At 32.5% G+C, this 1,153,433-nt stretch overlaps 30 protein-coding genes and 4 long non-coding RNA genes across 77 annotated transcripts; 15 read left to right on the forward strand and 19 right to left on the reverse strand.

Moving 5' to 3' along the window:
• Positions 1-4,109: 4,109 nt before the first annotated feature.
• Positions 4,110-72,461, reverse strand: bchs (WD repeat and FYVE domain containing 3 bchs). The gene is made up of 37 exons (XM_076396560.1): positions 72,323-72,461; positions 51,968-52,197; positions 38,901-39,305; positions 32,730-32,922; positions 32,481-32,667; positions 30,751-31,551; positions 30,493-30,676; positions 30,113-30,432; positions 27,366-27,522; positions 27,169-27,297; positions 24,616-24,857; positions 23,968-24,461; positions 20,733-21,263; positions 20,270-20,675; positions 19,983-20,211; positions 17,505-17,677; positions 16,808-17,447; positions 16,570-16,754; positions 16,323-16,512; positions 16,071-16,269; positions 15,438-15,600; positions 14,947-15,355; positions 13,821-14,244; positions 13,223-13,772; positions 11,605-11,835; positions 11,322-11,547; positions 10,545-10,845; positions 10,242-10,477; positions 9,969-10,176; positions 8,328-8,581; positions 7,839-8,264; positions 7,542-7,769; positions 7,320-7,479; positions 6,887-7,033; positions 6,718-6,829; positions 6,482-6,662; positions 4,110-5,279 (listed from the first exon to the last, which is right to left on the reverse strand). Exons 2-37 carry the CDS (start codon positions 52,172-52,174, stop codon positions 5,169-5,171), a joined length of 10,239 nt encoding a protein of 3,412 aa, XP_076252675.1. The 5' UTR covers positions 52,175-52,197; positions 72,323-72,461; the 3' UTR covers positions 4,110-5,168.
• Positions 57,458-57,996, forward strand: LOC143191487 (uncharacterized). The gene is made up of 2 exons (XR_013004521.1): positions 57,458-57,582; positions 57,649-57,996. It is a non-coding gene; the product is annotated as an uncharacterized LOC143191487 (long non-coding RNA).
• Positions 72,462-76,302: 3,841 nt separating the features above from the next.
• Positions 76,303-82,626, reverse strand: Parg (Poly(ADP-ribose) glycohydrolase). The gene is made up of 9 exons (XM_076396708.1): positions 82,157-82,626; positions 81,949-82,098; positions 81,647-81,885; positions 81,493-81,587; positions 79,175-79,337; positions 78,962-79,092; positions 78,723-78,910; positions 78,441-78,669; positions 76,303-76,980 (listed from the first exon to the last, which is right to left on the reverse strand). Exons 1-9 carry the CDS (start codon positions 82,403-82,405, stop codon positions 76,397-76,399), a joined length of 2,028 nt encoding a protein of 675 aa, XP_076252823.1. The 5' UTR covers positions 82,406-82,626; the 3' UTR covers positions 76,303-76,396.
• LOC143191540 (phenoloxidase-activating factor 2) lies at positions 80,136-82,522 on the forward strand. Its single transcript, XM_083059051.1, has one exon. It carries the CDS (start codon positions 80,261-80,263, stop codon positions 81,341-81,343), a length of 1,083 nt encoding a protein of 360 aa, XP_082915177.1. The 5' UTR covers positions 80,136-80,260; the 3' UTR covers positions 81,344-82,522.
• A 145-nt stretch (positions 82,627-82,771) lies between the features above and the next one.
• aralar1 (calcium-binding mitochondrial carrier protein aralar1) lies at positions 82,772-98,445 on the reverse strand. 3 transcript variants are annotated; one of them, XM_076396687.1, is made up of 12 exons: positions 97,948-98,445; positions 89,850-90,165; positions 86,892-87,178; positions 86,592-86,827; positions 86,268-86,358; positions 85,894-85,969; positions 84,328-84,536; positions 84,191-84,271; positions 83,817-84,034; positions 83,539-83,759; positions 83,377-83,467; positions 82,772-83,318 (listed from the first exon to the last, which is right to left on the reverse strand). In XM_076396687.1, exons 1-12 carry the CDS (start codon positions 97,984-97,986, stop codon positions 83,153-83,155), a joined length of 2,031 nt encoding a protein of 676 aa, XP_076252802.1. In that variant the 5' UTR covers positions 97,987-98,445; the 3' UTR covers positions 82,772-83,152. The 3 variants fall into 3 exon arrangements, with proteins under 3 accessions (XP_076252802.1, XP_076252818.1, XP_076252809.1); XM_076396703.1 differs by lacking the exon at positions 97,948-98,445 and adding an exon at positions 97,582-97,727; XM_076396694.1 differs by lacking the exon at positions 97,948-98,445 and adding an exon at positions 90,241-90,426.
• A 4,731-nt stretch (positions 98,446-103,176) lies between these two features.
• Positions 103,177-130,042, forward strand: LOC143191493 (nose resistant to fluoxetine protein 6). 3 transcript variants are annotated; one of them, XM_076396671.1, is made up of 11 exons: positions 103,178-103,569; positions 111,841-112,022; positions 114,448-114,617; positions 118,366-118,502; positions 120,093-120,357; positions 122,317-122,514; positions 124,779-124,961; positions 127,941-128,131; positions 128,247-128,332; positions 129,608-129,823; positions 129,886-130,042. In XM_076396671.1, exons 1-11 carry the CDS (start codon positions 103,296-103,298, stop codon positions 129,991-129,993), a joined length of 2,010 nt encoding a protein of 669 aa, XP_076252786.1. In that variant the 5' UTR covers positions 103,178-103,295; the 3' UTR covers positions 129,994-130,042. The 3 variants fall into 3 exon arrangements, with proteins under 3 accessions (XP_076252790.1, XP_076252786.1, XP_076252776.1); XM_076396661.1 differs by having other exon boundaries at positions 103,179-103,569; positions 128,187-128,332; XM_076396675.1 differs by lacking the exon at positions 129,886-130,042 and having other exon boundaries at positions 103,177-103,569; positions 127,941-128,127; positions 129,608-129,749.
• A 1,563-nt stretch (positions 130,043-131,605) lies between these two features.
• Positions 131,606-675,811, reverse strand: LOC143191543 (uncharacterized). 25 transcript variants are annotated; one of them, XM_076396739.1, is made up of 27 exons: positions 675,258-675,766; positions 185,192-185,280; positions 185,014-185,049; positions 182,440-182,475; positions 177,170-177,205; positions 169,498-169,569; positions 164,101-164,112; positions 162,027-162,095; positions 161,727-161,780; positions 156,702-156,881; positions 156,534-156,642; positions 156,288-156,367; positions 150,551-150,659; positions 150,361-150,449; positions 150,165-150,299; positions 147,730-147,756; positions 147,545-147,583; positions 147,335-147,439; positions 147,229-147,273; positions 144,510-144,572; positions 139,019-139,045; positions 138,793-138,846; positions 137,237-137,263; positions 137,074-137,109; positions 136,789-136,923; positions 135,181-135,405; positions 131,606-132,232 (listed from the first exon to the last, which is right to left on the reverse strand). In XM_076396739.1, exons 1-26 carry the CDS (start codon positions 675,613-675,615, stop codon positions 135,232-135,234), a joined length of 2,196 nt encoding a protein of 731 aa, XP_076252854.1. In that variant the 5' UTR covers positions 675,616-675,766; the 3' UTR covers positions 131,606-132,232; positions 135,181-135,231. The 25 variants fall into 25 exon arrangements, with proteins under 25 accessions (XP_076252854.1, XP_076252846.1, XP_076253026.1 ...); XM_076396731.1 differs by having other exon boundaries at positions 147,545-147,589; XM_076396911.1 differs by lacking the exon at positions 675,258-675,766 and adding an exon at positions 221,175-221,213 and having other exon boundaries at positions 147,545-147,589.
• On the forward strand, positions 197,322-210,893 carry LOC143191640 (uncharacterized). The gene is made up of 5 exons (XR_013004578.1): positions 197,322-197,737; positions 200,062-200,303; positions 200,361-200,727; positions 210,182-210,624; positions 210,674-210,893. It is a non-coding gene; the product is annotated as an uncharacterized LOC143191640 (long non-coding RNA).
• On the forward strand, positions 354,761-355,098 carry LOC143191646 (uncharacterized). Its single transcript, XR_013004579.1, has 2 exons — positions 354,761-354,850; positions 354,902-355,098. It is a non-coding gene; the product is annotated as an uncharacterized LOC143191646 (long non-coding RNA).
• Positions 675,812-746,109: 70,298 nt separating the features above from the next.
• LOC143200993 (sialin) lies at positions 746,110-754,105 on the reverse strand. 2 transcript variants are annotated; one of them, XM_076411836.1, is made up of 10 exons: positions 753,899-754,105; positions 750,956-751,206; positions 750,678-750,902; positions 749,589-749,673; positions 749,366-749,532; positions 748,480-748,632; positions 747,270-747,402; positions 747,058-747,213; positions 746,414-746,499; positions 746,110-746,357 (listed from the first exon to the last, which is right to left on the reverse strand). In XM_076411836.1, exons 1-10 carry the CDS (start codon positions 753,966-753,968, stop codon positions 746,292-746,294), a joined length of 1,392 nt encoding a protein of 463 aa, XP_076267951.1. In that variant the 5' UTR covers positions 753,969-754,105; the 3' UTR covers positions 746,110-746,291. The 2 variants fall into 2 exon arrangements, with proteins under 2 accessions (XP_076267951.1, XP_076267942.1); XM_076411827.1 differs by having other exon boundaries at positions 746,110-746,364.
• A 4,586-nt stretch (positions 754,106-758,691) lies between these two features.
• On the reverse strand, positions 758,692-774,482 carry LOC143191649 (uncharacterized). Its single transcript, XM_076396961.1, has 7 exons — positions 774,105-774,482; positions 765,631-765,835; positions 765,320-765,409; positions 763,036-763,146; positions 760,581-760,692; positions 760,394-760,528; positions 758,692-759,271 (listed from the first exon to the last, which is right to left on the reverse strand). Exons 1-7 carry the CDS (start codon positions 774,235-774,237, stop codon positions 759,200-759,202), a joined length of 858 nt encoding a protein of 285 aa, XP_076253076.1. The 5' UTR covers positions 774,238-774,482; the 3' UTR covers positions 758,692-759,199.
• Positions 774,483-793,126: 18,644 nt separating this feature from the next.
• LOC143201006 (uncharacterized) lies at positions 793,127-793,629 on the forward strand. Its single transcript, XM_076411847.1, has 2 exons — positions 793,127-793,287; positions 793,336-793,629. The coding sequence occupies exons 1-2, from the start codon at positions 793,155-793,157 to the stop codon at positions 793,545-793,547; spliced, it is 345 nt and encodes a 114-aa protein (XP_076267962.1). The 5' UTR covers positions 793,127-793,154; the 3' UTR covers positions 793,548-793,629.
• Positions 793,630-799,177: 5,548 nt separating this feature from the next.
• Positions 799,178-799,648, forward strand: LOC143201011 (uncharacterized). The gene is made up of 2 exons (XM_076411860.1): positions 799,178-799,349; positions 799,403-799,648. Exons 1-2 carry the CDS (start codon positions 799,240-799,242, stop codon positions 799,608-799,610), a joined length of 318 nt encoding a protein of 105 aa, XP_076267975.1. The 5' UTR covers positions 799,178-799,239; the 3' UTR covers positions 799,611-799,648.
• Positions 799,649-803,979: 4,331 nt separating this feature from the next.
• On the forward strand, positions 803,980-804,880 carry LOC143201020 (uncharacterized). Its single transcript, XM_076411870.1, has 2 exons — positions 803,980-804,170; positions 804,226-804,880. The coding sequence occupies exons 1-2, from the start codon at positions 804,055-804,057 to the stop codon at positions 804,851-804,853; spliced, it is 744 nt and encodes a 247-aa protein (XP_076267985.1). The 5' UTR covers positions 803,980-804,054; the 3' UTR covers positions 804,854-804,880.
• A 3,962-nt stretch (positions 804,881-808,842) lies between these two features.
• Positions 808,843-809,774, reverse strand: LOC143201031 (uncharacterized). The gene is made up of 2 exons (XM_076411881.1): positions 809,593-809,774; positions 808,843-809,210 (listed from the first exon to the last, which is right to left on the reverse strand). Exons 1-2 carry the CDS (start codon positions 809,720-809,722, stop codon positions 808,894-808,896), a joined length of 447 nt encoding a protein of 148 aa, XP_076267996.1. The 5' UTR covers positions 809,723-809,774; the 3' UTR covers positions 808,843-808,893.
• A 2,716-nt stretch (positions 809,775-812,490) lies between these two features.
• On the reverse strand, positions 812,491-815,021 carry LOC143191689 (uncharacterized). The gene is made up of 7 exons (XM_076397059.1): positions 814,947-815,021; positions 814,816-814,879; positions 814,082-814,143; positions 813,757-814,023; positions 813,532-813,706; positions 812,997-813,477; positions 812,491-812,938 (listed from the first exon to the last, which is right to left on the reverse strand). The coding sequence occupies exons 1-7, from the start codon at positions 814,985-814,987 to the stop codon at positions 812,523-812,525; spliced, it is 1,506 nt and encodes a 501-aa protein (XP_076253174.1). The 5' UTR covers positions 814,988-815,021; the 3' UTR covers positions 812,491-812,522.
• A 78-nt stretch (positions 815,022-815,099) lies between these two features.
• Positions 815,100-815,866, forward strand: mRpL43 (mitochondrial ribosomal protein L43). Its single transcript, XM_076397086.1, has 3 exons — positions 815,100-815,302; positions 815,357-815,463; positions 815,514-815,866. The coding sequence occupies exons 1-3, from the start codon at positions 815,166-815,168 to the stop codon at positions 815,825-815,827; spliced, it is 558 nt and encodes a 185-aa protein (XP_076253201.1). The 5' UTR covers positions 815,100-815,165; the 3' UTR covers positions 815,828-815,866.
• A 1,252-nt stretch (positions 815,867-817,118) lies between these two features.
• On the reverse strand, positions 817,119-854,128 carry Gpat4 (Glycerol-3-phosphate acyltransferase 4). Of its 7 annotated transcripts, none has more exons than XM_076397005.1 (10): positions 853,561-854,128; positions 833,135-833,334; positions 829,585-829,687; positions 829,278-829,523; positions 828,987-829,223; positions 824,881-825,117; positions 823,249-823,364; positions 823,047-823,199; positions 818,226-818,423; positions 817,119-818,167 (listed from the first exon to the last, which is right to left on the reverse strand). In XM_076397005.1, exons 1-10 carry the CDS (start codon positions 853,711-853,713, stop codon positions 818,080-818,082), a joined length of 1,731 nt encoding a protein of 576 aa, XP_076253120.1. In that variant the 5' UTR covers positions 853,714-854,128; the 3' UTR covers positions 817,119-818,079. The 7 variants fall into 7 exon arrangements, with proteins under 7 accessions (XP_076253120.1, XP_076253110.1, XP_076253150.1 ...); XM_076396995.1 differs by having other exon boundaries at positions 829,579-829,687; XM_076397035.1 differs by lacking the exon at positions 828,987-829,223.
• Positions 854,129-854,146: 18 nt separating this feature from the next.
• Positions 854,147-854,671, forward strand: ATPsynE (ATP synthase, subunit E). Its single transcript, XM_076397093.1, has 2 exons — positions 854,147-854,306; positions 854,407-854,671. The coding sequence occupies exons 1-2, from the start codon at positions 854,265-854,267 to the stop codon at positions 854,596-854,598; spliced, it is 234 nt and encodes a 77-aa protein (XP_076253208.1). The 5' UTR covers positions 854,147-854,264; the 3' UTR covers positions 854,599-854,671.
• Positions 854,672-855,711: 1,040 nt separating this feature from the next.
• On the reverse strand, positions 855,712-858,413 carry LOC143191701 (tubulin alpha-1 chain). Its single transcript, XM_076397065.1, has 2 exons — positions 857,610-858,413; positions 855,712-857,116 (listed from the first exon to the last, which is right to left on the reverse strand). Exons 1-2 carry the CDS (start codon positions 857,610-857,612, stop codon positions 855,767-855,769), a joined length of 1,353 nt encoding a protein of 450 aa, XP_076253180.1. The 5' UTR covers positions 857,613-858,413; the 3' UTR covers positions 855,712-855,766.
• A 925-nt stretch (positions 858,414-859,338) lies between these two features.
• On the reverse strand, positions 859,339-862,552 carry LOC143191653 (NHL repeat-containing protein 2). 2 transcript variants are annotated; one of them, XM_076396981.1, is made up of 8 exons: positions 862,204-862,552; positions 861,904-862,091; positions 861,683-861,849; positions 861,373-861,623; positions 860,954-861,321; positions 860,663-860,896; positions 860,395-860,606; positions 859,339-860,340 (listed from the first exon to the last, which is right to left on the reverse strand). In XM_076396981.1, the coding sequence occupies exons 2-8, from the start codon at positions 862,040-862,042 to the stop codon at positions 859,558-859,560; spliced, it is 2,154 nt and encodes a 717-aa protein (XP_076253096.1). In that variant the 5' UTR covers positions 862,043-862,091; positions 862,204-862,552; the 3' UTR covers positions 859,339-859,557. The 2 variants fall into 2 exon arrangements, with proteins under 2 accessions (XP_076253096.1, XP_076253088.1); XM_076396973.1 differs by lacking the exon at positions 862,204-862,552 and having other exon boundaries at positions 861,904-862,162.
• A 724-nt stretch (positions 862,553-863,276) lies between these two features.
• Positions 863,277-863,805, forward strand: LOC143191741 (uncharacterized). The gene is made up of 3 exons (XR_013004609.1): positions 863,277-863,416; positions 863,507-863,612; positions 863,667-863,805. It is a non-coding gene; the product is annotated as an uncharacterized LOC143191741 (long non-coding RNA).
• Positions 863,806-864,175: 370 nt separating this feature from the next.
• Positions 864,176-867,086, reverse strand: Ing3 (Inhibitor of growth family, member 3). The gene is made up of 8 exons (XM_076397075.1): positions 866,542-867,086; positions 866,394-866,465; positions 866,192-866,340; positions 865,944-866,143; positions 865,630-865,888; positions 865,121-865,275; positions 864,686-864,899; positions 864,176-864,632 (listed from the first exon to the last, which is right to left on the reverse strand). The coding sequence occupies exons 1-8, from the start codon at positions 866,567-866,569 to the stop codon at positions 864,516-864,518; spliced, it is 1,194 nt and encodes a 397-aa protein (XP_076253190.1). The 5' UTR covers positions 866,570-867,086; the 3' UTR covers positions 864,176-864,515.
• On the reverse strand, positions 866,629-868,283 carry LOC143206634 (uncharacterized). Its single transcript, XM_076419254.1, has 6 exons — positions 868,170-868,283; positions 867,957-868,118; positions 867,783-867,905; positions 867,583-867,728; positions 867,271-867,524; positions 866,629-866,987 (listed from the first exon to the last, which is right to left on the reverse strand). The coding sequence occupies exons 1-6, from the start codon at positions 868,281-868,283 to the stop codon at positions 866,773-866,775; spliced, it is 1,014 nt and encodes a 337-aa protein (XP_076275369.1). The 3' UTR covers positions 866,629-866,772.
• A 58-nt stretch (positions 868,284-868,341) lies between these two features.
• Positions 868,342-890,822, forward strand: LOC143191747 (uncharacterized). The gene is made up of 9 exons (XM_076397113.1): positions 868,342-868,489; positions 868,543-868,761; positions 870,745-870,827; positions 872,233-872,522; positions 872,584-872,747; positions 874,674-875,120; positions 886,195-886,691; positions 888,691-889,835; positions 890,332-890,822. The coding sequence occupies exons 1-9, from the start codon at positions 868,463-868,465 to the stop codon at positions 890,742-890,744; spliced, it is 3,285 nt and encodes a 1,094-aa protein (XP_076253228.1). The 5' UTR covers positions 868,342-868,462; the 3' UTR covers positions 890,745-890,822.
• On the reverse strand, positions 877,591-880,609 carry LOC143194295 (uncharacterized). Its single transcript, XM_076400978.1, has 2 exons — positions 880,188-880,609; positions 877,591-878,350 (listed from the first exon to the last, which is right to left on the reverse strand). Exons 1-2 carry the CDS (start codon positions 880,533-880,535, stop codon positions 877,772-877,774), a joined length of 927 nt encoding a protein of 308 aa, XP_076257093.1. The 5' UTR covers positions 880,536-880,609; the 3' UTR covers positions 877,591-877,771.
• On the reverse strand, positions 890,773-891,733 carry Blos3 (Biogenesis of lysosome-related organelles complex 1, subunit 3). 2 transcript variants are annotated; one of them, XM_076397126.1, is made up of 4 exons: positions 891,514-891,733; positions 891,358-891,421; positions 891,198-891,305; positions 890,773-891,136 (listed from the first exon to the last, which is right to left on the reverse strand). In XM_076397126.1, exons 1-4 carry the CDS (start codon positions 891,586-891,588, stop codon positions 890,874-890,876), a joined length of 510 nt encoding a protein of 169 aa, XP_076253241.1. In that variant the 5' UTR covers positions 891,589-891,733; the 3' UTR covers positions 890,773-890,873. The 2 variants fall into 2 exon arrangements, with proteins under 2 accessions (XP_076253241.1, XP_076253250.1); XM_076397135.1 differs by having other exon boundaries at positions 891,531-891,731.
• A 71-nt stretch (positions 891,734-891,804) lies between these two features.
• On the reverse strand, positions 891,805-897,662 carry LOC143201042 (uncharacterized). Of its 3 annotated transcripts, none has more exons than XM_076411891.1 (5): positions 897,353-897,662; positions 892,984-893,184; positions 892,532-892,753; positions 892,225-892,482; positions 891,805-892,169 (listed from the first exon to the last, which is right to left on the reverse strand). In XM_076411891.1, exons 1-5 carry the CDS (start codon positions 897,432-897,434, stop codon positions 891,868-891,870), a joined length of 1,065 nt encoding a protein of 354 aa, XP_076268006.1. In that variant the 5' UTR covers positions 897,435-897,662; the 3' UTR covers positions 891,805-891,867. The 3 variants fall into 3 exon arrangements, with proteins under 3 accessions (XP_076268006.1, XP_076268019.1, XP_076268014.1); XM_076411904.1 differs by having other exon boundaries at positions 892,984-893,221; positions 897,353-897,495; XM_076411899.1 differs by lacking the exon at positions 897,353-897,662 and adding an exon at positions 895,812-895,918.
• A 22,219-nt stretch (positions 897,663-919,881) lies between these two features.
• On the forward strand, positions 919,882-941,316 carry LOC143191768 (glucose dehydrogenase [FAD, quinone]). 2 transcript variants are annotated; one of them, XM_076397155.1, is made up of 7 exons: positions 919,882-920,132; positions 926,347-926,655; positions 929,241-929,447; positions 929,506-929,895; positions 929,949-930,161; positions 932,435-932,637; positions 933,194-933,329. In XM_076397155.1, exons 1-7 carry the CDS (start codon positions 919,967-919,969, stop codon positions 933,200-933,202), a joined length of 1,497 nt encoding a protein of 498 aa, XP_076253270.1. In that variant the 5' UTR covers positions 919,882-919,966; the 3' UTR covers positions 933,203-933,329. The 2 variants fall into 2 exon arrangements, with proteins under 2 accessions (XP_076253270.1, XP_076253261.1); XM_076397146.1 differs by lacking the exon at positions 933,194-933,329 and adding an exon at positions 940,825-941,316 and having other exon boundaries at positions 919,888-920,132.
• LOC143191781 (uncharacterized) lies at positions 934,665-936,102 on the reverse strand. Its single transcript, XM_076397164.1, has one exon. It carries the CDS (start codon positions 936,006-936,008, stop codon positions 934,806-934,808), a length of 1,203 nt encoding a protein of 400 aa, XP_076253279.1. The 5' UTR covers positions 936,009-936,102; the 3' UTR covers positions 934,665-934,805.
• A 6,360-nt stretch (positions 941,317-947,676) lies between the features above and the next one.
• LOC143191790 (prion-like-(Q/N-rich) domain-bearing protein 25) lies at positions 947,677-962,406 on the forward strand. Of its 2 annotated transcripts, none has more exons than XM_076397175.1 (6): positions 947,677-947,873; positions 950,106-950,258; positions 950,310-950,453; positions 957,573-957,830; positions 961,939-962,097; positions 962,163-962,406. In XM_076397175.1, the coding sequence occupies exons 1-6, from the start codon at positions 947,762-947,764 to the stop codon at positions 962,354-962,356; spliced, it is 1,020 nt and encodes a 339-aa protein (XP_076253290.1). In that variant the 5' UTR covers positions 947,677-947,761; the 3' UTR covers positions 962,357-962,406. The 2 variants fall into 2 exon arrangements, with proteins under 2 accessions (XP_076253290.1, XP_076253295.1); XM_076397180.1 differs by having other exon boundaries at positions 947,678-947,852.
• Positions 962,407-968,294: 5,888 nt separating this feature from the next.
• LOC143191812 (uncharacterized) lies at positions 968,295-1,024,367 on the reverse strand. Its single transcript, XM_076397226.1, has 5 exons — positions 1,023,976-1,024,367; positions 981,184-981,415; positions 978,701-978,826; positions 978,503-978,637; positions 968,295-968,798 (listed from the first exon to the last, which is right to left on the reverse strand). Exons 2-5 carry the CDS (start codon positions 981,260-981,262, stop codon positions 968,704-968,706), a joined length of 435 nt encoding a protein of 144 aa, XP_076253341.1. The 5' UTR covers positions 981,263-981,415; positions 1,023,976-1,024,367; the 3' UTR covers positions 968,295-968,703.
• Positions 1,024,368-1,035,349: 10,982 nt separating this feature from the next.
• LOC143191805 (prion-like-(Q/N-rich) domain-bearing protein 25) lies at positions 1,035,350-1,073,467 on the reverse strand. 3 transcript variants are annotated; one of them, XM_076397191.1, is made up of 6 exons: positions 1,073,300-1,073,464; positions 1,062,465-1,062,716; positions 1,052,732-1,052,869; positions 1,044,558-1,044,827; positions 1,035,647-1,035,775; positions 1,035,353-1,035,587 (listed from the first exon to the last, which is right to left on the reverse strand). In XM_076397191.1, the coding sequence occupies exons 1-6, from the start codon at positions 1,073,394-1,073,396 to the stop codon at positions 1,035,496-1,035,498; spliced, it is 978 nt and encodes a 325-aa protein (XP_076253306.1). In that variant the 5' UTR covers positions 1,073,397-1,073,464; the 3' UTR covers positions 1,035,353-1,035,495. The 3 variants fall into 3 exon arrangements, with proteins under 3 accessions (XP_076253316.1, XP_076253306.1, XP_076253327.1); XM_076397201.1 differs by lacking the exon at positions 1,052,732-1,052,869 and having other exon boundaries at positions 1,035,350-1,035,587; positions 1,073,300-1,073,466; XM_076397212.1 differs by lacking the exon at positions 1,035,353-1,035,587 and having other exon boundaries at positions 1,035,651-1,035,785; positions 1,073,300-1,073,467.
• A 60,243-nt stretch (positions 1,073,468-1,133,710) lies between these two features.
• Positions 1,133,711-1,140,709, forward strand: LOC143206642 (uncharacterized). The gene is made up of 3 exons (XM_076419266.1): positions 1,133,711-1,134,193; positions 1,134,296-1,134,821; positions 1,140,655-1,140,709. The coding sequence occupies exons 1-3, from the start codon at positions 1,133,779-1,133,781 to the stop codon at positions 1,140,707-1,140,709; spliced, it is 996 nt and encodes a 331-aa protein (XP_076275381.1). The 5' UTR covers positions 1,133,711-1,133,778.
• The last annotated feature ends 12,724 nt before the right edge of the window (positions 1,140,710-1,153,433 follow it).

The following is a 1,153,433-nucleotide window of genomic DNA, read 5'->3' on the forward strand; positions in this document are numbered from 1 at the left end:
CTTGCATTAATAGCCGAGCAAGGTGAGTACGGGATTAATACCTTGGTATATATTTATCAAATTAAAATTTATCAATTTATCAAATTAAACTATTTAAGCTAAAGTTAAGAAAAAAGTTACGTAGCCATAAATATTGGTAATTAATTGCAGACTTGGTTTTGGCTGCGTTGGATTACTAGTTGGTTTGATGGTTGAGTGCAACATCATATCTTCATCACCTTAATTCTAATTAATATGCTCTGCTTTCTATCTAACATGATGTTTACTATTTAACCTACCGTCGAGAAGATTTTTTTATTATTATTTATTTAATACATTGTTACTAGTCGTTTCCGTCAAACCTACAATTTGTCTTTATGATAACTTAAATCTAGGTACATAACTAAGAGGACCCAACACAACACCTCTCAGGACTTTGTTCTGAAAAATTTGTATTTTATTTATGTTACTCTTTGCAGAACATCCCCATAATTGAACTCCATATGTCCATGTAGGTTTCAGTATTTGTTATATAATAGCAATTTATTATATACTGATAATTATGATTTTCAGAATTATGATTTGTTCGGAATCCATGTTGAGCAATAGGCCCAAACCAGATAAACCTTAGTTGATAAAAACGGGACATCAAAATGTATATTAAAAAAAATGTAATTCGAAAGTAAAGCAGAAAGTTGTTCCTGCCAAATATTTGAATTTAAATTAAAATGTTCTTTGCAAACAAATACAGTTGTTTAAACATGGAGGATATTTACCTATAATCCCAGAACCAAATTAAAATTTAAATCTAGTTTAATTTAAATTAAATAGTTAAATTAAATAGTTAAATTAAATAATTAAAAGAATGTGCAGATAATATGGAACAAGAACAATTTTTAAAAATGATAATAAAAACATTATGTTTGATATCTTAAGGAATGTCATAGTACCTGAACTTGCCCTTTAACATGACAATTATCAGCATGGTGACCATAGAATATTTAAATCATATTGAAAATCTATCGGATCCGTTAAACAAAATAGAACTTATAATATTAATATTAATACATATTACAATTTGCGTCATTATTTCGAGCTTGAAATGAAATTGTACGTAATTTAACGATTCATTGTTTCAATCAATCAAATGATGAATTAATATATATAAAACCAGATGTACTGGAAAGTCATTACCGGTTTTTTTTTTCGAAAAGAAAAACATAATTTTCAAGAAAATTTTCACATAAAAAGAAAAAATTATTTATCAAAGTATTGCTCATTTGATTCTACACATCTTGCCCAAAAAGTTGCGATCCCAAAAGAACTATTTGTCCTTTGAATGAAACCATTCATAGAGCCCTTTTCTTCGAAATTAGCGAAGTGGTGCTCTGCAGGCGCGTGTTGCATTGATACGAAAAGTTGATAGTCAGACGGAGCAAGATCTGGAGAGTACGGCGGGTGCGATAAAAAGGCACATCCAAGTTCTTTCAAGGTTTCCTTGACCGGTTTTGCTTTATGAGATGGCGCATTATCGTGCTGTAAAATCAGTTTACCGAGTCTTCGGACCCATTCTGGGTCTATTTCGAACAATGCGTGATTCAAATTGATTATTTGTTGTCAGTAACGATCACTATTAACCGTTTCACCCGGTTTCAACAATTTGGTTGGCAACCAAAACGATTTGGCATTGGAGTCGATCGGCTGGAGGTGATAACTATGATTTTTTCGGCTTAAGGTTTTTAAAATAAATCGACTTTTCATCACCTGTCGCTATTCGATGCAGAAATTACTTCCGATCATACCGTTAAACCAACATTTCACGGACGATTTTTCGATTTTCCATTCAATTGATGTAGCAGCTGTTTTCCCATCTTTTGGATTTTCCCCATCGGACGTAATCGGTTGCTAATCGTTTCTTGAGCCACATTTAACGCTTCTGGTCTGTCGGATAAATTTCAGTCTACCAGAATGTTATTTGTCTTGCACATCAAAATCGGCACATATGAATTTTCGAAACCACGCCTCACATGCTCTTAAGATTAGAGCATACTCACTGTAAATTTCTACCGGCAAACGATGATTTTCAACGGCCTTTTCCTTTTGGCTAAATAAAAAAAGTAAAGCGTGCCGCTAATGTACTTTTAGAGGTATAAATCTATGACGGTGTTACTTTCGCAAAATATAACTCAGATAGTAGAGGTTTGAAGCTTGATGTCAGTAAAATAAAATGACATATGTGCCAAATCATAACATTGCATACTTAAACCTAGCGACATCTCTTAGAAAAACCGGTAATGTATTTCCGGTACACCTGATAAACACTGATTTCCCAACCAAATGTTAAACTATTAAATTATTTTAGTCGACGTCCTGCCACTGCAACAGTGACCAAGGCTACAGCACCGCCCCCTAAGAAACCTATAGAAACCTAAAACAAATGGATATGGCCTGGATAAGGACAGATATCTTCTAGAATGGTTTCTAAGTCTCTAGGAATCAAAATCCGCTTTAAATAGAGCACCTGGCGACAACATTGAAAAATGTTAAATATTTAGTTTGTGTATACCATTGATATTTGATGATTCCCCCTCGTATATGTTACTTTTTAAAAGTGAACTAATTTCATTACCTATTTTATATATGAAACATTTTCTATGAAGAATAATTAAGGTCTTTTTATATGTCACTTTACTTTATTCCTTTTCTGATAAGAAATAGTATTTGAAAATACATGGATTCATTAATTTTTCCTTCAATAGACCCTACAATTCCATTACGTTCGCAATATTTTAGCTATGGGTTTGATAGACTTGGTGCCACCTTATACAAGACACTTCATCGGGAAAGTTAAAGTAACAGTTCAATGGAAAAGTCCCCGGCCTGACACATAGATGGCGCTTAAATCCATATGTTTTTAGTTAGCCCTAACCCTCAAAAGATGCGTGTATAAATTTGACAGCTGTCGGATCATTAGTTTATGAATTATAGCATTTTGAATGAAGCAACTTTTGTTATTGTGAAAAAAATTGATAAATATTGCTTTTTGAAGGGAAAAATACAGTTGAAGCAAAAACTTGGCTTGAAGCTGAGTTTCTGGACACTGCCCCAGAAAAATTAACCATCAAGGATTGGTGTGCCAAGAGTAGACGTGGTGAAATGAGCACTGAAGACGGTAACGCAGTGGAAGACCAAAAGAGATTGTTACCTACGAAAACATTTAAAAAATCCACAAAATGATTTTGAATGACCGTAAATTGAAATGGAATAAAATAGCAGAAGATATCAACTGAACGTGTATATCATATCATTCACGAATATTTGGGCATGAGAAGGCTCTGTGCAAAGTGGGTGCCGCGCGAGCTCACTTTTGACCAAAAACAACGACAAGTTGATGATTCCGAACAGTGTTTGAAGATGATCCTAATAAACCCGATTTTTTGCGTCGATATGTGAAAATGTATGAAAAATGGCTCTCCATAATTTCACTCCGAAGTCCAATCGACAGTCATCCGAGTGGACTGCACACAATGAACCCGAATCCAAAGCGTGGGAAAACGCAACAGTCGGCTGGCAAGGTTATGGCGTCTGTATTTTGTGATGCGCATGGAATAATTTTCATTGACTACCTTGAAAAAGGAAGGACCATCAACAGCGACTATTACATAGCGTTCTTGGACCGTTTGAAGGCCGAAATCGCCGAAAAACGGCCGCATTTGAAGAAAAAGAAAGTGCTGCTTCACCAAGACAATGCATCGTGTCACAAGTCAGTGGAAACGATGGCAAAAATCCATGTATTGGGCTTCGAATTGCTTCCTCATCTCGTATTATTCCTTCCTATCTCGTATTCCACAGATCTTACCACCAGCAACTATTTCCTGTTCTCATATCTCAAAAGAATACTTGCTGGGAAGAACTTTTCGTCAAATGAAGATATGATTGTCGAAACTGAGGCCTATTTTGAAGCAAAGGACAAATCGTATTACAAAAATGGTATCGAAAATTCGGAGGGTCGCTATAATCAGGAATTATGTTGAATAAAAAAAAAATTTTGCCAAAATGTGTTTTACTATGGTAGGCCGGGGACTTTTCAATTGACCTGTTATATATGAATATATAATAAAAAATAGTTAGCAAATAAAAGATATATATTAAAAGAAATAAATAATCAACAATAAATAGGATAAAATGCTATATCACAAAAATATGTAAAAATAACACAAATAATGAATACCAACAGTAACCAACAACGTTGCGCTTAAAATAATCTATTAAAAATTGAATATAAAACTACAGGGTTTAAATAATACAACATACAAGCGATTTGTTATCATAAAATCAATAAAAAAATGAAACACACTTTTATTGTATATATAGTTAAGAGCATCTCAACAAAATTCGACATCTTCAAAAGTATTTTATCCGTAACACAATACTAATAATAATAAATCAGTCGTTAAAAATATATTTGTTCATATATAAATACTTTTCTCATATTTAAATATGGCTTTATCTAAGAAACTATTATTTTAGGGGAGGTGTGGAGGTTTATACTATTTTATTTCCAATACTGAATGTATTAATATATGCTTTAAAAGCATAATTCCAGAAATAACGGGATTTTATATACAAACTGACTTCAGACATATACATAACGTTTTAGGAGAGAATATTCATCAGCAATTTCCGCCAATATTACTCTCCTATAGCTTCACGAGGTCATTCACCAATTTGACATTAAAATACAATCTGTGGGAAATAATAGTAGGTTAGATTCTCGCCTATATATGTGTACTAAAACATCAAGCGAAATATTTTCTGTTAATATCAAATCCATTATTGTTCTGGGTTTTCCTTCATACACTAAGATATTAATGGCGGGGCCCCTTTGGGGACTTTGTATATTTTACATCATACCTCTAATCATTTTTTTACGAGTTACTAGAAAATTACTTTTTTTTTGTTTCTTGTTATACATCAGTTTGTACACCTAATATTGTTCTCTTATCTTACATATAGTTGTTTTATTATCTCTACATTGACGGGGAAGACGGGAATACCAAGTTCATTTTGATCCAATCGAATCGAGCAATGGGATCGAATGCAAACGGTATCAACATCATCCCCTAAGCTACGCATATTTATATGTATATAAATTATTGTACGGTAGGTAAGTGGTGTGGATCTACAGGTTATTTCTCGCCCTTCAGAGCGGCGTAACAGGTTTGGCAGACTCGTACCGGCTTCAATATCCTCAGTCTGGAGATCTCGCTCTCGAATCGAGAACAACGAGAACAGAATACCTGAAAATGTTAAACGAATCAACAATTAAGTCCAATATTGGGAGTGTTATCAATATTCGTTCATTGTAGAAACGGGACATTGAGATTTCTTGGAAGAAATTTATTTTTCAAATTATTTTTACATTCGAGGCATTCTAAAGTTAAATTTATATTACCAGTCATGAAAAAAATTATTTCTATATTTAATATTAACAAAATTGTTCGAATAAGTTTAAATTAAACGAAATTTTTTAATGAATTTTATAATGGATTTATAATTTGTTTATATGGTTTATTCACAGTTTGTATATGCGTCATCAAGATGTTTAATGTATTGTCTGTCGCAATTTGTAAATTCATTATAGAATCAGAAAACTTGGCTTGATGCCGAGTTTCCGGACATTGCTCCAGGAATATCAACCATCAAGGATGGGTATGCTAAGTTTAGACGTGGTGAAATGAGCATCGAAGACGGTAACGCAGTGGAAGCCCAAAAGAGATTGTTACCGACGAAAACATTTAAAGAATCCACAAAATGAGTTTCAATGACCGTAAATTGAAATTGAATGAAATAGCAGACATTCTAAAGATATCAACTGAACGCTTACATCATATCATTCAAAAATATTTTGGGATGCGGATTGAATAATTTTCATTGACTACCTTGAAAAAGGAAGAACTATCAACAGCGACTATTACATAGCGTTATTGGGCCGTTTAAAGGTCGAAAGCTCCGAAGAAACGGCCGCATTTGAAGAAAAAGAAAGTGCTGCTTCACCAAGACAATGTACCGTGTCACAAGTCAGTGAAATCGGTGGCAAAAATCAATGAACTGGGCTTCGAATTGCTTCCTCATCCACCGTATTCTCCAGATCTGGCCCTCAGCGACTATTTCCTGTTCTCAGATCTCAAAAGAATGCTCGCTGGGAAGAAATTTTCGTCGAATGAAGAGGTTATCGCCGAAACTAAGGCCTATTTGGAAGCAAATGATAAATCGTACTACAAAAATGGCATCGAAAAGTTGGAGGGTCGCTATAATCAGTGTATCACCCTTGAATAGAATTATATTGAATAAAAAAAAATAGTTTCGGCAAAAAAATGGGGTTTACTATGGTAGGATGGAGACTTCTCAACTGACCTGTTAACAACCACATATGTTTTAAGTATCAAAACAAAAATTAATAACACTTAATTAATTGAAAATGAATTTAAAAAATACTGACCTGTCCACAATTCCTGCAATGGTGTCTTCTTTCATAAAGCGTAAATTTCACTGCACAATTAGCGCAATTTTCTGCTCCTTCATCTTTCAACCAGTGATCTGCTGCACGTCCCACCGTATCCGATACTGACCAAGAGAATACGCGTCCTCTAGTATCGCCAACGTACACTACTCGATGATCCCTAAAAAATATATGTATCAACATCGAGCTAAGTGATGTTAATCAAAGAAACGTACTTTGAGACTGCTAAAGCAGTAATCGATGCCGGTTCAGTATTGTCTTTTCGGTCGTACGCCGTGTGCATAGTGAGTTTGCTGCGAAATACTAACTGACGTTGCCATTTAAAACCTATAACGAGATGAGAATCAAATAACTGTACATATGATCATGAAAAGTATCATTCACCTGGTTTGAGGGTATTTAGAGGATTAATGGCTTTCTTCTTTTTATCAATGATGATGAAGGAATCGGTAAGACTAGTGTCAGATTTGCTTGTTCTTAGTCCTGAGCTATCGTCCACATCCAAACTGCCACTTTCAGCACTATTACCCCCTAAAAATCAATTTGTTTATATCGCAACTCGATAAGTTTTCAACTCTCAAAATCTGGTAATATTCAGCAAAATGCCTTCACTTAAAAAGAGTTTTACAAATTTAATTTAAAAAAAAAACTTCATTCGTAGCAAAAAATGTTCTGTTATTATTCAAATTAAATAATTCATAAAAAATAATTAAATAATAAAATAAAACATAAATAAACGCCAATTTAAAAAATCTGTTCAGTTTTCAACCATAATTCAGAATCAATAGGATATATGAGGGCTTAAAAATTAAAATACCTTCACTTTTCCTGAATCCGGCATGTACCCGTGACCTTCTCCTTCTCGTTGGGGCAACTGGAGCCACAACTTCTTCACCATCACTGCAAGTTTCCTTTTCTTCTTGTTGTTCACTCTGCCATTCCTTGGAACTGCTCTCACCAGATTTCGTACGTTCCACCTTCAAAGCCCAACAACAATTTTCTCAAAAAATATAAATAAAAAATAACACTGTCGTCGTACCACATTTCTTTGTCCTAGGTCTTCAGATAAACTACTTTCCGAACCAGACTTCATTAAACTACCGCTACTGTCATGGGATACATGAATTTGTTTGACCAGGCGATGTTGGGAAGGTGATGGCCTCACTGGTTCGTTAGTGATGAGATCTTTGCTTTCTGATTTTATTTTTTCGGTTGGAGTATTTTGGTCAGTTTCAATTGGAACTTGAACATAATCAATAGACCACATCTATAAACAGAAATGGAGGAGAACTTCAGTATAATTGTTTGATAAACATTACCTAACATAGACACTTACCCTAGTTACACCATCTGTTGAACCAGTAATGACAACGTTAAGTGGATCCCAGTCATGGGCCTGTGAGAAAGCCACGCATAAAATTTGCTGCATCCTGTCCGCCCTGCCAACGCAAGTATTTACTGCAGCTAGCGGGCAACCATTAATGCTCCAAACATGTAACCAAGTGGCAGCGCATGTGGCGATATCTCCTGTTAGCTCATTAACAGCGACCGCAGCTACTGGACCAGCGTGACCACGTAGTTGCCTGACGAAAACGCCTCGAGACAGATCCCAAATAATCGCGGTGAAATCTCTAGAACCTGAGACGATCACATTGTAAGCTGGACTGGCTGCTAAACAGGTAACAGCTTCAGTATGAGCATATAAACTATGCTTTATGCTTGTAGATTTCTTTCTGGCTTCATATTCCCATACAGTAACCACCTAAATAATGAACATAGATTAATTTAATGGCATAGCTTCAATTTAGAAAGAAAGATCGCATACCGAACTAGTACCAGCTGTTACAATGAGTTTAGGGGAAGGACAAACGCAAGCCAATATTTCGCCATTGTTTTGTTCAACGTTCTCCGAAACAAACACGGCTTTGTCGCTGTCGTAGTTGCCTATTCTGATGGAATGATCGGCAAAACCCCAGGCTACGTATTTATTGAAAGCTGGTGGCATCAGGATTTTGTTTTGTTCCACGGCTAATACTGATTTATCCACTTGAAGTATTTGACCTACAGGACCTTTAACTTCTAAAATAAAAGAATTGATCATCAAAACCATTAAAATAATACAATTAGCTTTTATATATAAAAAAAATCGGTTTACGTATGTTTGGATCTGCAAAGCTGAAAGTAGTAAATAAATTGACTTGAAGTATTTATACAACATAACATTTTAACAGAAGAGTGTTTCTATATTGTTGGACATATAGTCCATTCAAATTTTTTTGTATATACGTCATCAAGATGTTTAATGTTTTGTTTAACGCAATTTGTAAATTCGTTTTAGAATGAGACAATATTTTGCTTCTCATTTTATTCTAGTTAAAAGGAGACACAATGCTGTCTGATTAGTTCGAACACGTAAACAAATGAGCCTGTCGAAGTCGTCCGGTTGTCAGACGTATGCAAAATTCTTGAAAGCATAGTGACAAGAGATTATAACACTAACCTATAAACTGTTGTGGCTGTATAATTAACTGTAGTTTTTAGATGTACTAAAATTTTAAAATAAATAATATTTGATAACATTTTTGTTCAATTATTTTATTTAGAATAGAGGTTTGTTGTATGTCAAAGCCAAACTGAACTAAAACTCACAGTTGATGCGGCAACATTGCGACGTTTTGGCGTCATAAATTTAGATGATGTATGTACAGAATAACTTTGAATAGACTATAAGTAATTGAGTGGCTCTTAATGCATTCTGTGTTACGGCTTTAACAGAGCTGTTTGTAAAATATAAACAGAAAGGGACTCAGTTGAATCCAGTTTTAATTGCCCAAACACTTTCACCAAATCGATTCTACAAAATCGTTTCTAACAGTATACTTTTTATAACAAAATTGCGGCAGCAATTGAAATAGTCAATTTCATATTACAACAAAAACGGAAAATTCTTGGCATTTTGGTTTGACATAATTGTTTGGTATTCATTACCATGCTATTTGTTTTTATGAAAGAAATTATAATTACGATTCTAATTTAGCCTTACTAAAATAAATCATACTTGCGTACATGTATGCCGCCAAAACTCGAAAAGTAGTCGACATGAACTTTGATATTCTGTGGCAGACCTGACATTATTACATTCTATTGTTATATCTGACAAATCTTTACATATTAAGTATATGTCATAGAGTATATAGTGTATGTCATTTCACTCATTTGTTTTTAAATATGTCAAATATTCAACGTCAAATTATAGTGATCTAATTATTTGTTTTTGAAGAAATAAGAGTTAAAATGATATAAAACCCTGTATTTAATTCATTTGTTTTATCTTATAGATAATTTGATTGCATAATTTTATTGTTTTTTCGGTAGACATATATTCGCTCGAATATTTACTTTCTAAATAATTAATACAAACAATAATAATAATACAGATTGTATAAAATATGCCACCTTAACTCACCCTTAATCGGTTGAAGTGAGGGCCGTAAATTATCCAAATGATGAAAGAATAATTTCTCTGGCTGAGGCAAGGAAAACGCTTGTACCAAAGATCCCGTATCGATGACAGAAGATCGATTATTACCACCCATCTTCTTGCAAGGATGGGGTTTTTTGAATAGCTGCTTGGGTATCTGTCCGAAGTTGTTTATAAAGCCAATTGTTGCGTTCTAAAAAAGAAACAGTTATTTATATCAACCTGGAAGTCATAAAATCATAAATATTAACTATATACCTTTTTAAGGGGATCATCAATATTATCGATATCAACGTTTCCTTCATAGAACAAGTGATGGAACACATTAACTGCATCAACTGCTGCCTGTCCATGTTGTTTGTAACCGAAAATTAGATCGATCCAATGGTTGAGATTCTGAGAAACGTAGTCGCACTCCAATGCCATTCTATGAGCTCTAATGAACTCTCTAGGGTCTTGCTTAGCCCATGGTGGAAGCACTACATCACCCAAAGCTAAACCAAATACAGTTCCAGTCAAAATAAACGCGTAAAATAATATTTAATATAATGGTCTCCTTACCAACCCCATTCTGTTTGACACCCAAGTCGAACTGATTAGAATTCTCCAGAAATTCGGGCAGATAGAAAAATTCGGGAATCAATTCTTTAACGTCAGCCATGTTGTGTTTGGATGCAGAAAGCCATGCTTCCTTCACAGAGTGGAACATCCTATCAGCCAAGTCGAAATGACTTCCTTGTAATCGCAGGAATGGTTGAGTGAATGGTTCCAAGCGCACCAAGTAGGAACACACTATCATGGCGCTGGAATAATGAGTGCCATAATGATATGGTGGAGTCTCTCCATGGGGATCATCCCATTCCTGAAGAAAACGACAAATTATTGCTGAAAATCTAATTATTTTCCCACACAGTTTTTCACTTCACAATTCATAAAATATTTTTTAACGTCGTAACCGAACTTTTATTCAACTTTTGTATGTTGTATGTGTTAGTAAAACTTAGAAAGCAGTCGATTTAGTAGATTAAAAACAAATGAGTTGGATTGAAAATTGAATTATCAAATCACAATATGTACACTATGTGTAAGAACTTTTTTTTCGCTATTATTTTCGCACGAAAAATAGGAGAGTCCCATTTTATACAGATTCTGTTTTCAATTAAGTTGTTTTATTTAGGAAACAATTTAATTGTATGTATTTTGCAACAAGCCTGTATTTTTGTTTGATTTTTCACCTCTTAATAATATACAACAAAACGATCTATAGCAAAAAGTGGCTGAGTTTAGCTACTAATCATATTATGTAAAGCACTTTTCAAATACTTCATTTTTACATACTTTATATCGTTTCCTAAACTGTTCGAGTCTTTCTGGACTTTGAGCACCCATTGGTTTGGTGAAGTCGCGGAATGTCGCTGGATCATTCAAATGAAGCTCTTCCGAATCATAATCGGCTAAAATCCACGGAAACACCGGGTACTGCATGAGATCGTTATAGGAACGACCAGCAAGAGTATTCAGATACATCAAATATTGGAAATTGGAGATTTCTCCTCTCACCCATCTAGAAAAGATCGGTATTGCTCACGTTGTCTATTGTTGGTTAAAAGAGTTTATTTACCTTTGAGTAACACTGGTCTCACCAATAAGATTACTCAAAAGGCTTGTAGCTTGTTCTACATTAGCTGTTCGCTTTTGCCCAGCAACTGACTGTTGAGCACTGTCAGCGATACCTGTTGCAGTCGCCATGAATCGTTGGTAAACTTTATTCCGTTGTTTCCGCGAGAAAGCCAACAGATAGTTACGTCCATCTCCAGAAAATACTTCCAACGCCATTGGTTGAAGCAAGTATCTAAAACAATATACCAATAACTGATACAATATAACAGGTTAATTGAAAAGTCCCCGGCCTACCATAGTAAAACACATTTTCTTTTGCATAATTAGTTTTTTTTATTCAACATAATTCCCTTCAAGAGTGATACACTGATTATAGCGACCCTCCAACTATTCGATTCCATTTCTGTAGTACGATTTGTCCTTTGCTTCAAAATAAACCTCAGTTTCGGCGATCACCCCTTCAAATGACGAAAATTTCTCCCCAGCGAGCATTCTTTTGAGATGATCTGAGAACAGGAAATAGTCGCTGGGGGCCAGATCTGAAGAATACAGTAGATAAGGAAGTAATTCGAAGCCCAATTCATGAATTTTTGTTATCGTTTTCACTGACTTCTGACACGGTGCATTGTCTTGGTGAAACAGTACTTTTTTTCTTCAAATGCGGCCGTTTTTGGGCGATTTCGTCCCTTAAACGGTCCAATAACGCTATGTAATAGTTGCTGTTGATGGTCCTTCCTTTTTCAAGGTAGTCAATGAAAATTATTCCATGCGCATCCCAAAATACAGACGCCAAAACCTTGCCAACCGACTATTGCGTTTTCCCACGCTTTGGAGCAAGTTTATCGTGTGCAGTCCACTCGAATGACTGTCGATTGGACTTCGGAGTGAAATGATGATTCGGAGCCATGTTTCATTCATTGTCAGATATCGACGCAAAAACCCAGGTTTATTACGCTAGATCATCTCCAAACACTGCTCCGAATTATCAACTTGTCGTTCGCGCGGCACCCACTTTGCACAGAGCTTTCTCATACCCAAATATTCGTGAATGACATGATGTACACGTTCAGTTGATATCTTTAAAGTGTTTGCTATTTCATTACATTTCAATTTACGACCATTCAAAATCATTTTGTGGATTTTTTAAATGCTTTCGTTGGTAACAACCTGTTTTGGACGTCCATTGCGTTCACAGTTTTCGGTGCTCATTTCACCACGTCTAAACTTAGCATACCTATCCTTGATGTTGATTTTCGTGGGGCAGTGTTCAGAAACAAAGAAAGAAATTTTTTGCTTCAATTGTATTTTTTGCCTTCAAAAAGCAATATTTTATCAACACGCGAAATTCCTTTTTATCCATTTTTTTCACAATAACAAAAGTTGCTTCACTAAAAATGTTATAATTCACAAAATAATGATCCGCCAGCTATCAAATTTATACAGGCATCTGTTGATGGTTAGGGCTAACTAAAAAAACAAATAGATTTAATTCTAGTAACGCCATCTATGTGTCAGGCCGGGGACTTTTGAATTGACCTGTTATAAATACTTTCATATATGCCAGAGTTTCTCTTGCTTCTTCTTTTTCTCTCTCTTTTAAAATTATACTGAATACCTACCTTCTTTTATGGACTTCCCTAATATCATCATAGGAAAATTTTGAACACTGTCTCATAGCTCGTGATCTTCTTGGCGAGCCAGGGTTGGGTAAAATGGGCTCGTATTCATTTGCATTTTCTGGAACACTATCGATGTCCCGTATTTCCCGATTCTTTAACAGTGTGAAACCATCCACAATATAGCAATGTTCTTGCCCAAAAAGCAGCAAACCCTCTGTAGCATCCAAACCCTGTATCCTAGCCACCCTAAAGGTGTGAGTAATTTTTTCATTGTGTTCCAATAATCTAAGCAAAGTCTGATTATCTGGAGGCGCTGATGGTTGTTCCTCCTCGGTATCGTTTTCTTCCTGTTGGTCGTCAATGTCCGAAGTAAGTCTAGCAAGTGGAGGTATAGAGGCTATTGGTAACGGTGATGGTTCTTCCGAGATACTATAAGTTCGTTCTGGGGGCTCCAGAGTTAGTCCACTGACACCATTGTGTTGCCTCAACTGTAAAACTTGGAAGTATTCTTTGCTGTGGTAACTGGTAGCAACTTTATGTTTCAAGAGACCTGGAAATTATGTTATAATATTTTGATAAAATATTAATAATTGTTTACCTTTTTCATGTTCAGGCCGATAAGGATAGTGAAGATAGAACAAATCGTTCCTCATAGTTTTCTTCCTCATCCTATGAGGGCCTTCGGTCATGTCCAACATCCATTTATCTAAATGGCATGGTTCTTTAGGACCCCACAGACCACGTTCCCTGGTCAGTTCATTTTCAGTTTGCAGCCATTCTTGGTGCACATATCTTTGAGTATGATTAGTTGTATTCAGGTGTTGCTGACGTCTCATTTCTACCAGTTCCCGAACCAGACCGATATGATTCGTCATCCATATTAAAGCTTGTTTACGTCCCATCCGTACTCTGACTCGAGATGTTTCTTCTTTACGGACTTTTGTTCTGCTCGCAAGACGCGTTAGTCCTCCAGTTACTTTGTGGATTTTTGACTGCAGCTGATTGTGTAATTCCCATGGAACCTGTAATCATTGATAAATAATCAATTAGATAAGATGTGCAAGATGAAATTCTTGTCTAGAATTTTTACAATAAATAATATATTTATACAATAATAATATATCTATACATTTTTATGCTCCAAGAAATAACGTACTTTTTGAAATATTTCCTAATACTATATGAAAAATAAAATGAGAGAATAATTATTAGGTGTTTGCGTGTAGTATCACTTTAAAAAGACACTTATTTATGAAAAACTGGTATAATGTATATGAAACAAAATATTTCCATCAATGTTGCAGACTAATAAAACTACAATTTATATAGTTCTTTTATATATATGTTCTTTTATAAGTATTTTTATTTCCACATCTTTTACCAATTTTAAATGTTTTCCAACAATGTTCTTGACACTGAATCTTACATACATTAGGTATGATTTTTCTTTAAAAAAAAATTGTAAATTTGTAAATTAGAATTAGTTTGAAAAATTGAAAATATTTTGCCTATTTTGAAAATCAATCAAGATGTATAATATGTTACTCTACATCACTATAACTGCTTGAAACATTGGAAACATTTTTCAGAAATATTAATAAGAATTAGCCAAATAAAATGTTTATATTTGTCTGTCATATACTATATTTGATTGTCATAGACACTCTATGTTAACCGCTTTACAAACGAGAATTAAACAAAGTCAATCATGCTACAAGCCTTACCCTATAAACAGCTTTTCTCTCAGCATCAATGTAATTCAACCAAAGTCTCAATGCGGCGTCATAAACTTGTTCACGAACCACAGTTAAATCGGGTGCCTTGGCATTAATATTCGGAGACTGTAGAGTAACCTTGAACACTTCCTCTATCGCTGGTTTCTTACACACGTACAATTCCTCCCATACTCTCGCTGCGGCCGTCGCCATTAAGTTACGGCCTTGGTGAGCGTTCAACAATTCATCGCGCGATTCAAGATCTTGACCTGGATTCACGTGCCAGGTGGTCTTGGGCGTCGAACTGCCTGCTCCAACCTCCATAGCTATCCTCATATCGGCGGTCAGTTGAAGAAGACAGTACGTAAGACAACCGATAAAATCTAGTTCGTGATTTCCAGCACCAAAAGCGATTAATCTAAAAACCACAGTGTTAAGAATTCCAGTTCAATTATACTCATATTAATTCAATTTAAAAAATTCTAAATTCAATTACAAACCTGTTAGTTGTCAATTTATGCAAAGCCTCTAAGACGGACATTTGATCAGCAATGGACTCAGTATTTCGCGATAGGAGATACAAAATACTTCGGTTCAGGCAATGGTATAGACTTTCAAGGGACAAATTTCCTGTTCTTCTTTTGGCTTGTCCAATTAATTTTACTAAAAAAAAACAACGAATCAACTACCATTTTTTTAAATTAAAACTTATATCAGTATCAGACTATCTTATCTTGTGTAGTGTTGTGTAGTAAGATGCATATAATAAAAAATACAGCAGTGACATGTATAAATATTATTTCACATAAATATTATTGACATGCATAAATTTATATACCTAGATTTAAGTTAACATAAAGACAAATTGTAGGTTAGACAGAAACGACTAGTAACAATGTAATAATTAAATAATAATAAAAAAAGTTTTAAAGACAGCGTCGATGTAGCTTCAACTGCAATGTCAATATAGCTGAGCATTCGTAGTAATTCCTTAATTCTTAAAACGTTGATTTTCTAACTTTTCAACGAAAGTGACTTCGGTGCATATAGGAAATATAAAGAAATTTTGCAGAAATCAAAATTAATGTTTGTGTCCTAGATCCAAATATTACTTGTTATAAGATATATCTTACCAATAAAATCAAAAACTTCGTGTGGATCCCTATTTAGAGCACCTTGCCACAGTTTGTCTACAATTCTCGATGTCAAATAGAAAACATTCGGCGCTACATGTTGAATGTGGGCATTAGTTAATGGAACTATAGGAATAGCCGCTTGATCACCGACTAACATATCAGCAGCCAACAAATGATCCATCAATGTCACTAAAACCTACAACAGAACTATATTATGCCAATCATCATTAATTATACCGTGTATAGTACTTCGGTTTGATATGCAACTTGTTGAGAATTGCTGGAATCTTCTGGAAAAGCGTCTAAAACCAAATCGATAACCGGAGAAGTTTTCAATGTTGTAGATAGGCTTAAGGAGTCAACGACGATCACTCGTATGAAATCAATAACGAATTGTCTCGCTGGATGATTAGTTAACGTTTCTTCTTCTGAAGGCGTCCTAAAAATATCCATCATTGGCCAATTATAAACCAAATTCGATTACACAGAAAATTACCTGGACACGACAACAATCATATCAGTTGCCTCTTCACCAGCAGGTGTGGATGCGCCACTGCTACCACCACTATCTTCATAATGATGAGTTGGAGGGAATAGGACACTAGCCAAGGCACTAAGAACTTCTGAAGACATGAAAATAGGCATGAATTCAGGCATATTGTGATATAATTGAAAAAGGACCTAAATTGAGAAATAATTAATTAAACAGTTTAAACAGCTTAAATAAAACATACCTGAATTATTGAAACTATGTGATCTTTTAACCACTCAGGTAAATTGGCTGGATCTGAATGTAGTAATGCTCTCATCATTCCTAGTAATACAACCACCGCTTCTGGGCTAAGTGTTATTCTTGGAGTAACACTGTTAATTGGCTGATTGTTAATTGAAGAACCCCAAAGAAAAGCCCACACTGTGTCCAAATCGAATTTCGTCTCAGCCGGTAATAATTTCGCTGGTTGTCCCATCATCAGAGCAGTGAGCAAGAAGTAGAGCTCAGGAATATCAAGATGAGACGGCAGTAACCAAGCCAACGACTGGAAGCCTGGTATGTGTAAAGCTTCCGATTTCATTTCGGGGTTAACCAAAGGCGAAGAATGAGACGGGCATCCCAGCATCACCGCCATCCTGTTGTGGGTTACCTGCTCGGTGTATCTTAACCAACCACCATTGCTGGTTCCTTCGCGGAACCTACAGATCAAGAATGGACTGGAACTGGCTGCTACTAGTATTCGGAAAGCCCACACGCAACTGGTCGAGTGTATGTTAGGTTGCATGAATAACAGGAGCCAGTCAAAGCCTAAAATTTTAGATATTTCCTCTCCAACTTGATTTCTACTCGAGAAGACCAACGAATGTAAAAGTGTCAAACACCTATAAAATGATCCAATGCCAAAATATGGTGATTCAATATACATTACGAATACTAACCTGTTTCGTAAAAGGATATTTTCGGCTTCAAGATCACCTTGTTTTAACGTAATAGTTTTTTCGTTTATGGTATTTACATGAGGAAGTGTTGATGCTATGAATTGTCCGAACAGTAATAGATCATTGGGTCTAGGTTGGCTACCCAACAATACTGTTAACAATGAAAAAAGTACCTGTAAAGAAAAGACAGTAAAAGATACAATACGTTTTAATTACGTTGATACTAAAAACGATATTAATTCTCCGAGTTGGATTTCTTACAAAATGAATTAGGATCAAGCCTATGGAGTCTAGGACCGGCTAATTGTTGATAAAATGTACTGATGCGAACATAGTACGATACTAAATAACAGTATACTACAACATACAGATGTAGCGACCGCTACAACACTTTAGGCCACCACTGTTACATCTACATTCATAAGTTCAAAGGTTGTTAACGCTGGTGGATTGGTACCATGAGGTTCCCGGCTATAAAAAACCACCAGGACCACGTCTCCCTCTCTGTATTTTCTATTTTTTCTCTACCCCTTGTAATAGTACCACTTCCATAGCGCTTCCGTACTTCCTTAACCTAACCTAATATCCTGTTCATCTTCTCATCGAACATATGTAATATTTAACACATGTAATAAACAAGTTCTTATTCAGCCCGTGTTTTCTATTCCCGTGAATTCCTTCTACAAAAATAGTAGTGGATGTTCCGATCAACAATCGCGTCGACAGCCACACATTCCGACCGACAAGATGAACATTCCTACACAGTGTTACTGGAAAGTATCAATTTGTGCTTTAAACTTTAACATCATAAAGCTTGTTCGTCATTTTTTATTTCCTTAAGACCTAACTTTTTAATAGATTTTGATAAAAATTGTCAAAATGTAAATTCATACCATATGCCTCAGTAGGCAGCTTCTTCCTTCACAGCTTACACACCCCAAAACTGTAATTCCCCCAATTTATAATATCCCAGCGTAAGTAAATAACAGCAGGAGAGTTTATTACTGTTATTACTGTACCACTTAGTGTTCTGGTTCTGATAAATAAAAATACAACCACAAGTGTTGTGTGAACTGATTATTTAATCGTGTTGAATATTATTAATTGATTGATATTAATTGAGATATTAACATGTTATGAGGTCTTGAGTAGTACTTTTACAAGATATTCTAGAATTTACATTTTTATTCATATGGTAAAGAGAAAGAAGCAGAAAGAGAGTAAGGAAAGGCTTAAGCATGGAGAGATATTAATAGAGCAACATTAAAACAAATATAAAAAATATTATTCCAGGTTTATAAAGCATGAAGATCCAGTCATAGTATGAATTAAGCTACAAACACACCAAAATCAAATAGAAATATGGCTGAAAACGTGGCGTATAAAAACCAACGAAACAAAATCCAGTCATATAACTTTTACGCTCCGAAGAAAAACATGTTCAGTCACCAGTCTATATCAATAATTATCCACTCCCGCAAGCAGAGGATACTAAATATCTTGGTATAGACTTAAACTCTACCAAATGTATTGGCTTATCAGGCGCAAATCTAAATTATCATCGGATAACAAGAAATTATTGTATAAATCAATATTCAAGCCTATTTGGTTATATGGAATCCAACTATGGGGAACCGCTAGCAACTCTTATATATCCATCACACAACGGTTCCAAAATAAAATGTTGCGTGCCATTGTCGATGCTTCGTATTATGTCTCAAATTAAGTGATACAACGTGATATTCCTCTAGAACCAATAACGAGTGTAACTCAACGTGTTTGTGTGAAGTACTTCGAAAGAGTGTAAGTGTATCTCAACGTACTCGCTAATCAGCTAAATATGCGAAGTGACAGTGAAGTGCGTAGACTAAAACGTCTAACACCATCCAATCTGATTATTGGACATATATAGATTTTAGAATAGGACTAATTAATTAAAGTAGTATTTTATACAGGAGAATATATTTATTAGTGGATAGCTGGGTTTGTTTTTATTTATAATTGCAACGTCAGTTAAGATTTGCTATAAAACTATTTAAGTTCAGTATGTGGGCGGGTATGAAACAACTACGAAGTATTTATAGCAAAGTTTAGTCTGACCTTGAAAATATTTTGTGGTAGATTTTTTAAACTGATATATGAATTCGTTTATTCCTTATTTTTCTAATATATTAACTACATTTCAATTTATAAATGTGGTATAATTAATAACAAGTTGAATACCTTCAAAATATTTGTAAAAATTACCCTGTTTTTGGATACACTATCGATAGGTTTTGCGGTTGTTTTGTTTACTATGTATTCACAATATTGTTTGTTTACATTATGTCGAAAATTATATTAATATCATGAAGTTGGTTTGGTTTTATGTATGCCATGTATATATAACCTCTGGAATATATGGGGATCTCTCGGCAGATTGTGGAACTACTAAGAGTAATAAAAAAAAAGGTTTATAAAGAGAGTAGTATATCTTACTTGTTTAGTTGATGAATTTTTAACATCTGGTGTGATGTGCAAAAGTTTCTCCACTAAACCTAAATCTCTCATCACCCAAGTGTTGTGTTTCTTTTCATTCGATTCGGAAACTAATTCGTATAAATGTTCGAGATGTGAACGCAGCAGATCTCCTGGAGCTTCGTGCCATACTTCGAGATCACATAGCAGATCTTGAAATGCAGTCCTGTTTGGTATTGCTGACGACTCTCTGTGATCAACAAGTAACGGTCAAGAATATGCAGGGCATAAGTGTCATAAAAACTTACCGACCACTGTCGACCGTTCCCACCAAGCCGAAAGCTAGATGAAGAATGTGAGAGTTAAGGAGATGTCGCTTCCGGCGTAGTAACATTGCCAATGTCTGATAACTTCTTCTCCTATCCATTTCGGCTTGAGCTACACGGTTACTCCTCACCACGCATACCAAAGCCTTTACGCCGGCGTACAGACTCTCTTGGTCTTGCGCCATGGCAATGAGCCCTAATAGAACGGAACAACCGCCTACGGTGTCTACAGTGATGGCCACAGGTCTTGGACAAAACACCCTCACTCCTAAATACCCAATAACCACTCCTCCTAAAGTCCGTGCTGAGCCCGCGAGATGACCGGCTGAATTATGAAGTATCCTTATGGGAGTGGCACTCTCGTGACTAGACATACCCAGCTGTTTAGCTGGAAAGAAACAATATAACTCAACAAAGGGCCAGAAACAAACTCAAAATAACTTACCAATCGATTTATTGTCTGCTTTGCTATAAACTTTTCGGATTTTATTCAGTGTCAATTGAGAAACAGCTTTGGCATTTAAACCAAACACCACCTTTTCTTCCGAAACCAGTTGCATTGAGTCACCGCAAGTTAAATTGGGCGCAAGAAACGATCCCATATAGTGGGGCCCCAGCTGATACATTTGAGAAACAGTGGTCGGCGTGAGAACCTCCTCAAATAAATGACAAGGTCCCTGTTTCCAACATAAACGGGAATATCTCCTCCACGCCGGTGGTGTACCGATATAACCGAAGACGGAGGTCGCTAGATTAAGATTAGCGGCAGGTCCACCAGGGTTTTGGGAGATATAGTGCATCTTTTGCGTGTGCACCTGTTGTCCGTCTATGTAAAGTGAAAATGATGAGTTCTTGAGTACCGCCCTATTGAGAACAACGACAATATGGTGCCATTGAGTTTCCTTGAGTAAATCGGGATACCAAACACGAGCTCCATATTCCCCGGTACCTTCAGGTTCCCAGTTACCAATAACTTCTAAAACAAAACAAAATTGGCTTTGAAATTAAGATATCAATAAAAGCACAGGACAATATAAAAAAGCAAACTACTTTTCTCTAGAGATTCAAATATGATGGAGACAAACGCTGTAGATGGTGCGCATGTATGTTTTGAAAGTCGTGACTTGAGTATATGATAGCTGGGTCCCTTACGAACAGTGTGGCATAGTTTTTGTCGGGAGCGCATGTTTTAAGCGCGTGCTTCGACCATAGGTGAAAATTAAGTGCTGAACGCCGTAGCTCAACGTATTGTCATTCGTTTTTTAGTGTGGGAAGGCGTTAAAAAGACGGAAATTGTTCTGCGTTTGAAAAATTAGTTCGGTAGTGAGTGCCTGAGTAGGGCTGTCGTGTTTAAATGGGCGACAGCATTCAAGGATAGCCACGAAACCGTCCAGAATGAGCCACATGATCGTCGACCGCGAACCAGCATCACACCAGACAACATTCGCCACGTAGAACAACTCATTTTGGAGGACCGTAGGATGAATGTTCGAGACATTTCGGCTGAACTCAACATCAGTATTGGTAGTGTAAATCCACGAACACCTTCAATATCGCAAAATAACGCCGCGATGGGTTTCTAAACTGTTGAACATCGAGCAAAAATTTACGCGGTTGAAAGTTTGTCGCCGCTTGCTTACGCGATACGAAGCGGAGGGGGGCGGATTTTTAACGCGAATCTTCACTACAGACGAGATATGGGTACACTATTACACTTCCGAAAGCAAGATGTCGTCTAAAGAGTGAAGAAAGAAGGAGGAAGGGGCGACAGTCAAAGCGGAGACAACCAGGTCCGCGGGTAAGGTTCTGTGTACGGTGTTCTGGGACCAGCGGGGCGTGCTGTACGTCGATTTCCTGCGCACCCAACCCACCACTAATGCTGCATCTACTCTACCCTTCTGAGTCTTCTGTCCGAGTAATACCGGCATCAAAAAACTTCCGGAAAGATGGACAAAATGCGTAACTAGTGAGCGGAAATACCCAGAAAAACTGTAATTTTTTTCAATAGTAAATAAACGTGTCAGAGTATTTGTCTCGATCAAATTTGAACCACCCTCGTACAAACTGTATCAAAAGAAAGTTTTTATACAGCGGATCGATTAAACAAAATAAACCGTCTATTCAAAAATATTCATTAATTATTCACATACATCACGTTAAGAAGATACTCTCAACTAGTCCTAAAATCAAAGAGTTGGTTTGTCAGCCTATTTGGACCCCATAGGGCACTAAAATATCAAACTAACTTATAATTCAACGATGCCAAAACAGAATTCTTCGATTAATTAATGCTTATGGCTAGGTAACTAGCAAAGAACTACACGATAAACTCGAAGTTAAACCGATTTACGAAGTTATCTAAGATTTTGCATTAAAACATGAAATAAAGCTGGGCTGAAATTCTAGACAATGCGCAGGAAATCAGAAGAGTTACGCCAATCAAACCATATGAACTTTTATAGTATATAAGTGTTGTATAATTTCAGCTTAAGTAGTCTAATTTAATTTTAACTTGGGAAATATAAATTATGTAATTGATATAAAAATGATTCAGATAAAAAATTTGGAAATTCGACCTCTTTCATTTTCAAAAAAATTCATTGAGCCAACATTGCAGCTTAAACTCGTATTTTAGGCGAATGAATATGTTTCTGGTGCGTTCGCTTCGGATTCGTTACAAGCCAATAGCGAGAGTTGTGCTTATTTATGTATCGATTAAGATTAAAATGAGCTTCATTCGATAATCAATTGAATTTTATACAAAATACTCATTGGATAAAACATTTAGGCATTGGCGAATTGAAAGGTTCAAATAATTATACACATATTAACGAACAGACAGTTCACATATAATCAGACGGCTGAACCACGAATAACAATACATAATAATATTCTTACAGTTAACAACAACGCTAAGTATTTCAAAATGAACTTTAATGCAAAAACTTCATTGGAAGGAACATGTAAAAAAGGAAAGGAAAGAACTGTAATTAAAATATAAGAAAATGTATTGGCTAATTGGAAGAAAATTACAACTATCAGTACCTAATAAAGTGTTATTATATAAGCAAATATTGATACCTATATATATGGACATATGGAATTTAATTTTGGGGATGTTCCGCGAAAACTAATATAAATATAATACAAGTTTTCTAAAACAAAGTGCTGAGAAGTATTGTAGGTGCACCGAGATACTGCAGGACTAATTACTTATATAGAGACCTTCAGATACCGAATGTCACCCAATAAATGAAGAGGAGACACGAGGACAGTCTCCGTTCTCATGTATATTAAAGTAATATAACTCTTGGATAGCACCAAAACAGGAAACAGAAAAAAAGAATCAATCCATTTGATCTTGTGTAGTGTATTCTAGTGAGATGCAACAATATTACATCAGAGTCTAAGATACTCCTAGATATATACCTAGATTTAAGTTAATGTAAAGACAAATTGTAAGTTAGTCGGCAACGTAATAAATAATGTAAAAAAATAATATTATAAACTGATTTTGGTTTTACCAACATTACTGGCATTTTCAACTTCCTTGATCCAATTTCGAATAAGATGAATGTTGGTAGATCAGTATATCAAACAAATATAAACTTTCTTTCGACATACCTTGTATAAAAAGTTCTAACATAAAAATATAAGAAAAAATACAGATACTGACTCACTTTCTGGTATTCTGGTTTCTTTGGTGGAAACGATAATGGCTTTATCTCGCGCCGAGAGCACGATGGACAGACAAACCACCTGATCGTCTTTGCTACCGTTGTACGTCCTCACCAACGTAAGCAGATGAACCGAATGGGGATCATTTCTCGGATCCGAAAACTTATCGACGCAGATCCACGTGGAATAACTGAGTCCGGTTTGAGGAGGAAACAGACGATCCCCTGATCCTATTCCGCCCAGAATACTGCTATCCACCGCCGATACTACGCTTGGAGTGGAGTAGGACTGGGGAGCGATGCTCGGCAGGTACAGGCAACCGAATCCCTCGGCCGACATGTCAAACTCCACGAAGGGAGGAAGCGTATAGGTGGACTGGGCGCGGAAATCCTTTGGCGTTGTCATGGAAACGATGGTTTTGATGCGCGTCAACGGTACTGGCCCACCACCAGATTCTGTTGATCCAAGAGGTAAGCAGCTCAACGGATTGCCTAATCTAAAATTAAAAACATAATCATGGAAGGATTAATATTAAACAGTTTATTAACACAATCCTAGAAATAGTCCTACATTTTTCTTAACTACGTTTCTAATTCATAACAAATTGACTACATTTATGAAAATGAAGAAATGTGATTAAAAACAGTTACCTCAAAAAGTTCCTCAAAGCAATTGGTTCTAATGCTTGAGCTGCCAGTCTCTCCAACATATATTGTAATGGAGAATGTAAAGGGTGGTTTTCGTTTTGTAATGGTGCTGATCCAATTTCTAACAAATAATTTACAAAACCTGTATCACACATAACTTGCTGATTTCGTTCACTTCTCACTAACGATTTGATAACTTCAGCCACGTACAGCTGAAGGCTCAGATATGTTTCAAAATTGTCATCCTAAAATCACATTAGAAAAAAATACGTTTTTTGCGCCTTGAAGAATCACTAGAGCTAAAAATAGTGCATCTATATTTCCGCAATTGTGAAATTATAAAATAGGTGTTGGGAACAATCGACTGAAATCGACTGTTTAGTAATTAACTACTTTTTACTATCGACTGTTTCAGTCGCTATTTTTGGTTCGACTGTTTTTACCAGTGACTATTTTCAGTCGCTATTTTCGGTCCGACTGATTTTATTACTATTTACTATCGATTGTTTCAGTCGTTTACTTTTAGTTACTATTTTCGGTTCTACATTCGACTGATTTTTAACAATATGGCTGTGTCGTCCTAGCCACGACCTTGAAATTAATGCGTCGAATTTATGCTTATATAGATTTATATTACATATATGATTTTATGTTTTTTCGTGGTTTGCTTGTAAATAACTACATATTGTAAATTAATATAGCAGCATTTTGGAACGCTAGTTTTCGAGGGGAAAAAATAAAATTGTAAATAATAAGTAGTAAGATACTTTTGACTGGCATAATAGGTAAAACTTTTTTGAAAAACTTTCATGATTTTTGTCCAAGCCTTTTGTTTGTCAAAACTTTTTTCCTAAAATCTTGAAAACCAAAATTAGGTTCCGAAGGTTTCAGAAATTGCATCGATTCCAAAAGATTTTTGATGAAGTTTGAAATGAAGTTTTTGAATTTGAAAATGAAGTTTTTGCAGTAGCAGTTCTTCTTTTAAACTTCTTTTAAAAATATTAACGGTAAGGAGATGAATAAAGTATATTAAATATTTGTAATAAATACATTTTCTGATAGGAAAACTCTACTTTAATATTCAACAATTTATTTTGGTGGCTATTAAGAAGAGTACCACAGTTTTTATTTTTTGACGAATGGACTATCTTAACAGAATGTGTTCAACTTTTAAAGCCTATTGAAATAATAACCACCGAATTATCTGATGAACTATATCCATTGGTACATTCCATCAAATCCAGGATTTTAACAAGTGAATGGGAAAAAATACAAAATTGTCTATTACATGTCATCAATAAAAGACTGGCAATTTTAGAAATGAACACGATATGCGGTAAATCCACATTTTTAGATCCTAGATTTAAAAAAGCAGGATTTGGTATTGCAAATAATGCTGAGGCGATACAAAAAGTTATCACAAAAGAGGTATCTTCCATTTTAACTTCAAAAAATACAAATATAGTTCCACATCTCGAAAAATTCGAGATACAACTACTGACCAGGAATGTATTGACATCTGGAGATATTTTGATTAAAAAAAGGCTAAAATGAAAGAAGTCATTACTCCAAGTATTACAGCAACTTTACAGATTAAACAGTATTTGGAATTGCCATTTATTGGACGTTTAGAAAACCCATTGGATTTTTGACACGTCAATAAAATGACACTACCTGAATTATATCAGTTACACGTAAAATATTCCTCTGTACCCGCAACATCTGTCCCCTCGGAACGAGTTTTTTCAAAATCTGGGCAAGTAATTAACGATCGAAGAAATCGCCTCACGGGAGAAAAGTTGAAAACATGATAATATTCCTGAACAGTAACTTTAAAATATTTCCGTCCAAAAATAAATAAAACTTTTATTTAAAAAGGATCTGGTAGTTATTGTACGATCATTTTTAGGTTCGTCAGGGATTAGATTTTTCAATGATTAGGTATACGGTTACATTTTATTTATGGTTATATCTTTAGTTTTTACGTTTTGTTTCAGTTATATTGTACTATTTATATTTATTATACTATGTTATTTAAAAATAGCAATTAATATATTAAGACACGATAAAACATTTATGGTGTTATTATTCCATTCCTTTTTACAAATCCACAGAAAATTCAGTATAAAAGTAATCCTACTTCCTTTAAAATTATATTATTTATTACATGTTAATAGAAATTACAGGAATTAGTAATATTTTTTCCTGTTTTTTTTTTTTTTAATTAGCACGTGAATGAATATATATACATCTGCCTCGCTTATACTACCCTTGGAAAATATAAACACATCTAAAATTAATTGCTCCAAGCAATTATCTCCGTCCTTTCCTATCTCACAATTTATATAGACAAGAATTCCTACATCTTCGTCTGACATGGAAAAAAACAGTCCAACCGCGCATTTCACTGAAAATAGTAATTACTATTTATCTGCCTATCGACAGTTTCGACTATTTTCAGTCGATAGTTCTCAGCGATAAAAATAACATTATCAAAGCCAACAATGATAATTGAGAAAAACAATTACTAAAGATGTTTTAAAAATTGTTACTTACTTTGATGCAAGGCAAAAGCTGGAACATGCAGATAACGACACCGGGATGGACCACGATGGGATCCGGAGCTGGTGGATTAAGGTTCAGACTATTCACAGTCGATCTTTTATCTTTCTGTGCAACATCAGCCTAAAAGCGTAAATCAAAGATTTAAAATTGAATTTTCTAAAATGTTATCAATGAACGAATTTTCTTACCTGAGATTCACTATTTTGTCTAGATAAAGGAGGTGACTTAATATTGAACATAACCGGGTTTACATTTGCTCTATCAAACAGATCTAACGCTAAATCATACAGTAGCCTATAAATTACAGTCGTATATCCTAATGATGGTGATATATCATCTGGAATGCTATAAAACAAACGTTATTAATATTATTGTTAACTACAGGAGATTAAATAAATATAAAAATGAGCACAATATATCCTTAGTGGCATAATATCTATTTGCATATCATTGGGTATTATTATACAATGGTGTTAGTGTGTACCAGGAATTCTATTGTGATATTGTCACGATTGTTTATATAGGATATGCGTTTAGAATCATTAAATACTACATTCTATAGACTTCAATCTTTTTAGGAGTTATACTTCAGTAACTATAGTTAGGTTAGTGACAATAAAATGCATATTAATATGGCATATTGGCTTAATAATGATTGATATAATTTGATTAATAATAACTGATAATTAATCAGATATATTGGAAGTATAAATAAAAGGAAAAGTCAATGAGGAAAAAAGGTAAAAGGAAAAAACAATGCTTTTTGTTCAAAGTAGTTCAGGCGTCCAATGTGTTTGAAGTTTATTTATGTTTATTAAATATCGCGCGAAAGGTGAATTATAAGAGTATTGGAAATCCCCCCCCCCTCCCCCCTATAAACTGTTACTAATAATACAGGCTGCGAGAAAATAATTAAGCCAGTCTACTTTAAGATTACAAGGTACCCAAGAGAGGAGTATCGAAAATAAATTGTAACGTATCCATCTAATTAAAGAGTTTTCAAAAATATTCCGAGGCGCACAGTTTGTGATTGTGATAGTGTAGAAGACTGTCGTTATTAGCCCATTTAGTAAAGTTTAGTTCGAGAGGAAGAAGTCGCGCAGCAATCAGTCAAAGCAAAGTTCTGATTTGCGATTCCAGAAGTCATTAGCCAAAACAAGTGGTAATCGAAAGAATCGATGTCTGGTGAGTACTTTGCCATTTTTTTGTATATTGGTGGTGTATGGACTTCAATACTCTGTTCAATAATTGTTAACTTTTCACAATGATGATTTGGCTCGACTGAAATATCTCAACTTAGCATCTAGAAATTCAGAGTCATCAAACCGCAATTTCCAAGACGTTCAAAACAGTACTCAAATGATGTTCATCAGGTGCACGTTTCTTCAAGTCAAAACAAAAAGGCAGTTCTTCCCGCCTGTTATGTTTTGAAGGTGCCAAAAGTTGACATGGTTGGATCACAAAGAAGTATATTTTTTTGGGTTTAGCGAAATAACAGACACTGATTTTTAGAAAGAAATGAGAATCGCAAAGAAAGAGATAATTCGCGAAAATCATTTGTAAATTCCGCAAATTTTATTTAAATATCTTACATTAATGTTTACGTCTTTTATTCATTTGTGATTATGAATTTAAATTGATTTTGATGGTTACTGCATATTGTCTACAATTTTTTTAAAGCCAATATTGCAATTATATTTTAACTTAAGCATATTTGATTAGTAATTCCTCAAATTAATGTTTTAAATAGCATTTCAATCATAGAATTTCACTATTTATTATGTTGAAATATCCTCACTGCATATTTTATAAATATAAGGGTAAAAGTCCTGCTACCATTTTGAGATGGCGCGCAATCTTGGTTAGGTGACATTTAGCTCAGTTTCACTTTAGCCATTATGTTGTATAGATACCGAAATTGTATTATGGATAAATATAAGCTACAAGAACGAGCAGAAACAGGGACAATACACACACAATAAAGACAGGTCTCGTTCTGGAAGGCAACAGACGTCTCGTAAAGCTAAAAATGTGGCTCTGGTGCGCGATAGTATTGTCTTCAGAAACATCAATTCGGAGACGTGGTTCCCAGTAACACATTTCCTTAGATATCCTGATCAAGGAATTGAGTACATTAATGCAATCCTAAGGCCGCCTGGTGAAATTTAAGATTTTTCGTCTAAATTGATAATGAGCGATGAAGCCCATTTTCTTCTCAGTGGCCACGTCAATAAACGGAACAATCGGTTTTGGCGATCACGGAATCCTCAATTAATTCATGAAACACTATTGCATCCACTAAAAACAACTGTATGGTGTATACTACATGCTGTAAACGATCAAGGTGTTGCAGTCAGTGTTACTGCTAAACAGTACCAAGACATGATTCGAAATTTTCTTGTGCCTGAAATGGAAGAGCAAGGACTAGAGGACATGTGGTGACAGCAAGATGGGGCCACAGCATACATAACTCAATTATTGAATGACTTTTTTCCACGAAAACTAATTTCGCGAAGTGGCGGTTTAGCATGGCCAGCCAGATCTCCGGATTTAACAGCACCAGACTATTTCTTATCGGTTGTTTTAAAATCAAAAGTTTATGTGAATAAGCCCCAAAGGATTCTTATCGATAATATTCTTAAAGATAATATTCGTCACGAAATTGAAGAAATTCACCCTCAGATGTTGCAGGGTTTCTTAAAAAATAAAATGGAAGGCTTTAAAAGGAGTCGAAAGTTGCATAGCGAATTGCGGTCACCATTTAGCCGATATAATTTTTCATTGATAACGAAAAATAAAATGTAAATACCAAATAAACTTATTATGAATACCAAACTTACTTATCTTTTCTTTGAACAAAGTTATAGGCAAGCAAAATGATAACGGGACTTTTGTCGCACGTTGTATATACTGAGTAATTTAAAGATTCACTTACTTGACATTAGTAACGGTACCAGTAAATAATTTATGATAAATATCATGATAACTATTTGTAGGAGTTTCGGATTCCATCTCACTAATAGCCGAGATCTTTTCCGTTGAAAAACATCCCAACAACTTAAGCGTATCACAGAGACTAGTTTTGCATATTTCATAATAAAAAAACTTTGCGTTAGCCGGTTCGAACCTCATGGCTGTGCAAATGGTCTGAAAGACCAAATGAATGAGACCCATCACTTGTGGATTGGTTTCCTTCTTAGAGAGCCGACCCTCCAGCGCCACCAAAACGCTCGTCACGTATATGAACCCATTGGCCTGAAATATGAGTTAATTATATTATTATATTAATTTCCTTAAAATATGTTTTTAATTTACCTTTCTGAAAATTGTACGAGTTTTATGGGACTCCTTTAAGCAAAGCTTCAAGGCTTCAAGTATGTCAATTTTTAAGTCCAGCTCAGTGGATGAAGCTGAATGCAGAGTATTCAGTAGGTGGTTCATGTCTTCATCTCCCCCGCCAGGTAAAACCAACTCTCTAATTATTCCTAATGCAGCATATCTGTAATCAGTGTTGTATTAAAATATATTTATAATGATCATGGAATTTGAAAAGGTTAAACGAATTCTACTTACCTACACTCTATATATTGAACTAATCGATGAACACATTTAGCTCCTCCACACTCTCTCAAAACTGTAGCATTCGCACTATTGCTATTCAACAAAAGTGTTATGGCCTCAATGACCAAACCTCCTAGTTTGTCTTGACCAGCAGGTATACTATAACTTTTCCCTTTGGTTTTAGCTGATTTTTTATTCTCCAGGAAACTGGCGTATCGACTAAGCAACGTGACGAAAACCTCCAACAAACCCACCTCTCTATACACGTCTTTGAATATAATGTTGTGCTTCAGTATATTCAAAAGCGTCTTCATGCACGTTATACCACACTCTACGTGGTTCAAACTATGCGACTTGAGAAAAATCGACATCGATATCAATTCCTTGCAAGGAACGAAATTCAGAGTGAACACAAGAAACTCGACGAGCTCGAAGAGTTTCTTCTGGATCTCCGGAGGTTTGTGGTGGATCCTCTCCGTGAACTGACTGAGAGTGTTCTCGTTCTCCAAGATGAAATAATTGGCGTTATCTGAATGGTAGATGCTAGAGATAGCATCCAGGATGGTACTGCACACTAGAGTTGATGTCGATTTGATGAAGGTGTTTTGGAGCACCTGGAAGGCCTGGATGTTCCTCACGCTGGTGCCACGTCCGGATGGTTGAGGCAGTATAAATCCGGTCATTTGAAACAGGGACCCGGTGGAGGCTTGGGATGGTTTCAGTTCAATATAGCCGCACATACACAATGAGGTGATCATTAATACCAAGTTTCTTATTGATTCTTGAGCTTCATTCGATTTTTCATTTTCAAGTCTGAAAATTAAATTAATATTGATGTAGTGTAAAAATATGAATAGATATATAATTTTTTAACTTATGAGCGGTTATTTCAATTATTTTATATAAAAGGTGTCCCAAAAGAAAGTTTATATCTGTTTAATTAACACGACAATTCAAAAGTCCCCAGTCTGACACATATATGGTGCATTTTGAGTGAAGCAACTTTTGTTATTGTGAAAAAAATGGATAAAAAGGAATTTCGCGTGTTGATAAAATATTGCTTTTTGAAGGGAAAAAATACATTGAAGTAAAAACTTAGCTTGATGCCGAGTTCCGAGGACACTGCCTGATGCATGATGCATTCAGCGAAACGTTCTATGGTTTGAGAATATTTTCAAAAAGAATTCTCAACTTCTGATATATAACTGGATATTTTTTTTAAACTATCGAAAATGATATATCGACTTTTTCTTAAATATCTATATTTTTTCCGGCGGCCAACACCACTAATTCAAACATAAAAGTATTTCTGCTTCTTTTAAAATGAAAGTACACATTGCATAGTAATTATTTCTTTCCTTTTCTTTAGTTTCTCCCTTATACTACCTTTGGAAAAAATAAGCACATTTAAAATAAACTGCTCCAAGCAATTATCTCTGTCTTTCCCTCTCTCACAATTTATACAGGAAAGAATTCGTATATTTTCGTCTGACATCACGAATGGGAAAAAGCAACCGAAATGTGCATTTTCCTGAAAATAATAATTACTATTTTCAGTCGCTCGTTTTTCAACTATCGACTGTTTCGACTGTATTATTCGATTATTATAATTGGCAACACTGTAAAAATTACATCAGAAATGAAAATTATCTCTATAAAGATTTCTATATAATAAATTGCAGATTATTAATATAAAAATTATTACGGTACATATATAATTAAGAATAAAAAAATCTACGTACTTAATAAGGAACTCTGACAAAAAAACATATCCTTGAGCTTGTCTGAAATCATCCAATAAAGTGGATGAGACCTCGCTGGAATCCTTCAGGAAACAAAATACTGTCACGAACATCTCGACTAATTCTAAGGGTGCTAGTTCAGGTACTTTTTTCATGTTGTCTATACACAGGGTAACACAAGATTTGGCTGGAATGGAAATATTCGAATTAGTTGTGTTTTAATGCGGTTTTTCGGACGGTACTGCTTACTGTGAATATAACCAACAACTGGAGGGGTAAGGCCGTGTCGAGATAAGGTCATTAGAACTTCGGCTGCGGATTTTCTCCACATGACGTTGTAGGATGGACACCAGGATGTTATCGCCGAGAAAAGCAGCGTTAAGTCATCTTTTTTTGCTAGTTCTTCGGCTGGTATCCGATGGCTACATAGTCGTACCAATAACTGAAAATAATTATAATTAGTAGAGTAAGAAATATAAATGGGAATAACATCTGTATTACGAGTTTGAGAGAAGAGAAAGAGTGTATAAACGTTTAGTAAATTACTCCTTGGGTTGGCAAGAAAATAATTTCATTTCCATAGTTAATATAAAATTTATTTATTTTACACAATAATCAATTACATGTTTTAAACGTTGGTCTCTTATAATCTAAATAATCTGTTTGCTTTCTTATAAACAGATGTAAGTCCTTATAAAATAGTTATAGGATGCCTAGTCAGTCTGTATTACTATAACTGATAAGTAAATCAATAGTTATATGTGTCATAAACCCTTTCATATTTCATATCTTGTGTGTAAATGAAGTAGCGTTTTAGAAGTTTGACGAATAGAAAACATTTTAAATATGGAGATAAATTTTCAGAATTTGATTACTGAATAGGTATGTCAAAACCAGATAGTTCTATTTTATATTGTAGGTGTAAATAAATTTAAACCTTTGAAAAAACCTAGGAAACTAGTAAAACTGATGTAGAATCCATGAAAAAGTTCAAAAATTGTAATTTTTAACTGTCAAATATATATCTGACCTAAGAGGAAAACAATCTCCATTCCAATAAAAGTCCAAGTATCCTATATTCCTGTTTAGTTTAATACATTTCTTCCGTGAAAATTAAATTTAGAAATAGTTAACCCAAACAAATTTCAGATAACAGACTGTATTTTTCAAGAAGTTTGCTGTGAACACTGGTTAGATATTAGGATTTATTCGCAAGCTTTTAGGACTTCTCAAGTTGTTGTAATATTTTACTTGGGATTTCATTGTAAAATAGTATTACACTTGGAAGAATTTAAGGAGTTTTCCCAGAAGATGGCGTCAATTGGAATCAAATCGAGAAATACAGATAGTGCTAATACCTGTACATGTTTAAGGTGCTTTCGCTTGAAAACGAAAAGAAAGGAAAAATATCTGGATCAAATCATGGCCTTGCATTTGTAAATGGATATAACTATTACGGATAAGGAATTGTGATAGTAAGATTAATAATATCTGTGAGAAAATTGAGAAGAGTACAAATGTATAGGAAGCAAAGATTGATGCAGAAAAAAGCAATGCTTTGTGTGTACTAAAATTGAAATGGAATCGTCCATCATGAGCTGGAAAGCTAATTAATTGCCAAACGCTAATAAATAACTGAAGTGATAATAGAAAATATATTACTTCCGTCAAACAATTCTTTAATAATCCCTAAAAATTTGCGAGAGCTTGGTTGTGAAATGTTGATGTAACGAGCGTATAGTTCACTTGTTTCAGTACATGCAAAACTCAAAGGCAAACCTACTACTAAGTTCTTTAGAGATGGCTTGATGATGCTACAGAAAGAATTACGAAACATTGTTGATAATAATGATATTTGGTTTAATAAATTCATTTTATATTATTAAAAAAACAGGTGGATTTTAAATAGCGAAAAAAAAACGCTACAAATGTTTTCTCACACCCATTATGCAGGAGATGAAGTAAATAATACGAAAACCTGACATATACACAATATTTATTCATTAATAAGATATTGAGCAACAATTTATTTTTAAAGCATAAAAAATTCATCGAGAAATACATACGTAGAATCTCTGAAAAACTTATAGCAGAATATTGACCAATTTTTGCACCAAAACTAATCTAAGAGAAATCTACTCCACACTCTCTGCTCCAAAAATCCCCATAACGGTTCAATTATGTTGAGGTCTGATGATTGTATTAGCAGAAAGGATGTTTGATGATATTATGATACTCCAAATCAAGACAGAACTTTTTTGGCAGTGTGTATAGGCGCCTTATCATCTGACAGGCAGAGAGAATCTGAGAAGCCAGGAAAGTGAGGAGAAAGACCAGAACCTGACCTAAGAGTATCCGAGATGAAAATATCGAGGAGATACCACAGAAAATAAGTAAAATCGAGACACTAACATAGCACATCACTTATTATAAGATTAAAATAATAGCAATATAAAGAAGTATTTTATCAACACGTAAAAACTAGCTCTCTGCATCATTTAATATTAAAATCATGTTTTTATAAAACTTTCATAGAATATGCTCACTATCGGGCATTTTCGAATCAAAAGATCTAGTGTTGGATCTCAGAAATATGATTTACGTATGTGATAATGCGGAATAGAAGAGGGAAAAAAGTCGGGAAATAAGTAAATCCTTATTTAAATTCAAGATTCTTGTGCTGTCGCTGAATTCAAAGTAGCCCAAGGAACCGACAAAAATATGAATGAAATGGAGACATCCACGAGTCAGTCTAAAAGCTTACCTATTGATTTTTCTTTTACGGACGTTTTCGGTAAACTCTAATATAACAATAATACAGGAATTAAGCATAAAATAATATGATACTCCATAATTATTTTGCCTTGTTTTTCTTATTCAAATTTCATGGAATTAAAGCTTTTCAAAACAAACAAAACACCGCGAAAATACTTCTATTTTATTAAACATCATTTAAGGCTCGAAGAAAATTTCTGTATATACCATACAATATATTGTTTTTTTTTTTAATTTTTAAAATAAACCCTACTGATTTTCAAGTCTCATTATTACTTACTTGAAAGATATATTTAATTAATATTTGATACTTATTAAACGACTGTTATTGACAACATATTAAAAGAAAGAAAAAATGAAACTGGTTCCCAAAATGTTGGTTATTTATAAACGAATTATGATACTATAAGATCGAGTATTTTGTATTATATTTTTTACATAATTTTTGCTTAAAAGCCGGCTTGGTTGGCTCAGTGGAAAGGCGACAGGACGGTCCACCTACTGTTGCGATAGTCGCAGGTTCGAATCCTGCTGGGGCATGGTCGTAAAATTTATAATTGGAGGTGATTTCAATGAAAAAATACAAGATGGGGATCTAGAATGACAACAACTAAAGGCAATGAACTGCATAAAGCAGCTGCTGAACTAAGATGCAGTTACATGTCAACTGGAAAACCAACTTATTGGCCGACTGATCAAAAGAAAACCCGAGATCTGTTAGATTTCTTCTTAATAACAAACATAACAGCCAACTATATAAAAGTCGAAGAAAATTTTAAGCTAAGTTCAGATCATACGCCAGTGATTATGACGTTGAGCGAAAATATAACAAGAAAAGAAAGAAACCAACGTTAACAAACAAGAGAACAGACTGGGAAGGATTTGCTGAAGAATTGAACAAACGAATTCAACTAAATGTACCCCTCAAGACAACTGAACAAATAAATCTTGAAGCAGAAAAATTCGTAGTATATATTTAACAATCTGCTTGGTATAATACTCCAGAAATTAATAGTACAACTAAAGGAATTAATTATTCAAAAGAAGTGAAGGAAATGGTAGCTGAAAAACGTAAATTACGAAAAAATGGGAACAAAACAGAACACTTGAAATAAAAATAGTTTAAACAATATAACCAAAAGACTGAAAAGAGAAATACTGGAAATTAAAAACAAAACCATAAATGACTATCTGAGAAATTTACTTTTAGATGGTAAAGAAACGAAATGATGATGAAAATAATCATGTTGAAAAGAATAAAACCGATCATAGAGAGAAAAAAACCTAATACCAACAGACCAGTTTGGGTTTATTAACAAGCACTCAACAAACCAAGACCAGGTCCACAGAATAACAGATGTTATTGAAAAAGCCTACAAAAGTAAAAAGTATGCTCAGCTATATTCTTAGATGTAGCACAAGCCTTCGACAGGTTTTGCATGAAGGCCTTGTTCATAAACTACAAAAAATGCTATCAAAAGAACACAATGAACTATTAAAATCATACATTACAACCAGAGTTTAGAGTTTAGATGTTTAGAGTCAAACAAAAAGAAGCTTACTTTACAATAAAAGAATCTAAAGCAGGTGTACCACAAAGAAGTGTACTGGGACCAATGCTTTACTGCTAATCTACTCTACACTTATGATATACCACATATGGCAAATATTACGATGGCTACATTTGCTGATGATACTGCGATTATAGCTGTCGGAGACAATAGTGAAGAAGCCTCACGAAAATTATACAGCGTAGTCATAATATAAACAATTGGACACAAAATTGGAAAATAACAATTAATGAAAGTAAATCTGTACATGTGCAGTTCACCTATAAAAAGATTGTACAAGTACCAATAACATTAAATAATGCTATCATTCCATATAGCATCAACGCTAAATATCTCGAAATGAATCTTGATGCAAAACTTCGCTGGAAGGAACATATAAAGAAGAAAAGAAAATAACTGGAATTAAAATATAGGAATATGTACTGGCTAATTGGAAGAAAATCACAATTATCAGTATATAATAAATTGCTATTATATAAGCAAATACTGAAACCTATATGGACATACGGAGTTCAATTATGGGGATGTTCTGCAAAGAGTAACATAAATAAAATATAAATTTTTCAGAACAAAGTCCTAAGAGATATTGTGGGTGCACCCAAATACTATAGGACTGATTAGTTACATCGAGACCTTCAGATACCCACAGTCAATCAAGAAATCAAGAGAATTGCACGGATCATGAGGAAAGACTCCGTTCTCATACTAATATTGAAATATTGCAACTTTTGGATACCACCAGAACAGGACACCGACTTAAAAGAATCAAACCATCTGATCTTATGTAGTGTTCTGTAGTGAGCTGCATATATTAAAAAAATCAGCAGTGACATGTATAAACATTATTTCACCAGGGACTGAGATAGGGCCGATGGGTCCTCCTAGTTACCGACTGGCGAGTGACCAACTTTAGATCCCAGAAGACAACCGGTCTTACCCAGCCTAGTTACTGGCGTGACTAGGATCATTTTCCTTATCGGATTTTACACTCTTGCCTAGAACATTCACACATTCACAATTTTTAAACAATCACAAACATAAATTTTCGACCATGCCCCAGCAGGATTCGAACCCGCAGCAGTAGGAGGACCGTCCCATCGTCCTTACCACTGCGCCACCAAACCGGCTATTTTTGTTATTCAAATTTCATGGATTTCATTAAAGCAACCAATTTCGAAACACAAAACATGGCGAAAATACTTCTATTTTGTTAAACATAATTTTGAGTCTGAAGAACATTTCTGAATGTGCCATATAATACATTGGTTTATAAAATTTTAAATTTAGAAACATTTAAAAAATCCACAAAATGATGTTGAATGACCGTAAATTGAAATTGAAAGAAACAGCAGACACTCTAAATATATCAACTGAACGTGTACATCATATCATTCACGAATATTTGGATATGAGAAAGCTCTGTGCAAAGTAGGTGCAGCGAACTGACTTTTGAATAAAAACAACGACGACTTGATGATTACGAGCAATGTTTGAAAATGATCAAGCGTAATAAACCCCAGTTTGTGCGTCTATATGTGACAATGGATGAAACATGGCTCCATCATTTCACTCCGAAGCCCAATCGACAGTCATCCGAGTGGACTGCACACGATGAACCCGCTCCAAAGCGTGGGAAAACGTAACAGTCGGCTGGCAAGGTTATGGCGTCTGTATTTTGGGATGCGCATGGAATAATTTTCATTGACTACCTTTAAAATGGAAGGACCATCAACAGCGACTATTACATAGCGTTATTGGGCCGTTTGAAGAACGAAATCGCCGAAAAAACGGCCGCATTTGAAGAAAAAGAAAGTGTTGCTTCACCAAGACCATGTCACAAGTCAGTGAAAACGATGTCAAATATTCTCCAGATCTGGCTCCCAGCGACTATTTTCTGTTCTCAGATCTCAAAAGAATGTTGGCTGGAAATAAATTTTCGTCGAATGAAGAGGTGTCATTTGTTTTTTGTCTATGTGTTTGTTTAAGGTGTAAATTATTTTATATTGTTTTATTTAGATATAATTATCACACGCCCGAGTTTAAATTTTACCCTACGATATTCCATTTTACGCACCTGTACAAATATTTTCTGTAAAAGGATTCGTCGTTCCAACGGCGTGAAATCGCTGCCCCCATCTTTGGCGTTGGATTCGGTTTCCGGGATCTCGGGTAGATCGAAGAAGAGGTAGAGACATTTGACTAAAGTCGACGGTACCGCCACCTCGGCCATGACCTGGACCAGCGTGGCATTACCAGCCGCCAAAAGATTCAATGTGGACAACAGCATCCATCCGTTGCTGGACTCTTCGCAGTTCTCGATCTCGAGGAATTTGGCGATGGCGGCGCTCGCCGACTCGGTGGACTGGTTGGACGCCCTCTTTCGTACCTCGGATACCATCAGCAGCGAAACTTGATGGCAGAACGCCAGTATATCCCAGAACTTCTCGTTCATGTCGCAGGTAGGACTTGCTCCAAATACCTGAAACAAAATTTCAAATATTATTTTTTCGGAAGAAAAAGTCTACATAATTTTAAAAAAATGGAAAAATTTATTTATTCAAAGTACTGGTTATTTGGTTCTGTTGCGACGCAGTTTTTAATTATTTATATTTGGGGCAGTGTAAATTTAAGTTAACGTCAGTCGTAGAATTTTTCTGTTGTATAGTCTAGGGGTCTAATTTATTAGACCTTTAAACTGATTTTTGCACTTTCCTAACTGGAAGTGTATTTCCCACCTCGACATTCTGAACGAATCTGAATACAGGAAAGGGTTTCTTCGACCAGCCTTGTCCACCACCACCAAGAACCCGAGGGAAGAGCTTCAGCAATAAAACATGGTGCATTGACAACGTGAGACATGATTGAAATAAGCATTAATGAAAGAATTGTTGAACAATGAAATAAGCATTATTAGAAGAATTGAGAAAAGTATGGTTAGAAGAATTAAAGAAAGTATTGTTAACCGTATCGAAAATAAATATTGAACAGAAGAAGTATCAATAATCAAACCCAGTAGAATTCCTGTTAATATTAATCAAAACCAGGTTTTAGTTCTTAGTAAGTACATTCGGTTTAAATCATAATCCTTTTTGCATAACGTATTAATTAAAATCTATAAATGTATATATGTATATTTTATTATTAATTTAAATAACACAACATGTCTTTGGGTATTAATTTACTCAAAGAAGAGAGAAAATAATTTGTACTTTATTTACAACATTGTTTTCTCTCCTATATACCAATTCATCGAGCCATTTTCTAAGTTCTTCGAAATTGGCGAAGTGCTGCTGAATTGACTTGTTATATCGGTCAAAACTGTAACTATATAGAAACAATATTTCATCATTATTATCTATTATTACAAGTATATTGTAATAATAGCTGTTGATTCCTTGCCTATATGATGTTACCTATCCTTGTGATATTTCATATGTATTTTTAATTCAACTATTGTCAGTGAAAACTGGTTGCTCAGGTACCTTTTTGTCTTAGTTTCAGAACTGCCGCACAATGACCGTGTTTGTAAGTAGCTGTTGTATCTTTTTTGTTCTTTTTCCGTAGCGACTAGCTAGAACCAATTGGTATTTTGCTGATGTCGCTTCGACTTCAAGAAAATGTAGTTTTGCGGGAGACAGAGACCCTGGCATACGACTGGGATTGCCGGATTTAGTTTAACTACCGAGATTTATGGATCGGTAAGGATTTGATCAGTTTATTTTCATGTTGTAAGGTGCCAAGGAAGAACCTCACACTGAGCGGTATAGAGTAACGCGCGCATTTTTTTGGATTGGTAAACTTAGTAGTGCAAGTTGTCTCTCGGAGAGGTACGACGGATTGATAAAAGGCTGTAAATAGTATGTGAACATTCAGAAACGACAGTGCTACTAGAAGTGAATAGTAATGTGGAAGGGACAAACAAACAACAACTTTGGTTGGGTTTGGCTTGTCTCGGAAGAGTCATCAGTCGATTTCTGTCTTTCGGGCTCTAAGACTTATATTCATAATTTGTCACTTGTGTTGATATACAGTTTTTGAGTATGAACATAATTAAAACTTTAACGAAATTCATCCTAAAGCAAGTGTAAACAACTATTCAATCTCCTATACTAGTTTTTACAGTATTTTTACAGTATCTTCAATAATTTTCAATATTTTCAAAAAGAAACGATAATCAGCGATAAATGTTCTGCGAATTCATGGTAATTGCGTTTTTAATCAAAAGGGGATCAAGCCAGTAAAGGAAAAACTTCCGTTTTGTGAAACGATATCTTCACCAAGACGATGCTACAATTCACGTTATGACCAAAATCAATAATTCGAATTGCTTTTTATTACCACGCATCGTATTTGTCAGATTATAAATAGCTCGTTATTAAAACATTTTCCATAGACTCAGCGGAGAGAATATTTTCAAAACGAATATGTTTTAATCAAATGATATATTTTGCATTTTTGTGATAAACTTTTGACATTCTTTTAATTATTTTTTATTTCTATAACATGTGATAATGTTTCTATAACTATGAATGTATCTTACAAGGGCAGTTTAGTAAGTTAGTGGCTTATTTAATATCCCGCGCAGTAACTTTAAATGCATCACTGATGCCCTCAGGTGTAATCTCTTAATAGACTACTGTGAGATTTTGAGCAAGACCTGAGTATTTAGTTTGGGTTTGACAGTCATTCACAGTAGACAACCTCTTAAGTTTTAACAAAAATAGAAAAAGTGATTTTCGTGTGCTGATTAAGCGTTATTCTTTGCACGTACATTACCGAAACCAAGGCTTTAACAAATACTATGGTGATTTTAACGGTTAAGAAGCGATTTTCTAAGTTCTATTATGACGCCAAACGTTCAGATCACCCAAATGAGATCGTCAAGGTTTTGAATAGATTTGACATTGAAGTGTAATCACCATCCAGAATATTCTCCAGATTTAGCTACATGTGACTGTTTCATATTTCCAAAATCAAAGAAAATGCCGGTGGTAACTGGTAAAATTTGGGTCGACTGAAGAAGTTATCACAAGAACAAAGGCTAGAAACGAAGGAGATAGAGGAAACAAAGGCCTATTTTGATGGCAATGAAAAAACCTATTATTTGGAGGTGATAATACAAAATAAAATCTAAGTTATATTGTGACGCCAAACGTTCAGGTCACCCAAAAGAGATCATCGAGGCTTTGAATATATTTGACATTAAATTGAAGCAAAAACGATCGCATTTGGCGAAGAAAAAAGTGTTGGTCCGTCAAGACAATGCAGGGGTGTAATCACCATAGCAAAACTCAATAAATAGGTCTACAATCTGCTACTCCATCCAGGATATTATCCAGGTCGACTGAAGAGGTTATAACGTGAACAAAGGCCAAGAGCGTAGGAGGTAGAGGAAACAAAGGCCTATTATGATGACAATGAAAAAAACGTATTATTCGGAGGCAATAATACGCGTTTTTAGCTAAAAAAAATTGCGGACTTATCAAACTGTTCTCATATTTTTTATATTCCAAACAAATAATAATCAAATGGCATGAATCAACTAAAACATCTAACTACAAAGTCGCTATACCCTATACCCAGTATATTTGCGTTAAATAATAATATATTTTTAACCATTACTACATCTAATACAATTACTCATCTTTGTTTTCTTCAAATTCTAATTTGATATATTCAGTGCATATATCCATATTTATCAACTTAAATTCTGAATAATGTAGGCAGATCGTCAGGAAAGCGCTATTTTTTAGAAAGTTTCTAAAATACTGAAATTAACACCAGCATATGTGTAAAAATAGAATATGATATCATTTACACAAAGTGCATTTAAAACTAGTACATAAAAAATGTTTCTCTTAATATGTAATTTTTCATTCAATAATAAAATCTAAATATAAGATTTTCCATTTATTTATCTCAAGAAAAAGCAAATAATGAAAATTGTAAAACCCTTTTTTCCAAAAAAAATTCTCATATCTCATTGACGAAAGTACCAAAGTTCATTTAAAAGAAGTTGTTGTACCAGAAAGTACTGATGCCAGTTTTTACACAACTGATAATGCAAAATTGTCCTAAAATATACATTGAATCTGAAGCAACCGTAAGTATTAGATCCATTAACGCAATGATTCCTAAAATGAATCATGAAGTTAGAATAAAACTAATCTATTTAAGCTAAACTGAAATATACACTTATACACTAAACTAGTTCGTGTGATTTGGTTCGCTTGAATCTTCTCATTTGCTGCATGTTGTCCAGTAGCTGTGTCCAGTAGCTTCCACGTTGCTGTGATTTAGCAAACTTTTTTCCTTTTTTTTAGCGCAAAATCTTGGAATACTTTGCACAAGAGTCGCAATTTGAATTGAATTGAACGACCAGCAATTAAAAAATCGACAAATCGTAATGGGTGATGAAAAATAGTTTTCGAAAATCACAAAAATAGCACATGTCGAAGCCCGCCCATCGAATGCAAAAATAATTTTAATTTTAAAACAAATTTATTCATATAAATTTCTAACTTACACTAAGCAATGGTATATGTGCGTTTTGATCGACGACTTTTTGCCACTTTTCTTGTAAAACAATAATTCCGCCATTAAAAAAATTAATCCAAGTGATGTTCACAAGACTTCTTTCACTGTTCATCATACAATTCATCGAAAGTTTGCCATCGAAAAATTCTGATTGATCTTTTTATCGCGTCGGTCGCTGACACTAGAGAATTGAACGAATGGTTTAGTTAGCTTCGGGAAGATAATGGTAAGCAATTCTTAATGCAATCTTAATATAAATGTTTTTTTAACTTTACGTGTAGTAATTCGTTTAAAAATGGCTCAAATTGAAAAAATGGAAACTTAAATTTTACACCATTAATTCATGTAAAACCCTCTCAAGCTCCTTTTGCTATCCAATATCTAGTCTTATGTAAATAAATTTAAAGTGTTGTATAAGAAGTCAACAATACCTAATATTTAGAATGTTAATATAATAAAATATAATAGAATGTTCTATATATCTTTCAAATGCGCTACAGTATGGCTTCTTTGAATAAGTATTGGTAGATATACGACTTTAAGGTAATCCATTATAAAAATTACTTTTCCCATTAATTCCTATTCTCCCTTTTCGTCAAATAAATGTTGCCATGTCATGTGGTTTAAAGAAGCTTCTAAGTGAAGTAAAAAATCGTCTCGTCCAGTTAAGATGGTCAAAAAAAGAAATTGGTTATCAACACGAATAACCCCTCTAAAATAATCAATAATGTGAATAATCGCTTTCTAACCAGGCAGTATGAGCATCATGAAGAGCTGAAGGGTTTCCAAAATGAGTCAAAACAAGTCTGTGGTTGTAACGACTTTCGATGGATTGAATGAAGATAAGTGTCGACATTTGTCGATGTCTACTTTTAAATCGTCGAAAAGAATGAATGTAAAAATGCAATATTGAGCGTTCCATGGTCAGCGTCTGTCTACACTGAATCACTCAATAACACTAAATGGAAAACTGTTATGTAGATAATTTCAAAAACCACCGATTTTAATAGATATAACTGTTAAAAGTTAAAAGATAGATATCGCTGATAAAAATACATGTATGTACGACCCGTTAGACAACCGTACATACACCAGCCACCCCAGTAATTGGCAGTGCGCGTGCGTTGCCAAGGGCATAAAACACCATATGTTTCTCTCTGTGTCTTCCTTTACTATTTCTGAAACCTTAACCTCAACCTAGAATATATCCAATAAGACAGCCAATGCACATCATTAAAATTCGCAATGTTAGCACATTAACCCGTAAAGTATTTTTGTTAATGTTTCAAATAATTTTGTAGACATTTGACAACAGGTTTGACTAGTACCAGCATAAATCTAATTTTATAAACTGATTCGGTTACATATTCCGATGCATCAGACAGCATTTTGTCTCTTTCCAACTAGAGCCAAATAAGAAGAAAAAATCCGGTCCGAATTTAAAAGGAATTTTTATATTTTTATAAATTGAATTTAATTATAATTATTCACATCAACCATGTGAAATAAGTAAGTAATAAAATTAAACAATATTTTCTGTTCCCGTGTAGGCTTCAAGATCAATAAGGTAGTGATTATGTACAAACAAGTAAATACTAAACCCATTGACCCATCGCAATATATGCAAACACCTAACATTTTCTACGATAACCCAATTCCAAGATGCTAAACAGCGAACTTCGCCAGTATGGTTTTATCTTCTATAAAATATGTGTTATTCAGAAAATATGATTGTATCTAAAATGGAAAAAGTAACCGTCGAAAACTAACAAAGTGTTTTTCAACTTTGTGCCAAAATTTAGCCGGTAAGACAAATGAATAATATTCTTTATCGATCGACCTACTTTTAATTTAGAATGATGCATTATGGCGTATCCAAAATACGATAGAACTTGGATAAGATAAATATATAATAATTTTATCTATAATACACTACTAATTGAAAACATACTCAAGAAAATATTAGTTTGAAATAATTTTAATTACCCCTTCAGATTACTTGGCGCACTTATTGAAAATCATTTATATAACTGATGCTAGCTTGTTCAAAAACGAAACATATTCAGTTAAACTGCTCGGGTCTATTTTTCAAGTAGAAAGGAACCTGATTACACGACTTCAATAGTCGCCTGCGTTTTTCACCTGCTCATATTTTATTCATAAATGAAAATATACTGTGTCAACAATTACAGTACTTCCAGGCTTTACATAATATTATTTATCAACATTAACTTTCTTCAGTTATATCATAAATAATAAATGAAAATTGGTCAATGGCCAAATGAAAATTGGTCAATTGAAAAGTCTCCAGCCTGGCACCGAAGACGGTGAATGCAGTGGACGCCCAAAAGAGTTTGTTACCGACGAAAACAATAAAAAAATCCACAAAATTATTTTGAATGACCGTAAATTGAAATTGAATAAAATAGCAGACACTCTAAACATATCAACTGAACGTGTACATCATATCACTCACGAATATTTGGGTATGAGAAAATTCTGTGCAAAGTGAGTGCCGCGTGAGCTCACTTTTGACTAAAAACAACGACGAGTTGATGATTCGGAGCAGTGTTTGAAGATGATAATGCGTAATAAACCAGAGTTTCCTTCGATTTCTTTCCGAACTTCAGTCGACAGTCATTCGAGTGGACTGCACACGATAAACCCGCTCCAAAGCGTGGGAAAACCCAACAGTCCAATTATGGCGTCTATATTTTTTTGGGATGCGCATGGAATAATTTTCATTGACTACCTTGAAAAAGGAAGGACCATCAACAGCGATTATTACATAGCGTTATTGGGCCGTTTGACAGACGAAATCGCCGAAAAACGGCCACATTTGAAAAAAAAATAAGGTGCTGCTTCACCAAGACAATGCACCTTGTCACAAGTCAGTGAAAACGATGGCAAAAATCCATGAATTGGGCTTCGAATTGCTTCCTTTTCCACCGTATTCTCCAGATCTGGCCTCCAGCGACTATTACCTGTTCTCAGATCTCAAGAGAATGCCCCCTGGTAAGAATTCGTCAAATGAAGAGGTGATCACCGAAACTGAGGCATATTTTGAAGCAAAGGTCAAATCGTACTACAAAAATGGTATTGAAAAGTTGGAGGGTCGCTATAATCGGTGTATCATCCTTGAAGGGAATTATGTAGACCGGGGACTTTTCAACTGACCTGTTACATTGGGAGCTTAAATTGAAGCGTAACGGTATTAAATAACTTAAAATATGTTAACTACCTAACTAAATGCTAATATTTATATAAGTTTGTAGCTAAAGTGGTTAAAATAATACTGAAAATGGATGAAATAAGATACAATTGATGTCAAGTGTAGTATAATTTAACAACGTAGTAACAGCATTGATGTATTTATTCAAGTATTATCGAAATATTTCCTTTATATTTAGTTTTGGCACTCCTAAATGTACCCTCTATGTACTTTGTGCTGGTTCAAACTCAGTATTATCTGCAGCAACTACATACATATATATTTTTTAACATCCAATATTGAAAAAATATCCACATATTGATATTACAAAAATAGCGATATATCGTTCTTGATATTTTTAAAAAAATAGTTATGTTACATTATTATCAGCATCTTTTAGATAACATGTGGCCACATGTCAATTGTTAGTTCAGCCTATAAATATTATAGAAAATGAAAATAAAACAATAAGTAGATTGTCTCGTTCCTATTTCTCTATGTTCTCTTTTATTATTGATAAATCTAATCTTTTTTTTTTAATTTCACCATATTTTCATTATCACAAACAACGAAGTAATAAAAACAACTTAAAATATAAACATAAAATGAACAAATAACAAACATAACCAAACTTATTTTATAAAAATGCAATAACCAATCATATGGCCAATTTAGAGTTTTTTTTGTACATACGTCAAGATGTTTAATGTATTGCCTACCGCAATTTGTAAATTAGTTTTAGAATCAGACAATATTTTCCTTCTCATTTTATTCTAGTTAACAAGAGACATAATGCGGTCTAATATGTTCGAATACGAAAACGAACGAGCCTGTCAAAGTCATCCGGTTCTCAGACGTATGCAAAATTCTTGAAGGCAATAAGAGGTTAGAACTCTAACCTATAAACTATTGTGGCTACTGTAGTTTTTAGATGTACTAAGATGCTAAAATAAAGTATATTTGATAACATTTTTGTTCAATTATTTTATTTAGATTAGAATTTTGTTGTATGTCAAAGCCAAACTTTACTTAAAATTCAGAGTTGATGTGGCAACATTACGGCGTTTTGACGTCACAAAATTAAATGGCGTATGTACAAAATCACTTTGAATAGACTATACACCACAGCTTGTCTCTTTAGTTGCACACTGAAACTAAATTCGATCCACAAAATTCAAACTTCGTTAGGCCTTTTACATTTTATCCTGACTTCTGTTTATTCGACTAAAATTATTGGTTATATTTTTTTAACTTAAACCAAGTAAATTGAGAGATTTCCTGTTGAATGTGTTGTTTTTACTTCGGGCAAACAGGAACCAAGCTCTTGAGTGTTGCATTTAATATTAAATAAACACCTAATATAACAGAACACAAAAATACACTTATAAGAAATCAGTTTTCAATTACAATTGTTACATTTTCAGTCATAGAAATTGTTAATCGAGGGTAACATTCAAATTCCAAGGCCCCTATAAAGTTTTCACATTTTTTTTTCTAAAATAATCAGATATTTGTGTATAATGTGTATATGAAAATCGGAAATAGTTTAGTGTAAAAACCATTGAGTTTGCCTTTTAATCACTAACCATATCATATAAGAAGCCGTAGGAAATACTGCAGGCAACTGCTTCTATGGCGTAATGGTTAGAGCGTTCAGCCCACACGCGGTGTCTCCTTTTACCAACTATGGGTTTATCTGGACTGGACCTACAGTTTAACGTGGGCTCCGAACCACGGTCCTCAACATTAAGCCTACCGACTGGCGAGTGACCAACTTTATAAATCATCCCATAAGGCATCCGGTCTTACCCAGCCTGGTTACTGGCGTGACTGGGATCATTTTCCTTGTCGGATTTTACACTCTTGCCTAGGACAATCACAAATTTTAACCAATCACAAACATAAATTTACAACCATGCCCCAGCAGGATTCGAACCCGCGAACAGTAGGAGGACCGTCCTATCGCCTTTACCACTGCGCCACTCACATCACTCAAATAGATGCTTACCTTGTGATTATACATATCTAATATTAAACCATTCATCTAAACGAATAATATTATTTAATGTCATCAATTATTATCTAGTATTACCTGATAACAAAATATAAATATATATATATATATATATATATATAACATTTTAGAAATTGCATCTTAGTAAAACTGCAACCACCATTTCATTCAAAACAAATATACCTAATATTGTTTTATTAGTAATATTTATTTATTGGTGACGTTTTATTTTATCGTTGTTCAAATACAGCTGTTATCACACAAAATTTGCAAAATTTTAAACCAAATATATCCTCCCAACTAAGACGCGCTAATAGGTGTGGATACTGCATCTTGTGTGGTACATATAGTTTATTCAAAGTTTTTTTAGTATTTTTTTATAACATCTTTATTAGATACGCTTAGTACAACCTTAATTTACAATTAATTTATTACTACTCTTCCTATGCACTTGGATTAATTCACAAGCAAGACGAGTGCGAGAAAATACATCAATATGTATTCCTCAGTTTTTAGTAACGCGTCACGGATATTTGTGAGGTCGAAAAATTGCAATGTTGCCGCATCAACTCTGAATTTTAATTCAGTTTGGCTTTGACATACAACAAAATTCTAATCTAAATAAAATAATTGAACAAAAATGTTGTCAAATATAATTTATTTTAACATTATAGTATATCTAAAAACTATAGTTAATTATACAGTCACAATAATTTATAGGTAAAAGTTAGGCTATTATCACTCTTATCACTACTGTTTTCAAGAATTTTGCATACTTCTGACAGCTGGTCGCCGCCCAGTTGTCAGATGTACGCTAAATTATTCAAAATATTACCTATAATTACTACATGTTATGGAAAATGCCAAAAACAATAGATAATCAGGGTCACAAATTGATTGCGGCTTTAATAGGTTATTTCGAAAAGGAACCAGATAATGGAGGCCCCCTTTTGTCGGTAAATTCCGTTAGAGAGGTTTGATGATATTAAATAATATAAGTCCCTACTATTTTATTGAAAACGTTTTAGCGGGTTGCTGCCGCGGCAATTTTTTGGCTCTATTCGAGACCAAATATATCCAAATATCGTCGATTAAACTTCCTTTGCGCTTATCAAATCATCAAGAATACGAAAATCTACCGCAGTAGGCCACAATTACTATTAAATTACGAAGAAAGTTTAATAAGTCAATGCCTTTTTCAATTTCCCGCGCAGTAACTTCTATTACTGTCTCTTACTAAGGGTGTCAACCGGCCAGAAACATTTCGATATTTTGAAAACCATTAATCCATCGCTGGGAAATTCAATATTTTTAAAAGTACCAAAATACACTAAAATGTTAAAATTAAGTACCAATTTTATAATATATTTTATGTTTAAGAAATATCTTTAATTTAAAAAAAAATCGAAAAATATCGATATATCAGTCAAAAAAATATTGACCCAATATTTTTCAATTTTTTTTTTAATATCGATATATCTATATTATACCAAATCATTATACTAAATGTCTATTATAACTTATAATGTCAGGATGTGGGTCGAGAACGTTCCTATATCCATGTTAGTCGATTATAAAATAACATCATATTGATACTTGATGACGCTCAATCTTAGATGAATTGGTCTAATAGACATATAGAAAAACATGTATGTCAATAAACATTAACAATATGCAACAAATATACTATCCCAAAACCCTATTAGTACCGAAGTGTTTATGTTTGCGATAAAAGTCGAAGGCACTATATAAGCCCTTAGTATGCAAGAAGTATCTTACAAGTAAAAGATCTAAGGGTCTAAGATCACTATCTTTCCGCGTCTTGTCGAAAGCATTTCGCCAGTTTCTAACGAAAAAATATTTCAAGAGAAGAATAACAAGTCACTGTAACGATTTTGAGGCATGTTGAATTTTACATCTCAGAAAAGCGTACAAAATACCCAGAAATATTATCTCAGATGTTAAGCACGTGCGGGGTGCCAGCAGAGACATCCACAAAGAGATAAGAAAAATCTGGCAACCCCGAGACGTTTATCTGGGATATCATACCACACAATACCAGACCAAATAACCCTAAATCACCATAAAATAAAAAAAAACAGCCCGGTATGCCGTAGAAACACGTAGTCTGGATGAATATTAACAATTATTCCGTATCATCAACTTTTGTTGCGTTTATGAAGACCAAAAGATCTGCACCCTTACAAAATCAATCTCTAGAGACAGTTAGACGCAGATTTTCCGATTACCGATAAAAAATCATATTCAGTCGATGTTCTGATTGATTTGTAAAAGAGCTTTTAATGAAAAACGCTATATAACAGGTTAATTGAAAAGTCACCGGTCTCATACATAGATGGGGTTACAAGAATTAAATCCATATGTTTTTTAGTTGGCCCTCAAAAGATGCGTGTCTAAATTTGACACCTGTCGGATCATTAGTTTGTGATGAAAAATGATTTTGAATGACCGTAAATTGAAATTGAATGAAATAGCAGACACTCTAAAGATATCAACTGAAAGTGTACATCATATCATTCACGAATATTTGGGTATGAGAAAGCTCTGTGCAAAGTGGGTGTCGCGCAAGCTCACTTTTGGCCAAAAACAACGACGAATTGATGATTCGGAGCAGTTTTTGAAAACGATCAAGCGTAACAAACCCTAGTTTTGCGTCGATATGTGACAATGGATGAAACATAACTCCATCATTTCACTCCGAAATTCAATCAACAGTCATCCGAGTGAACTACACACGATGACTCGCTCCAAAGCGTGGGAAAACGCAACAGTCTGCTGGCAAGGTTATGGCGTCTGTATTTTGGGATGCGCATAGAATAATTTTTATTGAATACCTTGAAAAAGGAAGAACCATCAACAGCGACTATTAGATATCGTTATTAGACCGTTTGAAGAACGAAATCGCCGAAAAACGGCCGTATTTGAAGAAAAAGAAAGTGCTGCTTCACCAAGACAATTCACCGTATCACAAGCCAGTGAAAACGATGGCAAAAATCTATGAATTGGGATTCGAATTGCTTTCTCATCCACTGTATTCTCCAGATCTGGTCACCAGCGACTATTTCATATTCTCAGATGTCAAAAGAATGTTCGCTGGAAATACATTTTCGTCGAATGAAAAGGTGATCGTCGAAACTGAGACTTATTTTGAAGCAAAGGACAAATCGTACTACAAAAATGGTATTGAAAAATTGGAGGGTCGCTATAATCAGTGTATCACACTTGAAGGGAATTATGTTGAATAAAAAAAACTAATTTTGCCAAAAAAATTTGTTTTACTATGGTAGGCCGGAGACTTTTCAATTGATCTGTTGGAAGTTCCAGAAAAGTATTAGGCTGGTCATTTCGGTTTACGTACCTTGCAAAACAGCGGCAGCATGTTGTACAGCTTATCATCTTTCTCTTTATCGGACAACGGATGAGGTGGATGCATGTATTCGAGAAAGAGTTTCTTCAGGTGCATCAAACCCAGCTGGGTATGCGGAGAAGAGGGGTCAGACATGTTCTCTGAACTGGAGGTGGTCGGTTGTACCCCGCCACCTCTCAGCTTACGCATTATATTCATTGCTGCGGATGTCTTATATATATCTGGAAATAAAAACGAGATTAATTAGTATGGTGGTTCGCTTCGCTTATCAGTTTATCGGTAAACACTAGCGTTGAGAACTATCGACTGAAAATAGTTTAAACGGTCAATAGTCGCAAAACGTTATAGTTTTTTGACTATCGACTGAAAATAGTAATTACCATTTTCAGTCAAATACACGGTTCCACTGTTTTTTTTTCCCATTTATGATGTAGGACGAAGATGTACGAAGTCTTTCCTTTATAAATTGTGAGAGAGGAAAGGACGGAGATAATTGCTTGGAGCAGTTTATTTTAAATATACTTATTTTTTTAACGGTAGTAAAAGCGAGACGGAGATGCATATATTCCTTCACGTAATAACTGAATGTTAAATAAAAAGGAAATAAATAATTGTTGAATAACTATTACCACACAATTTGATATTGGAATGGAATAATAATCCCACAAATGTTTTATCGTATTTTAATAATATGTTAATTGCTATTTTTAAATAATACTATAATATATATATAGGTAACACAATAGAATTTAAACAAAACAATAACCATAAATACTAAATAAAAATTAAACATATACTTAATCATAGAAAAAAACTAATCCATGATATAACTAAAAACGATGGCACAATAATTACCAGAGCCTTTTTAAATAAAATAAGTGTTTCATTTATTATTGAACGGAAATATTTTTTATTCAGTATTCAAAAATATAATATACATGTTCAGCTTTTCTCCCGTGATGCGATTTCTTCAATGGTTAATAATTTGGCCAGATTTTGAAAAGGGCATAGATATAGTTGCGGGTATAGCAGAATATTTTAAATGTAACTAATATAATTCAATATAATTTTATGAGCTAGCCAAAAATCTAATGGGTTTTGTTTTCAGTATTTGTATTTCGAATTTGGAGTTGTAGTACTGTATTTGTATTTTTTGAAGTTAGAATGGAAGATATCTCTTTTGTGATGATTTGTTCTATCACCTCAGCATTATTTGTAATTCCAAATACTGATTTTTTAAATCGAAGTTTGCACATAGCAGAAGTTGAGGGTTCTTGTTCAAAATATTCTCAAACCACAGAACGTTTCGCTGAATGCATTATTCTACTGAAAAGTTATAAAATAATAAAAATAGATTGTAAAAAATATTTCTCTGTCTTACTTGCTAATAAAATAAATCTTAACCAAAAAGTGTCCCCACCATCCTTATTTCCTTGTATTTTTTATAAAAAAATATTACCTATTATTGCTACAAAAACAGTCAAAAGTATTTCACTATTTACCATTCACAATTTTAATATTTTTGCCATATTATATTAATAATCTTGAAAAATAGCGTTCCAAAATGCTGCTATGTTAATATACGATATTTTGTTATTTACAATCAAACTACCTAAATTTATATAAGCCTAAGATCGCGGTTAGGACGACAGAGCCAGAATATTAAAAATCAGTCGAATGAAACTAGTAGAGTCGAAAATATCGACTGAAACAGTCACTGATAAAAAGTAGTAAAATTAGTCGAACCAAAAATAGCGACTGAAGCAGTCATTTACTAAACAGTCGATAGTCAATTTCATCTAGTACATAAAAAATCTCACGACACTGAAACATGTACTGAGCATTCAGCAGATGAAAATTCGCCAATTGGCGCTTTCTAAATCGTATGCTTCGTGTATAGGGTGAGACATATTTTAATTTACTTTTAAAATCCGTGTTATTTTAACGTTAGCAAGAAAAATCATCAGTAGATCGCAGGCAGATAACACTGAGTTAAAAATAAAAATAAGTACCCATTTCATGTTCAATGTTCCATAAACATGTTTCGATTATAAGAAAGTATCACAACAAAATTACTAATTGGATGGTATTGTGATAATCTTAAAAGTATTTGTTTTATTTTTGAAATAAATTATTCCATCGAAAAAAATCCAGTGTTCTTCAACCCAGAATTCTTTTTCCGTTGCCATTTTCAGGCTTCCTCCGCAATACAAGTCCATAATAATGAATTTTCCGCCTGTACAATCTCCATAACACTTCATCAAGCTATTGTTTCGCTCTAACTCAGCTAGTGAAATTTTGAAAAACGTTAGTAAATAATATAGCTCAATTATCTTATCAGCACTCTTATGGGATGTTCTAAATAAAACAGTATCCAATTTAATTTACTTTTTAGTTGTATTTTAAATGGTTCTCCATATGTAAATAACAATATATGACAATAACTTATATAAATATTTAAGATATATATATATATATATATATATATATATATCTTAATTAGCTATACATGAGCCCTAAAGTCGAAGTCGATCAACGAAACAACCAAGGATTTTCTTGATTTTATTAATGCTACATCAATGACCATAAATTAACAATGAGTTAAAAGCTGTATAAAAAATTATGAACATATAACTTTTGGAAAATAAGCAAATATGTCTTTCTAAATGCTTTTCTTATAGATAGGGTTAAAGCTTTTCCACCCTGTGATACTATGGAACTAAATGTAGACCGCGTTTTTTTTTTATTCCAGATTGACCAGCTAGAATCATGTTCATCATCATCGTGTTCTGAGGCGTCTAGGGAACGAGAGTCACGCGCGGACTTTTTTGGACTGGACCACTTGAAGTAGTGCAAGTTGTCTCTCAGAGACGTCTCTGTACCACACTTGTGCTTCGTAGAGACAAATTGCACGGACTAGCATCTTAGTCGCTTTCTGGGGAACTGGGAGTTTGCTTTCTCTATAGAGGAGTGGAAATAGCAGGCTGTATACACCATTGCCTTTGCTGACCATTGGAACCTACGGTCGAACTGGAGACCGAGGTATGACACCTTCTGGTGCCAGGGGATAGGGACTTTTTCGATTTGGAGGCAATAAGCGCGGAACGTCTTACGGTGGAACATAATATCCTGAGATTTACTCCGGTTAATCTGCAGCCGCCAGAATTTGTACCACGCAATCGCCTGGTTGGCGTCGGGACTGTAAACGGTGGTGAAGAAATCTGTGTTATTTGCATAAAATGATGTGTGTAAATCTTTATGAAGTGGGAAATCAACCATATAAAGGTTGAACAGGACTGAGACTAATGGAGCACCTTACAGGACAATGCGGAGATTTGGAGAGGAGACTGCGTCGCCGATCTTGACTTAAAAGGATCTACCGTCCAAGTATGAATGAATCAGGAAGATTAGGACATTCGGTAGTCCTAGCTGGTTCGCTTTAAAGACTAGACCGTTGTGCCATACTTAATCGAAAGCTTTGACAGGAAAACCGAATTGTTCGTTCGGGATTATGTGGTGTGCCTAAGTGAAATTATTTGAAGCGTGTAATATCGTTTTTTCGGTAGGTTTGGAGGGTGAAGAAATCAGGCTTATGAGCCTATAGTCAGATGGATTTGACTTGGCTTTCTTTTTTGGAAAAATAGCGAAGAGCGCATGTTTCCAATTCTTTGGGAAATGCTTTAACCTCAGGATGGAGTTGATGATGTTGGCAAGCTCTGAAAGTTGCTTGCTGGTAAGGTCTTTCAGATAGTTTACTGCGATACCATTTGGGCTTAGAGCTTTTTCGAAGACAGATGTTTTATGGAGAGCTAATGCTCTTTAGAAGATATTCTGACTGAAAGTGTTTCCTCTTCAAGGAGGGGATAGTGTCGTTGATAATGGTTAACGTCTGTTACGTTGGGCTAAGAGATGGATTGCATTTCATTTGATTCTCAAACGAGAAAGTCAGCTTTTTCGGGCCAGCTCCAACTCTTATACGGTAAATTATGCGTGGCTTCTGTTGTACATATATCAACTATGGATACGTAATTTTTAAAGGGAAAGTGGGTGTGTTAAAACATTATTAAAGGTTATTATTACATAAAAGTCGTTTAATTTTAAGTGTCATTTAAGATTTTGTGTAATTTTCGGCCATTTCCATATTGTTGGAGTTATTAAAGAGTTATGGCAAGTTTGGATCTAAAATGATCAATAGTACGACCACGTACAGATATATTTTACATTTTTGTGGAGAGAACAAAGTAATGTTCCGCTTTATCGGACGGTGTAAAAGAAAACCGAAAATTTCAGCCCAACGTAGATACAATATATAATAAAATTCGCAAATAACAAGAATCGTTTGTTCTCTTTGTTTAAAAGATATTTAGAATTTCTACATCAGCCTTTGATTTAATTTGATGCCTGGTGAACAGAGAATAGCCAAGAAAAATTGTTCGTATTTAAAAAGTGATAAAAATTTATATTCTTCTGTAGAGCAGATATTGCATTCCTATAGTATATTCAAAGTTTTTTTTAGCAATGCATCATGGATATTTGTGACGTCAAAATATTGCAATGTTGCCGAATTAACTCTGAATTTTAGTTCAGTTTGGCTTTGACATACAAAAAAAATCTAATCTAAATAAAATAATTGAACAAAAATATTATGAAATATAATTTATTTTAACATTATAGTAAATCTAAAAACTACAGTTAATTATACAGCCACAATAATTTATAGGTAAGAGTTAAAATCTCTTATCACTATTGCTTTCAAGAATTTTTCATACATCTGACAGCCAGTCGCCGTCTGGTTGTCAGATGTACGCTAAATTATTTAAAATATTGGTTATAATTACTACGGGTTATAAACCGGCAAACATTATTTTAGCCCTTTGATTATTTTGATAATTGAAGTCGCTGCGTAATATATCATATTACTTTGTTTGAAAATGCCGAAAACAATATATATTCAAGGTCACAAATTGATTGCGGCTTTAATAGGTTTTTTCGCAAAAGGAACCAGATAATGGAGGCCCCCTTTTGCTGGTAAATTCCGTTAGACAGGTAATTATTGATGATATTAAATAATATAAGTCAATACAATTTTATTGAAAATGTTTTTAGCGGGTTGCTGCCGGGCTAAATATTACTGTGAGTACTGGGAATAACGTGGATTGGGTGACGAATATTGACCATCCTGATATTGGCTCTATTCGAGACCAAATATACGAAATGTATAAGAACAGTAAATACACAAACTATTTCATCGATATAAACATAATTTAATATAATTATTTTATCGAAAATTGTCCGTCTGAAAAGTATACATAAAAGAATTAAGGACATGCAGCTTTTTGAGGGATGTAGGACATTCTTTTATACACTCTTACAGGGCATAGGGTTTAAATGGTGTAAAGATAACCCTCGGAGAGGTTTAATATAACTTCCAGACATTACCTTAAAAAGAAATACATTTTTAAAGGCATAAAATAAGACCAAGGAAAATAAACTATTTGAATTTGTGTATCCTGATGAAACTTGGATATTTCAAAATCGTTCATTGTGGCATTCTTGGCAAGACGGTAACAAAAAAATGTAAAGACAACAAAAATTGATGGAAAAAGGTAAAAGTTGCAATAGCATTCGATTAGGTTTTGTTGATCATTATATTTATTAATAATTAATTGCAGATATATTGCTGGTCGGGAAGGATATTCCATCAAAAACTGTATGGATAGGTGGAAGGACATTGTCAACCATAACACCTTGGGTTTGGATGGACTCGATTAGACATACAGAGGAAGTAATTGATAAATGGTGGAATTGTGAATATGTTTTAGGCAGATTAGAAATTAACAGTTTAGTGATTGAATTGGACAATGAGTGGGAAAGTCAAAGTGGTGTACACAGATAGTAGAAGAAGAAATAAAATATACAGTAATACCAAGATGACTTGACAAGTAAACACACCATTGAAGGAAACAAGAACTAAACGAAAAAAGTAATTAATTGTTAATTCGGTGGATTAGGCCTCCAGGGGGATACCACTGAATAAAAAAACGAGCCTAGAAACTCTACCTCATGGATGGCGAGGAAAAGAGTTAAATGCAAATAAAACAAATCAAACCTACAAACTATTTTAGCTGTATCTTAATTGTAGTTTTAAGTTCTTCGATAATATATGTAATCGATTTACTATAATGTTAAAATAAATTACATTTCATAATATTTTTGTTCAATTATTTTATTTAAATTAAAATTTTTTATAGACTATTATTATATAGACTAATTTTTTATAGATTAGACTATATAATAATTCTAACTTAATCTACACTAATATAGTCTGCACTAAGTATTGCATATAATAAAAACAATTAATTAAATATAATTAATTTGTGAATCGAGAGCTAAAATGAATGTTGCACAGAATTTTAACAATTATAGAATAGCTTCATAGAATTTCAGACTTCCTTTGTCGATCATTGAAACTCAATGGAAATTAGAGTTAATTAAATATCATTTAAAAAAGTGCTAGTTTTTGAGTGAGTGCTAGTTTTTGAAAAAGTTATTTTAATATGTTCTAATATGTATACATTTATTATATTAATTCATTTAATATATCAAATATATTGCTAATCATATATCGAAAATACTGTGAAAACAAGTTTTAGTAGCATATCATTTTTAAGTTATTTCCTTTACTCTCTTATGAGGTTAACACACGATTGACTTAATACATTGTGGTCGGATTTTGACCACAATGCGATTAGCATATATAAATGCATTCGCGTTGAAGAACATGAAAAAAATTAAGGATTATTTCGTGGATTGCTTGCAAACGGATAAAACAACAAACTCAATAAATCAATTACTGTAGTAGCCTTATGTATTAGTAAGACATACAAATAATATAGATAAGATAGTTTTCCAATAATCGAGACAACACACCCTCTCACAAACCTCAAAAAACTATCGCGGAAGCTATTGAATTCAAACAATAATTAGTGCAATATCCATCATATTTGGCAGATTCTGCTATTTAGATTTTGTACTGTTTTCACATCTTAACAATTATCATAAATTTGGTAATTTAAAGCATACATTTTGCAATACAATCTTAATTTACAAATTAATTTACTACTACTGTTCTGTTGTTCTGTTATATTAATACACAAGCAAGGCGAGTATGGGATTAGTAAGCTAAAATTAAGAATAGTAGTTTGGTTCGCTTCGATCTTCTATTTTCCTGCGTGTTATCCAGTTGCTGAATTACTTCCACGTTGCTCTGATTTATCAACCTTATATCACGTTTTAAGGCGAAATCTTGAATCACCTCGTGTATCCATTTGATTTCATCCATTGATCCATTGATAAGCATTGGTAATTAATCGTACAAGATTGTCTTGGGTGCGTTGGATTAGCAGTTGGTTTGATGTTTTACTGAAACCCCATATTTACACCCCATAGGTCCAAATTGGCTTTATGATTGACTGATAAACTAATCTCTTTGATTTTAGGTCAAGTTGAAACTATATTCCGACTAACCAGTAGAGTTGCTTGCCCTTGAGTCTAATCTGCTGTGCTTTTTGTCTAACATGATGTTTCCAATTTAACTCAACATCGAGATGTATTGCAAGATATTTAGCTGATTCTGCTTGAGCAACCGAACATCCGTCAAATGATATAATTAGGTTTTCGTCATTTCGACAAAACGCAAAATTAACATAGACAGATTTGGAGCTATTAAGCTTTATTTTTCAGTCTTTAATCCATATGTTGATATTGTTGACTGCTATTTGTAATATCTCTGAAGAATGGCTATATTGGCATACAGCAATAAGATATACAGCAATACCTTGGTTTTACGGAGAAATTACGCCCTAAAAACCAATACATTTAATTCAATTTAACCTCAAGTTGTTCATGCTTTATTAGTATGTTTTTCCTAAATTGTGCCTCCATCCATCATTCCTAGATAATTAACATTATCTGGTTGAGGGACTTATTTACCGGGCGACAAGACCTTCTACACATATACACAAAATTAAATTACGAACAAAATAAATCTAATTTGTTGGTCGTACCGACTTCAAAGTGAACAATTGGTGGTAGTTAAAATAATATAGTAAATAGATAAATAGGTTGAGGTAGGTATTAAGCTAAATTGTGTGTATATAGTAGAATATAAAAAACGTATTGTAGGTAACTACGATAGTAGATAATAAGATTTTGGTTTATTTTTATTTAGCTATTAAAATGATTATTATGTACAGATTTTATTATAAAACGTTTTTTTGTGTTAAAAATATTTGATTATTATTTACCTAGTACCCTATTTATTTTTTGAATTATTTTAAATAATTTTTAATAAATTATATTTAATTTTTTTCCTTTTAGTGTTAGGTATTTACTCAATAAATTACGCGGTTATTTTATTAAGCCACCGTCGGGCATCGAACCCGCAACCTCCGTGTGTGAGCTAAACGCTCTAAACGTTACACCTTAGAAGCAGTTGCCTACAATATTTCTACGATTTCTCATATGATATGGTTAGTGCTTAAAAAGTAAATAATGGCTTTTGCACTGAAACTCTTCCGATTTTCCATCATATCAGCTCAGCAATAAGATTATATACAAATATCTGATTATTTTAGATAAAAAAATATGTGAAAACTTTGGACGAGCCTTTGAAATTTGAGTGTTTCCCTCGATTTTCCCCCCTTCCCCACAACAGATTCTGATTTGGTTCCAACAGGACCACCTCGGAAACGCACTCTTTCGAATAAAAAAAGAATTTGGAAATCGGTCCATAATTGACGGAGATATCGGGGAACACAGATTTAAAGAAATATACAGACGAACATAGAACCTGCTCCTTTTTTGAAGCCGATTAAATATAGCATACTATGGTACATTTTCCTGCTTCTGTGACTCCTGATTACCTGCAAAATGTTTCTACTGCACCTATTATTACCATCGCAATAATTAGAAGATTATCCCATAATATGATTAGGTGCATTGCTATATGACGACTTATATGTTTCAACATTATTGTCTCCGTTTTTAATTAGAATAGACGGAGATAGATCGATCTTCAATTACAATGTATGGCGTATGTATAGCCATGATTTATTTCCCAAGTCTGTTATTCGGTATTATGAATATCATCAACCATCAAGTAAAATCTAAAACTTAACCTAACCTAAACCAGGTTATCTCAGATATGCTCTTGATTTTTTTTTAAACTTTCGAAGTCAGTGCATGGGTTTTCATCTCAAAATCACGTAACCTGCCACACCAACCGTAAAACAATAAATATTTTACGAATTACGGTCGGTAATAAAATTATCAATTGTTATCAGTGATAGTAATTGTTAAGCGTATAAATGCGAATGACTCCGTTAAACTATTTTGATTGAATTTTACACCAACAATTCAATAAGCTTAGTCGCGTAATGAACATTCATCACGTCATTCGTGGAATATCAGATTATTGCCACGCCATTTTATATATATATATATATATATATATATATATATATATATATATATATATATATATTAAAATCCCCTTTTGACCAACGAAGGTTTATCTAGACTGGACATACAGTTTAACGTGGGCTCCGAACCACGGTCCTTGGCATTAAGCCTACCGACCTGGCCAGAGACCACCTTGGAAGACATACGGGCTTACACAGCCTGGTTACTGAAGTCCCTGGGATGGTTATTCCTTGTTGAATTTTCCGCTGTTCCCTATAAAGACATTAACAAACATAAAGTACATCCATGCCAAGCAGGATTCGAACCCGCGACTATCCCAACTGTAGGACAAGACGGCCCTTGTCGCCTTAATTACTGCGCCACCAAGCCGTCTTTCTGATACATTGTATTGAAGGCTGTATTGAAGAAAAAATAAATTTGGAAAACTAAACAAACCGTTTACCCGTTTATTTCAACTTCATTTCTATAACAGTGGTATAAAAAATTTATTTTTACAAATTTTCAAAACCTTTAACTATTTATACATCCTACGTGTCTTTCACAATAATTATATTCATTTTATGTGCAGGTCCTCTAAATTATTATTTATTTAAGCCCTCCTACATATATATATAACTTCGTATGTCATAAAGGCTTTATAATTACATGTTTCCGTTTCTTTGTCAGCAATATTGCAATCCTCCATTATGCGACAACCTGATGCCCGAGTTTTTTATTACCTTATCTTGCCATTGTCGGTTTTCGTTGCTCTATTTATTCAATATCAATTACAATTTTATTAGTTAGTTAGAGGGCTATTGCATAAATTCTTGTCGGGTCACTTAGCGCACACAATGGATGAGCATATGAATTTAAAAAATAGTTAAAACTTTAATAATCAAATTAATGTATACGTTGTTATTCATGCTTGATGGCATTCAGGTGTTGGGAAGTCCATTAATGTTTCGGAGCTAGTTAGATCTGTGATTTCTCAACTCTACACCTATGCATACTCACAAATAAAAAATATATATCTACTGAGTGAAAGTTTATTTACACCTTAATCATTACTTAATCAAAGTATCGATAAAAATAATATGTATGGTTTAGTTAAATTCTTATATCAGTTATATGAGATCTATATCAAATACTTCTGTACTATGCACAAAGGGTAAATAGAGATTTAACTATAGGCAACTTTTTAGAAATGTTTCGCGACTTCCAATAGATAGCACTGCAATCGCCTTTTCCATCCATTTCATTTTTATGGAGCATTTGTTGTTTGTATTTTTGGGTGCCATTTTCTGCGTGATATATAGAAAAGTACTTTTAGCATTTCTCTACGTTTTTGTGAGTAAATTATAGTCAAAACTATCTCGTTATGGATGTATGTTCGATCTAAATTCTGTTGTGTAACCGGATGTATAGAAAGCAAAGAAATTAGAAATCGTCTTGCCCTTAAGAAGTTTCCGGATATATTTAAAAAATAGTTATAGTCTATTATAATAATTCCAAATTTTCTAGGTTAGCAATATGTGATGTATATACATTGATGGTACATACATGAGCGATGATTGTAAAATATTGGAGAAAGTATGAACCCAAAATATGTTCAATTGTTTCAAACAATAACAAAATTATGAAGGTAAATATGACTATACTATATTGATATTTGTTAAAGTAATATCAATTTTTTAAGGGCTTAATTTATTTGAAAAAATCTATTTTGGAAAAAGATCCAAACCAATATAATGTCTTAAAAATACTTATCTAAAATAGATCTCCTAGAAGGCATGAAGTGAAAAATATTAATTCGCTCAACAAGTATCAGGCCTATAAGTTAATTTTAAAGGATTACGTTCATTTATGATCAGGCACATTTGTAACCAACTTATTGAAGCCCCACTGATAGGTTTTACTGAAAGTATGTGTCATTTCGCCGAAGTATAAACAAAATATGTTTCCAGTGCGTTGAAAATGTCAGAATTTGTATCGAGTAAACCGCCTTTGTGGGAAGTTATATTTTTATCCTTAATTTGAAGAAAAAGAAGTCTGAACTTCATCGAATGCTATGTAACAACAATGCTCCATCAATTTCAAGATGTGAATACAGGTTTCGATGTTTTAAAAGTGGTGATATTAACATAGAAAACAAAGAGCGGACGGCCAAACAAATTTTAAACGAGAATGTGAAGGCATTACCTGACGAAACCATCAATAGGGATCGATATCGACTACAAATGACGCGTTTGGACCTAAAAACAAGCGGAATACGCGCAAAGATGCAACAATGTTACTTTCAGCATGACCGCTCGACGACATGTTGCAAAACCGATGAAAGCATACTTAGAAACATTAAAAAGAGGAAACGCTAGCTGCTCGCATTTTTGATCTTTCTGATTATTACTACTTGTTACGACATGAGTCGTGCCTTAGCAGCGCTTCACTTATGAAGATACCAAAAATGGATAGCCTCAAAAGATACATTATTTTTCTTTTGGGGTGGAATCCGTAAATTGCCTGAAAGATGAGAAAAAGTAACGGCTATTGATGGAAAACACATTGAATAAAGAACATTGTATATTATTTTTCAAAGCACCTAGTTGTGTGCTAAAGTTTTGTCGCGGATATGTATTTATTGTATTAAAATTAAATCTACGTATGAGAAAATAAAACCAATAGAAGCCGGTTTCGTTGGTGCAGTGGTCAAGGCGACAGGATGATCCTCCTACTGTTGCGAAGTTCGAATCCTGCTGAGGCATGGGTGTTTATGTTTGTGAGTGTAATTGTAATTGAAAATATTTTATAGACAACAGTGCAATATCCGACAAGGAATAACATCCAACCATCTGACTACAGGCCCATCAGCCTCCTCAGAACCATTTCGAACCTTGCCGAGAGGCAATACTCAACGCGCTAAACTCTTTCACAAAGGAAAACAACATCATTCCTGACAAACAGTTGGGCTTTCGCGCTCACTATCCATCACGCTCATGACCAACGTAAAAGGCTTCGAGCAGTCCTCCTGGATCTAAACAAAGCCTTCGACAAGATCTGGCACGACGGTTAGACCGCAATATGCGTGCGGTTAAGCCTCCCAGAAGACCCAACGGCTCTCATCAAGTCCTATTTATCGGACAAATCTTTCCAGGTCAAGATCAGGAAAACACTTTCCAGTCGAAAACAAATCGACGCTGGCCTACCTCAAGGTTCCCCACTGGCCCTAGCCTTATTTAATCTCTTTATTATAGATCTGCCGAGAAAAGAGCACATTGACGTTGCGTTTTACGATAACGACACTGCTTTCTTCACGGCCTCTAGGTTCGAGGTTACAATTCAAGAACGTTTACAGAAGCAGCTCGCCCTTAAGGTCAAGGGGTTCAAATTCTGGAGGTTGCAAATCAACCCCCTGAAAATCTAGGTCATTACTTTCCATAAGAAGCGTTACGCACTGCGCGTCTCACAACTTAAGATCGACACCGCAACAATTCCATAGCTGGATTACCTCATGTACCCAAGTCTCCACTTCGATCGACGGTTCGGTTGGCCTTCTCCAGTTCAGAAAGGTTCGGGGATAACAAACCTACTATCTTCTCTGATCTGCCCTTCTAGCAGACTTCCCATCTCCATCAAATGCTTATTTTACAAGATGTTAATTCGGCCCGTACTCCTCTACGGATCTAATGTCTACTTCAAGTTTGTTACACCCAACCAGGTCAAACGGCTTCAAGTTTTCCAAAATATGCTCCTCGGGAGAATATTAAACGCTCCATGGTTTGTCAGAAATAATCAAATTCATAGGGAAACTGACACTCCAGAAATCAAGCACATCATATCTCAATCATTCCAAAAACAACGCGCTTGTTCGCGAGCTGTTCGACATATTGGGAGCTTATCACCGCGAAACCTCCCCCCCCCCTTTCCAGGCTAACACGACCTCATCCGTCGCTGCAGTCATAACTTTTGCCACAATACGACAGTATCCAGTCGTGTGTTAACTCAAGTCCGCGAATCAATAGAATCGCCGGGTCCTCGTGCCCTATAACGGCTGCCCGATTAGCGGGTGCCATATTCCCAAATTTAATGCAGTAGCAGTAGCGATCCACAGGAGTTAACTGTGAGGCGGTTTCGGTTTAGTGTATTGGTAAGCCCAGAGGCAGTCCCACATAACCCGGTCCAACTTGTCACTCCAGGGCAAGTATCCGCGACTAGGTATGCGTCAGGCATTCTACCGCTTGGTTTTAGGTCAGAACAAGAAAAAAATTTTAGTGTCTGCTTGTATAACAAATGTTTATTATGTATGAATAATTTTTATTTTCTTCCAAATAACCAATTCTTCTTTCCAATGATATTTTGCGTCAAGATTCATCCCAAGATACTTAACCATTTTGGCATTGAAAATGTCATTTTGAAGCGCTTCGCAGTTTCACTGATTTGTACTGTCACTGTGAACTTTGACAGGTGGTTTTACAATTTTCGCCAACTACTGTTTTGATTTTTTTCATATCTAGGCCATGCAATATAAATCATGCTTCCCTCGTAATTATTTATCGATACAAAAACTCGTCACGATTACGTCAAAACAACGTGAGATAGTCGATAAATACAAACAATAAATATGAAACCATGTGATCCATACATAACTGAAGCTTTGACCGCCAATCCAATGAGTCACGAAGCTAGAAACACTTTTTGATTCTAAAAACTAATCACAAAATTCTCTATTGGATTTAAATACATTATCCCATTATAAAAATTAGTTTTATTTCGTTGAATTGAATGAGATTGATCTTATATATATTTTATAGCTATTTGTTACAATCAATGGTATTTTAGAGCTTAAAAGATAAATCCACCAACTGAACCATATTATATCATTTTCATCTCCGGTTATTTTATTTGTCTTTATCCTAATTTGCTACTGTTTTAAAATTAAAAAGTACTTATTTTACAATAGATACTTTCGGCTTAACATCTATGTCAGTAATAATGTGTTTTACTTATAATTTCACTGAGCTAGATCAAATGGTTTTACTCTCTTTAATCTTCTGACTAGGCCATCATTATCTATGAGCTGGAGAACCCAACACTGATGTGCTGATGGAGCCTAATGGATAACGTTATCGACAGTTCCTATCTTCAGGTCCTTTACAAATTGTCATTACGAATGTACCATTGAACATGAACAATATAATACCTCGCAGTACCTTACTTTGGAATCTTCGTATGATATTTATATTGATTTAGCTAGTACAACCCCAGAATTGAACACCATAAATCCACACTGGTTTCAAGGCTTGTTGGTAAAGCAAAAGCTTATTATATCTTGATAGTGGTGAATATCCACCCAATAACCAGTACATAAGTATTGTTTTTTGTAATTATCCTTTAGTTCTTCACATTTTTTCTTAATATGTGGCTTCCATCTGAGTTTAACATCAAGAACCATGCCCATATATTTGGCTATATATCCATACGAGACTACTTGCTGATTTATATATACTTGCTTGTGCTTGATTCTATTGTTGGTGAGATCAATATGCATTGATTTATTTTGATTCAGTTCGATGCGCCATTTTTCTATCCGACATTGTATTTCGGAAATAGCTGTTTGTAACAGTATTATCTGCAATGTAGCAACAACACTTTCATTGAATATAGGCAAGTCCCAAGTGTACAGCAGATAGTCCCAATACACTTACACCCCTGTGACTTAGAGTTAACTGACAGCGACCGACGAAAAATTACCGCACAAAAGTGACAGCAGAACCCAACAGTTACTTGAGTAACACTGTTTCGACAAAAAGAACATAGCGGGAGCTCCATAAAACTAACATTCATGGAATGGCTGCGATTGAGAAGTGATACAAGGGAATATTATGAACCATCTTCCCTAGCCAGCTCAATCACCCAGTTCTCAACATAATTGAACCGTTTTTCCCATCTTTTAAAACAGAGTCATGAACTACTAAAGTAATGGGTCAAATCGGCCAAGCTACAGGAATTTTTGCTTCTAGACAATAATTTAAACTAAAATTCGCTTCTTTCGAGCACTTATTTTACCAATACTAATGTAACTCCAAGACTTGGAAACTGTAACAGAGATCTGTAAGCTTGATGTCGATGCTTAATGCAAATTCTACATGTTTCTCTCCGAGATCGAAACAGAAATGAAGGCATTCGTTTAAAATGAGACCATTAGTGCATGGTTTAGGGACTAATTACTAATATAAATCAAGATACAATTTGAAGCTCTAGAACACCAGAAAAAAAAAAGATTATGATAGATAAACAACGTTCTCAATGTGATAAAACCCAAATAGCTATCCTATTATCGCAATGATACTCATAAATACACAAATTATGAAAAACTTGATTTCGGTCGTACAAAAATATATTAAGTTTATCTGAACTTCAACTTATATTTACCAAAACAAGTGATAGTTGGAAGGAATACTAACATAAAACGGCACAGATTCGACGGTTATGTTGTTATAGATCCAATATTACTATAACTTAGTCTATTGCTTAACTGGTACCGTCTTCTTTTATTGAATCTCATAGAGTTATTTATATACTTAATATTCCTATAAATATTTGTAAATGATTGTTTTCTTCAATAGAGTGCGAATAGACTGTCTTAAAGAGAATAAAGCGATCTTAAAGCGGAAGTAGCTCGAATAGAATGTTGTATTTTCCAAAGTATCCTGCTCCATGAGAGAAGGAGCTTAATAAGGTTAGTAGTTTGGATTTTAGAGAGGAATATTAAGTGGAATTTGAAAGAGCATTATTTAATTGCAGTGTTAGTAATAATTAAAATGTATTATACTGCATTTAAGTTTATTACGGAACAATAAGAAATCAATTTAACCCCCTAGAATTATTGTATCTATATTCGTATAAAATATTATTATTATAAAAATGAGACATTTTTTATCCATGTTCAATGAAAGCGAACTTATTTACATGTCAATTTATTTAACGTCATTAGAAATTTTTAAAAACCAATAAACACCTTTTTAAAATTATTAGTCTATTAATACTACAGGAAAAAAGGGGCTTCACTACTAAAGTAATGTAGAGAATAGGTCAAGCTACTGGAACTTTTGCTTTTATGAAATCATCAAAACTAAAATCCGCCTCTTGAACATCTATTTTACCAATACTTCTGTATGGCTACAAGACTTGGACACTGTTGAAGGGGCGATGTTGAGGGCGATGCTTCAGGCAAATTCTATATAATTCTCTCCGGTATCGAATCGGAAATGAAGTCATTCGTTTAAAATGAGACCATCAGCATATAGTTGAGGGACAAATTCAGGGACGCGGATTACAATGGTCTGGACTTGTCTCTCGAATGAAAGGTGAACAGCTCCGAAAAAAACATAAATTAAGATACGATTTGAAGATCTACGATATCGAAGAATTAAGATTGTGATAGATGACCAACGTTTTCAATAGACATAAATAGACAAATTATGAAAAACTTGACATTGAACTTGATTTCAGTCGTACAAAAATATAGGAAAAGTTCATCTGAAGAATCTTTATGTTGTAGATGATTTAACTCATATTAACAACCCAAATTTTATTAAGATAAAATGGCTTAATGTATTTTATTTAAAATATGAAGAAATCGATGGAGGACATACATTATCGACCAAAACAAGTGATAGGTGGAAGGACTATTAACATAAAACCGCCAAGATTTGAAGGTTATGTTGTTATAGATCCAATCTTACTATAACTTAATACATTAATAAACTGGTACCGTCTTTTATTGAACTTCATAGACTTATTTGTATACTTAATACTCCTATAAATATTTTGAAATAATTGTTTTCTTCAACAGAGTGTGAATAAACCATTCTTCGGGATACACTCATTTCAAAAATAATTTTTCAATATCAAAAATAATTATCAGAAAAGAAAATAATTAAAGAGAATAAAGCGATCTTAAAGCGAAAGTAGTTCTCATAGAATGTTTTATTTTCCAAGGTTCTGCTTTTATCAAGAACAGATTTGAAGCTCTAGAATATTAAAAAATTACGATTATGATAGATGAACAACGGTCTCCATTAATAAAACTCAGATAGTAAAAAATACACAAATACAAATACCCTCAAAAATACACAAATTATGAAAAACTTTATTTCCACCGTACAAAAATATATAAAAGGTTTATCTGAACATAAATTTATTTGTTAATTTGTCTGAAAGTATCTGAAATATCTTACAATTTTGAAAACCCTTTATGTGGTGAATGATTTAATTCATGTTATCAACCCAAGTTTTAGTATAAGAAATTGGCATAATGTATTTTATTTTCACTCGATGGGGACATGAATTATCGACCAAAACAAGTGATAGTTGAAAGGAGTACTAACATAAAACTGCCAAGATTCGGAAGTTATGTTGTTATAAACCCAATCTTACTATAATTTAGTACATTACTTAACTCGTACCGTCTTCTTTTATTGAACCTCATAGACTTATTTGTATACGTAATACCCCTATAAATATTTTTATCTTCTATTTTCTTCAGGATACAGATACAGATTAATATTAGACCATCAGTGCATGATTGAGGGACAAATTCAGAGACCCGGATTACAATGGTCTGAACTTGTATGTCCAATGAAACAGCTCCGAAAAAAAAAATCAAGACATGGTTTAAAGTCCTAGAATATGAAAAAATTCAGATTATGATAGATGAACAACATTCTCAATATGATAAAAACCAGACAGCTAATCTGATATTAATTATGAACCAAATAGTATTATCGCAGTGATACCCATAAATACACAAATTATGAAAAACTTGATTTCGATCGTAAATAATATATGAAAATTTCATTTAAACATAATGTATTTGAAATATTCTACAATTTTTATGAATCATTACGTACTATATTACTAAATTAATATCAACAACTCAATTTCTATTAAGAGAAACTGACATAATGTGTTTTATTTCAAATATGACGAAATTAAATGCTGCTGAATGATGACATGAACTGTCGATCAGAACAAGTAATAGTTAGAGTACTAATACAAAACCTCTAATAGTTGAAAGTTATGTTCGTAACAGATTATAACACAACTTGGATTAGTAAGGTAAATAATAAAATTGCAAATGGTAAAGGTTGAAAAAAAATATTAAAAATAAACGATCCTAAACCTTAATATACATTGCAATGTGTTGTGTACTTAAAGTCGTTATAATTTATAGGTTATTTGTTATCAAGTTAAGGCGAATTATATTTATGGCAATGGAGATATTTTCATATTTATTAAAAATAGACATTATAAGATTAGGTTAGTTTATATCTTCTGTATTATGTATATTTTGTATTTGATAGTATTGGGAAAGAGATTTAGGAAAATTAATTGATAGGAATATTAAGTAACTGAAATGTTAGTAACTGAAATGTAGTACACTGAAACCATAACAAATCAGTTATTTATTTACGTATAAAATATTATTATTGTTAAAATACGTTTTCATTCATGGGAAATGAAAGGAAACTTATTTTCATGCCAATATATTTAATGTTATTAAAAATAAAAAAATCTATAAATACCCATTTAAAATTATATTTGCTGTAATAATTTTATATTCATATTTGGAGAATATCATGGTGTCTAGTAGCAAAACAATTCTAAGCCTTTTCTCGATTAATACACGGCAATTTCTCCTCTCTGTACTCTATATTTTGACAGTAGTATATCTGTCAATGTTAAGCCAATGTCAAAATAACTCCTACTTTCAAAAATAAATCTAGGACATGGTCCACTCTATATCTGCATTTTTCGCCATAATATTTAATATTGTTTATAAATATTTCTGTACTTATTTAAGCATTCAAAATACATATATTTTGAGGAAATATAATTTTCTAGCATTTGAGTGTAAAACTTTTTACAAACAAATAGCAATAGCAATAACTTGTATATTTTTCTACTGGGATATAATTGGTACAACTTAATTATTAAAAAGTGTGATAACAAAAATTAATTATTGTTCAGTTTTGAAATATTGATTTTACTGTTAAAAACTACTACAAAAATGAAACCTAGGGTGGAAATTAAATCCGCCACTGAATGAAATTACATACTCTAAAACTAATTGCACGTTTACAAGTTATAGATCAACAAAATTATAATGTAAAATAATACAGTAACTATATTTACTAAGTTTACGAATACAATGTTCGTGTGGTTTTTGATGAATTCATTTCAAATAACCCGATACTAAACAAACCTGTTTAAGATGAACAAATTAACTTTATATTTATAGAGGCAAGACGTCGTATTAATCCCTATGTGTTTCAGAGATGGATTATTTCCTTCCAGAGCAAAATGCATGGAGATTCCAGCAGTTTTATTTATAGACACCAAACGAGCTGTTTATTTTTATAGTTAATACCATATTGTCAGGTATCCTGTAAATAGCTAAGCTAATTGATTACTAGTAGTTGTGTATTTAGTTACAGTTTAAATTCAAACTATCCAATAATATATATTAAAAAAGCATTCGCTATTATATCGAATAGTATATCTAGTTACCAAGGATTTTTGTGGTTTTTGTTTTCTATCTTTTTTTTTAGAATTTTAAACGAATCTATTGACCTACAAATGATTAAACGTTGTCCAAAGTAAATTATCTGTTTCGGCGCTATTTGTTAAAACTGATCGGGAATATTGTTGATGTGTCGACGAAGCCGCCCGTAAATGGGTGTATGACAACATTAGCCGTCAAAACAAAAATGAATAAACAAAATAGTTGTGGAAGAAGGAAGAACTAATAATCGATTATGTTATACATCGGGTTTTCTTTTACGGAATATGGTAAGGGACAAATAGTTTCGGGACGAGACTTACTTGATGCCGTACGCGAAATACGGCCCCTTCATCCTGCCGATCCACCACCATTTACATGGCAAAATTAAGAAAACTTTTTATTTTAACGAGAACACCAAACACAAAACTCACGGTAACACACGCATCTATCGACTGTCGGCGCAAAAGAATTGAACATTTCAAGCCCGATTGTCAGATCAGCCGCACAAGGAACTTCGTGCTTCGTTCATATCTAAACGACGTATTGACATTCCGTTAAATTTTCATCATAAATTTTATCTGTATAAACAACCAAGAATGTGGAAAAACCTCTTTCTAATTTAACCGCTTTCGTTTTTCGTTGTTAAATATACGTCTAATAATTGTGGAAAACGGCAACATTGATTTTCGAGCGACGTTGTCATATTTATGCGGCAGTACGAATTCTCCAGAATATTTTAAATGTCCTATTCATGGCATTACTTTTAAAGTTTTTGAAAAACTACGCAGAGTATATAAAACATTAATGTAATATTTTCGATTCAACATGATTAACGATAATGGTAAATATAACCATAATATATTCTCATCTTTAGTTGAAGATATAAAATGCAAATATAATGACTTGTTATGGCAACGCCGCACAACAGGGCAGGACTTGGTTAACGTGGCGATTATATTTACTAACCACTTTTTTCTTGGTTCAATGGGTCTTTAAGAAATAATGATTTGATTGATTTTAAGGAACGTATATGTATATATATATATATTATAACTTATATATATATATATATATATATATATATATATATATATATATATATATATATATTATAACGTGTATATATATATATATATATATATATATATATATATATATATATATATATATAATATAATATAATAATATATATAATATAATAATAATATATATAATAAATAATATTCAAAAAAATAAAAAATTCATCAAATCAATTTTTAAAAATCATGAAAAGCGAACTAAATATAAAATATTATTAATAAAAAAATTGAACCGACTGCAAAAAATAAATAAGGAACTCAGAGATTCAGACCTCAGAAAAATTAAACGGAATAATCGTTGTAATAACTATGTAAATAAACAAAAATTTTATTTAACCTATCTAGTACACGTATTTTATATTCTACTATATACAGAATTTAGCTTAATACCTACCTAAACATATTTATCTATTTACTATATTATTTTAACCACTATCAACAAACTACCGAACAACAAATTAGATTTGTTCTGTTCCTAATTTAATTTTAAGAACCCAACCGAACCCAATCAGTTATATTTAGATTTCGTTTTGTTGGTAATTTAATTTTTTGTATGTCACATAATTATATTATTATTTTTATATTGTTTGGACACGGTACCAACTTCAAAGTGATCTGTTGCTAGTAGTTAAAATAATATTGTAAATAGATTTAGGTAGGTTTAGGCTGGGATTAAGCTAAATTGTGTGTATATAGTAGAAAATAAAATACGTGTTGTAGATAGGTTAAATAAGGTTTTTGTTTATTTTTATTTAGTTATTACAACGATTATAGTGTACATATTTTATTTTAAAATGTTTTTTTTTTTTCTGTTAAAAATCTAAGTTTGATTATTTTTTAATTTTTAGTGAGTTCCTTATTTATTTTTTTGAAGCCGGTTCAATATTTTTCTTAAAAATATTTTAATTTTCACTTGTTAGTGTTAGATATTTATTCGTTAAATTACGCAGTTATTTTATTTAATATTACAACGGATAGGCCAAGTAAGGGTGCACCCGTATGAGGAAAAATAGGGATAAAGAAACAATGAATGAAACGGCTTTTGCACTGAACTACTTCCAATTTTCCGTCACATCAGCTCAGCAATAACATCACACCCAAATATCTGATTATTTTATATAAAAGAAATATGTGAAAACGTTGTTTCTTCGAAATTTGTGCGTGTCCTTCAATTTCTCCTCCTTCCTCCCAACAGATCCTGAATGGTTCCTATGGGACCACCTCAGAAGTACACTCTTTCGGATAAAAAAATAATTTTGAAAATCGGTCCAAAATAGACGAAGAAATCTGCGAACATACATTAAAAAAATAAACAAAGGAACATAGAACCTCCTCCTATTTCGAAGTCGGTTAATAATAGTGTCGGAATAAGCTTAAAATTGTAAGTGAATTTAGTGGTAATGGAAACTAGAAAGACGAATGCCGTGACTGATTGGGTGCTATGTAAAAGTATGTTCACAAACTTAACAAATGGGTACCAAGTTAATTTATCTGAAACCTCTTTGAAACTTTTATTGATTCAATTATTGCATTCGATGAAAAATAGATTGACTATGATAATTCCGGAAGGTATGAAACATGAACAGAGCATAAAAAATTTTTAACACCAAACAAGATTCGATATGAAAATGATTTTAATAACAAAATAAGGTGAAGCGGATTTTAATTTAGAGACCAAAAAATGGATGGAAGAAATTTCCCATCCACCATATTATTCAGATATTACTCAGTATGTATTTTATTAACGTTTGTCTTTGTCTATTTGCTGAAAAAGTAGCCAAAACAGATATTTTTTCTTTATCTTTAGGGACAAACATTTTTATTACCTTCTAATTTGAAATAATGACAAGAAGTCATCAATTGTCATAACTAGAATAAACACTATAAAAGATTTCAGATAAGGTTACGATAAAGGAACAGATGACAACAACACATTCCAAAACTCCCAGTAAACAGACCCTTTTTCAATACCAAAGAAAAAAAATAAAAGATAAAAGTGATCTTAAAGCGAAAAATTGACATTACTATATCTGTCAATATCAAGCCGATGTTATTTTAACATCTGTTTCAAAAATATATTCATTTTTAAAATTAATGAATAATGAAAAATTAACATTGTTTATAAGTATTTCTGTGATTCCTTATATGTATTGTAAGCACATATATTCTGAAGAAAGAACATTTTCTAGCATTAAACAAGTTTGTGTGATAAGATACAAAAATTTATTACCGTTCAATTTTATAACGTTGATTGACTATTGAAATTTACAACAAAAAAGAAATTGTTGTATTATAGAAGAGAATAGAAGAGAATTATAGTAAGTAACTAAAGTTTTATTTACTTATGACGAAATATTACAGTTTAGCTATTCTAAGAAACATAAATAATATTGAAATTATAAGAAAAAAATGAATTATAGAAACTGCTGAAACTGTATTATTGTTCTTAATAAAGATCAAATATGTGAAAATATTACTCAATAAATGGTGATATCAAATTCTTTTAGTTATATAAAGATATGTCAACGGATGATTTATATTCTAGACTATCAAATTGTTGAAGGCTCAGCTTACATTGTTGCTGGAATATTAAATGAAAGCATCACGTCTAATAACAAAACAGAAAGGGTACAGTATACAGTATTTCTGAAACAATAGCGAAACGAAGAAAACCAGATTTTCAATGAAATTAGATTTTAAAAACTAGAAAAATAAGTTGAAATTAGAAAGATTATTTATAATTATTATTCAAAAAGCAGGGCTGTGATTCAGAAAGTTATTTATTGGAAGAATTGGCTAAAATATCGGGAAATACTCGTCTATATTATTATCGGAAACGGTACACCTACAATTCAAAAGATTTCGTGGAAATAATTTTTTTAATTAATTACTAATTTTATACCAATTTCAGGATTTTATAGCTTTATTCCAGAAATTGTTCTTGTTTGTTTCAAGTTTCATATCAATAAAAATAAGTACAAATGCAGGACTTTTAAATAACATGACACAGACACCGGAAAAATTATTCTACAGAGACCATACATTTTATGTTACTCAATGGTCTAATGACGAAAACATTTTAAAATCGCATGATTGTTTCATCACTTAAAAAATATATTAAAACCAAAAAATTTGCGTCTTTAACGATTCTTCGGGTATTTTATATTTAGATATTGAGACATATATTTCTTATGCTTATCTGTTAATTAAAAAACGCTATATGTATAAGACATTCAGCACAACATTTTTATTAATTATTCTCTTTAATATCACAATGAACCCCCCATTAAAATATCTGGACCTACCACACGTAGATCATTTATTGCTTTTACTGAAGTAGTCTGTGATTTTTTTCTTTTGTGCCTTGAAATTGCTCTCCTGAACGTCATCCACTTCCATCGGTATAATTACGTCTTCGCTAGCAAGGACTGCTTCTTTCCTATTTGGTGTTGATAACGATCTATTAGCGTTACTATCAACCTCTTCTAGTATAGCGGATATATCAATATCCGGCAGTTTGTCTTTTATATCGTCTGCCGATTTCTTTGGCGTTTTAAGGTTATTGAGTCTAACAAATCTTCTCGGTTCTTGTGGACTAGATGGGATTACGTCATCGGATGATGATGACGAAAACGGAGAAGATGTCCCATTATCTGATTTAACGAGCTGGGAATGTCTCAATACACTTGACGATTCTACGGACTCAACAATGTTGGAACTACTGGGCGCGATAGTATCACTTTCAGTCTTCGATCGGGGAAATGTGTTGTTCCTCGAGAAAAATCGACTGATGGACGGTTGCCTCTTTTGTTCAAAATACTTATTCTTGATTAAGAGGTATAATCGTTGTTCTTCGATGGGAGATATCGAAAGTTGTCTTAGGACGTGCCAAAGTTGTTCTGAAACATAGTAAAAAAGTGTAATAAATGCAATAATAAAATTCGATATAATAAAAACAATAATATATGAGATATAAAAACGGATTTATAATTGTAAAAAAATTTGTATGAGAAAACAGCAAAATACTTGGTCGTAACGCTGGATGTCATGCTCAAAGTAAGATCATATGGCGCTCAAAAATATGGTTCCTTAAACGACATTCCTTACTGTACAATATATGGTTACTATATAAACAAATTTTGAAGCCAGTGTAGACCACCTTAAGTCTATTTGGGGTACTATGGGGTTACACAAATAAATCCTTATCAAATCAAAGGTCTTCAAAGCATTGTACTCCATGTTATATTATAAATCAGTCTATAGTCAGGACGTACCAGAGGCTTGATTAGTAATTGATTTGTAATACACAAAGCAAATACATAAAGTATTTTAAAAGAAAACATACAACTTGAAATTAATTAATAATACTAAAATAACAAAGAGGCATACAATAGAAATTTTAAATTTAAAAAAGAATCGTTAAGATATGCTGGAGATGAATGTTTTCTGGATATAAAAGTCTCTAAATAATCTAATTTTTTTAGTACAATAGTAGTATTTATATAAAAAAAAACAAATTGGAATATAAATCTTACTCTCCATTACTGTCAATTATCTATTATGTTTTGACAACTGATGAATTTGACTGTGACAAAAATTTAATAACCTTTGAAGCAATATATTTTTTCATTATATAACATATAAAAGGAGTGTATGCCGCAAATGTTAATCTGTTGGGATATAATTTGATATTCAGATATATGAGCAAGATAAAATCCAACGTATTCACCAAAATGTCATTAGCGCCATTTATTATTAATTGTTAGAACCGATTTTGTAGAATCGATTTCGTGAAGGTGTTTGGGCATTTAAAACACTGCATCCAACTGAGTTGCTCTCTATTTATTTCTTCAAACAACTTGGTCAAAGCCCCAACGCAGAATGCATCAAGATGGCGGGATCTTCATCCTGTCAGGATAGCTTTAACACGAGCATGCGCCGGAGCGTTCATTATAATTTACAGGAAACTACTTACAGGAAACTACTTTAATACCGACTTATGCAACCATGTATACATGAGGACGTTACTTGTAGGTGCACCCACCCTAACATAATACGTAATCTATGCGCATGATTAAATGCCAGACCTAACAAAATATCCTGTTAACCAGAATTTGGTTTTATTGTTCACTAATAGGTGGTAGTATTACTGTTTTAAAAATATTTCTGTTGGTATTAAGATTCAGTCATGTTTATATATTAGTTTGGGTTAATTAAATTTTAGAAATGTAATAAATATTAATAATTATTACATAATGGATAGAATACATAAAATGAGTGACAAGCGCAGGAATGAGGGTAGGAAGTGGGAGAAAAAGGTGGATAAATACAATACTTGAAGCAAGAAAAATAAACTTACTGACAGTTACCAAGTTTTCAGCCAGAAACAGATACATATCGTAAAATTTTTGTACTAATTCCACATCACCAAAAGAGTAGTAAACTAGATCCCGACCAGCAACTGCACAAGCCATTAACTGTATGAGAGACTTGAGCATTTTGCTTCCATTGAACGCTCCACAGCCCCAATTACCTGTAGCCACAGGCGCTAAGTTCTCTTTTTCTCTTGAACTGAATCCCACAAAAGCCTGCAACAATGTCCCTGATGTTGGTTTGTTTTCTTATAAAGATTCTGATATACCTTGTTGAGTTCTCTTAATATCATGGAGCTCTGGAATTGATATTGCGATTTGTCAAACATAACCGCATCAATGACGCACAAAGAGGTACGCCTTCTACCAAACAGATCATGGGGCGTCGTATCAATATGGTTTCCTGCATACTCGAATGTGTCTCCATACCCAGTATAATTATTAAATCTTTCCACACCTAAAATTTAGATAGCTATTAAAAAAATACTAAATGATTAACATTCATTACCTGTTATAATTACAGCTTCTCCTTGAGCAAGTTGTTCGACAAATAGTCGGCTTACGATCAATTCTGGACAAATAACAAAACGAATTTCCTCTTGGACACAGCCATATCTCAGTACTCCACCACCGATGTTTCTGATACAATTAAATTACTTGATCAACACAAGAAAATGTTACGAAACCATGAGTTAATTATGCTAAAAAGAATTTAACATACTTGTTGGCGAAATCTACTTGTAGAAAACCTGAAGCATCCTCTATTGTGCCAACACTGGATATGTGGACTTTAACACTGCCTAGGGATCTTTCCTCAGCATCCCATTTAGGCATTTTGTTCCTTGGGATGAATTTTCTTTCAAAAGTTACCGCTCCCAATGGTTCTAACAATTAAGGAAATTAATAATGTCAGATGTATTATAAGGTAAACATATTAATTAGATTTATAATTTAATTTATAAAAATTTTCTTCAAGGTTAAAATAATTTAATACTAGAAATATTTTCATGGTATTTTATGATCTACGTTAGTGTGTATTTGGCAAATCATGAAGATGGTGCTATGTTATGAACACCTGAAAACTGATCAGAGAGAATTCTATTGCTAACAATTAAACAAACTAAGTAAATAACTTGATTAGAAACACCCATTTACTATGATATGAAGCAAGTAACTAATACTGCATGACTACGTTTAACCTCATGTTGTCTGCGTTATTCAGAAGACCCTTTTAAACTTGAGACTTGGTTAAAATTTCAAATGTTGTGTTGTGTTTTCAAATGTTCAAACCTATGATGATGAATAACTAGCCAATTATATAGTTATTAATAAAATAATTCACTCAATTGATGTGGCATTTGGTCCAACAATAAATTTTATTTGCGTATAGTTTTATGAAAATTAATAGCCATATTTAAACATTTTCTTGCGGTAAATGCTGAAGCATTTAGATCTTACATTATTAAATTTATATCGTATCCGAAAATTAAAATCGATTTTCATGTTTTTAAAAATACCATAGCAAATTCAGTATTTATAACTAAATTGTATTGAAGGAAATTTGGAATTACCCAAGAATTGATTGTCCCTTTTATGATTATTGGTATAATTGATAGAAAACGTCCTTTATACCAATATTCAGTCAATCCTTCAGACGCAGGTAACAAATAAATGAAACAAGCGAAGAAATTTCGTAACGACCATTTCAGTTCGCATCTAGGTACATTTCCGGTACGATCTGCGGCCAGAAATTATAAACAAAACGGGAAAAATCAACCGATAAAAAAGAGCGCGATAGATAACGAACATGGATTCCGTAAATAATAAAAACTTTTTGTGTGTTGTGTACGTTCTGTTTGTGTTGTTCTCGACGATACATACTTTGAACAATTTTAGTATCTATTCTGAAGAATCTCACGTCCAATATTGTTTGTGCGTGCCGTTTTGGCAGTGTAAAGAAGATTTTAGCGGTTTAGACGATAATGGGCTTGGTGTGGATGTACGAGAGAAGAGTTCGAGACCACGGAGCTTCAGCAGCTGCACCGGTGACCTGGATGTGTGTTGTAATGTTGAATGTGGCAAGAAAGGAAACACCGTCGCTCCCATTGTGAACAAGAAGATCGATAAGAGAATACTTGGTGATGCAACAATTGCAGAATTCGCGGAGTTTCCTTGGATGTTGGGTATTTTGAAAGGACGTGTGTACAAGTGCGGAGCATCACTTATTCATCCTAAGGTATCTTTAACAGCCGCTCACTGCGTTTCTTCTCCTGGTGATTATGTGATAAGAGCAGGAGAATGGCACTGGGAACGTCAAACTGAACCATTACCCCATCAAGATAGAGATGTTGACAATATTATTATTCACGAGGATTTTCACCCGCGTTCCCTACAATACGACATCGCGCTGATAATTCTAAAAGAACCCTTCAAACTGACACGCAACGTTGGCATCATTTGTTTACCACAAGGAATTCCGAAAGTGAATTTGTCGCATTGTGTGGTGACCGGATGGGGAAAAAACTCATTTCGAAAAGGTACCTATCAGCCTGTGTTGAAAAAAGTTGTTTTACCTGTCATATCTAGATCGAAATGCACAGAAATACTGCAAAATGTGAGACTGGGCCCCATGTTTACACTACATGACAGTTTCATCTGCGCCGGTGGGGAAACGAACAAAGATGCTTGCAAAGGAGATGGTGGTGGGCCTTTAATATGTTCACTAGAAGGCAAGCCTCAAAGATACCAACAAGTGGGAATAGTATCCTGGGGTTTAACATGTGGCATGTCCTATGCTCCTGGAGTTTATGTGAACGTAGTAATGTTCAGTGAATGGATTGATAAGAAAATGATAGAACACAAACTTGACATTGACATTTATAAATATTAAAAACAATAAAATTACTTGATTATACCTGGTGGTAAAATAAAAATATTGACTGAGTGGAGATTCCAGCACTGAAGAAATACTAGCTTATATTAATGTTATTATGATTTACTTTAAATAATAGTAACATTAGTAAAAACTTTAGCTCTTACCCTGTTGTGTAACTCTATAAAAATAGTTTATTAAACACTTCAGTTTCCCATACATACTGTGATTCCTACTAGGTCTTTCAAACGATGAATATAAGCTAAAAAATTATTAAAAATTATCACCGCCACAGAACTTCATGATTTTTTAGCAACTTACGTTATGAAATTTACACCAGGGTATGAGGAAGCTATTGATTTCTTCCAAGGAAATGTGCATAGAAAAGCATTTGATAATAGGCTGGATATTTGTAATTGAGATAAACTTAATGACCTATTGTGATTCTGTTGTAACAATGGTATACCATCTGGTATCAATTCTGGTAGTCTTAACGCGAGTTTGATAATTTTTGGTAGGCAAGTTGTAAAAAAATTCAGAGATTCTTCGGGGTTTAGTACCTAAAATATATTTATTTTTTTATATTGTATTATTTCAATCTATCTTAAATATAAAGTATTTACCTTGTTAAAAAAATAATGAAATAGTTCAAATTTGGGTAAATTAATGTTATACTTGTTCAGGGCAGTCTCAAATTCATATGTGGACATTATATTAGTAGATAATGCTTCTTCAATAACCTGCCACCTCTTCTTGATTATATCGACGGAATTCTTTAATATAAAACACTCTTATTTAGTAGCGTATTGGATATATAATTAACACACTTGCCTCCTTAACAGGAAACAAATTTTCATCACTAAAGGGCATTCTGACATGGTCTGTGTCCCAAACCCTTAACTGTTTTGAACGGTGTGGTCTAGGTGGATCTTTCAAATTGACCGGCAATTCATATAAAACACAATGATATCTTGAGGGCACTACACAACCCACGTTAAAAGACCACGGACTCTTCCCTCTATACATATCTGTAATATTACTACCACACGACGATTTTGCTTCAACACTTGAACATTCCATTTTGGTTTTAATGTAATGTATAAATAAATGATAATATAACAATGAAATATTACAAAAAAACAGTGTTCTTTAAATAAATTATAATACAAAATCAACTTAACAATAAAGAATTTTATTTTTGTTTTTCCCTGAAATTTAGGGTTATGTTTTAAACATAGAGTTCATGTCATTTACTCTGTGGTTTTAAATGACAAATAAAAATAACCTATGTTCAGAAATATGTGTAATTCATGTTAAATTACTATTTTCAAATATATGTTACCTAATTAGAATTTGTATTTCTGACTATTGGTGTTTTTCTATAGATGAATCAATATTGTTACTTTTAAATATTTAGTTGTCTAGGTAATAAATAAATAAAAATTATTTTAAAATAATATTTTTATTCATACTGTGTTCTAACAACGGCTTGCAGAGTAGATTAAGTAAAAAGGGCAAATAAACTGTAAGTAAATTGGTAAAATACAATAAGTTGTGGATAAAAAAAATACACAAAATAAACTTAATATTGCGCAAGATGTCAAGAACTAGAACACATTTAGAATGTATCACAGTGTCTGGTTTTAACTGAACTCTCGTTTGTTCTTTGCTCGAACTTAAAACACAATTTCCTTTACGTTTAATCCCTTAGTTTTTATTTCCAATGTACGTATTTACAGAAAAACCTTGATTCTTGTTGAAGTCAACGTTAAAGCAGTTTTTGAAGATTCATATATCTATACGTTTCCGACTAACATGCGTTCAAGATTATGTTGCTTTAGCTACGCTAAATTTCGGTAAACATAGGCCGAATTTGGTTTCTATTCCTGAGAAGATGGGTACAGATACGGAGTAACCTCCTACGTGATCCGGATTTGGTGGTGCTCGGTCACCACCCAACGAAGTGACTTTCAATTCCGATCCGGATGGTCGGCTGGAAAAAAAGATAAGATATAAAATGATCTATTTACTATTAACTGTATCGGGCTTACGTTCCGCCAAAGTCTACATAGAGAACTCGTTGCAGGACTTCATAGGTTAATAAGGTGACACCAAATTGAGGGGAGGATCTGAATACACGAGCTGTAATTTATTGATAAGTAAGGAAATCAGTATATGATACGTTATTGCTTGTTCAGATTTGAAGATCTTACCAATGGATCCTTTCCAGAAGGCTCGGAAGCCCTCTTCTTTGTAAATCTTTCGAGTTGCATCCAACACGCCATTATAGGTAGTTTGCCCAGCTCTGGCTACCACTTGTAATCTTGTTTTAATGACATCAGCAGGCGTCACCAACGAAGCAGCAGGAATACCTGCAATGGCACCAGCCACCAACAGAGAAATAGGGGTGTTGTAACCGTTTTCATCAGCTAAACTGGAATAAATTGAAAATTATTGTTTTGCCGACCACCTGCCGACTGTACTGTTTTACCTAGCTTTGGTGTGAGCATAAGCTGGAAAGTAGATGGCACTGAATGGCACGTCACGTAATAAGCAGGCCTTAGCTCCTTTGTATAAACCGAACAATCCCAATTCTTTGACCACAGACCACGCTCGGACTTTCGCTCCTCCAGCAATTTCTCCAGCTACTTGAAGACGAATTTTCACAATTTCCAGTGGGTTGGTGAAGATTACTTGGGATCCTCCAGCCTAGATAAGTATGATATTAATTCCATTGTGAATACCTCTGTGTATATTTCTTGTTGTTTAACTTTTCAATAAGTCTGATAATGATTTTTTTATACTATTAGAATACAGTTTATTATTACAGTTATTTCACGAATTATAACATTTTTCTATACTTACACAAGCACCAGATATGATTTCACCATATAATTTAATATTTCCATTCTTGTCTGTGAATTTGTCTCTAACAAAATCATTCACCTAAAAATTAATTATCAGTTTAAAAGTCCACATTAAACGAAGTATTTAAATAACACCGTCAATTTAATAGCCTTTTCTGGAGCTACACCCATAAGCTGCGGCACCAAGCCTCTGTATAATCCGAAAACACCCTCATGTCTAATGACCTTCTTGAAACAATCGAAACTGTTCCTGTACATTAATTCACCGATGAAGGAGCCGGTTCGCTGGTTCTGCATGCGGGTCTTGACCAGATCGATGGGATAGACGGCAGTAGCACCGACAGCTATAAATTTAAATACATACCTTAGATAGGTCATTAGTTTTTTTGAATCATATAAACAAACCCAGGATTAATCAGCGGGATTTGATCGGATATTTGCATCGATTAAAGCAAAAGGGAACAAGGAATATTAGTATACCAATAGCTCCTAAAGGAATGTCGAGGTTAACATGATGTGGGATACTCACCCAACCCAACAAAAAGTACCAAAACTAAAGCCAAATTTGTTAGTAAACATTTACTATTGATTCAACAAAAGGGTGTTTCAGAACTGTTTGAAAGATTGTCTTTAATTTTAACATCGTTAAAAATTCGTAAAAAGTTTATGTGCAGCGTTTTACATACACGGTGTTTAATGGAAAAATTTGGAAAACTGTTAGTGTTTAGTAGCTAAACACTTTTGCAATCGAAAGATATTTTACAAATACTGATACGCACAATATTCGTTTACCATGAGCTGCATCCAATATTAATTTTCCGACAACTGAAGAAAGACCCCGTGTCTAGTGTTTCCATTTTTACAAAAGCAAAATTTATAGGAAATTAATATGATATTTAAAACATAACTTGCGCTGAAAGAATATCGGAAGTATTTACTATGCAACATACACTAAATCATGTCATTTTTAATGACAAAGCCTATGTTCATTATGTAATCAAGGGTAACTGCAAATATTGAATATTAACTAAAAGGAGAGACATCCTAAATTTTTACATAGTCCAAAGACAATGCTGTTTTTGCGCTTTTGGTTAGGGTAAAAGATGGGAAAAGTTTGTTATATGTAAAAAATAAAACTCTCTAAATATATGAACATTTTGATAAATAATGTTTTATAATTACTTTTGTTTTATTTATAGTTCGAACTTTCCCACTGAACACATTGTTTTACTTTACTACATTTTAGAAGGATTTGACATAATCCAGTGGAAATAAAAAATATTAAAGATTGGAAAACCTTTTTTTGTTGGTTGAACTGATCGTTTAAATATCAGTTCTATATAATAAATAGTGTTATAATCCCATTAGATACTCAGAAATATGTATTTCATATTACTTTGTTATATACGCCTTCTATTATATTTCTTTCATTTAATCTTTAAGTTATCATTAATGCATGAGATGTATTGATGATAAGCATTGATGTCCTCAATGATTAGATAATTACTTGATAATGGCTATATTCACTTAATGCACATGTAATGCTCAATTATATTTAACCAATAAATATATCGTTAGATATTACTAACTGTGGTAATAAAAATATAATTAAATAATTACAGGGTTTTGAGTCTCATTAAAGACAATGAAATGTTTGAAATACCCTTTTGTTACTTCATCAAGGGTTCTTTTTAAACCTACCTCCAGCAATGGAACCCAATGTGAATCTGTATGTACTTTCAAGGATTTGAATCATAATTCCTCTATCTTCTGGGCTCTAGGAAAAATAATAATTCATGATAAATCACTCCGAGATTTGGGTATAAAACATCAAGTAGAAGGTTTACTTTTACTTTTAGAAATGTTACATCAAAACAAAGATACAAAACTCTACTAACTAAACTACTACAAACTGAAGAAAGAGTTAATTAAAATAATCTATAAACTCTTAGAAATTTCAATATTTTAAGAGTTATTAAACTCAAAGATATAAGACTTTTTTGTCTATCAATTTTTAAAAGTGAATTTTATTACTAGCCACCCTGCATATTGTAAATTAGGGTTGTGTTACGTACGGAAACTGCATGAATCTCTGCCAATCTGTTGGTGATCTGTTTAAAGTATTGTTCAGGTGCGATGGCATACAGATCGTTGTAGACTATGCGCCTAAATAACAAAAGAAAAACTTGATTAAAACTTGAAATTTTAATCAGTTAAAATGGATCTAACAAACCCTTCCCAGCTGCCCTGCTCTTCCTTGATCAAATATCTATTGAAAAGATCCAGAGAGGCAGCAAATAAAGAAAAATAGGAAAATTACCGGAAGTATGGAGTTATCGGTTGATCCATTTTATGAGTGACGATGAGATGATTGTATGGAGAATAAATTAGATGTTTACCCTGTTTGATGAAGGACGTCTACCAAGTGGAACAGTATATCAATTTCCAAGGGCGTCATTTGTGACATAGCCTGTGCTGAATGCATGAATTCGTCCTTACTGACTTCCTGATTTCTGTGTCCGTTCGTTACGTTCAGATAGATCCGCTTTACCAGTTCCATGTTGTTGAGCAGGGTATTGAAAGCGATGAAATAAGCGAAACTGACCTTTCGGCTTTGAGTTTCACCTTGTACTGCCTGAAAGTAAAGCCAATCAGCACTTGAATAATATTTTTTACTAGAATTCAGTTCTAACACTAACCTCGATCAAATGTGACTGAACTTCTTTAGTTAAGAGATGGCTCTTAATACTGATCATGATGTCCTGAAAATCCAAAACAGAAATAAAACCAGTACCGTCTTTGTCCGCTCTTCTAAAACCTTCAATGGCATACTCTTCGTGGAAATCGTGCAAGAACTGGCTGAATTCGTTGTAAGTGACCAGCCGCTGCTTGTCCTTGCCGAAGTAGAGTTGCACGAATGGGGAGTTCATGTCGAACGGAATTCGACGATGGAGATCAGTTTTCTTCATCACCTCCACGAATTCATCTATAAATATTGATTTGTTAGATTAAATCGGCTATAAACAATATGATTCGGCGATGACAGATCTGGTTTATATCTGTTTAGATGTTTAATAGTGAGATATGTACAATAAAAATAGGTTAATTATTTTAATAATGTACATATATGTATATTATTAAAATAATTTATGTTTGTTTATATTAATTTATGTTTATATAATAAAATTCCTTAAAATTGCTTGAATTTAAAATAATAATATCCCCAAATGCTTCACTGGTATATCGATATAACTTTTAATGACCTCTAATGAATGCTAATACTGTAAAATATATGCTTTAATAGTTGATAACTCAGATGACAAATATAATACTAGTTCATCAGTTTTTACACCTGAAAAGGAAAATATTCGGAAAAATGTTGAATAAAATAAGTTGTATGAGTGATTAGAAGACTGAGTAAGCTGGAATGGATTGGAAAATTGTATAAAATAAGGTTTTATTTTTCTGAGCTGTTCAAGTGACTAAATCGTAAATTATATATGATAAAGCACTGTAAATTACGAAAGCTAGGTGATAGTACACCTAACATAGTCTTGACATTATTATGTGTGTAAAATATTTCACTATTTTAATTCGATACACTAGTCCAATATTTTTTGTTTTCTGCACTACTTTTAAAATAAGTTACCTTATGGTTAAAATTATTTTTTCGCATATTTAAATAGTTTAATCAAATTATTTAATGTAATCATTCTGATTTGCTTGTGTTTGTTGTAAATTGTTGTTTGGATAATCTGACCTCGTTTAAATAAGATCCAACTCTTCTTGCCATTGCTTGTTGTGGTGGAAATCCATCTATATTCTCTATACTTTCTTCTGTGGAGTTCTGTTTTATTGTTTTTTTTTTGTTCAAAAAAGCTCAAAAAGCATGTAAAATGATTTTCATTGGACATTAAATCCGCAACGACGTGGCAATTATTGTGATAATATTATCTGTTATCTGAAATCTTGTATGCTTTTCACTATATGAGTTCTACTGAGTTCTTGTATTTCATATGTATTTTAGTGATATGCTTATATTATAAAAAAAGAAGATGCCTGTGAATATCAAAGCCCAATATGAACAGACTATAAGAAATTGTCTTTGAATATGCTTTTTACAAATATATGTATCTAAAGGAGAATGGATTGCAATTGCAAAAAATTTTGGTTAATCAGTTTTATATACTTAAAAAACAAATTATAAAATTACACTTGGAAAACTCTGAAATTACGTGGACTAAAGAATCAAGATATTGTAATTAATTTAATTGTAAAAAAGTCTTGGCATTTCAGTCCTTCTAGGAAACGTTAGAGTATATAAAACGTTGTTTTAGAAAAATGTGTTTGAATTAAAATTTAGTTGGAAAAAAGTCACCTCAGGCTTCATTTCAAATATACAAAGTTAAAATTTAAAGTTGATCCCGAATGGCTCATGGTAGGTAAGCCGAATAAAATATAAATATGTTGATATTTTTTCAAAAAATATCAATATTTTTGTTGCTAACAATATATAACCGATATATTGATATTTTATAGCTTATTTTATATTGATATTCCTAGCGCATGGTATATTAGAATGAATTAACTCCTTCTGAATTCCTTCTATGTATACTTGTACTTCAAAATAAAAAAAAACTAAGAAAATGATCTTTAGTACTAATGATTGGTCAGTTCATTTCAGATTTGCTTTCAAAGCTGTTCCTCTTCATGACTAGTTCCATTAATGTCCCATCAGGTGACTAAAATAGCTAATAGACATTTTTGTAATATATAGTAACAGACTATTTGTATGTCCAAGATACATGGATAAATTATGCTACCCAAAACAGACGACTAAAAAAAAAAAAGAAACAAACCACCAAGTGATTTAGTTAGGAATATAAAAAAGCTTGGCGTGAGTTCAACTCAGAATTTATTTAATGACGTATAATATTACGGTTATACTGCGTCACTATCCACAAGGTTGCAAGTTCAATTCCATTGGGCATTGATTCCTTGTTATTGTTTATAGACAACACTGTTGGAGGAAGTTAATAAATGTTTTTGTCACACTTGTGTCCAAGCTGGAGCAAGGTGATCGCCATGCTAGCTACTCGACAGTGGGTAGATTTCACCAGTTATTAAAGATTTATACCCCATAGAGTATTGTTAACCTACACTTTCGTAAATTAAACCTCAATAACTTTAAATTAATCTACATTTTCGTAAATTAAAAAAACATTACACTTTACATCAACTTTCTTTTGTAATCCAAATTTACATAACAAATCAAATGTTTGTAATTAATCAAATGATGTAAAATAGTATTTAAATTAATTCACACCATCAGTTTTTGTTATATAGCCTGATAATCAATTATGCCGAAAATATGAAGCACAATATTCTGTTATTATAATAGAGGGTATTAGCAAAAGTAAATTAAAATCTTTCTTATCTCTTGATTTAATATCTCAATATACTTAAATGCTTCGGCACAGAAAATTTCAATTCGATTTTTATTTATTTTGTTTTCGTTTAAATTAAGTGTCATTGTAGAGATTTTCTTTGTCAGCTAGCACTTGACAATAGTTGTGAATCTCTAATTGTCACAGTGTAACAAAGAAACAGCGCTGTCGTCACAATAGGTTAGGTAATAGCGTGCGTCTTTTACTTACGGAAACTGACCATTCCATTTCCATTAGTGTCGAACAATTGAAATGCGGTTTTGTACAGGGCATCGGGAAAACATAACAGGCCTTCGAAGGCCTGAAATTCGGGGTAAGAAATGAGACCATCCTTGCTAGTGTCCACGATCGAAGCCAGCAGCTTCAGAGTGTTGGCGTTGTAGTTATCCGCGTCCAGCAGACCCAGGTACTTGATGATAAAATCCTCCGGGCTCATGAACCGTTCCCCATTCTTCTCGACGGTGGCGTACTTGTTGAAGATGTCTTGAAGTTGGACCGGCTGCGCCCGCTTCAGATAACCCCCACCCTGAAAGAGGATACAGTCTGATTAGCGTCGATCGAATGATGATGGCGAGGCCGGGTGGTCGTCGACGTCACGCACCTCCAAGAAAACAACCGATTTCGCGGTCATAGCGGACGGTACCTAGTTTGGCGGACGAAATGTCGAAATTCGCGATAAAACAATTCAGGAAAATAGGAAAGTCGACGGCGAACAAGTTACATCATACATAAAGCGGGTTAAAAATAGTCCTAAAACACCGTACGAAAAATAAACTCGGCAAATACTGAGTAGATGTCTCGCGAATAGTGCGCGTAAAACCATACCGGCATTATGTCATCGAGAGATCATCGAATTGTTGTGGTTAAAAGCGCGAATAGCCCGCCGAGAAAAATTCGCGAATTAAAAAGGAATAACGCGTCAATATGTCGACCGCTTTAGTTAACCTCGACCGAGAAAACCAACTGAGTAATTTTAGCATCGTCAGCTGGTATAAACACGAACTAGTTTCAGATTAAGGTAAAACAATTTTTATTGAATTCTTACCCTTAAGAGTCCCATCATTTTTTTTGTGCGTAAAAATTCAGTTTCTGTATTTTGTTGCGTTATATGTGATGGTATAATGTGTTCTTTATACATACTAATATTAACACTGTGTGACTATTTTTCTTGTTTATGCAAATTTTAAATCATATTCATTTATTTAGGTTATTAATCTTAATAAATATATATTCACAAATGAATGAATCAAAATTGCTAAAGTTTAAGTAATCAATAGAAACAATGAGCCATAAATTCTGAAAGAAAATGAATGACGAATTATTAACTTTTCCACTTGTGAACAGTAGAATCCTCTTTCATTACAAACCAGCAGTAATCTGCTAATATTATTAGCACTCTATCTTCCTTGACGCTCTTTTATCTGTTTTATATCCATATCATATTCTGCACCCCAACGTTTCATATTCTTGTAACAAGTCATTCACTAAAAAGCCGGAATTTTCAGCTTTCAGACTGCCTAAATATCTATGAATTACTTTCTTTAGATAACCAAGCCGCTAACTTCTTCGCAGTAAAATTTTCATCGGTTTCATAGTTTTTTATAATTTTTGTTGTTTATAAGCCAACAAACAAAATGCCTTCTCTTAATTTAGCATCACTTAATTTAGAGAAACAGTTTTCAAATACAAATATCCTTTACCATTTTTATCCATGGCCTTGACAAAATTATTGATTAAATCAAGTTTTATGAGTGCTGGCACAATAATCACATTTTCTTGTGGAACATGAGTTTCATATTTAACGTTTGATTTACCACAAAGTCAGTTCTTTTTGGCCAATCTTTAGCTTCATAGTGTGGTTCTTGGTGCCTCTACTGTCCTACTAACAGAGAAAACAACAATATTTCGTGAAACCGCCTTGTACTACTCCAAGCAATATAGCAACAACTTTTAATTTAGCACAAACTTTCCATTCATATTCTTTGTACTTGATTAAATTTAAAATTAGTTTATTGTTTTCAGACATTTCTTTTAAAATCACTCCATATGCAATATATATGGAATTGAATATATAAGGAAGAAGTCCCCGGCTTATCATAGTAAAACACATTTTTTGGCATTTTTTTTTATTCAACATAATTCTGTTCAATGGTGATACACTGATTATAGCGACCCTCCAACTTCTCGACACCATTTTTGTAGTACGATTTGTCCTTTGCTTCAAAATAGGCCTCAGTTTCGGCGATCACCTCTTCATTCAACGAACATTTCTTCCCAGCGAGATCTGAGAACAGGAAATAGTCGCTGGGGGCCAGATCTGGAGAATAAGGTGGATGAGGAAGCAATTCGAAGCCCAATTTATGGATTTTTGCCATCGTTTTCACTGACTTGCGACACGATGCATTGTTTTGGTGAAGCAGCACTTTCTTTTTCTTCAAATGCGTTTTCTTGGCCTTTTTCGGCGATTTCGTCCTTCAAACGATCCAATAACGCTATGTAATAGTCGCTGTTGATGGTCCTTCCTTTCTCAAGGTAGTCAATAAAAATTATTCCATGCGCATTCCAAAATACAGATGCTATAACTTTGCCAGCCGACTGTTGCATTTTCCTACGCTTTGGAGCTGGTTCATCGTGTGCAGTCCACTGGGATGACTGTCGATTGGACATATTGTCACATATCGACGCAAAAACTCGGGTTTATTACGCTTGATCATCTTCAAATACTACTCCGAATCATCAACTCGTCATTGTTTTTAGTCAAAAGTGAGCTCGCGAGGCACCCACTTTGTACAGAGCGTTCTCGTACCCAAATATTCGTGAATGACATGATGTACACGTTCACTTGATATCTTTAGAGTGTCCGCTATTTCATTCAATTTCAATTTACGGTCATTCAAAATCATTTTGTGAATTTTTTAATGTTTTCGTCGGTAACAACCTCTTTTGAGCATCCACTGCGTTCATCGTCTCATTTCACCACATCTAAATTTAGCATACCAATCCTTGATGGTTGATTTTACTGGGGCAGTGTCCCGAAAATCGGCATCAAGTCAACTTTTTGCTTCAACTGTATTTTTTCCCTTTAAAAAGCAATATTTTATCAACACGCGAAATTCCTTTTTATCTATTTTTGTTCACAATAACAAAAGTTGCTTCACTCAAAATGTTATAATTCTCAAAGTAATAATCCGACAGCTGTCAAATTTATACACGTTATGTTAGACAACCATATCAGTAGACAATATTTTTAACAATGGAATAAGGAATTCAGAACACGTAATCTTATTTATGTTAGAAAAATTGTGTCACACAGTGTAATCACTCTGTTGGTATATTTCCGGTGAAGAAAAATAATGTGTCTTAAAATATAAAAATACAGTCCAAAATAATACCTACCCTTGAGGGTCTTACAGTTTCAGTATAACTTAACTTGATAATTTATAATGTATACCTTAAAAGCTTCACAATTGCACTAAAACTTAACTAATTATAATACATTTAATGCATATATTAACTTGTTCTTTTTCGATGTAACTGATTAGAGAAGTAATGTGACTATCTATCTCTGACTATGACTGAATTCAGACAAAATTCACAACCTTAAGAGTTCAAAACGTCAACATTCAAAAGTTGTTGTAGATTTGCTTATTCCTGAATATAATTAATTGTTTTTGTAAGTCTAATTGGGAACAGTTGATTTTTTATTCATAAGATTGGGATGAGTAATTATACGCAATTTGTTTTCAGTTATGACAAAATAATTCAAATTTAATTTATCAATTAAGGGTCCAAAATTTCAGTACAACCTTCTCGATTATTTTGTCCGTTTTTTAAATCGAATTTATGATTTTACAAATTTTATATATTGCCATTCTTTCACAGATTTATTTGAAATAGATGTTAGTAAACGAACAGAATAATAAATAAACCTTATATATTTATTTATAATATTTAAGACAGAACTCCAATATTTAAGAGTCTGTATTTCATCACAAGTTTTATACTTCGAAAATTATTAGTGGTACATAAAGTTTGATTATGAATCATATGTATATAACTTAAATTAACAATTTTATAAAATGTTTACCTCTAAATATATCATATTTGTATTTAACAGACTGTTGGATTTTGTCATTTACGAAAATAAATACAACAAAGCTGTCCAAGTTCCATTATTTATATCTATTATAGATTAGATACATATATATCTATGAAATTAATTTTATATGGGCTTATAAATTGGTTTTGACCGTTATTTATAATTTTGAAATTTTATGTAGGAAAAATGATACACAATGTATTTTATTCAACAATTAACTTCAAGCATTCAAGCATTTCCATGTAGATGTTTATAGATTTTCTCAGAAGGTTATGTTATTGATGTTTGAAATCAGACAATTTTACATTGCTTGATTGGTTTTATTCCTTTTGTGGAATACTTAGTTTTGTTTTGCATATATTTTTTAAACATTTAATCTAAGAAGCTCTATTACAATACTTCAATAATCATTTATCAGTCAATCAACACAATATAAAATAGTTTTTTTTCGATTTGTTATCACTGTTATACAAGTAAGTCTCTTCTATTCAATAAAAGAAGACGATTTAATGCAGATGAGACATATCGAATGGCAGTACATGGCTTTAGTGAATGATAGTTATATTATCATTAATGATTTTTTTCATTTTCTATTCATTTTTATTCATGTATTGCTATCAATATACTTGCATCAATGATTGAATAATGGTATTAAGTGACTTTCGTGTCTAACAGGAGAAGTTTTTGCTAGTTTGTTATGAAAATTAATGACATATTTAAAAAAAATATAGAAAAGTATCACTGAAAGTTATTTATTCTCATTTTTGTGGCAATATTTTGAAGAACAAGCTGGAAAATCAATCTATTTCTTCGGGGCTCTAGAATTAAAATATTTTTGGGTACTTGTTAAAGAAGATGCAGCTATTTAACTCTAATTTTAGATAAATATTGCCCACTCTTTCTGAATTTTGATTCAGTTTACATCTTTTTTACACTTTTTAATATTCCTGACAGTTAAATATCAGATTTACAACTTGAAATAATATCTCCAGTTTCGCATAAAATATTTGATTTACTTATAATACAACTATTGCATGTATTTTTATCATTTCTCGCTTTATAAAGGCATTTATCAAATAATTTTCTATAACTTTTTTCCATCTCTCTGACAATATGACGATACCGTGCGGAAGGGAGCGATCTAGTCATCGATAATTTTTCGTACATTTTAAGCATTTTGAAACTCCATGCCAGTCAATCAAGCTATGCGGCATTGATGATTAAGAAATGGTAATCAAAACGGGCTATGTCTATGTTGTATTATATTAGGCGAGGAAGAGCTTCTCGTTCGATTTTCAAGAGACTGACTCTGAGAATGTGTCTTGAAACAATATGGCTTTCAATTTATTCAAATGACATCGGTATACGTTTGCAATAACAGCCTAATATTTGATTTTAGCAATACTCAATACAGTACATTTTCCTGATCCCACCATAAGCACTCCAAGACCACTTGGTCATAAATTATTCCGCTTCGTTGGTGATGTGGATGGCTATCCTGAACTGACCTCACGACATAAACCTCTTGCCCTTGGAATTGTCGTAGTAGATCTACTTTTTATCGTCAGTTACAACACGCCACAAAAAACTCTTGTATTTTTACCAATGAAGCTGTGATGTTACACGTCTAGAAACTAGGATTTCGCCCAATAAGTCTTGCAATTCGTTGTTAGGCCATTATTTGCAATAGATTTCTTCAAATCAATTAAAAAAAGTAATTAATATTGAAAATTAAATGTTGTTTGCCTTATTATTAGCGACTAATAAGGCCGGATGTCTTCTGGGATGATTTCTAAGTTGGTCACTCGCCAGTCTGTAGGCTTAATGCCGAAGACCGTGGTTTCGGGCTCCACATAAACCTTCGTTGGTAAAAAGGAGACTTAAATATATATATAGACTTAATATTAAGATAATAATTAATATAGACTAAATATAAAAAAGAACTACAAATAATAATATTTTTCTTAGTTTTATAAGTGTTATAAAGGAATTTATTACATCACATCAAATATTCATTAAAAATAACTTCAATATACTTAGATTTTTAATTTTGTATATTAAATAACAATAAAAAATAAATGATTATAGACATAATATAAATGTTTAATGTTAAATTTGAAATTCTTAGAAAAAATATATTTATTGTTGGCATAAAAGAGTATTTTTTATGTTGTTATTTAGTTGTCAAAGAACTAAACGTTTCTTCGTAAAATTATATTCCATGGATATGTGATCTATCCCTAAAATTATCTGTCTTAAAAAGCTTATTTTGCGGAGCCAAACAGGTCCAAACCTAATTCCTTAGAAAATTAATTCAGTTATATAAATAAAATACAACGATTCATCATGATCAATAAGGCCCAAAGGTTAAGTACAAACGGATAAACAAAAATAGATGGTTCCCTATAATGTATCTACAACACTTTCAGATTTGTGAGGTGGGAAAATAGATTGAGTGTTTCGAAGTTTATTTAATTTTTTGACCACCGAATCTTCTGACAAAAACTTAAAAAACTAAATCATCATTATAATATATTATAATTATTATAATAATATAAGGTCATGGAAACAAACCGGTAGCGAGAATATGTTAAAATCGGGACAAAAAATAATAAATCAGAGGAAAAGCAGTAAAAGAGAAGTAGGAACTACTTAAAAGTAACTACTATAAGAACTCATGTATAGGTGAGAAAAGAATCTGAAGAAATCATAAAATTGCTAAAACCATATCTAATAAAAGTAAGAGAATAACAAAATTCAGTAATAATTTTGGATAATAAATTAATCATAAATGGAAAGTGATGGAACAATTAGATACTGGGAGAAAAGAATGAAATTTAAGAAAATGTTGGAGAATACGAGGACGAAAATATAGGAGAAACCAAAAAAGAAAGTTCTACAGACGTAGAAGTGGAAGGAACAAAGAAAACAACAATTGCGAAACATACAGTAAATAGAATAAAAGGGTCAAGAGAATACTAGTAGTAAAAATTGTAGTGGAAAATCAAGAAATATCCAACAAAAATAAATTAAAAAATCAATGACTCCGAAGAATATAGAAAACTTCTCTGTAGCGGAGACGCCACTTCATAGGGTCTTAAACCGATCATTCATTGGGTAACACTTTGATTAATCTTACAATTATCAACAAGATTCAAATAACAAAGGTTTTTTAATTAGAAAATAGAGGGGAAGATAAAAGAGTGAAATCAGACGTATAAAATGCACATTCAAAAGAATTATTTTATTGCAACAACAGAACTTAGAAGACAGAGAATAAAAATTTATTTAAAATTAAATATCGTACGTAATAAACATTTTGTTATTACAAGCATCTATAAAGTGTAAATATGAGTAAACTCAAAACATAATAATACATATAAACTAATTTACATCAAATTATCATAGAAAAAAATAACACAAAACTCTATAGAATATGAAGATTAACCTAATTTAACTAAAATTAATTAAATGACTAATATTGAATATTACTGAAGTAAAAATTATAATTTATAAATATTTTATATTATAGGCAATATTTCGAACATCATTTTATACGTGCATTTCTTCGTTATGATTAATTTTTTTCAAGTTATTTAAGTTATTTATATACATGTATGAGATAAATGACATAATAGATGTAAAAGATATGCGAGTTTCAATCCATTTTTAGTAATATTTTAGATAAATTAATTAAATAAAGAAAACCAACGTTACTAATGACAATGCGTTATATAAATATTATTTTTCGCGCAATTAAAATGGCTGTTGAGTAATTAAATCAAATAAGATAATAAAAAATAAAAAACAGATTAAACAAAATAACCAAAAATGTAACATTACCTTTGTAGGCATGATTGGCACACGATGGTTTTAAGTTACATAATTAAATTCGATAAGAAAGAAATATTTCCCAACTTATATTGATGTCCGTTCTTTTCCCTTTAGCAGAGAAACGAGAGAGGAATACACTGTTATCATTATCCAATTAATTTTAAATTTCGAGATGTTGACTTCAAAAACATCACAGTGTTATTTTTCTGCGATACTGTAGAGTAAATTTCTTAAAATAAATAAAAGTCTTAACAGTTTCATCACATCGGTTTACGTCAATTTTAAGCCAATCTTTCCGGTCAATTGCTAATTTTTTCCTATACCGTTTATGGTTAGTAAGTAATTGATAATAATTGAGTAAAACAAATTACTTACTTCTTGGCAAAAGGCTTTGAACGAAAAAATACTGTCCATTTTACGTGAGTGATGTATGAAACCCTGTTTCGCTTGATGACTACCTCAATCTGATGGTGCTGTTAGGAAATGCGCCAATACATGGGTTAATATCACAGAAAGAGTATGAACCAAATGAAAACTGTAACGTACAGACGATAGTTCTATAGGTTCAAGATATCGCGGCCGTTATTTGAATGAATCGAACTAAATCTATTCACTTTTGCCACCGAAAAAGCAATTTGACGCGGTCGACCTTTTTAAGGTTAAGAATCGAACAGCTGACGTACGTTTATCGACTTCATGAAGATGTTCAAAAAATTCCTAACGATATGCGGCGACGAACATGTCATTTTAAATAGCAACGTGATATCGAGCCTTATCTTACTGATTTGTGACGCTCAAATTATTTTTTAATTCGTATATTTAGCAGAAATTCGAATATTCATTCGAAGCGGTTTCGAATCTCATTAAAATATTATAATATTATTATGAACTGATGTCGGATTGTTATTTAATTGTTAAACGGTGTAATTACTGAGTGATGATTTTTAAAAAATTGCGTAAGCTAATCGTACATCACAAAATTAGTGTTATCGCTGGAATTGTATAGTTGGTTGCCTGAGTTCGGATGCCATAAAAGGCCAAAATTATTTCCGTTTATTTACGGAACACTTAAAAAAAGTTCTGAAACAATGTAAAATAATTGTTTTCCCATGTATAAATAATAACATTATTAATTATACATTTTTTGATTTATACTATTACAACCAAAACTATTAAAACGGCTTGGCAAAAGAATCCTCAAAATTGTGAAATCCGATGTAAAATGAAGGAATTTTTTTTAAAAAAACCAGTTTTGCTTGTAAAATAACAGGAAATCATTTAAGAGTCCACATATGTATATGTGATTAAAAAGTATTAAAGTGAACATACGATCATATGATTTCGAAGGAAACAAACAGTAAAATTTTACAAATACATTTTCTGAATATCGGACTGTCAAAAAGCCTAACCTAACTGTCAATTTCGCTACTACAGTTTTATAAACTTATGGTGCAGCAGTCTTGATCAAATCCTTCCAATTATCGGTTCTAAATTCAATTACTTAGAAATGGTGATTTTGACGTCTATGTTAAAGGAGTGGTTGAAAGACAAAATAAGTCGAAAATAATTGCAAGACTTATTGGATGAAAACCTAGCACAGACGTTAAGAATGCTTAGCAGTTGATGAATTAACTATTTCATATTATCAAAATTTCCAATAATCATAAATCTGATATTTACATGCGATGAGAAAGGCCTAAAAGAAAAAAAATGAGAACCAGAAGTCTAAGTGTTCCTGAATGTTTCATGGTAGAGGCTGTCACAAAAAAATGAAAAAATAGTATAATCCTTTGAAGTAAATGAGTTACTAGACCCCTTCAACTTCAACAATCACTCAAATTAAATTATTTGTTGACAATTTGGCACAGCGTTTAGATCTTACTAGTTCTTGATCATATCAGTAAAGAGAAGATATATTTAAAAGATAAAATACTCTTTCACTCAGTAATAACGGAACCTAACCCTAATAGATATAAATTGAATGTCAGTCTTATCAAAAAGAATAGAAAGTAGAAGAAAGCGTTTAAGTGATTAGTTGCTTGAACCTGAAAACAACTTGAATATGCTGGTGCGAAATTTGACGGTATTTCATTGTTAATTATGTTTCGTTTCGAATTTATTTTACTGTCTTAGCTGAGGGTATGGGTATACTATATCATATATCATAGGGGATAGACAAAATAACATGAACACCATGCAAAATGTATCTTGTTAGGTATTGGTTTACGTCATTTAAATTTGTGGCATCAAAACGTCGCAATATTGCTGCATCAACTCTGAGTTTAGTTCAATGTGGCTTTGAAATTCAACAAAATTCTAATATAAATAAACTAGTTGAACAAAAATTTTATCAAATAAAAACTACAGTTAATTACACAGACATAATAGTTTATAGGTTAGAGTTATAACCTCTTATCACTATTAGTTTCAAGAATTTTGCATACGTCTGGCAACCGTACGACTTTGACAGGCTTATTCGTTTTATTCGATAATATTCGAACTAATCAGACAGCATTGTGTCTCTTTTTAACTAGAATAAAATGAAAAGCAAAATATTGTCTGATTCTGAAACGAACTTACAAATTGGGGCAGGCAATACATTAAACATCTTGATGACGTACGTACAAAAAACTTTGAATAGACTACATAACATTATTGAAGCACTTGGTGGATGTGTTGGTAATAGAATGGGCCAACTTTCAATTGTAAACCATTCAGACACTCTACAAGTCTATTCCGTAAATCTAAAATATACATCAAATGCATATTTATTGAAGGACTTAAACAGCTGCTGAACTGAGATGTAGTTATATGTCAACTGGAAAACCAACTTATTGGCCGACTGATCAAGAGAAAACCCCAGACCTGTTAACATCCAACTATATAAAAGTTGAAGAACATTTTGAGCTAAGTTCAGATCATACGCCAGTGATTCTGACGTTGAGCGGAAATATAATAAGAAAGAAAGAAACCCAAGGATAACAAACAAGAGAATAGACTGAGAAGGATTTGCTGAACAATTGAACAAACGAACTCAACTAAATGTACCCCTCAAGACAACTAACCAATTAAATTTTGAAGCAGAAAAATTCGTAGTGATATTCAACAAGTTGCTTGGAATAATACTCCAGAAATTAATAGTACAACTAAAGGAATTAATTATCCAAAAGAAGTGAAGGAAATTGTAGCTGAAAAAAATAGCAACAAAACAGAACACCTGAAAATTAAAATACTTATAATATAAGCGAATGATTGAAAAGCGAAATACTGGAAATTAAAAATAAGTCCATAAATGACTATCTGAGAAATTTAACCGATGATAAAGAAACTGATTATTCACTCTGGAAGTCACGAAATATCTAAAGCGTTCATGTCTACAGAGTCCACGTATAAGAGAACTATGTGGGAATTGGGCATATGACAACCATCAAAAAGCAGATGCATTTGCTGAATCTCTGGAAAAAACTTTTGAACCAAACGAATTAAAATTCAATGATTGTGTCTAGTCAGACCGAAAGTGTTAACCAAAGTTATTAAAACTGATATTAATTTCAGGAAATCACCAGGCTATGATTTAATAACAGGAGAATTACTGCAAAAACTCCCAAGAAAAGGAATTATAAAACTCACCAACTTGATCAATACAGAATTTAGATTAAAATATGTCCCAGGGATTTGGAAGATGGCGGAAATTATAATGAACCTAAAACCTGGAAAATCATGAAACGAAATAAAAGCCTATAGACCTATATCACTAATGCCAGTAATATCTAGGATTTTTGAAAAATTCCTGTTGAAAAGAATAAAACCGATCATAGAGAGAAAAAAACCTAATACCAACACACCAGTTTGGGTTTTTTAACAAGCATTTAACAATTGATTAGATTCACAGAATAACAGATATTATTGAAAAAGTCTATGAAAGTAAAAAAGTATGCTCAGCCATGTTGTTAGATATAGCACAAGCCTTTGATAAGGTTTGCCATGAAGGCCTTGTTCATAAACTATAGAAAATGTTACCAAAACAACACACCGAACTACTAAAATCGTACATTACAGCGAGAATGTTTAGAGTTAATCAAGAAGAAGCTTACTCTACAATAAAATAAGCTAAAGGCAGGTGTACCATAAGGAAGTGTAATGAGGCTAATGCTTTATCTACAATTGTAATATACCACAATTGGAGAATATTACGATGGCTATATTTGCTGATGATACTGCGATTATAGCTGTCTGATACAATTAAACACAAGCTTGTAAAATTAAATTAACAAAAGTAAATCTATGCATGTGCAGTTTACCTACACCGTACAGACCGTACAAGCACCAATAGCATTAAATAATACTACTATTCCATATTGCAAAAACACTAAATATCTCGGAATGAATCTTGATACAAAGCTTCACTGGAAGGTACATATAAAGAAGAAAAGAAAAGAACTTGAATTGATATATAGGAAAATGTATATTGGAAGAAAATAACAATTATCAGTACATAATAAATTGCTGTTATATATGTTATATATATAATAACCTATATGGACACATGGAGTTCAAATATGAGAATGTTCTGCAAATAGTCACAGACAAAATGCAAATTTTTCAGAACACGATCTTGAGAAGTATTGTGGGCGCACCCAAATACTACAGGACTGACTACCTACATCGAGACCTTCAGATGCCCACAGTCAGTCAAGAAATCAAGAGGATTGCAAGGGGGCATGAAGAAAGACTGAGAAGTATTGCAACTTTCGGATACCACTAGAGCAGGACACAGGCTCAAAAAAATCAAACCATCTTATCTTGTATAGTGTTGTGTCATGAGGTGTATATAATAAAAAATACAGCAGTAACATGTATAAACATTATTTCACCAGATGATGCACTGAGATAGGGCCGATGGGTCCTTCTAGTTATATATCTAGATTTAAGTTATCATAACGACAAATTGTAGGTTAGTAGGAAACGACTAGTAACAAAGTAATAATTAAATAATAAAAAAAAAATGAAGGACTTAGACTACTAATTAAACAGCCACAATATTTTATAGGTTAGGGTTGTTTTATTACATTTTTTGATGTATGAGAGTGGCGTCGACAAATACTAGTAAATCGAATTTTATAGATTAATTTCGTTACATGTTGGAACGCATGATATATTATTCTGTCTTTTTTGTTTAAACTAGAGTAATGCTAATTAGTAAAATGAGGAAGAAAAATGCTTCGATTTTAAAAGCGATTTGACGTCTTTATAAACGGAAAATTGACTGATTTATTGGAAGGACTATATCTGAAATTTCATAATACTTAATAATAAATATAGAACAATAAATCTAATAGCGTCGAATAACCTATTTCAATATACAGATATATCGTAATTACTTCACTCACATCAAGAAAAACGTTCCAGTATTTTTAGCAAGTTCAGACTGCTATTTCGCAACGAACCTTGAAAGTAAGGAACGGTAATCGCCTTGGAAGAATGGTCGAACGATTGACCAGCACCACAGAAAAACCACCAGCGAATGACTAATTGCACATGGGGAAAAATGAAACTGCACTGTACGGCCACGGTACCACGAAATGGAAAGTCGTTGCAGCGACCTGGTACTGCAGTTCCTCGACGTACCTAATAGACGACGTGCGAATTTTTCGGTTCTCTATCTTCGCTTCCTGATGAGAAAATGATAAAGTGAAACTAGCCGTACGAAAAAGCTACTCAAGATGATTATACGGGTGTGTATTGTGGCGTTTTTCGTCATTTCCTGCGAAGGAAGATCCCAAAATTCAACCGGTTCAACAATTGTCGAGAAACATCAGAATATCGTTGGAGAATATACAAAAAACAGCCTTCATGATGGATTAGATCCTGTTTGGAACTTGTTTAACCAGTATGAATGGAGAGGAAGATCATTAAAGCTTACGAATCAAAATTGTAAAGACGACATGGACATTTTCATTACTAATTTAAATGAGAGAAAACTGTGGGCCTTGAAAAGTAAGTTTAATTTTTGGTCAGAAAATATAATGAATTTAATATTTAAAATATATTTTTTTATATCTTTATTAGATACGCTTAGTACAATCATAATTTACAAATAATTTATTACTACTTTTTTAATTAAATTATGATAACTTATAGCTATAGTTTACACTAAAGCTATACACTTTATATAAGTTCGTATGGTTTTGTTCGCTTTAATCTCCTGACATCCTGCGCGCTGTCCAGCAGTTATACTGCTTCCACGTTAGTATGATTTAGTAATCTTCTTTCGTGTTTCTAGGCGAAATCTTGGATAACTTCGCAAATACATTTGATTTCCAGGTTATCGTGCAATTCTTCGTTGATTACGTAGCGATAAGCATTGGTAATCAATCGAAGAACCTTGTTTTGACAGCGTTGGATGACTAGTTGATTTGAATTTTTAGTGCAATTTGCACCCCATAGGTCCAAATTGGCTTTATAATTGTCTTACAAATCAATATTTTTGATTTTAGATCAAGTTGAGAGTATCTTCCAACTAACCAGTATAGTTCTTTTATTTTGGTTCTGCTTGTGTTTTGCTTTTTGTCTAACATGATGTTTACAATTATATTGAGGTCTGATGATTTTGTTGGCCAGGGAAGATGTTTGATGACATTCTTATGCTCCTCAAACCAAAACCTTTTTGGTTGTGCATTATCATTTTGTAATATGATAATGTTTGGTAGCAGTATATTAGTCATAGCAAACTTGATCATTGGGGATGTCGAGATATTGATTAGCAGTAATCCATCCAGTGATGTGAATCTACCCCATGTTTGATTGTAGGAAGCAGGTAGTTCCGATCGTAGTTTCTTTTGGGGATTTCCATATATAACCCTGGCTGTTTGTAAAAAATAACTTTTCCAGGTTTTATGATTGTTGCACTACTACTTCTTTCGCAACTTATCGTTGGCTTCCATTATAAAGGGTTCCGCAATCGCAGCTCTTCCATTAATGTTAGCTTTGTGCTTTAGAGCCTTGAATTTTGCTGTCACTTTTACCAGGGTTGTTTTATGCTGTGTAGTCACATTTTTTTTAATGTTCGTCGGTCTCTGTTAGTTAACCTTGGAAGAAGAAGCCCTTTCTAGCTTTTTCAAAGAAGTTTTACATCGAGATTCATCACAAGATAACTGGCCTTATTGATACATGGTTTCGTATTCTTATTAATTTTTATCGTTATAGTAGACGTCCATTCTAGTTTATAGGAAAATTGTTTTATATTATATATATATATATATATATATATATATATATATATATATATATATATATATAAGTATAGTCCAATGCCTGAACTGGTATCTTTTTGGCTGTATAGAGATATTTATTGAAAAATTCACCATTTACTTATTTTATGTTATTAGTTATATCTTTTCGATACAGATGTTGTTGTGCTTGTTAGTTTCCTGTTTGTGACCTTTCCCCCGACTATTCTTCTAAATTGTTCATGAGGCAGTTTTAACAGATTTTAATAAATTATACCATATATAAGTGTGTAATTGTAGATATTCCTTTATAGAAGCGATATGCATGTGGTGCAATTTGCACATGCAATATGCAATTTTTTCATTTTTATTTTATTTTATTCTTTTGTTTGGTGTACAAGGAAACCATAGTGTACCGATTTGCAATTTTATTTTGTATCAATTTGTGTGACGGGCGAAATTAAGCTGTGGAAGGACTACTTCCAATAAACAGCCAATGCACGTCATAGATGACATTGAATATGTTGCCAGTTGCAGTTTGTAAAAATGTAAAATTCATTTTAAACTCAGGGCGAATTTTTCGTTTTTATTTTTCTAGTTAAAGTCTAGTTAAAAATAGACAGGATGCTGTCTGATGCGTCGGAACATTCCACTGAATTATTTTGTAAAATTCGATTTGTGTTGGTGCTGGTCGACCCTGCCAAATGTCTATATTCTTCAAAGTATTAGTGATAATAATTGACACCAAATCACAATAACAAAACAATGTGGGTAGTTGTGGTATGATCATGGTAATATCAGTATAAGCCCCCTCAAGCACTTTATAGATCTTAAAGCGATCTTCTTCAAATCAAACATAAGCAATAATACATGTTGACAATTTAATCTTGATGAATCGAAAAATAGATGAAAATAGAACAGAAACTTTATCAACTGCTTATGAAACAGATGTCAATATCATCGATTTTGGCAATGTAACAATTAGTACTATAATCTGTTTTTAATGTTGTGCTATTTTTCTTACAAGATTCATCATTCGGTGTGGTCTAATATTTTAGATTAGGTTTTGTAGCGACCTTGAGGCATGTCAAATTTTACATCCTGGAATAACGGTCTACAAAATACCCAGAAACATAATCCCAGATGTTGAACACGGGCGCGGTGCCAGCAGCGCCAACTAGAACCCGACAACGAATAGCTGGCGGCAACCCCGAGACGTTTATCTGGGATGTTATTGAAGGGTATTTCGATTCATTCAGTGCTCAACCATCGTTTGGTTTAGATGTGCCACCATCGACTGCCCAATCAACTTTAAATATTTTACAAAGCAACATACTCTTCTGATTCCATTAAACTTATGTTACTTTTATATAGTGAATTCTTCATTTTGCTCACTCCTGTTAAATTACCCCTTTTTTGATATAATATAATCATACAGTCTTTGAATCAATATATCATAATACAATAATCATCTATTATATATCTCTGTCATTTTCTGCCATCAAGTTCATTTCAGTATTAATTATTTGATGGACTTTTGTCGTTTGGTTTTCGCTATAAAATGTTTATATAGGGAATTGGCGAGTGAACTAAGTTATCTATTTTGGTATGACAAGAGAATCAATCCAAATTCAAGTAACCTAAATTATTTTATTGTTATATTATTTAGATATATGAAACTATCGTATGTAGGTACTTTTCAGTGTTTTTACCTTTTAGTACACTTCGCTATGTTACTACACAAAATTCAAAATACAGTGTTCCAAGAGTTGCAGCATTTTGGTGTTATATGGTAATGGGGCCTTTCCCTATGTCTTGTTGGGAACCTCTGAAATTCCTCTGTGTCAGTTGGAATCCGAATATCTCGATGTAACTAATTCTTCCTATGGTATCTGGATGTATTCACAATACTTCTCAGGACTTTATTCGGAAATACTTGAATTAAGATTGACATTACTTCTCAGAGAACATCCCCATAACTACATTCTATAAAAAAAATATGATGATAAGGAATTGCTAGCGTAACTGGATGAGGTTTTACGTCAAACCAATAATTCTGAGCCATTTCAAAACTACTCCAATGAGACAATAGGGACGACATTTGTTCGAATTGTTCTGTCTTCAGAAGTCGATTGTGTTACCAGTAATGAAAGGTGGGATATACTGATAATCCACCGCCAAAAGTTTAATATTTGGTGTCTGATATACTAGTAAAATCAATATCAAAGGAAAATATAAATTCTGTTAAGGTAACACTCCGTATATGGTAGGATTAATATTAAACTAAGCGAAATCAATAATGGAGTATACTATCGACAAAAAAATTGCAATAATACGGGCATAAAATATATATGCCTGTCACTCAATGAAAACATGATTAAAATCGATCCAGTATTTTTGGTTCATTCATTACTGCCCTTCGCCTGCACGCATTAAATTTGGAGTAAAACAATTCCTCTTCCCCTATACTTACTATGAAGATTTCCTGCTATCTTTGGAATATCTAAATTCATACAATTTTTATTACATTACACATTTTTAAACGCAAATTTTAAATTTGTAATATCTCCGAAAATATTTGTTTAATTTACATGCTCTAAGGAACCATATTGATCTATATTAATTGCACACTGTATTTAAGGTACTTAATTCGATAAGGATTAATGCCGTATTGCTTAAAATAGCGTCGTAAATAAGCCATTTTCTCACGTAAAAAGTAAACAATAAAAATGGTTAATGTGGGTTATCCCTAAAAGATAAACATATACCATCGCGGACTTTTTTGTAGACCTTTTTATGGTGTACAATACTGTAGTACATTAATTTGATCTAACTCGTAGGGTTAGGCAGCGTTTTTGCTAATTGCTAAATAAGCCTAAAAAATAGGTTAATTTACTTACTTAATAGGTTAATTAGTTATTATTATTTAGAAACCTCTAAAATTAGCAATGTTGCCTTAGTATATTATGCATGTATTATACATATAAACCTTCCTCTTGAATCACTCTATCTACTGAAAAAAACCGCATCAAAATCCGTTGCGTAGTTTTAAAGATTTAAGCGCACATAGGGATATAGGGACAGAAAAGGCGACTTTGTTTTATACTATGTAGTGATAAAACTAGACTTTGTGTTGTACAACCAGTTGAAAATTGCTTGGTATATAGGTCTATCCACCATATAGGTCAGATCTAGCCTCTCCTGACTGTTACTTATTTCAATCGATCTAGAATGCTGTTATCAGAGCACGATTGTATTTATTTCAATAAATTATGAATTAGGTCTATGCATTTTTAGATTTAAAAAAGATATATTAGGAAAAATTATGGATCCTAGTTTAGGTTTTTGTTGAAATAAAGACACGTTTTCAACAATAAAAGTTCAAAGAGCAGTGAAAGCTCTTGCATACATCTAATATATTAAATAAATAATATAATTTGCATTGCTCTATGATTATATTGACGAAGATTTATTACGTAAGGATATTAGAGTCAATCTTAATGAACAAACATTTTATGCCACTTAATGCGAACGCTCTTAGTGCTCGTTGAATGTTTATAAATAATAAGATTTGCCGCTAAAAAAAGTTGAAGTATGGAATCAGGTTATTATTTCTGCGCTGGACGTATGCGTTTCACAGCTGCGTTAGGTAATAGAAACTGGTTTACTGTTTCGCCTCGGCTAGTAAGCGCTATTTTCACGATATAGAAATCGAAAGTGAATTCGGGCCTCTGTCGTCTATCGAACGGAAATGCTAATGAAATTGCACTTGTCTCGTTTTTCGCATCGCAAAATTCGCAATTATAATATTTCCCATTGATCCAACAATCGGACAAGTATTTTCTACTCTTATAACAGACGTTCATTCAAATAAACTAGACAATGATTCAACAATCAACATTTTCTAGTATTATAAAATATGTTTATTGAAATTAGAACCAAATAAATGGTATGTCGAAAGTGAATTCGGGCCTCTGTCGTCTATCGAACGGAAATGCTAATGAAATTGCACTTGTCTAGTTTTTCGCGCCGCAAAATTCGCAATTATAATATTTCCCGTTGATCCAACAATCGGACAAATATTTTCTATTCTTATAACAGACGTTCATTCAAATAAACTAGACAGTGATTCAACATTCAATTTTTTCTACTATTATAAGATATGTTTATTGAAATTAGAACCAAATAAAAGGTATGTAATAACCGATTCTGAGAAATAAATATAATTAATTAGCGTTAGGAACCATCGACCGAAAACAGTCGAAACAGTCGATAATCAAAAAAAATAGCGATTGAAAATAGTAATTACTATATAATTAGTAATTACTATTTTTATAGTAATTACTATTTTCAGTCAAATGAACGGTTCGACTGTTTTTTTCCATTCGTGATGTCAGACGAAGATGTAGATATTCTTATCTGTATAAATTGTGCGATAGGAAAGGACGGAGATAATTGCTTGGAACAGTTAATTTTAAATGCGTTTATATTTTCCAAGGGTAGTATAATGGAGACAGAGATGTATATAATGGAAATATAATGAAAAATAACACCAAACATGTTTTATCGTGTTTTATATATTAATTGCGATTTTTAAATAACATAGTATAATAAACATAAATAGTACAATACAACTTAAACCAAACCTAAAAACTAAAGCTGTTCATTAACCATAAATACTAAATAAAATGTAAATGTATACCTAATCATTGAAAATTCTAATCCATGATCTAAAAATGATTGTATAATAACTGCCAGACCCTTTTTAAATAAAATTTTTATTTATTTTTGAACGGAAATATTTTTAAATTACTTTTAGGGTAAATGATGTGGCTCGGTGAATGGAGGTAAAACTAAATGAAACAGTGGTGTTTACATTATGTGACCGTTATTTATTGGCTATATAAAAAATGTGAAAAATACAATTAGATAAAACGGATGGCAGCGGTGTTACCTGGAGATGAGGCTTGGGCAGTCGATGGTGGCACGTCTAAACCAAACGAGGGTGGTTCAGCACTGAATGACCGAAATACCCTTCAATAACATCCCAGATAAACATCTCGGGGTTGCCGCCAGCTATTCGTTGTCGGGTTCTGGTTGGCGCTGCTGGCACCCCGCCCGTGTTCAACATCTGGGATTATATTTCTGGGTATTTTGTAGACCGTTATTCCACGATGTAAATTTCGACATGCCTCAAGGTCGCTACATACTCTTCAGGGATATTTTCATGTTTAACTTTTCTCCCGTGAGGCGATTTCTTCGATCGTTAATTATTTGCCCAGATTTTGAAAAAATTCGTTCCGAGGGCACAGATGTTGCGGATATAGAGAAATATTTTACGTGTAACTGATATAATTCAGGTAGTGTCATTTTATGGGCTCGCCAAAAATACAATGGGTTTTCTAAACGCCCTATAAATGACATTTCCAAATATTGCTTAATCCGTAAAGTTGCTGCAGTACTTGGAGTAATTACTTCTTTCATTCTAGCCATTTTTTTATCAAAATATCGCCAGATATCAATACATTCTTGGTCAGTAGTTGTGTCTTGAATTTCGAGTTGTGGAACAATGTTGTACCTCTTTTGAGATAATTTTTTGTATCATCTCAACATTATTTGCAATACCAAATCCTGCTTTTTTAAATCTAGGATCTAAAAATGTGGATTTCCCACATATCGTGTTCATTTTTAAAATTGCCAGTCTTTTATTGATGACATCCAATAGACAATTTTGTAAATTTTTTCCCCATTCACTTGTTAAAATCCTGGAAATCATAGAAATCATAGAGAATATTAGAAAATGTATTTATTACAAATATTTAATATACTTTGTCCACCTCTTTACCGTTAATATTTTTAAAAGAAATTTAACAACTGCTACTGCTAAAACTTCTTCAAATATTTTGGAATCGATGCAATTTCTGAAACCTTTGGAACCTTATTTTAGTTTTCAAGATTTTAGGAAAAAAGTTTTAACAAACAAAAAGCTTGAAAAAACGTCTAGCTCCCAGCGAGTATTTCCTGTTCTCAGATCTCAAAAGAATGCTCGCTGGGAAGAACTGTTCGTTGAATGAAGAGGTGATCGCCGAAACTGAGACCTATTTTGAACCAAAGGACAAATCGTACTACCTCGTACTCGTATCTTACTAAAAATGGCATCGAAAAGTTGGAGGGTCGCTGTAATCAGTGTATCATTCTTGAGGAAAATTACGTTAAATAAAAAAAATTGCCAAAAAAATGTGTTTACTATACTAGGCCGGGGACTTATCAGTTGATTTGTTGTGTGTAGTAGGTAGGTTAAATAAGGTTTTTGTTTATTTTTATTCAATTATATACAAGGATTATTATGTAGATATTTTATTTTAAAATGTTTTTTTTTTGTTAAAAATCTAAGTTTAATTATTTTTTAATTTTTAATGAATTCCTTATTTATTTTTTGAAGTCGGATTTTAAATTTTTAGTATTTAATTTTAAAAGGAGACTTCAAAATATATTTTTAAAAAAATTGTTAAAATTATTTTATATACGTTCAGCTTTTTAGTGATTTACAGTGAGGACATAGTTACGATTGAGCCAGTTTAGCTTCCTATTCTATGTCCCTATGTTTTATGGATCTGTCAATTACCATATATAGGGTTGATAAAATTATTTCATTATCATTGATCTCGAAAGGTACACTTTACTCATGCTTGTTTTTAATGTAACAGTATCTTCAAGTTATATTAGTTACAGTTGGTAAAGAGGAGTTTTATATAATTTAAAAATAAATCATTTTTAAAGCATTGATTTAACATACTAATATCAGTGTCAGTGTTAAATAACACGCACACATACGCACAAAAATAAACCAACAGATGGCCCACACTCTTTATATCTCAATTTACGATATATTCGGTATTAAATTGAATGGAAATGATATTGTACTCTGTAACAATGATATTTCACATTAATTTTTAAACATTTTTTATCACATCCATCATTTTGTCGTCCAGTATTGTTCAACTATTTTTTAAAATTGTAATATTTATTTTATTTTCAGTGTATGACGCATCTGGTCATTATACGAGCCCGTATTATTTTGGAAACGTATTTTGGCAAGGATCTCTGTCATTGTGTGACGAGTTACGCGATAAAGATCCTAATAACCTGGTTCCTTCGCCATTTACAACCAATTTTTTCATCGCCAAGATTAGAATTAGCAATACAACGGATATACAAGGGGTAATAAGCTTTTTTATAACTTAAAACATTACGATAAATCTTACATATTAATTTTTATGTGAATTAAATTGAAAGGAAGGTGAAAATTGTCAGCGCTGAAGTATGGGCGCCAACAATAAAATAGTTTATTTAGTTACCATTAACATTATTTAATACACTAAGTTTTTTAGCAATGTTCTAGCAACATTTAACATTATTTTTTTAAATTGTTGTGAAAGGTTGTTTCTTTAAATCCACTGTAATATGTAAACAGTTGGGAATTATTACATTTTGATTTAATTTTAATGTATCGGGATCCCTATTTTCATTGCATCGAAAGATGTTGATATTTTTGTTAAATCAGATGTTAATAATTTTATGTATGTAGCTGTACGAATGCCGAAAATAGTTTTTCTTTTTTTTTTATGTAGGTTTTCTAACATATTTCAGTTTGAGATCAGGGTTGGCATAAAGTTGCTCAGTAGAATTTCTTTCTCTCTTACATTATATATTTTTATAATACATTTTTTTAAAAAAATATCCAAAAAATTGTTCGAATAATTTAAACTGTTCATTGATTCTGAACCATAATATATTTTTTTATTTATATATTATGTAGTTTAGAGTATATTTGGAAATTGGTAATTTACAGTGTGGTTAAAAATGGCATACACTTTTAAAACAAATTTCATATACACGATTAATATTTAATCTGTGGTGTCAACAATTATAAATGGGTTCTTCTTTTGACTTTACCTTTTACCAAACTAACACATTGACTGAAAAGTCCTGGCCGTTAACAAAGAAAACGCGTTATTTTTGTTCAAAATTGGTTTTATTTATCAACGTCATCTCCATCAAGATCCACACAGTTATTCCAGTGCTGCTCTAATATTTTAATACCACTTTTGTAGAACGACTTATCTTTTGCCGCAAAATAGGCCTCTCACCAGTTGCTGTCTACTGAAATAACGATCTTTTTGATTACGGAGTGAAGTGATGGATCCATGCTTTATTCATTGTCACATACCGACACAAGAATTCTGGTTTATTACGTTAAAATATGGTCAAATACTGCTCAGAATCATCAATACTTTTTTATTTTTGGTCAACACTTTCTTGTTTTGGTGATGAAACGCGGCACTAACTTTTAACGAAGCTTTCTCACTGTCAAATGCTCATGCGATATAAAACCAGAACGTTTGATATCCTTACAATGATATGTTTACGATACGTGAATTAACGTAACTTCACTTTTCGATCATTCAAAACGATTTTGTGGATTTTATTGATGTTTGGACGTCTGCTGCTGAACGGTTCTGCATCATCGGTGTCTACGACCACGTTTTAAGTCAGCAAATCAACGTTTTGTTGCTGTTTTGATGGAGTGGAATCCTTGTAACACTTTTCAAGCCACTGCTTCGTTTGAACGGTATTTTTTCCCCATCAAAAAGCAGTATAAAATTAAAACACGAAATTATTTTTCATTCATAACTTTTTTCTGAAGGTTAGTACTAACTAAAAAAAGTGGTGGATGTGTGGCGACCGCCACGACCGTTTAGGCCACCACGAATTAACCAACAACAAGTACAAAGGTTGGCAACGCCGGTGGATTGGTACCATGCAGTTTCAGGCTATAAAAGACGATCACGACGACGTTTCGTTCTCTTTTCTTTTCTCCAGTACCACTTCCACGGCGCTACCGTACTTCCTCTACCTAACCTAATATCCTGTCAATTCTCCCGTCGACCACATATATAATTTAGTATTAAAATAAACAGTATTTCATCAACCAGTGTTTTCAGTTTTCGTGCAAATTACATCCAAAAATAGTAGTGAGTGTTCGGCAAAGTAATCGCAGCGGTAGCCACACATTTCGACCAACTGACCGACCCGACGAACATTCCTACAAATGTAATTAAATTAGCGCCATCTATGTGTTAGGTCCGGGACTTTTTAGTCTATGTCTTACGTGTAAAACTGCAACCAGTATCTCAATCCAAGTTTTGGGATAGCTCTAATATGTCAGTAATTTTGTGTAATATTACTGTTCCTTTTTTTTAAACAACTTAAAACTTACAACTTACGAAATTATTTGTTTTTAGATTTTTTGGCCTTGACGCGAATGTTGCTTATTAGCTGACTAAAATAGATTTCAAATGAGATTAATATAAATCTACAGCATCTGTTTTCATTCTTATATTCTCTTGTTTACTATAATATCGTGGATTTTCAGTCATGTTTGTAATAGTTACCTCATTTGAATGATCTGAATTATTTCCGTTCAAAATGTCTGTACATCTACATTTCAATTCATTGAATAACTTCAGAGTAAATGAGAGTCCTCATAAAATGTTTAGATTTCTTTTTGCCAAATGTATACATATTTATTATCTTAATATCTAAAGCGGTTAATTAAATTATAATCTTTTTAACCCATTTTTAGGATAGAATACTTTTGCTGGGAGAATGTTTACCAAAGTCTTGCAAAGAAGCGGACGTAAAGATTTTATTAGATCAAGAAACTTACCATGGTGGTACCTTGAGTGTACTTAATGTTCGTTCCATACCGGGAGAATATTCGGTTTATAGTGATCGAAAATCTCACATAGTTGGGTAAGTAAAAAGTTTACAAACAGTTTTCTTCAATTCTGTTGATAAATTAACTTCTTTACATTCATATATCGGTCTACGTGTAGTTGATATGGATATTTTTGCAATACTGAACTTTATTCATGCAAATTGCTTTCGCTTCAGTTCATTATCAATACACAACGGCAGCTTAAAGGGGAATAAAATATCGGATACATTGTAACCTTGATCGATGTATAACAACTTTACAATAGTGTAATTATTGGCAATTAAATAAATCAATCTTTAGGTAGATAGGTACCTGAATGAAAATGTTCCCATATTTCTTGCATTTGCCGGTTATTTTCCTTATAAACATGTTTACTTTCGATTTAAGACGCGGTTCAACTGTTTCAGGCGTTTTATTCCATATAATTGGAGCAAAAGACACGATAAATATCTCGAAATGAAGGTCTGTTTTGTATTTAATTTAAACGATCTTTTAATAATCATTTTTAGTTATTTATTTTAAGGATTAACTGGTTAAAGATAAATTCTGATATGATTGCACTAAATTTGATTAATAATAAAACTTAACTAAGTTTTTTTTTGTGAGAATCATTTAAAATAAACTATTTATTTATTTATATATTTACAGATGTACAATATATTGTACACATTTACAGTATCAGTTATCCGTTAAATTATACAATGTTATTTCAAGTATAGAATGCAAAGAACAATATAAATACATGGTCGGAATATAAAGCCGGAGTTAAATGTGTAAGATAAATGGTACATATTGCAAGATGACAAGTAAAATATGTAATAATAAGTATACAGATGCATAAATACTACAGTATAATGATCGCAAAACCCATGACAGTGATAATGATTCAAGATACAAAAAATTCAAACGAACCTGCATGATATTACATAGATGCAGATGCACACTATTATATTTCTAGTAGTAGTTTTGTTGCAGTTAGGAAATTAGCTTGTCCAGGTTCCCCACCCTAAGACACTGGTCCATTGTTTCTCCCAGGTTAACCAATCGTCTTTGCGAGTTTTATCTTCGGCATTCCATTAGTATATGTTTTATAAGGATGAAGAACCACATTCCACATACAGCGGTGGATTTCTTCCCTTAATGAGAAACTCATGAGTTACTTTGCAGAGACTATTTCTGAGACGCGAGAATAAGCTTAAGTTGCGCCTGCTGATGTTAGTAACGTTACGGCCCTGATAATAATCTTTTTTCACCTCCCAAAGCTTGTTGTTTTCTGTTAGATCCCATCTGAGTTGGTCTGGATGTCTAAAAATTCTAGTAGAGTAAAATCCCTCCCTCTTTTTGGTTAAGTAATCCGCTCTTTCATTTTCAATGATCCCAGAGTGAGAATGGAGCCACATAACGGTGATAGTTTTGCCACTTCTTTCCAATTTAGAGGCTAGTTCACGGATAAGCGCTCCTAGCGGGTGTATAGGTAGATATGGTCGGAGGCACTTTAAGGCAAAATAAGCTATTTGATTCCCAAAATAAAATTTAAATTATTCAAAAATACAATTTTCATAAAACTTTCGAAAATAGTATTTTTTGTGTAAGAAAAAAGAGTGTGGAAGGTTAAAAAAAGTTAGAACAAATGATAATTGAAAACAGAAATGTTTGGTGAATACTGCGGCTAGCGTCTTCAGCTGATTGATTCCATTAAATAAAGATTAGAAGTTTGAACCAGTGTTCTTTCGTAAGATTCATATTATTATGGCGACTATTGATTTTACTATGAAAGATAAATTAATTATAATAGAAACCTACAGATTGTGCGCTCAAAATTCAATTTTCAATCCAGTTTCATTCTTTAGTTAAAATTTATTAAGCTATTAGGTCTTTGATTAAAGGATTTGTGAAATGTTTTGGAAAACGTTTAAATGTTTTTGATATTTTCATATTTAAAGGTGACTGTTAGTTTTTATGATTTTAAATTTAAAAAGGAATTGCGAGATGAAGCTATTAAAAACGAGAGATTCTGGTACAGAAGAAGTACTCAAATAACAGTTTGGCGTAAAGCCGTCTCCTTCGAGTACTAATTTCTTAGTGCAAAAGTCTTTAAATTTATTCTTATAAGTTTTTGTTGTACTTGCATCAACATGTCAGTCAGACGAGTGTAGAATAAATACATCACTATATATTAAGCTAAGAGTAACATTTATATAAAATACTGTACAAGCTCGTGTGGTTTGGTTAATGTCTTTGGTTAATCTTCTGTTACTCTACGTATTGACTTAGTAAACTTACGAAATCTTGGTTAATTTCGTAAATCTATTTAATTTGGAGGTCATTGTGCAATTCTTCGTTGGTTATGTAGCGATAAGTATTATTAATTAATCATAGCTTTGTTTTGGGTGCGTTGGATTATTTTTTTGGTTTGATGTTTTAGTACATGCTAATGCTAAATGGGGCTATGTATGCCCCATATTTGCACGCAAATAAAAATCCAAATAGGCTTTAAACTGGCTAATAAACCAATCCATTTGATATTAGGTCAAGTTGGTATAAATATATTTCTTTCCTGCTGGATTTTCACTACATTTTGTCTAAGATTATATTTGCTGAATGACTAACATACAATGAAGTTTGTAAGTTATGTTTGTTAAGAATTACATTACTTTTGTTATTTTCAAAACAATGGATCAAAAACAATTTTGTGTATTAATTTTATACTGCTTCTCATTGGGAAAACATACCGTTCAAACGAAACAATCGCTTGAAAAGTATCATAAAGACACCGCTCTATCAGACAAAACACTAAAATGTTGGTTTGTTGACTTCAAACGTGACCGTAGAGACATCTTCACGTCCAAATGAGGTGACAACACCAGAAAATATAAAAAAATCCACAAAATCGTTTTGAATGGTCGAAAAATGAAGTTGCGTGAGTTAGCTAACATCGTAAAGATATCAAAGATAAAGTAAAGATAGAAGCTTTGTTCGAAAAGGGTGCCGCGTTGGCTCACTGCTGATCAAAAACAACAACGTGTTGATTATTCCGCGTGTTTGGCAATGTTTAAACGTAACAAACTGGAATTCTTGCGTCGATATGTGACAATGGATGAAACATGGATCCATCACTTCACTCCGAAATCAAAAAGAAGATCTGAGTGGACAGCCACTGGTGACAGGCATGTTTTGAGGCAAAAAAATCGTTCTACAAAAGTGGTGTTGAAATATTAGAGAGCCACTGGAATGATTGTGTGGCTCTCGAGGGAGATTACGTTGATGAAAGTCAATTTTGAAAAAAATCGTTATTTTTTGCGCCCAGGACTTCCCAGCCCATGTGTTAATTAAATTTGTCGAAACATTTTTTTTCACTCTTGCATTATTATTTGTAAGGTTCATGAATTACATTCACATATTCACCTATTTAATATATATCGATATTGATGAAGATATATTTAAAAGTAAACATTGTTATGCAAATATTCAGTCAATATTAAACACAAAACGAAATACAGTACCAGGAAGTTTATGACCTGTACGTATATGGCTACAAAAGATTATTTTTGCTACGCCTATACTTTCTACTGAATTTTCATGGCAATCTTCGTTATGCGCATAAAATGATCCATAAACTATTCTAAATTAAATATTACCGAATATTAATTATAAAAATATACAGAGATTACTTTTGATCGTCGATATTTCTTAATCCTAATGACAATTTAGATATGGTCTGATGCGAAGACGACTGTACAATAAATTCTTGTTGTAACATCTTTATATATTTTTTTGTTTCAGTGGCTTCTGTTTGATTGTTTTGTTAATTATAACATTAGCGTCCGTTGTGGATTTAACAACAAAAAGAAATTTATGTTCGTCAGACCTAGAAGTGAATATGAGCGATGTTAAATCGTTGCACAACATCAGAAAACGCAGTAAGTCTCGATTTAATGACTATTTTACGATTTTGCAAAATATAGAGTTTTTATTATTGTGATTAGGTAATTATTTAAAAGATATAATGTGAATATGTGCTATATATATATTTTTTGCATAAGTCCAATAATAAGTTTATATTTTTGAATGTAATGTCTTTGACTTACTTTTATTTACAAAACCTATTATTTGTATGGTTCTTTGTTGTTATTGTTAGTTATGATTAATCTACAACTTATATTTCAGAATTTTTTTATATATAAAGAATCTGCATTTTCAAAGCATAGTAACTTTTGACTGAGTAAATGAATGACGTGGTTCTTATATCTAAAATAATTTATGGACTATTGCCCTTCAATGCGGTTTCATTGAATCAGTATTACTGGATATTTGTGACTTTAAAGCCGTTTACTGGGAAAACAAAAATTACGCTAAACCTGTTGCTTTGGTTGTTCTTTACACTGCAATCCTGCAATGATAATGTCAAGGGAATAATCATTATTTTGGCCTATAAATTAATTTTAAAGGATTTACATCATATGATGTTTCATGACGAAAAATGTTTTCAGTACGCCGAAAATGTCTGAGTTTGTAGCGAGTATATATCGCATTTGTGGGAAGTTCTACTATATTTTGAAAAAAGGCTGTTGAAGGTCATCGAATGCTGTGTGAAGCTTATGGCAACCATGCTTTATCGACTTAAACTTGTGGATTCTTGTTATTCATGGCACCCATACCGAAGTGGTTATTTAGTCAGTATCACTTAACTTAGCATAGGCTAGATTCTATGGATAAAATCGATTTCTAGTAAAAATCCGAGGAGGGTGTCTGTATTTTCTCCTATTAAGGTATTTTTAAAATTTTACAGACCATACATAGCTCTAATCTGCTTGAACCCTGGACAGTCGTTCAGTATGTGGTAGACTGAAGGGGCATGTTGACAAGTCAGTGTGTGTAAGTCATCAAGTGATCGTGCGAGAAACGACAGTGACCCAATCTCAGTCGATTCAGAGCTATGGCATGGTGAAGGGCCTGTTGTGGTTGGCCTCCTGAGCCCAACGACGTTGCACCTCGTTCTTTGTGAGACAAGAAACGAGTGGTATAAGACAAGTATGGATACAAATATTTCTGATGGGGAATGGAGAGGAGGCCGCCGATTTAGCCCCATTATTCGCGCGCTCATTTCCCGGTATACGAACGTGAGAAGGAATAGAGGGTACGGATAAATGAAAATAATGAATTCTTATAATAATGATCACATTTTGAGGAATTTTCTAAATTGTTCATATTATTATTTCTCTAGTGAGTAAAAAATTAGAAGAGAAATGCTCACCAGTGAGTCGCTTCGAGATATTCGACATTGAGGAAATAGTTTGCTCATATTTCAATAAAATGTCACATATAATACAATGGAAAGAAATTATAACCCATAAAGTCTTGAGATGAATGTGTTACTGATAAGTTACTCAATTTATTATTAAATACCCAATTTTTTTTACAAGCCCACTATAATTAATGGTTTGGTTTTAGGAGCTTTTATAAAATAAACGTTTTGGTCGATATTTTAGTAAACACTTTATCATTTTTAGAAACATGTATGAGAATAATATTGGCCTTTTCCGCCCTTCGTAATGGAAAAAGAATCTTGTCAGTTGATCGGATACCAGACGACTCTATCTCCTGTTTACATGGCTTGAGATTTTTATCCATAGTATGGATAATAATGGTCCATACGTTTCTAGCTGCGTTCGGAATTGGAATTAATCGTGGTCTAAGACGACAAACTGAAGAAAATTTTATGTTCCAAACCATCTCGAATGCCACATTTTCGGTTGATACATTTTTCTTTATCAGGTGAGTGAATAGATTATTTGAATAAATATCACCAAAGAAAGTTTAAGAGATACTCCTAGACTTGATGATAATTATAAAAAACAATAAATTATGGTGAAGTTAACCTTATAATATATTGCATGCTTGCATGTATTTTGATTAGTTATACTATTGATGAAAATGCGAAGTATCAATATAAACAAATGCAAAACAACCTAATCTAACTTTTAAATTATTTGGCATTAATATTTCCTTACATATAGTGTGTATTAGAGCTAGTCATCTACCAATAGCCGGTTTTCGTTTCATGATTTAAAAGTGGTGATTTTAAAATCAATAACAAAGGAAGGCCCGAAGAATCAAAAACATTTGAAGACAATTAATTCCAAGACTTATTGAACGAGAATCCAGCCCATGTTTTCAAAGAACTTTCAGGCAGCTTAGCAGTCGATGATTCAACTCTTTTGTAACGTTTATATGACATGGGAAAGATCCAAAAGAAGGAAATATAACTACACAGTTGACTGAATATACCATTTCGAACCGTTCTAATATTACAATTTCATTGTTTATCGGCCAAAAAGAAGAGTTTTCTGTGATGTATAGTGATCGGCAATGAAAAGTAAATCTGTTCTAAGTCCAAGTGCAAAAAGTCACGAGTTAGGCGAGAAGAGCCATCGATATCAACGGCGAAGCGGAATATTCATGATGATAAAGTCTTCCTGTCCATATAATGGGATCAGCAAGGTGTAGTGTACTGAACTTGCTAAACCAGAGAGAAACTGTTAATGCAGATAACTATCAACGTCAATTGAAAAAATTGAACAACGTACTGTTTCAATAAAGACCAGCGATTAATGACAATATGTGGTCAAGTGTTGTGAAGACCGCTGCCAAAGCTACGCTTCTGTCGACACAATGTTTTTTTTATATTGGTATGCTAATAGAAAGATGCCAAAATGTTGTAGAAAATTATGAAAGATATTTGATTAATATATATTGCACCAATTTTTGCCAATAAATGTATTCTTAAACTGAAAACAATCAAAATATATGCAAGCACCTAATAATTAAGCTGACTGAATTAGATAGCCCAAGTGAACTTAATTGTAGGAAAAAATGAGTTCTCTATATAATTATTACAATGCACAATTATTATTTCTATGTTTGCCACAGATATGACTTATTGAATAAAATAGATTTTTACAAACCTAGAGCTGCCCAATTATACATTGTTCTATAATTAATTATCTACAGCTCTGATTTCACATTAATTTTCTGAACTATTAACACAATTGTCCTTAGCCTTGTTGTCGTCTTTGTCAGATTCATTATATTGAATTCTTTCGTTACTACCTTGACTACTGATATATCTTCCTTGTTGCATTTCTTATACTATTTTTTAATAGTTTTAAATATTAGACTTTTTTTCTTTAATATTTATTCGTAGCTCCTTATTTTAATATAATATGGTTTTTCCATTCTTTCACTTAAATCTTAATGTGTTTATGAATCTAGAGGGGTTTTTAGGATTTTAGTAGAGTTAGTCACACCTCTAATTCAAAGAAATAGAATAATGTATAACAGAATACTACACAATCAACAACAACAACTAACAAATAATAATTATTTATCAAAAATACTATGAGCGCATCCTAAAATAAAATTGAAGAAAACAAATAAGGATTTTGCTAAATTTTTCTTACCAAAGTATTCTACAATATAAATATATTATACTATTGAGACTAAACACTCACATGATTTAATATATTTAATAATTATTATAGAAAATATTTGTTTATATCCTGTATCATTAAACTCTCTTTGACCGTCATCGTCAAAACAATCAAATTTTGTGATGTAAATCATTATTGAACTTCATAATATTAAAACCATGGCCAATTATGTTACGGCAATAATTAATTACTGGATCTAAACTGAAATATATAAAATTTCTAATAAATGTATATATAATTTCAGTGGATTGCTGATAACATTGCTGTTCCTTCGAAATAACGATAGAAGAAAGCTACCAATAAAGCAGTTGTTTTCCATAAAGATATTGTTTTTGGATATTCTGCGTCTCCTATCGATGATTGTTTATCGATTTCTCAGACTGACGCCGGCATATTTTCTGGTCTTAAATGTAAACGAAATTATTATGAAAAATATACATAGGTAAGTTGCAATCGCTATTATATTTAATTCATTTTAAGCCTGAATACGAGGGTTGCTATTTATTTTCCTGACAGTAACCTCAAGAAAATTGTCATTGTTGAAAGTAATATTCAACATACAATTTGTAGTTTGATTGCGATTTATGTTGTTTACAGTAAACTGAAAACATTTTCGTGATCATATTTCATAGCATTTGTGGGATGTCAAGACAATAGTGTGTCGATGAACTTAATTCTTCATATGGCGACAAAGCACTAAGAAGTTCTTCCCGGAAATTTATCATAGAATCAAATGGTTATCTGTTTCTTCGACATTACCGGTCATGTAACGACATTTGCTTTATAACATCGTAAGATGATCAATATCAAATGGTATATAACCATTTATTGCCAAAATACTTTGGAGCAACTTGAAGAAGTGACAAAACATAGAACCATTCATACATCAACTCTAACAATGAAATATAGAAAATATCGAATTCATGGTTAATCTACGATATAGCCATGATTTAATATCCAATGATTTTTTATTCCCTCAAATTCCTCAAAAAAGCACATTATGTGATCTCGGAAAAACAATTGATTATGCCAGAAATATAAAGAGCAACTCTAGTATCAGTTAATTACAATATACCTTTTTGAGTGATGTTCTCATGACTCATTACACCAACACATCATATATGTGTCATCACATGATCACAGTTACTGGATCTCTAATATCAAATCATGCCTGAACAAATAAAACCGTTTTTTATATATTAAATATTAATAAGTTTTTCATATTGCCAAGTAACATGTCCAATTATTAGTAATTTTATTGATTTCCTCGACATTTTGTGTTCACATTGGGGTATATTCGGTATTTGTCAGATATCAGGCCATATTTGTTCTCTTAAATGTATCTTTCCTTTGCAACTGTTCTAAAAATGTGAAGATTATTCTCAGCATTTCTGGCATATAAAATAGAGTTTCAATTGCACATAGTTCAGATTATTTCTTGAATTACTTTTTAAAATTGTATATTGATTATTTTATACTACAGTCTGTGGTAGTAAATTAATTAACTAGACGAAAAAACTAGTGTTGATTAATTTAAATAAGTGTTTAATTTTTTGATAATTACTGAAACATTGATAATTTGAAATATAAAATATTTTTTTGGGGAAATTAATTGTAGATATTTCATAATGGTAACTTATTATTATACTCATTATATATGTAACTTAATGAAATATTTCGTTGTTTTACACCATCATTCGCATATTACATTTATTTTAATTCTACAGCCCTTGCATCCAAACATTCTTTTTAAAAAAATATAATAAAGCGCCGAATTGGTTATTTATTCAATATAATGAATTAAATTTTGAAATACATACAAAGGTCAGACTATTATTTGTGAAAATCTAAAGAAACATCTAATTTACCAGGTAAAAAGCTGTTTATTACAGCAACTTTGGATGTACTGAGTGTTGAGGGTCTTTAGATATATTTATACACAATTTTTAATGTTCCTTCTTGCTAATGTTGATGGAAAACGGTGGTTAAAAAATGAAAATAAATTAACGAACCCTAAATTGTTTGTTTATTACAGAACAAACTTATAATATGCAAAGTGTTGAGAGTTGTGATATTTAACTACAGGGGACAAAATAATGTGAACACCATGCAACACTGTTTCTGTGTTAATAATGCGACGCGTATGTATTGCTCAGTTTACACGCCATTTAAATCTTGAAGGTTATATTTCAGTGTATTTCAATAGTACTTTGTTCTTCTACGGTTAAGACAAGCGATCTTAGTTCCTACCATGACAAGCATATCTTTGCCAAAGACCGCCATTTTCCAAGAGGATAATGAGCCCGTACACACAGTCAAAAAGGTTTAATCTTTGTTTGAGGAGTATCAGAAAATCATCATCTCAACATCTTATTAATAAATAAATATTATGTACTTATATGTCTAAGTTTAATGCTCTTGCTTGCGAAAAGTTTAGAAAAAAACCTAAGGTGGTGAAAATATAGAAAAGAATCAAGAAAGTTAGAAGAATATGTTGAAAACGTTTTGCCTAATATATTTAGTAAAATGCTGAGCAAGATCATTATTATATATCTCATATCACTGGTAACTCTTCAGCATCTAACTAAAATCAAAATATCATTTATAACATCATCGTTATTCAACTGATATATAGAGATATTAATAACAAAGCTTTATTGTTGTATCCCCAACATTTCATTATTAAATATTATTTAATTATTTCAGTAACTCCGTATTCAGTCCCGCCATATTTGACCACGTAACCTGCAAGAAATATTGGTGGCGGAACGTCCTGTACATCAACAATTTCTTTCCCCAACAGGAGTTTTGCATGCTGTGGTCCTGGTATTTGGCCAACGATTCACAATTTTACGTCATAGCCTCCATTTTACTAATCATTGCCGTTAAGTAAGTATCCAATATATAATTTTTAAAACCGCTATCGTTAATTTAATCAGCCAATTAATTTATCAACAATTATCTCTAAGTTGTAATCAAAAACCAATCAAACTAATGTATTCTGATGCAACGCGATGTTTTTCCTATTCAAACGAAATTTTTGTCTTTTTAAAATATCACAGGGTAATACTATTGATTTTATAAAATGAATTTTATTTGAAATAAATTTCATTTTATTAGCATTTTTAACGTCCACGTTTTTTAAATTAATGGGTAATTATTTTCCAATCCATTTAATTACCGCGTGTTTTAAATAAAATTAATAATGAAATGGTCATAGGCTAAAACGTTTATTAATTTCGTTTCATTAATTTTATTTATGTTTTAAATAAATATTATTGTTAATGCATGGTCTGGAATAATGTTATCGTTTCAAATATAGTTTGATCTGGATAATTCGGACTTAACTATAAATGGATTAGGCAAATCATTTGATTTTCCAGGATTGTTTTATTAAAAGTAACTATCGTTTAAAACAAAAAAAATTCTATCATTTTTTTTTATTTTAAGTTATTTTGGTAATGAGAATAGTGCGTTTGAGATGGAGAAGGATCATGTCAGTAACTTGATTTGTTTTCCACAATCACGTTTTGTTAATCAAAACAAATTAATTATTACGTTATTTTTGAACACTTTTAAGAAATTTCCCATATTGATATAAACTTAAAACTATTTGAGGTGATTACTTGTAGATCTATAAAGAGTACTTCTCTTAGGATTCATTAATGGAGTCTTAATGAAATGTTTAAATAAAATAATTACATCAGATAGTTATATTAGGTGCTTGCATGTATTTTGGTCATTTTCACTTTAAAATGTAGGCAAAATGTCATGCATACCGGAAAGTTATTCCGTTTTTTTTCTAAAAAAAAAACATAATTTTCATGAAGATGGAAAAATATATTTATTCAAAGAATAGGCCTTTTGGTTCTATACACCTTGGCCATCTGTCAGGCAAAAAAACTGTTTGTCTTTTGAACAAAAAATTCATCGAGCCATTTTTTTACTTCTACGAAATTGACAAAGTGCAGCTCTGTAAGCGCGTGTCCCATTGATGCGAAAAGTTGATAATTGGGCGGGGCAGGGTCTGGAGAGTACGACGAGTGCGATAATTTGTCCCATCCAAGTGTATCCTTTTAATGCTTCTTTGGCCGATTTTGCTTTATGAGACGGCACGTTATCGCACTGTAAAGTCACTTTACCGTGTCTTCGGGCCTATTCTGGACGTTTTTCTGTCAATGCATTGTTCAAGTTGGTTAATTGTTGTCGGTAGGGATCACTTGTAACCGTTTCACCAGGTTTCAACAGTTCGTAATACATCACACCACTCTGGTCTCACCAAACTCAGATCATTGTCTTGAGATTAAAATTATTTGGCCTTGGAACCGCCTTCGCCAGGTGGTTACCATGATCCAACTATTGGATTTTCCCCCATTTCTTGTAATCGGTCGCTAATCCTTTCTTGACCTGTATTTCACGCTTGTTGATTGTTTTTGGAGTTTGGGTTAGGGTAACGTTATTTGCCTTGCACATCGAAATCACTATTTTTGAATTTTCGAAACTGCGACTCGCATGTTCAGCAGCCTTTTTCTCTTACTTAAATAAGAAAAGTAATGCGTGCTGCAAATGCATGTTTCCAAGCACAAAACATGGTGTTACTTTCACAAAATATAACATGTGTAGCTTTGAAGATTGATGTCAGTAGAATAAAATGGTATATGTGTCAAATCATAACATTGCATACTTAAGCCTAGCTTCACCTGTTGGAAAAAACAGTAATGACTTTCAGGTACATGGTACATGGTTTCATGGTACATCAGGTATATTCCATCATTTCCTCCAGCATTTTCCTAAATATTTTTTTCTGGGAACGTGTATTTGGCAGCGATCAAATTTATCTCATTTTGTAACCCAAGCTATGCTGCATCAATTTAAACAGGTAGTAATTAGAAGACTACTGCACTGGTTGCAGCAGAACTTCCCTTTCAGGCTGTAACAGTGCAACAGAATCTTTTACAACTCTTGCAACATGTGACCGAGCGTTACCATGCAAGAGGATGGCCTTGCGTCTGTTACTACGCTATTCCTGGTCTTGCTATTAACAACACATAATACACTTTACCTTGCTAAGGCCACCATTTTAGCGCTATTTATTCCGGTATCGATGTGGATGGCTTTCTTGGATTTTCTGAGCTTGAGATGTCATAATAGATACACTTTTCATCACGAGTCACAATGAGCTACAGCAAACTCTTCCTTTTGCCTAGTAAGAAATGAAACCGAGATGTTGAAACGACTATTTCGAAGGCATTCTCAATCGCGTGGTAGCCATTTTCCCTTATTTAGGATCCTTTCCTTTTTTCAGCGTTTTCTGAAAGTTCTTTAAGAGTTTGAGAGGCGTTATTTCAATAAGTGTCGCAATTTATTATCTTTGAAATGTTTTGGCCCTCCAGATCGATCTTTGGCATTGAGATTAAAATCATCATTTTTAAATCGTTTAATGGATTGGATGTTGCGCCATGCAGCATCACATAAAAGTCCATTACCTGTTTAAAAGAATTTGATGAGCTTCGGTAATAGATCTATTCAAATCAACAAACGAAAGTAGTGACTGTTGAAAATGTAAATTTAGCATCTTATGGTAAGCCTAATCCATTAAATTTAACAATCAAAACACATGCAAGCACCATACTGAAAATGAAAATATATAAATCTCTTGAAATGTATTTATTGTTGCTGAACACAACGTTTTCAAATAGAGATCAGATTAATTTCTATATTTTTTTATAATTTGACTAAGATCATACAAAAAAAATACAGATACGCAACAGCAGAATTGTTAAAGAATCTTGTTTATTAAAATTCTGTTTTATCGAGATTGCACTTTAATTAGATCGTTTTAATTGTAAGTAATGTTTTAATTTATAGAAACGCCAAGTCATTCAAAGCTGTGTCAGTAACATTGGGGATTTTACTAATCTCATCTTGGATTGCTACATTTGTTATTGCAATGAAAAACAAATACGTGGCTACGGTTAAGGATCCCTTCGCTCTTTTTGATGAGCTTTATGATAAACCTTGGATGAGAATTGGTCCATATCTGATAGGAATGATTGTGGGTGAGTGGTTTCCATGTTCAGTATAGAAAAATAAAACAATCATTATGTTTTTTAGGTTATTATCTTTATAAGAACAATTGCAAAATCAACATCAATCCATTAATTGTTATTATAGGTTGGATATTGTCATTGTCTTGTCTCGCATCCCTGGTTTACGGTTTGGGAAAGGATGGTTTGGTTCCACCAGCTTCAGCGTTTTATGTATGATGCCCTCTTGTAGCCTTCTCAGTCTAAAGCTTCCGGTACTCTGGGAGGGTTTATTAAAAAAAAATTATGCCAGTTTTTTTAGACCGAGAATGGTTTCTAAGTTTTAATTTAATATGATTTTGAGTAAGTTCTCGCTGTTTTCTCATTATGCATATTTCGTGTTTCGATTACAAAAATCCTAAGAACTTAAAATTGAAGGTGTTGAATGTTGATAGCCACCCTATTATTATTTATAAATTTTTGTAGGTTTTTTTTGTTAATATTTTGAAGGCCCATTATCTGGACTGGATGTACAGTTTAACATGGACTCCGAACCACGGTCCTCGGCATTAAGCTTATCGACTGGCGAGTGACCAACTTAGAAATCATCCCAGAATACATTCGGTCTTACCCAGCCTGGTTACTGGCGTAACTGGGATCATTTTCTTTATCGGATTTTACACTCTTGCCTAGGACAATCACAAATATTAAACAATAACAAACATAAATTTACGACCATGACTCAGCAGGATTCGAAATCGCGACTATCGCCACTGCCTTTACCACTGCAACAACTAAGCCGGCTTTCTTAGTTTTAGTGGAGGTACTGCTCACCCATTAGTCCTGTTTTTTTTCTGTACTCTTATAAAGCTCGTCTGCTTTTCACATATTTGATACAAAAACACATACATGACACACGAAGAGATGTAATTTGATGTCACACGTTTGTGGTTTGTATGAATCATGAAATAATTCCTGATATCAAGTGCATCTAACATCTCACAGGAAGCATCATATGAAGTAGTGGCTCCAATTATTTGTCTATGGATTCTTCAGATTGACGTCGTATAACTCTAAACTCATCTCGACTGCTTCAACTCTAGATTATTTTAGTGTAAATTATACTTGTTCTATTCCATAGAAATGTTTCTTTCTTTAGATATTGATAGAGATTATAATAGGTGTTACTATCGTGAGGCAAATTATAAGTACCTGAAAACTGTTGATTTTTGGCACTCTAGGTCGTTCTTTGTTATGGACATCAAAATCACCTCATTTAAATCAGTAAAATGAAAATCGGCAATTGGGAAAAAACCGAGCAGCAACAACATACATTTATACATGTACATTCTTCTTCGTACACTTCATGTTTTTATTATCATATACTTCTGATGAAAATGCATACAAGCACCTTAATATTCTCCTAGTAAGGTATATTCTCCGTGTTGAAAACAGCGAGAACAAATGTTTCGATGAAATGTATTAATATGTAATTTAAAATCACTTTAGGTAGCCTTTGGACATACAGCTTGGGGCCTTTCAATAGCTTGGATAACGGTGGCTTGTTGTTCAGGATATGGAGGATGTCTGAACAGCATCTTTTCTTGGAAACTATTTTTACCAGTCAGCCGATTGACTTACTGCGCTTATTTGGTGCATCCCATGATGATGTGCTTCACTAATTTCGTCTTGGATGGACCGATACATATGCATACTTTCTTCATGGTAGGAAGAAACATGTCTACAGAAATAAAGAAGATTCATTGTTTTCTTTTTTACATTTTTAGATGGTGATGTTCTTTGGCAACTTGGTCATCACTTTTCTGGTTGCCTTCGTGATATCCATCGGATTTGAAGCCCCCATGATTAATATATTGAAACTCGCCTTTTCCTGATTTGTAAATATGCTTTTATTATGTGTAAATAAACTTGCTGTAAGTATAATACATTTTTATTGTTTTATATCAACCGTTATCTTACGTAATATTAGTACGAGATGAATAGTAGAAAAGCAGGTAGTGTTCCATGGGTTTTCGGGTATGGAACCTATGATGTAGGTCTATATATAGGTGATGGAAGAAAGGTAAGGATAATTGGGCTAAGCTCAAAGAGAGAGAGAGAAATTTAGACGTCTTGGTTTTTTATTTCCTCGGACTGTATGGTAGCAATAGTCATGAATTGCCAACAGTAGATTCATTTGTTGGTGTATATGGAGCCTGTGGAGCAATTGGTCGCTAAAAATATAATAACATAGATAACATTTTGCCAATTTTAAACTCGCTTTATATTTCCCCTTTACACTCGCTTTATACCTCTTTACTAAATATGTATTTACCAATATACTTGGAGTAGGTTCCTGTTAGCGTAGTTAATGTAGTTAGTATGTTTTTTACTTAGTCCTAACTCTTAAAATATGCGTGTATAAATTTGACACCTGCCGGATCATTAGTTTGTGAATTATAGCATTTTGAGTGAACCAACTTTTGTTATTGTGAAAAAAAATGGATAAAAACAAATTTCACGTGTTGATAAAATATTGTTTTTTGAAGGGAAAAAATACATTTGAAGCAAAAACTTGGCTTGATTCCGAGTTTCCGGATACTGCTCCAGGAAAATCAACTACCAAGGATTGGTATACTCAGTTTTGACGTGCTGAAATGAGCACCGATGAACGCAGTGGAGGAAAATCCACAAAATGATTTTGAATGACGGGAAATTGAAATTGAATGAAATAGCAGACACTATAAATATATCATTTGAAAGTGTACATCATATCGTTCCGAATATTTGGGTATAAGAAAGCTCTGTGCAAAGTGGGTGTCGCGCGAGCTCGCTTTTGGTCAAAAACAACGACGAGTTGATGATTCGAAGCAGTGTTTGAAGTTGATCAAGCGCAATAAACCCGAGTTTTTGCATCGATATGTGACAATGGATGAAACATAGGTCCATCATTTCACTGCGAACTCCAATCGACAGTCATCCGAGTGGACTGCATATGATAAACCCGCTCCAAAGCGTGGGAAAACGCAACAGTAGGCTGGCAAGGTTATAGTGTCTGCATTTTTGGGATGCGCACGGAATGATTTTCATTGACTACCTTGAAAAATGAAGGACCATCAACAGCGACCATTACATAGCGTTATTGAACCGTTTGAAGGATGAAATCGCCGGAAAAAGGCCACATTTTATATACGAAACCGCATGGTACCCACCCATTGCCAACATTAGAATTCGGCATGGATATATTTGGGATAGCCTAAAGAGTTGTAGTAGTCAAAAATTGTGGTATAATTCTTCAAAATTTACTTAATGAATCGTTAATGAATATCTATATATATATTTATAAATTAAACGCCCAAAACTATATACCATAAATAAGCTATTTTTCCTAACCTATTTAGAAACATACATATTACAAAGTACATTTTTGCGTTGCAATAACAATTAAAATAACAATTCTGAAAACTTGTATCATTTATTAATATTATAAATAAAACCACTTGCTTTTGTAAAACATTAATATATATATATATTTAGAACAATTGAGTATTATACAATTTGTACAACGTGGGAAGAATACTAATGGAAGATAATTGGATATGTCCAATACAGAATACGTCAATTTTTGTTAATATATTTAGCTACGACATTAGAACCATTTTTTTTTGTCACATTATTATTAGTATTAGAACATGGATTATTGAGGCGTATAACTATAGAATAATTTTCAAGTCCGATTTACAGTAAGACATTATTATTATTATTATTATTATCAACGTTATAACGATTAGATTACATTACTTATAAATTATCTCATTGTTTCCTACCAATTATCAGTTCTATATTATTATTATCATTATAGTTATTACTAAATATATCATTTAACTATAAAAATGTTATAATTATATATAAATATATATATGGAAATATGTACAACAATAACATTTCCTTTACAATAAGGATGAAATAAAATATCGGCTTAAATAAAACTACAATCTAATGTAATGAAAATTAGTCGGATCCAATGGAAAAAGGGGAAAATCGAATTATTTACAACGATGGTTCAGATCACTGTTACACTGTTCACGTCATAAGTACGTCATTGATTCACTGCACCAATTTCATTCATTAATTCTGAAAAGAGATAAAAGAGCAAAATTAATTAATGGGATAAAACTTTTTCAATTATATTGTCCTGAAAATATTGTCGGTTTTTCAATGGAGGTACTGTATAAAAATATTCGGTGGTTGTAGAGTAATAATAGTATAAGGTTGTGGCGAAATAATTTTAGTAATTAAAAATCATTCATTCACAAAGTCGCAGATAGTTGAGTGAAAGAAGTTGGGTATATCATATGTTGGACTTCTATAGATTCGGAAGGAAAGACGAGAGGAAAGTTAATTTTTGGGAATATTAATAGTATGAGTTACATTAAATTGGTCGAATAACATCAGTATCAGAACCCGATATTCAAATTTTAGAATAGTAAGCGCGATTCGTTGATTTGAATCCCCTTATTGAAAATTGTTGGGGTAAGTTAGCACATGTTATGTACTTAAATTTAACAACATTTTAACAAAAAATGCTATTCAAGATGAGTGGAAAAAGTTAGGTCGAAATTACATTAAAAATGATATGAAATATGATTGATTGAAGTTGTATAAACTAGAGGAGGATATACTCATTATTGAAATAAAAGTTAAAATATTGATTAGTTCTTAATTTTATCAAACTGTGCTACAGTTTTGTCGAGTCTTCCGAGCGCAAAATCTATTGTTTCCTTATAGATTGTAAATGATTGTTCTAATAGCTGTCTCATTGTAATGTCTACATGAATAGTAAAATCCAAAAGCTAAATATGAATTTGTATTTAGAGTTGAACTGAACAATATGCAATGTCCTAAAACTTTGTCGCAGTGTGTAGATCGATATAACCCAAACTTTTTTGCCAAATAAACTTGGCAATAAAAATTGATTTAATGTTCTCAGAATATTTTTATAAGTTAAAACCAAAATTGGCTTTATCATCACACGAGGAACCAACATCAGCCACAAGACACCTCCAACTTCATCTTAACAAGGTTAAATTGTGGTTGAAAACGTGGAGTATCAAGTAAATGAGACAAAATCTGTATGAATGTCAAAAATGAATGTTACATGGGTTGTGACATTCACGCTTTGTAGAAGAACATGTCCCTCAGTAAAATTGAGTAATCATGAACTTCCGCAAACAGACAACGTTAAATATCTGGGAATGCATTTTGATCGACGTTTGACATGGAGAACATATAGTGGCAAAACACAAATAGCTTGGGCTTAAATTAAACCAAATGTATAGGCGTAAATCTAAATTATCATTAGTAGTTTTGCTGTATAAGTCAATACTCCGGCCCATTTGGACATATGGTATTGAACTGTGGTGTACTACTAGCAAATCCAACATAGATATACTCCAGAGGTTCCAGAATAAAGTGCGGCGAGTCATCGTCGATGCCCCATATTACGTGTCCAACAAACTGATTCAGCGCGATATCCCCTTAGAACCCATAACGAGTATGATTCGAAGTGTTAGTGCGAAGTACTCTGTAAGACTGTTGGTGCAACCCAATACACCTGCCAACCAGTTAAATGTGCGCGATGGCAGTGTAGTGAATAGGTTCAAACGAACTGATTAATAGACACGTAGAGTGAGATTTAATGATGTCAAGAATAAGTTACAATAGTCTTTAGAATAAGTTCTAGTTAGAATAGTATCTAGAATAAGATTTAGACTATAAGTTGTACAGTAGATTACTACTGAAGTGACCATATACAGGTCAGGATAGTTATATTATATAACTGAAATCATTTAATAATACTTATTGCCCACGGGCAGACTATTGACGTTCTAAGAGATTAATAAAAAAAGACCAAAATTGTCAAGTAGAGTTTAATTTTTTTAAATATATTAATACTTAGGTAGCTTTATTCTCAGTTAAGAACTTATGGTTTATATCACAATATTATGATGACAAGAGCAGTGTGTTCTAAATCATTAGCCAAGTGATGAGTTCCTTAAAAATTCGATGTTAAATCAAAATAAATAAAATAAAATAATACGACACGTAGGCAACAAGTTGAGACAGATTTTATTAGAAATTATGACAAGGAGAAGACGACCTGACTTACGTTTAATGACATTGAAGTTTGACTGATTTCGTGAGTTACTTCACGTACTAATAGTATGTGTGTCACAATTATATTCGAGAGTCGCTGGAAATTAAGTGGTTAGGCCTGGAATGCAATGAGTTCGTGCAAATCAAACACAATAACATCGAGCAACACATAATGAATCCACCGATTTCGCAAATGCAGTGCTCCTGTGAATCAGGAATGAACAGCGTTCCACTGCGATCTAGAAATAGATTATGGTACCAACAAATCAGTTGCAATTGAGGAAAAATCGTGCGTAAACATTGTAAGGCATTAAAATACAGCGGTGAGTCTACTGGGGTTATATTCTGTTGATAGGAAAGTAAAATTGCCACAATTAGTCCCACCACTAGATCAATTACACACAATTTCTGATTAATTTTTGGTCAACATTTAAAAATACAATAGTTTTCTGCAAATGATGTCATTTGGTGTATTAAAATTTGTATTAAAAATGAGTTAACAAGCCTTAAACAATTGCAGAGGCAGCAACATGGAGATAGTTTAATTCGTACAAATTTAGGATAATAGGGATTCGGAATTGAATGTTCACAATCCAACGGTGAAACGAATTACTGTCTACAAACGTTTCTTCATCAAAACAACGATTTAGTCAAAGTGCTATTATGTCTGATTTCATTTGGCAGCCGTAATATCGTCATCAGACCTGATAAAACATCTATCGATGAGCGTGGAGGTTTTATTCGCCGAAAATCGATGAAATAGCTACTGTTATTGATGGAGAAAATTTACCAGATAAGTGAAATCCAGTAAATTGATAAAAATAAATCCAATACAAAATCGACAACATTTTCAGGACAATAAATAAAAAAATCCAATATTGTTGTTACGCATAATAGTTTGTTAAATATTAATGGTTAAAACCTACCACAAAACCCATTTGCACGCAAACAAAAATAACCAAAAATAAAAGCAAATGTTAAATGGCCGACGCTGATACCGGCAGGGCTTGGTTCTGCTCGGGGTAGTCTTCGTAGTCGTCCTCGCCCTCCGGGTCTTCATAGTCTTCCAGGCCGTCCTCTACCGGCTCCTCGGTGTCCAGCTCGGGACTGATGGGTACGGGCGATGGTGAAGGTATTGGTCGAGATAAGTCCTACGTTTGTTTTAGTAAAACGGTTAGTAAGTTATCAAACAACACACAGTGAGTAATAAATATATCATTAATTGTTTAAAAAGTTAATGTATTCAAATATTGGAGTCTTGAATAATATTTCGCTGTTTTTTAGAAGTTTATATTAATTTACGGTGATATTTATCTACAGAATGGATATTTTGTTGATTAGAACATTAAATTTTACACAAAGTAATGGTGAAGTTATATTCAAGGTTCTATGATGTTTTATATGAAAAAATATTAGCAATTTGCTGTATATTAAATAATGTGTTTATGCAGTTATTTGGAATTTCGTCAAATATTTGAATATTTATTAGTTTACATTATTAGTTTTCAAATATTTAACAAATTAACTAAAACATTTCCAGCCTAAGTAATGAAAACATTTTGGTGAACCTAGTTTTACATCAGAATAGTATTAGGTGCTTACATGTTTCTTGATCAGCGATATCTATTGGTGAAAATATGAAGTATTGATGTAAACAACTATTAAACAATATAATCTAACTGTAAAATGTAATGGCATAGTCAGATTTGAATAAGAAATAGTTATCTGAATAATTAGGAACTTTCACAAGAAGACAACGTTAAATATCTGGGAATACATTTTGTTTGACGTTTGACATGGAAAAACATATAGTGACAAAACGCAAACAGTTTGGCCTTAACCTAAACCAAATGTATTAGCTGCTAGGCCTAAATTTAAATTATCATTAGATAATAAAGTTTTGCTGTATAAGTCAATATTTAGGCCCATTTGGACCTATGGTATTGAACTGTGGGGTACTACTAGCAAATCTAACATAGCTATCTATATTAAGTCTCCAACAAACTGATTCAGTGTGATTTTAAGTACTCTGAAAGACTATTAATATAAACTAACGATGAGGTGTAGTGCGTAGGCTCAAACGCAAACTACTATACCAACTGAATAATAGACACCTAGAGTGAGATTTAATAATCTCTAGTTAATCTAATAAGTTAGAATAGTCTTCAGAATAAGTTAGGATATACTTTAGAATAAGAACAGTATCTAGAATAAGATTTGGATTATAAGTTGTACAGCAGATCACTTACTGAAGCGATCTTCTACATGTCAGGATAGTTATATAACGGAAATCATATAATAATGTCCATGGGTAGATTGTTGCAATTCTAAGAGATTAATAAAAAAAGTGCCTTTTAAATATGAAAAATGATCAAAATGCATACAAGCACCTATAGTATTTTTGTTTTCATAAAAATGTCACCTATAGTTTTCATACAGGTACAATTTATGTCTTGACTGGGAACATTTTAAACAATGTGTTATTTCGTTATTATTAATATTAAATACTTGTACATGTCAAATATTTTACATACTTTTGGTGGTCTCCATCCACATCCAGGTAAAGGTAATCCGTCAGCTCCCAGGGGACACGGTGCATCCAGACCAGGTACGCCTTGATCTCCTTTATCACCTTTATCCCCTTTTCTTCCTCTTTTCCCTATCGGACCCTAGATTAGAAGATGGAGATATTATTTTTTGGATGCAGACACTTCACAACTTTCATTAAAAATGAAATGAAGGTCTATTTATTATTTATTTTATCAGTTAACAACTCAAATATTTTAATTGATCCAAAGTACTACTTATGATATACTTACTGCATCGCCTTTATAGCCCTTGTCACCTTTGGGACCCTAAAATATCAAACGCAAAATTATAATAAAATATTACTATATAATATTAGATACGTAAGCATGCTTGATATTGCAGGAAGCTTTCTAAAGCGTAAGAATGCAAATGAGATGGTTATAATGTTAGTACCTCTTGACCAGGTATCCCATCGGTTCCCTAAAATAGAGCAAAAAACCAAATGTTAGTAGAGCATTAAATATATACAATAATTAATAATTAGTTATAAAAATGCATTTAGTATTTTGTTGAGTTGTCAAGAAAGTAATTGCGGTCTTATGATGTTTTGCTGATGTTCAGAAATAGTTTCAAACTTTTAAGATTAACTACCAGTATTAAAAGTTTAGTTAACATAATTAAAAAAAAATATGTTTAAGAAATATCTTTCTTTTGAAAAAAACAGAAAAATAGATATAAAATAAACTATCGAAAATATAGATATATCACTCAAAAAAATTTCGATATTTTTTTCAAAAATTATGGATATTTCCAAATTTTGATAGGAGATCTGGAGGAGAAGAAGAAAACAATGGTAATGTGTTACTAGCTACCCCTAGGTTAACTATTCTGGAGTATTAAGATAAGAAGTAGGTGGGTTTCGTTATATAATTCCGTTCAAATAAAATAGTTTTCGAGTAAATTAAAAGTTTTTGTTTTAAACCCTACACGTTTGACAATTGGAGCAATCATTTGAATTCTGAGGACATCATAAGTTATCAAGAAAAGAAGACATCGAATTGGCAATTCTTTAGCTGTTACTTGAAGTATTACTTAACACATTTTGGTGGAGTAGAGGCAAAAGCATCGCAGTTCAAAATCTAAGGTGGATTTAAGTTGTTCAAAGTTCTCTGGTTCTCTAAACTATTAGAATTAGGAAATATCCATGTCTTTGAAAATTATGTCTAGTCTGTGGATTCCTGGAATAAACATCGCAGTCCAGAGTGTAAGACTACCAAAGGCCTACTGAATTGTCAATTAACCTAGTCTTCTGTAATTTGACCAGAAGCTTGCAATTGAGGCCATTTTCTACAGGCTACATCTAAAATTTAGGCAAAAAAATCATCAAAGATCAACTGGTGGTCCAAGGTACCATTGATGCTCACAAATAATTTAACTACAACTCCAATCTGCCTAGATGGAACAACGATCACGTATATTCCTTTCATCGTTTCTTCAGTGGTTATATATACTTTTTTACTCTATACGTTTAATAAATTATTATTACAAAAGAAAAATAAATAGTAAAATATACTGAATATTTTAGTCCTTTTTAGTGAAACCTAATTAAAAATAATCGACAGTCTTCTGAAACTATACGTATAACACTGGAAATACTTTCTTGTCAACTCAACCTCTTGTTACCACAAAGTTACCATAAACTATGATTGTGAATTAATTTAGAGGGGCTTGAATTTTTGACGATTTTACTATACTACGAACATTTAGAAGATTTTATTTTTGGTATAGTTTTGTCATAGATATGAAAAAACTTGTGATGAGCCTCAGAAAAAGAATATTATTAAATGTTTATAAATATCCTTTATAATTAATTCACGATCCTTAATATTCTCAGAAAATTGGAATTAGCTTTTCTAATAATAAGTAGTTTAATAAAATTTACTGTGAGTATTCTCAAACTAAGAGAAATCGTCGTGTTAATTAATTTTTATTTAAATTAATACACTTACTGGTAATCCTGGATCCCCGCGTTCTCCCTTGCTTCCTGGCTCTCCTTGTGCTCCCTGATAGACCAGGTTTTCATTAGGACATTTATCGATATTTGCCAAAAATTATATATAAAGAATTTAGCTCAATGTTTTTTTTTCTTTTTAAATAATCCAAACAAAAAGTGTTTTCTACGTTATTGTTGTTACTGTTATATAATAGAGAGGAGAGATACTAAACAATACTTACTTTCATACCGTCAAGACCGGGAGGACCCTGTGAAGAAAAATATCTAAGAAATAGGATGTGAAACGTGAGCAAAATTTAAAACTAGATGAATGAAAATGATCCGGAAAATTATCTCACAAATCATAACGGTGACATGATGCTCACAATTTCAGTGTAAAAATCTGTCATGCTCTGGATCGGATCGTCTCTATCTAGCAAACTCGTATAGAACGTGTGTTGTATAAGTTGTGAGTATAAGGAATTGTTAGAGAGAGAAAGAGAGAAAGGGCGAGAAACAAATGCTGGTTATGTAGCAAACCATGCTGTGTTAAAATTGAGTGAGACAGATAGTGAAAGGGAGTTAATAGTGCTTAAGATTTTAAATAATAGAATCGATTTCTTATAAAGTTTTACATAAATCGTAAATTGATATAATAAGTTGACTTTACAAAATTACTATTTTATTTTTCAATTTTATAAATTACTTATAATAATATGTGATCTAGAATTTTCTGTTTGTTTACTTTTCTTAATCCGATTTTTTATCTTATCACTTCTGGTGTAAATTTTTTCAAAAATACTTTTCTGTAATTATAGTGAGATTCGTATATATTATCCATTATTTTAACACAGGTTATAGTAATGGATATAACAAGAGAACTATATTAATTTACGATTTCATTTCACTTCAGTGTTTCAATAAAACACTTTTAGTTTTGTGAGTTTTCGGAGAATTTTCAGTAAAATGCACAAAACCAAAATTATTGTTCTGCCAAACCTGAGGAACCAATATTGACGTAATTTACATCAATATAAAATAAAACATATAAGGAAAAGTATTTCAATAAGATAAGCTAAAATAAATGTTACATATATTAAAGTAATGGAAAGCAAGGAATAGTTCATAAATATGTAAAATTTAATATAATTTTGGTTTAAAAATTTAGTAGGAATTGAAATAATATATCCAACATAGTAAAAAATGGTGAAACATTATTAATAATAAATTTTGTTGTTAAATTGATAAAATGAATCAGATAATTGTCAATTGAAATGTTAGAGACAAAATAGTAACAAACTATAGTATTAAAAAAGCTGACTTTAGATAAATATTGCTACATAAAATAAACCTAGTTGGTCTAAACAAGAAACTAAAATGTAAGGAACAAAAATTAAATAGTAACAAGCCACGATTGATATTTTCTTCAGAATAGAACCGATTAAAAAGACAGCTAAATATAAATAATCAAGTCGAGAAATATCTGGACTATATGATACATTTCGATAAAATTTTTATCCAAATAACTGAAGTTCTATTCTCCACGCATTCTCTAGGATATCTGTACTTATCGTAATGGAAGTTAAGTGATGCTTACTTATCAAATTATTCAGTATTATAAGACTTACAGTTTGTTTTCTTTGGTTAATTGGTAACAGCAGCTTTTTATTGTCACTTTTACATGTACGAAATGAACGTCTAGTAGTAATATAAATACAGAACTGACAGTAACTTTTCTAAATTCAGTTCTATCTTTCTACTTATAGATTTTATTGTTTTTAACTCATTAGTAGCTGGTCCTTGTCAGATGGGTGATATAAAAATGTCTCAATTATTTATTACTTATACTGATCTATTGGTAAAAAATGTTACTAACTTATTAATTAAGATTACAGATGATAAAAATTTTTTTGTACTGCTGTATGCATAAAAGACATTAAAGCAAATGAAGATGGACAGCAACGATATTTATGTTTACGTAAATATTCTTTTCCAACGCATTATAAATTCTTCCACTGTATTTATGGTAACACATGATTTATTATCTCCCATAAATTACTAGAGATGTGGAAAGTGGCAAACATGTCGATATATGGCTTGCTTACCATTAATGCAACTTTTCGTTTAATTAACGTCGTATTAATCGATATGGCTTGTTACTATTATTCCAATCGGAATTTAATTAACCAACATTCAAATTTGTCTGCTTGGTTGGCGCAATGGTAAAGGTGACAGGACGGTTCACTTACTGTTGCGATAGTCGAGGGTTCGAGTCCTGCTGGGGCATGGTCGTAAATTTGTTAAAATTAATCAAATTTATTTGAATATATTTAAAGGAAAACATCGTGAAGTAAAATAATATTGTAAATTCGCTAACAAGATCGCAGATGATGATCTATTTTGAAAGAATCTTATTGAAATACTTTCAGTATAAAATGAGAAAAAATAAATAAATAGGAAAAATAGTTCCTAAGTACAAATATAAAGAAATAAAACCTGTTGATATTTCCACACATGCATAAACATTTATTTGATGTTTGTGGAGTTGGAATAATACAGCAGATTATTAAATATTAAAATAATAATAATTTACAATTATTTTTTATTGTTATTTTTACTTGGTTTTTTATCCTCTTGCTCACAACGTAACGGCCGAAGTTTAAATATTACATTCCTTCCGCATTTGACGTTACTCTAACTCAAAAGTAATACTTAAACGTTCGTCCTTTACTTGTAACCGATAACACTTCTATTATTTTATTAATTCTATAAAAATCAGTCACATTTAATAATTTGTATAAATAGTTATAACCTATTATTTAAAAAATGTTAATCTTTTACTTTACAATGTGTCACAAAACCCCACATTTGACGGAAACAAACGAAACAAAACATATGTTTAATTTTTACAAATACGATAATAAATTATACAAGTACAATAACGTCATTTCGTTTTATGTATATTCCTAAATAATAGCGTGTGTTCTTTTTAAGTAAACTTATTATATTTTATAGTTTTTGTCGATCTAACCTTCGCCCAGACGTTATTACAAAATATATTTATCTAATAAAACGAAAACGACGTAGTATGGCAGGGAAACAAAAACTTGTTTTTCCAAGCCTACTGGGTGTGATTTTGACGAATGCTACTTTTAATGGACACAGGGATATTTACAATGGATTATATTAGAGCGCGAAGGGTAGATCGTTATTTTTTGTTTTGGTTTCATCGTTGTTGATGACGAGTTATCAGTTTCTCTGGTGTCCGGGGATTCGAATTCGATGGATAATCAATAAAGGGTGAATCAATTAGGTTGAACATAATTTTGTTGTTGTTTATTGTTAAAGTGGTTGAGTAGTGGAGTCAGTGGAGTAACGGAACTACAGTTTCTCCATTACACAGTTTAATAATAGTGTATAATAAATTATAACAATAAAACGAATAAATAAATTAAACGAAATTGTGCGAATTTTTTGAAATAAAGTTCTCCAGCTCGGCTAAGTATTATTCGAATATATTCAGATACGAATTCGAATATAAGATACGTAATGATTGAAAATTGAAATGTAAGTAGTGGAATCTTTTATAGATTTCATTGGGACAAAAGACAAAACTGCCGAAGGAATTTCAAAGATGATTTTGAGCAAGTTTGAAGCTGATGGCCTCGATATAGCAACTGTAGAAGCCAAGCATATGATAATACTTCTTTTATAACTGGAAGGTATTCAGAAGTTCAGAAAAGTATTAAAGAAATAAATTCGAATCATACATGCTGTCTCACTTGAGACGAGTTTAGTAGATTTTTTCAGCGCATTAAAATGTGGTTTTCACTTTCTGCCATATCCACACATTGTTGACAGTCGCTACAGGCAAATGTTGAACCCTTTTTGGTTCAAGACGCGAAGTGGAGTGCAACAGGTGCACCAATAATACCTTGCTGACGGTACTATTAGAGAAACAAGAGGAGACAGCGTTCTAAGTTATAAAAAAATATGAGTGAAGAACTTAGCATTTCTATGAAACCGCAGAAGCGTATAACAAAAAGGAAGATTACTGTTGACTGGCTCAGAAATGCTAACTTATCTTGTAAAATGAGTTGAGATGGAAGCTCTTTTCCTCGTTAGATAGAATCATTATCGTGAACGTTTTCAGCAGATAACGTCTGCTATATTACTAGATTTGGATTACACTAAATATAATCTTCATTAGACGTCTGTTTATATTCAAGCTAGAACGATTTCGACGGTCGACTTGCATTTTTGCCACAGGCAACGAAAATAAATTCATTTGAATAATTAAAATTTACGACGAAATTCAAGCTGAAATACATTCTATCTTATATTATAATTTCCTGAGTATAATTAAAAAATGCAATAAGTAATGCTGTTAATGAGGTTTTTCAAAATTGAGATTATTCAAAAAATATTTAAGATCAATAATAAGTGCCTTAATATTAACCAATCTGGCGATCTTGTCTATTGAGCAAGAGTTGTGTGATGCTGTAGACAATGATAGTGCAACAAAAGGGTGCTAGAGCTTCAATTCACAAGATTTTAAAAGTGTTCTTAAATAATTGTTAACTATGCGAGAAAATCAAAAGCACAATGAACTAATATATTTAGAATAATGCCATGTATTTAACATATATGCGGGCAAAACTGATTACTTTTATGGAAGGTTCATGTTCTTCATATTGGAGGTCTTGATATAAAGATGAATGATGATTGAACGAAATTTATTAGTCTAATACTACAAATAATACTAAAAATGTACTCAAATAAGTCAAAATATTCGCAAGGATTTTCGAAATTGTTTTTTCTGATATGCACTCCGTATCATATCATCAATACTAAACAATTTTTATCCTATTTTTGAAAATGTTTTATCATTATTAAGGGCTGAATGAATGTTTAATGTAATATGCCGTAAAAAAGAACCAGGTCAACTATAAAGATAACAATGTGTTGATACAGGCAAGGATGAGATTATTTCATCATGTTTTAATCTTCTTACTTTTATGGAGGAAGTTTTCGTAATATTGTTATTAGAGAAACCAAAACAAAAAATGAACTGCTGCTAATCTTAAAATTGTAAGTACTAGAATGGACGTTTGTTTTGAAACTGTTTCTTCATCTGGCATAATATATAGGGGGTTTTTAGCTACAACGAACATCGAAACTATCGAAAACAAACAACGAAATTCAAAGGAAAATGCAACCGCTCGGTTCGTTGTACCTAAAAACTCGTCTTATACAATTTAAATATTTACCGCTAAAAAAATAAATAAAACAATAGCGAATACATACAGCGTTAGTTTGTTGTTGATGTTGTTTTTTTATTCTCTTAATAGATCTGTCGCATTTTTTATTTTTGTCGGATTATTAGAATACAAAAGTACATCTGTCCTTAATTTTATACAAAAGCTGCGGGTGTGCGTATCGGATCCGTCTCGTTTTCATTCGAAGATTCTGCGAGCAAACCCTTCACATCCGCACCCTCCAGCTACTACTTATTGTCCTCCTAAAATATCTCCGTTAGTTTCAATCGATAACAACTCAGAAACAAAGCCCAACGAACACTAGTACATCATTCGACCAATCACATAACAAACGGATATATTTTGCTGTCCAGGTAGTGTTTTTTGTGTTAAGTAAGACTGGTTAATTATTTGTTGTTAGGTGACTGAATATTTGGCAACGCCGCTTGGTCTAGTTATAGTATGTTTTCCTTACCATGGGACCTGGTTTTCCATATTCTCCCGGCCTACCGCTCTCTCCTCGAAGTCCCATGGGACCCTGTACGATTAAATTTAATTAATTACGACAATTCAAACACTTGCACTAATAAACTACTATTTGTTTTTATTAGAATTCAATTTTCTATAGAGGCTATGCATTTTTAGATAAGTATTCAGATATATTGGGTGATGAAAAAAGTTCGTGATGTTTTCCTTAATAGATGGCGTCAATTTCAAATTATTCAGAAAAGAGACTGAGTTTGAGAGTGTGGAGTGGCGCTTCAAAAGTTTAATGTTGAAAAATTATATAGCGAAAGAAATCATTCCCTATGTTGTTAATGCTATTGGTTGTTTGCATGTATTTTAATAATTTTTTTAAGTTATAAAGATATTTATTGCGAAAAAATTGTACAATATAAAGCGATCAAAATTTCAAATAACTTTCTACACATTTGTCCCCTCTTTTTGGTAACATGGCATTACTGTGTCGAAAGACTAATGGTTTGATAATGCACCATTCAATTAAAAAATAAATTTTTGCACTTTTTCGCTATTTCAAAATTGTGTTTCAGCGAAATCATGCTGTATTGATCTAAATAAGTGATAATATGTGCTATATTTGATGAATTGTTGGGCATGGTATTCCCCGTATAATTTTTGGAATATGTCTTCGAGAATTGTCATGAAGGAAGATGACCTTTCCTCTGTGCCACAACAATACAATTGCAATAAGTTGATTTAACAACTGTTAAGTAGCCTAACGTTTAATATGTGAAACTCGTTTTCTTCGAACTTCTTGTCCTTCCAGATAGATCTTTGTCATCACTTTAAATTGTTGAAACCAAATCGATTATTGGGATATGATCGAGTGGCTTCGGGAGTAGATTTTTTCAAATCAAACAATAAAAATAACGAAGTTCTTCATCTTCTTCTTTCATTATCATCTGTATACAGTGAATAACTCAATATTTATAAATGAAATTGATTATTTTATGTAGAGAAATATTAAAATCATCCAGTTTAACAATGTTTTCATTGATGTTTCGCATTTCCACAAATAAATATTACTGATCATACATGCAAGCAGCTAATACCAAGAAATAGGGAAGGAAAAAATAAAAATAACCACTATGCATAGTAATGGTATTTCTATACAAAATCTGCTGGGTGAACAGTATTTCGCTAGCTTTCTTTCTAGTAATTTTAGATGAAATTTGATTAAAAAAATCCAGCAATGTAAGTCGTCGACATGGATCTAGGATTGACCATAGATCTGTTTTAAACTATTTACAAAAATAAAATAAGTAAATTCAAAAAATTACTGAAATATGTCATACACAATAATGAAATTGGAGCCGACATTTAAAAATGTTAAGGACAAGCAAAGTATGGTGAATAGTCTTGAATAGAAGTGTTTTAGAAACAAAAATTGATACAGAAAATAGCGATGTTGTGTGTGTGGTCATGATTTACTTCTACTTAATCAGAAATTCAAAGTAGGCTATTCAAAGAAAACAGGTCGAATTCAATGCACCACGCACCACATATTTCTTTGATAGATTGTCGAACATTTGATGCTGAGGATACAAATTTTGTTGAAGAAGAAACCACAAATGTACGACAAATTTCAAAAATCCAGTAATTTCAGACATGTGCTTCTTGAATCTGAAGAATGGTTAAGGTTATTAAAGACTGATCTATTGGCTATGTAATTGACCTGAAAATTAATTGGAGAGATTGGTATTATAGATCAGTTTGATTGAGGGATCATTAAAAGTAACTAAGCCTTGAAGTCTGAAAATTAAAGAGATATACTGACTACTTGACAGATAGTTATAATAGAAGATTTCTACTAAAAAGCCTACTATATTTATATATTCTGAAATCTTCAACATAATATCTGATATTTGATGAATAAATTGAAAATATCAAAGCATTACCTATATAATGACATCTTATTATTTTAAAAACAAAGTCTTTTAATAGATAAAGGTAAAAAAGGTTTTATCAATTTCAAAAAGGTAAAAAGGAAATTGCCCATTCGCAGTACTGCATTTAAAAATAAAACTCGCCAGCTTGGTGGCGCAGTGGTAAAGGCGATGGGACAGTCCTCCTACTGTTGCGATAGCCGCGGGTTCGAATCCTGCTGGGGTATGATCGTAAATTTATGTTTGTGATTGTTTAAAATTTGTGAATGATCTAGGCAAGAATGTAAAATCCGACAAGGAAAATGATCCCAGTCACGCCAGTAACCAGGCTGTGTAAGACCGGATGTCTTCTGGGATGATTTCTAAAGTTGGTCATTCGCCAGTCGGTAGGCTTAATGTTGAGGACCGTGGTTCGGAGCCCACGTTAAACTTTAGGCCCAGTCCAGATAAATCCATAGTTGGTAAAAGGAGACTTTAAAATATATTAAAAAATAAATAAATAAATAAAAAATCTAGGTCGCATTTGAACAGAATATCGCATCTAACCAATTGATTTTAATTATAGAATATTCCGTATAGGAGCTTTGCGTTCTTTAAAGGAAAGCTCGAAATTATATAAACTGCAATTAAGAGCTAGATAATTTAACTGGTTAAAATGCGAATTTTTGATGTACTTCCGATCAGAAAATTATCCCTCTGATTTTATCAAAAATGAATGTGTTGTATGAAAATTTTACAGATATATCATAATTGCAAATAGTTATGTTTTGTTTTCGAATAACTTACAGGTAATCCCATTGGTCCTGGATCACCTTTACTGCCTTTCTCGCCCTGAAATCAAACGTTTATTTTAAAATACTTCTTCTACAATGATGTCTGTGGTGTTACTTACGGGTTCTCCCTTGATGCCGTCCATTCCTCGGTCACCTTTGATACCCGGAGGACCTTGCAACCCTGGTAATCCGGCTGGACCTGGTGGTCCTGGTGGACCTACGATCTAAAATTAATTGTTTGATTTATTTGATTTCGACCCATGTGTGATATTTTTTGCGATGGACTACAGCAAAATTTTGTCTAAACTCAGATCTGTAACGGTACTTACTACTTCTCCCGCTGATATTACTTCACCAGCGCTGTCTCCCTGGAACAGTAAAGAGAAAATACAAAAAAGGTACGGCCGTAAAAAGGAAACGCGTTATCATATAATGTCGGGAATTATCCTGAACCTTGGTCTTTATTATAATGATGAATTAGTTATATAGCGACCACCATCAAATTAATATTTACCTGTCTCCGTCTCAGCTTTTTATATTTCTGAAATAGAAGAAGAAAATATATTTAATAATGTTCATAATGACATCCGTACAAAAAAAAAGTGGTAATAAATATTGTCAAAAAAACTTTGGGTTTAAACATTAATTTGAGTAAATGCTATAAGTTTAAGGCCAATTTTATTAAGGAATTAAAAATAAATTAAACAATGGGAAATATTTGTGTGAATAATTTTTTTTAGTAAATCTTGTTAGAGCAAGCGAGGGAGTTTAAATACTTGGTATTAATATATCCGTATATCCTCTCCCTTCTCTGAGATGGTACCTGTGGCTTCTTTTGCCAATATATCTGTATGACTTTGATATTAGGGCTTGCTTGAAGTTTTCCATATGTGATGCTCTGCGCAAATTTTGTAAGTTTCTTTGAGAAATCGAATTAAAACGTAATTATTCGGTTCAGATACGACAATAGGTACAATAGAGGACCAAATCCAGTGAGGTAAAATGCAATGGTTGGGACATGTCTGCCAGATAAAAGGTGAATATCGACGAAGGTATTATCGTAGAGAGCGAACATTATCTCAGGCAAGAACGATTAAGCATATTCGAAATCTTGCCGCAGCGTTTTGCTTGAAAAGGTAGAGAGACTCTTGATTTAAATAAATTCGACTTATTTTGCTTGGTATTATTAACGTGATATTCTATGAAGAAGAAGTTAGATAATGAATTTAACTATTCATCACAAAAACCACTCAGCTAAATAGGTCGCAATACATCTCGATGGTAGGTTAAAATGAAAATATCATATTAGAGAAAAAGCAGAGCATATTAGACTCAAGTTAGTCGGAAGAGAGTCTCAACTTGACCTAAAATCAAAGAGATTAGTTTATAAGTCAATCATAAAACCAATTTCGATCTATGGTGTAACTAACTAGTAATCCAACGCGCCTAAAACAAAGTTCTAAGTTTAATTACCAATAATTATCGCTACATAACCAACGAGACCTGCACGATGACTTCGAAATCAAATGGATGTACGAAGTGATCCAAGATTTCGCCGTAAAACTTGAGATAAGGTTGCTAAATCATAGCAACGTGGAAGAAGCAATACAGCTACTAGACAACATGCAGGAAATCAGAAGATTGAAGCGAACGAAACCACATGAATTTGTTCAGTGTATTAGTGTATTTAGTGTTTAGTATTCTTAATTTTGTTTTATTTTAATTTGGGAAATATATACTGATGCACTAATCCCGTATATTGCTTGCGTATTAATGCAAGTACCACAGAAGAGCACTAATAAATTAAGTTGTAAATTAAAGTAATTATAACATACTTAGTATATCTAATGTAAGATGTAGTTAATAAAAAAACTATGAGAAGAGCATTACGCATTAATGCTCATCTCATAGCGTCTCAATTTCTTGCGTAATGCGAAACATTATGCAAGAAAAATGATATATTCGATTAAAGGTTTAGAAATGTTCTAGCGCATATTCCGTATTTATCAGATATTGTCTTTTGGGGATCATTTATTTCGATTGATACCAGACAGTTTCACACAGTAATATTTTTATAATAATGGAGTTAAGAAAACTCTTCCCAATATTCTCCTATTAGGTGCTTGTATGTATGTAAATATTAATATAAACAAGTCTTTAAATAATCTAACCTAAATATTAAATTTGATAGTTCTCTAAATAATATAATGGTTTCCTATTATGTATTATTGAGTTTTTCAGCGTTACAGAAGGTTAACCACGATATATTCAAATATGTTATGCATTTTCGATATTCGTTAATTTTATGGTTTGATTGGAGGAAATTTGACAAAAAGATTTGACAAAGCGAATTAAACATTTTTAGAAGCTTGTGGTGATTCTGCTTCATTATACCGTAATAGTCAGTTTTGAGTTCGAAGACACTAAATTTTAAGACCTATTGCAAGGAAACTGAGCTGAAATTTTCAAAAAAATTCCAAGCAGCTTAGCAAGTGATGAAATAACTTTTCTAGATAGTTACAAGTCATGGGAAAAATTCAAAAGGGGAAAAATAACTACCACACGAATTTACTGACCATGCTATTTCAAACTGTTTCAACAATGCGGTCGCATCGTTTGATAGAAAGAAAAGTTTTTTGTGATGTATTGTGACGTGATGGAAAATAGATCTACTACGACAGCTCCAAGGCCAAAAATTATGAGTTAATACAGAAGAGACATCTACATTAAGTACACTTAGTTTGTTACAAGCTGCTAAACCGAGTGAAACTGTTACTGTCGCACCCAGCGCACTTATCAGACGACATGGTGAAGAAATCCGGTATCGGCAAGATGGAACACATTTTATTTAATATGTATTGTACCAATTTTTCAAAAATGAATCAGATAATATGTAAACAGTTCATATTTTATATGAAAATATACATATAATTAAAAAAAAGTACATACCGATTCTCCCTTTTCGCCTTTCTCGCCCTTTTGACCAGGATAACCTGGTGGACCAGGTAAACCAGGTGGTCCCATCAGACCCGGAGGTCCGATATCACCGTACTCTCCTTTTTCTCCCTTGGGTCCTAGTGAACCCTGAAAGAAAATATGATATTTTAAGAACAAGCTCCTCCACAGCGGGATATTATCATCTTACAGGAAGTCCTGGAGGACCTTGTGGTCCAGGTTCTCCAGCCGCTCCCGGCAGTCCTGTGGGCCCCATCAAGCCCATGTCACCTTTCGGTCCTGAAATAAACGCAGACACGGTTAATTTTCTGAAAAGATCAGAGATAGCTCGACGACGCCGACAAATCAAAGCTGACTTCGATTTGGAACGAACGTAATACCTGGAAAACCTCTAAAACCATTATCGCCCTTTTCTCCTTTCCTTCCTGGTTCACCCATATCCCCCTTCAGGCCAGGCGGCCCCCTGGACAAGGCCCTCCCGTCTTGGCCCTATGCAAACCACAATTTCAGAACATAGCTTCATACCAGCTTACTCACGACGATCTATCAACATCTATTCCTATTTAGTTCTCCCTTAAGTTTATGTACAACAAACAATTAAATACATTACTAAACAAATAACTAAATTAAAACACAATTCATGCACATACAGTCTCATTAATCAAGTTTTTTGCTGTGTTCGCTTCAACAATGTACATTATTAATTTTCTTGTATTCGAATATAATTAAATAGTCGCCCATAAATTTTGTTGGTCCCGTCATTTATACAATTAAATAATTAAACCGTAAAACTAATTTCATTAATACTGAGTTTTTATGTTCGAAATAGATAATTGCATTTTATTACATATATCATTTTCGCCTGAAAAATTTCCATTTTATTATACATAGGTGATCTTTCTTGAAAAAAAAATACATTCATATACCTATTAATAGTTACTTAATTATCAGGGTATTTTAAGGTAATAGGTAGTAATTCTAAGGTTTATTTTAGTTGATGAATACAGCTGATAGGACATTAAAGGGCTTGTATAAGCATTGTGACTAGCTGTTTTGAATTGTGAAACATTAACATTTTGAATTTCAACAAAAAACTACTGAGGAAACCATTTATAGTTTAATAAAAACGACAATGCATAAAAACAACTTATAATGATATGATAGTTACTGATGATTTAGAAAAAAAAAAGTAAAATCTATTAAAGACCAAAACGAACTATTTTGTATATCTAGTTGATAACTTTAACAGTATCAAAATTCGAAAAGAGTTATGTGATGCTTTAATGGTATGAGAACAGTATATTCATTGATGTGCTCTTAAATCCTGTCATTGGAAATTAGGGTAAATATAATTCGGGTATATAGTTATAAACACTTGCTGGGATATATCTTATCGTATATAACTCTAAACACTCGACAAAACAAGACACTGAAAGGGTTAACGTATTTGTACCAATAATGATGATTCAACAGCTGTTTTGGATATCATGCGAATATGAAAGTAAAATGCTCACCATATTCGATACAAAAATTTTGCGTAAGAAGAATTTTTGCTCCAGAAGGATGCTTTGTTTTGGAGAAGAAAAATGGAGGGAAATCTCTTAGTGGCGATAATGTTGAAAAATAAGTTACAAGATGTTCCCATTATTTTCGTTCTACCATGTGTACATTATGTTTTAGGGTAATCTCTTAAAATAACAATTTAAATAGGTATATTTGATATGTTTATAGTTATTACTACATAGCTATTGCTTGTACTATTAAATATATTAGATGAGAATATTAAAAGGTGCTTAAAAAGGAAAATAGACTGCTCTGAAGTGAACAAAATAAAATAAATAAATTGACATGTCTCAATTAACACTGTTTTACTTAAACTGGACACTTTACAGGCGATTGGTTAAGATCATACATTCTTGATGTAAATGAAAAACAAATCTTTGGAAACACGCGAATAAATTAGAATGAATATACACAAGACAAACTGGCACTACTATTAAAACTAAATACAAAATAGATGTTGATATACATGAGGGATATCTGGGTATTATATCTAAGAAAAAAACTAAATAAATTAAATCAATATAACTAAAATATGGCGCTTGAGTGTAAAGATGGCGTTGGATATTATTTTAACAATGTTTTACAGCAATAATTTTTATTCCGGTCTATTCCATTACGGGCGACACAGTTAATTATCAAAATTATATTTTCCATTATCATTAGGCTTTATTTACATAACGTTAATTAATACGTATTATTATGACTATGTAATTATAGAGAATCGCAAATATTTTAATGAATATTTAGATTCGATTTCGTAACGTACTCACAATAAGAAGTAATTTGGATAAATGTAACTGGCGTTTTAACGTTTATGTATATAATATATAGTGATAAAAAATAATAATTTCTATTCCAATTTCAGACTTAATGAAGATCCTCAGACTTTAATTTTTAGGAAGGAATGCTGATGTTGGATAAACTATGAACCAAGTCGAGATATTTTATGTCGTAAAACTAAAATCACTTTCAACTGAAAATAATTCAATTATTGAATGACGTTTCTCCACGAAGACTAAATTCGCGAAGTGGCGATTTAGCATGGCCTGCCAGATCTCTGGATTTAACAGCACCAGACTTTTTATTATGGGTTTTTTAAAATAAAAAGTGTATGTGAATAAGCTCCAAACGATTCAAGATATTGAAGACAATATTCATCACGAAACTGAAGAAATTCAGCCTCAGATGTTGCAGGATGTCCTGAAAAATGCCTTAACCTCTTCTCTCTAAAAATGTTTAAAATCCTTTCAAACTAACAGCACCACATTTACAGTTTAATTTTTATGAAGGTACTTGAAAATGAGTTATCTCATGGTAAACATCAATAGATGTCGATTCCAAAGGTTATGACAAAATTTAGAGAAATAAAATCATTGATGAACAATGAAAAAAATGATATAGTTCGCAATATTTCATAATATTACTTAGAATTCATTAAAAAATTGTTCACAATTATTCCAATTAACAACGTTAACAAAATTGACAACGTGTTATAACAACAATATGTCAATGACATAATAAGTGAATCCCAATTAATAGTGGATAATTTAGATATCATTAAATTAAATGATAAGCTATTTTAACTCATTGTACAGCTAAAATAATATATCATTATAATAGCTTCGAACTATCTCCACCATCTTTACATCTATCGCCGAAACGAAATATACAAAACGGCTTTTCTAGCTTCCTAAAACTTTTCTTGTTTTTCAGTTGATTCGCCATCGTCATCCTTTGAAATTTTCCCGTTTTATTTAGTTTTCTAAAACAGACGGATACTCGCCGAAAACTTTTTAATTAAGACAGTCTAATTAATGCATCCCTGGACCGAGGAGATGGAATTTCCAGATTTCCCTGCGCGATTTTCGGTTCGATTTGATTCTGTTTCCCCCTTTTGGCTTTAAGTAAGTCAAGCAGAGTAAGGCAACAAGAGCAAATAAGTTTGGTTGTGCTGTTTGACTTGTTTGGTAATTGAGACACAAATAATTAATAATCAGGAAAAATATATACTAAATAATAGCTTTTATTGGTTTTATGTTTTTGGTATAGTCATAAAAAGGTCTGCGAAAATTCTATGAAAAAAAAAAGGAAAAGTGAGTTGAAAGTAAGTAAGAAACAATTGTAGCACCTATCAATAAAATAGTTGAGAAAATATGAGGAACTACTGGTGTAGGCGATCCAGGAAGGGTTCAAGGTTACCACGCCGGTATGGATATAAAGGTCCAACAGACTTTGAAACTCGGATACATTGATAAGCTTGATAGAAAGTCTTTATAATATCAATGTTAAAGGGCAGGCTATAAAAGAAAACATTTTTTCTTTGAGATATACTATCGGGAACATGTTGTTTGCTATAATTGGTATCAACAATTGATCAGAGCTGTTATACATATAAAATTGAATTGGGTGAATTGTAGATTATCAGCCAGATAAGAGTAGGTATGTTGACCACACTCAAATATGACCACAAAGGGGCAATACAAAAGGAAAAATGGATAATATTTTTTGAGTTGCGATGTGATTTTAGCTTAAATTATTGTTATCTGTTGACTATATGTAAATTCAGGTATTTCGGAAAAACAGCTGTATAAAAGTGATAACAGATATATTCTTATCTACATATCTGTCTATATTTACCAGTTGTATAATGTAAGTTACAGTTTTGGAATTGCAACTATTACTTGTTGAAGATTACTAACCAAAATAAAATCAGATTTAGCGATTATATCAACAATTTCAACAACATAGAAATAGAAACGTGAGTCCATAAGTAATGAACATAGAGAGCGATTCTTCAGGTTCAAAATACGTGTGAAGGTTCGATTTAAGAATGCTTTTGAATGTATGCTTAGTATTATAAACGTTAACACATCACTGAGAAAGGTCCGTGCTAATATTCCTAAACACAATCTAGTAGTCCGAACCTTAAAATGATTCAAGTAAAGATTTCATGACTTCGTGATGGTATTTTGTTGTTTTGACGATAAGTTTTCAATGATGGAACATTTGTTATTTTCAAAACAATGAAACAACCATGAAAACGATGGTCAAACTGAACAGTCTAGATCTAGTTCTCAGTGACTGCAAAAAAATGTTACCGGGAAGGAGGTTTGGTTTAAATGAAGAAGTTCAAGCTTGTTTTTGAATAAAATACCAGATACTCTATGTAAGAGTTATTTAAAAAATTAGTGCAGGTCTTGATGTATCACTCTTAAAAAAGATTATCTTAGAATCAAAGATATCCAAGAGAACCAGTGTAACTTATTTCTTAGAGCAAATGATCAAGTTAAAGGGTAATTGGGAAATATACTGGGCAGCTAAGGTGTAGCAATGGGAATAACTGGACAAAGAGATTGTTACTTTTGGACTGATAACATGAAAAGATGTTATTCAGAAACCATTATAAAGGAAAATCACAAGAGAGCATTGAAGAAAACCTGGTAATATAATTAAAAAGACGTCATATTAGTACGTCCTTTGCAAAATAAAATTGAAATATCGGAGAAGAATTTATGTCTTTTGAAGAAATACTAGATAGATTGATGAATAATTAAATATATGTCATGTTTTATATACGTGTATGTCTATTGTTTAAAATACGTTTTGAACGTCTGTATTTTTTAGAAAACCAAAAAAAAACGATCGGTTTCTCTAGATAGGATGGAACAAATACATTCAATATTGTTCAGATTTTCACGAAAAAGCCTACGATTAAAGAAATCTATTGTAATGATCGATGCTTTCGGGGAAATCTGAACGGCGTAGGGTAAATAAATAAAACTAAAAAAATAATAATATAATCATACTTACAAAATAAGGAAAAGCAAATAATACCAATATTAGGGATGATACAACTAAAATTATATATACACAATAAGTTGTTAGTCGAGGTGTATGTTATCTATAATAAACAAATAATTATAATACTCTACGTTTAAATTAAATGGTGATGTTATTTAATCTGCTATATTATCCTAATTAAAAAAGTTGTTAGTATATGCACTTTTATAAAAAAAAAACACAAAATGCAAAGTAACATAAAAAAAGAAAAGCCCCACTACACAGCTGAGCATAGAATATGTTGCATGCAAAACGTTTACTATTACAGTTCGAGTTTATTATGCAAATTGGAACAAAAACACACCAGAGATGGGAACATGCAATTTAGAAAATCCCCTTTCACTTTATTTCGTATGAAGCTATGCAATGAGATATGTGGTTAGGATGTAATTGAAGACAATTCCTCAAAGCTGTGACGATTATCTCGAACCAATTATTGTTGACACCGGTTTTAGGCATTGTAATATCGAAACACAATACAAGGCTCTTTATATGATAAGCGTGTTGGTGAACTGTAATGGTGATAATCACCCTTGCCAGAACCAGGATACCATTTCACTGATGTTTGGTTAGAGATGTTTGTTATTATATGTCTGGTTAGTGTTTAGATATTCGACCATTATAATCACCAAACACTTAAGGTCACAATAATGTCGCTGTAATTCAGTTTTGAGGAATTGTGGCCTTAGGGATAGAAATGTCAATATACTTTACCCTTTTACCCCTTTTGCCGCGCGGGCCCTTTTCGCCAGGGGCTCCCTTAGGTCCCACAGGTCCAGCTTCACCTTTTTCACCTTTTACATCAAAGAAGAATATCACTACGGAACTCATATAGCGCGATCGATGATACATTACACTTCCATTAGAGTTTTATATCATAATTAAATCGGATCAAATCATTAATATGCTCGCGCAATTATTATCGTTCCTGTTTTCTCGTATATCTATGAAGAAACTCACCTGGTTGTCCGGGTGGTCCAGGAGGTCCTTCGATGATGCCTGTCGGGAATTTAACATCTCCTGCTATTGTCGTCGTTAATCCTCGTTCGCCTTTATCTCCTCTATCGCCCTAAATCGCCAGAAACAATAAATTATTTTAGTATAACTGTAACAAAACTTTTATCATACCTTGGGTCCTGTCATACCGTCCATGCCAGGTGGTCCAGGTGGCCCTACTGGACCTGGTTCACCTTGTTCGCCTGGTGGTCCTTGATCTCCAGGCATTCCTTGCCTGCCATCCTGTCCCGGTGGTCCTTCTGAACCTGAAGGACCGGGTGGTCCTGGAGGTCCCGGTTCTCCCGGTTCACCCTAGTATTAAGAAAAATATTTAGTGATATGTTTTACTGGTTTATAGTGGTAGTAGTTGACAGGAAAGTATCTTAGAAATCTAAAAAATTATAGAATAAATACTAGTGTACTGGCAAACATTATTTTGAGACTTTTCAAAACTTTTTTATATCTATTAAAGTGTAAAATTAAAGTATTAAGGATGTATATACATTTTTATTGATATATGTTAATCTCAAAATTTTACAACTATTAGATTATTACTAGTTGAGTTATTATCTCTTAAGTGAAAGCGCGTTTGTTACTTAATTGCAAAAATACATACAGGATAAGATTTAATATTCTTTTTTGTTTTAAAAGTTATAAATATTTTTAATAGCATGTCTTCATGGGCAAGCTTGTGATAAACACAGATAACAAGAAAATTGTACTAAAATTAAAAAAATATATATTCAAATTATCAAAATATTCAAATATGCAAAGTCGGTAAATTATCGTAAAAACGTAAAAACTAGAAGGTAACTTCTTATACAATATTGGGTGTGAATCTAGTAATATTCAAAAATGTTGATATTTCCACACTTTCAAGGGAATAATTCTGTACTGTCTGAATGTTTTGATTCTTTAAAATTTTTCTTTGGGGTTTTTGTGATACTCATTTACAATATAGTATACTTCTTTAGCAAAAATAATATTTCAGATATTAATCAGTTATCATTTTAGTCTGATCATGTTCTGATCTAACATGTTTCTTGATAAAATAGATACTTCTTGGTAATTTCATTAAAAATTCTAACTAATAAATGTATTTGTTCTCATTTTTTTCATATGTTCTCATACGTTTGTTTTAAATTTGTGTGTACATTTATCAAAAATGTATTATGAATGAGTTAAAAAACATATATTTATTTAATTTTTGAATGTCGTTAAATATTATACACATTTAAACATAATTAAAAAGGATTTTGCCAATATAATATAATATATGAATGAAAATTAACTTACTAATGAATGGATATTTGTTTATGACAATAACAAATAAGGGTAACAGTTATCATGCAAATGAAAACAGAAAATACTTCTCCTTCTCCAAAACCTTATAAACCATACACTATTCTACATACATGCATTTTAAAATTAACTTATTATTCAGTAGGTCTCCCACAAGATTAAGAAAGACACTTTTTTAGAAATTCTTCTTTCTTCCTAAATATAATTTCATTTAAGAGTGATACATTCATTCATTTCGGAGCTCCTTCTAATACTTGATGCCATTTTTGTAAATTATTATGTTGTTTGAAAATAATTTTTATACATGCCCGTCTAAGTCGCACGTAAAATTGTAGATATACAGCTTTCTGATGTCTTAATGTGTCAGTAATCGTAGCAAAGTTTGTCGAGCTTAGTCACAATTCAATGATCACCAACTTTTAAGTATCTTGGTATTACTTCAGAGTAACGTGGACTGCTATTGGTTAATTAAGTTGCTGAATTTTATGGTTTGGAATATATTTGAAACAAAATAAAAAAATAGTTTACTGCAGTAATGTATCACATGGTAGGAATTACGGAGATATTGGTTAAACATATTTTAACCAATGTAAGTTGATTCTAATAGTTACGGCTGTCATTTTTGTTATGTTTGTAATATATAGATTTATTACCGATACAGAATATCGGTAACTTAGAACCAACTATTTAACCTAAGGGTCACTTGTAACAAACCTCGAACAGTAAGATCGGAGAAGTGGCCGAAAAAGTAGTGGTCAAAAATTTTCAAATGTTTTATTTCACTAGTTAGAGAAACAAAATTAAAAAATTATTTCCCCCCTGCGGCTTTGTACACTTCATCCGTCGATCTTTTGTGCACACAAATGTTAACTCTGAGTATCTTAACTAGATTGACAAAACCATGACAAATAGATAAACGTAAATTCACCAACTAGGAATTAGTGATTGACAATAATCCATCAAATAATCGATCATCAAATAAAGATCGGAAGCAGTAGTTACTATGGATGGACAAAACTTTGAATAAAATACAACGTAGACATTTTTCACAATAAAGCGAGAAAGTGATCAGAACACATGCAAGCCCCTAATATAATTCAAATAAGTATAGCTCAGTATTAAATTAAAAATATATTTATTTTGAAATATCATCAGTTTATAGACATTTTCCATTTCCGCATTCAAATGAACAAGAAACTCATTTTCTTACCTAAAATTAGTCATTTCAAAATGTTATCAAGTATCGTCGAAAAGTCCGCGAATTGCCGTCTGAAACTGAACAAGAAAACGAGCAAAACATAAATAGTTCGGCGATACGACCTGTTCCTCTTTTATTTTGCTCGATTCTCAACAACCACAATCAGGAGGAATAAAACTACGGGAATCTCAGCCGATGGCACAAAGGAAAATTAAAAACTTTCAACGGACTGAAACTTGGATCGTTCGGGCTTGTAGATCAAGAGTTCGTTCGATGTCTTTAACAGAATGTTCGTCCGAACGTTCGAGCTGAACTTTTAAATTTAGAGTTTCGTGAAGTTTGACGAAAAAAAAAAAGAAAGTCTCTATTGTTGTGTAATTAGAGGGAATTTCCGATAATGGACGGAATGATGTTTCGATTAATTCATATTTCGAAACACTTAATTAATAATCGATAGTTGGAGTGTTATGTCGCGTAACCCGCGTAGACGTAATAGGGTTTTTTTAAAAATATTCCTGAGGGTATATGTATTCAAAAACAATTAATTCGGTCTACCAATTATGTAGCCTTGGTTGTTTTTGCTTCAACTAAAATCGCTTTAGTAAACATGATTAATACGACTTTGTTTTGAATTGATACGTGATGAGGTAGAAGAAGCTGTTTCTTGCTTCTGAACAAAAATGTTGGATGGCTTAGCCTCTAAAAATGGATATAGATCGGTGGCATCAAATCTGTGAATAAAATAACTCAGTGTGTATTTTGGCACTGGGTTGACGTTTGCTGGCCACTTTACAAAGACAACTGCAAAAAAGTCAATGCTTTATCTCGCTTAATGCCAAAAACAGGGGGTGAAGAGTGAGCAAGCGAAGATTTCCTGTAGAAGGTTAATTGTAGAATACTCTAGAGGCGCGATAAAAATAGGTTCCTTATGGTAATGTCAGTTTGAATCAGCAGGACGTACACAACATGCACGGAGTGGGACTTGTTTCTTGAATTCCTACAACACACTTGTAAGGGCAACATCATCGTTACTCAGACATGGAAAAAGAAGGGAGCGAAACAAACAATAGAAACTAAGTCGGTAGACACAAAGAATTTTCTCGGATATAGCGATTGGTAAATAAATAATTTGGCACTAGCACCAGCATATACTAGGTTGAATAATTATTGCAATTCTCTTAAGTCCGAAAAAATCTATATTCAACGATATCTGGTGTACATACACTTTTTCAACAAATAAATAATTCCATTACCACAGAATATTAAATGTTTTTCTTTGTAAAAAAACCAAGATAGCATGTCAACGTAACAGTCAACTGCAACCAAGCAAGTGATGGGTAACTGTCGGATAGGGGTTATTAAAAACCCATGACACTTACATGTAGTTTATATTTAATTCCTTTCTCCTGTTTCCATTTCTTAACATTAATCTTAATTTCATTTTTATTATCTCGTTAAAAGTAACCAATAAAACAGAATAACTACATCGACGAACTTAATATAGCCATAATTTATTAAACGACATGAATATCATTTTTAAGCATGTTAGTAACACCAGTCCAGAATATCCTCATAAAATAACCCAATGTCATTAAAGAGCAAATGCGTCCATTTTATCAAAATAAAACATACTTTATATAGGAAAAAGTTTAAAGCTTATTAATTAAAACAATAAATAATAAATTAGAGAACACATTTTACAATATTATTTCTTGCCAACTTATGATGATATGTTATATGATACCATGCATATTACACTACATTTATTTTGCAATACTTACATTTTAACCTATACTAACATGCAATATTCCTTTATCTTAATAAAATATAGACTATAATAATAAAGCCACAGAAAATGTGAGTGAAATTATGATAAATTATAAATAATCAATATTACCTGATGTGCCTATTATCAATAAACTAATCAAATTAATCAATTAATCAATAAAATCAATTACCAAGAGCCACGATTACTCAACTGTTATAATTTAAAATATTTTAATTTCATTTTTATTACTGCTATTATTTCAGTCATTTATTATTATACTTTTAATTATTATTTAATGTTAATGCTAATTTTAAATAAATTATATTTAAATATCAACTTATACAAATTATTACTTTACATGATTTAATCGTTTGCTGATTATATGAGAGTTGTCTTTTAAATTTCGGGATGTGGTTCTGAAATTTATGTAGGAGTCTTTTGTTCTAAGTTTAAGTTAGTTTTTATGGTATATTTACTAAGTATAGTGTTATAAATGGATAGAACTTGTCATTTTTGGTAACTATTTTACAAATTTTGAATCTGAAAATTAACCACCGTCAGAAAAGCATTTTCATCGATTTGGTAGCTTTAATCACGACAAATCTTTGACGTCTGTGAATGAACTGATATTGTATTTTATTCTATTGTGGTAACTAATTATTTTTAAACTCAAATCCCAAATATAAAAAGACAACTTTCGTGTGTGACTTAAATGGTTAAAGCTCTTGGTGAAATATTTTGCTCAGTAAGCATCCATGCAACCGTGGCGTTATATTTTCAAGCTTTCTGAAATGGATTTGACGAACCCCCCTCCCATTCCCCAAGCGATGAAACTGAGAAGAAAAAGCGAAAAACAAGGCAACAGAAACTAAAAAAAATTAAGACTCACTTTCAAAGTAATAATAGTTTCCCCTGATATGTTATGGCCCCTATCCTGTAGCCCCTAAAAAAAACACAAAACTAATGGTAAACACAGAAACTAAAACCGTAAGCCAAACTAATCAACTAAAATAATAAACCGTAATGATAATAATAAAAAGATGACATTCAAATAATGCCTTCCGGTAACGACACACATGCTGGACAATAAGAAATACCTAATAGGTAATAGAAAAAGTCTAACGTCTAAACATAACCCTAAAATATTAATAAATGGTCTACTGGATACAAATATGGGACGCGTTGGTACCTTAACTGCAACGATCTCGGCATATCCAAGGGTCCCTCCACGTAAGGTCGTAACGGACCTTTTCAATCCCTAAATAAATAAACGGGTGTTAATTTATCGTTTGTGAACGATGGTGGCTGTCGAAAAAAAAATAAATGAAAATAAAACAACTGATTTATCTGAACAAAATAAATGCTTTCATTTAATGAGTGATAATTTTTAATTCATTTTAATGATGAATCTGTGTATGATTTTATTACAACGTTATATCCTAGTCACTTTGTAACGTCTGGGAACTAATAAGAATAATCATAAACGCACAAAGAACAGATATGGCTCTTCAGTCCTTACCGGGTTTTTGTACTATAACGAAATGATGTATTAATTATATATTATATAACGTATATATAAAATATGTACATTTATACAAATATATTTGGCCATTTGTTTTTTTTTGACTACCTGAATGATGAACGAGTGGGACAGTGGAGGTCAGAGTCAATTCTGTTAAATCAATTAAGTAAAACCATCTAGAAACCTAAGGGTAATAAATAACCCTTATTGTGATTACTTATCATGTTTTAATTTTAAAAGTATAGATGAAGCATACAGAAAATACATTGCCTATGATAACAATAGGCAACATAAAAATATTAGAAAATAATATAATCAGAACCAGACGAATTTGTTTATATCCTATTTATATTCGCCGACTGCTAATTTAAATATGTTAATATAGTGGCGGCTTTGGTACGATTTTAACACCAATGACTGCCTGGTCATTTGATTCTTTTTTTAAAGAAAACCCATGACAGCAAGCATCTCATATTTATACGACACATTTCATATCCTCTTCTATCAGAACAACTTATTTATTTTAATAGTAATTAATAGTAGTAACAATGACCAAAATACTTTGTATATATGTAATAGTTATGTGCCATACATAATCATCAGAATCCAAGTTAATGATGATATTTATCGTACATACATTTCAAAAAGATATATAAAATATCAAATGTTGTATGGGACAGTCTGCTCTAACCTCCGTATTCATCAAACTTTTAATGATAACACCTCATCAGCATAATCATCAATCCATAGCCGGTACTCGGTAAGATTGTCTACTTCTCAACCAATACGCCGCTGTTCGGTTAAACGAAACCTCGAATATTATTCATCAAATTGGATAATACCAATCTCCCATTTCTCTCTATGATCTTGATCCATCCTTTTCTTGGAACTGATTATTCTATCTGCTATCCGAAAGGTTGATTTCGCCACAGAAGCCACTGAGGAATTCGTTCAAATCGGCGCTATCAGACTTCGATATTGGATTGTTCATCAACTGTGCATTGATTGTGATATCTTAATCGAGCAATTTCGCTTTTAATACGATCTCAAAAGGAAACACTTTTGTCTTACTTTTTGAGAATTTGTCTTAAATATCGCATTTAAAAGACTTAGATAATGAGCAGTGTCCAAGTAACATTTCCTTTATTCCATGCTCGCCATTTTAGAGAAGTAAAAGCTAGTGTAGCTTGACACTTTCAACATCTTTACAATCTCCTTGAATGGCAGTTTATTTGGTATTTATTTATTAACATAATATTACTCACAATTGGTCTCTACAATGTTTTAAAGCTGTATAGTAATTTAAGAAGATCCGTTATTTAGTCTCTAAGAAAATAAAAGTTATGCAATGATATGCAGTGTTTTTGTTATTTAATGTATCTCATTACATAGCTACACAAGACCACACGGTTGAGTTGCAAGAGTTACAGCACTTTAGGTCTTAACATGGGAATGGAGCCTTTCTTCATGTTTTGTTGCGAACCTCTTAATTTCCTCCATGACAGTTGGAATTTATTAATAATAAGTTTAATAATAATCAAAAATACTGAAACATAGAAACCGAAATATTAAGTTACGACCCCAAAAAATCGCCGAAAGAATGTATTTAGTTCAGACAAATCTTAGCTGATCCGATCAGAAACTAATAGGACTAAAACTACTCAGACTAATTCAGAACTGGAAATAAGCGATGCAACCAAAACCAAAACTCAAGAAACGGACGAAGAGTTCGTGTACTTACCCGCCCTGGCTGCTAATAAAAACGAAATCAAATGAAAATAAGCTTAAGTTTATATTTATCGTTTTCGATTTGTGTGAGAAAAGAACAGTTCATCTATGCTACAGTATCACTAAAGCTAATGGTGCATTAAAAGGTATGGTGGGTAGGGCGGAATAAATGTTCTTATAAAAACATGGTTATATTCATTATTAACTAAGCAGTTGAAATTTCGAACACTATCTGTGAAATCGTCATGTTAAAGAAACACTGTATCTGTTCATTTAATTTGTTTAAAGTTAACTTAAGAATAACATAAATTACGACTTTTATATACCTAATAATTTTCTACAAACTTTAATATAAGTTGACACTAAATTTCGCCCAACAACAATTAATTTGCTTCATGTTTTTGTCATATTTTCTTTTTGTAGTATTTAACGTTAACAAAAATAAATTGAAAAGTCCCCGGCCTGACGCATAGATGGCGCAACTAGAATTAAATCCGTTTTTAGTTAGCCCCAACCCTCAAAAGATGCGTGTATAAATTTTACAGCTGTCGGAGCATTATATCGGACCTGTTATTTTTGACTGAACCCTTTTAACAGTGGAGAAAAAACTAAATACAGGGGATGGACAAAATAAAATGAGCACTTGACCAATACGCAATATATATTTATCAGCTGCAATTCCTTGCGAAATATATCCGTAGAGTGTGGTAGAGGGAATGTTTTCCTATTTTGTACCAAATAATCAGCCAATTGCTTCAGGGACGTTGTTGATGGAAATCTACTTCCCAATATCTATTCTAAAACTCCCCATAACAGTTTTGATGAGGTCTGGCGATTATGCTGACAAGGAAAAAAATGTTGATGATGTTCTGATGTTCCCCAAATCAAGACTGAACCTTTTTGGCTGTGTGTATATGCGCATTATCATTTTGGAATATAGCAATGTTTAGCAGCAATATTCTGTCATAGTAATAACTTTAGCAGTGAGGATGTCGATATATTGATGGCGTCGATGATGATATTGCAGTCCAAATTATGACCGAACTTTACACATGCTTGACTCTAGGAAGCAGGCAGTCTACATTGTAGGCATCTGTAGGGGCTCTGCATATGATTCTCAGACCACATCTCATTTTTCCAATCATCAAGTGTCTAGATTTTATGTTGACAATCTTTGTTTGTTGTCGTTGGTTGTTGGTCAAAGTCAGTTAACTTTGGGTTCCGATGATGTTTTACCATGTTTTTTTTATGCTATCATCAACGTGGATAACATCGCTTATGGAATGTTAAATAATTCATATGATTTCGTCACAGTCTGAGGGATCACATATTTCGCCGAGCGCTTATTCAATCATCGCAGAACAAATCATATAGTACACTGAAATATAAACTACAAGATTTGACATTTCTGACTGAGAAATGCTTTCGGGTCACATTATTTACACGGAAGCAGTATCGACAACATACAATAAGATGTACTATATTGCACGTCCATGTTATTTTGACTATCCCCTATATATATTTTTCTTAAAGAATTTATTCAAAGATATAATAAAACGATGAAAATGACTAAGAACAGATAGAAGAATCTCTTACAAAATTGAAAAGTTTCCGAACCAAAATGATCAAAAGATAATGCTTCAGAGACAATCATAGTGGAGAAAGGGAACCTTAATGAGAATCTAGGATAGACAGAGAGCACGACTGTACTTAAATTGCAAAAAGGAACATTTGATGAGAGATATATATAAAGGGGATAATACTGAAAGAGGAATGAGTAAGAAGTAAAAATGAGGAAGTAAGGGGAAAAAACTAGACGCGAAATAAAAAATATCAGAAAAAAGGTAATAATTAAGTCATTGAAAGGTTTAGACAAAAATGTCAAAAAAAACACTAAAAAGTGATCGAAATGGTTTTTAATTTACAAACATAGGTGGGAATAAATAATTTACTTTTAAAGATAAGTCAGTAGTTTATAGCTGATGATGTGAACAGGTTTACTTAATAGAGTAAATCATTGACTGTCTTTAAAAAAACTGCAGAGTAAGAGAATATTGTTGTACACTTGGAGGAGACAGAAATCATGGGTTCTGAATATCAACCTGTAATAATATTAAAACACAAAAACATTTCAAACAAATTTTCTTTTATTCAAGCCGTAAATAGTACAACATCTACAAATAACTGTTAATTATTCTTGAGCGATAAACGTGACTAGTTAATATAAACCATTTCATTTGAAACTTTGAATATTCGCGTTAGAATTGGCTGGTGTTGCTCCGGGGTTAGATGGCCGTTTTTATGACCGGCACCAATGTGCATTTCCCGAGAAACAATTTTCTTTAACATGTTATAGAGAATTTCAACTGAATTGAACGTTCGAACTTTAAACGCTTCAGATCATTTGTTATTCGGAGGGAATGGAAGCCGGTTCGTTTAGAGTTTTTGTTATTTGCATATTTCGTTGGTTTTATTTGGATTGTTATTGTTTAAAACCAGAGGAAATCAATGAATGAAATCAATGAATGATTATGTTTATAGTATATTTTAGATTGTATAGTTTACAACAATGCAGTCAACTGTTCTACAGAAATTATCTTAAAATAAAAAATATAGGCCTGAGAATTATTTGTAATAAATGATGAATAACTGAAGATTGTGAATTTGTTGTATAATGCATTAGAATCATAAAATATATTCATCTTGTCACTATGTATTTTAGTCACTAGAGGGCTGGAGGTATTATAACAGGTGAATTGAAGAGTCCCCAGCCTACCATAGTAAAACACATTTTTTTGCCAAAATTAGTTTTTTATTCAACATAATTCCCTTCAAGGGTAATACACTGATTATAGCGACACTCCAAGTTTTCGATACCATTTTTGTAGTACGATTTGTCATTCGCTCCAAAATAGGGCTCAGTTTCGTAGATCACCTCTTCATTCGACGAAAATTTCTTCACAACGAGCATACTTATGAGATCTGAGAACAGGAAATAATCGCTGGGGGCCAGATATCGAGAATACGGTGGATGAGGAAGCAATTTGAAGCCCAATTCATGGATTTTTGATACGGTGCATTATCTTTGTGAAGCAGCACTTTCTTTTTCTTCAAGTGTGCGATTTCGTCCTTTAAACAGACCAATAACGCTACGTAATAGTCGCTGTTCATAGTTTCTCCTTTTTCAAGGTAGTCAATAAAAATTATTCCATGCGCATCCCAAATGCACTCGGATGACCGTCGATTGGGCTTCATAGTAAAATGATGGAGCCTTGTTTCATCCATTGTCACATATCGACGCAAAAATTCGGGTTTATTACGCTTGCTCATCTTCAAACACTGCTCCGAATCATCAACTCGTCGTTGTTTTTGGTTAAAAATGAGCTTACGCGGCACCCTCTTTGCACAGAGCTTTCTCATACCCAAATTTTCGTGAATGATATGATGTACACGTTCAGTTGATATCTTTAGAGTGTTAGAGTGCTATTTCATTCAATTTCAATTTACACTCATTTAAAATTATTTTGTGGATTATTTAAATGTTTTCGTCGGTAGCAACCTCTTTTGGTCGTCCACTACGTTCACCGTCTTCGGTGCTGATTTCACCACGTCTAAACTTAGCATACCAATCCTTGATGGTTGATTTTCCTGGACAGTGTCCGGAAACTCGGCATCAAGACAAGTTTTTGCTTCAACTGTATTTTTCCCTTCAAAAAGCAATATTTCATCAACACGCGAAATTCCTTTTTATCAATTTTTTTTTCACAATAAGAAAAGTTGCTTCACTCAAAATGTTATAATTCACAAACTAATGATCCGACAGCTGTCAAATTTATACACGAATCTTTTGAGGGTTAGGGCTAACTAAAAACATATGGATTTAATTCTAGTAGCGTCATCTATGTGTCAGGCCGGGGACTTTTGTATTGACCTGTTAAAACTGACTGTAATTTTCTTTTTTTTCGATTTAAAATTATATAAAACGCAGCTTATATCTGTTCTTTTCTTGTTTTTTTTTGTATACAAATTTAAGGAAATTTGTCATTCTTTGGCCTTTTAAGGTAAACAAAATTTGTTTAAATGCGAAAACAGAATATACATGTTGTTTTCAGGATGTGAAGGTTCAAATAGAATTTTATGTTCGAATAAGTGATATTAGAGAAGAAGGTTTGTTCTTTGAATTTCAAACCGGATAATTATGGATCCAAATGTGGAAGAACAGAACTTAACCAACATACAATTCATCAAGTAAGTAGGTCTATCCTTAAGGTCTATATCGATAATTGAAATGAAATATAGAATACGTATATAGTCAAAGATTAATGATCGTGATTTAATCTATTAAAATGGAAAATATGACTAAGTTCAATATTAGAATCAGCAGTCGCTCAGGCCACATTAGAATCTTCAAAAAGAATTAGAAGTAACTACAATTATAATGTTTTTTTCAACTGAATAAATTGAAAGGTTTGAAAAAAGTTTCTTCGTAGTCCTTTTGAAACAGTACTACAACAAAGCACTAAGTATATATGTAGTAACAATGCAAGCAAGAATTTTAACATTTCTTTTTATTGTTCTGCTATTGTTATTATGTTATGTTACCAAATGTTACTTAACGTTTATCTATTTTAATTCACTACTAATTGATGCTATGTCCCAATTTTTTAAATTTAATTTAACTAAAATATTCAATAATGTTTTCATTCAGAACGATTTTTAGTATCTTATAGTGATGGTCTAAGTTTTTTACCAATGAAATTTGTATTGTTAAAAATATAAACACTTTGTTTTTTAATAAATTTTGAAGTATGTTTGGGAAATTCGAAAAAAAGGGTGTCGTGTTTCAGGAAAACAATGGACGTAGATTTGATAATTTTAATCCACTGTTGGCTGTTGGATCATTTCTTACTATACGAGAGCAAATATCTTTTAAGAGGATAGTGAAATAGAGTTTATCGGTAACGAATCATTTGTCATCGATCATGTATTGACTTCCATGTCCTGTAGAGACAGTAAACTCTAAATTGAGGATTTATATTTTGTTATACAATCGAATAAACTTCAAATGATGAAGAAACAGATGTTCTTAAGATATAAAATCTAGTGAAAGGTTATAAAATATCTATATTAAGACAACAGACAATAACAACAACAATTTGTATTTTTCTTCTAGACAAATAATCATTTTAAAGCACAGTTTATTTAATCAGAATTATTGTGATATTGTCTTAAGTGTATTTATTAAAAAAAAATGAATACATATTAACTGTTTCTGTAAGAAAATTTAAAGATAACCAGACGCGATATGCAAATAACAATTTCTTTTTCTTAACGCGCACCGCAGCAGTGGGGAACAAGTAAATAAACCTTTACAAACTGAATAAAAAACCTTTTCCGATGAGGTTATTACCTTAACTGCCTGGATAATGTCGATCCCTGCGCTGCCTGTTTGTCCTTTTTGGCCCTTTTCTCCCGGCATGCCCTGAAATAAGGATAATATAATGCGTCTTGTTACGTTATAAGCGCAAACATGTGTTGTTGTTGTTTTAGCAACAGCGACAAAGCAAAAGAGAGCAAGAGCGGCAGATAGACGAGCGCACACGGACTGATACGGATTTCGGTTCATTTCTTCTGAATATAAATGATGGCATTAAATTCAAAATAAGTTGGTATATGTGCGAGCGTGTGTCTGACAAAGTCCCGATTAATTTAACGTATTGGGGGAAAAATGGTAAAAGAAACACGGAAGGTAACAAAGTAAATTAATAAAAATAAGAGGTAATAGAGTAAATATTAGAAACTAATTCGTAGGCTTCAATAAATGATAATATAGATAATATAAGCCTATAAATTAATTTCAAAGGATTTACAACATGGTGTTGCTATGTATTAGATCGCCTCGATACATTTATAACGAATTTCACGTCGAAGCCTGACTGACGAGGCTTCACATATATGTATGTGTTATTTCATCAAAGTGTGAGCAAAAATATTTCAGTGCTTTGAAAACATGCGAATTTGTATTGAGTAAATCGTATTTAGTAGAAGTTTTTCGTTGTTATTACAATTTGAAGCTAAATGTGTCTGAAGGTCACCGAATAATATGGGAAACTTATGAAAATCATGCTCCATTGATTTCAACGTGTGAATACTAGTTCTGACGTTTTAAATGTTGTAATTTTGATAGTGAAAACCAAGGGCGTTCTCACCAGTTAAAAAAATTCAAGACGAGGATTTCAAAGCATTACTGGGTGAACTTCCATGTAAAACGCAAGAGGAACATGCAGGGCTGACGTGTGTAATACAAGAAACCATTTACAAACGCTTGAAGAACGCGAGGATGATCCAGTAGCTTGGATATTGCGTGCCATTTGAATTAATCTAAGGCGAAAAAGTATCCATGACTCTAAGCTGAGAATGCTCTGTATTTGATGATCAGGTTAGAGTGGTATACTATGAGCTGATAGAAATCTAATTTATCCATAAATGTTATCGACTACAATTGATGCGTTTGAGCCAAGCTCTGCGCAAAAACGACCAGAATACGAACAAAGACATAGTAAAGTTATTGTTCAGCATGACGACGTTCGACCATATGTTCCAAAACTGGTGAAAGGTGCTTGAAAACATTAAAATAGGAAATACTATTCTACCCTGCGTATTCTCCAGACCTTGCTCCTTATGACTACTATTTGTTCCGACATATGAGTCGAAACCTGTCTGTGCAGCGCTTTATTTCTTTATGTAAATGCCAAAAATGGGTATACGAATCGATAGCCTCTCAGTCGTTCTCTCGAGGTGGAATCCGTAAAATAAACAATGAATAAATAAAAGATTGAATTTGATAATACTAGCACCGATTTTTTACATTAAAGCTTCAAATCAAAAAAGAACGTTTAAAACCAATTTATAGACCAATGCTATGTGGAAAATTGTTTGTATTTTATAGTGAACTCCATCGTACTTTAATCGAAAATGGTTAGGCGAATTGTAAGATAGAAATTCATGTAAAAATACACATCTCAATGGCCTGGTACATCAACGATAACACGAAAACGAATTTAACAGGCGCTCGCATGAATTTTGATATATTTTTTTACTTAAAAAAGGTGTTTATTGAGAAAAATATAATTCTCTATAACTTTTTCCCATCTTTGTGGGTTTGTCATTTTTGATCTGAAGAAGTTGTGTTCCTATTTGAGCTAGAACAGTGTCTTTTACAACTTTTACAACGTGGGATATTTAATAATATCTTGATACACATTGATCAAAATACGTGCAAGCACCTAATGGCATCTGTTACAACAATCTAAAGCCTAGAACGCTATGAATTAAATCCAACGGTTAATCTTTCCTTCAAGAATTTTATTAAACCGTAATGTTATTAAACATATTAATCAAATTTAAATGCTAGGAACCATGAAATTTAAACACCGCCTTGCTCTCTAATTGCTTAATATAATATAATATTTATAATAAAAAGAGATATGATTTAACGAACAATATATGATTAGAGCGAGAATAATACTTTAGTACCTTAAATAAAAGTACCTTAAATAAATGAAGAACATGATAAAACAGACATAATTTTTGTCGTCCGTGTTTTTTTTTTCTATTTAGAAGAGCTTAAATGTTTGTCTCAAAGTTGTTATCAATTGTTGAAAAATATTAAAAGCTGTTCTATATAACAATTAATTAAAGATCGCAGTCCAAATCACACAATCGTTTAATAATTTTGCAAGAAGGTGAAGTTACAGTACCAAAACGTAACTTTTGTAAATTTAGTAGTATTTTATTGTACTGAAGTTACACGTATATTGAATTATAATTTAAAACTTAATTAAAAAGTGCACGATAAGCAGAAAGTATCAAAATATTTAAGGCTAACTCTGTAAGTGTTAAAAGTTGTTCTATATAACAATTGATGAAAGATCGCAATCCAAATCACACAATCGTTTAGTAACTTTGCAAGATGGAAAAATAAGAGTACCAGAACGTAAGTTTTGAAATTTGGTAGTATTTTATTGTATTGAATGTATATGTATATTGAATTAATTGAAAAACGTACGATGAGCAGAAATCATCAAAATATTTAATAGTGATATTTTAAGGCTGCTAAAATGAGTAAGTTCCTATAAAGGCAATGTGTAAATGGAGTACTCCTTATATCATATTCTGTTGGTAAAGCCAGTCAGACATCTTAAATTATAGAACTATATAATGATTATTGCCCATTGTTTTGTCTACGACGTGTGTTTTTTTTATTATATACATATTTTAATTTAATTTGCTGAAGATGTTGAAACTAATTAAGAAGTTGCCAATACATTGGTTGTATGCGACTGTGAAATGGTTTATCAAGTTCACTTGAGGTCCCAATTGGTGTTCGTTAAGAAGATATCGTCTCTCCACTGTTTTTCAACATGGTAGTGGATGATATTGTGAGAAAAGTTTTAAAAATCTATTTTGTTAGAGAAGAAGAACTCCTTCACTGATCTATGTTCTACTGATGATAGCCGATTCACTAATACAAATATTGGTCTTGATGATATGGCTCCCACTGCAAAGCCATATGGCTTGAGAATTAATGAAGACGATAACGCCTGCTATTGTAAATCTCAATGGGACCCAATTAACATAGAGCAAGTGTAGGAATTCATATATTTAGGGTCAGTAATACAGAAGAAGAAAGTGGCATTTATCACAAAAGGAATAAAAAATATCTCCGAAACTTAGATATTTTTATAGTCTGACATCCGTATGCTTGAGGTCTTTCAAATGCGATACCTAATATAAATCCTTCTCTCCATAGTCGTATTAGAAATGAAGTCATTCGTTTAAGATTTGATTATTGGGGTATAGTTGAGAAACAAATCCAGAGACGCAGATTACATGGTTTAGACGAGTCTGTAGAATGAAAAGTTAACGAATTTCTCATAGACTGTCGACCGCTTTTCTAGAATGATACTTATTTTCACCAATATAACAGGTCAATTGAAAAGTCCCCGGCCTTCAACATTCAACATAATTCCCATCATTCAATGGTGACACACTGATTATAGTGATCCTTCAACTTTCGATACCATTTTTGTAGTACGATTTGTCCTTTGCTTCAAAATAGGCCTCAGTTTTGGCGATCAATTCTTCATTCGACGAAAATTTCTTCCCAGCGAGCATTCTTTTGAGGTGGATGAGGAAGCAATTTGAAGCCCACTTCGTGGTTTTCTGTCATTGTGTTCACTGACTTGTGAGACGGTGCAGTCTTGGTGAAGCAGCACTTTTTCTTCAAATGTGGCCTTTTCAAACAACTTCAAACAGTCCAATAACGCTATGTAATAGTCGCTGTAGAGTGTCTGATATTTCATTCAATTTCAAGTTACGGTCATTCAAAATAATTTTGTCGATTTTTTAAATGTTTGTTCACTTTTGGGCGTCCACTGCGTTTACTGTCTTCGGTGCTCATTGCACCACGTCTAAACTTAGCATATCCTTGATGGTTGATTTTCTTGGGATAGTGTCCGAAAACTCGACATCAAGCCAAGTTTTTGCTTCAACTATATTTTTTCCTTTCAAAAAGCAATATTTTATCAACGGACGAAATTCCTTTTCATTATTTTTTTTTCACAATAACAAAAGTTGCTTCACTCAAAATGCTATAATTCACAAACTAATGCTCCGACAGATGGCAAATTTATACACGCATCTTTTGAGGGTTAGGGATAACGAAACAATATATGGATTTAATTCTAGTAGCGCCATTTGCCAGGCCGGAGACTTTTCAATTGACCTGTTATGACTAATGAAATTTAATCGTTTAATATAGGATTATGTAATACTAATTATACCATATACTTGTATTGATCAACTAGGAAATGTAGGCAAAACTGATAATACTTGTTTATATTATTTCAAACCTTCTGTTGTAACATCTATAGACATTAAGAAACTATTTGTATAAAGTTGATTGAGAGTTACTCGGCTTTTGTTTAGATGGCAAATTAATTGTTCTCTTTTGCAACGCGCACCATTTGTCACTTGGAGAAAAAAAAGTAAGCCCAAACCTAACTGATGACTTTTCGGATAAGGGCTGTTACGTTCATTTAGGGAAAGGTTTATCTTACTTAGTTCAATCTGTTTGCCGGGCCCCTTTTACATTTTCAATTTATCCTTATCCCAAATAGTTTCTGTTTAAGATTAGCTATTTGTCAAGGAAACAGGTTTAGCAAAAGAAATCGTCATTATCATCGTCTTGTTTCAATTGTTAGGCATTGTCTAGTAAATTGTATGATACTAATGAAGATAATTTGCCTTTTGTTAATAGATTAAGTGTGGTATTTAATCATAAATAAATTATACTATAAGACTACTAACATATTTGTTTAGTTAATTTTACAAGAAAGTAAAAATTATTGTTTTTTTGATTTGTGAGTTATGAGAAGAACTAGATGTCAAAGAGAACTATAGAAACCCAAGTTAGGTTAATAAGTGGGATATCGAAACAACTCATAATTTTGTTTACTGATTTTAGTGAAATATTTTAGAGCTGTGGGAGTAGGTGTGTTATTTCGATAGAACTGTTTCATTTCGTCTGCAAAATAGGTTTTTAATATGATTAAATTTGACCAAAATATTTGACCAAAGTTATTTAATTATTACATTGTTACTAGTCGTTTCCGTCTAACCTACTATTTGTCTTTATGATAAATGAAATCTTGGTATATATTTATGAGGATCCATCGGCCCTATCTCAGTCTCTGGTGAAATAATTTTCATACATGTCACTGCTGTATTTTTTATTATATGCACCTCACTACACAACACTGCACAAGATCAGATGGTTTGATTCTTTTGAGTCTGTCTCCTGTTCTGGTCGTATCCAAAAGCTGCAGTACTTCAATATTTTCATGAGAATGGAGTCTTTCCTAATGCGCCCTTGCAATTCTCTTGAATTCTTGACTGACTGTGGATATCTGAAGTTCTCGATGTAGGTAATCAGTCCTATAGTATTTGGGTGCGTTCACAATACCTCTCAGGACTTTGGTCTGAAAAATTTGTATTTTATTTACGTTACTCTTTGCAGAACATCTCCATAATTGAACTACGTATGTAGATATAGGTTTCACTATTTGCTTATATAATAGCAATTTATTATGTACTGATAATTATGATTTTCTTCCAATTAGCCAGTACATTTTCCTATATTTTAATTCCAGTTTTTTTCTTTTCCTCTTTATATGTTCCTTCCAGCGAAGTTTTGCATAAAAATTCATTCCGAGATATTTAGGGTTGTTGCTATATGGAATGATGATAGTATTATTTAATGTTATTAGTGCTTCTATGGTCTGTTGTGAACTGTGAACTGCACATGTACAAATTTACTTCCATTAAGTCTGATTTTCCAAGCTTGTGTCCAATTATTTATATTGTCACTTACCTGTTGTAATTTTCGTGAGGCTTCTTCACTATTGTCTCCGACAGCTATAATCGCGGTATCATCAGCAAATGTAACCATCGTAATATTCTCCTTTTGTGGCATATCACAAGTATAGAGTAGATGCACTTCCTTGTGGTACATCTTTTTAGCTTCTTTTATTGTAGAGTAAGCTTCTTCTCGTTTGACTCTAAACATTCTGATTATAATGTACGATTTTAATAGTTTGGTGTGTTGGTTTGGCAATATATTCTGTAGTTTATGAACAAGGCCTTCATGCCAAACCGTATCGAAGGCTTGTGCACATCTAACAATATAGCTGAGCATACTTTTTTACTCTCGTAGGCTTTTTCAATAATATCTGTTATTCTGTCGACCTGGTCAATTGTTGAATGCTTGTTAATAAACCCAAACTGGTGTTTTGGTATTAGGATTTTTCTCTCTATGATCGGTTTTATTTTTTTCAACAGGAGTTTTTCAAGAACCTTAGATATTACTGGTAGTAGTGATATAGGTCTATAGACTTTAATTTCGTTTGGTGGCTTCCCAGGTTTTGGGATCATTGTAATTTCCGCCCTCTTAAAAATGCCTGGGACATGTTTTAATCTAAATGCTGTATTGTCTCGAATACATGGTACCTGATTTTGGAACTCTGAAGACGTTTTGCTCCATAAAGTGACATGACAACTAGATTAAGCTCTAAAAACGTACTGAATAACTTAGCAATATATTGTAAGCTCGTAATAATAGATTTGAAGTTAAATCGCTCGTTAGAACTCGCTGTAGTTAAATTGTAATAAATTAGGTTTAATATTATCACGTAAAATTCAAAAAAAAAATCAATAAAGTTTTATTGATTTCAACGAAGCATCATTTTAGGAAAGGAAAGTTGCTTGGAAAGTTAATGTTTGCTTGTTGAAGCTCTTGACAAGAAACATATGGACATTTTATATCTGGAGTGACGGACAATTTTAATGAAAATATATTTGATTGTGAATAAATAATTCTAAAAATAAGAAGGATATTCAAATTATATACAGTAAAATTGTAAAAATAGGTACTAATACATTATTTTAATAATTAATTTTTTTTGTAATTATTTTAAATTAATTAATAGCCTCTATGTTTTGTTGATAAAAGAAAACATTTATCACCCGTTTCAGCGAATAGTACTTATTTATTCAGCACTCACGCGTCTTCAGCAAAATCAAATTGCATTCAAATAAGAGGATAAAATGGATAAAACAATAGTCCTTTGAAATTAATCTTCAAAATTGATAAATACGTATTACAAATATTATATAACAACAAATATATATTTTATTATGTAATTAATTTATTTTAGCTCAAAGTGAATTTGGATTTTTTGTGCGCCGATTTTAATGTTTGGATGCCATTTCAATCTTTGCTTAGAACAACATTTAATACTTATTGGTAAATTATAGAAATCAATGAAATTCAGGTTTTCAGTTAATATGTTCATATCTAGTAAAAAAATTCTGGTTTTAGATTGGCAAGAAAGTAATTTCTGTTTTGTGATATTAATTTTAAATAATTAAAAAATCAGCAAAATTATCAAAAGCAAAAACACTTTATTGCCAATCTATTGCAGTATGTAATATCACTTGTAGATGATATCACGTATACTTACTGGTTCTCCTTTAGGACCGTCCAACCCGATTGGACCCTATAACACAACAAAATATGAACCAAAACAATAATACAATATTTGACATTACCATAACCAATATTTATTCTACATCTACCATCTATATATTGAAATATTAGACCATTACCACAACTAAACATAAATATAATCTACTAACTCAATATAAAATAACACATTAATCTGGTTAATAACTAAAAAAAATTCTAATTTATGTCTAAAAACAACCGAATAGGCATCCCCAGGAAGACACCCCACCCCTTTGTATCGTAACATCAACAAGAAATAAGACACAGTTACGGAGAACAAAAAAGAAAACGATCTTTAACTCTCAACCATTTAGTTTTTTGGACCCTCTGCCACCGGAAGCAATAAAAACAAATGAAAAAAATTTCGAACAAACCGGAAATCCCGGATATCCGCGGATCCCTGTCGAACCCTGCAACAGAGATGTTAGAGTTCAGTTTCTTCAGTTCTTACTGTTTCTGGTTTGTTAGAATAGAAGAGATTTAAGGGAAATTTTGAAATGTATCAAAAGTAATTAACGGTTGTAATTGAATTGGGTTTAGTTAATGTTTGCTCTTTCCTTTTTTATATAAATTATTAGGTGTGGTACTTAATCGTTAAGTATTTCTAGGAGGTCACGTTAGTAATGCTTAGTAGTGAATAAAGTCGATGTCAAAGTCAAATACCGATTGTAAACTATAAATTGTGACTAATTATTTTGTATAGGAACAAAACCATAGTTTATCCAAAGTTTTCTTATACATATGTCATCAGGATGCTTAATGTATTGCCTGCTGCAATGTGTAAATTAGTTTTAGAATCAGATAATATTTGTTTCTCATTTTATTCTACTCAAAAAGAGATACAATGCCGTCTAGTAAGTTCGAACATGTAACCGAACTAGCATGTCAAAGTCGTCTGCTTGTTACGCAAAATTCTTCAAAACAATAGTGATAAGAGGTTATAAACCGGCAAGTTCATGGTCACTTAAATATCCCAAAAAATGAAAAATATGATCTTGAATTCACCAAAAAAAAAGTCCTCACATGAAACATGTGACAAAATTAAGATAAGCTTGATGTTGGCTCTATCATAGATTAAAAATATGAAATATATAGAAACAGTGAGTAGTTTGTCAATACAAACATATTTTTTTTAAATTTTTTCAAAGAAAACTGTTAGTCTGAAAAGTATCGAAGAGGTCCAATGGAATTTCCGGATATTGCTTTTAAATAATAAAAAATTTAAAACTTTCCGAATATGATGTAATTTAGTGCTGCAGTTTCTGAATAAGGGATAAGTAAAAGTGAGTGTATAAATAATATATGATAACTGTTAGGACAGAAAGAATAGTAATTGTTTTGCAGATATGGCAAATGCATTAAGGAGAATACAGTGATTAAATCTAGTTTTATCAAGAAAGATGTGTACAGGTTTTAACAGAACAAACGAAGGAGAATTACAGTGATATCAAAATGTCTCAACAAGGAAACACTGTACCGAAGGACACAAGAACTAAGCGTAAAAGTAAATATGTTTTCTAATGAAAGTAAAATATATTACTTGGATATTCATTTCTTAATTAGGTGGATTTGGCCTCCAGGGGATACAAACAACTACAAACGCACCTAGAACTCTAACTCATAGATGGTGTGGAAAAGAGTTCAATGGAAATATAATCAAACGCAACCCTAAGCTACAAACTATTTTATATAGTCCTTTGACATGTTAAATATATGTCAAAGCCAAACTGAACTAATACACAGACTTGCAAGCATTGCGACGGCAACATTGCGACGTTTTGAGGTCCCAAGTATGATGACGTATGTACAAAATATCTTTGGATAGACTATATATAAGTTTTTATTATACTAACATAAAAGTTCTGTGTAAAATTGGTCTAGTTCATATCTTAAAATATGTTGTTTGCAAATATCTACATTCTTTTTGTTTAACACAATTATTATAAAGGTTTGGAGATAAAGTAATTTTGATCCTTTCTTCATGGTTAAAGTAATTTTATTCAAATATATATGTGTTGTTTTGATATTTTGCTACTTTTTTGCCAATACCATAATTTTGTCACTATAGAACACTGAAAAAAGTGTTTCTATAAGCCTTATTTGTCGTCAGGTTTACATCATTAAAAGAGTTTTGCGGAGACTTGAACAAATGAACATCGCATGGGGCAGGCTCCGTGTTATATGGTTAATTCATCAAAACTTCTCACCCAATGTGTTTTAATTTTTGCTGAGCTACTATTAGATATGTGTGCAGTTCAGTGTTGCCGTGATGTCTTCCACCCTTTTTTATTTTTCTTTAATCGTATTAGTTATTGACAACAGATTAACTTAATCTCAACAGTTAAATTAAACACTTGGTTAGGTTCAGGTAACTTGTGATGAACAATTTATTTCCAACCCCATTAAACAGTAAGCCTCTCTAGTGTTAAAACGAGCTTTGAAACCGTTTGTTTTCACAAGCTGTCTTCTTCAGACTTTACCATAATATTTTTCATCGTCTGTAATAGTCAGTCTTAAAAGTGGTTCTTAGTTTTAGCAGCGATTCACAATTGAAAGTTCAATCTTAATTCATGTGGAAATCAAATATTGAGGTTATTTTGCTATCCAATCTTATTTAAATGGCCTAAAACTGTTCTAAGGTCGATGCTTAGTTTCGTAGTGATACCGTGAGATAAAATGTCTCGAAATGCTTAAGAATTTCATAGACCTTTTTAATAATTGGCCATGTCACGGTTAGGAACCCGTCACAATAAACACCACACCATTTTCGATGAATTTGAGCTGAATTTTTCCATTAAAAAAAAACAAAAATTATTTCTTCCCCAAACTTATATTTATTTGAGAATAACTGAATTATTTTGCTTTAAAATGTTTTTTTAATATTTAGCTGAATTCATTCAATGATATGTTTTAAAATAAAAAAAAAATCAAACATATCTTTTCTTTGGATATATATTTTCAGGTAGTAAATCTCACTACCCATATTGAGAATGACCCAGAATAAATAATATGACGTTCTCTCATATATTAATCGGTAACTATATGAATAATATCTGAACAGGGTAGACAAAAGGGATTAATAAACATTTAATCCGATATAGGTTAGGTTCATGCTCTACTTGTTATTGGAATACTGTTACTGGATTATTAGTTAATTAATAATTACTAGTACCATTTTAAACCCATCGATGAAACAAAAATTATGCAAAATCCTGTAATTTCCACTTCTCTCTGATTTTGTACTAATTTTCCGCATTATTATCATTTTGGAAGCATTATTTTTAACGCCTTTCTTCGTACTTCATCGGAAATTGCAACATTTAATTCAAAATTCGTATAAATATAAATCAAGACACTGAGATGTTTATACTTTAGTAGTATAGGGTGGTGCAAAAGTCCCGCTACCATTTTGATTGCACGCCCTCTTGGTAATGTGACCTCTAGCTCAGTTTCGCTTTAACCATGGTATTGTGGAGACGTCCAAAATTTATTCTGGTTAAATATACGCCACAAGAATGAGCAGAAATAGTGATAATATTTATTGAAAATAATCGTTCCATGATTGCCACTCCACTTCCACCACGTAAGTATTTTGAGCACATATTAAAAAAAGTGTAACCCACATCTTTACAAGAAGTGAATTTCTGAAAGGCCGTATACTATTATTCGGTATAAATGGTTGTGAGACGAAGTAAAATCTTGAAAATACAGGTGGGATACAACTTATTTTTGGAATGTTTTTAGTTGAATCATGATTGTAATGGTTTATTGTACATCACGTTTTTCAGATCTCTTTTTATCAGGTGCCCAAGTGCCGAAAATAGGTTTGGAACAGGTGCTTTTCAGGGTGACTTGACGTGACTTCCTCTGGATGAGATTATTGTAATAGATTCATTTTCCTACAAAGGTCGTAATTCAATGCAAGAATCACTATATGATCTGATAAATGCTTGTCACTTACCCTTCAGTTGAATAATTTTTCGGGTTATTTATCCCATCATTTGTAAAATATTACGAATTATTTCCATTCATTATTACTTTATTTTATTACTCTTTATTTCAAAATCGAGTCTTTGAATCTCTTAACTTCATTAACATCTTTATCGAAAGTATGAATCTCAATATAGGAAGGTAAAATTATCATACTTACAAAGAAGGTGGCGCTTCAATCAACAAAACTCTGTGTCCAGCCTGAGATCATGTGAATGACAAGTTTCAAATTGTTCATTTAGGTTGTACACATCAATTTTATGGTAAACTTTTTTTAAAAATATTTTTATATTATATTTAGGCTAGATTAACCTATAAGGAAACTTATAATCATCAGGCCTATAGAACAGGGACTTTATCGAATATATGTGGCTATGTGTCACCATGGACAAGACATGGATCGACCATTATGCTCTAGAAGTGAAACAACAATAAAAAAGTGAGGGATTTTTCGGAAGAGTAATGACTAGCGTCTTTTAGGATGCGAGAGATATTCTGTTAATTGATTATCTCGAAGAAGACAAAACAATTGCAGGTGAATATTACTCTAACATATTTTATCAGAATAGCGCACATGTACAGAAAGATGACTTGGCGATGAGTAATCTGCGCGATTTGGCATACGTTTTTCTCTTTATTTGACACCCTCAAATCCCCATCTCTTCCTAAACTTGAAAGATCTTTTGATTTAGATGTGTAACTTCAGGAAAAGGAAAATACTGATATTGAAGAAACGATGCGTCAAGCGTGTTAAAACCAAGGAAGATCATGTAGAAAAATATTTTTATTTTTACTGAAAACCTGTAAAAGCATTATCAGGTCGAGAACTTTTCATCTTGCCCTGATATATTAATTGGGTTTTAGTATTACATACATCATATTATTAAACTCTAAATAAATTAGGTTGGCACTCAAATACTTTTTGTTTGTTAAATATTTGCTTATTGAACAGATATATCAAAATAAAAAGACTTAAAATATATTAAATATTACTATTGCAAAATTGTAAACTTATATTTAATTTTGAAAAGCTTCTTTCATCTCCAGGTTTTCGAAGAAGGAATATCAGAGAAATGGAGGCCGCATTAATTAATATTGGCATATCGTACTTCGCAACCGAACTGGTAAAGTGGTATTAATATTCGACAACTGTTTCGCACAATTTCTCTTTCAGTGAGTTCTGGTGTTTTGTTGAAAAAGCCACAAACCAAAATCCACAACCAGCATTTGTCTTACCCGATGGCCATTCTCGCCTTTTTGACCCTTGTCACCCTGTAATATTAATTCAGAAGGATTTAAGGCCACGGCCACACTAATGGATCAACTTAAACTTCACCGAACTTAGCTGAGAGCTCACTCGAGACCTTTTCGTTCAGTTTTTTCCTTCTAAGGACTTCATTAAGAAACAACTAAATATTTTTTACCAGGAATAACACAATTTAAAACAAATAAAATGACAAACAATTGATGCGGGTCCATCAGAGCAATGAGAAATTCGTTAAATATTCGAATATTATATCGAATATCCTGGCAAAAAACGTTTGGCTGTTTTCCAAACGGAAAATTCGATAATCAAACAATGTCCTACTTTGTTTCGTAAAACATACATAAGAATATTTATTGTGTGGTTGCGTATCAGCAATTTTCATTGGTATCAAGTACTAACCCAATTTTCGATCAAAAATAATTTATTCGGGAATATTTAGCTTGTTTAAGCCCCATTTCGAGGGTCTTAACATTTGTTGGCACTTGATACTCTTCTTCATTAACAATATTTTCTCAAAAAAAAGACAGGGTGGTTTTATGAAATATTGAAAAGCAAGCATAAAGATATGTTAATAATTTATATATATATATATATACATATATATATATATATATATATATATATATATATATATATATATATATATATATATATATATATATATATAAATGACACATATCAAGTAAAAATATTCCTTATTGAGAATTTGGTCGTAAAAGAAAAAATAATAAAGGAGGATATTGTTATAGAAAAGCAAAAATTAGATGTACTAATGTGATCCAACCCTTTTCGTTTGTTCGAACAAATAAGCTTGTATACTCCACTTGATGCTATAACATATTCAATTTTAAAAGCAATTCACTACGATTTAAGGCAACGTAATAATAGGAGGGTACAATATCTGGTAAATACAGAAGGCGAGACATTATTTTACAGCCAGTATTTTTTCAAATCGTCAGAGTAATGTGAATCTTATGTATATATGTCTTTATATTCAGCCTTATTGATCAGACAAAAGAAGTTTTTCTTTTACTTTTTACTAAAAATAAATTTCAACACTTTTTCTTATTAATCTATTAAAAGGGCATTAGTTGTCTGGAGCTTTAACCTTTACTAGTTTTATAACTCATAACCATAACTGATGAATTCTAACATATATAACTATCAACTTATCTATTAACAATCCGTAATTTATTAATCGATTAGTTTTCTGATGTTGCTAATGCCAATAAGTTATAGTGTTACATCTATGTATTTTTTTTTTCGCCTTTGTTGCTTTATCCATTTTTTCATCACAAGTAACACTTCGAAGAGACCCTGTCTCTCCACGGAATAAGTTGCAAAATGTTCTTCAACTATTGAATAATTATTTTATTTAATTAATGTATTACACAGTTTTGCTGTAATTAAACCATTACAATGAATCTTAAATATCATGAAACATACAGTGAAATAATTTTATGAAGAAGATAAATTTAATTCTATTCGGAATAAATATTCATCAATGAATTAGGTTTGTTATCAAAATAATAGCATCAAAATCATTGGCATCATTTTTGCAATTTATTTGAAACGAAATAATTAAATTCAATATAAAATGATGCAATAAGACCTGTAGATAATGTTGGTAATACATTTTTAACCTCTTCTAAGTAATAAAAACTTTTTTATGTTTGCATTTATTTTAAAAAAGAAAACTAATATTTCTAGAACTAATATAGTCAACAATTTAAGATAAGTTGAAAATGAAAATTAGGAATTCTTATGAATTAGAGTAATTACTTAGTTTTAGCCGTACCTACTTGATAGATTATGAACATTAGTTAAGTAACTATAATTTTAATGGTCAATCAGTACTCTTCAAGATCGATTTAGTACAAAACAAATTGAATTTGATTACAGCTCAATAATATTTATTGCAGTTTGATGGTTGCCGATGCTTGAGGATGAAATCCAAAGGTTTTGAACCAAACACTACACCAAGTGGGAGAATCAGAAATAAGAAATAATGGAGTTGTTCAAAGACTGAAAGAACTGAATCTGAGGAAGAAAACACTGATGAAGATCTATAATGATAATGAAATTGTTTATACTGCAATATTTTTTGGATATAAATGAGCTAACCAATTATCTTGATATGAAATATATAATCTATATTATATTTAAAATTAATATTTTTGTTATTTCATATTCTTCATTTTTCTTCTTTCGTCTTTTCATCTTCGTTTTGAAGGTAATTTAAAAGGATTATCGTTATTTAATGTTTATGGACCTAGGTCATATTTAATTTTATTTTATATAAAATATATTTCCCAATATTTCCACATGAAAATTAATGATTAAGGACTAAATATTGGGGAAGTGAAAAACAGATCATATATTGTAGAGAACACTTGAAAGAAAGAAATTTATTAAAGGAATTTACTTGTTTATGTGCAGTTCATATCTTTCATAAAATACCCTGCGTAAGAATCAAGATAAGTTTACTGAGCGAATATTTTATATTTAAAATTTAAATATAAATAAATAAAAAATATATGTACCGGAAAACCATTTTTGCCTGGCGTGCCTGGAGTACCCTAAACAAAAAAAAAAAACAAAATCAAAAAACAACATAACGCAACTCAAATCATTCGGTTAGAACAAATTGAAATCACTAATGGGCATGCAACGACAAATAGCCTCATATCATTCATAAACGATTCCTTGTCTGTGTCTTACCGCTGGACCTTGCTCGCCCGGTTCCCCTTTCTTTCCCTTCTTCCCCCGCTTGCCGGGAGGACCTGGTGGACCTGGCGGACCTGGAGGACCTGAAACAAAACGAGCGGTGCGTTACGGCTGAGAACTGTCGCTGCGGATTAATTAAATCCGTACGGAAACCGAAAACCTCCGTTATATCTACGAATACAACCCTCGCGCGACCTTTAAACCACATAACAATACCCTGAATGACCTGACGGTTGTTAGGTCCTTTATCCAAAAATGAACCGTTCATCTAATATACTTCGACCTAATACACAATACTAATTTATGGTTTACGAGGGTAAAACGACAGTATGTTAAGTTTACACATTATTTTTGGAAATTTGAGTCCAAGTAAAAAAAAAACATTCTATAGTAATTTGTAGTAAGTTTTAGTAGTCTATCATTGGTAAGTATGTCGTAGTAAAGGAAAAACTCGTATAAAGATACTATATATTGTGATATGTTTCATATTAACATATCAGGTTTATATATATATATATATATATATATATATATATATATATCATCTTTATTAGATACGCTTAGTACAATCTTAATTATTATTATTATTATAATCAATTTATTACTACTTTTCCTATGTGCTTGGATTAATTAACAAGCAAGACGAGTGCGAGAAAATACATCAGTATGTATTCCTCAATTATAAAATTATAATATTAATTATAACTTATAGCTATAGTTTACACTAATAATACACACTAAATGTTCACACAAGTTCGTATGGTTTTGTTCGTTTCAATCTCCTGACATCCTGCGAGCTATCCAGCAGTTGTATTGCCTCCACGTTAGTATGATTTAGTAATCTTCTTTCGTGTTTCAAGGCGAAATGCTGCACAACTTCGCAAATGCATTTGATTTCCAGTTGTTATCAAAACATCAGTATCTTCCGACTAACCAGTATAGTTGTTTTATTTTAGTTCTAATGTGTTTTGCTTTTTGTCTAACATGATGCTATATATATATATATATATATATATATATATATATATATATATATATATATATATATATATATATATATATTTTTTTTTTTTTTTAAGATACTGATTTTGTTTAAAGATATATATTGTGATATGTTTCATATCAGGTTTATATTTTATGCTTGAAGAGAAAAAATATAGTTGAGGCAAAAACTTGGCTTGATGCAGACTTTACGGACACTGCCCAGGAAAATCAACCATCAAGAATTGTTATGCTAACTTTAGACGTAGTGAAATGAGCACCGAAGACAGTGAATGCCCAAAATAGGTTGTTACTGAAGAAAACATTTAAAAAATCCACAAAATGATTTTGAATGACCGTAAATTGAAATTGAATGAAATAGTAGATACTCTAGAGATATCAAGTGAACGTGTACATCATATCATTCATGAATATTTGGGTATGAGAAAGCTTTGTGCAAAATGGGTACCGCGCGAGCTTTTGACCAAAACAACGATGAGTTGATGATTCGAAGCAGTATTTGAAGATGGTCAAGCGTAATAAACCCGAGTTTTTGCGTCGATATGTGACAATGGATCAAACATGGTTCCATCATTTCACTCCGAAGTCCAATCGACAGTCATCCGAGTGGACTGCACAGGATGAACCCGCTCCAAAGCGTAGGAAATCGTAATAGTCGGCTGGCAAGGTTATGGCGTCTATATTTTGGGATGCGCATGGAATAATTTCCATTGACTACCTTGAAAAGGAAGGACCATCAACAGCAACTATTGCGTAGCGTTATTGGACCGCTTGAAGGACGAAATCGCCGAAAATGACCGCATTTGTAGAAAAAGAAAATACTGCTTCACCAAGACAATGCATCGTATCAAAAATCCATGAACTGGGCTTCGAATTGCTTCCTCATCCACCGTATTCTCCAGATCTGGCCTCTAATCTATTTAACTTCTAAGAAATAACGAATATGTATGAAAACTTGTAGATAATCTAGGAATCATATGTTAAAAAAACTGCAATTTTGCAGCTTGATTGTCGATTTCTCTATCATTAGTATTACAGGTTGCTTTGTTGAGATATATTCAATCTTATAATTTTTATCAGACAATTATCCATGTAACAATTTTAATTATATAGAACGTTAAAATATTTGTATTAAACCTGGTAGAAAGCCTTCTCCGCCCACTTTCCCGCAAAGCAATACCCGAAACAACAGTCGGTTGTTGGCCCTTTTGTTCGAAAATAGACCATCTAATACAGCGGGAGTCCTCGGAGGACGGGTCCTAACTCCGGGTCCATTTAACATACATTTTTGAATAAGTCGGACATTTTCGTAGCTCGCCCTTCCGGGGTAGGCCTTTGTGTTTAGATTTCTGCGGATGGTCAATGCGTAACAATTAAGTTAAAGGGCCGGTCCATTATTTTGGGGTTGTCGGATAACACGTCGAATTTTAAGCATTATTTAACCTTATATGTGAGTATGAATATGAGAAAAGCTCGAAATGGGCTTCGGGGTGATCTGTTTCAGTATTTAGTCGAAAATAATATCGCACTTAAAGAACATCCTTCCTAACTTTTTAATTTTTCAAACTCAAAAAATGTTATCGAAGAAAACAAAATCGTTTCTCATAATAGAGCAAAGGTGATAATTTAAAAAATTGTATGTTACTAAAACGTATTTTTGTACCTTTTTCAATATAAGATCAGAAATGTATTTGACATCTAAAGAATATAATGTCATATAGTCAATTATCTTATTGTATCAATCATTAAATACCTTAATATCAATGCTTTGAAAAGTTTACACACGTACTGCTAAAAATTCATAATTTCTTCTATTTGTCATATGTGTTCCATCTATGCTAATTATGTAGTTAGTTTCATTTCAACTTCTGCATATTTTCATTACTTTATTTATGCATTCAAATAGTTCTTATCATTTATACATATTTGTGTAATAAATACATCAGGGTAATTAAATGAAACATTTATTTACCTAATTGCTCTTTGATCATGTATTTCAATTATCAATCTCAACCTTAATGGTTTTTTATTGCATTTATCTATTGCTTTCTACTTTGTCTTATGTCCCACATGGGAAGTAACACATCATAAACTAATGAGGTATTAAAATTCTATGAAACTATTTTGAGCGTTAATATTCTATTTTACGTCCTATAAGTCTTCCTATTCATTGTCTTCGGGCTTCTCTGGGTTCTCTAGTCTGTTATTTGTCACTGACACTAAAATAACAATTTTTAAATCGCTAAAACCGAAAACATCATTTTAGATATGATAGAATAGAATCGTCATAAATTTCCAAAAATGCTAATAGACACTGCTATAATTTAATGCTAAATAGACACTGTTATTTTATGTACAAAAATGTATTACAGTTAATTTAGACCGTTTGAATTTGCATTTCCACCAATATAAATCGCTGATCAAAATACCTAATAAAACATTTTCTTTACTATCCACATTTGAAAATATGTAACTTATAATTCAGTTAAGCCCAATTAGGTTGAAAGTAAAAATGACGTTCAAAGCAGCTATTGATATAAGTGCTAAATTTGTAGTCTTGACAGTATTCCTAAAGAGAGTTGTACGAAGTTTACCGGAAAGTCATTACCGGTTTTTTTCGAAAAAAATAGGTATAATTTTCAAGAAATATAATTCTATATAGATACAATTCTATTCATCTTGCTCATCGTTCGAGAAATTTATGGATGCCGTTGAAAAAAAAACTTGGTTAGTCCTTTGAGCAAAACCATTCATAGAGGTATTTTTAAACTTCTTCGAAATTGGCGAAGAGTTGATAGTCGGACGAGACAAGGTCTGAATAGTACGGTAATGATTTTCCAGTACATCTGGTAAGAGTTTTTGAACAACAGAAATAAATAATTACTAAAAGGCAATTACGTATTTAAAATATAATCTTGTACCATTATTTCTAACGGCAATCATTTAAAAGCAGTAAAGTATAAACTTACTGAAAAAAACATAATTTTTATTAATCCGTCAATTTTCAATTCCAACACAATTGTATTAAACATTCTGAATGAACAAATAGGGAACACTATAGCGATTGTTTTTTATAAACACCCTCTCTCAACATTACCATCACAGAGAATAGTTGTGGTGTATACAAACATAGCAAAGATCGAAATTACTCTCTAATCAATTTATGGAGATTTCACAGTCGATGAATAAGGGGACGAGGACCACGTAGGGCGATGCTGTGGGATGGGAGTGTGAGAAGGAGGGTGTCGGCACAGCTTTGAGAATCAAGGAAATTGCTGGCTGTAACGATTTGAGAATCGGGTGACGATAAAAGACGAGTAATGTGTTTTGATGATGACCCTTTATGGTGCGGGAAATCAGGGTCGGGGGAGGGGGGTTCGTTCATGAATATGTATGAGGACGCTTAATGAGCTTTCTTATTGGACCTATAAATTTGGGACACTTTTTCGTGGCTGTAATCAGAGTGGGAGATAATGAGGCTCTTTGCTATTTTCTGGACGTTTAATTGCGTTTATATAATGGCTTAAATGAGGTTATTGAAGTCACAAATTAGTACTCAGTTTGAGGGAGTTATTAATAAAATTAATGAATAGAAATGGGCAAGATTCGTTATTTTAGCAGGACTCATTTAACTATCGTTAGCGCTTTTATTTAGACTTTTACGAACCTTATGTTGAATTCAATCGATTGTGCCATTAACTGGAAACTGTAAAGTTTCACGGAGAAATATATTATAACGACTGTCATTGTTAATGGTAATAGTTACGGTACATGAAAACTATTGAAGACATTAAAGTTCTATGGAATAAAAGAAAATGAAAAAGAAAATTTAATGACTGCCTGTCAATATGGTTTTACCAACAAATTTTCAACAATTCACTAGGTACATAGAACCACAGAAATTATTGGAAAAACTTTTAACATGTAGCTGAAACACGTGACAAGCAATACACTAATACATATCAGGCAGAATGTTTAGTTAAACAAGGCGAGTATATAAAAACAACTTAAAGATGAATAATAAAAGAAGCAAAATCAGGTATACCACACCTCAGAAAAGTGTATTGGCCCCAATACTTTACTTACTTTATACCATATATGCCACAACTAGAATTTGTTATTATCAGATTGATTTGGGGACAACAATTAAAAAGAAAACAGAAAATTATAACAGGCGAACAAAAGTATAAATAACTGGATGCAGCTTTATGGCATTTGAAACTAAAAAAAAAGTATTTGTCAACAAATTTTTCGTAGATAATAACCTACGGATTTAATTTATGGGATGGTCCGCGAAAAGTAATATTAATAAAGTAAAGATGTTTAAAAACAAATCCCCAAGATTATTACTGCCAGCCCGTTTTTATCCATTTTGTATTTTTCACATTTTATATTACATCAATAAATAACGGTCTCGTAATGTAAACACCACTACCCAAGCCCTAAAGTAATACATTAAATTGTAATTTAATATTTTATTAAACGTATCTAACGTAAAATAAAACTTTTAGATACGGCTGTCTAAATTTATCTATAATTACAAAATAGTAGAAGCCGGCTTGGCTATCTAAACTAAACTAAATAAACTAAACCCATAGTTGGTAAAAGGAGATTTTATAATATATTTAAAAAAAATAATAATATAAATAATAAATTAACAGCCTCTTATCTAGCACTTCCCCAAATCAATTATTATATGTTATACGAATCCCATCCATTAAAAAAAAAGCTTTAAAGGTTCTTAACCCGATATTTTCCTGACAGCCTTTAACCGAGGATTTCCCGACAACACTTCCGAACACAATCCCGTTAATTTTCCACCACTCGAGTCGAAAAATCCCCCACCATATCTCGCGCCGGCTTCCAGGCCGGAAGAAAATCTCGCAAAGACTCTGCGAAACCGTTTTTTTCCGATCTCCCCCGCCCTTCGTTCAACGGAAAAGTGGTCCTTGCAGACAGAGCACCTGACCGGGGTCTGGATCCGATGTATTTATCGCGAATTCGCCGACAGCTGTCGGTCCTCGCCGGCCTCTCCATCTCGCCGTGACGATGATTTAGGGTCGTCGGCAGTATAGTCGAGAGAGCGTTTTGTTTCCGTTGATAGGTAACGGCTGGTGACCGAACACGAGCCCGTCGAGAGATCCAGGAGTTTTGACCTGGAACCGGGAAGGGTTTTGTTTTCGGGAATTTTTGGTGTCGACCTTTGGCGGATGGTGCGCTAATTGAGTGAGTTGTGATCCTTCGGAGGGTGAGGAAAGTGGAGGGGGGTTGGCTGTTGTATTGTCAGTGTTATAAATGGGTCACGTAACTCATTAGATCATTGTACGTTATAATTATGTTGTTCCTAATCAATAAAAGGTCTTTATAAATATGGTTACTAATAAATAAGAATCAGTATTTAGTGATATATTAATACAAAATAATTACACTGTGTCACACAATTTTTCTAATATAAATAAGTGTTTCGAATTGCCTATTCCATTATTAATAACACTGTCCATTGGTATAGTGTCTAACAAGTCACGTTCCCTAGTAATAGTGTGAACAGACGCTTAAAATAATAGTACGCTTAAAAGTTGCACTATTCCACAATGGCAGCCGATATCCTTCCATACCTATTGTATACACAGTGATTTTAAAATACACGTATGAAAACCTGAAACAGGGACGTTTCACGAAATATTGTTGTTTTCTTTGTTTGTGAAAAAATAAAGAAAAAAACTTTGAAAGAAAAAGAACTGACTTTGTGGTAAACCAAAGGTTAAATATGAACCACTTATTCCGCAAGAAAATGTGATTCTTCCACTCTAACATATAAAACTTGGCTTAATGGAATCATTTTTCAAGGCCATGGATAAAAATAGTAGAGGATTTTTGTATTTGAAAACTGTTTCGTTTAAATCAGGTGATCCAACAAGGCGAATGCTTTCACCAGGATATAAAACAGTTGGAAGAGCGTTATCAATGAAGATGGAATGCTATAATGTTAGCAGATTGCTGCTGGTTTATAATGAAAGAGAATTCTACAGTTCACATGAGGAAAAGTTATTTTGTGATTTATTTTTTAGAATATATGCCTTTTTTTCTATTGACCACTTAAAGCTGAGTTATTTTGAATCATTGTCTATTTTGGTGATATCAGCTTCGTGTGATATACTATGAGCTGCTAAAACCTAATGAAACTATCAATGGGGATTGCTATCGGCTTGAATACGAGCCAGGATACAACAATATTGTTCTTCGGAAGCATCAACATTGGTAGTGCTACCATACCAGCTGTATTTTGAAGATTATTATAAGAAGATGATGAAGATAATTATAAGATATAAGATTATGAAGATTAAATAAATAATAAAAATAATTTGAAAAATAGAAGTGGGATATGGGAATTAGTAAATAGTTAGAGCGATTATAGTTTTAGATGACCCTTTTAACCCAGCAGAAGATGCTCATAATCTTTGGCTGAAACTGATAATATTAATCGAAGTAATAATTATAATTAATTTATTAATTATTTTGATATATCAGCAAAATATTAAACCTATACTGATTATATTATAATGGATTATTTAACGAACGAATTATAATTATTTAAATGAAGATAACCGGAATTTTATACAAATCGTCAGAATAATATAAAAAAAATTGCTCCTGCTAGGTAAATAAAAGTAAAATTATATATTAGAAAACTTCTGATACATGGTGTTGAAATATAGCCAATTATATTATTTTTGTTTACTTCAAGATTTGTCCAGTTTTCAAAAAGGATGTCCTTGAATACCTCAACATAGTTATGATAAACTAATTAAAACAAAAGTATCATTACACATCCATTATTCTGAGATTAACTAATAGTTATTTAGAAGATTATGTATTTATTTAATTCGCACTTAATCAAAGACATTAATTACAAAACTGATGCTTACCCCTTCATTTCAGTCATTGTGATTAACACATAATAAAATGAAAATATAGTTTTTAATTTTCACGCCCTTTAAAGCTTTTTTTCCCTTCAATGTCTGTGATATAGAGACCACCGCCTTAGCCGATGAGCACACAATTAAAAATGCTTTATAACCCAATTAACTTTCGGTCAGACTGTGGCTTTTCGATGCTAATAAAGAAAACAAGAACACAGGAGATGAAAAAAACAAACCCTAATCAACTAATCTCATAAAACATCCCTTTTACGACCAGTTTCCTTGTGTCTGTGTGTGTGTATATGGTGTACAGGTGTGGGCAACGGAAACCCACCCAGGACCGTCTTAAAATAAAGACATTAAACCGGGGTCCTCGTGGGCGTACGATCACCATAAAACCCCGATGGTATGGTTATCGATAGAGACAACTTGTAAGGGTATGGAATGCCACTAAAACGACTAATTGGGCGTCTCAGATTGCGCATCGTAAATTTCGAGAAGCTGGAGCCGACTGTCTCAGACATCCCGATACCGTGCTGGTTATGTTCGTTTTTTTCGTCGTCTTCTTATTCTTGTCGTTGGTGTCGGTAATACCGCGGTAATTAAAGGGTTTTCTTTATGTTCAAGTCGTGTTTTATTAAAAGCATCATTTGGTGTAGTTAATTTATTTCAGATTTTGTGTCAGCGAAAAAAGACTTAACTATAGAATTTATGACTTCTATTATTTGTTATTGTTACCGTATAATTTTTTTAAATTTTTGGTTATTTTTTAATATTATGCTTATAAATTAATTTTAAAGAATTTTCAACAGATGGTGATTATGAGTGTTCATAACCAACCTCACATTGAAGCCTTACTTTTCAGTATATATCATGTCATCGAAGCGTGAATAAAACATTTTTGCAGTGGATTGGATATTTTGTGCGTTTGAATTGAAGCGAAGAGTCATTGAAGGGCGTTTGGTCATGTATTAAATGATACTTTAGCGTTTACGGCTCGGTGAATGGAGTTATAACGAAATGAGACAGTTATTGTTTACATGATGTGACCGTTATTTATTGAAGTTATTAGAAAAAGCGGAAAATACAAATATATATAAAAAAGGGCTGGCGGCGATGTTATCTAAAGGCAAGGCTTGGGTAGTTGATGGTGAGACGTCTGAACTGGACCATAGTCAGACACTGAATGCTCGAAAGTAGCCTTCAATAATCTCTCAGATTGACGTCTCGCCTCAATAGTCTCGACATGCCTCAAGGTCACTACACTACCTCAGCGTCAAAATCGGAAAGGTTTTTTTTTGCATATTATTGTTGCTGGTGATGAAAAATAAATCTATTACGATAATCCAAAGCGAAAAAAAATCATGGGCCTCACCATCATGCATCAACGTCAATGGCAAAGCCGAATAGAGCTCTGTATTAGTTGAGATCAACTGGGTGTCGTATTCTATGAGCTGCTGAATGGAACCATCAATGGGACTGTCTATCAATTACAATTAATACGTTTGAGTTACTACACAAAAAACGGCTAAAATATAAGCAAATATATAATAATTATTGTTCAGTATGACAACTTTCGACCACTTGTTGCAAAACCGGCGAAAACACACTTTGAAACGTTAAATTGGGAAATGCTATCCCACCATATTCTCCAGACTTTGCTCCTTCTGATTACTACTTGTTCCAACTTATGAGTCGTGATTTGTATGGTCATCAGTTCACTTCTTATGAGTATATCAAAAAGTGAATAGGCTCAAAAGATACATAGTTTTTTCGAGATAGAATACGTAAATTGCCTGAAAAATGGGAAAAAGTAGCGACTATCGATGAGAAAAATACATAGTATCGATTTTTCAAATTAAAACTTTAAATTAATTAAAAAACCTTTGAAACTAATTTAGTAGTAGTCGTTGCCAACTAACTTAAAATTTGTGTCTATAGTGAGTTAAAACTAGTTACTTATGTCGGAAATCCCAATGGACTTGATCTTTAATGGAATAAAAGTTAGTATAATTATTTAATGTTTTTACCATTTACCATTTTACAAGGGTTGCAGCACTTTGATGTTTACATGTGAGTAGAGTTCTTCCTCATGCGTTTTTGCGAATGTCTTAATTTCTTTTATGACAATTGGAATCCAAAAGTCTCGGTGTAAGTAATATCGTACAAAGTGACGTGAAGAAAAGATCAAAATTTTATAAAAGTTTCGATATTTTTAAAGAACAAGTCCATTGAAAAGTCCCTGGCCTGACAACATAGATGGCGCTATTAGAATTAAATCCATACGTTTTTTCGTTAACCCTAACCGTCAGAAGATGCGTGCATAAATTTGACAGCTGTCGGATTATTAGTTTATGAATTATAGCATTTTGAGTGAATTTTTCTTATTCTGAAAAAAATGGTTAAAAAGGAATTTCGCGTGTTGATAAAGTATTGTTTTTTCAAGGAAAATATGTTGAAGCAAAAACTTGACTTGATGCCGATTTTCCGGACACTTCCCCAGAAAAATCAACCATCAAGGATTGGTATGCTCAGTATAGACGTGGCGAAATGAGCACCGAAAACGGTGAACGCCCAAAAGAGGTTGTTACCGATGAAAACATTAAAAAAATCCACAAAATGATTTTGAATGACAGTAAATTAAAATTGAATGAAATAGCAGACACTCTAAAGATATCAACTGAACGTGAACATCATATCAGTCACGAATATTTGGCTATGAGAAAGCTCTGTGCAAAGTGGGTGACGCGCGAGCTCACTTTTCACCAAAAACAACAATGAGTTAATGATTTGAAGCAGTGTTTGAAGATGACCAAGCGTAACAGTCCCGAGTTTTACGTCGGTATGTGACAATGGATGAAACATGGTTCCATTATTTCACTCCGAAGTCCAATAGACAGTCGTCCCAGCGGACTACACATGATGAACCCGTCCCAAAGCGTGGGAAAACGCAACAGTCGGCTGACAAGGTTAAGGCGTATGTATTTTGGGATGCACATGGAATAATTTTCATTGACTACCTTGAGAAAAGAAGGCCCATCAACAGCGACTATTACATGGCCTTATTGGATCGTTTGAAGGAAGAAATCGCCGAAAAACGGTCGAATTTGAAGAAAAGGTAAGTGCTGCTTCATCAAGACAATGCACCGTGTCACAAGTCAGTGAAAACAATGGCAAAAATCCATGAATTGGGCTTAGAATTGCTTCCTCATCCACCGTATTCGCCAAATCTGGCCCCAGTGACTATTTCCTGTTCTCAATTCAAAAATAATGCTCGCTGGGAAGAAAGTTTCGTCGAATGAAGAGGTGATCGCCGAAATTGAGGCCTATTTTGAAGCAAAGGACAAATCATACTACAAAAATGCTATCGAAAAGTTGGAGGGTCGCTATAATCAATATATCATCCTTGAAGGGAATTATGTTGAATAGAAAAAACTAATTTTGCCAAAAAAATGTGTTTTATTATGGTAGGCCAAGGACTTTTCAATTCACCTATTATAGTAAGTAATTATAATATAGTAACATTTGATTGGTATGTATGAAAGGAGAATGAACGCTACTTATTTTACAGATGATTTGCCAAATGCATAAGGGGTGGTTAAAGCAGAATATATAAAGGAAATCATAGAATATATAGGATTTGTCAACAAAATATAGACAACTGGTAACAGAACAAAATAAGAATAAATACACTGATACCAAAATAACTTGGTAAGAAAAACAAGAACTAATCGAGAATCTAAGAAACAAGAATTAATAGTAAAAAGGTGAATATGTTCCCCAATGAAAATAAGAAACATTACTTGGAAATAAAATTGTTAATTAGGTGAATTAGCCCTCAAAATAATACTACTATATAAAAACATAGTCCGTTGTGTATTAACAACTCGAATTTGAATATGAAATTCAATAGAATTTTTTTCTCTCTATCATTTGAAGTAATGCATATGCATTCTGCTACTTTTTAAAACAGGATAGTTTAAGTTCACGAAAGTAACATTGTAACAATTTCGAGAACGACAAAAATATTTAAAAACAAGACCAAAAGAAATTATCGTGATATATATGTTGGCATATATTTACGTCCGCTGCTGTACTCTCAAAAATTGACCACTATTTTAAATGATTAATGATAATCAGATTAACCGTATAAATTACGGTTTAGTTCTGCGGATATAAACAGCGTAAAAAAAAAGAACAATAACACCAGGCGCCTGGCTTTATCTTAATCCACTGTATTATTTTGGTTTTTTTTTGTTTCGGATATACCGGTTCGAATTATTTTTGCGTTCGGCGGCTTAAAATCTCCCGTCATTAAATGACGATTTATTTAATCGAGTCCCATTTTTGTTATTGGTCGTTCTGGGATTTTTCGGTTTAATTTGGTTGATTAAATGGCGCCGCGTGAATTAAACGCCGATTAGTGAACGGAAAATTGCCATCGAAATTATTAATTATATTCTGGTCGGACGGCTGATCGTTTTTTACATCGTAACTCATCGGTGGTCTTCATTGATATATTACACAGAAGGAAAGATGTTGTGAAATTGCTTTTTTTTGGTGTTATGGTTCCAGTCATGCGATGGTCTGCCCTTATCCACTGGTTTCAAACACTCAGGTATGGACATTTTTTTTCACATTATACGTGATTCATAATACTTGAATAAATGGTGATGCTATGCCATTACACCCCAGTTATAGAGTTTGATTTAGGAAGGTTATTTTTTCTTATTATTGAGAGATGAAAGAAATTTAAGATAAAGAGAAATTTCAAATAATATATCGATATTTCGATATATCGGAGAAAAAAAAATACATTTTTTGAACTACTTTTGAGTAACATTTTTGAAAACATTTTTTTACAAAAGTTTTGTAAATTTTTTAAGAAATATCTTACCCTTAATAACATACCTTCTACGAGAATCAACGGGTTCGAATCTTGCCGAAATATGTTTGTAAATTATGTCCAGATAAATATTTAGTTGATAAAAATGAAACTTTAAAATATAACAAAAAGACATTGAAAATACCATTGTAAATCAGTTCCAAATCGAGCTTTTCTTTTTCACCGGGTTTAAATAAAAGGCTTTTTGTAGTGTGATGAAGGTTGTGCAATTTTGCTTCACATAAACAATTTTATTTCAAGAATAAGAAGTGGTAACTTCCTGAATCCTCGGAGGCGCTAGCAATACCACCAATTTGCTGATAATTTAATCTAAATGACAACTTAACATATATGCACTTGCCACCATTTGAAAATCAACATCGTCTTATGAGTGTCATGGAATTACCAACAGCCTACCAACCTCAGGATGATGTTAAAGAGATTATAGTTAGACCACATTACTCACTTGAGCAATACTGTTTCCTACAAATGTCAAAAACTGGCATGTTCCAAGATGATCATGTGCTCATACACCCAATGAAAAAAAATTGTTTGAGGAGTATCAAAATACTATTAAATACCTTCCCTGACTAGCGCTACCCCCAGATTACAACATAATTGAACCTTTATATGGAGCAAGGAGTGGGATTTCCTTTTTCAACATCATTAATGTAATTGTCAGATGTTTTGGTACATGAATGGGATAACATTCCGTTAGAATCTATTCAGACACTATATGAACCTATTGGAATGCAGCCGTTTTAAAAGGAAATAATGGTTCGTCAACTTACTAATTGGTAAACATTGTTTATATATCAGATATTTTGTCCACCTCCTACACCTAAATTGCAAGAAGTAGTTTAAACAGTAAAAATTAGTTATGATTAACAGCTTTTAGGCTATTCAAAATAACAGTGAACTCACGTCATCATAATGTTTAATGTATTGCCTGCCGCAATTTGTAAATTGGTTTTAGAAATTACTATCTGAAAAATCCTTCAAAATATTAAATTACTTGTTATAAATCGGAAAACGTTGTTTAAAGCTTTGCTTGTTTCGATAAAATTCAAGTCGCTGCAGTTTTTATTTTTGCAGCTGCACTACATTTAGGATAGACCCTGAAATATAAGTATGAAAAATTGAAAATTATAATCTTGGATTCAAGATCAGTTTTTTGATTCATAATATATTAATAATCATTAATATATTATCATTAATATATATATATATATATATATATATATATATATATATATATATATATATATATATATATATATATATATATATATATATTAATTAGGAATATTCTAAATCAACTCCATAAACATCATAACACCATTTCTATCACCCTATAAACATTATCATCTCTATCCAGATTGGGAGGAACTGTCTTATAAGGAACAAAGTATATTTTAGCTCTAGTAAAATAAGAAGTATGATATGTTCTATTTCAAATTGTGAGTTGCAATACTTCAATACTCAATACCATTCATCCTCTCTCTTTATGTTTGATTCTTCTTCCTAAGACTTCAAAAAACCTTATGTTCTCTTATACATTATATGCATTTGGTTCTGTAGGTGCATAATAATTAATTATCGAACTCCTTGCTACTCAAATATCAATGCTGTTATTGCAACCTGCAAATAGTCAAAACAGAACTGGATATAGGCTATATAGGCTAAAATATTGGGAAAAGAAATAGAAAAATCGGTAGGAGCTTTAATATTAATAAAAAATTATAGAATAAAATATCTTAAACATATTGAATATTATACTAAAAAAATATGGAATCATAATGTATAAAAGCAAAACGAGTCATGGAGATGGAAGAGACAGAAGTAATAAATGTCCAAATTAAGGGTGTAACAAGTAAATACATTTAAATATCTGGGTATAAAAATTAAAATCAATTGAATATAGATGAAGGAAATGAATGTTCGAATTGGAAGAAATATAAATTTGTACCTTGCTATAAATTGTAGATTCATTCATTTGATTAAAAATGCCGAAGTCAGAGAGAACATTTTCCGTCTCATTTCGTCAATTATTTCAGAGGAAACTCTTGAAAGTCTGAAAAGTATCCATAGAAAGCTCAGATATATGTAGCTCTTTGAGGAATGTAGAACATCCTTTCATACACTCTTGGGTAATATAGGATTTAAATGGTGTTAAGATAACCTACAAAGAGATCTAATGGAAACTCTAGATATTATTTTTAAAATAATACAATTTTTAAAAGCATAGCAAGATGATCATGAAAATAGTGTTAAGACAAGAAAAGTTGATGGAAAAAAGGTAAACATCGGAATAAAAATTAATTAGGTCATAACATTTATTAATAATTCATTGCAGATATATTGCTCCTTATGCTGGAAACAGGAATGGTTGATAACACCTTCTGGCACATTGAAGAAATTGACATATAATGGAATCTTGAACAAATATTAGATACATCTGAAAATAGCAGCTTAGTTGTTCACTTGAATGAAACTTTCTGAATATGGGATTATGATTCAATGCTGACAATTTCCAAGACAGGGTGATGAGAGTGGAAACAACTATAGGTGAGTATATAATTAATATTCGATAACTGTAGGAAACAGGCAGTAACAAAAAAACTATGGAGAAATACAATAATATCGAAATGACTTTACAAGGTAACACTATACCAAAGAAAGTAAGAACTAAGCGTAAAAGGCAAAAATGATCTCTAATGAAAGTAAAATACATTACTTAATTATGTGAATTGTGCCTCTAAGGGATTTATTACTTGGATATACAACTGTTAATTAGGTGGATTAGGTCTCCAAGGGATATTACTAAATAAAAAAATGCGCCTGGAACTCTAACTCAAGGTGGTATGAAAAATATTAATTATGTTTTTAAGTTCTTCAATAATATATGCATTAAATGAACCATAATGTTAAAATGAATTTTGTTGTATGTCGAAGCCGAAATGAACTAAAACTTAGAGTTGATGTGGCAACATTGCAACATTTTGACGTCATCAATTCAGATAACGCGAGTACATTGTTTTATTTGTCGGTCTATGTATAGATTTAGATCAAGCATTAATCGAAAGAATAAAACAAACTATGACACGGAGATACAAAAACGCGCTCGTTCTTTAGTTTGGAAAAAGTCCCCGAAATCGGAAAAGCGCCACAACACCGAAATGTTCTGTGTTAATGTCCTATACAGGATCCCGCATTCACCCACCCACGACCCGTCGTAAATCTTCCTGTCGCGGCTCAAACAAACCGAACAAAAGGAAAAATTCAATCACTAACGACAAGTCCACCGAGTCTATCCTGCCGCCATAAAACGACACTTAGGTGAACTCCTGGGGGACGGAATCGAAAAAAGGCGTAGCAGGATTGTCGCATTATCGCCCCCATCAACCGAAGATTGAACGATCGCCGTGAGTCCGAACTTTTTTTTCGCTTCTTCCCCCTCCGCTACAATCCCCCTCCTCCCTCCCGAACGCCGGAGCGGAATTATGACCGGTAATGAATTCGACCGGAAATATATCAATTTGAAATTATGTCGTCAAAAGAAGGGTACCCTGATTTTCCTTACCGAACATTAAATTTAATAAAGGATGTGAAAATAGCTGGTGATTAGCTTTCAACTTTGGCCCTTATCAGGAGTTGTTTGTTCCCTATTTTTATTTGGTTCATATATAGGATGAACTATCTGTTCTATATATATATATATATATATATATATATATATATATATATATATATATATATCAGGCTTTACCGAAAATCTAAAAACAATTAGGAATATTCTAAATCAATTCCATAATAATTAATTATCGACCCCCTTGCTGGTATTCTTTCTACTCAAATATCAATGCTGTTATTGCAACTTGCGAATAGTCAAAACAGGACTGCATATAGGCTATAAAAATACGAGGAAAAGAAATAGAAAAATCGGTAGGAGCTTTAATATTAATAATAAATGATAGAATAAAATGTCTTAAACATATGGAATATTATACTAAAAGAATACGGAATCATAATGTATAAAAGCAAAACGAGTCATGTAGATGGAAGAGACAGAAGTAATAAATGTCCAAATTAAGGATGTAACAAGTAAATGCATTTAAATATCTGGATATAAAAATTAAAATTAATTGAATACAGATGAAGGAAATGAATGCCCGAATTGGAAAAACTCTAAATTTGTACCTTGCTATAAATGGTACATTCATTAACGAAAGGGAACGTTAAGATACAAGCAGTAGAACTGAAGAACCCCCGAAGAGCTTGGTGTTTAATAAAGATAGATAGAATAAGAAGTAAATTAATAAGAAAATACCTCAATATTGAATCCGTGGAAGAGAGAAGGAAAAACTGTATAATGATTTAAGAAAACTAGGGATGAATGTAACAGTTAATTTCTTTAAAAAAGAGAAAACAATCCGGCAGAAGCACGTATTCTTAGTAGGGATAAAAAACAGACGGAATTTATATATGATATCTATATTTATTTTAGAGTTCCATCTTTATACTTAAATTGTTATTAGGTACCGTTTTGCTGATGTGTAAACAATTTAATGGTGTATATTATAGAGACAGGATAGAAATAATTTTTTTACCCTTTCTCATAATTAATTTAAAAAAAATGTGGCTAAACGTCATTGACTATTGTTGGGACCTTATACAATACCCCATGAATAAATATATACGAGCATTGGTTTAGATATTTTAAAAGTGGTAATTTCGATAACTCCATTGTCGACAAAGATGGACAAAAAATGTAATCAAACCTTCCATCAATAAAAATATTTAATATTTAAGACGCAATGGTATTTTTGAGAGTACGAATCTTCTCAGGGTTAACCTAGTCGCTGAAAATAAATCAACCAGTCCTCGGATAAATGGAAATGAGTTTTATCTTCATTGAATGCGGCAATTAATTAGCAAACAAACCAACTTCCTCTCGCGGACTGGTCTATAAGTTTTGCCGATAGATATCAAAACGACTGCAGAATCGTGATTTTCTGCTGGAATAGTTGTAGCCTCGACTAAATTAACGACTATTTGTAATGAAAGGCGCTGATAGACAGAAAATAAATAGAGAGAGAACGAAAAAATCATACACTTCAAATAAGGAGTTTGCTATTTCACTTAGCAACGAAACATCATAAATAAGAGCATTTAATGAAAAATAACAATACTAATAAAATATATATAAAAAAGGAAATCACTAAAAATTTAAAAAATATCAAACTTAGATTTTTGAAAAAAATATCTACGTAATAATCGTTTTAATAAGTAAATAGAAATAACGAAAAACCTTATTTAACCTATTTACTACACGTATTTTATATTCAACTATATACACAAAATTTAGCTTAATACCTACCAAAACCTATTTATCTATTTACAATAGTATATTAAGTATTACCAACTGACTACTATGAAGTCGGTTGAAAATTAGTTATCTATTCAATTTGTTCTAATATAGTTTTCTAATAAATTTAAAAAATAATATGGGAGTTGCCTTTTATATACTTCAACAATCATTAGTTAATAAAGTGGATATGTGGTGTATTTCAAATATCTGTTCAGCAAACTGAAGTAACTCAATTTCTCAGCTGGGAACCATTCTAATTTGAGAAGAAGATCGAAACTTTGAAAACTATCCGCAAATTACTCTAATTTAAAATATCTGAAGTCGAAGAAATCGCTTCTAACGTTGGTTATAACAATGGATAGAAGTTCTAGTCTTATCTTTGCAATACATCAAGATGTACAGCCATCAAATATGATATGAAGTAGGTGAGTGTTAAATAGTATCCATGGACTATTGCAATTTGAAAATACGAAAGTTCGGAAAACGACTCCATAATTGGGATTACATGGATATTTATATAGAGCGTGTATGCTGTATGTATATAATACTGATACAAAATTGATAATATTTCAGGATTTAGTTGTTTATAATTTAACATCACATACAAAGTTTACAGTACTTAAATAACAGCTTTCTTTGTTGAACTTAAGACACTTATTCGCATACCTAATGACTTCATGTAGTCAACCAAGGACCGTAATTAAATGACAATGTATTGGTATCGAGTAATTTCTGGTTGCAGAGTTACAAATTGACTGAAAACAAAAAGAAAATTTCACTCAATGAAAAATCAAAGGTCGAGGTTGGTCAGTATTTGATTTGCTGGTAATTAAAATACATAATTGACATACCAACAGGAAGTTGGTATTCGTAGTTAAGTTTCTTCTCAAAAATGTCACTGAAAATTGATATTCCAAATACTTATGACTTCAAAATATATTTGAAACTACTCAGAAATATCTGCAGAAATTAATGCTCGATATCATTCGTAAGCAAAATAGCGACTGTTAAATACGTTAATCTTTAAAGTTAACAATCACTATACCTGTAGTCAAATTGTCAAGTATTTTGTCATTTGTTATTTTCATACTTAAACGGTGATTTTTACGAGACTTTTGCGTATTAATTAAGTTTATAAACCAATGTTACGATAGATAATTAAATTTATTTCACGTGTACCTCTACGCTGCTGGATGAGGGTGGCGATGGAGTGAATCAAGTGATTGCTGTAACTTTAACTGGATCTGTACACAATTTTAACTGGAGGAAAATAGTGTGATTGGTGATAGCGTCCTTGACACTCCGGACTTGAATCTCCGGACAATTTGTTTAAAGTAAAATTAAATTATTTTCCTTGTCGGATTGTACACTCTTGCCTAAGACAATCACAAATTTTAAACAATCAGAAACTTAAATTTACGACCATGCCCCAGCAGGATTTGAACCCGCGGCTGTCGCAACAGTAGGAGGACCGTCCTATCGCCTTTACCATTGCGCCACCAAGCCGGTTCGAAGATATTGCTAAGAAACGTAGTTTGTTTCCGACTGTTTATTAGACTCGACAGTTTCAATCAGAATAATCACAAATATTAAGCAGCTATTTGAAATTTGTCGACAGAAAAGCAAAGTGCCAAAATAACGTTTGTCGGTTTATAACCTCGTGTTCTCATGGTTTGAAGAATTGTGCAGACATTTGACAACGGAACGACTTTTTCAGGATGATTTGGTTACTTGTTCGAACGTAGCAGACTGCATTGTTATCACTTTTTAAGTGGAATAAAATGAGAAGGAAAATATTGTCTAGTATGAAAACGAATTTACAAATTGCAATACATTATACATCACGGTAATGTCTTTTTTCACATACGATAAAATCGATCAATTAATCCATTAATTTTTAATGACGTTTTAGAATTCGATGATACATTCACATCTCATTATTTCGACCGTCAAAAAAAAATTAAACTGCAAACGTACAATCGTAACGAATAATCTGCACAAAGGTAAAAAGGGACAAAAAAAGCACGCATGTTTTCACATGGAGCTTAATGAAGACAAGCGACGCTAAGTGTCCATTAACAACGAAATGAAAGCGTTTAATTCGGTTTTCAGTTTGGGCCTATATCGTTCGTGATTGCTACGCCATTTTTGGAGAGGAACAGTTGTGATTCGATTTGTTCTCTTTAATGAGGAACAGTTCCGAGGCGACGTTCACGCGACCCAACAAACGTTACAAATCGGATATCGAGCCCCGGTCAGATGAGCGGCGCTATAATAATATTTGCTTTCTGTTTTAGTATTGTTTCGCATTTGAATTGGTAATTTATTGTATACAATAACTGCGTCGGATCGTTTGCCGTATCGGTTTTCGAACTGGCTAGGCCACGGACCAGGAAACCAGATCATTTTTACTTACGCAACGATTAAACAAGTGATGTTTTCAAACAAAATTGACTGCGTATTAATTAAAATTCAACAAGAAAAAAATGTGTTGCTTTTTCGGAAAATCAGAACTATAATAAAAAATGGTGTCATGGTTCAATGAAGAGGACTTGAAAAAATCTTCAACTATAGTCTGGAGAAAAAAATATTACTGGACAATATACAAAGAGTAATAACACATACTGTTGGTTAGTTATTAAAATCATATAGAATCCCAGAAATTGTATTTGTAAGAGCAATGATAAGGTAATTTTTTGTCTCATAAGTTTTATTTTATAATATTACAACGTAGAGTAGAGCAGAGTTTTAAAACAAAACTTTTAATTTGCGTTAAAACTTATCTATTAAGAGGATATTCAAGTTCAGCGTTTCTTAACTTTTTTAAGTCCGCTTGGTTGTCGCAGTAAAGGCGGCGGAATGGGCCTCCTGCTGTTGCTATAGTCCCGGGTTCAAATCCTACTTGGGAATGGTCGTAAATTCATGTTTGTGATTGTTTAAAAATTGTGATTGTCCTTAAGCAAGAGTGCAAAATCCGACAAAGGAGACAATCCCAGTCACGCCAGTAATTAGGCTGAGCAAGACCAGATGTCTTCTAGGTTTTTTCCTTTGGGCCTGACTTACCAGCTGAAAAGGTTTCTTTGCTGATGTTAACTCAATTTATAAGAGATTTTGGGGTATGAGAAAGTTTGGCCGTATGAAGAACCGCTTTCGGGGGGATAGTCTTCGGGGTTACCTGATTGGGAAGGGCTCTGACAGGGATCTGAATTGTTGAAGAGAGCTGAGGTTGCATAGAATTTCTTGTATAAGGAGAAAACGAACCGTCTTATTTCTGGTGTGTCAATTTCCCGATGAATTTGGGTATTTCTGACAAACTATGGCGCGTTCAGAGTTTGCCTGAGAAGTTTATTTTGCATTATCTGAAGCTTTTCCACTAGTTCCGGCCTTATAAACCGATACCAAGTGTTAGATCCATATAACATGATGGGTCTGATAAGCAGTTTGTAAAGCAGAATTTTAATCATCGGAGACAATTTACTCTTTCTGCAGATGAGAGGGTTAAGCACTGTGGCGACACCGTAGCCTTTGGAGATTGTTTTATTTATCTATGATGACCATAGAAATGTGCGGTCAAAGATGAGGCCGAGATATGTGGCTTTTTGTCGCCACGGGATTGAGAGTTTTCCACTCTCAGCTGGTAAGTACAGATATCTCTATGATTGTGAAAGATTATGGCCTGGATTTTTTGGGGGTTGATTTGCAACCTCCATAAATTCAACCAGCGGCATTTAATTGAATTTGAAGTTTTCTCTGAGCAGCATCTACAGAACGGGAACTGGTGAAGAAAGCTGTGTCATCCGCGTATTGGGCGGTTTTCACGTCTTTCTTCATTGAGATGTCTGACATGAAGAGGTTGAATAATGCTGGGGCTAATGGGGAACCTTGGGGGACTCCTGCTTTGACTGATTTAGGACTGCAGAGTGTATTACCGATCTTTATTTGAAAGGACCTATCCGACAAAAAGGAACGCAGTAAAATTATCAGGTCTTCGGGTAAACCTGCTTCGATGGCTTTGTATATTAGGCCGTCGTGCCATACTTTGTCAAACGTTTTTGTTAGGTCTAAAAAGACCGCGCAGCGCTTGTGCTTTTTCTTCACGGCGAAGTGAATTTCTGCGACCAATCTAATGGTCTGATGTGCACATGAATGTTTGGCTCTGAACCCGTGTTGTTTATCTGGTGTGATATGGTTCTGATCAGTGCACCGGTTGAGTGCAAAAAGGATCGGTCTTTCAGCAATCTTGGATATTGAACTAAGCAGGCTGATGGGCCTGTAGTCTGAAGGCAAAGAATCTGCTGCTCTTTTTTCGGAATCACGACTATGTGTGCATATTTCCAAATTTTTGAGAAGTTTTGCAGCCGCATGATGGAATTTATGATGTTGGTTAATTCTGAGAGCTGTTTGTGTGGGAGCTTTTTGAGTTGGAATACTGAAATTTCATCGTATCCAGGTGCCGTTTTGGGTTTAAGATTGGTGATGATTTTTGTGTTTTTGGTGAAACTAGATTGTTTTTGGAGGTAGTTTGGAGGCGATATTTTCCCTAGATTGTTGGCCTCTCTGATGACTTTTTTGTTTCGTGTGGCACCACTTCCCTTTTTAAAAGGTAGGCATTCCATTTGTTTTTCGAACGATTCGGCCAGGAGCTCGGCTATTTCGCTGTCTGAGACTGCGAAGTTACCTGACCCTTCAGAATTCAGGGAGTAATGTCTTTTTTGACTTTACCCGCTAGACCTTTTGAGATTCTCCAGATGTCTGCGGGCGCGTCAAGTCTTTGATTGAAGAGAAGTGAGTCCCACTTCTCTTCTGTCCAGACTTTGATTGTCTCTTACACGAGCTCTTCTGTGGAGTCTGTTCTTATGGCGAATTAATTCCCTAATATTTGGCGGCAATGCTGTGTTATAATTGCCTTGCGAAATTGGAATTGTGACCGTTGCCTGTTTGTGAGCAATTTGAATATCATTTGTGAGCTTGGTAATTGCTTCCTCGATTTGTTCGCTGTTGTATATTTTGGGGATTGGACCTTTTTTCAGTAGGATCTCTTGAAAAAGTTTCCAGTCGGTTTTTCGAGATTGTTTTCCATACGGAGTTTCGATCATACGGGAGTCCCACCGTTAGAGTAATCGAGCGGTGATCGGAATCCATTTCATCGAGAACTCGTACGTCAACGGGGTTTTGTGTGTTTTGGATTAAGAACAAATCACTTGTTGATGGAAGTGTGTGCAGGTTGTAGTAGTGTGTCGGTTCTGCTAGGATTATCAGTCCTAGACCCAGATCCGAGCTCAGTCGGTCGATATCAACCCCTGCCTGATTTGTTCGAAGGCTGCCCCACGAAGGGTGGTGGGCGTTGAAGTCGCCGCCAGTAATTTTGGCTACGTCTCCGTCGAACACGTCTCCTGAATTCGGAGGGGTCGTATTCCGTGCATTTCCGATACATAGTAGTGACTTTGACTGGCCTGTCTGATAGAACAATTGAGATGGAGGTTGATTCAAAACTGTTCGTATGTTGTGACGGTAATAAGAAGTGACGGATTCCATTTTTAATTAAGATTGCGGTTTCACCACCATCGCCAGTGGTTCTATCGTTTCTCTAAAGGAGGCTTTAAAATATATATTTTTTTCCTTCTAGAATTATTCTATTACTTTAATTATTTTATTAATAATTTAATTTTAATTATTACTTTAATTACAACCGATTTAACAAATTGTCAAGAAAATCATAATTTTCAGATCGATTGTTGTCAACAAAAAATAGTTAGAAATCCTTATATTATTAATAATCGCACACAAACTAATTCAACAGTTTATTTTAAATATCACGAACACAAATCGTACGTAATGTTTTAGTTTGTTTGTTATTTAATTACACAGGGGATACACATATTAGAGACCAGATAACCATCATTCGTTCTTGGAACTAACAAACAAATTTACCCAGATAAAGTTCAATATATCTCGGCGCTTATTCTTTTCACTATGCTCCCCAGCTAACATTTAACATTCTGCCCGTGTATACCTCCCTTTCCGTATAAATGGTTCACCTAAATCCAAGAACCGTAATTGAATTAGAATTCTCTGTTTAAGGGAGAGAGACGGAGAGGAAGAGGGAATGGGAAGAAGCGCGGTATTATACTAGATTCCTATACAATTAAAAGTAGACGTGTTGAATTTCATACGCCTTAACGAACATAAAACAATTGGTATGCGAGCTATTTAAATTTTTCAGTGATTACCGTTATCTTATTGCGAATCTTTTTCAATTTTCTTTTGTTCTACATCAAATAATCTGAGTTCTAATTATAAGATTGAAAGCAAAGCAAATTTTAGGGGTGTTTCTTTTTCTTTTGAGTATTGATTCAGGAAATCGAAATGAACAATAACATTGAAATAATGATTTGCAAATACCGTTAAATTTTTGTAATTAAATTGCCTTTTGTTTTTTTTTGAAAACTAATGTTGAAATGTTAAAAAGGTCGTAAATATACTATAGTTACGTATAGTTACTAAGTTTTCTCATTATTCTGTCAGCATCTAAGCTCTATGTCTGCAGTAATGGGTTGAATATGAATGTGGAATAAAATGAAGTTCAACGATGAGTATATATCAAGTTCTGTCGTTGAAATATATTGGAAATCATTTGTTTGGATATACTACTCTTGACGTGAAATGATTGATATTACTACAAGGTTATTTGATGTTATGGTTATTTTGGGGTTTGTTCGATACTGATTCTTTATTCTTAAAACGTTCTAGATATCAGCACATTCTTTGCACATTCAAATTTTCTGGCATTTTCTGTTTTCTCCTAGTGAAAGATGACATTATAATGTTTAGAAGTCAATATTCGCTTGAATATTTTAGATAGATTTGAGCTAATAGGCTTTCAGGACATGTGATAATGCTGAAAATTCGTGAGAAAAGGTTATGAGAGCGGAAACAACTAAAGGTATGCACATAATTAATAGATTATAACTGTAGAAAATTGTATTGTAGGGCGTAAAAGATTTGTGGGTACAGATATGATTATAAATGTTCAGAATTAAACATGAGCATTAGGTTAGAATGTATGAGGAGAGAATGAATACTAACTGTCTGGTAGATATGGTAAATGCATTAGGCAGAATTCAGTAATTAATTTTATCAAAAATTGTGTACATACGTAGTAGTAGCTGAAATAAAAAAATACAGTGATATCAAGATGACTTGTCAAGTAAATATATCATCGAAAGAAACAAGAACTAAACGTAAAAAGGTAAATATGTTCTCGAATTAAAGTAAAATATATTACTTTGATATATTAGGTGGACTAGGTCTCCAGGGGGACACCATTATATAAAATTATGCGCCTAGAAGTCTACCTCCTCGGTGGTGTGGAAAAGTGTTCTCTCTATGTAAATAAAATAAAACAACTCAAACCTACAAACTATTATACCTATTATGTTCTTAATTGCTGTTTTAAGTCCTTCGGTAATATATGCATTAGATATACTATAATGTTAAAATAAATTAGATTTGATAACAGGACTTTTGTTTAATTATTTTATTTAGATTAGTGTGGCAACATTGTGGCGTCTTGACGTCACAAATTTCGATGACGCATATACAAATAAATTTTAAATATATTATATGTTGCTTTATGTGTATGTTGCTCTTAACTTTAGCTTAAGTAGACTAACTTCAGAAATACATACTGTTTTATTTATCCTGCACTCGTTCTGCTTATGCATTGGTACAAGAACAGCAGTAATAAATTAATTTTAAATTAAAATTTTACTAGGCTGTATTAAAATTTTTTTTTTACTAAATAAGAAATTTTGTTCGTTTAAAATAAATACCTATTTGTTATAAAAAGACGCTTGGAGACCTGCCTGTAGACTCAACTTGTGTTTAAGATGATAATATAAGATATATAAGATATTCTTCCTTTTATTACTAATTATTACCCAAACATTTTGTAATAACCTCGTAGAGGTAAATGCGTGTGGTCTCACCCTATATGGTATATTTGTGCTAATTATATTCAAGCATAAGAAATAATAATTTTATTAAGTTATTACAGCTATTACGTGCAGCGTTTGCGATGTTTTCTATCGTTGTTCATCCGTCCGAACAACTTTATGTCCTTATCTGTAATTCAAATCTCAGACGACACACTATCCAGCCATTATACTTGTCGCATAAAATTATAATAATTCTTTTAAGATTTTCTTCAGTTTTTCCTTTTTCGAAATCCTTTCGCGATATATTAACTTGGGGTTTATTACGAAATATATTTGAGTTTACACTTAAGTTGGTTTATGGCTTGTTTTATTGTCATAAAGTGCTGTTATTAGTGCTCACTGCTACGAATAAAAATAATTTAGTATTGACAGTTGCTGTGGTAGGGTAGAATACAATGTAAGATGGCCATAACAGGCTGAAGATGTCTTGTTATTTGTCTTGTTACTCGCATAGCCCTGTAACTTTATTGGATTTATTGAAGCTTTCTTACTATATTTCACTGAGCTTCTATAATTATATCTTTGATAGTATAATGTGATTTTTGCTCTGATTTATATCTATGAAGAGCTTCGCAAAATGGAAAAACGAAAAAAAAAGGACTAGGGGCATGACAACATTGCCTCACAATTCGAGATGCGTTTGTGTCAATTTGGACATTGTGCTAAATTACAGCAGCTTAATTAAATCACTTTAATCGAAATTTTAATTACTCATTGGTTGTTTTCAAATACAAAATCGAGAGTTTGTGCGAACTATCATCGGATCACACTCCAATATTGTTAACACTAGGCGCGACAATTCTGTAAAAAGCAAATAAGCCTAATATTACTGAGACAAATTTACTAACTGGGACACGTTTAGATTTATAATGCAGGAATAAATCAGTTTAAACGTAAGACTCAAAAATATAGACGATCTAGAACTGCAAACCCAAAATAGAATTGAACAAATTCGGTCTGCCGCAAAAGCAGCTACCCCGACAGCAAGAAAGAAATCAGAATATCAGCTAATAAAGGTGAAAGAAAGACGAAAAGCTAGAAGAGTATGGTACAGAATCAGAAACGGTGTATTCAAAATGATATGTTATAGAATTAGTAGTCAGACAAATCAGAAGATTAAATAATCTAAACAGAGTTACTTCGAAAAATATTTAAGTAAATTCAGCCGGTAAGCCGATAAAGATTACTTGCTATGGAAAGCAACTCGGAGATTTAAAAGACCAATTGTTAGAGTACCGTCTATTAAAAATGATCAAAATGAATGGGTTCGACGCAACGATGATAAAGCTGAATTATTCGCAGGACATTTAGCTAACGTATTCTAACCGAATAATATAGAATCTACAATAAACGTGTTTATAATAATCTCAATTCTAAAAAGGCTCCCGAAATTGTTGAAATTTCACCTAGATTATATTTAGTGCCTGTTTGAGAGTGAACCATGTTGAGAGTGCCTTAAGTTTACCCGAATAATTATGTTTAAAACCACTGACAAACCGGCAGAACAAGATGGATGTTTGGATCTTACAGGGCAATTTCGCTGCTACCTGCGATACAAAATTATTTGAGAAATTGCTGCTAATACGTTTTATTAAACCATTTGAAAATATGCCAAATTTCCAGTTGGGATTTCGAAATCACTACTCGACAATCCACCAAGTGCGGTAACAGTGGTTGTTGAAAACATATTCGAAGATAAGAAATACCGCCCTGCAATATTCCTGGATATCTCACAAGCTTTTGACCGGGTATGACATTTGGGATTAATATATAAAATGAGCAAATTGCTACCGCGGAATTACTTTCTACTGTTAGAATATTATCCTTTCGAAAGAAAATTTAGAATCTCGCATGTAGTGGCATTCTCAACACTTAAACCTATTTTGGCTGGAGTTCCACAGGGTAGTGTCTTGGAACCACTCATATATCTGCTCTATACTACTGATATCCCAACAGCAAAAGAAGCAGTACTTAAAATCTTTGACGCTGACACAGTTATCATGGCAAAATACCTCTGTCTAAGGCTGTAGAGTAAATACAAGTAGTGGTCAACAAGATCTACAAATGGATTAAAGACTGGAAAGTACCGCTTAATAGCTCCAATTCTATCCATGTTAATTTTGCGCTGCGGAGAAATGACAAAAACCTGATTATATCACTTGACGGATGCCCGAGTCCTCAATCAGAATTAGCCAAATACCTCGGAATATATCTCGATGGTACGTTAAACTGGAAACATTCTGTCAACAATCAAAGCGGATTAGACTCAAAATCAAGCAACTGTACTGGTTAGTCAGAAGATACTCTCAACTTGACCTAAATTCAAAGAGATTGGTTTATCAGTCAATCATAAAGCCAATTTGGATCTATGGTGTGCAAATATGGGGTTGTACTAAGAGATCAAGTCAACTAAATCCAACGTACCCAAAATAAAGTTATACGATTAGTAACCAATGAAGAGCTCACAATGACCGCGAAATCAAATAGGTAAATGAAGTGATCTAACATATCGCCCTAAAACATGAAATGAAGTTAGTAGTAATAAATTAATTTGTAAATTAAGATTGCGCTAAACATATCTAATACAAGATATAATTAATTTAAAAAAATAAAAATTCATTGTTAGGTCAATTTGTAAAATTCATTTGAGATCCGAGTTCGTGTTCTCCAAGGAGATGTCGTCTATCCACTACTATATAAATTTTGTTTGCAGTTAAGCTAAACCTTTTTTAAAATAGAAATTGCGTTCACTATTATGATGCCAAGTCCTTGACCACTCTGCACAGATGTATAGAGTTTGGGCATTCTAAAATATTAAAGTATTGACAACTGAGGGATTGCTTACAATTCCAACTGGGATCCAGCTAGAGCAAGTACAGGAGTTGAAGTTCTTGGGATCAGTCATACAGTAGAAGAAAGTGACATTTAATGATGAATTAGTAAGTCGAATATAAATATGATCTGATCATAGTAAAAGTCAATGGAAGATTAAACACTTTAATGAACGAATTCTGAATAGTCAACATTTAGGACACACAATACTAGAGATAAAGCTAGACCATCAAGTCATCGATAAACGATAATTTATCAACCGTTTGTCTGATTTCTCTGATTTATCACCGTGTGATCTGCTCTCCGATAAACACCTTTGTCGAGAAAACTTGTACTCACAAGAGTAGTAAATCAAGATATTGTTTTTATTTCGCTTCTTTTCCGACCTATTTAAGAATTTATACAATATTAAAAAACGACAGCACATGAATAAATAACCAGAGACGTGTACCAAAAATATCGCCCCGGTTCTCTTATATTTACGATCCGATTTTTATACTGCACTCAGCTGACCACAATATGTGCATAAAATTTACGTTACACTATAAAACGTCATAGGGCAGTAGCAGAAATATGACCAGTCAGATATGTTATATATTTTAAAGTTATTTTAATGCTCCATATATGACGCTATCCGGCCCGTCGCGTTTATGCGCCCTGTTAATAAAACATCTGCTTGAGGAGACAACTAAACGAAATATAAAAGATATCTTGAATTGAATATTTTCTGTGGTATTCAGTTTATCATCAGCGGAATCAGGTTATAAGGTCACTCAAAATAATGTTAATCTCGCAAGAAAGAAATACATTTCTTGAAAAATATGAAACCTAAAATATTAACTACAAAAGAAAAGTAATAATCATAGAAGTATAAAAACAAAAAAAATATGGAATATAAATGAAAATGAAATTTATTTTGATCAGTGATTTCTCTAGATGAAAAGGCGAAGTATAAATGCAAATAACTGTTAAAGAACCTAACTTAATTGTTATGTTTGATGGTTTCGATATTTACTTACATAAAATAATAGTTTTCAATTTAGTGTTATTGACTTATTGAATATAAACATACGCCAATCATGGGAATCTCAAAATTGCATTTTTCATATTAATTACTTTTGTTTGAAGAAATGTGATACTTAATCTGATCTGATACTGATCAAACTCTTTTAGAAATTATATTCCAATTCATATTCCACATGGCAGATTTAGTTTCAGCAATTTTAGAAATTAGCTTTTAGAAACTTGTGGTGATATTTTTACGTCATATTCCAATGGTAGGTTTTAGTTTCAGCGGACCAAAAAAGTTCGAAAACTTGCGAGATTTATAGGACGAAAATCCAGGTTAAATTCTCAAATAACTTTCAGACAGCTTAGCAATTAATAAATAAATTACACGTATAATAATAATAATAATTTAAAACTATTACACGAATTGATTGAAAATACCATTTTGAAGTTCCACTACGCAGTTTCATTGATCGAAGACAAACAAGAAGTATTTTCTGTGACCTATTGCTAGAGGTGATGAAATTTGGCCCTACTATGACAATCTCATGTGATAAAAGTCATTGATTAGTCCAGAAAAATCATCCATATTGACGACAAATCGGTATATTCATGTCCATAAAGACTTGTTGAGCATATGGTAGAATCAGGGTGTATTATGAGTTAAATAAAATCGAATGAAAGAACCATCGACCATGCGATGCAAGAAGTAATGAAATAATGATCAGAATACTTGCAAGCACCTAACAAAAGGATGTGTAGGGTGATAGGGGAACCAAGAAGTAACAATATTGAAGTCAAATATAAACAAACGAAAAGAAAAATATATAACGTAATATATAAAGAATAATAAAAATATATAAAATAATAAATTTAAATAAAGAACCAACTATGAACATTGCAAATGTATTATTTTGAGCTCATATTCTGCACTACAATTATTTAAAAATATATAATATACGAAGAAGTAAATTCGATTGAAAACATGTATTTGTAATTAAAAAAATTAATTTTTGACTTTTTTACATAAGGTACAGCATATTGAATAAATAGCCACCCAAACTTTGTTACTTTGCACACTATCTAAAAGTAGCTATTTTCATTGATGCTGTTTTAATTCAATTTCCTCCTTTCAATAATATTTAACTTATTTAAGAGAATTTTAGAAAATTTAATATCATTTTATACTCAGAAAGGAAGAAAGATATGCCAAATAAAATTGGAGCAGGATTTTTTAATATAATTTCTGTAAGCATTTCTTTGCCATGGGATTATTAAAATATTTCTTAGTGAGAGTGTAGATTTTCTCTGTTTTAGATGAGCTTACCCAAAGATGTTATGAATTCTTCCTAGATTTATCGATGGCGTTTAGTGAATTTGATAGAAATTGAGTAAATACCTGCAAGACGTTTCCCTTTGGTATATGGTCAGAGTGGTTATAGTCTGTAGAATCGAATTCAGAAGTAGTCTGTGACAAACCTTGAAATTATCAACCGTAGGTAACTGTGACTAGGACCAAATTACTGTTTTAGAAAGCACTGATAACCGAGTCTGATTCAGCGCCGTGTGAATTTTTTATTTTTATTTAAAATTAGTACTAAAAAAGCAACGGAGAGCAACTCTACAGATCTGAAATAATATAATAAATTATCCAAATTGTTCCAATAAAGTAATACATTATGTAGTATGTTTTTGTTTAACTAAAAAGTTTTTATTATATAAGAAAGCTTTTTAAAAAAAACAATGTAGCATCTTAACTTCACCCCACCCCCTACGCTTTGGCCCTAATCCATTTGTTCATTGAAATTGATTTATTCCCCCAGGGAAATAATTGAACTGGAAATACACTCGAGCAAAATAAAAAGGAGCTCGACTTCGAACTCCCAGTTTGCCTTTGGTCGATTTTTTCGTCGAAGAAACAATTTTTGGTTTGGTATTTTCGGTAATAATACCCATTAAATATTCAGTTTTAATTCACTAAAAAAATATCGAACCGATTCGAAAATATTCGGCTTTATAAAATCAACTGTTTTATTAAAAAACAACAGCGATAGAATAATTCGATCTGTTATTTTTTTTAATATTATTTGTTTCTTTGTAATCTTAGTAGATATGTAAGATTCTAATTATTCATAATATTCGATCGTTTTCGTTTATAATATTTGTAATATTAAAAATTGGGTAAGCATAAACATATTTTTTTATTATTTAATTAATATATTGTTACTAATCGTTTCCGGCTAACCTACAATTTGTCTTTATAATAACTTAAATCTAGGTATATAACTAGGAGTACCCATCGGCCCTAACTTAGTCTCTGGTGAAATAATGTTTATACATGTCACTGCTGAATTTTTTAATATCTGCACCTCACTACACAACACTACACAAGATCAGATAGTTTGATTCTTTTGAATCTGTGTCCTGTTCTGATGGTGTCCTAAAGCTGCAATATTTCAATATTCTAATGAGAATGGAGTATTTTATAATGCCCTCTTGCAATTCCCTTGATTTCTTGACTGACTGTGGGTATCTGAAGGTCTCGATGTAGGTAATCAGTCCTATAGTATTTGAGTGCACCCACAATACCTCTCAGGACTTTGTTCTGAAAAATTTGTATTTGTTTTATGTTACTCTTTGCAGAACATCCCCATAATTGAATTCCGTATGTCCATAGAGGTTTTAGTATTTGCTTATATAATAGTAATTTATTATGTACTGATAATTGTGATTTTCTTCCAATTAGCCAGTACATTTTCCTATATTTCAATTTCAGTTCTTTTCTTTTCTTCATTATATGTTATTTTCTTCATTATATGCGAAGTTTTGCATCGAGATTCATTCCGAGATATTTAGCGTTGTTGCTATATGGAATGATAGTATTATTTAATATTATGGGTGCTTGTACGGTGCTAATAGGTGAACTGCACATGATCTGCATAGATTTACTTTCATTAATTCTTATTTTCCAAGCTTGTGTCCAATTATTTGTATTGTCACTTGCCTGTTGTAATTTTCGTGAGGCTTCTTCACTATTGTCTCTGACAGCTATAATCGCAGTATTATCAGCAAATGGAGCCATCGTAATATGTTCCGTTTGTGGTATATCACAAGTGTAGAGTAGATAAAGCATTGGTCCCAGTACACTTCCTTGTGATACACCTGCTTTAGATTGTTTCATTGTAGAGTAAGCTTCCTTTTGTTTGACTCTAAACTGATTGTAATGTATGATTTTAATAGTTCGGTGTATTGTTCTGGTAGAATTTTCTGTAGTTTATGAATAAGGCCTTCATAAAACTAGATTTAAAGCATCAAAATCAATTTCAACATTTGGTTTCCTCGAAAATATGGCTGCAATAAGTCTACTACTAGAGTAAAATATCTTGTATAAATTCATAATTAACATGAACATCCACATTAACAGACGATGATTAAAACTAATTTCAAACTGTTAATTGTACTTGTGAATAGATGCGTTAGTATCCTGGTAATAATGTATAATATCCCCAAGAAAAAACTACAAATTACAATTAAATAACCAACTAAATGTTTTCCTGTCTATTTAAAATAACAATAAAGTGAATACATTATGATATTTAGAAGAATAAATTGGAAATCAATACGATTAAACACGACAAATAAGTGAAAAAGGTGGGCGAACGTCATCGATATGGAAAAACATACCACAAAAAAAGTAAATTATTCATTTTGAAATTAAAAAGGACAACCCCAGGATCTGAAGAGGAAATTAATATTCGTGCCTAATGATAGATAATAACAATAGAGACCGAAAGCGTTAAACGATATTTATAAAGAGCGTGGCAGGTTCTGGAGGTATAGGAAAATGAATAGGTAGTTCTTGTTTTAATACCGGTCATTGCCTCACCAATTAGGACCACCCGTGTCGGCCACCGTCAAGGTTTATTCGTGATTTTCGATATTTACCCAATCAAACACGAAGCGGTGGTAATTTTCTTGTACCACCTTGCAAAACAAGAATTTAGTGATATAATTTTTACCATATTGTACCTAAAACGAGTGTTTCAAAAATTTTTTGAAAAGTTTCTTGTCTTATAAATTATTTTAATTGAAACAAAGTAGCAATTACGTATCCTTAGACACAAACCCATTCTCAACTTATTTTTTGAACGATATAATTATCGTCATTAGAAGGCAGCCTTTATATACAAAAACTGATAGGCAAAGGGAAGCTGAACCAACAATTTTAACAAATTAAGCAAGACATACAAATTAAACCAGACGTTAAAATAGTAACTATACTACTTTGATTTATAGTGGAGTACTCGTACATAAAGGAAAGGGACTAGAAGAAAAATTATAAATAAGAAGCTGGGCAATACTTAGAAATAAAATTAATGTTAAAGACGTAACGAAAAATAAAACAAAAAATATAATAACAATATATGTTCCATGACAGGGCTGGATAGATTTGATACGTTAGCAGGTGAAGTCTGTCAAAATCGTCCGGTTGTCAGACGTATGCAAAATTCTTGACAGTAATAGTGATAAGAGGTTATCACTCTAACCTATAAACTATTGTGGCTGTATAAATAAATGTAGTTCTTAGAACGTTTTTGTTCAATTATTTCATTTAGATTAGAATTTTGTCTGAAAAGCCGAACTGAACTAAAACTCAGAGTTGATACGACAACATTGCGACGTCTTGACGTCTCAAATTTAGATGACATATGTACAAAATAACTTTGAATAGACTATACTTTTGTTTCCGCCTGCTAGTTTACGCTTTAGTAAATAATTTAACGGATTAAGTGCTGAAAATAATAAGGACTAATTGTGATAATAAAAAAATACCTGGTAAAATGAGAAGTATTTAAAAATTATTTTTTCGTTTATAAAGCATTATTCAATTCTACAAATTCAATGAATACTGTCAAAAAAATAGAAATTATATTATATATCGTAGATATGACCACGCCGTCTAGTTATCCAGCAAGATCTTCACATAACAATTGTTACTTAGGAGAATCGCAAAATGGCATGACTATTCCCATGTTAAAACCGAATTAATGCAACTATTGGACAATACTGTAGCGGGACAAGTGTATTTAACAGAAATAATATATAGAAATAACGATTAGTAACAATGTTTAATAAAAATAGATTAGATATGGTATATAAATAAATATTGTAAACACTAAGTAACTAAATAAAGTTGAAATTATATTTAAACTGTAAAATCATTGTTGTATAGGAAAAATTTTCACTGTTTTAACAGTAAAATGCATATTTTAAATTGCAGAACACAATAATTTTTAATTATTTTATTTAATTAATGAGAAATGAAAAAATCCTAAAAAAAACCAAAGAATGAAGAAGGGAAGGGATACAATTTCAATATCGGGTCTTATATTTTGAATTATATACTTATAATTTAGAAATACTTTATTTAATTAGTAAATGTTTCCTCAAAAATTTAAAAATACATGATAATTATATAAAAAATTGCTAGAGGAGTTTTGAAGGGGAACTATGAATATGGCTTATACTCATTAGCACGAATTTTCTTCATTTAAAAGTACATATTATATATATATATATATATATATATATATATATATATATATTTTAATTTTAATTGTAAAATTTTATATTCAATGAAATAAAATCCACAAAGGAAAATTAGATTATTAATTTAATATAATCAATATTTTATATCATTAAATTAATAGTTAGTTAATATTAATTCTATTTTACATCTACTCGTTATTTTTAATATATAATATAATAATTAATAATAGTAAAACCATTTATTAACTCGTTGTATACATATTACAACAAATTATACACTTCAAACAAGCTTTAAAGTACTTTAGCTGTTGTTTGAAAATATAATGCCTAGTTTAAAATCCACCAAATATTTACGCGTCAGTTTCACAAAATAAATTTTAATTTAATTAAAATGTTTTATACTAAAACTCACCAAACAGCATATTAATTTAAACATCTCTTGCAATCGGAATAATTGATCAAAATAGTTACCTGAAACAAAAAAAAAAACAATTGGATATGATTCGAAACAATTATATTTGCCATTAATTAGTATGCAATTTATGTTTGATGACTAAACATTATCCGATAAGTAGATTTTGAATGGAGCTAATTTGAGTTGGAACATAGACAGGGTTATTTGAATTGATTGTTCGATATACAAACAGGTATATGTTCATGTTTCCAGCTACAAGCCGTAATAAACACAGTCCAAAGGTTAATAGGGTATCCGGCGTCAAATATTTAGTTTTTCTTTGCTGTGGATAAACAAAAGCTAGAAAGCAATTGCGACCTAAGTCTTACCCTTTACAGGTTGTTGAATTCTCCCGCAGAGTCATAACGAACTGTTCGTTATTTTATCTATTCTTATATTACGGTCATTTAATTCATTTGAACACAAACAATAATACGTTATTAGAAATCTTATTTTGGCGTCTTCAAAATTTGTCATCAGTTAATTTAATTATCTCTCAATGTAGATGCTTTCTCGTAACCTTAACACATTATTGAAAAATTGATGTTTATTCCTTAATCTGTTAATTATTTATTTATTTATAGTAGTGAATTTTTAGGGTGAAAATAGTACACAAACATTCAAGCAAAATTCCTGAAAGTTTGAGCAAAGCTGGACAGACAAAAGACCCTCATTCAAAGGTTAATCTAAAAAATATCTTTAACAAAAATATTGAACAGACTCCAAAAAATAATTTTAAATAAAATATGTACATAATAATCGTTCTAATAGCTAAATAAAAATAAACAAAAACCTTATTTAACCTATCTACTACACGTATTTTATATACTACTATACAGACATAATTTAGCTTAATACCAATCTAAACCTGTTTATCTATTTACAATTTTATTTAAACTACTATTAACTGATTATTTTGAAGTCTGTGCAGAACTTATGCTATTGTACTTATGCTTGTGCTATTGTTTGGGCTCGACATCGACTTCAAAGTAATCAGTTGGTATTAGTTAAAATAATATTGCGAATAGATAAATAGTTTTAATATAGGTTATAATAGGTATTAATATAAAATACGTGTAGTAGATAGGTTAAATAAGTTTTTTGTTTATTTTTATTTAGTTACTACAACGAATTATTATGTAGATATTTTATTTTAAAATGTTTTTCTGTGTTAAAAATCTAAGTTAGTTAGTGAGTTCCTTTTTTTTAATTCCTTTAGTGTTACATATTTGCTCAATGAATTACGTAGTTATATTATTTAATATTACAATGAATAGGCCAAGTAAAGACGGAGTCCGTGTGAGGAAAAATAGGAACAAAGGAACAATGATGGAAAATAAGGAGATTATTTGACTAATATTTTAACTAATCAACAACGAAAACGAACGAACCCGCGACCTCCATTTGGGTGCTACACGCTTTAAACATTACACCATAGAAGCAGTTATTTACAATATTTTTACGAGGCCTTATATGCTATAGTTAGCGGTTAAAAAGCAATCTGAATGGCTTTTGCACTGAACCTCATTTTTTCCAATAATTGTTTATCTGCACTCCTTACCGTGGGCTTCGAACCACACTTCTCGGTATTGAGCCTACCGACTGACGAGTGATCAAATAAGATATCATTCTAGAAGACAGCCAATCTTACCCAGCTTGGTTAACGGCGTGGCTGGTATGATTTTCCTTATCGGAATATGTTCTTGTCTTATAATCACAAACATAAATTTAGACCATGCCCAGCCGAGATTGTTGATGTATATGCAAATAAATTTTATTACATTTGTTTATTTTGTATTCAAACTAGTAAATGTTCAATGTTCAGTATGAATGCTACAATAAAAACAAAACCCAAAAGTTACTGGGGCACATGTCATAGAAAAACTCCTTTAGTTTATCTGGGAAGATGGCGTCAAGGATTTCGTCTCCCCTCTGCAGCGGGTCAACAAGGGCCGGAAAACAATTGCGACGTACGTCTTGCTCTTCTGGGGGTTGTTTACTTTTCCCCAGAGTTAGAGAATTCAGTCCGATATTGGGCCTTCTTAACTTGACCGTTGTATTTTTCTTGAAGGGCAATAAAAACACTTTATGGTACATATGAGAAGATTACAACGTATTATATAACAAGCCCATGATTGCTAAAATATAATATTGTAGCAATTGGAGTTTGTGTTTCGTAAATGGGAACACATTGCCTCAATGTTCCCCATTTTAAATAAATAGAAGGTTGTATTTTATTTGAGAAATTGAGATATTTGTTAGTTGTGTTATATATAAGTGTCTTTATAGTTTTTCAAAATACTACTTTCAATATAAAAATCAGTATAATTTTATGCGGTATTTTGTAGTATAAACTATGAAGTCAGCTTCAAATATTTAGTTTTTAAAACTTTGTGCATTTTTCATAAAATGAAGTACGGTGACAATTAAAATTCACAAAAAATGCTTGTGAAATTTCAATATAAAAATATTTTCGCAAAAAAGTATTCGCAAGTATTTTTAAGTTATACGAAGGTGTGGTTTCCTAAGTTTATTATCAACATCATCCAAGGCAAGCCGTTCGGATTTCGAGCAAAAAACTCAAGAAATCTCAAGCTGTGATGTTACCAGGTGAGGTTTTTTAAAAATGTATTTATTACATTGTTGTAAGCTGTTGTCGATTAACAATTTGCTTTTACAACAACTTAGAATGAAATGGAGGGTCGCTATAATCAGCGTATCACCCTTGAAGGAAATTATGTTGAGTAAAAAAAAACTAATTTTGCCAAGAAAAATGTGTTTTACTATGGTAGGCCGCGGACTTTTCAATTGACCTGCTATCTTCTATAGGTTTTTTTAATTAAATCTGTTATTATATGCACCAGGTGAAGTAAATCGCACTTTGTGTGACAAGAACTACATGGGAGAGTATTCCTGAATCCCATTAGGGCTCTTGAAAAAATGTGGTACCATGGTGTAATTTATTTTCAAGGCATTATAGTTTGATACACCCAATGATGGTATTTGGAAAAGCGGTTATTCCAAGACAAAATCGATGATTCTCTTTCGACTATGAGATTTATTCAGTTTGTGGTCCCACAGCGTGTTCTATTTGCCCCGTTTACCCGGGTACTGTACAATATCTACATGGCTGACCAACTTAGATACCGGCTGAAAAGAAATCCTAGGTGTGTAACTTTTTGTGGCCTTAATGTAATGGGAACTTTTTCGATAAGTAAATTGGTAAATTAAGTAAGGAAGCGTTCAAGGTGGAACATAATCTATTGATTTTTTGTGGTTTAATTTACAATTTCCAAAATTCGAGTCATCCGATTATTCTATTTAACAGCTCTTATAGTTTGAAAGCCATTAAATAATTGCCAAAAGCAAGGAAATTGGGTGCTATATGAACCGAAATCAAAGGACCTAACACTAAATGTTTTTCCCCGTGCTTTCAGATTTTTTTTAAAGAAATTGACCTTTTACGATAATCCAAATCGGAAAATAATAGGAATTCATAACCTATCGGCCATATAGCCTATACCTAGCCCTAGCTGATTATCACCTGTTTCGAACGATGAAGTATATTTTCCTGTAATAGATTTGACTTCATTTCAGCAAGGAATCAAAAATTTAATTTCTATAAATTAATATACTGTTTTAGTCCTGAAAAAGATTTTTTTTTGATAATAGCCAAAAATTATCTAAAATATAGGGGTTCGAATGGCCAACACTTATTGGTATTTTGTTTTCATTTATAATATCATTGAAATAAGGCCATATTTTCAACAAAAATATCACGAAGACCACTTACATATATTCAATAACCAAGTGAAATAAATCATTTCTATATAATTATTAGCAATTATATTGTGACATACATTTTTCATTACTTTGATGAAAATAATTAAACTTCACGACAATTAAAACACAGTCAAATGTGTTCGAAACGGACTAATAACAGAGGACGGCATTGTAAGAAAGAAAAAACAAATAAAATTGAAATAAATGTGTAGAACCATGATGTGGGTGCCTCCAAAAGGCCGTAAATACCCGGCCTGTCAAAACACAATGGGGCGTAAATATTTTTCCGACAGTAATTTTATGCCAAAGTCGGTTACTGAATTGTTTAAGCAACGGTCAGAGGTGTAACTTATGGATGTTGAAATGGACGGAGGAAAGAAATTACGACAATATTCGATTTTAAATCGTCTTGTTACCCGAAGGGGTAAGCATTCGTCTTATTTAATGTGGGTTTTATATTAATATTAGTTTTTTTTTATATATTTTAAAGTCTACTTTTACCAAATATGGGTTTATCTGGATTTTATTACTATTTATTATCGGCTGTTTCAGTCGTGTACTTTTATGGGAAAGAAAATATAAATATAAAAAAAGAAAATATAAAAATATTTTTGGCAAATAAATTGAACTGACTACAAAAAATAAATAAGGAACTCACTAAAAATGAAGAAATAATCAAACTCAAATTTTTAACACAAAAAAAACGTTTTAAAATAAAATATGTACATAACAATCATTGTAATAACTAAATAAAAATAAACAAAAAACTTATTTAACCTAACTATTACATGTATTTTATAATCTACTATATGCACACAATTTAGCTAAATACCCATAAGTATTACAACGGATAGATCAAGTAAAAGTACAGCCCTTATGAGCTAAAGTAGGAATGAAGAAACAATTATTGGAAATACGGAATGTTTTGGGAAAGAAAATATAAATATAAGTAAAGAAATTATAAAAATATTTTTGGCAAATAAATTGAACTCACTACAAAAACTAAATAAGGAACTCACTAAAAATGAAGAAATAATCAAACTCAGATATTTAACACAAAAAAACGTTTTAAAATAAAATATGTACATAACAATCGTTGTAATAACTAAATAAAAATAAACAAAAAACTTATTTAACCCAACTATTACATATATTTTATAATCTACTATATGCACACAATTTAGCTAAATACCCATAAGTATTACAATGGATAGATCATGTAAAAGTACAGCCCTTATGAGCTAAAATAGGAATGAAGAAACAATTATTGGAAATACGGAATGTTTTAGGAAAGAAAATATAAATATAAATAAAGAAATTACAAAAATATTTTTGGCAAATAAATTGAACTGACTACAAAAAATAAATAAGGAACTCACTAAAAATGAAGAAATAATCAAACACAGATTTTTGAAACAAAAAAAAAACGTTTTAAAATAAAATATGTACATAACAATCGTTGTAATAACTAAATAAAAAGAAAACTTATTTAACCAAACTATTACATGTATTTTATAATCTAGTATATGCACATAATTTAGCTAAATACCCATAAATATTACAATGGATAGATCAAGTGAAAGTACAGCCCTTATGAGCTAAGATAGGAATGAAGAAACAATTATTGAAAATAAGGAATGTTTTAGGCCCTGGGGTCCACTACCTAATTTAGGTGATTTGACAAATGTTCCAATCAAACTAGAACAAAAAAGTTGCTGACCTGTTGGGACTCGAATCCACGACCTTCGCGTCTCTTTGTTTCTACGATGTCTCATATAATATGCTTAGTGCTTAAAGAGCAAACTGAATGACTTTTACACTGAATTACTTCCAATTTTTTATCACATAAGTTCAGCAACAACATTATACTCCGATATCTGATTATTTGAGATAAAAAATATGTGAAAACACTGACGTGCCTTTGAAATCTGAGGTTTTTCGTCGATTTCTCCCCCTTCCCTAGTTTCAATGGGACCACCTCGAAAGTGCACTCTTTCCAATAGAAATATAATTTGGGAAATCGGTGCATAATTGACGGAGAAATCGACGAACATAAATTAAAAAAATATTAATCCGAACATAGAACTTCCTCCCTTTTCGAAGTCGGTTAAAAATAAAGAATAGGGCTCGTTGAAATTAAGTGAGTTTTTACCATTGAAACATAGATTAAGAAAACTCGAGAATAACAAGAATCGTCTGGATTCTGTGCTTATCAGATACTTAGATTTTCGAAATCAGCTCTCGATTTAATTTGATGGCTGGCGAAGAAAAATAAAAAAGAAAAATTGTTTTTGTTTAACGACTGCTGTTAATCGATATATATCTAGAAACTTAGTATATCATTGTAGTAGATGTATCAAGAGTTAAAATGAATGTAGCATAGAATATTAACAGTTATAAAATACACTAATAGAATTAATTGCTCATTTGTTGGTCATAAGATAAAGTAGAAAGCAATAGATAAATGAAGGGCATTGAGGAAAAATGAAAGGTGAGCCATTTACAAAGAACAGAGCAACTTGATATAAAAAATAAAGGCAAAAAATTTTTCAATCAACCTTTTTTATTTATTGTTATTGATATGATTGATATTGATAAAAGAATGTAATGGAAATAGGTAGGAGTTAAAATGCCAATAACTACATAATTTGCATAGCTAGAAGACATAGGACAAATAGAAGAAATTAACTAATTGTATTCGTTGTCATTTTAATATCAAATTCTAAATTCATATATATTGATTACGTATACCTATATTTGATGCTTTCAAGTTGTTACGGTTAAATGGAACTTGAAATAATCTTACTTATGATACTTTGTTATAAAGTTCACTGGCATAGTAAGTTACATTTATGTGACATATTGTAACATGTCATTTTTAAATTAGTCTCTTTACTCTATTATTGGGAAACAGGATTAAATTAATATATTGTGATCGAATTTCGACCACTAGTCTATATTATTTTTTATACAAATTGTTGTGAAATTTGTAAAAAAACAGAGAAGTTCGTTTAAAATATTTTTTTTGTTTTAATTTCTGACTTTAATCTTCTGTACAAATTGTCTGACGACTCCTCGTTACTTTCTCTTCTCTAATTGGAAAGGATATGTAAAAGAAATAGCGAACAATATCATAAATCTTGTATTTTGTCGTTCCGAACAGAGGAGGTGTTTAATTTTATTTAAATTTCATTCATACGAAATTAATAACTGTCAAATATCTCAGGCTTCAGTCAGATTTACCTCTCATATTAACTCCTACCGTTTATTTCTAAATAGCATTATTACTTCTCAACTGTTTATTTATTTTCAAGATCTAATTCGAGATATATTTCTTGCAGATGTCTAAAAACCTTAAAAGCATTTTAAGAAATCGTTATTTTTCATTACATATTCATAATATTGTACCGGAGTATCTGTATGATAATTATCTGTGCGAGGAAAAGCACTTTTAGGTGTGAAATATTTAATATTCATTTTAAAATGTACGATTGCTCTAATACTTCAAAAAATAAGTAGTCTTTTTACCTTATTCTTAAGTGGATATGGTGGGTATTTTTATAGCATTTACAGTTGAAGTAATAAGTTATTAACAATAAAAACACGTATATATATTACATTTTTCTCGTAATATTCGTTTCAAACTCGTAGCGGATTTTTCCTTCTTATTTTACCCTTGTTAAAAAGAGACAGAATGCTCTGAGATGTGTGACCGAATCAGTCCAAAAAATGTAATTGATACATGTATTGTAATTGAAATGTGGTTGATATTGGTCGACCTTTTTGTCAAATGTCTACAAAATTTTACTGATGTGCGATGACCTGCATCGAATATTTTAACTAGACTATTACTATCAATTATATAGATCAATGCTACATGGTCATACCAACCAACATACGGTTTCAAGTTGTTAAAACGGATTAAAATTAGCAGATAAATGTTATGATCAAAGTTATGACATAAATAATAGATATTATATATATATATATATATATATATATATATATATATATATATATATATATATATATATATATATATATATATATAGGCCTAGCTGACATTAAAAGGTGAAATAAAAATGTATATAATAAATGATGGAATAAAGAAGAATAAGATATACAAAAATTAAATACATACAAAAATCTGTAATTAAAAACAATAAAAAATGAAACACCTTCAGAAGCAAGGGCTAAAACAAGTCAGAGATCAAAGCTCAAGATTGCACATAATATTTAGACAATAGATAAACCTCAGACAAAAAGAAGTAGCTACGGATGATGTACTGATAACAAATGATAGCCACCTATGGAAAACCCTAAACAGATTTAACATTGAACTAAGGGAATATGGAATGATACTTAAACTGTTACAGCAAAACTATTATGGTGATGGGTAAGCCAGAACAAATTAATATTTAAATTGAAAAGGTGAAAATATAGAACAGGAAAGTTGGTTGGAATGACTAGAAGTAGAATTGAAAAGAACGGAAACTAGAAGAAGCAAATTAAATAATTATTCACCATGAACAACAAATTTATTAAGAAAAAAGAAGATAAAACAAACCTGAATTGGTTAAAAGTAGTTTAAAATATAGCAACAAAAACATTGCTTATATTATTTTAAACTTTTATTAAAATTATAAACAGATTTAATCTGATCAGAATTTTTTTTAAAGATTCTAAGCCAAGTTTTGAGGAATATTTCGTGTATTTTTAAGCAAACTTTTAAAAAGTTAAACGCTACTTTATTAACAAAAAGGGGGAACTAATTAATGGATGCTTATCAAAAATGTAAGAGCTTCTTAACAACATTTCTGGAGTCTTTTCAGCGGTAAAATATTTCAATTCATTTGCGTATTTTAATGGCGGTTTAGTGGTTTCAGTTTGATTCTAGGAATTTAATATATACGAATTGAAATGGGGTAAAGATGTTAGGTCTAAAAGCATTAACAAAATATATATTAATTATAGTTTTCACGTTCCTGTTAACATTACTGTTGTTATTTATCATCTCAAGTTGACTGATGAACAAAAACTCTAAAATTAGGTCTGATTATTTTAGGATGTAATTTTTTATATTTAAAAGATAGCAGTCTAATTAAGAAACGCATATTTTTATTTAGAAATTCTATTTTAGTACAATACTCTCTTCTTTAACAGATATTCTCTCTGGTGCTCTTGTCACTTTTCCGGGCATGCTTTATATAGAATAACTTGTTTCTGATCTCTTCGGACGGCTTTTACAAACTGCTGTTCATACAGTTGACATTATTGACACATGTTCTACGCCTTATGTCATGCGAATAAATGAGACACCCACTTCAAAAACAACTTCAAACGGGCTATCAGTTATCTCACGGAAATACACTTTTTGGTTTTCCAAAATTGTTTTGTTATATTCTGCCGTTCTTTTTTGGATACTAAATATTATCAAGCCATTGTGTAACATTCACGACATGTTTAATCAATATAATTAATTCTGTTTTGCCTTTTAATGTATCTTCTAATTCATTCACGAAATTAACTTTTAAAAGAATCGATGGAAGGTGGTACCATTCAGAAACCAAATAGGTTGATCCAACCACATTGAATATGATCGAATTTATTGTCAAAGAAATAAGTTTTATTTTCAATGCATTTTGAAAATACAAAAACATCTGTTAACTCCATGAGAACTTTTTCGAACCAATTTCAATAATTTTTCTTATTTACAGAACTACGAATGTACGAAAATAGAATATCGGAGAAAAAAATATTAATATTTTTGGCAATATATATATATATATATATATTACTATTTTTAATAAACCCCTACAATTAAATACCCAAATACACGAAATCTTTAAATTCAAGTACCAAAATGCACCAAACCCTTTCCAAAATTATTTTCCCCCATCACCCCCCCCCCCATTCCCCAGAGAGATCCTTATTTGGTTTCAATGGAGCCACCTCAGAAATGTACTATTTTGAATAAAAAAATAATTTTGAAAATCGGCTCACAACTGACGGAGAAAACGGCGAACATACATTAAAAAAATACACATACAGCCGAACATAGAACCTTCTCATTTTTTGAAGTCGGTTAAAAAGTAGACGACTTTTACTCTCAGTCATTCTGAAATAATAATCTATACAATTCAATGTGTCTTCTAAATATAAAAGTCTTAATTTTATATTGAATTGCTTGAAAAATTGCAGCTTTATCGATACCATTTAATAGGAACCTTGTTACCCTGTCCCCGTAAAATAGTTTCTAATTTTCTACAGCGTGCCTTTGCAGATGAACGATAAATAAACGGGATGAATTTGACTGGAGGGGGACGGACTTACCACCCCATTTTTGAAGAAATATAGTTGTCACCAAGGGGCATAAATTAACTAGATCCGAAAGTAATTTAGGAAACAAGGGAACCATGGCGTTTTAAATCACAGGCTAATGGAAATTACGAGCCAGACCAAACTTGGCAATTTTTACGTAATTCCCATGAAGCTTGACATCAATGAAAAGGTGTGCGAAGCTGAGGTTTTTGCTTTGTCACTAGTTGTATTAAATTCAATATTTGAAGTGGAGTTTCTGGAGGATGTCTTTTATATTTTTTTTATATATACATATTTTAAAATTTCTTTTTTACCAACAAGGGTTTATCTGGACTGGACCTACTGTTTAACGTGGGCAATCACAAACATAAATTTGCGACCACGTCCTCTCGCCTTTACCACTGCGCCAACAAAGACGGATCTTTTATTTTAGATTTAATTGTTTTGGGACTTTTCGTAGCATTTCTAAGTATATTAGTGATCTTCGTTTTTTAAATACTAATTTTCACGTTATCACTTGATGATTTGAATTCGTTGGCCTAACTTTATATCTAGTTAAAATACTGTAGAATATGCTGTAGAACTGAGATACTGAAAAATATGAATCGGCCGTGTTAGCTGATGGAGTTATTAAACTGTAAATAATTTTCAAATAAAACTGGAGGTAGTCTCTTAAAGTGCTTGCATATATTTCGCCGATACCCATTGATTAAAATGTGAAGTATCAATATAAATGACTCTTAAACAAGCTATCCTATCTGTTAAATTCAATCAGTTTGACATTCCTATTATTGAGTTATTCAGATATTAAGTGTTATACAGACCCTAGTCCTGGTAGAATGAATTGCAAGATTGAATAGCTGAAAACCCAGCTTAAACTTTCAAGGAACTTTCAGATAACCTAGCAGTTGATAAATTAACTTTTTTCAGATTTACATGCGTTACGAAAGAAGGCAAGTTTTATTGACTGAAAATGCCATTTCGAAGATTTTCGACATTACCGTTTCATTACTTGCCAGGCAAAAACAAGAAGGGCTTTTTGAAGTGGATATACTTCAGTAGGGTTCGACCAGAAGAGTCATCGATCTTGACCGTAAAGCCGTGCTCTGTATGTATTCGGATATGCAAGATATAATTTAATGAGATGCTAAAAACGAATAAAACTGTTACTGTAGATGTCTACCGATATCTATTGGACCAACTGAAGTACATATTGTTGAAAAAAAGACCAGCAATAGTAAGTAATAGGAGCATCGTTCAATGAGCATCGTTCTTTAGACACGTTAACGCCAAGTTCCCAGAAAGATGGGAAAGCGTTGAAAATTATGAACAATATTTTGATTAATATATATCGTGTCAACTTGTCTCAATAAAAGCCGTTTTAAAGTAAAAAAAATGACCAAAATAGTGTTGGAAATTATCGACTAAAAATAGTAATTACCTTTTCACTCAAATTTTTACCTCGACTGTTCGCTTCAGTCTATTCATGATAGCAGACGGAGCTCTACGAATTCCTTTCCGTATTAGTGATTGAGAGAGGAAAGAGGGGAGATAATTGTTTGATTCTACTATGTTAAAAAGAAAAGTTTCATTTTGAATAATGCAAAATTGCTTTTATGTTTTATATTTTTGATTTTATTTTAAAGAGCATTCTTCTTTACAATTGACCGCTAAAAATAACAGCGCCCTTTCTAATAAAATTTGCTTGAACAAACATCCAGAAACTTGAAAATCCAAAAAGTTAATAAAAAACAAAAGAAAGACAAAAGTTAAATAAAAGACAAAAATAAATGCAGTAGAAATTGTGTCATTAGTTATCAATCAAAATCTTGTTCCTTTTATCCCATTATATTAATAAATATATTGAAAAATAGAATTCCTATATGATGCTATATTAATGTACATTGTTATTTTCGGTCATCATACAAACAAAACTTAAAACTTTATATTTATATATCATTTTCAAGATCGCAGTTATGACGGCAAAACCAGAACTTTAAAAACCAGAAAGTATTAAAAATAAAAATAGTCGATAGAAGCAATCGAAGGTAAAAAGTAGTCAATATTAAACATTTGAAAGTTCCCAAGGTTTAAAAATACTTATACCTACTTATTACCTATATGTTCCACCTTATTTTAGTTCTGTAACTTTTATAGAATCCTAGAAAGCTAGATTATTTTTGTTTAGTTTAAAAGCAAAATATTTTAATTAAGTATTCCTATATAATTAAAATGTTAAATTTCTCCAAAACTGTCTTGTATATAAATTATAACTGCCAACAGTTTCCTGAAATCTTTCACAATTAAATAAACCATTTCTTTATTAACGAGCCTCCTCCTGTCTGGTAATTTAAACCAAAAAGAAAACAGATAATATCTTTAGATGATTTGTCCAGGTGGTCCGAGGAAAGCACGCTGAAAAACCGCAGGGGGTTGTCAGTGGTAACAGAAGGATTTTCTACCAATTTATAACGTCCCCCAGGGCGATAAACACTATTAGCACCCTACATTTTTATCTCGACGTTTCCAACTCCAACATTTGACATTTTTGTGGTTGGTTTAATTGTTACTTTCGTTTAAGGTGAAGGTACACTGGAGACGTAAATTATGGCGTGCGTGCGTGTGTGTGTGTGGGTTACGTGGGCCTAATTGTACGGTAAAAAAGGTTACCGATAGGACTGAACGTTTAGGGAACAACCGAGCATTTTCATTATCACAAAAGCGCCGTTTAGTTTCCTTATACTAATCGAGAACGCTTTTGTTTTCAAGGAAATAAAAACACAAAACTCGATATGTTCGTTCGAGATTTATTTAAATTAGGTTTGTAACAAAAAACACGAAGGTTGTTATTTATATTTTGAGCCTAATAATGAAAAGATAGTTAATTATTAACGAAAATAGAATTATTGTTTTTAGAATCATTCTCCATAAGGCTAATACACTTTTGCATGTCCTTGAGCTAATCTTCGTTCCACTTTTTCCACTCTGATCAAGATACCTTCAAAACATTGTTATTGAACGCAGTGTGGCTTAGGCACCGAAAAATATTAGCCACACAATATACTCTTGATATGCGGCAATAAAAAAGTTATTTGGTGCCAAATCATGGTTGTACAGAGGATGAAGCATTTGTAGTACGATTTGTCCCTTGCTTCAAAACAGGCCTCAGTTTCGACGATCACCTCTTAATTCGACGAAAATTTCTTCCTAGCGAGCATTCTTTTGAGATCTGAGAAAAAGAAATAGCCGATGGGGCCAGATCTAGAGAATACGGTGGATGAGGAAGCAATTCGAAGCCCAATTCATGGATTTTTACCATCGTTTTCACTGACTTGTGACATGGTGCATTGTTTCTTCCTAGCGGGCATTCTTTTGAGATCTGAGAAAAAGAAATAGCCGATGGGGCCAGATCTAGAGAATACGGTGGATGACGAAGCAATTCGAAGCCCAATTCATGGATTTTTACCATCGTTTTCACTGACTTGTGACACGGTGCATTGTTTCGGTGAAGCAGCACTTTCTTTTTTTTTAAATGCGGATGTTTTTCGGCGATTTCGCCCTTCAAACGGTCCAGTAACGCTATGTAATAGTCACCATTGATGATCCTTCCTTTTTCAAGGTAGGCAATGAAAATTACTCCACGCGCATCCAAAAATACAGACGCTTAAACTTGCCAGCCGACTGTTGCTTTTTCCCACCCTTTGGAGCGGGTTCATCATGTGCAGTCCACTCGGATAACTGTCGATTGGACTTCGGAGTGAAACGATGGGGTTTATTACGCTTGTTCATATTCAAACAGTCCTTCGAATCATCAACTCGTCGTTGTTTTTGGTTAAAAGTGAGCTCGCGCAACACGCACTTTGCACAGAGCTTTCTCATACCCATATATTCATGAATTATATGATATACACGTTCAGTTGATATCTTTGGAATGTCTGGTATATCATTCAATTTCAATTTACGGTCATTCAAAATCATTTGGTGGATTTTACAACCTCTTTTGGGCGTCCAATGCGTTCACCGTCTTTAATGCTCAATTTTACCGTCTCTAAACTTAGCATACCAATCCTTGATGGTTGATTTTCCAGTGGCAGTGTCTGGAAACTCGGCATCAAGCCAAATTTTTGCTTCAACTGTATTTTTTCCCTTCAAAAAACAATATTTAATCAACACACGAAATTTCTTTTTATCAATTTTTTTTACCATAACAAAAACTCAAAATGCTATAATTCGCAAACTAATGATCCGACGGCTGTCAAATTTATACACGTATCTTTTGAGGGTTAGGGCTAACTAAAAAAACATATGGATTTAATTCTAGTAGCGCCATCTATGTGCCAGGCCTGAGAATTTTCAATTGACCTGTTACAAACATTTAAATGAGAAGCTATGTCTTAGTTACTTCTGACAAGCACTTACATATGAGAACTGAGAGTGGGCAGGTGTTTTTTTCATAACATAACTACTGTATTATACTATGATTTATTCGAGGATCCAGCTCAGAAGCACATTCAATTGCCCTTGAAAGGACTCTTCCTTTTTCCTCAGGCCACATCCGTGATAAGAATGCCTTGATGTTGCGGCACGTCCACAAGTTATTAGGTGCGGGGGGGTCACCGTATTTCTTGCAATATCCAAAAGAGGGTTCATCCCAACCACTTACGGCCAATAAATGGCGTATGCTCACATACACATTATTTGAAGATACTAAAGGCTGAGCCAATCCATTGATGGCAATAAATGTTTAATTGTTAAAGAACAACAACGAAGGCTTATGTGTGGTCCTAATAAAATGTTCTCCGATATCCAGCGATTAATTTTTCGACTACGGAATGGATTAATGTGTAATATAACAGCGATTAATTACTATTATAATAACCGCTATCTGTTAAAGGCGAGGTATCATAGTATCAATAATTACGATTGATAATTGGGAGGGCACTGATGCATTAAACAATAATATTGATATTACAAATGTAATTGTGTTATCTTATTAAGCCGACGCGGACTATTCGCGGATAGTTTCGAGCTTGTATCGCGGCATAATTGGGATGAAAATTTGAAGTGAAGCCGGATGTCGTCGCACGATCGGATTAGTCGTGTTAATGCGGGCGGCCGCAAATGATGGCGCCCGATGACACAAAAGCTCCTGCAACAGATCCTGGTTCCTGTCGACGCGTTAATGCAATTATAATGGATCAGGGAACGTGACCCGGGAGATTTAATGGAGCCGCCACGATCGTGGAAAGCAGTAAATCAACTGGACGGACAGTTTCCAGGTTTGTGACGAGGTTAGCGTCATCGTCAACGCGTCACCCAACAGGATGAGTAACGCCCTTTATTTTAAGTATTCATTAATTGTCACATATAGTCTATTCAAAACAGTAGTGACACACGTGATCAATGTGTGTCTGTCTCATTTTATTCTATTTAAAAAGGGATAACATTCAATTATATCCATTATTATTATTCAATTATTATTATTAATATATTATCTAATTAGCATATTTAAAAAAGGATAGATAGGACTGCAAAAATCGTTCGTTTGTCAAACAACTGCAAAATTCTTCAAAATATTATAATTACGGGTTATAAACCGGCAAACATAAAATATCTCAAAAAATAAAAAACAATATAACCTTAAATTCACCAAAAAGAAACCGTGTTTATACGAAACAGGTGACGAATCAAGATCAGCTCGTTAGCTGAGATCAAATATACGAAATGTACAAAAACAGTAACTAGTTATCAAATAAAATTGTTAGTTTGGAAAGTATCCATAAAAAGCCAAAATATATACAGTTATTACAGAGATGTAGAACATCCCTTCATATATTGTTGGGTAATATAGGAATTAAGTGGTGTAAAGATAACTCACGAAGTGGTTTAATGGAACTTCCAGAGATTGTTTTTAAAAAAATACAATTTTCAAAAACATATAACAAAATCAAGGAAGAATTATTATATCAATTTATACACTTAAATGAGACCCTCATAAGCAGTGTAAGATAACAAAACTGGATGGAAAAACGTAAACCTTGGAATAATTGTCGATTAGGTTTTGTTAGTCATAACATTTATAAATAATTCATTGCAGACATATAGTTCTTCATGCTGGAATGGTTTTATTACTGATACAGAATTAGTGTTTTCCTCTAAGTCCAAGGGTGACTACCATGGAGAAATGAACCATAACTTGTATTTGTAGTAGATTGAAAATCTACTACAAATACTTTTAAAGAACTTGGAGGAACCATCAGTTATTGTTATATAAAATGCACCATGTCAGAGAACAACTGGTGGAGAAAATCCCAACAAGTTCATAATCAAAGGCTACGATTAAGGAAAAGCTTAAAGGACAAAAAATAAGTTTCGATGAAAATATGTTAAATAATTAACTATTTCACATTGTTACTCGGTAAATATAAATGAAATATTTTATGTAATTTAATTATTTAGAAATAAGCCTGAGGAAAGATACATGGTAGATCAGATTACTAAACGTTATGGCCACAGAATATTACGTCTTTCTCCCTATCATTACATATTTAATCTAATTGAGTTGATATGAGGTACTGTAAAGAATTATTACAATACGTTCAGGTGGAGGAGGATATTCAAACCAAAACTGTCTGGATTTGTGAAAAGAGGCATGTGTAACATTGTCACACTGGCAGACACATTGAAGAAGAAATTGGCAAATGGTAGAATCTTGAGCAAGTTTTTGATAGATTGAAAACAAACAGCTTATTAACTCACTTGATTAGTGTTTCTGAAAGTGACAAGTGACAGTTCGATGAATAAAACTTTTTATGATTTAATGTTGACTATTACCAAGACAACGTGATGAAAGAGAAAACAACTAAAGATCAGTATACAGTTAATACACTTTAATTCTAGGGAATTGTATTATAGAATGTGAAATATGTTTATGTAGAATTTATGGGCATGTGTGTTATTGTTCGCAATATACATGAACGTTTGGTTTAAATATATGTGGAGAGAAATAATACTAACTGTTTTGCAGATATGGCAAATGTATCAAGGGGAATACAGTGATTAAATGTAGCTTTATCAAGAAAGATGTATACAGGTAGTAACAGGACAAACTAAGGAGAAATAAAGTAATATCAATATGACTTTACAAGGAAACATTGCATCGAAGGAAACAAGACCTCAGCGTAAAACATAAATATGCTCTCTAATGAAAGTAAAATACATTACTCAGATATACAATTGTTAAATAGGTGGATTAGGCAACTACATACAAAAACGCGCGTAGAACTCTATCTATACTAGTGTGGAAAAAAGTTCAATGAATATATAATAAAGCAACTCTAACCTATAAATTATTGTGGCGGTATAATTAATTATAGTTTCGATGTAAGTCCTTCGATAATTTATACGTTAGATGTGCTATAATGTTGAAATAAATAATAATACAAAACATGTTTGTTTCATTATTTTATTTGGATTAGAATTTTGTTATTGTCAGAGCCAAAATATACTAAAATTCAGTGTTGATGCGGCAACATTGCGACGTTTTGACAGGTCACGCGTGTCACCACTGTTTTGAATAGACTACAGTTTAATTATTAAGTATATTGCTTGTTTGGCACACATACATCTTAGAGCTAAAAGTTATTTTTGTTTAATAATTTATGTTTTAAATTTTAAAAAAATTAGGAAAAATTATTCTAAAGTATGGGAATCAATTTGTTAAATTCTTACTGATGACCGGTGACACAAACGGCAATTTTGCTGAGAGCATCTGATAATCAATCGAGTTGCCTGGATATATAGGCCCAGGCAACTTAGGCTTACAAACAAATTTTATTTTTAATGAATCTTTATATTTTTTATTAACAATGTTGTCGTTTATGTTCTGCTTCATTACTTGATCAACATACCAAATTTTCATCATAGCACTGTGTGATACAATTATTGTAACATAAATAAGATTACCTGCTTTGAATTCCTTATTCCATTGTTAAAGACGTTGTCTAACACGTTACGTTCCTTAGTGATACTGCGAATAGTATTTATGATTAAAAGCTGTATTACGCAACAATGGCAGACGATATTCTTCCATACTTATTGCACATTACAGTTATTTAAAAAAAAAGACGTATGAAAACATGAAATTATTTTTAGACTTAATCCAATATAAGAAATACCACTGAAAAGTTTGAGCTAATTTAAAAGTTGTTGCTTGGACTACAGGAAAGTTTTACGAAATATTGTTGTTTTCTCTATTTGGGGGGACAATAGAGACCCCCAAAACCACTACGAAGTTAAAGATTTGCCAAAAAGTACTGACTTTGTTTGTGGTAAATCAAACGTTAAACTTGAACCTCTTATTCCACAAGAAAATGTGATTCTGCCACCTTTACAAATAAAACTTGGTTTATATGAAAAAAATTGTTAAGGCCATGGATAAAATGTTAAAGAATTCTTGTATATGAAAACGGTTGTCTCTAAGTGAAGTGATACTAAATTAAAAGAAGGCATTTTTGTTGGTTTATAAATTGGAAAACAATGAATTCGATCAAAATCTTACTTTTAGTCTTGATTATGATATTCTCTCTGTTCTACACGCACCATTTTAGATAAGCTTCAAACTCCCTTCGATTGAGATAGGACGAGAGTACGGAGGGCAGTCCATCATGTCAGACCTTGTCAAAGGTTTAACTTATGTTCAAAAAGTCAGCATAGCAGTAGATTCCATGTTCCAAGCATATACTGATGATGCCTACATTACGATGAACTTGTTTGTTGACAGATGACACCCAACAAATGTTGTATAGGTGCTTCTTCATAATGTTTAGAACAGTTTTATTCCATTTGCTTCTATCAATTACTGGTAGGCGGCTTATAGGTCCATACGAGGTCCTATCCTGTGGTGGTTTTCTTGGTCTATTTTTTATTGTCCTATTGTGAGAAATATTTCAAGAGAGTTGCGTAGATAAGATCGTAGCCTAGTGCCTTCTTCATTCCTTGAGTTATATAAGTGAGATTTTCTACCGCTATTGCTTTGTGTTTTATTTTCACTTCTTCGTTCTTTCTCATTTCTCTGAACTTCAATAAATGAGACATGGAGATTCCTGAATGTTGGTAAAAAATAATAAGCCCCGAAATAATATGTACTTTCAATGTAAGTTTTATCCTAATTAAAAATAATTGAGCAACCTCTAATGTCATTTATTATTATGTTAACGTAATGAGAGAATATCTTATTATTATATCTTATTCGAAAGTATGATGACAAATATTCCAATTAACATAAAATATTACATTATTTGAGCGCAATATATAATAATAAAAATCCTATACCCCATAGTACTTGGCGGGGATTATATACCGCAAGACGTACCAATTAGTACCATACGTTCCAAACTTGTTTTCTTGTTGGATTCCGACATCTTACAATCAAATCCAACCTCGTCCACAATTAATAGTCACAATTCCGTGGCGCTGCATCCCCATTAATAATAAAAACTTCACGGTGACAGGCGACACGCCATGGCAATTTACGCAACGAGTAAAACATGCACCAGACAAAACTCCGAACGCACACAGGTGCACATCCACGCCTTCCAGCCGACGAAATCAATTAGACGCATAAGAGCCTTTGACAGAAAAAGAAATCCACACCATCTCGCGAGTTCTAATTAGCCTTAAAAGCTTTTCACGATAAAAGGCTCTATAAGCTACGATTAAGGGAATGGTGGACGCGCTACTTTCTACTCGTTTTTTGATAACTATTAATCAATAATTAATGCGGCCGGGTTTACATACGACTCTTTAATGATTCCTAGGAAAGTTATAAAAGATATGGTTAAACGAACCAGAGTCTTAGAGATGAAAGATATATTATGACGGTTAAATGAGAAGATTCTTTATAATAGAGAAAAAACTATTAATTAAAAAAACAATAAAAAGGTGCTTCATTTTCATTTAGTTCCCAAAGCTAAATGGAAAAACGTTTTAATAGTCTACAGACATTAGAAGATTACAACTAATCTTAGTACTGTCTTTGACCTAAACCGACATACTAAACTTAATCTCAACATTGAAAAATGGTTTAAACCAAAGACACAATTCATTTTAACTCCAAATTCTGATTTCTCATTGTTCGAGTATATTGCTGCACCAGGTTTTATTTTTTAACCACTCCAGAATATAACACTTTGAATAAAAAGCGTTATACCCATTTTTAACAATAAAGCTTCAAAATAAAAAAAATCTGATTTATAGGCCTAATAATAATATTCTATGCTAGTTATGAAATGTGTAGGGTTAGAAAATACTTTAAAAAATCTTATTTTTTAAAAAATTATTTTAGTTTAACAGAAAGAAGTGGCGAGTTTGAATGACTTACAGACAATTAGGCCGGTCTAATTCCAATCTAATATAAACTAAACGCTTACTAAGCAAATACATCACCCGTCTTAGGATATCCAATACCATATTAGTCGTGCCGTATAACACACATATCGGGCAAGAGGCAACACATAACAGAAAGCAATTCCCTTCAATATTTCTAATTAAATCTTGGACCAAACCGAACAATTAAACTACTACAATCTTAATTGTATCTCTGGTGGTATCCATTCCTACAAATCACTAAACCATAATTACCGAGAGATAATTGATTGATTATCGTTACCTAATAATTAATTTTTAAAAGCATATAATAAAATGAAGGAAGACTTATTATTTCAATTTGCATATTTAGATGAGACATGGATATTTCAGAATGAGACCAATATATCCAATGGTCACTCATGGCAAGATGATAATAAAAATAGTGTTAAGACAATACAAATTGATGGAAAAATATAATCATTGGAATAATAATAGATTGGGTTTTATTAGTCATAACATTTATTAATCATTCATTGCCGATATATTGTTATTCATGCTGGAAACGAGAATGGTTAACAACACCTTCGATTTGGATGAATTTGACCAGATACATTAAAGAAGAAACTGACAAATGATGGAATCGTGAACAAATGTTAGATATATTGAATGAATCTTTTTAAATATGGAATTATGATTCAATGATATGGGATTCAGAAATATGGTGATATCAAAATGACATTATAAGGAAACACTGTATCGACGGACACAAGAACTAAATGTATAAAGTAAATATGAAGATTTCTTTCTAATGAAAGAAACTAGATATACAACTGATAATCAGGTGGATCCAGAGGACTCCACTAGTTAGAACTAAGTTAAAAATAGTATGGAAAAGTGTTCAGTGTATAATAATAATATTTGAAAACATTTTTGTTTCATTATTTTATTTAGATCAGAATTTTGTTATTTCAGAGCCAAAATAAACAAAAGTTCAGGTGAGATGACGTGCGTTCACTGTTTTATTGCACAGACTGTATATCAGAAAACCTAAAAGAAAGAAAATTATTTAATAAAATATCAATTAAAAATAAGCTGGCAAGAATTAAAGAAAAAAACTTAAATTAGGATAAACGTTAAGACAATGGAGGCCAACACATAACAGAAAACAATTCACCTCCATATTTTTAAATATAATCTTAAACCAGACCGAAGAACAATCAAACTACTATAATCTTAATTGCATCTCTAGTAGTAACCATTCCAACAAATCACTAAACCATAATTACCGAGAGATAATTGATTGATTATTGTTACCACACAACCGAATCAATTACCCAATGATACAGCAACTCTTACGAAATTAACAATCATTGTGCGAGCTGAAGGCATTTTCAGCTCTTCAAATTTACGTTTAACATCGATGCTCGGTCATGGCGTTTAACTGAACGTCGAACGGGAAAAAATCAGCGACGAACTAACGAAGAATAATCCGATTTTAAACGTTGCCAGGTCCAAAGTAAACAGGCGAACTGACAGGTCGGTTTTCGCCATCGAACGCCTGCTATTTTGTTATTGACAGTTAATTAGTCGGTCTGATATTTATCGTTAATTATGTATCGCTTTACTATCTCAAATCCGATTAGATAATTGCCCTCGGTTTGAGTTTATCGAGGAATGTTATAAAGAAGTGTATCAAACTGAAACTTAATTTGTTCAGGGTATAAATAATGATCACTAAATAAATTAACTAGCGTAAATAAATTTAGAAAAACTTTAATATGGCTCCTTAATATTTTTTCATTAAATAAAATATCAGTGATATTACTAAAAATTACAATCCCAACAATACTTGTTCAATGAGTGGTGTATGTATATGGATGTTAGTCACTTCAACCATTTAAAAATGCAAATAGTGTCTGGACATAGAGTTTAACGTGGGCCCTGAACAAAGGTCCCCGGCATTAAGCTTACCGACTGGCCAGTGACCAACTTGGAGACCATTCTTTACCCAGCCTGGTTGCTGGTGTAACTGGGATGATTATTCCTTCTCGGTTTTTCCACTATTGTCTCTAAAGACATTTACAATTATAATCGTAAACATAGTATGCATTCATGACCTATCAAGATTCGAACCTGCAACTATGGCAAGACTAGGAGGACAATCCGGTTCCCTTTATCGCTACGCCAACCAAACTGGTTTCAAGTTCACTTATCAGCTTGTATGTATACTAATATTAATTGCGCACTAGCACTGTGCTCTGCTTTTGTACGAATACCACATCACACCAATTCGAAAGGCTTATTCTGATTGAGTTGACTTACCCAATCCGCATCGTTAAGAAGCCAAACTGCCTCAACATTGGCATGGTGAAGAAGCCTTAGTTTATGAGTCTGTAGAAGTTTTTTAATGGCTTGGTTAATGATATCCATTTCCAAATTCTTATGGAGATCATTATTTCTGAAGTAGCACGGGACATTAACACTTCTCAATACTTTTTTCCTGAACCCGCTGATTTATGTCTAGATATGTGCGTTTAAGACTTTAGTTATACACTAGGATTTTAATGTATACTGAACAATGGAATTTATTCCAAGTAACCAATACATTATTCTAAATTTAATATCCAGTTACTCTTTTTTCTTATTTATATGAGCTCTCCAGCGTAGTACTGTGTCACTCCTGAATAGTTTGCTGTTTAGTCTACTCTATGATTATCGATTAATAGAGTAATTGACTATTTTTTACTATCGATTGTTTCAGTCGAATACTTTCAGTCACTATTTTTGGTCCTACTAATTTTATTAGACTGATTTGTAACGTTCTGCCTTGTAAAGTCCTAGTGGTGACTTTGATAAAGATGTACCCAATTTATGCGTACACAGATTTATATGTAATACATTTGGTTTAATATTTTTAGCATGATTCTAAACAACAATTGTGTATTAATGTGTACTAATATATCGCATTTTGGAACTCCATGTTTCAAGATTATTTATTAAGTAACAAGAACAACATCTTGATTGATAAATAGTACATAATAATCTCTTTGATCAATCCTTTTAATGTTAAAACTTTTTTCATTTAAATTCTAACGAATAATAATCTTAAAATATTCTTGTCAAATTGTTAATTTTAATTACTGACTCATGCTTTCTCATTATGACAGTATAATCAGTAAAAGTAGCTATCATACTTTACTTCTCAAGAAGATCAACAGTAGGTAAAATACAGATCCCAATACATTTCCCCTTTTTTATTTATAAATTATAATACTTCAAGCAAATTACTATGAGTCACTACATAGCACAATAATGTTGAACTGACTAAAACCGTAAATAAATAAAATAACTTATTTCAGTTTTTTTGTACATTATTCTTTTTCATTATACTTATATATATATATATATATATATATATATATATATATATATATATATATATATATATATATATATATATATATGTATACGTATATGTATATATATGTATTACCTGCAATATTGGATTGGTGTGTTGTGCATTTACTTACGAAGACTGATATCAATATAATATAATATCTATGTAATAACCTTCACAACTGCTTCAAATATAGTGTTATACTATGCCATCAGAACTATTTCTATTGATATAATTTTTTCAGCAAAAAAATGTTACTGCTATCCCATGGCATACCTTCAATCAATCCGACCTCTTACAAGTGAAAGTGGATCCTCTAACATTTATGTTATTCTTATGGAAAGAGAGGGTAGATGCTTGGTCATTTTTAGAAACGAAACAAGTCTGAATCATATTTTTCTCGATAATATGGAATAAAGTGTAATGTTGTGAATTACAACATTACAATTTTTTCATATTTTTATTGTAAGTATAATTTCTTAATACCTTCTCTTGTTGCCATTAAACACATATACAGATAGCTGTATTTAGACTGTATCCTTTTAGTATCTGTTTTATTATAATGTGTCTGCGACCGAGTAACATTAAAAATTAATAATTTAATTACCGATTACCAACACAATATATTATTATAATAACATTTTGTAGAAATCAAATATCTTGTTGAAGTATGGAGAGCACTGAAAGCAATTTTTTAATTATTATTGAGATTATATTTAAGATGAGGTGTCAAAATCCTCACATATTTTAACATAATGTCAATACCCAAGTTTTCCCGAAGATTGGGCAAATTTGCGATAAGTTGGCAACGCTGGGCAGATGATCCTTATTTTTGAATTCTGTTAATGTTGTGGTGACATTGTCCTATACGAATATACGTTTCGATAAAGTACACACATTGATTTGTTTTCACTATTAAAAATGTAATGAGTCTTATATTTATATTAATACTTAGTTCCTTCAGTTATGGCATTAATAAGAAATAGTAGTTTTGGATCAAATAAACAGTTATTCTTGCAAATACCTGCCATCGACTTAAACTAAATACTTGTAAGATATATATCTATGAGGTAATTTTAATGTTATATGAAAGTTTCTCCAGTTAAGACGGATAGTGCATTTTGCGATGATGAGCGAAAATAAATTTTAATTATCGCCCTCTTATAGATACTTCGTTACGAAAATCGTAAAACTGTTAGAGAAACGCAGGTAAGAAAAAATCGTACACCGGAATAGGGAATTTTCATTAATTAAAAGCTTCAAAAGGGGGGAGAGAGCAAGAAAAATTAGATCCTAAAACGATCCGCTCAAATTAAGATTAATTAACTTAATTATTATAACGAATTGCCGGGAAGAAAAAAGCGTCGGATGGATTTTTCGCTTTTTCTTCCTGATTATTCGCTCGTTAAGCATAGTTGGAATGTTGTCGGCCTGAGGCTCTCTATTAGATAATTCCTATAGGTTTTAAGGTGTGTAATGGGTTGCGTGCATAATCAATAGGCAAGATAGCATCACATATCATTAACATTAAAAATTATTCTCATGTTAAATTAGAAACTATTTTTCACTGGCACAGGTTCTTGTCAGTATATACATTAATTTTTGTGTATATATTTTTTATTTTGTTACTCACGTTGCTAAATACACTGTCTTTTGTACACGCGACTTCCTTCTTATTCTCTTCTTGTTATCGAAACTTGCTCACAAAAACTATTAAGACTTATCCACTGACTTATTCAGCAGCATCCAGCAAAGTACAGGGGTTGACAACTGACAGATCGCCTGTAATTGTATATTTCAACAGTATCCAGCTAGTTAATTGGTCAAGCTACAGAAACTTTCTCTTCTTTAAGACGGTGCGTGTGGAAACTTATTTTGACAGGCCTTCAATATAGCTCTAATATTTGGAAAATATTACAGTGTGTAAGACTTTCATGCGATGCTTACGAGATATTCTGCAAGTTTTTCTTTTGAGATGGTGTTAGATAATCGATTAAGATCAGCGACATCAGTGCACAGTTGATGAACATATCTAGAAACAACAGTAGCAATATATGATGAATAAAGATGAAGTTGAAGTAAAGTGCTGCGGTATCAACAACAGCGTAACGATTGAAAAGCAATAAATATCTTCTGACAATTTTAGTAATCTCTGAAGAAGCGTTCTGCTTTTAATAGCATTACCAAGAACTGAATAGAAACTACGACATAATATAATATAACCCACGAGATACCCAACTTGATATTTATAATTGATGTTGATGGTTTACTAAGCTTAACACTTACTTTTTTAACATTATTATAGTATATCCATTTTAAATTAGTGTAGAGGATACAATAGAAACATTTCTCTATTTTTTGTCATTGGCTTTTCATTGTCTCTAGGTTTGTCAGTAGACCAATGATTTAGACAGTTCTTGAAGTGTTTGAAACCATCATTCATCAAGCCATTATTCCAAATCCTCGTCGCTTTGAAAGCGCAAAAGGGTTTTGACATATTAGCTCAGATAAAACATCTTTCACTTTTACTGAAAAAAACAATTTTATTTCTGTTAGAAAAATACATCGACAAATTTGATAAAAATATATTTAGTGTTATTTCGTCCTGCGATATCAATTGGTAAAAATGTGAAATATCAATAAAAACAACTGTTAAACAAATTAATCTAAAGATTAAGTAGCCAGCTTGGTTGGTGCAGTGGTAAAGGCGACAGGACTAGGTCTTCTGGGATGGTCTCTAAGTTGGTCACCCGCCAGTCGGTAGGTTTAATGCCGAGTACAGTGGTTCGGAGTCCACGTTAAACATACGTCCAGTCCAGATAATAAAATAATAAAATTATTGATAACAATAAAATTTATTACTAATATTACCTTTAAAGATAGTGAGTAAATGTTGAGAGAAGTAAAATTTCAGACTTGGTCTAATTTGTTAAAGGAAGAATTAATTAGATATTTAAATTTCACATGGTGGTGTGATCCATGAACCATAACATTGTGGACTGAAAGATAATAATTTGGTGACTAAAGGAGCCATTAAATATTAAACTGGTTTTCAATGACAAACATAAAAATGAAATATATCTTTCAAATGAATTAAAAATTGGTTTGGTTTAAATGGATACTGCATGTGTGTATGGAATAAATGGATACTGCATATATCACTGAGGCGTTTATAGGGAGAATGAACGCAGTAGTGATGTATATGCGTATGATCACCATTATCATCCTTGCTTAAGTTATATCTTACATTACATTACATTAATTGTAGTTTGGTTTAAATATCTGCATTTTACTGTAGGCGTTATTGGTAGATCAATAAATCGTGTGGAGTTCATATCGATTACTAGTTGATTTTCAAAAGAGACATCACGGCAATTCAGTTGGAAATGTTTTATGGAATTTTATTAGATGATTATACTAGCGCATGGTGTTGTATTCCATACATTTCTGGTTATTTGGCTTGGACTCAAAGAACTTTCGGGCAGTATATTTTTTGTGCATTCCCATTCGGATGTTTCCACCATAATCTTGGAATAGTGAGTGACGTTCAAGATGAACGGTTTCACCAGTACATAAAACACATTGAAGATCGTTGTCAAGGAAGATTGAATGCCAAAATATTAACAGATTACAGCTGGTGTGTGATGAAAGAAGATTCTACTGTTCACAAGATGAAAAGTTAATATGTCGTGATTTTCTTCCTGAGCTATTTTGATTCACTGTCTATTTGTAAATATATATTACTATATATTTTATAAAATTATTATATGATAAAAATAAATAAATCTGATTTAAAATTTTCATACTGCCTCTATTTACTTATAGTACATTAAATCATCATAACTTTCAAATGTACGTGTACAAAAATTGTACTGTTTGAGCTTTTGTGTTCAGCAGGTATAATTTGATAAAGAAATGTTTTATTTAATGTTATAAATATAGGAAAATGTATTAGCTAAGTGGAAGAAAATCACAATTATCAGTACATAATAATTCGCTATTATATAAGAAATTACTGAAACCTATATGGACATACGGAGTTCAATTATGGGGATGTTCTGCAAAGAGTAACATAAACAAAATATACATTTTTCAAAACAAAGTCCTGAGAAGTATTGTAGGCGCACCCAAATACTACAGGACTGACTACCTACATCGAGACCTTCAGATACCCAGAGTCAGTCAAGAAATCAAGAGAATTGCAAGAGGCCATGAGGAAAGAATCCATTTTAATGAGAATATTCAAGTATTGCAACTTTTGGATACCACCAGAGCAGGACAGAGACTCAAAAGAATCAAACCATGTGATATTGTGTAGTGTTGTGTATTGAGGTGCATTTACTAAAATATACAGCAGTGACATGTATAAACACTATTTCACCAGAGACTGAGATAGAGCCGATGTGTCCTCCTAGTTATATATCTAGATTTGAGTTATAAAGACAAATTGTAGTTTAGTCGGGAACGACTAGTAACAATGTAATAATTAAATAATAAAAAAGTTAATGTTATAGAGCAAAAAAAATTGTGTAACACAAGTGTATTCCGGCCATTGTAAATTTTAAAAAAAGTAATAAATGCGAATGAATTCAAATAAAAAATAAGACGACCATGAGTAACACAATTAGACATTTATTTTTATATTGCTCCGAGTGAAACAAGCGTGAAAACGTCCCCATTCCTTCTCATTACCCCCGCGTTCAGGGGGCAGCGGCAATATCTCAATTAGGCGAGGGTTGTTGGAAAACGTCGTAAAAAAATTCGCACCATCGTAACGAAAATTAACGGAGAGTTAAGTTCGAGGCCGCCGTATCCGTCATGTTCTGCGACGATGGAAATTGCCCTCCAGCATCATAAATCGGTCTGCCATCGCAGGTCCCACTAATGCATCCCCTTTCTAATTACTACGGCGGTGGGATGTTGCCTAATATGAACAGGACAAGGCCGGGGAGTCCCGGAGTTCGTACTGGCGGGCGGGAGGGGTAGATGGTTGCCGGAACGGAGGGAAAGGATGTGCTATCGTCGTGTATGCGGAAGAAAATCGTCGCTACTAATGGCGTTTAGGAACGTAATTGTAGTGGAGTTCGGTGTAGTTCGGAATTAATTTGACTGCTAAGTGAGTTAATAATTATTAGTTAAAGAGTTTCGCGCGACTATTATTATATAGGTACGGTACGGTTAATAAATTTGAACGGTTTTCGGTTACTTTTAACATCTACTTATGAGGCTTCTGAATATGTTTCTGTTAGGAAACAAAAATAATTAATAAAATTTTTAATCATAATAACAATTTGTTCATTAAGGACTTATTTCATAATTGCGTAACTAGCAATATTTAGGCATGTACATTTTTTTTTCTTTAAAAAGTTTAAACTTTATAGTAAAAAAAATAATTGTAGAGAATGTCCATCTAGTCGGTCGATCCGAATGTGTGGCTGTCGATGCGATTGTTTGTCCGAACACTCACTACTATTTTGTGGAAGGAATTCGCACGAGAACTGAAAACATTGGTTGAAGAAACACTTGTTTATTTCGATTTAAATTGATACATGTGGTCTACGGGCGAATTGACAGGATATTAGGTTAGGTAAAGGAAGTACGGTAACGCTGTGGAAGTGGTAGTGTTATAAGGGGGTAGAGAAAAGAAAAGAAAAGAGAGCGAGACGTAGTCGTGGTGGTCTTTTATAACCGGGAACTTCGATGTAGGTAAATGCGTGATGGCCTAAAGGGTTGTAGCAGTCACTACATAGTTATTTCCCGGTCTGGTTGGTTGACACAGTAGTCAAGGCGACATGATAGTCGCCCTAGTGTTGCGATAGTCGCAGTTTCGAATCCTGCTGGGACATGGTGTAAATTTATCACAAAAATGTCCATTATGCAAGACTACAATATCCGATAAGGAAAATCATCCCGATAAGGAAAATAATCCTGATAAGGAAAAGTATGGATAAAACAATTATAAAATTGTTAGGAATTCAGTCTCATTTTGGTCACTTGAAGGTTAGCTTTGTGATAACTAAAAACATGAATTTACAAACATAGCTAAACATTAATTACAATAACCACTTGTAATCAATAAGCGTTACTACACGTAAAAGAAAATATAAAGTCCTCAAAGTGTAATCGATTAATAGCATCAAATGTATAAGGGGCGAAAGAAATCCACACCATATTAGCAGTTCTAATTAGCCTTAAAAGCTTCTGGTAATGAAGTCCTTTAGAAGAAAAGAGAAAGGAAGGAGGTACGGGATCCCGGCCTTTGACATGACGGCTGAAATTCATCGAGAACGATGCGAAAAAGAAAACGGAAGAAAGTGAAACAAAGTACGTTGTTCCTTTGTTTTTTGATACTGGAAAAGGTAGTAGGCGAAGTTTACGACGAGAAGAGAAAAGTGTATATTTTCGGATAAAAGTTATCTGTTGATAGGTTCTCGTTTTGCGAGTATTGTGTATAAAACTTCTTCGATAACAAAACACAATGGTAATAAAATGAATAAAGATAAAATAAGATTCGTCGTTTTATGTATTTATTTATATCACCTATAGTAAATCGTATGACATTTAAACCAAAATTTAATAGATACTACATATCTAGAAACAATATATTACATTTAGAGACATTTACAATCATACATATAAAGTACACACATGCCCGGCGGTATTCGAACCTGCTATTATCGCCGCAGCAGCAGGAGGCACTAAGTCAGCTTTTTACTGACTATAGATCAATAACTGGCAGCCAAGGTTTGATGCTATGCATATGTTTGTTAATGATGATATATATCGATGATGTTAAATATATTGAAACTTTCTTGAATCTTGATATAACTTTGGAGTAAATATAAACAAGTAGATTGGCTAGACCGATTTTAAATAAAAAACTATTGTATCAAAATTATAGGCAGTGAATACCGCAAACTTACTGTGTTTTGTTAAAGTGTTTTGGAGATGCTTGTTAAAGGCATGCGATAATTTCACCACAGTTAATATAGTATATTAGATGTACTGTTTTCCTTCTGATTTTTGCTTATTCTATTATCTGCATTTAGAGATAAGTAGTAGTCTGAATAACTCCATCAATCTATCTTTGTAACTTCATACAAACATTATTCTCGATTGAAATAATCAATCTACCTGCTCCAATCTGAATAGCCGAATTTGCATCACGCATATATCGCTAAAATTGTGTTTGAATCGAGCATTGTTTGAAATTATTTTCCAATTAAAAAAATATCTTATTAGATATGCTTAGTACAATTTATAAAATTAATATATTAATATGATTCTATTTTATTTGATAAATACATAAATATAGAAATATACAATATAAAAATAGTTACTTAAGCTAAAGTTAATAGTAACACTTATAAACTAAACAATTATTGTTTGATTGGCTTCAATTTTCTAATTTTCTGCATTTTGTCCATAGTTCTATTGGTTCCACATTGCTATAGTTTAGTAATATTTTTTCAGGTTTTAGGGCGACATGTTGCATAATTTCGTGGATCTATTTGGTTTCGAAGTTATCGTGCAGTTGGTTACGTAACAATAAGCATTGTTAGTTAATCGAAGAACCTTGTTTTGGCCATCTCTTTGATCAGATCAACTTGACAATTGTCCTTGGCAAGAGTGCAAAATCCGACAAGGAAAATGATCCAAATTAGGCCATTACCAGTATGGGTAAGACCGGATGTCTTCTCGGATGATTTCTCAGTTGGTCATTCGCCAGTCGAATGCCGAGGACCATGGTTTGGAGGCCACGTTAAAGAGTAGTTCCAGTCCAGATAAACCTTGGTTAGTAAAAAGGAGACTTTAATACATACATACATACATACATAAATGTAGAAAATACAAAACAGATCACTCTTGATGAAGAATATATATGTGACTAGAGTTGAATGTTGTCTGAAAGTTCTTGTTTTATTAGATAAACCTAAAATTTAAAGAATGATAATCTATAATCTCTAAAATAATTTATAAAGTCCTTTATTGGTTATTTACCAGTTAACAGGCCCCACAAATTGTCAAAGATTGATTAGCATCTAAAATCAACTAAAGTTATTGAAATATACATATATAATATGTAGCGATCAGTGTTGATGGAAAATATACTGGTGACTAAAGTTGAATATTGTCTGAAAGTTTTTGTTTTATTAGATAAGCCTAAAATTTATTGAAAGATAATGGAGAATATTAATATTTGATAAATAATAAAGCACTTAAACTATTTTGAAATCCATTATGCATGTGTTATATAGCGAGAAATACAACTTTGTTGTAACAGCGTAAGTTTAGGTTACCAATGTTTCCTTCTCTCTCATCAATCAGTCCGGTCCAGTTCAATCAGTCCTAAAATTGTACATATATCTGATTGTAGAATACATTTGAGTTTTAATACTTATAAAAATGGAAACACATATTTTCGTTATTTATTTTTTTTTTCGAATTTGAAATTGCCTAGTAGTTGCACGACAAAATTCTCAGTAATTATTAACTTCTTTTACCAGTTTACTCTTTGAACTAGACCTTTTACTTAAATTTTCATGATATATAGACTATAAAATGGTTCCCTAAGTTTCAAATTTTTCTAATGTTTTCAAATTCAAATAGCCCATTACTGGATATACTTTAACTAACTTTAGTTTACCTGTAGTGACTGTGCATCTTGAATTGTGATACTTCGGCTCAAATTCTATTAGGCCAGATCAAACGGTACACCCTTAACATAATAAATTCCAATTTGATTCAATTAGTTCACAACTAGGAACACTTTAAGCAACTTTGGTGCGATTAGAGGGAAACAATTAAATTATTTTGTTTATTTTGTTAAGATACTCAACTCCATTTAATGGAATGAATTCAAAGAGAATTTGTCATTGAATATTAAATTAATACTAATGATATTCAGGTCGAATTATACAATTGAGACTTCTTTACAAACTATATCTTGAAATTCCCCTATTGTATGGTATATTCTGATGTTTAAGAAAATCTTACGTTGTTTGTGAAGAATCAGTTAGTGAGGGTCACAAATCTCAAATGATTGAAACACCTCATCTTCTACTCCCTGCTAGCTTTCAAACAATTATATTAAATATGTTCTTGAAACAAGGTCGATGACGGTAACTACAATGATTCTTTTCATCGTCATTGACTTTTTTAGCATTTACAAAATCAAATTATATTTACTTTATTTACATTCTTACCAACTTAATATACAGTTTATGACCACAAAACGTTGCCTTGTATACAAGACCTTTATAACTGTTGTAAGACTGTTAAAAGTTTTAGTGCCACAGAAACACAGAGTCAGGATCACGGAAACAACAGTTTTATTATACAGGCAACAACTTTATTATGAAAAAGAAAGTTTCACATAGCTACGTCTCTGTTCCTGTTAAATATCATTACGCAATTTTCCACAGACATAAATAAAATACAATTTAACTTAAAACGGTTTTTATGTGAGTTAATCAGCTATTTCGCTAGAAACAAACCGAACGCTAACGATCAAAATTGAATATAAAAAAATAATAAAAAATCCATTATAGTTAGGTTGATGGTTTTATGGAAAATATTTTCGTTTCAGTTTATAATGGTGATGTGGGTAAGTGGTTACATAAGTCATCTCGCTGTCAAGAATGTAGCGGGTTCAAATTTTTGTTTGGATATGGTTTTGTAATTATTTATAAGCAGTAGTGTAATATCTAACACTCAATAATAATTTTAGTAATGTAACAAAGTGAGTTCAATTTTACGATAATAATAAATCTCTCAAAATCCTCTAAGCCGAGTGTTTTTATAAATATTCAACTAGAATCTTATTCTTATAGGGGAAAGGCACTGGCAGTCGAATAAAAGGTGGAGACTTGATCATATAATCACAGCTCTCTGCGGTGTTTCAATGATCATCAAGTGTACGAGAAATAACAGTGTCCCAGTCTTAGCTGATTGAAGTTCACTCTATGGAAACTGGCGGGAGAAACAGGAAGACCGAATTATACCGAAAAAGTCAATTTTGATTTCGAAGGGTTTGTTTAATCTATTCCTTGGGTCCTCCCGTCTTTGCGCTGCGGCTCTGGTAAAGGTCCTGATGATGGGATAGAGGTATGTATACATATGTTTTCGATAGACAGTTGAGAGTAGATGGCAGATTTACTTTAGACGGCACAGTAGCGTCAGCAAAAGTGGTTGCAGAAGAAGGATTAGGAGTCTGAAAGGATGAGCCTTTATTCGTATGGACGGGTGGAGACATATTTTAAGGCCTGTATGTTATTTATTAAATCAGACCCCTCCAGTAAAAGGTTCTTATGATATTTTTAAAATGGTAATTTTCAGATGATATATGTCACTATTTCAAACACGTTTTAATGATAATTCATTTTAACATACGAATATTTTTTAGAGAATTGACACAACACAGCTAAAAACAGCTTTTAAATATTATCAATTATCCACGGGCCATTAAAATACCAGCAATCCATTCTTGTTAGTTAAGAATCAGTTCTCCGTTCCAGGCCTAATGATTAGTACACCAATCAGCCCTAATCAGCCGATGGACCAGGCGCTGCCATGTTATCGTTTATTTTATGATATGGCCCCAAGTTACGATGCCATGCTCCTCGTTCTTTGCCCCTCGGCACAACTCATCCATCGCCCAACCGCCTCCAAATCTTTCGGGCGAGCGGGATTCGGTCCCTTTGGCCGTTGACTAATGACGACGCGAAGGCCCGAGCTCCGTACCGGCTAATTGCCTTCCGCTCATCGGAAACCAATAAAAATGACGCCGAACATTTTTCTTCCCGTCCTATCTGGTCGGATTTACGTCCGCCGGCCGTTTGACCTCCCGATCGCATCCCCGCCTCATTAAATTAAATAAATAAACGGGAAAAAAGACGCGATTTCTTTTTGCACCATATCCCGATGGTATAATATCACTTAAATAGTGTGCAGTCGATTTAGTAAGTCGTCCCTTCTTTCCGTTCAAATAAAGTGGTTTTAAAACAGTATAATTTGTTTTAAACCGTGTTTGTGCGTCGATATGTGACAATGGATGAAACATGGCTCTCGCTCCAAAGCGTGGGAAAAGGCAACAGTCGGCTGGCAAGGTTATGGCGTCTGTATTTTGGGATGCGCATGGAATAATTTTCATTGACTATCTTGGAAAAGGAAGAACCATCAACAGCGACTATTATATAGAGTTATTGGACCATTTGAAGGACGAAATCGCCGAAAAACGGCCGCATTTGAAGAAAAAGAAAGTGCTGATTCACCAAAACAATGCACCGTGTCACAAATCAGTGAAAACCATGGCAAAAATCAATAAATTGGGCTTCGAATTGCTTCCACATCCTCCGTATTCTTCAGATCTGGCCTGACGTCGAAACTGAGATCTCTTTTGAAGCAAAGGACAAATACAAAGCAAAATTGGTATCGAAAAGTTGGAGGGTCGATATAATCAGTGTATCACCCTTGAAGGGAATTATGTTGATTAAAAAAAAATAATTTTGCAAAAAAATGTGTTTTACTGTGGAAGGCCGGGACTTTTCAATTGACCTGTTATTTAATACTTCTTTTAAAGAAATAGAGCGATTATAAATGATAATAATTTTTAGGAATTTTTAATGAACACTTTTTAAAAATTTCATAAAATAAAATTTAAATTACTTGAATAATTAAAAAAATTAAACGAAATATAGTAAAAAATAAATGAACACTAGGCTTTATTTATGTTTATTTCTGTTCCATTTAGAACAACGATATCAATCTACGTCTAATCAGTAGCAGACAGCTATACATTACCAACTGAAGTTGTAAAAGTAAAAAATCCAAATGACAATTTCCTCCGTGAATAAATCGAACAACTAGGATCGCAAAAAAAAGCCGGTCGCAAAAAAATCGTCCCGAAGGTCCCACGACCAATGATCGTACTCGCTCCACCGAAACCGAAAAAATAATAAAAACGAGAAAAATCGAAAAACTAAACGGAACAGCTCGAACAAGAACTAAAAATGGACGGTGCAGATATGGTGTAATTGCCAGAAAATCGGCTCGATTAATTTCCAGCCGAGACCAGTTTATTTGATTGTGAAATTATGGTAAACGAGGGAAAATGGGCGTGTCCATGTCGCACCTGGTAATTATCGGACTGATTCTTAATAGCGTAGGACGAATACGGCAATTAAACGCCAGCCGATAAAAATCTCGCTTTGTAACACTCGTCGTTAATCAAATCGAACTTTTACATGGGTAATTTACGACGTGAACGAGTCGGGATTCATTCTTAAATCGACTACAATAGGCCTGAAGCATTAAAAAACTGACAACTGACATGGTTTTACAAAAAAAAAACATCTTCAGACATTCCTACATGTAGGAAACAAACTGAATTAGGTTTTGGTTGCCTTTTAAAATTATCATAAAATATTAAACATAATTTTAAAAATAAACTCTTCTACTATACAAACCTCTTGAAACATCCACCGTATGGGCGTTTTCAAATCTGCCGGCACCGACACGACACCGGCACGGCACCATATTTTGTTTTTATCATTTTCAATAGTCTTGTCCCATATTTAAAGCTATACATTTTCCTCTTTTAACCTTAAAAATATCTTTGTACGAAATAAAAATCGGCGCCGACACGAGTGGTCTGATTGCTGCCCGCCGACATGTCGGTGCCGGCAACGACACGATACCAACATATCGGCGAGTGTGAAAGGGTTCCATTTGTTTACGTGAGATTACGCGTCCACCAATACCGTTGTCGGGTCTGTGCCGGCAGATGTGTAAACGCCCTATAAGAGAATCATGGGCTTAAACAAAATCTTCAATACCTGTTCTTCGCTCGAACATAAAATTATTTTAAACTGAATGAAAGAGCGCCCAAACAACATAATCCTCAGCCAGCAATTTGGATTTTAGGAAGATCAGGGCGTAACTGAACAAGTACATCCGTACTGTTGACATCATGTCTAGAAAATAGGCTGTACTGCTAAACTAAAAACTATAAAATATTTTTAACAAAAAAAATTTAACCGACTTTAAGAAACAGATAAGGAACTCACTAAAAAGTAAGAAATAATCAAACTTATGTTTATAATACAAAAAAAAATAAATTACGCGTCCACCAATATCGTTGTCGTGTCGGTGCCGGCAGATGTGAAAACGCCCTATAAGAGAATCACGAGCTTAAACAAAATCTTCAATATCTGCTCATCGTTCGAACATATCAAAAGAAAATGGAAAACTGGCCAGATCATAGTGATGCTTATACCAGGAAAACCACTACAGGAAAGGTAATTGATAAACAAATAGAAAAAAATTATTTTAAACTGAATGAAAGATCAGGGCATAACTGAACAAGCATATCCCCACTGTTGACATCATGTCTAAAAAATAGGCTGTACCGCTAAACTCAAAAACTATAAAATATTTTTAACCAAAAAATTTAACCGACTTTAAAAAATAGATAAGGAACTCACTAAAAATAAAATTTTTTTAAAAATATAAATTTTTTATTTTGTAACTTTGTAAAAATAATCAAACTTTTTTAATACAAAAAAAATTAAAATAAAATAGGTACATAATAATCGCTGTAATAATTACATAAAATAAACAAAAATTTTATTTGACCTATCTACTACATGTATTTTATATTCTACTATATAGACACAATTTAGCTTAATACCTACCTAAACCTATTTATCTAATTTCAATATTATTTTAAGTACTACCAACTGATCACTTTTGTCGGTGTCGAGCAACAAATTTGACAGGTTTGTCTTGTTCTTGATTTAATTTTGTGTGTATGTCACAAAATAAATATATCCAACTATTCATTCAAATAACCAACCCAACTGAAGCATATCAAAAGTTAAAAGTCGTTAAAAAATGTATCTATTCTTAATTAATTTAAAAATTGAATATTTTTAAATGTAACAGATACGATGCGCACTGATAAACGCAACCACTGCAGGCTGCCAGATGGTGGGTGATGATAGAGAGTGAGAGACAATACTGGAACGTTCATTGCATCTCTGCCAAAAAAGACACCGTTCTTGTGAGACAAAAAGGTTGGAAAATATTTTGATTAAGATATATTGAGTCCATATAAAATCATACTAAGTGCTTTTTAAAATCGAAAAATGATTAGAACACATAGAAGCACCTGACATTAATATTGTATGTAGCATATGTAGAACAAAATATTTTTAACAAAAAAAATTGAACCGACTTCGAAAAATAAATGAGAAACTCACTAAACGTTAAAAAATAATTAAACTAGATTTTTAACACAAAAAAAGCGTTTTAAAATAAAATATCTACATAATAATCGTTATAATAACTAAACAAAAATATATACAAAAACCTTACTTAACTTATCTACTACACGTATTTTATATTCTACTATATATAAACAATTTAGCTTAATACATACCTAAACCTACTTATTTTCAATATTATTTTAACTACTACCAACTGATCGCTTTGCAACAACAAAAACCAACCAAGAAATTAGATCTGTTTAGTTCGTAACCTAATTTTGTGTATATGTAACAAAATTATATTATTATTTTTATATTGTCTGGACTCGACACCGACTTCAAACTCATCAGTTGATAGCAATTAAAATAATATTTTAATAGGTACGTATTAAGCTAAATTGTGTATATAGTAGAATATAAAATACGTGTAGTAGATAAGATAAATAGAGTTTTTGTTTATTTTTATTTAGTTATTACAACTATTATGTACATATCTTATTTTAAAACGTTTCTTTTTTGTGTTAAAAAACTTTTTAGTGAGTTCTTTATTTATTTTCTGAAGTGGGTTCAATTTTTTTGTTCAAAATATTTAATTTTTGTCTCTTTAGTGTTGTTGCGACGCAAATTTATTATGAATGGTTGGGACAGCCATGTAAAATGTAAATTACGCTAATTGTCGAATTGTTTCTGTTCTATTGTTAGAGGGTCTAATTTATTAGACCTTTTAACTGAAGTTTTTAATATATATGACATATGTTCAAAAACATACAAATATTTGCCATATATGTAAAAACATAATGTTCGCAGTATATTGAACGTCTGGTAAATATAGACAGGCAAAAAGATACCAAGTAAATAGATCAGACGTGTTCAACAAGGATGATTCCCATCAGCTCGTTGTCGAGTGTTTCGGATAACGAGGGTTTAGGTACCGAGGCTAGACGAAACGTGTCGGATTTCTCCTTTTTCTCTTCGTAGCCTTATTCTATCACAGCCGACACTACCCCGTCGTGCTCTAACTCCAAACTGTCTCGACCTTCTCCGGCGAGCGATTAAGTCATGTACCGCAAGCTGCGTGGTGTGATAACGATGCCACGTCCTTTCCTGGCCCTTGTGCCTCTTAACGGTGTTACCGGTTACGGGCACCCTCCTTACTAACAGTAAGAAGTATCAGTTAGGGTCATTGGATCAGCTGATAGGGTAAGGTTTAGTGGGTAGCCCAGAGGCAGTATCCACATAACCAGTTCAACTCGCTTATTCCTGCGGGTCTTCCCGACCGGGTATCCGTAACAGGGTTCCCCTACCCCGGTTCCAGGCAACAAAAAAAAATTAGATCTGGTAGAGGACTCGTTATGGCGCCCAACCATAAATATCAAGAAGACGCGAAATCATGGAATTTTTGGGAATTCCTTAAGATTCCGAAACGCACATGTTTTATCAGCGTGAGAAGTTCCTAGCCGGAAGAGTGTTTCTTACCCAGATATTCTCAGCGAATAGGGGTACAGAAAAGGGTTTCTTAAACCACCACCAAGAACCCGAGGGAGGAGCTTCAGCGATAAAACACTGGCAGTAATTTGCATGAATGCGGAGGGAAAGAGTAAGTATAATAATGGGTAAGCAAAGTAAACGTGCAGCCCGTATGAGCAAAAAGAGGAATAAAGAAACAATGATTGAAAATAAGGAACGCTTCAGGCCCCGGGGCCCGCTACCAAATCTAGGTGATTTGACAAATGTTCTAACCAAAATAGAACAACAAAATGTTTTTGCCCCCGTTGGAAACCAAACCTGTGACCTTCGCCTATGGACTGAATGCTTTAACCATCACATCATAGAAAGAACTGCCTGAAATATTTCTACGACTTGTCATATGGTATGCTTAGTGCTTAAAAAGTAAATTGAATGGTTTTTATACTGAACTACTTCCGATTTTTTGTCGCATCAGCTCAGCAATAACATTACACACCAACATATGATTATTTTAGGTAAAAGAATATATGAAAACTTTGTTCGGTATTCCGTCACCAGATCCCGATTTGGTTCCGATGGGACCACCTCCGAAGCGCACTCTCGAATAAAAAAAGAATTTTGAAAATCGGTCCCTTATTGACGGAGAAATCGGCGAAAAATATATACAGCCGAACATATAACCTCCTTGTTTGAAGTCGGTTAACAAAAATGGATTTATGACCTTTCAACGCGACACTCTTTAATAAAGTCGCGTTCGAACTAGTCCCGCGTTCCCTGTAATTTCATAGGGTCTTCACTTCAAACCACTTCGTCCCTGTTAGCTTTTCTGTCGCTTTCGGAAAAATCTCGCATTTATTTGCTTGTCATCGACCTCTGTTTGGGTTCGTCGTATTTGTTCGTTACGCTGCATCACTTACAACAAATATTTACTATATCCAAATATTCCCAAAGTGAATCCTGAAGGATATGCACGGCGCTACGGCGGCGGGCGCTGAAGAGGGACGAGTGGTGTACCGTTCGCAAATTATATTTATCCAGTACATACGAACGTCTAAATTCTCTTTCCTCAAATGTCGGCTCTTTTTCATTTCGGTGGGGCGAGTATATTTACGTTTGGAGTTCTTGTTAAAAGTTCTGTTATATTTTATTTATACTGTTACACTTCTCGTAATGGAACTTAGGCTGAATTATATCGTTTGTGTTGGTTCTTTTATACTAACTATTCTAGTTTTGTTATATTACTGGCGATTTTTTAAATATTTAAAAAAATACTATTATGTATTACTTTTATTTATTTATTGTCTTACAATTTCTGTGGCACCTTTTAAATAGGTACTTAAAGGAGCGCTTAATTTTTTCGGTGGCTAATAACTTTGCCTTGTTAAGTAAAACGTGTTTAGCTATACTGGTACCTGGATATATTCTAATTATATTTCCGTTCTAATATGCCATTTATTAAGAAAATTGTTACAAGACATATTCTTCATGTCTAATTAATAACATTTTGCATTAGATATGCTTAGTGCAATTTTAATTTACAAATCAATTTTTCTGTTGTATTTATATCAATACACAAACAAGACAATTATGTGATAAGACATCAATATATATTTCCCAAATTGCAATAAAATAAAACTACTTAGGTTAAAGTCAAGAGTAGCACTTCTGATTTCTAGCGTGTTGTCCAGTAGCTTCCACATATCTGTGATTTAGTAACCTTTTTTGATTTTTTAAGGCGAAATCTTTGATAATTTCGTAAATGTATTTAATTTCGAGGGCATTGTGCAACTCTTGGTTGGTTACGCGGTCATATGCGATGTATCAATCGTAGAACTTTGTTTTAGCAGCGTTGGATTACTACTTGGTTTGATGTTTTAGTGCAACCTCATATTTGTAGCTCACAGGTCCAAATTCTCTTTATAATTGACTGATAATCTAGACTCTTTGATTTTAGGTCAAGTTGAAAGTAACCAATACTGTAATGACTTCATATTTCCAATTTAACCATTTTGTAGATTAGTCTCAAATTCCATACCCGATCCGAACCTTGTGAAACATCCAGGAGTATTGCTGGGTAATATTTCCTTTCTTCAAAGGCCTTTTATTTTAAATTGGAACAGTGTATCGTTCACAACTCTTGTAGCTAGAGTATGACTTTACGTTTATTAGTACGCTGATATGAGATATATACTCTCTTGCAACAATATACCGTTTTATTTGTTCAACTGATATCGGTGGATATCTGCTGTAACAGTTTTATTCGGTTTTACCATCTCGTAATACACTGAACTTTGCTCCCACAGCAAGCGTTTATGTCCATGAGTATTCCGGTTTGATGTCTATGGATAGCTCTCCTGGACTAACCAATTACTTTTTACGCTTGATGGCATAGCATATCAATATTTTATTGTCAGTCATAATATCCTGTAGAAAACTGTTTAGCAACGGTTTAACTGAAATTTTCAGTCAATTCGTATGGTAGGTACTTTCCTCTTATTGGATTTAAATAAAGTTGCATTTGAACGTTCGGAAATATTAGATTTATTAACTATTAAGCTTTACAAAAGTTCTTTGAGAATTTGAGCTAGGGTTTTGTCTAATACATTACCATTCTATAGAACTGTTCAGATTCACTATTCAGGTCGTTCTTTGTCATTGAAATCAAAATCCCATAATATAAAGTATTATTTGAATCCAAAGTTGACTATTTGAATATGATGGGGCACCACCACCATAAGTTTCTAAAGTTTTTATGAACTTATTTCCTATATTTCAATTGAAAAACTAAATTCTCAATTTCCCATCAAATCAAAGATGAAAAATAATGGATGTCAGACGCAATTTTCAGTGTTCCATGATATGGATGCAGTCAGCCAATCTCTTTCAACATTCGCCAGGCAACGCCGAAAAACTCGACTGGACGAGCAAGATTTCATATAAATTTTATGATGATAATTTTTCTCTATGCGAAAACAATTCTGCGTTATTTTTTCCTTTTTCAGAAATAAACGAGCAAAATACGACAAAAATAACCTGTTGGAAACTTCATTTTCAAAGCTCAATAACTATTGACTGAGTAAACGATGTTATTTTTTATTGAAATGTTTTAAGGGCTTTTACCCTTCGCACGTTCTATAAAATGGATCTTCATTGAATACCTGTTAATAGAGCCTAGATACGACTTTAAAGCCATCTATTAGAGAAAACAAAAATCACTTACATTTTTTATATATTTTATAATTTGTATAACCCATTATAATATTTACGGTACTAATATTATTAATTTATTATGCCCGTAAGTTAGTTTTAAAGGATTTTTTTCTTAATTTGAAAGTTTAATGTGAAAAATCTTTAGATATTTCATTCAAAGTGTTGTCCATCGATAGCCACTGCTTCTTTCCATCTTTTAGGAAATTTACAGTCTCAAAAGAACGAGGCTATCCACGAATAGACCCACTTTTTGTTATCACAAGAAATAAAGCGCTGCTTAGACTCTACGACCCATATGTCGGAACAAGTATTAGTCAGTAGGAGCATGGTTTGAAGAATACGACGGGTGGTGTAGCACTTCCTACTCAATGTTTCCAAGTATGTTTTCATCGATTTTGCAACACGTGGTCGAGCGTTATGCTGAAGAATAACACTGTTATGCTTTTCTTTACTCATAATACCACTGTTTTTCGAGTAGTTCTCGGCTCAAATGCATCAATTTTAATCGACCGCGATTCCCATTGATGATTTCATAGAGCAGCACCTTAAAATCCCCAGTATTTAATTTTATTTGGCTATCCAGAACACTCTTATGGATCGCAGCAAATGATATTCAAGTGGGCCAATGTTTGGTTGTTTTTGGTTCAAAATATTGATTTCTGTGAAACAAAGCTGCCATTCTTCAGCCCATATCCTGCAATCGTAGTGTCTCACTATGGTTTACGATCGCATTCATTTCTAACTCGATTTCATTAAATCATTTGTTCGCGTTTAATGCTTGTTCGATCGTTAAAGAAACTAAACGATTTCTTCAGGCATTCTTCTTCGTGTTCCTCCCGCTGTCACATTGATGTATGCACTTAAATGATATCAACCGCCAAAGGTACTATTAACGGTTAACGTTTCGTCACAGACCGGATCAGAATCATTTTTCAGTCGTTATCATGATTGACTGTTAAATTTGTACAAAGAACTCGACATAAATCAGCTCGCCTCTAGAATCATTATGAAAAGAATTATTATTATTAATATTGTTTAGTGTGTTGCGCTTTTATCTTTTCAAGTATGAGTTTGAAACCCCTGGTATTACGTAGTTATGGGAAACAAAACTGTATTTTTTTGCCTATTGCTTTGAAAGATTTTATGCGTATAATGATGGTTACTGAGGATTCGAGATTTTTTCTAATATGGTCTTAGTTTCAATGCCAGAATAAGAACATATGAACACTGTGAATAAGAAAAACAGATCATCAATAAAACTTAATGGTATTCGGTTAGGGAAATGATAATAATTAGATTACAAACGAACAATTAAGAAATGGTACTTATTTGTTATGTGATAGATTTTTATAATATTCAAGCATATGTTACTGAGTATCAAATAATATTCCAGCAATTGGATAGTTCATGTTTTTGGACATAATCCTTGATAACATTGTCGACAGTTGTGACCTTCAGGTCCTTATGCAAATTGACGTTATGTGTGTACCATTGAGCATGAACATATATATACATATATACTATATATATATATATATATATATATATATATATATATATATATATATATATATATATATATATATAGTATATATATATATATAGTATATATATATATATATATATATATATATATATATATATATATATATATATATATATATATATATATATATATATACTGGCTTGTGATTAATTATTTCGTTGCTTGATCAATATATGTTCTTATTTCTGGTATTGTCCCATAGAGAAGACTTTAATTCTACTAAATCAATTAGTGTTACAATATCTTATTTAAAAATATTTCTGTACACAATAAAAATCACCGACGAAAGGGTTCCATTTGTTTACGTGAGATTACGGGTTCACCGATACCGGCGTCGTGTCGGTGCCAGCAGATGTGAAAACGCCTATTCCTGTAATCTATTTCCTTGTAGATGAATGTTGTTACTTGTGGTGACTATCGCAATATCATCAGCAAATGTGACCGTTATTACTCCACATTGTTAGCCATGTTTCACTAGTTTGAACTGTTTGAACATTTCTTCTTTTTGAAGATGGTCTTACAATCAAATTTTTGAGAGTTGAGATTTAAAGAAATAAATAATTGGTTTCTTACTAAATGTATCTAATCTATTCATCTCCTCTCGCCACTTTAGGTTTGTTGCCGAAAATATACTCTTATCGACAGTTGAATTGTTAGCATATATTTTCTTGGAACTCAAAGTCTTTTTGGATCTGCGTATAAATCGTCAATATTCTATTTCTAATTAGTTTTATAATTTGGTCTTTGTAACTGCCATTTCAAAATATACTCAACCTATTTTATGAAATTGAAATATTGAAAGACAGAGATAGTCGATAATTTCACAAATATGCTAAACTCGTTAATTAAAAGTGAAAAATTCCTGGTAACTATATAATTGGCGATATAAAGCTACCATATTTTTATAATCAAAGCTCAGGAGTAAATAAATAAATATTAGTTTTATTAAATTTGTGGGTAATATATCTTTCTTTTCTCGCTATTTCCTGTTTATTGATGAAAGTACATTCACTTTTATTATTTCTCTTGTCAGATTTAGCACTCTCGTATTAAGGATACTCACAATTATAAACAATAACAAACATATATTTACGACCATACCCTGCGGGATTCGAACCCGTGACTCTCTCAACGATGCGAAGACCGTTCTGTCGCCTTTATTACCTTAGGCTTTACCGGTTTTAATCAAGTCTCCAGTGTAAAGTATTTTCCATGGAGAGCAGCTAATTTTTCTAATAATAATCTGTATATACGATTTATTTTTTGAGGCAAAGAACTGATCGATTTTTTTGGTAGCACTTCCCATTTTAATTTTTTTTTTTTGATATATTTTAAGGCCTCTTTTTTAACCAATGAGGGTTTATCTGGACTGGACCGACTGTTTAAGGTGTGCTCCGAACCACGGTCCTCAGCATTAAGCCAACTGAAGCCACTTCAATATTGTTGGCTGTTCAGAACACTCTTGGTTTTCGATGTCAAAATCACTACTTTAAAAAGCCTAAGCCACTTGTTGTATGCCAGTACATGCTTAAATCGATGGACATGAGCTTCAAACAGCATTCGAAGATATTTATCTTTTTCCTTTTTCCTTCAAATAGAATAGAAGTTTATCAGTGAGGCGATACATGAAATTGGATACAAATGTTGCCGATACGATTTAATACACATGAACACCATCTGTTGTAAACCCTTTAAAATTAATTTGTAGAACTGACATTTATTTAAACTAGACGATAGAATGATAATGATGCAAATCACGTAGTATTTGATGGATAAATATATTCAATCGAGACACAAAAACGAAACACTCGACAAGATCACGCCGCCTTTAATATCATGGCCATTAAGTTTCGTCGCCGTCATCTATGATGAAAACATTTCAGTTTTCCGAGCGGGAAAAGGAACAATTCATCGAACATTAGCCGTGATTTACGATAACAGTCACGCTCCGACTACGCTAACAAACTGTTGGACTTAAACAATAAATTCGCGGCGACTCTGGACGTCGTACCCTGTCGCTGCCGATATGATTTAGTCAAACCCGGCCTGTCAGAGAAACGTATTTCTTACGACGCGTTAATTTATATCATGCTAATCGTGACGGGATACACTTGGAAGCTTTTTCGCGTTTCTATTTCGAGACGGAATCGACTAGCTGAAAATAAATCAAGAAAAAAAAATCCATTAGTTCTCTGGCGTCTTACGCTTCGCCGACGTTCTAACAAATGTCGTAGTGTTCGCTGAAAGACCTAATTAAAAGTATAAGCATTATACAAAACTCTCATTGGTAACAAAGAGTAATAATTAATTTACAATGTACAGACAAGATGGACATTCCAACAATTACTGACCCCGGCGTGATCGAAGTGCCTACCTATCAACAAGACCAACAGGATCCACATGCTCTATACGTTCATGGAGAGATAAACAGGAGAAACCCATCATTATGACATGGTCGACGCTTTCCCACGAGACCAGCGCGATGGACCAAGACCACAGAAGACCATGATGTATAACATCAACGCATGAAAAAGCTTGCAACACGAAACGGGACACGTAAGGCACTACACTTATAGGTACCCTGGATCAAATCGGAACGCCAACGACGAAATACGTCCTGCTACACCGTTGATGGCAGCTGACCCCGAAAAACTCCCGACTAAGGTTGGGTCCCCATCTCATAAGCAGTCACTAGACGGTTGATTGAGACATTGCGGGTGCGCTCAGGAACCTGCTACACATGGACGTTCCACGGCAGCTTCACTTGAAGAGGAGTAATGTAGCAACGCTGGTGGATTGGTACCATGCGGTTCCCGGCTATAAAAGACCACCACGACGACGTCTCTTTCTCTTTTCTCTACCCCTTGTAACAATATAGTTTTACATAACACTTCATTACTTCCTTAACTTAACCTAATATCCTGTCCATCCTCTCGTCGAACATATGCTGTATTTAAAATAAGAAATAAGCAAGTTTTTATTCAACTGGTGTTTTCTGTTCCCGTGTGAATTCCTTCCACAAAAATAATAGTGAATGTTCGACAAGCCTACATTCCTACATAACAATATATATAAATTGTTTTTGTTGAGAGTTTTACATCTACGTCTAAAATTACGTCGTACATTGTAATTGATGAAAAATTAATTTATGACTACAATCTCAAGCAAGCCTTAAAGCACCAGTCCCAAATCTAATCTGTGTATTTGATTATTATCCACTGTAAACTACTGAAACCAAATGAATACATATCTACTGATCCTTGTACTGTGAAAGACACAACATCATTTTGCTCGTGCACAAATTTTAGAACCTATACAACCACACTCTCTTTTCTCTTTTGTTTCCACATTTTTCATTCAACTGCCATATCAACTACGAAAAGGACTAATACGAATTTTCTAAAAGCATTGATATTTCACGACAACATGAGAGATTTTTGAAAGCAAAGAATATGTCAATCTGAGATTGATGTAGAATCCACAAGATTTATCAACCAGTATAATATATGCCATTGTTGCATAATTAACTTATAACTTAACATATATAAATAAGATGATAAAAATGTTGCTCTCACAGTATTTTCTATACATCTTATTAGAGTTTTCATTAAATGATATTATATATTCTCCATTTTTCACTGCTTTAAATTCTAATAACTATGATGATCTAAAGAGCAATGTTCTTTTCATGTTTTTTAAAACAGAGGTATTGATTTGATTATTGAGGTATTATTGATCTTTTACTAATTTTCTGTTGAAGTTTTAGTTATGTCATTATAGACTCGGTGTTGGTCAGTATTTGAACTACTTTTAATTAAAATACGTAAATGAAATACAAAAACATAATTGACATTTTTAATTTGATTAGTTGCTAGGAATGTAATTTTTAATAGCTATTTCGTATACCTGGCGTTGAAATATTTTGCTCTTAGTATTTTATATACTAATACGTTCAGGTAAGAGAAAAAAAACATAAAATAATGCCTGGAAGTAGTCACATGAGAATCAGTACTAGTAAAGATTATGAATAATTGTAGGGATATTAACAGAGATAGTGATCTACAGACGTCAAATATTTAGTTAAAGTTAATCAACTTTCTAAATGATAAAATTAAAAAATAAAAGCAAAAAGTATTTTGCCCAGCTTCGTGTAAAATCATTTCAGACGTTCATGATTCCTTTCTTATTCTACCTAACATTTTGTGTGTTTCAAACTGGCAGATGATGGAAAAATAGGCACGTTGAAACTCAGTTATTGGAAACACATTTTTCAAATGGTAAAAAAGGTAATAAATAAATACTAATAATGGTACTAATAATAAATATTATTCATAAAATATTATATATTAAAAAATCATTTGATAGTGTAGAATGTTGTAAAGGTTCATAACATTAAGATTATTGCTAATGGCTGGACATTAATACGAACTATTTGTTCACATAATAATATTGTCTCGTAAAATCATAGTTATACAAAATTATATTTTAGGAATTGAGGAGTTTTTATGATTGTTGTGTTCATGCTGGAATAAAGGTACGCCAAGTAAACATTACTGGTAGCGCAAGTTGATACGAAATGACCAATCGTAAATAATATTCTGACGGCATAGAACATACAACTTGTTAACACGTCTTTTGGCTATAAAAATGGTAAAAATACGACGAACATCAATCACAACAAATCGTAGGCGTGAACACCAATAAATTTATAATACACCGGTAAAAATAACTCTTAATGAATGTCGCTTGGTCGACCCGAATATAAATAGTAAAACATATCAATCAAATCGTCTGGTTCCACCTTATTTTTTCATTCATCATTCTTAATTAAACATATTTCCTAAATAATCTTGAATCTGAGAAATATCGGGTACTAAATAATGCGAAAATGAACCAGCGCAGCAGACTCATTTGTCATACAACAAGGTTTTTTCGGAAACCTTTTATGGTTAACATCATCTTTGGAGTTAATAAACATACTATAAATTCTTCGTCAATGATAATTTCGAGACAATTTATGGATTATATTTCTTTTATACGTAATTGCATTTCGGCGTATAAGTACTTATATTAAGAGAGGTATATATTGTTGGCGTTTTGTGGAAATTTTTTGTTGTTTTGTGAAGGTGGTGGCACAGTGGTTAAGGCGACAGGACAGCCATCCTACTGTTGCGATAGTCGCGGATTCGAATCTTGCTGGGTCATGGATGTACTTTATGTATGTGATTGTAATTGTAAATGTCTTTATAGGTAACAGTAGAAAATCCGATAAAGAATAACCATCCCAATCAAGCCAGTAAACAAGCTGGGTAAGAAGGGATGGCTTCTAAGTTGATCACTGACCAGTTAGTAAGACTAATGCCGTGAAATATGGTTCAGAGCCAAAGTTAAACTGTAGGTCCAGTCCAGATAAACCCTCGTTGGTAAAAAGAGACTTCAAAATATATTTAAAAAATAATAAGATATTTAAGAAAATAAAAATCAAATCTCCATAACAGAATATACCCTTCATTATTTTTATAACATCTTTATTAAAAACGCTTAGTGCAATCTTAATTATAAATTAATTTATTACTAAATTTCATTTGTACTTGGATCAATTCACAAGCAAGACGAGTGCGAGAAAATACATCAATATGAATTCCTCAATTATAAAATTATAATAACTTATAGCTATGGTTTACACTAAAGGTATACACTTTATATAAGTTCATATGGTTTGGTTCGCTTCAATCTCCTGACATCCTGCGCGCTGTCCAGCAGTTGTATTGCTTCCACGTTAGTATGATTTAGTAATATTCTTTCGTGTTTCAAGGCGAAAATCTTGGATAACTTCGCAAATCCATTTAATTTCCAGGTCGTCGTGCAGTTCTTCGTTGGTTACGTAGCGATAAGCATTGGTAATTAATTGAAGAACTTTGTTTTGAAAGCATTGGCTGATTAGTTGATTTGAATTTTTAGTGTAACCCCATTTTGCACCCCATAGATCCAAATTGGCTTTATAATTGTCTTATAAATCAGCCTCTTTGATTTTAGATCAAGTTGAGTATATCTTCCGACTAACCAGTATAGTTGTTTTATTTTGGTTCTAATTTGTTTTGCTTTTTGTCTAACATGATGTTTCCAATTTAATATACCGTCAAGATGGATTCCGAGGTATTTGAGTGATATAATTAAGTTTTTGATATTTCTCCGCAATGTAAAATTAACGTGGGTAGTTTTGGAGCTACTAAGTTGAATTTTCCAATCTTTCGTCCATTTGCAGATTTTGTTGACTGCCACTTATACTTTTTCTACTGCCCTAGGCAGAGAGATTGCCATAATAATTGTGTCGTCAGCAAAGGCTCCAAATAGTGTTTCGTTTGTTGTTGCTACCTTGTGGAACTTCAACCGAAATAGCTTTAAAGTTCGAGAATGCCATTTCGTGCGTTCATTGCTTGCATTTTCTAAATTTTCTTCCGAAAATGTATGACTACTCATTTTACAGATTAATCCCAAATGCCTAACCCGATCAAAAACTTGTGAGACATCCAGGAATATTGCGGGGCAGTATTACTTTTCCTCAAACGCTTTTTCAATAGCCGCTGAAGATTTCGTAAGCCAAACAAATCTGGTATTATTACAAAATTTTTAACACGTTTAAATATTAGTTTCTCAAATAGTTTTAATATTGCAGGTAGCAGCGAAATAGGCCTGTAAGATTCGATTTTTCTGAGATACTTTAACTTACTTGATTACCCTTACCATATAGATAATAGACTAATTACTATTAAATCACGAAAGCAAAATGGTTGCTCGCATACAAGCACACTTAATATCTTAAAGGTATTGTATTCTGTAAAACGGTTCTTGACAACGATAAAACATGCGTTGAAACAAATAGAAAATATGACATTGTAATTTGAATAAGACGTCTTGGCACTCAATCTATTAACCAGACAAGGTCTACTAAGTATCACTTATTTAGCTAATATTAAATAAGTGCGACAATAGTTGGATGAATGGATAGCCTCAAAGTCTATAGAGCTTGACTGACAATATATTTCTATTGTATCAGAAAAACCGGAAAACCTTATAGAATAATGCTGATTATTATACTTTGATTACATTAAATCCGTCAAGTTAATTTAAATAAAAAGAATAGTGGTTGACTAGGCAAGTGTACATTCTCCCGAATGTATTTTGGGTGTGAAATGTTAAAATCTATTCAAAATAACAGTGAACTCAGGTCACCAAGATATTTAATATATTGCCTATCGCAATCTGTAAATTCGTTTTGAAATCAGACAATATTTTCATTTTCATTTTATTCTAGTTAAGGTTTAAGGCTGTAATTTATGACTGGCTGGCAATACATAAATTAAGTTTTATAGAAACCATACCGAAGCGTGAACTATTTCAAATTGTTACTCGGTGAGTATAAATGAAATATATATTAGCACTTTATGAAATTAATTTTTTAGAAATAGGTCTGAAAAAGATACATGGTAAATCAGGTAGTTGAATAATACCGTCTGAGAGTATTCCTTCCTACCACTTCATTCACTCAATCCAATTAAATTGATACCGAGCACGATAAAGAATTATTACAATAAACATGCAGGTTGAGAATGATATACAAATAAGAGACAGTTCTTCGATATATAGAAAGAAGCCTTGTCTACAATAACATTACTGGTTTGGATGAACTCCATCTAATATACTGAAGAAGAAATAGACAACGAGCATTTGGTTAAAATATATGAGTAGATAAGTAATATCTGCTAAAGGGATTATTTTTCAGATATAGTAAATGCATTAGCGATAATAAAGTGGTTAAATATAGTTTTATCAAGAAATATGTACCCAGATATTAACTGAAAAAACTAAGGAGAAATTCAGATATATCAACATGGCTTAAGAAGGAAACACAGGAACGAAGGAAACTAATTAAACTAAAATACCTTACTTGGATATACATTTGTTAATTAGGTAGATTAGTCCTCCAGAAGATACCACTACATAAGAAAGGTGCCTAGAATTCTACCTTACAGGTGTTGTGGAAAGAGTGTTAAATGTAAATAAAACAAAACAACTTTAACCTACAAATTATTGCAGCTGTTTAACTATAGTTTAAGTCCTTTAGAACTATCAACATGTTATGTTAGAGTCAAAACAAATCAAAACTCAAATAAAAGACGACAATATTGCATTAAACATTTTAATGACGTGCATTGAGTGATTTATTGGAAGTACTATAGTGTGTGTGCAAAGTGCTTTTTAAATAAAAAAGTAGTATTTCAGCTGATCTATTTTTAGAATCTTAAAATATTTTAACAGAAGAAAAACCATTACTGTAAAAAAATGAGAGTAAAATTCTAGTTTTGTACAATTTATATCACAATTAATATAACACAGGAACTAAGGGAGCAAGAACTGAACGTAAAAAATTAAATGTGTTCTCTAATAAAAGTAAAATATATTACTTAGATGTACAATTGTTAATTAGGTAGATTAAGTCTCCAAAAGATACCCCTATATAAAAAACGTGCCTAGAACTCTACCTAATATGGCGTGTGGAAAAGGAGTTAAATGTAAATATAACAAAACAACTTTAACCTACAAATTATTGCAGCTGTTTAACTATAGTTTAAGTCCTTTAGAAATATCAACATGCCATGTTAGAGTCAAAACAAATCAAAACTTAAATAAAAGACGGCAACATTGCATTAAACATTTTAATGACGCGCATTGAGTGTTTTATTGGAAGTATTTTAGTTTGTGTGCAAAGTGCTTTTTAAATAAAAAAGTAGTATTTCAGCTGATATTTTTTAGAATCTTAAAATATTTTAACAGAAGAAAAACCATTATTGTAAAAAAAATGAGAGTAAAATTCTAGTTTTCTACAATTTATATCACAATTAATATAACACAGGAATTAAGGGAACAAGAACTGAACGTAAAAAATTAAATGTGTTCTCTAATAAAAGTAAGATACATTACTTAGATGTACAATTGTTAATTAGGTAGATTAAGCCTCCAAAAGATACCCCTATATAAAAAACGTGCCTAGAACTCTACCTAATATGGCGTGTGGAAAAGGAGTTAAATGTAAATATAACAAAACAACTTTAACCTACAAATTATTGCAGCTGTTGAACTATAGTTTAAGTCCTTTAGAAATATCAACATGCCATGTTAGAGTCAAAACAAATCAAAACTTAAATAAAAGACGGCAACATTGCATTAAACATTTTAATGACGCGCATTGAGTGTTTTATTGGAAGTATTTTAGTTTGTGTGCAAAGTGCTTTTTAAATAAAAAAGTAGTATTTCAGCTGATATTTTTTAGAATCTTAAAATATTTTAACAGAAGAAAAACCATTATTGTAAAAAAAAATGAGAGTAAAATTCTAGTTTTCTACAATTTATATCACAATTAATATAACACAGGAATTAAGGGAACAAGAACTGAACGTAAAAAATTAAATGTGTTCTCTAATAAAAGTAAGATACATTACTTAGATGTACAATTGTTAATTAGGTAGATTAAGCCTCCAAAAGATACCCCTATATAAAAAACGTGCCTAGAACTCTACCTAATATGGCGTGTGGAAAAGGAGTTAAATGTAAATATAACAAAACAACTTTAACCTACAAATTATTGCAGCTGTTGAACTATAGTTTAAGTCCTTTAGAAATATCAACATGCCATGTTAGAGTCAAAACAAATCAAAACTTAAATAAAAGACGGCAACGTTGCATTAAACATTTTAATGACGCGCATTGAGTGTTTTATTGGAAGTATTTTAGTTTGTGTGCAAAGTGCTTTTTAAATAAAAAAGTAGTATTTCAGCTGATATTTTTTAGAATCTTAAAATATTTTAACAGAAGAAAAACCATTATTGTAAAAAAAATGAGAGTAAAATTCTAGTTTTCTACAATTTATATCACAATTAATATAACACAGGAATTAAGGGAGCAAGAACTGAACGTAAAAAATTAAATGTGTTCTCTAATAAAAGTAAAATACGTTACTTAGATGTACAATTGTTAATTAGGTAGATTAAGCCTCCAAAAGATACCCCTATATAAAAAACGTGCCTAGAACTCTATCTAATATGACGTGTGGAAAAGGAGTTAAATGTAAATAAAACAAAACAACTCTAACCTACAAATTATTGCAGCTGTTTAATTAACTGTAGTTTAAGTCCTTTAGAAATATAGGCATTCTATGTACTGCAATGTTAAAATAAATTATATTTGATGAAATTATTTTTGTTTTATTATATATTAATACAAAATAAAAAAAGTAGTATTTCAGTCGAAGTTTTTTAGATTTTTAAAATATTTTAATATAGGAAAAAACAGTGTGTTTCAAAAAAATAATAAAATAATAGTCTAGTTTGTTACAATTTATATCACAACTAATATTAAAAGTTCTTTTTAAGTTAAGAGCTCGATATAAGAAAATATAAAAGTATCGAGCAAAGAAAAACAAACAGCTCGTTAAAAAAATCGAATTGATATCGTCGACGGTTATGATAGAGGGGTCCCGATCAAAATTGGGATTGTTCCGAAGACGCAAAGTGGCACTTAAGGACGAATACATTTTCCTAGAACAATAAAAGTGAACGGAAAGCCTTGACGGTGGCGGGACGGATGGGGCTTTTCATCGCGATCGATCCCGAATTGTTCGGCAGGGTCGCGCGACAAACTAAATTGGATTAAGCTCTGATAATTAGTCGCTATTAAGCCGGGAGACAGGAACAAAGAGGAGAGAGGTCAGGGGGGTGGTGGTGTGGCAGCCTAGACGGAGCCGACAGCGAAAGGAAGTATCATTACTGGAGGCGTTAATTGCTTCTCCAGATTAATTCGGGAAAACTTTCCGCACTTTGGGAATTGTTTCGATTTAAAGTAAATGCGTTTTATTCGAAACTGAGCGGGTAACGTAATTATTCATCTACGTTCTTTGACTTTTTGTGTTGCGCTCTATCTTAGATATAAATAGTAACCCCCGTGTCGAAGTTTCGAGAAGAAACATTAAGGCAGTTAACATTTTATGAAGGGTTAATGACGGATGGAACAATTATATATAGTATATATAGTATATAGTGAACTCACGTAATCGATGTCCAATCTATTGTATATAGTTGTTTATGAATTCGTCTTAAAATCTGACATAATTTTCCGTTCTCATTTTATTCTAGTTAAAAAAAACACAATGCTCTCTGATACCTTCGAACATGTAACCGAAATAGCCAAAATTCCTCAAAACATTAATGTTGATAATTAGAGGTTATAAACCAACAAACGTTATTTTGTCGCTTAGCTTTTTGCCAAAGTTGACCAAGCACTTTTAGATAAACTTATGGTGATGCCATCATATCTCAATTGTCGATTATCGATTCAATGATTTAAAACTATTGATTTTGATGCAAGAGACAAGAAATCACCCAAAGGATAAAAGAAGTTGATTTACGAGTTCTTAAAAGACTCTCAGAGCAGCTCTTAGCAACTGATGAAACAATGAATGACTGTTCCGACATCTCGGTTTCATTGTTTGGCAGACTAAAAAAGAATATTCTTGCGTGGCATATTGTGACTTGTGATGAAAGTGGATCTACTAAGATCATAATAAATGAATAATATAAAGTGCTTGACATCCAGCGAAATATTCATAGCCATTCAAAGTCTAACTAACTAACCAGATTTAGCTTCCTCTGATAACCGCTTGTGCAGATTGATGATTGGATCACTGCCAAACTAACATTGTTCTTTAGACACGGTATCGCCATGTTGCCGAAAAGAGGCGAATAAGTTGTAGAAAATAATGGAAAATATATGGTTAACATATATGGTTTAAAATGAAAATGATCATAATATATACAAGTATCTAATAAGTGAAAAATTAATATGAAGCAATTATAGTAAATTCGACTAAGTATCAGACCTACTAAGATGCTATTGCATTTACCTACTGAGTGATGCTAAGAATTCAGTTATCTGTCAAAATAGGTCTGATTGACATAAAAAAGACATAACCGTGATGAAAACTCTTATTATTAGAAAATAGCAACTTGATCAATACAGCATTTAGATTAAAACATGTCCCAGACATTTGAAAGATGGCGGAAATTATAATGATCCCAAAACATGTAAACGAAATAGTGGTTCTATCCAGACAGCATACATCAGCACCCATACTGATGTGAAAATGGTTATTTGGTCAGTAACATTTAACTAGTAAATCGATTTCTCGTAGATATCCGAGAGGAGCACATACTTAGCTCTAAACTGGATGAGCCGTGGACAGTCGTTTGTGTCCGTGTGAGAAACGATAGTGGCCCAATCTGTTGTGGTTGCCGTCCTGAGCCCAACGACGTTGAACCTCGTTCTTTGTAAAACAAGAAACGAATGGGATAAGGTTAGCACGGATACCAATATTTGTGATGGGAAGCGGAGAGGAGAAAACATTCATTTTGTGATGTAGGATAAGGATAAAGCTTTGAATATCGCTAAAAGTTTAGAGATCAATGCTGAACCCTGCTCAGGAAGCTTGAAACGGAATGCCCGGTTGTCCACCACAAATGCACCGCCAAGCCCACTGCGAGATTTAGAACCATCGGTATATATCTGCTTGCGGCCAGGGTAAGAGTGGAGAAGTTCACAGAACTTGGACCAAATAAGGTAAGGACAATGTGCTCTTTTATAAAATGATATTAAATAATTGATGAGTGACCAAATAATTTATAAGCAAGATGATGTGTATGACAAGCTCTTAAAACCGAATGAAACTCCAGATGTTTACTGAAAAAATCAAACCATATATTGTTACCAAGAAAAAAAACCAATACATTTTGCAAGAGTTTTGAATGAAAAATTGTTGCAGCTCGAATGGAACGTTCTGAAGTCCCCAGCGTACTAACCAGATATAGCTTCCTTTGATAAACGCTTGTGCAGATTGATGATTGGATCACTGCCAAACTAACAATGTTCTTTAGACACGGTATCGCCATGTTGCCGAAAAGAGGCGAATAAGTTGTAGAAAATAATGGAAAATATATGGTTAACATATATTGTTTAAAATGAAAATGATCATAATACATACAAGTATCTAAAAGTGAAAAATTAATATGAATCAATTATAGTAAATTCGACTAAGTATCAGACCTACTAAGATGCTATTATATTTACCCGCTGAATGATCTTAAGAATTCAGTTAGCTGTTGAAATAGGTCTGAAGGACATAAAAAAGACATAACCGTGATAAAACCAAAATGATCAAATTGAGAAAAATTGCTGAAGAGATTAGTCCTACGTTAAAAGCTCTTATTATTAGAAAATAGCAACTTGATCAATACAGCATTTAGATTAAAACATGTCCCAGACATTTGAAAGATGGCGGAAATTATAATGATCCCAAAACATGGGAAGTCAGCAAACGAAATAAAAGCCTATATCACTGCTACCAGTAATATCTAAGGTTTTTGAAAAACTTCTGTTTAAAATAATAAAACCGATCATAGAGAGAAAAAACCTAATACCAACACACCAGTTTGGGTTTATTAACAAGCACTCAACAATTGACCAGGTCCACAGAATAACAGATGTTATTGAAAATGCCTACGAAAGTAAAAAAGTATGCTCAGCTATATTTTTAGATGTAGCACAAGCTTTCGATAAGGTTTGGCATGAAGGCCTTACTCATAAACTACAGAAAATGTTACTAAAACAACACACCCAACTATTAAAATCATACATTACAACCAGAATGTTTAGAGTCAAACAACAAGAAACTTACTCTACAATAAAATAATCTAAAGCAGGTGTACCACAAGGAAGTGTACTGGAACCAATGCTTTATCTCCTCTACACTTGTGATATACCATAAACGGAAAATATTACGATGGCTAATATTGCTGATGATACTGCGATTATAGCTATCGGAGACAATAGTGAAGAAGCCTCACGAAAATTAGAACAGGCAACTGAGAATATAAATAATTGGACACAAGCTTGGAAAATAAGAATTAATGAAAGAAGTGCAGTTCACCTATAAACAGACCGTACAAGCACCCATCACATTAAATAATACTATCATTCCATATAGCAACAACGCTAAATATCTCGGAATGAATTTCGATGCCAAACTTATCTGGAAGGAACATATAAAGAAGAAAAAAAAGAACTGGAATTGAAATATGGGAAAATTTACTTAATCAATCCTTTTAATCCAATTTTAAATTTCTATCAATTTTAGTTATTATTTCCTACTTTTTAATTATGTTAATTCCAATCAATAATAACAATATTAATTAAGTTTTACAATGAAATATATAATTAAACTTGTGCCTTGTATTGCAACTACACTGATTTAAAAAACATTCATAGGTTGATCCAATACATCCATCAGAATCTAGTCACTATATAATCTATTATAATATATGTAATTGTAATTTTAATGAGGACTAAATGCAGAAACAGATAACATTTTCTATTATTCGTAGTCAAATGATCAATATTTCAATTACATTTTCAATTTTGAAGGAATAATGAACAATTTATGCTACCTATGACCAGAGCGGATATGGCGATTGTTTTCTCGATAATTAATATCAATATTATCATTGCATTGAAATCCAGTACAACGATACAATTAAATTTTGATTACACACTTACCGCGACCCAAATGAATGCTGTTGTTTAAGAAACATATTGGTTGTTACCTGAAAATAAACAAAATAATTAGTATTATATTTCATAAAATCATATGTTATAATTTATTTGTAACATTTGGAAAACACATACTGATTTATTAATTCCATACTCGCCTTGCCAGTGTACTAATGCAAGTATAACAGAACAGTGCACTAAGATAGGGCAAAAGTTCCGCTACCATTTTGATTGCGCGCCCTCTTGGTTATGTAAGGTTTAGGTAAGATTCGCTTTAGCCATTGTGTTGTGTAGACCTCTAAATTGTATTATGGATAAATATATGCCACAAGAATGAGCAGAAATAGTGACAATATTTATTGAATATAATCGTTCAATTATTGCCACTCAGCGGAAATTGCGTCCGTGGCACCCTACACTAAGCATATCTAATGCAACAGGTCAATTAAAAAATCTCCGGCCTACCAGAGTAAAACCCATTTTTTGGCAATTTTTTTTTTAATTCAACATAATTCCCTTCAAGGGGATACACTGATTATAGCCACCCTCCAGTTTTTCGATGCCAATTTTTTAGTACGATTTGTCCTTTGCTTCAAAATAGGCCTTAGTTTCGTCGATCACCTCTTCATTCGACGAAAATTTCTTCCCAGTGAGCATTCTTTTGAAATCCGATAACAGGAAATAGTCGCTGGGGGCCTGATCTGAAGAACACGGTGGATGGGGAAGCAATTCCTAGCAAGCCCAATTATTATATTTTTGACATGGTGCATTGTCTTGCTGAAGCAGCACTTTCTTTTTCTTCAAATGCGGCCCTTTTTCGTGTCCAATAACGCTATGTAATAGTCGCTGTTGATGGTCCTTCCTTTTTCAAGCTAGTCAATGAAAATTATTCCATGCACATCCCAAAATACAGACGCTAAACTTGCCAGCTGACTATTGCGGTTTTCCACGCTTTGGAGCGAGTTCATCGTGTGCAGTCCACTCGAATGACTATCGATTGGACTTCGGAGTGACATGATGGGGCCATTTTTCATTCATTGTCACATATCGAAACAAAAACTCGGATTTATTACGCTTGATCTTCTTCAAATACTGCTCCGAATCATCAAATCCTGGTTGATTTTAGTCAAAAGTGAGCTCGCGCGGCACCCACTTTGCACAGAGCTTTCTCATACCGAAATATTCGTGAATAATATGATGTACACATTTAGTTGATATCTTTAGAGTGTCCGATTTTTCATTCAATTACAATATAGGGTCATTCAAAATCATTTTGTGGATTTTTCAAATGTTTTCGTCGGTAACAACCTCTTTTGGGTATCCACTGCGTTCACCGTCTTCGGTGCTTATTTCTCCACGTCTAAACCTAACATACCAATCCTTTATGGTTGGTTTTCCTGGGGCAGTGTCCAGAAACTCGGCATCAAGCAATTTTCTGCTTTAACTGTGTTTTCTCCGTTCAAAAGGCAATGTTTTAACAACACGGGAAATTCCTTTTTATCCATTTGTTTCACAGTAACAAAAGTTGCTTCACAAAAAATATTATAACTCACAAACCAATAATCCGACAGTTGTCAAATTTATATACGCATTTTTTGAAGGCAAGGGCTAACTAAAAATATATGGATTTCATTCTAGTAGCGCCACCTGGGTGTCAGGCCGTGGACTTTTCAATTAACCTGTTAGGATACATTACGGTAAGCGAAAAAGAATCAGGAACAACCTGGCCATGCAAAAAAATGTCGGAATACGTGCAAAGACCCAGCAATGGTATTCTTCAGCATGATAATACTCGACTACATGTTGATAAACCGTTAAAAACATACTTAGAAATATTAAAATCGGAAGTACTGTCCCGTCCACCGTATTCTTCAGACTGTGTGAAGTATGGTAAAACATTTTGCAATCGTTGTTTTTCTTGACTTTTAACATAGAGGAAAGGGTCCCGAGTCCAAAATATGTCGAAATATTATAAAATAAAACGTGACATTTTTTCATTTCGCTACGCTAAACTTCTCGACGAGCAAAATCCAATTCCGACGTTGGAAATAAAATTTCGCCGTCGCCCGCTTTTTTCTGCAGTCTCCGGCCCCACACTTGTTACGTACTTTCCTCATTTTGCGGCGTTTCCGCGCGCCACAACAATCGTTCGGAAAAACCTCCTTCAAACTAACTTTCTGGTCGATTTTCCTCCCTCATTTTCGACGTTCGCGACAAAACATTTTCCAATCAGGTTTGCGAGACGCGGAAAAACTGATTTAATAACTGGAAAAGTCTGGTAATATCCTTCGTGCGGCGGCGAAACACTTCGGAAAAACGAACACGTGTTGAGACAGATGTTGACGTCGGTGGAAAAAAAAGACCGACCAATATTAAAGCATAAATTTTCTTTTCACCGCACCCCCTCGCTAACGGGAATGCTCGATAGTTTGCGTTGTCATCGGAAAAGATATTGGATTCGGATCAGGCAATTTGGATTTTAGATTCATCTTAAGCTCAGATTGAATTATTATTAGGTATGAAAATATTTGAAAATAGATTGCAAAGTTAAACAAAAAAATGTTAGAAAGTTAGTAAGTTAGCGAGAATAACCTTTAGTGTATGTGAAAATGTAGAACACCATTGTAAAGAACAGTTCTAGTCTTCATTTCTTTACATAAAATAACAATTTTGCTTTTAGTATTATTGAGTTACAGAGGCTCAAGCTTACCTTTTCGACATTTATTACATAGATCTTTAATTTGAAGTCAGCTGCCAAAGCCAATCAAACACTTCTACGAGTAGACTTTTCTGGTAATGCTGCTTCGTCATATCCCAATTATAGGTTTTGCTTTCAACGACTTAAAACTGGTGGTATCATTAATGACATTTATGACATTAATTTAATGACAAAGGGTACTTTGAAGGCCAAAACATTCTGGAGACAATGAATTAAAAAACTTATTGTAGGAAAACTATTAACGAACTGTCAATAGCTTAGTAGTTGATAAGCCAACTGTTTACAAATTTAGATGTGATGGAAATGATCCAAAAATTGTGATCCAATAGAAGAGCTTTCTGGGACGTATTGTGACCGGTGATGAAAAATGGATTTCCTACGATAATTACGAAAAGTACATAAGTACAAAAAGGTATCAGATTCATCCACAAAAGCCATTCACACCGACACCGAAATGGTCTCCTAAACACCTTAATTAAAATAACTAATATTCCTTTTTAAGTAATCTTCAGTGACAAATATGAATTTTATTTAGAAGGTTATGTAAATAATACATCAAAGATTGTTGCACAGTGTAAAACAAACTCTTTTTTGCCTTATTTGTTTATGCTTTAAAAGGTTTATATTTCTGACTTTGAATATTATTATAAATAAATACAGTATTTGACAATAAGTCCATTCTAATTCGTATTGTAATTTGTTTGAATACTTATGACCTATTAAATCATTCATTTAAATAAATCAGTGTATTGTTTTAGTAACTATTAGCAATAAAGCGTAAAGTTTGCGAAGTGAAAAATAACTCAAATGGACCAAAGGACTTATAAAACATTTATTCATTGACTTTACTGTTATAATGGATGTACTGTTATAATGGATGAGTGAACTGTTTCATTTTCCTAGTGGAATAATATTTTTGCCAAGGGTTTTCTACTGATTGCAAAAATATAAAGGTGCATCAAATTGATTTACCCTCATCCCAATTATATTAGAAATTCAACTTGAATACCGTTAAAGAACCAATTAAAAATACTCACTTATAATTTTTAATCTATAACAATCCAAATAAACAAAGCTTTCTAATTTATTTTTCTCATTTTCAATAGAAGAGATCATAAAATCCAACAAGAAATAGCTATTTCAGTCGCGCCAGTAATAAAATTAATAAGACTCGATTAATTTTTGGATAATCACTTGACAATCGTCAAGCAAAATATCGAAAATTATAATTCAAAACCTAAACAGCATTCTCCAAGAAAGGAGACCGTCACATAATTAAAAAAGACTTAACTAACGACAAGATCATCAGTGATCAATAAGAATAATATATTCAATTTTATCGAGTTAATGTTATAGGTTAACACTTTATCATTATTGGCATTTATATGGTCGTTATTAACTAAGATTTTTAAATATTTTTCAGATTTATTCTTAGATCTTGATTGGCTGATGCGAGGTATTTAGCCCATAAATATTTTGTTTCACTTATCATCCATGTAGATTCCATGTGCATGAACGTGAATAAATCAGCATAGGATACAGTCATCGAAGTAATTTCTTGACTTTAGCCAAATGTTAAAAAAAGAGATCATATCATACACAACATTCACAATAAATTTCACAACAATAATCGTGTTTATTCAGACATTGCACCATCAGAAAATGACTTCGATGCAAAGTTCATTATGCAATAGTGAACGATATTTCCTTTTTATGAAGACATTCGAAAATAGATTGATCTTTGTCCTAATGTCGAACTCAAACTCTGTAAAAACCATTGTAAAGGCGTAGTGACAATGGTCAATTGCCATGAGTTTAATAATTTCTCCCGAACAAGAATTTCAAATTCGACAAGGAATAGGCCACCCAGGCCTTCCAGTACATAGACTGGGTAATACTGGAAGCCCATAGAATATTGGTAAGCTTGTCACTCGCTAGTTTGTAATTGTAATACCCAGAGCCATGGTCTGAAGTCGTATTTAAGCGGTAGGTAAGTGGAAACTCTAAAATACAATAAAAGAAGGCAGTGGCTAACGATAAATAAGTGTAAAAATAATAACTATTGTAGGTGATATTTTATAATAAAGAGCCCATATAGCCTTACCGATAAACTATGGATTAATACGATATTAAAATTGACATATATCTAATCATTATTTATGTCGGACGTAGTCAAACAAAGTCTCACTTTCTGAACGACTTTCGTCCGTAATTAGAACCAATTTTCTGCATGCCAGAACAATGGCGACAAAGACCGGATAGGCAGTTAAGACGTAGGAATAAAATTAAGAGGAAAAAGGAATCCATTGTGAGTGAGGGCGTCGTCGTAAAAAGCCACCGACAAAAACTAGCGGAAAAACGCTAAATAGCGCCGTAACGGTCGTTCGAACAAGGGACCGAATGGCGAAACTGTCGCTGTATCTCCGATAATAAAGCGGGAGACATAAAGGCGAAATGCGTGTTTCATTAAAAAACCGACCTTTATGCTTCCGCCATTGTGCGACTGACGTCTTGGAGTGGTCTTAGGATAATTGCGGGGGGGTCGAAGGACCTAGGGGACCCTCTTCTGACTTGTTTTCTCCGTCCTCGACGACGACTTTGAGCCGATTAAAGCCCACTTTTTTCCCTTCTTCGGAGTATATCCCCATTGTAAGATTGTACGTTTTATTGCTGACAGAGATGAATTTATGTTTTAAAGTGTATATATCCCGAGGGAGGAAACAACTACGAAACATATTTTCAGGAAAATGCTTCAATATTTTATCGATAAAATAATTTTAAAATGTTATTGATTTTTTTTGTAATTTGGAGCTTAATTTTTACTATTATTTTTCTCAAATGTATTGACTTTCTTCACGGTCAGTATTAGTGTATGTTATACTTCAGAATAGGAGTCAATTGGAATATAGGATACTCTTAATTTTCTTGCAGAAAACAAAAGAGGGAAATAGGACTCAGAATAAAGAAAATTTGGAATAATTTAGAACTATTGATTATTTAAAGCATTTAGAAACAGCAGCTCTACTCGTCGCTTAGAATGTAATTTTATTAACTGCCTTCAATTACTTTGATCAACGATATCTATTGGTGAAAATATGAAGTATCAAAGTAAACTAATTAACTTATGTTAGATTTGATGTTTTTTTTCGGAAGTAGTAAATAATTTTCAGTGTATACAAACATTCATTACTTTTGCTGTTTTATTTGAAGAAAAAAATGCTGCTAAAGCTTGAAGAATTGAAGAAGAAGGGACTTATGGTGATGCTGCTCCGTCATATCCAAATTGTCAGTTCTGTTTTTAACTATCTTAAAGCGTTGATTTTGACGGCAATAACAAAGAAGAGCTAAAAAATTCAAAGACAGTGACTTGTAAGGTTTATTGGACAAAAACCCAGTCCAAATTTTCAAAGAAATTTCAGTCAGCTTAGCAGCTAAGGAATCCAAACATTTTCATGCCATGGGAAAGATATGAATAAAGGAACAAATATTATTACACGAATTGATTTAAAATGGTATTTCGAACCTTTTGTGTATTGTGACTGCCAATAAAAAGTGCAACAATCTCAAGCATAAAATGCTATGGGTTGTTCCAGAAGAGCCATCGACGTCTGCACCGAATCGGAGAATTTATGTACAGAATATTTTGATATGCATATAATGAATGGTAACCAGGTATAGTGAATTATGAGTTGCTAAAATCGAATAAAACTGTGACTGCAAATATTTACTAACGTCAATTGAAGAAATCAAAGGACATACTATTGCAAATACTGCAACAAATCATAATCGTTAGGATTTGTATGAGATTAATAGTTGAAATTATAGTCAGATAATACGAGAGTTAACACAATTTATTTACGGTTCAATCTATTCTAGTATTCTATATTAATTAATTAGTAAATATTCATTATTGGAGTCAACAGATATTGATTGAAATTGAAACGATTTGAAATAACTATTGTTTCAAAAAAAATGAGGATCTCCGAACCAAATATCAAAATTGAATTATGTAAAATTCAATTTTAATTATTCTTTTAAATTGTTTCAGAAGTCATACCATTTATCATTCAAAAGCCCATTTCATTGTCTTTATAATTATGTAGGTACTTTGTGTTAAAATACACTATAGTAAGTTGTAAACAATATATTGAGAATAAAATATATTCCAGTATAGTAGAAGCACCCAATAATCCATATAATGAGAGTATTGTTCTCAACAAATCCAATTATAAACTTTCGTTCGTATAGCTAGATTAAATAATACCAATATTGAGATAACTAAGGATGTAAAATAGAGAAAACAATGGGCAATAGATGGAGATGTGCCCTAAAATTAATTTAATCATTATTCTCTATACTTCATATAACATAACAAAAACGACTGATCTAAATACCATAATTTGTTCTAAAGTTTTTGCTAGTCGTAGGCGGATTATTGGAAAAGTTCCATAATTATATAAAGAAGACAAATCTCTACAACTTGTATGAAAAAAGACTTCCTAACTTGTGAAATAGTATTTAAAAAACAAAAAGGCGAAATCATATATATTGGAAAAATAAATAATATTTTTACAATGAGTTATATCGACTAAGAGTTAGAATAGAGAGAAGACATAATTTGTCGTATTGACAGATGCAGTTATTTCTCGACTACACAACAGTATGGTGTTGATATAAAGGACAGATATAAAGTGTATAGATAAAATAATAAATTATTAAATAAATAAAATCAATAACACAGACAGGGAGGCTAAAACTATAAATAGTGTATATACAATTTAAAAATAGACACAAATACAGAACTAGAAACGGAACCATAACGAAGTAGTGGTTCTATCCATACAGCATACATCAGCACCCATACTGATGTGAAAATGGTTATTGGGTCAGTAACGGACATCTACATAATACAATGATTAAAGCAAAACTGAGCTAAACGTCACATATCCAAGATTGCGTGCAATCAAAATGATTGCGGGAATATTTCCTGAACCCACCTGTTTTTTTTACGAAATAATTGTTGAATATCCTCCATATGGGTTGTTTTTCTCCAAACATGTAATAAATATTCTGTAATTACTTTAAAAGAAATCAACCTCAATGAATTCGGTATACAAAATGGTTAACAAATATTCCACTAAAACTGAACAGTTTTAACACGCCAAAGCTGATATTTCAAATTATAAAGATATATTAAAAAATAATTAGCGTTGGTCTTTTAAATTACAAATTCTCGGTGCTTTATCAGAGTGTACGCATAGCCAAAGTTATTACTTTCCGGTTTGGCCTTTCTGTCTGTATAATTGAAACTTCTTTTTTTTTCGTACATGTATATGTACATCCAGTCAATTTATTTTAATAAGCTACAAGACTGACCTTTATATTCCCCAGTTCGAGTTCATTAAAGTCCTGTTTGTTGTCCGTTGTCAAAATAAATACCACAAAGCAGCGTGCATACGTAATAAGCACGAAAGCTTTTTCGCCATTCATATTTTTCGACAGCCGACCATGTAATTGCTCGCCTCTCTTATTCGCCACGGCTATTAAACTAATTGGTCTTTTGTTTCCTATTTGTTTGCGCTTTAGCGACATGGTATTTGCCATGGTATCTTATTAGATTTTAAGTACTTGCGAATATAGTATTATTTTAACAAATTTGCTACTACGTTCATTGTAATGGTGATGTTACAGATATTAAACGGTATCAATTATACAATATAATTTGATAGGTTGCCACTTATTCTGAATGACAGTTGGATTCGGCGGTTATTGTTCGATAAATGAAGGGTTATATTTTTAGAGTTTATTTTTTATGCTCATTATAACAGGTTAACTGAAAAGTCCACGGCCTACCGTGGTAAAACCCATTTTTTTGGCAAAATCAGTTTTGGTTATTCAACACAACTCCCTTGAAGAGTGATACACTGATTATAGCGACCCCCCAACTTTTCGATACCACTTTGGTAGTACGATTTGCCCTTTGCTTCAAAATAGGCATCAGTTTCGGCAACCACCTCTTCATTCGACGAATATTTCTTCCCGGCGAGCATTCTTTTAACATTTTTGCCATCGTGTTCACTGACTTTTAACACAGTGCCTTGTCTTGGTGAAGCAGCACTTTCTTTTTCTACAAATGCGGCCGTTTTTCGACTATTTCGTCCTTCAAACGGTCAAGTAACGCTATGTAATAATCGCTGTTGACGGTCCTTTCTTTTTCAAGGTAGTCAATGAAAATTATTCCATGCGCATCAAAAAAAAAAAAAAACCGACGCCACAACCTTGCCAGCCGACTGCTTTGTCTATCGTGTGCAGTCCACTCGGATGACTGTCATTTGGACTTCGGATTGAAATGATGGAGCTATATTTCAACAAAAGTTGCATCACTCAAAATGCTATAATTAACAAACTAATGATCCGACAAATGTCAAATTTATATATGCATCTTTTGAGGTTTATTGCTAACGAAAAATCATATTTATTTAACTTTAGTAGCACCATCTGTGTGTCAGACCGGGGACTTTCCAATTGACCTGTTATGCCTTGCATATTACAGAAACTGTTATTTACGGTTTCTTATCATCAGGGACCTAATGGGGCTACATAGTGTTGCGAAAAGTACTTATTACTATTGATATACATAAATTATTGGGTATGGGAAAAAGTTCGTGGAATTTTCTTCTGGTATTCCTTTTGCCATCAAAATGGCTGGCAAAATGGTGGAGCTATGATGCCGTTGTAAAACTTCTGTGGCTTCTACTTCATCAAAAACGGAATCAAAATTCCATTCTATTTTTATTACTTGGATTACTTTCCTATGTTTTAATTAAGACCGTTTATTCCTGGTGTAATTTAGGGAGTTCTTCAACTGAAAGTTAGTCCTACCACATTTCTGGTATTATCCTGTTAATCTTCTATATTGCTAACTCATGAAGATTGTACATGTCGAACTATTTGCAGCTTGCTTAGTGTAAATAGTTATAATATATTTATAGTAGTAATAGAATAATAGATTAATTTTTTTAATGAGTGCTGCTCCAACAATGATGATTTTCTTATCTTACTTGGCTTTTGCATTAACTTTACTAGCAGTAGTTGGACGACTAGATAATTTTTCATCAATTTTTTTCAATTTCAATAGCTTTCCAATTACTGCTTCTAAATAAATTTTTATGTACTTCAGAAAAGAGTAATTTGTGTAATGATTATATATATTAACGTGATTTATTTTCTGAGTTATTTGCAACTGAAACCATCGTTCAAAAATTGTCAACACAAAAATTTGTTAGTTTCAACAAACATCACTATCGTTAGGAAATTAGTTTCCAAAAGCTGAAAGACTTCAGGTCATGACAAAATTATTTCAGCACCATTAACAAATTTACTATTAAACGTTTCTCTATTTTGTCACAACCTTTAGGTTTACATAGGATATTTCCATATTAAATTTTTCTGAGGTATACAAAACAAATCGAATACATTAGAGAATATATTTCTGTGCTTTAATTTGCATATTCAGATATTTATATTTTTATCTAGGTTATTTTTATAATAATTTAGGATACTATAGTAAGAAGTTTTGTTATGGAAAGAGATTTTTCTTAAGTTCTCTTAACAACTAGAAATAACCTGGCCTGGGACCATTACTGACCACTGTTGATGGTCTGCACACTGGTGAGATATTAGAATTGTATACAATTAATCAATACTTTCTTGTGAAATCCAATATAAGTGATTGTTGTGAAAGGTTGTTAATTATGTAGCGAATTGAGGCATGTCGAATTTTACATCGTGGAATAACGGTCTACAAAATACCCAGAAATATAATCCCAGATGTTGAACACGGGCGGGGTGCCAATTGGAACCCGACACCGAATAGCTGGCGGCAACCCCGAGACGTTTATCTGGGATATTATTGAAGGGTATTTCGGTCATTCAGTGCTCAACCCTCGTTTGGTTAAGACGTGCCACCATCGACTGCCCAAGCCTCGTCTTCAGGTAACTCCGCTGCCATCCGTTTTATTATTTGTATTTTCACATTTTTTTTATATTGCCAATAAATAACGGTCATATTATGTAAACACCACTGTTTTATTTCGTTTTACCTCCATTCACCGAGCCACATCATTTTACCCTAAAATTATATTTTGTTAATGATATTTAAAAGCAGTAGTGTAAACTATAACGTGTGACCGTTTTAACTAACAAAGGCCCAATATATTTCCGAAGAAAGGAGAACTTATTTAGAGAACTAAAAGGTTATAGGATAGAAAAACTTAATGCATCAGGATAATCAAGGAGTAATGGAAATGAAATTGTCCAGATATGATTATACAAACGTGTACTAATCTTCCATTAGATCGCCTTCGAACTCGACATGGATGCTATGCTGATATAACGCAGAAACAGTCACTTCAGGATAGCTCAAGCGGTGAGGTCAGTAGCAAGTGGGAAACTGAAAGACATTATATTTACGATATAATGTGAGATGGAAAATTTTACTTTCAGAACCACATGTTAAATAAAATCAGAACACACTAGATTTGAAATCAAAGAACTATACTGATTAGCCGGAATAGATTGATTTATGCATGAGGTTGAAAAAAAATACTAAACCGACTAGTAATCCAAATATGGAAAAACAAGACCTTCGATTCGAACTATCGCTACACAACTAAGAAATAACTGCAGGATAAACTTGTAACTTGTACTCTTGTAATTATGTCAGTAAAACGGAACACTAGTAATTAAATAATTTGTAAATTAGGGTATATCTAGCATAAGATGTAATAAAATTTGAAAAATTTTTAAAAATCGACGAAAGGTAGTTTCCTCAGAGTCATTAGAATGAAACCAGTGCCTTGATATTGCTCGTATATTGCATTGACCGAATTGCAGTTTCTTATTTCCAGTTAATTTTGTACACCTTTGTAATGATCCATTCACTTTATTGACTGATATACATTTTTGGGGTTTAAATGTATACACCATAATATATTTTCTCGAAGTTTAACGAAACACTCTATACACCCTATAGAATAAAGTGACGGCATTGGAACGAAAACACCATCCCCGCAAGATAATTAATTAGCGATAATTCAAAATAACGAAGAGCCTTTATTAAATAATTTATTATAAATTGATGTTACTCTTAATACTCGCAGCGGCTCCGAAGTTTATATTTTTAATTAAAACCCAAAACGGCTTAAGCGATGAAAATTCCGAACTTAATAAAAGAAAACGCTTCATTCGCGCCATAAAGATACATCATCGGGCACCTTTATTGTATCGGGATGTTGTTATTTTTCCTTCGTCATCGTCCGCAACCGTCTGGTAATAGTTGGTAATGAAAATTTCAAGACCGCCTTCGAACGTATTACGCTGTTAGTCTAAATTTAGCCATCCGGCCCCCGTTCATATCTCCCCCCATTGCCGCCGCCCCCTTCCGCCCCGCGTTCGCAACGTATTGCCAGTATAAATTTTCCCATTTCGTCGGGTATGAATTATACGCGGTACGGTTTATACTACATTGAGAATTTTTAATTTTACCGGCGCGATAAATCTTCCGATCATGAACTGCCGCTGCTTGTGTTCTGGTCCCGTTTGTAAATATATGTACCACAAGTTGTAAGTGGAAATGAAACATTGTTCGGCTGTCGTGGTGTGCTGGTAACCGGCTATATATTGTTATAATCGAAAAACTAGTTCTTGGAAAAGTTATTTACAGTTTTCTAGTTGATATTTCCATTACTTTTCAGGGCGTGCATGCAAACTACATATAAACTATAGTAAACTATATTTCAACCAAGAGATATTTTCAAAATACAAAAAAAAATCAAGCCTTCAACAGGTGTTAATCAGATCCCATAAAAGTTAGGTTACAAAAAGCTAATATTAATTATCCGGTTTCTTGTACATTAAATAGTTCGATAAGTAATGCTTTTCCAGGTTAAGGATAACTGATACATATTTGATTGAACAATGTGATTTGATCAACATCACAGTCAAACAGACAGTTTTAACCATTTCGAAAAATACTTATATACAGATCACGATATGAACACAAATGTTATCAAGCTAAAGTAAAAGTACCCAAGTAGAGACCTAATTTGAGGTAACACAGATTTTGTAAAGTATTTGCTGAAAAATTGCAGTTGCGTGTAGTGCTTATACATTTGTAAGGCTATTATTAAAATAAACTGCAAAATTACATTTTGTGTATTTTACTTACCCATATATTACAAGGCAATGCAGACATTTTGGTAACAGTGTTAAATTTGCATCTATACCTTAAAATTATCATCATAAAATTTTTCACCAATCTTGCCATCCATACAATTTTGAATTACCTTAGCAAATTTGGGCCACATAATTTCAATAACACTATTCTTACAGTTCTCAATTGGAAATTGTGCTATCATTGGGTACTATTTAGTATGTCATATGTTTAGTACAATGCATTCATCGCAGTTATCCCCAAAAAAAGGTGTAAGTCATCACCTTCTGACTACAGACCTACTAGCCTACTAAGTCCCATTTTCAAGCTTGCTGAAAGAGCAATTCTTTATGATCTTAATGATTTTACAAAGACAAACAATAACATTCCAGATGAGCAATTCGGGTTCCAGGCCAAAAACTCAGCCGTTCATCAGGCCCATCGGTTGGCTGCAAAAATCAACTGTGCTTTTAACCGACGTGAAAGACTTTGAGCGGTCTTCTTGCACCTAATGAAAGTCTTTGACAAGGTTTGGCACGAAGGTTTAGTGGCGAAATGCATCTGATTAGGTCTACCCGATGACCTAACAGCTCTTATCAAATAATTTTTGTCAGGACGATCGTTTCAGGTGAAGATTAAAGATATTCTCTCTAGCCGGAAAACCATCGACGCAGGAGTTCCATAAGGCTCCGCCCTGGCACCCGCTCTATTTAATATTTATCTTTCAGATATCCCTAGGAGACCACAAGTTGAGGCAGCTTTTTACGCAGACGCCACTGCCTATTTGGCTTCTTCAAGAGTAGCACCGCACATCCGAAGCAACTCGATGAGACGGTCCAGTGGTTACATTTCTGGAGGTTGTAGGTCAATCCACAGGAAACCCAGGCCATCTTCTTCCACAAGAAGCGTTTTGCATCGAGCATTTCGCGTCTTAAAATCAAGAACGCCGAAATCCCATGGTCAGAAGAAGCTACCTATCTCGGTCTTGTCTTCGATCGCAAGCTTAGGTGGAATTCCCAAATTCAAAGGACCCTAAATAAAGGTCAAGGTATTGTTATTTTGCTGTTCCCGCTTATCAACCGGGCCAGCAGGTTTCCTCTCTCTATAAAATCTCTCCTGTACAAGATGTCGGTTCGATCAGTTCTATACGGCCCCAATGTCTATTTAAAATACGTCTCACCTAGCCAGGTGGAACGTCTTCAAGTCTTTCAAAACAAAATTATCAGGAGAATAATCAATACCCCCTGGTTCTATAGGAATAATCAAATTCATAGTGAAACAGACGTCCCCTAAGTTCACGATTTTATATTCGAGCTCTACTCGAGATATTTCTCCATTCTTCGTCTCTCGGACAATAGATTATTACCAATCAATAGGACAATAGTATTACCGAGCTGGCCGATATTTTAGGCCAATAAGTCATTCGGCTCTTCATAGACTAATTCTATCACAACCGATATATCCCCGTCGTGCTCCCCGTTCCCATCTGGACCTTCTTCGGTGAGCGATTAACTCATGTACCGCAAGCTGTGTGATGTGATAACGATGCCACGTCCTTGTCTGGCCCTTGTGCCTCTTAACGATGTTACCGGTTACGGACACCCTCCTTAATAACAGTAAGAAGTATCAGTTAGGGTCATTGAATCAGCTGATAGGGTGGGGTTTAGTGGGTAGCCCAGAAGCAGTCTCCACATAACCAGTCCAAGTCGCTTATTCCTGCGGGTCTTCCCGACCAGGTATCCGTAACAGGACTCGCCTTCCCGGTTCCAGGCCAAAGAAAAGGGTACTATTTAGACTTACTAGCTGCACTTATTAATTTTCTTGCCTGGTGTAATACTGATAGTATTTTTACTCAGTGTTCTTCAATACCCTACCCAATTTCATGACTAGTCTATTTGGAATACCAACTTATTTCAATTCTATAATGGTTCTACTACTGTTTTTAAAAATTACTATTTCAATTAAAGTTATGTAATATAGTCAGATGTATCGATAATACTCAAATTTAGGTTATTAGCCTTCATAAATCCCAGTGTAATTTGTTTATTTATCTATTCCTCCAATTGGTAAAACAAAACATATTTTTTAATTATGAAATATAATTATGCCAAATAGATCAAATGTGACGTCAATGTTTTGGAACGCTCCTAATTAGTGTTTAACTTAATATTCGAATTACAAATTTTTATATGTTGTACTTTTATTCCTACTAAAATCTTAATAATCACACTTGCAATTTAAAAATAAGTCTTTCTCGAAGAATATATCTATCATATATTATTATTTCTGTCCACCACAAAAATAACTACTGTGGCAACATACGCAAACGACACAGCAATCTTGGCATCCCATGAGATCAAGATCCAATCACAGCATCAATAAACCTACAAATCCACATAGAGAAAATACAATTACGGTTGAAGACATGGCGCATTGAAGCCAATGAAACAAAATCCACGCATGTAACGTTTACCCTGCGTAGAAGAACATGTCCACCAGTGAATATCAATCATCGTCAACTCCCCCAAGCAGAGCATGTTAAATATTTTGGTATGCACTTAGATCGACGCCTAATCTGGAAGAAGGACATACTCTCTAAACGGAAACAACTTGGACTTAAATTGTATCAAATGTATTGGCTCATCGGGCGCAAATACAAATTATCATTAGATACCAAGGTATTGCTGTATGAGTCTATACTCAAGCTCATTTGGTCATATGGAATCCAACTATGGGGTACCGCTAGTAAATCTAATATATCCATCATTCAACGGTTTCAAAATAAGGTGTTGGGTGCCATTGTTGATGTTCCGCACTATATTTCAAATAATGTGATACAGCGCGATATTTATTTAGAACCTATAACGAGTGTAGTTCAACGTGTTCGTGTGAAGTACTTCGAAAGAGTGTCAGTGCATCCCAATGTACTCGTTAATCATCTAAATATGCGAAGTGATAGTGAAGTGCGCAGATTAAAACGTTTAACACCACCTGATCTGATTACTGGACACATGTAGACTTTAGAATAAGCTTTAGAATAAGACTAATTAATTAAGATAATACTTTATACAGAAGAATGCTTAATGAAGTGATTTTCTACATGCCATGTATATATAATAAAGACATAAGAAATACTTATTGCCGATAGGGCAGATTGTGTAATCACGAAGAGTAATAAAAAATATTGTTATTTAGGGACCGATAATTGGCAAGTAAAAGAAAAAAATTAAAGTCATTATAGTTTCCTTCAAAATTTTTCATAATTCATAGATTTTGTGCATAATCATATACGATTAGAACAATTTTTGCAGGCCTTGTGTTGTTGTGAATGATAAAGATGTTCATTTTGGCATAAAAATATAAGCTATTTGAACATTTAACTGTGTAAAAAACAATCACTGTATTCACATTTTGATTAAAGATGTATTTCCAGCATCTTCGAGCTTTAATACATTTACGAAAATGGTGCTAAATGTTTAATCTTACGTTATTCTCTTTTTTCTTCTCTTTTGTTGTTGGCATTTTTTCTCTGAACACGTCACCTCAGATTTTACTGGAAGCTTGGATTTATTTGGTAATAAACCAAAAAGTACCCAATTTTTAAGTAAATAGGAACAATTGACAGGGATATCGGGCAACTGCCCAGTACGCTTGTAATTTACACCCTTTTTCAACTTTCCAATGGACTTTTCCATTAATGGGACTGTATGGGCCCATAGTGCAACAGTACGCTTCACCTACTGGTTCTATTCCTATTATTTTTTGCTTATGATTAATTAGGTGCCAAAGTTTAGAATTCTATAGAAACAATCATTTTAGCTGAGTTAGACTGGACGCCTTCTAAGATGATTTCCAAGGTAATCACCGACCCTGGCGATAAGCCTTAATCTGAAGATTGTGGTTCGAAACTAACGTTATCAGTAGGACCAGTTCAAGTAAAATAACTGTATGGAATAACATTAACCAATCTGTTCTTAATCATATAGAAATATGTATGAGTATATGAATGTTCAAAATTGTACATAGGAGCATCTAGAAGGATGATAAGTAGGCGGATACAAGAACATCAACGAAGTATGCGATTTGGATACAGGATCCATTCAGCTTTGGATGAACACTGGATATTAGACACAATGGTCAATTCAGTATAATCGAGATTTATCTTGAGAGAAAACATAGCAAAGGATTTGAGATTGACAAACACCAAGTTATCTCGACAGAGACAAGCTGCTACTGCATCAACAGCAGTGTGTGATGGTGATTGGTTTTGTTGACGAATCAATAAATTATATACGAATATTTGGATTTTTTAATGCTATTTTCATTAGATGGATTTAAAGATTCACTTTGAGAGAAAAAAGAACATTATGATACACGGCATTTTAAATGTATTTGTTACTAAGATTAATGTTTAACATAGGCTTCAAACAATGGACCTAGACTACAGATTTACTACCGATTTACGCCCTACGTGGCATTAATATGTCACAATTTATGGATTTTATTGATTGACGAGTAATCAAGTCGAATATCATCATATAAGTCACTGCAGTAGCCGAGATGATGATTCCATATGAGAATTTAGACCCTCCATTTCCAGCTTGTAATTCCTGGTAGCCAGATCATGTCCTTAATACAATAATACAACAATAACGAATTAGCCTGAAGATGGAATTGTAAAAGAAATATTTAAAATATCCAGAGACTCGGAATTACAGTACTAATACATATTAACAAGGTATATTAGTACAACCAGAAAGTGAATGTTGAATGATTAAATTAGTTAAGTAACAGATGCGGTGTGCGAGCTTAATATGTTTGTGATTATGGCGTTAGCCTTTTTAGGATTTATTGAAAAATAACATAAAATATCGTTGTCGACCAGCGTTAAGTTCAGACGTGCCACTATTGACTGCCCAAGCCTCATCACCAGGTAACACCGCTGCCATCCGTTTTATTTATTTTGTATTCTCCACATTTTTGTATTACTTCAATAAATATCGGCCACATAATGTAAACACCACTGTATCCTTTCGTTCTACCTCCATCCAGCGAAACCCTAAAATCTGATCTAGCTGCTTATTAGTTAATCAAACAATAATAGAATAAATATCAGTTAACTATAAATAACCACTGGAAAGTTTAACAAATGGCAAATCATAGGGAATTAAAATTGGCACCTTAACGTGCGTCCTTGTGCTCAAATGTAACATTTAGCATATATGTTTATCACTCTCCAAATTTCTTTTCCAAAAAGATGCCCAAAAAAAGAAATAACAGGATTAATATTTGTAAAAATTGCTAATATAGTAAATAGTAAGTAAAACGAAATCCTGCACCTTATTCATAACTAATCGGAGATTGAATAAAAGACACACTAAAATAATTTAATTAATTTTAATTTAATAACTTCAAAAGTACAATAGAGCTAATATATGGTTTATTTTTACAAAAAAACAAAACATATTGTGAAATACTTTGAAAATTAATTTACTCTATAAGACAGATGTCTGAAAAGCTTTCTCTCGAGATGAGATATACGATTTGTATAAATCCAAGCTCGTAAAAGCGCGTACTCAATAAAAACTCTCGTTAAAAATGTACTCAGGACCCGAAATAACTTTATTCGAATTGCGAACGTTCGATTTAAACTGAGCTGCCTATAGGCGAGAAACTGTAGACGATCTAATTAAGTTTAACGTCGGATTTTGCGACGGAATGAGGGCCGTTTTCAGGACGGTTTATTGTCGCCGAGAATGTTCAGTGTATTTGATGGCGTGGATGTGTCGCCGCCAACGTTTTTCTCCGGTTACCTTTTGCTCGGCATCGCCTAAATATCTATATTTGTTGTGTTGACTCGTTTTATTGCCGCTAAGAAAGTCGTTCGGACGTTTTGGGAAGAAATGGCTGGAATACTGCTTTAGCGAAACAAATGCTTGTTTTGTTGTAACAAAACAAATCCGTAAGTTTTTTTGTACAACAGTAATTTTTTTCTTTTTTCTTTCGGCTATATTTTTCTTTACCAACTCTTGATTCTCCTGTACTTGTCTGTAGATAAGAGTCGCGTCAGTTAAGATCAGATAGTTATTGAGATAATTATTTGACAGTTGGTTGGTAACAAAGACACTTTTTACAATTAAATAAAATATGATTATAAATATTTCGCAGTAAAATCATCCTAAGTACACAACAAAATTACTGCGTCATGAGGATCTAAGTATCGAATATGGCGTAGTGACAAAGGTTAGCAACGCCGGCGGATTAGTACCATGCGGTTCCCGACTATCAAAAAAAAAACCACGACGACGTCTCGCGCTCTTTTCTTTTCTCTACCCCCTTGTAACAGTACCACTTCAACAGCGCCACCGTACTTCCTTTATCTTAACCTAACATTCTGTCAATTCTCCCGTCGAACACATGTATCATTTAAGATAGAAATAAACAAGTATTTCTTCAATCAGTATTTTCAGTTTTCATGCGAATTCCTTCCACAAAATAGTAGTGAGTGACAGACGAACATTCCTACAATTGGTGAGCCCGAAGTGCTTAATAGGTAAACCAGCTCAATATAAGTCATTCGACAGATGCTTGACACGTGCATGGAAGAGTAGCACGAGGAATGGAACCCATCAACATCACATGGTCAACGTTATCCCACGAGACTAGCCTGATGGATGAAAACCACAGACGCCCATCATACATAACATCAACACATGAACACCTTTGCATCACGAAACGGGACACGTAAGACACCACACTTATAGGTACTCTCAAACAAATCGGAACGCCCCAAGACGAACGACGTCCTGCTACAACTCCGATGGCATCTGATCCTGTAAAACTTGCTCAAGTTGGGATCCCCACCTCATAAACAGTCCCTAGGCGATTCATTGCGTAATTGCGGGTGCACTCCGAAACCTGCACCACATAGAGGTACGTTCCACGGCAGCTCCACTAGGAGGGGAGTGATGTAGCGACCGCTACGACCCTTTACTACACATTCACCTACAGCAAGTTGAAAGGTTGGCAACGCTAGTGGATTGGTACCCTGCGGTTCCCGGCTATAAAAGACCACCACGACGACGTCTCGCGCTCTTTTCTTTTTTCTACCCCCTTGTAAAAGTGCCACTTCCACAGCGCTACCGTACTTCCTTTATCTTAACCTAATATTCTGTCAATACTCCTGTCGACCACACGAATATCGAAATAAACAAGTATTTCTTCAACCAGTGCTTTCAGTTCTCGTGCGAATTCCTTCCACAAAATAGTAGTGAGTGTTCGGACAAACAATCGCATCTAGAGACACACATTCGGATCGACCAGGCGAACATTCCTAGAATGGTATGGATTTCCCACCAGTGCCTTGTACTGATAAGAAAGCGCTGAATGGAGCCAAGCAGCTTGAGAAGGTTCCCATAATCAGTCTCCTTTTTACCAACTAAAGTTTATCTGGACATAATCTATTACTTATGTGAAAAATTAAGTTTCTGTTTCTTTTCTGCAACGCAAAATTAACATGAACAGATTTTGATTTATTTTCTGTGCTCTAGTCCATTTCTGGATCTTACTGATTGTCACTTGTATTTGTTCTATAGTGGCAGGTAGAGATATGTCTTTTGCCATAACGACTGTTGTCAGCAAATGTTCCAAGTATTGTTTCCTTTGTTATTGGGATCAGAATTGTAAAGCAGAAATAGTAGCCATCCCAAGACACTGACCTGCGGAAGTATCGTACAAATAATGAATAATAAACAATTATTTTTAGTTATGTCTTTCTTATTTAATAGAAAAAATGAGTCAGAAATATTGAAAGTAAAGTACTGAAAACTCTGTCGCAAAAAACTCATGATTATTGATTTTGGTACTTAAAAAAAAACTTAACATGGAACATATCAATTAACTAAAAAAGTTCAAAAATTAGTAACTGAAGGAATATTGGAATGAAAGTCATTACGTGAACATTACATGAAAAGCTACAAAAAGAATATACAGTATATATAGTATTCAATCATTGTAGAAAATACAGTAGAGTTGAGTGTAAAGTCCAGATTAATTAATTAATTCAGGAATTTATTTCAGTTTATTATTTACAATTATAACAATCCTCAGTTAAATATATATTTTTGACTTCTTGTTTCCAATAACAATAAATGAAAAGTTACCTACAGCTTCATGCTCTTAACTGTTATCACATTTTCAAGCACAACGAATTTATTATACAAAAACCGTCATGCACGAAACAAATTAAATAAGCCTACCACCCTAGCCACTACTGGGTAAGTTTGTTGGGTCTCCATGGTCATCAACTTTCAATAGTAACATTTAACAGTTGAATTAAATATAATACGAATAAACATCGAGTGATTTGACCGATACATTTAAAAGCATTAAGAGGATCTTTTTGTAAACATTCTAAAGAACATAATCACTGAGTTAAAATAACAAATTTGTTAGGTTTAAGATTGTTTTAACTCCTATCGATATTCCTATCTCAAAAAATTATTTGACGCCCAACGATGGTCAGCAAGCAGACAACAGTTGCTACAGAGGAATGTTTTTGAAGTCTTCTGGAAACTCAGGGTAATTTTGAGGATTTAGAAATTATAATGAATATGAAGTCTAAGTATCTAACTGAAACTTGCTTGAAATAGAACAAAGAAAACATCAAACTATTTATTTATGTAATTTTTCCATTGTAGAATTCAATATATTTGCTAATTATATTCCTGACCTGGGCAGCACTTTCTTAAAATACCAGCTGAGTACTGAGACTTGAAAATTCACCGTGTGTAAAAAGTTGTGAACATTTTCGTAAGGGTATTTTTCATAAATTTTTAATTGGATTATCAAGGCAACAATGTGTTTACGGCATTAATGTAATATTCATGCGCTGATGAAGGATTTTTTTTGGGCAAAAAAACACAATGGAAACCAAAAAAAGACTTGATGCTGTGGGGCCGCATCAATTTCAACTGTGAATGTTATTCAAAGATTCTGGAGATATTTGATATTCGTTTGAAGCATAAGCAAGTGTATTTGGCGAAGAAAATGTGTTGCTTCATCAAGCCAATACACGTGTGCTTACGTGTATAGTCACCATTACGAAAATTCATAAATTGAGCTATGAACTGCTACTTCACACATATTGTCCAGTCTCCAGCAACAATTTTTTGTTTCAAAACCTGAAGAAATTGCTGTGTGGTAAGAGATTTGGGTCCTAAAGAAATACCTAATTTAAGGACATTAAGAAGGCCTATTATATGGAAGAAATTTAAATGGAATTAGGAATGGGAAAATGGGAAAAACGCTAGACTAAATATATTGAGTTAATAGGACATTATATTGGAAAACAAAATGAATTTTTGCCAAAAAATATCTTTCCCACAAAAACTCACTTGTCAAACTGTTCTCGTATGTTAAAATCACAAGAGAACACTATTTAACTACTTAAAATTATATTGTTTATTTTTTAAAATCCAATCTTCTACATTTAGATCATCCCATGTTTAATGTTAATTATTATATCGGATTAAAAATAAATAAAATATCATTAGCGTATTCCGGTTAGTAGCAAATTATACTTTATTAATTCAAATCGTCGGTAAATCTTCGTGTTTATCTACTTTACAACACGGACAGTGTGTTTGGAGAAAGTTTAGTACATAATCACGCCCATTAGTTCCGAGATTTAAGTCGTAAATTAAAAAGAAGAGAAAAAATAGGCGCAAAGTTTATTATTTCGACTCTCCTTATCTAATCTGGTTTGTTTAAAGCCTTTTTTCTTTATAAACCGAATGTCATTAATGTTATTTATCATTCTAATGTAACGTTGAGTGCATTCTCTTGGATTAAATGATCTCTTAGAATAGTGTAAATAAATATTCGTGAAGCGGGCGACCATTACGTCAACGCTAAGTAGTTTTCATTGGGATTGTACTGGTGTACACACAAGTATAGTATAATAATAAATATGTGAACGCAGATATTAAAGTACATTGAAAGACACCATTAAAAATTCTAATATGTTAATATGTATAATAAAGTAAAACATAAACTATTTAAAAAGAAAACAAATTGTTTTTCATAATATATTTTTCATAATTAACAGAATGTTAAATCTTTAAAAACTATATTAGGCATACATATGGAAATACATTTATATTAATTGGAATCGTAGATTTCTAAAAATCCTATAGCCATATAATAATTAAATTAGTGGGGGAACAAAAAGTATTTGAATGGATATAGTTTCAATTTCATTCAGTGATACTTGATTGAATATGATTACAAACTAATACCAAATACAATATTGTTGATACTTGTTCTTCCTACATCTCGGAATCAATCTTGATGCAAAACTTCGCAAGAAAGAATGTGTAGAAAAGAAAATTGGAGAGAAAAAATATAGACAAAAATATTGGTTAATTGAAATAATATCATAGTTATGAGTACATAAAAAATTGATATTATGGATGAAAGTGTTCAAATCCATGTGGACATACAGAATTCAATTATTGGAATGTTTCGGGAAAAGTAATATATATACAGTACAAGTTTTCCAGAAAAAAGTCCTAAGAAGTATTATACGTGCATCTAGATACTACAGAACTCATTACTTACATCGACGCCTTCAGATACCGACTATAACTGAGGAAATTAAGGGAATTGTAAGGAAACATGAGGACAGACTCGATTCTCATGCCAATATCGAAGTAATACTATTCTTGGATAACATTAGAACAGAACAGAGACAGTGGTGAGATGCATTTAATAGAAAAAAAAATGTCAATACATAAACATTATTACACCAGAGACTAAGTCAGGGCCGATGTGTCCTCCTAGATATATATCTAAATTTAAGTTATTGTAGAGACAAGTTGTATTTTGGACCGCAACGATTAGTAATGTAAAAAATACTTTAAAAAAGACATTGCTATTTAACCGATTTCGACATAATTATATATTTTGTGGTATCTATTGCTTTATTTTTCATTTAACTTAAGTTAACTTATATTAACAATGTATTTACTACGGCAAATATCGTGAAACACATGGAAAATTATGACACTATTCTATTTTCTCGGCAATAATTAAATGTTTCTTGCATGAGACCGAAATTGTAGTTAATAGTTTGATGAGTGGAAACGTACACAAAATAATAGGTTGATAAGTTGCTTAAAGAACAACCATCAACGACCATCACAAGACCGATCGGCGTTAGGGAAAAAGGAAAGTTATCTATATGACGGAATCAAAAGGGTATAACTCTGAAACCAGATGATACAATTAATACTACTTCTTACAATCTACAGAAGAAAAGTGGGTTTGCATTATAGGTCATTTGTGTTCGTAATTCGTTGCATGTTGGCAACACTGCTTCTGTGTTAATAATGCTAAGAGTATGTAGGGTTCAGTTTACATGCCAAGTTTATTAGACTCTGTTTCAGTATTCTGCGACAAGCTAGTGACAGTATACACAAGTAAACATCATCAGCGAAAAGCGTTAACTAACAGAGACCGACGAACTTTAAAAATAATCGTAACCAGACAAAATGAAACTCAGTACTCACTTGGGTAATATTGTTTCGAACAAAACACTATGACAGGAGCTGCAGAAATCTAAAATTCACGGAAGAGTTGCTAATGCTAAACCTGGGCCACTGCTTGGATTACTGCGACTAAATAAATTGATATTCTCAATGATGAGGTTCTAACTATCTTCATCTTATTGCTGCTAAATACTGCTATATTCAAAGATAAGGCGTTATGGGGAGTTTTAGAGTAGGGAGTGAGGAGTAGATATCCAAATCCAACATCAGTGAAACAATTGACGGCTGTTTTGGATATAAGAATGGCACAATATTCAGTAATAAAATATTCAGACACTCTACAAATCTACTCCGTTACGAACTGCAGCTGTTTTAAAAGCAAATGGATTATCAACACATATTGAATAAGTAATTTTATTGTGAATATTGTTAAAATAACCAAACAGGCATTTGGGAATATTTTATTCTGCTTAATTTTTGTAAATGGGAATTGGATTCAGTTCTATAGAGAAAATTGAGCCTGTGAAAGTAGGAGTTCAGAGAAATGTCACTCGATATATTTTATGTGAGTGTGAGTGAAAATTGATCAATACACATTGAATTTTCACTAGCTTGAAGATTCTAAAATGTGGAATGAGAGTAACGAAAGAACAACAACGTCATGGATACCTATGTACAAAAATAATCAACAGCATATAAAAAGGACCATTGACACTGATGGTTTTACAGGCATTGATATATAATGCAGTAAAAACTATCTGCAATTTAAAATGAAATGGCCCAGGCGGTAATTCTCCATTCCGTACACCGAACGTTCCGGAAGAAAAACCCAAATACGATCGTGTGTTCGAGAAACCACAGCAGAAAAACTTTCCCGGCGAACGCTCACCAAAACCAATTAACAAACGGTGACCACCCGCCGACAACCTGCGTCATTCTTCGGGAAACAACTGCGAATTAGGCGTAATAACATAATCAACGTGAGGCCGTGGTTTTTGCGTGAAGGAATTTCCCCCCTCTCCGCCGACCAACCATCTCATCTCCCCCCCCCCCACAACGGGCCTTCCCTCACACCGCGTTTCTTCTTCTGCTCCATCTCGCTCCCGCGCTCTGCTTAATGGCCGTTTTATTTCTTCCAAAACGAAAATTAAATCGTTTTAAGTGGTAAATTAAGCTGCAGGGGCGGTCTTATTACTTCAAACGGTACGGAAAAACAAGAATATACGACTTCATCGTCGGCCGTGCACGTATTAAGCCGGACTCGTTTTAATAAAAACTTCGTCTGGGTTGGGTTCGCTCTTTTTTTCTTAAATACAATTTTAATATCATTGTTATCGGACGACTTCGGACAGTTATCCTCGAGAGTGTAAATAAAGCCGGAAGCTTTAGAAATTAATATTTTACAACATAAAAAAAATATTGTTTTTGTAGGCCTAAACTCTATTTTATATTGAGAGAATCAATCGATCAGGAACAAATGAGAATTAATCCGAAAAAGATTGATCAACTACATATGAATGGCACATTGCAACATTTGAAAGGTTAATTTTCTTGTTAAAAAGAATAATAAACACTAGTAGTTCGACCACAATTTATTAGGTTCCTTATGTTTCTCTAATAATCGAGTAAAGATTATATTTAAAAATAATATGTTAATGTTACTAAAGTTTTTTTCATACCTAGGTTGAAAGTACGTACTTACGTCCCTAATAACAGGGAAGAAAGTTACACATTTACTCCTTGTGAGAAGTACACCCGCGCCCTCTATTACGGCGGGAGGAAAGAATTTCTTATGCGTATTTGTACTCGTAACTAGGGACTATTTATCCTGTCATTAACGTTGCTACCTCTAACCATAAAAATGATCATCAATGTTATTTTGTCGTCACTTGATTCAATAATCCAGAAAAAACCAACAATGCGTTATCATCTAATGAATCCACGGATCAGGAAGATGTTATACTACGAAGATAATAAATACAGATATGCTGCCGAAGAAGTCTATTGATGTCGGGGGCAGGCATCAAAAACATGCTCATCAAAATTTAAAGTTAAATTAATAACGTACATTCGACCGGCTATGAAAAAAATCATATACCCCACACGGGTCAAAGGAAATCTCGGTCCTGCTTGTCATGATTCGCCTCGGAAATTATGAGGAGCAGGGCCGAAATTTATATACTATTTTAGAATATTTTCAATATAAGATCGGAAAACCAAATTTATGTATATTAAATATATTAATATAAGCATAGTATTTCAAAAATTAACACTCACTAACCTTTTTTAAATGCCATTTAATTAAATCTAATTACGATTAAGTTTCAATAGTTAACAAAGTATTGATAAGTTTAAATTACTATACCACTGAACGTTAAACAAAAGTATCATAAGTAAGATTATTTTCAGAACTGTAAAAACCACTAAAATTTACAGAGAAGTCTTAATTATATTTACAATTACTTCTAATACAATTATGAATGAACAATTTTTCTTAGTTGTTCTCTGTTCACCAGAGAATGTGGTGAAATTTTTGTATATGTCAAATTTTTTTGTTATTTCTACAAATAATGTGAAACATACTTTTACGTAATCATACTGTTTCTAATTGTTTTTTATGCAAACTTGTCATAACTCCTTAGTAGTTTGGTAGGTAAATGGTATTGGCCTAAAGGGTCATGTGGTGCAAGATTCCTGAGTGCACCCGCAATCATGTAACCAATCTCCCTGGGGGACTGTTTATGAGATGGGGATCCAACCTTAGGCAGGAGTTATACGGTATCAGCTGACATCGAAGGTGTAGCAGAAAGCAGTTCGTCTCTGGGGCGCTCCGATTTGTTTGGTGGTACCTATAAGTGTGGTGCCTTACGTGTCCCGTCTCGCGGTGCAAGGGTGTCCATGCGTTGTCTTCGTCCATTGCGTTAGTCTCGTGGGATAACGTCGACCATGTGATGTTGATGGGTTCTGTTCCTCGTACTATCCTTAAATGCACGTGTCGAGCACCTGTCGAGTGGCTTCTGTTGAGCTGGTTTATCTCTTAGGTTCTCAGTTATATCTCTTAGTGATATCTCATGGTGTTCATGGTTTGAAGAATATTGACCATGTTTCTTAAAGCCTTACCCTGAAACCTTTCCAGTATTTTAATGTTGCTGTTGCTTGCTGCGCCCCAAAGTTAAATACCGTATGTCCACATTGGCTTGATGATTGTTTCTTTGTCATAATTTTTTACTCATTGTCAAAATATGACCAATTAACCTGTTAGCCAATTCAGGTTACGGAACCTGCTGTCGAGTTGTTTACGCTTCGTCCAGATGTGCTACGATCCTAGTAAAGTCCCAGTAAAGTAACATATTTTGCATGCTCGTCTTGCATGATATTTTCTTTATATAATTTTACCGACGGACATATTTCTTTTCTTATAGTGTAAGTAACATCAGTGGACTTGATTTGATTTGCCTTGATTCCGTATTAGTTAAATTATTTCTGGCTTTTGATTTTGGAGCTGAAACGTAACAGTTTTTGGATCAGAGTGCACTGAGAGGACGGCAGTGTCATCAACGTTATCATTAGTTGGAAGGAAGACATATATACACAGGTATATATTATATCGCTATTATTTTGCTAAAGTATTTTTATTTGGCTCTTATAGAGGAAACGCGTATTGGCCATCAAAATTATACCTTCTAGACCTTTTTTTGAGATGTTTTCTCTCTTAAATTCACTGCCATCTGAAGAAGCCGCCCTTAATCCTATAAGATAGTATAAATGGTTCTTGAGAAAAATTGAAAATCAGCATTAAAGAAACTACAAAAACGCTTTAAAGTTTTAGGTAGTCGAACTTTGTAAGAAAAAATAGAAAAAACATGCATAGACTCCTATGGTCTCGTCAATATATTATTATTAATTAGTCCTCTTCAATACCATTATATAATTATATATAATAGAAGAATTAAATAGTGGGGTAATATTTCGAATTGTGATCCACTATAAACTGCAAAAAACTAAACTAAATCAATTACCATCTACAAAAAATACAACCGAACTATTTTCCAGGATAACATTTAATATATATATATATATATATATATATATATATATATATATATATATATATAATTTAACGGGGGCTCCGAACTACGGTCCTCAGCATTAAGCTTAATGACTGGCGAGTGACCAACTTGAGAAATCATCCAAGAAGGTCTTACCCAGCCTGGTTACTGGCGTGACTGGGATCATTTTCCTTGTCGGATTTTACACTCTTGTCTAGAACATTCACATATTTCAAACAATCACAAACATAAATTTATCACCATGCCCCAGCAGGATTCGAACTCGCAGCTATCTCAACAGGCATATTTAATAAATGGTTTTAATTTTATTTTTAATCGACTGTTTCTTTAATGAACGACATGCAATGAAAAGTCAATTAAGATATTAAAAATGATAAAAATGAAAATCCAATGCTTAGTAAATTAGTAGTAGTCCATTTATTTACTAGTATTTTATTCAATTTTCATTCCATCTAATTTCATTTTAATTTTTAATTTTATAGTTGACTTTAAGACTGTCCGGTTGGACGATTTGGTTATAAATGATTTCATAATGAATACATAGAATTAATACGTAGAATATTCTACAGTTTCATCTTAATATTACAGCTACATCTCGGAAAAAATATAAATTTTGAATAATCCTCTTAAAAGCACATTCTAAAACGTCAAACATTCAGTATGAAAAAAAGTGTTTATTTCAAACTTATATACTAAAAAATAATAGAAAAAATGTTTTGATATTGTGGATAAAATGTATCGATCTGGTTTGATCCATATATCACCGTTCCTTCCCACTACGGTTGCATTAGGTAATACGTATGTTAACTAGATGAAGCCAAATATAAGCCTGGCTTTAACGATAACGTTTACGAACCGACTAAGCAAGACATAAGTATATCGTCACCTTTCGAACTCTTAAAATGTTTATTTATTTCCCGTTTTACGAGCTGCATATATGATAATGTAAACCTCTTCTCCCGGTATAGACTCTGGTTATATATGGCTAACGGTTTTAACGTATTTGCTGGCTTAAGTGGCATCACCGTTTCCATAATTCGAAAATGTACGTCGATCCTTTCTGTTATTTTATCGTGAAATTATTTACTCGTGGTCTGAAGTTTATTGCTGTTCGGTTTTGGGTACGATGTCTTTGTCCTGGCTGGGTCAGACTAAAGTTTTTTTGTTATATTAAGACAGCAAAAGTCTGTTTTGGCATTAATACTGCAGCGGCTGATAATTCTTTCTATTGTCTTATTAGTAATATTGAACTTTAATTATTGTTAAGTTTTGGTAACTGATGTAGCACAATCGCCATTATTAGTCATTTGGTATCTATTTATGCAGTGATCGCTATAATCCTTTAGGCCACCACTTTTATATCAACATTAAGTTCAAAGGTTGGCAACGCTGGTGGATTGGTACCATCCGATTCACGGCTATAAAAGACCACCACGACGATGTCTCTCTCTCGCTCCCAATCCTCCCGAAGGCGACTCTGTATAAAATGCTAGTTGCATAGTGTTCCAATCCAAAAAAAAAATCCGCGCGTTGCTCAATGTCACATGGTTTATGAGAAATATCGACACTCACCTCGAATCAGGCATCCCGTTCGTGAAGAGTTTTACGAATATGCCCAGTGTAAGGTTCTTCCTAGGCGCCTTAGAACACGAACTTAACAACTTAAAATCCTTATCCATCCATAAACCTTGGTAGATAACCAACTACGACAATCCCAGTCGTAACCCACGGTCTCAATCCCGAACCTGAAGTGACCTCAGCAAAAGACTATTTGGTTCTAGCTGGTCATTCTGGAATAAGAAAAAACAACTTCTCTCTCTTTCTCTCTCTGTCTACCTCCTTAATAGAACCACTTCCATAGCGCTTCCTTACTTCCTTAACTTAATCTAATATCCTGCCCATCGTCCCATCAAACACATAAATTATTTAAAATGGAAATAAACAAGTTTTTTCTTCCACAAAAATAGTGGTGAGTGTTCCGACAAATAATCGTGTCGACAGCCACACATTCCAACCAGCAAAACGAACATTCCTAGATTTATATTAATTATAATTAGAGGAAAGCTAGAATATAATGTTGAATCAATTGTACGTGATTTATTATATCGACAAACTGTTGGTTCAAATAAACTGTTAGAAATTAGTCGCCTAGTATAGTATGTATATTCATTAGAGTAGTAATACATTTCGTGTAGGGTGTAATAAAAATCGCGAATTAAAAGCCTCAGTGTCTTAGAAGTGTTTTTTTTTTGATACAGCTTTCTAAGAACGTTAACCTGAGTTAACTGAATTGAAATATAGAGACTCAAAAAGTACTACTCTACCCACCGTATTTGCCAGACATTATTTCATTTTTGATTTTTTTATTTAATGCTCACTAATCATGGTTGTGGTCATTTCTGATTTTACTCACGTTACGTCACTCTTTCTGATTTAATATTGTTATATATATATATTGGAGACATAAATTATTTTATTATTTAACTAGATATAGGGATGATATTTTAAAAATGAAGTTACTTTGGCCTGAAGACTGCTCCATCTCGACATCATATAGTGCTGTCCTTAGATTATGATGAAAAGTATTTAACAAATATGAATCATAAATGTCTTAATATTATTTTTAATTAGAAAAATATAAGATTTGAAACCTAATATAAGTCGACTTGGTTGGCACAGTAGTAAAGGTGATGGGATGGTACACCTACTGTTGCGATAGCCGTGGGTTCGAATCCTGCTGGGGCATGGTCGTACATTTATGTTTGTAATTTTTTATTATTATTTAATTATTACACTGTTGCTAGTCGTTTCCGACTAACCTACAATTTGTCTTTATGATAACTTAAATCTAGGTATATAACTAGGAGTATCCATCGGCTCTATCTCAGTCTCTGGTGAAATAATATTCATACATGTTACTGCTGTATTTTTTATTATATGCACCTAACTACACAACACTACACAAGATCAGATAGTTTGATTCTTTTGAGTCTGTTTCCTGTTCTGGTGGTATCTAATAGATGCAATACTTCAATATTCTCATGAGAATGGAGTCTTTCCTGATGCCCCCTTTCAATTCTCTTGATTTCTTGACTTACTATGGGTATCTGAAGGTCTCGATGTAGTTAATCAGTCCTATAATATTTGGGTGCGGCCACAATACCTCTCAGGACTTTGGTCTGAAAAAATTGTATTTTTTTATATTTCTCTTTGCAGAACATCCCCATAATTGAACTCCGTATGTCCATATAGGTTTCAGTATTTGCTTATATAATAACAATTTATTATATACTGATAATTGTGATTTTCTTCCAATTATTCAGTATATTTTCATATATTTCAATTCCAGTTCTTTTCTTTTTTTCCTTATATCTTCCTTCCAACGAAGTTTTGCATCAAGATTCATCCCGAGATATTTAGCGTTGTTGCTATATGGAATGATAATATTTATAGGCTTGTGTCCAATTATTTATATTGTCACTTGCCTGTATTTTCGTGAGACTTCTTCACTATTGTCTCCGACATCTATAATGGCACAAGTGTAGAGTAGATAAAGCATTGCCTCCAGTATACTTCCTTGTGGTACACCTGCTTTAACTTCTTTTATTGTAGACTAAGCTTCTTCTTGTTTGACTCTAAATCCGGGTTATAATGTACGATTTTAATAGTTCGATATGTTGCTTTAGTAACATTTTCTGTAGTTTATTAACTAAGCCTTCATGCCAAACCTTATCGAAGGCTACATCTGAACATACTTTTGTACTTTCGTAGGCTTTTTGAATAACATCTGTTATTATGTGGATCTGGTAAATTGTTGGATGCTTGTTAATAAACCCAAACTAGTGTGTTGGTATTAAGCTCTTTCTCTCTATGATCGGTTCTATTCTTTTCCACAGGGTTTTTTCAAAAACATTAGATATTACTGGCAGCAGTGATATAGGTCTATAAGCTATAATATTTTGTTTGGGGACTTCCCAGATTTTGGGATCATTATAATTTCCGTCATCTTCCAAATGCCAGGGACATGTTCTAATCTAAATTTATTGATCAAGTTGGTGAGTTTTATAATTCCGTTTCTTGGTAGTTTAGGCAATATTTCTTCTGTTACTAAATCGCAGTCTGGTTGTTTCCTGGGTTTAATGTAAGTTTTAATAATTTTGCTAGCTCTTGTGGCGTGACTAATTCAATCATCGAATTTTCAGTCTCTATGTTCGTTTGGTTTGAAAGTGTCTTCTAGATATTCAGCAAATACTTCTGCATTTTGGTAATTGTCACGTTCCCAATTCCCACATAGGTCAGGAAGATCAGTCACGCCAGTAATCAGGCTGGGTAAGACCAGTTGTCTTCTGGGATGTTTTCTAAGTTGGTCACTAGCCAGTCGATAGGCTTAATGCCGAGAAAAAACTTACTATATATATATATATATATATATATATATATATATATATATATATATATATATATATGTATATATATATATATATATATATATTTGCATTCTAATACATAAAAGCTTCGTCTTTTTCATATCGATGCCACTTTTTTAAAATTAATATTTAAAACCGAATTATCATCATATTCAAAACCTTGAAAACTAGAAGAAAAACAAAGCGCTAACGGAAATGTGCAATATTGAAATTCCCGAAAACAATGAGTCCTTATATCACCGACCCAACGCTAGTCGAACAACAGACAACTGGTGGAACTCGGTCTCTACTAGTTTCTCGCTTAATTCGCAAACAATTGGCTATTTTCTTAGAAAATATACCGAGACGCCTTTAAGAAAACATCTCAACAATTCGGATAGAATGGAATTTGAGATTATTATATCTTCCACTGAAAGCAATTAAGTCGAAATGAACATTGCTCGGAAAATTTAAATTGCCATAATTGCCGTTGGAAGTGTTTCGAAAATTCAACTCCATTTTCCTGGGGCCGTCGCTAAAATAAAACCCTCGAAACCCATTCCGGCGACCCGTATCGGTTGGTTCTTCTTTTAAAGCTAATTTATTCATTATCCGTTTTTTTGCACTCGTAAATAATTACAGATTTCGTTTTGCTGCAGATATCTTTGTTAAAATGTCCATAAAAATCAAATACCGCGTCAATAATACTCAGTTCCTTCTGTTCTGTTATTATCCGTGAATTTACAAATATGATTTCACTGTATTTAGGTAAATGTAAGACTTTTTGTCATTTCAATATTCAAAAATCCATGTTACAGAAAATATACTTACGGTTGACTACTTATACTAATCAATTGTTCCCAGCTTGTAACGGGACCTTACCTGAAACCAAATAAAATATACGTTACAACAAGGACAATCAATTATATATCGCGTTTGAAATCTCCGCTATAAATATGCAGTCGATAGAAAAATATTTAAATAAAGACTGTCCTCATATTCATATTTTTCTAACGGCTTCGTTACTTGTCGAGTCGCATGTAACAGCTGAGGGAATATAACCAGCAGGGTGTGTATCAAATTTCAACTTGATCGTGTCTGATGTTAAAACTAACCCAAAGAAAAAAATTGACATGTCTAAATTGGTTTGCATACAGTGTAGTTTATAATGTTTAACGTTAAAGTTGTTATTTTTGTTATTCTTGTTATGTGAATCACAATTAACTCTCCAACAGGCAACTTACAAATTCATAATCATAAGTTATGTCCTAGTAGTAAAAAAAAGTCATAAAATATCAGAAATTACATATATAAATACCGCAGACATCTGGAAGAAAGCAAGAATGACTTTTTTAGTTCCTCTTAATAATAACCATCATTGATGTCTTATTACTCAGTTCGCTGGCATTTCTTTCATTATTGACAACCTCATTGCTTGTAGTATTTACAACAAAGCATTTGTCAAAACGTACATAATAATGGCAAAAGCATTATCAGTATTAGGAAATTAATGCTGCAGTTTTTGTGAGTTTTTGAAACATTTATTGTAGCTCATAGCTTATAGCAATATGTTAATTAAATGTATCCACTTTTTAACATATTTTAGGTTCCTTGAAATTGGCGCAGGATTTCTGTGAGTTGCTAGAATAGCACTATTATGTTCGAATGCTGCTACCAAATTAGCCCTTATTTTTGGTTAGCTACTTAGTATATAATGATTATGATATTAATATATTAATACATCCTATATACTAATATACTCTCCACTTTATTTTATGAAGTAATATATGCCTATTAGAAGAGACGAACAATTCTAAGAACTTCAGATTCATTATAATTCATAAATTTTTCAGAAGAAAGTTAAAGAAACTTGCCAATGAAACAAGATGACTGAATTTAACAAGTCTGTGAATCTGATCTGTTGTACCGTAGTTTCTCAAATATCTTAAAATAATATATGCCTAGTTATAACTTATACATGATAAATGCGATTAATAAAAGAAGAGCATTAACTAAAATCGAGAATAAATATAAATAATTAATAGACAAAATAATAGCAATCACCAAAGATTGCTATAAAAACGAAATATTATTAAAAAATAAAGACATCCAAACAAACAATTTTAACGAAAAATTGTGTACTGTTGAAAAACCGAGCAGATCGAACTCAAACTCAAAGAATTATATTGGAGAGTTGGAAGATAATCCCAACATGACCTAAGATCAATGAGATTTGTTTATCAGTGACATTTTTATGATAGAAGCCTATTTGGGGGGCAAATATGAGGTTGCGCTAAATAATTAAAAAGACTAGTAAACCAGTGCTGCCAAAACAAATCTTTTTCTGATTAATTACCAATGTTTATTGTTACATAATAGACGAAAAACTGAATGACAACCTTGAAATTAAACGGATCTACGATGTTATTTAAGATATCACCTTAAAAAATAAATAAATTAATAATATAATTTAAAAGAATGCTAAATTACAACAAAGTGGAATGCAGCTGCTAGACAATACACGGGAAATCAGAAGATTGCAGCGAACCAAACCACACGAACTTATATTGTTACTTTAACATTAATTTAAATTTCTATTTGCGAAATGCAATACTGATAAGCGATAATAATAAATACAATAATAGTAAATTCATGTTAAATCATTTTTAACAAAAAATTTAACAGACTTCAAAAAATTAGTAAGGAACTCACTAAAATGTAAACAATAATCAAACTTAAAAAAATTTTAACACAAAAAAAGTAAAGTAGAATATGTACATAATAATCGTTGTAATAACTAAATAAAAATAAACAAAAACCTTATTTAACCAATCTATTACACGTCTTTTATACTGTAATATATACACACAATTTAGCTTAATACCTACCTAAATCTATTTATCTATTTACAATATTATTTTACCTACTGCCAACTGATCATTTTTAAGTCACTGTCGAGCAACAAATTAGATTTGTTTTGTTCGTAATTTAATTTTGTGTATGTCACAAAATGATATTATTATTTTTCCATTGTTTAGACTCGAACTTGCACTGAACTACTTCCGATTTTTCGTCACATCAGTTCAGTTCAATAACATTATACCTAATATCTGATTATTTTAAATAAAACAATATGTGAAAACATTGTAAGTGTCCCTGTAATTTGAGGTTTGAAATTAATGTAAAATGAAATAAACAAGTAGGATATATATAGTGCAGAATTAATTCAAATGGTAAAATAAAATGATAACATACGGAAATAGTAAATAAAATATAGCCAAAAAAAAGAATAGAGAGTAAAGTAGCTGAGGCACGTGCTAATTAGTGAGCGCAAATCAATTATAAATATAATATATAATAGGTATCCATAGATATAAAAGAACACCAAGTTCGATGTTTGTATGAAGTAAAATATGCTATACTGTGAATGAGAATAGATGGAGAGAGATGAAATAAGAAAGTCAGACAAGAGAATATTAAGTAAAATACTCGTATATCAATAATTAAAATAAGTGAACGAGCATGAAAAACTGGTCATCGTCAATTCACAGTTTTCCATAGAAGTTGGAAAGCTGACAGTAAACGTACCTATAAGAACGACAATATTTTCGTTAAGCAATACCAGACCTCTGAAAACCATAACAAAGTAAAGCCTTTTAAAATCATCCTAAAAGTATAGAAGGGGGTCCCAATACTTTTAAATCCAAGCAATATCGGCACTATCCCGTTACGTATCGTCGTTTTCCATTTCGACAGCTCGCCACGCCTGGATCAAAGCGAACTTATCGAGGAGCAAAAGGGCGTATATTGAAATATATTAACGCGATATGCTGCACGAACACAATGGCCCGAACATCTACTTAATATTTATTATTTCTTGCGCTGATACTCGAGTGTCGATCATTGGATTTCAACAAACGACATGAGTGACTGAAAGCTGATTAGCGACGAGGTCGCGCCGAGCGATTTAACCAGACACATCCATCGAATTCAAGCTCAACGTGTGGCACGAACGTTAATCTTCATTTCTCGTCTGATTAAATAAGGAAAAAAGAACGACAGGAATGTACCTTTCATTGGAATTATCATAAATTGACTGTATGAATAATATTAATTATTATTGTAAAGTAACTATAATTTCAAAGGAATGTTTTTATTGAAGAATAGACGAAAAAATCAAACACCGCTCAGTCTTCTTGAAGTCTAATGATAACATGATGTGTTAACGATAGTCCATTAATAAAAACGTATAAACATTAGTTGTATCAAACGACTATTTATATGTTTATACATATAATGTATATATGTGTATTTATATGTATGTTGTGTGTTGTAGTAAGACGTATATTTTGGTTAATCAGAATTCATAGTTGAGACTTTATAGATGATATATAGAAATTGGACAAAGTTGTATTTCAGTAATGCTCAAAAAAGGGATAGTTTTTCTTTAACTAAACGGTTAGAGGCAAAGTTACAACATCAATGAAGAAGAAAGCGGAAGACCGAATTATTAGATATGTATGTCTCAAAACTGCTGTCGAATGGTACCTAATGATCTGATTAGGCTCACAGGTAACCTAATATGGAATAATTAATTAACAGACTATAACAATATAGACCTCAATTTCGTTTTTTGATGTTTCCATTCACTAAAATATCCAAAAAGATTACATCAAAGAGATAACATACGTATGGCGGTAAAAAAATATTTTAAAGAAATTTTTTTTTGGAGTATAGGTCTAGTGGGCAAAATCCAAATTTAAAGGTAGAACGTAGTGCAATTCTTACTAAGAAACATTTTCAGCGACAGTAGAAAGTATTTCACAAAACAACTATTTAGGAGCATTAATCAACAAGATCACCAAATGGATTAAGGGCTTGAAAATACAGATAATATGTGAAATAGAAATAGCCAATTATATTACTTGAAAAGTGTCTAATTTCGCATGCCAAATAAGTGCAATAACATCCATCTCACATAGAAACATCACGTTAGACAAAAACCAGAGCTAACTCAAAACCAAAGAGCTGTTCTGGTTGGACGGAAGGTACTTTAAAGCTGACTTAAGATCAAATATAGTGGTTTACCAGTTAATTTTGAAGCCTACTTGAACTTATAGTATACAAATATGGCGTTGCACTAAAACATCAAACTGACTAGTAATCCAGGGCTGCCTAAAAAGTTTTTCGATTAATTATTCATGATTATCGCTACGTAAACAACGAAAAATTGATGACATCGAAATCACATTGATTCGAAGAATTATCCAATATTTCACGTTAAAACTTGAAAGAAGGTTTATAAAATCAGAGCAATCTGGAAGTGATTGAACTGAACAAAAGCACACGAAATTGTATAGCGTATAAGAGTTATTATTAACATATGTAATCTAGTTTAATTTACGAAATACACACTGATATATTTATCCCGTAGTCGTATTGTTTAGAACAACAGTAATAAATTAAGATTGTATTAAACATATCTAATATAAAATGTAGTAAAAAAATTACAAATCATCTTTTTAAAAATGCCAGAAAGTTATTTTATAAAATGTGACATGATACTTCATTTCTTCTACTTAATTTACTAGTATTTAAAAATTACCTTTGCTTAACTTAAGAACATCCATTGCCATCTACGTTCAATGAAAGTTGAAGTACGAATATTGATGTCGTGAAAATAACTGGAAATATATTTTATATTTATTTGCAAGTATAATTTCTCTCAACTTGAGTGCACTTATGCCAACAACCCTCCAATCACTGTAATAATTTTGCGAAAATGTCAATTACTGTGATGAAAAATAAAAAATTGGTAAAAAAATGTTTTACGGAAATTTGATAGAGAATTATTGGCTCTACTTGATTCAAAATCAAAAATCCGCAAAAATAATTGGAGATTATTATTTTACCTGTACTTTCTGTATTTCTTAATGAACTAAATTTAAATCTACATATGAAATTTAGGATGTTTTATAGTTCAAAATGCAACAAACTTCTTGAACGACCAGCGAACTTTAGGCTGGAGATAGCGCTTAATCTCTGATAAAGATGTTGAAGCTTCCTGCATTCCTCAAGATATAGAACCATACAACTTGAGAATTAATGAATAAAATATTACAGTATTTAGAACTTTAGATTGCCAGATGTTTTAAATGACAGTGATGTCTGATTAGAGCAGGTGGTGGAGCTGCAGCAGCTTTTGCTTCACTAAGATGGTGTACAAACAAGACTAATCTGCCTCTGTCTCGAACCAATTGACAATCCAAGCCTGAGCTCTTTCAAATGCGAAGCTTAAGGCGAATTCTTCAGACACGAAACATGGATTATGATCATAATAAACGAACGAAAAGAAGAGGGCTAACGTTGTCCCACGACCAGAACGGTTTTGGCCGATGACTGATTGTGGCGACATTTATTAATTATCATCAATAATTAATGAAACCAATAACCAAATTTGGCTATATTGTAATGGAGTCGAATTTTTCGTTCTAAATTTGATGAAAGCGTGATATTCTACGAACCTATCGAACACAATAGTATGTAACTTAAAAGATAATAGGAAACTCGACTTATGCGGTAATTCATAATAAAACCTCAATGATAGCAAAGGAATTATTTAATATTCCAATTCATTTTGTTTCATCCCTTCACCCTAATATAACAACTTTTCCGCGCTCAATCATTTCTTCTCGAAGATATATATTCCGGAGCAGTAAAGAGCGGCAAAAAAATAACCGCTCGGAGGATCCGCGATAAGAAATTGTCCCCACCAATTTTCCAATCGCGTTATTTAATCGGGAATATTTTAAAAGTAAATTCCCGTAGGTGGCGCCCCGATCGTTCCGTCTCCCGTTCAAGACGACGCTCGATTTACATGAAAATCCGATTCTATTATCGCCGCTCTCAGTTTTTCGGCGTTTTCGATCCGTCCCCGCAGCCGATAGATAGAAAAGTCGGCGTTCATCCCCCCGTTCGTCGCCGCCCCGCCACCGAACAGGTTAATGCCGACGACGACAGAAAGGCGTCCGAGTCGACGGAATTGTCTCCGATAAAGGACCAAGCCCCAAAGTAATCCGATCTTTTCCGAATAGGCTAGCGCCGTTAAATGGTCAAGGTTCGATTGGACTTTTAACGGAACCGTCGATAATGTTGTAATGGGCATCGATGAGGATGAATTGGCTTTGATTGAACACTTTAATCGGTTGTTAAGATGTTTTTGGTATTAATGATGCATAATTATACGATGTTCTTCACATCAAACATATTTTTTAATGCCATTTAATAAAAAATAGCTTCTATAATAGAAATTCCTCTTGTTCTTTTAGTATAGGAATCTAGATTTTTAGAGTTAAAGTATTGTGGATTATGTTTGTGACCTGATGGCCACCATCTTAATGAACGAGAGAATTCTTATGATGATAAAAAATAATAGTAGTAGGAAGCAGTATTAGCGAATTGTGGTATGCTGAAAGCCAATTGCCTGGTTCTGTATTTATAGCTAAGAAACATTCTAATAGAGTAGTGGTAATTCTTCAAGCCATAAAATAACTGTTATAGATCATTAAAACCATAATTTTAACGAATTTTTGTTCTCAATAATTGGAGATCTGCTCAGCACACATTATGCCAAAAGATATATATGTTACTAGGCAACATATATAGAAAGAATACAAGCGATAGTCGACAAGATCCAACGGTAGACTAGTGGACTAGAGGCAAATTCTAATGGGTATTGATGGTTTGGATTTCAATTGGCTTTGTTTGAACACTTTAATCGGTTGTTTTTGGTATTAATGATGTATAATTATACGATATTGTTCACACCGAACACATTTTTAATTTGTTCTAATAGAAAATTGTTTTAAGACAGAAATTCCCTTTCTACTTTTAGTATGGCAATCTAGGCGTTTAGAGGTAGAGTATTATAGGTTATCTGTGTCACATGATGTACAACGTTAAGATCTCAGTTAATCTCCTTATTGTAGTTTATTGTTGGCACTTTTATTTGCGAGAAATTATCTTTACTTTGTCATTTCAACACTGAAGTAGGACACAGAAACAAGAAGACAAAACCATGTGATCTTGTGTCATTGTCTAGTGAAGTGCAATAAATGGCAAAAACACTGAAAAGTACTACTAATTTTTATTTTATTAGAGACTAAGTAAGGGTTAATGGGTCTTTCTAGATAAGTATTTAGTTTTAAGCAACTCTAGAGACAAAAGTTATTCAGCAACAACTAGTAATAATATATTAATAAATTAACAAATATTTTTTTTAATTGTAGATTTTTTAAAATTAAAAGAGTTTAAGTTTGTACACAAGAAAATAGTATAGATTCTTTGTAAGTAAGGAACGTATCATTAGGGTGTGTTGATATATTTCAAATTTTGTGTGAAGCAGGAAGTTATTTTCAACAATCACCTATAAATATGTGAAATAAAATCATATTTGCTGGTACTGCAAAGCGAAATAGGGCTCACAATAGTTCAGAAACAAAACTATTGATATTTTCTTACTATTTCATACAGCTAACAATTCTAATGATGTTCCAAAAAGCAGAAAATCAAGAGCAAGAAACGAACATATGGAGGTAATTAATACTATATTTAAATATTTGAGGATTAGCAACAAACTCTGCTCTTTGCAAAAAAGTTTACTTTATATTTTATTAAGAATTTTCAAAAGTAAACTCAAAAGTTTCATCTTTATCGACGGCTTACGAGCAAATTTTTAATAAATGTATTAATTACTATTAGGAGTAAGATTATGTAAGAATGAATGAAATATGAATGATAAATTAATAGTAAATGTTAATTGAACGACTGGTTGAACGAGTGGTGTGTCCGGTGACATAATGTGAGACTTTCTATTGTTACTAAGAAATATATAAGTTATCAAGAAAGTAATATAGTTATACCGAAGGTTTCTTGACAACATCTCTAAACATCAACTATTGGAATCAGGAAGCATTCAAGTTTTGAGAAAAGCTATTCTTCAGCAAGAATCAAGCAAGTATCGCAGAATATTATGATTGAAGTTTTTGTAAACCAAGGTGGTCTTAGAATTTGGACAGTTCGGTATATCACAATTCGGGAAACCATTCCAGATTGGATAAACAAATGATATTTGGGTAAAAACAGCCCAATACAAAAGATCATCAAAGATAAACTGGCGAGCACACAAAATAATTTTACTACAAGAGAAAAAGTGATGTGTCTGAATTATAAAGTTTCGCTTTCTAGGGATATTGTTTCTTAATAGAATGCATTAAAATTAAATATCGTATAAATATATATACTTATTGTAGTTGAAATGAGCTAAAATAAAACCATATTTATGCCCGAAAGCTATAGGGATACGCGTCCGCAATGCCTACTATAGAAAGTCAAGCTAAATCACGAAACGGATAAATCCTGATTGGGTCTATCTCGTCGTGGCACAGCTTCACATGCTCAATTAGCTTCATTAACCGTACAGATAGCGAGCGTACATTCATCAACCGGCATTTCCTTTTATAATGGGCCGTCTCACGTTCTCTTGCCGCACGGTCAATTTTTATCTCCCATCCTTATTAAAACCGTTTAAAGCGCTATAGTTTATCGTTGGTTAGGAGAGTTGCGTTCGGAGACATAACTTAACGTATTTAAATGCGTTTTTGTTCGGATTAGCGTTTTATATTTTATATTGACAGAGTGATGTTGACGTTATCTAGATCACTCCGTCAATGTCTTAATGTGCCCGAATTTTTATTCGTTGTTCTCTGTTGACATGTTTTATACTACTGTGATCAAAAACTAGTAAACACCATTGAGCAAAAGGTTACCTATTTTTATACATTAATCCTTTCGAAGACAATGCCTCTCAATACAATGAATTTGGAGTAGTATTTTTTGAAATCTTTGGATGAAAATCTAATAGTAATTGACGTATAGCCGCAGCTTTTTTAGAATAGCAACTTTAGAATTATTAACATAAAATAAACAATATCTTTTTAACAATTTTACTATTTTAATAGATATAATACATCAACTGAATCAAAGGTAATACATTTTCTAATAAGTGTCTTAAAAACCGCCATCAATATAGAGCAAAAAATAGATTTTAGACATTAAATGTTATAAATATAAATATGGAATAAACAATTAAGTAACACTTAACAGCAACATATTTGTATATTACTATTGTAACACAATGTATATTTTTTTTATTAATCTCAGAACGTTAACAATCTGGCTGGCAATAAGTATTATTAACATATATGAATTCAGTTATATAATATAACCATCCTGGCACGCAGAAGATCACTGCAGTAAGTGATTTGGTGTACAACTTATAATCTAAATCTTATTCTAGATACTATTCTAACTTATTCAAAAACTATTCTAGCTTATTTTAGAGATTATTAAATCTCACTCTATGTGTGTGTTAATTAGTTCTTATGGTAGTTTGCGTTTGAGTTTATGCACTACACTGTCATCGCGCACATTTAACCGTTTGGCAAGTGCATTGGGATGCACAGTAATGGGATGGAAGTCTTTCAGAGTACTTTGCACTAACAGGATTCGGAGGAATCGCATTCGTTATGGGTTCTATGGGGATATCGCGCTGAATCAGTTTGTCGGACACGTAATATGGGGCATCGACTATGACTCGCAACACTTTATTCTGGAACCTCTGGAGGATATCTATGTTAGATTGGCTAGTAGTATCCCACAGTTCAATACCATAGGGTCCAAATGGGCCTAAGTATTAACTCATACAGCAAAACATTGTTATCTAATAGCCAATACATTTGGTTTAGGTTAAGCCCAAGCTGTTTACGTTTTGTCACTATAAGTTTTATCAAATATATGTCAAACGTCGATCGAAATGCATTCCTTCCGATTATTCAATTTTACTAAGGGACATGTTCTTCTACAAAGCGTGAATGTCACATGGGTAGATTTTGTCTCATTTGCTTTGATACGTTACGTTTTCAACCACAATTCGACTTTGTTAAGATGAAGTTGGAGATTTCTTGTGGCTGAAATTGGGTAGTCGTGTGATGATAAAACCGCTGTATCGTCAGCATATGTTGCAAGAATAGTGTTTCTTGAGGTCGGTAAGTCAGCTGTATACGATAGATACAGAGAATATATGAATGAAAATATTTTGAAATTGATATTTAACTTTAGCATTTATATTAAAACAATAACGAACACAACTAAATAATCCATTTTTTATTCTTTAGAAATGTATATTAAAGAAATTTGTTTACAATAAATAAATTACCTATTGATTTTTTTCACAAACATGTTTACATTAATCGTTAAACACTTTAATATTTACCAATACTTTAAAATTGCCACAATTTTATTGTCAATAATTCATATTTTCTTCTATATGACATGTGTTCTACGTATGTAAATTATGTAGTTTGTTTCATTTTAACTCCTGCATATTTTCATTACTTCATTTATGTATTCATATAGTTCTTATCTTTTATCCCTATTTCTCATCTAAAATATATATTGCAAAAACAATAAATACCCCGGGCTAACTAAAATAATATTTTTATCTATATTTTGAAATAAAATTGCTAATTTCTAAAATTTCTAATTTGGCACACGGTGCGAAAATAGATAGATGATTATATCATGGCCAAACCAACATTGTTCTGTTAACACGATATTAATATGTTGTCAGAATGAAAGGAAAAGTAAGGTAATTATTTTTATTAATATATGTGGTACCGGTTTTTCTCAACAAATGCGTTTTACACTAAAATCAGAATACATACAAGCACCAAAAAAGAAGTAATCTATGAATCCAGGAACTGATTAATTTTAGTGAAAATTTGCGATTAACTCACATAATAACCGTTTATTCCGCATAATTTTAACATAGATTTCTATCCGCAACTCCCCCGTATATAACGAAGGTGTTAATAAGTAACTTCCGTCTCCACTCGTTTATTGTTTGTTTAGACACGTTAACGATAAACAACGTGACGGAAAAATCAGCGAAACGAAGAGGGAAAAACCAACAGACCGCTGAAAAAGGGGGAAACATATATATTGTCCGTTACAGACTGCAGGAAGGGCCGACCAAAGTTTCCTAATAAACGACAATTCTCAGGATACTGGTGATGGGCGTCAATACAGTGGGAACGGAATAAAAGTTTATTTTACCAGAGGGTGTGTTTTTTTAGTACGGGTAGTATTTGTTCGTACGCAGGTGTTCGGTAACGACAAATTCAATTAATTTTAAAATATAAGCATTATAAAAAAAAAACGATACTGTAAATTATTAAAAGAAAAAATGGATATAACACATGGGCTGAAAAGTTCCTGGCGTAAGAAAGAATATGCGATTTTTTCTCCAAATTGACTTTATTCATCAACGTAATCTCCATCAAGAGTCAATTAATCCAATACCACTTTTGTAGAACGATTTATCTTTTGCCCATAGTAATACCACGCTCTTTTGATATCTTTACGATGTTAATTAACTCACGCAATTATTTTTCTGTGTTACCATCTCATTTGGACTTCGTCTATTGCGTTCTGCATCATCGGTGTCTCTGTAAAGATGTTTGTTCTCCATGTCTGCCACTGTCCAGTGTCATTAGTAAATGTAGCCATAGTAACATTTTCTCTTTGTAATATGTCACATGCGTTTGATTTCTTCTATATTCAGTTAAGCTTCTTCTCTTTTAACTTTACTGCAGTGCAGGAGTTCAGGAAGCAATATATTACTTGGGTAACATTACAGAGTTTATGTATGAGTCCCTGATAACAGACTTTGTCGAGAGTCTGCCCCCAATAAATCAATTTTCTGATTAAAAAATTGAAATAGGATTTGAACTTTCAGCAGTAAGACTATACGCAGATATAAGAGTGTTAACTAACAGAATAATTACTACTACTGACTTACGTTAAGAAATACGTTTTTGGAAAATTAGTAAAAATTATGTAATAACCCAATACATAAGAAACATTGTCATTTTATGCAAGAATTGTGAATTCTTCATTTATTTTTCCTTTTTCGAGGTGTATATCAATTTCTGTAGATAGACCCCGACAAATGGAAACAATTCCCCCGCCATCGGGCGGAAAACTTTTGATATAACTTCCATAAACTTATTAAGTCGGCCGAAGTCGAAAGCGAAATTAATTCTTCGAAAGGGCAATTAAACCAGGAGACATCCTGGCCTTCAACTTTCTAAGTAATCTCGGTGAGAAAGATAAGAGACGCGAGCTAGCGTTCAAATATGACAACCGGCTACGCCCATGCCGAGGTCTTTATTTCGCCCTTCGGTTCGTCAGACAGCTGTACCGCCGTGGGGTTCGTCGATGCCGAACGTGATAAGAAACTTCAATGGGTAGTCGGAGGAGAACGACTAATGATAACGACAAAAACCGTCGATAGTGTCCGAATTTTATTCCCCGTCCGTTCTGTTCTCTCTCTCGGTCTCGATAACACCTCCGTATCCTCCCTATCTCCCTCGTTCAATCAAGGCGAAATTCTTCCGAATCCGATCATGGGTGATCGTTACGCACGTTTCAGTCGCGGTAGGTGTTCGATTTTTGTTTTTCTTTTCGGACGATCGGTTTCTGTTTTGGGTTCTTTTTATTATTCCGATCGTTCTTTTTTTAGTTGGTAACGTTTGGAACAGCTGAGGGAGTTTTTAGGGACAGTATGCCTTTCCTTCCACAGAATATTGTATGACGGAGAAGGTCGGTTAATTTTTGCTAGTGATCGTTCTGTGGTCGAAATTCGAGCTGACTAAAACGAATTATTATTAAATGGTGTGTTACTAAAACTTGTTTTCACAATATTTTCAATGTAACATCAGAAATGTATTTTAAATATAACACTAATTGAAATATTTAAGGTTTGTATATTAAAACACATTAAAATAAATATATCAAGAACTAACACTCACTAAACTTTTTTAAATGGCATATAATTAAATCTAATTACTATTAAGTTTCAATAATTAAAATAGTATTGATCAGTTTAAATTATTAAACCAGTGAACGTTTTAATAAAGTATCATAAGTAAGATTATTTTCAGAACTGTAACAACTTTAGAGCATCAAATATAAGTATGTATACCTGATCATTCTTTACTTCTATGTTATAAACATAAATATGGAATAATAAATGAAGTAATACATATTTGTATATTAAAACAGAAAATATATCAAGGAATAAAACAATTTTGGAATTGATATTTCAATTTAGCATGTATATTGAAACAATAAGGGGCTATAAAGTAAGTAATCAATATCATTGACACAAAATTCAAACAATAAAACCTTGTTAAACTCTTTAATATTTATCATTGCCTTAGAATCTTTACAAATTTACTGCTAATAAATCATAAAATATAGTACTTGTCGTTTGTGTTGCATCTATACAAATTATGTAGTTAGTTTCACTGAAACTTTATTTTGAATGTCCGTCTAAATAGTGCAGTTAACATAGCTTTTTGTCTATTGGTTGCTGCTGATTTATTGACGAACTGGGAAGTAGTACAATTAGGGTCTTCTAGATGACAGTGACATATTTCGAGCTTGTATTAAGTTGTATTTTCCAGTTTAGTTTATGTTTGTATCTTGTTGACTCACTTCTTCAGCAGATCTAGCTATAAGTATATATTTTATTATAATAATTGTGTCGTCGGCAAATGATTCCAGTTCTGACAGTATAGTGTGGCCAATGGGGTGTACATAGAAGTGGTCTCAAAATACCAAACTGGGCATTTACAGCCGAAATTTGTGTGAATGATGAAGGGTAGGCTGAATGTAAAAGATTATGGTTCAAGTTCACATTAGGAAGTTGGCTCAATTCAGGTTCAACTAAACTTTTGATTTGAGAAAATATATTAATATCTACAAAAAATTATATATATATATATATATATATATATATATATATATATATATATATATATATATTAATTAAAATCTATATTTAGCTATATTAAATCTGTAATAAATTTCTAACACCTGTTAATAATAAGTGAGAATTATTGAAAAGTCGTCCCACATCTGATTTATTTATACATCTACTTAAAATTTTAACAAAAACCAAATACTGTCACCGTTTTTTTTATACCATCTTATCCCACGCCCGAATAATTTGATTATTAATTTCTTAATAAAATATTATCTTTATATTTCGCCCCATCTATCCCGGTCCCCTTTCGTCTCCGACGCAGCAAAACAACATCAACTCCATCGGTTCTTCGGCAAGTTTACCCTTCGCGCTAATTATAAAACAGAAAACTTCGGAGAATTACACCGTACTGACGAGAGACAGCTGAGAAAATAGCTGAGGATTCTCATCGAGGAGACACGATGCGAAAGAAACGAATAAGTTACGCGCTCGATATTAATATAAGTTCGGCGGTACACGGATGCGGAAGCGGACTCTGACGCAAATTGCAACAGAAGAGCATACAGTGGATAGCCAAATTATTAGGGACAGTACTAGCATTTATGCAATTTATCGTTTAGTATATTTGTTTGAATAAATAATGTTAAATTTTTATGGTAGCTTTTTGGGAAGTGGCAACAACTTTTCATTCAGTGTTTATTCGTATGTGCACTTTGCAGTATTGCTATTGTATTGTCTAGAAATTATAATATAATTGATTTAACGGACTTTTGTAACTAAAACAAACAACAGATAAGTAATGCTCCGTATAATGATACTTTTGCAATGTTTTGCCTACAAGTTTATATTTTATTATTACGACGAGTTTGACGCAATTATCTCAAATTTTCAGGATGGGTAAGGTTTTGAACGCGTCTCCAAGAGAATATAGAGAGATACAAATGTTATTCCACTCCACACATTTCCAGAGAGAGAGAGAGAGAGCGAGATAGCAACTATTGATGGAGTTTTAAAGCTTGTAGTTAATCGAATAAAAATTAAAATTAATAATAAAAAGCCTCTTGAGACCGACCAAAAAATCAGTAACATCTGCCTCGAAAATCGTAAAAAGAGCATTGCTCCTTTGACTTCGACAATATACGATGAAGATGTACAGGTTTCGGAGAGGACAAGCGGAGGCGGTTGGTTGAAAATAATCTAATAGGATAGTGTACTTCCAAAAAACTACGCCTAACCGACAGCATGAAAAAGAAGCGACTCCAATGCGCTAGATAACAGAATTATGACTGTTGCAGACTGCAGTCGGGTAAGTATAAGTTTTTCGAACAATGAAATTGGTCAATAGAGAGGGTTAAACACCCGGTTAGTTAAAATCATGGTTTGGTCTGTTAGCTCAGTTTTAAGACATGGGACGCCTGCATATTGTAGAAGGGATAATGAAACAAAACCAATAGAAGCGAGTACCAGAAACACGGTTACTATCGAAGACCAATTAATCGTTCCCTGACTATGGTAACTACATTTTTATGCATGATTCGACACCGTGGCAGAAAGCCAGAAGTGTTGCTGCATATTTAGCGGAAAGAAAATCAATATTTTGCCTTGGCTAGGGAATTCACCCGAAACGAATCCCATAGAATACATGTGGGGACTCACCAAACGGGCGATTGTAAAAGAAGTGATTATCGCCAAGCAGTTAATTGAAACTCTCATCAGAAAATACCATCACAACACCAAACTCCAGGAACGCACAGAAGCACTTATTGTAGCAAAGGGTGGCATCACTAAATATTAAAATTAATTCCATTAGTTTTTACTAATATTAAAAAAGTAACATGAATATTATAAAACTATTTTGTATATTTTTTTGAAGTTTTTATGATTCCTATCGACAGATACAGATAAAAATATATAAGAGACTCCCAACTAATGAATATTGTTCCTAATAATTTGCTCACTTACTGTACTTTGAAACGCTCTAGACCAATTTTTCCGAGTTTCCGGTATTTTTAGCTATCATTTCAGTGAGAGATGTCCTGGTGCTATTTGCTGTTGTTTAGGAGAATAATGACTGGATTGTATTTTTTAGGTTAGCGTTATTATTCAATTAGTTTATTGAGATAATATAATTATTTATTATTTAGCAGAGAAAATTCTAGAAAATTCAAGAAAAGTTAGTAAAATATTAAAATTATTGACTATTTGGGAAATTGAAAATCTTAGTGGTCAAATAGAAACAGAGCCCAAAAAAATCCTTGTATTTTTTGTCTTGCTGTTCGAAAGTCACTTATTGGATTAATCATATAAAAACATAAGTCATATATACATAAATTTTAAACGAGATAAATTTCAGCTGATGAAAACGATAAGAAATCAGTGCTCAGTGCCAGAATTATTGGAAGGAAATCAATTAAACATAGCATAATAACTTTTATGTTTCAACATGACACAATAACATAATTGAATTATAAAAATACAGATATAATATAAAAAAGAAAAATTGAGTCGTTCCGAATAAGAAGCAGATGGCAGTCATTTCATTCACATCTTTGTAGTGTTTTTTTTTAGTGAATAGGACTTCATGGGAGGGTCCTACCTTCGGGCTATAGAAGCTTCTTGTCCTACCAGTTATAAAATATTTATAGTATACGCTACAAAGTATATACTCTCAATAATTTAAATATACTACTTATAAATCAATTGTTTGTTACTTAAATTTGTTTTCCTTAATTATATTATTTCACTTATTGTATTATTCTATTATTTTTTTAATATTTCTCTAATATTTATCTCTAGATATTTATATAAATTGAAAAAAATTATAAAACAAAACAAAAAAATAAAAAAGCTTATGTTTACCAACTTATTTCGCAATTTCACTTCTTTATTTTCACAACTAACTTATATCTATATTATCTTAAAAATTGATGATATGTCATTCAGATATTTTTGTCAATTGTTAACCTTTTCAAATATCTGTAATATTAGAAAAGTATAAATATAAACACATACACATATGACTACTTTCTATTATTATTATCTGAATTATCATTTTCTAATAAAATTTTTATTTTCATACTATTTAACATAATTATCCCTTCAATATGCTCGATAGCCATCTACAAATTAAAGTTACTAAATTAAATCATTTTAATAATAATGCACATAGTTGCCATTTACAACCGATCAAGTAATAAAATTCATCAGCTGAATGTCGCTGTTTTTGCTTAAGTGTTGAAATTGATGGTTTATTTAGTATTATTAACATGTTTATATTATTTATATATTTCTCTCTCTAGCCTGTGGCATGGTAATCTGCCTCAAAACAATAAGCTACTGTGTTCAACTTCTAAATTGTATATTTGTTGTATTTTTTTATAAGATAACTTTAGAGTGGAACTGGAAATGGGCATAAGAACAGGACAGTAGTGTCGTCAGCGTATATCCCAGTCATTGTGTCGTTACTAGTTGGAAGGTGTTCAGCGTAAACCAGGTATAACGCGGTCCCAATATGGTATCTAGCGGGACCACGATTTTTCTCATAGAGTTAGAGCCAAAATATATATGTGGAAGCAGAATTTCTTTAGTTTGAGATCTCAATATGCTAGACAAAGTCGTGTCAACATCTTGACTTATGTCCAAAAAGGCAGCAGAGCTATACGGTCTATTCTTCAGGCATCTGCTGATGATATCTACGAATTCGTTGCTGAGGATTACGTTGTTTAGGTACTCCTTCATTCTGTTTGGAATAATTTCTTCCAATAGTTTACAGAAAACTGATAGAATGCTTATAGGTCTCTACTAGGTCCTTTCCTGTGGTAGTTTATCTGATCTTAGGCACCATAACAACTTTCCGCTAATTATAAAGAAGAAAACTTCGGAGAGTTACAATATGCTGACGAGAAACAGCTGCGAAAATAGCCGAGGATTCTCAACCAAGAGACACGACGCGAAAGAAACGAAAAAGTTACGCGCTCGATATGAATATAAGTTCGGCGGCACACGGATGCGGAAGGCGGACTCGGGACCAAAATGGCAATAAAAGATGGTTATTCGACCGTAATTCGTCCCGACAAACTGGAATAGTTCCCTTTTCTTCACGTCGGATGTTTTATTGAGGCAGTAAATCCGGCTAATGGCGCTATTGCGCAGCGTGAGGTTATACCGACAACTCCAGACCGTGCGTTATTATTATTAATGAGCGTCAGAATATAAAAACCTCGTTTGTTGCTATTGGTGCTACGGGCCCGCAATAAAAGAGGAAAGGAGGAAGCAATTTCACGCGGAATTGGACATTATTGGTATGGAACGTACGCAGAGCACGTATTGTACCTTTCGTTTCATTAATGGATTGTCTCAGGATTATATTTAGCCGACGAATTAAAACAATCCCCATTAAAATGACCCCAGTGGACTTTTAGAAACCGTAAAACCTTATTTGACGGTATTTAATTTATCTTCATTAGTTGGTATTTTAAAATAATGAGAATTCTTATTCTGTGATCAAAAAATATTTCCAATTATTATTTCGGCCAATTTCGACAGAAGCCTGATGAAGCTAAATATTCGGCTATTGCTGAATAATATAAGTTGAGTGGGTCCGAAGATACATTATTCTGTTGAAAAAATAGGGGTTTCAGCCCGTTTTACGGCTTCTTGCGATGAATATATCTTATATATCGACGCCGATACGTCACTGGTTATTCGGAAGACCACAGATCGCCACTTATTTCCATGCTGTTTTAACGTTCACATATTTCATAATTATTATATAGAAAAAACCTCATACCCACACACCAATTTCGATTTATTTACAAGCATTCAACAACTGACTATGTGCGTAGAATGATGTAAGTTAATTTGTAATTTGTTTTTTGATGTAGTTGTAATTGATAAAGCGTATGAAGATGAAATAGTGTATTCAGATATATTCTTATATGTAGTACAAACCATCAAACATCGATAATGTATGGCATGACGGTCTTGTTATAGATCTGCAGATACCGATTCAGGAAATCAAAAGAATCGCAGGGAGACTCCATTCCCATGACATAGTTTAAAAATATAAAAATATACAGAAAGATAAAATTGTTATCCTAACTTGATATTTCATTTGGATAAAACTATTCTTGCTCAGGCTGTGGGTAAGTCATCAGAGAAGTTGCTCAAATCTTCAAAAGCTCAAAATACCTCTATTTCATGGATTCCTGGCAGAAGCATCGTAGCTCAGTTACTCAATTCAGGACACCAAAAGTAAATTGGCAGATGAAACTATAGTCGACAGTCACAAATAATAATTTTAAATCAACAGTAGGCTGTCCATTTGGGACAACTATCATTCGTTGCTGGTCGGTTCGGTTGTACAGTCTGTACTGGGTATCGATGGTGTAAAGGGTATCGAAATATCAATATTTAAAAGAATTTCTTCATACATAATTTTATTTATTTATTATATTCGCTGCTTTTTACAATGTTTAAATAATGTCGATAATTTTCATAGCGCTTTCAAAAAAAATATATATCGGTATATTTAAAAAATATCGATATATTTTCACTGCATTAAAATAAAATAAAATAAATTAAAATAAAGTTTTCGCGTGAATTATTTTAAAAAAATTTATACAGTTCAATTATTTACATAACTTTTACAAATAAATATTGTTATTTACTAATAAAATGATATGAAATTTTATTTAAAGTTTGACTCATCTGCAAGTATAGATCCTGACATACTTTTATCCACATTTACGCATTTGTTGTCTATATAAATCTATTTCTTTGGATTATGACATCACATTGATTAAGTTTTGATACTTTCAAAAGTTTAATAAATTACTCGTCACAGTACACACATAGACACAAATGAGAATCTGAAAATGTTTGGGATTCGAAAGGTAATACTATAATATAACTGTTTATCCCTATTTTTAAATATTTTTTTATCGAACTGGCCACAAAAAATAACTGGTTTCTGTCCATTGTTCACAACATTTTTTTTTTGCAATCCGAGCTCAAATAAATTATTGTAGTTGATGATACAATTATTTTGTTTACATCTTTTTGATTTCACATAACGTAGAGCATGGCCTGTATTTAAGATATTTAATCTGCACCATGTTAAACTCAGTAAAATGTATATTTGTTCCATTGAGGACTTGCTTAAATTTATGATTTCGAACTTTCCCATGAATTTTCCTTTTCGGAATCTTCGTAGTGACGTATTTTACAATACGTAAAAAATATATTAAAAGTTTCTATGGTAACTGTATCTGCAAATTCTGGAAAGTTTTAATACAATTTGGCTTTTGTTCGTTTCTTTTTCGTTGCGTTTTTTCTGATTAATATCTTTTTAATGTCAGGCTTCATACTAGTTCCTTATTCTACTACAAACTTTTCGATATTTATTTCTTTCAAATTCAATTCAATATTGACAGTTCTGCTGAATTCTATTCTTATATTTGTATTCCTTCTTTAATCAACAACTCACAGATAAATATTTTTGCATGACAAATGAATGATATTGAGTTATGTAAAGGAGGGGCTTATTATCACACAAGCGTCTCCTTATTTTTAAAGTAACAAAATATCAACAACTAGAGGATTATTAAATTTACTCAAGCTTTTCCCGTTTTTATCAGAATCAACACTTCTCACCTGCAAGGTAACAGAATTGGGTTAAAAAATACAAACGTGTACATGGAGGGAGGTACTATAGACTGTATTGATTTGCGTTTCCTATCAGAGTATTTCTGGGATGTTCTGATTCAATGATTTATTTTAATATCTAGAAATATACAAACAATGTTTTGTAGCATTTAATACATTTCAGAGTTGGATTCATGAGGTTTTATTATATTAACTTGATATTAACCCCGCTGACCCATGAGTGACCAATTTAGAAATTATATCATTAGGAGATATTCTACCTTGTTCAGGTATATTACATTCCTGCAATAAACTCACACAATTAGTCAAATAGCTTAATTATTAATTATGATGTTTGGTCTTAGTTATAAACGTAATTCTTCATTTTTGTCCATAATATAACATCATGACTATGCAGTATTGTTGCCATTTATTTATTCACATTTTTACTTTAGTGATGTTAGTTAATAATATTAGATAGCCCCTACAAATATACAGTGTAACAGTATATAGTTCTTATCCTCAAACTCTTAATACTTTAACTACAAAATATAGAAAGAAATCTTAAATAAATTAATGACAAATTTGATGTTATTAACTTTAAGAAGTAATGCTGAAATAAACAAATGTCCATTTAATCTATTGAAGAAATTATATTAAAAATTTCTAGTATTTCTTAGAATATTTAAATATTTTCTGTTTTAATAGAGTGTTTTCTATTGTTTATAATGTTTCTTTGAGTTTTGGTTATACACCTATGTGTCGCCTTTTAGATTAGAGTGGTTTTAATAAAATACTTTATTTCCGAAGGTATCCGGCTCTATATCAAAAGGAGCTCAAAAATTTTAATAATCAGCTCTAATACATTCGTAGATTGCATTTTAGACAGGCTGACTGTAAAGCAAAATATGGAAAACCGTTGTTTAACAAAGATACAGTACCTACTTTTATTATAAATAGTTCTTCATTATGGCAAATGTGGATAATGGCTTTTATATACATAACAGGTCTTTATTTGCAGATCCTTTTGCATTATTATCTGAGAGTGAAAATGTGACTACAAATATGGCATCAGCAGAAGTCAACAACATTTGTTTAATCAGAGCTTTGCATCAGGAATATCTGCTAAGGCCGGTGACAAGTGGTAACAAATTTATTAAAATTCGCCAGTAGAGCGTTTTAAATCTTATATATATTTAGGAATAATGAAATCAGAATATGAAAATAAGAACGAAGCAGACAAATAAGAATATTAAAATGTTTGTTATTTTATTGTATCTTTATATTTATTATTGCTATAATTTAAATTTCTCGGTATTAATGTTTGTAGGAATGTTCGTCCAGTTGGTCGGTCGGAATGAATGGATGTCGAAGCGATCGCTGCACTGAATGCGTCTGAACACTCACTACTATTTCTGGAAATAATTTGCACGGGAACTAAAAACACTGCTTGAAGAAATTCTTGTTTATTTCGTTATTGAATGATACATATGGTCGACGGGACAATTGACAGGATTATTAGGTTAGGTAAAGGAATTACGATAGCGCTGTGGAAGTGGTATTGCTACAAGGGGGTAGAGATAAAAAAAGGGAAGAGAGCGAGACGTCGTTGTGATGGTCTTTTATAGCATGAAACTGCATGATACCAATCCACTGGCGTTGCCAACCTTTGAACTTGTTGTACGTGAATGCGTGGTGACCTAAAGGGTCGTGGCGGTTGCCGCATATTAGGCAACAGTCACAAAGCTTGTGACAAAACAAATCTAAACTATTTTAATATTAATATTAGGTGTATTCCCTTCTACACTATCTATGTTTTGTGATATTAATGAGCAGATTTTGGATTGGTAATGAGTTATTTAAGAACAACTGAAACATGACTGACTATAGTTCGAGAAAGATTTAAGAAAAGAAACAATACATTTTAGAGATAGGAGCCATATAGATAGACATCTACAGGATGTGGCACGAAAAACCAAATAACTAGTGAAATTGGAAAAATTATTGTGTCACCAAAGCAATAGCAGCAACAAACAGGGTTGCGAAAAAGTCGAAGAATAGGCAGACAACGAATTTTTTACTTGCATCGTATGGCATTTTTTTTCTTATAGATTTGTGCTTGTACAGGGTTTGTTTTGTCAATAAAAATATCTGAAAGGGAGGAGTTTGAAAAGCTAACCGAAAAATTGTTATATATGATTGTTGTACTTTAAAAGAATGTATATAATTAGAAATTTAAGAGGATGCTCATTATACCAACAGAAAAGCGAAATTTCTGCGATATTTCCTTTATAACTTGCTTCCATTAATTTTACATGAATTGGAATGAGAAGCGTATCTTTATAAATATAAGTTCTTAGACTTAAAGGAGAATTATAATTTTCGATATTTAACTAAGTCACCAAGTAGTTTAAACTCAATTTAAAGCTTTAAAGTGTCCACAAAATGATCACTGACCATTAAAACGAAATCTAATCAAACGAGTTATCGTTTTCCAACCTGATGGATTATGATGAAGGCGTCATATTGCCTAATGGCCGATTCTCCCCAAATTTCATGACAGCACCTATTCCAACTTAATTGAGGGTATTAGAGATTAGAGTGTTATTCCAGCCGACGGATCATACGGGGTCGTCCTTTCGCCCGTCCCAACATGACGCGCTCGATCTGTTTTCGCAGCCAACTGAGACATCGATGCAATCATTTATCAACCAGCCGAATAGTTTCAATAATATATTAGATATTACTTGAATTGTTGGTATTTTGAGGTAACTACAATTGACCATTGAATTTTCGACCAGTAGAAGGTTGGATAAAAAGAATGTAAGATTACGTTGGTATCTGAATGGTTGGTATATGGATTTTGTTTCAGTACATCTTTTATTAGATATTTTTAATACAATCTTAATCATTATTATCATTTATTACTACTTTTCGTTTGTACTTCTATTCATAAGCTTGATGAGGGCTTCATAAATATATCAGTTTAGCTTAAAAAAATCAATATAAACACTTATTCAAGTTGTGTGATCTTGATTAATATCTTATGTGACTTCTATCTTATGATTTCTGATGCGACGCTTTCTTCCACATCTCTGTGATTTATAGTAACCTTATTTCATGTTTTGCGGCGAAATATTGAATAAGTTCCTGTATCTATTTTACTCGGAGGTTATTAATTTGGCAGCGATGGATTACTAATCGGTTTGATGACTTAGTGTAACTCCAATTTGTTTGATTTTGAGTCTAATCTGTTGATTTGCATAATTAATATATTGATAGAGCTCATATTTACAAAATAATAATGGTATAGCATTAACAAAAATAAAAATAGAATATTTATTAAATTTATATATACAAAAAAATCATTCATTTATTCGGACTTCCTGGTTATTAAATGATTTTTTTTCCTTTCTGTGTTCTATACAAAATGCCATTGTTTTATGCAGAGTAGTTGCTTTCTTTCTTGAACCCAAAATGCAGCGAGAATTTCCTGCGTTCATCCATATAAAATATCATACGCTAAAATGTACAAAAAGAGATTGTACATTTTTATTTCATAAAGCACTAACATATTTATTCGTGTTAATTCAAGATGTCAAGGATACTCTATTTTACTATGTCAGACCATAAATACTGGACAATAATTCGATGCTTCATTTGTTTTCAAGCAATTATTATAATTGGTTTATTACAAATTCCTTTCGCTCAGAATATATTGGCTTATTTTCGTGTGTATTGCAGTAAACAAAATGTATGAAAATAATTTAAGTGAAAAATTCGATTGTAACTCATGTACAAGCAAACCCTTTTGCAAGTTTATCTGAAAGTACAGACAGTTAAGATTATATATTAAATTTGTATGAGAGTTTTATATCATTATTTCTGACATTAACTTCAGACTAATCTTTTTGTTTTTATTTAAACGTTTACCTGAATAGGTATCATTGTATTAATATTTTAAGAAGTAATACCGAGTAATAACTATTCATTAATAAATAATACAAAAAAATTTATAGGGCATTTCTAACATTCGGTTACGAGACGTGGGTATTGTAACACAGAGATAGAAGAAACTCCTCAGAAAAGTTAGGAGTGCCGCAACGATGGACAGAATCAGAAGTAAAGAAATAAGAAAAGACCTCAATTTTGAATCATAGGAAGAATGCATGGAAAAGAGACAAGATCAGGAGTCTGTGTTCTTTTGGGTGCGACTCGAGAGTTGGAATATTTCGACGTTGACAGAATAGAATCTCTCCTAATATCTCCTTGCGATCCTCTTGATTTCCTGAGTGACAGTCGGTATCTGAAAGTCTTAGTGTGAGTTATCGGTCCTGTAGTATCTGGAAGCCTACACAATACTTCTCAGGACTGTTTTGGAAAATGTATACAGTATTGTTTTGGAAAACATCCTCATAACTGAATTATATAACAAGTCAATTGAAAAGCCCCCGGCCTGACACATAGATGGCGCTACTACAATTAAAGCCATATGTTTTTTAGTTAGCCCTAACACTCAAAAGATGCGTGTATAAATTTGACAGCTGTCGGATCATTAGTTTGTGAATTATAGCATTTTGTGTAAAGTAACTTTTTTATTGTGAAAAAAAATGGATAAATAGGAATTTCGCGTGTTGATAATATATTGCTTTTTGAAGGGAAAAAAATACAATTGAAGCAAAAACTTGGCTTAATGATGAGTTTCTGGACACTGCCCCAGGAAAATCAACCATCAAGCATTGGTATGCTAAGTTTAAAAGTGATGAAGTGAGCAGCGAAGACGGTGAACGCTGCGGACGTGAAAACGAAAACATTTAAAAAAATCCATAAAATTATTTTGAATGACCGTAAATTGATATTGAATAAAATAGCAGACACTCGAAGATATCAACTGAACGTGTACATAAGATCATTCACGAATATTTGGGTATGAGAAAGCACTGTACAAAGTGTTCAGAGCAGTGTATGAAGATGATCAAGCGTAATAAACCTGCGTTTTTGCGTCAATATGTGAAAATTGATGAAACATGGCTCCTTTTATTTTACTCCAAAGTCCAATCAACAGTCATCCGAGTAGACTGCACACGATGAGCCCATTCCAAAGCGAGGGAAAACGCAACAGTTGCCTGGCAAGGTTATGGCGTCTGTATATTGGGATCCACATGGAATAATTTTCATTAGCTACATCGAAAAAGGAAGGACAATCAACAGCGAGTATTACATAGCGTTATTGGACTGTTTGAAGGACGAAATTGTCGAAAAACGGCCGCATTTGAAGAAAATGAAAGTGCTGACAAGACAATGTGCCGTGTTACAAGTCAGTGAAAACGATCGCAAAAATCCATGTATTGGGCTTCGAATTGCTTCCTCGTATTCTCCAGATCTGGCCCTCAGTGAGTATTTCTTGTTCTTGGATCTCAAAAGAATGCTCGCTGCTAAGAAATTTTCGACGAATGAAGAGGTGATCGCCGAAATTGAGGCCTATTTTGAAGCAAAGGACAAATCGTACTACCAAAAAGGTATCAAAAAGTTGAGGGGTTGCTATAATCAGTATATCACCCTTGAAGGGAATTATGTTGAATAAAAAAAAACTAATTCTGCCAAAAAAAATTGTTTTGCCATGGTAGGCCGGGTACTTTTCAGTTGACCTGTTACTTTCTTGTGGTACACCTGCTTTAATTTTTTTTTAAGTGTAGAGTACGCATTATCTTGTTTGCCTCAAGATATTCTGGCCGTAATGTAAGATTTTAACAATTCAGTGTGTTGTTTCTGTAACTCATCTAAGTTCTAAGAATATAGGCGAGTATACCTTTTTAATGTAGCCCAAATAATGCTTCAAAAATCAACCAACTGATCTCTTACTCTATTTTCTTTATTAGTTTTCTTAATGTACCAGAAACAAAATGATATTTAAAACACAATATGCCTTGCTCTCCCACGCAACAGCCACGAAATCAGTTTTTTCATTAACAAAATCCCCGGAACACAAACAATCCACAGCGCCCCTCCCCGGGTTTACGGCTCCAAGGAAGAGAAAAACAAATTTTTAATTTTTTTAATAACAACCCATTCACCGCCGTAGACGCCATCTTCTTATCCCAGTCCCCGTTCGGTAATTACCCCGAGTCCCGAGACCTTGTTCCTTATCTCGGGCTTATTTTTTCCAGTCATCCCTCATTAGCCCCGGGGCCGTTATTACCCTAAATTAAGTCATTTCCATCAAACGTCTGCCGCCCGTGTTTCGACCCCATCGGGCGGATCCGGCCGTTTTTCTGCCCCCACGGTGCCGATATTTCACCCGGGCCAGAAAAAGCAGTCGGGAAATCTGACCGTATATTTCATATCTATCGGTTGTCGTCGTCATCATCGGGATTGATGCGTGTTCGAGATTTCGGTTAAAGTGTGTGATCGATCAGTGGATGCTTTACATATTTTCTTTGTCGTCGATTTTGTTTTTGTCCCTCGCTGGCATTTGATGTAAGATGTAGGACGTTATAACTTACTAGTGAATCATAAGAGAGACATGCTGTATTAGAAGAAAAGTAATTAAAGTGTATCCAAGTTTTTTTTTGTACATACGTCATCAAGATGTTTAATGTATTGCCTTCCGCAATTTTGTAAATTCGTTTTAGAATCAGACAATATTTTCCTTCTCACTTTAGCATAGTTAAAATGAGACAAAATGCTGAATGAGCTTGTTGTCAGAGGCATGCAAAATTTTTGCAAGCAATGGTGATAAGAGGTTATAACTCTAACCTATAAACTATTGTGGCTGAATAATTAACTGTAGATTTTAGATGTACTATAATGTTAAAATTAATTATATTTGATAACATTGTAGTGACCTTGAGGCATGTCGAATTTTACATCATGGAATAACGGTCTACAAAATACCCAGAAATATAATACCAGATGTTGAACACGGGCGGGGTGCCAGCAGCGCCAACTAAAACCCGATAACGAATAGCTGACGGCAACCCCGAGACGTTTATCTGGGATGTTATTGAAGGGTATTTCGATTCATTCAGTGCTCAACCATCGTTTGGTTTAGACGTGCCACCATCGACTGCCCAAGCCTCGTCCCCAGGTAACACCGCTGCCATCCATTTTATCTAATTGTATTTTTCACATTTTTTATATAGTCAATAAATAACGGTCACATTATGTAAACACCACTATTTCATTTCATTTTCAGGCATAGGTAGATAAATTATTGTTTTCTAAAATATTGATGTATTGACTGAGATTTCTTTCAGTTCAAATTTTTCAGCTAGGATGCATAATAGTGGAGAGTGATACTATGAAATAGACCTAGATCAAATAAACAAAATGTAAAACTATCAACGACACCCTAATGATCTAATGACAGGAAGGAAAATATAATGCATTATTATATAAGAGTGTAGCTAAATAAATTATTGTTTTGTAAAATATTGATGTATTGACTGAGATTTCTTTCAGTTTAAATTTTTCAGCTAGGATGCAGAATAGTGGAGAGTGATACTATGAAATAGACCTAGATCAAATAAACAAAATATAAAACTATCAACGACACCCTAATGAATCTAATGACAAACAATGAAAAGATAGCGTATGTTTATACAAGACCATAGGTAAATAAATTATTGTTTCGCAAAAATAATGATGTATTGATTTGAGACTTCATTCAGCTGAAAACTACGACCATCCATTCGTTTTAGGCTAGTAAATATACAATATTTCAACTAAAAGCTCGAGGCAGTCAATTCTCTAATGTATTTTGTCGATCAAGAATAGTAATAAATATTGCAGCAGGCATCTTAGTTGATCATATTTGCAGATTTTGGGACTATTTCACTGCCTTCATTAATTAGCAAAAATATGGTGCTTTCAATGGCGTTGGTGGCTTTTTCTTTTGGTTTTAACTATATTGGCTAGATTTAAACGGTGATGATAAAAAAGGTCAAGCACAGCATATAATGATGAAACTGAAAGGACGATCTTGAAGAACTATGTACGTTACTTCTCTGACAAGCAGTAACTTTTTATGGATGCATTATGAACCAGTAAACCTCGTCTTTTATATATGACGATTGTTTGAAATATAGCTATGCGTTAAAAATTTGTTTTGATAAAATTAGGCTCCAAATGAATAATGTTTGATAATAGAGTTTTGTACCTTTAACGTGTTGCTCAATCGTGTACATTGCATTCAGTGATCATCTTCCAGGTCGTACACTGCAAATACAACTATACTATAGTTTAATTAATATTCGACTACCACTTTTTAAAATGGGTATTGAGATAGTTGACGGGAAATCTTTTTAATAAAAAAACTTAAAAATTAATAGAGACAATCCATTTCTCTTTTAATAATCTTAAACGATGTAAATTACGTAAGAAAAATTAATAAAGATCTAATGGCTCAAAGCAATTTACTTCTCAACTTAATTATTGAATTTTTAAACATTTTGGAATTTAAAAAAATTCAATTTTCAGAATTTGAAAGCCACTATTTATGGTTTCAACTATTAAAACACTATGTAAAATTGTTATACTGTTTTTGACGGATTATCAAAAGTTAACAAACAATAATCGCCGTTATTTTAGAAACAAAATAATACAAAACAGTCAATATTCTTAGCTTGTAAACTCGCAGTTGCTTTGTTACCGATGTAATAGCATAATTGAGCACAAGGAACGCGCTAAACGGACGGTGTCGAAATTAAAACGAATCAAACCCGGAGCAACAACGTAGCACCCCATAAAATCGGCTTAGGAACAGATTACCTAACGTATAGAGCAACCCTCGCCTATTTTGGTATCATTCAAAGAAATGCTTTACATGAATCCGCCCCAGTATATACTCCGTTTCCTTTTCCGGCACGTTACGTCATTACAACGAACGGGCTAGTACGTACAAATGAATCGAGATGGCTTCGTAACCATTTGCGTCGGTTTTAATTTAGTTTTAGTATTACGCCAGTACCGATTGCCGCTTTGGTTTGTCATGAAATAGCAATGAATGTTACTCTCTGATTCGTTCTGGTGGTTATTTATAATCTTGTCTCTTAAATTTATTTCATCGCGTATTTTATCAGTGATATAGAGATATAATGTTTAAGTTCTTTAATATTTGCTGTTTTAAAAATACTAACATATAAGAATTGTTTTGTTATCATGATATTATTTCGTTCCAAAAGGCAAAACAAAATCATTGGATTGTTATGCATCATTTCAAGAGAGTAATGTTGTGGAACTATAACATTTGGTTTTCACTGTCCCATACAGCAATGTTTTTCTTTATTGTTCTTACTGTATTCGGCCCAAGTTATGTGAACTTCTCCACTCTAACCCTGGTCGCAAGCACATATATACCGATGGCTCCAAATCTCGGAGCGAGCTTGGCGGTGCATTTATGGTAGACAACCGGGAATTCTGTTTCAAACTCCCTGAACAGGGTTCAGTATTGACCGCTGGACTCTTCGCGATATTTAAAGCTTTTTCCTACATCACAACAAAATCCTACAAAGAATGGCTAATCCTTACCAACACCCGAAATGCTCTCGAATCTTTTCTGGAACAGAAGTTCAACCATCCAATAGCTACCATCCAGTGTCAATCATCCGTATCCTCTATCTGAATTCTCATTCAGGACAAGTTTACTGTGCGGCAGAATCGGCAGCCTCTATTTCCCTCCCCATCGCAAATATTTGTATCCATACTGACCTTATCCCATTCGTTTCTTGTTTCATAAAGAATGAATTACAACATGAGTTACATGGTCGTTGGGCCCAGGAGACCAACAGGCTCTCTGAGATTAAAGCTGATTATTTCTCCTCTCTTCGCGTTTCTTACCTTCGTCATCATGCTTTGAATAGAATGAGATTGGGCCACTGTCACTTCGAGCCCGCCTGCTGACTGTGGATTTTGTCACCATGCCCTTATTTCAGTCTACCACATACTGAACTACTATTCCTGGCTCGCCCAGATTAGAACTAAATATAGGCTGTATTTTAGAGATGCCTTAACCGGAGAAAATACAGACAAACTCCTGGAGTTTCTATGAGAAATTGATTTTCTCCATAGAATCTAGCCTATCCTAAGTTAGGTGTTACTGTTACTGATCAAATAACCGTTAGCACTTCGATATGCATGCTAGTGAGTGCTGTCTGAATAGAACCTCTACTTCGTTATGGTTACCTCTACCTTTCTTACCTCTACTTCGTTCGATTCTGTTACTTTCGTAGTCTTATATGTGTCCATTTTTAAATTATATATACGCTATTTATACTTTTAAACCCCCCTTTTGTGCTCTTAATATCATTTATTTATTAATTTATTATTTTATATGTAAACTTTATGTCTGTCCCTGTCCTCTCTAGATCATAACCGTACTATTGTATAGTCGCGAAATGACGTCATTCGTCAAAGCGACGAAAAATATTTTTCTTATTTTACTACCATCTTGTTCTTTATACTTAGAACCATCAAACTTCTGGACTATCCACTACATTTAAAATATTGTCTCGAAAATATTGTTTTGAATTTATTTAGATAGGTAAAATTAGATCAAACAAGGCAGCAAAAAGGTTAAGTATACAAGTAATATTACTATCAAGGTGAAAAAATAAATTTTAAAAATGAAATAGTCTCAGTATTCTTCGACTATAGTAATACATGTTTCTCATAATTTCTTGGTTATTGGAATATATTTATATCAAAATTAATACCATAATGCTTAACTAAATTATCTCCATTTATAAAAGGTTTATTTTTAACTAAATCAACTATATATTAGCGGCTCGAATATATTCCGATCATTTTGTTATTTATTTATAATAATTTCGAGATTTATGGAGCAAAATTGTCAAAAATCTATATTGCTTTATATACACATTTTCTCTTCCTTTTTATATTCTTTTAGCAATATTTTTTTTATTATTTAATTAATACATTGTTACTAGTCGTTTCCGTCTAACCTACAATTTGTCTTTTTGTTAACTTAAATCTAGGTATATAACTAGGAGGACCCATCGACCCTAATTCAGTCTCTGGTGAAATAATATTTATACATGTCACTGCTGAATTTTTTAAAATATGCACCTCACTACACAACACTACACAAGATCAGATGGTTTGATTCTTTTGAGTCTGTGTCCTATTCTGGTGGTATCCAAAAGGTGCAATATTTCAATATTTGTATTAGAATAGAGTCTTTCGTCATGCCCCCTTGCAATTCTCTTGATTTCTTAACTGACTGCGGGTATCTGAAGGTCTCGATGTAGGTAATCAGTCCTATAGTATTCGGGTGCTTCCACAATACCTCTCAGGACTTTGTTCTCAAAAATTTGTATTTTATTTATGTTACTCTTTGCAGAACATCCCCATAATTGAACTCCGTATGTCCATATAGATCTCAATATTTGCTTATATAATAGCAATTTATTATGTACTGATAATTGTGATTTTAACAACATGGTGATACAATGTCGAAAGAACAGTTAGTCGAAGAAGGATAGTTTAGTTATTTTTCAACATTCCGAATTTATATGCCATACAAATCATGCTTCATCGGCCTGACTAAGTGATAATCAGAACACACTGTGCCTGGAGAGTTCGCTGTATGTGGCAGAACTTTCTATTCGAACTACAACAGTGTACAACACATCTTTTGTATATGCTATACGTTATTACCGAACGTTATTATGCAAGTGGATGGTTTTATGCTTATTAATCACTAATGGTTCTTTATTCGTAACAGAGCATCCTTCAAATTTGTTAAAATAACAGTCGTATACATTTGAAGTAAAAGTTTCATTCGGTTTTATCAAATGTAACACCTTCATGGTCCCACCATATAAAGAACAAGACATAGCCATGAATACTACACTTCAGTGTCGATGTGAATGGTTCCTCTGGACTAACCCATGACTTAACGTTTGGTATTGTCGTAGCAGATCAATTTTTCTTCGCCAAATACAATACAGAAACAGACATAACTTTTTTTGTCTAAACAGTAATGAAACCGCGATATTGAGACAGTTGAAAATGACATTTCCAATTAATTGGCCATTTTAATTTTGTATCTTTCTCCTCGCATGTCGGTACCCACCAAAAAATGATTCATTCATTCATCAACTGCTAAGCTACCTTAAAGCTCTTTAAGAGTTTGAACTGGGTTTTCGTACAATACGTCATCATTTTCTTCAAAACTGCTTTGGTCTCCAAGATCATTCTTTGTCATGTTTGAATCTCAAAACTGGAGCAATTTGGAGCTTTCCTTAATTAGCGCCTGTATAATTAATACTACATAGAGACATGTCAGAATCATCGAAATCACCATTTTTGAGTATGTGAGTATTGTATTTTTGTTATTGTAATTATTATTGGCATCGCTGCTTTTACTGAATAAAATAATATCGTAACTTTTCTTTTAAAAGCCATTAATCTTGACCGGCATGAATAACTAAAACATTGATAATTAAGAGTGGCACTGGAAGATCATCATATAGGGTGCTAGCACAATATATATATATATATATATATATATATACATATATAAATATGTATATATATATAAATATAATAAATAATATAATTATAAAATAGATGTAAAATAGAAGTCGATTTAGGATTAATTATATAAAAATATAAATATACCAGAAGAAATTAACTTATTTCTGACAAACGAAACATTGTTCATGTAGTCAGAAATAGTAACGATGTACCAAAGGTCTACTAAAGCGACTTAATCCATTTTATAACTACAAATGATTACAAAAGCAACGTAATAAAGTATTTTTAAAAAAACAACGCTTATTTTGCTGGATAATAAATAACTTGGCGGAAAGTTTTCCGAGAGCTTTTTTTGAAAAATATGCTCCAGTAGCAGGACGCATAGTGAATATTTTCAAAAGCTTCCCGTAAACTAACTAACAACGCGCACACAAAAAAATAAAAACTCGCTTTAAAATGATGCTGAATAAAATTTAAAGCCTATTTTCCACTCGTTTTTCCGTTCTCGGCCGGCGTCATCCAGAATTTCCCGAAGGGCCCGGATGAAAAAGTCGCACCGACGACCGGAACGAACTGGAACTGCAGTTAAATTATCATTTCGGTGTGGTTTTTTATTTTTCGCGTCTGCTTCTGGTGGCCGACTGCAGGAAAGAGCTTGAAAAATTAGCCTTATTGTTAAATCTTTGTATCGCTATTTGATGTCCTGGGTAATTTTACTTATTTGTGACTATAATGTTAATTTTTTATATAGGGTTGGCGAATAGTTTATTCCAGTTTTTCCTAATTTTAAAGTCGCATTTCTCAAGCAATAATTATTCATTGAAGCCGTACTATAGCGCATTTAAAACAAAAGAGTCTATAGGACTTCCTAGAAACTAAGTTAGCGCCATTCATTTATACAGTCAAAAGTTATTGCAGTCCGAAAATGGAGATACCAGAGGGCAATTAAGGTTAAGATAATTATGATTTGATTAAATGCAAAAACGGAACAAACCGTTGTTTTCCAAAATGTGAATGTTCAAATAGAATAATTTATTTTCCAGGTGATTATATTATAGAGCAGAGATGGTTCTTGGAATTAAATAATAAAAAAGTTGTTACAGCACCAGCAGAGTTTAGCAGAAGCTCAAAACCTGGTAACAATACATATAGAAGATCAAATCATTTTCATATGACCGTATACTAAAGCTCGATACAAAGATTCCTGTTGAAATAAATTATAATGAAGTTTTCATGATGCAAAGTGGACTATGTACGACAATAATGCCTGGAAAAAGATTAAAGACCTAGACCAGAGACGTGTTACATATTACTAGAAAGCTCATATTAATGCCAAGGACGATGACACTAAGTTCAGAATAACGGAATTGTTATTATAAATGGCAAAAGATGTTCGATCAAAAAAGAGATCTAACCTTATTGATGCAAATATGATTAAATGAGCTTAAGAAACTAAACAAACACAAAAACTAAGACAAAAACTAAATTAGTTTTTCATTATTAATAATTACTTTAAAATATAGGTGTTATTTTCGACAATGCCTCTGTCCATAATTCTAGACAGTTGTGGTTTGAATATCCTCCTCAACCTGAATCTCTAATGTAATAATTCTTTGCAATATCCCATATCAACTTAATGGGACTAAATATGCAGTGATAGCGAGGAAGACATGATACTCAGTGGCCATAACGTTCAGTAATCTGATCTACAATGTATCTTTCCTCAGGCTTATTTCTAAAAAAGTAAATTACATAGTGCATTTTATATTAATTTATTTATTAAATAAAATATTTAATCAAATAATTAAATTAAATAATTAAATAATAATTTAAAACAATAAATATTTAATTTATATTTACTGAGTAATAATTTGAAATAGTTAATTTTTTAACATGATTTCCTCGAAACTTATTTTATGTACTTTAAACCATTCCTTAATTGCACGCTTTGTTGATGCACTTGTTGGGATCTTCTCCACCAGTGTACTATGATATGGTGCGTTGTATATAACAATAACTGATGGTTCCACCGTGTTATATAAAAGCTGATTTTCAAACTACTACAAAAAAAAGTTATGGTTCATTTCTCCATGGTAGTCACCCTTGGAATTAGATGAAAACGCTATTCTGCACCAGGATTAAAATAATTTCTGTTTCCGGCATGAAGTACTATAGGTCTGCAATGAATTATTAATAAATGTTATGACCAACAAAACCCAATCGATAGTTATTCCAACGTTTACCTTTTTCCATTATGTTTTGTTGTGTTTACACTATTACTATTATATTATTTATTATCATCTTGCCATGAGCGACCCAATGTACCCTTCTGAAATATTTATTTCTCGTCTAAATATATAAATTAATATATATATATATATATATATATATATATATATATATATATATATATGCAATGTCTAGTTCCATTAAACCCCTTCGTGGATCCTATATTACCCAACAGTGTTTGAAGGGATGTTCTACATCCCTTGTATAGCTGTATATCCTTTGGCTTTTTATGGATACTTCCCAGACAAACAATTTTCTATAAAATAATTGTATTAAATTATATGTAAATATTTCAAATGAAAAAATTACTTATTGTTTTATACATTTCGTATATTTGATCTCTGATACAGCTAACATCAAGTTGATATTGGTTCGTCACCTTTTTGGCATAAACACGGTTTCTTTTTGGTGAATTTAAGGTTATATCGTTTTTTACTTTTTGAGATAATTTAGTGAATGTGCCCGTACTAATATTCAGTGCAGCTGAAGCGCGCAAAAAATATTTGCAATAAAAACTGCTGCGATTTGAAATTTATTAAAACAAAGCTTTAAAACAGCTTTCTATTTTTATTTAAATAAAATAAAATGAGATGAAAAATAATGTCTTAATGTGAAATGAATTTACATATTTCTACAGACACATATTAATGACGTGCGTCATTACTGTTTTGAATTGACTATAGCTTTAATGCACTATAGAGACAAATTGTGAGCAACTAGTAACATATTAATAATTAAAAAACATGTTTCAAAGACAGTATATAATTTATCAATAAATAAAACAAAATTACAATTTATTTTTATCTGATACTGATAAACTCAACAAGAATAATAATATAATATGTCACAAAATAAAACGACCGAAAAAATATATACGAAACCCCAGTGACCATCAATCTCTATCATCGAAAACGAACCCAAACATAAACATTCCCAAAAGATGACATTATCATTTCGATACCCGACTCTAATTACATCTTATTTTTATTATTTATTGCTCCGCAGAGGACCTTTATCCAACAAATTTTCCGCGTTTTTCCCTACATCCCTCCGGTTTTAATAACATTGATTAATGTCGATCGTGAGATGGATGAAAGACACGCCACGACAAGAAGATGAATTTCGGTCGGGTGTATCTTCGCCGTAGATCGTCCTTTCTCCAGCTTTAACCGGAATTATTATTGATAAATATACATCAAAATTTTTTTCAATGTCTATAAATTATTATAGATATTTGATCGTATCTTGCACTAAGAGTTATTTTACTATATATCTAAAATATTTTTTCATATAATTCTCATTCAATTTTGCCCAAAGTTTTTGTAAGAAGTTCGTAAAAGTTTCACAGCCTTGCTGATAGAAAAAAAAACTATTGCTACTGTTGTAAATAGTTTACCGCTTGTCATATGATTTTATATATTAATATATCATTACTGGTCGTTGCCGACTAACGTACCAATTTGTCTCTAGTCACGTAAAAGTTAATATTTTAATTTTCAGTGTTTTTATCACTTAGTAAACTTTAATATATAACTACACAAGTTGTGTTCAATTCATCTTGTCCAAGAATTGCAGAACTTTAGTATTAACATGGAAAAAAAGTATTAACATGGGTACAGAGTATTTTCGCATATCTTCAAGTAAACCTTCTTAATTTCGTCTACGACAGTTGAAATCTGAAGGTCTCGGTTTAAGTAATTCGTACTATAGTATCTGGGTGCATCCACAATAATTCTCAGGATTTTATTCTGATATACTTGTATTATATTATACATTTAGTATCTGCTTGTACAGCAACAACTTATTATGATGGATTATTTAGATTTTCTTCCAAATCACCTATATTTTCTCTGTATTTTAGTTTGGATTCTTTTCTTTTCTTCTTGATATGCTTCTTCAACATTTCTTCTTCCATGAAGCTTTGCGTCAAGATTAGCTATTATTAATAATTTAATATTTAATAATATTAATATTTCCACACAAAATAGTTCAACATTAAATCGGAATTATGACTTTAACGGCAAATTGCAAATTGACCAATGAATATCTCATGCCACATAATTATAGGACATGTTGAATTTTTCAAAATGTCCGCCATTGTATGCGGGTATATGAATAACAACCAATCTGACAATGTTATTTTTATATCTACATCTCTGGGATATTTGAGTGTACATGAATTTTTAAATCAATATCTTTTAAATCAAGTGGTTCAATAGTCGAAAGGGTAATAACTATTTATAATGATAACTGTACATGGCATGTCACTTCCTTAGGTGATTTCACATGATGCATGAAATTAAATTTAAGTTTCAGTATGTAATGAATTCCAATCCATAGTATAATGTAATTTTTATATTCAATTTTATAGTTGAATAGAAGACGAGCCATTAAAACGTACATTGTTCGATAGAAAAGGTTTGGGTCAAAGTTAATGAAGAGCAGAACACATTTGAGTTGGTCATAAAATCATTATAACAACATCGAAAAAGTTTTCTGCCAAATTAATCGCAATCCTGATGCATCAGTAGAGAAGAAGCCTGCGAACAGCACATTGAATATCAGCAACATCATTAAGAAGCTAAACTTAAGTAAGGTAGATATCAGCTCAATAAAACCTTGAAAGCAGAATAGTTCGAAAAGTTATTGAATGTGTAGCGACCTTGAGCATGTCGAATTTTACATCGTGGAATAACGGTCTACAAAATACCCAGAAATATAATCCCAGATGCTGAACACGGGCGGGGTGCCAACTGGAACCCGACAACGAATAGCTGGCGGCAACCCCGAGACGTTTATCTGTGATATTATTGAAGGGTATTTCGGTCATTCAGTGCTCAACCCTCGTTTGGTTAAGACGTGCCACCATCGACTGCCCAAGCCTCGTCTTCAGGTAACTCCGCTGCCATCCGCTTTATTATTTGTATTTTCACATCTTTTTTATATTGCCAATAAATAACGGTCACATTATGTAAACACCACTGTTTCATTTCGATTTACCTCCATTCACCGAGCCACATCATTTACCCTAAAGTGGTGACACCGACGTGATCTTTCGCAAAATTGGGTTTGGACTCGTGAATGGAGGGTACGTAGAAAATGGTGTATTTTACGTGACCGTTATATTTTTTTTTGTTTCAAAATTTTAAATATTTTTAATTCGATTCGTTTTCAATTTTACCTTCAAGGTTCATTTTCATTTTATTCCGATTAATTTCATTATTTCCAATTCATTTTTTAAAATTTTTTTGTCAAAATTTTTATTTCACAACATTTTGAATATTTTTACATCACTGCTTAATCATCAGCGTCTCGGCTAAACATTTCTTTCGGCGCTATGTTTAAATCATAATGTCTTCCTTCGCTCGCCGTCTCCGTCATGGCAGATATTTTGATTTAAAAGGCTTTGGGCAGCTTCGGTCGGATACCGTCGTTATTTGTTTTTTTCTGAATTACTGTAATGTATGTGACTACGGATTAGTCACAGAGCAGCTCCAGAAGCTAGGTACCGATTGCAGTCACCGTAGACTCGTTATGTCTTCGCCGAAGTACCAGAATTGCTAACGTCTCGTCGTCGAAGAAAATAAGCTACCACGTCGTCGAACAGTCGATCCTCCCACAGCGTCAATTACGGGAGCCCTGTCTGAAGAATAGCTTGTTTTCAACGTCGTCGATGGACCACATTCAAGTGCCAAAGCGACGATGATGCAACGGTGTCTGTAGGACCGGAAGATATCAACAGCCGTACCAGATCGCAACCGTACCAACCACAACCGTTTCGAACTATCATATTCTTCAAAGCCCATTTTACACAGCACATTTTGTTTGGTATATATTTTTTTGTATTGATATTTTTTTTCAAACATTTTTGTATTTTTGTTGCTTGAAATAATTTTATGTAAAATTCTGGCAGGGGAGTATTGTAGCGACCTTGAGCATGTCGAATTTTACATCGTGGAATAACGGTCTACAAAATACCCAGAAATATAATCCCAGATGCTGAACACGGGCGGGGTGCCAACTGGAACCCGACAACGAATAGCTGGCGGCAACCCCGAGACGTTTATCTGTGATATTATTGAAGGGTATTTCGGTCATTCAGTGCTCAACCCTCGTTTGGTTAAGACGTGCCACCATCGACTGCCCAAGCCTCGTCTTCAGGTAACTCCGCTGCCATCCGCTTTATTATTTGTATTTTCACATCTTTTTTATATTGCCAATAAATAACGGTCACATTATGTAAACACCACTGTTTCATTTCGATTTACCTCCATTCACCGAGCCACATCATTTACCCTAAAAATGTTTTTTCAGTGCCTGGAAATTATTTGAGCTAGCTGATTAAGAATATATACTATCCTACAAACTCTCAAACTTTGAAACTATACATGGGATGAAACATTAATACTTTTTCTTAGAAATACACTGATATTTTGAAGTAAAAGGACCTAATTGTCAGCTCTTAGTTATATACTTTAGATTCAACCTGGTAGATAAATTAATTTGTTTGTGTAAAGTTCCAACAATTTTTAAATGCTTTTAAAAAATTGTCGAAAGTCGTAGTTTCACAGATGCACCCAATGATTTATAGTTTTTGTGGTATTTCGTTCTTTAATATGGTGAGTGCGATAAAGGCTGTTCATAATTATGATGACCATTAAGTTAACCAACCAAGAGTCAATAAACAGTTGAGTGGTAGCCAAGCAAAACTAAAATAGAAAACAGCTACAACAAATGTCGTACTAGTAAATTGAAATAAATCAAACCTAAGTTATTCGGCTATTAAAGCTTTTAATGACCTATCATGACTGAAATATGTTCTTTGGATATTGTGAAATTAATTATTTCTTCGTTAATGATTTATACGCAATTTCAATACAATAGTTTATACAAAACCAGGTAGTGATTAAAACGCGTAATATTGTAATCAAAAAATCTGATAAGGTAAGTGAAGTAGATATATGTATATAAAATAACTTTGAAAGACATTTTTGCAATATATATATATATTATAAATTCAAATAAGATGAAGGAAGAATTAGAATATAATCGTTAAGACGAAATATAAAGATGATGACTTCACAAATTAAGTCCTCCAAGTTACACAGGTCTATAATAAAAAGACTATTTGAGTTGTTTCAGCTGATTCGTGTGTATTTTGGGTTTACTAAGGTCCCTTGCCTATATTCTATGGGATAGCAGAGACCAAGCAAGTTACTGGAGCCAGAAAAGAGTTGGCCGCATAGGGAACTTAAATTTGATGAAAAGAACGCACAAGAAACTTAACTAAACTATACTTTTACTACCGCATGACATAAAGTTCGGATTGGCCAAGCAATTTGTAAAATCATTTTTTAAAGAAGGAAGTTGCCTCAACTACATATTTTCAAAGTTTTCAGGCCTCTCCGAAGCAAAGCTATTTTCATTGGACCAGACATTAATGGTCTATGACTAGCCCACAATTCACCACGACCATGACGGATCCTCAAAAGAAAGGGTTGATAAAAGGTTTTAGTATATCTTAATGAACGTATATTAGATATGAATATGTATCGTTAATATCTTGTAAATAAAATGATATTATTCGAATCTATTCTCCTTTACTTTATTGTAATAACTCGTTTAACAACAGTCACTCAAATTTTTAAGAGACATGTCGTACTATGACGAAAAGACGTAATTTTTGGTTTCTGCACAACTTAAAGTTTATAAACATAAAGATTACGTCGCAAAACCAAAACATCTCTTGGATTTTTTTGCAGATCTGTATTATCAGTTTATAAAATTCGATTTCTACGAAAGCGTTGTGCTAGAAAATACATATTTAACGATACTAAGAGACTAAAGCCGACAGTTCTGTAAATAGCAAATAAAATTTGTCATGTAGCATTGAAAATATATGATTTTATAATTAGGTTAGATCCAAACGTTCTTTCTTGTTCTTAAGTTAAATTATCTATTAATCGAAAGATCATTATATTACAGCTAAAAGTTATTATTTATTTTTATAATATATAAAAATAAATGCAACTAATATACAACAAAACATAGAAAATTTAATATCACATAAAATAAACAATACTTTTTCATTTTAGAGCTTGTCTAGGAATTATGTAGAATTATGTAAACGAAAAGCGCAAAATACAAAGAGAGTCTATGAAAATATTTCATTAAATTTATATTGTTGGATGTTTGTACAAAATGAAAAATAAATGTCGTTTTTTCGTTATTAAAAGTATAATATCTTTGCATCGAATATTATGTTTAATATATCCTTGTATATGATAGTTGTACAAGATTTATAATTACTATAAATGTTGTGTGCAAAAAACAAAAACCAGCTACATAATTTTATAAATATTTTTCTCAGCGTTAATAATATCTCAGCCTTTTCCATAAATATTGCTTATTGAAAGGGTCCGTATCTAGTAAATAAAACAACTGATGAATTTTTGATATTAAATCAAGTCAACTCTTCGTTATCAAGCACTGCCATAACACATTTTATATATCTGACGCTGCAAACGTGCGATTGGTTTACTCTAAGTAGCATTAGAAATGGGACATTTCGCATTAGAACACGTATTCAACAGTTTTGTGAATAGTTGACTCACTTTTGTTTAAACTCATGTCAAAGATGGACACTAGCAGAGGAAAAATATAGCTATAGTTTTTGTTCTATAAAGGTAAAAACACAAAACAAACAGTTGAATAGGTGAACAATGCTTATGGTTTTGATAGTGTAATAGCCAATCGGGCGCGCTCTTGCTCTGGAAGGGTAATTATCAAAGATATGCGAAAAATGGATATGACACAGTTTAGAGCCATTTGATAAAGGCTAGATACGCATAAAATAAACTGGATATATTTGTGTCGCACAAAATCGAAACAAAATTAATCCATTCTTGAAGCGAATGGTGACTGGAGATGAAAAATGAATCACCTACATGATCCAATGCCTTGGTTGGGAGTTTATTATAATCTGCATCTGACACCAACTGATTTCCACCTATTTCTGTTGATTATGATGAAGAAAGGATCACAAGCCACTGACAAATGCAACTTTCTGATAACCGTAATGGAATATCCTTCAAAATGACAACAAATTATGGAACAAAACGGTATACAAGTATATATAACTCATATTGGTTCAGTCTAAATTCATGTATTTCTGATTATTACACTTATTACTATACAAAGTTGACACTATTTCATATATGTTAGCAATATTTTAAAAATGACGAGAACGAAAAATCCATCCCCAAAATCATGAAGACACCAGAAGGAATTACTGACGGGTGTTCAATTCAGAAAAACAAATTATCGTATCCTTTATTTAAATTTAATGAATATTCTAATTAAGACACGAAACATTAAAAGACGTCCAACTCCCAACAAAAGGGAAAACAGATTTAAACTCCTTTAACCCGACTGACTCAGATTTAAGTCCTTAAAACTCCCGAAACAACGTTTTAGTTATCTTTTTCCTCGCTCGTAATTGAACGTCCTCCCCCCTCCTTTTCCTGCTGCTAATTCGCCTTCCTGTTAACGGTCCTTAAAAAGCTGCACCGCTCCTTCGCAAACAAAAGGCGGGCAAAAAAAAGAGCGGCCCGTTTTTTAACTGAAACTTATCCGAAAGAAAAACCGTGGAGGATTAAGACCAGACGAAATCCCGTTTTAAGTAGGAAATCCCGTTATCTTACGAACAGTCGGGAGGAGTTTAATCCCGGCTAAAACTTGTGTAAAAGAAACAGCTATCTTATAAGCTAACATTTTAGTGGATGATGGCGCAATAAAATAGCAGTTAGATAATGGAACTGTGAAGACAGGTAAGAATGTTTAAGTTATAACGAAACTTATTAATACCTTCAAAAGTTATAGTTACATAAGACATTACCATCACATAAGGTAAAATGTGTGATTAAAAAATGTTGAGACTTCTAAGAATAACAAAAAGCAGACGGGTTATTTATGTTTTTCAATTAATTTCGTTCAAACATAGGCATTTATGCCAAAGTTGTGTTCATGTCTTTTAAATAGTCTTTATTATTACTAGTTTATAAACTGATTTGTTGCTACAAGTGATCACCCTGTGGTCAAATTTCAATAACAATTTAACAAGTTAATCATGTTAATCATCAAAGCAAAAGGAGAAATTGAAAAATGATACGTTACTAAAACTTGTTCTCACAGTATTCTCAATACGAGGGTCACTATTTATATTTTGGGAATAGGAAAAAAAAGTTCAGCTGCGAATATATTTTTATTGTTTTTCAAAGTACTCGCCACGATGGTCGATAGACTTTTGCATACGCTTAAATCATTTTTCAAAGCATTTATTCCATTCCGAATGAGGTATCTTAAAAACATGATTTTTGAACGCTTCCATAGCGATGAAAATCGTTGGCCACGCAGTTTATTCTTCACGAAAGGGAACAAAAAGAAGTAATCGGGTGCCAAATTAGGGCTGTACGGCGGATCACCCATCAATTCGATGTTTTGAGTGCTCAAATAGTCTCTTGTTTGAGTCGATGTTTGGGAACTCGCATTGTCATGATGAAGATTAATCCGGCGTCTCTTGTTTGTTTTCTTTATTTCACCGAAAACTTCTGGCAAACAAATGGTTGTGCACTAATCAGAATTGACTATTCTACGATCCTCTAGAGGCACGGTTGCAATATGACCAGTTTCCCTGAAGAAACAGGCCACCATTTTCTTTGAAGTTCTTCGTGCGCGAACAACTTTTGTTGGATTTGGTTCATCCTGGAACTATAATTAAAGACATCGTTGGGATATCTTTCACCAGATAACTCATTATTTCAATGGGCGTTAAAAGTTGAACACATTCTGTTAAGATAGTCCATTCCTTAACAAATAAAAACTGTGGTGCTCTTCTTAATAGCCAACAAAATAAATTGTTGAATATTAAAGTAGAGTTTTCCTATCAGGAAATGTATTTATTACAAATATTTAATACACTTTATTCACCTCTTTGTGGTTAATATTTTTAAAAGAAATTTAACAACTGTTACTGTTAAAAATTATTCAAATGTTTTGGATCTATGCAATTTCTGAAGTCTATGGAACATAATTTTAATTTTCAAGATTTTAGGAAAAAAGTTTCGACAAACAAGAGGCTTGGACAAAAATCGTGAAAGTTTATTAAAAAGTATTACCTATTATACCAGCCCAAAATATTACTTATTATGCCAGTCAAAAGTATCTTACTATTTATCATTTACAATTTACTTTTTTTCCCTCGAAAACTAGCGTTCCAAAATGCTGCTATATTAATGTACAATATATAGTTATACACAAGTAAACTACAAAAAAAAACGTTATACTACATATATTACATAAAAATCTATATAAGCATATATTCGGCGCATTACTTTCAAGGTCGCGGCTAGGACGGAAAGCCAGAACGTTAAAAATCAGTCGAATGAACTAGTAGAAGCGAAAATAGTAACTAAAATCAAACGACTGAAACAATCGATAGTAAATAGTAATAGAAACAGTCGAACCAAAAATAGGGACTGAAATAGTCGATAGTAAAAAGTAGTCGATTACTAAACAGTCGATAGTCGATTTCAGCCGATTGTTCCCAACATTATTAAAAACTCTATGCAACATGGAGAGTTTTAAAGTGACTACTTGAACCTTTCAGAAGCTCTCCGAGACGTTAAGGTGTTTTAAAAGGACGTAAATATAATGACGATATACTGTATTTTGTACATATATCTAAAGCTGTACTTAAATATAAAAATTAAAGCATCAACTTGACACCTATGCACTTTTCCACAGTTATCTCTAACTTGTCACGGATAAAAATTATTTTCATAGTAACAGACACGTATGTTAAATAAGTATTAATAAAATTGTTCCAGTGCAACAAGTCCGTATTTTTTTGAAGATGAAGTTGTATGGATGAAATGTACATTTAAATTATATTGTTTCTAAGAAATAGATTAGAAATTAAACCAAATGTATTAGCTTGTTGGGAGTAAATCGAAGTTATCCTTTGATAATAAGATATTGCTATGAAAATTAATATTTATGTCAATTTGGTCCTACGGGGTCCAACTATGGGGTACTTCCAGTAAATTTAATACGGCTGTCATTAAATGGCTTCAAAACTGTGTTCCATACTATTGTCATTACTCCGTACGTCTCCAGTGAAGTGATACAGCGTGATATCTCTCTAGAATTCATAATGAGTAAACAGTAACACTGTATATCGTTAAGTAATTAAAAATTATGTAATTATCATCAATCAGCTAAATGAGTGTGTAAAACGGAGCTAGTGACTGATTAGTGGGCAGATATACACTTTAGAACATCATCTAGAACCACAGGAGATCACTTTTACTTGTTCTATATATAATAATTATCATAGGAAGTACCTATTGCTCAATGGGCATATTACTGAACCACTAAGAGTTACTAAAAATTGCAATACATTGAGATATTGTGGATTAACTTTCTCTTGAGGTACCTTAAAAATTTGGATAATGTCTAAAATGCAATTTACAATATTCGGCACATATTCCCATCTTTTCAGTCCAACATCTGTCGTTGATAGACTGATACGACATTCTCTACTTGCGCGACATGGCTACCGCCGTCTACATGCTGAGTCCTGCATCTCAATAATAATATATCTCGATCTGTTCCATTTTCGAGTCGCTGACGGTAATAATACAAAGCCGAAAGGCAACGTGGTAAATGTCAGCTCATCTATTTATTCCAAGAGAGCGATAAATTCGTCCTATGCCATAGAAAATCAATGAGGATCTTTGGGGTAGGAACTGCCGGGGGAGACTAACCGTTGTTAAGATCTAAGATTCCTTTTCGAAGTAAGAAAAAAATAACCCGTCAGTTTTTGACATGACAAAAATATTGAAGGGATGCCGATCAAACCAATTCCAGTTATTTGATACGTAATTTTTTTCCAGAAAAAACGATATTTATCTTGTACGAAATGTTAAAGAAATTATAAGTTACAACTAGCTACAAATTTTCACCATTTATCTCAAAATTCTCGAATGCTCTGTCTGAAAAAATGTACATATTTTAAGTTTATTTGATCATTAAACTATTTAAAAAACTTGTTTATTTTTTAAATAAACGTGATAATCAGACTAATCAGGTGGGGCAGGATTTATTAAGCGTTTTAACATTTCAATTATGCTCTTCTGTTACCTCCTAATGTTTCAAAATTTTTGGAAGTTTGTTGGAAATTTAATTGCAAGATGGTTTTTGGAACACTTGATCTAGAAGTACATTGCCTTGTAAGTTGAGAAGCGTTGGCCTACAACATTAAGCTTCCATAAGTATAGGGTGGTTTCATCTGCATGTCTCTTTTGATTAAGCAAAAAAATATGTGTACGGTACAAGTTCTTTATTTGTTTCAATTTCAGCAAAATAACATAAAATATTAAATTGTAAACGGGGTCCTGTTTTCAGCATAACCTCTCAAGAATATTAACAAATATAAGTCATCAGATCTAGTATACATCTGGTCTGTAGGTATTGGTGAAAGTTCAATAACAAGACACATGAAATATAATCACTATCAGACATTCAGGAGAAAGTTAGTAGATAAACATATTCAATCATTGTCTTTATTTTGATGAATAACAGAACAAGTTGTTCTTCTGAATTGGAGAACTGAAAATTTGAGGTCAGAGTGATACAGAAATTTAAATGAGATAAAGAATATTTTTCCTAGGCATCAGTAATTTAAACTGCAATAAAAATAACGTGTTTTCCTTTTCTCGGTTATGTAGAGAAATATAAATGAATTCAGTGACTGAGAATTGACTCTAAAGGTGTAATCTTCGTTTGTCCCTCAGGCAATTTATTGATCAACTCTGCAAAATTTCTAGACCAAGAAGAGGTAAAATATTATATAGGCTGATAATGAATGTTTTTTTTATAATTTGGCCAAATCTACGTCTTATGAGTTTCATTGTGATCGTTCGGTTTTTGGAAGAACGTTTAATGTCTGAACTACGTTTCCATAAAATATCATCTAAAATCTTGTATTCTTAATTGTTTTTCTTGTTTTGCTTCTCGTTATAGTCGCTAAACTGTATTAATTCAACTCGTATAATATCTTCTGTAAATTTAATCATAACTTTACTGACTAATTGTATTTCTAATTATGCTATGTAGCACGTGTAACTATACCCTTACCTTTATACGTTTAGTGATTATTTTAAGTTTTTTTGATTTTTTTATAATTTTCTAGACCTATTCCAATTGTCAAGTTATTATTAATGTTTGAAATCTAACGGTATTATTTTTACTCTAAAATAATACCTCAAATAAATTTAAATAATGAATAATAACTATAATATGAAAGATGTATATGAAATATAATCAATAATTAATAATATAAATAATTGGCTATGCTCAGAAAAAATCTATAATTTGGAAGATATACAGTTGCAAAATTATTCTGGTGTTACTAACAGATTTATTAAATAAATGAATGACAATTCTGGACCAGCAAAATTACACTTTCTCAACTACAGAATATTATTAATTGATAATTTTCTAATAGTTTTTCTTAATTGTATATTTCCCTGCTAGTATCCCACCAAAATACATATTCTTTTCTTAATATTCATAGTTTAGTTTGTGTTAAAACAAAACGGTAAGTCCTGCATCAAGACGATATAAAGAAAAAACACGTACACAATTCACAATGTCATATATTGTAGGAACCAAAATGGAACTTCTATATTTAGTAGGTATTGAACTTAGTTATTATAAAGGATAGATTAGGCAGTCATATAATAATTTATTCCTTCCAACAATTTGTTTCCCTAAAAGCAACTGTTTAAATAATTTTTATTTAATTAAAAATGTCTTAATAATAATATATAGTTTATCAAATATCTAAAGTGTATGTTTTGTACCGAAAAAAGATGATGGATTTTGTTTGTTAATTAAAAAGTATGTGCCAATAGTTATCGTATTTTGGCTCATATTCTAACTGAGCAAATCCATTGAAAACGCTTTGCGTATTTTAAAAGTCGTAGTTCTGGTTCACAAGACAAGAAAGGAAACGAATAGCAGACGTTCAATTATAGGGAGTAAAGGAATTACTCGATGAAAAGTCGTACAAAATATATTAAGAATTATCTAAATTACTGACAGCTAACTTGTCAACAGTAGATAAATGCCTAAATGCCTTAGGAATAATAAAGAAGGAAAGAAAATGGTTACCTGACGAACTGAAATTTAAGAAAATTAAAAGACATTTTGTATTCGTAATTTTCGACTTCAACGATATATATAAGATCGAGTTTGTAAGTAAGATTATTAACGGCGATCAAAAATGAATTTATTATAACAATATCAAGTTTAGAAAATGGCGATATTTATGTCAATATTAAAAAAAAATGGTTAGGATGACCTAAAAAGATTGAAGACAGTGAATTGTAACACTTATTGTCCGAAAACTAACTCAAACTCGCAAAAAACTTTCAAACAGCCTGGCCATTGAAGAACCTATTATTTTTAGACGCTTACATGCGATGGAGTATATCCAATAAGAAGGAAAATGGATAAAATCTGGGTTATATTCTGGTTTCAGTATACTGGTTTTATTGCTTGCCAGACAAAAAATAAGAGTTTTGGGTGGCTTACTGTGATTGGCGATAAAAATTAGATTTAGTCTTTGAATCGAAGTGTAAAACGTCATGGTTAATTCAGGAGATTAATTCACAATGACGCCGTTAAGATGCATGGCTATAAAATCTTAAAAGAGTTGTTAAAAGCACGTTAAACTGATACTACTGATATCTAGCGACGCCATCTTAATAAATCGAATCTCATATTGCTGGAAAATGTACCAGCAAGAGCTAGTAACAGGCAGCTTGTTAATGTTGAAGCTGTGAATGTGGAAGTTTTGCTACAGTCTATATTTGTCAGATTGGCTAACGCATAGTTTCGAAATGATGAGGAAGAACGAAATTGGATCGATGATTATATGTCTGCTAAACTCTCGCCGTTAAAAATGTTGTAGAAAATTATGGACAAAATTTAATTAATATATGTTGTACCAATATTTCTCAATAAAAGCCTTTTTAAGTGAAAATATATAAAGGCTCTAAATATAACCAAAAGGAAACATTGCATTGCAAAGCACATTAAATGCACTAGTTACGTCTCACAAACAAAACGCTACGAATTAACTGCAACGTCTAATATCAGAGCACTTCTATGTTATATACTACAGCTTATTATTTTTAAATGACGAGTAATAAAATATAAAAAAACGAACATCAGATATGTGGGGCAAGATAATACTGACAATTTGTTATTCGATGAAGGGATCACGCCTCATCCCATCGTCTAAAATCCGTTTTGGACGCCCGCTGCCTTATCTACACGCCGTCCAACAATACCCTCAATTATCGCGATCTGATGGCCTTTCAGACAGGACCAGACGCACCATCCTAGCCCATTGTTGTACGTTTGGGCGACGACCTACCCCCCTCGATAATAACGTTTTGATTGCTTAAATTGGAGAAAGGGTTGGGTAGTTCGCAGACGGACTTATTCCAGTCGCGTGAACCAATGGGGATGGTCGTTGCTGTCGCGTAATCGTTTGTCTGGGATTTATGGTTGAGTGGGTACCGTGTAAATGCGGTTCTAGTTGTCGTTGTTGTTTGCGAGGGGTTGTTTCTTTTGGTTAGAGTGTTAAATAAAGCTCTTGGGTGACAGTGATAAATAATATTTTGATGATCACCTCTGATGTACAGCATTTTTTTATATATGTAGAGGTCTATACATACGTTTAAAAAAAATCTGATGTGATAAATCGCCATAATGCATTATCCTGAGAATAAAGGGACATTCTCAACACATAAACCTATTTCGGCTGGAGTTTCACAGGCCACAGGAATATTAGGACCCCTCCTATATATGCTCTATATTGCTTATATCCCAATAACAAAAGAATCAATACTTACAATATTTGCCGACGACACAGTTATAATTGCAATATATATATATATATATATATATATATATATCTAAGGCTATAGAAAATGTACAAGTAGCAGGCAACGAAATGTACAAATGGACTAGAGATTGGAAAATACAGTTTAATAGCTCCAAATCTGTCCATGTTAATTTTGGGTTGCGGCGAAATGACAAAACCTAATTATAGCACTTGACGGATACCCGATTCCTCAAGCAGAATCAGCGAAATACTTTGAAATATAATAAATCTCGTTGGTAGGCTCAATTGGAAACATCGTGATAGACAAAATGAAGAGCAAATTAGACTCACAGTCAAGCAACTATACTGGTTAGTCGGAAGATACTCTCAACTTGGTCTAAAATCAAAGATTGGTTTATCAGTTAACCAGAAAGCGTATTTGGACCTATGAGGCGGAAATATGGGATTGCACTAAAACATCAAACCAATCTTTACCTCTACTAGTAGGAACCTCTAGTAAACTAGTAATCCAAGGCACCCAAAACAAAGTTCTACGATTAATTACCAATATTTATCGCTACGTAGCCAACGAAGAGCTGTACGATGGCCTTCTAATCAAATGGAAACACGAAGCCATTTAAGATTTTTAAGGCGAATAATGAAATTGGACCCAAATACTGGTAAATTTACTGCAAAATTCACTACTATTGTCTTGTCATTTTCTCAATTTCATTTTATATAAACTATTTTTTACAGAAAAAAACGTTAGAAATTAATTTCAACACGAAAATAAATAATAAACGTAAATGTATTGTTAGCTATCTTCAGTGAAACAACGTCGACAATAAATTCACAATAAGAAGAGAAAAACAACAACCATAAATTAAATCGTTCCTTATTAAAATGTGGGTAGCAGAAAACCATTAGCAGTCGCTTAACAACACGTTTACAAGCGGACTCCTGCCATTATTTTTAAGATTAATTTGTTGATGGTCGGCCGACCTTAATGATAATTTGTCCGCTCCGAAGAAAAATGCAATAAAAATAAAATTAATAACTATAAATCGTAGATCGGTCGAGTAGGAACGCAGACATAGATAAAAACAAGAGAAAATGTTTTTCATCCGATGTCGTATTCCTATCGGAGATTCCACATTCCAAATTGTAATGTTGATAAACACGTGGCAATATCAACTATTTGCTTACCACATGTTATGCTGTGATATATTATATTCTAAATATCTAAACAGATTTTGAAACATTAATGTTGAATTATTAAATTTATTGAACTATTGAGAGTAGGACGAGGAATAGTAGAATTTAGTTTGGATTGATTAAAACAATTTTTATTATATGAAGTCTAAACAATATATTTTTAGACTAGGACCACATGAGCAGTTGAGATACGAGTTAAAAAAAAATAGGACATTTCTCTTAATGAGAAATAGCAGCTAGCGATTTAACAATATTTATAATCAAAATGGTATTGAATTTCATAAACGTTTTTTATAAAAAAAACTCTATGATAAACATAGCTAATTGACAAGAATATTCTTGTTGCTTTCGAGGTCTTAACAGTAACGATTTCTATAGAGCTGATCTCAACAAATATTCACAATCCTTCTAACTCACGGAATTTGAGTACATTATTTTTGATAATAGCTGATATAGGTTGGTCTAATTAATATCGTCATTAATTATCATTCCCGAAGATTGGATTCTGAGGTTTACATATGGGCATATACGGACGCATAGGAAAGTCATTATCGGTTTGCTCGAAAGGAAACTTTGTTTTTATTTTATAAGAAAAGCAATAAAGCCACAAATGCAGAAATTCAGGCACGAAACTGATATGCTGAGGGAGCCATTATTCATGGATATTTGTTCACGATACACTGTTCATTGTTTGGGCTGAATCCTAGATAACGTTATTGACAGTTTCTACCTTCAGGTCATTTTGCAAATTGTCGTTACAAATGTACCATGAGGCGTCAAAAATACCAGTACAATGCAGTACAATGTTCTGGTATATTTTTAAAAATGTATTACTTTGGCTGGTACAACCCCAGAGTTGAACACCGTAAGTCCACACTGGTTTCAAGAATAGTTGGTAAAGCAAAACCTCATTAATATATTGATAGGAGTGAATATCTACTAAATAACATAACTAGTAATTTATTTTTGTACTTTCCAGCTTTCCAGCTGAGTTTAACTAGAAGGGTAATGGGAATATATTTGTCTGTATTTCCATACTGGACTACTTGCTGATATTATATACATATATATATATATATATATATATATATATATATATATATATATATATATATATATATATACCAGCTCTTGCATTCTTTTGTTGGTGAAATCAATAAGTAGCAATTCATTTTGATGTACCATTTTTAACTGTAGAAATTTATCTACCAATAAAACTTTTCTGGCCTCCTTGGTAGAACAACATGATGGTTTTTAACTCGATTACGGAACAGCGACATAAAATCCGTCTAGAATTAAGCATCAGGTGTTTTTAATTAATGCCGGCTCTATAAACCAGAATAAATTATGTCGAAAACGACCCGTTAATTAGTAATAAAAACGGATGTAATTAGTGAGCTACCAACGGAATCGGGTCTGGGCGACTATTGGCGGCCCGCTGTGCATCTAATCGAAGACGTTCCCTCGTGGTGGACGCCAGACGCCTCCCTCCATCCAGTTTAAAAATAATCGTCCGGAAACGGAGAATCCTTATGTGCCGTAGATTCGATTGTGAACCGGTCGTAACTTTCGGTTTTTTATTGGGGCTCTTAGACGGGTTTCCTTTTTCCCTTATTGGTAGCGAGATATCTTTCTCCGATCGGTACTCCCCTCGAAATGGGCTTTGAAAAAACTGTGAAAATATCCAATTTAAATTCCTGAAACCTGCTCGGATCAGCCGCGTGGTTTAAAAATACTCCGCCGTAGACTGATATGGCTTTATGTCTTCCATGCATCTTTATCTTTAATTGCTACCTTTTTAGACTAAAACTTGAATTATTCCATTATACACATAAGTACAGTGAAAAATATAGATTCTGGATATAATTATATTAATGAATATATTTAAATTTTATACTTTTAAGTACTTTTAAGAACTTAGTTCGCAAAACTGAATATATGATAATTTGAAAATTCAAGAGATTGAGATCAATAATATAACTTAAAACAACCCATGGGCTATCAATTTGTTATCAACACAATAATCAGCCAGCTTCTCAGAAAACAACCAATAATCGTTGAAAGCAAACCAAATCTACTCTGGCATTCTAATAAGTATTTTCCATTTTCTTCTACAGCCTTATCTGGTCTTTCTCTGGTTTGACCGATGAACGATCCCGGTTTAATAGCGATATAATTATCGATACATTTTGCACTTGTATTAGTATTGCATTTGGCACTTTAACATCGCAAAACGGTGTGCAAGCCAACCTAGGCAGCGATCTGAAGAAGTTAACTCAGAAAGTACCATTCGAGCTGTGTATCCTCCACAACTCTTGGAATGTGTGGTAAGCACTGCTATACAAGAGGATAAGTTTGTCTATTACCTTTATGTATAAAGACATACATTGTTGCATGGTTGCATACATGGTTGCATGTATAGAGACGCAGGCATTTATGGTTGATAAGTCGGTGGGTAAAATTTCGTTCTTCTACGGTTCAAAGTAGTCCGAATGTCCTCGACGTGGTTAGATGTAACGTTGGACATATATATATATATATATATATATATATATATATATATATATATATATTGTCTATTAAAAGCAAATTGGTTCTTCAAGTTGATGCACGTGTTTAATTCTATAAAGATAACTATTGGATGAACCGATATCGTGGGTTAAGAGTTCCAACAGAGTCTCTTACTCGCTATTGCTGGTCTTTTTGCAACAATACGTAGTTTAATTAGTTTAAGTAACGTAAACATCTTCGGTAACAATTTCATTTGGTTTCGACAACGTATAATACAATATACCTTGCTTAACCCTCCGTATGAACAGCAAGTCTCTATGACCACAAACATTTTGCCTACGTGTCCATGTGGATGGATATCCTGAATGAAGTCTGGACTTTTCGCACTTTGGACTGACATAGTAGACCCACCTTATATCGTTAGTCACAGCATGTTACAGAAAACTCTTCTATTTTTGTCTGACAAGCAATGAAAGCGCGATATTTAAACGGTACGAAATAATATTTTCAGTAAATTTGTTTGGTAATCATTTTCTTTTGTAACCTGTTGGATGTTTCCCACTGCATGTAGATGCATAGTAACATATTAACATCGTTCTCGTGCCTCATATTACCAATAAGAACTTACTTTATTCAATTGCTTCAGTCACTTATTAACTTTCATTTTGTAATAATTTAACTTTCATAATAATTTAAACATCACCCTTTCAGATGCATCTGTAACGACATACGCTTCATTTTTATATCATTTAATTTTTTAAATTAACAAGTTTGATAATTTTTTCTAAATTATGAAAAATCCTTACAAAAAACCAAACACTTTTTATTTAGCAGAGTAAATTTTCTTGTATTGGGCTTTTCAAATTTGGTTCGAGTATTTAAATACAAATTATGTTTTGTATCCATGTTATAATACATATAATTGGTACTTCAATGTACTGAAAAATATATTACAAACCGACCTAATAGACGATGTCCTATGCGAACATTGGTTTTTTATTTCGATGAAATAAATGATTTCGATAATATAACAAAAATAAGAATAAATAAGATGATGATCAACAAATAAAAAAATCATATACCGGTTTAAAACTAAGTGTAATTTTTGATTCAGCAGCTAGTTGTATCAATTAAAATAATTAGATTTTAAATTATGTTCTAATTTAAATAAATATGTTTATATTTTTTAAAATTATTATTCACCTTAATTTTGCACCATAACTTAATTACTAATAAGAAAAGAAGAGAATTTTGAGGTAGCGACAAAGTTATTATTATATTTTTAACATATATAATATAATTTTTTACAGTTTTTAATATAGTACACATATATCTTTTTGTAGTATGCGCTTTGCAGCCATATCAATCTTATATTTTATTAGTTAGTACTATTGTAGTATTTGAGCCAACAAAAATTAGGTAACAGCACAACAGTAATAGTAATTTAATATACTTTGAAAACTAGATTAAGTTGCAGATTTAAATAGTTTGAATATATTTGTCGAATAAAGGGTGGACGAATTCCTATAATACTTCTTTAGCGAAATCAGTGGATACTGCAAAATAAGCTGAAAAATCGGACATTAAATAAATAGGTAGTTACTTAAAATGTAGAAGATAAATATAGCATTATCAGAAACCAAAACGGTCGAAGATTTAGTGCAGAATATAAATTACAGAACATTAAATACATTAAATTTATAAATAATTTTTACATATTACTTTAATATTGTTCTCGTATGTCATATCACCAGCTTACTTTCAGTTCATGTGCGAATTATACTTCAAGCATCTCACCTTTTTAGATAGATCTACCATACATACACTTCGCTCTTATTTTATTTAAGATTTTGAATTAACAGTTTTGATTTTTCTTCTAAATTATAAAAAACACTTATAAAAAAACTAATCAAATTATTTATATTTTTGCAATAAGTGTATGACTTATAATGTTTATTGAAACATTATTCGAATATTTAAATACAAGTTATATTTTCAATTGATACTTTAATATCTATAATTTGTATAAAATATACTGAAAAATATAATATAACCATACCAGATGCTCAATTATCTTTAAATTATATTTTATCCTATTTGGTATTGCTGCTAATGGCTTGTATGAATTAAAATACTTAGATTTTAAAGTGTACTTTAATTTATATATCATGTATATCTTCATATGTATTTTTAAATCATTAACACTTTAATTTTCTAATATAACTGCTCAGACAGTAACGTATTCAATTAAACGAATAGCGAATAAGAGGAAGAAGGTATATTGAGGTAAAAATATGGCTGTATTTTTTACATATATATATAGTAAATATATATATATATATATATATATATATATATATATATATTATAATTTTTTAATATAGTAATATACATATAACTTTTTATAGTATAGGCTTTTCGTCCATATTAATCCTATAAAAGCAAGTTCGCTCATCTGAAAGTTTGATAGTTTTTCTGAAGCACGCAAAAGCTTACATCATAACATAACCTCATGCGTCTATTTAGTTTTCAATATAAATTCTTCAGATTTTATTCTCATATCCCTTGAATCATACATCATTTTCTAAATCCGTATTATACGAGGGTGGTTCAAATATGATGGAGACAAACACTGCAGATAGCGCGCATGTATGTTTAGAAGGTCGTGGCTTGAGTATGTGATAGCTGGGTCCCTCACGAACAGTGTGGCATAGTTTTCATCGGGAGCGCATGATTCACGCGCGTGCTACGACCATGAGTGACCGTCAAGTGCCGACCGCCGTAGCGCAACGTATTGTCATTCGTTTCTTAGTGTGGGAAGGCGTTAGAAAGACAGAAATTCTTGTGCGTTTGCGAAATCCGTTCGGTAGTGAATGCCTGGGTAAGGCTGCTGTGTTTAGATGGGCCAAAGCATTCAAGGATGGCCGCGAAACCGTCGAGAATGAGCCGCATGATCGTCGACCGCGAACCAGACAACATTCGCCGCGTAGAACAACTCATCTTGAAGGACCATAGGATGAATGTTCGAGACATTTCGACTGAATCAGTCGAGTCATCAGTATTGCTAGTGTGGAGTCTATCATCCACGAACACCTTCTACAAAGGCGCGATGGGTTTCTAAACTGTTGAACTTCGAGCAAAAATTTACGGAGTTGAAAGTTGAAACGCGAATCTTCACTACAGACGAGACATCGTTGCACTATCACACTCCCGAAAGGAATCTGTCCTCTAACGAGTGGAGGAAAAAGGAGGAAGGGGCGCCAGTCAAAGCGAATACAACCGGGTCCGCGTGTAAGGTTCTTTGTATGGAGTTCTGGAACCGGCGGGGCGTGCTGTTCGTCGATTGCCTGCGCACCCAACGTACACTTAATGCTACATACTACTCTAACCTTCCAAAAACACACGTGAAACCCACTTATCGCTCAAAATTGAGGAGCATTGCAGTACGAAGTGCGATTCTTCTCCAGAATACAGCGCGTCTCACGCTCGATACAATATCGGAAATAGGGTGGGAGGTACTGGAATACCTCCCCTATAGTCCGGATTTATCACCCTGCGACTACCACATATTTGGACCACTGAAATATGCCCTCGGAGGTCAAAGAACACCGACGACGAGGTAGAGTTTCGATACCGGCGTTAAAAAACTTCCGGAAAGGTGGACAAAATTTTTTTCAATAGTAAATAAAGTTGTGAGAGTATTTGTCTCGATCATATTTCAACTGCCCTCGTATAAAGATTGTGAATAGATTTGTTTCTTGTAAATTGATGATTTAAATATTTATTTTTTAATTAGTTACATAGTTAGTTGCTGTTATACACTAAATGTTTTCATCATTTTATGCTTTTGAAGAGAAATATATCTTTTATTTTTTTATTCCATTTATAATCCTCCAACCTGTCTTAGCTTGTTGAAGTGAGCCTGTATGTTTTCAGTCCATTATTTATGTTTTAGCACACTAGCTTTTTTTATCGGAATTGATCTTAATGAAATAGTTATCTTAAATAAATTAAATCAGAATACAGTAGAAATCTAGAAAAAAATTATAATAATGGAAGAAAAAAATTTGAAGTTGTATTGAAACAAAGAGGAATAAGTCCCTTCAAAACAGAAGTATGTGTGAAAGAACTTTGCTCATAATATTTATGGATCTCATCAGCGAAAAAAATAGAGCCCATAGAGTTTATTTTCGTCAGAGGAAATAAATTGATATTAAAATTGAAGAAATTTTGTTATTTATAAACTATTTCTCTCTCTTCTCTCTTCTCCATGAACAATTTCGGGATATCAAGCTTACTTGTGTCTTGATGTAAATACATCAGAGCAGTAGTAAGACACTCATTTGTAAACTAGGATGTTACTAAACCTAATGTAACATGTATGCGTGATTGTATTAACAAAAAAAGGATTCAGAATATAACAAAAAAAGTAGGTACAAAAGTGATATGTAGACTAATTCTTCTTCAGCTACAAGGTTACTTTTCTATTAAAAAATATAACAACAAAATTCAAGCAATGAAAATAAATATTTTGAAAAAGTGAGAATTGTAACAAATATCTGTAGAATTACTCAAATAACTCACATTATAATAGAACTATTAGAATAGTATGTACGAAAAGGACAATTCATTTGTCGTAATCCTATATAAAATATATACCCTCCATTCCATTCCAAGATGGTAGGTGAGATTCTGCCGAAACGTCGTCATAATTCTGTAGGTTCTTCCAGGAATTCGACGAAGATAAAAACCCAGAAAATAATCTCAACATACATTAACAGGGGAAGCATTAAAAATAATATAGATATGGATATATATATATATGAATTTACTTATTTTTTGAGACTTTTGTTTCGATTAATATGCTGTTAATATTAAATAATATTGTTTATATACAAAAAGGAGATAATTATTTCTTCTTTCGACGCTTTTCCAATCAACCAATCAATCCAGAACCGATTAGAAATGTACATAAATTGCGTTCATGTCGAGCTCTTTGTTATTTCAAAACGGTTGGTTAACATCTCGGCTTGAGACTGCCTCTATTAAAAACTTGACCCAAATGTTAAAGACGTTTTCCATCTTGGGCCCCACCTCTGCTTACCGATGGCATTCCGCAACTCCTAGCGGATTTATCAGCTTGATTAACAAATTTAACAAGAGCTCAGCGGGATGGAAATTGAATGTTCAAGGTGGATTGCAGTAAACCGACCCGTTCGCCATTCGGACGGTCGTAATGGCCATCGAGGGCATGACGAATAATTAAGTTCAAGATCCGTTTGGAATCTGAACAATTGTCAGGAGTGAAATAAGACAGATATAAACTCCGTTCACTTTATTACGGATGCTATATATATATATATATATATATATATATATATATATATATATATATATATATATATATATATATTAATAAACATCAGGAAAGGCGACGAAATCCAACAAAACACATCAAACGTGCTCAAAGGTAGTAGATCGCGGTTTGGTTCATTATGTGGCGCGAATGTACTTCAAATGGACAGATTATTTATTAACAGATAACATTATTCATCAACATAAAAGCGCTTGCATGAAAATTCGTTAAAACTACAAGCATTTGAGATAACGCACAATCTCAGTAGTATATCAATAGAGAAAATCACGACCCCAACAATCGCCGTACTTTCCCGATTTGGTCACGCTTGAAAAAGTGTTTTGAAGACTGAATATAATGCCACTAAAGTAAAATAAAAATAAAAAGCAGTAAACAAATAAAAATTCTACTTACATGGTCATTATCATAGGGTCTCATATTATATCATAGTATCTAGCACGTTAACATAGAAGTATTTACCTAAAAAAGAAATATAGTTATTAAAGAATTATTAATATACAGAAACCTCTTTAAGAAGGTTAATTAACAAAACATAGTATGATATAATTAATCAATTGAAATAATGAATAGCATTTTTGGTAATAAAGTAGTTTATTTATGTATGAATAAAACATATTGTATTTAGTTAGTACTTTTATTCGTATTTCAATGATGTAACACATGAATTATGAAGTCCCAGTTATGAATTTATTTTATTTTATTAGTACACAGTAGACATCAGACAGCAATATAGTATTCGCTATAAAAAATCGTTCCTGAGTGATCTACTACTTAAAAATAATAAAAACACCTTGACCTCAATGTTTCAATTTTCAAATCCTAATAGTGCGTATTTCCATTCTTGTTGTTATTCTTAAAGCTTAACCATATCTGTTCGCCTAATGATAAGGACACCGCGCAAGGCTTCAGCTAAAGCATGACTTAATATTAGCAAATCAAAATGTCACTGAAATTTTATTCGACACAAAATGCAATGCGTTTTATAAATTAATTAATTACTTATCATTTATTCTTTAATCAAATAAATTTACTTAAAAAGGTGTTTAGTAATAGCGGTTTTCTTACGAAAATGTTGATAGGAGGGCATTAATACGTCATTTTTTTTTAGAACACATTCCAATTGAAATTTCGGGTAAAGTTATAATAATAAAGAATAGCTGGTTTAAAATATGGTAACACAGAACTACTAGTATATTTATTTCAGATTTTTATAATACTTCTTTATAACTTTTCAAAATAAATAATGAACTAAAAAAGTCACCACAAAAAATGTTTTTAAATTCTTTAATATATTGGTTTAATAATAAATTAAATATGATTAACATAAACATGACCGAAGATTGATTAAAGCAATCATTAAACGGATGTCTGGCGACAAAATATGCCAACAAAAGAATCTTAAAGTAAGATCAATCGGCGACATCATAAAACACAGCGGGTCCAATTACAGGAGAAAGGCCGAGGCCGCACAGGATGGAGAAATGATGAAGAGATTTCTTCCCGAGGCGGATTATTAAACACCCCAATTACAAATATAAGTAATAAATTACGTGGAATGGAAATTTGGCTTTGAACTGAGTGGAACCGCCATTTTTCATTAATTATTTTGTGATAACAAAGAGCCAATAATGGACTAACCATATTTTTGTTAACCTACAAATAACAACCAACAGGTAAATAAACGCGATATGTTATAATATTTATAAAAAACCAAACATATTTTAGATATACTTATGATGAGATTGTTTTACAATATTAAAATGTATAATAAATCTATTTGAAAAATAATATATCAGAATAAGCAGGAAAAACTTGCCGTATTCAGGCTCAAATATGGCGAAGAACACTAATCTACAAAAGGATTGTATTATGTAACTGACCACACGATACTGATTAACTATTATTACTATATTACATATTTCGATTTAAATTATATTATATATACATTAATATTTATTCACATTAAACTTATTATCAAAAATTCATGCCATTGCATTAATCTGTACATATTATAGTCATATGAAAACAATATATGAAGAAATCTGGATAGGTGCATTACTCTGATTTGAAATACCTATAACCAAGAATATTTATACCGATTAATTAAAGATATTTGCGAATGGAAATACTCTCCAATTCATTGATGTATTTCGTTATACACAGATTTTTCTTTATTTCAAATAGACCTTCTTCAAATAGATTTTTTCATTTCAGTTAAGTTTCGATTCAGTTCAGTTATAAAGCACTGGATACATTAGTAGTGACTTAGTGACTCTAGCAGTAACACGCAAAAACACCATATTTTAATACATTTAAATTATTAGCAATCTTAAATCACTGAAGAATCTTCTCGATATTTTTTTTACTACCTAGATCGACCGAGGAACTTAGCATCCTTGGTGTCCGTTAACCGTACTTAAATTTGGCATAAAAAATACTTTTTTACCATTTTCTTATCAATTATTTTGATAATAACAAATGTTGTGTTATTTCAATTAAACCACTCTATCTTGTAAAATTATTTTAATGACGTTGTGTTTTGTCGTATTCATGCTCAAGCTTTTTTAAAATATGAACGGATCAACGGTATTGTTAGCGCCTCGATAAATCCAATAAGTCATCATGTACTATTCTTGAAATTATTGAAGTAAACTAACAATAGTACACGCCAAAAAAAATTATGAAACCGATGATTTAAAGGCATTACTCGATGGGGATCGCTATAGGATTCAGTTGATATATTTGAGCCGATAACAGCGCAAAAACGGCAAGAATACGAGCAAAAACACAATAATGTTATTCATCAGCATAACAACGCTTGACCACATATTGCAAAGCCGATAAAAATTGTGATTCGAATCATCAACCCTCAACTTGCCGTACTCTCAAGGCTTTGTACCTTCTGATTACTACTTGATCCAACAGATGAGTTGAAACCTTCCATCAAGAGCGCTTCACTTCTTGTGAAGATATCGTAACTCGGTAGATTCGTGGATAGCTGCAAATGATACATCGTTCTTTCGAGATATAATCCGTAAAACAAGATGGGGGGAGGTACCGGCTATGGATGGACAATAGTTTGAACAATAAAAATTTCATCGATTTTTCACAACAAAGATATCGGATCTACAAAAACTTTGTTGTTCCTTACTCACTGAGTTTAAAAATAAATTCCTGCCTGTACCATCCAATATATTCACATACATAAGTCGATAAATCAACACTTTGTTTTTAATGGTACTTTAACAGGACTCTCTCGTTAAGAAACTTAATGATTAACATTGCAATTATTAACGTCAAGAAACCGTTGTCCTGTCAAAATTACGTGACACATTCCATTATAGCTTCAAAGGAAGCGACTCGGATGTCAGAAATGTGATTTATCATACGAACAGATACTCTACAAGGAAAATACGAATCGTAAAAAAACCTCGTTAAGGAAAGCATGTTCCGCCCGCTTATCAGCCATGACGATCAGCCGAAGACAGTCAGCGCAGCTTGTACGGTTATTAAAATGAAGCCTATACAAGACGAATTTCCTCGCGCTCCTCCATCGGATGTTTTCACGTTTCCTTAACGTTCATTAAACGGCCATTATTCAGTTAATAATGCAACATTCTCGGATTTAACAGCTTCGAATAGTGCGTCATTATCAGCTTTCGTGCTCGATTTATAACAAATCGAGATTAGAGAGATAAGAATCGTATTCGCGACTAGATAAAGTAAGTATTTAGTTTACAGGTGAGCGCTCATTAATTGGAAATTTTAATGGGTTCGTGGTGATTGTGTGGGAATGATTAAATCCTCGAATAATTAGTATTAGTTTTATCCGAATAGTGGTGACGTGATGGGTGAAATTTGCGTTTATTATATTTATAATTTATAAACTATATGCTAGATGTCTCGTTCTCCAATGCCTTAAAAGCTCATGAAAATCACGATTATGTTCAGAGATAAACAGAACAAGAATACGATTGTTAGTTGTTTATCTTAATTACCTCCAGATTTATTTTTAAAACATCGTTCTTTACCAAATTCTTAGTATTCTCATTCGTCATCAATTCTTCATTAAATTTTTTATTATACACTAAATTACCTATTCACCAAACTTTACTCCTTCCATCGCCTTGTGTTGATCAATAAATAGGGCCAAAAATTAGGTTTATTCTTGGAGTGACTCAAGAAACAATGATTCTTTTACATAGAATTCGTATAGCTCCTAGAAAACGAAGAAAGGTTTAAGCTAATGATGGATATATATTGACCAATATTTCTGAATAATACTTCCTTACTGAATTAGTAAAAACACTAAAATCTTAATTCTAAACCCTATAAATACTTAAATGCTTATATAACATAAAATGTATAAATCTGAGTCCTTCAATGTTGATATAAGTGGTAGATAGGTTATCCATTTTTATTTTCTAGCTTCATTATTATTACTCTTATCCTATTATGTTTAAAAGTATATTTCACCATTAGTCACTGATATTTCCTACCGATGATATATCATGTATAATATGATATTTCCTTCATCCTATTATAAAGTTTCATATCATATCGGAAAAGAGCCACATCTTTTGAGAAGTTGTTTTCATGAAATAGAAGAGGCAATCTATCAATTTCATTTTTAATAAATATTTTAACATTGTCATATTTGTGTTTGAATAAATGTTGGTTTTCTTTCAATGCACAACTAAAGCTATATCATAAATAATCTCTATCTATATTGCATGATTTCATTACTGTTTTGATTAGTTTGGATTTTCTATTCCTTGCTTTCGCTCTCTTTTGGTTAACCAACGCGGTTTAGTGACGTTTTTGCGTTATTCACCCTACTCATTATTTTGATAGAAGATCTGTAGATTTGTTCTACACATAATCCTTTTTATTTTTATCTTCCTTAATATTATCCAAATGTTCATAATTTTGAGAATCTGTAAATATGTCAGATATTAATGAAGCTGTTGGATATCCGCAACTACCGTTATCTGAGTCATTATTCAAGCCTTGTACTGCCACTTCTGCTTCAAGTTTCAAGTTTCTGCGAAACGATTAGTAATTCACCATCAACTTTTTCTTGACAACATGTTTTTTTCTAAATAAGTATGCAGATTTCGGTTAATTGAATGAATTCGAAATAAAGAAAATCCTATAGACTGTCTCTATTATGAAACGTTAATTATTTTAAAACAATTTTATTTTATTGGAAACACTTATAAACAGCTTTGCCAACTTGTGACGAATCTCAGGGAAGTTCATGGCGATTGAGTATTTATTGGGAATCGACATTATACGGTAAGAATGAGGACCACAGGAACTCCAAATACATACATAGTTATTTCAAATGATTGTCATAAATCGTTGACTACTAGCTAGAACTTCATGAAGATAACATTCATGGTGAATGCTACTGTGGTATAATGTTTTACCTTAAAAATGCTGTGAAAAAATCGGTCGATAGAACATTTAGTGTCCTGAAACCTTTTACTGAACATATTCGTGTAACGCTTCAATAAATGGTAAACCTAGTTTTTTAGCTCTATAAATAAGACCGTCATGCTAAACTTAGTTGGAACCTTTGGAGATGTCTAAGAAGACGGCGCCAACTCTGCGACCTCTACGAATAGCCTGGTGGATGATGGCGTGGAAACCGCAGGGTTCGTTAGGAATTATGTGGTTTTTGTCTACGGAGTTATTTAGAGCGTGTAGAATCGTTCTTTTTGCGAGTTTGGACCGAATAAATAGCTTTCCGCCAACTTTTAAGAATTTGGCGTATATTTCCGAAGTTCTTTTTAACAAGTTTCAATAGTTTCTGACAAATCCAATGACGGTATGTCGGATGATTTACGGTTTAATAAACAAAGTAATTAAAACGCTTAATGTCGGCGCTAAGTGATTCATATCAAATTAAAAGGCTCAGTTTCGTGCTGGATGAAAGCGTTGAAAATAAAATGTGTCACGATGTGCCGGTTTTAATTTGGAACAAACGAGAACCGGAGCGAAACACGACGAAAAGCCGTAAATCAAATGGCGAGGTGATGAACTATCCATCCAGACTTGAAAGTGTTTTATAAATACGTCAGACGCTAGACCCGGCCGTTCTTTTTCCAGAAAGAAAGCCTTTGTGTAACGTGCTCTAATCGATGGGATGTTTTCGAAAGTTTCACGCACAGACGTTGTATTGCCGCTAAACAAGAAAACCTCTAGACACAACCAGAGCTGTGGTTAAACGGCCTTTTATGGTTTTCGGGCATTCGTCAGCTAATTCTGTAAAGAATATTGGGTTTCGCTTCTCTGTAAATAGCCTCGTCCCTTATTTTATCCCGTACTCAATGGTTTGTATTACCGGTAAAAGTGACTTCTATATATTACAGTTTATATTTGCAATTTCGTTGAGAATGTTCTAACTTAATGTACTTTGGAAAAACATTACTTTCATATTGTTACGACAAAATTACATTTATCTATTGTAAGAAAATATAGAACGGTATTGCTGAGGAATTACGTAAAGGGCACCTGATGACTCACTCGCTAATCGTGGTGGAGGCGGTACCGAGACCGGGCGATGGGAATGCTGAGATGTACACTTTTTGGATACAAAGGCCGGCGCCTTGACCGGGAATCATATAATAATAATCTTAAAGTCTCTCGAAGAGTATCTTGCTGACGTAATTGATAGACGATTGTTATTGTAATAAGCGTTGTTAACACCTTGTATATTATCAAGATAGTTTAGGGTAAAATTATGTGGCTCGGTGGATGGAGGTAAATCGAAATGAAACAGTGGTGTTTACATGATGTGACCGTTATTTATTGACGATATAAAAAAATGTGAAAACACAAATAATAAAACGGATGGCAGCGGAGTTACCTGAAGACGAGGCTTGGGCAGTCGATGGTGGCACGTCTAAACCAAACGAGGATTGAGCACTGAATGACCGAAATACCCTTCAATAATATCCCAGATAAATGTCTCGGGGTTGCCGCCAGCTATTCGTTGTCGGGTTCCAGTTGGCACCCCGCCCGTGTTCAACATCTGGGATTATATTTCTGGGTATTTTGTAGACCGTTATTCCACGATGTAAAATTCGACATGCTCAAGACCGCTACAATAGTAACCATTATAATGTTGAATACGGGAAATAATTATGCCTTCAGACAATATGCAATATCGTATTGTATCGAATGTTTCGTTAGGCCAGGTCATTATAGGAAAGGTACTGCGGAACACGGAAACTACATGGCTAACAAACGGCTGTCGTATAAGCTCGGGTGCTTAAGATAATGGGGGTGCAGCTACCAGTCTAAACGACGATAATAAGATGTTAGATTTAGTGGAAAGTCGCTTATTGCGGCCTTAGCCATAAAAGGCCCGAGATTATGGAATATCCGAGCATTTCTTAAGAGTCAGTAGCGCAAGTATTACATTTCGTGAAAAGGTCTAGTAGGAAGAGCTTTCTTCGCTTCGACAATTTGAACGAATCCTAATGCAGGAAAGGATTTCTCGACACAACCCTCTCGGACACCACTAAGCACTCGAGGGCGGAGCTCCGCTATAAAATACGATGCATCCACAGTGAACAACAGTATACAACTAAAAATGGAAGTGGGAAATAAGAGAAGCAAAACAATAAGGTTGACCAGAAGTTTTACCCAGAATAGAGAGTGAAAAGCATTAACTATAAGGTTTAAGCAGTACAGAATCAACAACAGTCAGAATTAGGAAGGAAAGAATCAAGAACAGGCAAGTCAGAGGATTAACATCAGAACAGCACAATTCTTGTATGTCGTGTGTATAATCTGCTAAAGCAAACATACATTATTTTCACCATAACGTGTGGATTTATATTCCTTCATTATATATATTTTTGCATTATTAATTTAAATAACCAAACTCGTCTTTTTGAATTTACGCAAAGAAGATAGAAAATAAATTGTATTTTAATTAAAACATTATTTTTTGCCCTTAATAACTCAACACGTATACATATTTATTTCGTGCATTGTTATTCACACTTTTCGTGATGTATTTTGTGAATAACTGCGTGTTAATGGCTTGCTTTTTAGCTAGCTCGCTAGTGATTAGCTGCTGGCTGAAAGGAAGTACAACGAATGTTTTCAGAGATACAGGTCGTTGTAGAGTTACTTGAAGCATTTCTTGGTGTAGTTAAGTTGATGTGGGGAGAGAGTATCGGAGCTGAAGCTGCAAAGTTACAGAAAGTGGATTGAATGGGCTCAATGACCTTTAGCCATAAACTATTTCAAGTAAGAAACATTCAAGTTAGAAAAAACATTGTCCGTGGATTCCCGGTCCACATCCATCACAGCTCAAGGTGTCAGGTCACCAAAGATGGACTGAAGTAGCTCTGAATTAACATAGTTTACTGGAATTTGGACAGAAGCTTGCAGTTCAGGGAGAACAACCGCCAAAGGCAGATTGCAATAGCTCAGTGTCTTAGCCGTAGACTATTAGAATATGGAGTCACTGCAATTTGGAAAACCATCCCGCAGAGGGACAAAATGGGCAGAAACAGTGTAATTTCGAAGATTGAATGACAGGCATATGGAAAATTGACAAATCATCTGTGAAATGCTGTTTTAAAGGTATGATAGAAAATAATTTCTATATCGGCTGGTGACATGTGATGAAAAGTGGATTTACCTTAAAAACCCTAAGCGCAAAGAATCATGATTATCACCGATCGATATCAAGACAATGCTCTGTGTTTGGCGGGATTAGAGTGGCATGGTGAATTACGAACTATTACAACCTGGTGAAACAGTTAATAGTGATCGCTCTAGATAACAAATTACCAATTTGAACCATGTATTGATCGAAAAACGACACGGTGATTTTATAGCACGATAACGGGACACCTCATGGGGTAAAACCAGTCAAGGAAGCGTTGAAAGCACTTGGATGGGACATATTATTGCACCCGCCGTACTCTCCAAGTCTTGCTTCATCCGACTACCAACTATTCGCATTACAGCATTTCGCCATGTTCGAGGAAGTTAGAAAATCGCTGGATGAATACTTTTGTTCAATGAAGAAACAGTTTTTTGGGATGGTATCCATAAATTGTCTGAAAGCAGGAAGTATAGAATGAAATGGTCAATACTTTTGTAGCGACCTTGAGGCATGTCGAATTTTACATAGTGGAATAACGGTCTACAAAATACTCAGAAACATAATCCCAGATGTTGAACACGAGCGGGGTGCCAGGAGCGCCAACTAGAACCCGATAACGAATAGCTGGCGGCAACCCCGAGACGTTTATCTGGAATGTTATTGAAGGGTATTTCGATTCATTCAGTGCTCGACCATCGTTTGGTTTAGACGTGCAACCATGGGCTGCCCAAGCCTCGTCTCCAGGTAACACCGCTGCCTTCCGTTTTATCTAATTATATTTTTCACATTTTTTTAGATTGCCAATAAATAACGGTCACATAATGTAAACACCACTGTTTCATTTCGTTTTACCTCCATTCACCGAGCCATATCATTTACCCTAAACTTTAAATAAATAAGTTTTTCCATTTACTTGAAAATTATGTAGTTTTTCCGAAAAAAAAACGGTAATAACTTACTCCTAGTAATGTATATGTATATAAAAGTGTATATATACTCGACAGATTGTTTAAGCATTAAGGGTAATCATTTTAGAAAACTAATACTACCAATCAAATTCATGTATAACGAACTAAACAAGTACATCAACATATCTGTCCGCCTCCATCAACCAGATGGACCAGACCCCGTTGTGACTATGCGAAACGATAAATCATTTTATTTTTACGAGCAACGAAGGCCAAGTCCAGTGCAACCGACTTAATATCGACATTAAACCCAGCCAATTTGATTAATATTGTAATTACGACTGTCAAAATAAGCTCCGCGTTGTCATAATTCCGTGCCAGTTTCAATTATCGTTTTTGAGAAGGCGAGAGACGCGCGCGCGTCATCCGGATGATTTATCGTCGTCCGGCCACGGCGCGTTTTCGGAGGGAAGAGAGGATCAAAGTGGGAGATCTATCTCTCGAAAATCTCGTTAAGACCGATACGTTTCGAGAGTTATCGCCGATTTCGATCTGATACCGGGACGTTCTTCAGTGTTATATGACCGTTTAAGTGGTCGCGCGGGCAAATAGTTGTTCGTTAAAATTAATCGCCACGGTTCATATCTGATCCAGAATGATTATCGCGATTTTAAGGAGTTCAATAACGACGAGCGAGACGTTGTTTTAAAAAACTCTTGTTTGGATCGATGTACTGATTATTATATCAATATTTTGTGTGGCACAGTTTTTGTAACATAAATAAGATTATATGTTTTGAATTCCTGATTCAATTAATTCCATTGTCTGATGTAGTTGTCTAACACGTCACGTTCCTTAGTGATACTGTGAATACTATTTATTGCTTAAAAGCTGTATTACTCGACAATGACAGTCGATATTATTCCTGAGCTATTGCATATTTAGTAATACAATGATCATAGCGACCCTCCAACTTTCCATAACATTTTTGAAGTCCGATTTTTCCTTTGCTTCGAAATAGGCCCCAGTTTCGGCGATCATCTCTTCATTCGACAAAAATTTCTTCCCATCGAGCATTCTTTTGAGATCAAAGGAGAGGAAGTTGTCGCTGATGGTCGGATCTGGAGAATACGGTGGATGAGGAAGCAATTCGAAGCCCAATTTATGGATTTTTGCCATCGTTTTCACTGACTTGTGGGATCCAATAACGCTATGTAATATTCGCTGTTGATGGTCCTTCCTTTTCCAAGGTAGTCAATGAAAATTATTTCATACGCATCCCAAAATACAGACGCCATAACCTCGCCGACTGTTACCCACGCTTTGGAGCGGGTTCATCGTGTGCGGTCCACTCGGATGACTGTCGATTGGACTTTACCAATATCGACGCAAAAATTCGGGTTTATTACGCTTAATCATCTTCAATCACTGCTCATTAGTTTGCTAATTATAGCATTTTGGGTGAAGCAAATTTTGTTATTGGAAAAATGGATAAAATAGATTTCGCATGTTAATAAAAAATTGCTATTTGAAGGGAAAAATACAGTTGAAGCAAAAACTTGGCTTGATGCCGAGTTTCCGGGTACTGCCCCAGGAAAATCAACCATCAAGGACTGGACAAAGGAGGTTGTTACCGACGAAAACATTAAAAAAATCCACAAGATGATTTCGAATGACCATAAAATGAAATTTAATAAAATAGCAGACTCTCTAAAGATATCAAATGAAAGTATACATCATATCATTCATGAATATTTGGGTACGAGAAAGCTTTGTGCAAAGTGGGTGCCGCGAGAGCTCACTTATGACCAAAAACAACGACGAATTGATGATTAGAAGCAGTGTTTGAAGTTAATCAAGCGTTGTAAACCCGAGTTTTTGCCGATATGTGACAATAGATGAAACATGGCTCCATCATTTCACTCCGATGTCCAATCGACAGTCTTCCTGCACCGCACACGACGAACCCGCGACAAAGCGTGGGAAAATGCAAACGGTCGGCTGGCACGGTTATGACATCTGTATTTTGGGATGCCCATGGAATAATTTTCATTGATTACCTTGAAAAAGGAAGGACCATCAACAAAAAATTTGTTTTACTATGGTAGGCCGGGGATTTTTCAAGTGACCTGTAATATTGCTCATTTTTTCTATTCACCACTTAAACCTGAGCTATTCATTGTCTATTGTAAATATATATTATCATTTGTGTAAATGGTTTGATGTTTTGTGACTGGATATGAACAGTTGATTTACGAAGTAATCTTAAGTAAAAGTATTACTAACCCATATCTATTCCTGGCAGTTTATTCACTGGACCCAAAAAGCTGGCTGCCGAGGGGGCTCAAAGTTTGTGAAAAAAATGTCCTCCAAAAGCGGTTGGTACATCTACAAAAACTAATTTTACCACCGCTTCACATAAAGTTGGGATTGATGAAGCAATTTGTAAATTGATCTGCAAATGGAGTTCGCTTCAAAATCAGAGTTCCAGATATTCAGTGTTTAGACATTCCAGATCTCTTAAAAGGAAAGGTCAAGGAAGTTATTTTTATCGAACTTCATAATAGACGACTTTTTGGTTTTCTAATGAGTCTAATTCTAAAGATATATTTTCTTCATTCCTACCTTAATTAGTTTCCAGAAAATTTAGGGGATGTGAGTGAAGAACAAGGCGAAGAACCATTCCATCAGGGCATTAAAGACATGGAGAAAACAAAGACAAGAGAGTCTCAATGATATCAGAATATTGTTGAACGCTTCAGGAAGAATTTCAAGATTCTTTCCACAAGCGAAAATATAATGAACTTGCATTAGATAAGCAAAGATGAATCTTTAACGGTTTTTAAATAAAATAATACTTTTCAAATCTATTCTTATCTATTTTAATCTAGTAATTCGTGGTACGTAGTTGCCCAAAGTTGTCAAGAAGTATGTCATCTTATGACAAAAAAGAAGTCATGTTTCGGATTCAGCACATTCAAAAACATAAAAATGAAGTCTAAGCCTTTATTATTTTGTTTGTAGATATGTGTAATTTGAAAATTTGCAACGCACGATTTTTTTTAAATCAAGTTTGAAATTTATAATAGGATATAAAGAAATTATGAGCTCCTTAGATATATTATTAAATTATGTTGTTTAATAAATTAAAAAATCTAACACTCTAAAACTAAAAGTTAATAATGTTTTAAATATATTTCATGACCAACAAACAGGCTAAAATCAATAATGTAACTTTACACCAGGCAATTGACCCACGAATATATTCGCACACTCACACGGCGACACGAGATCGAGAAAGGGAAAAAAACGAATAAGAAGAAGAAGACACGAAAGAAACGGAAAACCGTCGAGAGGAAAGGAAAACAATCGGCGAGTCCGTGCCTGGTCCAGGGCCACGGACAAACACTTTCGTTCAGTATGCATGAGGTACTTCATGGATCTGAACAAGTTTTCGAGCACCCTTAAAGCAAAAGCTCGAGAGTCGCCCTCGAGCTCCGACTCTACCAATAATGTTTAGCTACAAGGCCCCTTGACCCCTTGAATTAATTAGCATTTGAAGTTTTAAACACCAGGAAAAAACGAATGATAAAAGATTCGTCTCGGCTACCGTGTTGAAATGATTGTTGATTCTTGTTAAGTGTTCTCTTATTCAACAATGTTTCTTATGTTAACGTTAAAAATTGTTAATTATATTGACTATATTTTTAGTTTTTGGTTAGTGAATGTATAACACCTGCTAAAATAATACTGATTTTATAAGTTCTGATGAACAAAACTTGTGTTATATTGTATCAACATATTTTTTATATTTGGATAGCGTTCAAAGATGGTAAGATTTTTGCATTTATCGTTTAGAAAGTTAAGTAACTAACTTTTTGATATATATTTGATATATAAAGCATGAATTACAAGATTTTTAATTAATTACCACTTATCTGTGTGAGGCTTTCTGGTAACCAACGCATTTTGAAACTACGGTGGTACTGTGATACTAACATGGGTCCTTTTACTTCAGTGATAGTTTAAACAACTTATCAAACATTTTTTAAAATCTGTCTTTCAAACTCTCTAACCACAATTAAATGCAATAAGAGTAAATTGAGTCAAATTTTAATCAGGCAGCTGATCTAGTATGGTTCTTACTATGATTCTTTAGTAATAGCTGTTCTTCTGAATGTAATCTAAAGTTGTAGCAATTGGTCTCAATACTTGGATGAATACCTCCAAGTATTTCTTGTTCTATGACCGAGAAAGTATTAGTCTTACCGACTTTATCCAATAAGTCATCAATTTTCGATATACATGATATTCTTAAGCTACACTATGGAGTTCCATCTTATGAGAAGGGATATATTAAAGGATTTCCGAGACAGCGTTTTATGAATTCAGTCAATTTAAGCTAAATCATAAATGTATTTATGGTAAAATGTAATTTTAAGCCATAAATATTTGAAATAATATCTACAAAATATCTCAGCGTAAGGTATTTGAAGTGCCTATTACAGATTACGTTTTAATTATACGGAGCAAATATGTATTTGAGTTGCGTAATTTAATTACAAGTGCTTCAAATGCACAACTATGCATATACATATCATTTTTTTTAATTTTAAACAATGTATTCCTTAAAAATAACCGCTATTATATTCAAGCCTGTTCTATCGTATCAGGATCTAATTTAACATATTTTTAATTAAGTTATTAAATTCATGTAGTGCTACACTTTCACTCCAACATCTTTTTCTTCTATCCATTATCTTACTTCTACCTATTAGGACATGTATCCTAATCCTATCATCTTTAATGTAATTATTAACGCTATATCATATTCAGAATTCTTTACAAGCTAATTACTTCGAGATCAATCAATTCTTCGGGAGCTCACACGTACCTTTAATATTTTTCTATATCATCATTTTGCACTCACTTACAAAATATTTGGTGGACTGGAATGAAATACCGGACCATTCAATGTCAAGTTCAATGTCAATCATTAAAGATTTGATTCGTCTCTCCCAAATTATGAATTATTAAAAAATAATTCCGTCTTTCTACCTCGAAGCTTATTTTATCCGAGATGAATGTTTGGTACGCCTGTATCTTTCTTTCAAATCTTTGATAATCAAACTGTTGTTTATTTCAGTTCATCAATTCTACATAGTTTGATCAATAGCTTAGTTATTGAAAGTTTAGGGTAAATCATATGGCTCAGTGAATGGAGGTAAAGCGAAATGAAATAGTGGTGTTTACATTATGTGACCGTTATTTATTGACGATATAAAATAAAATGCGGAAAATACTAGTGATAAAAAGGATCGGCGCTGGGCATACTTGTTGGAAGGCTTGGGAAGTCGATGGTGGCACGTCTAAACCAAACGATGGTCGGTTACTGAATGATTAAAGTACCCTTCAATAACATACCAAATAAACGTTTCGGGATTGCCAGATAATCGTTATCGTCTCATAGTTGGCGCTACTGGCACCCCGCACGTATTCAACAGCAGGGATGATATTTCTGGGTGTTTTGTCCACAGTTATTAAACACATGAAACATGAAACGAAACTTTCTGCTTACAGGCCTATTTCGCTACTACCTGCAATATCAAAGCTATTTGAGAAACTAATATTTAAACGTATTAAAAATTTTATAATAATACCAGATTTTCAGTTTGGTTTCGAAATCACCATTCAACAATCCATCAAGTGCACAGAGTAACTGCTGCTATTGAAAGAGCATTTGAGGAAAAGAAATGCTGCCCTGCAATATTCCTGGATGTCTCACAAGCTTTTGATCGGGTTTAATCTGTAAGATGAGCAAATTATTACCGCATAACTATTGTCAATTGCTGGAGTCATATTTTTTAGGAAGAAAATTTAAAGTATCGCTCGAAATGGTGTTCTCGACATTTAAAACTATTTCGGCTGGAGTTGCACAAGGTAGCTTCTTAGGACCTCTCTTGTATCTGCTCTAAACTACTGACATTCCAACAACAAAAGGAACCATACTTGGAACCTTTGTTGACGACACAATTATTATAGCAGTCAACAAAATCGACAAATTGACGAAAGATTGGAAAATTCAACTTAATAGCTCCAAATCTGTACACGCTAATTTTGCATTGTGCGAAATAATAAAAACCTAATTATATCACTCAATGGGTGCCAGATTCCTCAAGCAGAATCAGCTAAATACCTTGGAATCCATCTTGACGGTAGATTAAATTGGAAACATCACGTTAGACAAAAAGCAAAACACATCAGAACCAAAATAAAACAACTATACTGGTTAGTCGGAAGATACACTCAACTTGATCTAAAATCAAAGACGTTAAGAACTTCACGATGACCTGGAAATCAAATGGATTTGGAAGTTATCCAAGATTTCGCCTTGACACACGAAATAAGATTACTAAATCATACTAACATGGAGGCAATACAACTGCTCGACAGCGCGCAGGATGTCAGGAGATTGAAGCGAATAAGACCATATGAACTTACATAAATTGTATACCTTTAGTGTAAACTATAGCTATAAGTTATTATAATTTTATAATTGAGCAATACATATTGATGTATTTTCTCGCACTCGTCTTGCTTGTGAATTAATCCAAGTACATAGGAAAAGTAGTAATAAATTAATTGTAAATTAAGATTGTACTAAGCGTATCTAATAAAGATGTTATAAAAAATTAATAAACAGAACAAACCAGGGAGAAATACAATGATATCAAAATGTCTTTACAAGGAAACGCTGTACCGAAAGCATCAAGAAGTAAGCGTAAAAGGTAAATATGCTCTCTAATAAAAGTAAAATATATTACTTGGATATACAATTGTTAATTAGGTTGATTAGGCCTTCAGCATATACAACTACAAACGCGCCTAGACCTCTAACTCATAGGTGGTATGGAAAATAGTTTAATGTAAATGTAAATTAACTCGCTTATAAAGTATGAGGTGGATTGGAGTGAAATACTAGACCATGAAATGTGAAATTATATATATATATATATATATATATATATATATATAATAGGACTATCAAAATTAAAATGAATATTCGGACGGGTTATAATATCGACTAATATACTCAAGAGACCATCGCAAATGGAATATTAATGGAAAGTTCATATATTTCCGGGTTGGTCAGCTGAAATAACACGTACGGAATATTAAAATATGATTAATTAGTAATGAACGTAGAAATAAAGCACGTCTGAATGTCCATATGAGCCCGGCCAGTTTCTGATTTTAATCAAATATTAACCAAAAAGGTTTGGAGTCGATGAATAAACAATTTTACTGTTTGGCATTAATGCAGCTGGATTGTATTTTTATTAATCCGCAGTATATTATTGACGTACGTAACAATTTTTGGAAAATTGCAATTATTCAGATCAATATGATAATAGATATCATTTTAGACTACAGCTTAATAAAAATTAGCAGTTAATCTAAAACTACATCAAATGTTCAATCAGGAGATTTTTTGAGATTTCTGAAGTTAGAGAACTTGTTGACTAAGAGACTAATTTTATTCATGAGAAAATATAATAATATTTATATATGCACATCTCAATAAGGTGTTATTTCTCTTTCACATCAAATTTTTAGACAGGAACATTTTATGTCCTGCGAGGGCTATCCGTGTGGAGATATTTCATTTTAAGTTCCCTAAGTGCTTTAAGTGTTTTAAAAAAATAGTGAAAAAGAATTGCTAGCAAGTTTTTATATATTACGTTTTAGTTTAAAACAGAATACTAATTTATCCAACAAGCCACCATTTCGTGTTCTTGATCCCTATACAAACTAATACTGACTTAGTCAATAATATTATTCAGGAAATATAATAGAGCCGATTCTTTAAACTCATTCGGTTTACCAAAATCGAATAATTTATTAAGAAATTGAAGTTGGACCGAACCTAGAAATTTAAAAAAATATAGGACCTTTGAGAAACAGAAAACAATTTGGTGTTTTAATTTTACACTGCTTCTTGCTAGGAAAAAATATCGTTCAAGCGAATAAATGGATTGAAAAGTGTTATAAGGGATCCACTACATCAGAAACAAATAAAAAATGTCGGTTTGTTGACTTCAAATGCGGTCGTAGAGACACCGATGCTGCAGAAGGCAGTGGACGTCCAAATGAGGTGGAAATACCAGAAAACATCAAAAAAATTCACAATATCGTTTTAAATGATCGAAAAGTTGCATGAGTTAGCTGACCCCTTTAGGATATCAAAAGAATGTCTTTGTTTTTACTGCATGAGTGTTTGACTATGAGAAGCTGTTTATATGTTATTTAGTTAGCCCTAACCTCAAAAGATGCGTGTATAAAAATGTATAAGAAGGAATTTCGCGTGTTGACAAAATATTGCTTTTTGAAGGGAAAACATACAGTTAAAGCAAAAACTTGGCTTGATGCCGAGGTCCCGAACAGTGCCCCAGAAAAATTAACCATCAAGGATTGGTATGCTAAGATTAGACGTGGTGAAATGAGCACCGAAAACGGTGAACGCAGTGGACGCCCAAAAGAGGTTGTTACCGACGAAATCATTTAAAAAATCCACCAAATTATTTTGAATGGCCGTAAATCCAAATTGAATGAATTATCAGACATTAAACAGATATCAACTGAACGTGTACATCATATCATTCACGAATATTTGGGTATAAGAAAGCTCTGTTGTAAAGTGGGTGTCGCGCAAGCTCACTTTTGACCAAAATCAACCACGAGTTGATGATTCGGAGCTGTGTTTGAAGATGATCAAACGTAATAAACCCGAGATTTTGCATCAATATGTGACAATAGATGAAACATGGTTCCATAATTTCACGCTGAAGTCCAATCGACAGTCATCCGAGTGGACTGCACACGATAAACCCACTCCAAAGCGTGGGAAAACTCAACAGTCAGCTGGCAAGGTTATGGCGTCTATATTTTGGGATGCGCATGGAACAATTTTTACTGGCTACCTTGATAAAGGAAGGACCATCAACAGCAACTATTATGTAGCGTTATTGGAGCATTTGAAGGACAACATCGCCGAAAAGCGGCCGCATTTGCAGAAAAAGAAAGGGCTGATACATCAAGAAAATGCAGTGTGTCACAAGTCAGTGAAAACGATGGCAAAAATCCATGAATTGGGCTTCGAATTGTTTCTTCATCCACCGCATTATACAGATCTGGCCCCCAGCGACTATTTCCTGTTCTCAAATTTCAAAAGTATGTCCACTGGGAAGAAATTGTCGTCTAATGAAGAGGTGATCACCGAAACTGTAGCCTATTTGGAAGCAAAGGACAAATAGTACTACAAAAATGGTATCTAAAAGTTGGAGGGTCGCTATAATTAGTGTATCACCCTTGAAGGGAATTATGTTGAATAAAAAAAACTAATTTTGCTAAAAAAATGTGTACTATGGTAGGCCGGAGATTTTTCAATTGACCTGTTAGAACATCAACAGTCTTACCTAGCCTAGTCGCCTTGGCCAGTGCTGCTTAAGTTGGCCGAACTACTTTTATCACTTTCTAGAATCGTCCTAACATAATTTGAACTTATTACTTAAGTTTCAACAATTTAATTATGTAATATTTATACAAAACTATATCAATTTTTCTTATTTTCCCATATGACTTTCAATTAACCTATTTTAACAAAAATATGCCCTATTAAAACATATGTACGCTAAAGTTTGGAATACAGTTTAGTAACTACGAGTAATTAAAAGCACGATATATATACAAATTACTATATAATCCTCTCGGATGCCAACTTCCACCGTCAACAGAAATTTCGTTCCTCTATAGCAAATAAATCCCTATCAAACGTGACATTAGTTAGTTACATTCACATGTACACGCTTGCTCTACCGATAAATAACATAAACGTTCAATGATTAATGTACCAGAGAGATATTAACCATACATAAGGTTTTGTAACGATAAACGTCAAAGTACGACATATGTGCCAGAAAATACACTCGAAGATATCGAACAATCAATGGAAACCCGAGATGAATATTAATTATACAAGATATAAATTGGAATATAGAATTATACGAGTTAGTGCAACGGAGCTATAAGTTAAATACGAAGATAAGAAGAAAGAAAAGCGACCAAAGTGGTGATTGTAAATCATTCAGGTGCTTATATCCTGACTGATAAGAGTTTCCGTTGAGCTAGGATGAAGATGGACTAAAAATTATCTTCGATTCGATCTGTATAATAAAAAGTTGTTACGAATACATTAGTAACCAGCATATTATGTAATATTCCTGATAATATAGTTTGAATTTCGCTGTAAAATTAATGACATTTTAATTGTTTTACTTTGCGAAATATTGCATGAATCGTTTGATGGTAAATACTACGAAACACTATATAAATTAATATGCATCGAAATATATGTATGTACGATTTCAATATATCGATATTTTTTTCAAGAATAAATCACTGAAAATGGAAATTCGAATTAGATGTTCAAAGAGTTTTGTGACACATTTGAAAAATTATCGTTTTGGTTTCTTATTTCCAATTATTTTTAAATATATATATATATATATATATATATATATATATATATATATATATATATATATATATCTGTCAATTGTGGAATATCAATTGTCCAATATTCAAAATTCCTTTTGTATTCAGAAGAGCACACTACCGAGATGGTCCCGTTGGAAATAAGTTAGGATCTGATGTGGCGAAGGGGGGCAAAACGAGGAAAAACCTCAATTTTCACAGACACGTACAATGTTTTCACATATTTTTTATTAAACATATCATATGAGAAGTCGTAGAAAATTTCTAGGCAACTGTTTCTACGGTATAATGGTTAGAGCGTCAAATTCACAGGTGGGGGTCGCGCGTTCAGTTCCAGATAGAGCAGCAACTTTTTTGTTCTAGTTTTATGGGAACATTTCTCAAATCACATAGACTAGGTAGAAGACCCCAGGGCCTGAAACGTTCCTTATTTTCAATCATTGTTTTTTATTCCTATTTTTCCTCATACGGGCTGTACTTTTATTTGGGTCATCCATTGTAATACTTAATAAAATAAATGCGTAATTTATTGGGTAAATATCTAACACTAAATAGAGAGAAATAAAATATTTTTAACAAGAAAATTGAACCGACTTCAAAAAATAAATAAGGAACTCACTAAAAAGTAAAAAATAATGAAACTTAGATTTTTAACACAAAAAAACGTTTTAAAATAATGTATGTGCATAATAATAATTTCAATAACTAAATAAAAATAAACAAAATACTTATTTAACTTATCTACTACACGTAGTAGTCCATCAGTGAGTATTTTCCAAATTATACTACTTAAGTAAAGTAAGTTAAGTGTAAAAACTCATACACTATACAAGTTCATGTTGTTGTGTTTGGTTGAATCATTTCCTGCAGGCATATTATCCATTAGCTGTATTGTATATACGTCGCTGTGATTAGCGAATGAAATAAAGTTACTATATTTCAAATTTTAAGGCGAAATCTAGGATAACTAACTTGAGGTCACCATATAGATCTTCGTTGGTTACGTAGCGAAAATCATTGATAACAAGTGGATTACAATTGGGTTTGATGTACGCTCATATATAATAGTCCGAATAAGCATTTAAAACAGACTGACAGATCAATCTCTTTAATTTTAGTATATATAGCACATGGGCTGAAAATTATCGCGCGTCACAAAGTTTTATTTGTCAACGTAATCTCCATCAAGAGCAACACAATCATTACAGCGCCGCCCTAACATTTCAATATTACTTTTGTAGAACGATTGATCTTTTGCCTCAAAATAGGCCTGTCGCCAGTTGATGTCCATTGGGATGGCAATCGTTCTGATTCCGGAGTGGAATGATTGATCCATATTTCATACATTATCAAATATCGATGCAAAAATTCCGGTTTGTTACGTTTAAACATGGTCAAACACTGCTCAGAATCATCAACACGTTCATGTTTTTGGCCAACAGTGAGCAAACGCGGCACCCACTTTGAACAGAGCCTTCTCATAGTCATGCAATATAAAACCAACACGTTCTGTTGATATCTTACGATTTTAGCTAACTCGCTCAATTTCACTTTTCGATCATTCTAAACGATTTTGTTGATTTTTTTATGTTTTCTGGTGTTACCACCTCATTTGGACCTCCATTACGTTCTGCAATCGGTGTCTCTACGACCACCTTTGAAGTCAGCAAACGGAGTCCTTAAAACACTTTTCAAGCCATTGCTTCGCTTGAACGCTATTTTTCGCACCAAGAAGCAGTGTAGAATTAAAACACGAAATTGTATTTGAAAATGACAAAATTAGTGCCATTCTTAGCACAATAACCTATAAACTTATGAGTAGATCATCATAAAATTTTAACAGCTTTCTTTTGTAGGCTACTACTAACTGAAAAAGCAGGGAATGTTGGCAACGCCTGTGGATTGGTACCATGCAGTTCCGGGCTATAAAAGACCATCACGACGACGTCTCGTTCTCTTTTCTTTTCTCCATCCCCTTGTAACAGTACCACTTCCACAGCGCTACCGTACCTCCTCTACCTAACCTAATATCCTGTCAATTCTCCCGTCGACCACATGTATAAATTATAAGTTAAAATAAACAAGTTTGATCCAACCAGTGTTTTTAGTTCTCGTGCAAAGTCCTTCCAAAAATAGTAGTGAGTGTTCGGGCAAACAATCGCAGCGGCAGCCACACATTTCGATCGACTGACCGACCCGACGAACATTCCTAAAATTTAATAAAACTAAAGCCATCTATGTGTTAGGCCCGGAACTGTTCAGACCATTTGTTAAAACGCTTTAACATTTCTTTTATTTATGTTATTGTAAGATGAGTCACATAAGAAAATAAATTATTCAGAAGTCCGAAACGACATCGTTAACTCTCTGGCGTGAAACTATTCTTTCGAACACCGACTACATTCGGTCTGTTATCATTCGAAAACTGGTATAGTAGGTGTCGAAACTCAAACCATTATTTTCCGCATTTATTCCGAACTGGCCCACGTAAATCTGATAGGAAACAAAAACGAACATGGCCAACTATCGGAATGAGATTCTGCGTCGGGCGACCGAGACGACCCGTTCGTTATTTTTCGATACAAATCGACTATTTAATTTAAATATTATCGCGATTATATCAATAATACTCGGGCTTTTGTGTGTTCCTCGCCCACTCGGATCGCATAAAATCAACGTTAACTTGATTTGTTTCACTTGTAAATTGAATTTGCACGTTAGTCGGTTAGTTTCGGGATGAGACGCCGAGAGTATGTAACGGAACCTTAAGGAATCTGTTGCATCTTCAGTTAGTGAATGTCTTTATCAAAAAGGTTGTGAATTTTAATTTATACTTGGTTGTTCGATATGTTCGTTAGGGGGGTTGTCCTAGTCTAGATATTTGAAAAACTTAATTTTAATTCTTCATATTTTTAAAGCTCAACTTTTAACTGTCCTCAAAACCTGTGCCCTAAAATGATATTTGAAAAACTTAATTTTAATTCTTCATATTTTTAAAGCTCAACTTTTAACTGTCCTCAAAACCTGTGTCCTAAAATTTTTTTTCAGATTTATAGTTGTATAAGTGACGGGGCATCTAAAAAAACTTTAAACGCGTTTTTCTGAAGATAGTAAACCTCTCATTATATCTCAAGTTGTAAACACTTTTTTCAAGTGAGCCTTCTCTATATATTCTTCAATCATATAAAACTAAAACAGTAAAGTCCAAGATTAGCAATTTTCTCCTCTTAATAAGCGTCCATATTAGATTTCTTTAAATGAAAATACAAAGCCAATAAATGGTCATTATTAGGGTCTCTATACACTGAATAAGTCAATAATACTAAATAAAACACTAGCATGTTATATACAAATGTCAAAATCATGAAAAATAATCAAGTAATCAAATATCTGTTAATCAAGAATCATAATGATTTCATAGTAAAATATTTACTACCCAATTCTTTCAATAAATTTAAATTTAAATTTTTCAGCGAGCACTATACAGATAAATCATAACGAAATTTCGAAAATTATTTACATATTTCTCAATATTTACCATAAAGAATCCATTTATTTTAAAATAATTCGGTACAAATAAAATTATATGAGAAAAATATGTGAAATTATTCCATTGTATGACCCGTTTTACGCACAATAAATTACGATTTTCGAAGTAAATTTTACGTGGGTCTTACGATATTTCTTTATTTATAAACTCCGTTATGTTATACGTTATCTTAATATAGAGATAATGTAAAATGGTTTACGAAATATTGACTAAAAAGTATAAAAATTTCAGTATTACAATGATGGGAAAAAAGTTTATGAATGAAGGAATAACAATATTAAATTATTTCAGAAAAAATAAAAATTAGTACGACATAATTTGAAAAAAAGTACCAAAAGTCCTAACATTTTAAACTCTTTTTTCAAAAGCCAAAAATCAATCTAATGAGATATCCCATATTCTGATTTATTTTTTATTCTCTATATTTTTTACCATAAGATGGAATATACATAACAGTTATAATAACAGAATTAAATTTGGATAGTTTAGAGAGTACAAGGTATATATTTTTAAGAAATATACTTCTTTTTGTGTGCTTTTTTGTGTTATAAATTATGAATAGTTATATTGAACTGAACTAAAATTAGTTTTTTTTTGGAGAGATGAACAAATCGATCAATTATGTGCCCTTCCATAAAACCGAAAATGCTAATCAGCCAAGTCGTGTGCCATCAAACGAAAATAATGATAGCCAGAAAGAATAAAGTTTGAAGAGTATGTTAGGTAGACATATTGCATTAACTTAATGGCGTCTATACGTAAAACTATTTTTCTTACTTTCTTCTTTTCTTGCTAATTCCTCAATTTATCAATTACAATATTTTTCATTGATGACGTTCTTACTATTACTAGTATATTGCTACTAAACATTGCCATATTCCAAGATGATAACACGCCCATACACATCAGCCAAAAAGGTCCAGCCGGTTTTAGAACTATTAGAATATCATCAGACGTCTTCCCTGGATAAAACAATAATCAGGCTTCCATATAACTGAATCGTTATGGGGAGTTTATAGTAAGTGAGGAGTAGATTTCCATTTCCAATATGAATGAAACAATTAGTGGATATGTTGGTACCAGTATGGAATAACATTTTATTGAAAACTAATTAGATGCTCTTCTACAAAGAATTGTAGGGGTTTTAAAAGCAAACGACAGTTCGGCACATTTTAATAAATAAATATTGTGTATATAACAGATGTTCATTTTATTTTGTCCTGATAAACCGGCAGAACATGTTGGATATTACAAGCCCATTTCATTGCTACCAGTGGTATTAAAATTACTTGATAAATTGCTACAAAAACGCATTAAACAATTTAAAGAAATACCAGATTTCCAGTTTGGATTACCAAATAACCATTCGACAATCGACGAAATACACACAGTAACAGCGGTTGTAGAAAAGGCATTTTGAAGAAAAGAAATACTACCCTACAATATTCCTGGACGTCTCAGAAGCTTGTGACTGGGTATGGTTTTTAAAATTTGCAAATCGCTACCGCGCAATCACTTTCTACTGCTGGAATAATATATTTTCGAAAGAAAATTTATATTCTCGCATGAAGGGGGAAAATACAGCTTAATAGCTCCAAATCTGTCCATGTTAATTTTGAATTGCGGCGAAATGGAAAAAACCTAATTATATCGCTTGGCGGGTGACCGATTTCGATGGTAGCTTAAACTGGATACATCATGTTAGATCAAAAGCAGAGCATATTAGACTCAAAGACAAGCAATTCTACTGGTTAGTGAGAAGATACTTTCAACTTGATCTAAAATCAAATATATTGGTTTATCAGACAATCATAAAGCCAATTTGTACCTATGGGGTGCAAACATAGGATTACACTGAACCATCAAACCAACTAGTAATCCAACCCACCCAAAACAAAGTTTTACGATTAATTACCAATGCTTGTCGGTACGTAACCAATAAAGAACTGCAAGTGATCCAAGATTTCGCCTTAAAACATTTCTTTTATAACATCTTTATTAGATACGCTTAGTACAATCTCAATTTACAATTAATTTATTACTACTTTTCCTATGTACTTGGATTAATTAACAAGCAAGACGAGTGCGAGAAAATACGTCAGTATGTATTCCCCAATTATAAAATTATAATTATTCATTAATTATTAACTTATAGCTATACACTTTATATTAGTTCGTATGGTTTTGTTCGCTTCAATCTCCTGACAGCCTGCGCGCTGTCCAGCAGTTGTATTGCTTCCACGTTAATATGATTTAGTAATCTTCTTTCGTGTTTCAAAGCGAAATCTTGGATAACTTCGCAAATCCATTTGATTTCCAGGTCATCGTGCAGTTCTTCATTGGTTACATACCGATAGGCATTGGCACTCAATCGAAGAACCTTGTTTTGACAGCGTTGTATGGCTAATTGATTTGCATTTTTAGTGCAACCCCATATTTGCACCCCATAGGTCCAAATTGGCTTTATAATTGTATTATAGATCAACCTCTTTGATTTTAGATCAAGTTGAGAGTATCTTCCGACTAACCAGTGTAGTTGTTTTATTTTGGTTCTAATGTGTTTTGCTTTTTGTCTAACGTGATGCTGCCTTAAAACATGAAGTAAGGTTACTAAATCACAGAAACGTTGAAGCCATACAGCTACGGGGCAACACGCAGAAAATCAGAAGATTGCAGCAAACCAAACCACACAAACTTGTTTAGTGTATAAGTGAATTCTTAACTTTAGCTTAAGTAGTTTTATTTTAATTTGGGATATATATATATATATATATATATATATATATATATACTGATATATATATCCCGTATTCACCTTGCTCGTGTATTAATGCAAGTATAACGGAACGGTAGTAATAAATTAATTTGTAAATTAAGATTGTACTAAGCATATGGATGTAATTAATTTAAAAAAATACTTTGTCCATCCTCTCTCCATCCATGAGCTTAAAAATCTTTGAGGATATCGTATTATCTTGTTCATGATTCACAGATCCCGATCATAGGTCATTCATCAATGATATAGATACTGCTTCCATTTCCGTCCTATATTCTAAGGCCTATTTTCCATTATACGAACGATAAAATACATTTTATTCGACGCTAAATCTTGTTTTGTAGATAAACAAATCACAGAACTGTCCGTTTAAAATGCAAAGGGTTCGGGCCGGTATATTTCGATTAGGGATCTCTCCGGCGAACGCATTCGAATCTCCTCGTGTCCATTCCAACTTGGTCCGAAGTCAGCTTTCTTCCGCTGAGGTGTTAGAAACTTTTGAAATTATGTAAGCGAAGTTCGCTCGTGTTATCTCTCGAGAATTTGATATTACCTGTGACGGCTTGTTTAAATTTCCCTAGATTAAGTCAGTGTAACTTCTTAAATTAAATGATAACGTAGAGTATGCTATTTATTATATAATAAACGTGAATTAAGGATAATTATTTATATAATTATCTCTTGTCGTTAAATTAGTTTACCTCCGCGTTTTGGCTCCTGGTTAATCAGATTTTAACATAAAGCAATACATTAATGAAAGTATGTCAATAAACAATTCCAACAATAATAGGATTTCATAAACTATGTTCAGTGTGAGCTCATTCGCACAAATTGAATCCAATGACAATATGCAGAGGGTTTTTAGAGCTGGATGAACTATTAGATAATGATGTTCCGCCTAATATTATAATAGAGAGCAGATAATACGTTGTATTTTTCACCATGCTAATACCTGAATGGCAATATGATAAAATACTCTCAAATTGTTTTTACTATTGAAGAAAAATCGTGTTTTCATACTAATGCATATTAAAACTAACGTCGGTTGGATTCCTAGAAGAATAAGAAGGATTTTTTTAAAAACGTATTCAATTATACAGAAATTGCTTAAGAAATGAAGACAAATTGAGGATGGATTGACAAATATTTCGAATATACTTAATACAACCCTTGTTGTAATTTAAAAATACACCTAGTCGATATATATTTCGAATTTTGAAATTTGAAGTTGGTGTAGCACACCTTACCTTACAATTTATACTCACAGATAACAAAAATGCTGTTAATTCGTATTTGTTAGTGGAAAACCCGGAACTACCTAAACATATAGCGCATAGCACCATAGAAATAGTTAATAGGTAATAAATTAATACTTGGAAAATACTTATATGATTTCTTAAAAAAAGTAACAAAAATGTTTCATGTTTCATTCATTGTCACATATCGACTCAAAAACTCGGGTTTATTACGCTTAATCATCTTCAAACACTGCTCCGAATCATCAGCTCGTCGTTGTTATTGGCCAAAAGTGAGTTCGTGCGCCACCCGCTTTGCACAGAGCTTTCTACACTTTCAATTTCAATTTATGGTCATTCAAAAACAAATTTTGAATGATTTTTTTTATGTTTTCGTCGGTAAAAACGTCTTTTGGGCATCCACTGCGTTCACCGTCATCGGTGCTCATTTCACGCCATATAAACTTAGCATACCAATCCTTGATGGTTGATTTTCCTGGGGCAGTGTCTAAAAACTCGACATCAAGCCAAGTTTTTGCTTCAACTGTATATTTTCCTTTCGAAAAGAAATATTTTATCAACACGCGAAATACCTTTTTATCAATTATTTTCACAATAACAAGTTACTTCATTCAAAATGCTATAATACACAAACTAATGATCCGACAGCTGTCAAATTTATCCACGCATCTTTTGAGGGTTAGAGCTAACTAAAAAACATAAGGATTTAATTCTAGTAGCGCCATCTATGTTTCAGGAAGGGAATTTTTAAACTTACCTGTTATATATAGAGATTCAATCAGCACATCAATGTTGAGGTTCTAAAACTTCTAGATAATAATGGCTTAATAAGAAGATTACAGAAAACCATTTGATATACTTCAGTGAATTTATAAAAAAGTAAATAATAAAAAAAGTGTACAGCTTAGTGCATAATAAAAACGGAGACATTTGAGGAAGTGTCTATCGTAGAGTAACTAATTTGTAATTTTAAAATGGTAGCAAATTAGGATAAACACAAATAACTTGTTATGTTATTTTTGTTGACAAGAAGTAGGTATGGAAGACATTGATAGTTCAAAATCGCTTCAATACACACACACTCAAACACTTACGATTATAATACGAGGGTCACTATTTATATTTTGGGAATTGGCAACACTGTTATTATGTGAGTCCATCTGACGGTTCCATCGTAAAGTTTGACATTTTTGACGATATACGTACTCAGAATATTCTGTCGCTATTTGTTTATTTTATATTTAGCTTCGTCTTGGCGAAAAATGGAACTGAATCGTGAACATTTTCGTGCGATGATTTTTTACGATTTTCAACGTCGATTATTACAACAATCAATCAATATCGCATCAATCAACTTAATTTGACTTTTGGCGATGAAGCTTCATCAAAAACCACCGTATATCGCTGGTTTAGTGAATTCAATTGTGGTCATAGTTCGCTGTCCGACGAGTTTCGTGAAGGTCATCCAAAATCGGCTGTTATGCCAGAAAACATCGATGCTGTGTGCGAAATGATTAAGCAAGATCGTCATGTCACCTACTGTGAGATTGAGGCATCCCTAAGCATTAGTTCCACCAGCATATATGCGATTTAACATGATCACTTAGCTGTACGAAAGTTATGTTGGCGTTGGATCCCACACAATTTGATAATCGCACAAAAAGGCTCGTGTCGATTGGTGCAAATAAATGCTTAAGAAATTTAATGGCGATCCTTCGAAAGGCGTTTATAAAATCGTGACAGGTGACGAATCATGGACATATTCGCATGAGTCCGAAAGTAAGCAGCAGTCGACTGTATGGGTGTTCCAAGATGAACCAAATCCAACAAAACTGGTCATATTGCAACAGTGCCTGTAGAGGGTCGTAGAACAGGAAAAGGAAAACAAACAAGAGACGCCGGATTGTTCTTCATCATGACAATGCGAGCTCTCACACATCGGCTCAAACAAGACACTAATTGAGCACTCAAAACATCGAAATAATGGATCATCCTCCGTACAGCCCTGATTTGGCACCCAATGACTTAATTTTGTTCCCATCCGTGAAGAATAAACTGCGTGGCCAACGAGTTTCGTCGCCGCAAGGAGCTATTGAAGCGTTCAAAAATCATGTTTTGAAGATACCTCATTCGGAATGGAATAAATGCTTTGAAAATTGGTTTGAGCATATGCAAAATTGTATCTATCACAGTGGGGAGTACTTTGAAAAACAATAAAAATATATTCGCAGCTTAACTATTTGTTTTTTTTTTCCTATTCCCGAAATATAAATAGTGACCCTCGTATGTAGAGTGTTCAACTACGAAATTAAAAGAGCTACAAATTGGGACATTATTAGAACCACGAGTAATGTGATGGGGGCAGATATTCAAGGATTTAACACCACTATCCGTCCCTCAGAGGAGACCAATCATAGAAGAAATAAAACATAGAGGTAATGACAAGAACAGACGACTTGTCAATGCAGTCAGCGTCCGCGAAACGAAACTGCGAAGCTTCGCCGTCCGGGGATACATGTGGCGCCATCGTGATTTACATTTTCGAATCGCGTTCAACGATGTCGGAACGTAAATTACCATCGTTTTCGGTTGTTTATTCCGTCACTGACAGGTTAACGACCATCTCGAACGCGACAAACATTGTTATGGGTATTTTTTTCGACGTAATTGCTGGAATAATAACGGATTTAACACGAAACAGAGATATAACACCGTGTACGGCGTTGGTCGGGTATCGAGACGTTTCCTTTATAGGAGACAACAACACACTCGTAATAATATAAAGTGAACTGGTTTTAAAATGGCTGATTGGGAAATAATTCAGTTATAGACATAATGATGGAGTTGAAGAACAGGTTACAAGTTCTTAATGAACAAATGGAAAAATTATTAAAATAGATCGTTAGACAGACACCTAATTAATTAAAGCTAGTTCTTTTGTTGCCGATGAGAAACTTTTTTGATATCTCTCGTAGCAAACTGCACTTGGAACTCTTTTATTTGTTAATTATTGTTAATTTACTTTCGGCCCTGGTTGCTCACAGCTGACTATTTCAGCTAGACTTTCTTGCAAATTAATGAAACACTTCACCGTACTTAATTTATTTGCACTAATTACAATTAAGTGAACCAAGGCGATCTTTAATTTGGGTCTTTCTATGCAGACTTCTTGGCCCTCAATTATGAATTATCGCGAATTGTAAATTAGAACCCCTCGGTTCGTCCTATTTGAGGGGACATGTACGGAATATATGACCTTGTCTTCAAACCGATGGTCAATTATAAAAGTTACTCCCTATTTCAAATAAGCCAGAGACCAGGTAGCAGTAGCAAAACGTGATCAAACACTGACTGACAATCTGCCAGAGGGATCTGAGATACCAACATACAGTTATAAAAATTTAATATTATAAAAACGATGTTTTGGGAAATAACTGTTATAATTCTACAAACATAATTAACAAACTTATTCATTTATTTTTGACATCCTCAACACACCTTAGAATAGCTTGCTGGGTGTTTGACAACTACTAAATTACAAAATCAGAATATCAGTCGGATTTAAAACGTGATTAGTAAAGTGATTAAGAGATAAGCTTTCTCGTATATTAAAACAAAGCTACACCGGTAGTATAATTTTTGCCATCGATTCCTAAAGAGGATTAAATAGATTATCATCCATAGAGCCGCCAAAAAGTAAAAGAATTTCCACTGAAATACATTATAAGCGCAAAGAACATCAAGAACAAATAACGAAAAAAGAAGAAGAAAGTAGGCATACCCCTCGATACCAGAGACAAAACCTTATTTAATAAAATTTCGAGAAAATTTAAGAGCCTCATAGAAATCTTCATAAACAACAACCTCAACCTCGTTTCAGTTCGAATGCAACCTACATAAAACTGAAAAATGGTTTAACCAATGGAATAGAGGTAAACCAAAGTAAGAAAAATCTGCCCGTCAAATAAGATCTAGATACTTGAAACTGATTAGAACACTTAGATATACGTAGTCACAATGAATCAACCTTAAAAAATATGGCTCCCAAGAAGATGTAGCCAGGTTATATTTGGTGGCAAGTTGAAAAAAATTCCAAATGGAAGACAACCATTTCGTAAAGGTTAAGCAATTTGTAGAGTTATATATCATAAATCAACCCTCCATGCTGAGCATGCTGTCGTAACGATCTAACTGCAGTCGAATTTTACATGCTACAATGTCGATATACAAGATATTCAAAATCTAATATGAAATGTATTTGAATCTGTGTTTCGATATAAGTTTCAGATTGTGTTGGAAGTGAATATCCTAAAATACGTAAAAATGCTTCATAATCATATTTTTTCTTACATTTCATAGCGTCTACTTGTAAACTAGTTATTCCAGCTTACATTTCAGCTAGTCTAGTTTAAATACTTCCTATGTACATATAACCGAACTATACAATTAATTTCTTTACCATAACAATTCTGTTAGTACCCTTCTGTTTCTGGTATGTACAGCATAAAAGATATACTAACAAGTCTCAAAGAATAATTGGATTAAGAACACAGACATCTCAAGAATTGAAAGGGGCATAAAAATTATGATCAATTACAGCTGTAGTGAATAATGTTAAAAGGTTAAGAAATAGACACTCCACGTGGCAACTAAGCATTGATGATGTTGACATTGTTTTCAGAAAACGCCATATAATATTTCTCTTTATAATTAACATTTTATACCTAAGTAAACTTAAGTTAGGAATTATCAAGTTAATATTAAAATATATCTTTATTTCTTCATTTAAAATTTGTATATATGTTATATTACGCGATTATATTAAACTGAAACTAGCTGAAATGTTTAAAAAATCACGACTATAATAGGTCAGACCGGGAATTTAGCCAATGGATTATGAAGACAACATTTGCTTCTATGCCTTGTTATTAAATTCTGTAAGTACTTTAAACACAGCTGGTAGCGTGAAAGAATTCGGAGAGAAGACCAATGCAATTATCAGTTTTTTATTAGTCAAAATTCTAAAAGAAAATTGTCGAAGATGATTTTATTAAAGGGCCTTTTCGCCCACCAATTATCTTCGAATTGGCCGTAATTATCTGTTTTGTGAATTACGTAAATGGGATCATTTTTTGACCTCGTTTTTTCTAAATCGATGTTTTCCTTTCTGTGTATTCCAAAATTTATTTTTAATGAATTGGAACCGATCTAATAGTTTGATACCTTGATGAGAAAGTTGTCAGTGTTTTAAAGATACAAGTTTTTAATAGTGAAATATATTATTTATTTATTGAGACACCAAAACGTGCAAAGCTGAATCATGCTTCGATCTATCATCTGATCACTCACTAGTTTTATAACAGTAACCTCATATATTATCAACAAAACAACAACCCGTCCTTTGTATTTAATATATCTAAATTTACCTCTCAAAACAGAAAAAGACACAGAAATAGCAGCAAAAAATATAACAAAATCTATACAAGAGGCCGCATTGTACGCAGCACCTAATAGCACGACATATCAAAGGTTTAATTATATTTCATCTACAATTAAACAAAAAATTGCCGAAAAGAGAAAACTACAAAAAAAACTGACAACAAATCAGAACAGAATAAAACAAGAGAAAATTCAACAAGGTAACAAAAGAGCTGAAAGAGCTTGTAAAGATCGAACAAAATAAATTCAAAACTATTTAGAAAACTTAACGCCAACTAATTCAACGGAATACTATCTCTGGAAAGTAACAAAAAAGATCAAAAAACCTCAACAACATAATCCACCCATTAAAATTGACAACAATACGTGGGTTACGAATGATAAAGATAAAGCGGAAGTTTTCTCTGAACATTTAAAGACAGTATTTAATCCGTACCCGTCTGAAATATCCGCAACAATATCCATTCGTTGATGAATGAAAAACAAAAACCGTCGTTTTTCCATTAGCTAGGAATTTTCGCAGCAATTTGCCGTCATCGCGCCTCAATCACAAACGTATATAAGAGCGTGAATATCGGCCGAGAGAAGTTACAATTAATACTCGGCACTTGTCACGTCTTCCGCGCCTTCTCGAAAGTCTATGAGGCGAAACGCGAACGAAGACGGGACTCTGATGCCGAATTAAAATCCATTGACTGCGTTTTATTTACGGGGCGAGAATGTGACGAAGCTCGTGGTTGTAATGGAAAATCGTCGAGTCTATTCTCATTTCTCTTCATTGTTTTTGAATAATTGATGATGACGGAATGCTATTCCATGAAAACTCCGAAATTTTGTTGAATACAACGGTTGCTATTTATATTTTGAGCCTTACCAATATTAATTGTTGTTAGGACTTCATCTGATGTTTGCAATTGGAAGTTTGGCTTTTATGATCCTGTTTTGTTATTTAAGTACAACTTGTGTTATTTAGAGTGACAAAAATATTGTGCCAGTAAGAAAACTGTGTCTATTCGTGAACATTTCCGTGCGATATTTATCGATTGAGGCAGTACCAACTCTTCCGAGTCAGCTAGTAATCTATAAAAATTAAACCATATTGACCTACAAAATGTTGACAAATATATTGACGTTGACGACCCATAGCTTATGACTTCTTACATAGTGTATATATTATCTACAATAAAGTTAGTTTGCCGGCTTGGTGGCGCAGTGGTAAAGACGATGGGAAAGTCCTCCTACTGTTGCGATAGCCGCGGGTTCGAATCCTGCTGGGGTATGGTCGTAAATTTATGTTTGTGTTTGTTTAATATTTGTGAATGTTCTAGGCAAGAGTGTAAAATCCGACAAGACCGCGGATGTCTTCTGGGATTAATGGCTTTAATACTGAGGACCGTGGTTTGAGCCCACGTTAAAGTTTAGGCCTAGTCCAGATAAACCGATAGTTGGTAAAAGGAGACTTTAAATATATATATATATATAAAGTTATTTCCGTCAATAAATTATAGCCTTTTCAATATTATGTTCACTATAACTCTTCTATAAAAATCAATGCGTGTAAACAATTGAAATTTTCAATTTTAATAAGAAATGATTTATTATTGTGTGTTAAATGTTATCTAACTACATTTTGACCCAACGCTGTTTTTCTTTTTAGAGATAAATTGATCTGATTTATATCTTCATTTCTCGAGCATTCCTCGTAATTATTCGACTCCGAAACATCAACCTACATCGTAAAACTATAAAATATTATCCTATTTGTTTCGCGATATCGTGAAACATAGTTCACATTAGTCACGGTCGTGGAAAAACAGTGTCAAAGCCCGCGACACTGATATATGGACGGATCAAATATTCGAGAAGGCCGGTCGCGCGGTCATAAATCAGAAACTCTTTCGGGAAACTTGCTTTGCGAAATGCGATTGTCGTTTATTTAAAGCTGTTCCTGAAAATCCCCGAGAAAAACAAATAGGTTTTACGATATGTCTCAGTTTCGCGGCATGTGCACGTAACGCTTTTCTAGAGCGCAGCTGTTTCAGCTTCATACCCTTAAACTATTAATTATTTGAACGTTTTCGGATTTCCTTTATGTGATTAACATTGTTTTCTGTGTTTTAGTACTACATTGTCCAGTATCTGTGATGATTAATTCTGTCAATGTAATCATTAATTATCAGCCAATATTACATGAAGTTACAAAGGAATCGTTTAAACTTTGTAAGCATATTTTTTAAACATATATTTATTATACTTAAATCGTTTCTTGATATAGTTAAATGGAATTAAATGTAAATTATTAATTAAATTCAAGCCTTCAACAAGTGTCAATCAAATCCCATCATGGTTAGATTACGAAAGGCTATTATCATTGAGGTTTCTTGTACATCAAATAGATCGATGGGCTATATTTGACTACGTTAAGGGTGAGTGACACACACAAGGTTTTACAGCCTGGTACATGTGTTATAACAAACAGTACTTTTGAAAATGACGAATAATTTTTCAATTTAATTTAATTCTTGTCAACATATAGACAGCCTATAATCCTAATGTCATCACTGAAGTTAAGTAAGATAAAGAAGCAGATAATCAGTTGAAGAATTCATAGGAAAACTTGATATGTTAAAGCATGCCTGAACACTTTTTGTTAAGTACTTGATGAAGTATTCTTATGATTGTTGGGCTATTTCAAAAATAAACTTCAGAATTACAATTTGTGCATTTTCTTTACCGAAATATTATAAGGCAATTTAATGCAATACAAAGTTACATCATCACATGTATATAAACATTTTTATGTTGGAGTAAATAACACTGTTGATAATATTTGAGGTTAGGCTTCAATTGTTTTAAATATTGTGTAAACGAGTCTGAAATAATTTAATTCAACTATGCAAAATGAATCTTGGTCAAATAGATTTGCATCTGTATCTTCAAATTATTATCATAAAATGTTTTAGTAGGGTTGTCATCAAAGCAATTTGTCTGATTTGTCCCAGCAAATATGGAAATTTTGAAACTCTATTTGTCCAATTCAACATATCAAATTAATAAGTATATTATTTTTATCACAGAATATGCTTTTATTTAAACATATTTGAATGTTTTCTTAGTCACTTCATGTAGTATATCCATTTATCCCATCTAATTTTTCGGGTTATCATCTACCTTTTTGCAACACTTGTAAAGTAGAATTATCATCCAATTTCACTGTTTCCACCAAATTCACTATATGCACAAATATACGTAAAATCTTTCCCTATTTTCATCAACTTCATATATTGGAAGAAATACATTTAGATTCTTTAATATAAATTTAGTGAAATCCCACTTCTTTTTTATAAGAAATACTTTTATTTCATTAATTAAACCATGAGTAGCAAAAGAATGAGCAACCGATGAGTTATTAGAAGCCATCTACGTAATTTGTCAACAACGGTGTTCTGTATTTTCATACAGTATATTGTAGTATTGTAAATTAATTCTCAAGAATATTTTTGGAAATTCAAAGTTGCAAAAAAGTAGTGTAAGGTTGGTGGATAAATAGTTTTCCAACGCTTCTAGTACTACTCCATGCTCTACAAGGACATACTCATTTTTGGGTATTTCATAAAATTTAAAAAAATTAAATAGAAGGCATTATAAAGTGGGACGACGTTTAGTGGACAAGACAGGTGATTTATGACGATGGAGGTGATGTTATAGAAACTTGCATGTTCTATTATATATCCCTCAAAAAATAATTTTTATTTTTTTTATAATTTAAGTTTTTGAAGGGTTTAAAGAACATTCCATTAAAAAGTTTCCCATGTGCATCTGTCACAAGTTAAGAGAGTTGTTTTATTGCGAACTCCTGAAAACTGATGAAATAATTGAGATTCAACTAACTAAGTAAAAAGCTTGACTATTTAGTGGATACATAATAGACAAGTCATCTTGAAAATGCAAAAAATCCTCTATCTTATATTACTGGCGTCAATAGAGGAGATCCTCTTGAACTTGGGTTGCAACGTCTTTCCACAAACATCATACTAATCAGATTTGCCCATGCGACTATTATTTATTTCAGACAACACATTACGATTTAGCAGATAAATAGATAAAATGCTGGATAGCGTTGAATACTTAAAACATTACAACAATTTGAAATAATATAAAAAAAATTAAATTATACATCTAACCATTACATTACAGCTGTTATGTAATCAAGACAATGTTCTATTTTCAGAATAAAAATTAAGCTCGAAAGATTCATTAAATCACGAACATTTCTTATAGCTTCTTACATAGTTTATATATTTTATAGGATCCTCCTGGAGAGTTTGGATGAATGCTTGTAGTTTTCAACCTTAACAAATATATAACATTACATAAATGTATTTAAAAAATATACTGTATTTTATGTTCAAACGAACTAATATACAAAAATTTAATCTCAAGAAAATTTCCAACTAAATTAATTTTAAACTAAGAGAAATATCTAGAGCATAAAAGATCTCAGCATAACAGAATAAATAAAATCTGTACATATCATAGTTTTGATATTTAAATTATTTGGTTTAAGTTTTGTTTTGAAGAAAATTGAGTTTAAAGAATATCAGTCATTGATCAGATCATAATCTCATTAAACAAAAACAAAACGTGACTAGATACCATTGTAACTTAAAATATTACTTGATGGATAGACGTGTAACTTGATGTTCATATTAATTTTTAATTTATATGGCACTTATTCTTATCTTTGGACTAGTCGACATTCCTCAGGGGATTAAGAAAAACGTGTCCTACGTATTAAATTTTCTATGAGGTCTCGTCTACATCACAATTTCATTGATAATAATCTTAGTCTCAGTCGTAGTAGACATTAACATAAGTGTAAAACAACCAATAACTTCCATCTAAAAAAAAAAGAAACACAGGTCGTTCGACATTAAGTACATTTCTATTAGTATTGGACATTATCAATATTTCAATATTCGACACGATCATCATTTTGAAATAATCGACTGAATGAAAACTAGTTTTGTCTCGAAGTTGCCTTCCTGTGTGAAGTTCACTTGATGTATCACAATGGTTAAAATCATCATTCTTCCGTAAAGGATTTTATTTATTTTGTCGTTGTGCCCTTGTAATAAAAGGAAACAAAAGTTTTGTTTCTGTGGAATGTTTCTCTTTCGTAACGACTATTTAGTGCAGAAATAAATTTCAAACGTAAACAGTGGTAAATTTAGGGAATCTCTTTGAGCACTTATATACTATGTACAGGAAGGTTTGTTCTTTGATTTTCATATTGGATGATTATATCAATCATTGATCAGATCATATTACATTGATCAAATATTACTTGATGGATAGACGTGTAACTTGATGTTCATATTAATTTTTAATTTATATGGCACTTATTCTTATCTTTTGACTAGTCAGCATTTCTCAGGGGATTAAGGAAAACGTGTCCTACGTATTAAATTGTCTATGACGTCTCGTCTACATCACAATTTCATTGATAATAATCTTAGTCTCAGTCGTAGTAGACATTAATATAAGTGTAAAACAACCAATAACTTTCATCTAAAAAAAAAGAAACACAGGTCGTTCGACATTTTTCCGTAAAGAATTTTATTTATTTCCTCGTTGTGCCCTTGTAATAAAAGGAAACAAAAGTTATGTTTCTCTTAATGTGGAATGTTTCTCTTTCGTAAGGACTATTTAGTGCAGAAATAATAAACGTAAACAGTGGTAAATTTTAGGGAATCTCTTTGAGCACTTACATACTATGTACAGGAATGTTTGTTCTTTGATTTTCAGATTGGATGATTATGGATCCAAAATGGAGTATTGATTAATCAAGATGCTATTGCTAATTTTAATTCAAATATAAGTCTTTCATTATATTTGTTGTACCTTCAAATACATAACGTGTACTTATTCAGAGATCCTTTAGTTTAACCTATCGTGAAGGGAGATAAGGTCACATTAGTTCAATATTGGAATCAGCAGAAGTTGTTCGGTACACATTGGAATCTTCAAAAAGAATTAGAGCTAAGTAGAAATATGTTGTTATCCGAAGTAAATTGTACTATTGTACTAGTAAATTGACTACTTCTACATATGATAATCAAAATTCTAGGACTAATCAAGGCTTATTTCTACGTAATCAACGCAGAACTGCACGATGACTTTTAGATCAAATGTATTTACAAACTTATTCAATATTTCGCCTTAAAACAAAGTAGAAAAATATGTTTACTAAATCACAGCAATGTGGAATCACAATTTGCTACACACCAAGCAGGAAATCAGAAGATTAAAGCGAACAAAACCATACCATTTTATTTTAGTTTGGGTAATGCATACTAGAGTATGTATCCTGTACTCCCTTGCTTGTACTATATGTAATGTAAATAATTTGTAATTGTACTAAGTATATCTAATGTAAAATCTAATTAATTTAAACAAATTAACGTTGAATAAAGGGGATATGATTTACATATGTTGTATTATATACCTTAAAGATTAAATATTTCTGTATGTTCCCATGTAAAATTATATTATTAGCCTATGAAAAAATATTCATATTTGTTTAAACATCATAGTCATCAGATATTTTTATTGTCTTTATGTAAATATTTTTATAAATAAAAGTGTTTTAAATAAAATATATTTTTTATGTTATTTGCTATAAATATTCCAGTTTGTTGCACTGTCTGGTAACTCCGAAGCGCATAATTTAGTCATGATAAAGAAACACAGAGATGTTATACAATAGTATCAAAGCATAGTATCCTTAACTCTTCAAAATTAATTCACATTCCTTATACAATTCAAACCCGGATTAATGTTTTAGATTTTGGTTCAGTTTTCACTACTGTAAATCTAAAAAATATATCCTACGAGCTATAAAATAACAAAAGCTTTGTGCTATCATATCAGACCCGTTGGCGAGGTAGATTCCCGTTGACAAAATGCAAATATGACAGCTGTACAAACACCGAAATTCCAGTTGTATTTGGTCAGTCAACTGTTTATGTTTTTTGTTAGATGGACTCGGGCTTTTTTTCGTACCTTTGGATTCGTGTTTGTTCGCAGTTTTCCTCTTGTAAGCACTCGGCTTTTTTTTTTCATCGACGTTGTGTTCGTCGGGCTTTGTGCCGAGCTGCTCTTTGAGATTCCGGGAGATCGACGTGAGATATTGACGCATTTCCGGGATTTATGCCACGAAAAATGTTAGTATAGGTATGTTTGGTTAATATTTTGAAGGCGGATTTTTCTCTACTTGAAATATTTCAAGTTTTTTTTATTCCAGTGATTTTTATTTTCTGTTCATTGACGTACTTAAAACTTATCAAGAATTAAAATGGCGAAAAAATTATACTTGCATTAGAGGAAAAAATAATAAATAAGTAAAATAAAAGTTTTTGTTGTTTTATATCGTCAACTTTCAATTCCACAAGAATTATGAGAATGTTCTCTATTATATTCATTTAATTAACCGAAATCAACTTCCTTATCAAGAAGAAAAGACAAGTTGACGTTGGATTGGCAATCGTTCCGCAATTACTCGAAGCATTCCTTACCGATTTGAAGTAAATTACAGCAAATATATTGAAACTGAACCTGTAAGGTCACAGAAGATGTATTAAAGGTATTCGAAAACACCCAATGTTCCAATGTTTGTTCCAATTAAGATACGTCCATGTTTGAAAAAGACAGCCTAATTCCTTGGTTTTCTGACACAAACATTTCAGTTCAAAGTGTAAGACCTCTTTGATTACTGAATTTGCTGAGAACTCACATAGTCTACTTGAATTTGAACAGAGGTTTGTAATTTAGAGTGTACTGTCACCAAAGCGGATTGCAGTACACTATAGGAATTTAGAGCGGCCAAAACATGGAGAACCGTTACATAATCGAAAAAAAGTTTGTTATTTATTGCCCACAAAAAGTATAGCTGTTAGGAACAGGAGAAGCAAGAAATGTACACTATTGAATACAAAATAGATCATCTGATAATGGATTGATGAAAAATGCAAATTTTAAAGCTATTTTCATTGATAATTTTTCGGAAAGGTAGATAATAGGTAAGGTCACATAAAAAGATACTGATATGAAAGATCATTAAAAATAACCTAGAAAACAAAAGAACTGTAGGGCAAAAATTAAACACTTACAATGAAATTCTTCAGCGTCTTAATGAATCAAAGTGATACAATTATTCTTCTCACCTCACCCAAAACCATATATGTTGTATACATATGGTTTATGATATTATTTAACCTACCTACAACACGTATTTTACTTTCTAGTATATACATACAATTTAGCTTAATATCTACCTAAACCTATTTATCTATTTACAATATTGATTTAAATCCGGCTTGGTGGCGCAGTGGTAAATGCGATGAGACGGTCCTCCTACAGTTGCGATAGTCGCGGGTTCGAATCCTGCTGGGCATGGTCGTAAATGTATGTTTGTGAATGTTCTAGGCAAGAGTGTAAAATCCGACAAGGAACTTGATCCCAGTACCGCCAGTAACCAGGCTGGGTAAGACCGGATGTCTTCTGGGATGATTTCTAAAGTTGATCACTCGCCAGTCGGTAGGCTTAATGCTGAGGACCGTGGTTCGGAGCCCACGTTAAACTTTAGGCCCAGTCCAGATAAACCCATAGTTGGTAAAAGGAGACATTAAAATTATTTAAAAAATAATATATTAATTTAACTATATAGTAGAATATAAAATACGTGTAGTAGCTAGATTAAATAAGATTTTTGTTTATTTTTATTTAGTTATTGGAACGATTATTTTGAACATATTTTATTTTAAAATGTTTTTTTTTGTGTCAAAAATTTAAGTTTGATTATATTTAAAATTTTAGCGAGTTCCTTATTTTTTTAAATCGGTTCAATTTCTTTGATAAAAATGTTATTTTTCTCCTTTTAGTATTATATATTTACTCAATAAATTATGCAGTTATTTTATTTAATAGTACAATAGGTATGCCAAGTAAAGGTGCAGACCGTATGAGGAAAAACAGGAATAAAGAAACAATGATAAGGAGCGCTTCAGGCCCCCCGGTCCGCTACCCAACCTAGGTAATTTGACGAACGTTCTAACTAAACAACAAGAAGTTATTGTCCCCGCCGGGAATCGAACCCATCACGTCCGCTTGGGAGCTAGACGCTCTAACCATTACACCATTGAAACAGTTTTACTACAATATTTCTACGAAGTCAAACTGAATGGCTTTTGCACTGAACGACATTCGATTTTCTGTCACATAAGCTCAGCAGTACATTATACACAAACATCTGATTATTTTAGACACGTGCTTCTGAAATTTGAGCGTTTCAATCGATTTTTCCCCAACATACAATAGATCCTAATTTGGTTTCAATGGGACGACCCCGGAAGTGCACTCGGAATAAAAAATAATTTTGAAAGTCGGCCTACAATTGACCGAGAAATCGGCGAACATACATTAAAAACAAAAGAATATAAAGCCTGACATAGAATCTTATTCTTTTTTCGAAGTTGGTTAAAAACAGATTTTATCGAGAAATAGGAATGTCATAATACATGAATTTTCTATGATAGTACCATATATTTGCAACATAAGCAACAAGATTCTTTCACATTTTTAGAAATATATTAATTAAAATAATTAATATATAATACTATGTAATACTATGTAAAATATATCAGAGTTTCGATGAATAAAAATATATTACCCAAAACATAACAAATATAAATTATTTAGAACTATTTAGCAAATTTGACAATATCAAATCATCGCATATTAAGTTTATATATAATCAAACGGCACGTAATAATAACAATTAATACTAATCTCAGCCCGTACAGCAATAACGCCAAATATACTGGGATAAATTTCCCTGTAAAAAGAAGAAAACTTAATTTGATATATACCGCAAGACTAATTAGTATATAATGCTAAGTTGCGGTTGTACAAGCAAATTCTAAAATCCCTAGAAGCCCGATAAATAATATAAAAAAATTAGCATTACTAGAAAAATATATTCTGATACCAACTTTTACTCAGGATATTATCACTAGACTTGGAAAGACAGAGAGGTTTCCATCTCCTATTAATTTCGAAGTATTGAAACTTTTGGAGAACATTCGAGCAGGAGACAGACCCTAAAGAACTAAACCATTTGATCTTATGGTGCAGTGAAGCATATTTAACAGAAAAATCAGTGTTACAAATATAGTGATACATGAACAGTATTACTGTAGAGGCTAAGTAAGGGGCGATGGATTATTCTAGATAAATATCAAATTTTTAGAAAAAACAAATTTTAGATTAGTCGTCCACGACTAATAACAGGTCAATTGAAAAGTCCCCGGTCTGACACATAGATGGGCTACATAGACGCTACTAGAATTAAATCCTTATGTTTTTTAATTAGCCCTAACCATCAAAAGATGCGTGCATAAATTTGACAGCTGTTGGATCATCAGTCTGTGAAATATAGCATTTTGAGTGAAGTTTTATTATTTTGAAAAAATGGATAAAAAGGTATTTCGCGTATTGATAAAATATTGCTTTTTGAAGGGAAAAAATACAGTTGAAGCAAAAACTTGGCTTGATGCCGACTTTCCGGACACTGCCCCAGGAAAATCAACCATCAAGGATTGGTACGCTAAGTTTAGACGTGGTGAAATATGCACCGAAGAAGTTGAACGCAGTGGACGAACAAAAGAGATTGTTACCGACGAAAAGATTCGAAACAGTGTTTGAAAACGATCAAGCGTAATAAACCCGAGTTTTTGCATCGATATGTGACAATGGATGAAGCATGGCTCCATCATTTCACTCGGAAGCCCAATCGACAGTCATCCGAATGGACTGCACACGATGAACCCGCTGCAAACCGTGGGAAAACGCAACAGTCGGTTATTACGCAACGCAAGGTTATGGCGTCTGTATTTTGGGATGCACATGGAATAATTTTCATTGGCTACCTTGAAAGAGGAAGGACCATCAACAGCGATTATTACATAGCGTTTTTCCGCGATTTTGTTTTTCAAGACAAAGCACCGTATCACAAGTCAGTGAAAACAATGGCAAATATCCATGAATTGGGCCTCAAATTGCTTCCTCATCCACCGTATTCTCCAGATCTGGTCCCCAGCGACTATTTCCTGTTCTCAGATCTCAAAATAATGGTCGCTGTGAAGAAATTTTCGTCGAATGAAGAGGTGATCGCCGAAACTGAGGCCTATTTTGAAGCAAAAGACAAATTGTACTACAAAAATTGTATCGAAAACTTGAAGGGACGCTAAAGTTAGTGTATCACCCTTGAAGGGAATTATGTTCAATAAAAAAAAACTAATTTTGCCAAAAAAAAAACGTGTTTTACTACGGTAGGCCGGGGACTTTTCGATTGACCTGTTAATTATGAATTAAGAAAAGTTTTGATGAATAAAAAATTACTACCAAAAAACAGCACTGTGAATTAAAATATAAATTATAATAAAACAATTTACTCCGTGTCATAACCAAGCATCCAAACACCCCGCACTACAATTTCATCGTCGCCATTATCACCCCAACTCCAGCGAACATTAATCCCCCCATTATAAAGATAATTCTATAAAGTTTGTCGAGAGAATTCTTTATTTCTACATTGTACCTAAACGAAATTTATAACGTCCCCAAAAACAAGAAAAAGCTCTTTTGCCACGATAGTCGTCGGTCTCCCCCCTCGCTAAACTCCACCCCGGCACCCCGAGCGGTGTTAAGTCTTATCTTAGAATATTAACCTGAAAAAAGGTTATAACTCAATTCTAACAATGGCGATGACAGGACAAGAGCACGACCCGAGAGGGTTGGCGCGATGGAGGAGGTGGGGGAGGACGGCATTTCTAAAGGCGCATCTTTATTCCCAAACCCCCCGTTGCCGCTTTGCCCTCGACACCATCAGTTGAGTGTAGGACAATCAAAAGACGGGGAACTTACTTACGGATCTTTGAGTTAATTGCTGTGACTGAGTCTGGATGGGGGAATTACAAACCTGGAACAAAATGAAAAGAGACGTTAACAATTAGATGGAACATTACATTGTTTGTTTTTGTAGCATTATACTGCTTTTTTCTGTTGATGAGTATAACTAAAAATATCTGTTGACGATACATTACTTGTAGGAGTTTCAGATATTTTATTCATTACCATGAATAAACGAATGAATGAATTCACAACATTGAATAACGCAATGAATAAAAATTGTATACTGGATAACAAATTGTATCTATTACCATAAAATGAAAAAAAGGTGGACAGCAGTTTCCTGAAATTGATATTTGAGAAACAGGTAAACTAAGATATGTTGTGAGGAAATAGAACTGTTCATGTCAACATTATAAGCTAATATTATATATTCACTTTTATAATAATTTTTAACGTTTATATTTTAATTATTATTTTAATTTAATTGCATTATTTGGAATTTTCATTTACCTTCTCGGATTTTGCATTCCTGCTTTTGGACAATCACGAACATAAATTTACATTCCTGCTCCAGTGGGATTAGAACCAGCGACTATGAGAACAGTAGAAGGACCTTCCTATCGCCTTGACCACTACGCTACCCATGCCGACAATTTAATTAGAAATATAAACTTATTTATTAGTAATTTTAATATGATGTATCATTCATCAAATTTAAGGACTACATCGGTTTGTCTTAGGAGTAAGTAATAATTGAACAGGTTCAAAAAAATTGGTTGAATTTGTAATGTAAAAAAAGGTATTGATTAGTAATGCTTATAGTGTAATGAAGTGTATTTAAGAGAAAAAAGGAAAATTTTATAAAAGAAATATTAAACGAATATTATTACTGCAGAGACTAAGTAACGGAACCATGGATTCCCTTAGATATATATTTTTATAAAAAATTTAGGTTATTCACAAGACATTATCATGTCAAACATTTATTAAATTACTATTAAAAATATTTACCGTATTTGTTCACAGTTAAAGATAGCTTTCTTTAAATGTTGAGGTTCTGTTTTAATTAAAAAAAAAATTATAACAGAGTTATTAATAAGGAAATATAGTGAGAACTTATTCGCGATGCAGATATATTATATATATATATATATATATATATATAAATATATACAAACAAAAACATTACAATAATCTTATAATAAATGTTATGGCAACAAACTTTTAAAAAATGCTGGTAGTAAACAAAGACCCCAAAATATTTTTGCATTAAATTTTTTTTATATATATTTTAAAGTCTCCTTTTATCGGCGGGTGACCCTTTAAAGTGAACTTTAGAAATCATCCCAGAAGAGATCCGTTCTTACCCAGCCTGATTACTGGCGTGACTGCGAATTTTACACTATTGGCTAGAACATTCACACATTTTAAACAATCACAAACATAAATTTACGACCATACCCCAGCAGGATTCGAACCCGCGGCTATCGCAACAGTAGGAGGACTGTCCCATCGACTTTACCACTGCGCCACTAAGCCAGCTGCATTAAACTTATATTTAAATTGGACACCCAAAAAATTCTCAGCATTGGCATTCCATTTTAATACAATCCATTTGTTCATTACAAATAATTGCTAATGGCACACAGTTGATGACATAAAAGAGAGTACGAGGTACTAAATGGTTAAGATATTCATTCAGATCTTTGTGCAAATTGGCATACATAGCTAAGTAAAGATGATCAAAATTCTCATGCAGCCGTCAGCTACTTGAAGCTATTTCAAACATTATTCACAAAGTTCCTACATCCAAATCACACTCACACGCGATAAATCAACAAAGTTACTACAAACTTTATTACAGTATACTTAAATAAGAAAATGTGTATATTTACTTTTTATATTTTCCCAAGACTTTCCCACGTTATAATAAACAACTTCGTTATATAGTATTTGCTATAATCAGATAACAAGACATTTTTTACAATTACTGGTAGTTTTTTTCATAAAATTTTAATCATACTCGTATGTACAAAGCTTATCATTATCTCAAAATAAATCAACATTCCTCCTCGGCGATATGTTACTTTTTATGTAGACTAAAATCCCCAAAACTACGTTTTCTGGAAAAGTTTTTACCATTCCATATGGAGCCTGACCAGAAAAAAGCGACGAGGGAACGACATAAACCCCCCAAGTATGGTTCTAGGGTCATAAATCAAGCCGGAAAGAATTATTTAAATGTCGGTCTGGTAAAGGAGCAACTTTATGGTGTCTGAATATCGTTATAACTATCCGAATTCCTGTCTAGTTGTTCTGTCTGGCCTTGTTTTACAATGGTACATTATCATGGGAATTTATATGATCTGATTTATTGCATAATATTATTTCTATTGTTACTTGATTATGTATATAATTTGTATAACAACTGATGATAATAATAAGATTAGGAATAGAGGAAGTTAGTTTGTTGGAGTAATTTCTAGTTTATCATCCAAAATTTTTATTTATAGTCTATTTTTAATAGTAAGTTTTTTTTATATATGCGTCATCGAAATTTGTGATATCAAACGTGCCGCACCAACTTTGAGTTTTAGTTCACTTTGGCTTTGACATACAACAAAATTCTGATCTAAATAAAATAATTGAACAGAAATGTTATCAAATATAATTTATTTTAACATTATAGTCTATCTAAAAACTACAGTTAATTATACAGAATAATTTATAGGTAAGAGTTAAAACTTCTTATCACTATTGCTTTTAAGAATTTTGCATACTTCTGACAGCTGGACACCATCCGCTTGTCAGATGTACCCTAAATTATTAAAGATATTAGATACAATTACTACAGGTAAAAAACCGGCAAACTTTATTTTAGACCTTTGATTATTTTGATAATCATTTTAAGTGGCTCCGTAATATTCATTTTAAGTGGCTCCGTAATATATCATATCACTTTGTTTGAAAATGCCGATAATAATAGATATTCAGGGTCACAAATTGATTGCGGTCTTAGTAAGTTATTTCGAAAAGGAACAAGATAATGAAGGCCTCTTTTTTCACGTAAATTCCGTTAGAGAGGTAACTGATAATATTAAATACTACAAGTTAAGTTCTGCGCTGAATATTAGTGTAGGTACTGTGAATACTCGTAACATCGCTTACAAAATGAAGAACAATACGTTAGATTCAACCAAGAAAACTTAACCATCTTGATATTAACTCTATTCGAGATCAAATATACGTAATGTATAAGAACAGTGAGTACACAAAATATTTTATTTATTTTAGAGAAACCCTCAGAGAAAATATCAAATTCAATTAAATGCCACGGCTCAATGGTTACATTTCTGGAGGTTGCAAATCAATCCCCATAAAACCCAGGCCATAATCTTTCACAATCAGAGAGACATCAGCGTCTACCAGCTGAGAGTGAAAATATCTCAATCCCGTGGCAATAAAAAGCTACATATCTCGGCCTCATCTTTGACCGTAGATTCCTATGGTCAACACAGATAAATAAAGCAATGTCCAAAGGCCACGGTGTCGCCACAGCGCTTAAACATCTCATTTGCAGAAAAAGTAAATTGTCTCCGATGAGAAAAGTTTTCCTTTACAAGTTTCTTATCAGATCCTTCATGTTATATGGATCTAGTACTTGGAATCGGTTTGTCAGGCCAGAATTAGTGGAAAAGCTTCAGGTAATGCAAAATAAGCTTCTCGAATAAACTTTTAACGCGTCATGGTTTGTCAGAAATACCCAAATTCATCGGGAAACTGACACAAGCGACATAAGGTGGTTCGTTTTCTCCTTATACAAGAAATTCCATGCAACCTCAGCTCTCTTCAAAAATTTCCACATCAGATCTCTGTCAGAGGTGTTCCCAATTCGGTAATCCCGAAGACTATCCCCAAAAGCGGCTATAAAAGCCGCCTTAGGTTCCTAAACCCTCAATAAAGCGCATTCACGGGCACTTCTCTCTTCTAAATTGAGATAACATCAACAAAGAACTTTTCAACTAGTAAAGTGCATATTGAATTCACCTACAACCAAACATTTATGTACCAATAAATATTAATACAACCGTTTGGTGAATCTTGATGTAGAACTTCGTTGAAAGGAGCCTGTCAAAAAGAAACGAAAATAATTCGAATATAAATTAATAACAAATGTAGTGGTTTGTTTCGAAGAAAATCTGAATTGTTGTTAATGCACAAGCAAATACTAAAACCTAAAAATCCACCAGAAGTAATATTAACATAATATAAGTGCTTCAGAATAAAGTCCTGAGAAGTATTATGGATGCACCTAGATACTATAGGAATAATTACTTACGTCGAGTTATAGAGCAAATTCGCAATAAGATATGAGGAAACAGTCCAGTCCCATGTTAATAGGAAACAGTCCAGTCCCATGTTAATAGCGATATGTTGCGTCTTTTGAATAAGACAGAACTAGGACACACGCTCAAGAGAACCAAACCGTGTGATCTTTTGCAGTTATGTAATGAAGTGTATTAAATGATAAAAATACTTATAAATACTGCTTACTTTTATTTTATTTCATTCTATTAGAGACTAAGCAAGGGACAATATAGTTAAAACTGTAAGTTAGTCAGCAACGACTAGTAATAATAAAATAATATAAACGGGTCCGAATCCTGCTGGGACATGGTCGTAAATTTATGTTTGTGATTGTTTAAAATTTGTCACTGTCCTAGGCAAGAGTGTAAAATCCGACAACGAAAATGATCCCAGTTACGCCATTAACCAAGCTGGGTAAGATCGGATGTCTTCTGGGATTATTTCTAAAGTTCGTCACTCGCCAGTCGGCAGGCTTAATGCTGAGGTCCGTAGTTCGGAGCCCACGTTAAACTGTGGGTCCAGTCCAGATAAACCCCTAGTTGGTAAAAGGGGACTTTAAAATATATTTAAAAAAAATAATATAAAAATTATAGCAGAAATAGAAACAGCAACCCCCTGTAATGTTGTTGGTATGGTAGAACTTCTTATATTGTATAAAATAAGATTGTTTGTTATACGCTCGCTAATAGAAAAAAACATAGAGGATATTAAATAACAAACAGAACAAGTAATACCGTACTGAAAACATAATATACTCAGAGACAATGGTTCCATTACTTTAACAATGGTACATTAATAACTAGATAAATATCACCGGTCGGTTTCAATGAGATAGCACCAGATGAAAGGAGAACAGTAATCCTACCATTTTATTTTTATCGCGATCTCAATCGTGAACGCAATCACGGCCAATTGCTGCACCTCTAAAACGATTACCTTTAATATTTGAAGTGGATGTTCGCATGGACGATCAAGCGAGACGAACGGGACCCCCCCTCATAAATACGCAACCCGATACGGCCCTTAAGGAGCGGCTCTTCACCATTGTAAAACGTAATCATACCGAGCGCGAGACAAGAATTCAGGTAGCTAAACGACATTCGGCCACCACCGTACGGCTGCTCTTTTACGAGGTCAACATTTAAATATTTCTCTGCCGTTTGATTTACAACCTTAATACTACACTTGGGTTTTCGCATCGCGTTTTTTTTTTTGGGTTGTGTGACAACGAAAAACGTATGGTAACTATACGGTCTGAATTCAGCGTGGGTAATACCATTCACAATCTATCATTTATAACGCAACACAGATAATCAACAAAAAACAAGAATTTTCTTTACAATTTTTTTAATAATCTCTTAGAATCTGCCATGGGCTATAAATATTATTGTATGATTTCCGTTATATAGTTTAACTATACTGACATGTAGAACATAGTTTCAGTAAGTGATATACTGTGCAAACTTAGAATCTAAATCTTATTCTAAAGACTATTCTAACTTATTCTAGATATTATTATATCTCACTCTTTGTGTTTATTAATCAATTCGTATGGTAATTTGCGTTTGAGCCTACGCAGTTCACTGTCATCGCGCACATTTAACTCTTTGGCGTTTACATTGGGATGCACTAACAGTCATCAGTCACAGCAAAATATTATTATCTAATAATAATTTAGTTTTACTCCAAGCGGTTTGTGTTTCGTCACTATATTTTTTTCCGTGTCAAACGTCGATCAAAATGCATTCCCAGTTATTTAACGTTGTCTAATTGCGGGAGTTCATAATTATACATTTACTGAGGGACAAGTTTTTCTACAAATGGTGAATGTCGCCTGAGTAGATTTTGTCTCATTTGCTTTGATACGCCACGTTTTCAACCACAATTCGACTTTGTTAGAATGCAATTGGAGGTTTCTTGTGGCTGATATTGGATCCTCGCGTGATGATAAAACCGCTGTATCGTCAGCATATGTTGCAGCAGTAGTGTTTCTTGAGGTCGATAGGTCACCCATATATAACAAAGGTTGAGTAATTCAGATGTTTGTTACTACAGAGCGTTCTGAAGGGTACGTCCGCACGGTGGTTTAAACAGAACTAATTTCGTTTACAAACTAATAAAATTAAATTGAAACCAGAGCTGGGCAAACAGGCTCTGCGTTTCTTTATATATGTATAGTCTTCTTTTTACCAATAATGTTTTATCCGGACTGGACTTACTGTTTAACGTGGGCTCCAAACCACAGTCTGCGGCATTAAGCCTACCGACTGGCGAGTGACCAAATTTGGACATCAAGTAAAACATCCGGTCTTATTCGCTTAACTAAATTGGGATCATTTTTCTTGTCGGATTGCACTCTTACCTAAAGACGAGCACAAATATTAAACAATCACAAATCACACACACAACGTCCATGCCCCAGCCGGATTCGAATTCGCGATTATCGCAATAACCGTCCTGTTGCCTTTACCACTGCGCCACCAAGCCAGTCATGCTTTGCTTTAATTAAAATAGAAATTACAAAGTACTATCTTGCATTTGCTTAAACACGAAGTACCAAATATAATCATGTATTTAATATATAAAATATAAAGTATAAGTCAGCTGTTAGGTTATGTAAAAAGAATATAACCAATCCACTCAAACCTAATATATAGCAAAAGAAGAATTTCCTTTCACAAAAATTTGTGAAAATACTATCGCAACGATTTTCATCGTCCGAAGAAGCTATTGAAGCGTTCAAAAATCATGTTTTAAAGATACCTCATTCGGAATGGAATAAAAGCCTTGAAAACTGGTTTAAGCATATGCAAAAGTATATCGATCATCGTGGTGAGTACTTTGAAAAACAATAAAACTATATTCTCAGCTTAACTATATGTTTTTTTCCTATTCCCGAAATATAAATAATGACCCTCGTACTGCCCATCCCTGTTTGAAACGTCTAGAAGTTGTTGATTCATAAGCAGTTAACAATCAATCAAAAGTTTTTGTGTTTGACTTTCAATTATTCGTTTTATTAAAAAAAAAACAGTGAAGTGAACCAATGTCTAACGACATCAGTCACAGTCACACATACACTCCACAAAACGTTTTTGTCTTCCAGCAAGCAAGCAAAGATTCTTGAGCCTTCTTAAAATAGAATCAGGTTTTTCTAAAAGAAACACTCTCTTCATTATCTGCTCATTGATCAATATCTGACATGATGGATTTGCGAATCAAATGGAAAAGGTCATTTCCATATAATTGATCGCTCAATTTAAAGGTACAATGTACCTAATCAAACAAGAGACAAACCGAAGCCAAGTTTCCTCAAGGCTCTTCCCTTGCTCCTGATAAATTGAACCCTTATATATTCCGAACTTTTCGTGGCGAACAAGTTGAAATCAAAGGTGCTTTATCTCTCGCCTTTCACTACCATCCAAAATTAGTTCATATTCTGGACGTTAAATATATCTAAACTAATCAGATTACAGTAAGTAGCAACTATATAAGAAAGTCAACAATACATAGCCAACTAACTTGCCAACTACCATCAAGGTTCCCCAAGGAAAAAGTTTATTAACAGTGCTTATGGGCGTAATATAATGCGGAAATCAATCTAAGAACAAAAAATTAAAAAAAAATTAAATAAATTACTTTAGTTTTCACTAACTGGTGTCACTAGTACCCAACACTATACTTAAGTGTAACTGTGCATAGTCTTCGGTAAGATTTAGCATGAGAAACATCAGTCAGAACGTTTAAAGTAAACCAAGAAGAAGCTCATTAAACAAATTAAAACAGATCAGTGCATTGGATCAAATTCTTTAGCTAGTTTCCCTGCATTGGAATATGGCTTGCTATTACACTGGTCAAGAATAGTTTTGTTAAATATTTGCTCTTGCCTTTTAAGATATTTATTTGCTTACCATAGTAAAAAATCAATTACTATGAGAACGAAAGAAATATTCTTAGATATAATATTTTTATTGCAAAGTATCCTGTTACCAAAAACTATGAGAGTGAAAGGATTTGTAAAATCATATTATATATGACTTCAGAGATACGCTTTTTACAAGCTCTCTTTTCATAACATCTTGATAAATTTTTTTACTAACTACCGACAAAACTCTGGCATCATGTGATGGCCTCCTTTACCCTGATATATTTCTTCCATCATTTTTAGATCCTTGAGGAAGCTCTCTCCTTAGATTGTCAGGAACTAGCTTGGTGAATATGGAGAAAATTATACTCATATTTTTGTTACACTTCTAAAGTTTTGATCTTGCCGAGATATTTTGTAACGTATCTTTATAATTTGGTGTTTCGTAGTTACCTAGAAAGTTTTCTACTAGCAACATTACAATCAAATATTATTCAACAATTTCTTGAGTATAATAGAAAACTGTGTATCCACAGCAAGGAGAAAACATTTTTTTGTTGAGACATGTTAGGAATGGATAATATCATCATGTGATGTTATGGCAATACTTTTAAATTTAATATGTTAATACAATAAATATAATGAAATAATTATCTAGAATAACGCTTCCCAGGTCAATTACTTATTAAAATAACAAAAATCCATCCAGGAAAGGCAATTATTGAAATGACAACATACCCTGGAAATAAAGCAAATGCGTTTTATATGTTCCGTTAAGGGAGTCCTATAAAGTTAGCAGGTCAAAATGTGGCCGGGATAGTCGGGTTTTTTGCTCCCGACCTAAAATAATATAACGTATCGACTCCCATACGCGAGAATTTATTAATATTAAGTTAGCCTTTGCTGGGAAAACACGACCCATCATCGTGCCGAAACAATAGTACATAAATTTCACCCCAAAAAAGTGGCGAAACCTTTTAGGCGAACGATTTATTGTACGCTAACATCGTTCCTGAAGGACATTCGTGACGAAAATTCGTCCGCCAAGAATCGACGATAGATTTCTTGAAACGTTAATTTTTTTGCCATGTATATGGAGGAGTATTTTTAACATAGCAATAGCTGCGTGGAAACGTTTAATAAAAACAATCTGGGGAAATTGGTAAAAATATCCGAAGGAAATGCTAACGAAGAATGAACACGACAGGAAGCATTATTTTCGAACTAAACGATCATTAAACAAAGCAAAACGTAATGTAGCATTCGTAAGGTTAACAAAAACTATTTCTGTATAATAGGTTTCCTAACTTTGACTTATCAAGGTTATGCTGGTGAAGGTCATAGAGTATTAGAGAAAAAACTCAATAGGGGCCCCTGGAGAAATGTTTTGGTTTGGCCAACATCAAGATGAGGTTATATCGGCAGTTCAAGTAATATGATTGGTGAATTTAAATCTCCATCATAGGCACCTGTAAGAAAAAAATCTTGCTGTGAAGACATTTGATTGGTTCTTTGATATTGGAACTTCGGCACATGATTAGGATTAAAAGATAAATGATTATTGAATACTTTTAAAGAGAATAATTTTTGAATAAACATCAACAAAAAAAGCGTTACAGCGGAGATATACATTTCACATAACAGTAACAATTGCAAATACGATCTAGGGATGTTACTACTCGGTTTATCATCGAAACAGGTCGATGATAATTTTTTGTAGCTGTAGGTGGTTGTTTTGTAGCAGTCTAGTAAAAATAAATCTACTAATAGTTAAATAAATTATAAACATTTTTGAATCAGTACTATTTGAACTTACGCTAAAGGTGTGCCCTCACAACATTTACTTCCATAAGGTAAAAACGCAGTTAAAAATGTGTTTATAGATCTGATGCTATAAAAGTCAATGAGGTGCAGCTTCAGTTCTTTTGAAACCGTTCCAGTAATTTCGATGTCACAGATGTATTACGCTCTAAAACGCCATGTGTCAAAAATGTGGATAAAATCATGAACATTTATTATGCATTCACCTTATAGTTCGGACCTCGCACCAAGTGATCACCTATTTTGGCGAACTATTTTGCTGGTTAATAACTCCCCTTCAGCAACTGTTAAAACTCATAGAGGTATAATGGAATTACCTTCAAAATGGCATCAAAATAATACATCAATCAAATAAAAAACAAAATTAAAAATATACAAAAAATAAGTTTTAATTTATAGAAAAATTATTACCTTGTTATATTTGTTTGTAAATGTATACTTATTAATGTTATCGTAAATGTTCTGTAATTTCTTTTATTTTTCTATTTATATCCTATTTCCCTATTTTATATTTTACTATTTTTTATTTTCATCACATTACACAATCATCAAAATATATCTTCTTTTAAATATATTTTTAATTACTGACCGCAAATTAAATGCTTAAATAATGTACCTTTTTATCGTCAGATCACTACAGAAAATTTGGATTTTTCCGCTAAACTAAGCAATCTGACATCCACGGTCATTATTTATTATTAATGCTTTTCCGAGCTCTTCTTGTAATAGGGTTGTACATTCATCCAATGAAGTTCAGACATATTTTTTTCACCAAGAAGCAAATAACAACCTTAATAGTTTCTCCTTAACCTTACTAAATTTTAATAACAATAACTAAGATATATATGCTTTATATAGTATTTTAAAACTATTCGGTTAGAAGAAAAAATATTTATTTATAAGAATGAACAATTAATGAGAAACCTAAAAACATCCTAATAGAAAGCATTTTCAAAATTCTTAATAATAATTTTCAATGAGAAATCCATTAAAAGCTGAAGCTTTTTATGTCTAAATAATAATCAATATTGTATTTTTACGAGAGAAAAATTACCCAATAGATACAAAAAATAACAATATGCCTATATCATTTTCAATTATATCAGAACCCAATATATCCTGAATACTTCTACATTCTCTACATTACACAAATTTACGTATAGCCGAAGAATAATACGTGGTTATAAAAACCAAATCAATTTTCTCAGCGGCGCTGCTTTATTACGAACGTATTAGGTAAGTTAATGTTGCGGATAATCGAAAGAGCTTTGCGTTAATTGACCTTACAATGTAGACTTACTTGCTTGCATGTGAATATAGACGAAACAAATTGAAATAAAACTAAAATTTGAAGTATGTTTCACCGACATTTCATTTCTAAATAAGATGTCTTCGAACAAAACTGGTAAATACATTGTTCATTCGAAATAATCGTCTAGAAAGCAAAACTACATGAAATCTGCTTAGAAAAGAATAGTTTATTTAGAATATCATTGCACTAACGTACTCGATTACTTATTTACTGACAATGTTATTCTCGTTTAATCCTATGCAAAGTTTCTCATATTGAATGTTTTTACTGGTCCAAAAGAACTACTAAGGAATTAAATTAATTTTTAAGGTTTTACAGTAGGTGTCCCAGCTAATACTACTTCATCTTATAATTTACATTATTATGTATCATTGCGTTGAATTGTAAACAATATATTTTCTCAGTTTAAAATATCAATATTTATTATTTAATTCAAAGAAAAACATTGGTATCTACAACACAGTTGAAGTTGAGGAAATGGTATATAAACTTCTGAATATATTTTTTTAATCCTTTAGTCATTGGTGATTAGAAAATTGATATTCTACGATAATCTCAAACAGATATAGTTGCGATATATTTCTTCCTGTTAGATAGGCGGCTGTTTATACACCCTATCATATGTTACTCGTTCGATCGAACTGATATATGCAGTCATGAAATTGGGTCAGTAGCTTCTTCTGATATCCAATAACATACGGTATATAGCCAATAACATATCATTTAATACGGCTCCGAGTATTCATAACTTCACTTGCAAACATATTTTCGTCAAAATAAACAAAATATTAAGTCAAATTTTTTAGTTTTTTTTTGTTAAACACTAGGGTTTGTATATATGCTTTAAATTTACTCAAATAAGTGGAATAAACTGACTTTCAATTAATTAATAAAAAAAAACAAGTTGCTCGTTGCCATGCTTAAGTACAGTTCCGGCAATAGTATCTTAGTAAAAACTGTAAGGTCAAAAAAGGTGAATTAAAGGCTAATAAAATAGCTTCTCTAACCATAAAGTATCAGAATTGTAAAACATCTATACTTCAAATAATTTAGGGCCACCAAAGACAGCATGAAGTTGCCATGGACTAAAATAGTCAATTGGAATTTGGACAGAAGCTCAGTTGTGCAATCGGATACTATTGAAATTTGAAGTTACCAAAATCCAGAAGTAGGACTAAACATCTCTCAACAATTTTACCTTCAAATAGCGATTTTGTACTAGCGTAACGTACTTTTTTTACAAACATGTTGAATAAGTGTATATGACGCTGAAGAAAAAAATATAGTAGACGGGAAACAAACTAGATGAAGAAACAAGAGTAAAATTAATTACCATTCATTAGAAGTAACTCAATAGTCAATTTAATATACCGACGGCTGTTATTTCTCCAATTATTCAAAAGTACGAAAATTGTAAGGTATATAAACTGAAGCTGAGATAAATGGAATGCAGAATTTTTAGTGTGTCTTGTTTATCACTGACAAATAAGAGTTATGTTGTAATACTTCTTGGTAGTGAATAGTGAATCCACCTGGTTATTTTTTTCAACAACAGCTTCATTGAATATTGATGGAAGAAGGGAGATATATCTGTAAGGTGACTATGGTATTATGTATTAATAGTTATGGAGTATTAGCCAGACATTCACACAAAAAGTAACACAATATGGTTCCAATTTCAATTATAAATATTTTGCTTGACGATACTCCTTCATATAGATAATACATATGCAGAGCCAGTTAGCCGCTACTTGAGAAGCCTTACTGTAGAGCTTTATTATGCAGTACCAATATAATCTGCAATTTTTTCGATCTGTAAAAAATTGTAGGCGATAGAAATTATGTTTTATATGAAAATGGTAAATATAAAAGTTGTTAGTAATGCAGTCTAACGATGCCAAAATAGAACATCACTAAAAAAAATTATTTTTAGTATCTGGTTATGTATGAAGGGATTGCTTTCTACGAACTCCTGAAAATTGACCACGCAGTAACTGTGGCATGCTGCAACCTAAAATTGAATGAATAGAATCACCAATATATATTGGTGAAAATGGGAATCAATGTAACAACATAATCTAACTCTCAAAGAACTGTTGCTCTCAAAAAACGCTCAATATTGCATTTTCAACATTCCTGCTACCGAATCTTATAAACACCTCTAGAAAAACTGCTGTATCATATCCCAATTGTCAGTTTTTGTTACGACGATTTAAAAGTAGTCATTTTGATGTGCATGACAAAGAATACAATGGAGGGTGAAAACGTTCAAAGGTATTGAATTTCAAGAATTATTGGACGATAACCGGGTTGAAATCCGAAAATAACTTTCACATAGCGAAGTTGTTAAAGAGTCTACTATTGCCAGCCATTTACATGTCATGGGAAGGATCCAACACGAGAGAAAATGATCACCGCACAAATTGACTCAAAAAGTTCAGGAAATCCATCTATATTGACAACTATATGAATGTTTATGACTATCTTCGTATGCATATGGCAAGACCAAGGTATAGTACATCACGAGCTACTAAAGTCAAATTAAATTGTTACTGCTGATATCAATTGAACAATTTTATTCGTATTGTTGCAAAAAGACCACTATTGCAGTCGAATGGGAAGTTCATCCAGCGCATTCGAGACATAACATATTTTGATTATGACTGTTTAGATAGATGCAGTATGGTTTCATAGGAACACTATTTTTAAAAACTAAAGAAGTATGGAAATGGATCTGTGGATTGATCGCTGCCAAACCAATATAGTTCTTTCGACGCAATTATAATTAATTAAATTTAAGAAAAGTGCTTAGTTTTAAATTTAAGGAAAATCTTGTCTTTTGTGTTTATATTATATAGAGGTCTAATTTATTAGATCGTTAAACTGTTTTTTAATATTTGTAACATTTAGGAAAAGAATTATGACTTGAGACAATAGAGTATCTTGTTGTATCGAAAGTTTGGTTAGGTCAGGTTATTGAAGATACTATTGAAGGGTACCGCGGAACACATTAATCACATGACTAACAAAACGCATGTCACGTCGACTCTTTTTTGAGTGTATCGGATTATAGGGGTGCAGATATTGGATCTAATGGAAAATTAATACCTACATATAATAATTCTCGCCACAACTATAAAACTCAAAAAAGCCCGAGATCGTGAAGTACCCAAACGTTCGTATGGTTCCTTAGCGCACAAATTTCTTATTCTAGATTGACTAGCTAGAACCAAATGGTCATTTGCTGATATCGCTTCAGATTCAGAATAGCAATAGAGACCTAAGAATATACAAGCTCCAAGTAGATAATTCTCCAATCCCCTGGCGCGACAAGGCCACATATCTTGGTTTAATTTTCAATAAACGATTTACCTGGTACAACCACATCAAGAAGGATATTTCAAAAGGCTACGGAATCTCCTACAGGTTGTACCCGCTATTATGCCGCAGTAGTAAATTACCACCAACTATCAAAGTTATGTGCTACAAGAGCTTAATTAGATCAGTGATCCTATTCGGATCAAACACTTGGGCCAGCTACACTGCGCCAACTCTAATCTCAAAGCTCAAGGTAATGTAAACCAAGTTACTCCGGCAAGCTCTGTACCCTTCGTGGTTTTTCAAGAACTTCCAAATCCACAGAGAAACTGACACCCAACTGTAATCGATTTTGTGAACCATATATTCAACAAATTCCTCCAAACTTTAGGCCTCTCGGATAATCCCCTCTTAAAATCCTTCTCAGAGGGTCTTGCACCTCGATAACCCCCAGCCTACTGTTCAGTTCAAGCGGCCAGAAGCCGCAGTTGGGTAATCGCGCCCTCCCGCATACTTGCCTTTACGGGAATTCATGAAGGCCATTTTATGCCAGCAAGTGTTTGTAAACCAACTGGGAACCAAGATAGGAAAAAAGGTTCAGGATAAAGAAGTGTTTTGCTGGCGACAAGGGTCTGGATTACGACTGAAATTGTCGTAGTTGGTTTAGCTACCACGGTTTGTGGATAGGGATTTGATCATTGTTATCGTCTTCTAAGGCTCCTAGAGAGAACCTTACAATGCGCATGTTCGTGAAACTTTTCACAAACTGGATGCCTGATTCGATAAAAATTATTATTATTCAGGTTCTTCATAAACCATGGGCCATTGAATAACACGCGGACTTTTTTTTGGATTGGAACACTTGGACTAGTGCAAGTTGTCTCTCAGAGACATCTCTGTACCACACATGTGCTCCGTAGAGGCAGAATGGACGGACTAGCATCTTACATAGTGTCGCTTTCTGGGGGATTGGGAGTTTACCTTTTCTGCAAAGGAGTGGAAATAGTCGGCTTTACACGCCAGTGCCTTTACAAATAGCGTGCTGTATTTGGGCTGACCATTGAAACCTACAGTCGAATTGGAGACAGGACATAGGAACTTTTTCGATTTGGAGGCTATAAGCGCGGAACCCTTTCTTACGGTGGAACAGAATAGCTTGAGTTTTTCTCGGGTTAATCTGCAGCCACCAGAATTTGTAGCACGGAATCGCCTAATTCAGTTGGACTTGCGTATACGTGAGAAGACCTAACTGGTTTCTCGTGCTGATAATTTGAACCAATCGGGGTGCAGAAAAGAATTTCTTCAAACAACCTTCTCAGCCACGACCAAGAACTCGAGGGAGGTGCTACAGCAATCTAAATACGATACATCCACAGTGAACAGCAAGATTATCCGGAAGAATCAACCAGAAAAGAGAAGGACAAGAAGTAAGAGAAGAACATTCGGAAAAGAATTAGCGACAAAAACAAAATTAGACGGAATTTAAAAAAATAAAAAATAATCAGAACAGTCAGAATTCAGATTGTATCATTTTGTTTTCAATAAATACACTTTTAAAAAGAAAAATTAACCATTGTCGCCATTCGATCACTATGTAATTTTTATTTTAAACAGGTTGGAGAAAGACTTATTTGTGCTCACAGTAAGACGCTCAAAACAGATTCGCACCCATGAATGGATACTGTATTTAGAAATGATACTATATTTAGCACGTAACATTTACAATGCAAAACGAAAACGTATTACGACCGTAAAAACGCAAAACAACAAAGAGATCATTTACAAACCAGCAAAACGCAACATAATAAACCTGCATCATATTCCTATGCAAATTTTCGTATAAGTTGTGTTTTATGGTTGCCATTAAATTGGCCGACGGCTTCTTGTTTCTCGGGATAATGTCGTCTGGTCAGAGGCAAATGTGGGTTTCGATTTGCCAGAAGTGGGAGTGAACCGACGCGGCACAGTCCCAACGATAACTTTGGCCGGTTTTTTCCGTCTGCTACGACGTTTCGGTCTCGAGAAAGCAACGCGGAGACCGGACCCTTATAAGTAGAAAATTATTGCCACCATAATTTCCAATCAGACCCGGAGTGAGTCGTATCGAACTGTTTCAGATATCTATCGGATGATCGTAAAACTTTTAGTGTTTCGTATTATTCCAGAAAATGTTATTCATTCGGCCGGTTTGACGTTATTTGTATATCCTTTCGTTCATTTTCCGCACATTTGGCCGTAGTGGGTGATTCCTCTATGGTTATCTGATTCAGGACTTGATTATTTTATTTCAAAACCCATAATTACATTTTATACATCAAATAAATACATTTTATAGTTAAAAATAACATTGAATTATTACATATGATATTTAAATATCACTAGCGATCCTTTAACAAATTATAATTTTTTTTATAATTTATTGATTTCAAACTTGGCAAAAATCTAAATGAACTGGAATCATTCCTTCTTATTTCATGGTATACGTTATTTAGAAAACGAATTTGGCGCATGCGTACAGTTATGGGACGTACTATATTACACAGAATAAACTATAGTGAGTACAGTGATTAGAAGATTAGTTGATCGAGTACAGACAACAAAAAAATGTTGACTATTTGAAAGAAAAATCAGCCAAGTTGGTGGAGCAGTGGTATAGGCGACAGGACAGTCCACCTACTGTAGCGATAGCCGCATGTAAAATCCGACTAGGAAAATAATCCCAGTCACGCCAGTAACCAGGCTGGGTAAGACCGGATGTTTTCTGGGATGAGTTCTAAAGTTGGTAACTCACCAGTCGGTCGGTTTAATACAGTGGAACGTCCAGTGCAGATAAATCCCTAGATCGTAAAAGGAAACATTAAAATATATATTTAAAAAAAAAGAGAAATCGTTAGTAATTTTATAGGAATAATAAATTGTTATATTATTCTTAGTGGTTTAACATACATTTGATTTAAAATATAGAAAAACAAAGGCAAGTGCAGAATGGATGGTTACATTTTTAAAAGTTATAAAATCCAAACGGCATATGCTAAAATTTCACTCCAAAATAGCTCCAGATTTTAAAAGGGCAACAAGAAGCAGAGAATAAAATTCTTCTTGTTGTTCAAACAAAAAAAAAATAAAAGGTATGCGAAAAATAATAATACTAATAATACTTTTACTAGAAGTAAACCTAAAGGTATACATATTTTGTTGCAATTAACACACCATTCCTTTTACGTTAGTGAATGTACAGCACGTTAATCAAAATCTGAAGGTAGTGGTCGATGGGATTTGTCCTAGGGATGCAGAAAAAATATCGATATTTTTGGTCGATATATCTATATTTTTAGCCGATATTTTCGATATTTTTTCAGAATAAATTAACATACAATTTTTAATAAACCTTTAAAATTGGTACTCAATTAAATTATAGTAATTAAGGGTTTGTCGCATTTTGGTAGTTAGTTTTAAATGTTTTTTTTAAATATCGATATTTTTTCGGTGGCCAACAGCCCTAATTTATCCATCAAGAATAAAAGTAATAATTGCAATAGAAATCATATTTGAAGATTCTTCTTCTTCATTTGAAAAACAAACACAAAAGGATAGACAAAATAGTGGCTAACGATAAATAATGGAGAATACCTTTTTAAAATAACTTTCCTGGTACATTAACTGTACTTTCTAATTGAATGCAATCCAACTAAAATAATAAATAGAAAGATATAAATGATTATGATATGTGTCATTTAAACATTTTTTAATACAGGTAAAAGTCAGAAACGACATTCCTCATATTCCTCAGAGAGCCTCATAAGAAGAAAATTATTACCACCATAATTTTCACACAGCGTGTTCACTCAGTCTTATCGAACTATTTTAGATATCCATCGGTAGTCGTAAAAACTTTACTGTTTCATATTATTCCACAAATTTTTATTCGTCCGTCTGAATGGCATTTAACCATATTTGGCATTTCATCTCAAGCCATACGAAATTTTATATCTAAATATATATAAAACCTGTTACTAAATAAAGAAGAGACAAAAAGTGATAATTTAAAAAATGTATATTCAAAATGGAAAATAGTTTTGTTAAATAGTTTAAAATGTATTTAATTTGGATTCTAATTTTCCTGTATTTGAAAGTGTCTGCCGATTAGGGTAAATATTTATTATTTTTGAATTTAAAATGCATTTCACATAAATATTTAGCGATGTTATTAATGGGTTAACGGGTCTATTCTACGGAAAATAACGCTGGATAGCTTTCGTAAGCAAAATGGCGGCCGCTATACTTTATCAAATCTACGCTAGCAAATATTTTAAAGTTGGTAACACTGTACCTGTATTGTACGTCAAATTATTATGGGGCCACCTGGTCATGCATCAACATCATCGAGTCGGATATACTTGGTTCCTAGCCAACGCTCTGTATTTTGTGGGAACAGCTTAGCGAGCTATACTATGAGCTTCTAATGTAATAACAAACTTGTGAACATTAAAATGCGAATTGCTACCCCATCCGCCGTATCCTACTTTTTTTACGACTTTTATTCCGACATATATGAGTCATGAGCCTCACTTATGAAGATATCAAAAGATCGGCCGATTCATGGATAGACTCATCTTTACATATCTAACTATACCATTCGAGATGGAATCTGTAAATTGCCTGAAAGATGGGAAAACGTGACGGCTATCGATGGGCAATACTTTGAGTGAAATAGATGTACAGAATTTTTGCAATAAAGCTCAAATTAATTATAATAATACAATAATTAAAGTTGACATCTCATTGGAATTGTCTCCATAACACGAAATATATTTACACATAGAAAATAATAGTTTTAACTGCAGTAGATTGCAGAATATTATTATAATAAATTTAGATACTTATTAAAATTTAAATTATATTTTTATGTTTTCTTAAACAGCCTCAATAATTGAAAAACAATATAGGTTTCCACCAAACAATACTATGAGTAATATACTCTTTCATAATATTATTGAAATAAAACCACGTTTTCAGTAAACATAAAAAAATTTGGCATATATCCAATTTCGTATTATTACTACAACGCAAAATATCAGCGTGTTATTGTTAAAACTTCAATTAACTAAAAGTATTTCACAGTAAATGATACGTCCATTCCCTAAACTCGATGGATGTTCGCTTTTATCAAATTCGCCGAACAATAAACTAACAATAACAAAAAAATAACAGACAAACGCCCGCCTACTATGAGCACCAGTTTCGTGTTTTAAATGCTAATTTGTGACGAGTTGCGTTCCATCTGGAAACACGTGGAAAAAACCCCTTTCCCGGCGTACGTATGGCGGAGAGGTTATCTTTTTCCGCCGATGTTATGTTTTCCACCGCAAAAAAACCTATCCGGACCGGATATACGGGTACAAATGCAAATTCGTTGTTATTTCTGGTTAATCGAGAGACCTTTAACGGTTCGGAATTTTCCTTTCGGGCTAGGAAAATATCCAGATAGAAATAATAAAAGGAAGAAAAACCGGCGAATACTCGCCGGGGTAATGGGGTAATTTATTTTGATGCCGAGCTATAAAAAGGGGATTTTATCGCGCGAATATCTAAATATACAGATGTCGTTTTCTATTTCTTATGTTCAACGGATGGTGGCTCGTTCAATATAATGGTTCTCAATCTCATATTTTCTAACAAATACATATTGGGGGCATAAATATTAATCAGACTGTTTCGTGTCACTAACATCGCTACCGGTGTCTGTAACACTTGTATTTGATGGTTGTGACAATAACGCTCAGTGTGTGTCAAATTATACTTGCTGAACACCAAAACTTAAACGGATTTTTTAAACACGTATAATTTTAAAGATATGATAAATTAAAATATTATAAACTAATAAAGACGGTATGAACATTTTAAATCATATTTATCTATTTATATTACTAATTTTATTTAAAAAATAGTTACATATATTTACAAATAGACAATGAATCAAAATAGCTGAGGCTTAAGTGGTCTGAAAATGGTTCTGAAAGAAAATGAGGAAATATTAGCATTTCCTCTTATGAACAGTAGAATCCTCTTTCATTACAAAGCAGCGGTAATCTGCTAATATTTTAGCATTCCATCTTCCTTGATAACTATTCTATGTTTTATATCCTAGTGAAACCGTGACCTTGTCGTTACTCACCATTCCAAGATTAGGGGCGAGAAATCAAAATGGGAATACAAGAACTGTATCTTTAAAGACATTCTCCACCCAATCGTTTTAAATTTTAAATTGTAACGTCATTCACTAAAAACTCTTAACTAAATACTAAACTAAATTACTTTCTTTAGAGATAACCAAGCCGCTAACTCTTTCGCGCTATGATTTTCATCGAATTAATTGTTTTTCAAGTTTTCTTATTTGTGGGTGAACAAAAATGCTTTTTTTTAATTTAGTGTCACTTAATTTGGAGAAACAGTTTTCAAATACGAAAATCCTCTACCATTTTTTCCATTGCCTTCACAAAATGTTTCAATAAACCAAGTTTTATATGTAAGGGTGGAAGAATCATATTTTCTTCTGGAAGAAGACGTTCACATTTAACGATTGATTTACCACAAATAGTCAGTTCTTTATGCCCAATCATTAACTTCATATTGGTTTTTGGTATCTCTACTATCCCACAAACAGAGAAAACAAGAGTAGTTATTTCGTAAAACCGTTCTGTAGTCCAAGCAATATAGCAACAACTTTTACATCAGCACAAACACTACAGTTGTATTCTTTGAACTCGATCAAATCTAAACTTAATTTCATGTTTTCATTCGTTTCTTTTAAAATCACTGAATATGCAATAGATATTGAAGGATATCGGCTTCCATTGTGGAGTAATACAGCTTTAAAGCGTAATAGTATTCACACTGTTACTAAGGAATATAACATGTTAGACCATATCAATAGACAATGATGTTAACAATAGAATTAGAAACTCAAAACAGGTAATCTTATTTTTGTTAAAAAAATGGTGCCGCACAGTATAATCTTTCGATTTTTGTTCACAACATATACAATGAAAGCATATACGTCTAAGGCTTAATATTTATATTCTGAATCTTGGCAATACTAAGTCTTTTTATGCCCAAGTCAAATTTGAAATTTGTTCACGGTGACTTAAAGGAAGTCCCAAATCACTTGTGCCAGAAAATCTTGATGCAGTGCGTGAAATGATATTGCAAGATAGTCATGTAGCTTATGGTGAGATAGAGTCATCCTTGGGTATTAGTATGGTGGTCATAATATATTGCAGAAACATTTATTGACATAATTTGACAAAAACTCAAAAGATGGTTGTGTCAATTAGAGCGAATAAATATTAAAAGTGAGTTAAAAGATACAACTGCGGTGCATCAAAAGGAAAACGATAGTTGGAACGTAAGGAGTCCCAGGCTCATTGTAACCAGTATAATGTTCTGCAATATTCGATCTTTTCGTTACTTCTCTTGTACCTAGGCGCGGTATTTTCTTCAATGGTAGCCAAGCTAATATAATTCTAATATGAGTTAAAAAGTTTTAAGAAGCTAAAGCTGAAAAATATCTAGATAACCAAGGTCACCAATGATGGTAGAAATCGTGTAGGCTATTAATCAATATGTCTGTAATGGTTTAGACCGTTTAATTTGGAAGCCCACAAGTACGCATCAGCGCCTTGTAACCTATCACAACAAGATGTTTTCGGTTCAAACTCATTTTCATTTTAATGGATACATAAATATGCAAAACTGCCACTATTGATTGTGCAACGAATCATTCGCCTGACTAAATTTCTAGAAGATTAGAAAGGATTAGAAGCTCTACTTAAGAAAAATATTTTTCGTAGTTTTCTCATCTTTCTGGGAACATTACGATACAACATTGATAACATGTCGAAAAAGCGATGACGGTTTGACAACGATTCAATCACCCATACAGTTTCACTCTTCTTTACCATTTGGAAACCGGGTGCCAATCAAACCATGTTGCATAATCTAAACAAGTGGTAATTAAAAGGTAATATTCCTAGTATGGTACTATGGTGAGTACGATGGGTTCAGCTAAACTTCCATTCGTGTTGACTATGAATGTTCTGCTTCGGTGTCGAAGTGGATGACTCTACTAAACTAACATTACTAGCTTGCTTCGAATTTTCGTAATATATACACATTTCATCTCTAGGTACAATATGCCACAAAAAAGTCTTATCGTATGGACAACAAGTCAAATCATGTTTCTTAATTTTAAACCTATAAAACAGAAACATCAATCATTGCTAAGTTTGTGAAATTTCTTTGAGAGTTTGAACTACGTTTTCGTACTGTAATTCAATGTCTTCGAATATTTTGTTTCTCACTGACGTCCTTTGGCAACAACAGCAGTATCGCCATGTTTAAATCATTGACTGGGAATCGAATATTACGATAAAGCATTACCATAATTTCTAAAATTATTTGATAGGCTCTGGCAGTATATTCAATTCAAACAAAAGTAAAAAATCGATAAAAAAGTATGGATATTAAAAATACAATCTCTAGTGTTCCATGAACTGAATGATTAGATAATAATAATTGAAACTAAAATGAAAAACCCTACACAAAAGAAGTCTGCAAGAATCGTTTATAGAATCAGTGAAAATGCGATAAAACATTTTAATATTTTATATTTCTACTTCCAAAAAATACAATATTGTATCCTTACCATATATATCTTCACGAATAATGAAAAAATTCACTCTGGAAGGCTTTAATACGACGTTACGTATGTCGTATACCCTAGTTATTTACACATATCTATATCTGAGCTGGCTTGAAAAGTCCTCTCCTTTTCATCGGTTTCATATAAGCGAACATTTTAATAAAACATCAACCAAATTCATTTAACAATACATTCCTGAACTCGCCCTGTTTGCATCGATGCTCAATACGCGACTATCTTCCTCGAATTTCCTTCCACATCGAAACTGTTATTGCGAAAGTATTCCGCCCCGTTTCCTAGGCCAATACGTCGGAACTCCCTTTAACTTCCTTTACGACTTTCCGATATTAAACGGTACGATATTGTCGCCTCGCCGCTTTACCCCCACCCCCACACCACGGCTTATCTATCCCGTCGATCTAAGAGTAAACAAGCGGCAACAATGCACTAAACGTATACCCCACGGCCTCAGGTCTCATCCCTCGGAGGAATCCCTCCCCAATTACCATACATCTCCAAGTTTCATGAAGTTAGCAACGATAAACAAGTTGACGGCACCGGCGCCCTCTGCAGGTGGAGGATGCAAAACAGACGGCCCCAGCCAGTGTTTATGGTAATGGGGATCGAAATTACATCTGAAATTTAGAAGTAGCGATTATGCTAATCGTATGCTAATGGTTCGTCTATTAAACGTTCCTCAATTAGCGAAAGTCGGACCGAGTGTGGAGGTACGAGCCGCGCCATCTGGCGACCTACCGAAAGATGCATTTGCATAAGACGGATGCTTTCTCTACGAGCGCCCATCTCATTTAACAGTTTAATGACGACAATTAAACCGGTTTGTTTCGTTTTGGTTGTAAATTTGTTTATACTATTTGGGTTGGTACTAGTGTACGTTAGGACCAGTACAGTAACAGTTAGGATTATGCAAACGTATTAATAATGTATTGGAGTTAATAAAGTATTTGTAAATGCATCAGCTATGGTATTTAGGTTCTATACAATTTTATAGTTCGTACAGCTACTGCAAACAACAGATATTCTTTTTGGGAATATACTTCGTAGGATCAATTTAAGACTAATTTAATTACTTCATATACTATACTAGACGACTTATTTGATCTTTTGTTTTGCTTGATTCTAACTTATCCATCAAATACTTTTCATAATTAACCAACACCAGATTTTTAAAGAAAACGTTTTAATTAATTAATTCCCAATAAGTTAATTACCATAAAATTTTAAATTATTCAATAACCAATCAATAGCCTTTTTTACTGCTTATAGTGACCAAACTTGTTGTGCTTATACTTCCATTGCCTTTTCAAAAAATATTCTTCCTTAAAATCCCCAAAAGCATCATTCAAATGTCTGTGTAAATCATGGGTTCAAAATATTTATTTCCTTTTGCTCCTTTGTCAATTTAATCAAATCTACCTCACCTACTAGTCCATTTTAAATTTTCGCAAATTTATCCAGCAGTAGATCTAAGTGTTCGAACCTTACCTTTATTTTCACTTATTTTATAAAAACGATTAAGAGTAGTATGGTCACGTAACATTATAGTTTACATTATCTGCAGAGAAAACAAATAGTTTTATCTGAAGGTATATGCAGCTATAAAAGATATACCTGAGATATGTGAAAATTCCATCCCAACATAGATTAACAAAATTCGCGAATAGTAAAAATCGTCTGTTTTCCTTGCTTACAAGATATTTAGATTTTCGAAATCAGCTTTAGATTTAATTTTATGTCTGGTGAAGAAATGAATTCTGGAGACATATCATTGTCACTTACTTAGTACTCATTTTCTTAAAAATCTTAGTGGTATTGACTTCTGATTAACTTCACATTTGATTAGTAAATACGATTCTTAACAAAGCACTAAATGAATATTGCAAGTAATAAATACGTTAATTTATGCATCAAGACTTAAAATGAATATTGCATAAAATATTAATAGTTATAAAATAATTTTATTTTAATTTTTCACCAAATTATACTTTCAATCAGCTTGATGCATTTATTGTTTTTGTAATATATACTTTAGGTAATTTATGTGTTTATGTTACATTTAGCTGACAACAAAAAAGTAAATATCGTCTGAACTTATGTTGATGCTCTGAAGCTGTTACACTTCTGACAATAATCTTACTTATGGTACTTTATGTTCGGTAGTAATTTAAACTTATTAATACTTTGTTGATTATTGAAAGTTAATGGAAATTAAATTTACTTAAATGCAATTTCAAAAAAAATGTGAGTGGGTGTTAACTGCAAAAAGAAGTTTAAGTAACTTATCACTTTTAAATTAGTCATTTTACTCTATTATGTGAGAAACATGATTAATTTAATACATTGTGGTCGAATTTCGACCATAGATCGATCACTAGTAGATATGTTCAGTATTGTTTTGTGATCGCCGTTCAACAATTGCAACTTCTTTCTGTAAATAAAAGTTATTGTTGTTTTAAATCGTGGGAATCCTGAGAGATCAGTCTTTATCTCTTGTAAATTAATTCTATTAACTAGAGTCAAATTAATAATAATAAAAAGTAGACCAGTTGATGCTGGATTCACGAGCGTCACTCTAGTTACTAAAAAAGTTTCTCAGTCGTAGACTAATCGCATTTGGAGTCACCAAAATTTGGAAAACAATTCCATACACGCTATACCATAGAAATTTCGGTAAAGAGATTTCTATTCAGTAGATTAGTAAATGCAAATTAGCGGACGAAGGTAAAGGTAATAATTTTAGAACAACTGGGGAACAATGATCATATCATATTCCTTTGAATCTTTCTTTGGGAGGAAGCTGGCTACTAAGGATGAAGAAACGAGACGGCTTGTTATGGTAAGAGTGAATCGTGTGATGAGTTCGTTCATCACACACGTCTAAACATAGGCGTTTGGCTTATTTTAAAATAGAGTTAAATTTGAGGTATCATTTTGTACTCGCAAAGAAAAATAGCAGTAGTATAAGAAGTAGTCAAGTCACTAATGAGGTTAAAAACTGTAGTAACTGGTAATAATTAGACATTTATTTTAAACATAATATACTTTAGTAATGATTTAAATTTTGTTTTATAGCTAAGATGTAGCTAGAATTTGTTAAGAGTAAAAATCGAAGAATGTGGAATTCAAAGAATCAGATAATAAATTACAAAGCATTTTACTAAGATATAGAACAATGTACCGTGAAATAATCAAATTTGCGAATAAAAGTAGACCTGGATAAAATAACCGAAATATAAAACTATTAACGACACCCTAGTGATCTAATAACAAGGAAAATACAATACATTATTATATAAGATTATAGGTAAATAGATTATTGTTTTGTGAATATAATGATGTATTGACTAAGAATTGACCATTCTTTTTTGACTAGTAAATGTACAATATGTCAATCGACAGCTCGAGATAGTCAATTTTTTAATGGAGTTTGTGGATCAAGAATAGTAAAGATAATATTTGGAAATATTTAGGAGAATTGTGTTGCTTTCATATATAGTGGTGGCTTGTTCGTTTCATTTTAACTATATTGGCTGTGTTTGATCTAAACAATTTTGGTCTTTTTTATGGTAACATCTATTTATATGGTTCTTGGAGTTCTTCTTAATTGTTTAAATATGTAAATTTATTTAAATATTTTTATAAAAATAGAAAGGCATATAAAAACTATATTTATTAGTTGATTTTATTCAATAATTTTTTAAATAAAATGTGTTATTTCAAAAAAAATTTCAATATTTCTCTCTCCCTATATTTATTTTCAACATTAACTCAATTATTTATATCATATTTGTGTATTTTTATTTGCAAAAAGATAATGATAATAGGTAATAAGATCTTTTTATAAAAATAGAATAGTTGGACATATATCAATTATATTTTTAATATTTCGTTCTAGTCAATACTTTGTTAAATAAGATGTGTTATTTCCTAAAAACTATTTACCTGCTGCAAATTCGGACATGTTGCTGAATAATGTAACCTCCGGGATTCCTCTTTTTCTAGAAAGCCGAATAGAGTCAAGAACTAGAAGCCGCGCCATTTGGAGAAGCACCTAAGAAATGCATTTACATAAGACGAATGCTTTCTCACGAGCCCCCTTACGTTCGACAGTTTAACAGCAACAATTAAACTGGTTTTTTACATTTATTTATACGACACGATAAACAAGCCGCTTGTATCAATTACAACCGCATAATATGTTAATAATTTTAGAAACTGAATATTTACGGTTTAAATTTAAAAGGACTTTTATGCACGGTTACGATTCAACACGATAAATATATTAATTTTAACGGTCCCGATATGAAAAAGCAATAAAATCCAACATTGCCTGTCCTAGTATGTTTTACATATTTAATCCGTTTGATTGGGAAAAAAGTATGGATACCGCAACATGGAATATGTGACCTTATTTATCGGTTAGATAAATAGTATGTCATATAAAGAACGGTAATATGAATTGTGGTATAGTGTGTTTGATTTTCGGGGAAAATATCACTAAATTTTGTGTTTCATCTGTATAACAAGCCAATAATAGTATACATGTATAAAACTCATTGTTTGATATAGGCTTTCCCATCCATGGCCCATCTATGAAAACAAAAATAACAAATGAAGGCAGTTTTTCGACGCGTAGAACCTTTTACTGCTAGGTACTAGACGCGCGATGCTCTCTTCTCGTCGCTGGTTTTATAATAATCATAGAAACAATCATATTACAAATGACAAGGATCCGTGTTTCGACCACTCAAATTGTTAAAAACGTTGCAGGAGAATACTTCTTGTACCCAAACATACAAATATGTATGTTCTGCTGATACTGATTTTTCGAAAGCATCGGTGGAATAAAAAATGATTGTCCTTTAGTGGTGCAATCGGTAAATATAGATACTGTAGTGTCTTTAAGAGCAACAAGGGAAGGAATTAAGAAATTGGACGACAGTATTAAGTTGTAGTAAAAGGCTAAAACCATTAATATTATAATTCATTACATTACAATTAATTCCATATTATAAAAAGATCTAGAATAATTATTATTTGAACGGTTGAGACTTATTTCATATCTTAACATAATTTTAAGGGAAATTTGTGGCAATTTTTCTCCCCAATTAGGGGAATGTGACTTGCTGATTGCTGATTTTGATGATTGCCATTGGCAACCCTGCTAGGTAAAAGAAAAAACTTCATGCATTATTCCATATCTGATGAAAAATATAAACCAAGATAATAGATATTTATGGCTAAAAGATATTTCTCTACCGTCAATAGTTTTAGCGGCTTTTATACTCCTTCCTCAGTTCTTCATTGAATAAGTTTTTCAATAAATTCATGTAACATCAAGTGGAATGAAAACTATTTAAAAATTATAAATACTAAGTTTTGATGTGTGTGAACCCTATGCAAAACTATGTTTTAACGAAAAGTTTATTTATTTCTGTTGTCCATTTTTCTGTATACCAAAAGTGATGTTTCCACTTTTATTCAACTGGAACCATATTATCAGCTTCACACCAATTATTGATTTCTTGTGGTGATTTAGTGTCATGATATCATAGACATTATTCATAAAAATATGTTTTTCTTTCATTATTAGAATATTCAACACTCATCATTAACAGAACCTTCTAAAGCCTAAAATTTCAACCTAAATAACTCTCACACTGTATATCAAAATGACCAGAGCTATTACTATATGACTTTTTTAATCAATGGGTCAATAATCAATTAAAAAATATGACAACTAATCTATTAACGCCATCTTTTATCGAACACAAATATGATAAAATGAAACATACGTTAAAAGAACAGAATATTGATTTGTTTTATTCAATCTACGATTATATATCATACTTTCGATATAATTTGTCCGAGCCGAGAGGCAGCAAACGCCAACATCTAAATATTTATCTCGAACCAGAAATAAAAGGGCGTTATCCATCTTCGAGGAAGACCAGCGATCGTGACATCGAGATTGCTTAATTATCACGAAATGTTCGGGAACTTCTTGTAGGTGGTGGACACGGCTGATGGCCGTAAGTAACAAGCGAACATCGAGAACGAAAGAAAACGAAAACGACCAGGAAGAAAAGCCTACAGAGCGCTCGATCAAGAGTGGCTTAATGAACTGTCAACGGGATGCAGTTTTTCGTACTCCATGCTATTTTATTGGTTTGGGATTACGGTTTGATTAAACGGCTTAGTTTTTGATTGATCTTGTGCCTATCGAGTTAGTTTCGTCCCATTAATTTTCGTAAGTTTGCTTTTTAATAGAATGTTATCCTAATTAAAAGATTAAATAAAATCTGATTGTTTTACTTAGCTCTTACCTAACATTGGTGCTTAATATCTAAAGTCAGACGTGACATGTTTTTAGCTACTGTCACCTTTTTATGATTATTTTTTGTTTCAAATATAGGAAAATTTATTGGTCAACTGGAAGAAAACCACAATTAACAGCACATGATAAATTGTTATTATACAGGCAAGTATATGGACGTAAGGAAGTCAATTACGGGGATGTTGAGTATAAATAAATATAACCACAAAGCTTTTCAGAAGAAGTTCTGAGAAGCATTATAGGTGCATTCAGATAATACAGCACTGATTACTTACATCGAGTCATCAAGTATTACAGGTCTTGAATTACATAAAAATAAAACAAAGACACAAAAAAATGAAACCAATTGATTTTATATGGTATAGTGTAGTGAGGTGTAACTATTAGAAAAATAGTGTTAATACATAAACATTTTTACACCAGAGACTAAGATAAGGTCGATGGGTCCTCCTAAACCTAGATTTAAGTTATTCTAAAGACAAATTGTACCGCAACGTGTGTTCATTCAACAACAGTGCAACAGCGTGCAACATTCAGTATGTATTTAAATGTCACAAATCATGCTCTTCTAAAAATCTAACAGATCAAAATCAGGTTGGCAAAGTGATATGAGTTTTTTTGTGGGATACTACTAAGAAATCCTAGTTATCCTTCAGATGTTCCAGAATAAAGTGTTGCGAGTCATCGTCGAGGTCCCATATTACATCTCCAATAAGCTAATTCAGCGCGATGACCCCTTAGAACCCAAAACGAGTCTGATTGAAAGTATTAGTGCGAAGCACTCTGAAAGACTGTTAGTACATCCCAATGAACTCGCCAAATAGTTAAATGTGCGCTATGACAGTGAAGTGCGTAGGCTCAAACAGATACGACCATACAAAGTATTTAATAGGCACATAGAGGGAGATATAATAATCCCTAGAAGGAGTTAGGATAGACTTTAGAATAATTTATAACAGTCTCTAGAATAAAATTTTGATTACAAGATTGTACAGCAGATCACTTACTGAAGCGATTCTACATGTCAGTATAATTAAATTATATAACGTAAATATTTATTGTCCACGGGCAGATTGTTTGAAGAGATTAAGTTTTAAAATGTCATATAGGTAGGTCATAACAATTACCGTTTTTGCAAACTTTTGAAATTATATTATTTCAAACGTCAAAGATCTCATAAAAACTCAAATATTGCGATCTTCTTTCTGGGGCTGTAATTGGCTTGTTGCTTCCCCATCTTGCTCAATACCCCAATTTTCCCCCTTGGACATTCATTATCCCATTCATAAACATATCTGTCTGTCAATTTTATAAAGGAGAACATTGTCCTTATTTTATTTGGCCCAAGTTCCATGAACTTCTTCACTGTCACCTTGGCCGCAAGCACATATCTACCGATAGCTCCAAATCTCGCAGCGGGCTTAGCAATGCATTTGTGGCAGACAACTGAATAGGGTTCAGTATTGACTGATAACTTGGCGATATTCAAAGCTTTATCCTAAATCACAACACAATATTTTAAAGAATGGCTAATTCTGACCGGCTCCCGAAATGCTCTCGAATGTTTCCTGGGACAGAAGTTCAACCATCCCTTGGTCACCGACTAATTGTCAATTATCCGTACCCCTATCTGAATGGGATCAGGATAAGTTAATGTGGATCCCTTCTGACATACTAGGAAATAAGCGTGGGGATAGTGCATCTAAATCGGAAGCCTCCTCTCCCCTCCCCATCACGGATGTTTGTACCCATACTGACCTTATCCCATTCTTGTTATGACCTTATCCCTTATCCGTTTCCTGTTTCACAAAGAACGAGGTACAACGTGGTTGGATCCAGGAGGCCAATCACAACAGGCTCTTTAAGTTCAAGCTGATTTTTCGCCTCTCTTCGCGTTCCTTCCATTCGTCAAGATGCCGCGACTTTGAATCCACTGAGATTTGGCCACTATAGTTTCTCGCACGGTCACTTGATGACTTTGAGCCCGCCTACTTACTGTGAGTTTTGTCAGCGTGTCCCTATTTCAGTCTACCACATACTGAATAACTGTCCTCGGCTCACCCAGATTAGAACTAAGTATGGGCTGCAAAATTTTAGAAATGCCTAGAAAAAACAGGAGAAAATACAGACAGGCTCTACGGATTTCTACGAGAAATCGATTTTCTCCATAGAATCTAGCTCATTCTAAGTTAAGTGTTACTGAACAAATAACCATTATCACTTATGGTATGGGTGCTCATGTATGCTGTCTGGATAGAACCTCTACTTCGTTATGGTTGAGTTTCTGGTCCTGTAGATGTGTTCATTTTTTATATACTTATATACATTATTTATACCTTTAGCCCACTGTTTGGATTATTAATTTTATTTATTTATTAATTTAATATTAATTATAATTTAATATAACTATTTCACGTAAAAATATCATGGATAATAATACTCCTAGTTAACAATTAAAAACAAAAGAAATCCATAACCAGTAACACCGTGACTTATCATATCTTTTTTATTATATCAGTACAACTTCAATTTCATTTATTGTTACATCATTAAATGGCATAAACGTCATTTCGTATTCTCCAACATCAATCGCCTAATTGTTTTTTCTCTTCCCGTCGCTCTAAAGTCGTCGACAATCGTAAATTGTCTCCAAGTTCTCCCCGTTTTGTTCGCGAACTGGAGGAAAAAAAAGAAACAGCACGCAGAAAAAGAACGATATAAAGACGAAGGCGAAACGACAGAAACGGCAATAAGAATATTCACGAGCTTTAGGCCAAATAAAACTAAATACCCAATAAGTTACAGGAGCAAAGCGGTTCACTTCTTCTTAATTGCATTTGGAAGCCGTCCAAGACAATCTCGAAACATATTACTCGGGAGGTTAGCTGCGCTGCAATGTTGCCAACTAACCTAATAAATCCACGGCTTTAATTATAAACATTACTACCTAAACTGGAAACTGGCCGAGGCCGAGTTAGTTAAAACTTTATTTAGTACCTTTTGGTTACATTAATGTTTAATAGTTTAATGAACAATTTGTTTACTATATTGTATTCGTGAATTATTAAATCATCAATGTTATAATTATATAGGAATGATTTTTTTCATTCGTCTATACAGTAATTTTACTTAATAGTATTAATCAATCCCAGCTGTAATTTGAATGAAATACACTGCTACTGTTTCTTAGCGTATTTTTAGAGTTATACACTGAAAGTCAACACCGGTTTTAAAATGATTGATTGTAAAACAATACTGTATTATGTAGAGACAACTTTGATTGTCCTCCAAACATCCACCATATTTATTGAGCCTCATACAGCATCTGAAGATCTGCGCGTTTCTCTTTGACATTTTCGTTCTATTAAAGCCTACATCCACTTTTGCAGTAAAACATTATTTAAGAATCATTAGTGGAAAGTAATCTGTACCTTCCTGATTCAATTGGTAACATTGTTGACAGCTTCAATGTCATTATTTATAGCTTGTTACTCCTTCCAACATATGAAACTAACTATGGCTTAGAATTAATTATATACTATATATATATATATATTTCGAAAATAACTCAATTTAATGTCTTATATCATTCATACAAGGATTCAGAAATGACGATTCATAGCAGATCCTCTGCAACATATTGAAAATTTCTTGAAAAAGAATTTTAAAAACAAATGGAATTTTAATTTACTTCTTTTGTTCCGAGTGACCTCATTGGAAAATATGTAATATATTTTTGAAAAGTATTCAGAAATAGTCTAGAAAGCAGATAGATAAGGACATAACGATATTGTTGAATTCTCAATGAATCAAGTCAAAAAATAGGCCTTATAACATTATTTTTTATTCTCTAAAATATATAACGTTATATTGCGTCCTTAATATCGTACATTTTACGTTTTGATCTGAACGAAAGAAATGAAACAGTTGCAAATAAAAAGGCAATGATAAATAGCTCGGAAAAATACCAAAATAAAAAAGAACGGTTCTTTCACACGATCAGGTATTACGACATGCCAAATTTGACCCCGCTGAATATCTGTATTGTATTTTTTCGTGAAAAATTACAAAAAGGGGGCGGATGAAGCGATAGAGAGAAAGAGAGAGATAGTAAAAAAACGGAATTACCTGGTAGGAGGTTTCCAGTGCTACGTTTTTTCACGAGGTTTAATATATATGTAAAATGATATTTAATCGACCTTTAAATTTGTACAGTCAACGAACCTTTTTATTTACACAAAGGTAAGTGTGGTTTTTATATTTTCATTTTTGAGTACATGAGCTGCAACTATAATTATCTCTTTTTAATGGGAATTCTTATAACTATTCAGTACTTTTATTATTTTTCTACTAGTCGAAAGAAAGCATCTTCTGATAAAACTAACCATAAACTCATACAATTTTAAGGATCTTTGCATAGTTTCGACCATATATTATATATTAATAAAAAAGTATAAATAGAAAAAAGTTATTTGACATTTGCGTTGATATAGTGACACTTGCAAGAAACTTGCGCTTAGATATAGCGCACACCATTTTGTACGTAAAATTCAGTGTTAGTATTTGTCGATAAGTTTATTTTACATTTAACAAACATTATTATTCAGTAATGCTTCAATTTTCATATATATGTACATTACAATTCAAATTAAATAACTAAACTAAAAGTTTTTGAAATTAACCTTTATCTCGTAAATTCGCTAATATTTCAAGTTTATGTTATTAACTAATGTTCAATTTTAGATATAAAGTCTTAAAATAAATAGAACTTAATAGAAGGCTTGTCGTTTATTTTTTATTTTGTTTTATAATATTAGTTTTAACGCTTAATTTTTAACCCTATACATAAGTAAAATATAAAATAAAAGAGCACACAAATTATTCTTCTTGCTTTTTAATCACACATGCTTCTGTAATTGATATTCAAGATTGCAGAAAAAAAACAAATATCGCTTCCATCGATTTGCGTCCTAGATTTAGAGTATCTCACAATGTTGCTTCCTCGTAATAGTTCAATATCCCATCCATTAGCTGCTAACATATATTTTGCCAGCCATATTTATTGATGTACATGCATATATTTAAAATGCTACTATAAATAACTATTAAACAAACCAATTTTAGTTTTCCAATTAGTAATATTGAGACATTCAGTGTGTATAGGCGCTTAACAAGGAAAGCCCAAAATTGTTTCGACATTCATTACACCTGCTCAATTGGCCTTAGAAAGAATTAAATGTCAGTGACAAATAACAACCAAACAAGAAAAATACAATATACTTTCAGATAGATTAGTAGTTGCTAAATTTGATCATGCTATGGAAAAGATCCAAAAGAAGGGAAATAGCTACCATACCAATTCACTGATAATACTACCAATTTGAACTCTTTCAACATAGCGGTTTCATTGTTTTTCAGGCAAAAAAGTAAAAAAAGTTTTCTGTTGCGTATGGTGACTAGAGATGAAAAGTGTCATGGCCATGAAGTCTTGCTGTGTGTGTAATGGAATTAGAAAGTTGTAGTAGGTGATATTTTACAAAAATATATATTGATATTATTAAGGAAAAACAAAAATAGCGAAATATTGGCCTAAAAAAATATATACTATTTTTAAATTTCTAAAAGAGTAGTAATATTTTAGATAAAATAAAAATAAATTTAAAATTAAGTACCTTAAAATTGGTTAGGATTGTTAAAAATAATATTTAATTTATTCTCAAAAAATATCGAAAAATAACGGCTAAAAAAATTTCGATATATCGATACATCGGGTAAAAAAATATCGGCCAAAAATTATCGATACATTGATATTTTTTCTGCGTCCCTAAGTTGTAGTGTATCGGGAGCTATTTAATGTGCAAAGCTGTTTAACTGTTAAAAATATATCAACGATAGTGAATAATAGACTATATAGAATAATAACAATAGGGTTCGGCACCCATTTTAAGCTGGTCAGTTGGTAGTAGTTAAAATAATATTGTAAATAGATAAATAGGTTTAGGTAGGTATTAAGCTAAATTATGTGTATGTAGTAGAATATAAAATGTATGTAGTAGATCGGTTAAATAAGGTTTTTGTTTATTTTTAATTAGTTATTACAAATATTATTATTTACATTTTTGTTTTAATTTTTTTTTGGACTGTGGAAATAACACTCACAAACAGACAATGATGCATCATACACTTCCTGTAAAATTTCACTGTTAAATGTGGCAACACCGGAAAATACCGTTTCTATCTACTGTAATGTAAGTTTATTTGTTGTTTTTTCTTATTAAATTTATTGAGACGCAAACAAATAGGAGAAGGTGCGAAATTCCGAATTCGTTTCACCACGGGACAGAACTTCGTCACAATTTTGGAAACGGCACTCGGCGCAGCGACGAGTTTATTAGTCCCACGTAATAAATCACATGGACGCGTGTCATGTTTATACGGTCAATGTGTTGTCTGCGGTTTCCCCAGTTAAATATATTTGAAAGGATTAGTTTCCCCTGAGAAAAAATATCGCCTGTCCACATTCTTTTGATTTAAAACCGAAAAAAGGAGGTTAAATTTAGCCTTCTTGATATATGGCAGTCGCTTAATTTAATTTAATTGTATCTAACAAGATGGAATTTCTAAATGCGGCGAAAGTTACTAGCAAAAATATGTTTACAATAATTCATTCAAAAATACTTGAAGAGCATTTTAACGATTTCATTCATCCTTTTTTAAAATTATTTGACGATCCATAGAAGATTCTTAAGGAAAAGAAACATTAAGAAAATTGGTAAATTTAAGAAAACTTAACGAATGTAATTCCAAGTCCATTTTTTACAAACGAGGGTTTATTTGAACTGGACCTACAGATTAACGTGGGTTCCGAACCACTGTCCTCGGCATTAAGCTTACCGATTGGCGAGCGACCAACTTAGAAATCAACCCAGAAGACATCCGGTGTTACCCAGCCTGGTTACTGACATGACCGGGATCACCTTCTTTGTCGCATTCTGTACTCTTGCCTAAGGACAATTACAAATGTTAAACAATCACAAACATAAATTTACGACCATGAACCAGCAGGATTCAAATCCGCGACTATGGCAACAGTAGGGGGGCTGTCCTGTCGCCTTTACCACCGCGCCAACCAAGCCTGCTCAAAAGTCTTGACAAACTAACACGTGAACTATATGGTTATGCAGAAAAATTAAGACAGCTGTTCTTTATATTAATTTTAATTTGGTTCTTCAAAATGCTACTAACTCGAGGTTTCAGTTAAGTCAAATGAATATAGGAGCAAGTCAAATGGACGAGGAACACGAAGCACGAAATGAAGTTGAACAGAATCTAGGAAGTTGAAATGAAGAACGTAGAAATATTGCGCCTTAACCACCATCGAGCTGTATTCAATAATAATGCAGCAATTAATTACAGTTTTCAGAAAATTATTGCTGTTGGGCAAGTTTCAATAAAAAAGAAGTCCTTGAGTTATATTATGCCAGTGACCGAGTAAGATTTGGCGTCGGTGGTACAGCTACCAGCGCCACTATATTCATTAGTTTTTAAAGATTGTTTTCTTTCGAATTAATTTTACGTTAGAACTCTCTTAGCACAATTATGAATTTATTCAAAACATCTTTTATTATTAGAGCTGCAGTTTTAATACAACTATATATGTGTTTACGCCTCCAAAGACTTTTTGTGTACCATAGTACATTCATCAACTTGCTTTTTTAAAACATTTTGACTATCGCAGAATTCCTTTGGAGAATTGGAGTTAGAGCTTCATTAGTTTATATGTTCAATGGCAGCTTGAGTGATGAATTATTTCTATGCCTTCCAACAACATAGCTGTAATGCCCAATGAAGCAAGTTCAAGTGCAATTCCATTTTGCGATCGAATTATTGCAGTCATTGATATTGTTTAACAATGTTTTTCTAGCTACAAAGGGAGCATCTAAGAAATTTCATTTTTCAAAATTTAAATCGTTCACTATCTTCATGACCAAATCGTAGCCACATAACGAATTCTCAATATCTCTAAATCGTATTGGCGGTGTTGACATTCCTAATTATATTAATCCTTTGTTGGGAAGCATCAATCAGTCCTCAATTAAAATTAAGGCTTCATTATACATTTCCTCGTTTAAAAGATATCAACTAACTAACAATATTATGCATCAAAGATCAATACAATAAAACCCATATTTTTGAAATATTTTTTAAAATTGAATTGAATCAAATTGAATATTCATAACTCACACAGGACAACGCCTATCGGGTCAGCTATTCATATATTAAAATGGCAGGTAACAAACCGTAATAGTAAATTAGTTTACTGCTTGACATCTTTGTAACAAAATCAATTCCTAGATTTATAGAAATCGCTATATACATAGAAACATACATAGCTAACATACATAGGAAGGCTATTACTTGCGTTCTATAGAACTAGTTCTATTTTATATTTCACAGAAACTGTTTCATCTAAAAAGGAGACCAAGATTATTATTTTAATTATGTTCATTTTAACAATCAAAAGAAAAGTTCTCATTAACTTTCAACATCCTACTGTAATAGCTAGATGAAAGCATACAAAAATTGTTGTTATATATTTCCTGATAACGTTAGAGAAAACGTTCCCCACATTCCGAAAAACGAAGCTTTCTATTTTGAGGCTGTTGTAATTAAACCACTTCATATGTTCATGTTACCGCTAAAGTAAATATTGAGCTATTTTCTCAAATTGCTATACATTTTTTTGGCACGATTTAGTGCCAGGCGCCTTCTGAGACCGCCCGAATGACAGGAAAATTGATATTTTGTTTGGGCGTATAAAAATAAAACTTACTAATTTATAACAAAACGGCTATCAAGATGACAAATTTATGAAAACGTTTATTATATTGGCAAAGAAAGGTTTTAGCATGATATATCGTCAATGACTCTGCTATTGAGTGAATTATTGATATTGATATGATAATTAATGGGATAAATATTTCTTTAAATATAAAAAGCTTCTTAAGCTTCGTAAAATTAGAGATCTTTTAAATGTATCTGATATTTATATGTTTATAATGGCTTTGATGCTTTTATTTTTTTAATCTAGAGCTTAACATGATTGGTTGATAAGTGACAAAACAAATGAAGCCTTTAATTCATGAACTTAAATAACACACATCTTTTATCATAAGACAGTATCAAATCTATCCCTCTTATATAGGGACATGTATAATAATAATATATAAAACTAATATTTATCTATAACCATAGAGAATAAGATTTAAATTAAAAAATAATTAAGTAAAAATTGTAATATTCTGTCAAAGAAAACAATTACAGTTGACCGTTAGTTTATAGTAAATAAAATTAAGTACTCAACCTCTTAACCAACAGCATGAACTAAGGGCTTATTAGTAGTACTAGCATGACGCTGGGCAAAAGTCCCACTACCAATTTGATTGTATACAACTTTGCTCAGAAAAGATAAGTAAGTTTGGTTTTCACAAAAAGTTTATTTGGTTTTCACATTTTTTTCTTTTCTCGTTATGGTTGAAAAATTATATCGGCCAAATTGTGACCGCGGTTCGCTATGAAACTTTCGGATCTTTTAAAATCATTTTTCATTACATCCTGGAACATATGAGGCTAAATTTCTGACGGATATTGTTTTTAAGATGTTGAATCGTTTGGAGCTTATTCACATCAACTTTTGATTTTAAAAAACCCCATAAGCGTTCCTCTAGTCTCTTCCATTTCAAGCACAAGAAAATATTGAATCGTGACTTGGTACCGTTCAGCAGTAACAGAAACTGCAACATCTTGTCGTTTTCAAAAAAATAGGCACCAATGGTGTTTCCAGCATGAATACCACACCATACAGATGTCTTTAGTGGATGCATGATATTTCATGAATTAATTGAGGATTCTGTGTTAACCAAAACCGACTGTTCTATTGACGTGGCCATTGAAAAGAAATTGGGCTTCATGGATTAAGATTATTTTTGACGCAATTACCACTGAGTAACAATAATGGACAGATTATTTTCAATAAATTTTGTCACTATTTCTGCTCGTTCTTGTAGCGTATATTTATCCATAATAAAATTTGTACGTCTACGCAACACAGTGGTTAAATCGAAACTGAGCTCTAAACGTCACATAACCAAGATGGCACACAATCAAAATGATAGCGGCATTTTTGACCCACCTGTTACTAAAAACGTTATTGGGGGTATGCTGAAATGGACTGTTTTAGAAAATAAGGCACCAGCAGGAAATAGAACTTCGAAATTGAGAACGGGAATTTAATATGCCAAAGCAAAGCACTTGTCCACAATTTCTCATGATTGCATTTGCGAGTTAAACACCGGATATGTCATAATATTCATCTAAGCGGTTAGTTTTGAACACAACCAGAGCAATTTTTGGAAAGTGTTTCTTTTTGTTGATAATAGAAATATATGGCAGCGAATTTATTAGTGGAATAACCTGCCAAGAATAGTACTCGAGAGAGGTACCCAATTGGAGAAGTTACAGAAAAAGATTGCTTCCAAACTTTGTAAAAATTTGTTGACTTGTTGAGGGCTAGTCAGCAAATCATTTTTTATCGATATAGAGCCTTAGGAAAGGTTCCAAAAGAAGAACATTGGCTGTGATATGAATTAAAGTTACATATTCATGGTGTGAAGGTCTGCTTGTATATATGGCGAAACTAACTCGACGATGAGTACAATAAGTTCCACTACAATAAATAGATAATACTTCTTGTTATAATAATAGCTTTAAATGTGATAAACAACGGCATATATATACATCCGTATATAACATCGTGCGTGCTAGTACATCTAACTTCATTTGCTCATATTTTTTCTTCGGTGTTTTCTTCTTACTCGTCAGCTCTTGCATGTTCCACATTGCCATCCTACACACTTCTCCTTCCTTTCCTTTTACCTCGTTGGATTTATTTTGAATGTCCGTTATTTAGTCCTTGCCTTGTGTTGCATTTATTACCACGCTCTGTCAGTCTGCGTTTATCGTTATTATTTGTTTTTAGATCTCTTTCCAGTATCTTTATTTCCATGTTCTATGTCCACATCTCTCCATCAATCGATTTGCTTCTTTTCCCTTATTTCCTATTTTTCCTTGTATTTGCCTCTGCTTGTTACAAACATGTTTTCGCTAATATATATTATTTCGATGAAGTTTACTAGTTTATTATTATACTTCATGGTCAGTTGTTTATTTCTGATATCCATTTCAATTTGATAGAACATATATGCCAATTTTTGGCATCTGTTACTAGTATTTCTATACCCATGCTGTATTACATAAAAATCTGCATATCAGTTTTCATTCGTCCCCATGTTCAGCTTTACAGCCAGTGCACAGCCTCTCTCAGCAATTTAGCTTATACAACCAATCCTTGAATAACTACATTTATCGCCATATCTATCCTTCATTAATTATTACAAACATGTTCTCGTTAATACACATTATTTCGATGAAGTTTACTAGTTTATTATTATACTTCATGGTCAGTTGTTTATTTCTGATATCTATCTCAATTAGATAGATATAGGCCAATTTTTATCATTTCTTAATAGTACTTCTATACCCATGCTGTATTACATGAAAGCCTGCATATCAGTTTTCAATTCGTCCCCATGTTCAGCTTTACAGCCAGTGCACAGCTTCTGAGCAATTTAGCTTATACAACCAATCCTTGAATAACTACATTTATCGCCATATCTATCCTTCATTAATTATTACAAACATGTTCTCGTTAATACACATTATTTCGATGAAGTTTACTAGTTTATTATTATACTTCATGGTCAGTTGTTTATTTCTGATATCTATCTCAATTAGATAGATATAGGCCAATTTTTATCATTTCTTAATAGTACTTCTATACCCATGCTGTATTACATGAAAGCCTGCATATCAGTTTTCAATTCGTCCCCATGTTCAGCTTTACAGCCAGTGCACAGCTTCTGAGCAATTTAGCTTATACAACCAATCCTTGAATAACTATATTTATCGCCATATCTATCCTTCATTAATTATTACAAACATGTTCTCGTTAATACACATTATTTCGATGAAGTTTACTAGTGTATTATTATACTTTATAGTCAGTTGTTTATTTCTCAAATCTATCTCAATTATATAGAACCTATATGCCAATTTTTATTATTTCTTACTAGTACTTCTATACCCATGCTGTATTTCATGAAAGTCTGCCTATCATTTTTCAATTCATTCCCATTTTCCATCTTACAGTCAATACACAATCAGCAATTTAACCTGTACAGCCAATCCTTGAATAACTACATTTATCGCCATATCTATCCTTCATTAATTATTACAAACATGTTCTCGTTAATAAACATTATTTCGATGAAGTTTACTAGTTTATTATTATACTTCATGGTCAGTTGTTTATTTCTGATATCTATCTCAATTAGATAGATATAGGCCAATTTTTATCATTTCTTAATAGTACTTCTATACCCATGCTGTATTACATGAAAGCCTGCATATCAGTTTTCAATTCGTCCCCATGTTCAGCTTTACAGCCAGTGCACAGCTTCTGAGCAATTTAGCTTATACAACCAATCCTTGAATAACTACATTTATCGCCATATCTATCCTTCATTAATTATTACAAACATGTTCTCGTTAATACACATTATTTCGATGAAGTTTACTAGTTTATTATTATACTTCATGGTCAGTTGTTTATTTCTGATATCTATCTCAATTAGATAGATATAGGCCAATTTTTATCATTTCTTAATAGTACTTCTATACCCATGCTGTATTACATGAAAGCCTGCATATCAGTTTTCAATTCGTCCCCATGTTCAGCTTTACAGCCAGTGCACAGCTTCTGAGCAATTTAGCTTATACAACCAATCCTTGAATAACTATATTTATCGCCATATCTATCCTTCATTAATTATTACAAACATGTTCTCGTTAATACACATTATTTCGATGAAGTTTACTAGTGTATTATTATACTTTATAGTCAGTTGTTTATTTCTCAAATCTATCTCAATTATATAGAACCTATATGCCAATTTTTATTATTTCTTACTAGTACTTCTATACCCATGCTGTATTACATGAAAGTCTGCCTATCATTTTTCAATTCATTCCCATTTTCCATCTTACAGTCAATACACAATCAGCAATTTAACCTGTACAGCCAATCCTTGAATAACTACATTTATCGCCATATCTATCCTTCATTAATTATTACAAACATGTTCTCGTTAATACACATTATTTCGATGAAGTTTACTAGTGTATTATTATACTTTATAGTCAGTTGTTTATTTCTCAAATTTATCTCAATTATATAGAACCTATATGCCAATTTTTATTATTTCTTACTAGTACTTCTATACCCATGCTGTATTACATGAAAGTCTGCCTATCATTTTTCAATTCATTCCCATTTTCCATCTTACAGTCAATACACAATCAGCAATTTAACCTGTACAGCCAATCCTTGAATAACTACATTTATCGCCATATCTATCCTTCATTAATTATTACAAACATGTTCTCGTTAATACACATTATTTCGATGAAGTTTACTAGTGTATTATTATACTTTATGGTCAGTTGTTTATTTCTCAAATCTATCTCAATTATATAGAACCTATATGCCAATTTTTATCATTTCTTACTAGTACTTCTATACCCATGCTGTATTACATGAAAGTCTGCCTATCATTTTTCAATTCATTCCCATTTTCCATCTTACAGTCAATACACAATCAGCCATTTAACCTGTACAGCCAATCCTTGAATAACTACATTTATCGCCATATCTATCCTTCATTAATTATTACAAACATGTTCTCGTTAATACACATTATTTCGATGAAGTTTACTAGTGTATTATTATACTTTATGGTCAGTTGTTTATTTCTCAAATCTATCTCAATTATATAGAACCTATATGCCAATTTTTATCATTTCTTACTAGTACTTCTATACCCATGCTGTATTACATGAAAGTCTGCCTATCATTTTTCAATTCATTCCCATTTTCCATCTTACAGTCAATACACAATCAGCCATTTAACCTGTACAGCCAATCCTTGAATAACCATGTTGTATCGCCATTTCTTTCCATCATTAATCGCCATTTTCGTAAGTACCACTATATCTCCGACATGAGAATCTTGATAGTAATAATAATCATGTCCAACTTTTCTTAAATTCCTTTTCCCATATTTAGAATTCTTTTAGTCATCACGCTTCTTCCAAATGCTCTATCACTGAATTCAGATTTCCTCTTTTTCCTTCACCACAGTCGATATTATTTGTCGTCGTTATTCTCGTGTTCAATATGTTTCATATGGAGGTCAATTAAGTGCACACAATAGTGTGTTTCACCATAATTACTCTTCCTCCATATTCTTAATACAACAATAATATTGCCTATAATACTCCTTCAAAATTCTATTCGCTAATTTGTTTCAAATCAAACCAATTTAACACGATACGTTGCTCAGAACAATCAATCGATAATTAGAATAAATTTTTCTAAATGTTCCCTTTTTAGTTTCAAAGTAACAAGTAACATTTTTGAAGCCCATTGATTTCTGACACCACCGGTTAACATGCTCCATGAAAGACTCGCGTGTGTCAGTAAAATAACAAAGACAGACATAATCCTCGAATATTTAAAATTTCACCATCAACCATCAGTCTCATTTGTCGTCACGATAAAATAGGTTCTTAATAATAAACTACCGCACTCGCCTAAGTATCAGAATACCAAATCTTCCAGGACAATTTCCGGGCATAAACAAGTTCGGCGCATTCCTTACACGAGATTCAGTCTTAAATAAACAAAACGAGAATCGAAATATGATCAGATAGGGCGATGAAAAGTTCCACTTCGGTTAGGAGTTGGACCGATTCCAACGGCGATATTTTATAGTTACATCCATCGTCGTTTTGTTTTATGTAGATAGCTGGGGCAATAAAGCGGGAATCGCTAAAGTTTGTTTTCCACAACTACACTTTTGTCACATTATACAAACAGTTACGTACGCGGAACGCATATATTAAGTATATTTTTATTATGAAAGAAAAATTATCATAAATGCCCTAAACAATTATTCACAGATTCTATGAATGTCGGACTTAATACTAAGGTATTGAGTGGTGTTGGGAACTATCGACTTAAATTGACTATCGACTGTTAAATAATTGACTATTTTTTACTATCGACTGTTTCAGTCGCTATTTTTGGTTATACTGGTTTTACTACTTTTTACTAGTGACTGTTTTCAGTCATTATTTTCGGTCCGACTGATTTTATTACTATTTACTATCGATTGTATCGATTGATTTTTAACATTATGGCTCTGTCGTCCTACCTGCGACCTTGACAAAAGTGTACCGAATTTATGCTTACATAGATTTGTATGTAATATATATGGTTTTATGATTTTTTTGGTAGTTTGCTTGTAAATAACAATATATTGTATATTAATATAGCAGCATTTTGGAACGATATTTTTCAAGATTGTTAATGTAATAGGGTAAAAAGATTAAAATTGTGAATGATAATAGTAAAATATATTTGACTGTTTTAATGGCAATAATAGGTAATTTTTTTTGATTGACTTTTTAATTTTAAATTTTTGAAAATAGTAATTACTATACTATAGTCCTCAAACCAATATGGAACTTTTTAGCTGCGTATATGGCTGCATTATCAATCATCATGAAAAATGACAGCGTGTAGTAGAAATGTGCTAGTCAGGACCAGCTGAATACCACAATGTTGCCGCTAAAATCATCTCATCATCATAAAATCTCTCTCATGCCTGACGCAGTCCAGATCGTAAACTTCTTTTGTGATTCTCCATACATACACCTTGACGATTTCAGGACACAATGTAATCTAGTACAATCATCATCTGTCCAGGTTTTATGATTGTTGCACCACTTTCCCAGCTTAGCGTTGGATTCTATAAATGGTTATGCAATCGCAGCCCTTTCATGAATGTTACCTTTCTAGAGATTGCCGTGATATTTTTGTTCAAACAGTATTTATTACTCCGTTGAGTGCTCTGCTGTCGCTTTGGACACAATAATTTTTAATGTTTCTCAATCTCTGTCAATTAACTTTGGGTCTTGCCTGCAAATATTCATCTTTGTCGATGAAGTCTTACCATGTTTTATGTATGTTGTCATTATCGTGGATGCTGTCACTCATGAAACATTAAACAAGTCAGTGCCACAGACGCTGCTTCGGCTAATCTATAAAGTAGTTTTTCTAGTTAATTAATAGATTTTGTTTTTCAAACCGTGTCCCATTTTCAAACTCATATTGGCGATTAACATTAAATGAACCTATCTAGTATTCACCATCACCATTAGATCAAAAGAGCCGCGCACTTAATCGAAATCCCAGTTTTGTTTATCTTCATTTGTCTCCCAGTTTCTCTCGCTATTTTTCCCCGAAAAACGCGAATTGGATATATCCGTCCGGGCGTGTTCGCCCTTAATCTGATTGATTAGCCATCATTGTGCTCTTTGTACGGTACATTGTTTCAGTTTCGATTCGAATTTCGGCGGTTTTTGTGTTTTATCGCGACAGAGCCTCTATTATTTTAATAGAGGCTCGGAATGGCATTAAAAATGGGTTCGTTTATTCGCGTCTCTTCTATATAGCGACGGACACAGCCCCCGTCAGCTTCGCGCAAACACGCCACGGTCGACAGCCGGTTCGGCCCTCATCCTCGTCCATCGAAATTCGGTTTAATTAAAATGACCGATGAAGCGAGAAGAATCGTTTTGAAAACAGGGAGATTATTTCGGCTGCATTAGCATTTCGGAAAACATTTAAATACATACTGTGCGTTTTTAATATTATCATTTCTATTCTATGTACCATTTCGATCATAACGATTTTTCAAACCAATATTAATAACAGCTATCAGTAAACAGGTTTTCTTAAATTTATTTATTACATTGTTCCTGGTGAATACATTCAATCTAAGTAATAGGTGACGCAAAAGTCCCGCTACCATTTTGATTGCGCGCCATCTAGGTTATGTGATATTTAGATCAGTTTCGCTTTAACCATTGTCTTGTGTAGATGTCCAAATTTTATTACGGATAAATATACGCCACGAGAATGAGCAGAAACAGTGACAATATTTATTGAAAATAATCGTTCCATTATTGTCGCTCGGGGGAAATAGTCTAGTGCCCCACAAAACCACCATTTACATAGGAATTTTCGATACTACGGTACGACAGCAGACAGGCCCAGTTCTGGAAGACAACGGACGTCTTGTAACGCTGAAATTGTGGCTCTGGTGCGCGATAGTGCTACAGAGTCTCCCGAAACAGCAATTCGGACACATGGTTCCCAATTACAAATTTCTTTTATTCGCAGTTTAAGGAGAATTTTGAAAACTGATTTGAAAATGTTCTCGTACAAAATTCATTTAGTCCATAAATAGCTACACAGCGATCCTGATCAACGAGTTGAGTACAGTAATGCAATCCTAAGGCTGCCTGGTGAAATTGAAGATTTTTCGTCTAAATTGATAATGAGCAATGAAGCCCATTTTCTTCCCAGTGGCTGCATCAATAAACAGAACAGTCAGTTTTGAGAAACACATAATCCTCTATGGTATGGTATTCATTCTGGAAACATCATTGGTCCTTTTTTTGAAAATGACCAAGGTGGTGCAGTTACTGTTACTGCTGAGCGGTATCAAGACATGATTCGAAATTTTCTTGTGCCTGGACAAGGACTAGAGGGCATGTGGTTTCTGCAAGATGGGGTCACAGCACACACAGCTCGCTCAACAATTCAATTACTGAATGACGTTATTCCACGAAGATTAATTTCGCGAAGTGGTGATTTAGCATGGCCAGTCAGATCTCTGGATTTAACAGTACCTGACTTTTTGTTATGGGATTTTTTAAAATCAAAAGTTTATGTGGATAAGCCCCAAACGATTCAACGTCTTAAAGACAATATTCGTCACAAACTTGAATAAATTCAGCCTCAGATGTTGCAGGACGTTATGAAAAATGCCTGAAAAGAGCTGAAAGATGCATAGTGAATCGCGGTCACCATTAATCCTACATAATTTTTCAATCATAACGAGAAAAAAATGTAAAGACCAAATAAAGTTTTTATGAAAACCAAACTAACCTATATTTTCTTTGAGCAAATTTATAGGCAATCAAAATGGTAGCGGGACTTTTGCTCCGCGCTGTATATACGTTGAAAAATGGGAAAGGGTTTTAATAAAAAAAACTTCTTCCGTCAGTGCGCTTCTGAAAATTTCTATGGTGTCCCTCAATCAAAATTTTAATCATTTCAGATGCCAATTGCCTACGGTTAAGAAAGTGAGCTACTATAATCCTCTTTTCGTGGCCGTTCGCCCTGAACTGGAACCTTCTGTCTAAATTCCAGTAAATTATGTTAATTCACAGTAACTTCATCCCACCTTTGGTGGTTTTACACCTTGAACTTTGATGGATTTTTTTAAGCTTGGATATTTCTTATTTGGGATAGTTTATAGTTTATAGTCCATGAGCACCTTCAATCCACCTTTTGTGACCTTATAGCTTCAGTTATGATACTGTTTAATTTTGCCCGAACGTCACTTAGCGTCTTTTTTTATTTTTCCAGAATGATCAGCTAGAACCAAATAGTCTTTAGTTGATATCGCTTCGGGTTCGGGATAGTGGAGTATTTTGCGAGCTACAGAGACCCTGGGTTACGACTGGGATTGTTGTAGTTGGATATATATCGAAGTTTGTGGATGGGTATGGATTTTATCAAGATATTGTCGTGTTCTAAGGCGCCTAGGGAGAACCTTACAGTGACAATGTTCATGAAACTCTCCACAAACGGGAAGACTCATTCGAGGTGAGTGTTGACGTTCCTCATAAACCATGGGGCATTGAGTAACTTTCTTGGATTGGAACACTTAAAGTATGGTAGAATGGACTTGGCTTTCTTTTTTAAAATGACAGGTTTTTCAGATGGTTTACTGTTATACCATCTGGCCTTGAGCTTTTTTAGACTATTTTAGAACGTCTTCCGCTACCATTTCCTTGATTTGTTTTAAATAATAAATTCTTTTAATTGTAGTCCTATTTTCTGGAGTATTATTCCAAGCAGCTTGCTAGGTATCTACAAAGAATATTTCTTCTTCAAAATGTGCTCGTTCAGCTGTACATTTAGTTCAGCTCTATTGTCCAATTCTTCAGCAAGTACTACCCAGTTTGTTCGCTCATTTGCTAATGTTGAATTTTCTTCTTTTTTATTATCAGTAAATATTTGGACACAATGGACACCGAATATTTGAAGTATATCCGTTCCACCTTGATGTTAATTTATTCAAGTTAATTATGCTTTTCCTAAAACCCTTTCTCTGATACATAGTCAAATTAAGTTAAGAAAAAGCATGTTAGTACACAAAATTTTGCTCCTATCTTAAAGTAACTTAAACTGTTCATATTTTTAAAACAGTTTTTCGATAAATTATTTAATCCCTGACGCTTTTAACTTTACAATTAAATTACAAATATATCAATTAACATAAACCAAAGTTTAACTTCTTAAATAATAAAATGCATCCAATCTCGTGAACATACGACCACTATAAAATCGAAATAATATAACCTCATAAACCGAAATAATAAGAAATATAAAAGAGTCATTCGCCTTACTTGGTTTTCTTTAATCAACTCTCGTAACTAATTGCAAAACTCACATGTTACATACGATAATCTTAATAAAGCAAAACGAAAACACCTCCCAAGAGTTTGCAGCTTTTCCGGGTGTGTTTCTGGAAAGCAATCGAAACTTTCCGTTCGGTTTCGACCGTCAAAGAATCGAAAAAAGCACGACGATTAAAAGAATATTTTGTCCACGGCGAAAGAAGTTGGCAAGTATGTTGTGTGTTGGAAGAACTAACTTTTGTTTAAGTAAACATCTTAAAATTGTCAAGTCCAATAACTTAATTAGAGAAACTAAAAAGTAAATATTAGTTCTCTTAGTATACTGAATAAACTGAAAGGTAATTAAATCGAAATACTAATTGGGGTTAAAACGAGTTCTTTATGAGTATTGAGGGTTTAAACATTGTAAAATAAATATAAGTTCCAATATAAAAAATTGTAGAGAATAAAATTTAATGTTATAGCAAATGACAGGTTGTTCAATAAGAAATTGTGCTTGTTTTAGTTTTCTATTGATAATCACATCAACTGGAGAAATTTGATAGAAGCTACTAAATGGATAATGGCAAAAATGGAGACAAAATTTACTAAAACTTAATTGAAAATACATTCGAATGTGATATTAAAAAAAATTATAGCTTTGTTCTATATATAACGAAAATCTATCATAATGATCGCAAATTTCCCTTAGAACCAATATCGATTGTTATTCAAAGTGTTCTGAGTGCAAAGTACTCTGAAAGACTGTTAGTTCATCCCAAGGCACTAGCCAAACAGTTAAATTTTACCATACGAACTGATTAAAAGACACATAGAGTGAGATATAATAATCTCTAGAATAAGTTATAACAAATATCTTTATAACTTTATAACAAATTACTAACATATCCGATCACTTGCTGAAACGATCTTCTACTTGCCAGTATAGTTATAGTGCATTAAGGAAATCATAAAAAATACTTATTACCCACGGAGAGATTATTGAATTTCTAAGAGATTAATTTTTTTTTAATCATCACAAATTAGTGTACGAACAACATACTGTATCCGCCGGCTTGGTGGCACAGTGGTAACGGCGACAGGAAGGCCCCCAATTGTTGCGATGGCCGCGGGTTCGAATCGTGCTGGGGCATGATCGTAAATTTATGTTTGTGATAGTTTAATATTTGTGATTGTCCTTGACAAAAGTGTAAAATCCGACAAGGAAAATGATCCCAGTCACGTCAGTAACCAGGCTGGGTAAGACCGGATATCTTCTGAGATGGTTTTTGAAGTTTGTCACTCGCCAGTCGATAGGCTTAATGCCGAGGACCGTGATTCGAAGCCCGCGTTAAACTGTAGATGCAGTCCGGATAAACCACTACTTGGTAAAATGAGACTTTACAATATATAAAAAAAAACATACTGTATCTTTTCGGTCAGACATTAATTAAAAATATTTTTTGAAGCTAGATAGAAATCATAAATAGACCAATAAGATTATAGCATATTTTTTTATATCAGAAGGAATATTTGTCCAAAATTTGTAAAAAGAACTCCAAAATTGTTATTGTAACATATACATGGTCTAAAAGAAAAAAGTGGGACTCAGCACACAACAAAAGCTTCTCGAAGTTACAAACCGTTATTTGGAAGCAACGAAAATATTAAGCCATATTAATATTTACACAAATCTTAAAACCAATGGCTTCATAAAAAATAGTAATTTCTCATAACATATTAATATAAAAAGCAAGATAATGCGCAAACTAATGTAATTAACAACAATATTTAGAACGATTTCGATGTACTTTTGATTAAAAAGCAAATGAAGAAAAAATAAAAAACAAAACAATGTCTTATAGTAATTTAGTTGTTGAATATTAAGAACATTGGGAATGCGAAAATAAACCAACATTCACGAGCTTGTGTTGAAAATATATGATCAACAAAGTATTTTTAAAGCATCTTTTCACTTTTTACACTACTATACTTACCACTTAATTTATATAAACAGCTTTCGTGAAGGTTCGTGAAATTGTTTCTTACCTGCAAAAAATAAAAATATGTTAATATCGATATTAAGGATATTTATATATCAACAATATATAAAACGAAATAAAATTAATTGAAATACTCAAAAATTCATTTTAGACTAAAACAATTAAAATATTATAAGTACAACTGAAAAAAATTCTCAAAGTGTATTTTTGATGATTAGATCCAAAACTGTGTCACCTAAAAAACGAATTTCCGTATAACTGAGTGAGCCAAAACAGATCAGGAATCAAATTATCCAATGTACGAGTCACAAGAGATCGTAAATCAGCAGCAGTGTCCTAAAATAGCAGCGAAATTTGAACACTGTCTGTCACTCGATGCGTTAACACCAAATTTTGGTCCATCAAAGAACCTTAAACTTTGCGTTTAAATAAAAGGATTTTTTTCTTTAGCTTCATGTGATATTTTGTAATAAATCAGCATACCAAGGATGATATTTTAATAGAATTCAGACTTCTTCCATTCACAAATAGCAATAGCGTTACTATTAGTGTCATCAAAAAATAAAAAGAGGCATAGAAATAGTAATGTTTTCTGCGTATTTTTTTCTCAAGTATTTTGCGTCATTTGTGTACAATTTCAAGCCCGAAATTATGAGCCGATATATAGTATTTACCATGATACCTATACACTTACACACACCATTCCACAAGCGTTGTCTCCTTAAAATAAACCCTTTTACAATGCTATCCGTTAAAAAGAATTATTCAGAAATAAAATTAAGCAGATTGTCGATTGGCTATTGTCAAATTACGTATTTCCTCATAATGAATCGAACTGAGAGTCCTCTGGGTCCCAATTTTAAAGAATTTATTAATTATAAAAATAATTCATGATTTATTTGATTCATTGAGGGATGTTTTCTTACCTCAAACTCTGTCAAAATAATTGGACTAATTTTACCTTGTACGAGCTTCATTTTAAGATGCCTTTTATCTATACACAATTTTATTTACTTTATTTTGTTTTATTTTACTTTATTTACCTTGATGTTTGCTTTGTTTCGATATTTACTTTGTAAGTTTTGTTATTGGTTTTCGTTATTGTTGTTTTATGGTTTTGGGGTTCTTTAGAACACGCTACAGACAGAAGGATTAATACGTATTGACCTATTAATATTTATTGTTACTCTCTAAAAATGTTAACTAATCAATCGAATCGTTTTTGTAATTAATAACCGTCGTATCAACTTGATTTAATTCTTAATTCTTCTCTTTCCAGTTTGTACTTTTTATTTCCTATTTTAAGCTGTTAAGAATAAAAAAACACTTCCAGGACTTTGTTTCAAACCCAAAAAGAGTTTCTCAAATCTTGAAAAAAAGCTACCAAAGCGAAAAATGTCTTTAGAAAAATAAATAACCTATTTGTTTTTATTTGAAATAATTTTTTAATCACTGTTAGGTAACAAAATATAAATGAATATTAATGAAATATGAATAAATGCAGGACAAACAAAATATTGATTACGACATTATCGATAAAAACACAACAAATGATGCATGAAAATAATAAAACAAAATTAGTCACGTTTAATCGATGGGTTGGAACATGTCGCACATGATGGACGGGGCAATAGTAAATCAACTATCCATTATTTTAACAAAGGAATAAAAAAACAAACGGGATTGTTTGCATTTTTATTTCTCTGTCTCTCCCTCTATCTCTGTCCAAACCGTTTGTGCGTGTCTGCCTCGCTCTATTCCTGGCCATTAATTAAAATATGAACCGTTTTAATTGTGCTCCGGAACGATGTCTGGGATTAAGTCCGTTTTATTGACTATGTGAACGACTTTAATTAATGCCAATTCGATTTCCAGCCTCCGCTGGTCTAGACTGAAGAGGTGTAATGAGAGTATGGCGAGCATTTTTACTAGCATATTTCAAAATCCTTTCAAATATCAATTAAGTTTAATATAAGTAAACGAGATAACTTAAAATATACAAATCTATTTTTGCATCTTTGGACGAATAATGTCAAAGGGAAGCTGCCCAATAAGTCGAAAATCACACAAACTGGATGAAACCAAGGTGGGCGGCAGAAAGTCATAACTCCCTATCTATTTTAGTTTTTGTGCAAATGACGAAATAATGTGAACATTTTGCCATTTCGATATAATTCAAATGTCAACGTCTCATATTTCGAGAACTAAATGAGCTAAGTCAAAATTTGAGTTATACCAGATTCTTAATAACAAAATTAATTAATTAAGAACATAATATATCTTAATTAAGAACAAAATATGTAAAAATTATCCAAATTTACTTAAAAAGGTCAAAGGGAAGACAGAATTTTTAAAAAAATTGAAAGTCACGCAAAGTGAATAGAACAAAGATAGAGGGTAGAAAAAAGGGCTCAGTTGCAATGTTATTACTGAAGAACTAATTTAAAATATGTTATATTTTTTCCGTAAACGCATCTCGTTAACTAAATAAGATAGATAACTCAAAATATGAGATATATTATTGACCAGCGTGTTTTGTATTATAAAACAAGTGAAAATTAACCATGTTCCCATTCCATCTGTATGGAATAATAACAGATCATGAAAACTGGATTTATTTCGAACATTCTGTACAAAAAACATGGCTATCACTTAGCGAAGCTCGACCATTGATTGCAAGGTTAAATCGCTTTGATCGCAAGACCATCTATATCTAAAGTGCTGTAGTACATTATGAAGTATCGAAATCTGGAGAAACAGTTAATACTTAGTGCTGCTAACAATTACTGATGCATTTGAACGGTACATCAATCGAAAATGTCCACAACACACTGAAGACATAATAAGTTGATTTTTGAACATAACACCTCCTCGTCTCATACAACGAAACCAATCAAAGAAGTGCAGAAATCGCTCGAATAGAAAGTTTTATCAAACCCGCCGTATTATCCAGACCCGGCTCCAACGACCACCACTTTTTTGCATACATAGGGCATGCGCTAGCAGAGAAACGCCAATTTTGGAGATGTTAAATATATCTCAATGAATAGTTTAGCTCAAAGCAGAAACATTTCTTTTGAAATGGCATTCATAAATTTCCCGAGAAATGTATGGAATCAAATGGTTAACACCTAGCAAAAACGGAAGATAACTGACACACCTATTATAATTTGACTAATAACAATACTAGTTTTCAAAATATCGAAATATAAAAAGCGCCCTCTCAAACATCTTACATTACTTAAACTTCTGATATTTAATATATCTTAAACCTAATCTTGTATCTACTATTTTGGGTAATAGAATAGAATATATTTGAGACATTTTAGGGTAGACTAAACCATCAGATAGTATTCAGCTTTCGTCAAACTAATTGCGGTATTCTCATCACGATTTTGTCTCTTTTCCTAATTCCCCGGATGGTTGTTTACTCAATTTAAACCCCCACCAGGATGCACATGCCCGGGCTTAATTTTCGCTCTGCGACTGCATTGCATTGTTTCCTTTCAGCTCTAATACGTACTCGTCAGGAAGTATCCGATGAAGAAATGCATTTGCAGCAAATCGATTTTTATACGGGAACCGTTATATAGAGCAGTTAAAAATTAATTTTGAGGGGTTGGCGTCATTGATTATTTGATCAAGATATTGTAAAAAATATGTTTCCAACTATAAAATGCCAAATAGATTCAGAAAAGTTATAACCAGTAGGAAACATTTCTAGTTAATGTATTAGATTGTCCAGTCCTTATCTCGAAGTCCTGCCCATCTTGGATGATATCTTTCAATTTTTCAGCGTCAACTAGCTATCAACGTTATTTAAAGCAATATATAATCGGAACCACCATCCGAAAGACAGCAATAAAGACGCGTTTATAGAGATATGGACATTTGTGAAGCCTGAAGATGGAAATATTTTTATTATATAGCAATTGTGATTTAATTTTAAAGGATGATAAGTACAGTAAATCCCTGCATATATTTTGATCAACGCTATCTATTGATGAAAATACAAGGTATCAATGTAAACACTCGTTAAACGACATAACCAGTTAAACTGTTATATTCCTTGGTTTAGACATTTCATTACATAAAATAACAGTTTCCGATCTAGTATTATTGAGTTACTCAACTTATAAACACGCTAATCATGGTATGCTCAAAATTATATTTTCTATTCTTCTTACCTTATGTTACTTAAGCCTTCCAAACACTTTTAGACGTATATAGTGATATTATTCCATCATACGGGATATGCTATATGCCATAACATATGCAATTTTCGGTTCTGGTCTCAGCTATTTAAAAGTGGTAATGTTGATGTCACTGACAGAGGATGACCTTGAGAAGCAAACAAGTTCGAAGGCAATAAATTGCAATACTTATTGGACAAAAACCCAGCTTAACTTTCAAGGAGTTTTCAGACAGCTCATTTGGACGTCCACTGCGTTCTGCATCATCGGTGTTTCTACGACTTCGTTTGAAGTCAGCATACCAACGCTTTATTGTTGTTTATGATGGAGCGGAACAATTGTGAATTAATTATGAAGCGCCTATTGATTGTATATTATCAATTTTAAATCATAGTAGATCGAAAGAAGTACTAATTAGAATAATAAATTTCTGGTGAATATAGTAGTTTTTTGTTTCTATAACATTAACTTTGTTATAATTAACTCACTAGTTCTACAAATCTACAAAATTCGTTAAAAAATCTTGACTATTGTGACATTTAGCGTTGCAATATAGTTGTAATGCAATTAAATATTGAAGATTTTTCTTGAAACAAATGAACATATTGTTGCAAATTTTGCATATAACAATAATAATAATATATAAACTCATAATCTAATACCAGAAGTTCCCTTTATGAACCTTTCATTGATTATGCTTGTGATTTCAGAGACTAATAGGCCTCATTTCTGATGTACCTTGGTATTCTGCATATCATTCCATCATCGTACCCAAATGATGATAATACAACATACGTACATACAACATTCTACTATTCTTCATTTTTAACTTCCATTCTTAATAAATTATCCTTCTTCTTAATTCTGATTAAATCTTAACTATCTGGAATCTTTATTAATTTATATTCTTTGAATAATTTTGTAATTATTTTACTATTCTAATTCTGTTAATCCCGTTAATTCTGTATTTACTACATTCTTCAAATCTCACTCTCATTCTTGACGTGTTTCACCATCGAAGCTCCTCCAATGGGCTCTTGGAGGTGGTTGAGAAGATTGGTTCAAGAAACCCTTTTCTACATCCCGATTTAATCAGAATTCAGTGGAGGGAAAGACACTCCAGCTAGGAAATTCTCACACCGATGAAACACGTGCGTTACGGACTCTTCAGGGATATTAGAAAATTCCAGGAACCCGGGTATTCTTAAAGTTTATGGTTACAGACCCCATAAGGTATCCTCTACTAGATTTAACTTCTAATATGTTTCATCTAGTCCCTGTACTGAACTCCCATTATCCGGAACATACCACATCGCGCCAGTGAGACATTCCTTTTGATAGATACGAGTTTTTGGTTTGCCATTTTTTCCATGTCTCAAATATTATAGAAACAGTTAAATTATTTTATAAATTAGATCCTCAAACCATTAAAAAAGTATACATATATGTAATTGCCTCCCAACACTGGACATGACCTGGTTTAATTAAATTTTACACCGATAAATATACATGAATATCTATGCACCGTAATACTTTTCATCAAACAAATTTCACATCAAAATCTATGAATACAACATACCATACGCTTTTTTCAATTCAACAAAAAAAACACCGGCAATTGAAAAATTAAAAAAATAGACGTATCGAACAAGAGACCCACAAAAAATTGACATAATTGATCAGTTTGCATAAATCCAGCAAAAAAACAATTTCGAAATTCAATTATTCCACAAAACCAGAACGGCAGTGAAAAAACAAACGAATCCAAATCGATAAACATAAACATTGTTTGAGAACGGGGCCCACATAGCAAAATGCATTAAACAAATTTCAGTTCGGAATTACGGTCAGAACTTTACACGGACACACAAAAGCAGTTTTCCGGATATTTTCCGACGGTTCTTGCGCTAGGGGGGTCGAGGGCCAATAGCCGACCGGGAAAATTAAGCGGGATCGCGTGCATCCTGTCGATGGGGGAGCGGAGGGGAAGGTTTAAATTGAGCAAACATCCATCCGGAGAAGCCGGAAAAGAGATGCAATCGTGATGGGAATCCGGCAATTAGAGTAACTGAGATTGAATCGTTAGAAGTAGCAGTTTGTAAACGACACGGGAAATATTAAATGTGTCGTGTGTATAATGAGAGGAAAATAGTATCAGATGTGGGATTCAACGTAGCATATTACAAGATCAAAGCCAAAACAAATATAGGTTACATAAACAATTGCTGGAAAACAGTAACGGTAAATAATCGTATTAAACTTTAAAAGGCTTTGAGTAAAATGACACTATATATGTAGCATTAAAACGATACTGTTGGTACTACCTAATAAAAATAAATAAAATTGAATTTTTTCTTCTTATTATTAGTTCCCATTAATTTTGGGCCATCCGCCTCGACGGTAGGTTAAATTGGAATCATCATGTTAGACAAATAACAGAGCAGATTAGACTTAAAGTCAAACAACTGTATTGGTTAGTCAGAAGATACTATCAACTTGACCTAAAATCAAAGACTTTATCTGTCAATTATAAAGCCACTTTAGAACCTATGGGGTACAAATATGGGGTTGCACAAAACATCAAACTAACTAGAAATACAGCGCAGATAAAACAAAGTTGTGAGATTAATTACCAATGCTTATCGCTACGTAACCAACGAAGGGCTGTACGATAACCTCGAAATCAAATGGACATACGAAGTGAACCATGATTTCACCTTAAAACTTGGAAAAAGGTTGCTATATCATAAAATCGTGGAAGCAATATCACTATTCGACAATACGAAGGAAATCAGTAGAATGAAGCAAACCAAACCACACGAACTTGTATAGTGTATAAGTGTATTTTAAACTTGAACTTAAGTAGTTTAGTTTTCTTTTAATTTGGGAAATATATACTGCTGTATTAATCCCGTACTTGCCTTACTTGTCTATTAATGCAATTACAAGAGAACAATATTAATACATTAATTTATAAATTAAGATTTTATGTTATATAAAAATTATAAGCAACAAAGTGTGCTATTATGATTATTAGTGTCATTATATTTTCCCAAAATATGTTTTTATTCCGTCAACAATATTATATTATTCTTTAGTGTGGTATATAGGGCTAAGTGAATGGAGATTAAACGAAATGAAACCCAAACCCATTATTCCACGATGTAAAATTCGACATGCCTCAAGGTCGCTATAATTCTATAAGAAGTTGCTAATTTTTAGAGAACTGGAGAAATAAACGCAATAAATATTACTAAGGGTATTAATTAATGTTAAGAAGGTTACATTGATTTAGACATTTGGAATGAATAAGAAAAAAAAAGCTTTATCAATCTCTGTAAAGAGACCATCGTTTATTATCACTACATAGTATAAAACAAAGTCGCCTTTTCTGTCCCTATATCCCTATGTGCGTTTAAATCTTTAAAACTACGCAACGGATTTTGATTCGGTTTTTTTCAATAGATAGAGTGATTCAAGAGGAAGGTTTTGTATGTATAATACATGTATAATATACTAAGGCAACATTGCTAATTTTAGAGGTTTCTAGCGTGATGTCGTAAATTAACCTATTTTTTTAGGCTTATTTAGCAATTAGCAAAAACGCTGCCTAACCCTACGAGTTAGATCAAATTAATGTACTACAGTATTGTACACCATAAAAAGGTCTACAAAAAAGTCCGCGATGGTATATGTTTATCTTTTAGGGATAACCCACATTAACCATTTTTATTGTTTACTTTTTACGTGAGAAAATGGCTTATTTACGAAGCTATTTTAAGCAATACGGCATTAATCCTTATCGAATTAAGTACCTTAAATACAGTGTGCAATTAATATAGATCAATATGGTTCCTTACAGCATGTAAATTAAACAAATATTTTCGGAGATATTACAAATTTAAAATTTGCGTTTAAAAATGTGTAATGTAATAAAAATTGTATGAATTTAGATATTCCAAAGATAGCAGGAAATCTTCATAGTAAGTATAGGGGAAGAGGAATTGTTTTACTCCAAATTTAATGCGTGCAGGCCATGAGCAGTAATGAATGAACCAAAAATACTGGATCAATTTTAATCATGTTTTCATTGAGTGACATAGGCATATATATTTTATGCCCGTGCAAAGTCGGAGCGGGCCGCTATGTTTTTATATACAACGTTCATATTATTTCTGTAGTGTATTTAATTTAGTATCAGCATTGCACCCGTGCGAAGCCGGGGCGGGTCGCTAGTATATTATAAACGAAAAGTTCGTAAATTAGCGCAAGAAAATGATTTAGTGAATTAAATAATGAATATTGACAGTGACAGAACAACTGCAACGGATGACAAGAAATGAAAAGATTTAGTGAAAGATGTAGTATAAAAATTAGAGTTGGGTAGACGCAATAGTAAAATTTTAATTTCTTAGTATAAAGACTTACTAACTAACTACTTCTAATTTATTTCTACTACTTTCTACTAATTTCTTTACTAGCCTTTACTTAGCCTCTAATAAAATAAAATGTTTTATTTAAAAATTAGTAGCACTTTTCGGTATTTTTACCATTTAGTACACTGTAGTACATTATAGAACTACACAAGATCACACGTTTTAGTTATCTTGAGTTTGAATCCTAGTTTAGTGATATCTAATAACTGCCTTTTGGTGTTAACATGAGAGTGAAGTATTTTCTAATGTTTCGTTGCGAATCTCTTAATTTCCTCTATAACAGTAGGAATATTACGATTTCTGTGTAAGTAATTATTTTTATAATATATATAACATATGGGTGCATCCATTATAATTCACAAGATTTTATTTGGAACTATTTGTAATATGTTGAAATTATTACTCACAGAATATTCCCATAACAGAGTTCTATATATCCACGCCATATATTTAATATCTGTTTGTATAGGAACAACTTATTATATTTGGAGAATTTTGATTTTTTTTCCAAATAACCAATACGCGTCGTTCTTTTCTTTTTAATATACCTCGATTAATAGAGTTTTATAAAAAAAATTGAAGATTTAAGCCATATTTACACCGTTAAAAGCATTCAATGTTTATATAAGCAACGATATACAAATATATGTATACATATGGGCATCCATCCTGTATCAGAAAAATTAGCGATAACAACAATTTGAATTGGTCTTTGTAAATAGTATTAATCATATTAATAATTCAGATTAAAAAAAAGAAAGAAATCATATTAATAAAATATCACAAAAACCGATAAACAAAACCAAGATTTTAAAGATATAATTGCACAATATATACATAATAGTGCAGCTGCACCAGTAACCATTAACGATTAATAAATAAAATCAATCAATTTAATTATATCGTTATATATTGTTATATTCTCCAGGAGACAAAAGGTTTTTACAGAATTATGGAATTCCCAACAATAAAAAAGAAAACTCGCAAATCCTGCCCTCAATCAAGGACCCAACGATGTAGTTGGACCTATTAAAACCCCGACACAGATACTCAACGGTCTTGACGACTCTCGGACGACTTTGACCGCTGATTCACCTGGAGTCACCAAATAAATAAAGCTGTATACAAAGGCTACGGAATTTATTCTGTTCTTAACCCTCTTCTATGACGTCGAAGCAAATTTGCTCCAATAATAAAAGTTCGGTTTTACAAGAGCTTAATCAGATCAGTGACCCTCTTCACACACTTGGTCCAGCTACGCTGTGTCAAGCCTGTTCAAAAAGCTACAAGTAGTGTAGAACAAAATACTCCGTCAAGACCTGTGAGCCTTGTGGTTTTTAACGTTCTGGCTCTGTCATCCTAGCCGCGACCTTGACAAAATGTACCCAATTTATACTTTGGAACGATATTTTTCAAGATTATTAATGTAACAGGATAAAAAGATTAAAATTGTGAATGATAAATAGTAAAATACTTTTGACTGTTTTTATGCAAATAATAGGTTATATTTCGATTACTGTCTCGATTTTTGTTAACAAATATTTCCGTTCAATAATAAATAAAGTATTTACTTTATTTATAAAAGTTCTAGTAGTTATTGTGTGATTATGTTTAATTGTCATGGATTAGTTTTTTTTATGATTAGGTATATATTTAATTTTTATTTAGTATTTATAATTGTTAGACATCTTTAATTTTTAGGTTTGTTTAAGTTCTGTTGTATGGTCTATATTTATTACCGTATATTATTAAAAGTAGTTACTAACATATTAAGATGCCATAAAACATTAATGGGATATTATCCCATTCCTTTTTACAGATTCAGAGAACATTAAAATATAAAAGTAATTCTACTTGGTTTAAAATTAAATTATAAATTGCATGTTAATAGTAAATAATAATTATTTTCTTCCTTTCCTTTTTTAAAGTTACTACGTGAAGGAATGTGTGCATGTCCGTCTCGCTTATACTACCGGCAGAAAATATAACCACATATAAAATTAACTGCCCCAAGCAATTATCTCCGTCCTTTCCTCTCTCACAATTTATACAGGAAAGGGTTCGTACATCTTCGTCTGATATTTGACTGAAAATAGTAATTATTATTTTTTTGACTGTCGATTCTTTCCATTATTTTACGACTATCGACGGTTCCGACTGTTTATATATATATATATATATATATATATATAAGGTTTAAATCGTTATCTTTTTCTTCTTTAATAAATGAGGGGGGATAAATAATTCGAGCGCACCCTTATTATCAAAAGATAAATTCGTGAAAACTAATTTCCTTTCTTATTTCTGCTCAGGAAGTCCTTACCGCCACAATCGCCATAAATTCTGGTCCGCGCCGAAATATTTATTTGGCAGAACATTCTCTGGGGAGCGCTGATTCTCCTCGTCCGACTTCCGAAAAACGTCTGGAGTGAAATGGTCGTTTTGTCGACAGTTTCTGCCCGAATCCTCGACTCGACGAATTAAGGGGGCAAAGAGAGCGGACGGAAAAAATTAAAACTTGCGTCAAAACTTGCGAAAAATTCACGATCTTTATCTGAGTTCCATCCAAATGTCAGGGAGAAATGTCGGAAAAAAAATAATCAAGAGGAATCAAGTCACACTTTTTTCTAGAATGTTCTTAAAGATTTTTTCAAGTAAATTTCCTTTGAGATAACTCATGACGCACTTGATGAAAATGTGAGCTATCAATGTAAAACAATTTAACACCAATTCGTTGCCAATAACACGCTAGCGCGTAATTTGTAGCTCTAACTGGACGCCAATTACGCTCCAGAGCGTTATATGTGCGTTGATCTTTCTAAGCCTTGTATATAGTTCGGCATTAACAACAACGTGCCCATACAGCTGTATCAGCATTATCTGAAAACTATAGGTAAGTCATTTATGTGCTTGCTTACGATTTTTCCTTTTTGATTCATATGCATTACAGAATTGCATATAGCAGGAAAAATATCGATATGTCAGGACCCTGTCATCCTAAAAGTGGAAAAATAGATATGAAACGTGCCCTAACTTTACAATAAATATTCAGCAAATCGTATTCCAATTTACGACTTTCGTTTGACTGTCATAAAGAGGTTACTACAGGCTCCGCCCAAACCTACTTCCAGAGCGGTTATCAGCGAACATGTTTTGAAAATACGAGAGGAGAAGAAAGCAAGAAGCATAATGAGAAAGCACTGTAAAAATTGTTATTTACAAAAAAAAAGAAAAGATACTATTTATATATGCACTGAATGTCCTGGATTCCTGATTACTGTTTAGACGCAAAAATTAGTTATATTTTTTATTAGTTATATTTAGTTATATTTAGTTATATTATTATATTTCTATTGACTTCTCAATTTACTTGAATTGATATTGGTTTGTTTGTAGTAACATTTTAGTAGTTGATTTATTCCCATTATATATATAATTTTGTTAGGGTATATTAAATTATATCTTCTAATCAACAATTTATTTTCCTATTCCGTCCATTTTAATTTCTTCAGTGTCGATCACGCTCTGGACAAAAAAAATTAAATTTTTGTCTACATGTTACAACCCGTTATTAGAAATATTTTATTATTGTAATCAGAAAAAAAAGTAGTGAGCTTCTAGGGTAAGTATTTGATCGCAGATCAGCAGTGAATGTGTTAACTAGTATTAGGAACTAATGACTGTTTTCTAAATGACTACTTTTTACTATCGACTATTTCAATCGACTACTTTCACTCACTATTTTTGGCGCAACTTAGTGAATTACTTTTTACCATCAGTCGCTATTTTCGGTCCGCCCGTTTTGTCTACTTTTAACTATTGAATGTTTGAGTCTACTACATTCAGTCAGTATTTTCGGTCCGACTAGTTTACAATCGATTGATTTTTAATGTTGCGGTTTTGCTTGTAGTACGATTTAAAATAAAAATAAGCTGTATATTAATATAGCAGCAATTTGGAACTTTATTATCAAAATTATTTATTAATATGCTAGGGTAAAAAGAACAATATTTTTATTGGTAAATAGTAAAATAATTTGGACTGCATTTATTTTATATTGGCAACTATTGTGTGTTTTTTTAATTAACTTTTTCAATTTTCTACGTCTCTCGACGCCTACTGAGAAAACCAAATGATACTGTTACTGCAGATGTTTATCGTCGAGATGTTTACGTATTATGATTTTGATTACTTCTTTAGATATTTCGAAATGCCAACGATGTACGAAAAAGGATCGATACCAAGCCTATTATATATACATATATATATATATATATATATATATATATATATATATATATATATATATATATATATATATATATATATATATATTGTAGGAATTTGTCGAAAAGATGGTTCACTATGAGTATGGGAGTTTCTGACGAAACACGAGACTCACAGGGCTTGACGGAGTGTTTAGTTCTACACTACTTGTAGCTTTTTAACCAGCTTTACACAAGCTTTTTTACTTAGCTTTTTTTTAGCTTGACACAGCGTAGCAGGACGCAGTGTGTGACCCGAAAAGCTCTTGTAAAACCGAACTCTTATTATTGGAGCAAGTTTGTTTCGATGGCATAGAGGAGGGTTAAGAACAGAATAGATTCAATTGCCTTTGGATACAGCTTTATTTATTTGGTGACTCCAGGTGAATCGGCGGTCAAAGTCGTCCGAGAGTCGTCAAGACCGTGGAATATCTGTGTCGGGGTTTTATAGGTCCAGCTGCATTGTTGGGCCCTTGATTGGGGACAGGAATTGCGAGTTTTCTCTTTTATTGTTGGGAGTTCCATAATTCTGTAAAAACCTTTTGTTTCCTGGAGAATATCATACTATTTACAAAGACTAATTCAGATTGTTGTTATTACTAATTGTTCTTATACAGAATGGATGCCCATATGTATACATATATACGTATATCGTTGGTTATTGTGTCTTTTTTTTAATTGACTTTTTCAATTTTCTACGTCTCTCGACGTTTACTGAGAAAACCAAATGATACTGTTACTGCAGATGTTTAACGTCGAGATGTCTACGTATTATGATTATAATTACTTCTTTAGATATTTCGAAATGCCAAAGATGTACGAAAATGTATTAGAGAAAATTACACTACTTAAGCTAAAATTAAGAGTAATACTTATAGACTATACAAATCGATATAATTAGATTTGCTTCAATTTTTTAATTTCCCGCGTGTTGTCTAGTAGCTATATTGCATCCATGTGATTTGGTAACCTTACTGCATATTTTAAAGTGAAATATTGATTAAATTCGTAAATCCATTTAATTCAGAGCTCATGGTGCAGCTCTTAGTTGCTTATGTAGCGAGAAGCATTGGTAATCGCAGAACTTTGTATGTAGTGGTTTGATATAATGGTCCAACCCCATACTTTTTTAAGTGTATGTTCGCCGATTTCTCCGTCAATTATGGGCCAATTTTTAAAATTCTTTTTTAATTCGAAAGTTTGCTCTTCCGTGGTGGTCTCATTGGAACGAAGTTAGGATCAGATGGGGGAAGGCGGGAAAATTGAGGGAAAACTTCAAATTTCAAGGGCACATACCTTTTCTCATATTTTTATCTAAAATAATCAGATATTTGGATATAATGTTACTACTGAACTGATGTGTTGAAAAATCTGATGTAGTTTAGTGTAAAAGCCACTCAGTTTGCTTTTTAAGCACTAACCATATCATATGAGAATTCGTATAAACATGGAAAACAACTGTTTCTATGGTGCAATAGTTAGAACGTCAAGCTCACACTCGGAGATCGCGGGTTCGATTCTCAACAGAGTAGCCACTTTCTTTTTTCTAGTTTGGTTGGAACATTTGTCATATCGCCTAATTAAGCAGCGGGCACCAGTGCCTGAAACATTCCTTATTTTCAATTATTGTTTCTTTATTCCTATTTTTCCTCATATAGGCTGTACTTTGACTTGGGCCATTATAATCCATTATAATACTTAGACTTTTAACACAAAAAAAACGTTATAAAATAAAATATATACGTAATAATCATTATAATAACTAAATAAAATCAGATTGAAGTTGGTGCCGAGCCCTCAAACACTACAAAAATAATAATATAATTCTATGTCATAAACACAAAATTAAAAAGCAACAAAACAAATCTGATTTAATATAACTGCTTTGGCACGGTAACAACTTAAAACTGATTTTTATTTAGTTATTACAACGATTATTACGTATATATTTTATTTTAAAACCTTTTCTTTTGTATTAAAAGTCTAAGTTCCTTCCCGGCAATTCTTTTAACTGTATTTACCCAATTGTATTTATTTGAAGCGTTTCTATTTTCCCCGAATTCTAACAAACCACAGGATCATCTCCTTACGCTCGGATCGCTTATCTAAGACGGAGGGAATGGAAATAAATCGGCACCGTTCCACATCCAGCGAAGACATCGTAAATATCCACGCAAGAAATTAGCCGAGAACATAGATAGGGGGCGTAATCGTATTTAGAACACTAATCTGTCCATTAATTCAGTGTAATTTTTACGACAATACGTCGTGCTGAGCCGTTTCCTTCAAGACTGTCACCTTCTGGATCTGCTCTATTCTGTTCTAAACTAATTACGGTTGTCACGAAGACGAATGGACCTAATAAGATCTAATAAGTATCGAATGACGTTCGTCGTCGGCCACGGCTGCATTGTGATGAAGACGTCTTATTAAAGGATTAGATTGTATGGAGGGTGACGCGACGTCGTAACTTCGGAGACTTAACAGATGTTATAATTACGGTTGGTGTGGCCTTACAAGACGAGCTATTTTAAAACGTATAAAATCAGGGTTTTGTTTCGAATTACAGGTGATAGATTTATTCGACGACAAATTTAAGATTTTCATTTTATTCTCAGGAAAATTGTTTCTTGAATTCCTTACATACCATTACTACAGCTTGGTATTGAAAATTATGATATCATATTCCCATAATCTACATGCAAATAAAACTACTTTAAATAATTAACATAGTTTATAACTGAATATATTTTTTATATACATATAATTACATTTTATAAATCACTATTATTCCTCATCATATTTGTTTTATTCGAAAAATGTTTGTGAATTTATTTCCTTCTATAAGTATCCCCATTACATAATGTAATAAATGATTTAATATATGTTCTCGAATTTCAAACAAGCTGCTCATGTGTAAATAAAAATTTACCTTTGATACCACACAACTTTCATATATATATATATATATATATATATATATATATATATATATATATACCAATCGCCTCTTAAGTTAAGTGAAATCCACTTAACGCCAGAAGAAAGTATCGCACCAAAAGACTACTCGCCCGTGGACTTCCGAACATACGTCATAAATCAAAGTCACTGGCCACTAAATGCGGATTGCAGTAGCTCAATTTCTTAGTCGTATATTATCAGAACCTGGAGTAACCAACGCTTGGAAACCATTCCATGGAGGGATATCCTGGCAATTTGGGTAGAAACTGGCGGACGAAAGTACTTTGGAAGGAAGGTGTTATGTAGTGGGGCCCAGACTCTCCGGCCATCTGTTTTTTTACTACATGAATGGTGAACGAGTGATACGGGTTGGTCTGTTTTTACCCTCAGTGTCGCTTTGTCTCGCTGTTCAATCAATCGCCTCATCTTTACGATAAATAAAATAATATTTTTAAGTAAATTAATAGTTTTTGTTTTGTAAACCCTTTGACATATTATGATACAAATATATATACATATATACTTGTATCTTGAAGTCAGATGTTTCAATGTGTGTAGTCTATGTGTCAAACTTGAGGGATATGTCAATGTTGAGTGAATTGTTATGCGTATAACATTAATATATTGTTAATTAATCAAGCACTTGATTTTGCTACTTTCGGATGTACGTTCAGTTTCCTATTTAAATGTTCCTAATTAACACACCCTTATTCCATTAAACTACCAAACTGACAAATTTATAGACAATCAAATGAAAATTCTCACCACCCAGCTACCCTATCTTCAAATGTGCCGTCGCTTCTTAACTATTATAACTCGATGTCTAATGACGATTCCAGTTCTAAAACGTTGCCTTGAAATTTAAATAATATCCTGCAATTTTCGATCATTCCCAGCAAGAAGAATAATTCACGGCTTAGCAAATGATTTTCTCCGTTTCCCTTAATTTGATTCTGTTTATTATCCATTGCACTTAGGAAGTAAATGTTTGTAATTAAAACACCTTTCTTCCATTAAACTACCAAACTAACAAATTTAAGGACAATCAAATGAAAATTGTCACCACCAAGCTATCCATATCTTCAAATGTGCTGTCGCTTCTTAACCATTACAACTCGATGTCTAATGACTACTCCAGTTCTAAAACCTTACGTTGAAATTTAAATAAAATCCTGCAATTTTTCGATCATTCCCAACAGGAAGAATAATTCACGTCAAACACGGCTTAGCGAATGATTAATTCGTTCGGCTCTAACGACCAACTCGAAAGGAGGAAAACATTTTTCTTGTTTTAATTATATAGTAGTAAAATTTCATTCGGTCCGATTTTTATGGCGGACCAGCGTCTGATTAATGGAGTTTTAAGTAAACACGCGGAGGCTTTTGCGCTAAAAGGCAAATAGGTCCAAAAAGACTTATCGACGTATAAATGTCGTTTATTAAGTGAAAACTGGATTTCGCTAGGAAAAGCGTACGTTTTACGCGACCGGGCAATAAATTTCGAGTTTTAATAACCCTTAATTGGCACAAACAGGAACTGCTAATAAAACCGAACAAATCGCCCACAAGGATCGACGGATATTTACGACTTTTCCAGATTAATATCTTAATTGCTCGCTGTCTATCATTTCTTATTCAGTTTTCTAATTAGATTAATTTTACTACATATTATTTTAATGCATTCGGTCTGTTCAGTGATTTTTTTGCGTTGCTCAAGACGGCTATAAATTTATATTAAACTGGAATTTATTTGTTGTTTTTTCTTCACTGTAACAAAATACATATGTGGATTTTATTGTATAGAGATCTAAGATTATATTTGGTTAGTATGCTTCTGTATGTTCTGCTTGAATGGACACAAAATTAACATATAGTCTATTCATAGTTTTTTTTATATATGCGTCATGGAAATTTTCAATAAAATTGCAGCGACTTATATTATTTAATAACATTAATAATTACCTCTCTAATGGAAGTTATGGGCAAAAGGGGCCTCTATTATCTCGTTCACTTTCGATATATTTTATTAAAGCCACAATCAATTTGTGAGCCTGACTATCCATTGTTTTTGGCATTTTCAAACGAAGTGATATGATACATTACGGAGCCATTTAAAATTTACGAAAATAATCAAAGCACTAAAATAACGTTTGTCGGTTTTTTAATTTTAATAATTTTGCGTACGTCTCACAACCGGCCGTCGTCCGTTTTTCAGACGTATGCATAATTCTTGAAAGCAATAGTGATAAAAAGCTTTAAGTCTAATCCATAAATTACTGTGGCTAATGTTAAAATAAAATATATTTCATAACATTTTTGTTCAATTATTTTATTTAGATTAGAATTTTCTTGTATGTCAAAGCCAAATTGAACTAAAATTCAAAGTTGATGCGGCAATATTGCGATGTTTTGACGGCACAAATTTCCGTGACGCATATATAAAACAAACTTTAAATAGACTATACATAAGTTTTAATAAATATCAAGCCGATGAGAATGGTTTAGTAACCGCTGGGCTTTCAGAAAATTTTGCCGCGAAATGATTATGATCATTTCAGGTCCACAAAAATTTAAAATTTCTTGCGCATGGATTTTACTTAATATATGCTACTATATGTATAAGCAAAATTTAAAAAATATTAAAAGTGCTATTGGATATCGAAAACACTTGATTTTCGCGCCCAATTAATGTCAGTCTTTGCGCGCTGTTGCTGTCCAAAGAGACGTAAGAGGGCGAAGGTGAGTGTTTCTAGTGTGGCTAATAGGTGCACAGCAGTCTGCATATGCGTATTACAGAAGCCAAGGAACCAGTAGAAAAGTTATCTTCGTGACGTTGCAGTTAATAGTTGATTCGAGTACAACAGCAGCTACAGAAATAAATATTTATTCATTCTCAAAATCACCTGCTTCCACTGTACAAAGCGTAGGGGTGCAAGGGCTCTTTCTGCAAAGGAAGAGTGAAAAAAGTCGAACTCACCTGCGCGCGGTGCACCTGACTCTGTCAACGAGGCCCTGGCGATCGATTAATGGTGGAATAACCCGATAGAACGGGTATCAGGCCTAAATCCCTGGTACCATAGACCAGGGAGGTCCTGACCGAGACGCCCGACAGCTTAAATTTAAGGGGAACTGTCATTTTGGAAGAGGGATTTAAAAATAAGTGGCTGATATACTAATAGAGGTCATAAAATTGAGAACGTGTCTAGGTTAGCTAGCTCCCGAGGGAAAAAACCTGTCAGTTAGTACAGGAAGAGGTAAACAACATCACGACAACATCAATTTAGAGCAAATAATCGAGTGGCGATCAATGCAAATAGCAGATGATGAGGAAACACCTTGCTGACTGTCGAGGTGGTTTAAACAGATTTGGAGAGAGTTCTTAAGGACGTTCCCCCTTTTTTAAGAGAAATTGTGGAGCGAGGGAAAAGAGAGAGAGGGAAGGATGATAATATGATAAGGCTAATTGTCAAAAGGCACGGGGGAAAGACTAAAATAGGGTAGCTTATCTAGTATTGTATGTGTGGTAAAGGTTAAGAGGAAAGGTAAGCTAAGGCGAGCACGAACTGTACTAATGTTCTCCGTCTCGTTAATGGCTCCAAGGAGAGCTTTGTAGGGGCAGTGTATTATACTTGCAATACCGGAGGGTTGTTGTGGCATTGGGGTAGCCAAGTAGGTTTGAAATGGTAGTCTAAAGACGAAAGGTAATCGGACATATGGCTGACACAAATAATCTTGCAGTAACAGTTTCATATCAGTTGCAATAAATATAAAAAGAAAATGTTTTAAATATATATTAATCGACTTGTCACACAACTAAATTATCACGATGAAGCTTCTTCAGTTCCATTTCATTATCGTTTATTTACAACTCACATGGGTTGACTAAAACAGTAGGGAGAATACATATAGTTGGCCTATGAATTATTTCGTCTCATATATCCTGCTCATTCTTTTGATATTATACTTGGCTATCTTTATCTATAGTACATATTATTTCCAACACATTTTGAAGACAATATCGAATGTGAGTTCATCAAATTGAGTATATACATAACTGACCAGCAATTTCATTCATATGAAAAAAACTTCTAAATTCATTGACTCTTGGGTAAAAGCAATTACATAGCTTCCCAATATCTAATTAAAGTGTCAGAAAAATATTTTTACAAGACTCAAAAATGGAGCCTGAAATAGTATTTCATATTACGTTGACACGCATTAGTTGTCTAAAATATCTAAAAATGTAATCCCACCAACTTCTAATCTGTGGAGACCTCTGCCTGTCGAGAATCTGTGTCGTTCCTTGATTGTCATCTCCTGAAATCTCTTTGAGTATTGACAATCAAAATATATCAATAATTATTAACAATATTCCTTGGTACTTAGTTTTGGAATATGATATAGAGTCTAATTATTCTCATGAACATATCCAATAATCAAACAATTCCCTCAAAATTTAAACATTTTCTCCACTCTCCATCAATCCGGACAAGAAACACTTGTACTATAATTTTAAAGATTATAATATAATTTTAATAGTAAAAGACTAAGTTATATAAAAATATCTAACCAAATATTATCAGATATCAGGTTATCTTTTATTTTCAAAAAAATTCCATAGTAATCTCAGTTGTACAAAACTCAAACTAAAAAAACCGCACGTATCTCTAGACAAGATGATGCTGATTTAGAGTGTAGCGACCTTGAGCATGTCGAATTTTACATCGTGGAATAACGGTCCACAAAATACCCAGAAATATAATCCCAGATGTTGAACACGGGCGGGGTGCCAATTGGAACCCGACACCGAATAGCTGGCGGCAACCCCGAGACGTTTATCTGGGATATTACTGAAGGGTATTTCGGTCATTCAGTGTTCAACCCTCGTTCGGTTAAGACGTGCCACCATCGACTGCCCAAGCCTCGTCAACAGGTAACTCCGCTGCCATCCTTTTTATCTTTGTATTTTTCTCATTTTTTATATTGTCAATAAATAACGGTCACATCATGTAAACACCACTGTTTCATTTCGATTTACCTCCATTCACCGAGCCACATCATTTACCCTAAAGTGGTGACCCCGACGTGATCTTTCGCAATATTGGGTTTAGACTCGTGAATGGAGGGTACGTAGAAAATGGTGTATTTTACGTGACCGTTATATTTTTTTTTGTTTCAAAATTTTAAATATTTTTAATTCGATCCATTTTCAATTTTACCTTCAAGATTCATTTTCATTTTATTCCGATTAATTTCATTATTTCCAATTAATGTTTTAAAATTACTTTTTTTGTCAAAATTTTTATTTCACAATCTTTTGGAATATTTTTACATCACTGCTTAATCATCAGCGTCTCGGCTAAACATTTCTTTCGGCGCTATGTTTAAATCATAATGTCTTCCTTCGCTCGCCGTCTCCGTCATAATGGCAGATATTTTGATTTGAAAGGCTTTGGGCAGCTTCGGTCGGATACCGTCGTTATTTGTTTTTTCTGAATTAACCTAACGTATGTGACTACGAATTAGTCACAGAGCAGCTCCAGAAGCTATGTACCGATTGCAGTCACCGTAGACTCGTCATGTCTTCGCCGAGGTACCAGAATTGCCAACGTCTCGTCGTCGAAGAAAATAAGCTACCACGTCGTCGAACAATCGATCCTCCCACAGCGTCGATTAGGGGAGCCCTGTCCGAACAATAGCTTGTTTTCAACGTCGTCGATGGACCACATTCAAGTGCCAAAGCGACGATGATGCAACGGTATCTGTAGGACCGGAAGATATCAACAGCCGTACCAGATCGCAACCGTACCAACCACAACCGTTTCAAACTATCATATTCTTCAAAGCCCATTTTACACAGCACATTTTGTTTGGTATATATTTTTTTGTATTGATATTTTTTTTTCAAACATTTTTGTATTTTTGTTACATGAAATAATTTTATGTAAAATTCTGGCAGGGGAGTATTGTAGCGACCTTGAGCATGTCGAATTTTACATCGTGGAATAACGGTCCACAAAATACCCAGAAATATAATCCCAGATGTTGAACACGGGCGGGGTGCCAATTGGAACCCGACACCGAATAGCTGGCGGCAACCCCGAGACGTTTATCTGGGATATTACTGAAGGGTATTTCGGTCATTCAGTGTTCAACCCTCGTTCGGTTAAGACGTGCCACCATCGACTGCCCAAGCCTCGTCAACAGGTAACTCCGCTGCCATCCTTTTTATCTTTGTATTTTTCTCATTTTTTATATTGTCAATAAATAACGGTCACATCATGTAAACACCACTGTTTCATTTCGATTTACCTCCATTCACCGAGCCACATCATTTACCCTAAAAGAGTATTATTTAGAAGTTCCATCGGCAAATGTTCTTCTATGCATGCTGTCTCATTAGGGAAACAACCAGAGCTAATGGCGTCTGGTGGTAGTAGTGTCGGCCCGAAATTCCTTTTTGCCAGCGTCGCCTGCCTTCCTAATAAACGGCAACAAAAATGTCGCCTAATTAGGTTGGTCTAATTGCTCGGTGCTCTGTATACGGCGAAGGATTTTTACAGTCTCGGCTGATATTAATTATCAAGAGAGAGAATATTGCGGTTCCTTTAGTTAGACTGTGCTGTTAAATTCATAATTGGCTTTGTTAGACTTAGTTTTTATGGTCATTGAACACAATATATACTGAGAAAATACGACCCGATATATAATACGACGAGATATATAAACTGAAATATCCTACTAAGTATTACTTATGATTTATTCATTACTGAACTTATGAAAATAAGTAAATTTATATATAACAAGTTGACCCAAGAGATTCCGTCTTGTGAAAATATGTTGAAATGTGGCGGACCCACAAACATATATTCTCTTCCGACTAGTGTAACAAATCAATTGAAAAGTCCTCGGCCTGACACATAGATGGCGCCCGTATAATTAAATCCATATGTTTTTTAGTTAGCACTAATACTCAAAAGATGCGTGAATAAATTTGACAGCTGTCGAATCATTAGTTTGTGATTTATAGTATTTTGAAAAAAAATACAGTTGAAGCAAAAGCTTGGCTTGATGCCGATTTTCCGGACAGTACCCCAGGAAAATCGTCCATCAAAGATTGGTATGTTAAGTTTAGACGTGGCGAAAAAAGCACTGAAGACGGCGAACGCACTGGACGCCCAAAAGATGTTACCGACGAAAACATTAAAAAACCCACATAATGATTTTGAATGACCGTAAATTGAAATTGAATGAAATAGCAGACACTCTAAAGATATCAACTGAACGTCTACATCATATGATTCACGAATATTTGTGTATGAGAAAGCTCTGTAAAAAGTTGGTGCCGCGCGAGCTCATTTTGACCAAAAACAACGACGAGTTGATGATTTGGAGCAGTGTATGAAGATGATAATAAACCAGAGTTTTTGCGTTGATGTATGATGAAATAACAGATGAAATGTATGAAATATGGCTCCATCATTTCACTCCGAAGCCCAATCGACAGTCATCCGAGTGGACTGCACACGATGAATACGCTCCGAAGCGCGGGTAAATGCAACAGTCGGCTGGAAATTTTATGGCGTCTGTATTTCGGGATGGGCATGGAATAATTTTCATTGACTACCTTGAAAAAAAAAGGACCATCAACAGCGACTATTACATAGCGTTATTGGGCCGTTTGAAGGATGAAATCACCAAAAAACGTCCGCATTTGAAGAAAAAGAAAGTGCTGCTTCACCAAGAAAATGCAAAAATCCATGAATTAAGCTTCGAATTGCTTCCTCATCCACCATATTCTCCAGATCTGCCCCCCAGCGATTATTTCCCGTTCTCAGATCTCAAAAATGCTCGCTGGGAACAAATTTTCGTCGAATGAAGAGGTGGTTGCCGAAAATGAGGCCTATTTTGAAGCAAAGGACAAATCGTACTACAAAAATGGTATCGAGAAGTTAGAGGGTCACTATAATTAGTGTATAACCCTGAAGGGAATTATGTTGAAAAAAAAACTAATTTTGCCAAGAAAATGTATTTTACTATGGTAGGTCGGGGACTTTTCAAATGACCTGTTAAGATGATTACTGAAAAGATGTCATAAAGACATCTTTTCAGTAATGATTATCGCTGACACTAATTTCACCTTGCTATTTGCGCAACACAATAGCTAGTAGCCTGTTCTTTGTATTTTAATGTCTTATGATGTGAACAAATTGAATGTATAGATTCAATAGCATTTCTAGGTACTGTAGTTAATTGAAATATAGTATATGGAAGCAGCTCGCTTGAACTTGCAATATTATTAGCTGAATGACTCGTTGTATGCATTTAGAATACCCGAATTCTGTCAATGTCATTCCACAGTTCATATTGCTGTACAGTTCCATTAAACATAAACCTATACCTTGGTTTCTAGCATTTCGAGAGCATTCATTATGAAAATTGACTATTTCACCTTTGCGCATGTTCAAATGGCCTTTCTAGCTATAATTTTAGTGATAAACCATGTATCCTGGTACTACAGAATGTTGTTTAAATTATTATCAAATTAGTGTGTTAAAATAACAGAACTATTTATTATTCGACAGAAAAAATTTGTAGCAATATGAAAATACATTGAAACGTAAAATACAACTTGTTTGAATGTGATAGAGAAACAACTCGTTTGACGATAATGAAAAATAGCCATGCTTACATACATTTTTATTTATACCTTTCTGATTTTGTAAATATTGATTGATTTGATTTAACAAGATTAACAGATCGTAGGAGAAGTTCACAATATATGCATATTTTTTAGAGAGTATAACTCTAACTAGCTATTAAGTCAATATTTGTCAGTGAAAACGGACGATGCAGCTGGGAAACTTTCGTCTTAATTGAAAAAGTCGATTTCAGTATTGGATTGTTCTGAAAGCTGTTCTGAAATATATATATATATATATATATATATATATATATATATATATATATATATACACACCTTCAAGTTAAATATACATGTAAAAAGATCGTGTATTAAAATACCGAAAGTTACATGACAAGCTAAAACACGTCAAATTTCGAAAGCTCTCGCGCCAAAGCTCGCCTTGATATTAATAATTTAATTTAACGCTTGAAAAACGCGGCGCTCAGCTTTCAGAACAATCCGATACTGAAATCGACTTTTTCAATTAAGACGAAAGTTTCCCAGCTGCACCGTCCGTTTTCAGGTCGGGAACACTGACAAATATTGAGATTAAATCAACAAACGCCAACAATAATATTGTGAAATACAAGAAACTATAAGCGCCTTAGTACGCGCTTAATCTCGTATCGTAAATCATTCATAATTCGAGTCCGTTAGTGCTTAACAGTACATTTTTTATTGTTCTTCATTTTATTTTACCGAACAACACAAAATCTTACTCTAACACCACTTAGATAATTTTAAGCTGTATTTACCAAAAACATTTAGAGATAAAAGAAACTAATTAATTAAAAAAAAATTAAATATCTTTTTGTTTATATATAAACTATTCATTATAAAATAATCATATAGGTTTTAAGTTATATAATGAAAAGTGTATTTTCAAAAAACGTGTGGATTTTTGTTTTTATTATCTCAAAAATTATACATTTTAACGCAATTTTATATCGATTTATTTCACCCTAAAATGTGTATGTTTTAAGATTTGTATTTATTTCGTTCTAGAAGAAAATATATCTGACAGTCAATCAAGTCTAGAGAAAGTCTCCGAGATAGTTTATGTTTTGTCGTATTATGTAATTGCACATGAAGAAAAATATTCCTAACTTATATAATGGGCAATGAAGCAACATCTCGAGATAATCTACAGTTCTTTCAGTATATGAACCTCCGAAATCTACAAGTGCAAGTTGTCATCAAGATATAACATAGAGATAAAAAATAATTTAATATATTTTTCGTGCATTAACAGTTTGCGTCTAACTACAGGTCTGAGCTTTTTTATGATCCAACGTTCTAAACTACTACTAGAGACCTGAAGGAAGAGTATGATAAATACAAAGTAATGTAACTATCTTGTTGGAACCAGGTTTTCGGTCTTGAATCTTTTTTCCATCAAGAAGAGCCAATAAATCGTCGCAATACAGCACAGGAAGGAAGCGCTAGAAAGCATGTATCTTGCCACTTATAACAATATATATATATATATATATATATATATATATATATATATATATATATATATATATATATATATATATATATGTTTGCCTTTAATATACAAGGAAAATACGAAATTCGCAATAATGTTTTCAACAGAGCCTGTAATTGATATATAGTCTTACTGAACATCTCTTTTTAAAAAGGTAGATTAACCAGAAACTCATGAGGTTTTTAATTACAATGATGGACGCACAAAATTAGACTCAAAAGATAGACTAATCAGTCGGTCAAAAGATGACCGATTCAAAATCCTGTTTATTTTCTAACGAATTTCTAAAAAAGGCAATTCAATATAAGCATTATTAAAAAGAAATTGAAGTAATTATAGGGCAAATAAAAACTACAAGAAATAAAAAACTTCAAACAATGACAAAGAAATACTTGATCCTGAAAATCAACCAAAAACCAAAACCTATCATGTCTACACTATGTATCTTATGCACAGTTCACCTATAAGAAATATAAATTGGGCACGAAACAATCAACAAAAAGAAGTATACGCATTCGCTGGCCATTTAGGAAAAAAATGCTGCAAAATATACTAAAAAGGGAATTATGAAACTCACTAACTTTATTAATGAAGCATTTGGACTAAAACATTTACCAGAAGTTATGAAAATTGCTGTAATTATCATGATCCTCAAGCCAGGAAATCCATCAAATCAAGTAAACTTCTAGAAACCTATTTCGTCGCCACCGGCAATAAATGAAATATTTTTAAAAACTCCCTTTGAAAAGACTAAAACCAATTATAGAGAAAAAATAACTGCACATTGGTTTAGTTTTATAATCAAAAATTCAACAATTCCAGACAAAAAGAAGACCTTAAAAGAATATTCCACGTAATACAAGCTTTCAACAAGATTTAGCATACAGAACTTATTCATAAAGTTCAGAGAATATTACCAAAGTAACACTAAACTATTAAGCCCTTACATGTCGGCCAGAGTATTTAGAGTTAAACAAAAAGAAGCCTACTCTAGAATTAAGAAACATATCAGCACAGCTGATGATTAGGAAATAGCCAGAAATCCGATGAAGCTAAATTAGGCAAATAGGATGGTTTCGAAATACTATGAGTTTATTCATGAGCAGTGTGTGAAGTTGCATAATTTAGATGAAAAAACAAGAGCGACCTGTTGAAAAAAAGTAGCTTTACGTAAACAAAACTCTAATAGTATTCTTTATTGATAGTTTTCTCACAACAGTATAACAGAAAACGAATAGTTCTACACACAAGACTTATTAATCGGTAATGATATGGGGCAATATACCTCTCACGCTTATTGCTCACTGAACAATGGAAGGTATTAATTAAGTTAATACCAGTCAACGATAGAAAGTCAGTAATTATAAATCAAAAGTTAGTTGTGGTTATTTATATTGATTATAATTCACCAACGGAACACCAAAACAGAATTTATCAAATATTTTCGCCATAAATTTCAAAAATTGTTTAAACTGTAGTTATGATAAAGTTACCCCATTACAAAATTGTTTGACATTCGCTCGTCGCGGCGGCGCAGCTTCTCTTAATGATTTATTAATATTAAAGCATCCAAATATCAATTAAGTCTAATAATTACCGAAAATGGATTAGCATCAATCATTTTTGAGCCGTGGAACTTTCTAATGAAGCTAATATGAAATTAGCCCATAAATTTGTTAGACAACATTATCATCATTACGCGGGTGTCTAATGAAATGGAAGAAATCAATGAAACATTTGGAAATTAATTGGTTGACAAAAAATTACTTAAAATGAAAAAAAGTCAATTAACTGAATCTCCAAAATTATATATTGTATAATTTATAATTAGGTTTTAATTAAAAACTAATCACTAAAATTATTGACTTAATAATTCTCAAAAAGAGAACATAAAAAAGGAGAAATAACAAGGTGTAACAAATGCTTAATATTAATTACTTAATACAAATAGTCAATCTTATTTTCAATTTTATATGTAAATTTATTATATTTTATTAATATATAAAAGTACAGAATAAATATTCCATATACTCCTTGTTTTATATACAAATTTACCAACTGTTGATATATATATGAGCACTATAACACTGATCACAAACATGTGAAAAGCAATACTCCAGGAGCTGAAATTAATTATAGAATATAGTATGTGACTGAATCTTCTTTGGGAATGTAAGATTGTAAATTTAGTTCATAGTCTTACTCTATGCCATTATCTATGATGTTGTAGGAATGTTCGTCGGGTCGGTCAGTCGGTCGAAATGTGTGGCTGCCGCTGCGATTATTTGTCAGAACACTCCCTACTGTTTTTGGAAGGAATTTGCACGAGAACTGAAAACACTGGTTGAAGAAATACTGTTTATTTTTAATATTAAATTATACATGTGGTCGACGGGAGAATTGAAAGGATATTAGGTTAGGTAGAGGAAGTACGGTAGCGCTGTGGAAGTGGAACTACTACAAGGGGATGGAGAAAAGAAAAGCGAACGAGATGTCGTCGTGATGGTCTTTTATCGCCAGGAACTGCATGGTACCAATCCACAGGCGTTGCCAACCTTTGTGCTTGCTGGTGGTGAATTCGTGGTGGCCTAAAGCGTCGTGGAGGTCGCCACAATGTTAAAATGGAAAACTACGTTGACAATTTAAACAGTCCTTAAAACATTTTAATCTGAATAGTAGTTCCTACAGCTTTTTTTAATTATCAGTTCATGAATTACCTAAATTAGTTGAATATCACTTAAAATATCAGTTAAGTTATATCATAACATGAAAAAATTAATATATAATGATGACACAATGGCCATAATTATCAAAATGAATGGTTTTGAAATCGCTTTAATTCCACTCCGTTCTATTAACTCTGTCTATTCTATGTTTTGTTCTTCGCAGTTTTTAAACTACTTTAAAATTGAAGGTAATAGTGTTTTAGAGTTACAACTATAAAGTATAAATTACAACTATTTAATAGGCTAGAATTGATACCAAAGTGAATATTAATCACTGATATTATAGCTTTAGATTATTAATAATTTGAAATATTTACAAACACGATTGGCATCAGTGGTTTCTGTCGACTACGGTAACAGTGTATCTAGCCTGTTTGCCTTTGGCTTTTTCTATGGTACGGATTGCGCGTTCATTACAGTTTATGCCAGCGACAAGTGAGTGTACAACCACTTTATTTAAGAACAACTTGATTTACTGAGTCAAAAAATACTGGTGCTTTGAAAATAATCATACCAGGATGTTATTTACGTAATATTTAGTTTTTTTTACTTCCAAAAAGGAAAAAATACAGGATGATCAAAAATTGATTAATGTTCTTTGTTAGTGCTCTAGTACCAGAAATTGTAGGAAAAGTCTTTAAAATTTGGAGACGGACCGACATATTTCATCTCACGCCATCGATATTGAATAAAACAATGATCATTAACAACAGTTTTAAAATCAGCAAAAAATAGATATCAAAAGAGGTATTAATCAACAGTGGAACATTTAATGGAATGAGTTTCCACTTGTGGATCGATATTCGAGCTAAACTGGACTATTTTTGAAACCAAAGAGATCATAGTTCAAGCCAGGAGAAGCTCCAAAACTGGGGAGCCCCCAACTGGTGATAAGATGATACCATAAAACACAAAATTAAAAACAACTTTAAAATATCAAAAAAACTAAGAACGCAAATCATTTTGGATAATTTCTGAAATAAAAAAAATCAAGCAGAAGTCAGTATATATAAGTCAGCAAGTAGCCCGTATGGAAATACAGTCAAATATCTTGGCAGTACAAAAAATGTACTGGTAGTATAAGTGCTGGTAGATATTCAGCACTATCAGTAAAGATAGTAAGCCTTTGCTTTATCAACAAGTCTTGAAGCAAAGATGCTCTGAAGGTGGAAACTGTCGATAACATTATCAAGGACTATGCACAAAGACATGAACAGATGCTTCCTCAGCACATCGATGTTTAGGTTCTCCAGCTCCTAGATAATGATGACTTGATCACAAGATTAAAAAGAATAAAACTATTTGATCTAGTGTAGTGAAGTTAGAAGTAATTCTCAGTGCACATTAATAACAATGACATAGATGTTAAGCCCAAAATGTCCATCGTATAATAAGTAATTTGTAATTTTAAATTGGCGAATTAGAGAAAACAAATAGCTTATTAGTGTTATTTTGCTAGATCTTTATAATAAATAATAAAAGAACTATATGGAACAAGTGCTTTTAAAGAACAGACCCACTCAAACTTTGGTAATAATTAACCCAATCGAAATAAATACGCAAAAACAAATTAGACAGTTGGCAATGAACATTCGATCCATTTTTTTCCTGTCTCTAAATCCATTTAACATTGACACAGAATAAACAAAACAGCAACACCACAAATAATAAACAGCTTTTTGATGTCTCAGTACCACAGTGTACATTTCCCATACGGCTTTCTGAAATTAATTCCGACTAGCTTACAAGTGGAAAACCGTCTTGTTTATCGTGATATCCACTTAAGTCTGACGGCTGAGCCGAAGGTTTCGAAAATAAAATAACCATCGAGCTATAAAATCAACAAGAGGCAATCGTGCTCATGAAAAGCGAGAATACTCATCGTTTTCTTATAATTGTTGTTTTCTCATGGTCTCGAGATAAATATTTGCGAGTATGTCAGAAGTTGTGCAGGAATTCGCCCATAATAGTTTTAGCCAGGTCACTGACTATAAACCAACACGAAGAATAAATACAATAAGACTACATATCACGATGTAAACTATAAATATTTATCAGAGGGCGACAAACGCGTTTTTTGCAGTACTTAACTTGAAATGTTTGCATGTCATAAAGTAGTATTTAAGTAGTAATAAAATAAAAACGATAAATACATATTAAACCTTTGATTTCGATTTATATTTCTATGTACTAACAAATTCGAATCATTTGAAATTGTATTGAATTCAAAATAAAATAAAATTTGAATTGAAAATACAATATTGAATGTAACGACTTGTCACCAATACATGAAAGATGAATATTACCATGTGGATTTAATCAAATTATCAATAGCATGTCGTAACAATTCTGTTTTGAAAAAAATTGAGCGTGACAATGTATCTTTGTATAAAAAACAATTGTACTTTGGTCTAAAAGATAATATCCTGAAATTTATCTCCTGAACTGCATTTTTTCTGCTCATATATTCATGGTACACAGGCCATTGAGTAGTTTTTTAAATTTAAGTGTTTTCACTCAATGGCACAATCACCAAATGATCAACAAAAAGTCAAGAAAATCATCAGGTAGTTGTTGTTAAAATTAAAGTATGAACTGCAGGTAAGAACCTGAGAATATATAAATAATCGGTCATCATCTTTCAAGCGTGAAGAACAGAACTTCATTGAGTAGTTAAGGAGTAAGTATAACAAGTTATAACAGTAGTATAATGTTTTAACCGATAACTTTTTTGCTGCTCACCAAGTAACAATTCCCTCGCAAGAATAATTAATAACTGTATAAATAATCATACAACTGCCAAAAGCGTAATATGCTGTAGAAATGCTCGTACACCCAAATACACAAACCTTCTCCAAAGAAAGCTCAAAATAAACTCATAACAATATTGTTTAAATAACACTTTAATAGATAGCTCTTGGTTAGCCGCAAGTAACTTAGGAGTACTTCAAAGGGAATCCTGCGTATACATAAATCATTTTCTTCCTTCGGGATCAGATCATAAAAACGACATTAATCAGCGGTTTTTGAGTATGTAAAAAATACGCGGAGGCAAAAAAATATAGATTATGAAGTGGAAAAAATATGAAGGATACCCAAATGATCAAACTGAAATCTATATTGAATAGATTTCGAAATCGCTCTTTTACAGCTCCTCATCCTAAGAAGTAAAAGTAAATAATGAATAGAATCAATAGAATAATGTGTGAAGATTACGCAAACCATATGAATACTGGTTGGTTTGAATGCAATTCTCAAACCGAGACACAACGATGATATTTATCAGCACGGCAACGTTCGATCACATGTTGAGAAACCGGTGAAAACATATTAAGAAACATTAAAATGAGATTTGCTACCACTACTTGTCTCAACAAAACTTATCTATTTGTCTCAACATATGGGTAGTAACCTGTCTGAGCAGCGATTCACTTCTTATGAAGATACAAAAATACAGACCGATTTGTATACTTAAATTACTCGAAAGATGGGACAAATATCGTATTGATTCTTCACAATAAAGCTTAAAATTAAAAAAAAACCCTTTAAAGCTAATTTATATGTCCAATAAATACCAGAGAAATTAGCAAAAAATTAAAAAGATTAAAGACTCCTGATTTAAATATAAAACACGCGACCACAGTCTTTCGACTACACATCACAGAAAAATTTGTTATATTTGTGGTAGATCATGCTAACTAGAATAACCGTGGACGAAGGGCTTAATAAAATGAAGATAAGAAGGTTTGCCAAACCGTATGCTGGTAAATAGGAAGCATTATTGAAGAACATGCTATAGCATGTATTGACTTCATTAGATATGCCATGACTATGCTAATAAAATATCCCGATTCTTGTTAAAATAATCTTCGAGTGTCTAGAATGTCGAAAATGTTTTATTTTTTTTTGGAAACACCAAATTCGAGATTGTTATCCAAATTCCAATTTAACTGATATTAAATAAGTTCTATAAAATATTAAATTACTACTTTCACACGCGACTTTATAACTGTTTCGTAATTCAAAATAGAGCAAATATTTCAAATAAATTTAAAACAAAATGCTGTTGAACCAAAATGAAAATATTAAATGAATATAGATATAACACAACGGAATGAAACCTAATCGATCGCGGATGGGCCCGAAAAGTGACCGCAAATACACGGGAAGACTTAAAGATGATTATTACGAAACATAATCGGATTTAACCCTATAGGAAATGAGATGTCATTGACCTTCTCCAACGGAGTCTGAAAGGCAATTTATTTGCTCGAAAGCACGAGGGGCATTTTATTATCCTAATATAAAATCGATCGGTTTAGATGCTTCCAAGATAATCATGTTTGTGATTAAATTTTTACAAACTTTCGAGTAACATAAATATCTATTATCAGTTTTAAATGAATTCTAGTATTGCAGGTTAAATGTTGTTTATTTCTGATTTATGTAATTTACTTTTTTAGAAATAAGCCTGAGATGCATTGTAGATGAGATGGAAGAAAAATATAATCATAGAGTGTTACACCTTCTTCTCTATTATTGCATATTGAATCTTATCGAATTGATATATGGCAAAGAACAGTTATAATGGACATGGTGGTCGATAAGGATATACAATGAAGAATTGTTTAAACTTGAGCAAGGAAGCATTATCTACTGTAACACCCTCAGTTTGGATGAGCTCACATATATAGATGATCAAGTTGACTAAAGGTGGAATCATGAATAAGTATTTGATATATTAAACTTAGTAGACATTAACAATTTAGTAATTCACTAGAACAGTAAAAATAATAATGACTGAAAGAAACTCCTGAGATGATCTTGTTGCCATCTTATTACCAAGATAGAATAGTAAGTGTTAAGAACCAACTAAGGATGAGTAATAAAATTAATAATGAATACATTTAGAAAATATTATTATATGTATGATTTATGTGTATAGGTATGTGTGTAATTATTCAGAGTACAATTTGGTTAAAATAAATGAGGAGAGAATGAATACTAACATAATTATTTTACAAATGATGTAGTATATGAAAAATGCATTAGGGGGATTTCAATGATTAAATTAAATAAGGAGAAATATAACTCATATTAAAGTGACCTGACAAGGTAGATAAAAACACAGCAATGAAGAAAACAACAACTAAACGTAAAAATCTAGAAAATTGTTAATTAGGTAGATCAGGTCTCCAGAATGTACCACTACATAAAAAATACGCACCTAGAACTCATCGCTTCATAGGTGGTGCGAAAAGGAGTTCAGAGTAAACGTAATAAAACAACGATATACTACAAACTAGCGTTGAGAACTATCTGAACAAACTGAAAGCAGTCGAAATAGTCCATATTCGCAAAACCATCGAAACAACCGATAGTCAAAAAAATAATTAATTAAGTAATTACTATTTTAAGTCGAATGCACGCTGCAACTTTTTTTCAATTCGTGATGTCAGACGAAGAAGAGATAATTGCTTGGGGCAATTAATTTTATATGTGCTTATTTTTCTAAAGGTAGTATAAGCGAGACGGAGATATACAAATGCCTTCACGTACTAACTTTAAAAAAAGGCAAGAAATAATTACTGAATACTCTCTCAAATATACCTAGTCCTAAAAAAATAATCCATGACATAATTAAAAATGATCTGAATGAAATGATGTAAATACTATATTTATTATTGAACGGAAATATTTTTAACAAAAATCCAGAGAATAATCGAAATATTACCTATTATTGCCATAAAAACAGTGAAAATATTTCCCAATTTTAATATTTTTACCCATTATATTAGCCCTCTTGAAAAATATCGTCCCAAAATGCTGCTATGTTAATATACAATATATGTGTTATTTAAAAGCTAACTTCCAAAAAAATCATAAAACTACATATATTACATATAAATCTAAGCATAAATTGGGTTGGTTTGTCAAGGTCGCGGCTAGGACGACAGAGCCAAAACGCTAAAAATCAGTCGAATGGAACAAGTAGAACCATAAATAGTAACTAAAAATATACGACTGAAACAGTCGATAATAAATAGTAATAAAATCAGTCGGACCGAAAATAGCGGCCGAAAACAGTCACTGGCAAAAAGTAGTCAATTACTAAACAGTCGATAGTCAATTTCAGTTGATAGTTATCAACAATACTACAAACAATTTCGGCTGTATAATTAACTGTGTTCTGTCAAAGTCCTTCGATAATATATGCGTTAGATGTACTATAATGTTAACTAATGTACTGTAAATTCGAATTTTGTTATATGTCAAAATTAAATAAACAATAAACTTTGCGACGTTTTGATGTCATAAAGTTTGAAGGCGTGAGTTCACCCTAATCTGAATATGTATCGATTAACTCGTAAACATTACTCTTTTTAATACTTAACTTATTACTTAATTACCTCTCTTTTTAATATAAACTCTCCGTCGGAGTCTTTAGTTGAAACAAATGGCTATTCTGAGTTCTGACTACTGTTTTCATTTTTAAATAAGTTTATTAGATTCACAGTTTAATATTGCGGTATCATCCACAACTCTAGCGATTATTCCATGTTCAAACTGTGATATATCGGTTGATATATATCAGGTCCAAAATAGGCCCTAAATCATTTCCAGTAATTTTTTCTTGAATTAATTTTTTTGTCATTCTCTTCAACTTTTTTAACGATGACTTCATAATCGAGTTTCTACGAGATTACGTTAAGAAAAAAAGACAATCGATAGAATTATACCGGCAATGGTCCGACGCAAAACGGTTTCATTTTAATTATCGAATATTTAATCCCCGAAGCACCGAAATCGTTTTCAATTGCAAATCGTGGTAAACTTTCGTCCAATCAGGGCCTTCGCCACCGCTCCCCGACCCCACTGCCCGCCTCGTCCTCCCTTCGATCACCGCCACCATCATTGGATTAAAAGATCATTGTTTGAAATGCAAAGTTCGGCGGCTCGAAGAACCGCCGCAAAATTCTTTTCAATTATCGATTCCGACGACGAAGATCGAGACCGTTCCGATGGAATGAGGAACAGTGAAACTTTTGCGCGTCAATGCTTTGTGGCGGATAGAAAACATTAGATAAAGCGGCGCGGGGGGAGGGAGGCGCAAAGTTAGTATCGTTCGGGAAACTTCCAGACAATTTCAACAAGTCTGTGGCCGACGGATCTTTTTAATTAGAAGTAGGGATCCCTCTTACCCTCCCTATTTCGGCGTCATTAAGGATGTAGTAAAAACAATGATGAAATAGTTCATTTTCTTTGTGACAAAGCCATGTGTTACGTATCGTTTTTTATAATTATATTAAGAGCATAAATTGAGCTTTTATTGCACAAACAAATTGTATATTTGCTAATCTTTTGGATAGCATGCCGATTTCGCATCGATAAATTTCGTCATCAAAAATAAATTGAGGAGAGCGATTTGAATGCATATACTCAAACCGAGACACAACGATGTTATTTTTCAGCATGGCAAATGGTGAAAACATACTTAGAAACATTAAAATGAGAATTGCTACCACTACTTGTCTCAACAATTCTTATCTACTTGTCTAAACATATGGGTAGTAACCTGTCTGAGCAGCGCTTGACTTCTTATGAAGATACAAAAATACAGACCGATTTGTATACTTAAATTACTCGAAAGATGGGAAAAATATTGTATTTATTTTTCACCATAAAGTTTAAAATTTAAAAAAAAACCTTTAAAACTAATTTATATGCCCAATAAATACAAGAGAAATTAGCAAAAAATAAAAAAGACCAAAGACTCCTGATTTAAATATAAAACACGCGACCACAGTCTTTCGACTACACGTCACAGAAAAATCTGTTATATTTGTGGTAGGTCATGCTGACTAGAATAATCGTGGACGAAGGGCTTAATAAAATGCAGATAAGAAGGTTTATCAAACTGTATGCTGGTAAATAGGAAGCATTATTGAAGAACATGCTATAGCATGTATTGACTTCATTGGATATGTCATGACTATGCTAATAAAATATCTCGATTCTTGTTAAAATAATCTTCGAGTGTCTAGGATGTCGAAACTGTTTTTTTTTGGAATACAAATTGAGCTTTTATTGTACTAACAAACTGTATATTTGTTCATCTTTTGGATAACATGCGGATTTCGCATCGATAAAATTCGTCTTTGGAGACAAACCAAATATTTTTGGAATCTTCAAAATTATCATTTCGTTTCCAGTAACTCTAAGAAACGAAACACCCGTTTTTTTCTGCCGTTGAAATAGTTATTAACATTTGAAAAACACAATGCCCCCAAAACAAAGTTTTACGATTAATAACCAATGCTTATCTGTATGTAAGCAAAAGAATAGCTGCACGATAACCTCTAAATCAAATGAATACACGAATAGACGAAGTGACTAAAAATTTTGCCTTAAAACATGAAATACGATTGCTAAATCACAGCAATTTGGAAGCAATACAGCTACTGGACAACACGCAGGAAATCCTAAGATTGAAGTGAACCAAATCACATAAACTTTTATAGTTGTGGCGATCTTGAGGCATGTCGAATTTTACATCCAGAAATATAATCCCATATATTGAACACGGGCGGGGAGCTAGCAGCGCCAACTATGAAACGATAACGATTATCTGGCAACCCCGAGATATTTATCTGGGATGTTATTGAAGGGTACTTCAATCTACATGACCAGCGTAGTACCACCATCGACTGCCCAAGTCTCCACATTTTATATTACAAAAATAAATAACAATCACATAATGTAAACACCACAGTTTCATTTAGTTTTACCTCCATTCACTGAGCCATATAACATACACTAAATAGTCCATAAGTTTTACTCTTACTTTAGCTTAAGTAGTTTAGACAGATTAACTTAATTTTAGGAAATATTTACGGATATATTTATCGCAAAGTCATCCTGCTTGTGTTGTACAACAGAACAGTAATAAAACCTTATATATTTAATACGAAATCCTGGGAAACTTCGTAAATCCTTTTAATTTTGTGGTCATTGTGTAGTTCTTCGTCAGTTGTATAGCGATAATCATTGGTAATTAAGCGATCAACTTTGTTATGTCAGCGTTTGTTGTTGGTTTCATATTTTGAACCCGGTAAGTCCAAATAAGCTTTATCATTAACTAATAAAATAATCAAATCTTAGGGCATTCTCTTTTCTTGTTCAACATTTTATGAGATTTTTATCGCTTTACTCTACTACTATCTCACATATAACTAAAGCAAGTTAGGTATCATACATAGACATGCATTATCCATGTGTATTTATTCCGTATATCTATTAGCAATTTAAAAAATTGTAATTGTAAATTGTATAAAATATGATGGAGATGGTATAAACAGCGATGGTATAAAACAAAAGTTACCTTATCAATTTTAAATAAGGAAGGGTACTGCCAATGCTTTATCTACTCTACACTTGTGATATACTACAAATGGAGAATATTACGATGGCTATATTTGCTGATGATACTGCGATTATAGCGGTCGGAAACAGAAGAAACTACAAGAAAATAAATATGTGCATGTGCAATTCACCTACAGACAGTACAAGCACCAATAACATTAAATAATACTGTCATGTCATATAGCAACAACGCTAAATATCTCGGAATGAATCTAGATGCAGAACTTCGCTAGAAGGAACATATAAAGAAGAAAAGAAAAGAACTGAAATTGAAATATAGAAAAATGTACTGGATAATTAGAAGAAAATCACAAGTAGCAATACATAATATATTGCTATTATATAAGCAAATACTGAAACCTATATGGACATATGGAGTTAAATTATAGGACATATGGAGGTAAATTATGTTTTGCAAAGACTAACATAAACAAAATACAAATTATTCAGAACAATGTCCTGAGAAATATTGTGGCCGAACCTAAATATTACAAGACTGACTATCCATATCGAGACCTTCAGATACCCACAGTCAGTCAAGAAATCAAGAGAATTGCAAGGTGGCATGCGAAAAGACTCATGAGAATATTGAAGTATTGCAACTTTGGATACCACCATAACAGGACACAGACTCAAATGAATCAAACCATCTGATCTTGTGTAGTGTTGTATAGTGAGGTGTATATAATAAAAAATACAGCAGTGACATGTATAAACATTATTTCACAAGAGACTGAGATAGGTCCTTCTAGTTATATACCTATATTTAAGTTATCATAAAGACAAATTTTAGGTTAGCAACAATGTAATAATTAAATAATAAAAAAAATTAAATAACTCGAAACGAATTCACAATCTTTAAAATGCAAGAAGTTCTAGTTTTGTTTTATGATGTAAATATAGAAAGCCATACTAAATACGAACAATAGAATAATTTACCACATATTCCAGTACAATTTCTTTTGTTACGCCCTTCTTAAGGCGAAAACAAGAAACAGAATCCGAGCCGAAGCATCCTCTCGATATCAGAACGTACCCAACTTTCCGAACAGTTCCAATCTCGCAACAATTACTCGGCAACTACACTAAACTGTGGCGTTCGAACGCGGTTGAGATTTCAGGACGGGCCCGGTGGTCAAAACGTTAGCGTTTCCCTCGCCTCAGCCCCTCCGGTTTCAGACAGTGCTTTTGTTAAAAAGTCCTACTTAGAGAAGTAGATAACAATAAAAGAGACATGCACGGAGATCGGAGATAACGCGGACGGAACAATGGGCCCTTTTGCAGCTAATGCGTATTGCAGCGCGGGTTCTGTCGCTCGTAAATAAGTACAGTCTCTCTCGTTGTTTTCGGCGTAGTTTGGGTGGAACAATGACTTTTGGTGGGTTTCTGACATTTATTCGGTTAATTATGGACATATTTAACGTGTCTCGCGATCTAAATTATATCCCTCGGAAGAACGGTAAAGATGGAACTTCGTTGGGCTGTTTCTTTTGTGAGGGACAGCGATTTTATGACTGTACTTGTCGTACTTTTGAAATATATTTATTTGCCAACGGAGATACGCATATTCCATTAAGGGGTTTGAAATAGTTTAACAAAGTTTATTAATAAAACAAATTATTAATAATATAAATATAAACAACTTATTAATAAAAATTGGTACAATATCACTCAAAATATTTTCCTTTTCTACAACTTCTTCAATTCTTTAAATTTTTCTGGCGATGTGGTAATAGCGTGTCTAAAGAACGATGCTGATTTGCAAGCAATATTCACACTTCGGCACTTCGAAAGCGTTTATCAACCAAGCCATGCTGCATCGATCTGAGCAGATGGTAATAAAAAGACATCATACATCAGAACTTTCCATTCGAGAGGTAACACCTATTCATCACAACTATTGTAATTTTAAGTCTATTGCTCACTATTATTATTTTTTTTTACAACAATGCGTCTTTTAATATTTTTAATTAACATCGGTAAACATCTGTAGTAAGTTTCATGCGATTTTAGTAGCTTTTAGTACACTACAGCTTCTTGATTTCTTCATATGGAAATAGCAAGACTTTATGACAATGAATATCTCGCCTCGGTACCGATGTGGATGGCTCTCCTGAATTAACGAATGACTTTTTGCTCCACTTTCTATCAACAGTCGCAATACATTCCAGAAAACTCTTTCTTTTTAATTCGAAATGATAATGATATTCGGATGAATTTTGAAAATTTCAACTGGATTTTCGTCCAATATGCCTCTCAATATTCAAGTCCTCAATTTTTTGGTCTTCTAAGTTGTTCTTGGTCACTGACATCATAATCTGCACTTTTAAATCGTTGAATTCAAAACCGATAACTAAGATATGACGAAGCATCAACATAAGTCTTTGATGGTCTTTGACAGCAAATTTCTTCAATCATAATTAACGTTTAAATAATTATTACTACCAATACCAAATGGAAAACTGTTATTTTTGCACTGCTCATTTTCACCAATAGGTATCGCTGGTTATAAGGCATGCAAGCACCTAATATACTATATACTATATACTTCTATTATTTAACAGTATTTCAGATCTCAAGTAAGATTAAAAAGATTATGTGAATTATTTCATTAATTATAGATGAATTTATTGGTTCACCATAGTATTCTAAAATCAAAACATAAGGCTAAGGACTGAAACAAAGTCGTTTTATTATTGTAATATCGTGGATCAAGTGGATCGTATTTTACCACAACCATATTCTCCGGATCTAGCTCCCTTAGATCACTATTCTCAAATAGAACGAATAACGAGAACGTATTTTAATTACCTTCAGGATTAGCACCTCAGGGATATTATAGTGAATATTAAAATATATTTCATAGAAGCATGATTTTATCAAAATCACAACTAAATATATTCAAAATGAAACACAAATAAAATTAATTAATTAAATGAATGAAATGAAAATTTATTTAAAATAATCTACGAATTGATTTTCTGAAATTTGAGTATGTTGAGTTGATAACGTTATAATAAAAGACCGTTTGTGGACATTTTCTTTTTCTATTTAATTAAATTAAATTAAAAATCTACTGGAAGATAGCGAGTACTAATGGAAGCTTAGGGTGAACCTACCCCATCTATATAAATGTATACATTGTAAACATTGGTATTGGTATAAATTGGTACAGTATAACAAGACCCTAGATAGTCGAAAAGATTAAACCTAGGAGAGTAGAAATTCCGTCCAAAGGAAATGGAGAACGATGGAGAATTTAATACAAAATGTGTGTAATACCATCGAAAATTAGAAAAATCGATAAAATATGGTACACAACATGAAAGTAGTACTCAAAATTTCCCTTAGATACCAGACCAGAAGGTTTTACCAAGTTTGATTACTGACGTGCCTAAAATAGTTATCTTTTGTCTGATTTTACAATATTGTCCATAGGCAATCACAGTTCCAATAAATTTCATGGCCTAGCGTAGATTTAAACACTTAAAATCATTGCCACTACCAAATCAGTCCTGAAAATTAATTAACAGTTCTTACACTTAAAATAATAATAACAGGGAACAGAAAAATGAAAGATCCTAACCCGAAAAGAGTGAAATTATTCTTGCAAATTTATTCATGAAGATGTAAAATAAATTATTTTAACTGTTTTGTCTTAATTATAATATCACACTGCAATTTTTAACAAGATTCAACTTTAATTACAGTCCTCGCCATATTTTTTACATAATTATATTTACAATTCATTATTACAACTCAATAATTGGTTATTTCATGAATATTTAACAAGACGTGGCGTTCTTTATAGTAATTTTATTTTGATATCTCCAATATCGTGCTTTCTTTAATTGGGAACAACGGACATTTATGGTATTTTACAGGTCTGATATTTTAAAATTATTCAAGTATTTTTACTTTAAATTAATATTAATTTATTTCCTTAAGTGAGAAATGTCTAACTAGTTAATAAAAATTCAGCTGGTACTATTCATTGTACTCCTAACTGTTCAATGACTTTTTGGTGGAATATTTTTTTTATTTTAAGGCAAATAAATTATTCTTTAGCATCTTCATTTAAGCAATTAATTCAGATTCATCAACTTGTGACATACATTTTCTTGGGGAAAACAGTACTTTCGGTGCATTTAGTCGAATAATAATGTGATGTAATATTCGCTATTGATAGTTTTACCTTCCTCAAGATAGTCAGTGAACAAAATATCATCCAAAATACTTAGAATAACGATGTCATAAACTTACCAAAGGTGTTTTCCAATATTATTGTGATTTTTTTAATATTTCTTATAATATTTTTTATATTTTATGCTTTCTCTTTGTTGCTTTCTGATCAAAACATTCACCACCTTCGGTATTTATACGACAACACTTCGATTTACCATACCAGTAAAAACTAAATAACTTTCCTGATGCAGGGTCTCCTTATGCCCATCAAAAACTTTTTTTTATCAATTGTTTTGAAGATTTTTCACTAATTACTGTGTTATAAATTGCAATTTTTAGTCTTATTCAGTAATGTCTTAATTATTTAATATATTAAAAAAGATTGTAAATGTAACTTAAGAAATGTGCAATACATCACATGTTTTAAGACGAATTCTTACATCGCTTCGCAAATTCGCTTAATTTCTAGGTTATCGATTATTTATTGATTGGTTTACCAAAATACACCATAATCCCAAATAAACTTTATAATTGACACATACACCAATATTTTTGATCTGAAGTTGGAAATATTTTCCGACTAACCAGTAAGTGTAACATGAACTCATTGAATTATTTTAGCAAAGTATGCCTGATTTTCAAGCGTCCAAAGAAACAAATTTGATGTTGAACATAGAAAGAGAAACAAAAATAAGTACGCAAAATTGATGGCAAAAAATGTCTCGTAATCTATTTTCACATAATTTAGGATCAGTGACAATCACCACACGTATTTTATAAATTATTTAGATATACAAGCCTATACATTATATAAGATCCTAATTGTAATATTAGACAGGTACAGAAGCTGTTATTGTCTTGCCAAATCTGCTATTAAAACAGTTAAAGTAATTTCGGAAAACCAAAAATAATATGAAACAAGAATTCCTAAAAATATAATTAAACTAAATTAAACGCGAGAGAGGAAATAAGGTTCGTCCATCGATCGATGGACGAACCTAAATAGAAACGTAAATTTCTGGTCTAATTTCGTACAAGACGCAACTTAGAGGAAATCCCAATTAAAACATAAACAACAATAAGGCAGCCGGCGCGAGAAAGACGGAGAAACCATTTCCACCGCCAACAACCGCAAAGGTAAAACTAGGAAACAATCAACGAAACCCCAAAATATCTTTTCCCACTCCCCATCTCGCACTCCAACGATTCGATAATTGAATAAGAGTCTCGAGCTTTCGGGGCCTCTCGCCGCTGACTAGATTCATTTTTATGATAAATTAATGCCGAAGCTTTTGAGCTTTAACCGATGCCGTATTCGAGGCGACAAAGTTAACTGGGGGATCGGCTGGCTGGATGGCGGGCTGGTTGTTCATAATGCCAGAATGGTGCCCGAATAAAAAACTTAGCGAGAGAGTAGATAAAAACTGAATGGGAAATAAGGAAGAGCACAGTTTTGCTTTATTTAAATATATCGAAAACTTTAAAATATTAGTATTCTTAATCAGGTTTATTTATATAAATACAAATGAATTGATATTCCTTAGCCTCGCCGAAACTCGGGAAGGGCTTGAAATATGTGTGAAAGCCCGGGGAAGGATATGGTGACAAAACATGAAATAATTACGAGAAAAAAACAGTAAAAACAACAATTGTGTTTTCCCATATACAGTGCCACTGTCACTGTCATCAATACATTCAGGAAACATGCATTCATCGTAGTTATCCCCAAAAAAAGAAGTTAAGTCATCACCTTCTGACTGCAGACCTATCAGCCTACTAAGTTCCATTTCCAAGCTTGCCGAATGAGCAATTCCCTAATATACTCTTAATGATTTTAGGAAGGCAAACAATATCATTCCAGATGAGCAATTCATGTTCCGCGCCAAACACACAGCCGTTCATCAGACCCATCGGTGCGCCGCAAAAATCAACTGTGCTTTTAACCAACGTGAAAGATTTGAAGCGGTCTTCTTGAACCTAACCTAAGTCTTTGACAAGGTTTGGCACGAAGGCTTAGTGACGAAATGCATCCTATTAGATCTACGCAATGACCTAACAGCTCCTATCAAATCATTTTTGTTAGGACGATCGTTCCAGATGAAGATTAAATATATTCTCTCCAGCCGGAAAACCATCAACGGAGTTCCACAAGGCTCCCCTCTAGCACCCGCTTTATTTAATATTTTTCTTTCAGGTCTCCCCGATCAGGTATACGTAATAGGATTCCCCTTCCCGACTTCAGGCCAAAAAAAAACTGTCATCAATAGTCAAATATTTCTGGAACCGCTAGGAATTTTGTGACCAAAAATGTTAAATACTAAAACGATCGGCCAACTTTTTAAAACCGCAATTAAAATATATAATGCACTGAACATTGAAGACAATTTCTGGAGACTGTCTATTTAATACCCACCATTATAATATTTTATTTCATACTATTTACTTTACTACACTATTTACTTTACTTACTATTTACTTTTATTTCATACTTTACCACTATTTATATTTTACAGAAATAAATGTATGATACTTTTTGATAAGTACGTCTATTTGAAAGAAGAAAGAAGAATAAGAAAGTCGAGTGAAAATAATGACATATATATTAAATATAATATAAGAATTTAAAGTCAAAACAAAATATTTTTGAAGCAAGAATATTTCCTTGCAGTGCTGTTCAAAAACTCCTACTGTTATTTATATTATATTTTTATAATTACTTCTAGGAATAATCTAAGTTAGTAGTAAAATAAAAAAATAATTAGTATCCAATAACTAAAATCTGTTAGTTTCAGCCGATTAGTAACTTCATATAACAAGACCTTTTCGTCCCCGAATTTTTGAATTAGTGACATACCATAGTATATTCACATTTCATCTACAGTTTCGTGTAAAAAAATGTTTGTTTCTGCCGTTGAAGCTTCTTCAACATCTCTAGACTTTACTCCATATGGCAAATAATATTAATCTTTTCTTATTTATGTTATCTCTAATGACCGGGTAACTTCTTGACAAGTTTGTCACCAATCTTCGACCAGCAGCTCATCCAGTTCTGAAACTACCAACTTCTCACTTCTCATTAGCTTCGACAAGAAAATCCCTTAATGTCAACCTCCAGAGCCTTTGCTTCTTGATCATGCTTTCTCGCTAATAAACTCGCCACCATGTCACCATTATCACTCCACGCACTTCAGTCGAATTACTTATCGAGTGATCTCTAATTAGTGGAAAATTTCTACATAAAGCTCTTTGTCTTCGAGGCGAAAACCACATAATTTGACCCTGCGGAACCTTTCTCAACACATTCTTTCACTAATAAACTCAACATCCTATGTTGCAAGAAGCAACACATGCAGCAAATTGAATAAATGTTAAATATAACGTTAGGCAAAAAGCAGAGCAGGTTAAACTCAAAATTAAAGAATGTACTGTTTTGTTAGAAAACACTTCCCATTTATAACCTCAAACCAACCAGTAAACTAAGGATGTCAAAATAAAGCTCTTACTACTTACTAATTATCAATGCTTATCGCTACCTACCCAACCAAGAACTACACGATGATCTGGAACTCGAATGGATTTACGAAGTTATCCAAGATTATGCGTTAAAACATGAAAAAAAAACAAAATCTCAGCAGCATCGAACCAACGCAGCTACTGGACAACATGCAAGAAATCAGAATATTGTAGCGAAGAAACCCACATGAACTTGTACAGTGTATAAGTGTTAATCTTAACTTCAAATACTTAATCTATTTTTAATCTTAACTTCAAATACTTAATCTATTTTAATTTTACTTTTGGAAATACATACTGACATATTTAACCAACACTCATTTGGCTTGTGCATTGATACAAGTAAAACAGAACGATTTAATTTTATAAATTAAGTTTGTAGTAAGCATATCTAATGTAAGACGTTATTAAAAAAAACTTAAATGTATATCACGTTGTGCTTAATTCGCAAAAGTAATATTGAGGAATTATGGATAAATATTTTGCCTTGACATATCTAACTCTCGTTCTCCATTCTAAGCCACCGATATTTGCTGGCGCCATATCTTATAAAATTAATTATAATACAAATTATTGCTAACAAAGCTACTTAAAACTACGGATTCAATGTGTACCTCCAACATATGGTACTCTTTGTGAACAGTTCGCTACCTATTCCATACGATTGCTCAGAGCTTAATATTACTGATCGAATAATGCCGATAAAGCATCGAAGGAAACGTCGAAATTTAAAGCCAAAACAAAAGAAGGAAGGAAAGAAAGAAAATGACAAAATCAAAGAATCAATCAGTCGCGGGAATAAAAGTTCGCAATAAAGTTCGATCTCATTATTCTACTCGGAGGCAGATTACCGGCTTTTATCGATCGCAGAATGAAGAAATCATATCAATATAATAGGATTCTCAATCGAAAAAAAGGCCGAATCTCTTTTCAATTACAATAAAGTCTGGAAACAGCATTCTTCTCCTTTATCGTCCACTGGAAATCAGGATTTCCTTTTATTTTATGACGGTGTAAGAACGGCGAGTCGGTCCCCCCCTTCGTCCCCAAATGCACACGATTCTTTCATCTTTCATTTTGAAAAAATCCGCTTTTCCGAGTGCGTTTGTCCACTTTATCGGCTCCAGCGTCATCAGAAATCAATTTCCTTTGTAGGAATTAATTTATTTTTACTATACAATCCTGTTATAAAGTCCAATAAAAATACATTCAGTAAAAATAAAATTAAACTTGCATACAGCTCGATTAAAATAATCCTTGAATTCATAACGTTTTTTAAAATGAGTGTTCCAAAATATGCCCACGTGAAATAAGTATTTGATGAGATCTATGTTATTCAATTACATGAAAAAGATGGCTTTAATAAGTCATCTCCTCTGCAAACTTATGAATTTGTATTATAATGAATTTAATAACTAATAACTATAACCCTGTTATTCTAAAAAGTATTTTATTAAACTATGACTATTAATCAAATTCGTTGGTAGTAAACGTTTTAACCTACGCACTTCACTGACAGAGTGCGCATTTAATTGTTTGGCGAGGGCATTCGGATGCAGTGACATACTTTCAGGGTACTTTACAAAATCACTTTCGGCCTGGCAATCCGAGAAATGAAACTCATTTTTAGCGGATCAAAGGCTAGATGGGCCAACTTTCTGGCGACTCTCTAAAAGCCTCGTGGGGAAGGCGCAAAGTCAGCGGAGAAAGGAACTTTTGCAGTTACCAACCACGAAAAGGCCGAGCTCCTCGCTAAAAGCTATGACGCCCAAATAGAACGCCTTCCTCCTGCTAAAAATATAAACGCTGCTGAGAACGAAGAAATCATTAAGAAGGCCAACTCCGTTCGTTCTCAAGTGCTTCCGAGTTATCTTTTAAACCATCTAGGTACTCCTAAAATAATCACGCAAACGATCAACAAGATTCCGCACAAGAAGGCCCCAGATTTCGATAATATTTCGATAGCCGAACTCAAAAATATTCCCTACAAGCAGCTCGCCGAACTAAGTAATATCATCAACGCCATCCTGAGGCTGCAACACTTTCCATCCACATGGAAACATGCATTCATCCCAGTTATCCCCAAAAAAAAAGCTAAGTCATCACCTTCTGACTACAGACCTATCAGCCTACTAAATTCCATTACCAAGCTTGCTGAAAGAGCAATTCTTTATGCTCTTAATGACTTTACGAAGACAAACAATATCATTCCAAATGAGCAATTCGGGTTCCGCACCAAACACTCAGCCGTTCATCAGGCCCATCGGTTGGCCACAAAAATCAACTGTGCTTTTAAACGTGAAAGACTTGAAGAGGCCTTCTTGGACTTAACCAAAGCCTTTGACAAGGTTTTGGCAGGAAACTTAGTGGCGAAATGCATCCGATTAGGTCTACCCGATGACCTAACACTTCTTATCAAATCATTTCTGTCAGGACAACCGTTCCAAGTGAAGAATAAAAATATACTCTCTAGCCGGAAAACCATCAACACAGGAGTTTCACAAGGCTCCCCCCTGGCACCGGCTTTATTTAATATTTTACCTTCAGATATCCCTAGGAGACCACAAGTTCCAAGTCCAAAAATAACTCGATGAAACGGTCCAATGGTTACATTTCTGGAGGTTGTAGTTCAACCCACAGAAAACCCAGGCCATCTTCTTCCACAAGAAGCGTTTTGCATCGAGCATTTCGCGTCTTAAAATCGAGAACGCCAAAATCTCATGGTCAGGAGAAGCCACCTATGTCGGTTTTGTCTTCGATTGCAAGTTTAAGTGGAATTTCCAGATTCAAAGGTCCCTCCATAAAGGTCAAGGTATTGTTAATGTGCTGTCCCCGCTTATCAACCGGACCAGGCAAGCTTCCTCTCTCAATAAAATCTCTTCTGTACAAGATGCTGGTTCGATCAGTCGTTCTATTCTGCTCCAGTCTCTATCTAAAGTATGTCCCACCTAGCCAGGTGGGACGTCTTCAAATCTTTCAAATCAAAGTTGTCAGGAGAATAATCAATGCCCCCTGGTTCGGCAGGAATAATCAAATTCATAGAGAAACAGGCGTCCCCCAAGTTCACGATTTTATATCCGAGCTCTACTCGGGATATTTCTCCAGTGTTCGTCTTTTGGACAATAGATATATTACCGAGCTGGCCAATATTTTAGGCCAATAACTTATTCTGGTCTTAGTGGCCTTATTCTATCACAGCCTACACTACCCCGTCGTGCTCTAACTCCAAATTGTCTCGACCTTCTCCGGCGAGCGATTAACTCATGTACCGCAAGCTGCGTGGTGTGATAACGATGCCATGTCCTTGCCTGGCCCTTATGCCTCTTAACGGTGTTCCCGATTGCGAGCACCTCTTTGAAATCTTTGAAGAATGGTTATAATGGATTTGCTATTAGTACTCCACAGATCCATACTATACATCCATATGGACCTAATGGTTTTGGCCTTGCTGGCATAAAGTTTCGAAATTCTGAAGAAATATTAAAATGGATCGATAACTGGATCGTCACCAAACTAACATTATTCTTTCGATACTGTATCGCCATGTTGCCAAAAGGATCGACAAAAGGTGTAGAAAATGATAGGAAATATTTTTATTAATATACCCATTTTACCTATTTTTCCCATTAAATAAATGTATTTTTAAAGTGAAATAATGACCAGAACACGCGCAAACCCCTAATATCGATTACCTTATAGACTTGTAAATATAGACTCTTATAGACTCTGTTTAATTCCTATATACAGTGTTTATTTATGTATGTTTTATTTTTTCACAAATTTTATTCTCTATTCTCTATTAATATCTCTATTCAATATAATGTGTCATCATAACATTTCGGCTCAGAAGACTGGAAACTTTATAATTATACAAATAAATAATTAAAAAGGACGGACGTTGTGCCATAGAGAAGATAAAAAATTGAGACTTTAAATCATCTAGATCTATATCGGAGGCTGCTCATGTAATCTTATCCTATACTACTCTAGTATTAGGAAAAGTCGTACTACTTTTAACAATTTAAAATACATTAGCTGAATATTGGAAGTTTCACCATTAAATGAAAATTGCTGAACGATTTGCTTTATACAATTTATTAATTACAAATTATTGCGAAAAAAAGCTTAAATTTCTTGTTGATAACCCAATACTTTGTCTTATGTCAAGATAATGAACCACATTCAAACTTTCTTCGCAGGCTCTTTCCTTCTTTCCAAATTAGTAATATTTTTGAATTGCTATTTTAAAAACAAATCACATTCAATAATATTCTTAGTTATGTTATATCAATGGAACATTTCGTTTTTTCATTTAGGTTTTGTATGCAAATTTATTCAGATTTTTCAAAAGTTAACCACCCGACCTATCATAGTAAAACACATTTTTTGGCAAAATTAGTTTTTTTTATTCAACATAATTCCCTTCAACGGTGATACACTGATTATGGCGACCCTCCAATTTTTCGACCTTCCTGTGTTTATTTTATGCTCAAAAAGAAATTTACCATTCTTAAACCTTTGGGCTCGAGCTCGACAGCTTATTTAACATAAATGACCATTACTATATAATTTGAAAAGCATTTCATGGATTCAATTGGAAGAAAACTACGCAATGCTGACCTAAAATAGTTTAGGTTTCTGTTATAACAAGTGCCAAATGTGTTATTTCTTGATGACATCATATATTATCTTGAAAACTAAATATTCTGATTTTATATAACTTTGTCCGAAAAAAAAACGAAAATGGAAGGAATATTTTATTCCTAAACAATAAAAGTTCAAACTTTAACCATTTTATCTCAGAATGATCCAGTTGAAAAAAAAACATTCGAAGTTTTGAAAAGGACATCCGTGAAACTTTTATTCGATTTTTACGTGACGTGAAAACAATATTAATAATCAAGGGGGTATTTTCTAATAATGTTCGAATTATAAATTATATAATGAGGGCTCAATACCGTTACGGAATTGTTAATGAAGGACTACATGGTGGTTTGAACATAATCCGACATTACTATGCCCCCACTGACCCTCATAACGACATATCCGAATGAATGGCACATTAATTGAGTCGGTTGAATGCAAAATTCAGAGGGTGAGATATAATTTATCTTTTTCACTGATTGCCGGCCACAAAAGATTTTTTTTCCAAACTTTACGTGCTTATTGACTTCCCCTTTTCATGTCAGTGCTGCCTATTTCTCTATGATAAACTTGCTGATAAATTGATAGTTAAGAATTACGAAGCATTTTCACAGAAAAATCAATATTCTCTATTCCCATTCTCATTTTTTTTAAATATACTTACACAGTTCCTATTCTGGTCTAAGCAAATACGGTAACCAATTGGAAAACAATTTACTCCCGATTTTATTACGCACCCCACGTATTTTTCCTGCGTACGCACGTGCTATATTTTCCTTAATTATAAATAAATTTAAAATGCTTTTAGTGCTACTGGAAGCTATCAAATACTTTTAGAAACGTACGCTAAATATTCTCCAATACAATTCCTCCAACAATTGATTTTGAATTAGATATTAGAAGTCAAGAATGATATTGCAATATTTACACATAGTTACATTCGGCTACACACAAATATGTATGGAAACTGTTAAATTGGAAAATTTACGCCAACTGCAATGGTCAAATCAAATGTTGAACAGTAATGTTGTGAGAGTGACTGAAGAGGAACAAACAGACTATTAACAACATTTTGCTGGTATTATCGTTTGATGGAAGCCTATAAAGCATAAAATAGGATATATTTGTCCTATTTTATGTCTTGTCCAATTTGGTTATTGGCATGACCTCTTAGATCGCCCTTTTTAAGGTGATGCATAAGTGACTCCCACTCTGAAACTATACTGTATCAGACAATCATATTTTCATGTAACCAGTAGTCACTTAGAAGTGTTTTTCTTTTTCCAAGTAAGCCAAAGGTCAGTGGCAATAAAACTTGAAAGACCAGAGAGATCCAAAATACCATCGTAAAGCTAGAAATAGACAGATATTTAAATACAGTATTTTGGAACACAAATATAAGAATTTCATAAACACATTTAACAATATTATTAATTTATCTCTCGGATATCCTGAACAGTTGGTTTTATATGATCTTATTCCAGACCTATTGTTACGAAAAAGGAGTAAAAAATCCTGAATATCAGCTTAGTGAGCTGATATTATAACTGTAAGGCATCTTTTGTAGTTTATTACAAAAGATGCCTTACAGGTTTGATGACCTAGCATTCTTTCTTATAACAAGTAAATTGAAAAATCTTCGGTCTGACATATAGATGGCGCCACTAGAATTAAATGCATGTTTTTTAGTTAGCCTAAAAAAATGTGTATATAAATTTGGCAGCTGTCGTTAGTTTGTGAATTATAGCATATTGAGTGAAACAACTTTTGTTATTGTGAAAAAAAAATGGATAAAAAAGAATTTCACGTGTTGATAAAATATTGATTTTTGAAGGGAAAAAATACAGTTGAAGCAAAAACTTGGCTTGATGTCGAGTTTTCGGACACTGTCCCAGGAAAATCAACCATCAAGGATTGATATGCTAAGTTTAGACGTGGTGAAATGGGCATCGAAGACGGTGAACGCAGTGGTCACCCAAAATAGGTTGTTACCGACGAAAACATTAAAAAAATTCACAAAATGATTTTGAATGGCCGTAAATAGAAATTAAATGAAATAGCAGACACTCTAAAGATATCAACTGAACGTGTTTATGATATCATTCACGAATATTTGGGTATGAGAAAGCTATGTGCAAAATGGGTACCGCGTGAGCTCACTTTTGAACAAAAACAACGACGAGTTGATGATTCGGAGCAGTGTTTGAAGATGATCAACCGTAGTAAACTCGGGTTTTTGCATCGATATGTGATAATGGTTGAAATATGGCTCCACCATTTCACTCCTAAGTCCAATCGACAGTCATCCGAGTGGAGAGCACATGTTGAACCTGCTCCAAAGCGTGGGAAAGCGCACCAGTCGGCTGGCAAGGTTATGGCGTCTGTATTTTGGGATGCGCATGGAATAATTTTCAACGACTATCTTGAAAAGGAACGACCATCAACAGCGACTATTACATAGCGTTATTGGACCGTTTGAAGGACGAAATCGCCGAAAAACGGCAGCATTTGAAGAAAAAGAAAGTGGTGTTTCACCAAGACAATGCACCGTGTCACAAGTCAGTGAAAACGATGGCAAAAATCCATGAATTGGGCTTCAAATTGCTTACTCGAATACGGTGGCGTATTCTCCATATCTGGCCCCCAGCGACTATTTCATATTCTCTGATCTCAAAAGAATGCTCGCTGGAAAGAAATTTTCGTCGAATGAAGAGCCGAACTGAGACCTATATTGAAGCAAAGGACTAATCGTAATACAATACAAAAATGGTATCGAAAAGTTGGATGATAGCTATAATCAGTTATCAGCCTTGAAGGGAATTAGGTTGAATAAAAAAAAACAAATTTTGCCAAAAAAACGTGTTTTACTATGGTAGGCCGGGGACTTTTCAATTGACCTGTTATTGAGAATCATGAATATCCATCAATCTAAGTACTAGGAATCTAGAGGCAATTTTTTAAAATAATTTATTTTTATCGAGCTAATACTGATATAAGGATATTTGATCATTATTTAAACTTACAACTTCGGGCAGACTGTAGAAATCGAGCAGATGAAAAAGACTTGAACGTTATTTGATGTCCTGAACTCAGGTCTTCAATCCGGATGTCAAGATTCGTTCTACTTTTTGAATTCGCGTATGGTGGCACTGCGCTCTTATAATGGCTGTCAGCTGACGACGTTATATTAAGCATCATTTGTAATTTGTTTTTGTGAAAATAAGTATTTTCAATACTTTGGTTTTGCAGTAATATACACTGACAAGCCATGGATACCGAAACGCGTGCAGAACAAAGCTGTACAAGAAGTTATCAAAATTGATGAAAATATATACTTTTCAGTTTATGTACTAACGTTATAAAGAGAACAGAAACATCATGTAGTGCTACTTTTCCTCGATGAATGTTGTCGATATAAATATAACAAAAAACAGCACGATATAAATATTCGAACATGTCATCGATGTCCACGTACGAACAGAAATCCATTGCAAATTTATTTAGGTAGAAGTGCAAGAAATTCCTTAAGAATCCTGTTTTCATCACCCGAGAGCAATGAAAGTGATTTCGTTATAAAAGAAAAGTTAATAGTTGACGCAAAGTTTATAAAATATTTAGCGCCTGATGAAGCGGCAGCAAGGACCCGATGTCATGATTCAAAGTATTGTTCAAAACTTTCAGAAATCACCGGATTAAAATAACGTAACTGACAATTTGTTAAATGTCTCTCAAAAAATATTTTCTGCACTCACATCTTGATTTTTTTTGAACTTGTGCGACATAAGCGACAGTTAAGGAGAGTGGCTACACCCAGATAAAGCGAAAATAGCTAGGTTATACCAAGGATTTTGGGAGCAACGCATTATGAGCTATTACTACTCGACCCTAATGCGTGAGACAGATCCCAACGAGTATGAGATACTCAGTTGAACCTCTGTTCTTTTCTGATTTATTTTAATACAATAATGGCCCCATAATGGTCAAAAATAATAAAATAATGAATTTATTGAATATTTCAAAAACTAGACCTAATTTTTGAAATCGGGCTGCTCATTAGAATTCATAGATTTTGGTTTTTCAGGTCCGAAATAGTGTATATTTGTGTAATAATAGTTATGTGAGCATACATCCTGTATCAGAATAAAGAGCGATAACAACAATCTGAATAGGTCTTAGCAAATAGTATGGCATTCTCCAGGAAACAAAAGGTCTTTACAGAATTATGGAATTCCCAACACTAAAACAGAAAACAGCCAAAACCTTTCATCAACCAAAGATCCAAGGATGGATCTATAACAAACCCGACACAGATACTCGACGGCCTTTTCTTCCTCCGGATTTCATCAAGTAGCTGCGTTGGCAACTGTAAATTGTCAATCACTCGTATAAATTATAAATAATCACGTTAGTTTATATAATCTTCACCACGTGCCCAACCTTTATTCCCATATATATATAATATTTCGATAAGCAACAGTTTTAATATATAAATTAAAAACTAAATCAATACAAATACAAAAAGATACATAAATACACATACACAGGAAGTCATATCCCAATATAAACATCGGTACTTATTTCCAACACGAAAATAAAACTGTTTTGATTATAAATTAGTCGGTTTAGACTTGACCAAAATAGACGTTAATAGTCTAGAACAATATATATCCCGTGATATATATCGAATGATATAAAAAGAAACGCTCGCCCTGTACAGTTGCGTTTCTGCTGATGAATCGCATACCCTCTAAGAATGATTAATGCATACGACTGAAACAGTTGATAGTAAATAATAATAACATCATATTATATATATATATATATATATATATATATATATATATATAATATTATAATATTTCGATAAGCAACAGTTTTAATATATAAATTAAAAACTAAATCAATATAAATACAAAAAGATACATAAATACACATACACAGGAAGTCATATCCCAACATAAACATCGGTACTTATTTCCAACACGAAAATAAAACTGTTTTGATTATAAATTAGTCGGTTTAGACTTGACCAAAATAGACGTTAATGGTCTAGAACAATATATATCCCGTGATATATATCGAATGATATAAAAAGAAACGCTCGCACTGTACAGTTGCGTTTCTGCTGATGAATCGCATACCCTCTAAGAATGATTAATGGAGTGTTAATAGTGAGCACACACATATAAACTCGAGAGTATTTCAGAATAACACATCCACCACACCTGCGGAGCATATACCAAGGTAAGAGCAAACAAAAAAACAAATAGAACCGATGCGCTTATAGAAATAAAATCCGAGATGCAATTTTAAACGCATCCATCGTGCACTCGATGAAGAATTAATAGATTTTTTTAGTTTATACAAGTGTGTTACGCCACAGTGACGAAGATTACGGTGGTCGAATATTCTTGGAAATAAATATTGTTTATTTTGTCTATTAAGTATTGTTAACTTTTATTTTTCATGTCGAATTTACATAATTTTAATATGATATTACAGTAACGTTTTCAGGTATTTAATTGTATGACATTCCTAGTAAAATATTAATGTGTAAGACTAATTATTTAACAAATTGAACAAAGGCAAAATGTATTATACAAATGTAAAATATGTTTTGATTTATATAATTGGCAGTGTCCTGAAAATAGCAACAAAACTATAGTGTATAAATACATTAATACTGTCTGCGTTTTGAGAAAAGAAGCAGGTCGATAACAAACGACTGCAGATAATGATGATTATATTTTAATTTACATAACAAGTTGGTGGTGTACAAATAAATACTAAAACCTATAGAATTCAGGGGGATGTTCTGCGAAAAGTAATATCAATATTATACAAGAATTTGAGAATAAAGTCTTCAGAAGTATTGTGAATCCACCCAGATCCTATCGGAATAATTACTTACATGGAGACTTTCAGATTCCAACTGTCATGGAGGATATTATTATATTAACAACAAGACATGAGGAAAGGCTCCATTCCTATGGTAAGACTGAGGTGCTACAACTCTTGGATAACACTGACGTAGAAAGCAGACTTAAGAGAACCATACCGTGTGATTACGTGATGTTATTCATGTATAGTAAATATCTTGAAATTTGAAGCAAAAACTGTATCTCATCGAAATACAAAATATCTATAGAGAGAAATACGTAAACACTAGCGTTCGGAACTATCGACTGAAAACGACTATCGACTGTTTAGTAATTGACTACTTTTTACTATCGACTGTTTCAGTCGCTATTTTCGATCCTGATGTTATTATTATTTACTATCAACTGTTTCAGTCGTGTAGTTACTACTAGTTTCATTCGTCCTAGCCGCGACCTTAACAAAAATATACCCATTTTATGCTTAGATAGATTTATATGTAATATGTGTAGTTTTATGATTTTTTGGTAGATTGCTTGTAAATAACAATATATTGTATACTAATATAATAGGGTAAAAACATTAAAATTTTGAATGATAAGTAGTAAAATAATTTTGACTGTTTTTATGGCAATAATAGGTAATATTTTTATATAGTCTCGATTTTTGTTAAAAAATATTTCCGTTCAATAATAAATAATAAAGCACTTAATTTATCTAAAAAAGCTCTAGTAGCTATTGTACGATCATCTTTCTTATGTCATGGATAAGTTTTTTTTTATATATGATTAGGTACATGTTTAATTTTTATTTAGTATTTATGGTAACTGTACATCTTTAGTTTTTAGGTTTTGTTTAAGGTCTATTGTATTGTCTATATGTACTATACTATATTATTTAAAAATAGCAATTAACATATTAAAATAGGATACAACATTTGTGGGGTATTATTCCATTCCATGGAAAAATTCCATTCCTTTACAGATCTACTGAACATTCAAATATAAAAGTATTTCTACATCGTTTAAAATGAAATCGTTAATTGTATGTTAGCAGTAATTATTTTTTCCTTTTCTTTTTTAAAGTACGTGAAGGAATATGTATATCTCCGTCTGGCTTGACCGTTGGTAAAATTGACTGCTCCAAGCAATTATCTCCGTCCTTTCCTCTCTCACAATTTAAACAGGAAAGGGTTCGTACAACTTCGTCTCACACCACGAATTTAAGAAAACAGTTGAACCATATAGAATGTAATTACTATATAGAAGAAAATAGTAATTACTATGTTCAGTCGCTAGTTTTTTGACTATCGACTGTTTCGACTGTTTTCAGTCGACAGTTAACGCTCATAAATACCGTGTTAGGAGTACAAATTAGTTTAGTTTATTTTATCAACAATTGAGTATCTATTATAACATGATACGAGTTTCTATTCTATACTAAATACTTTATTCATGAACCAATTTTTGGTATTTTCGTGTAATAAAAAGTTTTGTCTAAACGTACTAGGCGTTTTCGTTTGAAATAAATACTGATCACAAAGATCATTATCTAAATATGGTAAATATGGTAGTTAGAGTAGAGCTTTCCATGTAAGAGCTCCCATGTAGATTTTCACAAATTTTAGTGAACGTTTTCATGTTGTGAAATCAGTTGATCCCATTATTATTTCTGTAGCAATAAAAATACCCTCAATGATTGAATTATTATATGAGTTAGTCAAGCTTAAATTTTTGGTTGCCCATATTCATTCATTTTTAAATACTTGTATATTTGAGGCAACTCCTAACAATTTGTAACAATCAAGCATTACCATACCCTTCATTATCTCATGCAATTAAAGAAGAAAAATGAAAGGTATCGGCAAATTAAATTTGTGTAAAAAAGCATATATAAAAAAATAAGTATATATCGTTTATATATTATTGAAGTCTATGTCCAATACTGTACAATACTCCCAATATATAAAAGATAAACGAAGTAATATGAACACCATGCAATATAGTACATCTTGGCTTCTTCACCTTTACCTGTAAATCTCAACATCAATGGTCGAATTATTGCATGGACATTCTTAGTCACAAAGTCATTACCATGACTGTTAATATACTGCTGCAACACGCTGTCATATTCCAAGATAATAATGTGCTTAACACTAAAAATTCAAACGTCTTCCCTGGCTAGTCCAATCACCAGGCATCAACATGATTAAACCATTATGTGGAGTTTTAGAGCAGAGATTTTAGAGAGTATACTTCTATATCCAACATCACTGAAGCCGTTGTCGGACGTTTTAGTATAACAACGGGACAACATCCCGCAGGAAAATATTTAAACACTCTACGAATCTATTACGCGAAGAATTGCAGTTATTTTAAAAGCAAATGGTGGCTCAAAACCATATAAATAAATAAATATGGCGTCAGATATGATAAGTAATTAAAGATTTATAATTATTTACCAAAATACGGGTCGGAATCCCATCTTTGCACCTATTAAATCCTAAAAAAGGTATACAGATTTACTACTGGTATATTTATACAATCCTGTAGATATATTGATGTTATATATTTCAAGTTTAATATCCACTAGACACTTAACTATTTAACACATAGGGAGTAACCCCGTTGACTTCGTAACTTTTTTACCCTTAGTGGCCATTAGAGCACTAAATTTTATGACATCAGGTAGGAACGTATTTAAGACGTAAATTTATAGAGCGGCGTAAAACCGAAAGAAAACGTCGTTAAGGTGGAGATGTATATATGTAAGCATTGGCCAGACGCAAAAGTTGCATTCAAACGGGCAGTCGTAGTTTTATTTTGTCGTTAATGTTTTTTTTTCAGTTGCTATGGGAAATTTTGTTAAACTTTACAACACCGCGGTATTTATAATAGTATATTCGTACTTGGTTTAATTTTTTAATGCGTAAGGATGTAAGTACTAGTAAATCATTAGAGATCTTAAGAGAGTTCGATTTTTAGAATTCAATGACTTTAGGAACGACTGTAGGAATTTATTACTCCAGAACTATTACAGTAATAAACCCGAGTTTTTGCGTTGATATGTGACAATGGATGAAACATAGCTCCATCATTTCACTCCGAAGTCCAATCGACAGTCATCCGAGTGGACTGCACACGATGAACCCGCTTCAAAGCGTGTGAAGACGTAACAATCGACTGGCAAGTTAGGCGTCTGCATTTTGGGATGCACATGGAATAATTTTCATTGGCTACCTTGAAAAAGGAAGGACCATCAACAGCGACTATTACATAGCGTTATTGGACCGTTTGAAGGACGAAATCGCTGAAAAAACGCCCGCATTTGAAGAAAAAGAAAGTGCTGCTTCACCAAGACAATGCACCGTGTCACAAGTCAGTAAAAACGATGGCAAAAATTCATGAATTGGGCTTCGTATTGCTACTTTATCCACCGTATTCTCCAGGTCTGGCCCCAGGCTACAATTTTCTGTTCTCAGATTTCAAAAGAATAACCGCTGGGAAGAAATGTTAATCGAATGAAGAGGTGATCGACGAAACTGAGACCTATTTTGAAGCTAAGGGCAAATCGTACTATAAAAATGGTATCGAAAAGTTGGAAGGTCGCTATAATCAGTATATTACCCTTGAAGGGAATTATGTTGAATAAAAATCTAATTTTGCGAAAAAAATGTGTTTTACTATGGTAGGCCGCGGACGTTTCAGCAGACATGTTATGTGGTGGTGATTTCTAAAAATTAAAAATGTTGATTAAAATAAGGAAAGGTTATGCAATAAGTTTAATGACAACTGCAAAGATCTTATGACGAGATGATTAATAATAAAATTGTATATAGATATCAAGAAAGATTTCCAGTGCTCATGTTCTGTAATTATTAGGACTGAACAAGAAATAATATACAAATATCAAGAAAAATAGAATTAAACTACAAGTACACAAACATGTTAACGTCAAAAGAATAATCTGGATAAGGAACTATAGCAAAAGATCGATTTTCAACCTTATTATTATATATTCGCTCAAAAATTCTAAAGCATAAAACGTATCAAACCTCTTCATTCAATCTCGAATCTAAGAGATACATACTACAAACCTAATACTATCACAAAAATCAAATATTCCTCCAGCAAAGGCGATATACCTATCAAAACAGTATCGATGCCATTCTCAGCAAAAACTTAATCTGAAAGAGGAAAAATCAAATATTCCATCAGGAACCCACTCCCCGTCGAAAACAATGACCGCATATGTATTCAGAAATCATAGCGCTATGAGAAGGTAAATAAATTTTAAATAAGGAGGGCGTAGAGAACGTTCCGGATTATATCAATACGGGGCCGATTTTCCATATTATTTTTCATCGTATCATCATAAAATGACAGGTTACCTGAATATGTAAATATATTGATGAGGATTAACATCGAATAGATGTTAATAGACCGTCAAAACGTTATACTAACTTCTAAAATACCGATAACAATATTAGAGCATTAACCTGTAAAAAATATCAAGAACAACAAAATAATTAGAACACAATAAAAGTAAACATCCAACTAACATGGAACAATCTCGAATAACATTATTAAGAAATTGGGATTAAGTGGTTATTTGAATTATACTGTAGCGACCTTGAGGCATGTCGAATTTTACATCGTGGAATAACGCTCAACAAAGTACCCAGAAATATAATCCCAGATGTTGAACATGGGCGGTGTGCCAGCAGCGCCAACTAGAACCCGATCGTTATCGGGTTCTAGTTGCCATCCCAGATAAACGTCTAGGGGTTGCCGCCAGCTATAACGACTAGACGTTTATCTGGGATGTTATTGAAGGGTTTTTCGATCATTCATTCACCGAGTCATATAACTCGTGAATGGAGGGACTTATTATTTTTTGTTATTTTTTGCTTCAACATATTCAATATTTTTAATACGATTCTTTTTCGATTTTACTTTTGTTCCTTCAACATTATATTCATTCAAACATTTGTTCCTTAAATTTTATTTTAGTGCTGGAATAATGAACCTTAAATTTCATTTCATTATTTCCATTTCATTTCTTTTTAAATTTTTTGTCCAAATTTTATTTACTTCACAATCTTTTGAATCCTTAGAGTTTTTGACACCACCCTCTAATCAACAGCATTTCGACTAGACATTTCTTTTGGCGCTTTGTTTAAATCATAATGTCTTCCTTCGCTCCCCGTCGCCGTCATATTGGCAGACATTTTGATTTGAAAGGCTTTGGGCAGCTTCGGTCGGATACCGTCATTATTTGTTTTTTCTCAATTACCGTAACGTATGTGACTACCGATTAGTCACAGAGCCGCTTCAGAAGCTAGGTACCGATTGCAGTCACAGTAGACACGTCATGTCTTCGCCGAGGAACCAGAATTGCGAATGTCTCGTCATCGAAGAAAATAATCCTCCCTAAGCATCGATTATGGGAGTCCTGTCCGAAAAATAACTTATTTTCAACGTCGTCGATAGATCACATTCAAGTGCCAAAGCGACGATAAAGCAACGGTATCTGTAGGACCGGAAGATATCAACAGCCGTACCAGATCACAACCGTAGCAACCACAACCGTTTTGATGATTTTGATGATGATTTCCAAATGTTTAAAACTCTTTTGATGCATCATATTTTTTTTGTTGTTTAAAATATTTGTATGTAAAATTCTGGCAGGGGAATATTGTAGCGACCTTGAGGCATGTCGAATTTTACATCGTGGAATAACGGTCTACAAAATGCCCAGAAATATAATCCCAGATGTTGAACAGGGGCGGGGTGCCAGCAGCGCCAACTAGAACCCGATCGTTATCGTGTTCTAGTTGCCATCCCAGATAAACGTCTAGGGGTTGCCAGCTATAACGACTAGACGTTTATCTGGGATGTTATTGAAGGGTATTTTGATCATTCATTCACCGAGACATTTAACATTGCCCTAAAATACCGTTGCGTTTGAAGAAGAAAGCTATAGTCAAGAGAAAATGTTCAAAGGTGATTGAATAGGGAAATTTAAGTAAAACCTTATAGTATTATTATAGTGTCATAAAATAAATTAGTCATCTAGCCTATTCTGCCTAAAAGGCATTTATTTTTAAGATCATCCAGTCGGAAAAAGAAATTGCTATAACTGCAAGTATTGTTTTGATAACACTTTTAGAGACATTTGATTAAAAAACAGAGCTTGTTATAGAGGCAAAACTCGACCTACAAACTGTAATAACATAAAATAAATTGTCTACGAAATTTATTGAACTTTACATCTTCCAAAAGTCACAAAGAGATAACTCTTAAATAATTTCAAAAAAAGTATCATTTTCAGTCAATATTGTCAGAAAATTGAAGAAAAGAACGGTTAATAATGGTTACATAATATAATAAATGCCTTCAAAAAATCCAATAACAGTCTTCTGAAATTAAGCATCAAAACAGACTGTGACGATATTATATTTAGATTAGTTCATGGTGGAAACAGGCTTGGCTTTCTTACTGGAGAATGGTTAGTATTTGATCAATCAGTAAATATAAAATAAATGTATGTATTTTATACAAAAAAAAACTATGTTTTTAGAAATAAGATTGACACACCGAAATATAAACTGTAGAAAGAAGCATTGTCTAAAATAATATCTTAAGTTTGGATAAACTGCATCAGAAATTGAAAAGACATTAAGAAATGATGAAATTATGACTGAATGGATGGTTCAATGCTGACAATTACTACATATAGGCATAATTATGTATTTAATTGTTCAGAATATGGATGAGCATTAGGTTACAATTCATGAGAACACAACATAATATTATGAGAATATAACAGTTAAACTATGAAAAAGTCTTGAAACTAGATATCTGTTTGTAACAAATGGATAGAAGAATAGTTTGTATGTACGAGACGATATAGTTTTTGAAACTTTAATCAATTATGAATATTACGACGACTCTTATCATATTATTCACTATTTACTTTTTTCTATTTTATTTTATTGTTTGTTTTGTTCTTGCTGCGTGCGTATTCGAGTACGCACGATACAATACGAACACAAGGACCAACATCCTAAGATTTATTCGGCTTAATCATACTGGGTGTAGTATAATAGAACAGTAACGAGCGACAGGATAAAGATAATTTTAAATGAAATTAAATAAATAGTAAAGAGTAATTATCTTATAGTTCGTTATTTTACTGTTAATAAATTTAAATATCAAGTTTATCGAATCTTGAGAATCTGCTAAAGATCCGTTAATTTCCACCAGGAAAACTAATTAAAATCCAACAGAGATGTGATATTTAAAATAGAAAATCTAAACTGAAGTGTAAAATCCACTGATAAGATCGTTAAATTCGAAACGTAAAAGTAACCACTGACGGGAACGGATGTGCCGTATTCAGGCCGGTGCCTAGTCATTTTTATTTCCTCGTTAATTTCCCCCCCTACGGGTGGAATATTTTGTAAAATTTTACGATTCGCGGTCGTAAAAAAAACTCAGTTATGAATTTTTCCGAGGTGGCGAGCGTATGTTTTGCAGGAATTTTGTCGTATTTTATTGCGCGTTTTTATGCTCATTGAACCGGCAAATGTTTATGGGGCAGTTTGTGTCGCCGGAAACAAAAGCGCTCTAAATGAAGCGGTCGTTCTTTTTTTAATCGAATTATCCCGCGTTTCCTTCCTGTCTCTTATTATAACGCTAGAGATTCACAGCAATAAAATGTATATATTTCTTCAACTCTATTTTTACGTTTAACAATCACAAACAGTGAATCCAATAAAGATTTCCAGATGTAAAAAATCTAACCTAACAATAAACCTTACATTTTTAACCGATTTCAAAAAAGGAGGAGATTCTATGTTGTTTATTTTTTTAAATGCATGTTCGCCGATTTCTCCGTCGATTATATGCCGATTTTGAAAATTATTTTTTTACTCGAAAGAGTGTATTTCCGAAGTGGTCCCATTGGAGCCAAGTTAGGATATGATTGGGAGAAGGGGGGCAATCAAGGGAAAACCTCAAATTTCAAAGGCACGTATAATGTTTTCACATACTGTTTATCTAAAATAATCAGATATTGGTGTATAATGTTATTGCTGAACTGATGTGACGAAAAATCGGAAGCAGTTCACTGTAAAAGTCAGTCAGTTTGCTTTTTAAGCACTAACCATATCTTATGAAACGTCGTAGAAATCTTGTAGACAACTGTTTCTATGGTGTAATGGTTAGAACGTTGAACGCACACCCGGAGGTCATGGATTCGATTCCCAATAGAGCAGCAGCTTTTTTTGTTTTCGTTTGATTGGAATATTTGTTAAATCACCTAGACCAGGTAGCGGATCCCAGCGATTAAAATATTCCTTATTTTCAATCATTGTTTCTTTATTCCGATTTTCCCTCATACGGGCTGTACTTTTACTTACTTAATAAAATAACTGCTTTATTTATTGAGTAAATATCTAACACTACAAAGAGAAAAATAAAATAGTTTTAATTAACATCAAAAAATAAATAAGAAACTCACTAAAGGGTAAAAAATAGTGTTTGAAGTTGATGTCGAGCCTAAACTATACAAAAATAATAATATAATTTTGTAGCATATACACAAAATTAAATAATGAACTAAACAAATCTAATTTGTTGCTCGGCACTGACTTCAAAATGATCAGTTGGTAGTAGTTAAAATAATATAGTAAATAGATAAATAGGTTTGGATAGGTATTAAGCTAAATTGTGTGTATATAGTAGAATATTAAATAAGTGTAGTAGATAGGTTAAATAAGGTTTTTGTTTATTTTTATTTAGTTATTACAACGATTATTATGTGTATATTTTGTTTTAAAACGTTTCCTGTGATAAAAATCTAAGTTTTATTATTTTTACTTATTGGTAAGTTATTTATTTTTTGAAGGAGGTTCAATTCTTTAAAAATACTTTATAGGTTACATTAAGAGTGGTAAAGGCTGTTTTACCTAATAAATGTATAGCTCCTTATAGACGGTGATTGTCAAATGTAAAATATTGAAAGCTAAATAAACGCTTAGTAAAAGCGTGCCCTTATAGAAATTAGAAGTAGAAGCAGAAACAACAGTTTCTATTATTGGTTGTCTAGTATTATATCTATTTTCGCATTTCTTGAATATTTCTAAACCGTGGGTCAGCCAAGCCAAGCTGCATCTATCTAAATAAGTAATAGACAGAAGACACTAAGTCTGGTAAGTACACTGGGTACGGCATAACGTCCTATTTGAACAATGTGTCTTTCACAACTTTTGCAAATCGTGGCCGAATGTTATCATGCAAGCAGATTACTTTGTGGCTGTTACACGCTATTGTTGGTCTATTGTTGTAATATTTATATTCGACTTCTATAGCTCGTAATGCACTACATGTTGCTGATCCCAACGTATGACCTGGAGTAACCCATGACTTTATGTGCTCAGTACACTAATAAAAGGAATTTTGGGTGTTGATAAAATATTGATCTTTGAAGCGAAAAAATACGGTTGAAGAAAAAACTTGGCTTGATGCTGAGTTTTCGGACACTGTCCCAGGAAAATCAACCATCAAGAATTGGTATACTAAGTTTAGACGTGGTTAAATGAGCACCGAAGACGAGCTCACTTTTGACCAAAAACAACGACGAGTTGATGATTCGGAGCAGTGTTTGAAGATGATCAAGCGTAACAAACCCTAGTTTTTGCATGGATATGTGACAATGGATGAATCATGGATCCATCATTTCACTGTTAAGTCCACTCGACAGTCATCCGAGTGGACTGCACACGATGAACCCACTCCAAAGCGTGGGAAAAGGCAAAAGTAGGATGGCAAGGTTATGGCGTCTGTATCTTGGGATGTGCATGGAATAATTTTCATTGACTACCTTGAAAAAGGAAGGACCATTAACAGCACCAGGACCATACATAGAATGATTGGACCGTTTAAAGGAAGAAATCACTGAAAAACGGCCGCATTCGAAGAAAAATAAGGTGCTGCTTCACCAAGACAATGCACCGTGTCCATGTCAGTGAAAATAATGGAAAAATCTATGAATTGGGCTTCAAGTTGCTTTCTTATCCTTCGTATTCTCCAGATCTGGTCCCCATCGACTATTTCCTGTTCTCAGTTCTCAAAAGAATGCTCGCTGGGAAGAAATTATCGTCGCACGAAGAGAAGATAGTCGAAACTGAGGCCTATTTTGAAACAATGGACAAATCGTACTACAAAAATGGCATCGAAAAGTTGAAGGGTCACTATAATAAGTATATCACCTTTGAAGGGAATAATGTTTAATAAAAAAACTAATTTTGCCAAAAAAATTGTTTTACTATGGTAGCTCCGGGGACTTTTCAATTGACCTGTTAGTAGCCATTTTTCATATTTTTGAATCTTTTATTCGATATTAACATTAAAATCATCACTTTGAAGACATTCAAACCATAATTGACTATTAGAATATGACAGAGCAGCATCACCGTAGGCGTCTAATAGCCTTTGATGAATTTCGGGCGCAATTTTTTTCAAATCATACAACAAAATTAATGAACTTCTGGAATACAATTTTCAGCGTTCCACACTTAGAGTCTGTTTATACTGAATAATTCAATAATACTAAGTGGAAAAGGTTGTGTTATTTGACAGCTGTTTACATTAACAGTTCCCATTTTCGCCAATAGATATTGGTGATCGAGCACCTAGTACTATCAATATTATATAAGCAAGAAAGTTAATAAATCAAGTTTGAACTGTGACCCACAATGTTATCGACAACAAATCTAATAAAATTGTAATACATAGCTGCAGATGCAAATATATTTGGGAGAGCCAGAGTAAGCTTAATTTTACATAGCTGATAGAAGCCGTAATATAAATAAGAGAATAGGAATTATGTATGTTTATTGATAATATGAGTTTAACACTTTAAACATATATATTACAGTTTTATTTTAAGGGAATCTATAAATGTAGTCTAGATATTTGAAAAAATATTGTTTTTTGCGTTCATAACTTCGGCATCTAAAAACAAAACATTAAATGCGCTTATCTCCAAACTATGCTTTTTTGGCGGTTGACAGCATCTCAAGTTCAATTGAACTATTTTTCTTGAAATTTGGTGTGAGTGATTTTAATTTTTACATTTAGAAAAAATCGAAAATGTCAAAAAATTTTGAAAACCTCAAACCCATAATTCGGAGAAAATTATATTGTTAATTCGTTGATTTTTACGATAGAAGTATATCTATTTTCTTTTTTTTTTTTGCTTTCAAATTACTAGGGATCACTATGCCAGCGGTTTAGAGTGGCTTCATCAGAGTATCTTCATCGCCAAAAGTCGAAATAAGTTGATCAATGTACTCGTATCTGTATTAATCCATTTGTAAATAATCATCTCACAAAAATGTTCACGAGTAAATAACCCAAGTAGTCTAACGACAAGACGATCTGAATTTTATTGATATAAAGCTCAAACTTCGAACTGAAAACCTCGGATGAATCCTAACAACATGTATTATGGCTTTGTCAGGGCTCAAAATATAAATAGCAACCCTCGTACCTAGTAAAAAATTGATAGTAAAAATATTGTTTGCTTTTTATTCACGTCTCTAGATAATGAACGCCAAAATGTAAAACAACATAAACCATATCAGTCAAAGTTTGATTTCGGGACCTCATCCAAACATCAAACAAAGCCAGAAGGTATTGTCGTAAAGAAGCGCCGTAAGACGGGATTGTTCCATCTCCGTCTCCGATGAATAATTACCGGTTAAAGGAAACAGAAACCTTCGATAAATCTTGTCGATATATTAAATCTGTATTACGACAATAATGGTCGGTAGTTGGCTGATTTATCGTTCGGAATGGATGGATCTGGAACGGGAGCGCCGACGACATCAGGATTTCGGGAGGGCGACAGTAAAAAACCCACAAATCCGAGCCTATACAGGTTTCGATTGGCTAGAACTGTGCATGCGCACTTGTTCTAATCTAGCCTGAGAGTTTTCACAACTGTGCGTCCTTTTCTATATACGCCTTGTTGTTTAACACAGTTGTGTTTAGAATTCATTTTTAGGTTAATTTTGTATATACATTTTGGTGAGGTAATATAATTATTTCATAGGCAACCTTAGCGGCAGATAATGCGAAAATAAGTGTATAAAGTATGCATTATTAATAAAATATTATCATTTCATAACACCAATTTTGTTATGTTATGGATCTGTTTTTATGTATATATGTAATAATATGGAAACAGAACTTATTTGAAGATTATAGTAAAGGTAAGAATGAAATATGGTCATGTTTGTGTACGTTTCTGTCTATTTGTTATTATACTTATATCTTGCTGATTTTACAGATATTTTAAGGGATATTTCCAATCGATACAAATATGGCAGTATAATCTTTAAACAATGTATTAAAAACAATTACACTAAGAAGGAATGCTAGGGTGTCAGTAGAAAAACTATCAGATTCGTTAGATGATGTGGTGGATTTGATAATTTGGAATATAATTTTAAACATTGAAAGACGAAACACTAGTATCTATCAGGACCGTATAATTATTAGGGTCTATAAGAGAACAGTACATACAAAAAATAAGTATAAAATACATACAGTTCAACAAAATTCAGGCAAATTTGAAGACAAATATTACAACAAAATATACATGTGTAAGAGTGTGTAAGATTTGTATATATAGGTGTGTCTGTAGCTGTCCAGAGTATACGATAAAGAATATGCATGATAAAGATAATCATGTGCTTTATATATATATATATATATATATATATATATATATATATATATATATATAGAGAGAGAGAGAGAGAGAAAGAAAGAGAGAGAGAGAAAGAGATAGAGAGAGAGAGAAAGAGAGAGAGAGAGAGAGAGAGAGAGAGAGAGAGAGAGAAAGAGAGAGAGAGAGAGAGAAAATTATTATGATTAAATTTCAAAAAAAAAACATTGATAATCAGAAGGAGCAAATAAGGAAAATGGTATCGATAACAGAATAGACAATGTATCTACAGATTTGAAATCAGTCAATCGCGAATCTCAAATCGAAATTCTTAATAACATAGAGGTGGTGCTTATAAATTATAGAATTATAATAATATAGTGTTTATTATTTATATTATTTTTGTGTATATCTCTAAATATATATTGCTTAGATTACATTTTCCCTATTTATTTTATTACATTCATTGCAATAAAATTTGTTAAATGATCCAGGAGTTATATAAACAGAAAGAAATCATAAATCACAAAGCTTCAGATCATATGTTATTAATTTATTCCAACCACTTTCTATTATAAGTATATGTAAGTATACCTTATAGTTTTTTTCTTCTTTTGAAATATCTGTAAAATAAGAAAGATGTAAGTATAATAACAAATAGACAGATAACGTAAACAAACATGACCATATTTCTTTCATATCTTTATTATATCCTTCAAATAAGTTATATCTCCATATTATTTAGCATAAAAAATATATCTTTTGTTCCATAACAATCTAAAATGATAATATTTTACTGATAATTCATATCGTATACACTTATTTTCGCATTATCTACCGCTAATTTTTCCTATAAAATAAATATATTACCTCTACAAAATTAACCTAAAAATGACTTCTAACTACAACTGTGGTAAACAACAAGGACTATATAGAAAAGGACGCGTAGTTTTGAAAACTCTCAGGCTAGATTAGAACAAGTACGCATGTGCAGTACCAGCCAATCGAAACTTGTATAGGCATGGATGTATAAGTATTTACTATCGTCTGATTTCGGGAGGGTGACTAAAGACAGCGCTGATATTCGGGCGAAAGGGATCTACACGGAAATAATTTGACAGTGATGGACGATCCCGCCCGAAGGAAATCCCTCCGTCCAATTTGAGTCGGCGAGTCGATCGTCGCGGACCGTGAAAGATATTAAATAATTAATTCGGTTAATTTTAAATAGGCAGCATTTGTTTCAACAGAGTACATATTTTATATTCTTCATATTATATTAGGTCCCTCATTTCTATCAGTGCCGTGACTGTCATTTTAATATATAATGGGCGTAAAGATGTGTTAGTACCTTCTCAAGTTTTGGTTCGATACTTTAAAAGTGCTAAAATCATGATGAATTTTTAATTTTCTTCTCTCTCTGTCTTCTGCGTCATAACGATCTATTCTAGAACAAGCCAATATGTTGTCCAATTTCTTGTCGTTTTGTTTTCATTTATTATTATGAAAGAGCTTCCATTGGTGGATGTAGCTCTATTCTTTCTATATGTATCTGTTGCAGAAACTGGGAATGCCTATTTAGCCTGGTATGTTCCACTTAACGCTAGTGCTAGCACATTTTTGTGTTTTGCAAGTCTTTTCTGATATCTTAGAGTATGCTAACTTATTGCTTGCTCTACGTTCGTATATTGACGTTTAGATATCTGTTGCTAATGCTTTGGGGAATACTGAAGAAGTCCCTTAGAGCTTTGCCCTGAAATATTTCTAAAATTTCGATACTCTATTGCTTGCTGCACCTCATAATTGCAGTATATTCCGTATATCATCATTCAGGTCCCATTACTTAAATGGGAGTGGCTACCTGTTACCAAACCAATGAACACTGCAGAACTATCTGTCGAGCTCTTTACGCTTGGCCCAAATCTACTTCTGCCAAGTTATTCTCTATTCCAAGTAAATACTCATCATCAATTCTACTTGTAGGATGTCTTCGTTGTATAATTTTACCGCTATTTAAATCAATTTTCTATTTTCTATTTATATGCTATTTAAGCAGTTATGTGAGTTGTTAAATAATGTACAAAAGCTTTATTTAACCGCATTGGCTTAACACCCATTGGAAAGTTTTCAAAGTCCTTTGGAATGGATCAACCTCCATCTAGCTCACATAATATGTTCATCTATTCTCCAACCACTTCCACATTGTTAATCTCTTATCCTTATGGTGGTCTTATTTCGCTATTCTTGTACTCTTCCTTGAGTCTTATTGGTTTTCGTGTGTTAATTCTTGGCTTTCGTTTAATATCATCAATTATCTTGGTCGTATTAGCATTCTTCCTGATTTATTTACTGTATTTCCAGTTTTTTTGCTCGCAATATGGTTGTAATATTAATTTTTATTATACAGAGGGTTATTTATGCATGTAGAGGGTTTAGGGATCATAGTACTAGCGAATCTGAATAATACTTAATAGTAATTACTTTATTAGGCGTGAAATGAGATCTTCTATGGGACAGAATGAAACGTATGTACGGTGAAGGTTCCATGCATATTTTCGCTCTTATAGGGCAGACACCCAAGATAATGGAAATATAGGCACGCAAAAGCAGACGACGTAACTACATCAAGATTTTAACCTGATGGAAGATCGCTATTGTGACAATTAACAAATATCGAGAATTGTGTGGACCTTGAAAAACTTGCGATCGTAAGTCTAAATTGTCTTCTAAATTGAAGATAATCATTGGACAATCCCTTCTTCTCAGAAATGTTAGCAAACCTACAGGAAAGTGTACTTGATCCAACCTTCTATGTAATCACCTAGCATCCAAGGGAAGAGCATTAGGAATAGAATGCTAAGTGTTTATCAAATCAAAATTGATAACAATAGTATTAAGAACGGGGTCTTCTTACCTGTACAAGGAAACGTACAGTCTGCAAGAAGGGAGGAGCTTTCCACAACACGCAATCAATGTAATCGTAGATGTAATTCCTTGTTAGTTTTGTAAGCAATATCAGAGCAAAAAATTCTCATCTGGCATCAGTTCTAATCTTCACCATTTCCATCTTTATGAAACTTTATCATTTTAGAATAATTAATTCAAGTTATTTTATGTTATACTTTAATTTAAATTATTGTCTAAAAAATATTTAATAATATATCGTGTATTGGTCTCCTATAGTTTCACCTCCTCATTTTATATACTTTCAAGTCAATCCTTCATCTCATTTTTAAATTTTTATTTATCATTTATCTTAATTCATGATAATGCTAAGACATAAAGTAGTACACTTTACGTATTCGTACTCGTACTTTATTATGAACTCTTAGAACTCATCAATTATTCTGTTCCATCTAAAACATGGAAAAACAAAAAAAAATCTCTAGAGGATATTAGTACGCATATATCACTACATAGTATAAAACAAAGTCGCCTTTTCTGTCCCTATATCCCTATGTGCGCTTAAATCTTTAAAACTACGCAACGGATTTTGATGCGGTTTTTTTCAATAGATAGAGTGATTCAAGAGGAAGGTTTATATGTATAACACATGCATAATATACTAAGGCAACATTGCTAATTTTAGAGGTTTCTAACGTGATGTCGTAAATTAACCTATTTTTTTAGGCTTATTTAGCAATTAGCAAAAACGCTGCCTAACCCTACGAGTTAGATCAAATTAATGTACTACAGTATTGTACACCATAAAAAGGTCTACAAAAAAGTCCGCGATGGTATATGTTTATCTTTTAGGGATAACCCACATTAACCATTTTTATTGTTTACTTTTTACGTGAGAAAATGGCTTATTTACGAAGCTATTTTAAGCAATACGGCATTAATCCTTATCGAATTAAGTACCTTAAATACAGTGTGCAATTAATATAGATCAATATGGTTCCTTATAGCATGTAAATTAAACAGATATTTTCGGAGATATCACAAATTTAAAATTTGCGTTTAAAAATGTGTAATGTAATAAAAATTGTATGAATTTAGATATTCCAAAGATAGCAGGAAATCTTCATAGTAAGTATAGGGGAAGAGGAATTGTTTTACTCCAAATTTAATGCGTGCAGGCCAAGGGCAGTAATGAATGAACCAAAAATACTGGATCGATTTTAATCATGTTATCACTGAGTGACATAGGCATATATATTTTATGCCCGTGCAAAGTCGGAGCGAGCCGCTATGTTTTTATATACAACGTTCATATTTTTTCTGTAGTGTATTTAATTTAGTATCAACATTGCACCGGTGCGAAGCCGGGGCGGGTCGCTAGTATAATATAAAACGCTCCTGATTATTATGGTTAAGTTAGGTGAATATAAGTTTTAAAACATTTTTACCTTAAGAATAAGGTAACGACATTCTAAATGTAAATCACGTATTTCATGACAATAAGAGAGTATGTAGCATAATGTTTGATCTTTAAGACATGTTTAGTTAAAAGCATTTAAAATATCTGTTTATAGAAATTAAGTCGTACGCCTAACACATTAATTATTAAAAATAATAGACATGTAATATAATAGACCTTCAAGAATTGTAAGTCTTACCAACTATTCCGGATTCCTTTTAAAATTGTATATCAACTCACCTAAAAAAGAAAAAAAAACTATTAAATTTGGATTTAAAATAAAATCTAATTTAATATATAAATATCTCAACAACCAAATAACTTCTACCTGTAAAATTTTAATTTTAACAGTTTATATAGGTTCTATTATCATTGATATTAAACACTCTAAACTTTTATACCCTGTATTTAAAGTTGAGAATTATTAACAAACTAGCAACAACTTATCCCGAAGGGTATACAGAGTCACATACACAAACAGGCAAATGTCCTGACCTATTTTAGTGTGCTGGCTGAAACGGTATTGGGCGAAATAAATTCCAGAGACGCATCTAGACAACGTGTGCATAATCTCCAAGTTTGTGAATTAATGACTGCGGGAAAACGTGCACATTTTTACCGCTAAAAATGAGTGGGATTATCTCCAGAGAACAACGACACCGGAGTGTCTCAGACTGAAAGGGTCACAAATAAACTTCCACCGTCGTTTTGTCCTAGTTTTATTTTACCGTCTCTATATTGAAACTATTTATACAAGTTTTGATATGTAACAGGTCAATTGAAAAGTCCCCGGCCTAACATAGTAAATAAAACACATTTTTTGGCAAAACTAGTTTTTTTTCATAACATAAACATAAAACATAATTCCCTTCAAGAGTGATACACTGATTATAGCGACCTGCAACATTTCGATACCATTTTTGTAGTACGATTTGTCCTATGCTTCTAAATAGTGCTCAGTTTTGTCGATCACCTCTTGATTCGACGAAAATTTCTTCCCAACAAGCATTCTTTTAAGATCTGGGAACAGGAAATATTCTCTGGGGGCGATATCTGGAGAATAAGGGGGATGAGGAAGCAATTCGAAGCCCAATTCATTGATTTTTCACACGGTGCACTGTCTTGATGAAGCAGCATATTCATTTTCTTCAAATGCGGCCGTTTTTCGGTGACTTTGTCCTTCAAATGGTCCAATAACGCTATGTAATAGTAGCTGTTGATGGTTCTTCCTTTTTCAACGTAGTCAATGAAAATTATTCCATGCGCATCCCAAAATACAGACGCCATAACCTTGCCAGTCGACCGTTGCGTTTTTCCACGCTTTGGAGCGGGTTCATCGTGTGCAGTCCACTCGGATGACTGCCGATTGGACTTCAGACTGAAATGATGGAGCAATGTTTCATCTATTGTCACATATCGATGCAAAAACTCGGGTTTATTACGCTTGATCATTTTCAAACACTGCTCCGAATTATCAATGATATGATATGATGTACACGTTCAGTTGATATCTTTAGAGTGTCTGCTATTTCATTCAGCTTCAATTTACGGTTGTTCAAAATCATTTTGTAGATTTTTTTAATGTTTTCATCGGTAACAACCTCTTTTGGGCGTCCACAGCTTTCACCGTCTTCGGTGCTCATTTCACCACGTCTAAACTTAGCATACCTATTTTTGGTGGTTGATTTTCCTAGGGCAGTGTCCAGAAACTCGGCATCAAGCCAAGTTTTTGCTTCAACTGTATTTTTTCCCTTCAAAAAGCAATATTTCATCATCACGCGAAATTCCTTTTTATCAATTTTTTTCGCAATAACAAAAGTTGCTTCACTCAAAATGCTATAATTCACAAAATAACGATCCGACAGCTGTCAAATTTATACACGCATCTTTTAAGGGTTAGGACTAACTAAAAAACATATGAATTTAATTCTAGTAGCCCCAACTATGTGTCAGGCCGGGGACTTTTTCAATTGACCTGTTAATGGAAAAAAAAACAAATACAACCACAGCCATAAAAAATTCAATTTTCATGACAGCGTTTGAGTTTCACATCAAAGACTTGAAGTAATCAACGTTTCATAATATGGAATGAATAATCCACGTTTCTTAAGAATCAATAATCAATGTTTTTTAGGAATAAGTAAACCTACATTTCTTGGGAATAGGTAATCCACGATTTTAGGTATAAATAATCCTCTTGTTTTGAGATTAACTAATCCACGTTTTTTAGAAACCACAAATTTTGGATTAAGTAATCCCCGTTTTTGATCCCGATACAAATACATCGATATATTGTATTGATTTAATATTCCAAGTAACTAAAATGTATAAAAATATTTACTTATTTCAGCCCATCAAACGAAAATTCATGGGCACTATTTGTGATTAGAAATATTAGTCTTTTAATTAACGTGTAATTAAAAATTAATTTGTGATTGAAAACATTACTTTCATAATTAATCGAATTATTATTTTAGTGTTTTGTGTTTGTTGATTTAAGTGTTTGTTCATTGGTATTTGTTTAATAATGTTAGATGATTATGCTACATTAGTGATCAACATTTTTTTAAATTAAGAATGTCAGAATTTATATTGATATTTGCAGAAATTGTGTGATACTTTTTGACATTTCCGATATTCCTAGACTGATCAGGAATTTGGCTCACCGATGCTTATTGCTTTGCTTTGCTTTGGCTTTCCGATTATTATCGAATATCGTACTAAAGTAATTTTATTAATAAGGGAATAAAAAACCATCAAAACTGGAGTATAGCGTCAGACGATAATTTTTATGTTTTACTAATAAAATCAATTTTCCAAACATAATTTGAATTAATATATTAATATAATCAGGTCTCAGCATTTACTGAGAAAAATAAATACCGTAAGATATATACGATGTCGAAAGATGTTGGTTTGACAGGGATGCAATAATTGCACTTCCATATCCATTTTAATATCATATCCAGATCCAATAATCCATTTTTTCACTTCATCAGCATTTGGACTCCATGTGAGAGCCAAGCCAAAATACATAGATCTAAACAAGTAGTAACCAGAAAGTTTATGTCTATGTTAGTGAATATTGGGCGCCGTATTGTTTACAAATCAGACAACATATAATGCTACTGATCTTAATTTTGCAATAATGGTTTCAATAACAGTCTCACTCGGTTTTAATAGTTCCCAACATACATCTTGCTGATTGTAATGAACACTCCGTTTCGGTTTAGATGTGAATGGCTTTCCTGAACTAACTCATCACTTTTTGCACTTGAGATGGTGATAATAGATTCAGTTTTCATCTCTGGTCACAATACGCCATAGACAAACTGTTCTTTTTTGATGGACAAGCAATGAAACCGCGATTTTGAAACCTTCGAAATGCAATCTTCAGTTATTTCGTATAGTAACTATATTTCCACCTTCAGGACCTTTCAAACAGTTGGTTCATCAACTGCTAAGCTGCTTGAAAGTTCTTCGGGAGTTTAAAATGGATAAAGGGTTGAACTATGGAAAAGAAATTCTAAACAGAAATTTTTCATTGTGCATTGTGGCAATATCAGCAGTAACAAATTCATGAGCATCATAGATTAAGTATAAAAGTCGCATCATCAGCTTTTTTGGCGAAATTTTAGTTCAGTCGAATACGTAGTTGAAACAATTTTGTAGGTAAAATGTTGCCAAAGATTAACTCACTGAAATTAAACATTGAAAAATATTTGATTTCCGAAAATAATCAAAAATTATACTGTCTTTAAAAATAAATATCAAAAATATGTATAGGTATAGCTTCAACGTTACGTCCAGAGAGGAATTAGCAAACCACCTACCTACCATACATTTCCCACTCAAATAATTGTTAAATAAAGAAATTATTTAACACACGCAAAATGTTATTTTTAAAATATTCGATAACATTTTGACAAAATAAAGCGAAGGTATAAAATATTTTATATTAAACCCCAAATATTTAACTTTATACTCATTATTAAATTCCATATACACTTAACCAACATTAATTATCTATCTTCTATCTATCTCCATTAATCTGGAATAGTTACCAAATTGTTGTCAATCGTGTTTATTCATACCTTATATCGGATTTCTACTATATTGAATCTAAAATATAATACGCTTCAAACTATTTACCCAAATCAGTAAATATATATTTAGAACAATAATATAGAAAAAAAAACAATATAAAAATTAAATTTCTATAGAAACACCGTCAAAACTAAGTTAAATTTATTTTTACAAAGACTTATTTTAAACTTTAAAAACATTTTTTTAATAATCGGTAAAAAATGGGATAAAAAAAGACGTAACAATCATACTGTTACTGATTATGAATTATTTTCACCCAACTATAAAAGTTTCTCCCGACTTTTTAATTAGAATCATTGTTTATAACTTATTTGCATCAACCAAAACGCAATTACTAATTATAACTTTAATAGTTGTAATGATAATGGTAATACTAATAATAATATTTTTATAAAAAAGTCATTAAAATATACATCGAAAGTTGAATTGAAATATAATTATCAAAAAGAATTGAAAGTCTAAATCTAATATTTTTTGCAAGGAAGTAAATTGAGAGGTCCGAAAAGTGACAATTATAACAGACTGTTTATCCACAGATGGTTTTATAAAAGAGACGAATCTGCGTATTCAGCTTTAAATTGATAACAAGACAGAACAACAATATTGCAAAAATTGTTACATATATTTTTACAATTCTGCTGTTATATTATTTACATATTATTGGCTACCGTAAAAGTAATAATTATATATACATCGCTATTTCGATATAACTTTTTTTTATTATTTAATTATTACATTGTTACTAGTCGTTTCCGTCTAACCTACAATTTGTCTTTAAACCTAGGTATGGGTACTCTTAAATATGGGTATATCATCGGCCCTATATCAGTCTCTGGTGAAATAATGTTTATACATGTCACTGCTGTATTTATTATTATATGCACCTCACTACACAACACTACAAAAGATCAGATCGTTTGATTCTTTTGAGCCTGTGTCCTGATCTAGTGCTATCCAAAAGCTGCAATATTTCAATTTCCTCATGACCCTTTGCAATTCTTTTGATTTCTTGACTGACTGTAGGTATCTGAATGTCTCGATGTAGGTAATCAGTCTTATAGTATTTAGGTGCGCCCACAATACCTCTTAGGACTTTGTTCTGAAAATTTTTTAGTTTATGTGACTCTTTGCAGAACATCCCCATAATTCAACTCCGTATGTTCATATAGGTTTCAGTATCTGCTTATATAATAGCAATTTATTATGTGCTAATATTTGCGATTTTCTTCCAATTAGCCATTACATTTTCCTATATTTCAATTCCAGTTCTTTTTTTTTATATATATTCCTTGCAGTGAAGTTTTGTATCTAGATTCATTCCGAGATATTTAAGGTTGTTGCTATATGGAATGATAGTAAGATAAAGTAATCTTCTTCTTGTTTGACTCTAAATATTCTTGTTATAATGTATGATTTTAATAGTTCGGAGTGTTATTGTGGTAGCATTTTCTGTAGTTTATGAACAAGGCCTTCATGCCAAACCATATCGCAGGCTTGAATATAACTGAGCATACTTTTTTACTTTCGTACGCTGTTTCAATAACATCTACACTATTAAAATTAGGTAGCTATTTTAAAAGTTTATTAATAATTATATTTCATTTATTTTGAAAAAATATCGAAAAATATAGGTTAGAAGAAATATGTATGTATATATATATATTATATATATATATATACATACATATATATATATTGATATATATATATATATATATATATATATATATATATATATATATATATATATTGATATTTTTTCAGAAAATATCGATAAATTTTATCAATATTTTTTCGGCACCCCCACCAGTGACCGATTTTAAATCATTTGTGAACGAAATTATCTCTAGACATTTTAATTATTGGCAAAAAGCCTTACAAAAACAAATTTGGCGAAAATTCTCATTCAAATATTGTGGCAAATGGTGACCTTTTCTAAAACGATTAATTGTGTACAACCTAAACAAAGATAATGTGATAAGAAAAATAACAATTAGATATTGCTTGTTCTGGTAAACAAAACATAAGGATTGTAAAGGGCAAAATGTATTAAGATACAAAAAAGGCATTAATGAAATAAGATGGATAGCGTATAGTTTAGTAAATTCAATAATTGTATTTTTCCGTCTATTTTGGGCAAACGATTATTTTAATTTATAGTTTTTTTCAACTTTATAACATTTAAGACAATGACTATACACAGAAAGTAAATCAGTGAAAATATTTTATACAAAGGTTCACTGGAATTTAAATAAAATATTTTATTAAATTTTTTTAATTTTTAATAACCTATTATTATATAAATATGTTTTAATTTTCCCCAGTTGTAAATAAACTCTCTTGGCTCTGGTGGTGGTATAGGCAAACAAAATTTGTCTCCCTGAAGTCTGTCTATTCTATGCTTGTATTTTAATTAAACTAAAGCATATACTTTGCCCAGCATCAATAGAAAGGAAGAAGCAAAATAATTAAAGTCCGCCATACTTTATCCGCATAACATTACTAAAAACTTCAAAGTTAATTCACGAAATATTTGTTTTAAGATATGACTTATAATGAAAGAAAGAAAATCATAAATAATTTTGTGTGTTTTTTTATAACGAGCCATACGAATTCGGCAAAGAAAACCGCTCGAGGTGAATCGGAATTGCGAGCTCGTTTCCCACTACCGGATCATATCAATTTGCGGTAGCGGTTCCCGCGTGGCAAATGCCCCTGATTGCCACGTCCGGGATGCCGTTACGTCCTCTGGGTCCCGCCGAATCTCCGGCCATCATTTTCGAGTCCCTGTGCCCGTCTCGCTCGTTCCCATTTTTTTTTATTTTCCACAGCGACAATTCCACGACATTCGCCCCATCGACAGATACGGCGGTCCTGGTTGCGCAGGATTTTCTTCGGCTTCGCGGTCGGTTTTCGTTTTTAATTTTCTGCCTGCTGATAAGGAGGGGGAATTGAAATTATACGGTGTTGTTTTTTAACGAAAATAAACCAGACGTGAGAGTGCGGAATGAAAAAAGATAATATAATTAATTTGGTTATATTTATAAAATATATTGGTTATATATTCAAGTTACATGCTCATGTTGTAAAATTCTTATCTTAAGCATATCGAATTTGAAAATTAACAGTTTCTTGCCTCTCAAGTTTTTTTTATTATATTTCGCACTTTCTTTTTTACCAAGCAGGGTTTATTTAGACTGGAGCTACTGTCTAACGTAGGCTCAGAAGTAAGGATAACGAAAATATATCGATATATCGATATATTTTTCTATATTTTTTCAAGAAAATAAATATATGTTTTAAACATATTTCATTTATACATTTTTAAGTCTCCTTTTTACCAACGATTATTTATCTGGACTGGAGCTACTGTTTAACGTGTCTGAACCACACTCCTCGGCATTAAACCTACCAAATGACGAGTGACCAACTTATAAATTATTCCAGAACACATCCGGTCTTACTCAGCCTGGTTACTGGCGTGACTGGGATTATTTTCATTGTCGGATTTTGCACTCTTGCTCTAACAATCCCAAATTTTAAACAATCACAAACATAAATTTACGATCATGCCTCAGCAGGATTCAAACCCGCGACTATCGGAACAGTAGGTAAACCACCTTGTCGCCTTTACCACTGCGCCAACCAAACCGGTTAAACTTTTAAACCCTTTAATTAAAATTTAATTTAAAAACCTTTTAATTTTTCCTAATAAACATTTAAAACTGCTAATAAATTTTAAAATTTTGTTGGATTTTGGTACTTCATTTTAAAGTTTTATTTTTAATCTTCTTAAATATTTAAAAAATATGAATATTTTTTAGGACTGTATTCTTATTTTCTTAAAAATGTCCATATTTTTTCTAGTTGTTGCAAAAAAATGGATTTTTTTCGTCGATATATCGAAATATTAATATTTTTCTAGAGAGCCAATTTTTTTAAACCCCTACTTAGAACTACAGTCCTCGGCATTAAGCCTACTGATTAGCGAGTGACCAGCAGTATTCCTACCCAGCCTAGTTGCTGACGAAACGTAACATGATCGTTCTGTTTCCATTGGAGAATTCTTCACAAGTTGTCAACGCTGCTTATAAAATTTTAAAAGTCAGTTCGTTTGGATCTTGAAATTAACATACTGGACTAAAAAATCTAGGGTTTGCGGATCATGGTTCATTGTTACACTTTTCAGAGCTTTAAACCTATAATCATTAAAAATATAACCAGGAACAGTTTTATCAGTTGAGCGATTCGCTATTATTATACAAAAATTCTTAACCTTTTTTCGTTCTCCAGGCAGTTCTTTGTCATAGACATAAAATTATCTCTTTTAGATCGTTGAAACTAAAACCGATAAATAGAATATGATGGAGAAGCGTCACCATAATAAGTTTTTAAAAGTGTGCGATGGGGTTCAGCAATAGATTTCTTCAAATGAAATGAGAATCAGAAAATTTGCTCCACAATTTGGGGAATTTCACTTGTATTATTAGAGTTAATTTGATAAACTTGCAGTGACAACCCTGCTGAAGAATCATAGTGACTATATAAAACAAATTCATATCAAATCCTTAATATTGCAAATATATCCAATAATATGCACATTTGTTATATACAAATCACATCAGAACCTAGGAGACCGAAAACAAAATATTAGCATAGAAACATATTCTTAAAACTACGACTTCGACGTCGACTATTACGACAATGTTTTCTTTCTGTCGCCAGCATGTTAAATAACTTCTTGATATTATCGTTTTAATCGCGTCGTTCCGTCAGATTGCGGATATAAAGCCGTAAAAAGCGAAGCCGAAGTCCGCAGCGGCACCGGTATTTCTCCATCTATAAAATTTTAAATGAAAGTTGCCCTTACGAGACCTTGGCGGCGCGTTAAAAATTTCCCGACAAAAATAAGTTTCGGTTATTCGGGGAGAGTGCGGCGCTCGCCGAAGGGTCGTACGGGGATTTCCAGATTATCTTCCAGTTCTGCGGATTAATAGGTTGGCGTGCGGAATCATACTAATTCGAAATGGGACGTTGGGCTGGGTTTAGATTAAATTTTGTTTGCTGGAAGTTATGTTGAATTGAGTCCAAACTCGTTATATTTGGTACAAGGAGCTCCAGAATAGGCGAGTGTTAACGACTTCAAACTTAATGAATAAGACGTACAGGGGTGTATACAAGTTAAATTAAAAGGATATCCTAAGGTTTAGGAGTCATCATTTTGACATTTTGGTTCGCTTTTAACTTCGGTTTTCTAACTTCCGTTTTTTAATAATATAATATAATTATAGCATTTTGGGTGAAGCAGCTTTTGTTACTGTGAAAAAATGGATAAAAAGGAATTTCGCGTGTTGATAAAATATTGCTTTTTGAAGGGAAAAAATACAGCTGAAACAAAATGGGCAGAAGCAAACTTGGCTTGATGCCGAGTTTCCGGACACTGGCCCAGGAAAATCAACCATCAAGGATTGGTATGCTAAGTTTAGACGTGGTGAAATGAGTACCGAAGACGGTGAATGCAGTGGACGCCCAAAAGATGTTGTTACCGACGAAAACCTTTAAAAAATCCACAAAATGATTTTGAACGGCCGTAAATTGAAAGTGAATGAAATAGCAGATACTCTAAAGATATCAAATGAACGTGTACATCATATCATTCACGAATATTTGGGTATGAGAAAGCTCTGTGCAAAGTGGGTGCCGTGCGAGCTCACTTTTGACCAAAAACAAAAACCGGCGAGTTGATGATTCGGAGCAGTGTTTGAAGATGATCAAGCGTAATAAACCCAAGTTTTTGCGCCAATATGTGACAATGAATGAAACATGGCTTAATCGTTTCACTCCGAAGTCCAATTGACAGTCATCCGAGTGGATTGCACACGATGATCCCGCTCCAAAGCGTGGGAAAACGCAACAGTCGGTTGGCAAGGTTATGACGTCTGTATTTTGGGATGCGCATGGAATAATTTTCATTGACTACATTAAGAAGGAAGCACTATCAACAGCAACTATTACATAGCGTTATTGGACAGTTTGAAGGACGAAATCGCCGAAAAATGGCCGCATTTGAAGAAAAAGAAATTGCTTACCAAGACATTGCACCGTATTTATTATGGTAGGCCGGGGAGTTTTCAGTTGACCTGTTATGACATTTTGTTCTACTGACATCAAGCTTCATAGCTACAAGTGTTATATTTTACGAAATTAACACCATCACACATTTATACATCCAACCTTAAAAACACGTGTGTCGTGGTTCCAAAATTTCAAAGTGGTGAGATCAATCTGCAAGACATTCTGGTAGACCGAGAAAGTTTGAAGATGCGAAACTGCAAGAGTTATTGGATGGAGACTCAACTCACACTCAAAAACAATTGGCAAGTTTAATATGGTCTGATAACCGATTATAAGCCATGTGGAATACGCGGAAGATGAAAGATGAAAAGATGGGCCACATCAATTCAATAATGGCCAAATGGAAGATCGAAAAATGTTGTGTGAAACGCTGATTCAAAGGTATGATCGGAAGTCATTTCTGCATCGAATAGTGGCGGGTGATGAAAAGTGGAGATTTACTTTGAAAACCCTAAGCACAAAAATCATGGTTGTCGCCTGGCGGAACCAGTCTATCGAGTCCAAATCCAAAAGGTCTTGATTGCAAGACAATGCTCAGTGTTCGATGGGACTAGAGTGGCGTGATGTATTACGAACTGTTGAAACCTGGTGAAACAGTATATAGTGATCGCTACCGTCAAAAGTTGATCTATTTGAATCTTGTATGTATCGAAAAACATTGCGAATGGTCCCGAACACTCGCATAATCAGTAGTTTCATAAAGCATAATTATAGCCTACAAATAGCACATACAAATTACCGAGAAAATCAAAAATTCAAATTTTCTTGAAAGTTCAAAACAAATCACATAATTGAATATTGAAATAATTAATTATTAGACCAAGAAATATTTGTGTGACAGCAATTGTTGTACACCTCTTAAACTTGTATCGCAATATAATTGAGAAACACAGCACAATTAAGCTTCATCTGTTGATAAACTCTAATAATTCTAAACAAAAAATTTAAAAAGAGGCAACACACCTGTCCGGTGTTGTTTAAGCTTGATTTTAATTCGCTGTATAACTTTTACCACCAGTTTCAATAATATTTTATCTATTTTAAGACCACGCGTCTGACATTTATTTTCACATTTATAACTTCTGTTCAAACTGTGAGCATTATCTGTCTTGTAAACTATCAATTTTAAGATTGAACTAGGTATTATATCTGCTACTGTGCCAGGGCTTCGTCTTCTGTAAATAGAGATATCTCGTTATTATACTAGTCTGTGTAATAACAATTCTTTACGTACATTTTCGAAATACATAAAAGCTCTGTTATTCGTTATATACTATTATTTCCTGTTTTCATTTCATTTTATTAAGAAATTATTCAATATAATGTTTAAAATGTTTTTCATAATTCTTCCGCTTTATTTTATTTATTATTTGGTACACGCAGTTCGTCCATCTTTCCGGAAGTTTTTTAATACCGACATCCAGGAATTCCTTGGGCAACTCGGACAGCCATGTGCGCACGAACTCTACTTCATCGTTGGTGTTGAATATTTGACCCCCGAGGGCTTCTTTCAGTGCTCCAAACATGTAATAGTCACAAGGCGATAAATTCGGACTGTAGGAGTTGTATTCCAGTACCTACAATCCTAACTGCGATATAGCAACGAGCGTGAGACACCGTACACAGAACCTTACCCGCGGACCTGGTTGTCTTCGCTTTGACTGGCACCCCTTCCTCCTTCTAGACTATTTCGCGGCCATCCTTGAATGTTTTGGCCCATTAAAACACTACAGCCCTACTCAAGCACTCATTACCGAACTGATTTCGCAAACGCAGAAATATTTCCGTCTTTTTAACGCCTTCCCACACTAAAAAACGAATGACAATAAGTTGCGCTACGACGAAAATTATGCCACACTGTTCGTAAAGGACCCAGCTATCACATACTCAAGCAACGACCTTCAAAACATACATGCGCGCGATCTACAGCATTTGTCTCCATTATATTTGAACCGCCCTTGTACTATTCTCACAGTTTCCAAGTGACGATCATTGCCTAACCTTCAGAGTTGTTACCTGCACTTATTAATTTTCTTTATTATTATTGCTGCAATTTTAATGTTCTTCAATATTCTACTATATTTCATGGCTGATATGTCTGGAATACTTACTCAGTTTAACTCTATATAAGTCTAGTATTATTTTCAAAATTAATAACTTCAGGTACAATCATCATCGATGAATTCATTATGCAAACTTAAGTTATTTACACTGATAAAACCCAGTTCAATTTTTTCATTCATCTTTTCCTCCTATTGGTTGGACAAAACAATTCTTTAAGCAGTGAAATATAAGATAAATAATCCCAATAAAATCGAAGAGCCATAAAAGTTTGAATATTGGTTTGCGGAAATGATGTTAGGGAACGTTGAGTGACGTCAATGTTTCGTAGCGCTTCTGATAGGAATTTTGAACGTTTGTGTTTTGAAATCTATTTCAGGTAAAATCTTAATAATTTTTTTTATAACATCTTTATTAGATACGCTTAGAATAATCTTAATTTACAATTAATTTATTACTACTTTTCCTATGTACTTGGATTAATTAACAAGCAAGACGAGTGCGAGAAAATACATCAGTATGTATTCTTCAATTATAAAATTATAATTATTTATTAATTATAGTTATTATCTATTAATTATCTATCTATCTAGTTATTAATCTATAGTATATACTAAATGTATATACTTTATATAAGTTCGTATGGTTTTGTTCGTTTCATTCTCCTGACATCCTGCGCGCTGTCCAGCAGTTGTATTGCTTCCACGATAGTATGATTCAGTAATCTTCTTATGTGTTTCAAGGCGAGATCTTGGATAAATTCGCAAATCCATTAGTTACATCGCAATAGGCATTGGTAATCAATCGAAGAACCTTGTTTTGACAGCGTTGTATGACTAGTTGATTTGAATTTTTAGTGCAACCCCATATTTGCACCCCATAGGTCCAAATTGGCTTTAAAATTGTATTATAGATCTTTAATTTTAGATCAAGTTGAGAGTATCTTCCGACTGACCAGTATAGTTGTTTTATTTTGGTTCTAATGTATTTTCCTTTTTGTCTAACGTGATGCTTCCAATTTAATCTACCGTCAAAATGGATTCCAAGGTATTTAGCTGAAACTGCTTGAGGAATCGGGCATCCATTGAGTGACATAATCAAGTTTTTATTATTTCGCCTCAATGCAAAATGTTGAATTTTCCAATCTTTCGTCCATTTGTAGATTTTGTTGACTGTCACTTGCACTTTTTCTATTGCCCTAGACAGAGATATATCTTTTGCCATAATAATTCTGTCATCAAAAAAGGTTCCAAGAAGTGTTTCTTTTGTTGTTGGAATGTCAGCAATGGAGAGCAGATACAGGAGAGGTCCTAAGACGCTACCTTGGGGAACTCCAGCCGAGATATGTTTAAATGTCGAGAACGCCTTTTCGTGCGATACTCTAAATTTTCTTCCGAATAAATATGACTACAGCAATTGACAATAGTTACGCGGTAACAATTTGTTCATCTTACAGATTAATCCCAAATGCCAAACCCGATCAAAGGCTTGTGAGATATCCAGGAATATTGCAGGGCAGTATTTCTTTTCCTCAAACGCTCTTTCAATAGCCGCAGTTACTTGTGCACTTGATCGATTGTTGAATGGTGATTTCGAAAACCAAACTGGACATCTGGTATTGTTACCAAATGTTTAACACGTTTAAATATCAGTTTATCAAATAGCTTTGATATTGCAGGTAGTTGCGAAATAGGTCTGTAAGATTCGACTTGTTCTGCAGGTTTGTCAGGTTTTCAGAGCATAATTATTTGTGCCACTTTAAAGCATTCCGGAACATGCTTCAGTCTTAATGCCTGTTATTAAATATATATGTCAACATGATGATTGCTTTTCGTGGCAGTTCTTTTAATAATCCAGGTGAAATATCATCTATACCAGGTGCCTTTTTAGTTTTGAGGTTATCAATTTCAGTGGCAACTTCCAATGGAGAAATTAGATTTAGATCTACATCTAGTTGGTAAACAGAAGATTAATAAATTGTGGTCGAATTCCAACCACAGGGCGATCACTAATTATTTTACCAGTCCATCCCCTGTATATATCCATTTTTTCATTTCCGTTTTCGAAAATTTCGATTTCATTTCCGCGATCTTGAAAATTGAAGAATTTAGCAAATGTAAACAGCAATTCGCCTTCTAGACATTTTAAAATGGGCCAATTAATTTTTTGCGGTTGGTGATTTCCTAGTCAATAACAAAAACCGTTCGACGTTTGGGCTTATTTGTTTGTTTAAACATCGACAAGATGTCTTATTTGCTTAATAAATATTTTCTTCTTAATCTTAATAATACCTTTTATTTTATTATAACTCAATATTTTGGAAATGCTTATAGCTTATTTATGCACCGAATATCTAACTATGTTATTACTGTTATTAGAACGACAATAAAACAACATTTATATCATCGCATAAAACAAGCAAACACGTTACACCAAAGATGCAAATTACCGAGAATATGCTAAACTGCAATAACACAAGAAGAGGCCTCATTAGAATACCCAGGCCAGGCGCCACTGTTTCCATAAACACTGATATATCTCGTTAAGAATAAAATCAACTGTAAAAATTCCGGTTAACTAGAAAGACCCCGAATACCCTTTAAGCCACTTAAAACGCCCAATAAACAATTTTAATAAAAAATAACGACACTATCGCCCGAGAAACTTTAATAACAGTAATAATATAAAACCCCCCATGCAATTATTATTTAATTAAGATTAACATTAAGTAAACTGGGCTGGAGAGGAAAAAAGGAAACGATATCGTTACGAACGCATGAGCAACGACGGTGGCCCCATAATGAAGGGATCGATTAAATAATCAAACCAGACAATATCCATGTGGGTTGTTCCATCATCATCGGCATTTTTTCACCGTGTATCTCTGGGCAGACAATTGCAATTAATCAAGTCGAAGTTTAATATGGCATGGGCTTGTGGGGAGGAGTGCCGTTATGGAAGACTCCGCGACTCTCCGAGTCGTAATTGGCATTCTATGAGCGCGACGACGATATTTCTATTATAACGACGGTTCGGTTAAGCGAAGAATAACTACTAATTGTTTTTCTTTGCCGTCCGTTGCTTTACAATTTCACGGGGAGGACGCCATGGCAATATTAATAACATTATCGATCGAGTGTTGTACTCGATTTATACAATAATAAAATAAATACTCAGAGTGTGAATTAATTTTGAAGGATTTACTATAGATTTTTTTGAAAGCATATTTATTAGATACGCTTAGTACAATCTTAATTACAAATTAATTTATTACAATATTTCATTTGTACTTGGATTAATTCACAAGCAATATGAGTGCAAGAAAATACATCAAATGTATTCCTCGATTATAAAATTATAATAACTTAAGCTATAGTTTACACTAAAGGTATACATTTTATATAAGTTCGTATGGTTTGGTTGGCTTCAATCTACTGACGTCCTGATGTCGTTCAAGATATATCATGGTTTCGGGATGGTAATTGCCTTAAATTGCCGGAAATATGGGAAAATTTAGGGACTATCCATCGACGATAGCTTAAATAAAATAAATTGTACCGATTTTTCAAAACAAATCTGCAATTAAAAAAAACTTTCAAAACTAATGTATAGCTCTAATGAACGGTTAATTAAAAAGTCCCCGACCTGACACATAGATGGCGCTACTAGAATCATTAGTATGTGAATTATAGCATTTTGAGTGAAGCAACTTTTGTTATTGTAAAAAAAATGGAAAAGAAGGAATTTCGCGTGTTGATAAAATATTACCTTTTGAAGGGAAAAAATACAGTTGAAGCAGAAACTTGGCTTGATGCCGAGTTTCCGGACACAGCCCCAGGAAAATTAACCATCAAGGATTGGTATGCAAAGTTTAGACGTCGTGAAATGAGCACCGAAGACGGTGAACGCACTGGACGCCCAAAATAGGTTGTTACCGACGAAACATTAAAATAATCCACAAAATTATTTTGAATGACATTAAATTCAAATTGAATGAAATAGCAGACACTCTAAAGATCAACCGAACGTGGACATCATATCATTCACGAATATTTGGGTATGAGAAAGCACTGTGCAAAAGTGGGTGCCGCGTGAGCTCACTTTTAACCACCAACGACGAGTTAATGATTCTGAGCAGTGCTTGAAGATGATCAAGCGTAATAAACCGGAGTTTTTGCATCCATATGTGACAATGGATGAAACATATCTCCTCCATCCAATCGACAGTCATCCGAGTGGACTGCACACGGTGAGCCCGCTGCAAAGCGTAGAAAAACGCAAAATTCGGCTGACAAGGTTATGGTGTTTGTTTGTATTTTGGGATGCGCATGGAATAATTTTAACTGACTACCTTGAAAAAGGAAAGACCATCAACAGCGACTACTACATAGTGTTATTGGACACTTTGTTGAAAAATGGCCGCATTTGAAGAAGTAAGTGCTGCTTCGCCAAGATAATGCACCGTGTCACAAGTCAATGAAAACGATGACAAAAATCCATGAATTGGGCTTTGAATTGCTTCCTCATCGACCGTAATCTCCAGATCTTTCCCCCAGCGACCATTTCCTATTCTCAGATCTCAAAAGAACGTTCGCTGGAAAGAAATTTTTGTCGAATGAAGAGGTGATCGCCGAAACTGAGACCTATTTTGAAACAAAGAATAAATCCTACTACAAAAATGTTATCGAAAAGTTGGAGGGTCACTACAAATCAGTGTATCACCCTTTAAGGGAATTATGTCGAATAAAAGAACTAATTTGGCCAAAGAAATGTGTCTTACTATGGTAGGCCGGGGACTTTTCAATTGACCTGTTATTTTGTCACTCAATAAATTCAGTTTATTATACTAAGAATATATATAAGATAGAGTTAACCAGTACTTTTAAAACATGGAAGCCCTATAAGATTCTAAGTAGAAAGGAAATCCAGAACGTTATTGTAAAGAAAATAAATTCACATCTGTATCGCATCCCAATCGTCAAAAAGCTCCCCTGCGGGCCTCCGCTACTCTATGTAACATCCCCCCCACACACACACCCGCCATCTGAGTTCACCGTATCAACCGACGCCCCCCTCCGTCGCTCACAAAACCGGAATTCCACCGGGACAGCCGCCATTTATCATAGTGCAAACGAAAGAACGGAGAAAAAAAACAAGCAATGTTCTCTCCAAGCATCAATTCATGATAAAATACTATTTTTGGCAGTCGTCCGGGATCTTTATCCAGATCGCATTTATCAACCCCCATATCCCCTACACCAGTCGCGCGTCCTCGTCCGCGACCCTCCCTCCTCCCTTCCCTCAACCCCGCAGTTCTATTGCTTCTCCTTTCTACGTGGCGTTTGAATAAAATTGGAAAACCGAGACAGATTTGGAACGGATTCGAGCACCGATATTTTTCCTGGATCGTCGGGATAGAGGGGATCCGATTAAAAATCCAGCTGGAGGACCGTAGGATTAGGGCCGTGATCATGTGGGCGGCGCGGGGAGTGTGGAGTATCGCGCGACAGCCGAAAACGAGAACACAATGGTGGTAGAGTAGAGTGGACGTGGACGGTGCAGGAAGGAGGGTGAACTGATAAGAGCCGAGAGTCGGGAAAGGAAATTTAGGGGTTGACGGGGCGATACGATTGATTCTGAATTGGTGTCTGTTGAAGAAAACGCAGAAGAAATTTAGAAAACAATGGAGGCAATCGCTGACTAGAAATCCCGACACTCTGTCGCGAAATTTATGAGATATCCGACACGCATTTGAATATACATTAATTATCTGAAGATGTACGGTATTATATATGAATCAGGTATGAACCAGGTAGTCATAATTTTAAATAATTCTAAGAACTGTACGTGTATCATTCATTATATTAACACGTTTTAACAGTGATGGACTCGTTGAATTTTATATATGACAGTTCAATTATCTTTTAATATATTGTTTACATTCAGTAACGACTTATGCATAAGCATTTCAATACCACCAAAAAATTAACTTTTTATAGTAATTCATTCCAATAAGCAGAAGCTAAAGATAAAGCTATAATTTGTATAACAGGTCAACTGAAAAGTCCGCGGTCTGACGCATAGATGGCGCTATTAGAACTAAATCCATATATTTCTAAGTTAGTCCTAACCCTCAAAAAACGCGTGTATAAATTTGACAGCTGTGGGATCATTAGTTTGTGAATTATAGCATTTTGAGTCAAGCAACTTTTGTTATTGTGAAAAAAACTGATAAAAAGGAATTACGCGGGTTGATAAAATATTGCTTTATGAAGGGAAAAAATACAGTTGAAGCAAAAACTTGGCTTGATGCCGAGTTTCCGAACACTGCCCTAGGAAAATCAACCATCAAGAATTGGTATGATAAGTTTAGACGTGGTGAAATGAACACCGAAGACGGTGAACGCAGTAGACGTCCAAAAGAGGTTGTTACCAACGAAAACATTTAAAAAATCCACAAAATTATGTTTAATGACCGTAAATTGAAATAGCAGACACTCTAAACATATCAACTGAACATGTACATCATATCATTCACGAATATTTAGGTATGAGAAAGCTTTGTGCAAAGTGGGTGCCGCGCGAGCTCACTTTTGATCAAAAACAACGACGAGTTGATGATTCGGAGCACTGTTTGAAGATGATCAAGCGTAATAAACCCGAGTTTTTGTGTCGATATGTGATAATGGACGAAACATAGCTCTATTATTTCACTCCGAAGTCCAAGCGACAGTCATCCGAGCGGACTGCTCACGATGAGCCCGCTCCAAAGCGTGGGAAAACGCAGCAGTTGGCTGGCAAGGTTATGGTGTCTGTATTTTGGGATGCGCTTGCAATAATTTTCATTGATTATCTAGAAAAAGGAAGGACCGTCAACAACGACTATTACATACCGTTATTGGGCCGTTTGAAGGACGTAATCGCCGAAAAATGGCCGCATTTGAAGAAAAAGAAAGTGCTGCTTCACCAACACAATGCACCGTGTCACAAGTCAGTGAAAACGATGGCAAAAATCCATGAATTGGGCTTCGAATTACTTACTCATCCACCGTATTCTCCAGATCTGACCACCAGCGACTATTTCCTGTCCTCAGATCTCAAAAGAGTGCTCGCTGGGAAGATATTTTCGTCGAATGAAGAGATGATCGTCGAAACTGAGGCCTATTTTGAAGCAAAGGGCAAATCGTACTACAAAAATGGTATCGAAAAGTTGGAGGGTCGCTATAATCAGTGTATCAGCCTAGAAGGGAATTACGCTGAATAAAAAAAACTAATTTTGCCAAAAAAATTTGTTTTATTATGGTAGGCCGGGGACTTTTCAATTGACCAGTTATATGAGCCATTAGCATTATGTATGAAAATAGAAACTCTATCACTAATTGTGTGGATGACATAAAAGCTAAAATGAACATAAGGATTAATTTTGTATAAATGCTGTTAAAAAATCATTAAAAAATAAATAATAATCTTAAAAGCACAAGATACATTAATCTGTGCGTGACGTAGTTATTTTGATGGCACTGGATGTCTAATGTCACTATCTGTCCCTAATAATTTTATTTCTTTTTCAGTATTAAACATTATATTTAATATCATATGGTGAGTTAGGATGTACAGATGCGCATGCACCCAACATATATTCCTACTAGAAGAAAATGATCGTGAACGTGATCGTGAATGAGTGAACGTTGTTCCCAAAAAAAAAAAAAAAAAATATATATATATATATATATATATATATATATATATATATATATTATATATATATATATATATATGTATATGTATATACATGAATTAAATACAGGCCTCCAAAAAGTCCAGAAAAATCGAAAATTAGATGAATTATACTTCACCAGATTAAGGACAACTGATACCTATTTGTTGTTCAATGTGATATTATCAAGTATTTACAGACTGAATTTTTAAACACTTCGAATGATACTTACTTGTAGATAATGTATAACCTCAAGTGTTATCACTGAAGCCAAGCAGGGTAAAATAAATTAATTTGACTAACTGCTAAAAATTCATATTGACAAGATTACAAGTTTACAAATTTGAATAGATGAGATGAGTAGATAAAAACGATTCTTAATGTTGTTTGATATCCTGAACTCATATCCATATGTCAATATTAGTTCTAGTTTTCGGGTTCTCTTGTAACAACTGTCAGCTGACTACATTGCACTAAGCATCATATGGAACTTATTTTTCTGGTGTTATTGGGCCTCAAAATATGCGAAAATGCAGAGATATCGTTGAAAAATCACTTATAATATTTTTGGTACCTATGAATCTTATATGCTCGGTATACGTAAAAAAATCATGCCAAATGAACTCTGAACTCCAACTAGTTAATTCAATAAATGAGCATTAATGGTCAAAAATAGTAAAATATCGAATGTATTGAACATTTCGATAACTAGAACCAATTTGCCTTATAAACAGCTTTTGGTTGCTCAGGTCCAAAACCGTAAATATTTGGTATAACCCTGTATATTTTCTTATTAAAATAAACTTGAAAATTAAAATTTGTTCATTTAATTTACTTAAATATTACTAGGTATCTTTATAAAATACTGAATGTGTTCCTTCTTCAACAAAATCAAACATGTATCATTAAATGTATATACTTCAACTTCTTTCTATTACCTAGGAAAAAATAAAGTTTTGATAGCGCCGCCAATACATTTGCATCTTCATCTTAAAATTATCAATATAAAATTTCCAGAATGTTTGTCATCGATACAAGTTTGATATGTTGTGTCTTAACACACACACAGTTTCTACCCAATAATCCTGCTATCATGGGGTATTCTTTAGACAGAATGAGCCAGCACCTATTAATTTTCTTGACAACTGCTATACTGACGATATTCTGTTCATTATTTTATTCAATATTCTACCACATTGCATGGCTAGTAGCTCTGGAATATTTCCTATAATATTCTGCAATAATCAATGCCATAAGCTTCAGTCATTCTTTGAAAATTTTCAAAGAATGACTAAACCAACCAACCAGTCTTTTTTTGGACCAATTTCACAAAAAAAAGCGATTCTCCCCAGTTATACGAAGACGAAATTTAATTACACGCTATTAATAAATACATGACGTGTTAACGAATTAAAAACATAAGCAATTACATCTCAAATTCAGAAAAATACATTGACTACAAGAAACGACTTCAACATCCCTGAAGTCTCATTTCATATCAACAATTATAGTTACGTGATAATCTTCCAATAATTAAAATAAACATCCGAATCTTTATCGTTTACCACTACGGCTTATACTCCAAACTGCCACTTTATCCACTTAGCTGCAGGACACCACTTAGCTAAAATCACCAATTCATATTCGGTTTTTTATATAATTGAAACTCGTTCAAGGAACATGAGCTATAAAAATCAAGTACGCTTGCCAAGAGTCTTAAAAGTAACGCGCATATAAGTTAAATAAAACAAACGAATGTCCGCGCATTATGTTCTCTGTTGGGAAATTACTGTCCCATGTTATTAATTGTAATCGTTATTTACACGAAGCATTCAAAGAATTGAGCTGTATTTCTATCAAAGGATCAAACAATACAACACAATTAAAACATTTTAAATATGTTATGATAATTTTATAATTTAATTTTAATTATATATTTTGCAAGAATTTTGGATTTTGGCTTTCTAATGTTAAACAAATCTTAATTTATGTGTACAAGAAATGTACCGTGATAATTTCAGTTTTTATATTTGTTTTAAATTATCATTACAGTTATTTCAAAAATATACTGAAATTACGTACGATTTGTAATAATATGGGATATAAAAATTATAAAAATTACTTGTTTTTAGTTAAGTGCTATTACATCTTTTGGTTTGTTCTACACAATGTTATTAATATAATTTGTTGGATATTTCGTAGTTATAAAATTAGTTTTATGGTACCTATAATATCAAAAAAATAACATGTTAGACAGGGAATAAATATTCATCAAGACAGTACTTTTTGATGATGAGAATTTTTGAACTAAGCAATTACTTCTACTAAATTACGAAATGTTGAGAATTTGTAAAACTATACCAATATTTAATAATTAAAATAAAAAACTCAATTTTCCTTACGAATACTTTACAGGTAAAGGGACAGTTAGTTTCTTAAAGTCGCAAAAGTAAGTCGCCACCTCTTTCCGTAAAATAAAATAGTTTTAGTGTAAAATGAGTGTTTTGCTTCTAAACCTTACACATTCAACAGCCGGCGTTAACTGAAGTTTTTATGAATATATTAATTCAACCAAAATCAAATTAATTATCAAGAAAAGAAGATAGGTTAAAATTGGATCGCCCATGCTTTATAGGAATATCCATGCTTGAAAAACATCATTAGTGCACAAAAAACCTAACACAAAAATCGTAGACAGGCTGAAGTTGTTATGAGTCTGAGAATGATATATGGTTCAATTGCTCAGTTGTAGACTATTAGAATTTGGAGTCAAAACTAGAAAAACCATTTCATATGGCGCTAAAAACAGATTTCTGCAGAAGACCATCAGAGCCACGCTAGCAGGCGAAGGTACAGACGGTACCCACAAATAATTTTACTGCAACTATGAGCTGTCCAGACGGGACAACGACCAAGTACGTCCTTTTGGTCGTTTATTTAGAAGGGATACGTAATAGGATTAAGCAGGCACTATCGTTTATATTCCGATCCAATAAGTTACCACTTCTTCATCATCGAAATGTACATTTATAAAAGAGTTAATTAATAAAGGGTTTTCTAAGCCAGCCATAGTATACATAAGATTGTTTTTGCAATAATTAGAATAAACCTCACAACCACGGTATCACCTAGTAACAGAACAGAGAGAATAAAAATAATAACATTGTATTTATTAGCATATACTTTACATTCTAGTCAATGATAAAAAGTGTTATATTAAAAGGTGCCTTTTAAAACAAACTGAGAATTGAACCAATTATATTTCAGTAAGTATATATTTTTTGGCATGAAATTCAATATCTTTTAAGTTCAGAAAAGGTACAAATTTACAGGAAGGGTTTTAATATGAATATGGGTATAATACAACTCCTATGTACAATGTGTTACGCGAACAGTATCGAGAAATACAAAAAGCAAACCCTAAAAGTAATTATGTAGAGCTAAAATATTAAATTACCATAAAATTATTATCCCAGTAAGGTAGTATGTAGTAAACAAATAATGTTGTTATTTTGTCATTTTGTTGAAATCCTCGTAGCTCGTAGATAAAAAAAAATTGAAAAGAGTAATTCTTAAATCAGTTGTTTATTTCTTTGACCCCATATTATGATAAAAAAACTTCGCAAAACCAAATTCCTTGTTTACTTACTAAATTTACTTTATAAAGAAAATATTCATGTCTCATTAGACCCCACAAGCTAGGTCTATCTACTTATTCTTATTACTTCTGGTCTTATCTACTCTTTATCTACTACCCAAAGGGATCACTTGAGCTATTGGGTTATACAAATATTCACACGTTAAATCATAAGAAATATGGGAACAAAACTATAATAAAACTTGTGGGACTCCTAGCGGAAATAAAAACAAAAAGTAACTTAATTAATTTAGTCACTCTCAGAGTGATTTTCCTCATCAGACTCTGAGGACCTTTTAAAAATTGCATTCTTCTCTGATCTTTTCTTCAACTTTACTATCTCACTTCTAGTTTTAGTTTTTTGTTCTAGACTATTTTTAGAGCTTAAGCGTGTGCATGATACTGAAGATGGCACACTAGTCCCCACGGTTCAACAGACTCCGCACTGCCCTAGTTATTTTCAAAGAGTACTTCTTACAAAATAAGCCCAAACTAATGTGTAGGTACTAAGCTTCTTCTTTCTATAATTTTGTCCTTTTCAATAGACGTTTTTCAAATACCTTAGATATTACTGGTAACAGAAAGATAGTTCTATAGAGACGACAGTAAAAAACCTATACATCCATGCCTATAAAAGTTTCGATGGGCTAGAACTGCCCATGCGCGCTTGTTCTAATTTGGCCTGAGAGTTTTCACAACTACGCGTCCCTTTCTATATACGCCACAGTTGTGATTAGAAGTAATTTTTAGGTTAATTTTGTATTTATAAGATATAAGTATAATAACAAATAGTCAGAAAAGGTATACAAAAATGACCATATTTCATTCATACCTTTACTATAATCTTCAAAAAATTTCTGTTTCTATATTATTTAACATAAAAATATATCCTTTGTTCCATAACAAGCTACAAAATTGGTGTATAGATCAACAAGATCGTTTTAGATATATCGCGGTTTTCCAGAGCGATAATCTGTTCCCTTGTCATCAATTAGATTTTTCAGATAGTTATTAATGGATTTGTTTTTAGTTTGCAGTATATCTCTTTTCAAACTTTGGGTTATATTGTTTAAAATATTTTTATTTTCAGGCTTTCTATTTTGTTACCACTTTTTCGTAGCTTTCGTTTCTCATCTACCATTTCCTTGATTTCTTTCAGATAATTATTTCCTTTAGATGTACTCTTGATTTCTGAAGTATCACTCCAAATAGCTTGTTAGATATCTACAATCAATTTTCCTGCTTCAAAATTTAACTGTTCGACTGTCTTAAGGGGTACAATTTAGTTGAATTAGATTATTCAATTCTTCAAGAAATCCTTCCCAGTCTGTTCTCTTGTGTATTAACGTTGAATATTGTTATAAATATAATTTATTATTATATTTTCACCCACTGTCAGAATGACTGGTGTGTGATCTGAACTTAGGTCAAAGTTTTTTTCGACTTTCATATAGTTGGATGTTATGTTTCTTATTATGAAGAAATCTAACAGGTCTGGGCCTTTAGTTGTCATCCTTCTAGATCCCCACCTTGTAGATTGTCCATGAATCAAGCAAATCATCCCAGCTGCGCCAGCAATCAGGCTGCCTAAGGCCGGATGTCTTCTGGGATGATCTTTAATGTGGTCACTCGACAGTAGGTGAGCTTAATTACCAGTTACTGTAGTTCAGAGTTTCCACTAAGAGATAAGCCTAGTCCAAATAAACTATATTAGGTAAAAAGAAGATTCTATAATGGGAAAATAAATAACTCATTTATATCTTGCTTTAAAAGTTTTACAATAGTATTTCCATAGTCCGTCAAGTTAAAAATGTTTAGTAAAACTATAAAAAAACACAGTTTGTAATCGTTCCGTTCATTTAATAAAACCGATATCAATTCCCATTAAACTTTCGACGATCTTCTACAATTTCAATTAACTTCCGAAGCTAAAAGTTGTCCCGTCCAAGTTTCGCTATTGAAAACTACGCGAGTGGCACTTTTTGAATGCGATTTTTTGCTTCCCCCTTTTTTCCCAACTCTCGGCCGTCTTTTTCTTCCGCTCCCTCCCGCCGCCGAGTCCCTTAAAATGAAAACATTTTTATTCGGAGGGCGACATTAACTGGAAAATAAGTCGGAAAAGTTTCGCAACAATAAAAGAAATTTTACAGCGCGCGACGTTTTAAAACGTGATGTTGCAACGCTGAAAAATGAGACCGGTTTATTTAGCTGGAAGAACTGATATAGGAGTAAGTGGCGCGATCAAAAACTAACGATAAATGCTCCATTCTTATTTATGCTTTGTTTAAAAGTGTTCGTCGTTGTTGATTTAAAAAAATATTTGAGGAAAAGTTACTTGTACATTTCAAATATTAAGTGAAGAGAGTTATTATCATAGATATTTCGGAAAATTAACACAACGCATGATGATTATTTTTATATTGATTAGTCACTTCAACGCGTTAACGTCCTTTGTGACTTGATATAATTACATTATAATTAGCGTTAGGAACTATCGACTAAAAACAGTTGAAACAGTCGATAGTCAAAAAACTAGTAATTACTATTTTCAGTCAAATGCACGGTTCATGACATAATTAAAAATGACTACTAACGCATAATAACTACTAGAGTTTTTTTAAATAAAGTAAATGCTTTATTTCTTATTGAACGGAAATATGATTTATCAATTGTCCAGAGAGTAATCGAAATATTACCTATTATTGCCATAAAAACCGTTAAAAGTATTTTACTATTCATCATTTTAATCTTTTTACACTATTACATTAACAATCTTAACGAAAAATATCGTTCCAAAGTGCTGCTATATTAATATACAATATATTGTTATCTATAAGAAAACTACCAAAAAAATCATAAAACTATATATATTACATATAAATCTATGTAAGCATAATTGGGTACATTTTTGTCAAGATAACGACTAGGACGACAGAGCTAGAACATTAAAGATCAGTGGAATGAAACTAGTAGAACCAAAAATAGTAACTAAAAGTAGACGACATAAATACTCACTAGTAAAAAGTAGTAAAATCAGTAGTAAAAAGTAGTAAAATCAATCAAAAATAGCGACTAAAACACCACTGAACATTACTGAACCAGACCAAAAATTACAAACCATATAGTTCCCAACACTAATTATAATATATTACATTACATTCTTATTATTTTAGGAATTATATGACTTGGTGAAAGGAGGTAAGACGAAATCAAATATAAATAAATAGAATTTATGTCAATATTTAAACGGATAAATACGATTGAGAAAAATTTGGTTTAAAGTTGAGTGAACTTTGGTTTAAATTATCTTCTATTTGTTTTAATTATTTTTCCTAAATTCTACGTGTAACTTCTGAAAGTACATGCGGATGAATATACGATTTAAAAATGTCCGGACAAATACATTAGAAAAGCTGTAAAATAGCATGTTAAATTTATTTAATACTACTTGAAGAATGGAATAAATATCAATAGATAGTGCAAGGTTATCCTATCAAATTGTATTCATCTGTAGCTAATATCATGTCAAACAACTCAATCATTTTCCTGCGTAACGCAGTTGTTAACCTCAAGTTCAAAAGTTAGAAAGCTAGGACCAAAATGTACAACATTTTCTATATTTTTAAATTATTAGTGAACAAGATTATATCGATCACTATATATTTTAAGAAAATACTAACGAATTAATTTAAAGAAAAATATGATAATAAATAGAATAAATAATAAAGAACTAATGAAATTACCTAATTAAAAACCGCCAAATATATAAAATTTTGGAACCCTTTAAGTTACCCCGACCGATTCGAATTTAATAGATTCAGGGTTGTCTGTTCGAGCAGACAAACGGAAACGTGTCCACAGAAAAGAATAAGCGAAATTTGCTTGTAATTTTAGTCGACTAAATTTAGACTGGCGAACGGCCGTCAACAATCTTCTTCAAACGTTAATTTTTAAGTCTATTTCGGTCATCGCAGTGATTTCGCTATTCTGGAAACTAGTCGGGTTCGAATACTAACATGTACCAAAGTTACTACTTAAAATCAGCAAAGATATCAATATTTTCACATCATGAACGGAAATATATGAATCTTATTGTAGAAATACAATAACATATCTTGACAATCCATTAATTATGACAGGTGAATTATTTCAGATCAGTAATCCAACCAATACTTTTAATTCCAATCAATATCTTAGTTACGGCAACCTATATTTCTGATCTGTCTGTGACCGAAAATGTATTTATTATGAAACAAAACATCTTAGCTTTTGAGCTTTTTTTTCTTATTCCAGAATGACCAACTAGAACCAGATGGTCTTTTGCTGATGTCGCTTCAGGTTCGGGACAGAGAAGTGTTTTGCGGGCGACAGAGACCCTGGGTTATGACTGGGATTGTCGTAGTTTGTTTACTACCGGGGTTTGTGGAGGGGTAGGGATTTTATCAACGTGTTGTCGTGTTCTAAGGTTCCTATGGAGAACCTCACACTGAGCATGTTTATGAAATGTTTCACAAACGGGATGACTGATTCGATGTGTGTATTGATGTTCCTCATAAAGCATGGGGCTTTAAGTAACGCGCGGAGTTTTTTGGGATGGAACACTTGTAGTAGTTCAAGTTGTTTCTCCGAGATATAATCCGAGAATAAAAATCAAAATTACTTCTTCAGTCTTTTCCCATTTTCATATTTGTTTAGTGACATCAATTTAATAGGATATATTAGACTTCTGTCGTTTTGTTTTTTTATACTGAAAGCAAACTTTTGAGTCTCCCTGTTAAAATTCCGTTTACAGTATATAGCGCACCTTATTATTTTTAATATTCTATCTGGAAAATTATTATGTAGTGTAGAATTCAAAGGCTTTAAATGTACATTGTTTAGCTCAAAGATCTACTAACAGTATAATAAGACAATTTTCTGGGGCATGAGTTATGTTATTGCCTTGGTTTCTTCGTATGAGAACATCATCCTCTTCACAATTTCTTAAAGTCGCGAATGTGAACGAAAAAATTCTCCAGACTTCTCCCCGTCCCATTATCAACTTATCGCATCAATGGGAAATACGCTTGCAGCACAGCACTTCGCCAATTTCGAAGAAGGTTTTGAAGGCTCGATGAATGTTTTTGCTCAAAGGACAAAGGGTGGCTTTGGGATGGCTTCCATACACTGCCTGGAATATAAGCAAAACGTATAGATTCAAATGGCCAATATTACATAAATCACGATAATAACAAATAGAACCGCCGAAGAAACATCAACAATGTTACCATTCAGGGTAATTATTTCTATTGCTAAGTATTCGCAAAGGCGATAAATTGTACAATTAAAAAGAGCGACAATCCCGCCCAGATCCTTTGCATTCAAACCTTTTTTAAAATACATAAACGACCCAAAATTTAAAGGTCTAAAATATCGAACGATTTATGATTTCCTTGAATGGTGCATGTCTTTGCTTTTTAAGAAAAGAAAATATCGAGAAAATATAAAAACTCGTATTTTATTTAAGGCACCTTGATCTTATACATATAGCTGGTGTTTTGCTACCTGTAGTCTTGATTACATTGCTATGGGAATTAAATTCAGTTCAGCTTGATCTGTTGAGGACAGCACATTTTATTTATAATATTACAAATAAGTAGCCATGGGACCTATCGACTAAAAGGAATCGAAACAGCCGATAGTCAAAAAAGAGTTGAACTAAGCGATACTAAAAAAACTAGCGACCGAAAATAGTAATTATTATTTCAGTTAAATGCACACTTTGACTGTTTTGGTAATCAGTGTTTTTGTATTCAGCAACAGATGGAGACGTACGAATTCCTTTCCGTGCCGATTTTGATAGAGGAAAGGGTCGAAATAATTGCTTGATTGCCTTTGCTGTACAGATCAGTTAATGTTAAATAATTCTAAATTGATAGGTGGCAGTCTGAAAAAACTGATAGAATAGTGATCCCAAATATATTTAGCGTATTTTAATAGGGAATGAAAAATTAAAGTAGGATTAAATATATTTGAGCTTACTATTTTTCTCTAACAATAAGTGAGACGGAGATGTACAACTTCTTTGGACCACTAATTATTTAAATCGCATTTCCTCAATCAATCTTTATCGACTTCTTAACCATTGCACCCTTTTTAAATACAACAATAATTGTATTTATCGCTACTAAGGAACATTTTCTTATTAGGAATATTACTATTCCTTGAAACTTGAATGAAAGAAGTTTTTACATTCAAAAAGCTTAAACAAACATCGAGAGACTAGAGAAAGTCAATAAAAAGAGTCCCAATAGTTGCCGAGATAACACAAATTATTTTTCTATTTACCAATCAATATGTTTGTTTACCTTATTACATTAATCATCTTATCTAAAAATAGAGTTCCAAAATGCTGCTATATTAATGTACAATATATAGTTATTTTAAAGTCATACTACAAACAAAAAATAAAACCATATATATTATATATAATTCCATGTAAGCATAAATTCGGCACATTATTTTCAAGATAGCGGCTAGGGCGGCAAAGCCAGAACGTTACAAATCACTAGAATGAAACTAGTAGGTTCAAAAGTAGTAACGAAAAGTACACGATTGAATCAGTCGATAGTAAAACGTAGCCAATTATTAAGCAGTCGATAGTCGTATTCACTCGATAGCTTCCAACGCTACAAATAATATATCAAGATAATATATTTTTTTATATATTTTAAAGTCTCCGTTTTACCAACGAGGATTTATCTGGACTGGACCGATTGTTTAAGATGGGCTCCTAAATAGGGTCCTCGCCATTACACAGACCGACTGATTAGTGACCTACTTAGAGACCATCTCAAAAGACATCCGTCTGACCCAGCCTGGTTACCGGCGTGACTGGGATGGTTATTCGTTGTCAGATTTTCCACTGTTGCCTATAAAAACATTTAAAATTACAATAACAAATATAAAGTACATACATGCGATCCCTAACCTGCGACTATCGAAACAGTAGGAGAACCGCCCTGTCCCCTTAACCATTGCCTGACCAAGAGGGCTTAGTATAATATATATATATATATATATATATATATATATATATATATATATATATATATATATATATATATATATATATATAGTCTGTGTCCTGTTCTGGTATATAGGTAATAATACGGAGTCTTTCCTCTTGCCCCCTTGCAATTCTCTTATAATAATAATATAGGTAGGTAATCAGTCCTATAGTATTTGGGTGCGCCCACAATACCTCTCAGGGCATTGTTCTGAAAAATTTGTATTTTGTTTATGTCACTCTTTGCAGAACATCCCCATAATTGAACTCCGTATGTCCATATAGATATCAGTATTTCTTTATATAATAGCAATTTATTATGTACTGATAATTGTGATTTTCTTCCAATTAGCCAGTACATTTTCCTATGTTTCAATTTCAGTTCTTTTCTTTTCTTCTTTATCAGTTTCTTCCGACGAAGTTTTGCATCAAGATTCATTTCGAGATATTTAGCGTTGTTGCTGTATGGAGGGATAGTATTATTATGTTATAGGCGCTTGTACGGTATGATTGTAGGTAAACTGCACATGCACAGATTTACTTTCGTTAATCCTACATATATAATATCATTAAAAAATAACGCCCAAGAAAAGTTTTCAAATTATAATGAACAATATATTATTTTAAAGAACTTGATTATTTTCTCACACACGTAACATACGCTGATTTATTTTATAGGGTAAAATTTAAACGTCCTGGCACAAGTCACTCGAAACCAGTCGATTAACCATATTTTTCAGTTGAGCGCGGTGATTTTTTATTGCCGGCATCAGCGAGAGACCCGCCAATGATAAGCCAGCCGCCTCGACTCGACCGGTGCATTCTAGAATAATTGAACATGTCATCTTCGAGCAGATTACGTTTACTTTATTGTTATCGTCCGGTGTAATTGTATTAGAAAGGTGTGTAAAGACGTCGCGGTGACGTACGTACCAGTGCGGGGCTTTCACCGTAAATAAATCCTTTACGTGTGGAAATTATGTTTGAAGTTATTGGACAGTGCAAAATTGCTGGTGGTGATTTAAAGGGTTAAGATTAACGCGGAGCTATGGGTGACCGGTGCGAAAAGAAAATAGAAAAGGGTGCGTTCCGAACAGTTGAACGTGAAGGTTCGGTCGTTTGTACGGTCTTAATATTGCCTTGTCCAATAAAAGCTACGGGTTTTATCGAATTTATTATGTAGAACATTTTCTTGTCCCTTGAAAACGGATTTAATTTGTTATGTGTTTCTTGTAAAATATTCTGTCTTTTTTTAAATATTTGAATGGTTATTTTTATGTTTTATTGTGTTATTGCCATTTAAATGTTTTGAAACACCTTATATTTAGATGATGTTGAAACGCGGGAAGAGAAAACAAGATTGTAAATTAAATACAGTTTATTTTTTCTCTATTAATACTCAAGGACGAGTTGTTTAATTAGTATTATATATATATATATATATATATATATATATATATATATATATATATATATAAGATATTATATATATATATATATATATATATATATATAAGATATTATATAACATTACTCTCTTCAATTATTTTAAGCATACTGCTCTCAATTCTTCTAACAATATTTCTTCAATCAATTCGATACTTTCTTCTTAATTCTCAACACTACTTTCTTCTTCTCATTTCATCTCTTTCCCTCGTTGTTGATGCAAATACTTTCTTCATCGTCGATACAAATTCAGTCATCTCGTTGTCGATGCACCGACTTTTATAGCTGGAGCTCTTCCCTCGGGTTCTTGGAGGTGGTGGACAAGGCCGGTCCAGGAAACTCTTTCCTGTACCCCCATTCGCTGAGAATATCGAGGTGGGAAACATTCTTCCGGCTAGGAACTTCTCAAGCTGATAAAACATGTGCGTTTCGGACTCTTAAGGCGACAGTCTCGAGCAACTGTCGGTGCGTGAACAATAAAATATCTCATGCCCCAGAAAATTGTTTTATTATACTGTTAGTAGATCTTTGAGCTATCTCTTTTATTTTATCCTGCGATATTGCTATGTTGATAATATAACATATTTTTGTCAAATATCTTTAAAAAATGTATATTTAAAGCCTTTTAATTGTACACTACATAATATATATATATATATATATATATATATATATATATATATATATATATATATATATATATATATATATATATATATATATATATATATATGTTTTTTATTTAAATTTTATTGGTCAATTAAACGATAAGTCAGAGCTGTCACGTGCCTCACCAGTGTGCCAAACTTTATCAAAGAACCAATTCCAGAAATGTCTTCATAGCGAAATGTTTTTTTACGGGTGCCTATAATGTAGATTTAAGTTGGCCAATCAAATTACTTAAATATTCGATATAACACCATTTGGATGTTGGGCAAAGCAAAACTTTTCACCAAAGATCCCCATTGGTTTACACCCCTATTACACTATGTGTACAAGCATTCAAGCTTGATGTCAGTAAAATAAATAGGCATGTGTCAGACATTGTATGCTGAATGTTGTTGTTCCTAGCCACAACTGTTAGAAAAGCCGGTAATGACTTTCCGATAAACCTAGTACCTAACGTACTTTCAATCTTCCTCCGATCCGATATTTTGTTCTTTCGATATGGAATATGTACGGAATTTCAAACTGTACGAGTTTATATATATTTTTTTAAAGTGAATACTGAATAGAATTAACAGTTTCTGGCGACTAAAAATAAACCAAGTGCGCGTTTATTATTCTCAGATCTGAAAACTATTCGGTACATTGATGTTGATCGAACCTAAATACGTATATAAAAAGGCGAAATAAACCCGGCCCGATCGTATACAAGTAACGTCAACTGGCTACGTGAAGAATTAGCTTCGAGACGCGCCATTCACGGCAGCCGGCTCTTTTATCGGGAATCGTGAACAGTCTCCGGCGAGCGAACGGGGATGCAAATTCGTTTTCGAGGCCGAGAGGTCGCTGTGAACCGCCCCGTGAAATTAAGTCAAACGCGCATCTTTCTCCGACGACGCTATTTTTCCACGTTACGTGTTCCACATTTTCGATACGAGACGTCTGAATGTTGTTTCCTGTCTAGCTGTGTGTGTATTTTCCCCTGCGAATGGCATATTCGGTTTGTTTTGCGTGGTAGGATTCGATGAACAGTGTATGTATTTGTTTTATTTTTATTGGACTTCATGCCTCTATTATTGTCACACTATATTTAGGATACATTTTTTAACAATATATTCTTGATGTGTTAGTGATCACCACTTCGTTCGATCCCAATCACTTATCAACCAACCATTTTTCACGTTTGGAAGCAAGAAATAGTCGCAGGGGGATCAATTTGTAAAATATGTTGAATGCAGTAGTAATTCGTTCCGAAAATCCACGAATCGATTAATTTTTTTGATTATTCATAAGATGTTAAGCATTGTACAAACAGATCACGCTTCATAACAAGTGGTGCAAACGTTCCGATACCATTTTGATTGCAAGCTTTCTTAGTTACACGACGTTTAGCATAGTTACGCTTTAACCGTTGTATTGTTTAGACGTCCAAATTTTATTATGGATAAGTATACGCCACAAGAATGAGCAGAAATAGTGACAATATTTATTAAAAGTAATCGTTCCATTTTTGCCACTCAGCGGAAATTGCGTCAAAAATATCCTAATAGTCCAGTGCCTCACAAAACCACAATTTATCGCTTGACATGCGAATTTTCGACAGTACGGTACGGCAGCAGACAAGCCTCGTTCTGAAAGACAACGGACGTCTCGTAACGCTCAAATGTGGCTCTGATACGCGATAGTATTGCAGTCTCCAGTTCCCCGTTTCTGCACGTAGTTTAAGGCGAATTTGGAAAACTGATTTGAAAATGTTCCCGTACAAAATTCAATTAGTCCAAAAATTGCTACCCAGAGATCCTGATGAACGAGTTTAGTACAATAATACAATCCTAAGGCTGCCTGGTAAAATTGATGGTTTTTCATCTAAATTGATAATAAGCGATGAAGCCCATTTTCTTCTCAGTGGCCACGTTAATAAACAAAACAGTCGGTTTTGGAGAATCCTCAATTACTTCATGAAACATCATTGAATCCATTAAAAATAACTGTGAAGTGTGGTATTCATACTGGAAACATCATTGGCCCTTATTTTTTTGAAAATGACCAAGGTGTTGCAGTTACTGTTACTGCTGAACGGCACCAAAACATTATTCGAAATTTTGTTGTGCCTGAAATGGAAGAGCAAGGACTAGAGGTCATGTGGTTTCAGCAACATGGGACCACAACACACACAATTCGTTCAACAATTCAATTATTGAATGACGATTTTCCACAAAGACTAATTTTGCGAAGTGGCGATTTAACACAGCCAGCCAGATCTCCGGATTCAACAGCACCAGAATTGTTCTCATGAGGTTTTTTAGAATCAAAAGTTTATGTGAATAAGCCCAAAACGATTAAAAATCTTAAAGACAATATTCGTCATGAAATTGAATAAGTTCGGCCTCAGATGTTGCAGGATGTCTTGAAAAATTCCTTAAGTAAGTCGAAAGTGGCATAGCGAATCGCGGTCACCTTTTAGCCGATATAATTTTTCAATCATAACAAAAAAAAATGTAAAGACGAAATAAACTTTTTACGAAAACCAAACTTACTTATCTTTCCTTTGAGCAAAGTTATAGGTAATCAAAATGATAACGGGACCCACGTTGTATATTGAAACAAATAGTAATCTAAAGAAGCAAGCTCTTGACATAACATTCGGTGACTTCCAGTTGCATTTTCCTTCAAATTGAAGTAAGAAAATAAAACTCGGTACAAATTCAAATATTTTCAACGCACTGAAAACATGTTTTATTCACACTTCGACGAAATGCCACATACTGAAAAGTGAAAAGTGTCAATGAAGCGGCCTCAACATGAAGTTGAAGTTTGTTGTTTGAGTCGTTGTTTGAACAACAGCTCAAACTCTCAAAGAACTTTCAGACAGCAGTTGATAAATCAATTGCTTGCAGACACGCAATAGAAAAGATCCAAAAGGAGTAAAAATGTATATCACAGAATATTTCATTTCAAATTATTTCGACATCACGGTTTCATTGCTTGACAGGCAAAACAAAAGTAGAGTTTTCTGTGACCTATTATGACTGACGATGAAATGTAGACTTGCTGTATTCTTGCTAAAAATACCAGCAATAACAAGTAATAGACGTAACATCTTGCAAGACAGCATCTCATCACACATTACAAGAGTTATGGAGAATCAACTGATGCAATTCGAATGGGAGCTTCTAATTAGTACTTGCTGAAATCGATGCAGTATTGCTTGCATAGAACGCCGATTTGAAATGCCAAAGATGTGGAAAATTGACCGAAGACCGGATCGATGCCAAACGAAACAGGTACACATTTAGCTCTAATATCGTCAATTATCTTTTCTGATATCAAATTGTTCTTGAAAACCGATAAGAAATATTACTGGATCTCAACAGACCTCTTGATTTGCGCAATAATTTACAGTAGAAATTCTCCTAATACGGTAAGCTACTAGTTTAACTGATTATTTTTGAACAAACAAAAATCAAAAACAAAATAAATTTAACATCCAAAAAATTAGCAAATGTGAGTACATATTCAAAACCTCAAAAAAAACATATTACGAAAAATAAAACACGATGTTTATCATGAGTTAATGAGTTGAAAATAATATTATGCTGGGAGAAGTCAGTTCCACATTTATTAATTAAATATTTGTCATTTTTCTAAAGATAACACAGTAGAAGTGATTGTGTCTAATTTATGATGGTAGCACATCTAGAATCAAGCTTAAAATTTGATGTGCTTTATTTCATAAAAACTTAAACAATTATCTTATATAGCATTTTAATTTTTCTAGTTTATTTACATACTGTTACCATTAAATTCACTAAATGTTGGAAATATATAGTCAGCAAGCTCTATTCATAAAAATGAGTGTCAGTTTCTACTATTTGGGAGTGATGACTGTTACATTTTACAAAAACAAATATCTAATATTTACCAGTAAAACAGAATTTCATTAAATTGAGGGAATAATTAAAGTGATTTTTACCAATCTCTTTAAAAAAACTTTAATGTTTCACCATTGAGTGAATTTGCAGATACAGAAACAGAAGGAAAACCTGGAACTACTTGTTCCCCAACCTATTCTTTCATGTAGCCTTCTTTTTGCCATTTAGGAATAACCTGGACTGATGTACTACTCTATAAAACGACAGTAATAAATTTACTAGAACATCCATAAAAATAAAATCATTGTCTCTATTATTTTTACAAATTATGTTATAAGTATAATTTAATGATAATTTAGATAACCTACAGCTATTAAATAAAAGAGTGTAAAGCTGAAGGAAAAAAACATTAAGAGAAGAAAAAACAAGAAAAGAAAGTGAGACTGAACAGAACCGCAATAGTTTCTAGTCCCTCAACAACATTAACAAAGTTACAGTAAAACAACAAACAATTATTGGTTTCGCATGGTCAGTTTCTCTTTCCATCGGCCATATTCCCTTCCACGCTCATTTCATTTCCTTCACTGATTTTATACGGTTCGAAATTTAATTATTCTGCAATCTGTTTACCAAGTCCGATGGTCATTCCCCCCACTCCTAGATAGTTAATGAAATTACCGGCATCATCCCCCCCCCCCACAGAACGAATCCTCTCTGGATGAAGTTTTGCTTGTAAACTCGCCCTATCACCACGAATGTATCCTGGAAAATACATACAAGTATATACACATATAGGTCAGCCCTGATGCGAATTCAACGGGATCCGCGATTGTTTAAACATCACCTGTTCGGCTGAGTTATGGACCAAACGGAAATAAATGTTCGATTCGCATTTATATTCGATCGGGTTAACAGCACTACAGCCCAATATAATTGGAGGATATTTTTCCGCGTATGGGATGCGATAAATATTCGCTAAAAATATGCAAATCGATGCTGTTAATAAAATTTAAATGAATATTTTAGCAGAACGGTGAAAATTAACTCACAAGTCACTTAACATAATCGATATCGAACTAAAATTAGTGTGTATAAGGATGGAGTATTAATTTTAAGATTTCGTTTTAATTTTTCAATAGTGTTTAAGATGAAGTAACAAATCGCTCAATGAATCCCAAGATAAACTAATAAAATAATAAGCAAAGCTTTTAAGCAAATTTCAACATTATTCATTAAAATACTCCAGCTTTAATCTCTGTTCTAATTATGGTAAACCTTCATGGTAGATCGATTTGTTTTTAACTTTTCTTGGCTTTAACTTCGACAATCACTTCTGTCCTCCCAATATACACTACAATAGTGCTGTATAAGTAAATCCGTAGACCCATTTCCAGGTATGGCATCCAGATATGGAGTTGTGCTAAAAAGAGTAATCTGGATGTTACAATTCAGCGCTTGCAGGACAAAGTATTGAAGAGCTGGCAATTGGTACAGAAATAATAATCACAATATATATTTGGAAAAGACAAAATTGACCTAGCCATTAAAAAACTTGCTCAGGGCCCTGAATAAAGACTCTTTCACCACACCAAGATTGAGGAATGAGGAGGCTTTTTCGCGGCGCAGATAGAGAATAAAACAGAGAATAATCCAAGTTTGGCGCATGCATATACAGCTTTACTTACCTACACTTTTTTATCACAATTATTAGATTTAATGTCGAAAATGTTAATGTTTAAAAAGTATTGAATAAAACGAAATAATAAAAACATAATTTATATATGACCAGCCATCCCATTTTTATAAAAACAACATATTACACATCATTATTTTTTATGAATAAATATACACAAATTTGATAAATAATTGATTTAATGTTGAAACTATATATATATAAGGAAGGAACATTTGAACATTTTTTGAAATGACACATTTTATTTAAAAAATTATTGAATATAATGAAATAATAAAAATAATTTCTATATGTCTTTCTATTTTTATAAAAACACTATATTTAAATTAATTTATATATTTGAACAATTAACAAGATCTTCAGGAACCATATAAATAAACATTACAATAAAACAGACCAAAATTGTTTAGATCAAACCCAGCCAATATAGATAAAACCAAATGAAAAAGCCACCACTATATATGAAAGCAGTGAAACTATCCTAAAAATCCCCAAATATGATCAACTATGATCGCTACTATTCTTGATCTACAAACCTCATTAATGAATTGACTATCTCGACTTTCGATCAGCATATTGTACATTTACTAGCCTAAAATGAATGGATTATCCTAATTTTAAGCTGAAAGAAATCTCAGTTAAAATATCATTATTTTTACAAAACAATAATTTGTTTACTTATACTCTTATATAATAATGCATTATATTTTCCTTGTCATTAGATCATTAGGGTGTCTTAATAGTTTTATATTTCATTTATTTGACTGGGCTTACTTTTGTTAGAAAATTTAATAATTTCACAATATCACTGTACACTGTTCTTACATCTTAGCAAAAAGCTGTCTAATTTCTTCTTTTCATTATTTCACATTCTTCGACTTTTACTCTCAAACAATTCTAGCTACATCTTAACTATAAAATACATTTTAAATCATTACTAAAATATATTATGTTTAAAAAAATTTCTAATTATTAATACTACAATTTTATTATTATAGTTACTACAATTTTTGCTATTATTCTTGATGAAAAATTTCATTAATGACGTGACTATTTCCAACACAACAAGAATCATTTTGTTCTCTGTTCTTGTTATCACTTGAATTTTGGCATATGTTGATATCTATTCGATATTATTGAAAATGATGTGTAAATTTGGCAGCTGTCATTTCCACTATAAATAAAATAGATGCTGTTTCAATTTTATAACTTTGAAAAACTTAACCTTGTATTCTACACTTATACTTGTTCTTCCATATTTTAAAACCAATGTATTTTAAACCACCAATAATAACACAACAATTTTATAATTATAACTATAAAATTATTAATGTGACACAAACTCTAAATATTCTAGATTTTAGAAAAGGAATACAATATAGGTTATTATTTTCTATGGTTTCTTCTGTGTACACATTAATAGATATTATTTAATTTCAAAAAAAGATTACATTTAAGCCTCTTTCTCTGCATTTCATCGGCTTATGACACAATGCATTGTTCTGCAGCAAAAGTCGTTTCACTAAAGCCATTGTAATAAACTAAACGCCAAATTGTCATGAAAATATGACATGTGTCATTTCAAGGTTAGAACTACTAGGCTAACTAGGTTATATGTTAAATACGAGTCCTATTGAATTATATGTTATCGTTCTGTATGATTTCACTACTTCCCAATTAATACTTACTTTCGAGACTGGTATGTTTAAAAAATGTTTTTCAATATTTGAATCAAATGGCTATTTTACTACAATACTTTTTAGTTAACTGACAAAACGGTAACATTAATATTAATATGTTTTAGTTAAAGAAATCATTGTTCACTATAACTTTTCATTGATATCATCAATCCTTGGCCGGAGATGTATGGTGTCACAAGGCTTTAAATATTCGCCAACAAATATCGTAGCAGCGTTTCCGTTCTTATTAGTTGTTTTTAAAATTGGTCGCTATAATTTTCAACTAATCATTTTGCTTCTCGTTAAGCATTTCTAATTAAAAATGATTAACTGATATTACCAGAAGTCATTTTAATAGAATTTTAGTGAGAAAACTGCAGAATTCGTCTTAAGCAATGATCTCTATCGCCAAGATAAATAGCATAAATATATGAGAATGTAGATATTATGAAATGAAAATAAAAGGAGAAATTTTAAAAATAAATTATTACACCAACGATTTCTTAAAGCAGCAACTACACAAACTACTTACTACAAAAATACAAGAGCTCTAATACTATAGATAAGAAAAAAATATATAGAAAAATATTCCAATTATCCAACAATCAAAATGACAGGCTCAGAGAATAAAATGTTTAGCTTACATAGCGCCATTATGTGATCAGAGATAAATAGTACAACGATCATAATGACAAAAATGTTTAAATATTTTTAGAACTACGAGCTAAACCACTTTATTTTGCGCGAAAAAAAAACGTGAACCATAAAAATTCCGTTTTTTTTTCTGCATTTTCTAGAAATCTAGGAACAAGTCAAACTGGTACACCAGGTAAAAAAACTATATGCAACATTTAAAAACATTCTAGTAGTATTGAATATATACATATACATAAGTTCTCACTGCTGGACATCAGACTTTTAGATGTATCAATTTAATAGATTTAAGAAACAACAATATACAGTACTTTTAGCTCCTTACAAAAACATAATTGCTAGATTAAAAAATAACAAATTATATTATTAAAAAAAGTTTATTCAGGGAGAATTCTACTCCAATACATATTAAATTTATGAGAAATTGCTGCAGAAAGTCATTAAATTATGATTATTATGAAAGTTCATGTTCAATATCAACCAATTTGTTTCAAAATCATCATATTTGAAGGGAAAGACAGAGAAAGTTAAGGTGATGAATTAGGAATCACTGGAACAAAATCGCTATATATGCTGCAATATTCTAAATGAAAATTGGCATGGCAGAGTCAACACATGAAAACATTCACGCTGCCAGGATAGAACAGCTTATGACGAGTACTATCTTAAATTAATAAAATCGAATGAAACCATTAATAAAATTATAGTGTTGCTGGATCCTTAATGTCCAGATGTCCAGTTTAGATCCAATCAGATATACAGTATCCAAGATGTCTTTTCTGTCCTTCCTATGCGTTCCCCACTGGTAAAGTTGAATTGGTTAAGAATGAGCTAGTGCCTCATTACTAATAACCATTTTGCATGTTTTTATATTCTAAATGACACTGTTTCTATCCAAATTTTCATGGTATCCATGTATGGAATCGTTCTAGTCTATGGATGAGACACTGAACTACTACAATCCGCTTTTGGTGACCTTACACTCTTGAACAGTGATACCTGTGCCGGTAATCCACGGACTAGGGGTGTCTTTCAAATCTTCAATGTTTGTTACTTGAAATGTAAACTAGCTAGGGACTAGAGTTGGGAACTTTCGACCGAAATTGACTGTCGACTGTTACTAACTAACTTTGTGTGTGATAGCCGAATTTGGCAATCGACAACGTAATTAGCATGCCGAATATTACTTGGAATGTGATTTGGAACAAAATGCGTAATTCATAACATCATTTTACAATTTTGGCCTAAGTTAAAAAGAGAACCTAAAGAGAAAGTGTAAAATTTCAATAGCCTATTTCTCGGAAACTATAAGAGATAATGCAATTTGGCAAACGCCAACGTAATTAGCATGGCGAATATTACTTGGAATGTGATTTGGAACGAAATCCGTAATTCATAAGACTATTTTACAATTTTGACCTATATTAAAAACAGAGCCCAAAGTTAAAATTTCGATAACCTATATCTGGGAAACTGAAAAGTCGCTATTTTTGGTTCGACTAATTTTACTACTTTTTACTATTAACTGTTTCAGTCGCTATTTTCGGTCCAACTGATTTATTACTATTTACTATCGTTTGTTTCAGTCGTGTACTTTTAATTACTAAAATTACTTAAAGTGTACCATATTTGTGCTTACATAGCTTTATATATAATAAATATTATGATTTAATTAGCAGTTTGCTTATTTTGGAACGATATGTTTCAAGATTGTTAATGTAATAGGGTAAAAAGATTAACATTGTGAATGATAACTATTAAAATACTTTTGACTGTTTTTATGCCACTAATAGATAATATTTGTTTGATTCACTTTTTGATTTGGGCTTAACTCTCTCGATTTTTGTTAAAATATATTTCAGTTCAATAATAAATAAAGCATTTATTTATTTTTAAAAAAGCTCTAGTAGATATTGTAGGATCATTTTTAATTATGTCATGGATTAGTTTTTTTTCTACAATCAGGTATATTTAGTATTTATGGTTATTGTACACCTTTAGTTTTTAGATGTTGTTTAAGTTCTATTGTACTAAATAGACAATACAAGTGTATAAATACAGATTTATTATAGTATATTATTTAAAAATAGCAATCAACATATTAAAATACGATAGAACATTTGGGGGGTATTATTCCATTCCATAGAAAAATTCCATTACTTTTTACAGATCCACCGAATATACAAATTTAAAAGTATTCCACTTCCTTTAAAATGAAATTACTAATTGCATGTTAATAGTATTCAGTAATTATTTTTCCCTTTCATTTTTTAAAGTTAGTAATTTTTAGTACTCTTTTAAATATAAGCACATATAAAATTAAATGCAACAAGCAATTATCTCCATCATTCCCTCTCTCATAATTTATACAGGAAAGAATTCGTATATCTTCGTCTAACATCACCAATTTTTTTTTATAACATCTTTATTAGATACGCTTAGTACAATCTTAATTTATAATTAATTTATTACTACTTTTCCTATGTCCTTGGATTAATTAACAAGCAAGACGAGTGCGAGAAAATACATCAGTATGTATTCCTCAATTATAAAATTATAATTATTTATTAATTATTAACTTATAGCTATAGTTTACACTAAATGTATACACTTTATATAAGTTCGTATGGTTTTGTTCGTTTCAATCTCCTGACATCCTGTGCGCGGTCCAGCAGTTGTATTGCTTCCACGTTAGTATGATTTAGTAATCTTCTTTCATGTTTCAAGGCGAAATATTGGATAACTTCGCAAATCCATTTGATTTCCAGGTCATCGTGCAGTTCTTCATTAGTTACATAGCGATAGGCATTGCTAATCAATCGAAGAACCTTGTTTTTACAGCGTTGTATGACTAGTTGATTGGAATTTTTAATGCAACCATATATTTGCACCCCATAGGTCCAAATTGGCTTTATAATTGTATTATAGATCAACCTCTTTGATTTTAGATCAAGTTGAGAGTATCTTCCGACTGACCAGTATAGTTGTTTTACTTTGGTTCTAATGTGTTTTGCTTTTTGTCTAACGTGATGCTTCCAATTTAATTTACCGTCAAGATGGATTCCGAGGTATTTAGCTGATTCTGCTTGAGGAATCCATTGAGTGATATAATTAAGTTTTTATTATTTCGCCTCAATGCAAGATTAACGTGGACAGATTTGGAGCTATTTTAGGGTAAAATGATGTGGCTCGGTGAATGGAGGTAAATCGAAATGAAACAGTGGTGTTTACATAATGTGACCGTTATTTATTTCGATGGTGGCACGTCTTAACCAACCGAGGGTTGAGCACTGAATTGGCCGAAATACCCTTCAATAATATCCCAGATAAACGTCTCGGGGTTGCCGCCAGCTATTCGGTGTCGGGTTCCAGTTGGCACCCCGCCCGTGTTCAACATCTGGGATTTGCCTCAATTCGCTACACTATTAAGTTGAATTTTCCAATATTTCGTCCATTTTTAGATTTTGTTGACTGCCACTTGCACTTTTTCTATTGCCCTAGGCAGAGATATATCTTTACATCACCAATTGAAAAAAAAACAGTCGAATCGTGCATTTGTACTAGTTTTTTGACTATCGAGTGTTTCGACTATTTTGCGACTATCGACTGTTTTTAGTCGATAGTTTCCAATGCTACTAGGGACCTTTGAACGCTTTCAATCCACTTTTTCTGACCTTAGTTCTTCTGCGATACTTTTGGCCGAACTGCACTTAACTAAAGCAAGGAACGATTACCAATCCAACATCAACCTGTCTTCATTTCTGTTACAATAGATTTATGATCTCGGAATCCGACCAACTAAGTCAGTTCTGAAATGTCAAGGGATTAAAACACAAAAGAAGAGGCGCCTTTTTTGAAGTTGCTTCAAAACTACAATGAGAATTTAAATCTATTCGAACTCAAACCAAACATAATACCCCACTCGTCTTCGAATACACAGTTTTCGTAGACAGGCCCACAATAGCAGCATGATATAACAGACCTTCATGTCTTTTCCTACCACTCTCACAGCATAGGCCAATATTTTGACAAACCACCGCTGTGTGGTCGCATAGTGAAGACTAATTCGTAGCAAGCGACAAAAAAAACGAATAAGATAAAACGATACGTGATCAGTGAAGACTTAGTTGTAAAATTGCCAATGGAAAATATTGTCCTAATATGGTCCAGATCTAGTCTCCTAAAGAAATTTGTCCATTGCCGCTAAAATGTAATTTTCTGAAATAATCATGTTTTTGAGAAAAAGAAAGCAGCTAAAACTATTGCATTCCTCCAATAACACGAAAGTCAATCAATATCGTCGTTTGACCAGGAGTATTACCTGGTGTAAAGCGAGAGCTGTTCGCTTAATACGGAGCATTCGTTAAACAATTTGTTCAGGTCACAAGTGGAATTCGGTCCGTCGAGTTCGTGAATTCCATTAAGCACCCTCCATTCCGCCCATCTATTTAATAACCGTTCACCATGGTTAACAGATTGCGGAATAATTTTCGAATTACGATGTTTATTAGATCGACGATGGCGTGTGTACCGCCCGCCCCGTACGCCGCCCAAACTTACGACTATCGGCCTGTGACAAAACTGATTATTATGATTGATTAGAGTCGATAATGGGCAAATATTGACGGGGCATCGGTCCCGTTGTATTTTCCGGCCAATAGAATTGGAAAATAACTTTTGGGAGTCGTTGATTGGATACCAACCGTATCCATCGAAGTGTTAAAACTAATTAAGTAATTTTAACATTACGTAATGCAATATTAAACTATTTAAAGGAAAATATAATAACCTCCACTTTGTTAATAATTAATTTTGTACAATGCCCTAAACTGTAATTGGAGATTACTATTATATATTGTGTTAAAATAGTAACGAAGCAATGCCTAAAAAGATTTTGATGTCAAAATGCGTGATATTATTTTTTACTCTGATTACCATCAGAGAGTGCTACGTATGGATAACACGATGTAGTAGTTCAAATAGTTACATCCACGCAACACATAAAATTCAGATTTTAGAAAATAACATATTTACAATTACAATTTATGTATTTTTAAAGTCTGTAGAATGGGTTGTCGCCTATGCAAAAAAAAAGTTTCTGAGAGTTGAACATCACATTTCTTTTCTTATTCCAAGCCGACCAGCTAGAACCAAATGGTCTTCTGCTGTTGTCGCTTCAGGTTCTATATAGTGAGTGTTTGGCTGGAGACACAGACCCTAGGTTACGACAGGAATTGTCACAGTTGGTTTACTACCGAGGTTTGTGGATGGGTAGAGATTTAATACAAGTGTTATAGTGTTCTAAGGCGCCTATGGAGAACCTTTCACTGAGCATGTTTGAGAAATTCTTCACAAACGGGATGCGTGGTCAGTTCATTCGAGGTGAGTGTTGACGTTCCTCATAAACCATGGGGCATTGAGTAACGCGCGGACTTTTTGGATTGGAACACTTGAAGTAGTTCAAGTTGTCTCTCAGAGACAAACCTGTACCACACCTGTGCTCCGTAGAGGCAGATTGGACGGAAAATGAACATCACAAATTTAGTATGTCAATATATGATCTGACTGTTACCACCTCTTATCTGTCACTACGGCTAGCAAGACACTACGGCCAACATTTCATAAAACATTTCATCATTTTATACCGTAGTAGTATACTTCCATAGAAATTATCACCTTTTATCAATTGAGGTAAGGTGTATACTATATATATGATAATATTCTCTGAATTTTGTATTTTACTGTATATTTATTTAACTCCTTACACCATATATGGTCATCAAACAATTAATTATATTATTAAATAAATAAAATATTGTCTAAATAATGTGATACTTGCATAAATAATACATACTTACATTAAGTTTGCATTATTTGTATTATTTAGAGTTGTATAAAAAGATGGCATCATAAGTTGCATACCTAGAACAAAAAACATAAATTATAAAATTATATCCAGCTACATAGTAGATAAATATATAGTAGATATATATATATATATATATATATATATATATATATATATATATTTATACATATATATACATATATAATACATAGTAATTATGTAATTTGAGACTTGTTTTATTTTAATAACCGGACTAAATATAGCGCATGGATTTCAATGGATTCAGCATAATATAGACGAACATTATTAAAAAAGAATCAGTTACAAAAACACAGTCTTGAAAAGAATCATAACTTTTTATTTTAATAATCAACTGAAATAATTTCATCTTTTTCTAATTCACAAAACAATATGTTACTCTAATCTTGGGAACAGCTAGCATAACTTTTGCATCGTAAGATCTGATGAATATAGCAGAAGAGTATTTTAATGATTTACCAAATAAAATGTACCAAGCAAGTATATATATATATATATATATATATATATATATATATATATATATATAAGTCTGTTAAATTTTGAACTCATTAAATTAACTGGAATAAACTTTTTAGACCTAATAAACTTATATATATATATATATATATATATATATATATATATATATATATATATATATATATATATATATATATATGTATATAAAACAAGACAAACTGATGCTGGATTCGCAATTATTCTTCATTTACTGGAAGTATTCCATTACATAGTTTGGTGAATTTCATGCAAAAGCAATGCAGTTCAAGTTCTAAGATTGTCAATGGTGGACTAAAATTCCTAACATCATACACTTTTAGAAATTTATGGTGATGCTGCTTCGCCATATCCCAATTGTTGGTTTTAGTTTCAGCGATTTAAAAGTGTTGATTTTGATGTCGATTACAAAAAAACAACTTGGAAAACTAAAACAGTCTGATGATTTATTGAAAGAAAACCCAGCTCAAATTCTCAAAGAAGTTTGAGAGTGGATAGCAGCAGTGGATGAATTAACACATTCAATGCATATAATGGAATCGGAAAGAAGTAATATATTACGAAATGCTCAAAACCGAATGAAACTCTTATTGCAGATGTCCACCGATGCAAAGTGAACTAACTGAATGACGTATCGTTGCAAACCAGACTAACAATAGCAAGTAATGGACACAAAGTCGTCCTCTTGCGTCACAACGTTTAACCACACATTTAACAAGAGTTGCAAGTATACACTGTTTTAATTTGAATAGAAAAATCGATACAATATATTTTAATATTGTTAATACTTATGTTATCATATCTGCCTATATATAATAAAAAACCATTTTTACAAAAAACACATTTGCATTTATTGTTCCTCTATATTTAATTACAACTAGAAATGATTCAGTGAACATCAAAAAAAACGGGAATACGAAACAGGATTTCGTTCGTTTTCCGAGATGAGCTTGTTTAAACTCCAAATATTAAACCGGAACCCCCGGCAGCGTTCATATCGATATTTTACTGCAATATTCCGTGCCTATCTCAAACGAAACTCCTTCGCCCACATTCCACCTTTACCCGCTCCGAATACGTATTAGGTTCAATAAATTTGGCGGCAAAAATAATACCGCACCAAATGTAAGATTTTAATCGTGTGGTTGCTCTCGGTCTCTGTCATTTACCTCGTGTGGAACAAAGACGGAAACAGAAACGCGCCGAACTGGCCCCGATAGAGCCTTAAATTCGAGTTCGTATTGTCGTCGAGGGTGGCTTTAAACCCTCCGACACTGAGCAGTCCCAATTACGGAGGTCTTATAAGTCCACCAAGCTAATACGAAACCATTGCCGCAAACTCTGAAGAATAAAACTCCCCTGATGGTGGATATAAAACCGGAATATCCGGTGAGTTTTCATCGAGGTTTTGCTACCCCCTTAACGATGATATTTTATAGGATTTCTTTGGTTTGGCCTCTATTCTGAACGACATTTTACTATGAACTGTTAACTCTCTACGTAACATAACCCGTAAATGTAAAAACACGATAAAATATTCAGAGTGTTGAAAAAGGTTTGCCCGTTGGTGATTCCACAATATCGGCCATGAAAGATGGATTTATTTCAGCGATGGGTCAAAAGTAACGGGTTAAGCACAATGAGCCATCATTCACGAACCCAATCAGTTTATTGAAGTAACCATATTTACTACTCACTAGAGTTGATGGGCTTGAATCCGCCAAAATACAAAGCAAAATAATGTTTCAGCACCATAATGCCCATCTACACGTCACCAAATTAGTCTGAAAATATTTAGAAATTGAATTTTAGCACCCTAAAAAAAGTACAATACAACCCGCCGCAGACTCCAAATGTTATTTCGTCCGATGACACCTTATTGTCTGTATTGGCAAGACTTCTTGACTGAGATATAGAAAGATAGCAGCTAGAGATAAACAACATTATATATACCCTTGTTCGATGCTTATTATTATTTATAATTATTATTGTTATTTTTTGTAAATCACTCTAAAACTCAGCGCGCAGTATCTTAATATATGATTATATATGTACTTCGCTCAATTGTAAGCGCTTTATCACCATAACTCTATCACTTTCACTCTCGGTTCAAGCAATTACCACCTCTAAACAACTAAAATAAAAGCTTTTGTTTTCAACCCTAAGCATTTCATTAATTTCTGAATGAAATACATTCAAATGGGTCTCTTCAATAAAAGAAGACAACACTATTCACATAATTCACATCTTTAAACATATTTGCGCATCAAAAATTAAATAAAAAGACTCCAAATAAAATTTAAAAAAATGAATTATTCACTGTGAAGATCTAAATTATTTGAACATAATAAGTGGCTGGTATACAAGCTTATACTAAAACCTATATAGACATATATGAAATTAATTCATGAAGATGTTCTGCGAGATGTAATATCAAGATGACAAAAATATTTCAGCATAAAGTACTGAGAAGTTTTGTAGATACACCCAAATACTACAGAAATACTTATAGCCCAGACCTTCAAATTTCAATTGCTCTAGACTCCACTCTCATATAACCCTAACACCAAAGTCCTACAACCCTTGGATAACTTAGACACAGGCTCTAGAACTAAGACACTATATTCAAGGCAACCAAACCGCATGTGGAAAAGTGTACTAAATGGAAAAAACACTGCAAAGTTTTACTAACTTTCATTTCATTTTATTAGAGATTAACTAAAGACCAATATAATAACGTATATAAGTAGTAGGGAGTATTAATAATATATGAGTTTTTTTTTTACTACTATATTGGATCTACTATTTAACACGGCTTAAAAAGCACGGTCCTCGGCACTAACCCTACTGACTGGCGAGTAGTCAACTTTAGAGATCATCACAGAAGCCATTCGATCTTACCGTCCCATTTTACACCCTAATCTTATGGACAAGCACATCTAGAAACACTCACAAGCATACATTCCCAACCAATCTCTAGCAGGATTCACATCCGCGACTAACACAACAGTAGGATTGTCCTGTCTCATTTACCAATGCATCAACCAGGTATTAAATATCACAGATATAATTTTAATACAAAATAGAGATCATTATCAATTCACAACAATTTGGAAAGTCTATTTAATATACACTATCAGAATCTCAATCTAAAATGGAAAATGAATATTAAATTAAAATTTGAACGAGAAACTGAATATATATAGAAATGCAATAAAAAAATATATAGCAAAAAAGGACAGGAATTATGTGAGTTAAAATTAATTAAAAGACGTTAAAACGAGATAAAATAAGGGTAAGAAATAGTAAAGTGGTTACAGTAAGATACAGTAAATAAAGCAAATTCTCAAGAATGCAATAAAAGTATAACGTTTTCAAGAAAAACCCAAAAAGAGATACAGAAATGAATAATAATATTAAACAGTAAACTGTTGTGTGATAACAATAAAATATTAATGTGGTGTAAGGAAACTGAGGAAAAGAAAAGAGGGATAAAAAATGACATTGAAAGCTTTAAAAAAATTATAAAGATATTACAGAAATTACATAAAATAGCAATATGGTTGTAAAAGAGGCATAAAATGTGTTAATAAAGAAAGAAGTGGATAGAGTCTAGTGTACTTCAAAGATTCTATAACGCTCTTTGTTATTTACTTATATTAATATGTAAATAAAGCCTATGAGTCCAAAATCCACTCAACTCTAATTGTCGATTAAGAAACTAATTGTTAGTAATTATATTTATCATTCAGGGCGCGAACCCACTTACTGGCCCACAGACAGTAATAAAGTCCCAGACCTGCTGGATTTCTACATTACAAAAGACATCTCATTAAATCAAATTAGTACAGAAAGCTTGTGCGATCTAACATCTGATCACACTCCAGTATTGTTAACACTGGGCGCGACAATCCTAAGAAAAGCAAAAAATCCTAATATTACCAACAAATATACTGACTGGGACAAATTCAGATTAATACTGCAGGAACAAATCAGTTTAAAAGTAAGACTTAAAACTATAGATGATCTTGAGCAACAAACCAAACATATAACTGAACAAATTCGGTCAGCTGCAAAAGATGCTACCCCAACAGCAAGAGAGAAATCAGAATATGAAGTACTTTACCCCCTCGAAATTAGAGAAACGATAAAAGAAAGGCGAAAAGCTAGAAGAGTATGGCATAGGACCAGAAATGCTGCTGACAAAACCGCGTTTAATAGAATCGCTTTCAAATCATCAGATCAGACGAATCAAAAGATCAAAGAATATAAACAGAATCGCTTTCAAAAATATTTAAGTGAATTAAGCCCACAAGCAGACAAAGATTATTCGCTATGGAAAGCAACTCGAAGATTTAAAAGACCAATTATTCGAGTACCGCCAATTAAAAATGATCGAAATGAATGGGTTCGACGCGATAATGAAAAAGGTGAATTGTTCGCACAATACTTAGCTAACATTTTTCGGCCTAATGATATAGAATCTACTATGGATACATCTCCTATTTATCAATCCGATGTAGATCTAAATCTAATTTCTAAACTGGAAGTTGCCACTGAAATTGATAACCTCAATCCTAAAAAGGCACCTGGTATAGATGACATTTCACCTGGATTATTGAAAGAACTGCCACGAAAAGCAATCATCATGTTGACATATATATTTAATTCCTGTTTAAGGCTGAAGCATGTCCCGGAATGCTTTAAAGTTGCACAAATAATTATGCTCAAAAAACCTGACAAATCTGCAGAACAAGTCGAATCTTACAGGCCTATTTCGCTACTACCTGCAATATCAAAGCTATTTGAGAAGCTGATATATAAACGTGTTAAACATTTGGTAACAATACCAGATTTCCAGTTTGGTTTTCGAAATCACCATTCAACTATCGATCAAGTGAACAGGGTAACTGCGGCTATTGAAAGAGCGTTTGAAGAAAAGAAATACTGCCCTGCAATATTCCTTGATGTCTCACAAGCTTTTGATCGGGTTTGGCATTTGGGATTAATCTGTAAGATGAGCAAATTGTTACCGCGTAACTATTGTCAATTGCTGGAGTCATATTTATTCGGAAGAAAATTTACAGTATCCCACGAAATGGCGTTCTCGACATTTAAAAATATCTCGTATGGAGTTCCACATGGTAGCGTGTTAGGACCTCTCCTGTATTTGCTCTATACTGCTGACATTCCAACAACAAAAGAAACACTTCTTGGAACCTTTGCTGATGACACAGTTATTATGGCAAAAGATATATCTCTGCCTAGGGCAATAGAAAAAGTGCAAGTGGCAGTCAACAAAATCTACATATGGACAAAAGTTTGGAAAATTCAACTTAATACCTCCAAATCTGTCCACGTTAATTTTGCATTAAGGCAAAATAATAAAAATTTAATTATACCACTCAATGGATGCCCGATGCCTCAAGCAGAATCAGCAAAATACCTTGGAATCCATCTTAACGGTAAATTAAATTGGAAGCATCACGTTAGACAAAAAGCAAAACACATTAGAACCAAATAAAACAACTATACTGGTTAGTCGGAAGATACTCTCAACTTGATCTAAAATCAAAGAGGTTGATCTATAATACAATTATAAAGCCAATTTGGACCTATGGGGTGCAAATATGGGGTTGCACTAAAAATTCAAATCAGTTAGTCATACAACACTGTCAAAACAAAGTTCGATTAAAGTACCAATGCCTATCGCTACGTAACCAATGAAGAACTGCACGATGACCTGGAAATCAAATGGATTTGGGAAGTTGTGCAGGATTTCGCCTTGAAACACGAAAGAAGATTACTAAATCATTCTAACGTGGAAGCAATACAACTGCTGGACAGCGCACAGGATGTCAGGAGATTGAAACGAACAAAAGCATACGAACTTGTGTGAACATTTAGTGTGTATTATTAGTGTAATCTATAGCTATAAGTTAATAATTAATAAATAATTATAATTTTATAATTGAGGAATACATACTGATGTATTTTCTCGCACTCGTCTTGCTTGTTAATTAATCCAAGCACATAGGAAAAGTAGTAATAAATTAATTGTAATAATAATAATAATTAAGATTGTACTAAGCGTATCTAAAAAAGATGTTATAAAAAAAAGTAATTATATCAACTCTAAGAATAGTTCACCTAGTGACTTGAAAACATTATATCATAGAATAAAAATCTACAATCAGTATAGAGTTCAATATACGAGACAAATTAATACAGCTCCGTCTTATCTGCCTCATCCAAACTACGAGCAATTTCGGAGTGATTTAGCAACTAAACCAAAACAATCAATTAAAAGACAAAGAGATTCGCCAGGCTAAGATCTTCCTTTCGTCTATTCCCCGAACGCAAATCGCCATCACAAAGGAGGAGAGAAAGGGAGGGGGAGGAGGACGGAGGGACCAACAGATATCCAGATAGAGAGCTGGTAATCTGAGCGTCCCGCAATCGAGTCGGTGCAGACCGTCGAGAGAATTTCGGTATCGGCCCGCGGGATTAAAATAAGGTAAGGACCGATAAACGTTCCGTCTAATCCCGGCAAAGGAAGTCTTCCAGACAGCCAGCCAGATTAATTCGGACCATATTGGATTAATTATCGAATGAACACGTTCATTTGAACTGTTTTATACGCAGCGATTCTCTCAATTAATGTTCCAAAAAGAAAGTGACGGTTTCCCGTTTCGATAACAAATCTCCGGGATTATTTGGTTGATAAATATCGATGTCTTACGAACTGATAGGGATTAATCGATGCTATTAATTCTAGTAAAACTCTTTCAAATAAAAACAGATTATTGGATATTATAATTTTGATAAGTTGACTATTTATCTGTAAACAACAGTCTTAAAATTCAGATTCTTCAATCTTTCTAAGTTCTGTCTCGGCATCATCATCATTATCAATCCACAGCAGATGATTTAGGAGAATTCACTTCTCACATAAAACGCCGCTGTTGATGCCGCAGGACACATATTCTTTGTTATATCTCGACACATTTGACGGTTTCGTTTGGGTAAAACTTTTCAATCAAAAGATCCAAGCTATCCACAAACTATTGTCAACTGCGTCTCTGGAGTTGTTCCTCAACTGTACGCTGATTATCGCATTGAATGAATGGCTTCATTTTCAATAAAATCCCGGAGATAAATATGTAGAATTTGCTTTAAACATCGCCTTTGAAAAACCTCAAATTATCAGATGAATTCGTGAGATACGCGTTCTTAAGAGGTGGACTTAATCTTGATTGCAATATTTCCTCTTTTCCACACACACACCATCATAGAGAAGAAAATACTCCTGTAACTTGGTCCATCGAGGTTATTACTTCAGCATTATTTACCACTTGCTTAATTCTTCATCATGACAATGAAAGTTTTCACACATCGTTTGAAAGAACTATCTATTTAACTGGCCTAAAGGTTAAATTCACCAAGTGATCTTTAATTCCCGCATATTAAGAATAAATTGTGTAGAAGTTCAGTGCCAGTAGAAGGCGTTGATGAAATCGGTTGGTTAACTATATTGTAAATAACACTCGAAACCAGCTAGCATCAGATCAGTCAGAAGTTTATAGTATAACACCTCCAGTAACAATAAATTATTTGGAAACAGTAAAAAGATATTATCATTCGCGAACACTTACACAAATCGCAAAAGAATACAACTAGTCCGAAAAAGTTTTGCAAGCACTTTTAAAAATGTTTAAAAAACAACATTAAAAACACTTTTAGAAATAAAATGTTAAGCAGTTTGAAAAGTGCAAACTAAAATATATGATACTAAATGTATAAGATGAAGTATGCATATTGTTCAATGAACCATCAATTTTACAGCGTTTTTCTTATTTTGTTGTTTTTAATTATTGAACAAAACACATGAACATTTAAAAATATCTCTGAAATGGTTTTGTTCGTAACATTGTACAAAGATAATAATTTAAGTGTTTCCGTTTAGGACGCGAAGTGATACACAGGCGAAGTTTCTTCGATCTATGCGTATGTGCCGCAGACAAAGAAATCCAGCAGCTGTTCTATTCGAACCGTAAAACCGTAGAGACCGTAGAACCGTTTGTTTATCAGAAATGCTTCCTAATACACTAATAAAAAGCGGCAACGAAGCATCATTCTTCATTATGACAATGTAAGCTCTCACATGTCAGCTGAAACAAGCACATATCTGACCGGCCAAAAGATCTAATTGATGGATCATCCTCCTTACAGCCATGATTTAGCACCAACTGTCAAACTAATGTCTATCATTGAGAATACTTCGAAAAACAATAAAGCTATGTTCGTTACTACAAACCGGCAGAACAGGTTGGACCTTACATGCCTATTTCGGTACTACCTCGGTACGAAATCAAAATTATTTGGGAATCTACTGTTAAAGCATATCGACAATCGACCAAGTGCACAAGCATTCGTTCCTGGACGTCTCACAAATCTTTGACCGGATATGGTATTTGAGATTACTGATAAAATCATATATTATCGAAAGAATATTCCAGTTGGAGTTCCACACGGTAGTGTTTTGGGGCCATTCCTATATCAGCTTTATATTACTGATATCCCAACAACAAAAGAAGCAGTGACTGTGGCTCTAGAAAATATACTAGCAGGAGGCAACAAGATCTACAAATGGACTAGAGACCGGAAAATATAGCTTAATAGCTCCAAATCTGTCCATGTTAATTTTATGTTACAGCGAAATAACAAAAAACCTAATTATGTCACTTGAGGGATGCCCAAGCAGAATCAATTGGCAAACACCATGTTAGATAAGAAGCAGTTCAGATTAGACTCAAATTCAAGCAATTGTACTGGTTAGTCGATTCTCAAATTGACCTAAAATCATAGACATTGGTTTTATCAGTCAATCAAAAAGCCTATTTGGACCTAGGACGTACAAATATGTGGTTACACTAAAACATCAAACAAACTAGTAATCCAACCAAAACAATATTTTACGACTAACAATGCTCATCGCTATGTAACCAACAAAGATCTGCACGATGATCTCGAAATCGAATGGATACGCACAATAATCCAAGACTTCGCCTTAAAAAATCAAATATAATAAATAAATAATAAATTAAGTTGCAAAATCACAGCTACATGGCAGTAATAAAGCTTCTGGACAACACTCAGGAAAACAGAATATCGAAGAGAATAAAATCGCACGAACTTGTTTAGTGTATAAGTGTATATTTAACTTTATCTAAGTAGATCAATGTTATTTTAATTTGGGAAATACATACTGATATATTAATCCCGCCTATAAGAGACTTATGTGGGAATTTCATTTGCTGAATATCTGGAAAAAAATTTCAAACCAAACGAAACTAATATTGAACATAATTTCCCGGACGTAGAAAATTCGATGATTGAATTAGTCGCGCCGAAAGAGTTCACCAACATCATTAAAACTGACATTAACCCCAGGAAATCACTAGGCTACAATTTAATAACAGAAGAATTACTGAAAAAACTCACCCACATGATCAATACAGCATTTAGAATAAAACATGTCCCAAATATTTGGAAGATGGCGGAAATTATAATGATCACACAACCTGGGAAGTCACCAATCGAAATAAAAGCCTATAGACCTATATCATTGCTGCCAGTCATATCCACGGATTTTGAAAAACTCCTGTTGAAAAGAATAAAACCGATCATAGAGCGAAAAAACCTAATACCAACACACCAGTTTGGGTTTATTAAGCACTCAACAATTGACCAGGTCCAACAGAATAACAGATGTTATTGAAAAAGCATACGAAAGTAAAAAAGTATGCTCAGCTATATTTTTAGATGCAGCACAAGCTTTCGATAAGGTTTGGCATGAAGGCCTTATCCATAAATTACAGAAAATGCTATCAAAACAACATACCGAACTACCAGAATGAACCTGAACTTATAACCAGAATATTTAAAGTCAAACAAAAAGAAGCTTACTCTACAATAAAAGAAGCTAAAGCAGATGTACCACAAGGAAATGTACTGGGACCAATGCTTTATCTACTCTACACTTGTGATATACCACAAATGGTTTGCTGCTACATTTGCTGGTAATACTGTGATTATAGCTGTCGGAGACAATAGTGAAGAAGCCTCTCGAAAATTACAACAGGCAAGTGGCAATATAAATAATTGAACACAAGCTTGGAAAATAAGAATTAATGGACGTAAATCTATACATGTGCAGTTCACCTATAAACAGACCATACAAGCACCCATAACATTAAATAATACTATCATTCCATATAACATAGTTCCGTATAACACATAAAGACGAAAAGAAAAAAACTGGAATTGAAATATAGGAAAATGTACTAGCTAATTGGAAGAAAATCACAATTATCACTATATAATAAATTACTATTATATAAGCAAATACTGAAATCTATTTGGACATACGGAGTTCAATTATGGGGATGTTCTGCAAAGAGTAACACAAAATAAAATACAAATTTTTCAGAACAAAGTTCTGAGAGGGATTGTGGGGGCACCCAAATACTATAGGACTGATTACCTACATCACGACCTTCAGATACCCACAGTCCGTCAAGAAATCAAGAGAATTGCAAGGGGGCATGAGGAAAGACTCCATTCTCACACGAATATTAAAATATTGCAACTATTGGACACCACCAGAACAGGACACAGACTCAAAAGAATCAAACCATCTGATCTTGTGTAGTGTTGTGTAGTGAGATGCATATATTAAAAAATTCAGCAGTGACATGTATAAACATTACTTCACCAGAGACTGAGTTAGGGCCGATGGGTCCTCCTAGTTATATACCTAGTTTTAAGTTATCATAACGACAAACTGTAAGTTAGACGGAAACGACTAGTAACAATATATTAATTAAATAATAAAAAAAAATTAAATATAAATAATTTTTTTTAATATTAAAAAACTTGCTGGTGTATTAATTCAAATAGAACAGAATATTAGTAGTAAATTAAAATTGCTCTAATCATATCTAATGTAAGATGTAACTAATTAAAAAATCGTTAATAAATTACTGTCTTTTCATTATTAGGCTTAAAATATAAATAGCATTTAACAGTAAAAAATATGGAATCAAATTTCTAAACCTAAAACATGTCACTAGAAAATAAGGAAACAAATTAATGGAATAGAAACTACCAGAATAGTAACAAAATTATTTTCAAATCACCAGCGGCGATCAATACACAATAAAAATAACTTAATTACTCAAAACGACATAGAAATAAACCAATAAAAACTACATAAAAACACACGGAACGCATACAAACTAATAATGATAATGCTGACCGTGCAGGAAACAGCGATCGGTTGGTTAACGGGCCAGATTTTTCATTAATTAAACTGAAAACAAATAGGAAATAATAGAATTTTATGCGCCCGCCGTCCATAAACCGCGTTTATAATTATCCATATTTGAGTGGGACTCGTATTCGCGCCGTTCGGATTAATGCCGTTGTGTGGTCTACTGTTGTCACATCGTGAACTGGAAAATATTAATATTATTATTGGGCGTTATTTCCCCCGGCGCGTGGTAATTAAATGCGAAATTAACGTCGACCGTGCAATTTAATGCGATTCTGCACCGAGACGCGACGCTACAAAAGCGGACGACATCTTGAGGTCAAGGCAGAGATAATCGCTATGACATTTACGTCAATGGTGCGGCGCTGGGGTGTAGCGTGTTATTTTCCAGCTGATGTGTTGCGAAACTTTCCGGTGCGGTTAACGAGCAAGAAGCTTTTACTTCAGCGTCTTGAGCGATTAAGAAGAAATTAATTTTAGAAATACCTTAAATCGTATATTTCTTTTATATATCTGTAGCGACCTTGAGGCATGTCGAATTTTACATCGTGGAATAACGGTCTACAAAATACCCAGGAATATAATCCCAGATGTTGAACACGGGCGGGGTGCCAGTAGCGCCAACTAGAACCCGACAACGAATAGCTGGCGGCAACCCCGAGACGTTTATCTGGGATGTCAATGAAGGGTATTTCGAGTCATCCAGTGCTCAACCCTCGTTTGGTTTTGACGTGCCACCATCGACTGCCCAAGCCTCGTCTCCAGGTAACACCGCCGCCATCCGTTTTATCATTTGTATTTTTCATATTTTTTTATATAACCAATAAATAACGGTCACATAATGTAAACTCCACTGTTTCATTTCGTTTTACCTCCATTCACCGAGCCGCATCATTTACCCTAAAGTGGTGACCCCGACGTGATCTTTCGCAAAATTGGATTTGGACTCGTGAATGGAGGGTACGTGCAACATGGTATATTTTACGTGGCCGTTATATTTTTTGTTTCAAAATTTATAATATTTTTAATTCGATTCGTTTTCGATTTTACCTTCAATATTTCTTTTCATTTTATTCCTATTCTTTTTTAAATTCCTTCAATATTACATTCATTCAAACTTTTGTTCCTCATAAAATTTTATTTTAGTGCTGGAACAATGAAGCTTCAATTTCATTTCATTATTTCCAATTCATTTTTTTTTAAATTTTTTATCAAAATTTTCTTTCACAATCTTTTGAACTCACAGGTATTTCTACATCACTGCTTAATCATCAGCGTCTCGGCTAAACATTTCTTTCGACGCTATGTTTAAATCATAATGTTTTCCTTCGCTCGCTGTCTCCATCATAATGGCAGACATTTTGATTTGAAAGACTTTGGGCAGCTTCGATCGGATACCTTCGTTATTTGTTTTTTCTGAATTACCGTAACGTATGTGACTACGGATTAGTCACAGAGCAGCTCCAGAAGCTAGGTACCGATTGCAGTCACCGTAGACTCGTCATATCTTCGCCGAGGGACCAGAATTGCTAACATCTCGTCGTCGAAGAAAATAAGCTACCACGCCGTCGAACAATCAATACTCCCACACCGTCGATTACGGGAGCCCTGTCCGAAAAATAGCTTGTTCTCAACGTCGTCGATGGACCATATTCAAGTGCCAAAGCAACGGTAGCTGTAGGACCGGAAGATATCAATAGCCGTACAAGGTCGCAACCGTACCAACCACAACCGTTTCGATTTATCATATTTTTCAAAGCCTTTTTCATGCAGCACATTTTGTTTGGTATATTTTCTTTTGTATTTGATATTTTTTCATACATTTTTGTATTTTTGTTGCTTGGAGTAATAGTATGTAAAATTCTGACAGGGGAGTATTATAGCGACCTTGAGCCATGTCGACGATGGAATAACTCAATAACTTAAAATAATATTTACATCGTGGAATAACGGTCTATAAAATACCCAGAAATATAATCCCAGATGTTGAACACGGGCGGGGTGCCAGCAGCGCCAACTAGAACCCGATAACGAATAGCTGGCGGCAACCCCGAGACGTTTATCTGGGATGTTAATGAAGGGTATTTCGAGTCATTCAGTGCTCAACCCTCGTTTGGTTTAGACGTGCCACCATCGACTGCCCAAGCCTCGTCTCCAGGTAACACTGCTAGCATCCGTTTTATCATTTGTATTTTTCACATTTTTTTATATAGCCAATAAATAACGGTCACATAATGTAAACACCACTGTTTCATTTCATTTTACCTCCATTCGCCGAGCCACATCATTTACCCTAAATATATATATATATATTACCAACTACGGGTTTATCTGGACTGGGCCTAAAGTTTAACATGGGCTCCGAACCACAATCCTCAGCTAAAGCCTACCGACTGGCGAGTGACCAACTTTAGAAATCATCTGTGGCATGACTGGGATAATTTTCCTTGTCGGATTTTACACTCTTGCTTAGGACATTCACAAATTTTAAACAATCAAACAAAGATAAATTTACGACCTTCCCCCTCTCAGGATTCGAACCCGCGGATAAATTTTATACCTTAACTGATAACTGATATTGTAATGTGTTGTATATTCTATATCTGTAAATAGACCCTAAATAGTCCGGGAGGCTTATGGATCTATAATATATAAATAACTAAATAAATAAATAATACCTTATGGAAACGTTAACACAAAACATTTATGAAAATGTCAGTGTTTGTCATAAAAATTAATCCTAATTCAATAAAATAGTTTTAAAAAGTTTTAAAAGTTTCAACAACATACTGAATTGTTTGTGTCTTAAAACAAAATGTCCTCATAAAACCAAGTTAACTAATTTAAGCCAGTCCCATGTCGCCTATCTACAAGAAAACAAAATAAACGTAGGATTATAATGATATAGGGCAAAATATAAATAGTATTTTTAAATTCCCCGCCTCAATTGATTCAGTCTTATAAGTGAATTAAGATAGGCTATACGTTGTGCTTGGAACAGATTCTGAATATTCTTCCCCTAGTCTCACTACTGTTAAGCAATCAGCATCCGCCTCAGCAATTACCCCCGAAACTGTTAGTTTTCTATTTTTTAAATTAATCATGTTTTTTGAAGTTGCCAAGTTTCTTGGATTTAAGGGTTGTAGCGGTCGCTACCTCATTCCAATCCTAGCGGAGCTGCCGTTGAACGTACCTCCATGTGATGCAGGTTCCTGAGCACACCCGCAATCACGCAATCAATCGCCCAGAGACTACTCATGAGATAGGGATCCAACCTTAGTCAATAGTTTTATGGGGTCAGCTGCCATCGAAGGGGTAGCAGGACATAGTTTGTCTTGCGGCGTTCAGATTTGTTTTAGGGTACCTATGAGTGTGATGCCTTACATGTCCCGTTTCCTGATGCAAGGGTGTTCATGTATTGATGTCATGCTTGATGGGCTTCTGTGGTTTTCGTCCATCGCGCTAGTCTCGTGGGAAAACGTAGACCATGCGATGATGATGTTGATCGTGCAATCATTCCATGAAAATGTCGAGCATCTATCGAGTGGATCCTGTTGATTTGGTTTATCCGTTAGGCACTTCGATCACGTCGGGGTCACCAATTTGGGGATTCGGTGCGGTTAGAGAACAGCGTTGTATGACTAGTAGATTGGAATTTTTAGTGCAACCCCTTATTTGCACCCCATAGGTCCAAAATGGCTTTATAATTATATTATAGATCAACCTCTTTGATTTTAGATCAAGTTGAGAGTATCTACCGACTAACCAGTATAGTTGTTTTATTTTGGTTCTAATGTGTTTTGCTTTTTGTCTAACGTGATGCTTCCAATTTAATCTACCGTCAAGATGAATTCCAAGGTATTTACCTGATTCTGCTTGAGGAATCGGGCATTCATTGAGTGACTTTATTAAGTTTTTATTATTGCGCCTCAATGCAAAATTAACGTGGACAGATTTGGAGCAAGAAGTGTTTCTTTTGCTGTTGAAATCCTCTATGCACTTGATCGATTGTTGAATGGTGATTTCGAAAACCAAACTGGAAATCTGGTGTTGTTACCAAATGTTTAACATGTTTAAATATCAGTTTCTCAAATAGCTTTGATATTGCAGGTACTAGCAAAATAGGCCTGTAATTCGACTTGTTCTGCAGGTTTGTCAGATTTTTTGAACATAATTATTTGTGCAACTTTAAAGCATTCCGGGACACGCTTCAGCCTTAAACAGGCATTAAATATATATGTCAACATGATGATTGCTTTTCGTGGGAGTTCTTTCAACTATCCAGGTGAAATGTCATCTGTACCAGGTGCCTTTTTAGAATTGAGGTTATCAATTGCAGTGGCAACTACCAGTGGAGAAATTAGATTTAGATCTACATCTAAACATTAGGTTGAAATATGTTGGCTAAGTATTGTGCGAACAATTCAGCTTTTTCATTGTCGCATCGAACCAATTCATTTCGATCATTTTTAATTAGCGGTACTCGAATAATTGGTCTTTTAAATCTTCGAGATGCTTCCTATAGCGAATAATCTTTATCTGCTTGTAGGCTTAATTCACTTACATACTTTTGAAAGCAATTCTGTTTATATTCTTTGATCTTTTGATTCGTCTGATTACTAATTCTATTAAAAGTAGTTTTGTCTGCAGCATTTCTGCTTCTGTGCCATACTCTTCAAGCTGTTTCGCCTTTCTTTTATCATTTCTCTAATTTCGAGGGGGTAAAGTACTTCATATTCTGATTTCTCGCTTGCCATTGGGGTAGCATCTTTTGCAGCTGACCGAATTTGTTCAGTTATATGTTTGGTTTGTTGCTCAAGATCATCTATAGTTTTAAGTCTTACTTTGAAACTGATTTGTTCCTGCAGTATTAATCTGAATTAGTCCCAGTCAATATATTTGTTGGTAAGATTAGACTTTTTGATTTTCTTAGGATTGTCGCGCCCAGTGTTAACAATACTGGAGTGTGATCAGATGTTAGATCGCACAAGCTTTCTGTACTAGTTTGATTTAATGAAATGTCTTTTGTAATGTAGAAATCGAGCAGGTCTGGGACTTTGTTACTGTCTGTGGGCCAGTAAGTGGGTTCGAATGAATGATAATTACAATTTGTAAGACTTTGGGTAATTCGTTTCCTTTTCCATAAAACGTACAATTTTAGTTGCATTATTTAATGTGTATTATAAGCATTGTGCACGCATCGGCCAACAGAAAACGTATTCTATTTTAATTAAAGTACCAAATCAAAACGCCAACCTACGTAAGAGCTACTGGAATTAACCAAAACATTGAGATAATGCAGATGCCGACCACACTCTCGGCAAACCGTTTCTGGACACGAAACACGGCTACTTTTGCGGTCGATATGGAATACATCAGTGCGCGCCTCATGAATTTTGATTCCGATACCGGAGAGAAGCTTTTTTTGTGCGGCGGCCACTCCTCCCCGACCGAGCGAAAGAAAGCGGACATTTTTTCCCGATAACGGGAACGTTATAAATTTTTATTGCGCGCAGGGACAAGGTTAAGAGCCTTTTTTCATACAAAAATTAAGCTTTTATTCGAGAGGAATAAGACATATTCGGAAATACGCTTTGTTGTATTATAATATTTTTATTTCGCGACGTTAAAAATACGGCTGGCTGATTTTTTCTCTCTCCAAATAAACTTCTAAAATTATTTCTGTCTCGGATAACGATTCCGGAGAATGTTTCTGAATAAACTCGAGTAATATTTGGTAGAAAAAAATTGGTGAAACGGTAGGTATGGTAATATTATATGAAATAAAAAGCTCCGATGTTGTGTTTTATCTTTATGATTATTTCTGCGAATCCGAGTACAAAACATTAAGAAAATACAAGATATAATCAAGCTTGAACTGAGATCATACAAAATTTTTTAAAAAATCTCTAAAAATTAATCAAAAGCTCAATAAAAAATCAAAACAAGTTGTATGACACATAATGAAAATTAATGTATACAAATCTTGAAACAACACATTTGCAAGCAACTTTTGAATCCGAGTTTTGAAAATAAATTAATTTTATGGATAATCAGACAGTAGAAAGAAATGTTTCAACAAGAGAATATCGGGCACATGAAGGTTATTTGTGGCATCTGAAAGTATACTCTCTACATAATCAAGCTTCAGCTAATTACCAAACTTATAAGTGTTTTGCTAGCAAACCCAAAATGCTAGTCCATCTCCATTGCTTGTGCAAGACATGTACTTTTCTCTTATTTCTACCCCAAGTCATATTATATCATATTTCTGAGCCAATCACAATTCCCTGCAGTAGACTACGCGACTCGTCGATTTGCCGAACAAAAAACAGTGGCCTGAATTCACGCCCAAAAGGCATATTACACAAAACATAAAATCATTCCTGGGATTAATAAGAGCACCAGTACAAAAGAAAAACTTGATGATTTTACTGTTTTTGTGAACGGAGACAGTGATCACTCACAGACATCAAAAATGGAGTTAGAGTTAGCTTTCTAAACTATAAAAGCAACAAGCCTACTATCTTTGAATGCTATACAAATATAAAAAATATGTTCATACAATATAACACAAATTTGTGCTCATCAAGATCTGTAAAAAGATTATTATCTTTGGCAGGTTGTATTCATTCCACAATAAGTGGCAAAAAGTAATTCTAAAGCTATTCTGAATTTCGTTTTTAAAAACTTGAAAAGTTAAAAGCCTTTTTTCATAGAAAATTAAAGACAACTTCGGAAATACGCTTTGTTGTATTATAATATTTTTATTTCGCGTCGTTAAAAATACGGCTGGCTAATTATTTCTCTCCAAATAAATTTCCAAAAATATGTCTGTTTTAGATAACGATTCCGGAGAATGTTTCTGAATAAACTCGAGTAATATTTAGTAGAAAAAAGTTGGTGAAACTCTAGATATGATAATATTAAATAAAATATATAGCTCTGATGTCGTGTTTTATCTTTATGATGAAACCCCTTGGACGGAATTTGGAATGGTATTCTTCGCCGGCAAAGAAGTTCATAATGAACAGTACAATAACTTTTACATAACAGTAATAATATTAAGTACTTATATATACTTTAATCGGCGATAAATATTACTAAATTTATTTTATCAATTACATCTTAGATTAAATATACTTAGTACAATCTTAATCACAACATAGTATAAAACAAAGTCGCCTTTTCTGTCCCTATATCCCTATGTGCGCTTAAATCTTTAAAACTACGCAACGGATTTTGATGCGGTTTTTTTCAATAGATAGAGTGATTCAAGAGGAAGGTTTATATGTATAATACATGCATAATATACTAAGGCAACATTGCTAATTTTAGAGGTTTCTAACGTGATGTCGTAAATTAACCTATTTTTTAGGCTTATTTAGCAATTAGCAAAAACGCTGCCTAACCCTACGAGTTAGATCAAATTAATGTACTACAGTATTGTACACCATAAAAAGGTCTACAAAAAAGTCCGCGATGGTATATGTTTATCTTTTAGGGATAACCCACATTAACCATTTTTATTGTTTACTTTTTACGTGAGAAAATGGCTTATTTACGAAGCTATTTTAAGCAATACGACATTAATCCTTATCGAATTAAGTATCTTAAATACAGTGTGCAATTAATATAGATCAATATGGTTCCTTACAGCATGTAAATTAAAGAAATATTTTCGGAGATATTACAAATTTAAAATTTGCGTTTAAAAATGAGTAATGTAATAAAAATTGTATGAATTTAGATATTCCAAAGATAGCTGGAAATCTTCATAGTAAGTATAGGGGAAGAGGAATTGTTTTACTCCAAATTTAATGCGTGCAGGCCAAGGGCAGTAATGAATGAACCAAAAATACTGGATCGATTTTAATCATGTTTTCATTGAGTATATATATTTTATGCCCGTGCAAAGTCGGAGCGGGCCGCTATGTTTTTATATACAACGTTCATATTTTTTCTGTAGTGTATTTAATTTAGTATCAGCATTGCACCCGTGCGAAGCCGGGGCGGGTCGCTAGTTTACAAATAAATGTATTACTACTGTTCTGTTGCATTTGCATTAATACACAAACAAACTAACTTTAACTAACTAAAACTACGTAAGCTAAAATTAAGAATACAATTATACACTAAACAAGTTTGCTTCACTTCAATCTTCTGATTTCGTGTTCCAGTAGCTATAACAAGGTCTTGCTGTATAAGTCAATACTTCCATACTTCCATACGTCAATACTAAGTCCATTGAAACCTGTGGTATTGAACTGTGGGATACAACTAGCAAATCTAACATAGCTTCCTCGAGAGGTTCCAGAATAAAGTGTTGGGAGTCATCGTCGATTCCATTCCCCATGTGAAGTCTCTGACAAACTGTTTCAGCGTGATATACCCATAGAACCCATAATGAGTATGATGAGTGTGATTCGGAGTGTTAGTGCGAAGTACTCTGAAAGGCTATTAGAGCATCCCAATACCCTCGCCAAACAGTTAAATGTGCGTGACGACAGTGTAGCGTATAAGCTTAAACGAAAACTGCCATACGAACAGATTAATAGACACATAGATAATTTGAATTGTAGACCATTTGTCATTAGCTCTAGTACTTGTTGAAGCTCTGAGCTGGTCATTCCTATATAAAACATCCGGAACAGTTCACGAATGAGTGTCCAAGCACCTGTTTAGTTACCTCTTATATTGTTCACGCCCTGATCTGTAGTTTGGCCGCTTTCTTGCGCGCCTGCATGTGCCTCCTCTTGGCTGCCGTTCTGGGTTTCCCTCTTTCTCGAATTCGATCACCGTTTCGGCCCAAAAATTGATCTTTGGAACAGTTTCCTCATCGACTAGCCCGTCTTCGTTTCTTAACTGGTGGCTCCCGTCAACTGTCCGGTGCCCGTTTCGGGCCTCTACCCTTTTTTCAATTTGCATGTCTCCAAGATATGCTTAGTGTCTTCTGGTTCTACGCGACATTTGCAGAGTCCATCGGAATAGACATATAGAGTAAGATTTAATTATCTTTAGAATAAATTAGTATAGAATTTAAAATAAATTAGAATAGTATCTGGAATTAGATTAAGATTATAAGTTGTACTTAGTAGGAAGTAAGTAATCACTTACTGAAGTAATCTACTACATGTCAGGATATATTAAATAACGGAAATCATATAATAATACTTATTGCCCACGGGTAGATTGTTGAAGTTCAAAGAGATTAATTTAAAAAAATCTACCTAACTAGGAGGACCCATCGGCCCTGGAGGACCCATCGGCCCTATCTCATTCTCTGGGGAAATAATGTTTATAGATGTCACTTCTGTATTTTTTATTATATGCGCCTCGGTACATAACACTACACAAGATCAAATGGTTTGATCCTTTTGAGCCTGTGTCCTGTTCTGCTGATATCCAAAAGCTGCAATACTTCAATATTCTCATGAGAGTGGAGTCTTTCCTCTTGCCCCTTGAAATTCTCAAGATTTCTTGACTTACTGTGGGTATCTCAAGGTATCGATGTAGGTAATCAGTCCTATAATATTTGGGCTCACAATACCTCTCAGGACTTTGTTCTGAAAATTTTGTATTTTGTTTATGTTACTCTCCCCATAATTGAACTCCGTATGTCCATATAGGTTTCAGTATTTGCTTATATAATAGCAATTTATTATGTACTGATAATTGTGATTTTCTTCCAGTTAGCCAGTATATTTTCCTATATTTCAATTCCTGTTATTTTCTTTCCTTCTTTATATATTCCTTCCAGCGAAGTTTTGTACCAAGATTCATTCCGAGATATTTAGCTTTGTTGCTATATAGAATGATAGTATTATTTAATGTTATAGGTGCTTATACGGTCTGATTGTAGTTGAACTGCACATGCACAGATTTACTTTCGTTAATTTTTATTTTCCAAGCTTGTGTTCAATTATTTATATTGTCACTTGCCTGTTGTAATTTTCGTGAAGCTTCTTCACTATTGTCTCCGATAGCTATAATCACAGTATCACCAGCAAATGTAGCCATCGTAATATTTTCCATTTGTGGTATATCACAAGTGTAGAGTAGATAAAGCATTTGCCCAGTACACTTCCTTGTGGTACACCTGCTTTAGCTTCTTTTATTGTAGAGTAAGCTTCTTTTTATATGACTACAACCATTCTGGTTGTAATGTACGATTTTAATAGTTCGGTGTGTTGCTTTGGTAACATTTTCTGAAGTTTATGAACAATGCCTTCATGCCAAGCATTATCAAGAGCTTGTGCTACATCTAAGAATAAAGCTGAGAATAAAGCTGAGCATACTTTTTTACTTTCGTATGCTTTTTCAATAGCATCTGTTATTCTGTGGACCTTTTGTTGAAGGTCAATGTTGAATGCTTGTTAATAAACCCAAACTGGTATGTTGGTATTAGGTTTTTTCTCTCTATGAACGGTTTTATTCTTTTCAAAAGGAGTTTTTCAAAAACCTTAGATATTACTGGCAGAAGTTATATAGGTCAATAGGCTTTTATTTCGTTTGGTAGCTTCCCAGGTTTTGGGATCATTATAATTTTCGCCATCTTCCAAATGCCTGGGGCATGTTTTAATCTAAATGCTATATTGATCAAGTTGGTCAATTTTATAATTCCCTTTCTTGGTAGTTTCTGCAGTAATTCTCCTGTTATTAAATCGTAGCCTAGTTATTTCCTGGGTTTAATGTCAGTTTTAATAAATTTGGTTAGCTCTTTCGGCGTGAATTCAATATAAATGAAGATTTTGAAACCCAAACAGATAGACATACAGAAAGGATACCTCAAAAAGACAATATTAAATATGATGCTTGTGAACAAACGCATGGAAAAAGTCCATAGTGTATGTTATTTCAACATTACCAAACACTATTGTACTTGAATTTTTGTCATCGTCCTGGACGATTTAAATTTGGGCCGGCTTTAAGCAGGTTGATGCGATATTTTTGAACCATTTTATCATAGATTTAGAGATGTTTGTTATATAAGAAAACTTGCAGCTGCAATTTAATACATTTGACGCTCGAATAAAACCAGTATTACTCCAATTATCTGTCATTTGTGTACTCAAGTAATATATCCCTCGAACTAAAAGTGAACTAAAGCTTCCAAGTATCAACAATGAGCTTGAAAGTTGGGTTAAAGAGAATTTACGTAAGTAAGATAAACCGTTACTTAAATATATTTACAGATATATTTTCTGTCACATAATCACCAAATGCACCGATTATGAAAGAGTGTGGTTAATGTTGGTATTAGAATGTGATAAGTATATTAATTTGTTAAAAACTAAAATGTAAAATATGAAGGGAATTATATTAACATTACATCGAATCTAGCAAAGGCTCGGAAGAAAAACCAACCATACTAAATAAATACTTAAATTAATATTCTACCGATCATGTCCTTCAATATCATACATTATTTAAAATAAGTGCGTACATACGGTAAAAATTACGAAGTATTCATTACATTAAAGGTGAATTGATAATGCGAATATTTGTAAACTTACATCATAATTGGCCTTGACCATTTAATTATATGAATTCAATATATTTTAATGGGAATATGAATTATAATTATATGCAATTATATATATTGTTTTACTCACATAAGATGGATAGAACGAAGTTTTTTTTTGCTTTTTCGAGATGATCAGCTAGAACCAAATGGTCTTTTGCTGATGTCGCTTCGGATTCAGGATAGAAAGGTTTTGCGGACGATAGAGACCCTGGGTTACGACTGGGATTGTCGTATTTGGTTTAACTACCGGGGTTTATGGATGGGTAGGCTTTTGATCAGGTTCTTTTCGCGTTCTAAAGTGCCAAGGGAGAATTTCACACTGAACATGTTCGTGACGCTTTTCACGAACGGGATGCCTGACTCTAGGTATGTGTTCGCGTTCCTCATAAACCATGGCGTATTTGTACCACGCAATTGCCTGATTGAGCTGGATCTGGAGTCTGTCACGCATGGTGCCGGGACTTCAACCGGTGGTAAAGAAAGCTGTGTCATCTACATAAAATGATGTGTGTGATTGCTTAGATAGTGGGAAATCAGCTATGTAAAGGTTTGAACAGAGTTGGAGCTAGTGGAGCACCTTGCGGGACTCCTGGAAATATTTGTTTCCGAAAGGAGACTGCATCGCCATCTTTTTTAAAAGGATTTTATCTTCCAAGTACAACTGGATCAAGTCATTCAGTCGACATTGGATATTTTTCGGTTAAAATGAAAGGAATTGATATAAGCGGTTTAATTATTTCTTATCCAATATTATACATTCAAAGATGAAAATCTTCCAATTTAATTGAAAACCCCACAAAAGTCTATAATAAGAAAGCTCTATCAAACTAAACTTGGAAAGAATTAGTTCGTCGAAGTTAACAGGATGATTTTTGTACAGAACAAAATGACCACTGAAATTATGAGAAAATGATTGAAACTATTTGTGAATATTTATCCTATATACAATTAAAATTTGCTCAACAATATCTTCTACAACATGTAACGAAGATATTATAGAAACAGTTTAAGAAATACATACATATATATATATATTATATATATATATATATATATATATATATATATATATATATATATATTATATATATATATATATATATATATATATATATATAATATATAAATATATATATATATATATATATATATATATATATATATATATTGTTTAAAATGACGAATATTAAAAGACTATCTATTGTTAATAATTCAAAATTAATTATAGTGTGACAAGACAAGACTGTGACAAGAAAATACATATAAAAATAGAATTATTATGCGCGATATATATTATATATATAGCAATATAATAAGTGATATTGGTGAATTATCACTGTAAACAATTGTTACATTCGATGACATTTCTCTACATAAAATAATAGCTTTCTATTTAGTTTTACTGAATTATTCAGTGTAAACAGGCGCTAATCTCTCAAAGCTAAAAATTATATTCTCAACGTTCGTTACGTTTAAACAGTTTCACAGTGAAAAGTCTCTGACCTAACACATCGGCATCTATTTGCCGATAGTTTTTTTCGCATTCGCCTCTTTTTCAGTTAGTACTAACCTTCAAAAGAAAGCTGTTAAAATTTCATGATATTCTACAAAACAGTTTGTGAGTTGTTGTGCTAAGAGTGACACTACCTTTGTTATTTTCAAAACAACGAATCAAAAACAATTTCGTGTTTTAGTTTTACACTGTTACTTGGCAGGAAAAAATACCATTCAAGTGAAGCAATGGTTTGAAAAAGGTTTTAAGGATTCTGCTCCATCAGAAACAACAATAAAACACTGGCTTGCTGTCTTCAAACGTGGTCGTAGGAACAAATATCATGCAGAACGCAGTGGATGTCCAAATTAGGTGGTGACACCAAATAACATCAAAAAAATCTACACAATCGTTTTGAATGATCGAAAAGTGAAGTTGCGTGAGGTAGCTAACATCGTAACGATATCAAAAAAAACGTGTTGGTTTTATATTGCATGAGCATTTGACTATAAGAAAGCTCTATTCAAAGTACCGGTGCCGCGTTTGTGCTCACTGTTGACCAAAACAAGAACGTGTTGATGATTCTGCGCAGCGTTTGGCCATGCTTAAACGTAACAAATCACCGGAATTATTGCGTCTTATGGAAGGTTATGGCTTCGGTATTTTGGGATGTGCGTGGTGTAATATTCATCTAATATTTTTAAAAGGGAAATATCATCAACAGTGAATATTATATATCGTTAATGGAGCGTTTGACATCAAGACAATGTACCGTGTCACAAGTCAATCAAAACAGTGGCAAAACTATATGAAAAGAACTTCGAATTGCTCCCACATCCACCATATTCATTAGACTTAGCTCCCGGTGAGTACTGGCTATTCGTAGATTTCAAAAATATGCTCACCGGTAAGAAATTTCGCTCGAATGAAGAAAAAGTTATCGCTGAAACTGAGGCCTATTTTGAAGCAAGAGATAAATCGTCCCATAGCAGTGGTATTGAAATGTTGTAGCTGCGCTAGAATGATTGTATGGCTCTTGATGAAGATTACATTGATAAATAAAGCCAATATTGAACAAAAAAAAAACGCGTTTTTACGCCCGGGATTTTTCAGTCCATGTATACGCAACGATTTAAAAGACGTGAATAACAAAGAACGATTGGAAAAACGAATAAATATCGAAGGCAATGAATAGCGAAACTTATTCAGGTAGATTAGTAGTTAATGAATCAAATGGTTCAAGACGTTTACATGCGGCGAGGAAAATCCTAAGCAGGAAAAACAGCTACCACATTAATTGCTTTAACATCGCGGATTCATTGGTTGAATTGAATGAATCTTGAAGCAAATCTTCTTTGGAAGAAATATGTAAAAAAGAAAACGAAACTGAAGTTCAAATATAATAATAAAATAAATACAATAAAAGTTTTCCAAAACAAAGATATAAGAACTATTGTGGGTGCACTCAGATACTGCAGTATTGATTATTTACACCGAGACCTTCAGATATAGATTGTCACTCAGGAAATAAAGAAAATCGCAAGGATACATGAGAAACTCTATTCTCATTTCAATATCGAAGTATTACAATTCTGGGATAATACCAGAACAAGACACTGACTCAAAATAATCAAACCATTTGATCTTGTGTAGTGTAGTGTGGTGAGGTGCATTTAATAGAAAAACAGTAGTGTTAATACATACATTATTGCACCAGAGACTAAGATAGGGTCGATGGATCCTACTAGTTATATACCTAAATTTAAGTCATTGTGAAGACAAATTATAAGTTAGTCGGTAACAACTACTAACAATATAATAAATAAAAAATATTTATAAAGAATAATTATAATGAACACTTACGGCACTTTAAATTATTACTTTCCAATATAATCAGATTCAGTTTCTTCCCTTCCGTATTTCAATTTTATGGTAATCATGGCAGATATATAACTCCGACAACAATTATAACTATTATAAAGTATAATTATAGTTACATCGTCACGGTTTTTTCCCGTTAATTGCCCACATCATTACAGCCTGCTCTCCAATCACATTTACCAATAAATCCTGCGCAGCTTCCACCTCGGGCACCTCATAATGAATCCTCGGCCGCAATTTATTGTTTTATCATTCAGATCGGCTGGATATATCGCAAATAGTTTAATTAATTTTCGGTCTTCGATCGGCCTTCGTGAAAAATACCCTACGCCGAATGATATACGCGAAAATTATCGAGTTTTTTTTCGTCCCTCTCGTGTCCGATCTCAAGCCATCCCGGTGGCTTAATTTTTAAATTATAGACGGGGCCAACGGCGAAGGCGTTCACCAGATAAGAATAGCTTAATTTGATCGAAGCAATATTTATGTCCGCTCAAGATTAATGGTCTAGCGTAAGAGAGACTAATTAATTTCGTGCTAGGGTTGGGTTCTCGGGCCCAGACGGAGACAATGGCGCTACATGTCAAGTCAATCCACTTGCCGAGGCCTAATAATAAACCATTGTTTAATCGAATGAACTATTACGGTATTGCTTCGAATATTGGGACTATCCCGGATTGTTTTCTGATACCGGTTCGAGTTTTGGAACAATTTTCCGACTATGGGAAATTAATGATTTCATTATTCCCTTATATGAACAAAGGGAGCATCATAATTTATATTAGAATTTTCTTCTTCATCTTCATTCGACGAAAATTTCTTTCCTGCGAACATTCTTTTGAGATCTGAGAACAAAGAATAGTCGGTTGATGGATGAATTTTTGCCGTCGTTTTCACTGACTTGCGACACGGTGCATTGTCTTGGTGAAGCAGCACTTTCCTTTTCTTCAAATGCGGCCGTTTTTCGGCGATTACGTCCTTCAAACGGCCCAATAACGCTATGTAATAGTCGCTGTTGATGATCCTTTCTTTTACAAAGTTATTCCATTGTTTTAAAATTATTCCATGCGCATTCTAAAATACAGACGCCATAATCTTGCCAGCCGACTCTTGCGGTTTCGCACGCTTTGGAGCCAGTTCATCGTGTGGAGTTCACTCGGATGACTGTCGATTGGACTTCGGACCCAAATATTCGTGAATGATATGATGTACACGTTCAGTTGATATCTTTAGTCTCTCATCTCAATTCAATTTCATGGTTATTCAAAATCATTTTGTGGATTTTTTAAATATTTTCGTCGGTAACAACCCCTTTTGGACGTGGTCATTTCACCACGTCTAAACTTAGCATACCAATCCTTGATGGTTGGATTTTCCTGAGGCAGTGTACGGAACCTCGGCATCAAGCCAAATTTTTGCTTCAACTGTATTTTTTCCCTTCAAAAAGCAATATTTTATCAACACGCATCCCGCAGCTGTCAAATTTATATACGCATGTTTTGAGGGCTAGGGATAACTAAAAAACATATGGATTTAATTCTAGTAGCGCCATCTATGTGTCAGACCGGGAACTTTTCAATTGACTTATTATGTTTTCAATCACAATCCGAAAATGTTACCGAAACAAAACACTGAACTATTAAAATCTGCATATAGATTACATAAAATTGTTTAGATTCAAACAAAAGGAAGCTTGCTCTGAATTCTTACAATAAAAACAGCTAAAGCAGGTGTGCCACAAAGAAATGTATTGGGTCCAATGCTTTATCTACTCTACACTTGTGATATACTACAAATGGAGAATATTACGATGGCTACAATTACTGATGATAATATAATTCTTGTTGTCGGAGGCAATAGCGAAAAAGCCATACGAAAATTACAACTGAATCCAAATATTGGAAAATAACAATTAATGAAAATAAATCTGTGCATGTACAATTAATGAATCTTGATACAACACTTCGTTGGAAAAAGCCTATAAAAAAAGAAAGAATTGGGGTTCAAATATAGGATATGTATTGAATAAATTACTAATATGCAAACAAGAATTGAAACTTATATGGAGATAGGGAATTCAATTATAGGGATGTTCTGCGAAAAATAAGATTGCGAAATACAAGATTTGCACAACAAAGTCCCGAGAAGTATTGTGGATGCGTCCAGATAATTTAGCACTGATTACTTACACCGAGACCTTCAGATACAGAATATAGACTCAAAAGAATAAAACCATTTGATCGTATGTAGTGTAATATAGTGAGATACATTTAACAGAAAAACAATATTGTTAATATCCCAGAGACTAAGATAGGACCAGTGGGTTCTCCTAGAAATATACCTAGATTAAGTTATTGTAAAAACAAATTGTAATAAATAAATAATAAAATATGTTAAATTAATTATTATAGAAACGTTTAAAGAAAAAACATATCGAATAATATGTTAATTTAAAATTAATAAGTTACATGTTTAATTATTAACAAGACAATAAATAAACGCGTATTGTATTATTTATAGCACCATCTTTTACTGAATGTGTGAACCAAAAAATCGTACAGTAGATAAACATGCAATATATGCAATAGCCAGAAGTCAGAAGAAGCTAACTCTGACCAGTAGGAGATATAGTTCTTTAAGCTGTATGAGACGGTAAACAATGTATTTTGTGGAGAAAACCTCTCATGGATTCCTCAATCATCTCAGTAGTTTAACTTTGAAATTTGTTTTGACTTGATATTATAGTTGTCAATATTACTTAGAATGATAGAACAATGCATAACCTATTTTATCATCTCCAGAATTCTACAAAGTTGCATTCGAACAGATTTTTATTAAATTTCAATCTATTAATTTACAATAACCAACCACAAAGCTGAATAGAATAAATGTAGTGAAGCATGTAGCAGCAAAGCTACAGAAATAGAAAGAAGGAACAAAATAGGACAAAAAATAAAGATGAAAAGCGCTACATCAAAAATAACATATTTTACATCGATATGTAAAATTAGTCAGTGTACTAAAAAAATGCCATCTAATTAAATGAAATTTTTGAAAAGCTTTACAGATTTTCAGTCAAAAAGTATTCAAAGAAATAGCTAATTATTACTAATCATCGCTCATATGCATCAAAATCCGATGATTTAAATGACCTCATTTTCAAAATGAAACAAACCAAGTATGTTAAAATGATAAGCGATAGCTTATAAAATTGGCCTATGCGGTTGAATTTTCTGAAAATCACTCACCTTTTCAGAGATAATCAAAAAAAATACGGCCTTTTAAAAATAAAATTATGAAGTTAAATATCCAACAAAGGCAGCAGAGAAAAAAAAACAAAAATCAACTTCTTGATTATGAATCCAGAACGGTTAGCATCTCAACGCTCTTGGTTCTTCAGGTTTCTTTAAAATGAAAACAAACCTTTAACTATAACAATCACTACATAAAAAGTCTGACAATTGAGAGAATCACCAGTTAGTTCAACCCAATTTTTATAATAACCAATTTTTCTAGTCTGCAATAATATATTCTATTATCAATTTTGGATCACTTTACTAAATAATACTTACATATTAATAATTCTTCATTATTGATCAAAGAGGTGAATAAAAGAAGTACGATACAAGTTACATACCTGAAACAAAAATCATAAATTACAACATTGTCTCTAGTTGTCTTTATATTATCTTAACAATCAAGTTGCAAATTGTTTCAAATCCATATATAATATATAATTAAATAAAAAAATATATTGAGTTGGTAGTTTATTGTATCGATCAATCATTGCTCTAATATTTGCAATTGTTTCTCAATAATGTAAAGGATTTGTACCATTTTATATTCAACTTTTTTGTTTTCTTATAATCTGTTATTTGTACTAAAATTTGCAACTCGATTGTTTTTTTTTTCGATTGTTAATTTAACTTTTGCTTCCTGAAAATCTAAAAGTCTTCTTGAATGAAAAGATGTGATATTCAATAAAGGAGTACCTCCAGTATCAGTCTAAATATTTCATGCTAGCTCCAACTTGAATATCTTGAAATGAATTTAGGAAAATGTTAAAAAACAAATATAATTAATAAAGTCTGACTATACAAAAAGTTACCTTATTCAGTTTCTTTTGTTAAGACAATTGATTTTTATCAAGACAAGTTTTCTTAATTTCAGCGACGGCAACTTTCAGTGCTATTTTAAGAGAAAACTTTAATATTAAGTTTGGAAATCGGAATATTATGACGCACTCTATTAAAATATTTAATTTTTCTAATTTTATTTTAGCGGGATTGTAATGTTAATTTCTAACTGTTCAGAAACTTCTACAATTTCTCGACATTCTCGTAAATTAGTTAATAAGACATTATTTTATTCTAATTAAATCTGCGCTTTTCTTTACTAATTACGTACATTATGTTAGTAATTTCTCAGGTTCGTCGATGCGGACTTTGAATGCGCTATATAAACTAATTTGCTTTAATTAGAAACACAAGAATTGATAGGAGCCTCAATATATTCGTCAAGTTTTCATCATATGCGGTTTTAACTAATTAATAACATATGTTAACTAGTTAGAACACCTGCTGAATATTTTTCGATATCATGATTAGTAATTAATTCATTACGATGCTACTGAATGAGTCTTTAGATATTATATAATTATTATTAATACCATTTAAATATTCATGTCTCGATGATTATTTCTTTATTAATAAACTATGTTTTTCATTTTTATATTAATTAATTAGTTAGTGAAAACCAAATATGTCCATCTCAACCTTATAACTATCAAAAAGAAAATGTTAGATCTCATGTAAAATTCGAAATAGTTGCTTTTAATTAAAATGTATGGTATCGCATCCGAAATTAGCGCCTTCTGAAATAATACCCTTATGTCAATGAATAATCCAATTAGGGATGTCAACCGCAGGGATATTTTAATATTTTCTTATTTTAATTTTAATTTTAAAATATTTAATTAAATATCAAAACATTATCTAAAACTAAGTGTCAAAATCTTAATTTTAAAGTTTTATAATATTCATATATTATATTATTTTATTGAAAAGTATCGAAAAATATTGGCCAAAAAAATATTGATATATCCGAACATCATTTAATCCCATTCTTTGTAATCAACTTCGGTTTTTAATACGAATTCTATTTTACATCTTCTATCGACTAAAGACTGAAAACTAAGAGTCTATATTTCACACTTTTTTTAAGTCAACGGTTTTGATGGAATTAAAAAAATAATGCAATAAAAATATATATCCTATAATACAACACGTCACTCAATAAGTACCGGATATCCACAATATTCCTAAACTTAACTCCATTTGGTGTCTTGATAATAAAACAACTAGTATGATAATAATTTAACTGCTCAATTGATTATATATATATATATATATATATATATATATATATATATATATATATGTATACCTTAATATTATATGATATCATTGGATAGTCTGAGAGTCATCAAGTCAGTAAAAACGATGATAAAATTAAAGGAGCTGATTTCTAACTGTTCATAAACCTGAAAATAATGCTCCAGAAAAAAAGACTCTGGAAATATATTTACTACTCAAATGAATATGTTATTACCAAAGTTGAAACCTATTTTGAAAGCAAAGGTCGTTCTACGAAAAAGGCATAGACTCATAGCTATATTTAACTTTTCTTTGTCATATATGTATGTTTGTTCCTTCACTAGGATCATCGCATAGTTGCCATCTAACCAACTACTGTTTCCCAATATATTGACCATCATTCATTCACATTCATTTTGAACACAGTTTTAGAATATATTCATGAATGTACTGAAATAGATTTAATTTTTATGGTGGTCGAAATACTAGTTTTGATTACATATTGAAAAAGTAGATAAGCCGTGGAGTTCATAAGAAGTACTAATTATATGTTATAAAACATTTTGTCAAAGAGTTGGAAGTCAAAAATGTTAGTAAGCTTCGAAATTATAGAAGCAAATATGAGCATAAAGTCACACTTTCTTTACAGTTACCTGGATATATTTAATGAAAATCTAGGATTTAACACTGAAGCTTCTTACATTTTTTCTCAATCAACTTCTATGTAAACTATAATATATAATTTTCAAACCCGATTCCCAATTTCAACAATTGATTGGCATACAAGTACTTGAAACCATTTTTACAATCAAAGGCAGCACAATCAGTAACCGTTGTTATTAAAAGCGATACCATCAACCCAATCAAGAAACAAACATTAACAAACAGTTACTTCTGCAATAATAGAAAAAAATGTTAGAAGCACTTTTTAAAAATTAATTTTTAAAAATGTTAAGTTTTCACTTAAAATACCACAGGATAAAGGATATCCCGACGTTAGAATTAAGGAAACTTCTCGAGAACAAAATCAAATGTCTCAACAACAGGATTAGAAATAGGTCATGTCGTCCGTCCTGTGAATAGACCGAGGAGATTTTTTTTATTCGGTAATGATATATTGACCTTCTGTTTCTTCATTCCCTGACCTTTAGTTCCGATTATCCTTCGGGCAATTGCCTAATAAAAAACACAATTACGTAATAAAATGTTGGTGTTTTTGTTATTAAGGCCTTGGAACCAGTACTGATTACAACTATACGGCTCCAGTTGTTTGATGCATATCGTATATTTAAATGTTATAATATTTTTATTACAATATATTCGTTCATTGGACCGTATAAAATATACGATTTCCTATTATTTGTTATCTACTCAAATTCGCCTGGTTTTTTAAGAATATTGTGTGCAAAGGAATATAAGATTTGGCATAGTAAACTAGGAAAATAAGGAGCCATATATAATATGAAAAGTGAATGAGTGAAACTTTTAGTAAACAATTTTGTTTAATTTCAAGCAATACTGTTTGCAATTTAGCTATGTTACTTTTAACTGTAGCAGTTTTGTAGGAACTGTGAAAAAATATAGGCAAGTTCAGATCAAAAACTATTATAAATCAAATAAAATATTTTTAGCAAAAAAATTGAACCGACTTCAAAACATAAATAAGGAATTCGCAAAAAAAAATTAAAATAAAACATGTGATAATAATCGTTGACTTTGAAGTCGGTTCCGAACCCAAATATTCATATTAATTTAGATTTTTTTGTTGGTAATTTAATTTTTTGTATATGTCACAAAATTATAATATTATTATTCTATTTTTTGGGCTCAGCACTAACTTGAAAGTCAACGATCAATGTCAACGAAAGTCAGTTAAATTTCTTTGCTAAAAATATATTATTTTTCTCTTTTTAGGGTTAGATATTTACTCAATAAATTACGTAATTATTTTGTTTAATATTACAATGGGTAGGCCAAGTAAAGGTGTTAGCCCGTATGAGGACAAATAGGAATAGAGAAACAATTAGTGAAAATAAGGAACGCTTCAGGCCTCGGGGTCCGCTATCTAGCCTAGGTGATTTGACAAATGCTCTAACTAAACTAGAACAGAAAAATCATTCTCCATGCTGGGAATTGAACCCACTACCTCCGTTTGGAAGCTAAACGGTTTAGCCGTTACACAATAGAAGCAGTAATACAATATAAACAATACTTCTACGAGGTCTTATATGCCACAGTTAGTGTTTAAAAAAAAGTTGTTAGTGTTTAAATGGCTTTTACACTGAACGACTTCCGATTTTCCGGTGCATCAGTTAAGCGATAACATTTTACACAAATTTCTGATAATATTAGAAAAATATTTGAAAACTTTGTACGTACTTTTGAAATTTGAGTGTTTCCATCGATTTTCCCACCTTCCCCAGAACAGATCCTGATTTAGTTACAATGGGACCACCTCGGAAGGGCACTCTTTGGAATAAGAAATAATTTTGAAAATCGGCCCACAACTGACGGAGAAATCGGCGAATATACATTAAAAAAATATACAGCCGAACATCCTCTCTTTTCGAACTCGGCTAAAAATATTTAACATTTGTGATAGTGACAAATTAATGTTTTATCGAAATTACCGCTTTATCGAAAAGTATATTGTAAAGCGAATATAACACCATATAATTAACAAAATCGAAAATAAGAAGCCCTCTCATCATCTCCTCTCTCTTTCTACGATGATAATTTTCCCAGTCACTTCGATTTTTGCAAAAACCTGTCCAGATTGATAATATAAATATCATATTCAATTTAAATTTTACGAAATTTGATGAATTTTATATATGATTACTAATGAGTCAGTAAGTTGCCGACTGACTAACTTACAATTTGTGTCCATAGTGACTTAAAACTAGGTACTTATCTGGGAAGACCCATTGACCCTTATATAGTCTTTAATAAAATAAAAATTATTGACATTTTTCAGTACTGTGTGTTTTTTATAAATAATCACGAGAATACTCATCAGATAACGTTTAAGTATGACTTGATCATGAAGTTAAAAAAGTATGAAGAGAATGCTAGTGCCAAGATAGTCGTTGTAACAGATTTTTTTATAAATTAGTGTAATAATCAGCAGTATGCATTTCACAAATTAAAATTATACACTTTATACGTATCTGTTTGGTTTGGTTCGCTTCAATCTTCTGATATTCTGCACGTTGTCCAATATTATAGTATTGCTTGGGCGTTGCTGACACTTAGTCGTGTTCTTTCATGTTTTACACCGAAATCTTGGATAAAAACCCAATAACTTCAAATATACTTCATTACTGAATGATAAATCAATCAAATAAATATAAGTCAAGCCTGATCTATTCAGATTTTTCTTTATCATAGTGTTGGGAGCTGTTTCATGTACAATCAAAGGCATTATCAACAAGCCAAAAGTAAATTAGAATATACTGTCCTATAAACAAATAGGGGACGAATAAAATAATATGAGCATCTGACATATATACAATATGTATTATTAAGGTATTCAATTATAAATAAAGTATTCAGCCACCATTCGCAAAATGTCTGAATAGTTTCCAACAGAATATTGTCCTATTCTTGTACTATAACATCCGTCAATTGCTTCCGTGATGTTGGAGGTGGAAACCTACTTCTCACGTTCGGTGTTTTACACACACCTCGATTAAAATCTCATAACAGTTCAGTTATGTTGAAATCTGGCCATTGTACTCGCCAGGAAAGATGTTCCTCAAAACCAGGACTGAAACTTTCTGGCTGTATGTATGAGCGCATTATCGTTTTGAAATATGACAGTGTTTGACAACAATATGCTAGTAATAGTAAGAGCTTCATCACCAAAGATGTTGAGATAATCATTCGCAGTAATCCGGCTAGTGATGTGAATGAAATGACCAGTTAAACACTATATTACGGCATAAAGTATAACGGAACCTTCTCCATACTTGAATGCAGGAAGCCCAGGTGGTAAGTTTCTTTTGGGTTCTCCAAATATAAACCCGGCCATTTATAGGAAAAAATGTAAACGTTAATTCATCAGATCACATGCTTTCAATTCTCAAGTGTTTGGATTCTATAATTGTTGTATAACTACTTTCGCAGCTTAGCATTGCATTGAAGCCCTTCCATGAATGTTAGCTTTGTGGAGCTCCCACTGTACAGTTTTTATTGAAACAGTATTACCCAAGTGAGAGATGAGATGAGCCATTACTTGTCTATTGTCGGGTCACAAAAAACGTTTCCGCTAATCGATCACCAACGATTTGCCCTCTTTAGAAGTCTGAGAAATATCATATTTCACCGATCGCTTGCTTTAACGATCACCAGAACTAGAACAAAGCATATAATGACAATAATATGACAATAATATGACATATATAATATAAAATATAACAATAATATGACCTACAATATTTGGCATATAAACTGAACAATAGATATGAGTCGCATTATTTACACAGAACCAGTGTTGCTAACATACAAGATGTACTATATCGCATGGTGATATAGCTGTAAATAACATGATCTAATAAATATCAAAATATTACTAGTATTGTTATTGTTTGTTAATAACTTAATCGCATAACATTTCCTTTTAAAGCATAATTTCCAGTGCCACACATTCCTAAGACTTCACATAACGCCTCCGTTTCTAGAGCGGGCCGTAAATCAATGTTTACGTCGTTACAAATAAACACATTATCGCGCAAAATAATTGGAAGCGATAAAATAATTTACACCAGCACGGAACAAAAAAGGCTTTTTAATTAACAGTTAATTAAATTATCGGGTAGATTTCTTTCCGATGCGTCCGAATGGCGCGAAGTAAATGATCTAGCGCCGGCGATAATCGAATTTATAACCGATATATTGTTGTTTATTATTAACGCAACTTAATACACTTCCAAAGGTTACGGAAACCGCTTTGAGAATATTACGAAATTAATCGTATAAAGCGATACGCTTGGATTAAGTAGAATAGCGCTCATTAAATATGATTTATTAGATATTAATTGGCGACTTTAATGTTCAAATCTGAGAAACAAGAACAGACATACAAGCCGTAAACGGTTGCTTGGTTTTCATCGATAGTGGATACAAGTATGAAGTAAAAAGTTCCTCCAGGAACTAGTTCTTATTATAATAATAATAATATTGTAGCGACCGAATATTGACCCCTACAGCCCTTTAGGTCACCACAAATACACAGATTCAAAAGTTGGCAAATCTAGAGGATTGGTACAATTCAGTCAGTTTCACTGACGCGTGCCACATAATACCTGAGGACTCATCAAGCTGCTCACGCCGCAGCAACCATTCATCAGGCACTTATAAAACCGGAGAAATCTTTCTAGATGTATCCAAAGCTAAATATTTAATTTATTATTATAATTTAAAGCAAAACATCTTGGTTTACCGATGAATCTAATTTCCCTGGTCCACTTATACTTGGAAGAGCCTTTCAAATAACAATCGGCGATGCAGTTTCCTTTCGGAAACAATTTTCTGCAGGAGTCAAGCAAGGTGCTCCACAAGCCCCCGCCCTGTTCAACCTATAGATAGCTGAATTACGACTTCCTAAGCAATCACACACAGCATTTTATGACGTCGTCACAGACACCGACGCGAAGTCCAACCAGGCGTGGTATTAGCGAAGGAGTTACGCGCTTACCGCCTCCAAATTGAAAAATTCCCTATACCTGGCTCCAGAAGGTATCACACCTCGGTCTCCAATTCGATCGCAAGTTCCAATGGTCAGCCCAAATTCAGCACGCTATTTGCAAAGGCAATGACTTGTACAGCCTAATATTTCCACTCTGCACTTATTCTCTGTAGAAAAATCAAACTTCCAAACCCCCAGAAAGCAACTCTAAACAAAATGTTGGTCCATCCAGTCCGCCTCAACGGAGCACAGGTGTGGCACAGGTGCGTCTCCGGGAGACAACTTTAGAGCATTACTCCAAGTGTTCCAATCCAAAAAAGTCCGCGTATATGCCTCACGGTTTATGAAGAACGCGAATACCCGTCTAGAATCAAGCATCCCGTTTGTGAAGAGCTTCACGAACATGCTCAGTATGAGGTTCTACCCATCCGTAAACACAGGTAGCTAAACCAAAAACGACAATCCCAGTGGTAACGCAAGATCTCTGTCACCCGCCAAACATAACTATCTTGAACCCGCAACGATATCAACAAAAAACCGTCTCAACGTCTCTCTCTATTTCCTCTTTTTCCTTTTTATATTATTATTGCCTTAACACTTCCGTACATCCCCTAACCTCACACCTAACCTAGTATCCTATCCAGCCTCCCGTCGACCACATGTAGTATTCAATATCGTAAAAAACAAGTTTTTTTCAATCAGTTTTTTTGTTCCCATGCAGATTCCCTCCACAAAACTAGCAGCGAGGGTTCGAACAAACAAACGAATTAATACACACATTCAGACGTGAACAAACATTCCTACAATATAATATGTAAGCAGTATTAATGATGTACTTTACTTTAATAATTAGTTAATTATCAATTTGAAGAAAGTATGGGGACTAACAGTAAAGAAAAACCTAATTTTTTGCCAAACTTTTAAAACCATCTAAAATGCTTTTCCACTCATATAATACCGATATATAAAATATAAAAAGGAAACATAATAACTGAAGCTGAAATATTTTCAGGAATTGTTTTGTACTTAAGTTCGGACTTGAGAGCACAGAGGAGATAAAGGTTGAAAAATTATATAGTGTACTGAGAAAACTAAAGAACGAAAAAACACTAGGTCAAGACAAAATAGTGTCAGAGATATTGAAAAATAGACCAAACGCTCTGTCGATTCTTGGATCGACTCGAAAGAAGAAATATTTCTTCAAAAGTGCATACGCATAGTATTCGGAGAATGGGGAAAAGTCGTATCTAACAATGGACGATATTTTGAATAAAGTACTTTGACCAATTCACTTGAATAAAACGTCAAATATATCAAAAAAAAAAACTGAAACCTTATAGTACACCCTATACAAATAAAATCGAACGGCAAAGCTAGCATGAAGTTAACACTGGGCAAAATATAGTCAAACGCATTATTATACATGACAAAATTGATGAAAAATCTTGTAAGGTATGAACTCAAACATTTGAAGCAGAATAATCATAACGAATGGTTTCTCGTTATTAAACAAAACCATTAATAATGTTGTGCAGGTCATACATTCACCTTATCTAAGAGTTTCCTATTCCCACAGCTCTAGGAAGCACACTTCAGAAGTCCAACTAGGAACACTCCAGGAAAAAGCACCAGGTAACGATTAAGACAATAAAAGTGAATTCGCAGAAAGAATTGAAGGTGATTGAAAAATCGACTTATGAAAAATGTTTCACTGGTTGGAAGAAACGTTCGAACACGTATGTTGTTTGCGATAGAGATTAATTAAAAGGAATCAATGAAAGGAATATCAATGAATAAGCTTAGAATTGTTTTATTTGCAGATTCTGGGTATTTTATATTTAAATATCATAGAATAATAAGATGAGATACACAACGACTCACGGATTATTCCATGACATTATGACATATTGGCAGGTTCCTCATTAAAAGCAGAGTTATCTCTTGAACTATGACAAATTATTAAACATTTTATTCCTATATAATTAGTTCATACATTATCACAGACTAATTTTGAAGACGACTAATGATCTTATATTTTATTATTTAGAATACTTTTTGAAATATGCTGAACAATTAAATATGTTTTTACCAAGACACAAGAAGCAAGAAATATAAAAGTAAACTGAATATATTTTTTCAATATTAGTACAGTACATTTAATTTAGTCTTCTATTTTATTAACATTCTAATTGGAATAAACGTAAATAAACCCTCAGCAAACAGAAAAATAAATTATCTAAGAAATTTACGATTCTCCGAGAAATTATTAATAGATGAAAATATTATACGTCCGGAATATTTTCCAATATTAGCCGAGTATATTTAGTTACTCTGCTCTTATTTTATTAAGTCTAATTATAGTAGAAGTAAGTAAATCATCAATAAAGTGAAAAAAATAAGTCGTGTAAGACATTTTCTACTTCAGTCCATGGAATAGTTTACCAAAACTTCAGTAAATATTTACTTCATCGATATCGAAGTCAATTAATCTTAGGAATAACTAATTAGAAATTACCGTAAATTATTAATTTCCAATTTCAGAAGTTGGATCAATACAAATGAATGCTCGGAGTTATAGTAACTACTATAGGAGTTTTTCTAGCTAAACAATATTTTAAAAATTATAAAGATTTGACAGCTACTTGCTTTGAAATTAGTTCAACAAATAATTTTAAATATTATGTAGGAAACCAGTGCCAACGTATGTATATAAATTCTATTTTCGTGCTTGCAAGCTCAATTGAGTACAAAAAATCATGACTACTGACTCCGTATATTGAAGAGAATTCATTTGATGGACTATGGAACAACAACAAGTGGTTATTTCACTGCATGATGCTTTCATTTCACATTGGTGACATCATTAATTGTCTAAATGTTCTCGCTTAAAGCTCCAAAAGTTCTACAAGAAATAAAGACATTCACTATGACTATTTTCAATCGATTTGGAGGGGTATATGACATTTCATTGATGAATTATGACATCCTAGTAACTTTATGTCTATTCAAAGTTTACTATTTTTAATTACAAAACTATTTATACCCATCAAAAATAATTCTTCAGTAAATAACTCCGTTAAAAGTGACTATGGATATTAAAGTGGTTTTTATGGAAATATATATTAAAGTTCTGCATGTACAAACCATTGATGCTCATGAGAAATCCAATAATTTGCAAAATAGAGCTAAAATAAATATCAGTCCCGTAAACTGCTAATGTACAGTTTGGTTTAAAGAAGAAGAAGGTAGAAACTTTAAAGGAGGTAATTTTTAAGGAACAAAAAGATTTTAACGAAAAATGCCTTAAACTTATAATACTCACAAAGTATTCTATAATTTCCTGTATTATATATTGAAAATAAATTACTATGACTAGTAAAAGTTGTTATCTCATAAATAATGTGCCAATGACTATTAAATATGTTAAAACAAGAATTGGAATAAATCACTTACTTAGAATGTTACCAGTAACGTTGTTACCATTTTAATATTGCAAGCTAGGTTCCATCATCTATAAAATGTCAACTAGTCCTCCAAATCAAAATTCTTTAACTTATGGATAAATTATAATCAAAGTCAGAAATGCATGATTACAAGATTCTTCAATAAGTCCTCGAAGCATTGTCTACTCGACAATAGAAAAGAGTTAAAAAATATATAATATTTCATGTTTCATAAGACATGTTCACCGACTAGTAAACCAATGCTAGCAAAACAATGTTCTTCGATGAATTACCAATGATTATCGCTACATAATTAATGAAGAACTGTCCTCGAAATAAAATTAATTTACGAAATTATCCAAGAATGGACCTTAAAACTTGAGAAAAGGATACTAAATTATTATAGGAAGGTAGAAGTAATATAATTACTGGACTAGAAATCAAAATATTGAAGCAAACCAAACCACAGAACTTGTATAGTCGTTAAGGTTACGTAGTAGTCAGCTTAAGTAGTCTAATTCAATATATATTTGGGAAATGCATACCGATGTATTGATCCAGCAGTAGTCTTACTTTCGTGTTGATGCAAATAAAATAAAAAATTAATAATAAAACATTGTTAAAATAAAAGTAGTATATGTTTCAACATCCAATGTATTCATATTTCAATAACTGTTTTCGTTTAAAAAAAAATTAAACATAGACGTAACAGCCACCGTAAAGGGCTATAATCAAAATATCATCAAACATCTTTTCTGACCAGCATAATAGCCAGACCTCAACATATCTGATCTATTATGGGGATTTTAGAGCGGAGCGTGAAAAGTATATGTCCATCTCCAATATTATTGAAGCAATTGGTGGATGTCTTGGTACAAGAATAGGTAAATTATTGCGGTAATATTGCGACGTGTTGGCGTAACACATTTTGATGACATAAATTGACTGTTTTGTTGGAAAAACTATATATAAGGTATGTAAATATGAACAGGCTTGGCGAAAATCTTGCTTCCCTTTTTGAAGAAAACACGGACATATGGTGGCTGAAGTTTGGTACGATTAAAGCTTAATTTTTAGTTAAAATCAGGATTCTAAATACATTCCTTTAATATGCATTTCGAAATTGTAAAAATTAAAGTATCTAATTTTGTTCAGTGTTGTTTTAATATACATGTTAAAGTTAAACATCAATTTCAGAATTGTTTAGTTCATACATCCCCTGTTTTAATATACTAACATGTATTACTTCATTTATTATTCCATATATATGTTTATAACAAGAAAGCAAAAAATACCATGAGCCGAAAAGTCCCGGGCCTAATACATAGATGCTGCTAGTTTTATTGCATTCACCACTTTATCAGTTAGTACTAACCTTCAAAAGAAAGCTGTTAAAATTTCATGATATTCTACTCATAAGTTTGTGAATTATTGTGTTAAGAAAGCTCATGCGAAGCAATGACTTGAAAGGTGTTATAAGGACAACTCCATTAGAAACAACAATAAAATGTTGCTTTGCTGACCTGGTCGTAGAGGCACCCATTATTCAGAAGGCAGTGGACGTCCAAATGAGGTGGTAATACCAGAAAACATCAAAAAAAACCTACAAAATCGTATTGAATTATTGAAAAGTGAAGTTGCGTGAGTTAACTAACACTGTAAAGATATCAAAAGCATTTCACTATGAGAAAACTCTGTTCAAAGTGGGTGCCGCGTTTGCTCATTTTTGACCAAAAATAAGAACGTGTTGATTATTCTGAGCAGTATTTGATCATGTTTAAACGTAATAAACCGGAATTTTTGAGTCCATTTAAGACAATGGATGAAACATGGATCCGTCGCTTCACTCCGAAATCTAAACGATTATCATCTAAGTGGACAATAACTGGTGACTGGCCTATTTTGAGGCAAAAGATAAGTCGTTCTATAAAAATGGTATTGAAATATTAGAGCGGTGGTGGAATGATTGTGTGGTTCTTGATGGAGATTATGTTCATGAATAATGAATGAATTTTGAGCAAAAAAAAAACGTTTTCATTGTTAGGCCCGGAACTTTTCAGTCCTCTGAAATACTTTGTTATGATATTTTGCTATGGTACTATGTTATGATATATGGTCTACCTACGATACTTTATTATAATATTCAGTGGTGTATATTAGTAATATAAATTATATGAATCTTAATGAAAATTAAATTTAATTAAATGTCATTTAAAAAAGGTTACTGTGTCTTGGTTCCTAAGACAGTTTGCATATATTTTAATATGTTTTAATATTTTTTATAACATCTTTATTAGATGCGCTTAGTACAATCTTAATTCTAAATTAATTTATTACTTCTCTTCATGTGCGCTTGGATTCATTCACAAGCAAGACGAGTACGGGAAAATACATCAATTTGTATTCCTCAATCATAAAATTATAATAACTTATAGCTATAGTTTACACTAAAGGTACACGCTTTATATAAGTTCGTACAGTTTGGTTTGCTTCGATCTCCTAACGTGCTGCGCGCTGTCCAGCAGTTGTACTGTTTCCACGTTAGTATGATTTAGTAATCTTCTTTCGTGTTTCAAGGCGAAATCGTGGATGCCTTTGCAAATCCATTTGATTTCCAGGTCATCGTGCAGTTCTTCGTTGGTTACGTAGGGATAGGCATTGGTAATCAATCGAAGAATTTTGTTTTGACAGCGTTGGATGACTAGTTGATTTGTTAGTGCAACCCCATATTTGCACCCCATAGGTCCAAATTGGCTTTATGATTGTCTTATAGATCAACCTCTTTGATTTTAGATCAAGTTGAGAGTATCTTCCGACTAACCAGTATAGTTGTTTTATTTTGGTTCTAATGTGTTTTGTTTTTTGTCTCACGTGATGCTTCCAATTTAATCTACCGTCAAGATGGATTCCAAGGTATTTAGCTAATTCTGTTTGAGGAATCGGGCATCCATTGAGTGATATAATTAAGTTTTATTATTTCGCCGGAATGCAAAATTAACGTGGACTGATTTGGAGCTATTAAGTTGAATTTTCCAATATTTCGTCCATTTGTAGATTTTGTTGACAGCCACTTTACTTTTCCTATTGCCCTAGGCAGAGATATTTCGTCTGCCATAATAATTGTGTCGTCAGCAAAGGTTCCAAGTAGTGTTTCTTTTGTTGTTGGAATGTCAGCAGTGTGGAGCAGATATAGGAGGGGTCCCAAGACGCTACCTTGTGGAACTCCAGCCGAAATAATTTTAAATATCGAGAATGCCATTTCGCGCGATACTCTAAATTTTCTTCCGAAAAGATATGACTCCATCAATTGACAATAGTTACGCGGTAACAATTTGCTCATCTTACAGATTAATCCCAAATGCTAAACCCTAGTGGCGAAATAGGCCTGTAATTCGACTTGTTCTGCAGGTTTGTCAGGTTTTTGAGCATAATTATTTGTGCCACCTTAAAGCATTCCGGAACATGCTTCAGTCTTAATACCTGTTATTAAATATATATGTCAAAATGATTATTGCTTTTCGTGGCAGTTCTTCCAATAATCCAGGTGAAATATCATCTATACCAGGTGCCTTTTTAGGATTGTTGTCAATTTCAGTGGCAACTTCCAATGGAGAAATTAGAATTAGATCTACATCTAATTGGTAAACAGGAGATGAGAAAAATATGATTAACTTAATAAATTGTGGTCGAATTCCGACCACAGGGCGATCACTAGTTATTTTACCAGTTCATCCCCTGTATAAATCCATTTTTTCATTTCCGTTTTCAGAAATTTCGATTTCATTTCCGCGATCTTAAAAATTGAAAAATCTAGCAAATGTAAGCAGCAAGTCGCCTTCTAGACATTTAAAATGTGCCAATTAATTTTTTGCGGTTGGTTATTTCCTAGTCAATAACGAAAACCGTTCGCTGCTTCGGCTTATTTGTTTGTTTAAACATCGACAAGATGTCTTATTTGCATAATAAATATTTTCCCCGAGTCGAAATTGGTTTCTCGCTAAAATATTCGATATTGAATTTCTATTCCAGTTTATTTAGGTTTATGTGGGATTTGGCGCGCACCATCTGCCGCGTACCGTAGCTAAATAAAATTTTTGTCCGATAAAAGACACTTTTTTCTGGCGGGGAAAGGGAAAAAATGAACGGGAATGAGAAGGAGGGAGTGAGGGAGAGAGCGAGAGACGAGGAGAGCTGGCGCGATGGATTTGGACGAGGACTCGTCGAGTCTCAGACCTTTCAAACAGATTTGTCGACTGGCAATCCCCTTCGATCCATTAGATGTAGAAGGATTTTCCGCCTATTAAATTATCATATTTCGTAAATAAGTTTTTAGGTTAAGTAAATATTTTTCGTTGTTGCTTAAGTCGATATTAGAGTCACAATAGAATAAGTTAAAAGCTCTTTATTGAAAAATGGTATAACAGCTTTTTCAATTTTATTAATTAAGTTACGTATTCTATGATATCATAAGAATTAATTCTTATCTGTTCGTTAAATGACATATTCCTGTCTTTCTTATCGTTCGCGTAAGTTATAAATTGCCTTCATTTGATCTTTACTGCTTTTTTTATTACACTTGAGGATTTTGATTTCAAAACTATCCTGGAAAGCTCAAAGATCTAAAAGAACCGAAAGGTAAGGCAAATTGGATTAGAGCTTAACTCAACTACACCAATAACTGGTAAATGAGCGTGGACTTCATGAAGCAATAGTTGAAATTGTTTGACATGACTGAAGAAAGGTCAGGGACAAATTGCGATTGAAGATGCCATTATAAATAAGTTTTTATGTCGTTGAATATTCTATGTGGTATTTTAATTAGCGATAAAAATTTAAATAACTATGATAAGGTACTATCAACCAAAACAGGAAGTCAATGATCAGTATTTGGTGAATTAACAAAATGTTAAACATTAAATAATCAGGTATATAAATTAATTTTAAAAGAATTACAACAGATTGTGTAACTGTGTACTGACGGGATATTTTAAAGTTTTCAAACACGCATCCCTAATACGACTAGATTGGATAAAAATGGACACCACAAAATCTTGTTTGTATATTTTAGAAAGATCCCTGGATCTATCAGACTGGACATCTTTTGTCTGCAATCGTCATACTAAATCTTCACTTGATCAGGCTATGATTAGGGTTAGGCATAAATAAATAAAAACAACGGATAAACAACAAAAAATATCCGATCAAATCTAAATATCTTCAGTTATATATACAATTCCACCATTAAGTTAAGTTTTTAAACAATTGTTTTGACGTCAATTGCATTTAAATAAGTGAATATTACAAAAATAAATAATTAATCAAGGATGATCTTACTGTGTTCACGGAAAATGATATTTATTTATATCTCAAAGATATAAATATATATCCAGCCTTTTTAAACAATATCTCCGTTATATAAAATGTATACACCGTGATGAATGATGTTATTAAAATCCTTTATTTAACTTAATACCCTAAAATAAGTTTTAAGAAATAACTCGCAATTACTGGGGAATATTCACTCAAATAACTATCATACCAAAAGAGAATAAAGAGAATGAATCATAATAGATTAATAAATGTTGATAAAAAGACTTAAATGACAAACTTTCAAGTGAAACGTTTCAAGGTTTTTTTTTTGATGAAATTGATTTGTTTTCATTCATTTCCTGAACTATTTCAATATGAATAGTAAATTAAAAATTCTTTATATTTTTTTTCAATAGTACGAGTTAAGTGACTATATATATTATTAACATAATTATTAAATATACTAACATGATCACAACTAGAATATCTACAAAGTGATTATGTTATTACTAAGTATCAGATTATCGGTTTTACCAAGTCCATTATATAGTCGAGGCTTTGCTTAATTTTCCTGCAATGCGTACTTCAAATTGATCATTTGTTGTCGCTAGAGATCACTATTAACTGCTTCACCAGGTTTCAACCGTTCGCAATACACTACGCCAGTTTGGTCCCACCAAATACAGAGCATAGGTCTTGAGACCAAAACGCTTGAATTCGCCGGGTGATAATCATTATTTCTTGCGCTAAAGCTTTTGAAAATAAATCCAGTTTTCATCACACGCCAATGTGGCAGCCATACTCCCACCTGTTGGATTTTCCCCACTGCTCGTAATCGATCGCCAATCATTTCTTGGGCCACATTTAACATTTCTGCCAATTGCTTTTAAGTTTGTGTTAGGTTTTCATCCAATAACTCTTGCAGTTTCGCATCTTTTTCAAAACTTTTTCAGTCTACCAGAACGTTCTTTGATTTGCAGCTCGAAATCGCCACATTTGAATTGTTAAAACGACGTTTCACGCATTCCTACGATTGGAACATTACCATCATAAGTCTCTACCAGAAAATAATAACTCTCAGTGGCTTTTTTCTTTTGATGGTACAAAAAAAGTAGTGCGTGCCACATGCAATGCACCTTTTTAGGTATAAAACTCAACACTTTCAAAAAATTATAAATTTATATCGCAGTTATTTTGGCGGGATGTAACTGGCGTAGTTTTAAGACTAATGTCAGTTGATTAGAAAAACAGGATTGGATACTTATGGCTAGTGACATCTGTTGCGAAAACTGGAAAACAGTTCTGTTCTGGTGTATACTTCAATGAGTGTAGTAAAGGCGATTCGGATTAATATTTGCAAAGAAGAAAAACATACATGCTGCACTGGATGGCGACGAGTCGGGGATTTCGGCAGGCTCTCTGAAATCCGCTACCTTTCAGGCGGACTTGTCGACTGAAAATCTGTTAAATCTTTTCGATGTACACGACGAGGGTCGCGCGAGAGGCGTGGGATGCAGGGGAGGGGGGGCGAACGGGGGACAGTCCGGCGTTGCTCGTAGGGCTTAGCTCTAATCCTATTACACGGTATAATGAGTAAAATCAGGTTTCTGGCTGGAATTTTTCAACCGTTTGTAATTAAAAGATATTCCGTTTCGTATATTTTTCATTATTAAATTATTTTCGACACGGCCGGCGTATTTTTCGAGGCATTAAAGCGCACAAATGTCATAATAAGAGATTTTTTCGAGCAGACTGGACCGGCTGTTTGAGGACGATACATCAGGTAGTTTCATCGGTTTAACATCTTCTTTGGTAAGCACCAGATGTGGTAAAATGATTTATTGAACGCTACTCGATGTATCGTATTTCCTAGATATATTAGATCTTTTTTATTTTCTAGGGGTAATGATGAAATACAAGTCATTGTCGACTAACCTACAGTTTGTCTTTATAACAATAGTGTAAATCGAGTTATATATCTATGATGACCCATCAGTCCTAATTTTTAGTATAATTTTTTTATTTTTTTTTCTATTAAATGCACTTCACTACATTACACTTTACAAGATCAAATAGTTTAATTCGTTTAAGTCTGTGTTCGGTTTAGGTGTTAAAAAACAGTTGTAATCCTTCGGTATTAATATAAGAATGGAGTCATATCTCCTTTCGATTCTCTTGATTTCCTGAGCAGCTTTCGGTATCTGAAGGTCTCGGTGTATGTATATCGCTGTAGCATATATATATATATATATATATATATATATATATATATATATATATATATATATATATATATATATATATATATATATATATATATATATATATATATATATATATATATATATATATATATATATATCGTCGCTAGGCTTAAATATGAAATGTTATGATTTAATACATATGTCATTTCGTTCTACTAATATCAAGCTTCAAAGATATACATGTTATATTTTGGGAAAGTAACACCGTCATATATTTACACCTCTTTGAAAATGCCAAACACACACCTATCTACACACACGAACTACGAACTACCAACTACAGACACACCTAGTATGTCTGTATATGCATATTATTCACGTCAACCTCTTGGATATCTTAGTGACTGGAAATATTCTAATATCTTGGTTTTATGATGGTCTACCAATTAGCGCATGACACACCGACTCAGACACCATAACAGAATGCACACGGTCATACCCAGCTTGGCGTGACTGTGATGGTTTCCCTCGTAGGATTTTACACTATTATCTACCTGGAAAATAATAATTAGAAATGTTAACATAAAACTGCAACCATTAAACCTTTTCCCAAAAAGCATGAATGATTATTTTAAGCCTCGCCAATTTTAATTACAAAAAAGGTGCAAAAAAGTTATTCAAATCACAAAATTAAATATAAAACATTTCAGTAATTCTGCTTTACAATTTCTGTTACGATATCTCTATAATCATCTATCCTTCTGTTATAATATCTATCTGTCATCTATAATGATATATCTCATTAATTTTCCAGGAAAATCCAGAACGTAAACATCAATTTTACAATAGCAATTACAACTCTGTACATCACTAAGGAAAAGATGAAAGACCACGAAATATATTGGAAATTATTGAACACTAATTTTAAAATAACATGGCATATTAATTTATAATACCCTATTATTTTCTTTACCTTACGCCTACATTTCATCGAGCACAAACAAGGAAAAATAGAATGGAACACTATACATATACTAAATGATCTATCAAGATGTTGAAATAGAGATAAATGGACAAGTAATAGTAAAGCACTCCATGTAATGTTTATCATTGAAAATTGGTTGCTCATGTACGTTTTCATTATGTTTTCAGAACTGTCACCCGACCACCTCAACATGAAGATCTCGCACGCTGTGTCATAATTAAAGCGAAAAATTAAGGAACTTTTTAAACACATTTCTGCAATAGCGAAATAAAAAAAGCAGCGAGTAATGACGTTACCATCAGTATTCATTGAATACAGAGGAGGAGCGTCCTATGAAGTCAACAAATGACCACAATATATATCGTAAAACGTCCGAAACCGAAAGTCGTCTCCGGATCGTTAAATACAAACCCTCAATGAGCAAATTTAATCATATGCTCGCCCGAGCCTGAATTATTTATAGGCCAATATCCATTGGCGCGAAAACCGATAGTATGTGATTAAAATTATCTCGGCCGTGGTAGTTTTCTCGATCCCCATCAGAAAATAACGATAATGAACGATGGCAGCGTCTGTCAATACAGGCCTTTGTTAAAACAACGGTCGGAACGGGAGTGATTGCTATAATTTCGATCCGCAGCTGTATCTTTATCATCTGCACTCTTGTGTCGATTATCCAACACCGATGCCGGCGAAGAAATAAGAGAAAACCGTCGATTGCGCAGACCGTAGACGCCAAACTGGAGAGAGATAAAACCGTTTCGTTGTTGTTGTTGTTGTTTCCTGTCGTCGTTCGGAGCTCTAGGCTGTTTGCACGTGCTTAAGGGCGAGTAAGGCAGACGAAAAAAAGGAAATTAACCGGAATATATTTCGTCTTGACCTCTTTTTCCTTTTCATTAGACCAGACTTTGTTTGTTTCTTCTGCTCCGAAGGACAATTAGCCACATTGGTTTCCATACAAAAAAATATCAATAATGGCAACTACGTCACAAATTAATTATATCAACTATATACATTACAGTTCAAAAGTTCGGAAGCACCCTATTTTTAGTTAATATAAAAAACTGCAACAAAAATACTGTAATAAAATTGTCCCTCATTTTAAAAAAGACCGGATCTCTTTCTTGACCACAAAGTTTTATATTTTTTTCCTTACTTTTATATTGAATATAATCTAATATTTTAAATATGGGTTTACATTTTCAAAATCGATTTTAATGCACTTTAGAGGTTCATGTAGTAGGTCCTATAAAACAGTAAGAAGGAAACAGATTTCTCTTGAACAGTCGAGTGAGTATTTGGACTAATAATATGCCAGATCATATGATTAAAATTGATTGAACATTGAATTTAGAAGGTTTTCTGAAAACTGAACCCTTCTGGAGTAAATCCAATTGGTCGAAGTTTTGATTTTCCACGGGACCATTCGTCAAAATTATGTCAAGGTAAATAAGAAACGAATGCATTTTGAAAAATAATGAAATGGTCCATCACAATCGCTAGATATTTTAGCTTTTAATATAGAAGTTATGAGATGTGAAGGGTTTTAAAAGACAATAACTACTAATTTATTTAAAAATACCATCTTTATATGGAAAGAATAGGCGACTGGTTGAACGACCATACAAAACGTCACTCAGTGTTGTTTTCATTACAAAATAAATCAAATCCCTCCCGACATCTATTTTTAGACATCACACTCGTTACACCATTCAGTCTTAAAACACACGGCCCCGTATCCTTGAATAAACCGTACAATCCATAGCCATTCCCCTAACAATTTCACGATACAAAATGGTAATAAAACAGCAGCATCATGACAATACCTACAATTATTTAAGAAAAGATCAGACCATTTTAAATCACAGACAGATGGGTGGAGGAAGTGTTAGATGTTGGCTTGATTAGAGACAAAGATAGAAGTACAATCAATTTCTGGGAAAATTAACATTTTAGGCTACATTAAATTGATTACAGGCAGCCTGACAGATATGAATATAATGCTCCTGTTCATATTGCGAAAAGAGTACTTGTCAGAACACAATGATCAAGTTTTAAAATGGCCATCGCACTCTTTCAGTTTGAATGTTATTGAAAATTGTTGGGGTAAGCTGCCAAATGATATGTAAATAATAAACATATATGAATCGTTGCCAAAAAGACTGAACTGACTCATTACTTAAATATTAAAATTATAAATAACGAATGATTTTTTTACCTGTGTGCTATAGTTTTTTCGCGTCGCTCGAGAGTCAAATTTATCAACGTTCTTTATGCGGAAATTATAAGCTGTATCTTTGTAATATTTACGCGAATCGTAAAACGTAAAAATTTATTTTTATTAAGAGTTGAAAAATCTGTAGTGTGCCAAAGTTTTGTCGCGGTATGTATTCATATTTCAAATTTTCTAACCTATACAATTAGGTGAGTTCCTGTATGACTGTATCGAAATATTAAAACTGAAAAAGAATAAATAGGTAAAAATATATCAAAGATTAAGGAAGGCAATTCCACAAATATGATTCTATACAAATATAAAACAATATATTTTTGTAATTTTTATTTATTTTATTGTTACTAGACATTGCCAAATAGCCTACAATTTGTTTCTAACAGGTCAATTGAATAATCCCCGGCCTTACCCATAGATGGCTCTACTAGAATTAAATCCATATGTTTTTAGTTAGCCCTAACCCTCAAAAGATGCGTGTATAAATTTGACAGCTGTCGGATCATTAGTGTGTCAATTATAGCATTTTGAGTGAAGCAACTTTTGTTATTGTGAAAAAAAATGGATAAAAAGGAATTTTGCGTGTTGATAAAGTATTGCTTTTTGAAAGGAAAAAATACAGTTGAAGCAAAAAATTGGCCTGATGCTGAGTTTCCGGGCACTACTCCAGGAAAATCAACCATCAAGGTTTCGTATGCTATGTTTAGACGTGGCGAAATGAGCACCGAAGACGGTAAATGCAGTGGACACCCAAAAGAGGTTTTTCCAACGACAACATTTTAAATATCCACAAAATGATATTGAATGACCGTAAATTGAAATTGAATGAAATAGCAGAAACTATATTAACTGAACGTGTACATCATATCATTCACAAATAGTTGGGTATGAGAAAGTGCGAAAGTCCTATACAAAATGGGTGGTACAAAGTGGACTGCACACCAACTACCCGCTCTAAAGCGTGGGAAAGCGCAACAGTCGGCTGGCAAGGTTATGGCGTCTGTATTTTGCGATGCACTTGGAGTAATTTTCATTGACTACCTTAAAAAAGAAAGGATCATCAACAGCAACTATTACATAGCGTTATTGAAACGCTTGAAGGACGAAATCACCGAAAAACGGCCGCATTTGAAGAAAAAGAAAGTGCTGCTTCACCAAGACAATACACCGTGTCACAAGTCAGTAAAAACGATGGCAACAATCGATGAATTGGGCTTCGAATTGCTTCCTCATTCACCGTATTCTCCAGATCTGCCCCCCAGCTACTATTTCCTGTTCTGAGATCTCAAATGAATGCTCCCTGGGAAGAAATGCTCTTCGAATAAAGAGGTGATCGCAGAAACTGAAGCCTATTTTGAAGCAAATGACAAATCGTACTACAAAAATGGTATCGAAAAGTTGAAGGGTGGCTATAATCAGTGTATCACCCTTGAAGGGAATTATGTTGAATAAAAAACAACTAATTTTGCCAAAAATATATTTATAAAATTCAAATGATTTGATTCTATGGACTCCTGTTCTGGTGTTATCCAAGACTTCGATTCGATAGGAATGGAGTTTGCCCTCATGTCTCCTTACAATTATCTCGATTTCCTGAGTGACAGTCGATATCTGGAGGTCTCAATGTAAGTACTAATTGATCCTGTAGTACCTGAAGCAATACTTCATCAGAACTTTGTTCAGGAAAACTTATATTTATATTACTTTTCGCGAAACTTACCCATAATTGAATTCCGTATGTCTAGATAGGCTTCAATACTTGCTTGTATAATATCAATTTATTATGTACTGATAATTGTGATTTTCTTCCAATTAACCAATACATGCTCCTATATATGAAGCTCCAGTTTTTTCCTTTTTGTATATGTCTCTTCCAGCAAATTTTTCAAGCATCAAGATTCCGAGATAAAATAATATAATAAAGATGCATTGAATTGTTCTAAATCAATTATATACTCTACATCAATCGTATAACGTACCAAATTCCCAACACTGCTGGAATAAATCAACATCAATCAAGTTTCACACCATTTCACAGATCAACACAAAAACAACGCCAAGCAATTGATTTAAATAACGAAGGAGTAAACTCTTAAGACGCGAATATATTTATAAAGAACAGTTATCATAAGACAATATCAGAATTATATGAATGTTTAAAGCAAAAATGAGAAAAATCAACTTTTTTCAGCAAATCATTTATTCATTATCTTTCATAATTACGACAAGATGACACCCAAAATGTTACGAAATCGTAAAGGATCATAATAACTTTATTTATTAATAAAAATATATTTAAAACAAATATAATGAGAATAATAGAAGAGAATAATCTGCAAAATCATATTAAGAAGTTTGTTCACGCCTATATAAAATGGCCTAATCAATATAATAATTGTATTTATCAAACGAAACACCTCCCCAAAAGTTCCATGACGATAAAGTCTCTTATGTTTAAAATATACCGTATATATACCCAATCTCTTTGATATATTCGCGAGTCAAACGCTACTTGATAGAAAAATAAATAGCTTTCCGATATCAAAAGGTTTTCCGCCAAAGTTTGTTAGATTTTCCAAGTCTCTGTTAGTCCTATAACTAATGGTTATTTGTACTGGCACTAGATGAGATATTTTCGAGGAAAAACTCGTTGGCAGTGACATGGTCCAAAGGCATGAATGCAGGCTAACGCACGACACCGCGCTAACAGTTTGTTTTTCTAATAATCGTTCGAAGAGTTTCAACAACTTTGACAAAACGGGAACGGTGTGAGTGAATCAGCTAATAAAATAAAAATGACAAAATATTTATTTAAGGTCTAAAATTAGTTGTATAAGTATGAAAACACGTTAAGCTAAATGAAAATATGTTAAGTAAAAAAAAATAAAAGTTAAATTTCTATATAATAAAGTTTTTAGATTCCCTGTACTGAGTTTTTATTATTGATAAATATGGATTCAGTATATACATATATAAATGTATATATATATATATATATATATATATATATATATATATATATATATATATATATATATATAACCCTAGAAAGTCTTATATGCTACAGTTAATGAAAAAAAAAATCTGAATGGCTTTTAAATGATTATTTTTGATAAAAAAAATATGGAAAACTTTGTACGTGCCTTTGAAATTTAAGCATTTACCCAAATTTTTTATTTACCCAAATATTCGTGAATGATATGATGTACACGTTTAGTTGATATCTTTAGTCTCTCATCTCAATCTCAATTTCACGGCCATTCAAAATCATTTTGTGGATTTTTTTAATGTTTTCGTCAGTAACAACCTCTTTGGGGCGCCCACTGGGTTCACCGTCTTCGGTGCTCATTTCACCACATCTAAACTTAGCATACCAATCCTTGATGGTTGATTTTGCTGGGACAGTGTCTAGAAACTCGGCATCAAGCCAAATTTTTGCTTCAACTGTATTTTTTCCCTTCAAAAAGGAATATTTTATCAATACGCGAAATTCCTTTTTATCTATTTTTCACAATAACAAAAGTTGCTTCACTCAAAATGCTATAATTCACAAACTAATGATCCGACAGCTGTGAAACTTACATGCATCTTTTGAGACTTAGGGCTAACTAAAAAAAATATGTATTTAATTCTAGTAGCGCCATCTATGTGCCAGGTCGGGAACTTTTAAATTGAACTGTTATAATTGTACTCAAAATATTGCCACATGGTTTACTTTTCAAGATTAATTTGCTGAAAGTATGTGCTGAAAACTATCTAGCATAAAAGACGTTTAAGTATTAGTTTTGAAAATTAAGTTATAAGATGTAACTTAAGTTGGCAAGGGACAATCTAATGAATCTAATGAAGGCGTAATGCGATAAAGGAAAGTTTTGAAATACCCATAAACATATTTTAAGAAAAGTGAGAATGTTCATGGAAAAGTTTATATAAAAAATACTACATCTTCTATTGTATCTTAAAATTACCAATAATTTGATGCTGCAGGGCCTGGTTTGAAAAACATAATGCTCTAATATAACACTATAATTAACATCATGCATATATACATATATAATGCTGGTCTGTCAAAAAATGTGTTTGCTTCAAATTATTTTCAGGCATAGTAATATATTTTTCGATGCCCTTGAATATTGCAAGAAAAAATATGTAGCACATGTATAAGTTTTCCTCATGAAAAAATATCAACAACACATTTTATGACGCCTTGCATTGTTTAAAGTAAGGAAAGTAACGAACTGGAATTGAAATATAGAATGTAGTTGTTAATTTGAAAAAAATATCAATAATACGTACCTAATAAGTAGATGTTGCCACATGAAAAATCTGGATCGATATGGACCTATTAATCAATTACAAGGATATTCCATTTGACGGATAAAAATTTTTCAAGATATTTATATTCCAGACATTCAGATTCCTACTATTACTGAGGAAATCAAAAGAACAGCAAAGAGACTCCACCCTCCTATTAATATCGAAAGTATTGAAATTCTTAGAAACTCTTACTTGAGTGGGACAGTGCTTCAAAAGAATCAAACCATTTGATATTATAGAGCAATGAAGTGAAAAGAAAAAACAATATTGTTAGCACATAAACATTCAATAAAAACAATATTCCAATTCACAAAAAAATGAGATCACATACTTACAAATGTTAACACTTAAATTTATGGTTCCAGATATAACATGAAAAATAACCATTCATACATTTTCGAGGGGTTTATACGACGATAGTTGTGTTATCCTATTGCAGCGTGACGCTTTTTCCAAAAGCGATCCTTTTTTTCATGTAAACATAGCATTGTTCCCAATTCAATGCATCGATAATAGTTTGGTTTTGGTTTCAATGGCTCAAAATAGACTAGACCCGACATGTTTCGGCAAACAAAAGGTTTTTTTAACACCACCTTTATCGTCGGATTTAAATCCGGCCTGTTTGTTCAGCAGCTGTCTATTAATCAGTTAACTGGCAGGGCAAACAGATTTCCCCAGATTTGACGCTTCTTAGGTATCTGTTCATTGTAACAACTTGACAGTAATAGATCTTGAATTCATCATACGTCGCCCATACGATATTATTTTGCAAATATATATAACAGTAATTAATTGAAATAAAACACGACTATCATACATATCACCAGATATACATTAGTTTCAGATAGAGGAAAAAATGTTAAAGTTAACAGGGACAAATATTTACCTCATAATAAAAAATGTCAAAAATATATTTCCAAATCAAGTAAAACTGTATTAAATGATATTATTCAATATATATATATATATATATATATACATATATATATATATATATACATATATATATATATATATATATATATATACATAGTGTATTAAATATACAAAACTTTCAGCTAGAGTAAGCTCGTTCAACGAGTATGTGTATAGAGACAATAAAAATGCACTAGGTGTTTAAGACAAGAAATATTCATTATCCATTAATATGTAGTATAAGAGATCTCTTCTACCAAACATTAAATTTCAATTACTATTATAAATGAAAATTCTGCAAGCCAACAATATCGATATCTATATTTTCATAACAATAACCGAGACTACCTGAAAATCCAGCAAACAAATAAAAGTTACTGAAGAATAAAAATTGAGATTTTGGTGGTGTAAAAGCTAGAAATATTCACGGTCTAACAAGCTTTGTACTAGTGGCACCAGGAGTTCCGACAATGGAACAAGACACAATATTTACCTGTCGATATAACCAGAAAATGTCAAGCATCCGCACCTTTCCTTAATGTTTATCTTGGTCATCACCAACAAACGTAAGTCCTTGAGAGAAAACATTATATTTTTAGAAAAATTTAATGTTTGCTGTTGTAGAGATAATTTTTTACGTTTATCTAATTTGCATGTTTTTCACAATTTTTTAAATGTATTTCCTAGGTTTGTTTACATCTTCATTAGTTATTAACCTTTTAAATAAAGTTTCTAATAGGTGACTTTAAACTGACATATTTTTAATAATAATTAATCAATCATATTCGATTTAAAGAGTATCCACCAATATACATAAGAATGGATATCAAAATATACTCAATAACTGGATTCCATCTCAATTAGCTGCGAACAAAAGAATTAAACGGATTTCAAAAAATAAATAAGGAACTCGCTAAAAAATAAAAAATAATCAAACTTAAAATAAAATATGTACATAATAATTGTTGTAACTAAATAAAAATGAACAAAAAACTTATTTAACCTATCTACAACACGTATTTTATATTCTACTATATACACACCATTTAGCTTAATACCCACCTAAACCTATTTATCTATTTACAACATTATTTAAACTACTATCAACTGATCACTTTGTAGTCATTATTAACTCCTTTTCACTATTTCAGAAACGATAATCACAGAGTCTGAAAATGAAAATAGCGATATTCACACAAACAAAACAAAAAAGCTCCTCATTTGGATAAATTACATCATATTAGACAAAAAGTAAAACAAACTAGAAACTAAATCAAAGAATTGGTTATTCAGAAGATACTTCCAACGTAAAATAAGATCAAAGACATTGGTTTATTAGGTAATTATAACGTCTATTGGACCTACGAGGTGCAAATATTTCACTAAAAGATCAAACCAACTAGTAATCCAAGACTGCCAAAACAAATTCTACGATTAATGACAATGGCAACAAAACAAAATGGATTTACGAAGTCGTCAGATATTTCATTTTAAAACATGAGATAACGTTACTAAATTACAGCAGCGTGAAAGCAATACAACGATTGGAAAACTCGCAGAATATTGAAACGAACCGTACTATAAAAACCGTACTACTAAACAGTCTAATTTGATATTAAATTGTCCATTATCCATTATCCCACACTCGTGTTGCTTTTATACATAGTTGAGTTGTATAAATACATTTTTAGAATATATATAATTGATTTTATTTCACCTCCTAAATAAATATTGAACCAAAACTGTAGGATAAGTAAAGGCACCAATGTATTGTCCAATCTTCCAAGTTCTACGCACTTTCGCTACAATTTCTCAAAAATATTAAAAGGACAGACTTCCTATAATTGGTACAGGCTATAACAAATCCTGAAAATATTATTGAGTAGATAACTGAATAAATAATCAAACAACACTATTGAAAAACCAGGACCAAAATATGTAGAAAATGTGTAAATCTTACTGTAATCTTAATGTCTTTTAGAGACTCTATATGAGAAAACAGAAATATCAAAAGATTCAAAACCCTTTTTCCATTACCTCAGGTAAACAAAATATGTGTAAAATGACCACACTCAAAACATCAGATAAACAAAAAATATTGGAACCCCCACGTACCTTTCTCGCCATCACACTTCCTGTATACTTAGACAGACGAGATAATTTTAAAAACCCTTAAAACCACAAATCCAATATAGGGGCGTTTGTAGCACGGTAAAAATAGGGACTGGGCCAATTATACCGATGCTTATCTGATACTCTAAAAGCATCTATAGAAATCCGATATACCGCTAATTCTCGAGACCTCAGTCTATGCCAATCTTTCTAGCCCTAAACACCTTATCACCCTGTCGGATGCAGGGTGTTTAGAACAAAAGAAATATTTCAACCGGTTTTTGCTACCTGACTGTTGAGATTGGATTTAAAGCAGGATGATGAGGCAAGATAAAATTAGTTTCGATTTTATCGTGACCTTCCCAAAGTAAACACACATCCAAGATATTGATTTATAAAAAGTTAATTAACAACTAAATGAGCTATAAATGTTTCCCCATACCAAATATTGATTCTGTTAGTTAGGATGGATACAGTATTAATACATAGTTTAATCCATCATTATAATGTTTTAATATCAGTTTAAACGTTGCTGATTTATTTCCAACACAAAATCAATTGTAAATATATATAGATAAGTATATCTTGATTATTGTTATTATTATATTTAATTTTAATTACAATTTGGTGTTTCCGTATACAGTGATAATTTTTACATTTTAAAATTTATTGAAAAAAGTATATATTAATTAATTAAACCATTTTGTGTAACCAACCAAGTCATGCTGTATCGATTTGAACAGGTATCAATCAAACGTCGCTTTATCTTTACGCAAGCAACACTCGTAGCAGATTTCATCGCCAGTTTATATACCATAATCAAACTCTTTTTTTGTCGAGCCGGCAATAAATCTACGATTTTGAAACGGTATGAAATAACATTTCAACAATTCCTATGGTAACCATCTTCTATCCTCTTGGATCTTTTTGATCACGTCTAAACGCAAAGATATAGTTGATTTATCAACTGCTAAGCTGCAGCTGCACGAATGTATTCTGATGATGATAATAATAATGCATTCTTCATTCGATATACATGTCTAAACTATTCTGTCTAAAATATGTCTAAAATATTTCTGTTAACATTTTTGAAAGAAAAGAAAGTAAATCTGTGCATATACAGTTCAAGTATAACCATGCCAATACAAGCATCAATAACAATAAATTTCGTATAGCAACAACGCTAAGTACCTCGGAATCAAATTTGTATAAGACTTGCAATCTAAGGAGTTGCAATTTCTCGATGTTTAAAAAATTAAACGATTTCAAAAAATAAATAAGGAACTCACTAAAAAATAAAAAATAATCAAACTTAAATTTTTAATAAAAAAATGTTTTAAAATAAAATATGTATGTATGTATATGTGTAAAAAACGGTAATAACTGGAGTTAAAATATAGAAAAATGTATTAGTTAATGGAAAGCAAATCACAATTAACAGTGCATAACAAATTGCTATTATACAAACAAATGCTCAGAACCTATAGGAATATAAGGAATTCATTTATAGAAATGTCCCGCGAAAAGTAATATAACCACAAAATTTCCAGAACCAAGTCCACATTAGTATTGTAAATACACGCAGATACTACAGGATTGATCACTTAGACCGTGACCTTCAGGTACTGACTGTCACTCAGGGAATCAAGACAATCAAGAAATCAATTAAATTATAATTACTATTTTCAGTCAAATGCACGGTTCGACTGTTTTTTTCAATTCGTGATGTCAGACGAAGATGTACGAACCCTGTCCTGTATAAATTATGAGAGAGAAAAGGACGGAAATAATTGCTTGGTGCAGGTAATTTTCTTATATTTTACAATGGATAGTATAAGTGAGACGGAGATGTACATATTCCTTCATGTACTAACTATAAAAAAGAGAAGATATAATATATAATTACTGAATACTATTATAATAATTATACATAACATGCAATTTATAATTTAATTTTAAACGAAGTAGAATTACTTTTATATTTGAACGTTCTGTGGACTGTAAAAAGGGACTTTTTTTATGGAATGGAATAATACCCCACAAATGTTTTATTATATTTTAATGTGTTAATTGCTATTTTTAAATAAGATACCATAATAAATATTGACAATACAATAGAACTTAAAGAAAACCTAAAAACTAAAGATGTATAATAACCATAAATACTATTGGTACTTATTTACAAGCAAATTACCAAAAAAAATCATAAAACTACATATATTACATATAAATCTATGTAAGCATAAATTGGGTACATTTTTGTCAAGGTCGCGGCTAGCCCGACAGAGCCAGAACATTAAAAATCAGTCGAATGAAACAAGTTGGACCAAAAATAGTACCTAGAAGTACGACCGAAACAGTCGATAGTAAATAGTAACAAAATCAGTCGGACCGAAAATAGCGACTGAAAACAGTCGATAGTAAAAAGTAGTCAATTTCAGTCGATAGTTCCCAACACTTATTGCAAGAGACCTAAGGACAGACGCCATTCGCATGTCAATATCAAAGTAATACAGCTCTTCAGTAACACAAGAACAGGACACAGACTCAAAAATAATTAAACCATTTGATCATGTGTAGTGTAGTGTAATGAGGTTCATTTTATAGGGAAACTGCAGTTACTACACAAACATTATTACAGTTCTAATTTTTTTATTTATAATTTTAAGTTATTGTAAAGACAAGTAGATTAGTCGGTTACGACTGGTAACAATTTAACAAATAAATTTTAAAAAATTCAGAAACATTATAAAACAGCCAGCCATGTTAGCAGCTAGAATAAAAGAATCTGCAGATGATTATTGATATTAGTTCTAGCTTTATAGCTACAATTCTAGTGGGTATTCGAAAATCGTAAGTATATATATTTAATGAGATTATTGCATTTATTAATTAATAAATATTGGTTGGGAACTTTACATTGATAGAAACAGCACACCTTTTGGAGATTCAAGAATTAACCCACTCTATATAATTAGTTACCTCTATTTATATTCAAATAATAATAAAACCTAATGAAATCGATCGAAATAAATTATAATCAGTTGGAGCAATATCCAAGTAATATCGCGAGACCAATAGAGCTTTAGAAATGATTTTAGGCGGGTTGTTTTCTTTCAGTAGTCGAACTCATAAACTCCATAAACTTCCTTGCAATTATGTTTGAACACTTTTGCTAAAATCGATCTAAAATTCTAAAAAACTGTACTCAACATGTTCTATTTACTATGGAGTCTAATTACCAGAACATTTCAACAATATGACTTTCATCAGCATTTTTCGTTCATTTAAGATTATGTTTAGATTTATTTTTCGTTTTAATTGTCTTAAATTACGTCAAAATACATTTATATTCGTTATGTATAGTTATATTCTCCAAATCAACAAGCAGACAAACTTTAAAAAATAAACTCTTTATCTATTGAAACAACAGCCATTAAAAATTATTGTTCTTACTCATGAAGAATCGACTTCATACATTTTGTTCAGTTCAGTATTTGAAAATATGGTCCCAAAATCAAAATAAAAAAAAATTGAAACGCTTATAAAAACAATTAAATTATATTAAAAAAATAAAGGCTATGATAAATATTTTCAATGAATTTAGTTACATACTCAATAAGTCCTAGGCCTGACATAAATAACTCCACCTCCTGGGTTCCCTAACCTAAAAGCCGTAACGCTTAAAAGATTCGAGTCAAAATTTCATAACAATCTGACCTTTTATTTTAAAATTACAATTTTAGTGAAACAATTTTCGTTGAATGCCAATGCACCATGTCACAAATTGATGAAAACGATGATCAGATTGAACGGATTGTGTTTCGACTTGCTTTACCACACAGCATATAATCCAGATCTGACCTCTAGTGCTGGTTGTTTACAGAGCTAACAAAAATGCTCCAGGAAAACATGTTTAAAAAATAAAATAATTAAAAACGAACAATTAAAGAAAATAGATGAGCAAGTATGGGTTGATAAGGCGTAAATCTAAATTATTATTAAATAACAAGGTTTTGCTGTATAAGTCAATACTTATGTCCATTTGGACCTACGGTATTAAACTATGGGATACAACTAGCAAATCTAACATAGTTATCCTCCAGAGGTTCCAGAATAGTGTTGCGAGTCATCGTTGATGCCCCATATTAGGTCTCCTTATACCCATAACGAGTGTAACTTACCCTTACAACCCATAACGAGTGTGATTCGGAGTGTAAGTCTGAAGTACTCTGAAAGACTATTAGTGCATCCCAATGCACTCAAATCACCAAACAGTTAAATGTGCGCGATGACAGTGTAGACAGTATAGGGTCAAAAGCAATCTACCATACGAACTGATTAACAGACACGTAGATTGAAACTTGATAATCTCTAGAATAAGTTAGAATAGTCTTTAGAATAAGTTAGGATACTCTTTAAAATAAGTTAGGATAATATCTAGGATAAGATTTAGATTATAAGTTGATCAGCACTTACTGAAGCGATATTCTAAATGTCAGAATAGTTATATTATGTAACGGAAGTCATATAATAATACTTATTCCTACGGGCAGATTGTTGAGGTTCTAAGAAATTAATAAAAAAATATATTATGCATTGATAAATGTATTATGTAAATTATTGATCAAAAAAGTCAGGAGATAAACATCAAATTATCGTTTAAAGAAAATTTCTTCTAGTTATCTTTTTTATTACAATTACCATATGTGTATATTCTATTAGTAAAATCATAATTAACACTTTTCTATCAACCTAACCTCTTTTTGTTAAAAATATCCAAAAATTCGTAGAACGAACATGTTCTAAACTTTAAGATACAGTCAACGTTAAATTTTCGTTTGAAATTATTCACGAACTGTGAGAAAATATAAAGAGGATGACCTTGTACGCGTCCATAGCTTTGATCTTCCGATAATCATGTTGAAACCTTAAAAGGCAACTTAAAACGACTACTATGTATGTGTAAATCGCCATCAGATAAAACAAATAAAGCACTGTCAACGTATTAGACATGGTATATTTTACATAACAAAGCCAAACGTAAACACACACACACACACACACACAAACACAATCAAAAATTCTTCGAAAACACCCGATACTTTTAATCCAATCTATTTCTAGGTCAGATCCCAATATCTTTCTCCTCTTTTTTCCCTATAACATACTGAATATTGGATTGTGTACTGTAGTCGCATGTCTCGAATAATACCAGCAATCGATTACAAAAAACAAATACAATTTTCTATGTGAAGTTGAGGCGCTCCACCGAGAATCGATACCCAGAGGTCCGTGTCTGGAGCTTACGTCGACTCCCCTCGCCCGCCGCGCGCGACCCCTGCCGGCGTCAATCGTTTTTTTTTATTTCGGCTCCATTATTCATATCTATTTATTTATTTGACCCTGGGTGACTGTAGGTCAGAACCTCAGGACGGATGATCGATTGCAGCGCCGCCTAATATATCTTAACTATATTCGAGTGTCATCATTCGGATCGGGGCGATGTAATAAATTAAATCGACCGCTAAATTCGCGCCACTGAAAAATTTAAACGCCAGTCGAGGACTTCCTGCGATAAATCCTCCTTTTGCCTGCGAGGCTCTCGAATTTTTCCGATCTGCCAAAGAGACTTTATCCATTTTTTATCGCTTCTGGACTTCTATTCATAGTATTGACACTTTAATCGATAATATTTCTCGTTATAAATATACATTTTCAGGTTCCTTGTGACAATATTGAGAATCGGAACATTTATTGATATAAACCTTTTTAAATCTGTTTATACCGTAGTTTTTTTATAATTTCTACTAAAAATTTCACTGACCTAAACTAAATGGTTTTACTCCTCTTAATCTTCTGACTAAAACATTATTATCTGGGAGCTGAAGGAATCCAATAATGGTATGCTGTAGAGCCTCTGTTCATGCCTTTGATGAAATTATGGAAAGTGTAGCGACCGCTACAACCCTTTAGGCCACCACGGTTCCCGGATATCATATAGCATCACGACGACTCTCTCTTTTTTCTCTATCCCTTGTAACAGTACCACTTCCATACCGCTTCCATCCTGCCATCGAACACATGTTGTATTTCACATATGAAATAAACAAGTTTTTATTCAACCAGTGTTTTCTATTACCGTGCGAATTCCTTCCACAAAAATAATAGTAACTGTTCGGACAAACAATCGCGTCGACAGCAACACATTCTGACCGACAAAGCGAACATTCCTACAAAAGTTTTTACCTTCAGGTCCTTATGCAGATTGTCATTGCGAATGACATTGCGAAAAATACCTCATAATACCTTCTTTTGGAATCTGCTTCTTTGAATATTGCTTTGGCTGGTACAATGCCAGAGGTGGACACTATAAATCTACACTACTACACACATTTTTTATACTTCAGCTAGAGTTTTTTACATTTTTCTTAATATATGGCTTCCACCTGAGTTTAACATCGAGAATCATGCCATGATATCTGGCTGTATTTTCAAGTAGTATTACTTCTTGATTTATATAAACTGGCTTCTGTTTTATTCTTTTGTTGGTGAAATCAATATACACCGATTAATTTTGATACGTCATTTCTTTGTCCAGCAGTATATTGCAGCAATAGCTGTTTGTAACATTTCGGTTGATTCCGTGTTATTATTTCCAATGGCTAGGATTTCAGGGTCATCTGCAAATAGAGCAACATTTTCAATGTTGGCAAGCCCGCAATATACAGCAAATAAAGGACTGGTCCAAATACACCTCCCTCTGGCATACCTGCTTATATTTTCCTTAAGTTAGAATAAACATGTTTCCTGTTTGATTTTGAAGTATTTGTCAGTTAATCGTCAGTGAGAAGCATTTTAATCTTATGCTTTAAACTCTTGTTCTAAACTTTATCGAAAGTTTGAAGCAACATTAAAAAATATTGCAGAACAAATTTTATTTTAGATAAAGTTGAGAAACCATAGCAAAATTATTGTCTATTTTTTCCCATATTTTGAGTAACAGACGAATCTCTATGCAATATCGGATAATCGACGGTGGGTTGAGTAGAACTACCCATTTCAGTGTTTCCAAACATTATCTCAGCAGTTTTGAGTATAAACATATTTTGACTTGCTTCTCGTAGTGCCGTTCTTCATAAAAACTTTGTTCATTTTTTAAACTCTAATTGCCCGCATCCATATATTTTACTAGTGGCAACATTAAACTGCATGTTATGATCAGTCGCAGTGGATGAATCCGTGTCGATTAGTGAAAACATATTAAAAATATGTAAGGTAAAAATTAATTTCTAAATATGATTCTAAAATTTCTATTTCTAAAAAACAGATCCTCTGTTAGTTGAACTCAACAGGTCCATATATAAGAATTTTAAAGGAATACACAAAAATACTGTGGAAAAAGAAAGGTATGTTTCCATTTTGATATTAACTATATGAGTATCAAAGTAACCCCGATAGTAACTTAATATTGATCGCTAACATTTTCTTTCTCGAAAAATAATGAGAAAAGTAATATTTTTACTGGAGAAATGTACAGTATAGAACGATTGTCCTTTTTGCTGGCATAATGTAAGAAAAAACTGTAATTGTAATTCTGACATTGATAAAAGTCGTCGAAACTATCTACGATAACCGCATTGTTGTAAATTTATGTTTGTGATAGTTTGATCAAACCGACCCTATCGCGCCAGTAAACACGGAAAAGGGAAGACACCAAATGCCTCCTGGGTTAGTCACTTGCCAATCGATGGGCACTTAATGTCAAAGCCCGTATTAAGGAACCAATATTAACCAGTAGATCCAATCTAGATAAGCCCTAGTTGGTAAAATGGATACCTTAAAAGAGAACAAATAATCAACAATTTTAAAACACGGAAACCACTTTGGATAAATTTACTAAGCTAGAGAATTAATTTTCTCCTAATATATTTCCACTAAATACAACAATACGACCAGCATAAGTAAGTCTTAAAATATAAGACTTCTATTAAAAAATTATTGTACACAAATTCGACATATAAGGATAAATTATTAATATTTACTCTCAAAACCAAACATAATATATAAAAACGGACGCTTGACAACAGATGTTTTGCGATATTAACTGATTTTTCGAGGGAAGCAACGAAATGCTGGATTAACTCCAATACCTAATATTAATTTTTAGACTGGTAGTGAGATAAGATAAATCGTTGGGATATTGAATGGCTTGTTGTTATCCAATAAATATCGTTATCAGAATTGCGTGCGTGTAGGTTACAATGGTGCGCATATACGGGCAAATAGCACTAGCAATTTGAAAATCATTGCCATACCATTTTACAAGTATAAATAATTTTAACTGCGGTGTTGACAGATCGAGATTGATCGTTTAAAATAGCAGGCATTGGCGAGATCAACTTTGTATAAGTTCCAGTTTGTATAGAATTCATTATTATCGATGCATTTAAGTCGAGATGCAATTGATAATAAATAACTGACTTTATATGACACCGCCTCCCACATATTCCAAAATGACGAAAATCTACTTCAAAATACTTAACAAGAAAGTGTTGCCTACCCTGTTTAGTCCTATAAACCTTACACTGTATTCTCTAGACATTACCGTCCTCGAATATCACGTGTTTCGATTGGCCCTATGCCAATCAACATTTCCAATTTTATGAAGATTCTAAGCGAATGAATGAAAATGTTGCATTACTGACGTTACATTTAAGAGAAATTGTTCAATATTAATTAATATTTCCCCTAGAAAATATTAATATGCAGAATTTTTATTCATATTTACAATTTCCATATTTTATGGTATTTCCATATACGAATTAAAAAAAAACTATGGTTTTAAAATAAAACATTCCTTTCATAAAGTTAAATAAAGCGTATAACAAAAATAAAAGGATTACTAAATTAATTTCGTATTAACAAATTAATTACCAGCCAATATAACATACCTTTAATACATGTGCACATCTACTTTACAAAAATAAAAATAACATAGGTTAAATATTATACCATTATATCGTTTCAATTACAGTCCCATTTCATAGGAATAAGTTTTCTGAATATATTCAATAATAAGCTAAATCAATTAATAACGAAAACCAACTATCCAATAAATATAAGTTTTTAATTATAAGAATAATATTAGTCTGATATTCGAATAAAACTTTATTAATTTTACAAAATATTAACTTTGGGAACTATCGACTGAAAACAGTCGAAACAGTCGATAGGCGCAAAACAGTCGATAGTCAAAAAAATAGCGACTGAAAATAGTAATTACTATTTTAAATAGTAATTACTATTTTCAGCCAAATGCATGGTTCGACTATTTTTTTCCATTCATGATGTCAGACGAAGATGTACGAATTCTTCTCTGTATAATATGCTTGACGAAAATAAATGCTTGGAGCAGTTAATTTTAAATGTGTTTATATTCTCCAATGGTACTATAAGCGAGACAGAGATGTATATATATATATATATATATATATATATATATATATATATATATATATATATATATATATATATATATATATATTATCGTGTATTAATATATTAATTGCTATTTTTAAATAGCATAGTATAATAAATATAAATAGTACAATACAACTTAAACAAAATCTAAAAACTAAAGATTTTCAATAACCATAACTACTAAATAAAATTTAAACGTATACCTAATCATTGAAATTCTAATCCATGATGAACCTAAAAATGATCGTAAAATAACTACCAGACCCTTTTTAAAAAAAGTTTTATTTATTCTTGAACGGAAATATTTTTAAATTAACTGAGTGTAACTGATATAATTCAGGTAGTTTCATTTTATGGGCTTGCCAAAAATTCAAAGAGTTTTCTAAACGCCCAATAAATAGAATTTCCAAATACTGCTAAATCTGTAAAATTGCTGCAGTACTTGGAGTAATTACTTCTTTCATTCTAGCCATTTTTTATCAAAATATCTCCAGATGTCAATAGGTTCTTGGTCAGTAGTTGTGTCTGAATTTCGAGTTGTGGAACTATATTTGTATTTTTTAAAGTTAGAATGGAAGATACCTCTTTTGTGATAACTTTTTGTATCGCTTCAGCATTATTTGCAATACCAAATCCTGCTTCTTTAAATCTAGGATCTAAAAAATGTGGATTTCCCGCATATCGTGTTCATTTCTAAAATTGCCAGTATTTTATTGATGACATCTAATAGACAATTTTGTAATTTTTTCCCCATTCACTTGTTAAAATCCTGGATTTGATGGAATGTGCAGTCCTCTTATTAACGGTATAATTAAAGACATCGTTGGGATATCCTTCACCAGAGAACTCGGTGGTCATTATCTCAATGGACTTTCAAAGTTGAACACATTGTGTAGATATGATAGTCCGTATGATGAAGATAGTCCGTTCGTTAACAAATAAAAACTGTGGTGCCCTTCTTAATAGCCAACAAAATAAATTGTTGAATATTAAAGTAGAGTTTTCCTATCAGAAAATGTATTTACTACAAATACTTAATATACCTTATTCACCTCTTATAATATAATATTTTTAAAAGAAATTTAAAAATTGCTACTACAAAAAACTCTTCAATTGTTTTGGATCGATGCAATTTCTGAAACCTTTGGAACCTAATTTTAGTTTTCAAGATTTTAGGAAAAAAGTTTTGACAAACAAGAGCCTTGGACAAAAATCGTAAAAGTTTATCAAAAAAGTATTACCTATTATACCAGTCCAAAGTATTACCTATTATGCCAGTCAAAAGTATCTTACAATTTATCATTTACAATTTAATTTTTTTGCCCTCAAAAACTAACGTTCCAAAACGCTGCTGTATAAACTTACAATATATAGTTATTCACAAGCAAACTACAAAAAAAAAAACATAAAACCACATATATTACATATAAATTATAAATCTATATAAGCATAAATTCGGCGCATTAGTTTCAAGGTCGCAGCTAGGACGACAAGGCCAGAACGTTAAAAATCAGATGAATGAACTAGTAGCACCGAAAATAGTAACTAAAAGTAAACGACTGAAACAGTCGATAGTAAATAGTAATAAAATGAGTCGGACCGAAAATAGCGACTGAAAACAGTTACTAGTAAAAACAGTCGAACTAAAAATAGCGACTGTAACAGTCGATAGTAAAAAGCAGTCAATTACTAAACAGTCGATAGTCGATTTCAGTCGATTGTTCCCAACACTACAAAATATCAACCTGAAGAATTTGTAAATGTCAAGCAGATAAGTCTATTCTAAATATTTTTAAATGAGAAAATTACGCGATTGAAAAGAAATAAAATATGCATGAAATGAAGGAATTTAAAATTAAAATACCTCGCGTAAAATGAATTAGTTAAGCCTGAAACTCAAGATAAACGTAAGAGTCAATTAATTTGGAAGGATTTAAAGAAAATAGCTCACTGTATTCATTGTAAGTGACATAATTTTAACCAGGGCCATATTAAATGATTAATTTACTTATTCAATTCAAAGAAATATACTGCTGAAGGACGACTGAAAAACATCGAGTTATACTGAATATACTCCAGAGTAAAAACATGTAAATATTGATTTAGTTACTCTAAAAGTGATGATGTCGATACAGTTAACAAAAATTTGAATAAAATCGAAAGTAATATGGACTGAATATGATGCCAGAACAAGCAGTGTGTAGCGTAATACATTGGAAATATAATTCATAAAGAATATGATATTAGTCCAAAATAAAATGACTCAAAATTAATACAAAATAATAAATCTTCTTGCTAATTTGTTAGGGTCCGCTACCTAGTCTAGGTGATTTGACAACTATTTCAATCATACTAGAACAAAAGAAGTTGCTGCTCTGCTGGGAATCGAATTCACGACCTTCGCGTGTGAGCTCAATGTTCTAACCATTACACCATAGAAACAGTTGCCTACAATGTTTCTACGACGTCTCATATGATATAATAAGCGCTTAAAAAGCAAACTGACTTTTATAATGAACTACTTCCGATTTTTCGTCACATCAGTTCAGCACTAACATTATACACCAACATCTGATTTTAGTTAAAAATTATATTAAAATACCGTACGTGCCTTTGAAATTTGAGGTATTCCGTCAATATCCTCCCATCCCCCCATCAGATATATATATATATATATATATATATATATATGTATATATATATATATATATATATATATATATATATATATATATATTTAAATATATATATATATATATACAGCCGAACATAAAACCTCGCCCTTTTCGGTCGGTTAAAAAGTTGGTTAAAAAGTCGGTTAAAAAGTCTAATGAACGTTGATAGAAAAGTTGTTTATATTCATTGCATATAAAACCAAGTCAGATGTGAGCAAACAGAAACAGTATTTATGAAAACATAAGTGTAATAAAATAAAGTAATCAGTCTATATATTCTTTTAATATTAAGTAACATATTAAACCGTTATAATTATTTCTAACACGCTGAAACACCAATAGACGCTCGATTCTGACGACGTATTGTACGAGCGTTGGAAGTAATATTAAGACATCAATTATACATCGTTTGTATTCATTGCGAATTCGATTTTTGACAAAATTACGATCGTTCAGAGAACGAAGGAGGGTTGTGCGATTGTTCAGGATCCGACGCCGACGGCCATTCAATTGTGAATCATTAATCAGGTTTGCTGCCAAACGACATTGCCATCCACCTCCCCGACCCCACCGTCATCCCTCGACACCGATTCACAAAAATTAAGACGGTCGGCCTCGTCCTCGGACCCACTGTATAAATCATAATTTCGCCCTTGTTTTTCGACCTCCATTCCTAACAGATTAGGTTATAAATTAGAGGTAATGTAAAAATAATAAGACGGTTTCGATTTCGTCCAGATATGGCGCGATCAACTTTGTCGAATAAATCACGGCTAAGTTTTCGGTCTAGACGTATGGTTCCACTTGACATGACTAGTAATGGCAATCGGATTGGTGGGAAAAAGTGTCAGCCTGTTTACTATGAGAACTAAGTGTACCGGTTGTAAAAGAGTGACTGGAGAAGGTGGTGAATGATTAATATCAAAACAAACTCATAATTTTAAGAAGTAACGTGTTAAGGCATGAGAACTATTTGTTTGTAATGTATTTCGTTTATAATGTAACGCTTAAGCTTGATTATTTCTAAAAATCATAGTGTTGTTAATTATTTCTTCGGCTGGACGAAAATATCAACAAAGAATCTTCAAGAAACTCTTGGATTTATCGTTAATTTTGACCAAATATTCAACACAAATCGCTGCGCAATTTGCCTGATTTTACTTTTTTTGTCTGATTGGTTAAAGATCACACTGCTTCGATTGAGGAGATTTAAGATAAGAGAAGAATACACCAATTGTATTTTATAAAATTAAAGGGGATAAAACAAATTTAGGAAAAATAACCCCCTTAGAACAAATAGTCCAAATAACATAAATAATATAATAATAAAAGCTTAGATTAGATCTTGTAGGTAGAAAGAGTCAGCGATTTGATATTTTCAATAGAGCGAAAAAGGGATAGTAAATTATATCAGTAAAAAACATGTGAACTTTTCCCATTATATCCGCTTAAACCACACGTTTCAATAACATTCGATCAAGATACATTAAAGACTGTTTGTTATAACATCAATTCAACAAGCAGCTTTGAATGGGTTCTACCGAAAAAAAAACCGTTCAATTTTAATTGAATTTTACTGAGAAACATTCGCTACATGACGCATCGTTTATAATTCTTTTAATTTCATTCCGATTATTTCGGTGCCGTGTTCTCGTCTCTCTAACCTGTTACTTGGAAACTTTGACGACCTTTTTCACGTAACGTTTAACCTCACACACAACAAATATTTAATTGAAATTGTCCAGACAATGGTGGGTCTGCTGGTCAATCGACATCACGTAGTGATGGAGTTTCAAGGTAAGTTTAAATTGCGGAATTGATTTGTGATGTATTAGAAAGTAAATATGTGAAATAGTTATTTTCTTGTGTGTGCGGTCGTTAGGTTTACAAAGAAACCGATTATAATTAAAAGTAGTATTTGAAAATATGGGTTGTTATGACAATTTTTTAAAATACAGACTTTTCCATCATAAATGGTAATATGTTTTATTACCAGCTGTGTTCAGTAACAGATAAGTGTACCATTTTTTATTCTAGAATCTATTTATTCATTTTATTCCATTAACATTAACACAAGATAACATATGGACTGAAATGTTCCGGGTGTAACTAAAAAAACGCGATTTTTTGTCAAAATTGCACCAGAGTTGCTGTCCACTCAGATGACGATCGTTTTGATTCCATAATGAACTGATGAATCTGTGTTTCATCCATTGTCACATATCAACGCAAAAATTCCGGTTTGTTAAGTTTAAACATGGCCAAACAGTGCTCAGAATCATCAACATGGTTTTGATTTTGGTCAACAGTGAACAGAGCTTTTTCATAGTTAAATGCTCATGAAATATAAAACCAACACGTCCTTTTGTTATCTTTACGACGTTAGCTAACTCACACAACTTCACTTTTCGATCATTCAAAACGATTTTGTGGATTTGTATTATGTTTTCTGGTGTTACCATTTTATTTGGACATTCACTGGGTTCTGCAGTATCGGTGTCTCGACGACCATGTTTGAAGTCATACCTTTCAAGTCATGCTTCGCTTGAACGGTATTTTTTCCCATCAAGAAGCAGTGTAAAATTAAAACACGAAATTGTTTTTGATTCATTGTTTTGAAAATAATGAAAGTATTGTTACTCTTAGCGTAATAAAATATATAAATATATATAAAATATATAATAGCACATGAAATTTTAACAGATTTCTTTTGGAGATTGGTACTAACTGAAAAAGCGGTTAATGTACTAAAACTAACGCCATCTATGTGTTTTTTTTCTTGTTTCAAAAACGAAATATCCTAGTAGTTCGAAAACGCTTAATGTCAAATTACAGAAATTATTGGAGACAGATCCAACACAAACTGACGAACAATTTGCAGAAAAGTTGAATGTAAGCCAAGTCGTAATTTGTGAACGGTTGCAAGCGATTGGAAATATCCAAAAATCGGAAAATTAGTACCATATGAATTGTATGACAGTGAAATGCTGCTTCATGAACACGCTCAAAGACATCAGATGATTTTGCAGCATAACAACGCACCGTCTCATACAGCAAAACGAAGAAGAAGTCTTGAAATAATTTGGATAATAAGTTTTTCATACCCACCGTACTCTCCAGACCTGGTTCTATTTAACTACCACCCTTTCGCATCGAGACACGATTGTAGTACAACACTTCGCCGATTTCGAGGAAATGAAGAAATGGCTCGATGTATAATTTAGTTCAAGGGAGAAACTTTTCTTTTGGAATGGCATCCTTAAATTGCTTGAGATATGAGCCAAAATATATGAAACTAAATACGCAACAATTGGGACATGGCAAACGATATCCGGACTTATCTAGCCTGGTTATACTTGATCTTATAACAATATAGTTTATTAATAATTTTAGTGCATGAATATATAGACTTAATAGATAGAAAAACAACAAAGCCAAGATGATGTTAACTGATTTCAAATTGTTGTATTGAAAAGCGAATTTTAAACTAGGTAAATTAAATATTAAAAATGTGTAAAATAGTGAACTTAAAGAGGTCTTAAGAGCAAAACTAACAGCCTCAGTAACAAAATACTTTTGTATTACTTATTATAGCAATCTAGTAAATTAACAATAATAAGGTATTTGCTTTTATCATAATTTGTTACGGTTTTAAAATTACAAAACTTATGTACTTATTCTACAATAGACACTTTAGGCTCAACATCTATATCATTGTTTTTAATGTACACTGAGTTTTACTTATAACTTCACTGAACAAGACCAAATGGTTTTAAGCTCCTTAATCTTCTGACTAAGCCATCATTTTCTAGGAACTAGATAACCTTAATATTCATGTGCTGATAGAGCCTCTGCTCAAATATTTGGACAGTTTCTACTCTCAGGTATGCAGATTGTCGTTACGAATGTACCATACAGCATCAAAAACACCTCGTAACTCGAGTACCTTTTCTTGGGATCCTTGTATGATAATTGAAGAAGTTAAGCTGAAGCACAAAATGTACTAGTTATTCAGATCTGTCAGTATATAATAAGCTTTTGCTACTGAAAATGTTGTAGTAAATATTACTAAAACATTTTCATTGACAAATCTTGAGTGTACAACAGATAAAGGACTGCTCCCAATACACTTCCTTGTAGCACAGCTGCTTCTATTTTCCTCAAGTAAGAATAGACATATTCTTAGTTATCATCTTAATATTTCTGAATATTGGTCAGACAGAAGCATTTTAATCTTATACTTTCCCTATTCTTAAAATATAAAACACTAATTTTGTGAAATATTGCATGTCTCTTCAAAATAAATGTCCTAATAAACGATTGATCAATATTGATCACTGGTCAAACGATAGGCCAAAAATCAAAACGTGTTAATCGAAGCCAAAAGAACAGAATATACCTCTATACATAGGTCCACCCATACAAAGACACCTTTATCATCAGTTTTTCCGATTACCATTCGAGGAATCACCTTAATATTTGAAATTTTTTATTAAAAATTTGATATTACCTATTATATAATAAAATATTATTTGAATATTGCCTTTTGGTTTTGACCAACTATCTCAATATATGGTACATGGAAAATCAAACTAATTATAGCGCAAACAAATTTACTAAATTCAAAAATTCAACAACAAAAAATTATTTACTAAAAATAACAAGTGAAAAAAGCAATTTACTCATTTAATATCTTAACAACACGATTATTCTTTGATTATTCTTTGATATTATTATCAATTACCACCAGCTCCTTTTATAACCTCACATATACAAGCGTGCATTTGAACTTATATATATGGATCTATGACATTTAGGTGTAAAGATGCACCGAATCATCATATAAAACTTTCATCATAAAAAAGAACAATCAACACAAAATACTGTGGGCGTAAATCAAACTTGACGAGAACGTAGCATACGGAAGCATGAAAAACACACCCACATCAAATGTGTGAGATAAGGAAACGTAAGATAAATTTGAAGGTCAAAGTAGGTACATTATATAGAATGGAAAAATAGTAATATAACTTTCTTCTCTAGACCACTTTCAACTATGATTTACTTAACATCAAACATCTTAACTATTAATTATAAAATAAACAACATTGAAGAACGCCTTGATTTGGTGTTTGACCATTCGTATCTCGGTAATCTTTATAATTAACTATAACATATAAATTAATACATTTTTAAATAAATGGGTGAAGGTTATCTAAGAAGACTCCATTCTCATCTTCAATCTAATGAGATTTTAATCACATTTTGACGATATGCTAGATTAAATGAAAGTTCAAAATATCATTAAAACATTTACCAGATATAATTAACATACCTTTTTAATTATAAACTGGTTTGTGATGCACATTACCAATTTCAAATAAAATACAAAACAATTATAATTAACAATTTTAATGGTCGATTTCGTCTATTAAAGTTGTATAATTTAATAAAAACTAATGGACACTTTCTAATATAATTAATTAGAAATATAAATAGACCCCTAATTCACAATAAATTATATTTTCCACAAGAAATAATCAAATATAATAATAATCTGAGAATAGTAAATATATATATATATATATATATATATATATATATATATATATACAGCAAAACGAAGAAGAAGTCTTGAAATAATTTGGATAATAAGTTTTTCATACCCACCGTACTCTCCAGACCTGGTTCTATTTAACTACCACCCTTTCGCATCGAGACACGATTGTAGTACAACACTTCGCCGATTTCGAGGAAATGAAGAAATGGCTCGATGTATAATTTAGTTCAAGGGAGAAACTTTTCTTTTGGAATGGCATCCTTAAATTGCTTGAGATATGAGCCAAAATATATGAAACTAAATACGCAACAATTGGGACATGGCAAACGATATCCGGACTTATCTAGCCTGGTTATACTTGATCTTATAACAATATAGTTTATTAATAATTTTAGTGCATGAATATATAGACTTAATAGATAGAAAAACAACAAAGCCAAGATGATGTTAACTGATTTCAAATTGTTGTATTGAAAAGCGAATTTTAAACTAGGTAAATTAAATATTAAAAATGTGTAAAATAGTGAACTTAAAGAGGTCTTAAGAGCAAAACTAACAGCCTCAGTAACAAAATACTTTTGTATTACTTATTATAGCAATCTAGTAAATTAACAATAATAAGGTATTTGCTTTTATCATAATTTGTTACGGTTTTAAAATTACAAAACTTATGTACTTATTCTACAATAGACACTTTAGGCTCAACATCTATATCATTGTTTTTAATGTACACTGAGTTTTACTTATAACTTCACTGAACAAGACCAAATGGTTTTAAGCTCCTTAATCTTCTGACTAAGCCATCATTTTCTAGGAACTAGATAACCTTAATATTCATGTGCTGATAGAGCCTCTGCTCAAATATTTGGACAGTTTCTACTCTCAGGTATGCAGATTGTCGTTACGAATGTACCATACAGCATCAAAAACACCTCGTAACTCGAGTACCTTTTCTTGGGATCCTTGTATGATAATTGAAGAAGTTAAGCTGAAGCACAAAATGTACTAGTTATTCAGATCTATCAGTATATAATAAGCTTTTGCTACTGAAAATGTTGTAGTAAATATTACTAAAACATTTTCATTGACAAATCTTGAGTGTACAACAGATAAAGGACTGCTCCCAATACACTTCCTTGTAGCACAGCTGCTTCTATTTTCCTCAAGTAAAAATAGACATATTCTTAGTTATCATCTTAATATTTCTGAATATTGGTCAGACAGAAGCATTTTAATCTTATACTTTCCCTATTCTTAAAATATAAAACACTAATTTTGTGAAATATTGCATGTCTCTTCAAAATAAATGTCCTAATAAACGATTGATCAATATTGATCACTGGTCAAACGATAGGCCAAAAATCAAAACGTGTTAATCGAAGCCAAAAGAACAGAATATACCTCTATACATAGGTCCACCCATACAAAGACACCTTTATCATCAGTTTTTCCGATTACCATTCGAGGAATCACCTTAATATTTGAAATTTTTTATTAAAAATTTGATATTACCTATTATATAATAAAATATTATTTGAATATTGCCTTTTGGTTTTGACCAACTATCTCAATATATGGTACATGGAAAATCAAACTAATTATAGCGCAAACAAATTTACTAAATTCAAAAATTCAACAACAAAAAATTATTTACTAAAAATAACAAGTGAAAAAAGCAATTTACTCATTTAATATCTTAACAACACGATTATTTTTTGATTATTCTTTGATATTATTATCAATTACCACCAGCTCCTTTTATAACCTCACATATACAAGCGTGCATTTGAACTTATATATATGGATCTATGACATTTAGGTGTAAAGATACACCGAATCATCATATAAAACTTTCATCATAAAAAAGAACAATCAACACAAAATACTGTGGGCGTAAATCAAACTTGACGAGAACGTAGCATACGGAAGCATGAAAAACACACCCACATCAAATGTGTGAGATAAGGAAACGTAAGATAAATTTGAAGGTCAAAGTAGGTAGATTATATAGAATGGAAAAATAGTAATATAACTTTCTTCTCTAGACCACTTTCAACTATGATTTACTTAACATCAAACATCTTAACTATTAATTATAAAATAAACAACATTGAAGAATGCCTTGATTTGGTGTTTGACCATTCGTATCTCGGTAATCATTATAATTAACTATAACATATAAATTAATACATTTTTTAAATAAATGGGTGAAGGTTATCTAAGAAGACTCCATTCTCATCTTCAATCTAATGAGATTTTAATCACATTTTGACGATATGCTAGATTAAATGAAAGTTCAAAATATCATTAAAACATTTACCAGATATAATTAACATACCTTTTTAATTATAAACTGGTTTGTGATGCACATTACCAATTTCAAATAAAATACAAAACAATTATAATTAACAATTTTAATGGTCGATTTCGTCTATTAAAGTTGTATAATTTAATAAAAACTAATGGACACTTTCTAATATAATTAATTAGAAATATAAATAGACCCCTAATTCACAATAAATTATATTTTCCACAAGAAATAATCAAATATAATAATAATCTGAGAATAGTAAATATATATATATATATATATATATATATATATATATATATATATATATATATATATATATATATATATAAAATAACGTAACAACAGAATTATCACTAGAATAAAAAGTAACAAGTTAATTGACTACATATAGAAAACACAAAAGAACGAAAACCAGAAAGTACAAAAGATCACTTTCTTTTGTACATCGAGTAACTGTTTGTTCCAAATAAAGAATCTCAATACTAATGTTTAAAACTCATCCGAACCAAGCCTGACGACCGTTACTGATACAAAGCTTCATCGTTATTCAATTGTTCACAAAACAGTGCTTCTTTCTTTCCTCGATTACTTGTCCCAACTACGTGGGAACTAGTAAACGGAATTAAAAGTAAATCAAAACAATTTTGCAATATGAAAATATAGATAATTTTCGGGACAATACAGCAATAATGTTCATATAAAAGTTTTGTAACAAAATTGGATTGATCGTTTACCCGGAATTCCTTCATTCAGGTAAAGAATCACCAGAAGTCCCTAGTTTTTTTTTCCACATAAATTGATTTATGTTGATAATCCACTAAGGTATTTGAAGAAGAGACAAATGTCACAGTATTGACCTCAGAACTATTCGGTGAAATAAAAGAAAGTCTACCTGCTTCGAAGACAAGTACAAAAATGATGGGTTAGTAGAGACCCAGTAAGAAGGATCATTTTGCGACATATTTTTACCTATATATTTTGATACATTTTAAAAATCCATCAATTCGATAATAACTTTGTACAAAATGACCTGATAAACTTATCTGTATGCATTATTACTTAAAACATGGAAAAACTGTCTCTATGGTCAGCAAACCCTTTTTAAATCCCAACAATGTAATAAAAAAAATATATAATATATCCATAAATAAAAATAAATCGATCGGATAATTCTTTTTTGTTGTGTTCGTTTCCATGGTTTGGTTTCTACAAGAAAAAATAAAAAAAAGCTTACAGAAACATTTTTTACATTCAAATCTCAATAATAAAAAGAGTAGTGGCGAACATGTGCAACTAAATTAATACATTCAGTCAAGGGCAAAACGAAAAGGAAGATATTTACAAGTGCAGTTAAGAATATACAATGAAAACAAATTAATTCAAAATATTATCAGTCCAACTGAAGAACCTAGAGAAGCTGCTTAAAAGATATACCCTATATAGACATCATGAACTACGTAGAAAAGTTATGGCCTATTCAAATGATAAAATTTTACAGGAAATCAGTTTCTTTGTATTTGGTGTGATAGAAAATGGAAATACGAATATTTAGAAATTAGTTGTAGTGGCGGTCAAGCTCGTATTATTGATCCATACTCTAAATCTTTAAATTATCTCCTTATCCATCAGGATATGCTCTTAGACCATCTTAATGTATCATTCGTAAATATAATGCATGCCCAGCTAGCGAGGCATCAGCGCTATATTATATAAAACTTGCAATCAGTACATTAAAATTTTAAATATATTTTTATTAATACTTTGAAATGAATTATACCCCAAGATTCCGCATTCAAATTATGTCCACCTAAGCAGGCGGGTATACAACTAGTACGAAAATGAAGATAACTATTGAAAACTTGATATATTTCATCGACTAATCACATGAATGTGTTTTGATAACTCTGAAGAGGTGACTCGATACAACGAACAAAGAATGACGATAGAAAATGTTCAAAATGAAGAATAAAGCATTCATCGTCAATAAGGGGATCGACTACTATGCGCCTGAATGAAGCATTGAAAATGAAAACAGTCGTAGGAAAATTATTTTTCAGAATTACAATTTCGCCGGCTTGGTGGCGCAGTGGTAAAGGCGATGGGACGGCCCTCCTACTCTTGCGATAGCCGCAGGTTTGAATCCTGCCGGGGCATGGTTGTAAATTTATGTTTGTGATTGTTTAAAATTTGTGAATGTTCTAGGCAAGAATGTAAAATCCGAATATATATATATATATATATATATATATATATATATATATATATAAGAATTACAATTTCATGAGGTGGGGACATGTTTCTGCTTTCAGTTTCTTTTTTAGCGTTCAGAAAGCATTCACCAGCTACTAAATATTCCGATTTTAATGTATTTCAATGGATACCACATGGTTAGTTGAGCCCTTTCAATTCCTTCCAATTTTATAATAACGTCTGATATCCCGAATATCCTCAAAAGTCAGCGATATATTTTTTATAAATTTTCACTTTACAAAAAAGCCTTGATATCTACAAAAATATTATAATAATCAGCATCTATTCATTTTAATAAGATTAAAGAAATATGTATCAGCATAAAAGTACAGAAAATGTCAACATGATACAAACGTAATAAAAACACCATTCTTTACGAATGCTGGGTAAATCCTAAATATATAATTCAGTCTATAACATTCACAATATTATTTATATTAATGTAATATCCGTTTATATAAATATCACTTACAGAAAACAATTTTTGGAAGGCGCCAGATTCATTGTTCAAACGAAGTACTATTAATACCCGTAGATTATTAATGCTAATTATTATAACAGGTTTTTTCGGTTATTTAAGTTCAAAGTTCAATATATCCTTAATAGTTGTATGTTGAACCAGTTAGAATTCTTCTACCGAGAAGTATATTAACCGATATAAATCATAAATGATTTCATTGAGGATATATCCGTATTGTTGTTTATATAAAATATAGCAAATAACACTGAATTAACAAAGATTATTGACACTCTAGTAGTTATCCAATACATTAAGTAAATACAGTGTTATATATGTGAGGAATTGCCAGCTATTGTTTTGTAATAATTCTAACAAACTACTAATTATTGTATTAAAATTATAAAGGGAATTTTAAAGAAATTTTACCTTTAGTCATTAACGCTATTTATTAAATTAATTTCAATGTCATAGTGAAATACAACATTGTGATTGTGAAAAATTACTACTTTTTTACTTCTTTATTTCGCTAAATTTGTTTACAATTTTTCCACTATTTTAGATTTCTTCACTAGATTTTGTAATAAAAATCGCAGCACCATTTTTTCAAATTTAAAAAATGTCACAGTTCTTTACTACAAAATTACCTTCTTGTTTAAATAATTCATTATATTTCTTTCTTACAAGAGATACTAGACTTAACTAATAATAAAAATTAACTCTTATGAACTCTTTCTCTTTTTCAAATATTATATAATACGTTTAAGCTACTTGTGGTGTATATTTAATAATAAATTATTTTTATAAAAAGTGACCTATTTTTAATTGACCCTAAAATTAATTATATTAATTCATCAACACATATGTTTCATACACTACATGACTTATGCAAGGTTTAAAAAAAATTATAATATGTTATGTACCTTCAGCATACACCAAACAGCTTAAACATTCGAAGAATATCGATATAGTTTTTATAACCAATAAATTACAGACACAATGATATCAGAATATCATTGCTTTTGATGTTGGCTGATTTTTTAATGTGTTCATTGAAATTGAACATACGACATCGAAGCTATTACTCATTGATATTCATAATAAAGCAAAATATTAATTTTTGAATTATTTTCAGTCAGTTTAAATTGATGACAAATAATCCATATTCTTTAAATGGTATTTTGTTAAAACAAACTAGTATTTATCATAATTACTTTTTAAAATTATGTATGTAATATAAAATGCTTATTATGTACCAAATGACTATTTCGTTTAAAGAATAAATGCTAATAAATTAATACTCTTTACCAAGCTGGCAATAAATAATTCATAAATGTAAATTAATCACATTTGCGAAATTAAAAAATTCCTCAAAAACAACAGAAAATATTGTAATTGACCTTATATCCATGACATCGTTCAGATTATTCTATATTCATGTTTTGATTTAGGAAACCTCAGTTCAACATTATTATTATAGAAAAATATTTTAGTTTAGAAAGCTTAATTGGATAAAAAACATCTGTAAGTTTTTGAAATTTTTCAGTGAAACTCTACAATTTAAATTCTGATAAAAATTATCAAATATGCAACTATTTTATATTAATTTTTATTGTTGTTCTTATTCGAGTTCAATTATAAAATTCAATAATAAAATATTTTATAAAACAGCTAACAAACTGAATTCACTATTTTAGTCTTGACGATAGAATAGAAGGAACCGAACAAAAAGAGTTTGAGTTCACATGCACCAACATTTTTGTTATAGCAAAATATTGTTAGTTTTAGAAGGTTCTCACTAAAATTCTTAATTCTTTGAACGATCTTGAGGAAACTTTTAATCTCTAATATTTTAACGGCCAAAATAAGTTTTTACACATTTAGTACTGATGAAGTATTTATTGTAATATTCAATGAAATTATACATTAAAAAGCTATGGAAATATTTCCACAACTATGTATTAACTTTTAAGTTGTTCCTAATTCGTGACCTGCATTTATTAATTAAATATTATTTAATTTTATAATTAGCCTTACAAAATAAATTATTTTCTTAATCAAAAATGAACAGGATTTTATAAAAATGCTAAGAAACTTAATTGATTTATTTTTGTCTTGGTCATAGAATTTTTATGTTTGCCTTTTTCTTCGTTTGATACATGAAATATTCCTATTATAGTAAAATGTTATTCATTTAAGAGCGTTGATAAAATGTTGTTCTTCATAATAGTCATTTCATCATTGTTCAATAAAAAAAACTATCTAGAGGAATCTTATAATGCTTAATATTTTAACAACCAAAACAAATTTTTAACCATAGAGTACTGATGGTATATTTTTTGTAGTATTCAATAAAACTACACAATTTAAATTTTGATAAAGGTTATGAAATAATGAGATATTTTTCACCGCTTTGTATTAATTTTTAAGATTGTTCTTATTAGTGTTCTGGCCTGATATCTTATTTGCACAACTTGTATTATAAAATTAATTATTTAATATCTTAATTAAAAATATTTGTATTTTATAACAAAGCTAAATAAACTTAATTGATTATTTGTGACTTTGCGATAGAAGGAAATGAAGAAAAACAGTTTGGTTGAAATATTGTTCGTTTTAGAACGTTAACAATTAAATTGTAATAACGTTGCTGAACCAAAATATATGTAGAGGAAACCTATAATGCTTATTTTAACAGTCAAAACAAGGTCTTACACATTCGATACTGATGGCATATTTCTTGAAGTAGTCAATGAAGCTATACAATTCAAAATTTGATAAGTTGATATGGTGGAAATGTTTTCTCTTGAGTTTAAAGACTGTTATTATACGCATTCCAGTTTTATTATTTCAGTAGCATAATTAGGATTCAAAAAGTTTTAAATTTTAATACAAAATGTTTTTAATCAAATTTACAATTCTATTTTTATATATTGATCATTCTTGATGTAGTTTGCTGTCCAAAGACTCTTACCTGCTGGACATAAGCACTCGGACGCATCCCTGGACACTCGCTCCACATTCTGCCTTCTCGACGCGAGATCTCTCACCACTCGTCCTCGAAGATTGTCCACCGTCTCCCTCCGCAGCCTGTCCACCAGGACATCCACGCTTCCCGTCGCGCTCGCCTCCAAGAAGGCGACGCGCTCCTCCAGCGAACCAACGCGCGACCTCAGCTCGTGTTCACGGAAACTGTTGTATCCACTGGACAGAAAACTAATCAAACACAGACCACACACCACCACATTCATGCAGACGGACGCCGACCACGACACCGATCTTTTCCTGGTCGTTTTGATGCCCATGGGGCTGGTAAGAGGATCCGAGTCCATGCTGACGATCAAATCACTGCGATGGGACCGGTCGCTCCTGCCTCATAATCGCCGCGGCAGACGGGACCGAAGGAGCGTTCACGAAGCCGCCGGTCTGGATGGGATGGACGAAAAAAGATCGCTAAACGCGCGCGTTGTGATGCCAGGCAAAGCGGACGGACGAACGTGGCGCTACGGACACGGTCGAGATGCGACTGTCGACCGAAACTTTCGGTAGAGTCGTCGTTTTGAACGGACGGACTGACTGCGTATGTATTGGTGTGTATATGAAGTTACAGACGGAAAAGGACGAAGATGAACGAAAGGACGTGAAAAGGGCCTTAATTTTTTTAGCGGTGGAGGAATTCGTCGTCGGACCGATGCCGGTTTCAAATTGCCCGTCCGATTATGTCGTGTTCGAAAGATATGTCGACGTTGATCGTCTTCGATGGACGAGATTTTTCGACTTTGACGTGTAGGAGAGCACAATTAAATGGGCGCACGTGAAACAAAGTTTTAATGTATTTTCTGCAACTTGATGGTTATAAATATGACGAATGATAAATTTGTAGTAGTTAGATATTCGATTTGTAGAAGTAGTTAATTTTAATAAAAAATGCAAACAAATTTCCGGTTTCTTCATTGAAGAATAACTGGGGTCTTTAGAAAATTTTGGTAATTAAATATATTTTTATTTCTAATTAGTATTGCCTCAACATATATGTACTATTAAGCGACTGCGACGGCAGTTTATATGGTATATATATGTTTACGGTCACAATATGAATATAAAACAAAACACATAACAAAATGTAATAATATAAAAATCACAGAGTAAAATGAAACAACATAACATAACTACCTACATATCTATATAGAGAAGAAGTTAATTGAAAAGTCCCCGGCCAGACGCATAGATGGCGCTACTACAATTAAATCGGTATGTTTTTTGGTTAGCCCTAACACTCAAAAAATGAGTGTTTAAATTTGACAGCAGTCGGATCATTAGTTTGTGAATTATAGCATTTTGAGTGAAGCAACTTTTGTTACTGTGAAAAAAATGGATAAAAAGGAATTTCGCGTGTTGATAAAAAATTGATTTTTGAAGGGTAAAAATACAGTTGAAGCAAAAACTTGGCTTAATGCCGAGTTTTCCGGACACGGTACCCCAGCAAAGTCAACCATCAAGGATTGGTATGCTAAGTTTAGACGTGGTGAAATGAGCACCAAAGACGGTGAACGCAATGGACGCCCGAAAGAGGTTGTTACCGACGAAAACCTAAAAAAATTCACAAAATGGTTTTGAATGACCGTAAATTGAAATTGAATGAAATAACAGACACTCTAAAGATATCAACTGAACGTATACATCATATCATTCAAGAATATTTGGATATGAGAAAGATTTGTGCAAAGTGGGTGCCGCCCGAGCTCAGTCTTGACCAAATATAACGAAGAGTTGATGACTTGAAGTAGTGTTTGAAGATTACCAAGCGTAATAAACCCGAGTATTTCCATCGATATGTGACAAAGGATGAAACATGGCTCCATCATTTCACTCCGAAGTCCAATCGATAGTCATCCGAGTGGACTGCACACGATGAATCCGCTCCAAAGCGTGGGACAACGAAACAGTCGGCTGGTAAGGTTATGGCGTCTGTATTCTGGGATGCGCATGGAATAATTTTCATTGACTACCTTGAAAAAGGAAGGACCATCAACAGCGACTATTACATAGCGTTATTGGACCGTTTGAGGAACGAAATCGCCGAAAAATAGCCGCATTTGTAGAAATAGAAAGTGATACTTCACCAAGACAATACACCGTGTCACAGGTCAGTGAAAACGATGGCAAAAATCCTTGAATTGGGCTTCGAATTGCTTCCTCATCGGCTATTAACAGAATGCTCGCTGGGAAGAAGTTTTCGTAAGTGAAGAGGTGATCGCCGAAACTGAGGCCTATTTTGAAACAAAGCACAAATCGTACTACAAAAATGATACCGAAAAGTTGGAGGGTCGCTATAATGAGTGTTTTAGTATGGTAAGCCGGGGACTTTTCAATTGATCTGTTATTTCTGTCTTCAGATTTACGGTGTACTTACACGGCGTCACATTTATTAGAAATCCAATACAGCACTATAATTAATTTAAAACGTATATTTTAAAATGTAACATAAAAATAAATTTCTTAAAAATTCAATTATTTTACCAAATCTTAATTTAAATGTAATAACAATCTAATGATTTCGATCATTTAAATTTTAAAAACATTTTAATGGTAGGAATATTTCCTACCATTAAATCATGTTTAATTAAAAATAAATTTCTTCATAGTATTTAGTTATAAATGAGTTTTAAAGAACTACTTTTAATTTAAAGTTATAGCGTGAAGACTCGGTATAAAGTATTTTATTCAAAGTATTGTCCATCGATTGCTGGTACTTTGTCCCCTCTTTCAGGGGATTTAGACATTTGAGGTTGTCCACAAATCGACTGATTTTTCGACAGATTACGACTCACAACAGGCGAGTTGAAAAGTCTCCGTTCTACCATAATAAAACATAATTTTTGGCAAAATTACTTTTTTTATTCAACATAATTCGCTTCAAGGGTCATACACTGATTATAGCGACCCTCCAACTTTTCGATACTATTTTTATAGTACGATTTGTCATTTGCTTCAAAATAGGGCTCAGTTTCGGCGATTACATCTTCATTCGACGAATATGTCGTCCCAGCGAGCATTCTTTTGAGATCTGAGAACAGGAAATAGTCACTGAGATAGCCTGATCTGGAGAATAAGGTGGATGAGGAAGCAATTGGAAACCAAATTCATGGATTTTTGCCATCGTTTTCACCCACTTGTGACAGGGTGCATTGTCTTGGTGAAGCAGCACTTCCTTTTTCTTCAAATGCGACCGTTTTTCGGCAATTTCGTCCTGCAGTCCAATAATGCTAATAGTCGCTGTTAATGGTCCTTCTTTTTTCAAGGTGGTCAATGAAAATTATTCCATGCGCATCCCAAAATACAGATGTCATAACCTTGCCAGCCGACTGTTGCGTTTTTCGACTCTTTGGAGCGGGTTCATCGTGTACACTCGGATGACTGTCGATTGGACTTCGAAGTGAAATGATGGAGCCATCTTTCATCCTTTGTCACATACGGATGCAAATACTCGGGTTTATTACGCTTGATCATCTTTAAACATTACTCCAAATCATTAACTCGTCGTTGTTATTGGTCAAAAGTGAGCTTGCGCGGCACTCAGTTTGCACAAATCTTTCTCATATCCAAATATTCTTGAATGATATGATGTACACGTTCAGTTGATATCTTTAGAGTGTCTGCTATTTCATTCAAATTCAATTTACAATCATTCAAAATTATTTTGTGGATCTTTTAAATGTTTTTATCGGTAGCAACTTCTTTTGAGCATCCACTGCGTTTACCGTCATCGGTGATTATTTCACCAAGTCTAAACTTAGCATACCAAACCTTGATGGTTGATTTTCCTCGCGCGGTGTCCGGAAACTCGGCATCAAGCCAGGTTTTTACTTCAACTGTATTTTTTCCCTTCAGAAAGCAATATGTTATCAAGACGCGAAATTTTTTTTATCAATTTTTTTCACTATAACAAAAGTTGACGTGAAGTGAAGCCACTCAAGATGCTATAATTCAGAATCTAATGATCTGACATCTCTCAAATTTATACACGCCCCTTTTGAGACTTAGGCCTAACTGAAACGCATAAACATAATTCAAGTAGCGCCATCTATGTGGCAGGCCGGGGACTTTTCAATTCGTCTGTTAAATCCCTACAGGTATAAACTTACTTCTTATCCATTAATCACACAAATTTCGATAATTCAGAAAACAATAAATTTCAAATTACACCGCATTAATTACAAAAAAAATAATTTGTAAGGTGCTTTACTGGTGAATACGAGTAAAGAATGTTACTTTTCACTCTTACGATGGTTTTTTTTGTAAGTTTAACTTTGGATTCAATTAATTTGCTGTTACGATGTACCAGTAAAAGTTAAACAATTATTTTTAAACCATTCCAATCTTTTATAAATGTTGATAATATTTGTTATGTATAATGTTATGTTGAATAACATTTAATGTAGTAAATAAATTATAAATTATACTTGGGGAATATATTCAGTGAGTAATGTTGGACATATTTCAGTACAAGAGCTGCAATATCAAAATAATTGTTAATCAAGTATTAAAAACACCGAGGCTGATTTTTTTCTTGATATAAACTAGGGAGCAGATGATCGAATAACAAAATAATGAAAAAAACCGCCTACAAACGAGATTTGTATAGGAAAGTCTTATAAGTTCCACAACTGAAAAAAAAAACGTAAATATAATGGTTTCACCGAGCCAAATATTCAACACGGAATATTATTTTAATATTATACATCTTTTACATGATGTAAGTTCGTCTTTAAAAGCCAAATCGTCATCCATATCCGCCTGATTTAACTCCGTCGGATATCAGGATATTCATTAAGCAAGAAATATATCTCAAAATCGCACAGATTCAACTAAGGAGATTAAAATTAAACCGAAGAATATGTTATAAATAATTTATACAAAAATGTAATGTATAAATACATTGTATCCGAATACTATATATTATAATAGAATACTATAAACGATATATTTAACAAATATCGAAATTATATGATCAATAATTAAGCCACCATGAATGTACAGTTAACATAACAAGTATAAACGTAATCATTCGGAAACTATTGAACGAAAACGAAACTGCTACGTTAAAATTAGTGACCCGGTCACAATTCATTAGTGTTTGTTGGTGTAAACATTAACGAAACAATTTTCCACTTCATCCTGTTCGCCTGTACAAATGAATTAGCCAATGGACACGACGATTGTTAATCTAATTTTACCTCGCAAGACATAGCAGCAATTGTCGTTGGTCTAAAAATACGAAATCACGTCTACAAAAATAAACCGGGAATATTTAAAAGCGATATTGCCACTTTAAGGTCACGCAATGCATTTGACGACATTTTTATTACCCGAAATATGCGGTCGGTCTATGATTCACCTTTCGTACCCCGTAAGGTAAAAGGGTGAGTAATCAACCCCTCCCGAACGGAAATGGTACACTTTAAACAATTACGTGCTGAATTTCCTGGAATTACGCTCTATGACACATTGAAAGTTTTCATTTCATTAATAGTGGGTCAAACCCTATCAAATTTCAATTGATTTGATGTTTAAACAGCTCTACTTGAAATATATTTTCCAAAGTAATAACTAGTTTTATAAAAGTAATATAAAAATCTGGAAAATACAAAATAGATAAAACGGATGGCAGCCGTGTTACCTGGAGACGAGGCTTGGGCAGTCGATGGTGGTACGTCTAAACCAAACGATGGTCGAATACTGAATGATTGGAGATACCCTTCAACAAAATCCCAGATAAACGTCTCGGGGTTGCTAGCTATTCGTTATCGCGTTCTAGTTGGCGCTTTCAACGTTGGCGTGTTCAACATCTGGGACTATATTTCTGGGTATTTTGTAGACCGTTATTCCACTATGTAAAATTCGACATGCCTAAAGGTCGCTATAAATCCATGTATTTTTTAGTAAGCCCTAACCCTCAAAAGATGCGTGTATAAATTTTACAGCTGTCGGATCAATGGTTTGTGAATTATAGCATTTTGAGTGAAGCAACTTTTGTTATTGTGAAAAAACTGGATAAAAAGGAATTTCACGTGCTGATAAAATATTGCTTTTTGAAGGGAATAAATGCAGTTGAAGCAAAAACTTGAAAATCAACCATCAAGGATTGGTATGCAAAGTTTAGACATGGTGAAATGAGCACCAAAGACGGTGAAGGCAGTGGACGCCCAAAAGAGGTTGTTATCGACGAAAACATTTAAAAAATCCACAAAATGATTTTGAATAACCGTAAATTGAAATTGAATGAAATAGCAGACACTCTAAAGTTATCAACTAAACGTGTACATCATATAATTCACGAATATTTGGGTATGAGATATTTCTGTGCAAAATGGGTGCTGCTCAAGCTCACTTTTGAACAAAAACAACGATAAGTTGATGATTCGGAGCAGTGTTTGAAGATGATCAAGCGTGATAAACCCGAGTTTTTTCGTCGATATGTGACAATGTATGAAACACGGCTCCATCATTTCACTTCGAAGTCCAATCGACAGTCATCCGAGTGAACTGCACACTATGAACCTTCTCCAAAGCGTGGGAAAACGCAAGGTTGTGGCGTCTGTATTTTGGGATGCGTATAGAATAATTTTCATTGACTACCTTGAATAAGGAAGTACCAGAAACAGCGACTATTACAAGCGTTATTGGACCGCTTGAAGGACGAAATCATCCGTATTCTCCAGATCTGACCCTTGGGACTATTTCCAGTTCTCAGATCTCAAAAGAACGCTCGCTGGGAAGAAATTTTCGTAACTACTTCAAATTAATTTCAACTACTCAAAGCTGATGATGTAAAATGAAGAGAACCATCGGGTCGTGAAATATGTGAACATGTATTTTTAAGTGTACAAAATATTTTTAAGTCGTGCAATTAAAATTCAAAATTCAAAAAACAAATTACAAAAGACACTCAGGTGATAGATTATGTAAAGGGAATTGAACTTATCCACCCAGTCTATCAACCAGCATAAAAAGGTTTTTAACGAAAAAATTGAACCGGCTTAAAAAATATATAAGGAACTTATTCTTTAGTTATAAGTTCCTTATTTATTTTTTGGTCGAAATTTTTTTGTTAAAATGATTTCATTTTTCTCTTTTTGTGTTAGATATTTCCTCAATAAATTACACAGTTATTTTACTTAATATTACAATGGGTAGGCCAAATAAAGGTGCAGCCCGTATAAGGAAAAATAGGAATAAAGAAACAATGATTGAAAATAAGGAACGCTTTCTAACAAATGTTCTAACTAAACTAGAACAACAAAAATCTCTTGCCCGCGCAAGAAATTGAACCCACGATCTTCGCTTGGGAGCTAAACGCTTTAAGCATTACACCATAGAAGCTGTTGCTTGCCATGTTTCTACGCAGTCTTATATGCTATATTTTCCCCGATTTTCCGTTACATCAGTTCATCAATAACATTATACACAACTATTTGATTATTTTTGATAAAGAAATATGTGAAAACGTTGTACGTAAGATACCTTAGGAATTTGAGGAATACCCTCGATATCCTCCCCCCATCAGACTCTGACTTGGTTCCACTGGGACCATCTCGGAAGTGCACTCTTTCGAATAAAAAAAATTTCGGTCACACAATCACAATTGACGGAAATCGGCGAATAACATTCGGATAAAAAGAAAAATGTCCTTACATAAACATTAGATTTTCAAATATACTGCTATGGATTATGTAAAAAAGAAAAAGAAAGAACTGGAATTCAAATATAGAAAAATGTATTGGTTAATAGGAAGAAAATCACCATTATCAGTACATAGTAAATTGCTATTATAAAAGCAAGTACTGAAACTTATATGGATATACGGAACTCTATTATGGGGATGTTTCGTGAGAAATTAATGTAAATATAATACAAGTTTTCCAGAATAAAGTCCTGGTAACTGTTGCAGGTGCACCGAGATTCTGCAGGATTGGTTTACATCCAAGACTTTCGGATGCCGACTGTCACTCAGAAAATCAAGAGAATTGCAAGAAGACATGTGGACAGATTCCATTCTCATGTCAATATCGAAATAATATAACTCTTGAATAACACCAGAGCAGGACACAGACTCACAGAGAATATTATTACACTAGATACTACAATAGGGACGATGGGTTGATGGTCCTCCTAGATATATACCTAAATTAAGTTAGTATAAAGACCAATTGTAGGTTAGGCGACAACAACAAGTAACAATGATATAGATTCATAAAAATTGTGTAACACATTTTTTATATTCAGATAACGTTCAATATTGGTAAACATTTTGCTTTAATTGTTAAAGAACCTGACTAACTTAAACTCCATATTTGATGTCTATAGTTGATGCTAATTGTTGTGTTGAAAATCAATAAAATCATCTTTATTAGTACTGCTGCTCCTGTTATTCTCAGGCATTATTTCATATATTTTGTAATTTGTAATTGGATGTAACCTAAAGCTGCAGCAATTAGTTTAAGTACTTAAGTAAAGAATCGCTTGAAGTGTTTAGTTCGATGGCCGAGAAAGTGTTAGACTTACAATGGGGCCAAGGTTGGATCTATTACACCAAGGTTTGATCTATTACACCAAGGTTGGATCTATTACCCTTATCTATCACCCGATTCGTATATATTACTGGAGAGGAAAAGAAAAGAGAGTGTGGATTTCTTTCCTAGATGGAGACGTGCGCAAGTATATAAAAATGTGAAATTCTAATGATATTCAAACGTAGTTCGTTAACGTTTTTATTACCACTAGTAAGTTATATTCCTAGTTAATTATATTCTACTGACATCAAGCTTAAAAGCTATACATGTTATATCTAGCGAAATTAACACCGTCATAGATTTATACCTCTTTGAAAATGTCAAGTTTCGTGCCTGAAACTGATTTCTTATTTAAACAAAAGAAAAAAAACACTGAAAGTTATCCTTTGATGGTAGAAACTCGTGCATGCGCATGCTCTAACCTTAAAAACATGTGAGGCGTAGAAAATTCAAAAGTGGTGATTTCGATGTGCTAGACCAAGACCGTTGTGGTAGACCCAAAAATCATGAAGGTGTGAAACTGCAAGAATTATTGGATGAAAACCAAATCCTTGTGATGCAGATGGATGCCACATCATTGAATGACAGGGAAATGGAAAATCGAGACATCGTCTGTGAAATGCTGCTTCTAAAGGTATGATCGGAAGTCATTTCTGTATCGAATAGTGACGGGTGATGAAAAATGAAATTATTTTGAAAACCCTAAGCACAAAAAGTCATGGTTATCACCCGGCGAAGCTGTCCAATCGACTCCAAGGCCACATTGTTTTGGTTGTAAGAGAATGCTTTGTCTTTGGTGGGATCAGCATGGCGTGGTGTATTACCAACTGTTGAAATCTGGTGAAATACTTATTAGCGATAGCCGCCGACAACAAATGATTAACTTGAAACATGCATTAAGCGAAAAATGTCCAAAATGAGCCCCAATACACGGTAAAGTGATTTTACAGCGCGATAACGCACCGTCTCATAAAGCAAGACTGGTCAAGAAAGCGTTAAAAACAATTGGATGAGACATTTTATAGTACCTGCCGTACTCTGCAGACCTTGCCCCGCCCGACTTTCACCTTTCCGCATCAATGAGGTACGCACTTCGCTAATTTTAAATAAGCTAGAAAATGGCTCGACGAATGGTCTTACTCAAAGGACAAACAATTTTTTTTTGTCTAAAATTGCCTGATGGCCAAGATGTATAGAATAAAATGGCCAATACTCTATGTATTTAAAATACGATACACAAAATATGTTTAAGACATGCATATAAAATTAAAAATTCAAAATACCAATTACAAAAGACAACCAGATGTTAGGTTAAGTGAATGGAATAAAACTTATCCAGCTATTCTATTAACCAGTAGAAGAAGAACGTCCTTTCGTAAACATTAGATTTTTAAATATACTACTATGGCTGTTTAGTAAAACAGCCTGTTGATGGGGCATAAAAAGAAAGTTTTTTTTTCGAAAATACCGGTAATGACTTGGCGGTACATCTGGAATTATTCATACAATTAATGGTTACTTTCTGGGCATTTTTTTAGTAAAATTTACCTAAAAATGTTTGGTTTTGTTGTATTTTCAAGTAAACTAAGACCAAGATAGGTTTATATTATCCAAATCTTTGTAAATAAAAATAATATTTTAATGTTAGAACCAACAAATCTCTCTTTGATTTATATAATTTCGTGTCCACAATGTCATAAACCGCCAAAAGCACCTCGGCGATAAGAACGGGGAGGGAGAGACCCATGCACGTGAACGGCCTTTTAAACTTTATGTCCTGGAAATACTCGACTGATATTACATCGACAGCCATCGGAAACTGACGCTTTCTCCTTCAATTTTTTCACCAGCACACCCGAAACCCTTCCGATAACATTTTTATACGGTGTAAATAATAAACGCGGAGTGGCGTGCAGCGTCGTAAAAATCGTCAGATTATTTCCATCCGATGGAAAACTAAAACTTCGGAGAGGAAATCCAATAACGGCAATTTCCCGTATCCATCTTTCCTTAATATCGTTCCGAGGCGACAAGCCCAATGACGGTGAAAGCGAATGACTGCCAGATTGTTGAGCAGCGCGATGCAAGTGAAGAAAAGCACCAGCAGCGTCTGATGGGGGTGAAGGAGAGGAAGACTGATAAATTACAGTGGGGATTTAGTTGGAACGGTTCGAGTCAAAGCCATGGTAGATTATTCTTTCGGATCGGTATAAACATCAACAATATCTGACAAGGTCTCGAAACTTGATCACTTATAATTTTTAATTCGTTCCGACTATACTATATGTTTCTGGATTTTGTTGTATTAGACTGCATACCTATTATGTCAAAATTAAAACATTATTATTAATTGATTATTTCTCTATTGACAGCAATTTTAATATTACGAAACTTTCTTTTGATGACTACTATATTATTTTCATTAACACATTTAGTTTCATTATATACACTTAGTGCTATCTTAATGTGCAAATTCATTTTTAACCGACTTCAAAAAAGGAGGAGGTTCTTTATATATTTATATTTATTTTTTAATGTATGTTCGGCTATTTCTCCCTCAATTATGGGCCGATTTTCAAAATTCTTTTTTTATACGAGTGCACTTCCAAGGTGATCCCATTGGATCGTAGTTAGATCTGGTGGGGGAAGGGGGAAAATTGAGGAAAAACCTCAAATTTCAAAGGCATGTACAATATTTTCAGCGGTTAGGCCTCCCAGAAGACCTAACCGCTCTCATCAAGTCCTATCTCTCGGACAGATCTTTCCAGGTCAAGATTAGGGCATCACTCTCCAGTCGTAAATAAATCGATGCTGGCGTACCTCAAGGTTCCCCGCTGGCCCCAGCCTTATTTAACCTCTTTATTTCAGATATGCCGAGAAAAGAGCATATTGACGTCGCCTTTTACGCTGACGACACTGCTTTCTTCACGGCCGCCAGGTTCGAAGTTACAATTCATGAACGTTTACAGAAGCAGCTCGATCATGCGGTCAAGTGGTTCAAATTCTGGAGGTTGCAAATCAACCCCCTGAAAACCCAGGCCATCATTTTCCACAAGAAGCGTTACGCACTGCGCGTCTCGAAACTTAAGATCGACACCGCAATAATTCCATGGCTGGATAACGTCACGTACCTAGGTCTTCACTTCGACCGGCGGTTCGGTTGGTATTCCCAAATCCAGAAAGCAATCCAAAAAGGTTCGGGGATAGCAAACCTGCTATCTTCTCTGATCTGCCCTTCTAGCAGACTTCCCATCTCCATGAAATGCTTATTTTACAAGATGTTAATTCGGTCCGTACTCCTCTACGGATCTAATGTCTACTTCAAGTTTGTTACACCCAACCAGGTCAAAGGGCTTCAAGTTTTCCAAAATAAGCTCCTCAGGAGAATATTAAACGCTCCATGGTTTGTCAGAAATAATCAAATTCATAGGGATTCACTTCATATCTCAATCATTCCACAAACAACAACTCAGCTCAAGTTCTTCTGAAAACGCGCTTGTTCGCGAGCTGGTCGACATGCTGGGAGCTTAGCACCGCATCACCGCTAAGCTCTCCCCCTTTTCCAGGTTGAAACGACCTCATCCGTCGCTACAGTCATAACTTTTGCCCCCATACAACAGTACCCAGTTGTGTGTTAACTCAGGTTCGCGAATCAATAGAATCGCCGGGCCCTCGTGCCCAATAACGGCTGCCCGATCAGCGGGTGCCATATCCCCACAGGGGTCAACTGTGAGGCGGTTTCGGTTTAGTGTATTTGTAAGCCCAGAGCAGTCCCACATAACCCGGTCCAACTTGTCACTCCAGGGCAAGTCTCCGCGACCAGGTATGCGTCATGCATTCCACCGCCTGGTTTTTAGGCCAGAACAAAAAAAAACAATATTTTCACATATTCTTTATCGAAAATAATCAGATATTTTTGTATAATGTTATTGCTGAACTAATGTAACGAAATATCGGAATTAGTTCAACTTAAAAGCCATTCATATTGCTTCTTAAGCACTAACCCTTCACATGAAAGCTCGTAGAAACTGTGCAGGCTACTGTTTCTATGCTGCAATGGTTACAATGGGTACAAAACTAATAATATAATTTATACGCAACACATACATATACACAAAATTAAATTATGAACAAAACAAATCTAATTTGTTGCTAAAACCACTTAAGCTAAAGTTGAGAATAACACTTATACACTATACATAGTCGTCTGGTTTGGTTCGCTTCAATCTTCTGGTTTCCTACGTATTGTACAATAGCTGTAGTACATCCACGTCGCTGTGATTTAGTAACATTACCTCATGTTTTAAGGCCCAGCCTTGGAAACTACGCAAATCCATTTGATTTCGATGTCATCGTATAGCTCTTAGTTGATCACGTAGCAGTAAATTACTTTGTTTTGCCAGCGCTGGATTACTAATTCTTTTGATATTTTAATGCAACCTTATATTTACACCCCATAGGCCAAAATTAGCTTTATAATAAACCAATCTCTTTGATTTGAGGTCATGTTAAGAGTATCTTCCGACTAACCTGTAAAATTGCTTGTTTTGAGTCCAATTTGCTCTGCTATTTATCTAACACCATGTTTCCAATTTCACCTACCATTGAGATGGATGATGATAGTATTTACCAAATGCAATAGATTTAACGTTATTAATGTTTTAACTTTTAAGGTTAAATTTAAGTATTAACTGTCAAGATATATCGAACACTTGGCGAAATTTGCCGTAATATTGATTTATCGTTTCCCAGCTATCAAATTTCGTTTTAATAGTTTAAGAGCAAATTGAGCTTACTTTAAGTGTTTTGGGATAAATCTTGATGCCAAACTCCGTTGGAGGGAGCATATTAAAAAGAGAAGAAAAGTAGCAGAATACCCTTTTTACAATGACTAAATATAAATAAACAACTGTACTCCAGAAGCAAAGTAATGGTCAAAATATTTTGATGGACAAACGTTCCCAAGAAGGAAAAAAGTTTTTAAATAAATGGGTGCTTGTGATACACTCGAAATTATCTACACAGATAGCTTGGTAAAATGATTAAACAACAGTTGATGGGTACAATGTGTCGTTAATATGCTGGTTAAATAAAGAAATGGAAACAAAACCTTCCCATCTGAAATCAAAAAAAATCTATCAAGACAACGCATAGATTGAGTGTTCAAATTCTTCCAGCATCCATTACTCTCAACCCATTTAACTCTCAACAACTTTTTCTATTTTGAACATATTTTGATAAATGTTCTGGGATAAGCGATATATATTGGTGAAAATTCGAAGCACCAATATAAACAACTCTTAAATAAACTAGCCTAATAGCTAAATTTGCTGTTTTTGACATCTCGGTACATAAAACAATAGTTTTTCATAGAGTATTATTGAGTTATTCCATGTACAAAGACGCTAATCATGGAATGCCCAAAACTACATTTTCCACATTCGTTACTTTGTTATTTGATTTGTAAAAATCTGTTGCCGGAGCCCATCTATCATTTTTCTAAACTCATAGTGATATTACTCTTTTATATCCCAAATGATACGATTAAAAATTGTTCGAGAACAAGTAATTGTAAGACATAATGCTAAACAAAAGTCAAAAGTTAATCCAGGAAGTTCATCAACATCGACAACGAAGCAGACTATTTATTACCATAGTATCTTATGGTGGTATCAGCAAGCTATAGGGAATGACGAGCCACTAAAACCAAATGGCATGTGGTAATAAAGTTTAGCAATAACGAGAAGGAAAAAAGTGTTTAAATAAATTGGTGCTTGTGATACACTCGAAATTATCTACACAGATAGCTTGGCAAAATGATTAAACAACAGTTGATGAATATAATGTGTCGTTATTATGCTCGTTAAATAAAGAAATGACGACAAAACGTTTCCAACTGAAATTAAAAAAATTTCTTCTATCAAGACAACGCATAGATTGAGTGTTCAAATTCTTCCAGTATCCACTAGTCCCAGCCCATTTAACTCTCAATAACTTTTTCTATTTTGAACATATTTTAATAAATGTTCTTTGATAAGCGATATCTATTGGTGAAAATTCGAAGCACTTATAAAATAACTCTTAAACCTACCAGTTAGTTATCACACAGTTTCGAAATACTGAAAAGCGAAAATGGATCAATGATTGCATCGCTGAGAAAATAACATCGCTTTTTTCGACACGGCATCGCCATATTTCCAAAAGTTTTTTAATTTGTGAAAAACATTTGATTAATACATGTTGCACTAATTTTTCTTAATAAATGCCTTTTTATTAGGTGCGCCGAAATGTTATTACCAGTTTTTCCAACCGATCTCGTTAGGTTAGGTTAATTATACAATGTTATGATTTGACACATATGTCATTTCATTTTACTAACATCAAGCTTCAAAGCTATACATGTTATATTTTGCGATAGGAAAACCGTCATAGATTTAAACCTCCTTGAATATGTCAAATTTCGCGCCTGAAAATGTGCATTTGCGGCACGCATTATTTTTGTTATTTAATAAAAAAAAGTAGTTGAGTAAAAAAGTCATCGATTTCTGGTTGGAACTTACGATGAGCATGTTCAAACCATAAAAATACGTATGGCGCGATGTCGAAAATTTAAAAGTTATGATCTCGATATATAAGACATAGAACGTTTTAGTAGACCGAAAAAGTTTATAGATGCGAAACGGCAAAACTGTTTGGATGAACACCCAACAGAAACTCAAAAACAATTGAGGGAAGCGTTATATGCGACCCAAGAAGCGACCAATTACGAGCAATAGGGAAAATACAAAAGATGGGAAGATGAATGGTACATCATTGAATGAGAAATAAATGGAAAATCGATCGATTTTGAAATATGCTGCTTCAAAGGTACAATAGGAAGTAATTTCGGCATCGTATTATAGTGACGGGTGATGAAAACTAGATTTATTTAATAAATAAACTAAGCACAACATATCATGGTTATCACCTAGCGAAGCCGGATGATCGACTCCAAGGCCAAATAGTTTTCGTCGCAAGACAATGATCAGTGTTTGGTGGGCCCAGAATAGCGTGGTGTATAACGAACTGTTGAAAGCTGGTGAAACAGTTAATAGTAATCGTTAACGACCACAAATGATTAATTTGAATCACGTATTGATCGAAAATCGTCCAGAATTAATTTTACAACATGATAACGCGCCGTCGCATAAAGCAAAACTAGTCAAGGAAGCACTAAGCACTGCAGAATAGCACTTCGCTAACTTCGAATACATTAGAAAATTGCTCGATGAATGGTTTTACTTAAAGGACAGTTTTTTTGGGATGGCGTCCATAAATTGCCTGAAAGATGAACAAGATGTATAGAATAAAATGGCCAATTTTTGAATAAATAAAATTTGATATGTAGTTTATTTCCGAAAAAAAGGGAAATGAATTTCCGATACACCTAAGAAAGTAAAAAAAATCAATTCATTCAAATTTCAAAATTATATTTATAGACGAGTTAAGAGGGGTAAAAAACAAATTGAAATAGTACAACGTGGGGCAAAAGTCCCGCTATCATTGACACAATTTCCGCTGAGTCGCAATAATGGAACGATTATTTTCAATAAATATTGTCACTATTTCTGCGCGTTCTTATGATGGCGTGCAGTTAAAACGGTAGCGGAACTTTTGCCCCACCCTATATATGGAGCTAATCTACCAAAATTTTAGCAACAAGAGATATTTTATTATATCGACCGAGTAACTATTTGTTATTAGTTGGACAATGTTTTTATCAGGATTAACTTTTAAGACAATAACGATAGATCACGACAAAAACTTTTATTAGTTATATATACAAAACCCGTTGTTTCGATGACCAAACTTTGTTTTTTTGTTAATCAACTTTTTTATTCCCTTCGAAATCTGTTGTCCCATCCCTATTTTTTCATGATTGTTCGTGTCATCACGTCAGCCCGACCATACCTGCATAGCGTATGGGGCTGTGTGCAATCTGGCACCGATTCTCATTCCCTTGTCAGTGGGCTTGTCACCGGAGCGGCATTAAGCGAAGATTGATACGGGAAATTGCCGCTAATATTGGATTCCCTCGCGGAGTTTTAGTTTTTCATCAGATGGGGCCGCCGATCCAGTCTTCGAGTGGGTGGGAAGCTTTCGTCATTTATAATTTATTATCCATAAAAGTGTTATCGCGCCCGAGAAAAAAATATTGGAAGTTGCCGGCTTTAAATCGTTTTACGTTCGCATTCTTAAAAGATTAATGTATAAGGTGCTACCAAAAAGTAATGATTATTATTAATTTTCTTCATATATTGGCCTATAAATACATTTACATTATTTAACACAGATGATGTTATTGTATATTAAATCGAATTGGATACATTCGTAACCAACTTCGTGTTGAAGGCGTCACTTTTTAATATAGTGTCATTTCATCGAAATCTGAATAAAAATGTTTTTCAGTGCCTTGGAAATGTCTATTGAGTAAATGACATGACGGCTGATGATCATAGGATGCTGTATGAAGCTTATGGTAACCATGTTTCATCTATTTCAACATGTAAATACTAGTTTGGACTTTTCAAAAGTAGTGTTTTTGACAGTGAAAAAAAGACTGATGATGGTCAGTGTAAAATGCAAGAAGAATATGCACAGTTGTTGGAAGTAACACAAAAAAGACATTTTCCAATCACTTGAAGAACATGCGAGAAAATCATAGGGACCACCTGCTCATGTACCTCAGCGGCAAAACCGAATATTTATGACTCCAAACTAGTGCTTTGTTTTTGGTGGTATCAGTTTGGTATGGTATACTATGAACTGCTAAAATATAATGAAGCCAACAATAGGGACCGCTGCCAACTACAATTGATGCATTTGAGTCGTGCCCTACGCGAAAAAAACTCAGATTACGAGCAACACTATAACAATATATCAACAATAACAAGACACAACAATTTTATTCTTCAACAACACGTGTTTCAAAACTAGATAAAACATTTTTGGGAACATTAAAATGGGAAATGCTACCCCACCTGCCGTACACTCGACACCTTGCTCCCTCTGATTAGTAGAGGAAAGTAACTAATTGTAGGCTAGTCCTTTAATATGGTCTAGAACTAATTCTCAGTAATATAGGACAAGACGTTCTGGCCGTTCGCTTTACCTAAAAGAATATGTTATTATTAATTAAAATTAAGGCTAAACGATGTTACAATATATTTTGTTTATAGGTTATAAGTTTAATATTATGTTTTACAATTGTTTAATTCCTTATAATGTATGAGTTGTAAAGTACAAGTTTATTTCGATCAAGAATTTCAAATATCATATCGGCTATCACTATGGTCCTAAATTTGAGCTAACCCATATTCAGGTAGTATTACTTAGGTAGCTAGACGTCTATTTGTAGTGTTGATTCATTTTATTTTTTCAAAATGGCAACGACAAAATCAAAATAATCAAGGAAAAATTGAGATGTAGAATAATTAATTAAGGCCATAAAAATGGTTCGCGAAAAGAAAATGGGTAACCTAAAAGCAGCAAAAACTTTAAAAGTGCCAAGAACAACTTTGCAACGTTTAAGCTTGAAAAGTGGCCTTACTCCAGAAGAAGCCGCTGCCAGAACATTAAGCAGGAAAGCAGTGTTAGGTACAAAGTTGGAAAATGTTTTAATGGGATATGTTTTGGCGATGGAAAGTAAGTTTTATGGATTGACAAAAGCTGATTTTCATATAATGTGAAATCCGGCGTAGCAGGTAAAACATGGTAAAGGCTATTTCTGAAACGACACAGAGATAAATTGTCACTCAGAAAGTCTACAGGAACGTTATTTGTAAGAACATTTGGATTTAATAAAGAAAATGTTGAAAATGTTGTTTTCAAATTATGGACGAGATGTACGGGAAAAATAATTATCCGCTAATTGTAACTGCAACGTTAATAAATCTAGCCTAACAGTTGTACAAAGTAGAATTCCAGAAGTAAATACACACCGAGGAGAAAAGTAGAGAGACTCACTAACTGAAAGAAGTTCCTTGGTAACATTTGTAGGGCGCACGAATGCCACTAGCCATTTTGTACCACCGTTTCTAATTTTCTCAAAAAAAAAATTAACACCCGACTGATGAGAAGGTGTCCTCCTGGAGCTGAAGGAGTTGCACATCAGTCTGGCTGAATTCAAATGAATATTTTTAGATTGGTTCAAAGACTTTATAACAAAGACGTGCATACCTAACAACAGAATCAAGAGTTCTATATTATAAAAGTTTACTATAGCGCAAAAATTCGAATCTGGATCAAAAACTAGAACAGAGCACTGAGCCCTTTTGACATTATGGAGCTATTTGAAAAAGCTTATATGAAAGTTAAAACTCATGAAATTGCAGCAAATGGATTTCGCGTTACAGGACTTTCTCCATTGAATAAAACCATATTAAGTAATGTAGATTATATTACTGCGGAAAAAGCGTCAGATACCAATCGCAGGTCGCCCGTTTGGACTTTGACTTTAATTAGTAATGGTGACTATTTCTACCAAAATATCAATCTCAAGATCTATACCTGAAACAGAGAATTCGCTGGTGTCTGTTTGGACTTTCAACATCCAGCTGTGACTCACAAACAGAGATATTTATATCTGGAACTGGACATGAACCTGCACATGGTGGCGAAGCATCGTCTTCCAGAATTGATCGTAGCAGCCTAGGTCCAGTATCTCCTTATGACATAAGTCCAATAGTTGTGTGCTATGTGTTCTAGTTATAACAACGTTGGGAACTATCGACAGAAAACAGTCGATAGTTAAAAAACTAGAGTGATGTAATGACTCTAATTTTTTAACTAATCTCTTAATTTATTATTTTATATTAATTATTATATATTATATTAATTTAACTAACTAATTAATTTAATGACTAAAAAATAGTAATGACTATTTTCAGTCAAATGCACGGTTCGACTGTTTTGTCCAATTCATGATGTCAGACGAAGATGTACGAACCCTTTCCTGTATAAATTATGAGAGAGGAAAGGACGGAAATAATTGCTTGGTGCAGTTAACTATAAAAAAGAGAAGGAAAAAAATAATTACTGAATACTATTAACATGCAACTAAAAATTTCATTTTAAACGAAGTGGAATTTCTTATGTATTTGAATGTTCTATGGACCTGTAAAAAGGAATGGATTTTTTCTGTGGAATGGAATAATACCCCACAAATGTTTAATCGAATTTTAATATGTTAATTACTAATTTCAAATAATATACTATAATAAATATAGACAATACGATAGAACTTAAACAATACCTAGTAACTAAAGATGTATAATAACCATAAACACTAAATAAAAATTAAATATACCTAATCATAGAAAAAAAAAAATTCATGACATAATTAACAATGATCGCACAGTAACCACTAGAGCTTTTAAAATAAAGTCAATGCTTTATTTATTATTGAACGGTAATATTTTTTAACAAAAATCGAGAGAGTAATCAAAATATTACTTATTATTTCCATTATAACAGTCAAATGTATTTTTCTATTTATCATTCACAATTTCAATGTTTTTTACTAATTTTTTACCCTATTACGATAACAATCTTGAAAAATATCGTTCCAAAATGCTGCTATGTTAATATACAATATATTTTTATTTACAAGCAAAGTACAAAAAAATCATAAATCTATACATTACATATAAATCTATGCAAGTATAAATTAGATACATTTTTATCAAAGGTGCGGCTAGGACAACAGAACCAGAATGTTAAAAATTAGTCGAATGAAACTAGAAAAACTAAAAATAGTAACCAAGGGTACACCACGACTGAAACAGTCGACAGTAAATAATAACAAAATCAATCAGACTGAAAATAGCAACTGAAAACAGTCGACTGAAACAGTCACTGTTAAAAAGTAGTAAAATCAGTCGAACCAAAAATAGCGACTGAAACAGTCGATAGTAGTCAATTACTAAACAGTCAATAACTGTTTTCAATCGGTAGTTCCTAACGCTAGTTATAACATGGTTTCCGTATATAAATGGCCTTATTGCAAACAAATACAATAAGAAAATTAAAGTGAAGAAGAAACTAAAAACAAGAAAGGTAAAGAACAGAAGAGAAGTCTAGAGATAAGAAATAAAAAACTACAATGAAGCGATAAACAGTGAAGATGAAAAGGATTTTAATACAGACACTGAGCCAGATGCCATAATATGGAAAGAAGCTTCTTTCTGATTCTGTAAATGCAAAATGTGTCTTCTGTCGGCAACTTTTTCAGAAAACACAAGAGGAGAACTCTGGGTAAAATGCCTGATGTGTGGGTGTGTGAGCCTGTGTGATGGATGTGATGTGCCCAGAGCACATAATGACTGTACAAGGACAGACTTTGACACTTGGATATGTCATTTTCGCATGTAAAATAATTAATTTCATACAAATACTAAGTTATTCTATCTCTTACTAGATAAGTATTATATAAATGTTATTTTTTAGAAGATACTTAAGTTCACATTTATAACCCATATTTAGCATCAATTTTATCTAATGCTCAATTTTGATAATATAGCTTATCAATAAAATTTTGCTTTTTAAATAGTTTATTGCTTTGATCCAAAAACAAAATGATAGCCCATATTTACTTTTCTCGCGATTAGTCTGAACAGCCCTTCACTTCTCATAAAGATACCAGAAATGGTTCATTCAAAATGGAATCCGTAAATTGACTGAAAGATGGTAATAAGTAGCAGCTATCAATGGACAACACCTCTAATAAAATACATTATACAGATTTTTCACAATAAAGTATTTAAAAAATCCTTTAAAATTAATTTAACCGTCAATATTAAACAAAATTCATTAAAAATCTCGTTAAGGAGTCAACGCAGTAGCCTGTGGAAATCATTAATGTTGTATTCATCATACAATTCTACGAGTAGATCTAGCGCCATCTAATTACCATTTATCTTAACTTTTCAAAAGTATTTCAGTGGTAAAACTTTACTAATTGTATTGGATAACTTAAATTAGCATTCAAAAATGTTGTTGATAAGAACACAAAGTTCTATGAACGCGGAATCGTGAACTTGTTAGATAGCAAAAAGTCACCGAACAAAATGGAAAATATACAATTGAGTAAAATTAATAATTATTTTTACAAAGCCATAAGTATTTTCTTGTCAAGCCAGTAATTGTATAATAATATTGTACATCAAATTTGATCGTTATTAACTGATTTTGCTACAAAAACTGAACAATATTTTAATATCCATATCGGTTTCGTAAAGCATTTGCGAGATAAATTAAAACTTAAAATTTAATTTTGGCAATATTAAGTATAGTATATAAATTAAAATATCATAACACAGATAATAATACGATTCAGATATTTATTCAAATTTAATATGAATCTGATATGTATAACATCAAAAAATATATTTACATTTTAATACAGTTATTTTATATAAAAATATTCAGTTATAGTAAATATATAAAGCTTAAAACATTAGGGAACGTAAATATTGTTTTCTAATTTGTAAATATAGAAGATGAAGAGTAAATGCGAAAATGAACAATTTTAAAATTAAATATCAAAAACTTTACAAATGCAAACATTTTAAATATAAATAACCAAATTAAATATAATATAAATGTCTAATAGTATATGATGAAATCATATACTATTAGCTGCCTCCTTATGGCGAAACCTTTATTTCGAACCTGACCGACCATGAAAAGTTGGAATGTTTAAACCTGGATCTAGATGGTCTAGAAACAACCAACTTTGGCCACTGAGACAGTAATTGTATTTCATAAAAATAATATCAGACCACATACATCGATCGACAGAAGCTCCGGGGGCTTGGTTGGATTTATCCGCCTTATAGTTCGGACCTAGCACCAAGTGATTACCGTCTGGAATATTTTTCTAGAAAAAATTAGCGTCAAGGAAAGCTTATGAAATTCCATTGTCTCCGTTTTTTCACAATATGGAGAAAGTGTTCTGTGAGAGAGACAAATAATTTTTTTTCAAAAGACCAACAAAACAAAACGGCGCATATTTAACCTAAATCCGCTAAATCTAAGTATATCAAATAAAGCTTTCAATTTTGTGCAAGAACAATAGATTTATTTTATAACAGGTGGGGCAACAGTCCCGCCACCATTTTGACGTGATTGGGACGCTTAGCTCAGTTTCGATTTAAGCATTGTATTGTGTGGACGTCCAAATTTTATTATTGATAAATATAGGCCACAATAACGAGCAGAAATAGTGGCAACATTTATTGAAAATAATCGTTCCATAGTTGCCACTCAGCGGAAATTGCATCAAAAATATCCTAATCGTCCACTGCCTCACAAAATCACAAAACATTATCGTTTAAATGCGAATTTTCGACAGTATAATACGATAGCAGGCAGGCCTAGTTCTGGAAGATAACGTACGTCTGGTAACGCTGAAAATGTGGTTCTGGTGCGCGATAGTGCTGCAGAGTCTCCAGAAACATCAATTTGGAGACATGGTTCCCAGTTACATATTTCTGCATGCAGTTTAAGGCGAATTTTGAAACTTGATATGAAAATGTTCCCGTACAAAATGCAATTACATCAAAAATTGCTACCGAGAGATCCTGATCAACGAGTTGAATATAACAATGGAATCCTAAGGGAGCTGGTAAGTTGAAGATTTTTCGTCTAAAAAGCTTATTTTCTTCTCAGTGGCCACGTCAATAAACAGAACAGTCAGTTTTGAGGAGCACAGAATCCTCAATTAATTCATGAAACATCATTTCATCCCCTAAAAAAAACTGTGTCTATATGCTGGAGACATCATCCCTATTTTTCCTATTATTTGAAAATTACCAAAGTTTGTTACTGCTGAAAGGTACCAAGGCGTGACTGAAAATGTTCTTGTGCCTGAAATGGAAGAGCAAGGACTAGAGGACATGTGGTTTCAGCAAGATGGGGCCACAGAACACACAGCTCGTTCAATAATTCAACCAATGAATGGCGTTTTTCCACGAAGACTAATTTCGCGAAGTGGCGATTTAGCATGGCCAGCCAGATCTCCGCATTTAACAGCACCAGATTGACCATCTCAAACTATTGAATATCTCAAAAATAATATTCATCTCGAAATTAAAGAAATTCAGCCTCAGATGTTGCAGGATGTCACGAAAAATGCCTTAAAAAGAGCCAAAAGTTGCATAGCGCAAAAGTAGCAATAATATATAATTGATTAAAGTTCGTTTCGTAAAACATGAAAAAATAACAAAATAACTTTTCCCCAATCTATTCATCATCTATCAGTTTAAAAACTAGTTTATCTGGATAAAATTCCAGATGGTTTAGTTAAAAATGGGTTTCAGCGATTGCTCTTCGTTACGATTAATGAAGTCTTCAAATACTAATTGAGATTCACGTCCATTAATCGCATTCTAATGGTTCTAAAGATACAGTTTTATCATCGAGCATATTTTATGAAAATGACGTTATCGGCCGTTTCGTTTTAATAATTCAAAATGATATATTTATTTGCGATACCATTTTATAATACAGGTATGAAACATTTACGTTACGTTATTATATTACAATACATTACCGGAATATTTGAATTCCGAACTGTACGTTAAATATTTGCGGATATTAATTTCAAAAATAATCCAATTAGAATTACGTTTCATATATTAATTTAAACGTATTTCACATAATGCGAACTAATGAAGTAATGATTAATAGCTTCCATATTATTTTTATCGATGTTTGTTGTTATATAGTTGGTATTAAATTAGTCAGAAAATAATTTTAATTTTATAGTGCGAACTAAAAACAATTTTAACATTAGCCTTTAAAAACAATTTAATGTTCTTTTTTTCAATATACTTTTGGGATGGCAAAAAAATTCGTTCACGCATTTTTAAAATATAAATAGCATGTATTGAATTATTTTAATGAATTTAGTTACATTACTTTTACATATATTAAATATTCTGCTGGTTTTATATTGGCCAAACATTTGCAGCCCATCGGCAGTAATCACAATAAATGGCAAGTGACTATGAAGAAAAGCTAAACCTATCACATGATATTGAATATAACATTCCATTGATAACTGAGAGAAGAAAACTGTTCTGTTTCGTAAACAACTGAAGCCTAACTTACAATTTCATTGACAGTATCATTCACATCGTCTATGATACACGTTAGATATTATAAAGTGATTTATTCTCAGAAATAAATTACCGATGATGAAGCTATATCTGGTAGCTCTCGCAATGGAAGGTTTAACCACACACACCAAAACGTTGAATCGAGAATCACACTGAATCACATTTCATCGAGAAAAAAACAATTATAAAGTTTTCAGTGATGTTAGCCTTTAGCACACTACAGATTTTTATATTGAAGAAATTCTATTGTAGGTCGTTAAAGACCATGTTTTAGAACGAAATATGAGCTATGAGCTGTGCTAGCACATGCTGTGCACTCAAATGGTAAACAATTTAACAATGTTGAACAACTAAAAAATGCTATTCAAGATTAATAGATAATTTTAGACCAATACTATATTAAAAATCTATATAAAATGCTGTGGAGGAGGCTAAGTGAAATTGTGGGAAATAGAGGAGGGCGTACTCATTATCAAAATAAAAATTTAAAACATTAATCAGTTCTTTTATTATTTTTTAGCTAATTGTGCTATAGTTGTGTCGCGTTTGTTAAAGTGGAAAATGTGTTGTTTACTTACTGGTTTAATGTAAAGAACTTATGATGAACTACAAAATAATGTATCAATAACAGCTCTAACCATACAAACTATTTTATTTTAAAAATAATCATCATGTCCATTCTCCATTCTCCATAGACATAAAGATGGTAAGTCAAAAATCCATTTTTGACAAAGTTTGCTCAGATCGGTCTCAATTGAAATTCTATTATATCAGTCTACGGTACATCCCGTTTCATTCAAGTGACTAAGATTAAAAAATTGCAGGTGTTCTAAAATAAGACGTTGAGTATAATTCTAAATACCCCATGGATGTCAGAAACAACCAAGTACATCGAAAAACTGATGAGTCATTAGTCACTAAATTCACAATCACCAAAAATTTCATAAACGGAATTTCCGATATCAATAATTAGTTAATGCTTAACTAGTTAATTCTGAATCTGCTGCTGTAGTCATATTGCACAATATGTAACAACAGTATACCGAAAGTAGTATACCATTCCCGACTTATCTACCACACTCCCAATTCCAACCAATAAATTGCATACTGCAAAAGCGATAACAAGACTCTAACAAAAAAAAATATCTTTTACAAAAACGACATTTATTGGAGGCAAAGTAAATACGTAAAAATCTGGTAGTTTTTCATCATGCCCATTATTTATCTATAACCATACAAAAATCTGGTTACTGACTTGCTTGAAATGGCTATACTTCACCAGAATGTGTAAATTCTTTTACATATCTAAATATAACACAGCTTATATGGATGACGTACAATTATATACTTGCAATAAATATTTGGCCAAAAAAAATTAAAAAGACATTTAATAACTAGTCTTCAACATATATATTGCACTCTACTCTGTATTTGGTCGAGTTATATTTAAGATAATATAAAATGTTCCATATTCAATAGTTTAATAAACTTTGTATATTTAAAAGTATGATATATTGTCATTAAATATAGAGCATTCCAAGAATTCTGCCTTGAAATAATATTTGCAATGTATATTTTACATATATATAAATAAAATGTATTTTTAAACTTTTACTGCATTTTTATTTTTATTATTTTATTATTGCTATTATTATTAAGAAAATATTTTAAATTCCCCACTACTCATATTATCAGGCGCGCCCTCTGGTGGTAAATCAACGCTAAACTTGTTCACAAGTAATAAATGGGAGACACACTTCTAATTCCTCTGTGTTTTGTGGACATAAACAATGTGATTCTTGCGTGTTTGTTTTATTATAATATAATTATTTGGCAAAGTTAATAATAATAATAATATCTTATAATAAATTCGTCAAATTTTAACAGGTTGTAAAACCAATTTTCCTCCTTATCCCAAGATACAACATAGCATAACTACTTGAATTTAAATGTTTTAATTCCGTAGAATTAAACGAAAATTAAATTAACTCATAACTTTGTTTGACCATAATATAAAACTTTTGATCTGTTTTCTGCATTTGCTATCAAATCACTAGTCATATTATAATATTGGTTAACCCCTTTTAAAGAATACAAAAAATAAGACATGAGCATAGAAGAAAACATGATAATTTGTGAAGAACAAATGATTTTACAATAATTTAAACTATATTAAAATTATAAAATTATAAAAGTTATTACAAAATATATGACTTAATAACAAACATTATAATTTCCATTTATGAACCACTCGCAAAGCAACCAAAACTGATTTGAATCCCACTGGAGCATAATTTGGCTTGCTTAGGAATTAATTACAAAAATATTATGTTCAATAATAATATTTTCCCATCTTTCTAATAACATAGCTGTGCCATATTGATGGAACACGGACTAAACAGTAATTAAAACAAACAAATAGTTTGATGAAAACGAACTTACCATAAAAGTTAACGTTTTCATGAAGCTGACACATAATTACTATCCGGCTCGATGACCTAATGACATTCTTTCTTATGTTGAGAATATTTAGAATATAATTGTATATAATTACAAAAATTGCTTCAGTTTTTTACACATATAATTTGTTAATAAAATATCAACATATTATTTTTTTAATATATATCTTAAAGTCTCCTTTTACCAACTATGGGTTTATCTGGACTGGGCCTAAAGTTTAACGTGGGCTCCGAACCACGGCCCTCAGACTTAAGCCTACCGACTGGCCAATGACTAACTTTAGAAATCATCCCAGAAGACATCCCGTCTTACCCAGCCCGGTTACTGGCGTGACCGGAATCATTTTCCTTGTCGGACTCTTGCCTAAAACATTCACAAATTTTAAACAATCACAAACATAAATTTACGACAATGACCCAGCGGGATTCGAACCCGCGGCTATTGCAACAGTAGGAGAACCTTCCCATCGCCTTTACCACTGCGCCACCAAGGCTATTAATTAAATTAGTTGGTTTTATTTCTATTATATTAATTTCTGTCGACCTGAAAACCAGTATAATGTGATGTATCAAGTGAAAATAAAAATATTTAAAACGTAGAAGTTGAGCTTCTAAAAAGTGGGAAGAGTGGCTTCTACATGTCTTTGGTCGAGACAAGGAAATCACCATTGTTTTAGGTTTTTCCTTCCACAGAAATGATTACTAATCAGATTACCGGAAAAACTATCATCATAAAGTCAACCTACTCTATCATTACAAGGTATTCAAGGAAGGAACAATGTTCAATAGAGAAATACCTAGTCAATGCAGTTCATGCAGTCAGAACAGTTTGAGCCACTTAATAGTGGAAAATATTTTAATAATTTTTTAACGTGCGTTTTTGGAGGTATTGTGTTTATTCAAGATATTTACTAAAAAATATTAATAAAAATGTATAATATTTAAAAAATCTATCAATATTTTTTTGATTAGTCAAATATTTGATGATATTATACATCGATAACATCTACAAACATCACTTCCTGTCAATATTATGAAATGTAAAAAATATTAATATCTATGGAATATTTTGTTAAAATATACAAAAATAAATTGCATCAATCAATTATAACGAAACTTAGACAGAAAAGCATAATTTGGCTTCTATAAAGAAGATTACGAATTGAAAGTAAAATTATGGTCTATTATGTATATATTAAATTCCCGCTTACCACTGAAATTAATAACTTTAATCCTAAAAAGGCACCTGGAATAGATGATATTTCACCTAGATTATTGAAAGAACTGTCACAAAAAACAATCATATGATTATACATATGACATATATATTTAATGCCCGTTCAAGACTGAAGCATGTTCCGGAATGCTTTAAGGTGGCATAAATAATTATGCATAATGGCATAAAGTAGTTTCTCAAAAAGAAACTACTTGGAACCTTTGCTGACGACACACTTATTATGGTAAACATATCTCTGCCTAGGACAGTAGAAAAAGTACACAAGTGGCAATCAACAAAATCTACAAATAGACGAAAGATTGAAAAATTCAACTTAACAGCTCCAAATCTGTTCATGACAATTTTGTATAATTACTTTCCGGCTCGATGACCAATGACATTCTTTCTTATGTTGAAAATATTTAGAAGATAATTGTATATGATTACAAAAATTGCTTCAGTTTTTTTACACATATAATTTGTTAATAAAATATTAATATATTAAATAAATTAATTAATTTTATTTCTATTATATTAATTTCTGTCGATCTCAAAACCGATATTATAACCGTAATTTATTTTGTGCCGCGTACTTAATTAATTAAACTAAAAAATTATAATAATTAACTTCTAGTCCCAAAACAATAATAAAAAGTTATTAAAATTCACAAAGTGGAAATTCTACCACCATTTTACAATTAAACATTTGAAAATCCAAAAAATAAACGACCGTAGAAAGAAAAACAGGACAAATAAGAGAAAAAACCACGCCAGAGTAGTTTTATGTAAATACCCACCAGATTTGAGTCCAGAAGTTTGTTCTGGCGATGGCTTATCACAAGGTTTCTTTATTTTTTCCATTAAATAAAACACGACACATCTTAAGACCGAACTTCCGAGATTTTAATCTAAATAAATTCGAAAAACTACGGCTCTGTTAGCGTTTCAGATCTTGTCTGGACCGTGAAATTTATAACAGTCGTTTATATGCCAAAAGGGTCCTATTTCGTCATTGAGACTTTCTTCAAAAATGTGTTTTTAAATCGTGTAATAGCTGGTTGAACAGCACTTAGGCTAGTTCTTTAGCTTTGTTGGAATGTGATTCAAACACCTCGCTATGCATTTAAAAAAGATTGATATATATGAAAAATAAAAACAAATCAATCGATTTTTTTATATATCTTAAGTCTCCTTTTTACCAATGAGGGTTCATCTGAACTGGACCTACAGTTTAACGTGGGCTCCGAACCACGGTCCTCGGCATTAAGCCTACCGACTGGCGAGAGACCAATTTAGAAATCATCCCTGTCCGGTCTTACATGGACATCCGGTCTTACCCAGTTTGGTTACTGACGTGACTGGGATCATTTTCCTTGTCGGATTCTGCCCTCTCGCCTAAGGACAAACACAAATGTTAAACAAAGACAAATATAAATTTACGACCATAACCCAGCAGGATTCGAACGGGCGACTATCGCAACAGTAAGAGGACCGTCCTGTCACCTTTACCACTGCGCCAACCAAACCGGCAATAAATCGACTTGCTTATTTATTGGACGTAAAAAGTTATTTGCCAGTTTCTTAAAGTATGCGACTTGTAATCATGCTTTCAGTTTACATATTCAATCATCATAATCAAGTAAATTCCATTGTTTTAAACGCGATTCCAATAATCCTGCTTTCTTTTATGGAAGACATAATTCGCAATGTACGGATACAGATGAATTCTGGGATGAATAGTTACCTTAAGAGAATAGTTGATTTCCCATTCCAGCAGGAGCAGGTACAGTATTTTTTTCTGTATGGGGTATTCAAGCAAATGTCGATACTAAATCACGATGAGATATTTTCCTTGAATTTTTACTTTACTTTTAAGTGGGTTTACAATCCAAAAATAACAATCTCTGTCACTTCATTGCTCTTTTTTCAACTTCGTATCAGCCTACAATTAGACGTAACACATAACTTAGTGAATGGTTGGATACAATAAAAAAATTAAAGAAAATAAACTGACCCTTTCCTAGACCATACCTGTCAAAGTTACATGACACATGTGGATCCCATTTTTGGCTTGACTTTTAACAGCTAGATTCAAGTAAGCTTGATAGGCTTCGCAAATCTTTAAATTTGCACTTAAATCGTACTTTTTCGCTTACTTTAATAAATTCGGCGCAAATATAGCCAAATGATTCAGTGTCTCGTTTATAAACTTTCGAAGCCACTTTGAACTGGTAAGAAATACGTAAAATACGTTATACCTCTGTAATACGCAACCAAAGAGTGTACATATATTAGCGACGCTATGTAGTGTTTATACGTCCACCCTCTTACGTCTCTTTCGACAGCCTCAGAGCGCAAGGAACGACTCTAATTGGGCGCAAAAAACAAAAATGTCCAATCGCCCTTTTCATATAATTTTGCTTATGTATATCAGAATATATTAAGTAAAACCCATACAGAAGAAATTTTTATTTCTGTAAACCGGTGTAGTATACTTTAGATAATAGTAAATACATTATAATATGATAGAATCATTTTTCATAATTAGTCATCTAGTTAGCTATGGCACCTCTTAAAAAGGTGGAGTTATATTTGTACACCTAGTAGCATTTAATTATTTTCAGTTCTATTTTTTCGAAAATATATCCGTTCTGATTTCTCTGATAAATCCTTGATTAAATAACAAACAATACTGGACGCAGTATCGTTGGCCAGCGTTCAAAACGAAGCGACAACCGTATCTTTTGTTTTCTATTTTTTTCTTGTGTTTTTATTTCGACACGCTGTAAACTCGTTTGTTTTCCATTATCTGGCGTATCCGACCTGATAAAGCATAAATTGGCTTGGTCCAGTCGCAATATGAGATCCAAACTGGATATTATACCCTTGAGAATTGAATTTGCCCAAAAGGATCCCAATCTGGCCAGTCTGGAACTGATTGGATTACGGTCATTATATGTTAGCTTTAAGTGGTGATATTTTCCGCCAATCGTATTTCTATTTTCTTCTTATATATACAACATCGAAATATGAAAGAATTACGGGGAAATTTTTTTTCTCTTTATTTTTAGTAATTAATTTTTACTTCATCTAATATTGTATTTTAAAAAGAATATAAAGTCTTAAACAATATTAAAATTGCCTGCTTGGTGGTGCATTGGTAAAGGCGACAGGGCTGTCCACCTATTGTTGCGATAGTCGCGGATTCGAATCCTACTGGGGCATGGTCGTAAATTTATATTCGTGATTGTTTAATATTTGTGATTGTCCTAGACAAGAGTGCAAAATCCGACAAGAGAAATGATCCCAGTCACGCCATTAACCAGGCTGGGTAAAACCGGATGTTTTCTGGGATGATTTCTAAGTTGGTCACTACCAATTGGTAGACTTAATCCCGATGACCGTGGTTCGGATCTCACGTTAAACTGTAGGTCCAGTCGAGATAAACCCCTAGTTGGCCCCCTTGGCCCCCTATTAAGGCCCCTTCATCAGTATTTTACTGTAGAATGAGTCGCAATAGTTTTAATGTTACGGTTTCTTTTTATTTGGCTTCTAAGTGTCTTTGGTCGAAATAAGAATATCATCATTGTTTTACCAGGTTTTTCCTTCCACAGAAATGATTACTAATCAGGCTACCGGAAAAAATATCATTATTAAAGCAATCTACTCTATCATTACAAGGTACCCAAAGAAGGAATAATGTTGATAAAATATGATGTATGCATAAAATTACGCAGCAGTTGTCAAGAACATTTCAATAGAAAAATACCTAGTCAGTGGAGCGAACAGTTTGAGCCACTTTAATAGTGGAAAAGATTTTAGTAATTTTTTAACCTGCGTTTTTGGGCGTATTATGTTTATTCAACATATTTACTAAAAAATATTAATAAAAATTTATAATATTTAAAAAATCTATCAATATTTTTTTGATTGGTCAAATATTTGATGATATGATACATCGATAACATCTACAAACATCACTTCCTGCTTGGTAATATTGGTTTCTGTCAATATTTTGATACGTTATTGCAAATGTAAAAAATATTAATATCTATGGCATATTTTGTTAAAATATACAAAAACAAATTGCACCAATCAATCATAAACGAAAATAAGTATACTTAAATATCGCAGATAAATCAATAAGCTAGCACATTTTACGATACATAATCCGAAAAATAGATACCAAAGATAATATATAGATATACAGAGATCAGATACAAAGAACATGTTTAAATACAAATAAAACGATTATAACTTAGACAGGAAAGCATAATTTGGCTTCTATAAAGAAGATTACGAATTGAAAGTAAAATTCTGGTCTATTTGCAACACTTGAAATTCGGAATTAAATTTATCATAAATAAACCATTTGTTCTCTTAAATATTCTTCAAAACCGTCATAATTGTATTCAATTTAAAATTTGAATATCTGGCGAATATGGTTAATGGTATAATGGTATTCAAATATTCACTACAGTAGAACAGGATTACATTCTTTGCCAAAGGATTATTTTTTGCAATAAACATTTTTGATACTCTTCTTGTTTCTGACTTCCTCTGAATTCATTCATAATTCTAAGCATAAATTTGTTCATCAGTTGCAGTCTTCATTGGCGCCATTTTGTTTCAGGAAACCTGCTGTATAAACCGTTGGTTTTTAATACATTGTGAGGTAATTAATGAATAATATAGCATGTAATCGTGGAGGCTACCTTACAAAAAGATGTTTCGTATCCAAATAAGTTGATTTATACCCTGTTAAAGAGGTTAAAACCAATAATACACAGAAAAAGTATTATACCTGAACATAAATATGGTTTTATGACCAAATATTGAACAAGTGCTCCATAGTATCACAGACTCTATAGAAAAAACCGACGAAAGGAAACAAGTTTGCTCAGTTATATTATAGTTTTTTGTTCGCAACAATACTTAGCTAACATATTTCAACCTAATGATACAGAATCTACAATGGATACATCTCCTGTTTATCAACTCGATGTAGTTCTAAATCTAATTTCTCCATTGGAAGTTGCCACTGAAATTAATAACTTTAATCCTAAAAAGGAACCTGGAATAGATGACATTTCACCTAGATTATTGAAAAAATTGTCACAAAAAGCAATCATCATGTTGACATATATATTTAATGCCTGTTCAAGACTGAAGTATGTTCCGGAATGATTTAAGGTGGCATAAATAATTATGCTCAAAAAACCTAATAAACCCGCAAAACAAGTCAAATCTTACAGGCCTATTTCACTGCTACTTGCAATATCAAAAGTATTTGAGAAACTAATATTTAAACGTGTAAAAATTTTGTTATGATACCAGATTTCCAGTTTAGTTTTCGAAATCACCACTCAGCAATCCATCAAGTGCACAGAGTAACTGCGGCTATTGAAAAGAAAGAAATACTACCCTGCAATATTACTGGATGTCTGAGAAGCTTTTGATCGGGTTTGGCATTTGGGATTAATTTGTAAGATGAGCAAATTGTTACCGCATAACAATTGTCAATTGCTGGAGTCATATCTTTTCGGAAGAAAATTTTAGAGTATCGCACGAAATGGCGTTCTCGACGTTTAAAACTATTTCTGCTAGAGTTCCACAAGGTAGCGTCTTAGAAATCTGCTCTACACTGCTGACATCCCAAAAACAAAAGAAACTCCAAAAGTAGTTTCTCAAAAAGAAACTACTTGGAACCTGATGACACACTTATTATGGTAAACAAATATTTGCTTGGGGCAGTAGAAAAAGTACACGTGGCAGTCAACAAAATCTACAAATGGACGAAAGATTGGCAAATTCAAATTGCGGTAAAATAATAAAAACTTAATTATATCACTCAACAGATGCCCGATTACTCAAGCAGAATCAGCTAAATACTTCGGCATCCATGTTGACGGTCGATTGAATTATAAAAATCATCATCCAACGCTATCAAAACAAAATTTTTCGACTAATTGCCAATGCCTATCGCCATACTAACGTGGATGCAATACAACCACTAGACAATGCGCTGGATATCCCAAGATTGAAGCGAACCAAACCATACAAATTTATATAAAGTGCATGCCTTTAGTGTAAACTATAACATAAGTTACTATAATTTTATAATTGAGGAATACATATTAATGTATTTATCTCGCACTCGTCTTTCTTGTGATTTAATCCAAGTACAAATGAAATGTAGTGGTAAATTAATTTATAATTAAGATTGTACTAAGCATATCTAATAAAGATGTCAAAAAATATTCTAGGATTTAGCACAAGCCTTAGATAAATTCTGGCATGAAGAAATCATGTATAAATTCCATAAAGCAACCTTTAAACTCCTATATCTTAGCAGGAATATTTAAAGTTAAGAAAGTATAAGCTTGCTCTACCTATAATGAAGAAAATAAAAGCATAATATGTACCCCAGTGCAGTGTTTTGAATTCTGTTCATTACATAATCTATACATGTGACATACCACACATATAAAGTGTTACTATGACTACCTATGCTGATGACACTGCGATACATTCTATTGAAAAAAATAGCTAAGAAGCAACCAAATAACTAATAATAATATCAATAAGTGGATCTAGACTTGGAGGATCAAGATCAACTAGAGTAAATCAGTGTAAATTGATATCACCTGACAACAAAAGTGTTCATATACCAATAGACATGAATAATACTACTCTCCCATAAAGCAACAATGCTAAATAACTTAGATAAATCTAGACGAAAAACTTCGTTGGAAGAGGCATATCAAAAAAATGGAAACAACTCGAACTAAAATACATAATATGTATAGGTTATTTGTACGGAAATCTAAATTATCCGTACATAATAGGTTGCTGTTGTACAAACAGATTCTAAAACCTATATGGACCGATGGTATAATACAAGTAATTTAGTTTAAAGTCTTAAAAATATAGATGCACCTAAATAACTAACTACTTACATCAAGACCTTCGGATTCTCACCGTCATAGAGGAAATAAAGGGATTCGTAACAAGATATGAGAAAAGACTCCACTCCCGTGTAAACACCGAAGTGTTGTAATTCACACTGACAACACTGAACTAAGACGCAGACTCAAGTGAACCAAACCGTGTGATTTTGTGTAGTTGTGCAGTGAGATACACTAAATGGCAAGTTACTAACTTTTATTTTATTGAAGACTAAGTAAACACCAATGGGTCTCCCTAGATAAATACCTAGGTTTAAGTTAATGTAAAGACAAGCTGTGAGTTAGTCGTCAACGACTATCAATAATATATTAACATATTTTAACTAAATCATACATACACCTTAATAATTCCAAATAAAAAAATATTGTATCAACATTTAAAACACTCAAAAAAACCCTAAAAGTATAGTAAAACAGGCGGTTATACTTTATTATTACTTTTTAAAAAACAGCTACGGTTTTACTTTATTTCTCTGGGTACTCGTCATACAACTATCGTACATAAATAAAAATTACACCAAAGAAGCAACACGTTTTCATTCCCTAAATCGACAGATTACATATGTAGCGACCTTCAGATGTTTCGAATTTTCCCGCAATTCTCAGCAGCACACAGATCTACTCGAGGTGTTGCACATACCTGAAGTTAGCACGGTGAGGTGACAACAACTGGTACTGACAGAGGGTACGACGTGGCAACCTCGAGTGGTGAAGCTAGGGGATGACGCGACGCCTCGAGGTTCTTTCCGTTCCCGACTCTGAGAGTGATCAGACGTGCCGCGGTTCGTAACACCTGAAGGTAACCCTGCCACGTGCATATCTTTCCTTTTATATTCTTATAGGGTGATCTTCTTCTGCATATAATTAGATTCCATTTTTACCGAAATAAATCGCCGAATATATTGTCTCTATCTAACCGCACCTGTACCCTAAACATCAAATATCTAAACGAAACTTTTCAATTTATACGCTGCAGCATGATCCGAGTGGATCAATGCTCGTGAAGGGTTGTAGGGGGGATATAATTCTATTTCCATCTTAACCCCGGCCTAATTTTATTTAAAACTAGGATATTTCGCCGAAAGATCACTCGAAACTGTTTACCATCAACGAGAAGGTCAAACGCCCTCATGAATATTAAACAATATCCTTTGATGGCATCTTTTCCTATTACCACAGTCGAAATTACGAAATGGCGATTTTCCAGTTTGTGTAAGTTGAATCAGAGAGGGAGATAGGGAGAGGGTACAGGGAGTTATTTAATTGAATATTGTGAGATTCGTTACTTTTGAGAATGAAATAAACACCAAACAAGGATTTTTATTTAATATTTGCATAAATGTAATAACTGATTATGCTTTAAATTAGAAACGCTCCAATGTCTCTTTCAAAGTTCTTATTCAGAAGAAATTTTTGTTTTATAATACATATATTTTTCAAAAATAACCATTTTGTGAGAAATATCAGGCATTCTACTGTGTTAGATTAAATACTAATTTGAAATTTCCTTGTAAATCTTTGTTGAATGCATTTAAAATTCATCTTTCAAAATATTTAATAGTTTGCTTTGATCTTTGGGTGTTTCTTTGCTTATTGCATATCCAAATTTTACCGGAAGATATAAGAATATCCAAAACGGACCAATACGGTCCTGACATTCCGGCCACCTGTGTAAAAACTACCTAAATGTTGAACGAGTAAGACGGAGCGGTTTGTTTTCTAATATATAAGAACCCTCAGTGTCACTTTCTATCTATATGTTCAACAAGTCGCCTCTTCTTACCATTACAAAACAATATTTTCAGGTAAACTAATAGTTTCCTAAGCGCTTTCATATACTATAACAGGCGCAGTCGGTAGTCACCAAAGCTGGCAAACCATTCTATGAGGGTTACCATGGAAATTTGGTTAGAAACAATGCCATTTTGAAGATCTTTAAAAAAGAACTGGCGGACGAAAGTACAAGCGATACTCATAATTTTACAATAACTATAAGCTGTCCAGACGGAATAAATATTACGTACATTCCTGTGGCCGTTTCTTTAGGAGGGAGGTGTTGTTTGACGTTGGTGTTGAGGTGAGGATCTGTTTTCTAATAGATAAGAAGTCTCAGTATCGCATTCTATCGATATTCAACAAGGCGCCTCTTCTTACCATTTAACTTCATACCATAGTTTTTGTTTCCTAAATCCTTTCTCATATTATAACTGGCGCAGTCGGTAGGATTCTGAAGAGATCATAATGGAGGAATCATAAGGAGATTTGAATTCATTCAATTAACCGGAATAAAATTCATTATTAAGAAAAGAAGGCAAATTGACGTTGGATTGGAAATCTTTCCGCAGTTACTCCAAGTGTTTCTTGGTGAATTTAAGTGGAGTTCAGGAAAAAAGTAAGGCTGCTGAAGCTGTAAGGGTGGATTGTCTAGATGCTCAACGACACTAGCTATAAGCTATTCCAAGTAAGAAACATAACCCCCAGCCCCTGTACCCCCCGCCCCGTGCATCACAGTTCAAGGTGTAAGGTCATCAAAAGCAGAATAAAGTTGCTGTGAATTAACATAGTTTACTGGAATCTGAACAGAAGTTTGTAGTTTAGGGTGAACAGCCGCCAAAGGCCGATTGCAGTAATTCAGATTCTTAACCGTAGACGTATTAGAATATGAAGTCGCCAAAGCTGGAAAACCGTTCTGTAGAGGCTTATAATGGAAATTTGTGTAGAAACAGTGCCATTTCCAAGATCTTCAGAAGGGAACTGGCGGTCAAAAGTACAAGCGATACTCAAAAATAATTTTACAATAACTATAAGCTCTCCAGACGGAATAACCACTACGTACATTCCTGTGGCTGCTTCTTTAGGAGGGATGTGTTATCTGAACTGAATGGTTAACGAGTTAGAAGGAGGGGTCTGTTTTCTAACAGATAAGAAACTTCAGTGTCGTTTTGTATATTTGTATCGTCGCTTTTTATTTCCGGTAGATATATTAAAATTTTCAAGCAAATTAATATTTTTTGTTTCCTAAACTCTCTCACAAATTTTAATTCATGTGCACTTGTTCACAGTTATTTATGCGTTTTAAGAGTGATTATTTTCATCTACAGGATAAAGAACAACCCAACATTCAACAAAGTTAATAATGCATGGAAAAGTGTTATATTCACCAAGAAATTTATAATTCTCAGTGAAAAGACTTATCAGTAGTAGGTACATCCAAAGCCTAGACACACCAGATATACCAATAAGCAAAGGGAGAGGGAAGATATCACCTGATGGATAGGCTCACAACATAATAGGAACATGAGAGAGATAAAGAGATGATGGGGATTTTGAAAATCAAGGGCTGATAGGAAACTATGCAATTAAAGAAGAAAATTTGAAAAAATATTTGCAGTAATAAACCCAAAAGAAAAGAAACCTGCCATTCCATTTTGGACTTGATAGGACATAAAAGAAGAGAATGTACAACCCACTAATGAAAGGGATGAAACAAAAAACACAAATTGATATGCAAAGAGATATGCACCAGAAAGATACTATTCCTTGTTTACGCGGGACGTGGATGTTATAAAGGAGTATACATCAGAACACATACCTCAGAAGTTCCTGGGTATAACAAAGACGAACAGTAAACACTTTAAAAAATACCTCCGTTTTGAATCAGTTGAAAAGTACATATATATGGGACAACTTAGTTCGTGGGGACACTCTAGTGGATAGAGTCTATATCAAAACAACGTAACATATATAAAGTGGAGTTATTACAACTATTTAAAAATTGTTCTGTACAAAACTAACACAAAACATATGTGGTTCAAGAAAACTTGGTACCCCCAAAATATCGAAAACGCCTTAAGGGTATTCGACAGTGTTTAATGTAGCTTTCTATTATGGATCATTTAGGTATTCTGGGAAGATCAATATAACAGTCAGAAAATAACATGCGAGGTTGTTACCTCCACTTTTTTGCAGGCAACCAGCAACACAAACAATTACTATAAATAGCAACATATTTGGTCCTTATTCCTCGGCCAGATGTAATATTTTCACATGGCCAAGGCACGTTAGAACGTTATAATAGTCCATTTGTGAAGGCATTACTTTTTTATTCTTTTCGTTTTACAGCGTTTATGCTGGGCAACCCGAGTTTCGTCAAATGGTAAGTTTGTTCACAGAATGTTGCAGGTTTCTCTTTTTAATTCCCATCTATTATTTTCTATTTATTATTATCCATGTCGTGTATTTATTTCTGTGATATTTTTGTCATATTTCATCCTTTATCCCTTCATGTCATTGTTTATAATTGTTATCAGTTATCGCTATTGTCCATTGTATGTTATTGGTTGTCTGTTACTGTTGTCTGCTATAATTGTCCGTTAATGTTACTGACTACTATAGACTAAGATTGCTGTTAAACATCATGGTTATTCCACAATTGCTATTGACTACCATTGTCATCGTCTGTTTTTGTTATTATTAATACCATCCACTGGCGGTACCATTACTTGTCGATACATTTATTTATCAGTACTATGATTCTTTAGCATTATTAATTACCTGTACTAATAGCTGACTGTTATATGAACTGTCACTATCACCATATTTAATTATTACCTGACATTAAAAGTTTCTATCGTGTTAATCACTGATCCTTGTTATATTTCATGTGTGTTTTTAATTTCACCCTTGTCATTGAAAATTGATTGCCCAGGTACGTTTTCACTTCGTTTGCGGAACTATCACCATCTCGACATCGAGATTTGCATGCTTGGAATTTGCTTTATATAGTTATAGCCATTTATTATGTAAGTAGCTTTTATATAATTTATCTTGACCTCTATTTTTATTTGTTTATTTGTTATGTATCAAGACATCTGTATCAAGACAACTACCTTAGAACGCATAAAGAGTATGCATAGTTCAAAATATTTATGTTAAGTACATCGGAGTGCATCCCAATATGCTCAGTCCAGTCTCTACCAGTCAGCAAAATGTAAGGTATGATAATGAAGTAAAGTGGGTGGTGAGATAGAAATCTTTAACACCATCCGGTCTGTTTAATAGATATATACACTTTAGAATAAGATTTAAAATAAGATATTATACGCAGAAAGTAACTTAATGAAACAATTTTCTGCATATCTTGAAGGCAACAAAGGCCCATCTATGTTATATCATCAGGACATGCCAGCCAAGAAGCAATTCAGTTAGAAAACAATCAAACGTCCAAGGCTGGACAGTTAAATATCAAGACTAGAAGACAATTTAAGGTTTATGGCTCGGTGAATGGGGGTAAGACGAAATGAAACAGTTATGGTTTACACTATGTGTAAATAGATAGATAACAAATAGATAACAGATAAAAAGGATGGCAGTGGTGTTACCAGAAGGCGAGGCTTGGGCAGTCGATGGTGGCACGTCTGAACTGAACGCTGGTCAGTGACTGAATAATCTAATGTACTTTTCAATAATATAGCGACATCAACGTCTCGGGGTTGCCAGATCTTCGTTCTTTTATAATCGTGTACTAGTCGGCACTGCTGGCAACCCCCCCTCCCCTCGTGTTCAACATCACTGATAATATTTTTCTGGGTATTTTGTAGGCCGCTATTTTAATATGTAAAAGTCGACATAATTCGATGTCGCTTCAACAACAAGAGGATCTAGTAACAATTAAACATCATATCATGTCAAAAAGTAACAGAAAACTTATTAAAGACTGTAAGTTGTTTCTTCTAATAGGAAGACAGTAGGAAACCTTATATTGTTGTTTTTTGCAATCCAGGCATCGAAATACTCCACAAGCTTCTCAATAGCTATAAACAAAAAATAATAATCGCCATATGCGAAATGTCAAGCGTTTTAAATAAACAAAATTCGTTAAAGGAAAATATATGAAACAGCCACCGACCGAATGACGAAACACGTAAAAATAACGCGATATTATCCGTTCAAAAACACATACGTAACATCGAAACGCAAACGTCCTGCAACGCGATACCATCCGCCAGGAAGTCAGCAATTTATTGTTCCTCAATGACGACCTAACCCGTCAGGATCGTTGTATTTGTAACATGCCGCATCTCGTACTCCATTCCAATTAAATTTTATTAGTGAATCGACGAAGCTACACGGGATTTTTAATGCGCCTAAGTGTTAGGCTTATGGTGTTTTTTTTTGTTTCTCTCTGCCGCGACCGACCTCTCGAGCTTTATCTTTATGGCGCATTATGTAAGTGGACCACGAGAACGAGAAAACGGTTTTTGGAGATCTGTGAAATGAATAGTTTCGATTATTTGAATATTTAAATGCAATCAGGACGGGTTATAATTGGAAATGTTAATTTCCCAAATTTGTTACTCTTAATACGAGGTTGTGTCTAAAAATTCGACTTAAATGTAATAAATATGAATGCACCTAATTATGCTCTATATTATTTACCGTTAAAATAGGCCGCGATTATCCATGTAAAAGTATTACGTAAAAGCGAGTTTTATTTCTCTATATTTTCTTAGTTTTTTTTTAAACACAGACAGTGACATCAAGGAAATCATAAATAATTCCGAATATATACACGGTACTTACAAATTCATCTAACAATTTCATATTTTAGACCTTTCAATTTTAGGTCGTTTATGTTATTTGAAATAGATATTTGAACGATAATGTAAAGAGAAGTACGCGGGATTGCCGCTTCTTTCTAAATGTGAGATTGTCGCCTTTGCGAATACCCAACAATTACCATGATGGCAACATTGTTGATGCTTTTTGAAGGGCGTATTTGCCAGATGTAATAGCTTAATATGTCCAAGAGGCGTCAGAACTTTATAAGAGTTAATTTGTGAAGACGCGAGGCACTGAGTTCTGTTTTGGTTCAGTTGATTTTACTGTGATTTGAGTCGCCCAACTTGAATTTAATCCAATGGTGAGTTTATTTACAGAGTATTCCAGTTTTCAGTTGTTAATTTACATTTATTATTTTCTACTTACTTATCCATTTATATTTATCTACTTTATTCTTCTATTTTATATTAATATTATTATATTATTTATTCCTATCTTCCTGTTCTATTCTTCCTATTCTTCCGTACCTTTTCCACAATTCTTAAATTACTGTAAATTAAAGAAAACAGTATGGTTGCTACTATAAATCATAAATTATAACTGTTTTATACTCTGAAACTGATGCGTAGTTATGAATCATTGATTATCTGAAGAATACATAAACGCCACCGAAAGCGGTCCCTGTTGGTTCTTGGTGACACGTACTACGTATCTAGCGTCTGTCTTTGACTTTTTCCCTTGGTCGCATGATAGGTTCATCACAGCCGGAGTTAGGAGAGATGAAGGCACAATATCATGAGTGTTGCTTATTTATTTATTTATTTACTTGAGATATTGGCTTTACCCTAGCGAGTACTACTAAATCTTTATTATTTGTTTCCTTTGATTTTATTGCACGTCCATTATTGTTAGTCTTAGGATAGAAGCCGGTACGTTGCGTATTACTTCCCTCCGTATCGTGTGCACATGTCCTGCTTTGGTGCGTTTTCATTTCGTTTTCAGAACTGTCACCCGACCACCTCATCGTCAAGATCTCGCATCTGCAACTTAGAATTTGCTTTATATATTTTGCCATTTATTGTGTAAGTAGCTATTATATCATTTATTTTGGTATCTGTTTTTATTTATTTAATATGTGAAATCGTTTTATATTATTTCATTAAATAGAATTTTTATTTTATGCTCAGGGTTTAATGATGTCCCTACAATTAGAAACAGCACTTTAGACAAAAAACACACAGCGGATCAGACACAATAGCAAAGAACTGTCCTGGTCAGTTGGAATGTAATTTTAACTTCACTTAAGGTCAACAAAGTTGGTTTATCAGAGAAGTTTGGACTTATAAGATGCAAATATTGGATTGCATTAAATCATAAACCAACTAGTAATCCAAGAGTCTTAATAATCTTTTAATACACAGACATTTATTATTTTAATAGGCTTTAGGTATCAAATACATTTTTGATATTATATTCAAAATACTATGACAACAAGTTTTAGTAAGATAAGTAACTATTTCTAAATTACTCATTTTACTCTATTATGAGAAAAACATGATTAATTTAATACATTGTGGTCGAATACCTGTCGGTGTCAGGGCGATCACTAATCATTATGAAAGACCACACAAACAAAACAAATCCAAATGAAAAACATATTTAAAAAACAAAACAGAAATAGCATATTCGCTATCTGTTTAAACCCAAGATTACGAAAAAGACCAGCGTATAACCAACAACCATTCGAACAGCTCCGGTATCGGTCGGTGAAACTCCTTCGATGTTCTTGTCTGAACTTTATCTCTTGTTTCACGCTGACCGGGTTTCGTTGCCCCGTCCGATGCATGTGCCGCCGCCACAAAAGCGCCAGAAAAATAAAAGACGCATTAGATAAGGTGAGCGCAAGTGATAGAATACCCCGGTATTATCGTTCGATTCATTGAACAGATATCGACGAAAGAATTAGAATGGGAAAAAAAGCATTCGTGTATAGGCTGGAGATGGGAATGGTATCGATTGCATAGGAATGGGCTTTTTTGAAATGGTAATGTGTGTCGTGTAGAGAGATTATAGTATTATTTAACGCTCGATGGCTACGATAGGAGTATGAGAAAACCTGATTGGCCATAGGGACGGGACGTGAATGGGATATATTTTGAATACAACAGATCGACATAAAATGAACAAATAAAATCGGAAAATCACCAGAAAATAAATCCTCATTATCAGTTAAACAAGATGTTAAAAATATAAACCGGGCTATAAGATGTATGTGATTATGTAGATGTATGAAGTCATGTTACATAAGGACTATGAATTAATTGTAAAGGATTTTTTATAAATTGGATATTTTTTATTATGAAGTAGAATTTTTTATTTAAACATATTTAGAAAATTTTCAGAGACTATGACTTCAATAGTTTCATTGGATCTTTCAAATTATTGAATTTTTTTGATTTGAATGTTTTTTGTACAGCCAACTTACTATCTCTTGCTTTACAACGAATGACAAATAAATTACCCCAAACATTTTTTTTCATTGTTATTGGCATTCTATATTCTGCCCAATGGGTAATAAGTATTTGATCAGATTTATGTAATACAATAACATGTAGAAGATGCAATAAGTGAGTGATGAACTAGTATTATACTTAATATAATTTCTATTTATTCTATGTTATTAAAAAAAATATTTTATGTGGTCGAATGGTAGTAAACGTTTAAACCTAGCACTTTACTGGCATCGAGCACATTTAATTGTTTGGTGAGTACATTCGGTTGCACTGACACTCTTTCAGAGAACTTTATACTCACACTTCGGATCACCCTCGTTATTGTATCTATTTTACACCCCAAAAATCAGAAGAATTAGCCAAACCCTACTCAATAGTTTATACCAAAAAGAAATATTTATGGAAAATAGGAATTATTTAAAAACACGAATATTGGATATCGAAACATGATTCCATAGCTTCGGCAAGTGTCTATTTTTATATCAGTACGATGCTGTTGACGCTACAGCACTTAAACGAATGCATATTCTTCACCAAATCTTAACACTGTCTCCTATTTTTAACCAACTTCGAAGAAGGAGGTTTAGGTAAGTATTAAGCTAAATTGTGTGTATATCGTAGAATATAAAATACGTGCACCAGGTAGGTTACATAAGGTTTTTGTTTAGTTTTATTTAGTTATTACAAGGGTTATTATGTACATATTTAATTATGTAATTTTTTTTGTGTTAAAAATTTAAGTTTGATTATTTCTTAATTTTTAGTGACTTCTTTATTTATTTTTTAAAGTCGGTTCAATTCCTTTGTTAAAATTATTTTATTAAGACAGCTGTCTATATTTCTGATATATGTCTGTTGTGAAGGTACCTTAAAAGACTGATTTCATCACAAATCTGTATGAAATGTGATCACTTTTCGTACAATAGACATGCCCAAAACATTGTAATCTAGGTCTATGGGTTTGTTGCTCTTATGTACACTTATTGTCGCGTATTGGTTAAATTTTATTACTTCATTTCTTCATAATACAATCTCAGATAGAAACAAGCAACATTTCTCATATAGCATTATATTTCAAGATATTTAATATACAATGAACTGAAGGACGAAAGTATTAAACAACACAAGAAAAGAAAAATTATTGGTGACTGGAAAACAAGAAACTAAGAAGGGAATCGGTCAATAGGAATGATGGGTGAAACTTGAGACCTAACACAATGGAATAGTACAAAGCTTTGAAACACTTGCTTTAGCAATCAAGCATTTTTTGTTCAACCTAAAAGTCATCTATGAGAGGAAAAGGTTTGTTTGCAAAAATTATTTTCAAGGTTTTTTAAACTTTTTAAATACCAAGTATTACATACGTAATTTGTTTTAAAATTGAAGATTTATTCTATTTCCTGTCATTCAATTGACTTGGCACGCATCTTCCCATCTTTTGGATTTACCCCATTGCTCGTAATCGGTCGCTAATTATTTATTGGCCCACATTTAACACCTCTTCTAATTGTTTTTGAGTTTAGTTTGGGTCTTCCTACAATAATTCTTGCAGTTTCGTATCTCCAATCCTTTTCAGTCTACCAGAACTTTTTTTTATTTTACATTTTATTTAAATTTTTAAATCTATGACGGAGTTACTTTCACAAAATATAATATGTATAGTTTGGAAGTTTGATGTTAGTAGAATAAAATGATATGTAGCTTTAGAAGTATGTTATCTGTTAGAAAACCCGATAATGACTTTTCGGTAAACCTGGAATATTATTATAATATAAACGTGGATATTCATCATACGCAAATTCTTGAGGAACAATTCGAACGTCCATAGTGAAATGAGAGTTTATTAAATTGTCTGTTAAATATTTATGTTAACACTTTTGATGAAATTACTAGAGCGAATCACTCGAATATTTCACTATGATTGAATGGGCTGAGTACTCATATATGGTGATGCATAATAGTTACTCTCATAACAATCGGAGTATAACTTGAAATAAGCCTTATTTAAAAAGTGGCGTTATTAGATTATTATAAAAAACGTGCTTGATAAATTTCTAACAACATAAAAACCTTCCATTGTCTTAAGGAAATTAGGATAGCCTTCCGGGTACTTCTGTTAAACTTTAAAGTTTTAACCCTAGTTCGGTACATTTTGAAAAAGTCTAATAAGCTACATTTATCAATACAACTAAAACAGTTTAGCATAGATAAACCTAATTTGTGAAGGTTACAATTCTATCAACATCATGAATAAAATTATTTCAGCATCTCTCACAATATCCTCCAAAATTAAAGTACCAAAATTGAGAAAATAAAACCAAGTATTACATACGCAATTTGTTTTAAAATTAATGACTTATTATATTTTATTATTAGTCACCAGAATTCTTTTGATTTATGTTAATTGTTTTAATTTGCTATGACGAGCCGTTTGTTTAACCAGTATTTGTGTGTTCAACTTTACGTAGCTGATTTATCATAATTCTTTTAGAAAACGGTTTTACTATTATTTCAGTTGAATAGCAAAATTGCTACCTTTTTCGATATATATTCTTAGCTAATATTGTCTCTGAAGCTAAATTCACGATTTTAAAGTATTTTTTGATAACCTTTCAATATTTTGTACCCGTAATAATTTTTCAAAAGCTTTCGGTATAAACTAATTGGCCTATATAACACTGTATCTTATAAAAATGTTAACCTTTTTGAAATGATCAACATTTGAAACGAAGACTGAAATTAGACTCGAAAAATATAGAAGTTGAAATACAATGAATTAACGCTCCAATATGGAACTACGACGTGCATTTATGGGGTAACATAAAGAAATTTGATATTAACATGTACCAAACATACCAAAACATAGGTCTTCGCAGTATTATTAAGGCCCATCATGTATTAGAAATGATGACATCTACAATCTAAAGGTACCAAAGATCAGCTAATAAATTAAACCATTTTTCAAAGAAAAAGGTATCACAGGATTAATCTTGATTATTTATAAGAACACCTCGTATAAGTGAATAAATAAAACTTTATGGCTTGGTTGGCGCAGTGGTAAAGGCGACTGGACGGTACACCTACTATATAGTCGCGGGTTCGAATGCTGCTGTAACATGGTCGTGAATTTGTGTTTATGGTTGTTTAATATTTGTGATTGTCCTAGATAAGAGTGTAAAAACCGACAAGGGAAATGATCCCAGTCACGCCAGTAACCAGGCTGAGTAAGACCGGATGTTTTCTGGGATGATTTCTAAGTTGGTCACTCGCCAGTCGGTAGGCTTAATTCTGAGACCGTGGTTCGGAGCCCACGTTAAACTGTAGATAAATCCAGATAAATCCTTTGTTGGTAAAAGAAGACCTTAAAATATATTTAAAAAAAAAACACTTTATTAAAATTGCAATATATAGATTATTTATTATATTTATATATAATATTTATTACAAGGACCATAACGGTTCGAATTCGTGGGGCCAGAATTGGAAAAAACAGTCCCCCTTCCCTTTTGGAAAACGTACTGTTGAATATCAAAATATTACAAAGCCCGCCAGTGTTAGTTTTATTTTTATTAGTTTTTTATGTATGGTCTCCCTTTTTTCGATTTTATGGTAAAGTTTAAATAAATATTGAAATTCGAGATTAAAAAATCCCTTTTAACGATCAACAAATATATGAAAGATATGTGCAGTTTATGAATAGGCGCATTTAAAAGCTAAATAATTTTTATTTTCGGTCACATATCACACAGTTTATTAAATTGTTCAATATTTGAACAGATTAGATTAGTCTCCTTTTTGTCAACGAGGTTTATCTGCTAGACCTGGCACTTAACGTGAATTCCGGACTACGGTCTTCGTCATTAAGCCTACTATAAGGTACATCCATGTCCCAGCATGATTCGAACCCGAGACTCTCGCAACTGTAGGGGCACCGTCCTGTTGTCTTGACCACTCCACCAACCAAGCCGGCATAACTTATCACTATATTCTGACGAATAATGTTACCAGATAATACTGATAAATAAAAGCAAGTAGTAGCAACAAATTCAAAATTCTCTGTTTACCACACCCTAAAAGAATAGGCATTTTATAGTATTCCAGCTAAAGCCGATCACATTTATGTGTGGCTAAGTATGATATTAATTATTAGAAAAGTAAATAAAACTATTCTATTGATCACATATTTAATAATAAAATACTTGCAGCCGGCGGTGGCGCCGTGGTAAAGGCGATGGGACAGTCCTCCTACTGTTGCGATAGCCATGGCATGGTCGTAAATTTATGTTTGTGATTGTCCTAGGCAAGAGTGTAAATTCCGATAAGGAAAATGATCCCAATCACGCCAGTAACCAGGCTGGGTAAGACCGGATGTCTTCTGGGATGATTTCTGAAGTTGGTCATTCACCAGTCGGTAGGCTTAATGCTGAGGACCGTGGTTCGGAGCCCACGTTAAACTGTAGGTCCAGTCCAGATAAACCCATAGTTGGTAAAAGGAGACTTGCAATTAAATTAGTTTTAAATTAAAACGAATTAACTGAGGACAGAAATTGACTAATCTATAAATTTTTTAACGAGAGCGTTAATTTTATTTTATTTATAATTTTATAATTTTTGAAAATATATATGACACATTGAAACTAGTACTTGATACATTGTAAAACAAATGACTTAAAATAAGAAGGTGTGAAAATAACATGGCAAAAAATCATAGCAATGTATTCATTTATCAGATAAAAGTTGATTTTTAAATCGATAGACTTTTCATATCCTGTTAAATACTTATTATTTAGTTTTCTTGGGTTTTGAGGAAAATGTGAGGTGGAAAAATATTTTCAATCCCCTTATTTTTTCAAACTGATTTTATTCAAACCTCGAAAAAAGCATAAAATGTCTTGTAGTATCTTGTAATGTAGAATGTATATAGAAATATACGCAAACCCAATTTATAAGTAATGAAAGAATCGTAATCATAATTTCTTCGGCAAGTATGGTTAAACCTTAAAACGGTTTCCATTTTTCTACGCTAAACATTTTTTGATTCAGTATCATCATCCTTGAAATACATATAACAGTCTTTAAATTCATTTCCACAAATTACTTTCTAATTTCCAACCAAGAATCCAAACTTATGGAAGCTGAATTTTTATCTATACAGATATACGTCAATATATCAATTTCTAGTAGAAAATAAGTGGCGCTAACAAAATAGTTACAATGAATTTTACTGTGTTACTTTATTCAAAACTTGTTGATATTTATTTATCGAAAGGATTATTTATGCATATATTATATAATTTTGATGCTAAATATAATGAGCGCTTTTTCAGAGAGGATCGCTTATAGACATTGATACAGTCAGCCGAACATTGTACGGAGCAACAAAAGCATATTGCAAGATCCCTAAGAACTATCTCTCCTTTTTGACGATTAGTCATATCAATAGATGTCGCATTCTGACATCGACGGCACATTTAATGTTATATCGGAAGTTTAGTCCACTCATGAATAACCCACAAAACATAGATTCATAAATTAAATATTATTAAAAAAATAGAAAGGAATATCAGAACATATATATCTGGTTTCATTGGTAGAAAATTATTAAAATTAATTATATATGAAAGTTGTGGGGCAAAAATTCTGTATCGAGAAAGCGATACCGATACAGAAATTATTAAAGCTCCAAAGTCGAGTATGACAAGTGATGTCTGACGGTACCAGAAGATTATTTCACTTCATATGTTTTTGAAGTCATATCTAGAATTTTTTGTGTAATGCCTAAAGTATTTGCCAAAGCAAATTTAAAGGAAATTTTTGATAAAATGTTATGCCAACAAATGTCACTCTTTTTTAAAACCATTACTTGTTTTCAACATATAGAGAAGGGAAATTTAATAAGAAAAGTAATAATTAGGTGTTGCTTGTTCTGGTGGATGAAAAAAGTAAATAGGATTGCAAAGCAAAAAAATGGAGCCCAATTTAGCACCTATAAAAATACATAAAAAGAATAGAAGATTTCGTAATCAAAATTGGAACATGTAACTACTATCCTGGACTTGAAGAAATTATTTTTTATTTTATATATTTTTATGTTATAATAATTTACAATAATAATTAATGTACAATTAGAAAATAAGTTATCAGTTGCCATATTACATGTTGTTTTTTTATGTATTTAGAAAATATTTTAAACAAATGTCAAATGATTTTTAACAAAAATAACGTCATAGAAATATTATCTATTATTGCTATAAACAGTCAAAATAGTATCATTCCCAATTTTAATCTTTTTACCCTATTACATTAACAATCTTGAAAAATATCGTACCAAAATGCTATAATATTAATATAGAATGCATTGCTATTTACAAGCAAAGTACCAAAAAAATCTTACTGTTACTAAACAGTCGATAGTCATTTTCAGTTGATAGTTCCCAACACTAGACAAAATGTTCATAATGAAGCCTTTATGATATATCTTCTGACTTCTTTGGAAATTTGGAAATATATACTCACTAAGTATTTAAAAAACCTTAATATTATAATTCAATCAATTTTAGGAAACCAAAAGGCTTTTTTTTCATTCCTTAGATACCACTTAATAGATGAATGATGTTATTCAAACTTCTGAATCGTTGTTTTTACAACATATTCCCGGAAAATATGATGATACCATTAAGGCACTTACCCGCCGCGTTCCTGTCCGGCATCATCCCACCCGAAGTACACTTCATAATCAATTTAAATGGTTACGCTTTAGGAAGTGAAAACTGCCGCGGGTCCATCCAATCTAATGGAAGCGGTTTTTCCACGGCCGAACTTTGTATTCCTAGCAGACGGCGGGGGCGATTTAAAAAACCATTATCCGCGCCCGTAAAACGTAAAGTTATACTTGGAGAAAATCTTTATTATCTTTATGCGAGACGGCGACTTTCAGTCAGTCCTCTAATGCGTTGTTTGCTACTTACCAAACGCGTCAGCTTTTCCCTACCGAGAGATTGTTATTTAATTTTTATGCTCTCGTGGGAATTAACCGCCTAACTTTATAATCGTCTAATTTCTGATGATACTAGGAACGTAAATTCATTTTGAGGGATTCGACCTCGAAAACATATAGTACTGGATGCTCTAGTTAACGACAAAATGACGAATTAGCAGATAAAATCAAACTATACATCAAGACATCTTTATTAAATGACTGACGATCGAATTATTAGGTGCTTTTTTCATTGTTCTTGCACATTTTCAGTCAATTGGTATGGTAACAATTCTCCCCTCTCTAGATCGTTCCCATCGCATTCAAACATCTGGAAAGAGCTCACCGATTTCTAAGCTGACTGAAAGTTTTTACTGAGTTTAAGTTTGAGCTGGGTTTTGATCCATTGAGTTTTGCAATTCATTGTCGTCGAATTTTCCTTTCCTTAGTCTTCCATATCGTTATTTATTATGTGTTCTACCGATTAGAATATGACGGACTAAGGTCACCATAACTAAAACTGATTGTTATCACTATGAAATTAAGCAACAAAATTAGCATCTATATACACTGAAAATCTCAATAATAGTTAACTATTATTTAAAAAAAAAACGAAAAGTCAAAACTATCCGATTAAACACTGGTATACATTTATACTTTGTATTTTCATAGACGGATATTGGTGATCAAAATACAATCAAGCACTTAATAATGCGTCTAAGCAAATATTGGAAGAAAAACGTTTAGTAAGAAATTAGAAATGCAAAAAAATATAATATAATAAGACTCGTCCACTTACAGCATTATCCAACCCTCCATAATATCCAAACATCGCTCCCTATGACAATCAATTATACTAATCGATACCATAGAGCTTCACTGACTAATATATTTATCAAATAGTAAAACATTTTAATAAAATTTCAATTGATATCATTCCACAATCAAGTGGTTCGCCAGGTGATAACCATGATTTTTTGCGCTTAGCGTTTTCAAAATAAATCGACATTTCATCACCCGCCACTATTCGATGCAGAAATTATTTCCGATTATACTTTTGAAGCAGTATTTCACAGCCGATTTTTCGATTTTCAATTTGCCTGTCATTCAGTTGACTTGGCACGCATCTTCCCGTTATTGGAATGTCCACATTGCTAGTAATCGGTCGCTAATCATTTATTGGGCCACATTTAACACTTCATCCAATTGTTTTTGAGTTTAGGTTGAGTCTTGCTCCAATAACCCTTGCAGTTTCGCATCTCCAATCATTTTCAGTCTACCAGAACTTTTTTTATCTTTTTTATAGGTATAAATCTATGACGGAGTTACTTTCGCAAAATATAACATGTATAGTTTGGAAGTTTGATATTAGTAGAGTAAAATGATACATAGCGTTAGAAATATGTTATCTGTCAGAAAAAGCGGTAACGACTTTCCGGTAAACCTGGAATATTATTATAAAATGAACGTGGATGTTCATCATACGCAAACTCTTGAGGACCAATTCGAACGCCCATAGTGAAATAAGAGTTTATTAAATTGTCTATTAAATATTTATGTTAACAATTTTGATGAAATTACTAGAGCGAATCACTCGAATATTTCACTATGATGGAATGGGCTGAGTATATTGAAGGTACTCATATATGGTGATGCATAATAGTTACTCTCATAACAATCGGAGTATAGCTTGGAATATGCCTTATTTAATAAGTGGCGTTATTAAACTATTATAAAAAACGTGCTTGATAAATTTCTAACAACATATAAAAACCTTCCAATGTCTTAAGGAAATGAGGATAGTCTTCCGGGCACTTCTGTTAAACTTTAAAGTTTTAACAATAGTTCAGTACATTTTAAAAAAGTCTAATAAGCTACATTTATCACTACAACTAAAACAGTTTAGCATAGATAAACCTAATTTGTGAAGGTTACAATTCTATCAACATCATGCATAAAATTATATCAGCATCTCTCATAATATCCCCATAAAGTACCAAAATTGAGAATATAAATACAATTGCATACAGTAAAAATACTAGATATTATAGATGAAAAGTCTAAACCTTGATGAAAATAACTTAATTAAAGATGATTTGTTAATTACAAACTGTCTATTCTATTTATTTACTTGGATAGTTAGGACATATACTCCACAAATCAGATTCACCCCTCGTTGTCAAGAACAATATTACTTCTCATTTCTTCATATTAACCAAATAAATAATATCATACATTAAAACATTTAACCGTTGTGAACAAGAGATACATATGCAAATAAGACCATATTCGAATAAAGATTATGGCGCTACTTTCGTCGGTGTTATAAAGCGTTCCATTGTCATCGTTAACTAAAGCGTTTTAATGATAATGTGATAACAAAAGACTGTGATAATACCAGACCAGATGTGAGTAATGAGGCATATCCGCGTATATTTACTGTCACTTTATTAAAGTCAAAAAGTCTAAGAATTTGTTTAATGTTACACATCACCTATATATTATTATTTATTATGTATAATGTATTAACCATTTCAATTTTGACGGTATTTATTTTTAATATCTAAGTAAATACTCATGTAATATAGTAAGTACCAGGGTATGCTGAAAAGTAATGCATACATACTTGTAGAATAGTCTCAAACACTAACTGAATAGAAAAAGGTAGATTTTTTGAAGATTCAAAATGACGTGGTTTATTTATTATACAACATAGTCAACATTATTTGATTATAATTTTACTCACCAGTACGCCAAACCTTTTAGGATGTTTAAAGTTCACGATATCTATTTTTAAAAAAATAAAAAGAAATAGTCGAGCTGGTTTAATACATATATTAACACTCTTTTTTAAATAATTACAACGGAGCAGATATGAACAATGTATTAAGACAATAAGGGTGGTACAATAAACACGTAAATATTAAGAGAGATATATTTATTAGAAGAGAGATGATGAGAACTATACGAGGTCGTACCGAGGAATGTGCCCTCGATGTTTTTTTTAATTCCAGAATGACCAGATAGAACCAAATGGTCTTTTGCTGATATCTTTTCGGATTCGGGATACAGGAGTATCTTGCGGGAGACCCTGGGTTACGCTGGCATTGTTGTAGTTGGTTTAGCTACCGGGCTTTGTGGATGGATAGGGATTTGATCAGTCTGTTATAGTGCTCTAAGGCGCCTAAAGAAAACCTTACACTGACCATGTTCGTGACATTTTTCAGGAACGAGACGGCCTATTCGAGGTGAGTGTCCATGTTCCTCATAAACGATGGTACATAAAGTTACACGCGGATTTTTTCGGATTGGAACACTTGGAGGAGTTGAAGTTGTCTCTCAGAGTCGTACCTGTACTATACCTGTGCTCCATAGAGGCAGACTGGACGGACTAGCGCCTTATACAGAGTCGCTGGGGTATTGGGAGTTTGCTTATTTTGCAGAGGAATGGGAAGAGCAGACTGTACACACCATTGTCTTTACAAATAGTGTGTTTGATTTGTGTTGACCATTGGAACTTGCGATCGAACTGAAGACCGATCTATGGTGGTGAAGAAAGCCATCGATCTTCCAAACGCGTCCTTTTGTAATGGACGTCAAGAGTGTAAAGGGTAGCTAGTTCGGCCAAACTGACACGACCAATTACCACGCTAACAATAATATTATATGCAAAATGCTTTGTTTTTAATTCTACATATTCAGTGAAACATTTCCTTAATTTTACTACAACTTATGTACCACAAAGTGTTTCAGTGGTTGCTTGCCACGATAGTAAATATCTGTCGGTATTTGAGAATCGAGTACATGAATTATCATACTATCTTGTAAACTATATCAAAAACACACGCTATATGTATGTTGATTTTTATTTTTAAATAATCCATAAGCGACTTTCACTGACTTATCCTGATAGCCAATTACTTGCTTAATTTACGTACGTGCGTTTTTTCTTGTCTAATCGTATAAAATTAATTTGAGATGCTAACATCTGCGGTGATAAAAAATTTAAGGTAAATATATATTTTAATATACATATGTGAGCAAATATGATGTATTCCAAAATCAAAATCATAATCTTCCGCTGTCGTTTTTTGTCAAGGTCGATATTCTAAAAAAATTATTTATATTTCAATATAATAATCTTGTGTTACCGTGGAAAAAAAGATCACCTTTGATGCAATCCACTAACATATTCAACCGTTTACTATTTTTAAAAATAGGAGATTCATAGAAATATATAGTAGAGATTGAATAAGAATTTCCTATTTCAAAATTAGCAAGTATTTATTCATCTCACAATAAAAACAAACTAAGAATCAGTATTTCATGTCTTTTAACTCCAAATTATTTTTAGACCAACATATGTTCATGTGTTAAAACTAACGGCACAGAATGATCACACTGCTTTCCGAAACTTATGATGCGTGACACTCTTTTGATACCAACGTACACTTTCAAAAATGATTCAGTCTTGTGTTCGATATAGATGGTTTTCCTGGCGTTCTACCCATGATTTTCCTCAATTATATTAATAGGTTTGCGTATCGTCCACATACAATACATTTTCTCGAATGACTCAGGCTTTATTTATATTTCAGATTAAATATCAGAGTTGTGTACATCAATGCACTCAAAAACCTCCTTCAATAAGGATAATGACACCATAAGTATCCACATGCCTACAATGCCCAATATACAGTAACATTTACTAACTTTTGTTAATTATGTTATTTGTTCTATTGTGTTTACTTATGTTCTATTATAATAAAAACCCACACAACCTAAATGTGCACATACTTAACTGAGACCTAATAAAAGAAAATATATTGGGGGTTAAAATTGTTCACAGTAAACTGTCAAAGAGTATTTTCTGATGTGAGATTCTTTTCCGTATTACAATAAGTGTAAAACAAAAGACCTCACTTAACTTACTAAACATATAATTATATTCATGTTAAAACATCTAAAGTATTCTAAAAATAAGTCTCATTCAACTGAAGTGTAAACATACTTTGTGCTTTAGTTGCGTCAACTTTGGTGGCAGCAGAACACAAGAGGAACTTGCCCCATCAATAAAAACATGTATGTACTGATTCTGACATACTAAAAGGGGCAACTTTGATGCAAGTGATATGAGTGATCAGTGGGCATGATATAACATCAGTCCAAATAAGGCAAGCAATGAAGATGAAACGTCCACAATATTCCAAAAAACATTTATTGTTGTTCATCGCAATCAAGATATCATCATCAAAAAAATTTTGAAGGAGCTTTAATGGGATGTGCGGACCGATCCCTCCTAACAGTACTACAGTTAATTTTTATGTTTTTTTAACACGGCATGCATATACTGTCTGAAAAATAGAGAACAGTCATCGCTATTGATGGACAATATTTTAAATAAAATACATTTTGTGCCAATTTCTTTGAATAAAGCTTCAAATTTCAAAGAGAATCCTTAATTTAATGTATTTACTTGGTTAATCCACGTTAACGTAATTTTACCTCCATGTTAAAACTACCTACTACTGAACTATGATAAAGAGAGAACTGAGCAGCGTTACCTAAGAAATGCTTAGACCGATTGGAAGTCGATGGTGGCACGTCTGTACTGAATGATGAGCAATGACTCAATCCTCCAAAATACTCATTATATCGAGCGAGATCGACGTCTCAGGGTCGCTACATCGTTTCCATTGTTACGTCATTTCCACTGACACCCCACACGTGTTTAACGCCTGTAGTGACACTCTTGCGCATTTTATCAAGGATGCCAACTGTGAGATGTAAAATTCGACATGACTAAAAATCGATACATATGTAAAACATTGCAAATTCTTTGTATATATGCTGGAAGACTCTCCAAGCTTATGATTCTTAAATAAATATATCCTATTTATCACCGCGCATAATTTGCTTTCTCACTTGTTTTACTTAAGCACTGCCAGTGTTATTATAAAGTTTTTAAAAACAGACAAAGCATTCAATATAATTCGACAAACCCCTTGACCAATCTTATCTACGCTGATGGCAGCACTATATTTGATAATACAGCCATTAAGGCTTCTAGCCTTCTTCATGATATAGTGCCATATATCATATACCAATATACCAAAATAATAATAACATACGGATCGCTTGTTATTGTCAATTTCAACAGGATTTAGTTAGAACAAGTTCAAGTATTTGAGATCAGTAATACTAGAGAAGAAATTGGCATCTACCGCGGAAGTAATAAGCTGGATCCGGCAAACTACAGGAGCTTTTTCTTCTCTAAGATAGTGTATGTGGAAGGGAGGATATATTTAATCAAGACTTTTCTGCCTCTTTCGAATGCTAATCTTGCCAATTCTCTCTATCTCCAAGACTGTTACAGTATTCTATAAATTTGAGATCTTTCAAAATGCGATGCATAAGGCAAATTCTACATGGTTCTCTGCAAGATTAAATTAGTTTTTTTTATAATTGAAATTAGTAAATTTACAGTTGAAGAACAAATTCAAAGACGCAAATTACTATGATTTAATAGCTTCAAAAAAAATATGGACTGCAATCATAGAAAGTGACGTGAAAATAAGAGACTACTACTGTCCAATTGAGAACAGATTTAGTAAAGAATGTACGACGTACTGCGGTACCAACAGTCAAGTATTGGTTGAAAATTAGACACTTCTCCCAAACGGCACCGACGGATTAATGATTACGATGATAATGATGATGATTACTACGTCGATAATATGTGGAAATTTAGATTATTTCAACGAATATTTAATTTTATCACTATCAAATCGATCTTTTGCTAAAACACAGCAGGATATTACATTGTTATTTTACTTAATCGGCTACTCCTTTTTTCTAAATTCAGCCACAATCACAACAAATAAAAAGAACGTTTAACGAAGGAAAACAATTAACCTCTCCATTTTAATTGAAAAGGTGGCAAAAAAGAACTCGCTTTCCCAGGCCGATGTTTAATTTGCTGCGAAACTGGCGACACAACAGGAAAAAAAATCGAAACGAAAATAATGAGAAATGTGCATTTTCAGGCCCGTTCCCGAATATCGTAAATTTAATCTAACTGTCCCGTATGTCTGCCATGGAAGGAAGGTCCAGGTCCCTGCATCGAGGATCTAATATATGTCACACGTATTGGAAAATACACTGCGCAAATTTACTGGATCGTCCCCAATTGCCGGCCGGGAACGAGAGGTTTTGGTTTTATGGCCGGAATACTATTGGGCCTAGGTCGTTTAATATTTAATGCTATATGTGACTAACATATGACACCATGGTATAATAATATCTGAAACTAACAATATCAGCAGATAATTAAAGTTTGTAAAAGTCTTTTATATTCAGATCTAAATTAAAAAGGGACTTTTGTTTTTGATTGTCGTGACGTTATTCTAAGTTTGAAAATAAAAAAATTACTAGTTCCAAAACAGGTGAATATGGTGGACGTTTATTGAAATTTTTAACTTCGTAATTTAGAAAAAAAATTGATTAAACTCATTAAAAAATATTCTTAACAAAAATATTGAACTCACTTCAAAAAAATAAATAAGGAACTCACTATAAATTAAAAAGATAATTAAACGTTTCCCTCGATTTGCACCCCTTCCATCCAACAGATCCTGATTTGTTTCCAATAAGACCACCTTTTCAATGCACCCTTTCGAATAAAAGAAGAGCTTTGAAAACCAGCCCGTATATATATAAATATATAAATATATATAAATATAATATTACTACATAGTATAAAACAAAGTCGCCTTTTCTGTCCCTATATCCCTATGTGCGCTTAAATCTTTAAAACACGCAACGGATTTTGATGCGGTTTTCTTCAATAGATAGAGTGATTCAAGAGGAAGGTTTATATGTATAAGACATGCATAATATACTAAGGCAACATTGCTAATTTTAGAGGTTTCTAACGTGATGTCGTAAATTAACCTATTTTTTTAGGCTTATTTAGCAATTAGCAAAAACGCTGCCTAACCCTACGAGTTAGATCAAATTAATGTACTACAGTATTGTACACCATAAAAAGGTCTACAAAAAAGTCCGCGATGGTATATGTTTATCTTTTAGGGATAACCCACATTAACCATTTTTATTGTTTACTTTTTACGTGAGAAAATGGCTTATTTACGAAGCTATTTTAAGCAATACGGCATTAATCCTTATCGAATTAAGTACCTTAAATACAATTGTGTGCAATTAATATAGATCAATATGGTTCCTTACAGCATGTAAATTAAACAAATATTTTCGGAGATATTACAAATTTAAAATTTGCGTTTAAAAATGTGTAATGTAATAAAAATTGCATGAATTTAGATATTCCAAAGATAGCAGGAAATCTTCATAGTAAGTATAGGGGAAGAGGAATTGTTTTACTCCAAATTTAATGCGTGCAGGCCAAGGGCAGTAATGAATGAACCAAAAATACTGGATCGATTTTAATCATGTTTTCATTGAGTGACATAGGCATATATATTTTATGCCCGTGCAAAGTCGGAGCGGACCGCTATGTTTTTATATACAACGTTCATATTTTTTCTGTAGTGTATTTAATTTAGTATCAGCACCCGTGCGAAGCCGGGGCGGGTCGCTAGTATATATATATATATATACATATATATATATATATATATATATATATATATATATATATATATATATATATATATATATATATATTTAATCCTATATTTGCACCCAATAGGTCCAAATTGGCTTTGTTGTACGACATGATCTTTTTAAAATAAATAAGAGTTTTTACTCCATTTGCCATATTCAACAAAGAAAATCAGCTGACCTAATCTGAAATAACTAAAAGACAGAATAAATCTATGTGTCAATCTATATGGCAAATCTATCTAATGATGATCTCTGTGGAAAAATGATAATATACATAATTATTTACTCTTCGTAATTATTAGGAGCTATTCCCTGAAATATTAACTTTTCCTTAAAGTTAATTAAAAAATCTTCCGATCTTAAATGTTTTCAAAAAATTCCTTTACACACATACCCTCACTAACAAGCTGAAACACAAGAACCCACCGTATTAAATCAACGACAAAAACTCATAACAATAAAACCTGTTACATTCCCCGTTTATTAAAAAACGTCCCTCATTATGCCGCGTGGTTCCCGGAGCTTTAACATCTACGACATGATTTCAATTATAACCGGCAATAAAACTCATCGTAACGATCATTTTTAAAGACGCTGAAACCAATTATACCGAACCCGTCATGCTCGGTACCTTACCGACTTTAACAGGTTTCAAACATGGAACAGCAAAAAATATATTTAAGGTGTGTGATAAAGTAATCCATGTTTTTACTGACTACATCATATAATCATATAATTCGTTAGAACTGGTGAGTTATTAAAATTAAAAATTATTAGTTTATTCAAACTCAAAATAATATTGTGAACCAAAAAGCCCAAACATTCATTCTGTGTCTGTGAAAACCTTTTTGATGTTAAAGGCTTTTTCAAGTTTAGTTACTTAAGAAATGGTTCAGAGATTTGTTGCCCTCAATCAAATATCTGATCTTTGGGTGAACTTGAATTAGTCAAATTTTTCATCACGACTTCACACCGTCTGAATTAAATGCAGAACTAAATTAAAGAATGGAGAATAAGGTAAGCCAAACCAAGCTCACTCTTGTAACTTACACACCCACAAAATAAAGCTGGCCGACAGTATAATTATGCAACGAAAACACCCCACAAGAAAAATATGCTAAATACTTAGACAGCATCTTCAGCATTACTTATAGTGTGTTGATTAACTGGTTGTCAGTCCCATTTAAGTAATGACCGTAAAATAGCAGTATACAAAGTCATCAATAAGTCAGTCTGGACATTCGACATACAACTAACATCATGATGCACATCAAGCAATAGAAACATCGTAATTTTAGAAAGATTTTAGAGAAAATTACTAAGGGATTTTCCAAATATCCCCCAAGATATAGGCAACTAATATAAGTATCTAGATATTAATATACGAATGATAAAACAAAAGACAAGTCAGCATCGCCTAAGATACAGTGGCGGCTAGTACATAAGCGCTGCAATGCACAACCAAACTAAAGCACCCACAAATAATCATGTAATCTCAATAAATTACTAAAGTATTTTCAATTACTCGCAATATTCAACTGCAATGGAAGTGCCAGCCATCGAACTAACGACCAGTGGAATAACCTACGGACTCACGCTATCGCTGTTATTTATCTGGGCCACACGATCGTGCTCTGCGAGCTCCTTGAAACACCCGCGCGATGCTCCGCTATCTCGTGTCCATGCAAACGGTCTAAAACAAGACCAATATTTAATCTTTCAGCATTTAGTCCGGCGCCGTAAGACCGATATGCGATATCTGTTCGAAAATAATCTCTATCCGAATTTTACGCGACTTCTTTCGGCCAGTTTATAATAACAATATTAATAAGTGTGCCTATAGAAGTGGTGTTTAACTTATTTAATGTGAAAACATATTTTAATTATTCTTACAAAGGAAAGTTAAAGGAAATTTAAAGGAATAGATAGGCCATTACGAGATATTATAATTGAGAAATCTGGTGCAAGTAGAGGGAAAACAATTTTACACCCGTAAATTTAATAGATATTAATTTAACAAATGAATGGATTTGTGGATGTAACAAAAAAATTCGTTACTTTTTTGCTAGCGATAAAGCTTGGACGGAAATTGGTGTCACCAATCTAGAGCACTTAAGTTTGAAAATAAAAAAAACATGAAAACTCTAAAATCCATCTTCATAATTGTATGGAATTTGCATTACTAGGATCAACTAATATTATGGTTCAATTAGATTCTGCGTATCGGCTAAATATTCAGAAACTGAAAATGTGTCAATATGTATGAGCAACAAATTAGATTTATTTTGAATGATAATTTAATCTTGCGTAAATGTCACAAAATTATATTATTATTTTTGTATTGTTTGGACCCTGCATCGGCAAACTGATCAGCTAGTAGTAGTTAAAATAATATTGTAAATAGAAAAATAGATTTAGGCAGGTATTAAGCTAAATTGTGTGTATGTAGTAGAATATAAAATACGTGTAGTAGGTAGTGAATAAGGTTTTGTTTATTTTTATTTAGTTTTTACAACGATTAGTATTATATACACATGTTTATTTTAAAACGTTTTCTTTGGTGTATTTATATATTTACTATTTGTATATTTATTTCGGAACTTAAGTCGGTTCAATTTTTTGTCAAAAATATTTTATACTTCTCTTTTTAGTGTTAGATATTTACTCAATAAATTATGCAGTATTTCAATGGATAACAATGAGATTAAGGCTCCGGGGTGTGCTACCTAGCCCAGATGATTTGACAAATATTCTAACCAAACTAGAAGATCAAAAAGTCGTTGACCCCTCCGGGAATCGAACCCGCGACCTCCACGTATAAGCTGAACGCTCTAACTACTACAACATAAAAGCAGTTGCCTGCAATATTTCTACGACTTTTCATATGATATGGTTAGTACTTAAAAAGCAAACTGAATGGATTTTGCACTGAAGGACTTACGGTCTTCCATCACATTAGTTCAGCAATAAAATTATACACAAATATCTGATTATTTTAGATAAAAAAATATGTGAAAAATTTGTACTTGCCTTTGAAATTTTAGCTTTTCCTTCGATTTCCCCGGATTGGGCCATCATATACTTGGGAACGGGATGGGACCACCTCAGAAATGCACTCATTTGAAAATCGGTCCATAATTGACGGAGAAATCGGTGAACATACATTTAAAAAATATCTAGAACCAGCTCCTTTTTTGAAGTCGGTTAAAAATACGCTAAATCATCAAAGTAAATTTAAGCTGCGCAAGGTTATGTATGAAGATCATTGTGCTTGTATCCTACAAACACTCTGCATTAATTTTCAGCCCACCCTGGTATAATAAGTTTTCCGTCTTGCAGGTAATATATCCAAGGCGAAACCAATTTAATGCATTCCACGTCGTATCAACGCCGAAACCAACATTAAGAAAATTAGTGAACATGAACGCAATGAAGATTCTACGCGTTCTTCGCGTTCCGAGATCAACGGAAATAATAGATTGGTGTAATTGGTGATGTCGGAATGATACAATGAGGAGCGAATCATTTCTCGAGAAACGGATTAATCGCCGGGAACAGTTTTTGGGTTGTTTCGCGCGAATTTAACTAGATTAGCACTTAGCAGGATATTAATTGTTTCTCATAGTCGTGTTGTTAATGAACAAATTTGTAGAAACATTTCGGTTTCTTGAAAGAACGATTAACCTTGAGATAAACGTCTAAATTGATTGACTTTAATTAAATAATAGAATTTGATGCATTATATTGGCTTGCCAAGAAAGTAGTTTCATTATTCACGCTTAGAATGAGTGAAATTCGTTCGATGGACCTAATATATTGCCCTATTTACTTTTAAATTTCACCTAATATTGTTAACAAGGGGTGGTGTGGATTTATCACTCTTATAATTATTTTATTTGTTATTCAGCTTCATACTCGACAAGAGACTAAAGTGGTTACGTAAAGTAACGAAAAAAGAGAGAAACGTTTTTCCTTTCAACCAAAATGACCAGCTAGCACTGGTTATTATTAATTATTAATAATTTGCTGATGTCGCTTCCGTTCGGGAAATTTTATTTTGAGAGGCACAGAGACCCTAGAATATGACTGGGATCGCCGTAGTTTAATTACCTACCGTGAACGATGAGAGAGTAGAGCTTTAATCAGCTGATTTGTGTTGCAAGATGCCAATGTTGCCTAATTCGAGATTATTGTTCGTGTTCCTCATAAACCATGGGACATTGACTAACGCGCGGACTTTTTAGATTGCAACACTTGGGCAAGTTGTCTCCCAGAAATGTATTTGTACCACACCTGTGATTCAAAAAAGCTGACTGATCGGACCAGCATTTTATACAGGGTCGATTTCTGGAGTTTAGGGGAGAGGAATACCAGTCCACACGTACTACCAATCATTGATTCCTTGCTTTATTTGACAGACAATATCAAATTTGTCATGTTAATTTGGCTTTCAATGTGATACTACAAACAATATAACGTTATATTTGCTGGAATACATGTTGAGGCTCTAGCATTCTTCATGGTATAGTTCTCATTACTAAGTCATATGGCTTAAAAATCAATTAACAAAAGACCAAACTATTGACAAGTGACAGATAGCCAACTATTGTAAATCTAAAGTCAAAATTTAGTTAGATCAAGTGCAGTAGACATTGGCTTGAGTTGAGACAATCAGTGCACAAATGCAGAACCAATTCAGAGAGGAAGAATACAATAGTTAGGACATGTCTGTCGGAAGAAAAGTGAACTAATTCCTCACGAACTTCTTGCGATAACTACCTGTTATATGAAATATACAGGGAACAGCTTCGAAACAGCTATGGTCGACCGCCAACTGTGGCCAGATCTTATAAAGAATATTGGAGGTCCTAGGACACCAACAGCAACATATAGTAGACACCCTCCTAGGCTGATAAAGGTTCCTTTCTGGTAAATTTAGATAGAGATCATCAAACGAGTCGTAGCGATCATTATAAGTTTTTTATACCCAGCGCTATATTTGGATCAATTTTGCTCAAGTAAATTCCACATATTATTCCCTATAGCAAAATCCCAAACAAGAATTAAATGGTATTTGATGAAATTGATATTTCATAAAAAATCAAAAACTGTATATTCAACTGAGCAAAGACTTTTTACACATTTATTGATATTTCTAATGAATGTATGAATAAATTGATGTAGAAATCGAACTTTCAACATCTTATCTCCGAATAAAACTATTCTATATAGTTTTTTCAAACGTTTTCTGTCTTGAAACTGAAAATGAGCAAATGGTGACAGTTGTCGTCTATCCATCGTGATTTATTTAGATATTTTATAAGTAGTGTTTAAGTATTGCCGAGAATAAGCAATTCTTTTGATATTTAAATTGTGCTTAAAACGGTATTTTCAATAGAATTGTATATTGAAGATTATATATTATCACATTTTTAAGATAGCTGTGTTGTGTAAAACTTTGAAAGAAAATCAGTTGCTGCTGTACAAGCAAATACAAAAACCTATATGTACCTATGAATGCGGGAAGAAAGATCAAAATAATACAAATCTTTCAGAATGAAAAGTCCTGAAAAGTATTGTTGATGCACCCAGATACTATAGGAACTATTACTTACACCGAGACTTTCCGATTCCTAGTGTCATAAAAGAAATTAAGAAATTCGCAACAAGACAAGGGGAAAGGCTATATGGAGCCAAAGTGTTATGGAGGCTATATAGGAGGAAAGGCTATATGGAGCCAAAGAACCAAAGTGTTACAACTATTAGATAACACTCAACTAGGATTCTCAACTAGGAACTCAAGAGAATCAAACGAAACAAGACATGAGAAAAGACTCCACTCTCAGGTTAGCAACGAAATGCTGCAACTCTTCGTCTTTTGCTATTGTAGGTGCGTTTGCTAAGTAAAATCCTAGTTTGGAGTGTTGTTCTTAGATAATTGTTACCGATTTATTGGCTCTACGAATAATGAAAGTTACATATATTCAAAAACAAAGAGTTTGACTAATAATTGAAACGATAGGAAAACTCGCCAATTAGTACCAGATAAAAAATGGGAACAAGCTCTTGAAATGAAGACTGAATTTTAGAAATATAAGTTACCTCAAAATAACATTAATTATGCTTTTAATAACATCATGTAAGTTGAAAATGTTAATTTGAAACGTTATTGTAATGTAATTGCAACATATATAAACATGTATCACATATGCGTGTCTTATTAAATAAAATACATAAAACTTTCAATTATTTATAAATTACAATTTTAGTTAAATAGCTGATTTTTGTCTTAACTCAATTTTGAAGAATATTGTTAAACGTCTTTGCATCCTTATATTAAAAGTAGATAAAAGAGAAAAAAAACTTATAATCTTCGCCAACCAAACCAAACCCATACCAGTAGTAATAGTATAGTCCCAGTATAACGCATATTTGACAATACCTCAAGAATTTTTAATATAATGAAATTATTTACGAACAATAGAAAAAATTTATTTCTACTAAAACATATGTCTAGTCCCAAATACCACACCCGAAACAACAAAAGACAATAAGCCTTTTTATGAAAGATGGTCGGTTTAATTATCCTGTTGTTCTCCACCGATGATTATGTCAGTGTAATGTTCACAATCCCTACGCACAAATTTTGACGAAATAATTAGTTTTATTCATTAGCTAATGTAAATGCAAATTGAGTAACGCTACAGTGCCAGTCCAGAAACGACCTTAAGACACTACTTTTATTCATTCCGTATTAAAAGCGGACCAGTTCCTTCATTATTAATACACGCCATGCAGAGAAGGTCCGTAGTAAGATAATAAGTTGCGAGGTTTCTTATAAGGTGGAGCCATGAAATAATAAATTAAAGTTAATCAAACCTAACCGAGAAATTTTTTAAATATAAAGATTTTTTCTAATTTCGGCGGTTTTAGACAGGACAATTATTTACCAATACTGTTCTGTTTATCTTGGGTGGTTTACTTTACTAAATATGTCAAGATTTGTCCGTTAATTTTTGATTAAATTATTTACTACATTTTTACTAGTAGTTGCCAACTAACCTACAGTTTTTCTTTATATATATATGCATTAATGTTACTGTTTTTCTATTAAAAGCACCTTACTACGCTACACTAAACGATATCAAATGATTTAATTCCTTTGAGTCTGTCCTGGGGTTATCCAGGAGTTGTATTAACAGGTCAATTGAAAAGTCCCCGGCCTGACACATAGATGGCGCTACTAGAATTAAATCCATATGTTTTTTAGTTAGCCCTAACCATCAAAAGATGCGTATATAAATTTAACAGCTATCGGATCATTAGTTTGTGAATTATAGCATTTTGGGTGAAGCAACTTTTGTTATTATGAAAAAAAATTGATAAAAAGGAATTTCGCGTGTTGATAAAATATTGCTTTTTGACGGCAAAAATACAGTTGAAGCAAAAACTAACTTGATGCCAAGTTTCTGGACATCACCCCAGGAGAATCAACCATCAAGGATTGGTATGCTAAGTTTAGATGTGGTGAAATGAGCACCGAAGACGGTGAACGCAGTGGACGCCAAAAGAGTACAGGAAAAAATACGAATATTTGACATGAGAATAGAGTCTGTCCTCATGACTCCTTGCAATTCTCTTGTCATGGCAGTACAGTATCTACATCATCAATCGTATCTACAGTACTTCTCAGGACTTTGTTCTGAAAAACTTGTATTTTATTTATATTAGTTTTCGAGGAACATACCCATAATTGTATAGCGTATGTCCATATAGGTTTCAATAATTGCTTATATAATAGCAATTTACTATGTATAGATAATTGTTATTTTCTTCCAATTAACTAATACATTTTTCTATATTTTAACTCCAGTTCTTTCCTTTTCTTTTTTACATGTACTTTCCAGCGAAGTTTTGCATTAAGGTCCATTTCAAGATACTTAGCATTTTTGCTATATGGATATTATTTATTGTTAATGATGTTTAAGCCGTTTGATTATACGTGAACTGCACATGCACAGATCTACTTTCGTTAATTTTTATTCTCCTAATATGAGCCCAATTAGTCATATTGTCAAGTGCCATGCCATTGCATAATGTCAAGGACAAGTGCCCATCGTAATTTTGGTGTGTCTGCTACATATTAGCTCTAACAGCAAGAATAGCAGTGTCGTCATCATGTAGCCATAGTGATATTTTCCATTTGTAGTAACCACATGTTTAAAGTAGATAAAGAGTTGGCCCCAATAAACTTCCTAATGGTACACCTGCTTTAGTTTTTTTAATTGTAAAGTGACATGTATGTGGTTATTGTAAAGTGACATGTATGTAGTTATTGTAAAGTGTGTATTAACACTAAACATTCTGACTCTAATGTAATATTTAGCTCCGGGTATTGTTTTGGTAACATTTTCTGTATTTTATGAACAAGGCCTTCATGCCAAACCTTATCGAAGGCTTGTGTCAAATCCAAGAATATAGCTGAACATACCTGCCATAGGATTTTTCAATAAGATCTGTTGTTCTATGTATATTAAATAATGCTTAAATTAAAAAAAAACCTATTAAAACTATTTAATAATTATGTTATTATTTAATGTAATATAAAACATTCTTCATGTGGTAGCTTAAAAAATATATTTAATTGATATTAGTTCCATATTATAATAAACAAAATGTAAAATTGCCAATCTAAATATCATGGAATCCGTAATAATATGCATTAATTTATCGAATAGCGATTTGGTAGTGATACAAGTGTTTACTTTGTTTTATTCCAGTGATGACCAGCGACCAGTTGGTGTCATTTTCATGGTCAACAAAATAACGGCTTCTGCTGTTAATGTTTTCTTCAGCCTAAATCAGATCGTGTAGCCGTTAACATGACTCACGGCACTATATATTTAAAAATGGCTTCTACAATCAACTTCAAAAAGTATTTAATTATATACCAGCAAATGACCTATTCATGCTGAGAGGAGATTTCAATACATATATAAGCTCACCCAAACTAACTGAGAAGAAATGAGGCTATGGAGATGTTAATAACAATGGTTTATGTACATTACTATTTTCCTGATTAAATAGTTTTAAGGTGGATAACACTCTCTCCAAAAAAACAAGTCAGGCACAAGCACACATTAGTCAAATCGGTAAATCGGTAGTGGTGTGAAAATATGAATATATTGATATGGGTGTGTTGGTACAAATTTAGGTTTGAGAGTGACTGGAAATGAAGAAGATGGGCTTAAAATACATACAGTTCATATGCATCAAATAAATAAGTCTTCCTGTGATTCAGGAACACGCAGCTTTTCTCTATCATCCAAAAAAAATTATGCTAGACCAACAAATTAATTATAATTGTGTAAATGGCAATCGTTAGGTTATAAGATTCTTGGATCGAAAATAATTTTAACAATTTCTTGGTCAGCATTCAAAAATATAATAGTTGGTTTCAAATCACGCTACGCCTACTTTCATACCTACTTTCTAGTGTCAGAAATTATCAGAAATAACTTATCGATACAAAGAAAAATGTGTCACTTACTAGAAGCGCTATTACCACTACCAGATACAGATTATCAATTCCTACATATTTAACTGATTAAGACTAAAGGAAACTATTGTCCAAAACCACAAAGGTCTCTTCACCAGGATAGCTATTTGTGAAAATATTCAAAACAGCATTAGATTGTATTCCAAATAACAGCCATAACATCGTCGTCATCTGACAGAACACAAGGGACACGCGAAGAGTTTTAATTCATTCAATTATCTGTCGCAAATCGTAGATTCATTTTAGAATCAGACAATATTTTCCTTCTCATTTTATTGTAGTTAAAAAGAGGCACAATGTTGTCTCATGCGTTCGAAGAAGTAACCGAATCCTGCAAAAACCGTTGTCAAATGCCTACAAAGTTCTTCAAAACATTGTGATAATAGGTTATAAACCGGCCAGCGTTGTTTTAAGGTTTAGCTTCTATTGATAAATTTCAAATCGACAACAATATTTCTGTTTAACTGTTTTATTTAGATTAGAATTTTGTTGTATTTCAAAGCCAAACTGAACTAAAACTCAGAGTTAATGCGGCAATATTGCGGCGTTTTGACATCATCACTTCGGATGATGTGAATTCACTGTTTTATGGCTACAGATATGCATATAACTTTATTATCGAAATGAATGGGTTGCATTGTGAGAAGAAATTAAAACAGCTGCAAAACAGGTCCCAGAGGAATTTAAACTTGACTTAAAATAATCGATGAACAGAAAGAACGTCAAGAGTTCTGCTTCATTATATGTATATTCAGGAGTTTGTTCAGGAGTTGATGGAAATGATAAATAATATATACTATAATAAAATACTTCAAGGATTATCAACTTCAAACTTTTAGACAATGTAATATAAAGGCATTCAATCAATTAATGGGAGAAAAACAGAAATTGGAATTCATATTAAACATTTGAGAATTAAAAAATGTGTAACAGCTGTAGGAAAAGTAAAATCACTTGTAAACATTTCTGGAAATGTTCTCGTTGGTTCGTATATTGGTTTGCTGTCGTATGATTATTCGTATATCAATGTATCAAGCGTATATCATGTATTACCTTAACTCACCCATAACAAACAACAATAGCTAAGGGCAGCGAATGCTTGTAAGCGTCTGCTTTTTTTAGCATTCGTAAATATGTCTAATAAATCCGACATATAAAAAATTCAGTCCTTTGATATTCTGAATTAATTTTATAACGATGAGTTTTATTATTAAATTTATTTACTAAAAATATATATATGCATTATATAAACAATTAACTTCGTCATGAACAATTACTCCAGGACTGAATCCAATCTAGACGGTTCCTCCACAATTTCCATCTCTATGGGGAAATCCTTCTGACTATCGTTCCAATCCTGAACGGATCCGCTGCCGCATATCAGGAAAAACGAAGCGGTGGAAAGGAGAATAGCCGTCGAGGCCCCGAACACAAACCGCCACCATCCTGCAAACTGCTTTACATTAACAAGGAGTTTCTATTTTATACAAAATATATTATACCGATCCATGTAAACCTTCTGACACCACATAGTTGGCCGCCAATAATCCTGCAGCGCCCACTGTTTGACACAAGCCAAACACAGTCCCTAAAATATTTAGTTTGCTAATTACTTTTTCATTATTACTCGAATTAACTTCACACTGCTTCAACAGCTAATCAGTTATTTGAATGGTTAGTTGCTAATTAAAATTTTGTGTTTATAACGATAGATTATTCATGACGAAATTCTAATATTAGCTAGGGACTGTGAAAATAAATTAAACTTTTTATTATTTAACATATACAAACTTTATAAAATTAGACGCGATAGCAACAATAAATGATTAAGTCGCAGTATGATTCATTTAACAGCGCTTGTTTGGCATGAAAATAACCTTTCACTTCTAGTTCATAACATTTACTCTATATATAAGCAAAGGTTCATTTTAATTGGGAAACATAATCTTATTTTTATACTTCTTACTTTATACCAGTAATGAAAGCCATATATTAATTAAAAACATGTTTCTCTTTATCACAAATCAAAACTTGCATAGAATCTCATTTTAAATACTCCCAAAAGGCTGAATCATATTTATGGACCAAATAATCTTTACAAATTTCTTCATTATAACAAATAATTAAACTAAAATATTTAACAGACCTGCAAAATTAGGTGCTATATCAGCGGCGCTGGAAAATACTCCCGCAGGAGTTGCGGCGGTCATCGCCAAGGCTGCGATGTACAGAGCAGCGGGGGCGGCGGGATCGCAACCAGTGTATCCGAGAATAAACATTAGTGCAGCCGGAGGAAAATGCGCTATAAACCAACAATATATACGACCAATAATGCGCAAACAGACTCGGGTCACCTACACATATAAACAAATAACTTCCTAGCCGTTGTGGTCGAAGCTATTCCGGACTCCCTCACGTGGTCCACCACTATTCCAAATGTTATAGCCGCAAAGAAATGGCCAATGTGGGGCATTGACTGTAATATGTCTTCCTGTAAGATACATGGTTGACAGAATTGTTGAAATAAGAGGTGGCTTGAAAAGTTCCAGGCCTAACACACAGATGGCGCAAGTTTTATTGCATTCACCCTTTTTCAGTTAGCACTAACCTTCAAAAGAAAACTGTAAAAATGTGATAATATTCTACTTATACATTTGTAAGTTATTGTCCTAAGAATGAAACTACTTTTCTTATTTTCATAACAATTGATCAAAAAGAATTTCGTGTTTTAATTTTACACTGTTTCTTTATGAGAAAAAATACCGTTCAAGCAAAGCAATGACTTGAAAAGTGTTATAAGGGCTCCGCTCCGTCAGAAACAACAATAAAATGTTGGTTTGCTGACTTCAAACGTGGCCATAGAAATACCGATGATTCAGAACGCAGTGGACGTCCAAATGAGGTAGTAACACCAGAAATCATCAAAAAATCTACAAAATCATTTTGAATAATCGAGAAGTGAAGTTGCGCGAGTTAGCTAACATTGTAAAGATATCAAAAGAACGTGCAGCAACTTGTGAACCTCGTCGAACCTCGAAAACACAACAATCGGCTGGAAAGGTTATGGTCTCAGTATTTTGGGATGTGCATGGTGTAATGTTCATTGATTATCTTGATAAGGAAAATACCATCAACAGTGAATATTATATAGCGTTATTGGAGCCTGTGAAGGTCAAAATTGTAATGTGTCGAAAAAAATTGTTTCATCAAGACAATGTACCGCGTCACAAGTCAATCAAAACAATGGCAAAACTATATTAATTGAACATCGAATTGCTCACATATCCACCGTATTCACCCTATTTAGCTCCCAGCGACTATTGGCTGTTCGCAGACCACAAAAAAATGTTCACCGGTAAAGAATTTTGCTCGAATGAAGAGTTTATCGCTGAAACTGAGGCTTATTTTGAGGAAAAAGATAAATTGATCTACAAAAGTGGTATCGAAATGTTAGTGTAGATCTTGGTGGAGATTACATTGATGAATGAAGCCCATTTTGAAAGAAAAAACGCGTTTTTCTTATTACGCCCGGAACATTTCAGTCCATGTTTTATGATTGATAGCTTACGTATTCGATGGAGAAACCGTATACCAGTTTCAAATACTTGGTCACGCCTAACATAAGAGTTGCGTCTGCCCATTGACTGCCGACAACAGCTACACCACAAGCCCAAGCTGGTTTTGACGCTAGAAGTTTTCTCCAAGGTAAATTTCGGTGTTCCTATAACAAAGTCTTAAATATCAGTTTTTCAGTCATAAATCTCACTGTAATTAGCCTCTCTTAGTTCGGATATAGATTTCATATAAACATCATAAGTTGAGTCATCTGTTCTTTACGTAACATAAAACTTTTATACGAGCTCTTACGTCAAACAAACATAATATATCCACATTTAGAATTTCCCCTTGCCCTGCAGTGGGTCGAGATGCTATTTACTATCATTTCATGTCATGTCAACTATTATAAATGTCCTATCAAAACTATGATGAGTATATTAAAAAGTATTTAGTTTTATATATATATATATATATAATATATATATATATATATATATATATATATATATATATATTCAAACTATTTCTACTTTTATTTTAATGTTGACGCCATTTTCAACATTTGTTACAACTGCATTTGATAAACAACACATGTATTAGATAGGAACCTCAACAAGAAAAAAATGCTTCTAAAGCACGAGAATCAATTCACGTGGTAGTATTTTTGGGGCCTAAATTATGTCTTCTGTTAATTAAACTTAAATTAGGTCATACTTGGGCCTTGCTCAGGCTCGAAAGATTTAACGTACAGAATTTCAAGCTGTACTTTTAATACTTTCCTTAAGAAATAAATCTTGTTGGCTGAAAAGTTTTAGTAAAATTTTTAAAAGCTAGTTTAAATTTATCTTACTAGTATTATTTATACGGTAAAAAACGAATTAGTCAACAATACTTACATCACGCTTTGGTCTATTAGGGTGTAAAGCTTCTTCGACGAACCGCCACCATAAAAAATACCAAGCGCAAGACACCGCAGATATGACATAACTAAGCCAATCACGGCCACACTTTCGAACCAAAATTGTTCCAAGAATTCCCACCACCGAGTATCCTAAATTTACCGCTAAAACCCAAAAACCAAATATTGTAATTAATACTAATAACTCGTCGACAACTTACCAGCATACAGTGATACGAAAGCGCTAAGATTTTTGTTTTTGATCCATGTTACTGCCAGCATATGGGCAGCTGGCCATGTTGCACCCTAAAAATCAATTATTTTTTAATCACTACAGAACTACATTTCAACCTAACTGAAAGGCCTAAATAAATTATCGCTATTTCCTATCAGAATAGTATCATAATTGCGTAAATGAATATTGCCCTAACGTATTTAATGACTTATATTGTAAAGAGTAACAAGCTTGTTATATAATTAGCTGAACCTATTTCAGAGTCTGATACTGAAAATAAATTTAACAGCATACAATTTACAAACACAATTATTTTAGCGAATTCATGTTCAAAGAACTGTATAAAAATAATAATTGTATAATGACTATATAGTGTTTTTTTCATTTGCCATCTATATTTGGATGGATTTCCAATGCTTTCTTATATTGATATGAATAACATAATAATCAATCATTTGGCTATTATTCGCATATGTATTTTTTAATGAATTACAAAAAAAGTGTATCTAAACATTTGCAACGATAGCTTGAACACAAGAAAAAAAAACAATTATCGGTGTTAAATAACTTCAATTGTACCTTCCAATTCTGTACATTTTAGGCAGTCCACTATTACTCAACAACAAAGGCGATGGAATAAATGATAATGTTTGTAAATTATATTATTTTTGAATGATTTAAGATTAAAGTGTGTTAACTAACTTTACTTATACATAATTAGACAAAAGTAGTTTCGATAATAGAATAGAAAATCATAAGATCCTCTTAGAAGTAGATCTTAATGATTTCAATAGGAAAATATTATTCAGCAATAAGCTATATGATCCGAACTTTTTGGCGGAAGTATTATTGAGAACTCTTTCCCAAAGTACACATGGCAATAAACAACTATAACTATAACCTGATAATTCAAAAATATAACATTGTTTGCTGTAGAAGACGCTATAAAGACGCTATAGATTAAGTTTTTGTTAAAATAAAACATACAATGATTTAAAGATTCGACCACTAAAAAGCTTGAAAAGCAAACAATTGAGGTGTTTCTTCAAGGGCATGTATATTAACATGCACTAACCATAAATATTCCTTGAACAAATCTTATACTGACGTGACCTGCAGTCAACCAACTGGCAGGTACCAAAACTGCAACAACTCCGGTACCCAAGACCCCAACTCCGTATAATCTCTCAGCACCAACTCGTGCTGCTATACGACTAGCAGCCAACGGAGACATTAAAGTACCCCACATAAAAGCTTGCCGAAGTACAGCTTCAGTTTCATCCGTTCTGGTCATGGGTATCTAAAAAGTACCAATATTAGTACTAATAATGCAGATGAGGGGAATTTACTCACTTCAATATGAGGTATGTGACGTACTACATGAATCGTACTGTACTCACTATCATTTTGATTTCGTTGATCCGGCGGTTGACAATAACGAGTTATATAGCTGGTATTTTCAACATATTCAGCAAACTCTGCAGCTGAATAGCTGGAAGTGCTATTTACTCTTAAAGCTACAGAAGCACTCTGCTCCACTACCCCACATAGTACGAATCCAGTCAATACAAACACAGCTAGTACTTGTCTTGATCCTATTTGATCTACATATGAAGTAACAAAATTTGACTTAAGATATATTCCAAATATAATGAAAGTGCACTAAAATGTCATTCAAAGTATTCTTTAAAATAATTTTTGAGCCTACGAAATATGAAGACTAACAAAAAACAATAATTCAACACTTGTTCACTAATGATAGCACTATATTGAAAATTACAGTTATAGAGAATCTTAGCATTACTCAAGATATAGTTCACACTGTAGAGCCATATAGGTCTATTCTCAAGCCAATAAGAAAAGAGCAAAGTAGTGCCTGGGGAAGAAAGGAAGTATTACAAGAAGGATTGAAATCCGCAACTTTCGAACGCTTATCTTATCAACCCTCTGGCTCCTAGTCAGTTCCTGTCACAGTCTGTAAGCTTGGAGTCTTTCAAATACAATGCTTAAGGCAAATTCTCCCATGTTTATCAGCAATATCGTGAATAACTGTATTATTTATCTATTAGAAATGAAGTCATTCACTTAAGGTGTGATAGTCAATACCCAGTTGAGGAAAAATTTCAAAGACACAGAGATGTCTGCCCAATGAAAGATGAACGTATCCTTCACATACACAAGACGAATAGCTCCGAAAAAGATCAGGAAAAGCAGTTTGAAAAATAGAAGATAAATAGACCGATAGCCAACTATAGCGAGACTTAGTGAAGAATGTTCGAAGTCCTGCGGCACCAACATCAAGCAGCATATTAGCAGCTATATATTGATGGATGGTGGTTGATGATTAAACAAGACAGTTTGCAGCATGTCATCATACCTTAGTAGGTACAAGTGTGTGGAAGACAAATACTAGGATGATAAGTAAAGAAAATACAATCAAAACTGAAGCCAGTAGTAATTTTTAGTAATCATCGCCAAAACTCGAAATAGTTTATCAAGTTAGTGTCGTTGATTTAATTCACATTGCATAATACAAGACTAATCGATCGAAAGATTAATACAAGTTAGCCCTTCGAAGACAATCTAGACAAATTATAATTATAGTACAAAATATTCAAGGTATCTGTTTTCAGAAATGCTAAGCTTTGCCTCAATCACCACTAATGATTTCATTTAAATAATCCAACTCTACAGTAACTCCCTAATTTCTCTTCTGAGAACTTTGTGAAGAAGTATGTGTGAAACTTTGTGAAGTTTTATCAGGGACTGATTCATAATCTTACATGTTCTTGTCATGGAAAAATGTTTAAATATTTAGAACATCCTTGAATCCTATCAGAGCGTCATCTACCGGTCCCGGTTGCGAATCTAAATCATTATTGAATCCCCATAAACACATAAAAATATTATTAAAAAATAAGGAGGTATATATTACTTTTACTGTTATATAATTTTAATAATATTATGAACTAAGAATGTTATTATTGGTCTCTATATATGGCAACACATTGTTGATATCATCAATAATGATATCATTTAAATACTCCAACTCTATAGTAACTCCCTAATTTCTCTTATAAGAACTTTGTGAAGAAGTATGTGTGAAACTTTGTGAAGTTTTATCAGGGATTGATTCACAATCTTACATGTTCTTGTAATGGAAAAATGTTTAAAATATTTAGAACATCCTGGAATCCTATCACAGCCTCATTTACCGGTCCCGGTTGTGAATCTAAATCATTATTGAATCCCCATAAACACATAAAAATATTATTAAAAAATAAGGAGGTATATATTACTTCTACTGTTATATAATTTTAATAATATTATGAACTAAGAATGTTATTATTGGTCTCTATATATGGCAACACATTGTTGATATCATCACTAATGATATCATTTAAATACTCCAACTCTATAGTAACTCCCTAATTTCTCTTATGAGAACTTTGTGAAGAAGTATGTGTGAAACTTTGTGAAGTTTTATCAGGGATTGATTCACAATCTTACATGTTCTTGTAATGGAAAAATGTTTAAATATTTTGAACATCCTTGAATCCTATCAGAGCGTCATCTACCGGTCCCGGTTGCGAATCTAAATCATTATTGAATCCCCATAAACACATAAAAATATTATTAAAAAATAAGGAGATATATATTACTTTTACTGTTATATAATTTTAATAATATTATGAACTAAGAATGTTATTATTGGTCTCTATATATGGCAACACATTGTTGATATCATCACTAATGATATCATTTAAATACTCCAACTCTATAGTAACTCCCTAATTTCTCTTATGAGAACTTTGTGAAGAAGTATGTGTGAAACTTTGTGAAGTTTTATCAGGGATTGATTCACAATCTTACATGTTCTTGTAATGGAAAAATGTTTAAAATATTTAGAACATCCTGGAATCCTATCACAGCGTCATTTACCGGTCCCGGTTGTGAATCTAAATCATTATTGAATCCCCATAAACACATAAAAATATTATTAAAAAATAAGGAGGTATATATTACTTCTACTGTTATATAATTTTAATAATGTTATGAACTAAGAATGTTATTATTGGTCTCTATATACACATTGTTGATATCATCACTAATCAACTCTATAGTAACTGTTTAATTTCTGCTCTGATAATTTATTTCTTTTAAAACCGCCCCATATCAGCTTTGTTAAGTATTATTAGCAAGGGTTGATTCACAATCTTACTCCAAATAACAACGTCCAGGCACATATTTCGAAATAAAGAAAGAAAAATGTGCGAGTTTATTTCGCCAACTTACCGTTGACCACCTTCGCCGCTTTTTGTAGTTGCACACTGCCCCGCTTCAAAGGACTCAATTTAGACGCCATCTTGACCCTGTTCCCTTTTCACGTTAACACATTTTCACAGTTCCATTCCGTCCTCTGACTTTTGTGAAATTCCGCCGCTTTCCTTTACCACTGTTATTTTAAAACGCGACGCTAGTATATTTTCGGCCTTCTCGGGCAGCGTAGCAAAGAAACAACAATAAGAATTTTATCGAATAATTGATGTCATTATGGCTCGTTTAGCTCCAGGTCGTAGGAACAAGGAAACTGAAACTGTTTGATGATGATCTCAGTCGAATACGAGGGATTCGATTAAATTATCCAGATTACGTATGTATTATGTAAAGTAAATATATTTTTGAATTTAACTAAAACAACATATATACAAATTAGAAAAGAAACAGTTCAACAAACTATTACTTACATATTTTCAGTAGGTGGATAAAATATTAGGGGCAGTATTCGTATTTATGTAATTTATTGTTTATTATATTTGTTTGTATTTTATGTTTTGTCTACGAATTTATATTATTTAATGGTTCCAAGCGAGATTTCGGAGAGTACAATGAGAAGGCGGTTGGTTGAAGAAAATCTAATAGGACGGCGGCCTTCAAAAAAACCGCGCCGAACCGACAACATGAGAAAGAAACTATATATGAAAGAGATAAAAAATATATAAGAGACCCCCAACAAATAATTTGTTACATAAATCCAATTAAACTAGAAAATTAAATAATATCAATATTGTCCCTCTATATTGTAAATATACACAATATTGTCACCCACTGAATATATTTAAATTTCTGGTTAACAATTGTATCATAAAGTTTTAATGTATATTACATGTCTCCATGTATTTTGATCAGCGATATCTATTAATTAGAATGCGAACTATCAATTTAAACAACTATTAAACTCCCTAACCTAACTATTAAATGCGATTATTTTGATACTTTTCTACAAATTTTATAAAGAAGAGTTTTCTCTGGCGTATTGTAACTGGCGAGGAAGAATATATGTACTACGAGAGCAAATTCTCACTACAAAGCTAATTCCAAGAGCAAAAGTCATGGTCAAGACGTGGGTTGGTCTAAGAGAGCTTGAAAACATTGACACGGAAGCGCAATATTCATGTCCATAAGATGGCATCAGTAAGCTGTGATGTATTACAAGCTGTCAAACCTAAGTGAAATTGTTACTGAAGATACTAACCGACGTCAATTAAATTCAACGAATTTTTGTTTATATATTTTTAAAGTCTTCTTTTTACCAACGAGGTTTTATCTGGTCTGGACCTATAGTTTAACGTCTCCAAACCACGGTCCTCAGCATTAAGCATACCGACTGGCGAGTGACTAACTTAGAAATCATCTCAGAAGACATCCGGTCATACTCAGCCTGATTACTGGCGTGACTGGGATCATGTTCCTTGTCGGATTTTATACTTTTGCCTAGTAAAATCACAAATATTAAACAATGACAATCGAACCCGCGATTATGGCAACAGTACGAGGACAGTACTGTCGCCTTTACCACTGTGCCAACCAAGCCGGCAAATTCAACGAATTGGTGTAAAGAAAGACACTGCCTCACCACAAATTGAAAGTTCTACCTACACCTACCATACAACACAATCGTAGCTCATCAAACATAGCGCCTTCTGATTACCACTTGTTCAGATTGATGCAGAATGGCTTGTTTTGTACACAATTTCGAAATGCTGAAGAAGTGCGAAACGGGATCGACGATCGGAATGTTGCGAAACCAAGATCGTTTTTTTCGATATCGAAACATGAGAAAAAGTTTCAGAAAATAATGCAAATATTTTGAATAATATATATTTCTCAATAAATTCCTTTTAAAAAATCATCAAAATTCATGCAAGAATATAATGGTGTAAAAGCAGTTTTACTCAGTTCATTCTATTTCAAATTCAATTTGCTATATTAATTAAAAATTAGTTGAAGGCAAATGAATCCTCAATATTTAATACATAGCAAAACTACTGCGACTGATAATAAAACTAAAATTGTACACTAAGACTAGTAACAAGAACTTATAAGATGATCTATGCATTGAAGGCCTTACAATTTATCCTATCAATCAAATGAGATATTTCCTTGTTAGTAAATCTCTAGTAAAGTTCAATTCTCCATTCAAACTATTTTCTTAACTAGACCACTCGTTGCTCCAGCTGAATTAAATTTAAAAGAACGAAAACAGGAATTTTGAAAATAAGTATATATAGAATAATTGAAATGAAATAATCTTTAACACTTCTAGTTATTCTGCTATCTGTGCAAATATAGAAATTACGTTTGCTGACTACCGAATACAATTTGTGCAAGATATATAGTTGGTCATATCTAGATATAAACTTATAAAATGGTAAATGGATAAACACCCTTCGGAACGAACGTAAAATATGATTTTATACCCATACCAACAAGTTATTGTTTAAATACTTTACGGTACTTTTAGGGGTACTTTTAAATGAGGGGAGTCTTCATTATCTTTTCCATTTTTTAACTTTGAGTAACATCAACATCAACATCAACATCAAAGATTCACCAAATCTTCATCTAGAGCAATAATAAGGACAATATCTCTAGACTAACAATATACTAGAGTTGTACATTCTAGAAAGCATTTTCTTAACACAATAGTGTTAATGACGATAGTGGATATATTAGGTCTAATGAAAAAAGTCCTTCATATTTTCAATAGATGGCTTTAACAAACTGTACCTCGGAATGTAAACATAAAAGTCCAATCGGTTCTTACTGAAAAACATATTATATAGTTTTGTGAATGGTCAACTGTTTTCTTTTGTCATGTCAGATCTAAAATCCAACAGGGAGCAGCAGGAGAAAATACGCTACATTTTACTTTTTTTTTTAGATAAAGACGAAAACGTAACCCAGACGGCTGAGTTTTTTCAGTTCATAATGTGAATAGTGTTTATGAAAACGTTACTGTAATGATTAATCAAGCACAGTTCTGGATTCATCAGTTGGGAATAGCTGCATGCAAATAGGAGCTGGGTGGATGGACTAAAAAACCTGATGTACAGAATTTCCATCTATAGATGGCTGCTAATCACAGTACAACCACCTCACCTCTAGAGGAACCAACATTGACGGCCAGAAAGGTTTTGATATGCGTTTGATGGGCTGGCAAGGAATTATGTAACAGCTACTCTGCTACGGCCAAACTCTTGATGTGAATCTGCGTGCGAACAAGTGAATTATCTGAAGGAAGCAACCGCCCAAAAACGGCCAACTTTGCCCACTACGGATAGGAATTGTTTCATAAAGAAAACGGCAAAACACAATCATCGATAAGGACTTGCCAGAAGGTCCGGGGGATTGGTTGTGAAATTCTGAATGTGATGCACCTTATACTCCGGAACTGATACCAAGTGATTACAGCCCGTACTTATCTATGACGAACTATTTCCTTAGTGAAAAATTAACCTTAAAAAGGCTTGTGAAAATCGACTGATCGACTTAACAATAGCGGCAATAATAATTTTCTTTTTCCCACTCCGACTATCAGATAGCAAATTATTAAGTGTAGAAAATATGACGAAATAATGCATAAAAAGGAACTTTACGAAATTTCATTAGACTGACTATATTACAGCCACATGATTAAGACACATATGTATTTTGCCAAAATTAGTACAATTCGCCAAAAAAACGGAATAACTGATAAATCGGTTACCCACATATTTCTTTAGCAATTCAAACAAGAGAAAATTGAAAACATTGAGTATGAGATTTTACTACACTCACAATATAGCTCAGGCATTTGTAAGTTGTTCAATGATATTTGTTATTTACTTTTATTTTAAAACTGACAATAATATTTTTCTTAACTTGAAAGGATCACCATTTACATTTTGATGTATACGTAATACATATTAGAATTAGTCTATTCAGAACATGTTAAAGCTTGAATCAGTTGAGTCAAATTCTTTATAACATTTCTCTTATTCAGCAATTAGCGTGTGACTGAAACTGATTATTACCGCACATGTAACAACACATAAACAGAAATCTGAAACTACATTAATTGGTATCCCGTTTTTTATATTATTTCTATTCGTCTCAAAATGTTTCCTTATCAATGAACAAGAAGCGTCATTTTCCCATATTGTCACCCTGATCGTCAATAGTGTTACGCACTTCGTCTAATTTCTTCTTTCCCAAATCAAACATCTCAGTTTTTAAACAACAAATTGCAAGTTTTTAGAAGAATTATGCCTAGTTAGAGCTAGAAGTGAGACTCTATCTAGTTCACTCAATAATTTTTTGGTCTAACACATAGATGACACCATTATAGTATCCATCGTCAAGCGTTACAAATCAAAATATTATATTATCATTCCAACTACTCGTTTCCAAATAGCAAAGGTTTTAGTTTTGAAGAACTATATAAAAAATAATCCAAAACATAGTTTTGGCTCCCTATAGCAAAAAAGCATGAGACAGCTAATTCGCTAAGGATATCAGAAAATATTATGTTGCCTTTGAAGATGTCGCAGTTCTCCCAGTTGTGTTCTGATGTAGAAATCGATTTATACAAAATTGTATGTTTTTTTTTTCAGTTAAAACAGAAACTTATAAACACTAAATATGTAATGGCTGACTGCCATGTTCATTAAGATATAATAACACAGTAAATATTCTATAAATAATAGTCTAATAAGTTTTACAGCAATTATACAAAAAAATCGTCAGAGGTCAAATAAAACAACTGATTCCTGGAACATTTAATATAAAAAAATACATGCTATAAGTGTAATTAACATTAACAACTTACAAAATTACATTGGATAAAAAAACATCAATTTTCATAGAGAACCTTTTAAAACAGTATGCCATAAATAACATAAATAAGCTAAACCTAATCAACAATAATTTTAGTCCGTTAAAAAAAATCGACGCCGAATAAATTGGGGTCAAATCGTCGTTTTAAACCCATCCCATAATATGAGACATAAAAAATCAGAGTCCTAATTAAAAATTCACGTCTGGTATATATTAGTGTACTGTTGCTGGTGAATATCACCATTCCTTTTTCATATTATTACCAACATTATCCATGACATACATTTGTAAAGGAAAGTACTTCTACCAAATTATATACAACGCCTCTTGCATATATTTACAGGTAACAAAAAGAACAGAGTTTAATAATAACAAACCTAATACTAAGATACGATATTTCCTTCTCACACCCTGTATATAAAAGCTTCAAATGTACTTTTAAACGATGACGTTGAATAGTCGCTTGGCAAAGTTCACCACTGTGGCATTCTCTAAGATGTGGTTAATATACTAAAAACGGAAAAATAAACGTTATTACTAAACAATTAACTGAAAATAGACAATGAAACAATATATTCGTAGTAATAGGTTAGTGTTTTAAGACTGAATAAAAAGGACAAAAAGCAAAATTATTTAACATTTATATTAATACGACACTGAAATAATAAAAACCAATAAAAATTACAAAAATCTACAATTTTTATTATAAAAATCAATGAAATAAGTCAATTTTTCCCTTTTGATACTGTTTGACACATATTTCGTATAAATCAATAAAAGTTAACAATTTCTCATAAAAATATAAACAATTTTTAATATGTATACATATGATAAGACATTAAGTATTATATACATAAGAGGTAGACGAATGATACCAATAATACTAGACTCTTCAATAATTTCAATAAATTTTAAATGATATCTAAATTTTTAACTTTTTTTTTTGACGGATAAATTGCATCTTAACTGAAAATCTAAACTGACATCACTTCTGATCCTTTTAATTTGATAGTGTGCTAAACTTAAACAAAGAAATAATCAAATTAAATAAAGTTTAGTTATATCTTAGTAATGAACAAATAAATATTAAAATTATGTCGATTTTTCAGTTTTATTGATGACATATAATTTATAAACTTATTGAACAATCTAGTAAGAGTAGTTCAATACAATAGAAATGCCAAAGTTAGCGTCTGAATATCAAAAATATCCATCAGGGCTTGGGTTATCTCACTAAGCAAGCCAAAAGGAAGCATCTCCACCATTCCCAAAAATTTGACCAAAATGAGTTATAAAATATCGTCTGATCCTGTAAGCACGAAATGAGCGAAGACGATCTTATCATCACATTCTCAACATAATACAAATAGTTTTCAGGTCATCATGCAATTCCCACAGTCAACTTCATCATCTTTAAAAGTAAAAAAGCTCGAGTCTTCATTGAAGTTAGGTTAAATAAAGTTGAAGTTGAAGGTAAGTATTAAAAATGAAATATATATGTTATAAATATACAGCGACACTATATATACCAGAAATTAACTACATATTATTCATACATGCAACCAAAAACCACTCTAAAATTAATCTACCAAAAATATTTCAATGATGGACCGAATTGTAATATTGTTCTACCTTCTTAATTTGTTCCTCGACAGATGGCTTTATGCCAGGCCACAAGATGTCCAAAGCTTCCGGTGCCATCCGAGATATCGCCTTGTTCACCAAATCACCTACCTCTTTGTCATTTAACAGGTTACTGAAGTAATTCTAAAAACAAATCATCATTTTCCTCATAGATAAACTCGTAATGTTAATTCACCTCTAATTTGGCCAGCTTAATGTCAATGCTCAGACTTTCAACTCTAAGTTTTGCTGGTAATGTGAACTTTAATATTGTTGAGGTACCCAACTTTAATCCGATTAAATTTAACCTAAAAATTAATTTCCAAATACAGAATAATAAGTCTTCCTCACAAATATGCAATCAATAACAACTTTACGAAATGTTAGAAATAATTTGTTTAATTTTGATTTTACAAAATATGCTGCAGATACTTTCTGTTATTCCCTCCAACTATATATTTCTCACAAAATGAATATTTTGAAGCGCCAACCTGCTTTAACAAGGAATAAATAGCAATACAACTGTTCAATTCTAAAAATATTTCAGGCAACCCTTCCTAACGTATTTTCTGAATCTCTTGAATTCAAAAATTACCACAAAAAGTACCGACTACAGGAAAGCTGCTAGTGTAAAGGTAAATAATGTCACAATACTTTTGTTGTAATTGGAAGATGATATCTTATTTTGGAGTGTTTAAAGAATAAAATGTGTTACATTAACATACCATGCAAATGATAAAATTCAGAAAACAATTTTTATTACCTTTATGTAGAAATAACGTTTTTCTCACAGAAACGGAATTTTACGCCTCTTTAGACTTAGGCTTACTGGCATCACTTTAGTATGAAAGTAGAAGACCAGGATATTATGAGTTCCACATAACAGGTTGTCTATATGACGGTTAGCTCAGTTTTGCTTGTGTTGCGTAAACGGCCAATTTTATCAAGGATAAATAGACGCCACAAGAACGAGCAGAAATGGTGACAATATTTATAAAAAATAATCGTTCCATTATTACCACTTAGCGAAAATTGCGTCAAAAATATCCTAATTGTCCAGTGCCTCACAAAACCACAATTTATCGTTTACGTGCGAATTTTCGACAGTACGGTACGACAGCAGATAGGCCTCGTTCTGTGATGCGAAATAGTGTTGCAGAGTTTCCAGAAACATCAATTCGGAGACCTGATACCCAATTACACATTTCTGCACGCAGGCGCACACAGGGATTCTCAATTAATTCATGAAACATCATTGCATCCACTAAAAACAACTGTATGGTATGGTATTCATGCTGGAAACTTCATTGGTTTTTGAAAATGACCAAGGTGTCGCTTGCAGTTACTGTTACTGCTGAACGATACCAAGACATGATTCGAAAATTTCTTGTGCCTGAAATGGAAAATCAGGGACTAGAGGACATGTAGTTTCAGCAAGATGGGGCCACAGCACACACAGCTCGTTCAACAATTCAATTATTGAATGACGTTTTTCCACGAAGACTAATTTCGCGAAGTGGCGATTTAACATGGCCAGCCAGATCTCCGGATGTAACAGCACCAGACTTTTTATTATGGTTTTTTTTTAAATCAAAAGTTTATGTGGATAAGCCCCAAACGGTAGCGGACGTTGATTTTTGCCCCACGTTGTATATATTTCAACTCTCGCTCAGTTGTATTACAGGAAGGACAAAAAAGTAAGAAATGATCAATTGCTTTGCCATGCTTATATATTGGGGAACGTCTAACCACATAAATAACATTTATATAAAACAAGATTTTCAACGAAAAAAAATAATGAACAGTGACATAACATAATTATATAGACATTATATATGTATCATCTATCTTCCATTCCATATCCAGACAGTCACCAGAACATCCTCTACCTTATAAACTGAAAGATATAGAGAGGCATTTTTATTTGCAACCTTCAATGAGAAAGCAATAAGGAATTTTTCCATCAAATGGCTATTAACATGAAAGATGTATCTATTACAACAATCAATTGCTATATCAGAAGGAAAAGGAAATGACTCGAATTACAAAGAAAATAGGTTTTTGTTTTGCTTGCAGAGCAAATACAAAAACCTATATCCATGGGATTTAGTTATGGGAATCTTCTGTGAGAAGTAATATCAAATTAATACAAATATTTCAAAATAAAGCCCTGATAAGTGTTGTGGATGCACCCAGATATTTTAGAGACCTTCGAATTCCAACCTTCTTGGAGGAAATTATGAAATAAAACAAGGCAACAGAAAATACTCTACTCCCATGTTAATATCCAAGTGTTGCAACACTTGGGTAGTACTAATGGTAATACAAGATGTCTTCCGGGATGATTTCTAAGTCGGTTACTCACCAGTCGGTAGGCTTAACGCCGAGGACCGTGGTCAGATAAACCCTCGTTGGTAAAAAGGAGACCTTAGATAAGGAAGATATATAGAGGATTTAAAAAGATATATACAAAACTCGATTTATTTGTTTACGACTTAAAAGAGACTTAAACTTAAAATCAAAAACGCTACGAATTAATTCCAACATTTAATAAAACTTTTAAAAATGTCATTATCGCCAGCAGCAGTTAACAATCACTTCATACTACCATTCGCACATAATGAGAACACTGAGTATGCAAAAGGTCTTACCAAAACGGGCCATCTCCGTAAATAATGAAGTTCTTGCCGACTTTACCATCAACTTTGTAGTTTCCGGTTACTTTGATGTAAGGAAAAGTTAGATTAAGGTCAAGTTTGAATCTGAAAGGTTTTATATTACTTCGCCAACTATATTTCAATACGGGATGATTTTATTTGTTTTATCATATTTAAAATTCTCGTTTAACTTTCCGAGAATTTATCAGAAGTTTGGTGCGGGCTCCGAGTAATGGCATCATTAAAAAGTCATAACGTTTTAGTTCATAATAGAAACGGCAGAGCGAACACGTTCAAAATACACTTAATTTAAATGGCAGCTTTGTTTCATAAATAAAATATCTTATGCGTATATATAAAACCGAAATTAGTATCTTACCAACCCATCGCATACATATATAAACGTAAATGTAACTATAAAATAACGAGGCTGATGTTATAGCCCTCAATATACATCCCTTCTCTATTCGTGTGTTTTAAAATCGAATAAAACTGGTAACAGGTCAATTGAAAAGTCCCCGGCCTACCATTTTCAAGGGTGATACACTGATTATAGCGACCCTCCAACTTTTCGATACCATTTTTGTAATACGATTTGTCCTTTGCTTCAAAATAGGCCTTAGTTTCGGCGATCACCTCTTCATTCGACGAAAATTTCATCCCAGCGAGAATTCTTTTGAGATCTGAGAACAGGAAATAGTCGCTGGGGGCCAGATCTGGAGAATACGGTGGATTAGGAAGCAATTCGAATCCCAATTCATGAAGTTTTGACACGGTGTATTGTATTGGTGAAGCAGCACTTTCTTTTACTTCAAATGGGCCGCTTTTCGGCGATTTCGTCCTTTAAACGGTCCAATAAAGCTATGTAATTGCTGTTGATGGTCCTTCCTTTTTCACCACGTATAAACTTAGCATACGAATCAATGATGGGTGATTTTCCTGGGGCAATGTCCAATTTTTTTCACAATAACAAAAGTTCCTTCACTCAAAATGCTATAATTCTCAAACTAATGATTCGACAGCCGTCAAATTTATACACGCATCTTTTGAGGGTTAGGGCTAACTAAAAAATATATGCATTAAAGAAAAGAAACTTCCTCTTTTGAGCTAAACCATTCATCGGGCAATTTTTTAACTTCGAAATCAACAAAATGCTACTCTGCAAGCACGCGGAGTCATCGATGTAAAAAAGTAATGGATGTCGAATGAAGTCAGGTTTGGAGAATCGGTTATTTCAACACTTCCTTGACTAGTTTTGCTGTATAGCATGTTGTTATGCTGCAAAATCATCTTATCAAGTCTTTGAGATTGTTGTGGACGTTTTTTGATCAATGCACAGGTCAAATTAATAATTTATTGTAGATAACAATACATATTAACTGTTTCTCGAGATTTCAACAGCTGATACGAAACCAAACTGATCCCACCCGACATAGTGTATGGTCATGCGACCAAAACGGTTTGGCATTGTATTCGATGGCCTAGTTTCATCAGGTGATTGATAACCATGGTTTTCAATAAAATATAACAGCATTAAAACAGCTTTAAAACAGCATTTCATTGACGATTTTTCGATTTTTTAATGGCTATTCAATTAATGTGGCTTCCCATCTTTTAGATCATTCCAATCGCTTGTAATAGTTCATAAAGTGAGACTCGATCCACATTCGATTCTTGCAAATTATTTTTGAATTTGTGTTGGATCTTCACCCAATAATTCCTGCAAGTCAACACCTTCAAAAGTTTTAAGTAAAATAGGATATATTGTTAAATACATTATTGAATTGTCTAAAACCTTTTTTGTCTAAAAAATTTTTGACCTCTTCCTACAGTTGGAGCATACTAGTCTCTACCGGCAAACGGTAACTTTCAGTAACTTTTTTCTTTTGATAAAACAAGAAATGTAATTGCTTGCTGCAAATGCACGTTTTCAGGTACAAAACTCGACATAAACTCGTGTAATGTTGAGATTAATGTCAGTATATTATATAAAATGCATACATTGTATACTTATGGCTAGTGAAATCTGTTATAAAAACCAGAAATTCGTCACCGTATTACCTGGTATTCCCAATCGAAATAAATATCGAAACTAATTTTCTTTAAATTAATGAAAACAAGATAAATAATTCGCATATTGACCGTCAAAAGTTTTAAATTGTACGGTATTAATGACATTTATATAATCCCGGAATATAAAAAACAACCAAAAAAAATTTAATGAGCCTCGGAATCCCTCTCACCGTTCTATTACAACTTAATATCAATCAGAGCTCACCTAAAATTACCCAAATCAGTGAATCTCTCCTTGTCCACCTGAAACTTCGATATATGCTTAATGGTTAAATTCTCCGCTTTCCCTTTCAACCTAAAAACAAAAAACGCAGATAAGAAATTCGCGCGTAAAACGCCGGGTATACGGGTATCATAACGTCTTACCTAACATCCCAATAATTCGATATACGCATACATACAAACCGACATTCATACGTACACTTGCATAAGCAACAACGATACGTAATCTCGGTTAATGATACCCAGAAGTCGAACGAGGTTCCTGTATCGATTGACCAATGAAGGAACACTTACTTGGCGGCGTCCTGATTGACGTCGAAATTAATTCGGTTCACGTGAAGGGGATCCAGGACGGGAATGTTCAGCTCCGGGATGCCTCTCAGGATGACACCTCGGAATTCTTCGAGTAGAGCCCTCAATCTGTCTTCGACGCGTCCGAACGTGTTTATTACCCTGTCGGCGGCCAGGCCCACCAAGTTGACGCCACCCCGTATAATACCTTGAAAGAAAATAGTTTTGTAGATTGTGTGATCGGCTTGTGGTGGTACAGCATCGAAGGATACATCGCACAAGTAAAGAATGTGATGCAATAACATATTCGTCAAGAGTGTTTATAGGTCACCGAGAGGCGACTACAAAATGTAAATAAACTACTTTATAACATCGGATTTTATAGATTTATTAGTTATCAACTGAACAAGAGGTGTATATTATATATAACAGCTCAATTGAAAAGTCCCCAGCCTACCATAATAAAACACATTTTTTTGGCAAAATTTGTTTTTTTTTATTCAACACAATTCCCTTCAAAGGTGATACACTAATTATAGCGACTCTCCAAATTTTCGATACCATTTCTGCAGTATAATTTGTCCTTTGCTTCAAAATAGGCCTCAGTTTTGTCGATCACCTCTTCATTCGACGAAAATTTCTTCCCAGCATTCTTTTGAGATCTGAGAACAGGAAATAGTCGCTGGGGGCCAGATCTGGAGAATACGGTGGATAAGAAAGCAATTCGAAGCAAAATTCATGACTTTTTGCCATCGTTTTCACTAACTTGTGATACGGTGCATTGTCTTGGTGAAGCAGCACATCCTTTTTCTTCAAATGCGGCCAATTTAAACGATCCCATAATGTAATAGTCGCTGTTGATGGTCCCTCCTTTTTCAAGGTAGTCAATGAAAATTATTCCATGCGCATCCCAAAATACAGACGCCATAACCTTGCCAGCCCTCTTTTGCGTTTTCCCACGCTTTGGAGCTGACTCATCATGTGCAGTTCACTCGGATGATTGTCGATTGGACTTCGGACTGAAATAATGGAGCCACGTTTCATCTATTGTCACATATCGACGCAAAAACTCGGGTTTATTACGCTAGATCATCTTCAAACACTGTTCCAAATCATCAGCTCGTCGTTTTTGGTCAAAAGTGAGCTCGCGCGACACTCACTTTGCACAGAGCTTTCTCATACCATGAATGATATGATGTACACATTAAGTTGATATCTTTAGAGTGTCTGCTCTTTCGTTAAATTTCAATTTACGGTCATTTGAAGGCATTTTGTGGATTTTTTTAATGTTTTCATCGGTAAGAACCTCTTTTGGGCGTCCACTGCGTTCACCGTCTTTGGTGCTCATTTCTTCACGTCTAAACTTAGCATACCAATCCTTGATTATTGATTTTCATGCGGCAGTGTCCGGAAACTCAACACCAAGCCAAGTTTTTGCTCCAACTGTATTTTTTCCCTTCAAAAAGCAATTTATTATCAATACGCAAAATTCCTTTTCATCCATTTTTTTCACAATAAAAAATTTGCTTCACTCAATATGCCATAATTCACAAACTAATTTTCCGACAGCTGTTAAATTTATACACACATCTTTTGATGGTTAGGCCTAACTAAAAAACATATGGATTGAATTATAGTAGCGCCATCTATGTTGACAAGCCAGGGACTTTTCAATTGACCTGTTATTTATATATATATATATATATATATATATATATATATATATATATATAAAGATTACAACATTAAAAGATACTTTCATACATACAAAATGTAATGCAAGCCACAAATAATAAAAATATACATTAAAAAACAACTATTAATTTCAGCAACACAATAACCCATTATTTTTAGTACAATAAAAGGTCTTTCGAAATAAAATTAACTGTTTTTTCTTACCACACCTTTCCATTATATCTTATACCACTAAAATAGAAAAAATCTGTGTGTGTCTAATATCGTAAAATACTCAATACACAACAGGAGATAATTTATTTCTCGTCTAAGCTATCTTCTCTTTTACGCAAGGGAGATTACTTTCTTCAACACCGTAATTACATCGAAAACATCCCTATTTCCTTCAATCGAGTTTGGATTCTAATTGCATTTCGCCGGGAACAGGAATGCTATTATTTTTTAATTAATTTGCTGGAAATGTCGGGTCGAAAAAAGCACTCTTGTTTAATCGACAATAAAAAAAAATGAAGCATATATTTTTTTATTAATTGGAATAGCTGCAACAGTTGGTGGATAATTAACGAGTTCAGTTTTGTGCACGCATTTCTCGTATAAATTCCGAATGTTATGTGAGTAGATAGTGCATCCCTTACCACGGCCTTGACACACGATAAAATTTATTGGCAATATATTAAAAGCCATAACGCTTTAATATTCGAAAATTTCACCAATTAATTGTTTTCGCATTTACCGGAAGTATAAATTAGCATTTATTGGTATAGAACGATATCTTGCATGTTTTCTTCAAAATCACTACCTTTCCTATCTTTGTGGCACCACAAAATTATGGCCTCGAAAATTACTCCTAAGATCTTTGTATGCGACCTTTAAATGTGTTTCTTGTTTCATTTATTTATAAACGACACTCGACACTCTAGCGAGTCAGAACTTAATTCAGACTGTAATATCTCAATTAAATTATAATTAGTGGACGAAACCACACAGACAACATAATTACCGAATAAATTGTAGAATTAAAAAAAATATATAAATGAAAATTAAACAAAAGTGGATTTTTTAAAGGTTTTCGTCGGTAACAACCTCTTTTGGGCGTCCACTGCATTCACCGTCTTCGGTGTTCATTTCACCACGTCTAAACTTAACATACCAATCTTTAATGGTCGATTTTCCTCAGACAATATCCGGAAACTCGGCATCAAGCCAAGTTTTTGCTTCAACTGTATTTTTTTGCCTTCAAAAAGCAATATTTTTTCAACACACGAAATTCCTTTTTATCCATGTTTATCACAATAACCAAAGTTGGTTCACTCAAAATGCTATAATTCACAAACTAAAGATCCGACAGCTGTTAAATTCATACACGCATCTTTTGGGTGTTAGGGCTAACTAAAAAACATATGAATTTAATTCTAATAGCCCCATCTATGTGTCAGGCCGGCGACCGTTCAATTGACCTGTTAAAATATGGAGTTTTAGATCAAACAATTTTAATATAATTTATTGTCTTTTCTTCTAATGGTGGACAATTGTTTGTATAGCCAACACTTCATTTTTCACAACAACTATGTGAAAAATAGTAAAAGCATTCCAATAAACAAAGCTGTTAACTGAATTTTGTAACATTAAAAAATTATTGAAAATTTATACAACTTTGGTTTCAACAAGTAACTGTATTATAATTTGTTTTAGAAATCATTATTGGCCATTATGCAGTAGGACATTGAACATTTTATAAGGTTAACGTTAATGATACGTATTAATCGACAATGTGAAAATTATTACCTATCTCATATAAATTTTCTGATTGAAATTCGATATATTCGATTCGTTACACTATTCGTTATCATCTTTTATCATTTATCTACACAAGTTAGTGACAAATCAGACAACAACGTTAACACTTCGAGTTTGACGACTTAACCAAATCTTTACTCCCTACCTAAACTGTGTTTTTATTCTATTTTTATTATGTTTAAGGTGGTTATAACACTGAAACATTTACACCAGTTTTTACACAAATCCACAATTATGTTAACTTAAATCAGTGTTCTTCAGATGACTATACCACTCACGACACTATTATAACTAAAATCGTTGTAACCAAATTATTTTTGAGATTCAGCAGGGTATTTCCTTATACACAATAACCAAAATGATTTGGCTTGGAAGCTAATAAATAATAAAATATTCATATCTGCAATTTATTATTACTTATACTCTTGGATTTGGTTGTGTTTGATTTTTAACGAAACAAGTCAGAATAAAATATAAAGTCTTGCTATTTATAGGATTAATATACATGATGTTAAGAAGACTTTTTAGTGTTCTGTAAGCCAGAACTATTTCTTCAGTTTTAGAATTAAAGACAGAATATCATATATAATCATATATTCTAATAATGTAACTTTTATTATTTCAAATCCGCTTTACAATTAAGTTAAAAAATACATAATTTCTGATGATAGGTGTTACTAAAGTAAATTCTAATGTTGTTAAAATACATTATTGCAAGGAAACTAAACATTTCAAATGCATTAAGTTGCATAAGTTAAATACAAATCAGACCAGTTTAGTTAGAAACAAACCTAATGCCATCTCCATCACATTAACAGTTTTAATACAATAAAGATTGCTGGTCGAATAAATTAATAGTAAAAAATATAGGACATATATATCCATATAAAAATATTAATTAATTTTAACCTATTTGAAGCAAATATTACAATTTATCATTTATAAATATTATTCTAAATAGAAGCTTTGTGTTAAATATATTGAATTATATTCCAACAAACTAATATATAATGAGAACATATCTAAAAATCTTCCCTTGCTTACCAAAAACTTAAGTACACTCTTATTAATTTATATAACTGAATATATCTACCTAGAAGCTTTGGACTAATTAAATTGCTTCCTATGCCCCTTGGATAGAAAGCTTGAAACAAAAACATCCAATGCCATAACCTAGTCCTTCTATTTACTTACTAACTGACGAAAGAGAAAGGAGGATTTCAACATGGACGATGAAAGGCCAAAGACTTAGATCCATAAAACTAACTCAAAAAAAATTCAATATCATATAATCGAAGAAAAAATACGAAAAGACATGTAGCTTTAGTAATCCTAAAGAACTTTATGTAAAAATCAAATTAAATGCTATAGCAGCGAGAGCAAGTAATATGGCATATTATATTGACAGAGATTTATAAAAAGCATTAATTGATTCAATGTAATTGTGATTAAAATAAATTCTACAAACATTAGAACACATTAAAAAATGATTTTTAATAAATAGTGTTATAGTGAAAAAAAATTACAAACGAGGAATATTTCTAACCAAACAGCTAACGAAGAAATAGAAAAAAATCAATGCAGTAAAAATTATCGATATATTCTGTAATTTTAGTACTATAAGTACTATTTGGACTTGGGGGTGCCAATATGGGTTTACACTAAAACATTAGTAACTAAAACAAACCGATTAGTAACTCAACACTGCCAAAGCAAGGTTCTTCAATTAATAATGATTATCACAATGAAGAACTGCACGATGGCCTTTAATCCAAATGGATCTACAAACGTATAGAAGATTTTGCTGTAAAAAAAGTTTCTAGAGCAGTACAACAACTTGAAAACTCGCAGAAAATTATATTGAAGTGAACCGAACTATATGAACTTGTATAGTGTTACACTTGATTTTAGCTAACTAAATGACATTCTTTGAATTATTTTCCGATAATAATAATAGCCACTTGTTGTGTAGCCACCAAGTGTTTTATCCATTCCATCAGATGACATCCTATTTAGCTATTAGCTATAGCTATTTTGAACATTTTGACTGCATCGTTGTTTTGATGAAAACGCATTTGTAATTCTTGCACAATAGTTCGCTTCATTGTTGGGTTGTGATCACAACGTCTATTAATTTGCAATAGGGTGTCCATAAAATAAACTTGTAAGAATTGATTATCTACATTTGGTAGTGGTAATAAGTGATAAATTTTTCGTTGTAACGGCGGCAAGCAAGATTTTATTAACTTATTTCTGATACAAACATTTCTGATGCATGTCACAAAAATCTTTTATGATATGATATACTGAAAGTGAACATGAAATTGTCTTGTATAATATGCATTGCACCAAACGCATCTTTTGAAAACAACTATTATATTTATCAATCTTGATCAAGAAGTGATTAGAATCGTTTCCCATCCCAGAAACTAATGAGCATAATGGATTTTTTTTACATTTCCTCAAGCACTGATTCCTGATTTGTTAGCACCATAATCTAATTCAGGGATGTAATAGAATGCTGCTCATTCATGGATCACAACAGCACTGCACCTGTTGAATTGCTCAATTCAATTGTGTCGTGCTCGCTGTTGGGTTTGATGTGCACAGATTAGTTGCATTCTAAACTTCATTTCCAGTAACTCAAAAGTAATTGTGACATGACTCGCTAGTTAGCACATGAGTAATTCGTCGCTTGTAGTAAGTCGTCGCATATTTGATATAGTTCGACGACCTAACTGTTCTCTTTGGCGTTAATAATATTTCAATTACAAGGTATGCTTTATTATAAACTACATATTTCAACTCTATTTTTGATAAATCTTAATTGGAATGTGAATTGGAAAGAAATCGGTAATTTATAAGACCATTTTACAATTTTGGCTCAAGTTAGAAGCAGATCCCAAATTGTACATTTTCGATAGCCCATATCTCGGAAACTATAAGAGATAATGCAATTTGGTAATCCACAACGTAATTAGCGTACCGAATATTACTTGGAATGTGAATTGGAACGAAATCGCTAATTCATAGGACCATTTTACAATTTTGCCCTAAGTTAGAAACAGAGCCTAAAGCGTAAAATTTCGATAGTCCATATCTCGAAAATTATAAGAGATAATGGAATTTGGCAATCGACAACGTAATTAGCATGCTGAATATTACTTGGAAGGAAATCGATAATTCATAAGACAATTTTACAATTTTGGCCTAAGTTAGACGCAGAGCCCAAATTGTAAAATTTCGATAGTCCATACCTCAGAAACTATAAGAGATAACGCAATTTGGTCATCAATAACGTAATTAGCATGCCGAATATTACTTGAAATGTAAATTGGAACGAAATCGGTAATTCATAAGACCATTTTACAATTTTGGCCCAAATTTATCGATTACTCGATTACATTTAAAATACCGTTCAATATTCTAACGCTAATTTCGCTACATATTTGACATATATGTAATAACCTCTCACTTACTTTTCACGTTATCGATCAAAAACCTACATTTATATGAAATATAAATCATGGTAAAGTATTAAACGGTCAGTGCCAAGAATCTTCAACGTTTAAAACATTATGTGTATAATCCAATCGCGGTTTGACAATAGTATATGGTATTCCTCAGTATTCGGATTCAACGTTTTTGAAAATGGTGCCATAACTATTTGACAACCAACGACAATGTTGATCCATTGTGACAGTAAATCTGTTGATAACAGTAATGCTGACACTTTTTACAGTGAAACTAACGAAGAGCAATTAATTTTATAAAACATGGTCTGAAAAGTGGCCTAACATGACCTGATACATATATGGCGTAAGCTTTATTACATTCACCGCTTTTTCAGTTAGTTCAAAAGAACCTTAAAAAGGAATCTGTTAAAATTGCATGATATTCTACTCATATGTTTTTAAGTTATTGTGCTAAGAGTGAAACTACCTTTGTTATTTTCAATCGATTAATTAAAAATAATTTTGTGTTTTAATTTTACACTGCCTCTTGATGGGAAGAAATACCTTTCAAGCGAATCAATGGCTTTAAAAGTGGTATAAGGACTCCGCTCCATCAGGAACAATAACAAAACGCTGACTTCAAACGTGGTCGTAGAGACACCGATGATGCAGAACGCAATGAACGTCAAAATGAGTTGGTAACACCAGAAAACATCAAAAAAATCCACAAAATCGCTTCGAATGATCGAAAAGTGAAGTTTCGTGAGTTAGCTAACATCGTAAAGATATCAAAAGAACGTGTTGGTTTTATATTTCATGAGCCTTTGACTATGAGAAAGCCAAAGAACGTGTTGATGATTCTGGGCAGTGTTTGGACACATTTAAAGGAAACAAATCGGAATTTTTGCGTCAATATGTGATAACAGTTGATATCACTTAACTCCGTAATCAAAACAATCGTCATCTGAGTGGACAGCAACTGATAACAGGCCTATTTTGAGACTCGGGACTTTTCAGCCCATGTGTTATATATAGAAGAGAAGATTTGGGAAATATATATATATATATATATATATATATATATATATATATATATATATATATATATATATATATATATATATATATATATATATATATATATATATATATGTGCCCGCACGTCTTGATTTTAAAGTGATTCAGCTACTAATGAAAAGTATAATAATAAATTAATGAAAGATATAATCTTAAAAAATTAGTATGCAAAGTAAAAAAATTGTATAGAAGAACATGGTCATCAGTTTTAATCAACTATTTTTAAACTTGAACTTTTATTTTTTAATAAAAATCAGTTATACATTAATACATTTGAAATCGATCTAATTTTGTCATCTAGCCATTCGACTACAAAAACAAAATTGGCCAACATTCATTTGTTTATCACGCCGAAACGCAATCAATCTTGGGCAACGCTTATCAATTCGCGTCGGAAACGGGCGAAAAATCCGCCGGTGCAACCGCACTTATGCAACCAAATATATACCTTACCGAACGTGGTGTTTGAGACCCTATTCAAAAAATCGGCCACCCTCGGCACCCGGATGTCGAACTCGAGAGCGGCGTTCCCCAAACTCCAGCAGCCCACGAACAACGCCAACACCGCGATACTGTTCTTCCGCATTTCGATGTTCGGAAATCGATCGAGTTCACGAAACCGAATGAGACGGGCACTTTCACTTGGGCGTACGCGATTGGCCTGCCATGATTTGCGTTTGCGAGAACTGCAACTGCTCGGAAGAGGAGAAAAGGAGCGTTTTCCTCGGCCGATGGTCGAGAAGAAAAACGTACACCGAACGCACCGTGGCTGCGAGTAAAAGTGAAACAAGGTTACAACCAGTCGACTAGATGGAGGATTTGCAATATTTATTTAGTTACTGATAGAGAGGGAATTTAATTCAACTTATTGCGATTGGTGTTACACTGGCTGTCCTTTCTTATATATTTACAAAAAAAAAGTGAATTAATGTTGAATGATTTTTTTTTTGGAAATCTAAGACTTCTCGTGAAACATTGATATTATCGCCAGATTAAGTGCCAGTAAATCACAAAAAAAACATTATTTTTGCAAATTATCATTTGTTTAAGAAACGCCTATTTTTTAATCTAAAATGGTAAAGTGGTAAAGGCGATAGGACGGTCCTCCTACTGTTGCGATAGCCGCGGGTTCGAGTCCTGCTGGACATTGCTGGTTGTAAATTTATATTTGTGACTGTTTAAAATTTGTGATTGTCTTAAGCAAGAGTGTAAAATCTGACGAGGAAAATGATCCCAGTAACGTCAGTAACCAGGCTGGGTAAGACCGGATGTCTGGGATGATTTCTAAAGTTAGTCGCTCGCCAGTCGGTAGGCTTTATGCTGAGGACCGTGGTTCGGAGCCCACGTTAAACTGTGGGCCCAGTCCAGATAAACCCATAGTTGGTAAAAGGAAACTTTAAAATATATATTAAAAAAATAATAAAACGGTGTTGATCTAAAGGGAACGGGAACAGTCATAAAGGGTATATATAAAGTAATAAATTAATAAATAAATAAAATTAATAACACTAAACGAATAAATAGTGTATATACAATATGAACACAAACATAGAACTATAAACACAACCATAACGAAGTATGTGAGGTTCTATCCAGACGGTACACACTAGCACCCATACCGAAGTGGTAATGGTTATTTGGTCAGTAACTCTAAACTTAGCATAGGCTAGATTCTATGAAGAAAATCAATCTGCCGTAGAAATCCGAAGAGTCTGTCTGTATTTTCTCCTGTTAAGGCATTTTAAAAATTTTGCATATTCTCGAATATGAGCACAAAAAATCGCCAATGTGATTTAATTGTCTATATAACAAACCCTAGACCTATCAGTAGACCTATTTAACATAACTTTTCTTCTGTTCTTCTGTTTTATTTCTGTTCAAAATTCGAAATATTCTATCATTGCAGTCTCTGTTACCATATTTGATCTTTACTTGATTGCACACACTAAGGTGGAATTAGAAGCAAACAAATATATTAACTAAAATGTGACAAGATATTCCTTTTTTTTGTAAAAACTTCTAACTGGTTTTCTGCTTGATTATGTGTCCTCGACGTTAAAATCACTACTGTTCATACTATGATACATAGTACTATTATTCAACACTATTTTACAGCAATATCGCCCACAGCAAAATAATCTAAAATCAATTAAGAGCGAGATTTCTATATGCTTTATATTTTATTCCTATCTGTAATTAATCATAATTATAACTTTTGAATTTGGTTATAAGTTTGACCTCTAACAAGATATAACTCTGAATAAAATATAGTATCTTGCTATATAAAGGATTAGTAAATAATTCCAGTGAAATGGATATTTTTGAGGATTTTTCAAGCCATCACTACTACCTTAAGTTTAGAATTTAAGAAACAAGTGCAGTCAAAATTAGTAGCTACAGAAGATATGGACATAATATATCAGACTCCGAGAGATCTAGGAGAAATTTTATATTTTCTTTCCTTCTTCCTATTTACCAATTTAAAACTTTAGAATTCTGTATTTCAGCCAGACCATCTTGTAAAGACTTAGGCAACCTCCTGTATCCATAAAACAAGACATCATATGGATCGTCCATGAGAAAACCTTTTTTAATGTTTAAAACTTGATGAAGCCTAATATCAGCGGATTCAGAAGTCCGCCCCACCCAAACTATAATCCTGCATTCCTTACTGGAGACAAACCTGATTTGTGTGCTGGATGCACAGAAACAACGTGTTCCGTAATGCTCTTTTAGCACAAGAAGATGACTTCACAATACTGAAAATAGCGACGGCGTTTTTTGTCATATCAAAATTATAACTAAATTTTACAGATGGACCATAATCAGCTTAAGATATAAATGTTTGAGGGGTCTTAAAACGAATAATATGTTATACTTAGGAAAATAATTACACATAGTTTTGTAAACCCATATCATATATGTAACTTTTTAATTCAGTTATAAGTTTATTTTTTTAATAAAATTACGCAGAATACTGTGCTAGTTGATATGTAATAGGAAATAAATAAAGTTGAAGCCCTTCAATGACTTACTTTGAGAATTGTGAGCTTAAGTAGTTCTGTGATTTTAAATTAGAAAAAATTCTGTTAAAATTAGTGTCCATTGAAGATGCTGTCACTTTAACAATAAAAGATACAGAACTCTTTCTTAAAGTCGAAAGAGCAAAAGAGTATAAAAGTCCCGGAACCTTGTCGCATCAGCGGCTACTGGGTGCGGTTATGAATCTAAACCATTCTCGAATCCACATAAACACACTCAAAAAGTTTCATCAATACCGGGCCAAACGTTTGGGAAGAGTTCAATTAGAAACACACTGACAGAAGAATTATATATACAGGGACGATAAGGAAGAGCTGGTCTGTATACATATGTTATTATTATAAAAATGTCATGTGATGTCAAAATGTCAAAAAATTTCAAAAACAGTATTGTTCTATATGAGAGGATATCAAAATCAACTCAAACGCATAGGTAACCTGTGGATGAGCCTGTATAGTTTAGAGAAGATCCAAAAGAAAGTCAAACATTCAAACAGCTTCGGCATAAGGAATTTGATTATCAACCCTTTATATTTCTGTTTATTTACAAAAGCGCTCTATTAATGAACTTCCGAGAAATTTCGACGTTCATTCCATGACTTTCTTCAAACGAAAGAATGAAGAAGTGGAAGGTCAAAACGAACAAAACTATCACTCCAGTTCCGATTTGTTCTGATCCTTGTCCTCTTAGTCTTTTTATTTTTACAGCTCTGAATCTATCGTAACAAGAGTCGCACAAGATTCAATTTTATTTTAATATATTAAAAAACAATCTTTACATGAACCATCAACAAACTTTTTTTATTTACCAAAAAAGGTGGAATTATATTTATAATCCTAACATAAGAATACAAACAACTATAAAGATGAAATGAATATATAATATAACAAACATCATCTCAGATACATCAGTAAGTGTCTTCAGTGTCTTCAGTGTCATACATCAGTGTCTTCAGGGATAATAGCTAAGTAAGTTAAGAAGTTAGAAATCTATATTAATCAATGAGCCCAATCCAGACAAGTTGTGGTTGATAAAAAAAAGCTCAAAAATATTTTTTTTTTATTAATCTCTTAGAACGTCAACAATCTGCCCGTGGGCAATAAGATGTCCGTTATATAATAGAACCATCCTAACATGTAGAAGATCACTTCAGTAAGTGATCTGCAGTACAACTTATAATCTAAATCTTATTCTAGATATTGTTGTGACTTATTTTAAACTCTATCCTAACTTATTCTAATGGCTACTCTAACTTATTTTAGAAACTATAAAATTTCACTCTATGTGTCTGTTAATCAGTTCGTATGGTAGTTTGTGTTTGAGCCTATGCACTTCACTGTTATCGCGCACATTTAACTGTTTGGCAAGTGTATTAGGATGCACTGATAGTCTTTCAGAATACTTCGCATGGATATCGCGTTGAATCAGTTTGTTGGACACGTAATATGACTCGCAACACTTTATTCTGGAACCTCTGGAGGATATGTATGTTAGATTTGCTAGTAGTACCCCATAGTTCAATACCATAGATCTAGATGGGCCTAAATATTGGCTTATAGAGCAAAATCTTGTTATCTAATGATAATTTAGATTTACGCCAATACATTTGGTTTAGTTTAAGCCCAAGCTGTTTCCGTTTTGTCACTATATGTCTTTTCCAAATTAGACGTCGATCAAAATGCATTCGCAGATATTTAACGTTGTCTGCTTGCGGAAGTTCATGATTATTCAATTTTACTGAGGAACATGTTCTTCTGCAAAGGGTGAATGTCATATGGGTAGATTTTGTCTCATTGGCTTCGATACGCCACAATTCTGATATTGAATCCTCGTGTGATGATAAAACCGCTGTATCGTCAGCATATGTTGCAACAGTAGTGTCGTGAGGTCGGTAGGTCAGCTGTATATATAAGATATAACAATGGGCCGAGAACACTGCCCTGCGGAATACCCGAATATATGGGCTGTAGAAGGTCAGTGTATTCGTCATAATAGAATTTAAAAACTACTTCAAAACTTGATGGTCCATCGCAAGTGTTTCAAAATAAGATGTTAAGGATCGTTCTTAAAGCCCCATGCTCTCTATGTCTGAAACAACCACATACATAGAGAAACAGGGGTGCCTGAATTAGTGGTTAAATTAGACTCTGAATTCACAAACTTGCGTTCATAAAAGGATTGTGTTTCCAGCATCAATAATACGTTAATTTGCTTCATTCTGATTCTACTACCATAGTTATGTTGTACCACTGTGGAAAGATATACCGATTTGTAATAAAGAAAAATCATTCCCGAGTCATCGTGCCCAGAAATTAAAAAACTCACTCGACCCATCCTTTGGGATACCTACCACAGTTCCTATTCCAAGCAGTAAACTAAAAAGAAAAAGATCGTCCATAACAACTAGTTTCATATTTCTGTGATTTACTTCCAAAAACATAAACACCATTATTACTGAACGTTTCACAAACATTAGGTGACACAAATAATACGCAACAAAAAATTAATGTTCCACGTTAATATCACTACACTCATCAATTATCTATTACTTAAACGATCTAGACATTTTTGACAAAAAACTAACAAAATTAATGATGTTATTCGCATTTATGAAACCAACCAACCATATCTTTGTCTAAATGAGGCGACCCCAATATCCATCGAAGTCCGCTCATATTTTTTCCAGTAATTTATTTTCAATTTATATAAGAATTATTAAAAAAAAACTAGATATTGATTCAAATTAATCTAAATATCGCAGAAAACTCGATCATATTCTTTTACAGACAACCGTTGTAAATAAATGCAAAAATACATAATTAAATTAATGATAACCCAAGACAAAAAAACAATTATAACTTGAAATACACTGAATCATCGAAATGTTCGCAACAACAAGACGCTACGACTGTATTTCCCATGTTACAATTATCGTCTGTATATCCCTGGTATCGAATTAGGCAAAGTTCAAAACAAAATTGAAGATTAGACGCGAAACTGTTATTATTAACAGACAATTAAATAGTTTAATTGAGTTATTACAATTTATGTTTTAATTGTGTTAGTTTTTTTTTCGCGACCTTCGTACAAAAATATATCTATAAAATTAAGTTGATTCGCATACTTGACTATTCGGTGGTATTCGATTTTCTTTTTATGCTATTCCTTTATTGAAAATTTGAAATTTCTTATTTACAATGGAACCTAATTCAAACACAAGCTATTTTGTCATAGTTTATCAAATATATAAAAATGAATATTTTATTCGTTTGTCATCAATGTGCGCTTAAACCACTGATACGATTTTAATGAATTCTTTTGAAAAACCAAAAAAAAAATCTAGATAAATATTATTGATCATTAATCGAAACATAATTAATCATTAATTATAAAATATATCGTAAAATAAATAGAAAATTCCTATGCGACTTTGGAAAATTGGCGTCCATTGGCTAGATTTGATCGGTTCTTTTCATGTCTATAAGACCTTCTTTTTAGGTGTCATTTTCTTTATCCTTAACATAGAACTGAGTGCGTTTAGCGTTCTTCTACGTTTTTATGACTAAATTATAATCAATACTAATTGATTATGTTGCTTTCTCAATACAAGAAGTTCTCTGTACGCGAATGTACAGGAAGCAAAAATGCTTTTCAAGAAGTTTTTGCATTATTTGGAAATTGCATTAAAAATCCAAAACTACCTGGATTAAGCTTATGTAAAATATGTTCCGAAGTTGTATAAACTAAAATATGTATAAATCGAACAATATTATTGTGGCAGAGCCATTCAATATTTAATCAGACAGTGCCAAATTGTGTTAGACTTTAAAAAAATATAGCCACATTGGCATTGAAGTGACATCAATTGGAGAATACATTTCTCAAGAAATTAATTTATTTAAAGAAATATATCTTGGCAAATTAACCGAATCAATATGTATTGTTGTAATTATCAAGGCTACTTATACGAGATAGTTGGGAAATTTTTTGATGTGTTAGAATGCATGAATTCTAATTATTTATATATACCCCACTTTTTCTGTTGATAGATCCTTAAATTATCTCCTTTATTTTATTTCTCGATTCTAAAATATAAAAAAAAGATCACGTAGCAATCATAATTGCAATAGATATATTTTTACGCTTAATCCTTTAAAACTAATTTATAGTGTTTAAGCCTATATTCTTCAACAATCAACAACCTTTAATATTGGTTCATATTGATGGTAATGTTTTTATGAACTAATCACGCCTTCTGAAGCATTTAAACCAGCACATACATAAGCTCTTGTCGATATATATTTACTGCAAATTTATATATTTACTACAAATTTCCAAAATCTGGAGAATACGGTGGATGAGGAGTCCCTTAAACGGTCCAATAACACTATGTAATAGTCGCTGTTGATGGTCCTTCCTTTTTCAAGGTATTCAATGAAAATTCTTCCATGTGCAACCCAAAATACAGACGCCATAATCTTGCCAGCCGACTGTTGCGTTTTCCCACGCTTTGGAACGGGTTCATCATGTGCAGTCTACTCGGATGACTGTCGATTGGACTTCGGAGGGAAATAATGGAGCCATGTTCCATCAATTGTCACATATCGACGCAAAAACTTGGATTTATTACTACGGTCAAAAGTGAATTCGCGCGGCACCCTCTTTGCCCAGATCTTTCTCATACCCAAATATTCGTGAATGATATGATGTACACGTTTAGTTAATATCTTTAGAGTGTCTGCTATTTCATTCAATTTCAATTTATGGCCGTTCAAAACCATTTTGTGGATTTTTTAATGTTTCCGTCGGTAACAAACTCTTTTGGGCGTCCACTGCGTTCACCGTCTTCGGTGCTCATTTCAACTTAGCACACCAATCCTTGGTGGTTGATTATCCTGGGGCAGTGTCCGAAAACTCGGCATCATTTTGCTTCAACTGTATTTTTCCCTTCAAAAAGCAATATTTTATCAACACGCGAAATTCCATTTTATCCATTTTTTTTCACAATAAGATTTAATTCTAGTAGCGCCATCTATGTGTCAGACAGGGGAATTTTCACTTGACATGTTATATATAGCCACGTTTCCAAAAAAAAATTATTCAATATCAGTTGAACATCACTTCTAAAAAATATATGTTGTCTATTCAACGTAACTTTAAATTATTAATACACAACAAATTGCTAAAGCCGGCACCAGAAAATTCAACTTTCAAGTTATCCAAATTATTTAGAACAAAGCTCCTCAGAGAATAATTAATACACTATGGCACATGTAAAACAAAATCATTCGTCAAAACCTATGAATATGATTAGAAATAAGATTAAGAAGTTGGATGGAAAACACAAAAAAAAGTCGTGAATCCATGAAAATCTGGATCTAATGCCACTAATCTATAAGAACAATCTTATGAGATAATAGAATAGGTGGAAACTTTTAAATGTAATTTTAACTTGGGTGAAAGTAAAAAACAAACCAGTTATCTGTTCTATCTCATATATTCATAGTATTCTTAATGTCCTTCTATATGTTACATATTTCTATATATAACAAATTTTAGCATTACGGTTAATGCATAGATGATACTCCGCGAACTTGTTGAACAACCTCGTATAAACTAGTCTCATGCAGAGAGACTCAAGAATGCTTTGTCACCGTGTTAGTACAAAACATATCATTAGTTATTTGGTTTTTAATTCTGCTCGTGCTAATTTACAATCAAATCCATAATAATTTAAATTGTTTATTACGTAAATATAGATATTTCTAGGTCGTTGAAAAACTTGTTCAACTAAAGTTTTATTTGGCAAATAGAATGGTAGTTACGTTTCCTATAACTGCAAAATATAATCCTTTGAATAAAATACCTGCGCCTTTGAATAAAATACCCGTCAATACTTAAAAATACCAATTGCTTTCAATTAATCAGTAACGATTGATTTTCTTTTTAAAAATCATACAGAATCCAGACCACCAGATAATTTTCAATCTCGTGCATCTACAAAAAACATCTTGTCATTATATTATTAAGCAAGAATGATATAGTATTCGATGAAATGGTATATTCAACTAAACAAGAGCTTAGATGTGAATTTATATAAGTAGGTAATTAACAAGAAAAACATGGGTATAAATATTAATCTATCTATGTCTCATAATTAAATTAATTTTATTTCTGTCTCCCTTTCTTCTTAAGTTAGAAAAAGAATTGTTTTATTACTTAATTAATACATTGTTACTAGTCGTTTCGGATGGTCTAACCAACAATTTGTCTTTATGTTAACTTAAATATAGGTATATACCTAGGAGGACCCATCCGCCCTATCTCAGTCTCTGGTGAAATAATGTTTATACATGTCACCGCTGTATTTTTTAATATATGCCCCTCACTACACAACACTACACAAGATCAGATGGTTTGATTATTTTGAGTCTGCATCCTGTTCTGGTAGTATCCAAAAGCTGCAATACTTCAATATTCTGAAGAATGGAGTTTTTCCTCATGCTCCTTTGCAAACCTCTTGATTTCTTGACTGACTGTGGGTATCTGAAGGTCTCGATGTAGGTAATCAGTCCTATAATATTTGGATGCACCCACAATATCTCTCAGGACTTTGTTCTGAAAAATTTGTATTCGATTTATGTTACTCTTTGCAAAACATCCCCATAATTGAACTCCGTATGTCCATATAGGTTTCAGTATTTGCTTATATAATAGCAATGTATTATGTGCTGCTAATTGTGATTTTCTTCCAATTAGCCAGTACAATCTCCTATATTTCAATTCCAGTTCTTTTCTTTTCTTCTTTATATGTTCCTTCCAGCGAAGTTTTGCATCATTAATTCTTATTTTCAAAGCTTGTCACCAATTATTTATATTGTCACTTGCCTGTTGTAATTTTCGTGAGGCTCCTTCACTATTGTCTCCGACAGATATAATTGCAGTATCATCAGCAAATGTAGCCATCGTAATATTTTCCATTTGTGGTATATCATAAGTGTAGAGTACATAAAGAATTGGTTCCAGTACACTTCCTTGTGGTATACCTGCTTTAGCCTCTTTTATTGTAGAGTAAGCTTCTTCTTGTTTGGCTCTAAACATTCTGGTTGTAATGTATGATTTTAATAGTTCGGTGTGTTGTTTTGGTAACAGTTTCTGTAGTTTATGAAAAAGGCCTTAATGCCAAACCTTATCGAAGGCTTGTGCCACATCCAAGAATATAGCGGAGCATACTTTTCTACTTTCGTAAGCTTTTTCAATAACATCTGTTATTCTGTGGACCTGGTCAATTGTTTAGTGTTTGTTAATGAACCCAAACTGGTTTGTAGGTATTAGGTTTTTTCTCTCTATAGAAAAAGTAATAAAGAAAGTACGACATTGAGTAAACAGCTAGTTACAAATATTGTTTATCTATCAGTGTTTTATTTTAAATATTTTTAAACTAAATAGTGTTTAAATATTGCCGAGAATAAGTACTAATTAATCCAAGACAAGTAAGTGACAAATAAGCAATCAGAAAGACACTTATATTCTCTCTATTTCTTCCTTTTTCTTTTTCTATTTTTCTTATTATCATCATACTGCCTTAAACTCAATGAGATATAGATCAAAGCAAAATTATTAAAAACAGTAAAATTTAGTTAACCACGTAAAAGAAATAGTTGTCTATTAAATACCGCACTCGGCTATTAACCCTGAAGATATTACAAATATTATTGCGGAGAAGTGCAGAGTAAAAGTGAATCACCAGAAGTCAAGTATATTGTGCAGAAAACAGGAACATTTAAGAAAACTTGACGAATAATTAAACTTGGTCGCAAAGAATGTTTTTAGGTTTTGATAACGTTTTGAGATTAAGTTATTAGTTCATTAGTATATATAAGTCGGTAGTACACTAAATAAAGTGAATTCTCGATCTAGGAACTGTTGTGTACCCATTATAGTAAAGATGCACATATAGTAAAGAAATGCAGAATCGTCTTACTTCGAACAAGTATTTGGCTGTCTTTAAAAAATGGTTGATAATGTTAAAAATCTCAAACTGACTGGATTTATTATCCAAGACATTTATGATCGTTACAGCATATTTTATTGTAATTTGGGGTAATTCATATTAATAACCATATAAAATATCAAACATTTATATTTTAATTTTACAAAATTAATCCTCTTCCGAAAGAAGCTATACAAAAGGCGTTTTACTTTTATTTTTGGATCAATTATTTGATAGTTCAACAACCACTGAAATTGTAGCTACTGAATTCAAACCTTTCAAGAGAGGATTAACTGTAGTTCAATACTCTAGGAACTTCAGGACTTATATGGTGTTTATTTTCCAAGTAAGAACACAGTTGTTAAAGTACCATCATTTAAAAATTTAATAACTACCTTGCACCCCTCAATTATGTAATTATTCGAATAAATATCCAGTCTATTAGACCTTAGGACCACTTAGTCAAGATAGTTCGATATTTTTTGGATCAATAAGAGCCCCAGCATTCAGGTATATAGATCCTTCAGCTAGTATATTTGAGAAATCATTTAAAGTGCTCATCATCAGTACATTCAAGTGGGATGTATTACCAGTAGTTGAGAAGTTGCAACTTGACTCTATACTTTCAATTCCAGATGTTCATATATGACCAAACAAGACATGGCAATATCTCATGCCCCAGAAAATTATTTTATTGTACTGTTAGTAGGTCGTTGAGCTATGTTTTATTTTATCCCACGGTATTACCACGTCGATAATGCATATAACAAATTTGTTGTTAAATGTATTTAAAAAATGAAAATTTAAAACCTTCTAATTGTACACAACATAATGAACTTCCAAATAGAATATTAAAAATAATAAGTTGCGCCATATCCTTTTGGATAAAACAGGTAAACAGAATTTTAATAGGGAAAGACTCATAGTTTGCTTTCAATATAAGAAAAAAAAAGACAGAACTCTAGTAGATCGTATTAAATTGATGACACTAAACAATTATGAAAAAGGAAGAAGATAGAAGAGATCATTTTCACTTGTTCCAAAGTTTATCAAAGTTCTTTGTGTATGTTTATATTGAAATAATAAATTTATTTCAGCAATTAAATAGTTTTTTATTTAAATTTTATTGACCAATTAAACGTGACGTCAGAGCTGTCATGTGCCAAACTTTATTTATATCAAATGTTTTCACAGCAAAATGTTTCTATTACAGGTGCAGAAAATAGGAACATTTAAAAAAACTTGACGAGTAATTAAACTTGGCCACAGATAAATAGAGATTTAACTTTACAGGAAATTTTGGGGAAATGTGTCGCAAACGTCCATCATTTAGATGTCGCTACTTTTAACTTATTACTTGCTTCAATCGCTATGCTAAGAGCCGCGAAGGAATCTGATTGGCTAACTTCGTTTCTAGCCTGACTTAGGGAATAATGCATTTAGGTCTTGATAAGGTTTAGATATTAAGTTATTAGTTCATTAACATATATAAATCGGTAGTACAATACCCTTCCAAAAAAAGCTATACAAAAGGCGATATACTTTTATTTTTGGATCAATTATTTGATAGTTCAACAACCACTGAAATACTAGCTACTGAATGCAAACCTTTCAAGAGAGGATTAACTGAAGTTAAATACATTAGGAACTTTGGTGCAAAGCAATTCAGAACTTATATTATCTTTATTGTATATGATGAATAAATATACTGGCTTAAGAACACTTATATACCAAGATAGTTTGATAACATAATGAACTTCCAAATAGAATATTTAAAATAATAAGGTACGCCAGGTAAACAGAATTTTAATAGAGAAAGACTCATAAAGAAAGTAGATCGTATTAAATTGATGGCACTAAACAAACATGAAAAAGGGAAAAGACAGAAGAGATGTTTATGTTGAAATAATAAATTCATTTCAGAAATTAAATTGGTTTTTATTTAATTTTTATTGGTCAATTAAACGTAACGTCAGAGCTGTCACGTGCCAAATTTTATCAAGGAATCAATCAAATGTCTTCACAGCAAAAATGTTTCTCTTAGAGGTGCCTATAATAGAGATTTAAATTGACCAATCAAATTACTTGAGTAGTCGATATAACCCCATCTGGAAGTTGGGCAAAGCAAAACTGTTCGCCATAACCCTGTTGAGTTTTCTCTCTATTATTCTATTAACTTGGCGCATTTGATAGTGACAATTTAACAAATGTTATTTAACAGCTGTATCAGTCAGCATATATCCAGTTTTCAGTTTATTGAGCGAGTTTTTTAACATGTGGTATACATAGTTATACAGAGACATTAAGACAGTAAAGGTTTTATTTTCATTTGAAATTGGTCCTTCAAACTGCCTCCAATTAAACATACTAACTTAGGTCTCAAAAGTAAATATTTTCGATAGAATTAAAATGAACAACTTAGAACGATTGTGTTCAATCTTCATCGAGCTGCATTCAGTTACAACACAACAATCGTTTGCAGTTAACACCAAATCGTGGCTATTGGAATAATGAACGTTATGTGTCCATGTTGCAAGGCATTAGTGGGCTATATGAGATCATCAACGCCATTGATACATCAAGCAGAGTTACTACATTCATTACTATTTTATTAGTTCCATGTTAAAACTGGTCTACTAGCATAACCATTGATTTATTCCAAGCACCTATTATCATTATTATTAAAATTGCAGCATTCAAAGTCTACATCTACGTTTGTATGGCTCTAAAGACTTTTTGTATGTCATCAATTAGCGATCTATTTTGCTGTAGCACTTTGGATATCATAGAATTGCTCGGAGGATTCATATTGAAGTTTCATTAGTTGCTATGTTCAACTGAAACTTGGCTACTGGATGAGCTCTTTGGCTACTTTCCAACAACGTAGCTGTAATACCTGATGAAGCAAGGACAAGCGTAATTCCGTTTTTCCATGAAATCGTTATCATAAACGTTTTTCGAGTTACACCATGAACATCTAAAAAAAACTTGGACGGTTCCATCGTTCACTTCCTTCAATAGCCTATCCTAAGCATATTTTTCTTGCTAATTTGAAAACGGAAAACCTATCTGAACGGTTTCTCTGGATGCCTCAGAATCGTATTGGATTTCGCATCCCGACTTCTCTCAACTTGATCAAACACATTGTGCATTGAGCGTTATCGTCCCCAATTGTAATATAAGATAATAAAAATATATAATAAAAACAAAACTAACAATGTTGTGCATCAAAAAACATTACAATAAACACTATGTGTTTGAAATATTTCTTAAATTATATACATATAAATACTGGTTTCGTCGTTTTAAAAGTGATGATTTTGACAACGAAGACAAACAGCGATCCGGACAGCCAAAAAAAATTATTACGAGAATTTGAAGGCAAAACTCGATGAAACCATCAATGGGAATCCCTACCGGCTACAATAGATGCGTTTGAATCGAGCACTGCGCGAAAAACGATCGGAATGCGAGCAATGACACGACACTGTTATTTTTCAGAATGATAACGCTCGATCACGTGTTGAGAATCCAGTGAAAATATACTTAGAATCATTAAAATGGAAAGATCTATTACACTCACTGTAATCTCCAGATCTTGCCCTTTCTGATTACTACTTATTCCGACATAAGAATCATGACCTGTCTAAGCAGCGCATAACCTCTTATAAAGATACCAAAAAACTAGCCAGTTCGTCAAAAGATACATCGTAAATTGCCTGATAGTTTAAAAAAAGTAGCGGGGCTATCTATGGACAATACTTTGAACAAAATGTACCATAATGAAAACAAATTGTACCAAATTTTTACAACAAAGGTTCAAATTAAAAAATACCTTTAAAACTAATTTATAGGTCCAACAATTTATCTGGAGTATCTGATCTAACGTTATCTCTTCTAATAACTATTCTATTAATAAAACAAATATTATATTTCTCGTTGTATATTTATATGATGTAATAATATTAATTAAACAATTTAAAACCGCAACGAATCATAGAAGTACCGAAAAGGACGCCACACATTCCCAATATAGACGCAGTCATTCGAGTCATAGAAAATACCAATTTCGAATCCGTAAAAAATAGTTCATTGCCAATGCTACCATAACAAATCACCGGCAATTATCCATAATTATCGCTTATTATCGGTTATAATTTTCAAATAAAATTTAACAACTGCTCCCTTTCCACAAAAGACCGACGCAAGACCCATTCAAAAACGGATTTTAAAAGCTCCAAATAGCGTCTGTTAACTCACGTTTCATAAAAAAAATTAATGTTGGACATTAACAACAATATTGCCATCGTACTGGCGACTTTAATTTTTTTACTAAACGAAATAAAACTCCAGACCGTGCCTGGAATTTAATATAGGCAAATTCAATTTGCTAGGTACGCCCGTCGACAAAATTAACTGTACTCGACCATAAATAGACGCGTGTTTAATTAAAAACTTCCCCAAAGACATGCCCATGCAATATTCAACTACAAACATTGTTAAAATTCATTCCGAATACTATTAAATGACTATGGACTCCATATAGGTTTATGTTCTCAATGAAATTAATTAAAATCAGTTATGAAGAATTTAATACAAGGAATTACGATTTCGTTCGTTACGGAATTACGAAAAGCATAGAACAGTATTTATTTCACTAATATATTTAAAAATTCATTCGCCATTTTGTCAAAACCTAACTTATAAAATGCTAGTACATAATTATAAGAAACTAGCGCTTCTAACAGACCTTGTCCAAACATTCAACATAAGATAACCACAAAGATTAATAATTGTGTGTGATATGTATAATCCAGGAATATTTTTCAAAGACAAGAAAATCTAGAATGTAGCGACCGCTACAACCCTTTAGGCCACCACGCATTCACCTACAGCAAGTTCAAATTGATTGGTACCATGCGGTTTCCGGCTATAAAAGACCATCACGACGACGTCTCGTTCCATGGTTCCAGTGGTCAAGTCCAACTGAATCAGGCGATTGTGTGGTACAAATTCTGCTGATTAACCCGAGTAAAACTCAAGCTATTCTATTCCACCGCAAGAAGTAGCCGCTTGTCTCCTCCAAATCGACAAAGTTCCTATCCCTTGGCTCCAGAAGGTATCATACCTTGGTCTCCAGTTCGATCGCAGGTTCCATTGGTCAGCGCAAATACAGCACGCCATTTGCAAAAGCAATGGCGTGTACAGCCTGTTATTTCCACTCCTCTGCGGTACAGGTATGTCTCTGAGAGACAACTTGAACTACTCCAAGTGTTCCAATCCAAAAAGTCCTCGAAACATGCTCAGTATAAGGTTCTCCATAGGCACCTTAGAACACGACAACGCCATAATTAAATTCGTACCCATCCACAAACCTCGGTAGTAAACCAACCACGACAATCCCAGTCGTAACCCAGGGTCTCTGTCGCCCGCAAAACACCACAGCGCTACCGTACTTCCTTTACCAAACCTAATATCCTGTCAATTCTCCTGTCGACCACAATTTAAATCGAAATAAACAAGTATTTCTTCATCCAGTGTTTTTATTTCTCGTGCAAATTCCTTCCGCAAAATAGTAGTGAGTGTTCCGATAAACGACCGCATCGACAGCCACACATTCCGACTGACCGACCCCAGGAACATTTCTACAAGAACGCCATCGCAACGCCACCTGTCGAGTCCGGTTGTGAATCTAATCAATTATGGAAACCACATAAAGACACACAAATGTTCTGATCAAAATCGGTCCAGCCGTTTAGAAGGAATTCAGTAACATGGACAAGACAGAATAATTATATATATAAAGATTTTTTAATTTAAGAAACTCTTTTTAAATATAACGTTTATACTCAGGCGCCAATTAAAAAAAATTGATCTGTCAATGTTTTGTCATCTATTTTCTGTGTCACTCTCTTCATATTATTAGATTTAAATGTAAAAAAATGCGAAAGATTTTTAATATTTTTTTGTACAAACCTTGTCCTCGACAATAACAAACACAACAAAAAATTATCCAATTTGATGCAGTGGTTGTGAAGTTATATGCCTACATACATTTCGGTCATTCATCTGTACTTATATGTATTAGGAAATGAATAAACTGAATTCGTAATTACTTTCTGCCATACTTCAATTCAATAAGACTATATTTTAACCATGACATATTCTACACATGATAGAATAATGTACCCTTCACCATATATCAACTGAATCCTTGAAATAATAAAATTATTAAATTTATTTTAGAGGATAAGTTCAGTAATTTCAAGCTTCATCTGTAATTATTAAGGTTATCCTGAATTTTACTATGACAGCATGAAGAATAGAAGTCAAAGGTAAAAAATCTAGAAACTACTAGATCAAAAGTATATCACAAGCATTCAGGGCGATTGAACATCAAAATAAAATCATCAACTCGCACTTTACATTCATAATCAATAAGGCTCGAATCATTAGGTATCTTCCTTAAAAATATATTCAAAACTCACAATTTATAACAAATGCTTTTTACTCCAAAACCATTATTAGAAGCCTGGCATCATTACTACTACTTGTACCTTCAGCTGCTTCTTTAAATTTACTCACCAACTTCTTCATCTTCAAATTCGAAGATGGAAATCAATTAGAATGGAAATAAAAAAGAAATGCAATACGCAGAAAAAACAAGATAAATTAACTTTGAAACAAAACTCTTCAAACAACACTTTAATATAGAACAAGCGGAATATGCATGTTATAGCTGCGAAATTTAAAATGTATGGTAATATGTATTAAACCAATTGTCTTATAAAAACTTACTAAAACAGGTACTTTAAAAAACAGGTTAAAAACTACAGGTACTGATCCTGTTTGATTACGGTGTAACGCAAAACACTCGATTCTTCTGCTGAACAAATTCGATTTACCCATAAGACGCTGATTACTCTGTAATGCAAATGATAATTGATTAAGATTCGAGTCCCAAATATATAAGAGAAAACAAAACATTGCGTGTCATCAATGTCGAAAAACTTTGATAAATCAAACCTGAAATGAGAGGTTTTTTATTTTTTTATTGTTTAATTAATATATTGTTACTAGTCGTTTCTGTCTAACCTACAATTTGTCTTAATGATAACTTAAATCTAGGTATATAACTAGGAGGACCCATCGGCCCTATCTCAGTTTCTGGTGAAATAATGTTTATATATGTCACTGCTGAAATTTTTGATATATGCACCTCACTACACAAGATCAGATGGTTTGATTCTTTTGAGCCTGTCTCCTATTCTGGTGGTATCCAATTGTTGTAATATTTCAATATTGGTGTGAGAATAGAGCCTTTCCTCATATCCCCTTGCAATTCTCTTGATTTCTTGATTTCTATAATATTTAGGTGCACCCACAATACCTTAACTTTGTTTCTTTGTTCTTTGTTCTGAAAGCTTACGAAATAAATGAACATTTAACTTCTGACTATAAGAAAATAGCAAAAATACTTTTTAAATATTGAAACATAACAAATAATGTAGTAAAAATAAAAGGAATTTAACTTGGTAGCTACAGCGATCAAGGCAACAAGATGATTTTCCTACTGCAGATACTGTTGAGTGAGAACGTGGATGTGCTTTATGTTTGCGATTGTTTGTAAATGCAGATATCAATAAGCAACAATGTAAGGTCCAACAAAGAATAACAATCTCATCAGTGCGAATAACCAGGCTGGGTGTATTTTAGGATAATCGCTAAATTGGTCACTGGCCAACACAGTTGCTACGCGTAATGCCGGGAACAGTGGTTCACAGCCCAGGTTATGTAAATTCAGTGCAGATAAATATTGGTTGGTAATAAGAAAATAATAATTTTCAAAAAAGCGTTTCTTCATCATTCATATTAAGCATATTATTAAGCAATAAATAATTAAAGTTTAAAAATTAACTAGTTACATGAGCTATACTTGTTGAAACTGCCAATCATCTCACACTTCAAAAAAAGATACATATAAGACTATCAAAATTGTCGACTTGGTAGCCATTCTAATTAAGATCGTTCTTCCTACTATTGCGACATGAATGTACTTTATGTTTGTAATAGTATTTGTAGGTGTCTCTAAGAAACAGCATAAAATACGACAAGAAATAACAATCCCAGTCACGTCAGTAACCACGCTGGGTAAGACCGGGTGTCTCCCGGAAAAGTCTCTAAGTTCACCTCTAGCTAGCCGGCAGGCTTAATGCGGAGGACCATGATTCGGAGCTCACGTTAAGCAGTAGGTCCAGTTCAAATAAATCCTAGTTGGTAAAAAAAGACGCTAAAATATAATTAAAACAATATATTATCCAAATTAATTATAAAAAGCCCATTGAGGAGAGTTTTCAAAAAAAAATCAACAAATTATGCCCGCTACTGTACCTTAAATTCAATCACCATCGGACCAATATTAATATTTAAAGATTCCATCTTAACTCCAGATACAAATTCGAAAAACCATGGCTAAATACTACCACAGAATATTAGCTTTTCGGTCCGCTTTATTAGTACTTCTCGTGTCAATCTCGTCTGTACAATGTCAAGGACTGGGAACGGCAGTTAGTAAAGTTGGAGACGCTTTGATTCAACAGAGTAAGTTCAATTTCTTTGTTGACAACTTTTTATTAATATGCCAAATAGTTATAGGATTTTTGTTAACCATACCCAGTAAGTTATTAGGCAAAGTACTGAGTGTACAGACCCTCATGTCTGTATTTGGAGCCCATTTTATATTTGTTGTTATTCTATTCGATGTTATCTACATGTTAATCAAGAAATGCTTCAGACCGTTCCTGTTACTGAAAATGATGCCACTATTGGAAAATTTCTTCAAGAAAGAATGCGCCCAGTAAGTTTATCACTGAAATAAAACACAACTTGAATGTATTGTTTTAATTATGTCCAATGCTATACATTAAAATGTATCCACCAATATATAGTATTTTTATCGAGTAAATTTACAAAACATATCCCAGCTTGCAACATGGAATGCGGTTTAGTTCTGGCTCTGTTAGTTCTTGGAGCCAGTTTATCAGATATTGTGTACTGTGATGAAACTATAACAGATCTTAAAATAAATGTTAAAACTCATCTTAGAAAGCCAAGTAAGGTCCATTAATACTATCTATACAAGAAATATTAGTGTAAATTATTTTAGGAAGTATCATATCCTCAAGTATTGCATCAATAAGTAAGTATGAGTAATTTTTTTTAATAATTTACTCTAAAATATAAAATATTGGAAAAGTATACAAATAGGTTTTAACGAATATTTAGGATTTTTTAGCAATTCTGTTGAATTTTTCTCGATCTATATTAATAGTATTTGCATCATTAAGATATGTCCTTCGATTTGGATTTTATCTACATCAGAGCTGCTTTTCAGACTTCACAATTTGATGAGCATTTTTATCACATTAGTGTACGACTCTGTAGCCGTAAAGATGTAATTATATTTTATTTACCTACAATATACCACCATTTATTTTATTCGACAAATTATATTATTTTTCTAAAAAATACATTATTCCTAACTGCTGCATGAGTTAGAGTTTCGCAGTTAATGCTTCGCTATACCATACTATGAAGCTACTGGTTTTTAATGACCCATATATGCTACATTGAACCCATATTTAGTAGCACTAATTAAAGCCTTACATTTTGCTGTGTAATGTCACTAGGAGCATAAATATATAGGTTGATACAGTATAATATTCTTTAATATAAAACAGATCCTCCTTGGTATCTCACTACTTCTGTACTCTCCAATAGACAACCATTTCACCATTTAATGGTTTCTAACGTTATAATCTGAAACTATGAATTAATATTGAGATTTATCGTTCGTAATCCAAGCCTATAAAATCATTAAGACTATCCATGGTCCAACTGATTTTCAAGTATGTTCATAATTCAATTAAGTGATAATCAGGAAGTACATATATCGGACTGACTATAGCGTATGAATATAGCGAATTTCAAAATGTATTTCTACATGTTCAAATGTTCATTTCGACAGGCCAGAGCTAAAAATAAAATTAAAAGATTGAAAATCCTAAATATATAATATATCTGACTGGGGTATATAGAATCATAACTTATCTGTATTATATTCGTCGTTAAGAAACTAAAATATATAGATATAAATAACAATCACAATGGTCCAAAGTGTCTACAGAATGCACAATATAGAGTATCAAAAACTACTCTAGTGATTTCCTAATAAATATAATGAAAATAGAAAATAGAAAAATAGGAAGAATCACCATATGATATAATCATTATCGCAATCATAAACCCTTAGTGTAGACGCGAACCGAATAAAATCCACAAGCCACAACATATATTTTTTTGATAATTTCCAATGTCTAAATTAATTTATCTACGTATTTTATTTTCCAACAACAATAATAACTACGTAAATCCGTTTTGCGTTTCCATTTTTCCAAACTAATTTATTCTGTTGCAGGAAGAATAATAGCAGTGATACGTTTCCCTGGTAGATTAATCAAAATGTTTTTTAAATATATTTTACCGATTGGAATGTATGTGTCGCATCTGGTTTGGACCGTTTTAACGTTCGACGTTCTGTACATGACACTCAGTAAATGCTCCAGACCACTTTTACTGACAAGCATGTTCCCGATATTAAAATTAATATTTATCAGGCGCTGTTAGTGTGGTTATGATTTAGATATAAAAGATGTACCTCAAATACATCCTTCGTAAGAACTGTGTGTTTTTTCTTATGTTAAGTAAATAAAATATAACGGAACTTATGTTATTATCATCATCTACACCGTTAAAAGTACCTCAAAATACACAATTTATTTCTATTTATCCATACACAAAATAAGGTTAATGAAGAAAGATATTTTTATACCAATTTATAATTCGCTGTAAATTTACAGTACGAACATTGCGAATTAGTTTTCCACAAGAATTGGCTTGAATGAAGCCACAAAGCTATATCATTCACAACGCCAATGATTTGGACTAAATTTCAAAGCCATGAAAACATATTGGCGAAAAATAATTATATATATGAACATTACCGACACATGTATACCGGTTCCTTCAAACAATAATGTTTTACCTCTTCCTGTAAGTTTTCATACTTAGAAATACGCTAAAATGGAAAATGGACAGAAGGAATGGGTCCTACCTTTATTTGTCAAATTATTAAGAATCTGTAGAATAAAAAATAACTATTATCAGAGAGATTTATCGACCACTTTACCAAACAAGTTTTATGCAATAATATTGTCATGCCATGAAAATAGTACAGAAAAACACAGTAATATCATACAAAAAGTAATTAATTCAAATTACATCCTATGAAATAATTCTTTAATTAGTTATTAGTTATTATAGCATTAGTTACAAATCCAAATCCCATACACATTTTTTATAAATGTTGGATGTATGAACTCGAGTTAATTCTTTCGACAAAGTTTCGTTTATCATTTCAATCAATTCCCTGGTAATTTTACGTTCAGAAACACAAAAACCATAAGATATTTATGCCCTTTTTCAGAAATTTTATTAAAAATCAATCTTAGTACTTAATTTTTATAATAGAGTTAAATAAGTGTGTTCCAATGTATTTTACTTTAAAAACTAAAGACCAAAACGTTCTATCGATTTTTAAAAAGCAATATTTTTCGCAAAATTTAGGCTTTCACTTTAGTGTGTTTTAGGAAAAACATACTCATGTATTAATCTCATACGCGCCTTGCTTGTATATTAATAAAGAACAACAGAATAGTGGTAATAAATTAATTTGCAAATTAAGATTGGACTAAGACACATCTAATGTAAGATATAATTAATTTAAAAAAAAACTTTAATTTGTGCAGGATAGCTGAATAAAACAGACGAAAAAAGATTTAATTTCCGGTAAAATTACAACTACACAAGAACTACAATGCTATGCTACAAATTAATTACTTTCCTAACATCTGAAAAGTAGCTAAAATATTAATGATTGTCAAACCAGGAAAAATACCAGAAGATGTCACCTTCTACCGGCCTATAATTTTATTTCCGATAATCTCGAAAGTTTTTGAGAAACTATACATAAACTAAACCTAAACTATATAATAGAAAAAAGAAAAATTCTTCCAAAACATTAGTTTGGTTTTCGCAATAAGCATCTAACTATAGAACAAGTGCATAGACTTGTAAACAAAATAAACGCTGACCAAAATGCCAAAAGATATTGTTCGGCTGCATTCCTAGACATATATCAGGCTTTTGACAAATTATGGCAGCTTAAACTAAAAAAACTTCTAGCTCATCCGGACTATCAGTTACTAAAATCGTATCTCACTGATAGACATTTTACTGTAAAACAAGGCGATGAACATATCGAATTACATCCAATATATTCAGGAGTTTCGCAAGGTAGTGTACTGGGTCCAATAATATATCTTCTATATACAGCCGATCTAACCACCACAAAAATAATTACTGTGGCAACATACGCAGACGACACAGCACTCTTAGCATCTCATGAAGATCCAGTCAGAGTATCAATGAACCTATAAAACCCACCTGGAGCAAATACAACTGTGGTTGAAGACGTGGCGCATTAAAGCCAATGAAACAAAATCCACCCATATAACTTTTACCCTGCATAGAAGAACATGTCTACCAGTGAATATCAATCATTTCTAACTCCCCCAATCAGAGGATGTTAAAAATGTTGGTATGCATTTAGATCGACGTCAAACCTGAAAAAAGCACATACCCGCTAAACGAAAACAACTTGAACTTAAATTATATCAAATGTATTGGCTCATCGGGCGCAAATCCTAGTTATCATTAGACAAGGTATTGCTGTATGAGTCTATACTCAAGCCCATTTGGTCATATGGAATCCAACTATGGGGTACCGCTAGCAAATCTAATATATCCATCATTCAACGGTTCCACAAAAAAGTATTGCGTGCCGTTATTGATGCTCCGTACTATATTTCAAATAGAGATACAACGCGATATTCCTCTAGAACCTATAACGAGTGTAATTCAACGTGTTTGTGTGAAGTACTTCGAAAGAGTGTCAGTGCATCCCATTGTACTCGCTAATCAGCTAAAAATGCGACGTGATAGTGAAGTGCAACAATCTGATTATTGGACATATATAGACTTTAGAATAAGACTAATTAATTAAGATAGTCTTTTATACAGCAGATCAGTTAACGAAATGATTTTCTACATGCCATGTATCTATATAACGTAAACATAAGAAATACGTATTGCCTATTGGGCAGATTGTGGAACCACTAAGATTACTAAAAAAATCAGTCAAGAAAGGAAAGTATTTAAAAGGATTTGGAAAAAAAATAAATCGATCGAATTATATTCTCTGACTATAAATGACTATTTTCACTAAATTGTTTTCAATTTAATTATTATGTTATCTGCTTCTGAAAAAATAAAGGTGAGTTTATAGCATACATATATTAAATTCAACTAATTTTCAGTAGATTACTTTCATTTAGTATGCTAATTAATGTACATGCATGACAAGTTGCCTGAAAATATACTGAAAGTTATTCTAAACTACATAGAGAAGCTGCTAAAAAATATATCCAAAATCATCCGGAGGTAAAGCTGGAAGATATTACATTTCTAAAATAAACATGTTAATCAGGCATCTGTAATTAAATGAACAACAACAACAAAGATACGAAGTTGAATTAGCCAATTAGGCTTTGGTTTCAATATGAAACAAAAATGATTATGATTTTCAAGTGATAAAATCCAAAATAGTTGCCCTATAAACGGGGCCATGTTTTAAAATGGAAAAATGACTCTCCATGAAAGTGTTTCATTGGAGCAGAAGTCCAACTTCTGACTTATGAATAGTTTCCTTTTCATCAAAACTTTAAACAAAAATAAATTGAAGAAAAATCTTTATGCTAAAATTTAAAATGCTGCGGCAAGAACATTATAATACAAAGCCTCTGATTGGACCTCATCAACAGATTTCATTTCTTCAGTTACATCTGACTTATTCATAGTATTTACGGAATGTAAATAATAAAATATTCTATCTACATACTTTAAATTTGCCTGTCAACCTTTGGCCAATCGAAATGGGCATGTATCAGCTAGATTACATACGATCACTAGAATTTTTTAATTTATTTCGTTAATATAACGTCTAGGTAATCAAATGACAATGTAAAATGTATGTGTATCCGATCTGACCTAAAAAAAATTAACCTGGGCTTAACCAAAACTCGATAATAAACTAAACACCCGATATATAAAAAAACAATTCTGAAACCTCGATATTCGTGAATCAAAAACCTGATTAAATTATAAAAAATATCAATAGCAATGCAATTTGAAAAGTATTTCCTCAAACATAATAAAACAGATTTAATTGTAATCGGCAGTAAAAAAACACTAATAAAATTTTCATCAAGCATTACAAAACAATTAAATATACACAATAAAAGTTACTATAGTTGATAAATAACTTGCCAAAATTGGGCGAGAAACAATCGCGTTTGTATCAAACTGGGAGTCAACATGATACTTCTACTGGGTTTTGTGTTCCTGTTGAGTTTCGTTGACATCTCCTCCAGTCAGCCCTATCAATATCCGGAAAACGGTGTAGTATCTTCAAACTATCCCTATTGGTAAATATATAATATTTAGATATAACATATTTAGAAGAAATATGATATTTTAGGTTGCAGCCTATTCGCAAGGTGGACGTTATTACGCCGATATACCAAGATGAGAGGAGAGAGTTATTGCCTCCACTTAAAAACCTACCGGGATTCCTCCTATCAAAAGTGGTTTATTTAGTTAAACACTTCTTCGAATTTCTTTTCCATAAATTAAAGAATTTACTATTTCATTCGGCAATAGACAACTCTATTTTTAGGAATTTTTAAAATATAAACTGGTTAACAAATAAATTTGTTACACAACCGAGGTTATGTTTTACTACTTCCAATTTATAAAAACAATCCTATATATATATATATATATATATATATATATATATATATATATATATATATATATATATATATATATATATAAACCAATTATTTTATTCCTATTCCTGTATCGAATAACATTTTTTTCTCTAATAATTGACTCAAATGTATTGATTTCTATTTGCAGTGATTTTCCATTAAGATTTAGTTCAGTTTGAACTTGAATTTCAGTTTTCTGTATCCGATGACCATCATTCATCGCAGCTAAAGTTTTGAAACCGCACCTATACAGTAAACTCACAATTGTTTAGCCAACTCATGTGTGTAACCAATTGACAATGGGATCTAATAATAAGATGATAATGTTCTGTATATTGATATATGTTGGAGACTATTTTCCTTTTAATTTACTGCCATTGATATCAAACCATTACTTAAGAGAATCAACCAAATAGATAATACAGTTTGTTTATCCTTTAAGAGTTCCTTCATCCTTTACTATTCTTTAATATTTGATTGTGATTGAGAGTGTGATAGTTTTTGAGTAATACGCGAAGACAATTTTTTGTTGTAAAAATATAAACGCTTAAGTATTTAGATATCATGAATTCATATCTGTTGGCACAAGAAATATATTAATTCAAATAACGAGTTGTTTTCATCTGGTCTGTACACTAAGCGAAATCCTAAAAATTGTCTATTTCATATAACTTTCAAAAATAACTAAAGAAAAAAGTTGTCACTGCAATTACTGTGGTTAATTGATACCATAGAAAGGATTCTACAAAACAATATTGTGCACAGTCACTGTATATAAAGAGATTCAAGAATTATTATCATCCAATTTCAACCTCTCTAACCCTACGTAGAAAGTAAAAATCGAATTGAAAGGGCTAATAATAATGAAAGAAATTTAAAAAAGGATTTCTTCAAGTATTTCAGCAATTGAAGAACCAACCTCAAATAACTTACAGGAAGTTGCCAATTCAATCATTACAGATGATTCAATAATAATAAAAGTGTCTATAAAGAACTGTAATCATAATGGAAACAAACACAGGTATTCTCTAAGGCAAGATAGAATTTCCATCAAAATAACCGTTACGAATCACCTTTAAGGAAAACCATAGCAAAAATTACTGCTAACAATTAAAAACCCACACCTCTTTTCAATTTGTTAGCAGTAAAACTCAGACTCTTTACAAGGTTAACTGGTATATTGACAGATGATGAATGTTAACTTGATGTGACATTTCGCTTTAGTAAACATTATTAACACCAACGCTGTCTTGCAAACCACTTCCACAATCAGTGTTCTTTGTAAAATCACTCTGACAGATGTAACAACAAGACTAAGAAATAAACACACCGAAGAAAATATTTCATCCGATTGAAATTTTGTGAAGCATTTTGAAAAAGTAGTGTTTAGATATGAATCACATTTTAGTTAACCAGTTACATAAACAGCAAAATTGCCAAATCTCTTCGGACATTATTGGCCATCATATTTTAAAAATTATGTTTAAGTTCACCTTAGTGTTAATGAAGCTCAAAGCAATCGATGATCATTTGATTGGTTCAATAGCAATGCGACATAACCAACTACTCCAGCAATGATACCTCTACACCAGCTTGTCTTTGTATAACACTGATATCATACAATTTAATACAGTTTTGGAAACTTCATATAACATGCTTCATAATTCACGTCACGCTCAAATTAAAAAACTTTTTTTGTCCCCCTTCTTCTTCTTCTTGCATTCAAGTGCAACTAAAATCTAAGAAGCCTTAGACGGTTAACGATGTGTTGTATACGTCGAACTATCGATTGTTTTCAAAACCAAATAGACATTTTCTATACAATCTTTCTTCTTCTATACATCTTCAAAATTCGACTTTCCATTTTTATTCTGTCTTAACTAAATACCACGAACTTTATTTCAAAAATAAACAAAGAACATTAATATACGTTCCTTAATTAATTAAGGAAACAAAACATTCTAATTTACATTTGTGAATTTTTTAATCAGTAATCATCAAATTGATATAAATATTTATTGATTGATCTATTGATTGATCTATATGATGATATATAAATTGGTCATGATAATTTTGATGATGATCCTAACAACAGTTGGAGCAAAGAGCTACAACCAATGAGATTTGCTGTCGTTCAAATTATACACTCCAAAACCAAAAGAAATGGTATCAAAGAAATCCAAAACAATCTAAAATTATTATTGGTAGTGCTGAACTGATGCAGAAAGACTTCAGAGTATTAGAAAATAATATGAATGATATTGGTAAAGTAAAACTCACAGTAAAGCCACTCTCAAGTCATAACGTGACCAAGCAAAATAGGTGTATATATATATATATATATATATATATATATATATATATATATATATATATATATATATATATATATATATATATATACAGATAAAAAAAGTAGTAATTTAACTAATTTGGTTTTTGAAATAAACCACATTGCCAACCATTAATTATATCCATTGGTGAAAATGCGAAAGATCAATGGAAACCACTCTTAAACACCTTAACCTTCGATAAACATGGTAACAGCTCTCCATTTAGAATAATCGAGTTATTCAGTGTCCTTAGACACTAATTATGAAACGCTCATGCATTTTCAACATTGCTTTTATCATAGCCCATCAAACACTATAAGAAACTCAACTGGTAATTCTGCTCTAATCATAACTATCGGATTTAGTCCTAACTATTTTGATGGTGAAAATGATGATTTTGATGCCAACGTCTTGAAGTACAAAAACAATTAATTACAAAACTTATTGAACGAAAACCTAGCTTGAGTTCCCAGAGAACCTCCAAACAGTTCAACAATTAATTAATCAGCTGTTCCGAGACATTCACGTGCGATGTAAAGAAGAAGAGAAAAGAAGAGAAAATAACTACCATAAAAATTGACTGAAAATACAATTTCTTCCAGTAAACGCCTTTTTAAAGAGAAAAATATTCGTACAATATTTTTATTTTCAAAGGGCTTATTATATGCCATGATTTTTATCCAAAATTAGACTACCTAAAAATAAATTAGGTTTTTTCAGCATGATAATGTAAATGTCAATTTGATGGATTACTCACAGAATGTTATACATACAATCTATTAATACTCCAGTTTATTGTAAGAGAAAATTACATAGTTTTCCAAAATTTTTCAAAAAAATACAATAAATTAACCAAAGAAATTAAACCAAAAGTGTTTTGTAACTACATCTCACAAGAGTCGAAAGTATTCAATGAGATATAATATCGCATCTACCATATTATCCAAAGAACTTCCAATACGATTACTACTATATTTCATGACGTGTCAGTACAGTTAAAAATAAAAATGTACAGTTAACGTATAATAATACCGCACAAGCTCCAATAATATTAAAAGGTATTATCGTTCTTTATAGCAACAATGTATATCAGAATGAACTAGAGAACTAGAGTTGAAATATAGAAAAATGTATTGGTTAATTGGAAGAAAATCACAGTTATCAGTACATAATGAATTGCTATTATACAAGCAAGTTATTGAATTCAGTTATGAAGATGTCCCGCGAAAAGTAATAAGACAATTCCAATTTTCCAGAATAAAATCCTGAAAATTATTGTTGGTGCACCCAGGTACTACAGGACTGATTACCTACATCGAGACCTTCAGATAACCACAGTCAGTCAAGGAATCAACATAATTGCAAGGGGACATGAGGAAAGGTTCCATTCTCATGAGAATATTGAAATAATGGAACTCTTAGATAATACCAGAACCGGATACAGACCCAAACGAATTAAATCATTTGGTCATGTGTAGTGTAGTGTAATTAGGTGCATTTAATAGAGAAACAGTGTTAATACATAGACACTAGTACACCAGAGACTAAGATTAGGCCGATGGGTCCTCCTAGATATATACCTATTTAAGTTATTGTAAAGCATAAAATACAGTATAACTGAAGAAATTTAATAACTTTATTCATTAATTTTTTACAAGACATGACTTTAATTTTAGACATCAATCGGATTTCACCATTATCCTCACCGCAGACGTTACTGTTTTAACCACCAATGTAATATTACTCCCCTCTTCTTCTCTAGTTAACTGCAACCTATATGTAGACGATACAAAGAAAAAACGACAAAATAGAACATATATTTTTTATATTTTTATGTTTGACAGAATTTAATCAAACCGTGCAATATAAAAGAGCCGGGAACAATAAAAATACTATTCAAATAAAATTGTTATTGCCTATAAAACCTTTTCGTAATGCACTGACGATCGAATACAATTTTTATTAATTTTATAAAAACTGACACGGAACCTCGGCCGTACACATAGAGAGAAACAAAATTGAAAATGAGAATTTCCATTTTCATACTGTTACTGAGTGTCGCGGGTCTCTCGTTCGGCAAGCTGGGCCACAGGCATCGGCCGCGGAAATTTGGAGGCGGCCTCTTATTCAAATCCAACAGGTAAACTTCCACAACCACTCGAAATATCCGCTCGTTTATCGTAATCATTTTTAAGACTCGCTCAAGAAGTGTTGGAGGAGCCCCAGGAAGAAACCTCGGAAGCGGAATCCAGCGTAGAACTCGAACCTCCGGTGCAATACACGGAAACTGTTGAAGCTCCGGGAGAAGACTTGGAGCTCAAAGAACCGCCGGCGCCCGAACTCGCAGAAAACCCACCCGAAGAAGCGGAATTCCAAGGAAATGAAGAGTCGTTCGTGGAAACGACACCCTTTGCTGTACCAATAGATTTCCCGGTACAAGACGAATTTCCTGCACAGGAGGAGTTCACTGACCACGCTCTATATTCGGAACAGATTATATATCCGGACCAACCTATCTACATAGAGGAGGAAGCAGTGTTTCCGGCACAAGTGCCGTACTCAGAACAGACGCTCTTCCCAGAAGAAGAAGGCGATGATCTCACTAATACTCGAATATATCCGAGTGAATTTGCATACGAACCCATTTATATAACTCAGCCTCGAGAAATGGACCACGGAATTGTGATGAAAGCTTTCTATGCGATACTGAACCTTAAGAAACAATTGTTGTTCAAATTAGAGAAAATCTTAAGAAACTCACTGATTATTATAAAAGACTTGTTTTTCAAAATCATTAGTATATTGAAGTGGTTCTTGTCATAAACGAAAATATATGTTTAGCTAAGACTATATGGTACTTTTTATTCAAAACTAATCTTAACAATCTAACAACTAATCAAAACAATAAATATTACCAAACCATGAATAAGTATAAAATATCCCATCCAATACAATGCAATAAAATTAAACTAGCATGTTATCTTTTGATTAAACTCAGTTTTTGATGTGATGATTGATATGATGGAGGCTATGTCTAACGGTTTATCCACTTAAAAACGTCAGATAAGATATTTTTCAAACACATACTTTTTACACCAATTTCTAAACCAGTATCACTACAACAAGTTAATTTAACAAAAATTTAAAGAAGCTTACGAAAAAGCGTGTTATATTTAAATATCACAATATGAAGAGTGTAACATAAAAGACAGTAAATAAAATATTGATAGATTTACTTTTTTGAATCATTTCAAATCAATATAGCGACTAACGTGTGCAACTAAATTAATACATTCAATTAAGAGTAAAAAGAAGGAAAACATTTACAACTGCAGTTAGGAATAAACAATTTAATTCAAAATATTATTAAAGTCGCACTGAAGAACCTAGAGAAGTTACTAGAAGATATATCATATAGAGTGATCATGAACTACATAGAGAAGTTATTGACTATTCAAATGATAAAATTGCAAGTATACAAAATCGTTGGACCCGTATTTGGTATTGTAATTTAACATGGAAAGACCAACCCTCAGGATCTCCTCTCTGAAAATTTTCTAGTCCTTCGATAATATATGCATTAGATGTAGTACAATGTTAAAATTACTTATATTAGATAATAATATATTTTTTTTAATTATAGTCACTTCAACACTGTTGTGTTATCTGGTGACTTAAACCTATATTTACTTTATTAGCACTGTGATATATATTATTAAGTATGTCTAGTTGAAAAAATCAAAACAGAATAAACATGTACCAAATACATATACGATACAAACACAAATTGTAAATTGTATAAATAAAATAACAATCAATCAATAACCCGAGCAAAACCCAGGCTATTCTGTTCCACCGCAAGAAGGAATTTCACGCCTAACGCCTCCAAATCGATAAAGTCCCTATCCCTTGGCTCCAGAAAGTCTCATACCTCGGTCTCCAGTTCGACCACAGATTTCAATGGTCTGCCCAAATCCAGCACGCCATTTGCAAAGAAAATGGCGTGTACAGCCTGCCATTTCCCCTACTCTGCAGAAAAAGCAAACTCCCAACACCACAGGAAGCAACTCTGTATAAAATGCTAGTCCGTCCAATCGGCCTCAATGGAGCACAAGTGTGGTACAAATATGACACATGAGAGACAACTTGAACTACTCCAAGTGTTCCAATCCAAAAAAGTCCGTGCGTTACTCAAAGCCCCATGGGTTATGAGGAACGTCAACACACACCTCGAATCAGGCATCCCATTTGTGAAAAATTTCATAAACATGCTCAGTGTGGGGTTCTCCATGGGAACCTTAGCACACAACAACACCTTAATAAAATCCCTACCCGTCCACAAACCCCGGTAGTAAACAAACTACAACAGTCCCAGTCACAGGTCTATGTCGCCCGCAAAACAATCACATCCCGAACCTGACGCGACATCAGCCGAAGACCATTTGGTTCTAGCTGGTCAATCTAAAAAACGAAAAAAAAAACACCAATTTTTTCTCAATTCTGATTATTTGAAATTATAAACCACCACAACAATCTTTAGTTTTTCTAATCATTAAAAAAATGTGCTGTTGAAAGTCATCAAATGTGCCGTGAGTATTGATTCCGACGTTTTAAAAATGGTGATTTAAATGTTACTAGTTGACAAATAAAGTTCTGAAGAACCAAAAAAATTTGAACACGGAGAGTACGTGGACTAAAAAGTCCATGGCCTAACACAGATGGCGCTAGTTCTACTGCACTCATCGCTTTTTCAGTTAGTACTAACCGTCAAAAGAAAGCTGTTAAAATTTTAAGATATTCTACTTATAAATTTGTGAGTTATTGCGCTAAGAGTGATACTACTTTTGTTATTTTCAAAATAATGGATCAAAAACAATTTTATATTTTAATTTTAGACTGCTTCTTGATAATAAAACAAACCGTCCTAGGAACTAATGGCTTGAAGAACTCCGCTCCGCTCCATCAGAAACAGCAATAAAATGTTGATATGCTGACTTCAAACGTGGTCGTAGAGACACGGATGATGCAAAACGCTGTGGACCTCCAAATGAGATGGTAACACCAAAAAACATCAAAAAATCCACAAAACCGTTTTGAACTATCGAAAATTTAAGTTACGTGAGTTAGCTAACATCGTAAACATATCAAAAGAACGTGTTGGTTTCAAAATGGGTGCCGCATTTGCTGACTGTTGAACAAAAACAAGAACGTGTTGATGATTCTGAGCAAAGTTTGGCCATGTTTAGACCGAATAAACTGGAATTCTTGCGACGATATGTGACAATGAATGAACCCATCCATCACTTTAGTCTGGAATCAAAACGACCGTCATCTGAGTGGACAGCAACTGGTGACAGCCCTATTTTGAGACAAAAGAAAATCATACTACAGAAGTGGGATTGAAATGTTAGAATAGCGCTGGAATGATTGGGTGGCTCTTGATGGAGACCACGTTGATGAATAAAGCCAATTTTGAATAAAAAAGCACGTTCTCTTACACCCTGAACTTTTCAGCCCACGTGTTATATCATTGCATTTAATACAAATATTGCCAAAAGAAAAATAACAATGCTAGACCACATTTCAAGAGCCCTTAGATGTTCCATATTCAACACACAGTGTTCCTTTTGATTAGTTTTTCCAATCAATAATTAATGGTTTAACAGAGAATGCTTACTCGTCAGAGCGAATAAATCTTTCGCCTTTTACAAAAATGGATATAATCCATGAATACCTGTCGGTAAATGAAGAGCTCCTCTATTTTGTAAACAATTTGTTCAAATTTTCTGACAAATAGATTCGACTAGGTCGTTGATAAGGTTCTATAAAATATTAAGGCTCTATTGTAGATGTTATCTGCACTTAATTAAGTTTCGCCACATAGTGCTATAAGTAATGCGATCGTTCCTAATAATAGCAGAAATAAGAGCATAATACAGACAAAACTTTGTATTTAATTAAACACAAAACAAGTACAAAGACAATGGACCTTAAAACTAGATAGCAAACAGACTTTTATATATAAAAATTCAGATTTTGTATCTTTATGTTCGCAAAAATCGGAAAGTGATCAACCGGAAAGAGTTTTCATATTTCATATACATATAATTCCACAGTCCCAATGAAATCGGAATACTCCAAGCCTTCTTCTATTCATCATATAATTTATCATAATTCCTGTAATCATGTAAACGATCATTAACAAACAATCAATCATTGAATGATAAGTATGGATAGGTAGATAAAAGGATTGGAAGTACAAATGACTATGTCTACTATTAGGACAAATCACTACGTAATTAACTAACATTAGCAACTAACAATTTCTATTAACCAACAATTTTTCTATTTTTATCAGGGTTATGATGAACAAAAAATTTACCAGTATAATTCTAAATTAACCCAATTACATTGATATGAAAATAACTAGCTTCTTTGTAAGATTAAAGTCATGCAGTCCTTTCTTAACTTCTCGAACATTTTCACGTTTTGCAGTCGTCACGAAATAAAATTTCTTGTTGATTGACTCGCTTAAAAATATCTTTCACGAAATACCCCATTAGCATTTCAAAAGGACTCGACAAAGGATGGAGTAAATATGTTTAGGATAAAACGATAAAACAACAAATGGAATAAATGAATCAATTTATTTTTCCACGCTGTTCTTCCCCAACGGAAATAACATCATAATATTAAATTAGGCTTGTAAACCAACGAGGTGGTACGTTTAGAGTGCATTAAAGTATCTACGACTAACGAGTTTAAATGTTTTCAAAATCACACAATCGTCAGAATAACTAATAAAATAGAAGTAAGGTTTTATTTTTTTATTCAGGTTTGTATAAAAAATAAATTTCAATCACTTAAAGTATACGATGAAACTCTGCGTCGGGTCGTTTGGGGGAAGCAAACCGGGCCAGTCCTCTGGGCATAACAGCTTCGTATATACTTATCGGAAGAAAAGCTCTAAACAATGACACTACTACACCGATACCTGAATATACGATCCTTTTAACCAAAGCAAAAACACTACCCAACCCCTTGTCAACCATAGCAGCCAATTTCACCATAACTGATGGTGCACCAACCGGCAAGAGGTGTTCCAAGTATTGCTTATGGAAATTCATTTGACGTGGTAATCTAAAGGGTCCTGGCGCATACTGTAACACCACCGGTCCATCTAAAAAACAATATTTATGCTTTTAAAACCCAAATTTATAAAAGATTGTTCGCATTGTAATAACCTCCCAAGTTAGAATCGAAAGACAATTAGAAATTTAGTGGCGGTTTGATGAGAACCAACATATTGGACAATAAAAATATGCGATAACCATGAAGTCAACAAAAAAATTAGCACACAATCAACCAATCGTCCATTCATCTGATATAACACCATACAGCTTAAATAACCTGGTCTGCATACTTCTTGGTCACACAAAACACTGCACCAAGATGACTACTTTGAATAAAAAAGTTTTGTTAAATTAACGGGTTACGTTATCTATATTTTAAAGGACCTTGTTTAATTGTACACACCGTTTGTAGTAGTAATATTAAGTTACCTGGATTTGGATTTAAAAATGATCTAGCAGCATGAGTTGCTACTGCAGCTGCTGGGTACTGCCCGTCGGCCTCGTTCGTAATTAATACAAACGTAACTAAAACGAGCAACAGGGCTTTTGAAAAAAACATGGTTCTTGGTCAATAAGCTCAATGCCGAATTTCAGTAGAACTTAATTCAAGTTTTAATATTTTTATATGTAAACATAACTATAATAAAAAGACAATAAAAATGGAAAAAATCGTTCGGTTTTACGGTTTGTTTAACGGCAATTTTAACAATATTTTTAGCTTTCAAATAGTAATTGGTTTACGAAACTACAATTCAATCAAGTACTGAAATATATGCAATCAAATTGAATGCTTTCAGAATAAACAGTATGCGATATATTCTGTAAAATCAACGACATTATCAAATAAGGCCAACAAATTAGACTTAAAGAAATAAATATTTAAATGCAAACTTACATTGTAAAAAATTGAATCTGGAGCAACAATGAAGTTTCTGAAAAAGAGAAGTAATGAATTCAGATAAAAACAAAATGCCTGTTGAAGTTCTCTCATAAACTGCCATGTCAATCATAAAATAATGAACGTGAAGAAAATCATATAAAGTTATTCAATCCATCTACCCGGAAATCATCAAATATAAAATCCTCTAATCAGTTAATATTAAAAAATAAAAAATGTATAGACATAATTTTAGGAAGTCACGACCGATAACTAACTCTTAACTAACATTTTCCAGGAAAGCGTCAAAGAGAAGGCACCAACGAAAAATTAAAATATCCTGCCACGTAATATGCACCTATAGCCTCAAACTATAAAAAGTGTATAAACCGTTATATATGTTCAGTGTCCAACCAAATTAAAGCATCAAGACAAAATAATCAACTCAGTGTTCGATGGTGTTCCCAAAAGGCGATTCATACTATAAATTTTCTCAATGCTAAGGGAAACTGCCTAACGTACAGAGATCGTGATTACCTATTTCTTACTAACTCAAATCCAAAGTCTGAAAACAACAAAATCATTAGTGTTTTTGCAAGACTTCAATGACCGTACACCTATAGTGAAAGACTTGAAGCAAAATGACTCCTTAACCCTCCAAGAAGATCCAGAAACACTCTCCTCACCCAGATTTGAAATCAGAGCCCCACACGACGACGAAGTCAACAAGGGAGTGATATTCCAGCCCATAACATACCAGAAGCTAATTAAAATATTAAACCAATCGACTGAAACTTAAATCCAAACTTATATTTACTGCATCACTTCACTCCAATTTACACATTCGATCTTATTTAAATTAAATGATAACGACCTCTATAACCAAGCACTGCTGGATATAGGACCTACCATATTTTTGATCATTCACTAAGATCATCATAATTATAACATAAAAGAAATCCAATATTTAAGATCACTTAAATATAAATAGCTGAGACTGATATTCCAAATAATACGGCTTCCTTCCCATATTTTGAGCAACTTTAGTACCGCAATTCTGAGTATGTAGTATTTTTCCTTTTCCTTCGTTCCATATTGCTCTCATCAACTAGGAATAGACTATTTTTCGTTCATCTGACCACTTGGTTCCAGGGTTTCTCTGTTTGGTCCACCTCCCAGTCGCATACTTTTCATCTAAAAACATTCCTATTCTGAATTTCATGTTCTACTTCCGCTCCTTTTAGATCCTTCTTAACTGCAGCGATCCACTAAATTGTTTCAACCTTAGCCTTAATACGAGCACCACAGAATTCTATTCTTTTAATATGCCTATAAAACTCCAACCTGCGTTTTTTTTAATCCGAATATATATTGCAAATATTTCCACTTCCTTATTTGCACTTAGCCAGTATATTTTTCAGTATGTTTTGAGCCTACAACGTTTCTTTCTCTTGAATTTGTGCGACGTACCCCTTTCTATTAATGAGAATTTCAGCTCCGTAAGAAAATACTTTTAATTTTCCAGAAATATTTTTTATTACAGTCACTTCAACACTGTTTCGTTATTTAGTGACTTAAACGTATATTTATGACTGGGGCCCCGAGGACGTCTCTCTCCGGACTCAAAGAATCTAAGCCCTGTGAGAGGCCCAGAAGTATTTAAACCAAAAAACCAAACCAATCAAGAAAAGACAAACCAACCAAGAAATACCAAACCAACCAAAAAAAACAAAACCAAAAAAAAACAAACCAACCAAAAAAAAACAAACCAACCAAAAAAATCAAACCAACCAAAAAAAGCCAAAATAAACCAAAGCAACAACTCTACACGAAAAGAAGGTGCTACTACTTCATGTCTTAAGCTTTTTTTAAATTAAAGACTGTCACCTTCATATTTATTTTTCAAATTATCCATTCCGAAATACTAGCAGTTGACCAAACTAGAAGAATCTGAATGACAGGTATATAAATAAATCGACCAATTTTCTGCTACCTTTGTAAGAATATTAATCAGCAGTCATGCGACAACGATACGAACAAAAGAGACTCGGCATGGGTACCTAACTCTGATGTCCAGATTTTAATTTATCCATAACATAAAGCCTCTTCTTTGAACTGAACTGCAAAATTAGACTTGATAAATGATAAGAATCCATAATTTCTAAGAAAAATTCCTTAGAAAAGAAAAGTAGGTCTTCTGCTTGCTTCCTTTATCATAAATATTTTTAATCTCACAATATATACGCCGTGTACCCAATTTGGGTACTATAATAAACATTTTATTAACCAATAATATTTACAATAGTTACCTAATTAATTGAAAATAAAGATAAATACAAATATATTAAAAACAAAAAAATTAAAACTATTATATTTAAGAAACAAAACAAAAATCTAAATATATTTAAAAACAAAATAGTAATAATATCAAATGAAACATATGAACAGTCTATAACTTAACACTGAAATAATTTAACAACCATTAAATACTGTTGGTTCTCATACGTTGATATTTTACTCTCTTAAAAATCCCACTCCTAGGTGAGAGGGTTCTCAAAAATTCTATACTCAGTCTGATTCTCTTCAATACATACCTTCCCTTTTTATTTATCCTGTTGCTACGATCCTTATTGTGCAACTTATGCTGACTATTATGATCCACAGAAGAAATAGGACTATTCTGGAATAATTTCTCAGATATTCTGGCCTTAGATGAATCAACACAAATATTTCCATCAACAGGTGCAACCTTTTTTAAATCTATTTCCATTTCATCAGAGACATCTGGATATTTCACATAACTGACTTCGTTATCCTCAGATTTCTTGGGTGTGCTTGACCTTTTTAAGGATGGTGTATAGGTCCATCCAAATTTCGATACCTTTTTTACTATATTATCTGAAATATTCAAAAATATAATTAATAATACTTAATAATAAAAAACACATATAAGAACCTTGTACGTCAACGCCAACTTGATTATACTCTTCCTGACTGAATGTATCATAATCATCATAAATATAGTTCTCTTCAACTTTCTTAACTGTTCCCATGGTTTCTTTAACAATGTCCGACCAGTCCGTTTTTTCGACATTGCTACCGGTTTGTAAAGTGAAATCAAACGCTGTTTGATATAATGTGTCATCACCTTTCACAGATGCTTCTTTCACATTAAGTGATTCATGATCAATAAAGGTGAACTTATATAGATCTGAAGTTACTTCTTGTAAAGTTTCATCAAAATTGTTTTCACTTGTTTTAATTTGGAATACTTGACAATTTTTATCGGACGATGGAATGTAATCGGTTTGGCAGGCAGTATTATTAGTTGAAATAGATGGAATATTGACTGAAGTTATATTCTTAGGCACTAAATGTTTAAAAAACACATTTGACTTCATACATAAGTACATTATTAAAGAAGTATTCGCACTGTTCTAAAATATATAAAAACCAAATATTTTACCTTTAGGAACATGGAAAAAACTTACCTTCATATATATTCCTGGTCTGTAAGGTCGACATAAAAGTGACTGAGAGAAATACTTTGCCAAATAATAAAGTCTTCTATTATAGAATTTGTTTCTTGAAATACAGATTTTTTTTAGAAAATCAATGAACGTCTGAAGTAAGATACGATTTTGCAAAGGCAACATATTTATGGAACTGTAATAAAAGGTTTACAAACGAGAAATATTGCTAAAATTCGTACATACCCCATAATTTCATGATCTAAAATGTTTCTGTTAGAACCACGTGGGTTTCGTAGAATATACAGGCATTCGTTTGCAATGCTATGCCAATCAAACCAGATCCCATTAGTATATGTAGGTAGTAAAGGTAAGGGCAACAGTCCAAAAAAATGCCTTAATACCCAAAAATATATTTTTGGATGATAATTCTGAATATTTTTATGATAATTCGCATCATAAACCAATTTTCGCTTCAGCTCTAAACATGTTTCAATCGAAACATGAGAATTCCTAAAAAGTTTGCAAACATTTTTTAAATTATTTTGTAATATCATAAACATATGTTTACTCTAATGTGCAGATCGATTTGCCACTCCATTTGTAGGTTTCAAACGCTTTATTAAATAAATACTGAAAAATAAAGAAAAAGACAAATTTACTATTTGGAAATACAGACTCTTAAACAACGTAATTGTCTAACTGTCTTCCATCTTTTTATATTGTAAGAGATTGACTAATTAAGCGTCTTTCATTTGAGTAACTGGACTATTTTCTCAAACCGACTTGGCTCAAACTTAGCTAAGATACTCCTAGAATAAATGAGATGCCCCCTCAAAAACGTTAAAGCGACTCTATCTTGTTTATTTACACGTCGCATAACAACACATGGCACCGCAAAACAATTGCAGTATATCCTTTGGAATATTCCAGGTTATATTTATTTAAAACCAAATTCAACTAATAAATAAAGAAGTTAAAAATATAATGATATGGCCCTAAAGAAATAAAGTTATCTAGACCATAATATAAATAGAATCATATAAATAGAATCAATCATAACATAATTAAAGGGTTAATATTAAATTATGTTTATTGTCACATAGTTCCGTTAAATAATTAGATATGGTAATACATAAAAAATAAATTACCTACGAAAGGATAAAAATCAGGGTACTTCAGCATTTAACATTTAGATTGTGTATTTGATAAATTTTATCAAGATTAGTCCTCGAAATGATAGTAAAGAATAATATTATTTATATATGCAATCATTGTTAAGCTAATGTTGATATAAAAACTTACCGCAAGTCTAGGATGAATCCCATTTGACGGAAATATGTCCTCTAAGGGTACCCCAAAATCAAACCTATAATTAATAATAGGACTATATATATTATACAACTTAACAAATAACGTAAATTAATAAAATATACCTAGCAGTTAAATAATTAGATGAACCAGTTTGAACCAGCATTTTAACGAATATAAAAGAAAAGTGTCAAGAAAACGATGTTTGAACAAAACAATAGCGCTAATACGTACGATTGGCAAACTAATTTCGCAGTTATGCAATACAGTTTTCTTTTCTGTTGGGTAACATAACCCCATTTTAAGCTGTTCTTTGCATAATGCAATTGTAAACAAGAAAAATTATGTCGAATAGTCACTTATTTTTAAAACCTGCATTTATAACAACTCCAGGACAAAACGGAGTTGGTAGGTACGTTTGTCAGTTACAAAGAGTTGTTTTGAAATTTTGTAAAAATAATGGATCAAGCCGAGGCATGCGGTAAGTTACTACAATTGATTATAACATTTACTTGATCTGTCTGATCTCTTAAAGAGAATTCATCGAAAATAAGTTGATTGATTTTGTGAAAGAAACTCCAGAAGTTGCTGTCTACATGAAACCTAGGCGTCACAGAACTCCCATAATCAGAGCCGAATATTGTAAGATACTGCAGGTATAGCATGGGCTTTTAGTAAATACACATTTCTAGTAAATGGCGACACTCAGTGGGTGAACGCGAGGAACTTTACCGAGGATGAAATACTGAAGTGGCTCCAATTATTAAAGACCCAAAGCTCAGACAAGACTGGTATTCGGCTAAGAAAACTATTACACACGGATCATCCATCGGTACAAGGTCCATGGACACCATACACTTTCAGGGACCCTAAATTAAATTTGGCAGAATTTCCTTCACCCGAATTGGCAGGACCACATGTTGTTGAGACAACAGCTACTGAAGAGCTATTGGAAATGTATAAGAACCAACAAATTGAAGATGTAAATGAAAAGAGAGCTGAATAATAGATAGTAGTTACAAATATAGTTAAAATAAAAAAGTAACTAGATGTTTTATTACATGAATTAAAGACAAGTGCAAAAAAATGGGTATATTTAAAATATATATAGTTGTGATGTTAATTTTTTGCAACAATATCTATCAAGAAATCTTAATACACTGAGAATTTTCCACTGAAACTTGTAAACCGGTTAATAAGTATATATAAATATTTTGTTAAAACGCAATGTCGCGTAAATATTTCAAGTTCTATCAACTAGTTTGCAAGTTCTTTGGTTAAAAAAATATGGAACTTAAATTTTCTATATAGATTTATACGCCATGACCTCGCAAACGTCTCTTAAGGATTTCGACAAAAATCTGCCTTCTTCGTAACCCTGTATAAAAACAACAATTTCATATACTGTTACTCCGTTTATGCCTGTATCACTATCTTTTGTAAAAGCATCATAATCATCAATCTGGTGCTCGAAGAGAGTGTCTACTTCACATGCTGTTGATACCAAACGAATGTTCTTCACCAAATCTCGCCACAGTCGGTATATATTTCAGGTTACTTTATATGATCTTGATTAATGTATATTTCGAAGCTACGTCTTAATTGTTATATTTCCTCTCTCTCACACGCACCATCTTAGAAAAGCAAAAGCTCTTGATGAATCGCAGATGAGCCGATTTGGCTTATTATTTCAGCAATAGATATTATTACTTATATTATTGGTCTTGAAACCAGTGAAGAGCTTCGATATCTATCCATAGTGAGCGTCAGTCTATACATAATCGAAAGCAGCTTTCCGCATCTGCTATATTCCTCTATAAAGTGCGAAAATGTTATTGCCCAACCGCGATTTGGTTTAAATTTTGTTTGCTCTTCTCGGCCGGTTTTCATGAATACTTTGCGGACAATTAATAGGAGACTTACTCCTCGTTGGTGTGGAATGTTTACTACCCCTTTTTTAACATCCGATATTCACCTTTCGATGAAACAACTTCTAAATCGGTCGCGACAACAGTGCAGTTGCGTTACTTTTCTTGATTTTTTTTGTTAGTCTAACATATCCATTTAGTTTGTGGTATATCGAGATTGATGAGTTTTGAACGTTTTTGTTCTAGTTATTTAAAAACTCATCGGATATCATGAACCGTTTTAAATATGATTTTTTGTTGTCAGCAGCTCAAGGAAATATATCACATAAAAGCAAAATATGCTGATACCAACCGCTTAGTGCTATTGTGCTCATGATAGCAACTAAAAAGTATCAGAATGATCCGAGTGAGTCAAGTAATAAAAAAAACTGAAATTTCATATTTCTTTATTTTCTGCAAATAAAGTTTAATACAAAACTATTTACAATGTGTAAATGTTATTTAATAATTCTAACCTAACCTAATTACAGTTGTATTCTGCCTACATTGAAAAGGCCACACCCTCAGCGCACATTATTTTTCAGACTTATACAAAAATAAATGCTTCTTCATTTGAAATCAGTTGACGATCCATACATAACCGATATATATGTGTTCTCTATTAAATATAAATTTACTAATAATTGATTAGAAATAAAATCACCAATGACTATGTACATCTTTGCTTATCCCTACTTATTAATGTAAAAAAGGGAAACAAATTTATTGTCTACATGCGTTGAACATACGTTGAAATCAAAATAAGTATAATAACAAAGAACGAAGACTCGAGGCATTAAAATTCACAATGGAGTATTTTCAGACAGAAATAAATATAAAAGGTGCGTTGGATATTCAAGGAAGATTATATGTTTGTATATTTTATAAAATTAGCAATGTTATAGCCAATTTCACAATTGATCACACGGGACATACTTTAATCTTACGATGAATGAATATGTAATGATTGATGGTGAAGAACCAAATCTTCTGTACCAATAAATATACAATTCAATTCACGGTGGGTATTTCAGTGACCAGAATGAACCGTCACCCAAACAAAAAAAAAGACATTATACCCATATATCACATAAAAACATCCTTAAAATTATAAATCTACCGTGACTAGAACTGATCCATCTAACAATTAACAACCACTATGGCCAGTCTTTTCGGGTTACTTTCATTGATCCAGAATTTTCGAAAAGCTTACAAAAGAAAAAGAAACAGTGTCCATTCTCGATGGTTGAAACGCGGACATCTCGGCTGGTTTCATAGAGATTGGCGTGAATGACTTATAAGAACTATTGAGATGTTTCTTTTTAATACTACTTGTTAATAAATAATTCTTCTATTCCATTTTTAATCGTTTACTAAATTCCTCCTGTTGTCGTTCCTTCCATTCTTTTTTCGCCTTATACCTCTTCAATTGACCATCCCTGTAACACAGAGTATAATTATGCTGTTGTTTCAATTTGATTCCCGAAGCTCACTCACCAAACTAAGTCAACTAATCCTCCCTGCTTAGCTATAGCACTTTTAACTCTGTTGGCGAAATCTATGGAGCTTTCGCCTTCCTTCTTCTGCATTGGGGGTAAATACCATACATCACAAACAATAGCCCAACTTGTCATCATCATATACAAATAATGAAGCATAGAATACTTGCTGCTGTTCCAAAAGGCGTCACCAAATCTAAACAAAAAATAAATTGATATTTTATTTAATTCAACTGGAACAATCTTAAAAGGTCTTTGTACATACATCTTTAGAAAGAAATAATTTATGGATAACGTCGCAATAATCTACGATCGTCAGTAAAGTTGATTGATTTCTATATGAAAAACTGCTAATATTAAATATATTTTTAAACTAATTTTTATGAATCTCAGTTGATTTTTTAATGATAATAGTTAAAAAGATGGTATCTATACTACCTTTATGAAGACAAAATAGCAGTGATAGAAGGATTATTTCATTTGAGAAAAGTTAATTTCTTTCAAGAATATTTTATGAATGTAGAGTAATCTGGGTGTACATTCTCTTCTGAAGGATTTGAAAGTACAAATTATGAGATATTTAGTATCAATCTGAGAACTTTCTTTTAAACTGCTTAAAACTCGAATTTTTATCACGAATTAATAAAACTGAACCAGACTGTTTAATAATCCAGATCAGACAAATATAAAAATAAGGAAAACAAGAAGTGAGATGTTTCTGCATACAAGTGAGTAGAAAAAATCACGCCCTTTATTATAATTCTATAGCTACATAGCTACTCTTCATTTTGATATTGATGAGTTTTCAGTTATGGAGTACTATGGTTAATGTTTTGAGAGAATTAGCACAGCCTCCAGAAGTAGAAAGCAATATCAGCAAGAAAGAAGACCATATTTCCATCTTTAATTTTCCTGATATCTACTGTAAATCAATCTAACAGAGTAGAGGACTAGAGAAAGTCCTGTGTAACTCCATTAACAAATATTTTGAGGGACAAAGTTCTGCATGAGTCCAAAGTTAACTTTAAGGTAGTTATTTATTACTTGCTTTATGTGAGCAGTTGATCAAAGGACCTGATACAGGCCAATCTGGTACCACCCATCCCTATCTTAATCTGAGTCAAATCGCTTATTAACTTATATGTATATTGATTTTAGTAGTGGCTGATTATATATAGGATTATCATTTCAACAAGCTTTAAGGGAATATGTAAACATGCTTCCAACAATCAAGTTTCTTCCTGGAGCCTGTGTTAGAGAAATGTTGCTGAAAAATTCGTAATTCTTCTTGATATGCAAATGATTGAGTATATTCCAAATAATAAAAACCACCGAGTTTCACCGTTGTAACATCGATCAAAGTTTCATAATTCCAAAATCGGTAACGGCTGATGAATGACCGTCCCAAGTTGAGTCTGTTCCAAGTTCTGTATGTTGGTTAGTTCTGGTGATTGTATAATAGCTACATATATGATGACATCAAACCGAGATGCACATGCATCCACAAAAAGTCACTGTTCTGATCTGCGATACCATTAGTCCGTATTTCCTCATTACGTAAATAGCTTTGCTGAATGGGTTTTCTCAGTTGAAATTGAACTAAATGGACATTTACGACATATGGTTAAAACAGAGAGCGCTACGTATTACACGGCGACCAAAAAAAAAATTGAGGATGTGGTTAGCTCTCGCTGAATTGACCACCAAGACCATGTTTTTTGTGTGGTTTTCTGAAGTTACAGATCTATAATAACAAGCCACAAACGATTAATGTCTTCAACGTTAACATAACTCTGACCATTGTTCATATTTAGCCGGATCTATGTAGCAGAGTTATTGAAAATTGGTGCACATTTCTGTCACTGTGAAAAGCCGCAACTGACATGCTAGATTCATCTGTACGATCGAGTATTATATAGATGTAGATTCATAGAGTATTATATAGAGATTTAACTTAAATAGGCCAAACTGAGGAAATGTTTTGCGTGGTACCACCAATGCAGGAGGCACTGAGATCACTTTTGTGATTGGTTCGTTTGAATTGCCACACAAAGGCATTTGATTGACTTATATTTATAACGCGATTGTTGGTTTCAGTTTGTTTATGAAACAATTTTTGCGCATCTGATATAGAGTGCGTTCATCATTTTTGTGACTTGATTATAATCACTATTATTTGATTATAATGTATCTTCAGTCTCAAAAATTTTAAAATTACCCACAGTTTAAACCCAAAATGTGTCCAAGTGGGGTATAATTAGCAAAATTGCATTGAAGGTAAATGTGATTATACTATATGAAACATTTTAGTGTAAAGCCAGTTAATACGAGGGTCACTATTTATATTTCGGGAATAGGAAAAACAAATAGTTAAGCTGCAAATATATTTTTATTGTTTTTCAAAGTACTCGCCATGATAATCGATACACTTTTGCATAGGCTTAAACCAATTTTCAAAGCATTTATTACTTTCCGAATGAGGTATCCTCAAAACATGATTTTTGAACGCTTTAATAGCTTCTTCGGGAGATGGAAATCGTTGACCACGCAGTTTATTATTCACGGATGGGAACAAAAATTATTGGGTGCCAAATCAGGGCTGTACAGCGGATGACCAATCAATTCGATGTTTTGAGTGCTCAAATACTCTCCTGTTTGAGAGCTCGCGTTGTCACTATGAAGCACGATGTCATGATCCAGCGTCTCTTGTTTGTTTTCCTTATTTCAACGACGACTTTTCTAGGCTACCATTTTCTTTGAAGTACTTCGTGCACGAACACCCATACAGTCGACCGCTGCTTACTTTCGGGCTCATACGAATATATCCATGATTCGTCACCTGTTACGATTTTATAAACGTCTTTCGAAGTACCGCGATTGAATTTCTTAAGCATTTGTACCAATCGACACGAGCCTTTTTTTGAGCGATTGTCAAACTGGGACAAAATGGGATCCATCGCGAACATAACTTTCGCACAGCTAAGTGATCATGTAAAATCGCATATATGCTGGTGGAACTAATGCTTAGGGGTGCCTCATTCTCATAATTGGTGACATGACGATCTTGCTTAATCATTTCGCACACAGCATCGTTGTTTTCTGGCACAACAGCCGATTCTGAACGATCTTCACGAAACTCGTCGGACAGCGAACTACGATCACGATTGAATCCACTAAACCAGTGATACACCATGGATTTTGATGGAGCTTCATCACCAAAAGTCAAATCAAGTTGATTGATGCACTCTTGTTGTGATAATCCACGCCAAAAATCGGAAAAAATTATCGCACGAAAATGTTCACGATTCACTTTCATTTTTTGCCCAGACGAAACTTTCAACTAATTTTTTTATTTTTATTATTTAATTAATATATTGTTACTAGCTGTTTCCGTCTAACCTACAATTTGTCTTTATAATAACTTAAATCTAGGTATATAACCAGGAGGACCCATCGGCCCTATCTCAGTCTCTGGTGAAATAATGTTTATACATGTCACTGCTGAATTTTTTAATATATGCAACTTTCCTCGTGCCCCCTTGCAATTCTCTTGAATTTTTGATGGACTGTGGGTATCTGAAGGTCTCGATGTAGGTAATCAGTCCTATAATATTTGGGTGCACCCACAATATCTCTCAGGACTTTATTCTGAAAAATTTGTATTTGATTTATGTTACTCTTTGCAGAACATCTACATAATTGAACTCCGTATGTCCGGACAGGACTTGGATACAGGTCTTTAGTATTTGCTTATATAATAGCAATTTATTACGTACTGTTAATTGTGATTTTCTTCCAATTAGCTAGTACATTTTCTTATATTTCAATTCCAGTTCTTTTCTTTTCTTCTATATATGTTCCTTCCAGCGAAGTTTTTCATCGAGATTCATTCCAAGATATTTAGTGTTGTTGCTATATGGAATGATAGTGTTATTTAATGTTATTGGTGCTTGTAGGGTCTGTTTATAGGTGAATTGAACATGTACAGATTTACTTTTATTGATTCTTATTTTCCAAGCTTGTGTCGAATTATTTATATTGTCACTTGCCTATTGTAATTTTCGTGAGGCTTCTTCACTATTGTCTCCGACAGCTATAATCGCAGTATCATCAGCAAATGTAGCCATCATAATATTTTCCATTTGTGGTATATCACAAGTGTAGAGTAGATAAAGCTTTGGTCCCAGTACACTTCCTTGTGGTACACCAGCTTTAGCTTCTTTTATTGTAGAGTAAGCTTCTTCTTGTTTGACTCTAAACATTCTGGTTGTAATATATGATTTTCATAGTTCGGTCTGTTGTTTTGGTAGCATTTTCTGTAGTTTATGAACAAGGCCTTCATGCCAAACCTTATCGAAGACTTGTGCTACATCTAAAAATATAGCTGAGCATACTTTTTATTTTCGTAGGCTTTTTCAATAACATCTGTTATTATGTGGACCTGGTCAATTGTTGAGAGCTTGTTAATAAACCCAAACTGGTGTGTTGGTATTAGGTTTTTTCTCTCTATGATTCAACTAAAAATAAAATAAACAAACAGCGTCCGTGCGACAAAATGTTCTCAATAGAACCGTCAGATGGACTCACATGACAACAGTGTTGCCAATTCCCGAAATATAAATAGTGACCCTCGTATATATGTAGAGCCAAATTTTTGTTGCCCCTTAAAAAGATGTTTGTAAAGTGTCATCAATTAAAAAACGAATTTGCACGAATAAAGATCTTAAACTTGTTGATTTATGCCGCGAATAACACAAACTTTCCATATCCCTCTATATAACATACACCATGTAACATGTACTACTTGTTCAAAACTAACCTGGCATCATATTTAATGGCAACGGGATAAATAACGGTACCCACTTCAAAGCTGCCTTTTTTAAACTGCATAACCGACGTGTTATTAATGCACGTACCTTCCGGAAATATCAAAATGGGGGGATTCTTTGGATCCGACGTGTGTTCTTTCAACCTGCAACACTAACCGTTAGAACCATTGCAAACAACATAGCAACACCAACCTTTTAATAACGAATTTCTTATCGCGTACTTCAGACCGTTCAAACCAAATATGTGGTGATGCTCTTGCCAGTGCTCTTTGGAGTATTCCCAAGAAACCTCCATGCCTTTGTCCTATCTAAATACAGAATATGCTCAATTCATACGAAAACAAAAGACACTTGAAGCAAAGCCCAAATCATGAGAAATAATGTCACAAGTTTCTATTAAAAACCAAAGTTGTGTTACATAATATGCAATTACTCCAATTTAAAACATACTTTATGAACTCACGTAATAACAGCGTTCAATTAAGATCAAAACGACATTAATCAAATTGTGACATCATTGTATGAGTTGCACTTTTTCTATCGGTGCAGCAAAAGCAATTACTTGAAGCAGTTCATTATCAAACGATCCCATTCAAAATATTCCATAAAAGTGCAAATACATCCATCGCTAATACATTAACGTTTAAGTTTCCCATTAATTAAAACAGCCTGTATTTCGTAAATAGAACCTGTTCGAACTTTGACGTTTAATAAATGATTTATTCATAATTTTCTATTCCATAAAGTTTCCATAAAATATCTAAAATCAAATGAAACCACACAAAAAAAAAACTGATTAAGGCCGCCATGGATACAAAACGTGTATTAACCTTTGGGGTTAACGTCGACGCATTTCAATAGAACTTTTAAGTAATGTACATATAAAAAAATCCTTGAAAAAAAAATAATACGAGATAAATATGTAGAGAGTACGCATCATAATCTACTAATTATGACCACAAATAAAATACATTAGTTTTAAAATTAATTTTATTTCTACGTAGATTAATTACTTCTATTGACATTACTTGCGTCAATTACTTGATGATCTATCACTTGGACAATAAGGTCGACAAGAAACTAATTTCGGTTTTGTATAGTTCATTCTGACAACACTTAAACGTTTTCCTTTGACATTTGATATTGATGAATTTAGTTAGGTTAACGTTTTAATAAGATAATTATTTTCAAAAATAATAATTCAACGTTTAAAAAATGTCGATGGGTTTTCCAGATACCTATTACAAAGATCAAGCTACAATTACCGAAAAAAAGAGAGAATACAAATTTTCAAGAATTTGCAATTTAAATCATAGTGAATCATTAAATGAAAGTTTTCTGTTAACAATTCCATTCCATTTTTTTTCAATACCAAGCGCATATTCAATAAGTTATTTCGCAACAATTCACCTAAATTTCACAAATTACACAAACAGTGACAGATAAAAGGCTGCATTGTTTAAATAAACCATTTGTTGTGCGTGGTTAACTAGATTTTTTATTCTCAATAATTATAGCTTAGCCCACGTAATAAAGAATTTAATTAATGAATATTATTGTAATTCTTATTAGAATTACTTTAAATAATTCAATACAAATATCAAACAATGGGAACCTTGCAAATACAATAAAATATAAAATATAATGTACACAAAAATTGAAATCATATTAGAAAATTGAAAGGTTTGAATAAAATTATTAGCAAACATATTCAGGCACGTAATTGTTATGACTGACAGTAATGTATTAATTATGGAGTACTCGTTTACTACAACCAACTCACGTTGGATTGCCACATTCAACGATTTCAAAACCAAGACCTACCAATGAATAACAATTGTCACACATAAGAGTGAGCACGTCTATGGGAGATGTATGGTTTGCTACGCATATACCCCCTTCCTTCGGCCTATTTTCAACGTTGTGATACGTAATAACGGATGAGATAGATCTGGACAATACACCAAAGCACATAATGGCAACGTACTTATTAACCAGACGTTTGAAATCGCCCGGTGGTATATACCCCACAAGTGCTGTACATATTGTCAACCACTGCACCTGTAAAAGACCCAAAGCGTCGTGCTATCAAAGCTGAACCACAAGTGTGCTTTGTTTGTAAAAAAGAATGGGTGGTACGTGTATGTGTGCTGTGTGTGTTTCAGTTTAGTGGAGAAAATAAACGATGCATTGTTGATTTATTTCCAAGCCATCAAAATCAAGGCGTGTTCCTCATACAATTTAAAAAACGGACATTTTAAAAATGAGAATTTAGACTTATTAACTTAAGAAAACTTAGTTTTAAATTATCATTTTTATATTTTAAACATCTATATATACACTACACTGCTAAACTAAAAACAATTATTATCCATATAGAGATCCAAATGTTACAAAAAGTTATCGGAAATTGGATTTCCAAATTACTTTGACAGAATGATGTAGCTGTCAACTTAGGCAATCAATAGTTGCCCTATTTTTAAAAAATCACATTTACTTTGGAACACACCTTGTATATTTAATGGTGAAAATATCCTTACTATGAACAACGTATAAAAAAACAACAAAACTAACATCATTTGTAATAACCATTCACATAAAATAAATAGCAGACGTGCTATTATTCGTTGACGACGCTGTCCAATCATCCAATTGATAGTAAGTTGCATTTATAATAAATTGTGCCAGTAAATTCATCCTAAAGATTTATACTTACATTACATAATGGGATTCCAAAAATAGATGATTTACCGTATAGGCTGTTTGAAAATAACATTCGAAAACATCTAACGAACAATTTTGTTACTGCGAAAAAAGCAGTGGCAAATAATTATAGAAATAATTAGCCACTTAATTGATATTTGCAATTTTTGTGATAACATAAATCAACACTTAATTGCATTCCTATCAGGGTTAAACATAATTGACTATCAATATATTAACTAAATACATTAGGATATTAGGTGGATGATTGGACTTCTTCTACAATAAAGTTTTATCTTATATTATCCACATACATTGTTGATCCAATGCTAACTCTGTAGTGTTTTGCAAACTTTGATATATCTGTACACTTGTTATAATTGCAAAACATGAGAATATTCATTTTGGGAAAACAGACATTTGATATATGTTAGATGATTAGTTAAATAAGAGTTGTATATTATTACATAATTACTTATACCATATTGATCCATCATTTAATTAAAACTAACTTTGTAGTAGTTAATATAAAGTATAATATATAACTATAATTGTTCCATAAATAGAAATGTTAGTTTCTCACTTTTAATTACAATAAGTATTTATTTTGCAAATAAAATGCATCTGATGATTAGTTGGATAATTACATAACAGGTCAATTGAAAATTCCCCGGCCTGACACATAGATGGCGCTACTAGAATTAAATCCGTATGTTTTTAGTTAGCCCTAACCCTCAAGAGATGCGTGTAAAAATGCTTTTTGAAGGGAAAAAATACAGTTGAAACAAAAACTGGGTTCGATGCCGAGTTTCCCGACACTGCCCCAGGAAAATCAACCATCAAGTATTGGTATGCTAAGTTTAGACGTGGTGAAATGAGCACCGAAGACGGTGAACGCAGTGGACGCTCAAAAGAGGTTGTTATCGACGAAAACATTTAAAAAATTCACAAAATGATTTTGAATGACCGTAAATTGAAATTGAATGAAATAGCAGACACTCTAAATATATCAACTGATTGTGTACATTCATCATTCATGAATATTTGGGTATGAAAAAACTCTGTGCAAAGTGGGTGCCGCGCGAGCTCACTTTTGACCAAAAACAACGACGAGTTGATGATTCGGAGCAGTGTTTGAAGATGATCAAGCATAATAAACTCGAGTTTTTGCGTCCATATGTGACAATGGATGAAACATGGCTTCATCATTTCACTCCGAAGTCCAATCGACAGTCATTCCAGTGGACTGCACACGATGAACTCGCCCCAAAGCGTGGGAAAACGCAACAGTCGGCTGTCAAGGTTATGATGTCTGTCTTTTGGGATGTGCATAGAATAATTTTCATTGACTACCTTGAAAAAGGAAGGACCATCAACAGCGACTATTACATAGAGTTATTGGGCCGTTTGAAGGACGAAATCGCCGATAGACGGCCGCATTTGAAGGAAAGAAAGTGCTACTTCACCAAGACAATGCACCGTGTCACAAGTCAGTAAAAACAATGACAAAAATCCATGAATCTTTCGAATAACTTCTTCATCCACCGTATTCTCCAAATCTGGCCCCCAGCGACTATTTCCTGTTCTCAGTCGAAAGAAGAGGTGATCGCCGAAACTGAGGCCTATTTTGAATCAAAGAATAAATCGTACTACAAAAATGGTATCGAAAAGTTGGATGGTCACTATAATCAGTGTATCACCCTTGAAGGGAATTATGTTGAATAAAAAAAACTAATTTTGACAAAAAATGTGTTTTAATATGGTAGGCCGGGGTCTTTTCAATTGATCTCTTAAAAATTGTTGCTTAGAAACAATTCGATTTTATCTCAAGTTACTTATAGTAAACTGATTAGTAATTTAATTAATGCCTTTTTAGTGATTTACTAATTTTCAGATATACATATATTATATATATACATATATTTTATAATATACATATATTTTCAGATTTCAGAATTAATATACTGTAGATTTCATTATGCGACATTAGCTGGATGATTATGTACTGTACTCATTACATTAAATCAATCAATTTTATATTATTTAATACACCTTATTGAGCACATTACATGTTTTAGTTACTGATGCAAAGCCAACTTTAAAATATTGCGCTATATGAATATAAAGTTAAAAAAACAGCAACTTAACAATATAGACAGATATTTAATATTAAGTAATTAAATACTAAACATTAAACATTTAGTGCAACAAAACAACTGTGTGTGTGTTAACCAATCGATGAAAATCAACCGTTTAATACCTTATTAACTTAAACATAGGGAAATAGTTAATTGTTATAGTGAAATTCTTGGTGCTTTCCCAAATTAACATATAAAATTAATACCAGATAAACAAAAAAGAAGTCAAATATTATCACAAACATATCAAATAAGAACCGACTAATTGGGATCTCAGAAAAATGATGAAAATTTAGATCCATTATACATTATATAAACATTTGTCCTAGAAAAAAAATATGAGATTGAAAAAAAGACTAAAAAAGAATATTTAAAGATTCAATAATAAATAATGTATTAACCGTCGTTCAATAAGTTGTATTATCCATTATCCAAAGTGTGAGAAAGATTTTCGACGAAGTTTTGAATTTTCTGAAAACTGTATATTATAGGTCTTATATTAGCTAATAACAAAACAAAATATATTTAAATACTACTTTAAAAAGGGTTAAAAATAACTGTTTCTTCAACACTGAGAAGGGTCCACCATCATCATCAAAACAGGAGCATCAATTCTGAGATACATAAGGAAATTTCCTTCTGCATAGGCTCAGATTATTATTATAATTTTGCGAACTAGCTAAATATAGACATTCGTACTTTCTAATAAAACAAGAAAATGTAGAAAATCAATGCGAATGAATCCAACATCCATCCTATTCGCTAGATCCTCTGAACTGAAGAAAGCTGTTGAACTTCAACGAAATGACATTGAATAATAAAATGTATTTCAAAATATAATGCAAATAATAAAGTACAATACTTATTAAACAATCTACTGTTTGAGGACCCAATACATAGAATACTTTATCTAGACATTTATAATGACCAAGACTTAACATAGACATTACTTGTGGACCTTAACAAACATGAACAAGTAATTTTGTTTATCTGATAAAAATATAATCGAACATTTTCAATGCCCTCAATTATTAACAAAATGCGAAGCCTTATAGCAGCGTCCATTGTAGGCCCTCATCGAGGACTCACCATAGAGTAACAGTTATCAGTGGATAGAATGGTGGTGTCCATTGGAGTGGTATGATTGGCAACGCATATAGAACCATTTGCGGGCCTCCAACGTTTGTTATGTATTCGAATAACGGCCGAGCCCGAACGAATCATTACACGACTGGATATTAAATAGATTCTGTTACTCAACCACCTTTTGAGTCCACCTGCTGGAAGAGTACCAACAATCGGACTGGTAATAAGTAACAACATGACCTGTCATGGTGGATATCATAAACAGTATTCAAACCCGGAACTGATGGTACTTACCCCGCAGAAACAGATAATGATACGGAGTGGGAGCAGGAGGAAGTAGCGAACGAAGAAACCGCACAACCAAATGAACGTGAGCTTCCACGAAATGAACTCGTATCCACGATTAGTCCGGATGAGAAGGTTCCAGTTCTTCAGTTCCTCGGCCTCGAACCTGGACGTTACCTGGTCCTCGATTATGGCCTCCATGCCGGCCTTGGTATAGTCCAGAATCGTGTTCAGTTGAAAATTAGATATCTTCTCCTGAAAAATGGACTCGTTAGATTAAGGATTCAATTGTTCGAAACGGACACTCCACTTGTACTTTTCTTTCTTTGATTTCATCATCACTGATATGTTCTTCAGATTTCTCGTCCACAATGGGCACATTCACTGGATCAGGAAGTAAAATATGTCGATCTTCTCGACTGAAACAAAAAAAAACTAAATCCGGTTCTACACAAAAATAAAATGAGAAACCAACCCACAAAATATTGAGAATTTAGAAAAATATCTTATATGGGCGCCTGTAAAACAGTGTCTTAGTTTGTTCATTTGCGGCTACGTGGCTTGAAGTTTAAATTTGGCAGCAAAGCTAAATTTTACATAGCTTTCAGAAGACTGATCTAGATGATAAGTAACCATAGAGTATGTGTGTTTATATTTCATGGAAATAATCAAGAAGTTACTGGTTATCTCCTTTCCTTCTTTTTTTTCTTAATGTCTTATGGTTATGATGTTTTTTAGTAATTTTATACTTTGTAGATAAATAAATTGATTTATATACAAAGAATTTCGGTTTATTTTTTTTCGACAAAGTTTTTGTTGAAAGCTTCTCTTGCGAATTGGATGCATTTTTCAACATGGCTGACAAAACAAAACTCAAAAAACATATATGTTAAATATTCTTTTAATTTAGTTAAAATAATATGTTTAAATTGAAAGACATCTCAAGTGTTGGGTTCCAGGATGTAGTACCGTTTCAAATAGAATGCACAGCTTTTGTCAGAAATGGTTTTTAGCAATAAATAATGAAAAATTGATGGGAATCTCTTGTGGGGTCTTAAATAAGAGCAAAAGAGTTTGTAGTGTACAGTTAGGTGTTGTTTGTTTTGGTGGATGAGAAAAATGAACAGAATAGCAAAAGGCAAAAATGGAACATTTTTTATTACAACATCTAAATATACACAGCTTATATACTTACAATAAATATTTGTTAAAAAAAAGATTTAAAAAGAGATTACAAAATAATTAGTCTTCAACATATAACAGGTCAATTCAAAAAATCCCCAGCCTGACACACAGATGGCGCTACTAGAATTAAATCCATATGTTTTTAGTTAGATCTAACCCTCAAAAGAAGCGTGTATAAATTTGACAACTGTCGGATCATCAGTTTGTGAATTAAAGCATTTTGAGCGAAGCAACTTTTGTTATTGTGAAAAAAAAAAGGATAAAAAGGAATTTCGCGTGTTGATCTTCTTGAAGGGAAAAATACAGATGAAGCAAAAACTTGGCTTGATGCCGAGTTTCCGGACACTGTCCCAGGAAAATCAACCATCAAGGATTGGTATGCTAAGTTTAGATGTGGTGAAATGAGCACCGAAGACGATGAACGCAGTGGACACCCAAAAGAGGTTGTTACCGACAAAAACATTAAAAACATTACACCGTAAAGAAAACAGTAGACCGTAAATTGAAATTGAATGAAATAGCAGACACTCTAAAGATATCAACTCAACGTGTTCAACTCATCATATCATTTACGAATATTTGGGTATGAGAAAGCTCTGTGTAAAGGGGTGCCGCGCGAGCTCAGTTTTGACCAAAAACAACAAGTTGATGATTCGGAGCAGTATTTGAAGATGACCAAGCGTAATAAACCCGAGTTTTAGCGTGGATATGTGACAATGGATGAAATATGGCTCCATCATTTCACTCCGAAATCCAATCGACAGTCATCCGAGTGGACTGCACACGATGAACCCGCTCCAAAGCGTGAGAAAACGCAACAATCGGCTGGAAAGATTATGGCGACTGTATATATATCTTGAGATGCACATGGAATAATTTTCATTGATTATCTTAAGAAAGGAAGGACCATCAATAGCGACTATTACAGAGTGTTATTGGAGCGTTTGAAAATCAAAATCGCCGAAAACGGCCGCATTTGAAGAAAAAGAAAGTGCTGCTTCACCAAAACAATGCACCGTGTCATAAGTCAGTGAAAACGATGGCAAAAATCCATGAATTGGGCTTCGAATTGCTTCGTCATTAACCGTATTCTCCAGATCTGCCCCCCAGCGACTATTTCCTGTTCTCAGATCTCAAAAGAATGCTCGCTGGGAAGAAATTTTCGTCGAATGAAGAGGTCATCGCCGAAACTGAGGCCTATTTTGAAGAAAAGGATAAATCATACTACAAAAATGGTATCGAAAAGTTGGAGGGTTTCTATAATCGGTGTATCACCCTCGAAGGGAATTATGTTGAATAAAAAAAACTAATTTTGCCAAAAAAATTTGTTTTACTATATTAGGCCGAGGACTTTTCAATTAACCAATTTTCTATTGTTATATTGTACTGTACTCTAATATTTCGCGCAGTTATATTTAAGATAATAAATTTATTGATAATATTTTATTAACCTTTGTATATTTAAAAGTATAAATTGTTTTTTGTCCATTTTTTTATATTATGTTTTAAAATGTTGTTAGTATAATATATTGTCATTAAACATAGAAAATTCTATGAATTCTCCTTTACTAATGTGAATTTTACATATACCTAAATAACATAGATTTTTAAACTTCTATTGCATTTTTATTTTTACTATTATTATTTTTATTAGTATTATTATTATTACTGCTCTACACTTGTGATATACCACAAATGGAGAATATTATGATAGCTACATTTGCTAATGATACTGTAATTATAGCTGTCGGAGACAATAATAAAGAAGCCTCACGAAAATTACAACAGGCAAGTGACAATATAAATAATTGGACACAATTATGGAAAATAAGAATTAATGAAAGTAAATTTGTACATATGCAGTTCACCTATAAACATACCGTACAAGCACCAATATCGTTAAATAATACTATTATTCCATATAGCAACAATGCTAAATATCTCGGAATTAATCTTGATGCAAAACTTCGCTGAAAGGAACATATAAAGAAGGAGAGGAAAAGAACTGGAATTGAAATATAAGAAAATGTACTGGCTAATTGGAAGAAAATCATAATTATCAGTACATAATAAATTGCTATTATATAAACAAATACTGAAGCCTATATGGACAAATGGACTTCAACTATGGGGATGTTCTGCAAAGAGTAACATAAATAAAATACAAATTTTTTAGAACAAAGTTTTGGGAGGTATTGTGGCACCCAAATACTACATCGAAATCTTCAGATACCCACAGTCAGTCAAGAAATCAAGAGAATTGCAAGGATGCATGAGGAAAAACTCCATTCTCATGAGAATATTGAAGTATTGCAGCTTTTGGATACCACCAGAACAGGACACAGACTCAAAAGAATCAGACCATCTTATCTTGTGTAGTGTTGTGTAGTGAGATGCATATAATAAAAATACAGCAGTGACATGTATAAACATTATTTCACCAGAGACTGAGATAGGGCCGATGGGTCCTCCTAGTTATATACCTAGATTTAAGTTATTATAAAGACAAAATATAGGTTAGACGGAAACGACTAGTAACAATGTAATAATTAAATAATAAAAAAAATACTGCTATTATTGTTATTAAAATGTTTTAAATTTCCCGCCACTCATATTGTCAGTCTCTTGGTTGCAAATGAACGCTAAATCCCCTCTAATATCTCTATATTTTGTGAACCAACCTTATCAAATTATTTCCACCATTTTTCACATGCCCATTGGTCAATCCATTTGGTTTTAGAGCATCCTTTAACGGTGTATTGGACTGATTTTTGGTGACTACTTCGGATTCGATTACCCCCTCGCTGTATCCCTCATCCTCTGAATCGGTTTTGTTTTTTCTCTTTTCATTTTGGGCTAGCTCAATATCTTTTCTGCCATACTGAAAATAAATAAAAGATGACTATTAGTATGACTATTGTACTGTAGACTTGTAAATTAATTTAGAATAGTGGGACATCACCAATAGGGATGTAACATCTAGCAGAATTTAGTTATGAATGAAAGATGGAGTCCGATATTGATATCACAAAACAGTTAATATAAAAGGGAAAGAAAAAGTTTTAAGAAAAAGTATTCGTTTTAACTTATTTTTAAAATTTTGAGTTGCTTAGGTTTTTGTGTCACTTTTATTGAAAAACGACGATTTTCTACGATGTTGATTTAAAGAGTTGGGGGAAAAGTAATTTCGTTTTATTTAATATCCTTTAAACTGTAGCGAATTGAGGCATGTCGAATTTTACATCGTGGAATAACGGTCTACAAAATACCCAGAAATATAATCCCAGATGTTGAACACGGGCGGGGTGCCAATTGGAACCCGACACCGAATAGCTGGCGGCAACCCCGAGACGTTTATCTGGGATATTATTGAAGGGTATTTCGGTCATTCAGTGCTCAACCCTCGTTTGGTTAAGACGTGCCACCATCGACTGCCCAAGCCTCGTCTTCAGGTAACTCCGCTGCCATCCGTTTTATTTATTTGTATTTTCACATTTTTTATTTTGCCAATAAATAACGGTCATATTATGTAAACACCACTGTTTCATTTCGATTTACCTCCATTCACCGAGCCACATCATTTTACCCTAAAAAACAAATTAGGGTTTTCAATTCATATATATTTCAAACTCTAATATATGATACATGTGCTGTATCTAATACTGATATATGAGCTTTTGGTACATTTCTGGTAAAAATAATTCCGTTATTATAGAACTTCTAAGATTTCTTAACAAAAAACTGAAAAGTGATTTTAAGCAATCTCTTTTTAAGCCAGCTTTACACCATTAAGGGAGTTTTGCAGATTTTGGAAGAAATAGTAGTCGAACGGAATAAGCTCCGGACTGTACCTATGAATGTAGTAGTATGAATCAAAACTTCCCAGAGAATGGTGTGCGTGGTCTAGCGTTGATAGAATAGTTATGATGGAAGAAAACGTTTTTTGTGTTGATAAATTGTTGGTTTTTTAAACGCCTCCTTTAATCGCATTAATGGTTGACAACGAAATACTTAGCACCAGATTCCTTGGCGACAATGCAGACTTTGCAAGCATTTCTGGCTTGGCACCCAACTATCGAGCTTCTTTTGACAACCAATTTTATGTCAATGGTTCAAAACCGTTTTGCGGTCGATATTTAGTTATTTAGTGATGTACCTCGACATATTCAAGAAATCTATCGACTTTTTCAAGGATTGTCTGACCGGGGCAAGATTTATCTTTTATATCAAAATTTCCACATAAAACTGATAATATCGCATGGCTTTTGTAAACAAAATTTGAAACAAATCAAATGAGCTAAGATCAATATTGTTCTGTTTTGGAACTATAAACGTCAAAAATATTTAAAATGACATGAAAATTACGATAACCTCAAATAAATTGTACTTAATTGTACCAAATGTCAAAGACATAATACCACCAGTCAAAAATAACATTAAAATTTATTAATATATACTAATGATTCTAGTATTAAATAATAATATTATTAATATATTAGGATCATTAAAAATAATTAATGTTTCATTAGTATTGTTTTTCGTAATAATCTATTTATCTAGATAATGTAGAAATTATGCTATAAAAAATTTAATAGGCTAATTTAGTAAACAATGTTCCGAGGAATACTTTTCAAAAGCAAATCTTTCCGTACGCCAAATCGATTGTCATTTTTTAATACCACGCGACATCTATTGCTTACAAATAATTGTTTATGTCCAATTACGCAAAATGTATTTTTATTGTTGTTGGTATTGTATTAATCGAGGACCAACAACGGTGTTATAAAAACGTTTTTAATTATATTTTCTTTAAAACAATAGTTATTTATTGGTTATATTAATGGTATTTTGTAACAATAACATATAATGCGAATACCTATATAGTAACGATGCCGAAGCAATATCGATATATGGATATTTTCATGCCAATATCTTTCGATATTTTTTCAGAGTATCGAACTTTTAGTTGCAAAGTAAAATATAGGTCTTCCCCCTGGCCATTAAGTGAATTTTACGCAGGAAAGTAGGACTGGAGCGGAAAATATTCGATTTCGAAAATTTTGTGTTTTTAAAGGAACGTGTCGAACTTTTGAGGTTTCTTGAAACTGCCTATTCAGAAAGTAATGTTACAGATTGATACAATTCATATACATCAAAACAGTTAAGCATAGCCATCCAATATACGCCCTCTATTTCTAGTTGTCTCTTTCCCTTTTACTGTTAAAAAGTTATTTATTTGTTCATCACGATGAAACCAAACCCAAAGTTAAATGACAGAAACTGACGAACTTTGAAAAAGGTTGTGGCCAGATATCATAAAATTACTGTGGCAAAAGTGAGAACAAAACTCAAAACTCACTTAATTTGAGCGACAACATAGTGGTCTTCTGCTGGTCCTCTCATTCATTGGAGGATCATCAGAATATTATCAGACATAATTCCAACACAATCACCAGACCTCAAAATAATTATATATAATAAATATATATATATATATATATATATATATATATATATATATATATATATATATAATAAGCTTTAATAAGTTTTAATAAGCTTATATATATATATATATATATATATATATATATATATATATATATATATTGAACAATTCAATAAATAACAAAGAATGTCAAACATGTTAACCCTACCGTAAAAAATCAATCATTGTACCATACGAAGTTGGAACTATTTTAGTGTGAACTCATTCATGACAGCTATACCTTTATCTTTCACAGCTTCAACCCTATAAAATGACAAGCAGATTTGACCTTATTAATATAGAACAGACAAGTAAAGGTCATATTGTATTAAATCAGACATATCTGGCGGATCTAACTTGTATCTTTGGATAATATACAGTGATTTTTTCACATACACTCTTTTCGATAATATACAAACATATGTAGTCTGGTCTGGTTCAACAATAGCATCAATCAAATAGTTTATAATGTTTTTTTTTCAATAATTACTATTATAACCTTTTTTGTTAAATTTGAGTGAATGAAATAACTAAAATAAAAGACAAATTCTTTTCAACTGACTAAGTATATAAATACATAGTCATTAACATCAATATATGGGCATAAATATGAAGTATTCAGCCTCCTAAAACGCAAATCCAATAATTATTTTAATTATTTATAGACGAAGTACGTATTGTGTCTGTATAGCAGACCTTGACTGAACAACGTTTTTTTCTAATCACAGGCTAGACTTCCTATTTGTACAACAGATTTTAGCATGGTCAAATCATTTTTAGGTAATCGCTAATTTCAATGCTAAATATCATTTTGCAGATATTCTAATCTATCTTGTTTTTCTTTCATTTCTGTTCAGGTTATTATAGAGAAAAAAAAAGATTTTATACAAAGCGTATAAATGTTCACTTAGTTGTAACAGCTGTTTAGTGTGATAGAAATATGCTAGAATGTTTAAGAGAAGGATAAAATCTGTAAAATAAGTAGACAATTTTGTATATCGGGAAACGCAAAAAGAAGGGAAGACAAAAAAAATAAATCATAAAAACAAGAAATGAATTCTACATAAAGAAGTGTTAAGTAAACAAAAATAGGAAACACAAAAAGAAGAATATATAAAACAATAAAACAAGACCAGGAATACAAAGAGAAGAAATACAATATTATGAGACCTACTAGAGCCAAAAGTAGCAAAAAATTAACACAGAATAAATATAAACTATCAATTACGGAATAAAATAGAAGTATATAAGTAACAAAAATAAAAAAGCAGACAGTATAATGGCTACAATATTGATAAGGCAAAGAAAGAAATTAAAAGAATAATTACAGAGAGACGACAACAGGAAAAGGAAATACAAAAATATCGAAATGGTTAAACAAATTAAATTATAATTTAAAAGATATAGGAATGAAAGAAAGGCGTAGTACAAAGGCGTGGAAAAAACTTTGCCAACAAATAAATTAAAAGCTGGACGAGGTCTGATAAAAATCTAAATAAATCTTCATTAATTATCTTTAAAAAGCAAAAATTAAGCCACAAATTTAGGGATTTCAATGATAAAATTATGGGAAATTGCATGTGGCAAAAAATATGTTTTTCCAAAATAATTCACGAAATGTTTGTGAACTAGTTTCAGTGCACACCATACTCAACAGATTTAGTCCTATAGGATTATTCACTTTATTAAACATACAAGTGAACAGTTCGATGTTAAAAAGTCTGCTAAGTAATCAAAAGATTTATGATTATTTTGATGAACTAGATCAATTGAGGCTTAACCACTGAAATTCATGATTTTTATTGATATAGTACTACTTAATTATCGGTAAGTCATTATAAAAAATGTAAACATTTCAAAAATGTGATTACATTCTCTAGTAGATAAAGATAAAAATCAAAAACTATATAGCATTTCATATCTTACAACATTAACATTTTAATGATAAAAAGATTAAAACAAGCACGCTGACACTGACATAGTTTTTTTTATCTTCTTTTATTTATTTTAATTACTGTATTGTATTAACTGATGGATAGATGAAAACTGAACCACATTTAGTATAGACTTCTAAATCACTACATTCTTCTAAATTTAAAATCTGTACATATAGAGTAAATTTTATTAGATTAATTTATTTTATTAATTAATTAAGTATTTTGATCGGCGACATCTATTGACTATTACTATATACTTGATATTAAACAACCTAACCTAATTGTTATATTTGATGCTTATCACCTTTCTCTATATAGAATAATGACTTTAAACTTGATTCTTCATTACTTTTATTTACTTTAAAGAAATTTGCTACCGAAGCTTAACCAATACTTTTAGAAACTTATGGCAATACCGCTCCGTCATATAACAAGTGATATTAATGTTAGTGAAAGGGGATGTCCTGGAAGACCAGTTTGAAGACAGTGAATTGCAAAACGTATTGGGCAAAAATAAAAGAAGGAACAATGACAATAAAACGAATTGGCTGAGAATGCAATTTCGAACCATTTCAATAAAGCGATTTAACTGCTGGTCAGATAAGAAAGACGCGTTCTTCGTTTTTGATGTTTTATACATAAAACTATTTTGAATATAGTTCAGCAACCATGCACTACAAATATTCGACTATGTGATATGTAACTGACATATGAACAAAAGTCAACATCCAGTTCTCAATTGGATGGAAATATCTCCATAATGAATGCTTATGTTGAAAAACGACAATGGCTTTCCCAAATATATGGTGTTTTCTTTATTTGGTCAGGGATTATCCGGATAATTAACGCATTGTTTAATATATACTGAAAACATCATTAGGCAAGTACTAAACGACCTTTGTAATTAAAACTGATATAAACAGTTGGGCTTCTATAAATATATGTCACTTTCTCCGAAAGAGATACCTGTACGATAATTAAATTTGGACTTTGGCTTCGAAATTGATAAATACTAAATAATAATGCACGACACAATGATATTTTGAAACTATTTCTAACATAATTAGTACGCTGTGTGATGTAAACGAATCGAGCAAAAAATAGACAAACGCAAATAGAGATATTAATTATCGTCAGCGAATTTTTTATTATTAATATTTATTGGAAATAATGAAAATTTTAGAATTTTTTTTTGCTTATCCGCATTGTTATTTGTTCTTTGGTAGGGATGCAGAAAAATATCGATATTGAAAAATAAAACTAAAAATATCGATATCGAAAAAAAAAACCAAAAATATTTCTTAAACATTATAAAAAAACCTTTTACTTATTTTTAATAAACCTTTAAATTCGGTAGTTAATTTTAAAGATTTGTTAAACAAGGTTTAGAGAATATGTCTTTTGGTATATATTTTGTATTCTATCGATACTTTTGTCGACGATCGACACCCCTAATCTATAGTATAAGAGATTGTTCAATAAGTTTTCGTGGAACCCCATCTATACGTCAACAGTAGAACCAAAAATTTAGAGTAATTTTATTAATTCGCCTTTTATAAGAACAGAACCAAAATGTTACGATTAAATTGAACTTAGTTTGAAAATATTATGACACAGCAAACTGTATGCACAATGGGTGCCACATTAGCCAACAATGGGACAAAAACACATTGAAATGTAACTTTAAATTTTTTATAAATTTACATTTTACATTAGACGTGCTTGGTATAATTTTAATTTAATCCATTTATTACCATTGTTCTGTTATATTTGCATCAATACACAAACAAGACTGAACGTAAATGGCAAATTATGGTCAATATCAGTTTCTTTGTTTTGAAGGTTTTTTTCTAGATGGTCAGCAAATGTTTCCGCTTTTTGTTCATTGCTGCGTGCCAGAGGTCTATTATAGCTGCACTGCATATTGTTTTAGGTATTTGGTGGCTTTCCAGGAGTGAATAATCTGTTTCTTGGTCATCTGTTAGATTTCTCACATATTTATGGATTTGTTTTTAGTTTGCAGTATTTGCCTTTTCAACCTTTGGATTTGTTTATATTGTTTAAAATATTTTTATTTTCAGGAGTTTGTTGTCATTTCTTTCGTAGCTTTCGTTTTTCAGCTACCAATTTCCTTGATTATTTTCGGATAATTGATTCCTTTAATGGTACTTTTAATTTCTGGAGTATGTAGTATACCGAATTTCAGGAAATTGGTTTTATTTCACTTGCGTAAGCTCATTGAATAACCTTGTATTAAATGATGATATTTACAGTAATTATTCTTTTTTTTTAAAACAATTGAACTATGGCGGTCGTTAACATCACCTCTAGAATAAACAAAGTACAGTATAATAGAAACGACAAGACATTGATTTCCATTGACCAAAACTATCGAAGCATGTTTATTTTCGAAGAATACAGTTCAATGACACCTCCAGGCCAGGTGCAGGTTAATTGAGTTGACGTTGAACGAACAGCCCCCTCGAGTCAAAGCCATTATTTTATTTACGGCACCATTCTTCCCGTGTTGTTGGCATGAACCAACCTAATAAAATGTACACTTATGAAATTAATTTATCGCCCTTATCCTTTAGTTTGATAAGATTTTCGCTATTAGATTTTATTCTAGAACTAGCGACCCGCCCCGGCTTCGCACGGGTGCAATGCTGATACTAAATTAAATACACTACAGAAAAAATATGAACGTTGTATATAAAAACATAGCGGCCCGCTCCGACTTTGCACGGGTATAAAATATATATGCCTATGTCACTCAATGAAAACATGATTAAAATCGATCCAGTATTTTTGGTTCATTCATTACTGCCCTTGGCCTGCACGCATTAAATTTGGAGTAAAACAATTCCTCTTCCCCTATACTTACTATGAAGATTTCCTGCTATCTTTGGAATATCTAAATTCATACAATTTTTATTACATTACACATTTTTAAACGCAAATTTTAAATTTGTAATATCTCCGAAAATATTTGTTTAATTTACATGCTGTAAGGAACCATACTGATCTATATTAATTGCACACTGTATTTAAGGTACTTAATTCGATAAGGATTAATGCCGTATTGCTTAAAATAGCTTCGTAAATAAGACATTTTCTCACGTAAAAAGTAAACAATAAAAAATGGTTAATGTGGGTTATCCCTAAAAGATAAACATATACCATCGCGGACTTTTTTGTAGACCTTTTTATGGTGTACTGTAGTACATTAATTTGATCTAACTCGTAGGGTTAGGCAGCGTTTTTGCTAATTGCTAAATAAGCCTAAAAAAATAGGTTAATTTACGACATCACGTTAGAAACCTCTAAAATTAGCAATGTGGCCTTAGTATATTATGCATGTATTATACATATAAACCTTCCTCTTGAATCACTCTATCTATTGAAAAAAACCGCATCAAAATCCGTTGCGTAGTTTTAAAGATTTAAGCGCACATAGGGATATAGGGACAGAAAAGGCGACTTTGTTTTATACTATGTAGTGATTTTCAATGATTACAAGTTAAAGTTACGATGAAACCTAATTATTTGCAATAACTTATGAATTTTTCTAAGTCTCCTCTTTACCAATGATGATTTATCTGGGACCTACTGTATAACGTTGGCTCCGAACCACGGTCCTCGGCATTCAGCCTACCGACTGGCGAGAAATAATCTTAGACCTTAGAAATAATCCCAGAAGACATCAGGTATATCCTCTGACCATCCTGTCGTCTTTACCACTGTGCTAACCAAGCCCGCAACATTTTTTTCTGGTGCATCTTTGGATGCGATCTGTGTTGAATGACTGGACGTGAATCATTCGTGACGAATGCAAGACATTGTAAAGTTCTTTCAATTATTCATAGACCAACTGATCAAGATTACTCTAGGTAGCTCTAGAATACCTTGGCATCAATGTAATTACGAAAAGGTACATGATCCTTTAGTTTATGTCTATATGTGCTTTACAAAATATTTAAATAATGTTTTTTGGTTTACTAAGACATGAAGATTCATGCTTAAATACTAACTTGGTGCAGTGGCCAAACGGCATCCATCGGATTACTCTCAAAATATGAAAGTTTTTAAAATATGTTAAGTCCCAATAATGGTGGCTAGATTGGAGACAGAATCAACTATAGAATAATAGAAAGTAACTAGTTTGTTATTGTAATTTTTATGTATAGATAAATAAATTATGTTATCATACATATTATTTTATTTCCTTTTCTTCCTATCATAAAACATTATTATAATATTAAATATTTTTATTGGATGGAATTTGGATCAACACAAACATAAATTTACGACCATGTCCCAGCAGGAAACGAACAAGCGACTATCAACAGTAGGAAGACCGTCTTGACCACTGCGCAAACCGTCAATTAATTTAAAATTAAATATTTTTATAAAAAGTTCTTGATATTCCTTTTTTTCACATGTCATAGATGAAATTTATATCAATGAACTTAACAACAAAATTATATTCCTGAAATATACATATAATTTACAAGAACTGACAAATCTAATATTAGTGTGCATGCTTGACGTCTCCATGAGTAGAATGTAGTAATGAATTGGCCATTTCGAATCTGTTCAACATCCTAGTCTTATTGTTAGCTAAGCAAAAAAACAATGACATGAATGATTCCAATCATTTTCTTGCATGTTAACGCTCCAACATACGTTTCAAGAGTTGTGAAAAGAGAGCTCGAAATTCTGTCACACCGAGCGTATCCATCAGACAGAGCGCCTTTTGCTTACGACTTGTTCAGATCGATACGACAAGGTTTAGTTGGCACATGGTTTTCATACGTTGAATAAGTGCGAAAAATAATCCATGATTGGATCATTGCCAAAGCATTATCATTACTACAAGGTATCACCATGTTGTATCACATAACTACCACAATAAGATACTTTACACAAATCAGTTACCGACATTTTTTTAAATAAAGCATCAAATTTGACACAAAAAAATGGAAGAACTTACTCATAATCCTAATACAATTCTAATAAAATAGCAAATGATCACGAATTTCTCTAATTACTGAAAATCTTATCGCAGAACCGAAAAAAACCCACAGCATAATACGATAAATAGGAATTTTCCTTAATATTACTCGAATGTCATTAAACGCTTGACCTAATCTAAGACCCCTTGTTCTTTGGCCGAAACGAACTCATTATCATAAGTATTTTTAAAATTAATTCAGTTAATTAGTAACCTTTATACCTTCGAGTACTTAAATTTTAATAGGACTACGCAACGAAATATTTTGTACATGTCGCATCATCACGTTTTCAACTAAAATCAAAGCAATCGATGACTTTTAAAAACTACAACCACTTCAGGATCCTCGAGATCTCAATAGCGTTGACTTAAAACAAACGAGATAAAAACTACTGATAAACGAGCGAAATGGATCATACATTACTAGAAGAGCAATACAATCTCTATAAACTAGATCAAACCAAATACATAATTTAACTAAAAAAAGGTATTTTTACAATTTACTACAAGGGTTCCTATTTATATTTTGAGCCTAATAACTCATATATACACGGTTTTGGATCTGAATAACCAAAAGTTGTTTAGAGATAAATTGACGGTCTGAATCCTAATTAACAGCCGACCTGTAAAACCTATAAAATTGGTTCTAGTTTTCAAAATATTCAATAAATTCATTATTTTACTATTTTTTGCCATTTTTACCAAAGGCTATTTATTTAATGAAAAAGTATAAATCAGAAATGAACACATAATGAACTGACTCTGTTGCGACGCAATTTTTAATTACTTATATTTAGGCCGCCGTTTAAACTTAAGTTTAAGAAAATTGTAGTATTTTTTCTTTTGTATAGTTTAGGGTTCTAATTTATTAGACCTCTAACTGATGTTCGTAATATTTATGACATGGGGAAAAAATTATGACTTTCTTATGAATATTCTGAACGAATCGTGGTACAGAACAAGATTTCTTGGACCAGCCTTGTCCACCACCACTAAGGATCCGAGGAAGGAGTTTCAGCGAGACAGTCAAAGTCTGGAGAGAGGAGAACTAGGACTCACTTCTCTTCAATCAAAGATTTGAAGCGCCCGCAAATATTTGGAAAATCTTTGGTTGGAAAGGTCTAGCGGGGAAAGTCAAAAAAGACATTCCCTCTAAAATCTGAAGGGTCAGGTAATTTCGCAGTCTCAGACAGCTAAAAAGCCGAGCTCCTTGAAGGATCGTTCGAAAAACAAATGGAATGCCTACCTTTTAAAAAAGGAAGTGACCCCATTCGGAACAAAAAAATCATCAGAGAGGCCAACAATCTAGAGAAAATAGCGCCTCCAAAACCATCTAGTCTCACCAAAAGTGCTATAAAAAATCATCAGCAATCTTCAATCGAAAAAGGCACCTGGATACGATGAAATTTCAGTATTCAACTCAAAACACTCACACACAAGCAACTCTCGAATTAATCAACATCATAAATTCCATCATGCGGCTGCAACACTTCCCAAAAATTTGCACACATTGTCGTAATTCCGAAAAAACGAACAGATTCTTCGCCCTCAGACTACAGGCCCACCAGCCTGCTTAGTTCAATGTCCAAGATTACTGAAAGAGCGATCCTGTTTGCACTGCAACCGTTTCACTGAGCAGAACCGTATCATATCAGACGAACAACACGGATTCATTCCGTTCCCAAACATTCATGTGCACAGGAGACCACTAGCAGCACAAGCTCTGCGCGGTCTTTTTAGACCTAACAAAAGCTTTCGACAATACACAAAGCCATCGAAGGAGGTTTACCTAAAGACCTGATAATTTTGCTGCGTTTCTTTTTCCTTTCAAGGAAGAGGTCCTTTCAAGTAAAGATCGGTAATACACTCTCCAGTCTTAAAACAATTAAAGCAGGAGTCCCCCAATGTTCCCCATTAGCACCAGCCTTATTCAATCTCATCTTGACAGATATTCCATTGAAGAAAGATGTTGAAACCACCAGTTCGCATTCTGTAGATGCCCCTCAGGGAAATTTTCAAATTCAATTAAATGCCCCAATGGTTAAATTTCTGGAGGTTGCCAATCAACCCCCAAAAAAACCAGGCCATAATCTTTCACAATCAGAGATACATCCGCGCCTACCAGCTAAGGGTGGAAAAAGTCTCAATCCGGTAGCGATGAAAAGCCACATATCTCGGCCTCATCTTCTCAATCTATTTGGCAATCTCCAAAGGCTACAGTGTCGCCACAATGTTTAACCCTCTGATCCGCATAAAAAGTAAATTGTGTCCAATGATTAAAGTTTCGCGTTAGTAAGATCCGAGTTACAGATCCATCATGTTATTAACGCAACACTTCACCATTATATGTTCTTCTAACGACAGATTACAACAGGCCCAGTCATTCTGAAGGAACAAGCGACCATTTGTTTCGAAGCGCTTCGCGCACTTGTCACTTTTGTCAGGTTCGATTCGTCTTGGACCCATACATACATACATTCAAGATTCGTCATCTATGTAGATGTTATAGACAACCTTTGATGCATTGCGATTGTCATATTTCTTGGTCAATTATATTAAATTGAAACTTACTTATATATATATATATATATATATATATATATATATATATATATATATATAATAACCCTCGAAATACTTAATCATGAAAAATTCCAATAAATGACACTGCAAATACTTAGTAACAATTTAATCAATATAATCTAAATAAAACAATAAAATTGTGATTACTCATTTTGATCCGAATAATTACTACCTAGTCGTAATAAGTACTCAGTATTTGTCGAAAATTATGGTGAATACGATTTATGGTTTTGAACGTGTAAATAGTTACAAGATTTAGATATATTGATGATAGGTAAATAAGGTTTGTTTTTAGAATTCATAGGCGGTGTAATATTGCAAAAAGAAAGATAACATGAGATAAGTAAAAATTATTAGAAATACAAATAAGACTCAGTGATAAGAAAGAATAGTGTATGAGTGTCTCAATTTCGTTAATTATTTCTTTAGGAACGTACCATCAACATCTTACATTAGAAATCCTTAGTACGATCTTAATTTATTACTATTATTCTATCGCACTTAATATCAATATTATCAATAAATAATCAGTAATTATTTCCCAAATTAAAATAAATTTATAATTAGACGGTACATAATCTTGTGTTACTTTTAAGTTGCTGTGGTTTAGTACCTAACATTATTTCATTTTGGTTTGAGAGACAAGCATTGATAAATATCGAAGTTTGTTTTGACAGCGTTGTTTGCTCTAGGATAGTCGGTTTGATGTTTTAGTGCCACTCCATAACTTCAAATAAGCTTGATAACTGATTGATAAACCAATCTCCTTGATCTCAGATCAAGTTGAGACTATCTTCCGACTAATCCATTACAATTCCTTGACTCTGAGTCTAAGCATTAGCTAAACGATATAATTAGATTATTGTCATTTCGACGCAACATAGAAAATAACATGGACATATTTGGAACTATTAAACTGTATTTTCTAGCTCTAGTCCATTTGTTGATATTGTTGACTGCTACTACGACTTTTTCCTCAGCCCTAGGCAGAAATATGTATTGTGTCTTTGAACGTTAAGTATTCTCCAAATACTTCTCATCGAAAACGGCTTTAACTTCATAAAAAATTCACGATTTTGATTCTAAAATTGAAAAAAAGACTTGTGTTTTGCTTGCATTGTGCATTTAGTTTGTGTTTGGTTTCTTTAGTTTGGTTATTTTACTTATGTTTAGTTATGTTTATTAAAAAAAGTATGTTATGGCACAAAATTATGTGCCATATTAATGGCTGAAGTAGTAAAAATATTTCAATGACTGATCCACTTGCTGGGTGCTGGTTGAAGCCGCACTGATCAAATTTTGTATAAAGCTATCAGTAGGATGATTTAAAAAAAATAGAGGGTATCCAGAAATGATTTTGCCCAATAAGTGAATATAAATGTGAATAAATAAAGCGATGCCCAAACTAAGAAATTACATATCTTTATAATTCTGTAAAACTGTACAGTTATACAATGATGAATCACCTCACAGAAGAATTATGAATTTGACTGTCCGAAAATAAATAACGAGACTCCAAATCGCCAATCGCAAAAAGTTGATTTCCCCTATAGCAATTCTATTTTGGAGCTTGATAGAAAGTAATCATTCATTCTCCACACTGTCCTAACCCAGCGTCATTTGACCAAAAACGTATAAAAATATTTTGATAAAATAATCAAAGTTAGATTTATAAAACCAAAAAAAAAGGTTTGGTTACAAAATATGTAAATAATAATCGTTGTAATAACTAAATAAAAATAAACATAAAACTTATTTAACCTATCTACTGCATGTATTTTATATTCTATTATATACACACAGTTTATAATACACAGCTCGTTTGGGGTCGGCACCGACTTCAAGTTTAAAGATAAAGGTGCAGCCCGTATGAGTAAAAATAGGAATAAAGAAACAATATAACAATAAGGAAGGCTTCAGGCCTCGGGGTCCGGTACCTAGCCTAAGAGATTTGAGAAATGTTCAAACCAAACTTGAATAACAAAAAACTTCTTCATATGATATGGTTAGTGCTTAAAATGCAAAGTGATCGACTTTTGCACTAAATGACTTCTCCTATTCCGTCACATCAGTTCCGCAATAACAGTAAACACAAATATCTGATTATTTCAGATATATGTGAAAAAAAAATATGTGAAAACCTTGTATGTGCCTTTGAAAGTTGAGGTTTTCCCTCGATTTCCCCGGATTTCGCCATCAGATCCTGACTTGGTTCCAATGTATTTCCAAAAAGAATTTTGAAAATCGGTCCATAACTGACGGAGAAATCGGCTGTATGTTTAAAAAATACAGTCGTTTTTTGAAGACAGTTAAAAACTAAAATTCATCCGTTAATAACCCAATAGTTCCAACGTTTTCACATGCGTAGTGATATATCACTACTTTTTATTTACTGTTCCGAAATAATTAAACAACTGATACTTGATAAGAACCCTTTTGTGCATCAAACATTCGGGTTAGAGACGAAAATCAACGGCACACTCGTTCGACCATTTGAACTGATAAAATAGAATCAATTTTTTTTTAATTTCATCACATAATACATCGTGATCAGATGATGATAGCTCGGTAAAATATATTCAGTCGTATTATAACAAATATTTGCCGTCAATATTAACTAAACCATAAAATAGGATTTCTAGATCTATAAACGTGACATTCGGTGTCTAATAGCACAGCAACGATAGACTTTGACCATTGGACGTTTTTATATTAATGATATGATGATGAATAAATACCTAATTAATTTTCTATTTAATAGCATACAAATTAGTTCCGGTTATATCTAAATCACTTTGAACATATTTGGTGTAGAGTACAAATTCTATAATTGGATATCAAACATGCACTTATATCAAATACGCATGTAATCTACGTATTTTTTAAGTATTTTTTAAAGCAAATATTATTAAATATATATAGTCAATTCAAAATAGCAGTGACATGGGAAACGTCGCAATGTTGCCGCAGCTACTCTGGGTTTTAGTACATTTGGGCTCTGACATATAACAAAATTTTAATATAAATAAAATAATTGAACAAATATTCTATTAAATATAATTTATTTTAACATCAGAGTACATCAAATGCATTTATTATAGAAGAACTTAAAACTACAATTAATTTTACAGCCACAATAATCTATAGGTTAGAGTAGCTCTATTATATATATATTGAGCTTTTTTCAACACTAGTATCGGTACGGTTTTTGTATGTAGTGGTATCCCCCGAAGGCTTAATCCACTTAATTAACAATTGTATATCTGAGTAAAGTATTTTACTTTCAGTAGAGAGCATATTTATGTTTAACGCTTAGTTCTTGTTTCGATGCAATGTATCCTTGTAAAGTCATTATGATATTACTATATTTCTCTTTAGTTTGTCCTGTTACTATCTGTATACATCTTTCTTGATAAAACTACATTTAATCACTGCATTCTCCTTAATGCATTTGCCATAACTGCAAAACAGTTAGTGTTATTTCTCTACTCATACATGTTAACCAAACGTTCATGTATATTCTGAACAATAACACACATGCTCATAAAGCTTTCACACTTTATAATACAATTCCCTACAATTAAAGTATATTAATTGTATACTGACCTTTAGTGGTTTCCTCTTTCATCACCCTGTCTTGGTAATTGTCAGCATTGAATCATAAACCAACATTCATAAAGTTTTATTCAATCACAGTCACTTTTAGAAATACTAGTCAAGTTAATAACCAAGCTGTTTATTTCCAATCTATTAAAAACTTGCTCAAGATTCTACCATTTGTCAATTTCTTCTTCAATGTGTCTGATTGAGCTCATACAAACCGAAGGTGTTATTTTCGACAATGCCTCTTTCCATAAATTCAGAGAGTTCTGGTTTGAATATCTTCCTCGACCTGAATATCTATTGTAATAATTCTTTGCAATACGCGATATCAACTCATTTGGATTAAAAATGCAGTGATATAATACTATGTAGCCTTAAGATTCAGTAATCTGATCTACTATGTATCTTTTCGCAGGATTAATTATAAAAAAGTAAATTACATAAAATGCAATTAAATATTGAATTTATATTTACTATTTTGCTGCTATTTTGAATTGACTATATATACATTATTCAAAAGCTGATCCTGTTTTTCTGAGTTGTTTTACGTAAAGTATAATTTTTATACGTTCGTTAGGTTTAAATTGGCACTTAAATTAGAAAGGCCTGATAGATTTTGATTCCCTCAATTTGAAAATGGTGAACTTAATGCCTTTGTTAGGTTGTATTATTCATTTCCTTTTAGGATGCTTATTTTTAGATTTAGAATACTTTCAATGTGCTTTGTTTAATATTAAATTTCTATTCAGAATGCTAAGTTTTAATTTATTTTTTATTGTAAAAATTTTTTGTTTTTTTTTTTAAATATCGAATGTGTCTGTTCATGTCAGATGTAATGGTTTAGTATATATTATAGGTTTTCATTAATTTTTACGCCGTGATATAGATAATCTATGCATATTTTAGATTATCTCTTTCGGTCGTCGCGGACTAGCTTGATTCTCCAGTAATATGTTGTTGGTCTGAACCCTTTCGAGCCAAATGAGCCAATTTTCATGAATTTCAATGATTAATATATCAAGTTTGTTACGAAATTATTCGCTAGCCGTAGATCTTAAACATCGAATAAAGTTTAAGAAAAATAATTTCTATTTTGCCTAATTGAGAACTTTACAGTCTCATATCACTAATAATACTTGTTAAACAAGCCACATTCTATTGCACGCCGACGAAAAACGATTAGTGCCGAAAGGGCCACGATGATTTTTAATGAATCCTCACATCTAGGGTATTTGAAAAGTAATAATCCATAAAACATTCCAAATTAAAAGACCTCTTTTGTTTACACAAAGAGCAATTTTTATCAAAATGTATCGATAGAAACATACCGATCTCATCTTGAGACATCGCTTTGGAACTAAACATGGGTCATAAAACATTGAACATTTAACAATGACACTCGTTACTTGATTTTCAAATGAATTAGAATGAAAGAATGAAATGAATTCAAATAATTCATTAATAATTCAATAATTCATTAGAATGAATTCAAATGAAAACGAACATTTAATTCAACTTTATTGTAAATTTTACCGTTTTTTTTTTAAATGGTTGTCGGCATATATCCCTCAATCGCCTTGGACTTGTCGAAGAAAGATCAAAACATTGTTTCGACAAACGTTTTCTTCAATAAGCGTATCATGGCAAAAGCTGGAGTAACTTCTTGGGCTGTCTTGTTGAAATTACACCTCCTCCACATCCTAGTGATTCAAGTTAGCAACGATGAATATTGTGAACACATAGTGGCTCTATAGTAGTCATTGATTAAAAACAAACTGCACACCAATATAGACTTGTCTTGATGAAAAATGTGGTTAAATTTTGCAAGGCGCAAACCAGCCTGTATAGCAATCTAATGTAAGTATTTACTATTTTAACTACTTTTAATCATGTCGAAAGTGTTTTATAAACGCAATATCAATGCAAATAACACTGTTAAGGTTAAAACTTAAGGTTCATTTGTTTTGTTTATTGTGTAGTCCATAATAATTGTGTTCTCTTTCCAATTATCAAATAATATGGAAAATTACATTTAATATAATATGATGGATGCCTATAAGATTCGAATGCCAACCAGACAAAAGAAAATGAGCTTCTAAGTGAACTCAATGAACATTCACTGCTGTTCACTACTTAACGATCAATCAAATCCCATCATGGTTAGATTATAAAAAGCTAATATCAAATATCTGATTTCTTCTACATCAAATTCAGTGGGTTAAGGGTAAGTCATACATATTTGATTGGACAATGTGTTTTTATTAAGTTTTTACAGCCTGTTATGTGTGCCATAACCGATAAAAGTTAAAATAAGGCTATTGTTAAAACAAATTTTTAAATTCCACTATTAAATACATATAATTTACCTATCTACCTTTACCGGGATTTATCCCGGATCAATTTTTTCGTTTATCTTTTCTTTCCGTTGGTAGCACAAACCCGATTTTTTAACTGTGAAATATAAGATAAATATTCCAAATAAAATCTAAGAGCGCCAAAAAGTTCAAACGTTGGAATCTTGAAATAATGGTTAGGAACGCTAGGTGACGTCAATGTTTCGCGATGCTTCTAATCGACTTTTGAATTAATATAACGAATTTTTCAATTTTCTGCATTTATTTTTACTAAAATCTTAGTAATTACACTTAGTAAACTAAAAATAAATCTTTTCTAGAATATTTCTAGCATATATTATTATTATAAATCACTGTTTTTGTAATTCTTTATTACATTTATCATGCCTATTGTCGCACTTTGTAAACGTACATGAGTTTTCAGCAGAATCCTCCAGATAGTGGTTAGACACAATCTCTTACTCTTTCTATGTTGACCATACAATGGACACAGAGTGCGATTCGTTAAATCTACACAACTTGCACGCTTTGTTCTATGCATGATAAAATGGTACACCAAACTAAACATAAATCACATGAGAGTTATCAAAATTGTTTTCATAAAAAACAGTAATGCCAGATTGACAGATGAAAGTTCTATTCCTCTTAAAAAAAATGATATATCAATTAACAAAAAAAAAACATGAAATTTATATTGGAAAATAAATCGAACTATACAACTATTATATTTTCTGTACATTAATAAAGTGGTTTGTAGATAAATAAAAATTAAGTTAGAAGGTTACAGGGGAAGATGACCGTAAATTACTTTAGGAAAAATCTGCTTATACTAATATAAAAAGGACTTTTATATGTTGCAAATTCGAAAAATCGGTTTCCTGTTGATAATTTCACCATCATTATAATTAAAAAAACAGATAACATTCTTTGCAAATAGCCAAAACACTTCAAACAATTTGGAATTTGAAATCGAACTGTCGAACAAAGGTGGACTCACATATGCACAACCTGAAATTGGTAAATAGTTGATATAACAATGAACATTCTTATCATCAATGAGAACCATCAATTGAAGTTTAAACTAAAAGCACTTAGTCGTGGTATACATTCTCGCTGCTACACATTTAATATTATTATGATAGACAGTACATAAAACGACATTAAGATTCCCAGGCGACATATAATAGAATAAAAAGAGGCACTTAAAAATAAATTCACATCCACTTCCTGCGGAAAAACAGGAAATTTACATTGAACAAAGCCACCGGAATGAAAATCTATCAACATGGCCATGAAACCATAAACTAAATGTAGAAAAAATAACTCCAGTTAGCAAGTGGCCCAAATAATATCAAAACCTATGTAATATAGCCTCAATACGTTTCAGATTCTAAAATTAGATGATACAGAACATCAATACCAGGTCATCGCGTAAAAATATTATATATAAAAAGTTAATATATCGTCCATATACCTTCGTGAAATAGATATACAAACATTTAGTAGATTAGCTATTGTTATATTCCAAGTATAAAATTAGAGGTTAACACGCTTTTAAGGATCAGAGAGAAACAATAATAAAATACCAAAACAATGTTTCTGCGGGTATATAGAAACATCTATCAGTACATAAATCATATGCTATTGTCATCCACTATAGTTTCGATTAATATGATTTACAAATAATTATAGTCCAACGTCAAAAGTCCAAATGAATAGGTTGATAAAAATGCTTTGATTTTTTATTGAAAAAATGTTATCAAGAGTTCCATGAACACATACATTTTAACTCCCATCACGACATATAATAGTGATTATTTGATATAGAAATTAACAGAAATAAAAATATATTTTTACTTAATAGAATGCTGAATAATAATCGTTGGCATTCATTAATTCTTTTGCGAAAATTATTTGTAGAAAAGGAAGAGTATAAAATAGAAATCAACACCGTTAGAATAACATTAAATATGATTAAGGCGGGGACTAGTTCAGGTCAATAAAACATAAAAATATATTATAATAAATGAGAATATTTTAGATATGCTCAATTTTTTTCGCAGGCATCTAATAAAATTCCCACATGACTAAACTATGAATGGAAAAGGTTAATATACAATACACTTACCTCGAAAATCATGAGTAGCACTTTCACATACAATCGTCGAACACCCAAAGACTTTCCTATCGATGCCAAAAAAATTATCGACAACAGGAGCATCATGAATGGTACCAATAATATAGAAGAAAGAAAATTTAACCCGGTGGCCAACAACGCCATGTTCACAGCGGTTTTATTCAAACAAATTTAAAAAAGTAAATACTATGTATTCTATTACGATTTAAAACACCAACATTCTGATTTACGAAACGCCACAACTGACTAATCGTGAAATACTGACACGGCCACGCGAATGCTAAAAATAAATAATTTCTCGTTTCTTTAATTATTCAGCAATGAAATGAACACAACACTATGACATATGGCACGCGTGCGCATAAAACATGTGCATTTTTGTCTTATCTTAATTTTTATATTTATTCCCAATATTTTACACTTTTGAAGAACTAATAAATTTATGTTAATGTAACAGTTAAAACTGCTTAACCAAATTTCCTGGATATTCCATCATTAATACAATAAAATTAAAATGGATAGCTGTCTGCTGAAGGGTCACATATCTATCTCTGTTACTAATATACAATTAAAAGAGGATAGGAAAAATGTCACTTGTTAGAAATATCTGTCTCTTGACGCCTGGTTAACTGTCAAATTGTCTTTCAGACCTGAGGTTATATTTGAGGCTGTTTTACAAAATTCTATAAAGAAAAATGTCTTTGGCTGCCCCAGTTCGTGTGTCTCCTGTCATTAAGGTAACAGATGTTTCAAACTAGCTGAAATAATCATAATTTATGGACAATCTTTAATTTACGTTATATTTCGGTTACATATTACATAACACAAATGCTTTAGTTCTTTAGATGGAGCTTTTTGGGGGTCGGTGTTGCCTATGGAGCGTTCCACCAAAACCGTCTATCGAAAAAGGAAGCAAAGATCAGGGAAGTTGAAACAAAACAGAAAGCAATTCGCGACGACAAATTAGCTGCCGAGAAAAAATTAGCGGCTGAAAGAGAAATCAAGGAACTAGAAGAAATGGCGAAATAAACTGGGTGTTAATAGATGTTTTTTTTTGTTATAAGTAGTGCTAAGTAATAAAGTTAATTTCTCACAAAAATAATATTTTATTCAGTAGGGATGAATTTGTTGTGTTAAAATGTTATTGGTGATTATACAACCTTTAAAACGTAACTGAATAATGAATAAAGAGTTGTAATGTCTTATATGGCCATAAACATCTCTAGTAAAAGTTAATATAAAAGCATAGAGTAAGTAGTACTAATTCTCAGTCTGTAAAATATAGGCATATTGGTTTATAATGCTAATATGATATCCTATAACAAAACTATCAGAAATATTTAGTTGAAAAATCAACAGTTAGTATTTGTACAATTACCCTTTTCTATATACATTTAAAAATTCCTAATTTTAATGTTATTATATTTCATTAGTTTGGTTGCCTAAGCACCGAATAATTAAACTAATAAAATAAGACACAAATTTACGATTCTTTTATTAAAGAAATTTTTTTGTTACTAAATACAATTCTACAATATAATTCATGTATTATATCTCTACAGGGCAAATAGTTTGAACAGTAGATATTGATAACTTTAAAAAGTACTTTAACAGTCCCTCCCATTTATTATAGGGGGTCCAACCCCTAAAATAAAAATCTCAAACCGTAATAGATTTTCAGGCAGCATCCCTACAAGCCATAAAAGAGAACGAAATTAGCTTTTATACATGAAGTTTAATTATTGTATATAAGTGTACTATGATGATTAATAAATTTTAAGGAAGAATACGACTTTGTTACAAAACTAATTACAACGGAAAGATTAGGAGACTTAACAGAAAAAGATATTAAAATATTAAAACCTTGCATTTCGCTTAATGTGCGTATTCGAAAATTGTATACACCTTGGGAATATTCATTAATTTAAATTTTACTCTTGAACAAGCAACGACTCAGGTAAACCAATTTTCACGATCGTAAAGCAAGTAGATTTGCTATACTAAATTTCTTTATTTTATTCATATTTGCTACAGCAGAAACGAGATAGAATAGAGATAATAAAACGAAATCCCATTAATAATTATTAAACAATTTCAATTACTACCGAAACAGGGGTTTATAAGGAGAGAAAAACGCAAATATACCAGTAAAAAAAATGGAATTTATTTCATTTCAAAATCTTCAGATCATTCCAGCTTAATATTCTTCGGCTCCTTCGCCTTCACCTTCTCCAGAGTCCATGCCGACTTCTTCGTAATCCTTCTCCAAAGCAGCAAGATCTTCACGGGCTTCGGAGAATTCACCTTCTTCCATACCTTCACCTACATACCAATGGACGAAAGCTCGTTTGGCGTACATCAGATCGAATTTGTGGTCCAATCTAGCCCAGGCTTCGGCGATAGCGGTGGTGTTGGACAACATGCAGACGGCCCTTTGAACCTTGGCCAAGTCACCGCCTGGAACGACGGTTGGTGGCTGGTAGTTGATACCAACCTTGAAACCGGTTGGACACCAGTCTACGAACTGAATGGTACGTTTGGTCTTGATGGTGGCAATAGCTGCGTTTACATCTTTTGGTACAACATCTCCTCTGTACAACATACAGCAGGCCATATACTTTCCGTGTCTTGGATCGCATTTTACCATCTGGTTGGCTGGCTCGAAACAAGCATTGGTAATTTCAGCAACAGAAAGTTGTTCATGGTAAGCCTTCTCAGCTGAGATAACTGGAGCATAAGTAACCAGAGGGAAATGAATACGGGGGTATGGTACCAAGTTGGTCTGGAATTCAGTCAAATCGACGTTCAGGGCACCATCGAATCTCAGGGAGGCGGTGATTGAAGAGACGATCTGACCAATCAGTCTGTTCAAATTGGTGTATGTCGGGCGTTCAATGTCCAGGTTACGCCTGCAGATGTCGTAGATAGCTTCATTGTCGACCATGAAAGCACAGTCAGAATGTTCCAAGGTAGTGTGGGTGGTGAGAATTGAATTGTAAGGTTCGACTACAGCGGTGGATACTTGGGGAGCTGGGTAGATAGCGAATTCAAGTTTGGACTTCTTTCCATAATCAACAGATAACCTTTCCATCAAGAGAGAGGTAAATCCTGATCCAGTACCTCCACCGAAAGAGTGGAAGATCAGGAATCCTTGGAGACCGGTACACTGGTCGGCCAATTTCCTGATCCTGTCCAAAACCAAATCGACGATCTCCTTGCCGATAGTGTAGTGACCCCTGGCGTAGTTGTTGGCGGCATCTTCCTTGCCGGTGATCAGTTGTTCGGGGTGGAACAATTGTCTGTATGTGCCAGTCCTCACTTCATCCACGACGGTGGGTTCCAAGTCTACGAACACGGCTCTGGGAACATGTTTGCCGGCGCCAGTCTCGCTGAAGAAAGTGTTGAAGCTATCGTCTCCACCTCCAACAGTCTTATCGGATGGCATTTGACCATCGGGTTGGATACCATGTTCAAGACAGTAGAGTTCCCAACAGGCGTTACCGATTTGGACACCGGCTTGGCCAACATGTACTGAGATACATTCACGCTGGAAAAAAAATTATACGTCAATAAAAATTCCACTAATACTTATGAATAATCTAATCGAAAAAATTGTTTGTCGCAAAAACAACGATAAGAAAGCAATTAGAACTTTAATTTTTGGAATCAGATGGCAATTCTTGTTAAGACAGACTATTTAATAATTTAAATATATTTATATGACGACAAAACTAACAAAATTAAAATTCTAGAATTGTATTTCAATAGCATCATTAATTTTAAATCCCAAAAATATCGTAGCCAAATTAAACGAGCCCTGTTACTAGCATTTAATTAAATAATATGATATTGCACAATTTTACAGTTTACTAACTATAAAAACAATTAGTAAAATTGGATCAAATACCGGTAAGCAACAAAATGGCGTCCACACCCGGCATCAGCCACGTGTATTAATCATTTCCTTTCATTAAAATATACTATTAGAGAGACGGAACTATCCCAAGACTTATATTAACTAAACTGAATAACATACTCACCATTTTTATAAGTTATCTTCAAATTTCACCACAAAGTAAATCTAAAACGATTGCAGACGCTCAGAGAAGCTAGTGATGCAGCTTTCCAAACGAACTTTGAGGAAAGCGACGCTACAACTTGTATTTATACTCGTTGTGACGTCAGCGAACCAACGCCTCGATTCTCGTCTGCGATTGGCCAAAGACACATCATGTGGGTAACGGAAACCCGCGCTTGGTCAATTCGCCTTCTTCGATATTTCATTTGAATATACTTTTGGATCGATTTTTTCCAATGCAGATGTTTTTTTTATACATTATATTAATCATAAATATATAATATTTTTAACTGCATTTCATGGATAGTTTATATTATGTTATTAAAGTTTTAATTAACATTAAATTAAAGTTTAGAATGTATCACCAAAAGCTTTAATTAATTTAATTAATTAAGTGTATTTAGTTATGTTTTTATAAAAGTTTTGAGGTCAAAATTGTATAGTATACAATATTATTTCGAGGAGGAAACCTTCTAATCAATACTTTTGCCTATTTATAGCATTGGAATTAACTGTCTGAAGACATGAGACAAGACATGCAATAACGAGGCACAGGGCGTTTTAAATTTGGACATGTATTTATAGATCCGTTTTCTAGACGTATAAATAATAATTCAAAATATTCATGGAATGTTTTTGTTCAAAAATAAAGTATCTTCATCAAAATGGCCATTATAATACAAATATAAGATTAATATAAACAAATTTAATCAAAAGTAGAAAAGACCGAATGGTAAACGTTTATTGTAAAAGACCGAAGAAAAATGGGAACAGCTGGCAATATAAAGGAACGGTCTCTTTGAAAATATTAAAGGCTTTTGTTGAGATGATATCTAAGTGACCTTGAACTGATGTACAGTTAAATTATTCCAAATCATTATTTACAATTTATTTCCCCATGTAACCTCGTTGTTTACTCAAGACCTTTACAATGCCTATTAAATTATATATTGATTGGTCTACATATTTCTGTTTATATTGAAGAAAAACTGCAGAATGTTTAACCTAATTCTTTATTACTAGAAATAGCAAGATATCTCCTTAAAAATGACCTAGCTGTGGTTTGGAAGTGGTTTTGCCTTAAATGGAAGTGATATCACAACATTTCTACTGTTTATATTCGGTAATGCACGTATATACGTCGATGACTCATTAGTTCATACCCACATATTTATATGTTATATGTTACTAGTTGTTATACCTACAAATATGAGTCTAAACTGAGTATTTATTTAAATAAATATAGTTTATAACGAAGTAAACATCAATGAGAACATAACTAAAGATAATTCAGAAAATCAATATCTTTTTATAATTTAATCAATAGTCTGATGTCAGAATATTATTACACCTTTCAGTATAAAATGGCTAAAAAGATAAATTATTTTTGATTGATGTTAGAAATATCCTCATTTGGAATTTTTCAAGATTAATTTGGTGAGTAAGTGAGATAATTTTAATTGATGTTCAATTTGTTCATCAAATATTAATCAAAGGGATATTTAAATTAGATACAAAAAAAAATTATTACAAAAACAAGAGTGTTTTTTTGAGGTTTGTTTAATTAAACATTTATTTTTTATTTGTAAAGGTTATCGAAATTGTAATAAATTTAGTTAAAGAACTGTTATTTTTATTATAGTCTTAGTATATTTATAAAATTATTATACGGTTGAAATAAGACACCCTAATACAAATAACGTTTTTATTAATACCCTTAGAAAAGCCTCAATATAAAAGGATTATAAACAAAACAAAGGCATAAAAGAGTGCAAGTAAACTATTAACATCATTAACAAACAATAAAATATTAGTTCATAACATAAGAAATGTGAATATGGGACAAGTCATTTTACAAAATTTTAAAATCAGAGAAAAATTCTTAATAAAATATCCCCCTACAATATTAATTATTCTGCTTTAATGTTGTTTACGTCTAAAATCACATTTGTTATCTTTTCTAGATGTAATGCACCATTTTCTTCGAATATTAAAGGTATCCTTAGCACAAAACTCTTTGGCAGACATGTTTCGTTAGTACAAGTCATCAAATCAAAAGCGATATCGATGAAATCGTTACCATCGTCCTTTTTAGGGGGTAAGCTTAAAACTAAATCAATTGCTTTAATATCGGTACCGTTTTTGGGTACAGACGAATACGTCGCATTCGGCAGGACCACCATCCATTTCTGAGGAGCGTCCTCAGTCAGTTTCAAAGTATCGTGAAATCGAAGAATAACTTTCAGCAATACTTTGCCACCCCTGGAATTTATGCTCAAGGGATTCCCTAGGGAGAGGATATCTCCCGATGGTTTTCGATTGCACCTGCTCTCTAAACTATTATGTTTCAGATCCAGTTTCTCCAGTTTAGTTATCGAACTATTTCTTCCGAGAGAAATTATTTTAATTTGATGGTTGTTGGTATCGGCTAGAAATATTTTTTTCCCATCAGGACTGAGGCACAGACCAGCTGGTTCTTTGAACAAATTGCTGGTACCCTCGGCGATATCGGCGTTGTTGCTGAACGGCAATGTCGATATTTTGTTTTCTATCACATCAATTTTCTTTAATTTATGATTATAAGTATCAGCCACATAAAGCGTTTTTTCATCAGAGCTCATCGCTAAACCCAAGGAATGTTGCAGCTTGGCATCAAACAAAACCCCATCCTTGTCCCCAAAAGCGAACAGATTCTGGAATTTTACCTGATTAATACTCACAATCAAAAGTAAAACATCAAAACTCACATTAGGATTTCTATCACCACCCACAACAGGTGTTACTTTACCATCAACCAAAGACATTCTTCTAATACTGGAGCTTTCACTATCAGCTATATAAATCTCTTTTCTATTTTCACACAGAGCTAATCCAGATGGCTGTGCAAAAGCTGCAGCATGTGCATAATTGTTGTTCCTGTTTTCTTCTCTTCCAGAACCTGCTATGTTAACACAGACACCTTCAATTTAAAACAATTAATTCGCATATATTCTCATTCCTAAAACACACTACAACCTTTATTATATTTTTTACACTTCCACCAAACAGTATCCTCAAGAAATAGAGCCCATATTTGATGAGTACCTGCCATAGCAATCAATAGAACATTCCGAATTGGAGGTTTACCATCTGGATGGAATGTTAAATCCATATCAGGTGTTTTATATATTGCCAAATCCCACGGACTAGAAATTAATTGTTGAGGTCCTGGATTACCACCTAAACGGTCATGACCTTGTTTTCCAGTACCTTGAAAAGGTGACATTACCAATAAAAACATTTAGAGCACATAACATGTCAAAATACCGGCTACAGTTTCAACAGCACCCTTCTGTAAATCAATTCTCCTTATAGCATGATTTTCTGTATCAGCCACAAACAAAATATGTTTATTCAGAAAAACTAAACCTTGTGGATTATTAAACTCAGCATTATCTAAACTGCCATCTTTGAATCCCAATTTTTTGCCACCAATAACTTTCAGTATAATTCCTTTATCATTTATTATTAAGATTCTACTGTTTCCTGTATCAGAGACAGCCAGTATCTGTTCCCCATCTTCTCCAACAAAAGAAGTTATTTTTCCCGGGAACAAAAGGGGGCCTTTCAAATCGGGTAAGAGATGAAAGGCTGATTTAGAGGGTAGTTTATGATTTGAAATAAGATTTTTTTCTCTGAAACCAGAATAGTTAAAAATATTTTAGAAGAAATTTATAAAATCTTACTTATAGAAATTCAAAGCAACTCTAATATAATCTAATAAATCTTCTTTATGGCCCTCTCCGGTCAGCATAATAATTGGGTCAGCATTAGGCCCCAGCATTAAAAGAGTAGGCCAACAGTGCACATCACAGTTCTGCCACATCTCAGAATTATCATCATTCACTACAGGGTGGCCAATATTATATCTCTGAACAGCAGCCAAAATGTTGCTTGAGAGCTTTTCATTTTCAAATTTGGCACTATGTACACCAATCTATAGTATACAATATATAGATATTTAAGGTTATTATTATAAAAACAAATGTTACAGACCACAACAAGTCCGTCTTCGACAGAAAAAGTATTTTCTATTTCTCTTAAATCAGGAATAATATGCATACAATTAATACAACAATAGGTAAAAAAATCCAAGACCACTAATTTTCCTTTTAAGTGTTTTTTAAAAGATAAAGGTTCTAAAACATTGAACCATTCGAGTCCTGGAAAAAATAGTTACATTAACAAATAAACCATTATTATAAATGACAAAATACCTTCCTTAAAATCCTGTATAGGCGCATACTTAACGGTCCTTAAATATTCCCTGATACCTCTTTCCTTACTATCAGAATTCTCAATCAAACCTTGGAGTTTCTCATGTGAATAATATAAATAATTTTCATCAGAATTCATTGTGTATATTCTTCGCGGTGCTATTCTATTAATTAAATTTACAACGGATCTACGAATAAGATTCATTCGAATATTAAAATAGAATCTATAAAACCGTAAATAATCATATGAATGATTCAATGATATAAATAGAGAAAGTTAAAAAAAATAATACCACTTACCAATTCGTTTCGTAAATTTTCAGTGTCAGAGAAACGAGGTTATGACGATAACAATTGTATTGTTGTGCAGCAGGAATATTGAATTGTAATATACGATAATAACTGGTTGTCTATCGATATAAGAGTAACCTTGTATGTTACCGGACTTATTAATTTAATGTTTGTTACTATTATTAAATACCTATTTGTTATTAATTTATATAAATAAAGAAACAGAGAAATGCTCGCTAAATATTAATTAGACCTTCTCTATTAAATGATGCGTGATACAATAATATAATGAGTTGCCTAACAAGGCTTTGATTAGAAAACATTAAGGGATTTATTTATAAAAAATAAAGACAGTGTTATTATGTTTTGTAATTGATGATGCTGCTTGATTGATTCTGTTATTGCTGCTCAATTTAAAGAAAGTGGAAATATTCAGACAAAAGTGAAATCTGGCCGTCGTTTGAAGATTAAAAAAAAGGTGCTAGATTGTTCTTTGTGCAATTGTTAAACAAGATCGTGATGCCGTATCAAAGTAAATAGCCATAAAATTGTCACAGGTTATTGGTAAATCGATATCAAAACATACTTGTTTGAGATGAATGAAAAGAATGGGAATCAATTTAGTAAATTATTATAGAAAGACTAACACTCAAACTTATTATGTTTTCATTTTAGTGGAAGCCTAAACTACTTCTTTTCTTAAAACAAAACCAACTTAGTGGACAATAGACCATAAAAATAGAATATAACATTTATGAGCACCAGTTATCTGAAGTGACAAATCATCCCAATTGCCATTGCAATGTAAATTGGTGGTTAACAAATTAAAATTATCCACAGGCCAAAAGATGGCAGAACAAAATGACTATAAATAAAATCTGAGATCCTAATAATAGTAATTGTAGTAGACATGTGATGGTCTTCAATATTTTTTCATTGGTTTTTTGCCCTGGCTTTGGTCAGAACCATCCCTGAATTATAGCAGCATCTTTACGAAGATTTGAATATTTTTGAACCCATATATTATAAAACTCAGAAATTATTTTAAAGTGTGAATGAAAAATCAGGAAGTTTTCAAACATTTATGATGTAACACCAGAACTGTATGTGAACAATATAAATTTTTAATATTATATGGTATCAAGCAATTTGTTATTTTGAATAAACTGGTTTATTGAAGAAATTTGTTTCTTATAAATGTTTCCCATTAAACAGTATACAGGTAACACTTTTATTTTTAAAAATACTTCTTTATCTAGAATTTAGAATGTATGTTTAATGCAAATATGTTCAATTTTATGAAAATGTATAGCATGTTTAGCAACAGCGTATATTTCAAAACTAGAAAATATTTTGAAATAAAAGTTCAAGAGGAATGACCATTTAATTGAAAGGCTGTTCATAATGTAAATTCCAAGGTATGTTTTCTACTAATTTGACGAATTGAAACCCCCGATATTTTTTCTTTAAAGGTTCAACTTCTTGGGTGATCGAACATTTTCTATGCAGTGAGTGAGAGCCAATCAACTTCATCATCTGCGTCATTTTATTTCGATTCTTGGCAAAGCGAAGATGAATTGCTTGGGGTCGTAGTTCTCTTGCAAAAGACAATGTATAACTTTCTTTTAAACCACTTTTGTTTTAACTATTTTAGGGCTGTTTAAATTATTCTTAAATTTGAGAAAGATATTAAATTCTTAAGTAAGTTTGTTTTTAATAAGATAATTATTTTCGAAAGCCCCAAAATGCTCCTGTTCTTAGCAGATTCAACTTCCTGTAAACATAATAACAACTATCTTTAACTTCATGTATTTTACAGTCATTCTCAATAGCATACAATCGCAAAACACAGCTTGAAATAGTTCAAACAGCCATAAAGTAATAGTAGTTTGTGCAATGGTTTTTCCCATACATATTTTTGTCAAAGATTATTTATTAGCCTGGCATATGTTGATTTTTAAAAATTAGAGAAAAACCAGAATATATTAGAAAAATCTTTATTCGTTCTTGAAAACCAAATTATAAAAAACATTTACAGCAATATACTGCTCTCAAAAAATTATGAAGATAAGCGTATATATTAAAAAAAAAGTACATATAATTATTTTCCTAGAGAAAAAAATACATTTATAAAAGGTAATACTTTCAATGAGAATTGTTAAGTATAAAACACCCACCCTTTATTAACGGGAGAATATTCGTAAAATGGCAAATTTAGCTAGATAAAAAATAATTATAGTCATATTTTTTTATCCTCAACAATTCATTAATAATTTCAGGAGGTACGACACTACATATAGTTAAATTTATTAAAAATTTTGTTAATTTTTTCTACCACCTCTCCTCTTCATTGTGGCAGTGCACTGTGGGCAATACCATTTACCTTTTGGAGGTGCAGTGATTCCGACGCAAGGATAATGGAACCACTCAGAAGGACACTGTATATAAAATAAATTAGTAACCAAATAGCGGTAATTAATTAAGGCCTTACGTCTTCATTATCACAAGCAACCATGTCACCATAAGAAACTTGGTTGCACAGACAATATCTGGGTTCATTTGGATCATATGTCCATTCCCCATCAGTGACCTCAGCATTAGCATTATCCACTTCTGTGGATACTTCAGGTACAACGACTGGTTGAGGTGTGGATATCACTTGTTGAACAGAGGAGGAACTTGACGATAAAGTGCTACTGTATTTCCTGTTGAGCAAAATGCATTTCGTTTTGATTAACAAATAAAAAAACAAAGAAATAATCATTATCCACACCAAACCATATATCTCGTCTAGTTGCCGTTAAAGCTAATCTGAAATTAAACTAGATGTTGGTCTGTTTTAATATATAATTTCAAATAAAATTTTAAAACGAGAACGAATTAAATAAATGATTTGGTGATCATGTTCGTAAAAGAGACAAAGTACTTTTGCTTCTTCTTGTTGTTGGCATGATCCTGCTGGATGGCTTGTATTGCAGTTTGAGCAGCGCCGGCCAGCTCCCTTGGGATAAATTCATGCCCGCTAGTGTTAATGGCTTCATAGGAGGCCTTTAAGCTGGCAGTTCTTCTTCCCTGTTGCATCTGAAATATACACGTTTTATGTTTCTCTCAAGAACTGCAAGTGAAGAGTTTCTACAGTGGTAACAAGATAAACAAAACTGTTTGTAATAATAGCACACTGTGATGGCAGAGGTTTAAAAGTTCTACTAAACTAAATAAGTGGTGCTTTAGAAATACGAAAAGCGACAAACCTTTAACTGTATGGTTCCAAAGCAAAGCAGAATAAAGGCAAAGTATATTAGATTACTGTACTGTCAAGTATCGATATTGGTAAATATATTTTATAACAAACAATCTATGTAAAAAATGCTTGGCAAAAAGAAAATGCATTTTTCTAAAATGACAATTTAAAATGATGGGCATAAAACTGATTACCTGCTGGGTTGCAGCTATGGCTTGGGAAGCTGCTGCTGCTATCGCTGTGCCTGCACCTAAATTGTGACCTAAACTGTATGAAATATTTGAGGTAGCTATAGCTGGTGCTTGAGAAACTGTCGCTACATGTCGAGTTTCAACTAGTGGCGCTGGAGCAATCGCCTGCCTCTTTTCTGCATACTGACTGGACAAGGTTGTGCTACTCTCACGTCTTTTTTCACCACGCGGCCTGCTATATCGGAAACTGCTGGAGCTTACACTAGGAGCCACGAAAATCAGGAACATCGCTATGATATTAAAATAAACATATATACCTATCATATCTATTTTCTTTCTGTTGACTAGACATATTGGGGACTGGTGTTTGTGTATCTAATTCTAAAGACCTTTTTTCTAAAACCTCCGTTATACCCTTATTATCGGCTTCTAGTTCACATTTAAATTTATGTAATTCTGAATCCAGTCTTCTTAAGTACTTATCTACTAAATCATACATAGTGCTTGCTAGCTGAACCTAAGAAAACAATGTTATTGTTGTTTAAACAAATAATCATGTCCTAACTTTTTCGTCAGCATCCTCCAACGTCTTATAATATTCCTTTCTTATGGCTTTGTATTCCTCCTCTAAAGATTGAGGTATATCTTGATTCTGGAACCTTTTACAATCACTGAAAAAAACTTTTACCCGTTTTTCTAGTTCATCCATATTATCTGGAAACAATATCGTAAGAAAAATGCCCCTTTAATTAAATCGAATCTATTACTATGTATACTCAAATCCATTTCTCTCATATCTGTGAATCTGTCCCTCAGTTCTTGAGGTAAATGTTCGATCACTGGAAAATATTAAATTTGAATTTGCCGCCATTGTTGGCAAGGACACGTCAGCACCGTAAACAACCTCTAACTTACTTTCAAGATAATCCTCCAAATACAACATTTTGATTACTTATACTTTACGTTCACAAAATACACAAATATTTTATTAAAATCACAATATTTATGGTGTAAATTTATTTATTTTCGGCGTGTTTTTGTCACATATGTTTGTCAGTCAGACATTTGCAAAAGGACTACCAACAACAGCATTGCCAACTTGAAAGTAAATTTTTCCAAAATCCAAAATAGAAAAATAATTACGGACTATTTTGTATATTCTCCACAATTGGAAATGACGATTTCTTCCAACGGCTTTCCAATTTTCCTTCCATAATACTGAATATCCATGAGGACACTGTTGCCTTTAATTATATTTCCAAAAACGACATTTTTATAATCTAACTGCTCCATTTTCCGAAAAGTTATGCAAAATTGGGAATTATTTTCAGCCCACCCAATTCTTTTCATGGATAAAACACCTTAAATATTTCTGAATTAATTTCAAAATCACAATTAATACACTAACAATTGAAATCGCACTAGATGATCTAAAAAAAACATAATGACTAATGTTACCAACCTATAAAAATATAAATCAATAAATGATGATAGTGATTATTTAAATATATAAAATTATCATGAAAATTGAATATATTATTTTTTCTTATGAAACTAATATAATATTTTTTTACTTTCGAGGTAAATAAATTCTGTAAGCTGTATGTTGGGTTACATAAACTATTATAATAATTTTCTTCGTACCTGCTTTAGTATGTTTTAATTTGTGATTTTCTTCAGCAAACGATTTTCCGTACACAGAAAAGCCGCCTCTGCCATTACATTGTGTAATATCTCCCATTTCCATGTATTGTCCACGGATAATTCGATGTACCAAATTGTTTTTGTAAGTTAAATCTTCGCCTTTACATAGTTCAAGAAAATTTTGAACTGTAACAGGAACATGATCGTAGTAAAGTTCAATTATAACACGTCCTAAATATTTTCCATTTTTTACACTGAAATCCAAAAAGCATCTGAAATTATTAAATATTTATTATAATAGAACTGTGGAACAGGTAACTTATCGAAAGAGCTTGTCTTAACTCGTCATCTAAAGAAGGCCTTTCTAATATGCAAACGGGATACCTGCAGATATGTTGAATTTTATTTAAATCCCTCTCCCACTCATTTTGAAAATTGGCTCTGTCATAAAATGATTTCTGTAAATTTAAAGGGCATTATTCTGACAGATTGTTTATGTAGGAAAACCGTACGGCTGTATTTATAAGTTCATACAGATTTCTGTTTTTCTCTTCAATTTTTTTGATTGATACATTGTAAGCTCGCCATTTATCAATGCGTAGATATGCGTTTGGATTATATGAATCGACTTTGCCCTACAATAAATTTATAATAAATAAATTAAAATAACTGAAGACGATATTTACGCCAAGCCTGTTGATAGTATTAATTTTCCTCAACAAATTTTTGTTTTCAATATCAATTTGTCGAAGTCTGATGGCATCTTCCCTGAGCTTTTTTCCATTTAAATATATCATTGGATTCATATGGGGAGGATGATGATCCACTAGGGCCTTAGCGTAGAAGACCTGTTCGGAAATATTGTAAAAGATTAACGAATATCGTAAAATCTCCTTTACCTTTTCTCTGTGTCTGTTGAAGGTCCTCAAATCATACAGCCTGGTCATATCGGAGACTTCTCCTTTCATATATCGAGGGATACGTGCCTCCCTGAATTTCCTACCGCCCCCCATGTCTCGGAAGCGCGAAATTAATAAACATGAATCAATTTACGCGTCCCATTATGAAAATTACTTGAAAGAAACTGTCGTTAATCAAAAACTACCTCCGAACAAACGTCATTGAACGTCTTGTCATCGAATCAAAATTTCAAACATGGAGATATAACATTCGAAGCCGTACCATTTAGGAGATGATTTGGAATGATCATCAAGACGAGGTAAGTGTGTTTTAATAAGTTTATGGATAAACGACGGTTGTGTATATTTATAGAAGTCAAATTCGTGCCCTGAATGTAAGAACTATGCAAGGAAAATTAAAGAAATCGAAGTGATTAAATCTGGTAGTGACGCCATTATCGAAGCTCTACAGAACCAACTGAAAAGATGCGAGACGAATTACATAAACTTGTACGATAAGTTTGAAAAGTTGAGATTCGAGCACAACACGGCTACCTGTCAAAATTTTAGTCTTAAAGAAATTAACAATAAGGTATAGTCTATTGCTGCTGAAACTATTTGTTTCATTGTTAGTACTTTCACCAGATCTATTATTTTTAACACTAACAAGTCAATTACCAACCGGCCTACCACAGTAAAACACATTTTTTGGCAAAATTAGTCTTTTCTTATTCAACATAATTCCCTTCAAGGATGATACACTGATTATAGTGACCCTCCAACTTTTCGATACCATTTTTGTAGTACGATTGGTCCTTTACTTCAAAATAGGTCTCAGTTTCGGCGATCACCTCTTCATTCGATAAACATTTCTTCCCAGCGGGCATTATTTCGAGATCTGAGAACAGGAAATAGTCGCTGGGGGTCAGATCGATGGATGGCCGGATTTTTGACATCATTTTCACTGACTTGTGAGTGCGGCCGTTTTTCGACGATTTCGTACTTCAGACGGTTCAATAACGCTATGTAATAGTCGCTGTTGTTGGTCCTTCTTTTTTCAAGGTAGTCAATGAAAATTATTTCATGCGCATCCCAATATATAGACGCCATAACCTTGCCAGCCGACTGTTGCGTTTTCCCACGCTTTGGAGCGGGTTCATCGTGTGAAATCCACTCGGATGACTGTCATTTGAACTTCGGAGTGAAATTGTCAGTCACATTGTCACATATCGACGCAAAACTCGGGTTTATTACGCTTGATTCAAAAGTGAGCTCGCGCGGCAAACACTTTGCAGAAAGCTTTCTCATACCCAAATATTTATGAATGTCATGATGTACACAGTCAGTTGATATTTTTACAGTGTCTGCTTTTTCATTCAATTTCCGTTTACGGTCATTCAAAATCATTTTGTGGATTTTTAAAATGTTTTCGTCGGTAACAACCTCTTTTGGGCGTCCACTGCGTTCACTGCCTTCGGTGCTCATTTCATCACGTTTAAACTTAGCATACCAATCCTTGATGGTTGATTTTCCAATGGTTGAATTCACAAACTAATGATACGGCAGCTGTCAAATTTATACACGCATCTTTTGACGGTTATGGCTAACTAAAAAACATATGGATTTTATGGAGGTCTTCGTGTAATTTATTGAATGAAACTATGTTTCCCTTAACTCGTACAACTATTTAACTCATGAAAATGTATGATTGTTTGATTATTGAATGGATAATTGTTGATTGAATGTGAGATGCTTGGACGTCGAAAGATGAATGTACCTTCTGTCTATTTTTCTGTGTGCCCTTGATCGTTTTTGGTCAATATTATTCTGTGGCCAGTTTGCGATAAGAAGAGGAGGCCTGACGTCACCACAATTTAATTCTAGTAGCGCCATCTATGTGTCAGGCCGGTGATTTTTCAGTTGACCTGTTATGTATTACTGTACTATGCAACTATTACAATGCTAATCAATCAGTGTTATTCAGTGGTATATATTATTTAATATCTCACGGTTTATTAGCAATTGATTTGTAAAAAATACTTTTAACAAAAAATTGAACCGACTTCTTCACGAATTCACTTTTTTTCAGATTTTTAACATAAAAAAACCTTCTAAAACATCATTTGTACACAATAAACGTTATAATAACTAAATAAAAAATAAACAAAAACCTTATTTAACCTATCTACTACACACATTTTATATTCTACTATATAGACACAATTTAGCTTAATACCTACCTAAACCTATTTATTAATTTAGAATATTATTCTAATTACTACTTTATTATTATTACTGATTATATTGAAATCGGTGCCCAACCCAAACAGTTATATTAATTTAGATTTGTTCTGCTGGTAATTTTATTTTGTGTATATGTCACATAATTTTATTATTATATTTGTATTGTCGCCATCTATGTGTTAGTCCCGGTCTTTTCAGTCCATGCGTTATTCCTGGTCTAGATATAATAATAATTTTATTTTTTTGTAGCCTATTACATTTAGCTTAAATAACGGAGAATGGCGGAAATAAAAGTGATGATATTTAATTAATAAATTATGATTGGTTTCAGTTCAAAGAGCAGCTGTGCAAAAACGAGCAGAAATCAAATGAAAATAATGAGCCAGAACCGTTTTCTATATGTTTACGAAAAAGGTCAGTTGATCATTCGAGGGTTGTCTTTTATATTTTGGGATTGTGTATATTGTAGTGAATTTTATATGGGAAACGTAATATTTCGACCAGCGGAAACTGTTCTTACCAGCAAGTGTTATTTCCAAGAACTTGATCATCATTAAACATAGAATTAAGTGGTGAATATTTTCAAGTAATTATTTTATACATAATGGTACATATCATCTACATAATGGTGTTTTCATTCGCATAATTTGACATTTGCGAATGTAACGTAAATCTTTTGTGGTTCCGACGATTGACACTCTGCATGAGTTGGTAATGTGAGATCATCATGTGACTGATCATCTTGCCATGAGTGACCATTAGGTATATTGGTCCCATCCTGAAATATCCGTGTCTCATCTAAACACATAAATTGAAATAATAAGTCTTCTTTCATTTTATTATATGCTTTTAAAAATTGTATTCTTTTAAAAGCAATGTATGGAGTTCCATTCGAACTCTTCGATACTTTTCGCACTGTTTCCTTTGAAATAATTGGATTAAATTATGTTTGTAGTGAAAAACTACCCACTGTTTAAATACATGTCATAAATTTAATCCCTGATAGAGCTAACATCAAGCTGATCTTGATCCGTCACCCGCTTCGTATGACGACGATTTATTTTTGGTGAATTCAAGATTATATTTTTAATTTTTTAAGATATTTCAGTGACCGTGTCTATATTAATATTCAGTGCTACTGCAATACGTTAAAATATTTTCAATAAAAATCGCAACAAATTAATATTTAACAGTGAAAATGCTTATGCCAAAAAAGTGGGGGCCTCCATTATCTCGTTCCTGTTTAAAGTAACTGATTAGAAACACAATCTGTTCTGTCTGATTTCAGAATTTTCAATCAGAATAATAATAAGCAACGATTTGATATTTATCGAAACAAGCAAAGCATTAATACAACGTTTGCCAGTTTATAGCCTCTTATCACTATTGTTTTAAGAATTTTCAATACGTTTGACAACCGGACTACTTCGGCATGCTAGTTCCGTTACACGTTCGAACTTATCAGACAGCGTTGTGTCTGTTTTTAACTAGAATAAAATGAGATGGAAAATACTGTCTGATTCCAGAACGAATCTACAAATTGCGACAGGCAATACATTAAACATCTTGATGACGTATGTACAAAACTTCTTTGGATAAACCATAGTAACTTCTTTAGTTATTGTCATTTCACCTAAAATAGTGGGTGTTTTATTTAAAATGCCAGCTGTGAAAGCGTTCAAATTGGTTAAGAAACACGCAACGAATAACCTTTATTTATTGTGAGTAATTGTTTTTGGTTTTAAATGCCGTAATATAAAAGCCAACCCTCGTAAAATAAGGGCCGCAGAATTTAATTCATATTACCACCGTTTATTAGTCAAATCATATGCCAGTCGAAGCCGCAAACTCAAGATAAAGAAGTGATAACCTCAAGTCGTGTAGCTGAGTTCAATACCGTGGAAAGCGGAGATTTTTTACTCGAAAAATCAGAAACGAACTATCAAAAAGAGACGATCATTTGTTTGAACCAGCTGCTGGAAAAATACAAGGAGGAGAATCAGCGTATGATCAGTCTGCTTCATCGCAAGGACGACGAATTCACCGACTGTTCTTGTACGCCTGATTTTTCCGTTTATACCGACACCATGGACTCGTCGAAAAACTTTGGTAGGCTAATTTGAATTAACGCGTATTTTACTAAAAAAATAAATAACACGGGGATTTTCAGGGAGTGCCTTGGAATCAAGGACCTTAGGTATGATGAAAACTCAACAATCAGTGACTTTATGTAAATGTACGGTGTTGAATCATTTGAACGACGTAACCAATAGTAATCAAAGACTTTCCGATACACTGGGTATCATAACAGCTGAGAATAAGAACAATCTTCAGGTATTGATAATTAAGTTTTGTTACTGCAAATAATATGGTTTATTCTTATGGTTTGAAATACATCTTGCTATTCAATATAGTTTCTCTGAACTTGATGACGTATGAGTGATATACGGTAAGCTAAATTTGTGTTAGTTTGAGTGTAAGGTGGACGTTTGTAATAATTTAATTTGGATTTATATATTTTCTAGCGTTGGGAACTGAAAACAATCGAAATAGTCGATAGTCGCAAAAGAGTCGATAGTCAAAAACTAGGGACAGAATAATAATTACTATTTTTGAACTTCAAATGCATGGTTCGACTGTTTTCTTTTATTCGTGATGTTAGACGATTGAAATAGTCACTGGTAAAAAGTAATAAAATAAGTAGAACCAAAAATAGCGACTGAAACAATCGGTAGTAAAAAGTGGTCAATTGCTAAGCAGTCTTGATGACAGATTATTTTTTCTTTTTTGAACCAGGTTATTTAATGGTTAGTAACATAGTGATGAAATTCATTCCTGTATAAATTGTGAAAGAGACGGAGATAATTGCCTAGAGCAGTTAATTTTAAATGTAACCTGCAAAGAATTATTTCATTTTAAAGAAAGTAGATTTACTTTTATATTTGAATGTTTTGTGGATCTGTAAAAAGGAATGGAATAATAACCCCACAAATGTTTTATCGTATTTTAATATGTTAATTGCTACTTTTAAACAACATACTATAATAAATATATATGATAAAATAGAACTTAAACAAAACCTAAAATTAAAGACCATAAATACAATAACCATAAATAATATATTAAAATTATAAAAAAAATAATATCTACCTACCTAATCATAGAAAAAAACTAATCCATGACATAATTAAACATGATGACACAATAACTACTACAACTTTTTAAATAAAATAAATGCTATGCCGGAAAGATTTTTCAATTGCTATTCAAAAATGTAATATACATGTTCAGCTTTTCTCCCATGATGAGATTTCTTCCATTGTTAACAATTTGGGCAGATTTTGAACAGATTCCGAGGGGATAAGTGATGCAGGTATAGCAGAATATTTAAATGTAACTGATGTAAATCAAGTAATATCATTTTAGGAGCATGCTAAAAACATAATGGGTTTTCTAAACTAAAATTTGTAAAGTTGTTGTAGCAGTTAGTGTAATTATTTCTCTCATTCTAGCTAGTTTTTTATCCAAATATCTTCAGATAAAATACATTCTTTCTTGTGTATTGAATTTCAAGTTATAGTACTGTATTTGTATTTTTTGAAGTTAGAATGAAATATATATCTTTTGTTAGGATCTAGAAATATGGGTTTCCCGCATATGGTGTCAATTCCTAAAATTTTCAGTCTTTTATTGGAAGAAAGAAGAAAATGTATCTATTGGAAGTATTTAGTGTAAATATTGAATATAGTTTATCACCTCTCTACGGTTAATATTTTTTACGAAATTTAACTGCCACTGTAAAAACTTTTTCAAATCTTTTCGAATAGGTTCAATTTCTGGAATCTTTCGAATATAAATTTAGTTTTCAAGATTTTAGGAAAGAAGTCTTGACAATCAAAACACTTGAACAAAAATCTAGAGAGTTGGATTGAAACCAAAAAGTCAATAAAAAACCTATTATTGCCATAAAAACAGTCAAAAGTATTTTAATATTTATCATTCACAATTTTAATCTTTTTACCCTATTACATTAATCTTGAAAAATATCGTTACAAAATGACACAGAAATTTACGTTAGTTTACAGAAGAAAAACATTTTTCACTGATCGATATCATTTCCCATTTGTTTCAAAATCCAGCTTATTCGCCAGATTTATCTCCATCTTCTTGTGCTTCATTTGTCATTTCAAACCATAAGAAATTCGGAATATCATTTTGTTTACTTATAAATACTGATATTAACAACCATACGAATTTTAGAATGTGGTCCAGTTAAAAGAAGAATTAAAAAAATTGAACGAAGAGTGCGATCATAGATGCGACGCCCTGAAAAATCAATTGCACGAAACCGAAAACGAACTGGACAATTACCGACTGAAAGAAAAGAAACTAAAAGAGACCATTAATGCGTTAAACGCGGAAGCTCAGAATATGACAGACAAGCTGGAAAAGTTGATGGAGGACAACAGTCGACTGAATGATTGCCGTTGCAACGCCGATATCACGTATATGGAGAAAATAGCCGAGCTAGAGGGGACCATAAACGATATGAGACGCGAACTGATGGAGAAAGTCACCCAGATTAGTCATGTCGACGAGGAACATGAAGTGCTCTGTAGAAATATTGGCATTCTGACTGACCAGAACTTCGATCTGAGCAAAAAACTGAAAATATTGGAACATGAACTTCAAGAAGCGACGAAACAGGTAAACTATCAGGGGTTTGAAATAGTAATCCATAGTTTTGAATATACAGGAGATAAACAAAATAACATGAACACCATACAATATATACTCCGTTCAATCAAACAACAGTGAACTCACGTCATCTAAATTTATCACGTACAAAAAACGTGGCAATGTTGCCGTATCAGCTCTGAGTTTTAGTTCATATTGCCTTTGATGTACAACAAAATTATACCATATACAATTGAAATAAATTAATGAAACAAAAATAATGTTATGAAATATAATTTATTTTAACATTATAATTGTTGACCTTTGATGAAACGTACATATAATATTTCTTGAGGATAGATTACTTAAAAAATATTCCCGGATTTGGCACATGCGCACTAACCTGCAGAGAAAACCATAGAAAATAATAAACTATGTTTCTTCCCTTTCCTAATGGCGGTACATTCTTTTCGCGTGGATCGGTACAGTCGATCAAGTCAAAACAACAAGAAAATCTAGAATATTTAGATTTTGTGTTATATTAATAATTCTATAGTAATAGTAATTAAATTGTTGTGTTATTCTTGGTGGTTTAACATACATTGGTTTTAAAATATGGAAGAACAAGGGTGAGTGCCGAATGTAAGGTTAAATTTTTAAAAGTTATAAAATCCAAACAGCAACAGTTTTATTTATAGTGAAAATGTTAGCTGCCAAATTTATAACAGGTACTTTTCAACGACATCGAATAGGTATCAACATATACCAAAATGTAATGATAACAAGAACAGAGAAAAAAGTGATTCTTGTTGTGATGGAATTAGTCAAGTCATTAATAAGGTTTGTTCATTAAGAATAGTAGCAAAAAACTCTACTAATTGGCAATAATTAGACATTTATTTTAAACACAATATATTGTAGTAATGATTTAAATTTTATTTTATGGTAAGAAGTAGCTAGAATTTGTTGAGTGTGAAAGTCGAAGAATGTGAAATTCAGAGAATCAGAGAAGAAGAAATTAGATAGCATTTTCTTAGAATGTAAGAACAGTGTACAGTGATTTCTATGAAATAATTAAATTTGCCAACAAAAATTAGATCTGGATCAAATAAACAAAATATAAAATTATCAACGACACCCTAATGATCTAATGAGAAGCAAATTACAATGCATTATTCGAAAGCTCGAGTTAGTTCATTAATGGGGTTTGTGGATCAAGAATAGTAACGATCATAGTAGATCATATTTGGGGATTTTTAGGAACATCTCTGCTTTCATATATAGTGGTGGTTTTTCTTTTTTTGGTTTTGGTGGTTCTTTGTTTGGTTTTTAACTATATTGCCTGGATTTGATCTAAATTATTTTGGTCCTTTTTATGGTAATGTTTATTTGTATGGTTCTTGGAGATCTTGTCAATTGTTCGAATATGTAAATTAATTTATATATGGTCTTTTTATAAAAATAGAAAGGCATATATAAATTGTTTTTATTATTTCATCTTATTCAATAATTTTTTTAAAAAATATAATGTGTTTGAAATAACTTTTTCAATGTTTATTTCCCTCCTTATATATATATATATATATATATATATATATATATATATATAATTGATTTAATGTTGAATATACATATATATATATATATATATATATATATATATATATATATATATATTCAACATTAAATCAATTGTTTATAAAATTTGTGTATATTTATTTATAAAAAATAATGATGTGTAATATAATGTTTTTCTAAAAATAGAGTGGTTGGACATATATTAATTATATTTTTATTTTTTCGTTTTATTCAATATTTTTTTTGAAAAAATTTTACCATTTTTATTTACCTCATGAACCTATTTACCAGCTTGATTAAAAAAAAAGTAAATAAAGCTGGGTGGACGCATGCACTAATATGCGCATGCGCCAAATCCAGAGATGGTTGTAGAGTTACGTATCCTGGTGGACGACGTTATTTAAAAATAGAAATACCCGTAGTGGAAGCCAACTGATGACCGATTTACAAGTCGAAACGGAATATGGCTTATTCATAGCTTTTGTAGAATGTCTGCAAAATGATCTGAGTGTTTAGTAAATGTTATCGGTCCTGAAATAGCTATATCGGAACAAAATACGAATTATCGTGAAGCTATTTCAACGAAGGAGCCATTAGAAATCACCCTAAGATTTTTAGCATCTGGAGATTCATACACCAGCATTTCATATTTTCTTAAAATTTCAAAACAAGTGATTTCTTCCACAGTTCCCGAGTTATATAAAGCTGTTATAAAAAGTTTGCAAAGTTACATCAAAGTAAGTATAAAAAATAATTTGTAGCTATATCATTAGTGAGTTTAAAATAAATAGTCGATGTATAACGTAAACTAAATTAAACAAATTTCCAGACAAAATGTTGTTGATATCAAACCGACGATGGGAAGTAATAACACAAATGATTTGTTTTATGTTACATGATGTTAGGAAAAAAACAAACTCAATAAAAATATTATTGTATTTATTTATGTAGGTATTTATCGTAAATTAATAAATAACAAAATACAGTTTATGCCTGATCCTCTGATACGATAGTAGCATTTCTACATCCTCATAATTCCTCATTAGCGATTTGAATTGTAGCATTATGTTCTAATGAAATATGTTAAGACATATTTGATGGTTTTATAATTTCTGAGTGGAGACCGTATTGTGAGACCCAGAAGGGGCATGTATAGGTTCTTCAGAACAATAGTCGATTTGTTGATTGTTGTGAATTTGATCACAAGTTGGTGTTGGAGTTCTTGAGGAAATCCTTTGCTGAACAGGAGATGGTGTGCTCGAAAACGTTGGTGACTTTGAAGCAGAACGTAAAAATTCTGAATGCGTTGGAGCCGTAAAATGTTGGCAATTAGATCCAGATTTCTCGTACATTCCCATATCGGCCTCAAACAAAATATTGGTAATTAAATGTTCAACAATGCTCTTCGTATATGAACTATAACATCTATGTTTATTGGCAACATATTCTCCAAATGTGGAGCTATTATCCTTTTGATCTCTTCTTTTTAAAGTTTCTTGTAGAATATTGTACGCTTCGTTAGATCTCTGTGTTGCCAGATTTTGTTTCACTAACTTAGCCCTCTTCCGTGATTTAAATGTTTTGCTTGTACTTGGTTTCGTTACATCGGGGGGCGCAGTTTTCAGTGTTTCAGTATTACTATTAACTTCAGTTTTAATCATCATCTCCTCAGTTGAAGAATCCTAAGAAAACGTCAAGTATTAACAGAACTTATTAACGATGATACACTAATATTAATATGTTTCGGTGGTGAAATGTGATTAGAAGATAATGCAAAGATTTACTTGTAAAGTGACTATTTCATTATTTGTTTAACGTTTATAGTGTAATTTTTCATTTCAGGTTCCTTCAGATACTATAGAGACGAATTGCAGAAATATTTAATAGCACATTGGATCGAAAACATTGTGCTTTACAAAATACAATACATGGCGGTAGTAACTACTTCAACACGTGATTTTATACACGTGAATGTAGGATGCCAAGGGATAATTTCTGACGGTGGTATCTTTAAAAATACTCCATTTTACAACCAACTACAAGACAATGAATTATATTCATAGAGATATAAAGATTTAACTTCATAGGCAATTTTAGAGAAATGTTTCGCGATGTCCAACATGTAGATGTCGCTACCTTTAGCATATTACTAAGTTTTATTCGCTATGCTAAGAGTCGCGACGGGATCTGATTGGTTCATTTCGTTCTGTGGTTTCTTTATTTTGTACGCCATTTTCAATGTGCCCTATATAGAGAATAGAATAGAACCAGTGTGGTTAGCTTTTTAGAAAGTTTATACATTAAATTATTATTTTATTTTATTGGTATTTACAAATTGGTAGTTGAAATGCATTCTAGTTCTAGGAAGTGTTGTGTGCCCGGATGCACATATAGTGAGGAAATGCATCATCGTTTTCCGTTAAAAAATACCCGAGGATCTTTAAGAAATGAGTAGAAAACATTAAAAATCCTAAACTGGTTGGGTTAAACATGAAACAGATTTATGATCGTTACCACGTTAGACATTTTTGTGATACATTTAAACTTTCCTTTAAGTACTTATGAACAATTTAGTGATGGTGAAAATAATACCACGAGCCCACAATATGTACAAAGGGTAGTTGATCAAAATAAAAATGCTATAGAAGGTAAATTGAAGGAGTCAATTACATTTCTGTTCATAATTGTCACCATTAATTTCTAAACTATCTTATTATATATGTAGTGCCTATTTCCATCGTTCCAGGCCCACAACCAAGGTGTTCGAAGAAAAAAGAAAAGATTGCCTTTTATTTAAATTTCATTGGTCAATTAAACATGACGTCACAGCTGTTACGTGCCAAACATTACTAACGAGTCTATCGAATGTCTTCACAGTAAAATATTATTCTTACAGGTGCCTATAATGGATATTTAAATTAACCAATCAAATTATTTGAATGGCCCATTATGGCGCCCTCTGGATGTTGGGCAAAGCAAAACTTTGCGCCAGAGTCCCCTATTGAGTTGTATCTCTATTACTCTATGATTATATTTGCCAAAAATGTTGTGTTTCCATACCGCAAAATGAAGGATCCTTTCGTATTTGTGACTTCTTCAGCCACGAGCCAGTGCCACAATAATGACATGTGTGTAATTACACAATTTCTTAAGGAAAAACAAAATATCTAGAGATATTTACTCATCTCGAGTTAGTTTTGATCGAGATAATAATGGAATTCTCACACAAGGCACTTGGCGTATAGAAGACTTAACGGAACTTTTAACGTCATATTTGCCATTAAAGAACGTACCACGAAGGATTGCCCTTGCCAGTGAAGAAGTACGAACGGAATTTGCAGAATATTTTGCAACAATAGGCCAATAGTGCCTTGGCAAAATGTGTATGCGTAATCATATATACTTTAAGTTGTAATTTTTTTTAGATTTTACTTATGTAATGCCTTAGTACAGTACTATATTAATTACTAGTCTCTGAAAATATATTTATATTCTAAATAAATACGAATGTGTTCTTACCATAGTATCGTCGGTTACATGAGGTGTAAACTTGTCACGAAGAAACATCATTTTTGCAAAAGCGAACCATTTTGATTTATAAATCTCCCCAGTACCCGAACCTGACCTGTTGCTATCTTCACATCTTTGTCGCTCTCTTCTAAATGAAGTCAACAATGATTCCATCTTCTTTTTTATATCCGTTACATTGTCATCAAGTATTTTCGCAATTTCTGCCCAATCATCATTCCTTTTTGTTTTAAGTTTATATTCCGAATGTTTGGGGTTCCATAGACGAGGCCTTTCTCTATATAAGTCTATCAATAAAAATAACTTGTCGTTTGACCACACTTTTTTTTCATTCGCCATGTTTAACTACTCAAAACCAACAATAAAACACGTGCACTGCCTTCACTGTCTAAAAACGCAGTATGCTGTGTATAGATCGGGCGAACGAAGGATAACGAATGAGATTCGGCGTTGGATACCGAACATTCGTTGGCCTTCGATGAAACGTACATATTGCAGTTGTTGTTAGGAGCGCACGTCCGTTGCGCATAAATCCCTGTTTTTCAACGGCGGCGGCGATTAGAGTGTATTTACCTACCGTCCACATCACATTCGTCGATTCCATTCGTTTCTTTTGATGTAACCGACACTCTACGGATTGCAAGCGAATGCCAACAAACCTTTGTTGGCCGTTGTCAAACCGTCCAACTAAAAATAATCCATTCGTTGTCTCTCGTTGACTGGATCTATATGCAGCATAATGCATATATTATCGAAGATCTTAAAATTACAATTAATTATACAGTTATAATGGTTTGTAGGTTGGTTTGTGTGTTTAATTATATTTAGATCGAACTCTTTTCTATACTAGTATAGGTAGAGCTTTAGTCGCGTTTTTTATGTAGTGGTAGCCTAATACACCTAATTAACAATTGTATATCCAAGTAATGTATTTTGCTTTCATTAGAGAGCATATTTACCTTTTAGATTTAGTTCTTGTTTCCTCTCGAACAACCTTTCCTTGTAAAGTTATTTTAATATATTTTTATTATATTTCTATCTCTTCTTATTTTGTTCTGTTACTAACACTATACATATTTCTCGATAAAATTCGTCTTAATCACTCACTTACACATATCTATTAGGAATCACTTATGATTCGGGACGGGACTCAATTTATAACACCACCTATGGCCTTGGATCCCTGGACTTTTATACAGACTCCATACAAATTACAGCGCCCTCTACTAACTCTTCTTCTTTTCTACACTGGCTCTTGTATCGATATATCATATATTTAACAATATCTATGCACATAAGTCTCTCACATTCTATAATACGATTTCCTACAGTTATCAACAATGAATCCCATATTCAGACAGTTTAATTCAAATGAACAAATAAGCTGTTAAATACGAATCTATCTACTATTTCTTCACGATATCATCATTTATTAATTTCTTCTTCAATGAATCTGATCGAGTTCATTCAAGCTGAAGGTGTTATTAATCAGTCCTGTTTTCAGCATGAATAACAATGTATCTGCAATGAATTATTAATAAACGTTATGACTAATAAAACCAAATCATTTGTTATCCCAATATTTACCATTTTTTATCAAGTTTAATTGTCTTAACACTATTTTTATTATCATCTTGTTATGAGTCACTCAATGTCCAATTCTGAAATATCCATGTATCATCTAAATACACTATAAATGAAGTAATAAATCTTTCTTGATTTTATTATATGCTTTTAAAAATTATATTTTTTTAAAAGCAATGTCTTGAAGTTCCATTAGACTTCTTCGGGATTATCTTTACATCATTTAAATGATATATTACCCAACAATGTACCAAGGGATATTCTACATCCCTCAAACAACTGTATATAACTAAGCTTTATATGGATATTTTCCATTTTCAATAAAAACCGCAGCAACTTAATATTTAACAACAAAAATGCTTCATGTGCAACAGTAAAATGTAACTGGCAAGAGGGGCCACCATGATCTCGTTCCTGTTCGAAATAACTGACTAGAGACGCAATCTGGTCTGTCTGGCTTCGGCATTTTCAATCAGAGTAATAATAAGCAGTGATTTGAAATTTATCATAACAAGCAAAGCATTAAAATAATGTTTGTCGGTTTATAACCTGCAGTATTATAACTAATATTTTGAAGAATTTTGCAGACGTTTGACAACCGGACGACTTTGGCAAGCTGGTTCGGTTACGTGTTGGAACGTATCAGACAGCATTGTATCTCTTTTTAACTAGAATAAAATGAGAAGGAAAATATTGTCGGATTCTTAAACGCATTTTCGAAACGATTCTAAAACGCAACAAATTTGCGGCAGGCAAATATTAAACGTCTTGATGACGTGAGTTCACTGTTATTTTTAATAACTATTTTGTTACATGTAATACACGCTGTCTCGTACAGTCTATACAAAGTTTTTTTTTGTATATGCGTCATCAAGACAATATTTTTCTTCTTATTTTATTCGAGTTAAAAAGAGACACAATGCTGTCTGATTATTTCTAACACGTAAACGAATGAGCCTATCAAAGTCGCAGTTGTATGCAAAATTCTTGCAAACAATAGTTATAAGAGGTTATAAGTCTAACCTATAAACTATTGTGGCTGTATAATTAACTGTAGTTTTTAGATGTATTATGTTAAAATAAATTATATTTAATAACAATTTTGTTCAATTATTTTATTTAGATTACAATTTTGTTGTGTGTTAAAGTCAAACTGAACTAAAACTCAGAGTTGATGCGGCAACATTGCGACGTTTTGACGTCACAAATATCGATGACGCATATACAAATAAACTTTGAATAGATTATAGGTTATATTTCAGTGCATTATACGCTCTATTAAAACTTTGTCAACGATGGTTAAAACAAGTGATCGGTGAAATGTGTGATATCTCAGATTTCAAAATATGAAAAGTCTTGGCGCTGAATGGTTTTGTTTTTCATAAGCTACCGTATTCACGGTAATAACGGCATACACAAAACATCGTAAAACATTACTGGCGAATAGGAATATTGGGCGTAACCCAAACCGACGGAGACCGAGGGACATCAAAAATAATTATGTCCAGACGGGATAAAACTACTGCGGCAAAAGTGATAGCAGAAGTCAACACTGCCTTGAGCAATACTGTTTTGACAAAAACAGTACGACGGGTGCACCACAAGGCTAATATTCATAGAAAGACCGTGATTGTGAAATCCTTTATAACGGAAGCCAACGTTAAGCTGCGAAAGAACTGGTACAACGATCATAAAACCTGATCACCTGACTGCTGAACTTAATACTTGGAAGAATATGACATATCAACATAAATAAACCATAATGGGGAGGTTTAGAGCAGAGAAGACTAGATATCCTTCTCCAACATCATGGAATTGGCGGATATTTTGGTACAAGAATGGGATAATATTCCGTTGGAAACTATTCAAGCACTCTATGAATTTATTCGGCGAAGAACTGTAGCTGTGCAAAGCAAATTCTGGCTCAACACTTTAATAATATATAAAAATTGTGTTCATATTATTTTGTCCATGTCTTGTATATGTATGTATTTTTTGTAACTTTAATATCATTAGATCACTGAAACTTTCCTTAGCAGAAATCATCAGAATTACAGCGATGGGAAGATATCCCATTGAAAACTAATTCCAAGTTTTCTTTCTTCAAATTTTATGTATGGTTGGGTTTACTCAACAATTTCAGATGAAAAATTTCAATGTCTCTCAAATAAAAAAATTTCTTTGTTTCAACAACATATATTGGCGGCCTTGACACGGTTTGCAATTGCTTGTTGAATCACCACCAAGATTTCAGCCAACTCAGTTATAGTTCTGCATGCATCTTTGTTTAATAGCACCTTAAATCTTTACGGAGGGCCAATAGTTTTTGAAGCTCTAGAACTAGCATTTTGGTGACATAGTAAATGTTATATTAGATGTTTGCATGTATTTTGATCAGCGATCTAGTGTAAAATCTAACTAAAATTCGTTGGTTTTGACATTTCCCTGCCTAAAAGACAGTTTTGCATTTAGTATTATTGAATTATTCATTGTATCCAGACGCCATTCATGGATATTTTTGTTTGCTTTGAAGAAGTATGCTGCCGAAACTAATCAAACACAGTTAAAAAATTATGGCGGTACATCATATCCCATGTATGTCATTATATTGTCGGTTTAGGTTTCAAGGATATGAAATTGTTGATTTTGATATTAATGGATATCTCATTGGACGAAAATCAAGCTCAAACTCGATATTTAAAAAAAATAAATAAATTAAAAACGTTTAAAATTAAATACCAATTTTAAAGGTTTATTCAAAATTGTTACTGCAAATGTCTATCGATGTCTATTGAATAAATTAAATGACGTATTGTTATAAAAAACACAGACAATAGCGGGCAACAAACGTAAAGTCATTCTCTTGCATAACAACGCTCACTTAGCATACTTACCGGACATAGCACTTTCTGACTACCGCTTGTTCAGACCGATGCAACATGGCTTGGCTAGGACAGGGTTTCAAAATCCTGAAGAAGTGCAAAAATGAATTGACGACTGGATCGCTGCTAAACTAACTTCTGTCGACATGGTATTGCTATATTGTTAGGAAGACGGAAAAAAAGGTTGCAGAAAAAGGTGGAAAATATTTTGATTAATATGTATTCTATTATTTTTTCTTAATAAATAAATTTTACAGTGAAAATATCATCACAATACATGCAAACATCTGATACATTGTACCAATTTATCTGAATATATCTTTTTTATATATCCTATAAAATACTTGCTAAGAAACGAGGCGCACTTTTTGGCTCACCTAACATTTCGTTTGGTAGTACTAGGTCTATAAATTAGTTTGAAAGGCTTTTTAAAATTTGAAGCAGTATTATGAAAAATCGGTACAATGTGTTTTACTAAAGGTATTATCTATCGAAAGCCGCCACTTTTCTTCAACTTTCAGGCAATTAAAAAATTCCATCCCGAAAGAACAATGTATCTTTCGAGGCTATCCATAAATTCACCCATTTTTTGATATCTTCATAAGATACGAAAAATGAAGCACTACTCAGACAAGTCACAACTCATATCACGGCACAAGTAGGAAACAAAAGGTGCAAGGTTTAGAGAATATGGCGGGTGGGGTCGCACTGCCGAAGTCAGTTTGTCAGATGCTGTCAGTTGTCATGAATAACATTGTTATGTCTTTGCTCGTATTTTGGCCATTCTTCGCACAGTACTCGGCTTAAACTTGACGATTGTAGTCTATATCAATCCCCATTGATGATTTCATTCAGTTTTATCTACCAGCAGTCTACCGCATCACGCTGATCCTATCAAAAACCTAATATTGGCTTGGTCTCATGGATATTCGGATTTGTCGTTGATGCTGTTGTATAGCCAGGTGGTTCCCATGATTTTTTCGCCTTGGATTATCGTAAGGGTCCATTTTTCATCAGTAACAATACGATGCAAAAAACCTTACCAATTTTGCCCTTGAAACAACATTTCACACATGACTATACGCCTCTCAATGTTTCTTTACACAAACTATCCAAGCTGTTGGTTTCTTGTGCCCATTCAAATCCCAGTCTTTAACTGTCCATAACGCTCATTATCTTCGGTGTCAAAATCACCACGTTTAAAACGTAACCAGTATTTACATGTTGAAATCGACGGAGTATGGTTGTCATAAGCTCCACACAGTTTTCAATGACCTTCAGTCGCCTTCTTGCAATTGAAGTTAAAAAGTAAAACTTTCTATTTTCAACGCACTGAAAAACATTGTTGTTTGTTCACACCTCGACGAAATGACATACTGATAAGTAAAGCCTGTCAGCGAAGATTCAACGCGAAGTTGGTTAAAAATATACCCGATGCGATTTAATACACAGTAATGCCATCTATTGTAAATACTTTAAAATTAATTTGTAGATCTAATACTTAACCATTGTATTGTCGGGTAATTTTACAGCCAGTGAAGTGCGATGTTGGTAATCAAGTATCCAACACCGAATTACCGAGACTAGTTAAAGAGAACGAGGTTCTTAAAAATGACCTACTGAAAGCCAATCAGGCCTTGGATGCGAAAATCAAGGAGGCCGACGACCTTCGAACCCACGTAGGCGACCAGCTGAACGAAATGCAGACGATAAACGAAGAAAACGAGAATTTAAAGAAGGAAATTGAGCGGATCAAGAAGGAAAACGGCGCGGAAACGGCCAAGTTGCAAGGTATGGTGGAACATTCCCAGAATCAAGTGGCCGTGCTCCTGAAAGAACACGACGCCAAAACGAAGCAAATACAATCCGTGGCCAACCAATTGGATAACATCAGAAGAAGCGCAACGGAGGAAAACAATGTCTTTTTACAAAAAATTCAACAGCTGGAAAAGGAAAAGCGACAGCTGCTGGATCAGTTGAAACAACGGAAAGATTGTAAATGCGAGAATACTAGAGAAGAAATTGAAAGGTAACAAATTGAAACTTTTTTCTAAACATGTGACTTAGACAGGGCTGGTCAAAATAGGACCTTCGTTTTAATTAAAATACAAATATTATCTTGAGTGTTTTTACAATAGGAAATATAAAATTCAACCACGTGATTGGTTCTAATCGCGGAATTACTGTCTTGCTGGAATCATATCTTTTCGAGAGTTTCTCATGAAACAGGGTAGTGTCTTGGGACCTGTTGATATTTTAGGTTATTAATTGATATTCCGAGATTATTTTAACAAACAGATTTATTTATTTAATACACCTATCTAAACTTTTGAAACGAACTAATGAAATGATCAATATACAACAACTTGGTTTTTCTCTTGACTGATACTTGTTCTATACTGCTGATATCCCAACAACAAAAGAAACAGTACTTGGGACATTTTATCGTGGCAAAACATCTCTAGTTAGGCTGTAGAATAAGTACAAGTAGTGGTCAACAAAATCTACAAATGGATTAGGGAAAATACAGCTTGTATGGCAATGGCTCCAAATCTGTCCATTGTCATATTAATTTTGCGTTGCAGCGAAATGACAAAAATATCACTCCTAACATCACGTTAGACAAGAAGCAGAGTAGATTTTTTGTAATTTTTAGTAATATCACAAGTTTCACTACACAGAACTATCTTTTTCGACGCCAATCTTAGCTTCACAAATGTTTTGGGACGGTTCACCATCCTTTCTCCACGATCTTTGGCGCTTTTGAATGCCGTACATTGTCCATTCTTCATCACCTATTACGACACGTTGTAGAATATTAGATTTCATTGTTATTGATCCTTATTGATTTGATTCGTCATATTTTTCACGTTTTAGTAATTCCCAATGCATATATTGAGCACACTTTGTAGCTAAATTTGTGTAAATGGCCCACAAGAGTTATAATTACCAACTTGATCATTTTGCTGGACTTTTTTTAAAACATTTCTTCAGGTCAGATCCAATTTTTCAAAATTAAAGTGAGATAAGAATTTGTGCACTTCACACAACGAGCGTCCAGTATTTTAAGCCGACATTATTTGTCGAGAAAAACTTTTTCCAATATTCAATGTAGTAGCTGAACCACATGTTTTGTGGCACCTTCCAGGTAAATGAGAGTAAAAAGAAAGAGAAAGTACATATGTGTAACATGTTCTTATTCACAATGCAATGTCGTTCAATAAAAAAAATGTGTTCCCATAACTTCAATATATTTGCTCTTTTCTATAAGTTAGTATAAATTATTAAAAAGATTGCTAAAATAGAGAGGGAGCTGTGCTTCTGTAAATAAGATTTTCTTTTCATATCCATCTACTATTAAATGTTACAATAATTTCAGTTAATTTCTTTATTAGTTGTTGATTGAGAGTTCACCATTTTGCTTTTTATTTTCCTTATTTAACTGAAAACTTTGTTTTAATACCTGTTTCATAATGCTTCGAGTGTATGCAACTTTTATTATATTTGGTTTACCTTGAAACACAACCATACAGCTGAATGTTAATTACTTTCATCATCAGGATCATCAATCTATGGACGGTGCTGAGGTATACTGTCTACTTCTCAATCAATATGCCTGTTGACGTCGCAGGACGAATATTCTCAATTAAATTTTGCCACATATATCTGTCTCTTATTTTTCAGATCGCTTTCTATGATCTTCATCCTTTTCTGTTACAGAGCTATTCCCTGAATCTTTAATGTAAAAGGTCGATTTCACTTATCATTTGACAGACATGTCCAAACAATTATCTACAATGTGCACTGATTTTCGCATCTTAAACGAATTATTTCATTTCTAATACGATTTCAGGGAGAAACCATAACTATGTTTGACCAATACATACAGAATTTTTTAAAGATGTTTTCAAAACAATTTTGTATTACGTTCTACCACAGTATTATGTTCTCTTGTGTAATAACTTTATGTGAATTTATATTATTACCAACCCAATAATAACATGAAATATATTTATGATCTAATTTAGATTACGTATGGAACTGACCAGAAAACAATGCACTATTGCCGAACTAGAAGACACCATGGATAATTTTAACAAAACCATGGAGCAATTCGACGAAGACTTGAAGAAATTAGTCTGTGAAAACGAATGCCTGAAAAAAGAACGAGCCGGTCATAACAACAGAGTCCAGGATCTTCAGCAACAGTTAGAGAAGGCCACGAAGGAGTCCGCTAAAATGAACGATCCGTCGGGGAAAAATTGCCCGATGTGTATAGATGAGAAGCGACGCTTACAAGAATTAAACGATAATTTGAAAAAGCAGTTAACGAAAGTCGCCGCAGATAATGATGTCGCCATGCGAGAATTAAACGCCGAAAAGCTGCAGATGGAGCTGGAAGTCGAAAATGCGAGAAACTGCTCGAAAAGACTAAGCATGGTTAGTGCGGAACGGCTACGAAATCTCCAAACAGCCTATGACGAGTTAAAAGCTCAGTACGATAGCAAAGTTTCCGAAAATGATGCTTTAGCCAAGGAGAGATCGAAATATCAACAAATCGCCAACGTCGAAAAATCAAACAGGGCCTCACTGGTTCAAGATACGGACGCATTGCAAAATCTACGTCGATCTCATGAGGAACTAAAAAGGATTTACGCTGCCAAATGCATCGAGAGCGAAGAACTGAGACAACAATACGAAAAAGCCAAAAGACAATCAAACGTAGCGAATCTGACAAAGTCGATGGAAAACGAAGGAAAATTACAAGATTTACAAAAGAACTACGACGTGAAATGCCAGGAAGTCAAGAAGTTGAAGAAACAATGCGACGTGACATGTAAACAAGCGCAAATATCACGGGACGAATACAACAATCTGCGTAAAGAATACAAAGATATCAAATCCATGCTTTCCGAACAAATTAAAAAATGCCGACCCGATGTCAATGATAGCCCCAATGGTAAAAGAGAAAGGAAATGCGGAATGATGGAAGCGGTAACTCAACGCTGGAAAGAAAAGGAGAAAGAAGTTAATTCTTTACAACAGAAATTACAAGACGCATCATACGAAGTAATAGAATTAAAGGATTACATCCACAAGCTCACATCGGATAATAATATTTTAAAGTCAGCTATCAATAACCTGATCATCAATCTGGAGAGGAAAATAAAAGGTATTACCATTAATTAATTAACCTTTCTAGATAATTAGTTTTTAAATCAAGTAGTTTCAACATTTTTAATGATTTGGGCAATATTAAAAACAAAGTTCTTCCTTAAAGCATGGTGTTAAAATTGGCTTATTTCTCGGAATTTATACCTTATGAAGAATACTATGTTAAAATAGTGTATGTTCATACTTTCATTCCAATAACAATCTGTGCGACATTAGTCAGAGTTGCTAGTTGCTGTGCCCATGTTACATCTGTACTATGGTACTTAGAGTACTGTCCTAATTGTACTCAAATGAGATACCTTGGATATGCTGACACAGTTCAGATGCTGTAGCTGAATAGTTATCAGATAATCAAAAACAGTTCTCAAAATAATTTACTGAAAGAAAAAGGCTAATCTTTACCCATCTTCTTTCATTAAATTAATTATTTTAATATGACGTGAAACTTATATTAAAAATTTCCTCTTGCTCATTAAGAAATTTTTTTTTTTCAGGTTCACCTTGTGTTCAGGGCAATTCAGTTGAATGTATAGCTGGTGAAATTTTAAATAGTCTCACTAACATTGAAACAAGTATTGTAAAATGCAGCACATGTCCAATGAAAGAATGTAACTGTATGGTGGAAATTTGTTCACAATATAACATGCAGGCTGGACCTAGCCAACAGAATAATCAACGATGCCTTGGAGGTTGTGTGGAAAACCCTTGTATTTGTGTGGATGTTAAGGATGCAGGCACAATGAAAACACTTACAGAATCATCAACTACAGATTCTGAGGACTGCCAGTGTGCTCATTTTCTGGACAGTGCTTCGCTTAATTTTTTAAAACAAACAATACAGGAATTAAAATCAAAAAAGGATAGTACAATGAAGGAAAAATCATGTGACTGTGAACAACTAATTTAAAAAAAAATGTAAATCGAAAAAAAAACAGTCATGTATAATCAATTTATAATATTTTATGTCTATTTTGAATACATTAAATCACATAAATATTTACTAAATTGTGTTATCTTGATTATTGTTCAAACAGTCTTACATACCAGTACTGCTACAAACATTTTCATCTTTTGTTACAGTTATGTTATTTAAAAACTTTGAAGATAAAAGGGAATGTAATTTATTTTTTAATGTTAATGAATTAACACTGAGCAATTTCAGGGAGGACACAGCTCCTTGGAGGGTTATTTGTGATTTCAAGAGGTGTTGTTCAATTGAATCCAAACTTTTACCAGCTTCATTTATTGTAGATTGAACAAAATGTTCTAGATTATTATACAAAGATGTGTTAGATTCTTCTAAAATATCATAGCAGAAAGTAGAAATACTATTTCAATAATGTATTGAAAAAAGACTTACTGAGTTTTTGTTGAAATAATGTGTCATAATCGATGTTTTCATTAGAATCAGTTGATAGATTTAAGATATGCAATGCAGAAACAGCACTTGCAATACTCGCATCATTTTCTAAAAATTATTGTTTATAAGAAATTTCAAAACAATTTAGTGGTGCTCTAACCATTGTCAGACTCAGAATCTTCCCCTGGGATCACTGCCCCCTGTACCGAATTAACCATTTCAATCTAAAATTGTTTATATATATATGGTGTTAGATTTTTTTGATGTTTCGAAATATATTGCTAGATATAATCATCACTGTTTCATTAAATCCCACCTTAATAACTGGCTTACTTTCATCTTCGCTATCTGTTTCTGAAGCTTCACCATAAACTACTACTGGGTTGTTCATGTTGTAATGTATGTTTACCGTATAAATTGCATATACCTGAGTTTTGTAAAATTATAGAATAAATGTATCAGATATCTCAATTCATATACATCTTTTAAAAATTCTAACCATTCACATTTTAAATGAATGATCGAATAATGACAATGTAATTTTGACATTTTGTACGAAATAGGAGTTGCATATACACAGAACATTCATTGACAAATAAAACCTCTATTTTAATAGATGTATTTACATATATTACACATTAATAAATAAAATTGTTTATTTTTTGTATGACTAGCAATAGAAATCTTGATGTTCTCGTAATAATCCACGTGGACCTTCAGTATATTCACATAATCCAAATTTCTTCAATAAAATACATTTTGTTTTGGGATTTCCCCATTTCCCTTCGAAACTCATCCAGGGCTGTATCATAGTTCTCCCAAAGTGGTGAAATTGTACTGAATTCCATGTTTTCCAGGGAGTGCCATAATCGGTCTTATCTCGAATTCTGGGTACTCGAATAAATTCGTGCTCACCCGGGGCAGACCAAACTCCATGAGACCCTTTAGCTGCAAATAAAACTGGATGTCCACCTGTTTTAAAGATCTAGTTATTTAAATATGAATATGTGTATGTTGAGTGGCCTACCTTGCAATCTTATATATGCCGGATACGTAGGAACTTGGGCTACACTTTTTCTAGGCATTTTTGATTCAAATTTAAAAACATTATTGTCGCGCTCGTATGTGTAGTATACGCCTGCGTCATGCACAGCTAGGAACAATTTATCAGGATATGATTTTCCAGAAAATATATAACTCACATGCTCCCAATCTCCGATGTGATTACCCAATTTGCGATAATGGCCAAAACATTTACTAAAAATTAACGGGGCAGGTACTTTACCTGAAATAAAAGCAGTAAAACCAACAATACACTTTATTTTTTATATTACCTAAAAAACAAATTTCCTTTCCTTCGTTATATGGATAAAACATCCAATATGTTACTTGAAAAGAAGGAAGCAGTTCTGATTCCTCAGAATAGGACAAGTTTTTGGTTAAATCTGTCATGCTGATAGGTTTACAGTACGTTATTACTGCATAAACAGGAACTGTAGGGTGTATTTTTGGATTTCTGCCGTATAAAAACGAGGAAGCATTCCCTTTAAGATAATCTGAAACATAAATTAAGTGATAGAAGAGTAAGATACGTGATTTATTTATTATTGTTATTATTTGTACTTTACCAACATTATTCAAGAACTTAATAAGTAAAAAATGTTATTTTGTTAGTATTTTTTTGACATTGACATTGACATTTTAATATGGGACAGATATTAATATACTAAAGGATAATTTTGTTTGCAGCATGTAATGTTATCTGTTGAATTTAATTTTACGTTACCTAAAGGTTTCTTGGGAACAAGATATGTCTTCTTGAAATTACTGTGGTAATACATCGCCAAATATTTCCCATGATTTAGAACTTTTCCAGCTTCATTTACTATATTCATGTGGTTCAAGAACTCTTCGACGCTAAGAGGCATAAACTTTTCTTCTTCCGATAGCCAAACTAAGGGGGCCCATTGTTTTACTAATGCTTCCACTAAAAATGTACCAATGTAAAAGTTTTATGTAACGAGCTGAAATAAATAATGCATATTATTACGTTACTTATGAAATAATTCTATGGTAACTAGATATTATAGGTAAAATTATTTTGTTATTATTTTTTTAATAATAGACGCCGGATCAAGTAGATGCAAATAGAACAAGTCAAATAGTACGAAATTAACATTGGAATTTTATAACGGTTTTATTTGAAGAAAATCTCAATGTGATTTAATATGTTTTAAAACTTCTGGCTTAAATTATACTATATAAGTATTTTTAGTATAAAATTCTTCAAATAATATTAGAGAAGTATTTTTCTATATTTTTATTATTTTTATTATTCAATATTTTTTAAATGTATATTTCTTGTTCTATAACATATTATTGTTTACAATTGTCATTAAATATAACAGTTACATTCGTATAAAGTATATGTCGTATTAAATATAAAACATGTGCATTTAAATATTTAATATATCTTCAGTTGGATTAATTTTTGGCTTGTAAATCTAGTAATACTTTACACAATTTTCATTTGAATAGTTTCTATTATTGTTGTCAGTCAAATGTGACATCATTACGAAGGAAAACTATAGTGATAAAAATTGATAATATCAACAAACTTTCGCTAAATTTCACCGAGCGTATATAGCGTTTCTGTTTGATTATATATTTAAAGCTACTTGATGCAATTGTTATTAATGTATGTTTGTGATTGTTTCGAATTAACCACTGTTTATATAAGACCGTTTTCATTAAGTGTAGCAAGGTAGAACGTACTAGAATTAGATTCAACCTTGGCCAAGGTAAGTATTATGTTGATTAGAGAGTTTCATTGATGTCACTATATAATATACGGACTGTCATTGAGAAGACGTGATTATTATACCGCTGTGTAAATTTTGGTTCTTATAGGTGGACTCTAATAGGTTTTGTTAAACGGCGAGGTATAAATGATAGAAGTTGATTAAGGATGGTTTTGCATTTGAATGTATCAATTAATCTATATAATGTCTGTTTGTTTTTGTGTTGTTATGTAATACCTACGCTTCGAGCTAAGTATTTAGGTCATACGCATTCGCTAATTAATGACCTAAGATCGAAAATTAATGTTAAATCGTATTGCAGAATATTTGATTTATGTTTTTTAGTGAGGTAATGTGTTAATTGTTTGGTATACTGAGTTGACAAGAAAGTAATTTCGGTTTTGTGGTAGGGTAGAAGAGAAACAGGTACCAATCATATTATTTATAGGAGACTTGCTAAATAGGTCATATATGCGTAATATATTATTATCACCATATTATTATAAAAATAAATTTGATAAAGTGTTTTCTAGAGTGACATGTTGTACTCTGTTGTTTGAACCAATTTTGATCTTAATTCTCATGTTTTAACCAAATACTAGCGTTTAGTTAAAAAAATCAGTTAACATATATTTGGTAGCACGGTTTGTTGTAATATTTGTGACGTGGGAAAGGATTTATGACATGAGAGAATATAAAACATAGTGTTTTATCGAATATTTGGTGAAACCAGGCCAATATAAGAAAGGCACCGAGGAAACACAAATCACTTAGCTAGCAAACAGGCAAGAGGAAGTGTGTAAGAAATTAGACTTGGTAGAGACCCCTATAACCATAAACTTCCAGGAGAAGTTCCTAGCTGGAAGAGTCTTCCCTCCCCGAAATTCTGAATTAATTAGGATGCTGACAAGGGCTTCTTGAACCAGCTTTCTCAGCCTCCACCAAGAACCAGATGGACCTTGGAGATTCAACAATAAAACACGATGCATCGACAGTGAGAATCAAAATTAACAAAAGAACAGTCAGAATTTTTTCCATTTAATATTTATTTTATATTATTCATATAGATAAACAAGCTCGAGTTTTTGCATTAATTTACGCAAAGAGGAAAAATAAATTGTTGAAAATATTTCATTTATTTATAGCATTGTTTTCTCTCGTCAACTAATCAACAACAACAACAGTCTTTCAATCAAAATATTAATAATAATTTAAGGTAATACAGTTTTCTGCAACTTTCTTCCTTTTTTTTGGAAATATGGTTACAGTGTTGAAATCGATATCTATCTATTTTTTTGCATTTTTCAGTCTTTCTGAACCGTGTACCAGTGAAGTCATCCTGTACAGATCTGAATAAGTATAATCAGAAGGCTTTAGTCTGGTTAGTAAAGGTGGTTAGTGCGTGTATTCATCTAAACTTTTGCTACGTGTGGCCGAAGATGATAATTTTGTGTCTGTTATTCGCTAATGCTGGTCTTTGCAATAATACGTTGCTTAGTCGACGTCGATATACATTTACCCACCATATCATCCCACCATATGCACAGAAATACTTTATAACCATGAATATTCCGCTATGAACTTGATGTTGATGCTTTTCTGGATTAACTAATAATATTAACGTTTTGCCCTTAGGAATGTAGTAGTAGGTCCACTTGATAGTGTAGACTACAATACGTCACAGAAAACTCTTCCTTTTTGCTTGCCAAACAATGAAACCTTGATGTTGAAACGGTTTAAAATATCATCTTCAGTGAATTCGTCTTGTATCCATTTTCTATCGTTTTGGAACTTTACTATCCTATGTAAATACCTGGAAACAATTCATTCATCAACTGCTAAGCTGCTTGAAAGTCCTCAGTGTTTAAGCTTGGCTTTCATCAAATAAATTTTGCAATTTGCTGTCTTTGAACTTTTCTTGTCCTCCGAGCATTTTTGTCATTGATATCAGCATCCAAATGCTATAAAATTGGGATGTGGCGGAGCAGTATCACCATAAGTTAGTTACCTAAAAGGGTTTGGTGGGACTTGGCATTTCCATCAAACATCCATCCGTTCATCCTGTCGTGGCTTTTGTGGTTATCGTCATCTTAATTTCCAATTTATCTGCATCAGTTTTTTTGTATTAAATATTCTCATCTCTTTCATTCATTTTATTTCCGTATCGCAATAATACTAAAGGGAAAACTGTTTATAGTCTGTTCAAAGTTATTTTGTACATACGTCATTTAAATTTGTGTCATCAAGATATCGCAATGTTGTCGCATCAACTCAGAGTTTTAGTTCAGTTTGGCTTTGACGTACAACACAATTCTAATCTAAATAAAAGAATTGAACAAAAATTAATTATTAAATATAATTTATTTTCACATTATAGTACATCTAAAAATTACAGTTAATTATACAGCCAACAATCGGACGACTTTTCGTTTACGCATTCGCGCTTTACAGGCTCATTCGTTTACATATTTGAAGTATTGTGTCTCCTTTTAACTAGAATACAATGAGAAAACAAATTCTGATTCTAAAACGAATTTTGAAATTGCGGTAGGCAATACATTAAGCATCTTGATGAGGTATGTACAAAAAATTTTGTATAGACTATATATAGATAAATGTCATATTCATCGAATTTAACAGTTAGGTTAGGTTATTTCCATTGATACTTCAAATTTTTATCAATAGATATCGCTGTGTTTCTGAAAGATGTCTGTTATTGTCCAGTAAGTTCCATTCAGGTATTGTCCATCGTATTAGTAATTATCTTATCTTTTTTAAAAATATATTTGATGAAGGTAAAAGTTTCTGTTCCCTTTTTGTTGAACATTTTGCATCATTTCTCTAACAATATAAAAGTATAGTATTCAATATATTGCAGAAAAAATCTTTTTAATTAAAGTGCTATAGGTTTTTCTACAACTTCCAGATACATAATAGTACCTTAACAGCTTGAATATTCTTACGAGGGGCCCATTTTGATGGTGTGCAAGGTTATAAAATTTGAATAAACATTTATTTTTTAATATAACAATAGATGCTATTGTGAGATTTGAAACAAGATGCTCTTAACTGTATATTTATGTATATTTGATTTGTTACAGTTTAAGCCAAATTATGATAAATAGCGAGAGTTCACAGTTTTTATTATTTATAAGATATAAATATTCTACATTAAAAAGTCTTTTTAGTGCCGTGATTCTTAGTTCTAAGGAATTGTATTAGCTGTATTTAGTATTGCATCTTTTAAAATCATTACAAATTTTAGTATCTTACTTGGTTTGATTCCAATCAACATTGAATGAAAATTCAGATTGTGAATAATAATTCTGAGTAAATCTTAATTATAGCTCTTACCTTTTCCTTGATACCATTGTTCCTCAGAAGCACTTAAAAAACTTGCAAACAAACCGACGACAAGGATTTCTTTAATCAGCATGACTTGGACCGCCACCAAACATTCTTTTGTTTTTGTTTTGTCCAGCGACGATCGACTCAACCGAACTAGGATTTACCATCACCACCCTGTCGGCGTCAGACCGCTAATCACCTCATCAACAAACGGTCGAGGAATACGGTATTCGCTTGCGGTCCCTCTTTTCTTTTTCTCGCTCACATAGTGGAACAGAGAAAGTCTGATTGATGCGGTGACCGAATTAAATGCATTAAACTAATCAAGTCGGCGCTGGTTTACCGTGGTTAGGACTGCGTCCGTTCTTGTAAGCTTGCGGAATATTGTTGCCAGATCTGTTGGGCTATTAGGTCAAAAATAGATAATCAAATACTGTTCGGAATCATTAACAGGTTCTTATTTTTGGTCAGCTGTCAGTAGACACGGTACCTACTTTGAACAGAGCTTTCTCGTAGTCAGATGATCATGCAATATAAAACCAACACGCTCTTTTGAAATCTTTACGATGTTAACTCAAGCAACTTCACTTTTCGAGCATTCAAGACGATTTTGTGGATTTTTTGTGTTTTCTGGCACCGCCTCATTTGGACGTCCACTGCGTTCTGCATTATCGGCGTCACTTCGACTACGTTTGAAGTCAGCTACCCAACGTTTTATTGTTATTTCTGATGAAGCGGAGACCTTATAACACTTTTCAAGCCATTGCTTCTTCCTTTGAACGGTATGTTTTCCCATCAAGAAGCAGTGTAAAATTAAAATACGAAATTGTTTTTGATCCATTGTTTTGAAAATAATAAATGTACTGTCACCAATAGCACAATAACTCACAAATTGTACTAAATAAGTTATTACTTTAAAATAAAAGAGAATGGACTTGGAATATTATTTTATTTATACCCCATTATTGGTACATTTTTAATCTAATATACGTTCACTAGATCCAATATACGTTATTGAACCGTTCCATTTTTTTTGGCATCTTTTCTTCATCTCTTTATTGTCCTGGTGAAATTATTCATCTTGCTTTTCACTCGCATCTCTCAAACTTTTCGGAAAGTAGTCGAGGTGAGTCTGAAGAAGAAGTCTTAACATTAAAAAAAGCAATCTTCCTTTCTTTTTGAGGATCCGTCATAGTCGTGATGGATTGTGGTTAATTGGTCAATACCTTCTTCGGTGAGTCTGATGGAATTTATCCCAACCGAAAGGTGTTATTGTAAAGTGTGTATTGCTTTCCATATATCTAAATAGTTGTTTCCTTTATGTCTTTCTCAACCTGCTTATCTACTGTAGTAATTCTTTGCCACGTCCCATAACAATTCGATTTTATTGAGTATGCCACTGCATCATCACTATAGAAGTTGCATTGGACTTCTTCGTAGGTTCTCTTTATACTATTTAAATCCTATGTTTCCTGATAGTGTTCGAAGTGATTATATTATTATTATTAATATATTTATATTACTCAAAAAGCTGTATATTACGGACACTGTAAAACAAAAATGTATCCAAATTGGGTAATAGCAAACTTTCCAAACTAACAGTTTCCTCTGAAATAATTGTATTAAATTATGTTTATACAGAAAAAGCTAGTCACCGTTTTTATACATTACATTAATTTAATATTGTTTAGGTTTTTTTATATGGTTCGGTGAATGGAGGTAGGACGAAATGAAACAGTGGTTGTTTACATGGTGCGGCCGTTATTTATTGGAGTTCTATACAAAGTGGAAAAAACAAATAGATTAAAAATGGCTGGCACCGGAGTTACCTTGCTTGGGCAGTCGATGGTGGCACGTCTGAACTGAACTGTGGTCATTATTTTTCTTGTTCCAGAATGACCAGCTAGAACCAAATGGTCTTTTGCTGATGTCGCTTTAGGTTTGGTTTGGTGGAGTGTTTTGCGGGTGACAGAGACCCTGGGTTACGACTGGGATTGTCGTGGTTGGTTTGTGGATGGGTAGGGATTTGATCAAGATGTTCTCGTGTTCTAAAGCGCCTAGGGAGAACCTTACAGTGAGCATGTTCGCGAAATTCTTCACGAAGTGTTCAAGTTCCTCATAAGCCATGGGTCATTGAGTAACGCGTGAACTTCTTTTGGATTGGAACACTTGAAGTAGTGTAAGTTGTCTCTCAAAGACGTACCTGTTCCACGCCATTGCCTTTGCTGTGCTGTATTTTGGCTGACCATTGGAATCTGGGGTTAAACTGGAGACCGAGGTATGATACCTTCTGGAGCCAGGGGATAAAAACTTTATCGATTTGGAGGCGCTAGGCGCGGAACTCCTTTTCGCGATCGAACAGAATAGCCTGAGTTTTGCTCGGGTTAATCTGCAGCCGCAGGTTCAGTTGGGCTTGGAGTCTGTCCCGAATAGCGTCGAGATTGTAGCCGGTTGTAAAGGAAGCTGTTTCATCTGCATGAGCCATGTACAGGTTGAAGTCCTGCGAAGATTTATTTTCGAGAGGAGACTGCGTCACCGATTCTCACTTGAAAGGAAATACCGTCCAAGTGTGAATCTATCAGGGAGATTAGATCATTCGGTAGATTAAACTTTTTAGCTTTGAAAATTAAATTATCATGCCAAATTTGGTCGAAAGCTTTGGAAATATCTAAAAGGATGGCTCCAGTTTTTCTAGCTACAGCTCCTCCTTTTGTTAATGCCTGGTGGATTGTTGCTGCAACGCGATCAGCTTGATGAAGGCTTGAGTGTTTGGCATGGAAACCGAATTGTTTGTTCGAGATTATGTTGTGTGCGACAGTGAAACTATTTAAAACGCGTTTTATCGGTTTTTCTGCAAGTTTGGACGATGGTCAGACACTGAATGATCGAAAGTACCCTTCAATGCTCTCCCAGATAAACGTCTCGGTCGTCTGCTGGCATCCCGCCCGTGTTGAACATCTGGGATTATATTTCTGGGTATTTTGTAGACAGTTATTCCACGATGTAAAATTCGACAAGCCTGAAGGTCGCTTGTCACTTGAATGTCACTTGTCACACACTTGAATAAAGCTAACATTAAGATATGTTGACGTACCTCTCTAACGCATTTCTCCATTCGTGGTCGATGTTATTAATCTGTTTCTGACGAACTATTTATTTGGCTTTGATATTTTCAACCAGAGTAATAAAAAATATTAAGCAACCATTTGAATTGTATCAAAATAAAGCGCAAATACAGCATTTGCCCGTTTATAACCCCTTATCATCACTAATGTTTCGAAGAATTTTGCGCGCTGATTGGGATACATGTTGGAATGTATCAGACAGGATTGTATCTCTCTTTAACTGGAATAAAATGAGAGGGAAAGTATTGTGTGATTTTAAAGCGAATTTATAAATTTCGATAGGCAATAGATTTGACTCGGGATGACGTGAGTTCACTGTTATTTTGAATACACTATAGATATAAACCGTATGTTTTATACCGTTGCTTGGTAGATTTGGTTTGCATTGGTATAAAATTATTTGACCATTTACTCTTTATGTAATTCGTACAACCCAATATTAAACAAAATATTATAATTTCGACTTTGGGAACTATTACAATAAAACCCCAAAATGCTACTGCAAAAACACTAAATCTGGCAACGCTATTGGTATATCAACGACTGCGGTAATAAATGAACGTAACTTGCGGATATATTGGGCCACCAAACGATAGATGGTGTTACTTATACCTATATATAAAAAAAAATCCGTGAAAGTTGTGTATCGATTTTAATTGTAAAGAGGCTTTGTACATACACTGTTTTTTTTTCTGTATATTAAATGTAATTATTTACATGACTAAGAAGGAGCTATTAGGGATATTTATGGAAGGTCATACTAATTTTAAAATTCTGTAAACAAAAAAATTGAAGCCCGAAATAATAAATTTAACCTTTCGTCCTCTATGGCGTCTAACACACTCAGGGTCGGTTATTTTGCTATGGGATGAATAGAAAGTAACCTCTATTTTGACGAAGTCCTAACCTCAAATGTCAATGTCAAATTATTATAAAATATTAGCGAAATGATGTTAAAGCTTACAATTATGTTGAAATAGATTTCTTAGTGATGATAAATATTTTAAAAGTTTCATTATACATATTTAATATCTAGTTTTCTGACTTGTATTGTAGCCAGGGAAGAAACACTGGGAAAAGTTAAGAATGTCTTGTTTATAGTAACTTATTATAACTATGTTTATTTATATCAACTTATTATAACTATATATTTATTTGTATACTATGTATTAACTACAACCATGAATGTGTATTGAAAAACGTATATGGTATAGCTTTGTTATTGTTTCTGATTATTTTACCGGTTTGTATTATAGAAATATTCGATTATATTTTAGTATAGTAGGTTGCATTTAACAAATAAGAATTATTTTATTTAAATAAATTAACGTTAGGATGATATCTTGATACGTTATATCATATATATTATTGTTTAACATCGCAAAATAATGGATTATTTTACTAGTTTATTTACTTAAATTAACATAGTCGATGAAGGAACATAAATTATATGGTCGTGGTTGATAGGGATGATGTTATTATAAATAAAATGGTGAATATTGCCAAGTATAAAAGTCTAAAATCTCAACTTTATAGAAGTATTTGAAAAATAACTGCTGTGCTCTTTTTACGGCAAAATCGAGGAGTTAAAGAGACGGCTTAAGGATCTACAAACAATATAATAAAATAATCATGAGATAATCTTTTGTCTATAAAATGAAGTTCGTCTTGTCTGTCTACAAATTGTATTATTTTATTTTATATTAATGTATTTTTATTGACATCTTTGTTGAAAAGATTATCTCGGTTAAGGAGCCTTAAGCCAACATTTTAATTATAAGTATCTTAACCATTATACATTTATTTGGAGTAAATGAACCCCTTCAAAATAATTAGGTTTTTAATTGATGGTACTTTACAAACAAATTTTTAAGGGATAACAAAAATTTTTCATATAGAATAATCACATTTACCTTCTATATAATTTTGCTATTACCCAATTTGGATACATTTTTGTTTTACAGTGTCCGTAATATACAGTTCTTTGAGTAATATAAATATAATAATAATAATATAATCACTTCGAACACTATCAGGAAACATAGGATTTAAATAGTATAAAGATAACCTACGAAGAAGTCCAATGCAACTTCTATAGTGATGATGCAGTGGCATACTCAATAAAATCGAATTGTTATGGGACGTGGCAAAGAATTACTACAGTAGATAAGCAGGTTGAGAAAGACATAAAGGAAAGAACTATTTAAATATATGGAAAGCAATACACACTTTACAATAACACCTTTCGGTTGGAATAAATTCCATCAGGCTCACAGAAGAAAGTATCACCCAATTTGGATACATTTTTGTTTTACAGTGTCGGTAATATATTCATGATTTCTTCTATATAAATAATTGTATACGTACCAGGTAAAAGGAATGTTAAGTCACGCACACATCCTCAACCTGGCTAACTTGGGCTGTTTCTTCCAAGGTAAACGACATCTGGTTCTTCAATTTCCGCACATACACTGGATACACAACACTTTTGAGAATGAAGATACATTATCATCAAATAATAGTGAATATAATTAAGGCACAAACATTCTGATCGTACTCAACGCCAAACACAAATGGCATCATAAACAAACCGTAGAAACAAACAATGGGGTTATGGAAGTTAGCCAATCAAATGCCTTTGTTAGGAAATTCAAATTAACCAATCAAAAAAGTGGTCTCAGAGCCAGCGTTAATTGGACGATGCAAAACATTTCCTTGGTTTCACTTATTTAAGTTCATATTTTACTCCATATATACTCTATAAACCGAACTCAAAATAAAATATAAACAGCTATATTGGATCCTTAAAGGAAAATTCAAAATGTCAATTCACAAGGAGATATTGATCAACAATCAGATGTTTAAACCAATATGGCTGTACCCAGGATTGCAATGTAAAGAAAATTCAAGTATTTCAGAACAAGGTATTGCGTAACAGAATGGATGTACTTTGGTAGATATGCATTGAAGATATGCATCGTGATCTGGAAATTCCCATAATTGTGAATGAAGGTGTGTGAGGTGTGAGAACGGAATTATAGAGTGTCGCTGGATATAGTGTGTAAATTGAAATTATAATTATTAGCAGTAAATTAATGTTTGGTCCAGGAGACTAGTTTTAATATTAAGTATATATTAACGAATGTCGAAAGCAAAGTATTTTGAAATAGTGAAATATGAACACAACAAATCACACCTAATTTTCTTTATACCTGAAAATAATCAAAAAATCAAATTATAATAAAACCATTTTTAAATAATGTCGAATTTCATTTGTTATGTTGAAATACAGAAAAGTTCCCTGGAATTGTTTGATATTTTTATTGTGAAACGAAACGTATTCGTATGTTATTTAATTTAAAAATCTCTGATGCAAGTTTACACTGTTAATTATTCAAAAAATCTGCCTGGTAAAACGAAAAAACCTTCGGGTTTTGCAATCTGTACCAATTATAGTGTTAAGTAATTTTATGTCAGCTGTGACCTAGAGGTATTTTCATTATCACGGTCACAATAACAGTTTCTCAACTTTTACCTAATTAATACCAGTTTGTAGTTAGTACATACAGACTCTTTCACAGTTGTTGTCTTAAGAATGTGAATTTTATTGCAAAATAATTCGAAAGGCGTGTTTAGGCAATTTTACTTGATTGTCTACTAAAATGTGAATATAATTTTGATCATTTTATGTTGTTTTTAATTTACGTTTAATCTTTTTTTCCTTTATTTCTATTATAGGTCTTTTATACTTGTTGGTGTAACAGGTCAATTGAAAAGTCCCCGGCCTACCATAGTAAAACATATTTCTTTGGAAAAATTAGTTTTTTTTATTTAACATAATTCCCTTCAAGGGTAATACACTGATTATAGCGACCCTTCAACTTTTGGATACCATTTTTGTAGTACGATTTGTCCTCTGCTTCAAAATAGGCCTCAGTTTCGGCGATCACCTCTTCATTCCACGAAAATTTCTTCCCAGCGAGCATTCTTTTGAGATCTGAGTACAGAAAATAGTCGTGTGGGGCCAGATCTGGAGAATACGGTGGATGAGGAAGCAATTCGAAGCCCAATTCATGAATCGTTGCCATCGTATTCACTGACTTGTGATACGGTGCATTGTCTTGGTGAAGCAGCATATTCTTTTTCTTCAAATGCGGCCCTCTTGCGGCGATTTCGTTCTTCAAACGGTCCAATAACGCTATGTAATATTCGCTGTTGGTGATCCTTACTTTTTCAAGGTAGCAATGAAAATTATTCCATCGAGCATCTCAAAATACAGACGCCATAAACTTGCCAGCCGACAGTTGCATTTTTACACGCTTTAGAGTGGGTTATCGTGTGTAACTCGTCGTTGTTTTTGGTCAAAAGTGAGCTCGCGCGTCACCCTGTTTGCACTGAGCTTCCTCATACCTAAATATTGTGAACTATATAATGTACACGTTCAGTTGATATCTTTAGAGTGTCTGCTATTTCAGTCAATTAGAATGCAACAACCTCTTTTGGCCGTCCACCGCGTTCATCGTCTTCGGTGCTCATTTCATCTCGTTTAAACTCAGACTACCAATCCTTGATGGTTGATTTTCCTGGGGCAGTGTCCGGAAACTCGGCATTAAGCCAAGTTTTCTGTATTTTTCTGTATACAGCTTCAACTGTATTTTTCCCATTCAGAAAGCTATATTTTATCAACACGCGAAATTCTTTTTTGTCCATTTTTTTCACAATAACAAAAGTTGCTTCACTAAAAATGCTATAAATCACAAACTAATGATCTGACAGCTGTCAAATTTATACAAGCATCTTTTGAGGGTTAGGGCTAACTAAAACACATGGGGATTTAATACTAGTAGCTCCATTTGTGTGCCAGGCAGGAGACTTTTTAACTGACATGTTATTTGAATATTTAACATTAAATGTTCCTAGAGAGAACTATTTAAGCGACTTCAAAAAAGGTGGAAGTTCTATGTTTTTTTGTATATTTTCTTTAATGTATATTTGCCGATTTCTCCGTCAATTATGGACCAATTTTAAATTTATTTTTTTATTCGAAAGAATCCACTTCCGAGGTGGTCCCATTGGAACCAAGTTATGATCTGAAATGGGGAAGGGGGAAATAGAGGGAAAACTTCAAATTTCAAAGGCACGTACAATGTTTTTACACATATTTTTTATCTATTTTATCTAAAATAACTTGATATCGGTGTATAATGTTATTGCTGAACTGATGTGATGAAAAATCGGAAGTAGTTCAGTGTAAAAGTCAGTCAGTTTGCTTTTTAAGCAATAACCATATAATATGAGATGTCGTAGAAAAATTACAGGCAACTATCTTTATGGTGTAATGGTTAGAATTCTGAGCTCACATGCAAAAGTCGATGATTCAATTCCCAACAGGGCAGCAACTTTTTTTGTTCTGGTTTGATTGGAACATTTGTTAAATCACCTATCTAGGTAGCGGACCCCGGAGCCTGAAACGTTCCTTATTTTCAATCATTGTTTTTATTCTTATTTTTCCTCATTCGGGCTGTACTTTCGATTGTGCTATCCATTGTAATACTTATTAAAATAACTGTGTAATTTATTCAGTAAATATCTAACACTAAAAAGAGAAAAATTAACAAAAAATTCAATCGACTTCAAAAAATAATTAAGGAACTCTCTAAAAAGTAAAAAATAATTAAATTTACATTTTTAATATTAAAAAAAACGATTTAAAATAAAATATGTAGATAACAATCGTTGTAATAACTAAATAAATATAAATAGAAGCTTTATTTAATCTATCTATGTTATTACACGTATTTTATATTTTACTATATACACACACTTTAGCTTAATACCCACCTAAACCTATTTATCTATGTATAATATTATTTTAATTTCTACCAACCAATAATAATATAATTTTGTGACATATACACAAAATTACATCACGAGCTAAACAAATCTGTCTAACTTGTTATCTCTTGGTTGATTGATTTGCGTGTATTTTGTTTTATTGAAACTGACTTATTTGTAGCACATATTACACAATCATTTTAGACCTAAAAATTATTCCTTAAGATAAGCCGTTGCCGTATCTCCATCCTCATTTTCCTCAAAAAGAGAAGTAAAATTTTCGCTAAACCGATTAATATAAATATATTTCTTTTAAACAAATTCATTGCGACACTATAAGAAAGTTTATTGAACTTTATTAAAGAATACCACGATTAAAAAAAAAAGTTAAAATTGTCCTATGTGATTGTGTCTTTTGCAATAATGACGAAAGGAAGCTGTATCTTATCGTAAATGTTACCGCACCAGGAAGTATTGCAAGTATAAAAAAGTGATATGAATTGCATCTTAAGTTTTATATTTTTAGTGTTAGTTGGTCGATTGAACCGACAATGTTAAAATTAGTGTTGCTTATATTCTATGTTGGTGTAACTAATGTGCTTTGTTTTCGACCAAATTGTGTAAAAGAAAATCAGCACAAGTACTACGCATTTTCTGTGGAAGCCTGTTCTCTTTATTTTAGGGAATTATGTATACCTGTTTCTTCGGGCCGGTTCGAAACTATAGGACACCCAACGATAGTTAAAATTGGCGTAAATACGATTCTACCGACTTGTGCTTTTTACAATATCGATAGTTTAGAGTACATATATGGCGTGAAGAGTGAAATAAAAGTTTTAGCAAAAGGAGCTTTCATAAATTTGCCGAGTTTAAGAAGCATCGATTTGTCCAACAACAAAATTACTGAAGTGCATGATAAAATATTTCAAAATGTTTTTGTCGAAAAGTTGAATTTGAGCTGGAATAGTATATTGTTTATTGATCCAGATGCGTTCAAGGAAGTTCATAATTTAAAAGAGCTGGATATTAGTTGGAATTCACTGGTGACTGTCCCGATAAACCAATTATCGACGTCAATTTCTAGCCTAAATCTGGCTCATAATCAATTGACAAGGATCGCTATAAATTCGAGGGGGTTCAAAAATTTAACTAACGTAGATCTAAGTCATAATAAAATTGAAAGAATAGCAATTTCATTTGATTATCAAATTGATATTTTCGACCTGACAAATAATGAATTATCTGACATAGATTATGCAGAGATAAGCTCAGTTAGCACATTTCGTATTGGTTCAAATAGGTTTCGGACGGTACCTATATATTTAGAGGACATAAATGCTAAGTATCTCAATATTTATCCGAACCCTTGGAATTGTGAAGCGTTAAATAAATTATGGTTTTATATGAGATCTCTGAACTATGATATCGAGACAATGGAAAAGCTAGTAGTTTGTAATGAAAACAATGTTACTGGTATGTTTCTTAGAGAAAATCTACAATTTTTGTCTTGTAATAACAACGGCGAATGTCCAATCCATCACGTTTGCAAATCGGGTCAGTGTTTGGATCCATGTCAATTTTTCTGTCACGAAACTAGTGTTTGCGAATTCAATAATCGCGAATTTAAGTGTACTTGCCCTGAAGGAACGAAGACCAATCCCATGGATTTAACTGGTTCATGCAACAAAGTGGAATGTTATGTCAGTATGGATTGTACGATGAGTAAAGAGTGCATAGAAAATAGTTGTATGATTGTAAAAAGTACTGGCCTTACTTTCTATCCCACTGATGAGTCTGATCCATTTATGTACCCTCCAAAACTATGGTGGCTAGAAGAGATTCCTAATCCTCTTATGAAATTGGAGGAAAAACTACTGCCTGATGTCGTAATAGCGATAAATTGATCGTTTCAACTTACAAATTCTAAATGTGTATGCTTTTATTAATCTGTTTAAGAATATGTTACAATAATAATGTAATCTTTTATCTACTATATGTAAATATAATAATAAAAACATTTTTTGTATAAAAGATTATAAGCATTACCCAGAACTACTTATTATTTCGTTTACTGTGAGCATATGTTTAGGCATTCAACAATTAATGCAATGCTAAAAAGATAATATTGAAATAATATATGTTTAAGTATAGTTTAAAATCTAAGTAGAAGAAGATATATGAACACTGATCTACAAAACATCTTCTCCTGGTTATTTTCATATTGTTTTCTGATACTGCTTTGAGAAAGCCCTTTAAGTCAACTTCAAACATTTTTGATCTTTCAGGTCGTTCCTTGATACTGACATTAAAATGATTACTTTTAAATCGTTTAAATCAAAAGCAATAAATGGAATGTGTTTTAAAATTGTTACTCTTAGCGGTTCAGTCATGTTCTTATTATAACTAATATATACATGACGTGTAGAAAATCCCTTCATTAAGTGATTTCCTGTACAAATTATATTATTTTAAATCTTACTCTGAAGTCTACTAATTAGGTAGGTCTGTTAATTAGATTTGATGGTGTTTAACGTTTTAGTGTTTGCTAAAATCTATCACTTTCATGTCGCACATTTAGGTAATTAGCAAGAATATTGTGGTGTACTAACATTATTTCGAAGTTCGTAACACAAACACTTTGTATTACACTTCTAAAGGTTCAACACTTTATTTTGAACCAAAGAATGATCCCCGTAGCTGGATTCCACATGACCACTTAGGTTTACCTATTGATTTGTACAGTAATACCTTATTATATAATGATATTTTTATATCCAAGTTGTTTTCGTTTTGCAAGTATGTGCTTCTTTCAAGTTATGCCTCGATATAGATGCTGCAGAGATTAACTCATCACATAGATTTAACTGGATCATGCAACAAGGTGGAATGTTATGTCATCAATGTACAACTGGTAAAGAGTGCTTATAAATAGTTGTATGATGACAATGTTGTGTCCGATTCCGTTCGTTGTCTTCGACGGGAATCGAACCCGCGACCTTCGCGTGTGATCTGAACGCTCTAACTACTATACCATAGAAGCAGTTGCCTGCAATAATTCTACGGCTTCTCATATTATATGATTAGTGTTTAAAAAGCAAGCTGAACGGATTTTCACCGAACGGCTACCGGTCTTCCGTTAAATCGGTTGAGCAATAACATTGTACATACATATCTGATTATTTTAGATAAAAAAATAAGTGAAAGTTCCTTCCCACATAAGATCCTGAATTGATTCCAATGGGACCGCTTCAGAAGTATACTCTTTCGAATAAAAAAGAATTTTGAAAATCGGTCCATAATTGACGGAGAAATCGAAGAATATACATTAAAAAAATATACACAGTCGAATATAGAACCTTAACAAATCAATTGAACTAAAAAGTAACATATCTAACCTATCTACTGCGCCTATTTTATATTCTACTATATACACACAATTTAGCTTAATACCTGCCTAAATCTATTTGTTTATTTACTATATTATTTTAATTTCTAACAACTGACCAGTTTGAAATCAGGGCGGAGCATTAAATTAAAATTGTTTTGTTCGTAATTTAATTTTGTGTATATGTCACAAAACTATATTATTATAATTATTATATTGTTTATGCTCGACACCAACTTCAAACTGATTAGTTCGTAGTAGTAAAAATAATATTGTAAATAGATAGGTAGGTCTAGGTGGGTATGAATCTAAATTGTGTGTATATCGTAGAATATAAAATATGTGTAGTAGATAGGTTAAAAAAGTTTTTTGTCTATTTTTATTTAGTTACTAGCTGACCCGACAGACTTCGTCCTGTCAAAAAGATTTGTAATGTGGCAGTTTTTGTGCCTACGTATTTTAAAAAATTCTCCTGAACACCCTGGTGATAGGGCGTTGTGAATAAAAAATAATTAAATAAAACATATATAAGGATTGAAAAGTAAGTAATCGCTTTATTGTTAATCATGTGAATCATAATTATTATTATTATTATCATTGTAGTGCTTTGTGGTATACGATGTTTTTTGTTTGATTACCTGGCGCATAGATAAACAAATCTGATGGTTTTCCAACACGGGAACAGGCAACATACAATTGACCATGTGAGAAACATGGGTTTTCTAGATTAATACCACAAACACTTAATGATTGCCCCTGGGACTTGTTTATAGTCATAGCAAAAGCAAGCCGCACTGGAAACTGTAGTCGTTTAAACTCAAATGGCACATCAGTCGGAATCATTGGGATGCGCGGTATGAGAACATCTTCTCCTTTATACTTTCCTTTGAGTATAGTTGCTTCTATCACATTGTTTAGTAATTTTTTTATCGCTAACCGTGTACCGTTGCAAAGACGCGGTTGGTTGATATTTCGCAACATTATAACCACCGATCCAACCTTTAATTGAAGATTGTGAGGTGGCAATCCTGGCAAATCCAGCGAGTTTAAAAATTCCGGTGGATAGTTGACTACATCATCTTGATTAGTAGCCGAATCAACTGATTTATATATCCTCAATTCGCCTGTAATTTGTTCTTGAATTTTGAAATTTAATTCATTTACATCTATGTTTTTTGCAGCCAGTATAGCTCGTTCGCTCAACCAATCATGGTTTCTGTAATTTTGAGAAACATCTGGAAACACCTTCTGAATAAGTTCATCTTTTGATCGAGTTAACTGACAAAAACTTTGAGGAAAGTTAATGCAGCCAGTCAACATGTCTATAGGAAATTTGCCATTACCAATGTCAATGAGTTGTTTAGAGAATATGTTTCCAGATTGGTCATTTTGCAACTCGACACGCATATTCTTGCTTAAATGAAGTACTTTGACATGTTTCCACAAATTGGAGGACTTTAGAGATGCATTGAGTTCATCAGCTGGCGTTGATCGTGGAATCACTGGCAATGTTTGACGAAAATCTCCTGCTAATAAAATCATTGCACCACCAAATCGGTTATTATTGCTACGTAGATCTTTTAAGGTTCTGTCTAAAGCCTCCAAAGATTTTTTATGTGCCTTCGTGCATTCATCCCAAACAATCAATTTACATTGCTGCAAAACCTTTGCCATTGCAGAGTTCTTCGAAACGTTGCAGGTTGGAGTTTCATTGCTTTGCATATTTAATGGCAATTTTAGTGCTGAATGGACTGTTCGACCACCTTCAAGCAAAGTTGCTGCGATTCCCGTCGAAGCGAGTGCAAGTGCAATTTTATTTTGTGAGCGAATTGTTGCTAATATTAATGAAATCAAAAAATTTTTTCCTGTACCACCAGGTGCATCTAAGAAGTAAATCCCTCCAGTTTCATCATTTGTTACTTTCATAAGAGTTTCAAATACATACTTCTGTTGTTCATTTAACAGTGGAAGATTTGTTTGAATTAATTCTTTCAAAGCGTTGAGATCATACAGTCTTTCTCGATGCAACTCTTGGTTAAAAGCGTCATGCATTGGACGATTGGGCGCGGTCAGGCCTAATTGAATTAATAGTTTGTTTGACATTATCAAGCACATGTCCTCAATTGAAATCAATGCTTCATTGTAAATTTCTTCACTGATTTGTATATTTGGATTTCCCATTCTATTCCGTATTTGATACAAAATATCATCACACTTATAATCTTTGTACTTCATCCACAAATCAATTGGGTTTGATGGGAAGCATGTAGATATGATTATAGAAAACAATGTTCGTATTTGATGAGCGTGTGATGATATTACAGCATCATTGAGAGTTTGATCCCAATGAGCGTCATTTTCAAGCAATTGCAAACGTTGACAGGCTTCTCTGTAGGATCCACACAATTCACCATCAACAGTTCGTAACTGTTGGAATGATGTTGGGCCACGTACATTGACTAATAGCAGTCGTAAATAAAAACATTCATCATTGCTTGGATGTACTGAATAAATCCGGCCAATCGCATCGGTGGAATATACATCTGTATATCCTGGAACTGGTTTTCCTTGTTTCCGTCGTATAAATCTCCTTGAGGATTGATTCCAGGTATAATATTTTGGCATTTCAGAATATAGCAATGTTTGTGCGAAATCATCGTTTTGGCATGTCTCAAAAAAACTGGTTAATGTAGTAGATGGTGGCTGAGCAGCTCTTTGTACTGCGTTCTGTGCTGTAAAATACACTCTTTGTCCATTTTCTAAATGCACAGCTAAGTGAACAACAGAAGGTGTCTCTCATGAATAGGAAAAGAAAATATTCGCCAAACTGCTTCATTACTACTGACATAGCGGCCCATTTGGTATTGGGTAACTTCATCATTAGAATTCTCTGCACCAATTCCAATCACAGCCATATCACTCCCTTTGGTTACATATTTGCAAATGTATTTAATCGATTTCACTGAATGGCAAGATTCAACGTTGATGTGTGCTTTGAATGTCTTTGATAAAATGGGTGAATATGGAACAATCCAACGATTATCTATTTCAATATCTTGTTGATTTAATTTGACAATTGTTGATTTTCCATTGTCTGCTGTCGATCTGCGACGATACAATGGATAACCGTCATTACCAGTAATTGTTTCCGATATTAATGTCCGTGGATATCGTTTTGAACATTTACCATCCATCATACACGGTGAATTTTGATTAAGAGTTCCACAGGGACCATGTATCATGTTTTTGATAACTACCTCATGCAATCCAGGATCTACTTGTACATTAGGGATTTCAGCTGATATCACTGCATCAACTTCATTTGGCGTTATCTTTTCAACCAACCAAATCAAAATGTGTGCATGTGGCAATCCTCGTTTCTGCCACTCCACAGAATACATCCAGCAGCGTGTCTCACCAAACACATTATGTTTTACGATGAAATTCATTAAAGATTTCAACTTTTGTCTAAAGACTCTGGCTGTAATATCATGACGATCAATGGGTGATTGCCCAGGGAATAACTCCTGCTTAATTTCTATCCATTGCGGATTGCATGTAAATGTGATGAACAAATCTGCTGTACCATAATGACGAACATACGACATGGCATCTTGAGCATATTCGTGCATATGCCGAGGGCTTCCGATGTATGTTGCTGGAAGAATAGTCATCCGACGGACATTCTGTGCATTTCCATCAGTATTAATCGCATCTCGAAGGTGAATATACTCTTCAGATCGGAGTTTGGTTTGATTCAACCTGATGAATGTTAATCTCTCCGTTTCAATTTTAACATACATGTCAACAACATATTTGTGATATAATCGCCGACATTTCAATATGTGATTATCTTCATTTTCCCGAATCATTAGGCGGTATGAATAATAGTTCATTGAACTGACTTTTTTGTTGGTTTCAGAACCTGTAAACAGATTTTGTTTTAATAACATTCAAATACATAATATAGTGACTGAGATATTATCGCCATAGCTAAACTAATATTTTAGTTACCTGTAATGGGATTTATCATTTTTATTGATAAATCATAGCCATCTTCACCTTGCCAAAATATAATGGGATATTGCAGTGCATCATATGAGCGGTGTGTTTCCTTTATACGTTGTAATTGATCATTCCGACGATGTAAAACAATATTACGGGATTCCAAATTTTCTCCAACTACAACGATAGCAACTTCATCAATAGTTGGTGCATTAAAACGTCTTGTATGTTGACCTGCAGGTGTTTTATCAGCTCTGATTACAATTTTGTGATTATCGGATGGCATCAGATCCAGGGCAGTTTTAAACAATATAATCAATTGATTGTGTTGATGAAATAAAGTTTGTAATTGTTCTACAATAGACCTCTTTACTAAATTGTTATGTGCACAACGCAGATCAATTTCTTGTGGTGAATTGCCCATAAAATAAATTTGCAGGAATTTGTTGTCGCTATCTGACACTGGTAACAGTTAACCTGCTCTGTGATATATTTGCCCTTGTATCTGTAAATAAAAAAAATATTATGGTGTGGTATAAATTAATGGATTGTCAGTCATTAATCATGACTTAAATCAAACTTAAATAATATTTGATCTTAAAAAGTATATATTTAGTTTTAACTAATATCTATCAAATATAAAATATAATAAAAGTGTCACTGAAACTGAATCACCATATAATATGATGACTAAGTGATATATTTCGTAATGATTAAGAAATTGAAGATTAGTAACACATCTTAACTTTGGTGACAGAAAATTTTGTTCGCTAAAATAATTATGAGTAACTGCTATAATACATACCTTGAAAGTTGACATAAAATTTTCCCGAACTGCATTTGTTGCCCCAAATGAAGTCATTTGAAAGCAATTGTTATATTGTTGGATATGTGTCAAAAAGTGTATAGAATCTGTTCCTATTCCTGAAACCAATGAGTACAATGGTTCTGGTGGTGGATCCAATGGTATCAATTTCACTTTACCATTTGCGCAACACAATCCATTGGCTTCGTTTTTGTATTTTAATGCCTTACAGTGTGAGCAAACCAAGTTCATAGAACCAATAACAACACATTGGTAGTTACTGTAGTCAATTGACACATCGTAACTGAAAGCAGCTCGATTCAAACTTGCGCGATTATTAGTTGAATGTCGCGCTCGCGCTTCACGCGTTTGTGATATCCGAATTCTTTCACGTTCATTTCCGTCGTCACGTTCTTGTGCAGTACGATTAGATCGGTAATTAGCTTGGTTTGTAGCATTTCTGGTTCTTCTACATAAATTGCTTCGTCTTATAGGAGGCATATCAAATATAAATTATTTTTTCACTAATCACGAACTAAACAAACACTAACTAACTAAACACTCTGCACAAAACACGATATACGAATTTGTTTCGTGTATCAGTTGACAATTCATCTGTCATCTGTCAAAAGTCATCTGTAACAGACAACTTTTTTTTTTTAAATTTGATATGACTTGAACTCAAATCCTTTTAAGCCGTACGAATTGTTTTATTTATTTAAAATTTGGATATTAAAAATAATAAGATACTGTTAGTAACGCGATTTTTGTTTGACTGATGTAATGACGTGGAAACTGATGCATTTTATCTCGCGTGCCGAAACTAATACAAAAGAAACGCGAGTTTCGGAACGCGACATTAAACTCCTCCAACTATGTATTCTGTGCTCCAACGCACACACGCACATTGTTTTGATAGATATGATCTTTGACGTTAGGAACACACCTACATTGCTTAGACAACAGTGAGTGCTTGTAATTTAATATGAACTTTATACCATAGCAATAAAGCTCAAATTGACTACGTTTTAGTTACAAATCATTTGTATGGGAAAAAGAAAAGGGCTATTTTTAGGGGTTTCCCAGCAATAATTCTAATTTTTCTCGCCGTAAAAACCATCCTTGAACTTCAACGAACATTTTAAAAAAAGATTTGGCAAAATTGGTCCAGGCGTTGTTGAGTTATGAGCTTACCAACACATTTTGCGATTCATTTTTATATATAAGATTACAACGATTATTATGTACATATTTTATTTTAAAACGTTTTTTTGTGTTAAAATCTAAGTTCGATTATTTTTTACTTTTTAGTGAGTCCCTTACTTATTGTTTGAAGTCGGTTCACTTTTTTTGTTAAATCTGTTTTATTTTTCTCTTTTTAGTGTTAAATATTTACTCAATATATTACGCAGTAATTTTTTTAAGTATTACAATGGATAACCCAAGTAAAAGTACAGCCCGTATAAGAAAAAATATGAATAAAGAAACAATGATTGAAAATAAGGAACGTTTCAGGCCATGGGGTCCGCTACCTAGTCTAGTTGTTTTCACAAATGTTCCAATTAAACTGGAACGAAACAATTTACTGCCCTGTTGAGAATCAGCTACCTCCGCATGTGAGCTTAACGTTGTAACCATTATACCATAGAAACAGTTGCCTACAACTTTTTTACAACTTCTCATATGATATGGTTAGTGCTTATAAAGCAAATAGAATGGCTTTTACACTGAACTACTTCCAATATTTCGTCACATTAGTTCAGCAATAACATCATACCCAAATATCTGATTATTTTGGATTAAAAATAGGTGAAAATATTGTACGTGTTTTTGACATTTGAGGTTTTGCCTCGATTTCCCCCACTTCCCACCTTCAGATCTTGACTTGGTTCTAATGGGACCACCTCGGAAGTGCACTCTTTTAATTAAAAAGATATGGCCTATAATTGAGAGAGAAATCCGCACACATACATTTAAAAAACTGTAAAAGATAAAATGATAGTCATTGTTAAAATTGGTGTTGTTTTTATTTTATGTTAGTGTAGTTAATGTGTTGTGTTCTTCACCAAACTGTGTAAAAGAAAATCAGCATCAATTTTATAATTTTTCCCTGGAACCCTGCTCTATATATTTTAAAGTATTGTGTATACTGGTTGATTCTGTCCGATTTCAAGCCATGGTACATGCAATGATTATTAAAATTAAATCAACTAAGATTTTACCGACCTGTGCTTTTAATAACACCGACGGTTTGCAATATATATGGCGTGAACCGCAAATTAAAGGTCTTAGCACAAGCAGCTTTCATACATTTGCCGAATTTAAGAATATTTCCTATCGAAAAGCTAAATTTAAGCTGAAATAGAATATTTTACATCGATCCAGATGCATTCAAGGAAGCTTATAATTTAAAGGAGCTGAATATTAGTAGGAATTCGTTGATGACAGTTACAATAAATCAGTTAACGAAATCAATCTGTAACATTAAACTGGTTCATAATCCATTAACAATGATTGCTATTATTTCAAGAGGGTTCAAAAGGTCCTAAGTAGCAATAAAATAATAAATATTGTTATTTCCTTTGATTATCAAGTAGATACTTTTGATCTGACGAATAATGAATTACACAAAATAAATTACGTTGAGATTAGTTCAGTGAATTCGGTATTGGTTCGAAGAAGTTCCGGATGTTACCTCTTTATTTAGATAACATAAATGCTAAATATATAAATATTTATCCGAACCCATAGAACTGTGAAGCATTAAATTATTTATGGATTTATATGAAATCTCTGAACTCCAATATCGAGAAGATGGATACGCTAGAAGTTTGCATTGGAAACGTGACTATGGTTTATAGTCGAGGTCTAAAAACTCTTTGAAATATTCTTTGTATCACTGATTTGACGGTTATTCCTGGTTGCTCGATTTGGGTGAATTTAGTTTCATTGGATTTTTTGTAATTGTAACGCATATTACATAAACACCTTAGGACTAAAATTCTTCCAGTGACAATTTTCATGCTTGTGGTTGGGGGGCTCAAAAGGGGAGGCAAACTTTTCGCTGAGTTGATCGATATATAGATATATATTTGATAAAAATCAGGTTGTTAATAATCTGATATAAAATAGTAGTTGATTGATGAATATTTGTAATAATATTTTTAAGCGCGCCAAAGAAAATATATTTTTTTATTCTATATATTATTCTAGATATTTAATATATAATTATTTATTATTTTTTCGTATTATTATGTCATTTAATTTAAAATATTTATTGTCTCTTATGTCATAGTTCCCAATCATGTTAACATTTGGTCGAGACGATCCATTATTTCAAATAATTTCTCGCAGTTCTAAACGGTGTACATTTTCCTTTTAGTCCGGTTAATTTAGACCTAAAAATAGTGATCAAATTACCAACATTCCGACGGAGCTGAATTTAGGTAGAGCCCTTTAATATAAACCAAACTGCCTATATCTAGACATTTCACTCCTCATTTCATGCTTTGTCTTTTAATAGTAGGGTCTCTTTTCTAAATAAACGATGACAAGCTTGAACGTTGGATAGCTTATAGTTCTAATAAAATTATTTATGAATATCGCATGCACCTTTGTCCACTAGTTTGTCTTTAAAACTCTTCTAAATGTCACTGGCACTGTTTCTACCTAAATTTTCATGGTAACTTCCAGAAAATGGTTTTCCAAGTTTTGGTGACTCCAGATTCTAATAGTCTATGGCCAACTACTATAATCCTCATTTGGAGGTCGTTCAATCTGAACTGCAAGCTTCTGTCCAAATTTCATTAGACAACCTAGTAAACTAATAGTTTATATCAACTTCAGTCCTCTTTTGGTGACATTATACGATGAACTGCGATGCTTATGCTGGGAATTCATAGACTAGCTATAATTTTTAACTTCTTCGATACATTTTAACACTTCTTCCGATAGCTCCCATAGGGAACTGCCGTTGGAGCCATTTTCTTTGTTTATTATTGCTAATTCACTTTGCGCCCTGGTTACTCACAGCTGACGATTTCAGTTAGACTATCGTGCGAATTAGTGAAACACTTTACTTTACACTACTTAATTTATTTGAATTAGTTAACAATTTATGAATTATCGCGAATTATGAGTATAACGAACCTAATTGAAAGAGTGAAAGAGGATTAGAACACCTTGGTTCGACCAAATTTATGCATGTATGCATGTATGTCAAGTTGGCTCCGAAAGTATATGGAATTTGCCAATCAACTTGCCTTTTGGTCCTTAGGCCTATAAATTAATTTTAAGGGATTTACAAGATATGATGTTACTATGTATTAAATCGCATCAGTTACACTTGCAATTAACTTCATGTTGAAGCATCATTGACAGGTTTCACTTTTCAGTATGTGTTATTTCATCAAAGTGTGTTTCAACAAACAAAGATTCAGTGCGTCGAAGATCTCTAAATGTGTAGCGAATAAATCGTTAAAAATCTAAAGAATCTGGACAGTTAAAAAAATTTAAAAAAAGACGATGATTTGATGCCATTAGTCGATGATGATCCGTGAAGAATGCAAGAAGAATACGTAGAATTGTTGGGAGTAACGCAAGAAACCCCTTCCAATGGATCGAAGAGCGCGGCGATGATACAAAACTTGAAGCTTGACATTGAAGCGTTTGGTCATGTGTGAAATGTTACTTCAATAGCAAAATCCTAACGGTTTTTGCTCTGTACTGTGCATTACGATAATTCATAGCGCGAAAAATCACATCGACCATCTGGCCATGCATAATCATCAACGTCAAATCTCTATGACTTCAAGCTAATGCTCTGTATTTTGTGGGATCAGCTTGGACCATCAATGAGCGAAAAACGGCAAGAATACGAGTAAAAACACAACAATGTTATTCTTCAGTACGACAACGCTGCACCACATGCTATAAATCTGGTGAAAATATACTCGGAAACATAAAAATATGATGTGCTGCCCCACCCGCCGTATTCTCCAGACCTTGTTTCTTCTGATTTTTACGACATATGAATCGTGACCTGTTTGAACAGCGCTTCACTTCTTATGAAGATGCCAAAAGATACATCGATCTTACAAGATAGAATCTGTAAGTTGCCTGAAAGATAGGAAATAGTAGCGGCTATCAGTGGATAATACTTATGAGTAAAATATACTGTACCGATCACAATATTGCGTTAAATTAAAAAAATCTTAAAACTAATATATAGGCATAATAATTTTTTTGAATATCTTTATATATTTCGTATATAATATAATTAACCCGAGTTACTGTATTTCATTTAACATTCTTCGTAAATCACGGAATCGATTAACGAAATCTCAAGCAATATTACTAAAAATCGAGCTGAAAGGACATACAAGGTTAACGTGCTCGACGATTATGAAACAAGAAGATTTCAGTTTCGTTTGGAATAGTTCGGATCTCGCGGTAGAACGGTCAAGATGTACCTGAAAATAGTCTGTTGCTTTCAGGTGGTTTTTGTTGGTTTTTTACTGGCTGATGCTGAATTGTCCGGATTATATCGCAGTGTTTTCTTTGATTTATATAATGAAGGTGGTGGCGGTGATGAGTTTCTGCAAGAATACGATTTTATCGTGATAGGAGCTGGTTAGTACTAAACTAATTTTATTGAATAATTAGTTAAAATTGATGATTGTTTCGTATTTCTGGATAGAGATGAATTGAATTATTTTTTTGCTTCTTTTTGTTGTTTTTCCTATAATCTGTTCAAGTGTCTACCGGCAATAATATATTAGGAATGCAATGTGAGGTTCACGAGCTGAGTTTAGTACTTAATATTAAATTACTTTATAATGATAACAATAAAAATATTTTTATAAACTTAGATATTTAACATAAAGAAAAACGTTTTGAAATAAAATATGTACATAATAATGGTTGTAATAACTAAATAAAAATAATCAAATACTATTTACTACACGTGCTTTAAATTCTGCTATATACATTCAATTTAGCTTAATACCTACTTAGACCTACCTATATGTTAAAAATATTTTATTTTTTTCTTTTTAGTGTTAGATATTACTCAATAAATTATGCAGTTATTTTTAAGTGTTACAATGGATATCCCAAGAAAAGTACAGCCCGAATGAGCAAAAACAGGAATAAAGAAACGACGTCCTGGGGTCTGTTGCCCAGTCTAGGTGATTTGACAAATTTTCCAATCAAACTAGAACAAAAAAGTCGCTGTCCTGTTGGGACTGTGAGCTTGACGTTCTAACTATTACACCATAGAACCACTTGTTTACAAAGTTTCTACGACTTCTTATGCGATATGGTTAGTGCTTAAAAAGCAAACTGAACGGCTTTTATACTGAACTACTTCCGATTTCTCGTCACATCAGTTCAGCAATAATTTTATACTCAAATATCTGATTATTTTAAATAAAAATATGTGAAAACATTTTGGAACCACCTCGGAAGTGCACCCTTTTGATTAAAAGAAGTATTATTTAAGGTATTACAAAATACATTTGAGCGGTTTATTATAAGAAATGAGGGCATAAGCAAGAGTAAATTATGAACATAATAAAATAAAACATACATACAACTAAAATTAAAATACAATTATAAACATATAATGTATAAAAATGTAAATGAAATACAAAAGAATTATATAGAATTATGTAAAATATAAAACAGGCCAATAGCGGTCATCAAAAGTTATATGTGTTAAATGTCAATAAAAAGACCGTAGCGTGCGTGTTTATTGGCCAGAACTTTAATTGAGAAAATGAGCGGCAGACATTGTGAAAATAAGGGTATGTATGTTTTAGGTTACAAAAAGTCTTATGTTCTGACTCTTATTTTCTCTTACTCTTATGTTCTGAGGCATATTTTTACATTAAATGCAAAAGGAAAAAATTGAACTTTACATAGCCATTCTGGCCAATCAATATACATGCTGGACTCCAGCCAGGACTTTTCCTATTTGAGACTCGATGTTGGTATGAACACAGCAAACAGAACACAACCAAATTTCGTACTAAGCACTGTATGTCAATAAGTAATCTCACAAATATTAAATGTTATGAATATAATTTATTTCCCTAAGGAAGACCAGTAATCTGTCCTGGTTGTTTACAGCAAGAGCGTTTCTATAGTCCATCAAACCGTAATTGAATTCAATTGAGATTAAGCAAGGACATTCGCTGAGAAGATGGTTTATAGATGTTGGCGAATGTGAACAAAACTCACAGTAAGGTGGATTATCTTCTGGTGGATGTTCTTGAGATGATCGTGAGTGAAACGACAATGTTTAAGTTATTCAACTCTGAGTTTTAGTTCATTTTGACTTTAACATACAACATTCTAAATAAATAAAATAATTAAACTGTTAAAAATACAAAATTATGTTACTAAATTAAAAAATACTGTTATAAAATATAATTTATTTTAACATTATATGTTAGTACATCTAATTCATATATCATTAAAGAACTTAAAACTACAGTTAATTATAAAGTTATAATAGTTTGTAGGCTAGGGATGTGCTTTATTATATTTATATTTTTTTTTCCAAATCACCTATGAGTTAGAGTTCCATGCGCGTTTTTATGTATTGGTGTCCTCTGGAGTCCTAATCCACCTAATTAACAATTATATTTCTAAGTAATATATTTTAATTTCATTAGAAAGCATATTTATCTTTTACCCTTAGTTCTTATATCCCTCGGTATAGTGTTTCCTTGTAAAGTTATTTTGATATCACTCTATTTCTGCTTAATTTGTTGTGTTAGTACCTGTATACATCTTTCTTGATAAAACTAGATTTAGTCGCTGCATTCTCCCTAATGCATTTACCATATCTGCAAAATAATTAGTATTGTCTCTCTCCTCACACATTTTTAACCAAATGCTCATGTATATTGTGAACAATTACACTCATATTTGGGCACATAAAACTATCACACTCTACAATAAGATTTCCTAAATATCACTTTATTACATTTAATTCTTATTCGTGCTGTTCGAAGTAGTTAATGATTTCAGTGGATGCGAAATAACAGGCGCGCATATATTTCAAACTTGATTTTACGCAATTTGGCAACCAAAAGCAAAAATTTCTTATGGATTGTATAATAGTGGTTGAAGAGCGTTTTTTTCTTGACGTGCTAAGCCGTTCAATAAGTTCCAGGTTCATCATATATTTGTTAACAATAGAACAAAACCAATTCGGTGACATTTTAATAGTTCATTCTTTCATAAGAACATACCAAAATGTCATAACTAAATTAAATACAAATGAAAAATTTAGATATAATCACCTTCGTGCGCAATGACTGTGACTGGAGGATTAAAAGTTGATAGAACAATAAACCGACTACATAAAAAAAAGATTTTCTAATAAGTAATATAAACCCTTAGTTAAGTAAGAAATACACTACGAATGATGCAACATTCAATTTATTTACCAGAGTTAACTTTCTTTGATTTCTAGTTCTTCCGAAAACTATTACAGGTTAAGGCAAGTTTTGTATATCGAAATGTTGCCGTAATTTTAAGTTAAATTTTGGTTTAAATCGTTTGCTGGTTTATAACTTCTAATTGTTATCGTTAATGTGTGGAATAATTTTGTTACATGTTCTGACGCATCATGCAGCATTTTGTTTCTTTCTAACTAGTAGATATTAACTAGTAAAATGAGAAAGAAAAATTCGAACGAATTTTACATTTTTAACCAACTTCAAAAAGGAGGAAGGGCATATTCGGTTCGACTAGGTTCGACTGCATATTTTTTTATGTATGCTCACCGATTTCTTAGTCAATTGTGTCAATTCTTTTTATTCGAAAGAGTGCACTTCCGAGGTTGTCCCATTAGAACCAAGTCAGTATCTGGTGGTGGAATCCGAGAGATCAAAGGAAACCCTCAAATTTCAAAGACACGTATAATATTTTCACATATTTTGTTTATCTAAAATAATTATATATTTGGGTATAATGTTATAGCTCAGCTGATGTGACGGAAGACACAACAATGTACAGACAACTACGTACATTAAAACGTTTATTTTTGATAAAAATCTAAGTTTGATAGATTTTACATTTTAGTGAGTTCTTTATTTATCTTTTAAAGTCGGTTGAATTTTTTTAAAATATTTTATTTTAAGCGACATTTGCTAGTACGTTATCTATGACGTGGCTGTTTTGTTGGAACGATTATACGCATAGAATTTATACATTTTTCAGAAATGTTTGCACCTAAAATAGGTGTTTAAAAGAGAATAATTTTTTAAAAATATTTATTTGGATACTGGGGCAATGAGCATTTCAGTGAAACTTAAATTTATCATACAATAATTACATAATAGACCAATTCTATGGTATATTGGTATTTTTTGACCAATGACTGATGTATAACCAACATACGAATTTTTTTGGTATTGTTTTGAAAATATGGTGTCTTTTAAATACCAGTAATTTAATTTCTAATGCTAGTAAGCTACATATTGTTAATGTTTGTTATATAGCTGAGTAATATATGAGTTAAAGGGTCGCTGTGTATATTCTGTTTAAGAAATATACGTGATTAGAATAGTTAGTGCTTATATTTATATTTATGAGCTGATATCATACATAGTTAAATCAGTTTCAAAATAGATACGATAATAATGAATTATTTATTTAGATTTTAAATTAATTTTACTAGAATTATTTAATTACTTGTCATTGAAGTAATTTATATATTTGTTATATGTACCAAAGCATTTTGCTAAAGCAATTTTATACAAATATAGAAACAGCCGCCCTTGATATGTTATTTATATTAATTTCAATAAATTTATGCATATTTATTCACTTTTTGTTTACTGTTCAGTAGAAATGCATAGATATTATTATTAGCACTGAAGCACGAGTACATTAGCACGAGTACATTTATCATCTTGATATTGAAGCTATATCCAATTGTAGTATCCTAAAAAATGGCTTTTGTAGTACTATTGATCCTACAACTATATTGTAGTATCGGGATCTTCGTATAAAGGAAAAGAAAGAGAAAATTTGGAAAAATGACACGTAAAGACCATTTTTCTATTACCTATTCAAACCCAACGTTAAAATGAATATAAACTACTTGAATGAGTTTGTAGATTTGATTGTGATGTGATGTATGATACAACCAAAAAAAAGTAAATATGTCGTGGACTATAACTCGGAAACTACAAGAGATAGTTCGTATCAACGTAGAAACATTCATTATCAGCATGTTGAAGAGTACCTAATTTGTGTACCTAAAACTCGATCTATAAATTGTCAAATGGATTCTTCTTGGTGAATTTGATTTCAAAATTCGTAGTTAATAACGTCAATTTTAGTTTTGGCTAGAATTATGAAAACAGAGCCTAAGCAAAATAAATTTCCAAACTATAAAAGATAATTCTATTTAGCGCACTTGGGAAGTTTGTGAATTTGAATGAGATTTGCAGTTACATATAGAACATGTGGCAACACATCATAAAACTTGGACACTTGATGATTGGAAGAATATGGTATGGTTAGATGAATCATCGTTTAAATTATTTCCTACAAACGGTCGCGTTCGTGTATGGAGAACCTCAAAGGAAACATACTATCTGGACTGCCTGTTTCTTACAGTCAAGCGTGGTGAGGGTTCCAGTCTGATATTCAGCTAGTCTTTTCATTCATATCAGACGTATATCAGCTGTTTATAATATTTTGACTATATATTTTCCCTGTAAAATCTCCACAAAACAGCGGTGAATTCGCGTCATCTAAATTGATGACGACCAAACATTGCAAAGTTGCCGGATCAACTCTGAGTTTTAGTTCATTTTGGCTATGACGTATTACAAAATTCTAATCAAAATGAAATAATTAAACTGTTATAAATAAGAAATATATTTTTAAATTAAAAACTACTATTATTTTAAGACACAGTACATCTAATTCATATATTATCAAAGTTAAGGTAGTGTTTTATTATATTTATATTATTTTTCTCCAAACCATCTATGAGTTAGAGTTCCAGGCGTGTTTTTTACGTACTGCTATCCTCTAGAGTGTAAATTAACAATTATATTTCTAAGTAATATATTTCACTTTCATTAGAAAACATATTTATCTTTTATGCTTAGTTCTTATATCCTTTAGTACAGTGTTTCTTTGTAAAGTCATTTTGATATCACTCCATTTCTCCTTACTTTGTCATGTTACTACCTGTATACATCTCTTGATAAAACTGGATTTAATCACTGAATTCTTCCTAATGTATTTATAGATATGGCTATCTGCAAAACAATTAGTATTCTTTCTCTCCTCACACATTTTACCAAATGCTCATGTATATTCTAAACAATTACCTATCTGTGTGTCTAAAAATCTTCCTTAATTTTATTATATGTTTGTAAAAATTGTAGCTTTTTTAAAACAATGTCTGGAAGTTCCACCATTTATGAACTGTGTTACCTAACAGTCTATGCAAGGTTACTCTCTCAAAGAGCTGCATATTTCCAAGTTTTCTATGGATGCTTTTCAGATTAGCAGTTTTCTCTGAAATAATTATGTTAAATTAAGTTTATGTACAAAAAACTGCTTACTATTTTTATACATGTTAATTATTTGATCTTTGATAGAGACAACATCAAGCTAATGTTGATTCGTCACACCCTTAGTTTAAGGATGTTTTATCTCTCTACTTTTTACTCTATCTCTTTGCGAATAGTCTATATATAGACTATAAATAGGCTATATATAGTAATCATCATAAGAAATGCGTATTGTTGATCAGGCAGACCGTTGATCATTATTTTTAATCAAAATATATATTTGATATTTTCAGGATCTGGAGGCAGCGTTGTCGCCAACCGCTTGTCCGAGAATCCCAGTTGGTCGGTGTTGATTCTCGAAGCTGGAAAAGACGAAATATTCCTCACCGATATACCCCTCACTGCTTCGTTGCTCTCCATTACAGACTACAATTGGGGATATAAAAGCAAACGTTTGAAAACTGCATGTTTGGGTCTGGTTGATGGAAGATGCAACTTAGTCAGGGGCAAAGGATTAGGGGGTACGAGCATCATCAACTTCCTATTATATACCAGAGGTAACAAGAAAGATTTCGATGATTGGGAAAAAATGGGCAACAAAGGTAATTACAGTTTTTATTATAAATATTGTGAAAACATATTGGGAATAATAATAGGAACATAAAAAATGTTGAAATAATTACTTGGTTACAAAATTATGTTCGATCTGGCAGCATTTTTATTTCATTTGTCAAAGATAACACAAGTATAAATGGTTTTACAGAACCTGAGTAACCAAAAGCTTAAAGGTCAATTGGGGCCCTGAATTAGCATCTCGTTTTCAAAAATTGGTTCTAGTTTTTAAATTATAAAATAAATTACTTGCCTTACTATTTTTGACTATTAACTGGCATACATTGAATTACAAAGTATAAATCAGATATGAACAGGGGTTGAACTGACTCTTTTATACTACTTAGGATCTGTTTCATGCATTAGAATCGAAGAAAAATCGCTCCTCATGCTCTCGTTTCAGAATCCTTGGTATCGCCTTTCGATTATCTCTATATCTTGGCCCTCCTAGCTCATCGCTCGTCGAAAAAATCACTATGTGAATGCAGAAAATGCATTTGGAGGGATTTGTGAGCTCTAATCTTGTGGTAATTTTGTAACAAATTGTTTCGTTCTTGGATTATGATGATTTGGATTACCGACAAAATTATGATCAACCTTTTGAAACGATGCTATTGCTTCATCAGGTGTTAAACATTTTGTAAACTTTGCATCAACCATTTATATTTTTATATCAGATCCGACCTTGCATATCAGTAAATTATTATTTGGGCTTCTACTTGGACAAATTAGCAATCTTATGGTTTAGTGCCCGAATATGTAACTGGCTTCGACACTGATGATACGTCATTTTTGCATTTATAATGGCAACATTCATCGAGCAAAAGTAGTAATCATGTACGTGATTTTTTTGTTCACTCTATAACATTGGCACAGAAAATGAAAAGTATATATTTTCACCAAGTAACCACTTGTTCCGCATGCGTTACAAAACAATTTTATTACACATGGCTTTTTTATGTATTTTCCAAGTTTACCAAGCATATAACATCCCAAAACGTAACGTACTCCACAAAAAATAAAAGTAATAATAAATTAATGCAAAGTCGACAGCATAAGCCGTTATAAAAGCGCAGTGTTCTCACCATGCGTGAACTCGACTAGAACTAGGACCAATTTTAACATACGGGTTGAAGGTATTAGTTCAGGGCATCAAATAATAGTACACGAACAAAAGTTAACACCAATTGGTTGTAACAATTGTTAAAAGCACAAATTTGTGTAATGTAACTAAATAAACAACTGAAATGAAGTGGTCAAAATTATAGTTTTATGATGGGATATTGTCTGTTATGAAATTTGACTAAAAGCATCATTGAGGATTGAGTAAAACACAATATTTACTCTCCTATCCCTAATACATTAAAACAAACCTATATATGTAGAATAAACTTATTAAAAACCTCGGATATATATTCGCTCTCTTCGTAAAGATATTAATGTTTGGTCATAGAAACATGTCATTTAAAATATGGTCCTGTTTTAGTAGTCTTTTTGTTTCACCAGTTTTCAATTTGTTCAATTTTCTTTTTTAACATTTTCAACAGAAGAACTTGCACTATTTTCATTTAAAACAATTTTTTTAGCATCAAATAGGCAACAAACAAGAAATATTTAATTAATTACTTAAATAATTAATTTACTATTTTATTTTTGTGATGTTTTATTTTTATATGGAAGTGAATTGAAAAACCTATATTGAAAAACAGGGCCTAAAATGTAAAATTTCGATAGCCTATATCTCGGAAACTATAAGAGATGATCCAATTTGGCAAACGACAGCGTAATAACATGGCGAATATTTTAAAGTCTCCTTTTACCAATGAGGGTTTAACTGGACTGGAACTACTGTTTAACGGGGGCTCCGAACAACTGTCCTCGGTATTAAGTCTACCGACTTGCGACTGACCAATTTAGTAATAATCGCAGAAGACTCCGGTCTTACCCAGCCTAGTTACTGGCGTGACTGGGATCATTTTCCTTGACGGATTTTGCACTGTTGCCTAGGACAATCACAGATATTAAACAATCACAACATAATTTTACGACTATGCCCCAGCAGGGTTCGAACCCGGGACTATCGCAACAGCAGATGGACCGTCTTGTAGCCTTTACCACTGCGCTAACCAAGCCGGCTGAAAAAATCTTAACATACATAAATTTATTTTATCCTATGGCGATTATTTTGATGTAGGTGAAATACATTTCTTTGCGTTTTGTTTAAATAATTTTACATATTTTGAGCACTTTAATATTTTTCGCTGAATATATTATATATATATGTTCTGATGAAAAGAGTCCCAATACGCCACAGAAAACCCTTCCTTTTGAGCCTTGCAAAAAATAAATCTCCGATGTTGAAACAGTTTGAAACATCATCTTGATGTCATTTTCCCCCTTTGGATTTTTTTTGCATATCAGCGTCTGAACACTCTTGATTCATCAACTCCTAGGCTATCTGACAGTTCTTTGAGAATTTTTACTGTATTTACGCCTATTTATATATTAAATAAATATTGAATTTTGTTTTATACCGCTATTTTATTTAATCTATTATATAATTAATTTATCTTAGGTTGGAGTTATAATGACGTGCTGCCGTATTTTAAAAAATCGGAAAACTGTTCTTTATGCGAGAGTATTGACCAAGATTTTCACGGAAATTCCGGTTATTTAAATGTGGAACATCCAGGATACCAGAGCCCTTTCGTTAAACTGTTCATACAAGCCGGAAAGGAACTGGGATACAAGAACAATGATCCTAACGGTCGAGATGGTCTGGGTATGACTATACTATAACAAGTAGACGTTTTAGTGCTTTAATGATTAAAATTCGAAAGGTTTTTCTAGAGTCCAAGCCACCATGAAGAACGGGTTACGATGTAGTGCAGGAAAAGCTTTCTTAAAGTCTGTTCGATACCGGAATAATTTGAAAATATCTATACGAAGTAGGGTAACGAAAATTTTAATAGATCCTCAAACGAAAATGGCTTACGGGGTTCAGTTTATCAAGAATATGAAGAAATATACGGCGAGAGCGAGGAAGGAAGTCATTTTAAGCGGTGGAACAATAAACAGCGCTCAGTTGTTGATGCTGTCTGGTGTTGGTCCCAGAGAGCACCTGGAAAGTTTGGGAATTAAGGTGATATCTGACCTTCCTGTTGGATACAACTTCCAGGATCATTTGGCAATGTCCGCTATTGCGTTTTTAGTGAATCAAAGTATTACAGGTGATATTATAATAATTATTCACATTATGTTGGCTATAGGTATCTGATTGTAGTATCCGATATAAATGCTCCACTCCCAAGGAACGTCTTCAACTTTCTAGTTAATGGTAAAGGCCCTTTAACAATACCAGGTGGTGCTGAGGCCCTAGCCTTCGTTAAAACTAAGTATACTTCGAATATTAATGATGACTATCCGGATATGGAGTTGGTTTTAGGAGCTGGAGGACTAAATGGGGATGTTTTCGGAGCAGTACGCGCACTTCTTGGTAATATTTTTTATTGCTATTTATTACATGGTGTTATTGCCTTAATATATTGCTGAAAAATATTTAAAAATAATATTATATATAAAATAAATAACTAAATATGTAAGTATGCCAAAATTAGGCCAGTCCTGCTGCCATTTGAGTTGTAAAATTTTGATAACTTGAGAAAAAGGAGTTTGGCAACTGATAACTTAGGGTTGGTATAAATGTGAGTCTCCTAGAGAGGAAACGTCGAAGCGTCAGATAATTTAGGTGTTTGTATGTATTTCGATCAGCAATTGGTGGTGATTGGCGAAAACGTGATGTATCAACAGTTGGGCAAAATAGATGTTTTGCATTAATTAAAAATCAAATTACAAAATACTATCTTTATATAAGAAATACTAAATATTTTGAGATCGTGTATTCAAAATACAAAAAATACAGTATTTTAACTATTTTTACTTAACAAACAAATTACAAAATACGGTAATGTGTTAGGTTAGGTAAATAGAATATAAGTAATCCAGCCATGCCTATTAATCATTATCAGTAGTTGAGAATTTCCTTTCATGAACACTAGATTTTTAAAAATACTATCCGACAAACATCTTTCTACAGGTCCTGGTAAGCAGAAATTTATGTTATATTGAATGAACACATTTTTTATATGTGTTAGCGTTTTTTAATAGGTTAGCGTTCAAAGACGGTAATAAATTTGTTTTTATCGTTTGAGAAGTTAACTGACTCTATTTCTATCTTTGATGTCTATGGTTGATCACTATGGCTCCAACTATCTCCAGTAAAGTTTAAGAAAATGTTGTAAGTCTTCTTTCTCAGCTGCCTTTTAGCTACAAACAGGAATTTAATAGTAAAATGCCTCAAGTTACATTCCTATACAGTTCGACCAAACCTTAAAGTATAGATAAATTTGCCATATCTGAATGTAATCTAAGTTAAGTTGAAGCAATTATTATTAATACACCAATTAATTTCTTCAAGTAATCTAGATCTATGGCGGACAAAGTCTCACCCTGGAACTGGTGATTCAGAGAGTTGGATCTATTACCTTTTTCTACCACTCGATTCATAAATATTTCTAGAGGGGGAGATATACCTAAGTGTGTTTTTCGTCCTTTGTAAGTCCTATTCTGTGGTTTACCAAAAACATCGTAAATATAACTGTTGGAATGTTCATCTTGTCGGTCGGAATGTGTGGCTGTCGACTGGATTATTTATTCGAACATTCACTATTATTTTTGTGGAAGGAATTTGTACGGGAACACAAAACACTGGTTGAATAAACATTTATTTATTTCATGCGTTAAATACTACATGTGGTCGAGCGGAAGATAAACAGGATATTAACTTATGGAAGTATGGAAGCGCTATGGAAGTGGTACTGTTACAAGGGGTAGAGAAAAGGGAGAGAGACGTCGTCGTATTGGTCTACATAAAGAAAGCATTGATATTTAACAAATAACAAATACACTCTCGTCGCAAAAAAAATTGACATATTTATTTTGATTTTGCTCTGTTTTGCATCGGAAAATTATTGGGCGTTATTTCCTGTAGAACATACCCATTAAGAAGATCGCTAAATGTACTTATGTCCAAATGTATTTTAAGGCCAGGTATTTTAAATACGGATTACAAAAAAAATACTACAATATACAAAATGCAAATACAAAATACATATTTTTATTTTGATGACAAATAACTCAAACATTGCTCAACCCTGGACGTATCAATGTAAACAACTGTTAAACAAACTAACCTAAGTATTAAGTTTGATGGCATAAAATACCATTTTCCATTTGGCATTAAAGAATTATTTAGTGTATATAGATATTAATTATGGAAAACTCAAAATTATCGAAAATGACATTCATAGCTTTGGTTGTCTTATTTAAATATATCTATTGTAGATGCTTGGATCACCAAAAACATTTGAAGAAAAAAAATCGAAAAGTCAATGAATTGCAGGATATAGTGGATGAAAATCCAGCTCTAATTCTCAAAAAACTCTTAGAAAGCTTAATAGTTGATACATCAACATCGTCATTCCAACACGGTATCATTACGATGGTAGCAAAATGAGAAAAAGTGATCAGAGTACATGCAAACATCTAACATGTAGGGTGAAAATTATTTAATGAAATTCGATAAAAAAGCTCTTCGGATTTTGATTCCTCAAAATAATAAATGTAATATTGAAAAAATATACCAACGCAATATTATATCATCAGCATAATTGCCGAAGTGTTTATATATTTCATATACCAATTTTTTAGGCATTCCGCAAGAAACATTCGACAAGGTATACGCACCTCTCATAGGGAAACCATCATTTAGCATAGCACCCGTACTTTTAAGGCCGAAAAGTCGAGGACGTGTATATCTGAAAGATTCCAATCCTCTTCATTGGCCAATCATCGATCCAAACTATTTTTCCGAAGAGGAAGACGTAGCTACAATGGTCGAAGGAATAAAAATTGTAAGTATTAGCATCATTGGTAGGCTACTGTGATTTAAACCTAGTGAGATCTTTGAAATAAAATTTAGTTCGTCCCATAGAGTAATAGGGAGAAAACTCAATAGAGGTCTCTGGAGAAAAATCGTCCATGCAAATATATTGATTGTTCAGTTCTTCATTGCAGGTACTTGTAAGGAATTCATTTGATTGATTCTTTAATAAAGTTTGCCACGTAGGGGCGGCACGTGATAGACCTACCAATGAAATTAAAAAAAAATTGTATATATATTGAATTTATAAAACTATACAAAAAAAAACATTGGTGCAGGGCAAATACACGTTGCTTCTTCTGTCTTTTCCATTTTTCGTATTTGTTTAGTGCCATTAATTTAATGGAATCTATTAGGGCGTTGTCTTCTTGGTTTCTTATATCGAACAGACGTCGAGTTTTTCTTTGTTAAACTTCTATTTACTTGTTTAATCCAAAAATATATGGAGCACAATATTATTATTAATATTTCATCTGGAAGATAATTATGTACAGTACAATTAAAGGTTTTAATTTTGCCTTTTTTAGGATCTCTGACAAGAATTGTGTTATATTGTCGAGGTGGCAATATCGCGAGATAAAATAAGAGATAGATCAAAGGCTTACTAACGGTATAATAAAATAATTTTGTTGGATTCTGGAGCATGGGAGGTTGAGAGTTTCCTCTATAAAATAAGTCTCAACTTCAGTCAGTTGACTGAGTTATTTATAATTGAACGCAAAATGCGTTTGCGAAACGTAGGTATTGTCAAAAAGAGATAAAATCAAAATACAAGCACCAGAAATGAAATTACCTCATAAGAGTGAGGGGTGCAATAAAGATGGACACAATAAGAAGTAAAGAATAAGAAAATACTTCAATATTGAATATACAAAGCAGACAACTTATTATGTGGGGACACTTAAAGTAGATGAAGAGCTATATAAAGGCAATATGGGAAGCAACAGCAGAGGAAAATCATACTGTAATCTTAAATTAACCTAGGACCAATATGTCATAAAAATACTCCAGAAGATAGGAAAAACCTCGGTCGAAGCAAGAAGTCTAACAGAAAAATATGGAGTGAAATTGTACATGGAGAAATAAAGAATAGACAAGAAATATACACTACCACCGGCACGTAGTACAAAAGTTATTTTATATATATTTGAATAATATTGCCAAATTATACTGTTACCCAATTTGTCTAGCATATAAGATTATGTATTTTGAATTACTATACCATTATTAAAAACATTGTCTATTGATATGGTTGTTTAATACGTCACCAGTAATAGTGTGAAAATTATTTACGCTTAAAAGCTATATTATTCCACAATGGCAACTGATATTTTTCCATACATTTAATTCATGGATCTTTTAAGCAATCTGAAAATGCCGTGTTTTTACTTGTTACTTGTTACAAAAATTTAAAACAATGGGGTGTAGAATATCTTTAAAAATACAATTCTTGTATTCGTGAGTGACGAGCAAGGTGAATGCTTTCACCAGGATATAAAACAAATACAAGAGTGTTATCAAGGTAGATGGGATGCTAAAATATTAGCAGACTACTGCTGATTTGTAAATAAAGGGTGGGATTCTACTAGTCGCAAAAGGAAAAGTTATTTCTTTATTTTCTTTCGGAATACATGGCTTTGTTTTATTATTGACCACTTAAACCTAAGCTATTTTAATGTGTATATAATATATTACCACTTTTTTAATAAAATTAATAATGTAAATAACTAAATATGATTTGAAAATTTTCATACTGTCTTTATTTATTTATACTATTTTAATTTATTGTCATTTTAAAATGGTACATGTTACAAAGAATATTTTAAAGTTTTTGTGTTCAGCAGATACAATTTGACAAAAAAGGCGTTTTATTTAATGTTATAGAACAAAAAAAATATCACATAGTGTTATTAATAAAGTTAAAATAACAACACTAAAGCTTCAATTATAAATATCGTTTATTTATTTTAATTTTTCTATCCTTTCTTTGTTGTGCCTATTTTTTAAATAAGTAACATGTATATAATAATAAGTGTACATTGGACATTAATATAACAAATAAATAAACTATATATTTTCCTGATGTAACAACAGTGACATGTGTATTTTTGATAACTCATAACTCTCTCATCATATGTTTCACTCACAAACTTCACATTCTCTTAAACAACTTTCCAATGAGCTGGTGCCGTTCTGTACGGTAGTCCTGATCCTGTCCTGCAATCTTTGTGCAAATCTGGACGTTCTTTCTTTCGGCAAACAAAAGCACACCTTCTTACCGCCTCCCGTCTCATTCAACGTCCATCCTCTTTGTTTCTCGTAATTTTCACCACAGTACGGACAGAATTTATACGAAAGATTCTCTTGGTCATTCTCCGACGACAGTTCCGGTGTTCTTCTGGACTGGGAGAAAGTACATTCGTATTTGGAGCAAATGGGACAATAATAAGGTTGATGAACATTGTCGTTCAAGTTGGTACAGGTGGACGATTTGCCTTTGTTGGTTTTGACAGAGCGGACGAAACTAGTTTTTGTCGTTTGTTCGGTTTTAAGAGGCCCTGAACTGTTACAGTAACATATATCACAGTCCTCTGGACAATCATTTGGATCTACTTGAGCTTGAGAAATTTTGTTAAAGCTGCTGGTTTTGATAACGTCGTCTTTCATGACCTTGTTCGGGTTAGTTCGTAAAATTAGGTCATCTTCGGGTTTCTGATACCGAAAGATAGGTCTCTTGTCGCGAGTTACTTTCGGACACCTTTGTTGAGCCTTACTGTAGCCTACTGTATGACATACCTTCTTGGGATGCAGTTTTCTGGAGAGAGTCTGAGGTGCACACGGATATCTTGGATAACCGGTCATGGAAGGGCGTTGATATGCGTCACAGAAGGTTTCTTCTATCGTTGTTTTCGTTTTTATAGCTAGTTTTGGTGATATTGTACCTGGAAATAGTTTGGTGGGTTCTAACAGTAAATCGATATCTGTTCCCGTCATTGATGGCCTTCTGGAGGAATTGGAGTAGAGCAAATCATCCAGTGTTGTACGGAAACTGGCTAACACAACACCCTCATCACAGTTTTTCCATTGAATCAGCTCAACGAAGAATTGTTCGCGATTTAATGTCCTCTGCAGTTCACTGAGACGACGCTCCTTCACAAAGGTCTTGTAGAAAATGAACTTTTCGTCAAACACCACTGGAAACGACGGTTTGTAGGCATCGGTCTGTATATTGGAGTCCAACATTCCCAGTTGCATCGACACCTTCCCATTGGAACACAACCAAACGCCCGGACAACTCAGTTTCCGTATCGTTAACTCGACTTTCACCAAAAAACTCTTCATTTTCGATGGTATTTCGTTCACATTCTGGATTTGTTTGGTTTGATGTCAAAGGTCTTGTGGAAAACACGGAAAAAAACAATCAATAAAAATATAGGTTAACAGAAATGTCAGTTTGTACCTTGACAACCGCTTGGTTACGCGTTTCGTCAATAACAACAGGTCAGATCTTTGTTGATAGAGGGAAGACATTGACCTGGTTTAATACGCAGGTTATATACCCACTTAAATATATAAATAACCCATAAAGAGTGTTATTAATATTATATAATGCTAGTTTTCTTTAATATCTAATAAAAATTAATTAAATCACCACAAAATAACCGCAGACGTATTCTTAAAATAATTAAAACTGATATTCGTACTTTCTAATATTCATATAGATTGTTCTAACGTAGCTAATAGTTTATAGACTATTTTTGCTTTTGCAATCATAAAACTGATTTATATACAGCAAACTTTACATTTACTGTAATATTTAAGTAGTTTCATGGCATATATACTTGAAGTTGTCACATTTGTTAGAATTAATTGTCAATCCACGGTGTAATAAAAGTAGAGAGGGAATATATTCACGAATATCGTTGGGGTAGTTAATTTGGACATATTTCATTAAATATTTTGCATGAGAAACAGTAATTTAAATTATAAAAAATAATATATTTTTGCTTTTATGGATAATTGGAGGAAATTGATCAAAACCTACTCTAGATTACCCTAAAGACAATAACACTAACGACTTCGTTAATTTTTGGTAAATTAAACCTCCTCGCGTGTTCACTTTTTTTTATTAATCTCTGAGAACGTCAACAATCTGACCGTGGGCAATAAGTATTATTATATGATTTCCGTTATATAATATAATTATCCTGACATGTAGAAGATCACTTGAGTAAGTGATTTGCTGTATAACTTATAATCTAAATCTTATTCTAGATACTATTCTAACTTATTTTAAAGTATGTCCTCAGTTCTTCTGAAGACTATTCTGACTTATTCTAGAAATTATTAGATCTCACTCTATGTGTCTATCAATCAGTTCGTATGGTAGTTTGCGTTTGAGCCTACGAACTTCACTCTCATCGCGCACATTTAAGTGCTTGGCGAGTACAATGCGATGCACTAATAGTCTTTCAGAGCACTTTACACTAACACTTCGAATTACACTCGTTATAGGTTCTATGGGGATATCACGCTGAATCAGTTTGTTGGACACGTAATATGGGACATCGACGATGACTCACAACACTTTATTCTGGAATATGTGAAAAATATCTATGTTAGATTTGCTAGTAGTACCCCATAGTTCAATACCATCGGTCTAAATGGGCCTAAATATTGACTTATACAGCAAAACCTTGTTATCTAATGGTAATTTAGATTTACGCTCTATCAGTCAATACATTTGGTTTAGTTTAAGCCCAAGCTGTTTGCGTTTTGTCACTAAATGTTTTTCCAAGTCAGACGTCGATCAAAATACATTCCCAGATATTTAATGCTGTCTGCTTGCGGAAGTTCATGATTATTCAATTTTACTGAGGGACATGTTCTTCTGCAAAGGGTGAATGTCATATGCGTAGATTTTATCTCATTTGCTTTAATACGCGATGATTTCAACTACAATTCGACTTTGTTAAGATGAAGTTGGAGGTTTTCTGGGCTGATATTGGATCCTCGTGTGATGATAAAGACGCTGTATCGTCAGCATATGTTGCAAGAGTAGTGTTTCTTGAGGTCGGTAGGTCAGATGTATCCAAGAGATATAACAATGGGACAAGAACACTGCCCTGCGGAACACCCGAATATATTGCTACACCCAATATATCAGTGTCAGTGTATTGCGTTCATTGGCTGGTATTTTATTGGTTCTAATGTGGATATTATAGCTGCCAGATGACATCTGATGCAATGCTATTTTATACGACTAAAACATTGTTGTGATATAAAAACGTTTGCAGTTTTTGGTTCAATATTGACATGGTACGATTTTAATATACGTTTGTAATTTCCCCGATTGTAACTGAGTTGTTTGTACATAGGTACATAGTAAAATTTTGTACATTTTACTTTTAGAGAGTGTCTTGTATCTGAATTTGTTTTCAGGGCGGACGGCATTTGTGTGGAATTTCATGAAAATAAACTTCACAAATTTTGAGAGAAGTTGTTTTGCACTGCTTAGTTTTAGCGTTTTTCCATCTGACCCATGATGAATCGGTACTAGGTGTTCTGTTATAGATGAAATTATCAATTTGTTGTTCCTACATATGAGTAAAGTGAAGAGTCATAGTAATGTCAAATCGTTGCTGATGGTTTTAATGATGTGGTTTGACTACACAACATTTCGGTCGAAATGGAGACCTCTGCGTTTTTTATTTCTGCGAAATTGGGTTTCTTTATTTCCTGTTGCAGGATACGAAAGTCCGGCTAAAAATTATGTTCTGGCTTTTCCACAGATTTGCAACAACATGTTATCTCCCACAGATAATTAAGAAGATAGCGGTTTACACGTTTTTCTTAACACTACCTCAGTTGCTGAAAAATATCAGGCTTATAAATTAATTTTAATGGATTTATAATAGATGTAACCCATTTCATGATGAAGCTTCACTGACACATGTATATGTAAATACTAGTTACGACGTTTTAAAAGTACTGATTTTGACATTGAAGACAAAGATACGGTCTGAATAGTCAAAAAAAAAGACAAAGATGTAAAGGCATTACTCGATAATCATCATTAATTGAAATCGCTATCGACTAAAATTGTTGCGATTTAGCCTTTTAATGATATCGTGATCATAAATTGATATTGTTATGATCGATATTATGATCATTATGATCATTATTTTGATCATATCATGTTAGCCTGTTTTTGCGCTCGACAGTAGGTTGCAAAATCGGTAAAACATACTTGGAAACATTAAAATGTAAAGTGATAACCCACCAACCATATTCTTCAGACCCTGCCCCTTTCGGTTACTACTTATTGGGACATATGAGTCATGACCTGTCAGATAAGGGCTTCACTCCTCATGAAGATAACAAAAATTGGGTCGATTCGTCGATAGTTTCAAGCTATGCATTATTCTTTCGAAATATAATCCGTAAATTGCCTGAAATATGGAGAAAATTAGCCGCTCTCGATGAACAATAATTCGAATAAATTGTATTGTACCGATTTTTCATAATAAAGTTTCAAATAAAAAAAAATATTTAAAACTAATTTGTAGGCTTAATATTTTAGGATTTTTGACTCCCGTCGAGTATAATTGATTTCATGGTCTTGTCAATTCATGATCATCGTACGAAATTATTTCAACAAATCATAGCTATTTTCTAACATTTGAATCGTGATGCTATGACACCTTGATACGAATTTCTTGGAAATACATAGGAGGAGAAATAATCATCATTATTTATATTTTCAATAATATAACTTTCAGACAGCCTAGCAGTTGGCAGTGATTCTAGACTATTACATGTGATAATAAATCTACAAAAGGAGGTAAAAAGCTATAATATGATTTTATTATGAATGTCATCTTGGCCTGTTTCAACATCGCGGTTTCATTGCTTGTCAGGTAAATATAAGAAGAGTTTTCTGTGACGTAGTGTGACTAGCGCTGAAAAGCGGATCTGCTACGACAATCCCAAGCGTAAAAGTCAGTCAGTGTAAATTTAGGAGAGGCTAGAAATAAATAGATAAATGGTTCCATATCAAATCAATATCATTCTTTCGTCACGGTATCGCTTTGTTGCCAGAACGATGGGAAAGGTAAAAAGAAACACATGGGCTGAAAATTTCGCGTCGTACCAAAGAAAACGCGTTTTTTATATCCAAAATTGGCTTTATTCATCAACACAATCATTCCAACGCCGCTATAACATTTCAATATCGCTTTTGTAGAACGATTTATCTTTTGCCTCAAAATAGACTTGTCACCAGTTACTGTTCACTCAGATGACGATCCTTTTGATTCCGGAGTGAAGTGGTGGATCCATGTTTCATCCGTTGTCACATATCGATGCAAAAATTCCGATTTGTTACGTTAAAACATGGCCAAACACTGCTCAGACTCATTACAGGTTTTTGTTTTTAGTCAATAATGTGCAAACCCGGCACCCACTTTGAACAGAGCTGTCTCATAGTCAAATGTTCGTGCAATATAAAACCAACAGGTTCTTTTAATATCTTTACGACGTTAGCTAATTTACGTAACTTCACTTTTCGATCATTCAAAACGATTTTGTGGATCATTTTGATATTTTCTGGTGTGAAGTCAAGAAGTCTTTTGAACGTTCACTGCGTTCTGAATCATCTGTATCTCTACGACCACGTTTGAATTCAACAAACCAATGTTTTATTATTGTTTTTGATGGAACGCAGTCTTTATAACACTTTTCAAGCCATTGCTTTCCTTGAATGGTATTTTTTCTCATCTAGAAGCAATCCATTGTTGTGCAAATAACGAAATTGGTTTCACTCTTAGTACAATAACGGTCAAACTTATGAATAAGATATCCTGAAATTTTAACACCTTTGTTTTGAAGATTACTACTAACTGGAAAAACAGAGATTGAAATAAAACTAGCGCCATCTATGTGTTAGGTTCTGGACTTTTCAGTCTATGTGTTAAATGATTTATTTTAATATATGTTGTACTAACTCATTAAAGGGTACATATTACTATAATATAGAAGCAACCTGATAAAGATATATTTGTTATAATTTTTAGATAAGTCATCAATATAACATTAAAAACACTAGAATTTTGTTCTTATATAACAGTTTTTAATTAATATTTGATATTTTTTTTAGGCCGTATCCATTGCTCACTCATCAGGCTTCAAGAAATACAACACACATATTAACCCGTACCCATTTCCGAATTGCGAACACTTACGATTTGGTTCGGACCCTTATTGGGCTTGTACGGTGCGTCACCTTAGTACTACTTTGGGTCATCATGTGGGCACTTGCAAGATGGGACCTCCAAATGATCCGACAGCTGTGGTGGACGATCAGTTGAGAGTTTATGGCGTGAATAACTTGAGGGTCGTGGATGGCTCCGTAATGCCCAACGTAGTAGCTGGTCATACGAACGCTGTCATTTTCATGATCGGCGAGAAAGCATCGGATATGATAAAAGATACGTGGAAGTGATAATCTGTGATATATTATAAACATTTTTCGCTGTTTGTCAATTAATTGAACCAATTTTCTCCCAAAGCTTAGATATATCAGGTAATAACACATGGCCTGAAAAGTCCCAGGCGTAACAAAGAAAACGCGTTTTTTTGGTCCAGGGTCGTTTTTGTAGAACCACTATTGTAGAACAATTTGTTTTTGACCTCAAAAAAGTTTTGTCACCATTTGCTGTCCACTCAGATGACGACATTTCGAAGTGAAGTGATGGATCCATGTTTCATCCATTGTCACATATCGACGCAAAAATTTTTCTCATTGTCAAATGTTCATGCAATATAAAACCAACCCTTTAATCATTCAAAACGATTTTGTGGATTTTATTGATGTTTTCTGGTGTTACCATCTCATTTGGACGTTCACTGCGTTCTGCATCATCGCTATATCTACTCCGAGAGGAGTCGTAATAAGGACTTTTCAAGCCATTGCTTTGCTTGAACGGTATTATTTCCTATCAAGAAGCAGTGTAAAATTAAAACAAGAAATTGTTTTTGATCAATTGTATTGCAAATAACAAAAGTGGTGTTACTCAATACAATTTGTGAGCAGAATATCATGAAATTTTAACAGCTTTCTTTTGAAGGTTAGTGCTAACTGAAAAGCAATGATTGCAATACAACTAGCGTTATCTATATGTTAGGGCCGGGACTTTTCAGGCCATGTGTTAAAAGTTGTATCAGGTGAGATGTATAGAAAAAATAATTTCCATTCCAACCAAATAAATATTTGGTGTAGTTGTGTAATACACAATCTTTACAATATGGGTCTTAGATATTAATATATAGTTATTATGCATATAATTTAGTTAATAATATTACTTCTCATGTAGATACTAATTTAGTACAAAATATGTAGTTGATAATGAGTATTTTTGATATTATATAGTAGTTTAATAAATTTTAATATATTAATTTATTTTATCAGTTGACCCGGCGAACGTTGTACAGCTTAAAATTCAGTGAATATTATGTTACCTTTTTATTAAAATTGATTTGGGATTTTATTATCATAATAAGATGAATAAAAAATGTATTGAGTTTAATAATTAAAAAAAATATATATATCAAAAGTACAAAAATCAGGTATTTCAATGATGTGTCGACAGTAATGAAGCTAAGACTGTTCAATAAAGCAATAAAATCAAGTCATCTTAATAGATGAGGTCAAAATGTCGTAATGTTGCCACATCAACTTTTTGTTTTAGTTAATTTTGGCTTTGTTATATAACAATTAATCTAAATATAACAATTAAACAAATATAATTTTATGAAATATAACTTATCTTAATATTTTAGTACGTCAAATGCATATACCATCGAAGGTTATCTATAGTTAATTATACAATCCCGTAGATTGTAGGTTAGGAATGTGTTTTATTATATGTACATAGAACCCTTTTCGACACCACCTATATTCTAGAGTTCTATGAGCGTTTTTTAATCTATGCCATTTTAGTAATGTGTTTTAATTTCATTAAAGAGCATACTTACATTTTAGGTTTAATTCTTGTTTCTTTCGGTGCAGTGTTACATTCAAGTCATTTTGATATCATTAGATTTCTTTTTAATTTCTTCTGTTACTATGTGTGTACATATTTTTTGATTAACTAGGTTGAACAACTAGATAGAACACCGCATTTATTTGTCATATCTGCAAAACAGTTCCTTCAACAAGTATTCGTCCTATCCTTATATATTTTAATCAAATTCTCATGTATTTTCGGAACAATTGCACATTACAGTTACAACACTACACTTTAACTGTCTCCGCTCTCACCCTGTCTGATTAATTGTCATAATCTCTCATTAGATCATAATCTCTTATTCGGTAACATTCATTTAGTCACTAAGCTGTCAATTTCCAATTTGTCTAATGCTTGTTGTTTATGTAACACAAATCTACTATTTGTCAAAGTTTTCTTGACTCTCTTGATGTCTGCTGGGGTCCGTCCAAACCCAAGGTGTTATTGTTGACAATCTGGCTTGTGTAACATTTTCGCTCTGCATGTTTATTGTAATAATTCAGGGGCAGTGATAGGGAGGAAGACATAAGACTTTGTGGCCATATTATTCATCCATCTTATCGAACATGTATCTTTTCCAGGCCTATTTCTAAAAAATTAAATTACATAAAATGCAATTAAACATTTCGTTCATATTTCCTAAGTAAAATTTTGATATAGTTTACTCCTTTAGCATGGTTTCTCTAAAAGGTATTCGTATAAAAATGTATAAAACATTGGTTGCAATCCATTGTTTAATTATAAATTTGCTTAATTTCTTATTACAAAAAATCAAACCATTCCTTTTGTTGAGCATGAAATACAATGAAATGTTATTATAACGTTTATTATTATAATAACGTAACCTTTATGTGTCAAATTTTGTTGTCTTTATATTATTTTTACTATTATCTTTCCTTGAGTGACTCAATATTCGATTTTGAAATGTTTATATTTTATCTAATTACACTAATTGAAATAACAAATAGTCCTTGATTTTATTATATGCTTTTAATCATTTAACTCCTATGTTTCCTGACAATGTATGAAGCAATGTTCTACATCCCCCAAAGAGCTGCTATGGATACTTTCAAGAATAACACTTTCTTCTGAAATATTGTATTAAATTATGTTTATAATGAAAAAACTATTCACTGTTTTTAAACGATTCATAAATTTTAATTAAAATGTTTGTCTGTTTTTTGTTTTGTTGCAGAAGTATTTTTATTTCATTGGATGAATATTTTAAAATCTTAATTATTAATCGTAATCATGTAGCTTTTCAATAAAGATTGGTCACTGTTGAAATCATATTTGACCGTTCAAGTACATTGTGAACGATCAACTAACAATGGTGTACTAGTAACCAGTTGTAAATGATATAGTACATAAGTTAATAAATTGTGATCACTAGTTAATATTAAATGTGTATCTAAATATTTTTTTTGTACATAATATGCCTGTTATGAAAATGGCATGAAGTTTTTTCTTTCTTGGTATGAGTTAAAATAGTTTTAAGTTTCTACATAATATGTTTAAGTTTATATTAGACACACACTCTATTTTATACGACAAGCTGTGATGACTATGGACTGCTGGCGGCAGGTGTTATACGCGTGGATTACTTTAGACGATAGTCTAAATTATACTAGACTTGATTATACAAGTTTCTAATGGCTAGGACTGCACATGTGCACTTGTTCTAATCTAGCCTAACAGTTTTCACAACTCGCGCCCTTTTCTACCTCAATCTTATTCTATGCGACTGTCTCAGTTGTGGCAGTGAAAATTCGTGATACTTCGTTAGCTTTTAGCTTCGTTATAGCTTTCTTCTTCTTTTGAAATATCTGAAAAATATAATAATAATAACAAATAGGCAGAAAATTTATATAAACATGACCTTATTTCATTCTTACCTTTACTATAATCTTTAAATAAGTTCTGTTTCAATATGATTTAACATATCCTTTGTTCCATAACAATCTACAAAATTATAGTGTTATAAAATAATAATATTTTACATATAATTCATACCATATACACTTATTTTCGGATTATCTGCCGCTAATTTTGCCTATGAAATAATTATATTTCAATTATTATATACAAATTATATATAAAATATTATATTAAAAAATGTCAATACAAAATTAAAAATGACATCTAACTACAATTGAGATTGTGGCATAGAGTAAGACTGAGGTAGAAAAGGACACGAGTTGTGAAAACTGTCACACTAGATAAGAATATGACGAAATATGAATGACGTTTTCCCACGAAGACTAATTTTGCGAAGAGGTGATTTAGATGGCCAGCCAGATTTCCGGATTTAACAACACCAGACTTTTCTTATGGGTTTTTAAAATCAAAAGTTTATGTGAATAAGCCCCAAACGATTCAACACCTTAAAGACAACATTCGTCACGAAATTGAAGAAATTTATCTTCAGGTGTTTTAGTATGTCATTAAAAATGTCTTTAAAAGAGCCGAAAGTGGCATAGCGAATGGCAGTCACAATTTAACTGATATAATTTCATAATAATAACGAATATAATCATATAAATATCATATAATCATAACGAAAAAAAATGTAATGAGATAAACATATAATAGTATATGTTATTTTTTTTATTAATTTCCTAGAACGTCAACAATCATTTATTCTAGATACTATTCTAGAACTTATTCTAAAAACTATTCTAGCTTACTCTAGACATGATTAAATCTCGTTCTGTGTCTATTAATCAGTTCGTATGAAAGTTTGCGTTTGACTTCACTGTCGTCGCGTACATTTAACTGTTTGGTGAGTGCATTGGGATGCACTAATAGTCTTTCAGAGTACTTCGCAATAACACTCCGAATCACACTGGTTATGGGTTTTATGGGTATATCACGCTGAATTAGTTTGTTGGACACGTAATACGGGGCAACGACGATGACTCGCAACACTTTATTCTGGGACCTCTGGAGGATATCTATATTAAATTTGCTAGTAGTATCCCAGAGTTCAATACCATAGGTCCAAATGGGCCTAAGTATTGACTTATACAGCAAAACCTTGTTATCTAATGATAATTTAGATTTACGTGGTATCAGTAAATTTGGTTTAATTTAAACCCAAGCTGTTTGCGTTTTTTAACTATATGTTTTTTTTATGTCAAATGTCGATCGAAATACATTTCCAGATATTTAACGTTGTCTGCTTGCGGAAGTTCATGATTATTCAATTTTACTGAGAGGCATGTTCTTCTCCAAAGGGCGAATGTCACATGGGTAGATTTTATCTCCTTTGCTTTGATACGCCACGTTTTCAACCACCATTCAACTTTATTAAGATGAAGTTGTAGGTTTCTTGTGGCTGATATTGAATCCTCGTGTGATGATAAAACCACCGTATCACATTAGCATATGTTGCAACAGAAGTGTTTCTTGAGGTCGATAGGTACTGGTAGGTAACACCAGAATATATTGGGTGTAGGTCAGTATATTCGTCAGCCTGTTTAACAATAAAATGTCTGTTTGTGAGGTACGATTTCAGCAGTTAAGGTGCGTAAGGGGTAAAAGCTTTTTCAATTTAGCATACATTGTCATGCAGTATATATAGTATGCCACACATTGTCGAAGGCCTGAGAAATATCGAGAAATGCAGCAGAGCAATATTTATTATCGTTTAAGCTTTTGTTAATTTGGTTGACTAATCTACGTATTTGTTCTATTGTTGCTTGTTTATTACGCAAGCCAAATTGATGGTCTGGAATAATATTTCTCTCTTCTGCGATTATTTTGAGTCTTTTAATGTATAATTTTTGGAATAGTTTAGAGATCACAAGTAACAGGCTTATAGGAAGATAAGAGGGGACGTCTTTTGACTTTTTGCCAGGTTTACGTATCATAATGATATGAGCCACTTTCCAAGTGCTAGGAAAGAATTAAATATTTATGATATTAAATTGATGCACTTTCCTGACAGCTCTTTTAAGATCCTTCCAGTTATTAGATCAAAACCAGGAGCTTTTTTAGAATTGATTTCTTTATGTATTTTTTGTTTTACTTCCTTAACAGTAAATTTGTTGTTTAATTTTTTTGTTTGATGTTTAACAACACCTACCTTATATATTGTTACTGGGGGTGGTCTGGGAATTACTTTTGGTTGGTTTTCTTTTTTGTTCTGGTTTTCTTCTATCTCTTCTGTCAGGGCACTGAAACTATTGTTTGTTTGGATGGGTTTTTGAAGCCAATAGTCGCTGTTCAAATAACTTGTTCTTCGGGATTTCTCAAGCGTTTTTTATTTGTAACCATGTTCCATTCGTGCATTATTGGCAGTTGATCGTTATTTCGAATAGCGGGTGATTCAATTGATAAATAGGCAGAAAAGTGTTGTGGATTAGCTAGTATGTATTGAAATTAACCGTAGAGATCACTTCACAGTTATTAAATGTTTAATTTAATTTCTTTTACGCGCGTCATAATTTACTCGCTCGATTTACCGTTCCGAAAATAAGAAAGAAAATTCCTAGAAGGTAGGGCCTTACTAAAGTCTATTATATATATTCTATTAATAAAATATTATACATGTAATATTGATAAAATATAGTGTCAAGTTGATCCACAAATATAAATATCACTCAAATGTCTAAAACAGGTGTCTTATCTTGATACGAATTACCAAACATGCCGATTTAAGGTTCTTTTTAATTTTCCACTATCTAATCAGTGATAAGCTTAATTTAGTTTGAACTGTTTTTAGTAACATACTGTTATTATTAAAAAAATGGTTTTAACATGTATGCTAATTAAATTTACATGAACTGAATCTACCAAATTAGCAAACAAAATTAAACAACCATAGTGAGCAACACATTTATAGTTATTCAGTAGTGGTCCGTGTCATAGAGTTAATTTTTAGCCTGATAAAATTGCAAGGTGGGGCCGATAAATGATAAGAAATGATAACACTTGATAATATAGTAACTGTTGATTGTGCTGCTGATTAACTCAGTTTAAAAAGGTGTGAATTTATAGAATATGTAAAAAACATAAAATAAAAACATGCATATTCGTTTGATAGTTAGTATTGTAATAGTAACTTTGTTCGGGTATGTTTATACGTCAGAAAGTGGTTTAGTTTTAGAAAGATTAGGTAAGATTACTGAAGACTTAGGTAGGTTATAGTCACGTAAGTTCACGTTACTAACGAATTCGTACGTCTTTTAAAATAAATTGTGTTAAAACAATATGTGTCCTATTTTAAAACTGTTAGATATATGTATTTTTTATATAAAAAATAAAGAAATAGGGTTATTATCTCATGTAATGATCCTCTCCGTTTTCTAAGTTGTTTTATCTTAATCTGTAATTAATTACATATATTAAATAACAAAATTTCTAATATTAAACAATGTTAGTTATCTGATATAATAACCACCTATATTTTTCAAGTTATTTTTCAACATTTAATAATGGAGGGCTAGTGTACTGGCCGATATTCGACCATAACACTTGTCCAACCATCCCAACTTTATGCGGAACGGTGATAAAAGAGATTTATGTGGACGCCCTATGTTTCTTGAAGGACGTTCTTGTTACTAACATTAAACACAACATTGACATTAACATTTCCTATATAACAATGATCATCATATTTTACTCTGCGAAGAACCAATTCTAAAAAAAAGGTTTTAAAAATGTATTTATCAAACCTTTTTGACCTCTCGAAATTTTTCCATATTAATTCCGTTTTCAACGTACCAAAAATACCTAGAACTCTGTGGATAATACTCAAGCCATTAGTTAATAATATTTCTTCAGCAAGAATGCCAATTCTGTGTAGATAGTCTGGATATCAAATTCATCAAATTTCTTAAAATTTATATCGTATTCTTTAATATTTATATTATAAATTTAAAATTATAATAAAATAAAATTAATTGATATTATGAAAATTATTATATTTGCGAAAATCCAAATGGGTAAACAATTCTTCTTTTGAAAAATTAGAGGGGAGATGAACCTTCTATTAATTATATAAAATGTTTTCGGTAGAGATAACTTATTTGATTTGATGTCTTATGGTCTATGCCATTTATTGCATTTTTAACTTAAGCTACTTAAGTTACTCATTCTACGATAGAGACTTTGAGCTTGACATCATTATTTTTAATGTAAGCTGAGTTTTAGTTATAACTTTTCTGAACTAGATCGTATGGTTTTACTCTCCTTAATCCTTTGTCTAAGTTATCATTATCTGGGAGCTGGAGAATTTTAAATTGATGTTTTAGACACGAAACATATTTTATGTCTTTGGGCATAGTCCTAGATAACGTTATCGACTGTTTATACCTTCAGTCCTTATACAGTCTAATCCATCCAATTAACAATTGAATATCCAAGTAACATATTTACCTTTCACGTTTAGTTCTTATTTTCTTTGGTTACAGTTTTGTCCTTGTAAAGTAGTTTAGATATCACTGTATATCTCCTTAATTCTGTTTCTACCTGTATACATCTTTCTTGATAAAACTAGGTTTAATCACCGCATTTTCTCTAATGCATTTGTCATATCTGCAAAAAAGTTAGTATCCTTTCTCTCTTCACACATTTTAAGCAAATGCTCATGTATATTCTAAACAATTACATACATATCAGTGCAGATAAATCTTTCACACTCTACAGTAATATTTCCTACAGTTATCGTATATTAATTATATACTGAGCCTTAGGTGTTTCCACTCTCACCACCCTGTTTTGGAAATTGTCATTGTTGAATCATAATATTCAGATATTCAGAGTGTATCATTTAAGTGAATAACGAAGCTGTTCATTTTCAATCTATCTAACATTTGTTCAGAATTCCATCATTTGTTTTTCTTCTTCAATGTGTATATCGGGTTCATCCAAACCGTGTTATTAACAATTCCTGTTACCAGCGTGAAGAACAATATATCTGCAATGAATTATTAATAAATGTTCTGACTAATGAAACCTATAAACCGTCGTTCGAACTACTCACTGTTTTTATGCATATCATATATTTGATCTCTGGTAGAGATAGCATCAAGCTGATATTGATTCGTCATCCGCTTAGTATGAAGATCGTTGCTTTTCAGTGAATCCAAGATTATATTTTTTAATATTTGAGATACTTTAGTGACCGTGCTAATACTAATCAGTACACGCTAAAAATTTTTTTCAATAATAATTGCACTAACTTAATATTTAACATTAATAATTTAATTTAATAATTTAACGAATTTACAAATTGTGACAGGCATAGATTAAATATCTTTATGACGTGACTTTATTGTTATTTTGAATAGACTAATTTTTCGATAATGATGTAATATTAAAAACTTTATTTTAAGGTGTTCTAAAGCGTTTCCCTATATTATTTCAGTAACCTACCAAAGATGTAATTTGGATAGAGATTGTCGTGAATTTTCCTTTTGTTATGGCAACGACAATGCCAATAACAAGACGGGGTATTGCAAATGCAAGTCCGGTTACGAGCTTCTGCTGAGGAATCGGACATTTTACGCTTGTCGCAAACGTAAGTTGGCTTCTAGTAATTGCATTTAACTTGACCAAGGGATCGTTTTAGTGGCCAATTATAACGAAGAGTGCGAATACGATATACAGTGCTCCGAGGATTTGGGCTCTCTAGCAAAATGCAATAATGGATTGTGTGGATGTGGGGAAGGCTCCGTAAGATATTCATATGATGGGATATGTTATAATAGTGTTCGTAAGTACAAGTTTATTTAATAAATGGACATGTTGGAAATGCGAGAGTTTTAAGAATATACAATCTTTTTGTTATTAAACAATTTGACATTCTTATAATGTTACTGTAAATTTTTAGCTTCTAGAATAGATATATTTTGGTCAATTGCTGATCTTTAAATCTCCTGGTATTAATACAATTTTGACTAGCATTTGATTGATCAAGGCTTGCACAACTTTTAGATGAATTCCCAATATATTTATTTTGAGGGAGTAGGTCTATCTACCAGTTTTATTTAATACATTTACCATTTTGTCATACATATCCCTGGTCTACAAACTTATTTTTAACCGACTTCGGAAAAGGAGGATATATGTTTTTATATATATTAATATTTTTTAAATGTTTGTTCGCCGATTTCTCCGTTCTTCCGGGGTGGTCCCATTGGAACTAAGTCATGATCTGTGGGGTCATGGGGGAAGGGCGGAAATCGAGGGAAATCCTCAAATTTCAAAAACACATACAAAGTTTTAATACCTACCTAAACCCATTTTTCTATTTACAATATTGTTGTAACTACTACCAACTGCTCAGTTTGCCGAACAACAAATTATATTTGTTTTGCTCATAATTTAATTTTGTGCATGTTACAATTTTTTAAGATTATTTTTGTATTGTTTGGACTTCAAACAAACAAAATATATAAATAGGTTTAGGTAGGCATCAAGCTAAATTGTGTACATAGAGGAATATAAATTACGTGTAGTAGGTAGGTTAAATAAGGTTTTTGTTTATTTTTATTTAGTTGTTACAACGATTATTATGTAGATATTTTATTTTAAAATTAAGTTTGATTATTTTCTAATTTTTAGAGAGTCCCTTATTTATTTTTTAAAGTCGGTTCAATTTTTTTGTTAAACATATTTTTTAGTAGGTAATCACGCACGGTGTTAAGTTTTTCCGTTTATATGAAATATATATATCAACACATCAACAATAAGACATTCAATTTAAGGGAGGTGGCAGAAATGTATGAAGAAACTTTATATAATAAATTAAAGTAAATGCCAAACAAAATGTGTATAGATAAAATGAACATTAACAGCGAAATATCAACGTTCAGGACGACAGAAACAGAGATAAACAGTTGAAGGATATAAAATCAAGCGATAATCATTGAAAGGGGGAACGATTCATATGAGTTAAATTTTATGATAATAATCAATCTCTTGTAAAATCGCGTCAATCGATATCTATTGTCGCCGACTAGGGTTTCCTATAATTATTTAGCCTAAATCTTATTCTTATAGAGGAAAGGTGATGGCCCTCACTCGAAAGGTGGAAGACACAGATTGGAGATAGGTAACATAATTCACAGCTCACAGATGCGCTTGGGGATATTAAGGGGCTGTACAAGAAATAACACTGTTCCAGTTACATGGAAACGAGTAGGGGAAACAGGAAGGAGACTGAAAAGCTCACTTTTTATTTCAAAAAATCGGTTTAATCCATCTGAATCCGAACGTCTTTGCACTGCGGCTCTATTAAATGTACTGAGGATGGAATAGAGATCAGTTTGGATACATATATTCTCGAATGGGTCTTAAAAGTAGACGGCAGACATGTACCTATTCGTTTTCAAGTATTCCAACGTCAGAGGGGATCCACACTAGCATCATTTGCTGACCAATCAGCAAGTGTGATTGCAAGAGACTTGAAGATTTGGAGACTAGGGGATGACTGTACTTACGTTCAAAGAAACAATCCAACTGTAGGAGTTTGAAGGGATGCTCATTTTCCATATAGTTGGGGAAACGCATATATTAGAGCCTGGTATGACATATAATTCAGCGGTGAGTGTCGTATCCTGTTCGGCGAGCTTAAAAAATCTATTACAGACAAAGGCACAACCAAATCCTGAGTTGAATTTGGAGTTATCAGTATAAACGTGCTTGTGTCAAGGGTAAAGGGGTATATTGTCGACTGTAAACATAGGAATATTGTTAACACTGATGTTATGGATACGAGAGCGTCTGCGTTTGCGATTGAAATGGATGACTGACTTTAAGAGACTCACAGAGTCGCAAGTACTTGAACTGTTATCTTTCTGATTACAGCCATTCACTAAAACTAGAGTTTCGCGATAGCTACAGATCGAATTTTATGTTAATCAGGTTATCATATCCATGAAAGTACTTGTTACTGTTTTTTTTTAAATTTTGTTTATTTAAAAAGGCGGAAGATATATCAGATAAATTTTATCTTATAGTATTGTCTTTGTTGAGGTTGGTTTTATGACTTTATTCTATGGAGCGATGGAATTGATATATCGTTGATTTTCCTTGATGCCTGTACATCAGGAAATGATAAAGATGGTATAGAATTTTCAGTTCTGCTTTGATTTGAATAACATATGATTCCTATTTATTAATAGTATTTGAATTAAATGTTGGAAAAGCGATTTCTCTTTTAAAACTATTTTAAAGGTAGATTTATTTCCTCACATTTCAACCCATATGCCAACATAACGCTATTATCGCGACGTAATAACCCATACATAATGTTATCCAAATTTCGTTGCCTTCAATTTAACTTGTAAGCGAGCTAGTCTCTGTCTGTAAGTCTTTGGAGATTATGATTAGTGAGCTTTCATCTAGAAATATATCCGTTTTGATTATCCCAAGACTTTATAGCCCTAAACAGATCTTCTCCCAGGAAGGCACTTTCTGGTAAATTCCAAGAAAATTTCCTATATTTCGAGTTAGAAAATAGTAATCCGTTGTTCCTGGAAACTACCCGTTGGCTCTTGCTTTACCTAATGTTTTTATGGCGGATATTCCAAGAAGCCACTGTTTTTGCGGATGTACCACCTTGTTCATGAGCTTCAACTAGGCATTTTCACGGGGGTTTCACAAATAGCAGGATGACATGTTAAAGTGATTAATGTCTGGATTGTTGAAAATCAATCCGAAAGAGACAAAGGCCGTGACCTTTTATACAACAAAAAAATTCCTTCTGAAATATTCATCTAGACTACAGGGCCATCTATCTAGATATACACTAGAAAAAAACGTTTATTTCAAGTTCGTTGCATCAGGACACTGATGTTCCACCAGTCCAATAATTTATTTGTAAGCTTCTCATGGATTCTCAATTAAAATCCATGCATTAGGGAAATAAGTTTATCAAAGAATTTACTACACCTCTACATCTTACATTTTTTACTGTAGGATCGTAGTTAGAACTTTTTCTGTAGCTCCCACTAGGCCTTCGTGTCCCTAATGGTTATTCAGTTGCAGATGCTATAATTCAAACCCAATATAATCATAAATGATCTTCATGATCTGAAATCAATAACGATCTGAAATAAATATCAGCAATGATATTCAGATAAGCTGGAAATAGTGATTTTAGTGTCGTATATGAGGACCCACACAACCAAATTTTGAGACTCTGGTAACTAGGCCACAAAAAATGAAGGTAGTACTAAAAATTAACGATAATATATCGATAGGAATAATTTCTGATGAATGCAGGATACATGGGTTTCAAATTCAATTATGTGGCTGATATTTGTGGTGTATCTCTTCGGATAACAACCGTTTTTGTTCTCAGTTAGCCAAGACTATTCTACTAGTTGTTGAAATTATTACTTCCCAAATATAAACACCAATGTTTATATAATTTTATTAATGTTATCATATTTAGAGGAAGTTTTCTATGATATTTGATGACTTTGACAACAAACATTTCTTATCGTCTCTCAGATAATGTTCCGTTGGCTAGCAATTCCAATACAGGGCCATCTATCTAGATATACACTAGAAAAAAAAACGTTTATTTCAAGTTCGTTGCATCAGGACACTGATGTTCCACCAGTCCAATAATTTATTTGTAAGCTTCTCATGGATTCTCAATTAAAATCCATGCATTAGGGAAATAAGTTTATCAAAGAATTTACTACACCTCTACATCTTACATTTTTTACTGTAGGATCGTAGTTAGAACTTTTTCTGTAGCTCCCACTAGGCCTTCGTGTCCCTAATGGTTATTCAGTTGCAGATGCTATAATTCAAACCCAATATAATCATAAATGATCTTCATGATCTGAAATCAATAACGATCTGAAATAAATATCAGCAATGATATTCAGATAAGCTGGAAATAGTGATTTTAGTGTCGTATATGAGGACCCACACAACCAAATTTTGAGACTCTGGTAACTAGGCCACAAAAAATGAAGGTAGTACTAAAAATTAACGATAATATATCGATAGGAATAATTTCTGATGAATGCAGGATACATGGGTTTCAAATTCAATTATGTGGCTGATATTTGTGGTGTATCTCTTCGGATAACAACCGTTTTTGTTCTCAGTTAGCCAAGACTATTCTACTAGTTGTTGAAATTATTACTTCCCAAATATAAACACCAATGTTTATATAATTTTATTAATGTTATCATATTTAGAGGAAGTTTTCTATGATATTTGATGACTTTGACAACAAACATTTCTTATCGTCTCTCAGATAATGTTCCGTTGGCTAGCAATTCCAATATCTTCGACATCAGGTTTGACACTTCAGTCATATGAAAATTAAAGACTAAATAGCATAATAGAGATGATGCTTGAATATAAATTACATGATTTATTGGAAATCCTTCAAAATTATTTCGTTTAAATTTTATTACTGCTTCAAGGTAGTGACGATATTTTTATAATATATATTCTGTAAAATATGTGAAATATATAGTATAACTACAAAAATCGACTAAATTATGTATACTTTTAGTCGTGGCAGTGAGTCATTATACGTTTATCAATAGATATTTTCAGATTAGTGATATAGATAAGATATACTATAATGTAATGTGATGTAAAAATAGTCCATTTAAAAGAATATCAATACAAATTAGACCAGCGATTTTTAAGATAACTATATATGATATGACTATATATATATATATATATATATATATATATATATATATATATATATATATATATGTATATATATATATATATATATATATGTATATATATATATATATATATATATATATATATATATATATATATATATATATATATATAATGAATATGATGCTTGTTCGATAAGTTCGCAAATTAAATGAAAATATTTGGAAACAAAAATAAAAGGTCAAAGCTTTCTGCGAAGGAATTTTTGGAAGTTTGAAAATATTCCTACTTTCCTTAGATTTACAATTGATTTTAACGGTAACCTTGGAGCTGTGCGTGTATATAGTATTTTGTAAATTAGTTTAATACAATTTTGCATTCAGTTGGTTCAAAAGTAGCAGAAATCTGAGATGTACCACCAATTTTCCTAGCTTCTGTTTGAAGTTATAGAGGCAACGATATATTTGTTTCAAAAGAGTTTTCGTTTACATTTTTCAGTTTTCAAACCACTCAATTTACGTTATTTCCAAATTCCAACATATATATATATATATATATATATATATATATATATATATATATATATATAACGTGTGCAGAACAGTTCATTGTCCAGTACAAATGTTCTGTAAAATTTCATACCAAAGCATGAAATTGAAGGGAATGACTTATCAGTTGACTTTGTACCCTGTGCTTATGTTTAATAGATAGTAGATATATTCTTCATCAATGTGTCATGTAGGTTATACTGTATACATGACTCACTCTACATTAGGTATTACACACTTATTGACTGACGCTGATTACGTTTTACCATCGCTAAACATTTTTTGAGGTTAACTCATCTATTTACTGTTAATTATGAACAATTGTAGTTAATTTAGAAGATAGAAAATTTTTCGTACCTAAATCATTTATTACAATATTTCTATTCAATTGAAGTGGCCGATTACTAACCAAACTTAGGCACATATGCTCTTTTATCGTTTTGTTTTGTACACTTCCATTTCAGTTTTGATTGATATATCCTTTTTATTTATGAAACTGCTATTTATAGTAAACAAATACAAAGTTTTTCCAATTCTGACATTAATTTTCATCTACTGACTTGTTTTCTATTTATATACCAAAATACATAAATGCATTCAATTTGGATAATTGTTACTCTGGATCTTCCATAACCACGACTTTTATTTTGCTTTTACTCATTATTATTTCATCTTTTTAATATTTTCTGTGGGTTTGGTTAGATATTCCATCTTATGAGTTGTTATTATTACATCAGCTAGAAAGTATCTTATCGACATTTCTATTTTTTTCAATAAATTATTTTTTCTAATATACAGTTATAATATTGGCCTGTAAATTAGTATTAAAGGATTTTTTTAATTGAAGCTTTGCTGTGGCGTTTTCGTTATTCAAAGTGTTGTCTATCGATAGCCTCTACTTCTTCCCATCTTTCAGATGATTTAGTGATATCATATCGAAAGAATGATGTATCCACGAATTGACCCATTTTTTGGTATCTTCATTAGAAGTGAAGTACTGCTCAAGTCTCAGAAAAAGTAGTAATCAGAAGGAACAAGGTCTAGAGAATAGGGCGGTTGGTGTAACATTTTTGTAGCACCAAAAATAACATTTTTATCTGTTTGCTCATGTTCTGGCCGTTTTTCATTTAAATGTCACAATTATAGTTGATTCAGATTATCATTAGAAAATGCTTCTAAATCCTCGTCTTAAAATTGTATTGGCTAAGTAAGTGATCCAGAATTTCGCACTAAAACATGAAACAAGTTGCCACTGGACAACACGCAAGAAATCAGAAGATTGAAGTGAATGAAACCAATGAAATGAAAGTATATTTAACTTTAGCTTAAGTAGATTAGTTTTATTCTAATTTCGAAAATACGATGTATTAATCCCGTACACGTCTTGCTTGTATATTAATGCAAGTACAACAGAATAGTTGTAATAAATTAATTTGTAAATAAATATTGTACTAAGCATATCGAATATAAGATGCAATTAATAAAAAAAAACATATTCAATCAATGGAGCATGATCACCATAAGCATTCGATGACCTTCAGTAATATCAGTTTATATTGTAATATAAACAATTTGAGTGTTAAATTAAATGAATAATTAAAATCTCAGGATTATGAAAACAAATTAGTATTAATTAAAACGATTTTACTAATGTTTATTTATTATTTTAGTTCTTGGAGATTTCTGCCTCACAGATGGTAACTGTTTATTAGAAAATGGTTCTGCGTACTGTTTGGATGGCAGGTGCGAGTGCGACATCGGCTATGCGCCATCCGTTGATAAAAAACGATGCGTACTTTCACGAAGTATCGGTCAAAACTGCTCGCACACTGAAGAATGCGGAAGCACACCGAATAGTGAATGTCGAGAAGTTTGTAGATGTCAGACAGGATATGTTATCAGTCGAAATGGCAGTTCATGTTTAAAAGGTACGTGAAATTTATTAAAACGTTTAGAATTAAAAGCAAAAGGTTACTTATTTTTCGAAATCAATATCGATTTCTTCAACTCCGTCTCGGATCCCCCCCGCAGTGGTTAAATTTGATTTCATGAAGAGCCTTTAAAAGCAGTGGGTGGTCAAATTAATAAGGATAATATTGAGATTATTAATTTTTTTAGTTTAATTGGTTTTCTGTAACAAATGGGGTGGGGCTGTCTTATTTTTTTGTATCTTTAATCTATTGGGATCATAAAAACTGAAAAAAACTTGAATGAATTTTAGTATTTAGTGATCACCCTTTGCTGCAATAAGAGCTTGTATACGTCGGGACATCCTCTCAATACATATGGAGTTTGGAGTCGTGATGTCATTCTCTGATGAGACTTTCAATTAACTGCTGCTTGTTGATAATCACTTCTTTTGAAGTCGCCCATTTTGGCGAGTTTCCACATGTCTTCTGTGAGATTCATGTTTGATTCATTTCCTGTCCAAGGCAAAACTGTGATTGTTTCCACCAATATGTAATTGTAGGAATGTTCGTCGGGTCGGTCAGTCGGTCGAAATGTGTGGCTGCCGCTGCGATTATTTGTCAGAACACTCACTACTATTTTTGGAAGGAATTTGCACGAGAACTGAAAATACTGGTTGAATAATCACTTGTTTATTTCGATATTGAGTGATACATGTGGTCGACGGGAGAATTGACAGGATATTAGGTTAGGTAGAGGAAGTACGGTAGCGCTGTGGAAGTGGTACTATTACAGGGGGATGGAGAAAAGAGAAGAGAGTGAGACGTCGTCGTGATGGTCTTTTATACCCTGGAACTGCATTGTACCAATCCAACGGCGTTGCCAACCTTTGTACTTGTTGATGAAAACGTGGTGGCCTAAAGGGTCGTGGCGATCGCCATATAACTCCCCTCCTAGTGGAACTGCCGTGGAACTTACCTATATGTGGTGCAAGTTCCGGAGTGCACCCGCGATCACGCAAACAAATGCCCGGGGACTGCTGATGAGATGGGGATCCCAACCTAAGCGAGGAGTTTTACGGGATCAGCTGCCATCGGAGTTGTAGCAGGACGTCGTTCGTCTTGGGGCGCTTAGTTTTGTTTGAGGGTACCTATAAGTATGTTACGTGTCCCGTCTCGTGATGCGAGGGTGCTCATGTGTTGATGGTATACATGATGGGCTTCTGTGGTTTTTGTCCATCAGGCTAGTCTCGTGGGATGTCGTCGACCATGTGATGTTGATGGGTTCCGTTCCTCGTGCTATCCTTCCATGCACGTGTCAAGCACCTGTCGAGTGGCTTATGTTGAGTTGATTTACCTGTTAGGCACTTTGATCACGTCGGGGTCACCAATTGTAGGAATGTTCGTCGGGTCGGTCAGTCGGTCGAAATGTGTGGCTGCCGCTGCGATTATTTGTCAGAAAACTCACTACTATTTTTGGAAGGAATTTGTACGAGAACTGAAAAACACTGGTTTAATTATCACTTGTTTATTTCGATATTGAGTGATACATGTGGTCGACGGGAGAATTGACAGGATATTAGGTTAGGTAGAGGAAGTACGGTAGCGCTGTGGAAGTGGTACTATTACAGGGGGATGGAGAAAAGAGAAGAGAGCGAGACGTCGTCGTGATGGTCTTTTATACCCTGGAACTGCATGGTACCAATCCACCGGCGTGCCTTTGTACTTGTTGATGAAAACGTGGTGGCCTAAAGGGTCGTGGCGATCGCCACATAATAACTGTTCGGGATTTGTGACAGGGTACCGAATAATTACATATGTAGGTTGTCATTGTCAGAGAACCATTCATTGATCTGCAGTAGTAACCGTGTTTCTAGTACTCGCTTGTATTGGTCTTGTGTCATTGTCGCTTCTACAATGAGTCCAACCAGACCTTCTCTACAATCGAGTGGAATTGTTCACCAGGGCGTCGTCTTACAAAAGAACTTCTGTCAATCAAAATTTGGAAATTAATAGAATAATTAATAGAATTAGTACTAGAAAATCGTTATTGACCAATTGTAGTACTCAAGACAGTTATACTTACTCTACACCAGTCTGCAACAGTCATATTTCAATGTTGTCTAGCCCACTGGAGTTGTTTCGTTTTAATGCTGTCGGTTAGGTATGTTTCTTTTCTGGAAGGCCGCCGTATTGATAGATTCTGTTCAACAAATCGCCGTCGCAGTGTCCTCTCCGAAATCTTTATACCCTCGTCGTTTATTATCGTAGTTACGGATTTCGAGGCAGATGTTTCTGACTTTTTGATCGGTGCGAGGTGTGATAATTAATATTCTGCCATATTTGCTAATACGATTTGCCTCAAGAGACTTAAAACACGACTTACGAACAATGACTGAATGAGAATAATCCTCGTACAATTGACAAATGACTCGCTTATATTGATTTACTACTTCACAAAAACAATAATAATGATACCGGTATCTATTTATGATAAAATAATTCTTTAAAATCAACATAATTTATTCAAACAAATATAATAAACTACAAATTACATAAATGCGGGTACTGTTCTTAATAATTTGGCCACATTTCGGTATATTGATTAATTAATCTCGTCAAAGGAATGAAACTATCAGACGGAGCTAAATCAGCCAGATATATGAGTTCAAATTGCGAAGAACTAATATTATGCACTAACGTGAACGACATAAGGGGCAATGTTGCAACGAGTCACTAAGATCCATCGGCATTAATGGCGACTTTTTAAAATAAGAATTGCAATACAATATGAGTCGCACGCAACACCTAACAGTTAAGTTCGACAGAATAATTCATAATCAACATTACGATTTTCACGTTTTACTATTTTTTGATCACTTTAGTATAATAAATAAATTAAATTTTACGTTGTTGGGCCAAGAAAATGCTTTTTTATTACCTTTTATTACATATGTGGATATATTTATCTATTGTTCCATTTAAAAATACTTTCTTTCACTTTCGTTTCAGGTGCGCTAAATTGATATTTATATCAACATTCTAATACCATGTAACTAAACTCTTCTCTAATGGTTTCAATGTCTTTTTGCCCTTCCTGTAATTCTGTTTGACCACATTTTTTAGTTTACTAATGCTTCACTGGTCATTTTAAATTACACACGACTGCCTTACTAAACACTTCTCCAATGTGTTTTCTTATCCTACCGATATTTGTGTTGGACCCTATGTTTCTAATTTTCTAGTGCGTCATTGATCCTTCTAAATTACAGGCGGCTGCGTTGCTAAACTCTTCTTCATTGGTTTCAATGTTTCTTTTTATCCTACCGATAACTCTGGATCCCATTTATCTCATTTTCTAGTATTTTATTGGTCCTTGAGTGTTCTAGTGCTCCATAACTTTATTTTATTATTTAATTATTACATTGGTACTAGTCATTTCCCACTAATCTACAATTTGTCTTTATGATAACTTAAATCCAGGTATATAATTAGGAGGACCCATCGGCCCTATCTCAGTCTCTGGTGAAATAATGTTTATACATGTCACTGCTGAATTTTTTATTATATGCACCTCACTACACAACACTATACAAGATCAGATGGTTTTATACTTTTCAGTCTCTGTCCTGTTCTGGTGATATAAAAAAGCTGCAATGCTTCAATATTCTCATGAGAATGGAATCTTTCCTTATGTCCCCTTGCAATTCTCATGATTTTTTGACTGACTGTGGGTATCTGAAGGCCTCCATATAGGTAGTCAGTCCTATAGTATTTGGGTGCACCCACAATACTTCTCAGAACTTTGTTCTGAAAAATTTGCATTTTATTTATGTTACTCTTTGCAGAACATCCCCATAATTGAACTCCATATGTCCATATAGGTTTTAATATTTGAATTAATAACACCCTTTATGGTTTTAGAGTAAAAGAGAAACTTTATTTACATGGCTGATCTTTTACACCATTTTGAACAGCTTCTATACCACCAGGAATTTGCTTTTGTTAAATATTTGAATCATATATTTAACAATAGGAACTCTTTGGTGCTATTAGATCGACTGTGTCTATCAAAACATTATAAAGCTTTAATAATTAAGTACCACGCTAACGAATATGTTATTTTTAGCCGCTACCTATTTCTATGAGCCCTGCGAAGAAAACGGCCAATGCTCCCAGTTTCTCACCGACAGCGTCTGCTCGGAAGGAAACTGCACCTGCCAAATTGGAAGACACGGTTATAGCAATCGATGCGTCAGATCATCAGGTATCGGGCAGGGTTGTAAAAGTAAGTAATCATGAACAAAAAAAAAACAATGAAGCAAAATATAATACATTTAATTCTCTGTCTAGGTATAGATGAGTGCATAACCGATTCGCGACTGTCATCATCAGTTGACTGTGTCGATGGTCTTTGCCAGTGTCTGTCGGGAGTTGTCAACGAGAGCTTAGGATGTGGTAGTGGTGGGACGCATGTATCAACTTCACTATTATCTACCATTTATTACATTGCCATTAGTTATTTATTGTTAAAAATTGTTTTGTGATTTTTTGTATTATAACTATTCTATATTAAATTTTTTTTATTAACATCAAATATTCATTTTTAAAGGAGTATCCTAATCTGATTCTATATTAAATTATTTTTATTAATATATTAAATTTTTTTTATTAACGTCAAATATTCATTTTTAAAGGAGTATCCTAATCTAGTTTTTTGAGAAAAGTCGATCTTCAAAGGTTAAGAATATGCTCTTAAGAGGATCTTTCAAAATTTAAATTATTTACGGATATATAATTGTGGTAGTGATGCAACGAGCTATAACAGGATTTGGGTTTTTGTTATTCTCAAAAAAAAAATTCGATAATGTAAAAAAATGCGGACAAAATGTTATCAGGTCAATAAATTAGTTTTAAAGGATTTTTTTATTTGAAGCTTTTTTTCTTTAAGTATATTTTATAGTCTTCTTTTTACCGCGAGTTTATCTGGCCAGTGACCAACTTAGAGACCGCCCCGGAAACTTATAAAGACATTTACAATTACAAGTACAAACATAAACTACATTCATGCTCCAGCAGGATTCGAATCGGCGACTTTCGCAACATTAACAGGACCGTTCTGTCGCCTTGACCTTGGTCCAAATCAAGCCAAGCAATTTTAAGCTTTGTTATGAGAAATCGGTACATAGAATTTTATCGTCAATTTTTGTCGATTTCATTATCTAAAGAACGATTTATCTTTTAAGGCTATCAACGAATCGACTGATTTTTTGGCATAGTCATAAAATGTGAAACGCTGCTCAGACAGGTACAAGTTTTACTTAAAAAGAGCAATGTCTGGAGAATATGACGAGTGGACTTTTAATGTATACCATTTTAATGTTTTCAAGTGTGTCTGGGTCGGTTTTGCAACATGTGGTCGAGCGTTGTCATGTTGAAGAATAACATTGTTGTGCTTGGATTCTGGTCGTTTTTTAATTGATCTATCAACTACAATGGATAACAATCCTCATTGACGAGATGATGGCTGAAATTATTATTCGAATATTGAAATTGTTGCTATAAGTTTCACATAACATTGGATAACCTTCCAGACCATTTTCTAAAATGAAGTAAAAAATTCAAACTTCCCACAAAAAAATCGCATTTACTAGGTAACTGAAATTAAAAAAAATATATTCACACTTCGGTGAAATGCCACATACTGAAAAGTAAATCCTGGCTGAAGGAACTAATAAACCCTATATCTGAAGATGGAGGAAGATTTATAAAGGATAGAAAATACTAGATGATTTGTACCATTTTACCAGAGTAAAAATCCTTAAGACAGAAAATGAAGCTGAAAAGAATTTCAAATATATTAATGAATTAGAAAGACAGCATGGAGTAAAGCTATTTTGTAGGAAAAAGGGAATTCATTTAGAATATAGCAATAGCCCATTCACCGCAAAGTAATGGAAAAGCGGAAAGATTAAATAGGACATTATTAATGAATTAAATTTAGTTCTCTATACGAACTAAACAAGGTATCAACAATTAAATCGAGCACTGTATGGATTGAGAAATTCACCTAAAGGTTGGAACACGAAATGAGATAATGTTCATTTCAATATATTCATTGATGGCTCATTATTAAAAGGACAGTAAGAATAAATAGTGATTTTAATGGAAAGTCTTTATGAAGTTAAACAATTTATTGGAATAGAAGAAGCAGCGATAGAAGAGATTAAGAATCATCAAAAACACATAGTTTAAAGACTGCTTGAGGAATTCTACGTAGAAGTTAATAATTTAAAGGATGTAAGTTTCGTTAGTTACAAGATCGCATCTAAGCAGATCAATTTGGTCCGCCAATGGAAGTCAACTTCAATATGGATAATAGTGAAGAAATAATTAGATATACCGTTTAGAAAATATATAGAGAGATTAATATAAGGCGAGCACAGAAAATTCCAAAGAAGAATCTGTGAGTGAACTGATGTATATAGTTTTGCAACCGGAAGAAGAAATGAAGAGTTTGAGTGATGATGAAAAAAAAACATTCAAGAGCACTTAGACAGTTCTAGGTTATACTAAAAATATTCTGATTTCGAGTTGGAAATGGAGTGATAATGATTCGGATAGTAATGGAAATAACAAACATATTAGGATTTGATTCTGATGAATATGGTCTAGATGAAAATAACAACAAAACAAAAGGAACTGTGAAGAATGTTAAAAGAAAAAACAAAAGTGACCACCCATTAATAACTGATTTGGAATATAGAGGTAAAGGGCAGAAGAAAGCTCATAAAACAGAATAATGTCAGTGGATGATTTGAGTTGAAAGTAACAAGTGAAGGTGATAAAACTGGAGAAAAAAAAATTGAGTACAATATTAGAAGCAGAAAATTGGGATAGTGGTGACCAATTAGTATGATACCTCAGTGATACCAGAAGACCATGGCCATGTAAGGCAGAAGTTGACTTGAAGTAACAAGTTAAGCAGACTGCAGTGGTGAACAATTAGTTATGATACCTCAGTGATGCCAGAAGACCATGGACTAATGTAAGGCGGAAGTGGACTTGAAGGAGCAAGTTATGAAGACCGGTATGGTAATTAACTAGGAAGTTTTAATGGATCATGCCATTTGATAAAAACAACCCATAGGCATGGAAGAAATTCATTCGAAGAGAAATACATATGTATGTTTGGAAGCTCAAGAACAAACTATATAATTGATAGTAAACTGGACAGTGTTTTGGCGACTATTTCTATGATTGTTCAAAGAGAGAATTGTTTTTAACTAGAAAACTGACTGTTACGTTTGTTTATCACATAATTGTGTAGATTCATCTGATTAAATAATTAATTAAAGTTAAAATTCTCCCAATGTAGAAATAGAGTAGTTCTAAGTTCGAAAATTTGTATGTACAATGTAATAGTTTTGTTCTGGCAATTTAAATGTACTTTTGTAATCTTTGTTTACAGTCTTAATTAGGTTAAGTTATATAGTACATTTAAATAGAAGGGGAGTGTTAAATATATGACTTGTCTCGATACAAGAGCCAGTATAGAAAGGAGGAAGAAAAGTTAGTAGAGGGCGCTGGGACTTGTATCGAGTGGGTATAAATTACCAGGGATGAAAATAAAGTTTCTCTTTTGTTCCAAGGCCATAAGTGGTATATTAATTCCGTCCCGTCCCGAATCATAAGTGATTCGTAAGACTATACTCTATATTTGGCAGAGTTATATTTAAGATAATATAAAATGTTCCATCTAATATAATCCATAAGTTTTGTGTTAAATCTGTTATATTACGTTTTAATGTCATTATATATTATATGTCCTTTTATAGTCATTATTATATTAAAGTCATTATTCATATTAGTCATATTGTAGCCATTAAACATATAAAATTCTAAGAATTTTCCTAAAATGTATTTTTAAGCATTTTTATCTATAAAATATTTTAAACTTCTCGCTACTCGTATTGTCAGTCGCGCTCTCTGGTGGCAAATGAACACTAAACTTGTTCACAAGTAATATAGGAGATCCTGAATATATCTAATTCCTGCGTGTTTTGCGAATGTAAATTCGTAGACAAAATATAGCAAAAGTATTATTATACTTGGCATTACTTACCTCTTGATTGTTTTAAACACAAAAATCGGTTAATAGTAATGTAATTATGTTGACAATGACCGAATGAGAAGGAATGTCACACAATTGACAAATGGCGCGCGTATAATGTGTTGCCGCTTCACAAAAACAATAGTAATGATACCAGTACCTATTTAAGATTAGATAACTCTTCAAAAACAACATCACTCATTCACATAAATATAATAAACTATAAATTACATAAATGAGTACTGTCCCTAATAATTTGGCCACCTACTGTATATTAATCAGAATATTTAGCACATTTTCCAAATAGCAAAATGTCTGACTAGGAGCAGTAGAACTTTCATTTCGAGCTGCAATAGTGTATTTTTTTTATAACATCTTTATTAGATACGCTTAGTACAATCTTAATTATTATTATTATTACAATTAATTTATTATTACTTTTCCTATGTGCTTGGATTAATTAACAAGCAAGACGAGTGCGAGAAAATACATCAGTATGTATTCCTCAATTATAAAACTATAATTATTTATTAATTATTAACTTATAGCTATAGTCTACACTAATAATACACACTAAATGTTCACACAAGTTCGTATGGTTTTGTTCGTTTCAATCTCCTGACATCCTGTGCGCTGTCCAGCAGTTGTATTGCTTCCACGTTAGAATGATTTAGTAATCTTCTTTCGTGTTTCAAGGCGAAATCCTGCACAACTTCGCAAATCCATTTGATTTCTAGGTCATCGTGCAGTTCTTCATTGGTTACATAGCGATAGACATTGGTAATCAATCGAAGAATCTTGTTTTGACAGCGGCAATAGTGTATGCTGCAACAACTTTCATAAAGTGTGGTCGAGTATTACCATACAAGAGGACTTTGCATTTTTACTTGCAGGTTTTTTTGCAACAATACATCTTTCAATTGGTTCAATTGACGTCGGTGAACATGTACAATAATAGTTTCATTTAGTTTTCGCAGTTCCTAATATACTACGCTTTGCTCATTCCACCATATATAGAGAAACATTTTATGAACATGAATATTCTTCTTGGGTGTCGATGTGCTCTCCTGGTGTTGCTTAAAAAATAATTCAGCTGGGTTTCGTCTAATAAGTTTTGCAGCAATTCATCATCTTCAAGTTGTTATGGACCTTTGATCTTTGTCATAGACCAATACCTACAATTGGTATATGTCGGAGTAGCACTACCATAAGTTTTCAAAAATGTTTTATGGGCTTAGGTAGCAGATTTTATGAAATCAAACAATAAATGTAAGCATTGTCGAAAATGTAATTTTATGCATTCAGTTATAAGCGTCTATATATACTGAATAACTCTACTGTACTACTAAGTGTAACATTCTTATTTTGGAAAACATTTGTTTACATTGATAACATACATTATCATTAATAGATATCGATGGTCAAATCTCACGTAAGCACCTGATAATGTATATAAAGTGATATAAAGTTTTTGAAGAAGTTATTTTTTATTTTTTCACTAATATGATTTTAATAAATAATTCAAAATATTATCAGCAGGTATTTTTATAAATATTAATATTTCTAAAAGGCATTGACAATATTTTAATTTTGGTAGTTCAATGATGTTGGATAGTGTTTATGTAAGAAGTTGGAGGCAATTTTATATGAGATATTTTTATATTCCTTCCTTTTTGTTTTTATAATATATAATTTTGAGTAGAGGTTGATAGTGTGAACATATTGAACATTTTGAAAGAAGAAAATGAAATTGAGTGTATTTTACTATGTAGAAGTTAAAATTTGATTTTGAAGAAAGCTTTGAAGTTATCTTTAAGATAGGAAAAACTAACAATGGAAATACATTTTGCAGTGAATGCGCTTGAATATCGGTTTCGCAGATAGAAGTTGATGGGGAAATAAAATAATATTTATAATTTAGGATTACAAAAACTCATATTTAAGTAAACATGGGTCAGTACTGCTACTATTATGTACTCATACATAATAATAACATACTTTGTCAATGTGTATGGTACAGAAACAAGATTTTTTTCCATCTTCTACCTTCCATTTTTTAAAATATTTTAGAATTGTTTTTACCAACTAGACTAGACCTAGTACTGTGCTCCAAAACACGGTCCTTGGAATTAAACTTGCCGACGTGTGAGTGACCAACTTAGAAAACATACCAGAAGACATCCGGACTAGCCCTGCCTGGTTGCTGTCATGACTAGGGTCATTTTCTTTGTCAGATTTTCCTTTTGGTTAACTACAATTATAACAAACATAAATTTACGATCATATCCCAGCAGGATCATCACCAATAAAGCGTCCTTATAATGAATACAACATTTACTACATTAGAGGTAAAAAATGTAAGCACTTACAACTTTACAATTATAAATTTTATTATAAAATAACAAATTTAACAAAAAAAGAAAAAACACAGTTTTTTTGGTACATAATAAAAATAAAACAAAATAATAAAAAAATTACACTGATTTATGGCATCTACTAAAAATATTTACACAAGGTACAGATCATTTATAATCTTCCTATTATTATTACATAAATATAACCTACTACGATTAGAATGTATCACAATTTTCAAGTACATAACAATCCAGAACAGACTTACGCATGTACGTGTATATGTGAGTTTTCAAAAGTGTAATTTGAAAATGATTTTCATCGCCAAAACGTTAATACTGCTGATTCATGTCATTGCATATTAGTCCGTGTTCATGGTTTATTAACTTTTTAGATATTTACAGTCACCGACTTAACACTCTGTAAAATTTAAGTGATTAGATAAAATATTGGAACGGTAAACATCACCAGGGTGGATGCAAACGGCCAGTACGCTTTGTTGTTGATATTCCAACCAGCTGCACCTGGAACAAAAATAATAGTATTAATATACTAAGTTTTATTAATAGCTTTAGATTTTTAAATGGAATGAATCCTTACTATTATAAAATATTTTTAATAAACAAATTGAACCGACTTTAACATTACACCATAGAAGCAGTTGTCTACGATATTTCTACGACTATTCATATTATATGGATAGTGTTTAAAATTCAAGCTGAATTGTTTTACACTGAAGACTTCAGCAATAAAATTTTACACAAATATCTGAATATTTTAGATAAAAAATATGTGAAAACTTTGTAGATGAAATTTGGGTTTTCCCCCGATTTCCCCGGATTGCGCTATCACATCCTGACTTGGTTCTAACGGCACCACCTCGGAAGTGCACTCTTAAAAATTGGCCCATAATTGACGGAAAAATGGGCGAACATGCGTTAAAACAATATACAGCTGAACATAGAACCGCCTCCTTTTTTAAAGTCGGCTAAAAAATGATTTGAAAAATATGTAAATGTCGATATAATACAGCTACTTATTCACGCAAATGCAACAAGTAAACTTAAGAAGGCAAAACAGATTATACAAAACTTTCAACTGATTTGAATCTATGGCACAGAATGCTGAAAACGAATATAATATCAGAAACATTCCAGGACATCAGGATGTCTTCCAATAATGTAATCCAATAGGATATAGTACAATGCCGTCTATTCATAGGTTCATTAACCAGCCTAAAAGCGGTTCTGTTTGAAAATGTCAGTTGTTATCCATTGCTATAGGTAATTCCGTACAATTTAAAGAAACCTGTAAGAACTTGGAATTCGTAAATTAAAATATAAAGACCGTGGTTGGCAGGTGTGCAGGGATAATAATTGCTTAATATACCAAATTTTCTATGAAATAGCAGAGACCGAGCAAATCACTAGTCTAGAAAGAGGCGGCTGGTGAGGGAGCCTAAAGTTGGTGAAAAGAACATCTTCCAAGAATTATTGGTACTTGCACATAAATACCTTTTACCTCTTCTACACATAGAGCTGGGATTGCTTCAAATTTCCAAAATCCAAGTTTCCAGCCCTTTCCTGAAACAAACATGAAAGAAGGTCTTTCATTCTGGTCGTCGGACCAGATATTAGACAGCTTATTAATAATCCACAATTCATCATGTCAATGACTTAAAAACATGGATGAATTGCTTTCAATTATGTCATAGAGACCTCTTTGGGCAACCATTAAGACCTTAACTATAAATAAATCTTCAAAAGAATGTTAAAAGCATTTCTAGCTGTAGGTAATCTAATGAATCTAAAAATAAATTTTGTTCATTCCCATCTCGATGACTTTCAGGGAAATTTGGGAGAGGTGAGTGCAAGGCCAACGATTTCACTAGGGCATTAAAAAGATGGAGAAAATATTCCAAGGAAAATTAAGCGTCTCAATGATATCGGACCAGTTTTGGACGCTTCAAAGAGACTTTCCAGATTCTTTCCATAACCGAAAAGGTACAAGGAGGAGTCTCACTGGGAAATACAAAATGTTACTGAACGTAAATTAGATAAAAGATAAATATCCTTAATGGTTTGTAAATAAAACAATAATTATTAATTAATATAACATAGTTATCCAAATTTTCAATAAATATCTCAGATTCCTAATAAGTCGTTTTTCAAATCCTAACAGCTCTTAGAAATGTTTTTTGTAGATCATAGATATCACACTAGGGATGTCGAAAAATATCGATATATCGATATTTTTGGCCGAACTATGGATATTTTTTTTCAGCCGATATTTTTCGATATTTTAGAAAAATATTAAATATATTTCATAAACATTATAAAAAACATTATAAAATTAATTTTAGAGGTTTAGTATATTTTGATACTTAATCTTAAATTATCTACATATATATATATATATATATATATATATATATATATATATATATATATATATATATATATATATCGATGTATCGATATTTAAAAAAATATCGAAAACGATACCCGATTTTAATGGTTTAAAATAATTATTGATTTACTGATGAAATCATTGTTTTGGTCAGATCTGGTCAGATTATATTTTTTAAACAGTTTTTAGTCAAACGTTTCTTTAATTTCCTAGCATAAATATATCCGTCCGGTGCGCCCTCTGATGGTTAATATGAGCAAAACTTGGTTAAAACTTATAATTGATAGATCGCCTTCTATGCGTCTTTATTTTATGGTAATAGTATTGGCAATGTCAAAATAAGCAAATATTTCAAAAATAAATCAACCGGTGGCACACCTCTAATACTAGTTATCTTAAGTATTATTAATATATAAATAAATATAATAACAATATTAGGAGATTTAATAAAACTAAAGCATCTTGCTTCGTTTACTTTATATAACATTAATGTTTCCTTTGTAAAATATACGAAACAAGGATGCAATAAAATTTTGTTGTGAATACAAGATAGTCCAGTGTTTTATCAAGTGAAAGCACACATGTTTTATGTTGTTTGATTATTTCAAATATTGGGTCAGGGAGATAATAATGTCGGTCTTGTGTTAAACACCACTCGGACTTTGTTATATACAAAATATTTTTATAAATTTTGTTTATTATTCTATCCAGATAATCTACCAGTTAACGATCATTACTTCTATCTGTTTCAGTCAGTGTTTAACAGTGAAAAATTGATATTCAAAAAATCTATAATAAAAATCCCACTAAACCCAATCATAATTGGTTACTGTCAGTTTTTCCACGTATATCTAATCATCTGTACGTAGGATATGCCATAGTGTTGAACAGGTGAAGCTCCTAGAGTTTCAACAATTTTTTATTCAACAGGTCCGACATAATTATTTGTCGTATGTCTTCATATCTAATTATTCTTATTTTATTTATTTTTAGATTTGGATTAAAAGGAAAGCATAATTATTCTATTAAATTATACTTTTCTTATCGAATCATAAAATACGCAAGGTACCACCCTACCTTTGATGGCGTTTTTGCTAAATTTTACATCATTAAACACGTCTCGCAACCGAATGTTAGGGGCTACTAAATCATCTTGTACACTTTCATTTTGGTTCTGCTTGATATTTCCCATTTATTAATGTATTTGCTAGTATACATTCACGATTATTCCACTTCTATACTCTTACAATACGGCCCTGTATATTCTACTATCTGTATTAAAATTACCTGAATTGGTAACGAGTGAGACGAGTTGGTCTGTTTTCTAATAGATAAGAACCCTCAGTGTCGCTTTGTATCGTCGCAACAGTATTTTAAGTAAAATAATAGCTTTTTGTTTAATAACCTTTTACAAATTGTGACTTATATCTGTTTAAAATTTTTGTAGCTGTTATTACTAAACAATCTGTAAAAGCTCCTACCGACATTGGTATTTTTCTATAGTTTTATAGCCCACATATCCTGTTTTGTCTATTTGATATATGGTATTTCATCAATTAATATTATAAATAGGCTAGGATTTAAACTTCTGCCTTATTTAAGATTACAACGTTGGTATTTATCCTGAATATTTCTTGAATTATTTTTAAAATTTTATTACTTATATCTTTATTTTGCTACATAGGCATCGATTATGTAAAATTCATAATTAATATTGTAGATTGACTAGATTTCTGCTTGGCCTAGTAGATTAAAGATAGTCGAATAAAACTGAACCACAAAATCCACTTTTCACTGGATTATTAATTTCTGCAAGACGAATTTTGAAGTTAATCATATACATTTTTGTTTCTTTTATGTGTAAAATTTATTTCATTTTACACTTCTTTCAAGTGTATGTCCCAGCCAAGCATCGAGTTGCTTTTTTGCCAACACTTCCTTATTTTCACTGGACAATTAACAGTCGTAGACGTAAACATTGATGGCTTTATGCAGTTTTAATCAGATCATATGTTGCAATGTCGATGGCCGTTCAGGACTAATTGTCATAGCAGTACCTTTCATCACTTGGCAAGCGGAAACATTTATTGTTTTCAAGAATGTTTGTCGTAAAGGTCGAAAAGGAATGTAGGTCGAAAAGTGCCCAATTCTATTACCTCAAAACAATAAATGAAATGTTAATACTAACAACAATTGCATCACTTGTGATAAATATGTGTTAAATATTAAATCTTCTTGAGGCGTCTTTCGATGCTTCCACTAGCTGCGTGGGAGTGCGAAATGATTTATCAAATTCATTTGAGCTTCTATCCGGTGATTGCTAAGGAGATATCGCCTCTCCACTTCTCTTTGACATATTATTCAGTGCAATTATGCAAACAACTTTTAAAAGGAGACTTGTTATTCAATTTGATGCTACAAACTTCTTAATACTAATATTAAGGCTTCTAGAATTCTTTATAATAGAGTTCACATAGTAGGGCCATATGGATTGAGAATTAATGGAGAAAGAAAAGAAGTATTGACAACTGACGGATCGCCTGCTATTGTAAATCTAAACGGGCACCATTTAGAACAAGAGCAGGTTTAATTACAATGTGGGGTACAAGTTCCGATGCCATTTTGTTTGCCTATAACTTTGCTCAAAGAAAATATAAGTAAGTTTGGTTTTCATAAAAAGTTTATCTAGTCTCTACATTTTATTTTCGCTATGATTGAAAAATTATAACGGCTAAATGGTGACCGCGACTGGCTATGCAACTTTCGGCTCGTTCTAAGGTATTTTTCGTGACGTCCTGCAACATCTGAGGCTGAATTTCTTCAATTTTGTGACGAATATTGTCTTTAAGATGTTGAATCGTTGGGGCTTATTCATATAAACTTTTGATTTTAAAATACCTCATAAGAAAAAGAGATCTGGCTGGCCATGCTAAATCGCCACTTCGTCTGGAAAAACGTCATTCAATAATTGAATCGTTGAACGAGCTGTGTGTGCTGTGGTCCCATCTTGCTGAAACCATTCAGCAGTAACAGTAATAACAACATCTTGATCACTATTAAAAAATAGGGACCAATTATGTTTCCAGCATGAATACCACACCATATAGTTGCTTTTAGTGGATGCAACTGGGAAAAAAATGGGCTTCATCGCCCATTATCAATTTTGATGAAAAATCTTCAATTTCACCACACAGCTTTAGGATTGCATTACTGTACTCAACTCGTGGATGAGGATCTCTCGGTAGCAATTTTTGGACTACTTGAATTTTGTATTAACACTTTCAAATCAGTTTTCAAAATTTGCTTTAATTTAAATTCGCATGTATACGATAAATTGTGGTTTTGTGAGGCACTGGACGATTAGAATATTTTTGATGCAATTTCCGCTGAATGGCAATAATGGAACGATTATTTTCAATAAATATTGTCGCTATTTCTGCTCGTTCCTGTGGCTTATATTTATCCATAATAAAATGGCACGTTACTTGGACGTCTACACGACACAATGAATAAAGCGAAACCATGCTAAACGTCACATAACCAAGATGGCAATCAAAATGGTAGCGCCACTTTTGCCCCTCCTGTTACTTGGGGTGGTAATAAAGAATATGTAAGTGGCATCTACTTCTAAAGTAAAACAAAAGTGATTTATTTTAGCATACTTACATTTAACAAAGAATACGGGCAGATCAAGGAAATTTGGAATTCCCAAAACCAGTTATCGAAAACGTTTTCAGGGTAATTCCATTCTATTTAGTCCATTCATTGTTTTCTATTTATTCTTTATTTATTTGTCTATTTATAACTGTATCTATTTTATTTTCCTTCATTTTATTATTTATACTTTCATATCTTTCCTATAATTATTTATAATTATGGCTATTCCGTCATTACTATTGACTATTATTGTCATTGTATTTTGTTGATATTATGAATACTATCTATTATCAGTACCATTATTTGTCGGTATATTTATTTATTGTTGCTCTTATTTATCAGTGATTCGTCAGCATAATTAATTACCCATACTGTTAGTTACCAGTATCATTATATTGCTTTATTGCCTGGCATTATAAGTATCTGTCGTGATAATCGCCGATCGTTCCCTCAGGTTCACCGTTTACAGAACAGTCACCCGATCACCTCGGCAACATTTATCTTGATCTCTAGTTTTATTTATTTAAGATGTTAAAATATTTTACTGTTTTTTTAAATATAATTTTTATTTAACGTCCTGGGTTTAAAATTAACTAAGCTGGTACGTGTGGAAGAGAACAGGTTTTACATCACTAAAATCTTCTGTATTGCTCCGAGATTTGGGCACTGTTACATTCTGATAAATGTAAGTTTGAGGTATCTCTATGTCTCCGAGATAATGTTAAAAATAAAGTCATTAATGTAAGATGCTACTAAGATATTTCAAGTCAAGGACGACCTTACATTAGTATGGCAAGAAATTACACTAGGTTTTAAGGTGCTTATTGTTCTGGGTAGTTATCACAAAGAAAACCACAATACTAACACTAAAATTAATTTCTTGGCAATTTAATATTTATGGTGTTATTTAGCGGATATTTTGTACAGTTGAGGTTTCCGGGCGGAAATAATTTGCGATTATTTCATTTATAAATATAACTTGTAATGTGCGATAACCATTTTATAATTCCATGATGCAATCTGATTGGAGATAAATTATTCAAACTGCCATTATAAGGCTTACCTATTTTAATGGTACGATCTAATGAATATTTATATAAATGTTTTAGATTGGCTTTGAGAAGTTATTTTAGTAATTTTTTTATAATGCTCTGTCATTGAGATGTTAAAGATTGAAGATGTTTTCTTTTAATTGATAGAACAAATTGTACTATTAGCTTGACATAAATTAGTATGAAAAGATATAACACTGTTTAGGTTCAAATCATATATCAGAGAATTGGGCAATCGAAACATCATTATCATGAAGGTATCATGTGTCAGTTGTAGGTTGGATCAGAGAAATTGTGACCCGTCCTTCGACAACCTTCGGTCTGGAATGAAAGGAAGGAAGGAATAAAATTAATTCCATTTGACTCAGTCAATTTACACATTTATGAGAGGAATATTGTGATGTTGAAAAGTTTCTCTTCTGTTCATTTGTATGATAAATGATTTTTGATATTTTATGATAAATGACAGATAACAACAAAATTTGTAACAATTTTTTACTTTTTTAGTCATTGTTGGGACAATGCAAAAAATTTGCATTGCAATTATAATTATTACAATGTTATCACTTCTTGTATTTACATTACTATTTTTTTTTAACTAATGTTTAGGATTTCGATTCATTAAGGATGAATATGATGTAAGAATTGCTTTATGAGCGTTTTCAAATATATTTTTTAATTTAGTAGGGTTTTCTTTCTTTGGTTTAAAGATTGGTTTAAAGCATCAGTTGCAATCGGTAGCGACCTTATCCACTATGGTTTCTTTCAATTTAACTTAAAACTTAACCTTTACCTAAACCTAAAACCTTTTAAAACCTAACTTTTAACTTAAAATTTGTCTCTACGGTGACCTAGAACTAGTTACCTTTATAAGAAGAGTCATTACTCATGCCTTGTTGCGAATCTCTTAATGTTCTGGTAGAGCATCTCCATATTTGAATCCATAGGTTCATAAAGTGTTTAGTATTTGTACAGCAGCGACTAATTATATACGAATAATTTAGATTTTCTTTCAAATAACCAATATACCTTTTTGTATTATAATTAGAGTTCTTTTTTCTCTTGAAAGCTACTTCTTTTTCTTCTTTTGAAAGTAAAATTTTGTGTCAAGAATTATCCCTAGATGCTCAGCATTGTTAGTGTATGGGACAATAATATTTTTATATGTATATAACAGTTTGATTGTATTCAATATGCGCTGATTTACTCTGGTTGATTTTTATTCCCCATGTCATCATTTTTCTGGTCTTTCTTCGCTATTGTCTCCAATGTATCGCAACATCATTAGCAAATGTAGCCATGTAGCCTTGGTCGTTTATTCTTGGGAATCACCAACCTTATTCAATCAACCAATATGATTATTTATCAAATGTATTAAAACCATCACTGCAAATTTTCATATATGGAATGTGTAGACTATATGTTTCCAACTAGAACTAGAGGAACAAGAAAACTGATATTTCTTTGGTTTGTAATTTGATGTTTTATGCCTTGGGAAAGAATGTGATCATCCAAGATAAGCGATAATTACAAAAAAGGCGTTGGCGGTCACATAGGGACAACGTAGGACTTTGAAATCTAAGTGGTATATTTGTGGTAAGATTTTTTGTCTGATTTTTTCGGAAAATGTTGAAGAAGAGGTGAGTTCTTCATAGCAACACTACAAGAGTTCATCTGTCAAAATAATTAATTTCTTGATCAGCCAAAAGATCAAATTGATGGATCATCCACCGTATAGTCCTCATTTAGCACCCAATGACTTTTTTTGGGAATTACGTACAAATTATGTGGTTAACAATTTTCGACACCCCATGAAGCTGCTGATGTAAAAATGTCTGCGGATGGAAAAATCATAAGTTCAGCGTCGATAATCAAGATTTGCTTTTTCATTATTAGACCAGAAAAATAAATAATAACCTTGCTATCATTAATCTCCTCAGAGTGTTAATGAAAAGAGAAGATTTATTTTCCTTAATGTTCCAGCGGTGTAGCTATCTAATCACTGGAAAAGTAGTTATAGTATTATTAATTAATTATTATATTATAAGCATTCCATGTATATATCGGTATAAGGAACATCTTTCTGCAGTGCATTTATACAATTGAGTATTATTTAAATTATTTATTATAGCAATCCAGTAAATTAATAAGATACTAATTTATATATTATATATTAATTATATAATAAGATATTATTATATATTATATATTAATTATATAATAAGATATTAATTTATACTAATTTACTGAGGCTTTAAAATTACAAAATAGTTATTCTACGATGGACATTTTGGGCTTTACATCTATGTCACTGTTTTTAATGTGCACCGAGTTTTGATTATAGCATATAATACTGAACTAAATAAAATGGTTTTATACTCTTTAATCTTTTGGTTAAGCCATATTTATCTAGGAGCTGGACAACCTCAACATTGATGTGCTGATGGAGCTTCTGTCATGCCTTTAGATATAATAATTGATAACGATATGGACAGTTTCTACCTGCAGGTTTTTGTAGATTGTCATTACGTATGTACCATGGAGCATAAATAATATAACGAATACTTTGTTTTGGAATGTTTGTATGATATTTCTGTTGCTTTGGATGGTAGCATAGGTCCATATCACACGTCTATTCTGTTTCAGGATTTGTTGGCAAAGCAAAAGCAAAAGGGTTTTATATATATATATATATATATACATATATTTTTTTTTCAAAAATTTTGATTGGTTTGATTCTTATTCATTTCCAGCATTATGTTTCGGTAATAGGTGTTTGTAACCATTCGGTTGATTCAGTGTTATTATATCTAATGCTGTCACCAGCAAACAACAGGTTTTTAACAAGTCTTTAGTGTACAGCAGATAGAGGATTACTTCCAATACTCGTCCTTGTGTTCCCAATATAAGACAAAGACTATGGAACATTTAATAAAGATCAAAAATATTGTTTCAGTATAAAAATACGATAACGTTACATAAATTATTGTTTTGTCAAGTCAATATTTTTCATATGGTGTTAAAATGGGTGTTGGAAAAGTACTAAAGAAATGACTGTTAAATAGGGATTATTGAAGTATACTTGTATATATTGTATCTGTAAAACTTACTAGTGCATGTTTGGCCATCTTCGCTCACAAAATAATCGTCTTCCTCGCGACATCTACACAACTCCCTTCTTTCTTGACTTGTACAATAGGCTCCTTCTATACATTGACTGTCATAGATGCATTTCGAACCGACAACTGAAATTATGTGATAATTGTAAGTAATTCTTTATTGTGATAATATTGTTTAGGTCAACTTACGTCCTAAACATTTGGTAAATTTGTCATTTGGGATGTAGCCTGGCAGGCATTGGCATGTAGCATTCCTTGCGCAATAATAGACGACAGTCTTGCATTCAGTAACTGTGCGACAAGGTCCATTCAGATCTGAAAATAAGCTTTTCTTAAACTTAAAAGTAATAATATATATAAATAAAAATTAATTAAAAATATTAGGTGGTGGCATATATTTTGATAAGCTATATCTATTAGTGAAAATGAAGCTAATATAGCTGTTAAATATGATGGGTTCAACATTTCTCTACCTATGCATGAACACATATTTTACATTTATTATTATAATGTTATTGATATATTCGGTATATTTAGACGCTAATAATAGAATATTTAAAATTGCACTTTCGTCAGTTGTTCATTACTTTTAGAAAAATTTTCGAAAAAAAAAGAATCATGATCAGCTCTGGTTTCACCTATTTAAAAATGGTAATTTTGATCTCAAAAAAGTAAAACAAAAAAAAGTTCAAAGATATGGAATTGCAAGACTTATTGGACGAACATTGGGCTTAAACTGTCAAAGAAATTTCAGGCAGCTTAACGATTGATGGTCCGGATTGATGAACTTTCGCCAGATGTTAACGTAAAATGGAGATCTGAAATGAGGGGAAATGGCTACCACACGCATTGACCGAAAATTATATTCTGCATAATAAATTTGTTCAGATTGATGCAGCATGGCTCGGTTAACACACACGGTTTCAAATGCTGAAGGTGTGCGAAAATTTATTTATAATTGGACCGCTGTCAAACTAACATTATTCTTCCAGCATGGTATCATCATGCTGTCAGAAAAATTGGTTAAAATTGTAGAAATAGTGGACAGTTTCTTAAGGTCAAAAAACGATAAGAGAACATGCAAGCACCTAATATAATAGTTATATAGTTAATACATTTGTTATTGGTTATAGACAATAGAGTAACTACGTTTGGTAAAATCGAATGCCTAGAAGATGCAAGATTCTTTATATAAGATTCAATATTTCGTGTAGGATCGGTGTTAAGAGTTGACATTAAGCACTAGGTTCCATCAGGTTTGTTTGTTTCTTAGTTATGATACTTTTTGAATGTATAAATTGAAAGTTTTCTACTTTCTAGTAATTGTTACTTATGTTCTCATGCATAATTATTTAAAATTGTTAGACTCCAAGGAAGTGAACAAGATGTCGTATATGATTAGCTCAATTCACACATGCATTGCACACATATTCTGATAATCTGTATGCAAATTTAATGAAATTTGAAAAAAAAAACACTAGTTTTTTTTATCGATAATTATGAACATATATTAATCCAAGTAGGTATAACTATTGGAATACAATGTATCGCTAATGTATATGTGAAAGACAAATACAAATTTTAATATATTATAGAAGCAACAATATCATAAGATATAAAAGTCCAAAACTTTTAGAACGCATAAGTAGAGGAAAAAATCCAAATGAAAAGGAAATACACCGATAATATTTGAACATAGAAAATGAAATATATCGATGCTTTTACTTCGATATTGAAATATATACTATTTGACATCTATTTTGTTTGGTTTATTTCGTTTTTATTAACGATTTCAATGCCTTAGTTAAAAAATTTTATTCATATATTTTTAAATTTTATTTTTTCGTAAGTTAATTTTTTTATGAATTCCATCAGCTTTCTTAAAATAATAAATATTCAGACGTTATAGTAATTAATTATTTATACAAATACGGACATATAAACAATAAAAACGTTAAAGATAAACAAACTAAATTGAAATGTTACTTATCTTGTAAAATTCCCTGCAGTCAAAAGTTATTACAGACATTAAAAAGAACATATCATAAAAATAAATAGTATTTTCAGTATATTTAATGTAAAACTAAATTGTTTGCTTGTTGGCTAAACACGTAAATTACAGAAAAGGAATTCTTATAAAGCTAGTACTGGAAACTAAAAATAACTTTCAAAAATACTAATAACAACTCTAAATATGCACCAAGTTCCATCTTTATGTTACAATAATTGTGTACTGTATATACATATATATATATATATATATATATATATATATATATATATATATATATATATATATATACATATATATATATATATATATATATATATATATATATATATATATATAATTATTTTTGTTACCACTGTTCACGCCATTAGGCTTAGGTCATATGTTTCTAGTTAATAGACAACCTAAACATTATTACCTTAAAAACAAACCTTCAACCAATTATCATCGGTTAACAATTAGTACTCATCAATTAGCCAATCACCTAACGTAACAAAAACAAAACGTAAACTAGGTGGCCGTGCGATGTTTAGTCGAAGGCATATGTTACCGAACATAAAAAACCTAACCACTTTCACTGGTATTCGTCACAGTTGTAAAGCAGACACGCACCAACAACAAAAAAACTGACGGAAAATAAATAAATCGGACTGATGCTTACCTTGCCTGCCTTCGGTAAAAACAACGTTCAAACTAAGGATACACAAAAATATAAACAGCATGAAATCGTAGCACTTCATGACTGAATTCCGGTCGTCTTTTCGTTCTGGTTTACTTCTTCTTAGGTAGCGCGATGCAGATTGACTGTCTTACGGCATACGGGTGTGACGACGGGTCACGGTAGGCTATGGGTATTTGACTGAAGACCCCTTACTTCCGAAAAACGACTGGGTCTGTAAAAAGAACAATTGGTCGTTGAGTATTTGATGCCCTATTTGTCACGCATAGTAAAATACAATTTAATTACTTAATATATTAGTGCAATTATTGCGTAAATGTTTTGTCTTACTAATACATACTTTTCTATTATTTTTGAAGTTTATAATAAAAATAATATTATAATGAACTTATTTATAAATTATTACTTTTAGTAGTTCAACAATCTGCTCAGTGTGCAATAATTATTTCTCATGATTATAATATCTAATATATACATGATCAGCGAGCACATTGGGGTGCACTGATACCCTTTTTCAGTACTTAACATAAACATTTTGAATTACACTCATTGTGTTTCTTTTTTTTTCATCACTTTATTTCTAAACCGTTATATAATATATTAGCCTTGCTAAACAGCAGTACCACATAGTTGGATTATTTATTACCAAATAGGTTTAAGTATTGATTTGTATAGCAATATGTTGTTGTCTAATGATAACTTGGATTTGCGCCTGATAAGCTAACAGGTCAATTGAAAAGTCCCCGGCCTACCATAGTAAAACACATTTTTTTGGCAAAATTAGTTTTTTTTTTATTCAACATAATCCCCTTCAAGACTATTTCCCGTTCTCAGATCTCAATAGAATGCTCAATTTTTGTCGAATGAAGAGGGGATCGCCGAAACTGAGGCCTATTTTGAAGCAAAGGACAAACCGTACTACAAAAATGGTATCGAAAAGTTTGAGGGTCGCTATAATCAGTGTATCATCCTTGATGGGAATTTTGTTGAATAAAAAAAATATTTTGGCAAAAAAGTGTGTTTTACTATGGTAGGCTGGGGACTTTTCATTTGACCTGTCAAACTGGCGGACGAAAGTACAGGCGAGGCGACCTTTAAAAATAATTTTATTATAATTATGAGGTATCCAGATGGGACAATGCTCAGAACAAACAGCTGTTTGTGATTTTATTTTGTAACATATAAAACACTCAGTGGGTTCAACCAGTTGCTTCTTCTTTTCATAAAATAATACACGAAATAACTTGTTTACAAAGCTTTACATGTAAACTATATCTTAGAGCATTTGAATCACTGTTGATATTTTAGGTTATTAAGTGATATTTTGAGATTACTTTATTGATCTAATACACCTATCTAAATTTTTGAAAACTATATAAACGAATTAATGAATAGTCTATTTACAACAACTAATTTTTCTCTTGACTGACACTCTATATATATATATATATATATATATATATATATATATATATATATATATATATATATATATATATATATAACAACTACATAACTTAAAAGTCCTTCGAAACTAGTAACATTTTATTATTGAACTTAACACAGATTTCTACTTTTAACTAAAGAAGAAGTATTATATTACTTTTTTGGGCCAGACGATACGTTGTTACCAATTCTATATATTATAGTTGACAATGCTATTAACGATGAAACTTTTATTTACGACCTCTAATCTATCTATTATGCCTTGCAACTATCATACTTTTACTAATACAACGACGGAATAAATATAAAATATTTATAACCGATATTCGTTATATATTTAATTCGCATGCTGATCATGTTTAAACCATCCGATTGCATATGTATTAAAAAATATTCCATTATCCTATTAGTAATCATATATTTTATTAATGAAAAGCCACTGAGTGTGAATTAATTTTAAGGGATTTACACTTTCGTAATTAGTGTTGGCCTAGTCGCAGTATTGTGAATAGAAAATATTCATTTCAAAATTAGTATCATTATGATAAAGTTTATTTTCAGAGAGCCACAATATTTTTTGAATATATGCTGGCTTGGCCAACGTATCTGCAAGGAGAATTTACAGTTTCTCCTTGTCTCAAACATCAAAACTTTCATGAAACCGTACAGTTTCGTGCGAATAAAAGTTGTGATGGACTGTCTTCGTCAAATACACTTGAAAATATTATGGATAGGAGCGTAAACGTTCATGAATCTACTAATGTGAATATCCACTAACATAAATTTGAAGAAAATCATTTTAAACTTTGCTCTATCATAATAACTATACGACCAGGGAGAAGAAATTAGGAAGAAGCATTTAGAATTAGGAGCCAAAACATTTCTAATATATATCGTCCCAAATTTAAGGATTGATTGAAACTTTTCCGATGTTCTGAAAAACATATTAATTGATAATATTCTCAATCTATACTTTTTCGACGACAACTGTACAGCGGGAACTCCACAAAGCTAATTCATGGAAGGGTTGCGATTGCGAAACCCTTTATACGTTTGTCCTACAAATGACCGGGTTTATGTAGATTTTCATCTCCAACATTATTAAACCCTATGCGGATGTATTGGTCAAAAATGAGGCAAAATTCCGTTGAAAACTATTCAGACCATTCACAAATTTTTTCCGCAAAGCAATGCAGTTGTTTTAAAGCCAAATGATAGTTCACCACCTTATTAATAAAGAAATATTTTGTATCAGAGATCATAACTCAGATGTTCATATTATATTGTTTATCATCTGTATCGTAGCAATATAGAAAATATGATGTATAAACATTAAAAAATCAGTGCGTCTGTTACTAAATTACAATTTTTACTTCCTATAATATTATATTACTAAAATTAGAATTAGGTGATTATTTTTAAAAACATTTTTCGCAGTAAAATTTGTTGAATAATTGTTCTTTGATTTGACGCAAGCTATTGTTCTCTCTCTGTGTGTAACCAACACTGCATTTATCTTGTTTATATTCCATCGTTCCTCGAGTTTTCAACATTACGTCGATTATATCGTTTCTCTTGTTTCTCACACACAACTTCACTCAAGTTTCCAAGAAACATGTCAAAATTATAGTGCTGGACTAAGATGATTATAAGGCTTATCCAAAACTAAACATTTTTATTACAATTTTTACTTCCTATAATATTATATTACTAAAATTAGAATTAGGTGATTATTTTTAAAAATATTTTTCGCAGTAAAATTTGTTGAATAATTGTTCTTTGATTTGACGCAATCTATTGTTCTCTCTGTGTGTGTAACCAACACTGCATTTATCTTGTTTATATTCCATCGTTCCTCGAGTTTTCAACATTACGTCGATTATATCGTTTCTCTTGTTTCTCACACACAACTTCACTCAAGTTTCCAAGAAACATGTCAAAATTATAGTGCTGGACTAAGAAGACTATAAGGCTCATCCAAAACTAAACATTTTTATTACAATTTTTACTTCCTATAATATTATATTACTAAAATTAGAATTAGGTGATTATTTTTAAAAATATTTTTCGCAGTAAAATTTGTTGAATAATTGTTCTTTGATTTAATGCAATCTATTGTTCTCTCTGTGTATGTAACCAACACTGCATTTATCTTGTTTATATTCCATCGTTCCTCGAGTTTTCAACATTACGTCGATTATATCGTTTCTCTTGTTCCTCACACACAACTTCACTCAAGTTTCCAAGAAACATGTCAAAATTATCATGCTGGATTAAGAAGATTATAAGGCTTATCCAAAACTAAACATTTTTATTACAATTTTTACTTTCTATAATATTATATTACTAAAATTAGAATTAGGTGATTATTTTTAAAAACATTTTTCGCAGTAAAATTTGTTGAATAACTGTTCTTTAATTTAATGCAATCTATTGTTCTCTCTCTGTGTGTAACCAACACTGCATCTATCTTGTTTATATTCCATCGTTCCTCGAGTTTTCAACATTACGTCGATTAAATCGTTTCTCCTGTTCCTCATACAAAACTTCATTCAAGTTTCCAAGAAACATGTCAAAATTATCATGCTGGATTAAGAAGATTATAAGGCTCATCCAAAACTAAACATTTTTATTACAATTTTTACTTCCTATAATATTATATTACTAAAATTAGAATTAGGTGATTGTTTTTAAAAACATTTTTCGCAGTAAAATTTGTTGAATAACTGTTCTTTGATTTGATGCAATCTATTGTTCTCTCTGTGTGTGTAACCAACACTGCATTTATCTTGTTTATATTCCATCGTTCCTCGAGTTTTCAACATTACGTCGATTATATCGTTTCTCTTGTTCCTCACACACAACTTCACTCAAGTTTCCAAGAAACATGTCAAAATTATCATGCTGGATTAAGAAGATTATAAGGCTTATCCAAAACTAAACATTTTTATTACAATTTTTACTTCCTATAATATTATATTACTAAAATTAGAATTAGGTGATTATTTTTAAAAACATTTTTCGCAGTAAAATTTGTTGAATAATTGTTCTTTGATTTGACGCAATCTATTGTTCTCTCTGTGTGCGTAACCAACATTGCATTTATCTTGTTTATATTCCATCGTTTCTCGAGTTTTCAACATTACGTCGATAATATCGTTTCTCTTGTTCCTCACACACAACTTCACTCAAGTTTCCAAGAAACATGTCAAAATTATAGTGCTGGACTAAGAAGACTATAAGGCTCATCCAAAACTAAACATTTTTGTTACAATTTTTACTTCCTATAATATTATATTACTAAAATTAGAATTAGGTGATTATTTTGAAAACATTTTTCGCAGTAAAATTTGTTGAATAATTGTTCTTTGATTTGACGCAATCTATTGTTCTCTCTGTGTGTGTAACCAACACTGCATTTATCTTGTTTATATTCCATCGTTCCTCCAGTTTTCAACATTACGTCGATTATATCGTTTCTCTTGTTCCTCACACACAACTTCACTCAAGTTTCCAAGAAACATGTCAAAATTATCGTGCTGGATTAAGCAAGACTATAAGGCTCATTCAAAACTAAACATTTTTTAATTGTCTACTATATTAGGTAAGATAAGTTTTTAGTTAGAGGCTTTCATATTGTTGAAATACTTACAGAAAACATTCACAACTTCTTTTAATAAAATGCGACCCTATCCCTTTGTATACTCATAATCGATTCTAAGTTGGAAACTAATATCAGCTTAAGAATAACAGTTTCAGTTGAGCTTATGATAAATGAGGAAATTATGATTAAGAAGATGGATGCAACATAAAGATGCGACATAAAGGCTGTATCTGGTGGTACCAGATTTTCGTGCCTACATCACACTTCCACATTTTTATATCAATGGGGCACGCGTTTGCAGAGTAGTACTTCACCAATGTCGAAGAAGTCAAAAAATGGGTCCCTGAATGATTTATTTCAAAAGAAAAAGTGTTTTTCTAGAAAGGCATTCATAAATTGCTTGAGAGATGGAGAAAATGTACAGTGAACAATATGCGAGTACCTTGAATTTGAATTTGAACATTTTAACTATCAATTATAAACCAAGCGTTTTCTTTAACAAAAAATAACAGGAAATGAATTACCGACACAACAGTTTTAAAACTGTTTATTGCGATTGATTATAACATTTGCATACCTTTGCCATTTTTTATAACACCGCAATCTACAACTACCCTATAAATAAACTCGTTCGAACTCTTTTGTTTCAATCGATATCTATAAACGAGCATGTATTTAGCCGTAGCGTACAACAATGATATGCGTCAGTACGCCGAAACAGTTAACCTTTCTATTGTTATTTTCATTCCTTTTAAATTCCGCATGGTCGGTTTATCTTTACGGCCCAACCAAAGTCAAATATTTAAAATAACACCTGATAAACAGACGGTTTCTTGAGTTCCCGAAGAAAGAATGCTGAAAGTACCGTTGGGAACTATCGACTGAAAACAGTCGAAACAGTCGATAGTCGCAAAACAGTTGAAGCAGTCGATAGTCAAAAAAATAGTGACTGAAAATAGTAATTAGTATGATTACTATATTGATTATTATTTTCAGTCAAATGGACGGTTCGACTGTTTTTTCATTCGTGATGTCAGGCGAAGATGTACGAATTCTTGCCTGTATGAAATGTGAGATAGGAAAGGACGGAGATAAATGCTTGGAGCAGTTAATTTTAATTATATTCTCCAATGGTAGTATAATCGAGACAGAGATGTATATATATATTCATTCACTGATAACTTGAAAAACAAAAAGAAAAAAAATTCTACTAACATGTAATAAATAATATAATCTTAAAGGAATGGAATAATAACACCACAATTGTTTTATCGTGTTTTAATATATTAATTGCTTTTTTTAATTAACATAGTATAATAAATATAAATGGTACAATACGACTTAAACAAAACCTAAAAACTAAAGATGTTCAATAACCCATAAATTCTGAATAAAATGTAAACGTATACCTAATCATTGAAAAATTTAATCCATGACAAATCTAAAATGATCGTATAATAACTACCAGACCTTTTTTAAATAAAAGTTTTATTTATTTTTGAACGGAAATATTGTTTAAATTACTGCTCAGGGATATTATCATGTTCAACTTTTTTCTTGGCATTTCTAAATACTGCTTAATCTGTAAAGTTGCTGCAGTACTTGGAGTAATTACTTTTTTCATTCTAGCCATTTTTTTATCAAAATATCTCCAGACGTCAATACATTTCTGGTCAGTAGTTGTGTCTTGAATTTCCAGTTGTGGAACCATATTTATATTTTTTGAAGTTAGAAATGGAAGATACCTCTTTTGTAATAACTTTTTGTATCGCCTCAGCATTATTTGCAATATCAAATCCTGCTTTTTTAAATCTAGGATCTAAAAATGTTTGGATTTCCCGTATATCCTGTTCATTTCTAAAATTGCCAGTCTTTTATTGATGACATCTTATAGACAATTTTGTATTTTTTTCCCCATTCACTTGTTAAAATCCTGGAGTTGATGTAATGTAGCAGTCCTCTTATAAACGGTATAATAAAAAATATCGTGGCATATCTTTAACCAAATAACTCGGTGGTCATTATTTCAATGGGCTTTAAAAGTTGAACACATTCTTTTAAGATGGTCCATTCGTCAACAAATAAAAACTGTGGTGCTCTTCTTAGTAGCCATCAAAATAAATTGTTGATTAGTAGAGTTTTCATATCAGAAAATGTATTTATTATAAATATTTAATATACTTTATTCACCTCTTTATAGTTAATTTTAAAAGAAATTTAACAACTGCTACTGCAAAAAAATCTTCAAATCTTTTGGAATCGATGCAATTTCTCAAAATTTGGAAACTAATTTTAGTTTTCAAGATTTTAGGAAAAAAGTTTTGACAAACAAAAGGCTTGGACAAAAATCGTGAAAGTTTATCGAAAGAGTATTACCTATTATACCAGCCCAAGTATGTTACTATTTATCATTTACATTTTTTGCCCTCGAAAACCAGCATTCCAAAATGCTGCTATATTAATTTACAATATATAGTTATTCACAAGCAAACTACAAAAAAAAACATAAAACCACATATGTTAGATGTAAATCTATATAGGTATAAATTCGGCGCATTACTTTCAAGTTCGCGGCTAGGACAAGAAGGCCAGAACGTTAAAAATCAGTCGAATGAAGTAGTAGAACCGAAAATAGTAACTAAAAGTAAACGACTGTAACAGTCGATAGTAAAAAGTAGCCAATTACTAAACAGTCGATAGACTATTTCAGTTGATTGTTCCCAGCGCCAGCTGAAAGTGCATAAACTCACGATTACGATTACGTAATTAGCATCTGGGAAGATGAATGTAGAGCGGATGAAGTGTATCGAATTACTACTGAAGGATCGATATCCGTTTTTAAGAAGTATTCTAGTCTAGAGATTTGAAAAAATTATTTTTAATTGAAGCGCGTAACCCTTTAAGAATATGCTCTTAATTATTTAATCTATTATCTAAAACTTAAATTATTTTCAGAGATATAGCTGTTTTAGTAAGTCGGCATCTAAAAACGAAACTTTAAACAAGCTTTTTTTGAAACCACATTTTTTGAGGCGGTTAAAATGATATCTCAGGCCCTATTTAACCGATTAATTTTAAATTTACTGTGAGCTGAGAAGAAATGAAACATTTTAATATCATCATATCAGAAGTGGGATTATACTCAAAATACGCTCAGGATGGTTGTGCGATTTTACATTGAACCCTGAAAGAAGAAGATGTTCAAGGAAGATGATGCTGATGGTGTTAGTTAATAATTGGTGATTATAGAAGTGCATTTACCGCAAAGACTTTGCGAAGATATGGCGAATATAGTGAATTATATGAATGATATTATGATTATTGAAACATAGGGAAGCAGTGAAACCAGAGTTACAGAATTATGTTTGGCTTCGACGATATAATAGTCAATATCAACGATATAATGAGAAAATAGTGAATATATTGTACTGAGACGATAGACGACGTTACATATTAGTGAAAGAGAAGCGACGTTGTGATGAGAACAGAAAGTAAAATTTGTTGTGTATTCGGATGACTAGTATTGAAGTTACTGAGGCAAGTGAAAATAGATGCAGAAGTGTGAAGAAGAATTAAGAAAGGCGAATGAAAGTAAAGTTTAGTGACGGAGAAGAAGACGAAAGATGTTATAGTTGGCATGAACGCATTAGTGAACTAAGCTAAGAATTGGATAACCATGACGACCATTTTGATATCATGAGGTCATGGAGATGGGGATGTTGACAAGGGTCGCAAGGCGTTTTGGCTAGGAAAAATAACAACCGAGACCGATACTGTCTGCTTGTTGTTTGAGCCGAGACGTGTGACTTTGGTTACTCTAAGGAAGAATCCTCTAAGATTATATTCTTTAAATAAAGATTTAAAGATTATTTTTCCAAATATCTAGACTAGAATACCCCTTTAGTGAGTGTTATCTTGGAGTACTCATATTGTACGAGCCTAAACTAAATTTAATCAGAATTAAAAGGTTTATTAAATGTTCTCCATAACATCGTTTTTTATTACTATTAGTCGAAAATTAAGACTCAAGATGGAGAATGGTAATTTGATATATGGCTTAAATTACATTTGTTAATTAGATATACTGTTATATATATTACGTATATATATATATATATATATATATATATATATATATATATATATATATATATAGAATATGTATATATATATATATATATATATATATATATATATATATATATATATTATATATGTATATATATATATATATATATTATATATGTATATATATATATATATATATATATATATATATATATATATATATATATATATATATATATATATTATATATGTATATATATATATAGAAATATATATATATATATATATATATATATATATATATATATATATATATATATATATATAGAAATACGCGTCATTTGTTGAAGGTGTCGTTTGTTCCTTTTAATTGCAAAAAGCTGCAACTGAAAGTGTCTTTGAAAAAAAGTGCAGGGAATGGTTCCAATACGACCACTGCAGAGCAGTGAGGAATTTGAATAGTTGAGGAACAGTTTTAGTTTTGGAGTTTATACTCAACAAACCATTTATCATTGATTAAAAGTTTTGTTAAGGATTCTAACCATTCTGCAATTCTAACCACTTTTGTCATCTTTATATATATATATATATATATATATATATATATATATATATATATATATATATATATAATAATTTTAGGTTTTCATCCCTCTCAGTTTACTTGAAAGAATATTTGTACTTCTAATTCTTTTTAGACATTCTAATAGAGATATAATATCTTATGCTTACCCCCAATATATGACCTATTTATCAATGAATATATTCCTTTTTGGTAGATTAAGGTAAATAATATGTGAGTGAAGAGATGTTATGTATTTCAATTCAATTATGTACATTAAGCACAATCAGAGAGTTACTATTCAAATTAGAAGTAGGAAAAAGTTCTTTGTTAAGCAATACTCTTCCACGTTCGGTCTGAAATGCAAACACAAAGAGCAAACCTTGGTTTAATTATACAGAGGACCCCAAGAGATACCCTGAAGTTTAACATTACTACTTTTAAAAAGAATTTCTGAGCAAAAGCAAGATATAGAAAAGAATGCACACTATTTTATCTTTCTCATCCTGGGACATTTCTGAATGTTTACATTTAAATAAATCATTTTTTACATCATGACATCATTACACACAGGCATAGAAAAAAATCAAATATAACCGTAAATGTGTCAATTGTTTTTGCTTTTATACGTCCGGCCTAAGCAGACCCAAAACATGGTTACGATTACTCCGATTTAACCTATATTTCGGTGCTTTTATGCTTTATGCTGTTAAGATTCAAACGCGCTATATTGTGGATATGGAAACCATGGTCAAAAGCGATACTATTTTTCTCCCAACCTTACGCTATATTTTCGTAAAAAAAACTATGAGTATAAACAAGTTAAGATTCTACAATCTGCCGGTTTTTATTATTTATTATGATTTACATGAAAATTATTTCATTAAACAGTTTACCGGAACTATGAGTATGATTGTCCAGTTTCTTAGTTATTATATTAGTTAGCAGTATACGTTTAGTTTACATATTACACACATTTAATTGATAGGTAAGTATATTAGGGTACACTAATATTTCTACTTTTATTTGATAAGGCTTATATATACTTTTAACACAAGTTACAGGGAAAAAAAATCTCGCAATATAATTTATTAATGTTATTAATTAATGTTACAATGCGTCTATTAATAAAATAGTTATCGATTTTTCGGTAATTTTTGTAAATATTTCCCAATACAATTGTTATGTATTACATTTATAAATTTATGTTATTTAATTTTAAGCTTCCTGCTGCATTTCCCATTTTTCAGGCAATTTACGGATTCTGTCTCGAAAGAACTATGTATATTTTGAGGCTATCGCAGAATAGACCCATTTTTTAGTATATTCGTCAGTAATAAAGCGCTGCTCACGATTTATATATCACAACAAGCAGTAATCAAAAAGAGCATGGCCTAAATAATACAGCGGGTGGGGTAACACTTGCCATTTTAATGTTTCCAAGAACGTTTCCACCGTTTTTGCAAAATCTGGTCGTATGTTGTCATGCTGAAAAATAACTATGTTATGTTTTTGCTCGTATTCATTCGCTAAAACGCATCATTTATAGTCGACCGGGCTAGCAGGCTTCCTTTCTTAATAAAGTCCTTCCTGTACAATGTGCTGGTTCGATCAGTCGTTCTATACGGCTCCAGTGTCTATCTAAAATACGTCTTACCTAGCTAGGTGGAATGTCTTCAAGTATTTCAAAACAAAATTCTCAGGAGAATAATAAATGCCCCCTGGTTCATGAGAAACAATCAAATTCATAGAGAAACAGACGCCCCCAAGTTCACGGTTTTATACCCGAGCTCTACTCGAGATATTTCTCCACTCTTCGTTTCTCGGACAAGACATGTATTACCGAGCTGGACGATATTTTAGGCCAATAAGTCATTCGGCTCTTCGTGGCCTTATTCTAGCACAGCCGACACTACCCCGTCGTGCTCTAACTCCAAATTGTCCCGACCTTCTCCGGCGAGCGATTCACTCATGTACCGCAAGCTGCGTGGTGTGATAACGACGCCATGTCCTTACCTGGCCTTCGTACCTCTTAACAAAGGTGTTACCCGATACAGGCACCCTCCTTACTAACAGTAAGAAGTATCACTTAGGGTCATTGAATCAGCTGATAGGGTGGGGTTTAGTGGGTAGCCCAGAGCAGTCTCCACATATCCAGTCCAACTCGCTTATTCCTGCGTGTCTTCCTGACCAGGTATCCGTAACAGGATTCCTCTTTCTGGCTTCAGGCCAAAAAAAAATCATTTATAGTAGATAGCGATTCTGATTGATGATCAAATCGGTCCAGAACGCTCTTTATCTTCAGTGTCAAAATCACCACTCACAGCATGGCTGCCACAAGCTTTATACGGCACACGTTTTTTGTTCACACATCGACGAAATGACACATACTAAAAAGTGAAGCTTCAATATGAAATTGATTACAAATGTATCGGATGCGATTTAATACACAGTAACATCATCTTTTGAAAATCCTTTTAAATTAACTCATAGGCCTGACATAAACCGTAACGTTGAATATAAAACCTTGGCAAAACAAATATTTAGACAATAATATTGGAAGACGTCACCATAAATTAAAATAAACAATGCAGTTCAGTACACCTAACATTCATGAAAATTATTGTACATACTTATTTGCATATGCGCATAATTTAAAGTGAACTTTTTAGTTAGCTACCGATATTTTTAGATTAAAATTTTTTAAATCATATTTGTTGTAGAAAAAATTCACTTTCGTTCGTTTCGTTTCGTGCGAGTAACTAATATCATGACTTAGATAATTCAATATTTTTGAAGTAAAACAACAGTTAATGAAGATCAGTACATTAATTGCTTCGGCATGGATATAGAAACGTAGCCAAAGTATGCACAAGATTTTGTGCACTTTATATTTTCAGTAACTATACGAATACAAAACCTCTTTCTCTTGTACCTTTTAAGCAGTTGCTGACAAATAAAAACAAACATCATTTTCTAAGCTTTAGTTCAAATGGTAGCGAGGTTTTAAATCCTTAACAAAACTTTTAATCAATGATAAATGGTTTGTTGAGTATAAACTCCAAAACTAAAACTGTTCCTCAACTATTCAAATTCCTCACTGCTCTGCAGTGGTCGTATTGGAATCATTCCCTGCACTTTTTTTCAAAGACACTTTCAGTTGCAGCTTTTTGCAATTAAAAGGAACAAACGACACCTTCAACAAATGACGCGTATTTCTATATATATATATATATATATATATATATATTTCTATATATATATATACATATATAATATATATATATATATATATATATATATATATATATATATATATATATATATATATATATATATATATATATATATATATATATATTTCTATATATATATACATATATAATATATATATATATATATATATATATTTCTATATATATATATACATATATAATATATATATATATATATATATATATATATATATATATAGAAATTTCTATATATATATATAGAAATACGCGTCATTTGTTGAAGGTGTCGTTTGTTCCTTTTAATTGCAAAAAGCTGCAACTGAAAGTGTCTTTGAAAAAAAGTGCAGGGAATGGTTCCAATACGACCACTGCAGAGCAGTGAGGAATTTGAATAGTTGAGGAACAGTTTTAGTTTTGGAGTTTATACTCAACAAACCATTTATCATTGATTAAAAGTTTTGTTAAGGATTTAAAACCTCGCTACCATTTGAACTAAAGCTTAGAAAATGATGTTTGTTTTTATTTGTCAGCAACTGCTTAAAAGGTACAAGAGAAAGAGGTTTTGTATTCGTATAGTTACTGAAAATATAAAGTGCACAAAATCTTGTGCATACTTTGGCTACGTTTCTATATCCATGCCGAAGCAATTAATGTACTGATCTTCATTAACTGTTGTTTTACTTCAAAAATATTGAATTATCTAAGTCATGATATTAGTTACTCGCACGAAACGAAACGAACGAAAGTGAATTTTTTCTACAACAAATATGATTTAAAAAATTTTAATCTAAAAATATCGGTAGCTAACTAAAAAGTTCACTTTAAATTATGCGCATATGCAAATAAGTATGTACAATAATTTTCATGAATGTTAGGTGTACTGAACTGCATTGTTTATTTTAATTTATGGTGACGTCTTCTAATATTATTGTCTAAATATTTGTTTTGCCAAGGTTTTATATTCAACGTTACGGTTTATGTCAGGCCTATGAGTTAATTTAAAAGGATTTTCAAAAGATGATGTTACTGTGTATTAAATCGCATCCGATACATTTGTAATCAATTTCATATTGAAGCTTCACTTTTTAGTATGTGTCATTTCGTCGATGTGTGAACAAAAAACGTGTGCCGTATAAAGCTTGTGGCAGCCATGCTGTGAGTGGTGATTTTGACACTGAAGATAAAGAGCGTTCTGGACCGATTTGATCATCAATCGGAATTGCTATCTACTATAAATGATTTTTTTTTGGCCTGAAACCAGGAAGAGGAATCCTGTTACGGATACCTGGTCAGGAAGACACGCAGGAATAAGCGAGTTGGACTGGATATGTGGAGACTGCTCTGGGCTACCCACTAAACCCCACCCTATCAGCTGATTCAATGACCCTAAGTGATACTTCTTACTGTTAGTAAGGAGGGTGCCCGTGTCCGGTAACACCTTTGTTAAGAGGTACGAAGGTCAGGCAAGGACATGGCGTCGTTATCACACCACGCAGCTTGCGGAACATGAGTGAATCGCTCGCCGGAGAAGGTCGGGACAATTTGGAGTTAGAGCACGACGGGGTAGTGTCGGCTGTGATAGAATAAGGCCACGAAGAGCCGAATGACTTATTGGCCTAAAATATCGGCCACCTCGGTAATACATGTCTTGTCCGAGAAACGAAGAGTGGAGAAATATCTCGAGTAGAGCTCGGGTATAAAACCGTGAACTTGGGGGCGTCTGTTTCTCTATGAATTTGATTGTTTCTCATGAACCAGGGGGCATTTATTATTCTCCTGAGAATTTTGTTTTGAAATACTTGAAGACATTCCACCTAGCTAGGTGAGACGAATTTTAGATAGACACTGGAGCCATATAGAACGACTGATCGAACCAGCACATTGTACAGGAAGGACTTTATTAAGAAAGGAAGCCTGCTAGCCCGGTCGACTATAAATGATGCGTTTGAGCGAATGAATACGAGCAAAAGCATAACATAGTTATTTTTCAGCATGACAACACACGACCAGATTTTGCAAAAATGGCGGAAACTTTCTTGGAAACATTAAAATGGCAAGTGTTACCCCACCCGCTGTATTCTTTAGGCCATGCTCTTTTTGATTACTGCTTGTTGTGACATATAAATCGTGAGCAGCGCTTTATTACTGATGAATATACTAAAAAAAGGGTCTATTCTGCGATAGCCTCAAAATATACATAGTTCTTTCGAGATAGAATCCGTAAATTGCCTGAAAAATGGGAAATGTAGCAGGAAGCTTAAAATTAAAAAACATAAATTTATAAATGTAATACATAACAATTGTATTGGGAAATATTTACAAAAATTACCGAAAAATCGATAACTATTTTATTAATAGACGCATTGTAACATTAATTAATAACATTAATAAATTATATTGCGAGATTTTTTTTCCCTGTAACTTGTGTTAAAAGTATATATAAGCCTTATCAAATAAAAGTAGAAATATTAGTGTACCCTAATATACTTACCTATCAATTAAATGTGTGTAATATGTAAACTAAACGTATACTGTTAACTGATATAATAATTAAGAAACTGGACAATCATACTCATAGTTCCGGTAAACTGTTTAATGAAATAATTTTCATGTAAATCATAATAAATAATAAAAACCGGCAGATTGTAGAATCTTAACTTGTTTATACTCATAGTTTTTTTTACGAAAATATAGTGTAAGGTTGGGAGAAAAATAGTATCGCTTTTGACCATGGTTTCCATATCCACAATATAGCGCGTTTGAATCTTAACAGCATAAAGCATAAAAGCACCGAAATATAGGTTAAATCGGAGTAATCGTAACCATGTTTTGGGTCTGCTTAGGCCGGAGGTATAAAAGCAAAAACAATTGACACATTTACGGATATATTTCATTCTTTTCTATGCCTGTGTGTAATGATGTCATGATGTAAAAAGTGATTTATTTAAATGTAAACATTCAGAAATGTCCCAGGACGAGAAAGATAAAATAGTGTGCATTCTTTTCTACATCTTGCTTGTGCTCAGAAATTGTTTTTAAAAGTAGTAATGTTAAACTTAAGGGAATCTCTTGGGGTCTTCTTATATAAGTAGTAGAGTTAAACGAAGGTTTGCTCTTTGTATTTGCATTTCAGACCGAACGTGGAAGAGCATTGCTTAACCAAGAATTTTTTCCTACTTCTAATTTGAATAGTAACTCTCTAATTGTGCTCAATTTACATAATTGAATTGAAATACATAACATTAACAAGTGATTAGAATTGCAAGGGACATATTTACTGTAATGTATGGGTAGCTGATTATAGGAGGTCCAGGCATTTGTTCTGGTATTTGTAAAACTCTGTGATTTATATAAAGTTGTCCTTAAATGAAAAATGCTTATGATAGTCGTTTGATTTAGATTTTGCCTAGAAGTAGTTCTGCAGTGATAGAATTGCCTTGTCAGAACAGTGAAAAAAGTCGTGATATTCAACATTAACCCACATTTTTTATATGTATAAACATAGAAAATCTAATGTGTTAAAGCATTTAAAAAGAAGCAACACTGACCATTAACATTTTATCTATGGAGGTTTAACGCTATATTTATAGAGAATGGAAATGTCTAGTTAACTATGTAAAACAAATGGTTGTTTATTAAATATTACAGTGTTTTATTTGCCCATGAACGTTTATTTTGTGATATTTAATCGAATATATATCGGTATATATATTTAATCGAATATATATCGGTATATACATTAATGATTAGTGTATAAAATAATTTTCAAAAATATTCGCTTAAAAAATTTGAAAAAACGAAATTAAATTTTCCTCAACTTATTATTTTACAACATTTTGCATAATTTGTGAGTGACATGTCGTTAGGTTATACGTTTTATTATCTTTAATTTTTTAGAGCAATCTTTCAAAAGAAACTCTCCAAAAAAAAGTTGTCATACAAAATTTGTATAATATAATAATATGTATGTAATAATATAATAATATATACAATGATATATGTACATTCAAAATAAAATTTTTTTTAATAATACATTCTAGTGATTGCTTTTTGATTGAAAATATATATTCATCACTAACTTATTGTTTTCTTTCTATTTTCCTTTTAAACAATAAGCTAACATTTTTCAGTTTTTACGTGCCTCAACAATAGACGTAAATGACAATGAACGTGTTAACCATCAACAATCGAAGCTGACATGAAAATTGTGAACGAATTAATTAATGATAAGTTTCTTCAAATTAATTGATTTTATCAGCTTGCCGTTGTGAAGAGATTTTCTTGGAATCTTTTTAACGCCCCAAGACAAAAACCACTTCTCTAGAATATCTATATCTTTAGGATTTCCCTTTGATAGGAACATTTTATATAAGATATAGATAATTATTGTTTCATTCGATATTTTCTTAATATATATAATAGAGATATAAACTCTTGACGTACGATATAGATTCTTGAAAACTCTTCATATTTATTTTAAAGAAGTTCTTCGATGGTCATGTAGCACCAAAAGTGGCTGCTAATAACCAATTTCATGTTAAGATCATTAGTAAAGTATTTATAAATGTAGTGTTATAAAGTAGTTATAAAGTAATGTAGTGTTTAATTAAAAACGACTGTTTTATTTTGTTTTTCTGAAAATAGTTTTTAATATTTCCCTATACACATCAGCTGACAGTGTCAGAATTATTGTAATACCGCAACATAATACTTAAAAAAATATAGATCTTATCCAGTCACTATTGTTAAAACATCTAAAGAACTTTATATCGCAGCTTTTGCTTTCTTATATTTAAAAAAATATCAGATGTCGGTGATGTAATATGGTTTTGTAATTGAATATATTTAGCATACTGGGCAGTGATATTAAAAAATAGTCGTGGCATTCAACATTAACCACATTTTTTAAATGTATAAACACAGAAAGCCTAATGTATTAAAGCATTTAAAAAGAAGCAACACAGACCATTAACATTTTAGGTATACGAAGGTTTAACGCTACATTTATAGAGAATGGAAATGTCTAGTTAACTATGTAAAACAAATGGTTGTTTATTAAATGTTACAGTATTTTATTTGTCCCTGAACGTTTAGTTTGCGAAATTTAATCCAATATGTTGAAGAAATATTATTGAATGAGTGTCTGCTGCCGCAAAAATATTATTGTCATAAAATATTTTGAAATAAAATTTTACTTGTATTTTTATTTTTATGCTATAAGTGGTATGTATTTTGATCAGCGATATTTATTGATGAAAATGCGAAATACCAACGAAAATAACCTGGTTTGCTGTATGTCTTCATAAAATAACGGTTTTCTATTTAACTTAATTGACTTATGTATGACGCCCTAAATTAATGAACGGTTAAAATTTCTTTTTCTTTTTGATATTCATTACTTTTGTTGTTTTAACTTCAAGGAATCTACTATCGAGGACAATTATATACTCTCTAAGAACCAGTGATGCTGCCCCATTGTACCACAATTTCAGGTTTCAGCTTCAACGATTTAAAACGGCGATTTTGATGTCAATAACAAAGAACAACCAGGAGGATCAAAAAGTCAGAAGACAAGGAATTATTGTAAACTTTAAAGAACGAAAACCCAGCACAAATTATTGAATTACTTTCAGACAGCTTAGGAGTTAATTAATAAACTGTTTTCATGCAATGGAGAAGACCTAAAATCAGGTAAAATGACTACCACAAGATTATTTTTGTTTTGGTCTTTTACACATTTTTTCAACGTTACAGTTTCTTTGCTTATCAGGCAAAATGACATAATTTTAGGTAAGGTATTATGACAGGTGATGAAAAGTAGATCTACTTTGATAGTCCCAGGTGCAAAAAGTCATGGGTTAACCCAGGAAAGTCATCCATATCCATATGGAAGCGAAATAAATATGACTGTGTCTATAGTGATTTCAGCAAGGTTTACGAACGAAATTACGAACTGCTAAAATAGAATGAAAATGTTAATGCAGAGGAGTTTGATGTTTCAATTTATATTGGAATAATGGATGAGCAGAGGACAATTAACGCTAAATGTGTCGCGAATACCTTGTTATCTTATATTGTTTAGATATCCCATTCACTAAAGACAGAAAAAATATTTCATCAGGAGTCGTATAGTGATTGAATATTTAACTGAAAATTATCATATAATTATCATCTTTACTACCAGAGGTTTCTCTTTATTCGCCAGATTTGATAACACGTGACTTGCTGGCTATTTTTCAAGATGGACGACGGAACAAATTTTGATTAGAAGAAACGATTGTTATAACAATAGAAAATATTGGTTGCGATTTTGTTGCGATAAAAGCACTTAAACAATGGAAGAGTATGGAACGTAAATTACTGTAAATATAATTAATATATTAAAACAAACATTTTCAAAATTAGTATCAGTCTTTCTACTTTCAATAACTGTAAGTTGATTAGTGCATTGACTACACAGATGTCTGCAGAAAAACCAGATATAAAACCGCTATGGTACTACTGGGAATTCATTTATTTTCAAGAACACCTCGTTGAGATGAACTAAAGAATTTCGACGATTCACAGTTGCGAAATACGGTAAAATATACCTGGAATCATGAATGTGAAATATCGATAATTAAACCCGCATTTTATCTAATTATGTAATGGTAATGAACGGTACCGAACGGTAAGATTTTTCTGGGTGAATTTGTTTTATTTTCTTTTTTTGCATCGCGTAAACCATAAAACCCAAACAGGCTAGAAGGAAAGAAAATTGTCGTTTTTGTTGCGGACGGTGCTGTTTTATTCTTTTAAGATTCTCGTTGCACATGTCTTATTTCAAGAACAAATATACTATAACAGCAGCTGGTGCTGATTTCTAAACATTGTATTTGTACTGTGTTCCATTTTCTTGATTTCGAAACTGTTTCCAATTATTTGTATATGTTTACAATATATTACAACTCAGGTTATTTAGATTTTTAGTGAGCAATAATTTAAAGTAAACTTAGGAAATATTTGAGTATTTTTCCATAAACGTAATAAAGTCTAGGTATCATTAATTTTATTCTTGACATTCGCAGGGTATTCACGAACATTCGGACTGAACATATCATTCCAATGACTTGAAGTTGAGCTATGATTGAGAGTTGATTTTATTACCATGATTTTGAATGGAAACAAGATTATTAGAGATGGTGTGTTCAGAAATCTTGAAATATTGAAGAAGGATTCTTAAGATTACAATTTTTAAGTATAGGAATTTTATACATGAAGTCCTCCTCTAAACAGATAAAGCACTAAACTCAGATTGTTGTTGTGATGCTTTGAATCAATGGGATCTAAAAATCTTTGAAAAATTACGTGAGAAAGAAGAAAAAAATATAATTTTTCAATAAGAGGAAGCACCTACTCAAACATCTGACGTAATTCTGCCAAATAATGAGGAATACATTTCTAAGTGTCTTCAAAAAATTATCTTTCTTAAACATTTTTATCTTGAGTCTTGTTTGTTAATCAGACCAGATATTTTTAATAAGTAGAAAATGTTTTAGTCTGCACTATCATTCGAAGTACTTGATACTAACACTTTAAATTATACTTTATGGGTACTGAAAGAATGTCGTGCTACATTACTACTTGGAATATTTGAATGGTGACTATATTAGACTTACTAGCAGTGCCTCAGTTGATTCTATATGACCAAATCAGTCTAAGTACTGATTATTTTTCGTTTAGTAAGTGTATGCTTAGAATGTAACTTAGAAAGTTAGTTATTTGCCAAGATATTTCTAATCCTTCGCCTAGGGTAGACGGCAACTATTAATATTTACTGATGAGCAGGTTCTCCTATTGAGGCTATATGCCTCAAATGCTAAAAATTATATCGACAGATTAACGCTATTTATATGACTACAAATCCAGTGTTCTCCATTTTCATCAACTCACTGAACGGCATTATAAAATAATGTATGTAAGTTTGCCCTAATCACTACCAAAGGTTTCATTGGTTGGCATTCGGTTGAGTCTTACGTTTATATTTTGCTGATTGGTTGAAATATTCCCTATGAGTATTCATATTCTGCAATATTCCTGGTCCCATAACTATGGCATTTGGGATTAATCTACAAAATGAAGAAATTGCTACTGCGGAATTGACTGCTGGAATCATATATTTTCGAAAGAAAATTTATAGTCACGCATTAAGTGCAACGCTTAAGCCTATTTCGACTGGAGTTCCACAGATTATGTCTTGCCACCATTCGTATATCTGCTCTATACTGCAGATATTCTAACAACAGAAGAAACAGTACTTGGAACATTTGTCGACGACCCAGTTATCATGGAAAAAATGTATTTTTGTCTAAGGCTGTAGAAAAAGTACAAATGACGGTCAACAAGATCTACAAATGGACTAGAGCCTGGAAAATACAGCTCCAAAAACCTAATTATATCACTTGACGGAAGCACGATTCCTCAATTAGAATCTCTGAATATATATCAGCGGTAAATACCATGTTAGACAAAAAGCAGACTCAAAGTCAAGAAACTGTACTTTTTAGTCGAAAGATAACCTCAATTTGACATAAAATCAAAGACTTATCAGATTTATCAGTAAAATATAAAGCCCATTTGCCTCAGAACATTAAACCATTTAGTAAACCAACGCTCCTAAAACAAAGTTTTATGGTTAATTACCAATGCTTATCGCAACGTAATCAACGAAGAACTGCACGATGACCTCGAAATCGAATGGATATACAAACTGATTCAAGATTTAGCTTTAAAACATGAAATAAGGTTGCTAAATCACAGCAAAGTGGAAGCAATAGAGCTACTGGACAACGCTCAGGAAATCAGAAGATTGAAGCGAACCAAACCATACAAACTTATTTAGTGTATAAGTGTATTCTTAACTTTAGCTTAAGTAGTTTAGTTTTATTTTAATTTAGGAAATACATACTGACGTATTATTCCCAAAATATAGACGCTATCACCTTGCCAGCCGACTGTTGCGTTTTCCCACTAGTTGGAGCGGGTTCATCGTGTGCAGGCCACTCGGATGACTGTCGATTATACTTCGTAGTAAAATGATGGAGCCATGTTTCATCCATTGTCATATATCGACGCAAAAAATAGGGTTTATTACGCTTGATCATCACAACACTGCTCCGAATCACCAACTCGTCGTTATTTTTGGTCAAAAGTGACGGTTAACAAGATCTACAAATGGATTAGAGCCTGGAAAATGCAGCTTAATAGCTCCAAAAACCTAATTATATCACTTGACGGAAGCCCGATTCCTCAATTAGAATCAGTTAAATACCTCCGAATACATATCGACGGTATATACCATGTTAGACAAAAAGCAGACTCAAAATCAAGCAACTGTACTGGTTAGTCGAAAGATACACTCAATTTGACATAAAATCAAAGACTTATCAGATTTATCAGTCACATATAAAGCCAATTTGCATCAGAACATTAAACCATTTAGTAAACCAACGCACCTAAAACAAAGTTCTATGGTTAATTACCAATGCTTGTCGCTACGTAATCAACGAAGAACTGCACGATGACCTCGAAATCGAATAGATATACACACTGATTCAAGATTTAGCTTTAAAATATGAAATAAGGTTGCTAAATCACAGCAAAGTGGAAGCAATAGAGCTACTGGACCACACTCAGGAAATCAGAAGATTGAAGCGAACCAAAACACACAAACTTATTTAGTGTATAAGTGTATTCTTAACTTTAGCTTAAGTAGTTTAGTTTTATTTTAATTTAGGAAATACATACTGACGTATTATTCCCAAAATGTAGACGCTCACTGTAAATCACCTTGCCAGCCGACTGTTGCGTTTTCCCACTCGTTGGAGCGGGTTCATCGTGTGCAGGCCACTCAGATGACTGTCGATTATACTTCGTAGTAAAATGATGGAGCCATGTTTCATCCATTGTCATATATCGACGCAAAAATTAGGGTTTATTACGCTTGATCATCACAACACTGCTCCGAATCACCAACTCGTCGTTAATTTTGGTCAAAAGTGACGGTTAACAAGATCTACAAATGGATTAGAGCCTGGAAAATACAGCTTAATAGCTACAAAACCCTAATTATATCACTTGACGGAAGCCCGATTCCTCAATTAGAATCAGTTAAATACCTCCGAATACATATCGACGGTAAATACCATGTTAGACAAAAAGCAGACTCAAAGTCAAGCAACTGTACTGGTTAGTCGAAAGATACACTCAATTTGACATAAAATCAAAGACTTATCAGATTTATCAGTCACATATAAAGCCAATTTGCATCAGAACATTAAACCGTTTAGTAAACCAACGCACCTAAAACAAAGTTCTATGGTTAATTACCAATGCTTGTTGCTACGTAATCAACGAAGAACTGCACGATGACCTCGAAATTGAATAGATATACACACTGATTCAAGATTTAGCTTTAAAACATGAAATAAGGTTGCTAAATCACAGCAAAGTGGAAGCAATAGAGCTACTGGACCACACTCAGGAAATCAGAAGATTGAAGCGAACCAAAACACACAAACTTATTTAGTGTATAAGTGTATTCTTAACTTTAGCTTAAGTAGTTTAGTTTTATTTTAATTTAGGAAATACATACTGACGTATTATTCCCAAAATGTAGACGCTCACTGTAAATCACCTTGCCAGCCGACTGTTGCGTTTTCCCACTCGTTGGAGCGGGTTCATCGTGTGCAGGCCACTCAGATGACTGTCGATTATACTTCGTAGTAAAATGATGGAGCCATGTTTCATCCATTGTCATATATCGACGCAAAAATTAGGGTTTATTACGCTTGATCATCACAACACTGCTCCGAATCACCAACTCGTCGTTAATTTTGGTCAAAAGTGACGGTTAACAAGATCTACAAATGGATTAGAGCCTGGAAAATGCAGCTTAATAGCTCCAAAAACCTAATTATATCACTTGACGGAAGCCCGATTCCTCAATTAGAATCAGTTAAATACCTCCGAATACATATCGACGGTATATACCATGTTAGACAAAAAGCAGACTCAAAATCAAGCAACTGTACTGGTTAGTCGAAAGATACACTCAATTTGACATAAAATCAAAGACTTATCAGATTTATCAGTCACATATAAAGCCAATTTGCATCAGAACATTAAACCATTTAGTAAACCAACGCACCTAAAACAAAGTTCTATGGTTAATTACCAATGCTTGTTGCTACGTAATCAACGAAGAACTGCACGATGACCTCGAAATTGAATAGATATACACACTGATTCAAGATTTAGCTTTAAAACATGAAATAAGGTTGCTAAATCACAGCAAAGTGGAAGCAATAGAGCTACTGGACGACACTTGGGAAATCAGAAGATTGAAGCGAACCAAACCACACAAACTTGTTTAGTGTATAAGTATATTCTTAACTTTAGCTTAAGTGGTTTAGTTTTATTTTAATTTAAGAAATACATACTTATGTATTATTCTCGTAAAAAAATAAGCAAAAAGGTGTAGATAAAATAGGAGCTTGGATAATATTTCTACTTACTGTGAACTTATTAAATACCCCTCGTAACACTACCAAACAGTCTCTTTCGACACAAACACACAGGCTATCGGGTTCTTATTGGCCCGGATGTGAACATAAATTGTTCTATATAACTAGGTTAGTTAATATGGCTATCGTTTCTGAAATGATCAATTCAATCTGATGTTATGGGTGTGATTCGATGCTATATTAACTTTCCGCATACAAACTCATTACTGAAATAGGGCCACGATTAATCTGACTATGAAAAAAGAAATTAACGACCGACGCCACTCTTGAATCGAATATCTTCACGCTCGTTTAATCTCGACGTTCCGAATCAAAAGCGAGTTTAATTGAAAACATGCATTTACTTCGAACGCCGCTATGAAAATTACCGAACACAAGACTTTTCATTGATAAAGCGAACTACGCACCGAACTTACTGAATGAGGTCACCGAATAAAGCCCTTCTTGTGTTCCTCGCAAGGGAGAGAAACACGTGTTCTTCGTCCTTGTCGGGATCGGGTGGTGCGAGAAGGATGGACGGAGCGCCGTTCTTGAGGGGTAGTCGAGGAAGGCCTTGGTCGTCTGTAGGCGCAGTTTTATGGTTTTGTTTTGTTTGGAACGGACGAAAACTGTCATATATTATTCAGTCCGTTTTTATCTTTATATATATTTTTTTCTATAGAACGAGGAATAGTTGAAGCTATATGGATATGCGGTTATTAGGTTTTATAGTTACTAGTGACCAGCCAGTGGTTGAAATTCGGCCACACTTTATTAAGTTAGTTATCTTATTATCAAAGTTAATTCTATTAATTACTGTTAAAGAAGAATCTAGTAAAACAATATTATAAATTTTACATGTTTTCGATCACAAACACTGACTCACTGGCTCTAATATTGTTTTAATTTACTGATTATTGTTTATAAACGTAGTTAACGTTCTAACATCATAGATGTATTAAATATTTTTGCAAAATAACTTCAATTAATTAAAATATAACAGGTTAATTGAAAAGTCGAAGAAAATTTCTTGTCAGTGAGCATTCTTTTGAGATCTGAGAACAGGAAATAGTCGCTGGGGGCCAGATCTGGAGAATACGGTGGATGAGAAAGCAATTAGACGCCCAATTCATGGATTTTTGCCATCGTTTTCACTGACTTGTGACACGGTGCATTGTCTTAGTGAAGCAGCACTTTCTTGTTCTTCAAATGTGGCTGTTTTTTCGGCGATTTAGTCCTTCAAAGGGTCAAATAACGCTATACAATAGTCGCTGATGATTGTTCTTGCTTTTTCAAGGTAGTTAATGAAAATTCTTCCAAGCGCATCCCAAAATATAGACGCTATCACCTTGCCAGCCGACTGTTGCGTTTTCCCACCCGTTGGAGCGGGTTCATCTTGTGCAGGCCACTCGGATGACTGTCGATTATACTTCGTAGTGAAATGATTGAGCCATGTTTCATCCATTGTCATATATCGACGCAAAAACTAGGGTTTATTACGCTTGATCATTTTTAAACACTGCTCCGAATCACCAACTCGTCGTTACTTTTGGTCAAAAGTGGGCTTGTGCTACACCCACTTTACACAAAGCTTTCTCATACATATTCGTGAATAATATGTACATGTTCAGTTGATATCTTTGTAGTGTCTGCTATTTCATTCAATTTCAATTTACGGTCATTCAAAATTATTTTGTGGATTTTTTAAATGTTTTCGTCGGTAACAACCTCTTTTAGACGTCCACTGCGTTCATTGTCTTCGGTGCTCATTTCACTACGTTTAAACTTAACATACCAATCCTTGATGGTTGATTTTCGGTATCAAGCTAAGTTTTTGCTTCAACTGTATATTTTCCCTTCAAAAATCAACATGCGAAATTCCTTTTCACAATAACAAAAGTTGCTTCACTCAAAATGCTATAATTCACAAACTAATGATCCTACAGCTGTCAAATTTATACACATACCTTTTGAGGGTTAGGGCTAACTAAAAAACATATGGATTTAATTCTAGTAGCGCCATCTATTTGTCAGACTGGGGAAAATTCAATTGACCTGTTATAGTTCTAGTGAGCGGCCAGTGGTTGAAATTTCGCCACACTTTATTAAGTTAGTTTTGTTATTACTATAGTTCGTTCTATTAATTACTGTTATAAAGGAATCCAGTAAAGTAATAGTACGAATTTGACATATTTTCGATCCCAAACACTCACTGACTGGTCCTAATATTGTTTTAATTTACTGATTATTGTATATAAACGTGTTGTCTAATATCACAGATGAATTAAATACTATTATAAAATAACTTCTTCTAATAAAATTGCTATAATAAAATATCAATAAGCTCAAAATTGTATCGTGTTAAAAATTATGACAATTTTATTTATTTTATTTTATTTTACTACTATATTTTTCACCTACGATTTACATTCAAAACAATGATATCATTTCTTATTTAATAAAAATATAATTTACATATAATTTTCCACATACATAAACTGGACAAAACAACTTCCTACAAAAGGAGATTAAAACACTATATATTTTTTTTCGAATCGTTAGTAATCTTTGCAACACTCATTTTTAATGTTGATATACAAATTAATGTATTTATTACCTGTCATATTTGATAAAATCTGCAGAAAAATTTTAATAATCTTTACGAGTACATATAGTGCAATGATATATTATCTCTTTTGATCTTGTCTTCAGTACCATATCGACTACCGCAAGTGCTTAAGCGAAAATTAACTTTTTCAGCTATTCTGTTTTCAGTATTATATTCATCGACACTCTTAAAATTCAAAATTAATTTATTAATGTTTAATATAAAATGTTTTAATGATATAAATATCTTGTGAACACAGGACAAGCGATTCTGTTACAGTATATTCGGATGAAATTTTGTCATATTATGTTTTTTGCAGCTGAATATATCTTCCGATAAAGCGTATACAGATAATGTGTTATCTTATTACTTTTAACGTAGGCTTTGAACTACGGTTCTCGGCATTAGGCCTACCGACAGGCGAGTGACCAACTTGAGATCATCCCAAAGGACATCCGGTCTTACCCAACCTGGTTACCGGCGTGACTGGGATTATATTTCTTGTCGGATTGTGCACTCTTATCTAAGGACGATCACAAATGTAAAACAACCACAAACATACATTTACGATCATGCCCCAGAAGGATTCGAATCCGCGACTATCGTTGCAGCAAGAGGACCGCCCTGTCACCTTTACTATTGCGCCAACCAAGCCGGCTCATATTATTCTTAATAGATTTATATCACCGATTTGTATCATGTCAGCGATCTAAACTCTTAACCCTCACGGTCACCTGCTGGGTTTCTGTAACTACCAAACTTCAATCAACCTAATAAACAAAAAAATAAAACATATGTCGTTGACTTTGTCTTTATTTGGACGTTTTATCTCAAAGTTCATGTTATATGAAAGGTTTTACGTTTTGTTGTCGCGATTAGTAACAGTTCAACAGACAACAGTCATTACTTGCCTATCGCTTAACCTCATTTTCATAGAAATAAGATCCAATGATGTCTCCAAACATTTTTATAACCATAGAAAATTTATATTTAGAAGGTGCAGTTAAAGGGGTGACCTTGGGACTATGTTTTGAGCCTTGGCACTACCAGAGGGCCGGAGGTATTATAAAAGCAAAAAAAGCAGACTTATTGCTTTTGGGTCTTTGCTTTGGTGTTAATTCTTGTAGGATATCCTTGGTTACATTTTTTTGTATATTATTTTTACGTAATTTTTGTAGCATTTACTTTAAAATGCTTGTTTTAAGTGTAAAGACGAAGGTGTTGTTTTTCGTGATGTGAAGGTTAAAATGGAGTGCTTTCTTATTCGAAATTATTTTGCGCTTGCCTAGGATTATTTTTTAAAGGTAAACTTAATGAATTCTGTTATCACATCCAGCATAAATAAAGGAAATATTGTTTTTTGCATTTAAGAGTGTTGCTTAACCAAGATATTATTCGTAATTGGAATTTAAATAGTACATTTTTCATTAAGCTTCATGCACATAATTGAATTGTAACAAAAAATATGTGCGTGTTAATAGATTATTTACCTTAACCTATCGAGAATTCAAATATGGCTTATATAAATCTATAAATTCAATATCGGGATCAGCAGAAGTTATTCAGTCCACATTTGAATCTTCACAAAATGATTAGAAGTAAGAAGAAATATTAATTTCAAATACTAAATCGATAAATTTGAACTGAAAATTGTAACATGTCTTTCTCCACAATATTTTGCAACAGACGGATCTGTGTTTTCAACTTCAGGTCAGTAGGAACCAGGCAGTACAACACTAAATAGACCAAGAACTAAATATATATATATATATATATATATATATATATATATATATATATATATATATATATATATGTGGTGTTCCAGCTTAAAATTATATTATTTGGCTGATGAAAAATGGTTCATATTGGTTTAAACATCACAATTATCAGATTATACGGGGTGTTTTAATGTTTTTGAATGCATTTATAATTCAAATGTTAAATACTAGCACTTGCGCTTTCTAACGATTCCGAAAGGCATAATTTAATCACGATATGGGTACTATAATATACTTATGTCAAAGTTCTATCATTGAGCTTTGTCTTCTACAAATTATTTTTATAAATATGTTAACTTAATAAATTAATACAATACTATATCAAGAAACTTAGGTTTGTTTATTGAGGTTAGGTTTAACTAAATAAAATTTAAAAATATAATAATTATATAAGTAATTAACTGGGAGTATATTGTGTGTAAAGGGAATGATCAATAAAAATTATTTCAAGGTATTTCTTGAAATGGAACATTGAAATTTTAAATAACACAATATATTGCTATAAAAAACAACATTTATTATTATACCCGCGTGCTTCTGTCATCTGTTTGTTTACATTTTAGTTTTTTGCAGTAAATGTTTGATATATTCATAAATATATACAGCTTTCTTTATATAATACTTAGTTGCGCGAGAAATCTGTCGAATATATTGTGTTTTTAATAAAATAGAATTTGGAGAATCGTTTAAAATGTAGGCCAAAAGGCTTCAATAATGTTGAACATTTAAAAACTTTACGCTAATCGTACTAAATATGGTGAAAATTATTTTTGAAAAATAAAAGGCTAAAAGTGTGTTAAAATTATTGGTGGTAAATTAAACTTTTGTAAGTAAAACGAAAAGGTGTTATTTAATAAACTCTTGAAGATTTTTTATACACGATAAATCTACACACACAATTAACAGTGATATGTTTTCATGTTAAATTTGATGAAGAATTAAATTGGTAATTAATAAAGAATATATATGTGCATTTAATAAATATTGCTACATATTTCTTTAATTAAACAAGCTAAATGTGCAGTTTCTATATTACTTACTTATTTCAAACCGTTACACTCGCCAATACGAATCCAACGAAACCAGTTGGGTAACTGTATTATGTTATACATATATATAGCCATCGATCAAACGCGTGTAAAATAAAAAGCTTTTATGCCATGCAAGAATCGAACCCTTTTGAGGTCATACCTCTTGAGGAACTTATCATGTTGGATGGAAATTATTACAAACGTCAACCAACAGTGATGCATTATATATAAACATATAAAGTTATTTGATAGAGACCATGTTTTTGATATACAAGCTTGGAATGTTATTTTTTTCTATTATGTACAGATTATTTTTTCTCTGTTAAGTATTTGTCCCACTTTTTTCCACAGTTTTTATGTTTTGTGCCGTTTCATGTTTCATGTTTTGCGCCTACGCTTCGTCTCTGTCGTCTATTCTTTATAAGTGAACAGTAACTCTTGTATCCTTAGATGTTCCCTTTTTACTTTTTTTGTCCTTTTAATTTTGTTTCTTAACTTGATGACGTTGTAAATGATGTCTATATGGCTCCGTTTATTTCAGGTGACAGTAAGAACTGCAACAAAACTACATTTTGACGTACAGTACAGCTGCACTGTGTTAGTATCCATATTTTTCTTGTTATTTAGAAATGTTTGATTTTTCTGTCTTTCACTTGTATATATTTAATAAACTGTAAATTATAGTGTTTATTTCTCTCTTGCTGTAATATTTCTCTCTTATTTCATATTCTTACAGAATTTAATTTTATGGTAGGTTTCTATTTCAAGTTTTTTCTGTATCTGCCGTTAGTACAAGTGTTGTTTGAAGTTGTACCGAACAGTTGTTTCGCGAAACTATAATAAACGCTGCTGCTATTTAATTATCATTAGAACTGGTAGAACATTTATCAGATAATAAAAATTGTCAGATATATTATTACTGAAATCTCAATATTTTTTTATATCACTTTATATATCACAATTATTGCCAGCTTGGTTGGCGCAGTGGTAAAGACCACATGACAGTTTACCTACTGTTGCGATAGTTGCGGGTTCGAATCCTGCTGGAGCATGTAAATATATGTATGTGATTGTCCGAAAGGCAAAAGTGTAAAATCCGACAAGGAAAATGATCCCAGTCACGTCAGTAACCAGGATGGGTAAAACCGGATGTCTTCTGGGATTATTTCTAAGTTGGCCACTCGCCAGTTGGTATGTTAATGCCGAAGACCGTAGTTCGGAGCCCACGCCAAACAGTAGGTCCAGTGCAGATAAACCCGCGTTGGTAAAATGGGTTACTCTAATAAATATAAAAAATCACAATTATCTAAATAATCTTCAGGAAAAGGCGAATTTATTTTCGAGATATAAATATTTCTAGGCGTTTAAATGCTATACGATAGATTCAAAAGATGGGAAAAAGTCGGCTTGGTTGGCGCAGTGGTAAAGGCGACAGGATGGTCCACATACAGTTTCGATAGACACGGGTTCGAATCCTGCTGGGGCATGGTCGTAAATTTGTATTTGTTTTTATTTGATATTTGTGATTGTTTTAGATAAGAGTGCACAATTCGACAAAGAAATTTATCCCAGTCAGGCCACTAACCAAGCTGGGTAAGACCGGATGATTTCTGGGATGATTTCTAAGTTGGTCACTAGCTAGTCGGTAGGCTTAAAGCCGAGGACCGTGGTTCGGAGTCTACGTTAAACAGTAGGTCCAATTAAACAATAAGATGGGAAATTAGCTACCATAAGAATTGGCTAAAAATCAACTTCGATCTGTTGAAAAGTATTTCTACTATGACTATACCAATGGCAAATGGCCGTGGATCAGTCCAGATGAATCGTCCAGAGTGGACTTTAATTCTGGATATTGGAATGCGGCCTTTGATATTCGTTGTAAGATAATATATAATACATGGTACTATAAAAGAATGTTATCCGATAAAGTACTATATTAATTGGAATTGTTATTTACTTTGGTATTTCTTGAAAATACTCAGTATAACCGTTAAATAATCAATTATTTTTTCAGACATTTAATGTTTGAATACAAAAGCCCAACCGCATATTCATGCAATCATAATTATTTAAGAATAACCGCAACGAGATGAGATATGTATGAGATATCGCTAAAAGTGTTATTGTTCTTAAACGGAAAACATTTGCGGTTTGAACCACATTTCAATTTATCAGAATTCAAATAATTGCTGCTTGATATGGTCCTCTCTCACAAATAATTCACATAATATGTGGTATTTTCAGCATTATGTTTTTTTTATACCAGCAATTATTTAAACTTAACATTAACTCGTCTATTTAAACTTTATTTTATTTATATATAATAAGTAAATCGTATGTAGTAAAAGTGGTGTTAAAAGTACTGATAATACGTATAAAAGTAATATACATATAACCATGGTTTTACTACGATAACTAAATTAAATTAAAATAATCTACACCGATTAACTGTCTTACGTTATAGAGACCAAAAGACAACGAACTGCTGACTTCAGCCACCCAACTCAAGTGGGATTAACCCCAAGCCAATTTCTTACCTTTCCATACAATGCTCCAAGGAGTTTTCGAAATACCGGGCAATATATCCGATTAAAATAACTGTATATTAAAGAGCTGAACTAATTAATGTATTTGTATTGAAATAAAATAAATGGTTAAATAGGTAAATAAATATATTATAATAAATATTTAAAAGTAATACTAATATTTTGTCTAGTCTTTGATTTTTCTCTTCTTCGTCCTTGCTTCTCATATTCTCCATTTTATATTCTCATATCTTCTAAGTTATCGCCTTTGTTTACAATCCTCCAATGATTCAAGATTCAGGACTTTTTTACATCCGATCTTATTCGTATTTGTTACACTCCTGACTCTACAGCGGTATTTTATTTCTGTTGCTTATATTTTACTTTCATATCTCTTTAACAATACCCATGCCTGGTAACCGAACGCTAGGATTGGTCTGTTACTTGTTTTGTACACTTCCATTTTCGTTTTGCTTGATATTTCTTTTTAATTAATAAATTAGCTATGTATAGTATATATCTAAGCTCTTACCGATATTTCTTTATAATTAGCGAAAAAATAATTAAATGAAAATAGTTCTGTATAATAATAATTTTAAAATTTATTCTCTCATACTCTATTATCATTTTCTCTTGTGCAAGTCTAGTTAAATTAACCACTAGGTAAAGCTGGATGAGAGAAGCATGCCAATTTTCATTCAACTGTTATATTCTCACATAATTTCCCTACTATTGAATTTTAAATGTCTTCTAACAACTCACATTGATTGCAAATATTTGGTTATATTGGATATATTTTAACAACAATAGTAAATAATGCGTTATTAAAAGTATACTTGTGTGTTGTTCGATCAAAGTTTGCTTTTAATTAAGTTGTTAATACAACATATAGTTCCCTTCAACTTCTTTTATATCCATAATAATGATTTGTCATATTAGTATTTCTTTTCGGCACCGACTTTAACAATATTTCAAGCAACAAGTTATGGCTAATAAAACACGATTTCTTCTTCCCTTTTCTCTTTTCTAGATCCAGATCCTGCCAAGTTATCATTAACCGACTTAGTCTAGGACGTTGTAAATATATGTATAATTGAAAGCCACTAAGCCATATACTCTTAGAATCTAACCTTTTGACCAGACTGAGTCATTATATCTGATATGTCAAAACTAATCTGCACCACTAGAGTAGTTTGTAATTACATTTCGCTGTAGTTTTCATCATAATATAATGATCAGACTAAACTTCCTTGCAAATGAACTTTTTTGATAAGCAATATGTTAGAAAGTTTAAACTATAGAACAAAAAATATCTGTCACTGTGTGTTGAATAAGGACCCTTAATGGTCTCGACTTCATGCTGCTTATTTAAAATGCTAAAATGAATTGTATTTATTGATATTTCATTTCGGTTATTATCCGAAATATTATTGTAATCAGAAATGATTGCAGTAAAAATATCAAGGATGTAATCAGACAATTATTTTTTAATTTCTATTCAAATACAATAATTTTACTTAAATCGCCGGTAATAACGTGACTTAGAATGAACTCACAATGTGATATTTCAAAAATCCGTAAGAATCATTTTTGTTTTTAGTGATAATTAACATTAAAAAATAAATAGTTACCTCAAAAACTCCAGACAGTTAACAGTAAATTAACTAATGCTTTCATGTTAGAGCCATTATCCAGGTCGATCGATTGATTTGATAGGATTAAATTGGCGTGCGTTCTTGTTTTCTCATTTATATTGCGTTAAGTTGTTGATAATTACATTATATATATTTTAGGTAGAGAAATTAAGATGTAAACGTCTATACATAAACTCATCCTCTATCATTTTACCAAGTGGGATTTATCCAGATTGAATTTACCTCATAACTTATATTCTGCAGTTTCTGGTTAATCCTCCCAGAAGACAGTCGATTTCATCCGTCCCGGATATCATATTCTTTTTTTTTGTTAAATTTTAGTGTCATTAATATGGGCTCCGAACCACGATCCTCGGCATCGAGCCTACGAACTGGCGAGTGATCAACTTATAAATCATCCCAAATGACATCCGGTCTTATCTAGCCTGGTTACTGGCGTGACTGGGTAGGTACGATCATTCCCCAGCAGGATTCGAACGCGCGACTTTCGCAGCCTGCAGGAGGAACGTCCTGTCTTCTTTACCACTGGGGCAATCAAGCTGGCATGTTATATTCTTACTTGCAATAATAATCCTCGCTTTCTTAAAAATGACATGTCTCTTAAAACGATCTAGCGCAAGTTAGGCAATCTTTATGAAAACCGAATGAAAAGTCTCAATAAGACGGTTTCAATTCTTGACAGATGCAGTGTTTTCAAGTGATACTTTTTAACAAGATCGCTCGTTTAGATCGTTTAGATTGAGCCCATAATACTAACAAGTTTGTACCTACGAAACCAACGTCCCTTATCCTATCCCAATATAGACGCATTATTTCCATATCGCACATCAGATCTGATATAGTTCTCTTGCGCCTTGATGCATAAGGTAACTCGCTGGATGAGGCATACTTTGATAGTGACAAAATAAGGTTTGACGAAAGAAATTCTCAGAGTGTCATTTAATACTATAAATATTAAATTTAAACTATCGATTTAATTTAATATAATAAAGAGGCCAAAATTCAGTCAAAGTTCACCGGGTGCTCCATTTAGTCAGTCATTATCTGTGCTCTCTTGCATTCGATTCATTAAAATATATACCCGCCATGATATGTTTATTAATTTTAATTTAAAATAACTAAACTGTCTTCAAAACAAGTGAGTTTAATCAATTAAATGCACTTTGTATTCAACACTTATCAATCAACACATCCTAACAAAGCTTGTTAAGAAATCCTCAGTACTGATTCATATTCCAGTTACGAAATATTCCTGTTTGTTATTCACTTAATCATGCACGCCCCTGATATATCCGCAGGATTCCAACAAACGCTCATATCGAGCTTAATAATGCAAAAACGTGTTAACAAAGGAAACTAATTTTCTTGCAGGAATTCGAACCTTTTTAAATCCTTGACTCACACCGGCTATATATTCTATTTTATGTTCTAGTTTATATATTAGAATGAATGAAGATTTTGTAATTTCAACAATGTTTGATATAAACTATGAAACGTGCGAGTCATAAGAACAAACAATTTTAATTTACTATTTAGATAAGGCACAGATAATTTTGCTGCTTCAACCCTATTGAAATGTCAACGCATCACCGGTTACATGACATCATCAGAGAGCAAACTGATTTCTTAGAGTAACCAGTATATCATGTTATATAACACCTTCCTTATCAAGAAGTTTTTTTCTTTTTTCTTCTGAGCCATGCTAATCTGCTCTATAACAATAATCCACTGTATTGTCCAACTTCTTACCTATTTGGTGTTATTTATTATTATAAAAGAACTTCCATCGGTGGGTGTAGCTGACATCTGTCTATGTTAATCTGTCGTTGAGAGTAGGACACAAAACATAAAGGATATAGAAGGAGATTTTAAATTGGCACATGTGAAACATTCTGTCTTTGTGAATGTCAAATTTTGCCAATTCATTTTCTATGGCAGTAGTGTAAGTCTATGTTACAATGATTGGAATAGAATTCATTATTATCTAAAGTATCCTGCTCTATGTTGGAGGAAGCTTAAATACTTAAATAGGTTCGTAGGTTGCATTTCAAAAACGCTGACTATAAAGCTGAAGGTGGAGGATCATTGTTTAACAAAGATGCAGTTCACTGTAATTAAAATAGTAATTTGTTTATTATGGCAACAGTGTATAATTGATTTTAAATACATCACATGCCTTTATTTTCAAAACGTTTTACTTTACAAATTGGAAATTAAAATATAAATACAAGTTTAGTATGAGTAATAGTTAATTTGTCTTAGTTAATATAATGTAAATCTGTAAAAAGAATAAGTGTATAAAAACATGATTTTAAGGGTTTCCAAATTCAATTGAAGTAACCTTAATGTAAAATTCTTAACATAAAAACACACCTTTGTAACATTTCATATATAATTCAACTTATATGGATAACGTTGGATTATATACTCAAAATAAATATATATCAATGAAAATACTAAAAAACAAATGGTCTTAAACATAGCATATATTGTACTCAAGGATATTTATATTTATAATAATACTATATTTTTCATATATGTTTGAAACAGATACAGATACAGATTGTAAGATTTCATAGTTTTGTGTTATGTCCATTTTATATATTATAACAGGACAATTGAAAACTCCACGGCCTGACACATAGATGGCGCTACTAGAATTATATCCATATGTTGTTTAGTTAGCCCTAACCCTCAAAAGATGCGATTGTGCTTGTGAATTAAAACATTTTGAGTGAAGCAACTTTTGTTATTGTGAAAAAATGGATAAAATGGAATTTCGCTTGCTGATAAAATATTGCTTTTTGAAGGGAAAAAATAAGCCCCAGGAAAATCAACCATCAAGGATTGGTATGCTAAGCTTAGAGGTGGTGAAATGAGCACCGAAGATGGTGAACGCAGTAGACGCCCAAAAGAGGTTGTTACCGACGAACACATTAAAAAAATCCACAAAATGATTTTAAAATTTGAATATTTCAATTTTATTTGAATAATTGGGTATGAGAAAGTTCTGTGCAAAGAGGGTGCCGCGCGAGCTCACTTTAAAATAAAACATCGATGAGTTGATGATTCGGAGCAGTGTTTGAAGATGATCAATCGTAATAAACCCGAGTTTTTGCGTCGATATGTGACAATAAACGAAACATGGCTTAATTATTTGTCTCCGAAGTCCAATCGACAGTTATCCGAGTAGACTGCACATGAGGAAACCGCTCCAAAGCCTGGGAAAACGCAATAGTCGGCTGGCAAGATTATGGCGTCTGTATTTTGAGATGCGCATGGGATAATTTTCATTGACTGAAAAAGGAAGGACCATCAACAGCGACTGTTACATAGCGTTATTAGACCGTCTGAAGGACGAAATCGCCGAAAAGCGGCCGCATTTGATGACAAAGTCAGTGAAAACGATGGCAAAAATCCATGAATTGGGCTTCGAATTGCTTCCTCATCCAACGAATTCTCCAGATCTGGACTCCAGCGACTATTTCCTGTTCTCAGATCTCAAAAGAATATTCGCTGGTTAAAAATGGTTGTCAAATGAAGAGGTGATTGACGAAACTGAGGCCTATTTTGAAGTAAAGGACAAATACTATTACAAAAAGTTGGAGGGTCGCTATTCCCCCTTCTATACTCCCCGTTTAGTGTACTGGTCACATTCCTTTAGCCTCGTGTGCTGTTAGTGCTAGCTCATTCTAATATCTCAGGCTATGTTGCTGCTCTTATATCTTTCTAAAATTTCGATGTTGCTATAGCTGCGTATGTCCCATAAATTTAAACTAGATAATTAGCATACGAAATTGACAAGGGGATGTTAAGTGAATGAGTGGAAGTAGTAAATCTAGTAATGATAACATACGGGCTGTATCATTCTTAAATTACTTGATGAGAATAATACCTTTATTTCATTATGAAGAATGAAGGATCAGAAATCGAAATAGGGCCATAGAGATGATATTACCTGCTGGGAGTTTTGCTTGGAGAAATATCACTGGAGTCACTAAAACAGCCATATCTCGAAGAATAATGTAAATTTAAAAAAGCTTTTAAAAAGTTATATTCTAAAAGGTTTTAGCTCCGAAAATATTTTTAAAAATATTTTTTTTTTAAATGTCTAATTTAGAATATAACATTATTTACTTTATATAAATGACCAAACTGTTAATATTCCAATCTCAAAATAGAGAAAGTGTTTTTCTTTCAAATAATCTCAACAAGTGTTAACAAAATCAAGTAGCCACAATGAATGTTAAATAACTAAAACAATAGAAAAAGATTGGTGGATAAGTTACATAACCTGAGCCAATAGGTAATAAAAAAACCTACACAGACGTAAAAAGAAACCCATTCGTAAACGATTCTATCTTCCTCAGTCTCGTGTCGTTTTTTTTGCATTTTTATTTCCATTGTTTCCGAACAAAAGAAACCAACTTACGAGACTATTATTCCAAAACTTCCTGTTTTAGCTATCAGATAACGCTTTGGCCTTGTTTCAAGCGTTGACATCATTATTTGCTCATTAAAAAGCCGATTTCGATTCAAAAGATCGCTTTTAAATTGTATTTTTTCGGGTATACCTCCAAATTCCAAAAGCCAACGACACTTGATGAGTCTATTATTATTTCTGCTTATTACTAATCATCAACGTTGGTTGTTTAAACTATAATTATACGTAAAAACCCAATATGATGAGGATGATGATGATAAATAATCACCTTATTTGAAGAGATTTATATAATTCATGCTAAAGTGACAAATGTTAATCTAAAATGTAATAAATATGAGAATGTGAGAATGTATTTGGTATGTAATAAATAAAGTATATATACAAACATTTTATGAGCCATTAACTTTAACATTTATAGAAAACGGGTTTTAGCATGTTCATTGGTTATATTGTCATATTATTTAAAGGAATTTTAATTTGGATTATTTAAATTAATTTTAATTTTTGGATTTAGAAATTTGGCCTAAAATACTTTCATTTTAAAGCACATAGGACTGAGATATTTACCAGATATTTTTGTTAAGGTTTACCTAATGTATTCAGAGATCAAAATTCTATTTGTTTTATATATTAAATTCCTTAAATATACTGATATATATTTTAAAATTTGAAAGAATAGTTAAAACTTCACATGTATTATAATTCAATAGATTTCAAGAAAATGTCAAGGAAAATTACAAGAGTCAATTTAACTTTTAAGAATGTTGACATAGGAAAGCTTGTTTTTAACTTATATTAGCAATGTTTCTTATTTCTTCAAATCCTAGCTTTTTTCTGCAATTTAATTAAATTTAATAATATGTCCTTATACAAAAACAAAATTAAGCAACTGTACTGGTCAGTCGAAAGATACTCCCAATTTCATCTAAGATCAAACATATTGATTTATTAGACAATAGTAAAGCTGCTTTGGTCATCTAACCGACCAGTGATAACGTTAAAACTGCCAAAACAAAGTTTTTCGATTAATTACCAATACTTATCACCATTTAACTAACAAAGAGTACCACAATGATCTCAAAATCAAAAGGTCCACCCAGGGGGGTGTTATCGAAGACTTGGCCCTAAAACATGAAAGAATATTACTAAATCTCAGCAACGTGCAATATGATTATTGCACAATGAACCATATGAACCACAAGATCAAGTTATATCAAATGATAAATTGAGAAAAGGACTAGTGTGACCAAGAAATTTCAAAACAGTAAGATAATAAGAAAGGTATGAGAACTACTTAAGTTTACCGAGAACAATATATTCAGTTAAAAAATTAACACAAATATAAATCAATAAAGAAATAATATAGAAATTCAATTGGTTTGAAATCACTAATAATAACAAAAAAATGATGGAAGGATATGAGATGGAGATAGAGACTAAAATATTGCAATTCTCTTTAAGGAGTAAACTCAAAAAGGTTAATATACTGTAATAATCGCAATTAATATCACTTAGCAGAATTATATTAATTATTTTTTACATTAGAGAGAATAAAAATAAAATATTAATTCTAGTTCCTTGTATGTGTGTTTCTTCACTCAACTAAATACCAATTTAACTGGTTGTTCCTAGTGATATAGCTTTAATATTAATATTAACTTTTATATTTTATATTACCGATAAAGTGATCATGAAATAAGTTTATAAATACAAGGAATATAAAAACACAATGTATTTATTATTTTATGTATATAATTTTTATTTATTTGTATATATATATATATATATATATATATATATATATATATTTATATATATATATATATATATATATATATATATATATATATATATATTTATATATATATATATATATATATATATATATTTATATATATATATATATATATATATATATATATATATATATATTTATATATATATATATATATATATATATATATATATATATATATATTTATATATATATATATATATATATATATTTATATATATATATATATATATATATATATTTATATATATATATATATATATATATATTTATATATATATATATATATATATATATATATATATTTATATATATATATATATATATATATATATATATATATATATATAGTATCAACTAATTTCTGAATTTGTATTCAGGAATTTGATGATTTAACATTATAATGTACCTGGGATTCTATACACGTTTTTTTTATAGATGTTAATTTTGTTGGGTGTCATTTTATTGAGGTCTAAAAAGTAGTAGTTAGAAATGCAGAGTATTTAATCTTTCTTTTTAAGCGTATTGTACAATTATTGATTTCAATAAAATGAAAATTTCATTTACTGAAGTGAAATAAACATAAATTAAAGCATCCACCACCATGATTTGTCTAATTATTCATGTTGAATATTATTTGTATTCAACAAATGCACAATTAATTGCCTAACTTGCCATTATTCTTTATTTTAGTTATTTGTGTAAGGAGCAAATTTTTCTCATATATGAAAACATTGAATTATAAATCAACATATTATAGTTAGTGGCGAATTAATTTAATTTCTCACTTTTTTAAGGAAAATCCAGTTGAAAATAATTAGCCACTGTTAAATAATGTAAACTTATATTGAATAAACATGACTTCATTTCCAAAGCATTGTTGTTGATTGTCAACCAAGCGATTTTGCAAAATATCAACACTCATTCACATGATGCAACATTCGTAAAATTCTAATAGTAAAGTGGGAAATCCTACACCACTTACTGTAATCACCAGATATCTTCGATTTCGTTTAATCAATGCCCGATGGTGATTAGTAATGAAGAATCATTTTTCAGAAGGAATAAAAAACTTAATCCGTGCCCTATTTATTTTAGCTTTTTTTAACATACAACTTTTCATTTGTTTATTAGTGAGGTTAAATACATTTTTATTGTTTTATTTATGGATTTTATTGTTAAATTAATACATAGTTTTTAAAATCATATTTATTTTAAGTGATATTATCCAAAGAAATGTGGATACATCAAAAGTATCGATATAAAATCAATACAGTACCGATTTTTTAAAATATGTATTGATATTTTACCCCAGAATTGTAAGAAAGAATATCGTTTGTTCTTATGTTCATCTTCATCTCATGAGGTTGCATTAGAATCAATGTTATTAATTTTTATTTGTAATTTGTTATTAAAAGTAAATCGGTTGAAAATAATTAAGCACTGTTAATTAATGTAAACTTATATTGAATAAACATTGTTTCTTTTCCAAAGCATTGTTGTTGATTGTCAACCAAGCGATTTTGCAAAAATGCAACACTTAATCACATGATACAATATTCGTAAAATTCTAATTTTAAAATCGGAAATCCTACACCACCTACTGTAATCACCAGAGATCTTCGATCTCGTTCAATCAATGCCCGATGGTCATCAATCATTTGTCAGAAGAAACAAAAAAAAAATTAAACTTAATACTTATTTTAGCCTTTTTTAACACACAACTTTTAATTTTAACTCATAATTGTTAGAAACAATATAGTTTGTTGTTAGGTTCATCTTAATTTTATGAGGTTGCATCAGAATCAATGTTATTAATTTTTATTTGTAATTTGTTATTAAAAGTAAATCGGTTGAAAATAATTAAGCACTGTTAATTAATGTAAACTTATATTGAATAAACATTGTTTCTTTTCCAAAGCATTGTTGTTGATTGTCAACCAAGCGATTTTGCAAAAATGCAACACTTAATCACATGATACAATATTCGTAAAATTCTAATTTTAAAATCGGAAATCCTACACCACCTACTGTAATCACCAGAGATCTTCGATCTCGTTCAATCAATGCCCGATGGTCATCAATCATTTGTCAGAAGAAACAAAAAAAAATTAAACTTAATACTTATTTTAGCCTTTTTTAACACACAACTTTTAATTTTAACTCATAATTGTTAGAAACAATATAGTTTGTTGTTAGGTTCATCTTAATTTTATGAGGTTGCATCAGAATCATTGTTATTAATTTTAATTTGTTATTTGTTATTAAAATTAAAGACAATTATGGTAGCTTTCATTTATGTTTATCAACGTTTTAAAATATATGCACTTGAATTAGAATTATAGATCGAATATTTTAATTAATAAAAATATGTTTTATTAAGAATAGAAAGTAACAGTATCTCTAGTCCTTGATAAATATAATATAACGTCCTGTAGAATATTTCAAAAAAATATAGTAAATCATAAAAACTCACCAAATATCCTAAAACCTTTGGGTTAAAATCTTTAGAGATTTAATTAACTATTCTTGAAACTAAACTATCGTCTCTTTTGACCGACTAGATATTTACACATGGTACTACACTACTTTCCAGTACTTATCACGCTGTCTGACCGAAAAAAAAACAACTTTCAGTCGCAACCGAATCTACCAAACGAGTTTACCACATGCTCGCTCACATTAACGGACGTCGCTGTGGTCTTCTTCTGGGTTCTCCGCAGAGAGAAATATCGGGTTTAAATTTACTGCTGAGCTGAATAAGTGCTTGACAGTACCTGTACGAAGACTAGCCGGTAGAAAACTGTGCTATTGGTATTCGTGCGTAGTGCTAATTTGAATATTTTAACATATTGTTTTCTGTTACCTGGGCAAGGTGTTAAATTGTCCCAGTTTATATTATGTGATTCGTACACAATCGCATATATTGTGTCGTTATCTATTCCATTATTCACAGTTTGTAGGAGTCATGTATTAATCATTGTAACCTCTATGAATAATTTTATGACAATTATAAACAAACTCATGCTTTAAGGGGTTATATTATGTTCTGTAACGGGCTGAAATATTTGATTATAATAATTATTGGCTTCAATAATGCATATACTTTGTTTATTTTATTGTTTATTTCCTTAGAAATTTTTTGGGTAGAGTTCTTCAGGTTATTATTTCCCGAGAAATGTTATTAGCATATAACAGCTCAATAGAAAAATCCCCGGTCTACTATAGTATTTTTATTCAACATAATTCATTTCAAGTTTGATGCATTGATTATAGCGACCCTCGAGCGAACTTTACATTTTTGTAGTACGATTTGTCCTTTGCTTCAAAAAAAGGTCTCAGTTTCAGTAATCACCTCTTTATTCGACGAAAATTTCTTCCCAGCGAACATTCTTTTGAAATTTGAGAACAAGAAATAGTCGCTGGGGGCCAGGTTTGAAGAATACGGTGGATGAGGAAGCAATTCGAAGCCCATTTCATTAATTATTGTCATCGTTTTCACTGACTGATAGGGTGCATTGTCTTGGTGAAGCTGCACTTTCTTTTTCCTCAAATACGGCCATTTTTCAAGGTAGTCAATGAAAATTATTCCATGCGTATCCCAAAATACAGACGCCATACTGTTGCCAGACGACTGTTGCGATTTCCCATGCTTTGGAGCAGGTTCATCGTGTGCAGTCCACTCGGATAACTGTCGATTGGACTTCGGAGTGAAATGATGGAGTGTCATGTGCCGATGGCCACATGCCATGCCACGTTTCACGTCATGAATCACATATCGACGCAAAAACGGACGCCAACGCGCTGCATCCACTTTGCACAGAGCTTTCTCATACCCAAATTTTCGTTAATGATATAATGTACACGTTCAATTGATATCTTTATAGTGTCTGCTATTTCATTCAATTTCAATTTACGGCCATTCAAAATCATTTTGTGGATTTTTTAAATATTTTCGTCGATAACAACCTCTTTTGGGCTTCCACAGCGTTCACCATCTTCGGTGCTCATTGCACCACGTCTAGACTTAGCATACCAATTCTTGATGGTTGATTTTCCTGGAGCAGTATCTGGAAACTCGGCATCAAGCCAAGTTTTGCTTCAACTGTACCGTTTCCCTTCAAAAAACAGTATTTTATCAACAAGTTGCTTCACTCAAAGTGCTATAATTCACAAACTGATGATCCGACAGCTGACAATTTATACACGCATCTTTTGAGAGTTAAGTCTAACTAAAAAACGTATGGATTCAATTCTAGTAGCGCCATCTATGTGTCAGTGCTGGGACTTTTCAATTGACCTGTTAGCTGTATGTATGAATATATCGGGGAAGTATAACACAAAAATATTAAATTTATTTATTCAAAATATTGGTCATTTTATTCCATATATTTTGACCATCCCCCACGTAATTTATGGAGGCCATTATAAACGAACAGTTTTTCTTTGTATTGTAGATATATTATTTCTTCTACCGAATCTTTGAATACTTCAAAATGGACCAACTACTACTCTGTGTCGACGAAGTGCGTGTTCCTTCAATGGGAAAATTTGGTAGTCAGAAGGAGATAGATCTGAAGGGTACGGCGGCAGCGATAAAACTTTTCATCCAAGTGAATTTAACGTTTCTTTGACTGGTTTTGCTGTACGAGTTGCCAGGCTACTAAACAATTTTTATCATGTTTGAGCGTATTCTGTTTTAAATAATGCATATATTTGAGGTATCATCATTTGTTGTTCAAGTTGTCAGTATTAACTGTTTCTCCATGTTTCAATTGTTGATAATATACGACACCAACGTGGTCACACCAGACAGAGAGACCGTAGGTCTTGCGACCAAATCTATTTGACCTTGCAATGTGGCTATTTTTATGCTTTGAATGTTTGAAATAAATCAGTTTTTCATCACCCGTTACTACTCGAGACAGAAATGATTTCCTCGCATACCTTTGACGCATCATATCCATCCGACCGTCTTTTAGATTCATTCAAAATATTAAATTTTCTAGCAATTGTTTTTGAATTTGTATTAGGTCTACATCCAAAAGCTTCTGCAATTCTGCATCTTCAAACGTATTTGGCCTACCAGTAGGTTATTTGTCTTAAACGTTGAAATTATTACATTTGAATTGTCGAATCTAAGTTTCACATCTTCTCATAATTCATCATAAGTCTCTATTAGCAAACGATGACTTTCAGCGGCTTTTGCAGAAAGTGCAGGCACGCATGCCGTCATTTTATTCAAAACATTTATATGAATAGCTAGTCAAGCCGGAAAGTAATCATGGACACACAAGATAAGACAATTATTTATAGATGGTACATTAATCATTACTGTAACAATGAACATTTTATTTGTTGTTTATTTTTTTTGTCTAAATAATTATCCTTCATATATCTACCGAAAATATAATACAGATTAACAATTTTTTGTATCCGCTATACAAAGTTTGTCATAGTATAGGCCAATTACTGCATAAGCTGGCTTTGAAGACGCAGTTCTTAGGGCGACAGGATAGTTTTCTTACTGTTACTATAGTTGCACGTTCGAATTCCGTAGGGCATAGATATACTTTGTTTTTGTTATTGTATTTGTAATTGCAAATGTCTTTATAGACAACAGTGGAACATTCGACAGGAAATTACCATTCCAGTCACGCCACTAACCAAGTTGAGCAAGACCGGATGTCTTCTGGTATGATCTCCATAGACACTCGCCAGTCGGTAGGCTTAACCGTGAAGGTCATGGTGCAGAGTCTACGTTGAGCGGTAGGTCCACTCCAGATATACCCTAATTAGAAAGAAGGAAACTTAAAAATATAATAAATAAACTCTACTAACTCGTTTTCTTCTAAAAATATACGCTAATCGATTTTTATGAATTCTAAACTGATATAACCTTAACCTTTATTTTGGTCCATTTCATATTTATGAATAATATATATTATTTTTTAATATACTTGAGAAATAATTGTTATGCGTAACTAGTTTATTAAATTTTAAGACATTTTTCTTCCATAAATTTAATTCATTTTCATAATTTTTCACCACAATCCGGATCAAATTTTTTTTTTAATCAAGAAAGGTGCACTCTGAAGATGTGATCACAATAACGTAGAGGTACTGCTCGACGCAACTCCTCAATAACAGTAGACTTAGCCAGAGATTGAAGAGACAAAAATCCATTGAACTAATATAGTTATTTATAGCTGGACAATATACTTTTAGCTAATAAATAGTTATGATATGTGTCAGACATATCATAAACATAACTACAAAATTAATTAATTAATTAGATAAGTTAGTTCTGTTAATTCAGACCACCCCTATGTTACTTAGCTGACCACCTAATGTAATTAGTCTGCTCTGTTGTCTATTAATTAGCTATATTTAACTGATAATTAACAAATGCTGTAAGTGATACAGTTAGAGAAAACATCATTTGCTTTTAAAGCACAGAACAGTAACAAAGCTACTTATAATAAACCATCAGAATGTATATCTATAACTGACAAGAAATATTTTTTTTATTCTTTGTGATTCCACAATCTGCCCTATAGGCAATAAGTATTCCTTATCTCTGTGTTATATATACATGGCTTGTAGAAAATCACTTCATTAAGAGATCTACATAAAATATTATCTTAATTATTTAGCCTAATTCTAAAGCTTATTCTGAAATCTACATATGTCCAGTAATCAGATCAGGTGGTGTTAAACGTTTTAGTCTACGCACTTCACTATCACATCGAATATTTAGCTGATTAGCGAGTACATTGGGATGCACTGACACTCTTTCGAAGTACTTCACACAAACATGTTGAATTACATTCGTTATAGGTTCTAGAGGGATATCGTGTTGTATTACTTTATTTGAAATATAGTATAAGTATAGAGCATCAACAGTGTCATGCAATACTTTATTTTGGGACCGTTGAATGATGGATATGGATATATTAAAGTCAATACATTTGATATAATTTCAGTCAAAGTTGTTTTCGTTTAGAGAGTATGTGCTTCTTCCAGGTTAGGCGTCGATCTAAGTGTATACCAAGATATTTAACTTGCTCTGCTTGGGGGAGTTGACGATGATTGATATTCACTGATGGGCATGTTCTTCTATGCAGGGTAAACGTTACATCGGTGGATTTTCTTTCATTGAGTTTAATGCGCCATGTCATAATTGTATTTGATCCAGGTGGGTTTGTAGGTTTATTGATGCTGTGACTGGATCTTCATGGGATGCCAAGATTGCTGTGTGGTCTGTGTATGTTGCCACAGTAGTTATTTTTGTAGTGGGCAGATCGGCCGTGTACAGAAGATACAGTACTGGACCCAGTACACTACCTTGCGGAACTCCTGAATATATGGGATTTAATTCGGTATGTTCATCGCCTTGATTTACAATAAAATGTCTATCAGTGAGATACGATTTTAGTAAGTGATAGTCCGGATGAGGGAGAAGTTTCTTTAGTTTAACCTGCAAGCCCGTATGCCATATTTTGTCAAAAGCCTGAGATATATCTAGAAAAGCAGTCGAACAATATCTTTTGGCATTTAAGTCAGTGTTTATTTTGTTTGCAAGTCTGTGTATTTGTTCTATAGTCCTATGCTTATTGCGAAACCCAAACTGATGTTCTGCAATAATTTTTCCTTTTTCTATTATATAGTATATATTATCGGTAATAAATTTATACGCCGGTAGGAAGTCACATCTTAAAATGTTTATAAGTCACGCATTTTTATGTACTTATAACTTTTCAATATATTGTAAATTAATTTTACAGAATTATGGATATCAACTCATCCAAATGAATGGCCTCTAACTCCAAAAACTCCTTTGAGAATTGACTGAAAAAAAAACAAAAACGGACGATTCTTTCGGAAACAAATGCAAACCATGTAGGCTGAATACAGCACAGATTAAACAAAATTACTGTATGTAACTGGAATTATTGATTGATTGTGATTATAATTAGTAGCATTCATGTAATGAGACTTTGAATGCGATTATTTAGGAACTATATTTTAGAAAAGTTGCGCTGAAAATACAAAGTTTGAATAAAATTTTGCTAGGTTGAATAGAATGCTTACAAAATAGTTCCCACACATCTGATCGTCAGTTCAGAGTAAGATACGGTGACGAATATTCGAAATATTATATATAGATTTGAAATCCATTTATGCGGGTGTACCACAAAGTAGTGTTCTTGGACTAATATTGTACCTGCTTTATACTAGTGATAATAATATTAAGACAGTTTTATATACAATTATAACAGTTACCAATAGCATTACTGATTAAACAAAGACATGGCGAATACATACTATTGATTTGACCACAAGGAAGATATTACCTGCCAGTAATAATTGGCTCTAGAGTAATTGCGTATGCGAATACAGTAAAATACTTGGGAATGACACTGTCAATGAATGATGCCAGATGCAGGTGGAAGGAGCATGTTAAAAGAAACGAATAGAACTTTGTTTGAAGCCCAAAAATATTTACTGAATTATTGGACGACAATCCGAGTTATCAACTACAATAAACTGTTATTATATAAAGAATATTTAAAAATGTATGAATTTAGGATGTACTATACCCTATAACTATAGGGTTGAATAAATAAAATCAATATAAATATAATACAAACATATCAAAATGAGTACTGAGTATGAACTACGTAACAGATCAATTGAAAAGTCCCCACCTGACACATAGATGGCGCCACTAGAATTAAATCCATATGTGTTTCAGTTAGCCATAACCTTAGAAAGATGCGTGTATAAATTTTACAGCTGGTTTTTGACCAAGACAATGCAGTGTGTCAGAAGTCAGTGAAAACGATGACAAAAATCCATGAATTGGGCTTAGAATTGCTTCCTCATCCACCGTATTCTCCAGATCTGGCCCCCGGCGGCTATTTCCCGTTCTCAGATCTCAAAAGAATGCTCGCTGGGAAGAAATTTTCGTCGAATGTAGATGTGAACGCCGAAATTGAGGCCTATATAGAAACAAAGGACAAATCGTACTACAAAAATGGTATCAAAAAGTTTGAGGGTCGTTATAATCAGTGTATCACTCTTGAACGGAATTATGTTGAATAAATAAAACTAATTTTGGCAAAAAATAACTCTTTTACTATGATAGGCCGGGGACTTTTCAATTGACTCGTTATAACCAAACCAAACCAAACGCTGAACTTAATGAACATTATTGAGATAGAATTAATATATAGAAAGAAATATTTGCAATTGCTTTGTTCTAAATTTAAAAAAATAACTCATTTTTCCCCATTAATAATAATCTCAGCATAATCTGAACACGCAAATGAATCAGACACTTCCCACTCTTACTGTTCCAAATATTTTATCTAGTGGGTTAACATGCGATACGGTCTTGTCACACTGCAAAATTAAATGACTGATTAAATGATGATTAATTCCGATATAGCTTGCTTCAAACAAATTATAATGGTAATATTCATTATTTTTACTGTTGATAGTGGTTCAATTTTGTGATTTAAATAATATTGTTATCTTGGGCTCTAATAAACTGGTTTAGTGTTGTTTTTTCTTTGACTAATTATTGACTAATATTTTTCCCCATCACCTTAATGTCATATTGCGAAATACACTGATGATTGACAATTAATAAAGTAGGTAATGTTGGAATAAACCTTGTAATTCCCTTGTTTTAATATAGTCATGTTGAAATCAACAATTCATTATTACCTGATTGAATGTGATGAAGGGTACTTACGAAACGTTCAACTAGCAAAACAAAAGCTTGAGACTTAGATAAGCTTGGTTCAAATAGCGAGAGAATATTGGTTCTCCTGTAGTATTCAGTATTTACATTTTATATTCCTTTCTATAGACATAATATCTCTATATCACAAGCTTGAGTTAAAACACTTTCGTTTTAAAAGAATTCGAATCTGCAATTATAACATTAATAGAAAGACTATACTTTTAAATTAACAGTGGCTCTATTTCGCGATATTAATAACATTACTAGATTATTTTCAGCTCAGTTTATTCAGACCAAATTCTAACAATTATTCCAGTTAATAAGAGTCTTGTTTCAAATATTCATGTCTACACATATTTGTTTATGTTCTTTACAAATATTCTTATGACAACATATATAAGTATAAACCAGTTATAATATGTGAACTGTTATTAAACAAAAATAAGCTATTATTTTACTTACACCTCTGTTTAGTTCAAGAAAAGACGATTGGTTGAACGGTGATACAAGATGACATTGAGGGTAAGAAAAGACCTATCCATCTCACAGACCAACTCATTTACCATTCAGGTAGTCAAAAAACACATGGCCGTTTAGTCCGAGCCGTATTACATAGCACCTCCCTCCTAAAGAAGCGGTCACAGAGATGTACGTAGTCATTATTCCATCTGGAAAACTTATATTTGTTACAAAATTATGTTTGAGTATCGCCTGTACCTTCGTCCGCTAGTTTGTTTTTGATGGTCTTCGAAATAGCACTGTTTCTACCCAAATTTGCATGGTATCCCTTTCTAAAATGGTTTTACAAATTTTGGTGTATATTCCAATTCCAACTCCATATTCCAATAGTCTACCGCTAAGAAACTGAGTTATTGCAATTCGCATTTAGTGGTCGATCACCCTAAACCACAAATTACTAGTAGATTTATTCTGGGATTATGAAGCACTGCAGCAAGTTTATGAGTTATTGGTCCTAAAACTGGACCTTCCCTTTTGTCACTTTGTACATCGAAGTAACTACTTATTTTTTTCGAAACATCCTTTGGTATCTTTGAATCGTATTTCCGTCCACTTTGCAAAAAATCTACAAAATCGCTAGTTTAATGAAAACAGTTATATTAATTATCTTCATAAAATGAAAGAAAAGGGCCTCCTTTTAGGCTTTATTTCAATACTAAGTTGTCGTTGATATCTACACCATCTTTAATCGTATTATAAAACGTCGTGAAAATTACTCGAATGAAATAAATATCCTAACAGATATAACAGTTAGTTCAAAATTCGATTACAATTACTTTAAAACCCTAATAGAGGAATAGATCAAAGATAATGTCAAGAAAATGTGTTGTTTGGTATCAATTAATAATTAGTTAAATTGTCAGCAATTAAACACTAATTATGACTACTAATGTTTCCCATATTATATATGTGGACAAGTAAAATAAACCTGTAGACTATCCAAAGTAGTTTTGTACATACGTCATCAAGATGTTTAATATATTACCTTCCACAATTTGTAAATTTGTTTTAGAATCAGACAATATTTTACTTCTCATTTTGTTCTTATTTTATTATTATAAAAGGGACAAAATGCTGTCTGATAAGTTCGAATGTGTAATCCATATAGCCTGCCAAAGTGATAAGAGGTTATAAGCCAGCAAATTACTGTTAAATATTAATTTGATACGATTTTTATTGATTTATATTTGCAACTGCACTGAATATTAGTATGGACATGGTCACTGAAATACCTCAAGAAATGAAAAATATAAGTTTGATTTCACCGAAAAAAACCGTCCTCATACAAAGCGGGTGACGAATCAAGATGAGCTTGATATTTGCTCTATCAGAGATTAAATATATGAAGTATATAAAAACAGTAAGCAGTTTTTCAATAGATGATTTAATACAATTATTTCAAAGGAAACTGTTGAAACTGTCTAAAAAGTATCGAAGAGGTCCAATGGGACTTCCAGATATTAGTTTTAAAATAATACAGTTTTTAAAAGTATATAATAAATAAAATGAACAAAAACTTACTATTTCAACTTATGTATTTAGATGAGATGTGGATATTTAAAAATGGGACCAATGTACCTAATGGTCACTTACGGCAAGATGATAATAAAAGTAGTGTTATAACAAAAGTTGTTGGAAAAAGGTAAACGTTGGGATAACAATTGATTAGGTTTTATTAGCCATAATATTTATTAATAATTCATTGTAGATATATTGTACTTTATGCCAGAAACAGGAATTGTTAGTAACACCTTCAATTTGGATGAACTCGATAAGACACATTGTAGAAGAAATTGATTAATCATGGAATTGTGAACAAATATTAGATAAATAGGAAAAAACAGATTAGCTACTCACTTGAATGAAACTCTAATGATATGATTCAGTTCTGCCAATAACTAAGGCAGGGTGATGAGGGTGGAAACAACTAAGGGTAAGTATATAATTAATATGTGATAACTGTAGAAAATGTTGTATTGTATTTGTAGAGTGTAAAAAAGTTACATGCATAGATATGTGTGTGTTTGTTCAGAATATACATGAGCATTTGGTTAAAATGTTTCAGGTGAGAAAGAATAGTAACTGTTTTGCAGATATGGAAAGGAGAATGCAGTGATTAAATCTAGTTTTATCAAGAATGACGTATACAGGTATTAACAGAACAAACGAAGGAGAAATAAAGTGTTATCAAAAGGTCTTTACAAGGAAACACTGTACCGAAAGACACAAGAACTAAGCGTAAAAGGTAAATATGTTCTCTAATGAAAGTAAAATATATTATTTGGATATAGAATTGTTAATTAGGTGGATCAGGCCTCGAGGGGATACAACTAAATAATTAACGCGTCTAGAACTCTAACTCATAGGCGGTATGGAAAATAGTTCAATATAAATATAATAAAACACAAGCCTAACCTACAAAATGTTATAACTGCGTACTTAATTGTAGTTTTAAGTCCATTGATTAATTATATTTGGTAATAGTATTTTTGTTTAATTATTTTATTTAGATTAGAATTTTGTGGTATGTCAAAGCCAAACTGAACTAAAGCTCAGAGTTGATATGGCAGCATTGCGAAGTTTTGACGTCACAAATTTAAACGAGATATGTATAGAACTTCTTTGGATAGACTGTATTTTGCATTTTTGGTTATTGATTTTCAGGTTCCTCAAAAAATTATTAGTATTCTTAGCTGTAATTTGATCAGATACAAATTAATATCTTATTTACGTAATTTCTAAAAATATCGTGAATGGATGGCCAATAAATTCATTGATCATATTGCAGGTTTCGATAATACTTTAATCGCCAACATAAAAGTAACAGAGCAATAAAAACGCAACGCACATTTGTAAATCAATACTGTTAATATTAGCGATCCGTTCATTGTAAATACGAAACTTAGTATTTGAAATGCATTGTAATCGTGTATTGTGAAATGAAATTTATGAAATAACATTGGTTCATACGTTCAGTCGGTTCCCAGAAGTAACATTAAATGAGGAAACTGATTAAATAACAGGAAGCAAGCCTTGATAACAACTTTGAATATCTGCAACTAAAATTTCAGAATTTGTTTTAGGATAATATTACACTGTTAACGCGAATCAACGATTCGTTCGCATTGTTACGTTTTTTATTATCAGCAAAATATTTTGATGTAGTTTGAATATAGAACCTGGTTGTCTAATCATGCATTTCTACATTGCTTTTAATATTAAAATTTATCTATATTCATTAATGTAACTTTAGAGCTATTATTTTTAAAAATATAATTAATAAAATTTTAAAAATATTTAAATTGTGTACTTAAATTGTGCACCACTATATGGTGCATGCGCTGGTGTACTGAATTTCGCTTTTAGTTTAAAAACGTACTTCGTTAAATGTCATGAAATAAAGACACAAATGACAAATATACCGTTAAAACAATCAATATATTTTTCAACAATAATTATATTATTTAACAATATTATAGGAATATTAAATATATTACAATACAAAGGCGAAGGTGCCAGCCCACTTGATTTTAGCAGTAATTTGGCGAAGGAGCTTGTGATTGGATAAAATCGTAATCCTTATAAAATACATGTATTTAAAATAACTAAGCAAAAATATGATAATATAATGTGTATAAATAAAACGATTAGTAAAATAAAAGTACAAATTATGTTTTTGTTTGGGATGTTTTTGTTATGTAAATAAATACTAGTTACTCCAAGTTAGGCTAAAACTTGACTATGTACAACAACATACAGTAAGGAGAGACACCATAGTGTAAGTCCCAAAATATTAGAGTGATGCCACGATCCACCTGAAATGTATTTTTACATATAGCGAGTTAACATATTTTTCGAATTGTTTGGTACTTACTCGTACAATATCCATACACCTCAACGTAATCACTGTGACATTTACACTCGCCCAGAATACATTCTAACCGATTATCTCCTGGTTCAGGACTATGACAATCACTGTGACTCACACATCGGTCACCTAAAACTGTAATCAGCTATTAAGAAGAAGAAGAAATTATTAAATTGGTTTGAATTATATGTTACGCGAGTGAAAACGTTATTCATTAATTGTTTTGGGTTTGGTGTAATTATACATGATAAATGAAGAAGATAAAATAAAGCAAGGAACATTTCTCTACACAAGTTATATTTGTTATTGTTTTTTACTAAACTAATATAGATTCTGTATCAGAACCAACAACTATAGAAGCCGAATATGATTTGTCGGGGTTTTCAGTAAACTCTAAAACTTGCGGCACGAAAAGAACAAAAATAGGAAAGACAAGATAATCACAATATATACAATACATAATAATATACTATAAATTAATTTTAAACAGATTTGCAACAAATCGTGTCACTCTGAATTAAATCGCGTCGGGTGCATTTGTAACAAACTTCATGTTGTAAATGTACCATGTACACATACCATATCATGCATGTACCATGTTGTGACAGGCTTCGCTTTTCATTATGTGTCATTTCGTCCAAGAGTGAAGAAACAATTTTATTGAGCGTTGAAAATGTCTGAGTTTATATAGAGTTTTTATTTTAATTTGTAGCAAAAGACAGCCGAAGGCTTTCATCTGCGGTTGAAGTTTTAAAAATTGTTATTTTGAAGCCGAAGACAAAGAGTGTTCTGGGGAGATAAATTCATTATAAAATGAGGATTTGAAAGCATTGCTCAATGATGATACATGTAAAACGTAAGAAGAATATGCAGAATTGTAATTGGAAGTAACACAAGAAACCATTTCCAAGCGCTTGAAGGAAACAGGTTTCTAAACGAAAATTTCTTCAAAAACAATCGAGATGGAATTTAGATTGCATAAATGTCGCACATCGATCATTGAATGTATGAAAAATCATACTGGTACCCAGGAATAAAAAATAGTCAACGAATTTACTAGGAATCTAATTGATATTCGATAAGAGATCATAAAAATAGTAGGGCAGGTAGTAAGTAGTAAAATAGTAAAACAGCATAATAATAAAATCATTGGTACAGGCCCAGCATTGCGTTATTCGTCTGATAGTGTACAGACGGACAAAACTGACATTCAAACTATATAATGTTGTTATACCTTTATTAAACACCACATAAACATAACCTCCTAAAAGTGTAATAGAAAGGAACATCTGCCTAGAAATCTAAGGGGAAGTGGATTAAAATATTAAAGAACAAGTAATTTCATCAACCAATAGATGATGTAAGAAGTTGTATCTTAAAATAATTCCAAAATGTTTGCTACAACTGATAATATGCCAAATGGACAGGCCCTTTTAGTCTAAAATATAACAATATCGAAATATATTATGAGACAAAATAAAAAAAAATGGATTAAAGAAAGAGAAGACCCATTAAATATATAATATAAAATTTAATAATATAAAATTTATAGGGATTATACAGTACTTATAGGCCAACGGGTAGACTATAATAGACGAGATATTTGGAATTTATAATTCAATTATTTCTTTAAAATATAATTGATATTTCAAACACCTGACGCTAGGTATTTCGTAGTTAGCTCTATGTTTATTAGTACGAAAGTTACGATGGATGGTCAAATATAATTCACATGTACTGTGTAAAGTGAATCAAGTGAATAGTGTGACGTAGTCGCTACGTAGTCATCAAAGACAATTTTAAGTCACCCGAATCAAATGAATCGCCTGAAATAAATGAAGCCATATTGGCGCCATGCTACCATCTTTTTTTCAAAATGCCTTGGTTGCCAGGAAGTATCGCAACAGATGAGAAGCAAATAATTCAAAATCTTGCAATTGTAATTGTAATGCGTCAGAGGCAAATTTGGAAAAATTTGAAACACTAACTATTAGTAAAAAGCTGGTAGACATCATGATTTTATTGTTTTTGCAAATATCAACCACAGGCATCAAAAATGCTTACCATTTTTTTAACACTATCCAAATATAAAAATGTGTTCAATATTGTATGAACACAAAGCCTATAGAAATGTTGTTTTCATTAACAGGTTTCATTTATTCACAATAAGAAGCTGTTTATTAAATTAAAAATCTAGTGTTGATGAAAGGAAATTTTCCTTTTACTGGTTAATAGGCTTGGCTGGATTAATTCTATTCTCTTTACATATTCTAACACCTAAGTAGTGAAAATAGTGTATTCTGTCTTTTGTATTTGAAATACAGGGCTTGAGTGTATTTATATAAATGTTAAAACTATTAATTATAAGAATAATATTAGGTTTTTCAACAGTTGTCTACATATATGCTTGGCAATTTAAAAAATACTGTTGATCAAAATACATACAAGAATCCAATATAATAGACTATATTTTCTATTTTTCTTCTATTCTTAACTAACTATTGAGATGAAGCAATTATTTTCCTTGTATATTACACTACAAAGCTTGATATTTTATACAGATTTAACAATTATTTTGATAAATATCTTCTTATCATTAATCATCAGACTTACAGTGCATTTGTTCTTGAAATAGAAAAATGGAAAATATCTAGTCACCGCAGCACTGATTGAATTGAAGGTAGCTTATTAGTTGAAGCTGAATTGCCCTCTAATAACCCTACGCATAGAATCTGATATTGAATGATACTTATAAAAAAATATAATACCAGAGGCGAAGAATATAATATTTTAAAACCGAACTTAAAATGAACAAGGCTTACGTTTTACTTCCTTTATACTTTTAGAGTATTCTAAATTTAAAACTTCTAGCTCTCTAACGTTTTACGGCTACTTTTAATTAGTGGTATACAGGGCTACGTTAAATTTATTCCCCGAAAATCAATTTAAATCTTTTTAATTCCAAAAATAAGCGTTACTGTTAACTATAAATGGTTACTGGGAAACCACTTTGTACGCTATTTTTATGTTTAAATTACTTCCCTGTCTTTTACCACCTCGACTTCAATTAAATGCTTTTTTAACTAAAATAGTTTTCGTAGAGCTTAATAGATATAAGTAGAATGCTAGTAATACCGATTAAAATAATTGCAAATAATTTACAAGTATTACTTTACTTGACTAGTATCGTAATTTTTTAATGATCATATGATAATATGGAATAATATGTGATATATCACTGGATGTTTGTTCTACGGTATTGGTCCTAGATTTCAAATTAGACAGTATTTAAAGCAATAACTAAAGATGTATAACAAATCTTAGTTTTTTTTTATATTTTTATAGATAATATATATAGTTATATATTAACTCATATATATTATGGAAACACATTGTAGTACATAAAAATAGGTAAAAACAACCTGCATATTGCAAATCGCCATACTACTTAGAATAAGTACTAAAAGCAAAAATATATTTATACAAGAATTCTATATATAGGTTTCTTGGGATTTTAAATTGTAAAAGATATAATTCAGATTAAAATAGAATCACTTTATTTCATATTATAAAAGACCGAGAAGTTTTATGTCCCTCTAGGCGTAAGTCTTACAGAACCAAATAAAATCTAACGACCGACAGGTGCTGCCTACCCTGCGCTTTGTTTTGTTGATAAAAATATGATTCTTTAATATGTTAACATCCGCTTCCGTAGATTAAATTAAATGCCATTAAATTAGTCGTCAATATTCATAAAAATTAATAAAAGCACATCGTATTTCTACATATTGTTAGGGGCAGGTAGCAAGAAGATGGTAAGTGAATAGATTGGTGAGATAAAAATGATTAACGATCCTTGATGCTTCTGTCAGTGTGTTGGTAGATTGGTATTCTTTATAGCATTTTTCTTTTTCATTGATTTTTATACTGAATTTTCATAGAGAGAATGAGGAAAAATAATTAAAGTTTTTCTAATAATTCATAGAAAATCGAATAATGAAGATTCCAATATAGCTATTATATGTTAGAGAATGTATATGACATTTCTCTATATAAATTTAGTGTTAATATTACATTTTCGATATTACTCTTGTTGTATGATTTGAGGGAATCTTTCAACAGCAAGGAAGCTCTTGGAATACTTACAAACCCATTTGCAATTATTGATTTAAATGTGTTGATTTTAATATAATTGATAAACAAAGGCCTGCAGGACCAGAAAATCAATATCATCTGTTCCTAGATTTTTACATATGATCGAAAATATCCAAAAGAAGGAAAAATAACTACTAGAGGAATTACTTCAATTTACTTCAACTTATTGGCAATTTAAAGCGGATTTACCACGACAACCACGACCAAAAAGTTAGTGTTATTGTTGCAATAAAGACTAGCAATAACAAAAGGGCACAAAACCTGACCACATGTTACAAGAGCTTTGAAAGATGTACTCTTGTCTTTTGGTTACTGCTTGTTCAGATTGATGCAACATGTAACAACAAATGCTGAAGTGCGAAACTGGATCGTTGGAACCAATACCTTTGACACATAAACAGAAGAGTGGGAAAAGTTGTAGGAAAAGATGGAAAATATTTTGAAAAAAAAGCTTTGAAAGATGTACTGTTGTCTTTTGGTTACTGTTTGTTCAGATTGATGCAACACATAACAACAAATGCTGAAGTGCGAAACTGGATCGTTGGAACCAATACCTTTGACACATAAACAGAAGAGTGGGAAAAGTTGTAGGAAAAGATGGAAAATATTTTGAAAAAAAAAGCTTTGAAAGATGTACTGTTGTCTTTTGGTTATCGCTTGTTCAGATTGATGCAACATATAACAACAAATGCTGAAGTGCGAAACTGGATCGTTGGAACCAATACCTTTGACACATAAACAGAAGAGTGGGAAAAGTTGTAGGAAAAGATGGAAAATATTTTGAAAAAAAAAAGCTTTGAAAGATGTACTGTTGTCTTTTGGTTATCGCTTGTTCAGATTGATGCAACATATAACAACAAATGCTGAAGTGCGAAACTGGATCGTTGGAACCAGTATCTTTGACACATTAACAGAAGAGTGGAAAAAGTTGTAGGAAAAGATGGAAAATATTTTGAGTGGTGATATATATTATAACAATTTTTGCAAGCAATCCCTTTGTAATAGGTTATTTACGTTATCAAGCAATAGTGAGAATCGAAGTTCATAATGTACCTGTAAAAATTCTGTAAAGTAACTCGACCGCCACAAGATAACATGACTTTTAATAGGAATACACTTTTATCCCTTCACATAATACGTAATTTATTGGAAAGTAGCAAGAAGCTGTACTACCAAATCTAAAAAAAGTAGTGAAGCTTGCACATTATAAAACAAGTAAGGAGTATTTTGACGAATACTGTTATTTATATGGGGAATTAGAATTGTTTAATTGGGCACCTATGTGTTTAACAGGTGATTAATTTGTTAATAGCACGATTATTTGTTATTGACACTCAATATATGGATTTGTTTGATGTTTTTTTTTGTTTACTTATAATCACAAAAGAAGATTAATTAGCAGAAATGTTGAAAATGATGGCGATGAAGACGATATATTATTTTATAGTAAAATATATGTTTATTGACACAATTCCTCTGATGATAATAATAAGTGGTCACATTAGTTATACGTAGAGTTAATTTTCCCCAAGAAATATTTATTCAAATACAGCCATAGCATCACGTTAGTCAAAAAGCAAAACACATTAGAACCAAAATAAAACAACTATACTGGTTAGTCGGAAGATACTTTCAACTTGATCTAACATCAAAATGGTTGATCTATAATACAATTATAAAGACAATTTGGATCCATGGGGTGCAAATATGGGGTTGCACTAAAAATTCAAATCAACTAGTCATACAACGCTGTCAAAACAAAATTCTTAGATTAAATACCAATGCCTATCGCTATGTAACTAATGAAGAACTGCACGATGACCTGGAAATCAAATGAATTTACGAAGATATCCAAGATTTCGCCTTGAAACACGAAAGAAGATTAAGATAGGTAAGCTAATAATTAATAAATAATTATAATTTTATAATTGAGGAATACATACTAATGTATTTTCTCGCACTCGTCTTGCTTATTAATTAATCCAAGTACATAGGAAAAGTTGTAATAAATTACTTGTAAATTAAGATTGAACTAAGCGTATCTAATAAAGATGTTATAAAACAAATACAGCCATTGTGCATGTGGAATCAAGTAAAACCAGCCTTGGTATAAAACAATTGTGAGAAATGAATACTAGAATATTCATTTAGAAAAAAATTGATTACATTATTGAACAAAATCCGACATTAGTAAACTAGAAAGCAGAGTGGAGAAGACTTGCTGAAGAATTGAACAACTGAAGTCAACTAAATGTACCCCTTAAGACAGATGAATTACTAATTTTAGAAGCAGGGACATCACTGTTGATTTTCAATAAGCTGGTTGGAATAATACTTTAGAAATTAAGAGTACAAATAAAATAATTAATTATGAAATATATAATATCAACAAAATAGAGCTCCCCAAAATAAAAATGTTTGAAATAAAAGACTCTACAACTATATCACTGCTACCAGTAATATCTAAGGTATTTGAAAAAGTGCTGTTGAAAAAAATAAAACCGATTAGAGAGAGAAAATAACCTAATACCCTAATGCTTATCAAGGTAATAATACAAACCCTTGATAAGGTATGGTATGACGGACCTGTTCATAAGCATCAGAAAGTGTTACCCAAACAACATACTGAGCTATTAAAATCTTACATAACAGCCAGAATGTTTAGAGTTAAACAAGATGAAGCCTCACCATCATACAAACAATTATTGAAACCTAAGTGGATATACGGAATTCAATTATGTGGATGTTCCGCGAAAAGTAATATATATTCAATATAAGTTTTCCATAACAAAGCTCTGAAAAGTATTGTAGGTGTACTCAGAAAATACAGGGCTGATTATTTACACCGACACCTTCAGATACCGACTGTCACTCAGGAAATCAAGAGAATCTCAAGCAGGCGAAAAATTTGTATTTAATTTATGTTACTCTTTGCAGAACATCCGTATAATTGAACTCCGTATGTCCATATAGGTTTCAATATTTGCTTATATAATAGCAATTTATTATGTACTTATAATTGTGATTTTCTTCTAATTAGCCAGTACATTTTCCTATATTTCAATTTCTATGTTCCTTCCAGCGAAGTTTTGCATCGAGATTCATTCCGTGATATTTAGCGTTGTTGCTATATAGAATGATAGTGTTATTTAATGTTATTGGTTGTCGTACGGTCTGTTTATAGGTGAACTGCACATGTACAGATTTACTTTCATTAATTCTTATTTTCCAAGCTCGTGTCCAATTATTTATATTGTCACTTGCCTGTGGTAATTTTCGTGAGGCTTCTTCACTATAGTCTCCGACAGCTATAATCGCAGTATCATCAAAAAATTTAGCCATCGTGATATTTTCCATTTGTGGTATATCACAAGTGTAAAGTAGTACACTTCCTTGTGGTACACCTACTTTGGCTTCTTTTATTGTTGAGTAAGCTTCTTCTTGTTTGACTCTAAAAATTCTGGTTGTAATATATGATTTTAATAGTTCGGTGTATTGTTTTGGTAGCATTTTCTGTAGTTTATGAATAAGGCCTTCATGCCAAACCTTATCGAAGGCTTGTGCTACATCTAAGAATATAGCTGAGCATACTTTTTGACTTTCATAGGCTTTTTCAATAACATCTGTTATTCTGTGGACCTGGTCAATTGTTGAGTGCTTGTTAATAAACCCAAACTGGTGTGTTGGTATTAGGTTTTTTCTCCCTATAATCGGTTTTATTCTTTTCAACAGGAGTTTTTCAAAAACCTTAGATAATACTGGCATCAGTGATATAGGTCTATAGGATTTTATTTCGTTTGGTGACTTCGCAGGCTTTGGGATCATTATAATTTCCGCCATCTTCCAAATATCTGGGACATGTATTAATCTAAATGCTGTATTGATCAAGTTGGTGAGATTTATAATTCCCTTTCTTGGTAGTTTTTGCAGTAGTTCTTCTGTTATTAAATCGTAACCTGGTGATTTCCTGGGGCAAATATCAGTTTTAATAACTTTGGTTAACTCTTTCGGCGTGACTAATTCAATCATCGAATTTTCAGCTTATATGCCCGGCAAATTATATTCAATATTAGTTCCCTTTGGTTTGAAAGTTTTTTCTAGATATTCAGCAAATGCTTCTGCTTTTTTGGCGATTGTCACGGGCCCAATTCCCACATAAGTCTCTTATAGGTGGACTGTGTAGACATAAGCGCTTTAGATAATTTGTGGCTTTCCAGAGTGAGTAATCAGTTCAGTTCTTTATCATCTGCTAAATTTCTGGGATAGTCATTTACGGTTTTGCTTTTTATTTGCAGTATTTCTCTTTTCAGTCTTTGGATTATATTGTTTAAACTATTTTTCTTTTCATGTATTCTGTTTTGTTGCCATTTTTTTCGTAATTTACCTTTTTCAGCTACCATTTCCTTCACTTCTTTATAAATAAATAACTTTAAAAAATGTCAACATCTTCGAAGAGCTAGTTTCGAGAAAAAAGTTTGTATGCCGAAACAGCTATATCTACAGTCGTAATTTAAATGTTGAAAAATCTTCTTAAATCTTCAAAAGATTAAGCCTCGAAAATATGAAATTAAATAGAATTGAGTTTTTCAAAATTCTGCACTTGAATACTCCCATAAAGCCATGTTGCAATTATTTTGAGTTTATTAAACATCATTATAGTAGGCTATTGCTAAACAAATAATTCCTAATACCATTGCATCCGTTAAAAATGTCGATAAAAGGTGATTTAGCAATAAAATTGTCACAATATCAAAATACTTACGCATATCTCTGACGCATACGTTTCTTGATTGCTTAAAATTGTACAATTCCTCGCACTGACAATGCCCAGTCTTGCAAATGGCCTTTCCAAACCTAGTGGAACACTGGACGTCCTCATAACAAGGCGCGTCGATCTTGGCGGCAATCGCCAGACACTTCTCGCTCTTTAAACTTCTGACGTACCCATCTCTGCACACGCATACTCCAGCGACGCATTCCGCAAAGGTCACCGCCGAACATTCGCCCTGCTGCTCACAGTCCTTACCCAGACCTGGAAAACAGATCCGTTCCCGCGGTTAATTAAGAAGTACACGTCCCATTTATGAGAATCCCTCCGTTTGGGGACCCTTAACAAGTGACAAATACAAATGACCACCTTCCTATCTGTCATAGCCGTTCTAATCGAGACGGTGTAAGAAAATTAAAGAAAAAATGAGCGTCGGAATCGGTGACGTTAAATAATAGACGTAAATTAAGTCGATTAACATGACAGATGACAGCTGAGGATGGGTATTTGTGGCCGCCACTCTCCCAATATTATTTTTTCCTTTGCATAAAATGGTCGGCGAATTATTTACCAGTACAGATCAAATAGTTCGTGATATGCTATTGAAATAATTGTTATATGTCGATAACACCGTGTGACAATTTTTTTGTTCTATAACATTAAGTAAAACGGGTTTTTGTCAAATTATACCTACAGAAGACAAAAACTTGAAAGGATTTTTGTTGTATTTTGAACGTAGCATTTTAAAGTTATAATAAAGTAAAGTACTTTAAATAAATAATGACAATATAAAAAATTAAATCATATTTATTTATTTATATTATATTCGTCACTCAATATTCCAAGATTGGAAGGGGGGGGGGGTATGTTAAATCGAAATGGGAATAAAAGAAATGTGTTTTTAACGACATTCTGCACACCATCGATTTATATTTTTGTCATTCACCAAAAACTCGGCATTTTCAGCTTTAAAATTGCCTAAAAATCCATGAATTACTTTTTTTTAGACACAACCAAGCCTTTAACTCTTTCGCGGTAAAATGCAAAATGAATTCTTAATTAGTTTTTTTATAAGCCTCCTTATTTGTGGGTAAACAAAAATGCCTTCTTTAATTTAGCGTGACTTAATTTAGAGAAAACAGTTATCAAATACCAAAATCTTTACCATTCTTATCCATGGCCTTAACAAAATGTTTCATTAAACCAAACTTGATTTGTAAGGATGGAGGAATAATTTTTTAACTGCTTTTCATAAACAGCTAACTGCGTCAATTGAAATAATATTATAATCCGAATGTGAAGATGCAACATCAGGTGCATACGGTACTATTAAATCCAAAGTATTATTAAGTACTTTATATAGACATATATTAGACAAAAATATTTTCAATCATTTTCCACAATTTTTCTCATCTTTCTGGTAACATAGCGATGTAAGTTTGGTAGCGATAAAATTATCGTGATACACTCTAACAGGTCGATTGAAAAGTCCCCGACCTGACACATAGATGGCGCTACTAGAATTAAATCTATATGTTTTTTAGTTAGCCCTAACTGTTAACAGATGTGTGTATGTATTCGACAGCTGTCGGACCAGTGGTTTCAACATTTTTAGTTTCAGCAGTTTAATTAACTTTTGTTATTATGAAAAAAAATGGATAAAAAGGAATTTGTCACTGTCCCAGGAAAATCAACCATCAAGGTTGGTATACTAAGTTTAGACGTGGTGAAATGAGCACCGAAGACGGTGAATGCAGTGGAACGCTGATTTGTACAATAAGCACTGTAGGAGTTATAGTCACGAATTTTAGGATACATTACTTAAGAAATATCTTCGGATTTGGCACATGCGCACTATCCTGCATAGAAAACCATAGAAAAGTATAAACTATATTGCCTTCCTTTTCTGATGGTGGTAAATTCTTTTGGATTCGATTGGTACAGTCGATCAAGTCAAAACAACAACAAAATCTAGCATATTTAGATTTTGTGTAGAATATAATGTCAGAAAGTTTTGTGTATATATCACAAATTTATATTATTTTTTTATATTGTTTGGGCTGGGCATCTGCTTCGAGGTTATCAGTTAGTACTAGTTAAAACAATATTTTAAATAGATAAATAGGTTTAGGTAAGTATTAAGCTAAATTGTGTGTATATACTAGAATATAAAATACGTGCAGTAGAGAGATGAATTAAGATTTTTGTTTCTTTTTATCTAGTTATTATAACGATTATTATGTATATATTTTGTTTTAAACACTTTATTCTTGGTAAAAATATAAGTTTGATTATATTTAATTTTTTTATGAGTTCCTTATTTATTTTTTCTTTTTATTATTCTCTTTTTAGTGTTAGATATTTACTCATATTTTAGTTAATATTACAATGGGTAGGCCAAGTAAAAGTGCAGCACGTTCGGGGAATAATAGAAATAAAGGAACAATGATTGAAAATAAGAAGCGCTTTATGCTCTGGGGTCCGCTACCTATCCTAGGTAATTTATCAAACGCTTTAACGATTACACCATAGAAGCAGTTGTCTACAATATTTCTACGAGGTCTTATATGCTATACATAGTGCTTAAAAAGCAAACTGAATGGCTTTTGCACTGAACGACTTCCGATTTTCCATCACATCAGCTCAGTAATAACATTATTCCCAAATATATGATTATTTTAGATAAAAAAATATGTGAAAACTTTGTACGTACTAACACTTGAAGTTTTCCATCAATTTCCCCCGTTCGCCTATGAGATCCTGACTTGGTTCCAATGGAACCATCTCGGATATGCACTCTTTCGAATGAAACAATAATTTTCTAAATAGGTTCATAATTGATGGAGAAATCAGCGAATATACATTAAAAACATATATACAGTAAAACGTCAAACGTAGAACCTCCTCCTTTTTCGACTTTGAAGTCGATTAAAAATCACCGGCATTAGCAACGTTTATCTTAAAATGGCGGAATAATGTTTGTACATCTATATTACTGTATTCACTTTTCCTTTAATAGTTGATGGGCATCGGCAAATACTATATGAAATAAAACTTCTGCGGAGGTTCTTTTTTATATTTTGGGATTATATTAAATTAAATTTAACCTAATCTCTTTGGCAACATTTCATATGGTGAAGTTTGCTTTACATAATGGCATGTCTCCTTTTTACCAATGAAGGTTTATCTGGACTGGACCTACCGTTTAACGTGGGCTCCGAACGACGGTCCTCGGTATTAAGCCTACGAACTGGCGAGTGGCCAACTTAGAAATCATCCCAGAAGACATCCGATCTTACCCAGCCTGGTTACTGGCGTGACGTGGGATCATTTTCCTTGTCGGATTTTGCACTCTTGCCTAGGACAATCACAAATATTAAAGAATAACAAACATAAATTTACGACCATGCCCCAGCAGGATTCGAACCCGCGACTATCGCAACAGTGGGTGGACCGTCCTGTCGGTCTTTATCACTGCGCCAACCAAGCTGGCGTGAAATTTGTTGTCTTTATATTTATTGGATTTAGAACGACTTGAGGTGTGTTATATACCTTTTTAAAATATTTTAAAGGTATAGTCGTGTTAATAGTTAATTGTTGTTTAGCAACTTTCAAGTCGTCAACATTATATGATTGTGGTGCCATTTTACAAACTGATGAATTATATATTGAGCTATGCATTCGTTCTTCTCTTATAATATATTTGTTATATATAATCTATTTACTCAGGATTTGGATTTAATCACAATTTCACAATAAAATGTATATTGTATTCATTATGATCATGTTTTTGTAATATAAAATACTGAATGTTTAAATTTCTCAATTTGTTTTATATTTGTATTATCTGCTTCTGTATCTATTTCCTTCTAATCTCTTTCTAATAATGTCTAATATAACATATTTATTAATATTAAGGCATAGTAATACTACTTTTCATGTTACTCTCGTACTATCCATTTCCTGTGGCTCTTTGAGAGGGCGGTGATTTGTATGTGATCCGTCTTTAATTGGGTTTGATGTGTTGTTGTTTTTGGGGTGTAAAGATCCCGACCGGGATTTAGTAGGAATAGGTAGGGGCCTTCAATGGCCAAATGATGGATTCCTTTTGATTAAGAGATATGTTTTGTTTATGTAGATGCATATATTTAGACCTCTGATGCGGAGGTGTCTATTCTCAGAAAACTTAATCCGAATCCGTCATATTTTCTTTTTTTAGCGCCCACTAATAACCCTACTTCCTCAGTCATTAATATTTTGTGTAAATATATTAGAGGTTGTTTTTTCTCGTAAAATCTTTATTTATTCTGTCGATTGAAGAAAGAGAAGAATTTAATTTCCAATGTATAGCAACAAATTATTAGATGTGGAATAATGTGGATTACATGTGCATTAGTCTCTGAGAAATTATAGTGCTTTAAAATGTTGCTTTGATAATACAACGTGGTGCAAAAGTCCCGCTACCATTTTGATTGCCTATAACTTAATATACTCAAAGAAAAGATAAGTAAGTTTGGCTTTCATAAAAAGTTTATTTGATCTTTTTTTTGTTATGACTGAAACATTATATCGGCTAAATGGTGACGGCGATTCGTTATGCAGCTTTCGGCTCTTTTTAGGGCATTGTTCATGACATCCTGCAAAATCTGAGGCTGAATTTCTTTAATTTCGACGAATATTATCTGTAAGATATTGAGTCCGTTGGGGCTTATTCCATAAACTTTTGATTTTAAAATACCGCATAAGAAAAAGTCTGGTGCTGTTAAATCCGGAGATCAGGCTGGCCATGCCAAATCGCCAATCCGCGAAAATAGTTTTCGTGGAAAAACGTCATTCAATAATTGAATTCTTGAACGAGATGTGTACGCTGTGGCCCTATCTTGCTAAAACTATATGTCTTCTAGTCCTTGATATTCCATTTCAGGCACAAACAAATTTCGAATCATGTCTTGGTACCGTTCAGCAGCAACAGTAACCGTATCACGTAGGTCATTTTCAAAAAAAATAAGGACTAATAATGTTTTCAGAATGAATACCACATCATGAATTAATTGAGGATTTTGTGTTTCCCAAAACTGACTGTTCTGGTTACTGACGTGGTCACTAAGAATAAAATGGGTTTCATCACTCATTATCAATATTGACGGAAAATCTTCAATTTCTCCAGATAGCCTCAGGATTGCATTACTGTACTCAACTCGTTGATCAGGATCTCTCGGTAGCAATTTCTGGACTACATAAATTTTGTACTGGAACATTTTCAAATTAGTTTTGTAACTGGGAACCACGGCTCCGAATTGTTGTTTCTGGAGACTCTGCAACACTATCGCGCACCAAAGCCACATTTTCTGCGTTAGAGACGTCCGTTGTCTTCCAGAACGAGGCCTGTCTTCTGTCCTATCGTGCTGTCGAAATTTTGCATGTAAACAACAAAGTATAGATTTGTGAAGCACTGGACGATTAGGATATTGTTGACGCAATTTCCGCTGAGTGGAAATAATGGATTATTTTTAATAAATATTCTCACTATTTCTGCTCGTTCTTGTGGCGTATATTTATCCATAGTAAAATTTGGACTTCTACACAACAGAATGGTTAAAGCGAAATTGAGTTCACAATCAAAATGGCAGTGAGACTTTTGCATCACCCTATATTTATTTGTAATAATATATATTACTCCAAAATTACGGAAGTTAATTACGGTTTTTAGGATTTATATTATTTTCTCTTGTTTTGGTTGAGTTTGAATTTCTTGCCTACTTAAAAACTGTTATATATATTTTGCTTTTTTATCACCTCTTACCTTAGATATGCTTAGTACAGTTTTTATTTATAGAAATGATTTATGACTATTATTTTGCTGTACTTCCATTAATGCACTGTTAAGACGAATGCGGGATAAATACATCAGTATGTATTTTATGAAACTAAAATTAAATTAGGCTATTTTTGCTAAAGTTAACCGTTAACTATTTAAGTGCGTGTGGTTCAGATCGCTCCAACCTTCTAATTTCTTGCATGTTGTCCAGTAGCTGTATTGCTTTCACGTTGCTGTCATTTAGTAACTTTATTTTATATTTTAATTCATGGAAGAACTTTGCTTCACCAGCGTTAGATTACCACTCGGTTTGATGTCTTAGTCAACCCCATATCTGCATCCCAAAACTCCAAGTAATCTTTATAATTGATTGATAAACCAAACTCTTTGATCTTAGAATAAGTCCGAAGTATCTATCTACCAGCTAGTATAGTTCTTTAATATTGAGTTTGATCTACTTTGCTTATTGTCTAGATTTGTCTGATTATAGACATTTTTGTGATTATTTCCAATTTAACCTATTATCCAGACGGTTTTTTAAAGCAGTGGAAAATTTGTATACATTGGTAAGAAATATGTGTTTCTGTATCCAAATATAGAAATATAGACGATATATACTGTAACGTATTAGCATTTTGATATTCCTGTTTTTCTGAGAGTAAATTGGGGTGAAAAAATGAGCCAAGCACAGTCTTACTCATGTCTTAGAACTATTCCAACTCATGTTTCAGTAAATTTGTTGAAGATATTTAAGACATAAATTATATTCTATCTAAAGTGATAGAATTTGCGGTTATTTTATTGACCTAAAAAAATGTTTTATTCAGTTTAATACCAGATAACTGCCAGAATCATTAACTTTGTTGATATCATATTATCGTAATGTTTCTCCTTGTCTCTAACATGGCATGATTTAACTCTTATTGAAAATATCAAAAATATATCTAAACTAATTGGATAGCGGTAATTTACCAACACAACATAAGCATAAATCAAATTGAGAGGACCATGGAAGATTTTTTATTACATAATCGATTTGCTTCACCGTTTTATTAAATTTTATCACTTTCGAGACAGCAGTGCAGTTAACAAGTTCATTAGAACTAATAACCGAATATCATAATTTAATTTCACGACTAATTTATTAGTTATCTGGTGTCTAAAAGAGATATATAAAGAATAGACATATATTTCACGGGACTGATTGCTTCACTCCGCTATAAGTTAAATGCCTATAGAATATGATGTGATTTTATAACGAGCTGGCTTTAAAAAAATATTTTGTCATGCTTTTCAATTTTTAATTTTGTCAAACATTTCTATGATTTGATGGTTTCGTGAACAAAATCAAGGAAGAATTGTTATATCAATTTGTATATTTGTGTGAGATGTGGATATTTCAGAACGGTACATTGGGTCACTCATGGTAAGTTGATAATAAATATTGCGTAATGACAACAAAAGTTGATGGAAGAAGGTAAACGTGGGAATTACCATCGATTAGGATTTAATAGTCATAATATAATAATTCATTGCAGACATAACTATATGCCATGAAGAACTACTTAATGCTGGAAACAGGAATATTAATGAAATATTTTTATTCCCGTTGCAAAAATAGTATATTCCTCTAGGTCCAAGAGTGACTATCATGGAGAAATGTACCATAAATTGTTTTTGCAGTGGTTTGAAAATCAATTTTTAAAAAACTTGAAGGAACCATTAATTATTGTTATGGACAATTCAACATATTTTAGTACATTGGTGGAGAAGATCCCAACAAGTGCATCAACAAAGGCTGCAATTAAGGAATGGCTTAAAGTACATAAAATAAGTTTTGAAGAAACCATGTTAAAGAAAGAACTGTTTCAAAATGTTACTAGGTAACTAAATGAAAAATTTCATTGCGTTTTTTGCAATTTACTTTTAGTCCGAAAAAAGATATACAGTAGATCAGATGTCTGGACAATATGATCATGAATATTACGACTTCCTCCTTATCACTGTATATGCAATCCAATCCAGTTGATATGGGGGGTAGCAAAGACTTATTATGATAGACGTGCCGGTCGAGAAAGATATTCCATCAAGAACTGCTTGGATATGTGGAGGGAAGTATTGTGCACTCGAATAATAAAGCTAACTAAACCAAACCAAACCAATTTTTCGCACGGTAATAGGTATTTTCTACGTAACATTATTAAATTCTCTTTAAAATTTATAGCAAATAATGATGAAAACAAAACCTACGACGAATGAAAAGTGATGTGTCTGTTGTTTTGCGGTCACATTAATTAAATACATAGCCAAGTCGACGCAAATCATAATTAACACCAGCCTAAGAACTTACCGACATTACGATAACAACTCCCGTTGTACTGGTGCATCTGTTCTTCGCAATCGCATTTGTCATTCTGACAGGTCGAATGGGAGACGGCCGCCTGACATTGAACTCTGTCCTTGCAGGTACTGCCCAACCCGGTGGCTACTGTGAAATAGAGAAATAGGATCATCCAGTGTTAAAGGTAGCTCAATAACATGAAGGGCGAGAATAAGAATGGATTAAGATAACAGATGGTGGTGTACATTTCTCGTATACCAATATATCTGTTCGTGAGGTCGTTTGTTTCATTTTATTTTGGGTTATTATAAGAAACACTAAAATTGTTGGTAGCAGTTTGTTTGTCGTCGATTTTACGACAAGTTCATATATCAATTTTAATATCTGGGTGTCTCTTCTGAAGGAAGTTATATAATAGAAAGATATATAATATGTTAAGTAGTAAATAGTAGTGAACATCAAGACGATCTGTTGTCTTTTTGTATATTTTTATAAAAACTGTAATAAGAATAAATACAAAAATTGTTATATTGAAACATCCGATACACCTAGAATGTATATTACAAATTCTCTCATTTAGACTTAGATGTAAAAAAATAACAAAAATCTTATTTAACGTATCTACTACAATTTAGCTTAATACCAACCTAAACCTATTTATCTATTTATAAAATTATTTTGTTGTTGTATAATGTAATAATATAATTTGTAAAATGATCAGTTGGTAGTAGGTAAAATAATATTGTAAATAGATAAATAGGTTTAGGTAGGTGTTAAGCTAAATTGTGTGTACATAATAGAATATAAAATACATGTAGTAGGTAGGTTAAATAAGGTTTTTATTTAGTTATTACAACGATTATTATGTACATATTTTGTTTTAAAACTTTTTTTGTGTTAAAAAGATAAGTTTGATTTTTTAAAATTATTAGTGAGTTACTTATTTATTTTTTGAAGTCGGTTCAATTTCTTTGTTAAATATATTTAATATTCCTCCTTAATAACTTACGCGGTTATTTTAATAAGTATTACAATGGGTAGGCGAAATAAACGAACGTTTTCTGGCCTGGGGTCAGCTACCTGGCCTAGGTGATTTGAAAAATATTCTAAACAAACTAGAACAATAACAAAGTGTTGCCCGCGCGGGGAATCGAACCCGCGACCTCTGCGTGTGAGCCCAACACTCTAACACACTCTTTTTGTCAGCTGATGCTTCAACTAATCTGTTATTACCAACGGTTAAGAAACACCACAAATAAAAGAAAACAAAAAAAATGTAATACTGGAAAAAAAAGCATTAATACTTAAATTAAAAGTTCAAACTGAACTAAATGATTGTTATGGATTCATACTAATGTGTAAAAGCTTACTACACTAGAAGGTTACTGCCATAGTTTATTTCTTAGAATTTCTTAGATTGCATCTAGTTGTTCTAGTCATCGCATTGTGATTGTACCTTTGGAATATGGGTTTAAAATTTCAAAAAATATAAATTTAGTGTCCGGCCTAATTGTGACATTCACATAATAGTTACAAGAACATGTAAACGCATAAACTGGCAAAAAGAAAATACATATCTGTTAAACAGCGGAGTGCTATATATATTTCGAAACTGAAACAATTTTCTATATGTCAATTTGCAGAAAAGATCGGAGTTTCATGTATAAGTTTACAATGTATTCTTATTATACGAAAACTTGCTACTAGAGTAAATCAAATACCGAAGACATTTGATCTCCAGAAGAAGTTCCAAATCTACAACTAAGCATGAACTTTGTGGTGATGATAGCCTTTACTTTGTAAATAATAGCCTTACTTATTAAATAACTTTGTATTAGTAATAATAAGCACGGTCATATTAGAAATTGATAAATATTTATTCATTCTGGAGTGAATTTAATTGAGCGAATTTTTATTTTTCAGCCACACAATGAATCTAAACATTTTACAAATAATAAAATGGCCGTCATAATCGCCAGACCATTGCACTATGGAATTCGGACGGGATTAACTAGATAGGAAAGTAAAGAATCGATGCCAATTTCTCTTAACACTGTTGTGAAGGTTACTTGCAAATTGAAGGGAAGACACTTATTATAAATATTATATTAAAAATAGTTAAATAAGCTGATACAAAGGATGATTAAAATTTGTGAAAAAGCAATTAAAAATAAGAATTACGAGACTGGAGTGTAGAAGAATATTTGAGTGTAATATATCATAAGTATATGTTTTATTGTCAATTTTTTTAATGTCATATTTTCTATTCTAATATTTTTCACGTTTAAGCTTGAATTTGCAAAAAAGTATTTAATATGAGTATTAAATCTAAATAACTAAATTGAAAGGGGCGAATAAGAATAGATTAAAATAACAGATGGAGGTCTTCATTACCCACAGCAATATATCTGTCTCTAAGGTCGTTTCTCTACCTTTATTCGAGATTATTACAAGAATCACCAAAATTACTGGTAGCATTTTGTTTTTTTTCGGTTTCGTGGCAAGTTATATATCAATTTTGATATATGGGGGCCTTCCTTAAGGACATTTCCGAAAGATTTACAACAGTTCTAATAATAAATCAGCGTCACTTGTCGGCTTTTTGGGTGTTTTTCTTCAAACTCCAGTAAAAACAAATAAAAAAAGATTGCGTTCACCTCCGAAAATGGATAAACGTCATAATATACTCTTACATAATATTGACGGATATTTATAAATGTTTATTATTGGACTTTGCTCTGTCTTAACATGAACGTTATTATTCTACGGCCTCAGTTTATTTGATGTATTACAAATGTTAACAAATCCTTAAAATTTTATGGGTATATTTTATGGTTTTATTTATAATTTTGTCTTTGATATTGTGTTTGTTTTTATTTTACTTGGTATTATTTAATGATCATGTGCTTTTTATTTATTTTAAAGATATATGTATAATGTTCTTATTTCATTTAAAATAATATTTAAGTGTAGAATTGTTGAATATACATTTTGTCCGAACACTAGTACTATTTTGTGGAGACACTGGTTGAAGAAATGCTTATTTATTTCGATTTAAATTGGTTAGGTAAAGAAGTACGGTAGCGCTGTAGAAGTGGTACAGTTATAAGGGGGTAGACAAAAGAAAAGAGAGCTAGACGTCGTCGTGGTGGTTTTTTATAGAGGGGAACCGCATGGTACCAGTCCACCAGCGTTGCCAACCTTTGACTTTGCTATAGGTGAGTGGGTCGTGGCCTAAAGGGTTGTTGCGGTCGCTACAATAACATGAGGATCATCTGTTACGAAAATATTTTAAAGTACTTGTAAAGTTGAACACCATAACAATGTTCTCTAACACAACGAAAAGGAATCCGTAGAGCAGCAGTAGTGTACAAGATACAAAAGGGGTCATGATAAATACATTTTAGCTATGTACTAGAACATCAGTGATATGTGCGATATGAACATACGGTCCAGTTATCCCTGGATAAGCCCTGGATGGGTTGATCACTCAACCATGACAGAAAGCTTGCCTTAATTTCTATCTGTTTAGGCTAGAATACGTCGATAAAGGTTTATTGAATAAATGCGAATCCAATCTAGAAGCCAACAGATCCAAGTCCATAAAAAGTATTATATATTGTACTTTGAATATGATAAAGTATGTAGCAAGATGAATTCAGTGCTTACTCAAAATGAACATTGATAAGTGTCCTGGGGATATTTCGATCGTGTTTTTGGCAATGTTTGGCACTAATACGAGTTTTTGTGTCAATACACCACTGTGTACGATACCTGCATTATAATTTCATGGAGCTAAGGGAAGTGATTAGATAATAATAGAAATTTACATTGACAGAAGAAAAATGGCTTGAGGGAAGATACTGCAAAAGTGTTAAATGTTATGGAGTTGGTTTTTAAGAGATGTGAAATGAGAGTGAGATGAGAAAATACAATAAAATGATTTTTTTTGTGCAGTATTATCCAGACAAAGTATCAGTTATCACCGCAGCTAACATCTCGAAACATAAGCATGATTTTAATTCATGCCTTACTACTTGGATGATATTTCATTCATCCGTGCAACATATTGTATATTATAATTTGGGAGTATCTTCCGACTAACTAGTACAGTTACGGTTTTGAATCTGATCTGCCATGATTTTTCTTTAACGTTATATAGAAAGCATTTGAGATACAGTGTAAATTTACGATAGAATATACGAAAAAGAATGAATCCGTATGTATTCCGAAAATTAAAAGTGGGATTATGAAGGGGCTGCAACAATTGTAGATGGTTTACTGTTTATGGTTGTGTAACTATGGAAGTTTATGAAGAGAAAATACAAAATATTCTAAAGCCAACAAAAGAAAAATAAAAGTCAAACATGTTGAAGCCATAATAATCTGCATCTTTGAATATATTCTTCAACTCTATATTGAGAAAATATGCTGAGGTTGAATACCATAGCAGTACCAGATCTAGAAACCATCTGAAGGAACTTAAAAATTAAGGTTGCAATATTTTTCTTCTCTTGAATGCATATAAATGTGTTAAGTCAGCTAAAGTTTGACCAATTCAGCCACTTCTTCTCCATTTAGCATCCCAAGTACATGAACAATGGACCCAACTATTGCCAATGTTTAGCTCTTTCATCAGTAACTCTTAAGCCATATATTAGCTATCATACAAGCTATATCATGATGAATGATTGTAAAAATTATAAAACTATATCAAGCCCCCAAAGGTATGCAAATATATTTTTATTACATTTCGCATTATATATATTTTCATTAATACAAAAACAATAGAGGGATAAATAAATTAATATGTATTCACCAAATTGAAATCAAGTTTTATCAGTTTTACCACCGCTATAATGTTTGATGTTCCGATATCCTGCATATTGTCCAGTAGCTGCATTGCTAACACGCTGTTGTAATTTAGTAACCTCATTTCATATATTACTATTTATTTTTGAGATTATCTCGCAGTTTATCTTTGGTTACTCAGCGATAAGCCTTGATAATTAATCTCTTTATCGAGTTCGTTGTCACAGTGGTTAAGGTGATCGGACTGTCCTCTTACTGATGTGATAGATGCGGGTTCGAATCTTTCTGAGGCATGGATGTACTTTATATTTGTGATTATAATTGTAGCTGTCTTTATACGCAACAGTGGAAAATACGACGAGGAGCAACTATCTCAACCATGGCAGTAACCGGGCTGGCTAAGACCGGATATCTTCTGGGGTTAGTCTCTTCACGGTTATGCCGTGGACCGTGGATGAGAGCCTACATTAAACTGTACGTCCAGTCCAGATAAACCCTCACTGATAAAAAAGGATACTTTAAAATATATATAAAACACTTTTGCTTAACTCTTTGGTCTTAGTCCAAGTTGGGAGTATATTCCGACTAATCAGTATAGTTCTTTGATTTTCAGTCTGATCTTCTGTGTTTTTTTGTTTTACTTAATATAGCTATCCCTCTAAAACAGCTTACCAATGAATAGGGTTGAAAATTAGATGAAAATCAATAAATAGGATAATCGTAGAGTCTCTGCATTTATTAATTCCTATTATTTTTTGATATGTATAAAAAAACTTTTTTGACAATTAATAGGAGACTTATTCTGCAATAGTTCTCTCATATGATTATACAAAAATGTCTCCGGTATTTCAAGGTCACTTCATAATTGCTTTCAAACCACAAGAATTCTTTCACATGTGCAGTGAATGTCAATATTTTATGTCCCCACGAAACAATAACCAAAAAAGATCACATTCAAATTTATTCATATAATTTCGACTGCCTCAGAACCGAACAAAAACCACGAGACAAATCACATGCATATCAGGTTAACAATGTGGGACATCTTTCTCATCAAGTAAACAATTTTAATTGCTTCGAAGGATTAATTGAGATAGCAGACGGTGGTGCGGTTATCACACACGATGATAAATCTGTCGCCGTGTTCGTCCTCGCCTGCTTTACGGTATCGATTTTCTCAAAGAAACAATAAAAAGAAGTCCGGGATTATATATTTCTCGTATGGTTGATTTAACGAAAGGATCATTAATCTGGAAGAATTTATTACTACGGCGGTGGTGGGGAAAAAACGCTCTAAAAATCCAGTTTAAACCTGGTGCATTCATAAATTAAACATGTTTTAGTTATGGCTCTGGAACAGGGTAATCCCATAAAGTTTTTTTTTAAATAGCTTTCGAAAGAGGGTGAAAATAATGTGTTATATATAGGGCATTAACGTCGAAACTGGTGTAGTAAAGGTTCATTTGTTTGATTGTTTTCATTCTTTTATGAGATCACAAAGTGTCTGATTTTATAAAGCTCTTCAACAAATATGTATTCATTTGATATTTACAACACTAGTAATTTTACATTTATTATAATATGAAATGAAATATTTTTATTGGTTTTTCTGGTATAGAAACACTTTTCCAAGAACTAAATTAAATTGTTTCTCATTTCAGAGGAACAATTTGATTTTTAACAATTGTTTTAATTTAAAACAAACATTGTAATCTAAAAGTTGACTGTTGTAATTAGAGCTACCAAATATAAACATTGTATAAGAAGAATGTGATCCTCAATAATCATAATAATTAGTAGAATTGTGAGAAAAACACACTCAATATTTTCGTTGATTTTCAATCATACTCATCATGCTCTGGCTTCAATTGCTTTCATTTTTAATTTAGATATTTATTTCATCTGATTCTCAGATCACCACGAATTTCTTTGTGATTTTATTCATTCTATATTCTCTTAATATCATATATTGTTTAAGGTTTCCGGAATATATTGTTCCTACCGACATTATTATTTTCTTAATGTTTGTATATCTCATATCAGGACCCTATATTGTCCCTGCCCTGCCCTGTCCCTGCCTATAGGACCCTATACAGTGACCCTGTATTTTGTCTATCTGACATTTCTTTATTATTTCCTTCATTAATCTTGAACAGGGTTAGTCTTAATATTCTACCTTGTCTTATCCCTGTTTGTATTTTGAAAGTTTATTATTTTCGTATGGTATATTGGTATTTATCTTTTACTACTTTAGCTTCTTTGATTGCTTCCACCTCATTATTAATAATATAACTAACTATTGTTAATAATATGACCCATAGTGTTTCTCTCCTTGGTGTACCAAATAACGTTTTCAAGTAAATAAAAACTAGATATATCTGTTTTTTTTGGGTTCAACTTCCACTACTTCTCTTATACTAAATATACGGTCTTGTATTCCATTTCGAAGTCTGCTCAGTGATTGCGTTAGCGACTTATCTCTTGCTAATTTTAGAAGGTTTTCTATATACAAAAATGGTATTTACTATTTAATTTGAAAAATTGTTTACTGACATAAGAATCATGGCATAAGATGACATAAGGAATGGTTTTCCGTAATATCAGAAAGACCGAGATATAAAAGAAGAAACTTTGATAGAGAAAAGAAAAAAGAAGTCAACCAAGAATGGTACACTATTGGAATACATACATACATACAAATTACGAAACAAGCGCATACATAAAAATATGCAGAAATATCAACATACAATTACCTCAATACGGAGGTAGACGTATATATAAGAGAGCAATCAAAGTCAAGATGATGAAGTTCTGTTTAAAAACAACCAGTGCGGTGTGGTCTGAAAAAATACAAGCATAAATCAAGCAAAAGACAAGAATCTGGAGAAACTATCAGAACGAAAAGACATCGGGAATCTATGAAATATAGAATAAATGTAGAGCGAGAGTAAAACTAAAGGATAGAGATGAACAGTAAAGAAAATATTTTTTAAAAAGTTTCAACATTTTGGAAAAGAGACATATAAAAGATACAAAATAAGACTAATAGAGATATCGAGGGAATACTTTCAGCAATAATTTTGTAGGCAAAACTCGACATGCTAAAAAAACCAATAATAAAGGAAAGTGAGGAAACAGAGGAACATCGGAAATAATTTAAAAAAATTATGTGTGTATACACTAATACACTAATATTCTTTCTGTTAGATGCACCTTACTGTACTTCACTAAACAAGATCAAATTCTTCTTTCTGATGATGAATCTGTGTACTGTTCTGGTGTTATCCAAGAGTTGTAATACTTTGATATTAAAATGAGAATGAAGTTTTTTCTCTTATGCGCTTGCGATTCTTTTGATGAAGTAACAGTCGCTATCTATAGGTTTGAATGTAAGTAATCATTCTTATAGTATTTAAATGCACTTACTATGTTTCTTAAAACTTGGGACTGAAAAACGTAGATATTATATTTACTTTGCTTTCCACAGAATATTTTGTTCTAATACTTGTTTAATACTGATTATTTTTGCTTAACTCCAATTAAATATTCCTATATTTTAACTTCAGTTCTTTCTCTTTCCTTTTAACATATTCATTCCAATACACTTATGCAGTAATATTCACTTTGAGATATTTAGCTTTGTGGTTAATGATACTATTATTTTTTGCGATTGGCATTTGCCTTATTATAGTTGCACTGAACATATACAAATTTGGCTTGGTTCATTTCCAGGTTTGGGATCAATTATTTATATAGTTTACCTGATGTAATCAGATACTTCGACAGCAAGTAACATTAGTAAATATACTATAATACAAATGTAAAGTAAGTAACAAATTGATCATAATACACCTGCTTGTAGGTTCTTTTATTGTAGAGTAGACCTCCTCTTGTTTGACTATAAAAGTCTGGCTGTAGTGTAAGATTTTAACAGTTAAGTATGTGGCTTCGATAAAATGTTCTAAAGATTATGAACAAGACAGAAAAGACCGACAATTTTAGATAATACAAAATAGCCTATAGTCAACAAAATATAAGACACTAACAAGATCACAGAGCTGATTCCAAAAAGGCATACAACCTAAAATAAATAGTTAGTTGTTTAAATAAATAGACAAATTGCTTGAACAATCTTATACAAAAAAAATTTGATGACTTTTTCGCGCAATTATTCATAGTTAATGATTATGATATTATTTAATATGATAATGATAATGATTGATGCCAATTCTTTGAAATTTAAGGAGTAAGTTCCCTTCGCATCTTCAAATAAAATATTACAAAAGATTTAGAACTAACAATGCATTTTGCAGCATAAATTATGCATGGATTCCCGAAACTATATATTGTTATTTCATATAATCCCTTATCAACACTCCAGATCAATTTGTCGTCACACTCATTAACGACGAGAGTTACATAACAATACATAAATAATCTAATATTAAACAAACAAAAAAACGGTGGATTCGAGTGAAATCTAGGCGTCAGATATAACACTCAGACGTTCTTCTGTTTAAAATTCGAAATCGTACCTAAAACAATCAAACTGTGGCTGACCGCCCATGAATTCAAATCGTTTGTTCTCGGAACTGGTTTCATTTTGGAGCTAAACAAACACCTCGTCAGAATATATGCCATTATGTTATTGTTAATGTTAATTTTAATCATTTCGATAGCTTATGGTTATTCATAAACTAATGAATTTGATTTATTGAGTGTAAAAACAAATGGCGCTACTAATTATTTAAATATTGTATATTAATTACACTCATACTGATATATAAACAATAATTTTGATTATTGATAAACAATTTTCATATATGAGACAAGGAGCATTAAAACCTATCCTTAATTACCTCATTAATATTGGTTACTACAGTAGATACAACAAATCTGTTACATTACATAATGTTATACTTTAACTCACTTTTTAAGCAGGTTCTTTGATCTTGTGATGCAACGTTTCCTTTATGACAGGCGCACTTGCCATTTATGCACAGCGAACCTTCGATGTTGCAGTCATCTACGGTGGTACAGTTTTCGCCGATCTTCGTGACCATCACTTTGTTTTTATTGACACAGTTCCTAGTATTCCCACAGGAACACATAAAGTTTTCGCAAGTACCATTCTCGATATCTTCACAGTCGATATCTGTTTCACATGAAGTAATTTCAATGGCTGAAACAAAAGGGAATAATAAGGCACAAAATGTTTTTGGAACCATTATTTTATCAATTTATCAAATTCCTTTAAAAAAAGTATATAGTTTAAAAAATGTGAAAGGGTATCACACAAAAAACTAACATTTTACTTAAAAAACTGTTTTATTTTACGGAAAGAAGAGGCGACTTGTTGAACGGCAATACAAAGCGACACTGAGGGTTCTTGTCTATTAGAAAACAGATCAAATCGCCTCACTCGTTCACCATTCAAATAGTTTTAGCCAGATGGCCGGATAGTCAGGGGCTTATTACAACAGCTCCATTCTAAAGAATAGTTATCGTTAAATCGTGGTTGTTATTCCGTCTGGACAGCATATAGTTGCCATAAAATTTTTGAGCATCGATTGCACCTTCGTGCGCCATTTTGCCTTTGAATATCTTCCATATTTCACGGACTCCATATTTCAACAGCTTACGGCTAAGAAACAGAGCTACTCCAATCGTCTTTAGTGCCCATTCACCCTGAATTGCAAACTTGTCTATCCGAATTCCAACAGATTATGTTAATTCAGAGGAACTTTAAACCACCTTTGGTGGCCTTACATCTTGAACTGTGACCCATGTGCCGAGAATCCACGGATTGGGAGTGTTTATCAAACCTTCAAGGTTTCTTACTTGGAATGATTTCTACCTAGGGATCGTTGAGCACCGTCAATCCACCTTTTTTGAAATGCTTTGAGTAATTGTGGAACGATTGCCAACCCAATGGCAACCCGTTTTTTCTTCTTGAAAATTTATGATCTCAACGAAATCCTACTTACTGCGTCATTTATATTTTTTGAAAGGGATTAAACAAAAAATATTATTTTGCTTCTTGTCAGAATGGACCAGTAGGAAAGGCGTCTAGCACAATAACATTAAATCACACTCATTTTAGTGACTCGCCAAAGATTGAGGTAAATTAGCAGGGACGTTTTGATATATTCACGATATAACTCTCTCTTACCTCCATCATTAAAACTCTCTTAATAATATAAATCTGGTTTGAAACGAGGTTTGTGTTCTTTCTTCAGTTTTTTCATCCAGAAATCTCAAAAGTTCTAGAGTGGTATTTGTTAGAACCGCCATATATATCATTGATTAGTGTTCGAAATATATATGAATAAATTCGCTTTCAAAAATCCGAGCTGATTGCATTTTACTATATTATTTATTTACCACTATTATTTGATTTACTAATTATTATTCCCTAATTTACATTAAGTTATTTGGTGATTTGAATCGCAATCAAATTCATTTGCCTCTCGCTCTAACTAATAAAATAATTTTTAATTCATCAACATATTTCAATAATCGGTGATAATAATAGTGCAATTTAAATTTTTAAAAATTATTTAGATTAAAAACTGAATACTATAATGTAATAACTTTTTTCCCATAACTTCACAATAAACTTTAGCCATAATTCACCATAATGGATATATTTGAATTGTTTATATTAGGATTGAGTAAGTAATAAATGGTCCTTAATTTTTTTATATTTTAAAATCTCCTTTTTGCCAACATGGGTTTATCTGAACTAGACCTACAATTTAACGTGGTGCTCCGAAACGCGGTCCGCGGCATTAAGCTTACCGACTGGCCAGTGACAAACTTAGAGACCATCTCAGAGGACATCTGGTCTTACCCAGCCTGGTTACTGGAGTGACCGGGATGATTATTCCTTGTCGAATTTTACACTGTTTCCTATAGACATTTAAAATTACACTCACAAACATAAAATATATCGATGACCCAGCAGGATTCGAAACAATAGGAGGACCGTCCTGTCGCCTGGAGGACCACAGCGCCAAAGAAGCCGGCTCCTTATATTTGAAAAAGCCTAAAGGTAAACTGAAATTTCATGCTTTTTTAACATTTGAAAGATCACTGTTATCTCAACATTACAATATCACTCACACTAAAAAGATGATGGAACAGGCTACCAAATAATCTATAATGTACTGTAAAATTAAGATAAAGGTATACGAAGAAGGAGAAACAATTAAACTCATATTCTCTTGAATAAAGCAACTTAAATATAATAATTTCAACATATTTTAAGTTGAGGTTGGCAATGTTAATTTATCAAATACCGCAAGAAAAATTTCCTAATTTGTGGAGAAAAATTTATTTATTCCCTCCAAATTCCCCTCAACATTATCTTTGGGAATAAAATATCTATTTATATTTATTTTTATCTTTTCATAATATGGAATAAAGTGTAATGTTAACTGTGCTTGAAAGGTTAAACTTGACACTACCACCCAATTTCTTGTTGCCATTAGAGACATTACAGTGTCTGTATTTAATCGATTGCTATTCTCTATTTTACTATTTTTAACACCACATTTTCGCTCCACCTATGCGTTCAAAATTAGCAGGATCAGCAGTGAGGATATCACAATTTAGTTGTTTGGGAATTAAGTATTCCCTCAGAGTGTTTTTAAGCCGAAATATTTTAACCCTGTAGCACTCACCATTTACCCCAGTCGGAGTTATCTTCATGACGTCAAATTCCATGTTAAAATTCAGCACAGCCACTGGTTATCTAATTTTTGTGCTATCACAGATTTACGAAGCACTGGAAGTCGCTGCAGCTCTAGCACCAGTGATTTGATTTGTAGATGTTGAACTTTTGATGGATTTACGGCGAACATAAAATAATTTAAAGGATTGAATAAAGATAATTAAACGTCGTTGTTAATAAAATAATAAAATCCTGTAAAAACTAACAATAATATTTTTTTATTTTTTTTTATTATTTAATAATTACATTGTTACTTGTCGTTTCCGACTAACCTACAATTTGTCTTTATGATAACTTAAATCTAGGTATATAAGTAGGAGCACCCATCGGCCATATCTCACTCTCTGGTGAAATAATGTTTATACATGTCACTCCTGTGACAAAACTACACAAGATCAAATGGTTTGATTCTTTTGAGTCTGTGTCCTGTTCTAGTGGTATCCGAAAGCTGCAATATTTCGATATTCTCGTGAGAATGGAGTCTTTCCTCATGCCCTCTTGCAATTCTCTTGATTTCTTGACTCACTGCGGGTGTCTGAAGGTCTCGATGTAGGTAATCAGTCCTAGAGTATTTGGGTGTTGCCACCTCTCAGGACTTTGTTCTGAAAAATTTGTATTTTTTTTGTGTTACTCTTGGCAGAACATTCCCATAATCGAACTCCGTATGTCCATATAGGTTTCAGTATTTGCTTATATAATAGCAATTTATTATGTATTGATAATAGTGATTTTTTCCAATTAGCCAGTACATTTTCCTATATTTCAATTCCAGTTCTTTTCATTTCTTCTTTATATGTTGCTTCCAACGAAGTTTGATATTAAGATTCATTTCGAGATATTTAGCTGTAGCAAGAGATTGTAGCTGTAGGTGAATTGCATATGCACAGATTTACTTTCATTAATTATTCTTTTCCAAGCTTGTGTCCAATTATTTATATTGTCACTTGCCTGTTGTAATTTTCGTGAGGCTTCTTCACTATTGTCTCCCACAGTTATAATCACAGTATCATCAGCTAATGTAGCCATCGTAATATTCTTCATTTGTGGTAAATTACAAGTGTAGAGCAGATAAAGCATTGGTCCCAATACACTTCCTTGTGGTACACCTGCTTTAGCTTCTTTTATTGAAGAGTAAGACTCTAAATATTGTTGTTTGTTTCTGCTCTAAATATTCTTGTTTGACTCTAAATATTATGGTTGTAATGTACGATTTTAATAGTTCGGTGAGTTGTTTTGCTAATATTTTCTATAGTTTATGAACAAGGCCTTCATACCAAACCTTAACGAAGGCTTGTGCTATATCTAATAATATAGCTGAGCATACTTTTTACTTTCGTAGGGATTTTCAATAACATCTATTATTCTGTGGACCTGGTCAATTGTTGAATGCTTATTAATAAACCCAAACTGGTGTGTTGCTATAAGGTTTTTTCTCTTTATGATCGGTTTTATTTTTTCAACGGGGGTTTTTCAAAAACCTTAGATATTACTAGAGGCAGCGATATACGTCTAGAGGCTTTTATTTCGTTTGGTAACTTCCCATGTTTTGGGATCCCAATAATATGATATAGAATTTAAATATAGTAGTGAAGTATGGAAAGTATTGAAAAATGTCATTTCATATCCATAAGTAACATTCAAAAATGATTTAGGTATTTGGAGTTCTTGTAGAGGTGTCTCGAACAGAGTTATGGATATAATATTTACGATGAGATGTCAAAGTTCCCGCATAATTCCAATCCCCAATAAATCCCCAATCAACATGAGATTTCCCGTAGTTAGGGGAATTCCCTACAAGTTGGCAACGCTGATTAGGTTCCAAATGTCTTAACACAAAAATCAATACTTACCATCTCAAATAATTAATAAATACTCATAAGTCTTGTAACTGAATTTAATTCATCTAAAGAGCAAGAGACAGCGGAAGTGATTTATGATCTTCCTTTGAGAAAACATAACGATCGAAAGTGTATCTCGTGAGAATACAATATAAGATTTCACGGATTTTCAATTACCATGTCCCGGTGTATTAGCGATGCGATCGAGAATGAAAAATCGACATGGCTCCGAGCTAAAATTTATTATATCCCATCATAAACGAGCCGGCAAAAGAAGAATAATGAACGCGACATAACCCGCAGCCCCTCAACTTACTCCATTAGCGGGTTTTAGATTTCTTTTACGATCTCCAGCGGTTCTGGGTAACTTGCTCGTACAAGTATGCAATTATTGTAGAGACACATGCATCAAATGGTCGATTTACATTATTATTTACTGTGTCAAATTTGCATCGAAAAGTAATAATAAAAAAACAGATTGGTTTTTATTTATAAAATGTTTTTCTCGCCAATCTTGTACGTGTGGAGAATCTGAAAATGTTTACTAAATATATCAACAACATTCCGGACCTTTAATTAAAATTAAAATCACTTTTAGAACAACCAATAACTATGTAATTAAAATGCAACAGTTTTAAATTATACCTTTAAATATTTTTCAATTATTGCTGTCTTATCACAGTATTATATCAGCCGGCTTGGTTGGCGCAGTAGTAAAGGCGACATGATAGTCGCGGATTAGAATCCTACTGGGGCATCAAGAGTGATACACTGATTATAGCGACCCTCCAACTTTTCCATACCATCTTTGCAGTAGTTATCCTTTGCTTCAAAATAGAGCCATTGCCCAGTGAGCATTCTTTAATTGTGATACGGTGCATTGTCTTGATGAAGCAACACTTTCTTTTTCTTCAAATGCGATCGTTTTTCGGCGATTTTGTCCTTGAAGCGATCCAATAATGCTATGCAATAGTCGCTATTGATGGTCCTTCCCTTTTCCAGGTAGTCAATGAAAATTATTCCATGCGCATCCTAAAATACAGAAGCCATAATCTTGTCAGCTGACTGTTGCACTTTCCCACGCTTTGGAGTTCACTCTAGTTCACTCGCATGACTGTCGATTGGACTTTGGAATGAAATGATGGAGCCATGTTTCATCAATTGTCACATATCAACGTAAAAACTCGGGTTTATTACGCTTGATCATCTTCAAGCACTGCTCCTAATCATCAACTCGTCATTGTTTGTGATCAAAAGTGAGCTCGTGCGTAACACACTTTGCACAGAGCTTTCCCATACCCAAATATTTGTGAATGATATGATGTACACGTTCAGTTGATATCTCTAGAGTGTCTGCTATTTCATTCAATTTCAATTTACGGTCATTCAAAATCATTTTGCTAATTTTTTAATTGTTTTCGTCTGTAACAACCTCTTTAGGGAGTCCACTGCCTTCACTGTCCTCGGTGCTCATGTTACCACGTTTAAACTTAACATACCAATCCTTGATGGTTAATTTTTCTGGGGTAGTATCCAGAAACTCGGCATCAAGCCAAGTTTTTGGTTCAACTGAATTTTTTCCCATCAAAAAGCAATATTTTATCAACACGCGAAATTCTTTTTTATCAATTTTTTTTTCACAATAACCAAATTTGCTTGATTCACAATAGTAATGATAAACTAATGATCCGACAGCTGTCAAATTTCTACACTCATCAATTGAGGGTTAGAGCTAACTAAAAAACATATGGATTTAATTCTAATAGGCGCCATTTATGTGTCAGGCCTGGGACATTTCAATTGACTTGATACCGACTAGGCTTGGTGTCGAGGACCGTGTTTTGGAGCCCACGTTAGTCCAAACAAACCCGCGTTAGTAAAAAGAAGACTTTAAAATATTAAGAAAAAACTATTACATCCCATTTATTCTCTTTTTTTCCATTCATTTAACTCAATTTTAAAGCATATCATCATTAGGGGAATTTCTGGGGAATAAGCAACTGAATTTAATACTTCCACCATTGAATTGTCTTACTGGAAGGCCTACGCAATATTCCCTTAATACAGATATTAGCCCAGAGTAACTCTTTCTAGGGATGCTAAAAAAATACATATTATGTACATATTTTCGGTTGATATTTTTTTGACCCACATATATCGACGTCTTTGTAAGCCTGCTCTTAACCGAAAAGATTTTTTATAATATTTAGAGAATATCGATATTTTTTTGCTTCCATATATCAATATTATTCTTTCTTTAAAAATATCCATATTTTTCTCTGCCGCAGACATCGTTAAAGCACTTTAACCTACCGAATAAGTTGAATAAATTAACTAAGGATTGCTGTTTGAGTTGTTTAAGCCTGTACATTATCCGAGATTACAGAATACAGGTGGTCAAAAGATTATATTAATATTCCGAATACATTGTTTTATCAACTTAGCGGCAATCTGAAACAAAATTTGTCCCAAAACAAACACACGCGAAATTAAACTATTGTTGAAATGTAAACCCTTGATTTTTACAGATCGGAAGATGAACAATTATCAGTTAATAAAAATAACTTTTCCGTGTATTATATACAGTACTCGTATTTATGTAATTTATGGTTTATTATATTTGGTTGAAAATGATGTTGAATGTATCACTATTATTGTATTTGTGAAGTTGCAATACAGTATACGCACGTCATTTGTCAACTGTATTCATTCATTGTCTGTTACCCGCGCTTTGTAATATTGTTGTATCGTTGTATCAAAGATATATTATAATGTCGTTATTTTTAACCAACTTTATGTCTAATAAAATCAATAGGTAAATAGTGCTTTGTACAATAAAACGTTTGCTGTGTTTTGTCTACCAATCTAGACTGTATTAACATTTCGAAGCGAATACCTGAAATTTTCAATTTTTCAGGATTTGTAAGGCTTTGGACAAAAGAATGTAGAGAGATCCAAACGTTGCTACTGCACTCCAAACATTCCCAGATATATATAGCAGTTATTGCTGGAGTTTCAACGTCTGTCATCAAACGAATTAAAATTATAATTGATAATGAAAAGCCTCTTGAGGCCAATAGAATTGATAAACATCTGCCTCGAAAATCGCAAAAACCGCGGCTCATTTGACTACGATAGTAAATGATGAAGGTGTAAAGATTTCGGAGAAGATAATGCGAAGGCGGATAGCTGAAGAGCTAACAGGACAGCGGCCTTCCAAAAAATCACGCCTAACCGACAGCATGAAAAAGAAGCGACTTGGTTAGATAATATCGAAATGTCACCGTTGTAGACTGGAGTCGAGAAAGTATAATAAGTTACGAATTTACTAGTAACGATTTTCTAGTATTAATTCTATTAATTTATAGGTGTTCTTTTCCGGCGAATTAATCTTCCCAATTTTGATTGACAAAAGTTATTTTGTAACACGATGCCCTGGTAAACAATTCTACGCTGATTACCTTGGGGAGAGTGTTAAACACTCGGTTAATGTCATGGTTTGGTCAGTTATCTCAGCGAAAGGCATGCGACGCTCGTATATCGTAAAAAGAACAATGTAACAAGACCAACAGAAGAAGTACTACAAGAGTACTAGAAACTTGGTTACCACCCTAGATCAATGAGTGGTTCCCCGACGATGACAACTACATTTTCATGCATGAATCGACACAGTGTCCCAAAGCCAGAAGTTTAGAAGCATATTTGACGGCAAAAAATCACTGTTTCCTCTTGACCAGACCTGAATTTCATAGAAAACTTGTAGAAACTCACCAACTGGGCGATCATAAAAGAAGGGATTACCACCAAACAACTGTTAATTGAAACTCTCATCAGAGAATGGCATCATAACTCCAAACTCCAGAAAAATACGAAAACATGTATTGAGAGCATGCCCCGACGCATAGAAGCTCTTATTGCAGCAAAGGGTGGCATCACTAAATATTAAAATTAATCCCATTATTCCTTAATAATATTAAAATTACTAACGGATATTGTAAAATTGTTTTATATAGTTTTTGTGATACCAATAAATTATAGATACAAGTAAAACATATATAAGAGACCCTCAACTAATTATTTGTTACAGAAATCAAATTACACTAGGAAATTTCATAATTTTAATATAATCCTTCGTAAATTGGACATCAACTGTATGTACATGGACTTTAACGACCGTAAAATGAATATTTAGTCACTGGATCTACTCTTTATTGTGTGCATCCGCGATATTAATACACATTAATAATCTTTTTAATCGATTGTTTTTTTGATATAAAATTTCAAAATATATTAATCTCACTAATTACAATCACTTTAGTAACTATGATAAATAAGATCAGATATCCTCTCGGTTACTTTCCATGATGATCGATCATGCTTGATAAATTTAATGAACTTATCAATTGCCAAAATAATTCACCGGTCATAAATAATCAATCCATAACCAAATTTTCTGGTTCGAACCCAACATTAAAGGCGATAATTTCAATTTAAACCAAACATTTTAAAAAATTTAAATAATAGTAATAGTAACAGTATTTAAGTCATAATTATTTGATTCTACAATTCAAGTTATAAAAAAAAACGAACCTGATAAATATATATGACCACCCACTAAACATACGAACAATCCTCTACAAGTGTCCCAATTAAAACAGCATATGGGAATGCCAAAGAATGTGAAGATAATTAATCAAGCGATCATTTAAATGCTTGTCGTTATTTTGAGAACATGTAAAAAATTGGAGACAGAGGGATTTTTGCACCATATGTAGGGTAATAAATATTTAATATAGTACAAATAAAGGAGTAAAAAAGCATCATAATATTTAAGGACATATAAATAAAGTTGCATTCAAATCCAACAGAAACATTTAAAAGTGTGCTTTCTGCATTTCACATTATATATTTATATTTATTTTTAAATAATTTTTACATATTTTTGAAACCGAAAAGATATTTTCAAGAACTATCTTTTTAATTATTATGTGTTAGTTCCTTTGGAAAAATCAGTGTGATGTTTGAATGTAGCTAGATTTTAGTTCTGTCAATTTAAAAGTGATAATGAAGACCAGAAAAAAATACGTTAAACATATTTCATTATACCTTGATAGTTTAGTCATATAAGACCAAAAAGAGGGACGGATAGAGCTAGCGACTCGAGCGGTCTAAATAAAGATAGTATATTAGATATAGATGATAAATCATGATATAATTTTTGAGTGACAGGAAGACGATGAAGGAGAAGAAGAAAATTGAGATTTCTTGTTATTAAAGTTTTTTGTAAAACCTGCACATTTGAGTTTCTACTAAAATTAATATATAAATTAGTATTTCTAAATCAAAATGTATTTACTTAACTTTTTTTTCAATTTTGGTCTGTACTTTATACATACTAAAAATTAAATAAAATATATTAAAATATTTCACTCAACAATTGTTTGACTCTAAAGTTCTCTAGAAATGAATTTCCTATATGCAAATAGCATTAAATCTATTAGAACCGATATATTGGCAAGAAAAACAATTTTCACCATCTTTGACTTCTAATATATTAAGAGGCGGACACATGATTCTATAGACCTTTGAGACAACTTTTAGTTTGTCAAAATAAAGGCCTATACGAATTTACAACTTATTATCTCTCATTCCAATGACTCTCATTAATATGACTGGATTATGAAGCAGGGGGAGAAGAAACTGTTAGAACGCCATACACTTTTTTAATGAACAATTAAACATCCCATTTATTAACAGATGAAAATGAATCAAGTAAAGGTACTTGATTTAAGGAAAACCTTGTAATTTTTCTTATTAACTAATATCAAGACAGATGTCGTAATCGAATTGTTATATAATGGTTTGATTATGATAAATTTAGAAGGCGTAGACAAAAGATAAACTGTACTAAAAAATTTAACTCTAACGAAAGAAGTTTAAACAATTTCATTCAAGCATATTAAGTCGTAGTTAGACTACACGTTAGTGGTTAATGGTGTTTTGTTGCTCTATGGCAACATATGTAGCCTTGCAACATATATTTCCTGAGAGTTTCCAAGACTGGTCTTCAACATCACACGTCATTCTCTTTTATTATTTACTTTTACATACCAAATAATAATGCAAATATTCTATTATTTATCTACAGTTATCTGGTGGTACTGTTTATAAAAACGCATTTAACACATTTACCTTTTAACCGATGGGTTGACCTTAATAACAATTCATCTCCCGAAGCTGCCAACACACGAAAAACTAGCACCACACATAGTAATTTTACACTATCCATTGTGAAATTAAACTGTTCTTACTACAGTCGGACTGGATATCACAAGTGACGTTCGATATAGATACTACGTCTGGTGTATCTTACGATCATTAAAAAACACATTCCGTACATCGCTTTTTCAACAGGGACAAAACGAAACAGTAAAAATATTAAATATGTTTCAAATTAAACAGATTTAGATTATACCGTAGTAATAAATATTATATCAGTATTAATGATTACTTGATACATCAAAATATATATAGAGTATGTTTCTAGTTTAGTAGTGTTCAGTTATACAATCATCGGTGGAATATTAGAGAACATTGAAAAATTAATCCCAAAATAAAATATCTAAATATCAAATAACTCTTTCTGATGAACAGGACGTAACGTGACATGTTCCAATGTTATGGACTAACGTTGAGATGGTAAAAGGTCATCGGTGAAGAGGAATAGTGGGCGAAACCCAAACACTGCCAAATTCCAAAATGATAATACACACCGCCAAAGAAGGCTCATTCCTGATTCGAGGAGTGTCAGAACATCATCATAGTGAGCTTTAGAATAGAGAGTGACTTCCATCTCCAATATCATTAAAGAAATTGACGAGATGTTTTGCTACAAGAATGGGACAACATTTCATTAGAAACTATTCATACACTTTAGCAATCTGTTCTACAAAGAATTGCAACTGTTTAAAAAATGGGTTTTAATATATTTTAAAGTCTCCTTTTTACAAATAATGGCTTCTCTGGACTTGACCTACGGTTTAACGTGGACTGCGAACTACGGTCGTTGGCATTAATTCTACCGACTGACCAATGACTATCCCAGAAAACATCCGGTCTTGTCTAACCCAGCCTGGTTACTGGCATGACTGGGATGGTTATTCCCATTTATAACTGATTTTCCTCTGTTGCATATAAATACATTTACAATTACAATCACAAATATAAAGTACATCTATGCCCCAGCGGGTTACGAACCTGCTTTCATAGGGAGAAAAATCCTAATACCAACACACCAGTTTGGGTTTATTAATAAGCATTCAGTAATTGACCAGGTCCACAGAATAACAGATGTTATTGAAAAACCTACGAAAGTAAAAAAGTATGCTCAGCCATATTCTTAGATGTAGCACAAGTCTTCGATAAGGTTTGGCATGAAGGCATTGTTCATAAACTACAAAAAATGGTACCAAAACAACACACTATTGAAACTACACTACTAAAATCGTACATTACAGCCAGACTGTTTAGAGTTAAACAAGAATATTACTCTGCAATAATAGAAGCTAAAGCAGATGTACCACAAGGAAGTGTACTGGGACCAATGCTTTCTATCTACTCTACACTTGTGATATACCACAAACGGCGAATATTACGATGGCTGTATTTGCTGATGATAGTGCAATCATAGCTGTCGAAGGCAATAGTGAAGATAATGCACGAAAATAACAACAGGCAAGTGACAATATAAATAATTGGACACAAGCTTGGAAAATAAAAATTAACGAAAGTAAATATATGCATGTGCAGTTCACCTACAATCAGACTGTACAAGCACAATTATTACTATCATTCCGTATAGTAACAACGCTAAATGTCTCAAAATGAATTTTGATGCAAAACTTCGCTGGAAGAAACAAAAACAAACAGGAATAAATCAAGGGAATTATATATTAATTAGTTCTCGGTTATCAGAAACATATCTCTAAGATATTTCAAAAAGAATTTCAGTAGGCATGAACATGTGGACCCAATTTACAATTAATTTATTTACCATACTAAATATTTTAAAATGTGCAATAATAAAAATTGCTGTAAATTAAAAATCTTTTGAGACGAGATAACATACGTAATATAACATTTGCTGAAAATCCAGTGAAATATCTTACGTTAAATATTTAACCAATAATGAAAACATAATCAAAAAGTATCACATTTCACAACACACCCTTTATAATTTCAACATATGTTATTGAACTAATAAGCAGCGAGTAAAATTACTATTTTTATTGTAACCATTCCTAACTAATTATATCTAACGAATAGAGTACGGTAACTTTTTATGAGGAAGTTTATTAGTTATTTTACATCTATTACTTGGCATGTCTCATTGGGGAAGTTATAATTTAAATTGTCTATCTAATTTCCTTCCTTTTTTCAACAATTAAATTATGAATAATATAAAAATTTCCCTTAATTAACGTACTATTTTTAACCGACTACGAAAAAGGAACAGGTTCTATGTTCGGCTGTATATCGTATATTCCGATTTTCCCATCAGTTGTGAACTGATTTTCAAAATTATTTTTTTAATCAAAAGAGTGAGTGCACTTCTGAGGTAATCCCATTGGGACCAAATCAGGATCTGCTGGGGTTTTTAAAGTTTTCACATATTTTTTTAAACTGGAATCATCAGATAATTGAATCAGAAATAGTTCAGTGCAAAAGTCATCCAGTTTGCTTTTTAAGCACGGGCCATAATATATAAGACTTCGTAGAAATATTGTAGACTGCTTCAATGGTGTAATGGTTACAGCGTTCAGTTCCTAAAAGGAGATCACGGGTTCGACTCCCCGTGGGTACAATAAGTTGTTGTTTTAGTTTAGTTAGAACATTTCTCAAATCACATAGGCTAGGTGGTGAACCCCGGGGCCTGAATCGTTCCTTATTTTCAATCATTGTTTTTTATTCCTATTTATTCTCATAGGGGATGCACCTTTACTTGGCCTCGACCATTATAATACTAAATTAATTAACTGCCTAATTTATTGAGTAAATATCTAACACCGAAAAGAGATAAATAAAATATTTTTCACGAAAAAATTGAACCGACTTCAAAAATTAAATAAGGAACTCACTAGAATGTAAGAAATAATCAAACTTAGATTTTAACAAAAAACAACATTTTAAAAAGAATATGTCGTTATAATAACTAAATAAAAATAAACAAAAACCTTATATAACTTATCTACTACACGTATTTTATATTCTACTATATACACACAACTTAGCTTAATACCCACCTAAATCTATTCATCTATTTACAATATTATTTTAACTACTACCAACTGATAATTTTGAAGTCGGTGTAGAGCCCAAACAATACAAAAATAATAATATAATTTTGTGACATATACACAAAATTAAATTACGAACAAAACAAATCTAATTTGTTGCTCGTACCGACTTCATTATGACTCATTATGACATGAATTTAAGGTAGCAATACCATACAATATATATCATGACTAAGTGAAATAATATATTTATCTGATTATCACACTTATCACAATAACAGAATAAAGTAATAAAACAAAATATTGTCAAACAAAAAATAATAGTGTAATAGTTTTTCACCATTTCCACAAAATTATGAAAAATTCGTTCGTTTTATTTGAAACCGGTAACTTTTGTTATAGTTCTTTGATTAACAACGTAATTATCTATAAATGGTCTTTTCACGTAGCTCTTTATATCGTTTAAAATTCCCAGAAGAAATGTAATGAGATGAATGTAATGTTATAATTTTGGTCTCATTCATCATTTCTGACAATGGTTTTCTGTTGAAACTCTCATTAATTAACGCTTAACACATATGAAGTAATCGAATCGACCTAGAAGGTGTTTTCGAACGTGTATGATTATAATTTAATAGAAACATATTTCATTCTTTATATATTTATATCTAGACACGATAAATATTTTAAAAATTATATTCTCTAAGGATTTTATGTCAGGTGGCAAAGAAGAGCACTTTTGGTATGGATTCTTATTACTTAAAAATAACGTATGTATTGGTTATTGATAAAAATAACCCAGCAGAAAAGAGGAAGCTAATATAACTTTAATAACATACTGGCTTCTTGTTGACTTTCTAATAGTATATGATATATATTCTGACAAGTAGAATAGCAAGCTTACTTATTATTCCAACTTTATGTACTATTCGTCAAAGTAAAAATTGCCATATAGAATAAGCAGATTTTTCGGTCAATGGCACATAGTTTGGTTGATCAGTACTGTTGGATATATAAAAGAAACTAATGGAAAGCGATTTAGAATTGTACAGAAAATTCATTAGAAATTACATTTAATATGTATTTTATAAGTTATGTAAATATTACCTCTGATTAGTTTAATGTATATTACTAATGTATAAATTTAATGTTATATTATAATTTTATGGATATTTTAATTTTCATGAATTATTTATATATTTTAATAAAATCAATAAATATTTATCACTAAAATGAAATAAAGTATTAGGATACTCATATTCATTTGAGTACAATCCTACAGTTATACATAAGGTGATTTTCGTTTGATGGGGTCTATATTGATTTATTTATATTTTTACTTATTTTTGGTATTTAACTTTTTCAAGTATAATGTTTTTTCCAGCAGCAGCTTTAGAACTTTATTGAATGTGCATATTACAATTTAAATCAACAGAAATAACAATTCTGATAACACTGCTTAGAGAATAGACTAACAATAATAACAAAAAACTTCCGGCCATCAAACATTTTAGCAGAATTGCCAATAAAGCGAGATGCGATAATAAAGAAAATTAATCTTGTTGTAATAATCAACATTTTTTTTATAACATCTTTATCAGATACGCTTAGTACAATCTTAATTTACAATTAATTTATTACTACTTTTCATTTGTACTTGGATTAATTCACAAGCAAGACGAGTGCGAGAAAATACATCAATATGTATTCCTCAATTATAAAATTATAGTAACTTATAGCTATAGTTTATACTAAAGGTATACCCTTTATATAAGTTCGTATAGATTTGTTCGTTCGCTTCAATCTCCTGACATCCTGCGCGCTGTCCAGCAGTTGTACTGCTTCCACGTTAGTATGATTTAGTAATCTTCTTTCGTGTTTCAGTGCGAAATCTTGGATAACTTCGCAAATACATTTGATTTCCAGGTTACCGTGCAATTCTTCGTTGGTAATCAATCGAAGAACCTTGATTTGATAGCGTTGTATGACTAGTTGATTTCAATTTTTAGTGCAACCCCATATTTGCACCCCATAGGTCCAAATTGGCTTTATAATTGTATTATAGATCAACCTATTTGATTTTAGGTCAAGTTTAGAGTATCTTCTGACTAACCAGCATAGTTGTTTTGTTTTGGTTCTAATGTGTTTTGCTTTTTGTCTAACGTGATGTTAATAATTAACAATGATTCTCTATAATCCATATTTCTAAAATCATCTAAAATATTGAATTTACTGTTTGTCTTATTATGTAATAGCAATGATTCCGCATTTGTACATTTAACATACGAAAAGCATATGCTAACATAAAAATATGCTAGAAAAAATTCAATAAATCTATTATTAAAATTTAATACGGAAATATGTGCAAACCTTAAAGTTGTTGCAATATTACTTCAGTTGCAAGGAGCCTATATGACAACTGTTAAATTCTATGATTTTAACTATTTTTCTACATGTAATATCATTTTTCTATTTAGTCAATTATTCGTTGATATAGAGACGCTAATTATGGAACGCTAAATATTTTCGACAATCATTATTTTGTCATTTGATTCCGATTTTGGTTTCAATTTTCAGTTTCAAATTGGTAAACCAAAAGGGCCGAAGGCAATGAATTTAAATACTTATTCCACGATAATCCTATTGAAACACTCAAAGAACTATCGCACAGCTTAGCAGTTGATGAATATACCAACTATTCGAAGAAGTTTACATTCTATGAGAAATAGGACTAAATAATAGAAAGTGATCGAAATTACTATGGGAAAAAAGAAGAGTTTTCTACGACGTATTGAGACTGGTGATGAAAGGTGGATCTAGAATGACAATTCCAATTTCAAGTGCATTCATGGATTACTAAAAGAGAGTCATCAACATCAACACCAAAGCAGAATACTTGTGGCCACTCACTTGTTCAGATCGATATGGCATAGATTGGCTGGCACATTGGCAAAATAGATCAATAATCGGATGACTATCACATCATCATGTGGCCAGAAAGATGGGCAAAGCTGCTATAGAAATTGATGGAAGATATTTTGATTAATATATATTGTATTAATTTATTTTAAAAATTGTAAAAATTTTAGGTTATTAATTGATATTCTGAGATTAACAAACAGCTTTATTTATTTAATACATCTATCCAAACTTTTGAAGACTCTATATAAACGAATTAATAAATAAACTATATACAACAACAAGATGGTTTTTCTCTTGACTGAGACGTATATATATCTAACAAACGGATAACTTAAAAGTCCCTAGAATATAGTAACATTTCATATTTTTTTATTAGTATTTAACACAGATTCCTTTTTTTAACTAAAGAAGAAATGTTATACTTTAACAAAATTAAGAAAAAGTGAATGGTGAAAATACAGGCAAGCCAAACGAAACAAAAAAATCTCCAGAATGATCAAAAAAAAATTCCTTCGAAATTTTTCACAAAAATTGTGTTTAATTTTTTCATACAAGTTGGGACTACAGTTAAAAAATATATTTTAATTAACAATTTAAAAACTATTTACTTTTAGTCCATTTTCTCGCTTTTGCTGTGCAAGTTAAGAAAGTATTTTATCAGAACGTTTGTTTATTTTCCTTAAATGGTATTACTGTATTTTTAATGTACGGTATGTACTTCAAATACATTAACACCACACATTCCCCATGCATTATGTATACATTTAAATAAAATAGATAAATATTTATGAATAAAAATCAAATAGAGTTATATTTTTGATACCATATAGAGAGTTTGTGACACACCATTTGTGAGCTAATGGCAGCGACACCAGCCCGTCTTTTATTTTAAATAGTGTATAATCAGTCGTTTAAAAAACGAAACCATTTGAGGCTTGTGTTTTTCTCTTTAATTATTCCAACAACCTGCTGTCAGACGAACCGAATCATTTCAAAGAGAACACTCCAAAACCACTATTCATATTTCTTTCTACTCGTCACATAAAATGCATGAAATATATGCCCTTTATTTCAATTAAAAGGCGCCCTTGGGATCCTCCTCTTGTTGGAAAGATAAGAGAAGGTGTTATCATCGAACTCGACCGGTTAGGGTGTCGCATGTCGAGATGGGTGTTGATGGAAGACACTTGACCGCGGAATAGTAAAGACGTGAAGTGGAAGCTTATCTTTCCGGCCCACCCTGTATTCGATTTATTTTATAGTGTTTTTTTTGTATATATTGTTTTTTCTTATTAAGTGTTATGCTGCAAATCTGCTGTTAGCAGATTTAAAATAGTTTCCTCTTTGTATAGTTAGCGGTTTGTATATAGTCTATTCAAAGTTTTTAATAATGCGTCATGGATATTTGTGACGTCGAAACAATGCAATGTTGTCGCATCAACTTTGAGTTTTAGTTCAGTTTGGCTTTGACATACAAGAAAATTCTAATCTAAATAAAATAATTCAACAAAAATGTTATCAAACATAGTTTATTTTACATTATAGTACATCTGATATATATATATATATATATATATATATATATATATATATATATATATATATATATATATTATCGAAGGACTTATAATAACTCTTGATAAAAACTACAATTAAGAACACAGTATAATTGTTTGTTAGATATGTTTTGTTACATATCGTTTGTGCATGTAACTCCTTTTCACACCATCCATGATGTAGAGTTTCTAGGCGCGTTTTTTATGTAGTTATTTTTTCCTGGAGGCCTAATCCACCTAATTAACTATTGTATATCTGAGAAACACATTGTACTGTCATTCGAGAGCATATTTACCTTTTCACGTTTAGTTCTTGTTTCCTTCGGTGGTGTGTTTAGTTGTCAAGTCATCTTGGTATCACTGTACATTTTATTTCTTCTGCTGCCATCTGTGTACACCATTCTTCATAAAATTAATCACTGAATTCTGTCTAATGCATTTACCATATCTTTTTTTTTGTTCTGGAACCGAGTAGGGGAATCCTGTTACGGATACCTGGTCGGGAAGACCCGCAGGAATAAGCGAGTTGGACTGGTTAAGTGGAGAGTGCCTCTGGGCTACCCACTGAACCCCTCAACTGATCTAATGGCCCGAACTGATACTTTTTACTGTTAATAAGGAGGGTACCTGCAACCGGTAACACCGCTAAGAGACACAAGGGCCAGACAAGGAAGTGGCGTTTTTATCACACCACGCAGCTTGCGGTACATGAGTTAATCGCTCAACGGAGAAGGTCAAGACAATTTCGAGTTAGAGCACGACGGGGTAGAGTCGGCTGTGATAGAATAAGGCTATTCATTTACCATATTTACAAAACAGTTAGTATTCATTCTCTCCTCATACGTTCTAACCTAATGTGCATGTTTAATTTTGAATAATTAGAATCATATCTGTGCACACAAATTTTTCACGCCCTACAATACCATTTTCTACAGTTATATTCAATTAATTATGTGCATACATTTACTTGTCTCCACTCTCTAATGTCTAAGCCAAACTGAATTAAAACTCCAAGTTGATGCGGCAACATGGCAATGTTTCTACGTCACAAATATCCATGACGCATTACCAAAAAACTTTGAATAGTATATATATACTTTGATCATCTTTTCACTTTAACATTGGGCATTCTTAAAAAGCATATACATACGTAGTACATACATATACATACGTGGGTGGTCTGATTATTACTCAGTCTACAAAAGAAGAACCAACATTTTGGAAAAGTGGCTATTTAATTCTCAACATAGTCTCTTTTTAGACCCTAAAATCTCTGCAGGCTATGATCGCCAAACTTGAAACCAAAATAGCTCATGGTTTAATCATCATCATCATTAACTCCATCATAAGGCTGCAACATTTCCGGCATCATGGAAATACACACATATAGGGTTTATTTACATGAAAGAACTAAAATTATCTCCAACTTGTTATAGTGCCATCAACCTTCTCAGTGTCATTTTGAAGCTTGCGAAGGGAGGGCAATACACTACACTCTCAACTCTTTCACAAAGAAAAACAACATTCAACATTCCTATCTGGCGGGACACATCCATCATGATCTTGATCAACGTAAAAAGCTTGAAGTAGTTATCCCGTACCTAACCAAAGTTTTTAAGAAAGTCTGGCACTACGGTTTGATCGCAAAATGCGTACGGTTAGGCCTCCCAGAAGACCTAACAGCTCTCATCTTCGGAATGTTAACTGAATGTTCTGATATCTGTTTTTTTTTCAAATTTACAAAAAATAATTATATTAACTAAAATATAATATTAATTGAATTTAAAATTGACAAAGTTTCTACTGCTTTTAGATTATATTACTACCTATAAACACCTATTAAATATTACTAATACTCATTTTCATTCATTTTCAATATTTCAAAGTTATTCACAAACCTGATACTTAGTAGACATATGATATAAAGTAGATACCGAGTGCAATACTCTTATATTAAGATGTCAATTAAGGTAGAATATGCAAGCGATATGGATAAGAAAACCTGAAATAACAGAGATCTTAAATTAAGCGAACTATTACATAGTAAAAAAACATTTAAATGGTGAACTATACTTTATAGCAATGAAATTTTGCCACAGATAATATTTTCATCTATTACAGGAAGCGGGCCTTTCATATTAAAAGCAGGATATTGTTCTATTATCAGTCCACGAGCCATAAAGAGACATATGTTTAGATACGTTAAAAGGCATCAACAACTATATATATTTTATAGTTGTCTGATGCTCTTGAAGCAAAACACTCAAGGCAATATAATTTTTTTTACTTTTTTCATCGCAGTGTTAATTGGTTTGGATAAATACACTACTTGATACTATGAATTAGAGTCATGCTAACCTTGCTGTGCTATTTAACTTCATTAGTACTAGTGTATTATTTCTAAAAAGATATTTTACGCTATAAACTTATTAAATAGTGACATTTTTAATAAGTTTACAGCGTTGATTTTGCGGGATTTTGCTACTACCTGCAATATCCAAGCTATTTGAGAAACTAATTTTTAAACATGTTAAGAATTTTGTAATAGTCCCAGATTTTCAGTTTGGTTTTCGAAATTACCATTCAACAATCGATCAAGTGCACAGAGTAACTGCAGCTATTGAAAGAGCGTTTGAAGAAAAGAAATACTGCCCTGCAATATTCCTTGATGTCTCACAAGCTTTTGATCGGGTTTGGCATTTGGAATTAATCTGTAAGATGAGCAAATTGTTACCGCGTAACTATTGTCAATTGCTGGAGTCATATTTATTCGGAAGAAAATTTAGAGTATCGCACGAAATGGCGTTCTCGACATTTAAAAATATCTCAGCTGGAGTTCCACAAGGTAGTGTCTTAGGACCTTTCCTGTGTCTGCTCTACACTGCTGACATTCCAACAACAAAAGAAACACTTCTTGAAACCTTTGCTGACGACACAGTTATTATGGCAAAAGATATATCTCTGCCTAGGGCAATAGAAAAAGTGCAAGTGGCAATCAACAAAATCTACAAATGGACGAAAGTTTGGAAAATTCAACTTAATAGCTCCAAATCTGTCCACGTTAATTTTGCATTGCGGCCAAATAATATAAAAACTTATTTATATCACTCAATGGATGACCAATTCCTCAAACAGAATCAGCTAAAAACCTTGGAATCCATTTTGATGGTAGATTAAATTGAAAAATAAATCACGTTAGATAAAAAACAAAACACATTAGAACCAAAATAAAACAACTCTACTGGTTAGTCGGAAGATACTCTCAACTTGATCTAAAAACAAAGAGGTTGATCTATAAGACAATTATAAAGCCAATTTGGACCTATGGAGTGCAAATATGGGGTTGCACAACTAGTCATACAACGCAGTCAAAAACAAGGTTCTTCGATTGATTACCAATGCCTATCGCTACGTAACCAACGAAGAATTGCACGATGATCTGGAAATCAAATGGATATGCGAAGTTATCCAAGATTTCGCCTTGAAACACGAAAAAAGATTACTAAATGATACTAACGAGGAAGCAATACAACTGCTGAACAGTGTGCAGGATGTCAGGAGATTAGAGCGAACCAAACCATACGAACTTATATAAAGTGTATACCTAGTGTAAACTATAGCTATAAGTTATTATAAATTTATTATTGAGGAATATATATTGATGTATTTTCTCGCACTCGTCTTGCTTGTGAATTAATCTAAGTACCAATGAAAAGTAGTAATAAATTAATGTGTAATTAAGATTCTACTAAGCGCATCTAATACAGATGAATTAATAAACTTGAATTAAAAAAATGTGTGATGTGCTAAAGTTTTCTCGTGGAGTGCAGTTCATACGATTTATTCAATTTAAAATAACGTTTTCGTAATTTTGACGCATGATAATTTGATACAAGGACAAATTCTAGAGATTCTGAAAGTATCTTTACTCATTTGCCTATCAAAGACAAACTAGAGTATATAATCGCCACAGATTAATTAAATTGATCATACTAAAATCTACAACAACCAATAAGACAACAAAAACAATCTCTCAACACGTCACTGAACCTTCACCAAAGGTATTCCTAAATAGCAAATGAAGTAATTAATAATAATTGGTTGCCGAATTAACTTCAAAAACATGTGACTTTCTTGTAGAGAATTTTGTCAACAGTTTTAGTCTTAACCTTCAACCAAACTAATAACACAAAAACCAATTTAACTTAATAATAATAGAAAGAAGTGCCAGTCAAGAAAATGAAATATATATAACAAAACTATTCGAAAAATTAAAAGTAAAGAATAGGAAAATATTGGATTTGTCTCAAGACAAGCAAGTTTAATTGTTTAAATTTAAAATAACCCTTTAACAATAGTTTACAGTGGGAGATATCTGACGTTAATTTACAAGTTTCCAAAACAATTTTATGGACTTTTTAAATATTTTCAAGAACAGCCAGTATGTTAGACAATGAAAATTTTTAAAATCATCACTACTTAATCAACTATAGTTGATTTCTCTGATATATAATATACAGAGCGTTTATAAAAGCACTATTTGAGTTAGCATTAATCAAAATTTATATTTCCCACAAAAAAATATAGTTCAAAATGAAACATTCTAAAAATGGCATCAATATCAGACTGCAGACTTGTCTAAAAGCCAAGAGTGAAATATCCGATTAGGAAAATGACCCTAATCACACCAGTAATCAGCCTGAGTAAAACCAGATGTGTTCTGGGATGATCTCTAAGTTGGTCACTCTACAGTCGCTAAACATAATGCCAAGGGCAGTGATCAGAACCCAAATTAAACAGTAGGTACAATCTAGATAAACCCTAGTTGGTATAAAGATACTTTAACATATATTTGAAAAAAATTACACTTTACATTCTTTAAAAACAAATGTATAATATCTAAATGCTACATATATTATATATATCCAGCAATTCATATTAAAACAAAATTATTACCAAAATATTAAAAATATATATCAAAAATAATCTAACATTCAATTCCAGAATTTCGATTAACATTTTTCAATAAATCAATGCAGGATTTATGACAAACAAAAATCATTATTTCGTTTAAACCCTCAAGTTTTTGTGGCCGTTTCACATTTTATTAAAACTAACTGATTTTACCGTCCGATAGGCAACACAAAATGGATTGCTGTAGGTTATGAATCGGATTTAAAATATTTAAATAATAATATGAAACCAGATAGCACGGCGACTCACATCAATTGTATTCGAATCTTTACATATTTACCGATAAAAAGTAACAGTTAAAAAACTGAGAATAGGACTTTGTTTACTATTATTCGATAAATTGTTTTCATCTATCAAGGATGTGTAAAATGATAGCGCTCAAAATGGACAAGGAGTGGGCCGTATTCAAACCAAAATAGCTGTTGTCTTCAATAGGTGACCGTGATTCTTTTTTAATGGGATTTTGATGGTACCGGGGCGCTTTCGTATATCTAATAATCTAATAGGACTTAAATCAGGATATTATGGGAGATTTATTAATTTCTTTGTAATTCATAGTCTACATAATGATAAGGATGACTTGTAGGATCGTTGTATAATGAGAACAACGTTAGTTTGTTTTAATGAGGATATGAATTATGCAGAGTTATATTTAGGTTTTCACCACCTGTAACGCCGACTATGGTCCCGGCATCGATTTGTTTGTCTTAAGGGTCTAAAAGGTGTCGGTGTATTTTGAATTTCCTTTAAAGCAAGTCAGAATAGTACTAGGTGTCGACATTAACTTTTAAATTAGTTAAATGTGTCAAGAGCAGTGATTTATGTATAGCATGGATTATATAGGGAGAGCTATGAGTTGGTTTTCTCAAGATACCCTACAAATGTCTTCTATCTTCTTGTTCTTCATAGAAATTTGTTTAGTTCAAAAGCACATTGCTTATCTATTACAACTAGCTATTAACTACAACTATCTAATAATGTTTTTTTTCATATTTTTCTTAAAGTTCAGAACTCAAATTTCAGATCTAAACTTAATTAGCATTTTATAGATGTACTCTATAGGGTTGATGTATTTTATATGGTGAGACAGTATTTGATTTACAAATGCATTTATTGTATTTATAATTCAATTACTTATTGAAAATTTTCTTATTGGCTTTTCAAATACCTGACACTGACGTATTTAGTAGTTATTATTTCAAATAATTATGAATTCAATTTACATTTGAACAAAAATACATTTATACTCTCGATATCGATCTTATTAATAGGTGCGTTTTATAGAAAATAAAGGTCGATAGCTTTCGAAAACAAAATAGAGACTAAATATTTATAAAGTTGCCCAATCACCCTAGTAATAAAATATGTTGGTTACCAGAAAGCATCCCAACAAGTGAGAGGCAAATAATAAAAAAACTTGTATACTAATAGCAGTACTAATAACGAACATTATGATTTTATTGTTTTTGCATACAAAGGCAGTCAGTTACATGCATATGTAACTTGACGAATGCCCGATTACTTAAACAGAATCAGCTCGGAATATATCTCTATGGTAGGTGAATATATCTCCGAAATATAATATCAGACAAAAAGTAGAGTAGATTAGACTCAAAGTCAAGCAACTGTACTGGTTAGTCGAAAGATACTCTCAACTTGACCTAAAATGAAAGAGATTAGTTTATCAGTCAATCATAAAGTGTATTTGGACCTATGGAGTGTAAATATGGGGTTGCACTAAAACATCAACGCAACTTAATTACCAATGCTTATCGCTACGTAACCAACGAACGATCAATCGATACACGAAATGCCCTAATTCTCGCCCTAAAACATGAAACAAGGTTGCTAAATCACAACAACGTGGAAACAATATAGCTTCTGGACAACACGCAAGAAATGAGAAGATTGAAACGAACCAAACCACACGAACTAATTTAGTGTATAAGTGAATTTTTAAATTAAAAGCTTAAATGAGTAGTTTTATTCTAATTTGGGAAATACATATGGATGTATTAATCCCGTATATGCCTTGCTTATATAGTACTGTTAATATAACGGAACAGTAGTTATAAGTTACATGCATCAAAAATGGAGTTATTCAGCTTAGTTATTCACTTAAAGGAAACTTTCTGAATATGAAACGATTCAATACTGCCAATGTCTAAGACAGGGTGATGAGAGTGGGAACAACTAAAAGTGAGTATATAATTAATATATGATAACTGCAAGAAATGTCATTTTAGAGTATACAAGATTTATGTTCACAGATATGTGTGTAATAGTAGAATATACATGATCATTTAGTTAAAATGTATCAGGAGGAAAATTATAGTAACTATTTTGCAGATATGGCAAATGCATTAAGTAGAAAGCAGGGATTAAATATAATTTTATCCAGAAATATGTTTACATGTGTTAACAGAACAAACTAAGCAGAAATACAGTGATATCAAAATGTCTTTACAAGGAAACACTGTACCGAAGAAACTAAAAACTAAGCGTATGCTCACCAATGAAAGTAAAATATATTAGTTGGATACACAATTGTAAATTAGGTGGATTAAGCCTATAGGGAATACACCTTCATAAAACGCGCCTCGAACTCTAACTCATAAGTGATATGGAAAAGAGTTCAATGTAAATATAATCAAACACAACCCTAACTTACAAATTATTATATCTGTAGTAGGTCAATTGAGAAGTCTCCGGCCTGACACCATATATTTTTTAGTTAGTCCTAAGCCTCAAATGATGCGTGTGCGTGTATAAATTTAACAGCTGTCGGATCATTAGTCTGTGAATTATAACATTTTGAGTGAAGCAACTTTTGTTGTTGTAAAAAAAATGGATAACAAATAATTTCGCGTGTTTATAAAATATTGCTTTTTGAAGGGAAAAAATACAGTTGAACCAAAAACTTGACTTGATGCAGAGTTTCCAGACACTACCCCAGATATATCAAGCATCAAGGATTGGTATGCTAAGTTTAGACGTGGTGAAATGAGCACCGAAGACGGTGAACGCAGTAGACACAAAAAAGAGGTTGTTACCGACGAAAACGTTAAAAAAATTTACAAAATGATTTTGAATGAACGTAAATTGAAATTGAATGAAATAGTAGACACTCTAAAGATATCAACTGAACGTGTACATCATATCATTGATGAATATTTGGGTATGAAAAAGCTCTATGCAAAGTGGGTACCGGGCGAGCTCACTTTTGAACAAAAATAACGAGTTGATTATTCGGTGCAGTGTTTGCAGATGATCAAGCGTAATAAACCCGAGTTTTTGCATCGGTATGTGACAATGGATGAAACATGGCTCCATCGTTTCACTTCGAAGTCCAAGCGACAGTCATCCGAGTCGGCTAGCAAGGTTATGGCGTCTGCAATATGGGATGCACATGGAATAATTTTCATTGACTGCCTTGAAAAAGGAAGGACCATCAATAGTGCCTATTACATAGCGTTATTGGGCCGTCTGAAGGACAAAATCGCCGAAAAACGCCCGCATTTGAAGAAAAAGTAAGTGTTGCTTCACCAAAACAAAAATCAGCGAAAACGATGGCAAAAATCCATGAATTGGGCTTCGAATTGTTTCCTCATCCACTGTGTTCTCCAGATTTGGCCCCCAGCGACTATTTCCTATCCTGAGGTCTCCAAAGAATGCTCGCTGGTAAGACATTATCGTTGAATGAAGATGTGATCGCCGAAACTGAGGCCTATTTTCAAGCAAAGGACAAATCGTACTACAAAAATTACATCGAAATTTGGAGGGTCGCTGTAATCAGTGTATCACCCTTGAAGGAAATTATGTTGAATATAAAAAAACTAATTTTACCAGAAAAATGTGTTTTAGTATGGTAGATCGGGGACTTTTCAATTGACCTGTTATGCTTAATTGTAATTTGAAGTCCTTCGATAATATATGCATTAGCTATGCTATAATATTAAAATAAATTATATTTGATAACAGTTTTTTTGTTTAAATATTTTATTTAGATTATAATTTTGTTTTATGTCAAAGCCAAAATGGACTAATAACACACACACACACACAAATAAATGTCACAAATTTAGATGACGTATGTCCAAAACTTCTTTGTATCGATTATAGATCCAGTTTGTCTGAAATAAAATATATATAAATGTTACAAGAATACATTTTAAATATATTTTATATTTATTTTATTTGTATTTTAGATTTATATTCTAAAATTTTTAAAACTATTATTGCCACAATAACGTATGTAATAGTTATTCAAATTATATTATATCTAATATACTAAAATAATCTTATGTTTTCCTTGAATTATTTCATACATTTGGAAAATGCAAATATAATACAACGCTTCACATTATCTATTAACATACGAGATGCAAGATGAACCATATAAAATAAAATAGTAATATAATTACAGGGCTTTGACGCGATACTAATGTTAATTCAGTTGATGACAATGTTGACATTGACGTCAATTAAAGCTCTTTACGTTTAGTGTTATTACTGACAGTTGTATAATAATAACTTACAATTTTAACAATTACTGTGCATCTATAAAGTTTAATCTAGTCTTGAAGAGTTTAACAAGAACGCGTATATAACAAAGTTCAATAGCCAACAACTAACTATGGATCGTTGCGCTATAAATACGATTCATATTTGAGAGAAAAAAAACTTCCTTACTAGAAATATAAAGTGTTACTATTTATATTCCTGATGGTCGGATCCTGTATTTGTATAAATTTGTTCAGTTTAAGCTTTTGTTTCAGTTTTGATAAGTTTTTCCATATATCCGTATTCATAAAATATTTAAATCGAAATTACAATGTGAGTATCAAGTATTTTCAACGGATTTTTTTCTTAATTTGAAGCTTGATTGCGAGAAGTCGGTACATGTATTTTATTCAAAGTATTGTCTAGTCGCTACTACTCATCATTCAGTCAATTTATGGATTCCATCTCGAAAAAACGATGTATCTTTTTATGGTCTTCATGAATCGACAAATTTTCTATAATAATTCAGATGTCGCAACCAGTAGTAATCGATAGTATCAGAGCAAGGTGGTTCTACCAAACTGTCCCCACCCAATACATAGCATTAGCTTGGTTCAAGCAGCATTTCACACATAACCAAATACCTCTGAAGCTTTTAGATCATCTTCATGTTCATCAAGAAATTGGAAATGGTTTCTTGTCTCATCTCCAACAATTCTGCATATTCTTCTTGCAATTTACACAGATTATCATTAACACATCAGTATTCACATGTTGAACTCGATGGAACATTGTTGCCATAAGTTTCACACAGCACTCGACTGTCTTTAGGCGCCTTTTTCTTTTACAAAATTTTTTTTCACACTTATTCACTGTGAAATATGAAACGTCAGTGAGGCTTTACAATGCAGTTTGTTATAAATGTACCCGATGCGATTTAATACCATCTGTTGTAAATCCTTTAACATTACTTTATGGGCCAAGCAATATATATTACAATAGCTGAAAAAATACACAGGTAGCAGACAACACAAGTGTTCAAAACTGTTACTCATAATCATCATAGTATAAAGCTTAAACTTCAAATATTTCATGTACTCAACTGTAAGACACTTTGCATGGTGGTGACCAAACCTATTTAATTTATACACTTTTAACATATATATGTACATAGGCCACATAAAGTTATATGGATCTGAACAAATGGTGATCAGAAGGTGCTATGTCTGGTGACTAGGTTGGGTACTCTTGCCCTATATGGCCGAACGTTCTCATGCAAGAATATAACTTTGCATCTATTACTCGCTATTGCTGGCATTTTTGCAACTTTTATTATTTTATCTAGCCAGCAATAAAACCGCGACATTGAAACGATTCGTATTGGCATGCTGCGTACAGACCGGGCCAATAAATGAGATTCGGCGTTGGATACCAAACATTCGTTGGCCTTCGATGAAACGTACATATTGTATTTGTTAGGAGCAAAGGTTCCTTGCGCGTGAGTCCGTATTTTTCAACGGCGGCGGCGACTATAATGTATATACCTACCGTCCACACTGCATTCGTCGATTTCATTCACTTATTTTGATATTACCGACATTCTACGGATTGCAAGCGAATGCCAACAAAACTGTCGTTGGCCGTCGTCAAACCGTCCAAACAGAACCATACATATCTCGTTGGTCTGGTCTGTACGCAGCATCATTCGTGCGGTAGCTATTTCCACTATTTTAAGATTTTCTTATCGCTTGAACACTTTTAGAAACAGTTGATTTGTTTGCGAGTTTGAAAAAGTTTGAAAATGAAATTTTCAGCTTTCCATGATTACCGTCAGTATGTACTGAGTAACTCGATAATAGTAAATGGAAAATTATTATTTTTGGCGGAAAAATGTTAGGTTGTTAAGAGTTGTTTATATTGATACTTTGCTAATTGCTATGAAAAATCAATATATATTTATTATGTCACTACTTCAAAATTTATAAAAATTTATGTGTTAATTGGAAGAAAGTCGCAATTATCAGTACATAAAAAATTGCTATTATAAAAGCAAGTATTGAAACCTATATAGACATACTTAAATAAAATATGGGGATGTTCAGCACAAAATAGTATAAATACAAAACAAGTTTTCCAGAATAAAGTTCTGAGAAGCATTGTAGGTGCACCGAAATACCATAGGACTGATTATTTACTTCGAGACCTTCAGACACCGACTTTCACTCAGGAAAATAGAGAATTTCAAGAAGACATGAGAACAGACTCTATTCTCATGTTAATACCGAAGTAATACAAATCTTGAATAACACCAGAACATGATAGAGACTCAAACAGAATCAAACCATTTGATCTTGTGTTGTGTAATATAGTGAGGTTCAATTAGTAGAAAAATAACAGTTTTAATACATAAACATTATTACACCAGAGACAAAGATAGGGCCGATGGATCAGTCAGCAACGGCTAATAACAATTTAACAAATATGTTAAAAACAATAATAATCACTACATAGTATAAAACAAAGTCGCCTTTTCTGTCCCTATATCCCTATGTGCGCTTAAATCTTTAAAACTACGCAACGGATTTTGATGCGGTTTTTTTCAATACATAGAGTGAGGAAAGATACATCATTCAAGAGGAAGGTTTATATGTATAATACATGCATAATATACTAAGGCAACATTGCTAATTTTAGAGGTTTCTAACGTGATGTCGTAAATTAACCTATTTTTTTTAGGCTTATTTAGCAATTAGCAAAAACGCTGCCTAGCCCTACAAGTTAGATCAAATTAATGTACTACAGTATTGTACACCATAAAAAGGTCTACAAAAAAGTCCGCGATGGTATATGTTTATCTTTTAGGGATAACCCACATTAAGCATATTTATTGTTTACTTTTTACGTGAGAAAATGGCTTATTTACGAAGCTATTTTAAGCAATACGGCATTAATCCTTATCGAATTAAGTACCTTAAATACAGTGTGCAATTAATATAGATCAATATGGTTCCTTACAGCATGTAAATTAAACAAATATTTTCGGAGATATTACAAATTTAAAATTTGCGTTTAAAAATGTGTAATGTAATAAAAATTGTATGAATTTAGATATTCCAAAGATAGCAGGAAATCTTCATAGTAAGTATAGGGGAAGAGGAATTGTTTTACTCCAAATTTAATGCGTGCAGGCCAAGGGCAGTAATTAATGAACCAAAAATACTGGATCGATTTTAATCATGTTTTCATTGAGTGACATAGGCATATATATTTTATGCCCGTGCAAAGTCGGAGCGGGCCGCTATGTTTTTATATACAACGTTCATATTTTTTCTGTAGTGTATTTAATTTAGTATCAGCATTGTGCGAAGCCGGGGCGGGTCGCTAGTACCTCTATATTTTTAGTTGCGTGGGGCAAATTATTTGAAATTTGATTCTTCGAAGGTGTATGCTTATTCGTCAAGAATATATCAAGAATATTAACAAACAACTGATGCCGATAATATTATTTTTGATGCACCACAAGAAAAAACATTTAGAAAAGTTCTCTTCTCCTCGAGAGACACCCAAACAATTTTATCTCCAAAATTTATCTTTCTGGTGCACGCACACTTGACGAAAGCGAAACCTTCTCTCTCGAGAATAACGATCCATATCGCGATATACTAATCTCATTATAATACCGATTTATATATAGTAAATATTTCCGAAAGGTCACTTGCAACACCTCAACTTGAACCCGTCCTGTTAGAATTTAATTGCTTTATTAAATGATTTATTTGTAGATGGCGTTAAATTCGATGTGAAGTACTCGTCGACAGTTCATTAATTAGAATTGATGATGGGCCGGGAATCGATTGAATTATACTGATTGAGTGTAAATAAATAGCCGGGAAAGGCAGATTTCGAAGTTTGGAGCGTTTTCTCTTACGTAAGATCGGTTTATTTATCATAATTATACGGAATTATCGGGATTTATCAGATTATTCCTAACGGTTATGTAAATAAAGTGTGCCCGAAATCGAAATATAATTATGGAACGGGTTAGTTTTGTTTTAAAAATGTAAACTGAGGTGTTCCCTGTGTAGTTTAAGTGTTTTTCAATAACATCGACAATAAATTATCGTGTCTCTTTTTCTTGTAATACTAATAAAGCCCATAATTTTCTTTTAAAGAGGACACTAAATAACTTTTCAGATATATAATATTGTGCTCAACCAGTATAAAAATTTAGAAATAATGTTGTTCATTACAATTGTAGCAGATCAATTGAAAAGTTTCCGGCCTGACACATAGATGGCGCTACTAGAATTAAATCCATATGTTTTTTAGTTAGCCCTAACCCTCAAAAGATGCGTGTATACATTTGACAGCTGTCGCATCATTAGTTTGTGAATTATAGCAATTTGAGTGAAGCAACTTTTGTTATTGTGAAAAAAATGGATATAAAAATTTTGCGTGTTGATAAAATATTGCTTTTTGAAGGGAAAAAATACAATTGAAGCAAATACTTGGCTTGATGCCGAGTTTTTGGACACTGCCCCAAGAAAATCAACCATCAAGGATTGGTATGCTAAGTTTAGTGGTGAAATGAGCACCGAAGACGATGAACGCAGTGGACGCCCAAAAGAGGTTGTTACCGACGAAAACATTTTAATGTGAATTTCAAAATGATTTTAAATGACCTTAATTGAAATCTAATGAAATAGCAGACACTCTAAAGGTATCAACTGAACGTGTACAGCATATGATTCACGAATAATTCGGTATGAGAAAGCTCTGTCCAAAGTGGGTGTTGCGCGAGGTCACTTTTGAGCATAAATAACGGCGAATTGATGATTCGGAGCAGTGCTTCAAAATGATTAAGCGTAATAAACCCGAGATTGTGGGTCGATATATGACAATGGATGAAACAAGGCTCCATCATTTCACTCTGAAGTCCAGTCGACAGTCTCCACAAAATGAACCTGCTCCAAAACCTGGGAAGGCGCAACAGTCGGCTGGCAAGCTTATGGCGTCTGCTCTTTTTTTGGGATGCACCAGGAATAATTTTCATTGACTACTTTGAAATATGAAGGACCATCAACAGCTACTCTTACATAGCTTTATTGAGCCGTTTGAAGGGCGAAATCGCCGAATAACGACTGCATTTGAAGAAAAAAAAAGTGCTGCTTCACCAAGACAAAGCATCGTGTCACAAGTTAATGAATAGGATGGCAAAAATCCATGAATTGGGTTTCGAATTGCTTCCTCGTCCACCGTATTCTCCATATCTGGCCCCTAGCGACTATTTCCTGTTCTCAGCAATGCTTGCTAGGAAGAAATGTTCGTCGAATGAAAAGGTGATCGCCGAATCTGAGGCCTATTTTGGGGCAAAAGACAAATCGTACTATAAAAATGGTATCGAAAAATTGGTGGGTCGCTATAATCAGTGTATTTCGGAGTGAAATGATGGAGCCATGTTTCATCTATTGTCACATATCAATGCAAAAACTCGGGTTTATTATGCTTGATCATCTTCAAATACTGCTCCGAATTATCAACTCGTCGTTGTTTTTGGTCAAAAGTGAGCTCGCGAGACACCCACTTTACACAGAGCTTTCTCATACCCAAATATTCCTGAATGATATGATTTACACGTTTAGTTAATATCTTTAGAGTGTCTGCTATTTCATTCAATTCCAATTTACGGTAATTCAAAATCATTTTGTGGATTTTTTTAATGTTTCCGTCGGTAACAACCTCTTTTGGGCGTCCACTGCGTTCGCCGTCTTCGGTGCTCATTTCACCACGTCTAAACTGAGCATAACAATTCTTGATGGTTGATTTTTTTGAGGCAGTGTCCGAAAACTCGGCATCAAGTCAAGTTCTTACTTCAACTTTATTTTTCCCTTCAAAAAGCAATATTCTATCAACACGCGAAATTCCTTTTTATCAATTCTTTTCACAATAACAAAAGTTGCTACACTCAAAACGCTATAATTCACAAACTAATGATCCGACAGCTGTCAAATTTATACACGCATCTTTTGTGGGTTACAGTTAACTGAAAAACATATGGATTTAATTCTAGTAGCGCCATCTATGTGTCAGGTTGGGGACTTTTCAATTGACCTGTTATACACATGTAGGTTTAAAGTGAAAAATGTAGTACATACAATCCCCTAATAATTTAAACATGTTGGAAATGGAAAAAAATGGAAGATGGAACCCGAAAATATCTAGCGTGAACTACAATGTGAACTTTGTCACTGGTGTAAAAAGATCCAAACAAATTATACTTCGTTAATGAAACGTAGAAACTGGCAGATGAACGTGACGAAATCCGAAACATAGGTTTCCCGTTACTATCGCCAACCTCCATTCTCTATTATTTACCGGATTCGAAATGAGAAAAAAATGTGTCCCGGTGAAATTAATTTTCCACTTCTGGAACGGTTGTAAATTCCATCGGCAGCCACCAGGAAAACTATCCGAAAATAGCGGCATTATCTCGGGTAACGAAACACCGTGCGATACAAATAAATGCTACGGGAGTTGAATACCTCGAATATTTGACGAAACAGTTGACGATCGGTACCGCGGTCGGATATGTTAATCGGGATGTTTGATCAATTCCATAAGAATTTTTTATGCTCGTCTTTATGATTTTAAATTATTTATTTATTTAAATTGTGATAGCCACCTTTTTTTTAATCACTAAAATATAATATCAACACAATGGATCGATGGAATAAATTATATTGAAATATTATACTTTTTATAAAATAAACAATCTAAAAAACTTATTTTAAAACTCTTTTATTAATATTGCTTATCAAGATTTATAAAATATAATAATAAATAATAAATCAATAAAAAGCAGCAAGCAAGAGTTTAGCACAGTTAAAGTTAGTGTTAGTGTGGAATCTCATACGAATCATCAGGTTTGGTTGTTTCAGTTCTCTGCTCTGCTACAAGGACTAGTTAAGTTCATATCAAGACTAGCATAAGGCTGCATAAGCTACTATCCCAATTGCAATCAGAAAACTACGCTCTGTAAGTCTGAACAACAAGACTTAAAAAGAAACTAGTTACACATTATTACCGCGAAATTATTTCGGTAAATATATGAAATTGATGTAATCCAATTATCTTATAATTACCTCTCCAATAGAAACGTCATTTGTTTCTGATTATTTTGATTGTAGATGCAAAATATCGAATGCAAAATCTTCAGCGGCACTTGCGTCATTCATTCTCCATTTGCATCATAGTTTAAAGAATTATTCTCAACTATTTTCGGAAACGTTTATGAAAAACAATTTGTATGTCTGCAAAAGCAGAGATTAGATTATTATAATATAGCCAAACTAATTGCATTTCAATTAACTAAAATTTAGTAGATAAGCAGACACTGATATTTTTCATTAAAATCATATAGTTTATCAGAAAAGTTCATTCATCGATCCACTGACACAAACATTCACAAAATTCTTAATGGTCACTTAATAATACTGAAGGAAACAATTGCCAAAGACGCTCGTTAGCTTGAACTAATTCAAACAAGTGTAGTACATATCATCAAAATGTTTACATTGACGAACGTGAATTCAGTGATTCAAATAATAAAATTTTATTAAAAGAAACCATTAACATCCAAATCTAACAAATATTTCAATGATTTATTTTATTCTTTTATATATTATAAATTTTATACTATTATATGTTGCACAAATACATTAAATTAAATATAAATGCATATGAAAACTAAGACTACTACAATTTAATAATTCAGTATATGTTTTATTTCTTGATCAATATTATTTAAACCTTTGTTTTACTTTTGATTAATCCCATATTGCTGGGAATATGGGATAAGGGTTTGGATTTAAAAAATGTTATAAAAAGTCTGATATTAGAGAAATTTAAAACATTTTACATTCTTTGCATTTTTAAATGATTTATTTATTAACATACATTGTTACTAGTCGTTGCCGACTAATTGTCTTTGCAGTAACTTAAATTTAAGTATATTACTAGCAGGGCCTACTGGTATGTATGCATTTATGTATTAACACTAGTATTTTTCTATAACATTCACTCACATCTCACTACACTACACAAGATCAAATGGTTTGACCCTTTTGAGTCTGTGCCCTGCTTTGATGTTATCCAAGAGTTGTAACACGTCGATGTTAATATTAGAATGTAGTCTCTCCTTAAGTCTCCCTGTGGTATCTGGGTGCATTTATAATACTTCTCAGGACTTTGTTCTGGAATTGCGATTAGTACTAATAATAGTAAGTACTAATAATTGCGATTTTCTTTCAATTAATCAAACACTTCCTATATTTAAACTCCAGCTTGATCCTTTTCTTGTACGTTTTTTGTTGTAACGAAGTTTAGCATGAATATTTATGCCGAGATATTTAGACTTTTTTGCTATATGGAGTGATAATATTGTTAATTGTTATTGGTTCTTATTCGGTCAAGTTTGTTACATCCAACCAAGTCAAACGGCTTCAAGTTTTCCAAAACAAGCTCCTTAGGAGAATATTAAGCGCTCCATGGTTTGTGAGAAATAATCAAATTCATAGGGAAACTGACACTCCAGAAATCAAGCACTTCATTTCTTAATCATTCCACAAAGAACAACTCAGCTCAAGTTCTTCTAAAAACGCGCTTGTTCACCAGCTGGTCGACATGCTGGGAGCTTAGTACCGCGTCACCGCTAAGCTCCTCCACTTTTCCAGGCTAAATCGACCTCATACGTCGGTACAGTCATAACTTTTGCCCCCATACAACAGTATCCAGTTGTGTGTTAACTCAGGTTCGCGAATCAATAGAATCGCCGGGCCCTCGTGCCCAATAACGGCTGCCCGATCAGCGGGTGCCATATCCCAAAATTTAATGCAGTAGCACTAGCGATGCACAGGGGTCAACTGTGAGGTGGTTTCGGTTTAGTGTACTGGTAAGCCCAGAGGCAGTTCCACATAACCCGGTCCAACTTGTCATTCCAGGGCAAGTCTCCGCGACCAGGTATGCGTCATGCATTCCACCGCCTGGTTTTTAGGCCACAACAAAAAAATCTTATTCGGTCTGATTATTTGGTTCCAATAATTTATATTGCCACTTCCCTGTTGTAATTTTCGTGTCACTTGCGCTCAATAGCAAGAATCGCAGTGCCATCAGCAAATGTAACCATCCTGATATCTCCCGTTAGTTGCATATCGCATGGTAGAGTAGGTAAAGGATTGGTCCCAATACACTTCTTTGTTGTTTACCTGCTTTAGTTTCTTTGATTGTAGGCTTCCTCCTGTTTGATTTTAAACATTCTGACTACAATGCAAGAGTTTAATAGTTCAGTGTTTTCTTTCGGTAAAGTTTTCTGTAGCTTATTAAAAAGGCCGTCATGTCACACCTTATCGAAGACTTGTGGTATATCTAAGAATATAGCTGAACGTTCTTTATACCTTCATATATTTTTTCATTTATATCTGTCATTATTTGCACCTGATTAATTATGTAATGCTTCTTAATAAACCCATATTGGTATGTTGATCTTATGTATATTTTATAATGACAACAAATTAATGTACTCTCTTTAGTGAAGGAAAACAAAATTTGAAAATTGTCGTAAATGTCATCCTGAAATTTTATTCGACAATTAGAATCATCTGCCCCGTCTCTGTTTCCAACAAGAACATTTTCTCACCCTTCTTAATTTCCCTAAAGATCTCAATATATATGATAAACATTGATGGATCATATGCCACAGCACTAATTGTTTATTGGTGGGATCTAAATAGAGAAGAGAGGTAGGCGCTCTTAACAAGAGCTGATTTTGGATTGGTGACCTTTCCTAAATATGCCGTGTATCTGTAACATATATTCACTCTGCTCCACATTACTCATGTATAAGAAACACTATTAACTTATTGAAATGCAGTCGAATATCGACCACTAAATGACCAATTGTTTCTATAAACATATTAAATATAAGTATAAAAGCATTATAACAGGTCATTCAATAAATATTTTTGTTCACCGAGAAAAATATTATTTTACAGCTCGAAAATTAACAATTACTAATAAAAAATTAATATTGCTGTACAATAAAATTTTCCTGATTTCAGTCGTACATGCTCGTTTTTGGCTACTCATTTTTTAGGGATTCTGCTGATTCTCGTAATGGTTTATATCTAGCTGTTATTGCGTAAGCTAGATCTATCAATTCATGGCTAATTCGAAAATATTATATTAATAAAACTATTTTTGTACTCCAAAAATCTGATATTAACAGCTTCACTTCTTCAATTGAAATCCGACCATTCTTGAAGCAACTGATTGCGTGTCATGAAAAATGGATCAGGTGCGACAATATTGTGTGAAAAAATTGTGATCGAAACTCGGAAAAGCTTCAAAAATGGTTACAAAAGTTGTGCTGTGTTTTTACTAAAGAGGTTGAGATTGAAAACGAATCTCCAGTTGATCAGAAATTACTGAAACCTATCTAAATATTAAACTACAACTAAAGCCATTGAAAATGCAATTTTTAAAGAGCAGCCAGAATTAATTTTAAAAAAACGCATCTTCTATCACAGACGCTGTCTAGCTTAGAGCTTTTAGATCTTTAGAGTCTCGGCTGAAATTGAAAGAAATAAACCGAAATGTTTTGATTTGATGCATATATTCTGGATATATTGTTTCATTCGATTATCATTTGTCCCAATCATTTAAAACACCTTAGTTTAAAACCTAATGGTGTGCATCTGGCTTAAAGAGGCTTGTTAAAATCGCTTGGTTTAATTTTTATGGTATACTAAAATTTTATCATAAATATAGCAAATTATCATCAATCAAAACGGCAATCGTTGGTTAGTGTTTGAAATTTATTAAAAGTCATTCGCTTTGGAAAATATGAAAGAGAGTTATTAATGAGTTTATATTATAAAATTTTAATATTTCAATCTTAACTTATTCCATAGTAGTGTCCATAGAATGCCAAAACTTTTGGTATTCCTTCAGGTAAAATGCGGTTTCTATTTCAAAAGAACGATGTATATTTTGAGGATATCCATGAATCGATCGATACAGACAGATCACGACTTACTACTAGTAACCAGAAAGAGCAAGGTCTGAAAAATAGGGCGTGTGAGGCAACACTCCCCATTTTGATGTTTCGAAGTATCAGATTTTGCAACATGTGGTCGAGTCTTGTCATGCTGAAAAATAACACTATTGTGTAACACTATTCGGGCTATTTTTCATTATTTTTCATCTAGTAATATGCCATACCATTCATCTCGTCAATACCTTCAAATCTTCGTCTACACATCTTTTTGACTGTCGAGAACGCTTTTGTCTTCGGTATAGAAATAACCACTTCTAAAACGTCGAGTAGTATTCACATGTTTTAATTGTTTTGTGCAAACTTCGACGAAATGACACATACTGAAAAGTCAAGCCTGTCAACGAGACCTCAACATATAGTTGGTTATAATTGTAACCCAATACAATTTAATGCACAGTAATATTGTTGTAAATCCTTTAAAATTAATTTATAGCTCATTTATATTTTCTCACTTATTTACAAGTGTACTCGCTCAACAGCATAATCAAAAAGAAACCATCATCAACACCATATTATTAATACAAATAATCACAGCTAAAATAATACTTTAATATCCTTATTGTAACATTCGCTATTATCTCGATTTATCACTTTTGACATCGGTTATATTGAAATCACTTATCCCCCTTGCAATTACTATAACAACACAATATAATTCAATCAGAAGTAGGTGCTAATATAAATAGTACTTTAAAAAAGTTGACATAAGACCTAATTATCTTAACAAGCACCACATCAAGCCCCGAGTGCTCGTTGGCTCGCCTATTATCGCTTCAGAACTTACAATTTATGTCCGCTATCAATTTGAATGGGAATAAAAATCGTACACCAGAAGACAACGAAGAATGGAATCGGTGACCTTGAAAAGTAGACCGATACGACTAACCAATGATACCTTATATCATTTTTCTCCATTTATCGGTCATTTTAGCTGGATGGCAAACTCGTAATGGACCAATAACTTATTCTAGTTTATGTAGGTATGTATATGTATGAATATATACCATAAAACAAGAAAAATCGGATATAAATCGTTTATTTTTAACGAGATGCCCGACGTGGTGGTTGATTTATATCAATGGCGTTTGAAAAAATTCGTTTTTTTTTTGGTCAGTGTCTTTAATAAATATGAATGAGAAATTAATGTAGCAACGTGGTCTATTTAGATGTAAATTTCGAATACCCCATTTGAACCAGTTGGGTTGAGTCGATGGTAGTGGCAATGACAAAAACTCTCTCCTATCCCTCGCGGTCACACCTTTTTCGTGTAGTCGTTAACGAACGTTAAACGCTTCTTCTATTTACTGTAATTATGTGATGATGATGTTTCAATCTGCATCTTTATCTCGTTTTGTTTACCTGATTGCCTTTTTAACGACACGAAAAGAATTTATTTTAATTAAAGTGTAAAAGAAGATAATTTGAAATTGCCCGTATATTTATCAAAACAGTCTCATTATAATTATACCATCAGGAATATAAATTAATTTTAAAGAGTTTACAACAGATGTGTGTTATTGTGTATTAAATCGCATCGGGTACATTTCTAACCAACCTCATGAAGCCTCACTGACAGACTTAATTTCTCAGTATGTGTCATCTCGTTGAAGTGTGAACAAATGTTTTCTTAAGTGCGTTGAAAATGCCCGAGTGAATTTGTACCGAGTAAAACTCATTCACGGTAAATTTTACTTTTTTAATTAAATTTTAAGATAAAGGCGGTTGAAGAGTATCGAATACTGTATGGAGCTTATGGCAACCATGTTCCATCGATTTCAACATGTAAACACTGGTTTTGATGTTTGAAAAGTGGTGATTTTGACACCCAAAACAAAGATCATTCTGGAGAGCCAAAAAAATTTTAGGACAAGGATTCGAAGACATTACTCGATAAAACCATCAGTAAGGATCATTATCCTCTACAATTGATGCATTTTAATATTGTTATTCAACATTATAGCGCTCAACCATACTATCAAAAATACAATAATGTTATTCTTCAGCATTAAAATCATGGACCACATGCAATGACCTCAAAACCAGTGAAAACATATTTGAAAAAAGTTTTTAAATGAGAAATACTACACCACCAGCCACCGTATTCTCCAGACCTTGCTTCTCCTGATTACATTTTTCGACATATGTGTCTTGACCTACCTGAGCGGCGCTTCCTTTCTTATGAAGACATAAAAAATGGGTCGATTCCTGGAAAACCTCGAAAGATAAGTAAATTGTCTGAACTGTGGAAAAAGTAGCGGCTATCAATGGATAATACTTTGAATAAAATAATTTGTACCGATTTATAACAATAAAGCTTCAAATAAAAAAATCTTTAAAACGAATTTGTAGGCCAAATATGTTGTAAGTCGTACCACATTTTTTGTTTCAAACCAGAAGAAACTTATTTTTAATATAATTTCCTGCTGATTGAGTGTCTACAATATAACTAGCCATGTTAAAAGTTATCAAAGTTATAAAAACTGATTAAAAAGTATCATAGAAAAAAATTTAATACCATCCCATGCGTTTGGTTTCATGAATAAACTATGACCATGTGCATAAAACCAGAGAACTCTAGAAAAAAACCTACGAATATAAAAACTTTGCTGGGATATATTTTAGATGTATCGCTCGACGTGATTTTCTTGCCAAAATTCCAAGGGGCTGACACGTAGATGGCGCTATTAGAATTAAATCCTTATGTTTTTTAGTTAGCCCTGACCCTCAAAAGATGCGTGTATAAATTTGACAGCTCTCGGATTACTAGTTTGTGAATTATAGGATTTTGAGTGAAGCAACTTTTGTTATTGTGAAAAAAATGGATAAAAAGGAATTTCGCGTGTTGATAAAATATTGCATTTTATGGGAAAAATACAGTTGAAGCGAAAACTTGGTTTGATGACGAGTTTCCGGACGCTGCCCCAGGAAAATCAACCATCAAGGATTGGTATGCTAAGTTTAGACGTGGTGAAATGAGCACCGAAGACGGTGAACGCAGTGGACGCCCTAAAGAGGTTGTTACCGACGAAATCATTTAAAAAATCCACAAAATGATTTTGAATGACCGTAAATTAAAATTCAGTGAAATATCAGACACTCTAAAAATACCAACTGCATGTGCACATCATATCATTCACGAATATTTTTGTATGAAAAAGGTCTGTGCAAAGTGGGTGCCGTGCGAGCTCACTTTTGACCAAAAACAACGACGAGTTGATGATTCGGAGCAGTGTTGGAGATGATCAAGCGTAATAAACCCGAGTTTTTGCGTCGATATGTGACAATGGATGAAACGTGGCTCCATCCTTTCACTCCAAAGACCAATCGACGGTCGTCCGAATGGACTGCACACCCGCCCCAAAACGTAGGAAAACGCATCAGTCGCCTGGCAAGATTATGGCATCTATATTTTGGGATGCGCATGGAATAATTTGCATTGAGTACCTTAAAAGAGGAAGGACCATTAACAGCGACTATTACATATCGTTATTGGACAGTTTAAAGGACGTAGTCGCCGAAAACACGGCCGCATTTGAAGAACAAGAAAGTGATGCTTCACCAAGACAAAAACTAGTAACGTTATATTAATTTTAAAGAAATTGACAAAAACAATGAATTTGAAACGAAATTGATAAAATAATACTAAAAATGTTGTCCAACGCTGTTACTACATCTCTCCATCCCTCAAAAAAACGGACTTATTGGACACATCATAAGAACTCATTATATCTAAATACAACACATCATTTTGCCAGGATTTTGCAAACTTTTCACAGATTCATTTAAACGATTGTTTAAAGAAATTTTGCTTCACAACAGCGATTTTTATGTTTCTTCAAAGGGACCTACAAGAACTTAAAATTGGTTTTTCGCAAATTAAAATAAGGAGATCTTCATTTTTGTCTGTATGGGATAGCAGAGACCAAGCAAATCACTGAACCAACCAGGGAACTTAAATTTGGTGAAAAGGACGTCCACTAAGAATCATTTCCCAAAGATATAAATTACGTCATATATATTGTATGTCATATAGTTACATATACTATGTTATAGCTTCAAGTTTCCAGGCCTTCTGGAAGCAAAAGTGAAGGAAGGTGATTTCGTCAGACCACAAATTATCACGATTATGGCGGATCCTCAAAAATAAAAGTGAATTGTTTCTAAGACGATAATAAACAAATATTAAGGTAATCATAAAGGTCCTAGATATAAACAACAAATTGTCGAAATATTGCTAAGAGTATAATGTTAATTGTTAATTGTCAGTTGAAGAGCAAGGTGCATGATTTGACCAGAACATTAACGAGATGGAGAAATGGTAGCAAAGAAAATGATGTATCCGAATGATATCAAACTACTTGGTGGACGCTTTTCAACAAGATGTTCAGAACAAGACCGAAACAGTTCAGACTATATGGGTATTCCAAGATAAGCCAAATCGAAAATTCGTTCTCGTGGGAAAACGCAACAGTCCGCTGGCAAGGTTATGGCGTCTGTATTTTGGGATACGCATTGAATAATTTTCATTGACCATCAACAGCGACTCTTACATAGCCTTATTGGACCGTTTGAAGGACGAAATCGCCGAATAACGGCTGCATTTGAAGAAAAATTAAGTGCTGCTTCACCAAGATAATGCGACGTGTCAAAAATCCATGAATTGGGCATCGAATTGCTTCCTCATGCACCGTATTCTCCAGATCTGGCCCCCAGTGACTATTTCCTGTTCTCAGATCTCAAAAGAATGCTTGCTGGGAAGAAATTTTCGTCGAATGAAAAGGTGATCGCCGAACCTGAGGCCTATTTTGAATCAAAGGACCAATCGTACTACAAAAATGGTATCGAAAGGTTGGAGCGTCGCTATAATCAGTGTATCACCCTTGAAGGGAAGTATGTTGAATAAGAAAAGCTAATTTTGCAAAAAAATGTGTTTTACTATGGTAAGCTGGGGACTGTTCATTTGACCTTTTAGAAAGTCCGCATTGTTGAAGTCGGTTAATAAATCAAGTACAAAATTAAAATGAGATTTCTTATTTGATTATGTTCATATCATCATAGTTGTTCAGACTCAGTTTCAGTTTTTTAAGACACAGTGTAGGTCAGGTTTATTTTTTAAATATAAAAGCCTAAACTTTTTCTTTTAACAAAAAAAGTGTGTCGTAGTACAACGTTATCAAAACCGATCCCATTAAAAAGTTAAGTTGCATTCAAATTGGAATCAAATTAGAGGCAATAAATCACGAAACTTACCGTGAAAACGCCTATTGCCGGCTAATTTAAGCGTAAGACGAGCATAATAAATTCATTTTCATCCCCGATTTTTCATTGTTCCCGGTCCATTAGTCACTAGTTATAGACGCGCCGCAGCATCCGATTATCAAACGTAATTTATAAGGTCCGAGGTTGATTTTCGTTGCATCGCTAGATAAGCGATAAGAGCGGACGTCAATAAAACAGTTTACCACGTATAAACTATAAATCTGATTATCCAATCGAGATTAAACGGGTTTTGTATTAATAGAATACGGATCGAAACTGACCCGAAATATTTATGGACCCCGTTTTTCCTCGGCCAGTGATGAACAAGAACGCTCGAATCGATCTTCACATTGAGAAAATCGATTTATAATTGAAGGTGTAACGACCTTGAGGCATGTCGAATTTTATATAGTGGAATAACGGTCCACAAAATACCCAGAAATATAATCCCAGATGTTGAATACGGGCGGGGTGCCAGCAGTGCCAACTAGAACCCGATAACGAATAGCTGGCAACCCCGAGACGTTTATCTGGGATGTTATTGAAGGATATTTCCATTCATAGAGTACTCAACCGTCGTTTGGGTTAGACGTGCCACCATCGACCACCTAAGCCTCGTCTCCAGGTAACACCGCTGCCATCCGTTTTATCTATTTTGTATTTTCTACAGTTTTTATATTTCCAATAAATAACGGTCACGTAATGTAAACACCACTGTTTTATTTCGTTTTACCACCCTTCACCGAGCCATATAACAACCCTAAAAAGGCTTATTGTATTAAAAATATGTCGGAACTGAAATTATTTTAGTGTATTATATTCACAATGTTTTCAAAGCTCAAATCACTCTTAAAAATAGAATGCCTTAAAAATGGATAAATGGATTGCAACTTATAGACAACATACTACGAAAAATTAAGGGTATGTAGAAAGTAAAATTGGATTGGCAATCGTTCCGCACCTTTCCGAAGCATTCCTTGGTATAGTTAAACAAAGTTCGGTCAAACCTATCACGGCTATAGCTGTAAAGGCACCAAAAACGCAACAGTCGGCTGGCAAGGTTATGGCGTCTGTATTTTAGGATGCACATGAAATAATTTTCATTGACTGCCTTGAAAAAGGAAGGACCACCAACAGCGACTATTAAATAGTATTATTGGACCGTTTGAAGGACTAAATCGCCGATGACAAACGATAGCAAAAATCCATGAACTGGGTTTCGAATTGCTTCCTTATCCACCGTATTCTCCAGATCTGCCCCCAGCGACTATTTCCTGTCTTCGGATCTCAAAAGAATGCTCACTAGGAAGAAATTTTCGTCGAATGATCAGATGATCGACGAAACTGAGGTCTATTTTGAAGCAAAGGACAAATCGTACTACAAAAATGGTATCGAAAATTTGGAGGGTCGCTATAATCAGTGTATCACCCTTAAAGAGAGTTATGTTGAATAAAAAATCTAATTGTGCCAAAAAATATGTTTTGCTATGGCAGACCGGAGACTTTTCAATCAATCTGTTACAGGACCCGAAGGGGCCGTCAAAACAGAGGGCCACAGTATCTACATTTATGACCAATGCTGCATACAAAGAGCAATATTCAAACGAATATGGAAAAATAGTAAAATATTTTCTGACCAACATACCAAGAACTTCAACATACCAGTCAAGTATTTTATTTATATTTTATACATAGCAAAAACAATACAGTTATGTTTTACAATCAGCGCGCGTCTACTACCGAGAAAAAATGCAAGCGCCTTTGCAACACAAAGAAAAAAAAACATCGAGAAACGTCGAAAGATGGCATCTGTTAAAAGAAATTTGTCAACCGTACAAGGCTAGAAGGGGCCGTCAAAAGCGAGACGGAGAATCGCCGCGTGAATCAGCCGGAAACTGAAAATGCGAAAAGTATTAGAAAAAAAATGGTCGTCGACATGCCGGTCACGGCGCAGCCCCTTTATTCGTTCTTTTCTCTCTAGAGCTTTAAAATCGAATTGCGGATGTCCAGCCGATTTAAGATGCCGAACATGAAGCGCTTCCATGCCAAATGATCGTCGACGACGGTAAGCTCATCGAACTCTTGACCACAAGCCCAATACGAACCGATTGCCTTATGGTGAATTATGTCACTCGTTTCAATTATATTTAACTTATTACTCATTGTTATTCATTTTTCTATAGATAATTCGGTAGGTTCATTAATAGGTCAACAATTATTCAGGCGTCATACAGATACGAGGGTCACTATTTATATTTCGAGAATTGGCTGTTATCATGTGAGTCCATCTGACGGTTCCATCGTAGAGTTTGACATTTTTGACGATATACGTACTCAGAACTTTTTGTCGCACGGACGCTATTTGTTTATTTTATATTTAGTTGAAAGTTTCGTCTCCGCAAAAAATGGAACTGAATCGTGAACCTTTTTGGTGCGACGATTTTTTACGATTTTCGACGTGGATTATCACAACAAGAGTGCATCAATCAACTTAATTTGACTTTTGGCGATGAAGCTCCATCAAAAACCACCATGTATCGCTCGTTTAGTGAATTCAATCGTGATGGTAGTTCGCTGTCCGACGAGTGTCGTGAAGGTCGTCCAAAATCGGCTGTTGTGCGAGAAAACATCGATGCTGTGTGCGAAATGATTAAACAAGATCGTCATTTCCACACAACTTGAAAATACGCTCAAAAAAGGTTCGTGAAGAAATTCAATCGGGATGCTTCGAAAGACGTTTATAATATCGTGACTGATGACGAATCATGAATATATTCCTATGAGCCCGAAAGTAATCAGCAGTCGACTATATGGGTGTTTAAAATGAACCAAGTCCAACAAAAGTTGTTCGCACAGGAAGCACTTCAAAAAAAATAGTGGCCTGTTTCTTCGTGAAAACTGGTCATATTGCAACAGTGCCTCTAGAGGATCTTAGAACAGTAAATCCTGATTGGTGCACAACCATTTGTTTGCCAGAAGTCTTCGGTCAAATAAGGAAAACAAACAAGAGACGCCGGATTGTTCTTCATCATGACAATGTGAGCTCTCAAACAAGAGACTATTTGAGCACTCTAAACATCGAATTGATGGGTCATCCGCCGTACAACCCTGATTTGGCACCCAATAACTTTTTTTTGTTCCCATCCGTGAGGAATAAACTGCGCGGTCAACGATTGACATCGCCCGAAGAAGCTATTGAAGCGTTCAAAAACATGTTTTGAAGATACATCATTGTTTGAAAATTGGTTTATGCGTATGCAAAAGTGTATCGATCATCGCGGCGAGTACTTTGCAAAAACAATAAAAATATATTTGCAGCTTAACTACTTGTTTTTTCCTATTAACGAAATATAAATGGTGACCCTATATATAGCTTATCGTGCTTCCTCCTATAGTTCTACGCCTTTTTATTTATAAAATATTTTTACAATAAAAACAAAGACAAGTAGCATAAGGTCAATTTTTTTGAGAAAACCAAATAATTTAGTCAGATTTTATGGACATAAAACTCTCTAATGAATCTGTTGTATACATGGGACGTAGAGGTCACTTAATTTGATACATGAGGAAGGAATGAGCCTTTGTTTGTAATATATCTCTCCTCCAGTGAGGAATTATGAGTATGAGTATAGGTAGGCCATATAGGTTTTAGTTTTTGCCTGTACACTACGAGCTTATTTTGTACGGATTTTTTTATTATTTAATTAATATATTGTTAGTAGTCATTTCCGTCTAACTTACAATTTGTCTTTATGATAACGTAAATCTTGGTAGGAGGACCCATCGGCCCTAACTCAGTCTCTGGTGAAATAATGTTTATACATGTCACTGCTGAATTTTTTAATATATGCATCTCACTACACAACACTACACAAGATCAGATGGTTTTTTACTTTTGAGTCTGTGTCCTGTTCTGGTGGTATCCAAAAGTTGCAATATTTCAATATTCGTTTGAGAATGGAGTCTTTCCTAATGTCCCCTTGCAATTATCTTGATTTATTGACTGACTGTGGGTATCTGAAGGTCTCGATGTAGGTAATCAGTCCTATAATATTTGGGTGCCCCACAATAGCTCTCAGGACTTTGTTCTGAAAAATTTGTATTTTATTTATGTTACTCTTTGCAGAACATCTCCATAATTGAACTTCGCATGTTCTTATAGGTTTCAATATTTGCTTATATAATAGCAATTTATTATGTACTGATAATTGTGATTTTCTTCCAATTAGCCAGTATATTTTCTTATATTTCAATTACAATTATTTTCTTTTCTTCTTTATATGTTCCTTCCAGCGAAGTTTTGCATCGAGATTCATTCCGAGATATTCAGCGTTGTTGCTATATGGAATGATAGTGTTATTTAATAGTATTAGTACTTGTACGGTCTGTTTATAAGTAAACTGCACATGTACGGATCTACTTTCATTAATTCTTATATTCCAAGCTTGTGTCCAATTATTTATATTGTCACTTGCCTGTTGTAATTTTCATGAGGCTTCTTCACTATTGTCTCCGACAGCTATAATCGCAGTATCATCAGCAAATGTAGCTATCGTAATATTTCCCATCTGTAGTATATCACAAGTGTAGTGATAAAGCATTGGTCCCAGTATACTTCCTTGTGTTACACCTGCTTTAGCTTCTTTTATTGTAGAGTAAGCTTCTTCTTATTTGACTCTAAACATTCTGGTTGTAATGTATGATTTTAATAGTTCGGTGTGTTGTTTTGGTAGCATTTTCTGTAGTCTATGAATAAGGCCTTCATGCCAAACCTTATCGAAGTCTTGTGCTACATCTAAGAATATACCTGAGCATAATTTTTGACTTTCGTAGGCTTTTTCAATAACATCTGTTATTCTGTGGACCTGGTCAATTGTTGAGTGCTTGTTAATAAATCCAAACTGGTGTGTTGGTATTTGGTTTTTTCCCTCTATGATCATTTTGTACGGATAATTTAGATTTTTCTACAAAAAAACAATACATTTTTCTTATATTAAAATGAGTTATTTTCTTTTCTACTTGATATGCTTTTTCCAACGAAGTTCTGCGTTAAGATTCATGTCAAGGTAATTAGTGCATGGGATAATTGAATTTTTCATATTCGTTAGTATATCAACAGTTTGGTTGCAGGTAAATTCAATATACCCTGATTTACCCTTGTTGACTTTTATTCTCCTTGTCCACAGTGCAGTTTTCTGGATTATTCTCCACTATTGCCTCAAACAGCAAGTATTGCCAAAAGTTAATACCAAACTATTACATGTGACAACGACAGACACATTGGATATTAAAAAATTACAAAAAGAACCTTATAATAAAAAAGAAATTAAAGCCATTCTGATTAGAAATCTGGCATTAAACAAAGCACACTGAAACTATTCTAAATAAAAAAATATATAAATCCTAAAAGGGAAGTAATAATAGAACCGCACAAAAGTATTAAGTTTTATTAGTTTTAATACAATATAAGATGATAATAAAATTATTTTATACAACTAGCACATGTACTAAACTATTTTAATAACGTCATCAATCTTCATAAAACTATAAATCCTACATAAAACCTGAATCAAAAGAACCGAACAAAGTATTACCATATTTGATAGACATTCTAAAAATACACACCCGATAATACTATTTTAAATCCCTATCATGTGATTCCGAATAATTAATACCATCATATTTATCTATTTCCTTGTAATATTACTAGGACTACATTAATATTGAGGGATTTTAGTCAAATCAGTTCGGAAATATATACGTCACGTTATAGTCAGTGAAAAATAGTTATAAAATTCTGTAAATATCTCATTTACAATTGTTTTTATCATCATTAAGAAAATTAAGCTAATTTAGTAAATACATTTTCATCAACAGATAAGTTAATGTTGATACAAAACCTTTGATTTTATTGAAAAGTTATTAAATTACAAATGAATGTAACAGGTTAATTAAATAGTCCCTGCCCTACCATAGAAAACATTTTCTTGCCAAAATTAGTTTATTTTATTCAACATAATTCCCTTCTTGAAGTACGATTTGTGCATTGTATTTTGAAGCAGACCTCAGATTCGGCGATCGCCTCTTCATTCGACCAAATTTCTTCCCAGCGAGCATTCTTTTGAGATATCAGAACAGGAAATAGTCGCTGGCCCGCCAGATCTGGGGAATACGGTGGATGAAGAAGCAATTCAAAACCCAATTCATGGATTTTTGCCATTGTTTTCACTGACTTGGGACACGGTGCACTGTCTTGGCGAAGCAGCACTTTCTTTTTCTTCAAATGCGGCCGTTTTCCAGCGATTTCGTCCTTCAAACAGTCCAATAACGCTATGTATTAGTCGCTGTTGACGGTCCTTCCTATTTCAATGTCGTCAATGAAAATTATTCCATGCGCATCCCAAAATCCAGACGCCATAACCTTGCCAGCCGACTGTTGCGTTTTCCCACGCTTTGGAGCGGATTCATTGTATGCAGTCCACTCGGATGACTATCGAATGGACTTCGGAGTGAAATGATGGAACCCTGTTTCATCCATTGTCACATATCGATGCAACAACTCGGGTTTATTACGCTTGATCATCTTCAAACACTGTTCCGAATCATCAATTCGTCGTTGGTCAAAAGTGAGCTTGCGAGCACCCACTTTGCACAGAGCTTTCTCATACCCAAATATTCGTGAATGATATGATGTACACGTTTAGTTGATATCTTCAGAGTGTCTTCCATTTCATTCAATTTCAATTTACGGTCATTCAAAATTATTTTGTGGATTTTTTAAAAGCTTTCTTCGGTAACAACCTCTTTTGGGCATTCCACTGCGTTCACCGTCTTCAGTGCTCATTTCACCACGTCTAAACTTAGCATACCAATCCTTGATGGTTGATTTTCCTGGGGCAGAGTCCGGAAAATTGGCATCAAGCCAAGTTTTTTCTTCAACTGATTTTTTTCCTTCAAAAAGCAATATTTTTTCAACATGCGAAATTCCTTTTTATCCATTTTCTACACAATAACAAAAGTTGCTTCAATCAAAATGCTATAACTCACAAACTAACGATCCGACAACAAATTTATACACGCATCTTTTGAGGGTTAGGGCTAACTAAAAACTATGAATTCAGGCTCAGGACGGGGACTTTTCAATTTACCTGTTTTGACCATCGTTCTATTGTACTTGCATCAAATAAATAAATCACTATCTGTTTCTCAAAGATTAGGCTACATAAACTAAAGTTATGTTAAACTATAATTATCAGTATGTACAGCTGTATGTGTACCTTCCACGTTGTCCTGATTTAATAAATAAGATTATTTCTGGTTTTAAGGCAAAATCTTGGATAACTTCGTAGATATATTTGATTTCAAGGATATCGTGCAGTTTTTTGTTTTATGTAACGATAAGTATTGGTAATTAGTCCATTTGATGTCCAAGAATAACCCCATATTTACAGCCCATAAGTCCAAATAGGAATTGTAATATACTGATAAGTAAATCTCTTTCGACTTCGGAATTATCTTCAAACTAGCTAGTATAGCGTCTTAATTTTGAGTTTCATCAGCTCTACATTTTATCCAATATTTTCAAATTTGCATTTTTAAAATCATCAGAAAGTTATTCACACTACCAAATAAAAATGAAGATGCTTTTAAAATATATTTTTAAAATTTACAACATTTCAATTTCAAATTTAGCTCATCTAAAATAGAAAAATATGAAGAGCATTTAAATAATTAACCAAGAAATTGTACCTTTTTTTAACGGCGAATGCTGACAATTCAAAAATATCAAAAATCACGTAAACTCGTTATAGAAAATATAAGCTCGATATAATAATTATTTTCACATACGAGACGTGGCTATTCATATCACTGGTTAATAAAGAAAAACCAAATATTTATGATGAAAATTATATATTTTTTTCGAAATATTCACCGTGAAAATCAATACACAGTTCCATGATTTGGAAACACTTTTACCACTTGTACCGAATGTTCTTTAATATACGAGAAATAAAAAATATATCATTAGGTGCCAAATGTATTATTTATGTATTTCCTTGTAGCAATCGACACGAGCCATATTGCTTTCACTATTTGTTAAATTATGCGGTATGCAATGTAAACAAATCTCTTTACAGCGAAATTATTATGCACTTGTAATATCTTACTAATATTTGGCATTCTAATGCCTCAAGTTCTAAATAAATCAGAAACTCATTAAGAATAAAAAAATAATGAAACTTAGATTTTGAACAAAAAAAAACACTTTAAAATAATATATGCATAGTATAATCGTTGTAATAACTAAATCAAAATAATGAAATTTTATACTCTGCTATATACATACAATTTAGCTTTATACCTACCTAAACATATGTATTTATTAACAATATTATTTTAACTACTAACAACTGATTACTTTGAAGTCGGCGCCGAGCCCAAACACTTATATTAATTAAGATTTGTTTTGTTGGTAATTTAATTTTTTGTATATGTCACAAAATTATATTACTATTTTTATATTGTTTGGCTGGGCATCGATTTCAAAAAATTTCATTTTTTTCTTTTTAATATTTTATTTAATATTACAATGGGTAGGCCAAGTTAAGGTGCAGCCCATATGTGGAACAATAGGAATACAAAATTATGATTGAATAGCGTTTCAGCCCCCGGGGTCCACGGTGTAACCTAGATGATTTGACAATTTTTCTAACTAAAGATCAACAAATAGTTATTATCCCTGTAGGGAATCAAACTCGCGACCTCCGTTTGGGAGCTAAACGCTTTAACCATTAGTCTGCAGTTGCAGTCTAGCAGTTGTCTAGAATATTTCTACGAGGTCTTATATACTATAGTTACTGCTTAAAAAGCAAACTGACTGATGGCTTTTACACTGGACTACTTCCGATATTCCATCACACCAGCTCAGCAATAACATTATACCTATCTATTCTATATAAACATCTAATTGTATTAGATAAATAGTATATTACAGCGCAAGGGCCGAAAGTTGAAATTTCGGTCCCGCTCAACAACATTGATGATTCTTTTTAAGGTTAGAAGTAGCAACGTTAATGACAGCGGTAAACAATTTGTTGTAGCGACAGAATAAATAGTCCCTAGTTACGAGTATAAATACGCATAAGAAATTATTTCCTCCCGCCGTTATAGAGGTCGCGAGTGTACTTTCCACAGGGGGTAAATATTTAACTTTCTTCTCTTTTATTTGGGACGAAAATACGTACTTTCGACCGAAGTATGAAAAAATATATATGTGAAAGCCTTGTGCATGCTTTTGAAATTTGAGCTTCCCCTTCGATTCCCGGGAGGGGGAGGGCCCTTTCTCAGATCCTGATTTGGATCCGATAGGACCACTTCGAATAAAAAAAGAATTTTGAAAATCGGCCCACAATTGACGGAAAAATCGGCGAACATACATTAAAAGATATATATACAGCCGAACATAGAACCTCCTCCTTTTTCGAACTTGGTTAAAAATATTCATATGAACGAAGATTCGATATAACAACACTTGTTATTTGCAATATAATTTGGGGATTAAGGCATGCAGAAATAATGAAGATTACATGATGTGACCGTTATTTATTTTCAGTATAAAATTGTAAAATATATAAACAGAAAACCTGACAGGCGATTGGACAGTCAATGGTGGCATGTCTGTACATTCTCAAAGTACCCTCATTTTATATTCGACCTCAATGCTTCAGGGTCGCCAGATATTCTTCGGTTCTGGTAACCCGCACGTGTTCAGCATTTAAAATGATATTTTTGGTTATTTTGTGGACTATCATGTAACATTCAGCATCCCTCAATATCGCTACCATAGCAAGAACTGTCAGAAGTATGCGACATAAGGTATATAGTAAAGACCTCACTATTAATTCACAATCCTATTAGTATAATATGCCGAATATTCTACATACTTTATAAGATTCCCTCGTATAAGTTTTACGTGAACCCACATTTCGGATTCATATTTTCAATACTTCCGGCATAATCGCTTAAAAATCAAACCCTTATACGTGATACGGCGAGAATCCAAAACGCTTATCGGATGTTTTTCAAGGTTTTGCATATCAATATTTCCGTTTTCCATCGATAATAAACGTTATGGGCATTTTGACCCACAAATATTGACTTATAACTCCCAACGAATATCAATTAGTTAACGAAACACACGATATGTTCTTCCCATATCTTCGGCACCAGTCCAATGCCATCACCAAATTCCGGTACTCCACCGGCCATTCCGGCGGTAATTAATAATCCACATAAGTTGATCTAATCGATGTAACCTGATGTTATGTCATTGTACTCGTTACGTACGTAAATGGATGTTAAACAAAAGCGAAACGACTCATCGGACATTCAATCGACGTACATGTCCGATCTAAAATAGATGACACCGTTCAGAAATGGTTCTGAATATGTCAATCAGTGGGTCAATAGACTAGCGACCGAACTTCCGAAAGGAGATCGTCGCCTGTTTTCACTGCCATGGCCGACTCGATGATCGGTACGAAATCGGCTTATTACCGAAAGTATTAATTAAATTTGATACGTCGTTTGTTTATGATTTGATACGGTCCTATCGATTGAACAGCCGAACCATAGTTGGTATGGCTCCATGCCCATCTATGAAGTAACCGTTTTGGAAGTGGAGAAGGTTAATTAAATTATAATAATTGGTTTTTTATAAATATGTGAATAGAAACTTATTTATTTTTATATATAAAATATTATTAAGAGAAAATTATGTTTTTAATTACAAAAAGTAGAGTTAAACACTTACCTATATTTTTATGTTGTGCAGTGGTACATGAGTATAGGATTAATACAATTATTTATTTCCCAAATCAATTTTTTTATTATTTAATTATTACATTGTTACTGGTCGTTTCCGACTAACCTACAATTTGTCTTTATGATAACTTAAATCTACTTACTACTACGCAACTACTTAACACTACACAAGATCAGATGGTTTGATTCTTATGAGTCTGCGTCCTGTTCTGGTGGTATCCAAATGTAATACTTCAATATTCTCATGAGAATAGAGTTTTTTCTCATGCCCCGTTGCAATTCTCTTGATTTCTTTTCTGTCTGTGGCTATCTGAAGGTCTCGATGTAGGTGATGATGTGTGAAAAATTTGTATTTTATTCATGTTACTCTTTGCAGAACATAAATGAACTCCGTATGTCCATATAGGTTTCAGTATTTGCTTATATAATAGCAATTTATTATGTACTGATAATTGTGGTTTTCTTCCAATTAGCCATTACATTTTCCTATATTTCAATTACAGTTCTTTCCTTTTCTTCTTTATATATTCCTTCCAGCGAAGTTTTGCATCACGATTCCTTCAGAGATATTTAGCGTTGTTACTATATGGAAGGATAGTATTATTTAATTTTACATGTGCTTGTACGATCTGATTGTAGGCAAACTGCACATGCACAGATTTACTTTGTTAATTTTTATTTTTCAAGCTGGTATTCAATTTTTTATATTGTTACTTGTCTGTTGTAATGTCTGTTGTGAGGCTTCTTTGCTATTTTCTCTGACAGCTATAATCGCAGTATCATCAGCAAATGTAGGCATCGTAATATTCTCCATTTCTCGTATATCACAAGTGTAGTGTAGATAAAGCATTGGACCCAATACACTTCCGTGTGGTACACCTGCTTTAGCCTCTTTTATTGTAGAGTAAGCTTCTTCTTGTTTGACTCTAAACATTCCGGTTGTAATGTACGATTTTAATAGTTCGGTGTGTTGCTTTGGTAACATTTTCTGTTGTTTATGAACAAGGCCTTCATGCCAAACCTTATCGAGGGTTTGTGCTACATCTAATAATAAAGCTGAGCATACTTTTTTCTTTCGTAGGTTTTTTTAATAACATCTGTTATTCTCTGGACCTGGTCAATTGTTGAATGCTTGTTAATAAACCCAAACTGGTATTGGTATTAGGCTTTTTCTCTGTATGACCCAAATTAAATTAAACTAATATACTTGAGTTAATGTTCAACACTTGTTAACTTGTTCTACAACAAGTTCGTGTGGATTGATTCGCTTCAATCTTCTGATTTCCTGCGCGTTGTCCAGTAGCTGTATTGCTTCTACAGTGATGTGATTTAGCAACCTTAATATTGGTAAATAATTGTAGAACTTTGTTTTAGGTGTGTTGGATTAATAGTTGGTTTGATGTTTTAGTGCAACCTGATATTTTCACTATATATATCAAAATAAGTTTTACAATTGACTGTTAAACCAATCTCTTTGATTTTAGGTCACGTTGAGAGTATCTTCTTAGTAACCAGCGCAGTTGCTTGACTATGAGTCTAATTTGCTCTGCTTTTTGTCTAGCATTATGTTTGCACTTTAATTTACCATCGAGATATATTCCGAGTTATTATATATTATATTCTGCTTGAGGAATCGGGCATCCGTCAAGTGATATAATTACGTTTTGGTCATTTTGACTCAACGTAAAATTAACATGGACAGATTTAGAGGTATTCAGATTCCATTTGTAGATCTTGTTGATCGCTACTTATACTTTTTCTATAGCCTTAGAGAGAGATATATCTCTTTCCGATCCGAGATATATCTATTATAACTGTATCGACAGAATATGTTCCAAGTACTATCTTATTTATTGTTAGGATATCAGCAGTATAGAGCAGATATAGTAATAGTTCCAAGACTCTACCCTGTGGAAGTATTGAGATTGTCCCTCAATGCGAATCTCTAATTTTCATTCGAAAAAATATGATTCCAGTAGTCGACAGTAATTCTGCGGTAACAATTTGCACATTTTGCAGATTAATCCCAAATGGCATAACCGGCCAAAGTTTGTGAGACATCCAGGAATATTGCAGGGCAGTATTTCTTTTCTTCGAATGCCTTTTCAACAACCGCTGTTACTGTGTGCACTTAGTCGATTGTCGAATGGTTTAATACGTTTTAACAGCAGTTTCTAAAATAATTTTAATATTGTAGGTAGCAGCAAAATAGGCCTATAAGATCCAACTTGTTCTGTCGGTTTGTCAGATTTTTTAAGCATAATTTTTCGAGCAAACTTAAGAAATTTCGGAACATGGTTCAACAACATGATTATTGCCTTTCGTGGCAGCTATTTTAATAATCCAGGTGAAAATTTAATACAGTAGATGACGTTAAATCATTGCCATGCGTCATTGGACAGTAAACAATGAAAATTCCATTTGTCACAAACTACCGTAAATACACTAATTAATATAATTAACCTAATAAATGCTTCATTGACTACAATATGTACCGGAGAAAGTAACTCAAGTAATTATGATCCAAAAACCAGAAAAGAAACTTCATGAAACACTGTCATACCGTCCGAATATCATTATTGTCGTCATTGTTTTTATCATGAAATGCATCTTATTCTAGACCGCTTATTTGGTTTCAGGAAACAACATTCCACGATTGATCATATTCACGTAATTACCGATGTGATAAAAAAGCACTAGAGTATAAGATTAATATGCCTCTCGCTGACCAATATTCAAAAATACTGACCGGTAAAGTCAAGCAAGAAAATGACTATTTTTAGTTCAGGAAAATACAAGCCGGTATACCTAGGGAAATGATTGTTAATATTGTTTGTTTTGTTTGTTTTTCCAATCTATGTTGCCACTTACCTCATGCTAGTATTCCTGCATTAAATATATTGATAAGAATTTTTTTTCTAGACAATCTTGCTTAGTTTTTTAAGTGCGAGATTATTTTTTTTCTAAGTTTCATCTGATATAACAATTCGGTTAAAAAATGTTTGACGCTTGTACCCACTTTTGGTCCAATTTTTAATTAAAGTTCATGGCGTTAGACATGAAACTTTTGCTAGAGTTAGTAATTGCACTTGCGGTATACGTTGTTTTTATCTGATGTTTAGACTCATAAACTTGACCTAAATAAAAATATTTTTTTATGGTAATTATAACCCAAAGAATATATGGTTATTAAATAACTTATATATAACTTAAGATTCATATGTAAATATGAAAATATCTGCCAAATAACTACCTCAACATGTTTCAGCTGTTTTTATAGCTTTATTTTTATAATTCATCAATGAAATACAATGAAATAATAAATAATTTGAAATATGGTTTCAGTGTTAATGTCTAAAATGCACTTACAATATCGAGTAACTTCTGTGTCTTCAACAACAATATTTATAATAGTTCAGATAAAAAAACCACATATTTATAGTTTCTAAAACACATATTGTTCTTCATCGTTACCCACTCTATTATCATTATTATTTGATCTGATGGCTCCCTTTGAAGACACTAAGAAAAATGAGTAGTTATCATTCGTTTGTAATTAGTTTTAGAACAAATTTCTACAGCAAAATTTAATAATCATCGGCTGAAAATCATGAGCTTTGAAAAATACGTATGAGAGCCATAGAACAAAGAATACATTTAAATAGAAGTACTAACACATGAAAATATATTGCTAATCAATGGAATTAGAATCAAAAGAACATAAAACCATTTACTCATAGATAAAAAGATACTTTTTTCATACAATTGGCATGCTAATCGATCATAGTATGTCATTAAGAATAGGATTGGTGTGAAAAACAAAACTGAATTCAAAAACTAAATACATTTTCAGTACTACTCGATAGTTTCAAACCTTTCAAACATAATTAATTTGTTTTAGATCCGACGATTTCGTCTTTTTGTCGGCACGACGCGACAGACCACAGAAAGTCATAATTTTTTGTGTTCTTTTGTCCGCCAACAGTGGGCGTATAATGGTTGTGATGGAGGCACAATAAAAAACGATTCAAAATTTGCTCAATCATCCATCTTATACCGATCACAATATCTTTTTGCGTGACCGTAGCTTGTAGTTTCTAAGTGAATGATTATCGATGAAAAGCGCCGAAGAAATGATTGGTTTTGTTTGACATTTTCTACTTCGTGGGTATTGTACTGTCATCCCTTTTTATGGTCATTAAGATTATTTGATCATATTATTATATATCACAGCCATATTTTGGATATCTCGAAATATGGTATAGTAAGTTAAGTTATAGTAGGAGCGGGGGAACAGTGTACTAGCAAATTGTGCCGACAATATCCGAGTTTTACCGAATTCAATCTGAATGTAGTATAATCTAAGTGTATCTCTAAATAAAGTGAAGTACAAAATCAAAATAAACACGGAAAATACATTAAAAGGCTAAACAATATACGGACAAGGACGTAAGACGGGAAAGGAAGAGAACAATAAATAAAGAGGAGTTTGTGAAAATAAAAAGGAATAGTTTATTCAATAGTAGAGAAAAAAAGAAATACCTGAAGGTCTCCATACAAGTACTGAGTCCTATAATATGTAGGTTTTATATTTGCTTGTATAATATTAATTTATTATGTACTGATAATTAAAGTAAAGATATTTTCCTATGTTTCAACTTCAGTTCTTTCTTTTTCTTTTTAGCAAATTCCTTCTGAGATATTTTATTACGATATGGAATAATAGTTATTATTTATTGTTGTTGATATTTGTGCCGTCTGATTGTAGGTAAACTATTATCTCCGACAGCAACAATCGCAGAATCATCAGCAAATGTAGCCATCGTGATGTTTTCCATTTATAATATATTACAATATGTAGAGTAGGTAAAATTGGCGCCAGAATATTTGTGGTACAACTACTTTAGCTTCTTTTAACGGTGAGCCGGCTTCCGCTTTTTTGACTCTAAATTATCTGACTTGAATAAATTCTTTGAACTGAACAAGTTTTTTTTATCTTCAAAGGCTTTTCAATAACATGACTTATAATTATAGGTATAATAACAGAGTGGATACCTACTGAAGAAAAGGATGCAATAGTGGGATATTTAGATGAAAATACGATTTGTTAGAGATATGAAGAAATTAGGCTGAAGTATGGAAGAAAAAGAAAATAAAAAGTGGGTAAAGACTTATACACTTCAAAAGACTTAACAAATTTCGTTACAAATTACATTTGTTCTATTTTAATTAAACTATAACTAATGTTGGGAAATATCGACTGAAATTTACTATCGACTGTTTAGTATTTGACTACTTTTTACTATCGACTGTTTCAGTCGTACTTTTAGTTACTATCTTTAGTTCCACTTGTTTCATTCGACTGATTTTTAACGTTCTGGGTCTGTCGTCCTAGCCGCGACCTTGACAAAAATATACCCAATTTATGCTTACATAGGTTTATATGTAATATATGTAGTTTTATGATTTTTTTGGTAGTTTGCTAGTAAATAACAATATATTGTATATTAATATTATAGCACTTTTGTACGATATATTTCAAAATTGTTAATGTAATAGGGTAAGAAGATTAAAATTGGGAATGATAATTATTAAAATATTTTGACTTTTTTATGGCAATAATAAGTAATATTTCGATTACTTTTTGCATTTTTGTTAAAAAATATTCCCGATCAATAATAAATAAAGCATTTATATCATTTCATTCAGATCATTTTTAATTGTCATGTATTAGTTTTTTTTCTATGATTAGGCATATCTTTAATTTTTATATAGTATTTATGGTTATTGTACATCTTTAGTTCTTAAGTTTCGCTTAAGCTCTATTGTGTTGTCTATATTTATTATAATATATTACTTAAAAATAGCAATTAACACATTAAAATGCGATAAAATATTTTTGAGGTATTATTCCATTCCGTAGAAAAATTATATTCCTTTTTTCAAATTTACGGAACATTCAAATATAAAAGTAATTCTACTTCGTTTAAAATTAAATTATAAATAGAATGTTATGTTTAATTATTATAATAGTATTCCCTAATTATTTTTTTCCTTTTCTTTTTAAAAGTTAGTTCGTGGAGAAATTTATACATCTCCGCCTCTCTTACACTACAGTTGTAAAATATAACCACATATAAAATTAACTGCCTTGAGCAATTAGCTCCGTCCTTTCCTCTCTCACAATTTATACAAGAATAGATTCGTACATCATCGTCTGACATCACCAATTGAAAAAAACAGACGAACCGTTCATTTGACTGAAAATAGTAATTAGTATTTTATGTCGCTAGATTTTTGACTATCAACTGTTTCGACTGTTTTGCGACTATCGATTGTTTCGACTGTTTTCAATCGATAGTTCGCAACACTAACAATAACCAAAGATTAGGGTCACTGCTCAAAATTTTAGCCAAATAACCAAAGCAAATTAATAATACATGTGGCTTTTTGATCGCCATCATTGCCTGTACCACCACTTTACCACTATTCTTGTAAAACCATAGTTATGTCACTAAAACTTCAGGGTCATCTTCTTTCAGTTTTGACGGAATCACTAAATATGTGTGTGGTCTAGCTTTATCATGTTAAGGCATGACTTGATATACAACCCTTTTCTTATTGATCCATTATATCGTTTCTTTTTAATCATCGGCATCAATCGCATTAGCTGGTGACAGTGTATAGCCGAATTAATGATTTGGGCAAGTTCTGACGACTCATGATGAACAATTATTTTCTAATCCCATCAAATAGTTAGCATCACCTTCCATCATAAAAATGCGGGCTTTGCAATTGAATGAAGCTTCTCCATGATCACTAGAGCGCATTATTGTAACCTATGATCCACTTTTCAGTATTCGTAATAATTCCTCTCAAAAGTAGCTCATTTCGTTTGGTTTCAGTAGTAAATCACCAATGGAAGCTTTATTCATTAAATTATTCACTGTTAATTATTGTGGAACTCATGTATCGAGGTTATTTTGGTATCCACATAAATAAATCAAAAAACATTTATTTTTCTACCACCATATTTTAACGATTAAATATTCATTAAAGTCGCCATTTATTCATAGAAGGAACTTATGAACTGTACTTTTCAAGATTATTTTTACCTGGTACCATATTTATATTTATGCATATGAATATACTATAATTATAAATATTGATTTATTTTAAAATTCTAGTTTAGTCTTGTACTAGAATTGATCAGTTATAAGTTAACTTTCTAAATCTTCAATTCTCCTAATGGAAAAGTTCCATAAAATCTTCAAAGGCTTAATTGTACGACTTTATTATTAATAAATCTATAAATTTTGATATTGAATTTGAATCGATTTGATTCGAATATTCAAAATAGCTTTTCAACGTATTTTCTTCAAATTATGTAAGTCTAAATAAAATACATACAATAAAACACAAACACATCTATAATCTATAATAACTATAAATGCTTCATTTGTTAATATTAATATTTTGGAGAATAAAATTGAATATTTTAGTATAGACAAATATAAATCAAGAAATTACGAGAAATAAAAAGCGCGCTTGACTAAAAATAGCAACCGTTACTATAAATAATTTATCACAAGTGGAGCCAATTGTTGTTTTACATATACAAATTATGAAACTATATATACAAGTAACAGACTATATTTACGGTATGTGGAAAACTAAGAATATTCCTCAAATTTTAGTAACAGCCCTCATGTAACAGAAAATATTAAAAACAAAAAAGCGTTTATTTTTCTACCACCATATTTTAACGTTTACCATCTATTAATTAATTTTATCCAACTATATTACATTCATTAAAGTCGCCATTTATTTATAGAAGGAAATTATGAACTGTACTTTTCAAGATTATTTTTACCTGGTACCATATTTATATTTATGCATATGAATATACTATTATTGTAAATATTGATTTATTTTGAAATCCTAGTTTAGTCTTGTACTAGAATTGATTAGTTATAAGTTAACTTTCTAAATCTTCAATTCTCTTAATGGAAAAGTTCCATAAAATCTTCAAAGGCTTAATTGTGCGATTTTATTATTAATAAATCTATCAAAATTTATTCGAATATTCAAAATAGCTTTTCAACGTATTTTCTTCAAATTATGTAAGTCTAAATAAAATACATACAATAAAACACATCTATAATCTATAATAACTATAAATGCTTCATTTGTTAATATTAATATTTTGGAGAATAAAATTGAATATTTTAGTATAGACAAATATAAATCAAGAAATTACGAGAAATGAAAAGCGCGCTTGACTAAAAATAGCAACCGTTACTATAAATACTTTATCACAAGTAGAGTCAATTGTTGCTTTACATATACAAATTATGAAACTATATATACAAGTAACAGACTATTTTTACGGTATGTGGAAAACTAAAAATATTCCTCAAATTTTGTAACAGGCCTCGTGAAAAAGAAAAAAACGTTTAAATCAAAAAATTTATTAGTCAAAATTGGAGTCAAATTATGGTTACCATTATGCCTGACATTATAATTCTCCGAGTAATTAACACTAATTTCAAAGTTATTAACATTTTATCGGTTCTATTATTGTGTACTCTATCAAGACCTCATTTATAAATTCTTCATTTAGAAATAATTGAATAAACATTTCCTCTGCTGATAATCACCGATACTACTGTTATTGTTTATTATGATGTGTAGGAAAAGAGCTTTCACGACTGATTATCTCATAATTAAATGTACCATCGGGCAAATTACTTTAGACGCCAAATGCTATTAGCCTTATCGTCATCAAAGATGGACGATTTAAAACAATTAGAAGTAGCAACATTTGGAACTGTTAAATTTTGTAGAAGAAAAACTAAAACCAAGATAGTTTCATCTAGAATTGTCAGAAACTAATAATACTTAATAATTCGAATTGGGTTTAACCAAAGAAATCGATCAGCTAAAATGTAATAAAAATTAAGTCATACACTGTTAATTTATGTGGTAATCTTCCGAGGTTATTTTGGTATCCAGTCATTTTTTTATCGAAAGCTCAAAATGAAATATATCGGCATAAAATATTTCACCGACGTTTTTAACTAGGAATCTACTAGGAAAACACGAATTTACTATTTCCCAAACTTAAATTATTTTCTAATTTAAAATTATCATTTCTTATTGTAAAGGTCTTAAGAAATATACTTCTCAACATTGTTTTTATTTGGTGAAACTATTATTAACTTAGCTTTACTTACTATTACTACTATAGGTCTACATAGAGCTATAGGAAAACTATAAGTGACAGTCAACAAGATTCACCATTTGACTAAAAATTGGAAAATACAGCTTAATGCGATATAACCACAATAATAAAAATAATGAAAAGACGGAAATTTGAGGGATCACCTTGGCATCCTTCTCCACGGTATATTAAAATGGAAACATCATGTTAGACAAAAAGCTGAAGAGATGAAACCCAAAATCAAAGAACTATCCTGTTAGTCAACAAAAAGTTACCATCTTAACCTAAGATTAAAGAAAAGTTACTACATCACAGAAACATAAAATCAATACAATTGCTGGACAAGATACAGTGAAACCAGCAAATTAAAGCGAACCAAAGCACACTGCAGGTTCATGTTCGTATACAAAATGTATGTCTTGGCATTAAGTTTAGCTTAAGTTAATTTAATATAATAAATTTAGATCCAAATACAAATAAAAAGTAGTAATAAATCAATGTATAAATTAAACTTATCTAATAAAATATATTATGTTATTTTTACAACTTACGTTAGATATGCTTAGTACAATTTATTATTACTGTTTTGTTGTACTTGGATTAATTCACAAGCAAGGCGAGTACGGGACTAATACGTCAATATGTATTTCCCAAATTCAAAAAAAAATCTACTTAAGATATATTTTTTTATTTTAAAAAAGAATACTTCTAGCAATATATTATTTTCTTATTACTAGTATACTCCACATGCTTGATATCTACATCATCAATGACATGCATTATCACTGATGCTTGTGACATTGTTAATATTTTATGCATATGCTATGTAAGACACTCAATATCCTCCTCATCATACTTTTCGTCTGATAATGGAATGGTTTTTGTTACCTTTGTATAATCAAGGTAACCAATATAAACAGGGGCATAAGGGATGTAAAGGGAAAGGGGGCAATTATATTAACGCAATATATCATAATAAAAATATGTTTATTTAAGATCTAATAAAATAAGGTCTGTCAGACTTAACGTTTGTATACAATTACAAACTAACAGAAGGGAAAAAACACGCGACAATAGACAAAATAACTTGCCATATTAAGCTAACTGTTATACGTCCCCATGGTGATATTGTTGACTGATTGAAAATAAAGAAAGGGTGACTAAGTGGTCCCTATTTGGCAAACCATAAAACTTCATGGGGGTTATCCGAATAATTTGTCCTGAATTTTAATGACGCCCTGGGCACCTATTGATCTGTTGTTATTTGTATGCCTTGTATATATTATCGACCTTCCACCAGAATATTAAAGACACGGTAGTATAGTGTTAACAGACGGGAATTAGTAACAGGAAAAATTCGAAACCCAAACCGAACAATAAATTAGCTTCGAAGCATTATACGCAAACATTTTAATTATTACATAAATACATGATTAAGAAGCAATTAAGCTATGCCTTATAAGGTGAGGTGCGTGTTATTGGGTGCGTCACGCAATTGAAGACGTTCCGAGGCATGAACAAGCAAACTAATCACCTTCAAGAAATAGCCTAAACAATGTTTTTATCGCGCATAATCTTCAATCAAGCCGATATATGAGAAAGTACTGTTATGAGCATCACGTATTTCACTTAAAAATCAAACTAGGTATCTTCTTATTTGATCTAAAACACCAGTAAGTTACGCAATATGCAATACGACTATTAATTATTGTTTATAATGAGCACCTCTAATAGTTCTGTCAGGTTTTAAGGCATTGTCTTGGTAAATACCTTTGTTCGCGATGTTCGATGCTTTATTATGATATTTTCATTCGCTAGCATTCACATATTCTAATCTTTCAGAGAAAAATATAGGCAGAAGCGTTAGTTTAAGTAATACAACGTTGTAATTGATTGGAAAGTTTGATCTAGAGAATTCAGGAATGAAACTGGACTTTCTTATTCCATGTAGTATTTTATGGATTTCCTAATTATTTTGTCTATCAATTAACCAAAACAATTTATAAAATAATGAAGAAAACAAATTTGTACATATATTTAAGCACTTTTTATTCGATGGTATATTCTTGCATATATTGTGGTCCATTTTCCACTTTAATTAAAAGACGCTTGTTGAGAAAAATTGGTAAAATATATACAGGGAATAGACAAAATAATATAAAGACCTGACATATGGTTGTGAGCGTCGAAGTGTTAAGCCAACATTTGTTTTAAGAATAGTTGCAATTCTTTGTGGAATAAATTAGTACCCTGATGACGCCGATGAATAGTTTGTAACGGAATGTTGTATTATTATTATATCAAAATTTTTCTTTTTGGCGGAGCGTATTATCATCTTGGAATGTGAATTATTTGACAGCAATAAGTTTGTCACGTTCGCAGTATGAATACCATAATATCAACTGAATACCACAATATGGGCTTCTTTTGGGGTTCTCCATTCTTATACCCGGTGTGTAGAAAACAATGTAAACAATGATTCATCAGACTATATCACAATCTTCCAAAGGGTTTAAGTTTTGGTGATGATCGTTGCATCATTTTCACGACTTCGAGTTGCGCTATCGCAGCCCTTCCATGTATGTTAGCTTTGTGGACCTCCCATTGTTTTTGTCGAAGCAAACGTTCTTATGATATTTGGCACAATCCTTTCAAAATCGATTTTTGAAGGTTTAAGCTTTGAAAATATACTAAAGCCTTTTTTTTAAGTTTGCAGACCAGATAATACCCTATATATCGAGAATTATATTATTTTAAATCGTACAATAAACTTATTTTAGCGTTCGCAAAATTAAATTATCTAATGCTAATGGCTCATCATAACTCCGCTCTTAATTATATTTATTGCTATAAATGTTATTTTTTCAGCAACATCAGAGATTTAAAAAATCGAAAACATCAAAAAAAACAAACAAAATAGATTCCAGAAACTAATTATATTAATAACTAAAAAGGCCTAAACTTTTTAGAAAGTTATATCAAGAACTAAAATACTAAGACTCTCAAGAATATAATCCAGCCACTGCGTTCATCAGATATACCTCCTATCTTACTACAAAGAAACCAAAAATTGTATCGATTCGAATCCCCCAGAAAGCTACTCAGTATAAAATGCTAGTCCGTTCAGTCTACCTCTGCGGAGCACAGGTATGGTACAGGTACGTATATGAGAGACAACTTGCACTACTTCAAGTGTCCCAACCCAAAAAAGTCAAGGTTACGTTGTGTAGTCAGTTACCCAATACCCCATGGTTTAAGAGGAGCGTCAGTACTCACCTCGAACCAAGCATCATCCAGTGTAAGGGACTCCCTAGGCGCCTTATAACACGACAACATCTAGATAAAATTCCTACCCATCCACAAACCGCGGTAGATAGCCAACTACGATAATCCCAGTCGTAACCCAGGGTCTCTGTCGCTCGCAAAACCTCCTCAAATTTCAAGGCACATACAAAAGTTTTCACATATATGATTATTTAAAATAATCAGATATTTGTAAATAATGTTATTGTTGAACTGATGTAACGGAAGACCAGAAGTCGTTCAGAATAAAAGCCGTTCAGTTTGCTTTTTCACTGACCATATTATAGGAGAAGCCGTAGAAATTTTGCAGGCTATTGCTTCTATGGTGTAGTCGTTAGAGCTTTCAGCTCACGTTCGCGTTTAGTTCCTTATTTTCAATCATTGGTTCCTTATTCCTATTTTTCCTCAAAAAATACAAAAATAATAATATAATTTTGTGGTATATAAAACATTCAATTACGAACAAAACAAATCTAATTTGTTGCTCGTACTGACGTCAAAGTGATCAGGTGGTAGTAGTAAAGATAATATGGCAAATAGATAAATAAGTTTAAGTAGGTTTTAAACTAAATTGTGTGTATATAGTAGGTAGAAAGGCTAAATAGGGTTTTTGTTCATTTTTGTTTAGTTATTTCAACGAATATTATGTACATAATTTATTTTAAAACGTGTACATATATTATTAATTCTTTGAAGTTGATAATTTTTTTTTGTTACAAATATTTTATATTTTCAATCAATTCCTCTTTATACCTGAATAATACCTGAAGAATAACAAAATCAAAATTCAAAGAATTTAATTTAGAAAAAACCAAATACTGTATAATAATGTTATAGAATTCTTTTTACCAATATATTTGAAACCAAAAACACCAAACGAACAATTAAAACCATATAAAAGTCAAAAGAAACCATAAAATATTAATAGAACACGATCCGATTACTTGGAGATAAAATGTCCAACAACCGACATAATTTATGGGACAGTTAATAGATCTGGAAAGTATTTCCAAATTGCCATTAATCACTTCGATCAAGAAGAATTAAGTAGCATTATAGAACTGGTAATACAATAATTCATTCATAGAAAATAAACATTGTTCAACGAAGGTTATCAACATCAATAACCAAACTACGAAAAGCTATTTAAAAAATGACAAAATAATTGATATATTCGGTCTCTTGAAATTGATTTTAAATATTAATATCGATCAAGCCATGAATGATAATTCAATACTTTCCATATATTGTTCGTTATCAACAATAACAAAAACCATTATTAAAGAACGCGTTTTTGATATAAGTAACGTTAGTCCTTCATTAAAGAATATTGTAAGTAATATTAAATAAAAATATAGCAAAACAGGTAGTGTAAATAAAATAGTAGTAGACAGACAGGGCGTATCTATTTAATATGATTTTATTATTAATAATTACAGCAACGTTTATATATTAGTTCGTTAATATCAGTCCACGTATTTATAACATAGTATACTATTAATTTAACAAAAAGTGAATACTTCTACGACGAAATATTGTTTATTTAAAAATATAAAAAATCAGGTTACAGATTAAGCACAGATGGACTAGGACCTCCATCATTCTTTCTTAAATATAACATATTTTATTAGATACGCCTAGTGTAATCTTAATGTAAATTAATTTCTGATACTTGAATCAATCACAAGCAAGTTAAGTACGGGGTATGGATCAGTATATATTTCTCAGAATCAACCTAATTAAACTAATTTAATGTATAGTCTATCCAAAGTTGGTGCGAGCATACGTCATCTAAATTTATGACATCAAAACGTCGCAATGTTGCCATATCAACTCGAGTTTTACTTCAGTTTAGATTTGATATATAACAAAATTCTAAAAAATAAATACTGAAAATACTGAAACATAAATGTTATGAAATATATATAGTTTTTAACATTCTAGTACATCTTTGTTAATGTATATATTATCGAATAATTTAAACTACACTTATACAGCCACAATAATTTGCAGGTTAGAGTTGTTATATTTACATTGAACACTTTTCCACACTTCCACGCTATGAGGTAGAGTTCTAGTCGCGTTTGTTTATGTAGTGGACGCCTAATCTACTTAATTAACAATTGTATATCCAAGTAATGTATTTTATTTTCATTAGAGAGCATATTTGCCTTCTTACATTTAGTTCTTGTTTCCTTCGATGATGTGTCAAGCACTTTTGATATCACTGTATTTTTGTTCTTCTGCTACTACCTGAGTACACCATCTTATATATAAAAATGAATCGCAAAATATGTTCCTAAGCGCATAACTCAACAACGCCTGGACCAATTTGGCCAAATCTTTTTTTAAAATGTTCGTTGAAGTTCAGGGATGGTTTTTACGGCGAGAAAAATTAGAATTATTGCTGGAAAAACCCTAAAAATAGCCCTTTTTGTTTGAATTTGTTTCGTGTATCAGTTGACAATTCATCTGTCATCTGTCAAAAGTCATCTGTAACAGACAACTTTTTTTTTTTAAATTTGATATGACTTGAACTCAAATCCTTTTAATCCGTACGAATTGTTTTATTTATTTAAAATTTTTTATTTGTTTAAAATTTAATTCAAATTTTAAATAAATAAAACAATTCGTACGGCTTAAAAGGATTTGAGTTCAAGTCATACCAAATTTTAAAAAAAAAGTTGTCTGTTACAGATGACTTTTGACAGATGACAGATGAATTGTCAAGTGATACACGAAACAAATTCGTATATCGTGTTTTGTGCAGAGTGTTTAGTTAGTTAGTGTTTGTTTAGTTCGTGATTAGTGAAAAAATAATTTATATTTGATATGCCTCCTATAAGACGAAGCAATTTAGGTAGAAGAACCAGAAATGCTATAAACCAAGCTAATTACCGATCTAATCGTACTGCACAAGAACGTGACGACGGAAATGAACGTGAAAGAATTCGGATATCACAAACGCGTGAAGCGCGAGCGCGACATTCAACTAATAATCGCGCAAGTTTGAATCCAGCTGCTTTCAGTTACGATGTGTCAATTGACTACAGTAACTACCAATGTGTTGTTATTGGTTCTATGAACTTGGTTTGCTCACACTGTAAGGCATTAAAATACAAAAACGAAGCCAATGGATTGTGTTGCGCAAATGGTAAAGTGAAATTGATACAATTGGATCCACCACCAGAACCATTGTACTCATTGGTTTCAGGAATAGGAACAGATTCTATACACTTTTTGACACATATTCAACAATATAACAATTGCTTTCAAATGACTTCATTTGGGGCAACAAATGCAGTTCGGGAAAATTTTATGCCAACTTTCAAGGTATGTATTATAGCAGTTACTCATAATTATTTTAGCGAACAAAATTTTCTGTCACCAAAGTTAAGATGTGTTACTAATCTTCAATTTCTTAATAATTACGAAATATATCACTTAGTCATCATATTATATGGTGATTCAGTTTCAGTGACACTTTTATTATATTTTATATTTGATAGATATTAGTTAAAACTAAATATATACTTTTTAAGATCAAATATTATTTAAGTTTGATCATTGACAATCCATTAATTTATACCACACCATAATATTTTTTTTATTTACAGATACAAGGGCAAATATATCACAGAGCAGGTTCACTGTTACCAGTGTCAGATAGCGACAACAAATTCCTGCAAATTTATTTTATGGGCAATTCACCACAAGAAATTGATCTGCGTTGTGCACATAACAATTTAGTAAAAAGGTCTATTGTAGAACAATTACAAACTTTATTTCATCAACACAATCAATTGATTATATTGTTTAAAACTGCCCTGGATCTGATGCCATCCGATAATCACAAAATTGTAATCAGAGCTGATAAAACACCTGCAGGTCAACATACAAGACGTTTTAATGCACCAACTATTGATGAAGTTGCTATCGTTGTAGTTGGAGAAAACTTGGAATCCCGTGATATTGTTTTACATCGTCGGAATTTTCAATTACAACCTATAAAGGAAACACACCGCTCATATGATGCACTGCAATATCCCATTATATTTTGGCAAGGTGAAGATGGCTACGATTTATCAATAAAAATGATAAATCCCATTACAGGTAACTAAAATATTAGTTTAGCTATGGCGATAATATCTCAGTCACTATATTATGTATTTTAATTTTATATTTGAATGTTATTAAAACAAAATCTGTTTACAGGTTCTGAAACCAACAAAAAAGTCAGTTCAATGAACTATTATTCATACCGCCTAATGATTCGGGAAAATGCAGATAATCACATATTGAAATGTCGGCGATTATATCACAAATATGTTGATGACATGTATGTTAAAATTGAAACGGAGAGATTAACATTCATCAGGTTGAATCAAACCAAACTCCGATCTGAAGAGTATATTCACCTTCGAGATGCGATTAATACTGATGGAAATGCACAGAATGTCGGTCGGATGACTATTCTTCCAGCAACATACATAGGAAGCCCTCGGCATATGCACGAATATGCTCAAGATGCCATGTCGTATGTTCGTCATTATGGTACAGCAGATTTGTTCATCACATTTACATGCAATCCGCAATGGATAGAAATTAAGCAGGAGTTATTACCTGGGAAATCATCCATTGATCGTCATGATATTACAGCCAGAGTCTTTAGACAAAAGTTGAAATCTTTAATGAATTTCATCGTAAAACATAATGTGTTTGGTGAGACACGCTGCTGGATGTATTCTGTGGAGTGGCAGAAACGAGGATTGCCACATGCACACATTTTGATTTGGTTTTTTGAAAAGATAAGGCCAAATGAAGTTGATGCAGTGATATCAGCTGAAATCCCTAATGTACAAGTAGATCCTGGATTGCATGAGGTAGTTATCAAAAACATGATACATGGTCCCTGTGGAACTCTTAATCAAAATTCACCGTGTATGATGGATGGTAAATGTTCAAAACGATATCCACGGACATTAATATCGGAAACAATTACTGGTAATGACGGTTATCCATTGTATCGTCGCAGATCGACAGCAGACAATGGAAAATCAACAATTGTCAAATTAAATTAACAAGATATTGAAATAGATAATCGTTGGATTGTTCCATATTCACCCATTTTATCAAAGACATTCAAAGCACACATCAACGTTGAATCTTGCCATTCAGTGAAATCGATTAAATACATTTGCAAATATGTAACCAAAGGGAGTGATATGGCTGTGATTGGAATTGGTGCAGGGAATTCTAATGATGAAGTTACCCAATACCAAATGGGCCGCTATGTCAGTAGTAATGAAGCAGTTTGGCGAATATTTTCTTTTCCTATTCACCCGAGAGACACCCTTCTGTTGTTCACTTAGCTGTGCATTTAGAAAATGGACAAAGAGTGTATTTTACAGCACAGAACGCAGTACAAAGAGCTGCTCAGCCACCATCTACTACATTAACCAGTTTTTTTGAGACATGCCAAAACGATGATTTCGCACAAACATTGCTATATTCTGAAATGCCAAAATATTATACCTGGAATCAATCCTCAAGGAGATTTATACGACGGAAACAAGGAAAACCAGTTCCAGGATATACAGATGTATATTCCACCGATGCGATTGGCCGGATTTATTCAGTACATCCAAGCAATGATGAATGTTTTTATTTACGACTGCTATTAGTCAATGTACGTGGCCCAACATCATTCCAACAGTTACGAACTGTTGATGGTGAATTGTGTGGATCCTACAGAGAAGCCTGTCAACGTTTGCAATTGCTTGAAAATGACGCTCATTGGGATCAAACTCTCAATGATGCTGTAATATCATCACACACTCATCAAATACGAACATTGTTTTCTATAATCATATCTACATGCTTCCCATCAAACCCAATTGATTTGTGGATGAAGTACAAAGATTATATGTGTGATGATATTTTGTATCAAATACGGAATAGAATGGGAAATCCAAATATACAAATCAGTGAAGAAATTTACAATGAAGCATTGATTTCAATTGAGGACATGTGCTTGATAATGTCAAACAAACTATTAATTCAATTAGGCCTGACCGCGCCCAATCGTCCAATGCATGACGCTTTTAACCAAGAGTTGCATCGAGAAAGACTGTATGATCTCAACGCTTTGAAAGAATAAATTCAAACAAATCTTCCACTGTTAAATGAACAACAGAAGTATGTATTTGAAACTCTTATGAAAGTAACAAATGATGAAACTGGAGGGATTTATTTCTTAGATGCACCTGGTGGTACAGGAAAAACTTTTTTTATTTCATTAATATTAGCAACAATTCGCTCACAAAATAAAATTGCACTTGCACTCGCTTCGTCGGGAATCGCAGCAACTTTGCTTGAAGGTGGTCGAACAGCCCATTCAGCACTAAAATTGCCATTAAATATGCAAAGCAATGAAACTCCAACCTGCAACGTTTCGAAGAACTCTGCAATGGCAAAGGTTTTGCAGCAATGTAAATTGATTGTTTGGGATGAATGCACGATGGCACATAAAAAATCTTTGTAGGCTTTAGACAGAACCTTAAAAGATCTACGTAGCAATAATAACCGATTTGGTGGTGCAATGATTTTATTAGCAGGAGATTTTCGTCAAACATTGCCAGTGATTCCACCATCAACGCCAGCTGATGAACTCAATGCATGTCTAAAGTCCTCCAATTTGTGGAAACATGTTAAAGTACTTCATTTAAGCAAGAATATGCGTGTCGAGTTGCAAAATGACCAATCTGGAAACATATTCTCTAAACAACTCATTGACATTGGTAATGGCAAATTTCCTATAGACATGTTGACGGCTTGCTTTTGCTATGACTATAAACAAGTCCCAGGGGCAATCATTAAGTGTTTGTGGTATTAATCTAGAAAACCCATGTTTCTCACATGGTCAATTGTATGTTGCCTGTTCCCGTGTTGGAAAACCATCAGATTTGTTTATCTATGCGCCAGGTAATCAAACAAAAAACATCGTATACCACAAAGCAATATAATGATAATAATAATAATAATTATGATTCACATGATTAACAATAAAGCGATTACTTACTTTTCAATCCTTATATATGTTTTATTTAATTATTTTTTATTCACAACGCCCTATCACCAGGGTGATGGTTCTGTTCAGGAGAATTTTTTAAAATACGTAGGCACAAAAACTGCCACATTACAAATCTTTTTGACAGGACGAAGTCTGTCGGGTCAGCTAGTTCTTGATAAAATTAATTACTGAATTCTCCATAATGCATTTATTATATCTGCAAAACAGTTACTATTTTATCTCTCCTCGCACATTTCAACCAAATACTTATGAATATTCTGAACAATTACACACATGGACAGAAATCTTTCACACCGTAGAATACGATTTCCTGCACTTCGTACTATCGTATATCGTATATTAATTATATACACACCTCTAGATGTTTCCACTTTCATCACTCTGTCTCGGAAATAATCAGCATTGAATCATAATCCCATATTCAGAAAGTTTCATTCAAGTAAATAACTAATATGTTCATTTCTAATCTATCCAACGATTATTCACGATTCCATAATTTCTCAATTTATCCTTTAATGTATCTGATCTTGTTTAATGTGAATGATCTGATCTGTCCAAACTGCAGGTGCTGCAATGCATTATCAATTTTATGACGAATAAAACCTAATTAATAGTTATTCTAACATTTACCTTTTTCTATCAACCATGATTATCATAACACTATTTTTATTATCATCTTGCCATGAGTGACCGTTAGGTATATAGGTCTCATTCTGAAATATATATGTATCATCTAATTACACAAATTGAATTAATAAATTTCTTGATTTTATCATATGCTTTTAGAAATTGTGTTGTTTTAAAAGCAATATCTAGAAGTTCTATTAAACATCTTCAATATTTTTCAGACTAACAGTTTCCTGTGAAACAATTGTATTAAATTTTGTTTATATTGAAAAAAACTACTCACTGTTTTATACAATTCATATATTTGATCATCACCCGCTCCGTATGAGGACGGTTTTCGGTGAATCCAAGATATTTTTGTTGACCGTGTCTATACTAATATTCAGTACAACTGCAACACGCTAAAAATATTTGCAATAAAAGCCGCAGGAAATTAATGTTTAACTGTAAAAATGCTTACCACCCCAACGAATTGTATGGCAAGAGGGAGCTATTAGAGAGGCAATTTGTTCTGTCTAGCATCAGCATTTTTAAACAACCTTTGCCGGTTTATAACCTCTTATCACTGTTGTTTTGACGAATATTGCATACGTTTGACAACCGAACAACTTTGACAGGCTGGTTCGTTTACGTGTGCGAACGAATCAGACAGCATTGTATCTCCTTTTAACCGGAATAAAATGAGAAGGAAAAAATTGTCTGATTCTAAAACAAATTTACACATTGCGGCAGGCAATACATTAAACATATTGTTGACGCATGTTCACAGCAACTTTGGATAGACTATAAGTTAGCATATAAGGAACCCTTTTTAACTTTATACAAGTTTGTGTGATTTAGTCCGTATCAGACATATGATTTCCTGCGTGTTGTTAACCAGTTGTGTTGCTTCCTTATTGATGTGATGTGATATCTTGGATAAGTTCGTAGTAAAATTATATATTAAAACAATGAACTATTTCCATTAAAATAAGGATGCATGCAAGGCATGCATCCTTATGCAGGGACCATGGTAATAATTTCCACATCGTTCGAATTTTAATACATGTATAGCCGAAATAACAAAACAACGTTGATATATTATATTATGGTACTAAACAAAATTTGTTTTTCTGTATAATTTCATTTTGCTATTAAATTCCCAATTACTAAAAATATTATCCTTTAATAACCGTGAAACATACCCGGCTAGATATCTCTAAAAGTTTTATATTGTATTTATTAAGAATTTCTAATACCCAAAAAAGTAACAACAATGACCAAATTAACAGTGATGAAATCATGTAAAGCAGAAGTAAGACAGTCGTGCAATACTGTATATATAGAATATATCGATATTAATTTTAATAATATCTATAAAATATAAAAAATTAGAGCAAAAGTAAACTAATCACAAAGCAGCTATTATTATCCACTACAAGGTATGTAAAATATGGAATGAAAGGAAGTAAAAAAGATAGAAGTATAGAGTAAAAGTAGAGTATATAGAGAGGAAATATTTTTCATCACCTTGGTACCTAGTAAGTAAGAGTAGGTACAAAGGTTATGAAAAATACTTCCTCGTAATAGACACCATATTATACCCAAATAGTTTACACTTTTCAGTGAACTGATGCTTCCAAATAACTGTATCCATAACTGAATAAAAATTATTATTTAGAAATAGAACAATGTATTATAACTCTCACAGAAATTTTCAGACTTACAAGTTTTAAAACAGACCAGAGAAACAACTTTACTGACATAGGAATGTTGAAGGAGAAAACAACAGTTGTTTAATGTACTCAATGTCATAATTATTAAGTAACAAATTCTAAACAACTTTAACCTACGAAAATTTATTTTTTCTTTAGATCATAACTTAGATCATCGATCAAATTACTCTTTATTAATCAGGTTGTAATATAATATTATCACCATTTAAAATCTAATATTAAATTAAATAAAATAATCTATATTTTCAATGGAACTAATATGTGATGAAAATATTCAATTAGTTGACCTTCTCCATTGACTAGACGATTTAGAATAAATGAAAATAATACTGTTGAATTGGCAATCTCGTTATTCATCTTTCTGTAGCAAGCAATTAATCATCTCTCCGCTCGAATCATGTACTCTTGTTTGTTTTCTTCGATGCAAATGAACGAACGTTGGTTGCAAACAATAATAAAAATATGATGCCGATGTAACGCATCAACGCTTACGTGGATGCTACGTATATAGAATTGCATAAATTAACACATAACAGAATTATTAATGTCCTTCTTGCTTCTTGTAGGAATATATAAATATCCATTTTTTTCTTTCCTGTCAGTATAATTTTTGCAAAACTGTATTCAATATATGTTAACATTAGTTTAGGTGTATTAGTTAATATTGCAAATATTATTTAACAACTTAATTATTAATAAATGCTTTTATTTAATTATTGTATATCCAAATTATTGCAATTTAAATGTATATGTAATACATATCAATCAAAACATTTTCCATCTTTTTCTACAATTTTCTTAGTAACATTCAATTAGTAACAAGTCTTAGTAACATTTCAATTTCTACAATCTTTTTAGTAACATGTTGACACCATATCGAAAGAGCGATGTTCGGTCTGCCAGCCAGGTCAAGATATTTGTTGAACACTGTTTCCTTGACAACTCTTACAACTTGTCCTTATCATGCAAGAGGATAACTTTGCATCTGTTATTCAATTGACATCGCTAGACATCGGTAGCCACAATTTGTTTCAGTTTTACCAGTTCGTATTACACTGCAATTCACTGATCCCAGCATATGCACAGGTCTGTTCGGTATCAATACTATTTTGGATTAACCCATGGCTTTTCATGCTTAGGATTATCGTAGTACATTCACTTGACGTCACCGGTCACGCTATAGAAAACTCTTAAGTTTCAGCAATATTGTTAAAGCATTTCGAAATTACATTTTCAGTAACTTTCTTTAGTAAACGTTTTCCTCTCCAGCAGATACTTCCAATTGCCTGGAACACTTGATCTATCAACTACTAAGCGTTGCGAAAGTTCTTTGAGCTGACTTTGGACTTGAGGATAAAATAAAGTGTGAGCAGTAGAAGGAGAAGTATTAAAACCCATTATTATTAACAAATAACCTACAAGGAATATATAATAAGAATTAATTAAGAAAGAGAAAAAGAAAAGTAGATATGTTATGTAATACCGTCCTAACTATCCGACCACGTGTTTTAAAAGCTACTTGAATAATGAATGAGTAAGACAGAGGGATCTGTTTTACTAACTAAGGTTTATCTGAATTGGACCTACTGCTTAACCGACATTAAGCCTACCGACTGGCGAGTGAGTGAGAAGATCATCCCAAAAGACATCCGGTTTTACCCAGTCTGGTTTCTGGCATGGCTGGGATAATTTTCCTTAAGGACAAACACAAACATAAATTTACGCCCATGCCCCAGTAAGATTTCAACTCGCAACAATCGCAACAGCAGGAGGACTGTACTGTCGCTTTTACCACTACGCCAACCAAGCAGGCAGTGGGGTTTGTTTTCTAATACATAAGAACCCTGAATGACGCTTTGTATCGCAGTTCGACTTCCCTCTTCTTTCTGTTGAATAAAACAATATTTTCAAGTTAATTAATAGCGTTTGGTTTTGTAAATCTCTTCACATACTATAACATATAATGAAAAAATAAAATACTTACCAAGGTACATGAGGAATGGTAAATAATAATAGGAGAACTGACTAACTATCCACAGAAAAAACAGAAAAAATAGAAAACAAACAGCAACATGGATGAATATATTTAGATTAACAAAGAAGAAAGCCAAGGAGAGGATGTGCAATAGAGTATGGCAACAAGTAAAATCCATTTCAAATAATTTCGATATCTTATTCAAAAGCGTCAATAGTCCTTAAAGTATTTTTGTTAACCCAACAGTAATTGCTCTTTTCATTTACCCACAATGGTTAATTTTTTACATAATTGGTTATTCTTTCTCGGCAATTCATACTTTTCCCAATATTTTCTTTAATTTAAAATAAAATTGAAAGAAAATAAACATTATCTTGTTAAACATTTTATTAAATTGAAAATATAACTCATATTAAAATGTCAAAAACCTCAAGACCCTCGTCAAAATTGATTATTATTCCAACCAATAATCTGATACATTCGATCAAACTTACGAACACAATATGCGGAAGACGCATCATGCACTTATTTTTAAATATCGCTTTCGTTCAATGACAAGTCGAATAATTACGATGAAAGAAAACAATTATATTCTTGCGTATACATATCCGAGTGAAACCGATGTTTGTATAAAATTTTCATCTGAGATATAACAACACTAATAACGGATTATATCTGTCGATTTTTTGGGCGTACGTGTGTATATAGTGTTTCAACAATAGATAATTTACTAGGATCTTAAAGGAACGTTAGGAATAGCTCAACATAAACCGTTTCCCATTTTGACGATTAAAGAAGCAATTTTGGACGTTGTTTCATATAAACACGTTATAATTCTGTCGAAAAATATAATAAAGGCTTTACTGAACGTATTTATTTTTGAGATATATTACTATCGTTTTTTTTTTGTAGCACATGAAAAAGTTAAAACGTGATATTAAAAAAGCAATTTTAGTTTTGTTGACTAAAGTAAATTACATGTTTGTCATTTTGTGAGATCATTTGTCTGGTACATAGCCTCATTATTCTGTAGTAAAAAAGCCTGTGATCTTTATCATCAATATATTAAACCAACCATATAACATTATAGACAACTATAATAATAATACAGCCCCACAAAAAGTTTTTATAATTTTGTTGTTTAGAAAACGAATTATTTTAAGTGAATGGTATCTGGTTAAAATTCACTTTCTATGCATTGATTGCGCGTACATTACATATAGCCTATTCAAAGTTATTTTGTAGATACGTCATCTAAATGAGTGACGTTAAAACCTCGCAATGTTGCCGCATCAACCTTGAGTTTTAGTTTTAGTGAAATAAAATAATTGAACAAAAATGTTATCAAATATAATTTATTTTAACATTATATTACATCTAAAAACTATATAGCCACAATAGTTTATAGGTTAGAATTACAACCTCTTATTACTATTGCTTTCAAGAATTTTGACAGGCTCATTCGTTTACGCGTTCGAACTAATCAGACAGCACTATGTCTCTTTTTAACTAGAATAAAATGAGAAGGAAAATATTGTCTGATTCTGAAACACACATCCATCCATCCAAACATCTTGTTGGCGTATGTATAAAAAACTTTGAATAGACTATAACTCTCTTTGTCTTTTACTCCCTGTAAGCTACTGGTGTGATATTATTAGTTTTTCTTATTGAGTTTTTATTCTAATATACTTTTGAACGTTTATTTAGAATAATGCCGTGAAATTACTGCTAGATATTTGTAAATCTATGGGTTAAGGGATTCCCTCAACAAAGGCAAAGCCAATCGTTAATGAACCATTGTTACTAGAGAATAAACTCATATCTCCACCAATAAATATCAGGTTAGGTATGATATATAGCTGCAAGTGCTTTAAATACGATTGTAAGATAACTCCTAAGCTGAATATGAACATGTTATAAGTAGGAATATTTGATTACTCTCACATTCGACATTCATGAAAGAAACACATTTTGTAGAAGTTACAACTAATTCTGAAAATGAAGCTTAGAGAGTTTTTATGTTGATTATAAAAAATTTTCTAGGTAACTATAAAGCACCAAACTATAATTATACTAATTGATAAGTTTTAAAAGGGTATTAGGTATATAGATATAAATCTGAAAACGTTAACAAAGTGTTTTTCTGAAATATATATAATTTTACAGTTTTTTTTTTCTCTCTTTCAACTACTAAGAGCATTAATTAAAACCTGAAACAAAATGATTATTGCTAATATACAAAAAAATTTCCTAATTGGAAGAAGTCGATGAATTTTTTTACAAAACGTAAAACGTAAATACTCGTACTCCCAAACGTTCCAAACAGGAAGCAGAATAACAATAATTTTTACAAAACTGTAACAACTACAATAGATTTATTTTTTGCGACAAGCAACGTCAGGATTCAAGAAAATCCTGCTAGAAAGATTCAATAATATGAAAATGGAAGATACAGCTTTTGTGTGAGATCACGGGATAGAAAGACTAAGATAGCAGTGTTTGAAGATGATGAAGAGTAATAAATCCGAGTTTTTGCGTCGATCTGTGACAATGGATGAAACATGGCTCCACTATTTCACTCCGAAGTCTAATCGACAGTCATCTGAGTGGACTGCACACGATGAACCCACTCCAAAGCGTGGGAAAAATCAACAGTCGGCTGGCAAGGTTATGGCATCTGTATTTTGGGATGCGCATGGAAAAATTTTCATTAACTACCTTGAAAGAAGAAGGACCATCAATAGCGACTATTACATAGCGTTATTGGACCGTTTGAAGGACGAAATCGGCGAAAACGGCCGCATTTTCAGAAAAAGAAACTGCTGCTTCGTCAAGACAATTTACCATACCCATGTCAAAAAAAGATGGCCAAAATTCATGAATTGCTTCCTCATCCACCGTATTCTCCAGATCTGACTCCCAGCGACTATTTCCTGTTCACACATCTCAAAAGAATTCTTGCTGGTAAGAAATTTTCGTCGAATGAAAAAATGCTCACCGAAACTCAGGCCTATTTTGAAGCAAAGGACAAATGGTACTACAAAAATGGTATCGAAAATTTGGAGGATCGCTATAATCATTGTATCACCCTTGAAGGGAAATATGTTACAAAGTTTACATAAGTTATAGAAATGTTACTGTGGGATATCATAGTTACCCCACACGGTGCAAAACGTAATTTTTGCCAGAACCATGCTATTCTGGAAAGGTAAAAAGAACCATCACGAAACTGTTTAGACTTTCGTGAAATTAAAATGCGTTTTGCAAGGAAATTGAATAACCATTTTTATTGGGAGAGGCAAATGATCAATCTTTAAAGATAAAGTAAACTTTTGGATTATCTACGTAAAAAAGACATTGAATGATTAATAATAATGATGACTGTAATAATAATAATGACACTAATAATAATAATGACGAGAATAAATATGATTAATAATGATTAATTCTAAACAACCTTTTACAGTAAATTATATTGGCCAATAAAATGAGAAGAGTCTGATATCTGCGAAAACCAAATCTATTCATTATCATTCATCATCAAATATGCACATTGGGGTTTTTACACCTTACTAAATTGCAAATCAGGTCGATATTTTTAAAAGTTATATTACAGAATGAAAATATTTTGAGTTTTAACCTACTTATAATAAAAGGATTTGTTCATATTTAAATTATGGTGTCTAATCTACGAGAAAATTTCATTTTATTTGCCTTTTTTGACGATTTTTAAACACAAAGCCGGATAACCGACTTCACACCTTTCTCGAATCTTTTGTTTTGATTTAAAATGAAGCCTCTTTCGCTGGATCGATCCATTGAGATCTGTAAATAGACAGTTGTAACTGGAAGCTAAATCTGATGAACGCGTAATTCGTTCAATTTTATCATCATTTACTTGTAACACGGTGCACTGTTTTAAAAATAATCAAAGTTATATTATTGAAATCAGTATACATTTTGTAATAACTTATATATCAAGCTGGGAACTTGAGTGTTAATGTTGAGTGCTTGAACGTTTTATAATAATGAAAAAACATACTTTAAAATCGCCATTTAATGTGAATTTGTTCGTATGAAAGAATTGTATCACTGCTAAATGCCTTCAGAGTGCTAAAGATGTTCGAAAAGGTTGTATTATATATATATTAATTACATCTTACAAAAATATGTTTAGTACAATCTTAATTTACAAATTAATTTATTACTACTGTTCTGTTGTACTTTCATTAATCCACAATCAAGGAAAGTACGGGATTAATACATCAGTATGTATTTCCCAAAACCAAATGTTATATAAATGGATAGAAAATCTCAAGCCAACATTGTCACCAGCAAGATGGGAAAATTTTTTTTTTAATATTTTAGTTGAAACTAACAAAAGATTATAAGAATTGAATAATTAACTGCAAGAATCGCTTCATTATTAAATAAAGAGAATACTTCAACTAATTAAGAGCAATAGATGATATTTATCAAATCAATATCATCTGAAAATAGTAAAATAACTCCGGTCTTAAACTGGTTCTCGGCACTGTCAAATTACGCTCGGTTTAATTTCCTCCGATCTTATCGGTCGCCAAAATTGCATACATTATTCTCATGAAGAATGACTCGAATATTTTTTCCGCGTCCATTTCGATATTCCACAACGTTTGACTGATGCCGTTTAACGATGTGACATAAGCCGAAACGTGAAACGACAAACCGAAATATTTTTATGGGACCGAAGAAAGCTAATGCCGATTTCGAGAAATGCCATAAAAATCAACGTCGAACTATCTTACACGAACTGATCCAGTAGCAGAAACCGAAATAGAAATCAGATTAGATTACAGATCAGGTTTGACGTCATGATAAAGATATATTCATCAAAAATAATTCGAAAATATTAGGTAAAAAATTAATAAATGTCATTATTTATGCTTAATATTATGATTTTGGTGAGTAATTAAAGTAAAAATTTAATACAAGGTTTATTTTAACAGCCAATTTACTAAGTCCTTGCTTGTAATTTGATCAGTAATCAATGTAAACTTGCGTTAAATAAGATTATTTAAAATTATTATTTAAATACCTAACTGTAAAATTCGATAGCTTTTCTACGAAAAATAACAGTCTTCCATTTAGTATTATGCAATTATACAATGTATACAAACGTTAACCATGAAAAGCTCAAAATTGTACTTTCAAAGAAATCTGCTGTCCATCAGACATTTTTTGAAACTTATGGTAATGCTGCTTCGTTATCTCCCAATGGTCGATTTTGTTTTCAACCCTTTAAGAGCGATGATTTCGATATCAATGGCAAAAAAAATCTGCAAACCAAAAAAGTCCAAATATAATGAATTGCAAGACCTGTTCTGTTGACTCAAAATATTAGAGAACTTTCGGAGAGATTAACGGTTGACGATCAACTATTTTCAGGGGTTTACATGTGATGAGAAAGATCCAAAAGGAGGGAAAATAGGTACCTCACGAATTGACTGAAAATGCTTTTTCGGACTGTCTCAACATCGTGGTTTTATTGCTTGTCATGAAAAAAGAAGAGTTTTCTGTAACGTATTATGAGCGAGAATGAAAAGTAGATCCACTACGACAATCATAAGCACAAAAAGTCATGGGTTAGTCCAGGAGGGCCATCCACATCAACACCGAAGGAAAATTTGTGTCTTGCTGTGCATATGGAGAGATCAGCAAGATGTTGAGTATTACCAGCTGCTATAAAAGAATGAAACCGTTAGTGCAGATGTCTACCGAGGTCAATTAAAGCATCAGCAAACAACAGACACAAAGTTAGCTTCATATATCACAATTTCGAAATCAACACGTAAAAGTTCTTAAGGATACACTGTTACAGTTCGAAAAGAAAGTTCTATCGCATCCAGCGTAATCATCAGAGAGACTGGCATACATAACAGACATCAAAAATTTGAAAATTGAACCATTCTTTTGCCACAGTATCACCGTATTGCTTGAAATATTTTATAAAATGATGAAAAATATTTTTGTTATATATGCAACCGTTCAAAAGTCTGGAAACAATGAGGCAATTAAAAAAAACAATAAAACAAATAAGTAATGATTAATTGCAATTAAATCTTAATCAAATCTAAGTTAAAGTTTGTTAAATATATTTAGTAGAAATTTTAAAAAAAATTGAAAACATTTTCTTTTTTTCTTAATTTATTCTTTGGCTACTAGAAATCCTGATAGGCCAGCAGACAATAAACGTCTCGTTATAGTTGCAGTTCCTTTATGTAATGGTATCCTCTAGATGCCTAATGCACTTAATTAATCAATTGTATATCCAAGTAGTGTAATTCATTTTCATTGGAGAAATTTCAATTTATCTTTTTATGTTTATTTCTTTCATTTCTATCTCAAGTTCTCTTGTCAAATCATTTTGATATCAGTGTATTTCTCCTTATTTTCTCCTTTCTCTTTCTTTTCTCGTGTATATTTTCCTTCCAAAATCTCTTCTGATCTTCTGCATTTACCATGTCATCCGAAACGGGGTTAGAATCTGTTGTCTCCTCATATATTCCAACCAAAAGCTTATGTATATTTTGAACAATTACACACATACCAATATACAGTCATACAAATTTTACAGTCATTTTTTTTCACTATTATAGTCACTGTTCAAGTCATTTACTTAATAGTTAAATCTATCAAACGCTTGTTCACAATTCCATATTTATCAATTTCATCTTCTATTTATCTGAATTCATTCAAACCGAAGGTATTATTGTAGATTCTACCGCTCCAAACTGTCGACCAACATGACCATTATAATAATTCTTTGCCACACTCCTACATGATTTCTCCCTCAAAGAGCTGCTTGTACCTGAATTTTCTGTAAATACTTCACATATTAAGAGTTTCCTCTGAAATAATAATAATTAATTAAATTATATTTATATGAGGATCACAATATCGAAAAATATTACTAACCGTTTTCATACATTTCATAAATTTGATTCCGAGTAGAGCGAACATCAAGGTAATTTTGATTCGTCATCCGCTTCGTATGTAGAGATTTCAGTCACAGTGTCCACACTAATATTCAGTTCTGCTGACGTTTATGGTTTAAAAGCTTTAAATATTATCACTAATGTTTTGAAGAATTTTGCAGACATTTGACAACATTGCAAAGAGCTTTGTATTTACTTTTAAATAGAGTAAAATGTATTTTCTTAACTAGAATTTACAACCGTCAATTGGTAAAACATTCGACGTTGTGATGACGTGAGTTCACCGTTATTTTGGAAGGAATATACGAGAGTACTATCTATTGGATAATCATCTTGAACTATCGAGTATCTTGGATGTACCCTAATGATAAATATAATTATTAAATAGCTTAGATTATTGTCATGCAATTTTTTATGTGTCTTTTAATGTTAATCATCATTACTGAGAATACTGGTACAGGCTGTGTACTATATATGTCAGTATATACTAATTCATGTCAAATAAAATGTTTTTCATCTCAAAAATCACAGCTTATCTATTTTCGTAGTCGGCACCAGGTCGGCCGTTAGTCACGACACTTATCCTACTAAATTTCCAACGCCAACCTGGATCACTTTTAACGACACCCAGAAAAAAGGAGATATCTATAAAGAAAAACACCATAAAAATTAATACCACAGCTATATCACCGTCTTTTTTCTGGTAGCTGAGAGCGGAAAAATAGAAAAAGATTAACCTTAACGAGGGGGACATTTTTCATATTTTACGAGGCCCGTTTATGATAAGTTGGACCTATCAATCAAGGAAGGCCTCGGCCGGTACTCGGGTTTTAAGGGGAGTTTTCGCAATGTAGGGCATCGCTTAATGTACGGTAATGAGTATTCGTATTTTTTAAATACATTTTAGTATAAGGCATATTTTGTGTATCTATTAAGTTTTATTTAATGTTATAATGACCATAGGAACTATGATTTGATTTTTAGTGTTATTTTATATATATTACAATTTATATTATAACTCAGACTGAACGAAAATATCATGAAAGATCACTAAGAATGTGTTAGTGAGACATTTTAGTCGACTTTTAAAAAAAGAGGCTGTTTTAGAAGTATAAACACGACCAATGATTTTTCAACATATTAAAAGTTTTGACCCATGTTCAGTAATCCGTAAAAAAACGATATAAAACACTTATATCGATTTCAATCAATAGTAAACGGCCTGGTTGCACTTCCTTTCGCCATTCTTCCGAACATATATGCGAATTTGGCAATCTCTAGCTATAATTTGATATTTAGCAATAAATATATGAAGCGTTTATGAAGTTATTAAACGAATAAAATGATTTAATAAAGTATGGCGTTTAATAAAGTCGGTCAGTCCACTTAAACGTTATTGCTTTTAACAACTTTTTATTTGCACTTACTGCGGTTGATCGTATGCATTGTTAATGTTACTTTTTAGAATTTGAATCACTTGATAGTGTCGTTTTACTGCGATTGTAGCTAGTTCTTATGACCGAATGTCAGAAGAAGTGTGCTACAGACAGTATTGCTTTTGTCAAATTTTCTCTGCAGAGGGTACAAAAAAACACTTAAACTTATTTTAACCTATTCTAATATCAACTTAAGTTTTATCTGATTTGTTAGTTACTTATTATAATATTATTTCATTGTTATAACTACATCTTTAACTTGTTTAATAAAATGTCTTGTCTTTAATTAGAATCGTCTTAATTATAGAGTATGGAAATCAACTTGTATTAACATTATAGTTTAATTTACATTGAAAAAATTTTGTCCAATAATGTTTTTATGAAAAATCAGTATACTGTTCCTGAAACTTCTAAAGCTCTTCGTAAATTCTTACATTCGTGATTAACAATATAAATGAAAGAATCTTAAACGAAAATAATTCTCAAAAATCAACTTTACTAGATACCACGCAATCTTCAGAAATACTTTGAAATAAATGCGATTTCAATAAAACCCACTTTCTAGATCGAGAAAACTTAATTTTAATTAACTAATATAAATTACTAACTAGATTTATTTCATTTATAGTTCTATCACTTATTAGGTGTACGAGAAACTAAAACCAAATTTTAACAATTAGAAATAGACCTTTTTAGATTTCTTCTACCGAAGAATAACTTCTTGATAGCAATTACGGTTCCAAAATAATAACTCCGTAGGTTTTAAAGTTTTCTTTCAGTTAACACATGAGACTATCATTAAATAAAATATACCGTTGAATGAGGTTTAACTAGAGGTTGATATCTTATTTATTCATCAAGACAAATCACAGAACATCCAACAGATTACTCATATTTTATATATTTATTACCTTTTATAAATCTGTAAGTCAATCTCACCCATATAATTCTTCATATACATAGAAATAGAAAGGAAATAAATTCTCCTCGAGTAAAACCTTTGTTATAAGAGAAAAAAGTGACAGCTTCATAGATCAATATGTAACACGATAACTAAGGAACTTAAACTAACTGTAGTTTTTAGGTGTACTATAATATTAAAATAAATATATGTCAAAGCTAAACTTAACTAAGACCTAGTCTACGGCCTGACACATAGATGGCGCTATTATAATTAATTTAAATTAATATTACATTTTATTGTTATTTATATGTTTCTTAGTTAGCCCTAACGCTCAAAAGATACGTGTATAAATTTGACTGTCGGATCATTAGTTTGTAAATTATAGCACTTTGAGTGAAGCTACTTTTGTTATTGTGAAAAAATGGATAAAAAAAATTTCGCGTGTTGATAAAATATTGTTTTTTGAACGGAAAAAAATACAGTTGAAGCAAAAACGTAACAGGTCGAGGCTTCTGTACAGTTCCAAAGTATAAGCATTAGGTTTCCATATCAAACTAAAAAACTAAGTATTAATTACTATTTTCCGCAATCCCTTATGAGACCGTATGAGTTCGCAGCTACATGAAAGAAACAAATTTGTGATTTTTTACTAAGTTCGAAAATGCAGATCCAATGTATTTATCTATTTTCGAGCCATCAGTAAATATGAAGTGATGATCCATGTATTTTTGTTCCCCTATATGAGCGAATAAATTATAAATTATGTGTAAGTTAAGTTCACTCTTCGGGAGTCTTCTCATAGATAGATTAAAATCAGTATTCGGTCGAGCCCATGAAGCTATTTTATAATTAGGGATGAAGGTTGAGGCATAGGTAGGATCCACTATGTTTATCTTTTCTTTTTTTATGACATCTTTATTAGATACGCTTAGTACAATCTTAATTTACAATTAATTTATTACTACTTTTCCTATGTACTTGGCTTAGTTTACATGCAAGACGAGTGCGAAAAAATACATCAATATGTATTCCTAAATTATAGCTTATAGCTATAGTTTACACTAAAGGTATACACTTTATATATGCTCTTTATATGGTTTTGTTCGCTTCAATCTCCTGACATCCTGCGCGCTGTCCAGCAGTTGTATTGCTTCCACGTTAGTATGATTTAGTAATCTTTTTTCAAGGCGAAATCTTAGATGAGTTCGCAAATCAATTTGATTTCCAGGTCATCGTGCAGTTCTTCGTTGGTTACGTAACGATAGACATTGGTAATCAATCGAATAATTTTGAGTTTATCAACTGAATGACTAAAATTTTTAAAAACATGGAGCTCTTCACCCGGGGGTCATCTGTATGGTTCCAATTTAAGTGTATGTACAGCTGAAGTGAGTACGAAAATTTAGTAATTGATGGACTAGGACCACAGTTCAAACGATATGCTACGAAATATCAATTGTTATATTAATATCAAAAACAGCTTCCTGATTTTTTATTTAAAAAAGTTATTCTCCAACAAAATACAACTTAATAAACATATATTAAATTATGATACAAGTAGAACAATATTATCAAAGATTCATAAGCTTATAAATACCTATATTGACCTCCAAACGTCTTTATTTTAAAACTTAAATTCCAGCTAACATTGTGGTGTAATGATAAAATGTGAATCATCTACAAGAACAATTATACAAATCGGCCTCATTAAAAATCATGAATACCGCTATTATGTAAATACGCGTTTCCATTTAAATCCCACTTATTGTCATTTATTTTGTCATTATCTACCACAGTCCACGTAACTCTTCGTTATTAACAGCAAATGGAGTAATAAATCCATACTTATTAATCGACCCTTTGACGACCAAAACTTTTTCGTTAAAATTACTATCGCACCGCGTTGCTCGATGGTCGGGACGAAGGAAAAGGAAGCGGCACCTCATTCGAAACGTCTTTATATCGTGTTAAATCACCGACATCGGTTTGGGTTGAAAGAGCGTTCTTTTGAGAGAAAAAACGAACAAGCTCCCACGTCGGCACAATTTGGTGGTTTATACGTCACTGTCGATGATAAATGATTAGTTCGGTTTAAAACGTACTATTATACGAGAGAGCATTTCGGGTAATTTATATATATATATATATATATATATATATATATATATATATATATATATATATATATATATATATATATATATGCCTGGTTCAGTTGGATAGGTTCCACTGATTTCAAGGTGGAATAGATAAAGTTCGAATCATTCTCTATTCAGTAAAGAAATTGACTTGGAATTAACTTTTGAAAAATATTTTGGGGTTATTTAGTTGCAAATATTAACAACGCCAGGTATCTAACAACGTTTTGGCACAAGGTGCTTCAAAAATGTTACAATATGAATACATATTTATTAATTATGATATTATACTACCTTGAAATTTTTATTTTCGATTTTTATTACCTTAAAAGATGCATGCAACTATGCAAGAATGATGAATAATCAAACCTAGGGACGCAACTTAATAAACAAAATATATCAATAACATTTTCAAGTATTCTACAGCTTTGTTGATTTCTTGTTGTCGAATAATTATCAATTTTTAATTTACTAAACACAATCTT

Source organism: Rhynchophorus ferrugineus, unplaced genomic scaffold, assembly GCF_030347505.1.
Source record: "Rhynchophorus ferrugineus isolate W39M unplaced genomic scaffold, kcgeb_rfMv2 rfM1, whole genome shotgun sequence".
Classification (NCBI taxonomy): domain Eukaryota; kingdom Metazoa; phylum Arthropoda; class Insecta; order Coleoptera; family Curculionidae; genus Rhynchophorus; species Rhynchophorus ferrugineus.

Bases quoted from the DNA above. Each gene is read 5' to 3' on its own strand.
- LOC143206642 (XM_076419266.1), top strand. From the start codon at position 1,133,779: ATGGGCAATTCACCACAAGAAATTGATCTGCGTTGTGCACATAACAAT. The intron at 1,134,194-1,134,295 runs GTAACTAAAATA...ATCTGTTTACAG, and splicing joins AATGATAAATCCCATTACAG to GTTCTGAAACCAACAAAAAA. The intron at 1,134,822-1,140,654 runs GTATTCTGTGGA...TTTCATGCTTAG, and splicing joins GGTGAGACACGCTGCTGGAT to GATTATCGTAGTACATTCAC.
- LOC143191493 (XM_076396661.1), top strand. From the start codon at position 103,296: ATGATTATACGGGTGTGTATTGTGGCGTTTTTCGTCATTTCCTGCGAA. The intron at 112,023-114,447 runs GTAATAAGCTTT...ACCCATTTTTAG, and splicing joins ATACAACGGATATACAAGGG to GATAGAATACTTTTGCTGGG. The intron at 122,515-124,778 runs GTAAGTTGCAAT...TAATTATTTCAG, and splicing joins ATTATGAAAAATATACATAG to TAACTCCGTATTCAGTCCCG.
- LOC143201031 (XM_076411881.1), bottom strand. From the start codon at position 809,722: ATGTTTTTTTCAAAAGCCCTGTTGCTCGTTTTAGTTACGTTTGTATTA. The intron at 809,211-809,592 runs GTAACTTAATAT...ATTGTTTTTTAG, and splicing joins ATTTTTAAATCCAAATCCAG to ATGGACCGGTGGTGTTACAG.
- aralar1 (XM_076396687.1), bottom strand. From the start codon at position 97,986: ATGGACAGTATTTTTTCGTTCAAAGCCTTTTGCCAAGAA. The intron at 86,359-86,591 runs GTAAACATCTAA...TTTGTTATTTAG, and splicing joins GACGTCCTTCATCAAACAGG to GCGCATAGTCTACAACGATC. The intron at 85,970-86,267 runs GTACGTAACACA...TATTTTTCCTAG, and splicing joins CAGAGATTCATGCAGTTTCC to AGCCCAGAAGATAGAGGAAT.
- LOC143191540 (XM_083059051.1), top strand. From the start codon at position 80,261: ATGGATTCCGTAAATAATAAAAACTTTTTGTGTGTTGTGTACGTTCTG.
- LOC143191689 (XM_076397059.1), bottom strand. From the start codon at position 814,987: ATGCTGGTTCAAACTGGTTCATCTAATTATTTAACTGCTAG. The intron at 814,144-814,815 runs GTAAGTTTTTAT...TTTATTTTTCAG, and splicing joins GGATTCATCCTAGACTTGCG to TATTTATTTAATAAAGCGTT. The intron at 813,707-813,756 runs GTATGTACGAAT...CTTTTATTACAG, and splicing joins TTAGATCATGAAATTATGGG to TTCCATAAATATGTTGCCTT.
- Gpat4 (XM_076396995.1), bottom strand. From the start codon at position 853,713: ATGGCGTTGTTGGCCACCGGGTTAAATTTTCTTTCTTCTATATTATTG. The intron at 829,224-829,277 runs GTAAGTACCATC...CCACCATGACAG, and splicing joins TCATTATCTGTTTCTGCGGG to GTCATGTTGTTACTTATTAC. The intron at 818,424-823,046 runs GTTAGTTTTGAA...TTTTTTGTTTAG, and splicing joins GCCATTAAATATGATGCCAG to ATTTGGTGACGCCTTTTGGA.
- Blos3 (XM_076397126.1), bottom strand. From the start codon at position 891,588: ATGAACAACCCAGTAGTAGTTTATGGTGAAGCTTCAGAAACAGATAGC. The intron at 891,306-891,357 runs GTTAGAGCACCA...AATAATTTTTAG, and splicing joins AGATTCTGAGTCTGACAATG to AAAATGATGCGAGTATTGCA. The intron at 891,137-891,197 runs GTAAGTCTTTTT...ATGATATTTTAG, and splicing joins ATTATTTCAACAAAAACTCA to AAGAATCTAACACATCTTTG.
- LOC143191790 (XM_076397175.1), top strand. From the start codon at position 947,762: ATGCATATTCGTTTGATAGTTAGTATTGTAATAGTAACTTTGTTCGGG. The intron at 947,874-950,105 runs GTAGGTTATAGT...ATATTATTTCAG, and splicing joins TAAGATTACTGAAGACTTAG to TAACCTACCAAAGATGTAAT. The intron at 962,098-962,162 runs GTAAGTAATCAT...TTCTCTGTCTAG, and splicing joins TATCGGGCAGGGTTGTAAAA to GTATAGATGAGTGCATAACC.
- LOC143201020 (XM_076411870.1), top strand. From the start codon at position 804,055: ATGAGAATTTCCATTTTCATACTGTTACTGAGTGTCGCGGGTCTCTCG. The intron at 804,171-804,225 runs GTAAACTTCCAC...ATCATTTTTAAG, and splicing joins CTCTTATTCAAATCCAACAG to ACTCGCTCAAGAAGTGTTGG.
- LOC143206634 (XM_076419254.1), bottom strand. From the start codon at position 868,283: ATGGGGGGCGGTAGGAAATTCAGGGAGGCACGTATCCCTCGATATATG. The intron at 867,906-867,956 runs GTAAATATCGTC...AATTTATTGTAG, and splicing joins ATACTATCAACAGGCTTGGC to GGCAAAGTCGATTCATATAA. The intron at 867,729-867,782 runs GTACGGTTTTCC...TTAAATTTACAG, and splicing joins ATGAACTTATAAATACAGCC to AAATCATTTTATGACAGAGC.
- LOC143201042 (XM_076411891.1), bottom strand. From the start codon at position 897,434: ATGCTGATTAAAGAAATCCTTGTCGTCGGTTTGTTTGCAAGTTTTTTA. The intron at 892,754-892,983 runs GTAACGTAAAAT...TTTATGTTTCAG, and splicing joins TGTTCCCAAGAAACCTTTAG to ATTATCTTAAAGGGAATGCT. The intron at 892,483-892,531 runs GTAATATAAAAA...CTTTTATTTCAG, and splicing joins AAAGGAAATTTGTTTTTTAG to GTAAAGTACCTGCCCCGTTA.
- Parg (XM_076396708.1), bottom strand. From the start codon at position 82,405: ATGGAATGTTCAAGTGTTGAAGCAAAATCGTCGTGTGGTAGTAATATT. The intron at 81,588-81,646 runs GTAAGTTGCTAA...ATAATTTTTTAG, and splicing joins CCTGGTGTAAATTTCATAAC to CTTATATTCATCGTTTGAAA. The intron at 78,911-78,961 runs GTAATGAATGTT...TCTAAATTTTAG, and splicing joins AGAAGCTGTAATTATAACAG to GTGTGGAAAGATTTAATAAT.
- LOC143191649 (XM_076396961.1), bottom strand. From the start codon at position 774,237: ATGCGGAAGAACAGTATCGCGGTGTTGGCGTTGTTCGTGGGCTGCTGG. The intron at 760,693-763,035 runs GTAAGACCTTTT...ATTAATTTTTAG, and splicing joins TACGGAGATGGCCCGTTTTG to GTTAAATTTAATCGGATTAA. The intron at 759,272-760,393 runs GTAGAACAATAT...TTCCGTTTTTAG, and splicing joins TCGAGGAACAAATTAAGAAG to TATATTAACCACATCTTAGA.
- LOC143191768 (XM_076397146.1), top strand. From the start codon at position 919,967: ATGTACCTGAAAATAGTCTGTTGCTTTCAGGTGGTTTTTGTTGGTTTT. The intron at 929,448-929,505 runs GTATGACTATAC...AAAATTCGAAAG, and splicing joins TAACGGTCGAGATGGTCTGG to GTTTTTCTAGAGTCCAAGCC. The intron at 930,162-932,434 runs GTAATATTTTTT...CCAATTTTTTAG, and splicing joins AGCAGTACGCGCACTTCTTG to GCATTCCGCAAGAAACATTC.
- LOC143191747 (XM_076397113.1), top strand. From the start codon at position 868,463: ATGATTTGGAATGATCATCAAGACGAG. The intron at 872,523-872,583 runs GTAGGCTAATTT...GGGGATTTTCAG, and splicing joins GGACTCGTCGAAAAACTTTG to GGAGTGCCTTGGAATCAAGG. The intron at 886,692-888,690 runs GTAACAAATTGA...GATCTAATTTAG, and splicing joins ACTAGAGAAGAAATTGAAAG to ATTACGTATGGAACTGACCA.
- bchs (XM_076396560.1), bottom strand. From the start codon at position 52,174: ATGAATATAATGCGTAAGCTGAGAGGTGGCGGGGTACAACCGACCACC. The intron at 8,582-9,968 runs GTGAGTTAAGGT...CTTTTATTTTAG, and splicing joins CTCACTTCAACCGATTAAGG to AAGTTAAAGGTCCTGTAGGT. The intron at 5,280-6,481 runs GTCAGTATTTTT...TAACATTTTCAG, and splicing joins ATTGCAGGAATTGTGGACAG to GTATTCTGTTCTCGTTGTTC.
- LOC143200993 (XM_076411827.1), bottom strand. From the start codon at position 753,968: ATGGCGTCTAAATTGAGTCCTTTGAAGCGGGGCAGTGTGCAACTACAA. The intron at 749,674-750,677 runs GTTAGTGCATGT...ATTGATTTTTAG, and splicing joins TTGTTCAAGGAATATTTATG to GGTGCAACATGGCCAGCTGC. The intron at 749,533-749,588 runs GTAAGTTGTCGA...TTTGGGTTTTAG, and splicing joins TTTCGTATCACTGTATGCTG to CGGTAAATTTAGGATACTCG.
- ATPsynE (XM_076397093.1), top strand. From the start codon at position 854,265: ATGTCTTTGGCTGCCCCAGTTCGTGTGTCTCCTGTCATTAAG. The intron at 854,307-854,406 runs GTAACAGATGTT...CAAATGCTTTAG, and splicing joins GTGTGTCTCCTGTCATTAAG to TTCTTTAGATGGAGCTTTTT.
- LOC143191812 (XM_076397226.1), bottom strand. From the start codon at position 981,262: ATGAAGTGCTACGATTTCATGCTGTTTATATTTTTGTGTATCCTTAGT. The intron at 978,638-978,700 runs GTAAGTTGACCT...ACATAATTTCAG, and splicing joins ATTTACCAAATGTTTAGGAC to TTGTCGGTTCGAAATGCATC. The intron at 968,799-978,502 runs GTAAGTTTTACA...TTTTTGTTCCAG, and splicing joins AGATGGCCAAACATGCACTA to GTGCAGCTGGTTGGAATATC.
- LOC143191653 (XM_076396973.1), bottom strand. From the start codon at position 862,108: ATGAATCTTATTCGTAGATCCGTTGTAAATTTAATTAATAGAATAGCA. The intron at 861,850-861,903 runs GTATTTTGTCAT...TATTTTTTCCAG, and splicing joins TATACAGGATTTTAAGGAAG to GACTCGAATGGTTCAATGTT. The intron at 860,607-860,662 runs GTTGTAGTGTGT...TTTAAATTGAAG, and splicing joins GTGTAAAAAATATAATAAAG to GTGTCTGTGTTAACATAGCA.
- LOC143201006 (XM_076411847.1), top strand. From the start codon at position 793,155: ATGGCTAAATACTACCACAGAATATTAGCTTTTCGGTCCGCTTTATTA. The intron at 793,288-793,335 runs GTAAGTTCAATT...TATGCCAAATAG, and splicing joins AGACGCTTTGATTCAACAGA to TTATAGGATTTTTGTTAACC.
- LOC143191805 (XM_076397191.1), bottom strand. From the start codon at position 1,073,396: ATGGATAGTGTAAAATTACTATGTGTGGTGCTAGTTTTTCGTGTGTTG. The intron at 1,062,717-1,073,299 runs GTAAATGTGTTA...CTTTTGTTTCAG, and splicing joins GTCAACCCATCGGTTAAAAG to CCATTGAAATTACTTCATGT. The intron at 1,044,828-1,052,731 runs GTAAGTTCTTAG...TCTGTTTTCCAG, and splicing joins GAGTTGTTATCGTAATGTCG to GTCTGGGTAAGGACTGTGAG.
- mRpL43 (XM_076397086.1), top strand. From the start codon at position 815,166: ATGTCGAATAGTCACTTATTTTTAAAACCTGCATTTATAACAACTCCA. The intron at 815,303-815,356 runs GTAAGTTACTAC...GATCTCTTAAAG, and splicing joins GGATCAAGCCGAGGCATGCG to AGAATTCATCGAAAATAAGT. The intron at 815,464-815,513 runs GTAAGATACTGC...ACACATTTCTAG, and splicing joins CATAATCAGAGCCGAATATT to TAAATGGCGACACTCAGTGG.
- Ing3 (XM_076397075.1), bottom strand. From the start codon at position 866,569: ATGTTGTATTTGGAGGATTATCTTGAAA. The intron at 866,144-866,191 runs GTTAGGACATGA...TTGTTTTCTTAG, and splicing joins TGGAGGATGCTGACGAAAAA to GTTCAGCTAGCAAGCACTAT. The intron at 864,633-864,685 runs GTAAGGCCTTAA...TTTTATATACAG, and splicing joins TTGCTTGTGATAATGAAGAC to TGTCCTTCTGAGTGGTTCCA.
- LOC143191543 (XM_076396731.1), bottom strand. From the start codon at position 675,615: ATGGACTCGGATCCTCTTACCAGCCCCATGGGCATCAAAACGACCAGG. The intron at 156,882-161,726 runs GTGAGTCTTAAT...TCTTAATACTAG, and splicing joins AAACTATTATTACTTTGAAA to GGTGAACCGGGAGAACCGGG. The intron at 137,264-138,792 runs GTAAGTGTATTA...GCTCTATTTTAG, and splicing joins GCGGGGATCCAGGATTACCA to GGAACCGATGGGATACCTGG.
- LOC143191781 (XM_076397164.1), bottom strand. From the start codon at position 936,008: ATGAAGAGTTTTTTGGTGAAAGTCGAGTTAACGATACGGAAACTGAGT.
- LOC143194295 (XM_076400978.1), bottom strand. From the start codon at position 880,535: ATGGCGAATGAAAAAAAAGTGTGGTCAAACGACAAGTTATTTTTATTG. The intron at 878,351-880,187 runs GTAAGAACACAT...ACGTTTTCTTAG, and splicing joins ATGTAACCGACGATACTATG to GATTCTTCAACTGAGGAGAT.
- LOC143201011 (XM_076411860.1), top strand. From the start codon at position 799,240: ATGATACTTCTACTGGGTTTTGTGTTCCTGTTGAGTTTCGTTGACATC. The intron at 799,350-799,402 runs GTAAATATATAA...ATGATATTTTAG, and splicing joins TCTTCAAACTATCCCTATTG to GTTGCAGCCTATTCGCAAGG.